The following is a 1,153,433-nucleotide window of genomic DNA, read 5'->3' as shown; positions in this document are numbered from 1 at the left end:
GGAGGAGGGGCCTGGAACAGATTCCCACTAGAGCCGCCAAAAAGATCCAACCCTGCTGACACTTTGACTTTGGACGTGTGGCCTTCAGAACTGTGAGAGAATAAATTTCTGTTGTTTCGAGCCACTCAGAGTATGGTATTTTGTTACAGAAGCCCTTGGATCTTAATGAAGACATTAATAGCTAGATTGGAGGCACCCCCTCCAAGGCCTGAGAGAAGGTTATTTTGTGGAACTCTGGTTTAGTAGCTGGGACCACAGATGCGTGCCACCATGCCTGGCTATTTTTAAAAATTTTTTGTACAGATGGCGTCTTGCTGTGTTGCCCAGGATTCTGGCTGGGGACTGTGGTTGCAGGTGCTGGGGCTAATGAAAATGGGCAAGAGCATAATAGCACAGTCACATCTGTTCTCTAAATCAACAATCTTTTCCAGACTACAATTTAAGAATCTGTGCCTGAGGAAGCTGGAGGGGGCCTCAGAACTGGTCTCGCGGTCCTCTTCTCAGCTCTGAGGTACCTGTGGCTTGCGGCAGAGCCGCTATGGACGTAGCTGACCTAGTGGTCAATGCCTACAACTGCAGAAAGGTCACTCTGCATTCAACAGAGTGTCTAGAAATCTCAGTTCATGGTGTGTGGGGGCAAGATGCCCATTCTGACCCTTTAAGGGGGCATCAACATTTCAGAGGGTGGTAGGAGTGGTGATGAGTCCTCCTTAGGGTGGAAGCTCACCCCTTTGGGCTACTGGAGGGCAGTCACTGGCATAATTTCTCTATTGTAAGCATTCTGATGCTTGATTACATGGAAGGCTGGGTTTGTAGTTACTGAACCTTTCCAAGCCTGGGTAGTGTGCCTTCTCTCCCGAACGCTACGGAGTTCTACAGTGTGCCCGCATCCATTTCTGTACCTCCTTCTTCCATCACTGATGGATGTTTAGATTGTTTCCAGTTTTCTACCACCACAAACAATGCTTCAGTGACCATCCTTAGCTGTGGCTTCTTGTGTACGTGTGAGGATTTTTTCAGAATCAGGTCTCCACCTTGAACACTGTCCACACATTGGGCCAGATAATTCTTTAGTGTTGGGGGGTGCTGTCCTGTGTGCTGTAGAATGCTTAGCAGCATTTAGCAGCATCCCTGGCCTCCACCCACTACGTGTCAGTAGTGTGCACTACTTGTCACGACCAAAAATGTCCCCACATGGTGTTAAATATCCCCTGGGGGAAAAACTGGCCTTCCCGACTGTTCCGAACCACTGGGATAGATGAAAGAAGTGAGGCGTTTTTTTTTTTTTTTTTTTTTTTTTGGTCTGTTTGTTTGTTTGTTTTTTAAGACAGGGTCTCAATTTGTCATCATCTAGACTGGATTGCAGCGGCATGATCACAGCTCACTGCAGCTTCAACCTCCTGGGCTCAAGTGATCCGCCCACCTCAGCCTCCCCAGTAGCTGGGACCACAGGTGTACACCACCATGCCCGGCTATTCTTTTTTTATTTTTTATAGAGTTGGCATCTTGCTATGTTGCCCAGGCTGGTCTCAAACTCCTGGCCTCAAACAGTCCTCCTGCCTCAGCCTCCCAAAGTGCTGTGATTACAAGCATGAGCCACTGTGCCTGGCCAAGAGTGAGATTTATGAGTCAAAAGGTGCTATGGTTTGAATATTCATCCTCTCCCAAACTCCTGTCGAAATTTAGTTTCCACAGTGTCAGTATTGAGAGGTGGGGCCTTTAAGAGGTGATTGGAATAATTCATTTATGGATTAATGGGTTAATGAACTAATAGATTATCATGGAGTTATAAGAAGAAGAAGAGAACTTGAACTTGTACACCCAGCCCCTCGCCATGTGGTCTCCTCGGCCAGCTCAGGACTCTGCAGAGAGTTCTTCGTCAGCAAGAAGGCTCCTCACCAGATGTGGCTCCTTGACCTTGAACGCTTCAGCCTTCAGAACTGCAAGAAATAAATGTATTTTCTTATGAATATCCCAGTTTCAGGTATTCTGTTATAAATAACAGAAAAGGGACAAAGACAAAGGGAATGCATGTTGAGTGTAATACACATGCTGAACAGTCATTCAGGGGCTGGGCACATTCCACATTCCAGGAGGCAATGTCAGATAGACATTTCTCACACCATCACCATACTTACCGGCCATGCTGATGGCTGAGACAGGGCATCTCATTTAGTTTTAGGTTTGATTTTCTTAATTATTACCTAAATGTCTTCCATGTTTATTAGTCATTTGAATTTAATTTAGTATGAGTTACCTATTCAGTGTCTTTGTCTATTTGTCTGTTCTTCTTATTGATGTTCAGAGAAAATGTCCAAAATATTTGGCAACCACGAGGGCATTGGATCTTCAAATGCCCAAACACCTGCCCCCATAGGATGGACACCAGCTGTTTACACCAACACAGGAGTCCTGGGTGAGGTGAAAGAACATCTGCCGTGTGGATTTGTTGCTGTTCTTTATTTACTATGGAAATTAGCCTCTTGCCTGTGATAGGAATCACACATACTATCTCTGATTAGTCCCATGTCTTAAAGCTTTGTTTTTGTTTTTGTTTTTTTTTTTATGTGCCCAGTTCCTTTTCTTTTTTTTTTTTTTTTTTAAATTTATTTATTATTATTATACTTTAAGTTGTAGGGTACATGTGCATAACGTGCAGGTTTCTTACATATGTATACTTGTGCCTTGTTGGTGTGCTGCACCCATCAACTCGTCATTTACATCAGGTATAACTCCCAATGCAATCCCTCTCCCCTCCCCCTCCCCCTTCCCCATGATAGGCCCCAGTGTGTGATGTTCCCCTTCCTGAGTCCAAGTGATCTCATTGTTCAGTTCCCACCTATGAGTGAGAACATGCGGTGTTTGGTTTTCTGTTCTTGTGATAGTTTGCTAAGAATGATGGTTTCCAGCTGCATCCATGTCCCTACAAAGGACACAAACTCATCCTTTTTGATGGCTGCATAGTATTCCATGGTGTATATGTGCCACATTTTCTTAATCCAATCTGTCACTGATGGACATTTGGGTTGATTCCAAGTCTTTGCTATTGTGAATAGTGCCGCAATAAACATACGTGTGCATGTGTCTTTATAGCAGCAAGATTTATAATCCTTTGGGTATATACCCAGTAATGGGATGGCTGGGTCATATGGTACATCTAGTTCTAGATCCTTGAGGAATCGCCATACTGTTTTCCATAATGGTTGAACTAGTTTACAATCCCACCAACAGTGTAAAAGCGTTCCTATTTCTCCACATCCTCTCCAGCACCTGTTGTTTCCTGACTTTTTAATGATCGCCATTCTAACTGGTGTGAGATGGTATCTCATTGTGGTTTTGATTTGCATTACTCTGATGGCCAGTGATGAAGAGCATTTTTTTCATGTGTCTGTTGGCTGTATGAATGTCTTCTTTTGAGAAATGTCTGTTCATATCCTTTGCCCACTTTTTGATGGGGTTGTTTGTTTTTTTCTTGTAAATTTGTTTGTGTTCTTTGTAGGTTCTGGATATTAGCCCTTTGTCAGATGAGTAGATTGCAAAAATTTTCTCCCATTCTGTAGGTTGCCTGTTCACTCTGATGGTAGTTTCTTTTGCTGTGCAGAAGCTCTTTAGTTTAATGAGATCCCATTTGTCAATTTTGGCTTTTGCTGCCGTTGCTTTTGGTGTTTTAGACATGAAGTCTTTGCCCATGCCTATGTCCTGAATGGTACTACCTAGGTTTTCCTCTAGGATTTTTATGGTATTAGGTCTAACATTTAAGTCTCTAATCCATCTTGAATTAATTTTCGTATAAGGAGTAAGGAAAGGATCCAGTTTCAGCTTTCTACTTATGGCTAGCCAATTTTCCCAGCACCATTTATTAAATAGGGAATCCTTTCCCCATTTCTTGTTTCTCTCAGGTTTGTCAAAGATCAGATGGCTGTAGATGTGTGGTATTATTTCTGAGGACTCTGTTCTGTTCCATTGGTCTATATCTCTGTTTTGGTACCAGTACCATGCTGTTTTGGTTACTGTAGCCTTGTAGTATAGTTTGAAGTCAGGTAGCGTGATGCCTCCAGCTTTGTTCTTTTGACTTAGGATTGTCTTGGAGATGCGGGCTCTTTTTTGGTTCCATATGAACTTTAAAGCAGTTTTTTCCAATTCTGTGAAGAAACTCATTGGTAGTTTGATGGGGATGGCATTGAATCTATAAATTACCTTGGGCAGTATGGCCATTTTCACGATATTGATTCTTCCTATCCATGAGCATGGTATGTTCTTCCATTTGTTTGTGTCCTCTTTGATTTCACTGAGCAGTGGTTTGTAGTTCTCCTTGAAGAGGTCCTTTACATTCCTTGTAAGTTGGATTCCTAGGTATTTGATTCTCTTTGAAGCAATTGTGAATGGAAGTTCATTCCTGATTTGGCTCTCTGTTTGTCTGTTACTGGTGTATAAGAATGCTTGTGATTTTTGCACATTAATTTTGTATCCTGAGACTTTGCTGAAGTTGCTTATCAGCTTAAGGAGATTTTGGGCTGAGACAATGGGGTTTTCTAAATATACAATCATGTCATCTGCAAAGAGGGACAGTTTGACTTCTTCTTTTCCTAACTGAATACCCTTGATTTCTTTCTCTTGCCTAATTGCCCTAGCCAGAACTTCCAACACTATGTTGAATAGGAGTGGTGAGAGAGGGCATCCCTGTCTTGTGCCAGTTTTCAAAGGGAATTTTTCCAGTTTTTGCCCATTCAGTATGATATTGGCTGTGGGTTTGTCATAAATAGCTCTTATTATTTTGAGGTACGTTCCATCAATACCGAATTTATTGAGCGTTTTTTGCATGAAGGGCTGTTGAATTTTGTCAAAAGCCTTTTCTGCATCTATTGAGATAATCATATGGTTCTTGTCTTTGGTTCTGTTTATATGCTGGATTATGTTTATTGATTTGCGAATGTTGAACCAGCCTTGCATCCCAGGGATGAAGCCCACTTGATCATGGTGGATAAGCTTTTTGATGTGTTGCTGAATCCGGTTTGCTAGTACTTTATTGAGGATTTTTGCATCGATGTTCATCAGGGATATTGGTCTAAAATTCTCTTTTTTTGATGTGTCTCTGCCAGGCTTTGGTATCAGGATGATGTTGGCCTCATAAAATGAGTTAGGGAGGATTCCCTCTTTTTCTATTGATTGGAATAGTTTCAGAAGGAATGGTACCAACTCCTCCTTGTACCTCTGGTAGAATTCAGCTGTGAATCCATCTCGTCCTGGACTTTTTTTGGTTGGTAGGCTATTAATTATTGCCTCAATTTCAGAGCCTACTATTGGTCTATTCAGGGATTCAGCTTCTTCCTGGTTTAGTCTTGGAAGAGTGTAAGTGTCCAGGAAATTATCCATTTCTTCTAGATTTTCCAGTTTATTTGCGTAGAGGTGTTTATAGTATTCTCTGATGGTAGTTTGTATTTCTGTGGGGTCGGTGGTGATATCCCCTTTATCATTTTTAATTGCGTCAATTTGATTCTTCTCTCTTTTCTTCTTTATTAGTCTTGCTAGTGGTCTGTCAATTTTGTTGATCTTTTCAAAAAACCAACTCCTGGATTCATTGATTTTTTGGAGAGTTTTTTGTGTTTCTATCTCCTTCAGTTCTGCTCTGATCTTAGTTATTTCTAGCCTTCTGCTAGCTTTCGAATGTGTTTGCTCTTGCTTCTCTAGTTCTTTTAATTGCGATGTTAGAGTGTCAATTTTAGATCTTTCCTGCTTTCTCTTGTGGGCATTTAGTGCTATAAATTTCCCTCTACACACTGCTTTAAATGTGTCCCAGAGATTCTGGTATGTTGTATCTTTGTTCTCATTGGTTTCAAAGAACATCTTTATTTCTGCCTTCATTTCGTTATGTACCCAGTAGTCATTCAGGAGCAGGTTGTTCAGTTTCCATGTAGTTGAGTGGTTTTGATTGAGTTTCTTAGTCCTGAGTTCTAGTTTGATTGCACTGTGGTCTGAGAGACAGTTTGTTATAATTTCTGTTCTTGTACATTTGCTGAGGAGTGCTTTACTTCCAATTACGTGGTCAATTTTGGAGTAAGTACGATGTGGTGCTGAGAAGAATGTATATTCTGTTGATTTGGGGTGGAGAGTTCTATAGATGTCTATTAGGTCTGCTTGCTGCAGAGATGAGTTCAATTCCTGGATATCCTTGTTAACTTTCTGTCTCGTTGATCTGTCTAATGTTGACAGTGGAGTGTTGAAGTCTCCCATTATTATTGTATGGGAGTCTAAGTCTCTTTGTAAGTCTCTAAGGACTTGCTTGATGAATCTGGGTGCTCCTGTATTGGGTGCATATATATTTAGGATAGTTAGCTCTTCCTGTTGAATTGATCCCTTTACCATTATGTAATGGCCTTCTTTGTCTCTTTTGATCTTTGATGGTTTAAAGTCTGTTTTATCAGAGACTAGTATTGCAACCCCCGCTTTTTTTTGTTCTCTATTTGCTTGGTAAATCTTCCTCCATCCCTTTATTTTGAGCCTATGTATGTCTCTGTGTGTGAGATGGGTCTCCTGAATACAGCAGACTGATGGGTCTTGACTCTTTATCCAGTTTGCCAGTCTGTGTCTTTTAATTGGAGCATTTAGTCCATTTACATTTAAGGTTAAGATTGTTATGTGTGAACTTGATCCTACCATTATGATATTAAGTGGTTATTTTGCTCGTTAGTTGATGCAGTTTCTTCCTAGCCTCGATGGTCTTTACATTTTGGCATGTTTTTGCAATGGCTGGTACCGGTTGTTCCTTTCCATGTTTAGTGCTTCCTTCAGGGTCTCTTGTAAGGCAGGCCTAGTGGTGACAAAATCTCTAAGCATTTGCTTATCTGTAAAGGATTTTATTTCTCCTTCACTTATGAAACTTAGTTTGGCTGGATATGAAATTCTGGGTTTAAAATTCTTTTCTTTAAGAATGTTGAATATTGGCCCCCACTCTCTTCTGGCTTGTAGAGTTTCTGCCGAGAGATCTGCTGTTAGTCTGATGGGCTTCCCTTTGTGGGTAACCCGACCTTTCTCTCTGGCTGCCCTTAAGATTTTTTCCTTCATTTCAACTTTGGTGAATCTGGCAATTATGTGTCTTGGAGTTGCTCTTCTCAAGGAGTATCTTTGTGGCGTTCTCTGTATTTCCTGGATTTGAATGTTGGCCTGCCCTACTAGGTTGGGGAAGTTCTCCTGGATGATATCCTGAAGAGTGTTTTCCAACTTGGTTCCATTTTCCCCCTCACTTTCAGGCACCCCGATCAGACGTAGATTTGGTCTTTTTACATAATCCCATACTTCTTGCAGGCTTTGTTCATTTCTTTTTCTTCTTTTTTCTTTTGGTTTCTCTTCTCGCTTCATTTCATTCATTTGATCCTCAATCGCTGATACTCTTCCAGTTGATCGAGTCGGTTACTGAAGCTTGTGCATTTGTCACGTATTTCTCGTGTCATGGTTTTCATCTCTTTCATTTCGTTTATGACCTTCTCTGCATTAATTACTCTAGCCATCAATTCTTCCACTTTTTTTTCAAGATTTTTAGTTTCTTTGCGCTGGGTACGTAATTCCTCCTTTAGCTCTGAGAAATTTGATGGACTGAAGCCTTCTTCTCTCATCTCGTCAAAGTCATTCTCCGTCCAGCTTTGATCCGTTGCTGGCGATGAGCTGCGCTCCTTTGCCGGGGGAGATGCGCTCCTATTTTTTGAATTTCCAGCTTTTCTGCCCTGCTTTTTCCCCATCTTTGTGGTTTTATCTGCCTCTGGTCTTTGATGATGGTGATGTACTGATGGGGTTTTGGTGTAGGTGTCCTTCCTGTTTGATAGTTTTCCTTCTAACAGTCAGGACCCTCAGCTGTAGGTCTGTTGGAGATTGCTTGAGGTCCACTCCAGACCCTGTTTGCCTGGGTATCAGCAGCAGAGGCTGCAGAAGATAGAATATTTCTGAACAGCGAGTGTACCTGTCTGATTCTTGCTTTGGAAGCTTCCTCTCAGGGGTGTACTCCACCCTGTGAGGTGTGGGGTGTCAGACTGCCCCTAGTGGGGGATGTCTCCCAGTTAGGCTGCTCAGGGGTCAGGGACCCACTTGAGCAGGGAGTCTGTCCCTTCTCAGATCTCAGCCTCCGTGTTGGGAGATCCACTGCTCTCTTCAAAGCTGTCAGACAGAGTCGTTTGCGTCTGCAGCGTTTTCTGCTGCGTTTGTTATTTTACTGTGCCCTGTCCCCAGAGGTGGAGTCTACAGAGACAGGCAGGTTTCCTTGAGCTGCTGTGAGCTCCACCCAGTTCGAGCTTCCCAGTGGCTTTGTTTACCTACTTAAGCCTCAGCAATGGCGGGCGCCCCTCCCCCAGCCTCACTGCTGCCTTGCCGGTAGATCACAGACTGCTGTGCTAGCAATGAGGGAGGCTCCATGGGCGTGGGACCCTTCCGGCCAGGTGTGGGATATGATCTCCTGGTGTGCCTGTTTGCTTAAAGCGCAGTATTGGAGTGGGAGTTACCCGATTTTCCAGGTGTTGTGTGTCTCAGTTCCCCTGGCTAGGAAAAGGGATTCCCTTCCCCCTTGCGCTTCCCAGGTGAGGCAATGCCTCGCCCTGCTTCAGCTCTTGCTGTTCGTGCTGCAGCAGCTGACCAGCACTGATCGTCCGGCACTCCCCAGTGAGATGAACCCAGTACCTCAGTTGAAAATGCAGAAATCACCAGTCTTCTGTGTCGCTCGCGCTGGGAGTTGGCGACTGGAGCTGTTCCTATTTGGCCATCTTGCTCCGCCCCCCGCTTTGTTTGTTATTTAAATTTCAAAGTAGACAAGTTGAGATGTCTTCTCCTCCTTTATATATTATTTTACTTATTTTTATTTTATTTTATTTTCAGATGGAGGTTCGCTCTTGTTGCCCAGGCTGGAGTGCCATGGCGAGATCTAGGCTCACTGCAACTGCCACCTCCCGAGTTCAACCAATTTCCCTGCCTCAGCCTCCCAAGTAGCTGGGATTACAGGCGTTCACCACCACGCCCGGCTAATTTTTTTTGTATTTTTCATAGAGACAGGGTTTCACCATGTTGGTCAGGCTGGTCTCAAACTCCTGACCTCAAGTGATCTACCCACCCTGGCCTCCAAAGTACTGGGATTACAGGCGTGAGCCACCACACCCAGCGTATACCATATTTAGAATGTCTTTTCTCTCTCAACATTCTCTTTTTTGTTTTTTCCCTTATTGGCTTTTTTTTTTTTTTTTGTATTTAGGACTTTAATTGAGATGAAACATATTTTGTGGTGAATGCTGTAATGGTAGGGATTTAACTTGCCAATGCCAAACTTCCAATGCCCAAAACATAGCTGGTCAGTTTAACAATTTTTTTTTTTTTTTTTTGAGACAGAATCTCGCTCTGTCGCCCAGGCTGGAGTGCAGTGGCGTGATCTCAGCTCACTGCAAGCTCCGCTTCCTGTGTTCACGCCATTCTCCTGCCTCAGCCTCCTGAGTAGCTGGGACTACGGGCACCCGCCACCACACCCAGCTAATTTTTTGTATATTTAGATGGTCTCGATCTCCTGACCTTGTGATCCACTCGCCTCGGCCTCCCAAAGTACTGGGATACAGGCGTGAGCCACCATGCCTGGCAACAATTGTTATTTATTCTTGAATGAACAAATAAATGAGTTTCTAGGCTTTATCTCCTCCACAGATGGTGTCACCCCTTCCTGAATCAGCACGTCTCTGTACCTTTTAGGAAGTCTGGTAGGGTGCACAACCATCCCTCTTTATTCTTTTCTTTTATAGGTTCTGACTATTGTTACACAGTTCCTCTTCCATATTACTCTGAGACTCAACTTGTCTAGTTCCATTAAAATCTTTGCACTGCTGAATCTTTTCATTTGTGAATACAATAACTCCCACAACATAGTCTGGTCTTGTAAACGTGTTTGTCAGTAAGGTTTTATAGTTTTCTCTGTAATCTTGAACATTTATTGTGAAGTTTCTTTCTTGGTTTATTATAGGTTTTTTATTACACATGAGATTTTTCTATGCATTTCTAATTGGTTCTTTCAGATAGATGTATAGGAAAGTTAATGGTTTTAAAGATATTGATCTTGGCTGGGCACCATGGCTCATGCCTGTAATCTCAGCACTTTGGGAGGTTGAGGTGGGTAGATCGCCTGAGGTCAGGAGTTCGAGACCAGCCTGACCAACATGGTGAAACCCTGTCTCTACTAAAAATACAAAATTAGCCAGGCATGGTGTCAGGTGCCTGTAATCCCAGCTACTTGGGACGCTGAGGCAGGAGAATCACTTGAACCCAGGAGGCAGAGTTTGCAGTGAGCCGAGATCACGCCATTGTACTCCAGCCTGGGTAACAGAGTGAGACTGTCTCAAAAACAAAACAAAACAAAACAAAACTAAGAAATATGTATATATCTTGTCTAGCACGCTGTTCATAGCTGGTGTTTAAAATATGACAGTTTGTTTAAGTGCTATTTTCTAAAGACAGTTGTGTAGATTTTTAAGAGGCAGTCGCAGTGGTTCATTTTATATGTTAACCTAACTGGGACAAAGAATGCCCAGATAGCTGGTAAGACAGTATTCTGGATGTGTCTGTAGGGGTATTTCTGGAAGCGATTAGCATTGGAATCGGTAGCCAAATGAAGACGCCCCTCCCCCATGTGGGCAGGCATTGTGCAATTCACAGAGGGCCCAAGTAGAATGAAAAGGCTGAGAAAGGGGGAATTCGTTCTCTGCTTGAGCTGGAACATCCATCTTCTCCTGCCCTCTGGTATCAGACCTCCTGGCTCCCTCCCTTTTCCCTACCTCACTTCTCAGGCCTTTGGACTCAGAGACTGAATCACATCACCAGCTTTCCTGGTTCCCTGGCTTGTAGATTGCAGACAGTCTGACTTCTGGGCCCCCATAATCACGTGAGCCAATTCCTGTAAAAAATCTCTCTCTCTCTCTCAAACTCTCTCTCTCCCACATATGTTATATATCTTACTGATTCTGTTTCTCTGGAGAACCCTGATTAATACACAGTCTGAACTCAGAACATCATGCGTGTCCATGCAGTGAAGAGTGGTGCACAAAGTTGCAGAGTGAATGTCAGAAGCAGCCAGAAATTGCTTATCCCTGGGAAAGAGCTGGAATGAAATGCTCCCCCAGGCTAGCCAACTGTGCCGTGGCTACCTGGCCTCAGGGGAGGAGGCAGCAGTGGGGAGAACCAGGGGCGTGTGAGCAGGGAGGTCCAGGTTTCCTCCAAAAGAGGAATGTGGAGACAGAATGGAGATGACATTGGGGCTGTTCCTTCCAACTGTTCTGGAATCTGGAAGCCCTCAAGTTGGTGGCTGTGTCTGGCTAAGGTTCCAGAGGAGCTAAGAAGCAGAACTGACCAGTGTTGCCAGTCTCTTTAGAGAAGGAGGGAGCCAGGCTGAGAAAGGGCAAATCTGCTGACCCAGGACAGCTGGAAGCTAGGGAGGGATCGCAATGGATGTGACGTGCAATCCTCGGAATTGGGGTTTAAGGCTGGGCTGCTCAACCTCTGCTGAGTGCTAAGAATTCCCTGGAATGTTTTCTAAAAACGTGGTTTCACTCTTTTGATCCTAAAGATTATGATGCTGAGAGTCTGGGGGCAAAGCTCCGAGCTTTCTTTTTAACAAGCTTCCCAGGTAACTTGAAATTAACAAATACTGGTTTAATTTGCATTATCTTTGACAATTTGCAAGTGGGTTCTTAAGTTACCATATTAAATTGAAAGATGAAACAGGTGTGACACATTATTCAAGGAAACCCTTCTGTTGCAAAGAATGACTGCTTGGCGCATCTGACCTGTGGTGGTAAAGGCAGGAAGATGAAATGAAGCACCCGGTGTGTGCGGCGTTTAGTGTGAATGAAGTTAGAAAGAATGAAATCTATGTACAATTTGCCTACATAGCAGCTGCATGAAAGTGAGTTGGCTTGTGATAGGGCAGCTTAGAAAACCAGATTGGTGGGGGCGAGCGGGTTAAGGGAGGCCAGGGGTCCCCCATGGCCTACACTTCCTTTTCCCTTTGCAACCCCCAACCCGCTACTCCTCCAACCCTCAACTGGGGGAGAGGTTGGGCTCCCTGGGGAGGGCTGAATGAGGGTGGAGCATGGTGTGTGTGTGTGTGTGGGTGTGTTGGGTTGATGTGTGAGTGTGTGTGAGGTACATGAATATAAATTCACAGGAAGTTGTGGAAAAGCACCCTGTGCTGTTTACTCAGTTTCCCTGATGATTACATTTTACATAACTGGTTTTGACACTGCAATGTCAAAACCAGGAAACTAACATTGATACAGTGTGTGTATGGTTTTATGCCATTTTTTCTCTTAAAATTCTTTTTTCTTTTTAATTATTATGGATATACAAAGAAATGACATGTCATTTCATCACGTGTAAATTTGTGAACACTTTAACTTAGAGCAGGGGTCCACAGACTGTGGCCTGAGCTCCAAATCCAGCTGGCCCCTGGCTTTTGCGAATAAAGTCTCGGAACAGGGCCGTGCTCGTTCATTTACATATTGTTCATGGCTGCTTTTCACTCTGGTAGTCGAGCTGAGTAGTTGTGATGCTGGCAAAGCCTCAAATGTTTCCCTTTTGGCCCTTCATAGGAAAGCTTGTTGATCTATGATTTAGAGAATCACTGGATTTTTTTTCAATCTAAAAAAAAACCTTGGGGTCCCTATATTCTAGCCCTTTTATTTGATAGAGGAGGAAGCTAAGCTCAGGGCAGACAGAGGACATGCCATGGGTCACACGCCAGTCAGCACCAAGTAAATCTATGTCCAGGGTCTCTTGGCCTCCCTGCCGTTCTGGCCTCAGCAGGACACTCACCTGGCCACTGGACCATTAAACTGGATTTTATATTTTGAGCATGTTTGGGAGTTGGGCAGTTGGGTAAGGTAGTTTTATGTCCTCAATACAAATATTTCTTCTAAATTTCTTTTGCAGCTTGAATTCCACTGGGAAATCTACTTATTTTCTTATTTGAGCAAAAGAGAATGTGTATTACAGGTTTAGAAATGGTGAAATGAGGCCATAGACCAGGACTGCAACCTCAATGTCCCTGGGCAGCCGATGGAAATGAGCGAAGCAGGAGAGGAACCTGCCTTGGGGGGCTGCAGGGCAGGGTGGGGGCTGTGGCAAAGGGCACGCCCGAGGTGAAGGGCAGCAGCCACCCAGCTCCAGTTCATTGTTCCTATGTATGAATGCATGGCAAGAGTGGCCAGACTGGATTTTCAAGTGACCTTTTCTAATATTTAAATGTTAGCAACTACTTAAACAATTCACAGACCCTGAGCAGTTCAGCCTTGGTCCCAGGTTTCCCATTTACCACAGTTTACTCTTGGTTTGGCCTCAGGGATCTTACGAATTTGAACCATCAGAGTCAAGGGGTTGACTGTGAGAGGACAGGGATGGTGAAGATCCCCATCGCCACTCCAGTTCAGTCTCTGGTGGACGAATGGTCATCTTCACAGGTGCACCATGACCCAGCATTTCTGCATGCGCTCACCTACCACTGGGTGAACTCCCAAGGAAGCCGATGGCTCAGGCTGTACTGACCCCTCCCAGGGAAACAGTTGATTCCCTAAGACCTTACGAAATACACTTCCTAAATACAAGAGCTGTCATACCCTCAGGTTTGTAGGCATGACCAACACACTTAGTGATCTCAGTGGGGGAACACTTGGTAATACTGAAGACATTTTTGATTGTCACAACTGGGGGCCTACTGCTGGCAGCCAGGGTGGAACTGGGGGATGCTGCTAAACACGCTGCAATGTACAGCACAGCCCCCACCCCCAATAAAAGACAATTTTTCTCTGGCCCCGAAACTCAGTGGTGCCCAAGTTGAGAGACCTTGATCTAGAGCAATAAACCAGACATTTGTGATTAAAGATGAGGTGGTCCAAAAAAGCACAGGCCAGTGTTCAGTGACACTGAATGTGGTTGGTGGGCTCTAGATATTCCGCCAAATTCAGGATTTCCTAACCTGCTGCAGGTGATGTGCTCAGAGCCCATCAGGAAAGGTTGGCAGAGCAGAGAAATCTGGCTCAGAGAGATTCTGCACTGACACAGATGCACAGTTGGCAGCAAGGAGGAGGGAGTGGCGCCCCTCAAGGGGCCCTTAGGAACTGGCTCCTGAGCCCCTTTGGAATTTTAATTCTCTGAAGGAAAATACCCATTATTTTGGAAAGGATTTGCGTAAACTTCTTATGTGAAAACAATGACATTGCAGGAATCAGTTTGTTGAAAGTGAAAGCAAGAAATCCAACAGAAAGGGTAAATTGCCTTTTGTCTACATGTGAGCAGAATGCTGGAGTGGGGATCTGACTCTCCGGAACTCATGTATTACTGTGTGCCCAGTTCTGCCTGTCTGCAGGATTTCATCACACTTTGTGCAAGAAACTGAAGTGGGAGGAGAAGAAACATTTCAGTTCAGCCCATTTTTCCATTCTCACTAAGTTTGTACTGTAAGAAGTAATAGAAAATTTTTCTTTGACTTATATACTGCCAGTGAGACAAGGAAGTCATTTGAGGAAAATGTAATGGAAAAAGGAATTTCATCCACTTCCCCAAGAAAATCACTCTGTGTGTGTGTGTGTGTGTGTGTGTGTGTGTGTGTGTGTGTGCACGTGTGCACGCAAGTGCCTGCACTGGTTACAGAAAAGATGTGAAAGGAAAAATCTTTCCATTGGAGCTTCAAACAAGCCAAATATTAACTGTTTACTTACTGGCTATTTAGCAACAGTTTTTTGGTTTTTCAAGGATGGCTGTCTGTATGGAGGAGTAACTTGAATCAGTACAGCTGATCACGATATCAGCCATTAATTTCCAACATTAGCTTGAATCCTGTTTCTGATTATAAATATTATGTACATGTCCATTATAGCACAGCTGGAACATACAGAACAATTATAAAGAAGAGGATCAAAACTACCTGGAATCCTGACATTGACAGATAAACCACTGTTAAGCACTGGTATATTTTAGGGCATGACTTAGTAAACTATGGCCCGCTGGCCAAATCTGACCTGTTGCCTGTTTTTATAAAGTGTTACTGGAACTCAGCTATGTTCATTACTTTTTGTATACTGTTTTCAAGAGATGATGTCGAGAGACTGTGTGGTTGCAAAGCTTAACATATGGACTATCTGGCCTTTCATAGAAAAACGTTCGCCAGTCTCTGCTCAGGGAAGTCTTTATCTTGGGGGTGTGTGTGTGTGTTGCACATATGATAGACCCATTAAGTTGATAGGTTCCGTGATCACAGTGAGGAATCTCTAGGAAGAACAAGTTTCAAGTTTTCTGGGGACATAATGAATGGTTTTGGCTATGCTGAGTGTGGGAGAGCTGGGCGGGTGTTCCCAGGGGAAGAAGGAGCATGGTCTGAGCTGGGGCAGAGGTCCAGAGCTACAGCCTTGCTTGGTAATGGTGGAAGCTGTGGACACACAGGAGGAGAAATGTTCAGGGAGAAAGAAAAAGATCAAAGTTGGCTATGGGGAATATGGTGTGGGGAGCTGTTCTTATGCAGGAAAGGGAGGATGAGGGAGGGAGAAGGCAAGGAGCCTTGAATCCCTGGTGGAGGATGGTGCCCAGCAGTGACAAAGGCTTCAGAGAGAAGGACTGAGCTTGTGGGTGTGAAAGGGCCGCTGGATTTGAAAATTGGCAGGTAGTTATGACTCCTGCGCTCACATACAACAGAAACACAGAAACACTCACCAGAGTGGGGTGGGGAGGGAGTACAGGGGAGCCAGTATGTTCTGGAAGGTAATGGGTGTTTCATGGGATTAAAAGAAGGGCTGACAATTTTGTAATATGCATAAAAATCCACCTTGAAAAGAGCGCAACTATCGTGCCAAATTCCCTTTTATAATTATAAAAGTATTTGATTTGGTAGCATTGGTTACTGGAAAGTTTTTATTTCCATCATTTAAACATAGACCTAAATATAATCTTATCAGCGATTTATAGTTTTTTTTTGAATAAAGATGTTGCTTCATCTATATAAGAAATTTTAATATGGTCTTGTTCATCAGCTTATATATAGGCTATATTGCCTCATTGAGCAGGTACATAAAATCTGTATTTTTAATTGCTGTAGGAATCACAAACCCTCGGGAAATAAATTAGAATATGAATCAGTCTACAAAGTCAATAATTGCAACCCAATTTTGCATAAATTTGTATTTTCACATGTAGGTTGGCCTAGAGATGCATGTGTTGAGCATCTTAAATTTCAGGCAGTAAATGCTTGCTTTCCAAAAGGCATAGAAACAGCTTAGTTTAAAGTTTAATGAATAATCTCCCAGTTTCCGGTAAATTAGAACAGATGCCAGTGTTTTGGATGTTTTGTAATTTAGGACCACCTTATCAGGTAGTTATGTGATTTTTAACAGTTCAGTCATTTTTCTTAGCTCAAGTTTTACAGGAATAGTAGGTTTCTTTTTTCCTTTTTTATCACTCCCAACCAAGGACAGTGGCCTCAGGGGTATCTCTTGTTGAGAGGAGGGATGAGGGGGAGGGGAGTCAAAGGCCTCGGCTGAAGGAAAGGCCATTTTGGGGGGATGGGAGAGAGGGAAACAGTGTGGTTGGGGAAAGAAGATAGCAGGAGGTTTTGAAGAAGACCTCTGAAGAGGTAAATGCCTTAACTTTAACAGCAAGAGCCTATTTCTAACATTCACCCTGCAGCCAATAGGCCCTGGCTTTTCTAATGGATGCACACACAGTGGAGTTTGCTGGGTCAGGATGGGGAGAACCATCCAGCCTTGGTCCTCTGAGGATGCCTTGCTGCTGTGTCTTTCTGCAGATGAGCAGATGCCTTTCTGCTATGTCTCCTCTACTTCTGCATTTCAGGCTGAAATCGCTATTCTTGAAGTGACTTGACAATCAAATCAATGATCTCCCTGAAATCAGACCACAGGAAAAGAAGCAAATGACAATTAGCTGGTCGGAGAAGGGTCTCTCTTGACAAGCTCTTTTATAGAGAGGAAAAGATGATTTCAGAGACCTTCCCCCTAGAAGATTCCCTTATGTCTCCTTGGCTAGAACTGCTTACCTGTTTCTACTTCGTCTGGGGATGATCCCACCTTCTCTGCCATTAAGAGACCCCTGTCTGGTGGATGAACCACATTGGGGTTCAGTTGCTAAAGGAGGAGGTGGAAATGAGCTATGGTTTGAATGTGTCCCCTCTGAAATTCATATGTTAGAATTTAATTGCCAACGTAATAGTATTAAGAGGTGGGGCCTTTAGGAGGTGATGAAGTCATGAGGCAGATCCCTGATGGATGGGATGAGGGCAGTTATACAAGGATTGAGAAAGTGGATTTTCTCTCTTCCACCACGTGAGGATGCTGCCATGGGGAGATGCGACGGATGGTGCAGCCCTCACTGTAACATCTAAGGTTCTTTCCTAGCCACACCAAAGAATTGGAGTGGCGGCTGACTGCGGCGAGTGATAGAGACACAGACCGATAGAGAGAAAAAGCTGTAGGCTTTATTGAGCAGAGTGAAAGTACAAAGCTTCCATGATGTGGAAGGGGTCCTGAACGGGTAGCCAGAGTTAGATCATATGAATGCCTTTTAAACTCTTTAAGGCAGGAAATATGCCTTAAAGAAGATGTTTCCAGAGTGAGAAACAAAGACAAATTTATGACATGTTTCAGATCTTGAGGAAAACCGGAATTGCAACTTAGGTTTTATCTATTTTATGACCTTGCAGCGGCATGGCAAAGGAGACGGGATCTCACAGGACTTTACAAAGTATGTTTACAAGGAACTGGAATTAGGAGTATAGATAAGGTCCACTGGTCACAGAAAAAAGGGCAATTAACATTCCTTTTACTTTAGTTTCCGGGGGGAAGAGGAAGGGAGAGAGGGAGAAAGGACACAGGGAAACTTACAGCAAAATTTTCGCTGTTTATAGCTTTCTTGGTGAAGAAAACACATGCACAAATGCGGGTGTTAGGAATATTTTAAGCATATATCTTCAATATTATTCCTCCAGGACTGAACGAAGTCCTGATGCAGGAAATGAGTGAGTTTCACAGCTTTCTGAGCCCCTGCTCGACCCAGGAAGCCCAGCTCACCCCTCCTCTCATCACCAGACACAGCCTGCTAGTGCCTTGACCTTGGACTTCCCAGCCTCCAGAACTGTGAGCAATACATTTCTATTTCTGTTTATAAATTATAGCTCTCATGTATTTGGTTATAGTAGCACAGACAGCCTAAGAATGTTTTTGGGGCAGGCAGTGAACAGTGTGTGCCTCAGTAATGTAATTGCGCATTTTGTGTAATGCACAGATGTCATCTTCAGCAATGAGTCATTACAATGAGGCATAAGGAAGAGGATTTCCTTGATAGCTGGTAACCTTCCCTGAGGGTTTGCTTCCATGTGTGCCTTCCATCCTCACTTTTAGGGCTTCCTGGCTTAGATACGAAGAAGTGCATCACACTCATGAAGATGCCCACTTTGATTGGTGGACAGCTTGGCACCTGGTTTCTTACCAACTCACTGTCCTGGTAGGGAAGATTGTTTATAACGTGAGAAATGTAGGCGTCTTCATGGTTAGGAGCTGCACAATGACCTGGAAATTCAACACACCCTTTCACTGTTGTGAATGCCAGCTCTCCACTGTGACAGAAAGAAGTGGAGACACCCCCTTTGCTTGGTGTGTTTGACATACTCCTTGTATCTAAGTTACCAAGACACACAACTGATAGCAGATTCATTATGAAGTTCCCCCCGAGAGAATGTTCTTTTCATGAGGACCTATTCATGAATACCTATTTCATGAATAGAAGCACTGAGGCACCGGGAAATTCAGCAACTTGCCAGTCACAGAGTAAGAGACGAACGAGGATTTGAGGCAGGCAGGGAAGTTTGTCCTGCCCAGATTCCTATTTATTTGTGTGCCCACTAATGGGCATTAAAGAATGATGCTCACCTGTGTGTCAAAAATGTGCTAAGATTGTAGACAGCCTCAGATGTCCCGATCTCACCTTCTCGAACTCCCAACCTCAGGCGATCTGCCTGCCTCAGCCTCCCAAAGTGTTGGGATTACAGGCATGAGCCACCGCGCCCAGCCACCAATCCCACCTTCTCTTCAGAACTCTTCTGAGATTTCTCTGATGCCCTCGTTGGGAATAATCATGTTTTTCTCCTCTGCACTCTCATGATACATCATCTGTACCCCTCTCATGCATGGAATTGTGTCCTTCTAAATGATACTTTGATGTCTTAGCCCTGGAGCCTATGAATGTGACTTTAGAAATAGGGTCTTTGCAGATGCCATCAAGTTAAGATGAGGGTGGGCCCTAATCCAGTGATTGGCATCCTTTTGAAAAGGCAAGTGAGGGGAGAGTGACTCAGAGACCCAGAGAGGAGAACCCTATGTGAAGAGGGAGGCAGAGATTGATGCGTCTCCAGTCAAGGGACGCCAAGCCCTGCTGGCAGCCACCAGAGGCTGGAGAGAGGTCTGGGACACAGCCTCCCCCAGAACGCATGAAAGGAACCAGCCCTGCTGCCACCTTGAGTTCCAACTCCAGTCTCCAGAATGGTGATAGAAAAAGTATCTGTTCTTCAAGCCACCCAGTTACTGGCAATTTGTTACGCAGCCCTAGGGAACTAATGAAGTCTCCAAAGTAGGCATTTTTCATTTTCGACTTTGTTATTTGTGTATTTCTGTGATTGCGTTTCAACACTGGCATTCTTCACCTGCGAGTACCATCTTCAGGCGGGCCTTCCTTGTTGCTGCTCCATCGTCAGTCCTCTCACTTATTCTCAGTAATGGCTATTTCCAGCCTTCTCCCTGGACCTCTGCAGCCACAACCCTATCTCTCTGCTCTGATAACTCTGCTGCAAAGAGAGGAGGAGCAATCAGAATAGAATCCTCGCAGCTCCAGGGCCAAACGCACCAGCCGCAGGATGTGGTGCCTCATCCCTCCCCTCCCTTAGGGGAAGTGCTGGTCTCACCTGCAGCTGCTTCTCGCGCCCCAGGGCCTCATTCATCCCCTCCTCTGGATCCTTCCCAGGAGCACACACACGTGCGGTCGTGTCTTTTATTGCAAAACCAACAACCCTTCCTGGCCCCTGCACCCCTGTCTAGATTCTGCCCATGTTTCCTGCCACTCTGGCAGCAGCGAGGTGTTCATGCATCACTGCCCCACTTCTCTCTGCAGCCCTGGCCACACTGTCCCATCACCTCCTCCAGGTGGGTGCAGCAGCAGGAAGAAAGGCTGCTTGAAGTAGGTTCAAAAGAAAAGAGGAGGGGAGGAATGAATTTCTGGCGTTGAGAGCTAATAACACTTTTCAAAGGAGACAGGTTGGTTGCTGGAGGGGAGAAGGAGTATCAACAGAAGTCTATTTGGAATTTATTTTTTTGTGTGGGAAGATGCATGTAAAATAAAATTTGCCATTTTAATTATTTTTAGGTGTACAAATTTATTAACAATAAGTACCTTCGCAATATTGTGTACCCATCATTAGTATTTCCAAAACTTTTTAATCATCCCAAACGGAAATTCTGAACTTGTTAAATAATCCCCTTCAGCTGCCTCTCCCCAGTCCCTGGAAACCTCTAATTTACTTTCAATCTCTGGCTTCGCCTATTCTAGATACCTCAGGGACATGAAACTGCAGGAAAGGTGCATGGGTCAGGTACACCCTGCTCCATCTGCTTGTTCTTCTATGAGGCAAGGGTTGTCCACCTACATGAAACAGAGAGAGGCTCTCTGAAAGCAAAGATGATGATCTGAGAAGAGAGCATTGCAATGGGAATATGCACATTGCAGTAAACTATGCCTGTATTCAGGGAGATAAAGGAAGGCAAAGGTTTTTTGGAAAAAAAATGAGGAGGATTACTTAATTATTACTTTTGAGATAATTACCCTTGGCTACAAAGATCAACAGCAAGGGTGATACCAGTCTGAGGTTGGACAGGCAGCTGCTGGACAGATGTCCTTGCAGAATTATTATTATTATTATTATTTGCATAAGGTTGCAATGGTCTTTGAGCAAAGTTGTGGTTTTTCTGGAGTTTGTTCTTGTTGTTGTTGTTGTTGTTGTCAGGCATATGGTTTTAGAACCTGCTCTTCATGGCTTCCCTGGCTCTAGTTGTGAGGGTTTTCTTAACATTAGCGACTCTGTTTGGATTCTGAGAACTTTCACAGGGCAGGTGCTTCCCCAGTGGATGGGCTTGCAGATCTGGGGGTCAGTTGTTTCTGAAAAGGGGGTGAGCTGCACCTTTGCTCCCTTACCTGAGCTGTCTTCTCCCACTCTGCTTTTCCAGTACTATGGCTGGGATCTTCCATCTTTATCCACATGACTCCAGCACCTTTTTCTCAGTTCCAAACTGGCTGGGTAAAAGTGAGTGTGATGAGCTCTCACGAACCCCAACAATTTAGTGCTTCACACATGGTGGGTCCTCACTGAAATATGGCTGAAAAAAGGAAAGGGTGAATGAGCAAAATAGACCTATATTTTATTTAGTTTTCCATCTCTTACGATTTTAATGAAAGACTATCTAGAAAGCAACAGAGTCGTTAATAACACACATGGTCTCTGGAATCCCGAAGACCTGTGTCCAAACCCAGATGCTCTCTCTAACCTTCTGTGAGATTTCTCAGTGGGGCTGAGCCTTTAGTCTCTAGATGGTAAAATATTAGCAAATGGCTTGCACGTGTGATGTGCAAGGATTTAAACAAGGCATGCATATAAAGTGCTGAGTGTTCTGTAACTGGTGGGCACTTACTTTGTGTTTGCCTGCCCACCTCCAAGGAATCTCATTTCCTAACTTGACAGTTGCCTCCCGGATCCTGCTTGGACACATCCCACTGGTAGGTCCACACCTGTGAGAGTGGCAAATGCATTGTTGTTGAGCTCTTCCTACAGGTAGAGGAAACCGAAGATGGGGCATAATGACTTCCTGGGAGTGGCGGGAAAGGCCCAGACGCTACCTGACATTATTTGTGGCTGCAGTTGAGGATCTGGGTGTGCACCTCCAGCCTGTGCATCGGGACTCATGGCGCAGCCGAGTCAAAGCCATGTCTCTGCTGCCAGAACAGAGATCTTAACTAAATTTATCCTGAATTTCTTGCTGTGCCAGATCCATTCTGACTTTGAACTTTAAGAAAACAGCTCCTTGGGTTATGCAACTGGCACCACTGAATGTGAGTTGGGAGGAAGTGACAGGAAATCTTGTAGAGAGAACGGAAGAGCATTTCTCCCTGGCTCCGAGGCAGGTGGTGTTGGCAACTACAGGCAAGGTGGGGGGAGCGGGTGGTGGGGCCCCTCACCCTCACTGAGCCTCTCTTTGGGCTTCTCCTCCTCCCACATCCCCTCTGTGCTGAACAAAACTCACCACTCCTGGGCCCATTGCTTTAGGCTTTGCAAAGGGTCTGGCAGAGTAATCCGAAACAAATTTAAGCAAAATATGGGTGCTGTAATGATTCGATGCAGTCATTAGACTCACCTGGGGAGCTGGTAGAAGTATTGATGTGGACCCTCATTTCCAGAGATTATAAATTAATTAGGCTGCGGGTGAGCCTGGATATCAATATGTTTTAAAGCTCTCCGGGTGGTTTTGTCGTGTAGCCAGGGCTGAGCTCCATTGATTGAAGGCATTGTCTTCCAGACAATATTTGCAACAACGGAAGCTTGGGAACCTCATTTCCAAATCTGTAAACTGAGAGGCTTGATGTATATGATTTCCAAGATCTTCTAGTCCCAAAAAGGGTCATGATTCTGATATTCCAATGCCTTGAGCCAAGTGTCTTCCCATTCCCTGTGGGTTTCCTAATGGTATTTGAGGCCACAAAACTTCCCCAAAATGGCATTATAATTTAGGCTGTGTTACATTAGCATCCTCCTACAGGAGATTTGTAAATTCCTATTGAGCTCATTTACTGCTTGTTTTCCATGGGTATATATATATATATATATATATATATATTTTTTTTTTTTGAGGCGGAGTCTAGCTCTGTCCCCCAGGCTGGAGTGCAGTGGCCGGATCTCAGCTCACTGCAAGCCCCGCCTCCTGGGTTTACGCCATTCTCCTGCCTCAGCCTCCCAAGTAGCTGGGACTACAGGAGCCCGCCACCTCGCCCGGCTAGTTTTTTGTATTTTTTAGTAGAGACGGGGTTTCACCGTGTTAGCCAGGATGGTCTCAATCTCCTGACCTCGTGATCCACCCGTCTCGGCCTCCCAAAGTGCTGGGATTACAGGCGGGAGCCACCGCGCCCGGCTCCATGGGTCTATTTATCAAATGTACAGCCCCATGAATTTTCACATACTAAATGCATCCATGTAACTAACCGCCAGCCAGAGCAAGACACACAATATTGCCAGACCTCAGAACACCTCTTTGGACTTCTTTTCTGTCACTATCCCCTGCCCCCAGAATCATGTTTACCCTGACCCCTCTGATATGGTTTGGTTGTGTCCCTACCCAAATCTCGTCTTATACTTCCTGTAATCCTCACATGTCATGGGAGGGACCTGGTGGGAGGTAATTGAATTATGGGGGGTGGTTCCCCCATGCTATTCTTGTGATAATGAGTAAGTTCTCACGAGATCTGATGATTTTCTTTTTTTTTTTTTGAGATGGAGTCTCTCTCTGTCACCCAGGCTGGAGTGCAGTGACATGATCTCAGCTCACTGCAACCTCTGCCTCCCAGGTTCAAGCGATTGTCATGCCTCAGCCTCTCGAGTAGCTGGGACTACAGGTGTGTGTCATGACACCCGGCTAATTTTTGTACTTTTAGTAGAGGTGGGGCTTCACCATGTTGGCCAGGCTTGTCTCGAACTCTTGACCTCAAGTGATCCACCCACTTCGGCTTCCCAAAGTGCTGGGATTACAGGTGTGAGCCACTGCACCCGGCTCATCTGATGGTTTTGTACGAAGCTTTTCCTTCTTTTGCTTGGCACTTCTCCTTGCTGTCACCATGTGAAGAAGGTTGTATTTGCTTCTCCTTCCACCATGATTGTAAGTTTCCTGAAGCCTCTTCAGCCCTGTAGACCTGTGAGTCAATTAAAACTCTTTCCTTTATAAATTACCCAGTCTTGGGGATGTCCTTATAGCAGCCTGAGAGTGGACCAATACACCTTCTCACTATAGATTGGCTTTGCTTGGTTTTGAACTTTACATACATGGCATCACACAGCATCTGCTCTTTTCTGTGTGGCTTCCTTCACTTAGCTATGCCACTGAAACTAATTCGTGTTGTTGCAGCCATCAGGAGTTCATTCTTTTTCATGAAAATGTGTGCTATGTGTGTGCTGTGTGCTATGGACTGATGGACTGAATATTTGTGTTCCTCTCAAATTCATGTCTTGAAGCCTAAATCCTTACGTGATAGTATCAAGAGGTCATGAGAATGGAGCCTTTATGAATGGGATTAGTGCACTCACAAGGTGATGAAGAGATTAGAGCTCTCTCTCTCTCTGCCATGTGAGGATACAAGAAGATGGCCACCTCCAAACCAGGTGAGAAGCCCTCCTCATACATGAATCTGCTGGCACCTTGATCTTGGACTTCCCAGCCTCCAGAACTGACAGTGAGAAATAAATATTTGTTATATAATCTGCCTGGTCTATGATATTCTGTTATAGCAGCCTAAACTGACCTAGATACTGTGTCATACTCCATTGCACAGGAGATTTATCCTTTCTCTTCATTGATACACATTTGGATTGTTTCCAGTTTGGGGGTATTTTAAAGCTGCTAGGAAATTGTTGTGCTCATTTCTAATTTTTAGCAAGTAATATTAACTTGAATTTGTTTCATCAGACCTTTAAAATGCAGATTTGAACATTTAGGAATATTGTACAGGAAATGGACCTACAAGATACCTGCTTGTTTTTGATGCAATTTGAAGAATGCATGATCATTGCATTCACATTGACTTGAGCTGGATGGTTGTAAAGATATGCTTGGCCACTATTGAATTACCTACAAATTAATTTGTACCAGGCAGGAGCAACTGTGGCATTGCCAAGTCTCATCCCCAGTCCTCAGGTCCTAGAAGATGAATGGGATAGAGCCAGAAGTGATGTGTAAAATGGGATGGAAGCAGAAGATAGATTCCACTACTAAAAATTGCATGGATTATGGATGTGTATTCCATAGTACACAAAGGAGATGCCAGAGACTCTCAATTGTGTTGTTGCTCAGGCCAAATCTTGCCTTTTGAAAAAATTGCATGCGTGTTTACAGATAATTTTTGAAAGCCTGTAGTTGAAGCTAATGACTATTATTTTCTAGGTTTCTCCGGGCTTGTGGCTGTGTTTGGAAAAGTGGATAGGCCTTGACTCCATAATCTAAGATGAGTTACTTGTTTAACACAGGAAATATGTGGAAACCTTGTTAGAAGCAAGAGCAGAGCTAAATTTTCTTCTGCTCCCCATACTTCTTATTACTTCCATCACCACCCATTGGGACAAAGCTGTATGCCATGGTGTTGGCTTCTGATGGTCTCGATCTATGATCCTTCCTCTTCACTTAGGTTTTAATTATGAGATTGCCTATATCTTGATCTGAGTAATAGCTCTTCAGTTCAAGGAGAGGGTATTAGAGTGGATTCCCTCAGCATTGAGTTCATTGGGAACCATCCAAGGAGCAGCCACCAATAATCTCACTGTGCCTTCCCAAGAGCATGGTTCTGTTGAGCACCTGCCAGCAAGGGCATGGGGATGGGCAAGGCTGGGCATGGTCTAGCACTCTCTTTATTCTTCTTTCTAACCCTTTCGCAGTTGAGAGCATCTTGAGGTTACCCAACCCCAATAGCTCTGCATTTCACCTCTACTTACATACTACCCACTGTGACTGAAAATTCTCCACTCAGCAAGGAGTAAATTGCTTTTTTTTTTAGATGTCTAATTGCATTTCAAATAACAAGCTTCCGTTCTGCCTTCTGTATCCACACGGAGAAGCCTTGTCCCTTTACATGAGTTCCTTTTTGGACATTTTCAGCCAGTTAAAAAGAAATCTTGCTTTCATTTTCTAAATTGTCTCCTATTCAAGTTTATCTTTCCCTGCTCTTTCTATTCCTTCATGGTAGGATTTCTAGACTCAGCCTTCTGGGTAGCCATTTCCTGGATTGATTACAAGTTTTTCAAAATAACTCTGTTAATGAATGTGTAGTCTTCTAACCATATCACACACACAATACATGCACAAACATCTTTCACTTACTGCACAGTGCACATATAACACACGTACCGTGCAACACAGACACATACACATAACACACATACAGTGCAACACAGACATATACCACATATAACACACACACAGTGCAACACAGACACATGCACATATAACACACACACAGTGCAACACAGACACATGCACATATAACACACACAGTGCAACACAGACACATGCACATATAACACACACACAGTACAACACAGACACATGCACATATAACATACACACAGTGCAACACAGACACATACTCATATAACACACATACAGTGCAACACAGACACATACCACATATACACCAAAGAATACACATGCTACAAACACACCACATAATACAGTACAATACGATGAAACACAATGCCACATGTGCCACACAATACACACACACCACACATACATAATACACACAGTATGTAGTACATACACAACACACAGATATACACAAATATGCACAGACATCCCTCACACACACCAAATGCATATTATACACACTCACATAATAACAGATCACCCAGAAACAAACACAATCACGTTATACATACACACCCCAAATACACTCCATACCCTTTCCCTCCCTCAATCCTTTGCATCTCTTCAAATAATTGCAAACTCTCCTATCAAAAAATTGCAAGGCCCGTGAGAACATTAAAGGTAATATATAATTGCATTGTGATAGGTCAAAAATAAATTTATGATATTGGAATCCTATTTGTTCAGCATTCTAGCCATGCAATTGAAGGATATAACACATTTTCCCTTACTCAACCTGTAAATGAATCATCTAAAGATAATAAGTCATTTTAATAGAGTAGACTGCATAGTGTTGCTTCACTTAAATTTAAAGATGATGTGGGACATAATGAATTTCCAGTTGTGAACACAGGTGCAGACACTCATCACGGTCTGAAAAAAATAAGTTCTTAATGGGATTCATGATATTCAGATTATCTTGCTAACTTCTTCAACTTCTTCCTTTTTTATTTACATTTTTATTGTAAAATAAATCATAGACACAGAAAAATCCCACTCATAATAAATGTATAGCTTAGCGAATTATTTCAAGATGGAAGCCCTCGCAATGATAACTGATATCAAGAAATAGATCTTTGCCATTTCCCCCAAAGAATCTCCATATATATTGTCCATATTGCTAGTTTGAGTTTTTATAAAAAGTCATGAATGAGTGTTGAATTCTGTCTAATGTTTTGCATTAACATAAAGGCATGATTTTTCCCCAGTATTTTTTCTGATGATGTGATGAATTAGACTGATTGCCTTTAAAAGCAAAACTGTTCTTCCAGTCCTGAAGTAAACCCTATGTCTTCATGATATGGTATCTTTTTTATATATCACTGAACTTACTATGTTAATATTTTAAAATAATTTTTGAGTATATGTTCTGAGAGAGATTCATTCATAAAAGTTGGGAAGTATTTCCTCTCCTTATAGTCCTTTAATGGTGTAATACATTACTTACTAATTGTTCCTGTGAAATGAAAAACCCACCTGTGCCTGGGCGTTTTTTGTGGAAATATTAATAATAAATTAAATAATCTACTGAATAAGCTGAATAATTAATTATTGTAAATTATATAATAATTTAATTTCTTTAATGTATACCAGACTATTCACATTTTCTATTTATTCTTCTGTTAGAATTGGTAAATTGTATTTGAGGAATTTGTTGATGTAATTCAGATTGCCACATTTTATGGAGTAAATTTGTTCATAATATTCTTCTATCTTCTTAATGTTTGTAGGATCTGTAGTTATAGTTCATTTTTTCTTTTTTATTAGGTAGTTTGCATTTTATTCTTGTTCTATTTTACTAGAGATTTATCATTTCAAAGCATAACTTTTGATCTTGTTGATTTTTTTTTTTTTTTTTTTTTAGACGGAGTCTCACGCTGTTGCCCAGGCTGGAGTGCAGTGGCGCGATCTCGGCTCACTGCAAGCTCTGCCTCCCGGGTTCCCGCCATTCTCCTGCCTCAGCCTCCTGAGTAGCTGGGACTACAGGCGCCCGCCACCGCGCCCGGCTAATTTTTTGTATTTTTAGTAGAGACGGGGTTTCACAGTGGTCTCGATCTCCTGACCTTGTGATCCGCCCGCCTTGGCCTCCCAAAGTGCTGGGATTACAGGCTTGAGCCACCGCGCCCGGCCGATCTTGTTGATTTTTAAAGATTTTTTTAAAATTTACTGAAATTCTGCTCTGTTCTTTATTTGTAATTTTCTTCCTTTTTCTTGAATAAAGCATATAAAGTTACAAATTTCCCATTGTTTTCTTTTCCCATGATTTCCCCTCCCTCTCCCCCTGCCCCTCCCCCTCCTTTTCCTTTTTTTGATGGAGTCTTGCTCTGTCGCCTAGGCTGGAATGCAGTGATGCAATCTCGGTTCACTGCAGCCTCCGCCTCCAAGGTTCAAGCAATTCTCCTGCCTCAGCCTCCTGAGTAGCTGGGATTATAGGTGTCTGCCACCATGGCCGGCTAATTTTTGTATTTTTAGTAAAGACGGGGTTTCACCATGTTGGCCAGGCTGGTCTTGAACTCCTGACCTCAAGTGATCTGCCCATCTTGCCCTCTCAAAGTGCTGGGATTACAGGCATGAGCCACCATGCCCTGCTTGTATTCTGCTTCTAAGATTTCTTTTGATAAGTCAGCTATTAATTTTTTTTTTTTCTCATTTGAAGGGAATATGTTATTTCTTTGGCTGATTTTAATATTTTCTTGTTGTCCTTGATTTTTAGAAAGCTGACATCAATGATATATCTAGGTGTGATTTTCTTTATATTTATCTTGCTTGAAGTTTGCTGAACTTCTTGAATGTGTGGGTTGATGTCTTTCATCAGTTTGGAATGTTTTTAGTCATGATCTCTTTGAATATTGCTTCTCATTCTCTCCCCTCCCTGGTAATGCAATTATATATTGTTTAGACATTTTGAATATATCCCATATTTCTCTTAATTTCTTAAAATCATTTTTTTCTTTTTAGTTTCTTTCGTTCAGTTTGGGTGTTTTTCTGTTGCATTGCTTTCCAGTTCACCAGTTTTATGTCCAATCTACTGTTAAAACTATACATTGCATTCTTAATTTTGGATATTATGATTTTAGTTCTATAGTTTATTTAAAAAATAATTCTAATTCTTATTTGCAAATTGCCATTATTCTATTTTTATTGCCTCTCATTTCCTCTATTTTCTTGAATATGTTAATCATAATTACTTTAAAATAATTGTCTGTTGTATCTAGAATTTGGGTCACTTGAGAAACTAATTCTGTTGTTTGCTTTTAAAAACATTAAAGCACATTGAGCCTATGGTCTTATCTTTTCACAGATCTAATAATTTCTTATAAGCTGAATATTTTGTATAAAAGACTGTAGAGGTTCCAACGATGTTATTTTCCATACGAAAGTGTTTTGTGTCTCTTCTCTGAGGCAGAGGAGGTTGATTCCCAAGGTCCAGCCATTACGAATTGGTGTGGTTTTGATCAGACTCAGCCTACCTCTGTTCTCAGGGCTTCATCTGAGAGCTTGGAAAGTCTTTGCATCCTGAGTTCTGAATGATTGTGGGTGATTCAGCTTTGCTTTAGAGAAGTTTAAGCTCAGCACTGACACTCCTGACCTCGTCTCCAGAATTTGGCAAAGGTCTTGATGGAGAGAATGGTTGGGTTGGATGCCCTACACGCGAATTTTGTCCTTCACAAACACTAAAGTTTTGCTTTATTTTCTGTCTCCAGCACCAGCAGCCTCTTGCCAGTGGCTGAGCCTTGATACCCACATTTGTCTGGTGCCCCCTAAAGAGTGACTGCAGATCCTGGTGTGAATTCACTTTCAGCTTGTGCTGGATTTCTTTTCAGGTCCCTTCCCTGGGAAGCTTTTTGTTTACTAGTCACAAATATTGACAGAAATTTTACTTTGCCTTTCAGGAACTTTTGGCCTAGCTCTTTAAAGGCCTCCACTCCCCTGACTACTCAGCTAAAAAAAAAAAAAAAAAAAAAATCAGCAAATGTCTTGTGGGTTAAATCAGCTATGCATTGCAGGGCCCTCGCCTGAGATATGATTTGTCACCCTAGCCCTACGGCACCACTGAAAGTTTTTCTGGTTTTCCTTCTTCCAGCGGCATCTTCTACCTGACCTAAATCTGATCATTGGGCTTCTACCTATTTAACAGTATAGGAAGATGTTTCCAGGGAAAAATAGATACCAACCATCATCTCCCTCTTACTGGCTTTTCTCTCTGAAAGTTTATTTAGGCCTCGTTGATTCCACATCTCTCCAATGCTTTGAAAATGATTTTTTTTTCTTTTGTTTTGTTTTAGTTCCTGAGATCAGCAGCATTGGCTGTGACCTACCACTTAGAAGTGGAAGTTCGGGGCACATGTTTTGACTTTCTTTTTCATAGTTTGATGATTTGATTTGACATCAGTACACCCTGTACCCTATGGCAGGGGTCCCCAAAGGCCAAGGACTGGTCTGGTATGGTCCGTGGCCTGTTAGAACCTGGGCCACACAGCAGGAGGCGAGAGGTGAGTGAGAAAGCAAAGCTTCATCCATCTTTACAGCCACTCCCCATTGCTCACATTCCCACCTAAGCTCTGCCTCCTGTTAGATCAGCAGCAGCATTGGATTCTCACAGGAGCTCGAACCTTGTTGTGAACTGTGCATGCCAGGGATCTAGGCTGCGCGATCCTTATGAGAATCTAATGCCTGATGATCTGTCACTGCCTCCCATCACCCCCAGATGGGACCATCTAGCTGCAGGAAAACAAGCTCAGGGCTCCCACTGAATTCTACATTATGGTGAGTTGTCTAATTATTTTATTATATATTAAATATAATAATATAAATAAAATGCACAATAAATGTAATGCACTTGAATCGTCCCGAAACCATCACCCCTGCCCCCAGTCCATGTTACATTATCTTCCACAAAACTGGTCCCCGGTTCCAAAAAGACTGGTGACTGCTACCCTATGGAATCACTCGGGATTTAACACTTTTACTTGCAAACGTTAGACGTTTTGCATCAGAGGCATCTTCAGTGGCCCCAGGCTGGAACATTTCCTCATTTAGCTGAGTAGTCCTTAAAATAATGGAAACTGTGTAACTAACTTCGTTGCAATTATGATGGAATTCTCAAACTCTTGGACACTTATAGCTCAAATTTGGGACATAATTTCTTAAAGATTCTCTATGCCATTGTAAAGTAATGGTGTGGCTACAGTATGCTATCAGGGCAGTGTCCTTTGATTACTGCAACTCCTGGCATTTAGGAGTTTTTTCCTTTTTTTTTTTTTTTTTTTGAGACGGAGTCTCGCTCTGTTGCCCAGGCTGGAGTGCGGTGGCCAGATCTCGGCTCACTGCAAGCTCTGCCTACCGGGTTTACGCCATTCTCCTGCCTCAGCCTCCTGAGTAGCTGGGACTACAGGCGCCGCCACCACGCCCGGCTAGTTTTTTTTTTTTTTTGTATTTTTTAGTAGAGACGGGGTTTCACCGTGTTAGCCAGGATGGTCTCGATCTCCTGACCTTGTGATCCGCCCGCCTCGGCCTCCCAAAGTGCTGGGATTACAGGCTTGAGCCACCGCACCTGGCCGAGTTTTTTCCTTTTAAAGCATGAAGGTGAAGGAGGGCTTCAACTGGGAGTTTTGGGTTCTTGGTGTGTGTAACCTACTAAGATTGGTGAGGGATTAAGTATTAGGCTAGGGAAGGAAGAGAGGGAGAGGGAGTCAGATCCAAGTCTGCCCAAGCTTTCTATGTTGATCCAATCTTTCTATGTTGATCCAGTTTTCTTTTCCTTTAATTTTTTTTTTCTGTCTTCAGGTGGATCGTTGAGGCACCAGCATATGACACTCTTAATTTTGGTTTCCACTGATAGATTGGATTAAAAAAATGTGGTACATGGAATTCTATGCAACCATAAAAAGAATGAGATTATGTCCTTTGTAAGGACATGGTTGGAGCTGGAAGCCATTATCCTTAGCAAACTAACGCAGGAACAGAAAACCAAATACCGCATCTTCTCACTTGTAAGTAGGTGCTAAATGATGAGAACACATGGACACATGGGGGGAACAACACACACTGGGGCCTGTCAGAGGGTGGAGGGTGGGAGGAGGGAGAGGATCAGGACAAATAACTAATGGCTACTAGGCTTAATACCTGGGTAAGGAAATAATCTGTACAACAAACCCCCATGACACCAGTTTACCTATGTAACAAACCTGCACTTGCACCCCTGAACTTCAAATAACAGTTAAAAAAATAAATAAAGGGTTTTTCTGTTTCAGTTATATGTCAAGAAGAGCTGCTCTCATTACCTGTGTCACAGGCAAATGAAAGCCTTGTTTGATTAGTTATGTAATCCAGGAGAACATGTAACTCGTCATTTTCAGGAAGGTTGTCAGTGAAGAGAAGAGAAAGAGGGTAGAAGCTTCTTTTAGGATGGAAGAGAAGAAGACAGTTGGAGTGGGACAAGTCCCATTTGATGGTGTGTGGCCGCTACAGCAAGGTACAGTGAAGTGGCTCCTGTTTTGGAAATTAGGGAAGCTCTGATTCCCCTAAGAGAGGAGAAAAAGGTCAGGGTGGATGCTAATGGGATGCACCAGGTGAAGGGCACCTGGGAAGCTTCCTCTGTGCTTGCACAGACTCCTCAGATGGGAATTATTTCTCTGCTTCTGACATACTTGTCTTGGTGTAACTGATCCCGCATCTTAAAATCCCCTGCTCAGTTGGAAGCGAGTTCGCCTACCTTTGCACTCCTGAAACACGTGCTGATCCCGCATCTTAAAATCCCCTGCTCAGTTGGAAGCGAGTTCACCTACCTTTGCGCTCCTGAAACACGTGAGAATATTAGTTGTTCCGAATGAGCTGTTAACTGTACTCGCGGGTGGTACAGTTTGGAGAGGGTAACGTGTTGTTATGAGTATGGGCTCTGGACCCAGCCTCCCTAGCCCCAAATCCCCGTCTCTGCTTTTACTTGCTGGACCTAGGGAAAGTTAACTTTTCCCATCTGCAAAATGAACTAGATCTTGAAAGCAATGTCAGTGCATTTTGTGAGGATAAAACAAGTCACTGCATTTAATATGATTAATATGTACAAAGCACTTGGAGTACACCGAGTACTCATGAATGCTAGCTGCTACATTTCCTACTAGTGTAATTGAACTAATACACACAAACACTTAGAGTGTGTTACACTTTAAATAAACGCTATTGTATGAACTTGATTGTAACTCTTTGGTGATAGAGACCGTGTCTTCCTTGCAGCGAAGGGCACCATAGTGGCTAAACTTAGAGTTACTTTAGAAAAACCAGGTGTTAGGGTGCCTCCAAGAGCATTGCCAGTGGGGGGGAACAGCATCAAAGAGGGCTTCGCAGATGATAATTAAGCTTTCAGGTCCACGTAGGTCTTAACTATAAATTGTGACAGCGTAAGGGCTGAAGGTCTGAGACTGTGTGTGCTCACTAAGAGGCTAGGGGTTTCAACTTTCCTGAAATAACTGCGAGAACTGCACAACACAGAGAGAACCTACAGGGAAAGAAAGGAAGGGGCCAGGAGCTTCGAGTCACAGTAAGGACCTGGGATGGAGATTGAAAACCAAAAGCCACTGTGGTGACATGCTGCTCCAGCTGGCGGGCAAGGCTGGGAAGAGCCAGAACCCAGGCTTCCTGTCCCACCTCCATAGGACCCATCCCTGCTGCTCCATGCCCTGTGTGAGGATCCACCAGTGCAAATGGTCATCTCAGGTTCCTAGGAGTCAGCCCTCTTGTGAATCCTGCTGCAGATACAAACAAGGCTGGGATGTTGTTTGCGCATCAGTGGGGGGTTGTCTCAGGCAGAGGCCCTAAAGGATGGTGGTGACACCAGGCCAGACGGGAGAGCCTGGCTGTTTGCCTGAGGGTTCCAGCTTTGCCCCCAACAGTCATGAGACAGCTGTTCTCATGCCAAGAAAATGAATTTATACAGTGAGGTAAATCAAATTGTAAAGAACAATGTGATTAGAGAAAAAAATAGTTTGTTATCTTGCAGTCCCCGGACATGATATATTCATGGCTCAGGACCTTTTAAACAAAGAAATAATAAGAAACCATTTAGAAAAACAAATAAACTGGCAAATGTTTGTGAAATATTTATAAGATACAGAGCAATTTTCTATACAAGAATTTATTAGCTAATTTTTTTTTGTCCTGTGAAGGACTATTTTTGGAGACAATGAAACTGTTCTGGAAAAATATTTAAATTGGTAAGGATTAAAAACAAAAGAAAGCCAAGGCTTTAATTACTATTGTGATTTAGTTATATATTTTGGGGGGAAAATTATGCAAAGCTATTTGTACTTTTAATCTTTTGTCAGCATTTTCCCCATATTCATAACTTATCCAACTTATCAAACAAAGAAAAAAAATCAGATGTATGAGGGGAAGAGATCTGGCTCGGCTAAAATTACTTGGTCTCTAATTCTGTGATGATGTGAGACCTTAGGAATCTCAGACTTGCTGTATTAGTGAGTAAGTAAAAATCCTGGGTTTTAGAACATTTAAAGGAAATGGTGTTTATTCTCCCTTATTTGTCCCACTTTGCAGTGGAATTATTGCAATTTCAGGGCAATGTACTCGAACAGTGATGCTGGCAAAAGGGAATAAGACAGAGTAGAGAAGCCAGGATAGTCAATGATTAGAAAGTATTTTGTAGAGGGACCAGTTGAAGGAATGGGCTGCTTTACACAGAGAACAGAATACTGGGTGGGAAGCCATAGCCCAGCCCTCCAATGTGTGATGGTTTCAATGTCCTCCTTCTTTCTCTGTCCTCTTCCCAGGAGGGGCTCTTGACCAGATGGGTGAGAGAGTGCAGAGCTTTGTGCATAGCAGTGCAGACAAGTAGTGCAATAGGGTGTGGTCCAAACAACCAAGAAACAGGATTGCGTGTCATGTGGGTACTTCATCCTGAGGAATCTGGAAATTCTAAAGCATCCTTCAATTTTCAAGAGGACCCGAGATGTCTGTCCTTTTTAAGATGGACAAGTTCCCCTGAGAGCTGTCTCACTGTGGTCTACAAAGGGGGCACAGCAAGATGGACTTGGGAGTTTCTGCAGCTCTGCTGGCCAAACTCCAGCCAGGGGGAAGCCCATGGAACCTTGCAGGCAGTCCCAGCCTCTTAGAGTGATTCCCTGGGAGCCTCCCAGACTTTTTAAAGGGTGGGTTTGAGGAGAAGAAAGACACGTTGCTCCAAATTAGGCCGCCAGTTTCTCTGCTAGTTCTCTGCAACACTTTGTGCATTTCTAGGTCATCTCTTACTTACGCTGGAGATGCGTGATGGAGCTTTTTCCTAATTAGCAGGGCTGCATCTGTGATGTTTTTATTAAGTTGGGTGACAAAGTGTTCAATGCCTCTCTCTCTAGAATGATGATGCACTCATCAACCTAAGTTCTGTGGCTTTAGCCAAAATTCTTAAATAATAGGAAAAGTCCCATTTCACACCCTGTTCCATCAGGCTTTAACTGGTCACTGTACTGCTCAGTACAATCTGTTTATTTGTGTGAGTAAATAGAAGTGAGAGTCATTGAACTCACGGGAGTATAGCACTCTATTGAGCCTTGAGTCTTAGCAGGTGGTACCTTGGTGGAGAAGTGATTTCATTCTTAGAACTTTTAAAGGAAGTTTCTGGGAGAGTCACCTCTTAGGTGGAGGTTGGGTTTGATCTCAAGGACTTTGTGTTTGAGTTTATAGGACTCTGCCTAAGCAAACATAGAGCTGTCTAGCCTAAGTGGTGTTCTTTGATGCACACTGGAGCTTCTTGATCAGTTATTAAATGTAATTCATTGCTATAAATGTGTCCTTGACAAAAATGGGCATTCTTTAATTTTTGAATATAGAACTCTGTATCCATCCATTAGGGAAAACTCGTCAATTGTGGTGTTCAACTATTCTTGCTGAATTTTTTGTCTGATTGATGTATCAATAATTGTCATAGCAATCCAATATGATGGTGAATTTATCAAACTTCTTTCTGTAGTTTTAACTCTTTTTGCTACATTTTGTGAGTGTTTTCTTAGGTCCATACATTTGACAAAATTTCTTTTTGTCGTTTCAATAAACTGAATCTTTCCAAATTAATGTAGTGATAATCTCTATTCCTAACTCTTCATATTGTCTTAGTGTCTCTTTTATCTAGTATCGATGCAGCTGTATTAGCTTTCTTTTTGTTGGTAACCATTTATGTCTTTTATTTCTTAAAACATTGAACCATATAAAATTGGCAATATCCATCCTTTTTTGTCCTACAAAAATGGCAATTTCATACAGCTGAACCAATGCCATCAAACTGCTTTTGAACGCCCCTATGCTTTAAGTGGGTCTCTTGTATACAATATGTAAACCCTTCTTTCGATCTTTGTCTTTTAACTATGACTTTAGCCCATTTACATTTACTGTAATTACTCGTATAATGGGATCCATTCTACCATATTAATTTATTATTTTTGTTTGCTCACCTTTCCACATTTTAAAAAATTGTGATTTTTTATTTCTTTGATAATAAGATAGAACTTTTGTGTGCCCTCATATTCACTGGTGTCATCTTCCCTACAAACATTGCCATCCTATTAATATTTTCTATCTTAGGGGTGGTGGCTAATGGAACTTTCTGTGATGATGGAAATGTTCTATAGCAATGCTGTTCAATATAGCAGCCATGTAGGGCTATCAAACCCTTAAAATGTGGCTAGTGTGACAAAGGAACACATTTTAGAGTTTTATTTAATTTTAATTAACTCAAATTTAAATTTAAATAGCCACATGAGGCTAGTAACTACCATATTGGATAGTGAAGATCTATCTTATTAATTCTGTATATTTTGGGCATATTTATCTCTTCCTTGTCCTAATGACTAAATAAAGATAACAACAAACTTTGCAATATATTTGATTATCTTTATTTCATACCACCATCATCACTTGCAACATCTCTTGGATCTGTTTCTTCAATTTAAGCACTTCATCTACAAACTTTTGTCAATGTGGGCCTCTGGGTGACAGTATCTCTAAGGCCTTGTAAGTTTGGTGACCATCCTATTTAATGATGTTTTGGCTAGATCTAACAATCTGGGCTATTTAATATTTTCAAACACCAATCCAGTTTTTATTTTTGCATCCATTCTTGCTATTGAAAAGTCTGGTGTTACTTGAACTTGACCTATTACATATAATATGTTCTTCACTTCTGGCTGCTTTACAATTTTTCCTTTTTAAAGTATTTTCTATTTTAAAACTTTATTAAAATGTGTTTAACTTATCACTCCTCTCTGGTACTGTATGAGATTTTTCAATGTAAACTATCGTATTTTATATAAAATTCTAGAACATTTATATCTTATTTTTTCAAATACTTATGAGTCCCATTTTAATTTTCCTCTTTTCCTCCTGGAACTCCTTTTATTTGGATTTAGTGCATGTATTTCATTCCTCCATGTTGTTTTCATTTTTTTTTTTTTGTATTTATCAATTACAAAAGTTTTAATTTTTTTTTTTCTTCTTTCTGGGATTGATATTCTTCCAATGCTCTGGTCTTCCAGTTTGCTATTGTGCTCCTCAGCTGCTTCCATTTGATATTTATTCTATTCATTTCATTTTTTAGTCAACTATAACCTTGTTCATACCAAATGTTTGACTGTTTTCTATGGCATTCTTTTGGATTCATATTGCTAATATATCCCCTTATCTGTTTTCAGATGTTTATTAGTCTAATTATGAATTCTTGGTTGAATATTTCTGCTTTGATGGAGGCCGTAATCTGAAGGTTTTTCTTTTTAAAGTGTTATGCCCATCAACAATCTTTCTTTTTTCTTTTTTTTGTCCTGAGAGTGCCTTGCCTTCTGGGTTATTGGCTACTCTGTCAACCGTGCACATTGAGGAAGGCCTGACTCCACCACCTCAGCCCCAGTGAGCTCAAAGGATGGAGTGGATGAACTTTGTAGCAGAGACTTGGCACCAGAAAACACAGTCATGGTTAGTCCCCACCCTACAAAACCACTCCTCAGCTTGGGGCTTCACCCACTACCCTGCTGGGAGCAGCAGCGTTAGGGAGAAACACAGTGAGATTGGAATTCACCAGCCCCGGGGAAGATGCACAAGCTACCGCCTGAAGTGACCAGTCTCTACTTAATCTTTTCAGCTCTTCATGAGCACAGAAAATCTGGACCTCTCTGATGTGCCTTCTGTGGCCATGTGGACCAGGGGCCAGAGTTGCCACGGTTTTGGGTGCAGACATGATCTGAATGAAGAACATGAGTGAAAATTGCAAGCTGAGCTCCCCCAGTGCCTTGCATAACGTCCCAGGTTGCTCTTGCCCCAGGCTGAATCCACCTCCCCATGAGTTTAAAATAGCATTGCCCCCTACCTCCATTTCATGGGGTTTTACCTCCAGAGTTCGCCAGCTTAATTTTGGCCAAAGAAGCCGGGCATCATGTTAGTTCAGCATTTGTTAGGAATCAGACTCCTCTATTCTATACGAATAATACATTTAAAAATTATCTAAGGAGAGATTCACTTGTTTGTATATAAATGAGTACTACAAAGCCTTTATTCTCAAACAGGTAAACATATTGAACATCAGTCTAAATCTAGGCTTAATTCAAAATTTATAATAATTTGGATGGAGTTGGAGATGTTTTATCATGTATCATACATTTCTTTTCAACAAAATTATTCAACGAAATGGAAAAATACTTCATTTCAATAAAATGAAAAAATATTTTCAACAAAAATGTTTATTTTCAACAAAAATAAAATGGCATATTGGCTGTGGTCCTTCCCAAGGTGATTTAGATGAGATAGTATGAAATGTTTTCCTTTCAGATAAAGTTAATGGGAAAATAACTCCCCCTAGGACTCTGACAGTAAGGACATAGAAGTCATTTTGAAATGCAATTACAGTTTGGATGTGGTTTTAGCTCCTGGCTGCCATTAGTGAGAGCTTAATTTTGGTCTCATGCAAATAATGCCGTGTCTATGAGATAATCGCCAAACATGAACTTTGCAGGGCAAGAAGCAGGGGTGTATTTCTATTTCTAAATTTAAGCCTTGACACAGTTAACTCAAGGAAACGATGAAGCGTGTATAAAAGATGACTTCAGAGAGTTGTGAAGAGATTGCCATTAAGAGAATTTATCACTCACTGAAGATTATCATTATTAAATTTCGAAAGATTTAAAAACACAAAGAAGAATCCCAGAAGCCTACATATTCACGATTTAACAAATGTTAGCATTTGGGCACTTTTCCTGTATGTTATTGTTTTTACATTGTTTTGTCTTTTCTTGTACTTAATGCTTTTTTAAAAATAGACACACAGAAAATTACAAAAGTAATCATGATCATGCATTCGGCGAATAATCTTTAGCACTGCTAAAAGGGACGGAATAATGGAAGCACACGGAGGCCTAGAAATCTGTCCTCCATTTGTGATGGATGTGTGTCCATCTGCTCATATCGAGACTGGGTCCATCTCAGTGGCCACCTAAGCACATAAAATGCACAACCTGGAAAGATTTTAACATAGAATCATATAATCCTAGTTTTGGAAGGGCTTTTAGACCGCCTAGTCCGACACTGTGATTTACAGATGAGGAGCCTGAAACTGAGAGATGAAATAACATTTAATAAGGTCTTATCGTTCAAGTAACACAGATTTGTTCCCTGGAAGTCATGCACTGAATAAATGGAAAATTATAGCTATAGGTCGGGCAAAAGCTCTGAGAAATGAGGACTGCCTGAGCATTTGTGTCATAAATGGGTACTTGGAGCTAATTTATTTCCTAAATAACAACAGCGAAACTGCTCTGCTGCAGGCCTGCAAATGCATGCGCCAGTCTAGAATGATTGTTGGCTGATGCCTCTCAACATTCTCTGCATGGAACTTTCTTGGAGTCAGACATATAGATTATGAACAGGTGACAACTTCGCCTCCAGCACAAAGGAAGTGGCATGGGATAGTTGACTTGTTAGGGCACACACTTGATTACAAAAAGTTTTGTTTTGTTTTAAACTATGGGACTTTCAGATTCTTAAATGTGCCATGTGCAATGTTTCTCACACTCAATTAAGGCACCCTTTCTCAGAATATGTTACAGGACAGTGTCCCATAGAACATAGGGTAGGAAACTCTTGCCTAAAGGTAAGAAAATGTCAGGATGAGAACAGTACAGGTTAAAAGAAGATTCTTATGTCTGCTGTAAAACAGACCCCCTTTTGGAGTGTGTTATGTGCACTCTATGGAGCATTGACTGTTCTGAAGAATGTTGTAAGGTAGATTCTCTCGTGGCCCTCAGTTACGGGTGAAGAAGCTGGACATGGAGGTAGTAAGTGACTCGTCAATGGTGGCTGCTGCTAAGTGGCAGGTCAGGCTCAGTCTTGGAGCCCAAGCTTCTGAGTGCTGCCCTCTGTGTGTGGCCATTGTCTCTCAGCCCTGGCTCTCTGTTTCCATCTGTTCCCGCGCCTTCACTCTCTGAGCTCTGGATTCTTCGCCTCATTTTAATCCCTCCAATGACCTGTGCAGCCTCCACCTCTGGGTCTTTGTGCGTGGTGTTCCCTCTTCCCTTCTTTGCCAGTTAACAGCTACTCACCCTGAGACGTCAGCTCAATGTCACATTCTCAGAACACCTTTCTGGACCTGTCACACTATGCTTCTCTGTTGCCCAGGATCACACCCCTTCCCACAGGCCTTAGCATAGACAGATGAGGATGCCCCTTCTCTCCAGCAAAGGCAGGAGCAGGCCGGGCTTGCTGTCCATGTCTGTGTATGGTGCCCAGCAGAAGGCAGGGGCTCAACTCATACAGCAAAGATGAGGGTCCCTTCCCACTGGCTAGCCACTCATATTCACAAGAGTGGAAAAGATTGGATCACTCCCTATGTGGCTGATGACGTGCTTGCTCTGATCTTAGAAGAGTTAAAGCATAGTTAATATTGACTATGGTTTGTGGTCTCAAAGTCTGTCTCTCCAAAATGGAAAATACCCACATACAAATTTCTGAAGTCTGCTTTTAAATAACAAAAGTCATGTCCCAAAGTATGAATGAACGTATGACCTCTTTTGGACCCTTTCTGTCAGTGGTATTTTTGTATGTGTATTTTGATTAGCTGGCTCTTACGTAGTAAGAAGGAAAACAGACACCACACCTCTCTTATTAATGCAGCTGACACATTTACCTCCCTGTATTAACAACTTTTAAAAGCGGCATTCTGAAAGGAATGAAAGGGTCATCATTTAGCTCGGGCTCTAGTTACCATTATGTTATCTTTCTCCAGGGATCCAGTTACTGACCCAGCACCTCTCTGAGCATAAGAAATAATTATCGCTGACTCCCTACCTGCAGTGCTTGTGAGCAGCAATAAGAAAAGATGATGGGAAAGCAGTTTGCAAATGCCAGATATTACATGAATGCTAAATTATTAATTGCTGCTGCTCACCTTGCCCCTTGTGAACTCTCTCTGACAATGGTAATTTTAAGATGGGAGTTTTTCTTACTATGCTTTATGAAAATCTCAAACTCAAAATCCAGCTTACAGATATCTTTTGCATTTGAAAAGTGTTTTTACAGGATAGGGCTAGGTTTTTATTTTCTGCTCCCATGTCTTAGTCCGAACGACGAGGTTCTCGAGTTTCCACGTTCTGGGTCAGCTGTGAAACTTTTATCTGCCTGTCATTTCTGCGAAGACTCTCTCTGTCTCTCATTGCTAGTCACTGACCAATCCTGAAAGTTGAACAGAAAGTACATTCATGATTTGTGCCGGTCTGATGTCTGCACCTACCACCGTGTGCACAGATCCAGGACTCCAAGTCGGGGGCTGCCAAGAGGAGCCTGGACCTGGGGAAGTGGAGGTGCCATCCTGGGAAACGGCACCTCTGGTGGAGGAGGGGGCGCTCCACGTCCAGCCTTGCTGAAGTTCTCCATGTCTTGGAGATGAGAAGCCTCACTTAGATGAGGACCTGGGTCAGTAACTGCATCCCTAGAGAAAGGTAGCACAATAGCAACTAGAGCCAGAGATAAATGACGACCCTTTCATTCTGTTCAGAATGCCACTTTTAAAAGTCAATAGAGGGGTTGGGCGCGGTGGCTCACACCTGTAATCCCAGCACTCTGGGAGGCTGAGGTGGGCGGATCACCTGAGGTCAGGAGTTTGAGACCAGCCTGACCAACATGGAGAAACCCTGTCTCTACTAAAAATACAAAAATCAGCCAGGCGTGGTGGTGCACACCTGTAATCCCAGCTACTCGGGAGGCTGAGACACGAGGATAGCTTGAACCCCTGGAGGTGGAGGTTGCAGTGAGCTGAGATTGTGCCACTGCTCTCCATCCTGGGTGACAGAGTGAGACTCTACCTCAAAAAAAAAAAAAAAAAAAAAAAAAAAAAAAGAAAAAAGTCGTTGACAGAGGGAGGTAGATGTTTCGGCGTTAATGAGACAGGGACAGTGTTTGTTTTCCTTCTTACTATATAAGCATCCACAAGTATTGTGGGGCGGGAATTTAATACCTGATGAATACTGGCTCCGGGTATCAGCAAGACCTCAAGTTAGTCCCAGCCTGTTTACTCCTGCTCTTGGCTTCAGCCAAGCCCTGGACTCATGTGTTTCTGCTCAAGATGAGACGTGGTCTTCTCTTGCCATCTGTAGATGGTTCCTCCTGAGGACCTGGATCCTAGCACCATCCTTGGAAAAATGGTGACTTCCTGGCAGCAAGGCCAGCTGGTCCATTGTGAGTGAGGGAAGCCCGTTCACACCAGAATTTCTGTCTGGTAATGAGATCAAGCCAAAGACCCTTGAAACTGCAAGAAGCTTTGGCTAGGCCACAAGACTTGCAATCAGTGTTGAGCCTCTTCAGGGTACAGTCTGCAAAAGGCAAGGAAGCAGAATAGCTCAATGCCAGATAAGGCTGGTGTCCTTGGTTAAGGCCCCGGGTTTTTGGCTGTGAAGTTGATAAGTATTTTAGAAGGCATTGGACGGCCTGCTTGAAATGAGGTGTGCAAGGTGTCGAGATGTGCCCCAAACAGAAAATGTGCTCCATGGATGATGATTATTTCCAGGGGACTTCTGTTTGATCTTTTTGGCCAGGTTTTGTGCCTGATGATTATATACCTGGAATCTCAGCAACTACCTGCCTGGCTTCTGGCCAAGCATGAGGACTTTGCCTGCACACAGATTATCCATGGAGTGAGACAGTTATGAGCAAGAATCCCGATTTTCCTGTTAGCAGCTGGGAGACCTCAGGCACGCTACTTAACCTCTCTGAACACTCATATCTCTAAAATGGAATTCACATGTCCAGCAGGTTGTGTCCAAGTTAATAACAAAGCTTTGGAAAAGCCTGGTGTGGTGTATGCCTCACAATTGGGAGCTACTGCTAGTAGGCTAAACACACGTGAGCAGAAATTGGCTGCAGGCCCTCGGAACCTATGCTTTGGCCTGATCTGTTGCAATCATGGTGGGTTGGCCCTGTGTTAGTCCTTAGACTAGCATCCCAATATCAGAGGGTTTTCACCTTCTTCTGAGGTTTAGGCCACGAAATAAAATCAGATTTTCATATTTGAGCAAACTGGTTGGCTGGTGTCTGCCCAGCTGCTCTGCAGGTGGACGCAGTGATGGAAGCAGGACTCAAAGGTCTATTTGGGCTTCAACGTTTAGCCTCTGCCTCTCGTTCGGCTTCACTGATGACAATGCTGCAGTTTTCAGCCCTTTCTGACTCTTGGGTGAATTTGTCAATTAGGTTCGAAGCTGTGAGATCGAGGTATAATTAATTAGTATTTTCCAGTAATTTCAGGGAAATCATAGGAGGATTCATATTATTGGAGGGGAATCTATTTTCTGTTATTTAAGGATCACGATGAGCCATTTTCTTGTAACTAACTAGAAGATTATAGACTCTAGCATGTGTGTATGTGTGTGGATTGACTCTAACATATGTATATGTATTGTGTGGGGTGGTGTGTGCGTATATATATATGCTATGTGTGTATATATGTATGTGTGTATATATAATACATATCTATGCAAACGATCTTGCTGAAAATTTGCCGATGGTACAACCAAATTGAGAAAAACAATATGAATAGTAATTACCAGCTTGTTAAATTTGAAATGCTTTTAAATTTATTTCAGCTGTTCAAGTAATAAAGTGACATGGTTCTACTCTGACATTTTAAGTCTTGATTAAACATTGTATGTACCTAATGTCATGTATGTCATTGTCATGTATGGGCCTCATGTTCTCCTGTTCCTCCTCTGTCCCCAGGTACAGGAGTGCTGGAGCCAGCTGTGACCTCTGTTCCTTACTTCACACTCGTGAATATTAAGTCAGTCGTTTAAAATTGGCCATGGCGAGAGTCTTCACACCATGGCAATCGGCAAAAGCTGCAAAATAGATCCTTCTCATCCCCAGGGGGGTCCACTGTGAAAACTCACCTGCCTACCCCTGTTTCTAACTTCTAGTATCTGGAAAGCCCAATTTCCATATGAAGGCTGTCACGTTAATGTGTAAAACCTTGAAATCTCTTTGAGGAAAGTGGTTGTGATCAGCAAGTGTCATCAGGTGCACTTGGGCGCCTTGGCTGGGCGCCTTGGCTGAGCGCCTTGGCTGAGGGCCAGGGGAGGCTGCTCTGTTCCCTGCGCTAGCACTGGCATGCCCCGCTTGGCAATACCGGGAACCCATACATATGCCTAATCTTGTGTTTCACGGCTGCTCTGCTCTTCAGTCCAAATGGCAATGCAAAGAAAACATATTTTCATACCTAATGAGAAGAGTTTTGCAAATAAGGCTGACATAATCTTAGATAGAGGGTCAGGCACAGGATCTGCCCAGGCACTTTCCCATCTCTTTAGGTGGTGGAGCTGCAGCTGTAGATACAAGCTGTCTGCTAAGCAGACTATGAATGGAGCCTCCTCTAAGGGGGCCTGTCTGGGATGCAGGGACATTGTGGGAAGTGAATTTACCCGTAGATACAGACACTTCTGCCTTTCTTTGACACCAGAATGTAGTAGTAAAATGCATTAGTTTAAGAAGGAATCCCCTAATGAGCTTAAAACACCTTTTATGATGCCCCATTGACTACATTACCATTGCTTGCAGGATTTCTTCTTCTTCTTCTTCTTTATGGTTTTATTGAGTTATAATTTTCATACCATACAATTCATTCACTTTAAATGTACAATGATATTCAGTAATAGAAACTTGTGCAACTATCACTACCGTCAAGTTTCAGAACATTTTCATCACCCCAAAAACTTCCGCTTACTCATTTGCAGCCAATCCTGCTCCCACGGGCCACGACAGCCACAGACAATGCCTCATCTTTCTGTCTATATTTTTTAATCTTTTCTAGAAATTTTCATATAAATAGGATCATGCAATGTTACTGTTTGGTGGCTGGCTTCTTCCACTTAGCATAATGCCGTGAGGCTCATACGTGATGCTGCCTGTATTTGTAGTTTGCCTCTTTTATGCTGGGTAGTACTCCATGGCACAAATGTACTACATTTTGCTAATTTTCCTATCGATAGAGATTTGGATGCTTTCCACTTTGGGGCTGTCATGGATGTTGTTGTTATGAACATTTTTATAAAATTCTTTTTGTAGATATATGTTTTCTTTCTCTTGGGTAGCTAGGAGTGGAATGGCTGGGTTATGTGGTAAGTGTATGTTTAACCTTTTGAGAAACTGCCAAATTGTTTTTCAAAGTGGCTGCCCCATGTTACATCCCCTCAGGCATGAGAAAAAGGGATCTAAGTTCTCCTTATCCTGAACTTGGTATTTTTTTTTTTTTTTTTTTTGAGATGGAGTCTCCTTCTGTCATCCAGGCTGGAGTGCAGTGGTGCTATCTTGGTTCATGGCAACCTCCATCTCCCAAGTTCAAGTGATTCTCCTGCCTCAGCCTCCCGAGTAGCTGAGACTACAGGCGTGTACCACCATGTACTACTGATTTTTGCATTTTTAGTAGAGGTGGGGTTTTACCATGTTGGCCAGGCTGGTCTTGAACTCCTGACCTCAAGTGATCCACCCACCTGGGCCTCCCCAAGTGTTGGGATTACAGGCGTGAGCCACCGCGCCCAGCCTTTTTAGTCTTTTTGAGTATAGTCTTTCTAGTGGGTATTGTGAACCCCAAATATCTGAGACAGTTCTCAGTCTATTTAGGCAGTTTATTTTGCCATAGTTAAGGACACACACCCATGACACAGCCTCAGGAGGTCCTGATGACATGTGCCCAAGGTGATTGGGGCACAGCTTGGTTTTATATATTTTAGGGAGACGTGAGCCATCAATCAATAGGTGTAAGATGTACATTGGTTCTGTCCGGAAAAGTGTGACAACTCAAAACGGGGGTAGGAGGGTGGGGGATGGTGGGTGGTGGGGGTGGTTCCAGGTATTAGGTAGGTAAGAGACATACAGTTGCATTCTTTTGAGTTTCTGATTAGCCTTTCCAAATGGGGCAAGCAGATATTCATTTATCTCAGTGAGCAGAGGGACAACTTTGAGTTCCGTCTGTCCTTTGTCCACAGGGAAATTCCTTGTGAGGGAGACATGTCATTTTTTTTTCTTTTATCTTAGCAGCTATCGTTTTTAGGAATACAGTGGGAGGTAAGTTCGCCCTAAGCAGTTTCCAGCTTGACTTCTCCCTTTGGCTTAGTGCTTTTGGGGTCCCAAGATTTATTTTTCTTTTATAGTATATAGTAGTGGTCATTGTGGTTTTGATTTCCCTAATGACTAATGGCATGCATTATCTTTGGCAAAATGTTTATTCAAATCTTTTGCCCATTTAATAAATACTGCTTTAAGAAATTGAGTTATAATTTTTTTTATCTCTTCTGGGTAAAAGTCCTTTATTAGGTGATTTACAAATACTCTCTTCCAGTTTGTGAATTTTTTTTTAAATCCACTCAAGTTCACACCTATTTTTTAATTCAGTAAAGTCTTTTTATTTTCTTATTGATATATTTTGAAGAGTAAATGCTTTTGATTTTGATAAAATCTAATTTATCACTTTTTTCTTTTATAGGTCATGCTTTGGTGTCATATGAGAAAACTCTGTCTAACTCAAGGTCAACATGATTTTCTTTTTTTTCTAGTTCTACAAAAAATCCTGGTGGGATTTTAATAGGGATTGCTTCACATTTATAAACCACTTTGGAGAATATTACTATAACAACACTATTGAGACTTCTAAACCATGAATATGATCTATTTCTTCATCTATTTATATGTTTAATTTCCCTCCACAATGTTTTGTAGTTCTCAATGTACAGGTCTTCCACTTCTTTTGTTAAATTTATTCCTAAGTATTTTATTATTTTCAATGCTATTTTGAATGGAGTTGTTTTCTTAATTTCATTTTGGATTGTTGTGACTAGCAGATATAAATATGATGGATTTTTATATACTCTTGTGTCCTGTGATCTTGCTAAAATCACTTATTAATTCTTTTTTTTTTTTTTTTTTTTTGAGACGTAGTCTCGCTCTGTCGCCCAGGCTGGAGTGCAGTGGCCGGATCTCAGCTCACTGCAAGCTCCGCCTCCTGGGTTCATGCCATTCTCCTGCCTCAGCCTCCCAAGTAGCTGGGACTACAGGTGCCCGCCACCACGCCCGGCTAATTTTTTGTATTTTTAGTAGAGACAAGGTTTCATCGTGTTAGCCAGGATGGTCTCGATCTCCTGACCTTGTGATCCACCTGCCTCGGCCTCCCAAAGTGCTGGGATTACAGGCATGAGCCACCGCACCTGGCCAAAATCACTTATTAATTCTAATAGCTTTTTTTTTGTTTTGAAAATTTCTTGGAATTTCCTACATAAAAGATCATCTTGTCTGAGTGTAAAGACAATTTTACTCCTTCCTTTCCAATATGGTTGCATGTAATTCCTTTTCTCCCCATATTGGACTGGCCAGAATCTCCAGCAAGATACTGAATACAGGCGGTGAAAGCCAACATCCTGGCCTTGTTCTTGGTCTTGGGGGGAAAGCATTCAGCCGTTTATAATTAAGAATCATGCTAGCGGTCAGCCTTGGTAGGTTCCCTGATTGGATTGATAAGGCTCCCCTATATTCCAAGTGTTTTGAGAGTTTGTATCATGGATGGTGTTGAATTTTGTCAAACAATTTTTCAGCATCTATTGATATGATCAGGTGATTTTTTAAAATTCTCTTACTATAGTTTGTTACATTCATCAATTTTCAGGTGTTCAACTCTTCTTGTATTCCTGAAACAAACCTCACGGGTCATAGTGGCCATACTGGACAGGCCTCTCTATATGTTGCTGAATTAGGTTTTACTATTTTGTTAAGGAATTTTGCATCTATGTTCATTTTCATCTAGTTCAAGTTATTTCCAGTTTCCCCTGTAATTTCTTTTTCTTTGGCCTATAGGATAATATACTAATTTATCTTGTCTTAAAATCTATTTTGTTTGATATTACTATAGCGTCTCCAGCTGTCTTATGGCCACCGTTCTCACAATATACAATTTTTTATCTTTACTTTCAACCTATTTGCACCTTTAAATGTAACTTGAATCTCTCATAGACAGTATTTGAATTGGGTCTTACTTGTCTTTCTGACAATCTCTGTCTTTTAGTTGGTGCATTTAACCCATTGATGTGGTTGTACTTTTGTCTACCATTTTGCTGTTGTTTTTTTCTGTACGTCTCATCTGGTTTTTGGTCCTCTGAGCCTCCTTTACTACCTTCTTTTATGTTAAGCAATTAGGTTTACTGAACCTTTTTAATTTCTTAAATTTTTCATTGTTGTTGCTATTGAGCTCCAGGTATCCCAGCCACGTCTAGTCCATTGCTTGGCCGCTTCTGGCATCCATTGGGTTAAATTGAGATGCTTTTCAAAGTTTTCTCTCCTACAGGATTTTCTCTCCCCTTCTCCCTCTTGTACATCTACAAAGTTTGACCATGTCTGTTGCCACGGGGCCAAGCTGAGAGAGGCTGTCAGCTCACAAGATGGCCTGAGCACCAGGGCTAACAGAGCACATGTCATCTCTGCGGGGCTCTTTTTCAGAGTCTTAAACAACCTCGCACCTTTCTTGGCTCCAGCGGTACCAGGGAATAGTCCTGTTTTTTAGGGGTCCAGGTGGCTCCTCACAGCCCCCTTGCATGGATGAACCCCAGTGGATGCAGCAGCTTCTCGAGCTGAAAGCTGCTTCTGAGAATGGGGAATCTCAACTTGCTTTGCTGCCTCTGGGTGGCTGGGATCCTGGCTCGTTTTCCAGCTCTCTGTGGTGCCCTCCGATGACACACTGGGACAGGTTTCTTGCTGTGCCAGATTTGGCTTCATTGGAGTCTGTGCTCTCCCATCCAGTTACGCCTCTTCTCACCTCCATGCTGTCCTCAGCTCGCCTGGACATTGCTGGGTATGTTTGTAGAGTCTGCCACTCAGGGACCTCCAGACATAGGTGAGAATCAGTTCTTTATTTCCAAATCCATGTCCATCCTCCTGAGCTATTTGTGTGTCTGTGTGTGCATTATTTGTGTGTTTGTGCATCACACAAAGTAATGAGATGTTTAGAAGCAACGGCAAAAAGGAACAAACTGTCTTGCTCATTTTGTTCCCTCCCAACTCTCTTCTTCCCCCATCCACTCTGTTTTTATGTATAATCTTCTAGTGGGGTTGGGAGGTGTGTAGGGAAAGCACATTGCAAATTCTTGTCAATTTTCTCTAACTAGGAGGGTCTCATGCTTGTGTCGGTGCCACAAGCTGAAGGCCACCAAGAGGATATCCAAAGGTTAACAAGCTGGGTTTATTACTCGTTTTGGCAAGAAAGAACACACATGGTGAAGAACAACGAGGAGTCTCAGTAGGAGCAGGAGGTATAGGATTTGGGCTTTGTTGGGTGATTGGGAGAACATGTAAGGCAACAGGTGTTTGCTGTGGATTGGATGCTGTGAGAAAGCAGGGAAGATCCTACAATTGTGTCTCCCCATGTGTCTTAGTCTCAACTGTAGGGAGGGCAGGCTGCGGTGAAGATAAGGCTGCAGGGGGTAAGAAGAAGCTGTCACTCACTCTAATCAGGAGGGTGTTTGGTATTCCGTGGGTGGTACAGCGACCTTGTTTTTGTCTGTGCTTAGACAAAATTATGAAGCACCTTGCTTTGTCTCACTTACTCCTGCTCTTGGAGTAAGCTTGCCGGGGGGACTGTTCTGTGAGAATGTTTATGCCCAAGAGAAAAATAACCTGACCCCCCTGTGAGTGTCAGGAGCTGCTTTGATTTCTTCCTTCCTCACCTGGCGACCTCCTTACTGAACCCAGTGGTTTCTCATGTGTTTGTCCTTGACTCTGTGTCAGTGCCACAAGCTGAAGGCCACCAAGAGGATATTTGAAGGTGAACAAACTGGGTTTATTACTCATTTTGGCAAGAAAGAACACACACAGTGAAGAACAACGAGGCATCTCAGTAGGAGAAGGAGGTATAGGATTTGGGCTTTGGTTGGGTGATTGGGAGAGGGTGAGAGGCAGCACGTGTTTGCTGTGGATTGGATGCTGTCAGAAAGCAGGGAAGGTCCTGTGATTGCATCTCCCCATGTGTCTGTGTGTGCACGTGTGATTGTGTGCATACATGCGTGTCTATGAAGCGGAAAGGGGAAAGGAAAGTTGAACTCGTTTCAGGCCTCATGTAAACAACCAGAAGGTAAAACTTCGCATCTCACCCCACTCCACTTGTATTTGATTGCTGTTTAATGGCAGGCGGCTCTGGACAGAGCCAATTTTCCTCTGAGTCATCCTCACAAATCTTGTTTTCTTTATTCGCTCATCACCTCCCTCCCTCTTCTGCCTGATGTTGCCGGCCCCCTTGTGGAATAATCTCAACAGCATGGACTGTTTTGCTGTTTTGCTGCATCTCTATTTAGAGTCACTGATTTGTTCCAAAGTTACTTGAAGAATCATCTGTGATGGATGGTCCTATAAGGGCGTGGCTCGTCAGTTTTTCTGGAAGCAATTTAAAGCCCAGAAATGTATTAGGGCTCAAGCATTGCAATAAAGCCCAGAACTGAACTTCCTGTGTGGGAACTGCAGGATTATATGAGAAATAAAACAAAACAAGCAAACAAAAAAACAACCCAAAGACAAAACAAACAAACAAACAAGAAACCCAAAGACAAAACAAACAAACAAACAAAAAAAAAAAAAACAGGGAAAAAAAGGTGATATGAGGAAGGATCACTGGGAGGTGCTATTTCTCCACTGAGGCTAATGGGGCTGAGCAGTGGGCTGTGAGCTTTGTTTAACTTCTCTCCTCTGTATTCCTAAGTGTGCTGCGTGGCTTGCAGTCTGTGGAGAATTGTCGCAGCTCTTCCTGGCAGGTTATCACTGTGGGTTCTTTCCAGTCACACCTTGCTCCAAATGACTTAGCTGATGTCTTCCTCTCAGAAGTGCACCTGACTAACGCTTTTCTTCTATGATTTAATTTGGAAGGGAGCTGCTTTTTTCCCCTTCCTTTTTGCATTTATTCAGGTACTATGACAGCTTACAGTTGACAAAGATTGCATTTTCTGATGGAGAGTGGTATAAGCGAGGTTGAAATTTTGGGTTAGATCTATATTCCTCTCTTAAGAATGTCAAACTTAAAACAGTTTTCAAATATACTGTGTGACAGAGACATGTATTGCTCAGTGAAAATCCATGTGAGACCCACATTTCCCAGAGCCTTGGGGCGAGGCAGGGCCATTTGGCAAGCTCTGGAGAGTGGGACAAGGTCCTCAGCATGACTGTTGGACTTCTAAAGCATTTAAGAAAAGGGGAATGGCCCTTTAGTTCTCCCTTCACTGATGCAGTGACCTGGAAACCATGCAATCCAAATGGTGTAGCCATAAGGAGCAATTCACCCGGGCCTCCAAGTCGCTTCTCAAAGCTGACAGTCCTTAGATAGTGGCTTAAACCACAGAGACTGGTGGGGTGGGTGGGGGGTCAAATGGAGCTTTATGCAAAGTCAGTGAGATCTCAGGGTTGGTTTGTTACTGCAGCATTACACATTCTGATTAATACACAAAACATTTAAATGCTAGAAACTACCACATTTGCAATAACTAAGAAATAATCTAATGCATTACTGAAAGAAGCAATTAACAATTTAATAGCCCTTCAAAAGTTGGAATCCTGATGCTTAGGAAATGGAATTTGTGGAGTTTCTGTGAAGGGGCCTCTTGAGAGAATGAAGAGCTAGCAGTTGGTGGCATTGTTTGACTGAATCACATCAAATGTCTTCCTTTCTGTTACCTTCATACAGGCTCTGAGCATAACTAGAGTCATTTAAACATTTTCACTCATAAATAGAAAAATTTCTATTTTTTGGAAAGAATGACCGAAAGGAAAAGGGAGGCATTTATCATGAAAGTGTGAGAAAATGATTGCCTTAGGTGGAAGTACCTGGGCTGTGAGCAGCAATGCATGAGAGAAAGGAAAAGCTCTGTGTATTCACGATTCTAAGAGCCTAGAGGAAAAGCTCTTACTGCTGATGCTTGCAAGAGCCAGGAGAGGTTGAACTTTAAATCAGACAATTCCTAAGTGTGGCCTCTAGAGGTCGCCACCATCCCACGACAGCTTGGTGGTTGAGCGGTGCGTGATCAGCGAGGAAGACTGTAGGGGCTCCTGTTCCAGTGTAAAGAACATAAGAAACTTCAGTTGTTTTTGCATCCTGGAAGTGATTTTTATATGTAGTTTTAAAAATTAATGTTAGAGAATGCAGTTAAAATTCTCTCCTAAAGTTAGATATTTCTTAATAAAATCCAAATGTTTGCAGAAGTACATGTTAAACAAAACAAATCAGGAGGTGACTGTATGATATAAAAAATAATTCCCATTAGGGTTTCTTTAAATGCTAAGCATTCTACTTCATTTCATCAATTTAGAATAATTTATTTATGGCAACATTTTAGAAGTATATTTAATAAAGAAAAGTGTACTAGCAAAGTTTAATGTGATTTAACTCAATATTAAGTTTCCTGAACTCTATAGACTATACACAGCCATAAAGTAACCAGAACTATTCCTTGGGTGACTTCCCAGAGGCACATTTTGTTAATAGTCTTTTGGGCGATTTTCTTGCTCATCATGAAACTATAGTAGGTGCTAAGTACCTCCTCATTAATTTTTTGTTTTTCAAAATTTCCTTGAAAAATCATGGAGTTAAATAGAATATGCATACACACACTATTTTTAAAGTATTTTGCTTTTTCCAAACAGTGGAAAACATTCAAAGTGTGTTTCTGGGGTAATAGCAGCTTTTTACAAAGTTTTTAAGAACCTGAGAACTAAAGAGATGACGTTTTAGCATTTATTCACTTTGTCCCTCAAAGCACAGGATAATTATTTAGAGCTGCTTGTTTGCCTCTTTTTAGACATCTCATTAGGATTCAGACTGTTTCTTGCACAAGGGAGAGCTCAGCCTGAGGAAAACATGATGTAGAATGCATTGGGAAGATTCCAGTAAGATCAAGGGGAAGGGGCTTGGAGATGGAAAATGGGCCAGGACTTTCCTCTGTGCCTCACTTCTGCCTTGCAACCCTGTCGTTAACACGGGGATGGTGACCACTATAAGCACAGCTGCGTTTGTTTCAAGACATAAAATGCAGACTGCTCTGCTTGGTGTGAAGGCGCCACAGGCAAGAGGACTGACCCAGGCTCTGGAGGGAAGTTGTGCATCCTATCTGTTGCACACGACGATGCGATGGCCACAGTGATGCTCCCACCCCTGTCTGTTAGGTGGGAGCAGAGCCAGGAGCTGGGCGACGGAACCCGTGGTTTCTGGAACAGGAGAGCTGCTACTTCACAGCGTGTAGGTGCACAGTCTAACCTCTCACAGTTGCCTTCGCTAGCAGCAGAGCAAGGGAGGACCAGGTGAATAGTGTGGTGATTACAAATGCAGCTCAATGCTTTCAGTTGTGGCACCAAATACATTCTAATATTTAAAAGGACCTGTGAATTGTAAGAGCTGGAAACTAATCGAAGATGAACAATGCACCCTGGTGACGGACTCATTCCCCTAGTCTGGTGTTGAGGACATACTATGCTGTTAGCACTTACCATGTAGGAGGTCAACACACTGAAGGAAATTCAGCCACTTTCTCATTCGTAACTGCACAATAATGGCCTCCATTATGCTTTTTGGAGGACCCCCTTTTCGGACCACAGCTAATGGGGCTTCCATCTGTCGCCCAGGTGTCCCGTGGCCAGAGAGTCACTGCCCTGGAGGTTTCTGTCAGCGTGGCTGGCTCAGCCGGTTCCCTGCCTGGGTAGCTCCTTTCTGTCACCTCTGCCGGTTCTCCAGCTTGCTTGCTTCTCACTTTCTCAGTCACTCTGAAAGTGGGTCTGCAAAGCAGTTTCTTCTTCCCCCACAGCTCCCCCTCCCACAGGCTGGTATGAAACCCTGGCTGCTTTCCCTAGAGATCCCAGCAAACCAAACCAAACCTCTGTGAGGATCCCTGACCCGGGTCTGTGAGGCCTGGGTGAGGGAGGACCCGAGGCAGGACACACTCCACAGCTCGGCCGCCCCTCCTGTGCAGGCCCCTCACCCTGTGCATGCTGCTCCGAGTCCAAGGCTCCCAGTCAGCCGTCTCCGGGTGCCTTAGACCTTGGGGGATCCAGAGTGGGGGGCCTGGGAACCTTTCCCTTGACTCTGCTCAGCCGATGCTTTCCACCCGCCCGGCGGCAGCACCACCGTGACCCAAGCGTCCCTCGGGGAGACCTGCTGTGGTTCCCGCTTCCCCTCCCACAGGGCTGACACGTGCACCTCTTCCATTTGTCCTGGCTTTCTGCGGTTGCTCACCCTCCCTGTTTGCTGCTCCGCCCCCTCCATCACGGATGACCAATCTCCTGTATGGAGTTCTCTCTGTTGTTCAAGTGGCCCAACTGTTTTCCTGGCCAGATCCTCAAGGACACAGTTGTCTCCTTCCTGCACTGACTCTTTCGTTTTCTTCTATTCCATTTTGTCCACAAATATTCCTCTATCTTCCAGAAGTAGGTGATTCTGACACCTAAGCCTCGCGGCTGTTTCCATTCCTCTAAGGAACGCAGTCCTGACAGCATCCTTATCCCCCAGGGGATCAGGGCTTCCTGAGTTGTGGAGAACTGTTTCTGTACCTTGTTGTGGATGATTAGACAACAGTTTGTTTTACCTAATCAAAGTGTCTCCAAAAGTCCTTAGGTTCTTTTAAAATGAATACATTTTTACACTTTGGGTTACAATCTGAAGATTAACGCCAGTGTAATATATGATTAGTTTAGAAATCTCCCTTTGTAGTACATGAAAAAAAAAAAAGCAATGAGTTTTATGATTAAAGTTAATGTATTAGCCTCTATATACCTTGAGAGGTGTTGGTTAAGCACATTTGAGCGGCATTGATTCTGGTTTTGTTTTCAGGCATTCCAGAGTTTCCATTTATTGGACATCCTATGTCTATTTTCTGTTTATCTTATAAATCTAAATCTTTTTCCTCTGATAGGAAATGTTTCCTGCATTCTGGGTGATTTTATGCAGCTTGTCTGAGGAAGTACTAATTCTGTTAACTCCCCAGTGTTGATTCTCCTTTTATTCTGTGCACCGTGGGCTTACATCCTGGGTGGTATCACTCTGTGCTGCAACTTCTCGGCATAAACAAAGCTCTTTTTCTTGCTGTCATCTGGCCCCGGCTCTTTTTAGATTTTCTGTTTCATGGAGCTCACCTGAACGTCTCCAGCCTCAACAGCTTCCAATGGCCCTGCGAGTTGATGTTCCTGAGCTCCTATACAGTTCCGGCTATATTTCTGTGTTTTTAAGGACTTTAAAATAAACATATATGCCACCTACTGTATGATTCCAACTACATGACATTCTGGAAAAGGCAAAACTATGAAGCTGGAAAAAAGATATCAGTGGTTGCCAGGACCTGAGGGGAGGGAGGGATGAACGGGCAGAGCCCCGAGGAATTTCAGGACAGTGAAACTGTATGATACTGTAATCGTGTGTATCCATGTCATTCTGCACTTGTCCAAACGACAGCATGTATAATTCCAATCGTGAATCCTGGTGTAAACCATGGATCTGGGTGATTAGGATGCATCACTGTGGGTCCACCAGCTGTCACGACTGTACCGATCTGGTGCAAGGTGCTGATACTGGGAGAGGCTGGGTGGGTGCGGGGTACAGGTATATGAGAACTCTCTGTACCTTCTGCCCAATTGTGCTGCAAACCTAGAACTGCTCTGAAAAATAAAGTCTGTTAAAAGTATGTACATATGCATGCAACAAGTCTCTATGCAATTAAAAACAATATTTTTTTGTGTGTGTAGACTTTAGGATAAACCATAAATGCCATTTTCTCCTTTAAGTGACCCCTCACAGTTTCCTCCCTAGAAGGAGCCACTATTAACAATCCTGCCTGTTTCTCTCTAGATCCTTTTCTGTGCCTTCACGTGCACTTACACGCACACTCACACACACTCACGCATGCTGTCACACACACAGACACGCGAACACATCCATACATACTCACACACACAACTGTCAAATGTAAACACGATTCTACTTTACATGTTCCACAGCCCTTCATGGTTTTTCTAACAATCTTCAAAACCTTAACATATCAGAACCTACTATCAGAATTCATTCTTTTTCACTGGTTCGTAATGTTACTCATTTCCCTCTTGGGTTGTTTTCATTTTCTTGAGTAGTTGGCGATTTTTAAACACATACCCTGAATATCAATCTTTAGCCTACGGTATATGTTGCAAATATTTTCTCTCATTTTTTCTAATTTCCCCTTTTTTATGGTGTTCTTTGGTCACAGGCGTGTTTTAAATGTTCAGGTAGTGTTTCCTTTGACTTCTGAATTTTATGACTAGCTGGGAGAATCCTTCCCCATCATAAGATTATGAAGTTATTTTGATATTTTATTCCATTCTTTCAGAATCATTGAGAATTTACTTTTGACCATGGTATATCTAATTTTGTTTCTCCTTAATGGATGGCCGTTTACTTGAAAACCGTTGAATACATGGAGGAAATCATTTTTCTACACTAATTTAAAAATGCCACCTTAGTGATATGTCTAGATTTTCTGTTCTGTTCTATTGATTTATTTGTCCTTTCCTCCATAAACACATTATGTTAATTTCTATAACAAGACAATATGTTTTGATGTCTGGCCTATTTCCCTTAATTGTGTGTTTTAAATCAGAATTTTATTAGTTTTTTTGCATTTGTTTACTCCACCGGATGAATGTGGGAATCAGTGTGTCAGGTTCTAAAAACATACTGTTGTAATTTTGATGAGGATTGCATTGAATATGCAGACCAAGTTTGGGAAACTTGGGAACCTTCACAGGTATTTGAATACAGTTCTTGCACATTTCTTGTCAGATGCATGTCTAGGCTTTCTGTTCCTCTCGTTACTGTGACTGGAATCTTTTTTTTCCCCTATTGTACTTGCTACTTGCTGTGACTAGTACCTATATAGAAAATTGAGTCAGTGTAATTCATGTGAGTGGCTGTAACAGTCTTAAAGTTTCAGTGCTTTAACACCTAGCAATTTTATTTCTTGCTGATGGACAAGTTGCTGTAAGCTGGGTCACTTTCCTCTCAGTAATGCCTTAGCACTCCGGTTCTTTCCACGGCAACCATGCAGAGTGGAGAACGTCTGGACTCTCTTCCTTAAGATTGCTGCCTGCATGCTGGCCTTCCCTTTCTGAATGCATCTCTTTCTTGTGATGGTTTTCCAAGTGGAGCTTTCACAGCGCATGCTACTAACCTCTGCTCTTCTCCGGAATGACAAGAGCCTCTGGTGTGTGACCTGTGCTCCAAGAAATAAAAGGCAAGAGTTTCACTAAATATTTTGCTGCAAGATAGTGTTGATCCAATTTTCTAGTCTTAAATATCATTTTTCTTACCTCTTGACATCCAGCTGCTAGAATAATGCTATGTGGTTTAGGTTTTATTATTTTTTAAAAAACCAAATACCTTGTTTCCAGTCACTAAGTTCTTATTAGGGTAATTAACGTAGGCTGATGTCACAAACAACGCACAGATCTCATCATTGAAGCAATTTCTTTCTCATGTCATAGGCCCCTAATGGATTTGCTCTGATTTTGAAGGTGTTTTACCTTTGTCTTTTCTAGGAAGTTGGGGAAGAGCGAGGCGAAGGAGTAGTATCTTGTTCCGTCGGCATCGTCGATCCAAGGCTTTCTTGTGAATTCGTTTTTACCACGTTTGAAGTGTGATGCCCAGAGTGGAACTCGGAGCTGCTGGCACCCGCATCCATCTTTGGAGGCTCTGGACATAATCAATGGAGCAGGCAGAAGACCTGCAACCCCAAGCCTGCTCGTCGGTGAGCCTGGAATTGCTATGCTCTTAGTATCATGTGTTCCAACTATGAATGCTTTCAGCAGCTTTTCCCACTGGCCACTTGGTCATGTCCGTACCCAGACTGAACCAGTTCCTGACCCCAGGCCCTCCCCACCATGCCCATCCTGCTGGGGTGCGGCTGCCTGTTGGGGCCACACCCTCCTGCCTGTATAGCCCTAACTTTGGAGCCTGCGGGTCCTGCCTGAGCTGCTCTTGCCCTTTGGAAACCAAGGATTGAGCATTGTTCCCTGAGTGTATTTTTGGTTATGACTTTCTCTTTTTTCCACAGAAAGGCATCTCTCTGCAGGTGTTGGGCTTTCTCTGAGCTCAGCAGCTGCTCTTGGCCTTCTTTCTCCAGTTCCTGTCCTCCTCTACCAGCCTTGAGACCGCGGTGTGGAGTTATGTCCCCTCTGTTTTGTCTGGCTGCTTCTGTCTGGGACGATGGAATCCTCATTAAATGGGAAATGTTTATGGAGGAGGGAGATGGGGAAGTCATTCACTCCTGTTCACATTTCAGCTCAAGTTAGCTTATTCATATGAATGACACAAAGTCATAAATTGCTCCTAATCAAATCTGTGCACACAGTAAAGCCTCTTTTATGCAATGAGTGTTTACTTAATTGAATGTTACATATAAACGAAGGTTACTCCTTCAAGGGAAAAACATGTAAGGGATTTCAATGGAAAATTCTGAAAATGAGCCCCTGAAGGAAGGAAGATGGGAGGTGAAAGATGCTGAAAGAGAACAGAATGGGGCCAAGATGCTCCGGGAGAGCACCATGGGAATCCCAGTTGCTCTTGTGTTTCACTTCCAAAGGCAAAACGAGGATGATGAATTGCTTTCTGAGAATCCATTCCTCTTGCAGGGACTTTTGGCCAGAGACTTGTCCATAATGGGTTCTGCATCATGTCAGAGCCCTAAACCGTAATTAAACACCATTGCATTTATTAGAGTCCTCGTGGTGTTACCTTAGATTCTTCCCCACAAGGGCAAACCCCCCAGTATTGATGTCAGTGCTCCATCGGATTCTCCTGGTGTTAGACGGAAACAGTAACCTTAGTATCACAGAGGCCCTTCTGTAAGCCCCACCCACAGGGGAGCCAGACCTCTGCACCACAGATCACGTAGAGAAACTGAAATGAATGCTGACTCTCAGGAGGTGATAATAGGACTCATTTCCTTGTCATTTTTTTTCAGAGCCCCAGAAGTTTGCAATGATAAAAACAAGAGCATTTCATGGGAAACAGCATGCAAAAGCCCATGCATGCTGTCTATTTTTATATAAATCAGCAGAAGATAAAGAGCTTGTCTTGATTCATGCTGTTCCTCCAGGGAATGTTTTGAAAAAAGGCAAAAAAATCAGTGAGAAGAGCGACGCCTATAAATACAGTCGGAAAGGAAAATAAAAACAGCCCACTAAACGCTGAGTTTGACAAAAAACTAACAAAACCAAGGAACATTTTTATGTTTTTTCCTTTCAGTTTTACTTTTGATCATGTTTCTTCCTGGGGTTTTATGAATGTATACATCAAGTGGGAGAGACAAAGACCCCAAATAATTGTAGAATGATGAGAATGTAGGAAAGAGAATGTAGGCCCTTGTATTCCATGTTATTTTTCTCAGAAAAATATACAGTTCAACATTTCCCCTTCTGATTTTCACTGGAAAGCAGTTTTCATCTGAAATGAAATAAGTGAGGATCATGAATTTGCCTGTATGTCTTATTTGAAGCCAGCGCCATGTAGTGTCCTCACTTTCAAACCCGTGTCTCAAGTTTACCCTTCAATTCCTGAAAGTCTGAAATTTTAGAGGGACAAAGGAAAATTAAGAATTAAGCTAAAAAGAGTTAAATTGTGGTTAACAAACATTTCTGTAAAAGGGGCAGGAAGTAAATATTTTCTGCATTGTGGGCCACAATTCAACCCAGATCTGCCATTATAGCACAAAAGCAGCAAGGGACAAGATGCAAACAGAGGGTGTGGCTGTGCACATAATTTTCACCTGTCACAAAATATTAATATTCCTTTCATTTTTTTTCAACCATTTAACAGTGTAAGAATGATTCTTAGCTCATGGGTTCTATAAAAACAGGTGACAGCTGGACTTGACCCATGAGCCATAGTTTGCTGACTTTTGTACTAAATCATGCTCTCGACCCGACTTACCTTTAAAGTTGTTCTGATAGACACATTTCAACACTGGAAAACGGTATGTGGATTCATCTGCTTTATTGAATACTGTTACTTTTGATTACTGACCTCTGTCTTGGTTAAAGATGCCAAGAACTTAAGCATGACTCAGCAGGTGTTCTACTGTGACCTTGGGTCCCAGGCCAGGGAGGATGGCATAAATAGGGTCAGATGGCATGTTGTGGTAGGAACCATAATGATAGCAGCAGCTAATGAAGCAGAACTGACTGTGTGTCTGGGACTGTTTGAAGGGCTTTGGAACACTAGCCCAGCTAGTCAACACGATGAACCTAGGAGAAAGGTGCTAACATTCTCATTGTGGAAATAGAGAAAGAGGCACAGGAGGTTGACTGACCTACTCAAGATGACATACAGTCCAAGTGAAAGCATCTACTCCCACACTTGGGTGGGCCAATCCAGGAACCACCCTGACCCATTCCACTACAGAGAGGAGAGTTCTCCCCTGCCAATGACACATCCTGAGAGAGGAGAGCAATGAAACAAAACTGATAGGAAAATCATGAGCAATGAAATGAAATGAAACTTGTAGAGCTGCTTAATATCTAAGAGTAAACGAATTCTGCCATAAATGCCAAGGTTCCTGGCAAGTGACAGAAACCCAACATTGACTAACTGAAGCTCGCCTAAGTGGGACGACCAGGTTGAGTGTCCTGAGAGCTGAGCCCAGAGACTAAAGCACTGTCGTAAGGATGCCCCCTCCATCCCTTGCCACCTTACATCTCTGCCGTCTCCATTCCACTTTTCAGATCAGTCTCATTGTTCCTCACTACAATGAAACAATGTTCAGGTGGAAAGTTGCTTCTGACAGCCCTGCTCTAGAAGCTGGTAGGTCAAATCATGAGAGTAAGCTCACCTTCCCATCCAACTCCAGGGAAAAGTCCAGGGAGCTGCTCCAGTTACCTTCCAGTGGTGGTAAAATGCCCTCCGAGACTGAGTGCTATGGGTGCTCTGGTGCCATTTCCCCAGCCTGTTATGAACTCAACACAATATCCGGAGAGAGGGAGGTAACTGCCAGTCCCACGGACACATGGATTAGGAAGAGAATTCCCCAAAGAAGAGACCCAGGCACACTAGAGTCAGAGAGAACGGGCTCCTCAGCTGGTGTGACTGAATTCCAGGGAGCCCAGAGTAAGAAAGGACCCTTGACACCCTCCAGGAGACCCCAGGTAAGCCCATAACAAAACTTCATTATATTTCAGCTGATTAGACTGGCTCAAAGAGAACCACAATGACAGCAACTGGGTGTTTCCCTAGCATTAGAATCATTGTATGAAGTGGTTCTGGCTAAGCTCTAGCACACAGGTTTCAGGTAGACTTTCCATAGTCAGATACATAAACACACAGACACTCGCATGTGCACACGTGCATGCACACTGTCACACATGCACGCACCATGCACAAACGCATGCACACACAGGCACACTCTCACACATGCACGCACCATGCACGCACACACAGGCATATTCTCACACGTGCATGCACCATGCCCACACACATGCACGCACACACAGGCACACTTTCACACATGCACATGCACGCATCGTGCACACACACATGCACACACAGGCATATTCATGTACACACAGCTTGCAGTGTCTGAGTCACAACAAAATAGGCTATGTCTTGAAATCTCAGTAGCTTAATGCAGCCACAGTTACTTCCTCACTTGCATAGACAGAAGACTCTGGGAGCTTCCATCCTGTGACTCCATACACTCAACACATAATTCCCTGATCTCTAAGGCAGGAAAATTATGCCCACTGTCCTTGAACTTCCATTTGCCTGCAAGGGCAGGTTTACATACCTCCCCCCAACCCCATAACATGACAAAATGGTAAAATGACATGCACACACCTCAGACGATGAAACACCCTTTGCCATAATTTTGTTCTCTTTGAGCCAGTTTTCAATGAGCTGAAATGCAATTAAGTATTGTTGCAGGCTCATTCTGGGTCTCTTGGAGGATGCCAAGGTCTCTGTCCCTCTCAGATCTCTTGGAGGTCAGTCACACCCTGAACTCCCCATCATAATCACCCTTATTTCTAACTAAGGACGTGATGGTTAATTTCATGTGTCAGCTTAGTTGGATCCCAGTGCCCAGATATTTGGTCAAACATGGCTGGGATGTTTCTGTGTTTGGTGTTTTTTGAATGAGGTAAACATTTAAACAGGTGCACACTAAGTAAATCAGATTTCCTCCCTAATGTCAGTGAGCCTTATCCCACCAGATGAAGGCTGGAGTAGGACAAAGACGGAGGACGAAGGAATTTTGCCGGCAGGTGGCCTTTGGACTCCAGCGGCAACTCTTTCGGAGTACTTCCAGCCTGACAGTCTACTCTACCAGATTTTGGATTCATCAAATCTCCAACCAATTCCTTATAATCTCTCTCTCTCCCTATATATAAATATATGCGCTCATATGTATGTGTGTGTGTATATATATGAGTGTGTGTGTGTGCATGTGTGTAAGAAGAGAGACAAAAAGAAGATAGCCTTTATTGTCAGAGGAGAAGTAAGAGCAGGTGGACTCAAAGATCTCAAGCTGTGGTTAGTACCTTCCTAGTATTCAAGACCCTGAAAATGAACAACATTTCTTTTCTTCTCTTACAGCCGTCTCCCCTTCACAAGTTGAATGCACTCATGGACCACGGAGTGAATCCAGCATATCACCCTAGTCTACACTTTGGGTAACATTTTTATCTTTTTTTGTTTGTTTGTTTTTGACATTCCACACTAAACAACATTGTCTATTGTTTTACCCTTGGCTGAAGAAAAAGGCTTGATACAAAATGCCTTTCCTTTCCCTTTGGTCTCTCCCCACACCAGATTTCTCTACTTGCCTTCCCATAGAAATGAGGACTTTTACTGATTTCGTATATGCACCTGCACGGTGCTAAGAAAGGAAAGGTCCACTCTATTGTAGGGATTGGCACAAAAATCAACCCCAAACTAAACTTGGTCTTATGTAGGAAGTGAAATAGCCAAGAATCCTCTAAAATTAAGGCAATTCCAGACTATAAGGATGAACACAGAAGCAAATACTGTCAAGAAATGCAGGGTTTCTTACCTCAGTCATTAATGACCCACTAGCCTAGCATGGCAGACAGGTATTGATTGCAACCTTCCACACAGTTTTGATTCCTAGCCTGTCTCACCATGACTCAGTTTTCCTATCTATGACATAAACATAAAAAGACAGAAATTATCTCAAAGTTTCTGCAAAGATTAGTGTGAGCAATGACAAACACTCAATCTCTGGAAAATGCCTTAAATTCAGAAAATTCATGAACAGACGTTACCTCTAAGAGAATGAGTATCAGAGCTAAAGAGAACCTTCCTTTTCCTTGCAGCCATTCTCTTCAAAATAAGGAGCCTGATGTTTCACAAAACCATCTGTTGCCCTCTTCTGTTATTACAGCTGAATGCTTTAGAAATCATTCTGCACCACTAAAAATAAAATCCACGTAGAACCTAAAAGAACCAATGCCAAGTTACTGAAGCCAAATTCAGGTTGTATTTTTAAAAGTGTCTATGAAATCATCTATAAATAGAAAGGCTTTCCTGTTATTTTTAATTACTTCATTTTAATGGAGAGACTCCAGCTGGTGAGGATGTGGTTAGGATGCCATGGCACAGGGCCTGCCCTTCCGGACAAGAGGCTGACTCCAGCCCAACGAAGCCAGGGGGTGGTGGTATTGCACTCAGCATCTTCAGTGCTTACTCTTGGTTACTGATCCCAAAGCCTCCTTAGAAACCTCCTGGGGTGTCTCAAACCATTTCAAACATGTGCATATTTCTGTAAGTCAAATGACAAGTTGATTTTCTTATATTTAAGGTAAATGTGGACCACAGAGAGTTTCTCTGTGAGCTGGAAGAGGAGACATTCCTGAGTCAAACGCTAGGCCAGTGCTGCAGCTCCAGGGTCTGCTGGCAGAGGGGTGTGTCTCCGACAGGCATCTGTGACATGCAGGGTGCTGGTCCAGTCTCCCAGAGCCAGGGAGCCTCCCACCCCATGCCACCTCATAGGGGAGGAAGAGGGCTTGTTACTGCCTCACACTGGCTGAGGGAGGACAGGAAACAAGGAGACAGCCTGGGGGACTCTGGTAGTGGCCCCCATCCCCAGACCTGGATGGAAAGCTGAGAGTCTGGGCAAGTCCTGGCTGGTGGCTCTGGTCTGCTTGTGTGACACCATGTGCCACCACAAGCCACAGGAAATAAGCAGCACATCAGATGGGCAGAGTGAGGCCCGAAGAAATCTATTCTGCTTCTTGTGGCCAAAGCCGAGCCTTCATGCCCCCGGCCTCAAACAGCTCCATCTCCTGCTGCAAAAGTGTGCCCCAGAGCTACAGCCTGACTGGCCAGGCGGATATTAGAGTTCCTTGTCTCAGATTTCATGTCTGGGTCACTAACTTGAAGGCCATGTCAGACCAGGTAATACTCATCCGGCAGTATGAGGGTGTCACTCTGCCAGTTCTCTCCTGTGTGGCTTTGGGTGTGTTCCTTAGGCCCTTTGTGTTCCTCCATTTCCTCAGCTGTAAGAGGGGGGTGATCACTGCACCTGTTCATAGAGCAGTTGTGAGGATTGAGTAAGTTAAGTCAGTAAGGAGCCTGGGGTCATTCCTGGCACATAGTAAGCCCTATAGAAGTTTTTGGCAATTAGATCATTACATGTACAAGTTAACGTAATTGTGAATATCACGGATCCATAGGATGGACTGATTGTGTATTAACAGGAATTTGTTCTAATCCATTATGTCCTGTCTCTGACAACAGCAGTGAAATGTGAAATGTGAAAGTGTAGGTGTGTGTACTCCTGCTCATGAAGGACAAGTTAGATAACTTGCAAGTTTTGTGATGCACTTTATTTGTTCCCAGGATGATGATTTTGTCACGTTCCTCTTTCTGTCTCAAGGGAAGCAGGTAATAGGGCCATCCATTTGTATGTGTAAAATAAAACTATCAAAGCAAAACATGACAAACCACAAGTGCTTCTATCCTCATGCTTTCCACGATGCACGTCAGTGAGTGCTCACTGTGGCCCTCTCCTGGCCTTCCCGCTCCCAGCCCTCTTCCGATTTTCGCACTGAGTGAGAGCTCATTTGACGGGCAAGACAGCATCTCCAGACCCTCTCCTGCCACTTGAAGGAGGCCTCTCAATCTCTCTGGCCACCAGCACCCCAACTCAAAATGAGGATTTTAACAAGATGAACCCTATATTCCCACCTTGACTTCTAAATTGTATATTGCAGAGAGAGTGCTGGAAAAAAAAAAGAAATGAAATGATGTGAAAAAAATGAAAGAAAAGAGAAAGGATTTGCTAACCCATGACGTGTATGTCTAGAGGACTCACAAATGAAATTTTGAGAAAAAGATACGGTTACGTCTCAGCAAGTAGAGTTTCTGCAACATCATGTGCTAACCTCTCCTTCGAGGGTTGTCTGTGTCTTCTTGGGTGTCGCTGCTTCTGGTGCCCACGTTTCATGATGCTGACACAATTCATTTTATTTTCAGTAGGAGAAGAGCAGTTACTCAGGACAGCCATGCTAGCCTGGACTAATCTGGATACATTGTCCCACACCAGAAATAAACAGGCCGTCAACCCCAAATGTCAAGCATGACACAAGGAAGTTGGAAGGACCCACCAAACTCAAGGATTCTCCTAGCACACAAACTGAAGAAGAACAATACATAGGACTCAAAGACTAGATATGTCCCTTCAGTATGCTATCTTTTGTATTCATGTTGGGGTGAAGATGGGGAATTAGCAGCAAAGCACTGTACAGTCCCTTTTGGAGTACTGACCAATAATTTCATAACATGTACAGTTTTACTCAAAATTAATCATGGGTCGTTGGCACGGATCTCATATGAATGGCTTGGTGCTGTCCTCCCAGTAATGAATGAGTTCTCACTCTTAATTCATTCAAGAGCTAGTTATTTAAAAGAGCCTGGCATTTCTCTTGCTGCCTTCTTGTCATGTGACACTCCAGCTTCCCGTTTGCCTTCTGCCCTGAGTAAAAGCTTCCGCACCAGAAGACGAGCAGATGTTGGTGCCCTGCTTGTACAGCCTGCAGAACCGTGAGCCAAATAAACCTCTTTTCTCTATAAATTACCCAGTCTCAGGTATTCCTTTATAGCAATGCAAAATGGTCTAATACACCTGTCTACACCACTTAGTTCAATTTATTAATTATATTTTGGGAGCTGTTTAATCAGAGTATGTTGTCCTTTGCATGTCAGCAATTGAGTGAAGGTGATATTCAGTTGGTTTTGATTCTTTGTAAGCAAAGACCTGGCATAAGTCACTTAAGACATCTTATTTCTATTTAGATCAGATTTCCCAAATCTGTGACATATATATTATATATAAATATATATCATATATTATATGATATATTATTTATATAATATTACACATGATATATAATTATATATTATATATCATATATATGATATATCATATATATCATATAATATATAATAATATATTGAATGTATAATATATTATATATCATATATAATGCTATATATGTATAAATAAATTGAAAATAGCCTTCTGAGGCTTGCTGTATTCTGCCTGGACTATTTCAGGATTCCTTGAGAGGGAGATGAAGGTGGTTCCATGTCCCTGTGTGATGGGAATGCTGCAGGATGTGGCCCCTTGTTCTGGGAGCTCCTGGAACTCTCTGAACTTCTCACCCAGGCTGTTCTGGTGCTAGAAAATTTTTCTTCAAAGATAAGTTGAAAAATCTTGTTTGCAAACTGTCAAAGCCCCAGAGGCACCACTTTCTCTGAGTATTCTCATCTGTAGCTAACATTTCTCTTGTGACAGTACACCAGGTCTAAAATTCAATTTCCTGGTATTCTGATGTAAGAGCATGATGACGCAGGTACCATTAGACATGGCCTAGGAAGCTTTTGGCCAGGAGCAATTCTTTGTATAATGGGTTGAAAAGAAAAGCCTTATGTAGAGAATATTTAAGTATATGGAGCTCTTGAGTTAGCCTTTCTAAAATGTGATACTGTTGAGATTACTTTTATTGAAGACTTAAAAAATACCATGGCCACAACTTCCTTAAATTTTTAATCACTTATATAGCTATATTTGTGTTGTAATTTGAAGGAGATTGGGCCATGACCACTGGACAATGTCCAGGATACCCCTTGGCCATCTTGACCTGACCCTGGTCTTTAAATCTTGAAAATCTTGGCATACTGCCATGCATCCTAGCTCTCTGCCCTACTTGCCTACCAATGGAAGCTTCTAGATACAGAAAACAAGGACTGAAGAAATACTCAGTGTTTCTCAGAGGCAGCAGTGCAGAGAAAAAAGAATGTGCAGCAAAAGGCAAATGACTTTGGAGAGGGGGCGAGTGTGTGTGTGGTGTTTGGACAAAGTTGAGGACAACGTGGCCCATGGCAATGAGTGGCTGGTGTGTCTCTGCCTTGTGCTGGGTGCATCTGGCTGTGTGGCACTTTGTGTGGCAGATGACTGAGGACCTTTGTGCCCACCTTGGCAGTGTGGCCTGAGGAGCTGGCTAGAGTCAGGGAGGCTGGGGATTGCTTATGGAAATCAAGGGGGCCTGGGCCCTAAGGCAGCAGTGCTCACTCACCTCCATCTCCCCCAAATTGGCAGCTGCTTGGGGGCTGGGGTGCTGCAAACACAGCTGGACCCAAAGTCTGAGTGTAAAAGACAACAGTGCACTTTCATGGCTGTGGCTAGACATAGCAACTGCTCCTGGTAAACCATCAAAGAAACATAGATATATTCCGACAAATCTCCCAGTTCCACACCCAGTGCTAGCCAATATTAATGGTTATATTTATATTTGCATAACTGTTATTTTTTGGGGGTGACCTTTTCTTTTCAGTGTGGACAGTAATTATATGCTGCATTTCTACAGTTCTGGGAACTGTGCCATGTTGGCTTTATCTGATTTACCTGCCTTAGGTCACCATCTCAGGAGTGAGCCATGGAGGGTGAAGATGGGATGGGATGGATAAATGGGCTGGAGATCAGCAGGCCAAGAAGGGTCTACAGCCCATCAAAATTGGGAGGGAAATCTGGCTCCTGCAGTGTCCTCCAGCGCCCTCTACTGACAAAGCTCAGCACTGCACCAGTGGGTGAAGGAGGAATGTTTGCAGGGCCCAGAACCAGGATCACAAACAGGCATTGAAGGGTGAATTTGTGGCTATAAGACAATATTTTAATCAACACCACAGAGTGTAAGAGTGAATATTCAGTGAGCAGTAAAGAAGACCAAAATCTTTGCCCCCAGGGGCTTGCATTCTCACCAGAGGAGACAATGTCAACTCAACAAATAAGTGCAATGCACAGATGTGGGTGGTGATGAGTGCTAAGGCAGGAAATGAAACACAGGAAGGGGTTGGGAGTGCGTGGAAAGTTTCAATGTAGACTCCGTGGGGACTGGGAAAGACTCCTAGACACATAGGCCTGACAGCAGTGAGGGAGAAGCATGTACCAAGGCCCTGTGGTGGGAACATTCCTGGTATTACAAAGGTAAGCAAGAAAACCAGAGTGACTGGGGTGTGGTGAACATGGGAGAGATGAGGTCACAGAGGTAGCAGGCCTGGAGAGTGTGTGCATGTGTGTGTGAATATGTGTATGTGCATGTATGAGAATGTGTGTATGCCTGTGTGCACATGTATGTAAATACATGTGAATGTGTGTGTATGCAGTTGTGCAGGTGTGTGAGTGGGGGCATGTGTATGTGTATGTGCACCTGTGTGAATGTATGCATGTGTGTGCACATGTGAACATGGTGTGTGCACATGGATGTGAACACAAGCATTTATGCATTATAAATATAGTTTATAATGCATAGCTTATCATGCAACATGGCAAGCACAGTTGTATTATAAACAATGCAACTTTGAGAACATGTGCACGTGTGTGCAGAGTGTGTGCATGGGTATATTTATGCATGCATATGTATATGTTTGTGTTGTCGACAGGATTTATGAATCTTTGTAGACCATTAGAAGAACACTAACTTTTACTGTGAGGAAAACAGAAGGCACTGCAAGTTTTTCAGCAGAGGAATGGCAGGATTATCTCCATATTTCAACAGGATCTCTGTAGTTGCTGTGTTGGGAGACTTGGCTGTCATGGGTCAGGGCTGGAAGCAGGGGCTCCTGGAAGGAGGTGGGGGACAACAGTGGCTTGGCCATTGGTGGAAGCAGTGGAGATGCTGAGAAGCAGGCAGCCTCTGGATGTATTTTAAAGATAACACCAACTGGATTTGCTGAGGATATGAGTGGAGATAGTGATTGGTCTGAAAGTTTCTGATTGAGGGATTGTTTGAGCTGGTTATTTCTTAAAGGGTCAGGAAAGTGGATCTTCCAGCAACTGCAGGCTAAGATAAGAAAGAGGCAGTGAAATCACTTTTAGGAATCTCTCAGCTAATCTGTTATCTTCTGGAAGAGGGCAAGGCACCACCAGAGCCACTGACTGGTGAGGGAGGGCTCCCCCTGGAGATTCTGCTCATCCTGGCTGCTCTCTCTTGAACTTGGCCATGCGACCTAAGGATTCCAGATGAGCATTGACATTTGATTTCGTGTGCACCATCTTAAAGTAGAATTTCTTACTGGCAGGCTAAGCTGTTCCCTGCACAAGAGAGATTATGGGTCTCCCTATCAACTTGAAAAATAAACTCAGGAAATTCAAGAACTCTGAATTGTCAGAAAATAGCTCTGTCCTTCCACCAAACCCACTAGGAATATGCTGAAGACCACAGGAGTGATGTCAACAGAAGCATTTGTCCTTTTCCTGACTCTCAAATCGTTTGGTGAGAGATGTTTCATTTCTGTTCAGATGCAAGCTTCTTCCTGGAGTGGAGGCTCAGAGGCAGGCTCTGTGGCTTGCACTCCCCAGCTCTCCATGGTGCATTTTAACTGAAGTGAATACCCTGAGAAGGTTTTGCAGAAAAATCAAGGAGATAATTTACCTATGTAAATACCCAGCCATCTTCTTTCCTGTTCTGTTGTGAGCCCTCTGAGTCAATATGTGAGCAGTCAGAACTATGATGTCACTTGAAGGCCAGGGTTTCAGAAGTTGTCCAGCGTAGGAGGAAATGCAATTCACCTTCAGGATACTGTGTGAGGGCAGGAAGGATCCTCAAGCCCTTCACCCTTTGGTCAGGGCTGTTAAACACTCTCAGAATTAGACTTACTCTTCACCAAATGTAAACGTAAATTACTTTCCAGACCAAATACAAACCACCCTTTATCATCTTCAGTTTTGAATTCCTTGTGCCTCTCTACACGAGCATTAGCAGAGATAATTGAAACTTGCAGCATTTAAATCCATGTTTTAAAAAATGATTCAGGAAGCTTGTCAATGTCGTTAGACTATTACAGTGTCATTTATTCCTGCCAAGAGGTCTACCAAGCAGTTTTGACCCAAATGTGGTATCTCTAAGTATCTGCTTCCTCTGGCCTCCTAGTAGACACAAGTTGACTTCACTCTTGTCACGGATGTGTCTGGCAGTGGCTTGGGTCCCTTCGATGATTATAAGAAGCGTCGCTTGTATGAGGGCCCCTAGGACTTCTCTGGAGAAGCAGCAGCATTAGCTCAGCCCAACAAATTATGGCTGTCACCAGTGGCTGTGCCCAGAGGATGAAATATGTTCACGCAGCGGAGGAGCCCCTCCTGAATGTGCTGAATCTCTCTGCCTTCAGCACAGTTCACCTTGAGAGAGAGTCAGGCTGGCTTTGGGAATGGATTTAGAGAGGAGTACTTTGACTCTCCTGCCTAATGAAGATTTGCTATGCGTTAAGACTCTAAATCATTGAAGCCAAGAACTGCTAATAATCAGAGCTGATAAAAGCATTAAGGAAACCTTTAATCCCCTGGTCCTGGGAGCTGGAGGTTTGCACAGCCTGTCATTTTTTTTTTTTTTTTTTTTTTTTTGAGACGGAGTCTAGCTCTGTCGCCCAGGCTGGAGTGCAGTGGCCGGATCTCAGCTCACTGCAAGCCCCGCCTCCCGGGTTCACGCCATTCTCCTGCCTCAGCCTCCTGAGTAGCTGGGAGTACAGGCGCCCGCCACCTCGCCCGGCTAATTTTTTTTGTATTTTAGTAGAGACGGGGTTTCACCGTGTTAGCCAGGATGGTCTCGATCTCCTGAACTCGTGATCCGCCCGTCTCGGCCTCCCAAAGTGCTGGGATTACAGGCTTGAGCCACCGCGCCCGGCCCAGCCTGTCATTTATGCACTGAAACAACTAGTCTTAATGGGATTAGCATGTCTGAGATTGGTAATTATTACAGGCACTGCTTGCTGAGCCTCCGAGAGCCATGCTTCAGCCCCGGAAGATCTTCTGGGTGTTGTTTTATGACTTTCCCTGGCTGCTTTTGGCTGGCTGAAAATGAGCACAAACGCTGCTACAAAATTGCTCTTCAGGAAGACGTTTCTGAAAATTTGCTCCGAAGTGTTTATTTCTTTCAGGCATAAGGAGTCAGAATTAGTGGTAAACATCAGAGTATAATTCTTAGATACTTTCACTGTTGAATCTATTCTTTATTTGGAGATTTCAATTTTCCTCCCTTTGAAATAATTGCATTGATTTTATTACACCATAGTATCAGCCTTTAAAAAATATTTGTCATTATCAAAAATTTGCCTGACCTGGATTGTGAAGTCATTTTTTTTTCATAAAGAAGGTTTGATGAACATGTTCATTAATCTATACTATGTTTATTGGGCAAATGTATAGTTAAACCAGTATCTTCAACTCTCAAATAATGTCTTAGTCCTTTCTGTGTTGCAATAAAGTGATACATGAGGCTGGGATATATATATATAAAATATATATATATATATATATATATATGGCTTATTTGGCTCATGATTCTGCTGGCTGGAAAACTGAGCCTCTGGTGAGGCCTCAGGCTGCTTCCACTCATGGTTAAAGGCAAAGGGGAGCCGGCATGTACAGAGATCACATGGCAAGAAAAGGAGCAAGAGGAAGAGAGTGGAGGTGCCAGGCTCTTCTTAACAACCACTCTCTTGGGAACTAATAGAGCACAGAAGTCACTCATTACTGTGAGAACAACACCAACACGTTCAGGAGGAATCTACCCCCGACCCATATACCTGTCATTAGGCTTTGCCTCCAACACTGGGAATCAAATAACATGAGGGTTAGAGGGGGGCAGCATTCAAACCACAGCTACTAAGTACTTGTTTGGCCTGCATTTGGTATGTGTTCTTAAAGATGGGAAAAATAAAAGGGCTGGTCCCTGGCAGAGGAACTCAGAACATGTTAATATCTACAGGACTTGGGCAAAGGCAGTGAGTAGAAGTGGCAATACACTTTAATAAATGTACCTTCGATAATCGCTTGAACCCAGGAAGCGGGGGTTGCAGTGAGCCAAGATTGCACCACTGCACTCCAGCTTGGGCAACAGAGTGAGACTCCATCTCAAAAAAATAAAACAGTAGTGCCTGGAAGGATGTTCTTCATTAACATCGCTGTGACTTTAGCACGGGGATCACTGACGTGCTGACATTTTTGTACAGTTCCAAGGATGCCACCTTCAAGCGTGATTGGACTAAGATTATGAGACCCCCCTGACTGGGGTCTTCCATTACTCTAGCATCTCACAACCAAGGGCTTCAGTCAGAGAAACTCTTCCCCACTCTCTTTCCATGTTATCTACAGCCTTGTTCACCAAGACTGCCTTATAAAAATTGGTCCTGCTGGTCGTTGGTAGTTTTACATTGAAATTCAAGTGTTATAATTCTAATGGAATTATTGTAAATAATGGTGCTTATGTTTTATTTAGGCACTTCACCAAATGACCTCAGCAGAGTGGGAAAGTCTCACATAGGTGACTTACTATGCCCAGTAGCCTGCGTGTCTCTCCACAGATACTGACTTCCCTGTAACTTTACTATTTTGGGGTTATTTATGTTTAACAACCAAAACATCCTGTCAAGTTTTAGTCAATCGGGTGAGATATCTAAATTATGTTAATAATTTTTAACACTTTTCATTTTGAAATAGTTTAAATCTTAAAAGAAGTTGCAAAAATGGTACAGAAAGTTCCTACATGTCATTTCCCCATCTTTTGCCTATAATCTTCCCTAGCCATAGCACACTGTCAAAACCAGGCCATTGATATTGGACAACCCTATTGGCTCAACTGAAGATGTAAATCAGATTTCACCATAAGTCTCTATTTTTAAATGGTATTATTGGCTGAATTTGCCTCTTACTTGCAGCCTAAAGCATTCATAACTGAAATATCATGCAACTGTAAGTATGTGAGCACACAGACACACCATTTTTGATTTTCTGATTGGATTTTCAGTAGACAGACACTTGGGAATGTTAACTTTAAATGTATTTAATAGACATTACTATCCTACCACTAGAGCTCACAAATGGACTTGTTTTGCGAAAGTATATGTTATTATCAAAGAACAGGATGATATCTTTTAGAAATCTCTCCCATGGGTTAGGGGTTCATCCTGACTCTTATCTTGTTTTTTCAATGTAAATGATTGTCTTTAAATAATCATGTTTGAGCTTCTGTCCTAGGCAAGCCTGAGGCTCAGTAGATTCTGTGCCCCTTCAGGGAATGAATCTCACTAAATTAATCTTTCTATTCTCTGTATGTAGTAGGGTCTGGCATACTCTAGGTGCTCAATAAGCTCAATAAATGTGTGTTAAGTGAGCAAGTGAATAAATGACCAGATGCCGATGGAATGTGGCATGTTGTTCAGCCTGTAATGTGGATAAATGGGTGGGTAAAAAAATGAGAATTTTGTTGATGCCACTCTACTAAAACTCACTTTTAGATTTCAGAATGTCTGTTCTGGTAATGCATTCAGTATTTTAGTGAATACAGCTTCACTGGGACAGAGTTGACCAATCATATCTCTGGCTGGTGTTGGACATGGGCCATCTATTCAGTTGTCCCTGGGGCGATTTTTAGAGGCAATAGGGGAGGTTTCCTCCCTGGACCCATTTCTTCCACCTAATTGTGCCTCAAGACACACCAGAGAGGGTCATGCCGTAAATCGGACACCTATGAGAGGATGACACACCTATGAGAGGATGAGACACCTATGAGAGTATGTTTCCAGACTGACTCACTTTTAGGTCCTTTCAAGCAGCAGCAGGAGACTGAAAGCTGCTCTTCTCAAGACCTGGCCTTCACGTGTACCTTGTGGGGCTGTGGCGATCTCTGTGTACAGGAAGGTCTAGAGCTATTGTGAACCTGGACCAGGGTTGGCAGGGCCAGAACCCTGCTGTGGGCAGCTCAAGGTCTGCAAGGGGGCTTGAGAGCAGTCGGTGTGGAGAGAGGCTAAAAAGGAAGAGGACGGAGGGGGTGATGGTCTGTCTGGTCAGGCCAGCTGGAACAGCACTGAGCAACTTGCTCCACATGTTGGTCCTTTCCTTGCAGCATTCCACTTTTGGCATCAAGCACTGTACCAGTTAGGGATTAGCTTCAGCTGCTAAAAACAGAAAACTCAAAATGACAGTGGCTTGAGCAAGATTTCTATTTCATGTGTAAGTCCTGGCCAGCTCTGGCTCTTCATCACAGCAGGGATCTTGTCAAGCCGCCAAGCATGGCCCTCATCTTCCCAGCCCTGGTGTACCCTCGGCCATCCTGTCCATGCTCCTAGCAGAAGGATGGAGCAAGAGGTTGAGGAAGGCAGAAATGTGTATGCCAGCTCTCCTACGGGATGCCCTGAGAAGCCATCTCTGCACACTTCTCTGACATCCCATGGCCTGGGTCTTAGTCACATGAACACACCTATCTACAAGGGCAGCTGGAAAACGCAGTTTCTATTCTGGAGAATAGAACCTCCTGTCAAAATGCCTAGTTCCATTCTGATAGGAAAGAGAAGAAAACAGATATTAAGGAGAAAGTAGTCGTCTCTGTCTGAAGGTTAACTCTGAAGTATCATGTACATACCTGAGAGCACATTGTCCAAAATTGTCAGTCATCTTTGTCTAAATTCAGTGGCAAGAGCTGTCCATGGTCCAAGATTTTGTCCTTCTTGTAAGCTAAAACGTTAGCTTGTCACAGTTTCATGGATGCTGGTGGAAGACGTGAAACTCCTGGGTCAGAAGGAAAGGACAGTTCATTGCTCATGGTAATGGCAATGGTCAGAGTATCAGGATTTGTTTCTCACATGATGATGCTAAGGAGGGCACAGCGACACTTTCACACACACCAGGTTTTGTTACAGGAGACCAACCCTGAACACAGGGAAGTCAAATCTTCTAACAATGCCTGTCTTTGCTGAGGAGGGAGATCTGACCTCAGTTCTCCAAGGCTGATCACTGTCCTTGACAATGACCTTGCAGACACACTGGGACCCATGGAGAGCTGTTCCACATTCCATAATTACATTCCTCCAATCATGTTGTTCCTTAGCGTCTCTGTTTTCATCATAGATCTGTCAGATCACATATCATGTGGCATCCAGGTAGCTAAAATACTGCAAGTGAGGGACTTAGCAAGGGAGTAAGGCTGAAAAAGGTTTTCCTTTCCCCCCAGTCTGTTAATTCCTTCTGGTTCTTGCTTTTTTCCCCCTTGTTACAAGGCAAATACTGAATGGTCAGGACTCAAACCTTCTTCCTTGTAGCAGAGAGGCCTCAGTCAGCTGAAAGGAGGAAGTCAGACACTTACCTGATGCTGCAAAATACATCCTTATGGCGCTCTTTGGACAACTGTGGGTTTGCCTTTGGGAGACAACAGTTTTTATTATTTGCAACTCTGTCATTGTCCCCTATTTATATTTTATTAAACTCATTGAAAAATTTATATGTCTGATCATTCAGTTAAAGTACTTTAAAGGCTCAGTATCTCATCCTATTGGGATTTGTCACCAATTATCTTACAGGAAATTTGGTTTCCCATCCATCCTTCTCCTCCCACTTCAGGGTCCACCTGATAGTGGCCTGGGTATCTCCAGAGGCAGGTCCTTCCAGCATCTACATTTCCTCTTCTGGACCACTGGGGACAAAGGCTGGAGAGTCCACCAATAGCACTACCATGACCTCCTGGCAAAGGAGACAGGTGCCTGCAGCTGATGCCTTTAACACTGGCTCTCTCCAAGTACGTTTTACAGTTGCTGGTGGGGGCCACACTGGGAAAAACATTTCCCTTTGCTTTTTCCTTCCATTCACAGAGAGTCAGCCCCCAGCATCAAGACAGAGCAGTCGTCCAAAATTAGATGCTGCTGCTCTCATTTGTTGGTTAAAAATAACTGTTCTGCACCCTTTATGCCATCACCAGGGGCTGTTTTCAGCCAATGTTTATGACAGAGAAAGACATTTGCTAATTCGCTGCTTATTCAAGGAGAATAGAACTTATTTGTTGTTCCCCTGCAAATAGACAACTGGGGATGTTAGCAGCAATTTACTTGCATTTTCTTAGGATTTGCAGGGTGGTTTTGTGATAGGAAAATGGCTAGTGAGGACAGAGGAAAGAAGGGCACACATTGAACCTAATTTTTTAAAAGAAGCAATGAAACTGGGCCCAGCCAGTGAGGCAGCATATGGTGCTGGACAAATCTGATAAAAGGGGAATCACCAAACTTGCCATTTCAATGGAGTGAAGCCCAAAGGAGCCGGAGCACCTGGAAGGTTTGCAGTCCCCCCTCCCACCCCGAGGCCTTTGGTTCATCCCGAGTGTGACCAGGGCTTCTGACGCCAGAGCCCAAGAGGGAGCTTTTGCCTTTTGGATTCAGGGCTTCCTTGTACTCTCACAGAGTCAGAATGGCTGTGTGTTTACGTGTGAAGCCCTGGGCACCCCCTAGCCCCTTCCTGGGCTGTCCTCCACCTTTTCTCTTCTCACCCTTTGCTGTCCCCCAAGTCCTGCAATCCATAGTGAAGAGGCCAGGGGCCCGGGTGGGGAAGTGGGCAGGGGCAGCCATGGCAGTTTCATCAAAGGCGTGGGATCTTTTCATCTCTGGTAACAGTGGCATGAAACTATTTTAGGGGCAGCGCCAGTCTCCGGGAATTTTAAAGTTCAATTTTCCGGGAACAGAGTCTGAAGACATTTATCTTCAAGGCAGCGTTAACACTGAACTTTAAAAGGCCAAACATGGAGGAAAGCCTTTTTAACACATTGCTTTTGGATCTCAGGGTGGGCCAGGAAGGCAACCAGCCAGAGATCAAGATTGCACCTGTCCCAAGACTGGAAGACTGGGTATAAAAACAGAACAGTGGACACAACTCCAAGAGAAGGTTTTGACCAAATGTCTTGAATCATAGAAGATTTGACTGTAAACCTACTCCACAGTTTCTATTCGGTGGATGATTTTGCTGAACTGAGCTAAGATAGAATTGGATATTGAAGAGCTAAAGTGTGTTGACTTTTAAAAATTTTTTATAAGCTCAACTTTTATTTTAGATTCAGGGGATATATGTGCAGGTTTGTTACATGGGTGTATTGCGTGATGCTGAGGTTTGGTGCGTGAAGGATCCTATCATCCAGGTACTGAGTATAAGTACCCAAGATTTTGTTTTCCAACCCTTGTTCCTTCCAATAGTCCACAGTGTCTACTGTCCCCCTCTTTATGTCCATGTGTACACAATGTTTAGCTCCCACTTGTAAGTGAAGACATGTGGTATGTGATTTTCTATTTCTATGTTAATTCACTTAGATAATGGCCTCCAGCTGTATCCACGTTGCTGCAAAAGACATGATTTCATTCCTTTTTATGGCTGTGTATAATGCCATGCTGTGAATGTACCACAGTTTCTTTATCCAGTCCACTGCTGATGGGCACCTGGGTTGATTCCATGTCCTTGCTATTGTGAATAGTGCTACGATGAACACAGAAATGCATGTGTCTTTTTGGAAGAACGATTTATTTTCTTTGGGTATATACCCAGCAATGGGATTGCTGGGTAGAATGATAGTTCTGTTTTTAGCTCTTTGAGAAATCTCCACACTGCTTTCCACAATGGTTGAACTAATTTACATTCCCACCAACAGAGTATAAGCGTTTCCTTTCTCCACAGCCTTGCCAGCATCTGTTGTTTTTTGATGTCTTAATAATAGCCATGCTGACAGGTGAGAGATGGTATCTCAATGTGGTTTTGATTTGCATTTCTGATGATTTGTGATGTTGAGCTTTTTCTCACATTTATTGGCTGTTTGTACGTCTTCTTTTGAGAAGTGTTCTTTCATGTCTAACGTGTGTTTCAAAGTACAATGAGACATAGATCCAGTAATGCAGACATGAACATATTTGTCCTGCTTAAGAATGTGTCTCAGGACATGGGGATCTTCTCTTTGAGGAGCTGTTCTGCTGATTCTGGGCCCCCTCATACTGGCTGGGAGGGAAGGAAGGGCCCTGTGCCCGCTGATGAACTGCACTTCTGTCTTCTTCTCTTGCCAAGACTTGCTCAGCAAAAGCATGCAGTGGGGGAAGAGCAGGAGTCCAGGCACGCAGGCACAGCCAAGGGTCTCCCGGATCAAGGGCGGGCTGGGTTCCTACAGTGTGATCTGTGCAGTCACTTAGGGCTCTTCCTCAGAGCGCCCAAGCCACAGTTAGTCTCTGCTAGCTTGAAATTCTTCATACTTTTTGAATAAGAGGCTCCACATTTTCATCTTGCATGGAGACTGGAAAGTTATGTGGCTGGTCCTGGCTTCGAGAATAATGGGGAGAAAAGCCAAGTGGAGGGAGAATAAGGGGCAAACAGGAGTGGAGTTGAAAAAATGGAATGTTTAAGACAGAAGATCATATTTTTAGGGTACTTTGCAGACAACAAGAGAGAGGAGGAGAGTGAGAGAGAAATGACGATGGTTCTTCATCATAAAGAAAAAATAAAAGACTAAGCATGTCATGTGGCCTCCAAGATACTTGGAATAAAAGATGGGTTAGTTCCAGGTAAATCTTAGCTCCAGGTGCTGCAAGGACAGCTTCAGTGTTTGCATTGTCTGGAGTTTAAATAAACATGAGTTTGCCTGCATGGTCATCTCCATTTTCAACAAAAGTCAATTAGGAAATGATTTTCTTCAAACCATATTGGCATTTTTTTTTTCCAGAAAGATTTGGTTCCTAAATGACAGGGTGACTAAAGGTCAAATCATTTTCCATTACATTTAATGTAATGAGCTTTCCATTTTTTAGGCCTCCCTGCAGAAGAGTTTCAATTGCATTTCCCTTTGTTCTCCAAAGGGAGTTTTACAGTTCTCTGATTTACGCTAAGGTCAAGAGAAGGTTTGCAAACTGCCACAGAACATAAATTACAGAACTTCCTGACAAAATGGTGGGTCAGAAAAGTAATGTGGAATACATTAGTGAAGGGTAGATGAACACACCTTTAAGTGCTAATTTATTTCTCAAATGTGCAGCTTGAAGTCTTTCTCTCTTATCATTAGACTCAAGGCTGAGTCTCTTCCATATTGATCAGGAGCCTCTGCAGCAGGCACACGCAGGATGCTGTGCTGTGCATGGTGAGAAGTGTGACTCACTACTGGTGAGAATTATTCAGCAGACAAAATGAACTGGGAGGAAGTGAGTGATCTTTACCTCTTAGGCGAGAGGAGGCGATTATCAAGCAAACCGATGCACAGAACACAAAGCACCAAGCGTGTATTTGGCTCTCCTCGGTGTGTTTTGTGGTGCATGGTGAGGGGTGCACAGACCTCCAGGGTTTGCAGTCCTGCTGGGAAAGGAGAGTAACAGACAGAAGTCATTCAGTGGCAACCCATGGCTGATGGCTTGCAGGAGGAAGCCAAGCCACTGCTTGAGGGAGAAAGGCATTGTGTGTGAGATTTTTCTAGAAGGTGGGTCTTCAGTAGACCTTGAGGGAAGAGGCTCGGGGGGTATTTGGCAAGGATGGGGGAGGCCTGTGGGGGAGGGGCGCCTAGAGCAAAGGACAGAGGATGGTGTGAGTCACTCTGGGGAGTGACGTAAGTAAGGCGAGTAACCCAGAGAACTGTGTTTCCTAGGAAGGCAGTGGGCACAGGGGTGGGGGGGCAGGGAGTGGTCAGAGCGGGGACAGACTGTGGGTGGGGTCAGCATCTCCCTCTTTCTACACTGCTCAAAGTGATCCCCTGCCAGGATGGGGGTGGCGAAGCTGAATCCCCACAGCCATTGCTGACCATGATCTCAGGAACAAAGAAGCAATGAATGTGCATCACCCTTAGCAGCTCTCATCTGAGCTTCCTGGGTCCAAGACATGAAGCCCAGGATTAGATATGGAGAGAGGACTCAAACGCCACTGAATTCATGAAACTGATGATCTGGTTAGAAAGAGAATCACACGCAGAGTGTTAAGGCTAAATATCAAAACCCTGCAGAGGAAGGAGGCGTCACTGTGACCTGGAGTTAAGTCAGAACAGATGTGGTGGAAGGGTCAAGGTCCAGAGGAGTCTCAAGCAGGCACACGCCTCAGCTCCTTCATTCATTTACTCAGCAAAAAATGCGGCCACCACGGACCCTCCTGGGTCCTGGGTGGACAGCAATGATGGACAAAGACATGGAGCCAAGACAGACCACAAATATATAAAGAACAAATCATGAAAATAATTTCAGATGCCAATAAAGAAAATAGACCAGTATGGCAGGATAAGAAGGATGAGGTGTGGGGAGGAGAGTCTGATTGGATCATCCCGGGAGGTATCTCTGAGGAGCAGCGTTTTCAAGGATACCTAGATGATGGAGATGGGGTCAGGGTGGGAAGGGAATTCTCCCAGGGGAGAAGGGTGTGTGGACAGAAACACACGTGGCATGTGTAGGAGGTGAGGAGGTTTGCTGAGCTCCCGGCACTGTTCTAAGAGTTTCACCTGCATCGATTCATAATCACCCTAAGAGAGAGCAGGGATGTGTTTCAGATTAGGAATGTGAGGCTGGGAGAGACTTCACCGCTGCTCCAAGGTCACAGTTGGAAGGGAACAGGGCTGGACCTGGAACAGCAGTCCCTCTGACTCCAGGGTTGACTTGCTGTGTGTTTTCTCAACAGAATCCTCCAAACAACCTCCATAATCAGCCAAGTGGGGCTGGGGAAGTGGAGCTCTGCACCCAAGCTGAGCTCCAAGTGCCAAGAGCAAATAGAAGAGCTGGGAAAAGAAGCAACTTGTCAGCTGTATTTCTGCGGTAAGCCATTCAGTTGTGGGGCTTTGCGAAGCAGCCTCCTGCACGCATACTGGACGAGGAAGACCAGGAAAGATGATGCACCCTAGGCTGAAAAATGCCAAGCCCTTTAGGGAATAACACAGCAAACACTCTTAGTGTATTTTTTCTAAGTGGTTTAATGGAAATATCAGCTTTAGGAAACTAAAGTGATAAATAAAGAAGATCTGAATTTTACTTATGATGAAAATGCAAGGCAAGAGTATCTTTTTTTTTTTTTTTTTTAATTTATTTATTATTATTATACTTTAAGTTGTAGGGTACATGTGCATAACGTGCAGGTTTGTTACATATGTATACTTGTGCCATGTTGGTGTGCTGCACCCATCAACTCGTCATTTACATCAGGTATAACTCCCAGTGCAATCCCTCCCCTCGCCCCCCTCCCCATGATAGGCCCCGGTGTGTGATGTTCCCCTTCCCGAGTCCAAGTGATCTCATTGTTCAGTTCCCACCTATGAGTGAGAACATGCGGTGTTTGGTTTTCTGTTCTTGTGATAGTTTGCTAAGAATGATAGTTTCCAGCTGCATCCATGTCTCTACAAAGGACACAAACTCATCCTTTTTTATGGCTGCATAGTATTCCATGGTGTATATGTGCCACATTTTCTTAATCCAATCTGTCACTGATGGACATTTGGGTTGATTCCAAGTCTTTGCTATTGTGAATAGTGCTGCAATAAACATACGTGTGCATGTGTCTTTATAGCAGCATAATTTATAATCCTTTGGGTATATACCCAGTAATGGGATGGCTGGGTCGTATGGTACATCTAGTTCTAGATCCTTGAGGAATCGCCATACTGTTTTCCATAATGGTTGAACTAGTTTACAATCCCACCAACAGTGTAAAAGCGTTCCTATTTCTCCACATCCTCTCCAGCACCTGTTGTTTCCTGACTTTTTAATGATCGCCATTCTAACTGGTGTGAGATGGTATCTCATTGTGGTTTTGATTTGCATTTCTCTGATGGCCAGTGATGATGAGCATTTTTTCATGTGTCTGTTGGCTGTATGAATGTCTTCTTTTGAGAAATGTCTGTTCATATCCTTTGCCCACTTTTTGATGGGGTGGTTTGTTTTTTTCTTGTAAATTTGTTTGAGTTCTTTGTAGGTTCTGGATATTAGCCCTTTGTCAGATGAGTAGATTGCAAAAATTTTCTCCCATTCTGTAGGTTGCCTGTTCACTCTGATGGTAGTTTCTTTTGCTGTGCAGAAGCTCTTTAGTTTAATGAGATCCCATTTGTCAATTTTGGCTTTTGCTGCCGTTGCTTTTGGTGTTTTAGACATGAAGTCTTTGCCCATGCCTATGTCCTGAATGGTACTACCTAGGTTTTCCTCTAGGATTTTTATGGTATTAGGTCTAACATTTAAGTCTCTAATCCATCTTGAATTAATTTTCGTATAAGGAGTAAGGAAAGGATCCAGTTTCAGCTTTCTACTTATGGCTAGCCAATTTTCCCAGCACCATTTATTAAATAGGGAATCCTTTCCCCATTTCTTGTTTCTCTCAGGTTTGTCAAAGATCAGATGGCTGTAGATGTGTGGTATTATTTCTGAGGACTCTGTTCTGTTCCATTGGTCTATATCTCTGTTTTGGTACCAGTACCATGCTGTTTTGGTCACTGTAGCCTTGTAGTATAGTTTGAAGTCAGGTAGCGTGATGCCTCCAGCTTTGTTCTTTTGACTTAGGATTGTCTTGGAGATGCGGGCTCTTTTTTGGTTCCATATGAACTTTAAAGCAGTTTTTTCCAATTCTGTGAAGAAACTCATTGGTAGCTTGATGGGGATGGCATTGAATCTATAAATTACCTTGGGCAGTATGGCCATTTTCACTATATTGATTCTTCCTATCCATGAGCATGGTATGTTCTTCCATTTGTTTGTGTCCTCTTTGATTTCACTGAGCAGTGGTTTGTAGTTCTCCTTGAAGAGGTCCTTTACATCCCTTGTAAGTTGGATTCCTAGGTATTTGATTCTCTTTGAAGCAATTGTGAATGGAAGTTCATTCCTGATTTGGCTCTCTGTTTGTCTGTTACTGGTGTATAAGAATGCTTGTGATTTTTGCACATTAATTTTGTATCCTGAGACTTTGCTGAAGTTGCTTATCAGCTTAAGGAGATTTTGGGCTGAGACAATGGGATTTTCTAAATATACAATCATGTCATCTGCAAACAGGGACAGTTTGACTTCTTCTTTTCCTAACTGAATACCCTTGATTTCTTTCTCTTGCCTAATTGCCCTAGCCAGAACTTCCAACACTATGTTGAATAGGAGTGGTGAGAGAGGGCATCCCTGTCTTGTGCCAGTTTTCAAAGGGAATTTTTCCAGTTTTTGCCCATTCAGTATGATATTGGCTGTGGGTTTGTCATAAATAGCTGTTATTATTTTGAGGTACGTTCCATCAATACCGAATTTATTGAGCGTTTTTAGCATGAAGGGCTGTTGAATTTTGTCAAAAGCCTTTTCTGCATCTATTGAGATAATCATGTGGTTCTTGTCTTTGGTTCTGTTTATATGCTGGATTATGTTTATTGATTTGCGAATGTTGAACCAGCCTTGCATCCCAGGGATGAAGCCCACTTGATCATGGTGGATAAGCTTTTTGATGTGTTGCTGAATCCGGTTTGCCAGTATTTTATTGAGGATTTTTGCATCGATGTTCATCAGGGATATTGGTCTAAAATTCTCTTTTTTTGTTGTGTCTCTGCCAGGCTTTGGTATCAGGATGATGTTGGCCTCATAAAATGAGTTAGGGAGGATTCCCTCTTTTTCTATTGATTGGAATAGTTTCAGAAGGAATGGTACCAACTCCTCCTTGTACCTCTGGTAGAATTCAGCTGTGAATCCATCTGGTCCTGGACTTTTTTTGGTTGGTAGGCTATTAATTGTTGCCTCAATTTCAGAGCCTACTATTGGTCTATTCAGGGATTCAACTTCTTCCTGGTTTAGTCTTGGAAGAGTGTAAGCGTCCAGGAAATTATCCATTTCTTCTAGATTTTCCAGTTTATTTGCGTAGAGGTGTTTATAGTATTCTCTGATGGTAGTTTGTATTTCTGTGGGGTCGGTGGTGATATCCCCTTTATCATTTTTAATTGCGTCGATTTGATTCTTCTCTCTTTTCTTCTTTATTAGTCTTGCTAGTGGTCTGTCAATTTTGTTGATCTTTTCAAAAAACCAACTCCTGGATTCATTGATTTTTTGGAGAGTTTTTTTGTGTCTCTATCTCCTTCAGTTCTGCTCTGATCTTAGTTATTTCTAGCCTTCTGCTAGCTTTCGAATGTGTTTGCTCTTGCTTCTCTAGTTCTTTTAATTGCGATGTTAGAGTGTCAATTTTAGATCTTTCCTGCTTTCTCTTGTGGGCATTTAGTGCTATAAATTTCCCTCTACACACTGCTTTAAATGTGTCCCAGAGATTCTGGTATGTTGTATCTTTGTTCTCATTGGTTTCAAAGAACATCTTTATTTCTGCCTTCATTTCGTGATGTACCCAGTAGTCATTCAGGAGCAGGTTGTTCAGTTTCCATGTAGTTGAGCGGTTTTGATTGAGTTTCTTAGTCCTGAGTTCTAGTTTGATTGCACTGTGGTCTGAGAGACAGTTTGTTATAATTTCTGTTCTTGTACATTTGCTGAGGAGTGCTTTACTTCCAATTACGTGGTCGATTTTGGAGTAAGTACGATGTGGTGCTGAGAAGAATGTATATTCTGTTGATTTGGGGTGGAGAGTTCTATAGATGTCTATTAGGTCTGCTTGCTGCAGAGATGAGTTCAATTCCTGGATATCCTTGTTAATTTTCTGTCTCGTTGATCTGTCTAATGTTGACAGTGGAGTGTTGAAGTCTCCCATTATTATTGTATGGGAGTCTAAGTCTCTTTTTAAGTCTCTAAGGACTTGCTTTATGAATCTGGGTGCTCCTGTATTGGGTGCATATATATTTAGGATAGTTAGCTCTTCCTGTTGAATTGATCCCTTTACCATTATGTAATGGCCTTCTTTGTCTCTTTTGATCTTTGATGGTTTAAAGTCTGTTTTATCAGAGACTAGTATTGCAACCCCTGCTTTTTTTTGTTCTCCATTTGCTTGGTAAATCTTCCTCCATCCCTTTATTTTGAGCCTATGTATGTCTCTGCGTGTGAGATGGGTCTCCTGAATACAGCAGACTGATGGGTCTTGACTCTTTATCCAGTTTGCCAGTCTGTGTCTTTTAATTGGAGCATTTAGTCCATTTACATTTAAGGTTAAGATTGTTATGTGTGAACTTGATCCTGCCATTATGATATTAAGTGGTTATTTTGCTCGTTAGTTGATGCAGTTTCTTCCTAGCCTCGATGGTCTTTACATTTTGGCATGTTTTTGCAATGGCTGGTACCGGTTGTTCCTTTCCATGTTTAGTGCTTCCTTCAGGGTCTCTTGTAAGGCAGGCCTAGTGGTGACAAAATCTCTAAGCATTTGCTTATCTGTAAAGGATTTTATTTCTCCTTCACTTATGAAACTTAGTTTGGCTGGATATGAAATTCTGGGTTTAAAATTATTTTCTTTAAGAATGTTGAATATTGGCCCCCACTCTCTTCTGGCTTGGAGAGTTTCTGCCGAGAGATCTGCTGTTAGTCTGATGGGCTTCCCTTTGTGGGTAACCCGACCTTTCTCTCTGGCTGCCCTTAAGATTTTTTCCTTCATTTCAACTTTGGTGAATCTGGCAATTATGTGTCTTGGAGTTGCTCTTCTCGAGGAGTATCTTTGTGGCGTTCTCTGTATTTCCTGGATTTGAATGTTGGCCTGCCCTACTAGGTTGGGGAAATTCTCCTGGATGATATCCTGAAGAGTGTTTTCCAACTTGGTTCCATTTTCCCCCTCACTTTCAGGCACCCCAATCAGACGTAGATTTGGTCTTTTTACATAATCCCATACTTCTTGCAGGCTTTGTTCATTTCTTTTTCTTCTTTTTTCTTTTGGTTTCTCTTCTCGCTTCATTTCATTCATTTGATCCTCAATCGCAGATACTCTTTCTTCCAGTTGATCGAGTCGGTTACTGAAGCTTGTGCATTTGTCACGTATTTCTCGTGTCATGGTTTTCATCTCTTTCATTTCGTTTAGGACCTTCTCTGCATTAATTACTCTAGCCATCAATTCTTCCACTTTTTTTTCAAGATTTTTAGTTTCTTTGCGCTGGGTACGTAATTCCTCCTTTAGCTCTGAGAAATTTGATGGACTGAAGCCTTCTTCTCTCATCTCGTCAAAGTCATTCTCCGTCCAGCTTTGATCCGTTGCTGGCGATGAGCTGCGCTCCTTTGCCGGGGGAGATGCGCTCTTATTTTTTGAATTTCCAGCTTTTCTGCCCTGCTTTTTCCCCATCTTTGTGGTTTTATCTGCCTCTGGTCTTTGATGATGGTGATGTACTGATGGGGTTTTGGTGTAGGTGTCCTTCCTGTTTGATAGTTTTCCTTCTAACAGTCAGGACCCTCAGCTGTAGGTCTGTTGGAGATTGCTTGAGGTCCACTCCAGATCCTGTTTGCCTGGGTATCCCGCAGCAGAGGTTGCAGAAGGTAGAATATTTCTGAACAGCGAGTGTACCTGTCTGATTCTTGCTTTGGAAGCTTCCTCTCAGGGGTGTACTCCACCCTGTGAGGTGTGGGGTGTCAGACTGCCCCTAGTGGGGGATGTCTCCCAGTTAGGCTACTCAGGGGTCAGGGACCCACTTGAGCAGGCAGTCTGTCCCTTCTCAGATCTCAACCTCCGTGTTGGGAGATCCACTGCTCTCTTCAAAGCTGTCAGACAGAGTCGTTTGCGTCTGCAGAGGTTTCGGCTGCGTTTGTTATTGCCCTGTCCCCAGAGGTGGAGTCTACAGAGACAGGCAGGTTTCCTTGAGCTGCTGTGAGCTCCACCCAGTTCGAGCTTCCCAGCAGCTTTGTTTACCTACTTAAGCCTCAGCAATGGCGGGCGCCCCTCCCCCAGCCTCGCTGCTGCCTTGCCGCGGGATCGCAGACTGCTGTGCTAGCAATGAGGAAGGCTCCGTGGGTGTGGGACCCTCCCGGCCAGGTGTGGGATATGATCTCCTGGTGTGCCTGTTTGCTTAAAGCGCAGTATTGGGGTGGGAGTTACCCGATTTTCCAGGTGTTGTGTGTCTCAGTTCCCCTGGCTAGGAAAAGGGATTCCCTTCCCCCTTGCGCTTCCCAGGTGAGGCAATGCCTCGCCCTGCTTCAGCTCTCGCTGGTCGTGCTGCAGCAGCTGACCAGCACCAATGGTCCGGCACTCCCCAGTGAGATGAACCCAGTACCTCAGTTGAAAATGCAGAAATCACCGGTCTTCTGTGTCGCTGGCGCTGGGAGTTGGAGACTGGAGCTGTTCCTATTCGGCCATCTTGCTCCGCCCCCGGCAAGAGTATCTTTTAATGAGAATCTTGCTTATTTGGGATTTCCCACCGAAGAACACCAAGACAGGATATTTCTAATTTTTTCAATTATGCAAACTTTAGAAATTAAAATCCAGAAGCCATGAAACAGGTCTCTGGATATTTGTTAAAACATTTCTGAGCTTTGTTTGAAGTAGTCCTTGAGACCCATGAGATCCATATTTTTAATTCTGGTTCAATGTCGTATGTCCATTTTGGGTCTGTACATAATTGATTCTCCAGGTTGTGCATATCTTTGTACCATCCTTGATGCTACAGCCTTCAGGGAGCACTGCAAAATTTCAGTGTGATTTCTCATACACGGGGGCTTCCTTTCTCCTCTCTGTATTCTTTCCTCTTGCCTCTAGTAAAGACAAGGGTAGAAGAAGGGCAGAGGTCTCTTTAGAAGCTCGGCTGCTATCTATGGCCTGGGGCCTCAGCAGGAAAAGCAGAGAAATCAAGAAGGGACTGTCTATTCTACTCTAAGTGATGTCCATAGTGCATTTAGAATTTTAGGAGCATAATTTCTTATTCCTGCATGCTCTTTCTTAGTAGCGGGGGCCTATTTTAAAGTCAGGAGAGTGAGGAACACAGAGGGCTGCTCCTCATTTGTCGTCATCTGAACTCACACTGAGAACATACAGAGGGGCAGGGAAGTGTTTCTTCTGTTGTTCATTTGCCTTAAATTAAGAGATAGCCCCAAATGAGCAGGCCATACCTTCTGCAGACCTGTGGAAGGCCTCGTGTCCATCCCTCCATGCCCAAGTGTTCTCATCCTGGGTTGTTATTTCTTTTCTTGTGTAGAAGTAAAATGTCGATTTGCACAGTGCGTAGGTTTGAGGGGCACAGAGGTGGAAGTGGGTACAGAGTCAGGCCCAGGTGAGTGTAGGTGGAAGTCCTGGGGGCTTTGCTTCTTTGCCAAGGTTGCTCCTCTGCAATCAATTCTCATTGACCCACTCATTAATTCAGCAGATCATTAGTCCAAAGTCAGTGCCATCCAATTATAACCAGCTCCTCAGGTGAGCAAAGTTCTTCTGCTCGCCAAAGCTTGAGAATGGCTGGCTGCTGTTTGTCCCAATCTTAAAATGTCTTCTGTTGGCCACTTTGAGCTGGTTGTGGACACAGGTGTGCAGAAGGTGCTGGGAATGCTACGGCTACCTGCTCCCCAGCCCTCTTTTAGTGCGAAGTGGGAATGCTAAACCTATGTTTCCCTAAACACCTTGCATTTAGGGTCTGGATATAACTTAGGTTTCACCCTGGGAATCCTTGAGCTTAGACTCAGTCCTGATGGGGAGGGGTGGGCATCCTCTCTGTTTTCTCATTGCAGAGGTGGTGTGGGGCTGGCAACTGCCATGGAAGCTTCTGGAGTCAGTGGGTGGCTGCCGCACCCTGCAGCTCCCTCACCATTGCAGGATGGAGCTCTCTTGGTGACCTGGTTTCCCTATGGCTTTGAGAGTTTTTCTTGTGTGTTCATCCTGGAATTTGTTTTTTACTGACATGGTTTGGCTGTGTCCCCACCAAAATCTCATCTTGAATTTCCATGTGTTGTGGGAGGGACCCAGTGGGAGGTAACTGAATCATGTGGGCAGGTCTTTCTCATGCTGTTCTTGTGGTAGTGAATAAGTTTCACAAGATCTGATGGTTTTATTTTATTATTTTTTTTTCGAGATGGAGTCTCACTCTGTCGCCCAGGCTGGAGTACAGTGGTGTGATCTCGGCTCACTGCGATTCTCCTGCCTCAGCTGGGACTATAGGTGTGCACCATCATGCTTAGCTAATTTTTGTATTTTTAATAGAGATGGGGTTTCACCATGTTGGCCAGGATGGTCTTCATCTCTTGACCTCGTGATTTGGCATCCTCAGCCTCCCAAGGTGCTGGGATTAAAGTGTGAGCCACTGTGCCCGGCCGATCTGATGGTTTTATAAGGGACAGTTTCCCTGCACAGTTCTTTCTGCCTGCTGCCATCCATGTAATATGTGACTTGCTTCTTCCTGCCTTCCGCCATGATTGTGAGGCCTCCCCAGCCACATGGAACTGTAAGTCCGTTAAACCTCTTTCTTTTATAAATTGTCCGATCTCGGGTATGTCTTTCTCAGCAGCATGAAACCAGACAAATACATTTATCCTTCCCAAGTAATTCGGTGAACACTGGATAATTTATAAAAATTTCCTTTTGCTTAACAAGGTTATAGTGGGTTGAATGCTACTCTCCCTCCCCATCCCCGCCACCAAAAAAAGATGTGTTCATGTGGAACCTGTGAATGTGACTTTGTTTAGAAAAGGAATCTTTGAAGTTGTAATTAAGAACCTAGAGAAGAGGGGATCAGCCTGGATTATCTGGGTGGGCCCTAAATTCAGTGACAATGCCCTTATAAGAAGAGGAGAAGGCTGGGTGCAGTGGCTCACGCTTGTAATCCCAGCACTTTGGGAGGCCGAGGCGGGTGGATCACAAGGTCAGGAGATGGAGACCATCCTGGCCAACATGATGAAACCTCGTCTCTACTAAAAACACAAAAATTAGCCTGGCATGGTGGTGGGCACCTGTAATCCCAGTTACTTGGAAGACTGAGGCAGGAGAATTGCTTGAACCCAGGAGGTGGAGGTTGTAGCGAGCTGAGATCATGCCACTGCACTCCAGCCTGGTGACAGAGCTAGACTCCATCACAAAAAAAAAAAAAAAAAAAAAAAAAAAAAAAAAAAAAAAGAGAGAGAGAGAAGACCACATGAATGAAGGCAGAGATTAGAGTGATGTGGCCACAAGCCAAGGAGCTTGTGAAGGCCAGGAGCCACTAGAAGCTGGGAGAGCCAGGAAGCATCCTCCCCTAGAGCCTTTGGAGGGAGGGTGGCCCTGTGAACACCTTGACTTTAGACTTCTGGGCTATAGAGCTGTGAGATAACAGTTTCTGTTGTTTTAGACACACAGTGTGTGGTTATTTGTAGAGCAGCCTCAGGAAGCAAACATATCTAGCTAGAGAGGATTCTGTTCTCTGCAATGGAGACTTGACTTACTCAAGTTTTCTCTCACAGTTGCAACTAGCACAAGGCTGGAGCATTCATAAACTCAACTGAAGGCTTGGAGAGGGCATAAAACTATAACACTGTGAAATCTTAGCTCTGGCTTCTCAATATCAGTGGCCCTGGGAGCCACTGGCCAAACCCATTGCAGGGTCATCACCAATAATCCATCTCTTCATCTGCTTCCACCATCGGCTATTGTGGAAACCAACTAACTTCAGATGGAAGTGCCAGGAGACAGCACCCTTCCTCTTACAGAGAGCATGCTTTCTTCCTCTCCTAGCCAAAGGTAGTAGACAGAACTCAAATATTTAACATCAAACAATGTCCACAGAAATGTCCTATTCCATTTTTATATAGGGTGATTATTGACTATGCCTCTTCCTTCCAGAGCAAGCTCTGGGATTGGCCACTACGATGTTATTCCGTCTGGCTGCTATAACAGAATTCCATAAACTGGGTGGCTTAAGAACAAATCCACAATTATTTCCCATAATTCTGAAGGCTAGGAACACCAAAATCAAGGCATGGGAGACCTAATGTTTAATGGAGGCCCCATTCCTTGTTTGCACGTGAGCATCTCATTGCATCTTCACATGGCAGAGAGCAAGGAGGGAGAAAGCAAGCTCTCTCATGTCTTTTTATAAGGGCACTAATCCCATTCATGAGGGCTCCAACACTCATGGTGTAATCACCTTCCAAATGCTGGACCTCCTACCATCCCCTGGGGGACTGGGCTTCAACATATACATTTTTTTTGGTGGGGGGTGAGTGGGACACAAACATTTAGCTCATAGAAATGACTTAAGCAAAAAGACCCACTGAGGTTTTCCTGGACAAAGAAATAAACAACCTCCCCCACCCCCACCCTACACCCAAACAGCTCAGTATTTCCTCCCAAGATAAATACTGTTGCTTCCCTGGAAGGATAGGCAGTTAAAAAGAATGTTTTCCACACTCCAAGTGCATCATTTTTGCTTGGGTTCTTCAAGGTTGCAGGAAGATAAGACCCTGGCCAGGCATGGTGGCTCATGCCTATAATCCCAGCACTTTGGGAGGCTGAGGTGGGTGGATCACCTAAGGTCAGGAGCTTGAGACCAGCCTGACCAACATGGTGAAACCCCATCTCTACTAAAAACACAAAAAAGATTTAGCTGGGCAGGTGGCGGCAGGTGCCTGTAATCCCAGCCACTTGAGAGACTGGGGTAGGAGAATTGCTTGAACCCGGAAGGTGGAGGTTGGAGTGAGCCGAGATTGCACCACTGCACAGCAGCCTGGGCGACAAGAGTGAGACTCTGTCTCAAAAAAAAAAAAAAAAAAAAAAAAAAAAAAAGAAAAAAAGAAAAAGAAAAAAAAAAAGAAAAAGAAAAGAAAAGAAAAGGTAAGACCCAATGATGTTTCTTCTTCTGTTCCCCGACCCAGTCTCTAGCCCACACCCCAGTTTGAGCTCTCGGCAGATCCTCCCAGACTCTCTGCTTCCATTTCTTTGTCCATGTTCTTCAAGTCTTTTGTCTGAAGTCCCCTTGTGCAGCAAGAGAATAAATGGTCCTAATATTGCTAATCTTTGAACAAAGAAATTTCCAGAAAAATCCTCATATGATGCATTGCTCAGACCTGTGGGAGTATAGGCCATCAAGCCCTTAGTCTTTTCTCAACAATTCATCCTTCACAGCAGATATGTGGTCTTACGTGGTTCCTCTTTTTTTTGAGCCGAGTATATGTACAGCTCAAACAGGCTACATCAGCTTAAATGTAATGGAGGAAGTTCCAGCTCTTCCCACTGATACGATCTGTTTTATCAGTTCGTCAGTATGCCAGCTGGTGGAATTGCTGCCAATGGCAGCATAAAACGTCTCGAGGCAGGCACCAGCTGTTGGCAGGACAGCAGCAATGGCTGAGAGGATACCAGGCTCCTGCCGGGCTCCAGTGATCTGTCTTGCTTGACTTACATTTTGTTTGCATCAGTAACTGATATAAACCCCAAATGATCAAGGCTCCAAGGGCCTCAGGGAGTGTAGTTGTGTATGGAGGCAGAACTGCTTAGCAGAGGTGAGCCGATCACTTTATTGGCAGTGGGAACCCTAGAAAGCAACGGGAATTCCAATTGGCATTTCAGGCATGGAGATGCTGGGGGCTGAGTGGAGGAATGATTAATGAAGCGGGGGGTGTCCTCACTCTCTTTAGACTTTATCCTTCTGCTGTGGTCAAGCCCATTCTGGTCACCAAATTAAGATTCTCAAATTTAAAAAAAATAATTAAAAGATACACAGAAATTCCGGGAATGGCAGAATTTAAGTTCTCATTGTGGTGAACTATGGCTATGAGACCAAATGAACTGCATCTGCATATAGTGATAATGTGGTGTGAGAGGAAGGAAGGATCCCAATGCCTGCAGGTGTCAGGACGTGGATGTGCACAGCCCATCCTCAGAGCCTACCTAGATGGAGCCTCCTACCCAAATAGTATCAGTGCAGCAGATGTTTATTGTAAGAGCCAAACTGTGTACTAAACATTCTGGGCATTTTATGTTTTAACCCATTTGGTGCTGGGTCATTATGAGCAGTCTCTACACTTAGCACTGCATTTTGTAGGTGCCACACCTGAGATGTGCAGAGGTTGCTTACTTGTCCGGTGGTGCAGGGCAAGGGGCAGAGCTGACATTCAATCAGTCAGTCTGACTGCAGAGTCCACATCTCGACTGTGAAGATCGTGGCTCAGAATTGCTGTGGACAGTTCCAAGTCGTGTTGGAAACATTTGTTCAAGTTCAGCCCGAGGCATGTTTCAGAAGCTGAACTCACCTGTCATGCTTCCAAACTCACGGCTTGTTTAATTGATCTTAAAGTTTTCAAAGTCTGAGACAAAACAAATTCTCTGGCCCCTGGTTAATGGCAAGAGGAGAGAAACATGATCAGAATGCCTGTATCTCGGGTGGAAATGTGGGCCCACCCTGTGGCATGCACTTCTTTCCCCCACGGAAAGCCAAGATGATACAAATGTTCTATCAGCAAAAAGTTCAACAAACAAAGAGACAGCATAGCAGGGTGGGGCGACGGGCTTTGCAGCCAGGATGAGACCACACAGGCTGGCTCTTACGATGGTTGTTAAACAAGTTGATATTTGTAACGCCCATAAGAGACAGGCCCATAGTCAGTGCTATAGTAAATCATGATATACATGAAAATGGTTACACAGTCCTATCAGTGGACTCGAGATTGAGTTTTGGCTTTCCTCTCCAGTGATAAAATTTGTTTTTGTTAGAAATTTATCAGTCAGACAATATTAACCATCAAGTTACTCATAGAGCCGGGAAGATTTAAAAATGCACAGGTGAGCGAGACCTGCCAGCATCACATTGCATTTTGGATCTGGGACTACTTAGAGGATGGCTGTCTTCTCAAGTTCGTCTGGCCTCCCAGTGTCCCAGACCCTGGTCGTTGCTCATGGAACAGCCTGATCTTGGCCACCATGACAGCTGCCACTGCTCTTCTGTCGGCCCTGCCCCTTCCTCGGCCTCCACCAGGGGGGGCGTGTGCATTACCCTCTTGTCCTGGGGCAGCGCTGGCTCCAACTACCACTTCCTGACCCTGAGGAAGTCCTGGACACAGGATCTGATACTTGCAGCGGCTGCCGGGAGGGGACCGGTAGCACAACTTAGCATGTGGGAGTTACGGTCCATGGGACACACTCTACCAGCATGAGACAGGAGAGGGGGAGTGCACTCCACACTTCCTCTCCCCTTCTGGCTCCAGAGAACTGTCCCGAGGCACCGGCTCTGTCCCTCTGTGTGGCAAAGGGCAGCGAGGTCCTGTACCCGGTTCTCTGTGAAACAGTGGCAGCACAGCCCTGCACCGTGTTGGACTGGCTTTCCCTCTCTCCCGGCCTCTCCTCCCTTCTCCTCCTTCTCTCCACCCTGGAATCACAGCTCCTCAGATCCAATAGCCCTTTGGTTTGACCTCAGGTTCTGTTTTCTGGGAAACCTGGCCTGAGACCTGTCTTGAACTGCAATATTCTCCTTTCCTTTTTTGACAGATGCGTTCGATGCGTTCAAACCACTCAGTCCCCTGTGGACAGGTCCTCCCTCTTCCTTCATCATCCAGCTTGGTCCAGACGGTCAGCTTTATTTTTAGGGGCTCTGGTATCCACGCCTGCTGCCACTGCCCAACTCAAGTTTCCTCCCATCTGTCATAGGCATCTGCCTGGACCTCCTGCCTTTACCAGCTTACTCATTGTTGTAATGTCTTCCCACCAGCCCGATGCATTTTTCATCCCTTTACAATTCCTTAATCCAAGCCTTGCAGAATGAGCTCAGGGCATGTCATTGAGATCTGGCATGACCTGGACTTGACCTGTCTCTTTCCAGTTGTTGCCCATTTGCTTCTACACATTGCAGTCATTTGTTCAACATTTCCTGAACATCTTCTAAGTGCAGGCCCTGTGGGAAACACTTACAATATCAAGGTCAGCATAAAAGGCAGTCTCTCAGTTTCCTGTGCTGCTGTAATTAATTAGCATGATCTTGGTGGCTTAAAACAATAGAAACTTGTTCTTTCACAGCTCTGGAGTCTAGAAGTTGGTTCCTTCCAGAAGTTCTGAGTGAGAATCTGTCCCAGGCCCCTGTCTCAACTCCTTGTGGCTGCCGGCCATCCTCCACAGTCCCTGGTTTGTGGCTGCATCCCTCCAATTTCTGCCTCTGTATTCATGTGGGCCTTCCCCCGTGTCTCTGTGTTGAATCTCCTCTTCTTTTTCTTATAAGGACACAGGTCATTTAGGGTGAACCCTAAATCCAGGATGATCTCATCCCAATATCCTTAATTTAAATTACATCTGCAAAGACCCTATATCTAAATAAGGTCATATCGATGGATATGGGGTTTAGGACTTGGAACTATCTTTTTTAGGGGTGCCATTCAACTCGTTATGGGCAGAAGATGATTTTTCATTCTCATGCAACTTCCTGGGGTTGGCATTTAGGAGCATTAGAGATTAACTGTGCTACATTCATTCATCCTGCACGCTCCTCCCTCCCAGAAGAATATTTCCTTCTCCATCTCCTCCTTCTTCCAGGCACAAGTCAAAGGCTGAGTTTCCATGGAGGCTGACTGGGCAGCCTCCTTCCAAGCCGCTTCTACCCCTCAACTTGTGTACTTTGAGTGTGCACTGGAGTCATCTGTCTAGAGTCTCCCTCCCTTTCTGGGTTGTGACCTGCTGGAGGTCCAGGGATGTGTGTGGTACAGCGTCGTTTAGGTGATGTTTACTCAACCAATGTTGAAAGAAATGGAGACTCCCACCTGGAAGATGACTCTTTTTGGAGTTCTTTCATTACGGGTTTATTTTTTTAGCCTAATAATGTGTTTAGACACTGGTTGGAAACAGTTGCATGGATGATACTCATTACATGTCTTAACTCTTGAAGATTTCCGTGAAAGATAAGACATAATAGTCGTTGTTACTAAGTAATGTATCATGCTTCCTTTTTAGAGTTAATATCTTTGCTCTTAAATACTGTTTACTCAATTTTGTAGACCAAAAAGTCTTGAATGTAATGCATTTTAAATGTTTCTTTATTTTATTTAGCTTAACAATGTTGATGAAGAAAGCCCCCAAAGGTAATATAAATGAAAGTAATTTCTGGTTCATGCTTCTCACTGCCCCATTTCTATTTATTAAAAGTAACCATCAGCAGGTGAAATGACCCACAAGTTATGCTGTGAAAACATAAGCAGCAGATTACCCCATTTTTTTTATATTGAAAGCAGTCTTGTGAGCTACACCTATTGCTACAAGTTTTACTAAAGCATTTATTGCTTATTTCATGGATTGCTGACTCCTTGGCATTGGTTGGGATGGCTATGAGGATTTATGGGTAAGCCTTCATGGGTCTGTCTCTGAGAAAAATATCAAAGGTCTCTCTCCTTCAGTTGAACACAGGACGTTGAGCACTGTGCTTAGTCTGTCACTGAGGCAGGCCGAAGGGAAGCATAGACCCGTGACCACAGTTTCTAGAAGAATATTAAAGAGGAAATATATCTGGCAAATTATCTTTTCTTAAATGGATATTTTCCCTCAGTGGTAACTAAATGCACATAATACAATATTCTAGAAATATAAATTGGTCAATATAGTGAAAAATGTCTTCTTCCCTTCCTGTCTGCCAGCTGCTGAGTTCACATCCCCAGAAGCAATCTGTTATTCGCTTATGTCTGTTACATCCTTCTGGAGACACTCCACCTCTTATAGCTAAATCGGTGACACAGCATACACTTGCTTCCTTCCCTGACAATAAGCTTCCTTTGGAGCTTATTCTATATAAGTTCTATTTCAGTATAGAATCTCAACATTATCTTTTACAGTGGCATACATTTCTTACCAGTAATATTCTGATATTTATTTAACAATTATATTACTGAAGATCATTTGATATTTGAATCTTTTGCTCATACAAACAAGTGCTGCCCTGAATATTCTCATAGATACACTGCTGTACATATGTATGAGTATGTCTGTAGGATATGTTCTTAGAAACTGATTTGCTAGGTCAACGTTTATGTGTACTTAAAATTTTGAATTCCACTGTCCAATCATTCTTTGAATAATTTTCCCCAATTAATATTCTCGCCAGCAAAATATGGCAATGCCTGTCTCCCCACATGCTCACCAGCACAATGCATTACCCACATGTGCAAATTTTGTGATCTGATAGGTAAAAAATTTTATGCCACTGGAGTTTTAATTTGCAGCTCTCTTATGTGTGCAGTTTCTTCATTCATTTGTGTGTTCATTCTGCTGTTATTAGTTGAGCACTGACTGTGCTCTGGGCTCTGTTCCAGGTGCTAGTGATGCAATCCTGAACAGAGCAAACCCCAAATCTCCTATTCTCATCCAGCTGACATTTTAGTCAGAGGAGACAGGGAAAGGAAGAACAAATAGGTGAAATACATACCTATACGATGGTGATAAGTCTCCTAAGAAAAACAAACCAGGGAAGGGAGTTAAAGAGTGCAGGTGGAGGATTGTATTTTCCATGGGGGAGAAGGAGGCCTCCTGGAGTAGTTGATGTTTGCACAGAGACCTGACCAGGGTGAAGAAGAGACCACAAAGGAATCTAGGGAGGAGATCCAGGAAGACAGGATAGCAAGCACACAGGCAGTGAAGAGTCATATTTTAAGGACTTGCTCAGCATTCGTGCTGCTCATCAACAGTGCATAACAAACAACCTGAAACTGAGAGGTTAAGCAGCAATCATTTTCATATGCTTGTGAATTCTGTGGGCCAGGAATTTGGACAGGCCTTAGTGGGGATGCTCTTCTAGCACCTTGACGTTTGGGGCCTCAGCTGAGAAAACTTGAATCTTGGAATCTGGGAATCTGGGTTACTTGAGGGCAGGCACTGGAATTTTCCAGAGGCTTTGTTGTTCACATGCTGGCACCTGGGCTGGGATGACTCGAAGGCTGGGCTCAGCTGGGACGGTTAAGCAGGACACCTACCTGTGGTCTCTCCATGACACTGGATCACTCCCTGCAGGCTAGCTAGTTCCTGACAAAGAACATTCTGATGGAAAATGTTCCTAAATTGACACAGGAACATGCCCAGGGAGGTGGCATAGACTCCACTTCTTTTATCAGGGTAATGACAAGGTCATATTATTGGGAGATGTATTAGGGTTTACCTGAAAAATGGAACCAATAGGATATATATATACAGACACACACATATATATATGTATACACACACACATATACATACATACACACACACACACACAAACCTGTTAAACTTATATATATGAGATAGGAATTTATTTATTTATTTTAAGGAATTGACCAACATGATTGTGGGGGCTGGCAAGTTCAAAACCTGCAAGGCAGGCTGGAGCCCCAGGGAAGAGTTGATGCTGCACTTCCAATCTGAAGAAGTCTGGAGGCAGAATTCCTTCTCCGTTAGGTGACCTCAGTCTTTGCTCTCAAGGCTTTTAACTGATGGAATGAGGCTCCCTCACATTACAGAAAGCAATCTGCTAATCCAAAGTTTGTTGATTTCAATGTTCATGTCTAAAAAGCACTTTCATGGCAACGTTTAGCCTGGTACTTGACCAAATTTGGGTGCTGTGGCCTAACCAAGTGAACACTTAAAACGAACCATCACAGGGGAATATTGTTGCTGTCATCTTTAGGAAATGCCATCCTCTACATTATGCTTGAAGGAGAACAAAGGGACTGGGATTGTTGGAGCAGGGGAGTGAGGAGGAGCAGGAGGAGGTCAGAGAGGCCACAGGGCACTGATGTACTGGGGCCTTTATGCCACTGGGCTCTGACTTTCACTCTGCAAAAGGAAACCAATGCACTGTTACATTCTTAGAAGGGTAACTCAGGGTGCCCTGTAAAGAACTGTAGAAGGGAACAGCATGGAAGCAGGGAGCTCAGTTAGGAATTGCAGTAATCCAAACAAGAAGTTGATATGGTCCTTTTAGAAGATGAAGCCAAGAAGGTCTTGGACATGTTAGGGATGAGAGAGAAAGGGAAGAGTCCAGAATGATTCCGTGTTTTGAGTGAGAAATGGAAAGATGGATTTGAGAATATTTTTATATGTTTCATTTGTATTTCTTGTTCTGTAAACTCTCTTATATCTGTTGCCCATTTTTTTCTATTGCATTTTGACCTTTTCCTTAAAGATTTATTAGAGCTCATTATGTGTTGAGAAGATAAGCTCTTGTGAAATAAATTGCAAAGATTTTTTTCTAGCTTTCTACTTGTTCTATAATTTGGATTTTTTTGTCACTTAGAATTTATATTTTTGCTACCTGCAGTCTAATTCATATATCTCCTGGGATCAAGCTTTCTTATTTTTCGATGGGAATGAACAAAGGGTGAGGTCAACTTCTTTGCATAAAAATATTTCTTCTTCCAGTAGGCTTGGAAAACAATATTTGTGTAAGCCAGGATTTAGGAGTGATAAAGGTTTGCAATTAACAAATTTATAAACACAGTTTAAACCACTATCTTCACTGCTTGTTCTTCCAAAGCCCCATTTACAGGACAGTTCTATCTTAAAGGACGTTAATTGAATTTTGATTCTTTGCTTTCCTCTTTACTACCACTTCTAATAGTGATTTTGGCAGAGAAATGAAGTAGGCAAAAGAGAGGTTGAATAACAGAGAAGATAATCTAGAAGTGCTTAGTTAGCTATTGAATAATTGAGTTGAAACAGTTTTTATCTCTTCACATTGTGAATTTTAGTGCTCTAACCCTTCACTTGCATAATAATTGGATTGAACTGTAGTCGATTATACTCAACAGAAACTTCCCAATAATAAGTATTTATTAATTCAGCTTTATAAAGCAAACACATTGTTCTTGGTAGTATACGCTTTCCAGGAACATGTCTTGCACAAAATTCTCTACCTTCACAAAACCAAATATTATTTACGTATTGATTGTCTCTCTCTCTGAGTTTGAATACAATAAAAACAGATCTGTACTTTATCTGTTTGATAAGAAACTCAACTTTTTATTCTTAATATGTTAAGTTTGGAATTCCCTTTAACAACATTTAAGGTACAGGATCACAAATCTTGGAAATTGGGTAATGCTTCTTGCATCTCAGGAAGAGTGTTCTAATGAGATAATCCAGCTTGGGTTTTGATGAATAACAGACACGGCACATATGCATATTATATTCTTTGTACTTGCAGTTCTTAACACTAGACTCACACTCTATCTTGGTCAAACTCCAGGGTAAGTGGACCCTCCCTGTTTTTTCTACGTTAGGACCAGCAGTGCAGCTGCTCAGAATCTGTTCTTATTCCCTTCTAGACTGAACACCTCCCACATGATTCCCAGCTTCTTTCTTTTTGAAATCAACTGTTGTTCATTCAATTAATAAGGGTGTATTAACCAATTACTGGTACTCAGTACCATGAGTCATACAAGTAAATGTAAAGAATTTCTCTGTTTCTGAGATTTGAGGCTATTCAAACAAAGCCACTATGAACAATGCGTGACCAACGGCAACTTCTCTTTTACAGAAGAGATAGTGTATAGAAGAGAGAGATGAATATGGCTTGGAATCTGGGAAAACTTTGGAGGAAAATGGAACTTAGTTGTGGCCTTGCAACTTGTGTAAGATATGGAAGAAGCAGGGAGTTTGGGGAAGGACTGTGCTAAGGCTGATTATCATCAGTTCGTTATTCTAGAACTTTATGGTGCTACCACACTTTGACTACTGTCTGTGAATTTTGCTAAATTTGTAATTATGCATGGATATGAAAGCAACATACAAAGAACACTGAACCCAGAAGACAGTGTTGACATCTACTTTTAAGCAGCTTAGGTTTTTGGAAAGAGAAATTGTGTCCTTTTCCATGAAGAATGGAATGAGTTGAGGAAAGCTTCTGTAAACCCAATCCCTCCTTCCCTCCTCAATCCACCCCCATTTATGGTAGTGTCTTAGAAGCACTGGGGGACCTCGTCTTCTTACCTCCAGTTAATGGGTGTGTTTGTGGCATGCCGGTGTCAGCAGATGCAGATGAAGGGTGCTGGTGTAAGAGAATCACATCCTGGCTGGGTTGAGCCAGCCCAGGTCCCAGTGCATAGAAATAAAGACCCAGTCCCATCACCGAGCAGGCTTTAGCCCCTAAATTTTGACTGACTTATCTCCAAGACCAGACTGCCAGGAAGGATACTTCAAGGTCCCTTGAACTCTTTTATCTGAGATCACGGTGCTCCTGAGTTGGCTGCCTTCCTTATTTTCTAGGTAACACCCTGACCCCCTAAACTATAAAATCATAGTTGTGCCAAAAATAAGGCATCCACGTCGCCCCAAGTCACACGACCCCAAGTGCTTCTCCAAATAGGACAAGAGGCTAAAGAAGAAAAGCAACAGATGTTTACACTTCTTTACTCCATGCCTATTGCAGATTGAGTTGTGTTCCCCAAAAGTATATGTTAAAGTCCTAACCCTCAGAACCAGTGAGCATGGCCTATTTGGAAATGGGGTCTTTGCAGATGTAACCAAGTTAAGGTAAGGCCATACTACATAGGAGTGAGCCCTAATGCAATGACTGGTGTCTTACAAGAAGAGGGAAATTTGGACAGAGAGACACAGGGGAGAAGGCTGTGTGAAGATGAAGGCTGAGGCTGGAGTGATGCAGCCACAAGCCCCGGAACACTGGGGATTGCCAGCTATGCCAGGACCAAGGAAGAGGTGAGGAAGGAGCCTCCTAGACCCTTCAGAGGGAGCACTGCCTTACTGACATTGCCATTTTGGACTTCGGGCCTCCTGGATTGCAGGAGAATGAATTTCTGTTTTTAAAAGCACCTAGTTTGTGGAACTCTGAGTTTGTTATGGCAGCCCTGGGAAACGAAGAACGGGTGTGATGGTTAAGTTCAGGTGTAAGTTGGACTGGGTTAAGGGAAACCCAGATAGCAGGTAGGGTGTTATTCCTGGGTGCCTCTGTGGGGTGCTTCTGGAAGTGGCTGGCATTTGAATCAGTGTACTGAGGAAGGAAGATCTTCCCTCACCCTGTGTGGGCGGGCACCATCCAACCGGCTGAGGGCCTGGGTAGACCAAAAAGGTGGAGGACAGGTGAATTCACTATTTCCCTTTCTCTCCTTTCTCTCCTTTCTCTCCTGGGACTGGGACATCCATTTTCTCCTGATCTTGGACATCAGAACTCTCGGTTCTCTGGCCTTCAGACTCCAGGACTTGCAGCAGTCACTCCCTGCCCCTCGCAGGTTCTCAGGGCTTTGGCCTTGGCCTGAGAGTTACCCCGTTGGCTTTCCTGGGACTCGACCTTGCAGGACACACATTGCGGGACTTCTCAACCTCCACAGTCACGTAAGCCAAGTCCCGTAATAAATGCCCTCTCACCTCTCCCTCCCTCCCTCTCTCTCTCTGTGATGAGCTGTGATTCTCTGGAGAACTCTGACTAATACACAATGCTTAATTCTCTCTGTGATATTAGACATTGTCTTTACATCAGGGCAGTTTTACTCTATGGCTACCCACTCCTGGCACACACACAGATCCTCAGGAGAAGCAGGAGGGAAGGCCTGCTGGTGTCTTTGTGGTTCTAGACAAAAGTGAACCCGAAGTAAGCTTCCATCCCAGTCTTTCCCAGTGACTCTGGCAGCTCGCTACCCGGCATCCCCGGCTCCCTTCTCTGCAGGCCCCTACTGGTGCATTGTTCTCCCCATTCTCCTTTTCCTGCTTCTCCCCTGCACTCCTGGCTCTGATTCCATGAGTGTCCCATGTTTTCTCTTCGGGCCTGTGCCTGGATCACCCCTGGGGACTGCTGGCTTCTGAGAAGGCCTTGGTGACCCCTGCTCCTGTGTTCATGCCCTGGTATAAACCCCTTTCTGTGAGGGTCTCAAGGCTGGACCTAGAGACTTGCCTTTGAAATACAGAATAGGCAGTCGTGGTGAGACGTCACCTCCAAGGCCAGGTTACGGGAGGCCAGGGCTTGCATGGTGCTCGGCTCACTCTGGCTCTTCCAGTAGCTCGCTTCCATGAATCCTGCAGCTCACTTCCATGAATCCTGCTGCCACTTGGTAAGCTGCTCTTCGGAGAGGCCCAGGTGGCAACAACCCAAGAATGGCCTCTGACTAACGGCCACAAGGAAATAAATCTTGCCAACCACCATACCAATGAGCTTGGAAGAGTCACCCCCTGGGGGGCCTTGAAATGCCAACAACCCCTGCTGACACCTTGCTTGGAGCCTGTGGAAGACCTTAGCTAAACTGCTTAGCCAAGTTGTGTTCTAGAATCAAGAGTAACCCCTGGGTTCCTGACCATAGAAACTGTGAGATAAAAAATGTTTGTGGCCTTAAATTGCTAAGTTTTGCAGTAGTTTGTTATGCAGCAGTAAATAATGAATACTCTCTTATCACACAGCATCCAACGCATGCTTCCTTCCACCACAGGACTCCTGCCAGTGCAGCCTGGAGCCCAAGCTCGCTGTTCCCTCCTGTGGGACGCGTCACATTCGAGACATGGGTGGTATCTCTCGTGCCACCCTGGTGCCTGGGCTGTACTTATGCAAAGCTGCCTGTTAATTGCCTGCTCTCAGGGGCCAAGGGCTTCAGAAATGGGTTTCTTCCGTGTTGATGCTTGTTCTCCAGTTCCCTGCACCAATCCAAATAGTAGAAAAAACATATGCCTGTTTCATCAAGAAAATACTGCTCCTGTGTTTTGGCATTTATGGCTGAGTTTTAAGATGTAACGATCCCTCCAGAGCATCCTTCCCAGAAGGATGGCGGGGATGGGGGTGGAGAACAAGGGGACGGGAACTCCTCTGAGCACCTCTCCCCATGTGAGGTTCTCACCAGCGACATGAGGAAGCGTGTGCAGGTGGGACAATCATTTCGACTGTGATTGAGAAACTTTAGGGAGGAATGGGGAGTTCCCTGGAGAAACACCAATGGTTCGCTCTAAGAAGGTGGCCAAGAGTGGCTCTTCCTAACTTTCACTGTGTTTCTTCCCCGGACCCCAGTGGTGCTGGCGTGGTGTTCACTGCCCCCACATCCGGCCACCAGCCCCAGTACCCACCCTGATCTGTGATACACGGTCCTGGCCCACAGCCACAGCTGATTTATTAGAACCAGATAGCAGCACTAATGAGATTCTCTCAAGAAGGTGTTTGTAATTTTGGACAGAGAGGCCTGGGGAATTGACGGCTCTGGAGTTGAGTCAATGCCTGATATTGATGCAGGGCACATCTCCTATGGACGTGCTGGAGCCCAGAGCAATGCTAATAAGTTCTTTCACAAAAAGCAGTTTCTTGGGAATTAAGTATGAGAATATGCTAAAGACACTTGGACAGACAAGGACAGCCAAGGGGCATGCACATGCCCAGGCGTTGTGTGGAACACTGCTCTTGAGCAAGGTGATGCTGGCGTGGAGTTAATCCATTTGCCGTGCACTGCCCTGAGATGCCTACAGAGCACCTGCTGTGGGAGGGCTTTAGAACCCCCTGGATCTTGTCTGTCTCCAGCCTGTTTTCCGTTGCAAGTTTCTTCACAGTCTTCCCTCAAGGCTTATACTGTATCTCAGAGGGCAGTTGTTTACTTGGTGGCAGGTTGATTCCACTGGACCCTTTCCATCTTAGTGGGGGAAATTCTCTCTCCTAACTGCATGGACGCTTATTCTGGATGTGGAATTTTATTCTCTGCTCAGCCTGGCTCTGTTAGCATGACCGTGAATGGAATCAATGCCTTCCATAGACTCAAGCTGGCTACAATCTCTCTATCCAGGATGGCTTTGCCTACATGAGGCTGACAGCTGAGTACAACAGCTTCACCATGGAAATGGTGGTTTTCTTCATGTAGCAAGAAGCCTGGAGGGAGGAAGCATAGGGCTGATCCCATTATCGACGTCCCCACCTCCTTCTGTCTTTCTGCTCCTCTGTCCTCAGCAGTAACCTTCATTCCAGTCTGAAGCAACACTACAGCCATATTCCAGGCAGGTAGAAGAGGGGAAGTCAAAAGGCAAAGCCGCTTGACAGCTGAAACTGTTTATTATTATTATTAGGAAGACAGTTGGTTTCCTGAATGCCATACCTTCATTCTATGGTGTCTGTCTGTCTCCTCCACTGGAAGGTGAGTTACCAGAGGGCAGGGACTGTGTTGATGATGCCACTTTGAATGATCAGTGCCTGTCACAGAGACTGGCACACAGAAGGCACTCAATAAATGCATTAAATGGGTAAGAAGTCTCCAGCCTCCTTATTCATCATGTTTCTAAGGTCTGGCAGAAAGCCCTGGATGGAAGTCCAGAAATCCGAGTTTTTATCCTGATTTTGCTGCATAAACTCTCCAGCTTTATCTTCTCCTTGGCTAAGAGGAACTGCCTCCTGGAATCCGGATTAGGTGTCCTCAAGTGTCTAATTCTGAGTCACAAGGGAGTTGCTTAGAAGGAACTGAGCTCCTCATCTGGAGATTGAGATTGTGTGGTATAGAGGGAGGGGTTGGTCCATGGCCTGGCACTTAGGAAGGACTGGAGTGTGTGTGTGTCTCTGTGCATGTGTGTCAGTATGTAAGCACATGTATCTATGGGTGCTTGTGTCAGTAGTATGTGAATTTGTGTAAGCATGTATGTGGGCATGTGTATGAGTGTGAGTGCATATGCATGAGTGAGTGTGTGTGAGTATGTGCATGTGTGAGTGATGGGTGTGTGCACATGTATGAATGTGTGTGTGTGTGGCTGCTCCCTGGCTCTGCTTGGATTGAAAAGTGCTGATAAGTTTGTCATCCTTTCAATGCTCCAGTAGCTTAAACAGAACCTAGCACAAAGGTCTACATTTTTTTTTAAAGCTTAATTTTGTTGTACAGAAAAATTGGAAACCAAATTGTGGATGCACTGCAGGCAGCAGTGGTGTTGGGAGAACATCTTGGCTCCAGAAGGCTGCATGCTGGAAACATACCTCTCTACCCCCATGCTTGATCTCTGCTGCTGCCTGGGGCCAGCAGCTAATCCCACCTGGCCAGCAGCCGCCCCTTCTGCCCAGCCCCTCTGACCTTGATTGGACAGCCGAGGTGGCCACCTGGGGGCCTGCTCCACTTTGAGGCTCTGTTCTTTGTCTGGCAGTGAGGCTGGCACAGCGTTTTTGCATGAGCTGGGCTGACCCAGTTCTGCTGATGGATCACCAGCCAGTCCTGGGCTGTTTATTTCCCCTCCTGCATCAACCAGGCAGCCCGCTGTCCTCTTATTTTTGTCTGGCAATGCAAGAGAGGCTGCCATGGGTGTGCTAAGTTTCTGATTTCTGTGGTCATAGCAAGATTGTCCTAAATCAGACACAAGGTGTGTGTGCCCACACATTTTGTTGTGATTGTTGCTGTATTTAGGTTTTAGATTAGGAGCCTGCTAGTTGCCTGCTCGTAGCCTGCTCGTAGCCAGTGGGTGCAGGGGTCAGATGGCTGCCTTTATTTCCACAGGGTTATTCCTATCAAGCGCTGGTCCTGGTTGTAGTGCCACAGCTTTGCAAGCGTTGATGAAGGAGCTCTGCCCTGGGGCTGGCTGAAGGGTGACCCCTGAGACTGACCCAGCACTGAGCCTCTTGTGTTTCAGTGGAGGCTACCAGGAGAGCCGACCCAGGGTCCAGAGGGGCTCCTGGTAGTCTCAGCTGTGGGAGGGGATGGGGATCCCTGGCTTTTCAGAGTCGCCCATCTGACAGAGACTTTCTCATTTTCCAGGGCTGGGAGAAACCTTTAGCCTATCAGTGTTTCAGTTCCTTCCAATGAGTTTATGTTGCATCTTATTTATAGCATGTTTTTACATTTTTTTTTTTTAAATTAACCGTTTTAAGGAAAAACCAAAGGAAGTTCGAGAGCTCCATTTTGCCTTAAGTATTTTGGACATTTGTGGTCTACAACAGACTCGAGTGGAGAAGTTTTGCTTTCCCCACCACGACCATTAACTTCATACCGAATGCAGAATGTTTGCTGTATTTTACCTTAAGTTATGCCACAGAATATCATTTTTTAAAGAGCTAAACAGTATGTGTACCTCAACTGGAATAATCAACAGGATTGTACAGGACAGTCTGGATCGAAGCTGCAAATACCTGATTTGGGGAAACAGACCAGCTCTTCTTGTCCCATGACTTGTGCGATGAGAGCTGCCAGACGTGGCAGGAGCTGAAATTCCTGGGCCTCCAGTTAAACCTCATGAACTGGCTTTCGTGCTTCCAATGCCCCTTTTGGTGGGCCCTTGATGTACTAGTAGACTCACCTGGGAAGGGCCTTTGACAGAGACATGGCCCCAGAAGAGGTGGTAAGTCCTGACTGCAGGAGGCAGGCACGGCACCTGTGATGAGAGAGACAGGGCTTCCTGTGCGGAAACCACTGTCTACAAAGAACTGCGTGCACAAAAGTCAGAGCAGACACGTGCAGGAGTCACGTTGTTCAGAGATAACTGGAGCACGTGGCAGTCTCTCACTGTGTTCTAAGGCAGTTTCTTATGCTAAAAATGTGGAGTTTTTATGGGGTCCTAGCTTTTCTTCCCCCACACCTAGGTTGCCATGAACATATTCTCTTTCAGAATCCCCTGGAATTGTCTTTATGCAAAAGGGCTTATCCTTCCCTGTCCCCCTTTCTTTCTTCCTCCCTGTTGTTAAAATCATGGCACTCCTCTTGTAGGAAATCTTACTCCTTTCTAAACTGCGCCTTAATTAAACTAAACTTTTCAGCCACGCTCTTTAAGGCTGTTTATTAATCGCACACTGCGTACACAGTTCAAGGGTTTTGCTGACTTATCCCCTGCCATGGATTCTCTGCCCTGCCCTGGAGCTTCTCAGAACAAATGGGATGAACCCACTGTTTCTTAGAGAACTCACAGTCTCTATTGACCTGGGCACTGTTTTACTTCCCTTGACTCTAGCTAAGTGACTCAAATAAGAAGAAAATAACTTAAAATGGAAGACTGGACTCTTGTGCTCATGAAGGATTGAACTGTTCATTGTCAAGAAGAGGTTTGTACTTGAGCCTTCAACTCACTGTGGGCGGCCCCCAGGTCCAGGCTCAGCATCACATGGGAGGGCACAGTGCACTGATGCCTTCATCACAGTGGGGGTGTCCTGGGGCACTTTGTCCCCCAGGCTGCCAGCCTTCATCACTGGACTGTCGCTAGGTGACCACGGCGGACAAATGGGTTAGACCTTCAGTTGATACGGAAGAAACTAAAGCTTCTGAGAGACAGAAATTCCGATGGTATGTAAGGCAGAAATGAAATTTACTTTTAAGATATACAAATTGCACAAAAGTTTCAAAACAAGGAGGAAAAATGTTTACAAAGACCCTACTGAGCTTTTCTTTGTTCTTTTCTCAATCAGTGAGTGTGTGAATATAAGTGACTGTACATATGTGTGAACGTGTGTGTGAGTGTATGAGTGCATGTGAGTGCATGAAAGTGCATGTGTGTGCATGTGTGCATGTGTGTACATGTTTATTCATGTGTGACTGTGTGTGAGTGCATGTGAGTATGTGAAAGAGCATGGGTGTGAGAGTGTGTGCATGTGTGTATGTGCTTATTAGTATGTGACTGTGTGTGGGTGAGCGTAGGAAAGTGTATGTGTGTGCATGCATGAGTGCGTGTACATGTTTATTCATGTGTGACCATATGAGTGGAAGAGCATGTGTGTGAGACAGCATGGGTGTGAGAGTGTGTGCATGTGTGTATACATGCTTATTAGTATGTGATTGTGTGTGAATGTGAGTGCATGAGAGAGTGCGTGAGTGTATGGGTGTGAGAGTGTGCATGTGTGAGTATCCAAGTGTGGGTAGCTGTGTATATGAGAGAGGTGTGAGGGTGAGTGTGTGTGCATATGTGTGTGAGTGTGCATGAGTATGTGAATGTGGCTAAGTGTGTATGTGAGAGTTGTGTGAGTGTGCAAGAGGGCGTATGTGCATGTGTGCTTATGTGTAACCATGTGTGTATGAGTCCATGTAAGAGTGCGTGTGTGGGTGGGTGTGTGAGTATGAAAGTGTGTATGAGTGCACAAATCCAGGAACATTAAATTTGAGTTTTATGTTTTATATCGGTGGTCCCATCCCCAACCCTTTTGGTACCAGGGACTGGTTTTGTGGAAGACAATTTTTCCACAGACCGGGTGGGCTGGGGGATGGTTTTTGGATTATTCAAGTGTATTCCATTTATTATGGACTTTATTGCTATCATAATTGCATTGTGATATATAATGAAATAATTATGCCACTCAACATCATGAAGAAACAGTGGGAGCTTTGAGCTTGTTTTCCTGCAACTAGACGGTCCCATCTGTGGGTGATGGAGACAGTGACCCTGAAGTGTGTTGCTTTATGTCCGGTCTACTCTAATCTCATTTTGGTTGCTGTCACTGCAGACAACCCTGCTTCACAAAGATAGGACCTTGGAAACGGAAGCAGGCTTTTCAGTGCTTTTATGGCAATCTCAGGATATTCTTTAACAATCCAGAATGTATGGAGATTTGAAGTTGTCTCAAACATACTTCTACGTCCACCATCATTTGCAATCTCAAATTGCAAAATGACGGTGATCCTCTTCTAGCGCGGACGAAGTCAGTTCACCTGGCTGATTCATAAGTGCGTCGCGGATCCATTCCTTCTCAGTTCAGGGGTATTTTGTGATTGGGAGTTAACGCTCAAGCTCCTCTGAAAGCTGAGGTAGGTGATCATGCACCAGCTGGGGGGAAGAAGGCCCTGGCTCGGTCTTTTTCACAATCTCTGCTAATGTTTGAAACATGTCAGGAATCCCAGTGTTCACTTGTCGCCCCCACAATTCCAGTTTGGCTTTGAATGCAGCTGCTTAATCTACCGACTATCTGCTGACTTGAACACAGTTGCCCTTCTCCCTGAAGTGACAGATGAAGTTCGTAGAGCAGGTTGAATATGTCACACAAGTAAGCAAGGTTTGCAGCCCATGCTGTGTCACTGACACGTGCTGCCAGTGGTGACTGCTGTTTTAAAAGAAGTCTCTGGAGCGGCTCTTATAGCTCAAAAACTCTGGCCAGTGATCTACCTTTAGAAAGCCACCTCACTTCTGTGTATCAGAGAAGCCATCTCACCCTATCACACGTGTGTCACTCTAAGCACACGTGTATCAGAGAAGCCGTCTCCTATCACACGTGTGTCACTCAAAGCACACGCGTATCAGAGAAGCCATCTCCTATCACACGTGTGTCACTCTAAGCACATGCGTATCAGAGACGCCATCTCCTATCACACGTGTGTACTAAGCACATGCATGTCAGAGACGCCATCTCCTATCACACGTGTATCACTCTAAGCACACGCGTATCAGAGAAGCCATCTCCTATCACACGTGTGTCACTCTAAGCACATGTGTATCAGAGAAGCCATCTCCTATCACACGTGTGTCACTGTAAGCACATGTGTATCAGAGAAGACATGTGTGCTCTATATCCATCTCCTCACAGAGCTGCGCGAACAGATGTGAGCTAAGGGCATGTACTTTAATGTGGTTGATAACTTTGATCACATGCTGCAAAACTTTGTTAAGTTCAGGTAACATTTTTTGCCTACAGAGCATTTCTCTATGGATGACACAGTGCAGAGACTCACATTCAGAAGTGACCTCCTTGACCCCAAGTAGTGAAACCAGAAAGCCGTTCAGTCATGGCAGCCACTCTGTCATGCACTGAAACAAAATGGCCAGTTCAGTTTTCCTGATATGTAATCATTAAAAAATTTAAGTCGTTCTGCAGCAATAGTGTTTGCTGACAACCAAAGTACACCTAACATATCTTCATGCACATCCTCCTGAAAATATATCCCACAAAGACAAGCATTTTTGCCTTGCCAACATTGGTAGACTTGTTAACCTGAATTGTGTACCACAGTGTCTCATTAATCCCCTCTGACAATTGTCCCTCAATATCCCCTGATATTTTATCTATTATTCTAGTTATGGTGCTAGCCCAAAGAGGAACACGTGCCACCTTTCAAACCACAGCCTCTTCTAAAAGTTCACGACCAATGTCCTTAGCAGTAGGCAGGATTAACTCTTCACCAACAGTAAAGGGCTTCTTAGCTTTAGTAATGTGGTTAGCCACTAAGAATGATGCTCTCAGTGCAGACACATTTGATGAAGGGGTGGCCTTCACTCATTGCTTCTGTTCTTCATGTTCACATTTTTTTTCTTTGAAAAACCCCGAAGGCATGTCTTTTAATGCAGGGTGCTTAGTCTCCATGTGGTGAAACAGTTTTAAAGCTTTCATGGCTTCCACTGGAGAGTCACCACATGGAATACAAAGCGGACTTGGAAAATGTGATCACCTGTTGCAATGAACCTGTCATTTAAATAGGACTCTTGGTTTTTTCTTCTAAATGCAGCTTGCTTTATGTTGTCAGTCTTAGGGTCTTCTGCTGTCTCATGATTGGGTCTTTCCCCCTTTTCAAATAAGCTCTCCAGTGACTTGTTTTTTTTGTTTTTTTGTTTTTTTGTTTTTTTGTGTTTTTTTTTTTTTACTGATTTTGGCTAGGGTTAGCTCGGGAGCTTACCAAAGCTGTTGCTGATACAACTGTACAGTGCAGGAAAGAGGAGTGGATAGAGTGGTAAATAAAATAATGGTAGACCATGCGTGGACTAAAATAAGTGTCAGATTCTGACTTAAAGCCTACCATCAGATGCAGCTGTACAATTGAAGTACATCAACTCACTGGCCACCAGAAAGCTTCCAGCAGATGAAGCTTAATTGTCACTTGCCACTCTCTGATAGGGTTTTGATATGTGTTTGCAAGCAACTGATTTATTAGGGTGTCTGTGCAGTCAAACCTCTCACTACTGTTAATCTGTATTTTCAGCCACTCCCCAGCACTAGCATTACTGCATCGGCTCCACCTCAGAAGATCATCGGGCATAAGATTCTCATGAGGAGCATGCAATCTAGATCCCTTACATGACCAGTTCACAAGAGGGTTTGCACTTCTACAAGAATCTAATGCCACCACTGATTTGACAGGAGGCAGAGCTCAGGTGGTCGTGCAAGCAATGGGGAGAGGCTGTAAATACAGGTGAAGCTTCACTGGCTCACCTACCACTCGCCTCCTGCTGTTGGCCAAGTTCCTAACAGGCTGTGAATCAGTACCGGTTCGTGGCTTTGGGGTTGATGACCCCTGTTTCATACAACATTATTCATTTAAGTTTTTAATTAGCTATTATTTTTACCATGTAAACAATGGAAACATGAAACCCAAAGAGGTAATTTAGTAGTCTTCTGGATTCAAAATCGCAAGTGTTTACATTACTAGGCAATTGATTTTATGTGTGTGTTTGTATTTGTATGCATGTCTATTAGTAAAATTGTTTTCTGCTGCACTTTAGAAAAGTGGTTGAAAGTTAGTGATTACAGGGGGCGGAGCAAGATGGCCGAATAGGAACAGCTCCAGTCTCCAACTCCCAGCACGAGCGACACAGAAGACCAGTGATTTCTGCATTTTCAACTGAGGTACTGGGTTCATCTCACTGGGGAGTGCCGGACGATCGGTGCTGGTCAGCTGCTGCAGCCCGACCAGCGAGAGCTGAAGCAGGGCGAGGCATTGCCTCACCTGGGAAGCGCAAGGGGGAAGGGAATCCCTTTTCCTAGCCAGGGGAACTGAGACACACAACACCTGGAAAATTGGGTAACTCCCACCCCAATACTGCGCTTTAAGCAAACAGGCACACCAGGAGATCATATCTCACACCTGGCCGGGAGGGTCCCACACCCACTGAGCCTCCCTCATTGCTAGCACAGCAGTCTGTGATCTACCGGCAAGGCAGCGGTGAGGCTGGGGGAGGGGCGCCTGCCATTGCTGAGGCTTAAGTAGGTAAACAAAGCTGCTGGGAAGCTCGAGCTGGGTGGAGCTCACAGCAGCTCAAGGAAACCTGCCTGTCTCTGTAGACTCCACCTCTGGGGACAGGGCAATAACAAACACAGCCAAAACCTCTGCAGACGCAAACGACTCTGTCTGACAGCTTTGAAGAGAGCAGTGGATCTCCCAACACGGAGGTTGAGATCTGAGAAGGGACAGACTCCCTGCTCAAGTGGGTCCCTGACCCCTGAGTAGCCTAACTGGGAGACATCCCCCACTAGGGGCAGTCTGACACCCCACACCTCACAGGGTGGAGTACACCCCTGAGAGGAAGCTTCCAAAGCAAGAATCAGACAGGTACACTCGCTGTTCAGAAATATTCTATCTTCTGCAGCCTCTGCTGCTGATACCCAGGCAAACAGGATCTGGAGTGGACCTCAAGCAATCTCCAACAGACCTACAGCTGAGGGTCCTGACTGTTAGAAGGAAAACTATCAAACAGGAAGGACACCTACACCAAAACCCCATCAGTACATCACCATCATCAAAGACCAGAGGCAGATAAAACCACAAAGATGGGGAAAAAGCAGGGCAGAAAAGCTGGAAATTCAAAAAATAAGAGCGCATCTCCCCCGGCAAAGGAGCGCAGCTCATCGCCAGCAACGGATCAAAGCTGGACGGAGAATGACTTTGACGAGATGAGAGAAGAAGGCTTCAGTCCATCAAATTTCTCAGAGCTAAAGGAGGAATTACGTACCCAGAGCAAAGAAACTAAAAATCTTGAAAAAAAAGTGGAAGAATTGATGGCTAGAGTAATTAATGCAGAGAAGGTCATAAACGAAATGAAAGAGATGAAAACCATGACACGAGAAATACGTGACAAATGCACAAGCTTCAGTAACCAACTCGATCAACTGGAAGAAAGAGTATCTGCGATTGAGGATCAAATGAATGAAATGAAGCGAGAAGAGAAACCAAAAGAAAAAAGAAGAAAAAGAAATGAACAAAGCCTGCAAGAAGTATGGGATTATGTAAAAAGACCAAATCTACGTCTGATTGGGGTGCCTGAAAGTGAGGGGGAAGATGGAACCAAGTTGGAAAACACTCTTCAGGATATCATCCAGGAGAACTTCCCCAACCTAGTAGGGCAGGCCAACATTCAAATCCAGGAAATACAGAGAACGCCACAAAGATACTCCTCGAGAAGAGCAACTCCAAGACACATAATTGCCAGATTCACCAAAGTTGAAATGAAGGAAAAAATCTTAAGGGCAGCCAGAGAGAAAGGTCGGGTTACCCACAAAGGGAAGCCCATCAGACTAACAGCAGATCTCTCGGCAGAAACTCTCCAAGCCAGAAGAGATTGGGGGCCAATATTCAACATTCTTCAAGAAAAGAATTTTAAACCCAGAATTTCATATCCAGCCAAACTAAGTTTCATAAGTGAAGGAGAAATAAAATCCTTTACAGATAAGCAAATGCTTAGAGATTTTGTCACCACCAGACCTGCCTTACAAGAGACCCTGAAGGAAGCACTAAACATGGAAAGGAACAACCGGTACCAGCCATTGCAAAAACATGCCAAAATGTAAAGACCATCGAGGCTAGGAAGAAACTGCATCAACTAACGAGCAAAATAACCAGTTAATATCATAATGGCAGGATCAAGTTCACACATAACAATCTTAACCTTAAATGTAAATGGACTAAATGCTCCAATTAAAAGACACAGACTGGCAAACTGGATAAAGAGTCAAGACCCATCAGTCTGCTGTATTCAGGAGACCCATCTCACACGCAGAGACATACATAGGCTTAAAATAAAGGGATGGAGGAAGATTTACCAAGCAAATAGAGAACAAAAAAAAGCGGGGGTTGCAATACTAGTCTCTGATAAAACAGACTTTAAACCATCAAAGATCAAAAGAGACAAAGAAGGCCATTACATAATGGTTAAGGGATCAATTCAACAGGAAGAGCTAACTATCCTAAATATATATGCACCCAATACAGGAGCACCCAGATTCATCAAGCAAGTCCTTAGAGACTTACAAAGAGACTTAGACTCCCATACAAAAATAATGGGAGACTTCAACACTCCACTGTCAACATTAGACAGATCAACGAGACAGAAAGTTAACAAGGATATCCAGGAATTGAACTCATCTCTGCAGCAAGCAGACCTAATAGACATCTATAGAACTCTCCACCCCAAATCAACAGAATATACATTCTTCTCAGCACCACATCGTACTTACTCCAAAATCGACCACGTAATTGGAAGTAAAGCACTCCTTAGCAAATGTACAAGAACAGAAATTATAACAAACTGTCTCTCAGACCACAGTGCAATCAAACTAGAACTCAGGACTAAGAAACTCAATCAAAACCGCTCAACTACATGGAAACTGAACAACCTGCTCCTGAATGACTACTGGGTACATCACGAAATGAAGGCAGAAATAAAGATGTTCTTTGAAACCAATGAGAACAAAGATACAACATACCAGAATCTCTGGGACACATTTAAAGCAGTGTGTAGAGGGAAATTTATAGCACTAAATGCCCACAAGAGAAAGCAGGAAAGATCTAAAATTGACACTCTAACATCGCAATTAAAAGAACTAGAGAAGCAAGAGCAAACACATTCGAAAGCTAGCAGAAGGCTAGAAATAACTAAGATCAGAGCAGAACTGAAGGAGATAGAGACACAAAAAACTCTCCAAAAAATCAATGAATCCAGGAGTTGGTTTTTTGAAAAGATCAACAAAATTGACAGACCACTAGCAAGACTAATAAAGAAGAAAAGAGAGAAGAATCAAATCGACGCAATTAAAAATGATAAAGGGGATATCACCACCGACCCCACAGAAATACAAACTACCATCAGAGAATACTATAAACACCTCTACGCAAATAAACTGGAAAATCTAGAAGAAATGGATAATTTCCTGGACACTTACACTCTTCCAAGACTAAACCAGGAAGAAGTTGAATCCCTGAATAGACCAATAGCAGGCTCTGAAATTGAGGCAATAATTAATAGCCTACCAACCAAAAAAAGTCCAGGACCAGATGGATTCACAGCTGAATTCTACCAGAGATACAAGGAGGAGTTGGTACCATTCCTTCTGAAACTATTCCAATCAATAGAAAAAGAGGGAATCCTCCCTAACTCATTTTATGAGGCCAACATCATCCTGATACCAAAGCCTGGCAGAGACACAACAAAAAAAGAGAATTTTAGACCAATATCCCTGATGAACATCGATGCAAAAATCCTCAATAAAATACTGGCAAACCGGATTCAGCAACACATCAAAAAGTTTATCCACCATGATCAAGTGGGCTTCATCCTTGGGATGCAAGGCTGGTTCAACATTCGCAAATCAATAAACATAATCCAGCATATAAACAGAACCAAAGACAAGAACCACATGATTATCTCAATAGATGCAGAAAAGGCTTTTGACAAAATTCAACAGCCCTTCATGCAAAAAACGCTCAATAAATTCGGTATTGCTGGAACGTACCTCAAAATAATAAGAGCTATTTATGACAAACCCACAGCCAATATCATACTGAATGGGCAAAAACTGGAAACATTCCCTTTGAAAACTGGCACAAGACAGGGATGCCCTCTCTCACAACTCCTATTCAACATAGTGTTGGAAGTTCTGGCTAGGGCAATCAGGCAAGAGAAAGAAATCAAGGGTATTCAGTTAGGAAAAGAAGAAGTCAAATTGTCCCTGTTTGCAGATGACATGATTGTATATTTAGAAAACCCCATTGTCTCAGCCCAAAATCTCCTTAAGCTGATAAGCAACTTCAGCAAAGTCTCAGGATACAAAATTAATGTGCAAAAATCACAAGCATTCTTATACACCAGTAACAGACAAACAGAGAGCCAAATCAGGAATGAACTTCCATTCACAATTGCTTCAAAGAGAATCAAATACCTAGGAATCCAACTTACAAGGGATGTAAAGGACCTCTTCAAGGAGAACTACAAACCACTGCTCAGTGAAATCAAAGAGGACACAAACAAATGGAAGAACATACCATGCTCATGGATAGGAAGAATCAATATCGTGAAAATGGCCATACTGCCCAAGGTAATTTATAGATTCAATGCCATCCCCATCAAGCTACCAATGAGTTTCTTCACAGAATTGGAAAAAACTGCTTTAAAGTTCATATGGAACCAAAAAAGAGCCCGCATCTCCAAGACAATCCTAAGTCAAAAGAACAAAGCTGGAGGCATCACGCTACCTGACTTCAAACTATACTACAAGGCTACAGTAACCAAAACAGCATGGTACTGGTACCAAAACAGAGATATAGACCAATGGAACAGAACAGAGTCCTCAGAAATAATACCACACATCTACAGCCATCTGATCTTTGACAAACCTGAGAGAAACAAGAAATGGGGAAAGGATTCCCTATTTAATAAATGGTGCTGGGAAAATTGGCTAGCCATAAGTAGAAAGCTGAAACTGGATCCTTTCCTTACTCCTTATACGAAAATTAATTCAAGATGGATTAGAGACTTAAATGTTAGACCTAATACCATAAAAATCCTAGAGGAAAACCTAGGTAGTACCATTCAGGACATAGGCATGGGCAAAGACTTCATGTCTAAAACACCAAAAGCAACGGCAGCAAAAGCCAAAATTGACAAATGGGATCTCATTAAACTAAAGAGCTTCTGCACAGCAAAAGAAACTACCATCAGAGTGAACAGGCAACCTACAGAATGGGAGAAAATTTTTGCAATCTACTCATCTGACAAAGGGCTAATATCCAGAACCTACAAAGAACTCAAACAAATTTACAAGAAAAAAACAAACAACCCCATCAAAAAGTGGGCAAAGGATATGAACAGACATTTCTCAAAGAAGACATTCATACAGCCAACAGACACATGAAAAAAATGCTCTTCATCACTGGCCATCAGAGAAATGCAAATCAAAACCACAATGAGATACCATCTCACACCAGTTAGAATGGCGATCATTAAAAAGTCAGGAAACAACAGGTGCTGGAGAGGATGTGGAGAAATAGGAACACTTTTACACTGTTGGTGGGATTGTAAACTAGTTCGACCATTATGGAAAACAGTATGGCGATTCCTCAAGGATCTAGAACTAGATGTACCATATGACCCAGCCATCCCATTACTGGGTATATACCCAAAGGATTATAAATTATGCTGCTGTAAAGACACATGCACACGTATGTTTATTGCAGCACTATTCACAATAGCAAAGACTTGGAATCAACCCAAATGTCCATCAGTGACAGATTGGATTAAGAAAATGTGGCACATATACACCATGGAATACTATGCAGCCATAAAAAAGGATGAGTTTGTGTCCTTTGTAGAGACATGGATGCAGCTGGAAACCATCATTCTTAGCAAACTATCACAAGAACAGAAAACCAAACACCGCATGTTCTCACTCATAGGTGGGAACTGAACAATGAGATCACTTGGACTCAGGAAGGGGAACATCACACACAGGGGCCTATCATGGGGAGGGGGGAGGGATTGCATTGGGAGTCATACCTGATGTAAATGACGAGTTGATGGGTGCAGCACACCAACATGGCACAAGTATACATATGTAACAAACCTGCACGTTATGCACATGTACCCTACAACTTAAAGTATAATAATAATAAATAAATTTAAAAAAAAAAAAAAGAAAGTTAGTGATTACAAGGAAGACCCACAGGCTTGACATCATGTTTGTAGTCTAGCTTTCTTTTTCTTTTCCATAGTGAGTATATCAATGGTTTAGTAACTATTTTTCAATTTGTTGAATTTGGCATTAAACAAGTACTACCTTCATTGAAGTATAATGCTGTTTATTATGTGTTAGGTACAGCTTTGGCTGGTAGTTTTCTCTCCTTTCTTTGCAACTCAGATTGTAGAAAAATAAATTGATTTCTTAGAATCACTGGTTGTGGTGCATGCTAGCGGGGGACTACTGCTAATGGAATATTGAGCACATTAGATAAAAGGTCATGTCCTTTCAGGAACACAGGCAGAGCTAGAGGCAATTATAGAGGCAAAATAATGTGAGGACAAAACACAAGTGCCCCTTGTCCTCACTTCTAAGTGGGAGCCAAATGATGAGAACACATGGACACAAGAGAGGAACGACAGACACTGGGGCCAACCAGAGATTGGAGGGTGGGAGGAGGGAGAGAAGCAGAAAAAAATAACTATTGGGTACTAGGTACCTGGATGATGAAATAATCTGCACATTGAACCCACGTGACACAAGTTTACCTGCATAACAAACCTGCATGTGTAGCCCTGAACCTAAAATAAAAGTTAAATAAGCAAACAGCTAAAGCACATGTGATCACAGAGGTTTCAGATAATTTCAGAAAGTTCACAGCCCAATCCAATAAGCTCGTTGCTCACCACCTTTTATAATATTCCTGCAATGTAGGGCATTTGTAATTCTCTCTTGGCTTGGCTTCTTTCAGAAGACTGGACTGGGGAGCCTGGTCCTTTCTTTAACTTCTCTATTATTTGAGTATTTCTTTCTCTTTTTTTTTATTTTTTTTATTTTTAAGCTTTTTATTATGGAAATATTCAAACAAACACAATAGTAAGGAAAATAGTATCATATACTCCCAGGTACCCATCCCCTATCAATTATCAACATTCTCACATTTTTGTTTTACCTTTCTCCTTCCTACTTTTTTTTGCTTAAAATTTTTTTTTTTGTTTGTTTTTATTAAACTTTGAGTTCTAGGGTACATGTGCATAACGTGCAGGTTTGTTACCTATGTATACTTGTGCCATGTTGGTGTGCTGCACCCATCAACTCGTCAGCACCCATCAACTCGTCATTTACATCAGGTATAACTCCCAACGCAATCCCTCCCCCCAACCCCTCCCCATGATAGGCCCCGGTGTGTGATGTTCCCCTTCCCGAGTCCAAGTGATCTCATTGTTCAGTTCCCACCTATGAGTGAGAACATGCGGTGTTTGGTTTTCTGTTCTTGTGATAGTTTGCTAAGAATGATAGTTTCCAGCTGCATCCATGTCCCTACAAAGGACACAAACTCATCCTTTTTTATGGCTGCATAGTATCTATTTCTCCACATCCCCTCCAGCACCTGTTGTTTCCTGACTTTTTAATGATCGCCATTCTAACTGGTGTGAGATGGTATCTCATTGTGGTTTTGATTTGCATTTAGCCTTGACTATCTTTGACCCTCGGCCATTGTGGTAGTGTCTAGTCTCCCTCATTTCTTTTTTAGATAAGCATTTTGTATTTTTAGCTGATGTTGGAAAGGGACTTTTTACTAGTGTATTTTCTAACAAGCTATTGGTAATACAAAGTTGTAGCATTTTATATTCACATTGAATTTGATGAACTTACTGTGCTTCAAGATTAGTTCCAATGGTTTTTAAAAATAGGATAGTTTTTTTCCCCTCTAGAAGTCCCCCTGTACTTCTAGGGGGAAAAACAAGATACTTTCACCTATTTTCCGACGAGTTTTCCTCTTCTTTCTGATTTGTACCTTATAATATCTTATGTTTAACTTCCATAAATAAGGTAAACATTAGAAAACTTATCAATCAGTCATAATGCTCTGATTCTTGATTTCAGTGGGAAGGTTGCTTGAGTTTTAGATAAGATTTTTCTTATCGACTTAAGATAGCTGTCCTTTATCATTTGAGTATTAAAAAAATCTGTTTTGCTAAGAATTTTAATCTGTAATGGTTGTTGAATTATACCAAAGGCCTTTTAAGTATCCATTAAAATACTTGTTTTCTGATTTGATCTTTTGAGGTGACAGGTTAATATTGTAGTAATAGATATCTTAATATTAAATTGCATATTATATTTTGTTGAAATGTTCTTTTAATGCATTAATTCAATTTGTCGATATTTTAGGATTTTTATATCTCTATTTACATGTATGCAACCTCTGTCAAATGATGGCATCAGATTGTGTTAGCTACTTAAAATGAATCAAAAAACTTTTTATATTCTCCCATACATTCTATTAGTGTCATTAATGATCATTTCCTTGACCCTGTAAAAGAATTACCGGAAGACTTATAAACATATTTGTGGCTTTAAAATATATATAATTTATATATTTATATACAATATATATTTTACACATAAATAAATATTTTCTCTATATTATATACATTTATGACATATTTGAATACATATAAATATGTATTTATAACATATTTATATATTTATGATATACATGAATATATTATAGTAATATATTCATATATAATATATAAATAAATATAAATAATAAATATATAAACATAAAATTATGTAAAATATATAACAGAATATCATATATAATATATAATTATATATTCTATATAAGTATACAAAATAAATAATACATATTCTTTTGGAGTAGTTCTAGATTCACAAATCACAAAGATAACAGAGTGTGTTTACATACCCACACCCAGTTCCCCCTGTTGTGAACATCTTATGTTAGAATGGTACGTTTGTTACAATTAATAACCAATGCTGGTACATTTCTATAGCCAAACTCCATTCTTGATTCAGAGTTCCTCAGTGTTTTCCCAATGTGGTTTTCTGTCCCAGGGTCTGGTCAGGAAAGCTACATTGTATTTGGGCATTGGGTCTCATTAGAGTCCTCTTGGCTGTGGCAGTTACTCAGATTTCCCTTGTTTTTGTGACGCTGGCAGTTTTGAGGGACACTGGGCAGGTGTTTCATTGAATGCCCCTCTACTGGGATTTGCCTGGAGTTTTTCTCATGCTTAGACTGGAGTCCTGTGTTTTGGGGAGGAGGACCACAGAGGTGAGGTGCAATTTTCATCACATAATGTCAAGGCCACGTGAGTACCAGCATCATGATTCATCGCTGCTGATGCTGGCCTCGTTCACCTGGCTGAGGTCGTGTTTGTCAGGTTTCTGCCACACCTGCCCTTCCATTCTGTCCTCTTTACGAGGAAGTCGCTATGTGCAGCCCACGCTTAAGGCGCGGGAAGTTATGCTCCATCTCTTTGAGGACAGAGTATGCATAATTTATTTGGAATTCTTCTGCATGGGATATTTGTCTCTTCTTCCCCATTTATTTATTCAATTATTTATTTATTGCAGAATGTCTTCATGGATATCAATCTTATACTTTTGGTTATTATTCAAGGCTGATTTGTTTGTTTTGTTGCCAAATTTGTTCCAGTTCTAGCCACTGGGAGTGTCTTTGGTTGGCTCTTGTGTCCTTTTGACATTGTGAGATTAGCTTTTTTTCTTCTTCTTAGCGTTTCCTTACTTTCTGGCATTATAAGATGCCAGGCTCAACACAGAATTAGCCATTTCTCTAAGGAGCCCTGGTTTCTTTTATTGCAGAATGGTATTAGCTGCTATTTGGTATTTTTAGCTGCTCCACAAGGAGCTGCTAAAAAATAAAAATAAAAAAAATAAGTGAAAGAAAATAAGATCTCGATGCTAGGTTTGTGGTCTTTTATGGAGGTATTTTTTTTTTTTTTTTTGAGACAGGGTCTCACTCTGTCACCCAGGCTGGAGTGCAGTGGTGCCATCTTGGCTCACTGCAGCCTGCACCTCCCAGGTTCAAGCTATTCTCATATCTCATTCTGGAGCCTGATACTCAGCCTCCAGAGTATCTGGGACTACAGGTGCACACCACCAGGCCCAGTTAATTTTTGTATTTTTTGGTAGAGATGGGGTTCTCTATGTTGGCCAGGCTGATCTTGGACTCCTGACCTCAAGTGATCTGCCCGTCTCAGCCTCCCAAAGTTCTGGGATTACAGGTGTGAGCCACCGTGCCCAGTCTATGGAGGTAATTTTTGATGACGAGTATTTTGAAGCTTTTCTCAAGTTTGGCAATTGAGATTTTTCTGGGAAATCAACTTTTCTGAGATTTACATATATTATATATAATATATACGTAATATATATTTTATATATATTATATATAATATATACGTAATATATATTTTATATATATTATATATAATATATACGTAATATATATTTTATATATTATATATAATATATACGTAATATATATTTTATATATTATATATAATATATACGTAATATATATTTTATATATTATATATAATATATACGTAATATATATTTTATATATTATAATATATATTATATATAATATATACGTAATATATATAATATATAATATATACATTATATATATACATTATATATTATATATTATATATTATATACGTAATATATATTATATATTATATAATATATACGTAATATATATTTTATATATATTATATAATATATACGTAATATATATTTTATATATATTATATATTATATACGTAATATATATTTTATATATATTATATATTATATACGTAATATATCTTTTATATATATTATATATTATATACGTAATATATCTTTTATATATATTATATTATATACGTAATATATCTTTTATATATATTATATATTATATACGTAACATATCTTTTATGTATTATATATTATATACGTAACATATCTTTTATGTATTATATATTATATACGTAACATATCTTTTATGTATTATATATTATATACGTAACATATCTTTTATGTATTATATATTATATACGTAACATATCTTTTATGTATTATATATTATATACGTAACATATCTTTTATGTATTATATATTATATACGTAACATATCTTTTATGTATTATATATTATATACGTAACATATCTTTTATGTATTATATATTATATACGTAACATATCTTTTATGTATTATATATTATATACGTAACATATCTTTTATGTATTATATATTATATACGTAACATATCTTTTATGTATTATATATTATATACGTAACATATCTTTTATGTATTATATATTATATACGTAACATATCTTTTATATGTATTATATATTATATACGTAACATATCTTTTATATGTATTATATATTATATACGTAACATATCTTTTATATGTATTATATATTATATACGTAACATATCTTTTATATGTATTATATATTATATACGTAACATATCTTTTATATGTATTATATATTATATACGTAACATATCTTTTATATGTATTATATATTATATACGTAACATATCTTTTATATGTATTATATATTATATACGTAACATATCTTTTATATGTATTATATATTATATACGTAACATATCTTTTATATGTATTATATATTATATACGTAACATATCTTTTATATGTATTATATATTATATACGTAACATATCTTTTATATGTATTATATATTATATACGTAACATATCTTTTATATGTATTATATATTATATACGTAACATATCTTTTATATGTATTATATATTATATACGTAACATATCTTTTATATGTATTATATATTATATACGTAACATATCTTTTATATGTATTATATATTATATACGTAACATATCTTTTATATGTATTTTATATTATATACGTAACATATCTTTTATATGTATTTTATATTATATACGTAACATATCTTTTATATGTATTATATATTATATACGTAATATATCTTTTATATGTATTATATATTATATACGTAATATATCTTTTATATGTATTATATATTATATACGTAATATATCTTTTATATGTATTTTATATTATATACGTAATATATCTTTTATATGTATTTTATATTATATACGTAATATATCTTTTATATGTATTTTATATTATATACGTAATATATCTTTTATATATCATATATAATATACGTAATATATCTTTTATATATCATATATAATATACGTAATATATCTTTTATATATCATATATAATATACGTAATATATCTTTTATATATCATATATAATATACGTAATATATCTTTTATATATCATATATAATATACGTAATATATCTTTTATATATCATATATAATATACGTAATATATCTTTTATATATCATATATAATATACGTAATATATCTTTTATATATCATATATAATATACGTAATATATCTTTTATATATCATATATAATATACGTAATATATCTTTTATATATCATATATAATATACGTAATATATCTTTTATATATCATATATAATATATATGTAATATATATTTTATATATATATAGCTGCTGAGGGCATGTTTAAACTGTCTTCAGATCTTCCTCCTCCTTTTCTTCCCCCTCTTCCTTCTTCTTCTATGGGTAGGTCCTCCCTTAAGGCAACATCATGGATAGTGGCCATATTTTCAGTTTGAGCTCTCCACGGTGAAGCCAAAAAATCACATTCCCAGCCACCCTCAGCCTGAGATGCAGGCACGCAGCTGGCTCTGCCCATCATATGCACCCATGCGCCTTGGATCCTGAAGAGCACAGGGTGAGTGCCTGGTGGGCAGAGGGGACCTTATGAAGTCCACTCTCTGGGGTGAGGAGCAGCCCAGCTCTCTTGTTAGGCAGCAGGGGTGATGGAGGGTCTGGGTCCGAGGTGCAGGTACTCACCATCATGGAGCCCGTGTGTGATGGCACAGCACAGAGATCTTCACAGGGCATGACCCCTCGTGCAGCCTGCAATGTCCTTCCTGGCTGCCCAGCGCCCACACTGGACTCTTTTGCTGGATACCTGTTATCTTTAGCAATTCCTTCCAACTTAAACTGGCCACTGTGGGCTCTCTTCTTACCCCAGCTGGGCAGCATGGCGTGTCTTCTTCGGGCATGGGGTCTTTTGAACAAAACCCTGAATGATACCAGGAACAAGGAGCTAACCTCTCAAAACCTGTGATGCCATAACATGTAGACTGTGCAGGGAAGGACATGGTCTTCCTGCTGGTGGCCCCCGTGCCAGGAATCTCTGCAGATGCAACAGCACCAGCAGCACCAGGAACAATTGTGTGCATGCCACAGGGTGCCCTAGAGGTGGAGTCTAAGGGCCTTACTTTCCTGGGTTTCCTGGGTTGCATCCCTGACTGCCTTTCTCAGTTTGTTCATAGAGGCTGTCTACTGATCACCCACCAGTCCCTGAACAACATTATACAAAAAGCCATGCGGTGGACTGAATGTCCATGTCCCATCAAATGCCTAAGTTGAAATCCTCACCAGCAAGGGGATGGTATTGGGCAGGAGGGCTTTTGAAACGTGGTTAGATCATGAGGGTAGCATCCTCATGAATGGAATTAGTGCCCTTATAGGAAGATACATGAGCGCTCTGGAACTCTCTCCACCCTGTGAAGCTACAAGAAGTAGGTAGACTGCAACCTGAAGAGGCCCCTCCGCAGAACCTACTGTGATCTCAGACTTCCAGCCTCCAGAACTGTGAACAATGAATTCCTAATGTTTATAAAACATTGAGGCTATGGCCCTTTGTTATAACAGTCTGCAGTAAGACAGCTGGTGACACATTTACATCTCAAATTGAATATTCAAACCGGATTATGCTGCTCATTTAGGGTCTTCAGGCTTCAATGAGTTTATGATTTAGCCTGGTGAGCAAAGGGTCTCTCTACAAAGCGTCACAGTAGGCAGACTCCAGAGAGCGTTTTTCTGGGACCATCACTGGGTGTGGTAGAGTAGGAGAGGCAGCTGTCTATTTCTGGTAGGTGCAAATGCCCTCATTTTCTGAACAAAATGCTTGATCGTCTCTTTGGAACTGTCCATCTTGTTCTGGTACGGAGAGTGGAACATGTGGTATGTTTTTTGAGAATATGATTTAAAATCTGTTTCCATATTTGCTATAGGTAGAGGGAATTTTTCCCAGATGGAAAAATGTGGTTTGTGATGCTTTTTCATGTTTTGCTTTCTTTGTTTTTCTCATGCCCAGCATCTTACAAAGTCCCAGGCACCACTGTGTGAGGTTCCTATGGTGGCCGCAACAAATGGCCAACACTTAGTGGTTTAAACTCACACAAATGTGTTATCTTACAGATCTGTAGGTCAGCTGTCTGATATGGATCTCACTGGACTAAAATCCAGGTGTTGTCAAGGCTGTGTTCTTTTCTGGAAAAACCATTTCCTTGCATTTTCCATCCACAGTTTTCCACCCACATTGCTCCACCTTCGAGGCCAGTAATGCTGGACTGAGTCCTTTTGAGCTGCCATCTTCTGGGTCTCTCTCCAATTTTCTCATCCACTTTGACTCTTGTGATTACACTGAGCCCTCCTAGATAATCCAGGATGATATCCCCATCTCAGCATCAACTGATTAGTAATCTTAATTTCATCTGCCATTGTCAAGTAATCTAATGTGTTCACAAGTTCACATGTGGACATCTTTGAGGGTCAGGATTCTACCCAACGCATACTTAGTGGTTTATGCAGTTTTGGAACATGACAGCTGTACTGAATTTGGGAGGAGGTGTGTCAGTCATGGCTAGCGTATTAGTTTGTTTTCATGCTGCTGATAAAGACATACCCGAGATTGGTCAATTTACAAAAGAAAGAGGTTTAATGGACTTATAGTTCCACATGGCCGGAGAGGGGCCTCATCATCATGGTAGAAGGCAAGGAGGAGCAAGTCATGTCTTACATGGATGGCAGCAGACAAAGAGAGAGAGCTTGTGCAGTGAAATTCATGATTACATGGTCCCACAATAGGCTGTCTGCAAGCTGAGGAGCAAGGACAGCCAGTCCACATCTCAAAACTGAAGAGCTTGGAGTCTGATGTTTGAAGGCAGGAAGCATCCAGCACAGGAGAAAAATGTAGACTGGGAGGCTAGGCCCATCTCTCCTTTTCCTGTTTTTCTGCCGGCTTTATATTTGCTGGAAGCTGATTGGATTGTGTCCACCAGGTTAAGGGTGGGTCTCCCTCTTTTGGCAACACCCACACAGACACACCCAGGATTAATACTTTGTATCCCTCAATCCAGTCAGGTTGACACTCAGTATTAACCATCACAGCTAGCATGTCACCATACAAACGTAGAATTTCCTAATTCAACTTTCAACTGGGACAAACAATTATTTGGTACTACGGAGTGCCAGTAACAGCAGTGCACTAAGATGCTGCACAGAGGCTCCTAGCTATGGTGATTTTTGCTTGGGATTAGAATATGTGTAAGAAGCTTCATCATGGACCTGAATGAGATGGTTTCAGTATGGAAAGGTCAGAGGCTCCTGCGCTTCTCTAGGATATGTAGACTTCACAGCTATCTCTTAAAATTTTTAAAATAATGTTAAACTTACAGAAGAGTTGCAAACTAATACAGAGAGTTCCTTTCTACCCCTCACCTAACTTTCCCTGTTGTGTAACCATAAACAAGTATCAAAACTAAGAAATTAATATTGGTACATTACTGTCAGCTAAGCTGCTGGCTCTAGTTGGAGACCATTGGTTTTCTTCAAATGTCCTATCCTGTTCCAGGATTGCATCTGGGATCCAGTTGGTATGCAGCTGCAATGTCTCCTCTCTCAGTCTGTGATAGACCCTTAGGTTTCCTTGCTTTTTATGTTCTTGACACTTTTGAAGTGTACTAGTTAGGCATTTTGCAAAATGTCCTTCAATTTGGGGTCATCTGATACTTTCCTATGATTAGATTGAGGTTATGCATTTTGGGAAATAATACCACATCCAATTTGTAATCTGGATTTTGTGAATAGGTAGACATTTAGTTCACTTTCGTCATGACCTCCCACAGGTAACATGCCCCCTTGTATTATCTCCCAGTCCTTTGCCCCTCTCATGAACTGTTAGAAATCTTCCCACCTCTGATGACCCTTTTCTCCAATGCATTTCGTCAACACCTACACAATCTTCCCACCTCTGATGACCCTTTTCTCCAATGCATTTCGTCAACACCTACACATGGGTTGGCCGTCACTTGAAACTGCTTCATGTATAAGACCATAGTCTCTGGATCTACTTTTCTTCAATAAATCCTCTTACTCTTTACTTCTGTGCTTTCTGAACTTGATGCAGTTTCCTCATTCTGACCTCTAGTTTTATGCCTTTCCATTTTCTTCCTCTTGCATCCTTCCAAAGGTTGTGCTGAAGATGACATGAAATGATGAAGGGACAGCATGGCCTGGAGTCCAGATGTGAGGCAGCACTGGCATACCAGCCTCTTTCTAGCTTTGCTCATCTCTTCTTCAGTCAGTCCTTTAGTCATCTTTCATCCATGCTGTCATTGGCAAGGAATTGACCTTTTGTTGCCATTCTCATTTTCCCTTGGTGAATTCAGTCATCCTTTTGCTCTCTGTTGATATTATGCAAATATAAAAATAAAAATAATCCTGATAATGTGTCCTGCTGAAAGACGAAAAAAACTATCTGATCTCATTGGGATCCAATGCAGTATGACTCTCCTTTATTCATTTTTAAACAACTTCTAATTCTGAACACTTTTCCCTTGCTAAAGTCCCTAAACAGATCTCTTTGCTACACATCCCACCAGAATGTCAAATAGCATCTGTCCAGCTTGTTTACAAAGTCCTCCTCTCCAGCTCCCAGTTTACCTGGGTCTGTGCATAGTCTTCTTTCTCCTCACTGTCTTAGAGGCAAGGTCTGTTCTTTTCTCTGAGGCTAACACCTCTGTCACCTTTCTCTGGGCCTCCCTGTGGCAGCAATCAGTCTTTCTCTGTCCTTTGCAAGTCCTTTCTCTTAACAACAAGATACTAGTATCTTCTTTATTACAAAGAAATTCTGTAGTCTGCTAACTTACCTCCCTTCTCACTCAAGTTCTCCAAAGGTTGAAATCATGCTCTGCCTCCAGGTCCTCATTTCTTATACTAAAATCTGACTTTGTTTCCTCCACACTATTGGAATTCTTCAACTTAATTGTCAGGTTTAATGAATCTAACTCTGCTTGGGCTGCCCGTGACATCTGCCATAACTAACACATATCAAAGCCCACTCCTCCAGGCTTCCATGACAATCAGAGTAATGTCCCAGCTCTCACTGTCATCCCTCCATCTCCTTTGGGAGTGCAGGTTGCATGGTGTATTAGTCTGTTCTCACACTGCTATAAAGAGATGCCTGAGAATGGATAATATGTAAAGACAAGAGGTTTAATAGGCTAATGATTCTGCAGGCTGTATGGGAAGCATGATGCTGGCATCTGCTTGGCTTCTGGGGAGGCCTCAGGAAACTTACAATTATGGTGGAAGCCAAAGTGGCAGCCAGCGTGTCACATGGCTGGAGCAGGAGGAAGAAAGTGAAGGGGGAGGTGCCACGTATTTTTAAACAAACAGATTCCATGAGAACTCACTCATTGGCATGAGAACAACACCAAATGGGATGGTGCTAAACCATTCATGAGAAGCCCCCCACCTCCCACCGGGCCCCACCTCCAACACTAAGGATTACAATTTGACATGAGATTTGGGTGGGGACACAGATCTAAACCATATCATATGGCTACCACTTAACTGTTGTCTGTGCTTCTCCCTTCATCAACTCTCTCTTCTTTTTCCATCTCTCCCTGAGTCCTTTCACAACTTTTCATGGCTTTGACCATTGCTTCAATACAGAGGACTCAAACTCTGTGTTTCTAGTCCTGTCTTTAGTCCTGAGCTTCCTAACTCTCAGCCCCAAACTCCTGTATCCCAGAAGCAGGATACATCATCTCCCAGTTCTCCTTACTGTTCTTACTTCCTGCTTTTCCTGCCAGAAGAAGCTGAGCATAGGACAGTGTTCCTGGTTTTACGAGATGTTCTTTCTGCCATCAGTCCAAAGTTTATCAATGGGAACTTTGAAGTTCTCTTCTTTTCCAGCATTTTTGCAGCATTAAGTTCTGCTTTTCTCCTTTACAGCCTTTACTTTCTCACAGTTTGGTTTCCATTTGTCATATGGAAGCTCCTAGTTTTCATTCGTGGTTCCATCGATTCTCACAGTTGCATGTCATCCACGTTCCTTTGGTTGATATCAATACTACCCAAATGCTAGCAGAGTTTCCCCAAATGTTGGCTTTAGTGCAGTCTTCTCTGCTCTGCTCCAAGCTAGAGGAGCAGTCATTCCATTTGCATGGACCACAGTCATTTGGACTCAACATGTCCAAGTGGAATTAATTTTGTTCCCTTCTGAAACTCTCTTTCTTCAGATTCCCTCTGGTGATGAATGTAAAGAAGCCAGAAAATAGAAGTTATCCAAAGCTCTTTCCTCTCACTTATTCCCAGGGAAGTGCTGGAGGTTGCCTTCCCACTATCTCTGTGTTTGTCCCTTCCTCTCCACCTATGGGGTTTTTGCCTTAGTTCAGGTTCTCATCTAGCAGTCTCCTAACTGGTTTCTCTGCTTCAATTCTTCTTCACTTCTAGCTCAACCACTCCACAAAGAACAGAGTAGAAAATTCGAAATGTGAATCCAGTCTGGACCTTGCTCTGACTAAAATCTTTCAGTGGTGCTTTCCATCACCTTCAGAATGAAATCTGTTTCTTAACTTGTGTGTATCAGTCAGCTCTTGCCACAATAATGCTGCAAAACAGAACATCCCCAAACGTAGTGATTTACAATGACAACCCTTTGTTCTAATGCTTATGTGTCTCCAGGTTGACTGGTTCAGTTGTCCCGGTTGGGGCTTGCATGGGCCTCCCTGTATCAAGTTACAGGTCAGCTGGGCTTGGCTCTGCACTGTGGGTGGAGTTCAGGCCTACTTACTACACATGGGTTGAAGGTGCAATTGTCACTTGGGACATATCCTTCATGTGGAAGATAACTAGGATAAAAGAAGGTGAGTGGAAACAGATGCTTCTTGAGGCTATGGTCTGGAACTGACACTTACTCACTTCTAACCACCTTCTACTTGCTAAAGAAAGTCTACATTGTGAAGTCTAACATAAAGGGGGCGGGAGCATGTACTCTGCCCATGCTGGGAGACATACAAAGACACAGGGAATGGGAAAGGATGTTAAACTCAAGTACATGGAGTGCATGAAGGACTGCAAATGACAACTCCACTAGCACAGGGGACATAGCATAAATCTTTGTCCTACCTGTCTTCCTGTCCAGATCCATCTCTCTCTGTTCTCAAGTTTCTTTTTCCATGCTAGATCCTACCAAACTACTGTCTGCATCCTGGACACTTGTGCTTTTCTCTCTGCACTTAAACATACACTTTCCTGTGCCTAGAAAGACTTTCCCTCCACTCTGGACTTGGAAAGCTCTACCGGTTTCTCTAGATCCAGCACTGATGTCTCTGCTTCCAATATATCCTCGCTTTCCAGGGTGGATTAGGCTCATAACTCCTATTCCCACTACACCACTCTCACCACTCTCTGCACCGTTTTTGGAAATTTTTTTTTTATTATTCCTATTCAGTCTTTTCCACAAGATTACAAGCTACTTGACTTCAGGGTCTTCATTCTTCCTCCTTGCATAGAATCAAGTCAATTCTGTAGGCTCGATAAATATTTGTTGAATAAATGAATGGATGTGTGTATGGGTGACTGTTTCTGAGCAGTCATTTCATTATCTAGCTCATGTACTAAAATGTTCGAACATTACATAATTATGTTAAAAACAGATTTAAAAATTTCACAGACACACATTCAAAACCATTTACTGAACAACAATTTTTCTCTGTCCAACTTTTGTGATCATCTTTGCTTCTTTTAATAGCTAAGCTAATTTAGGCTTGAATATTGTTTTCCCTCATATTTTGGATCGATTAGATTTCTTTTCTTTTAACAACATGTATTTTTGGTGACAATTACATAGAAGCTTTTTAATTTTTTTAATTTTTTATTTTGCCTTAGGCATAAAGCAACTATATTTTTCCTATAAAAGGTGAGCTCAGAATAAGCCCATTATTACCATCCCCAAATTAATTCAAATGCCACCCAACTTTTACTTATTGTACTTCAGAACCTGTGCATGGATTATTCTAATATTCTGAAAAATGAAGTGAATAAACTTCTTAATATAAGCTCAGCTAGCAATAATTGAGTCACATAAAATGCAACCTATCAAACTCTGAAATTTGTTTATGTCCAAATGAAGGACTTTGGGAACATAAAATTCAAATATAGACCAAATACTTGGACTTTGAATTTGTCCAGAAGTCTGAGCAACACTAGAAATCTGTTAATTCATGTTAAACTAGAAACTGAAATTTTTATTTGTCAAATAAAAAAGAACTACATTACTACATTCTAGTTGTTGTTTGGCCTTAAATTTTATTTATTCAATACACATTTTTGTAGCATCAACTTCTTGTAAGGCACAAAGACCAAATCCCATGATACCCTTTCTTGAATCCTCTTACCGAAGGGACCCTTGGTTTCCCATACTGTGCATTCCCTCTCACTGCATTGAGTAATAAGCACAACTTGTTCAGCTACAGGTGTGTTCCTGGTGGCCCTTGGCTGGAGGATATTGACAGCACTTAACAGAATATCACAAATAATATTGACTTAAACCATAAGGGTATATTCTCTCACTGAAAAGTTGGGTGATGGGCAGTCCAGACTGGTGTGACAGCACCTAGATGTCCTCAGAGACCAGTCTTCTGCTTGGCTACTCTCAGCACATGGCTTCCATCACCAAGTGCAACTCATGGTCCAAGAGGCTGCTAGAGCTCCAGCCATCACACCTGCATCTTATGCAGCAGAAATGGGAATATAGAGAAGGTGAGAAAAAGGATGTCCCTTCCACTTGTATCAAATCCTTTTAAGAAGACTTCTCAGAAATTTCTCACAAATTTCAATTATGTTTTATTGAGCACAACTTAGTCACATGGCCACACCTTGTCAGAGGATGGATGGGAAATGCAATCTTTTGGCTGGGCACATTGCTGCCCCAAAGAGGGTCAGGATTCTGTTACCAAGAGACAAAGATAAAAGTGACAAGAGGTAGACAACATCATCTCTACTATAAAGTGCTTCTGCTTCTTTACAGGTCAAATAAAAATCATCTTTGATTAAAACTATACCTTGCTCCCATGGATTGAATGTCCACAGTTCCTAAAAGGTTCTGGGAGCTACGTGGTTTGCATCTGCACTCTGCACCTCTGGCCCTGGGTCAAAGTACTCCTGTTAGGCTGGTCTTTCTTGCCTCGGGACTTGGACACTCGGTTACCTGTGATGGAGGAAATCCCGCTACACTTTTTCATCTCCATATATTCTATTCATCCTTCAGGGACCCGTCAAATCCTCTGGCTGTAAAATCCAACTGTTCGTTAAGCAAATGAGCCTCTTTGGGGCTGGCACTGTTCGGGGCACTGGGAACAAAACATCCTTCTGACCATGGCACTTCTATTCTGGGAGGAAAGAGACATCCGATACATACATGAACAAATTTTTCTGTAATGGGCCAAGTAGGATGAGTCCTGGAGGAAAAGTGAGATTAGAGCTGCCAAGAATCTTTGGGATCTGAATGGAGAAAAACGTATTCAGGACCCCTGGTGGGAGCAGATGGGCCTTGTGATTGGGGTTGAATTGCAATATAGTCAGATCCGGATCCCTCTGCAGCTCTGGACCCTACATCCTCCTCTCCCCCATCCTTTCTTATTTTTCCTGAATAGGAAAAGGGGTTAGAAGGCAATGGGATGGAGGTGAAATTTTAGATGGAACATCCATGGAAAGTCTACAGAGAAAGTAACATTTGAGTGGCAGCCTCAAGGCAGGGAGAGAATGAGCCTTGCAGGTGACTGGAAGAGCATTTGGGTGAATAGCTGTGCAAAGGCCCTGAGGTGGGCACTTGATTGACTTATTCAAGAAATAGGAAGGAGGCCACTGTGGCTGAAACAGAGTTTGAGAGGCAGGAGGTAGGAGATTAGTTCTGGGAGGTGATGAGGATCAAATCACACAGGGCTTTCGGGGCTGGTATGAGGCCTTCAAGCGAGATGTCCTTTGGGGAAGGTGTGTGTGACATTATCTGATCAGATCGTATCTTTTGCTTTGTCTTTCTGTTTAGCGTAGTTCTTGCCAGATGGAAATATTTGATACAGTCTGAAAGAAACTTTGAGATTGATTTGCATTTTCGCAATTAGTGATGAAGAATTGATTTGATTATTCTAGAATAGAATATTTAAATCTTTTTTAATTTAAATTTTTTATTTCAATAGCTTCAGGGATGCAAGTGGTTTTGGCTTCATGGATGAACTGTAAAACAGTGAAGTCTGGGAGTTTAATGCACATGTCACCCAAGTAGTGTATATTGTACTCAATAGGCAGTTTTTTATCCCTCACCCCCCACCCCCTGAGTCTCCATTTTCTATTACACAACTCCGTATGCCCTTGTGTACTCATAGCTTAACTCCCTCTTATAAGTGAGAACATGCAGTATTTGGTTTTCCATTCTTGAGTTACTCTACTTAAAATACTGGCTTCTAGTTCCATTCAAGTTGCTGGAAAAGACATGATTTTGTTCTTTTTTATGGCTGAGTAGTTAGAATACTTCTTAAGTAAAAATATTTACTTTTTCTTTACTCAGACTTTGAATGTTTGAAACTACCTTGGCCACCAGAGTGTGTTACCTGGAAGTTTGGTCCCAAGCAAGAAGCCACAGGGAGAGACAGCGAGGCAACTGTATGCACACGCAATGAACACTGAGACTGATATCACTGAGACTTTCAGAGGACAATGGACTCATGGATCTCATGTCTTTCCTAGACTCTGTTCTTTGCCCTTGGGTCTTCTCTACTCAGACTACCTGCCCCCAAATGCTCCATCCTCACCAAAATATAAAGATTGAGAAGAAAGTGGGACAAAGGGTGTGGAATAAAAATGTAAGATTGGCTATCACCCCAAGGTGATCAAATCCAATGTTGGTTTTGCTCCAGTGGATCTGAGACCAATTTCGCATCAGTCCCAGAGCACAGCAAGCCTGTTCAGGCTCTTGTAAGTGAGGACCTGTGGTTGAAGAGTAAGTTTTTTGTAGCTTTAATCCTTCTGTTCTCTGGGTTGGACGGTCATGATGGTACAGTGGGAATACCTTGGGCCTGGCTGCCAGGTCGACCTGCACAAAGATGCCTGTCCCTGCGGGAGGGGTGCAGACATTGTGCAGCTTGCACACAAGAGCAGAACTGGGGTTTCTAGCAGCAGAAATGAGTCATACAGAGAGCCATTTAGAGATTGCTCAATACAGTTCTTGGTTGAGTAATGGCAATTAGTGTGGAGGCAAATTAGAACAACAGTGACAGTGTTGATTACAAAGCAAATGAAAAAGCGCAAAAGGAAAGCATTTTCTTGGAGTGCCTCAAAGAATTCTGCATTTAATTATGTGCCCTCTCAGTGTTAGAGAGAGTGAGATTTCATCGGAAAACACTGGAGGGTCATTTGTGGCGGAACAGAAGCCTCTGGTACAGACAGGAAGCAAATGAATGGCAGGGGATGTGAGTTTGGGTGGAAGGGCTGTCATGGGGACTCAGATTGGATTCCAGAGTCAGGTGCATTGTGGTCCTTGCCTGATGCAGGACGTTTGGACTCAGATTTTTCTGAAGACAGCATAAGCAGAGAAACAAGGTGTGAAGACAAGTTGGTGTGAGGATGTTGACACTATGACAAAGTTATTTACTCTACCCCATCCCAGTGCCCAGATGAACAATATGAACACGATAGGGATGCAGTTCATATGCATTCCATTTTAGAGTTTGCTTTAAAATTTTATATCCACGTCGTAACCTTCTGATTAGGATTTGAGAGAACTGGTTGTCAAAATGAACTATATTTTTAGGAAAGTGTTATTTTGTGTTATTCTGATGCTATAAAAGCCAAGGTTGTTACACTGAAGGACTCTGTAACATGAGAAGTGTATCATATTCTAAATATCCCCAGGGTGTCTCCTTTGACCTCAGCACTAACAGCTGATAATGGCGGGGATTGCTATTATTTCACATGTGACCCTCCATGGTGAGACATACCCACCCAGGGCGAGGGGGAAGAGGGGAAGTTGCCACATATTTCCAGCTGGCATAGTAATTGTAGTATTGAGAAGGTAAAAGATTCATATCTAATCAAAGAACCCCAGATAAGTGTGTCCTGGGCTGTTGTCCCTGCGGCTTTAACAAGTCACTTGGTGATGCACAAACTGAATACAGCTGAACTCTGCCCAGGGTTGTGATGACTGCTTTTCATAGCTTTAAATTCTATTAAAAACCAGAATGAAAATGCTTCTTGTAAAATGCTTGTCTCTTAAAAACATAAACAAGATGATATAATTTATCCAGAGTTGGGGAAATACATCCAGTTTAAATTTTATATACATTTAAAAGCAGCCTACTTATAACAGAAATGAGCTATCTAGCGCTCTCTCTCTGTCTGTCTATCTATCTATCTATCTATCTATCTATCTATCTATCTATCTATCTGTCTTCATCATCATTGTCATCACCTATTGTATTTGCTTTCTTTGCTCTGTAGTAAGTTACCACACACTTAGTGGTTTAAATCATTACCTAATTATTCTCTCACAGTTCCCTGACTCAGAAGTCTGTGGAGGTTCAGCTGGGCTCTCTACTCAGTGTCTCACAAGGCTGAAATCAAGAAGTCGGCCCAATGAGGCTCTTCCCTGGAGGCTTGGAGGATGAATCACTTTCAAGTTTCTTCAGGTGGTTGACCAAATCCAATTTCTCACAATTGTAAGACTAAAGCACCTGTGTCCTTGTTGGATGTTGGCCAGGGGTTGCTCTCAGCTGCTGGGGTTTCTCTTGGCTCCTAAAAGCCTCTGTCTTATCTCTGAATGTGGCTCTGTTCTAAAATATAGTGTATTAATAGAAAATTTGAGACTCAGTAAAGCCAACAGATTGGGAGATAATTGCCATTAAAAATACCGTTTGTTGGCCACAGTTCCCAGAAGAGCAGGTTACACCACATCACAGGTGACCACCAGGTGGATCAGGAGGAAGAGGGAGCAGGAGAAATGTGAGCAAGAGCCTTCACTGTGGTTGCCATCAGGAGGGAACAGGTGAAGCAGGGGAGCACGCTCCAGATTGGTGAGTTTGAATAATTTCAGTGCACTTTGAAGCTTAGGGGCTGTCTCCAGTTGTGGGACCAGTGCAATTTTCCTATAGAACTGAAGCTTTAGAAACTTATTTGTTTAATCTGAGTTCCTTTCTCAGGAAACTAATAGGCCATCCAGATAGTATAGTATCAGGAAACTGAAATTTCCCAGATTACTGTATCTGGACAATAAGATGCACCTGCTGCCTGTTAAAAAACTCCTCTTTCTTGTGCCTCCTTAATTCCTTGCTATGTAAACCCTTTAATCAGTTAGAGATGAATTTGAGATTGATCTTCTGTTTCTGGCTGACGTCACCAGCATAAAATCTTTCTTTCCTGGTAACACTTGTTGTCTCAGTGATTGACTTTCTGTGTGGTGAGCAACTGAACCTAAGCTGAAACTCTAGTTTTTGGCAGCAGTTGTCTGATATCTGGCCCTGGGATGATTCGGGCAGGGCTGCATAGTGGTCTTGTGTGAAAAAAGGGGGATATTGAGGGTATGTGCTCTAGATTGGTTGATTTGCATTTAAAAGGCATATTTCAGGTGAGCTGTTTGCTATGTTTAGAACTGGTTAGTCCTGGGAAGGGCAGTCTCTCCAGAGGCAGCCAGGCCCCAGATGTTAAAGCATTAGAATACAGAAAATAAAAGACATGATTAATACAGTCACCTCCATTTTCAAAGCCAGCAACCGTGCACGGAATTCTTCTTATGCCTTGATTCTCTCTGACTTCTCATTCTGCCCCCATCCAAAGAAAACTCTGTTTTCAGGGCTCATGTGTTTAGACTAGACCCACCTGGATAACCTGCCTTCCAAGTAACTCAAAGTCAACCATTAAATAACCTTAATTACAGCTGCAAATTTTCTTTTGCTGTGTGCATGATGTCGTCATGGGATGATATCCTATTGCATTCACAGTCCTGGAGATTAGGGTAGATTAAATTAGGGCATTGGCAGGCCACATTGGGATTCCATATATATATATATAGAAGATATGAAAGAATTATTGTATATATAGGAAGATATGGAAAAATTATATATATATATAGAGAGAGAGGTGTTTGATCATTGAAGAACATTTGAGGCTAGGCACGGCTCAGTGCTTTGAGAGGCCAAGGTGGGCAGATAAGATCATTTGAGGCCAGGAGTTCGAGACCTGCCTGGCTAACATGGCAAAATCCCATCTCTACCAAAAATATAAAAATTGGCCAACGTGATGGCATGCACCTGTAATCCCAGCTACTCAGGTGGCTGAGGTACGAGAATTGCTTGAACCGAGGAGGGGGATGGAGGTTACAGTGAGCTGAGATTGCACCACTGCACTCCAGCCTGGGTAACAGAGCAAGACCCTGCCCTGTCTCCAAAAAAAAAAAAAAAAAAAAAAAAAAAAAAAAAAAAAGAAAAAATATGAAAAACTACACAGAGGAAAATAAAAACCACTTAACATTTTGTCACTATGAATATGTTTCCTTTGAGTTTTTATCATCCATATTATTTTCACAGCTAGAATAAAAATGTATTCATAATATGTGTCCTTTTGAATTTCAAAAATTTTTCCATGTCATTGTACACTCCTTGTAATGGTAATTGTTAGCATCTGTAGAGTAAACATTTACAAATGAATAACTTAATATTGGGTATTTAAGTGATCTCAAAGCTTTATTAATATTTACGATTATTCTGAAGGAAGGTTCCTAGAAATAGGATTACTAGCTAGGAAGCTATAAACATTTATGTCTCTTGATTTATGCTCTCAAAACAGCAGAATCTGGTGTCTTTCTCTTTGCCTTCTTGTTTCCTTCCTGTATCCCTCTCTCCTCCTTTTTTAGTATTTAAGTTTTCAAAAATAGAATATAAAGATAGAAAAGATATCCCAACCTCATCACTTTTTATTCCTATGAACAAAGGAAAACTATTTCTTCATAATCTACTTCATCATCTACACAAAGCCACTTGAGTATGAAAAGAAACCCATTCTACACCAGCTTGACTATTAATAAGCAACTGCCTTTTAGTAGAATAATCAGAGATGGAACTCACTTAAATGATATGATTTCTGAAATCCCCACTAGTGATCCAAGGAAAGATTGAAGCTGCTTTTCTTTCTAACATGCTTTTGCCTGGTTCCCAGGATCCTGTGCCAACCCGGTACTTACAGGGAGGTTCCTTATGGAATCCCACAGGAGTCCAATCCTTGAGCACTTTCCTCGCTTTGGTTTCCGTGAACCTCTACCTGTCCATGGTATATTCTCTCATCTGTCTGCTTGTAATTTTCCCAGGGGACCACTGGGTGAATTAAGTAGCTATTATCCAAATAGGTTAGTGGATTTGTTTTCATTGCAACACAATGAAAAGGACAAAATGACCTTTCTGACAGCCTTCTGGAGAGGATGAGTGAACCAGCCAGTTATTGTGCGTTTTCCAGAAGGCAGATTTGGAAGCTTTTGTTTATTGTTTTGTTTGTCACATTCTACAGCATTAACTTGTCATGTAATCTTGTCCTACGGGCAGAGGCTTACCCAACATGAAAGGTTTTAATTTTTGCCATTTAAGCTCTACTGTGGACTGGATTTCAGTAGATGGGTTCCTTAAATCAGAGGATGCTAATTAGTCCTCAGACTCCTAGGGTCAGAGAAGGTGGTGAAGGGGTCTCCTGAAAAATTTGCTGGATATTTCCAATGAGTAACAGCCAAGCATAAAGAGGTGCCCAGAGAACCTCTGACTGGCCTGCGTACTGGGACGAGTGTGCACTGGGGTTGAGTCTCGGGAAGTTCAGGCTGTTTGTCGGGCAGAGGAGAAGCCTGGCGTCTCCTGATCCTGGGTGGTAACCTGGGAATCAATCTGCGAGGCAGGAAGCCCACTGGCAGGACTCTTGCTTTGCTGAGAGTCCTTGTTTCCTCCTTTTATTCCTTTTCGCCCAATAAACTCTGCCCTTCTCACCCTTCAAAGTATCTGAGTCAGATCTTTCATGGTCATGTGACAAGAACCCAGCTTTTAGCTGAACTAAGGAGAAAGTCCTAAAACATTACCACTTCAATTGTTAACTGCATCCCTGTGCCTGTTTCAGAAGCTTCCATGGTTCATTGCTATTAGTCATCTCGACAAAAGGGAATGTCTGAACGGCAGACGTACTTGGTAAATTCAAGTACTGAATTCCTTTTCTCCCTAGCAGGAATTCAGCCTTGTTAATATTTAAGATTTATCAACAGTTCTCTTTAAGGTCCAAACCATTACTTATGCTAAAATTGATCATTGTGCGAACATGAAAGGATTAATCAGCTGCAAATTTAATTGGTCTAATGTGATTTTCTATAGCTAGCCTGTTTCACATTGTTCACAGCCTAACATGGAAGCCGACTTTACCAAGGGTCTTTGAGGTGGGTGCTGCACACTGGTTCAAGCACAGGAGCATAGAAGGGCACTCTCATCCCTTGATGGATCTCAAAGTTTCAACTCAGTAATTGCTTCTCACCATACAAAATTTTTATACTACTCTAAATTGTGCTACAGTAAATTATATTAGTTTGAAGTCTTAAGGGATAAGAAATTAATACTTTGACAAGTGTCAGGTAGTTGGGGATGAAACTTGATTACTGCTAGCCTTTTTAGTTTTATTTTTTTGTAAAATGTAATTAGGCCTATAAGCAGGTAGGCTTGCTTCCACACCCCTAAATTCTACTTATCTGCTCACCTGGTCACTGAGTTAGTCCTCCCCTAGAAGAAAGCCCCTCACAACATGATCGAGAACAGAGTAGCTTGCATGCTCCGTGCAGGCAGGTAGAATGTGCCAGGGAGAAGAGGGGACGGCTCAGGCATGCCCAGTTTCTTCTCCCAAACTCACCAATGGGAGAAGCCATTTCAACTGCCCTGGCTGGGATGAGTAAGGGGTGGGACAAAGGGCTGGGAGTGACATTCCTATGTAGCTCTTTCTGTGTGCAACACAATGAAAAGGATAAAAATGACCTTTCTGACAGCCTTCTGGAGAGGATGAGTGAACCAGCCAGTTATTGTGCGTTTTCCAGAAGGCAGATTTGGAAGCTTTTGTCTATAAACACAGCTTTCACTAAATGCTTAGTCTAGTCTGCGGATTTCCTAAGATCTCTGCATTTTCTCTTTCTCTCTCTGTTTCTCCTTTAGGTCTCATGGATGTATTTTGTTCTGTACTAGGTCCACTAACACACAGTAGAGTGTGTGAGTCTGGCTTTTCTGTGATCATGCTGTGTATCAAACAAGTCCAAATATCAGTGGCTTAAAAGAGCAGATCATTTTTTCTAGCTTGAAGTTCTGCACCTTGGCAGGGCTTGGCTGCATCAGGTTCCAGACTGTGTTGGGTTCAGGTTTCCTCCATGTGTCTTCCCATTGTGGACCATGGGTACAGGGGACCTTTCTTGTGTCTGAAGACAGAATCACAAGAGCTGAGTAAAGTCATTAGGTGGCATCTGAAGCTTCTGCTTGCATCATGCCTGCTCATTTACAACCAGCCATTGCAACACATGTGTTCAGGCCCAACATTATGGGGAGGGGAGGGTGATATTTGCTGAACAGCTATGCAATCTACCTGACAAAAGATAAAGTGGGGCAGGAAAACATGGGAGTGGCCAGGACTTCATGCAGTAACCCATTTCTTTGGTTTGGTATCTTCTTTCTTGCTCTGGAGTCGAATAGAACTGGGTTTGAATCCTGACCACAGACCCATGAGTCAGACAAGGTGATTTTTGAACTGTAACTGAGAAAGGCAGGTTGAATAGCCAGATGAAGTCATGGGGCAAGAGAATTCCACTGGAAGAGAATGGTAGAGACCAAGACAGAGCAGTGTATTTTGGAAAGTGGTGGCCCAGCAGTTTAAGGAAGGAGTGACGTCTGAAGGAGTTGACAGGGAGGAGGGCTTGTGTATTTAGGTAGATAAGAGAAAATAGAGTTTGTTTATTGGCTCATGTGAAAGATTCCAGAAGAGAAGGAGAGGCTGAAGCTCAGAAGAGAGAAAGACCACAGGCAGATCTGAGGTACCGGCAGAGATGCCATCATGAGCATAGATGGGCTTGTCTCCAAATCCCTTGGATGACCAGGGTGAAGTTATCAGTTGGTGGGGAAACAAAAGAAATTGGAGAACTTTTTTGGATGAACAGGAAGGGAAATTATCCAAGCATGGGGTCGTAGGGGCTGCATGTGTGTTCTGAAGAGAGGAAAAGACTGATGTGTCACAGCAGGTCATGAGGAGGGAGCAGGTTAGCGGTGGAAGGAGAGTAGTGCTGTTGAGATAAGAAAGCTGACTTTGATGTGACCTCAGTTCCCATATGTCTGCATTTTCCCCATCAGCATTGAACTTCTATGGGCTAGAAGCTGAGGAAATGGGCAAAAGGCCCAGCAGGTGCCTGAGCAGAGGGTTAATGTGCTGGTTTAGACCAGTCCTGGCAATTAAGCCTCTGATCCAGGGTGGGGGAAGGGATTGAACCCAGATAAAGTTAATTCTAGTGTCCAGGAGTACTGCAGCAGATGCAGTGGAAAGGAAACTTTCAGAAGCAAACCCTGACGCTATTACCCACCCCTAGTGTGGAACAGTGTGGAAAAGCATCCACGACCCACCACTCCCCAGCTTTTAGCTTCTCTTCACTCATTCTTCATCAGGATGGGCTACATAATTTTCAAGGCCTGGTGCAATATTAAAAGACAGGGAGCCTTGCTCACAAATGATGAGTTTTAAGATGGTGACAGCAGAGCATTAAGCCAAGTGTGGGGCCTTCTAAGTGCAGGGCGGCCCTGTGGGACTACAGGAGTCATATCCCAGGAGGCTAGTTCTTAACCCTTGGCTCTCAGTCCACATGCCTTCTGTGCTTTTTCTCCCCTCTTCATTTTGAATACACCACTTCCTGTCTCCTCATTGTTCCTGCTCAGCTTCTATTGTAGAATCAAAATCCATTTCCATGTCAGCTCCTCAGGCTTTCCCAGGACTCTTTCAATGTCCATCAGCACACTTATCTTTCCATGCTTAGCATATATTCTACATAAGGTGGTTGAGTGAAGGAGTGAACAAACAAATAAATAAATAAATGGTGAACTTTGAAGAGTCATGTCCAATGGAATAAACCAGAAGGAACTCTGTCCCCAGTACCCCTGTATGGGAATGAGAGCCTCCGGGTTCCTTTCACACTGAAGAAAGTGTTATAAGAGTTCAGATGTACTGCAGTCACTTAACTCATGAACTTGTTAAGGCTCTGCTCCATAACAAAAGAGATTGGAAAATGCGTGGTGTGAAAATTACGATTTACTCCTAAACCTTAAAAATGTACATGACTTAATATTTGCTTTAAAATTGGTCTTTTGCTTTTTTCTCCAAAATTATTTGAGGCTGTTGGTAAGAAAAGAAACATGAGCTGAGTCATTCGGATGGACACAAAACCTCAACATTATTAACAGGCAGCGGAAGGCAAGGGCACTGCTCACAGATTCAGGGTAATATGGTTCCTGCATTTGAACACTGGACTTGATGAAGAACTTCTTTTTTTTTTTTTTGAGATAGGGTCTTGTTCTGTTGCCCAGGCTGGAGTGCTGTGGCGCCATCTGTCTCCCAGGTTCAAGAGATTCTCCTGCCTCTGCCACCCAAGTAGCTGGGATCACAGGCATGTACCACCATGCCTGGTGAATTTTTGTATTTATAGTAGAGATGGGGTTTTACCATGTTGCCCAGGCTGGTCTTGAACTCCCGAGCTCAAGTGATCCACTCGCTTTGACCTCTCAAAGTGCTGAGATTACAGGCTTGAGCCACTGTACCTGGCCAAATTTGGTGCAGAACTTCTTGAAGCTAAAGCAGAGACAGGGGAGACGCTGTTTTCTAGGCTTCTGATGGTCAGATCATGTTCTGAGTGGTGGAGAAGGCTGCACCATAGATGTATCATGGATGAACTGGGCATCCCAACCTGTCTAGAGAAGCTGCACCTCTCCGCAAGGATCCTGGGGTCCCCAGTACAGGGGCTGACAAAGGGATCATTTTCCACCTGATGTTTCAGCCCCAGCTACTAACTGGAATTCCTGAGAATGAATCTGTCAAGGTAGGGGCTTCCTTCACTGAGGCTAGGTGGGTGCCACAGTCCAGGACCACCCAAAGAGCCCAGGGTCAAGTAAGGAGCCCAGGACCACCCAGGCTACTTTCACCAGGCACCCTGAACCCCAGGCTCCTGGATTCCACTTGGAAAGACAGGGCCAGCCTTGGACAGTTAGAGCAGGAGGCATTTGCCCTGGGCCTTGAGTAGAGCAGGTCTGCATCACCCTAGGGGGTGTTTCCCAGCTAGTGCTCTGGAAGCTCAGCCAGGCCAATCTTCTCTCACTCGTTCCAGGGAAGCCCACGTAGAAAGAGAGAGAGTGGGGCTTGGCACAGGGAGGCACTGTTTAGTTTTACTTAAAAGCTGAGAGTGTATTACCCACCTGTGGTCTAGTGAGGACTGATGTTTGGGGAGATGAGCTCAAGTCATCAGGAGTGCTGCTTCCTGACCTCCTAGCTCAGTGGGAAAACAGCTTAGAAAACCTCGTGGGATCAGTAAGGAGCATGTCCTGGTGCATCCCTCTGTCTCTCTCACATTGGCTATTGACAGTCACAATGGGCAGTAGCTAATTAGGAGCTTAGAGGGGAGATGTTCTGTGTTGTGAACTGAAGAGTATCCTAGGGCTGGAATTTTAGAAGTGTCAGTAATGGTGTTTTCTTTTCTTTCTTTTTTTTTTTATGAGGCAGAGTCTCGCTCTGTCGCCCAGGCTGGAGTGCAGTGGCGCGATCTCGGCTCACTGCAAGCTCCGCCTCCCGGGTTCCCGCCATTCTCCTGCCTCAGCCTCCCGAGTAGCTGGGACTACAGGCGCCGCCACCACGCCCGGCTAATTTTTTTGTATTTTTAGTGGAGACGGGGTTTCATTGTGTTAGCCAGGATGGTCTCGATCTCCTGACCTCGTGATCCGCCCGTCTCGGCCTCCCAAAGTGCTGGGATTACAGGCTTGAGCCACCGCGCCCGGCCAATGGTGTTTTCATTGTTATGTAAATTAAGCAGACACACTCCCACCCTCCCAACAGAGGATCAAGCCACCTGACACACTTGACAGGGGTGAAGAAGTTGGGGAGAAAGGAGGTGCATAGGGTTGTGTATAGGCAAAAGTGGATTTCTGTGTGAGACACCCAGAAAAGGTAAAAATATTTTAATGTTATACGTCCCAAGGACAGTTAAGTGATTTTCCTTCAAATACAGAGAACGATCTGAAACAAAGCTAAGCAAAATTGTACACAATTTGGAAGAGACACAAGCTTAATAATCCAATCTTTATGACTGAGGCAAAATAGAATAAATAATGAAAAATATCTCAGCAGGAACTTTTGAAATAGCAAGTATATGGAAACTTCCTTTGATCATGTTGAAACACAATTGAAACTAAACATAAATTATATTTGTATATAATATGTGCTTTATATTTTGATACAGTTTGGCTGTGTCCCCACTCAAAGCTCATCTCAAATTATAATCCCCATAATCCCCACATGTCGAGGGAGGGACCTGGTGGGAGGTGACTGGATCATGGGGATGGTTTCCTCACGCTGTGCTTATAATAGTGAGTGAGTTCTCTCAAGCTCTGATGATGTTATAAATGTTTGACAGTTTCTCCTTCACATGTTCTCTCTCTCACCTGCCATCATGTAAAACGTGCTTGCTTCCCCTTCCACCATGACTGTGAGTGTCCTGTGGCCCCCCAAGGACATTCTTCACAGAACTAGAAAAAACTATTTTAAAATTCATATGGAGCCAAAATGAGCCTGAATAGCTAAGGCAATCCTAGGCCAAAAAAAACCCACAAAAAACAAAAAACAAAAAACAAAAAAAACAAAAAACAAAAAAACCAAAGCTGGAGGCATCATGCTACCTGACTTCAAACTATACTACAGGGCTACAGTAACTGAAACAGCATGGTACTGGTACAAAAACAGACACATCAACCAATGGAACAGAATAGAGAGCCCAGAAATAAGACTGCATGCCTATAACCATCTCATCTTTGACAATGCTGACAAAAACAAACAATGGGGAAAGTACTCCCCATTTGATAAATGATGCTGGCATAACCATATGCAGAAGACTGAAAGTGGACTCCTTCTTTACATCATATACACAAATCAACTCAAGATGTATTAAAGACTTAAATGTAAAATCTGAACCTATAAAAACACAAGACAACTTAGGCAATACCATTCAGGACATAGTTATGGGTAAATCTTTCACAAGAAAGACACTAAAAGCAATCATGACAAAAGCAAACATTGACAAATGGGATCTAATTATACTAAAGAGCTTCTGCACAGCAAAATAAACTATCAACATAGTAAACAGAAAACCTACAGAATAGGAGAAAATATTTGCAAATTGTGCATCTGGCAAAGGTCTAATATCCAGCATTTATAAGGAACTTAGACAATTTACAAGAAAAAGTGAAACAATTCCATTAAAAAGTGGGCAAAGGACATGAACAAACACTTTTCAAAAGACATGTATGTGGCCAAGAAGCATATGAGAAAAAGCTCAATATTACTGATCATTAGAGAAATGCAAATCAAAACCACAATGAGATACCATCTTACACCAGTCAGAAAAGGTATTATTAAAAAGTAAAAAAATAACAGGTGTTGGTGAGGTTACAGAGTAAAGGGATCACTTATACACTGTTGATGGGAGTGTAAATTAGTTTAACCATTGTGGAAAGCTGTGTGGCGATTCTTCAAAGAGCTAAAAACAGAACTACCATTCAATCTAGCAATTCCATTACTGGATATACACTCCCCAAAACGTAAATCATTCTACCATAAAGACACATGGATGCGTATGTTCATCGCAGCACTATTCACAATAGCAAAGACATGGAATCAACCTAAATGCCCATTAATGATAGACTGGATAAAGAAAATGTTGTACATATATACCAGGGAATACTATGCAGCCATAAAGAAGAAGACAATCATGTCCTTTGTGGGAATATGGAGCTGGAAGCCACCATCTTTAGCAAACTAACACAGGAACAGAAAACCAAATACTGCATGTTCTCATTTATAAGTGGGAGCTAAATGATAAGAACTTATAAACACAAGGCTGGGTGTGGTGGCTTTCTTCTGTAATCCCAGAACTTTGGGAGGCTGAGCTGGGGGATCACTTGAGGCTAGGAGTTCAAGGCCAGCCTGGCCAACATGGTGAAACTTTCATCTTTACTAAAAATACAAAAATTAGCCAGGCATGGTGGCACATACCTGTGATACCAGCTACTCATGAGGCTAAGGCTCGAGAATCACTTTAATCCTGGTGGCGGAGGTTGCTGTGAACCGAGATAGTGCCACTGAACTCCACCGTGGGTGAGGAAGCAAGACTCTGTCTCAAAAAAAAAAAAATTATGAACGCAAAGAAGGAAACAACAGACACTGGGTTCTACTTGAGGGTGGAGGGTAGGAGGAAGAGAATCAGAAAAAATAACTATTAAGTACTAGGCTTAGTACCCCGGTAATGAAACAATATGTACAACAAACCTCCATGACATGAATTTACCTATATAACAAACCTGTACGTGTACCACTGAGCCTAAAATAAAAGTTAGAAGGATACAACAATACATGTTAATGTAGTATATTATATAATGTGTAATATATATTTTATTATAATATTAGATATTATAATGTTGTATTATGATGTGTAATATAATAAAAATAAATACTTTTAGGAAGTAAACACCCCTGTAGATCTGAAGGACCCTAAGTAAGTCATAGGAGGTTCTAGACCTGCACGTGATCAGAGCATGCCAAGAAAACATCCTCGCAAAGCTTTTCTTTCCCTAAAACAAGCAACACAGAGAACACTGAGGTCCACATTCCTGGCTTCCTGTTCGGCCTCCTACACTTACTAGCCTGATGACCTTGAGGCTCATTTTGTTGTGGGTGAAGTGGAGATTATAATGTCGCCAGCCTAACAGTACTGATATGAGGATCCAGTGAGTTAATACACACACGAGGCCTGCAGAGCCGTGCCTGGCAACGGTCACCTCTCATGACTGTCAGCCTCGAGGCTTCATAAACCAGTTCTGGGGATGCTGGCCACATGCTTAGAGACAAAGCTGTCCAAAGAAGTCACTTATTGAAATCCACCTCCGGTTTATAACCTTCTGGCTGGAAATACATTATTGCACTTGGATTTTGTGATATAACTTGAAATAAGCATTGACTGACATCTGATGACTGTCCTGGATATGTTGTTGGCTAACAAATTGTGAGGAACTATTGTATGTGCGTTACGAAGAAAAGCACTAGTACCCTTCAGTGGAATTAGGTTATAAATAAGTTAGGAAATAAAATATAGAGTATTGACCCGATTGCTTTTGGAATGTGAGGACTCAAGACAGCAAGCACTAGTTGCAATCAAGCCCAATTATAGGCTGTTTCTTTCTGATGTGGAGGCTTATGTCACTATTTTGAGGTTAGAGAATAAAATATCAGTTGAGCTGGAAATAGAATTTAAAGCAATTTAATAAGCTCAAATCCTGCTGCTGTTGTTTTCTTCATTTTATTTAAAAAATACTATATGCAGCTGGCCTTATAGCCGTCTGTTTGGGGCAGTTTGTCTGTGGAACAGCTCATTAAGGGGAAGAAGATTTGTCATCTTAAAGACTGCTGACAACTCTAATGACTCTCAGGGGAACAACATCTTGTTAGAAAACTGTCTCTTTTGTTTTTATTGCTGCTTATTTGGTGTGTCTTTTTGATGGGCAAGGAGGATATTTGACTATTCTCAGAAGGGATGCACGACTTCCTCAGAAGGGAGCAACTCATTTCTAAGAATTTTAATTTTTCAATTTTTAGTTTTCTTACTCAAGATGCCATTCTATCTCTGTGGTCTAATAAAAATGCTTTTAAATGTGGTTGTACATACACATATATGTATATATGTAACATACAATTTGCCATGGTAACCATTTTTGGGTGTAGAATTCAGTGGCATTAGTTGAATTCACCATGTTCTACAACCATCACCATGATCTATTTTCAAAATGTTTTAATCACTCCAACTGTGGCCTTTTTGTATTAGGAAGACTTGAGCATGATTCTGTGCATGAGGGACTCCTCTGGGTGTTTCCAGTGGAGGCGACCCCTGAGGAGAAGAGGCTGCCCTTGTCCCGGCGATGGCTGCGGGGCTGGAGTGCGGAGGGCCATTGTTGCTGGGCGGATGTCCATGGATTTTAGCTCCATTGGTCAGGGGGTTTGGGATGAGCACGGAGTAAGTAGCCATTTTTCTGCCATGTAAGCCCTCATGGAATGGTGCCTTCCCTTTATTACGTTTTTAAAGAATCACATCAACTTTCTTAACCAACGATGACCTTTTCTCCATCACATGGCCCCTCCCTCCTCCCAACAGTCAAACACGGAAAACAAAGCATGGCTCCCGCTTGTTGGTTTTGGCAGCTGGAGCCAGGGAGCTGAGTAACGAAGCCCCTCCCTGTTTCTCGCTTACAGCTTCTGCAATCCTTTTAAGGGATCGCATGGGAAACTCCGGCTTTTGAATCTCGTGTGTTCACAGTGAGTGACGAAGGGGAAGCTGAAAGAACAGACTTTGCTCTTTAAGGCCGATTATTTGCTTTTCATCCAAACGTGGTTAAATTATAACCTGGCCCATTCTTCATGGAGCTCTATGAAGTTTCTCACAGAAATTGTAGGAGACCATCTGTTTTTCATTTCGTCAGTAAACAAACCTATTAAAAGTGCACTTCTCCACCACAAGCCTGCAGAATTTGAAAAGAACGCTGAATATTTAATGATTTAAAAATAATTTAACCTATTTGGTCCATTTGAATTTATTTAAAAACAAAAACAAGGCTTCAGTGATTTATTGGACGGAAATGATATTCAACTTGGATAAGCTCCTTGGGTGCTAATAGGAATTGAGTTATCATGTCTTCCTAGAAGCCTTTTCTTCCTAGAATCAGCTTATCATTTAGAAATTTATAATATTAATATTTATTTATATTATTGATATACTAATATTATAACATCAATTATAATAGTATAGGTAATATACTTAAGTAATAGTACACTTAATATTGTAATATTATACTTAAGTGTAATATTATACATACTTAAGTAATAGTATACTTAATATTATAATATAGGTAATATTATATATTGTAATTGATATATTAATATAATGCCATATATTAAGTATTAATTTATAAATATTAATATTTATTTAGTGCTATTTGCTTAACTCAATCTCGGAAATTTTATTAAAATAGATTTTGTAAAAAAAAAAAAAGCTAGGAAAGATGTTCTCCTCCTCTCAAGGAACTCATGTTTTAGGCTATACCCATCAATATGGGTAATATCTGCGACATTACACCAGGAAGAAACTTGTTGAACATGTACATGAGGCCATGGAAGGCCATATTCACAAGCTCTTATTGCTGTGGCACTCAATTTGAATAATATGAAATATCATGTGAATTTCAGAATTATAAATTATACACAGAGAAGAGATAGACATGAAATTTCTGAGTTGTTTTGGCTTTTGTTGTTATTTTTGTGCCTTCCAATACCGCTTGGAAAGGCCGAAAAGGGGCAGGGGTGTACAAATCTTACTGTAGGCTCAGGGATATAGAGAAGGTCTTGCCAGCGTAGCAAGAGGAGAAGAGCAAGGAGGGCATGGTGCATGGGACTGGGGTGGCCTGCATGGGAAAGGAGAAGAGTGGGGCCACATGCGGACACAGATTGTTGCCTGGGCTGGTCCCCGGGGTGTGTCATCCCCGTGGTCCCCAGGTGTATCCATACCACCCTGTGAACAATAGCCACCTGGCTGGGCCCTTCTTGTGGCCGATCCTTCATCCTGACCAATCTTGCCCATCACCTGGCTTAGGTGATGAAGAAATGGGAAAGACTCAGGTGAGAATAGGCCTTGGGCCCCAGGAGAGCAGAGATACCACAACTGGAAGCAGAACTTCTTCCAATAATACAATTCTAGGAATTTCAAAAAATCAATGAGATTTTTATCACAGAAAAAACCAATTTTGGGTTTTCTTTAGCTCCCGGCTTAGTATTATTTTTATCACTGCAAATGTTAGTCAAAATAGAAATAATGCCGAACGGTGAGCCAAAGGACACGCCCATGATCACCATCATAACATCAGCACTGAAGGCTCTGCAGGTGGTCATTGGCTGTGCAGGCCAATCTGCAGACTTGGTTAAATGCAGTGTTGTGGATGAAATGCAGCAACTGCTCCATCTGCTAACACAGCCAGCTGGCTGGCCCTGAGCACTTCTCCCTGCCTGTCTGTCTTAGGCAGCGATGAGGATGTTGCCAAGCTCATTGTCTAGGGCTTTTTATACCTCGGAGGAGCAGAGCTGGTGGCCCAGTGCATCCTGGTCCCCAGGTCAGGGAGCTTGGTGGGATGAGCTGGTTCACACTGTCACTCAGTACACATCAGTGGTGCAAAGTCACATACACACACACACACACACACACACACACCACACATCGAGGCCTCGGGTGGAGGTCTTTCTAGTTCCACTAGAAGCAGGAGAGAATGTCAGCATGGGGTGCTGGAAAGTCTATTTGCAGGGACGTCATTGGGCCTTTGGGGGAGCACACTGGAAGGCACGTTGGAGAAGAGGGTGACTTCCCAGGCTGAGATCCCAATCACAAGGACAGATAATGGTTGTTCTTTGACCTCCAGGTGTGTCAGGTGTCAGTTGGGAAACCAGAGAGCTTGCAAGCATTATGGGAATAAATGTTGGGGGCGGTAAGGAAGGGAAGATCTGGAAAGGGGCAGTCGAGGGTCTGAATTGAAGAAAACCACTGCAGCCTGCAACCCTTGGACTAGAGTCCAAGCCTGTGGGAAAGTCCGAATCCATTTCTCGGGTGTGAGGAGAGAGGCCATGGAGACACAAGGACATCTCCAGCCACCCTGCAGGCTGGATCTCAGTGCCTAGTTGGGGCTTGGGCCATTGCAGGCCAATGGTGATCAGGAGGACAAGCTGGCTGTGGAGCAGATGGTAACAGGGACCACTGGGGTGGATGCGCACCTCTGAGTTATCTGTCACCCTTCCCCTTGTCCTCACCGTCCAGAGGGATGGCCACTGCCTCACCTGGGCCTTTCAGCTGTTACGTGAGTGCCTCTCATTAGCAAGCTTGAACCTGGAGCCATGCAGGGAAGGGGATTCAGGGAAACACAGTCACCTCCTTAGATGGGGACAAAGAGGCTGAGGACAACAGACAAGGAAGCACACAGGCATGATCCAGGGCCTGGAGCACTGCTTCAGGTGGTCAAGTATAGGAAGCACTCCTTACACATGTGGAATATTCTTTCAGAACTGGGTTTGTGTTTGAAGGAAGAGAGAGGTAGAGCGAGTCGTGACAATGGGGTGGTGGAGAGACCAGTGGGCCTGAAGTCACACTGTTTTGTGGCCTGACCAAGTCTAAGAGGGTCCTTTCCTGCTCCAGTGTAGCCTCTGTGGCCAAAGATTGATCAGGTCTACCTTGGAAAGTAAAGGAGAGACCCAGCTTCTATCTGTGACACTTGGAGGTGATGTCATGGGGAAGAGCCATCTCTGAAGCCAAGAGAGGCCTGGCCACAGCATCAGGAGCCCAGTATGGGGCAGTCAGTTGGGGACATGGGGTCTGGATGGAGTGCCATGGCTTGGGGCCTTTTGAAGACAAGACTGGAAGCTGGAGGTACAAGAGCATTGAACTTGGGCAGTGTTGGGCAGGATGAGAACACCTGCAAACAGACAGGAGATCACCTGGGCTTCCTAGAGCACAGGAGAGACTGGGAACTGGGGCTCCAACAGTTACCCTAGGGGGCAGCAGTTTTGTGATTGGCTCCACTGTGCACTGATCACATCCCAGCTGGCATGGCCTGAGCGCCTCTGTCTTGTATGAAAAGGCAGCGCATGACTGGGGTCCTCTAGGTCTCATCATGGTTTGCGGTATTGTGAGTTTTTAAAATATGAGATCATTTAGAGATATACACTTAATCCTTCAAAGCACCAAAGTAAGAAACACTCAATGTCTTTATTGATACCATCAGCATTCTCAGATTCCTTACGTATGGCACATATTGTACCTGAGATGGAATTTTTTAGCCAGGTAGTCATAACACGGCATGTTTTTTTGGCTTTTTTTTTTTTTTTTTTTTGAGATGAAGTCTTGCTCTGTCACCCAAGCTGGAGTATAGTGATGTGATCTTAGCTCACTGCAAACTCCACCTCCTGGGCTCAAGTGATTCTCCTGCCTCAGCCTCCCAAGTAGCTGGGATTACAGGCACGCAACACCACGTTCAGTTAATTTTAGTATTTTATTTCATAGAGACGGGGTTTCACCATGTTGGCCAGGCTGGTCTCGAATTCCTAACCTCAAGCCATCTACTCATCTCGGCCTCCCGAAGTGCTGGGATTACAGGCATGAGCCACCACGCCCAGCCAGCATCTTTGTTAACAAAGACTCTCAGAATTAGCAAGATAGCCTCTTTCAGTTACTACAGAAGACCACGGTATCTGACTATAGAAGCCAAGTTGAAGTGAGCTGATTTGATGATGTGTAATATTTGAGCTTGCTTTTGCTTCTGGTGCATGTGTGTGGGTTAAGGAGTGAATAGTTCTGGGGGATAAGAATGTTTTAGAGGAGTTAATAATTAACAAGACTTTATTCTCACAAACCTGAACACTTAATATTTTTGGGTAGAATTACTAAGCCAAGGCCTGTCCAGAGTCTTTAAGAAAGAACATGGGGTAAAAATTAACAGGCAAGAATAGTTTCCTTTCTCATAAAGGCTTATCAATTGCCAAAGAAAATATTTCAACGAAAAGACATTTCATAAATATAAAGCTAAAATTTCATAACTGAGAGTGACGACGTAATTGGTTTTGTTTCTCCAAACACAGACACTTTAATTCAACGGGAATTTAATAGTTTGGGGATTTAAACACCATGAGATGATTTCCAAACCCAGTAGATTTATCTACCCTAATCCTCCCATTCTCCACCTGTCTCCAGTGGGATGTGGTCAAGACGGGCATCACAGGCTTGTGGGAACTGGGTCACCAGAGAGCCCTGAGGGATATATTTCTACCAGACGTTAAGCTGTGTTGGCTCGACTTTGGTTTAATTTCTTTGCCTAAGCCTTGCCTTCTGGCCAGGTGGGTGTCTCAAGGGTGCATCCTGGAAACTTGGTGGGTGTTGTGACAATACTCTCAGCGGCCCACTAAGTGTTCAGGGGATGATTTTGTCTCATCAGCACTGCACGGTGGCCCGTCACTGACTCTCAAGCAGGACACATGTCCAGGTCCACAGAACTCATCAGCAACATTAGTTCTTTCCTGGAATGAGCCAAGAAACAAGTCCTAACTGTGATGCCCTTTTTTCTTTTTTTTCTGGTCTGGACTGGATTTTGCACAGCGTTTACCCTTGATCTCTGGGGAGGACAGCCTTCCCCTCATGATACACAAGAGACACAACCCAACAATTACAGCCAAGGAAACTGGTTTCTTTAATGTCTCAGGGCAGCTGGGCAGAAGGGGCTCTTGGAGGAGGAATTGCAGCATCCTGTCATAAGAACTCCATCAAACCCTGCCCTGGAGGCTGCTTCCTGTTGCAGCATTTCGTAATAATCTGAAATCTAAATGGGAAGTTCAGCAACAGTAGTGACAGAGGGAGGAGAGAATCCTGTCGTTAAAGGGAATTCCACGCTTGCTGTCTGAGGCCACAGTGCACTCTGTCTTCTTGCCTCTTGCCCTCTGGGTGATAGGCAGACCTCAGGTGAGGGTGAGCAGTCATTACTCACTAGGGCCAGTCTCTTCGTGAACTCCACGTTCTCACATCAGAACATGCTCTTAGGGTTGTTTTATAGTCTCACACTGTCCACAGTGTAAACATTGTTTTGGGGGACACATGCTCAGGTTCCATAAGTATCCTAGGGACCTACCACGGTGAGAGGACCACAGCGGGGAATATATTGCTGTCCATTTTGAAATAACAATAGCAGCCACTACTGTAATAATAACAACAATATATTGAAATTTCAATATTATTGATATAATATTATTTCAATAATATTGAAATAACAACAATAACAACAGCAGCCACTACTGTAATAATAGCTGACGTCTGCTGAGGATTCCCATGAGTTGAGCACTTCACGAACATTGCCCCCATCCATCTTGACGACCACCCGCGAGGCCGGCACTTTTAGTGGCCCCGTTGTAAGATGAGAAAACTGGAGGCAGAGAGCCAGGGGAAGACCTCCAGGCGCACACTGCCAGCAAGGTTCAGGGCGGGGTGTGGCTGCCAAGATTCAGTCGATCCTCTGACACTCAAGTGGTTTCCATTTTTCTCTTTCTCATCGAGCACTTTGGAGGCTGGGGAACAGGCAGTAGATATGGAAAGGGAGTCTGGGCGCGGTGGCTCATGCCTGCAATCCCAGCACTTTGGGGGTGGATCACTTGAGGTCAGGAGTTCGAGACCAGCCTTGCCAAGTTGGTGAAACACCGTCTGTACTAAAAATAAAAAAAATTAGCTGAGTGTGGTGGTGCACAGCTGTAATCCCAGCTATTTGGGAGGCCGAGGCGTGGGAATCACTTGAACCTGGGAGATGGAGATTGTAGTGAGCTGAGATCATGTCATTGCACTCCAACCTGGGTGACAGAGTGAGACTCTATCTCAAAAAACAAAACAACAACAAAAAAAGATATGCTAAGGGACTTCACTGTAGAGCTTGACATGCTTTGTTCTTAGGGAGAGATTTTATTTCTTCCAGACCGTTTCCATATTGTCCATATTTTTCTCTCCCCAGTTCAGTTAGGAGCTTTGTCTACAATACAGGTGTTCCTTTAAAACCGGATGTCCCATACTCAGAAACAAACATTTTCCATTAGCCCCAAATTTATCGCCTCTACTTCTCTGCTGGTTTCCTTTCTTGTAGGAACTTACACGATTTTCACACCGTATGACAAATACTTATTCTGAGGTCTGTCTGTCCTGCTACTCCAATGGGTGGGTGGGTTTGTGGTTGTGTCCCGATGGGTGCACACTGCATGTTCGTGAGTATTGAGTTGAGCGGCGTCACCAGCTTGCACGTTAGAGCCTCCCTGCTGCGTCAGGTCGTGTGTCCTCTGCCATGTGGAGAAAAAGGCTTGAAGTATCTCTCGGCATAATCTAGATGTTTATGTAGTTGAGGTTTTACTAGATTTACTCTTTTCTTCTGAAAAATTTCAAAACTGAAGTAGTTTTGAATTATCTGTGAATCAAATTGAGTATCTGTGAATGCCAAAACTCTTAGTTCAGTCCTGGCGGGACGATCATCCCAGGAGCTGAGTCACTCTGTGTTTGGTTGGGAGGTTTGGAAGGTGGAAGAAGTTCGAAGAGGATCAAGTATGTGCTTAACTGAGTTCCAGATGCTTAGGCATCTCCCAGTGATGCCATCAGTCTACCTGTTGGGTTAGGCAGACGAATATTCTTTTAACAGCATCATGGGAGGCTAGCCAGTGATTTAAAGTGACTTTTCTTGAAGAGGCTGTAAGATCATCAGTTGTGGAGCCTGGGACAAGAGGCAAAGACAGAGTGGATGAAAGTGAAGCAGCTGGCTTTCCCCACAGTCACATCACGGTGGGGAGGTCAGGGGTCTGCTGGCAGAACCCTGGGTCCCCATGGCCATGGGGGAGATGCTGTCTCACACCCACCTGCCGAGCCCTGGGCTCATGTGCAATCATCTGGTTTTCTCCAAGAGCAAAGTAATGGCCCATTTGGGCACTGCCAACCTCCTACTTGTTCCATGCTGGTCCCACAGACTCTTGGGGCCACAGAGGCAGAGTGTGGGTAGGAGACCACACTTTACAAGTTCTCTGCTAGATTCTTCTGCACAGTTTCCATGGAGAAGCAGTTTCTGATTTCTGGGCTCACTTAAGCCTGTACCGGATCCTCTTAGTACTTCTACACTCTACACTTCCCAACGAAACACAGGAAAGCCATTGTGTTGGGGACCCCCATGGCACCTTTCTGTTTTGTAACTCAGGTTCCGTTCACTCTTACACACCATAGAGGCTCTCACAGTGTGGTTGGGAGAAGCCTGGGTTTGGAGAAGCTTCAGGGGGCTGATGAGCTGAATTTTGGATGTGTCAGCATCTGCCTTGGTCCCTGTTAGAAACTGACCACCTGAGATCTTTCTGTCTTTTCCGGTGAATTTTAATTTGGTTAGCTTTCCCTTTCTTTTCTTTGCTTTTGTTTCTTTCCCTTTTTCTTAAATAACAAGCAGGAGGAAGTGATTTTAGAGGCTTGTGAAAAATGATTTTCAATCACATTTGTCCCCAAAACAGAAAAATGTTTGAAATGTATGGTATTATAGAAAGTTTATATAAAAATAATGAAAATACACCACTCATGGAACCAGGCACTGTCCCTGATTAAAACTTGGCCTTAAGCAGAGAATCTGGGTAGAGCAGAGGGAAAAGGCAAACACATGGCCGTGCTTTCCAGGTGTGCTGATTTACCTGTAATAATGTTGTATCTAGGTGTGCCCATTTACCTGCAATGTTGTTGTAAACTGAAAATAAAATACTAGGCCGGTGTGGTGTCACACGTCTATAATCCTAGCACTCTGGGAGGCCGAGGAAGGAAGATTACTTGAGGTCAGGAGTTTGAGACCAGCCTGGCCAACATGGAAAAACCCTGTCTCTACTGAAAATACAAAACTTAGCTGGTGGTGGGCACCTGTAATCCCAGCTACTCAGGAGGCTGAAGCATGAGAATTGCTTGAACTCGGGAAGCAGAGGCTGCAGTGAGCCAAGATCACGCCACTGTCCTCCACCCTGGGAGACAGAGCAAGATTCCGTCTCAAAAAACAAACAAACAAACAAAAGAAAATGAAATACTAACCCACCTCCCGCCAATTGAATGGACCCCTCTTGGCCACCAGGGGCCTCTGAAAAACTTGAAAACCTGAATTCCCGATCGTGATGGGAAGGGAGATCTGCTGTATCTCATTACATGCCCTCCCTTTTGGAGTTTAGGCACAAAAGCCAATCAGCACTAAGGTTAACATAGAGATGGTAAGACGGACAGAACAGACTCTGTGGCAATCAGATACCAAATTATTAACAAGCCTAAGGCCATGCAAAGCAAGGGTTAAATCAATCTGGCAGGCCATCAGTCTCACTACACGACATCCTTAGCTTAATTTAAAACATTATTTTCTGCTTACACTAAGTTTTAGATAGAGCCTGATTCCTTTAATCAATTGCAAATTAAAGATTCTCTGAATCTGCCTGTAACCGGTAAGCCCCTACTTCAAGATACCCCATATTTTCAGGCTGAATCAGTGTATACCTTCCATGTCTTGGTTTACACCTTTGTAACTCCTGCTTCCCTAAAAAGTGTAAAACCAAACTGTAACCCCACCACCTCAGGTGCACTTTTTCAGGACTCCTTGAGACTGTGGTTCTCCAGGCCGTGGTCACTCATATTGGCTCAGAATGGACCTCTTTAAAATATTTTATAGAGTTTGGTTGTTCTGTAACATTGTTTTCTGAATGATTAAGATGCAGAGATGCACCATGCCTTGCTGTGGGTTGAGACAAGGAAAGCTGGATTAGTGTTGCTGGTTCCGTGCTGCCAGATGGAAGAGCCCTCTCCTGGCTCCGTCCTCTGCAGCCTGCAGACTTTATCCTTGGCTCAGCTCTCAGAAAGACTGTGCATGTCCTCCTCCCTAAAGGGTCCTGCTTGCTGCTTTTGCCTGCTGTGCCTAAATCAGTTTAATATTTTAAAATTTATCTTGATCGACATTGCATTTAGAGTGGCAATTCTGAAATTTTTTTGGATCATGGGATATTTGAAAATCCCATGAAACCTATTACCATTTGCCTGGGAGAAATGCACAGACGCATAAATCTGTGCTCACAAACCCCGACTGAGATGAGGACCCTTTCTCTGCTTCGATGTCCTTTCTGAAACAATACAGTAATGTCAAGATGCGACGGAAAGTCAGCATGAGACCAAGGTCAGGAGCTGGCTCCTCAGAGACAATGAGCCCTGGGTCTTGGGTTTGGGCACTGGGCTAAGCTCACTGTTGCTCAGGGTCGATTCATTGCAGGGGTCTGCTGTGTTTCCTCCTACTTGTCCTTGTTTGGAACTTGCCTGGTTTGCTGGGCTTGTTAATGTCAAATTTAGGGGAGCAGAGGTTGGGGTATCAGTTTTCTCCTTAGAGCCCTAAGGAGCCCCCAGATTTTAAAATACAAATTCATTGACCAATTCCTAGATAAATAACTCTGCCTACCATAGCAGGAGATAATTTATGCAGAATGGAGAATCAACAGAGTTGAAAGTTCCGTTAACTATCTTCAGGAGAACTGGTTCTTCCTCACAGTGTATTTGTGACACTAAGGCTACTACTTAAACACTTGTAACAGGCCAACAGGATGAAGATCTGCTTCTCTTCAGTAACAGTGAAAATATCCTTGCTTTCCCAAAAGTGATGTAGGGGCATTTGTATTGTCAAATTACCAAGGTTAGTCAAGATCGTCGTTTGAGAAGTATTACAATATTGCAGAAGACTCACCCAGCAAAGCGACCTCTGTGTAGTATGATTTCCTGGATTCTGGCAAGGCCGTGGCGTGTAGTATTCCGTTCACTGCTGCACCTCTGTCTGTATTGCATTCACATTCTTTTTGGATTAAGAGTAAAGAAAGATGAGCACATTCTTGGGGGAAGATTACCCTCTTTGAGTCTGGCAGGTGGCATTTTTAGTTGGCTGTTTTGATGCAGCTGTTCTGTTCCAGAAACATTATGACTCAGATTAGAAAGTATCTCATTTAACTTCTACAGTCCTTAAACTATAAAGTGATATGTGAGCCCAGAATCATCTTTCTGGAGAACTAGATTATTCACTTGATGTATGCTGGGAACGGCCCTTGGTGTGGGTTGGGATGAGGGATGGGATAGGCGGTCTCTTATAGATCAAAACTACATAAAACCAAAATTAAATTTTCACCCTGGCTTGTCCTAGGCACAGCCATTGATCATCCTAAGTAATCTTTAAGAATTTGAAGCACGCTGGATGAGCAGTGTCTCTCATATTCAGATTTTGCCTGCAAAGTTACAATGGTCATAATTGTAACATTCCTATCCTAAAAAAGCACATGTTGTCTATATCATGTTTGTGATGGACAACTTTGCTACTATCTCTCCAGTGCCCTGGTTCTTCCTGGAACTGTTATTAAATTGAGCAGCTTGTTAACTGTGTAAAATCCCCGATTCCAAGGAAGTGTGTCACACTCAGCCTAGATCACTTCTCTTCCAGAAAGCGTCTTCTCCCATCCAAACAGCTGTTACTCTCAGAACAACAGACACCACCCAGGGCTCAGAAAGCCTGTTTTAAAGATTTTGTGTTAAAAAGGGAAGAACGCAGGCACGATCAAATCTATGGCAAACTTTGTGGTGTGCCCAGATGGAATGTTGACGTTCAGGAAAAAACCACATTCATGTTTGGTATTGTTTCAAGCCAGATGCCCTTGGTTTAATGTATTTGTAAAAGACTCATAGAGCATCTGCTACCTGCCACATGTAATGCCAAGGTCTAGAGTTAAATAAGACACAGACTGTGCTTTTGAGAAATTTACCAGCATGTGAAGGCATTGACAGGTTTGAAGACCTTCATAATACCAAGAAGAACACGGAAAATGTCATGAGAGAGGAAGGGGGAGATGGGGAAATTCGCAGCAGTGGAGCACGTTCTGAAAGACCATGTCTTCCTAAAGGGTCACTTGAAGACAGACAGCTGGGACAGCGTGGGGTTTTCATAGACTGACTGTGGAGAGATGTTGCAGCCAGAAAGAACATTCCAGGGCCACCTCTGAGGAAAGGCAGTGTGGAGGTTCAGGAGGTAGTGAATGGCCTGTATCGGTTTCAGGCAAAGTCCTCTTCTCGGAGACCCTGGGTGAGAACCTAGAAGGATAAGCTGACAATGTGGTGACCATATGCCTTCCTTTCCCAAGATAGCCCTATTTACACCTAATCTCCCCACACTTCTATCATCACCATTGCTAACTCTTCCTCTCAAAACTATCTTGGTTCGGAGAGGCAATGAATGATATAGATAGGCTGGTATTTTTGGTTAGTATTGTTAATACAGCAAATTTATTCCATTCTAAAAAAACTATTTTCATAATAACTACTAATTTAGTAGGGTATGCATTTTTCTTGACCTTTTTATGTTAATGGAGCAGAGTAGGAAATCGCATGTGATAGGATTTGAAACGTCTAAAGAAGGACCAATATCCAAAAATCTCTCCTGCAGAAATGCCTAAACTTCAGGAATATAGTTATATTAATAATGATAACCAACACGTATAGATAATGAGATTTATACCAGGCACTATACTGTTTTTGCTAGATTATTTAAATTATTTAATCTTGGCAACAACCCCAGAAGAAGTAGGGATGGTTTGTTATGCCCATCTGTTAGAAGGAAAAACAGAGGCTCACAGGGTTAACTCAGGTCCTGAAGGGGTGGAGCTAGGGAGTAACAGAGGCGGAATGTGAACCCAGGCAGTCCTCTTAGCTAAAAGCCATGCTTCAGCCCGGTGAGGAAAATCACACAATTCCTGGGAGTGTGGCTCTTAGGATATGTTGTTAACCACGAAGGTTATGAAAATGATGGAGCCTTTCAATTTACAAAGCACTTTTATATGTTTTCTTATTTACTCCAAACAGCAAGGTATAGCAAACAGTTCCCCTACAGATACTCAGAGATGTTAAACAGCTAATGAAGCTTCATACAGCCAAGCTGCTGTTGAACTGGGCCCCAGTTCAGATCGTTAGATTTCAAACTTCTTTTCACACACAGTTATACCTCAGTCTGCATTCTGTGAATAAATATGTTTAATGGATGCTTAAATGAGAGATGACCCTTGGCTCCTGGGGAAGTGGGTCAGGACTGGAAGGGGATGAGTCTGAGGAAGGAGGGCCAAGGGTCAAAGGAAGGTCAAGTGCAGAGGACTGGAGGTCTTCACTTCACTTACACTTCCCAGGGTTGTCCAGGATTGTCCAGGATTGATCATGTGGGAGGCAATTCCGTGGGAGGCTTCTAATCCCTAGGCTGATAATTGGGATGGTGAAATACGCTAAGACCTCACTGTTAGGGTGGAAAGCCAGGTGGTTCTCATGTCTATATGACAATGATTTTAAAAGTGCAACAAAGCAAAACATAATGGTTCTACCTTTTACATCATGTATTCCTAACATTTTGGGGATCAGTTGAGTTTTAGAGACATTCACATGCACCATGGTGTTTTCTACTTAAAAGTTACAACCATATTAAAATCATAACCATCACGATCTCTTTATAATGAATGCCACGACCCTCCCTGTGATTCATCTGTTTTGTGGATGTTGGAGCATCTCTCGGCTAAGGAGGTAATTTTTTCTTTCTAGGTAGCAATTTCATGATCATCTCCCCAGTCGAATGCATTTGGTTTTAAATCATCCCCTATTCTAGAATTATAAAGGTTCACAAAGATTTTTAAAAGCAGTTTGGTGTTAATATTACAAGAGACATGGGCTCCTTGGCTCCTTAGAGGTAAAAGGCACTGTAGAAGGACATGACCATGCACTCGGCGTGGCATCTACAAAGGCTGGGTGACAGGGGCTGTGGAAGGACAGGGCCATCCACTCGGCGTGATATTTATGAAGGCTGGGTGACAGAGGCTGCGGAGGGACATTGACACACACTAGGTGTGGCATCTACAAAGGCTGGGTGACAGAATTTTAAAGCTAAAATTCTCTGAGGAAAGGCAAAATATGTAAAATAAAATAAAATAAAATAAGAAGTTTCTGTTTTGAATTCTAACTTAGGTCAAGAAGGCAATTTGACTTCTGAACTGGGTCCATATTTTTTGGAACAAGGTGCACTGATCTGACCTATTTGGGTCAACTTCTACGGAAACATCTGTAGAGGCTCAAATGGAGACAATTCTGTTTTAGAATCTCTTTCTGCTTCTGACTCAGGCTGGAGTAATTATTTCCATACTTGGGAAGCAGTTGCCAGACCATTTTGCCCATAGTAATTTGTGAAAATTAAAAATAACTGATGACTAGTTCCGATGAAATGCCAGTGCACCTACTCTTTGTTCATTGCCACAGGCAATGTAAACGGGTTAGGTCTTATGGAAGGAAACAGGGTGGTATAACCAAAATCTGCCTGCAGATCCTCAGGGATTAATTCAAAAATTAGAGAAAAATTATTGTAAAAAGTGGTATTTGAAATTCTGTTAAAATTGTGAAGGTAAAAACGTGGGAGTATAAAACAGAATATAATAAATACATTTGGTAGGATATTAAACCATATGGAAAAGGTAAGTATGAAGTCTAAATAGTAGCATGTGGGAATATGTGTGACGATACAAGAGTAAATTATAAAAGGATATACAACTTTACTTCTGCTGTATTCATAGGTATAGGAAATTGAAAAGCAATTGATTGCAATTGCAGAATTACTCCATTAATGCCGTTACAATGATATTTACGCCAATGACAACAGCAGTAGAGTAGGAAGTGATTCATGCACATCTGAGACTAAGCGAAGGAAAGCCCAAAAGCCCACCCAGGAATCAGGCACAATCCCTAGAGAGCACACAGGGAAGGAAACCTCCAGGCATGGCCCTTTGCAAGGTTTTGATTTTTCAGTGCTTTGATCTCTTGTAAATTTTTTACTCTCATTTTAAAAGAAGAGTTGAAGAGTTGAAAGAGTTTCTTTATTTAAAAGAAATAAAGCTGTTGTTGATAGGAATATGCCAATTAGATGTTCAGAAACCTGATAGAATGAAGCACACTTTTTATATTCTCACTCTTTGGGTGACAAAACCTGGTCTATGCAGACGCCCTGGGGCAAGCGCAGAGGGAGTCGTCCATAGAGATGCCATCATGAACGGCCACCGCACAAAGATTGCGAGCTGGATGTGTTTATGCTTACACAAATCAAATCAGCAGCCCTACAGCTTAAATATATTGGCATTACATCATAAGAACTACTTTTAGTTTTTGGCCATGAATATCAATACTTACTTAATTTTCCAGGGGAGTTTTATTTATTTTAATTGTGGAAAAAGACTAGGTAATAATGCATGGGCATGGGCTTCTCAGATACCCATCTCAGGAGCAACAGCAAGAGAGGGGAAGAGATTGAAAGAAAAGAAAGTCCAGTTGAAAAAACAAAACAAAATCTGTGAGAAACCTGGGAAAGCAGGTATCTGTGCTCCTCTGTAAGGAAGAAATAATGGTGAGGAGCAGAAGATCACCAGGAAACCCACACATGGAAGATGACCCTTTTTTACTCCTTTCCACATGACTCTGGGTGAGAGTGCGAGGTTGAAGTTGTAATCTAGGCAGGCCAGTCTGGTCTAGCCTGGTAGATGCCCCCACCTTCAACTTGCAAGTTTAGGAGATACCCATGATTAGGTGGGCAAAGCCCTGCCGATGAGGCAATCAATCTATTTTCCCAAGGAGCTGTGTGAGCTTCCATCTACTTCCCAGAAGACAGATTTCCCACTATGATGGTGGGCTCTGGAAACAATCATACCAGTTAAAGAGAAGGGTAATGTTTAGGGAATGGTCCAGGAGGATTAGGGAGCAAAATGCAATGAGAGGAAGTGGCAGGAGGGCTGCCCTTCTGTGTCTTGCTTTCCAACTTTGCCTTGCAAAACATTCTGAGAAATGACAAGAAGGAATGGCTTGGACATGAATCCTGTCTGAGCGGAGGATTTTGGGACTGGAAGGTGCTTTGTGGGCTAGGTGCACCTTATACCTTGGTGGGGTCAGAAGTATGAGTGGTTCTCTGCCTTGAGAGCTGCTCCTGCTACCCCTCAAGTTCTTGGGCCTTCTCCCAGTCAGTAGCTCTAGCTGAGACAGTGGACCATCCTGTGGCAGCAAAGAGGAGCTGACAGGGAAACATGATGAGCCAGATGACAGGCAACCAATGAATCAGCCTCTAGGAGGTCAGACAAAATCATCCCAAACCTAAGAACATAAATTTAAAATAAGTGTTATAATTATCTGCAAAAAGATAAGGGAGAATATTGGCAATATGAATTATGAACAAGTGTTTATAAGGAAGAATCAAGTGGATACATTGAATAATCAAAGCGTAAGCATTAAAATAATAAGAAAAACTTAAATGGACTGATTCAGTGATCAAAGGGAGTCACTGCAGAATCAGTAATGAGCTGGATGACTGGGAAACTGGGATGGAGCCTTCAAAGTGATGAGAGCAACAAAAACAGAAGAGTATATCTGTCTACTAGGTGTCTTGGAAGAAAATAAAACAAAACATGGATGGGAGATCATATTGGAAGCACTAACAACCCAGTATTCCCAGATGTAAAGAAAAATACATCAGTATAGAATGGAGAAAAGTTGAAAGCATTCCCCCTGAGAACTGGAGGAACACAAGGACACCCACTTTCACCACTTATATTCAACATAGTACTGCAAGTTCTAGCCAGAGTAATTAAGAAAGAGAAAGAAATAAAGGGCATCCAAATCTGTAAAGAGGAAGTCAAATTGTCACTGTGCACTGATGATATGATTGTATACCTAAAAAACCCTAGAGACTCATTCAAAAAGCTCCTAGAACTAGCAAATGAATTCAGCAAAGTTTCAGGATACAAAATTAATACACACAAATCAGTAGCTCTGCTATATACCAACAGCAACCAGGCAGAGAATCAAAATCCAGAACTTAACCCTTTTCACAATATCTGAAAAAACAAACAAACAAAAATCCCCCCCTCCCACCAAAAAAAACCACCTTAGGACTATACCTAACCAAGGACGTGAAAGACCCAAGGAAAACTACAAAACAGTGCTGAAAGAAATCACAAACACCACCAACAAATGGAAACACATCCCATGCTCATGGACGGGTAGAATAAATACTGTGAAAATGACCATACTGCCAAAAGCAATCTATAAATTCAGTGCAATTTCCAGCAAAATACCACCATCGTTCTTCACAGAATGACTTGATGTCTTTTTTAAGAAAAACAATCCTAAAATTCATACGGAAAAAGAGCCTGCGTAGCCAAAGCAAAACTAAATAAGAAGATCAAATCTAGAGGCATCACATTACCTAACTTTAAGCTATACTATAAGGCCATGGTCACCAAAACAGCATGGTACTGGCATAAACATAGGCACATAGACCAATGAAACAGAACAGAGAACCCAGAAATAAAGTCAAATACTTACAGCCAACTGATCTTCAACAAAGCAAACAAAAACATAAAGTGGGGAAAGGATACTCTATTCAACAAATGGTGCTGGGATAACTGGCCAGCCACATGTAGAAGAATGAAACTGGATCCTCATCTCTCACCTTATACAAAAACCAACCCATGATGGATCCAAGACTTAAATCTAAGACCTGAAACCATACAGATTCTAGAAGATAACATCAGAAAAACCCTTCTAGACATTGGCTTAGGCAAAAACTTTATGACCAAGAACCCCAAAGCAAATGCAACAAAAGAGAAAGATAAATTGATGGGACTTAATTAAACTAAACAGCTTCTGCACAGCAAAAGATATAATCGGTAGAGTTAACAGGCAACCCACAGAGTGGGAGAAAATCTTCACAATCTATACATCTGAAAAAACAATAATATCCAGAATCTACAAAGAACTCAAACAAATCAGCAAGAAAAAACAAACAATCCCATCAAAAAGTGGGCTAAGGACATGAATAGACAATTCTCAAAAGAGATAACCAACAAGCATATGGAAAAATTCTCAACACTACTAATTATCAGGGAAATGCAAATCAAAACCGCAATGCGTTACCACCTCACTCCTGCAAGAATGGCCATAACAAAAAAAAAAGAAAAAAAGAAAAAAAGACAAAATAGATGTTGGTGGGGATGGGGTGAAAAGGGAACACTTTTACACTGTCGGTGGGAATGTGAACTCACACAACCACTATGTGAAACAGTGTGGAAATTCCTTAAAGAACTAAAAGTAGCTCTATCATTTGATCTAGCAATCCCACTTCCAGGTACCTACTCAGAAGAAAAGAAGTCATTATACGGAAAAGATACTTGCAAAGACATGTTTATAGCAACAAAATTTGCAATTGCAAAAATATGAAACCATCCTAAATTTCCATCAATCAACGAGTGTATAAAGAAAATGTGGTATATAAATACGATGGAATACCACTCAGCCATAAAAAGGAATGAAATAATGGCATCTGCAGCAGCTTGGGTGGAATTGGAAACTATCATTCTAAGTGAAGTAACTCAGGAATGGAAAACCGAGTATCATATGTTCTCACTCATAGATGGGAGCTAAGCTATGAGGACACAAAGGCATCAGAATGATACATTGGACTTTGGGGACTTGGGGGAAAGGGTGGGGGGTGGGAAAGGATAAAAGACTACCCACTGGGTACAGTGTACACTGTTTGGGTGATGGGTGCACCGAAGTCTCAGAAATCACCACTAAGTAACTTACTTATTCATGTAAACAAACATCACCTGTTTCCCCAAAACCTATTGAAATAAAATATACAAAATTTTAAAAAAGATAAATATATCAGTATAAAAACTCACAGAGGAGCCAGTGACAAAGATAAATTAAAAACTCCAAAATAAAGTAACGGCAATGAAATACAACTTGCACACACTCTCAGGCATATTAATGTAAAATTGTAATCAAAATAAAGGGATGATTATAAAATTTTTCAGAGAGAAAAATATCAGATAGTCTAGGAATAGATAAAAAGCAGATTGACCTAAAAATCTCATTAGCATCACTGGATGCAAGAAGAAAATGGAATCTTCAAGTGTTAAAGAAAAAGCTGTCATTTAAATTAATGATAGTAATATAAAAATTTTGCTAGACATATAAAGACTCATGCATTTTATTCTGTATAGGTCTTATCTGTAAAACCTTTTAGAAGATCTATTCTAGCAGAAAGAGAAATAAATCTAGAAGAAAACAATGAAAAATAGAGGATACAGACAAGTAAAGTAATTGGTATATGTTACTGTTGTGTAAATAAGCAATGGATGCAAGAATAAATAAATACCCTCTTGCCATTTGGAGCAAAATTTGCATAATACCAGTATGTTAGTCAGGGGTAGGTGGGATGCGACATCTGGTGGGAGGTGAGTGAGTCTTTGGAGCCATTTTTTTGTACAGGAAAACCATGGATTTTGGTGAGCTGCAGACATTTGTGTAGAGAAATAACTGAAAGTATGGCCTCAATTGTTTCAGGATGAGCACCAGAAAAACAGAAATGGGGCATGTAATTTTCAGACCAGCAGAAGATAACTGTATATAAAAAAGCAAGGTTAGAAAAGAGAGGACAAGAAACAAACCAATTAAGCACGGTAGGTGGAAAACATAAAATAAGATGGCTAAAATATGTCCTGATATAACAATAAGAACAACACATTTAAGTGGGTTAAATACTTACAGTATTTAAAGTGTGTAGATTGAATTTTGAAAAAAAATTCAGTTTGTATTATAAGAAATCACAGTTTATTTTCAGATAGAGACAGAAGAGACTCAACAACAACAAAAAATATAGAAAGGTTCGGTAAAGGGATGCAAAGAATATACATTTGAACTCAAAGCCAATGCAGCAACTTCAATATCAGACAGAGGCAAAATTTTAAGATGAAACACTTAGTGAAGAAAAGATAGAGATTTTGGATCTAGAGCTAAGAAACTACTCAAAACTGGTATTTGTTCCTGCTTGATGTAAAGAATCAAGACAAAAAAAAAGTAACGAAGCTATGAAACCTGATAATGTGGTCTCAAAATATTTAAGAGCTGTCAGGATTATATGGAGGAATGGAGAAATATACAATTGTCATTAGAACTAGCCCTTATTTTAACTTGGTAGATCAATATGATTTAGTAAGCTATACTAGAATCCCTCATCACCAAATTAAAAAAAAAAAGAAAACAGCAACAAGAAAAAAAAATTGGGCAAATAAAATTAAAACCCCGAAAGATTAACATAGACAATGCTCTGGCAAAATGAGCTTATTACTTGATGAAGTAATAAGAAAATGTACAAATAAAAAATGTGCTGATTGACTAAGGAGAAATAATTTCCAATAATGCTGGTGGGCTACGGCAAAATTGGTAGTAAGGTTCTCCTGCACACCTGCTAGTAGTAAACACTGGCACAGCCACTTTGGAAAGCAATCTGGCAGTGCTTAGTGAAGCTGGGTATGTAGATGTACTCAAAGTAACTCTTCTCCTTTTATATTTGCCAAGAAATCTGCTCAGACATCCAAGAAGACATGGTCTCTGTAGCCAAGAATTGGAGGAATCTTGGTGCTCAGCAGTAGGGGAATGGATAAATAGAGTGGAGTGTATGTAGAGAATGTGATGCCATGCAGAGATGTACTGCATAATCACCATGTAAATAAGTTAAAACACAATCCACAACACTACTATATACATAAATGAACATATAAAGATACATCTATGGCAGATAGTTTGGGAAAATACTTAATAAATAGCTATTATGAGTAGTGCTGCAATAAACATGGGCATGTAAATACTGTTTAGCCGTACAAAAGAGTGAAGTTCTGTTATTTTCAGCAACATGGATGAGCTTGGAGGACATGTGTTGAGTGAAATAAGCCAGGCACAGAAAGGTAAACACTGCAGGTTGTCACTCATATATGGAAACTTAAAAAGTTGATCTCATAGAAGTAGAAAGTAGGATAGTGGTTTCCAGAGGTGGGTCTGCATAGTGGGGACTGGGGAAAGATAAAGATTAGCTAATGGGTACAAAAGTCCAGTTAGACAGGAGGAATAAGTTCTAGTGTGTTCTATGGCATTATAGGGTGACTACAATTAACAACAATTTATTGTATATTTTCAAATAGCTGGAAGAACATATTTAATACAATTTATTTATTTTAAGTTATTTGATACATGTGTAGAATGTGCAGGTTTCTTACATAGGTATACATGTGTCATGGTGGTTTGCTGCACCCATCAACCCGTCATCTAGGTTTTAAGCCCTGCATGCGTTAGGTATTTGTCCTAATGCTCTCCTGTCAGTGGGTGGGAGGACAAGTGTCCCCCAACCCACCAACAGGACCGGGTGTGTGTTGTTCCCCTCCCTGTGTCCATGTGTTTTCATTGTTTAGCTCCCACTTCTGAGTGAGAACATGTGGTGTTTGGCTTTCTGTTCCTGTGTCAGTTTTCTGAGAATGATGGCTTCCAGCTTCATCCATGTCCCTGTAAAGGACATGAACTCGTTCTTTTTTATGGCTGCATAGTATTCCACGGTGTATGTGTGCCACAGTTTTTAAAAATCCAGTCTATCATTGATGGGCATTTGGGTTGGTTCCAAGTCTAAGCCCTTGTACATAGTGCTGCAGTAAACATACATGTGCATGTGTCTTTATAGTAGAATGATTTATAATCCTTTGGGTATATACTCAGTAATGGAATTGCTGGGTCAAATTGTATTTCTGGTTCTAGATCCTTGAGGAATCACCACACTGTCTTCCACAATGGTTGAACTAATTTACACTCCCATCAACAGTGTAAAAGCGTTCCTATTTCCCCACAGCTTCGCCAGCATCTATTGTTTCCTGACTTTTTAATAACCACCATTCTGACTGGCATGAAATGGTATTTCATTGTGGTTTTGAGGTGCATTTCTCTAATGATCAGTGATGATGAGCTTTTTTTCATGTTTTTTTGGCCATATAAATGTCTTCTTTTGAGAAATGTCTGTTCATATCCTTCACCCACTTTTTGATGGGCTTGTTTTTTCTTGTAAATTTGTTTACGTTCCTTGTAGATTCTGGATATTAGACCTTTGTCAGATGGGTAGTCTGCAAAATTTTTCTTCCATTCTGTCGGTTGCCTGTTCACTCTGATGATAGTTTCTTTTGCTGTGCAGAAGCTCTTTAGTTTAATTAGATCCCATTTCAATTTTGGCTTTTGTTGCAATTGCTTTTGGTGTTTTAGTCATGATGTCTTTGCTCATGCCTATGTCCTGATGGCATAGCCTAGCTTTTCTTCTGGGGGTTTTACGATTTTCAGTTTTATATTTAAGTCTTTAATCCATCTTGGTTAATTTTTGTATAAGGTGTAAAGAAGGGGTCCAGTTTCAGTTTTCTGCATATGGCTAGCCAGCTATCTCAGCACCATTTATTAAATAGGGAATCCTTTCCCCATTGCTTGTTTTTGTCAGGTTTCTCAAAGATCAGATGGTTGTAGATGTGTGGTGTTTTTTCTGAGGTCTCTGCTCTGTTCAATTGGTCTATGTATCTGTTTTGGTACCAGTACCATGCTGTTTTGGTTACTGTAACCTTGTAGTATAGTTTGAAGTCAGGTAGCATGATGCCTCCAGCTTTGATCTTTGCTTAGGATTGTCTTGGCTATATGGGATCTTTTTGGTTCCATATGAAATTGAAAGTAGTTTTTTCTAATTCTGCAAAGAAAGTCGATGGTAGCTTGATGGGAATAGCATCGAATCTATAAATTACTTTGTGCAGTATGGCCATTTTCACAGTATTGGTTCTTCCTATCCATGAGCATAGAAAGTATTTCCATTTGTTTGTGTCCACTCTTATTTCCTTGAGCAGTGATTTGTAGTTCTCCTTGAAGAGGTCCTTCATATCCCTTGTTAGCTGTATTCCTAGGTATTTTATTCTATTTGTAGCAATTGTGAATGAGAGTTGATTCATGATTTGGCTCTCTGCTTGTCTGTTGTTGGTGTATAGGAATGCTTGTGAGTTTTGAACATTGATTTTATATCCTGAGACTTTGCTAAAGTTGCTTATCAGATTAAGGAGTTTTTGGGCTGAGATGATGGGGGTTTTCCAAATACAGAATCATGTCATCTGCAACAGAGATGGTTTGACTTCCTTGAAGAGCATATTTTGAATGTTCCTAACACAAAGAAATGATAAATGTTTGCAGTGATGGACATATAAATTACCCTGATTTGAACATTACACATTGTAAATATGTATCAGAATAATCACAATGTACTTAGTACATGTGTGCAATTATCATGTGTCATTTAAAATAATAATAAAAGCAAAACAAGAAAAAAGATGAGGTTGGGCTCAGCTTCATTCTATGAATCTATGATTGTAATCTTGGAGATACAAAAATCTGCCTATTTCTTTATCTTCTAGCCTGCAGACTTTTTCAGAGTGCTTCAGTCTCCTATTGCTTCCATACCATTATTAGTTAGTGTAACAATAGTAAGAATGGAAGGCCCAAATATCCAGAAAAGAATCTTCAAATGGGATTGCAATCTTCTCTTACTTGAACAAGTTCTCTTATCTTACTTTCGGCACTTGGGGACTGATGCACACAGCTGTGGAAATGGTAGTAAGGCTCTTAGAGCTCTTGTGGCTGCCTAGCAGTTGTGCTGCCTTGGCCATGGCCTGCTCTTGTCTTCGGGGAGCTGGGATGTGGGCACATGGGCATGCATTCCCCCCTCACCACTAGCTCCAAGGACAATCAATGTGCAGCACTTGCTGGTTTGTGACATGCTCCATTTCTTTTTCCCAGTTCTACTGAAAATTCTGCTTGAAAATGAGAATGAAACAAGTTTAGATGCCACACCTCACTTCTGCTCCAGCTAAGTTTTTACTTATTGGGTGATTTTTAGGACAGTGGCATATTTGTATGAAAATATGTTAGGCATGCTTTAATGGAAGGCTAGCATTTCTGAAATAAACAGCTTTTCTTTTTTTTTTTTTAAAACCATAATGACAATATATAATTAGTAAACTTTAATTTATGCAAACCCAGAAGCAACTCATGTCATGACAAACTACATTTTCCTGTCCAACCTGGAGGATATTGTATCTGTTGAGACATGATTTTGCATTTCAGAGGAGGGTTTATCCCAAAGGAATTCTGGTGCAACAAAGGAGAATTTCTCAGACTTAAGTAAAAAACCAAGCTCCTGTAAATGACATATCCTTTCAGACAATGGGGAGATCAGATGATGCTTGCATTAACTCTTGGGCTTGAATCCTGGCTGGGCCACTTGTTGGCTGTGTGACATCAAGCAAGTTAATCACCGTTCTGTACTTGGATTTTCTCATCTATAAAATGAAGATCATCATGGGACCTACTTCGTAGAGGTGTCGTGAGGATTGACTGAGTATAAGTAAAGCATTTAGAACAATGCTTGACATACAGTAAGCACTTTATTAGTATGACCTATTCTTCGTTTAAATTACTTTTGTTATTATTTGCCAGGAGATGTAGTCCATGTTTTGGCATTGACAGGAGAACAGCACAATGAGTTATGTGAAATGTGCTTTATTCCCATTTAGATGCGTGTATCAGGCGTTTGTTAATTTTTGCTGCTTTCATTCTGAGTAGTTTTCCAATGTATGAATGTTTATTATTCATCAATTGAAGGATATTTGAGTTGCTTTCAATTTTGTCAATTATAAGTCAAGCCACTTTTATCAGGGTTCATACAGTGACTAACAGTGACCAAGAATGTCAATAAGTTTCCCTATGAAAAAAATCATCACCAGGTGGTTGAACCTGGCCATGACATACGCAATTCTTTGGTCGATTTTTCTGTGCTGATAACCTGACTGTAAAACCTGCCCCCCCCCCGCCCCGCAAACCATGACCTTCAGCTCTGCCCTGACATCCATGATGTATTCTCATCATCCAGTATTTTATGGGTCATTTAAGGAGTCATCCAGTTTGATGGTCTTCTAGTTTATGTTAATCTAAATGTGAAATAAGGACAAAAAGGGAAGGAGTGAATTAAACTATATCATTACAATTCTGCAAGTTTCCAATTAATGATGAATACTTTACTGTTAAGACTTTTGTTCTCCTGCTTTATTTTCTGACCTTGCTAAAAATCAGTACCCATGTTGGTTATAAAGTGACTTTCCCATTTTTATTTGTAATGGAGATTTTTAAAAATTCTTTAATATTCTCCACTTTTACAGAATACTGTTTTGTGAATATTTTAGTAATAGGTTCATTTCCAAACTTATTTTACAAAGAAATGCTTTAATGTTTTCATTAACATGAACAGACTTTTAGTGGCAAAAGCCAGCTATTGTATATTAGAATTGCCATTTTCTGTGTGTAGACTTAGAGATGTGAGCCTTATTAAAAAGTGTAGTATCCAATGTTTCAGGTTTTTTTCTTACTTTTTACTGATGATCATTTTAATATACCTTATACATTGTTCTATTTCTGTGGCCCAGTACTTGGGTCTTCTGTGCATTTGTGGCCTATATCTTTTTAAATACTTTATTTTTTAGAAAAGTTTTAGGTTCACAGCAAAATTGAGTGAAAGGTTCAGAGATTTCTCCCTGCCTCACCCAGGCACAGGCCTCCTCTGCTGGGGTCAACCCCATCCAGAATGGAATGTTTGTTACAATCGATCAACCTACACTGACCCAGTTATCTCAATTATCACCCTATACTAGCTTAATTATCACCCAAAGTCCATAGTTTACATTAGGATTTCCTTTTGTTTTTGCACATTCTATGGATTTGAACAAATGTGTATGACATATATCCAGCATTATGATATCATACAGATTAGTTTCACTGTCATAAAAATTCTCTGTGCACACCTGTGTATCCCTTCCTCCCCTCAACCACTGGCAAGCACTGGTCTTTTTACTCTCTCCACTGTTTTGCCTTTTTCAGAAGGTCATGTAGTTGGAATCAGACATTACGCCGCCTTTTCAGACTGGCTTCTTTCACTTACAGTATGCATTGAAGGTTCCTCCATGTTCCTTCACAGCTTGGTAGCTCATGCCTTTTTAGCCCTGAGTAATATTTTATTTTCTTGACGTACCACAGTTTACTTATCTACTCACCAACTGAAGGAAAGCTTGGAGGCTTCTTCCAAGTTTTGTAAATTATGAATAAAGCTGCTATAAACATCTGTGTGCAGACTTATTCACTATGATGAGATCAGCAACAGAAAAACCCACTCCCATGATTTGATTACCTCTCACTGGGTCCTTCCCACAACAGGTGGGGATTATAACAATTCAAGGTGAGATTTTGGTGGAGACGCAGAGCCAAACCATATTACCTCTGTATCACTCCGGATTTTCTGATAAAACACATGCCCCTGATATTTTTTAACACGAACTGAATGAACTTCTCAATTTATTCTAATCAGCAAAGCGGATGGGCCTGATAGGGTGGGGGAGAGATGATGAAAGGGGCCCTCTGCTATTTTAACTCTCATCTTTTCACATGGTACAACAAGCTTTGCTGGGATTCCTTTCACATTTGCTGAGATTCTCAGAGCAACCTAACATCATTTGGAGGCATCCTTATATTTTAACCCAGAGGAGATATTGACCATCCGTACTTTTCCATTTTCTAAGAAATGTATGCAGTTCAAGCCAATTAAAAGCCAGGTTTATAGGAAGAATTTGGGCTGCTGCCAGCATGCACAAGGCACATGTATCCAAGGTGCACTGTGAATCTCAAGCTTATTTATCTTCTAAGAGGTGCAGTTTCTCCCTGGCATTGCTGGGAACAGAGAGACTGTGGGGCAGCCCTCCAAAAGACGCTAGTCTATTGAGTTTGCTCACTGAACTGGGCAGCTGAGGGGAACTGTTCTCTAACAAGCGGTATTCTCAGAGCTGGCTTCCCAGGGCTAGCTCAGACTCTGACAATATTTGTAGAATTTAATTTATTTAAGCTTGTTATTGAAAGAAACCAGCACAAATGCTTTGGAATCTCTTATATTCACTGAACAAACTTTATTTCTTTTTTTTTTTTTTTTTTGAGACAGAGTCTTGCTCTGTCGCCCAGGCTGGAGTGCAGTGGCCGGATCTCAGCTCACTGCAAGCTCCGCCTCCCGGGTTTACGCCATTCTCCTGCCTCAGCCTCCTGAGTAGCTGGGACTACAGGCGCCCGCCACCTCGCCCGGCTAGTTTTTTGTATTTTTTAGTAGAGACGGGGTTTCACCGTGTTAGCCAGGATGGTCTCGATCTCCTGACCTCGTGATCCGCCCGTCTCGGCCTCCCAAAGTGCTGGGATTACAGGCTTGAGCCACCGCGCCCGGCCACAAACTTTATTTCTATTGTATTAGTCTGTTCTCACACTTCTAATAAAGACAAACCCAATACTGGCTAATTTATAAAGAAAAAGAGGTTTAATGAACTTAAAATTCCACATGGGTGGGGAAGCCTCACAACTGAGGCAGAAGACGAAGGAGAAGCAAAGACTTGTCTTACATGGTGGCAGGCAAGAGCATGGGCAGGTGAACTCCCCTTTATAAAGCCATCAGATCTTGTGAGACTTATTCACTATGATGAGAACAGCAACAGAAAAACCCACTCCCATAATTCAATTACCTCTTACTGGGTCCCTCCCACAACAGGTGGGGATTATTACAATTCAAGGTGAGATTTTGGTGGGGACACAGAACCAAACCATATCACCTCTGTATCACTCTGGATTTTCTGATAAAACACAGAATATCCTAATGAGTCCATGTCATCTTTTTACCTTTCTTTTAGTGTGCCACTGAGGAAGAACCTCTGCCCTTGACCCTTTCCAAACGTTGTTACTTAGGGTATGCTTCTCTCAGCCTTCCAATGGAAATCAGCCTCTTAACCTGAAATTGCCTGATTTAAAACACTCTCCCAAGCCAGAGAAGGGTCCATTTCCTGGAAAGGTTGTCATGCTACTTCATCTTCAACCCCTCCACTCAACCCACCCCTCGACAATCACTGGTATGTTTTCTTCCCCTATAGTTTTTTCTTTAATGTCATATACATTGAGAGTCATATACATTGAGTTATGCAGTTAACAGTCTTTGGGATTTTGTTTCTTTCACTTATCAGAATGCATTTGAAATTCACCTCTGTGGTTGTATGTATCAGTGGTTCTTTCTTTTTTAATAAAAGAAGAGTGGTTCTTTCTTTCTTAATAAAAGAAGAGTGGTTCTTTTCTTTTTTAACAGTTTCTGAGTAGTATTCCATTTTGTGAATGTACCAAAGTTTGTTTATCTGTTCACCAGCTGAAGACCATTTGGGTCATTTCCAGTTCTGATGATTATAAATTAAGCCACTATAAACAATCATATGCATGATTTGTTGTGAACATTAGTTTTCATTTTGCTTAGGTAAATACCTAGAAGTGGGATTGTTGGGTTATATGATAAGTGCATATTTAACTTTGTAACACACTGCCAAATGATTTTCTAAAGTATTCACAAAATTTTGCATTTCCACCAGCTATATATGAGAGCTCTAGTGGCTGTGTATGTCTCTAGTACTTTGTATGATTATTTAAAAAATTTTTGTTTTTAAATTTTAGCTCTTCTAGTGTTTAATGGTTTCTCATGTGGTTTTAATTTGCTTTTGTCTAATGCTAAATGATGTGAACATTTTTTCGCGTGCTTATTTTCCATCCACATATCTTTTCTGGTAAAGTGTCTATACAAATATTTTTCTGTTTTTTATTTGTATTGAGTTTTTTTTTGAGACGGAGTCTTGCTCTGTCACCCAGGCTGGAGTGCAGTGGCCGGATCTCAGCTCACTGCAAGCTCCGCCTCCCGGGTTTGAAAGTTCTTTATGCCTTCTCTTTGCGAGTTCTTTATCAAATATGTTCCTTGAGAGTATTTTCTTCCCAGTTGCAGCTTACTTTTTAAACATTTTACTAAGTGTCCTTCAAAGAGAAGGAGATTTTACTTTCATTGCAGACCAATTGTTTGATTTGTTTCTTACATTGTTTTTGTGTTTGTCTAAGAAAGCTTTTTAAAATTTATTCTCATTTTAAAAAACTTTTATTTTAGATTCAGGGGTACATGTGCAGGTTTGATCTATAGGTAAATTTGTGTCATGGGGGTTTGTTGTACAGATTATTTCGTTATCCAGTTATTAAGCCTAGTACCTAATGGTTATTTCTTCTGATCCTCTCTCTTTTCCCCAAGTAGGCCCCAGTGTCTGTTGTTCTCTTCTTTGTGTCCATGTGTTCTCATCATTTAGCTCCCACTTATAAGTGAGAACAAGTGGTATTTGGTTTTCTGTTCCTTCATTAGTTTGCTAAGGAGAATGGCCTCCAGCTCCATCCATGTCCCCGCAAAGAACATAATCTCGTTGTTTTTTATGGCTGCATAGTATTCCATGGTATATATGTACCACATTTTCTTTATCCAATCTGCCACTGATGGGCATTTTGGTTGATCCCATGTCATTGCTATTGTGAATAGTGTTGCAATGAACATATTCATGCATGTGTCTTTATGATGAAATAATTTATATTCCTTTGGGTATATACCCAGTAATAGGATTGCTGGGTCAAATGGTAGTTCTTTGTTAGCTCTTTGAGGAATCACTCCACTGGTTTCCACAATGGTTGAACTAATTTCCATGCCCACCAACAGTATATAAGTGTTCCCTTTTCTCTGCAACCTCACCAGCATCTGTTATTTTTTAACTTTTTAAATATAGCTTTTCTGGCTGGTATGAGGTGGTATCTCATTGTGGTTTTGATTTGCATTTCTGTAATGATTGCTGATATTGAACTTTTTTCCTATGCTTGTTGGCTGCATGTATCTCTTCTTTTGAAAAGTGTCTGTTTATGTCCTTTGCCCACTTTCTAATTTTATTTTATTTTTTTGTAAATTTTAAGTTTCTTATAGATGCTGGGTATTAGACCTTTGTCAGATGCATACATTGCAAATATTTTCTACCATTTTGTACGTTGTCTGTTTACTCTGTTGATAGTTTATTTTGCTGTGTAGAAGCTCTTTAGTTTAATTAGATCCCATTCGTCAATTTTAGCTTTTGTAGAGATTGCTTTTGGTGTCTTCATCGTGAAATCTTTACCAGTTCCTATGTCCAGAGTAGTATTGCCTAGGTTGTCTTCCAGATATTTTATAGTTTTGGGTTTTATATTTAAGTCTTTAATTCACCTTGAGTTGATTTGTATATATGGTGTAACGAAGGGGTCCTGTTTCAATCTTTGGTATATGGCTAGCCAGTTATCCCAGCGCCATTTATTGAATGGGAATCTTTTCCCCATTGCTTGGTTTTGTCAGGTTTGTTGAAGATCAGATAGTTGTAGGTGTATGGCCTTATTTCTGGCCTATCAATACTTCAAATGACACTACAGAACAACTGTAGTATCGTTTGAATTGGGGTCGTGTGATGACTCTGGATTTGTTCTTTTTGATTAGCATTGCCTTGGCTATTTGGGCTCTATATTGGTTTCATATATGTTTCAAAATAGTTCTTTCTAGTTCTTTAAAGAATGTCATGGGTAGTATGACCATTTTAATGATACTGATTCTTCCTATCCATGAGCATGGAATGCTTTTCCATTTGTTTGTGTCATCTCTGATTGCTTTGAGCAGTGTTTTGTAACTCTTATTGTGCAGATCTTTCATCTCCCTTGTTAGGTATATTCCTAAGTATTTTATTCTTTTTGTGGCTATTGTGAATAGGACTGTGTTCCTGATTTAGCTCTCAGCTTGACTGTTGTTGATGTATAGGAAGGCTAGTGATTTTTGTGTATTAATTTTGTGTGTTGTTTATCAGCACAGGGAGCTTTTGGGCCAAGACTATGGGGTTTCCTGGGTATAGAATCATGTCATCTGCAAACAGGGATAGCTTGATTTCTCTCTTTCTATTTGGATGCCAATTTATTTCTTTCTCTTGCTTGATTGCTCTGGTCAGGACTTCCAACACTATGTTGAATAGGGGTGGTGAGGGAGGGCATTCTTTTTTTGTGCCTGTTGTCAACGGGAATGCTTCCAGCTTTTGCCCATTCAGCATGATGTTGGCAGTGGGTTTGTCCTAAGTAACTCTTGTTATTTTGAGATATGTTCCTTCAATGCCTAGTTTATTAAGAGTTTTTAACATGAAGGAATGTTAGATTTTATTGAAAGCCTTTTCTGCATCTGTTGAGATAATCATGTAGTTTTTGTCTTCGGTTCTGCTTATGCGATAAATCATGTTTATTGATTTGTGTATGTCGAACCAACCTTGCATCCCAGGGATAAAGCCTACTTGGTCATGGTGGGTTAGCTTTTGAATGTGCTGCTAGATTTGGTTTGCAAGTATTTTGTTGAGAATTTTTGCATCAATGTTCATCAAGGATATTGGCCCAAAGTTGTTTGTTTGTGTGTGTGTGTGTGTGTGTGTGTGTGTGTGTGTCTGACAGATTTTGGTATCAGGATGATGCTAGCTTCATAAAGTGAGTTGGGGAGGAGTCCTGTGATGGTTAATACTGAGTGCCAACATGACTGGATTGATCAATACAAAGTATTGATGCTGGATGTGTCTGTGAGGGTATTGCCAAAAGAGATTAACATTTGAGTCAGTGGGCTGGGAAAAGCAGACCCACCCTTAGTCTAGGTAGGTACACTCTAATCAGCTGCCAGTGTGGCTAGAATATAAGCAGGCAGAAAAACGTGAAAAGAGAGAATGGCCTAGCCTCCCAGCCTACATCTTTCTCCCTTGCTTGATGCTTCCTGCCCTCGAACATCGGACTCCAAGTTCTTCAGTTTTGGAACTTGGACCGGCTTTCTTTTCTCCTCAGCCTGTAGACATCCTATTGTGGGACCTTGTAATCGTGTGAGTTAATATTTAATAAACCCCCTTTATATAAATATCTGGTCCCTTAGTTCTGCCCCTTTAGAGAACCTGACTAATACAAATTTCTTGTTGAATTTTTGGAATAGTTTCTGTAGGAATGGTATTAGCTCTTCTTTGTACAGCTGGTGGAAGTTGGCTGTGAATCTATCTGGTCCTAGGTTTTTTCTTTGGTTGGTAGGTTATTTATTACTGATTCAATGTCAGCGTTCCATATTGGTCTGTTCAGGGAATCAGTTTCTTTCTGCTTCAGTCTTGGGAGGGTGTATGTATCCAGGAATTTATCCATTTCCTATAGATTTTCTAGTTTTTTTGCATATAGGTGTTTGTCGTAGTCTCTGATGGTTATTTGTATTTCTGTGGGGTCAGTGGTATCATCTCTGTTGCCATTTCTAATTGTATTTATTTGAATCTTCTCTTTTCTTCATTAGTCTAGCTAGCAGCCTATTTATCTAACTTTTTGATGTGGGCATTTAGTGCTATAAATTTTCCTCTTAACACTGCCTTATTATCTTAGCTGTGTCCCAGAGATTGTAGTATGTTGTATCTTTGTTCTCAATAGTTTCAAAGGACTTCTTGATTTCTACCTTAATTTCATTATTTACCTGAAAGTGATTCAGAAGCAAGTTGTTTAATTTCCATGTAATTGTCTAAGAAATCTTTGCCTAAAGTCACAAATATTTTCTCTTCTGCCTTTTCTTGTAAGAATTGTATAGTTTTAGGTTTAAATTTTGAGGTAGTGTTTATAAATGGTGCAACGCATAGGTCAGCTTTATTTATTTATTTGCATATAGATGCCCAATTGTTCTAACACTATTTGTTGCAGAGACTATTTTTTCCTCATCAAATTATCCTTGCAACTTTGTTGAAAATCATTGTTTATGTGTGTGTGGGGTCTCTCTTAGTACCCTCTATTCTTTTCCATTGATTTATATGTCTACCCTTTCATTAATACCACATTATCATGATTAAAGTGGCTTTATAATAAGTCTCGAAATCAGGACACGGTGAGTTTTTAAAAGTGGTTCTTCTTTATTTTTCAAAATTGTTTTTATTATTCTGGTTATTTTGTCTTTATGTATAAATTTTATAATCAACTTATCAATTTCATAATCAACTTATCAATTTCAAGAAAAATTCTGCTGTTTAGTTTTGATTGAGATTGCATTGAATCTAAAGATAAATTTGGGAAAGAACAGACAAGAATATTGAACCTTCTAATCAATGAATTTGATGTATCTTTCCAGTTATTCAGGAACTTTTTCCTCCCTTGGTGTTTTGTGGTTTTCATCGTAGAAATCTTGCAAATCTTCTGCTTATGTAAAACTAATATTTCTTTTTTGGTGCTATGGTAAATGGTGGGCTTTTAGGTTAATCAATATGTTTAATTTGCTTCTATGCCTATCATTGAATTCTTTTCTTTCATCCTAGGTTGACTTTCCTACTTTAAATTTCCATCTTTCTCTCTCTGTAAATGTAATTAGAATCATATTGTGCACATTATGTCATAAACTTTCTCCTTATAATAAGCTTTATTTTCACAGCTGCCATCCCTTGAAAACATGCAACCATTTAGTTCTGTAGAACTTTTAATCTTTAACTGTAGTAAAGACAGTGAACATCTTTATGTATATAATTTTTAAATAAAAGACTACTAATATCTTTTTTAAAAGTTTTCTGTTTCTTATTGAAAAACTTTTGATGGCAAATCAATTGAAGGGAAAATTTATTAGTAATATATTTAGTCATAAATATTTAGTATATGCAGAGTTCAAAAATGTTGAATGATATTATAAGTCAGGTTCAAATATAAATTATCTATGTTCATGTTCAGTTCTACCATTTCTAAGTCCTGTTGACCAGATGAGATTGGCACAGTGTTTCCACTTGATTTTCCCAATTAATTTTTATACTCTGGGTATAGACGGTGTGTAGTGTCCATTATATGACTATCCTGCAATGCCTTTAGCTCTTCCCCTTTTGATGAAGATAAAGATATTTGATTTGCTGCATTACAGTCATTGCTCCAGCAGGCACCATTGTGCATATTCCTACGTCCAGATGTGAGGATTTTTCTCCAGTGTATTTTTTTTTTTTTTTTGGCCAGTCTCATCATTTGAAACTTCATGTCATTTTGTTAGGAGTGTCTTGTGAACATCATATGACTATTTCTTTTAAATCAACCTGGCAATCTGTCTTTCACTAGGCAGCTTCAGTCCTGGTATGGGCTGTAGCAGGCACTGCTGCTGCTGTCCATCCCTTCTGCCCACCTGTGTTCTCCTGCACTCAGGTTCTGACATCTCTTTCTACAGTGGTGGGGTCAGCCCTCCTTTTTGCTAGGGGACATTCTCAGGTGCTGCAGGAACTTGCTCTGCCATGGACAAGTTTATTGTGAAATCAGGAGATTTCACAGGGAGCCACACGGAGGCAACCGTGGTGAGTCAGTGCATGAATGCCTCCCCAATCTGATGGGTGATTCTGCAGCTTGTTTCTCACGGTTTCAGAGGGACCCCCTGGGGACTGAGTCACAGATTCCCCAAGTGCTAACCAGCTCATCGCTGCACCTTAATTAGGTTGATCACATTTCCCCTTTCTCACCATGCTTGTTGGAATCATCACCCAAATAAACTACCTGTGCCCAAGTCCCTGTCTCTGGTCTGCTTGGGAGTCCACACTAACATTGTTTGATTATAAGTATTAACTCTTTTTTTGTGTTTTCTGTTAACCTTGTTTTAAAAAAAATTCTTCCGGTTGCTTCTGTCTTTTACTGGATTGATTTAGTTTTCTCTGGTTCATTCATTCTTCTGGCTTGGCAACTATAGATTACCTTTCTATTCCTTCAAAGGTTTCTTTAGCTTTTTAAGATATATACATCAATATACAAATTTCTAATATGGTCTAAATTTACTCTTATTTATTTTGTTTTATTAAAAAATACAATGACTTCAGTATGCTTTAACTTTCCCTCCTCTGATTTCTGAATTATTCTTCCCTTCATATTCCTTTTAATTTTTGTCAATAATTTCTTATTATAATTTTAAAAATGCTTAAAAGTTACTTTGGTCAGCCAACTTATTTAATCAATTTCTGTGCTTCTCGTTGTTTCTTGAATACCATTAATTTATTCTAGGTTTATTTTTACGCTTTTAAAATACATACTTTAATAGTTTTAAATTATTATGTAGAAATAGCCAAGGGGGTGGTGGTAAACTTTCTTATTTTTGTAATTTGAAAATGTCTTCACTTTCTTTTCACTTTAGAATGATAGCTTCTTACCTGATGGTTTCTTACCTGATGTTACTTTTCACTGAGTTCTGTGAAGATATTGTTTGCTGGCATCTGTTGTCATCTGTTGTCATTGATGAAATATTAGCTTTCAAACTAATTGCTGATTTCTTTGTAGATAATCAGTATTTTCAGTCTGGTAACTTTCATTACTTTTAATATACTAGTGATGCTTTATATTTGCATAATGATGTTTGGAGGGATTCTGTATGTCTTTCTAATATTTTATGCTTTTTATGTCTGTGTCCCATATTATAAACACATTTCAAAAACAGTTCCTGATTCTGTAATTAAAATAATGATGTCTGTTTATGCTTTTTACTGCATATTTTCTCATTAAAAAACTTTTTTTATGTCCAGAATTTTTAATTGACTTTTTCATAGCTATTATTCTTTGTTTTAGTTTCAGAATGTGTCTTTTTTTCATGAAATGCCATGTTTTGCTTTAATCTCTGAGTGTCAAAAACATCCTTATATTAAAGCCACATTTTACATTTTAAAATTTTATTTTTGTCACCAGGCGTCTCTTTATTAGGGATTGTTCTCAGGGTCCGTGTTTCTCAGCTTTGATTTGTGGACTCACCTTGAGATTCATTCTCTCCCTTTCTCCAGGTTTCAACCCCTTCCTCCCCTCCTAACCTGCCCAGCTGTCTAGTCATGTTGTGGTAGCCTTCACCATGTTTCCCCAGAACCCACTCCCAGGACCAAGTTTTATTCTGTTGCTTCCATGGTAATACTTGGGATATCTCCAATGTTATCACAAAGCAGTCTGGAGTTGCCCAGGCTCAGATTCTACCATTGCCGTCTTTGCTAAGTAGCTAATGTCAGCCATAGCACACTTGTTCCTACTTTTATCTTTCCCTAATGGGAAGTGGGATCTGATCCAAATGAGTTCAAACTGGGAGTTTAGCTGTGATCCCTCCTAGTTGCTTCTATCTGCCTTCAGAGCCAGAACACAGCAGATGTGAGGTCAGCCTCAGTTTCCCCTTTGTGTTTCTTCCCTTTTCTGGCCACTGAGATGCTTGTCTCACTTTTGCACTATGATATTATGCAAATTTTCTCAACTGCATTTTCTCTGTCATTTCTATGTGTTTGGTGGCAATGGTGGTCATGAATGAGGGAGGGGAGATTTGAAATATGAACTCATCACACCATCCAGACTGTAAGTTCATTCTTTCCCTTTCCAAAAGACTTCAAATGTAAACTGAAACACTATTCTAAGGGTCTCAGATTTCAAGTGAGATAAATCAAAATTAATGAAAGAGTATAGCATCATCATGTAATCCTAAATTCCTGGTTTGAAAATGGTGTTTTGAAGGCAGTGGATTTTTTATGATCCCTAAAAGGATGAAGAGAAGTCTATAGGGAGAAATGTGGGTTCAATATTCTAAGAAATTCATGGGTCTAGCTTACTTACCAAGGCACCAAATGGCTTCAGGGGAATTTACACTCTGATTAGTGTAAGACTTTAAAAGATAAATCTGTAACGGCTGCAGAGAAGCAGGAAAATTCATGGCTGGCCATCTGGCTTGGTTTTATTAACCTATTTGTTCCAACTGTGCTTATTGGCTTCTGCAGATAGGAAGGATGAAGATGAACTAGCTACAAGAAATTTTTAAAGGACTTCTGAGATTTATCTCCTTCTTTTCTTAAAATAATTTGTGAAAGACTGAACTGTTGTGTAAGGTGGTTATTCATTTAACAGACAGCATGTACCAGGCATTCTCTCAAACACCAAGCAGGGAACACTGAGGAAGGCTCGACTCTTGTGTCCAAGGGCCCTGCGGAGATTGCCCTTGTTTTGATGCTAGTCATATCCCATGTTTTCTTGTTTTCAAATTCTTAACCATATGTTAGAAATTTTTAAGAGCTCGACGAAAATCTTGTACAGGCCATATATAGGGTTTTGTTTTTAATCTCTCCCTCCCTCCCTTCCTTCTTTCCTTTGTTAGATACAAGCTGTATTCCTATTTATGGTTCCTTCTGTAATAAAAACATTTAGGAAAGAGGCTGCCTATCTGCAGGCAGGATCCTTAGGTCTAAGGGGCCAGAAGGAGGGCACCAGGGTCAATTTGGCATTTTCATCCTGAGCTCTAAGTAGGCTGGCAAGATGCTACTTTGGAAGAAGAAATCAACTAGTTGTAGCAATAAGGAGAGAAAGAAGTGAAAGAAAGAAAGGAAGGAAAGGAAACCTTCCTGATAACTGCCACTGTTATTACTTAACTTTAAAATTCTTCCCTTAATCAGTCCTTTGCAATCTGATATTTGACCTGAAAGAATACCGGTGAACACCCGTATCCCACTCTTACCTGCAACGGCAGGACGGGGCGTCCCGGAGGCAAAGAGTAGGGTGAATGAAAGGAGGTGGTCAGCATGGGTCTCACCAGCTTCACAAGGGATGTGAGGACAGGCACCAACAGCTGGGGGTAGGGGAGCAGCCTGAAGGTATGGGGGCTGTGGAGCCGGAATGTGGACACTTATTCTCAAGGGATTTTCATTTCTTTAGGAAATGGGTGGTTTGGGATCTCCATTTTAGCTGTCCTTCCTACTTTCATTGTTAATCTCTTATTTACTGGGGTGACCTAGGACGAGTGCAGTGGCATCACCAGGCTTTATCTCCAGGACGTTGCAAGCCAGGTTTGGGTTCCTTCTGGGATTTTTTTCAGCTATTTTGTTCTTCCCACTAACGCTTTTCATCAGAAGATGGACAAAGATAGAGAAAAATGTCAGACAATGACAGAGAGAAGTCATTAATTCAACAAGCATTTAATTTGGCCTTAATCATCCGCTGGGGACATAATGGTGGAGAAGACATGAGATTCAAGGAAGGTGGGATGGGTAAATGAAGAAACCAGCACGTAAAGAAGGGAGTTGCAGATGGGGACGCGTGGTGTACAGGATGTGGGAGACGAGTGTTTCCCTTGTCCCCACTGCCTCCAATGCTGTGCTGTGTTTATTTCCCAAGGTTATGTATTTGTGTAATAAAAATAGTAACTGCTGTTGATTTCACTGGTAATGTGCACCCAGCACTGCACATGCATCTACTCATTTACTCCTCACCATAATCTTATAAAGCAGGTGACATCATTATCCCTACCAGGAAACTGAGACATTAGCTAACCTGCTCAAGGTCATGTAGCTAATGAAGAACTGAGCAGGAATGCATATCCAAGCTTGTCTCTGTAGTCTATGTTCCATGCAGAGATTAATTGCAAAAATGTGGCTCCCCAAAACAGGGCATGCAGGTCTTTTGGGATGCTATGGTCTCAGTCAAGGTAGCTGTATCTACATTTTAGGACTCTGAGGCACTGCTGGAAGGACCTGACAACCCCTCTATCAGTTGCTGAGGTCAAAGTGAACGGTATCAGTCTTCCTCCCTGGTCCCCGTGCTTAATATTTTCTATGCACATCTGTATTATACAGTTGTTTTTGCCAGTCATTCTCTTGTTATGATCCTGGGCTAAGAGTAATTACAAGGAACATCTCACAGTCCCTGAATCTGTAGAATGGCTGCTCCTTTGTGTCTGTGCCTGCTATGCTGGGCAGTAGTTTGTGGGAACTCAGGGATCACCCACTTCTGCTGTGAATATGGACAGTTGAGGGGAGAGTATTGACTTTTATTTTTGGCATAGATCTCCACATGTATGTACACTTTCTGGTGTGTGTATGTGTTTACTAAGTTTGAATCTGCTGCTGGCCTCAAATAACCCCCTTCTTGACTGTAATGAGGCCATATTTTGTTTTCTCTGTGAATAAATGAGATCCAAAATTAACCAACATCTGCAGAGCTTGAGCTGACACGGTGCTGCCTCCTCCTCCCTTGTCTTTTCCAGAACAAAAAAGTTTGCCATTTACTCTGTTCGTTCTACTTTTTGAAATATCCATAAAAATGCTCTTTCCTAGAGAGTGAATTTTATGCTTTATGGTATCTTTTCCTCAAAAATTTTGATGATTTTGAGATGAGTGATTGAATTCAATCCAACTTAATGAGGGTCCTGCTGGGTGCCAGACTCGGAGCATGGAGTCAGCAGATGCTGTCCTGGGCCCCTCCAGGCTGCAGGTTCCCAGGCCCTGTCTCTGTCCCGGGCTTCCAAACCAGGCAGTCCCTATGCTCCCATCACTAGTCAAGCCAGCGAAAAATCCCATAACCTCTCTGACATTCAGGTTTGCCCTCCATGGTGACCCATCTACAAAATCCCAGGATTCTAGATTTGTTTGTAAACTTTGTGTTGAATTATTTGTGAAGTAGATAAGGTTTTCCCCACCCCTTAGTTCAATAGGCCTATGGTGCTTTCAAATGTGTATAACTCTTGAGCAACTACTGAGCAATTTGCCCCTGGCAATTTGGAAAATCCAAATAACCTGCCCCAGACAAAGCATTCCTGTGTTTATGAACTCAGCTTTGAGCGTGGAAACTCATGGCTCTTGAGGTGGGAGGAAGGAGAACTAACAACGATGGCTCCATTTTTGTCAATGAATCTGGATGGTGTCTTTTCAGTGGCTTCTTTCTCGTATCTGGACCAATTTGCCAGGGGCAAATTGCCAGGGGCAAATTGTTAGTTTTTGCAGGAATGAGCTCATGAATTTTCTTTCCTAGGTATTTTGACTGTGGGTCAGAAAAATATACATGATAGGTCAGCCAGTTTTGATGAGTTTACAGATAGTGCTGTTTTACATAGATATATTTACATGTTGATTGTATTTAGGAGTTAAGTGTTTTGTGATCATGTCGAAGTCAGGTGTTAAGTTGCTTTATCATCTTATAAAAGAAAGTCTCATTAATCTATCAGAAGGCACAGGCTTTTTCTTGGGACTAAATCTGAGGAAGAATTTGCATTATGATTGAAAATAATAAAAACTGTATTTAAAAAATTCAAGTGAGTTATACTTTGAGAAAACTCAAGATATAAAGTAAAATCATATTAAAAGACATGAAAATCAGTATTTCCTCAAGATTTTAAATGAGCCTTTTCTAAAGTCTTTGAAGTGTACTTTAATTTTGACGATCTTATCTACTAAGCTTCACAAGAAAGAAATGCATCCTGTGACAAAAGGTAGACTTAAAATTTTATACATTTGTACTAAGTCAAGGTAGTCTTCTGCCACTTTTATTCTTTATACCAAATTAGTAAGGTTTTTTTTTTTTTTTTTTTTTTTTTGACAGAGTCTTGCTCTGTCACCCAGGCTGGAGTGCAGTGGCATGATCTCAGCTCACTGCAACCTCTGCCTCCTGGGTTCAAGCAGTTCTCTGCCTCAGCCTCCCGAGTAGCTGGGATTACAGGTGCCCGCTACCACACCTGGCTAATTTTTGTATTTTTAGTAGAGACGGTGTTTCACCATCTTGTCCAGACTGGTCTTGAACTCCTGACCTTGTGATCCACTCGCCTCAGCCTCCCAAAGTGCTGGGATTACAGGTGTGAGCCACTGTGTTCGGCTAGTAAAATTTTATACACAGCATCACTGTTGCCCCACAAATCTCACAAATCATGTTAGGGGTTTGTGATCTGAGTTATCCAGACTCTTTATTTCCTGTGTGCATGAGTATATTGCAGGTCTTACATACATCTTCTCAAGCTTGCCTGATCATCAAGATAAACTGGAAGAACTTATCCCAGACCCACTGATTAAGAAGCTGCAGGGGAGGACCCAGCAGGAAGCCCACTGGATCTTATCATCAAAAAAGTTCAGAAGCACCGTTTAAGGACGTTCTCCAGGAGCTGTAGATGGGCAACAGCATGGCCAACTCACTACCTGGCTTAGTTCCAATTACAGATTAATCAATTTAAATGTTGATCAAAGGGATGGACAATAAAAACACTTAGGACAATCAAGAGCAAACTGAATCCAGAAGTTTCAAATGACCCCTTCAAATGGTTCCTTCCAGCCCTGACTTGAAACACCTGCCTGATACAATGGAAGATAAAATGTACAACAACGGCACAAGTTGTGGCATTGGTGTTGGATGCCATTAATGAGCATCTCTAAGAACTGAGGAAAACACATTACATGTAGAATCTCTAATCCCCACCCCCACCCCAAGAACCTTATATATCCAGTGAAATTGAAGCTGTGATAGTTTGAGTAACTTGTTACAATGATATACCCAGTGTAAAGGGAAAGATGAGATAATAACTTTTCTCAGGATAATGGCAACATCCACAATGCCTTGTTGTCTCTGATACAATAATAAAAACACCCCCAATAATGTCTTGATTGATAGGTGCTTTATAATTTGCAGAGGAATTTTGCAAACATAATCTCATTGAATGTCTAGCCAGATTCTACAAAGACATCACAGCCATTCCAACACCCACTGACGCTTTGCTAGCACTGTTATCCTCATCTGGAATCCTCCTCTCCTTTATTTATCCACATTGCTCTCATTCTCTCTAACGTCCTGTCAAGTCCTGCCTCCTTCACTGAGCCTTCCTTACCCAGCTCCATCACAGCATCATGGAGAAGTTACCTGCAGTTTAATACACAATTTTACTGTGGTCTGTTCTGTGTATTTTGCTCTGATGGCTTTAATCCTTTCATTTATTTCATATGATTGTGACCATCCCAGTGTCCCCAGTGTGATTGTGAGCTCTTTGAAGGTGGCTGTCATCCTTATGATGTGTCTGCGTCCATTGCAGCTGGTAAGGTTTGGAAAGTACTCGCCTCTCTCATTTGGTCAGTGATCACCAATGGCAGTCAACAAAAATGGAGCTTCCCCACCTTCATGCTGGGAGGCACTCATAGATTCCCTCAGTCCGTGGATCTGCTGGATCCCAGGCCTGTTAGCTCTTGCTGTTAGCAGTCCCAACATTTATGTCAATGATCTGAACTGTATAATTTCCTCTGGCTACCATGAAAATTTAAAAAATGTTTAGAAGGTTTGGAAGCACTGTAACAGCCAAATGACCAGATGTATTTCTGGCCTTTATTGAAATAACATAGTTATATAGAGAAATTCAGAGGGTGCTTAGGATAATGATAAATATATTTTAAAGAACCAGTCTCTTGTAAAAGTGCAAATTGTGCATGCCTGTTGAAGAGGCTGATGTGAATAGCAAAACTAGAACATTCCATAATAAGCCTGACTAATCCTAGAAGTGCCTCATGGCTACATTTTCTATTAATGTAGCATTAATTTCTAAGGAAACTTTGTAAATATACTGTTATCTAAGCGTATTGTCAATATTGACCATGAATTTAGAAGGAACATTTTATTTTATTAAAATCTTACTCAAATATCTAGAAGGGAAAACACGATGTACACATAAAGGAAGTGTTCAAAAGTGAGGAGTGTTGATCTTTGGCAGTTTTCACACTGTGTTTGGCCCTGAGAGGTGTATCCCAGGACTTAAGAATCAACTTGGCTTAGAAGGCACTGGTGCCAGGGACATGGCCAAGTCAATGGCCAGGAGAACAGGCTGGCATGGTCATCCTGCATGTGTGCTAGGCACTAAGTGCTTTAATGTGTGAAATCTTTGTTCTTGCAACAACCCTGGCAGGCACATATTAGCTTAATCCTGATTTTCTTAGTGGGAATGGTATGAGGATTGAACAGATTCCAAAACTAAGTTCTGTAATCGAAGTGCAGAATAAGGAAAATCCAAATAACCTGCCCCAAACAAAGCATTCCTGTGTTTATCAGCTTTGAACATGGAAACTCATGGCTCTTGAGGTGGGAGGAAGCAGAACTAACAACAATGGCTCCATTTTTGTCAACGAATCTGGATGGTGTCTTTTCAGTGGCCTCTTTCTCATATCTGGACTAAGTTTGGATTAAAGTATAAATATCTACGAAAAATTCTAAACCGATTTAATACCTAATATTTTATGCATCTCTAATTTCTCAAACTCCTTTTCCCAAATAAGATGGGCATCCTGGGGGATGAGATGGAAGGATGGACAATACTCTCTGAAACTCTTCTTAGAAGCTTCCCTTGGAGACTCAGTGTAGGCTCAAGTAAGGGAATCTATCAAGCTGCCTGGTATTGAAAATGACAAGTATTTGTGGTACTCAGTGGGGATTGTAGAAGGGAGGGGCACCATCTTAGAAGGAATGGACTTGCCACAAGGAAGCTGGTGCTATCTCTTCTGCATCTGCAGGGACTGTCTGGGATTGGTGGAAATTCATTTACATGGACGAAGTTGATGTCTTGCAGATTTTGAAGGATCCTGAATCTATTGTCATTTATGCAAAATGGTTAACTTTGAGGTAGACATAGGCGGCCATAATTGGATGCTCTTCAGTAAAGATGTTATGGAGAACAGAGATGACCACACATTCTTTGCTACTCTTCCATTTGAGAGATGGAATACATTGTTCCTCTTCTTGAATCTGGGCTGAACTCATGGCTTTTTTGACCAAGAGAATGCGGTGGAAGTGATATCTTGGGACAGCTAAAACTAGGTGACAAGAGACTATGTGGCTCCATTTCCATTCCCCTGGGTGTCCACCATCAACATCTTCCCTTTTGGGAGGCTCCCTCTTGGAATATAGTCATCATGCCTTAAGAAAGCTCAAGAAATCCAATGTGGAGGCTCAAATGGAATGGAACTGAGTTTCCTGTCTGATGGTCACCTGATGAGCACCTTGACATCCAGCACAGCTGAGCCCTTGGATAATTGCATCTCAGCCAGCATCTTATTGCACTGCATGGGAGACTGCAAGTGAAGCCCCCCACAAGCTGAATGCTTTCTGGATTTCTCCCTTCCAGAGGCTGTAGTCCTGCCCCTATTCCCAGAGGACCTTGATCTTTTACTGCAGGCTGCCTTGAGGCCTCTGTGTCCAGGTATTTCTCAGTGACTTTCCCCATCACTGCAGCCTTCTGGCCACTCTTTCTGTCAGAATGGCCCCCTCTGCTGACAGTTTGTTTGAACTCTGAACTGCTGTTTCCTCTCATCATGGAAATTATGTTTAGCTGACCAGGTAGCACCTTTCCTCACCATCTTTACACTCCCACTCAGCTCCACCCAGCTGAATGAGAGCTCCTCAGTCCTTTCTGCATTGGTAGGGCCTAGTTCCTGGGGGCTGCGGGTGAACCTCGGTTCTTAAGTATCAGGCTGCAGTTTGTGCTGAATGCTGGCAGTACGTCCCTGGCAATATCTCATATTGAGTATTGTCACCTTGGTGACCCACATTACCTCATGGCTGCTAATCAATTCCATTACTCTCTCTGCAGTCCAAACAGAGGATGACCTTGTCGAAAGATCACTCTTCTGTGCTTTAAGGCCACGTTCTCAGAACTCATTTAGTTCTCAGGAGGCACTTGTTGTCAGGGAGCCCTGGGAGCCATGTAATCCTGGTCCAGACAGTTGAATAGCAGTATCCAGAGAACAGAGCAGGAATGCATCTACACGGTATTGCTTCACGACTTTCGCTCCAAGTCTCAGGACATCCTAGTGTGCTGAGTCAGCACCCACTGGACACAACCCAATGAATCTTAGACGCAGTTTCTGCAATAATCACTTATCCTGATAACTCTTGACTTTCTTGGGCCTCTCCAGTCACCCAATTGATGTCTCTTGTTTTTAGTGTTTCCTTTCTTCCTTTTCCTCTGCCAAAAGGAAGACGTCTCTTGTATTGGGTCACCTTGGAAACTAATGAAATAACGTTTGTGGAAGGTGGATGTGAAAACATTTTTGCAAAATGTGAATGTCTTCACATTTTAATTTGAGTTCTTTCATCCCATATCAGCAGGGAATCTTCCCAATTCTCTGCATCAACAGTGACTGAGAAGAGCCAATATATATATTGCCTGGACTGGTGAATACCAGAAATTTGAACTTACCAAATTCTTTTCCCACATTCCCATGGGGAAGTGTCTCATGGAATTGTTACCCATGTATTGGGGAACCAACCCCCAATATTTCAGCATTGGTTCTTTTTTATTTTCCCTACGTGTCTGCTGGTCTGAGAAATAAAGAGAAAGAGTACAGAGAGAGAAATTTTACAGCTGGGCCTCTCAGGGTGACAGCACATGTTGGCAAGTTCTGTGATGCCCCTTGAGCCACAAACGAGCAAGTTTTTATTAGGGATTTCAAAAGGGGAGGGGGGTTTGAATAGGGAGTGGGTCACAGAGATCACACGCTTCATAGGGCAATAAAAGATCACAAGGCCAGGGTGAAATTAGAATTACTGATGAGGTTCCATGTCCCACTGGGCACACATTGTCATTGATAAACATCTTAACAGGAAACAGGGTTCAAGAGCAGACAACCGGTTTGACTAGAATTTGCCAGGCTGGAATTTCCTAATCCTAGCAAGCCTGAGGGCACTGCAGGAGACCAGGGCGTATTTCATCCCTCATCTTCAACCGCATGAGACAGACACTCCCAGAGTGGTCATTTTTAGAGACCACCCCTGGGAATGCATTGCTTTCCCAGGGCTATTCCTTGCTGAGAAAAGAATTCAGCGATATTTCTCCTATTTGCTTTCTGCAAGAAGAGAAATACGACTCTGTTCTGCTAGCCCTGCAGGCAGTCAGACCTTATGGTTATCTCCCTTATTCCCTGAACATCGCTGTTATCCTGTTCTTTTTCAGGGTGCCCAGATTTCGTATTGTTCAAAAAAACATGTTTTACAAACAATTTGTACAGATAACGCAATCATCACAAGGTCCTGAGGCTACATACATCCTCAGTTTACGAAGATGATGAGATTAAGAGATTAAATAAAGACAGGCATAGGAAATTATAAGAGTATTGATTGGGGAAGTGATAAATGTCCATGAAATTTTCACAATTTATGTTCTTCACAGGCCCTTGCAGACTGATTTTTAATTATGGCTCTTGGAGCTTCTTTTTTGATGAGGGTACAGGGGAGGCTGGACTAAGCATGACTAAGTGACTTTGCTTGCCAGGTGCATTAAGACCCACCAGGACTCGCTGCCCCTGCCCTGGCCATCTGGGCATCCTCCAGGGAGCAGGTTGTCCCCTTTCTAGGTTACTAAAGAGGCTACATGCTGAGAAATTGCTGTTGACTTGCTATATTGGACAGAGCATGATTTTCCACATTGGTTCATCCAGTTTTATAATGCCAAGGAAGGGGAAACATAAGTATGTTGACAATCCACTCAAAGAATCGCTCTCCCAGTGTGCTTGCCTGCCACTGTCACAAAGAGGGAAGCTGACTTGGCTCCAAATTTTAAGCTAGCAATGTTAATTTATTTCATGTAAGATTTCAGACACGAAAGAGGTTCCAGCATAGTATTCCCCTCAGTTTTTCAGAAGCCTCGTTTTTAGATTATAACTTACTTTAATTTAATCCAGTGTGCACATACGGTATTCACGGATGTTCAGATTGTACCACAAGAAATCTATGATGATGTCCTTGTCTTTAGGCAGTTCCCAGGTTGTGGAGACAGGACATTGGGAGAAGGTGTGAGAATGATGGGCAACCTTGTGAGGCAGTAAAGTGGTTCATCTGTATTGATTTGCTAAACTTTCTTCTCTTTGAGATCTATTTCCCCCTCAGGGAGCCCACAATGAACAGGATCAAATATTCACAGGACTGATGGGTCTAGGTGAGGATTTTCCTCTAAGTGGGAAAATGTGAGATCCTTCTGATGTAGGGATCTGGGGATCACAGGATAAGGGGCACAGAGGGCAAATTGCATTCAATGACCCTCATCCAATAGCTCTTCTCCTCATGCCTCCTGCTCTCCCTCACCACTCTGGTATTTATCTGCTTCAGGAGTTTATGAGAAAGTGATATTTTGTGCTTATTTGAAAAATAAAGATAATGTCTTTTCAAGAAATGCATCTTGTTTGAAATTAACTCCAGAAAGTAGCTAATTTGCATATTCCAAAGGCAGCGAGTAGATGAGATTACAAAATGTATTTCTCTGGAAGTCATCCCTTGGTTAGTGCAATAGCTCCTATTTCTAGAGTTAATGCTTTTTAAATATTGAGTTGTTTTATCTCAGGTTATCAATTGGACAGTCCTGTCTTCAGCATGGCAACTGAGTCATGCACCTTGGATCCCAGAGCTTACTCCAGTTTGCTACCTGGAGTTTGTGCGTAACAGACCTGACTGTGGCTGGCATTCAGGAAAACTATCCAAAGGTGCTATTTCTTTGTTTTAGAATATATTTATGATCAAAATGATTGCATCTCCAGGTAATCCTAAGGAAACTTATGATGTTAAAATGAATAGATGAAAACTCCAAGTGTTTTGAAGTACAGAGAGTCAAAGAACTTAAAAATATCCCTAGCATTGAACAAGCAGTGTCAGCACTATAGGAAATAATCAGTGTGTTATCAGCTCTTCTGCACATAGAAGATTAGAGCAAAGTTCATAACCCTATAAGTTCTTTGAAAAAAATTGCAGTGTTTAGAGACCAAAATTACTGAATACCAGGAAAAGCAATTTTTTGACACCTACTACGATTGAAATGAAGGTCAACAAAACTCTCCAGATAATTGCTTAAGGTCACTGAAATCTTAGCAAAAGCTGGGTGTCTGAGTTAGCAGGGAGAACAGTCTAGAACTGGAGCTCATTGTCCCTGTAAAGACATTTGAACATGAAAATTAGTCATTGACAGAAAAAAGTTATTGCTTCAGATGGCCTAATCATGTTTCCACCTTCAGTGATCCAATGCATTTGGAGACTCGGGGACAGGGGACTGCTATGTGAATGGACTTTAATCAGATCTTCTTCCACCAGGGACCCACCCAGGCACATGCACATTGGCATAATGTCCCCACACAGTGCCTGGTTTGTCAGCAGAAATGGCAGATTATGCCCTGACTGTCTGGGTATTGGAGACAACAAAAATGCTCTGGATATATTGCCCCATCGTCTTTCACCATTGAAATCCCCCAGGAAGAAGATGGCATTAAATCACTGTTAGGTTGAATTTAAAAAAAACCCACTCATCCTTATCTAAATAACCCAGCCTTAGATATCTGAACAACCCACAGGCAAACAGAACTGTGCTGCACCAGGACCGCCTCCCAGAAAAATTAAACATGCATCTTTTAAGGCGAGAAAAATAAAAACCCCACCTTCATGTAGGGCTTTAGAATATAATTATTCCTCATAAATTGTGCTGAGTAGAAAAACAGTTCATTCAGAGGTCTGGCATTTTACAGTGTTCTGCCTGAGTTAATAGATGAAAATACATTAGTTTAATATATATGACTTTTATTTAAAAAGATAAGACTATCTTTCAACTTTAATTTTAAACCTCGTGGCAAATAATTCTTAGATTACACTAAGAAAAAGTAGAGGTCCCATGTACAGGTTGCAGTCACCGCCTGAGAAGCTGAAGGCGGTAGAAATTCGGGCCCCATCACAGCACTTTTTGATGTCTTTGCTTACTTAGCGATTGAACTTTCTGCTACACTGATATGTCAGCCGAACTTGCTCCCAGGACTCACAAAACCTGTTTGCATTGGAAGTAGTCTTTCTCGGCATTTCCTGGACAGTCAAGCACAACGTTACTTCTCTGGATGTCAATACCTCGTTGTTCCTATTGTCCTTCATCTTAACCATGACCTTTGTCTCATAATTGCTGGACCTGCTGGTTTGCTGGACCCCGTGTCAGCCATTAAGCTACTGACTCAGTTTTTAGCCCACCTCTCTGTTCTGGAAGCCATGTTAGTCCTTTGCCTGCTGAGTCAACACAGGCTTTGCCAATGTGGGGTGCCAGAGACAGACTGGAGACGGGGGGAAGACGCAGCTCACTCTCTCTTTGGGTTTCTTGCCTATGCTCTTTGACCCAGCACATTCCTTTGACCTCCCATAGAAAGAGTGGAATTTGGTTGGTGGTTTTCTTTTCTTCTTTTTCTTTTTTTTTTTTTGAGATGGAGTCTCGCTCTGTCGCCCAGGCTGGAGAACAGTGGGGTGATGTCAGCTCTCTGCAAGCTCCGCCTCCCGGGTTCACGCCATTCTCCTGCCTCAGCCTCCTGAGTAGCTGGGACTACAGGCGCCCACCACCACACCCGGCTAATTTTTTGTAATTTTAGTAGAGACGGGGTTTCACCGTGTTAGCCAGGATGATCTCAATCTCCTGACCTTATGATCCGCCTGCCTCGGCCTCCCAAAGTGCTGGGATGTGGTTTTCCTTTAATACTTGTTGAAGGAGGCTTATCACACCCTTCACAGAGACAGCAGTGCCAGCCAACAGGTGCCCCCTCTTGAGAAGTCCGGCCACTAGACCCATGGGGCCCCTCTGAGCTCACAGACACCCTCATGTGAGGTCTCAGGCTCAGTACCACATGTCCCTCCCTCTAAGCCTTCAAGGCTTTTTTTAAATATTTTGAGTTCTGGGATACATGTGCAGAATGTGCAGGTTTGTTACATAGGTATACATGTGCCATGTGGTTTGCTGCACCCATCAACCTGTCACCTACGTTAGGTATATCTCCTAATGCTATGCCTCCCCTAGCCCCCCAACCCCTGACAGGCCCGGGTGTGTGATGTTCCCCTCCCTGTGTCCACATGTTCTCATTGTTCAACTCCCACTTATGAGTGAGAACATGCAATGTTTGATTTTCTGTTCTTGTGTTAGTTTGCTGAGAATGATGGTTTCCAGCTTTCAAGTTTTAATGATTCCAGTGTTTTCCTGTTTTTCTCTCAGCCCTAGTGGTGATGGCTGTGATAGTTGAGTGCTCCTATGGGACACCTTAGTGTTCTCTGTCTTTTTAGTTACCTAGTTAGCAGTTCTTTCCACCTAACTAATGGTTCTTTATACTAAATTCTTTCTTACACTAACGGGTATGGTTCCCAGGCCCTGAGTAATATAGATGACATCACTAACGATGTGAAGTAAAATTCCCACATCAGCAATTTCATTGGCAATGCAAATGTGATCTAAAGATTGTTTTAAAGGTGCCTAAAATTGCATTCCTAATCTCTTACAAAAGGACCAGAATATGGGTTTTAAACCACCCGAGTTATTTGTGACACATAGTTATGTCAATCAAAACTCATGGTGGCAAGTGACACAAAATTTAACTTAAGTAAAAAGGGGGGAATATTGGCTCATTGACTGAATAACATAGCAAAATCTGGGCCCTTGAGTTATCAAGGGAGGACAGCTTAGAGCTGGAGTTCATTGTCCTTGTAAAGCCATTTGACTATGAAAATTAGTCATTGACAGAAAAAGCTATTACTTCAGATGGTCTAATAATATTGCCACCTTTACTGACCTAATGTATTTGAGGGCCCAGAGGACAGGGGATAAGGCCTGCCTTCAAATAGAGCTGGGACAAAGCACTCTATGTCCATCATAATATCTAAGCCTGGTTTTCTCCATTGCCTGCCTTGCTTTTCTCTCTTCTGGCTCCATTCTCAGGTAGGCTCTTCCTTGTGAGGTCAAGATTGCTCCCAGTAGCTTCCGGCTTATTCTTATTTTCTTATTCTTACTTCCACAATTGCAGTGGAAAGATAGAGTCTCTGCTTTCAACATCCACAGAAAAAGCCCATGGGTGATTTCAGTGGCTCTGGATGTGTGGTATCCATCCCTGGAGGTTGGAGCATACCACATTCTTATTGTCTAGGGTCATATGACCACATCTGCAGGGAAACAGAGAATCTGTTTCACCAAAAACAAATGTACTAGAACATAGTTGAGATTTTCGCAAGGAAAATCTAAGTGCAGTGACCATAAGGCAGGGAAATGAATGCTGAGCTGCAAAACCCACAGATGCCCTCACTGTAGAGGCTTGGAACGAAAGAGAGAGAAGTGAGAAGGGCTGTCGTGGGGCCCTGCTCAGAGTACCCACTTCTGGAAGGTGACTGGTTGGCAGTCTCCAGATGCCATTCTTTGGACCCCTCTCCACTCATTTGGGCCACTCCCAGCCACTGACTAAGCGAGGCAGAATACTAGAATTGGGCCATTGCTGCCTGATGCAGGATTCCTCTATTGGGCAATGTTAGTTCGGCCATGTTGCCTGGGCAAGGCTCTTTCAGTACTGCCCGAGAGTCTGAGCCTCTTTCTACCTAATCCTTCCTGCTCTCTCTTCTTTCACAGGTGCCAGGGCTGCATTGCAATCTAGAAGCTCTCCTCACTACTTCTGATCCCTCCCTGTTATCCTTCATGGCATCTCCCTGAATGATCCTTTGCCTGTAGAATTATTTCCTGGTGTCTGCTTCACAGAGGACCTGAACCGACACAGCACACATGAATCTTTTATAGCTGTGTCCTCCAAATGGCTGTAAATTGTGTGTGCTCTTTGATTTTGGCTGATGGTTTGGGGGAGGTATTTAATCTCTCTAATGATAATGACGTCTGATGAAAAAAGAAAAAGATTGCTGCTCAAACTGTACATCTTGAGGAAAGAAGCTGGTCCTGAACAGTGCCCCAGCCATGTTCAGATGTTCAAGCTTCCCATCCAAGGTGCAGGCCACAGACAGGTAGATACCTTCATTTTATTTTATGAACTATAACAAGAGAAAGTGTTCACTGAATTGGATTGGTCGTTAACAGATTGGAGGTAGCCACAAACTTTATGCGCATTCACTTGCTGAGTCACAGGGAGATATTAGTCAGCCTGAGCCTTTGCTAGTGCCAGGCTCTGTAGTGAAATGCTTAATGCTCTCCCATTTCATGGAAAATATACATTGTTGGTAACATCTGTGGGGCTGTTCAAGAAGTCAGAAGGCACAAAAGTGCCTGGCCCGACCCTCACTGGCAGGTGCAATGATTCCCAGATCTTTGTTATTTTCTGATTATTGTTACCCAGTCGCCAAAATATGTGTTTTTATGAAAATTCTTGACAAATACTGTATTCCTTACTGGTGTCATTTTTCTTCTCAAAAATACATTAATCAAAGTTTTAGGCAGCAAACTGGAATCTGATGGATAAAGCAAATCTCGAGGAGCTGTTCTGCAGGTCACAGTCCCATTTTTCCCCGTGGGTGAACTTTTAGCTTTCTGCTCAGGGGGTCTTTGTCTTATTTAACTCCATCCAATGAGACTGAGTCCATTAGGAAACTCAGTGGAAGAAGCTGGAGAAATGAATTTCTAACCTTTATAATGGAAAAATCCACACTCTAAGCTGGAAAGGGCTTTCCTAAAGAACAAGGAGAGTATTTTTCCTCGGTGGCCATGAGGTTGTGCTACTGGAAACCCCCAGGGCACTTGTAAGTGAAAAATAGAGCATTAGTAATTTGGCGAGAATTCAGAAAACAAAACTTTCTCTCTGTCCAAGACAATGACTGCTTTTCTGTTTATTTCTCTCCTGCTCAAAACTCCTAAGGATCACTCAATGCTGCATTTTGCTTTCACTGGACCCCAGGAGATGGTGGACAAAAGTATTTTGTAACAAATCTAGTGTGACTTGTCATTTGTCTTTACAAACATCGGCAAAATCCTATTAGAGTGTGCCAATATTCTTTGTGTTTGTTTGTCTGTTAAGCCCAAGGCTCAAATTTACATAAAAGGTAAAATGATTGACAACCAGCATATTTTAACTTGAAGCAGCTTTAATTTTGCTGTGATTTCACATTGTTTCCTCGTGTATGGAAAGCATAATCCTGGAAATTAGGTTTCCAATGAAAACAAGGACATCTCTCTCATTGCTGTATTATAGTTGTCTTAAAAAATTCCTCATCTTCCCAGTGTTAGGAAGATAATTTGACACAATGTTTAATCCTGGATTCACTTAACTTTGTTTTTTTCCACCAGTGTAACTTCCAGCTTTCTGATGAGCAAGAGTTTTATAACGTATGACAAGTATAACTAATCTAGAATGACTTTCATGTACAAAAATACTTGAGTCATATATAAATTGGTGATTTTTACAGGTTTTTCAAGTATTTACTTTTACTATTATTCTCATAAATACACTCAGATAATGGTTTCTGATTTTGTGATTAAAAAATTATGGTCTGGGGGGCTGGATGGCAAGATGGCCAAATAGGAACAGCTCCGGTCTGCAGCTCCCAGCAAGACCAATGCAGAAGGCAGGTGATTTTCCAACTGAGATACCCTGTTCATCACACTGGGACTGGTTAGGCAGTGGGTGCAGCCCACGGAGGGTGAGCAGAAGCAGAGTAGGGTGTCACCTCACCTGGGAAGTGCAGGAAGCAGGGAGCCTCCCTTTCCCAGCCAAGGGAAGCCTTGAGGGACTGTGCTATCCAGCCCATATACTATGCTTTACCCATGGTTTTTGCAACTGCAGACCAGGAGATTCTCTCATAAGCCTACACCTCCAGGTCCCCGGGCCCTGTTTGGGCAATTGTTTGGCTAGGCACTGAGCTAGCTGCAGGAGTTCTTTCTTTTTTCATACCCCAGTGGTGCCTAGAACCCCAGAGAGACAGAACCATTCACTCCCCTAGAAAGGGGCTGAGCCAGAGAGAAAAGTGGTCTTGTTCAGCGGGTCCCACTCCTACAGAGCCCTGCAAGCTAAGAACCACTGATTGAAATTTTCCATGCCAGCACAGCAGTCTGAAGATGGCCTGGGATGATTGAGCTTGGTAGGGGGAAGGATGTCTGCCATCACTGAGGCTTGAGTAGGTGGTTTTCCCCTGATTACGCTAAAAAGGCCTGAAAGTTCGGACTGGGAAGAACTCAACACAGCACAGCAAAGCGGCTGTGGCCAGACTGCCTCTCTAGATTTCTCTTCACTGAGCAGGGCATCTCTGAAACAAAGGGAGCAGCCCCAGTCAGGGGCTTATGGATAAAACTCCCATGTCACTGGGACAGAGCACCTGGGGGAAGGGGTGGCTGTGGGTGCAACTTCAGCAGACTTAAATGTTCCTGCCTGCTGGCTCTGAAGACAGCAGTGGATCCTGACTAGGGAGGGTTCTGCCAGCATCGTGCTCGAGCTCTGCTAAGGGACAGACTGCCTCCTCAAGTGGGTCCCTGACTCGCGTGCTTCCCGACTGTGAGAGACCTCCCAACAGGGATTGACAGACACCTCATACAGGAACGTTCTGATTGGCCTCAGGCCAGTACCCCTCTGGGATGAAGCTTCCAGAGGAAGGAGAAGGCAGCAATCTTTGCTGTTCTGCAGCCTCCGCTGGTGATATCCAGGCAAATAGCGTCTGGAGTGGACCTCCAGGAAACTGCAGCAGACCTTCAGAAGAGGGACCTGACTGTTAGAAGAAAAACTAACAAACAGAAAACAGTAACATCAATATCAACTAAAAGACCCTCCCCACCCCGACAGAAACCCCATCCAAAGATCTTCAGCCTCAAAAATTGAAGGTAGACAAATCCACAAAGAGGAGGAAATACCAGTGCAAAAAGCCTGAAAATTCCAAAAACCGAATTCTTCTTCTCCTCCAAATGATTGCAGCTCCTCTCCAGCAAGGGCACAAAACTGGACTGAGAATGAGTTTGACAAATTGACAGAAGGAGGCTTCAGAAGGCGGGTAATAACAACTCCTCTGAGCTAAAGGAGCATGTTCTAACTCTTTAGTGCAAGGAAGTTAAGAACCTTGACAAAAGGTTACAGGAACTGCTAACTAGAATAACCAGTTTAGAGAAGAGCATAAATGACCTCATGGAGCTGAAAAACACAGCACAAGAGTTTTGTGAAGCATACACAAGTAACAATAGCTGAATTGATAAAGCACAAGAAAGAATATCAGAGATTGAAGATCAACTTAATGAAATAAGGTGTGAAGACACGATTAGAGAAAAAAAAATTGAAAAGGAATGAACAAAGCCTTCAAGAAATATGGGACTATGTGAAAAGACCAATCCTATGATTGGGTTTCCTGAAAGTGATGGGGAGAATGGAACCAAGTTGGAAAACACTCTTCAGGATATTATCCAGGAGAACTTTCCCAACCTAGCAAGACAGGCCAACATTTAAATTCAGGAAATACACAGAACTAATATACTCCTCAAGAAGAGCAACCCAAAGACACACAATCATCAGATTCTCCAAGGTTGAAACAAAGGAAAAATTACTAAGGGCAGCCAGAGAGAAAGGTCAGGTTACCTACAAAGGGAAGTCTATCAAACTAACAGCAGATCTCTTTGCAGAAATGCTGCAAGCCAGAAGAGAGTGGGGGCCAATATTCAACATTCTTAAAAAAAAGAATTTTCAACCCAGAATTTCATGTCCAGTAAAACTAAGTTTCAGAAGTGAAGATGAAATAAAATTCTTTACAGATAAGCAAATGCTGAGGGATTTTGTCACCACCAGGCCTGGCTTAAAAGAGCTCCTGAGGGAAACACTAAATATGGAAAGGAAAAACTGGTACCAGCTACTGCAAAAACACACCAAAATATAAAGACCAATGACACTATGAAAATCTACATCAACTAATGTGCAAAATAACCAGCTAGCATTATGATGACAGGATCAAATTCATACATAAAAATATTAACCTTAAATGTAAATGGGCTAAATGCCCCAATTAAAAGACACAGGCTGGCATATTGGATAAAGAGTCAAAACTCATTGGTATGCTGTATTCAGGAGACCCATCTCACATGCAAAGACACACACAGTCTCAAAACAAAGGGATGAAGGAATATTTACCAAGCAAATGGAAAGCAAAAAAAGGCAGGGGTTGCAATCCTAGTCTCTGATAAAACAGACTTTAAACCATCAAATATCAAAAAAGACGCAGAAGGGCATTACATGATAGTAAAGGGATCAACAAAACAAGAAGAGCTAACTATCCTAAATATATATGCACCCAATACAGGAGCACGCAGATTCATAAAACAAGTTCTTAGAGACCTACAAAGAGACTTAGACTCCCACAGAATAATAGTGGCAGACTTTAACACCCCACTGTCAATATTAGACTGATCAACAAAACAGAAGATTAACAAGGATATTCAGGACTTGAACACAGCTCTGGACCAAGCAGACCTAATAGATAATCTACAGAACTCTCCACCCCAAATCAATAGAATATACATTCTTCTCAGTAGCACATCATACTTATTCTAAAATTGACCACATAATTGGAAGTAAAACATTCCTCAGCAAATGTAGAAGAACAGAAAACATAACTAACAGCCTCTCAGACCACAGTGCAATCAAATTAGAACTCAGGATTAATAAACTCACTCAAAACCGTACCACTACATGAAAACTGAACAACCTGCTCCTGAATGACTACTGGGTAAATAATGAAATTAAGGCAGAAATAAGTGAGTTCTTTGAAACCAATGAGAACAAAGAGAAAACATACCAGAATATCTGGAACAGAGCTAAAGCAGTGTTTAGAGGCAAATATATAGCACTAAATACCTACATTGCAAAGCAGGAAAGATCTAAAATTAACACCCTAACATCACAATTGAAAGAACTAGAGAAGCAAGAGCAAACAAATTTAAAAGCTAGCAGAAGACAAGAAAAAACTAAGATCAGAGCAAAACTGAAAGAGATAGAGGCACAAAAAACCCTTCAAAAAATCAATGAATCTAGGAGCTGTTTTTTTTGAAAATATAAACAAAATAGATAGACTGATAGCCAGAATAATAAAGAGGAAAAGAGAGAAGAATCAAATAGACACAATAAAGAAGGTAAAGGGGATATCACCACTGATTTCACAGAAATAAAAACTACCATCAGAGAATACTATAAACACCTCTATGCAAATAAACTGGAAAATCTAGAAGAAATAAATAAATTCCTGGACACATACGGCCTCCCAATACTAAACCAAGAAGAAGTAGAATCCCTGAATAGACCAAAAACAAGTTCTGAAATTGAGGCAGTAATTAATAGCCTACCAACCAAAAAAAAGCCCAAGACCAGACGGACTCACAGCTGAAATCTACCAGAGGTACAAAGAGGAGTTGGTACCACTCCTTCTGAAACTAGTCAAAACAAAAGAAAAAGAGGGACTCCCCACTAACTCATTTTATGAGGTCAGCATCATCCTGATATCAAAACCAGGCAGAGATACAACAAGAAAAGAAAATTTCAGGCCAATATCCCTGATAAACATTGATGTGAAAATCTTCAATAAAATTTGGCAAACCAAATCCAGCAGCACATTAAAAAGCTTATCCACCATGATCAAGTTGACTTCCTCCCTGGGATGCAAGTCTGGTTCAACATGTGCAAATCAGTCAACATAATCCATTACATAAACATAACCAATGACAAAAAGCACATGATTATCTCAATAGATGCAGAAAAGGCCTTCGATAAAATTCGACACTGCTCCATGCTAAAAACTCTCAATAAACTAGGTATTGATGGGACACATGTCAAAATAATAAGAACTATTTATTACAAACCCATAGACAATATCATACTGAATGGGCAAAAGCTGAAAGCATTGCCTTTGAAAACCAGTGCAGATAAAGATGCCATCTCTCACCACTCCTATTCAGCATAGTATTGGAAGTTCTAGTCAGAGCAATCAGGCAATAGGAAGAAAATAAAGCGTATTCAAATAGGAGCAGAGGAATTCAAATTGTCTCGGTTTGCAAATGACATGATTGTATATTTAGAAAACCCCATCGTCTCAGCCCCAAAACTCCTTAAGCTGATAAGCAACTTCAGCAAAATCTCAGTATACAAATCAGTGTGCAAAAATCACAAGCATTCCTATATACCAATAATAGACAAGCAGAGAGCCAAATCATGAGTGAACTCCCATTCACAATTGCTACAAAGAGAATAAAATACCTAAGAATACAACTTACAAGGGAAGTGAAAGACCTCTTCAAGGAGAGCTACAAACCACTGCTCAAGGAAATAAAAGAGGACACATACAAATGGATAGACATTCCATGGTCATGGATAGGAAGAATCAATATCATGAAAATGGCCATACTGCCTAAAGTAATTTATAGATTCAATGTTACACCCATCAAGGTACTATTCACTTTCTTCATATAACAAGAAAAAACTACTTTGAATTTCACACGGAACCAGAAAAGGGCCTGTATAGCCAAGACAATCCTAAGCAAAAAGAACAAAGCTGGAGGCATCAAACTATACTACAAGGCTACAGCAACCAAAACAGCATGGTACTGATATGGAAACCAATATATAGACCAATGGAACAGAACAGAAGCCTCAGAAATAATACCACACATCTACAACCATCCGATCTGCGACAAACCTGACAACAATAAGCATGGGGAAAGAATTACATATTTAATAAATAGTGCTGGGAACACTGGCTAGCCATATGCAGAAAACAGAAACTGTATACCTTCCTTACACCTCATACAAAAATTAACTCAAGATGGATTAAAGACTTAAATGTAAAATCTAAAACTATAATAACCATAGAATAAACCCTAGGCAATACCATTCAGGACAAAAGCATGGGCAAAGCCTTCATGACTAAAACACCAAAAGCAATTGTGACAAAAGCCAGAGTTGACAAATGGGATTTAATTAAACTAAAGAGCTTCTGCTCAGCAAAAGAAACTACAATAAGAGTGAACAGGCAATCTAAAGAATGGAAGAAACATTTTGCAATCTATCCATCTGACAAAGGTCTAATATCTAGAATCTACACAGAACTTAAAACAAATTTACAAGAAAAAAACAACCCCATCAAAAAGTGGGCAAAGCATTTGAACAGACACTTCTCAAAAGATGACATTTATGCAGCCAACAAACAAATGAGAAAAAGCTCATCACTGGTCATTAGAGAACTGCAAATCAAAACCACAATAAGATACCATCTCATGCCAGTTAGAATGGCTATCATTAAAAAGTCTGGAAACAACAGATACTGGCGAGAATGCAGAGAAATAGGAATGCTTTTACATAGTTGGTGGGAGTGTAAATTAGTTCAACCATTGTGGAAGACAGTGTGGTGACTCCTCAAGGATCTTAGAACCATAAATACCATTTGACCCAGCAATCCCATTATTGGGTATATGCCCAAAGGATAATAAATCATTCTACTATAAAGACATATGGACACATATGTTTATTGCAGCACTATTTACTATAGCAAAGACTTGGAACCAACCCAAATGCCCATCAATGATAGACAGGTTAAATAAAATGTGGTACATATATACCATGGAATACCATGCAGCCATAAAAAGAATGAATTCGTGTCCTTTGCAGGGATATGGATGACACTAGCAAGCATCATCCTTAGCAAACTAACACAGGAACAGAAAACCAAACACTGCATGTTCTCACTCGTAAGTGGGGGTTGAACAATGAGAACACACGGACACAGGGAGGGGAACATCACACATTGGAGTCTGTTCAGGGGTGGAAGGAAAGAGGAGGGAGAGCATTAGGACAAATATCTAATGCATGCGGGGCTTAAAACCTGGATGACCGGTTAATAGGTACAGCAAACCACCATGGCACAAGTATACCTATGTAACAAACCTGCACATTCAGCACATGTATCCCAGAACTTAAAGTAAAATAAATAAATACAATTAAACAATTTTTAAAAATAAAAAAATTATGTCCTGGAGAGAGGACGAAATGAGGAATTGTTCTTGAAAGGCTGTAAAGTTTCTGTTATCCAAGATGAATAAAGAGTAGAGATCTGATTTATGAAATAGTACTTATAGTTAAGAATACAGTATTTTGCATTTTAAAATATGTTAAGAGGCTAGATCTCATATTAAGTGATTTTGCCAAACAACTTACTAACCAACCAACCAAACAATTAACCAACCAACCAGCCAACCAACCAACCAACCAAACAGAAAATCAACAAAGAACACGAGGACATTTTTGGAGGTGATGGATATGTCTAGTACTTTGGTTGTGGTGGTGGTATCACAGGTATATGCATTTGTTCAAATGATTCAAGGTATGTACATTAAATCTGTGCTTTTGGGGTATATCAATTATACCTCAATAAAACTAAAAAATTATGGTCAGTGTAACAACGGAAAATCCTTAGTACTGAGTAAAATTACTAATATGTTGGAGAAGCATGCATTAGTCTTTACACTTAAATTATATTGATTTTTTGTTTAATTTTTCTCTACAAACAATTTCATTCAGTTGGTTAAGGAGCACAGGCTGATTTTTTTTATAATTGAAATTCAGAAAGACAGAGTTTAATTGCCTTGATTGAATTTGCATTCACACTGGTGTTTTTAGTTAGTAGGGTGTGCTAATAAAACAAACAGTCCTCATTATCTTTGGAATTACCAATCAAGCTCCTTTTCTCATTTCTCTAGGTCTTTACTGCCAATTTACTAAGAGCATATTTTCAGTATCTGAATTTTATAGGCTGTGGCACAACTAGATTATGGCTAAAAGCTGACCAGGTGGTTGAGGAGTGGTTAATTGAAGGAATGGGCACCATAATTACGGATTAAGTGAGGCATATTGGAGTTAGGAATAGAAGAGTCTCATCTGCTTAATTCAGTTTTGTATAGAATTTTAGTTTTTATCAAAGTCATACACAGACAGAGTTTGAACAATTTTCTGTTTTAAAAAAAGCAAAACACAACAAAAACAAAATAGTGGGCTTCTACTCTGCTGTTCACCATCTTTGAGTCTTCTCCCCTAGAGACAACCACTTTCGTTTCTTTAGGCTCTTTCCTCTGATATTGACTCCATATTTCCATTGCTTGAATTTCCAATTATAAGAATTTATTTTGACTTCATATCACCAAAAGTGAGGATTTAAGACTGTCTTACCTATCCCCAACATACACATGGTTATATGTCAGTTTGGGGGCAAAACCGTGTTTGGAGATTGCGTTATTATTTGTACGTAAGCAGTGTCCCACCACTGAGCTGCAGAGTGTCCTAGGGGTGTATTTATTTTATTGCACCTTTTCCCCTGGTGTTAATCATGCCACATATTTTATTTGCTTAGTTTTCTGTATGCCAGAGGCTTAATCACGCTCATCTCCCCTACAGAATTATAAATAAGATCTCTCTTATCTGGTCAAATACATCAGGGATTCTATTCATTTTATTTTATTGTTTCCCTCTGGAGACATCTCTCTTGAAGCCGCTTATTCTTCTTCTCCAATCTGGAGTTTTCTAGAGCCTGCAGAGCTGGGTTACTGAAGCCCCACATCATCACTATCCTGGGAATTCTCATTGTCTCTGTCACTCCTACATTGAATTCTGTTTGCTGGGCCCCATGCTTCCTCCTTTCTTGGTTGGATCTGTCATTTGGTGGAGCATGTCCTCTGGTAGCTCCCGGAGAGCAGATCCATGAAGTGACTATTTTAGAGACATTGTATATCTGGAAATTTCTTTTCCAGGTATAGAGTTCTGGTTTGGACATGATTTTTCCTTCTGTATTTCGAAGATTCTATTTGTTAACTTCTAGATTCCAGCCCTTCTACTGAGAAGCCCAATGCCATTGTGATTCTTGAACTTCTGTTTCAACTTTTGGCATCTCTGATGTTCTGTGATTCCAGTTCTGTGCCTTGGTGTGGGTCATTTTTAAAATCCCTGGACTGGACATTGTGTGGGCCCCTTCAATGTGAGAAATCATGTTCTTCAATGTTACAAAATTATATTTATATGTTTATGTGATAGTTCCTTTCCTTCTGCGTTCTCCTTTTAGAAATTCTATTGTTTAGATCCTAAACTTACCAGATTCTTCTTGTCCGATATTGTCTTTCTATTTTCCATTTTTTGGGGAGGTCATGTTCATTCTATTTTCTGGGCCTGGGTGATTTCTCGATCTATTAAATTCAAGTCGTTCTTCTGGTCTCCTCTCAATTCCCTCTTAGTCCTGCACTCTACTGTCCCATTTTAAAAAAGCTCTTTGTTAATTACCTTATTCTTTCTAATTACTCCTTTGATAAAATATTATCCTTTTTTATGGATGCAAAATTATTCTGTAAACCTTTATTGAAGTCCCATAGATGCCTGTACAGTCCTTTTAGGATTCGGGGTAAATCAAGGCAGTAGAGCTTAGTTTCATGACTGGATCTATGGAGAATATTTGTATTTTAAAGGAAATGCAAGAAAAAAAGGGGGAGTGTGAGTGAGGTCAAGAATTAGGGGGAGCAGGAACTTAAGGCCAAATATCTCCATGAAATATCAGTGCACAGCAACACACAGAAAGCCTGTGGAGGATTCATGATAGAGAGTTTGAGGCAGTCCCATTTTATTCTCAGTCTTATAGTTTCAGTCTCCACCTGGATTGCAACAAATTTTGCTATACATACATACATATGTCATGTTCTCATGGCTGTATAGAGCCCCATCCTCTCCATACACCTTACCCCCATCCACCAAAACACACACACACAAACGCATACGCAAACACACATACAAATACACACAAACACACAACTACATACACTCACAAACATACAAACACACATGCAGACACACACAAGCACACACAAACACATACATATGAAGACAAACACAAAAACTCACAAACACAGGCACACACACACTCACAAACATAAAACACACATACAGACACACACAGCATACACAAACACAATATAGTTACACACAAACACAAACACATACAGGTTCATACACACTCATAAACAAACACACACACAGACACATACACAAACACATACATGTGAGGTGCACAGATGTATTAACTGTACCAGGAGAAACCTTTTTTTTGTACTAATCATTTTCTCACTGTGCTAACAGTGTCTTCATTGACTTGTGCCCTTCAGCCCTTCTCTGTATAGGGGACTTTGACTAATGAGACTCAGCTCAAACTGGGGAGAATTTTCTGATGCTCCCAGGCGGGATTTCTCTTTCCCTCCTCTGTAGTCTTGTGGCAGTCCACACTTAGAACTTTAGGTTTTAATTTTGTTTCTGTATATTTCCCCTCTCCAACTGCATCATCACCCCTGCCACAACCATAAAAAAATTTGCTGAGCACTTTTCTAAGGATATGTTACCAAACTGACCCGTTTAGTTACCACAACAACTGTATAAAGTAGCTATTACTACCCACCTCACTGCCTAGGCGAAGAAGCGGAGGTGCAGAGGAGACACAGAGGAGACACGTCCCCAGCCCGTGGTCCTCAGCCAGGGAGAGTTTCAGAACATAAGCCAGGCAGTGGTTGTACGTTCCAGGCCTTTCTCTGCAGATCTACTGCCCAGCATAGTGTGGGTGAGTTCTCAGGAATGCTCATTCATCAGTGAATTCGTTCATAATACATTCTTAAAAAGTTGGCAAACATTTTGTCTTGGTCACAAGTTGGAGCCCATTTAAAGTAAATGTGTAAAACGTTCTGGAGAAAATGGTTTTGTTGTTGGGCTTGTCATTTGTTTGTTTTATCAAACACTGGGCACAGGCTCTAAAGCTCTGCTCAGCGAAGTGATTTACAGAGGTAATTTGTTCATTGATTTATGTTTAATACCCTGCCAATGCACTATTTTGCTTAATAGTCTCACTTTCCTGCTGACAGCTAGACTTGGATGGGGTGACTAATCCACTACAGGGTGTCAGGTGGGCCTTCCCAACCATGCCGAGAGCGGCTGTGCTGTCACATTGAGTAAGTCTCCACACCGACTGTCACCCGCCAGGCAAAGCTGTCATTGTGCAGATGCTGCTGAACACCCAAGCTCTTCCTTGCCAAATCCCCACCAACATTTTCTTTGTAGTACTCATTTTATAAAATATCACTCCTTTCATACAAAATGAAGATGTGGATGTGACCACTGGATTCTGAATTCTGGGGATCATTGGTGATTTCCCAAGATCAGTGTCACCAAAGTCAATTGTTCCAAGTACAATGTTGCCAAATGATGGGAAAACAAGACCTATTGGAATGGGTGGAGGGGAAATGAGATGTGTTAGGAGGCACTAATGATAGACTTCTTCTAGAAGAAATGTCTTGTGAAGAGGAACTGAGATTGCAAGTGATATGAGGGACAAGGGAGGTTTTTGTTTTTTAACATGGGAAGATATTTATAAACCAGTGGACACAAAACAGTAGAGAAAAAGAAAACTGATGTGCTGTTAGAAAAGTTAATAATTCACATAAAACTATGAAACAAATGCAAATGAAACAGAAGAGTGGAGGGAATTATTATTTTAAAAAATGTAATCTGTCTAATATGAAAGAATTTATGTCTAATCATGAAAGAATTTCACTGAAGAGCAAACAGAGGGGACTGAGTGCGGTGGCTTACTCCTGTAATCCCAGCCCTTTAAGACACTGAGAAAGGAGGATGACTTGAGGCCAGGAGTTCAAGACCAGCGTGGGCAACATAGCAAGACCCCTGTCTTGCCAAAAAATTAATATAAATTAACTGGATATGGTCATGCATGCCTGTAGTCCCAGCTACTCAAGAGGCTGAGGTGAGAAGTACACTTGAGCCCAGGAGTTGGAGGCTGCAGTGAGACGTGGATCTTGCCACTGCACTCCAGCCTGGGTGACAGAGCAAGACTCCGTCTCAAAAAAAAAAAAAAAAAAAAAAAAAAAAAAAAAAAAAAAAAAAAAAGGAATGAATATACCTACCAAAAGTGGGGATATTTCTTTGACTCACTTGGGTACTGGCACCTGGAACTTTTAATAAATCCTCTAATTACTTATCTGTTAGTCTTAAGTGTAGCTTTAATTGCCAAATAGGCACTATGAAATAAACTGACCAAGACTAGTCTTGCTATGCACATTTTTATGGGGTCTGCAGTCATTTCTACATGAATGAGCTTTTGAGAAATATTCCAATAAAATGACAAGCCAAGTAACTCTTGCCGGTTATCTGATCTGTGAATTACACATCTGCAATATTGTAACATGGTCTGAAGCTCAACTAGGACTGTCTCAGCCCTCTCCAGACCATGACATGGATGGCAGCTGGATTGATATCAATGGAGGGAATTTTATTTCCTCTTTCACTAGTCCAGATACTGCTGTTTCCACTTTGAAGGGGATAATACAATTTGTGTTTACCAGGTTCCAAATGACTGGTGTATCTGTTTTTTTTTTAGAAGACGATTGGATATTATGTGGAGTTTTATTCCCCAGAGAAGTATTTCTTCATTGTTTATGACTTTGAGAAGATCCCTACGCAGAAGTGCAAGGCTCTGTGTTACCCCCTGCTCTTTGCTAGTCCTTTGCTAAAGGTACATAGAGAGAAGAAGACAGTCTTTAGTGTATCTGTGTTCGCATGTGCAAAAAGTCCCAAAATCTCTCACAGAGCTTGTCTTACTGCTGAAGGTAGAATTCTCTCCCTATCTCCTCAAAGATTTAGGATTTCTCTCCAGTCTCGCCCAGGACAATATATCACAACTAATACAAGCTGAGATATGGACGTATTTGCAACTTCTGGTATAGTAAAAGGTGATGACTTATATAAAGTCTAGAAAGAGAACAAAATGGTAAGAATATTATCATATGCCTAAGGAATGTCTTACCAGACCAAAGATCAAAAAATGCAGCCAATAAAATGTACCAGGAATTCTGCATGATCTAGCCAATGTTGCTAAAGTGAGCAGGTAAAATGAACACCCAGTGATAAATATTGTCTCTTCCAACTGGAATTCTCTATGATTTAATTAAAAACATATCTGTGTTGCCAAATGATGGGATTACAAGGATGAGGCATACTTAGGTAAATTGTAGTCTTTGTCACTCAACTTAGACCTTGGCTATGTACCAGTGTGGACTATTTGCTAGATATTTCATAGTATTTATGCTATCTCCCACCTGCCATTTTGACCAGTGTCATCTTTCTAGATCCTCCTCATACCGCCATTAATCTATGATGGGTGTTTCTAGATCCTCCTCATACCACCATTAATCTATGATGGGCGTTTCTAGATCCTCCTCATACCACCATTAATCTATGATGGGCGTTTCTAGATCCTCCTCATACCACCATTAATCTATGATGGGCGTTTCTAGATCCTCCTCATACCGCCATTAATCTATGATGGGCGTTTCTAGATCCTCCTCATACCACCATTAATCTATGATGGGCGTTTCTAGATCCTCCTCATACCACCATTAATCTATGATGGGCGTTTCTAGATCCTCCTCATACCGCCATTAATCTATGATGGGCGTTTCTAGATCCTCCTCATACCGCCATTAATCTATGATGGGCGTTTCTAGATCCTCCTCATACCACCATTAATCTATGATGGGCGTTTCTAGATCCTCCTCATACCACCATTAATCTATGATGGGCGTTTCTAGATCCTCCTCATACCACCATTAATCTATGATGGGCGTTTCTAGATCCTCCTCATACCACCATTAATCTATGATGGGCGTTTCAGAAATATGAATTCATTATAATATTTTTATTAAAAGTAAATCCAACCAGTGACTAATTTGTGGTCTGCTCGAGAGCTCACAGCAAACTGGAGAAGACACATAAGAAAAGATAACAACTATATAACGAGCTATATAATACAATGGATGATAAAATAAAGGGTGTGTAAAGTCATAGAAGTCAAGAAAGAAAGTGGTTCAAGAAAAACCACCTGGTCAGCGGTAGCAAATACTTCTGCCAGGTGAAGTGAAATGAAGACATGGATGTGACCACTGGATTCTGAATTCTGGGGATCACTGGTGGTTTCCCAAGGTCAATGTCACCAACATCAGTTGATCCAAGTACGATGTTGCCAAGAGATGGGAAAAGAAGACTTGTGGGAATGGTTGGAGCGGGAATGAGATGTAAGCGGTAGGAGGCACTAATGATAAACTTCTAGAAGAAATGTGTTGTGAAGGGGAACTGAGGCTGGAGGTGGTATGAGGGACAAGGGAGGACTTTTTTTTAAGTATGGGAAGATAGTTATAAACTGATGGACATAAAAGTAGAGAAAAGGAAAACTGATTTGCTGTTAGAATTAAGTTAGTAATTCACATAAAACTATGAAACGAATACAAACGAGACAGGAGAGTGGAGGTAATTATTATTGTTTTTAAAATGTGCTATGTCTAATTATGAAAGAATTTCACAGTCACCAAGTAAATCACTGAAAAATATGAAAGGGTCCAACCAAACTATCCACAAATTAATCATTCATAAATAACTTGTTTTGTTTTCTTATTAGTTCTACTCTGCTTTTTCGTTGCAGTTTTATATTCAGTATTAATATGCAGTAGGAAAATTTTGTTCATTAACCCTACAGTGTACTTGTAATCACCTATCTTTGTTCATTTTTCCAAAGGAATTTCAAGTCCATTCTGTGATGTTATAAAAATATACTATTGAGATTTTAATTTTGAAGAAATTTATAAATAACTTTACAGTGGTCAATCTTCCTATTATCACACTTTATATTTTTATGTTATTTTTATTTCTACTTTTCTTCTTAAAGGCCCTACACATATCTTGTTAAACTAGTCCCTGAGTATTTTGTTGTTTTTATTATCATAGAATGTTTTTATTTTACCAATTGTTACAACTGAGCAGTTGATCACTGGTAGTAGCTCAGAGATTTTAAAGGGAGTTTTCCTTTGACAAGATGGATCCAGACCACTATAATGGAAAGAATGAAATATCTTTAATTTGTATAATTCTAACCTTTACCTAAAAATCAATGTCATTGTGCTGATTCTCAACTCAATGTATCATACTATATGTCCTGAGATTGCATTTAGCCTTATACAATATGTCAGCTTCTTTCACATGGTTTAAATGTCATTTGCTTACTCACTTTTAGCCAAAAGTATGATTCAAGCATCTCCTTACATATTTCTCAAAGTTAATTATTCAAGCACATATTGTATAGGATTTGAACTTAATGGGGTTTGTACACCATGATCACTCACTCCTTTTGTTTAAGGAACACCTTGCTCTTTGCAAATACTCCTATTCACAATTTATTTTTCTGAGGAACATATTCTGATGCACGATGAAAAATAAACAAGACCAGATGTTTCTTTCTTTCTTTACTGTGAGACTAGGTATTTCAACATTGGAATGGTTAAAATATAATAAATAAAATACAATGCTTGTAAGAACGGGTTGTAAATAAATCTCTAATTGGCTGTCAAGGAGCAAGTAATTGACAAAGACACCTGCTTCTTGGCTGTTTCTGCTTCTTGGCTGTTGTTGGTAGCATCAGTCTCGCCATCTCTGTCCTGGTGTGTCTGTGTTTTACAAAGGCAAGCAGTGGTGCTGGGGCAGTTACATTTCTGTTACCCCATGATAGCCTGAAAAGAATGGAGCCACTGATATATTTATTCTCAAAACACTAGGAGTGACACATAAACGTTTATTTTTAATATTTATTATTTGCAAATGAATAAGGCCCCTTACAATTCAAAGCACTGTCAAATATTAAAATATAAAATTAGAAAGAATTCAGAATTCTGCTGTGGTAGAATTGCAATAACATGGTGTGCTCATGCCTGCTTCTAATGTTTATCAGAGTTCAAGGCCAGCTCATTGGACATTATTGTGTCTATTGGATTCTAGATGAAGTAGAGCAATCAAGGAGCACTGGGCTTGGAATCAGCAGAACTGACCCAGTAGTGTGGCTGTGAGGAAGCCACCTCCCTCTGGATCCTCAGCTGAGAGAAGAAGAGAGGAGAGAGTAGGTCGTGTGGCAGGGATGGGAACTATGGACATTTGGGCCACTTATTTTGAACCGCAAGTAATTGTGCCTTCAGGGCCTGCTTGAGCCCCATCCTATATATTTCACTTCCATGAAGTGCATGCCGGCTTTATGGCCTACTGGGCCAGACACCAGTATGAGAAAAAGGGTGTTGTTGAAGAATTGAGAAAGCCCCTTCTGACTATACTGTACTTTGGGTATTCTGTCTTGATAATGAAATAGGAAAAGAAATTTTTTTTTTTTTGAGACAGAGTCTCACTCTGTCCCCAGGCTGGAATGCAGTGGCGCAGTCTCGCTCACTGTAAGCTCCACCTCCCGGGTTCACGCCATTCTCCTGCCTCAACCTCCCAAGTAGCTGGGACTACAGGCGCCTGCCACCACGCCCAGCTAATTTTTTTTTGTATTTTTAGTAGAGGTAGGGTTTCACCGTGTTAGCCAGGATAGTCTTGATCTCCTGAGTTTGTGATCTGCCCACCTTGGCGTCCCAAAGTGCTTGGAATACAGGTGTGAGCCACCGTGCCAGGCCAAGAAAATTTTTATAAAGCCAGATGGTTTTAAATATTGAGTCCTACATGTTAAATCAATGATTTTCTTTTGCCAAAGCATGAAGTGAAAAAACTTCTTATACCAGTATTTTAACAATTTAATATTTATATTGGATAATTAGAACAACTTGATTATTAACTTTAAAAACATAGTAAATAGGACCTTAGATAGTCAGTTTTTCAAAATAGCAATGTAGATACTATTGGAATACATTTTAAAGTATGATATACTGGTAAAATCTTAGCCTATTAATATGAATATAAACACTGTAGAAATAGTCCTAGAGGTTAAAGGCTGGGTGTGTGGATATCATATTGATCATTCCTAAAAGCACCAGTCCTAAGTTTACAGCAACACTTTTTAATCCCTATTATCTTAGCAAAATTTACATTGATTAGGGAAGAAAGAAAATTTTATCAGTCCCTTTGCCATGCTCTCTGAAGAAGGGTAATGTTCCAAAGCAGCAAGATTTTACTTTTCAAAGCATTTTCCTTTATGAGACTTTCTTATTCTGCAGGTTTTGTTCTTTATATCCAGCAGAATTGAACCACTTACTATGTAATAAGCCCTTACATACGATAAACCTGTCACCTCACTTACCATGTTTCCATGACTATCATTGTTATCATTTTGCACCAGTAGAAAGTGAAAATTGGTGAGGTTCAGAAACTAAGGCACAAAGAAAGTCAGTGGCAAAGGTGGAATTTGACTTCAAAGCCCAAGCCCCTCTCACTTGCTACCTCTCTCTCTTCTCCCCTCTCAACAGCCCTTAATGAAAAAGCAGAGTAGAACTAGTAAAATATCAAAACAAGTTATTTATGAATTCATGCCATTTCTTAGGCATATAATTATAAGAATATTATCATATGTCTAAGAAATGTCTTACCAGACCAAAGATCAAAAAGTACTGCCAATAAAATGTACCATAAATTCTGAATGATGCGATCAAATTTGCTAAAGTGAGCAGGTAAGATTAACACCAGGTAATATATGTTGTCTCTTCCAACTGAAATTCTCTATGATTTAATTAAAAACACATGCATGTTGCCAAGTGATGGGATTACAAGGATGAGACATACAAAGTAAATGCCAGAGGTCTCCATTTCACAGATAGGAAAGCTAAGGCCCTGTGTGGGTAGGTGACTTACCTAAGGCGATATAACTGGTGCAATAGTGAAAAACCCAGATCCCCGTCTATTTTCAGCTCTGCCAGGCTGCTTGCTTCTTGTCATGGGTGCAGAAGTCCGTGTGTTTCGCCTTGGCAGGCTGGGAAGAATGCTGCGCTAATCCTTATCGCTGCTTCAGAGTAGGTGCTGCTTCTACCCTTGCTGTAATTTAAGACCTAAGTATTTTATTATTAACTTAACTTTCATATCCTTTTGGATTTCATGTTTTGCAATGTGGCCTACATTCTGAAAGGCAAAAATGTTTTTAGGGATGCTTGGCTGATTAATATGTTTGTTCTGGTCCTTCGTTAAAATTCATCCTCCTCTCAAGTGACTAAAACATTTAACTCAAAGCAGGGACATAGCTGGACTTTCTGGGGTGACCAGGGACTGCAATCGTGGAGGCGAGAGGAAATGTGGAGATACAGAGCTGGACTCAAGTCTGTGCTGTGACTCTTCTTTTACTTACTGCTTCTGAGTTTTACCGGCACCTTTAAGTCAGGTGTTGCCCGAACTTACCGAAGAACTGAAGTTCAGAAAGCTTCTCAGATTATTTCATTTAGTAGTTTATTTACTCACTTGATTGTATCCATCAATCTATCCATCCTTCAATAAGCGTCTACTTAGCAGTTACTATGTGTTAAGCGGGTATCCAGTCCTTATTTTTCCTTGATAATGAGAAATACTTGGGATCTACGCTACAATCCCCACGCTATGACTGTTCTAAATATGGTCCCTGCAACACTGTGGATGTCACTTGGGAGTTTGTTAGGGATGAAGACTCCCAGGCTGCCCCCTGGACCTACCAAATAAGAACCCATGTTTTAACAAAACCCCTCTTCCTCCTGGGAATTTGAATTACATCAGCACTGAAGAAGCACAGTCCTGGAGATCCTTGTCACCAGAGAAGCTTGGGACATGCTTTTGGGCATTGCGTTGGAGGGTTTTGATGCCCAGAGAAGCGTAAAGTGTTTTCTTTGCCCACAAGATGCTCACCTTAAAGTTTCAAGGACTTTGCTTCTCAAAGTCACCTCCAAGGACTGTTAGTTGAAGACCACTTAAGTTTAAATTCAAGAGTGCCCCAATTCTGTCATTAAGCCCCTGACTCTACATTCAGGCATTCACCCTTCTTTTAGACTCATCAACCTCTACTTTTGTTTCACATTGTCACCACCTCTCATGGGGCCTTTTGTGACACATGTTAAGTTCATTAGTCCATTCTCACATTGCTGTAAAGAAATGTCTGAGATGGGTTAATTTATAAAAAGAGAAATTTAATTGGCTCACATTTCTGCAGGCTGTAAAGGAAGGATGATCGTGCTGGCTTCTGCTCAGGTTCTGGGGAGCCTTCAGGAATCAAACAATCATGGTGGAAGGCAAAGGGGGAGCCAGACATCTCACATGTGTTGAAGCAGGAGTAAGAGAGGGAAGGAGGAGGTGCTACACACTTTTAAACAACCAGATCTCATGAGAATTCACTCTCATGGCGACAGCTCCAAGAGAATAGTTTTTCTCAAGGGAACCATGAGAAACTACCCTCATGATCCAATCACCTCCCACCAAGCCCCACCTCCAACATTGGTGATTATAATTCAACATGAGATTTGGGTGGGGAGACAGATCCAAACCATATCATTCTAGCCCTGGCCCCTCCCAAATCTCATGTCTTTCTCACATTGAAAAATACAATGATCCCCTCTCAACAATTGGCCAAAGTCTTAACTAATTCCAGAATTAACTCAAAAGCCCAAAGTCCAAAGTGTTATCTGAGACAAAGTAATCCAGATCCCAGAATGGTGGCTCCACTGGCAGCTTGCACCATGCACCTGGAAGAGCCACAGGGACTCAACACCAGCTCATGAGGACAGCTGTGGGGGCTGAACCCCACCAAGTCACAGGGGCGGAGCTGCCCAAAGCTTTGAGAGCCCACCCCTTGTACCAGCATGCCCTGGATGTGGGACATGGAGACAAAGGAGATTATTTTGGAGCTTTAAGGTTTAATGACTTCCCTCCTAGGTTTCAGACTTATGTGGGGCCTGTAGCCCCTTTCTTTTGGCCAATTTCTCCCTTTTGGAATGGGAGTGTTTACCCAATGCCTCCATTGTATCTTGGAAGTAACTAACTTGTTTTTGATTTTACAAGCTCATAGGCGGAAGGGACTTGAGTTGTCTTAGATGAGGCTTTGGACTTTCGAGTTAATGCTGGAGTGAGTTAAGACTTTGGGTGACTGTTGAGAAGGGCTGATTTTATTTTTCAATGTGAGAAGGACATGAGATTTGGAAGGGGCTGGGGTGGAATGGTATGGTTTGGATTTGTGTCCCCACCCAAAGCTCATGTTGACTTCTAATCCCCAGTGTTGGAGGTGGAGCTTGGCGGGAAGTGATTGGATCAAGGGGGTAGTTTCTCAGGGTTTAGCACCATCCCCTTGGAACTGTCATTGTGATAGTGAGTTCTCAGGAGATTTAATTGTTTAGAAGTGTATAGCAGCTCCCTGCTCTCTCTCTTCCTCCTGCTCTAGCCATGTGAGACATTTCGCTTCCCCTTTGCCTTCTACCATAATTGTTCATTTTCTGAGGCCTCCCCAGAAGCTGAAAAGATGCCAGCATCAGGCTTCCTGTATAGCCTGCAGAGCTGTGAGCCAATTAAACCTATTTTCTTTATAAATTACTCCATCTCAGGTATTTCTTTATAGCAGTGCAAGAATGGACTAATACATTAAGAATATCATAGAGTACATTGAATTAAGCGACAAATGCAGTTTTTGCAACAGCTATTTCTTCCAAAGTTTGGCAGTACATTATCATAGTCTTTAGAGAATACCAACAGGAGAAAATGAATAATGTATATGTAAATTACTATCTATCTCTTTATTTATGAATCTGTCTATGTTAGTTGAGGAGATGCCTGAACTCTACAACAGGCTAAACCAGTTATATAAATAACGTTTTGTAAGGTATACTCTGGATGTGAATTTGTGTGTGTGTGTGTGTGTTTTGGGAGAAAAAGGTAATATTTATTTAAATAATTTTGGAAAGAGGCATTTTGCTAATTTTATACAAAATACCAAAATACCAATTGCACTTCTCTGTGAAACTTCACGTAAGCAAGAAAATGAAATGCAAATATTGACAAATGTCTTTTGAGGAAAGCAGTAACTACAGTGAATTAAATATAACCTGTTAAATTAAACAAGTAATTCTGACATACTTTTCTTTGGATAGCTAAGTTTTGATTAATATTCACAGATCCATACTGCTAGGGTACACACATACTTTTTCCAGAATCTGCCCTTTCTTCAATGACTAATACCTTCATTTTTATGATTTTTTTAGTCTAAAGCACAATGCCTCATATCTGAGAGGAAACCAAAGTCCAAACAGGGTACGTGGCTCAGTCAAGGTCACAGACCTAGCACCTATCAGAGCTGGGATTTGCATTCAGATCTTCTGTGGCTTATCTAAATATTTATTTTTTATTGATCATGTTAGAGATGCTGGCAATGAATTTGAGTTCAAAAGATGCCATTTAGTCATGCTTTCTGTTTTTAGAATATGGAGGTTGTTTTACTCACCTTGAGACACATTTTACCAAAAATGAACCCTGTGCAGAAATCAATTAGGAAAGCATTCTATTGATTGCAAGGTACTGAAATGAAAAGGCTGTGTCTCAGTGTGGGCTCTCTCTCCAGCCTCTGCATCCCCGCCTCCGTGGCTTCCTTAGATGTTAGAATTGGGTTATGCAGAAGTTGTTCAGTTTTGCTCAAATGAAACCCTGGGAATTCTTGAAAATGAGCTCATAGGCATGAAAGAATTATTCTTATTTGACATACCCTAATGAACCACATCTGTGATGTTCTACAAATGAAAATAATCACTCATTATCTGCTTGTTCTAAATAAATGTTTGTTCGAAGCGGCTCTAGATTGAGAAGTTTTCATTGTCAGATGCCCACTTCATGAGGCAGTGTGTGAAACCCAGCCCTCTCAGGGCTATGCATGGAATGTGGGGGCAGTTGGCCTGCAGGACTGTTCCCCCTCACCACACAGGGGGCAACTGGTGGACTCTGGCACTTGGGCTCCCGAGCGAATGCACTTCATTTTCAAAGTAAATTCCCAATGTCAGCTACAATTTCTCAGCCCTTTGGGGTGAGAGAATTTGTCTTGAATCTCCTGACCCACTCCATTATTATGCCCCAGCAACTGTACCGTCTGTGGGAGGCCAAGCTGCCTAAGAAGTTTCCATGCATTTCCAGGGAACTTGGCAGGCTTGACGTCTTTTTGACCTCACAAAGTTGGCTTCTTCATGCACACCGTCTGTTCGTAGTGGTCTCAGCCCTTTCATGGGGGACTTCCCCGCCTTCTTTACCTCCTGATAACTCTTGAGTTGTTCTCTTCCTTGGTTTTTAATTTCCCCAGCTCTGCAATTGTTGCTCGAATATTCCCTTTCCCCTGGCATCATGTCTTCCTGGATGGAGCATCTTCTCTTTTCTCTTTGAGAGTATTAGGGTGTGTGATTTTTTTGGTTATAGACATTGAGTCATGTCAGTTCCTTTAGAGTTCCTGTTGTTGTTGTTGTTATTGTTGTTTCTCTCAAATTTTCTTTGTTGTGGTCTTGTTCTTACACGTTGGAGAGTTTCTCCAGGTAACCAGTGATGCTTGGCTGTCTGCTTTTATGTGAAAGGGAGTCAGTGGATAGAAATCTGAGAAGCACTGTGCATGGGAGTGCCTTTCTGACCGGGGGCTGCCTGCAGTTGGTCTCAATGGGGACTTCACTGTTTTGTTGGAGAATCCACAGTATCTGTCTCTGAGTCTTTTGTCTCGAGCTGGTCTGTTGTCCCAGGAGAAATTTGCCATCGTCTCCTGCCTGGGGTATAACCTGACTGCTGCAGGCTCTGGGTCAGCATTGGCCGCAGAGATGTCAACTCGCAGTCTCTTGACCTGTGCTGTCCAACACAGCAGCCCCTGGCCATACGTAGCTATTTACAATGGAATTCATTAAAATAATTAAAATAAAAAATTAGTTCCTCAGTTGCATTAGCCATATTTTAAGAGCCACAGGCCAGAGTTAGCTCTTGAATAGTTAGGCAGGTCAGATACAGAACATTTTCATAACTTTTGAAGGTTCATTTGAGGAGTGCTGTTTCAGACTTTTGCTTCACGTTGAGGAAGGCAACCTGCCCTTGGTTGGGCCTAGTGCCTTGAGATTAGAATCTCTCTCATTCAGCCACTCCAGAAAGCAAACTGCATTTTTAGGTTGGAGTGCAGGCGGAGGCTCTGTGTCTCCCACCTGTGCTATCAGATGCTTCTCTGTAGGTGGTGACTGTGTTGCTGGATCTTCCTCACTGTGGGACATGACAACACTGTCCCCTGCTCTCCCCTCAGTATGCACTTAATTTACACTTTCTCCATTGTGCTAAATCAGTTACCTCCTGTCCACCTGCTCTCCAGCTCTCAATATTTTGTTGACATCTTTCACTCACGGCTTTCTTCCCTTCTGTTTGCTTTGTCTTTGTGGTTTTATGAGGCTTTGTTCTTTTCTTTCTTTCTTTTTTTTTTTTTTTTTTTTATCCCATTAGTCTGCTATAGCAGGGCTTAGAAGGAACTAGAGCTTGTGGTATATATATTCTACCCACTATATTTGAACTGGAAGGATTGTCACTTCTTATTATCTGTACCAGAGGCCTTAGGCAAGGAAATAAACTCTAAGGAATCTTTTGCCTCCAGCAAAAGAGGGCATAATTATCACGACTTGCAGCTGAATCTGGTGATGGCCAGGGACGTGCAATAAGTACCACAACTGGTGAACAGAGCTGAATGAGCCTAAGTCCCTCATTCCTGCCTCCTAGTTTAGGTGGCAACTGCTTCATACAGTCATGTGGTTGAACCTGGTTCCAAATGCTCAGATGGAAGGAAGATTCCCATGGTCGTATGATATCTCCGTCTTGTTAACCTTTCTCCTTTTATTAAAGACATACTTCTCTAAGATACAAACAGTTACTGCGAATCAAATCCTGGTTCTAGTAGCATATCACAAGAACTAACACTACCCTAGTATTCATCCATCCATCCATCCATCCATCCATCCATCCATCCATCCATCCATCCATCCATTCATCTATCCATTCATCTGTCCATCCATCCATCCATCTATCCATCCATGCATGCATCCATTCTTCTATTCAATAAACACTTATTTAGCAGGTTTAGGTGCCTGACCTTGGTTCACAAAATAACAAAAGCACTCATAACAGTATGTTTATTTTTAAATGACTAATAATATACAAATAAAAAAGTTTATTTTCTCATATATTTTCACCAATTCTCCGTATTTTTTAATGAAATTAATGAATACCATCAAGATAGGGTCTAGAGATAAAAATTAGATTAACCAAAACTCTGAAGTCATGGGCAACTGGATGAATGTCCTTTTTTTTGGTCCTTTTCTGCTGTTTGTGAACCTCGCTCTCTCTGTATGTTCCTTCCTCCCACTGCTGACTGCATTCATTTATACCTTGCTGTTCTCCCAGGCTCATTCTCTCACTGTCTTTCCGTGAAGTGTCTGGAAGGGGGTAGGTAACTCTCTCTTTGGCCTGCACAGATTGAATAGTGGCTCCAGAGGACTTACTCTACTAGTGTGTCCAACTCTATGCAGAAGAGCCCTGAGTCTGTAGACAGGTTATATTCCAACAGGTATCAGAGGTAAATGGTCACTCCTTCCATTAACCCTCAATGCTAGGAACCACCTAATTTTCTAGGCTCTTCACTACATTAGCTCATCCTCCTTTACTTTTAATTGCCTCTTTTAGGCCTTGTATCTCCTCTGGTTGCATCCCAAGTCTTGCCTTCTTTTCATGGTCTACCTCACAGCACAATCAGATTATCTATTCTCCACTTCTTTCCCCTGCAAGCCTGCCCTTGCCCCCTCAACCTACTAAACCACCTGCATGCTTCAGAAGTTACCACCGAGTCTGATGGCCTTCTCAGAGCCTGCTTTCTGACCCCTCGCCAGTCTTCAACCTGACTGACCATTCTTTCTTTGGTGCTCATGTCCCCTTTACATTCTATAATTCTAGCTTCTTTCCATAACTTTCTCTTGCTGCTCCTTTCCAAGGGCTGCTTCTATCTAAGATTCGGATTTTATCAATTTTTTTTTCTTTCCATAGTCTTTACCTGGAGGACTCAACACTACACAGGTGACTCTCAAATCAATTTCCAGTGCTTACTTCCATCCCCAGTCTGGTCCATCCAGGGCATTTGCAGTGATTCGCCTATTATCTCAACATCAATGCCTTTGAGTTTGAGTTCAGGTTCTTTTCAGATGCTTCTCATTCCGATTTCCCGAATCCCCTTATTGTTACCATTTTCTCTACCTGTCCAGTGAAAGTTGTTATTTTTGACTCTCAGCTCACTCAGTGTGTCCCATCATGAAGCCCTATTACCTTCTTCCGTCTTCTCCTTCCTTCCCACTTTCTCTCAGTGCAGGTCGTTTTAACCTCACACTGGTATTACGGCTTTCAAATTAAAAGCTTCTTACCCCACCCTGTGACATATGCTGACATAGCCTAACCTTCCTAAATTGATGCTTGATTAGGTCATTATTCAACTTTACAGTGTTTAAGATCTCCCTACTGTCTATTTAGATCAAGGTGAAGTTCCTGTGCTTGGTGCTCAAGGCTTTCCATGACCCAGTGTGGTCTGTCTTTATAGTCCTACATTTCTCTAGAGGACCCTTGCCTCTGCTACACCACCTTCTAAAGTTGTTCTGTGTTGTCCTAAGCCTCTGACTTTACTAACCCTCTTCACCCTTTCTAATGAGAATTTCCACTCTAAACCTTATTCCATATGAACCCCACTTCTCCACAGCCAGTCCATTTCTCAAAGCTCAGCTCAGACAAGACCCGGTGTGTTCAGGGTGGTATGACTGCAGACCTCAAGACTCAGTTCAATTCTCCTTAAACCTGAAATTCTTCCCAGTGTTCTCCAGCCCACTGTAGCCACTTCCTCCCCTAAATTCAGAATACACATTTCTTCATCCTCCTCTGTATTATTTTTGTTCCTCTTCATTTCTCCCCTGCTCTCTTTGTTGGTATGCACTCTTTGATTCTGAATTTCTATTTGCCAAGGGAACATGTTCTAGATTTTAAATCCTAGGACTAGAAAGAAAAATGTATATATCTGTGCTTGTGCTCAGACAGGTATTTATTGGCAGTTTTGGGCAGCACCAAATGAATTAAGTATACCAAGCGATCAAACAACCAATAACTTTCTCACTTGATTTAAACCACAGCTAGAAAAACCTTAGTGGGAACAAACGGTGAAGGTTTAGGGCTGCTAACTTTTAAATTTTACTCTTCTCTTTGGTATGTGACTAAATATAAAAATGACAGCAAGATTAAATCAAGTTTAAGACCAGTAAAGTAAACATGAATCTTGCAGGTTGACCAAAATCTAACAACTGATTTGGCATTTTAATAAAATTTATCGAATTGAATTGCTTTCCCTAAGAAACCAATGTCTAAAAAATTTGTTTTGTCTGAATTTTTTAATACTGATTATGAACAAATGTTGTGGGTAAATGACTAATGTCCTTTTTTGTTATTCTGTTTGAAGCGCTTTGTTCTTTCTAGGTACCAGCAAAATAGGTGCCTATGGAATTTGATATTAACTTCTGTTTTTAACCTTGTTAGGCTTTCCTGGTTAGGGTAGGAAACAAATCATTAGTAGTATTTGCATAAGCAATGTAAAAAAATTCTTTGGCTTCTTGGAAAACTGAAATATTTAGTTATTTGGGATTCACATGCTCTTTCCTGCTGGGGAGTCACCCTGGGCCACCTGTAACCCTCCTTTGGGCAATTTTCATGTTTCCCTAGTTTGATGCATTTCACTGGCAACTCCCATGGACCAAAGAATGAAGGACATTCTGTTAAAAATCTTATGAATTTTTTTCCTCAAGTCTTAAGTGTGAAAGGAGAAAAAAATAATGAAGAGGACTTAGGTGTATTTACAGCTTTTCAAGGACTTCCTTCCTTGCCTACAACCAACTGGCTCTGGGATGCATGATAAAAAAAGACATGACAAGTCAGCAATTTTAAGTCGGTCAAGATAGAGTTCCCTGAAAATAAAACTAGAAGTGAGTTAGTACAAAGAGACAAAATGAAAAAATGCTGGACTTCATGTAAAGGTCAGAAGATCCAGTGCAGCACAGCTGCCCTTGTCTCCTGTTGATAACCCTGTGACATTATGCTGCCCTGGGCCACATCTCTGTCCAGCCCCTCAGCCAAGAATTGCTTTTAGCAAAATGAAGCCCATCAGATTCAGCCTTGAATTGCATATTCCTTTTTGTGAGCATCTACATCTGTGGGGCTGTGTTTTGCCACATTTCTTTTGCCTAAAGTTGCCATGCTCTGTCTTGCAAAAAGGACTCTTACGGATTGTAGCTTACATTCAGGTAGTGTTGAGTGGTCAAAATAAAAATAATAAGTTTGACAACAGGCAGGTTATATAACTCCACTTTTTTTTCCTGCCACAATTAATAGCTCTAATACTGCCAGAGAGTGCTGTTCAAAATGAACATTCAAGTTGGAGTCCTTTACTTGCTTTAACTACCAGGATTCCCTGTGTTTGTGCACAGAGTGAAAAAAATCATCGTGAAGAGTCCTAGAGGGAGCATGAATGAGAAGAGGGTGTATTTAGTCTGCTAAATGAACAGGAAGCAGGTGGAGCAGGCACTGAGATTTCTAAAACTTCGCCATGAGTGCCATTGGGTGGGGTCAGGTTCTTCACTTAGCATGCAGTCAGTTTCACGAAGGCCTTTTTCCATTCTTCCTTATCAACTTGAACCTGCTCCTGTTGGCCCATGCCAACAAGGCACTGAGAGCCAAGCTGGTTCATGATCAACTCTTGACTCTGCAGTCAGAGGGCTACTCCACACTAGGGTGCAGTCATTATCTTGATGGATAGGCTGTTGGCATAATGAAGCATTTGTTTTTCAAATTGCATCCAATCTAGAAGTAATTTTCTTTTTCTTGGCCAGAAGAAGCAGGAGGCATCTGGTGGGGACCCACAGATGAGAATCGAAGGATCCTGCAGCTTTGTGCAAAGAGAAGGATTCAGCCAGGACAGGCATCTGACAACATATTGAGGCACAAACATGATTTTATGGAGCAGTGTAGTTGGGCTGAATCTATTTTAAGAGAACCTTGAGCAAGACTGGAGTTTTCTGAAAATGGCAATAAGAGTCCAGATAGGAGGACATGACATTGGTGTAGACCAGAGTGGGATGAGAGCTGTGCAAGATACGAAAGATAATCAGTGGAACCAGACAATATATGAAGTGGGTTGGGCCAGAAAGAGATAACTAGGAGTTTACTCTAACTCCATAATAAAGAGAAATTGGAAATCAATGCACCATTACTCATAGCATACCGTGTTTGAGGATAGTCAAGATAATTAGAGTAAACTGCAGACTTTACTTATTTTAGGATGTAGATCATCATTCACCAAGAAGCATCTTTTGGTCACTAGTTGAAGAACTTGTACAGATAGCTATTGGCGTATGTAGACTTTTCCCCTGACAGACTTGATCCTGATTTTATAGAGAAGCAATCATAGGAGACTTCATCATCATCTTCTGCCAAACATGTTGATGGTCTGGGTCCATATCCATAAACTTCATCACCTTTCCAAGGAGAATGACTTTTTCTTGTCCTAGCAAAGTCCAGCCCCCGCTACCCAACATGCCTTGGTGTGCCGGATTTCCTTCTTTCTCTACTATTCTGGAAATTTGTGACTAAAATTACTTCCTTTAGCTGTTATATAATCAAATTTTAATTTTTAGTGGGTCATTTACATCAGCATATAAAATGCTATATTTTCTTCCTTTAAAATATCCTTCCCATGACAGAATTATCCCTCCAGCTACTACCCCATTTCACTGCTGTCTTTAGAGCAAAATTCCTAAAAAGAGTTGCCTCTTTCTGTCTTTACTTTAGCACTTCTCATTCTGATTTGAACATATTTCAAGCAAGACTTTGACCCAGGAATCCCGCTGAAATCATTATTGTCAAGGTCACCAACTTCTTCCCTGTCCCCAAGTGTGACGTTCTATTCCATTCCTCAGCAGCATTTGGTAGAGTGCTCCGACCTCACTCTCCACACCCTTGTTTCATGTGGCTTTGCTGGAATTTCTCATTCTCAGTCTCCTTCTTTTATTCCTCTAAAGATCAGCATGAATTTGGAGCTGATCATGACCTTCTAGCTATGTTTACCTGGTAGGTAATTTCACACATATGCAGGGCTTTAAGTTCCAACTACACAGAAAGCTCTCCATACGTTTTGCTCTGTTTCATGCACTTCTCACTACCTGACATAGATGTGTTCAGGCTTCATTTGTTTATTTATTCCCACTAAAATATAACCTCCAGATATGCAAGGAGTACTGCTGGTTTGGTTATTGTGATATCTTCAGTGCTTAAAATAATGACCAGTCCATAAGAGGAGCTCAACATACATATGTTGAACAAGAAAATAAAGGCATCAATAAATGAGCAAATCGTGACTAGGCAGAATCCTCCTGACTTCTTGAGTCGTGATTCATGTAACTAAAGTGGACAGAGCAGGTAAGAACTACCCTTTAAAAACATTGCCTTCACTAAATTTACTTATTTAGTTACTGTTATTGAAATAACATTTTACAAATACAAATGTAATACAAGACAATTGCAGACAAATTTGAAGGTATTTGATATGTACCCACCAGGCAGATTAAAGAAAATAACTTTGGGCCGGGCTGGGTGGCTCACCCCTGTAATCCCAGCACTTTGGGAGGCTGAGGCAGGTGGATCATGAGGTCAGGAGATCGAGACCATCCAGGCTAACACAGTAAAACCCCGTCTCTACTAAAAATACAAAAAATTAGCCGGACGTGGTGGTGGGCTTCTGTAGTCTCAGCTGCTCGAGAGGCTGAGGCAGAATGGCATGAACCCGGGAGGCGGAGCTGCAGTGAGCTGAGATGGCGCCACTGCACTGGAGCCTGGACGAAAGTGCGTGAGACTCCTTCTCAAAATAAATAAATAAATAAATAAATAAATAAATAATTAAAAACAAACAAACTTTGTACCTCTAATTCAATCGTCCCAGCTGTGGACTTAATTGTGTCTCTTAAAAATTTATTTGATGAAGCCATAACAGCTCCCAATATGACTGTTTGGAGATAGGGCGTTCATGGGTCGTTAAGATTAAATAAAGTCATAAAAGTAGGACCCTGATCAAATAGGGTGAGTGTTGTTCTAAGAAGAGAACCTGGATAACTCATTCTCTCTCTCTTGTTGCCATGTGAGGGCACATTGAGAAGTCGGCCACCTGCAAATCAGGAGGAGCGCCCTCAGCAGAACCTGACCTTGCTGGCCTCTTGATTTGACTTTCAGATTTCCAGCCTCCAGAACTGTAAAAAAAACCCCTAATTTCTGATGTTAAGCCACACAGTTGATGAAATTTTGCTATGGGAACCCAAGCTGACTAATACAGCTCCCCATGTTTCTTTCTTTGTTGCTTTTTTCTTTGCATTGCTATTCATGAAAATCTTCTCATTGTGAACCTTCAATAAAATGTACCTATTTCTAAACTCTGTATATGTACTAATGTGCTAATATGTGCTATATGTATTATATGTTTGTATTTTATGTATTATATGTTGCACACAACATATCCCCCAAAAGAGATAAAATATCTTATGATAAAGAGAAAGTGAACATAATTTAAAAATCTCTTGTTAATTGCCACAGTGTCAAACTATCATTTGCTAATAGCTCAATGCACAGTATCTTTGTTAATGTTGATGAATATAAATCTGTACTGCTAACAGTTTTCTGATAATTTTGAATGTTTTGGGCTGACTTCTTGCCAGACCTGATTAGACCATCATTCTTTTTAAAAAACTTTTATTTTAGGTTCAGAGTACATGTGCAGGCTTGTTATATAGGTAAACGCGTGTCATGGGGGTTTGTCATACAGATTATTTCATCACCCAGATAATAAGTCTAGTACCCAATAGTTATTTTTCCTGATGCTCTCCCTCCTCCAACCATTTAGCCTCAAGTAGGCCCCAGTGTCTGTTTTCCCCTCTTTATGTCCATGTGTTCTCATCATTTAGCTCCCACTTACAAGTGAGAACGTAGACCATAATTCTCTGCCTCCTATGGAAGGTTAATGGAGACTTTCCAGAAAACCTGCCCTTCCTCTGTTAGTCACTTGTGATTGCACTGTAAGTTTTGTGCTAAGTACTTTCTTTACTGGAATCTTTTAATGCCTGCTGTCCATTTTGTGGGGATTGACTTATACTTGACTGTATCCATAATTCTATTTACTATGATATGCAAGTTGGCTGCCTACATGACTGCAATGGTGGCATTTGCTGAGGGTTAGTGAAGGAGCGAGGATCACTTGTTAACCCATCCAGCCGGGAGTCTCATTCTATTTGCACAATGTCCTATGTCTATCCACATGCGACCTGTGATCAGCTGATGTTGGGCTGAAAAGGGGGTACCAGTGGAATACACATATTAAATATAATTCAGGCCAAAATTCTTTTTTTTAAGATACAACTCTATAATATAGAAATAAAAAATTTTCATGGTTTCTTCTTAGAAGAAACCACAGTCCCATTTCACAAACCCTCTGGGATGTGCAGCTGCTTTCTAGACCACTTCCAAACAGAAAGTTCTGTGGGAGTACATGTCCTTGGACCCTACCTGGAGAATCCCCAGGGCCTAGAAACTGGACCTTTAAACGTTCCCCAGGCAAGTTGGATATACAGCCAAGATTGAAAAATTAATATTTTCCCAAATGTTGCCTTTAATAGGTTGTCTTTTCCTTGTTCTCTCTCTCTTTTTATAATAATGTCCTGTAGTGGTTACACTTTATTTGGCAGTTTGGCGAGGCAATGACACTCAGTTGTTGGGTTTGGTCAAACACTAATCTAGATGTTGCTAGGAAGGTATTTTGTAGACGTGATGAACAATTACAACAAGTTGACTTTCAGTAAAGGAGATAACCCTCCATAGTGTGGGTGTGCTTCATCCAAACCATTGAAAGCCTTAAGAGCAAAAACTGAGGTTTCTTGGAGAAGAAGGAATTCTGCCTCAAGACTGACAGAAATCCTGCCTGAGCTTTTATCCCATTGGCCTGCCCTACAGATTTTGGACTTGCCAGCCGCATGATTGCATGAGTCAATTCCTTAAAAAAGAAATATACATACATATATATATGTGTGTGCGTGCATGTGTGCGCGTGCGTGTGTATTAGTTTCTTTGGACCTGCCACTTATTTTAAGAATAATACAAGCCTGGTGCAATGGCTCATGTCTGTAATCCCAGCACTTTTGGAGGCTGACTTGGATGAATGGCTTGAGCCCAGGAGTTTGAGACCAGCCTGAGCACCATGGTGAAACCCCATCTCAACACAAAATACAAAAATTAACCAGGCGTGGTAGTGCATGCCTGTCATCCCAGCTACTTGGGAGGCTGATGTGGGAGGATTGTGTGAGCCTGGGAGGTGGAAGTTGCAGACTGCATCATTACAATCCAGCCTGGGCAACAGGGCAAGACTCTGTCTAAAAAAAAACTCAATTAATAAACTTTAGAATAAATATAAATAAGTACAAAGTGTAAGCTAAAACTCAACTGCAATTGAAGAAAGAAAGAGAAAAAGAAAGAAAGAAAGAAAAAGAAAGTAAAGAAAGAAAGAGAAAGAAAACAAAGAAAGAGAAAGAAAGAAAGGCTGTTTCAAAGCTGTATTATTTATATGTTCAGGGTCCATTTCTAACGGTCAGAAAGATCATTAATATAATAACAAGCTCTGAAACACAGAGTGAAATTATTGACATATTTGTCTCCTTTGCTGATATTTGTCTCCTTTGCTGAACCATGAGCTTCCTGAAAATAAGCACTTCATGTTACGTATTTTTATGCTATTTTCCAATACAGTATACTATCCAGCACATTGTAGATTCTTAATAAACACTTCTGAATAAATGGCTGAGTAAATGGAAGAATAGGTGGAAGAAAAAATTTAAAAAACATTAATTGCAAATAGATATATGAACTGATGAATGTGGAGAAAACTCAAGGTTATGAGTCAGCAAAGGAAATGGTGGAGGTAGTTGTCCCCAGGAAGCAGAGGGACTGACCTGACACGAAGTATTGGAGGAAGCGTGAATTTGTATCGGCTCTGGTATATAGGACTCTGCCACTTTTTTCATCAGGAATCAGCTCCGTGTGCGGGGGAGGACTGCTGGATTGGTCCAGCTGCAGCATTTGTTAGGCAGACTCAGCAAAAGGCAAGAAAGAACGAGCCGAGGACATTCCCCCAGTGAGGTCCTGGTGAGACCTTCAATTAGTGAGAGCAAATTAAATAATTAGCTATCATTGTAAAATTAAAATACATAGATGGTGGGAAAAAGAGAGTGAGAGGACAAGAGGAATAAGTTGTACTTACTGTGATAATTTTAGGTTCTTTTTTAGCATGTGAAGAGTTTCCAGGTAATAACAAGATCCAGGATGTGATCAAGGGAGCGAATCCCTGCGATAAAATGGAAAAGGAGGTCATGGAAACCAAACAAGTGGAAAAACTTTGAGGCAAGCATCTTGGATGGGCTTCCCATAAGGGCAGTGAAGTTTCTCAGGGAGAGAATTGGACTTACAGAGAAACAAATGACTCTGAGCCAAACCCTCACGGAATCCTCCCAGTGAGTCAGAAAGACAGAGGGGTGATTGGGAAGGTGTGATCGTGAGTACTGGAGACTGATGATGTCTAGGACATTTTCAATGTAGTTAAAGAGAAACAGTCATGAGAATGAGGTCGCCTGGTCCCAAGGAATTTTAGGTGAGGAGCCTCAAGCACTGTACAGAGAGTGAGATTCTTTACGTAGAATTGCTGTAATATGAAGTAGTTTGATGATTTGTTGGAATTTGCTCCTGTTATTAAATGCTATGCTGAGAGATTGGATTATTAGGAATTTAAGAGTTTTGTTTTGTGCTATCTTTTGAATGGGTCAAAGGATTCAGATTTGATGTGGACAAGGCTAGTCTAGATAAGCAGGCATCACATTGACTAAAAGGATGGAAATTAGATAACAGTATTAACAGTATAGGGTTTTGGGCACTCAGAATGTGCTAAAACTTAGAATAAAGGAACCAAGGAGAATGAAGGGAAATTGAAAAGAATCATTACTTCTTTTTCTATTGCCTGGGGTTAACAGGTGAGATTTATCATTGGGTATAAAATGCTACATTACTAATCTACATTTTCAGTTTTTCCTGGGCACTTACAGGGAATAAATGCTGTGATAACTTTGGTCAAACAATGAACCAAGTATTCTTCAAACAAAGAGGCTAATTTTATCATTTGTAAAATCTTTCTTTTTCAAAATATTTTATATTGAAATAAATGACTCATAGCTCTATTTAGGAAAGGGATTTGCAATTTTAGTTTTTGTTTCAGTAACTTTTAAAACACCAATTTTTAAGTATATATATTTTTATAGGAGAATAAGACTTCTTATATTCAACCAACCTCTTTGTTGTATGCTTGATGCTTTTGACAGTAATTTTCTGGGATTATAACTTTGCCAATTACAAAATGTTCCAATTGGAAATCTCTAAGTTGGGTGTTGGGTTTATTGCTTAGCTCACCAGGGCTGGGACTGAGCACTAGGAAAAAATAATTCTCATATTAATTGCTTATTAGAGTACACTGAGTTATTTGTATCAGTATTTATGAAGCTATGGATTAATTTGGAAAATGTATTGGGTTCATTGGATTCACAAGATGTTTTAAAAGGCAATTCTTGTTTTTTTTACCGATTTTGAATTCTTTGGGGAACAACTGTTTAAATAACCTATAAGTTAGAATGCTGTGTGTTAATGATACTTTCTTACCCTTCCAGCCTACAAGAGTTGATCTTTTCTTAAGAGTTCAGTGTCTTTCTATAAATAATGTGTTAGAAAGTAAAAGAGCAGCAGATTTTACTCTCTCTATTTGAGACTGTAGGGCAAGTTGACATTCAAGGAACTTAAATGTCAGTCTGAAGCTCAGGTGTCCCGGTTCTACTTCCATGCTCTAGCTATGAATCCAGATGGTCTCTCTGAAGCAAAACCTTACAGATGATCATGGAATTTTAAATGCATAAGATCTTATGGCAAGGAACTCACTTGGGGAGGTCACTCAATTCAGACTTCAGTTATTCAGTTACTCTGTGTGTGTGTGTGTGTGTGTGTGTATGTGTGACTTATGATTATCTTGTAGAGCTAGTTTATTCTTTCTTTTAAGATGCTCAATAAAGGAAAACATTTATATGCAATGTTTTTAGTAATTTATCACCATTAAGGTGCTTATATTAAAAATGCAATACCATAAAAAGCCTGAAGGCAAAGACAGAGCATAGCATTAGATAATTGCACATAGGGCAGTAACCATGAATCTGAAGTAAATAAAATAAGCCATTCTCTGCAACATGCAAAAAACTTCTCTTACCTTGCTCACTAGGCACAATGATGAGAACATTATTTGGAAAAGAACATAGGAGAACTTTAACAACTACACTAAAGTTAACCTACATGTGTGGAATATATGTTCATTGATTTTACAACTTTTTAGATAATGCTAGGATCATAGATTTTAGCTATATATATATATAACTTATATATATGTGTGTATTATATATACACATATAAATGTGTATCTATATATAAATGTGTATTATATAAATGTATATAACTGTATATGCTATATAAATATTTACTGTCTGGTCCTTTACAATAAAAGATTGCCAATCCCTGCTTTATACTATTAGTTTAATTTAGATCATATGTATGTATTTAGTGTATATAGCATATATACACTAAATATATATAACTATATATGTTATGATCATCTTGTAGAGATAGTTTATTTCAAGATACTCAATTAAGGAAAACATTTATATGCAGTGTTTTCAGTAATTTGTCACAATTAAAGTGCTTATGTTAAAAAGTAATACCTTGTGTGTATATATATATGTACGTGCGTGTATAAATGCATATATACATGTGTGTGTATGTGTAATTTTGCATGTTGTTTAAATCTTTTTGGGGTGTGTGCATGTATATATACACACATATATATACACACACAGAGCTCAGAAAGATTTAAACAACACAAGACATTATTTTCATTGTTTTGTAGCAGGGTTGGTAGACAGCAGTTCTTGAGTGAAATCCTGACTTGACGTTTCCTGCTTCAATCCTGACTTTACCTCTCCCACTTTATGTTTTTCCACTTCATGTTTTTGTAAATAAAGCCTTATTAGAACACAGCCATGCCTAAAAAAGCAGCCATGGCTGGTTTTGCGCTACAGTGGCGAAGCTGAATCGTCACGATATGGAGTATGCGGCCCATATGCCTGAAATATTTACTACATGGCCCACACATTTGCACCTTCCATTGCCCTCTTTCCCTGGTTGGTTTTCTGTGCATGTGTCTAGGATCATTTTCCTTGTGAAAAAACTCTCTTGGTAAAAACGTTTCTCATTTTCTTGCTTTTGAGAGCATCAATTTGCCTTCATTTTAAAAGGATATTTTTGCTAGGTATAGAATCCTAGTTTGGCAAGCATATTTTGGCACTTTTAAAGTGTCATTCCATTATCCTCTGCCTTCCATCGTGTTTACTTAGAAGTTATTTATTGTTGCCAATTTGAAGATAATGTGTCTCTCCCCTCCATTCCAGCCATGCTGCTTTAAGAGTAGTATTCTCTTGGTCTTCTCCTGTCTCCGTCTTCTCCATCCTCCTGTTTCTCCTTCTTCTTCTTCTCCTCCTCCTCCTCCTCCTCTTCCTCCAGCCCCTCCTTCTTCCCTCCCCACCGCCGTCCTTCCCCCCACCCCGCTTCCTTTCTTCTTCTTCGTCACTTGCAGTGGCCCAATCTTGGCTCACTGCAACCTCTGCCTCCCAGATTCAAGCGATTCTCTTGCCTCAGTCTTGGAGTAGCTGGGACTATGCACCTACAGGTTTGGATGTGTTTTTTTTGTATTTTTAGTAGAGACGGGTTTCACCATGTTGGTCAGGCTGGTTTTCTTCTTCTTCTTTTTTTTTTTTTAAGTTGACTTTGCTGTGATTTGTCAAGGTGTGGTTTTATTTGTATTTATTCTGCTTGATGTTCGCAGAGCTCTTTGAATCTGTCTATGGGTTGGCATTTTTTTATATGTTTTGAAAAAAATCTTCAACCATTTCTTTCTAGATATTTCCTCTGCCTCATTATCTCTCCCTTCTGTTTCTGGTACTACAATTGCTCTTATGTTAGATATTTTCATTGTGTTTCACATGTTTCTTGTACTTTTTTGTTGTTGTTGTTGCGTTTCCCTCCCTTTTCTTCTCTGTTTCAGTCTAACTAGTATATAGTATATATTATTGACTTATTATTTTCTAATTCACAAATCCTCTTTTCTGTTGTGTCTAGTCTACTATTTATTCTATCCTTCTAGTCCTTAATTTTACTGTATTTTCAGTTCTAAAATATAAATTTGATTCTTCGTATAAAAGTCAATTATTTTGCTAAGTTATTTATTTTTTGTATTTTTTCCTTTTTTCATCATTATAATCATGGCTATTTTATTTTATTTACTTTTTAAAATTGTAATAGCTTGAGGGGTACAAGTGGTATTTGGATACATGGATGAATTGTATAATGGTGAATTCTGGGCTTTTAGTGAGCCATCACCTGAATAGTATACATTGTATCCAATAGATACTTTTTTATCCACTACTTTCTCTCCCACTTTGCCCACTTCTAAGTCTCCAGTGACTGCTATACTATTCTGTATGCCTTTGCATTCCCATAGCTTAGCTCCCACTTATAACTGAGAATATGCAATATTTGGTTTTCCATTTCGGAGTTTCTTCACTTAAGATAATGGCCTCCAGTTGCATCAAAGTTGCTGAAAAAGACATGATTTCATTCTTTTTATGTCTGAATAGTACTCCAATCATGGCTATTTTAAAGTTGATTCTAATAACTACAGTCTGTCATAATGCTTGAGTCTGTTTCCAGTGTTTTGGAATTGGGCATTAACCATGTCTCTTGGCATGCTGGTATTGCTGCACATTGTATATGAAAAGTTACAGAGCCTCTGGACAATGTCATGTTCCCCTAGAGAGGGCTTAATTCATACAGCAGGGAGCTAGACTGGGGACTGATGACTAACAGCCAAAGTCAGGAAATGAGCTGCCCTGAATGAGAGTTGTTGTTTTCCAGTCTTTGTTGACTTGCGCTTCACCTTTGATTCTGGGTGTCACTCTACAGCAGTCCCATTTGAGAGCCTGGGGTGTTCAGTGAGGTTCTGTCCCCCAGCTGGTTCTGGACTCTGCTGTATATCTCCTTAACATCACGAGACTTCCAAACGCAGCTCTCTTTGAATTCTTGGCCTCATTCTCAAAGCAGTTTAAGATATCTGAAAATGTCTTAAGGGTGAAATTAGTGTAGGATGGGATTCGGTTTCCTGCCCCTCCCTGCCCACAGCCACCCTGTCCTCTCTTGTTTCTACTCTCCATCTCTCCAGTCTCATGAGGTTATGAACATTTCTGCTGCCTTGCTGTCTTTCAGTAGTGACTTCTGCATGGACCCTAGCACTGCATCTTCTACCACTTGTCCTCTTTCCAGGGTTGGAAAGTATTCCAGGAAAAACGTTGTCTGAAATTTCTGTGTGGTTTTTCTATCGTCTGTTGCTTCGTTAGCTCGCAGATCCCTTCCAAGAGATGTACTTTTAATTTTACCTTGGCTTTTAGTAGTCCTTGTCTGGAATAATGTTCTCTCATAAGCTTCTTTGTCATCTTTGCAAGTGGAAGCTCAATTGCTCCTTGAAATACATGTGGGTTTAGTACTTAAAATATATTGGAGGACTTTTTCTTCTCAATAAATGTTAAGCATGACCAACTATTTTAATCGATTTCAAAACTTTTTTTTTCCCCAAGTGATGACACATTGGCTTCATTGATGTCTCTACCATAAGTGGTTTCAAACCATTTTATTTCTTCATATTATAGTAACTGTGCAAGAACATTCAGAAAAAAATCACACTATACTTGATCGATGCATATTACATTATTTTGCTTAATGTATAAAATGCGCATTGTATTTATTCTGTAAGAAAAAAAGGTAGATACTGAGAAGAACCTGAAATATTCTAGGTAACTTGGTGATTTACATTTTTAACAATCGTTTTTAAGTTAGACAAGTGGAAGGTAATGATTAAACTTTAGAATGGCTTAAACTAGGAAACTCTGTTTATAAATTATGAGCGAGATACCCTTTTTTTTTTTCTAGAATTAACTGAAGCTGCAATTATTACCATTCAGGTGTGTCAATCTTTCCTGTCAGCCTGAATGTGGTTGTGAAGGTCGCTGAGGAGGGAAGGGCAAATGGCTTGATGGGGTGATTGGCAGCTCAGAGGCAATGCTGGCTGAGTTTCCTCTGCATGCAGCATTGCCGATATGTCCTCCTAATGTGACTTATCCATCACCACCTCCTTTGAGCATATTTTGCTTCTATCTGTCTGTGGTCAAGAGTGAGTCTCTGATTTAAAATCTTATACCCTTGCTCATCCTTATCCCATTAAAAATAAAGAGTATACACTCTTGCTCAGTTTCCTAAAGCACATTTGGCTTCCAAGTATCTTATTTTAAAATAAATTTTAATAATTTAATATCTATTTTTAATAGATTTTTAAAATCTTAGTTTTAAGATCAAAGTGTTTTTTAAGGTCAAAGTGAATATATGTAGCACATTTTCACTAATTAATATCAACTTATATCGAATTTTGCACACTTGTAGAAAATTTTATATTGATGCTTGTGCTATTAAGAATGAGAAAGTTAGCTAAATAACACAACAGTTTAAACAGTACTTCAGAAGGCATGTTTAATCTATTTAATTGGATGAACTGTCCTCACATTCTGAAGAGGGATTCATTTACACACCCTAAATCAGAGCCACAAATCTTCAAAACAAAAATAAAAATTGATTCAGACAGTTTTTCCATCCTTTTTGGAAACTGAATAAATCTCTCAGGTTAATCCAAAAAGGAAATGTCATCCACCGCATCCACTCCTGCTTTCCTGGTAGTTTGGTTCTACTTTAAGTCATTAAATCAAGTACAGAAAGGCTGTAATCTTTTAAAAATGACTCTGTTTCAAAGGGCCGGCAGAAACCTGAGAATTTGAAAATACATTATCCTAGAGCTAAACTTTCAAAAAGGTTAGAATGTGAGGAAACTTTTAAATTTGGAAGCCTCAGTATGGCTTCTTAGCATGCAGTTAGGAGAAATACCTTAATAGTCTTACATCTATTTTTTATGTAATTTTACTATTACACTGTTATACTGAGAGAAGGGTAAGTATAAAAAACAAAATAAGTTTTTTTCTAATAATAATTAGTATTTTCTTACTAGTAGTTGTCTATAAAGACTGTGTTCTAATTTTCCTTGCTATTTCTTCTTTGTTTGTTTAAGTTTTTAAGTAAGTTAATTAACTTAATTAAGTTAATTAAGTTTTTCATTTCCACAGGTTATTTGGGAACAGGTGGTGTTCGGTTTGTGAGGTTTTGGTGCATCCATTACCTGTGCAGTATACATTGCACTCAATTTGTGATCTTTTATCCCTCACCCCTTTTCTACCACTTCCCCCTGAGTCCCAAAAGTCTTTCTTATGTCTTTGCATCCTCATAGCTTAACTCCCACATATGAGTGAGAACATATGATGCTCGGTTTTCCATTCCTGAGTTACTTCACTTAGAATAATAGTCTCCAGTCTCATCCAGGTTGCTGCAAATGTTATTAACTCATTCCTTTTTATGGCTGAGTAGCATTCCATTATATGTATGTGGAAAGTGTCTTTATCCACTCATTAATTGATGGGCATTTGGGTTGGTTCCAGGTTTTGCAATTGCAAATTGTGCTGCTATAAACATGTGTGTGCAAGTATCTTTTCCAGGTAGTAATGACTTCTTTTCCTCCGGGTAGATACTCAGTAGGTAAATTGCTGGATCAAATGGTAGTTCTACTTTTAGTACTTTAAGGAATCACCACACTGTTTTCCATAGTGATTGTACTAGTTTGCATTTCCACCAGCAGTGTAGAAGTGTTCACTATTCACTGCATCTATGCCAACATTTATTATTTTTTGACTTTTTTTATTATGAGCACTCTTGCAGGAGTAAGATGGTATTGCATTGTGATTTTGATTTGCATTTCCCTGATCATTAGTGATGTTGAGCATTTTTTCATGTTTGTGGCCATTTGTGTATCCTCTTTTGAGAATTGTCTATTCATGTCCTTAGCCCACATTTTGATGGGAGTATTTGTTTTTATCTTTCTAATTTGTGCATTGTAGGTTCTCAATATTAGTCCTTTGTCACATGGACAGTTTAAGAAGATTTTCTTCTACTTTGTGAGTTGTCTGTTTACTCTGCTGGCTGTTCCTTTTGCTGTGCAAAAGCTCTTTAGTTTAGTTAAGTCATATCTATTTATCTTTCTTTTTATTGCATTTGCTTTGGGATGCTTGGTCATGAAATCCTTGCCTAAGCCAATGTTTAGAAGGGTTTTTCCAATGTTATCTTCTAGAATTTTTATAGTGTCAGGTCTTAGATTTAAGTCCTTAATCCATCTTGAGCTGATTTTTGTGTAAGGTGAGAGATGAGGATCCAGTTTCACTCCCCTACATGTGGCTTGCCAATTATCCCAGCACCACTTGTTGAATAGGGTGTCCTTTCCCCACTTTATGTTTTTGTTTGCTTTGTCAGTGATCAGTTGCATTTAGCTTTATTTCTGCGTTCTCTATTCTATTCCATTGGTCTATGTGCCTAGTTTTATTCCAGTACTGTGCTGTTTTAGTGACTATGGCCTTATAGTATAGTTTGAAGTTGGATAATGTGATGCCTCCAGGTTTGTTCTTTTTGCTTAGTCTTGCTTTGGCTATGTGGGCTCTTTTTTGGTTCCATATGAATTTTAGGATTTTTTTTTCTAAAACTGTGAATAATGATGGTGGTATTTTGATGAGAATTGCATTGAATTTATAGATTGCTTTTGGCAGTATGGTTATTTTCACAATATTGATTCTACCTATCTGTGAGCATGGCATGCGTTTCCTTTTGTTTGTGTCATCTATAATTTCTTTCAGCAGTGTTTTGTAGTGTTCCTTATAGAGGTCTTTCACGTCCTTGGTTAGGTATATTCCTATGTTTTTGTTTTTTTTTTGCAACTATTGTAAAAGGTGTTGAGTTCTTGATTTGATTCTCAGCTTGGTCACTGTTGGTGTATAGAAGAGCTACTCAATTGTGTACATTGATTTTGAATCTGGAAACTTTGCTGAATTCATTTATCAGGTCTAGGGGCTTTCTGGAGGAGTCTTTAGGGTTTTCTAGGTAAAAATTATATTATCAGCAAACAATGACAGTTTGGCTCCCTCTTGACCAGTTGGGATGTCCTTTATTTCCTTTTCTTGTCTGACTGCTCTTGCTAGGACTTCTAGTACTGAGAGGTGAAGCCAGCTGGGCTTCTGGGTCAGTTGGCGACTTGGAGAACTTTTCTGTCTAGCTAGAGGATTGTAAACACACCAATCAGCGCTCTCTGTCTAGCTAAAGGTTTGTAAATGCACCAATCAGCACTCTGTAAACACGCACCAATCAGCTCTCTGTGTCTAGCTAAAGGTTTCTAAATGTACCAATCAGCACTCTGTAAAAATACACCAATCAGCGCTCTGTGTCTAGCTAAAGGTTTGTAAATGCACCAATCAACACTGTGTAAAAACAGACCAATCAGCACTCTGTAAAATGGACCAATCAGCAGGATATGGGCGAGGCCAAATAAGGGAATAAAAGCTGGCCACCGGCCACCAGTAGCGGCAACCCGCCCGGGTGCCCTTCGGTGTTGTGGAAGGTTTGCTCTCTCGCGCTTCACAATAAACCTTGCTGCTGCTCACTCTTGGGAACCGCGCTACCTTTATGAGCTGTAACACTCACTGCCAGGGTGTGCGGTTTCATTCGTGAAGTCAGCGAGACCATGAACCCACCAGAAGGAAGAAACAACTGCGGATGCCAGCTTTAAGAGCTGTAACACTCACTGCGAGGGTCTGCGGCTTCATTCCTTAAGTCAGCGAGACCATGAACCCACCAGAAGAAAGAAATTCTGGACACATCTGAACATCTGAAGGAACAAACTCCAGACACATCCTCTTTAAGAACTGTAACACTCACTGCAAGGGTCTGTGGCTTCATTCTTGAAGTCAGCAAGACCAAGAACCCACTGGAAAGAATAAATTCCGGACACAGTACTATGTTGAAGCGGAGTGGTGAGAGTGGGCATCCTTGTCTTGTTCCAGTTTTCGGAGGGAATGCTTTCAACTTTTTCCTATTCAATATAATGTTGGCTGTGGGTTTGTTATAGATGGCTCTTACTACATTGAGGTATATGCCTTGTATGCCAATTTTGCTGAGAGTTTTAATCATAAAGCGATGTTGGATTTTGTCAAATGCTTTTTATGCATCTATTGAGATGATCGGGTGATTTTTGTTTTTGATTGTTTATGTGGTGTGATCAAATTTATTGACTTGTCTATGTTAAACCATCCGTGCATCCATAGCATGAAACCCACTTGATCACAGTGGATTATCTTTTCAATATGTTGTTAGATTTGGCAAGCTAGTATTTTATCAAGGATTTTAAGCATCTGTGTTCATCAGGGATATTGATCTGTAGTTTTCTTTTTTGGTTATGTCCTTTTCTGGTTTTGGTATTACGGCGATACTAGCTTCATAAAATAAGTTAGGGAGGGTTCCTTCTTTCTCTATCTTGTGGAATAGTGTCAACAGGGGGAAACAATCTTTGTGATCACCTAGTTGATAAGACTAGAGTTTCCAGATAAAAAGTAAATGTGAGTGAAAACATGTTTTGAATTATCAGTATTTCTTGAGCCTGGCCAAACAGTCATGGTATGTGAAGAATGTGAGTCTTCAGTCCTATGTACAGCCACCATATTCTGTTTCTTAATTTTTGGTGTTTTTGTTGAGATTAATATCATCACAATTCTCTCCTTTTGTTATCCACACAGGATGTTTTTGCCCAATATATTTCCAAACCCTGAGCTCATTTGCTAGAGGTGCTTATGACATTCTGTCATTCTAGGTCCATGGAGAACAGCAGACACAGATGAAGAACTTCTAATCTCAGGGAGAGGCCTCTCCAGTGGCTAAGAAAGCAGACAAGAATGAATTAGGAGCTGTCTCAGACGGATATCTTTAAAAAGGCAGGAAGCAATCGGGAAGTAATGAAAGACTTCCAAAAAGAACATCTGGTAATGATGCTTTATTACTTTTTCTCCCTAAGAGTACTACTTGTAAGCTACAGACAATATAAGAAACTTGAATTTATGTTAATTTCCCAATGCTTGCCTTGAGCTCCTGATAAGTAATACATTCGTGAATAGCAGAATACAGTAAATGATAATTCTCATTTTCCAAGAGGATAATCAGCTTTATCCTGTTCTAAAGTGCATATACAACTCGTTTTCATCTCTCCTGGTGTTTCATTGTTGAGTAATGATGTACTACATATCATATACAATACCTTATGTGGGGTTACACGGAAACAGGAAATGGCAATAACACTACTTCAGAGATGACAGGTAACTCCCCAGACAAGACAGGTACAGTGGGTGTGGAATGAATATGTATAGAAATTGGGGTGTATTTGCTGCAGGTAAGAGAAGAAAAACAATAGTTAACGTGGGAAGAAAAGGCTAAAGCAAGAATAAAGAAATGCAGGCTGACTCATAATTGAGTGTGCATGGGATGAAAGCAGGCAGGAGTTTAGAAAAGATTATGTGGGGGAATAGGACTGCCTGTTTAAATGGTCTTCAAAATTCTCTGTCTGAAGACTACCACAGATTCCAAAAAAATCTCATGTGTACCTAAGTCTTACGTGTTTCTGTTCTCATCAAATCTTGAAGAACTTTTGCTCACTTTGTAACCACTTAGGACTTCATATTTTCAATGTTTACTTTTGCCTTTTCTAAAACATCTTCGTGAGCCCAAAGAGTAAAAACCCATATCCTACATTTTTTACAGTCATCTGGGGCTTGTGCCTTCCTCTTGCTTCCAGAAGGTAATTCCTCTGACAGGTTGCTGAGGCATGGTAGTGGCATTGAATGTTGTCTTTGTCCTCCTTTGTGCTTGACTCTTAGACAGATGTGGACCAATGATGTTCATGGTCAGCAACACCAGCCGGTGTGAGCTGCCAGGGAATTTATGGGATGCTACCGTGATGGCCATGGCATTTGTTAGGCTCTTTATTAAGTCTAATTTGCACATTCATTGAAACCGTCTCATGTGGTTACAACTACCAGACAGAGTGCTTCCCAGGTCTGTATCATTTCCCAGTTATCTAAACTGAATCCATGATGTGTAAATTTATTTCTTAGTCTCATTGTAGAACAAAGAGAGAACACTATGCCAGCCACTCTTTTACTTTGGAAATTGTTATTGATTTGCTTTCTCAGGCTTCTCTTCTCCCATTAAGACTGTCATCAATCACTGTTGACTGCCCACTGGGCACTGACTGCTGAACTGGGCATCACAGGGGAATGCAGGGAGAAGAGTTGTAGGCGCCCAAATAACAGACACTGGACACCAGTTAGTGCTAAGAATGATAATAAACAACACAGTGGTTTTGTGCAAGATGAATGCATAAATGTCAGCACAGAATGGAGGAGCTGCTAGGGTCTGACTGGAGACTTCAGTTTTAGAGTCATGGAGGCCAGGTCTGCTTCGTCCTAGAGAAACAAAAAGTGATAACGTTTCTTCCCTTAAATCTCCCTGTCTAGTGTGTGGGGAGATGAGAACATCTACAAATGCTTATAATACTGTGGGAAGAGGGCTGAGTTAAAAGCACCCCAAGGAGCCTGTGTTAGTTTGCTCAGGCTGCAGTGACAAAGTGCCACAGGCTGGGTGGCTTGGAAAAGAAAAAAATTGTTATCTCACAGTCCTGGAGGTTGGGAGTCCAAGAGCAATGGCTCTGTGAGCAGAATTGGTTCTTCCTGAGGCCTTTTCCTTTGGCTTATAGATGACTGTCTTCTCCCTGGGTCTTCATATTGCTTTTCTCTGTATTTGTCTGCATCCTAATCTCCTTTTTGATAAGGACAGCATCCTATCTAGAAGGTTGAAAGAATGACACGTCATTATTACTTTTGATTTGAATTACTTTAATTTTGAATGTTAAATTTTTTTTGATGGCTGTGGGTCATCAGTCATCTCTTTTTCTATAAATGTCAATCAGAGTTCTTTGCTGTTGTTCGATTAGCCTTTTCTTATCTTTGTCTTATTGATTTGTATACGCTTTTAGCAATTTGAGAGTATTAAACCTAGGGTACTAAAAGATATTCTTGATTCCTCTTTATTTTGGGCATGTGAATATTTAAAATTATGAAACACTAAATTACAGAAAAGACTAGTGAGTGGCAAACAGTTTTCTATATATTTGTAATAAAGAAGTTTTAAACTCTTACAATGTCAAATTTATTAATGTAACTTGCACATATTACCTGTTATTTTTCCAAGCCCCTTTAACTCTACTATCATAATTTATCTGTAATTTTTTTCTAGAACTTTTGTGATGTCAGTTTTTAATGTTACTTTTTATCTGAAATTTACTTCAGTGGAGTGAGGTGAGGTTATGTTTTCCTATTACTCAAACAGTAAACTACTTGCACTAATACCATTTATCGAATAATTCTTTTTAAATAACTCTTAAAAAACTCGTTTATTGGCCGGGTGCAGTGGCTCATGCCTGTAATCCCAGCATTTTGGGAGGCCGAGGCAGGTAGATCACAAGGCCAGGAGTTCAAGACCAGCCTGCTCAAGATGGTGAAACCCGTCTGTACTAAAAATACAAAAATTAGCAAGGTGTGGTGGTGAGAGCCTGCAATTCCAGGTACTTGGGGGAGGGTAAGGCAGCGAATTGCTTGAACCTGGGAGGTGGAGGTTGCAGTGAGCCAAGATCGCACCACTGTACTCCTGCCTGGGTGACAGAGTGAGACTCACCTCAAAAAAAAAAAAAAAAAAAAAAAAAAAAAGAAAAAGAAAAACCCAAAACTCCTTTACCATGAACTGAATTTTCATGCATTCTGGGTCAACTCTGTACTCAATTTATTTGTAATGATTTGAATACTTTTCATCCTTCAGCATCAAATTATTTTTTATTTTTTTAGTTCAAACAAGGCCCTCTGGCTCAGGGGAAGTCTATGTGCTTGTGGGGAGAAGGGCATGGAGAATCTGAGATGAGTTGGTGAGACGAATACAATCTGGTCAAAATTAGATAAAATGCAAAATGAAATACAAACTTTACAGTTTTAGACTTCCAAAGATTCTCAAGAAAGATGTATTTGTAAATATTCTTATAAAACTTTGCTTCTCAGAAGAGAAGTTTACACTCTAACGGGGGCACACCACACACATGCACACACAGAGTGAGACATACAATTTGCTGTTACTTTAGCAAAAATGAACCATGTGCATAGTAGCAGGGGAAAGTTGAAATTAAAGCATGCATATTGGGGAAATCATTCATGTATTTGCTTTCCGTGAAATTTACAGACAGTTTTCTATAATGTCACATTGAGAGGTGAGGTTAAGCTCAGCAGTGTTCCCTGGGTATCACTTGACAATAAACTGTGACATGGAGAGCCAAAAGAAGGTCAGGGAAGTCCTACTTCATGACTTTCTCTTGGCACACAGGAAGACTGCATTTCCCAGCTTCCCTTGCAGCTTGGTCCCACCACTGGGATGAGGATGGTAGTGATGTAGACCACTTCCAAGCCCAGACTTGAAGTTGCCCACATAACTCTCCATGAATTCTCTTCCCCTCAGGCTCATGTTTTAAAAACAATTTTTTAGAGATGGGATCTTGCAGTGTTGCCCAGGCTAGTCTTGATAGGGCTCATGTTGAAGGTGATAACATCACAAGACAGAAAGAACATGGGCTGTTGTGCTCATTCCTGAGAGAAAGTCTCCCAAATGTCATTGGACTGTGCACATGGGAGAGAAATAAACATGTGATTTTCCTCTTCTCCTGATCTGGAGAAAGTTAGTTTTAGTATTCAACATCAAGCACTCTGACTAATACAACCCATTGGTATCTTTGAAAAAGTCACAATTTAAAATAGACATCCAGGGCAGGGGGATATCCTCAAAATTCATGCATAAGCTATGATAACTGAGAGGTATGAAACTGCCCATGGTCATGTATCATAGTTTACTACAATTTCAGGTATGTAGGGGAAATTCATGATTTGGGGCTGCCACTGTCTGAGGTGAAGATTTGGACCAGGAATCAAAGACAAAGAGAATTTCAGCATCTCATTACGTTAGAAGCAATGAAACAGTAATTATTAGGCCAAGTGTGGTGGCTTATACCTGTAATCTCAGCACTTTGGGAGGCCATGGTGAATGAATCACTTGAGCCCAGGAGTTCAAGACCAGCCTGGGTAACATAGTGAGACCTCATCTCTACAAAAATTACAAAAAATTTGCTGGGTGTGGTGGTGCATGTCTTTAGTCCCAGGTACACTTGGGAGACTGAGGGAGGATTGCTTGTGCATGGGAGGTTGCAGAGCTGAGATTGTGCCACTGCACTCAAACCTGGGCAACAGAGTGAGACCCTATCTCAAAAAAAAGAAAAGAAAGAAGAAAGAAAAAGAAAGACGAAAGGAAGGAAGAAGTAAAGAAAGAAAGTAAAAAGAAAGAAAAAGAAAGAAAAAAAAGAAAAATTAAAGTCAGAACACATTCTGACCCATGTCTGTTCTCTCCTCACCTTCTCCAGGCTGCTGAACAAAAAATAATACTAATTTTCAGCCGTGTTTATATCTTCCACTCAATTTTGAATCTTTCTACATGCATTAAGCATTTCTATCCAGTATTTGAAAATGTTATTGAATGTGTCTGAATGTGTGCGTGTGTGTGTGTGTACATGTGTATGTAAGCGGTTTGGGGGTGGGGCTGGACAGGGTGTGAGGATTGCACTTGAAATGATTTGGAGAAGGCTCCTTCTGTTTTAAGTGGGAAGGTGAGGTTTTTGTACCTACGCTGATGGTGTGTCCTGGAAGGGGAGTGCTCATGGTATCTCCTTTTCAAGAACGAGAGATGAAACAGAGGGAAGGAAGACAGAGGCAATAGCCTGTTGACCAGGGGAATTCAAGACATGAAATCATGGAACTCACCTATTTAAATCTATGAAACAAAAAGTGAGTAGCAAAAAAAAAGGAGTTATGTAGCCATATTCTAGGGATATAGTAGAGGCAAGTCAATTATCAACTGGCCAGTAATATAGTAGAAGAAAATTCTTGTAACCCTGGATAAATGGAAAAATCCCTCTGTAACGCAGAGCTCTGTAATTTGAACTAAAAATAATAAAGAATTGGTCACCTTCTAAAGTGGATGCTTGCTATGGTCTGAGTGTTTGCATCTCCTCAAATTCATATGTTGACACCTAGTCCCCAATGTAATATTATTAAGAGGTAGGGCCATTGAGAGATAATTCAGTATAATAATAAGTGGATTAGTACCCTTACAAAAGAGGCTTGAGGGAGTTTGTTCACCCCTCCTGCCTTGTGATGACACACGGCAAAGACACAGTCTGTGGAGAATGAGACTCATCAGACACCCAATCTGCTGGCGCCTTGATTTTGAACTTCCCAGGCACCAGAACTGTGAGTAATAAGTTTCTGTTGTTTATAAACTACCCAGTCTAAGGTATTTTGTTACAGCAACTCATATGGACTAAGATGACACTCAAATACAAAATTCACATTCAAAATAAATCTCATTAAGAAATATCCTAGGAATAAACAAAGTGACTATAAGGACACAATATCATGATCAGTTTCAGAAAAGGAGTTTAGAAAAATGAATTCTGATTTTATAATCCCTCTTAGTTATTCAACAGTTTTGAGCATTCTTACCAAAATATCTGCTTCATCAGATTTGGGGAGACATTAGGTAATTATTTACTGTTGAATTGGTTTTAATTGTCTGTAGTGCACATTGTACTTTAATGTCATATTGTATGATATTTAAAGTTCAAAGAAAGAGAAACCCAGATCAAGCAGAATAGAATGTTATCTATTATTTTTAAAAGTTGGTAACCAACTTGGAAATGTACTGGACTCTCCTCTTCCATGCTTTCTTTTAGAGTGTAGAAGGGAGAAAGAGAACAGCTGAAATTTAGAGGTCACAACAACGTTTCTGAAATTGTACATGCTGTCTTCTTTTTACCTCATTTTGTCCTCTCTCCTCTCTAACTTTCAGCCCTGACAACTAACATTGCCATCCTTCAACAGTGACACGGAAGTCCAGGTGGAAAATGTTCGACACCTGTGTTCTGTTGCATAAATTTGCATCAAGAAATATCATTATTTTTATCATGAGACTTAGAAGATGTTCCCTTCCCAAAAGCCACAGGACATAGATTAATACAACTCTCTAACTAAAATATGCACAAGAGACAGATGTACATTTCAGCTGCTCAAGGAGCAGAGAAGTGTCTCCCTTACTGTGCATTGTAACGAGATTGATTTGTCAGTAGTGGCCACATTCAGAGAAGGTCAGGCTCTTTGGGGTCATTTCATACCAAAGAAATGAAATAAATACAGATTTTAATTTGGTATCTGAAGTTTGCAAATGATACGATGGACACATATTGTCAGTACATATGGAAATGTTTTGAGAGAGCACCATTTTTAATTGTGATTTATTATTTGAAGTTCAAAGGACAGTAGAAGGAGTTACTTTGGTAACTTGAACGTTGCTCCTCTTACATGAGAGTCAGATTTCAGTAAGGAAGGTGCTCATTGTGGATATTTATAAGGTAAAGATGGAAAGAAGGGGCAGTGGAGCCCAGGTGAGGAGGGGAAAGTGAAGAATCTCACCCACTCTTGCCTTGTTGGCAGACAATCGTTGAGACAGTCTCTTCTAGTCTTTTCTCATTTCACAGTTCCTTCTGGAGAGACCCCAGAGTGGGAACTGCTTAACTACCATCCTTGTTTGTAGTAGACAAAACAGGATTTGAATAACTTACTGTGCCTATTACTATGTGTAGAAATTAATTGTTATTGTATAATTTGTTGTCCAGTGTCTTTCAAACTTCAATGTGAATATGATCACATCATATGTGAAAATCCACGTACTAGTGCAGTAGGTCTGGGGTGGAGCCTGAAATTCTGCGTAACTAACAAGCTCTTAGGTGATGCTGCTGATCTGAAGACCAGACTTTGAGTAGTAAGGCTGCAGATCATGAATTCTTAGACTGGTAGCTTTGTCTCAGGTGAATTACAACCTCCCCAACCTCTCAAACCATATGTAATTTGTAGACATGCATGTATGTACATGTGTAAGAGAAGTATCTGTTGGCTTTCATCATATTCTCTAGGATGGTCCACTACCAAAAAAAAGTAAAGAATTCCTATTATAGAAGGAACTTAGGAGAGGGAAGAATGAGCTATTGAACTGAAAAAACTGGCCATGCACAATTTTATAACTTATGCTTTGCTATGAGCAGACGTTAGTGATGTCTGGATAAGATAGAAAATGCAAGTAACTGAAGTTTGAAAGGGGAAAACACAGAAACCTTCAGCTGGCTGTTGGGAAGTCTGAAGATGAAGCAGAAGTTTAGGAAAAAGGTATTAAAAACACATGGCCACTAGTGAAACAGGGCTTAAGTGCTGGCTAAGCTAGTGTCCGTATGTCTGGCTGCAGAGTAGACACATGCTACACTATCCTTAGGCTGCTCTCTAGAGATCCTGGTTGGCCATGCCCGGAATGGAGCATTTGCCTTTTGAAGATCCATGGCTGATACTCCTGCATGGGCTGTGTTGAGAACCATTCATCTAGACCAGGAGTGTCCAGTCTTCTGGTACTCTACTCCATACACTGTTCCCTTTTTCTCTTGAAATTTCAACCTCTTTCTTGCTACTGGTTATTTTCTATAAGTACTTAAATATATTAATATTTAAGGCCCAAATATCATTTAAAAATCCTTCTTTGTGCCAAGGTCTGCTTTTGAGGATGAAATGATCTCTTTCCTCCACAGTCAAGCCTCTGAGAAGGGCTGTCTACACTTAGCATCTCTGTTTTACTCATGCTCTGTCACTTCTCACCACATCTTACTGGATATTGTCCCTGTTACTTCATGACACAATTCAAGGTTCCCATAGATTTCTTGTGCCTAAATCCCAGGCCCCTGTACAGCGCCCATCTTTCTTGATCCCTCAGTAGATTTGCAGGTGCCTAGTCAGCCTTATCTTGAAACCCCTCCCTTGACATCTAGTCTATTACTACTAGCTTTCCTCCCACTTCTTGGGAGTGTCTCCATTACTCTGCTTGCTCAAAAAGCATTTTCTCTTGTCAATCTCAAGCATTTCTACTGTTTCGGTTACCACTGGTTGCTTTGTATCAGAGAAATCTGTATCTTTATTGTGTTCTCTCTTCTAAGCTCCTGAGATGATAGCTTTTTATTGCTCATTTCTACTTAAATGTCCTGGTGACCTTTCACTATGAATCTGCCCAACATCAAAGGCGTCTCAGCCTTAATTCTCACCCTTTCCCCCCATGAAACTACTTCTTTTCCAATGTTCCTTGAGTGATCAAAACAAAAAGCTAGGATTTCTCCTTGATTTCTCTTACACTCTACAAGCAATAACCAAATTCTACTGAATCAAGCTCCTATGTGTTCCTCTGGCAAACTGTATGACCATTGTCATGGCACACGTCAGTCTGTGTGTATTTTCTATGTAGTGGTATTAATTTCACAGTTGACTTTAAATAAGCTCCATGTTGAACATTTCTGGTTCTTTATTGTCTACCTCAGTGTCTGGTACATGGTGAGCATCCCAGAAATATGTTTTTATAATCAGTTAATGCTTTTATGTTGTTTCTTATAAACTCTGATATCACTATCTCCAAAGAAAATCAGCAAAATAAAGATTAAGTTAGGAGAATCTCCAAGGACCTGGGTAGAATCTCCAAGGACCAAGACCAGTCAACATATGTTCCAGGAAGACTGTTTAGTCTTCCTTTTCATTCTGTTGTGAATTAGGCCTTGTTGCAAATAAGTTGCTCATTAAAGGTGTTGCTTACTTTATTGGATCACTTCTCTTTGCAGATACTGAGCCAACCTAACAGGCTCCCGGGGGGAAAGCAGACTGGGCTCACCTGAACATTACAAGTTTGTGGTCAAATGACTAATTAGAGCGTTTGTTCTTTTTTTTTTTTTTTTGAGACGGAGTCTGGCTCTGTCGTCCAGGCTGGAGTGCAGTGGCCGGATCTCAGCTCACTGCAAGCTCCACCTCCCGGGTTCCCGCCATTCTCCTGCCTCAGCCTCCCGAGTAGCTGGGACTACAGGCGCCTGCCACCTCGCCCGGCTAGTTTTTTGTATTTTTTAGTAGAGACAGGGTTTCACCATGTTAGCCAGGATGATCTCGATCTCCTGACCTCGTGATTCGCCCGTCTCGGCCTCCCAAAGTGCTGGGATTACAGACTTGAGCCACCGCGCCCGGCCGAGCGTTTGTTCTTAGTACTTTTATGGAACTGTAGTCAGTAACCCATTGGATGTAGTCATCTTTTCACTGATATCATTGTGATAGTAGATGGATGATTTCTAACTGCCCTGTACCAGGCTATTCTTAAGGAGGCTTGAGGTATAGTTGCTTCAAGAAATATTTAATAAATAGAAAAGCACTGTGCTAGGGACTTTGGGGGATGGGAAGAGGGAGATGTTAAGTGATGGGAAGAGTATTTGAACTCAAGAAACCTACAGCCTGACAGGGGAAGTGGGAGTGTTAACATACATGCAGACATTATTATACAGCATATGACAACTGCCATGAAATACTCACACAGTGTTCTGGCCACTCAGGGTAGGGAAATTATCCATAATGGCAGACTTGAGAAAGTTCCATAGCAAGTGAAATGTTTTGTGGTTCTTGAAGTGGGGCTGGATTTCCATGGACATCCACACTGTGGGGGAAGAGGCCATCACAGGCAATGGTGACAAAATTACAGGCATAGGAAAGTATGGATGTTGCCAGAAAACTGAAAGTCGAATTGGAATTCAGATTCTTGTAGGGAAGGCATGAAAGATATAATGGACAGAAATGAGTGTCTTGCAGTGTAGCCTGCGGAGCCAGCTGTGGGAAATAAGTCTCTTGAAAGCTCATATTTTATCTTAAAATGTCTACTCTATAATGTATCTTTCTTTATTTAAAAATAAAAATGGTATCTTTTATTACCTATCGTGGACCAAAGTTGACACATCAGCAAGATGTCTGGTGTGCATGCTGTGGTGCTGAGCTCCCCAAGGCACGTAGCTGAGCACACAGGGTAAAATTCTTAATTTGAGAAATGCGACATTTTATTTAGTTAACAAATTTATCTTTTATGCTTATAATGTGCTACAAACCTCTGAATTTACAAATATATTAACTTATTTTGAATCTCAAAACAAACATATTAGGTAGACACTACTGTTATCCCCATTTTAAAGAAAAGGAAGCTGAGGCTCAGAGATGCTCAAGTGATTGTCCAAGATCACATATGCAGAAGAGAGAGACCTGGGATTCAAGTCTAGGCAGTAGTGCTCCAGGGACTGTACTCTGACCCCTAACTAAAATGTCTCCATCAAAATTATGGGGAGCTTTAAAATATGTTTTGGAAACCAAAATAAGCTGTATGGTTAGACTAGTGCACATTTGATGAGCTTAAAACTGTCACTGGTATGCAAAAATATTTTCCTAATACTGTTTGTACATATTTGTGTGTGTATGTCCATATGTGGTATGTGCATATGCGTGAATAAATTGAGGTTTTACTTGATTTGAATTTGTCAGTAATTATTATTTGCACTCCACATATGTAATAATAATTTTGAAGGTGAATGTCTTCTGACCAGAATGGTTTGGAGCAAACAGTTGGCTACAAATGCAGGAAGTGTGCCATGTAATCTCTCACCAACAGTGCAGAAGGGATGCTCTCTATACTCAGATTCATGGCATGGAATGTTATCTGTTGAGGTTAATACCTTTTGTTATACACCGACTTGAGATGGCCCGCAGGTCACAGTCCCTAAAGGAGAGACAAAGTGTGCTCCAATTCTGATTTTCATGGAGAAAATGGAGTGGGTGGAATGTGATCTTTAAAGTCCTGTCTTATTTTGGGCAAAGATCTTGAGAAGTTCAGAAATTCCAGCCCTCAAATTTCTTTAGATATAAAGCCAGACAAAGAAGCTGCTGACAGCATATTAAAGTTCAATATGATTTCTGACCAGGAAGGTAGACTTCAGATTTGAGATTGTAAGCCCTCTGAAGCTCCATGTGACCCAACCAGCTTACTCTTCTTGAGGGAAACTTGGCCATTGAAGAACTCTAGCTCCTACATGCAATTCAGAAACAAGCAGGAAGTGTATACATGAAGAACTAACACCTTCAACATACTTTGCTTAAATATTCTATCATGTGAATGGCACCAGACATGCTGTCATGTTTGCCTGTAAGTACACTTGAATTTCTGATTCCAAAAATAAGTAGGTAGTGAACATAGAATTCATTTATTCATTTATTCCTTCATTCCACTTGTATTTGTTAAGCACTACCTTGGCACAGGTGCTGTTCTAGGTGCTGAAGTGAGGGAGTGGGGAATAAGCAGACCTAATAAAACTTTGCCTCCAGGACAAGGAGAGGTAGTAATACATAAGCATAACTACAAATTAAAAGTAAAATATAAGGTATTAATCTTCTGTGGTTAAAGATGTGAAGAAAATACCAAAATTGAGATAAGGAGTAACGGGTTGGCTGAGAACCACGAGTAGGAGTAACGAGAGTGAACAGGAAAAGCTCTGCAGAAGTGAGATTAAAGTCAAGATTGACAGGATAAGAAGATTTGAAGGTATGGAAGAAGAATCCCAAGCAGAGGGGACAGCATATATAGGGTTCTGAGATGGGAAGGTGCTGGGCTTCTTTGAATAATAGAAAGGAGGCAAAGGGAATCCCAAGGGAAGAAGGTAAAAGAGGAGGCTGGCAGAGTGTCACGGAATTGATTCTTGGATTCTTTTTTACATACCCTACATACCCCTCTTGATGACTTTGTAAATATCATTGATCCCATGGATGTTTGCTATTATATTTACACATTTGAAGATGACTTCCTTAAAAGGCCATGAGGAAAAAAACCTTGGTCACTTTCTAATTAATTTTTACCTATACTTAGATTCTAGCAGGACTTCACTTTTGCCTATATTGTAGAACTGCAACATCCATTTTCTCTCTTCTTTGAAAACTAAGAATTATTGCTTTTAAATAAGTGACAAATATTATTAATGTAACCCCAGACAGTGTCACAAGTTTGAGAGGTGTGACAAGAACAATCCAATTTCTTTTAACTGATATGGAGGAAAATATAGGGTGCAGTTCAATATTAATTATTACCATAAGAAGATAAAAGGCTTGACAAGTAAACCTTGGTATGATGATCATATCGCATAAGAGGATAAGCCCTAGGAATCATCCATGCTCAGACTTGAGCTCCAAGGACATGGGAGATGTTCATCTTGGGACACAGACCTCAGCTGTGAGGTCACAAAAATAGCCCTCTGTATTAGTCTGTTCTCACACAGCTATTAAGAGAAGAGATACCTGAGACTGGGTAATATATAAAGGAAAGAGGTTTAATTGACTCACAGTTCAGCATAGCTGGGGAGGCCTCATAAAACTTACAATCATGGCAGAAGGGGAAGCAAACATGTCCTTCACATAACAGCAGGAAGGAGAAGTGCATAGTGAAGGGGGAGGGGGAAAGCCTTTTATAAAACCACCAGATCTTGTGAGAACTCACTATCATGAGAACAGCTTGGAGAGAGGGACTGCCCCCATGATCTAATAGCCCCTCCATGAGGTCCCTACCCAACATATGGGGATTACAATTTGGATTAAAATTCAACATGATATTTGGGTTGGGACACAGAGCCAGACCATGTCAGCCCTCTTAATATAGAGTTCATAAACCTAAGTGCCTTCGGCATTCCTTAGGTATTTTATAATCAAAATATTTTGTTTGATTGATAGCATTACATTTTAGAGTAGGTTAAGCTCATAAACCAATGGTTTTGGTTCAGAACCTTGGAAAGAGAAAAAGGGACTTAAAAATTTGTTATTTATTTGTGGCAAGAACACTTAAATTCTACTCTTCCTTAAAATTTTAATTGTAAAAGACAGTGTTGTTAATTATAGGCACAATGTTGTACAGTGGATCTCTAGAACTTATTCATCTTGCTGAACTGAAACATTATACCCATGAAGAGCAACTTTCCATTTCCTCCTCCCCCTGCCAGCCCATGGCAATTGCCATTTTACTCTCTGTTTCCATGAGTTTGACTACTTTAGATACCTCACATAAGTGGAACCATACAGTATTTGTTCCTCTGTGACGAGCTTACTGCACCTGGCATAATATCCTCTGGGTTAATCCATGTTGCTTGGTTATAATAGAATTTCTCTTTTTAAAGGTTAGTATTCCATTGCATGTATATGCCATATTTTCCTTATCCACTTATTTGTCAATAGATATTTAAGTTGTTTTCATGAACTGGCTATTATGAATAATGCTGCAGTGAACATGAGAGTGCAGATATCTCTTTTATATTGTCTCTCTTTTTTAAAGAATATATACCCACAAGTGGGATTGCTGGATCACATGGTGATTTTATTTTTAGTTTTTGGAGGAACCTACATACCATTTCCCATAGTAGCTGTGGTCATTTTATATTCCCACCAACAGTCTACAAGAATTCTGGTTTCCTCTATCCTCACCAACACTTGTTATATTTTATTTACTCTTTGAAAGTGGCCATTCTAACAATTGTAAGCTGGTAATTGTGGTTCTGATTTGTATTTCCTTGATGATTTGTCATGTTGAGCATCTTTTTATATACCTGTTGGCCATTTGCTTGTCTTCTTTGGAGAAATGTCTCTTTAAATTTTTTGCCCATTTTTGAATAGGATTATTTGTTTTATTCTATTGAGCTGTAGGAGGTCCACATATATTGGATATTAATCACTTATCAGATATATGGTTTGCAATCTGCAGGTTGCAATCTATCTGATATATGGTTCCTGATCTGCAGGTTGCTTTTGTTCTGTTGATTGTTTCCTTTGCCGTGCAGAGCTTTTTAGTTTAATTTCACTTACCTAATTTTGTTTTGTTTTTCGTGCTTTTGCTATCATATTCAAAGAATCATTGGTCAGACAATGCCATGAAGTTTTTATGCTATGTTTTCTTCTAGGAATTTTATAGTTTTAGATCTTACATTTAAAACTTCAATTTATTTTAAATTGGTTTCTGTGCACGGTATAAGATAAGGGTACAATTTGCATGCTATATCCAGTCTCTTAGCACCATTCGTTGAAGAGGCTATCTTTTCTGACTTGGGTATTCTTGATACTGTTGTCAAAGATCAGTTTACCATGTATACATACTTTTGTTCTTGGCTCTCTATTCTGTTTCTTTAGCCTATAGGTCTGTTTTTAATTAGAAACTTTTAATACTAAGAACAACAATCATGATTCTCTCTGTGTGTTTGTATGTGTATTTCAAAATATTAAAAGTATGTCAACTTTTTATGATTATAAAAGTAATATGTATCAAATTTTTTTTTTTTTTTTGAGACGGAGTCTGGCTCTGTCGCCCAGGCTGGAGTGCAGTGGTGCGATCTCGGCTCACTGCAAGCTCCGCCTCCCGGGTTTACGCCATTCTCCTGCCTCAGCCTCTGGAGTAGCTGGGACTACAGGCGCCCGCCACCTCGCCCGGCTAGTTTTTGCATTTTTTAGTAGAGACTGGGTTTCACCGTGTTAGCCAGGATGGTCTTGATCTCCTGACCTCATGATCCGCCCATCTCGGCCTCCCAAAGTGCTGGGATTACAGGCTTGAGCCACCGCGCCCGGCCTGTATCAAATGTTAAAAAGTCATAAAGAATATTAAAATTACCAATAACAACAACCTGGGTTCAATCAATGATATCTGCCTCTGCTAAGACATGCCTACCATAAAATGTCAGGAACTAAAAATACCATATTTTCTGTACTATCTCATTCTGTTACCCAACAACCATGTGAAGAGATTATTATCCCTACATTTATGGATGGAAAAAATGAAGCTCATGGATTTAAATGTCCTATATTAATCTTAGCATGTTAGAATAGAGGTAACTTTAATTAGTCTTTATATTTTTCACTTCCCATTTTCATAGTTATGTATGCTTTATTCATCTAAAAAAATAATACTTTCCACAAGGGAAAAAAAACCAATTTCTGTCATTGTTGGAGGAAATTGGGGAAGATGTACTAATTCATAAATATAATTATTTAAATTTTAATAGGCCAAGGCTTTAAAGACTTAGTTTGCAAAATTATTCTATCAAATGCTAATTATACCTTAATATTCCATAGTAAGAATTCATTCTATTTCCTTGTATATCTCTTACTATTGTCGTTATTATTGTCATTATTATTGTTAATACTCTTATGAATAATATCTTAGTGACAATACGATTAGAGAAAATGATCATGGCTAGGGTATACACTCAACATGACTTAGGTTAAAATAATTCTAAATTTAAATGTAACAACTTTACAATAAGAAAAATTAGGCTGACAGAAGCAAATGGTTTCGCCAATCCACTTGGTATCGTCATAAAGGATTTCCCTTCAATGACTTTATGTATTTTTATGTCTTTGAGTAACTAGTTTTTTGTCACAGTGTGAAATTGTGGGATATGTACTATTATAAATTGAGTGTATATGAATAGTGTAATTTAGATTTGGGGAACAGTACACTGAATACACTTATATCAAGCATTATGTGGTTAAGAAGCTTGGAAGCAAATGAGTCAACTCACAAGAAATGAACTTTTTAAACACTATTTGGTATATCGAAGATATCTGTGTGAGTTGAGGGAATTGCCAAATATAGCAATCTGTTTACTGACTGTGAATTAACTATTGGTTAACGATAGAGAGATGTGGGACTGATCCAACTGCCACATAAAATGAAGTCTCATGAAACACAAAATATGTTTTTTTAAAAAGGAGAAAGCAGTTTTCTATTCTTTGAAGTGTCAGCTGGTATATGTGTACATCTCAGAAGAGAAGACACACTGCACTTGATGATTTATAATTTTGAGTTGTTCTTTCTTTAAGAACATATTTCTGGAGGAAAAAAACTGTATAGGAGCATTTGTTTATTTACTTATATTTTTCAGTTTTTCTGATTTGTTGAAGAAATGGATAGAACTAAAAATTACCACATGTCCTTTTTCTGGTTCAGTAATTTTCCTTTGCTGATGAAGACAATGCTATCCTTAGGTTTGTAATTCTGAGCCATTCAATAGGTTCTGCTACTTTATGATACAACTTTTAATATTTGATACTACCTTAACTAAGAGGAGAATTTATAAATATATTTAGTAACAAAGTAACAATTTAAAAGTCAAAAGGTTAAAAAAATTTATATTTTATGCTAATTTGGGTAATTTCTCTATTTTTCTAATGATTTAATTTTGCATGTTCTTAGTTTTCTTACTACAAAATAAATTTTTACAGCGACAGTTGGTAAACTGCATAATCATGGGAATTGGCATACTATTGCTTTCACAAAAATATAGATTGATAATTACAGGCAGCTTTTTATAATTTGCTATTTTGCAAACTGACTCTGGGACTCCTCTTCTGTACCTAAAAGACAGACACTCCAAAATGCGCAAACGAATTGTACTCCAAGAGTTCAAATGTGAGTTTCTTATTTGTACAATGACTGGCTTGTCAAGTCAACATAAACCAGCTCAGCTAGCATATAGTTTGCCAGGAATCTGGAATTCCAGAGTCCTTGGGTAAGGTGGGAGGAATGAGGATGAGCCAGGGAAGTGGGTAAAGCAGAGGAGATTGTAGCACCAGTCCTCGGCCTGTCCTCCTTCCTTGTCAGCAGCACCTAATTTTGCTTGGACCAGCACTGTGCCTACCCCCGATGAAATAGTTGCTTTTCCAGCCTCCTTGGTACCTAGGAGGGACCATAGGCCCCAGGATTTGCCCATGAGCTATGGGAGGGAAACAGAAGGGAGAGGTCTGAAAAGGAGACCCCGTGGCTGAGGCTGTCTTCGAGCCATGTTTTTATGCCTTGACTGTGGCAGCTCTGGCAACTGTGAGTGGAGTTGGGCAGCATTTCCCACCGGTACGTGTCTTAACAGGAGTGAGCTTCTAAAGTAACATGAGCAGTTAACTACTTTTAGGTTCCTTGTTAGAGGAGAAAAAACATACCCCAAATTGTTTTAAGCCACTGAAATTCCAGCATCCTGTTTCTCATGGCTCATGTCGTTTCTATCTAATACCAACCAACATTTGGGCTGTTTTTGTCTCTCCCTTCTTCACCTTTAATTCCTTTTCTTCTTCCTCTTCCCAATGAGGTGTGTGCATGTGTGTGCATCAGGTTAAGTTGAGGATGTGGGGGAAAAAGCAGCAGTAGAAATTGGAGATATTTTGCTCCATGTCCCTTTCTCTTGCCTTAAACAGCAGCTTTTCTTATATTTTGAGAGAAGGGAAAATAAAAGGGACAGAGTAGTATTTGGAACTGGGAGGGTCTGCAGGGGTTAAAGGAATAAAATCGGAAAAAGGAAAACCCTGGTATCCCCAGGATGGGACTAGGAGTTGACTGCACCTGACGTCTGAGCACAGTCATGGCTATAAAACAGAAACCTTGTATTGGGCCCAAATAGCTAAGTGGGCTGCCTGATATAAAAAAGTGTATCATAGCTGGGCACAGTGGTTCACGCCTGTAATCCCAGCACTTTAGGAGGCCGAGGTGGGTGGATGACCTGAGGTCAGGAGTTCGAGACCAGCCTGCCCAACATGGCGAAATCCCTTCTCTACTAAAAATATAAAAAAATTTGCTGGCGTGGTGATGCACACCTGTAATCTCAGCTACCTGGGAGGCTGAGGCAGGAGAATCGCTTGAACCTGGGAGGTGGAGGTTGCAGTGAGCTGAGATCATGCCATTGCACTCCAGCCTGGGCAGCAAGAGTGAAAAACTCTGTCTCAAAAAAAAAAAAAAAAAAAAGTATATCATTTTGAGATAGTATTTTCCAAGGAATTTTAGAGTTTTGAGTAGCAGAAGAAAGGAGCCAGGCCTTTTGCCATTCACTACAAGGGAGAGTTGCATCTCTCCTCCCAGGTTGGAAAAGTTAGCATTCACAAGCAATTGAAATTCGGGAGAACTCAGCATGTTCCTAGACAGGACCTAAGGGACCACCTTGTGCAGCGAACTGTCAGCCGTGTGGCTGTATTGTCACATTGGACCTGGGTCACTGGAGGGTTTCCATGGTGTGATGGTGTGATGGCCAGATGGCCAACACCTCTCTGAGGCCAGGCCATTTGAATCACTAGAAGGTGATTAGTTTTCTGGTCTTTGTAGGTTAGTTCTTCATATAACCTAGGAACAGTCAGAAAAACTCTGGGGAAAAAAAAGACATTCAGAATCACATCCCTCCACAGCTACCCTTTAAAGGACATGATTAAAAATAGTCATTAAATACTCTCATTGGAAAAAAAAGTAAGAAACATGGATTATTTTCTTGAATTGGACTTAAAACGTTTCATGGCTAAGTGAATTCTAATTGGCCCCAGAACACCTTAGATCTGCCGTTTCCCAGAAACAGCTTAGTAAACAATGGGAAAATGCAAGACAGTTGTCTTAAAACATCACAGACAAGGAAGCCTGTTTATATTTAAATTTCCCAGTGTCTGATAGTATGAGTTAGGGAAACTCTAATCCTTCAACTCTGTTTGAAATGTGAGGGCAGCAAACAGTGTTGTTTAAATGGAAAAGGACCAATGTGGAGAGCTGAACATTTTCCCTGAAAAGTAGAGGCTGTGACCTCTACTTTTGTGAAGAATAGGATCTTAGAATTATTATTTTTATGTCCCTCTAACTCTTGTTAAAAAATGTACAGTATGTCTTCATAAATGCTATCTAAAATCCAAGGACACTAAACTAAGTAGTTTTTCACATACAAATTTGTTGCTTCATTGTAGCTAGGTGAAGAACATGTCAAAAGGAGAATGAGTACTACATGACTGAGAATTTATTTGAAAAATGAAATGCACCTATTAAGGGAGTAGTACTAAATGTATCCTACCAGTCAGTCTTCCTTGGATTCAGTCCTGCAGAATTTGCCATTAGCCTTCACCTAACTTTAATTTCCCCTACCTCTTTTTTTCCACATCCATAATTTCCCAGATCTCTTCGACTATTTCTAGAGTTGTCAATGCCAACTCCTGACTCCCTGCAACTTCTCAACGTGGCATTCCACACACTATTCCCCCTTGTCTCTTTTGAAACACATTGGCCTCATATTCAATTCTGGTAAGGCTGGTTGTAGTTATTCAAATGTTTGTTGATTGACGTACTAGTCTAAATATTAATTGAGATGCCATATTTATGACCGACCCCTCCCTGCACTGGTCACACCAAATAACACACATGCATTTTAACAAGAGCTTTTAACACTCTGATACCACAAAGGCAAATGTGGAACATCAGCCATCTGGCAGTGTGGGTTGTGATTATCTGTAAGGCTCACAGCGTCATTCAGCTCATTATATATGCATGGTGCATGTATTCACTGAGGGGGAACCTAATAAGGCCTTATAGAGCCAATATAAGAGAGCCGACTGCCACAAGAATGGTGAAATATCTCATAATGATAACAGCTTGAAGAACTTGCTTTGCCAAAACTATTTTCAGTTAGAAGTAAATGACAGGAATATTTTAATAAGCTACTTGAGGTAGGGGCTGGGCCCACCATGGAACATGCCAGAGTGACATTGCCTGCAGGTTCTGGCCCTCAGCTTTGTGTGCCATGAGGTTAAGAGGGCATTAGGGGGCAAGTGAACACTGCCCCTGGTGTTGGCTTTCTCTTTCTCCACAAAGTGCATGGCCCCAAATCAACATTCACAATGCTGCTTACCCCTAGCTTTATTAAGGTATACTTCACAAATGAAAATTTTACCTATTTAAAGCATAGACATGGGAAGAGTTCCCTTATCCCCCTCTCAGGGCATGTGATGGGAATGTGGATTGCTTTTTCAGTGCCCTGCTCCTCAGACCTCTAGGGGAGCATACAGAAGGGCAGGCTGTGGGCTCCGACCCCATTTCAGTGTCTAAGGGTGAGTGTTTGCAGCTGAAACCCCAGTGGGCATGTGCTCTTTTAGTTTAGACATCCATATGCAGCTCGTGTTAGTCAGCTCAGTTAGACTCCCTGCCTTAACATAAAGACAGAGGGCTTTCTGTTTCCTGGGGTTCTTGCCTTGTTGTACCAGAAGAATCAGATCACACGTGGGCTTGGAGAATGAGTGTGAAGTTTTATCGAGTTGAAGTAGCTCTCAGCAGATGGGAGCACCAGAAGGGAGATGGTTTTCCCCCGCTTGGCAGCCCGACTCTTCTCCAACCGCCTGGCCAAACTCCATGTTGTTCCGCCAGTTGATGGCCTGCTGCATGCCGGCATGCTCCTAACACTGGTGTGTTCCTCTTGGTATCCAGCTGCCCGTGTGTTCCTCTACTGATACGCTCCTCTCAACGTCCAGCCACCTGTGTGTCTGCCTGCTAGGGTCTTGGGATTTTTATAGGCACAGGATCAGGCGTGGCGGGTCAGAGTGGTCTTGGAAAATGCAACATTTGAGTGAGAAGGCAGGAGTGCGTGTCCTCACCTAGGTACATGGGCACAGACCTGAGGGTGGAGCCCTAGCCAGGGACCCACGTTTCTCTACCCAGCACTTCCCTGCCCCCCTTCCATATCATTTCCCCACTCTGAAGAGGTACATCTGACTTCCATTAGAATATGAATGATGACCCTTCTGCTGACAGTGGATGTTGTTTTGGGGAAAACGGCAGTCAGAGTCCTCCCAGAGGTCTGGCTAAGGATTTCTAGCAAAGGGGAGCCATTGTCCGAGGCTCCGATTGCCTGACCGTTTGGAGTTTGATGGCTTCTAGGCATGAGAGAAAAAAACAAGTTATATGAAGTTAAGTATGCATGGGTTAAACAGGTGTATTGTACAAGAAACAGGCCCAGGGACCAGATAGTACATTAGAGGACCTCCTGAAAGTTCAAATGTTCGAGTGAAATTTTGAAAAGCCTCTCTATATCTATCAGGGTCATCTGAAAATGTGCCAAGAGCCCCCTTAAACTGCTTTAAGTTCTGTAGGGAAAAGAGAACTTGGACTTTACTGGGCCCAAATTCACTGGGCATTTGTTGGAGGGGCAAGAGTGAGACTGAGGCTTGTTTAGGGTGAGGATTTCTAGGAGGCAGTAAGTGAGAGGCTGAAGCTGAATAGGAACTGGCTTCTCTGCTGGGAGTTCCTCTGGGACTTGTATCTTTAATTCCCTGGGCTTGCCCCTTGCAACCTTCCTGAGACTGCAAACAGGAAGGCTGGATCAATCCTACATTGTCAGCAAAGGTCTGGATTGTCTTGCAAGGTATAGAAAGCCTGCACATATGGGGCCTCAGACCATCTGTCCTCTCATCTCATCTACAGAAAAGTTCCAATTGCTGATGCTATCGAGATGAATGGTCTCTTCCTGAGACCAAGCCAGTCCTTCCCGTAAATCATAATTTGGCCAAGCCTTTGTGCAGAGGACTAGGAGATGCTTTTTACTCCAGATTCTGAGGGTCAAAGCAGTCCCAAAGGTTCAGGATACACTTCAGAGGAGTATAAGCTGGGGGCGGTGAAGAGAACTGCTTGCCTATTCTGAAAGAGGGAATAGAGGCATCCCTTATTCCCTTCCTTCTTTCAGTGAAAATTCAGAGTGTGGTGGAGAGAGAAAATGAGCATCCTCCCTTCACTTTCCAGTTCTTATCCCTGAGCCCCAGTGACCTTTGCAGGTGCTGGCCATAGGTACCAATGCAGTATGCATCCATGAAGCAGGGAAAACCTGGAAATGGGAATTAACTGCCATCACCTATGCCTCCCTTTCTCCTTGCTGTTGACAACCTTTGGGTTCCCTGGGCCTGTTTATGCCATGAAGCATGGCTTCCTTCCATGGGGTGGGGTTCAGTCGGCAGGAATTGGTCCTGCCCATTTACATTGTGCCTGTTGCCTGACTTGGGTCCCTCAGACCTGGTTTTTTTCTTTCTAGGGACTCAGCCTTAAGCTTTGAATCAAGTTTGGGACTGAAAATGTGTTTCAGAGGCTGTTTGTATCCCTTTAGTGTCTCAAATAAGCCCTGCCAAATTTGCAGTTCTCAGCCAGCAGGGGCTGCTCCTCTGTTAACTTCCCTATCAGAAACAGAGTAGGGGTGGGGGTCTTCTCACTTAGAAAAGGAAAAAGGAGAAAAATCATTTAAGTGGTAAAAAGGGAGATATTCAGAGGGAAGAACCCCTTGCTTGGTACAACTTGGCATTTCTAACCTTTATGACTTTCCCCCAGTTCAGACCAGGTTGAATTTCTTGGCCAGGGGAGGAAAGATTCCACTGGCACAGCAGGTGAGAAGCAACCATCTGTTAGACCTGTGGGGTCACAGTTACCACTGCAGCTTTCTCCTTCCTACATCGTGGCCGTTGGGCTCTGCCTTTGCTTGCTGTGGGCATGCCCAGGCACCTGAGCTGACAGGGAGGTGCCCTGAGCCATGCGTCTGCAGCTATGGTGGTGGAGTCATAGACCATACCTCTAAGAACAGTTCATCTGATTTGCACCTTTGGCAGCTGATCCAAATGCTTATTTTAGTTAGTAACATTGCCATAGCCTGTAGCAAAACTCTTAACATTATAAAGGAAGAGATAAGAGCCATTTCAAACCATGTGAGGGAGAAAAGAGACAAAGTCTGGGGATTTTGACCATCCTGATTAGGGTGGTTTAAAACTCCATGAAGGGAAACAGAACCTCTTACTCACAGGAAAGAGAGAAGGTGGCAGCGTTTTGGAAAAGAGGCAGACCTGACAGTTTCACATTTGCTCACACTCACCTTCTGAGATCCTGGACGAGCCCCCAGTAAAAAATGATAAAAATGTCCTTGTCCCCCTCACAGGGTATGTGATGGAGGTGTGGCTTGCTTCTTCAGTGCCATGCTGTTCAAACCTCGAGGGGAGCATGCAGACGGGCAGGCTGTGGGGCTCTAACCCCACAGCAGTGTCTAGGGATGAACGTTTGTAGCTAAAGCCCCAGTGGGTGTGTGTTATGGGGTGCTCTTTTAGTTTAGCCATCCATAGGCAGCTTGTGATAATCAGCTCAATTAGACCCCTGCCTTATCACAAGGTTAGGGGGCTTTCTGTATCCCACAGTTATTGCCTTGGTGTACCAGAAGAATCGGATGAAATGTGGGCTAGGAGAATGAGTGTAAAGTTTTATTGAGTGGAAGTAGCTCTCAGCAGACAGCAGAGCCAGAAGGGAGAAGGTTTTCTCCAGGAGTAAGGCTGCTTGGCGGCCTGACTCTTCTCCAACCACCCAAGCCAAACTCTGCGTCTTTCCACTGGTTGATGGCCTACCAGCATGCTGGTGTGCTCCTACACCAGTACGTTCCTCTCGATGACCAGCTGCCTGTGTGTTCCTCTGCTAATTTGCTCCTCTCAATGTCCAGCCACCTGTGTGTCTGCCTGCTAGGGTCTTGGGATTTTTATAGACACAGGATAGGAGTATGTGGGACAGGGTGATCTTGGGAAATGCAACATTTGGGCATGAAGTCAGGAGCGCCTCTCCTCACCTAGGTCTATGGGCACAGGCCTGTGGGTGGAGCCCTAGCCAGTGACCTGGATTTCTCTAGCCAGCACTTCCCTGTCCCCCTTCCATGTCAGCATGAAACATGATGTTTTGATGTATATTGTGAAAGGATCGCCACGATCAAACTAATTAACTTATCTATTACTTAACATAGTTACAAGTTTTTCGTGTGTTGAGATTGCCTAAGAGCAATTATTTTAGCAAATTTCATGACTGCAATACAGTATTGTTACCTATAGTTACAATGCTGTATGGTAGATTTCCAGAGCTTATTCATTTCTTGTACCTAAACCTTTGTACTCTTTGGCCAACATCTGCTCATTTCCTCAATGCCCCTGTCCCCTGGAAACCACCATTCTGCTCTTTGCTTTTGTGAGTTGGACTTTTTTAGATTACACATGTAAGTGAGATCATGTGGTGCTTGCCTTTCTGTACCTGGCTTATTTCATTTAGAATAATGTCCTCCAGTTTCTTCCATGTTGTTGCAAATGGCAGGATTTTCTTTTTTGTGGCTGAATAGTATTCCATTATATGTATATACCATATTTTCTTAATTCATTCATTCGCTGATGGACCCTTAGGTTGTTTCTATAACTTGGCTATTGTGAATGGTGCTATAATGAACATAGGAGTGCAGACATCTCTTTGACATATTGATTTCATTTCCCTTGGATGCATACCAGAAGTGAGATTACTGGATCATATGTTAGCTCTATTTTTAATTTTTTGAGGAAGCTGCATAATATTTCCCATAATGGTTATACCAATTTACATTCCCGCCAACAGTGTACAAGTGTCCTCTTTCTTTATATCTTTGCCGATGCTTGTTACATTTTGTCATTTTGATAATAGCCATTTTGGCAAGTGTCAGCTAATGTCTCAGTATGGTTTTAATTTGCATTTTCCTGATGATTAGCACCTTTTCATATACTCATTGGCCATTTGTATATCTTTGGGAAAATGTTGGGAAAATGTTTATGCAGATCTTTAGCCCATTTTTAAAATCAGGTTATTTATTTATTTGCTATTTATTTTGGTTGTTGAGTTCCTTACATATTTTGAATATTAACAATTTATGAGATATATGGTTTGTTAATATTTCCTCCCACTTCATAGGTTGCCTTTTCATTCTCTTGATTGTTTCCTTTGCTGTGCAGAAGTTTTTCAGTTTGATGCAGTCTAACTTGTATATTTTTGCTTTTGTTGCCTGTACTTTTGCTGTAATATCCAAAAAAAGTCCATTGCCCTAATAAATGTCAAGAAGCCTTTTCCGTATGTTTTATGGTTTCATTCACAACACTTTTGTCTTTAAAATATTAGCTTGAAGAGGATAAAATTACTCATTTGTGTAGTGCACTTAGTTCTCAACATAGCTCTGCCAATAAGAAAAGGTGAGAAAAACTGAATATGTGACATGAGGGGTTTTGGAATACAGGTGATATTTCATATTTCCTCCCAACTTGAAATCCAAATGTGAGATAAAGAGCATGGAGCTATTGAATTTTACTTCATGCCTAATTTAAACCAACATTATATGATAATAATAAGTGGAGAACATTTTTCTGACTCTAATGAAATCATTTATTTAGTCATTAGGCCAATTTAGATTTTGACCTTTGAGAAGATAGGTTATGTCATATAGTAAAATCTCAAATTTCAAAGTGATAAATAATATATTCACTTGTTCTCTTTCTTCTCCATATTTTTCTTCTTGTTTGAAATAACAAATTGAAATATTTATTTCTTGGGAGAATTTAGGCTATTTAGGAACAAGAATTTGGGAGTATATATGAAGTATTTTGTTTTAATTCAAAGATTTGCATCTAAGATAGTGTATACTTATCTCTGGCTATGTATACCATTTAGTTCTGCTTATTGCTAGTATAAAGAAAGAATTAATAATCTGAATAGGCCTATAAAAGTAATGAGATTAAATTTAAATTTAATTTAAATTTCCCCACAAAGAAATGTTCTGGCTTAGGTGGCTTTACTGGTGAATTCAACATATAATATCAAAATATATTTAAACAATACCACCAATTCTTCATGAAATCTTCCAAAAAGTTGAAGTGGCTGAAAAATTTCCCAGCTTATTTCATGAGACCAAAATTACCTTGACATCAGAACCAAAGTCATCATATGAAAAGAAAACCACAGACCAATATTTCTTACAAATGTAGATATTAAAATCTTCAACAAAATGAAATTCAACAAGCTGAATCCAGTAAAACATTTAAAAAATGCATTATGACCAAATAAAATTAATGCCAGGAATGTAAGGTTGGTTTAATATCTGAAAATCAATTAATATAATACATCATATCAATAGAATTAAAAATAAAACATGGTGATCTCAATAGACACAGAAAAAGTGTTAGAAACATCAACACTTCTCCATAATAAAACCACTCAACTAGCTAGAAACAGAAGAAAATTTCTTCAATATGATAAAGAGCATCTATGAAATTTCACAGCTAACGTCATACTTAATGGTGAAAGACTGAAAAATATCACCTATAATCATGAACAAGGTAAGGATCTCTGCTCTCAGTACTTCTAGTCAACATTATAGTGGAAGTTCAAGCCACAGCAATTAGGCAAAAAGTAAAAAAGAAAGAAAAATAAATAAAAGGTACTTGGAATTAAAGGAAGAACTAAAACTATCTACTTAGAGATTACGTGGTCTTGCATATAGAAAATCCTAAGGAATCCACTAAATGTTATTATAACTAATGAATGAGTCTTGCAAGATTGCAGGACACAAGATAAATATGTAAAATCAATCACATTTTTATTCACTAACAATAAAAAATTCAAAAACTAAATTAAGAAAATCTCACAATAGCAACAACAATAATAAAATACTTTAAAAAAAGCATGAAAAAAGGGAGTATAAGACTTGTACTCTGAAAACTACAAAGCATTGTTGAATGAAAATTTTAAAATCCTATGTAAATAAAAATATAGCTCATATATGTGGATTGGGTAATGATACATCTCAAACTGATCTACAGATTCAACACAATTCCTAGCTGAATTTCAGCTTTCTTCTTTGCAAAAATCAGAAGATTGATGTAAAATTTATTTGAAAATTCAAGAAAGCCAGAATAGCCTAAACAATCTTGAAATTTGAGAACAAATGAGAAAACCTCATGCTTCTTGATTTCAAAACTTACTACAAAGCTACAGTAATCAGGACAGTGTGCTACTTGTATAAAATTGACATACTGACATATAGGACAGTTGAATAGAATTGAGAGTCCATAAACAAATCCGTGATTTAATTTTCTGTTTTTACAAGAGTACCAATACCTTTGAATGTGGAAAGAATAGCCTTTTCAACAAATGCTACTGGAACAACTGAATATTCATATGCAAAATAATGAGGTTGGACAGCAACTGTATATTACATAGAAAGATTAACTGAAATTGGGTCATAAACCTAAATATAAGAGCTAGAACCAGAAACAGAAAACTCTAAAACATGGGAGTAAATCTTCTTGTATCTAGGAGAGATAAATAACTATTATTACTGTTCAATAATAAAAGACAAATAACTCAATTTAAAAATGGGCAAAGCACCTGAACAGACATTTCTCCAAATTAGATATTACAAATGACCCTTAAAAGCGTAAAAATAAACTCAATATTATTAGCAACCTGGGAAATGCAAATCAACTCTATGTGATATCACTACATACCTACCAGAATTTCTATAATTAATGGAAAGCTATAATAGCAAGAGTGGGATGTTTCTATCATAAGCTGCTGATAGAAAGGTAAAATAGTGCAGCTGCATTAGAAAACAGTCTGACGTTTCCTCAAGAGATTAAATATGGAGTTGCCTATGTGGTAACTAGTGTGGTGATATACCCAGTAATTTCATTACTAGATACATATCCAAGAAAAATAAAAACATATGGCCATGTAAAAATGTATACACAAATGTTCATAGACGAATTATTCATAAAAGACTTAAAAGTAGAAACAAATACCCACCAACTGGTGTATGGATAAACAAAATGTAGTATATCGATACCATGAAATATTTTTCAGCAAGAAAAAAGATTGAGGTACTGATGCTTGCTACAACATGGATGAACCTTGAAATCATTATGCTCGGTAAAAGAAGCCAGTCATAAAAGCCCACATATTTTATTATTACATTTCTATAAAATGTCCATAATAGGCAATACATAAAGACATAAAATAGATTAGTGGTTGCCTAAGGCTGAAGAGTGTTGAGGAGAAATGGGGAGTGACTGCTAATGGGTACAGAATTGTTTGGAGGGGTGACAAAAGTGTTATAAAATTGATTATAGTGATGGTCATACAATATTGTGAATGTATTAAGAATCACTGAGTTGAACACTTTAAGTGGTAGATTGTATTGTATGCAAATTATATCTCAATAAATCTGTTATATATAATCAATTGGCAGAACTTAAGACCGGTGTGCATGTGATCTTTTTGAAAGGCAAATCACTTGTCAAAAATGTCATATATCTGCTGTGTAGCTGGCCACGAGAGAGGTCATATTACTAAATTAAAAGCAACTGCTGTTCACAATAGTAATTGTTCAGTCATAGGAGAGGTGCAGTTTATGTCTATCTGCTATACTGTGTCATATGCACACTTTTGGGAATTGGTCAAAGATTTTGGTTAAGATATAGTGCATCATAATTTTTCTATTAAAACAATTGAAAGTAAGTTCAGGATTAGCACTTTTGTACAGAGCTTCTTATTATCAGGTACACATTATTGCCACTAACAGGTGATGCTTGTAAATTGTCCTTAATTCCTCCCAATGGTTAGTTCCATGTTGTCAATCACCTCTGCAGACCTTACTGATTACTTCTACATATCTCTCATATGTATCAATTTCTTCCTACCCCTATTACTCTTGTCTTTGGCTAAGCCACCAGCATGTCTAACCAAGACTATTGTAATGGCTTCATAACCCTTCATTTATTCTTGCTGCTTCGAACACTTTTTTTTTTCTCTCTCTCTCTGTTTTTTTTTTGTTTGTTTGTTTGTTTTTAGGCAGAGTCTTGCTCTGTCACCTAGGCTGGAGTGCAGTCGCGCAATGTCAGCTCACTACCACTGCAATCTCCACCTGCTGGGTTTAAGCGATTCTCCTGTCTCAGCCTCCCAAGTAGCTGGGGTTATAGGTGCCCACCACCATGCCTGGCTAATTTTTGTATTTTTAGTAGAGATGGGGTTTCACCACGTTGGCCAGGCTAGTTTCAACCTCCTGACCTCAGGTGATCTGCCTGCCTTGGCCTCCCAAAGTGCTGGGATTACAGGTGTGAGCCACCATGCTCGGCCCAAAGACATTTCTCATTTGTATTCATTATGGTCAGCAACAGTACTCTTTGTATCAGACACTCAGGTACTCAGATTGACAGTTTCCATCTGAACATGTGCTTGTATGATCACAGGAACAAGGAAAGAAGAGCATATTACACTTCTCACTGGCTCCAGAAATTTCTATCCAACAGTAAATTATGTTATTTTCATTCACATTCCATTTGTTAAATCAAATAATATAATCAACTTTAATAGATTGAGGCATATAATCACCTCAAGGATTACATTAGCAGATACTACTGTGTATCATATTTTCTCTCTCTTTGTCTCCCTCTTTCTTGATCCCACCTTTCCCCCAAACATTGAAATAACTGCTTCTTCACCTGGTTGATCAAATATGGCTTTCTCAGGAAAGTGTTTCTTTCCTTCACAGGTTGGGGTAGTTTTGCACCTGTTCAAAGTCCACTCATCACTCTAATCATTACTTGGTTTATGCCTATTGCTGCTTCAGTGTTATAAGATTCATGAGGGCAGAGTCTGTGTCTGTTGCATTTGCCACCATGCCCCTTGTGTCAAGCCCAGGACCTGGCCCTTAGAAAGTTTAATTAAATAGTCACTGAACAGATGAATGAATGGCTGCAGAGGTCAGAGGAACCATTGCATGTAACTTAAGCAGTAAACTTAATCAGCAACTGGCAGTTATATTACCATTGGGAGATGGAAATAACTACCGTATTTTGTAAAAAAAATATACTGGGGTCTGTCAGGGGGTGGAGGGGGGAGGGAGAGCATTAGGAAAAATAGCTAAGGCATGCTGGGCTTAATGCCTAGGTGATGGGTTGATAGGTGCAGCAAAACCACCATGGCACATGTTTACTTATGTAACAAACCTGTACATCCTGCACATGTATCCCAGAATTAAAAACACATTTTTTCTTAAATTTCATTATATTTTTAATTTTAGGTTAAGAAGATACATGGGTATATTGTGTGATGCCAAGGTTTGGGCTTCTAATGAAATGATTCCTTCCCATCAGTCTGTTGCTGATGACAATGTAACAAAGTCTGCATTTTAATACCACTACGAGTACACACCAGTTAATTAACTTCTTTGAAAATCTACATTTATCCATAAAATGGAAATACCATCTATGTTAGTTAGCTTAGGGTTGTTTTGAGGATCAAGGACATGTGGCTAAATTTAATTTTAAGAAGAGCAACTCAAAATCATATGACTTCAAAGTTTCTTGATTATCAATTTTCCCTTTTCTCTTCATGTATCCTTCTCTGGATCTATTTTTCTGTCTTCCCTTCCTCTTCCTCTCCATAATCTTTATAGCTAATAGTTAAGGTGCTTGCTCTGTTTAAAGCAGTATGCTAACCACAGTCCTTTATCTAGTTTAATCTCATGAGCTAACTACTATTACTACTCCCATTTTTAACCTCCGACAAATAAACAGTGGTTTTACTTGATAATCCTTTATTTTTCTGGAGTTTAGCTGCCATTGTAAATTATTAATGAGAATGCACTTATGTCATTTTTTTCCTCTGTGTAGCAACGATAATTTTTTTTTAATACTCTTGAGATTATAGTCCTGCACATATGAGTTCTATTTGTCATCACTGTAACCATTTATAGAGAGAGTACTGGCTGGATTGTTACCTTGTCACATAATAGCTGTCTTGGTTTAGTTGGGTCTTGGAAAATTTAAGTTACTTTCTAAGTATCATTTTCTATTTTTTAAAAATAGAAATCAATACAGCTGCCTTTAAATTTGTTTTGTGAAGATTAAATCACACTGAAAATGCCCAGCATTGGGCATGCACATAGTAGGACTTCCACAAATTATATTTACTTTCCTATTTATTATATTAGTACATGCTAAGGAGATTGCTATTTTCATCAATGTCTTATTTATTGAAAATCACACAAGCAAAAAGATCATTATGTTTTGGGCTGGATTTATAGTTTCGTAACCCCTATGCCAAATTTTGACACCTTATAGTATTTGGCAGGGATAAGTATGAAGTTGCTTGATTAATAAATGCAAACAAAATGTATGCTGACAATTCTTATGACATTTCTAACATTAATTTACCAATAATTTTATTAAAGAGCATTTATTAAAGATTTTTATTTATTAAAGATTTTACTTAAGTCACATAAACTTGAAAAAGCATTTGACTAGTTCTTTTTTCTGATAAAGTATTTTATTTAGACACTTTAATTTTTCTTTAAGCCAATTAATTAGAGCTCTTTTATATATTTTTAATAGTAAAACATTATGTACACAACATATAAATACATAGACGTATTAGGCATATTGATAGAATAACATCTTATAGATTCCTAAGAACTCCTCTTTCATTTTTTCCTTTCTTAGACTTGCAAACTTTTGATAACCTATTTCATTGCCCTGGCAGTTGTCAGCTAAATAGCCTTAAATCTGCATATAAGGAAATAACTCTTAGATGAAAAATCAGATTGGAAAATTTACATCTCAAGGTAGAGAGAGAAAAAGTTTCCTTGTGCTAAAAGGAGATTAAAGATGGATGCCAAATTAAACATAAAACTATAGAAATCACTGGATTGTATAAGGAAACCAGTTTTATTTAGATAAGGATTACCTGTCTTTTACCTGGAACTCTGAGCTCTGGGCAGAACCCACACTGAATCCTGGGTCTCCAAAAAGGGAGAATTATTATGAGACTAGACCATGTGATGCTTTTATACTGCACTTAAAAGTTTTTTTTTTAAAACAAAGACACTTCTAAGTGTCTATATTCTTCCTTAAAAACGTAAGAATAGCTTCTGCTGCAATCATTATTCTAGTAAAAAAATCAGGTAATACGATACAAAAGCAGTCAGTTTAAGAGTTGAGAGGAACTTATCTGTTGATGTTCTTGGGGTTCCATAAAAAAAAAACCCAGAGGTTTCTCCCCCAAAGGGAGACTGCAATCTTCTCCAGAACCCCAGGCTATCAAGTAACCCCAGGGAGGAATCCCAGGCTATTATAAACTATTTTAGTTTCCTCATGCAGCAGAGGGTGCAAGAGAAAGAAGAGATAACAGACGTAAATGAAGAAAACAGAATTCAGTCAACTTAGAAGAAAAAACTTTTGCTCAAAAAAAAAAAAAAAAAAACCAAACAGGACAAGGTCTTAGGAGAGAAAAAACAAAAACATGAAAGCCTTTAAAATACACACACATACATACACACACACAGCTTGGATGTTAGCTTTTAATGAAGCTAACTTTTAACCATAGAGCTCCTTAAAAAAATTGTTTTAAATTTCATTACCATATTTCAAGTGGGACAAATTGCTGCTATTTTAGAAGTAGCATGTATCAAACCAGAAAGGGCTTGATTTAGGCACCAAACCCCGGCTGTCGTGGTGAAAAAAGAAGGCAGAACGTTAGCTATGGAACGGCAGCATGGGGTGACAGCCATTGCTCTTGCAGTTTGTCCTGGCTTACAAAAAGGTTGCCTTGTTATGTAAATAAAACCCTTTAGTAGTAAAAATAAAAAATCTTTCCTTGTTTTTGTTTTTGTTTTTGTTTTCGTTTGTTAGCCGTGTTTCTTCCCCCACCACACCACCTTTTTTGTATGTGGGTATTTGGGCATTTAGCCACTTCAGAGGCCTTATTCTCCATAATTTGGAACTTTCCTTTGGATTTGATCAAGTCTGATAGAGTTGGTCAAACCCAATGGAAAAAGACTGAAGCAACAACAAAAACAAACAAATAAACAACAACCAAAAAACAGTTAAGCAAAACAAACAAATGATCACACAACTTATGTGATTACTGAGTACTCTAATAGTAAGGAGAAATTAAGACCGGCTGGTTGTTAATATTAACTTTAGCCAAGACAAACCCTAATTCAGTTACTTACCTAGGATTGGGCCTCAGGCTGAAGACTGCTTGCTACATCCTAGAAGCAGGAAAAACTCAAACTCTTCTTCCCTGTTGGCAGCAAGCTCAAACTCCAGAAAGGAGTTAACTGTCTTCCATCATCAGAGAAGCAGGAAAACTTGCCTTCTTTGTGTTGGAAGCAAGTAAACTCCAAGAAAAAGGAGTTGTACAGCAAAGTAAACTTTAGATCTCAACCAAATTTTAGGAGATCAGGGAATCTTTGGAGGGGGTGCTTCCAGGCCACAACAAATTTTCCTGTTGGTTTGAGCCATAAAGATACCTCAAGCTGGTGCCAAGCTATGAGAGATTTGTCAAAGGTCAGGGGCATCTCCACTCAGAATCCCTCTGTGGTTATCGAAATGTGAACCCCAAATATCTGAGACTGGTCTCAGTTAACTTAGAAAGCTTATTTTGCCAAGGATGCACACCTGTAACACAGCCTCATGAGGTCCTGGCAACATGTGCCCAAGGTGGTTGGGGTACAGTTTAGTCTTATATGTTTTAGGGAGACATGAGACATCAATCAATATATGTAATATGTATCTTGGTTCTGTCCAGAAAGGCAGGACAACTCAAAGCAGAAAGGGGTTTTCCTGGTTACAGGTGAGAGACAAACAGTTGCATTCTTTTGAGTTTCTGATTAACTTTTCCAAAGGAGACAATCAGATATTCATTTATCTCAGTGAGCAGAGGGATGATGACTGAATAGAATGGGAGATGGGTCTTTTTTAAGCAGTTCCCAGCTTGACTTTTTCCTTTAGCTGAGTGATTTTGGGGCCCCAAGATTTATTTTCCTTTCACAAATCCCACTGGTAAAATTAAGTGCATGGACAAGCCCAGAATACTGTATTGCTGTAATTGTGGTGTACAATCTACCCATAAGTCTAGCATTAAATCCAAAAGACAAATTTATCAAAAACAATAATAGCTACAGCAATCTGGGGAGAGATAGATTATATAAAAACATGTAAATTGAGACAATTAAAAGTCAAAATATGGGGGGATGGAGTTAAAGTGTAGAACTTTTTCCATTTTCCTTTGTTTCTATTCTTTGTAATTTAAGATAAGTTGTCTTCTCTTTAAAATAACTTGTTATATTTATAAGATTTTTTTGTAAGCCTCTTGGTAACCACAACACAAAAACCTATAATAGATTCACTAAAAATAAAAAGCAAAAAATTAAAACATAGTGCCAGAGAAAGCCACTTAACCACAAAAGAAGACAGTTAGAACGAAAGGAAGAGAGGAGTTACAAAAAAAAAAAAAAAAAGAGAAAGCTAGTGACAAAATGGCAGTAGTAAGTCCTTTTTTATCAATAATAATACTGAATACAAATAGATTCAATTCTCTAATTATAAGGCATAGAGTGGCTGAATGGATGAAGAAACAGGACTCAACTATTTGCTGCCTAAAAGAAACCCACTTCATCTACAAACATGCATATAGACTGAAAGTGAAGGGGTAAAAAAAGATATTCCCTGCAACTGGAAACCAAAAAAGAGCAGGCATAGTTATATTTATATCAGGTCAAAGAGACTACCAACCTAAGACTGTAAAAGGAGACAAAGCAGGTCACTATATGATGAAAAAAGGATCAATTCAGCAAGAGGATATAACAATTATAAATATTTAGGCACCCAACACTGGAGCTCCCATTATATAAAGAAAACATTACTATATCTAAAGGGAGAGATACACTGCAATAAATAACTTATTCAATAATTTGCATTTTTGCTTAGTGAAAGGCAACTGAGGCATTAAATTTTTCATCTTTGTTCAATACAAGAGTTTAAGACCTTACATTTTTCTCTGAAAAGTAAAATCCAAAAGAAATAATATAATACAAACAACCCATTTCATTGCATCAAAAAGAAAGAGTTGGAGTAAAATACAGCATAGGCAGAATTAACAGCAAGTGTCAGACCAGGAGAGTGTGTTTATGATGTGTTACAGATGGAATTAACCTGAACACTATGAAGATCCAACAAGGAGGAGGAGAACAAATACCTAACAGAAAAATGGATAATGGTTATAAACAAGAAAGATAAAGATGACAGATGTTAAACATATCATGAAATGTCCAATCAACATATCATGAGATGTCTAACTTTACTACTAATAAGAAAATAAGCATTTCTAAGTAAATAGGACAGCAAGAAGTCCTGAGTTTGGCCTCCAGGAAGAAGTGTTCAAGGATGAAGACTGTAACTGCCACACCACTGGCCACCTCCAGGGGCCATGGTGGAATTTGCTCCTCTCCCATTCTCTTCTTAGAAATCAGACAGCTTAGTGTTAGAATTGTGTCTCCAGAGCATGTGAGAGTGTAGTCCCAAGAATTAGGCAGTTGATAGCTTGAATTTCCACTCTGCTATTTACCAGCCTTGTGACTTTGGGAGTCAGGGCCATTTCACTGGCTTAACCTCTGTCTTCCCATCTTGCAGCAATTTTCAAAATAACGATACCCTAGCTCAAAAAGCAACCCTTGGCAAATCATGTGTCTATGTGACATGGAACATCATTGCAATACGCCATGTAGATGAAAATGTGGCTGATGAACTTGTCATCTGTTCTCGATAACTTTGATTTTCTTTTTATTTTATTTCATTATCTATTTTACTTTAAGTTCTGGGATACATGTGCTGAACATGCAGGTTTGTTATATAAGTATACATGTGCCGTGGTGGTTTACTGCACCTGTCAACCCGTCATCTAGGTTTTAAGCCCTGCATGTATTAGGTATTTGTCCTAATGCTCTCCTTCCTATTGTCCCCTACCCCCTGACAGGCCCCTGTGTGTGATGTTCCCCTCCCTGTGTCCATATGTTCTCATTGTTCACCTCCCACACATGAGTGAGAACATGCAGTGTTTGGTTCTCTGTTCCTTTGTTAGTTTGCTAAGAATGATGGCTTCCAGCTTCATCCATGTACCTGCAGAGAACATGAACTCATTATTTTTTATGGCTGCATAGTATTCCATGGCGTATATGTGCCACACTTTCTTTATCTAGTCTATAATTGATGGGTATTTGGGTTGGTTCCAAGTCTTTGCTATTGTAAACAGTGCTGCAATAAACATACCTGTGCGTGTGTCTTTATAGTAGAATGATTTTTTTTTTTTTTTTTTTTTTTGAGACGGAGTCTCTCCCTGTCACCCAGGCTGGAGTGCAGTGGCGTGATCTTGGCTTACTGCAAGCTCCACCTCTCGGGTTCACGCCATTCTCCTGCCTCAGCCTCCTGAATAGCTGGGACTACAGGCACCTGCCACCATGCCCAGCTAATTTTTTTTGTATTTTTAGTAGAGACGGGGTTTCACCATGTTAGCCAGGATGGTCTCAATCTCCTGACCTTGTGATTCACCCACCTCAGCCTCCCAAAGTGCTGGGATTACAGGCATGAGCCACTGCGCCCGGCCAGTAGAATGATTTTCGAAATTAAAATTGGTTTCTGAAAAACTCAAGAAGGCTGTAGATTCAGTTCTCTCGACTTACATAAAAATTGTAATGTTGCAAATGGCCTTTAGAATCCATTTGTTCATGGAACAAGTATTGTTGCCTGCTTAGGGCAGTGGGCTGAATACTGTGGGGAATTCATAGTTGAGTCTGGGCTGTATTTGGCCAACTCTAGACAAAAAATGTAACATGGACACACAGCACAAGGCATTCGTTGCAAGTGCCAATTGAGAGCTGCTCAAAATCTGCACATCATCCAAACTCCTGATACCTGAAGACTCCTGTTTTCCAAACCACAAAAGCATGTAGGAACAGCTAATTTTATTATCCATGCTACTACCATATATTATGATTAAATTTTTTTGTCTCTTGAATTAAAATGTAAACTAAATTTCCAATGTATTTTTATACAATTTCTCAAGGTAAAATTAACAACATTTGGGCTGAAAGGATTTACCTTTTTATTTTTAATGAAGGAGTGGGTTTATAGAGTTGAAAAAATTCAAGTTTTTTTCTTTTTTATCAAGATGCTCTTATTGTCCTCACAGATGGAAGACAACTATAAATTTACAGTATGTGTGGGCTTACTGAGTCTAAAAATGTTGTGCCATTATTTATATCTTACTGTAAGAAAGACCTTGTCTGGGAAAGAGAAAAACAGGCTTAGGCTGTCAAACTTGGTTGATGTAATTATTACCTAAAAAAAAAAGAGTAAGGTTTTCTTCTAACTAAAACATAAATATGAGTTTATTATTCCACATTTTCAGTATCTTGGAGTCCCTGAGCGTGGTTTATGGTGTGTGGAAAAATTTGGCATTTAGTTATCTTATTGTCACCAAGCATGCCAGGTACTCATTTCTCTGAACTCAAGGCCTAGGCATGGAGGTAATAAAAAGTACAACCAAGCTTGTCTTGTTATACTTTCTGGGAGACAAATCCCCCTTGTCCTTGGATGTGAAAATGATTTGTACACTGCACAGTTATTTTCAATGCATTAGTTTTTTTTTTTTTCTCTTGTTTCCAAGCAGAGGGCAGAAGAAAATGGAAAACAAAGACAAACAAACCAAAGGAGGAGGATGAAGTAGAAGCCATTCATTCTTTCTATGAACATTGGTGAGTGCCTACATGCGCCAGAGCTGATGGAAAGCACCTGGCATGCAAAGATCAATCAATATGACACAGTCCTTAACCTTAAGAGGCTCAGAGTCTGAAGGAATCTGTTATGGTTTTGGCCAATGACAAAGAATGGTTGATGTTAGCTGAGTCATTTTGTCTATGTGGATGCTTAGTGCCTCTCCCATGATGGATGCTGTCATGGGATATGAAGATGATCATACTTTGTGTCTACCCACTTGTACATCCTTCTACATGCCTCTACCTAGACTTCCTTGTGCCCACCATCCAATCTTCTATGTTCTGTGTTTCTGATCAGTTGGTCAGGCCATCCATCACTGCCCATACATCTATACCCTCTGGTCACTTTTTTCTCTACACACAGTGGATGGCTAGGTGTATTGCTCAAAGCCGTGCCCATTAGAAAGCTTTTCCTTTCCACTGTCTTTCAAGGCCACACTTGAGAGAGGCTGCAGCAAGCTGCCACCTACTCTTGGCTTACACCTTCATACAGAGCCCATCCGCTCATACTGAGCTGATCCGCCCATGATACCAGCTAAGGTTGTCATCCTCCTTCTGTTGCTTCTATGGCATCCTTAGCAAATTCACATGCATGAGATAAGTACCTGGTCTTCTGGGGAAAATATTAGTGTGTTTTGGGCTGTACATGAGATAGTTTTATCACGTTAGTCTAAAGCATGATGCTGTTATTTTCTTTATTTGAAAATTAGTTATGGTTTAGAGAGATTTGTAAGAGTGATAATTTGGCAAGGGGTGGACTATGGTGGATTTGAAGGCGTTGCTGTGGCTTGACTAAAAATATTTCCCAGAATTCTCCTCCCAGTACATTCCCAGTTATCATGGGCCACAAGAGGCCTTGTTGTTTGAGATTTGGAGGTTGGGAGTGAAGCAGGAGTCATTTTGTTGTTTATGTTGAGAAAGGGCAGTGCCTTGTGTAACACAGACATGTTTTGTAGCACACACGTGTGCATGAATACATCCATGTGTGTGCGTGCACACACACAAACGCACACACACGCAGATGGTTGCTGCTTATCTGCCAGCTCAGCTCATTGCTGTGAGAAAAGCAGCCAGGGCTGCTGCTGCTTTTTGTGTTCATCCTTGCTGGGCTCATCTGCTTTTTGACTAAAACGTTCGTTTCTTCTTGCTGCCGTTACAAATTACTACAAATAACATAATTTGTTAATTTACAGTTCTAGCTATCAGAATTTCAACACAGGCCTCCTGGGCTCAAATCAAGCCTCCAGCCTGGCTGCATTCCCTTATGGAGGCTCTCAGGCTGAATCAATTTCCTTCTTTCTGGCTTCTCAAAGCTGCCTGCATCTCTTGGTGTGTGGTGCCTGCCTCCACTCTCAAAGACGTCAGTGATATCACATCTCTCCCTGGTCAGGACTGGGAAAGCTTCTCCATTTATAAGGACCCTGTGATTACACTGAGCCCATGATAAAGTGACTGGTTTACTCTCATTACTTGCTTTCCAGGCTCACCAGGACTATTTTATAGTTTAGACTAATCTATTCCATCTTCATGAGAGATGAAATATCTCAATTTCTATGAAGGTTATTAATGAAAGTACACCTCCAAAATTCTGAGAGATGTTTTTTTTCTCATAGTGGGCTAGAGCTAGGAAAATTGGTGCTAAAGCTTATGAAGGTGAAATCCAGTACCATAATGGTCCCATTTTTATGTCTGCCTGAATGAGAATAGCTGTTTTGAGTGAAAAGTTATGACAAAAGAAAAGCTATTGGTTCAAATCTCTGAGTACTTCAGGATTTTTGCAATATATTAAAAACAATTACCTAATGTAGCAAAATAAGAAAAAAAGCATTTGTATTTAGTAAAACATTCATTCTCATAAGAAGCACTCACATTAAAATGTAAGGAGAATAAAAGATTTAGTTAGAATAGTTTTGAAATTTCTGGCTGTCTCTTTTTCCTGACGGACTGTTCATGGCAGACAATAAAACAATTTTGACTGGAAAGACTTGGATAAGATGACTTCCTTATCAACCCTTTCAACTTTCCATTATTTTGAAGTTTATTACCTTAAAATACCAATAATTCTTCCACAATTGCCCAGATGAAAGCCAACCCTACTGATATGTTCAATCTTGCAGGTGGTAGTGTGAATCTGAAATGTTCTGTGGCAAGGAGGAAGCTCCACAAAGTTTTACCAGCAACACTTACTGCTACATGATCATAGGAGGATGTGAAATCGGGAAAGGAGAATAGATGTATTATAATAGTTTGGTTTCTATGAACTTCAAAAAAAAGTCCCTCTTTTGGAATTTGGCTTGTACCTGGTCTTAATGGATCCCCATATTTTGGGGTACATCAGGTTGCTAATAAGTCTCTTCTTCCAGCAGATATTTTGCACCCTTCCATAGTCTACCACCTGTCATACAGTGCGTATCATGTACCAAGAATGGGTATGAGTGTTTTATGTGGAATAAGTCATTTAAATAATCCCCAAGCACTAACACCATTTTGCACATGAAGCACATGTCTTAACAATTTGTTGATCAAAACTGCTGCAAAGAAGACACATAGAGTTCTCATGTTAATGGGTTTGATTTCCCTTCTTTGTGGACAGCAGGCAGAGGAGTCTTCCATATTTGTTTTGCGGACATTTCTTACACATTCGGTGAGTTAGCTGCCTCAGGAGAGATGTCCCATATTGGTCTAAGTGTTGTTTACATTATATGAAAAAAATGGCCCAGAAATGTAAATAGTTTTGCTTAGGCAGGCCATTTCAGAAATTGTGTTGCTTATTTATTGGCTTGCCAATATTAATCTTTAAGTAAGAGATTCTGCTCTTCAATGAAGGAGCCATTTCACAAATTGAGTTAGTGGTTGTGGTAGTAATATTAGACTGATGAGGGTAACCATTACATTTCCAGGCAAAAAAAAAAAAGGGATTATCGGGAAATAAAAACCAAGAGGAGAATATTGATCTTCTAATGACTCCACTGAAAAGGAGTCATAGGCAGGTTGTCATGTCTGATTTTCTGCCCAATGCTTTCCTTCCTTCTAATTCTAACTGAGGAGGAAGAACAATTCTGACTGCCTGTGAATGCACTCAAGATCTACTGTAGGCCGGGCGCGGTGGCTCACGCCTGTAATCCCAGCACTTTGGGAGGCCGAGGCGGGCGGATCACAAGGTCAGGAGATCGAGACCACGGTGAAACCCCGTCTCTATTAAAAATACAAAAAATTAGCCGGGCGCGGTGGCGGGCGCCTGTAGTCCCAGCTACTCGGGAGGCTGAGGCAGGAGAATGGCGTAAACCCGGGAGGCGGAGCTTGCAGTGAGCCGAGATCGCGCCACTGCACTCCAGCCTGGGCGACAGAGCGAGACTCCGTCTCAAAAACAAAAAACAAAAAAAAAAAAAAAAAAAAAAAGATCTACTGTGGTGGGAGTTGGGGGAGAAGAGGCTGCTTGTGTGTTAAGGCAAACCTTGGGGAGTAAATCTATATCCTGTGCTTGTTCCAGGCCCAATTTCTTTAAAGATTATGAGAATAAACTGCTGGTTCTTAGAAGGGAATGGAAGAAGGCAGTGTGGAAAGTCTTGGTTCCCAATTAATGGGATGAATAAGACATTGCAAATCAGAACTCAGTTAAGAAGTGAGAGTTGAAACAAGGAAACCAAACTCTTGGATTTTTAAAACTGTCCCTCATTAAGCATGGAGTCAACGTTGAGTCTAAAAAGTGTAGTATAAAGAAGTTTGAATGCATAATCATGCTTCCTGAGCCACTGTCAACCCTTCTCTCTCTGGAGTGGGCTGGGGCACACTTTTTGCAGGTGATGCAGGCATCTCTACACAGTTCTCCAGTGAAGTCAAGAAATAGCACACATTTTATTCATTTTAATCAATGCATATCTGGCACAATAAAGAGGAGAATTGGGCCCTTTTTAATTAGAGGAAAAGCAGGAGATTTTAATTGAGAATACAGGAGCCAAGAATATATCACCTTTTCTACTTAAGAGCTGTAATTGCTCATTTCTTAGACCACCTGCTGCTTGTAGAGTACCAGTCTACTTAATTTAACACAAAGTAATTTAGGATGCTGTTTCTGTTGCTAACTAGAGACAGAAACTACCTTCATAATTAAGCTTGCTTTACTTCCTAAGAATCCCTTTTTAATAAATCCAGTTTGGGGGGCAATACACTTCCCTCTTCTTGCCTTCATCCTACTCACATTATATTCTTTACCTTGATATCTTTTTTAACTTGGTATATTCCTTCATATTCCCTGAATATAAGTAGGACATGGACTGATTAGGTTTCCCTGTGATACATATAATTATATGAACCATCTATACACTTGTTTATTCCACAGAACTTGAATGCCCATTATGGGCCAGGAATGAGGATATATTGGGACAGAAAAGTCCTTAAGCAGGTCTTAGTGGTGGAAAGAGAAAGAAACCACCCATCAGAGCTCGGGATTTGGATGCTGCAATGAAGGTCATGGCCAGTGCATTGAAGCTCCCCCAGTATGGTGAAGTGGGAAAGGGCTTCCTCAAGAGGCTGCTTTAGTGTAGCCTTGGGGGAAATTGGGATTCATTGGGCAAAGTAGCTGGGGAAGAGTCCTTCAGTCGAAGGAAGTAGGAATGTCCTGAGCTAAGACAGGAGGGCAGGAGAGGGCACACCTCATCCAGGAGACTCTAGATAGTTTTGTGTCATAGGGCAACCTGTAACTGTCAAGGATGGGAACAGTAATTGGGGACAGGTCAGGAGAGATCCTCATCAGTAGCTGCATGGATGCACTCATTGTATGGAAACAATGAAATCTCATAGAAGGAATTTATATAGGTTTTGTTTTGATAAAATCGCATTGGCACCAACGTGGAAGATGAACTAAATGAAAGGTGGGGTCGAGGCTACAGGAAGTTAGGGGACCAGCAAAGACCCCCCAGGCAAGGTCTTAGTTGCTCAAAGAGAGGAGCCATGCAGAAGATAAGCCTGTCCTGACCCTGGTGAATCCTCAGGGCAGCAGAGAGACAATGGCTTGGAGGGGGAGAGTTAGCAGTTGGGAGAGAATTGGCTGAGGGGTGACGAGAGAGAAGGGAGTGGTCCCAGGACTCTCAGATATTGGCCTGAGTTGTGCCAAGATAATTCCTTATAGGAGGAGGGTTAGGAGAGGTGTGCATTCTGTTTGGTTAAAAAGATTTGGGATGAGTAGAAAGTTTCAAAGGCCCAGGCCTTTAAACAAACTTCCAGGCAGCAAACAAAAGCCCGGGGCCTGGCGAGCTTCATGTGTGAGGCTATTCTGTGATGGGGAAGAGGGGAGGCTGCTGAGGCAGGCTGCACGCTTAGCTGGGCAACGGGAGAGGTCACTTCTGAAGAGTTCTGAAGCAGTGTTTTCAGATCAAAGATTTTTAAAATTGGGGTTAAATAAAATAAAGCATTCAAAAATAACGTGTTCCAAACAACAGAGGCGTGCTCGTACACTGAGTGCCATTGTGGACGAGCTTCTGAGAAAAACCTGAACAGAGAATGTGCCAGTACTGTGACGAGGCAGGGCACCTCCATGGCCAAGTTCATGCGAGTGGAGCCCACTGAGGACAGCAAACTCTGCTGCAGACACGCTGGGATCGTAGGGTTTTGCTCTCTTTGCTTTGCTTTGCTTAACTACAGTGGACCCTTGAACAACACAGGTTTGAACTATGTGGATTCACTTACGTGGTTTTTTTAACCAAATGCGGATTGAAAATACAGTGTTCCTGGGATGTGAAACCCATATATACAGAGAACTGACCTTTCTTATATCGGGTTCTGCAGGGCCGATGGCAGGACTTGAGTATTTACAGTTTTGGGTATAGACAGGGGTCCTTTAACGAAGCCCCATGTTTGCCGAAGGACAACTGTAATTATAATTTCAGAAAATGAGTATCTATGAAGTGTCTGTGCTGCTCTTTGTTATATTTTAGTGTAGCAATCCTATCTTGCTGTTATAACTCGTGCACTAAACAAGCAATTGTAACTGATGCCAATGCTGGGAGGCAGGTGGAGTATGGAAGGCTGAGCTTCTAAAACAAAGAGAAAAGCACTGGTTTTGGAGTCAGACCAAGCTTAGATTTCTACTGTAGTATAGGGCTATTGTGTGACTTTGGTTTCATTACTTAGCCTCTTTGAGACTGTTTCCCTGTGTACAAAATAGGGGTAATAGTAGTACTGTATAGGATACTGTATGAAAAATAGTCTGTGGAGTGCCTGCATTTTGTTAATGCTTTTCTGCAGCAAAGAGCAACCCGCACTATTGCTCTCGGTCTGTTCCCTTCCTAGTTTTTCTACAGTCAACAGCCAGAATCATTTCACTCCACCCGTGCGGCCCTCAGTGACTTCCATTTGCACGTGATAGTGAGATCCCACACTAGGGTTTAAAAAGACCTGCTGCATTGGTATTTCCTTGTGTGTTTTATTTCTGAGGATAAGGAACTCTACTGCTATAGGGTCCTAGCTCAGGGATCGAGTTCTAGGTGATGTTGCTGCTTCTCACCTGGTCCAGATATCCCACTGAGATCTTATTTAAAAACTTGTAAAAATGTGTGTCTTTATAATATCGACAACATAATTAGCAGATTATTGAACTCACACTTAAGCAGGCAATTATAACTAACTCAAAATATTAAGACATGCAACTGCAAAGATGACTTTGTTTCCTGTGGCTGCTGTCACAAAGCACCACAAACTTGGTGGCTTAAAATGACAGAGATTTCTTCTCTTACAGTTCTAGAGGCAAGAAGTCTGAAATTAGCATCAGTGGTTCAAAACCAAGGTGTTGGCCGGGCTGCGCTTGCTCTGCAATCTCTAGGGAAGAATCCCCTGCTGGCCTCCATTAGCTTCCAGTGGCTGCCAGCATTCCTTCACTTATGGTCACATCACTCCAGTCTCTCTTCTGTGATCACATGGCTTCTTCCTCTTCTACATGGGTATAAATTTTCCCTCTGCCTCCCTCTTACAAGGATATACAGGATTGCATTGAAAGTCCCTTGGATAATTCAGTACAGTCTCCCCATCCCAAGATCCTTAACTTAATTACACCTGCAGAATCCCTTATCACTGTATGAGGTGACATTCACAGGGTTCTGGGATAAGGAGGTTTATATCTTTTGGGAGACTTTCTGGCCTACCTCTGATCACATCTGTTATAAGCACTCATGACCTCTTCACATGCAGCTCGGGGTCATCTGCTCAGACCTCCCTCTTCTCTCCCTTTCCTGGTTGGTTGGTTGTGTTTCTAACAATTTTCTCTGTATGTTTCCTCCATTCTGTGGGTCAGAGTTGTATTGTAACTATACTTACAGAGAACAGGTCACAGATGCAGTCGCTGAATTCAGGCTTTACATGAAGCTCCACCAGCAGTTTCTCTTGCTCTGCTTGTTTCTCTTTGTAATTCTATAGACCCTACAATTGCTCTTTCCCTTGTGCACTTCTAAAAGCCTCCTTCCCGGGTCCGTGCCTGTTCCTGGGGGTCCCTATAGACACCACCAAGTCCTTATAGACTTTGGCAACGGGCGACTGATTCAGTGATGGACTCACTACGGTTTCTGGATGGATGTGACTATCCAAAGAACAAGTTTGGAAGGTCATTTTGTTCTCACCATCCATCCTTAGCAGATCAGGGATATGAAAGGATGTGGATCCACACATTGTGAAAATCAAGAAAAAATTCGACAGTCACTCCTGTCTCTTTGTTCCTGAGCTAAAATCATACATTCTTTCATAGCCAAGTTTGTCTCCACAAACCTTATGCTTTAAAAGAATTGGTTTCCCAGCATAGTAAACTCTGTTTGTAGTAAACTTGTTCATATTTATACACTTGTGAGAATATTGATGTAATATTTGTATTTCCACTTTCTTTCACCACACGACAAGGATTGCTGAGTGGCTACAAATCTCCATTCTGTTGTGAGCATTTTACAGTAATTTGCAAATGAGCATGTGAGTTTTACTCATGCCAACACTATCAGTTTGCAAATTTTTTTTAATATTTAAGGGAAAGCCTCCTTGCTGAGGTCCAATATCTCCTAATCCTAAATCCAGAAACAGTCATGAACCCTGCTCTGTGTTTCCTTCCTTCCTTCCTTCCTTCCTTCCTTCCTTCCTTCCTTCCTTCCTTCCTTCCTTCCTTCCTTCCTTTCCCTTCCCTTCCCTTCCCTTCCCTTCCCTTCCCTTCCTTCCTTCCCTCCCTCCCTCCCTTCCCTTCCCTTCCCTTCCTTCCCTTCCCTTCCCTTCCCTTCCCTTCCCTTCCCTTCCTTCCTTCCTTCCCTCCCTCCCTTCCTTCCTTCCCTACCCTTCCCTTCCCTTCCCTTCCTTCCCTCCCTCCCTTCCTCCTTCCCTCCCTCCCTCCCTTCCTCCCTCCCTCCTTCCCTCTCTCCCTCCTTTCCTCCCTCCCTCCCTCCCTGCCTTCCTTCCTTCCTTTCTTTCTTCCTTCCTTCCTTCCTTCCTTTTTTTTGACAGAGACTCGCTCTGTCACCCAAGCTGGAGTACAGTGGAATGATCTCAGCTCACTGCAACCTCCACCTCCTGGGTTCAAGCAATTCTCCTGCCTCAGCCTCCTGAATAGCTGAGATTACAGGCACACACCATCACGCCTGGCTGATTTTTGTATTTTTAGTAGAGACGGGGTTTCACTATCTTGGTGAGGCTAGTCTCAAACTCCTGACCTCAAGTGATCCACCCCGCTTGGCCTCCCAAAGTGCTGGGATTACAGGCATGAGCCATCATGTCTGGCCAACATGCACCTTTTCTATTGCTTGTCTTGCTCCATTCCTGCTACTCTTGGGACCCTCTACCGGCCCCTCTCTTGTTTCAGGCCAACATGTTTCTGGGGAAGGGGCATTGAGTTCTTTCACGCTTCACTGTGGTTGATAGCAAAGCTGGGGACCTCTGACAAAAGAATTGCTTTTATTTGCACTCATGAGGTGGGTCTGGAACACCCAAGAAAACCTGTGACTCCAAACGCTACCAGCTGGAGCTGGGGGACTCCCTTCCAGAGAGCATTGATGGCTCTGAAGGGCCATGGGCAGACCAGTGAGAGAGACTTACCAGAGACTTTTGCTTTTGGAAATGAATCTGATCTTAAGGAAAAGGCAACTGCCCCCAAATGAAAAATATGAAAAAGGATACCAAGTTAATAGAAGCAAGTTAATAGGTTCCTGGCTCAATGCTACGGTGCCGTATGTGTACAGCTTCATCTTTTCAAAAAGAAGCTATTTCTGATTTAACCCACTACATGGAGTTCCAGGTAGGGCTAATAAATTGCTCTAGAAATTAGGTATGGTTTCCATGATTTGCTCAAATGTCTCAAAAATTAGGACATTACCACCGATTTTTGGATTTCATTGGGTCCACAGTTTGGTCCATAAATTCTATATACTTTTCCAGTCTTCAGTAGTTATATACATTTTTGGATTATTTTTACAATGAAAGAAGTGAATAACACTTTGAAGAATTTGTTTTTGTTCAGTGCAGATTTCTTAGATATTGACAAGAAGAAAAAAACTGTCAGAGAAAAATCCAAATTCTTACCAATAGTTCCCTCCCTTCAGAGAGAGGCAGAGCGTGATAGAGAAGGACAGTCAGTCAGTATTTGAAGGACAGTATCAGTGCAAATAAATCAACCTCCCATCTAGACTCTGACTTTTCTGAAATATAGAGATGGAGCTAAAATCAGATGGTGTTTTTATATGGCATGCTTAAGTATTGGGACACTTATGACTATTTTGTTGAGTTTTCTCAATATATTTTAATAATCTTTAAATTATAAAAATCATATTCACTGTAGAAAAAGTGAAAACATTAGATGACTATTTTAAAAACCCTCAAATCACTCATAATTTTGCCACTTAATGCCAACCACAGTGTATATATAGATTGTTAAACCTTCAGCTCTGACTGTGTTTAGAGTTTTGTGTCCTGTTTTATCATCCCCTTGGTATATACCACATTTTCAATAAACTGGACAGTGTGACACAATCACCTGATCTGTACGTGTAATGATATGTTTGACCTGGCAAATGGTCAAACCTTTCTCCTGTGGCCATCAACATTGTGGCTGATTTTCATAGCTATTTTGCCCTGTTACTTTTCTGAGATTTCTTTCACTAGCACTTAGGGAGGTAGGTCTTTGATTTTCAAGAACATGCACTGACATGTCATTATTTATCCCCAAGAGAGTTCCATGTCCTAAGGGGGAAAAAAAATGTCCTGAGAATTTCAAACTTACAATAAGTAAAGAAAAAGAAAAAAAAATTGCAGCTATCATACCTTCTTAAAAATAAAATTTTATGTAGTCCCAGCTACTTGGGAGGCTGAGGCAGGAGAATGGGGTGAACCCAGGGGGCAGAGCTTGCAGTGAGCTGAGATCGCACCACTGCACTCCAGCCTGGGCGACAGAGCTAGACTCTGTCTCAAAAAATAAATAAATAAATAAATAAATAAATAAATAAATAAAATAAAATAAAATAAAATTTTGGATCAAAAGGTATTATTAACAACACTCAAAAGCATTCTGGGCACACATTTTTAAATAAAATTTTACAATTTTTCCTTAGACACTATTAATATGAATTAAAAAAAAAAAAAACCTCTGAAACTTTCAATTTAATCATAGACTCCAACAGAGTTGTGAGTTAATTTTACTTCCAGCCACGTGGCAAAGGAAGAGCATGCCCTTAAGTGTCTTTTGGAGCTTCACAGAGATAACTCAAAAAGTATTTGACCATTTTGCAAAACAGAGGTGTCAATTTACAGTTTATAATCAGGACACGTATTATGTAAGACAGAGTTTCAGGCTTTAGAGTTATTGGTCGTGCTTCACAGGATGCAACAAAAATGTTTGAGGTCTTCATGTCCCAGATTCACAAGACACTGAAGGACAATTGTCACATGTGCAACAGAACAACATTCCACATTTTATCATAAGCCTTCACATTGGGCAAGAGAATGAGAACTCAAATTTTCAGACGTGTTTTCAATTTTTCTTAGTTTATTGAACCAGAATATGTCAGAGAACAATATTAGCTTTTTTCAAGCTGTAGGAAAAAGGGAATTTTTTTTGCCTTCTTATTTTTCTGAGATTTTTTTCACTAGCACTTAGCGTTCAATTTTTTAAGGAGATGCACTGATATGTCATTATTTATCCCCAAGAGAGTTTCATGTCCTGAGGGGGAATAAAAGTCCTAAGATATTCAACCTTACAATATGTAAAGAAAAAGAAAATAATTTGCTGTTGTCATACTTTCTTAAAAATAAAATTTTTGGTCTATCACTTTGAATGTGCTTGATCTTGGAAGCTAAGCAGGGTCAGACCTGGTTAGGACTTGGTATGGGAGACCACATGGGAATACCAGGTGCTGTAGGGTTGATATAAAATCTAAAATTTTAAAATAAAAAATAAAAATAATATTTCTGATCAAAGGGTATGGAATCTGTTTAAAGCCTTTGCTTAAAAGGCCAAATTATCTTCTAGAATAATTACATCAACTTACATTTCCTTCAGCAGTGTGTGTGTTTCCATTTCATTACATCTTGGTTTTTATAAAAATCTTTTAAACATCTGGATTTGTTTTTAGCACATTAGTGCTGCATATTTCTGCAAATGCATCAGTTCTATCTGGGCTGATATAAAGAAGCAGAGAAACACACTTTAGTTGAAATCCTAAGTTCTTTTTGACTTTGAAAGACATTGGATAGTGGCTTCCAGATTCTATTTGGCTTAGGTCACTATGAGAGTTGGTTTCTATTGAGCAAAAACAAGACGTGAAAGTTGGTAGAATTATTGTAGAAAAAAATAATCTAATATGACAACTTTGTATTATAAATTGGGCAGGAAAAAAGCCCCAAGGACATTACTCTTGCAGTTGATACCCTTGGTAACAGGAGCCCTGCAGAACTCTCTGGAGCCCCCTCGGCCATCGTCACCAAGTGTATATTGGCCAGAATGTGCCACATCATTCATGTCTGGCACAATTGTGAAAGCCGGTTTGATTGATTTGCTGATTTGCTCTCCCCTAGTGATGAGGGCAGGTTCTACACCTCTGCCATCACTGGACAAGGTGCCCGGGATAGCCATCAAGTTGTCCAGCTGTTCCTGACAGCTCCTGCCATGCTGCCAAGACTAATATTTGACAATATCCAAACGGGGTGTGGAAAAGTAAACTAGGCTTCCAGCAGGGCATTGTAAATCTCCAACTCTTTGGCCCCTGAGAGCGACTTTACTGCTCATAGAAGTCAACAGGAGAAATACATGTTTTGAAGGAGAGCCAAGCAATTCATTTAAATAAATTTAAATGAAAAATAACAACATAATTCAGGAGAATTGAATGCCACTCTCTCCCTATTGTATGGCACCTTTGCCCTAGCTATTCTGTCTTCAAGGGAAAATTACACAATCTGCACCAAGACTTCATCTTTGTAAAAAGAGGGAGCATTTTTTGCAGGAAATGTGCTCATTGGAAAAGTTACATACATGTCTGCTTGTGTTAGATTATTATTCCCAAGTCTATCAGAAATAGAAGAGGTATTAGAGTAATAGGGGAAAAAACCCCCTTTTACAAAAAGAATATTTGCGTGTTAGCAGACACTGCACTATAATGGTTATTTCTGTGAAGTAATTTTAAGGAGTGAACACTTGAAGTGTTGTTTGTACTCAATTTTAGTGCCTTGAGACACATACCCAAAAACAATAAAATGGATACTTAACAGTTATAATAATGATGTCAACAATGAATCTGGCTCTTGTTGATATCCGCAAAGCCAAAGGTAATGAAGAAAACAAATGAAAGGTTACATTATTATTCCTGTTAGTTTCATCAACTTTGGAATTTCAGTTGCTAGAAACTCCTTTAGAAATAGCATAGGTTAGAACTTTGCTGCCATGTTTTCTCTGTTCTGGACAATGAGGAAGGCGTATTTCAACTTACAGATGTACGTGGAGCCTGCAGTTGTGTCCACCCTTAAGCTCCTTGAGGCCAGTGGGTGCAACCTTACAGCCAGAATAGTCCCCAAGGTGTTCCTCTAATGAATAAAATTCCTTTCCTTAAGTATGTCAGAAGGGACACAGAAATGTGAATGCCCCAGTATGTTCACTTCCTCCAGACCACAATACTGTATGTCTCAAGAGGAAATGAATGTGCACCTTTCTAAAGACTTCCAACTTTTTTCCTTTGGATATTCCACTGCTTTTGTTTGCCAGAAAAAAAAAAAAATGTCACTAAGCTTCCATGACTATTTAGTGAGAACCAATTGATTTTTAACCTGATCTTTTTTCTGCCTGGAAAACAGGTTTATATACTGTTCATGTTTCCATCTCTCTTTCCTAAGTACACATATTCATGCAGGTGTCCAAAGCCAATCTGTCAATCTTTCAACTACATATGTCCTCTAACAGTGACAGGTCAAGTAATTGTCTTTAGAAAAATGGTGTTTAAGGCTAATGCTGATGTTATCAAAACTTTCCCTGGAATGTCTTTTGGTTATTTCTTTAGACATTGCACTGCACATTTAATGAAGAATACTTCAAGAAATAACCTCATGTGCATTTTAATTCTTAAAAAGTGTCCATATCCAATTAGAATATTCCATAATCCCACTAGACCTTGCAAAATCAGAATAAATTTTTTTTAAATAAAAACCAACGTAATCTGTACTATCTTTGTGGTATGCAAACTAGCCTACCGGCATTGACCATTTATGAGTCTCAACATAATCCTTAAATGAGGCCAGGTTTACAAAGTTCAATTCTATTTTTAAGCCGAAGAGGAAAATAAGATTTTAAAGGGAAGAACGAATCTCCCTTAAGCATTGATAGTAACTTTTAATGTCTTGCTAATCAAAATTTATGGCTGAGTCCCAACTGCCTTAAGGTAGAAAAAGAGTTCAAACAATGAAGGAGAGAAGATTCAAAGCTGGCCCTTGTTTCTGAGTCTGAAAATTGCAGAAGTCAGTATCCCTGGATATTAATGTTTCAGATTTTGCTGACTGAGGATGCAGATGATCCCCTTGGAAAAGGAAGCTTAAGGATTTCTGGAGTCCTCCTCAAAGGTTTTACTAACATTCTCCAAGTAGCAACTTTCACAGAGTGGATTTATAGCAGAGCGTGAGAAGACTACTTCAGAACATGAATGGGTCTTGAGTTTCATCACAAAATGTTTTGGAATTGATTAGAGAGAGTTTCCATGCCTCATTGAAAACTCAAGAGGTAAAAAAATTAGAAATATATTAGTATTGTATTAGGTAGCATTTAAAACAACACAAAACAAGGATGAGCTGATCTCATTGAGACAATTCTTCGCTACTGCGAATGTCAGAAAGAAATGGCAGGTCATTTATGATGGCCAGGAACCAGTCTTAGAACTTCTAAAATGCCCCCCATATGTGGGAAAGTTGATCCAGTCGTGTATAAGATACATCACATGATTTCCTTCTAGCTAACATCTTCGATGAAACTTTGCTGAGACATCTGTGTTACATGATGGATATAGCCATGTGGTCTATACACAATGGAATACCATTCAGCCTTAAAAACAGGAAATTCTGTCATTTGTGACAACATGGATGAACCTGCAGGACTTTATGCTAAGTGGAATAACTCAGGCACAGAAAGACAAATAACGCATGATCCCACTCATATGTGGAATCTAAAAAAGTTTAGCTCACATAAGTAGAGGGTAGAATGGTCATAGCAAGAGGCTAAGGGAAGGAGTGGATGAAATAAGGGGATATGTTGATCAAAGGGTACAAAATTTCAGTTAGACCAGAGGAATAAGCTTTAGCATTCTATTGCACAGAATGGTGACTAAAATAAATAATAATGGACCGTAGATTTCAAAGTTGCTGAAAGAATGAATTTTTGTTTCATCACAGAAAATAAGATGTGAGGTGATATTTTGCTAATTAGTTTCACTTAATCATTCTATAATGTAAACACATATCAAAACCTCACTTCGTACCCCATAAATATGTAATATATATGCTAATTACTTGTGAATTAACAAAAAAAATGAAATGGCAAGTCATTTGTGGTGGTTAGAGGAGAAGTGTAGCATCCTCCTTATTAAGACACAAGAGTTATCGTGGAGCCCAGTGACGATGGATGGCTCCGAAAGGGCCTGGGTGACAGGTTACTTTTTCTCCATAAAAGCTTTTATGTTTAAACAACACTTGTGAGTAGACTAAGTAGCACACACTTTCTCCACATTCTAGGTCTTTACTGTAGCTGAATGAAGAGTGGAGAGTGTGAGTGACAGCTGAGGAAGACAGAGTTGTGTCCTGAGATAGCATTGTGATAGTGATTACTTGTCAGCTAGGTTAGGTTTCAGTGCCTAATTGTTTGGTTAAACACTATATCAGTGTATTTTAATTTACAAATCTTGTAATTTTTTATGATTATGAATAATATATACCCATTGTTGAAAACTGTGAAAACACAGAAAAATATATCAAAAATTACTCAGTGAAACCCAGTTTGGTCAGGATCAAGTTTTAGTTCATCCTATGCGTTTTTAAATTTTGGAGATCACAACAAATGTACTGATTGTAAAAAGAGTTAACAAAGTACACAGAGTGTTGATGAGTGGAAACATGAAGGGTAGTTAGTGCTAGATGATAACTCCTTTCAACCTCTGTAAAAACTTATTTGTTCAACTTGGTAAAATGTTTTTGATTATGTCTGTGCTTTTTGTCTTCATTGTAATTTTTTCAGTTTCTTCTGTGGAAATGACTTACAATTCTTAGCTAGAATAAGCCTTCTGTGTCTCCCATCTCTGCTGCTTGCTCCATCATTTTATAAATTTTCTTCTTTTCTTTCTTTTCTTTTTTGTTTTTTTAGAGGGAATTTCACTCTTATTGGTCAGGCTGGAGTGGAATAGCACAGTCTCGGCTCACTGCAACCAACTGCTGAGTTTGAGTGATTCTCTCACCTCAGCCTCCTGAATAGCTGGGATTACAGGTGCCTGCCACCACACCCAGCTAATTTTTGTATTTTTTACTAGAGACAGGATTTCACCATGTTGTCCAGGCTGGTCTTGAATTCCTGGCCTCAGGTGATCCACCCGCCTCAGCCTCCTAATGTGCTGGGATTACAGGCATGAGCCGCCTTCTTTTCTTTCTATGCACATGGAACGTATCAATTGACTCCACTGTCACTGATTTAATATTCTGTGCTGAATTTTTCTTCTCTTTGCTTCTGAATCAAATATTGAGCATTCTACTGTTCCTCTGAATCAACTACTGACTATTCAATTCATCTGCAGTCTTTTCTTCTATCACTTTTTGGTTGCCTTATCATCTCAGGCTGTTTTCCCCTAATGGCTTTTGCCTCCTTTTGGCAGAGGACATATCACCTTGGATTTTAGCAACTATACCTAACACATTTCTAAATTATCTTCTGTTTATAGTGCTATTTTTTTTTTCAGAGACATGCTTTTCTTTGACTTTTCATGATGCCTTCATTTTTTTCTTTTCTTTTTTTGTAGTATCTATCTCTTTTTCACATTTTGTGCAGTTTTCTAGGTTTCTTTTTTTTTTCTTGATTCTGCCTGACTTTCTTGCATTCCAAAATTGAAACAGCTGAATCCCATTATAATCTCCAGCATTTAGTGCCACCATTGTTCTTTCTGCTCTTGTTCCTACCTACACTGTAGAATGAAATTCCTAAGATGCAATGTGCTTCTTCCTGTCTGTCTTGCTCCACTTTCTCCCTGACTATTTCTAGAGTGCTGCTGCCTCCAGATGTATGTAGGCAATGATGGAGATCAGAAGTAAGGCTGCTTCTAGAAGTAGCAGCCAAGATGAAAAGGGACAACTGAACATTTTTCTGAGTGGTAAAGAGCTTGTATTTCTAAACTCCAAAGCACAGATGGCCCAAAGTGCTTTTTATTATCAAATTAAAAATGATAAATACACATTTTAAAATTCATCTATAATTGCAGTAAAAAGCTAAATGAATTTTTAACAAAAAGGAACACACCTTCTAGTAAAAATTTTCTTGAAATATGGAGAAACTCAGAATTATTGACATAAGACATGAATAGTAAAATGCTCCAAGTTATTCATTGCTTAGCTTTTATAGATAAGAGTGATTAGTTTTTATATTGTGCTGTAACGAATTATCACACTGTTTTAAATAATCCAAATTTATTATTTTTTAGTTGTTTTAAGCTAGAAGTCTGACAACTTGTGTCCATCACTGGGTTAAAATCAAGAAGTCAACAACGTTGTATTTCTTTTTGGAGGCTCTAGGGGAGAATTTATTTTTTTGCCTTTTCCAGCTTATAGAGGAAATTTGTATTCCTTGGCTCATGGCCTCTTCCTCCATCTCCAAAGCTGGCAATGACAAGTTTGACTCACATCACATCTCTCTGATCTTTCCTCAGTCATCACTTCTCTCATTGCAGTTGGGAAAATCTCCACCTGTGATTACATTAGGTCCACCTAGATAATTAAGGATCATTTCTCTGTCTCAAGGTTCCCAATCTTAATCGAATCTGCAAAGTCTCTTTTGCCATCTAGGGTAAAGTATCCACAAATTCTGGGGATTAGAGTGGAGACCTTTTTGGGTGGGGGTAAGGGGGCTTATTCTTTTTCCTATTGCAAAGAATAAAGTTGGAAAGTATTTATCAACACGAGAATATAAAGAACAGCAAAGTGGAAGTGTACAAGATTTTCTATCAGTATTTCTATCAATGACGATTGTTCTGTCTTGTCACCATAAAAGTGTTTGTTTGCAGGAAACTCTGCTGCTTTAACTCCAGTGATTCCTACAGAACTTTTAACCTTGAGTTGCTCATTTTTTTACTTGTTTGTTGTTGGAAATTCTAGTTAATAATTATAATCCTGTGTCAGAAAGTTGAATCTTGCAATATTTACCCAATTGAATATTTCACTGACCTTACTAGTAAGTGGAATAAACTGGAATAAAACCTGTTCATATCCTACTGGATTTAGGAAAAGCCATCCTTTTCTTCTTTGTACTCTTCAGGTAAAAATGAGTGGTGAATACAGTATTTTTAGAACACTGTTCAGAATTTGACTTTTCCCTCAATAATCATCATAGTTTCTGATAGTCATGCTTGTTTACCCAGAGGGAGAAGTAATCTATTTTTTTGTTTGCTTTTCAATACTACTATTTGTTCATATAATTAGTGGATATTCATCCAAATTCTGGGGACTGGTTGACTATACATCCTAGTTACATCCTGGGCAGGTGTTTTTCTCTTTAGATCTTAGTAGAAAATTAATGTGATTTTTCAGAAACATTTACAGAAAACTAGTCAGACACTATTTTAATCCAGTATTTGAACAATGTAGGCATTTAATTTTATTTAATTCCATACTTCTTAACTTCCTACTATGTGTCAGATGTAGTCAAGAGAATTAGATGTCAATTTCTGAGCCAGCGAGTTGCCTTTCCCAGAAGGATCTTTTGCTGTGAAACATTGCTGTTAACGGTGTAATGACTGGGTTTTTCTGAGGCCATTTCTCCACTGAGCGCCCTACCCCCTAAGTAAGGGTGTGATTCTGTCACCTGAAGAGCCAAGCAGGGGAGGCCTTTCTAAACATAGAAACCTATGGTGGAGAACATGTCACTAGAGCACCCATGCTGCAGCCGCAACTCCTTGGCATCAGGATCAGTCATTTCTCTTCCAGGACTGGGGACAAATGCATCTTCAAAACTGCAGAGCCCACAACCAGCATGGCATCATCACACGTGTCCATGTGAAGAGACCACCAAACAGGCTTTGCATGAGCAATAAAACTTTTTAATCACCTGGGTGCAGGCAGGCTGAGTCCGAAAAAAGAGTCAGCAAAGTGAGACAGGGGTGGGGCCATTTTATAGGATTTGGGTGGGTAGTGGAAAATTACTGTTAAAGGGGGTTTTTCTCTTACAGGCAGGGGCGGGGGTCACAAGGTGCTCAGTGGGGGAGATTCTGAGCCAGGAGAAGGAATTTCACAAGGTTAATCGCTCAGTTAAGGTGGGGCAGGGACAAATCACAATGGTAGAATGTCATCAGTGAAGGCAGAAACTGGCCATTTTCACTTATTTTGTGATTCTTCACTTGCTTCAGGCCTTCTGGATGTATTCGTGTAGGTCACAAGGGATATGATGGCTTAGCTTGGTCTCAGAGGCCTGACATTCCTGTCTTCTTATATCAATAAGAAAAATAACATTAAATAATACTGAAGTGTTGGGGCAGTGAAAATTTCTTTGGTGGGGGTGGTATGGAGAGATAATGGGCGATGTTTCTCAGGGCTGCTTTGAGTGGGATTAGGGGGGGCGCGGGAACCTAGAGTGGGAGAGATTAAGCTGAAGGAAGATTTTGTGGAAAGGGGTGATATTGTGGGGTTGTTAGAAGGAGCATTTGTCATATAGAGTGATTGGTGACGGCCTGGATACGGTTTTGGCTGAATTGAGAAACTAAACGGAAGACACAAGGTCCAATAAGAGAAGGAGAAAAACAGGTATTAAAGGATTAAGAATTAGGAGGACCCAAGACACCTAATTAAAGAGTGCCCAAGGGGGTTCAGCACAATTACTTGCTTGGTTGGCAACTTTTTAGGCTCTATCCTTGAGGTTTTTTTTTTTTTTTTTTTTTTTTTACATTGTCATATACCAGGCCAGAGAGATTTAGGTAAAAACAACACTCTTCATTTAAAAATATACAGAGTCCCCCCACTTTTTTTTTAGCAGTGAATAAGTTGAGGCCTCAGCAATTTTGGAGGAAAGAGAAATGCAAAGCCAGCAATTTTTTTGTTAAAGAAGGATTAGAAACGCTAGAGAGTGAGTGAGATTGATAGTGTGGTAGAGATAGCCGGGGAGATGTAGAGGGTGGCATAAGAATGGGAATGAGAATAAGAGTGAATATAAAAGTAAAGAATAGAACTTCATCAGGGTGAAAGTATTGGAGGGTGCCCTGCCAGCAAAGATCATCTATCCACTCCAAGAGGGAATCAAGTGTGGCAGTTTGGGGATAGCACCAGGAGATATCAGCTGTGATGGTTTGGAGAAACAGTGTAAACTGGCAGTGTAAACAAGAGTAGGGCATTTATGAGTGGTTGAAAATGGTGAATAGGAGTATGGCTAGACAGAAGATAGTAGGGATGACAAGTTTTTGGGGTTCAGTTGAAGTAGTGGGGGTGACTGTGTAAAGCCCTGTTGCAAAAAGTAGGGTAAGGATGAGTAGACTTAACAGAATGAAGGGATGTATTAGGCTCATGAGGGTTATTACCGTTCTTCAGAAATGTGAGTGAGTTTAAGGGAAGTAGGGGAGAGGGCTTGTGACTTCCAGGAGGAAGAGGAGAGATTAGGCTGGCTGTCTGATGGACACAGCTTTATTCTGGAACAGTGAACCCAGTGGGGAGGATCCTGCAGGCAGACGGTAGTTGGGGTACTATAGATGACTAAGTAGGGTCTGGTCCAATGAGATTGTAGAGTTCGAGGGGTCAGATTCTTAACAAGAACTGATTGTCCAGCTAGGGTGTCTTCATATGGATGGGAATCTGTAGTAGGCAAGAGAAGATTAGCAGCTTGGCGAATTTCTTGTCTAGCTTGCTGGAGGACTGGAAGATAATTGCCTAGAGGGCTGGTGTCTGGGATGAGACTGGGGCTGAGCAAGAAAGTGTGTCCATATAAAAGTTCAAATGGATTGTACCCTGTAGCATCTTGAGGACAGGCTCTAATTTTGAGAAGGGCAAGAGGTGAAAGTACTGTCCAGTCCTTTTTAAGTTGGAGGCTGAGCTTGGTGAGGTGTGTCTTTAAAAGACCATTAGTCCATTCTACCTTTCCTGAAGATTGAAGACAGTAAGGGGTATGAAGGTTCCACCGAGTACCAAGAGCCTGAGAAACTGCCTGGGTGATTTGATTAATAAAGGCTGGTCTGTTTTCAGACTGTATAGAGGTGGGAAGGCCAAACCGAAGAATTATGTCTGACAGAAGGGAAGAAATGGCCATGGTGGCCTTCTCAGACCCTGTGGGAAAGGTCTCTACTCATCCAGTGAAAGTGTTTACCCAGACCAAGAGGTATTTTAGTTTCCTGACTCAGGGCATATGAGTAAAGTTAATTTGCCAGTCCTGGGCAGGGGCAAATTTTTAAACTTGATGTGTAGGGAAGGAAGGGGGCCTGAGAAATTCTAGAAGAGTAGTAGAATAGCAGATGGAACACTGAGAAGTGATTTTTTGAGGATAGATTTTTTTACTATGGAAAGGAAAAGAGAGGTTTTAAGAGGCAGGCAAGCGACTTGTAACTTATATGGAAGATGTTATGAAATGACGATAGAATAGAATGGGCCTGGGAGGTTGGAAGGAGATATTTTCCTTGGTCCAAGAACCATTTGTCTTGTGTGGGAAGAGATTGATAGGTGGAAGTTTCAGTGGGAGAGTAGGTGGGAGTGACCAATGAGAAGGAGAAAAACTGGCCGTGAGGGACAAAAGTTGGAATGCTAGCTGCTTCTTTAGCTACCTTAGCAGCATAAGCGTTGCCCTGAGTGATGGGATCTGATGCCTTGTAATGGCCCTTGCAGTGAATGGCTCCAGCTTCCTTTGGAGGAAAAGTGGCCTTGAGAAGAGTTTTTATTAAAGAGGCATTAATGATGGAGGACCCATGCATAGTGAGAAAACCTCTTTCCACCCATATAACAGCATGGTGGTGCAGGATATGGAAGGCATATTTAGAGTCACTATACATACTGACGCCTAGTCCTTTTGTAAGAGTGAGGGCCTGAGTTAAGGCAATGAGTTTGACTTGCTGAGAGATAGTGAAAGGGGGCAGAGTGGTAGCCTCGATGATAGATGTGGAAGATACTACAGCATAACCTGCCTTTGCTGGTGAGTGGCGATTAGGCCTGGTGGAACTGCCATCAATAAACCAAGTGTGATCAGGGTGAGGACAGGAAAGAAGGAAATATGGGGAAATCGAGTGAATGCCAGGTGGATTAGAGAGATACAGTCATGGGGGTCAGGTGTGGTATCAAGAATAATGTGGGAGGCTGGATTGAAGTCCAGGCTAGAAACAATGGTAATTGTGGGAGACTCAACAAAGAGTGAGTATAGCTGAAGGAGGTGGGGAGCAGAAAGTATATGCATCAGGTGTGAGGAAGAAAATAGATTTTGGAAGTTATGAGAATTGTAGAGAGTGAGTTGAGCATAGTTTGTGATTTTTAGGGCCTCTAAAAGTATTAGGGCGATGGCAGCCACTGCATGGAGACATAATGGCCAGCTAAAGCAGTAAGGTCAAGTTGTTTGGACAAAAAGTCTACAGGGTGTGGTACCAGTCCTTGTGTAAGAATTCTGACTGCACAGCCCTGCACTTCGGCTCTGTGTAATGAAAAGGGTTGAGATGAGTCAGGGAGAGCTAGTGTGGCAGCAGTCTCTAAAGCTGTCTTCAAGGAACAGAAAGAGGAGTGGGGAAAGGATTTAGGATCTATGGGGTCAGCTAGGTTTTCTTGTGTGTGTGTTTTTTTTTTCTTTGGGGGGTGGGGGATGGAGTCTTACTTTGTCGCCCAGGCTGGAGTGCAGTGGTGCCATCTCGGCTCACTGCAAGCTCCGCCTCCTGGGTTCACGCCCTTCTCCTGCCTCAGCTTCCCAAGTAGCTTGGACGACAGGCACCCACCACCATGCCTGGCTAATTTTTTTGTATTTTTAGTAGAGACGGGGTTTCACTGTGTTAACCAGGGTGGTCTCGATCTCCTGACCTCATGATCCACCTGCCTCGGCCTCCCAAAGTGCTGGGATTACAGGTGTGAGCCACTGTGCCCAGCCTTAGGTTTTCTTTTGTGAGTTTATATAATGGTTTTGTTAGGATGACAAAACCAGGTATTTAAAGGTGGAAGTACCTAACCATGCCTAGGAAGGAAAGGAGTTGTTGCTTTGTAGAAGAAGTTAGGGTTTGGGAGATTAGCCGGGCATGATCAGCAGGGAGAGCACTTGTGTTTTTATGAAGAATGATGCCAAGATAGGTAATGGATGAGGAAGAAATTTGGGTTTTGGAGGGGGATACGAGATATCCTTTTGAGAACAGATGTTGGAAGAGCAGGAGAGTGTCCTGTTGGGAAGATTTGTAGGAGGGGCTATGAAGTAGAAGGTCATCAAAATATTTAATAAGGTGAGAAGCAGATGGATGGAAAGAAAGCATATTATGAGAAAGGGCTTGACCAAAGTAATGGGGGTTGTCCATGAAGCCTTGCAGCAGTACAGCCCGGGTAAGTTGCTGAGACTAGCAGGTGTCAGGGTCAGTCCGGGTAAAAGCAAAGAGAGGCTGGGACCAGGGGTGCAGGGGAATAGTGAAAAAAGCATCTTTAAGATCAAGAATGGAATGGTGAGTTGTGGAGGAAGGTATCGAGGGCAAAAGAGTGTACGGGTTGGGCACCACAGGGTGGATAGGCAGAACAATTTGGTTGATAAGGTGCGGATCCTGAACTAACTGGTAAGACTTGTCCGGTTTTTGGACAGGTAAAATGGGGGAATTGTAAGGAGAGTTTATAGGTTTTAGAAGCCCATGCTGTAGCAGGAGAGTGATAATCTCCTTAAAGCCTATTGTGAGATGAGATACTGGCGTTGAGTGGGGTAAGGCTGGTTAGGTTTTAATGGGATAGTAATGGGTGTGTGATCAGTTGCCAGGGAGGGAGTAGAGGTGTCCCATACTTATGGGTTAAGGTGGGGGGATATGAGAGGAAGACGCAAAGGAGGCTTTGAACTGGGGAAAATGGTGGCAATGAGGTGTGGCTGTAGCCTAGGAATAGTGAGGGAAGCAGATAATTTAGTTAAAATGTCTCAGTAAGGGAGCTGGGCAGGTGGGGATAACTAAAAAGGAGTGCACAAAAGAATGTTGTCCAAGTTGGCATCAGAGTTGGGGAATTTTAAGAGGTTTAGAGGTCTGGCTGTCAATACCTACAACAAGTGTGCAGGCAAGGGAAACAGGCCGTTGTAAAGAAGGTAATGTGGAGTGGGTAGCCTCCGTATTGATTAAGAAGGGGATGGACTTACCCTCCACTATAAGAGTTACCGAAAGCATCTGTGATGGTCCAGGAAGCTTCTGAGACAATCAGGCAGCATCAGTCTTCAGCTGCTAAGACGAGAATATCTTTTGAGGACTCAGTCAGATAGCCTTGGGTCAGAGTTCCAGGGGTTCTGGGAGAGGCTGCCGGGCGAGTTGAACAGTCCAATTTCCAGTGGGGTCCCGCACAGATGGGACATGGCTTAGGAGGAATCCCAGGCTGTGGGCATTCCTTGGCCCAGTGGCCAGATTTCTGTCACTTGAAGCAAGATCCTGATAGAGGAGGTTCTGAAGGAATGTCTAACCACTGTGGCTTAGGCGTTTTGAGGTTCTTGTGTGTTGGGATGTGGCTGGGGTTTTTCTCACAGCAGAGGCAAGTAATTGCAACTCTTCTCTATTATTGTACACCTGGAAGGTGAGGTTAATTAAATCGTGTTGTGGGGTTTGAGGGCCAGAATCTAATTTTTGGAGCTTTATTTAATGTCAGGAGCAGATGGGGTAATAAAATGCATATTGAAAATAAGATGGCCTTCTGACCCTTCAGGGTCTAGGGCTGTAAAGCATTTCAGGGTTGCTGCCAAATGAGCCGTGAACTGGACTGGGTTTTTATATTTGATGAAAAAGAGCCTAAATGCTAAGTGATTTGGGAGAGGTCGGATAAAGGAAAAGGAGCATTAACCTTGACTATGCCTTTAGCTCCAGCCACCTCTTTAAGAGGAAATTATTGGGCAGGTTGGGGAGGGCTAGTCACAGAACAAAACTGTAAGCTGGACTGGGTGTGAGGAGGGGAGGTGATAGAAAGATTATAGGGTAGGGGAGTGGAGGCTGAGGAAGAATTGGAGACTGATTCAGCCTCATGGGGAGCGACCTGAGGAGGAGCAGTCTGGGGAGGAAGGGAGAGGTCAGATGGGTTGATACAAAAGGAAGATTGAAAAGACTCACTGACACTTGGGGTTGGGACTGAGAGGACAGGCGGGAGGGAAAGAAGGAGGATTTGGGATGAGTCACATTGGGAACAGAGACTAGGGAGGGACTGATGTGTAAAAGAATGCCTGGACGTCAGGCATCTCAGACTATTTGCCCATTTTATGACAAGAGTAATGTAGATCTTATAGGATGGAGAAGTTGAAAGTGCCGTTTTTTGGCTATTTGGAACCATTGTCTAGTTTGTACTGGGGTCAAGCAGTATTGCAGAAGAAAATAAGGCATTTAGGTTTTAGGTCAGGTGTAAGTTGAAGAGGTTTTCAGTTCTTGAGAACACAGGCTAAGGGGGAAGAGGGAGGAATGGAGGGTGGAAGGTTGCCCATAGTGAAGGAAGCAAGCCCAGAGATGTGAGGGTAGAGACACAGAGAGAGAGGGGGGTGGGGGGGGTGCTTGCTCCCCAGGAAAGTGGTATTTGCCACTAAGGGTGGAGGATCAAGGCAGGCGTCCCCATGGTGATCAGGCACCTCTGAAATGTGGGCGAATAATCAGGCAGGCATCCCCACAGTGATTAAACACCAAGGGAAGACTGTCTTCCCGAGTCCGTGACTGGCGCCGAAGTTTTGGGTTCACGGAAAAAAGAGTCTCCTCTGTCTCTACCAGAAAAGGAAAGGAACTGAAATTAAGAGAAGGGAGAGATTGAAGGATGGCGCCAAGACGGAAAGGAGAAAGAGGTTGAGGGATAGTGAGAGAGGTTGGAGAAGAGAGTATAAAGAGGCCGCTTACCCGATTTAAAATTCGTGAGATGTTCCTTGGGTTGGTTGGTCTGAGGACCCAAGGTCGCAGGTGGATCTTTTTCATAGAGCAAAGAGCAGGAGGAGAGGGGTTTGATCTCCCAAGGGAGGTCCCCTGATCTGAGTCACGGCACCAAATGTCACGCACGTCCGTGTGAAGAGACCACCAAACAGGCTTTGCATGAGCAATAAAGCTTTTTAATCACTTGGGTGCAGGTGGGGTGAGTCTGAAAAGTCAGTGAAGGGAGATAGGGGTAGGGCCGTTTCATAGGATTTGGGTAGGTAGTGGAAAATTACAGTCAAAGGGGGTTGTTCTCTGGCAGGCAGGGATGGGAGTCACAAGGTGCTCAGTGGGGGAGCTTCTGAGCCAGGAGAAGGAATTTCACAAGGTTAATTGCTCAGTTAAGGTGGGGCAGGAACAAATCACAATGGTGAAATGTCATCAGTGAAGGCAGGAACTGGCCATTTTCACTTATTTTGTGATTCTTCACTTGCTTCAGGCCATCTGGATGTATTCGTGCAGGTCACAAGGGATATGATGGCTTAGCTTGGGCTCAGAGGCCTGAGACAGCATTAATTATGAGGAAATTCAGATGAAGGATTTGTCCTTACACAGAGAACAAAAGAGAGGAAAGAGTCAGACCCACTAGGTTCAGCCAATTTCTTGCATCTTAGAAGTCTCATTGAAATATAATTATCCAGTTAATGATGGAAGGAAGAGGGTTTAACTTGTACATTTCAAAAATCCTACATTTTGAAGTATGGTACTAATGTGTTTTATATTTATAATTTATCAATTTGCCAATTTACCAATTTTTTGTCTGGAAAAGTGTACTCGATATGCAAAAATGATATATGATATGTAAAGAAATTATATAGTAAATGGATGTATGTAAAATGAGTAATACAAATGAAAAGAGCTAATAATAAAATAACATATACAATGTATCCTCATTTAAAATATGTTAAGTGCATAAATACACACAAAAGAAACTTAGAACCATCTTCCCAATTGTAAAAGCAGTAGTAGCTGAAAGGGAAGCTACAGCTGATTTTCATTGCTTTAGTCCTCAATTGTATTTGTGACTTGCATTAAACAATATTATCATAATAACCCTTTTAAAGAAGAAGCTAAAACCAAACTTACAGATAGTATAAGTTTCAGAACATCTTAGAGGCACTTAAGAACTGTCTTGCTGTCTTGCTCTATAATTTTTTTTTTTTTTGTCACCCAGGCTGGAGTGCAGTGGTGCAATCTCAGCTCACTGCAACTTCTGTCTCCCAGGTTCAAGCGATTCTCCCATCTCAGCCTCCTGAGTACCTGGGACTACAGGTGCATTCCACCATGCCTGGCTAATTTTTGTATTTTTAGTATAGATGGGGTTTCACCATGTTGTCCAGGCTGACCTCGAACTCCTGAGTTCAAGTGATCTGCCTGCCTCAGCCTCCCAAAGTGCTGGGAACACAGGTGTGAGCCACTGTGCCTGGCTAGTGGAAACTTTTTAAAAAGTTCTTTATTTGTTCATAATTGGCGTTGTTCTGAGAAACACACTTTGATACTAGCTAGTGTTTCTAATAAGAAAGGATGAAGCATAAAGGATACAAAACTGGAATTTTTTATATATTTTAATAATTTGCCAAAGTAAATTCAGATTGGATTCCATGGCATGTTAAATATCCAAAGCTGGAGAGTTTAGTCCTACGAGGTGAATTTTCTAACCAATAATGGACTGGTACAGCACTCCACTTTGTGGGAGGAACATGGTGGAAGTCCTTGGGAGGAGGTGGTGAGACTCACATGCAAGTGGACCTCATCTTGGGTGGCAGTAACATCAGAAGTGTTGATATGGCCACGTAAGCAGATTTTATATCTCATGTCTCTTTTTCCTTTGGATAGCCGATGTAGCAAAATACTAGCAGACTTCCAGGATTTTATTTTCTAGTGATTCCATGATAGAATAAATAGAAATACCATGCCACAACCTAGAGTAAAACCTCTCTATCCCCTTCTCCACGAGACCCAGAAAAGTCCCATGGAAAGACTTGAGTCTTGATTTTGAGCATCTCCAGAAGCATGATCCACAATAAACTGTAACTTCAGTCAAGGTCAAGTTTAGAAAAATTCTTCCCTCAGCAAAAGCACCCAGGAGAGGCCCATGCACGTGGTATCACTCCCACATTTCTGCGCCAGTGATAGTACCCTGACGGTATCAAGTGTTTGGGAGGCCCTGGCATTGTGGGGCTCACAACACATGTAGAGATGACCGGAAAAACAGCATCTTTATTTTTATATATTCAAAGACATGTTTATAACTTCCAAGTAACTTGGTGGAGCTTAGATTCAGATAGGCTAATGATTACGGGTTGATTCCTTAAAGTAGCTCCATTGTATTTAGCTTTCGTGGGAAAATCTCAAGATACTCTGCTGTTGTAAGGCTGGCCTTCATGAACAGGCACTTGGCTGGGATGGCAGAGATCACCACGGGCTGAGCCAGCTCCTTGACCATGAGATTCAGCATCATGCCGTTCACCAACAAGCATATTTTCAGCTGCTTTTCATAGCTCAGCTTCTCCTAGCATCAGCCACAGGACAATTATAATCTTTTAAAATGCAGTTCAACATCAATGGAGTTTGGAAGAAGCCCTTGTGAAAACATATTATGGAAGTATTGATGGGAATTCTTGATAAATCACTCCTGTGGTCACATTCCTATTTTTCGTCCTGGAGATGTGTAAGCACATCCATTTCTCATTGTAGTGAGGATTTTTAATGTAGGATCCTTGTTTTTGTTCAAGTTATGTTCAAGTTTTGTTGAACACAAATTCAACGTTTCAGTATTACGGGAAGGGTACATGATTCTAGAGAATGAGAACAAAGATCACAATCCTAGACGTCACCTTGGTGAATCAAATACGAATTATTTCCTAAGAGTATTTCTTCTTCCTGAAAATATTCTACATTCTGAAAGGTTAGGTAGACATCTCAATAGACAGACCAGGTTTGTGAAGTCTTCAGTGATCTTTGAATATCTCAAACTTCATGTTGGTGTGTTCTACAAACTCTTTTATGTTCTCTCAATATCCAAGGCAGTCTTTTGAGGTTGCTGCTTTAATTTCTATCACATGTATTAACCATTTCAATGCCAGTGGCTTCTCTTCCCTTGAGACACAGTTCATGCCAGTCTAGATGCCTCAAAGGGTCACCAGTGAATTTCTTGATCATGCATTGAACCCCCAATGCAATTCTGCAGCAGTTAATTAAAAATACCCTTGTTTTCAAAAGAGGTATCATTCAGGTTAGACTGGATTATGCTATGGTGACACATGACACCACACTCTCAGTGGTGTGACATAGGAACATTATTGCTTGGACAAAGTCTACTGTGGGTCTGGGTTCCTGCAGGGTGCCTGCCCCCTTGGGCTGTGGCTCAGGCTTTCAGGCCACTTGTTTGGATCCTGGACATCTCTGTGCGAACATGTGCACTCGCCATCATCAAAGGAGGAGAAGAGAGAAATGGAGAGACAGCATCAGCAAGGACAGCTCCATCCTGGAGGAGCATGTGGTATGGTCCTTTGCTCTTCTGTAGCCAGAAAAATGGCTGCCATTCACTTTGAGGGTAGGGAGTTTACTCCTGGAAGTAGAGAAGAAAGGATGTGAGTCAGCGTGTAAATATCTCTTGCTCTGAGAAATAGAATACTTCTCTGAGAGACACGCAGCTATGGTTCCAGCTGTATTTTCAGTGCTCACAGACTGTGCTTTCAATGTCTATGTAAATCTCCCTTTGAGTAGACTTTTCAGTGGCAGATACTTTTCCTAAAGAATTGGTAACATTCGATTAAGGATCTTATATTTCTCAGCATATATGTTTTAGTAAACAGGCTCATAATATGAATTTTAAAAATATATTACCCACACCAAATAAACATTTCATACCATCTACATTGAGCCTGTATTTTAAAGTATGCTAAACGTCATTTTGTTTACTGTATTTTAGGTTTTATGTGTTTCTTTGTAGACTCTAGCCATATTATTATATGTAATATACATTTTTTCTGATTATGAACTAGCCATTGCTCATTACTAACCTAAAATTAAGACAGATGTGAAAAATAAGGCAAAAAGAACCCCTAGTTCCATATTTCAGAAGCAGCTCCAATTATTATTCTGAGATGTTACTGTATAAACAGAATAATATACAATAGTGACCCACCAGAAGAATATTCCCACATAAACTCACAGGATGCCTGCCAGGAGCCCTAAAACCAACTTCCTTTCAGAATCCCTGAAGAAATATGTTACAAATAGATTCCTGGGCCACTGGCCAGGTTTAATAAATTCAGGTTTTCAATTGTGCAACTCAAGAATTTATAATTTTAACAAGCTCCCTAGGGGTTTCTTATAAAACCAACTCAGTTCAATTTGAAACATAGTTTTCTGGGAGCCATGGGTATATAGCACGATTGTTGATTCTTTATCATTGACTCCTCTCCTTCCTTCACATGTAATGTTAAACACCAGCAAGTTCCGTAGCTTCCACCAACATCATATGTGTCAAATCTGACCAATGACACTACCTACCTACCCTGCCGCCTTCCTGAGCAAAGCAGTCATCGTGTCTTGATGAAACAACAGAAACAGCTTAGTAGGTGTTCTCACTGGTTCCTGTGCTGCCTGGAATCGTGTTGCTAAGGTGTCGATCTGGTCACATCATTGTACTTTCTGCTACCACCCACTGGCTTCCCACTGCAGTGCCAGTCAAATATAAATGCATTTCCTAGGCTCATCCCACCCTGCACTGGGGGTTCCCAAACAGGCCAGGTGGAGGCTTGGCAGTGTCTGGAAGCATTTTTTGTCACCACACCTAGAAGGAGCGATGTTGCTGGCATTGAGTGCAGGGAGGCCAAGGGGGCTGCTCAGCACCCCGCAGGGCAAGGGACAGCCCCACCGCAAGGGAGGATCTGCCCACATATCCACAGTACAGGAGGTGGGAAGCCCTGCCCTAACCACCCAACGTTTCTCCCCACTTTGCCCTGTTGATCATTACGCCATTCCCTTCCAGTTTCCCATCTGCAGAACCTGCCACACTCATTTCCACATCAGGCACTTCCTAGTTGCATGGAGGGGAGCCAGGCTGGAGAGTCCCACCCAGCATCAGATTTCCTGCTAGCACGAAATAAGCTGTGAGTGTGCAGAGCCACTGAGATCAGGGCTGTTTGTCCCTGCAGCACACCCTGTCCTAACTGGCTTGACTTCATTTCATACACAAATCTCCCCACGTTACCAGTGGAGGATGTCCAGCTTCTTGGCATCTTGAACAAAGAATTGGACAAAATGCACAAACAAAGCAAGGAAAGAATGAAGCAACAAAATCAGAGATTTATTGAAAATGAAAGTATACTCCACAGGGTGAGAGCGGTTGTAGCACATGGGCTCAAGAGCCCAGTTACAGAATTTTCTGGGGTTTAAATACCCTCTAGAGGTTTCCATTGGTTACTTCCATTGGTTTACATTGGTGTACGCCCTATGTAATGAAGAGGATGAAGTAAAGTTACAAAGTCGTTTACTCTGTGTACGCCCTATGTAAATGGGGAGGGTATTTCCTGTCATCACTGAAGTGTTTCCATTTGATTTAGTTCTAGGAAATCAGTATGAATTGGCCTTATGTTCTCTCCCCCCAGACCTTGTTCTCCTGCCTTACCCATGTCAGTGAATGGCTTTTATCAATGTGGATTTCTAATGGCGGAACCATTTTCCACTTAGGCTATACCATGATTTATTTAATCTTTCTTCGTTGTGAAACAAATTCATTTTAGTTAAATGTAAATTTCAAGTTAAAAAAAAAATCACTTTTTTCCACCTGAATGCTTTCTGTGAGGTCAAGATATATTTCCTTTGTCTCCCAAGCCTGACAGAGAGTTTTGAAAAGCTGCTCTTCTGAGATTTAATACAAAAACCCATGCTCTTCTTCCCCACACATTTCCTTCTTTCGTAATGTTTTAACAGGCGGTAAGGAATGGGTCTTCTGCTGTCTGTAGTAACATTTCTTAACATTTCTGATGCAAATTTGTAAGAAGATGTTGACACCTGCTTCGGTGGGTGGTTGAGATGAAAGGTCCTGGCGTGGCCAGAGGGGCCCCCACGTGGAGCAGAGGTTGGCTTAACCACATGGTGGTAGTCACTGTGGTCCGGTGGGGGCACAAACTAGACTTTCCGGTGCTGGGCGATTGGTTGAAATTGGGGAAGCCAGGCTTCTCCACCGAGATTTGTTATGGTGTGGAGAGAGAGACGGAACTGCATTCAGACAAAAACAGAGGGTAAGAAGAAAACTCTATTTTGAAATTTTGAATTAGGGAGATTTCAATTTAGTTACGGAAGCCTCTTAGAGTAATTCCATCGCTGAACTTAAAGATCAATGCTGGTATTTACTTTGTGAAGATTTGAGTGTTTTTGCTATCCTCCCAGGAGCGAGGAAGGCATCTGGATCCTGGGTGGCAAAAATGCCACCGTCTTTTCCAACAGCACTACTATCTTTTGTGATTGGAACACACCAGCAGGGAATGCTTTGGCAGTGAAATCCTAAGGAGCACCCCATATCCAAATCCCTTATCCCTGGCCTACTCACGTGACCATGAGTCATCTGTAATACTGTCCAAGGTTAGATAGTTTTGTAGAAGCACAAAATTAAATTAAAATCCTTAGTAAAATAGGTATGCTTATGCTAGCTGTATATTAAAGCATGTCTGGGACATCATGGTTAGCTGGGTGCATTGCAGCATGCTCTCCAGCGAAGCAGCTAAACCTAGCTGGCAGTGTTGCTTTTAGAGGAGCAAACTGGAGAAATCTAGAAGTTTCAATCATGTCAAGCTTAAAAGTTTGGCAAAAACAAAAGTATAATTTGCAGCTCTTCTGATTCCTTAGAGAAACCTAGAAGGGATACATTTTCAGATCTCCACCCCACCCCCCAAGAAGGATTGCAAAAATTGTTCTGGGCATCTAACTCTGTCATATCTATTGCCTTGCACAATCACTTTGATCGTTTTGGTTTGGTGACTTGATGGAAAGAGAGTAAATGAATAATGGTGTGGGATTTTAGAGTATTCAATTGCCTCATGTTTCATGATCCTGGCAGTGGTTTGACTTTGTAACAGTAAGAATCCTAGTGAGGTATGAAGAGAGAAAGCCTAGGAACACATGGATTTCCATATTGGCATCAACAGAGACATGTCAGCAGAAAGGTTGTGGCAGGGGCTGGAGACTCACTGGAGTTTTTCTTGACCCAGCATTTAAAAATGTTCTTATTTTAGAGCCTTTGCTCACAGGCCATTAGAAACTTGCTGTGGGACATTTTCTAGAATGACATTCGCAACATGACATTGGGGTTACTGATGTAAAGAAACTTAATTGCTTAGATCAAAATGTACTTTGATTTTTTTGGGGGTGGTTTTAAATGTTCGGAAGGAAAAGGATTGGATAATTTAGGAAGACATTTTGTAAAATAAAGTAAATTTTGGCAGATAGGCTGGAAAAGGCAAACAAGAAAAACAGGTAATGGTGTCATTTCAGGAACAAAGGTAACAAATGTTCATTTATAGAGAGCTCATAAAATCTAAAATATCATAGATAACCTCTCCATATGTGTTATTTTTTATTTGGGTCTTTTCTTTGCTTGGGGAAGAAGAGCTCACATTTTTCATTTTAGGTCCTTGCAGGGTATTTGCACATTGACTTGTCTTATTAGCTTCTCGAAAGATCCCTGCAGCACTTCATATGGATGCAGCAACCAACATGCAGACAGGTGGAGGAGCACACTGGTGAAAGGGATGCAGGATCTCTCTGGAGTCTCTTTTATGAGGACACTCAATACCCTAATTGTGAGGGGGACATAAGCATTCAGTCTATAGCACCCAGCAAATCCTGATGAAAAGCAACTGGTTGTGGATATATTTGCTGATTAGTTAAGGAAGGAAAGGCAGGCAAGACATCTCTGGGTTTTGTTGCATTTAACCACCGTGACCTGCATCTGACAGTTGTGCCAACGGTCATCATAGTCATCTCTTCTCCTTTATTTTCTTCATTGTGGTCATCCTTATCTTTGTCTTTTCTTTCTTTCTTTCTTTCTTTCTTTCTTTCTTTCTTTCTTTCTTTCTTTCTTTCTTTCTTTCTTTCTTTCTTTCTTTCTCTTTCTTTCTTTCTTATTTTCATCAACTTTTACTCTTTTTGCACAGACTGGAGTGCAATGGCACAGTCTCAGCTCACTGCAACCTCCGCCTCCCAGGTTCAAGTGATTCTCTTGCCTCAGCCTCCTGAGTAGCTGAGATTACAGGTGTGCACCACCACACCCAGCTAATTTTTGTATTTTTAGTAGACGGGGTTTCATCATGTTGGCTAGGTTGGTCTTGAACTCCTGACCTCAGGTCAGCCTCCCGCCTCAGCCTCTCAAAGTGCTGGGATTACAGGTATGAGCCAGTGCATCTGGCTTTCCTTTTCTTTTTCTAAGTGAACAAATACAAAAAAAAAAAAAAAAGAATAATAAAATGGTCATGTACTCATGACTAAAATTGCCACCTTTTCACATCTGTATTATGGATTAATTTGGAAAGAGAAGGAGACAGCACAGGCAGTTGAAGTTGGCCTTCCTCCGCTACAGCCTGCTACCTAGGCTTGCCCTTTCTTAGCCACAGTTGTCTTCTCAGAACTATCATGTGACCCTTTCACATGAAAACATGGTCACATGATATGCTTAAAAATCAGTTTTCCTACTCAAGCATCATTTGATGGAATCAAAGCCCTCACCTTACACAAACCAGTCCAGTCCCTACAGGAATGAGCTCACCCACAAACACACCCACCCTTCTTCCTACTACTTGGAGGAGATGAGGGCAAGTAGAAACCTGGAAATGAGCCCCCTTCCTATCTGCAGGAACAGACTTTTTCAATGACGTGAGACTAAAATAGTTCTGCAGACTTAGTTCTTTGAAAATTCGTTTTGTGGACTGCTGTGAAATCTGAATGTGCAAACACATACACTCTCCAATTAGGCCTAACACAACTCGGGCTGAAGTTTCAAGTTACTCAAGATACGCCTCTGAGCAAATCAGCACAATTTTGTGTTACCTCCCATGGTCAGGCTGAATTCAAGGAAATTGCATTTTATAACACCCTGTGGTCACTGAAAATTGCTTACCATTAGCCTTACTTACCAATAAATCACTAGAATCCCGGAAGGTAATCTTAGAGACATGTGGGTGGGCGAAGGTGACAGAGGTTGAATGAAGAACCAGCATTTTCTCGAGAGGTTCTTTAATGCAGATTTATTCTAAGGATTCTAAAGTGACCCAATTTTTAAGAAGACATCTCAAGCCTTTTACTACCTAACTTACAAGAAAGTCATGGCTTCTGCAGCCAGAGAAATTAAGTGATATCACACTTTAAATTTTTCTATGTAAAGATCACGACACCCATGCAAATGGAACGAAAGGGACATTTTCATCCCTTCCACCTCCATGAGGAAGGGAGAGCATGGAGAGGACTTAGCCAAGAGCACAATTAATAAATGATGAAGCTGAGACAAACACCTACATTTCCCTGACCTAGCGGTTTTCCTCTCAGATCATTTCCCCTTTGATGATTATATATCTGAGAACGTAGAGAAAAATAGAGTTTACCAAGTTTTCTGGAAGGTTCAGTTGAATGAATGCCACTATCTTACTATTTCCAGGAGGGATGACAGAGCCACATAGTCAATCTGGTATTGACTTTTCTAGCTTGTAACTCCTACATAGATAATAATGGGCAAAGTACTTCGTTTGCTGATCTTTGGTGTGTCCTCAAAAAGTTAACCATAGAGGCTGTACAGGGAAGTAGCAATGCTCAAAGCTCGGATGTTCAGGGATGCAGCACTGAGGTTCCCTTTTCACAGAGGTGGGTGTCTGATGAAGCCTGTTCTAAACTTTGTTTAGCTACAACCATTCTGGGAATGCTAGGTGGACCAGCCATGTGAGGCTTCAGCCATCCTCCACTGTGGAATTGAGGAGACTCAAACTAAATTCTAAAGACAAGCCCTGCCTTGCTGGCAGGACTAGCTCTGAGGTCCTGCGCATGCGGAAGGTGTGTGATCTTCCATCCAGACTCCATATTCAGGGCTAGGCTCAGCTGAAATCATATAACATCTTTTGTTTGACCACGTACAAAAGAGTGTTTTTAATATCTCTCCGTTCGATCGTCATCCAAGCCTCTATTGAGAAAAAATACAGTATTCCAAGAAAATTAGCCTAATGACCCAGATGCTCACAGATAAATCCTGGTATCAAGGCAGATGGGCAGAGAGTGGGATAACACTATTGGGTCAGGCTGTACATTCCTTCTAAGCACAGACACACATTCACACACCCCACACACATATCCACAATTAACACACATATCCACACACACAACACACATATTTACACTCATACATGCACTCACACACATAGAAACACCCACCCACCGACACACACCACCCACCCCCCACACACACCACATAGACACCACACACATGCATACATAGCGCCAGAGCCCCCATCCTGTCCTAAGGTCTTCATAAGAACCAGCCCTGGCCTGGTGCAGTGGCTCACGCCTGTAATCCCAGCCGTGAGATTGGGAGGCCGAGGTGGGTGGATGACAAGGTCAGGAGTTCAAGACCAGCCTTGCCAAGATGGTAAAACCCCGTCTCTACTAAAAAATACAAAAAGTATGCCTGTAATCCCAGTTACTCTGCAGGCTGAGGCAGGAGAATTACTTGAACCTGGGAGGCAGAGATTGCAGTGAGCCAAGATCGCTGCAGTCTAGCCTGGGTGACAGAGCAAGACTCTATCTCAAAAAACAAAAACAAAAACAAAAACCCAGCCCTATACCCCCTGCAGTGCCCACTGGAGGATGCTGAGGTACTTGTGAAGGGCACCGATCATGTTCTGTGCCAACCATTCAGATATCTCTTTCCAATCTCAGTACCACAGGCAGTTGTAAATCCTCAGGGCCCCCAGTAGTCTGGGTCCTTACTGTTGATATTTTAAATGTCTACAAATGTTACCCACTCTGAGGCGAGGTCTGTGTTTCCAGCTGTCACAGAGGACAGTCTTAGCTTTTTTTCAACCCTAACTCTATTCTTCCTTGGTTTCTCCTCTTCTTTTCCCTAACTGCAAATTCATAACCCTTTGCCGTAGGTTTTGGTGTTTTGGTTGGGCTCCTCCAAATTATTTCTCAAATAAACACATGAATATAGCAGTTAAATACTTAAAATATGAATCTTTGGGTGGATACCAGGTGGATTTTTTTATCACAATATGTATAGCAAATCTTTAATTTGGAAATCTCATGGAATTAAATGATTAGGAACGTCAAGATAAAAATCATGTTAAAATTCATTTTACACACCTGCTGTATTTCATTTACCATAACATTTTAATTATTTTTATTGTGTTAAAATTGATTTGAGTAAAAAATACCAATTTAAAAAGAACTTCCTTCTCTCCATCCTTTAAAAAATTTAAACTGAATTTTCACGAAGATAAAATGAAATGAAGCACTTTCACAAATAACTGAATTCATTTTGAGTACAGATATCTGAGGTGAGAAAAACTCATAAATCACTGGTTGTCTAACCCTAGTGTATGGGTTGTAATGGAGAAACAAGGAAAAGAAAGTTAATCATTCTGTCTAAAATCTTCACTTGTTCATCAGAAGGGGAAAATGATGGCTGTAGCTAAATGGCCCATTCTGGGTGTTTTAACTAAAATGAGGCCAAATGATTCTGCCTGCTTCCTGTCTGTCTGCTTGCTCACCACACACACACACACACACACACACACACACACACTTATTTTTCAATAGAAATGAAAGCTTTTGTATCTGTGCTCTCAATTCAGTTGACAACACTGAGACAGGCAATGGGCCAGGTATGCCGCTCAGCTAACTGGTGTCCATCTCAGGCCTCCCCTGCCCCAGGCCCTCAATCCTGGGCATCCTGAGATCAGCTGTATTCTAGCTGCACTCTGTAGCCCATCCTCCCAAGATGCAAACCCACATCTCTATTGATCTTCAATTTGTATGATTTATAAATTCATAAAATCAGCCCTTCATACAGCAGAACTCCGCTCTCTTACTCCAGAGCTGTTGTTCCTCTTAGCCTCCCTCAGTGAGAAATAGCAATGCTATTCTGTAGGCCTCCTGATGCTGAGATCCTGTTGTGTGTTGAAATGCCTCTCCCCAGCTGCTGTGTGCTAGTTATGGCCAGGAGTGTTTCTTGATTTTTTTACCCACCACATAGCACAATGCCCACTACATAGTACATGCTCACTAAATGGTTTGTTGAATGAATGAGATTTATGAACACTTATTGAAAAAAGTTGAACACTGGCACACAGTATTTCTGAAGACAATAACAGTAATAATGAAGTAATCATGCCTGCAAGCAATTTTGTTCTCAATGTGTTAAGAATGGAAAGCATAGATTTATATTTGGAGTTTATTTCAAAGGTATTGTGCAGGTTTTCAGAGTATGGTCATGAATCATCAGCAAGGCTTTCTATATTGATCAGAATTCTTAAGAATGACAAAAGTAATGGTCTACCTTGTAAGACCGTAAGACTGTCGCGAGATGGTACATTCCTATCTTGCTTTGTTGAGGCAGCCTCCTAGAAAATGGAAAGTGTTAAAATATATACCATATATTTTCTACTCTTGTGCTTTGCCACTGATTAGAAACCGTTTATTTTTGTGAGGTGTCAATATGATTTTTAGGGCTGGATTGGTAAAAAACAAATGAGTAAAAAACGTATCAGTCCAGTATTTTTTTGCTGGGCAAGAGGTTCATTCTTGGAACTTCCCCCAATTCATCTGAATTTTCGTTTGGGTTAAAAAATTCAATCTGGGAGAAATATGTCAGCATCTACTTGCCGTGCTGCAACTCAGGCCAGAATCAAGTTCTAGAGAAATTTTACAAGATTCACAGAGAAATTTGCTAGGGAGAAACAAACTACATTGTTAATATTATTTCTTGGGGGCTTCATCATTCAGAAAAAAAAGTTTTAAAAGAAATGAGCATAGACAAAATGTCTTAATATTCACGTAAAATCTTACATTAATTCATGTATAAATTATATAATAATATATTATATAACTTGTATCTTATAATTATATGCAATATAACATTATAGAATATAGGGGGGCAGAGCAAGATGGCCGAATAGGAACAGCTCCAGTCTCCAACTCCCAGCGCGAGCGACACAGAAGACCGGTGATTTCTGCATTTTCAACTGAGGTACTGGGTTCATCTCACTGGGGAGTGCCGGACGATCGGTGCTGGTCAGCTGCTGCAGCCCGACCAGCGAGAGCTGAAGCAGGGCGAGGCATCGCCTCACCTGGGAAGCGCAAGGGGGAAGGGAATCCCTTTTCCTAGCCAGGGGAACTGAGACACACAACACCTGGAAAAGCGGGTAACTCCCACCCCAATACAGCGCTTTAAGCAAACAGGCACACCAGGAGATCATATCCCACACCTGGCCAGGAGGGTCCCACGCCCACGGAGCCTCCCTCATTGCTAGCGCAGCAGTCTGTGATCTACCGGCAAGGCAGCAGCGAGGTTGGGGGAGGGGCGCCCGCCATTGCTGAGGCTTAAGTAGGTAAACAAAGCTGCTGGGAAGCTCGAACTGGGTGGAGCTCACAGCAGCTCAAGGAAACCTGCATCTCTCTGTAGACTCCACCTCTGGGGACAGGGCACAGTAAACAATAACAAACACAGCAGAAGCCTCTGCAGACGCAAACAACTCTGTCTGACAGCTTTGAAGAGAGCAGTGGATCTCCCAACACGGAGGTTGAGATCTGAGAAGGGACAGACTCCCTGCTCAAGTGGGTCCCTGACCCCTGAGTAGCCTAACTGGGAGACATCCCCCACTAGGGGCAGTCTGACACCCCACACCTCACAGGGTGGAGTACACCCCTGAGAGGAAGCTTCCAAAGCAAGAATCAGACAGGTACAATCGCTGTTCAGAAATATTCTATCTTCTGCAGCCTCTGCTGCTGATACCCAGGCAAACAGGGTCTGGAGTGGACCTCAAGCAATCTCCAGCAGACCTACAGCTGAGGGTCCTGACTGTTAGAAGGAAAACTATCAAACAGGAAGGACACCTATATCAAAACCCCATCAGTACATCACCATCATCAAAGACCAGAGGCAGATAAAACCACAAAGATGGGGAAAAAGCAGGGCAGAAAAGCTGGAAATTCAAAAAATAAGAGTGCATCTCCCCCGGCAAAGGAGCGCAGCTCATCGCCAGCAACGGATCAAAGCTGGACGGAGAATGACTTTGACGAGATGAGAGAAGAAGGCTTCAGTCCATCAAACTTCTCAGAGCTAAAGGAGGAATTACGTACCCAGCGTAAAGAAACTAAAAATCTTGAAAAAAAAGTGGAAGAATTGATGGCTAGAGTAATTAATGCAGAGAAGGTCATAAACGAAATGAAAGAGATGAAAACCATGACACGAGAAATACGTGACAAATGCACAAGCTTCAGTAACCAACTCGATCAACTGGAAGAAAGAGTATCAGCGATTGAGGATCAAATGAATGAAATGAAGCGAGAAGAGAAACCAAAAGAAAAAAGAAGAAAAAGAAATGAACAAAGCCTGCAAGAAGTATGGGATTATGTAAAAAGACCAAATCTACATCTTATTGGGGTGCCTGAAAGTGAGGGGGAAAATGGAACCAAGTTGGAAAACACTCTTCAGGATATCATCCAGGAGAACTTCCCCAACCTAGTAGGGCAGGCCAACATTCAAATCCAGGAAATACAGAGAACGCCACAAAGATACTCCTCGAGAAGAGCAACTCCAAGACACATAATTGCCAGATTCACCAAAGTTGAAATGAAGGAAAAAATCTTAAGGGCAGCCAGAGAGAAAGGTCGGGTTACCCACAAAGGGAAGCCCATCAGACTAACAGCAGATCTCTCGGCAGAAACTCTCCAAGCCAGAAGAGAGTGGGGGCCAATATTCAACATTCTTAAAGAAAAGAATTTTAAACCCAGAATTTCATATCCAGCCAAACTAAGTTTCATAAGTGAAGGAGAAATAAAATCCCTTACAGATAAGCAAATGCTTAGAGATTTTGTCACCACTAGGCCTGCCTTACAAGAGACCCTGAAGGAAGCACTAAACATGGAAAGGAACAACTGGTACCAGCCATTGCAAAAACATGCCAAAATGTAAAGACCATCAAGGCTAGGAAGAAACTGCATCAACTAACGAGCAAAATAATCAGTTAATATAATGGCAGGATCAAGTTCACACATAACAATCTTAACCTTAAATGTAAATGGACTAAATGCTCCAATTAAAAGACACAGACTGGCAAACTGGATAAAGAGTCAAGACCCATCAGTCTGCTGTATTCAGGAGACCCATCTCACATGCAGAGACATACATAGGCTCAAAATAAAGGGATGGAGGAAGATTTACCAAGCAAATGGAGAACAAAAAACAGCGGGGGTTGCAATACTAGTCTCTGATAAAACAGACTTTAAACCATCAAAGATCAAAAGAGACAAAGAAGGCCATTACATAATGGTAAAGGGATCAATTCAACAGGAAGAGCTAACTATCCTAAATATATATGCACCCAATACAGGAGCACCCAGATTCATCAAGCAAGTCCTTAGAGACTTACAAAGAGACTTAGACTCCCATACAATAATAATGGGAGACTTCAACACTCCACTGTCAACATTAGACAGATCAACGAGACAGAAAGTTAACAAGGATATCCAGGAATTGAACTCATCTCTGCAGCAAGCAGACCTAATAGACATCTATAGAACTCTCCACCCCAAATCAACAGAATATACATTCTTCTCAGCACCACATCGTACTTACTCCAAAATTGACCACGTAATTGGAAGTAAAGCAGTCCTCAGCAAATGTACAAGAACAGAAATTATAACAAACTGTCTCTCAGACCACAGTGCAATCAAACTAGAATTCAGGACTAAGAAACTCAATCAAAACCGCTCAACTACATGGAAACTGAACAACCTGCTCCTGAATGACTACTGGGTACATAACGAAATGAAGGCAGAAATAAAGATGTTCTTTGAAACCAATGAGAACAAAGATACAACATACCAGAATCTCTGGGACACATTTAAAGCAGTGTGTAGAGGGAAATTTATAGCACTAAATGCCCACAAGAGAAAGCAGGAAAGATCTAAAATTGACACTCTAACATCGCAATTAAAAGAACTAGAGAAGCAAGAGCAAACACATTCGAAAGCTAGCAGAAGGCAAGAAATAACTAAGATCAGAGCAGAACTGAAGGAGATAGAGACACAAAAAACCCTCCAAAAAATCAATGAATCCAGGAGTTGGTTTTTTGAAAAGATCAACAAAATTGACAGACCACTAGCAAGACTAATAAAGAAGAAAAGAGAGAAGAATCAAATTGACGCAATTAAAAATGATAAAGGGGATATCACCACCGACCCCACAGAAATACAAACTACCATCAGAGAATACTATAAACACCTCTACGTAAATAAACTGGAAAATCTAGAAGAAATGGATAATTTCCTGGACACTTACACTCTTCCAAGACTAAACCAGGAAGAAGTTGAATCCCTGAATAGACCAATAGCAGGCTCTGAAATTGAGGCAATAATTAATAGCCTACCAACCAAAAAAAGTCCAGGACCAGATGGATTCACAGCTGAATTCTACCAGAGGTACAAGGAGGAGTTGGTACCATTCCTTCTGAAACTATTCCAATCAATAGAAAAAGAGGGAATCCTCCCTAACTCATTTTATGAGGCCAGCATCATCGTGATACCAAAGCCTGGCAGAGACACAACAAAAAAAGAGAATTTTAGACCAATATCCCTGATGAACATCGATGCAAAAATCCTCAATAAAATACTGGCAAACCGGATTCAGCAACACATCAAAAAGCTTATCCACCATGATCAAGTGGGCTTCATCCCTGGGATGCAAGGCTGGTTCAACATTCGCAAATCAATAAACATAATCCAGCATATAAACAGAACCAAAGACAAAAACCACATGATTATCTCAATAGATGCAGAAAAGGCTTTTGACAAAATTCAACAGCCCTTCATGCAAAAAACGCTCAATAAATTCGGTATTGATGGAACGTACCTCAAAATAATAAGAGCTATCTATGACAAACCCACAGCCAATATCATACTGAATGGGCAAAAACTGGAAAAATTCCCTTTGAAAACTGGCACAAGACAGGGATGCCCTCTCTCACCACTCCTATTCAACATAGTGTTGGAAGTTCTGGCTAGGGCAATCAGGCAAGAGAAAGAAATCAAGGGTATTCAGTTAGGAAAAGAAGAAGTCAAATTGTCCCTGTTTGCAGATGACATGATTGTATATTTAGAAAACCCCATTGTCTCAGCCCAAAATCTCCTTAAGCTGATAAGCAACTTCAGCAAAGTCTCAGGATACAAAATCAATGTGCAAAAATCACAAGCATTCTTATACACCAGTAACAGACAAACAGAGAGCCAAATCAGGAATGAACTTCCATTCACAATTGCTTCAAAGAGAATCAAATACCTAGGAATCCAACTTACAAGGGATGTAAAGGACCTCTTCAAGGAGAACTACAAACCACTGCTCAGTGAAATAAAAGAGGACACAAACAAATGGAGGAACATACCATTCTCATGGATAGGAAGAATCAATATCGTGAAAATGGCCATACTGCCCAAGGTCATTTATAGATTCAATGCCATCCCCATCAAGCTACCAATGAGTTTCTTCACAGAATTGGAAAAAACTGCTTTAACGTTCATATGGAACCAAAAAAGAGCCCACATCTCCAAGACAATCCTAAGTCAAAAGAACAAAGCTGGAGGCATCACGCTACCTGACTTCAAACTATACTACAAGGCTACAGTAACCAAAACAGCATGGTACTGGTACCAAAACAGAGATATAGACCAATGGAACAGAACAGAGTCCTCAGAAATAATACCACACATCTACAGCCATCTGATCTTTGACAAACCTGAGAGAAACAAGAAATGGGGAAAGGATTCCCTATTTAATAAATGGTGCTGGGAGAATTGGCTAGCCATAAGTAGAAAGCTGAAACTGGATCCTTTCCTTACTCCTTATACGAAAATTAATTCAAGAAGGATTAGAGACTTAAATGTTAGACCTAATACCATAAAAATCCTAGAGGAAAACCTAGGTAGTACCATTCAGGACATAGGCATGGGCAAAGACTTCATGTCTAAAACACCAAAAGCAACAGCAGCAGAAGCCAAAATTGACAAATGGGATCTCATTAAACTAAAGAGCTTCTGCACAGCAAAAGAAACTACCATCAGAGTGAACAGGCAACCTACAGAATGGGAGAAAATTTTTGCAATCTACTCATCTGACAAAGGGCTAGTATCCAGAACCTACAAAGAACTCAAACAAATTTACAAGAAAAAAACAAACAACCCCATCAAAAAGTGGGCAAAGGATATGAACAGACATTTCTCAAAAGAAGACATTCATACAGCCAACAGACACATGAAAAAATGCTCATCATCACTGGCCATCAGAGAAATGCAAATCAAAACCACAATGAGATACCATCTCACACCAGTTAGAATGGCGATCATTAAAAAGTCAGGAAACAACAGGTGCTGGAGAGGATGTGGAGAAATAGGAACGCTTTTACACTGTTGGTGGGATTGTAAACTAGTTCAACCATTATGGAAAACAGTATGGCGATTCCTCAAGGACCTAGAACTAGATGTACCATATGACCCAGCCATCCCATTACTGGGTATATACCCAAAGGATTATAAATTATGCTGCTATAAAGACACATGCACACGTATGTTTATTGCAGCACTATTCACAATAGCAAAGACTTGGAATCAACCCAAATGTCCATCAGTGACAGATTGGATTAAGAAAATGTGGCACATATACACCATGGAATACTATGCAGCCATAAAAAAGGATGAGTTTGTGTCCTTTGTAGGGACATGGATGCAGCTGGAAGCCATCATTCTTAGCAAACTATCACAAGAACAGAAAACCAAACACCGCATGTTCTCACTCATAGGTGGGAACTGAACAATGAGATCACTTGGACTCAGGAAGGGGAACATCACACACCGGGGCCTATCATGGGGAGGGGAGAGGGGAGAGGGATTGCATTGGGAGTTATACCTGATGTAAATGACGAGTTGATGGGTGCAGCACACCAACATGGCACAAGTATACATATGTAACAAACCTGCATGTATGCACATGTACCCTACAACTTAAAGTATAATAATAATAAATTAATTAAAAAAAAAAAGAATTGTAAATCTTTAAATTCCACAACTTAAAGAATTTGTGGAAAAAAGTAATTCTGCAAAAAATAATGAGGCTGTAAAAATGGTATGGTCAATATCATAGAATAATTTGTCAATTGTTTTCAAAAGAGAAAATTGTTAACATGTTGGAAAAGTATTAATAAATGTAAAGGCATGCATAAAAAAACATTATAGAATATATAGTACATGTATTATATAATATATAGTACATATTAGTTATATATCTGTAATAGATACATATAGTGTATGTACACTATGTCTATACAGGTACTACGTATTCATATCCTATTCATAACAAGTATATACATATATAGGATAATTAGACATATAGAGTATAATATATATTATTCATGTATTACATATAATTAATATATTGTCTAGGTTATATTAATTGAATATCATTTATAGAGTATAAACTCAAAACCAACAAAATAAGTTTCCTTTTCCCGTCATGTTCTCAACATCCATTGCCAGTGCAGGAATAGGGTTTCTAGGATGAATTCTGTCGAATAAGAAATACCATAAGGGATGCATGCACAAGTATCCTGTTCTTTAAAATTCCCCCAGTCAGAGAATGCTACAGCTGGGATATCTAATTCAGGTCTTTTGCATTTGAAGGATGAGGAAATCAAAATCTAGAAAGGCAGTATTCAGTCAAAAACTGCTCAGGGAGGCAAGAAACCAGGTGGACCCCCACCCGGCTCCGTCCTCAGTGGCTCCCACCGCCCCTCCCTTCACCCTCTTCTCCTGATGGTGCCAGGGTTTCTGGATTACTGACGTGGCACCCCCCAGGGGAGGTTTCAGGCACAAACCCTGCGACAGTGATCCCAGGCTCCCTCCAGGCTCACTCGCAGCGCTTCACTCTCCTCAGGCTGCTCGCAAGCGCTTTAGCAGTTGGGATTACGGGGCCCATTTCCAGCATCACGAGGGCAGTCCCTGTGTCCAGGGACGCACACACGAACCCCGGATTGCTCAGAGATTTCTAAGCACATGCAAGTTGTTGGCTTCTTGTAGAGCCCCTGGGTTCTGGAGAAGATTCTTTGTGAGCTGAATCGGCTGCGGTTAGCTATACGAGTTTGAATATTAAATTTTGACAAGTTTTGGGGAAAGCCTTCTTCCATTTGAGTCCTAAAGTGAAAACTGATCGCCTGTAGAGCTGGTGGCAGTTCTTAGTGGGGATGTCGTAGAGCGAAGTAATCAAGGGTTTTCCCAGGAGATAAGGCACCGAGACATAAACATTTCTAATAAAGCTAGTCTTGTTGTCTGTAGCATCCACCACGGGTGCGCGGCGGGAGGAGGCAGGTGTGGTTCCCACGCTCCGGAGACCAGGTTCCCCGTTCTCCTGTTCCACAGACCTTGCGCTTCAGAGCTGAGCTCCTCTATAGCCAGGTGCTGCGAGCCTGGTTTGCTTCTCTTCTTCTGTGCCTTTAGATGTTTTCCAGTTTAGTTTTATCTTGGATGGGCTTGTGGCCACTCAGCACGTTTAGCGAGTTTTGTTTGAGGGTCCCTTTGTTTGTGTCTCCAGAGTTCTGGGTGAGGACTTGCTGCCAAAACATATGATGCCTCCATTTGTTTTGTATCCTCTGCTTTGTGTTGGGGGGTTGGTGATGGAGGCTACATCCCTTGCCACCAGAAATCCTGTACTGTTTGAGAGCAGAGAGTGAAACAACTTTGTGGGAGTGTGGATAACCAATCAGAGGTTAGGGCAGGTGCGAACCAGGCAGGTGAGAGCTCCCTGGAGACCCTCTTGGCTTTCAGTCACACGGCTCCTAGAGACAGGCCCGGAGCGTGATGTCGCTAGCCAGCAGGCAGATTTTGATGAGGCATAGACAGTGGTAACTTGGGTTCCCACAGATGCCCTAGTGTGAGCCAAAGGGAGCCTGTATAGCCAGGTACACCCCTTCCAGTGAGCAGGGCTCTGCTACCTCCAAGACTAGCCCCTCCCAGGATCTGAAGCTTCCACAGCCTTGTCTACTGTGACGTTCATTTCCTTTCAGAGAGCAATGTTCCATCTCCAAGAAGTTTTTCCTGACTTACTTCACCCTATGCACTGCCCACTTCTTCCACCTCCTCACCGCTCTTTGATATAAATGTCTCGTGCTCCACTTCAGGATGTATTTTTTTCCTAGTGGTTTCCTTCAAATTCAGGATATACTTCCTCCCAGACTGTGTGCTCTTTGGGGTCAAAAAATACATCTTATCTGTTCTGTTTCTCCCCTTATGCATTTCAATGAATGAGATTTACGAATATTAATTTTAAAGAGTTGAGCACAAGCACACAGTGTTTCCGAAGGAGATAATAGTGAAAGTGAAGTAACCTTGCCCGCAGGCGATATTTTTTCTCAGTGTATTAAGAATGGAAAGCATAGACTTACATTTGGAGTTTGTTTCAAAGGTATCGTGCAGGTTTGCAAAGCCTGGCAGGGCCAGGCTTTCTTACGATTCAGAGTCCAGTGTGTCACTTCTCCTCCCGCCCTGGCCAGTTGGCTCTGTGGACAGAGAGGAAGCATTTCTGGTTCTCTTAGTACACACAGCATAGGAGGCACCATCTCTAGCACAGGCAAGTGCTCAATAGCTTTGTGTCAAATTAGTGACGGAGTGAAAGAATGTATGAATTAAGTAAGCCACGACCCAGTTATCAGCAGAGGGCACCGCTGGGCCACGTACAGCTCCCCTGGAGAGGTCACACCTTCCATCTCAAACATGGGAGAAAGCCCCAGTCACTGACTGCTCCTAACTCTCAACTGAAAATGCTTTTCCTGTGGGTGATCTGGAAAGGAGGGAAAAAACCTTGCCATGTCTAAAACCGAACATCTGTAGCTCGTTTTTGATTCCCCCCTTGTGATAAATTAATACAAACCCCTTGCTGATGATTACAAAAGGATTCAAGCAGCCTCAGAATTGATTACAATCTGATAACCCAGAGATAACAGTGATTCATATGTCACAGTCTTGGTGAATTTTCTTTTGTTCCTTTTTTCCTATGTCTCTGTCCAGGGACACCCTTAGTGTCTGTCGGAAGAGCCTTTCCTGGGTTCTTTTTCCACTTACCATGGCTTTCTTCCAAACTTCTTGTAGCTTGTAAAATTTTAAAACTTTGGATTAATACTGACACATCAACCCATTCGTTTTTAAAATTTTGCTTGGACTCTTAAAGAAACCTGAAAGGTTTGAGTAGGCCCCAAAGGGTACAATTTCTCCTGAAGGAGACACCCCTGAATCTTCAGGACAGCATCCTGTGTGGGATGACTTGGCAGCTTCATAGAACAAGGGGCTTCACCATCTGAGGCTCAAAGTGCTTTGCCAGCAACATTTACCTTTCTCAGAGGCTGCATATCTGATTACAGAAGGAAATAATACCCTTTTCCCTTCAAAACAGTTCGCTCACTGGGAAACACACCTTCTGTAGGGGGCATTTTTCCGATTCAATTCTGAGGTGGTCTCTCCTTGTTAAGCAGGGAGAATGGCACGTCCACAGAGAGCCCACAGGGAGAATTCTGACAAAAGCCTTCTCTTCCCAGAAGGGGGAAGGTCACAATCTTTCACTCCTCTTTATATTGTTTTCAGAGGCGTGTGTGTGTGTGCGCGCGTGTGTGTGTGTGCGTGTGTGTGCGCGTGTGTGTGTGGTGTGTGCGTGTGTGTGTGTGCGTGTGCGTGTGTGTGTGTGTGGGGGGTGTGCGTGCTTACTGTTAACCAGTCTTGTTTTAAACACCATGCCCTATTTTTGTAACAACCCTAGACTGCACCCAAGAAGCATCCATTATAATATTATATAGGCAGCTCCACTGAGTGCATTTTCTGCATATTTGGGGAAATAGTCCTGACCTAGTAATTTCCTTTATAAAAAAGGATTTTCATTAAAATATGAGGCAATCTCTTGTGTAAACAGTGCTGACAAATTTGGTCTATATTTCTCTGTTTTTGGCATTCTTTTATTTCATGAAAGCACACGCTGCTTTTCTCTTCTTATGTTGCTTTCTTCTTTAGTTTCTTGTAAGGAAATAATATATCCATTTAATACCTTAGGGTAATTGCAGTAAAAGAAAATGCTAGTCAAAAAAATAGAGTAGGGGAAAAGGAACAGGAGTAATTTATGGCCCCTTCCAGGCAAATATGAAGAACTTTAAACAATAAATAATTTAACATCGAGAAAAATTAAAAAGTGGAAGCCAGTAGGTAAAATGCAGACTGAACCAGGTAGCAGACAAGGCAAAGCTGATCTACACACACACGGAGCGTTGATTCACAAACTCAGGCCGCTCTGCAGGCTTTGTGGGCATGACGGTGGCTCTCCTGCTGATCTTTGCCTCCTGACAGCAACACTGCCAGCTGAGCACTGTCTAACTTGGGCGCTTCTGTGGATCCACCCTTTGTTTTCATGTTATATCCTTAAATTCAAACTGCTTCCTATTCCTTCCTCTTAAACCGCTACATGCATAGGGAGATCACTGGCAAAGATGTGGGTCTGTAAAAGGGCCAATACTCCATAATGGAGTGGCAACCTTCTCCTAAGGCCTTATTGTCTTTTTTCCCCTGATTTTTGTTTTTGTTTTTGTTTTTCAATTTCATTTGGTATCCGTGATAAGGATTCAAGTTTTCAGTAAGGTCACATTGCTCAGTATCTTGCATTTACTAATTCACATGAATATTCTTGTCCATTCATTCCACTAACTTACTGAGGTATTGCTCTAATTTTTTTGGTTATATGATTAAGTGAGCCCCTATTAGACAGTAACAGTGTCCAGCTAATTTCAGAGAACAGCAGAAATGATTTTATATGCTCTAGTTCTGCCTGCCAATAAAGATTATGAGCTACATCAGGGCAGAGGTCATAATCCTCCTCTATCTTCTCCACACAGCCCTCGGCATTTGTGCTGGCACCTCTTCTACATACCCTCCTGCTTGCCACTGAAAATGTATTCTTCCCAACTACCACTTTTCTCATTCATTTGTGCGTTTTAAAACTTTCAATAGTGCCTTGAAACCTATAGCGTAAAGCATGCACTTCGGGACCATTACCTCAACCCAAACGTCAACAAGACTGTGCACTTGCAGTGGTCTCCAAGACAGGGAGTGGGTGGAAGGGGAGGAATCCATTGGGGTAGCATCAGTAAAGCTCAGCACCGCACGGCAGTGAGCGTCCCCTGGCTGGCGGTGCTGTAGGAGGGAGGCTGGAGCAGTGGCCTGAGGGCAGATGTTTGCAGTTGGAGTTAAGAGCATCCTTGAGAGTGTGAAGGACTCTGAGGCTGGGCTGCTTCTGTTCCCCAAAGCGTGAAGTGGAATGTGAAAAGAAGGCAGAAGCAGAACAGAGAACAGTGTCCAATTCAGGATGGAAGAAAACAGATCAATAACTAAGGAAGGAAATAATTCAACGACAACATTTACCTCCAAAAATGTCTTTGTGGAACCATGTGGCAGAAACAATAGAAGAATGCCCCTTTAAATGTTAAAAAATAAAAGAAAGTCCACCATCACTGATATTATTTATTGGCATCCTGGAGTTCCAACCAGTGTAATGCAAGGAGGAAAAAAAAAAAAAAGATCTGAATGTGAAAAGAAAACTTAGCATTATAGGAAGACAATGGTTTGGCTGTAGATAATGGATTGGCAGCTGAAAACCTATTTTTAGTGAGTATAAATTTAGGAAGGCAGTTGACACAAAACAAGTATGTTAAAAGCAGTAATCATTTGAAAGTGTACAATGCAGCGTCATAGAGTACATTGAGAACGTTGGGCAACCATCACCTCTATCTAGTTCCAAATAGTTTTCATCACTGTGGGAACTCTGTACTATCTTTGCACCTTTTCTGCAAATATACAATTATTCAAAAATAAAAATTAACAATAACAATGAAAAACATGACTTATAAGCCAAACACACAATGTTGGTGGCAGAAAGTCCTAGTGTACTGGGTTATTCAACTTGGAAGAGGAGCAGAGTCCTTAGAAGTCAGAGGAAGGTTGGTTTCTGCCCGGGTTAGAACAGAGAAACAAAACCATCTTCCCTTGCTGTTTTAGGTTTCCTAACACCTAAAGCAAATGCTCATTTATGAGATTGCAAAGGAGAAATTAAAGAAAGTAAAAATAAGAAGCATTAATTAATATGGCAATATAAAGCTACTTTTAGAGATGGATTCAGGAGACTTTAGGGTCAATCCCATTATGTTTTAGGGTGATGAAAACCAAGATCCCCCTTGGTGGCTTGATGTCTGTTTAATTTTACTAATGGTGCAAATGTTCACCTGTTGAGGAACAAACTGGAAACAGGACTCAGTTTTTACGGATTCTGTGGGTTCCCTTTCTTGACCGTTCATCCTAGAAATTAAGTTTGGTCTTGAAGCAAAAAAACTACTTCAGATGTTCTCCCATGAACTCATCACTCGAGGAACAGTTATTGGGTGATTAACGCTTGAATTCTTCCATTTGTTTTAAGGTTTTAGAAGAATAAAGCAAAGTGAAAGAGGAATCTGCGCTTCCTAAATCCCTTTGTCATTTTAATTTCAGTGAAACTCTATGGGACCCTTACATGTGTAAATGGCTTTTCAGAGCATCTGTGGTGCGAGGGGGGTTTGAAAAATAAATCAGACGATTTGCATTGCTTGTCACACTATTAACCTTCCTTTTGCCATTAGTTTACCCGAAATTAGACCTTAATTTTCCCCCAGAAACAAGCAAAAACAGGGAGCCCCGCATGTGAGGGCAGTGTGGACACTGAGGAAGAAAGGGCGGGGCTCAGGGAAACATGCAAAGTCTTCGTCCTGAAAGTGTCTCTGGGCCATGAGGATGTGGAGCAGAGGCATCCTTTCCCCATCTTTCTGAAACACCTGTGGAGAATTCCCTTCTATGCCAGGCACACAGGAATCAAAGGGAGCAGGACAGACACCTCCTTCCCTCACAGCAGTGGCATTTCTGTCCACGGAGAAAAAAGACAAAGACATAAGTAGCCACAATAGTGAACAAGTGCTCTGAAGAAAACCTAACAGAGTAACTGGATGGATGAGTGGTTGAGGGCTGTTTTATTTCGAGAGACCAGGAATGGTCTCTTTGAGTAGACGAAATAGGCCGAAAGTCCTGAATTTTGAGAAAGAGGGAGCTCTGTAAAGATCTGGAGAATATATCTGAGCAAAAGGGAATAACAAGTCAAAGGTCTGGAAGCTGGAAAAATCACATGCAAGGTCTGGGGCTGTGTCTGGATGCCTTGAGATGCCTTCTACAGGCACTGAGAAAGGCTTAATAAACAATTTCAAAAATTCTGCACAGTATACAAAACATAGGGAGGGGAATTTTCTTTTTTTCCTTTCTAAGAATCCACCAGCTTCCAGATTGAAACAACAAACACAGACCTGCTGCTTGAAGCAAAGTTGGTCAGCTGTGCACTTTTTCGTTAGAGGCAGCTGATACGATTTGCCCTGCTGCAAACCATTTGTGTTAAAGCAGCTCTCTTTAATGTATGTTCTCTAAACACTGCTTGCTTTCATCCCAACTGTTAGGATGGCTGTGTCACTTGAATCTCATGTGACCTATTTATTAATACATGCAACATTGTTGCAACATTTAGGGCTGTTTTCTATGAAAACAGACAAGCAACCTAAAAAGAACTGTGTGCAGTGGAGTTAGTGGAGCAGAGGGAGTCCAGTGCATTTCGGGCTCTCTGAGATGGGTGGGACAATGAAAGACAATTTGATAAGTTGTGGATATGAACAATACCTTTGCTGTAGGCATTCCAAGTGGGGTAGCGTGGAACACTTGCCTGATTCTGAATCTTACAGCAGCCAGCCTGTGCTAGAAGCAGCAGCTGTGCCCTGTACACCCCATCCCCTGTGCCCACACCCAACCCCTGCAAGAGCTGGGTCAGGATTGATGACTTTGGTGATTGACTGTGTTGTCATTGGCATGACTGTGGGCATAATAGTTCAGAGAAGGCAGACTTTTCAACCCTGCTCCCCGGACTTTATGAAAAATCCAATGCTTGATCATAAGGACTTAACGTTTTCCTAAGGCTCAAAATTGCATTTGAGAATGACTCCCTGTGGCAGCCCATTTACTTGCCTTCCTCCAGCCTGCTTGATGGCCCTGCTGGTTATGCGAGGTCTCTGGGCAGAAGACAGAACTTCTAGGGGACGTGGGGGCCTGATTTCTAGGCGTCAGAGAAATAATGAATATCAGTCAGATGCTATACTAGTGACTTCTTTACCATCCACAGAGCATCTGATACCTCTTACCAGATCTCAGGAGACTCCAAATATACTCACATTTATGTTCTTTAAGTGATCATCTAGATTTTTGCTTCTCTTGTTGCTGTGACTGTACTTTTAAAATTCCTTGTCCATGTAGTACAAACTCGTTTTGAGGCAGAAGCATACGGTCTGGAGACAGGGAGCCTCGACTTCAGCCTCCAATTGGTCACAGGCCAAGCCTTCATTTGCATAGGGTGTAACCAACAGGAAACCTCTAATGGGTACTTAAACCCCAGGAGATTTTGTAACCAGGGTTCTTGAGCTGCATACTCAAGCCTGCTCCCACTCCGTGGGATGTACTTTCATTTCAACAAATCTGTGCTTCATTCTTTCATTGCTGCAGTTGTGCATTTTGTCCAGTTCTGTGTTCAACATGCCAAGAAGCTGGGCTACTTGTAATCAAGACCATCTAGCAGTAAAAACTTCACTGCAAAATCAGCAGTTTGTTCATATTTATTGGGTCAACAATAATCTACTGGTCGCTGAGCACAGTGCTAAGGGTAGGGGGACAATGAAGCCCCTCCCAGCCTCCGTGAAACTCAGGGAGTAGAGAAGGCAGCACAGGTTCCACTCGGTAAAACTCGGCATGGTAACTGATTGTACCTGAATGGGAACAAAACGCCCCGGCGACGTGGAGGGAAAAGTGGGCCTGGTTAAATTCTGACTTCTTCATTCCTCCCTCAAAAAAATCTCCTCTTATTTGATTCACATGATTGCAGTCAGGCCTGAGAATGATGAATTGGGGGAAGAGGATGAACAATTCAAATTGATACTTGAATGCTACTGTTCTTGATTTAGGGGCTGCCTGTTCTAACCCTTGTGGTTTGGTACAAAAATATCTGTGTTCCTCCTCCTTGCAGTTGCACCCCCAAGGTGAGTTCCTACTCATGTTAGGAACAGATGTTAGCGAACAGAAAAGATGAGAAATCTTGGACATCTATTCCTTCTGCTTAAGATGGTCAAGGATCCCCAGCTCAACACCTACATCTTACTCCAATGTTCATTTTTATCTGCAAAGTGCCAGCTTTCCATTCTGCTGCCTGACGATATATGTTTGGGGTTCATGTTTAAGTTTGGAGAATTGACGTAGATAAGATACATTTTAAAAGACTTATAAAGTTTTCCTGTATGGTAAATTCTTGTATGGCTCATAGAGATCCTTGACATAAGCCTGTGATTTTTCATTTCACTCTGAAGATTTTCCTAATAAGAGGAGTTTGGTAATAGACCCATTGGTAATAGGCAAAAGGCCTGTGATAATCTGGTCATAGTTTTCTTTTAGTTGATAAAAATGAAATGCTTTTTGAAAATATGTGGGTTTTTTGTTTGTTTGTTGTTTGTTTGTTTAGATTCAAGAGGTGCATATGCAGGTTTGTTACAAAGGTATATGGCATTGATAGCAACAGAAGGCAGCCAAATGCCTAGGCAGATGGGGTGGGTACCCAGTGAAACTCCACCTCCAAGCTGAAGATAGTTTAAAGCCTGAAAGTTAAACTATAAGTTAAATCTTCTGACTGGGTTGAGAGCTTGTCCTCCTGTTGGGCGCACTTTCCTCTGATTGATCCCCACCCTTCACCTATTTTATATATATCTACCCTTTCCTAATTGGTTTTCTACACTGTCATGCCCACCTTTGAGTGGTGTCTTCACTTTAACCATTTTTGCATATTCACTAGCCAATCAGTACTTACTCCCCATCCTGTGCCTATAAAGACCTTGGACTCAGTTGGTGGAAAGGGGAGATGGCTTGACTTTGTGGAAGAGACAGTCTGGCTTCAGGGAAGATGACCTGCCCTTCCTGTGCCCTCTCCAGCTCCCCTCTCCAATTCCCTTCTCCACTGAGGGCTGTTTTCATCACTCAATAAAATTCTCTGTTTTCACAATCCTTCACTTGTCCACATGACCTCATTCTTCTTGGACACTGGACAAGAGCTTGGGGTCCGCTGAGTGCAGGTACCCAGAAAGGCTGTCACACAGGCCCTTCACCCTTGCCAGCAGAGGGAGCTGCCTCACTTGATGAAGCAAGGGGCCAACTGAGCTGCTAACACACTGCCATCCATTGGACTGCTAACAATGGAACTAAAAGAGCACTGTAACACCCACTCTGGGGCTTTGGGGTTGCAGCCACCCTCACCTGGGTGCTGCTGCATTCCCCTTGAGGTAACATGCCTGGTCTGGCCGTGGGTCCTGCGTGGAGCTTGGTTTTGGGTCAGTACCTGGAGCAAATGGCTGGATCCTGCACTTGCTCACTCATGTGCTCCCTCCCACAAGGGGCTGAGTACAGCAGGCTGAGTAAACGAGATGCCCCTTCTGCAAGTCTGGTGAAGGGGCCAGGAAAAATTCCACATCAGATGATGCTGAGGTTTGGGCTTCTGTGGATCACATCACCCAGATAGTGAACACGGTGCCCAACAGGAAGCTTTTCAGTCCTTACACTCCACTGCCTCCCGCCTCCCTCCCTCCTTTTGGAGTCCTCAGTGTCTATTGTTTCCATCTTTTTTTTTTCTTTTTTTGAGACAAAGTCTCGCTCTTGTCACACAGGCTGGAATGCAATGGTGCAACCTCAACTCACTGCAACCTCCACCTCCCGGGTTCAAGCGATTCTCCTGCCTCAGCCTCCCGAGTAGCTGGGATTATAGGTGCCTGCCACCATACCTGGCTAATTTTTGTATTTTTGGTAGTGACGGGGTTTCACCATGTTGACCAGGCTGATCTCGAACTGCTGACTTCAGGTGATCTGCCCGCCTCAGCCTCCCAAGGTTCTGGGATTACAGGTGTGAGCCATGGTGCCTGGCCTATTGTTTCCATCTTTATGTTGATGGGAACCCAAGGTTTAGCTCCCACTTGTAAGTGAGAATGTGTGGTATTAAACAATTTAATGCCTTATTACTTTAATTGTGTGATCCAGGGGATACCATAGTCAGGGTTTTCTCTGTCTTTGATGCTCACATTCTTCACGGCGTGTTTGGATTCTTCCCTGAGATGCTGTGATACTAATGAATAAGAGGCCATTTCCTGAGTCTTTGGATGCTGTATTTTTTGGAGTAGGGAGTTGTAATTACTCTCACAATTCAACACGACACCCTTGAGATAACGGCCCACATTTGCTCACATGTTCCGCCATGTCTGTCATTAGCCTCAGTAGCCTCAGTAGGCAGCTGATGACAATCTACCCTCAGCTAATGCTTAATTAACGTCTTAAATAGCAGAAGCATTAGCTCACCAATGTGAGTGCTGGATACAGCTGGCCATTATATCCTGAAGATGTCATAATGGGAATTAGAAATAAGAAATACAGCTACAACTTTCAAATTCCATTAGTTTTAGGATTTGAGATTCTTTTGGAAGATGTGAGTTCAGATTTCTTTTTAAAAAAAATGCACTCACATGCCTTGCAGCTCCCTCTTTTGTAACCCCTATTTATTTTCCAGTTCTAGTATACACACTTGCTTGAATTTTTAAAATTCTGATTTCTCTTTTGCACAAAAACTAGCAGGCTCTGGGACAGCAGACATACGGCTTGTACACATCTCTGCTGTGTCTATCCTATTAATGTTTCTTTGGCAGGTCTGGATAGTGTTTTGATTGGCATGGCTTATCATTCAGGTTTCAGTGGTTGGCATAGAATGTCCCAGGGCTAATGTTACCAGGTCCACCTTCATTTCCATTTCAAAGCCCTTTACCCACATGGACAAAGAATGTCTTCAAAACAAACCAAACAAGCAAGTGGAGCCCAGACAATGATGACTGAAGCCACCTGGCCTGTGACAGCAGTCTTAGAGATATGAAATCCCTTGCAAGGAGCAGTTCAGGCAAGGAGACCATCATATTACCAATGTGGAGATTTTTCCTAAATTGCGGGGCCATTAAATAGACATAGTTTATCCGGATCTGAAATTTAGATGGGTTATTTAGGTTAGCCTTTGTTTTGTTTACCTGAGAAATGTTAGCTCTAGTCAATGTTAGACCATTGCTCTATCAAATAAAAGCAAATCACCAACTCATTAATTAATTAATTCATTCACTCCTTCACTCATTCGTGGAGTGTGCCCTGTCTACTCATTCTGCCCCAGCCTTGTTCTGGAGCTGCAACAGCGAAAAAGACACAGCCTCACTGCAAGGCATAAGAAGGAAAGAAAACTGTGAAACAACAAAATACAGAATCCAAGGGGAAAGAGAAAAATGGTCAGCAGCAAAACCAGAATGCTTCTTTTGATTGCAAGGTTGGACTAGTCCTCTCTGAAGGCTGACATTACAGCTGAGACCTAAATAGTGGGAAGGAACTGGCCATGCAAATATGGATCTAGAAAAAGAATTCCAAGTAAAGCGGGTAGCTTAGAGGGGTGGGGCCTGGTTTGTTAGTAGTGAAATGTACTGATATGTAACTTTGAAATACATCCAAGGAAAACAAGCAAGAGATGAGCTGGTGGGCAGATTAAAAAGTAGATGGATGGCTAGAAATGCAATAAAACAATTATAGCAAGATAGAAAGTTTTAGAGACAGTGGGGTAGGCACTGTATAATTCTTTAACTTTTCTGTATGTTTGAAGATTTTCTTTTCTTTTCTTTTTTTTTTTTTGAAGTGGAATCTGGCTCTCGTTGCCCTGGCTGGAGTGCAATGTCACACTCTTGGCTCACTGCAACCTTCGTTTCCACAGTTCAAGCAATTCTCCTGCCTCAGCCTCCTGAGTAGCTGGGATTACAGGTACCCACCACCACACCTGGCTATTTTTTTTTGTATTTTTAATAGAGATGGGATTTTAGTTTGTATGAAGTAATATGATAATTAGAACAATTTGAGATTTGTTATATACATATATTTAAAAAAAATCTTAGATCAGAGGTTAGCAATCTTTTTCTCTCAAGGGTCAGACATTAAACACTTTTTGGTTATGTGGTTTCTGTTGTAACTACTCAACTCTGCATTGTAACACAAAAGCAGTCGTAGAGAACATGTAAACAATTGAGTGTGCTGGTGTTCCAATAAAACTTTATCTATAAACACAGACAGCAGGTGGGTATGACTTGGGGGCCATAGTTTTCTGCTCTCAGTATTAGGCACATAATTGTCAATGCTTGGAAAGTTACTGTGATCTTACACTCGCCCAGTCAGTTACTGGAAATATTTAGTTAATACAGACCGTTAATTGTATAAATGTAGCTAACACTTCCAAGGAAATTTAATTAGATAAATTTACAAATGATATAAATAACTTAAGGAAGTTTAGTCAGGCTAAGGCTTGAGCTAGTCTAATATTAACAAAATAATAGTTATCAGAAGATGATTGTTTTTATTTTGTTAGCTGTGTTGATAATATAAACAGCTCTACAACTGGAACTTAAAGGCTTAAGGAAAACTAATTTGTAAAGTTTGTCCTCCTTGGTCATTTGGATATTGATTTATAACCCAATTAGTTATAATTAATCATCTCTTTACATATCTTCAGTATATAAAAAAATTCACACCAATATAAACTAGGGTAAGGTATTTGGATTCATTTAAAGTAAAATGCTGTTATCCGAGGATTTTACAGGGACGAATGGCAACTGCATTCAGATTTTTAAGCAAGATTACTCTGAATGCTAAGTGGAGGGTTGATTTGGGATGGAGGGTGGAAGGAGAGGCAGGGAGATAATTTTGGAAAGCCACTGAAGCCATAAGATGTGAGATAATGGTGACACAGATACAGTATGGAATTTGGCCAAATGTGAGCAATGAGGGAAAGACGATTGTTGCAGTTTTTGGCTTGAGCCACTGGATGGATGTAGATACTATTAAGACAGGCAGCCCAAAAGAGCAAGAGTTTTGAGTGATTTCTGCCTATGGAACACCATTCATAGTGCAGAGGCAGCCCGGGTGGCCCTGGGCTTTGGAGATGCAGGCAGGCACTGTGTTCCATTGGGTAATCTGGGAACCAGTTTCCTCCATTTTTGCTGTCCCACCACCCTGTCTTCCTGGGGGTTAGGTTCTCCTCCTACACATGTTTTTGAGCCATGGGAGAGGAAAGGGGAGCAGAGGGCAAGCCTACCATACCTGCTTGGACCTCATCAGCCACATGCAGTCACAAGGCCACAGGCACCTGCAAGGGAGGCTGGATATGTGTTCTCTGAGGGAGTGGCCCTCTGCCCAGTTACAACTTGGGGGTCTATCTCATTGAAATTTTGAGGGACGATCCCCAATCTTTGTCTCAAGATCCAAATATAAATGAGGTGTAGGCAATTGTATAGATGAGGCTGTCGTTCTAGGAGAGTTTCAGGTTGGAGAGAAACAGTCCCCTTAATGAAATTGCAGATACAGGAATTTTATGAGATTAGAGATTACCCACAACATACTTCTTGCAATTTGTGATAGAAACCAGTGTTTTTCTCTGTGCACTGCAGAGTCCCTTGAGCATAAAGACATTTGCAGGTCTTCCCCACCCGCAAGTCCTTCAACATATGAACTTCGGCCTTCTAGTGGCAGGGACACCTGTGTAGATCAAGGCAAGCCCTGATTACTCAGTGACCCTTGCCTCTGCACCAGGGATACTGTGGCAGTCAGAAGATAAAGAGGCCATAAAGAGATCAGGAGATTCATAGGAACATGTGATTTGAAACAATAGATTCATAAAAAGCAGTTTGGAGAAAATTGTAATAGCAGTTTTGGGAGAGTAAAATTCTATGTCGTTACCTTAATGCATCTTAATTAATTCTATTTTGTATAATTGTAAGAGATGATGTGAATAATAAAGACCTAAACATTGGGCCCAACCAAGATTTTAAAAGTGTTCTGTGGGAATTTGGCAGAATTGGTGTGATTTCCCCCTAAAATAAATTTGGCTGGGATGTTGAGGCTTCTGACACTTTACACACCAAGAGAGAATTGGAGAGGAAGCTTCTGGGTCACAGAAGCTACTCCTGGGACATCTGGGCAGCACATTCAGGTCCAGGCTGGCATGGAGGAAACCAAACGAATGGCCCATCTAATGACTCACAGGCGGGAATAGGGAAAAGGAGGTTTCAATTCCCCACCAGAGCTAGTGGAGGAGGCCACGGTGCAGGACTTCTTAAGGGCTTGTTAAGACGTGGAGCAGGAAAGGAAAGGGAGGGTGAGGCTTACAGAGAAGTCAATGGTGAAACATCAAGAACAGAGTCAGACTCTGTTCCATTAAAGCTAGCTGAGAATGGGATTAGTCGACTGCTCAGAAAAATGATAGAATGATCCACTTTAGAAGGATGCACTTAAAGCCTCTTCTCTTGGGAAAGGTGTCTTCCTTATGACCTAGATTTGGAGGCAGGACAGTGCATTAAACTGGAGCAAGTGACCCAGTTTAAAACCCCAGCTTGGCCTCTCCCTCAGTGTGTGCCTCTGGATGAACAAATTACTCTTCTTAGGTTGGCCTCGGTTTCCACAGCTGTAAGATATTGATGGTAAGTGTTCCCAGTCCATAGGGTTGCTGAAAGGATTCAATAAGTTAATATAATTAAGGCACTTAGATAGGGTTTGGCATATTTTAGTGCTTAATGTGTCCTCTACAGCATTGCTGTTATTAATCTTTTCATACAAAATAATCTCTAGGCTCTTTTTGATGTGTCCCATAAAAAGAAGTAACTCAAAACCAATATATAGAGGTATTGGCCAAGAACTTTATTAAATGACCTGTTTCATTTTCTGTTAGAAAAAGAGGAAGCTATAGAACATAGTAAACCTTTGTATTAAGTCTGAGAAAATTCTAGACATCCAGTCTGGGGACCTGTGTGTCCTTGGGAGATGGGCCCCTTTGGTAATCCAAAATGTGGCTCACCAGAAGGCCAGTTTCTGTTACAGACCACAGGAATCACACAGTTTTTATTTGTACACCATAATCTCAAATTAATAGATCACCCATTTTAAAGAAAGTGCTCTAGGGAGCCCATATAGGAAATGAGTAATAGGAAAACTTGGAGCGCTAATGCCAGAGGAAGAAGCACATGGGGACGCATCACTTAGATCTAAAGATGCATGAGCTCCATGCAGGCTAGAGGGTAGTTTTCCCCAAAGCCCTTTTCTCAGTGTAGGAAAGTCATGTTTGGGGCAGGGAGTAGGGCTGTAACTTCTTCTAGAAGGTCCCTGGGTCCCACTGGGACCCTGCCCTGATTCAGGTAGAGAGGGGAGCTGTGGCCCCTTGCAATGACACCAGAACAGCCTTATACTGGCTGACCCTGCAAGGAGACTCCTGGGAAGGAGTGTTATAGAGTTCCCTCTCAGGAAGGCAAGGAACATGCCCACGACTGTGCATTTGGGGTGATCTCAACTTACTTTGTCTGAAATTACACCCAGATATCTCAACCAAACAATATGCATCACCAAAAGTGTTAAATTTTACCTGTAATACTCATAGCTGAATGTCAAACTATGGGGGGAATGGCTTTTATAAACAAGGCGTTCTAATAAAAATAACTATTAAAAATATTGAACTCCAATTTATAAAACATATGCTGAAGGGTTTAGGCATAATGTGTAATGATGCCAACAGCTTGTAATGTGTAAAAATTAGGATAGACTGATAGACGGATAGAGGGGTTGATAGATAGATAGACATGTGGTGAGCCAAATATAGTAAAAAAAAAAAAAAAAAAAAAAAAAACAGTAAAAATCGAATGTAAGTGGTAGTTGTATGGGTATCTGTCTGTTTGAATATTCTTAAAATGAAATGCTGGAAAAGAAGTAAGAAAGCACTTTCTAGTGTAGTCAGACTGAATTAAATATTTAGCCTCAATGATGTACATAATTCGTGGTTACAAGTGCAGAACAGTTGCAAGGAACAACAGTTTCTATTAGAAAATGGGCCCAAATAAAATACCTTTGCTAGGCGTTAGTGTTGGGACCGGCAGAATGAGCTATGGTCAGCACCAAGGACAGTGACAAGTGACGAAGAAATGGGTCACTACCCCCTTCACATTGCACTGGAAACCTCAAGGCTTTTACAGGAGAAAGCACCCTGCCAATCTTTAGACTGAATTTTGTTTTTCATTTCAGTAGGAATAGTTTAACCACCATTTATCCAACTTGCCCATTCATTACATACCTAATAGACACTGTGATTGGACATTATTTGAATCCAGAAAGCAGTAAGATGTGGCCCTAACAGAGCCAGTCAAAAAGCTGAATGAACGCATACTAATTACACACTCAGGTGCTCAGCACCCTGTGGAAAATGCAAGGTCTGTTCCCCTGTCAAATGCCATTGGTGTCACTTTGCAAAACTGATTACCTGACTATCCTTTCACATATCAAATGCAAAATGCAAATATACAGCAATGTTCTCAAATTCGTGTGCTGCGAATGGCTCATATTACATATAAAATGTATAAATATATAGTAAGTGCTACACATAGCACTATATATACTTGTACTGTATACAATAATGACTTGTGTTACATATTTGTATTATGTATAAAATATACACCTTAGTACTACATAATAATATAACATAATAGTCATATTTAAATACGTGTTATATAACATTAACATAAATGTGTTCTATATTATTATTGTACATATACATAGTAACCATATAACCACCATGTAAATATTATATAAGAATAATTATACTTTAGAAATGTAAGCTTGCCAAACAGTTGAGTGAAAACACTTTTAAAACTACAAACTTAATTACAAATATCCAGATGTTTCAAGCTGGTTTTTTGGTTTACGAATGCTGAAACATCCCTTAGGAACTTCTTATGTAGTTATTTGAAAATGGTAAGAAGTGATTTTGATAAGAATGACTTGAGGGTCAGATCAGAATTTGAAGTTTCTTCTACCAATTGGGAGAATAATGACGTTATGAAACTCTTGTTAAGTTACCAGAATAATGTTTGTTATCATCCTTAAGATTGGTGTTTTGCTAAAGTATTGAGGAATATATTTGTTTGTAATTTAAATGAAATTGTACTGTTATATTTTTCTATAAATTGACCTTTTCCTTTTACATTTTCTTTGAAGAGCTTACCTTCTGCACTTACAGAAAAGAGCAACCAAAATGTATGCACTAGAAAAAAAGAAAAGACCAACAAAGTAAATGAGTTACCTCCTTCAGTTTTCTAGAAGGTTACCCTGTCTCACTTTGATTTTTCCATAAGGTTTAATTCATCTGGATGTTAAGCAGTCTAGCTGAGATTTTCTGTCAAGACCAAGCCAGTGTGGTGGGCCAAATAGGATAGTTAAGATCAAATCTAAGTAGGAGACCACCTAGTGGTTGCCAGTGGACAGGGACACAGTTGAGGGTTGGTGCAACTTTATAAGGACGGCACTGAGGAATGCCTTTTTTGGTGATGTAACAGTTCTGTATTCTGATTGTGGTGGTGGTCACATATGAGATCACAGTGCAAAGAACTGCGTGTGTACACACACACACATTGACACATATACACACACACATACACACACATTGACAAACGCATATGCAAATGTAAGCAGATACCTAGCCATGCACACATGCATGTATGCATGCATGCATACCTACACACAGACACATACACAACAATCACACATGTGCATACACATATGCACACACACATTGACACACATGTACATACATACAAATACACATGCACACACATGCCTACATACACATGCATGCATACCAACACAGAGATACATACACCCATTATCACACAGATGCACACACATATGCACACTTACACATATCCATACACAATGCACACATACACAGATACACATACACACATATACACCTACACATGCATGTATACATGTAAATACATGCCTGAAAACATTGGTGGTAGAGGCTGAGACTCCACTTAAATCCAATTTCTTAAAAACAAATCTGACCACAAAAAATCTGCCAATCTGTCTGATGAAAATAATTATAAATAGGTAAAATGTTCTTAAATGAGTGCTCCGGCTCTTTTATCTTCTTTAATTGTTAGATCATATTTATTTATTTTAGCTTTTTATTGCTCAGGTTACCAGTAGTTAAGAAGCTATTTATTGATGTCCCAGTCACTAGAAATGCTGTTTTAAAACAGAGTTAATAAGTTTAATAGCTCATGCAGGATCTCCAGAGGTTATAGATGTTTAAAATAATATTCCAATTAGTAATAAATAGATAGATTTTATACCAATGGTATAAAATACTCTAAGTGTAGTACAACAGAACTTCAACATTCAGCTCCCCTGAGATGTAAACAGAACTTCTCTCTGATTGGAATTCCATGTCCATCACTCACAGTCACCTAGAAACCCCCTTCACCTGCGAACTGCTGCACTCCCTTGGGCTAAAGACCATCAGCTGTATTTGTCTCTGATTCCCAGCATCAGCCTCTAGCCTAGGACTGGGTGTGAGATGCAGGCTCCTTGGTTCGTGTTGGCTGGCTTGTTTGTGCAAACCCTCGTAATACTTGCAGGCCCCACCGAGCCATGCCTCTTGTTGTGCTGATCGCCCCTTCTCCTTGTCTAAAAGCTGTAACAAAGAGACTCTCCTGATTGTTCAGAGAGGTAACAGTGCCAGAAATCATCCACTTCCAATTTCCAGCAGGTACTAAAAGTGACTTCACCAGGAGCAAGTTTTATAAATAGAATAAATAGCAAAGGCGATCTGGCTCTTCAAGTACAAAAAGCAATGAGTGTGTCACTCAGTGCTGACTCCTATTTCTGTGCCTAATCCTGTATTTCCACCCAAACCTTCCCTCTGAAGCTTATTCCTGCTGGCAGGTGAAAACGGTCTGACATACATTTCCACACGTGAGCTTAAAATAATTTCATCTGATCTCTTGGGGACAGTAGAGAAGCTAGGCAATCCCCTTTTTTCTTTTCCTCGCCATTTGAATCTTGTGAAGTCAAAGCCCTCTTGGAGGTGATTTTCTGGGACGTGACTCTACTAGGAGGAAATTGCCCATCAATTGGAGGAGAGACAAAAGAGGGGATTCTCCTGCAGGCATTCTGGTTCAGCTGTTATGTTAGACGGGATTCTTGGATTCTATCAATGTAGTAGTCCAGCCTCTCCAGCAGGCCTTACCAGCTGACTCCAAGGAACACCCACAACATTCAGAAACCAAAGCTCTCCTGCTGTGCCTGGCGATTGGATGCGAGCCCTAGCAGACTTGTCATAGGCTTGAACACCAAAGATACGATGAAAAATGGTGACAGACACAAAGCCACCATCGATGTTTCTTTTCTGAATTGCAACAACATTCTCCTGCAAAGAGTTGCATGCTAGAACAAAAACAAAGTTGGTACCTTGCTCCTAAAGCTTTCTCATACCAACTCTACAGTGAAATGTGTTGTAGGAGAGTGGCCAACTCTATCCTTCAGCACTGGGGAATCTGGTGTAAAGTACAGAGGAGGCCCAGTGGCTGGTGTTAAGCAGCAGGTCAGAGAATTTTCCTCTCTGGCCGCAGAGTGTTCAAAAAGTCAAACTCAGACCATCCATGCTATCCCAGAGTGGTCAGGAAAGGTTTTAGATGTGAGCTAAAATCAGAGTAGTGGGCCACTGTGACCTACCCTTTGCTTGTCACCCTCCCCTCATTTCCTTGAAGCATTCACTGAGTCCAACCTGACCTGGTGAGATCCAGGGATCTGGCGGTGTCACTGTGATGCAGGCACAACTACAGGGATGCATGTGGATAAGGGTCTTCACTGGGCTCAGTAAGGACAGCTGCTGGCTGGGGTGGGTGTTCAGGGCTGAGCAGGATCCCAGGGGAAAGCATGAGCCAGGAAAATAGAGAGGTCCCAAGTGAGGGGTGGGCTTAGGGAGCTCAGAAGCTGGGTGAGAACTTGAAAGTCAGGTAGGAGGCTGAGGCCCAGGATCAGTTCTGCAGAATTGAGTGATGTTTCAGAAATTCATTTTATTCATCTGATAAGGAACACCTGCTTCATGTTGAAAATGGAGCATTGGACAAGCCAGATCAGGTCTCCCTTATCACAGAGTTCACATTCTAGTGGATACAGCAAATGCCTCAATGAAGTAGCGACTGCAGATGTTCACAGGGATGGCAAAGAGAAAAATGCCAGATGATGTGGATTCCCTTGAGGGGTGTGACTCCTGCAAGGGCACTGAATGGAGTCCTGTGGAGGTGCCCGATGAGATGAGGAAGTTGCTGCTGGGAAAGCTGGGGACAGATATTGCAGGGAGGAAGAAGAGGTGGGAAAGGCTGCAGCAGGTTGGAAGAGCAGCAAGGACACCTGTGTGCCTGGATATGAAAGGTCAGCCATAACACAGAGGCCACCAGACACAAAGCTTGGAACTGCATAGCCAATTTAAGGCTGCACGTGCTCTGTAAGGGACTACTATGACTCTCCAATGTTCTTGAGACTCATAAGGATGGCTAAGGGAGCAGCAAGAGTCCACCTTCTCATGTACTTTTCTTGTCCACCCATCCACAAAGAGCACAGTCACTCTGCTCTGCTAGAATGTTGGCAAAGAGAACAGAGGAAGAATCTGACTTCTCTTCCCTCTCAATTATTTTGTTAACATATATAAAATACACTTTAGCATCTAAATCACTTGCATTTCCTTTCCAACTCTACAAAGAGCATTTATTATATTTATTCTAATAACAGGAGAAATGTAAAAAGTGGAGTTCTTTACTTAAGTCAGCCAAGGCAGCTATATCACTATCATCTCAAAAAGGGATCATGTGTTTTTTTACAAAAGATAAAGCCACAAAAAGATACCCAAAATAAAGTGAAAAGTTTTAAAATAAAGATACTGGAGGTTTGCTGTAAATATCAGCTTGCAAATTAAGATAGTAATTTAAATTGTATTATAGAAGATCTCTCCTCTTGTATCTGAAGAGCAAACATTTAGTAGAAACCCAGCACACACCCCAAAGTACCTACAGCAAAGAAGAAGGGATATCATTCCCTTTCAGGCATTCCATAAGCACCCCAAATTTGAAACCAAAGAAAGATTATGGTTCCGAGTAAAGTACAGCTTTGCTCACTCCTAACTCTATGGTGTTGCTGAAAAACCAATGTGGCAATTTCACAAATCATGAGATTTGTGTCTCTACTTCATCAAATCTGTGGTTACTCAAGCCAAGAGGCATCCTTGGGTCTCCCCTCCTCAGTGACAGGCATTGGAAAGAGCTGTTGGGGAGAAACTGGTGAGGGGGCTAAGGGAGGAAGGGAAGTGAGGACTCCGTGGTCCACAGCATGGGGCCCAGGTCTGAGGCGTAGGGGCATCGCCCTGTGAGAATGGGCTGTACTTCAGCCCCAGTCAAGTACAGGGCATTTAATAGAATGAGCAATGTGAAAGGTGAGAGAAGAGATACCACCTTATCAGCCAAACTCTCTTTCTCTCTGGTCAATGCCCTTAGGCCACAGAAAGGGCAAATAGCACCCCTCATACCCAGACCTCCAACTCAAGCTGAAATGGAAAAACAAACCTGTTCTGGATCCAAGAGGAGAAGAGAAAGTTAAGAAATCGGCAGCATCACATCAGAGCAGAGTCTAGAGTGCGTTGGCACAGCTGTCCAATCATGAGCAAGATGAAAGATACCCATCTGGGAACTCTACAGACACACTTCGTCACAAAACACAGGAAAGAGGAACACACCCTGTAAAAGACAGACAAAAAAATCAAAAAGGCAACAAAATCTGAGATTCATTAGAGAATACATCACAGTTGTGTCATGTGTATGACAAGTTAGTAACACAAATATTTGAAGAAATCCCAGCTCAAAGACAAGATGAATAAACAAGACAATGATATGAAAAGGACGATGGCATGCCCAAGAAAATACATTTAGGGAATATAATATTTTTACTGAAATAATACATAAAATAAGAGACTGTGAGGAAAAGAATGGAACCCACACTAAAATCAGATTATGCACTGAGAAGATTTGAGGCAATCAGAGATGATCAAAGTGCGAGTAATCAAAACAAGCATTTCATTATAAGAGAAGGTAGTAGATATGAAAAGTAGACTACAATTTAACTTAATTGCTGTCCTTGAGATTGAAATCACAGTAGTCTTCAAAGCTACTTGAAAAATCCCTGAACTGGAAAAGGAACTGAATTCACAGATTTGATATGCATACTGGGGTCAAAAGAATTGCTCTGAAATCTTTAACACAAAGCCAATTCAGGGATGATGTCAAGGGCAAAGGAAAAGATGGTAAGTCAGATGTAAGGGGGAAGATGCTTTGGGCCATGACTACTCCAGAGCAAGATTCAGTATCTGTAATGATCCCAACAAACAAAAGAATGAAAGAATATTAGTGTATGTCAAATCATCATTGTAGATTTAGACATGTAAGCACAAAAGAGCTTAGGAGATACAATTCTGGTGAGTCCTTATTGAGTAAAAGACTAGATTATGAATCTACCCAATTAATGAAGAATCAAAGTAAATAACTCAAGTAAAGAAGCAATGGGAAAAGCATAGAATCCATAAAACTGAGCCAAAATGACTTATAGGTCTGGAGCCAGGGTGAGGTCTGTCTTCATTTCCAAACACACACACACACACACACACACACACACACACACACACACACACAACTTGACATTTTCTCACAGAACACAATTTTGGAAGTACAGTTCATCACATGGAGACTAGAGTGTCATGTTTATTATCATTTGTTTCCTCTGTTGCAAGATTCCTACTTCTGTCCACAGTATTGTGCCCTCTCTATGGGCAGGGCATTTATGTCTGTCCCTCCTAAGCACAGCTTGCATGTTGGACGCAGCCTGTCACCTCACCTCTTCTCCGACAGCTCTCTCAACCCAAAGTCATTAATCTAAGACTGCCATGCATCTTCCCTCATGGTTCTGAGAGAGAAAAAATCCTGGTGGTGCATTTGCTGTTTTAGTACAATTTGGAAGCCATCCTTTCTGGTGACTTCAGTAGTCAATCTCCTAAAATGGGGGATATAATATTCAAATTACAGCTAGTTTTGAAATTTTAAATTCTTATGTATAGATTCTCATCAATTCTTAGTTGCTTCAGTTCCATACTCAAGCTAACAACAGCCATGATCAGGGCACATTTGATGGAATCTCTTCACTTTAGAGAGAGGAAACTTTGGGACTTTTTGCAACTTCATGATTGGTACCTACTCCACTCCCTGTATTGAAATGTAGTAATGACATTTCTCTAAATTATGGCTCATTTATGTTAGCAGAGTGTATAGCAACAATCTGGTGATTCGGTGGGCTTAGGGCGAGGACTAGAAGGTCAGCTTTCTCTATAACACTCATTAGGAGTCCTAGTAACTAACAAGAAACAACTGAACAACTTAGGAAATTCTAAGTATTTAACTTCTTAATCACTTCAAAAAACCACATTTAGTGTGAGCTAAAGATATATCCACATCTCATGTGCGTTTGTTCATTCATGCATGCCTGCATTCATCTATTCAATAAGCATTTAACAAGAATTTGCTATATGTTAGGCATTTAGAATACAATGATTCATAAGAAACTTCCCTTGTCCTAAGAAACTTAGCATCTATCATGAAGACATATTACCTGACCGTACCATCAAGTCAAAGACTTCAAACGGGTTAATCTTTGGGTTATCATGGTCAGTCTTCTAGTTCACACTTACCATCTGTGTAATTTCAGGAAGGGCATGGTACTCCTCTGTGCCACAGATTTCTTATTTGTTAAATCAGGAAAATAATCTTATTCATCTCATAGGGTGTTTGAGATGATAAGTTAAGGAGACACCTGCATAACACTTAATATACTGCCTGGCACATAGCAAATAGCAAGAACTCAATAAATGTTTGAAATAAAGACAAGGCTAGGCACAGTGGCATATCTGTAATCCCTGCACTTTGGGAAGTCAAGGCAGGAGGATTGCCTGAGCCCAGAATGCTGAAGTTACAGTGAGCTATGATTGTGCCACTGTGCTCCAGCCTGGGAAACAGAGCAAGACTCTATCTCTAAAAAAATAAAAATGTAAAAATGTAAAAAGTAATTATGTGATTCTATCCTACTGCCTTTTAATATAACTTCAGCCAAGACAAATATCTGAGACCATTTAGTGCAACTTTTAAAATTTACAACAGGAGTTCAGAGAATATGAATGCTTTGCTCAGAATTGGTTGATTCATTCACTTAGCAAATCTTTAGTAATAAGCTACTCTATTTCAGAAATGGCATCAGTTCTGAAGAACTGAGGGAGGATTTCTATAGCTCTTGCCTTCATGGGTTAAAAACTTGGTATGGGCGCATTTCCTAGAGCATTGGAACTGTTCTACTGCCACTACAGCTACTACCCTATATAGATGATCTTGATTACTGCAGATTTATGTAAAGCCTTAAATTACTAAATATTTCTATCCCAGGGATTTTCATAGACATTATCTCACTGAATATTCATATATACACTGTGAGGTTTGTTGTATTAGTTATCTATTGCTGTTAACAAATATTTCAAAACTTAGTGGCTTAGAATAATTTGCATTTATTATCTCAGAGTTTCTGCAGGTGAAGAATTTGGGAACAGCTTAATTGGAGGGCTGTGGTTCAGGGTCTTTTCCTTTTTCACTTGTTTGTTTGTCAATTGATTACAAGGTTAAAATTTCAACATCACTATGTTCCTGTTATTCTAATCAGTATTTGGATCAATAGGATTTTAATAGTTTCTTGGGATTTGCTATAACTCAGATTCCTGAAGAAGCGGTTTCCAGACTTTTCCAGTCCATGGTCTTGTCAGTTGATCATAACATTGGACCTAATCGCCTCTTATATAATTATTAAAACATTATCTTCCAGCATTACTTGAAAGAATGTTACAGTTTCTGATGAGACTTCACATTAAATCATCCATTTTTTAATTTTGGTTTTACAAATCTGTTGTTAATTACTGTGTTAATTTCAGAAACAAATTTATGATTATATTATTATAAACATTATTATTATAATACCCTTTGGAGAATCTTTGTATAATTGTGTGATAACCACTAACCCTTAAAATATGAATATTAAAATCATAGGGAGCAGTCTTATTAGAACAGTCAGGATTAAATGACTCTATGAGAGAACCAAGTAATAGTGAAATAATAGCAGTAAGAATGGTACTATGGTGGACTTTGGATCTATCCTGATTATCTACTTCTAGTAATATGACTTTGAGCTATGAGTGAGTGTGGGCAGGGGTATCTTCTGTATTAACCATGCTTTTCAAATGCACCAAGCAAAAGAAGAAAGGATTTTGCTTGATGTGTGAATTACAGGCATTACGTACGATAAGATGTTGTCAGATCTATATACTTACGCATTTTGTCAAAATTTTTTTAATTTTTTGGAATATTATTACATACCATGTGTCTGCTAACTTAGATCACTGGTGATAATCTTACAGGAGGACAACACTATTAGGCTTGGGGATTCCGAACTTTGAATTTTCTCTCAAGCATGGCCCAGGAAATGTCACGAGTTACTTAGTTTGAATGGATTCTGTGGACAGAGTAGTATTGGTGTTAGCAGTAACCAGTAACATTTATAAATTTAAGTATATATGTGAAACATATATATATATTTCACCATTTTAATGTATATTTATTTCCTTTTTAATAATTATCTTTCTATCCTGTTGTTCCTACCACCTCTCAAAGCTTAAAAATTAATTTTATTTTAGATTTACGAATTTCTATTTCACTATGCTGTGTTGTTTCCTGTCAACTCCTCAAAACTATTGGATTCTGAATAGCTTTTATTGATATGTACATAATTTTTGTTTTAATATGCATTTTAAATTAGGATATATATATATATATATATATATTTAAAACAGCCTGTATCATCAATGCCATGTTCTTTTGTGATAAACTCCCATAGCAAAAAAATTATATAAAATGACATTTTATTCTAGTGGGGCACATTTTTTAAAGACAAATATTCGAAATTTTATGAAGATCTTTCAGCAGATGTTTCTAAAGTACTTTAAAGTAATCCAGTATTTTTTGCTAATAGGGTAACATTATAATACCTCAACTATGCTACTTTTTTTTTTTTTTTTTTGAGACAGAGTCTCGCTCTGTCTCCCAGGCTGCAGTGCAGTGGCGCAATCTGGGCTCACTGTAAGCTCCACCTCCCGGGTTCACACCATTCTCCTGCCTCAGCCTCCACAGTAGCTGGGACTACAGGCGCCCGCCACCACGCCTGGCTATTTTTGTGTATTTTTAGTAGAAATGGGGTTTCACCGTGTTAGCTAGGATGGTCTGGATCTCCTGACCTTGTGATCCACCCGCCTTGGCCTCCTAAAGTGCTGGGATTACAGGTGTGAGCCACCACACCTGGACAACTATGCTACTTTTATATGTATATTTTATTTTTTCTGTTTTATAAGCAGGCACTTTAGCAACTACTTTAAAAAGGTAAACGCTAATAATGGTTAAAATATTACATCTATGGATCACTGAAAACAGAGTCTTAGTATTTTATTTAAAGTACTGTAAGAGTTTGGAAACCACTTTGCAGCAAACTCAGTCATTGATTATATTCTTTGTTAATTTTAACCCTGCAGTATATGGTAACTAAATGCATCATGTCTTTTGACCTCTAGAGCAGCAGTCCCCAACCTTTTTGGCACCAGGGAGTAGTTTCATCGAAGACAATTTTTCCATGGACTGGTAGGGTGGGGGAATGGTTGAGATGGTTCAAGTGCATTACATTTATTGTGCACTTTATTTCTATTATTATTGCATTGTATATAGTGAAATAATTATACGACTCAGCATAATGTAGAATTGGTGAGAGCCCTGAGCTTGTTTTCCTGCAACTAGATGGTCCCCTCTGCGGCTGATGGGAGGCAGTGACAGATCATCAGGCATTAGATTCTCATAAGGAGCATGCAACCTAGATCCCTCGCACGCACAGTTCACAATAGGATTTGCGCTCCTATGAGAATCTAATGCTGCCGCTGACCTGACAGGAGGCAGAGTTCAGGTGATAATGTGAATGATAGAGAGTGGCTATAAATACAGTTGAAGCTTTGCTCACTTGCCAGCAGCTAAAATGCTGCACTCCTGCTGTGCTGACTGGTTCCTAACAGACCAGACTGCAGTTGGTCTGTGGCCTGGGGTTGGGGACCCTTCCTCTAGGGAAATTAGATCTAAAGTATAGAAATAGTCATCCTTACGGGTTCTTCCGTTCATAGTGGGTTGAAAACAGCAGCAGGATAGAAACCAGGATATTGATAAATGGGTGATTGATAAGTCAGTTAGCCTGAATCATTGCTGTCACAAGCCCTCTCCACACTTTTTAACTCAATTGCACTGATTTTTCATGGCTGTCACTTAGTGAAACATCATTTACATGAATTAGAGATTCTGTAGTCACTGAACTCAAATTCTGTCCAGCAGAATTTTATTACAAATGTTACAAAAGCAGTTTTTTTAAGATTTAAGTTTGCTTAAATCTTAAGATTTAAGTGCAAAGTAAAAATGCTACACTCAAGAAAAACAAGACCAACAATATATTATTGGTAGTTTTGTCTGACACTATGTCCTATGTCTTGGCTTCTTTTTGACCCTTGCCTGTCACAAATGTTTTAAGATAATAAAAGATAAAAGATGGTGCCGGTGCTTGTGGAAGAATACAGCTAACCCTCACAGAGGAAGTAAGCTATGAATAACAGATCAAAATTTTGAAAAATGATGGGCATTCTGGTTGGTTCCAAGTCTTTGCTATTGTGAATAGTGCTGCAATAAACATACATGTGCATGTGTCTTTATAGTAGAATGATTTATAAGAGAAAAGTAAATTTTTCTCTCTGATATAGAAAGAAAGAAAGAAATAGAAAGAATAGAAAGAAATAAAAATTAGGATGTCCAGTTATAATCTGGACCTTTCTTACTCTGGAAAGATCTTAACTGACATAAAAATAACGCAGTAGAGAATTTCAAAATCTTAGACCAGAAAATCTCTCCAAGGTCTATATTTCTTAACATCACCCTTGAATCATGTTGCTACTTTTGACCGAGAGTTTTGGAATAGGTCTTTTCAAATCAAATATTGTGAAATGGATCTTCAGAATATCAATAAAATCGAGGGAATAATTAAAAAGTTTACCTTATCGCCTATTCCCTCCAAGCAAACGTGAAAGAACTTGGAAAATAATGTGAGGCATTTCAAAAAGTGTGAACTTAAAGCAGAGACTCCTGTAGACATAATTTAAGGCCTTCTAGTGTCTGAATCATTCCTTCGGTTAATTTAGAGAAAATTTTCTAACACTTTTCTCTTCTTTATGGACACATGTAAAATGACCAAGAAGTCATTCTCTTCTCTTCCAACAGAAGTTTCTGTGTAGGATAACCTTGATTTTTAAAAAGGGCAATGTAACAGATTCGTATGATTCATTCTGCATTTCAGCAGAAAGCGTGGCTGCAATTGTTTGTGACATTTTTTTTTTCTGGTGGAATATATTAGCAGTCTATACATAAATGTAGTGAACCAGTTGCTAAAACTATACTTGAACTGCGTGGCAATTTTTATTGGTTTATTATTTTTTAACTTGGAAAGAAATGATGTCTAATTTTGTATTTATTTCTCTCAGAATGTAAATGAGGACAGTGGGTAGACAGTAGAAATGAAAGTTTAATAAATAAGTGATTAAAATCTTTTTCTCGGTTTTGTAAAAAACTTGATGTCATCAGCTTCCTGATCATGCTTGATTTCACTGTCACATTTTTGAAAAGTAAGACTTAGTTCCCTCTGAGGCTGCAGCTTGCTGCTAGTTCATCATCTCGTGAGAATAATTTTTGACCTACACAACAGCTTTCCTTTTCTCTAAAAGAGTTTCTCTGTAGAATTCTAAAAATCAGACTATTATGCCAAAGACAATAGACTCATATTTCTCTTTTGCTAAGAAAGACAAAAGATCTTTAGAGCCATTTGTCAACAGACCGCTGATAGTTTATATCACAAATCCAGTGATTTACTGTGCCAGCCTAGTACTGACAGGTTCAGTGTACTGAATTTAGGATGGGAGTGATTTACATTGCCTGGTTTTATGTTTCCTAGACGTTTCTACTGTGATGTGTAACTCATTCAGGCAAGAAAAATCCCCAACTGGGCTCTACTTTACATTATGCTATTTATCACCCAACCTGGGTACCTGAATCGTTAATAAATGGCATTCACTTATCTATTTGCAGCAATACCTATGTAATTGTGACTTTATGCTATAGTTTGTAAATAATATACCATATTGCCTTCATATTAAACATCCAATTTTCTTGCCCATGAGTTATTTTTTAAAAAATCCAGGCCAGATAATGACCAGGGCAAATCCTACTCAATTTGTCTTTCAACATCCAGATGCTACTGGAACTTTTCTTCATGCCTGTGGCCATGCTTGTCAGATGCTAGTCTGGTACATATGGTGTTTCAGTTTCCTTTAGAAAGACAAAACCCGAAACAAAAAAATACAGTGCTGATATTTTATTTGGAAGGTGTAAGAGCAGGGAAGTGAGGATAAAGGAAATGGCGAGGAAGATATGGGAGGATATGAAGACATGTGTAGGAATGCCCAACTGCTCAGAGACGCTGACCCTAAGGAAGGCGATGCCTCTTGGTATTTCTTAACAAAGGGCTGAAAGATAACTCTTCACCTTAAAGTAACATTTCTTCACCACCCACATAAACCAGGCTCTGAGTTTAACACACAGACATACATTAGCTCATTAACAGCCCAGTGGGAATGGTCAGTTTCTATCATTTTTATTTTGGAAAATGGCCATATCCCAAAGAGAATACATTGTATTTTCACGTAAACTGCACACAGATGGTTCCAGGAGCTTCATTCATTATTGCCAAAACTTGGAAGCACCCAAGATGCCCTTCAGTAGGTTAATTGATTAATAAATTTTGATACATTCAGACAAAAGAATATTAAGTGCTGAAAATAAATGAGCTATCAAGCCATGAAAAGACATAGAAGAAACTTAAATGCATATTACTAGTGAAAGCAGCAATCAGAAAAGGCTACGTGTATGATTCCAACTTGCTGTGATCTGAAATTAATATGTTGAAATTCTAACCCCCATATTAGGAGGTGGGGGCCTTTGGGAAGTGATTAGGTGATAAGGGTAGAGTCCCCATAAATGCAATCGGTGCCTTTATAAAAGAGACCTGAGTGGACCCCACAATCTTTTGCCATATGAGGTCAGAATAAGACAGATACCTATGAGAATGTAGTTCCACACCAGACACCAGTCTGTGGGTTTCTTGATCTTGGACTTCCCAGCCTCCAGAACTCTGAGAAATAAATTTCCGTTGTTTATAAGTCAGCTAGTGTTTGACATTTTGTTACAGAAGCTTGAATAGACTGACACCCAACTACATCATCCTCTGGAAAAGGCAAAACTACGGAGACGGAGACGGTAAAAAGGTCAGTGGTGCCATGAGTTAGTGGGGAGGGAGGGATTGCTACGCAAAGCACACAGGACTTTTAGGGTAGTGAAACTATTCTGTATGATATCATAATGACAGATACATGTCATTATAGTTTTATCCAAACTCATAGAAGGTACAACACCAAGAATGAATACTAATGTAAACCGTGGGCACTAGAAGATAATAATGTGTCAATGTAGGTTCACCCATTGTAACAAATGTGTCACTCCGGTGGGGGACGTTGATAATGGGAGAAGCCATGCATGTACGGAAGCCAAGAGTCTGTGGGAAGTCTCTGTACCTTTCTCTGAACTTTATTGTGAAAATGAAGATGCTTTAAAAAATAAAGTCTGTAAACATTGTCTAAAAATTATTAATTGGAATCTGAATGGAAATGTTTATCTTTAAAATGCATTTTAATCATTTTACTGGTTTTGTTTTGAATCTCTGCAATTCACAGTTGTTAGTAATTATATATATCATATAATATATCTGATATATATGTATGTGTATTTGTGTATAGTCTCTTTTTGTCTTTGGTAGTCTGAAAAGTGTTTCACAGTTCCACAGCAATGTGTATGCAATATAATTTCCATAACATTTATTAAGCAGTTAACTTCCCTCCTGCCTATGATATTTTGCCTGCTAGCTTCCTTCTGTTTTGGAGATTTGGAGATTTCCTTTGTGGGAAATTATGCAGGTATTTTGAGACTTTAAGTTCAGGAGAATTCCCTTCAATTCAAGCAATTTGTTTTAAAACAATCACTCCCATGTTTGTGATAATTTAATGAATAATTCAAATCCATGGCAGCATCCTTCCAACTGTGTAAGACAACTAAGGTTAACTGATGATGTGGAGAGGGCGAATTCACAACTGCAGGAGAAAAAGTTACTAAGTACATGAAAACTCGGCCTTTGTATGTCAAGAGAGTCTCATTCAAGAGATGAAAAAATTTGGTCCAATGGGCTATCCGTGTGAGACACGAGCAGTCCCTAAGCTTATGTTTTTTTCTTGTTCATTCTAATAGCATCTTCCTGTCACTAAGATCTAGTGACCCAGTGAAGTGCCCAAGGAAAGTTCTGTAAGAATGAGGGTGACTTCTCACAATGGAGAATCTCTCTCTCTTTGCTGTTAGATCTATTTTCCAAAGGACTCATTATATTTTTTTCCACCACTCCTGTCATACTTTCTGTTATTTGTCCATTTGACTGTTTTTTTTAAAAAAACCGATTTAGTAGTTGAATGGTTTCTACTCACTACAGTTGGATTTCAATCTAGTCTGCTCTCAGAAATGAATTGAGGAGTTTACTTGACTTTACTCATTTGGATGGCAATCTTTCTCGGTGTTTTTGCCATTTTTCTCTCTACTTCCTGAGCCTTTTTGTTACTCTTTTATCATTTTAGGAGAGATGTTATCATGAGGAGATATTACTAAGGGAACTTCCATTAGTACCTTTCTTTTTATCCAGTTCAGGTGTGAATTAAGACACCAGCAATCATATGTACAGAGCTGGCCCAACTTTGACAATATTACAAATTAAATGTTGGAGTTTTCTTTGTACCATGCACAAGCAATAATCCTTCCATATTCACCTGTATAAGCTAAAGCTCCCTCCCTAGACTTTTGTGCCCACATAGCACTTGTGGCCCACTGACCTCTTCCATGTTTCATTTATTTGCCTGACTGCAAGAGTCATAGAGCAGAGATTGCTGTGTGTTTTGATCACTGTGGCACTCCTTGGGCGTAGAACAAGGAGTAAAGTAAAGGACTAGTGTAAAGTATAGGCTTTGTATATTTTTATTGATAGAAAAGAAAGGAAAGGAGGGAGGAAAGAAAATGGGAATGAAGAGAGAAAAATTTAAAAACTGTTCAATGTAATTTCACACATGGGACACACACACACACACACACACACTAAACAACCTAAACTTAGGTAAAATACACATATTTGTTATAAAAAGTTTTGGATTCTGTGCTTGTGATGATTTTCTAAGTCAATGATGTAGGAGGGATTCATTAGTGCAGGAAAAACCTGTTTTAAAATTCGCATTGTATTGTATTGTACTGTACTGTACTGTACTGTGTTGTATTGCATTGTATTGTATTGTATTGTATTGTATTGTATTGTATTGTATTGTATTGTATTGTGTTGTGTTGTGTTGTGTTGTGTTGTGTTGTGTTGTGTTGTATTGTATTGTGGTAAGAACCTTGATATGAGATCTATTCTCTTAATGAATTTTTCAGGGCACAGTATTGTTAACTATAAGAATGATGATATATAGCAGACCTCTAGGACATACCTTGCTTAGCTGAAACTTCATGCTTATTGATAAGCAACTCCCCATTTTCCCTTCCTGCCAGCCCCTGGAACCCACCATTCTACTCTCTGCTTCTATGTGCTTGACTATTTTAGATATATCAGTGGGCTCTTGCAGTATTCATCCCCCTGTGGTTGGATTATTTCACTGAGCATAATGTCCTCAGAGTTCACCTATGCTGAAGCATGTGTCAGCATTTCCTTCTTTTTTAAGGCTGAGTAATATTCCATTACATACACATGCCACATTTTCTTTATCCATTCATCCATCAGTGAACATTTAGGCCCAAGAAGCCCAAAGGACCCAGAAGAGAAAGGGCCTGTCTTTCATATGGTCTCTCCTTTCCCTGTGCCCTGGCAGTGGGGGTGAATCCTACCTCAGCCACTTGCAGATACCTGGGATCCAGACTCAGAAGCCTCCTCCCTTTCTAGTCTGGGGACAGTGGGCTTGGGATCCAGGGCTAAGTGATATTTACATTTAATGTAAATTTTACCAGATCTTAGCTTTTACCTGTGACGTGAGGGTTGGAGATTTTCTTCTCACATGTCTAAGTGTATTTCCTTTTTATTCTTTTTTAGAAGTTGCATAAATTTAATTGGTACAAGTGCGGTTCTGTTATATGGATACATTGCATAGTGGCAAAGTCTGGACTTTTAGTGTAGCCATCACACGAACAGTGTTCACTGTACCCATTGAGTGATTTCTCAGCCCTCATCCTCCCTCGACCTTCCCATGCTTCGTTCACAATCTAGGTCCATGCATGCACATTATGTAGCTTCCACCTCTAAGTGCAAACATGCAGTATCTGACATTTCCTTTTTAATTCAAACACATTCAATGATTAAGCCAAGGCTCTGTAAAAGATTTTTGTATCTTATAGAAGCAACATAGTCTTAACTGAAATAAACAAGCAACAATACATTATATTTTAAAGCAGTGACATTTTTGAATCAGTTTTGAAGTGCTTGAGTTAAGTATATATAAACATGTATGTGAGTATATGTGTGTGTATGTATATATGTGTATGTGTGCGTGTATGTGTGTGTGTCTATATAGGTATATAGACATAAAGAAAGAAATGGACTTTCTCCGATGCCTCTGCTGCCCCAACCCCTGGCCTCCCTGCCTCCCCTCTGACGGGAGCTGCTGGCATGCAGCATTATTTTCTGCGGCCCCCTGCTCACCTTTTCCTGCTAGTGTCTCACCTCAAAGATTCAGGAAGCTACGGAGCTCATAACGGAGGGAGCTGTGTTAGTCTGGAGGGTCAGGGGGATGCCCTTTGGAGTGACTTTTATCTGAAGGAGGAAGGATACAGAAGGCAGTAGGGGCAGGGAGGTTCTGAGGATGGAAGCCACGGGATGCAGGTGCATGGAATTATTGAGAGCTGGCTCTTCAGTGAGCAAAGGAGAATAGCGGGACAGGGAAGGGAAAGAGCTGAGCAAGGTGAAGCGACAGGGGGTGTTCAGCCACAACCCGGCCTGGTTCGTAGGCGGGAGGTTCTGAGTGACACCACAGAGTGGTCCTCTTTGAGGCAGTCTGGTCCTTTGCCTGCTCTCTCTGTCAGGCATTTTCTGGGGGATTTCTGAGGAGCTTCTATCAACTGTGGACATTCTCCAAAGCCCCCCAGAAAAGGTCAGCTATGAGCAGGGACTTCTCTTAGTTTGAAGGCCTTTGACTTAAAAGTACATAGATGCTCTTTCTGTATTTTGAATATCAGTTAAATAACTAATAACTTATCTTCCCATAAGTGCCAATATTTTTTTCCAAAGGTATCTTTTAAATCTGGAATGTCATCTTTGTCATCCAATTTTTTTTTCAATTTTCATATCTTAAATTAGGCAGCCTTTTCTTTTACGTTTGCTGGGCTTTGTGACTTACTTAGAAATGCTTTTCCTCACCAAAACATTGTAAGCATACTTCCTCATTTCTGTTTGAATTAAGACACATCTTTTATCCTAAACCCTTTATTTGTATTTGGAGTTTATTTTTGTGTCTTTTGGGAAGCTGGGCACTAGCTTGATTTTCTCCCGAATGGACAGATGATCAGATGATGCCATTCACTGAATGGTCCATTTGTTATCTACTGGTTTCAGATGCCTTGTCCGTCATGTACTAAACTTGTCCACTGTATCGGGGTCTGTATGGGGCTCTGCTATCTTTCACTGATGTCTCTGTCCAATCCTATAGCAAGAGACAACATTTTTATGACTATAGTTTTATAGGTTGTTTTGTTATTTAGGAATGTAAATCTCTCTTGTCTTTCTTTCTAAACATTTATTTGCTCTTTGCATGCATTTTTTTTCTGTGAGGCAGTAATATAATTATTGGTTTCCCACTCAGTACCCATTGCCCTCTTTACTCCCCCAAGTATATGCCAATTTTCATTCAGTGGCCTCGCCTCTGCCAGGTGACCCGTGTTGCTCAGGACAGGTTGAAGCAGTCTCGCTCCAGGAACTGATTGGAGCACCCACATGATATTGATTGTGTCCCAGGATTGGGTAATTCATGGGTGCGTCACCCTGGGCAGGCCAAGAATGAGCACAAGCAGGTTTCCTGGGAGGAGCTCCAGGGGGAGATTCCCTGTCTTTAGGAGGGAATCTCTAGAGGACCCATAAGAGGTGTTCTTTCTTTCTCAGGACTGTATTCACAATATGCCATGAAGCTAGGACAGCAACATCAGTTTTGCACTCAGAGAAACCAGCCTGAGGGTGAAGACAGTGTTTAGAGGAAAATACAGCCCAGCAACTCAAAGTAAAATGAATCCTGACCTGATGAAACAAATCAATCTAACGTAGTTCCGTCACTGAACTTTCAGGTAAATGATCCAGAAGATAGTCTTTTCCCCTAAACTACTTTGGATTATCTGTTACTTGAAGCCAAAGCCTCTTGAAATAGGTGGATATACTTTTTAAAAACTTCTATTTTAGGTTCAGGGGTACATGTGCAGGTTTGTTATACAGGTAAATTGAGTGTCATAGGGGTTTGACCTACAGATTATTTCATCACCCAGGTAATAAGCAGTGTCCAATAGGTAGTTTTTCAGTCTTCGCCCTCTTCCTACCCTCTACCCTTAAGTAGGCCCCAGTGTGTGTTGTTCCCTTGCATTTGGGTTTGGGTCCATGTCTTTCCTATAGTGAATAGTGCTCCAATGAATGTATGATGCATGTGTCTTTATAGTAGAATGATTTGTATTCCTTTGGGAATTCACCCAATAATGGGGTTGCTGGGTCAAATGACACTTCTGTTTTAAGTTCTTTGAGACATCAGAAAACAGTTTTTCACAATAGCTGAGCTAATTTACATTCCCACCTGCAGTGTATATGTATTCCCTTTCTCTGCGAGCTCACCAGCATATACTTTTCAGAATTAGTGTCTTAGGGTCCATAGAAATTCCTTTGGGATTTTGATTGGAGTAACATCAAATTTATAGGTAAGTTTAGAGAGAAGTGACATTTATAATACTAGTTTTCTCTCTGTGAACAAGATTTATCTCCATGTGATTCATGATTTACTCTCTATACATCTATTCCTCAGGTGGTCTCATTCAACCCCATTTATATAATTATGGTTTCCAAATTTTTATCTCCAGCTCCTACCTTGTTGTCTGAACTTTGGGCTTGTAGATCCAACAGCTGACCTGTGATCTCAGCTTGGATGTCTATGACACATCTCAAACTTAACATGCCTTTAAAATAATTTGATTTCCTCCCAAGAAGCTACTATTGCTTATCTCAATGAAAGGGGACTTCAGTTGCTTAGGCCAAAAGTTTTGGCTCAGTATTTTGACACCCCACATTTTAAGTCTTTCAGCTAAGTATGTTGGCTCCGTCTTCATGATCTATTCTGCTATAGACGGAATGTTGGTGCCTCCCCACAAATTCATATGTTGAAATCTTAACCTTCAATGTGATGGCATTAGGAGGTGGGGCCTTTGGGAGGTGATTAGGGTGTGAGGGTGCAGCCCTCAGGAATGAGGTAAGTGTCCTCATGAAAGAGGCCCAGAGACTTCCTTGTTCCTTCTGCTATGTGAGGACGCAGTGAGAAGACAATTCTTTACTTACTTACTTAATTAATTAGTAATTAATTCTTGATGGGCTTCTGGCTTTTCTTCTGTCTAAAAGACATTTAGTTTGACCATTTTCATTATAAACATCGGGACTGGTTGGAGGACTGCTCTTCCACAGATAATCTGTTTTTCCAACATTCGGCTCTGTCTGTGATTTAGGCCTTTAGAGCTTGAGTGAGCAGCTGTTACGGTACCCCTTTTGGGTTTTCACCTCCCAGACGTTACGTCGTGCTCTCTGCTCTTCTTTTGGCCCGTTACGGTGTTATTGGGTATCGTGGGCTCTTATTTGCGGCTCTGTGTTCCCGGAGAAAGAATTCAACCGCACGTATATTTAGAACATTAGCTCCACTGGAAAAGCATCCATGCTGCTTGCATCGGGTCCCTGCTGTTCTCAGTTTTCCTCTTTACGTTTTAATTATATGTGCTCTTTTAATGATGCTTGTAACTTTTTTAAAAAGGTTTTCTGACACACTATTTGAAAGCAGTTAGGTGGATTTAGTGTTTTTCCCTTCCCTATTAGGAGCACACAACTGCTTTTGTAAATAGTGAGGCAGCTGAGCTGTAATGCATTTTGAAAATGTCACCACCCTACCCCTACTCTGCCACAAAATACGTGTCTATCCACTTACAGATAGTGCAAGATAGTGTATAATACTGCACACACATATACAGAAACAAGTGTTCACATGTATAGCAGTACTCCTACAGTACAGAATGTAAAAAAGGAACAGAAACATTTTCCATAATTCTGCCACCAAAATACAATCACTGTTAACTTTCAACTATATTATTTCCTATATTTATAGCAAGTTCTTATACTTAATACACTTTTTATTATGTTGTATATTCAAATTTGCATCCACTTTTTAAAATTTTTATTTTTAATCCATAAATAGTAATTGTGTATATTTATGGGGTATAATGTGTTTTGATACATATATACATTGTGCAATGATGAAAACAAGCTAATTAATACATCTATCACTTGACCTGTTTTTTTCATTTAACATTGCCAAAATCTTTTTCATAATGTGACTGTACAGACACTATGTTTTATGATTTCAGAGTATTTTAGTTGTTGGGATCCAAAAACCATGATGGAGAATGTTCCTGTGGTAGAAGGCAAAAATGGACACCTCTCATGATGAAGTCTATTCTCTCACTCTTGAATCTGGGCTGGATTGTGAAATGTTTTGTCTGATAAAATGTGGCTGGAATTATATTTTGTGAGTTTTGAGGTTGGGCCTACAGAGCCTTTGCACATTTCCACACTCACATGTTGGTGCCGAACTAACCTGTTGGAGGATGAAGACCATGTGGAGAGAAGTCCAAGACCTCCCATTCTTCCCAGTGATGCATCAGATATGACAAGCAAAGCTGCCAAGAGAGCCAAATTCAGAGGATGCCAGAGTAACTGCCCTGCAGAGCCCAACCCAAATTATCAAACTGCAGAATAAATGGTTATTGTTTTAAGCCACTAAACTTTGGAATTGTTTGTTATGCAGCAAAAACGAATAGGTCACCCATACCATTGACTTCACCAATCAACTCTTTTGTATAATTAAGTTGCTTTTGGCAATTTTTTTCTATCTGTAATAATTTGATGAACATCTTTGAATACAAGTCTCTGTGCACATCTCTAAAGGATCATTTCCTTAATATAATTACCTATGGCTAGCACTAATGAGGAAAGAGGAAAGAAAAATGGGAGGGGTCTTGGTAAATGATGCTTACTTGTTTCCCAAAACTGTTATAATAATTTATATTCCCACAATCATAATATGATATCGCCTATTTCATTATGGCAATGATGAACAGACATGGGATATTTATTAAAAATGAAACTACTTGATAAGATATGCATATACTTACTAGTTTAGATTAGAAATTGCGTTTGGAGGGCTGGCCATGTTCACCTATATGTATACATGTTTTCTATCCACCATGTGGAGTATGCGAACCGCCAAATGGACCATTATTTACACAGTTCAGCCTTCGGTGTGCAAGGGGCAAGAACAGCCTGACTTTGGGAAGTTTTTTAAAGGTTGACCCTTGACAAACTTTTAGAGATCAGCTTCCTCCAGGAACTCTGGGGAAGCCAGAAATTATGTAATTCAAGTGGACAGTTTTTTAGTCTTCATGCTCCACTTCTTTTTGGGATCCAAACCTGCATCTCTGCTTAATTGTCACTCACTTGCCCGATCACTGTCCCCACCCTTCTCTCCACCGGTGTCTCATTTCCTCCTCACACTCCTCTTCATTTTCTTCAACATGAGCTCATTTTCTTACCTTCTTTTTTTCCCTCACCCTCACCCTATCGTCATGAGAATCGTCATCACTACTTTATCATTTCCTTCTTCACAAGACTCTTCACACACTGGTTTTGCTTTTGCCCAGGATAAGTAACTCCTTTAATGTTTTTCTGGTACTGTAACTCACGTGGTGAGAAAGATGTGCTCCCTTGAAGACGGAAGCACTCCTGAAAATGTCTGACTTTTCCATTAAAATATAGATGACCGTATATCACCATCAACTGGATTTATTTAACAAATGCAAAATTGATGGTCATTTTAAAATCAGTATTCTAATTCAGCACATGAATAGAGTTGAAAACATAATAAAATAGTATGATCATCTCAATGGATGCAGGAAATATGGTACATAATAATGAGTGTTTGCTGTTTAAAAAAAAACTTTATGTGCCAGTAATAGGAATTTCCTTAAACTTATAAAGATATATTTTTAAAAACTATAGTAAACATGGTTTACTTAAACGAAAATATCACCAAAGTAGCAAAATGTTGGAATATTTCTTTCTGTGATTAAGACCAAGACAAGAATCCTCGCTTTACCACTTCTAGTTAGCATTGTACTAGAGGTCCTAGCCTGTGCAGTGAAGAAAATAACAAACAACGTGTAATCTTTAGAAAGGAAGAAAAAAAAGTAAATACTGGTAAATGATATAAATATGCAGAAAATATAACAGAATCTAGTCAAATTATTAGAGTTAATAAGTGTGTTTAACATGTTTGGCTGATATTAAGACATGGTCAATTAAAAAAATAAATTCTTTCCATATATAAGAAACAAGCAAAACATGAAATTAAAAAATATATAAAATCATGAAAACAGCAAGTACAGTCAGCTTTGTGTCCATGGGTTCTGCATCTGTGGATTCAACCAGCTGTGGATCAAAATATTAAAATATTCAAAAAAGTATTCCACAAAGTTCCAAAAAGCAAAACTTGAATTTGCCACGTGCTGAGTACTACCTTGAATCCATGAGAACAAAGTGATGTGTAGGCATTGTATTAGGTATTATAAGCAATCTGGAGATGATATCCAGCATATGGGAGGGTGTGCATAGGCTATATGGAAATACAGCACATTTAATATAAGGGACTTGAGCACCTGTGGATTTTGGTGTCTGTGAGTGGGAGGTGGGCCCTGAAACCCATCCCCCATGGATACCAAGGAATGATTGTACTTAATAATAATTCTAATAAAGTAGGCACAGTAATTCTACCCAGTAATCTGTGAAATATGTTCGAGAAAGAACCAAGAAGTAAACAAATCAATAGGTGATTTCTATATTAGAATATTCTAATAGAATATTAGAAGTTTCTATATTAGAATATTTGTTTCAAAGGATGCAGTTCTCCTCATTATTATCTATAGAGTCAATGAAATGGAATAAAAATCCCAACAGCTGTTTTTAAATGGAACTTAGCAAGCTAATTCTAATTTTTTGAAAGAAAGCCAACAGTAGTCAAGGCCTCTTAAAGAAGGAAGAAGTGAGAGAACTTTGTCTACTGGTGAGTTCCATGCAACAGTGTGGATGAATCTCATCAATGTAGTAGTGAGCAAAGGAAGCCAAGTGCAAAAGATACCATGTCTTATATATACACGTCTCAAAACAAAAAGCAAGAAAGTGATCACTGTAAAATATGGAATAGTTTTATCCATGCATGGAGCTTCTGAGGCTTCTGAGGTCCTGGAAAATTGTGTATTTCTGGACCTGGGAGATGATTACAAGGGTGCTTGCTTCATTACTTAGTGGTCTATTATTTTTCTAAATATATTTCACAATAAAAAATATAAATACAAATAGGATAAAAATTAGTAATTTCACTAGATTTCTATGATTGTTTTCTAGGGCTTCTGTAACAAAGTATCACAACCTGAGTGGCATAGAACATCAGAAATTTATTGTCTCAGTGCTGGAGGCCAGAATTCCAATGTCAAGGTGCTGGCAGGGCTCTGCTTGCTCCAAAGACTCTAGTGGAGGATCCCTCCCCACTTCTTCCAGTTTCTGCATGAGCCAGGTGTTCTTTGGGTTGGGGTAGTGTCACCTCCATTTCTGCCTCCATTATCCTGTGGCCATCTTCACTCTGTGCCTGTCTTCAGAAGACCTTCTCCTCTGTATGTCTGTGTTCTGACCTCCTCTTATAAGGACACTGATCATGTTGGATGAGGGCCCATTTTAATAGCCTCATGTTTACTTGATTACATCTGCAGAGACCCTATTTATTTCCAAACAAGATCACGTTCACAGGTTGTGGGGCTTTGGGACTTCAACATATCTGTTTTGGGGGACTCAATCCAACTCATAAGAGTCCCCATCTAAGGGAACAGGTTGACTGAATCACTGCTGTTTCGTAGCACAGTGTGTCTTGGACCAAGTCACTCTCAATGTCCAACTTTCTTATCTGCAAAATGAGTTCAGTAGGTTTGCCTGCCTCTGGGGAAAGGGTTTTCTTCCTCTATGTTGAAATAGACCCCACCCTCTTTCAGGATTTATCTTTGGGATATGTAAGCGAACAGTTTTTTTACAGCTTTTAAGTTTTGAAGGGCACATGCAGATTTGATACACAGGTAAATTGTTTGCCACTAATGTTTGGTATATGAATGATCCCATCACCCAGGTAGTAAGCATGGTACCGAATAAGGTGGTTTTTCAACCCTCAGACTTCTCCTCCCACCCCACCTTTCTAGCAGTTCCCAGTGCTCAGTGTCTATCGTTCCCATCTGTATGCCCATGTGTACTCAATGTTTAGCTCCCACTTATAAGTATTTGGTTTTCTGTTCCAGCATTAATTTGCTTAGGATTATGGCTTCCAGCTGCATCCACATTGCTGCAAAGGATATGATTTTCTTCTTTTTCTGGTTGCATAGTATGCCATAGTGTATATGTACCACATTTTCTTTATCCAGTCCACTGTTGATGGGCATCTAGGTTGACTTCATGTCTTTGCTATTGTGAATGATGCTGTGATGAACATACTGGTGCGTGTGTATTTTTTGTAGAATGATTTATTTTCCTTTGTGTATCTACCCAATAATGGGATTGCTGAGTCAAATGGTAGCTCGGTTTTAAATTCTTTGAGAAATCTCCAAACTGCATTTCACAGTAGCTGAACTAATTTACATTTTCTTCAAAGTGTATAAGCATTTTATTTTCTCTGTAACCTCACTGACACTGTTATTTTTCATCTTTTTCAATAATAGCCATTCCGACTGGTGTGAGATGGTATCTCATTGCGGTTTTGATTCACATTTTTCTAATTAGTGATGTGATGTTGCACATGTTTTCATATGTTTGTTGGCCATATGTATGTCTTCTTTTGAGAAGTGTCTGTTCATGTCTTTTGCCTATTTTTAATAGGGTTACTTGTATTTTTGCTTATTGAATTGTTTGCATTCATTATAGATTCTGGATATTGGATCTTTATCAAGGCATAATTTGCAAATATTTTCTCCCATTCTGTAGGTTGTCTGTTTAAACTGTTGACAGTTTATTTTGCTGTGCAGAAAATTTTAGTTGAATTAACATCCCCCTTGTTGGTTTTTGTTTTTGTTGCAATTGCTTTTGGCAACTTAGTCATAAGTTCTTTGCCAAGGCTAATATCCAGAATGGTATTTCCAGGTTTCCTTCTAGGATTTTTGCAGTTTTGGGTTTTACATTTAATCCATCTTGAGTTGATTTTTGTATATGGTGAAAGATAGGTGTCCAGCTCCATTTTTCTGCATGTGGCTAGCCAGTTATTCCAGTATTATTTATTGAATAAGGAATCTTCTCCTTTGCTTGTTATTGTTGAGTGGTCTTTGATTCAGTGGCAATTCAGTCCAATTTTATTCAGTTCAATGTATATGAAAAATGATGTTTCATGCTCAGCCCCAAAGTACTTGACATAAGACTAAATTTGTCATTACATGGTGTGTCCTCTGGTGTTCTTCTGAGGCTCAGCCCCTTCCACTAATTTCTGCCCACTTTTCTTTTCTCCCTGCCATGATGTTAAGCTATCCTAGACTAAAAAACACAAGCTTGTGTTTTCCAAGTTTTCTGGGGCTGCCACAACAAATTGCCATGAAATTCATGGCTTAAAACAACAGAAATTTATTTTCTTACTGTTCTGGATGTCAGAAATTCAAAATCAAGATGCCAGCAGGGCCTCACTCCCTCCAGAGGCTCTAGGGAAGAAAACTTCCTGGGCTCTTCCAGGTCTGGTAGCTCCTGGCATTCCTTGACTTGTGGCCACATCAATCCAATCTCTGCCTGTGTATTAGGACTTGGAAATATCATTTTAGGGGACACAATTGAACTGACTACAAGGGGAAAGATTCTGCTGGGGATTTCTGTGTCCTTGTACCACCTGCTAGGTGAGGTAATGCAGCTCTTGCGGGTCTAGTGGGAACTGTCCCATCCTAGAGGCAGAAACAACAGCAGTGGGCAAAGCCTGACACACAGCCAGGACGCAGGGTCCTCCAGATGCAATTTAACTTCTATCGGGGCTTTTTCATTGAATTAAGGGAACAATCATTTGAGACTCATAGTTTATAATGTTCTCTTCTGATGATATATATAATTCCCTTTTCACAACCCCTATTTTTAATTAAACTCAGAGTCCTATAGAGATCTTTAGTGGTGCTATAGAGGCAATAGGGTAAAGTTGCCTGTGGCTCCCTGACCTTTGCTCCTACACAGTCTGTTGAGGGGGCTATAGCCTTGGGCCCCTGGTCTTCTCCAATTGTGAAATGATTCTGACCAGCCTGGGGCTGAAAGCCATTGAATGAAGGTGTGCACTGAAGGGAGGATCATCAGCCTGGTACAGCCTTGAAAACATACCTTAGTACACCTGTGAGCTAGAGCCAGACTATCCCTAAAGGTGGAGAGGTCTCATGAGCACATCTAAAGAGATGCTAGCCATGCCATTTTGAGCTTAGTCAGTCAGGGGCTGCTGTATGCAGGGGTCATGCACTTCCTAGAACAAAGGAGGATTCTTAGATACAGAACCAAACATCATCAGTGGCATCACTGAATCTATTTACTGATGACAACAATAATGACAATGTTCCATGCCTGAGGATTGGTATAGATGTGGCTGATGGCAGAGAGGCAATTCTATAGTGTAGGAGTGATTCGTTGTATTTGTCATTGACTTGTTTACTAATATTTGGAGGCTTTTAGTACTTTCAAGTGTATTTTAGAAATCCAAGGTTAATAACACCAGTACCTATCCAACAGTCCCAGGTCTATGATCTGGGGGTCTCAATCCACCTTTCTCTTGAACTCTACCCTCCACTACCCCACATCCATAATCTCATCGTCCACTTGCACCCCTTTTCAGGCCACCTGGCCTCTGCTGAAAGCATCATGGTCTTTTTGTCCCACAGGAAGCTTCACACGTAGTTCCCCTCAGCCCTGTATTTGCCTTTCCTGTCCAGACATTTTGGGTGACCATGTGCAGGGTGGGACACGTGAGTTTTGCTGCTGCTCCTTGAAGCAGCACAGTGCTGGGTGATGCATCTCCTTTAACCAGACTTGACAGTGTTTGATTCACCTTTAAACATCTCAGCTCCACCCAGAGCTGCATCTACTGAGTGGTAAATATAGAACCACACTGCACAGCTAAGCTGAATTGGCCTTTTCTATAAAAGTAATGACTTTAGTCTGCTGGGAAATATTCTGAAGGTTAATATCCCAGAGTGCAAGAGAGAAAATGAACAAAGAATTGCTTCCAGTCAGCTCAAATACATAATGATTTTATGATGTCTCCTAATTACATTTTTTATTGAAAAATATATCTAGATGTTCACATCTCCAAGGGCACAGCCACAGAGCACTACACGATTTGGAGTTTTCCAGGTTGCAAATTTTGTCATTTATAACAAAAAGACACACTTATTCTTTAATTCTTTTTAGAAATTTAACTTTTTAAATAAAAATAATGGGATGCTAATACAGTTTATAATACATATTAATTAAATCATTATTTTGCATTATTTGCTCTCTGATAATTAATGTCAAGAATTACTCTAATTCACATTAACATAATCCACACTTGGACATTTCTACATTAGTAAGAGTGACAGTATTTTTAAAAGCAGATGAGTCAAAACAGAACAATGTGAAAAAGAAGTCCTGGGGACTTTCCTCCACTGGGAATGTGTTCTAGGAAATAAAATTCCAAATACCATGTACTTAAAAAAAAAAATGCAGTATTACACAGCACTTTTTTGATGGTAGAAAATTCACTTTCAACAAATTTTCTGGCTAACTGGCTAAAAATGATTTTCTTTTTTAACCATCTTGATCTAGTTGGGCTTAGCTGCTTTTTTCAGAAAAAATAAAAGAAAAAGAAAAAGAAAAAATAAAAAAAAGCCCATTTGAACCTTAGAAAAAGAATTTGAGCAAATAATGAACCTCAAAGCAAAATTCAGTATTCTGTTTTGTTGTTTCACAACTTCCAACTGCCTAGAACTATTACCATTATTATTACACAAGAAAAAAATTTATTTTGGCTATTAAAATAATTATTGCATTATTTTTTCCGACTTTGAAAATTGAGATGTACAAAAATATTTCCCCAAGGAAGTCCTATTTATTACCTAATTATTGGGGGAAGTTTTGTTCAAACTGAGTTATTGCTACCAACTGGACTTTTATGACGCCTTCCCTGTCTCTGTTTTAGTGTTAGCATTATGTATCCAGCAAGGGCTGGTACACAGTGGGCATTCAGCACATGTAGGTTTCTGTGGAAAATACAAAATAATGGATACAAAATAGACCCTTGACAATAATGAATGCGTATTTACTATTCATTCATCAATACATTAAGTCTCATCCATTGGGCAGATGGGAAATGAACAAGTGCTAATTAAGGACAATAACACTCATAACTCTGAGATGTGCTTAATTGGAAACAAGGAGTGTGGGATGTTTCAGGCTGGTTATATTCCTGCATGGAATTCTTTTCTACGGAAAGTGTCATCAGGGCTGTAATTGTTGCATCTGTTTTTAATGTAAAACACGAAAAGAAAATCTTTTCACATTGTAAAACATTTTAAAAAGTGGACCTTTCTCATTCGTTAAAAGGTTGCATGGTATTTCACTGAACGCAATTAACTGCTAAACCAGGTAGATATTGTTGAGCATGGAATGATTTCTAGTCTTTGTCACTCCAGGCAATGCTCCAGCATCGGTTCTTGGGCCTCATGACTTCCCATGTGTGTGAGCATGTCCACAGGTTGACCTCTTGTGAGAGAGTCACCAAGTCAAAGGATACCAGCTTTCTAAAGTATGATAATACAGTATTGTCATATTACTCTTCAAGAAGCAACATTAATGAATGCTTCAACTAGCAACATATACTAATAGATGTCTCTATACTTTTGCCAACATTTATCACATTGAAACAGATGTTTTTGATAATCTAATATTTGAAAATGATGTCCCTGTTAGTTTTATTTTATTTTTTAATAAGTGAGATTGAGTTTCAAAAAATATATTTCAAAGTATTTCTTCACATCTTTTGCCCATTTTTCTATTGGATTGTTTTTTGTTCTTGCTGATCTGTGAAAGCTCTGTGTTTTAAAAATATCAGCTCTTTGTGTGTAATATATGCTATAAATATCTTTTTCGTTGAATATATATATATATATATATTTTACTTTATTTCTGGCATTTTTTTGTCATGCAGTAAATTTTAACTTTTCGGGTTGTCTATCGTAACATTTGCCAGATTTGAGTTTTTAATTTTGCTTAAAATCCTCCTTAACTCTCAGTTTAGAAAAATTTCCGTATTCTCTTAGTACTTTTTAAGATTTGGTTTTTGCTCTTGTTGTTGTGGTTTTGTTTTCGTTTTGTGTTTTTGAGACAGAGTTTTGCTCTTGTTGCCCAGGTTGGAGTGCAATGGCACAATCTCGGCTCACTGAAACCTCAGCCTCCTGGGTTCAAGCGATTCTCCTGCTGCAGGCTCCCAAGTAGCTAGGATTACAGGCATGCACCATCACGTCTGGCTAATTTTTTTATTTTAGTAGAGAGGGGATTTCACCATGTTGGTCAGGCTGGTCTCGAACTCCTGACCTCAGACGATTCACTCGCCTCGGCCTCCCGAAGTGCTGGGATTACAGGCATGAGCCACCGTGCCCGGCTTTAAGGTTTAGTTTTTTAAATTGCCTTTTTTATTTGTCTGGGGGTTATTTGATATAAGCAATAAAATATGAATCCAAATTTATCATTTTTTCTTAGATGCTAGCTAGACCCTGCACATGTATATGTATTTGTGTATATATGTGTTAAATATTGTTGTGCAGCATCACATGTTTAAAAAGGTGAAAGAAATACAGAGGACTAAGGAAGAGTCATTAATTAATTTTTTTTTCAAGGAATACAAAGTAAGTCTTCTGAAATATTTAGAATTTCAGAATTATTAAACCTAAAGGAAAGAAATAGAGAGATAGGATGCTGTTATGGACTAAATGTAAATTTCTATGTGAAAGCCCTAACTCCCAATATGGTGATATTTAAAGATGGGCCTTTAGAGGGTAATTAGGGTTAGATGAGGCCAGGGGGGTAGCGCTGTGCTCTGGTGGAATTAGTGGGCCCATGTGAAAAGAGACACCAGAGAGCTTGATCTTCTGATCTCTGCCTGCTTGCACAGAGAAAAGGTTGTGTCAGCACTCACCAGAAACCAACCCTACTGGTGCTCTGATCTTGAACATCCAGCCTCCAGAACTGTGAGAAGGTAATTTTCTGTTGTTTAAGCCACCCTGTCTACTGCACTTTGTTATGTCGGGCTAAGAAATCTAAGACAGATATTTATTTACCAGCTAAAATAAACCCAAATAATGTTTAAATTAAAATAGAAGACACATGGATTAAACTCAAGGAGGAACTTTCTGACAACTAGTTGACCAAAATACTAGAATAAGCTACTGAAGAGCATAAGGTGATCTCCTGAAGATCATGGGGTGAGGGAAAAGTTGGGGGAGACAAACCAGCTAGATCCTTTCTCTGGGGAAGTTAAAACATGCATCTGTTTGCAGGCAAAGGATTTGCCTATCCTATTGCTTATGATTATTTTCTACTCACAGAATTGGGTGTCAGGTGATGTCAATTTTAAAGTTGTTATTTAGTGTTTCTACATGAAGCTACTGACAGATTGATTTATGACTACCTTTTATTTCAGGATTTAATATTTGAGAAAAAATGTATGAACATTTTTCAGCAAGGTGGATTCTCCTTCAATGTGTTCGAATTTTTTCAATGAAACAAATTTTGGTTGAATTTTGCCAAGAGATGGGCATTTTAAAAACACCTGATTTCTGCCCATATTGCTTGAGTATTGAGAAACCAAAATGGACCCCATGCCAAAGTCATCATAGATACCTACAGTCTAAAGAGCTCACCTTTGACCACATGACAATGCAATGGCAGGATTCATCCTAAACTCACCACCCATTTAAGCCTTGCCCACAAGCACCAAGCCTTTCTTCTTGTAGGAAAAGAGATATTCAAAAGGGGCTAAGTTCCAAAAATAATTTTGGGATTCATTAATGCCATCTTTAAATAGAGGTCTTTTTTTTTTTTGCATAGACTCCTCAGTTTCCTTAGTAGATTTAGGGTTCAGGGAACTTATTAAGGAATCAGTGAGTGCCTTATTGCTCCATTGAGGGCTGAAGGATACCCTTCCAGCACTGGGAAACTTTTTGTTCCTCCCAAGTACCCATAACTTTCAGTTAATGACTAGGGGAATCTTTGATTTATAGATTGTGAACACAGAAAGTCATTTTTGAGGTAGCCAGGAAAGGGAAAATAGAAGATCTACCACATTAGAAGCTATAACTGAGAAAAAGAAAACCTGAGCAGAAATTATTATGATATATTATTCCTTCAATTCCCAGCAACTAGAAGGAAAAAGTACCTGCAGTCCTAACTGGATATTACTTTATGAAAAGCCTCTGATTATACACCTTGGTCTTTCAGATTCCAACACAGGTAAAAGATTATGTAAGTTTAAAATGCTGGTGCATACCAATGATCAGATATAACCAACAATGGCTGATGACTGTCAATATCTTAAGGATAGTGAGCTGCCACAGGAAGCCTGTCAAAAAAATTCAATTCTGGTCACACAGCCACCATCCACCAGGGTCACCCAGAAACACCAATGATGGTTGAGGTCCCTCTTATGTCTAGTCAGGTAACTCCATTACAAAGCACTGGTGACTTGGAATCCAGGGTGATTCAAAAGACCAGGCTGATCACTAGCCACTAGCAGGTCAACTAAGTTAACTGCTGAGCACCTGAGTGCACCACTGAAGAACAAACTGGGGGTGGAATTGTAACTACTGCACCAAGGGACACCATAAGAAATGCACAAATGATGAAGAGACCAGGGCGTGATTCTTTTCCTGTGCACACCACTCTGACTATTCTAACTCCCAATTCTTCTCTTCTTATTACTGCACTATCTCTCCGTGCCACTGAGGCACCTTAACCCAGTTACAAAGCACAAAAGTTCCAATCCATCCATGTTTAAAAATTGGGACATTTTTTCTCAAAGCCAATGCCAATTGCATTCTTTGGGAAAGTGTCCTCTAGTTTTCTGAATCAGGCATTGGTAGGTGGTGGGTGTATACTTCAGGGTATTTACATATTATCTCTGCCTAATGATGTGGGAAATGTTTTTTTTTGTTGTTGTTGCAAGAAGTCAGGGACCCTGAACGGAGGGACCAGCTGAAGCCATGGCAGAAGAACATAAATTGTGAAGATTTCATGGACATTTATTAGTTCCTCAAATTAATACTTTTATAATTTCTTATGCCTGTCTTTACTGCAATCTCTGACCATAAATTGTGAAGATCTGATGGACACTTATCACTTCCCCAATCAATACCTTTGTGATTTCCTATGCCTGTTTTTACTTTAATATCTTAATCCTGTCATCTTCATAAGCTGAGGAGGATGTATGTTGCCTCAGGATCCTGTAATGATTGCGTTAACTGCACAAATTGTTTGTAGAACATGTGTGTTTGAACAATATGAAATCTGGGCACTTTGAAAAAAGAGCAGGATAACAGCAATGTTCAGGGAACAAGGGAGGTAACCTGAGACTCTGACTGCTGGTGAGCCGGACAGAACAGAGCCATATTTCTCTTCTTTTAAAAGCAAATAGGAGAAATATCGCTGAATTCTTTTTCTCAGCAAGGAACATCCCTGAGAAAGAGAATGCGCCCTGAGGGTAGGTCTATGAACGGCCCCCTTGGAGGCTACCATCTTTTACAGTCGAAGCCGAAGGGATGAAATAAGCCCTGGTCTCCTGTAGTGCTCCCAAGCTTATTAGGACAAGGAAATTCTCGCCTAATAAAGTTTGGTCAGACAGGTTGTCTGCTCTCAAACCCTGTCTCCTGATAAGATGTTATCAATGACAAGGCGTGCTCGAAACTTCATTAGCAATTTTAATTTCACCCCATCCAGTGGTCCTGTGATCTGGCCCTGCCTCCATTTGCCTTGTGATATTTTATTAACTTGTGAAGTATGTGATCTCTGTGACCCACACCCTCTTCATGCACTCCCTCCCATTTTGAAAATCGCTAATAAAAACTTGCTGGTTTTACGGCTCAGGGAGCATCACGGAACCTGCCAACATGTAATGTCTTCCCTGGACACCCAGGTTTAAAATTTCTCTCTCTTGTACTCTTTCCCTTTATTTCTCAGACCAGCTGACGCTTCGGGAAATAGAAAAGATAACTATTGGGGGCGGGTTCCCCTCATATTTTTTCTTATGGAGCTTCCTCTTGTCCAGGCAGATGTAGCTGAACAAGCCAGCATACCTGACAGCCCTGGAAGCCCAGGCCCTGGAACATGGAACTACAAGCAGGTCAGAATCTAAGCAGCTACAGCAACCGCAGGAGCTACAGCTCATCCATGTTTGTTCTAATTTTCTGTTTTTCTTTCTCTGTCCTCACTCCTCTGTGTTTGGCTTATAAAAGAAAAATTATGCTGAACCAGTTAAACAAGCAAGGAAGACTTTATTCAAGATGATTACAACAGGGGAGAGAGCTTCAATTCAACACTGTGGAAACAAAGGAGGGAGTGAAGTGCTGAGATGGGCTAGTGGAGTACTCAAGGTTGTGAGGAAATAAGTTGATCAGTGAAATTTGACCATTTGTGTTTGCTAATTGGTGCTTATCAAATTTAGGCTCCTGCTTTTTCACAGAGACTGGAAGATGGGGCGATGATACCTCCTTGATGATTACATTTCAAAAGGATGAATCGCAGGTCCTTGAGAAAGACAGAAATGGGTTGCAAAACTGGCAAGAGGCTGGGCGAAGATTTACATCTCAAAGGCCAAAGAAATGATTTACTATTGCAAGTTTTCTCAAGTAAATGCCCAAAGAAAAGGGAAGTGTATTCGTCCATTTTCACACTACTGATAAAGACATACCCAAGACTGGGCAATTCAGAAAAGAAAGAGGTTTAACTGAACTTACAGTTCCACATGGCTGGTGAAGCCTCACAATCATGGCAGAAGGCAAAGATGAACAAGTCACGTCTTACCTGGATGGCAGCAGGCAAAAAGAGCTTTTGCAAGGAAACTCCCTCTTGTAGTAACCATGAGATCTCATGAGACTTACTTACTTATTCACTCTCATGAGAACAGCATGGGAAAGACCTACCTCCATGATTCAATTACCTCCCACTATGTCCCTCCCACAACACGTGGAAATTCAAGATGAGATTTGGGTGGGGACACAGCCACACCATATCAGGAAGCAAGAAGCCTAGAGTCAAGAGGAAACCTGTTGAAAGTTTAGTCAAGTTGAGGGGAATGGTAACACTGTTTTGGTCACTCTTCCCCATTTTTCTTCTGGTAACAGTGGACTGATCTTTCTTCCTGTCACAGCTCCTACCCACTGGCCATGGACCAAATAGCCCATGCTCATCATCCCTTCAGCATCAGCTTCTGCTGTGAGGCTAAGGTAGTGCTATGTCACAGAGATTTCCTGCCACCTGGCCTCAGGATTCATAGACCTCACTCACTTTCTATTTGTTTTACATTAATTTGAATTATTTTGCTTTTTCTTTTTCCACCTGGAATAACCATAGACCTAAGTATATCTTCACTAATTACCAATTTTTCTTTATTTTGGAGATTGTAGTCCATGTTTATTACCTACAAATTGAGTTATTGGGTATCTTTTTATTTTTGTGCTGTTATAAATCACTGTCTACCTATAGATAAACTAAACTTCTTGAATAATTGTTTTCAAAAAAACTTTTTTCTCTCTCACTAAGTTCTCTATATAACACACCATCATCCTTTTCCACTTAAAATTTAATTTTAAAGCCAATATTCATTTATTCAAAGATAAGGTCATCCATCACTCCCATAATCTCCTGGAAAGATAAGAGTAATAAAAAGAAAAGGTGATATGTCATATTTCCTTGACAAATAAAGCCATAAGTTATAAGAGTTCACATGCTTGGATCTATCTTTGGCAACAGAGCTAAGAAAGGTATTATAAGTGATATATATTTATTTGTGCCCACTGATTAGAATTACTTTACCAAGTAGTATGACTGCAGAGATGCAAGGAATTTATTCAAACAAGGTGGAAATGGAATGCTTTATTACAGTTTGAAAAAGACAGTGTCTGCTAGGAGGATTAGGTTCAGCTAAAAAATATTAAAAATTCAAGCAAAAGTAATAATAAAACTGTGGCTTAAACAAGATTTTTACAATCTTGCATAAAGAAGACCCAATATAAGTAGCCACAGACTACCAGCTTCTCTGTGGTCATCGGGGACCCAGACCTCTCCTCCCTGATGACTGTTCATCCTTGGCTTGTTTGCCCAGTGCTGGGGCTCCTTGCACAGGAAGGAGAAAGCAGGTGAAGAAGAGTGAGGCCTCAATTTTAAGAACAGTTCCAGGAAGTTGAACACAATATTTCTCCTACCTCCTCTTGGCCACAACTTACTCATATGGTCATCCCTAGCCTAAGAGAGGCTGGGAAATGTGGTCTTTAAACTTGGCAGCTATGTACACAGTCAGAAGTCTTAATTCTTATTTCACTAAGGTAAAAAGGCAGATCAGATATTGGGGAGACCCAGTACTCCCCACCACAATGACATTATGTCTCTGTGAAGACACAGATTGTGTCTTCCTTCTTTGTTTAAATATATACAAATAATTCCAATGTCCGGGCATATACTTATCTAGGTGTACAATGGTGAGAGGACCCATGAAGGAACTTGGAAATGTCTATGTTGTAGCCCATAACAGGATTTCAGTAGTTAACAAAAATCATGTAATTGCTAACATTTCTTGGGCATCTATAATGTGCCAGGAACTGTTCCAAACACCTTACCCATACTAACTGTAATCACGTGTAGTTCATTCTCACAAAACACAACTGTGATAGGGACTTTTGATATCTACTTTTTACAAATGAGGAAACTGAGGCAGTGTGCACTGAAGCAGCCCCAACCCTTCAGCTTGCTGCTTTCTGCCATTACCTTCCTCATGGTAGACAACATCAGATATTTTGATTTCAAGGTCATTCTCTTTGACTATTTCAGAATCAAAATTTTACAAAAGGATGTGATGATGCCGACAAAATGTTCTGCCGTTCTCTTATTTAGTATTGGTGTCTTCCACTCACACTCTGAATTGATACCTTGTTTACACCACTGAAGGAAATATTAAACATGAATTTCTAAGAGATCCCACTAAATTCATGTTCAACATAAATCTTTAGTGATATACAGTGTATGTGTATACACATAAACTGAATTTTAATGAAATTTCAGTTGCGACCGTTTTAATCTAGTGGTTTGAGTTAGTGAGTTGTTTGATAAGACAAAACTCATGCAGATCACAGAAGAAATTTGACTGATTGAGTTGATTAAAATTCTCTAATATGCTTGTAAATATGATGTACAAAGAAGCTCTTCTAGTAAATTTTGAAAACCCTGTTTCTTAACAAGATCTTTTTCATTTTTTTCTCTCCTTGATATTACTTCTAGAATTTTTAAGACTTCTTCCTAAATGGGAAAGCTTAGTATAAAAATGCAGACCCATAACTCTTACCTACTTGTCACTTTTGATCAAGAAGTTATATGTTTCTGAATTAACCTCAAACTAACGCCTGCAAATAGTTTACACATTGGGCTTTCTTTACTTGTAGATAGGAATTAGATTCTGAAAGCCTTAAAGCTCCGGAAGGACTTCATACAAACTAACTTCTCCTCATTTTTTTTTTTCCCTAAATGATGCCAGTGATGTTATGCCAAAGTGAACTAGATGTCAGATCCAGCCCAGGGAGTTGGTAAACCATTGGCCTCCCGGCTTGTGGTCAGTTCAAATGAGAGTGGTGTTGTGATTTCTGCTAATAATGATCCAGGATTTCTGCAAGGGCTCAGCCCCAGAGTACAGGTACGAGCTTCTGCCTGACCAGTGCTGTGGCCCAGATGCCTCCTTGAGTTCCCATGTGTTGCACTGCAGCAAATAGTGTCATCTTCAATTGGCAGAACAATGTAATTAGCAAGGATCCAGGGTACCAGCGGGCATTGCTCCTGCTGACTTGGAAGAATGGGCAGCTTGCAGATAAAACATCTGCCATCCAGAATGTTCTGCTTCCTGTGATGAACAAAAGGAGTGGATCAGGGCCGTAGGCGTTGTCTAAGAAAAACGGCACCAGACAAGTTAAGTGGGCAAGGAAGACTTTATCCATGACTATTGCAATGGGAGAGATTGAATTCAACTCCATTATAACATAAGATGGGAAGGTTTTTAAACTCTGGGGTGAGTCAGTAGAAAAGTATTGAAAGTGTCTATCAGGGAGAGAGGCTGGTTGATGTGATGAGGCCATCTACGCTTGCTAATTGGTGCTTATTGAAGTTAGGCTCCTGTCCTCCCAAGGAGACTGAAGATAGGAGCCCTGTCTTTCTTGGTGATTACATTTCAAAGGCCTGGCTCCAAGATCCACCAGGAAGACATTTACTGGGTTGTAAAACTAACAAGAGACTGGGAAAAGGTTTACATTTGAAAGGGGTAGAAAAAAAATGTATAGAGGCAAGATTTCTAAAGTAAATACTCTGAGAAAAGAAAGGCCAGGGGCCTAGAGTCAGGAAGAAACCTGTCTACAGTTTAGTTGAGCTGAGGGGACTGTTAAGTTCACCTTGGTTGGTGCACATGATCCTTCTCCTACCTGGACTCATATCTCAGCCCACCACATGTCCTCTGTCTCTCTCACTCCTTCTCTTCTAGCAAGTACTGTCTCCATGCCAGCCTCATTCCCTCAGGAAATCTTCCTGGAGTTCCACTACCACCCCGAAGCCGTGTCCTTAGTAATCAAGCCATATTACACTTCCTCCCTTGCTGTCTGTTCTCATCTGACACTTGTCCTGTGGTTTCTGAATCCCTAGCCTGGTATTTAGATGATAGAAATTCCATCGGAGCTGAGTGATTAGTCCACTAGTGGATGAACACCAGTTTCATCCAATTGTCTTAAAACAGTTTAATATGGCATGTTTGCTAAAACAAGAAGCTCATTCACGTGCAAATTTTTGCAGGGAATGTCATTTGTAATTCTTCACCTTGAGTGCACATAAACCAAATAATGTTATGGCCATATGGCGATCATATGGTATTTCTCCAGAATTTGAAAACCCTTCCTAAAAGTTATTGTATTTGCCCATCACATTAAAGTTTATATAAACATCCTACATTGCCTCATTTGATTTTTACAAATAGTCCATGTAGTAAAGGCACAGGACATTTGATCCCCATTTTAAGGTAGCAATATTATGAAGTGACTGAGCCAGATGTTAATTTAACTCCAAGTCATGAGTTCTTTCATCACCCACTCCCAGCCCCTTCCTTCACTCCCACCCCCACCCCACCACTCCTTCCAACAAAGGTCCCTCCTTTCCACCAACTACCCCAGTCCATCCTCGGCGAATGTGGTGTAGACTCTATCTGATTCTGAATTTCTCTGACATAAGAACATGTACTTTTTAATCAAGGAGTGAATAATCTGGAAGTAAAGACTTGAATTCCGGGAGAAGAACATCACACACTTTCAGGGGGTTGGGGGCTAGATAAGGGATAGCATTAGGAGAAATACCTAATGTAGGTGACGGGCTGATGGATGCAGCAAACCACCATGGCCTGTGTATACCTATGTAACAAACCTACACATTCTACACATGTACCCCAAAACTTAAGGTATAATAATAAAAAAAAGAAAACAGGTAATACAATCTTGTCTTTTGATTGTATACAATCTTGTCTTTTGACTTTTCTTTTTGATACACACACACACACACACACACACATAGAGAGAGAGAGAGACTTGAATTCACACTTTGGATAATTTAGACACCTAGTATAGTGCTTATTACTTGAGGATATATTCTTAAAGGAATCATTCGCTTTCACAGGCACATTGATGCTCCCCAGTGCCAGTCTTTCTCCATAGTCTTTCCCTTTCTTTTCTCATTTTTCTTTGTCAGAGAAGCAGAAAATTTCTGCCAATGAGAGGAAGTGTGGGCAGTGGAAATTTCTGCTCCTTATGCTAAAAGAGTAAGAATATTATAATAATGAAGATAATGAGATGATTACCCAAAATCATCTTTGATGGGAAAAAAATGAGGAACAGTAGAGATAAGTGACCTGAACAATACATGGTCATGTAGACCCATAAGGCATTTCTAGAAATTATATTCCAGTAAATTTCTTGACATTGATAAAGCTTCAAGGAGCATAGAACCTGCTTAATTTTTCTCAAAGAAGTCATTACTATATTTATAGTTGATATTTTTTCCTTAATATAAGGAGCCAGAACCGGTACTTCATATACTTACCAACACATAGTCTCTCTGCGTAAATGTTTGCTGATGGAAGAAAGGAAGGAAAGAGAGATTAAAAGATTGAACGATAAGGTGGGGACCCTGCATTCCATAAGACTGAGTCACTGCCAGTGCCCACATCTTCCCCCTCCATGGCTGCAAGCCTGCCCTCCCTGCTCCACAACGGCCACCTCCACGCCTCTGGGTTGAACAAGGAGAGGAACAGCAGGAGTCGGATGATTTAGATTTCTTTTTCAGATTAGCTACTTACCACTTAGCAAAGCTTAGAGGAGCTGAGTTTAAAGGACTGAGGACCAAAACTTGGCTCATTTGATGTAAGCCTCACAGCGATCCAGGCAGTGGAAGGAGACATGGACCAGGAGCCGAGGTCCAGGAGAACCTTCCAAAATGAACAGGGCTGGGCTGAGCTGCCCACACACAGTGTACAGCAGGGAGGCCCCAGGCATGTGGCAAAAAAGGATCCAAGGGTATCATCCCTGGTGTGCTTGCTACATGCTACCACCCAATGCAGGGACGCAGTTATGGTCCCCATTACCCATGTGAGCAAATGAAGACTTAGGGCTCAGGCTTATCTGGCAGAGACTAGGGACTTCTACTTGTACCTGGGGCTGGAACTAAGGTCTGTCTATTTGCGGAGCCTGAGACACTAATTACTTCTACTATTGACCATATTCTCCTCCTTTTACATAAATGTGACATAGTTTGTGGAGGTCACTCTTGGGAGATCTCTTCCTGCCATCCCCTGCAGCCTGAGGATGAAACATGACTTGGAGCCTCACATATCTGTGATAGAATCAGCAGAGCTTGCACACGCCATTCTCCAAGCAACAGGGACCCAAAAGCTGAGGCCCCCAAAAGTTGAAGGAGGAGCCAAAGGGAGGGTTTCTCTAACTTTCTGAGCAGTAAAATCAAACTGCAAAGCTTTCAAAGTACGGATGAAAGCACTTTTGCAGAATATTCGCTGAAAAAACCAAATGGCCTGCTTTCTAAGAAACTTTTCTAATTGAAGACAACGATCTGCTTCTTTTCAAGTCATTTCAACAGGGACAGGAGTATCATTGCATTATAGAGGCAGAAATGTCACTATACAAAGTTCAAGGTACCTGAGGGTTTGGGACATGAATAAACTTCAAAGATCATTAGCACCAGGAAAATATATGCACTTTGGCTAGTGTCTGTGTGTGTTTTTCTCCACTAGGGAGCCAGTCCATTATATAATTAATTTAAAAAAATTGTTTATGTCAAAATTTCAACCGTAAGTCCATAATGATCAAAAATAAATAGATAGGTCAATAAGTCACTAAATGGGACAGGAGAAACTTCTTCCTACAGCAGAAGGCCAATATGCAAATGTAGAAGAAAGGATAAAAAAACAACTATACAGCCATCACGAGACTGATTGCTACCTGCATGATTCATCAAAGAACGCTTAAGTCATTGATGCACGTTTCCTGAGGAAAGAATATGTACCCAGCCTTACAGTGTCTTCACATGGATCAATTACTACTTATATAAAGGGGAAAATGGTCACTCTGCAGTGAAGAAACACAGTAGACACCTCTCCAACCAAGTCAGTAAAGTAAATGTCACCAACAAGACAACCTGGTCTTTCAGCCTCCTGGAGAGATGTACGGGAAAGACGACTTCACTCCCGCTGTCTCCTCACCCGAAATGCTCAGCGCCACCTGAGAACGAAGCAACCTCAGACTGACTCAAACTGAGGACTGTTTTATAAAATCTCTGCTCTGTACTCTTCGACAAGGTCAATATCAGGGAAGACCAAGAATTAGGAGAAAGTGCTCCAGACTAAAGGAAATCAAGGAGGCAAGATGACTCATGCTAAAGTGAGATCCTGGGCTCCACTCAGGACTGGGAAAAACTGCTGCAATGTACATTATTAAGACATTTGGTGGAATTTGAATATGGATTGTGAATTAAAGTTCTCATGGTTAATTTACACTAACCATGATGTTGATGTAAGTTTTTCTGAATTTGATAATTGCATTATGGTTCTGGAAGTGGTCACTCTTGTTCATGTACACAGGAGTATGTGTATTTGGCCTGAAAGGCAAAAGATCTCTAACTTACTCTCAAGTAGTCTGTCAAATATTAATAATTATACACTCCCATTATTATTGCTGTTGTTGTATAAAGAGAAATAAACAAATGTGACAATATAAATAGTCTATGAATCTAGGCAAATGGGATCCTGGAGCTCATATGGTTGTACTATAGTTACAACTGTGCTGTAAAATTGAAATTTTTCAAATAGGTGTTAAAGAAAGTTAAAAATCTTGGACCTGGTCCTTCTCTCCTATTTTTACATTTGAGAATTCCAGTCTCATAGCAATTAAGTTAAAGGTATCTGTCAGTGGAAGAAGCTGTACTAAAATCTAGATTTCCTGAGTCCTACAAAAATGTTCTGTCCACTTCCCCAGAAAGCTGACATATGTGTATTTAAAAAAAAAAATTAATTGAACAACCCAGGTCATATTGCAGATAGCCAGGAGATGGTTTTTAATTTTTTTTTTCTATAAAGTAGATATCTGTTCTATTTTCACAGACAAAAGTGGGAAGGAGAGTTGGATCAAGTAGAAGCTATTCTTCTGTTCTTGCTATAATAATTAGGTGATGCCAAGCACATTTTATTATACCTCGTTTTTCAACTTCTGCCAAATATATGTATAAGCAGACAGATTTTACATGAATGGAGCAGTACTGAAAGTAGAAAAACAAGTCTTTCTTCATTACTGAGCCTGCGACAATCCAAATAATTTTGCTCCCAGTTTGCCACACCCCATCCCAACTGCCTGCCCAGGAAGCTAGCCCACATGTGTTCTGTGACTTGGAGCATTTGATTTGATAAGCTGTGCCATGGAGCTCCTGACCTCTCTTAGGAGGGATAAAAGGGCCCTGGATTTGCAGGGAGACTTTATATATTCAGTTAAGTCTCTGGCAGGGTTCTCAACAGAGGGAATAGGATTCAAGCTAAATTCATGCTTTTATGGGCACCTAAGTTTTCACAAGTATGCTACAAGGACAACATTCTAGAGCAAGACCTGCCCCAGTGGAGTCAGGGCACATAATCAAGGCTGTGTCTCATTTATTTTTCCTTTTAAATTATATTTATATTACAGGGTTGGGGGCACAGACTCCAGAACTTGAAAGTGTTTGTATCTGGAATGCCAGTCACTAGCTTGGTGACCTCGAGCAACTCACTTAAACTAACTTTACCCCAGGTCCCCACCTGTAAAGGGGAGATAATAATAGCTGTATTCTTCGTTTATGCTTTATAAAACCAATGACTGAAATTTAGTGATCACATTTATGGACTTATTTAAATCCTACCTTATTTCAACATAGGATCATGAAACAACAGATTAAAGACAAATAAATGATGAAATTGAGCTGCAGGAAAAATAAGGCAAAGAGAATATGGTGAAGCCTTCAACAGTCAATGCCCTCCAGGCATGGAACCATCCCTCCCAGGGAGCTGCAGAATTTTTGTGCTTTCCTGTTTCCACAATGAAAAATGTGTACATTTCTAACGCATTCAAACATAGAATGAGAGCTTTTTGCTGTCCTGAATTTTGCCTAATGTCTTGAAGCTGAGAATAGTGGGTACTAAGTTAGCCCACATTCTAAAGGGAAGCACTGGATACTTTCCTACCAAATTACCCAGTGATGGCCAACTTGGTTCTCATGAACACTATCCCCAATAACCACCTAAGAGAAGACCAAGGCTTCAGTGGAAGAAATTCATTTAAAGAGGTAGAGAGTTGACATTGTTTCTTTCATCTTCCAATGTTCATGTCCTCCCAGCCTCCCCAAGCCAAAAGGTAGACATGGGAGTAGGAGGGAGGAGGAGAGTGGCTTGCAAAAAGGAAGGGTAGCATCTCATCCTGGCTGGATCCTGCTGAGCCATGGGTTATTCCAAGCCCACCCTGTTACAAATGGTGCTATTCAAATGTAGCACAATAGCTGAACTAGTGCCCCCACTTGTTTGGGGGGTGTAGACACTGGGATCTACCCCTTGCCTCCAGAAACCTGAAGGTGGGAAGCTGGCTGTGGGGCTGCTACAATGGAGGTTCCAGGTAAGAGGGCTGCAAGGGAAACCCCCTTTTCTGTTATGCATTGGGAAGGTGGGCAGCCAAGGGGCCTTGAAAGAGCCTGTACAAGGGGCCTGTGTGGTGGGACCTCAGCGGGGAGGTGCTGAGAGAGCATTGAGAGAGGCCTGCTGAGGTGACATCACTTCGCTCATGAAACTGCACAGGTTTGTGATTCCTAGAGGGGTGTCTACAAAGAGTCACACAAGTACCCAAAGCGTAGGAACCCTTTGGTATGTCTCTCCTGACAGCCTTTGGTAGCCAACATAATTTTTTAAAGCACCAGCTGAATAAAATGTCTCATATTAATGTTTTTCTATTTCTTCTTTCTCTTATCCCAGATCCTATATCCTGAAGGTGGATCCAATGAAAAAAGAGAAGCAGCAAGGTAAATTCTAGAAAAGACTAAACATTTTCCTCTCTCTGGTGTAGAGAAAAGTAAATGAAAAACAGGAATTTTTAAAGATTTTATTAATGTTATTATATCTGATAATGAGACTGTTCTAATACCTGAAACGAACCCAAAATCTTTGGAATCCATCCAAGGTGTCTTTCATAGGCAGCACAGGGAGAACTGGCTAAGCCTATTTGGAAAAATTATTTGTTTCTAGGATTGTAGCCTGCAGAGCCCAGCCTATCCCATTAAATGTGGCATGGATTTGTCAGGTCCACTGGATGCAAAGGCCCTAGTTCCCCAGAAGGAAGCTTTCCTATTCTGACCCCATGAGAGATTCTCCCATTTCATGCTGAGAGGTGTGCAGCATCTTTCTTCATAGCCCTACCCACTATCCAGTGCTAGGAAGGAGGTACCAAGAAATCTCTGGGCCACACTTGAATATTTTTGGTTGATTATGCATCAAGAACCAGTTATTATTTTATAATATGTTTAGAGAAACCAAATCTTTCTTGGTCTTCATTTCTCCCATACAAAACAAACACATAAAAATTCCCAGCTCTGCAGAATCTTTAAAGTATTCCATTGTTTAAGTATTTACAATGGAGGTTGGGGCCTACAGTAGATGCTTCATATTCTCTAATTATCACCACAGATCATGCTGAAACGCTCAGAGAGATCATGTAACTTGTCGGCTGTGTCTAACTGAAATTCCGTATCCTTTGACCAACCTCTCCCCAGTCTCTCTCTCCCCACCCCCAGCTTCTGGAAACTACCATTCTACTTTCTGCTTCTATGAATTTGTTTTTTTTAAGTTTCTGTATATGAGGCAGATCATATACAGATCTTCCTATTCCAGGCTTATTTCACTCAACCTGTGTCCTCTTGGTTGTTGTTGAAAATGTTAGGATTTTCTTGTTTTTTACCTTACTATACTTGAAGGTCATAATTTTCTTGTTCTTTTTTCCTACATTCCTTGCTAAATAAACTATACATTTTTATGGCAGCATGTTTCTTACTCATATTTGTATATCAAACAAAGCTAAAGACAATAAATATTGAATTACCAAAGACATGAATCATTACAAAGCAATAGTAGATTATAAGAATTTGCAAGGCACGGGGGAACCAAATTTTGAGAGTTCACTTTGCACACATCTAGACCAACCTATATATTTTATGGAATACACTAAAGTGCTTGAAAATATATTTCTAGAAACCACTGTAAAAGCACTGTAAACCAACAGAAAATCATTTCTGTACACTTTTATCTAGAGGAAGCTAGCCACCTCTATAAAATGAAGACTAATTGAATACTTTGTTGCCACCATTTAAGGAGATAGAAAAGAACATTTTTATAGTTCTTTAAGGTTATATTTACCCTAAACATTTGAAAATTCCAAATCTGAGCTGAAAGATAAGGCATAAAATCCCATCAGGCCTTTATTGCTGCATATAACATTTTTTTCCTATATAAAATCTATCCTGTGCGCCTCTGTCTACTGAATGAAGCTTTCTGTTTCCAGAGTGTGGCTTTTGTGGTGAACAGGGATTTGTACTGAACACTGTAAGCAAGCAATCCTCCAGCCCTTATCCGTTTCCCCCCAGTCGCATCCCATGCCTGTTCTCCTCCACATCCTCAGTCTCTGCCTTGGTGGCAGCTCAGATGGCTCCTGACCTAGTTCAGCCAATGGCAGGAGATAAAAGGGTGGAAAGAAGAGAACAGGTGTGATCTCAGCCTTGACTGCAGCACCAGATCCCACCAGACAGGCCTTGTTGGCCCCACTCCTGTCTCTGGACTCACAGTGTTGCCTCCTCTGTAGGTCAGCCAAGCCTAGCAGTGGGAGTGACTTCATGTGTTTGCCAATAGCTGGCTCTCCCCATAATGTCCTGTTGGCCTCTCAACTTCTTTCATTGTCAAGTTACCAATCTCCTGAATTAAATCCTCTGTTTTGTTGTTGTACATACTTTGAGCAGTTTCTGTTTCCCTGGCTGAACTCTGAGTAATATAGCAGCAATAATTTCCCAAGGGAAAGGAGGAAGATGAGTTGGCTCCAGTGAAGGCACTTATGATGTGAAGAGTTCCCATAACAGTTTGCCATCTCTGGGTCAGTTATACAACAGGAATCCCTGACATCTTCAGAACTGAGAGTTCAAATCAGGACTATCTGGTGATGAATCTATGCCACTAGAAGCTGATAAGTGGCTTACATGGACTACACGAGGTCATCACTATGTTGCCAGGACTGGACTCAAACTCCTGGACTCGAGCAATCTTTTTTCCTCAGCTTCCTGGGTGGCTGGGACTACAGGTGTGAACGACCACATCCAGACTACACAGTTTTCATGTAATTGTCCATCTGTGATGCCACGTACCACATCTCAATTTTACAGATGTTCAGAGAGGTTAGGTAACTTTTCCAAACTCATCCAGCTAATAAATAACATTGTAAATTACATCAACTGAAGGATGCTTGTTATTGATGACAAATTGCATTTATCAGTTGGTCAGATGACTAGACAGCCACTGGATTATTCCAAGAAGATTCTATCATAAGTTATTAGAAAGTTGTTCTTAGACAAATTTTGTGCTTTCTCCCAGACCTGAAAAATAGCAAGGCACGTATATAAAACATGATAATTCCCAGTGCTCATTTATCGGCAATCTGGAACTTCCACAAGTTACTTTTAACAAGTTACCCACCTGTCTTACAAGTGTATATGATCTTAATAATAATAGCTGAGGTTTATACAGTGTTTAATAAATGCTTGGCATTCTTATAAGCATTTACATTAATTAACTCATTTAATTCTCAAAAGAACCCTCTTAAGTGAGGGGACTTTTAAAAGTTAATGGAAAATAAAATTAAAAGATAAAAGTAAAAAATATAAAATTTATTATTCAATATAAGCTCCATCAAGGTAAAGACAATTATTATTATTATTTTTTGAGACAGGGTCTCACTCTGTTGCCCAGGCTGGAGTGTAGTGGTGCAATCATAGTTCACTGCAGCCTCAACCTCCTGGGCTCAATCAATCCTCCTGCCTCAGCCTCCCAAGTAGCTGAGACTGCAGGTGCGTGTAGGTACATCTAGCTAATTTTTTTTTTTTAGAGAAACAGAGGTCTCACCATGTTGCTCAGCCCGGTCTCAAACTCAAGACACTTTTGTAAGCAATAATACCAGCTATTTAGTTCATCCCTAAAGAACTGAGGGTCAGAAGGAGCCAAATCAGAACTGTAAGGTAGATTCCTAATGATTTCCCAGAAAATCTATTGCTGAATTGCCCTTGTTTGATGAGGAGACGGAGCAAGAGCATTGTTGTCCTGGAGAAGAACTTTATGGTGAAGATTTCCCAGGTGTTTTTCTGCTAACATTTTGGCTTTTTCGAAACACTCTCATAATGAGCAGATGTTCTCATTCTTTGGCCCTCAGAAAATCAACAAGCAAATGCTTTGAGCATCACAAAAAAAACTGTTGCCATGACGTTTGCTCTTGACTGGTCTGCTTTAGCTTTGACTGGACCACTTCCACCTCTTGATAGCCATTGCTTTGACTTTGCTTTGTCTTCAGGATCATACTGGTAAAGTCTTGTCTCCTCTCTTCTTACAATTCTTCAAAGAAAAGCTTCAGCATCTTGATCCCGCTTGTTTAAAATTTCCGTTGAAAGATCTGCTCTCGTCTGCAGTTGACCTGGGCACAAAGGTTCTGGCATCCATTGAGTAGAAAGTTGGTTTAACTTTAATTTTTTAGCCAGAATTGTGTAAACTGAGCCGATTGAGATGTCTATAATGTTGGCTATTGTTTCTGCTGTTAATCATTAGTGCTCTTCAATTAAGGCATAAACAAGTTAAATTGTTTCCTTGCAAATTGATGTGAACGGTCTGCTTCTGTGGGCCTCATTTTCAGCATCATCTCGTTTCTTCTGAAAACAAGCTATCTATTTATAAACTGCCGATTTCTTTGGGAGTCTTGCCTCCATAAGCTTTTTGTAAAGCGTCAATGATTTTACTATTCTTCAACCCCAGCTTCACCATAAATTTGATGTTCATTTTTGCTTCAATTTTAGTAGAATTTATGTTGCTCTGGTAGGGAATCTTTTAAAACTGATGTCTTATGCTTCCTCATGCCTCAAACTAGATCCTATTCAGTCAGGTAGTAACAAGTTTGTAGGAGTTTATTTTGGTGCAAAAAATTTTGAAATACGTGCATATTTTTCTATAATACACATGTTCTATTAACTTTTTGAAGCCCCCTTTTTTGTATAGTATCATTTCCCTCATTTTATTTGTTGTTTATTGTTATACATTTAGGGGATACAAGTGCAGTTTTGTTATATGGATATACTGTGCAGTGGCAAATTCTGGGCTTTTAGTTGTAGCCATTGCCCAAATAATGAACACTGTATTCAATAGGTAGTTTTCAACCCTCACCTCTCTCCTACCTTCCCACCTTCAGAGTTCCAGGGTCTATTATTTTACTCTGTATGTCCATGTGTACCTATCGTTTAGTTCCCACTTATAAAAGAAAACGTGGCATTTGGCTTCCCGTTCCTGAGTGATTTTACTTAGAATAATGGCCTCTAGTTCCATCCATGATGCTGCAGAAACTATGATTTTGTTTTTTTATCGCTGAATACTATTCCATATATATATAATGGAATAGTATTTATATGGCTGAATTCAGACAAGATTTATAATAATTCAGACAAAATTTATATATGTGTATATATATATATATATATATTCTTTACCAAATCTCTGTTGATGGACACTTAGGTGGATTCCATGATTTTGCTATTGTGAATAGGGCTGTGATATACTCTTTTCCATAGAGATTGTACTAATATACGTTCCCATCAATGGTGTACAATTGTTCCCTTTTCTTTGCATGCTCACTAACATCTGTTTTCTTTAGACTTTATAATAATAATCATTCTGACTGGTGGAAGAAGAAATCTCATTGTAGTTTTGATTTGCATTTCTCTGATGATTAGTGATGTTGAGCATTTTTTCATGTTTGCTAGCTGCTTGTATGTCTTCTTTTGAAAAATGTCTTTTCATGTCTCTTGCCCACTTTTTAATAGGGTAATTTGTTTTTTTTTCTTGTTGAATAGTTTGAGTTCCTTGTAGATTCTGGATATTAGTGCTTTGTTGCATGAATAGTTTGTAGATATTTTCTCCAATTCTGTAGGTTGTCTGTTTACTCTGTTGATTATTTATTTTGCTTTGCAGAAGCTTTATTTTAACTAAGTCTCATTTGTCTATTTTTGTTTCTGTTGCATTTGCTTTTGAGGTCTTAGTCATAAATTACCTGCCTATGCCAATGTCCAGAAGAATTTTCCCTAGGTTTCCTTCGGAATTTTTATAGTTTCAGGCATTACATTTAAATATTTAATCAATCTTGAGTTAATTTGCATATACAGTTAGAGATAGGGATCCAGTTTCATTCTTCTGCCTGTGGTTATCCAATTTTTCCCAACACTGTTTCTTAAACAGGGTGTCCTTTGCACAAGGTATCCTTCAACTTTGTTGAATATCAGTTGGTTGTGGGTATGTAGCTTTATTTCTGGGTTTGTTATTCTATTCCACTGATTTCTGTGTCTATTTTTTATGCACAGTATCATATTGTTTTGGTTACTATAGCCTTGTAGTATAATTTATAGTCAGATAATATAATGCCTTCCGCATTGTTCTTTCTGCTTAGGATTGCTTTGGCTATTCAGGATCTTTTATGATTCCATATAAATTTTAGAATTGTTTCTTCTAATTCTGTGAAAAATGACATTAGTAATTTGATAGAAATTGCATTGAATCTGTGGATTGCTTTGGATAATATGCTTATTTTAATGATGCTGATTCTTTCAATACATGAGCATGGAATGGTTTTCCATTTGCTTGTGTCATCTACTATGACTTTCATCAGTGTTTTGTAGTTCTTCTCATAGAGATCTTTCACCTACTTGGTTACATGTATTTCTAGTGATTTTCTTGTTTTGTAGCTATTGTAAATGGGATGAGCTTTTGTTTTGGTTTTAAGCGTGATCTTTGTTTTTTTTAAACCAAATATATTTGGTATCCAAAATATGAATAACATATAGGTGACTGAAAAGAAGATATTTCCTAAAATTTCACCAAGGAATGTCAGGTATGAGCTACTTGTTGGAAGAGCCAAAGATCAAGTTGTTGAAATAATACCAGAAACGCCTCGTGGAAGCTGCCTTCCAACAACGACATATTATTTCACCAGTGGAATTTGGAAACCGTCAGCTAAATGTAAAATGTATCCCCCACAGCTGTCTCTGGTTTCTTCCTGGCTGTTCGTTTGGTTTATTTAACATCATTTGCTTTCTTTTTAAACCCCTACGGGACAGAGATGGGGAAAAGGATGTGTTAAAAACCATTCTGTCTCCTTTTAGCTCCTCTGAGCCAGATGCATTTTCCTTGAGTGTATCATTGGCATTTTTGCTAAAATTCCAAGGGATTCCGAGAAAACCAATCTATATTTTTAATAGACATGCTGAAAAATATCTGTTCAGTTGACAGAGTTTAAGTAAATGATCCGTGTTACTGCTAGAAAGTCATCTTATTTGCCCTTTCTTTGTATTTGCACATATAGTTTCTCCTAAAACTGTTTAGAATAAAGCAAGTCTTGTGAAGACCCTGTGTGAAGCTGGTGTTTAACTCATAGATTTAATAAACCAATGTCTAGAATAGTCAGAGAGAACCAGTGCTTTGTCTGTTTGGATAAAAGGCTTGTTACAATTCTCAACTTAGCTCTTCTATTATACTATCCAAGTCAGCACAGCATGTTGCAGACTTGGGATAGTATTGTGTTATGAGTATGATGGAATTCCCCATAGGTTGAGATAAGTTCAATTATTTGGTTGAACCATGTGAAATTGCAGTTATTTGCCTGCTTTTGCCCTGTATAGTGGAGATTTTCAATGATTCAATTTAATGTATAAGGTAATACTTCACCTTAAATTCATGTGAATCAATTTCTAAATTGATCTATCAACTATACAGTAGCTCCTAAAAGGGGAAAAAGTGGGAAAATATTGGGAATGTTAGAATAAAATAAGGCCTACTTAGTGAGGTAAGTAGAAATCTCTGGGTTTTTTTTTCTCTAAGAGTCCAACTAAGCTAGATAAGCCTTAGCACTAATGACATCATCCAGAGAGTGGGCTAGAGCATTCTCTGGGCTCCCTGTGGCCAAGACACATTGCTATGCTGAGAAGGACAGCATTAGGCCGGTGGCCACTGGATGGCAGTTGTTCAGGAGAGATGTTACAGGTAAAGACAGGATGTTGTCTCTGGATTTTAGGTTATACACCATCACTCAGTTCAAACTTGCTCACATCAACAATGAATGGGTGACCCATTAGCCTGCTCTCCTCTTATGCAAAGGTTAAGTCTTGAAGGACAAGCATGAGCACCTAAATGAAAGGAGGGAAGTGGGGCTGTGATGATCCAGACAGAGGAATCAGCAGGAACAGAGACTGAGCTACTTGGGAGAGGAAGCGTCTGACCTGTCTTCGTTACATAGGTCCTTTCCACCAATGTCATTCCTCATTTTCTCTTTCCTTCTAATGTCTCATCTTCCTTCCACTAAGTAAAAGTAGACTGCTAACAATTTTATATGTACATGATTTAAAATTTTTTTGAAAAACAGATAATTAGAAACACTGAATTTGCCCTCAAGAGAATAGTTGGCAATTATCTTGAAGGCATTGATAATTTTACCATAGTTAAGAGTGTAAAATTTGGAATCAGAAAGACCCAACTTTGATTCTTAAGTCTACCACTTACAGAATGGGACCCAAAAAAGTTACTCAACTTCTTTAAACCTTGATTTTTCTTGTCTGTAAAAAGAAAATGAATTATTTATCTAGAACATCAATGCAATCAAACCCTTAGGCATTGCTGGTGGAAATATAAAATGTAGTTCTTTGGAAAACAGTCTAGTTGTATCTTAAGAATTAAACATAAACTTACCATATCATCCAGTACTTATTTTCTAGTTAGTTACCCAAGAATATGAAAACATATGTCTACTATTGGATAGTTGATAGATCAATTCAGAAATGAATTCACATGAACTCAAATTGAAGTATCATCTTAATGTTCATAACAATATTAGTTATAATAAACAAAATGTGGAAAAATCCAAAAGTTCAACTGGTAAATGGATAAACAAAATGTAACTTATTCATGCAATGGAATAACATTCAGTAATAAAAGGCAACAAAATACTTTGACATTCTATAACATGAATAAATGTCAAAAACATTATGCCAAATAGAGGAAACCAGATAGAAAAGGCTACATATTACATGATTGCATTTAAATGAAATGTCCAGAAAAGGCAAATCTATAGAGACATAAAGTACACTGGGGGCTGCTTGGGGTTGAAGACAGGAATGAATTCACTATGAAGAGGCAAGATAAATCTTATCAGAGTTATAAAAATGTTCTAAAATTAGTTAATAGTACTAGTTGCATACCTTGGTAAATTTACTAAAAGTTATCAATTGTGTACTTAAAACAGGCAAATTTTACAGTAGGTGTAAGTTATATCCCAATGAACCTTTTTAAAACAAATCATAGCAAACAACCAAAATGATTAAATCGTGAGTAAGTTTCATACAAATATTCACTACAATATTGATATTTGAAAATAAACAGTTTTCAAATAAACCAGTAATAGCAAATTAGAATATTTCATGGAAAAAGGGTCCCAACTGTAGGAGCAACAAATACTGAAAAATATTGCTATACTGGAGATAGAGCAGAACCTGAGAAGCCTACATTATGTACTAGTATGCTGGAGTTTACATCCCAGCTACCATTGTAGGCAGGTAAAATCAGCCTCTTCCTGCATCAGTTTACTCACCTAGGGATGATAGCAGTATCTGCTCCATAAGCATGTTGTAAGGAATAAATAAAATAATATTTGCAAATGCAAAGAATAATGCCTGGCATATAGGAAATGCTATATGGTATTATAAAATGTTCATGCTCAGGCATAAAATACAGGAACAAGAATATTCATTACCACATTCTTTGTACAAGTGAAAAATTAGAAATAATGTCTGCTAATTTAAGAAATGACTATATAAATAATGCCATTATTTTGAAGACTATGTAGTATTTTTAAAGAATGACATAGATTCATATGTTTTAGTCGGGAAAAAAATCTCAAAGATACACTGTTAATGGAAAACAGAAAGATACAGAACAATAAAAATAGAATGATTCTATTTAAGTCAAAAACATGTTGCTTGTTCATGTAAGTGTATGTGTAAGTTATTAAAAGAATAGGTTCTGAAATGATGCATACCAGTCTTGAGTGTGGATGGTAAGTGTGCGAGAGAAAAGACTTTAACTTTTTATTTTGCATTTCTTCCTTGTTTAAATATTTAAACATATAAACGTATTCAAGAACTCAAATAAGGATTAAAGTGGAAGGTTAAAGAAATAGGCCTGCTATGTATCTCACAGAGTGGGCGCTGCAATCCAATCAGCCTTTCTATGTAAAGAGTGCTGCAAATCGATGCATAAGAGCAAAACAGCTGTGCATCAATGTGTTCAGTAAGTGATGGCTTTTTAAATCCTGAAAGAGATTACCCGTATACTCTCAGAAGCTGACTGAAAGTCCTTATGGAAAAGAGGAGATCTTGCCTCACAGTCAACTTCAAAGTCATGATGGACATATATAAAGGATGTAAGAAAAGGCCCAGGCCTTAAGCCACAGTATATTGTAAATCCTTTTGTTTTCCTAGTTTCAGTGAAACCATTCCTTTTGAATTGTGTTGCAAAGATGGACTTCATTCAGAAATTGGAAAGTGCAGTTAGTATTAGAAGAATATTTGCCATCAACAACCTGCTTACTGTACAGTGTTGTCCAGATTAACATAGAACATTCTCACTCATATATTGGATGATCTGGATAAGGAAAGCCCAAGAGACATGTAGATGTAAACAAAGCCCAGCTTTCATTTTTCTGGCTTAGATCTAATTTGAAATGTCCTGAGTGGTAGAACTTCTTTCTATCCGTTCTCCTCAGAGACTTTCTATTAATCAAATATTTCCTATTATCAAGAAACATTTCCTGACATCCAGTCTAAATTTTTATCTTTCTTATGGCATTACATAATTTGGTTAATAAAATTATCCTATTAGCAGATCAAAAATGACATTCATGTTGTTACCCAGTTTCTTGTTGTTGCATCATGATTATGTGACTCTAAAGCAACTAGGAAATGAAGTGAACATCATTTTCTTTTATTCATCTCTCCCATAGATATGAAGAGTCAAGTCACTAGAAAACAGAATATCATGTGATCATGTTTGACTGCACAACTGGTCTCTATCAATATCTATGCCTGAAGAGGAAGAATGTTTGCCTAGTAAGGTAAAATATTTGGTTATCTACCTCTGTTTGCCTGACTTATCCCTGCTGGTATTAGTAACCACTATACAGGAGGAATAAATAGAGAGAAAATTACAAGAATGTGTGTTAAGATCCCGGAATTAATAGCAACAAAATTATTTCATATTGCTTACATTAATACTAATCTAAAGCTTGCTAAGATGCAAGTAAAACATTAGGGTCAAAAAAGACAGAGGTAACTAGAAGCCCTCTTGTTATGTTGAATGGGAAAGAAAAAGAGTCCACTGGATGTGAATCACATGAGTCATTTCCATGTCAGGTGCCTGCAGCAATTATTTTCCAATGGGTGCTTGATAAAACAGGAGATGGAAAACTCAATACATAGCGTCAATACTGATCACAGTTCATTAGCACAGCAAGTTGAGGACAAGCGATGGATGGATGTGCCTTGTCCTCCAAGCATCTGAAGTGCACTTCCTCAGGCTTCTGTCTTCTCTTCTGAGTTGCTGAGTCTCTGTGCTGTTTGACACCCTATAACTGGAGGGTTATGATTACTTAATGGGCTTCTGTGCTTAACTTGATAAAACAATAAAAAGTCACACAGAGAAATCTTAAAAAGTCGAGGTAGCTTGTAAGGCCACAGCTCCACTGTTATTTCATACCACCTTCCTCTCTCTCTCACTTCTCCATGTTGAAATATGCCCCTTTCCTTGAGATATGAATCACTAAAATACAACAACTAGTTTTAAAGTATGCATAGTTGACCAGACACAGTGGCTTACACTTGTAATGCCAGCGCTTTGGAAGGCTGAGGCAGGAGCATCACTTGAGGCCAGGAGTTTGAGAGCAGCCTGGGCAATAGAGCCAGACCCTCTTTCTACCAAAATAATAATAATAATAATAATAATAATAATAATAATAATAAAACAGCTGGGCATGGTGGCACAAGTTTCCAATCTCAGCTACTCAGGGGGCTGAGGAGAAGGATCAGTTGAGCCCAGAAGTTTGAGGCTGCAGTGAGCAATGATGGTACCACTGTACTTCAGCCTGGGTGACAGAGCAAGACCCTGTCTGCTAGTAAATGAAAAATAAAATAAAATATTGATAGTAGTATTTAGTGGGGAAACATTAATTTGAATCTACTCATAATTTTGAATTTTGAGATCTGGATTCATTTAGTAAAAATCATGTTGAGTACATTTTCAAAACTATTTGAATACATGTTCTCCTTATCTTATTCACTAATTTAACTTTACCATAGCTTTGGAGAGAATGGCTTGCCTCGTGGTGTGTGATAACTCTTGGGTGGGCAGGACTCCATCAGTAGCTATTCCTGAGACAGGAAATGGTGGCTCTGTCATCACAGTTTCATTGGAATATTTGGTGTAAAATGCAAAACAAAACATGGCAACACATGGCAGGATGATAACAGAGGGGCTGCGGTGACATGTTGCAGGGGTCGTGACAGTCATAGACACTTGGCATCCTAAGGACCAAATCTTAAAAGGAAAGCCTAAGACAATTGTGTATTTCCCTTTGTAAATGGCATTAAACACATTTAAAAAGTATTACATCTAGAAAGCTAAGTTAATGTTCGAGTCCCTCTAGTCTCCTATCTGCCCACCTCCCACCGCCGCCTTCTGGCACATTTCATAGAGAGGATAATTCCTTTTAAATGGATTTCTCTCTGGGCAGCATTTCCTTTCTGTGTAATAATGCATCCTGCACAACGAGCTCTTTAGACTTCAGAACATTATAATTTAAAGAGAAGGCAGAATCATCTCCACCAAATGTGGAAATCTGATTGTGCAGAGGGGAAGACTTAACTCGCTCAAGTTGTGCTCTAGGGCCAAACCCTTTTCCATTTCTACTGAGGACGTCTCTGGAGTGCTGAGAGGTGGAACTCCAATTAGGGGAAGACTGAGGGGCTGTTTCTATAGACGCTCCATGGGAGGGCCACTTAATAACAGGAAGCTCATTGGCCCTGAAGCCCCCAGGGTCCTCCAGAGGGCTAGAGTGCCAACAGGGACATCCTTGGAGGGGTCTTCACCTTGGGCTTGGAGTGTCCACCTCACCGTCACTCTCAGATGATTGTCTGGCAGCTGCAGGATGTCCCAGGGCCTGACTTCTCCCTTTCACAGCCTCACTCATCTCCCTGAGGTGTCTTTCCTGAGGTTCTGGAATCAAGAAGGTTTAGTAAATCATATAGGCCTGTCCAGGACCTTTTCAGGACAGATATTTCTGGATTCTTTCTCTCTTGACAGGTAACTCTTCCATCTTCTAGGAATCATTAATGAGTTTTCTAGTTCTCTGATCTCTTGGTGATACTGTAACCAGCAAGATATTTTGTTGCCTTGTCATTTTGCCTAACCCAATTTTTATTTTTTCTTGAAAAAAAAAATCAGTATAATATGCTAAGATAACAGAACTTTGGGCTGGTCTTCTAAGGACATGGTGTCAGCCTTTTAAAAGAAAACATCAAAGCAAGCAACTAACGATCGCAATAGAAGGCCAACACTGTTCCTTCTAACAGCAGGTCAGAATCATCATCTCTCTGGCTTTGAAGAACTCTGCATTGCTAGGTCTCTGTTTCTCCCAGCCATTCTTTTCAGGATTTTCTGTCTGCTGCCATCCACTAACCTTTGCATCCCCTTTCTCCAGCCTACCCCTCATGTGGGGGTAAGAGCCCATTGTATCTGTAAAAATACAACACATGCCTCAACACAATTTCTAGCTTAGTCACGGCAGCCACCAGAACACTCCACAAATGTAAAAGATGACCCCAACCTGATGGCATTGGAATATCTAACTCAAAAATAAACTTCATTCTGGAGAAATAGGAAATTTATCCAGCATAAACAACTTCAGCTCTTTCACTGGTGAAAATAAAAGGACTTGTGGCAAATCAAAGCACCACTTGGTACAGAGACTGCTGTTTGCTTGGTCAAAGGTGGGACTGTCACCCTTTTCAAAGCCTAATTGCCTTCACAGCAATCTCCCCGGTATTGGCTTTCCTGTTTGTCTTATTAGGGCTGCAAAGTACACCCTGTGTTCTCCTCGTAGGGAGTATCTTGTTTCATCACTAATTGTCAAGATTTGGGAAAAGGTCAGCTAAGCTTATCTAAACACCTACTAAAAATAAAAACCCTTTGAATGATTATCTTTTCTAAAAAGATAAATTATGGTGAACATTACTCATAAAATTTTATTTAATAATCTATTTAATAATCTTCCTCAAGACATTTGCATTTCTTAATAATGTTAACACATTTCTGACATTTTATTAATGTTTTACAGATTAGAAAGTGTGTAAACAGCATTTTGAGATAAGAAATATTATTTTTTTCTTTTTAAAATTTATAGATGATAAAATTACATTTCAAATAATCTATATAACTGGCTCATGAAAATATAGCAAACCAAAGTTTCAATTATTCCACATTGCTTTTCATTGATTCTTAGACTGAAGAATGGAAAGTTCATGGACCTGTAATTAGTGACAGACACAAGAGGGACAGATGAACTCCTGATATTATATCTAAACCTTGACCCCTCCCTCTTCTTTCCAGAGTAGTTCAAAATTACACCCTGTTCTACCCATTGTGGGCCAAGAAGCAGCACCTGATGACCCCATGTTACATGGCGAGCCCAAAAGGGACCATTCTCACCCTAAATAATTTCATGGCATGCAAGACCAAAGAACTCCATAATGGCACACACCAGCTAGTAGCATGACAGAGGACACAAGGGAGATTCTGAACCCTGCTACCTCTTTGTTTTGTGGCTAAAAGTTCAACAGATACAGGATTTGAAGGCATCCCATGCTGGGATTGGAGAGGCTCACCTTTACATTGTTTTGGGAAAGTATTATTCTTCTCCAATGAAGTCGTGTGTTAGATGCAAGGTATTCTAACTGATCTTGGGATTGTCAACCTTACCTTCTTCTTAGTTCAACCACAAAAAGACAAGGTTTGTGCACCCCTTGTCTCAGTTGTGAATAAATGTAGGCCTAATCCTGAGGATAAAAATAGAGCAATGTCTCATTAAAATTCAAGTTATATGAGGACAAAGTTGTTTTCTTTTCTGTTTTGTTCACTGCTGCTTCCTTATTATTGCCTACAAAGTGCCTGGTACATCATAGAGGCTGAATATGTAATATTTGGATGGAATATAATATATGGATGTGTGTGTATCTATCTATATGTCTGCCTGTCTGTCTGTCTATACCTCAACACTTTCTCAAATCTGATCATCCCAGTCTTAAACAGCATGGTGTAGTAGACAATGATCATTCTTCTAACAAACATTCTCCTCTTTCCTTCCCGGTGATAAAACTCTCAATTTTTAGCTGGGTGCATGACCATTTAGAGGAAAGACTGCATTTCCCAATCTTCCTTGCAGCTAGACCTCACCATATGGCTAGGATCTGAGCAGTAGGTGGAGGGGAACATCTCCTGTCCAAGTTCAGCAGGTATTTGCCTCCTTCCCTCTGCCTAAATGTGTGTAAGATGACTGGAACACCAGAGGCCAGGAGGTGGAAGCCACATGTTCAAGATGATGGAGCAACTCCATGGCTGGAGCCTGAGGTCCTGACAATCATGGTGCACAGGCCCATAAGCCACTGTTAAGCCACTGTTATTTTGGGTTTTCTGTCAATGCTTTTTTCCATAATACCTTTATAAAGTTTTCTAATAGTTGAGTAAACACAACATTCTATTTTATTGCTATATTCTTAGTTTTGTTTTCATTGAACATGATTTTTGTGGAGTGTTGCTTCTGCTTGTAATCAATGTTGACTCATCCTAGAAATCCAATCTCAACTCTCCTGTGTGGTAGAGGCTCAGATGGAAACTCCTGCACATCTTGTTTCTTTCTGCCATTGTCAGTGGACAATGCATGGCAGTTTGCAGGGACAGGATCACTGAGCATGAAGAGGATAAATGTTGACATCTTGGAAGATTTCCTTTTTTTTTTTTTTTTTTTTTTTTTTTGAGATGGAGTTTTGCTCTTGTTGCCCAGGCTAGACTGCAGTGGCATGATCTCAGCTCACTGCAACCTCCGCCACCTGGGTTCAAGTGATACTCCTGCCTCAGCAAATCCCCAAGTAGCTGGGATTACAGGCATGCGCCACCATGCCCTGCTGATTTTTGTATTTTTAGTAGAGATGGGATTTCACAATGTTGGTCAGGCTGGTCTCGAACATCTGACCTCAGGTGATCCACCCACCTCGGCATCCGAAAGTGCTGGGATTACAGATGTGAACCACCGTGCCCAGCCAGAACATTTTCAATCTGCTTTCTGCATCGTAGCTTTACTGTTCAGTTTGAAGAAAATTCTCTGAAACCAGTCCTATACATTTTTCAAATGCATGGCAAAACAGGCCAAAGATACAGACTAATTATTTTCCCATGAACCTACTCTACTTCCTGTGAAGTACGGATTCCCACCTACACTTTAAGTAGCACCTCTCCGCTAGTGGTCCCAGATTCCTCTCTTTCTCAATTGTTTCTTAAACAATGCTTTCTTGATCTACATTCTTACAGCCAATATTTTATTGAAATTCATTTCACTTCCTCCTATTTAAGAAAGAAATCACCATGAATAAGTTTTTCACTATCAGCACCTTTCCTGGTATTTCCCGCCCAATTCAAATGGCTTTTATTGCCATCACTATCTTCTTCTTGAGAGTTACTGCTTTCTTTTTGCTTGTATGTTCCATTGTGTTTCAGACATCTCACAGGTTTTTCAAGCTCAGCATTTTCATATTTGAAGCTCTCATAATTGTCCTCCCATCCACACCTGTTCCATTTCCTATGTTGATCATTTCACTCTGTCTCAGTGGCCTGAGTCAGAAACCTGGGAGATACCCTATCTCAAAATGCTGTTTTGAAAATGAATAAGGTCACATATGTACACGCACTTTCTAATCCATGAAACATTAATAGAATGTCAGAAATATGTTAATATAATTGATGAAATGTGAATTTCTTGAGAAAGGTTATTATCCAATATGCGTTATCCATATTATTTAATATGAATTCATTCATTCAATATGGATGAATTGGTTCCATATTCAGTTGGTCACCAAGTCGTCAATGCCAACACAGGCTTTGGTTTTATTCTTTTGGCCATTATGTCATTTAATTTATCATCACTTATTGCCTGAGATTTATCAAGAGTCTTCACACTCTGCTTCCAATCAGCCCACTTCAGTTCATCCCCCACGCTTCAGTCACAGTTCTGTCTACACTAGAATCGTGGGCATATGACTCTTCTCTTAACTCCCAAGTTGAGCAAGTCTGAACTGAAGCCCTGGCCACTGCCTGCTCTTGGGCTTCATCTGCCAGCCATCCCTTTAAATTCTATACTTCTGCCAGCAGCAGTCTGCAGTTGGGGGAATTGGGGGAGTGGGCTTTGGGGTTAAATTTGCATCCTCCTCATATGCCCATTTTCCTTTCAGACAGCCTTTAAAACCCAGCAGAACTGTGAACTGTCAAGCACTTCCCTGACCCGCAACCTTGGCGAAGGATCAAGTCTTACCATGTAGAATCTATTAGACCACCTGTGAGCAGCTCCATAGCTGAGATCACCTTTGCCTCTATCTTTGGCATCAAGCAAGGAACTTCACATCTAGTGGGTTGTTGGAAGTTGGTTGTTTAATGAACTCACAGGAACAGAAAACCTGACTGCATGTTCTCAATTATCAGTGGGAGCTAAACACTGAGTACACATGGATGCAAAGAAAGGAACAACACACATCAACGCCTACTTGAGGGTGGAGGGTGGGAGGAAGGTAAGGATCGAAAACCACTTATCAGTACTATGCTTATTACCTGGATGACAAAATAACCTGTACACCAAACCCCCGAGACACGCAATTCACCCATATAACAAGCTTGCACATGTACCTCTGAACCTAAAAATAAAAGTTTTTTTAAAAGTTAGTTGCTTAAAAGAGTAAATAAAATTCCATTTGAATCACCCACGTCTCTCAAGGGAGAGCTATGGATTATTGGAATAGGTGTGTTTCTCTCCCTTCTCTACCTATCTTTCCTAATTCAGAAAAATTGTAAATGCAGGTAGACTAATTTATTTCTACACAGTACTGTCTTTTTGCAACATATAGTTACTTCAAATTCTACCTGAATTTTTTTCTCTCCAAAACAAGAGGGAAAAGCAACATCTCAACCAGATTATTTTAAGCCTTTTAACATTTTAGTTTTAGAGTTTCTGAGTTTGTTTTCAGATAGTTCACAGATGATTAAAAATCAATAAGGTTTCAACATTTGAGAATTTATCTCCTATTGGACAATCAGTGCATAGAATGGCCAAGACAATTTGTAATTTTTGATCAAGTCCTTATGATAGAAATAAAAAACAGAGCACGACTAATCCCATATTTTAAAAAAGGTTAAGGGAATGAGAAGATAATTCATATTAACTGAGTACCTACTGTGCATCACACACTATGCATGGAGGTTCATGGTGGTGAACTGAATCTTCACATATAATCTAGGAAGTGGTTATGATTACTATGGTTTGACTACTGAGTGCAGTGAGATTCAGAGAGACACAGATCTATGGAAATTAGCTCACAGCCTTTCCAGTACTCCAGACCACAAATGCTATTATTATAACCTGTGGGAATCCCTGACATTAAGGCAACAGTATATGCTTTAGTCCAAAAATGTTCGTGAACATATTTTTTTCTTTAATTTCAGTAGCTAATTCACTTGTTTGCATTTAATTTCATAGATTTTTTTCTTCAACGTTTATTTTAAGTTCACGGGTATATGTCCAGGATGTTCAGGCTTGTTGCATAGGTGAACATGTGCCATGGTGATTTGCTGCACAAATCAACCCATCACCTAGGTGTTAAATCCATCACCCATTAGTTATTCTTCCTGATGCTCTCCCTCCCCTCACCTGCCCCTGACAGGCCCCAGTGTGTGTTGTTCCCCACCACATGTCCATGTGTTCTCATCATTCAGCTGTCACTTGCAAGTGAAAACATGCAGTGTTTGGTCTTCTGTTCCTGTGTTAGTTTGCTGAGGATAACAAAGGACACGGATCCTCAGCAAACTGAGGATAACAGTTCTATCCATCCTTTGCAAGGATATGGTGTCATTCTTTTCTATGTCTGCATAGTATTCCATGGTGCATATGTTACCACATTTTCTTTATCTAGTCTATCATTGATGGGCATTTGGGTCGATTCCATGCCTTTGCTATTACAAATAGTGCTGCAATGAACATACGCATGCTTGTATCTTTATAATAGAATGATTTATATTCCTTTGGGTATATACCCAGTACTGGGATTCCTGGGTCAAATGGTATTTCTGCTTCTAGATCTTTGAGAAATCGCCACACTGTCTTCCACAATGATTGAACTAATTTACATTCCCACCAACAGTGTAAAAGCGTTCCTTTTTTCTTCACAACCTTGCCAGCATCTGTTGTTTCTTGACTTTGCAATAGTCATTCTGACTGGAGTGAGATGGTTTCTCATTATGGTTTTGCTTTGCATTTCTCTAACGATCAGTGATGTTGAGGGTTTTTTTAATATGTTTGTTGGCTGCAAGAGTGTCTTCTTTTGAGAAGTGTCTGTTCATGTCCTTTGTCTACTTTTTAATGGGGTTGTTTTTTCTTGTAAATTTGTCTAAGTTCTTTGTAGACTCTGGATATTAGACCTTTGTCAGAAAGATAGATTGCAAAAATTTTCTTCCATTCTGTAGGTTGTCTGTTCACTCTGATGATAGTTTCTTTTGCTGTGCAGAAGCTCTTTAGTTTAATTAGATCCCATTTGTCAATTTTGGCTTTTGTTGCCATTGCTTTTGGTATTTCCATCATGAACATTTTATACATATTTTAAAAATAAACCTCTTATTTCTGAATAGCTTTAGATTTATAGGAAAATAATGAAAGTGATGCAGAGTTTCTATTATTATTATTATATTATTATTATTTGAGACAGAATCTTGCTTTGTTGCCCAGGCTGGAGTGCAGTGACATGATCTCGGCTCACTGCAACCTCCACCTCCCGGGTTCGAGCGATTCTCCTGCCTCAGCCTCCTGAGTAGCTGGGACTACAGACGTGTACCACCATGCCCGGCTAAATTTATTTATTTATTTATTTATTTATTTATTTATTTATTTTTGAGACGGAGTCTCGCTCTGTTGCCCAGGCTGGAGTGCAGTGGGGCGATCTCGGCTCACTGCAAGCTCCGCCTCCTGGGTTCACACCATTCTCCTGTCTCAGCCTCCTGAGTGGCTGGGACTACAGGCGCCCGCCACTGAGCCCGGCTAATTTTTTATACTTTTAGTAGAGGCGGGGTTTCACTGTGTTAGCCAGGATGGTCTTGATCGCCTGACCTCATGATCCACGTGCCTCGGCCTCCTAAAGTACTAGGATTACAGGTGTAAGCCACCGCACCCAACCTTTTTTGGTGTTTTTAGTAGAGACAGGGTGTCACTATGTTGGCCGGGCTGGTCTCAGACTCCTGACCTCGTGGATCCACCCGCCTTGGCCTCCCAAAGTGCTGGGATTACAGGCGTGAGCCACCACATCTGGTCGAGTTTCTCCTATTATTAATAGCTTATTTTAGTGTGATATCTGTATGCCACAATTAATGGAACAATATTGATACATCATTATTAACTTGAGCCCATACTTAATTCATATTCCTTAGGTTTTAATCTGACTTTCTTTTTCTGTTCTTGGATCCATTCAGGGTACCACATTACACTTAGTCATCATGGCTACTTAGGATTTTCTTGGTTGTGACAATTTTTCAGACTTTCCTTGTTTTGATGACCTTGATAACACTCATCAGGTATTTTGCGGAATGTGCCTCAATTTGTATTTGTCTCATGCTTTTCTCCTGACACATAGGTTTCTCATCAGTGAAACATACAGTTTGAACTGAGTGATGGATTGAGTACCTCTGATTTTTCCCAATGCTTGTACTGTGCTTTACTGAAGAAGTTACATTAACTATTTCAGGAATCCACAGAAAACATAAAACAGAGGCAAATTGGCTCCATAGAGACACATTTCAGATAGAGCTTCAGCAAATGGACACAGCAGACATGGCCCTTCTCTTCAAATGTGTTAGGATAATAATACATGCATAGAAATAAACATGAATTAATACTTCACAGCTATTATCAATCCAAAGATAACGCCTGGGCTTTTAATGCCTTTTTCCCCTTTTATTATAAAACACCTTTCATGCTATTTTACTTTAGTGGGAAATTACTAAGTGAAAGACCTATTCCCATGTTCAGTTGCTCCTGGTCTTAAGCTCTTCATAATGTTTAGGCACTAATAATGCATTTGGGGTTTCAAATCTCCAGGGATGAATGTTGGTAAGGATAAAGCTGAAATGAATGTTAAGATAATGTGCTAATAAATGTTATATCCTGCCTATTCTGAAGGTTTGCAGGACTCTGTGGATTAATTGTGAGACTCAGAGAAGAAACCAACTAGACAGGTATCGCATGTGCTAAAGAAATAAAAGCTAGCCTGCTATATGACAGAAAGCTGCCTTTCAGTAAATGGTTGCTGGATTGAGAAAAGACAACCGCAATGATGATAAATAAAAAGATAAGGCAACGACTTGCTGAAAAAATGTGCCATGTATCAGGCTCCTGCCAAGTGCTTTCTAAGCACGGTTTTACTTAATCCCCATAAAAATCTTATGTGGCAGCCACTGTTTTCATTCTTTCCTTTTTTTTTTTTTTTTTTGTGATGGAGTCTTGCTCTGTTGCCCAGGCTGGAGTGCAATGGTGCGATCTTGGCTCACCGCAACTTCTGCCTCCCGGGTTCAAGTGATTCTCCTGCCTTAGCCTCCCAGGTAGCTAGGATTATAGGCGTCTGCCACCATGCCTGGCTAATTTTTGTATTTGTAGTAGAGATTCAGTTTCACCATGTTGGCCAGGCTGGTCTCGAACTGCTGACCTCAGGTGATCCACCCACCTTGGCCTCCCAAAGTGTTAGGATTACAGGTGTGAGCAGCCAGCCTTCCATTCTCATTTTAGGATAAGGAAATGAGGCCAGGAGAAGTGATTTGCTCAAGGTCACATTGTCAGTAATTAGTAACACCACCTGAGAGTTTCTTATCTTCTCAGAGCAACATTCCTTGATAAGAGGACACCTAATAAAAGGGAACAAGCTGAGGGCGAGAGAGTGCTTCTTGGGAAATCTCACAGCACAGAGATAAACACTTCCTCCCAGCCCAGATAGTGAGACAAAAGCAGCTCCAGCGTTCACTCAGCTTCCGACATCACAATTGAAGACCAAATTGACGCACCTTACATAGAACACATGTGTCCCTCATCATCCCCTGGGTGACTCTCTGTACAAAGCTTCTGCATTTAGTTATTTTCCATATTTGTGAAGGATAAACAAGGCTTCTTTTAGTGTTTTATCATTCATGAATTAGCTCTTCCCTGAGCCACTGTAAAGTCCAATGTAAGGTGATCAGATGCCAGTAGGTCAACTCAAGGCTTTGAAAAATAAAAATTCTTCATGTGTGAACTATAAATCCAACCCACATTTGCTTTTTTTCTTATTATTATTCTTTAAGTTCTAGGGTACATGTGCACAACATGCAGGTTTGTTACATATATATACATGTGCCATGTTGGTTATACAGAAAATTGTATTTGCCATGTCCTGCTTGCTTAGGGTAAAATGTTGGCTGGTTTTTTTTTTTTTTTTTTTTAAGCCGTTAATATTGGCAAATCTTGTATAGATACAAGTGGTTGTAATTCTTACTGCCATCAAGATGGTAGATGGATGGCTTTGAATTTGGGCCAGGTGAGCAAAGACAACCCCTCCCTGTCCACGTTCCAGCTGTTTTGCTCACTGTGAGGACTCAACTGCGATATGGCAAGTACCATTTCTGTGACTTGCCCAGCACATGTAGAACCATCTTGAGCCTTTTAATAGCCAGTGCAATAGTTTTCATAAACTTGTAAAATAAGATGCTTTTTGTTTAATACTCAAGTGCATTAGAAACCTGGCATCAAGACAAAAAGAAAATTTGTTCTCCTGAGATTCAGTAGAGAGATTCAATATCACATAATCATTCCAGAAATTTCAAAATGGCTTATTTTTATTTGGTGCCAAGAAATACCAAGCTCCAGAAACTTCCTATAAAGCTCATCTTGATAGTTTTTAAAATACTTTAGATATCACACTTATCCATAATTTTTGAATGGCAGCTGGAGTTTAGAATTCTGTTTCCTCTGAGGCACTATCCCATAGCACCTGTTTTTTTTCTTTTTCAACTCTCTGTATGTTTGGATTTTTGCCAAATATTGCTATTGATCAAAGGAAGAAAAAGTTGTGCTTAGTTTTACAATGCTGGGTCCATCAAGATTGAACGTGGTCTTTCTTTGTCAAAACGTAGACTTACTGTGTTGGTGTTCTTCAACCTGCTCTGCCTCACCTCCACAACAGTTCATCATCACAGCTGCTCCCATTATAGATGTGGGATGATGTGTGGAATGTGTTCATTACTCTTTTTGTAAACACACACACACACACACACACACACACACACACACACACACACACACATATCATAACTCGCGTTCAATGATCTAAAATCCAAAACTCATTTTGGATTTAATTACATATATTGCTTTTTTTTTTTTTTTTTTTTGATATGGACCTCACTCTGTCACCCAGGCTGGAGTGCAGTGGCATGATCTCGGCCCACTGCAACCTCCACCTCCCAAGTTTAAGTGATTCTCCTGCCTCAGCCTCTCAAATAGCTGGGATTACAGGCACCCATCACCAATCCTAGCTAATTTTTGTATTTTTAGGAGAGACGAGGTTTTACCATGTTGGCCAAGACAGTATATTGCTCTTTTCATGTTCTGCAAAGTAGAATCATATAGCAGAGAAGAGAGGCAAAAACTAGTTAAACTTGGTTTACACTCTCATTTTATTGCCTGGACATTTCATGATCCTCTCCACAGCATCTGCAAAGCTAATAGATCTAGATTCTCAAGATTCCAACTCCTCCCAGCTTTTGTCCACTCTCTCTGTTTTATCCCACATGAGTTTAGACATAACCAAAGTCCCTTCACCAGTTTTCTTGAGAAATCCACGTATGCCATTGATTTTGAGTTTAATGAGCTTTTGGAACGTCTTGGACTTTGGGAGAGGGTCTCAGTGTAGCGGAACAGCTTTCCTCAGCCCAGCTGGCTTCTTTCTCATCCACCTCTCCCAGTTCTTAAGTTCTCATTTCAAGATGGCTCTATGAAGAGTCCTTTCTTTCATTCTTTCACTTATTCAGAACAAGGATCTCATCCCACATTTGCACAGGATGGCTCCTCGAGGTGTTCTGAAGAATAAAGAGACTTCCATTTGGCATGTGTGGAGTAGCCATCTTCTCCCTGCGTCTTCCCATGGTCGTCCCTCTGTGAGTCTACTCTAATCTCTTCCTACAAGGATAAGTCATATTGGATTAGGGTCTACCCTGATGACCTTATTTTAATTTAATTACCCCTTAAAGATGCTACTGTATTTCCAAATACAGCCACATGCTGAGGTATTGGAGGAGAGGACTTCAACATATAAATCAGGGGCTGACACAATTCAGCCCATGAGACTCCTCTTAAATGAGCAGCTCATATAATTGAAGATGCATGAGAACAGAGACCTTGTCTGCCTAATTGTCTCCTGTATCCCTCATGCTTATGAGAGTGCCTAGAACATGGTAAAGCCGGAATGAATAGGGATTTACTGTTGTTGAATAAGTTAAAGGTTGGAGGAGATGCCCAGCACAGAGTAAACAAGTAGTACTATATCTCTGCTAGATTTCCCAAACAGTCCTTACACGATGTTTCCCAACTATGTTTTAGGAGAAAGTGAGGAGGGGCAGGCATATCATGAACACATATGTGATGCTGGAAAATTTACTGCTGTTGTTTTATTTCCAAAAGGTAGATTCAGGGTGTAGATATCACTTGCCTTACCTTCTCCCAGCCATGCATCTACAGCACTAATACTGAACAACAAGGTTTTCCTAGCATCCAATCTCAGAAGACCAATGTCACAAATGTGACTGAATTTATACTTAAATAAAAAGAAAATTTTAAAGTATATTTTTTTCTTGAAAATTTTAGCATTTTTAGAAATACAGAACCACCATTTATATTCTTCAATAAAAGTTCTTTCTTTTTAAAAGTTCCCAGTTGCACACAGATGGGTCCTTACCCAATGATCCATTGCTAGCTACTTAGGCCACACAGGTTTGAGAAGTTGATGGCATTTCTATTATTCGTCTGAGAATCTCTTTTTGGTTGGTCTATCTATATTAGAACTTCTTGGAAAATTTTGTTGATGTTGTAATATTTGACTCATAGACTAAGAAGATAGAATAACTATTTAACAATGGTGTGTTTTGAAAAAAGGCATATAACTTACGGGGAAATAAGATGACTCTTCTCTCATTACAGTGTTTTATGATTCTCTCTGAATTCCAGCCATTGTCCATCACTATAACTGTGGGCATTCTTTTGAATCATCACTAATCAAAGATGTTTGTCTCCAGAGCTCTTGGCATCATATAATGTATAGCAACCTCATGTGAGCTATAAAGAACCGCGACACCAAGCATGCAGCATAGCTCCATAACAGAAATGAATACATTTTAGTCATCAACAGTGCATTCAAGAAAAGGTGGGGGTGTATATTATCAGTGAGCATTTTGGGGAGTGGCAAATAAGTATAAAAGGGCTCTATTATTAGTTCAACCTAGAGAGAAGAAGTACTAACTACAACCCCAGAGGAGAAGAAACACTAACCAGCAACCCTGGAAGGAAGAACTACTAACCAGCAACACCAGAGGAAAGGGTGGCAGGCAGAGCAGCTTAGACTCAGACACTTCTACTCAGCAGAACCCACTCTCCTCTGTCTTGTGCATTGTGCCTCTGATGTTAGTATTTGGCTGAGAACCATCCAAATGGTTCCAACCAACCCTCTCGTGCCATGATGGACTCATCTCATGCCATGATGGAGTCATCTCATTCCATGGTGGAGTCATATCATTCCATGATGGAGCCATCTCATGCCATAATGGAGTCATATCATATCACGATAGAGCCATCTTATGCCATGATGGAGTCATGTAATGCCATGATGGACTCATTTCATGCCATGATGGACTAATCTCATGCCATGATGGACTCATGCCATGATGGACTCATCTCATGCCATGATGAAGCCATCTCGTGCCATGTGGGAATCACCTTGTGCCATGATGGAGTCATCCATCATGGATGGAAATACACATGGAAAACACAAAGGCACTTCCCTCATTACTTCTGCCTCAGGTGACTGGAAGTAGAGAGCCATTTGCCATTTGAAAATAAGACTACTCCATCTTTGACTTCCCCAACTGTCATGCCAGCATTTCCACCTCCAGGTGCCCTGATCCCAGGAAATGTTCTTTAACCTGACATTTGCTAGATGCTTGTCAATACTCTTCTTTCTTGGGAGATCAAGGGGTGGGGGCCCTCAGAGTGCTGAGGAGGAGACACCCAGCTGTGGGTGAAGCCTCATCTGTAGATGAAGTAGTGAGGAGACTAGCAACTCATTGTAATTTATCAGAGAAAAAGTGAAAAGTTGAAAAAAAAAAAAAAGAGAACAACAACCTTTGGGAGAATGAAAGATCTGAAATATACAGAAAACTTCTCTGTTCAAGTAAGTACTCTCAGGGGAGCTTAGAGTATAAGCATCACCAAATTTCTCCTTAAAGGGCTAGATAAAAGGCTGGGCACGGTGGCTCAGGCCTGTAATCCAGCACTTTGGGAGGCCAAGGCGGACAGATCAAGAGGTCAGGAGTTCAAGACCAGCCTGACCAACATGGTGAAACTCCGTCTCTACTAAAAATACAAAAAAATAAGCCAGGCGTGGTGGCATAGGCCTGTAATCCCAGCTACTCAGGAGGCTGAGACAGAAGAATCGCTTGAACCTGGCAGATGGAGGTTACAGTGAACCAAGATTGCGCCACTGCACTCCAGCCTGGGCGACAGAATGAGACTCCGTCTCAAACAAACAAACAAAAAACACTGGACTAGATAGTAAATATTTTAGACTTCATGGACCAAAAGGTACAATCAAGGATATTATATAGATAGTCATCTAGACACGTAACATGAGACCATTTAAAGAATGTAAAAGCCATCCTTGGCCTGTGGGCTGTACAAAAACTGGCAGTGGATCATAGATTGCTGAGCCCGGAAAGACAGGTTTGGTGTGCTATTGGACATCTATCTTCTCTTAAAAGAAAAAAGAAAAGAAGAAGAACAACAGCAACATCAAAAAAAAGAAAAAAAGAAAAAGAAAATTTAGCTATGGGTAAATTTAAGTTTACAGTAATATAGCCTTAAAATCAATATAGTACCTTGGATCTGACTTCCATTTTTAACAGCTTCACTTAAGTACTTTTAAAGGCAGGGATATGAATTGGAGTTTGTTGACCTCAAAGATCTCAGGACAAAATTTAGTTTTTCCTGACTTTATGGTTTCAGAGTCGATATTTTTAAAGTGGACTGAGAAATATTGAGAATGTCAGCTTCCCAAGTTATACCTTTCCTTCATATGCTCCTCTGCATAACAGTTTATGAGACTGTGTTCTCAGAAAACACTTGGAAATGAAAATAATTGCCTTGTTCTAGGAGATAATATTTCAGAAGTGAAGACAATATTTTTCGTCAGTGGATAAAAGGGAAAATATAGTATTCTTTCTTCTTAGAGTGGTGTTGCTGATAGCTCATTTGGGAATATCACATACAATTACTCAAGCTCACCTAAAATTAATAGATACAATACAAAAGCAATGACTTGAAGGTGGGCATGCTGGATATTTACCAATATCATTCTGAACATTTTAAAGGATACTTGAAGGCATTTAGCCTCTGTATGTCAACGACGTCTTTGAAAATAATTTTTTATGAGGGACCCATGCCTTATCAGAGTAGAGGCAGAAATCCCTGTTAAGGATTAGTACAATCATTTCAAAAAGGGAGGATAAAGGATTGGATAAGGGTTGTAGTATCTTAGAAGGTTGTCTCAGAATTGAGATATATTTTGAGAGCCCAATTTGCTAATGAAACTGTATGAGGAAGGTGAGGGAAAGAGTGAAGACAAAGATGAATCCTGCATTTCTAGTCTAGGAAATTGGGTAAATTATGGTACTAATTCCTGAGAGGACAGCTCCCCTCTCAGGGGAGAATTTAAAAATTCTGTATGGGGGAGAATTTAAAAATTCTGTTTTGCACATGACATGTTTGAGACTCCTGAGATCTCCAAGTAGAATTATTAAGGAAACATTTGGATGATCAGGGGAGATGTTAGAGATAGACGTACAAACACAGGAATTATCAGCTTTTGGAGGATTTCAAGCCATGCATCTGGATGCAATCACACAGAAAGAAGGAGAGAGCATGGCTAGAGAAGGGAGGTCTCCACCCTGGAACCTCCATTGTGTAGACTGGAAAGATTGAGCAAAGCAGGCAAAATCAGTGAAACAGGCCTCACAAAGCAGGCAAAATCAGTGAGATAGGAATGGGTCCTAGAAGACAAGAGGAGAAAGCCTCTCAAGAGAGTCAAATTCTACAGTCAAGAAGAAATTAGCACTGACGTTAAAATGGGCCAGGGCAGTTTGTAGCAACCCAAGGGGGCAATAGAGAGAGGTGAAGCCTGGTTGGAGGGGCTCAAAAAGAGAAAAGGAAGTACCTACAGACCCTTGCTCCTCAAGGCGTGGTCCTTGGTGGAGAACTGAGAGCCTATTAAACTTGTTAAGTATTCAGAATCTCTCTCTCTATTTATTTATTTATTTATTTTGGAGATGGGGTCTCACTGTGTTGCCCAGGCTGGAGTGCAGTGGCTATTCAAGGGCACAATTCAACCCCAAGCTCCTGGGCTCAAGAGATCCTCCTGCCTCAGCAGGTAGTTGAGAGTACGGGAATGCTGGAGACTTACTGAATCAGAGCCTGAATTTCAGAAAAGTATGTAGATTATTTGTATGCACTTTCAAGAAGTGTTGGTCAGCAACTCCATTGAGGAGTTTTGCTGCATGCATGAGAGAAACAAGGCCATCCTCCATGATAGCAAAGGGAAATGTCGGGTAAGGATTATTTTTTAAGTTAGGCCCTAATACAATGCATGTTCATGCTGATTGGGATGATCTCTTAAAGAAGGAAACAGTTTTTATGGCTACATAGTATTCCATGGTATACCATGGTGGGTATCTAGGTTGATTCTATATCTTAGCTACTGTGAATAGCACAGTGGTGAACAAATAAGAACACGTGTCTTTTTGGTATAAGGATCTATTTTCCTTTGGAATAAAATGATGTCCTTTGTAGCAACGTGGATAGAGCCAAAGGCCACAATATTAAGCATATTAATACAGAAACAGAAAACCAAGCATTGCGTCTTCTCATTTATAAGTGGGAGCTGAACATTGAGCAGACACGGACATAAATATGGGAACAATAGACACTGCAGTCTACTAGAGTGGGGAGGGAGGGAGGGGGTATGGGTTGACAAACTGCCTATTAGGTACTATGCTTACTACCCGGATGCAGTATACCCACGACACACACCTGCACATGTATCCCCTGTATCTGAAATAAAAGATGACATTTTTAAAAAAAGATGGAAATGTTTAATAACAATAGAAAAAAGTAGTTAATAGCAAAAGCAGTGACCTAAAGTGGGCAAACAGACAAGGAATCCTGGATACAAGGGGAGGGATGGGCCCAAATAGAAACAAGAGGGAAGACAGAGCAGAGGGCCTCATTGCAGGAAGAGTTGGTTCACTTGTGATGGAAGATACAGTCACTCTCATTTTTTCCCCATTTTCTCAGTGAAAGGGAAAACAGATTCATTAACTGAGAATAAGCAGGGAAGTTGGTATTTAGAGGTTATGGAAAAATCAGGATATTTGAACCAGCTTCTCTAGGAACGTAAACACAATTTGCAAAAGAAATATAGTAGAATTATTGGACAGTGTTAAGGATCTACTTAAGATTCATGGTCATAGATTAAAAAAAGATCATTGAGCAAAATTCTATATTTTTATGAATCCATATATCCAGGTGCAGTCACAAAGTGGGCAGAGAATTGGATTTAACCAATGTTGGGACTTTGCCATGCAAATATGGAAGTAGTGACCAAGAAGGGAATGTGGAATCTAAGTAATGGGAGGAAGAGATAAAAAAAAAAAAAAAGGTTAGGACAAAGGCTTGAAGCTCTTAGTGCAGTCAGAGACTGTTGGGATTAAGGTGCAGGGTAGGATTCCCAGATTTAACCAATAATACAGGAATTCCAATTACATTTTAATTTTAGAATAAAAATGGATAATATTTTGGTATAAGTATGCCTCAAGTGTTTTATGGACATGCTTAATCTTTAAAAAATTATCTGAAATTGTTTATCTGAACTTCAAATTTAACTGGGCATCTTGTGTTTTATCTGGCCACCCACCCCAGGAGAAAGTGAGCTGTGAAATTGGGAGGCCACTGTCTGAGAATTGAGGGCTTTATGGAGACATACAGGCAGTGTTCCAATTGCTGGTGTATTGGTTAGGGTTCTCTACAGGAACAGAACTAATAGGATAGATGTGTACATGAAGATGAGTTTATTAAGGTGTATTGACTCGTGTGATCACAAGGTGAAGTCCCACAGTAGGTCGTATGCAAGCTGAGGAGCGAGAAAGTCCAAATCCCAAAACTTCAAAAGTATGGAAGCCAACAGAGCAACCTTCAGTCTGTGGTTGAAGGCCCAAGAGCCCCTGGCAGATCACTGGTGGAAGTCCAAGAGTCCAAAAGCTGAAGAACTTGGAATCTGATGTTTGAGGGCAAGAAGCATCCAGCACGGGAAAGCTGAAGACCAGAAGACTCAGCAAGTCTGCTCTTCCATATTCTCCTGCTTGCTTTATTCTAGCTACATTGGCAGCTGATTAGATGGTGCCTACCCAGATGGAGGGTGGGTCTGCCTTTCTCAGTCCACTGACTCAACTGTTAATCTCCTTTGGCAAAACCCTTCCACACACACTCAGAAACAATACTTTGCATCTTTCAGTTCAATCAAGTTGACACTCAATATTAACCATCACAGCTGGCAATGAGGGGTCTAGGAATGACTATGAGCATGAGGGGAGTGGCTTCAGAGGGCTGGGAGGAGTGACCAAGGAGCTCAAAATTCAAGGCTGTGAAGGGACCATCTTCTTCTTGACAGATACTAAATTTGTGAAAAATGAAAACAAGAATAGTGATGGACAGGGTGAGCCAGTGAGTCAAGTGCCAAAATCCCCAGCAAATGGTGGGAGGAGACTGGATGTATTGTATACAACTGCCACATGGAAAGGTAGCCTCCAAGGAGGGTGGCCAATGACACTCTGATGGCACCCATGTCAATGGAACCTGGGTTTTTAAGAGAGAAGAACGAAGAAGACATATCTACCTGGATGTAATGAGGAACAAGGAGGATACCTTCCTCCCACTCAGATGTATGTGGGATTGGGGAGGAGAAAATGGGGGCTCCGTTTGAGAGGCTGGCAGGAGAAGCAGATCCTGAAGTAAAGTTAGGTTTCAGTTAATCGTGGCATTGATCTCGAGAGAAGGCTTTAAAAGTACAGATGAGCTGGGCTCAGTGCCTCAGGCCCGTAATCTCAGCACTTTGGGAGGCCAAGGTAGGTGGATAGCTTGAGACCAAGAGTTTGAGACCATCCTGGCCAACACGGTGAAACCCTGTCTCTACCAAAAATACAAAAATTAGCTGGGCGTGGTGGTGCAAGCCTGTAATCCCAGGTACTTGGGAGGCTGAGGCAGGAGAATTGCTTGAACCCAGGAGACGAATGTTGCAGTGAGTGGAGATCATACCATTGCACTCCAGCGTGGGCGACGCAGTGAGACTGTGTCTCGAAAAAAATAAAAATTAAAAAATAATAAAAGAATAAATAAAAGTACAGATGCCTCTGCAGTTGACATCCCATGAAGGCACATGGTAAAGCTGGGGTGGGGTAGAGAATAGGGAAGGATGGGAAATCTGGGGATGTCGAAGTCAAGTGTGGATGGCAGCAGGGGTGGTGCTAAGGGGTTGCTGGCATCTCAGCTGAAGGAAACGGGGATGGCGCAAGGCTGGGGGCTGCTGCCGGTGGTCGGTTAGTCACACATAGATAATCCATTTTTTCATGGGTTGATGTCTCAGGTGGTTTGTGGTGTGAGTTCTAGAAGGAATGACATCTTTTTGGAAGGGGGGACGGGGCATAAAGGCAGTGAGCAGAGAAGTTTACCGAGAACATGTGGTGCTCTGGGCACTCCCACTGCTGTTGGCAAAGCCCAGAGGAAGGTGCAGGTTGAATTCTGGGAATCCTAGAGGGCATACTTAAAGCCCTCATTGCATTGCCTATTAAATTTCAACCTAGACCAGGTGCAGTGGTTCACACCTGTAATCCCAGCACTTTGGGAAGCCAAGGTGGGAGGATTCCTTGAGCTTAGGAATTTGAGGCTGCAGTGAGTTATAATTGCACCACTGTACTTCAGACTGAATGACAGAACAAGACCCTATGTCAAAAATAAACAAATAAATCCAACCTAGACTTTAATGGAGTGGAAGAGTATGAGATATATATGAAAACAAATAGAGTTGCTTGCTTATTATTTATTCTTTAGAGGCAGAAGTTACATCAAATTTTTATATTTTTTGTCATAGACTTTCGTTTCTTTCCCTCCTTCCTTCCTGCTTTCCCTCCCTCCCTCCCTCCCTCCCCTCTTCCTTCCTTCCTCCCTCCCTCCCTTCTTTCCTTCCTTCCTTCCTTCCTTCCTTCCTTCCTTCCTTCCTTCCTTCCTTCCTTCCTTCCTTCCTTCCTTCCTTCCTTCCTTCCTTCCTTCCTTCCTTCCTCCTTTCTTTCCTTCCTTACCTTAGATTGTGCCTTGTTAGTAGACAATGGTCAGGGCTTGTGTTCTAAGCAAGTCTCAGCTGCATTTTTCACAATGTCATTAGACAGTGGTGCTCAGGAGCAGCCCAGATCCAAATAATCAATTCTGGGTCCTTTGTTGTAATTAAACCAAAGCATTTAGGATTCAACAACTATAACATGTGCATAACTACCTAGAGGCTGAGGTCCTCCATGTTCTTACCCTGATGCAGTGCCAAGCTCAAGTTTTGGATATGGGTACATGATAAGAACAAGATATCTGTAACCCTGGGCAAGTGGTGTGTTATATGTATCTAATTTTTGTAATGACACTTTTTATCCTGGTTCACTGAGTCCCCTGTACAGAGATAACTGGAAATGTCATGTGATCTACAGGGCTTCAGGGTGGTTCGCAGCCTTCAGCATCTTTCTCTAACAACCAACCATAGGACCAGAGATTCTCACCATTGAGAGTCATGCTATGGATAAAATGAATAATATTTTGGAATAAGTGTGTCCCAAGGGTTTTATGGACATACTTAGTCTTTAAAAAACTGAAATTATTTATATAATATTCAAATTTAACTGGGCATCTTGTGTTTAATTTCACCACCCACCCCAAGAGAAAGTGAGCTGTGAGGTTTGGAAACCACTGTCTGAGAATTGAGGGGTTTAGAATGCGATATGGGCTGTGTTCCAATCACTGGCAATGGTAGTTCTAGGACTGACCATGAGCATGAGGGGAGTGGCTTCAGAGGGCCAGTGCAATGGGCCATAGGAGCCATTTCCTTTCATTCTACAGAAGAGGAAATGGAAGTGACAAGTGGTTCAGGTAGCGCAGGCCACACAGCTACTGAGTGGCAGGTCATTCACCCAGGTGTCTCTGGTCCAAACCAAACACAAAAATGTGTTGAAATGCCTGCAGCTGCTCACCATCCCCTCCAGTCAAGGTCTCCAGGCTGTGTGCAGACCCAGCCCATCCAGCTCACCCCTGTGGGCCAGACCCAGCTCACCCCTGTGGGTTTAGACCCAATTCACCCGGGTGGATTCAGAACCAGCTCACCGCTGTGGGTTCAAACCCAGCTCACTCTTGTGGGCCCAGACCTAGCTCACCCCTGTGTGTGCAGATCCAGCTCTCCCTCGTGGGCCCAGGAGATACTGATTCCTTCATATTCAGTTCAGAGTTAACTCTCATCCCATTGATTGAGAGAGAGGGACCAGCCCACAACAAGCAGTCAGACTTCGATCCTCTATACCCCTCTGAAGTGGGGGGTCTTCCTGTGGGCACCCCCAACCCAGGGCCCCTGAGCAGCCTTCCCACAGACCCACAGGCCCTCCAGTCTGAGAGGCAGTGGTCACATAAGACACACTAAAAAACTCTCCCACCTAGTCATTCGGACCAGAGGGCAGAGGAAGCATGCTTTTTAGAGGAAAACGGAGAGATTTATAGGAGTGAAGGCCTGAATGGCAATAGACAGGGAAAGGAGAATGGAAAATAAAACATCCAGAGCCTGGTTCCTCTCCCAGCCTGATTTCAGATTGATCGCCTTATTAAGGAGGCCCATGTCCAGGTAAGCGGCCTCGGTCTAGCCCCTGCTGGCACCTGTCCCTGCTCCACTGAGCACGTCCATGTCTGCCAGTGTCTGATAAATCCCGGAGGAGCCCCCTCAGCTTCCTGTTCCAGATGAGATTTCTGGAACTCGGTGTCCTTTCCTTTCTCTGACAAACACGAAGTTATTTGATCTTCACTCACTGCATGAGACTGCTATTTCTTAGACAAAATAAATCACTTTAAATTGGCTTTGACCAGTAAGCTGGAACCAAGCAGTGTTTTCTTCTCCTTTCCCCCCACTTTTGGAGCCTAAATGTACTATAATTAAGGCCATTATCAGCCACTTGAGTTGGGGATGGGGGAATACATTTAACAGGCGGTGGAGAGTGAAGTGGCTGAAATTTCAGTTACTCTGCCAACAGGCTAAGCTTCGGACATTATCACCATTTCAAAACATTTTCACTAACAGTTTCCTCTTGAACATAGAAGGCAGGTTTTTTTTTTTTTTTTTTTTGGGGATCATATACCTGGTTTTTGTTGATTTTAGAAGTTATGAATACAGACAGTTTCTAAAATTGGCCCTTACATGAAGGTACTCAATTTTACAGGGAGACTGTCTGGAATAGTAAGCAGTTTATATTTTTGTAATAGAATTTATGGTTAAGACTGAGTAGGCGGACTTGACCTTTGATCACCAGGTATATGCTCACCATCTTTGCCATTATCCAGCTTTGGATAATGTTTAAATAAGGCTGGGTGGGGCAGGGTTAATTAGTACTGCTCAATGCTTTCTGTGTGCCAGGAGTTATGGAGATTCAGAGACCTGATCCATGGTGTTCAGGAATCACAAGACAGAAAATACAGACAGAAAGGACCAGAGCTCAGAGGCCACCGCAAGGCCGGCCAGATCTTGTAGGAGTCTGGGGAACAACTTCCCTTAGCAGTTCTGATGTCACATGTTAAGTACAATCAAGACCAGAAAATGTTTCTTTCCTCTTCAAGAATAGATCCAAGGTTTTATATGTTGAAATGTAATCTTTTTCAATCTTAGTACTCCAGCATCCTGATTTCCTCAGATAATCAAATGGGAAAATTGTTTAGTCCATAGATAATACACTTCCCTGGCAGATTTTTTGAGTGACGATTTCATAAAGTGAGCCATGTATTAAAAAGGGCAACACAGGGGACCATCCACATCTAACTTTTGACTCAGGGACATAGATTTCCAGTAAATCTAGAAAGCACACCATTGTCACCGAGTTGGGCCTTGAATATTCAAACCAGAAGGGTGCATCCACAGTCACACCATCAGTCTGCGTGGCGGTGAGGGTGATTACGAATGAGTTGCCTGGGTCTATCTGTGACTTATTCTCCATTACACTACAGAACTGGATTAAAAATTGTACACATCTTTGTGATAGCGGCAGTGCCATTATAATGAAGACATAATGCAATCGGAATAGGCAAGTTTGATACACAGAACTCTTCCACTTCTGTTTTTATGTGACCACACAGTTCCATTTTCTACGTATGTCTTCTTCAAACAGATTCATCATTCCAGCAGAGACAGTGCCTGGGAATACCCTCATGGAGAACGGGGGCTCAGGCTGCCTTCAGGTTGTCCCTCTGCAACTTCCACTGTACGGGGCAACTAACTTCATATTGATCCCCTGCTGCCTTGAAAGCACACATGTGTCCATGACCCCTGCCTGAAATGAGCATGTGTCCACACCTGCTGCCTCCTGTGAACATGGTGGTTCACACCTGCTGCCTCCAGTGAACATGGGTGTCCACACTTCCTGCCTCCAATGAAGACTCATGTTCACCATCTTTTACCTCTAAAGACCACTCATCTTCCTATTTTTCCTCTTGAATAACCAAAGCTGGATTGCTTTCCTTCACTTGCCGTATATTGAGATATTTGACCAAGCCCTGTGTTCCTCTTAATGACTATAGTAGGAAAAGCATGACTTTGATACTTGGATCTAGTTTTCAGCCTTATCCACCACTTACCAGCTATATTATCATGAACATATATTTATTAATTTTGTAAAATGGGGATAATAATACTTATCTTATAATGTTATTATAAGAATTAAACTGGATGAAGTGTGAAAAGTGCACAGTTACACCCGGGCTTCAGCATATGTAGTCTCCTCCCACCATTTTCTATTACTTTATCCAGTTAACACTTGTGTTAGTCCCTAGGGCTACTGTAACAAATTACCACAAACTTGGTGGCATAAAACAAGAGAATTTGTTCTCTCATATTCTAGAGGCTAAAAGTCCACAGTGAAGATGTAAGCAGGGCCACGCTCTCTGACAGGTACAGGGGAGAATGCTTCCCTGCCTCTTCCTAGCTCCTGCAGTTTCAGCAATCCTGTTTTCCCCAGCTTGTGGCTGCAACTCTCCAATTTCTACCTCTGTCTTTGCATCGCCTCTTCCTTATGTATGTCTATCTGTGCTTTTCCCTTCTTAGAATGACACCTTTTATGGGATTTGAGACCCAGTCTGAGCAGTGTGACCTCATCGTAATGTACCCTATTACATCTGCAAAGACCCAATTTCCAAATAAGGTCACATTCAGAGATTCCAGGCTGATATGGATTTTGGTAGGACACTATTTAATCTACTCTAACACCCTAAGTTGCTATAACATTTTTGGAAGGACAGGGGGTTATTCCTTCTTAAAATCCTCAAATATTCTCAATGCATTTAAAGCCTACAAACACCTACTAAAATGTTTTACGTTTTTTCTTCTTAAGAAATATACAATTTGACATTTTCATCATTATTAAAGTGTTAATGACCTACTGTTGTGATTTTAATAGTACAAAATATTCTTTCACACCTCTGTGCAGGCCATCTGCCTTGCTGGACAGGTTTCTACTTAGTGTGAATGTCATTATCAGGTTACAGATCCTTGGCGAGGTTTCGAGACAACTCAAATCCCGGGATCTGTGATGTGCTACCATCACTTTCAAAAGATACCTTGTTTACAAACTGTTTTTGGAACAAATCATAAGAACCAAATGTTTCCTATTTGTTCTTTTACTATAAGTTGATTCTCTTTAAAAATAAGAGTTTGAAAAAAAAATGAGCAGCTAAACCAATATTTCAATAACCAAGCAAGATTTCATGTGTATTATTATCTTTATAAAATATAAAAATTCCCAATATAATATATTTAATATCAGAGTTACAGGATCTTGAAAATAAAAAAAATTTTAAAGATACCGACTTTAGTCTCCTTGGCTTACAGTTGAGAAAACTGATGCCCTGGAGGGTTAAGTGGTGATCTTACAAGGTTACAGGGCTTGCCAATTGGAGAGACCACATTAATATTCAACCTCCAATCCTCAGGTCCTCTCTTCATACTGATATCTGACCTGTACATTAGATTTTTACAGAAACTTTCAAATTACTGCCATTGTCTCAAGAGGCTCAAAAAGCCCTATTTTTTGGCTAAATTTCTCAATCTTTCCCTAGCACTAACTTATTCAATGTGATTGGAGAAAATTATTTATTAAATCATGCTTACATTATAACTTTCTTATTAAATAATATTTATTCAGTCAGATTTTGTGTTATGCACAATATTTATTCAGAGACTTTGGCATGAAATGTACCTGTAAACTAAATTCAATCCCTTAAAAAATTTCTCCTGTTTAATCTTCCTGTCAGTTTGAACAACTGGTAAAAAATATTGATATAGACGTATGGTATCATAGTTTTCTTTTAGAACTATAAGGAACCAAACCATAAAATCATATATCTCTCTCAGAAAATATACCTTTTCCTTGGGCACATGACCAAGTGCCTCACTTCCTAAGTGCCATTTTTAACAGATACACTCAGATATGAAAGATTTCCAGAAACCATTTGGAATAATTAATGTTCATTCCTGTGTAGCCACAGCACAAGTTAATACAGTACCATAGAGAGAGAGACTTAGTACCACATTTACATATTTCTTGAGTACCTACTATATAATGAGTGTTCTGATATTTGTGGGAAAAAAAAGATGAAAAAGATTCAAAATACTTTCTTCAAGAAGCATGTATATGGGGTTATAAGCTGAATGTTTGCTTCCTGAAAAATTCATATGTTGAAGCCCTAACCCACCATGTGATATTTGGAGGTACGACTTTGGGAGGTAATTAGGTTTAGATGAAGTCGTGAGAATAACTTAAGTGCAGAAACTAAAATGAAGGAGAGTAGTTAAAGAAACTATTTTCCAACTCGCTAATGTATTAGTTTCCTATTGCTGTTGAATAGATTACCACTAACTTGGCAGCTTATATAGAAAATTATTTATTATTATTATTGAGATGGAGTCTTGCTCTGTCAACAGGCTGGAATGCAGTGGTGCAATCTTGGCTCACTGCAACCTCCACCTCCCAGGTTCAAGCCATTCCCCTGCCTCAGCCTCCCGAGTAGCTGGGACTACAGATGCGCGCCACCACTCCCAGCTATTTTTTCTATTTTTCTTTTTAGTAGAGATGGGGTTTCACCATGTTGGCCAGGATGGTCTTGATCTCTTGACCTCATGATCCACCCAACTCGGCCTCCCAAAGTGCTGGGATTACAGGCATGAGCCAACGCACCCGGCCAGAAATTTATTACTTTTTATATTTGGTAGTGTTTGGTAGGGACAACTGAAAAATTACCTGAAGTCCTGTTCTAAAGGGCAGATGATCTCCCAACTTGTGTCAGCATCAATAAAATTCTATTATCTGCAGCAGTGAAATTAAATATAAGAAAGACTTCTAGCATCATACTGCAAGCTCATTGTGTTATTTAAGTGGTATAAACCTCTCTTATTTCTGGGTGGTTTTGAATGTAAGCATTTCTTCTAAGAGACTTACAACCTCAACTTGAATGGGAAGAAATTATTGAAGATGCTAATTGGAATCCACTAAAGCTATTTTGTAGGCATCTCAGCCACTTCAGTGATTTCTGATGAAACATAGACATTGGCTTTTATGTGAAACAGCTGTGGTATAAAGTTAAATTTATACACCCTGTTACCAGAGCTCAAATCCTGCCATCATAACCCAGCTATGTGACTTGAAGTTCCCATGCTCATAGGGTGACCACATAATAAACATTAGCTATTACTATTATTTCTTTGATAGCTGGAGAGCTGTCAAAGACAAAGTAGTTACCTTTCTGAAGGTAAAAGTTACTTTTAACTGTAGTGTTTGAGGCATTCTCAGCTCAAAAAACATATTATATCTGGGAGCCTCAGATTATCAGGCCTGTGTTCTTTAGTACTTTGGGGAAAAGAGATTACTTTTCCCTTTGCATTTGATCATATCTTCAAAGTCCTGAATGGCTCTGGAGGGCTGTTTACAGACATGCTCATAGCATGTTCATGAGTTACCATTGAAGAACACTGAGACCAGAAAAGACAACAATTCTCCACAAAGTAACTCTTATAAAATCCAAATGTAGAGTTTACCTTACTTTTCTCATCTATATTATGTTGAGAAAAACACTACTTACCTCATTGAGGGTTGTGAAGATCAACGAGGCCAATAAGTATGGATTATGTATTAGTTCAGAGCACCTGCTACCTAAATATTAGCTGCTTCTTTTATTAACATCATAAGCATCACCATCACTATCATCATCATCACTATCAACATGATCATCATCATCACCATCACCATCATCATCTTCTTCATCATCACCATCACCATCATCATCATCTTCTTCATCACCATCAACATCATTATCATCCTATCATCATAACCATCATCATCACCATCATGATCATATAATCATCACCATCACCATCATCAACACCATACTTACCACCATCATCACCATCACCATCATCATCTTTCTCATCACCATCAACATCATTATCATCATAACTATCATCATCACCATTATGATCATATCATTACCAACACCACCATCATCACCACCATAATCACCATCACATCACCTTCATCGTCACCGTCATCATCATCATCATCATCATCATCATCATTATCACCATTATTATTGTTATTATCATGTATCTTTTTCTCTTTCTGGGCCTTAATTCTGGAGGGGTGGGTGGCCATAGGAAATGATGGGGGGTGAAATTGATGCATGGGATGTTGCTGGCAGTGGTCACCATAATTTGAACAAGTATTTACTATCTCCTAAGCCTCCAAGATGATGTGTCCCCACTTCTGGATGTATTATTTCTTCTTGATTAGATAATCTCAGGTGTTGTGATATTGTTTTTTCAACTACCCAGCTCTTGAACATACCTATAAAGTCTACTGGTGTACTGTTTTAAATCTGATCATTTTTGTTCAGAAACAAGAGTTTATCTAAAACTCCTGTGGAAGAAAAGGATCTTTCTGCATTTAGGCACTTAAATATTATGTCTTCGAAAAAAATCCCTACAAAAGAATGTAATGATAGCGCAGTGGTAAACTTTTCAAGCTCTAATGCCTAGAAGAAAAGACCAAAGCAATGTTCGTACACATGGATGCCCTGAGTCTGCAAAAGGCCCTAGGTAACTGCCAGAGATGAATAGCAGAAATTCCAGGAGTGCAAGAATCATGTTCACTGCTGTGTCTCATACATTTTGTACAATAGGTCTCAGGTGGATGCATGTGGCATTGTGATATAATAAGACTGACAGACTAAAAACACTGAGACAGTTTACTGCAAAGATAAATCTTTCCTCCAGCAACTTGGACTCCATTACTCTCCAGTGGGTTGGCCCCTAAGTTCTTCTGCCCATGGATTCTCACCCAGGCTTCTTTCCTGGCCTCTCATCTAACATTCCAGTTATAAACCGCCCTGAGCACAAGGCTCTTCTTCATCACCTCTGTACCTTGGTTGCTTCCTCGGTCTGAACTCTGTTTCTCCTCCTTCCTCACCATTTTTGTTGCTCCTTCCACAGCCTCAGAGACCAAGTCAGGCTGCAGCTCCTCTGGGTGCCTCCCATGTGCCTGCCCACCAAGGCAGAGACCCCCTTCCACATGCTCCCACAGCCCTTCCTCTCCCCTGGCTCCTGAAATCCTCTTGCTGAGTTGTCTGTGACCTCAACTGAGCAAAGGACTCCTCATGGCCAGGGGCTGTGTTTCCCCATGAAGCCCCAGCACTTGCCAGAATCTCTGACACATGAGGAGGACTCAGTGAAGTGTGGACAAATGCATGAACAGAAAGACATCCTTGGAATTCAATGATTGTGTGCATTCCTTGTTATGATGGTTGTGTGGAGGAAGTGGGGAGTAAAGCACAGTTCAGCTTTAGTTGAATGAGTATCACTAGCATCATTCATCCTATAATACATTTACCCTTTTCAAGGGAGTCACTCTGCTCATTCCCCTCAGGAGAGAGAAATCAACTGAAAGTGGGTGCTCCTAGGATCCAAGTACAGCAGAGTTCCCCTTGACCAGTCATGTGGGCAATAATTGTGGCTGGAACAGTGATGCATGAGCACAGAAAGGGGTTCAGAGGTCGTGAGAACAAAAACAACCCAGAAGGCACTTTGTTTCTGTGAACACATCCCAGGTTCTTCTATTTTACAGCCACACAAACCGCTAAGACCAGGTGTCATTGCTCCCGCTAATTATAGAATTTTGATATAAATAACACTCAGCTGGCAGTCCAATTTGAGTTGTCATGCTGGAATTTTTAACCTGAATGTAGGAGTCTTGCACAAAACTAGCTTTAAAACTATTTGAGTGGAAATGCAAAAATCAAAGGGATAAATTCACATTGAAATATTGACAAGCAGTTTTCCGGTCCACATCTAATTTTCTTAGGAAAAGGACGGAGGGTGTTCCAGGCTATCATTCTGTCATTTTGCTTGTAGGTGTTCCAGTGTGGGGACATGATACTGTCTCATTGTGAAAGATGACAGCTGGCTAGCTCCCTTCTAATGTCCACTCCATTGTAACTGAGCATCCAAGGACACACAAGTCTGGAGTTGCAAAAGGACCAGCTCCAGGAAAGAGAAAACCCAGTCTTCTTGAGGTTGACTTCCCTTATGGGGTATGAACTGGCCACATCCTTCGTATAGAAAACTGGATAATTTAATAAGGAATGATCTAACTCAAATTCTAGTTCTATCTGTTTATTTGCCTAGTAATAACAGCATAACAACTGAAATTGGACGCCAGCTGAGTGTTTGCCTGGGGCCAGACATTTCCCTGTGCGTGTACCGGTGTTCCCTTACACCAAGTAGAGACTGATAAAAAGAAAAAAATTAATAATTTTAAAAATCGAATGTTATACTCTCAAAAATTAATATAGCATGCCAAATGAAAGCCTTGAAGCCACCCCTCAAACTGGCTAAGTAGTTTTCTAAAAAGTCATACCCCATTCACCTTAACTTCTCTTCAATGTACTCTCCAAGCTGCTGCAAATTGATCTTTGTATTTTTCTTTCTAAAGTGTGAAACATTTCAAGTATAGAGCATAATAATCACCTATAAACTCAAGTGCTCAGATTTAATAAGTCTTAAAATTTAGAAAATTACTGTTAGTTTCCTGAGTTTTCTTAAAAGAAGTAAAGGGTTAAAAAGCCCATTAAAATCTAATCCCCTTCCTTCCCATAGGTAGTTAATTGCTCTTCTGAGGTTGAGAGACACCATTTCTATGCATGTTTGTATGAGTTATATATATAGATGCTCCTTGACTTACAATTAGGTTCCATGCTGAAAAACACATTGTAACTTGAAAATACCACAGATTGAAAATACACTTGGCCAGGCGCGGTGGCTCATGCCTGTAATCCCAGCACTTTGGGAGGCCGAGGCGGGTGGATCACGAGGTCAGGAGATCGAGACCATCCTGGCTAACACAGTGAAACCCCGTCTCTACTAAAGAATACAAAAAATTAGCCGGGCGTAGTGGCGAGCGCCTATAGTCCCAGAGACTTGGGAGGCTGAGGCAGGAGAATGGCATGAACCCAGGAGGCGGAGGTTGCAGTGAGCCGAGATTGTGCCACTGCACTCCAGCCTGGGCAACAGAGCAAGACTCTGTCTCAAAAAAAAAAAAAGAAAGAAAATACACTAATACGCCTAATCTACCAAACACCATAGCTTAGCCTAGTATACCTTAAATTGTGCTTGGAACACTTACATTACCCTACAGTTAGGCAAAATCCTCTAACAAAAAGTGTATTTTATAATAAAGGGTTGAAAATTTGGGTTATTAAAAGTCAAGGACTGTCTGTATTTGATTATATCTATAACATGTACATGTGATTATATATATATAATGCATAGAATGCATACTTCTGATGTTCAGTTTTTACATAGCATTTTTTGAGATTTATTAATAATATATATGTATGCATATATACATCTATGTGTGTACATGTTTTTTTCTTGTGCAACAAGGTTTGATGGATATCACAGGTGGATTTGATGGGTATTTTCACTAAGTATTGTGGTTAATTTTAAGTGTCAATTTGAAGGGTTCTTGGATGAGATTAACATTTAAATTGGTCAACTTTAGTAAAGGAGATTGCCCTTAATAATGTAGTTGGGTCTCATCCAATCAGTTAAAGGCCTGAATAAAACCAAAAACCAGCTTCCTCTAGCAAAAGGAAATTCTCCAGCAGATGAACTCCAGACTGGAACTGTGCTATCCTCTCTCCCGGATCTCCAGCCTGCCAGCTCACACGTCAGATTTGGACGTGCCAGCCTCAATAATTGCACGAGCCAATTCCTTGTAAAAAATCCACTTCTCCATCTACACATCCTTTTGACTCTCTTTCTCTGGGGAATCCTGACTAATACATCAGGTACAGACAAGCTTCTCCCCAGCATGGTTGGCCTAATTCACACTCACCTCGGCAAGGTATAGATTTCCTATCTCTCACATCCTTGTGGGGTGTGCAAGTCAAGTTGGTTTTTGTCAATCTGATGCGTATGAAACAGAACTATCATTTTAAATAGCAGACCCTTGATTCATAATAAGCATCTTTCCTCCTTTTTGGTCATTCAGTACCTTTTTCTGTATTTAATTTGTTCACAATTATTTTTGGTCCCCAAATACACTATTTGCATTTTTGTATATATCTAAGCAGGAGTGATTGAACAGGTTAGACAATCTTTTTCTTTAAAGTTAAATGTGCAAACGGTGTTTTCTCTTGGTCTGTGGAATGTCCCTTCACCTGCATGTCCAGTGTTATTTGTAATATCTAGTTTTAATTTTCATATGGTCAAATGTATCCGTCTTTTTCATGACAGTGATTTTTGTGTCTTGTTGAAATAATTTTCCCATTAAGATACACCATACTGACATTTTACGCTATGATTTTAAATACTTTTTTTTTTCTGTGTGACTACACCTGATAATTTATGAAATCTGCAAATAATAGAATCCAAAGTAGTAAAGAAAATGAATAAACTACAGCTACCCTTATCAACAGAAATGACATTATAGACTTTGAATTTACAGACTTTGGATTTCACCAGAGTTTAAAACTTATGTCCCTTTTCTGTTCCAGAATCCGATGCAGGATCCCACATTGCATCTGGTTGTCATATCTCCTTCTGTGTTTTACAGGTTCTCAGTCTTTCTTTGCCTTCATGAAGTTGACACCCTTGAAGAGCATTGGTTAGTTTTATTTTTGGAGAATTTCCCTCAGTTTGGGTTTCTTTGTTCAGAATTGCTAATCTATAGCTTGTGAGAAACTGAAGTACTAATAGGAGTAAAGTATTTAATTTTCTCTTTTTTTCCTAGATTCTTAAGGTGGAAGCTTAGATTATGGATTTGAGCCCTTTCTTCTTTTCTAAAATGAGCATTTTTTTTTTTACATAAATATCCCTCCAAGCACCGCTTTCGTTGGCTCCCACAAATTTCGATGTGTGGTATCTTCATAATTTTCATTCAGTTCAAAACATTTTTAAATTGCCTATATAGTCCCTCTTTGATCTACAAGTTATTATATTATATACTGTTTAACTTCCAAAGATTTGTAGGTTTTTCCACATATCTTTCTGTTATTAATTTCTAGTTTTAATTCTAGACTTGAGCAAATATGTTGTATGCTTTTTATTCTTTTAACTTGGTTGACTTTTGTTTATGGCCCAGAGTATGATTAATCTTGATAAATATTCCATATGCAGTTTTTAAAATGTATATACTTCTGTTTTCAAATGAAGTGCCAGTTTATCAAGTTGTCCTTCAGTGATTCCATGTCCTAACTTATTCTGTTAATCATAGACAGACAAGTATTGAAGACTCCAATTCTAATTGTTGATTTGTTTTCCTTTCAGTGATATCAATTTTTGTTTCATCTATTTTGAAGTTCTTGTGTTACGGGGTACACATTTATTATCATTCTGCCTGCTTAGAAGATTAAATCCTTTATTATTGTGTAATGTCTCTTTTTATCCCTGACAATACTTCTGTTCTGAAGAGAACTTTGTGTGAAATCAATATAGCTGCTCCAACTTTCTTTTGATTGGTGTTTGTGTGGTGTATTTTTTCCTATATTTAAATTTTCACTTACCCATGTCTTTATACTTAGAGTGAGTTTCTTGTATAGCACATAATTGGGTCTTGTTTTTGTTCTATCTAACAGTATTTTTACTTAGCTTGTTAAAACAATGTACATTTAATGTAATTACTGATATTTTCATTAAAAGACACCATATTGTTAGCTGTTTTCTATTTGTTCCATCTCCTACTTCCTTTATCTTTTCCTGTCCTCTCTTGAGTTTTTTGAGCAATTTTTATGATTCAATTTTTATTTATATTATTAATTTATTATTTATAACTCTTTTCACATTTTTGATAGTTAGCCTAGGGTTTAAAATGTAGATCCTTACATAATAAGAGTCTATATTCAATTAATATTACGTGTCTTTATGTGAAGTATAAAAATCATAAAAGTGTATATTCCAAACCTTCCCTCTTACCATTTGTGATATTGTTGCCTTACAGTTCACTCTTACATATACTGTGAACACATCACACAGTGCTACAATTTTTGATTTACACAGTTATCATTCAGAGTAATTCAGAGGAAAAAGAAAATTAAAAAACGTGAATTTCATAACACATTGATTACATTTTCCACATTCTTTTACTTTGTATATTCAAGTTTTCACCCAGTACTGTATTTCTTCTGCCTTGCAGAGCTGACGTTGCCACTTCTTGTAAAGTGGGTCTGCTGGCAATGAATTCTCTTGGGCTTTGTCTAAGAAAGTATTTATCTTACATTTTTGAGGGATATTTTCACAGAGCATTAAATTCTGTATTGACAAACCTTATTTTCTTTTGGCACTTTAAAGTCATCAATGCATTGTTTTTCTTTTTACTTTCATGGTTTCTGACAAGAATCCTGCTGACATTCTTATCTTTGTTCCTTTATATGTCCTTTTTCATGTCTTTCTCTTTATCTTTTGTCTACAACAATTTGAAAATGTGTCGAGACATTTTGTGTTTGTTTTATATTTTAGTATATATTCTGCAGAAGGGTTCTGAGCTTCATGGGTCTGTGGTTTGATGTCTGAAAATCACTTAGGAAAATTGTCAGATATTGTTTCCTAAAATATTTCCTACACACTATTTTCTCTTTTCCTTCTGAGTTTCCAGTGATGCATATAACCAACGATTTGATATTTTTTATAGCTTTTGGATGCCCCATTCTTTTTACTTTTCAGTCTTTTTCTCTGAGTTTCCATTGAGTAATTTTATTGACATATTGTCAGGTACACTGATCCACCTCTTAGCTGTGTTACGGGTCCATCAAAAGCATTCTGCATCTCTGTTACAGCATTTTCCATTTGTCACATTTCTATCTGATTATTTCTTACAGTTTCCACCTCTTTGCTAATATTATTCATCTGATCTTTCATGGTATATACTTTTTATATTGGAAAATTCAACATATTCATAATAGGTAAAATTTTTGGTCAGTTACTATCTGTGTCATATCTGAGTCTGGTTTTGTTTACTGTTGAGTATCTTGGGACATTTATTGCTTTTTTTTTTCTGCTTGAAAGACATCTAGAATACTTCAACACTGAGTAAATAGATCTATGTACACCTTTCCTTTTGCTCATTCATTCCTGTGGTGGGTTTTGTTAATCTAGTCAAAAGATGAGGATAATTCAGGAGGATGCAATTCCCCACCCCCACCCCAATTATCTGCATCCCCCAGGAGCAGCACAGGCTCTCACCAGCCTGCATTTGGCCTTCGCCAGGATTCACTGACTATTTCTACAGAATTCTACTTACTGGGTCCAGATGCATCTGAGCCAGGGAAGCAGGTGCTGGAGTCTCACTCTTTCTATGGACACTGGTTCCGCCCTAGAGTTTCAGCTCTTTAGTTGCTCTGTGACCTCAGCTCTCTGATGGGTGCAACTCAATCATCAGGAACTTGCAATGTGTCCAGTTTTGTTCTTGCTGTAACAGTGTGAGCAGTCTTTCTTCCAACTCTTTACATCCCTGAGTAGAAAACAGAACTCTCAAATTTTTAGCATTCCATGTTTACAATTAGATCTTTAATCATCCGGAATTTTGTTGATATTGTGTGAATTAGATATCTGATGTTATTTTTTTCCTTATGGCTAACTTTCTTTTCTTATCAAACATTTTTTTCTTTTTTACCGTGTTTTTAAAAATAGCCTATATAACTTACATTTGTATTTTACATAATTTAAAGTCTATGTATTCTGAAGTTTTTGAACTCAGTATTTTAGGATTTTAAGTTTCTCTGGTATTAGGACTCTTAGTTGTACTTTCTGTAAGACTTTCATATAGGATTTTTCCACATGTGTTTTATAATTTTCAAGTCATGCTTGTTTTGTATGTGTCAGTCCCACAAAGCCTCAATGGATAAAATATTCCTCCATTTAATTTTGGCTTTTGGCTTAATTATTTGAGATGACTCAGCATCATCAGTGGCCTAGGACCACTTTTTATATTAATCCTTCTAATTAAATTGTCCCATGCCACCTGTGCAGCATAAACGTGAACTTTTTACTCAGGTGAGACTGTGGTCTGGAATTTTAATTTCTCCTTGAAGATATTTCTCAGAGGCAAGGCAGACCCGAGTTGTTCCCTGTTCTAGGAGGAGGCAGAACGTGTCCATCTCTCTTTCTCTGGCTTTGCAACCCTCTAAGAGTTGCAGTTTTATACCTGGGCTTTGATGCTGCAAGCTCATCCACTGTGCAAGCAACAGACCCTTACAGTGGCAGCTGCCTCTCAGGACGGTGCCTCTGGCTGTCAGCCCCACTTGCTTCTGGGCCTGGCTGTCTATAAATCTTTCTTGGAAATTTAACCTCACTTAAAGACAGAAAAGCACACACTCATTTCAATAATTTTTTTTAAACGGACATCTTGAAAATATTTGTCACAGATGGGGTGAAGCTGGGGACGCTCCATGAGTGACACTGTCCAGCAAGCCTTGTCCTGGCTCTGCCCTGGGCTGCTTCCTCTACCCTCGTCTGTCCTGTCTGTCTTCCACTGTGGGTACTGCTGACACCTGAGAACTTGCTGGACCCGTGCACCATGCGCCACAGCTTCAGAAACCCCACTCCCCTCCTGCTTCAACCTGCGTGAGTGTAAAAGTTTATCACCCTCATCTGAAGTGTTATGTTCAGGTGACATAAAAGTGCGTCTTTGTAACCCTAGAACTAGTCTCCTCATGCTGTCTCAAAATTCCATCAGATGGTCAAAGCCCAGCAGGGATGATTCTGAAGTGTTGAGTTCCTACATTCCTTCAACTGAGTAGCACTTGCCCATTTGGCCCACAAACATCTACTTTTGTGATGTTTCAAATAAAAATGTTACATTTCAATCTCTTGAATAACTATTCATCTCCTGGCCTCTTAAAGATGGAATCTGAAACAATTGCACACCTGATGAAGAAGTTTCGCTGCCATTCTCTTTGAGGTTCTCTACTCAGCTTCTTAGGATCTAGAAATCTTCCCTAAGAAATTTCTGACCTAGCCAGATTTTGGATGTGACATCCCCTCATTCTGCCCGCCTTGTTCATATCCCACCCCTACTGATGCTCCATCAGCCAAGACCTTGCTTAGGCGTCTCATTCTCCAGACACTGGATGCCTGCCCTTCTGGGTGCATGCCACCCTGATTGTCTCCTGATGCTCAGAAGCCTGGCCATAACTTTGTATCCTGCCTAGAGAAGCTCCCCAGACATCCCAGAGATGGCCCCTCGCCCACTAGGAAATCCACTTCTGCTCAGTCTCATGCTCGCCGGCCCTGGTCTTTTGCAGAGCCAGGGACCTGGATGACAGAGATCATGTTGGTCCAAGTCTGTATGTCCCTGCTGAGACCTACTCAAGGTCCTGCCTGCTCAGCCAACACCATCCAGAGACAATGTTCGGATTCTTTCTCTAGGGTGCAGGAATGGCTCATAACCAGGACAATGATGTAGCTTTGTGCATGAGGTATTCTGGCTTAGGTTTGAAATAGTTTCGAGTTGCCAGCACCTCTGTAGCTTTCATGTTCTTCCTGTGCAAAGAGCAGCAGTGTCAGGAAGAGGTTGTGATGTTGTAGCCTGCAGCTCGGCATGTCCAGCATGTCCCCACATGATGCAGAGATGTGACGGCTATTGTCCTGGTGACTTTTGGGGAGTGTTGCTTCTCAATTCGGCCCCATATGAATGCAAAGAAATCTCTACTATGTGGTAATGAGTGCAGTGCTGTGGCTTTCATCCACCTAATCTATAAATAAGGAAGCCAGACAGAAAAATCAGACAGATACATCTGTCTGTGAAGGGATTAAAACAATTTCCTTATGTAAGCCAAGGTTTAAGGAATACAGGCTGAAAATGGCAATGACTTAGAAATAAGCTGACACTTGAAAAAAGGTAAGGAAAAGAGGTTTGAGTCTGAAAGATGATTAGTAAGAATCCTTATGAGTTAATACCTCTTAGTCTCTTTTTAACTGTGTTTTTAATGCACTTCGTAAGAGTATCTCATGTTCCTTTTTGACCAGAAAACAGAAGCCAAGAGAGGTTTAGGGCTGCATGAGGTCTTACTGTGAGTTACTGAGTGGGATGAAAGCCCAGATCTCCTGTCTAGTCTGAGTTTCTATATATTTTTCAATAATGACTGCCCTCCATTCTCCAGGTCCTGCAAACCTCACATAGGTGGGGTGTAGCTAAGCCAGGATACAGGGAGGGGAATAAAGGGGGTCCCAGAAAGCTCTGCCCTGGGCAGGGGGCTGCCTGGGAACTTCTGTAAGTCTCACTTTGATGGGGGGAAGAGATTACAGAGCAGGACTTGTGAGGAGTGTGTATGCAGGGTGTATTCAAGATCACACTTTAGATTGGTGCTATAACATTTTGTACTTGTCCAGGCAGCAGCATAGGTCCTGATGTGGTGGCATAGAGCATGCAGGCCCAGCCAGGTCTCCTGTGTTGGCAGTGATACTAGAATAATGCCAACTCATACGGGATGCTCTACTTCTTAAATAAAGGATTTTTTTTTTTTTTGCTACATATTGTTTAAAGCATTTTTAAGAATGCCTGCATCTATCTTATACATTTTACTTTTAATAGTGATCCTTAAAAGCACAATAATCATGCCACTTTCACATCATTTGAAGCCTAAGTCTGGGTAAAATCACGTAAGAGTTCATGGGCCAGACCCCAGAGAATTTAGGGCCACAGAGGTCTACTGGAAAGTAAGAAAAACATAAGGAAGCAAAACCACTTGGATAGTCTATAAGAATATTTATTTATTTATTTATTTATTTTTATTTTTATTTTTTTTTTTTTTGAGACGGAGTCTCGCTCTGTCGCCCAAGCTGGAGTGCAGTGGCCGGATCTCAGCTCACTGCAAGCTCTGCCTCCCGGGTTCCCGCCATTCTCCTGCCTCAGCCTCCCGAGTAGCTGGGACTACAGGCGCCCGCCACCGCGCCCGGCTAGTTTTTTGTATTTTTTAGTAGAGACGGGGTTTCACCATGTTAGCCAGGATGGATCACGAAGTCAGAAGATCGAGACCATATTTCTTTATTTTTATGTCAAAACTCTATGTTACCAGAAGAGGTATTTTTGAGACAATCCCACATAGTAAAATGGTAACATTGAGCTGAAATATTTTCACGAGAAATATGTACTTCAGAATGTTGTGTCAGTTTTGTTTTTAAAGTGTCTGAGTAACAAAGGAAACTTAGTTTCCCTTCATAAAAATTTAAAACATAAATTTTTTTAAACACAGCCTAGGTATCAAAACATTGTGAAAATATCTGGGAAAATATGATAAAAAATTAACATGCTAAATATTTACAGATTATAATTAAAAACTCATTCAGGACCCATTTTAAGAGGCACAGGAAAGCAAAGAATATAAAAAGACAACACAAAAATAAAAATGTAATTATAAAAAGAGGTGAAAAATATCCACACTACTGAACAGAGATACGCAGTTCAAAATAATAACAAGGTAAGATTAGACAGCATTTAACATACTTCAGTACTAATGGTGCTTTATGCTGGCAGAGCTATGGAGAGAAGGAAACACTTTGGTAGCAGGAATCGGTACTTTTTGGAAAATTACTTGGAAATATGTAGCTAGAACCTCTAGAATTGTTTTTGTTTGAACAGTAATTTCAATTCTGAAGACATAACATGTAAGACGGTTGAGGAAACATGTAAGGAAATACTTCAATGTCTTGACAAAGGTGGTCCCAACAGTGTTCTATATAAAGTTAAATATTGTAAATAACCTATTGAGGTTCAACAATGGAAGAGAGCATAGGATAAAACGTGAGACTTCGAGGAGCATTCGTAAATGCTGAAGAATATCAGCAGCAGTGCTGCTACAGGGGGAAAAGGTAACAATGAAGATACAAAATGTTATATGCACCCACTTTTTAAAAAGTTCTCTAAAAATATTGGTTAGAAAAACACCAAAATGTTAGCAGCAATTGCTTCTGGGTGATGAAATTATAAGTACTTTTCATTGTACCCTTATGTTTTGTGTATATTCAAAAGGTTTCGACGTAAGCATGCTTCGCTGTCGTATCATAAAAAAAGAAAACTAAAAATCAGGTGCCCATGTGGTTTCTACTAGTGACTTTTACGTTAATGCAGGTTTCCCTACTTCCCTGCATTCTCGGCACTCATTGTGGCTTGTGCTTTACTCAGTGACTGGCAACCACACACAGTAACAGCTTCACTCCCCGTAATCAGTTTCGGTTGGTGCTGGACACAGAGGCCTTGGTTTGCAGCTTCCAGTGGAAGAATGACAGGAGAAACCATCACCTTGTCATATTCTTACAGGGCTATATTTTCAACATCAAAATCATTTCCCCCGGAGAAAACATGAAAATGGAAGTTTCCTTTTAAAACCTGCTCGTGAGTGTAGAAAATCGCCCTGGAGTTGGGGTACGGAGACGGTGGCGTCTGTAAGTGTTGCTCTGCGGGAAGCCGGGATAATGAGATTTCACCAAGGCCTGATAGCAGGAGGCCTTGCCATTGTGCTGATGAAGCAGCAGCCAGAGCACACATCTATCATTCTCTTCCTTCAGAGGCCTTTTCGGGATTTCTTTCACGGCAGCTCACACACACTTCTTTGCTGGTTTGTATTTGTTTTAAATATCACGTATGGTGACATGATTTCTCCAATTTTCCTGATACTTTCATTCTACAATGAGGGTGGGGCAAGAGCAAAGGCAGCAGCTGGGTATTGATTTGCCGTTACCTGCCATGTAGGTAAGCAGGGAAGTCCATTGGACACCGCGCGTCTGGAAGAAGCTGACCAGGTGTACCACATGGGTTCTGAGGAAGGGATTGGAGGAGATTCCAGTGCGGCTCATTTAGAATCTTAGAATTCCAAAACAATTCAGAATTCTTTCAAATCTATCTTAATATAGGTATCCAGTTATACAAATGGTGAGGGAAGAAGTGAAAACTCAGACAGGATGGGAAAGTAACCCAGAGTGTAATAACAATGGGAAACTGCCACCACCTCTAGTTTAGGAAGATCAAAGATGAAAATAGATGCATGTTAATGTCTGAGAAATCTCAGTACTATACAGAAGTCAGTTTTCCCCAAATCGAGCACACAGGCGAGGCAATCTTAATCATAACTGCCAGAACATGTTCTTTGGAAATTAGCAAGTTGACTCTAAAGTTATATGGAAATGTAAAGGATCTAGGATAACCAAAATAATTTTGAGAAAGAACAAAGTTGAAAGATTTAAAATTGTTGACGTCAAGAGTTAATAAAAACCAATAGTTATCAAGAGAGTATGTTGTTGGTATAAGACAAGGAAGATCAACGAAAGAAATAAAAAGTCCAGAAATAGACTTTCACTTACAAGATCAACTGGTTTCTCATAAAGGTGTCATAGCAACTTAATGGGGGAATTAATGATTTTGAATAAATGATGCTGGAATAACTGGATATCTGTGGATAAAAGAGGCATTTATGTAATTCCACTTGCTCACTGAATTCAAATGCAATCAGAATTTGCAAGGAAAGCCAATGGACTTGACATGAAGAGGTGACGTTACTGAAACCCTTTCAGTGGAGTTTACGGACAGAAGGCAGAATGTTGAGGTTTGAGGGGATGGAAGTGGCAATGAGGATGCTGAGAAGAGACGATTGTCAGGAAGTGAGGCAGTGAAGCAAACACTAAGGAAGGAAAGTAGTTTGGAACTCAGACAACAGAGCTGCGATGGGACCTTTTCATTCACGATGAGAGCTCAACAATTTCAAGATGAAGGGAGGACTGGCAGGCAGGAGGAAGATCACTGATGGCTCTCGGGAGCCCAGCAGAGAGGAGGAGATGCTGTCTGTACTAAAGCCGGAAGGCTTGGGAATGGAGAAGGCTACCCCTGCCTCAGAGTAGCAGAGAACGAAGTGCAAACAGGAGCAAAGCTGTGCGCAGGTGTGTAGGAGGGAGACAGAGAGTTTGTCTGCCAGCCTCAACCCCGTGGGTGCAGTGGGTGGGATAGTTTGGAAGCCCAGACAGTGGACCTGGGAAGCAGCCACCATGCCATGTTCCAACCTGTGGGCAGAGCCTGGAACCATAGACCTGTCCTTGACTCCTTGAGTGCTGGTTCTCCAGAAGCGGCACCTCAGAAGTGGAAAGGCATCTTTTCATAAGGAATCATTTACATGTAAATTGTTTATTAACTGTTCATAGTAATTCACCTCAAGATGCATATGGAAATCCACCAGGGTTCCCTATTCATTTATTGGATGGTCAGCAATTATGTATTACCATACCACGTGTCAGCCACTTTTCTAGGTACTGTAAGTATATTTGTAAAAAAGGTAGACGGCCTTTCTCATGGGAGCTAAATTCATTGAGAGCACAGAGGTGGAAAACAAATTATACATAAGAAAAGATGAATGGGCAAAACGGGGAAATGCACAGAAGACACACGGAGCCCTGCGACAGAGAAGGGCTGAGGGGTCTGCCTTTAAATAAATAGCCAAGGAAGGACTCTCTGAGAAGCTAGCCAGCCGTCCAAGATAGCATCTGAGAGACAGGGGGAGTGGCAGGCCTTGATAGGGCATGTGGATATTACTCAAAGCATAATAAAACATCACAATGAGTTTTAAAGAGACAGTGAAATAATTAATTGTATGTTTTTTTGTTTTTTTGACAGTGAGTCTCGCTCTGTCGCCCAGGCTGGAGTGCAGTGGCGCGATTTCGGCTCACTGCAACTTCTGCCTCCCGGGTTCAAGCGATTCTCCTGCCTCAGCCTCCCGAGTAGCTGAGACTACAGGCACATGCCACCACGCCCAGCTAATTTTTGTATTTTTAGTGGAGACGGGGTTTCACCATGTTGGCCAGGATGGTCTCGATCTCCTGACCTCATGATCCACCGGCCTCAGCGTCCCAAAGTGCTGGGATTACATGCGTGAGCCACTCACTGCTCCAGGCCTGTTGTGTGTTTTAAGGGAACACTGGGCTCATCTGTGGCGAATGAAAGATGGGAGTGCAGGAGAAGGCCCAGGGTGTCTGTTTAGGAAGTAGGAAGGAGGTAAGAAATGCTGGGGGATTTTCTTACTTAAAAATCTTGCCTATCTCTTGTCTTTTGCCTTCCTGGTCTCCTTTCTTGTGCCTTTGTTGGCTAAAACTCTAAAAATTAAAGAAACAGCATTGCTTGGGCCACATGTGGATTGCATAGCAATCATAAGATTAACAAGTTTCACCCTATTCTGCATTTATTTTTCTAAACATGTAATATGCATGTGTGATGTTCTTGTTTTTCAGAAAAATGAGAATTATAAGTCCTACATATGGAATTTGTGGCAGAAACTTCAGAAATATTAATTAATTGTTCACAATTTAATGCAGGGTCTTGCTGCATAAATTCTTATTAAGCCAGAACACGAATAGTACAAAACCAATGAATGAATATTTTATGCGTGATTCAGCAAGAGATTAGGAATGCCAAACCATTATGACAGGGAATTAAAAAGGAACTTAGAAAATCAAAGCAACTAAAATGCTCACAATCAAGATGATTTGAGGGTTTTTTTTTTTTTCTTAAACAAAAGGCTTTTCAAGCTACCTAAACTATATGTTTGTGTTAATTTAGTTTTATTGCACTGGCCATGTATTTATCATCTTTACCATCTTTACCATTTTTAAAGTTGTAGTTGTAGGTAATAAATACAGTTGTAGGTAATAAATACATTTATATTCCTTGTATCCCTTTCATCCTGTCCCCCTTCCCAGCCTCTGGTAACCACCAATCTACTCTCTGTCTTCATGAGATGCATTTTTAGCTCCCGCATATAAGTGAGAACATGCAGTATTTGTTTTTCTGTGCTTGGCTTATTTCACTTAACATAATGACTTTCAGTTCCATCCATGCTACAAATGATAGGATATCATTCTTTTAATGGCTAAATAATATTTTACCTATTTATTGGGTAAAATATTCACTTCAGTTTGTTTTTTCAAAGTAATTGTAGCTGTTCTAGGACCTTGCCTTCCTGTGTAATTGATTTATCTGTTGGTCTATCTATCTATCTATCTATCACTTATGAGCACTGTCTATTTTTAACTAAAGCATTTTAATCAGTGGCTCAGGATACATGAGGGTGTAATTCACACTACATGTCTTTGTCTTCTGTAACTGCTATTATCTTGCTTCCTTGTTTTATGCCTCATGTGCACATTCTTCAAAAACATTCACTTAATTGGAAACTAAAGGGCATTCCCCTCTAAGCTTTGACAGCAGTGACCTTAGCTAAGTCAATGCTTACGGTCTTTGAATTCATAGGAAGATCCTATGAGTCAAGATTTTGAACATGATAGAAATGAAATTTTTAATTCAAATATTTAGTTGTTCATAGCACCTTTATTTAATTAAGTGACACACTCAGATAAGACTACATTTTAAGCAACATAAACTCACTTAGAAATAATATAAATTGACTTTTTTGTGTTTCATATTCTATTTCTGATGACCATAATCTCTTGCACCCTGGCGGAGATTTTATGAAACAAAAACCAAGTTTGACCCTAAAGATTAATAACACATGCAGCAATTGAAAGTTAGCTGCAAAGAAATAGAGAAAAGTAAAATAAATATATATCTGTATTCCTTAAAACCCAGTGGAATTGAGAGGAAGAGAAAGCATAATAGAGTAGCCTGAAAATACATTTTTGCTGAGTAAATTTTCCATCATCCAGGATAAAAAATATGTACTCTCATTCATATTATTCCAATGCCATATATTTTATAATTTGCAGTAATGCAATATTCCAGAAAATGCTCCCATAACTGTTGTTGTAAGTAATATGAGTAGGATTTTTTTTTTTTTTTTTTTTTTTTTTTTTTTTTTTTTTTGAGACGGAGTCTCGCTCTGCCGCCCGGGCTGGAGTGCAGTGGCCGGATCTCAGCTCACTGCAAGCTCCGCCTCCCGGGTTTACGCCATTCTCCTGCCTCAGCCTCCCGAGTAGCTGGGACTACAGGCGCCGCCACCTCGCCCGGCTAGTTTTTTGTATTTTTAGTAGAGACGGGGTTTCACCGTGTTAGCCAGGATGGTCTCGATCTCCTGACCTCGTGATCCGCCCGTCTCGGCCTCCCAAAGTGCTGGGATTACAGGCTTGAGCCACCGCGCCCGGCCAGGATATGATTTTTAAGGTTAAAAAAAGTGAACTGTTAATTTTTTATTACTACAGTCACGTCTCCTAAACTTCATGATTCTTTAGGAAATGGAGTGAGTTTTGAAAAAAATGTAATAGGCCACAATAAACTCTGCATATGTGTGCGTGTGTTTCTAGATTTAAAGTTAGAATCTATTTAAAAGCTAGACAATATTAAAGCTAGATTATATTAAGCTGAGAAACATACAGAGCATTGTTTTCCTAGAGAACTCATATATTTAGATGGCTGAAAACAGACTACTTTATAACAAATCATTAACTAGTAACTTTATTATTCAGATATGATAGACTCAGTCTTCTGTATATCTTAAGAAAAAACTTGTGACCACATATCAAGTAAGTATTTTAAATATAGGATGAATATTTTTAGGTAAACAGTGAAAACTTACCCTGGAGCTGTATCCACACCACAGCACATGTTTTGGAATGAAGTCAGTGGGAACACATGGGCAGGATGAACTGTTTCTTTGCGCTACCATTGAGAGTCCCTCACGGCCAGCATGTTGCCATTACTTTGGCTTTTCTCACCCCCAGAGTAGAACTACAAATAATAGAAGATGTTAAATGCCTACGCTTTGAGCAGAGCCATCCTGGATTGGTGGGAACAAGTAGCCATTGGGGTCAGACAAACATGCATAAATGTCTATACCAAACAAGGCAGAGGTTGCCAAGTTCCAAAGGACAAACACGACGTGGCAGGGCACTCACAGGAAGCACAGGCAACCAGTGATTGAGGAACGGCAGGAAGGATCTAATGGAAGAAGAGGCATTTTCACCCAAATCTGAATGTGTTCTGGCAGATAAAGCAGTAGATCCTGGCTGCATAAAGAAGGAAAAAAAAAAAAAAGGAAGAAGGAAGCTTCAATAATAGCTCCAGCAGAAATAAAGCCATTAGTGGGCCAAGAGCCAGGAGGATGGTGCTGTGAAAATGAATAGCAAGAAAAGGCATTGGTTTCAGCCACTTGGAGGAATAGCTCCAAGAAGAGGTGAGGGCCCATGTTAATTCAATAAGCAGAAGTTTTCAATTTTTACTCCACCATATGTTTCTTGGGTGCCCACTCGCATGTTAATCATTGGGACAGAGTAGAGACAGTGAGCCTTCTGCTCTGCCTTCTGGAACCTTGTAGTTTGGTGGTTGAGGCAGATGACAGGATCTGTGAGGGGTAATTAAGGAAAAGAGCCAGAGGCCACAGAAGGTGCTAGTGAGGGGGTCTCATGTGAGCAACTTGGGCCACTGAGTGCTTTGTGGCTGGGGCTGGTGTGATCCAGGTCACTCCAGTGGATTGGGGTGGGCAAGAATGGAAGGGGGGCACCCAGGATGCTCACAGCAATCCAGGCAAGACGAGAGAACACCAAAGACAGAGGCAACTTCGTATACTGAAGGTAGCTATTGGAGACAATGAGAGGGTGGGAGAGATTTCTGGGTATGGAGCCTGAGCAGCTGGGGTGCCATTCTCTGCAAAAGAGACGACTGAAAAAGGAGCAGTTTGGGGCAGTAAAGAAAATAACAGTAATACTAGAAATAACAAGCAAATCAGGTAAGACCTACCTGGCAGCATTTTTTTATTTTTATTTTTTCTGAGCAGTTGGTATGTGTTGTCTCTCTACAATCCCACAGCATTTCCATTTTACAAAAGATAAAACTGTAGCCAAAGAGGATAGGCAAATGACCTAAGGTCACACAGGAGCAGGACAGCCAGATGGCCACCCTGGACATCTGAATTTGTTTTAGGAAACAGTGTCTTTGAGATGCATGTGGGACATGAACGTTGGAAAGACATAAACATGAGATGCTTCCACATAAGCCAGGAGCTCAGGTGATCTTCACTGTAGACAGACCATTGGCAATCTCTGGTATAAGGAGAAGGCATTTATTGAAGAGTGAGTGAAAGCTGAGTATAAGAGGCAGACATTATAGTGTCTTCCTTCAATCAGAAAGGGAAACAAGAGATGAGACGCATCCACAGGGAGTAAGGGAAGGTGGTTCAAGGACAGGGCAGATTAGACAAGATCCCCCTTCACTCCCACAAGGATGATGGAAGATGCAAGGGTATCATCGAGTTGGAGCCTGGGGACTGCAGAGCATGGAGGGGTGAGGCCGTTGGCCGGGGGCACGCTGAGTGAGGCAGCAGGAGGAAGCTTTAGTCCCAGGCTAGCGTCACCCAGGGCAGGTGAAGCTGCAGAAGAATCATGGCATAGATGCTCTGAAGAACATCTCAGACTAAGTGAGCACTCTACAAACACAAGCTCAGCCAAGACCCACAGCAAATAACAATAAGGAACATCTTGCCCTACATCATAAGTGAGAGGCATGAGAGCAGGCATCATACATTTGCACTCAAAGCTGTTTCATATTTTCTGAGGATGGTTCCAAGCAGGTCTCTCTCTTTACTTCCACAGAAGAAGAAAAATAAATAAATTTCTAATAAGCTGAATTCTAGCAGAGTGTGGGAGAAAGGATGTTATTTGAAATACTGGGAATAAAAAATGTCTATTGCAACCCACGGTCATTAGTTTGTGTGTTTACTTTGGGGACTCTACATAGATATCCTTATGGCTTGAAGTAAGAATGGGATTGAGCCGTTTATTAAGTGCCTGGCTATTTGAGTTTCCAGGAGGAATAATGGCCTCCCTAATGTAGTGTGCCGGAAGTGGATCCCACATCAGCTGAGGTCAGGAGACCAGAGCACAGTCAATGGGCCCACGGGGAACACCGACCTCTGCACTGTCGACTCCTCCTGTGGTCTTGCGCTGCAGCAAGACCTGACATCTGGACTCTAATCTTGTGCTACAGAACCTGATGACATCCCATTTCCAACCCCATTTGCTTCTCTTGGGCAGACAAAGAGAGGCAATTCCCAGTTTCCCCTGCAGTTCTGCTGGGGCTGTGTGATTGGTTTCTGGACAACAGAATCTGAAGAGATGTAATAGAAGCCAGTCTTAGGTGTGACCATAAGCCCCATCTCCCAGATATCCTCTTTGTCTCTTCCCATTTGCATAGCTGGAAGTTGAGAAGTCCAAGATTTCAAAGGAGCACTTGAAGCGGGACGGCTGAGTTACAGTTATTTTTTACAACAGGTAAAATCATGCAGTTTTCCATTAACTGTTCTGCCAGTGCTGAAAGTTAAAGTTAAGGACAGCAAGCCCAGAGGCAAGGAGCAGCGAGGAGACTGGGGGATCCAGGGACAGAGGCTGGAGAGCATGGGCAGGTTGGAAAGTCTCAGAGGAGGGACAATCAGCTGGGATTGCAGCTTGAAGAGTGTGAGAAATGTTAAGTGCCTCTCAGGGATTTTTGTATGAAACATTAATTGCTTTCTGATTGTAAAAGGAATACCAACTCATCACGCAGGACTTGGAAGACAATAAAGGTATAAAGAAGAAAAATGAAAGCATTGATAGGATCACTACTGAATAGCCACTACTAAGATTTAGTAGTATTTGCTTCAAACACAGATGAACACTGGGAGCTCTCCTGGGGTGGTTTGCACTAACCTGCTTTGCAAACTTAACTATCTGTAGTAATGGCACCAGTGTCCAGGAGCCTTAATCACCTCCACAGTTGGTGGGTAACATCCTGAGTGCTTGCAGGAATACCTGCTCTTGGTATGACCAGAAGTCAATTGTCTCTTGTAAATAAATAAATAAATAATAAATTCTAGAAAGCAGTTTACTTTACTGAGACGCAAAATTCAAATTCCTTGTCTGTGTAACTGTACCAGCCTGAGAATTATTGCTGGCTGTTAATTATTCTTTGTATTATATTTGAGACACAAGAAATTGTTGAAGTGACTTACTGTTCATAATTAGAAGCTATGATTAAAACTGCTTTAACATTACCCTGGGGCCCTCTCTCCAACATGAAATGATTTCTATAAAAGTGTCAGTGGGTGGTTTGGAAGGAATATGTTGGCCTCCTCCCTAGTAACTACTTTTCCACCTACAGAGCTGCTCCGATGTCATGGGAAGACTCCTCAAAGCCCCAGCTCTGGTAATTCAATGAAACACAACCATCCTACACCACAACTGCTGGGCACTCTCCCACGGAATATCCAAAGAGGACAGGAACGAGAAGAATCAGCCATCAATTATGTTTTAAAATTTAAAATTAAAAGAAGTATTTATATTTCATATTTCCCTTGATGCAAATTTTTGACATTTTCTAAATTTCTACTTATTTTGTATAAAAATGAGCTTATGATATAATAAATGATGACTCCCATATGTTGCAAAAACTTGGGTTTTTATTTCAAAAATGAGCACAGACCTATGCTATAACTTTTTAAGAGCTTTAATGGTTTCCCCAAACCAATAAAATTAAAATGACATCCCACAACGGAGTGCTCTATTGCTGTATCTCTTGGATGAGAAAGAAGGAATGGTTCAAATGGAAGAATGAAAGGAAATGAAGAGAAACCATCTGCTAAGAGGGTCATGTGGCTATTCAGACTAGCACTGTGTTTGTTCTGATTCTTTAGTCCTGTGATATTTGACATTTTTATTTGTAAATATGACAAGTTGATGGCTGCAGCAAACCACCATGGCACACGTATACCTGTGTAACAAACCTGCACATTCTGCACATGTATCCCAGAACTTAAAGTAAAATTAAAATAAAGAAATAATAAAAATAAAAATTAAAATAAAAAAAATCAATGACTGGTTGAAAGGGGGAAAGTGTGAGGCCCTTTTTATTGTGCAAATCATTGGTTGCTCAAGAACCTTAAACAAGACTCACCTACACCTTAGGGTCACCAACTACTATGAATCAGTCATGTATGGCAAAGTGGTTGGTGATGCAGAAAAATTATTTGGTGTTAGAGCAAGTGTGACCTACATCATTGAATTCTGTCAATGGAAGGGTTAGCTCAAGTAACTGATCCTTCAGATTATGTTTATTGATTTATTTGGCATTAGGAAAAATGTTGAGAACACGAAGAAACAAGACATGATCCCTGAACCCCATGGAAGGGGGAGCAGGTCATGTGAACAAACAATTTGATAACATTTTACCAGTTCCTTAATGGAGATCAGAAGGGTAGGGGAAGGAGGAAGGCCACAGGCTGTTTCATAATGGAGAGACACTCCATGAAGAAGCTGATGCCTCAGCTAGACAGACGTGAGTAGGGGGCTATCAGCCAAGGCAGAGAGAGCCACAGATGCAAAGCAGTAAAATACCTGTGTTATTTGGAGAAGTGTCAGATACTGCCTTGTTCTGCAACTAAGAAAGGCAAAGCGAAAAACAGGAAAGAAATTAAAAGCGTTTATTTCAAACAATTGAGAGAAGGAATTGAAATCCTTCCCTAGAGTCAACTTAACATTGACTAAAGCTCAAGATGGTGGAGAAGATGTAAAATTAAAAATTCTGATAATAAAATTAATTTTTAGTAGAAATGAGGTCTGCATAGGCTGGTATCGAACTCCCGGCCTCCAGCAGTCCTTCCCAGGCCTCTCAGTGTGCTGGAATTACAGGCATGAGCCGCCATGCCAGGCAGGATGCTCTTTCTGTCCCATCAACATCTGTTTCACTTAAGGCCACTATGTAACAGGCTGGGCTCCAGGAAACCCCTCCTAATTTCTCAAATAAACAAGTCTCTCTCTTTACTTCTCATACCACTTGCTTCCTGGGTTATGGCACTTAGAACAGCATGTACTTGCGTCTTGATTGTGTGTTTCTCATGTATTCATTCAACCCATTCTTTTGGAGCCCCTACTCCTTGTGAGGCACTGTCCGTGTCCTGGACAGGGAGCAAACAGATACTCCATTGCAGAAGATAGAGAAGAAATGATGTAAATAAGTTAAATATGTACTATACTAGATAGTGCTAAGTGCTAAGGGTAAAATGGAAGGCATGGAAGGGGTAGAAGCATTCAGGAGGAATTGGAATTTGAAATAAGATGATCCAGGAAGCCCTCATGACAAGGTAGCTTTTGAGTAAAGATCTGAGGAACATGGAGGGAGTGGCCACCTAGATATCTAGGCAGAAGGGAAAGCAGCTGGCACCAAGGAGGGAGAGTGAGGACGCTGTCGTGGGTGGAGAGGGTGAACAGGAGAAGCAGAGCAGATGACAACTTCAGGAAGACAATGAGCCTAGGGAGGGGCCACAGTGGGGCTCTCTGACTTTCATGACCAGTGATGCTGGGAGACACAGGAGAACTGTGAGCAGACCAGTGACCAACAGTGACTTCCTTTAAAAAAAAAAAAGGTCACTGTGGATCCTGGGCTGCTGATAGGCAGACAGGCCTAGGAGCAGGGACACCAGTTAGGAAGCGATTGCAATGGCCAATGTTGAGAGCAGTGTAGGGGGTGAAGAGCTGTCAGTTTGGGGTACATTTTGAAGGTAGAGTGAATGGAGCTTTTGAACAGACCTAATACTTGAAGGGAGAAATGACAAATGTGATTCAAGTTTTGAGTTTCCATTAACTGTGATGGGGGAGAATGTGGGAGGAGTTTGTCAGCAGGAGTACGTGAGGAGTTTGCGTTAGATGTCTATCGCATGTCCAAATGGAAGGGCCAAGTAGACAGTTGGGCATACAGGTTTTGCGTAAAGGACGGTTCTAGGCTGGAAGCTTTACTGTGAATAATCAGCATGTGGACAGATCTGAAGTCATACAAATAGATAAGGTGACCTAGACAGTGAGCATATGCAGAAAAAATAGAAGAAAGCCAAGACCGGAGCCCCAGACACTCAACCATTTGGAGATTTGGTGGTTGAGGCAGGAGCATTAAGAAGAGACTGAGAAGCAGGGTTCAGAGAAGTAAGAGGAAAAAGGAATGGCATCCTAGAAAATGAATGAAAAGTGTTTCAAGAAGAAAACATGTGGCTAAATGTGTCAAATGTGGCCTAAGATGGAGAACCAGCTATTGGATGTAGAAACATGGAGTTTGTTGGCCAACAGACAAGACCCAGGTTGGTGAGAAGTGCGATAGAGCAGGGAAGCCTGACTGTAGTCAGTTTGAGAAAGGATAGAGGAGATGCATCAGAGACAACTGGAAATAACCAGCATGGATGGTTCTCTAAGGAGTTTTGGCCTAAGGAGAAGGAAATACATAGGATACTAACTGGAGAGAAAAGACTAAAGGGAAGTTTTTAAAAATCAACCTTTAGAGACAGGGGGTACATGTGCAGATTTGTTACATGGGAATATTGCATGATCCAGAGGTTTGCAGTATGGATCCCATCACCCTTGCAGTGAGCAGAGTACCCAAGAGGTGAGTTTTTTAACCCAGCCCCCCTCACCTTCTAGTAGTTCACAGTGTCAATTATTCCCATATTTACGTCCATGTCTGCTCAATGCCTAGTTAACATGGGAGAAAAACAGCCTATTTGTGTGCTGGTGGGAATGACTGAGGAGAGAGGTAAATCAATGAGCAGAAGGCAGAAGAGAAGAAGGCTGGAGAACTGTGTTTTGTGAATGAGTGGTGGTGGAGGCCAGTGCACAGGTTGGGAGCTGGGCTAAGCCAGGAGCAGGGACAGTTCACCACCAGCAGCAAGGTGAAGGAAGTATATGGGCACAGATGCAAGAAGCTGGCCCGTGTGGTGAAGGGGAATGTGTAGGGGTTATTTTCTTGGTGAAACAGGAAAGCAGGTGATCATATGAGAGGGAAGACTCTCACAGATATGGGGAGAAACTGCTAGAGTTTGGAGAAGATTGGGGTTGAGAAGAGTAAAACCATCAGATTGTGGGCAAGATAACTAGCGAAAGTCAGGAAATATAGGAGCGTAGGAGACACCAGCTGAAAAATGTCAGAAGATAACCAGGCTGGAGGGTGATCTGCTGTCTTGAGTTTAGTGATCATGCATTGAAATGAGAAGAACTTGCCTTTGTGTTTTCTTCCAGCCACATACTGCTGAGTGAGTACATGCAAATAGAGGAAGAACTGAATTTTACCTAGGTTGCATTTTAGCTTAGCACATTAAAAAAAAAAAAGCAAGAAAATGGAATTGAAGTTAAGAGCGAATGACTGACTATAGGATTAAGCTGAGTTTTAAAGTGATAAGGGAAAAAAAATCTACAACAATGGTGATAGACAATGAAATGGAATGGAATGAGACTCCTAGCAGGTAGAAGCATTGCTGTTGTTGGGGTACTGAAAGCAGTGAGCTGAAAGATTAGATAGTTGTCAGAAGAGATAATTTGACATTGAGATTGTGATGGTTTTGGTCCTACAGATGTCAGCGTTCTATTTAGCTTACTAGTGATTGAAAAATCACCTCTTCCCATCACTGGGAAATGTATTCTTCAGTTTAAAGAAGAAAGAAGGTACTTGTGTCTCATCAAATTTTCAAATTCATGAAAAATTATTTGCACCAAAAGAAAACAAGAATAAACGTTCAGCAAGATTACTCTTAAACTGATGAATACATCACCAAAAGAAAATACATATATGGATGTTTATATTTTCTCAGCTCCATTTCTTCAATTGTACAGGCTCTGCAGGTATTTCATCACTGCAGTTTCATCCATGGCTTAGAGACTTGCAGAGACAGCAATGTGCCGATAGAGTCCAAGGAGCAGCTCCTCTGGGCTGAGTGCTGCTGGCCATGCCACACACCCACAGTTTTTTCTATCTGCCAATTGGCTCCAGCCAACTGAGTGCAGATGCCAATGGACACAATGAAATTTTGGTGTACATTATTTTAAGCTAAGAAACCTACCAGAGTCCTTGGTATAGTTAGTTGGAAGAATAAGACAGAAGAGAACATGGTGGTCTAAGACTCTTCTTTCTAATACACACACAAAAAAAAAAAAAAAAAAAACAAGGACCCTTTATCCTCTTTTGAGAGTTAAAGACACCAATTTAATATTGTTACCCTTGGTGACCAATTTGAATAAGAGGCTTAAGAGATTAAATACTGTCATTCCACAAGAAATACATTAAATCTCTGAAATCCAAATATCCAAAATGGACTTTTACAAACAACCTTACAAAGTTGTTATAGGCAGAAGAGAATTTTTGTGGTTATTAAATACAAAAAGGATTATCTTCTTATAATATTTCCCAACGACATCTTTTAAAAGAAAGTCTCCTAAAATGGTTTTGCTCCTTAGAATTTTCTCTCATTCTGGATTTGCATCAACAGATCTGCCCTTGACTGTCCAGAATTTGTCTTGCCAAACAGGAAAGATTTATTTTTAAGGGACTGAGGAAGAACCTCTAGCATAGCCTAGAGCTAAACCACAGAGCGTATGACCTAATAGACATAATATTTTAAATAACAACACCAATAATAATAAAAGTTAGACAGGACTCTGGAGCTGATGATATTCTGCCTCTACACATGTCAGCTGTTTGACTGTAAAAAGTATTCATTGTTGAATCTGCCATGTTATTGAGCACAGAGTTGTTGCTGGTTAATTTCTGTTTCTCTGATTCTGTGGAGTAAACATGACTTTACCAGGACATCTCTGTTCAGCTTCAATTTTCATGGAATAAATAGAAAAGATTAAAAGCTAGAAAGATCTAAGAACAAGGAGAAACGATTATAGCTCATCTTCCAGGAAGATTAATTCTCAACATGATAAAAGGCTTGGTGAAACATATTAAGATAATATGCCTAGTTTCTCTCTGTATTTGCGGTAAGAGGAAATGGAGATGACAGCATAGTTTGTGGAAGATTATATAATTCAACAGATGGCAAGAAAGGAGGTAGAACTATTTAACAACAAGTTCTCCTTTTCCATCAAAGAGCATAAGAGACAGAAACACAAGTAAGAGGCAAAGACGTCCTAGTGAGAGAGAAAATGGGAAGAAGGTACCTCACTTCTTTGTGAGTGCAGGTTTGAAGATGTGAGGTCAGAAACTCAACAATCTCTGAGAAATCACAGGGAATGTGAAGAATCTAAGAGTGCTAGAAATGAGTAAATAGGACCCCCGCCCCTTTTTGTAATGAAGAAAAAAAACAAAACAAAAACAGGTCCCTGCCAACTAGAGATCAAAAACTTAAAACTCCCTACAACGGATTCCAGAAGGTTTTACTGAACACATAGTAAATTCCATCAGTATGGAATTTAAAAAGAGTGCATGACAAATCATTCTCTTTAAAGAGTTACTGAACAGACATGTAAGAAGAATACCATAGACATCACTTACCTACTATATTTTTTAATATAGTAGGTATATATTATATATACGCCTACTATATTAAATAACTATGCTAACTATATATTTAATATAGTAGGTATATACTATATTTTTAAACACAGTCGGTATGTATATTTAAGTCTTTCATTGTGTAAACAAAAATTGAGAAATATACGCAGGTTCAAAACGTGTGTAAGATGAGCTGAATCTGATGAGAAAAGACTGTTGATCAACACGTGCAAATTAAAAGACATGCATTTGGGTTCTGTGCCTCTGCCACCATTCTCTTCCCATGCTACCTCCTCCAACCCACTCAGAAAAATTATCATAAAACTAGAATGGAGACTTCCCTTCGCCTCCTAAGACTCTACTGCTCTATGCGGTTGTCACTAGCTGTGTAAGGCAATTGAGTGCTTGAAATATGGCTGGTCCAAACTGAGATGTGCTGCAGGTAAAAAATACACCCCATATTCCACAGACTGAGTCTAAGAGAATATAAAATATAGTTAAAATTTTTGATTACATGTTGAAATGGTAATATTTTAAGGTATTAGGTTAAATAAAAATATATTTTTACAATTAATTTCACTTATTTCTTTTTAATTTCTTAATGTGATTACTAGAATTTTAAAATGACATGTACAATTCATGCTATATTTCTAAAGGACAGCACTAATTAAAGAACCTCTGTAGACATCCAGGGAAGAGAGATCAGCCTCTAGCCATACTGCAGTCACCTCTTCACCACGTTAAAAATGTCAGATTATCTACAGATGTAAACTGTACTTTAACCTGAACACCTGCTTTTCTCAATGAATTTTTTGTTGTTCTTATGCAATTCTAGATTAAAACAAACTTTGTTTAACAATGTTTCATTGTACTCATTAAAACCTTCAATACAATGTTGAAGCAAGCAGCTTGATGACAGTGAATATCCTTGTCTTTTCCACAGTTTAATGAAAAATTATTGAATATTTCAGACGTCTTTTAAAACATTGTATTGAGATATATAAGGTAACTACAATAATTTTAAGTGTGAAGCCCTTAGGATTAAAAAGATAGATTTTCAGAACTCGGTAAGATCTCCTTGGTTATCTTTCAGTGCTATGTTCCTAAAAATAACTATAAATTCTGACTTCTGTGAGCATGTATTCATTCTAGCTTTGTTTGTTTTTGTTTTAAATTTGTTTTGTTTTGAGTTTACAGAAATGAAATCACAGAATATGTGATTTCATATATCAGGCTTTTTTTCACTCAACTAATACATCCAAGAGCTTTTCAGATTGTTGCATTGACCAATAGTTTTTCATTGATGTGTACTATTCCACTGGGTATTATTTTTTATTCAATCACCTGTTGTATCTGGGTTTTTCCCACTTTTTGAATGCTATGGATATAACTTCTATAAACATTCCAGAAAATGTTTCTTTAGAATATATTTACATTCATTTACATATTTAAGGTAAGATTGCTGGGTCAATTAATTTTAATATTATTTTTAGTGGAAACTGTCAAACAGGGTCTTCCAAAGTGCTTATGTATTTCTCACTTCCAGGGCACTGACAACAGCTTGTATGCACCACATCCTTGCCGATACTTGTATTTGTAATCATGGCCTTCCAGAGGGTGTGTGTGATATCCCATCATGCCTCTCATCTGCATTTCCTTAGTGAGTATGGAAGCTGAGCACCTTTTCTTTTTATTTATTTATTCACTCATTTATTTAGGTCTCCTTTAATTTCTCTAGGTAATATTTTGTAGTTTTCAGAGATCTGGCACATCCTTGTTAAATTAATTCCTAAGTTTTTGAGTTTTTGATGTTATTGAAAATACTTGAAATTTAACACTCTTATTAGTTTTCCAGTTGTTTACTGCAATAACCTCGAAATATATCTTATTTTTGTATATTGACTTTGAATCCTATGACTTTGCTAAATTCACTTGTTAGTTCCACTCGTTTTTAGATTATTTTTGGATTTCTAAGAGCACTGTCATGTCATCTGAAAATAAAAGAGTATTACTTTTTAAACATTTATACATTTTATTAATTTTTTCATGTTTAATTGTACTCATTAAAACCTTGATGATAGTGAATATTCTTGTCTTTTCCACAATTTCAAGATAAATTATTGAATATTTCCTCATTAACTATGATGCTAGTTCTAGATTTCTCGGACATGCCCTTTATCAGATTGATAAATTGTCTATTACTACCTTTTGAGAGCTTTTATTATGGTTGGGTAGTGAATTTTATCAACTTCTTTTTCTATATCTGTTGAGATGATGACTATATGAATATTCTCCCTTATCTATCCATGGGGTGAATTACACTGACTGGATTTCAAATGTGAAATCAACCTCTTGTTCATGAAATAAACTCTACCGGGTGACAGAATATCATCCATTAATATAGCCTAGGCTTTGATTTGCTAATATTTTATTAAGAATTTTTACATCTGTTAATAGGACATTGGTCTAGAATCTTCTTGACTTGTAATATTCTTGTCAGATTTTGGTATGAAAATTAATCTTGCATTTAGAAAGAAGATGGGAAATGGTTTATATTTTTCCATTTTCTGAGCATTTTTATTTAAAATTGGTATGATTTGTTCCTTAAGTGTCTGTTAGAATGCACAGGGAAGCCATCTGTGCCTGTAGCTTTCTTTCTAAGTATTTTTTTTTAATTATGGAAACAATGTAAATATAGGAATATATAGATTTTTTATTTATTCTTAGGATGGTTTTGAACACCACTATGAACCAAGTAGACTTAATTTATATTTATAGAACAATAACAATGATAGAACACACATTCTCCTCAGTTAAACATGAACATTTGCCAAGATAGACCATATTATTGACCAGAAAACAAGCCTTAATAGATGTATAAAAATCAAAGTCATACAAAATATGTTATTTGGTGACAACAAAAAAAATTGCTAGTTAATAATGAGGACTATAAAAAATGACAAGGGGACATAAGGAGACATTTTGTCTTACAGAGACACATATGGACATTTTCCAACGCTCTTCATTCCTTTCTGAGATTCTGTGTTTCTTTCAGGTTGTAGGATTTTCTTTATTACTTCTTAGAATGTTGACCTGCCAGTGACAATGTCTCTCAGCTTTGATTAATCTGATAATGTCTTTATTTTACTTTCATATCCAAGGACATTTTCTCAAGGTAGAGAAGTGTAGATGCTTTTCTTAAGTTTTAATGATGCTTCCCAACTTCCAGTTTCTGTTGAAAATTCATCTATTACTCTGATTGTTATTTCCTTGAGAGTGATGTGGGTTGTTTTCTCCTTTTAAGGTTTTCTCTCAGATTTTTAATGTTTGTCTACAGTGCACCTCAGTGACGGCATTTTTTTTTTTTTTGGGTATTCACTTTTAATATATAGTCCTTTTCATAGTTTTTCATAATTTATTTCCTTCTCTCTTCAAATATTGCTTCCACTCCATTCTTTCTAGTCTCTTTTCTGGGATTCTAATTATATAAATGTCTTTAAGATATATTTATATGATATTTGTAATATATATGGTTTTCCTTTAATCGTAATAGAAGACATAACCAGCCACACTATTCTAATCCCTGAGTAAACATGGAAATTCTTTTCATATAAAACTAAAATACACTCCCATCTTACATTTGCATTTATTTTCCTAATACCTGAGTTGAAGAGATTAGATTAGATGATCCCTTCTAAATATCAACTGTCATAATCTGTTTTGCGCTGCTGTCAAAGGATAGGGTGATTTACAATGAGCAAACATGTATTGGTTCGTGGTTGTAGAGGCTAGGATGTTCAGCATCAAGTGCTGGCATCTGGTGAGGGCTTTCTTTTTTTTTTTTTTTTTTTTTTTTTTTGAGACGGAGTCTCGCTGTGTCTCCCAGGCTGGAGTGCAGTGGCGTGATCTCGGCTCACTGCAAGCTCCGCCTCCCGGGTTCACGCCATTCTCCCGCCTCAGCCTCCCAAGTAGCTGAGACTACAGGCGCCCGCCACCACGCCCGGCTAGTTTTTTGTATTTTTAGTAGAGACGGGGTTTCACCATGTTAGCCAGGATAGTCTCGATCTCCTGACCTCGTGATCCACCCGCCTCGGCCTCCCAAAGTGCTGGGATTACAGGCTTGAGCCACCGCGCCCGGCCTGTGAGGGCTTTCTTGCTGTGCCATCACATAGTGAAAAGTGCAAGAGTGAGAGAGCAAGAGGAAGCCAAATTTGTTCTTTAATAATGGTATTAATTCCACCTGTAAGGGCAGGTCCCTTATGACCTAATAACTTCTTAAAGGTCTCATCTCCTTGTAAAATTTCATTTTATTTTTAGTTGACACACAATCGTTGTGTATATTTATGGGATACAGAGTGATATTTTGCTACATGTGTACAAATATGTAATGGTCAAATCAGAATAATTAGACCTCAAACATTTATCATTTCTTTATGTTGAGAATATTCAAAATACTCTCTTCTACCTTTTTTAAAAAATACAATATTGTTAACTATATTCATCCTACAGTGCTGTAGGACACTAGAACATATTTACCATATCTAGCTGTAATTTTGTATTCATTAACAAACATTTCCCTATTCTCCCCTCCTCCCATGCATTTCTCAGCCTCTACTAACAACCATTCTACTCTACTTTTTCTAGCTCCTACAGATGACTGAGAACATGTGATATTTATGTTTCTGTGCCTGGTTATTTCTTTCAATATAATGTCCTCCAGACTAATCCATGTTGCCTCAAATAACAGGATTCTATTATTTTTGATGATGGAATAGTAAGTGTTGGATTTGTTGGATAGCTGAATTTTGAAATTTTTAATTGAAATGAAATAGAATGCTAGGTTCCACTGTGTGTATATGCCACATTTTCTTTATTCATCTGTTGATGAAAATGTAGGTTGATTCTATATGTTGGCTACTGTGAGTAGTTCTTCAATAAACATAGGAGTACAGGTATCCCTTTGATATACTGATCTCCTTTCCTTTGGATAAATACCTAGTTAGTGGGATTGCTGGATTCTATGATAGTTCTATTTTTACCCCTTTTTGTTAGAAATTTCCGTTTTCTTTTCCACAATTGTTACACTAATTTACATTCCCACCAATCCTGCCTCTTACCACTGTTACAAAGGCAATTAAACTTTAATATGAATTTTGGAGGAGACAGACATTTAAATCATAGTACCAACCTTTAGTGTTTTTCTTTATGGTACTTTGAGAAAATGTCTAAGGACAGCAGAATTATACTAAGTGTCTATTTATTGGATATTCTTTGGAATATATTGTAAGAAAACAAATATACTTCTTTGGACATGTTTTAAGGTTGGCACTATTCAAATAATTCTAAAATGAACTTTAGACTTCTAAGAAGGTTTTAAATATTAATGATAAGTTTTATGGTCACTAGAGTTAGCATATTAGTCATATATTGTAATAGCACAGAGCTGTTAAACAATAGTTCATCTTTTGATGCAACCTGGATGGTGTAAAATAACTGCCTGCAAATAGTTCAAATATTCTCTAGTTATATTGTTTTGGAGATATCATTGTGTCTCCATTTTCTTAGTAGCAAATAGTCCATTATGCCATTGTTATTGAACTTCCTTTGTAAACAGAATGTTCAAGCAACACTATCCAAGCAGAAAAATAATATATATTGCAAAGTTCCATTTTCAGGAAATGGTACTGTTAAAACTTGTCCATTTTCTCTCTGTATTTTAATGTGATTTTCTTTGTAATTATCTGTTGCCTTTGTAGTAAGGGAGTCAGGGAACAATAGCAGGGATTTTTTTTCCTAGTCAATTTAACAGTCAATTTAATGTGTTTTTTTTTTCTCTTAATCACATGGAAATTCGGTAGCCTCATATTATAAAAGCTAAGAATTAGTTACTTTAAATTAGTAGTTCTGAGCTTTTGGGTGATTAGGTTGATGCATGTCTTTCTCAAAATGAAAATCCTTTGAGGTATGTGTAGGTTTGGTGTGATTTATAGGAATATAATGCTGATTTCACTCATACTATTTCAGAAGTAGATATTAAATACAAAACACACAAAGTTCTGCAAATGTGATCATTTTATGGAACAGCATTTACGGTTTACTTTTATTGTCATTGCCAATGTAATACACTTCTAAAGCATAAAGATAAAGAACACAGATGCACAAAGGAAATAAAAATGACAAAAATTATATAAAATGCCATCTCAATAGTGTGCTATGTATATTTGCAGTGTATACAAATACAGATACATACATAGTTTAATATCACACTTTGCACATTGCTTTGAAGCTTTCTTTACTCACTTTGCAACGTATCAGGAGTATTTTTCTATGTAAATTGGTCTTTTTCTTATATATTTGTAATAAATACTTCAAAATTTTTCCTAAGTACATAGCACATTTGTTTAACCAATTGCTAATTTTGGAACATTTCATTTTTGCTGTGATGGAAACAAATATTCCTCTATTCAAGTTCCAAAACTGAAATTGTTGATTGGAGGAAGTTAATAGTATATTTAAAATAATTAAACACAAAACTAACAGTCTCCATTATAAAAATTTTCAATAACAATTGTAATAATCAAAGCAAAACAGTAAAACACTAAGTTTGAAATCTAAATGAGAGGGACAGTTTTGATCTAAGTGTGTTGCGGGAGGGGGGTGCGTTTGGCTGTGTCTGAAGACAGTTTTGGTTGCCACAACTAGAAGGGTGCTGCTGAACCTAGAGGCTGGGATTCGGGATGCTGCTGACCATTGGGCAATGCACAGGAAAGCCCCCATCACCAAGAATTATCTGGTTCAAAATGTCATTAGGAATTATACTTCATCTCTTTCTAGAGAGAGTTTTTCACATCTCTGCAATGTCATGAAACTTACAACACGTGCTGTTCTTGAGTGCTTACAACTACTAGGAATTCTTTACCTGTTCAGCCTATCCTGATCCCTACCAGTGGTAGTGGAGGGCAGTTAATAATATGATGCAAAAGGATAGGTTTCTAAAAAGGAAGATGGGCAGCCTATCAAGCTGTGGCTGACAAAAAATTGCTTTTTGAAGGACACTTGCAGAGCAGATACTGGGGGACCATGCCCCCATCCAGCACAACACTCAAAATGAAAATGAAGTAGAAAACCAAAGTTAAAATTCCTGCAACTCTAACATTGATTTAGGTTTAACAATATTTTATTTCTGTGGCCTTTGATCTTAACGTGTAAATATTGACAATCTCCAATATATACCACCGTAATTCCTTAAAACAGCCTTGTCTCCTAAAATGGAGTTATTCTAACCAAGACCTTTAAAGGTTCTAAATTTTATGTATGACTACTTTTCCCCAGCTTTCTGTTTATCCTACACTTCTAATTTTATTCTCAATATCCAAAATGTTTCTTTCCATCTGCATGGATTTTATATCCTGTAATCACAGGATATACTACTCTCACTTAGTCTTTTAGAGTACTTAATAACTTATGATTATTACTTCAGCTCATCAAAAAATGTGTCACTTCTTCAGTGTCACCAGGCATTCGCACGCATTATTGTTCCTGATATGTTTGTCTTGGTGCTCCCTTAATTCCTGTATTTCTTCCTTTGGATAAGTCATTGCTGATACGCCATCTTGCCAGGTTATGATTCTTTGTTATCTGCACTCATATAACAGAGTTCGTTTCTGCAGGGCAGATATCTGTATTTCTAATATACACTTATCAGAATGATGAGAAGTGTTCATGTAATTTATAAAGTTAATGCCTCTGATTGGGAACAGGTAATCATGAAGTTTCCAGACAAAACAATTTCTTCATGCGATAAAATCTTGGGGTATCTGTATTCCAAGTACACTAAAGTGGTGAATTTTGAATTGGCATTTTGTAGATTTTTAAAAGTACTTTTAACGAAAGTATAAGTAAGCTATTAGGGAGTGGTAATCTAGGAGAAATGTGAGATATCAGTATCTATAGAATTTTAGGCTCTAGTCCTATATTTATTTAGAGAATCAGAAAATACTATACCTAGAATTCATTAAATACTACCTTATTAAAAATACTTAATGGGTTATACGTTAGTATTATCCCTGTGGCTTTTACTTAAGAGATATTTAAGTGGTGATCACCAAAAACATTTATGAAGTTTAATTTTTAGTAATGGCACACTGGAAATGGTTTTCTCTCACTGGAAAAGAAAAAGGGAAAATTGAACAAAATAAAACAAAATGTGTCTAAAGGCACTGAAGAGCTACCAAGTACAGAGAAATTTCAGGCCCAAGACCCACAGAAAGACTCAAGACAAGAGGGGTAAGACTACCAAGAAGTGGAAGTCCCGGAAAACACACTAGCTTTGGCTTAGGGTCTTGAAATTCTCTGTGTGGGATCAAGGATTAAATGGGAAACGGTCAGCTCTTGTGTGGACTGAAGCTCACATTTTTTTGTATCAGTATTTAGTTGGGGTTAAGTGCTCTGAGACTGATAATGATACTCGCCTAGTTTCCTGCCAGTTGCAAAGGGAATGCTTTGGAGAAATATAAGATAATCTAAAGCTTAAAATTATCTCTACAACTAATATATGACAATCACAGAAAATCAGATATCCAAAAAACAAAATTAATGAAAACCAAAGGACAAAGACAGAAAACAGAAAAAATAAAATAAATCCAGTTAATGTAGCTATATGCAGATGTTAAAGTCACAATGTTAATAAATGAATTTTTAAAAACAAAATCGAGAATTAGATAATTTGGGAATACAAAAAAATGAAAATTCCAAAATTAAAAAATAGAATGACTAAAAAGAGCTTAACAGATAATGTTAAAGCAAGAGTAGATTTAGTTGAGGAGAGAATTAATGAACTTGAAGACAAATTAGAAATAAATTATCTAGGCTGAAGATGGCGAGACAGTGGATGCAAAGCCCAGGCAGGAAAAGCAAAAAGGAATACATGAACCTCACAGAGGATGAATGCAACAAAAACCACACTTAGGTACAAAGGGTTTATCAGGTAAAAAAATAAAACAACAAGAATAACTTTAAAATTAGACAAAGATGGCCAGGTGTGGTGGCTCATACCTGTAATCCCAGCACTTTGGGAAGCTGAGGCGGGCAGATCATGAGGTCAGGAGATCAACACCATCCTGGCTAACACAGCGAAACCCTGTCTCTACTAAAAGTACAAAAATTAGCCGGGCGTGGTGGCACGCACCTGTAGTCCCAGCTACTTGGGGAGGCTGAGGCAGGAGAATGGCGTGACCCCGGGAGGCAGAGCTTGCAGTGAGCCGAGATTGCACCACTGCACTCCAGCGTGGACAACAGAGCGAGATTCTGACTCAAAAAAAAAACAATAAAAACAATAAATAAATAAAATTAGACAAAGATGAGAGAATGACTCTGGAATGGCAGAGTAAAGAGATCTATAGAAACAAGCAACCACCATGAATTTTGATATGTATAGTTTTATATATAATGTGTGTGTGTGTGTGTCGCTCTCTCTCTCTTTGGAATGCCCTTGGGAATTATCCTAAGGGCATATAACAAATGAAGGAACACTTATTCAAGAAAATCTATTAATTCTCACCAAGAACAGTGAGATTCTATGGCATTTGAGCTTCAGACTGAAAGTAAGTGACTTTAGCAATTCACATCCCTCCCCGCAACATAAAAACACAGATCATTAGCAAAGGCCATCATGTACTTATAAAAGGTGGCATGATTGCCTATTTTTTATGCTTTCTTCTCTTAACTAACATACAAGAGCAATATTATTGAGCTTATAACCTATAGAAATATATTTGGTCAAGGATGTGGTTGGGACCAAAGCTATATTGGGGTGAAGAAATGATACCAAACAGTAACTTGAAAATGAAAGAAAACAACGGAGAAAGCCACAAAGGTAAATATGAAGTCTAATATGAAAACTCTTACAGTGAGTTTGAGGGATTTGGGGCCTAGCAAGAAAAAATATATGAACACGAGGTGGCAGTAAAGCACAACAAGCTTTATTCTGGTGCTGCTTTGATAGGATTGCCTGGGAGAGGAAAATCCCTCAGAGCCTGAGGTCTTCTAGACACAATGTCAGAGAGCCACAGCCCAGGAGGGGAGGAGTACACAGGGATTCCTGCAGGAGTGGGGAACTGGGGAGAGTGCTCACCTATCTAGAGGCTATTGCTCAGCAGGATGAGGAGAGGGAGGGTCTCCAGGTCAGAGAAATCCAAGGCAGCAATGGTTTGGGATTTTTATTGCCCAGGGCTTATCTATTACAAGCAGGTGTTGGGAATAGTTTTGTGGGTTAGTCAGAAAAGGAAGGCCCTAAATGCCCACATTTTTGCTTCCTTGGGCTATAATTAAAACCTGTGTAAAAGAAAATTTTCCATTAAATGTCTCAGGCTGCCATGATGAAGTAAACACCACAGGGACAACATACAAGAGCTATCTTTGGCTCATTTATTTAACAACTCTTTAAGTACAGCTTTCCTCTTTTTTCTTCCCTACCCTTATTTAAAAGACATGAAATTATGCAGCAGGAGCTGTAATAGTGTTCTGTCACAATTGTAACACCTATAGATATAATAGACATAGTAGTAATAACACTGAAAAAGAAAAGAAATAGTAGGCATATACATAACATTTATATATTTTCCTGCAATTAAGTTAGTATAAATCTGAAGTTAATTTTGGCAAGTTAATATGCATAGTATCATCCCTAGAACAACCAGGAAGAAATTAACTCACAAAAAATAGTGAAAAGATTATCAAGAGAATTACATTGTTGCCTTAAAATAGTCACTTAATTCAAAAGACGGTGGTAAGGGTAAACTAGAGAAAAAAAGAAAGACCTGGTGTATAGAAAACAAAATGTAGGATGGCAGACATAAATTCAACAATATTAATAATAACATTAAATGTGAATGGATAAAATAAGTAAATCAAAAGGCAGGGATTATAATGTCAGATTGGATGAAAAAAGTAAGAGCCAATTAATGCTGTCTAGAGTAGCCATATTTTAATTCAAATAGGATGAAAGCAAAATCATGGAAAAATATATGTTATGCAAATAGTAATAATAGTAATCAACTGATGAATGGGTAAATGAAATATTTGACAGTAAAAAAGAATGAAGTTCTGGTACAAGTTACAACATGGATAAACCTTGAAAATATGATACACACATTAGAAAAAAAGCATGCCAATTAAATGCAATTTATAGAGACACAACAAAAGAAACTCAGAAAAATGATGAAAAAAGATACAATTTACAGACAGCAAGATGGTGTAACTCCACTCGTGAAACACAATGGACTTTAAAACAACAAGCCTTACTAGAAATAAAGGGGGATATTTCACAATGATAAAAGTTTAGTAATTAAAAATACATAAGAACTGCATATGCTTATATTTCAAAAACATAAGAAGCAAAATTTACCAGAAATAAAAAGATAAGCAAAACCACCTGATAGAATAAGAAGAAAAATGCTTTTAACCCACCTGAAATAATAAGCAGAAAAAGTTAATATAATGTTAAAATTTTGAACAAGATTAACAGATTCGATCTGATTGACAATGTATATAGACTTTTACCCAACATCTCTAGAATGCAACCTTTTCATGTGCATGCAAATGATTTGCCAAAACTGTACATACGCTGAGCCATAAAGGAAGTACTAGTAAATTTTTAAGGATTGAATTCACATGTTTTCAGACTCAAGTGGAATAATCTAGAACCATGTTATTTAACGCCATTGAAGTTAAATTAAATATAACAAAAAAGATAACTAGGGTATCTTCACTCTTGGAAATTAAGCACTATGCTTCTAAATATCTAATGTCCCCACCAAAATTACAATAGAAGGTTAAAGAAGCATTTTAAACTGAATGACAGTAAGCCACTACATACCAAAATATGGCTCGAAATTAAAGGTGTGATTAGAGGGAAATTTAAAGACTTAAATATTGCATGATTATGAAACAAGAAAGATTGTAAATCAATGTTATCAACATTCTCACTGAAAAAATGAGAAGAAGGACAGCAAATTAAATCCAAAGATGATAGAAGGAAAGAAATAGATATAAACAGAATGAGTAACATAAAAAGCACAGAAGTAGAAAACAGAAATATTTAAAACCAAAAATCTAGTGTTTTGAAAATACTATAAAATAGACACACACTAACAAAGGTAGTCAAGAAAAAGACAAAAACTGTGAGAAGATAATTATTGTTGTTGCTGTTGTTATGGCAGCACAGTTATGGGAGTTCATTTTTGAACACAGGCTCCCACCTTCAACTTATCACATCCTTATCTTTGCTTGGGTGCCTCATGACTTTAAAGAGACTGTTCTGTGGAGAAGTGGAATAAGTTTAAAGGTGAGAGTCACGTTTTGGCATTCAGACCAGGTAGTAGGCTTTCTCCTACTACATTAACAAATGAACATTAACAAATGAATAATGTTAGGAATGCATGGAAGGTCACAGCTGCACCTGGAGGGGAAAGTGTGAAAACCATAATTTAGTAACATGATGCCAATACATCTGAAAGCATAGATAATAGAATCGTACAATATAGATAACTAAAGACTAAATGGATAATTTCTATAAAGCTAAAAGATAACTAAATAGATTCAAGACGATGCGATTACCTTGATAACCTAATCATCATTAAAAAACATTTGGAATAGAGAGCAAAACATTTAATCTCTCTTACCCCCAAATGATACCAGGGCCAGAAGGTTCCTGGCTGTGTGTGAGTAAATCTTTATTGCATGAGTCCTCCCTTACGCTGACTGTTCCACAAAGTAGAGCAAAAGTTCCTTTTATGAGGCTAATATAACCTTGATAACATTTCTGAATAAGAACTGAGTAAGAAAATTACATACCATATATACCATGAAATAGATACAAAAAGTCTAAATTTAAATGGGAGATTCAGCAGTATAATTATGAAAAATGTCTTCAAGACACACTAGGATTTGTCTCCTAAACACAGAGTGGCATAACAGTGGGAAGCCTATCAATTATAATTCACTACAACAATGAACGAAAGAACATCAACCAAATGAACGTGTCGGTTGTAAACACTAGAATAAAATTCAAAACTCACTTTTGATTTTTAACAAATGTAGAACTTTAGCAAAGTAGAAGACAAGAATTACTTAATCAAAACACATGCAAAAACCATTTGTAAATAGGAGAATTCCCATTAAGTAAAGAGTATTATATTCTCTGTCTTCACTAGTATTAAACATTTGAGTAATATGTGATATAATATATAATATGACTGAAAAAGAGGATGTAAGGAGTGAAACAGAAGAACCCAATGTGTCATAATTGTAGACTGTTGAAAATAGTCTACAACTGAGAGAGCTAACAGATGAAAAGAGCAAGATGAGTCTATAAGATGAACATATAAACATCAATAACAGCAGAAACTATTTGGGAACAAATATTCACAATAGCAATGATAATATATTTAAGAATGAACCAACAAACAAAATATGTACAAGCACTTAATAGATGACACTACAAAACTTTGCCAAAGGATAAAAGAACCGAACACAGGACCAGTAAAGTTAATAAATGGGAAATCTCAATAACATGCGGTCATTAACTCCAAAAGTCAAATTATAAAATTCTTACAGAAGAATAAACATCCCAGAATAACAATGGGTATTTTGAAAAATCGACAACAAGTGTTAAGACATACTATAAAATTATATTAATTCAATGAAGTATAATGTTGGTAAAGGCATAGAGAAATAATTATAAAAGCTTATTTATTTCTGTTTGTCTAACTATTCATGTATCCCCTATCTACATTTGTATATATGGACAGAAACATTAAATAATGTTTACTTAATATTAATGATTGGTTTTCCCTGATGATGGGATTTAGAGTCATATTTTCTTTTGCTATTTTGGTACTTTTCTTCACTGTTTAAATTCTTTATAATGTACTTTTTTTCTTTTTGCCAAAACAATTTAGTGAGGGTGTTTCTTTAAACAATTAAAGATGTTTTCCTCCTGTTATTAAAGAGGAATATTAAATATTTTGTATTTTCTATTTTTCTGTATATTTTTTCTATTTTCTATTTTCTATTAAATATTAAATATTTTCTCAGAGAAATATTAAAAAGTAAATTAGTTGACATTTAAATGACTATCTTAGTTGATGTGTTTTCCACCAAAAACCTGAACCATAAGGTGTGTGTACAGTGGATCAGGCATAACAACAGAATCCCATCTCCCAGCACTAGGATAGCAAGTCCCCATCGCCCCACCAAGCAATTCAATGGGTGAGTCAAAGGCATTTTGCATATTTCCAGTTTCAGTTGTTGGGGGCTGGGTGTCAGGGCTGTAAAAATAACGCGTCTGCTCTCTTTTCAACCACATGACTTGAAGAAATAATTCTCAGATCCGAAGGTGCTCTTCCCTGAAAAGTTGGGAATGAAGAGAAGAGAAATTTAATGACGTCCATTAGAATAACTCAATGCCCCACAGATAAAATGTCAATCCGGCGATAATTCCTCTTCTGGCTGCAGCTCAGCTTCCTTATGGTGCTCTCACACCCATAAAACACTGAGCCCAGACGAAGGCTGCACTGACTGCTGTTTGACTTGGCAGATTTAGAGGCAGAGACCACAGTTGCTGGGGTAGCAGCAGCCAGAATTGGCCGGTCGTAGCTGAGTCAAAAGCTAAAGATCTTGTCTGTATCCTAGTGATGCAATTAGACAAGAATAGTGAAGGAAGGAAGAAAAGTCCCAGGAGAAAAGAGGCTGTAGTTTTGTACATTCTCCTTATAAAATCACATTTATTGATCATGCAAAGTAGCAAGGGATATTCTTAGGCCATTTTATGGCAAATTAGGAGACAGAAGAAAGACTGCAGATTTATTTTATTTTATTTTTTATTATTATTATACTTTAAGTTCTAGGGTACATGTGCATAACGTGCAGGTTTGTTACATATGTATACTTGTGCCATGTTGCTGTGCTGCACCCATCAACTCATCAGCACCCATCAACTCGTCATTTACATCAGGTATAACTCCCAATGCAATCCCTCCCCCCTCCCCCCTCCCCATGATAGGCCCTGGTGTGTGATGTTCCCCTTCCCGAGTCCAAGTGATCTCATTGTTCAGTGCCCACCTATGAGTGAGAACATGCGGTGTTTGGTTTTCTGTTCTTGTGATAGTTTGCTAAGAATGATGGTTTCCAGCTGCATCCATGTCCCTACAAAGGACACAAACTCATCCTTTTTGATGGCTGCATAGTATTCCATGGTGTATATGTGCCACATTTTCTTAATCCAGTCTGTCACTGATGGACATTTGGGTTGATTCCAAGTCTTTGCTATTGTGAATAGTGCTGCAATAAACATACGTGTGCATGTGTCTTTACAGCAGCATGATTTATAATCCTTTGGGTATATACCCAGTAATGGGATGGCCGGGTCATATGGTACATCTAGTTCTAGATCCTTGAGGAATCTCCATACTGTTTTCCATAATGGTTGAACTAGTTTACAATCCCACCAACAGTGTAAAAGTGTTCCTATTTCTCCACATCCTCTCCAGCACCTGTTGTTTCCTGACTTTTTAATGATCGCCATTCTAACTGGTGTGAGATGGTATCTCATTGTGGTTTTGATTTGCATTTCTCTGATGGCCAGTGATGATGAGCATTTTTTCATGTGTCTGTTGGCTGTATGAATGTCTTCTTTTGAGAAGTGTCTATTCATATCCTTTGCCCACTTTTTGATGGGGTTGTTTGTTTTTTTTTCTTGTAAATTTGTTTGAGTTCTTTGTACGTTCTGGATATTAGCCCTTTGTCAGATGAGTAGATTGCAAAAATTTTCTCCCATTCTGTAGGTTGCCTGTTCACTCTGATGGTAGTTTCTTTTGCTGTGCAGAAGCTCTTTAGTTTAATGAGATCCCATTGTCAATTTTGGCTTTTGCTGCCGTTGCTTTTGGTGTTTTAGACATGAAGTCCTTGCCCATGCCTATGTCCTGAATGGTACTACGTAGGTTTTCCTCTAGGGTTTTTATGGTATTAGGTCTAACATTTAAGTCTCTAATCCATCTTGAATTAATTTTCGTATAAGGAGTAAGGAAAGGATCCAGTTTCAGCTTTCTACTTATGGCTAGCCAATTTTCCCAGCACCATTTATTAAATAGGGAATCCTTTCCCCATTTCTTGTTTCTCTCAGGTTTGTCAAAGATCAGATGGCTGTAGATGTGTGGTATTATTTCTGAGGACTCTGTTCTGTTCCATTGGTCCATGTCTCTGTTTTGGTACCAGTACCATGCTGTTTTGGTTACTGTAGCCTTGTAGTATAGTTTGAAATTAGGTAGCGTGATGCCTTCAGCTTTGTTCTTTTGACTTAGGATTGTCTTGGAGATGCGGGCTCTTTTTTGGTTCCATATGAACTTTAAAGCAGTTTGTTCCAATTCTGTGAAGAAACTCATTGGTAGCTTGATGGGGATGGCATTGAATCTATAAATAACCTTGGGCAGTATGGCCATTTTCACGATATTGATTCTTCCTATCCATGAGCATGGTATGTTCTTCCATTTGTTTGTGTCCAGGACCAGATGGATTCACAGCTGAATTCTACCAGAGGTACAAGGAGGAGTTGGTACCATTCCTTCTGAAACTATTCCAATCAATAGAAAAAGAGGGAATCCTCCCTAACTCATTTTATGAGGCCAACATCATCCTGATACCAAAGCCTGGCAGAGACACAACAAAAAAAGAGAATTTTAGACCAATATCCCTGATGAACATCAATGCAAAAATCCTCAATAAAATACTGGCAAACTGAATCCAGCAGCACATCAAAAAGCTTATCCACCATGATCAAGTGGGCTTCATCCCTGGGATGCAAGGCTGGTTCAACATTCACAAATCAATAAACATAATCCAGCATATAAACAGAACCAAAGACAAGAACCACATGATTATCTCAATAGATGCAAAAAAGGCTTTTGACAAAATTCAACAGCCCTTCATGCTAAAAACACTCAATAAATTCGGTATTGATGGAACGTACCTCAAAATAATAAGAGCTATCTATGACAAACCCACAGCCAATGTCATACTGAATGGGCAAAAACTGGAAAAATTCCCTTTGAAAACTGGCAGAAGACACGGATGCCCTCTCTCACCACTCCTCTTCAACATAGTGTTGGAAGTTCTGGCTAGGGCAATCAGGCAAGAGAAAGAAATCAAGGGTATTCAGTTAGGAAAAGAAGAAGTCAAATTGTCCCTGTTTGCAGATGACATGATTGTATATTTAGAAAACCCCATTGTCTCAGCCCAAAATCTCCTTAAGCTGATAAGCAACTTCAGCAAAGTCTCAGGATACAAAATCAATGTGCAAAAGTCACAAGCATTCGTATACACCAGTAACAGACAGAGAGCCAAATCATGAAGGAACTTCCATTCACAATTGCTTCAAAGAGAATAAAATACCTAGGAATCCAGCTTACAAGGGATGTAAAGGACCTCTTCAAGGAGAACTACAAACCACTGCTCAGTGAAATAAAAGAAGACTGCAGATCTTATCAGACTTACAGAGGCAGGTTTCTCCTGAGACAGCTTGACTTTTCATTGTGGAAATTTATCAGCTAAAGGAGTCGCTCACTGGTACCGGAGCAAGACGAAAGGTCTCAGGTCCATCACCCACACTTCTGCTTGGCAAAGCAGAGTTCCCTTTACTGCACTCTGTTACGGATTGAATTGTGTCCCCCCCCAAAAAGATGTGTCAAAGACCTAAGCCCCAGTGCCTGTGAATGTGACATCTTTGCAGTTGTCATAAAGTTAAGGATAAAACTATTAAAATGGGCCATAATGCAACATGACCCATGTCCTTCTAAGAAGAACATGTGGACACACACATATACACATGCAGGAGAATACTGTGTGAAGACACAGGTACACAGGGAAGATAGCATGTGGGGTGCAGGTGGAGACTGAAGTGAACAATCTGTGGCTACTGGAAGACGCAAAGGCAAGAAAAGATCCTCTCCTAGAGGCTTCAGAGGAAGCATGGCCCTGACAACACCTCAACTTTGGACTTCCAGCCCCCAGAACTGTGAGAGAATACTTATTGTTGTTGCTGTTGTTACGGCAGCACGGTTATTGGAGTTCATTTTTGAACACAGGCTCCCACCTTCAACTTATCACTTCCTTATCTTTGCTTGGGTGCCTGATGATTCTGAAGAGACTGTTTCTTTGGAGAAGGTGGAATAAGCTTAAAGGTGAGAGTCATGTTTTGGCATTCAGACCAGGTAGCAGACTTTCTCTTAGATCCAGTCATGTAGGCTTATACTTACTAGGGTTTTTGTTGTTGTTGACATGGCACTATTGTCCAACAAACTTCAGTTTATCCTTGAGGACCTTATTGGACTATTTCATTTTATTCAAAGCAACTTGTGGCCATGACTGCCCGTGTTCACAAAATCCTTGTCCTCATTTTCTTCTAGAGCACACATTTAGACAGTATCTCCCAGCCTCCCTTGCAGTTAGGTCTGGCTTTGTGATGAGGTTCTAGGTAGCATAGTTGGAACCGAAGTGGTTTGTGCCACTTCCATGTCTCAGTCCTGGTCCCCAAAATTTCCCACAGATGCTAGTCATACTCTTTACCCTTCTAGTAGATTGGAATGTAGACAACGAAACCACCATAAAAGCCTTACATGGAACATGGCAGACCTCTCTCAACCAAAATCCCGACATGACCACAGGAAATGACAACCCTCACGGGCCAGCTTTGGACTGTCATGTGAATGACAAATAAAGTCTTACTGTGATTAAGCATTGTACAGTTTGGAGTCTGCTTGATAGAGTATCTAGCATCACCCAAGCCAATGCAGTATTTGATGCCTTAAACTTCACACGCCTTTATAGCATTACACATTTTACTTCCTATCTTTTATAACTGATTCAGTGTGTTGTACATGTGTGGATGGATATTCAATTAATATGTGCTACGTTGATTATCAGCTCAAATGTGGCAGATGGAGATGGATTCTTCTTGACCTTGCACTGATTCTTTTTAATCAGTTGAAATTGCATTATCCCTGAATATTCTTCTTTTCATAAATTTGCTATGCATTTGAAATGTCAAATCTTAAACCTTCTTTGGCTAACCTTAATGCTTTCTTTTCATGTGAACAACAGCTACGTTCCAAGAGTCAAGAAATCTCAATATGAATAAAGCCAGGGCATGGACTCCCCAAGTTTGCCTTGTCCCCTGGCTATTTTACTTGTTCAGGTTCCTTTTGTCTAACACAGTTAGGGATATCAATACCACAGTGGAGTTTCTCATACTCCACGTTTCTAGAAATGATTGAAAGTTTTTTTAAAATATCCAAAACCAGAAGGAAAACAAGAAAGCATCCACTGGCTCTAAAAACTGTGAGAAATCCTTGAAAGGTATTAAGGCAGACATCAATCGTGTTGAAATAGAAAACTAAAAATTTATGAAATTGTGGGAAAAGCACAAAATCACACCTTAATTAGAGGCGGTGGCAGGAGGGGCCCTGGAAACCCGGGAAGTGACACCAGAAGGGGCTTCCAGCTGCTCCTGCCCATGCTCCACAGCCTGCCAGCTGCATACCTTGTTGGGCCAGGTTGCTGTAAAGGGACTATCTGCATAGTGTGAGAGCTTGGGTCTGAAAGCAGGGAAGTGCCTCGAATGGTTAGAGGGCCCCAGGCTGGAAGGGATTATGGTATGTCGCCAAGATGGCACGGCTCACAGCAGATCAAGGCCTCTCCTACTCTCATGGAAACAACCAAGGACCCAGAAGCCCTCCTTCCCTTTCCTAGGAAGCCTACAAATGGAGGCAACAGGCCTTCTCATACAGATGACAGCCAAATTCTAACGTGGTGGGCAGACTGAGAACTAACAACCCTGAGAACTGAGGGGAGGACGCCCACCCATGAAACACAGATAACTGAACAACCAGATGGCAGCCATGAGAAGTCCACATGCTGGACCTTCAGAGACATTGAAGGCGGATCTCGTGTGAATAAGAAGTGTGAGAATTAAAAACTTGCTCATGCAAATTAAAAGTGCAACACATCAGCTGAATAACATAATGGACACAATTGAAGAAAAAATTAGCTGACCAGAAGATTCCGGTGAGGAATTCTTCCAGAAGGTGACCTGAGAGGATAAGGACAAAGTAAGAAGGAAATGTTAAGAAGCATCATGAACAGATTCACAGATTCTAACATTCATTTCCTGTGCCGCTCAGAAGAGGGAATAGAGGGTACAGAGAACAAGCGGGGTGAAGAGAAGTAATAAGGAAGGATCTAGAGGGGAAGAGAAGGCAGAAATTTCAAAGGACTCTCAGTTTTTATTAGAAAGTACTTTAAAAAAAAAGATCCAGTAGGCATATGTAATTGAATTTCAGAAAACCATGTATAAAATACAAATCTTTTCAACTTTTCAACTTCTAGAAAAAAAGATGAAGCACAATAATGTAAATGCACCAAATGAGCATTAGAATTCAGAAATGTAGCAACATATATGAGAAGACAATAAAAACATTTTGAAATCTCTAAGAGAAATAACTTGGATTAGAATTCCATACTCGAAATGTAATTTCAGTATTAGGGTGGAATATTAAAGTTTTCTGATCTCCAAGGGCTCAAAGTTCCCAATCATTGATATAATACAGGCCTTGTTTACTAAGCATAATAAATTTTAGAGAAATAATATTGCACCAAAGTGCAATAAAACCAGAAATTAAAAACAATCTATATATATGTGTGTGTGTGTATGTGTGTGTACATGTATATATGAAGGAATGACAATAGCTTTTTGAAACTGTGATGAACCTGGAGTTTAAAGGAAAATTTATAGTTGTGAATGCATTCGTAAAGAAATTAATGAGTATGCAAAGTATGAAATAGATTTTCAAGCTAAGAAATTGAAAAAGAGCAATAAAACAATTACTAAGAATGGGAACAGTAGGAATTAATGAAAACAAAAACAGACATTAACAAAATGAATAACCATAAAAGAGTACTTTTCTTATCAATACAGAAAAACTGCTTTTTGAGACTAATAAAATAGACAAAACTTAGTTACACAAGGTGAAGGGGAAAGAGAGAGAAGTAGGAAGGTCACACATGCTTTAAATTGAATACGACATTGATGGTTTTGTTTCATATTAGATTGGTCTTGCCTTTAAAACACCATTTTAAAAGAGACCATTTGTTAGTGCCTGAAATTTGCAACTGGCTTAAAAGCTTTGTCAGCTGGAAAGGAACCTGTCAGTGTGATAATGGAAAAGAAGAAGATACATCAGAGAGAGGTAAAAATGCTACTAAAATAAAGTGTTTTTAATTTATACTGTACTGGTTATGTTTCTATCAATGAACTGGTTTTTGTAGGTTACAGAACATTACTCAACAGTGAAAATATGACCAAGTTGCCAGTGGTGGAAACTTTGCTGTATCCATCAGAAGGTCTCAACTCCTTTTTTTTTTTTTTTTTTTTCTTTTTTTGCAAGACAGAGTCAAGCCCTTTTACCCAGTCTGGAGTGCAATGGTGTGATCTCAGCTCACTGCAACCTCCACCTCCCAGGTTCAAACGATTCTCCTGCCTCAGCCTCCTGAGTAGCTAGGACTAAAGGAACCTGCCACCGCACTGATCTAATTTTTGTATTTTTAGTAGAGACGATGAATGTTGGCCAGGCTGGTCTCAAACTCCTGACCTGGTGATCCACCTGCCTTGGCCTCCCAAAATGATGAGATTACAGGCATGAGCCACCACGTCCGACCCTCATCCCCTTTTCAGTAGGAAATTAGACTTATAGATGGGACAGACTGTCCAGCACTCCTCAACTTGTCTTGCAGTGAAATGTGGCTGTGGCTCTGAGTTTATTTAAATGAAATAAGAGCAAGAGGCATATATGTCCCTTCTAGCCCAGGGCAGTGAGATTGAGTCTTGTCTTCTACATTCTCCTTTTCCACTTTCTAACCAGACAGAGGACTAAAATATCAAGGATAGAGCAAGTCTGACAAACTCACATTGAATGACAAGATCTTCATCACCTGGATCCCTGAAAGACTGTGTGGAACAGAGACCCTTGAAAACCTGAAACACCCACCTTCATTCAGATTGTTGTGTGAGGTTCCAATAATGTGATTCTTTTTTAAGACACTAAGGGGGAGTATTTGTTACAGCAGGTTAACATATCTCAATTAACAGCCATATAATAAAATACATGTATATTTAAGAAGAGCAAAAAAAACTTGAGATTGGGATCATTTCAACCAAATATATTAGAAGATTTTTTAAAATGATGTGTTTATAGGTGATTATTTTTTTTCTATAATTATTTTTGTCTTTTTTATAATATATACAATTAATTAACATGAGCTATTCTTAATGAGATTAGAAGTTATTTTTGAATTATAAGTATGCATCATATACAGCACTGAGGATCTTATTAAGAAAATTTAAAGAGAAAATGGACAGTCTGAAGGAAAAAAGTGTAAGAAATGATTCCCAAATGTGTACACATAGAAACCATATGACAGTTCTTCTTAAATAGTAGAAAGTGCTTTTCTAAAATGTTATTAATAAGACTAATAAAAAATGAAATGATTTTGTTTATAATTTTTAAAAGGATATACTTTATACAAAGGGTATATACCCTTTGAATACCCGTGTATATATAAAATATCATATGTTCTATATTATGTAATATATTGTATATAATTATAATTCAGCCAGGCGTGGTGACTTACACCTGTAATCCCAGCACATTGGGAGGCAGAGATAGGCGGATCACCCGAGGTCAGGAGTTTGAGGCCAGCCTGACCAAGGTGGTGAAACCCTGTCTCTACTAAAAATACAAAAATTAGCCGGGCATGGTGATGCCTGCCTGCAGTCCCAGCTACTCGGGAGGCTGAGGCAGGAGAGTCGCTTGAACCTGGGAGGTGGAGATTGCAGTGAGCTGAGATCACACCACTGCAATCCAGCCTGGGTGACAGAGTGAGACTCTGTCTCAAAAAATAAAAAATAAAAATAAAAAAGTATATAACTCATATGTCATTGCAATATATATGATAAAACTCATTCTACTGGATATTTTGTCAGCTGGTAATTGAACCATTCAACCCGGTTCTTGCCCAGTAAATTCGAAATTATTAAAATTCAATTGAAGTGTCTTGAATTCTTAAGTGAAATAAGTTATAAACTTTGGAGATAATACTGGAACTTACCATTTAAAGAAATTATAGCTCATAAGCCTTAATTTTCTATATTGCTGGGAGATGCCCACTTTAAGTGCAACACTGTGGGATGCTGGAGGAAAGTCCCCAGAGCTAGCAGTCTGGAAGACCTAGGCCAAAATCTGACTCTGGCATGAGCTGGCTGGGTGACCTTGAGCAAGATATTAAATCGAGCTAAACCTCAGATGGCTCACCTGTGAAGTGGGAATAATAACACTTCCTTTCAGAACTGTAGAGAGAATTAACCATAAAGAATGAATCTAAACTATCCTATTTGTCATGGGGGAGAATAGTTATTGAAAAATAGTAGATCTTAAATTATGTTAATAACAGTTTCTCCAAACAAAACCTCTCTCTTTCTGACTCGCCACCCTACGCTTTTCCACGATCCCAGTATCTCTTTCTTCCTCATTTTGAATAAAAATAGGACAGTTTGACCCTGAGCTAATGATAAATATTGGAGAATTTTGCTACTCCTTTGTGTATATTATCTCACCAAGACTTTGAAAAAATGCAGCCCTCAAATTTTCTCACCTAAGATTGGTTAGAGGTTTTAAATGCATCCTTATTTATGTCAATTTCCTTTATCTAAGAAAACAAGTTATTCCCTGCATGCCCACATGTTATTCATCCAGCCGCTGGGCTTTTACCAACAGGATGCACGTGGTAGTGTGCTGCTATCTCTGTTGGGCACGGGTGCAATAAGTCACATTTTATTTTGGCTTTTACAGTCCACCGCTTGGAGACCCTGATGAAGGACAAACAAGATTTCTGTACTTCAAGAGACTCTAATGAAAATTCCCACAAACTCTAGAGGAAAGTGGCTTTTGTTGACTCCTATGTTTTTCAAAATAATACACGTAGTTTAGAATGTCTAAGGACAAAAATCAAAACGCCAAACTTTAATTAAAAGAAAACTTACTTCAATGCTTTCTTTGATATCTATGATTTTGGGAATAAATCTTAGTCTATAGACAATTTATTTTTAATTGAACAAGAGGTTTTAATTGTCATCAATTTTGAGAATAACTCAAAAAAATTTGCTGTCTGAGGTGAAGCAGAAAAGGGGGAAACTATATAAAATAGAATCTTGGTAAAACCAAGATACAATGATTCAAAAATTCTTAGGAAAAATGAATTATTTATATGATAATCCTTATATTTCTATAATCATACCTATGCTATAACAGTGATTAATTGTTACCTTATTTTAGGGACTCTTCCCCTTGTAATATGTGTTTTTCTTATACCTCAAATGTTGATCTATGTACTATTTTTTTGACAAGCTCTCTTGTTAACTTTCTGATTGCTCAAAGCTTGAAATCTACACATTATTATGTAATTTCACATCATGTAGAATTGTTCTTTACGCCGATGATGAATGGTTCAGCACTTATATTTTAAAAGTAGGAAGTTTGCTAAACAAGCCTAGTAAAATCAGGGATTTTTCTGGGGGAGACAGGAAGATAAGTTTATCTACAAAGGATACACTGTTACCCAGCAATAACTTGGCGGGGGAATCAGGCTACAATAACAAATTATAATGACTACATGTCTTGGCTGATATGGTAAAATGGCAAAGCAGATATCAATGCCGCCAGCACTTTCCATAAAACATAAAGTAATCACACATTAGTCATCAAGGTGCCTTATGTTTTGTAGGATCTGTGGTAATTAATCAGCATGGCAGATTTAGGTAGCAGTAAAGAGTATAAGTTTTGGAGGTGGAAAGCTACGTGTTCCCATACATAATCTCGTTCATTCTCTGTGCCTTCATTTTTTCATGTGTTAAGTTCAAATGGGAACACTTCCTTGCACTAGCCCAGGAAATAGACCTGTAGATGCTTCATAAAGTCAGAATTGGCTTCACTAATGTGAGTTTCATTTTCCTTTTTTCCTCTGACTTGGAGAAGTGATTTCTGTGTGCTTCCGTATTGGGGAAAACAGGGGCGCTGAAGTTCCACTGTCACATGCTAATACTCCCAGGGCCAAATGACAGGCAGGCATTTCAGGATGATCACTAGCAGCTGACAGAAAAAAAAAAAAAAAAAAAAAAAAAAAAGCTGCTTTTCACATGCAATTAATTGAGGTGTTTTTCACTGGTCAGAAGACCAATCTTCTTGATATTGATTTTTTTTTTTATTTCCTTAAAGAAACCAAGAGGAAAATTGGGTTTGCAGTTACATTTCTCAATACTTTGAGTCAATCTATTGAAGGAGGAAAGCTTGGTTTTGTTCATGGACAATTTTATTAACTTGGTCTAATAAAAGGAATGTATAACCAGAGAATTATAGGTTGAGAGAGGTAGAGAGCATGTAAAGGGCCACCCCTGCCCTTCTATTGCTCCAGAACATATCCATGTCAACATCAAATAAATAGGAATTTGTCCTATTTTTCAACACACAAATGGAAAGAAGAGATTCCACTATTTTCCAGTTTAATGTAACATCTAATCAGTCTCAAAATAAAGGTGGGAGGTTTTACCCCCATCTTTATATTCATATATAAATAATTCATATTGTGTGTGTACATATATATATATAGTGTGTATATATGTCGTAAAAATTTGTGCATATAAAGTGTATATATAGTATATAAAACTGAGATAGAGATATATGAGGTACTTATTGTACATTACTATCTCTTCAGTCCTTTTTCTTAAGGCTAAACAATTATTTCCTCCTCTGGGAATCTGTTTTGTTTTGTTTTCCAAGTCCATGAATAATTTTTGGATCTTTCCATCAAAACTTTTCAAGTTCTTCTTGTCATCTATAAGCTGAGGAATCCTGATTTTCTTCCATCTCTCAAAATCTAACTATAGAGATATGATCATGTTCCCTGACGCTAGCGAAGCAAGCCTAACACCATTGCTGGGACGAGCTCCGTGTTATCAGGAGAGCTTGCCATCACACCATGGCATCCCAGTTTTCATTTACATATGCCCTATTTGTAGCTAGCCTGATTCTGAGCTCTCTTTTATAAAGCATCATCTGATTCCTAGACATTTTTCTGCCTTCTTTGTGCAAAATTATTTCTTTCTGTACTTAAATGAGTCTGTGCCAATAAAGGACACCTGAGTGTGGCAGGCTCCTGATGAGTGGATATGAATTCTAACTCAACATTTATGCTGTGCTTGGATATAGCAATCCTTCCCAACTTTCATATGTGGTTTCCATCCTTCTTTTGGCCTTTAATGACTTACTTCTTGATCATCAATCCCTTTTACTCATCCGATAACACAATAAAATGATCAAAATAGGTGACTTCATCGTATTATTTATATTCTATCTTCACAATGGATCCAAGTTAAAACCCTCTTGAATGCCAATTAAATTCCTTGCACAACTCATCAACCACCTATATACATTTGCTTGATTTTTTGTTTGTTTGTTTATTTCACTAAATTCTAGCACATTCTCATTTGTGGGAATAGATACATTGATCCCAAACTACAGATGATTAATTTTAGATGCTATAACATATATTATTCATAAACTAATATTTTTCTTCAAATTATAGACATCTAAAGCAGCTGAAATTAATAATGAATAATTGATTTGATTTTCAAATAAATACTGTACATTTGTAAAATTTTATTTGACAATTTTTTAATTTTTAGAAGTTTCAGAGCTATTAATGTAAGAGACCTCTGCGAATGTTACTCTTGGTTACTCTATCACCTTTGCTTTATAATAATATATTTGATATTATTTATGCAATAATGAGCCCTTTTTTTTGAGACAAGGTCTCACTCTGTCACCCAGGCTGGAGTGCAGTGGCGTGATCTCAGCTCACTACAGCCTCTACCTCCCAGGCTCAAGCGATCCTCCTACCTCACCCTCCGAAGTAGCTGGGACTACAGGCATAGGCCATCACCCCTAGATAATTTTTGTATTTTTTGTGAAGATGGGGTTTCACTATGTTGCCCAGGCTGGTCTCAAACTCCTGAGCTCAAGCAATCTGCTCACCTCAGCCTCCCGAAGTGCTGGGATTACAGGCGTAAGCCACCACACATGGCCATGAGCACTTTTTAACATACCTTTCTTTATCCCCCAGTTAGTCATTGAATGTATTGATTACAAGATTTCTTTTTGGGAATAAAATATCCTTTTATAAATATTTAATTTATAATATATAGAGAGTACTAGATATAATTCCCCAAATACTTTAACGAATTGTTATCAATTATTTTAAGAATCATTAATACAATTTTTGTTGCATTCAAATACACCTGTCACTTCAAGTTTTGTGTGGCTCATGTACTAACAAGTTTAGTTATATTGGTGATAGAAGTGTCTACCAACATTAATATCAGTTTGTAATCCTTCTGTAGATTCACATAATGTAACACTATAGATGATGAGAATATCATTGTGTCAAGTTGATGAGAATAAAGGTATTTAACTTGCCACAATAAGAAAACATGGAAACTCTGCCCTTCGCCTGTAACTGCAGACAGTAACTCTGCCATGATCCTCTAAGCACAGTGTCTGTGCATGTAGCCTGGGGAGAATCTGATGGTGCAGCTTGGGGTGTCTTGTATGTGGCTTCAGAATGACCAGGAGTATTCTTGTTAAAGATACTCAACCTCAGAATATTTTTTTCTATTAGGTCAAGATTGGCAGAGTTGGCTAGGTGCAGTGGCTCACACCTGTAATCCCAATGCTTTGGGAGACAGAGGTAGGAAGGTTGCTTGAAGCCAGGAGTTCAAGATCAGCCTGGGTAACATACCAAGACCCCTCTCCAAAAAAAGAAAAGAAAAAAAAAAATCCAGGCCTGGTAGTGCACATCTGTAGTCCCAGTTACTCCAGAGGCTGAGGTTGAGAGGGTCACTTGAGCCCTGAAGCTCAAGGCTGCAGTGAGCTATGATCACACCACTGCACTCCAGTCTGGGTGACAGATTGAGACCAATTGGTAAAAACAACAACCACAAAAGCTTGGCAGAGCTAATTAGGAAGTGACAATTAGAAACAGAACAGCTTGCACTAAATAACTGCTTATTTTAAGTGTGAAAAGAGCATCATTAGGGTGGGTAGCTGAGAGTCCACTAATTACTCTATCAGCCCCACCACAAGGGGATTGCCATCCTGCACTTGTTGGTGAGAGACTCAGACAGAGACATGGCAGAGCCAGGGTGCTGGAATCGGGAGCACCAAGGCCCTTGGGGAAGTCCACATGGGAAGAGCACCAGGGCAAAGGCCCAGGGGCCTAGAAAATGTAAAATCAGGGGCTCATCAGGGTTGTCAGCCAAAGAAAGTAGCCTTGAGGGTCACTCATGGTCCAAGGTCTGGGCAGTGCCGTCAGGGGTGTTATCTGTGGATCACCGATGGTGACCACATAGAAAGGGGCCAGCAGCCACAAATGGGACCAGGGCCAGCTTTGTGGACACTGAAACAGTAGCAGGAACCTTATGCTGACAATTTGGGAAGCCTCCAGGAGCAATTTTTCACCAACTGAAAGGCTGCCTAACAGCCCCACAATGCCCACAATGGTTGCCTTGTGGAAAGCACAGTGGGAAGGTCTTTGTGGCCCAGTGGTAATCCTGTATCAGCAAGAGTCTGCATTTATAAGTACTCACCTTATGCCACTCACCAATCCCAGAGGTCCTACACACATTCATACATTTCGTCTTCACACATGCTTATGAATCAAAAACTAGTATCACCCATAGTTCTTCAGATGAGGAAACTGAGGCACAGGGACCACAAATAACTTGTGAATTGACACACATGGCCAGGTGACAGAGCCCTCAAAGGGACAGAGCCCATGCTCATAACCAGAAGGAGCCCTGATGCTCCCTGGACCTGAAGCACTATTTGCCCATTCGGCAAGAATTACTCAGCCCCTATCTGTCAACCCAGAGGCCCCGTGAGGAACAGGACCAATCCAGTTCTTGCCCCCATGAGGCCTTCATTTTAATGGAACAATCAGGTAAATGCATGAATCACACTGTTGTTACAGCTGTATATTTATATTAGTGCTTAAGGATTTAGTCATTCAATTATCATTAGCTCATTGTGTGTTGTATCTTCACTTGCTCAAAGGCAATTCCTTATGGTGTTGTTATACAGGCTCAAGAACCTCTTAAGGAGTTGTTAAGAAGTCTCTGAATGAGTGGGTCCAATTACCTACAGTCAAGTCTGCTGTGCTGAGACCTGGCAAATCAGGTAAGTAATAGTCCCTAACTAGATAATGTACACTGCATACAAAATTGATTCCCACTGCCTGTGTATAGGGTACGAAAGCGTGTTCAAGATTCAAGCAGGCAACTCTTTACTCCTGCTGCCACCCACATCTCCAGGCTAGCAAAGGAGGTTGCAAATGGTGATACTGAAATCTATGCATTTCCAGGTGGTCAGATGGGAAAGGGTGTTGAATGTAAGTTGTGCAAAATTTGGACACAATAGACATGATGAAGTGAGAATGGGCTTTGTCAGCACTATACATCATGTAAGAAAGCGAGAGTGAGTGATTGATGTGCTGCGAGGGAGAAAGCAGCTAAGGAAATAGAAAGATAATCAGCATCTGAAAGCAGGGGTTTCTGAGGATGTCGACATTCAGCTCCAAAAGAAGCAGGCTGTCTTCCAGAAAATAAGGCCGCCCTGCATAGACTCTGAACTTCACTGTGTTTCTTTACAGCTCAGCCTTGGACACCCTCGGTATGCCCATCAGATGTAAAGAGAAGGTGAATTGAGTCAACTCAGTAGACAAATATTGGATGTCTACATGCGCTTGTCTCTGATCTAGCACTGTGCAAATCAGGGAAGATCCCTTTGTTTTAGGAGGTGGAGACTGACAGTAAATTAAGACCATCAAAAACAAATTAATGTCATGTTGGGGTGATCAGTGCTCCAGGATGGGGTAGAGAGAAAAGACAGCCTAGAGCAGAACTAGGAAACACAGGATAGACTGGCTGCCATTTTCAACAGGTGATTATGGGGAGGGGAGGGGTTTGAGAAGGTGACATTTGAGGAAAGACTTGAAGGAGGTGAGGGTGGGAGTTAGGTAGACAACAGCAGAAGGGAATTCCAAGATAAGGGAAGAGCCTAGGTCCAGATCTTAGAGGGAATGTGTCTTAGTGATACGATGAGGCTGGTGCAGACAGTAATGAGAGGTAGAAGGAGACAAAGTCAGAGAAGTGAGAGGTCCCACAAGGCGGGGCTCTGGCAGCCACTCCAAAACCTTCAGCTGTGGCTACCAATGACATGGAAAGCCATTGGTGGGATTTGAGGAAGGAAGGATATCTGACCTGTCTTTTCCAAGGATCACAGGATGATGTGTTGAAAATAGAACAGAGAGAAGGGGTTGTAGGAAGACTAGTGAGTTCAACTCAAAATGTCCAAGCCATTGTAAAATGGACCATCATAATTAAATATTTCAATAGAATTGGGCGTTTTAAATTTATGTATTCTGGAATAGGAACAGCTCCAGTCTCCAACTCCCAGCGCGAGTGACACAGAAGACCGGTGATTTCTGCATTTCCAACTGAGGTACTGGGTTCATCTCACTGGGGAGTGCTGGACGATCGGTGCTGGTCAGCTGCTGCAGCCCGACCAGCGAGAGCTGAAGCAGGGCGAGGCATCACCTCACCTGGGAAGCGCAAGGGGGAAGGGAATCCCTTTTCCTAGCCAGGGGAACTGAGACACACAAACCTGGAAAATTGGGTAACTCCCACCCCAATACTGCGCTTTAAGCAATCAGGCACACCAGGAGATCATATCCCACACCTGGCCGGGAGGGTCCCACGCCCACGGAGCCTCCCTCATTGCTAGCACAGCAGTCTGCAATATCACGGCAAGGCAGCAACGAGGCTGGGGGAGGGGCGCCCGCCATTGCTGAGGCTTAAGTAGGTAAACAAAGCCGCTGGGAAGCTCGAACTGGGTGGAGCTCACAGCAGCTCAAGGAAACCTGCCTGTCTCTGTAGACTCCACCTCTGGGGACAGGGCACAGTAAAAGTAACAAAAACAGCAGAAACCTCTGCAGACGCAAACGACTCTGTCTGACAGCTTTGAAGAGAGCAGTGGATCTCCCAACAGGGAGGTTGAGATCTGAGAAGGGACAGACTCCCTGCTCAAGTGGGTCCCTGACCCCTGAGTAGCCTAACTGGGAGACATCCCCCACTAGGGGCAGTCTGACACCCCACACCTCACAGGGTGGAGTACACCCCTGAGAGGAAGCTTCCAAAGCAAGAATCAGACAGGTACACTCGCTGTTCAGAAATATTCTATCTTCTGCAGCCTCTGCTTCTGATACCCAGACAAACAGGGTCTGGAGTGGACCTCAAGCAATCTCCAACAGACCTACAGCTGAGGGTCCTGACTGTTAGAAGGAAAACTATCAAACAGGAAGGACACCTACACCAAAACCCCATCAGTACATCACCATCATCAAAGACCAGAGGCAGATAAAACCACAAAGATGGGGAAAAAGCAGGGCAGAAAAGCTGGAAATTCCAAAAATAAGAGCGCATCTCCCCCGGCAAAGGAGCGCAGCTCATCGCCAGCAACGGATCAAAGCTGGATGGAGAATGACTTTGACGAGATGAGAGAAGAAGGCTTCAGTCCATCAAACTTCTCAGAGCTAAAGGAGGAATTACGTACCCAGAGCAAAGAAACTAAAAATCTTGAAAAAAAAGTGGAAGAATTGGTGGCTAGAGTAATTAATGCAGAGAAGGTCATAAACGAAATGAAAGAGATGAAAACCATGACACGAGAAATACGTGACAAATGCACAAGCTTCAGTAACCAACTCGATCAACTGGAAGAAAGAATATCAGCGATTGAGGATCAAATGAATGAAATGAAGCGAGAAGAGAAACCAAAAGAAAAAAGAAGAAAAAGAAATGAACAAAGCCTGCAAGAAGTATGGGATTATGTAAAAAGACCAAATCTACGTCTGATTGGGGTGCCTGAAAGTGAGGGGGAAGATGGAACCAAGTTGGAAAACACTCTTCAGGATATCATCCAGGAGAACTTCCCCAACCTAGTAGGGCAGGCCAACATTCAAATCCAGGAAATACAGAGAACGCCACAAAGAGACTCCTCGAGAAGAGCAACTCCAAGACACATAATTGCCAGATTCACCAGAGTTGAAATGAAGGAAAAAATCTTAAGGGCAGCCAGGGAGAAAGGTCGGGTTACCCACAAAGGGAAGCCCATCAGACTAACAGCAGATCTCTCAGCAGAAACTCTACAAGCCAGAAGAGAGTGGGGGCCAATATTCAACATTCTTAAAGAAAAGAATTTTAAACCCAGAATTTCATATCCAGCCAAACTAAGTTTCATAAGTGAAGGAGAAATAAAATCCTTTACAGATAAGCAAATGCTTAGAGATTTTGTCACCACTAGGCCTGCCTTACAAGAGACCCTGAAGGAAGCACTAAACATGGAAAGGAACAACTGGTACCAGCCATTGCAAAAACATGCCAAAATGTAAAGACCATCGAGGCTAGGAAGAAACTGCATCAACTAACAAGCAAAATAACCAGTTAATATCATAATGGCAGGATCAAGTTCACACATAACAATCTTAACCTTAAATGTAAATGGACTAAATGCTCCAATTAAAAGACACAGACTGGCAAACTGGATAAAGAGTCAAGACCCATCAGTCTGCTGTATTCAGGAGACCCATCTCACACACAGAGACATACATAGGCTCAAAATAAAGGGATGGAGGAAGATTTACCAAGCAAATGGAGAACAAAAAAAAGCAGGGGTTGCAATACTAGTCTCTGATAAAACAGACTTTAAACCATCAAAGATCAAAAGAGACAAAGAAGGCCATTACATAATGGTAAAGGGATCAATTCAACAGGAAGAGCTAACTATCCTAAATATATATGCACCCAATACAGGAGCACCCAGATTCATCAAGCAAGTCCTTAGAGACTTACAAAGAGACTTAGACTCCCATACAATAATAATGGGAGACTTCAACACTCCACTGTCAACATTAGACAGATCAACAAGACAGAAAGTTAACAAGGATATCCAGGAATTGAACTCATCTCTGCAGCAAGCAGACCTAATAGACATCTATAGAACTCTCCACCCCAAATCAACAGAATATACATTCTTCTCAGCACCACATCATACTTACTCCAAAATCGACCACGTAATTGGAAGTAAAGCACTCCTCAGCAAATGTACAAGAACAGAAATTATAACAAACTGTCTCTCAGACCACAGTGCAATCAAACTAGAACTCAGGACTAAGAAACTCAATCAAAACCGCTCAACTACATGGAAACTGAACAACTTGCTCCTGAATGACTACTGGGTACATAACGAAATGAAGGCAGAAATAAAGATGTTCTTTGAAACCAATGAGAACAAAGATACAACATACCAGAATCTCTGGGACACATTTAAAGCAGTGTGTAGAGGAAAATTTATAGCACTAAATGCCCACAAGAGAAAGCAGGAAAGATCTAAAATTGACACTCTAACATCGCAATTAAAAGAACTAGAGAAGCAAGAGCAAACACATTCGAAAGCTAGCAGAAGGCAAGAAATAACTAAGATCAGAGCAGAACTGAAGGAGATAGAGACACAAAAAACCCTCCAAAAAATCAATGAATCCAGGAGTTGGTTTTTTGAAAAGATCAACAAAATTGACAGACCACTAGCAAGACTAATAAAGAAGAAAAGAGAGAAGAATCAAATCGACGCAATTAAAAATGATAAAGGGGATATCACCACCGACCCCACAGAAATACAAACTACCATCAGAGAATACTATAAACACCTCTACGCAAATAAACTGGAAAATCTAGAAGAAATGGATAATTTCCTGGACACTTACACTCTTCCAAGACTAAACCAGGAAGAAGTTGAATCCCTGAATAGACCAATAGCAGGCTCTGAAATTGAGGCAATAATTAATAGCCTACCAACCAAAAAAAGTCCAGGACCAGATGGATTCACAGCTGAATTCTACCAGAGGTACAAGGAGGAGCTGGTACCATTCCTTCTGAAACTATTCCAATCAATAGAAAAAGAGGGAATCCTCCCTAACTCATTTTATGAGGCCAACATCATCCTGATACCAAAGCCTGGCAGAGACACAACAAAAAAAGAGAATTTTAGACCAATATCCCTGATGAACATCGATCCAAAAATGATCAATAAAATACTGGCAAACCGGATTCAGCAACACATCAAAAAGCTTATCCACCATGATCAAGTGGGCTTCATCCCTGGGATGCAAGGCTGGTTCAACATTCGCAAATCAATAAACATAATCCAGCATATAAACAGAACCAAAGACAAGAACCACATGATTATCTCAATAGATGCAAAAAAGGCTTTTGACAAAATTCAACAGCCCTTCATGCTAAAAACGCTCAATAAATTCGGTATTGATGGAACATACCTCAAAATAATAAGAGCTATCTATGACAAACCCACAGCCAATATCATACTGAATGGGCAAAAACTGGAAAAATTCCCTTTGAAAACTGGCACAAGACAGGGATACCCTCTCTCACCACTCCTATTCAACATAGTGTTGGAAATTCTGGCTAGGGCAATCAGGCAAGAGAAAGAAATCAAGGGTATTCAGTTAGGAAAAGAAGAAGTCAAATTGTCCCTGTTTGCAGATGACATGATTGTATATTTAGAAAACCCCATTGTCTCAGCCCAAAATCTCCTCAAGCTGATAAGCAACTTCAGCAAAGTCTCAGGATACAAAATTAATGTGCAAAAATCACAAGCATTCTTATACACCAGTAACAGACAAACAGAGAGCCAAATCAGGAATGAACTTCCATTCACAATTGCTTCAAAGAGAATCAAATACCTAGGAATCCAACTTACAAGGGATGTAAAGGACCTCTTCAAGGAGAACTACAAACCACTGCTCAGTGAAATCAAAGAGGACACAAACAAATGGAAGAACATACCATGCTCATGGATAGGAAGAATCAATATCGTGAAAATGGCCATACTACCCAAGGTAATTTATAGATTCAATGCCATCCCCATCAAGCTACCAATGAGTTTCTTCACAGAATTGGAAAAAACTGCTTTAAAGTTCATATGGAACCAAAAAAGAGCCCGCATCTCCAAGACAATCCTAAGTCAGAAGAACAAAGCTGGAGGCATCACGCTACCTGACTTCAAACTATACTACAAGGCTACAGTAACCAAAACAGCATGGTACTGGTACCAAAACAGAGATATAGACCAATGGAACAGAACAGAGTCCTCAGAAATAATACCACACATCTACAGCCATCTGATCTTTGACAAACCTGAGAGAAACAAGAAATGGGGAAAGGATTCCCTATTTAATAAATGGTGCTGGGAAAATTGGCTAGCCATAAGTAGAAAGCTGAAACTGGATCCTTTCCTTACTCCTTATACGAAAATTAATTCAAGATGGATTAGAGACTTAAATGTTAGACCTAATACCATAAAAATCCTAGAGGAAAACCTAGGTAGTACCATTCAGGACATAGGCATGGGCAAAGACTTCATGTCTAAAACACCAAAAGCAATGGCAGCAAAAGCCAAAATTGACAAATGGGATCTCATTAAACTAAAGAGCTTCTGCACAGCAAAAGAAACTACCATCAGAGTGAACAGGCAACCTACAGAATGGGAGAAAATTTTTGCAATCTACTCATCTGACAAAGGGCTAATATCCAGAACCTACAAAGAACTCAAACAAATTTACAAGAAAAAAACAAACAACCCCATCAAAAAGTGGGCAAAGGATATGAACAGACATTTCTCAAAAGAAGGCATTCATACAGCCAACAGACACATGAAAAAATGCTCATCATCACTGGCCATCAGAGAAATGCAAATCAAAAACCACAATGAGATACCATCTCACACCAGTTAGAATGGCGATCATTAAAAAGTCAGGAAACAACAGGTGCTGTAGAGGATGTGGAGAAATAGGAACACTTTTACACTGTTGGTGGGATTGTAAACTAGTTCAACCATTATGGAAAACAGTATGGCGATTCCTCAAGGATCTAGAACTAGATGTACCATATGACCCAGCCATCCCATTACTGGGTATATACCCAAAGGATTATAAATTATGCTGCTATAAAGACACATGCACACGTATGTTTATTGCGGCACTATTCACAATAGCAAAGACTTGGAATCAACCCAAATGTCCATCAGTGACAGATTGGATTAAGAAAATGTGGCACATATACACCATGGAATACTATGCAGCCATAAAAAAGGATGAGTTTGTGTCCTTTGTAGGGACATGGATGCAGCTGGAAACCATCATTCTTAGCAAACTATCACAAGAACAGAAAACCAAACACCGCATGTTCTCACTCATAGGTGGGAACTGAACAATGAGATCACTTGGACTCAGGAAGGGGAACATCACACACCGGGGCCTATCATGGGGAGGGGGGAGGGGGGAGGGATTGCATTGGGAGTTATACCTGATGTAAATGACGAGTTGATGGGTGCTGACGAGTTGATGGGTGCAGCACACCAACATGGCACAAGTATACATATGTAACAAACCTGCACGTTATGCACATGTACCCTAGAACTTAAAGTATAATAATAATAAATAAATTAAAAAAAATAATCCCTGATAATTTATTATTAGGTAAGAGAAACCCAGGGAAGCCCATCAGAATGTCAATGAAATAGTTGAATATGGTATTTAAAGGATCTAAATTTTGTTAGAGAATGAAACACAACACTTCTTCATTAGAATATGACTTTTGTTTGTTGTAATGCAATGTTATGTGTATAATTCTAGAAATAATGTTTTCTAAAGCTACATGTCAGCCTGACACCACAAAAATTGTTGGCACGTTTGAAAAACTAGTATACATAAAATTAATTATGTAAAAACATTGGATTTCATGGAATTGGATCTAGTTTGTAAGTGGGCTCCATGTCTCCTGTGTGGAGAAGAAAGATAAATAAATAAAAAATAAAAATATTAATTTAAGAGAAAAAAATAAATAAATAAATTTATGTATTCAAATACTAAACAAAACTCAATATTGCACTAGTTAGAGTTACCTGGTCATGTGAGAAGGGCATCAATGCTACCAGATCCAGGCTCTGTGTAGACAGAGCCTTCCTGACCTTCCAAGCATTGGTGGGCCCTGCTTCCTTTGACGTCTTCCTAAAGCAGCATTCACTCTTCTCTGTCATGTGGTCTCAAATGCTGGAGCTCAGTCTCACTAAGCAGGCTCTCGGCTCCTTGAGGGCTGAGACTAGGCTTCCTCCCTTTCCGAAGAGAGGCTCTGCTTGGACTTTGTCTTCAGAGGCAGACCTGACAGCTCCTGTCACCTGAGCAGCTCCCATCATCCTACTGTCCTCTCAGGGACTGTACAGCAGGCATGTCAACTCATTCCAGCTTCTCCCTCTCTAAACCCCTTGGTTTGATAAAATTTTCTTTACCCCGTTTTTGATACCCATCTCCTGCTAATCCATTGCCCGTGATTCTACCAATAGTGCATTTTAAGAATTTGGTGAGAAGCTTTTGGTAAAAAGAATGAAGATGTCCCTCTGGCATGTAGACTGTTAGAACTTTTGAACGCAGAAGCTTGGAAAGGGAGGGGTTTGGGCTGCAGAGCCATTTCCTGTGAACTACAGCAGCAAATGAGTTGGAGCTAGGGGAGATCAGTAAAACCTATTCATCTCCACCTACTCATTTTTGTAAAACATAAATTTTGAATGTGACTTTGGGACTTTGAAAATGCAATCAGTCTCCACAAACTAAAAGCATGAAAGTTGGTTCTCATTGACAGATTTAATAAGTTGTTTAAAAACCGACTGGTCACGTTCAATCTGCATTCGTCTTTCTTTTTCTTCAGAAGAATTTACACTTCTTTTTCCTTTGCTGTATTGAAAGTCCGCTAAAGTGATTCTTCACCTCAAATTTCTTGCAACCTGAATAAGTTATGGCTTCATTATTATGAATGATTATTTATACATTGTACTTACTCTTGTGAAATTATATTCATGGTACTTGTATGCAATTCTCCTTTTTGTCATTAAGAAACATTTCAAATGAGGTCAACCAAATCATCTGGTCAGAGACTTGGAAGGTCAAAGTGACGAATAATTAAATCGTTATAAAGTCTTTCCTGGTAATGAAATACATGTTGTTTGATATGAAACATTCTCTGTGGATGTGATGTTTCTGGGGAAAAGAGCAAGCAACTGAATTCAAGAGGTGGTCTGCTACCCTGTGTGGTCCTCCACTGGGAATGGTTATCCTCCCAATGGGACATTTGAGAAGGTGCCAGGGAAGCGCCAGCAAGTGGTAGGAATGGGTCTAATATTGGCTTTGGGTGCCCTGAAACAAAAGATGCTCTACTTCTTACTCAAGAGCCTGCTCACTCAAAATACACTGAAAGGACCTGCAGTGTGCTAGAGACTAGATGCCGCTATAGGATTCAGTCTCCTTTATGGTAGCATATTGGATTTTACTATGACTACCAGAAGAAAAAAAAAAAACTAGTTATTTCCTGTTCAATTATGGGAATTTGTTTTGTGATTTCCTCATTATTACTGCTTAAGAGCAATAACTTATGAAGAACATTCCCAAAGCCAAAAGAAAATGCCTATTATTCTATTTCAGTTTTATGTTGCTTCATACCTTTATTACCACAACATCTGTTGCCATTCTTGCATTTTCAATCCACCTGGCATATTTTCTAATGTGCTTTGAATTCCATAATGTTAATAGTACTCTCTAGCTCAGAAACCTCGATGGCTCCCCATTTGAGAGCCAAATTTCTCTGCCTGGATTTCAAATCATTCAAGAAAATCAGTCCTGCCAGCCAGCCACATAGTCATCCTCTCCCAAAATGAGTCAGCCGCTTCCCCAGGACAGGCTCTTCACAGCTCCAGACATCCCCTTTACTCCTGATGTCTTATCTTGATAATGGTTCTTCTCTTATTATATACAATATCTTTTCCTTCTCTCTACTTTTCAAATTATACCAAATCTTTCAGAAACGAATTCTACTCTTCCTCTTCTCTAAGACATTACATAACATGCTGAAAGTCATGCACTTTGAAAGCAGAGGAACCTGAGTTAAAATGTAAGCCTTACCTCTTGCTGAAGATAATATGACCTCTTTAAAGCTCAGTTTCTCATCTACAAAATAAAGGATGGTAATATCTTCATAGAGTAACATTATGATTATTAAATAAAATATTATATATATAAACTATTTAGCACCATGCCTGGTATATGGTAAGTTCCTCAACAAGGAACTGAAATTGGTGAGAATTAACCCAAGATAACTAACATTTCACTGCCCTCTCTGACCTTCTCATTCATTTTTCTCTCTTAGAATTTATGGTTTCCATCTAATAAAGTAGCACATTAATATATATCACTGTTACTATGGTGTAATCTACCTGTAGGTTGTCCCAATTAGACAAAAAAGTTTTGATGGGAAAGAAAGTCTCTTCTGAATCTCCATAATATTGGGTACAATGATGAGCTCATTGAAGACATTAAATAAATAGAATTTCATTCATTCATCATTCAGCCAGCCAAACGTATCAGCGACTCTTCTAGTACTAGGAATAAAATAGACTGATGAGTAAATGCATTCACTACCCTCAAAGAGCTCACGGATGAATAGAGGAGACAGACACATACAGGCATAGGTTTCAAAGAATGAGACAGTTTAGTGATAGACATAGTTGGTTCTTCAGTATTTCTTTAATTAATTTTAAGTGTTATATCCATATATTACTTACATTAGAATCAAATGAACAACTCCGTATATAAGTGGTATGCTGATAAATTCTTAACAACCGGCTTTTAGTGTGTAGCATTCCCCACTTCCCATAGAATAAATATTCCTACAATGTCCAGTTATAACCAACATGACCTCATTAGATATGGAGTTGTGAAGAGATGCACTGCCCTACCCACCACGCTTTAGCACTGCCACCATCACATACTCAATAGAATAACCCTGAGAGCACAGATAGTGGGAAAGTCCAGTAAAGCAACTCAGAAGTGAGGAGTTTTGATTACTGTACTTACTATCTTTAAACATATAGAATTTATTTCACTATAAATATACAATTTAATATTAATAATGATTGTTCAACAACTGAAAAATTTAATCACAGATTCTCCTGAGTTTCTGTGAGCTGGTTCCAATGCATCACTCTTTACATCCCACTTGCAACTCTGAGGCGGAAAGTTAACATTTATTATTGATTATAAAGTTGAATTTTTATAAAGAAAGTCCATTTTAGACTAAATTTAGATACCCAAACAAGTTCAATTTTCAGTTGGCTTTACACATACAGAATGGACTTTGAAGATAATGTGTTCTATTTAATTTTCTTCAATTGCTGGTGTCTACTTGTATTTTAACTATTTGCTGTGAGAAATTCCAAACATATAGATAGACAGGTCTATGAAATAAATCTCCCTGTGTCCATCACCTACTTTTAACTATTTCAACTCCTGGCCATTTTAGTCTCACCTCTGCCCCCAAATTTTACTTCCTCAGCTGCACCATTTCTGCATCTATGCGCTCACTACTTTACCTCCCACTCCACATTACTTTGAAGAAAATCTATCAGTTCATCTACAAGTGTGTCAGACTGTATCTCAAGGAAAATAACTTCTTTTCCTTAGCATAACTATAATATCACTATTATATCTTTAAAATTATAATTTCTTAATATCATCAATATTAAGATAATGAATATCTAGTCAGTATTCAAAGCTCTCATTGTCTCGAAAATGTCACAAATGTCATTCTTTACATTTTCTGCAGTTTGTTTGATCCTAGACACACAAAGGATTTTTTTTGTCCACACATTATGATTAATTGATCTATCTCTTATGTCTCTTTTAATCAGTTGAGTTTTCTTTTCATATAATGTTTTCCTTATATTTGCAAAATAAATACAGATCAGTTTGTCCTCTAGAGTGTTTTGCAGACTGAATTTTGCTGTTTGCTTCTACATGCTGTTATTTACATATTTCCTCTCCCTGTGTATTTTCTTTATACAGGGAAGTGGATCTAGAGGAGTTTCATCAGATTCAGGCTCAACTTTTATGCCAAAAGGACTTTAATGGTGGAATCATGAACCCCCATGAGAAGGTGCACAGGGTTGGGCCATCTCTCATTCAATGACGTTAGTAGCTGTTGGTGGTCAATGCCTAGGTCCATTAATTCATTGGGATCACGAAATGATCGTCTTCTAACTCTGCCCTTCCTTCTTCATTTATTAGCTGGAATACTAGAAACAAAAACCTCGTTTGGTTAGCCGTTGGTACCATCAATCTGAGAAAAACACTGTACGTTTTTTATTCTGCCCCATACCTTACTTGTTTTCAAAATAAGTCAGTCACTAACATCCTCCAACAGTTACCAGTTCCTCTTAAAGAAAGACTTTCTGTCACTTTCCATTGTGATTTGCAAGCAGCAGCAAAATCATCTGACTCAATAAACCTGGTTTGACTTAGAGACTATCCGTTCTTTCTAAATGACACAGAAAAGTTACAGGGATATTTTAGAAAATCTTTTCTGCTTTACTGGGTGATTTTCTCCATGACATGATTGTTTAGAAAAAGATGAATAGCATAGAATTTTATCAGATGTGGCCTTGGAAATTGCCTCATCCATATGCCTCTTTCATTGCAAACTTGGAAAAATTGAGGCCAACTGAAATCAAGCCACTTGCCCAGAATGACCCCCACAATTGGTAGCAGGCCGGGTTCCAGAATTCTTGTTTTGTATTCCAGGAATTTTTCCTGCACTCTGACTAAAATAATGTTTCTGTCAGGAGTTCTAGTTAAAATCATTAGTAAGTACAGGAAGCAAATCGAACTCTCACAGGCTGTCCCCAAATTAACAGAAGCTATTATTCAAAAGCTCACTCCAAGCCAGACACTTTGGAACTCAGAGCATTTTCCCCAACGTGACCCAGAATTCACTACTGGTTAAAGCCCAGGCTAGCCTGATAAACTCAAACAGCACTTGGCTGTCATTTCACACAAATGCTGAGCCCTGTATATGAAACATCACTAACAACTATTCCCTTATGAAAATCAACGACAGTAAGAAAACATTTATTTCATAGTTTCTACCATGTCCTGGGATGTTTCTATGCATTTCTTCACTTCATTCCTGCCATAGTCCTAAGAGGTAGGTGGTATTAGTCCCAAGCTACCAAAAATGAAAAAATAAAATACATACATACATACATACATACATACATACATAAAGCTGAAGGTCAGAGAAGCCAGATAAGAGGCTTGAGGAGACACGGTGAGCTTGGATTGGAAACTGGGCTGCACCTAAGGCCTTCAGAGCCATCTCCTTGTCTACTGCTCCAACCCCCTCAGAAAAGGAGAATCTCCCCTATTGCTGGGCCCCTGATGGTGATTCCTGCCGGTCACTGGATGTTCTGATGGGAGGAGTTCTGATGGGCATTGATGGGTGTGCAATAGGGGACTGCACTCCAACGTGGCTCAGGAGACTCCCTGGCTGTGTTGAGCACAACTCATGGTCCTAGACAGCAGTGTTGTCTCAGCTGAGCCCTGGTTGTTGAGAAGAGGTCCCAGCAAAGCGAAGGAGAAGTCTGACCTTCATTTCTTAAGGAAGTGAATTGTTTATATAAAGGAGCCTGTCTCAGGCAGCCTCCCTGGCAGCCCGCATGCTAATCACACACTTTATGATCCACCCACAAGTGTGTGCTGGTCACAGTGGTTCCCTTCTAAGAGATGGACTGTCCCAGGAATGATGGGATATCAGTCCCCAGAGCAGATGATGAAAAGCATGTGGCTTCCATCTGGGGTATGCGTTTTCTCTCTCTCTCTCAGATGGCTCATGCTGGAAAAAGCCAGTCACCATGCTGCAGAGGCAGCCCTGTGAAGAAGCCAGCATGACCTGGTGAGGTTCTAAGGCCTCCCTCCAGCAGCCCAGGAGGGGCTGACATTGTCCAGGGCCCAAAGGTATGTGCTTAGAAGAGACTCCATCAGCCTCAGGTGAACCTTGAGACAACTGGGTTACTTACTGGTATCTGGACCAGAATCACGCACCAGTCGTGCCACTCTTGATTTACTGACCCACGGAGGCTGAGATCATACATATTGGTTAGATTGCTATGTTTGGAGATAATTCAGTAAACAGCAACACCAATTAACACAGTGTGATCACTAAATCAAAGAATTTTTTTCCTATTATTATATTTGTTGTATATGTATATAGTGATTTTATTTAGGGATACTAGCCTTGTACCTTAAAATAGCAGATTTTTTTCTCATTACAATTGTATAGCTTGAAAAATATTAAAGTCAAAACAAAGATGTGCATGTGCATGTGTGCTTGTCAATTGGAAGAGATTTTGTCCCCCACCCAGGGACATTGGGCAATGTCTGGAGATATTCTTGTTGTCTCAATTGGGGTTTGGTGGGATGCTGCTGAACACCCTGCAATGTACAGTCAGCCCCCACAACAGAGAATTAACCAGCCCCAAATATCAGTAGATGCTGAGGAATCCTAATACCTAACCAATGAAATGTGTCTATTCAGAAAAGAATTATATTTACATAATTGAAACTTTAAGGTATTATATGGAAACCACAAAACACAAATATGTATTATCTATGCTTTTTTCATTTATCCTTTTTCTATTAACTTTTTTTGTCACACAGAAAGGAAAATCTTTCAATTAAATAAAAACAATGTTTTCTCATTTCCACAAATCTCATTGCATAAGGCAATGACTAACATCATGGCATATTTAAGTTCTTGATTGTTACTGTCATAGGAACATGTAAATTGATATTTTGGAAAATTAATTATTTCACAAATTTGGGACATCGGCCGGGCACGGTGGCTCACGCCTGTAATCCCAGTACCTTGGGAGGCTGAGGTGGGTGGATCACCTGGGATCAGCAGTTCGAGACCAGCCTGGCCAGTGGTGAAACCCCATCTCTACTAAAAATGCAAACATTAGCCAGGTGTGATGGTGCATTCCTGTAGTCCCAGCTCCTCAGGAGGCTGAGGCAGGAGAATCACTTGAACCTGGGAGGCGGAGGTTGCAGTGAGTCAAGATCACGCCACTGCACTCCATTCCGAGTGACAGAGTGAGACTCCATCTCCAAATTAAAAAAAAGAAAAGAAAAAGAAAAAAAAACGGGGACATCGTGGATCACAAAACTCAACATTGATGAAAGTAACAGTCAGTATCCAAATGTGTGGGTGATTTTCAAAAAGTAAACTGAGAAAAGATATTTTGGGAAAACCTACAGATGAGGCACATTTATTAGAGCAAGCCCCCACCACGCTCTCCTACTTGATGGATTGCCCTGCAGCCGTGAAGATGCAGTCGGCGGTAATGGAGATGGAGAAATGGAGATGGAGACAGCACACATTTCCTCACCACTCTTACAGCTGTGAAACAGACCGGTTACAAATGCCAAGGGGCCAAGGTTGCCAGGGATGAGAACCACGTAAAGTCTGTGGTGTGGGGTTCACCCCAGCAGAAAGCGTCTAGTATATGGAGAATAAAGTTTCTTAGCAAAATCAGTGCATCAAGTAGTATCATCAAATTAAACAGAACCTTTGCAATCTATGGAAGAAACTGAAAGAAACCCAATTTAAAATAATATTGATATTTGAGATGTGCTTATCAAGCAATACTACTGAATTTCCCTTTGTCTGAAGCAATGATGACATCACGGTGTCTGTAACATCCCGAGTAAGGACTCTGGAGAGAACTGTGGGATTAACTGTAAAGAAAGTGGCAGCTAGTGTAGTCGTTAAAGCCTTGAATTGACAAATCAAAGATCTGGGTTCAAATCCTGGCCCTGATATCTCTAGTTGGTAAAATTGAGCGCAGTGCTTACTTCTTGAAAGCCTAATTGGTTAAAAACAGGAATTAAACGAGATAGAGCAAACATGGTTAGTTAGCACTCAAATGTTGAAAGAGATTGATATCTTCTGAGTTAAATTATTTTTATAAATTAAAAATCTGATATATGATGGCATTGTTCTTACATACGATATCCTCCTCCATTGAAACAAACACTACTCTATACACAGCCCTCTGTAGCTGGTGGGTCCTCAGTTCTCTTGCTGTGCATGGACTGACATCAGCTGTGAGGAGGGTGCAGGCTTTGGCCCACTCATGGAAGGTCGCTGAAAGACACAGGGCCTATTTGCTGAACCTAAAACTGATAACATCATGGATGGCCCTAGAAGCCCACACACAAATACACTTCCACTTCCATAATGTAACTTTTACAAGATGACACTTTTTGAATTCATGACATTTTTGAATTCATAAACTTGTACAGCCAATTCCTTGGCTACTGGATTTCTAAGAGTTGAGATTTAGCATTCTAGTCCAGATCATTTAGTTCAGTTTTGCTGGGCCCACCCCACTTTTATTTTTTGCCTCAGTAGTTTTGTGCTTACTGCTTATAGATTCAGTGGTAACATCAGTGGGCTTGGATTATTTTGCTAAACCATGGTAGCACATTTTCTTCAACACAAAGTGTCTTGAAAAGCTAAAATAAAACCTCAATCATCTTCATATCAGTGCTCTGGATTTTTCTCCAGAAATAGAGTGGATTTAGCAAAGAAGAGTTCACAGACTTAAATGCTGCCCTGAGATATTTTACTTGGGTTATGGGCTTTCTCTTCTTTAGAGGTATATTTCTTTCACTTTAAAAACTTGCAGGTAGGCCGGGCACAGTGGCTCACGCCTGTAATCCCAGCACTTTGGGAGGCCGAGGGGGATGGATCATGAGGTCAGGAGATTAAGACTATCCTGGCTAACACAGTGAAATCCCATCTCTACTAAAAAAAAAGAAAAAAAAATACAAAAAATTAGCCAGGTATGGTGGTGGGTGCCTGTAGTCCCAGCTACTCAGGAGGCTGAGGCAGGAGAATGGCGTGAACCCGGGAGGCAGAGCATGCAGTGAGCCGAGATCACGCCACTGCGCTCCAGACTGGGAGAGAGAGCGAGACTCTGTCTCAAAAAAAATAATAATAACAAAAAAAAAAAAAAAGAGAAAACCAGCAGATAAACCAATATTCTTTACATAATTATTTTGTATATTATAAAACAAATCCATGTTTCAGATATGCTGATCAATGAATGAAATATTAAGGATGTTAGGCTTACCATTATTTTCCTCCTTGAAACCCTATCAAAATACTAGAAAAAATAATAATAGCCTACAGAAATAGTGAGATCTGTTCATGATAGATTACATCATCAACAATGTTTAGTGGAAAATAACCTCTCACCACAGACAACAAATACTTCTCTCTATAAAAAGAAGATTTAAAATAATTGGACTAGGTTGAAATTTTTTACTTAAAAATGTATTCAAAAAAAATTATCATTCATTCATTAATTAGGTATAAAATATTGTGAGCATTTAGTAAACATCTAATAAGCATTTATTGAGTAAATTAGTTACTCTCCTGTGTCAATATTTGTTGTGATGAAAATACCAGGCATTTAATTTTCGGGAACAGATTTAATTTCTTTTTTATTTTATTATTATTTTAGTGGGGAATGGAGCCTCACTCTGTTGCCTAGGCTGGAGTGTGATGGTGCAATCTCAGCTTACTGCAACCTCCACCTCCTAGACTCAAGTGATTCTCCTGCCTCAGCCTCCCGAGTAGCTTAGGTTACAGGTGCCAGCCACCACGCCCAGCTAAATTTTGTCTTTTTACTAGAGAGGAGGTTTCACCATGTTGGCCAGGCTGGTCTCGAACTCCTGGCCTCAAGCGATTTGCCCACATTGGCCTCCCAAAGTGCTAGGATTACAGACTTGAGCCACTGCACCTAACCAGATTTAATTTCAATACTCTTTTTATCACACTTACTGTAAATACTCCAACTACTAAAATATAATAAGAGTTAATGCATATTGGCATAAGAATAGATTATTTATCTTCACATAAATAAACTTGATTTTATTTGGCTCTGGGATGGGAGAAATTGAACTGCACGTGGGGTGAAAATATGAGGTGGTTGGGTACGCAAGCATAAGTCATCAGATCATCCCCACTATTGAGGAGGAGTTGACTGAGAGATTGGCCCAGAACATGCCTCCAAAGTTTTCTAAACTTTTTAATTTTTTAGCATCTGTGGAATTCTTGCCAACTCTATGATTCACTTTAAAATTTTTTTTTTTTTTTTTGTAGAATTTCTGGATCAATTTGGGAACTAAGACTAGAAAAGATCTGTGTTTCATCATCTGGAAACCACGGAGAGGGTGAGGCACATGGAGTTCCTTGACCCCTCATCTTGCTGAAGCAGCAAGCATGGGTGAGTGCTGAGAAACCTCACACACTCCTAGGCTACCAAGAGCTGTGTGGACACTCTTGTGTAAGCTGGCCAAAGAGGAACCCTGTATACTGGACGCTATGTTGTTTACTTCTTCAGAATAGGACAGTAAACTCAAAACCTACCAGCACCAAACTCAAAATTTTACACATTCAATCACTTACATATAGCTCACATAAGCATATTTTTTAGCTATTTATAGCCTGTCTGCTTTGCATATCCCATGAGAGTGCAGTCAACATCTGCTAGCCATAGATAAGACAAACTCTGTAGTTATAAAAGACCCAAACCTCTGCTGTTCTTAGAGCTCCGTGACCCAGAGACGCCCCACCTCACTGCTGAGCGACATCATCCCTGCCCAAGTGCCACTCAATAAAGCTTGTTGTACAATACTGTCATCTTCAAGTCCTGTCTTTTCTTCAATCAGCTCCAAAATTCTTGAAACTTCCAGTGACCAATAAATATGAGGGAATTGGTACAAGACCTGGATATTTAAAATTTGCTAACTTTGTAATTTATCTGCAGGCAAAAAGTATTAAATGAAATGAAAATTTCCATAATACTGCTTCAGCTTGTTTGAATCACCACCATTAATCAGTCTCAAATGTGTAAAAGTAGCCTATACTTTTATAGTCTGACAGTATAAAAGTTGGAAAGTACAGTTTATCAAGACAGCATTCATGATCTTGACTTTGGGCAGCCCCTTGTAGCAGGAAGAACCAAATTGGTCATGGGTTTATTTGTGAAGAACACCTACCAACAGCTCCGTATACAACTTCTGGCCAAAGTATCCCAGCATCTTTAAACCAGTCTCTTGTAATCCTCAAAGATTCCAAGGTTTTATCATTGACAGGAGCATCTCTTCATAGCAGGGCCTCCTGGATCTGCAGAAGACCTTCTGAAGAAGGATTGGAGTGCTCTTCCCCAACAGTGTGCTTCCTGTGCACATGGATCCTGGACTCTTATGGCTGCTGGCTCTCAGGATCTGCTCATCTCCAGGAAGTGTTTTCCCCAGGCATCGAGCACCCACACTATTCCAAGAAACCAAGCCATTCACAGAGAAGCCTGGAGACTTCTACCCTTGTTCAATTCTGATAGTAACCACTTATAACAACCACTGAGGTTTGACTCAGAGATGTACAGAAAATGTGCCCTGGGACCTTCATGCAAGGTCTTTTTTCATTATTTGCCTTGTTTGCACAAAGAAACATGTGTGTACATTCAGACTCGCATAACTTTGATGATTTGGAATTCATTTTTGGCCAACGCTTCGCTTTTACATTGATTAGGGTGTGGTTGCAGATGCTATTGCCCACTTTATTAGGTTTAAGTAAAAAGATACTTAATACAAAGAAGTATACATATACAAAATCATCAAAGGCAAGAGAAACAGATTCCAGGGGTGCTCTCAGAAGCAACTCTGTTACCAGACTCTTCTCTTCTGGGGTAAACCAAGGAATTGTTAGGATTGCTTCTGATAGCAGAACTGCATTTGCCCAAATCAAGGAAATTCTCCCTAATGCTTCTGAAGTATCTGGAAGCATCCAGAAGCTACCTCATGAATTCAGAAACTACAGCTATAATTTCAGGCTACAGATCCTTGACAGTTCTGTCACCAGTTATGCCAACAAATGGGAACCAATCTTTCCCCATACAACTCCACTCCAATTCAAAGTCTCCTGTGAGAGCATCTCACTGGCGGGACTGAGTCTTATTGGAACTGTAGTGACAAAAGTCAAGGAAATAAAAAATAAATTCATTTTTACAAACCTCTCTACCTCATTGATTCTTCAGCTACATCTTCATAGCATAAAGCACCATAGTTTGCTTCTACTTGCACATTGCTGATAAAAGTGAAAGCTACAACTGCAACTTATATATCTTCTAATGTTCCAGAACAGAAAATGTTTTCTGTTCCTACTCTCCTTAAATGTTTCTTCAATTGCCTTTCAAAAAAATGTTTTTAAATAAATATTTTTATGAGGCTACTTATTGTGACTCTAGGTCTTATACGAGGGAAGCATCTCTAATCCAAAAATTCAAAATCTAAAATGCTCCAAAATTCAAAATTTGTTGAGGACCAACATGGTGCCACAAGTGGACAATTCCACACCTGACATCATGCAATGGGTTGCAGTCAAAATACAAGTGTACAACAGTTTACTCAGTGTCCTTACGGGAAAAAAAGACTCTCCCAGCCCCCTTCAGCTGTGATATATCTTTTCCACATACATCCAGATTTCCCTACTCAAGCAAGCCCACAAAGGATGCTAAATTGGCATGTGTGCGGGCCAGGGGCACCAACAGCAGGCTCCCCACCATGCACTACGTAGAGTCAAGACATATGTGCATATTTTACTATAATTTTTGTTGCTTATTCTCTTCTCTATGGTATAAGTATATTGTTGAAAATGTCAAAAAGGCCTGAGGATACTCCTAGGGGTAAAGTGGGAAAAAAGAAGACATTTATGTTTATTTGAACCACAGAAAGTCAAGCTGCTAGTGAAACTGGACAGCAGCATTAGTGGAAAGGTCTTACAGGTGAATATGATGGTTACCACCATATGTATCCTTCTGAGGAAACAGAAAAATAAACTGTTGAAGTTCTGTGCTCAAAGCAATGAAGAAAAGTTAATGTAAAGAAGAAAAACACTGCTAATCAAGCTACAGATGAAAACCTCCATCATGTATTGAAAGAATGGATGTCTCAGCATTTCACCGAACACATGTGCCTAATGGAATGCTAATCATGAAAAGTAAATATTCATCATGATGAACTGGAAATTGAAGGGACCTGTGAATATTCAACAGGCGGGTTGCAGAAATTTAAGAAAAGACACAGCATAAAATTATTGAAGATTTGTGATAATAAAACATCTGCTGATCACAAAGAGGTGGAGAAATTCATTGAGGAGTTTGCCAAGGTCAAAATCTGATGCCAGAACAAATCTATAATGCTGAGGAAACATCATTGCTTTGGTGTTACTGTCCCCAGAAGGATACTGACTACAGTTGATGAGGGAGTTCCTGCAGGGATTAAAAATGCCAAGGACAGAATAACTACACTAGGATGTGCCAATGCAGCAGGCATGCATAAGTGTAAGCTTGCTGTGATAGGCAAAAGCTTGTGGCCTCATTGTTTTCAAGAAGTGACTATCTTACCATTTCATTATGATGTAATAAAAAGGCATGGATCACCAGGGACATCTTTTCTGATTGGTTTTACAAATATTTTGTACCAGTGGCTCATGCTCACTGCAGAGAAGCTGGACTGGATAATGACTGCAAGATTTTCTTATTCCTTGACAATTGTTCTGCTCATCTTTCAGGTGAAATTTTCATCAAAAATAATATCTATGCCATGGGTTTGAACTTCCTCCTTTAGCTTGGAGAAGTTTGATCGTCTGAAGGCAAGGGTTGCAATTCTAGTCTGATAAAACAGGCTTTAAACCAACAAAGATCAAAAGAGGCAAAGAAGGCCATTACATAATGGTAAAGGGATCAATTCAACAAGAAGAGCTAACTATCCTAAATATATATGCACCCAATATGGGAGCACCCAGATTCATAAAGCAAGTCCTTAGAGACCTACAAAGAGACTTAGGCTCCCACACAATAATAATGGGAGACTTTAACACCCCACTGTCAACATTAGACAGATCAATGAGACAGAAAGTTAAAAAGGATATCCAGGAATTGAACTCAGCTCTGCACCAAGCAGACCTAATAGACATCTACAGAACTCTCTCCACACCAAATCAACAGAATATACATTCTTCTCAGCACCACATCACACTTATTTCAAAATTGACCACATAGTTGAAAGTAAAGCACTCCTCAGCAAGTGTAAAAGAATGGAAATTATAACAAACTGTCTCTCAGATCACAGTGCAATCAAACTAGAACTCAGGATTAAGAAACTCACTCAAAACCACTCAACTACATGGAAACTGAACAACCTGCTCCTGAATGACTACTGGGTACGTAACAAAACGAAGGCAGAAATAAAGATGTTCTTTGAAACCAATGAGAACGAAGACACAACATACCAGAATCTCTGGGACGCATTTAAAGCAGTGTGTAGAGGGAAATTTATAGCACTAAATGCCCACAAGAGAAAGCAGGAAAGATCTAAAATTGACACTCTTAACATCACAAGTAAAAGAACTAGAGAAGCAAGAGCAAACACATTCAAAAGCTAGCAGAAGACAAGAAATAACTAAGATCAGAGCAGAACTGAAGGAGATAGAGACACAAAAAACCTTCAAAAAATCAATGAATCCAGGAGCTGTTTCCTTGAAAAGATCAACAAAATTGATAGACTGCTAGCAAGACTACTAAAGAAGAAAAGATAGAAGAATCAAATAGATGCAATAAAAAATGATAAAGGGGATATCACCACCAATCCCACAGAAACACAAACTACCATCAGAGAATACTATAAACACCTCTATGCAAACAAACTAGAAAATATAAAAGAAATAGATAAATTCCTGGATACATGGACCCTCCCAAGACTAAACCAGGAAGAAGGTGAATCCCTGAATAGACCAATAGCAGGCTCTGAAATTGAGGCAATAATTAATAGCCTACCAACCAAAAAAAGTCCAAGACCAGATGGATTCACAGCCGAATTCAACAAGAGGTACAAGGAGGAGCTGGTACCATTCCTTCTGAAACTATTCCAATCAGTAGAAAAAGAGGGAATCCTTCCTAACTCATTTTATGAGGCCAGCACCATCCTGATACCAAAGCCTGGCAGAGACACAACAAAAAAAGAGAATTTTAGACCAATATCCCTGATGAACATCGATGCAAAAATCCTCAATAAAATACTGGCAAACCGAATCCAGCAGCACATCAAAAAGCTTATCCACCATGATCAAGTGGGCTTCATCCCTGGGATGCAAGGCTGGTTCAACATATGCAAATCAATAAATGTAATCCAGCATATAAACAGAACCAAAGACAAAAACCACATGATTATCTCAATAGATGCAGAAAAGGCCTTTGACAAAATTCAACAGCCCTTCATGCTAAAAACTCTCAATAAATTCGTTATTGATGAGACATTTCTCAAAATAATAAGGGCTATTCATGACAAAGCCACAGCCATTATCATACTGAATGAGCAAAAACTGGAAGCATTCCTTTTGAAAACTGGCACAAGACAGGGATGCCCTCTCTCACCACTCCTATTCAACATAGTGTTGGAAGTTCTGGCCAGGGCAATCAGGCAGGAAAAAGAAATAAAAGGTTTTCAAATAGGAAAAGAGGAAGTCAAATTGTCCCTGTTTGCAGATGATATGATTGTATATTAAGAAAACCCCATTGTCTCAGCCCAAAATCTCCTTAAGCTGATAAGCAACTTCAGCAAAGTCTCAGGATACAAAATCAATGTGTAAAAATCACTAGCATTCTTATACACCAATAACAGACAGAGAGCCCAGTCATGAGTGAACTCCCATTCACAATTGCTTCAAAGAGGATAAAATACCCAGGAATCCAACTTAAAGGGATGTGAAGGACCGCTTCAAGGAGAACTACAAACCACTGCTCAATGAAATAAAGGAGGACACAAACAAATCGAAGAACATTCCATGCTCATGGATAGGAAGAATCAATATCTTGAAAATGGCTGTACTGTCGAAGGTAATTTATAGATTCAATGCCATCCCCATCAAGCTACCAATGACTTTCTTCACAGAATTGGAAAAAACTACTTTAAAGTTCATGTGGAACCAAAAAAGAGCCTACATTGCCAAGACAATCCTAAGCCAAAAGAACAAAGCTGGAGGCATCACGCTACCTGACTTCAAACTATACTACAAGGCTACAGTAACCAAAACAGCATGGTACTGGTACCAAAACAGAGATATAGACCAATGGAACAGAACAGAGCTCTCAGAAATAATACCACACACCTACAACCATCTGATCTTTGACAAACCTGACAAAAACAAGAAATGGGGAAAGGATTCCCTATTTAATAAATGGTGCTGGGAAAACTGGCTAGCCATAAGTAGAAAGCTAAAACTAGATCCCTTCCTTACACCTTATACAAAAATTAATTCAAGATGGATTAAAGACTTAAATGTTAGATGTAAAACCATAAAAACCCTAGAATAAAACCTAGGCAATACCATTCAGGACATAGGCATGGGCAAGAACTTCATGTGTAAAACACCAAAAGCAATGGCATCAAAAGCCAAAATTGACAAATGGGATCTAATTAAACTAAATAACTTCTGCACAGCAAAAGAAACCACCATCAGAGTGAACAGGCAACATACAGAATGGGAGAAAACTTTTGCAATCTACTCATCTGACAAAGGGCTAATATCCAGAATCTACAAAGAACTCAAACAAATTTACAAGAAAAAAACAAATAATCCCATCAAAAAGTGGGCAAAGGATATGAACAGACACTTCTCAAAAGAAGATATTTGTGCAGCCAACAGACACATGAAAAATGCTCATCGTCACTGGCCATCAGAGAAATGCAAATCAAAACCACAATGAGATACTACCTCACACCAGTTAGAATGGCGATCATTAAAAAGTCAGGAAACAACAGGTGCTGGAGAGGACATGGAGAAACAGGAACACTTTTACACTGTTGGTTGGACTGTAAACTAGCTCAACTGTTGTGGAAGACAGCGTGGCAATTCCTCAAGGATCTAAAACTAGAAATACCATTTGACCCAACCATCTCATTACTGGATATATATGCAAAGGATTATAAATCATGCTGCTATAAAGACACATGCACACATATGTTTATTGTGGCACTATTCACAATAGCAAAGACTTGGAACCAACCCAAATGTCCATCAATGATAGACTGGATTAAGAAAATGTGGCACATATACACCGTGGAATATTACGCAGCCATAAAAGAGGATGAGTTCATGTCCTTTGTAGGGACATGGATGAAACAGGAAACCATCATTCTCAGCAAACTATCACAAAGACAAAAAAAACAAACAGCACATGTTCTCACCCATAGGTGGGAATTGAACAATGAGAATTCTTGGACACAAGAAGGGGAACATCACACACTGGGGTCTGTCGTGGGGTGGGGGAAGCAGGGAAGGATAGCATTAGGAGATATACCTAATGTAAATGATGAGTTAATGGGTGCAGCACACCAACATGGCACATGTATACATATGTAACAAACCTGCATGTTCTGCACATGTACCCTAGAACTTAAAGCATAATAATAAAAAAAACTATGCCATGTACTTTCTCCCAAATTGACTTAATTAATTTAACCATGTGACCAAGGTATTCTTAGATCAAAGAAGAGTACATATGAAAAACGCTTTCTTGGGTAGCACACTAGCAGCAGTGAACAGAGGCACAGGTGTGGAAGATTTTTAAAAGGAGTTTAGCATGAAGGCTGCTGATATGCTGTCGCCAACACCTATAACACAGTGACTAAAGACAAACGCCTTCACAAGAGGTTGTGCACGACTAGCACAACCTCTGTCCTGTAACTATGCTCGATGATGATGATAAACAAAGTGGTGACTTTGAACGATTCACATGTCAAGTGAGAAAAAAAATGACGTCTGACCTCCTTACATATGCAAAACATGCACCTTCAGAGTCTGTCAGTAAACTGAAAGAAGTGGATAGTACAGAAATTTTTAGCATCGATAATGAAGCCCTGTTGTTTATTTATTGACCAGTGGTGAAATGGCAGAAATGGTTCTGAATTAAGGTGATTGTGATAACAGTGACGATGGAGATGACGTTGTTAACACTGCAGGAAAAGTACCTAAAGATGGCATGGTGAACATGTGTGATGGGCTTATTGAAGAACTAGAGAAGTGTGCATTCTTAAAATACCAACAAATCATGTCAGCTTACAAAATCAGAGACTTTTAAGACAAAAACAGTTGTTAATGAGGCTGAGATAACTCTGGAGGAATCATTTAAAAAGCCACCCAGGAGAATGCCTCCTCATCCCTAGAGGACTCGCTTCCTGGCCCCTCAACTGCTTCGGATGTTTTTTCCCACCTAAAAAAATAAATTCAGTGTGCAGGAACCTTTTAATCAAAACACAGCAATGTAGGTGGAGACTGGAAGCTTGCATTGTTTGTCGTTGAGGTTGTTTAACAGCTGATACAAGTGCTCTGGGGATGCTACTGTGCTGCTTAGTTACCCTGAATACATTATCTTTTCATGGTATTAAAGGTATGGCATATTTTTTACTGCTAAGTACTTATGTGTGAGTAAGTGTAAGAAAATGATTGCTTATCAGTAGTAGCACATAAATTCAGAGTCAGGAATGATAGAGATGCCAGACAACAAGATTGTCCCCACGGGAGGCTGAGAGAGCGACACCTTTGCTTTCTGATGCTTCAGTGTACACAAACTTTGTTTCATGCACAAGATGACTTTAAAATATTGTATAAAATTACCTTCAAGCTATGTGAATAAGGTGTAAATGAAACAAATGAATTTTGTGTTGACACTTGGCTTCCCTCCCAAAGCTCTCTCATTTTGCATATGCATCTATACAAAATCTGAAAAAATCCCAAATCTGAAACACTATCTATGGTCCTAATCATTTTGGAGATGTAATACTCAATCTGTCATACAAGAATTCTTGTTGTTTTAATGTAGAAAATATTTTCTCAGACATCTATGTTCCTAAAATGTTTTGTGCTTACCTTGAATTTGAGAATTGGGGATGTTTAATTTTGCCCCCTCAAAGGTCAGTGTACAGTCTTCGTGTTGCCTTTTCTTTAAGGGGAGAAACAAGAAACAATCTGTTCAATACTTGAAGCCATTTTTCTCCATTTGGGCAGGGAACATGCAGCATAGCGCATGCTCTCTCTCTTTGCCGGGCTGAAGTGTTTCGAGAGCCTTTGTGGTGTCCCCTGAGGACCCTCCCTTGAACTCAGGTAGCCCTGGAACGAATTACTGCTGACAGAGCAAAGAGCGCTCTCAGACAATGGCTCTGCGGAGTCTCACTGACCTCATTAGGAAGCACAGTGTAGACTCATCATCAAAGTCATTATGCTTTGTTTCACGGGGGCTCTATTGCAATTTCTCCTCCAAAGATGGTGAGAGAGTAGAGCCATGAAGCATGCACTGCCAGTCTCTGTTTCAGATGTTCTCTGCCTTAGGTGGCTAACTGGTGTCATCGTGTCAGAAAAAAGAGTGACTTAATCAAAGCAGCCCAGTGAGAAAACAGGTCTGAGAAACTAGAACTTGGGATTGCATGAATCTTGCTACCACTGATTTTGTGGGACTCAGCATGAACTGCCCTGAGCAGAGAGGGAAAGCTCTAATGTGTGTTCATATTAAGGCTAAATCTATAAAATAGAAATCTGTAATATATAAAATATAATATCCATATAAACCAACTCACATTTTATTAACTATACACAATCTCAAATGTATCCTTTCTCTCTCTCTCTTTTTTCCTTCCTCCTTTTTCTTGTGACCTGTCTTACTTCGCCATGAATGTTTTTACTTGTAGCCCCAGAGCACTCAGTTCCTGTCCCGGCAACACTGGAAGAAGCACTGCTGCCAGAACATGGTCAGGTGGCCGTAGTCCAGCAGAAAAAGTGCACTCAGCTCCGTCAGACCTCCTGTCTGATCCATTTGTCCTCTGAAGCCCTCTCAGCAGTACTGAGTTTCTTTCCATGCTCAGCTTGCTTCTTTTGACAAGTTGTTGGCCTGGTCTTTCCTAACTACCCTGGAAATATCTTCAAGGAAGTGGCCAGGCTTTCCTTTTTAATAAGGCCGTTAGCAGTGCCCACTGTGTAGTAGACACCAGGCACTTAATTTATGCTAGTAGGATGATACTTGCAGTACTGGGAAATGAAAAGTTTCAAGTGACAAACCCTGGTGTACAAAATTGGCAGCAGCAGGATGGGGGAAGCAGGAGGGTTCTGGGGCCATCATTGTCACAGAGCAAGAGACTGGGGGAGCCTCCTCTGTCAGGTCTGTGGGGCTGCCCAGGATAAGGTGTTAAGGGCATTAGAGAAAAACTGCAGGATGCTGAGCTCCACCAGCCACAGTCCCAGATGCTGGTTACTAACTTAAGAATCCCAGTAGAAAAGGGACTTCTTGTGCATAGAATCCATAAAGCTACCTGTATAATTCTGGGTTCTCTAGACAAACAGAACAAATAAAAGATAGGTAGATAGACAGAGAGTAGACAGACAGACAGACAGATAGTAGGCAGATAGGTAGATAGAAGATAGATACATAGATAGAAAAAATAGATAAGTTGATAGAAAAAATAGATAGTAGAAAGTAGATAGAAAATAGATGATATAGATGATTGATAGATTAGATAGATAATAGATAGATAAAGATAGATAATAGAAAAAATAGGTAGGTAGATGAAAAAATAGTAGATAGAATATAGAAGATAGACAGATAGATAATAGGTAGCTAGCTAGCTAGATAGATGATAGATAGATGATAGATGAATAGATATATGGATGGAAAGATAGATAGATAGATAGATAGATAGATAGATAGATAGATAGATAGATAGATAGATAGATATTTATTATAAGGGGTTGGCTGACATGATTATGGAGGCTAAGAATTCCTAAGACCTGCCATCAGCAAGCTGGAAAGCCAGGTGAGCTGATGGTCTTGTTCCCATGAGAGTCAGGAGGCCCACGACTCAGGAGAGCTGATGATGTCAATTCCAGGCTGAGTCTGAAGGCAGGAGAAGAGCTGTGCCCCAGCTCAAAGACAGGCTAGCAGAGCAAATTCTCTCTCCTTCAGCCTTTTCTCTCTCCTTCAGCCTTTTTGTTCTATTCAGGCCTTCAACAAATTGAATGAGGCCCACCCACATTGGGGAGGACAATCTCTTGATTCAGTCTGCAAATTCACATGTTAATCCCATCCAGAAATACTCCCACAGACACTCCCGAGTAATGTTTAACCAAATATCTGCATACCCTGTGTCCCAGGAAAGTTTGCCATCACACCGCCTGTGGAGGAATTCTCATTGGCCCTGCTTGACCTCTTTGCCCACTTGGACAGTTCCCCCTGTCAAAGGGGATGGGTCACAAAGATGGGCCTGCTTGAGTTTCAGGCCCCCCTGTAGCCTCAGGGATCCATGGCAAACCATCCCTTCAACTGGACTCCTAAAGTCCCCCCTTCAGATCACAGAGAGCATCGATTTCCAGAATGAGCCCTGTAAAGCAAACAGTCTTTTCCAAGCAAAATGGTCTCTTGTGGGTGTTCCTTCCTCACCACCCATCCATGCTCACTTTGGCCTCTGTGCTTTGGCTCACTTTCCCCCTTGCCCAAGTGTGACACCCCATTATACAAATAACACCTGGGATCCAAGGCCCATGCCAGGACTCATCTCTTCCTGGACTCCTTTAGAAGACTCAACTCTGTTTTCAATGATGGAAGCTATTGAATAACCTTTTATCTGACAACTTGCTTCATCACAGTGGCACATTGCTCTTCAAAATAGACAGGTGCAATAGTCCTCAACACTTAGATACAGGGAAAAATAAACAAATCCTGGTACCACAGGTTCCTGGTGCCTAGACTGTACCCATCAACTGAATGGTTGAGTGTTTGCTTTGAGTCTATTTCTTGAGCCTAAAAACAATATTCATAATCACTTGTGTTTTTAGAAGAATTCAAATCATTTTGTTGAATTAATTTTGCCTTGTCTTTTGGAAATAAGTTTTGTGATGATTCATTCTGTTCTTCATTTACTTTTTAAAATCCTTAGAAAGTATCCACTGTGCAAGATAAGAACACTGGGAGTCTGACTAAACATCAGAGAAAACGATGCTGCTGCTTTAATCCTGAAAGATTTCCATTAAGAAAGGATTGCCTTAAATGGCCTAAATATTTAAAAATATTTAAAACATTAGTTTCTCAAGTTCTACTTTGTATTGAAAGTAAAGTAAAGCTATAGTCTTGATCTACAAATTGTAGTTTTACATTTTGATAGCTTCCATCATTGAAAGCACAGTTGAGTCTTCTGTAAGAGGCTGGGAGGAGATGAGTGTTGGTGTGGACCTTGGATCCCAGATGTGATTTGTTTATTGGGATGTCACACCATGGTTGAAATAAGGAGAAATGCCTGCAAGTTCACATCGGATCAGTGGTTCAACTACATGTAAACTAGCTCCTTGACTACCTAAAGTGAGGGTTGTCACCGACCATGGATTCAGGGCAGTGCCCAGATTGATTGCCAATACCCCTGAGCAATTATCCTATACTTTCAAAGGACAAAAGTACCTCTTACCTTAGCTTCTCACACACAGGAGCCTATCAGCTTGAGTCTATCAATTCCACATGATAACTTCAACAAAATTGGATTCAATGTGGCAAACATTTCTGAACATCTTATGTGTATCACATTTGCTTTTCCTGTAAGCAAAACCCAAATGTGCTTCCCTGTTCTTCTGAAGCTCACAGGCCAATATGGGCAGATTACAATCTGACTTAAAAGATAAAGGGCTTATGGGTTTGTGGGGGGCTGAATGATGGCTTCCAAAGATGTTCATTTCCTAACCCCTAGGACCTGTGAATGTGACCTTAAGTGGCAAAATGGACTTTGCAGATGTGATTAAGGATCATAAGACAGGAAGAATATCCTGGACTATCCAGGGAAGCCCCAGATGCAGTCATGAGTGTCTTTGTAAAAGGAAGGCAGTGGTAGAGTTGAGTATAGAAGAGAAGGCCATGTGATGCAGGGCCAAGAGCCAAGGAATGAGGACAGGCTTCAGACAACGGAGAGGAAAGAGACAGATTCTCCTTGGGAACCTCCAGAAGGAACCAGCCCAACTGACACCTTGACTTTAGCCCTCAAGACTCATTTTGGACTCAAATTGTATGCTTCCAGAACTGTTAAAGAATACTGTATGTTGTCTTAAGCCTCTAAGTTTGTGGTAATTTGTAATAGTAGCCAATAAGAGACTAATACAGGAATTTCATGTAAAGGGCAATTTACATCTGAAAAGGGAAAGGGTCAAAAAGTATTACTGAGAAATGAACTTTAGTACTTGTGTCTTAGTTCATTTTCTATTGCTATAATTGAATACAACAGACTGGGTAATTTATAAAGAATAGAGATTATTTAACTAATGGATCTGGAGGCTGGGAAGTCCAAGTGCATGGCATCAGCATCTGGTGAGGGCCTTTCTACTGTGTTATGACATGGCAGGAGGCATCACATGGTGAGACAGAGCAAGTGTGCTAGCTCTGGCCTCTATTCCTCTCCTTATAAAGCCATTGATCCCATAAGAGGGGTCCCAGCCTGACGACCTAATCTAATCTTAATTACCTCCCAAAGGCCCCATCTCTAATCAACATATGAATCTGGAGATTAAGTTCCCAACACCTGAAATCTGGGAGGCACATTCAAATCATAGCAACATGGCAAGGTTTTGATAGTTTGAGAAGTAATTTATGTTTAAAAACCTGTACCATAACAGGAGAGTTTGTAGGATCTACACCAGAATGAAGCATTCTTTAAATAATGTTGCTTGTTCTTTCATTTTCCAGGGTCAATATTGGGGGGAATAATTCTATACTTATACTTATTGAGCTGAACATTTCACCATTGTTCTGTTACTTAGGATTCCTTTCTACATATACATTACAAGGGAGACGTTATAATCTGGTTATCGATAAGAAACTAAAGCCGTGAGAGTGGACACAGAACTTCCCCAAGGTCACCTGGTTTAGTGAATGCTGCCAAGTGCCATCCAGATTTCTCTTTAGTGATGACTTCCCCCAGCCCCTGGGCATACCACCATAGAGACTGCCCACCATTTTCAGTCCTTTTTGGGAATTGCCTCCTTCCAAAGACAGCCATATCCCATGACTGGTCAATGTGGAGGGGTAAATATATGACCTTCTTCCCCCAACTTGAGAGAACTTGAAGGACCATCTCATCTTTAGAGCACCCTATAGGGCTTGCCAAGAACATTTTTGGGACTGCATCACCACTCAGCTTCTCCCTCTGTCCAGTCTGTCCTCCTCCATCTCCCTCCTATTGGTGTCAATTCCAAGACAACCTTATAAATGTCCTACATACACATCTCCATCTTAGACTCTCCTTCCAGCAGAACTGAACCTGTAATATAGACAATACATGCTTGTTGCATGAATAATGAAGTTGGGATTCTGCTTCAGTATCTGTACCCTTTCTGCTTTAAATTATGCTTCCTGATGGAGTACGCTTCATACATTTAGAGGATAATGTTTATGGGAGGTGGTCGTTGGTGATTGAGAACCTGTGCTAGAAAAGAAATCTGCAAACCAAAGTTCCCCTAGTGTATGGATAACATGCCTTCTAGCTTCACTTCTCTGCTTATGAGTTCTGGTTACTGGGAACGTGGCTATATGGCTTAGATTAAAATTATGCAGAATAAACAGCACATGCTGCCAGAAGAGAAGCACTCAACAATTCCAGTAACTTCTCTATTTGCCTGCTGGTGAAGGGATAAGAGAGGCTTCAATAGCTCAGTTTCTGATGGCAGCAAATCACCTCAAGAATTATTCATCAGGAGAGAGTGACTTTTTGGAGCTAACAGTACACTTTTTAGGAGCTGAAAAATGGCTGTAAAGCTATTCACATGTAAAAAAGTATCACTTCTAATTCTAGGCTTAGTTCATTGGCGTGACCTCAGTGCACTAAAGGATTGGTGTCTTAGGTGCGAGACCTTCAGCTAGTACTCACCAATCATGATCAGTGATTAGCAATTCATTTTAACATTATTATCCAAAAAGCTGCAGCCTTTCTTTCTTTTGCTCTACTGAAGATGATTATTTCTGAAAAGACCAGAACTTCATTATACAACTTCCTTCACTTGTAAGACTGTCCTATTATATAGAGGACAGACACATGATCAAAGCATCTCTCTTGGCTTAGCCATAGCATAGAAGTATGTCGCAATTTTTTTTAAAGCATGAGAGAGCCTTTATCTTGTTTTACTAAAATACAAAGATATGCTTTACATTTTGAAATGGAGTTTATGGAACTTTCTACTTATAATGCATTCCTACCTAGCAACCCTCAATACCACCTCTCCAAACTTTTCCCCCAATACCTTTAAAGACACCAAGATACTAATAACAAGATGAAAAGAAAATCTCACACACTGACAATGAAGGCAGATGGCCTATTGGGCAAGTCTTGGCAGACATCACATTGACTTTAAGGCCTCGTGTCACTGCAGCCCCTGGCCACACTCTGTGAAACAGAAACTGCCTAGAAAGTCACAGAGAGCCATTAACAGCCTCTGCCACCTGCACACACCAAGAGGTCTCACAGGTCTCACTCTCCGCAGGAGACCAGAGTGGATATTGTGACAGGAAGTGAGGGAGAGAAGCCCAGAGTGAAGGACAGTAGGCAGAAGCAGGGACAAAAACAGGACATTGTTGAGATGTCAGAAACAGTCTCAGGGAGGCGCCTCTTCTGTGCACAGAGCTATAGGAGACCAGTGCATACTGGGCAGGTCATGGCCACACTTCAGCAGCTTTGACCTGCAAATTGCAATATCTCTTATGGAGATAGAAAGCAGAACCAAGTGCATCCCGTCTAGTAATAAATACTAAATGCTGCCTGCAGAGTTAGGGGGAGGCCCCTGGAAAAGTGCCCCATGAAAGAGCCTCCCTCTAAAAATGGCCCACTGCAACATCTAGAGGAATATCTGAAATAACAGTTAACATTCTAAGTTAGAAGGTTACCATACAGCCAGCTGATTCTGGAGAGCACAGCAGAACAAATTACATACAACCAATAATTTTAAAAATACAGCAGAGATTATAGAACGATAACTAACTCAATATGTTAAATGGGCAATGTATTAGTTTGTTCTCACACTGCTATGAAGAAATACCCAAGACTAGATAATTTATCAAGGAAGGAGGTTTAATTGACTCACAGTTCTGCATTGCTAGGGAGGCCTCAGGAAACTTACAATCATGGCAGAAGGCAAAGGAGAAGCAGGCACCTTCTTCACAGAATGCCAGGACAGAGTGAGTACAAGCCAGGGAAATGCCAAATGCTTATAAAACCATCAGATCTCCTGAGAACTCACTTACTATCACAAGAACAACCTGGGGGAAACCACACCTGTGATCCAATTATCTCCACCTGGTCCCATCCTTGACACGTGAGGATTATGAGGATTACAATTCAAGATAAAATTTTGGGCGCAGACACAGCCAAACCATACCAGGCAATGAGCTTGAGTAGACATTTCTCCAAAGAAGACATACAAATGGACGATAAGCATATGAAGAGTTTCTCAATACCTTTAGTCACTGGAGAAATTTAAATCAGAACTACAATGTGATGCCACTGCATATTCATTGGATGGCTTATTAAAAAATACAGATAACCACAAGTCCTGACTAGTTTGTGGAGAATTTGGAGCCCTGTGCATTGATTGTAGGAATATAAAATGATGTGGCTGCTGTGGAAAACACTCTGACAGCTCCTCAAACTATTAAATATAGAGTTACCATATGACTCAGCAACTTGCTCTTAGGTGTATACCCAAAGAAGCGAAAACTTGTACACAAATGCTCATCACAGTATTATTTATAATAGCCCAAAAATCAGAAATTACACAAATGTTCCCCAACGGATGAATGGATAAATATCACATGGTATATTCATAGAACAAAATATTACTTGGCAATATAGATGAATGAAGAACTGAAACATGCTACAACATGGACAAACCCTGGAAATATTAGGGCAAATAAAAGGAACAGTCACAAAAGGTCACAAATGATATTATTCCATTCATATGAAATGTCTAGAATAGACAAATCTTTGGAAACAGAAAGTAGTGACTGTCTAAGGGAGAGGTAGGGAGAGGTTTGATGAGAGGAATAAGGAGTGATACTAATGGGTATGGGATTTATTTATTTCTGGAGTTATAACAATGCACTGGAATTACATTGCTGTGATGGTTGCATAACTCTGTTAATGTGCTTAGAACCAGTAAATGTTATACTTCAAATGAATGAATTGAATTGCATGGCAGTGGATTATATCTCAACATTCTGGAGACAGAGAGAGTGAGAGAAAGAGAGATAGAGAGAGAGAGGGAGAGAGAGACCAAGAGTGAGAGAGAGAGAGGGAGAGACGCAGAGAATAAGATGGAGAGAGAGAAGATATTCCTGAATTGGAGAAAGATCTATGTGTGCATTGTTAAAGGAGATTACAGCATTCTAAGGGGAAAGTGAAGAAAGAAAATATTCATGGCTAGATAGATCCTGTGTTCTTTTTCTGAATTACAAAGATGAAGAAAACATTGTAGAAAAATGTTTCAAGGGGACAAACCAGAATGGCCCTTCGGTCTTTGCGTTGCCTCTAAAGACTCTAACATGTAATAAAAGTGTAATGCATATAATATGACTGAAGAAGTGGGATTATACAGGAAACATTTTGCATTCTCTTTTTTGAACTAAAATCATGCTGTTGAATATTTTCAAGTCTAAATATATTTATCTGTAAAAGCATAAGTCTTTTTTAAATAAAGGCAACTCGTTTCTTATGACAGCAATTTGGGTTCATCAGCAGTGATTAGAGAGCGCAGATAAGCAAATAGAAAAGATGTCATCTCTCAAAGAAGGAACCCTGTGGCATTCTAAGGATCCTCCCAGTGCAGGGCGCCCGACACCACCTGGAATCTGCTGCACGGTGTGTGAGGCCCAGCATGCAAAATGGAAATGCAGACCCCCTAGTTCAAAAGCATTGAATAGCAGAGCATTAAATCCAGCTTGGTGTCCTTCTAAGTTCAGTGCCCTGTGGACTGCGCAGTTCTCATGCCTGGGAACTCATGCCCTGTACCTAATGAACACTTCACAAGTGTTTGCTTAAATGGATTAATAATGGATACGTTCTAAGAAAACTTAATTCACTTGTCTTTTATTCCTAGTCAAGTCAAAAATTAACAAGCCCTAAAATAAAAGGATATTCCACCTCACTACTTTCTTCCTCTTTAAAAACGAAACAAGTGTTTTTAAATAGAGTGAGTGGGAGTTTAAATTGATCCTCATCCAATGCCTTTCCTGAATATCCTGGTATCAGGACTTTGACACACACAGGACCTGCAGACCTAACACATGCTGGTGATCGCTCATGTTGCCGCAGTGAGTGCCTGGTCATGTGCATGGCGTCCTTTAGGCAGAAACCAACTCCTCATTGTCCCAAATAGCAGAGTTTCCTTCCTTTTGGTGGCTGCATAATATTCCCTTACATGTGTGTGTATATGTGTGTATATATTTGCCATATCTTCATTATCCATTATCTGTGGATGGACACAATTTCTATATCTCATTTACTGTGAACATACTTGTTTACTTGAAATTTGGTAAGACAGCAGATTTTATGTGTCCTCATCATCACACACACAGGAAGAGTGCATACAAATCATCACATGGTACACCCTAAATATATACAATTTTCATCAATTAAATATTTTACAATAAAAAAATTTTAATAAATAAATAAATAAATAAAAAATATTTCCTGCATCTCTGGGACCAGCACAGAGCATGGCTTAGGGAGAAGCTCATGTAAAACACTTATGGATTGAAACAGAATTCATCAGGTGCAACATAAAACTGGTGAAGAGATAAACAAGTAATGCGTTCCGTTTTCTGCTCTCACTTGGAAAACACTAGTGAGAGGACCAGACAATGACGTGAAATCCATAGGAACTGCCCTAGTGGAAAAGGGGTCTCAAATAATCATTCATTTATCATCCATTCCATTTACCGTTTTATCCATTCCATTACCATTTCATAATAGGAAATTCTGTAGAAACAGAAAGTAATTACTGGGTGCTTAGGGCTGGGGGAGAAAAACATTGAGGGAAAATTGGGTTTCCACTCATAGGGAAACCCAGGTTTCAGAACTTTCAGCTGTGTGGTGGGGCTTCAACTTCCCTATTAGTAACTTTCATGTTTTGGATCATCTCTAATGCATCTGTGCTTTCTGGGAGACAGTATCCCTCCCTGCTGGCAGCAATGGGCTCTGTGGCCTCACCCCTTCTTTTGGTCCGACAATGGAGGAGACAGATGCCTGCTCAAAACAGAATGGCCATGAAGATAAAGCTCTGCTGGGAGCTTGGGCTGACCATCTATCAATAGACAGAACTTGGCTCAATTCCTTCCCACTCAGATATCCCTAACAATGCTCCACAATGTCTTCAACAGAGAAGTGTAGGGGAAGAAAGGCTCTCATTGAATTTTTTTAAAGTAATTACTGTGGACTAATTATTCAATTGTTTAGTGCCTTAGTTTTTCTCTCCTCGGTATTTGTGGATTTATATTGGTGCTAATTGCATCCAGGTGTTGTAAACACCACAGTTAAGCACAGGCAAAGAGAAACTAGAAACACATCAAAATCTGAAGGTATACTGGAGCTGGATTCATTGAACATTTTCTATTGTTGTTGGCTTACGTGAGTCTATCTTCAGACTTGAGTGTTTTTTAATGTTAATAACTGAAAAATGTTTTCTTTTTCCAGTGTAATCGTGAATTTTCTAAAAATTGGGTTATTGTCTTGCAGTTCTTGATAAAGAATAAAGTTGAGTCAGAAGAACATAAGCTAAGTGATACGGGTTGACTCTGTGTCCCCACCCAAATATCATCTTAAACTGTACTCTCATAATTCCCACATGTTGTGGGAGGGTCCCGATGGGAGATAATTTGAATCATGGGAAGTTTCCCCCATACTGTTCTCATGGTAGTGAGTAAGTCTCATGAGATCTGATGGGTTTATCAGGGATTTCTGCTTTTGCATCTTCCTCATTTTCTTTTGTTGCCACCATGTAAGAAGTGCCTTTCACCTCCCACTATGATTCTGAGGCTTCTCCAGCCATGTGGAACTATAAGTCCAATTAAACCTCTTTTTCTTCCTAGTCTCTGGTATGTCTTTATAGGCAGCATGAAAATGGACTAATACAGTAAGTTAGTACCAGGAATATGGTGTTGCTGAAAAGATACCCGAAAATGTGGATGTAACTTTGGAACTGGGTAACAGGCAGAGGTTGGAACAGTTTGGAGGGCTCAGAGAAAGGAAAATATGGGAAAGTTTGGAACTTCTTAGAGACTTGTTGAATGGCTTTGACAAAAATGCTAATAATTATATGGACAATGAAGTCCAGGCTGAGGTGGTCTCAGATGGAGCTGAGGAACTTGTTGGGAACTGGAGCAAAGGTGATTCTAGTTATGTTTTAGAAGAGAGGCGGGTGGCATTTTGCCTCTGCCCTAGAGATTTGTGGAACTTTGAACTTTAGAGAGATGATTCAGTATATGTGGCAAAAGAAATTTCTAAGCAGCAAAGCATTCAAGAGGTGACTTGGGTGCTGTTAAAGGTGTTTACTTTTAAAAGGGAAACAGAGCGTAAAAGTTCAAAAAATTTGCAGCCTGACGATGCGATAGAAAAGAAAATCCCATTTCCTGAGGAGAAATTCAAGCCAGCTGCAGATATTTGCATGAGTAATGAGAAGCTGAAAGTTAATCCCCAAGACAAGGTGGAAAATGTCTCCAGGGCATGTCAGAGACCTTTGCAGCAGTGCCTCCCATCACAGACCCAGAGGTCTAGGAGGAAAACATGGTTTCGTGGGCAAGGCCTAGGGTCCCTGTGCTGTGTGCAGTATAGAGGCTTGGTGCTCAGCATCTCAGCTGCTCCAGCCGTGGCTGAAAGGGGCCAACATAGAGCTCAGGCTATAACTTCAGAGGGTGGAAGCCCCAAGCTTTGGAAGCTTCCACATGGTATTGAGCCTGTGGGTACACAGAAGTCAAGAACTGGGGTTTGGGAACCTCTGCCTAGATTTCAGAAGACGTATGGAAATGCCTGAATGCCCAGGCAGTAGTTAGCTGCAGAGGTGGGGCTCTCATGGGAAACCTCTGCTTGGGCAGTGCAGAAGGGAAATGCAGGATTGGAGCCCTCACACAGAGTCCCTACTGGGGCACCGCCTAGTGGAGCTGTGAGAAGATGGCCACCGTCCTCCATACCCCAGAATGCTAGATCCACTTACAGCTTATAGTGTGCACCTGGAAAAGCCACAGACACTCAACACCTGCCTGTGAAAGCAGCCAGGGGGGAGTCTGTATCCTGCAAAGCCACAGGGGCGGAGCTGCCCAAGACCATGGGAACCCACCTTTTGGATCAGCGTGACCTAGATGTGAGACCTGGAGTCAAAGGAGATCACTTTGGACCTTTAAAATGTGACTGCCCCACTGGATTTCAGACTTACATGGGCCCTGTAACCCTTTGTTTTGGTCCATTTCTCCCATTAGGAATGGCTGTATTTACCCAATACCTATACCCCCATTGTATCTAGGAAGTAACTAGCTGGCTTTTGATCTTATCGGCTCTTAGGCAGAAGGGACTTGCCCTGTCTCAGATGAGACTCTGGACTGTGGACTTTTGGGTTAATGCGGAAATGAGTTAAGATTTTCGGGGACTGTTGGGAAGGCATGACCGGTTTTGAAATGTGAGGACGTGAGATTTGGAGGGGCCAAAGGCAGAATTATGTGGTTTGGCTCTGTATCCCCACTCAAATCTCATCTTGAATTGTACTCCCATAATTCCTATGTGTTGTGGGAGGGACCTGGTGGGAGATAATTTGAATCATGTGGACGGTTTTCCCCATACTGTTGTCATGGTAGTAAATAAGTGTCACAAGATCTCAGGGTTTTATCAGGAGTTTCTGCTTTTACATCTTTCTCATTTTCTCTTGCCTCTGCCATGTAAGAAGTGCCTTTCACCTCCTGCCATGATTCTGAGGCCTCCCCAGCCGTGTGGAACTGTAAGTCTAATTAAACTCTTTTTCTTCCTAGTCTGTGGTATGTCTTTATCAGCAGCGTGAAAACAGACTAATATACTAAGCAAAGACTGGCGCACCCAGAGCTAATAGAACTTAGTTTCTAGAATCATATCCCCTGCCTCCTCAGGGACAGGTCTCTTAACCAATCTGCAGGGCACCTGTTAAGGATTGAAGTGTGTCCCTTACAAAAGTATACCGAAGTCCTAACCCCTGGTACTTGTGAAGGTAACCTTTTTGGAAATAGGGTCTTTGCAGATATAATCAGTTAAAATAAGGTCATTGGGGTGTCCATAATCCAATATGACTGGTGTCCTTACAAGAGAAAGGAAAGAGACACAGATACATGGGGAGAACACCACGTGATGGCAAAGGCAGAGATGGGAGTGATGCGTCCACAAGCCAAGAAATGCCCAGGACAGCCAATGACACTGGAGGCTGAGAGAAAGGCCTGGAGCAGACTCTCCCATAGAGCCTTGGGAGATAGCATGCCTACTAATGCCTTGATTTCTGACTTTTCACCTGCACACTGGGAGGGAATGAATTTCTGTTGTGATGAGCCACCCAGACTGTGGCCTGTTGTCACAGCAGCCCCAGGGGATTGACACCAAGAGCCCCTTCCTGGCACCATTATCAGAAGCTGCTCGGAGGAAAAACTAGGTTTTAGATAAACTTTAAATCACAGTCTCAGCTTGATCTTTTTTTTCTTTTTTTTTTTTTCTTTGAGACAGAGTCTCGCTCTGTCGCCCAGGCTGGAGTTCAGTGGCGCCATCTCAGCTCACTGCAAGCTCCGCCTTCTGGGTTCACGCCACTCTCCTGCCTCAGTCTCCTGAGTACCTGGGACTACAGGCACCTGCCACCATGCCTGGCTAATTTTTCATATTTTTAGTAGAGACAGGGTTTCACCATGTTAGCCAGGATGGTCTCAATCTCCTGACCTCGTGATCCACCCACCTCAGCCTCCCAAAGTGCTGGGATTACAGGTGTGAGCCACCATGCCCAGCCACAGCTTGATCATTTTTTAGGGCATTCCAGATAGCAATAATAATGCCTTCCATTTATTGTCCATCTTGTGGCAGGAATCCTTTGAGCACTTCTCTACTTCCCTAGAGCTCTTTCGTGAAACACATCAGCAGCTCGGGTATTGCCATTTGCAGAATTGAGGACGATATGGGAAGCTGAAGTTCAAGGACATTACTTTGCTGTGAACTTACCACCAGAAATGGTGGTGTTCAGGACTGTATCAAAGCCATAAGGCCATGAAGGTTTTACTTTGGGCAAAATTGGGATAACTTTTAGAGTTCTGCAAGATGGGAGGATGAATTGGACCTTCCTTCTAGGACGAGGCTGGATGAGTTCCCACATCTCAGGGCACACAACAGGTTGGGCACAGCCACTGCTGGGTAAAGGCTGCCACTGATATTATTTGTATTATTTTGTTTTTATTATAATTGTCTTCTTGTTGCTTGTCTGTGCTTCTGAAATTACAGTTAAATGAGCATTCAAAGGCTCTTCTCAATCCCAAAGCCTACCCCTCTGCTTCTGCCCTTCAGGTGGTGTCAGTGGAGTACTGCGTGGTTAGGACTTTCAGCCTAAGAGACAATTAATGAAAGTTAATGGACATTTCTTTGTTATACAACATGACTAATGTCAATGGCATTTATTTGGCATTGAACAAATCACTGAAAAACAATGACCAATAAACCCAACTGAAAGGTTTTTCCATTGGAAATAAAATCAACAATGCCTAATCTACTTGGATTTCAAATGAAGTTATAACTGCTTTTTGCTGAAACTACTCCAGTTACTCAATACCCTGCACCAGTACTGATTTTTAAAAATCTACCGTGGGGAGGGGGGAGGGGGGAGGGATGGCACTGGGAGTTATACCTGATGTCAATGACGAGTTGATGGGTGCTGATGAGTTGGTGGGTGCAGCACGCCAACATGGCACATGTATACATATGTAACAAACCTCCATGTTGTGCACATGTACCCTAGAACTTAAAGTATAATAAAAAAAAATTAAAAAAAAATAAATCTACCAACTTAAACTTGGGAATTAGTGAAGGGCTTTTCTTTGGGCAAAAAGTTGTACAAATAATCCCTAGGATGTTAATCAGTGAAACAAATGAACAGTCATGAGCCTAGGCTCAGAACCTGGTGTACCATGGATTCAAATACTTGCTGTGCCACTTGGCTTCAGATCTTGAATGATTCACTGAATGTCCCATGTGCCTTCCTTTGCTAATCCCTAAAATGAGGATGATGATAGTACCTGTTTCATTGGATTGTTGGGCAGATTGTGTGAGTGAATACATATAAAACGCTTAGAACAGCGTCTGTCTGGCATGCAAAAAGCAGTCAAAACAGGGTTGACATTATTATTATTATTTAGATGTTTTGCAAATTACTAGTTTTGTTTTTTCAAATGTCCATTCTTCTAAACACATTTTATTTTTTTCTGGTCAGGCACAATGGCTCACGCCTGTAATCCCAGTACTTTGGGAGGCCAAGGCAGGCAGATTGCTTGAGGTCAGGAGTTCAAGACCAGCCTGGTCAACATAATGAAACCCCGTCTCTACTAAAAATACCAAAAAAATTAGCCAGGTGTTGTTGGCGGGTGCCTTTAATCCCAGCTACTCTGGAAGCTGAGGCAGGAGAATTGCTTGAACCCAGGAGGTGGAGGTTGCAGTGAGCTGACATTGCACCCCTGCACTCTAGCCTGGGTGATGGAGCAAAACTCTGTCTCAATAAATAAATAAATAAACATATTTTTCTGCATATTCCTTAGAGATAGTTGAGTTATGAACTGGGTAAGACTCCAGAGGGAGCCCAGTTGCACTTTCGCTGCATCTATATTCCCCTTTTGGCATGTCCCCCACACCCCTGCTAGGATGATTTAGTAGGTCAGAGAGATATGGCTCCCCCATGCCTGTGCTTCAGGGAGCTAGCTCATCCACTTCACCCACAGCCCCACTGAACTCTGGGCTGGGTAATTAAATTGAGGGGTTGGAGGACTAAAGCCCAGAAGTGGGCACCTAAAAATAAAGAGGAGATTTTCTGGTTCATTCTCTTCCTCCAATGTTCTAATGCAAACTCTATTAGAAAATATAAGTTTATGTATCTTTGAAGAATGTTTATTCAATTTACCAAAAAGAACATAAAATGTACAGTAGGTTCTTTCTAAAATACAAAATGTTTCCATTATCTTTGATGTATAAGTGAATAAAACATTGATTTAGACAATGAGGCATATGCCCAGGAAATGAAAATATAACATTGGTCTGGGGAAAGGATTAATATTTATTGATCAGAACTGTGTGCCAGATATTTTATATACAACTTATTTCAATTTCAATTTCACATCAACCCAGTACAGTAGGTTTGACACTATATTTTTTTTAAAAAAGGCATTTATTCTCAGAGTTGTTGAACAATCTGGACTGTATTGCATGGCTGACTAGTGGGTTACAGTGTCCATCACCCCATTTGGGGCCCTCTTGCCCTCCCAAAACCCAGCCCCCAACAGCCCGTCCCACTGAGTAGCTGGAGTGCATCCTGTAAGGCAACAGGCTTTTCACATGATTGTCCTGCATATCATTTACTTTGCCTGTCTTTAAATTATACCAGATTAACAGCCACTTAGTCTCCCCAGGGCCTCCCCAGATTCCAAGTAGATCCCTCTGGCAGCTCTGCTGTGTTTGGCATTACTAGCCCTCTCTGAGCTGAGACTCAACCTCTTCTTCCTAACTTGTGCAGCCAAAGTTCTCTGCACACCTCATCGGCAAGTTCATCTTCTCAGTGAAGCTTGTAGAGACGGGAAACAAGTAGATACAAAATCACATATGAATTTAGATTTTTTTTTCTAAAGCAGTTGGCAAATGTACACATCTGTTTTTCCCATTTACCCCTCACTGTAATTCTATTTTCCCTTTCTAACTTTACACAATACGCAGCTAACCCCACTTGCTCTCTCTTTTGGGCCTGGAGTTCCTTAGAGCAGCTCTCTCACCCCACAAAGGAGCCAGGCGTCCTCTGGCTGCCTCCTTTCTAAGCTTGGAGGGTGCATTGCCCTGCTTTTCTTTCTATGTGGATGCTGAAATCTTCTCAGCTGTATCATGTTTGAAATTTTACTTTTGCCTGTAAGAAGAGCCTTAGATTGAAACAATATCTAATTACATTGGAAGGAAAAATATCAATATTCATTTATAAAATATCTTCCTGGTAGCTTCCTAGACGGACATTCCATTTAATGAACTAGAGAGCTACCAGCTTCCCTCCCATCACTGCAGAAATCGTACAGATAAGACGCCAGGGCTAGCAGAGTTGAGAGGCAGTGGTTATGCAGCTCTAGCTTCCTAACATACTCGGGCTATGTTAGAATAAAAAAGTCTTTGAGGGCTGGTGCCAGCTGGGGCAGGGGCCAGCTCCTATGAAAGCATGCTGCGAGGTTCAATAGAGAAACAACAGGAGCCCGAGCACAACTTCAGAAAGCAGTTGCAAGGACTACAGATATTTCCTTTTTTTTTTTTTCCGTCCACGTTTGAGGATTGAAGCTGGAGCATCTGAACTTCAGGAAAAGAAGGACCAACGCAAGGAAGACTGGGATGATTTCTGATGATCATCAGAGCAAAGGAAGTGCTGAGCAGTGAATTATGAGGCTGTCTTAATTCTCTCACTTGAGCTTGAGAGCAGCAGTCAGGAGCTGTCTGCATCTCCTTTCATTCAACGTTATGTAACAGTCCCTCTCAAAGGAAACCCTCTGCCTAGCTACTGAATTAATTGATGTCCTTGAAGCCCTGGGGGAACCTCTGGGGGCAGCCATGTTGCTGCCTCAAAATGGAAAGAATGAGAAATCACTCAGGGGAATATAATTTTGTATTGTTCTTCATGAGACAGGAGAGAAGAAGGGAGTGTTGGGAGTTGTGGAGTGGAAGAAATGTGTGTAACTAAATATAGTAATTGCATTATTCAGAACAGGCTTATGCTGCAGTTGTATTATGCGTGAAATTTTTTTTTATAAGATTCAGAGCCTATATTTATAGGATCAAAGTCAATACTTTTTTAAAATTATTATTATCACAAAAGTATTGGGAATGCCCTTGAACTTGTTACAGTTTTAAAAGTGTAAAATTGTGGCTGGGCGCGGTGGCTCACGCCTGTAATCCCAGCATTTTGGGAGGCCGAGGCGGGTGGATCACAAGGTCAGCAGATCGAGACCATCCTGGCTAACTCGGTGAAACCCCGTCTCTACTAAAAACACAAAAAAACTAGCCGGGCGTGGTGGCAGGCGCCTGTAGTCCCAGCTACTCGGGAGGCTGAGGCAGGAGAATGGCGTGAACCTGGGAGGCAGAGCTTGCAGTGAGCCGAGATCGTGCCACTGCACTCCAGCCTGGGCGACAGAGCGAGACTCCGTCTCAAAAAAAAAAAAAAAAAAAAAAAGTGTAAAATTGCATTCTGATTCGAACTGAAATTAATGGGCTCGGAGACTCACTGGGGGCTCTGGAAAATACACAGAATACACACAAACTTCCATATAATTTTTAAAACAAACTCAGTATTGATAGTGAGACTGCTTCACGAGATAATACAAGCAAAAGTATGAATGTGGTAAAATATTCAGAGATTTGGGCCAGTCCTCAGGCAAGACAGCAGAGTAGGCTCTTCCTGGGATCCATTTTAAGAATCTAGCAGCAAAAGAAAATGGTAAAACCATTTGGGTATTCTTCATGGACGGCTGGCTGTGAGAAAATAATGCTCTCAAGGCTGTGCTTTGCTAAACAGGCAGGCTGCCGTCCATGTGTGCTCCACACCCTGATGAAAATGATCCGAGTTCTGCCTTGACAAAGGGCAACCGTTCTCTTTCTATTCCATTGAAAGGCAGCCCCAAAATGGCATCTATTGAAGAAATCAATGAAAGAGTGTTTTTTTTTTAGTTGAACTATTTATTGAGATAATTGAACATTCACTTGCATTTGTACGTAATAATACAGAGAGATCCTCTCTACCCTTTACTCATTTTCCCACTTTGGAAAATTATAGTGCAATTATCACAACCAGTATATAGATGTTAATACAATCCACCAACCTGACCCCGATTTCCTGGTTTGCTTGTATTCATTTGTATGGCATGTGTGTGTGTGTTTCGTTCTGTATAATTGTATTATGCATGTAGGCTCCTGCTTCCTGCATGCACCACCGCAATCTAGATATCTAGATACAGAACAATTCTGTATGGCTTTTCCTTCTTTTAAAACCACACCCACCTTCTGTTGGCCCCACTCCTCACCTCCCAGGCCCTAAGCCTTGGCAACTACTAATCTATTTCTCTGCATTTCTAACATTTTGTTATTTCAAAAATATTATGCAAGTGGAATCATACGGTATGTAAACTTTGAGGGATTGGTTTTTTTCACTCAATGTATTTCCTTAGAGATTCATCCAAGTTGTCAGGTGTGTTAATAGTTTGTTCCTTTTACCGCTTTCTATCTAGTGGTCTGTGATCTGGATATACTGTGGTTTGTTTAACATTTACCTTCGAAGAACATCTGTGCTGTTTCCAGTTTGGGGCTACTATAAAGCAAGCTGTCATGAACATTTGTGTATAGTTTTTGGTGTGAACTTAAGTTTTCATTTCTCTGAGACAAATGCCTATGGGTGCAATTACTGGGTTATTTTGTTTTCATGCTGGGTGTTATAAGAAACTGCCAAATTGCTTTCCAGACCATACCATTTCACATCCACACCAGCAATCTATGAGTGATCTGGTTTCTCTGCATCCTTGCCAGCATTTAGTGTTGTTGCTACTTTTTATTTTAACCATTCTAGTAGGTGTGTAGTGATAACTGATGAGGGTTTTAATTTGCATTTCCCTGATGGCTAATGATGTTGAGCATCTTTTCATGTGGTTATTTGCCAGCTGTATATTATTCTTGGCAGAAGGTCTGTAGGCATCTTGCCCATTTCAATTTGGATTTTTCAGTTTTTTTACTGTTGAGTCAGAAATTCTTTTTATACGCTAAATATTAGTCCTTTGTTGGATGTGTGGTTTGCAAAGATTTTCTCCCACTCTGCCACTTGCCTTTTCATCCTCTTCACATGGTCCCTCTCAGAGAAAAAGTTTTTACATTTCACAAGGCCTCATTTACCCTTTTTTTTATGGATTGTACTTTGGCAGCAAGTCTAAGTACTCTTTGCCTAGATCCCAAAGTCTACTAAGTTTTGTTTTTTGGCTGTTTTTTACTAAAAGTTTTATCTTTTTAGGGTCTACATATAAATCCGTGACTTACCTTGACTCAATTCTTGTATGAGATATGAGGTTTCATTGAAGTTCCTGTTGTTGCCTATGGATGCCCAGTTTCTCCAGCACCGTTTTCTGAAAAGGCTCTCCCTCCTCCCTCTTCCTCTCAATTGTTTTCACACCTTTGTCAAAAGCCTGTTGAGCATGTTTGTAGGTGTCTCTTTCTGGGGTCTGTATTCTGTTTCTTCAGTCTGTGAAAGGAGAGCTTTAAGAATTGTTCTGAGACATGAAAAGCCCACTCAGTTTTCTTGTTTGTTTGTGTCCCTTGAATAAGCATGCTCTGTGCTTTCATTTCCTCATATGTATGCTAACTTCTATGTGTGTTTGGAAATGAAGATGATACAGGAGCTAAGAAGAAAGTACTTAGGCAGATAACGACTGTATGGAGTCCCCAGTAAGGTTTTCCTTTTAATACAAAGCAGCCCCCAAATCATTTTCTTTTCTAACAAAGAGCTGCCTGTAAAATTGAGCTGCAGACATAGACAAGCAAGCTGGAAGCTTGCACAGATGAATGCTGGCAGTTGTGCCAATAGGAATATACTACCTGTGACTAGGCATGTTCAAAATGGTGGCTCCATTTTCTCTTTTTGCCAGTCACATGTACTGCAAGGAGGAGGGAAAATGGCACTGGCCAAGCAGAAAGCCCATTTGCATAATAAGATTAGGCTGGGGCCACCAGCCTTCCCTGAGCACCACTTCAATGTCACACATGGTGGAATCAATATGTGAGCCCTACATATATCAGACACCACCTCCTCAAGCCTGTCTATAGAGTCTGCTGTGGCCCACTGCTTTTTCCTTCTCAGACGCCCGTCTCTAACAAGAGAGACAGAGAGCTGCTCTCCTCTCTGCTTTCTTCTGCCTATTAAACTTTCTGCTCCTTAACCCACTCCACATGTGTGTCTATGTCATTAATCTTCTTGGCACGAGACATTGAGCCCCAGGTATTTACCCCAGACAACAATGCCACTTCAAAGACACACACACCTTCCCCTTTATATATATATACACATGCATATAAATATACACACATATAGTCAGGTGTGTATGATATACACACACACACACGCACATACACCATACACATATAAGTATATATATACATATATATAATTAAAAATATAAAACTCTCGTGTAAGTTCATTACAGTAAGACCTCATCACATGATGAGTTGCCAATTAAAGGTTTATGACTTTCTTATTTAGAAATAAATTTTCCAGGCCAGGTGCAGTAGCTCACTCCTGCAATCCCATAACTTTGGGAAGCTGACGCAGGCAGATTGCTTAAGCCCAGGAGTTCAAGATCAGCCTGGGCAACATAGTCAGATGCCATCTCTACAAAAAATAAAAATAAAAAATTAGCTGGGTGTGGTGGTGCACTCCTGTAGTCCCAGCTACTTGAGAGGCTGAGGCAGAAGGACAGCTTGTGCCTGGGAGGTCAAGGCTGCAGTCATCTGTGATCATGCCACTGCACTCCAGCCTGGGAAACAAAGTGAGATGTTGTCTTGGAAAAAAATAACAATAAATTTTCCTACGTTATTCTTAGAGTAACAAAATTTAAGTTGTAATTTACTCTAGTTGTACCTAACATTACTTTTATAATTGCTTTGTCACTATTTCCTTATATTTTACTGTCACAATAATAATGGTAAGTAGCTGGGGAATAAGAGTTTTCTTAACTCAAGTTATACATTTTGAAACTTAAGTGAAACTTAAGCTGAGCATCTATTAATCATATTTTATGTCCAAGGAATAGAATTTCCCTTTCTTTTTTCCAAATCAGATTGAAATTTAAAACCTGATAACAAATGGATTGTGAGCAGTGATAAATCAGATTCACATTTTGTGCTAAAAATTATATGATATGTGTGATTATAAGATATAAGGGCACACACATTTACTTAAGAAAGAAGTAATTGGTTCATGATGCCAATACTTGTGAAGACTGCAAAAAATATTGTCCCTTGAGAGCTGAGTTAGTGAAATCCATGCAGAGGTTAGTTCTCAGCACAGTTCTCCTAAAGGAGGGAATATTTTTCAAGTCAAAGTAGAATTCTTACCACATTTTGGACAAAATATGAAAGACAAATGTAACCAACAAAATGTCGTTAATAAATGCTAAAATTGAATTATTTGTGTGGGATTCCAAAAAGTGAGGATTTGAAGCTTATCACATCCCTGGTGTTTCCAATGGAGCAAGCAACCTGATGAATAAAAATTATGTCTATACATACACGTTATATTATGAGGAGAGAGAGAAAGAGACAGAGAGACAGAGAAAGAGACAGAGAGAGAAAGGGAAATATTAATACATTATTGCATTAAATTTTTAGGTTGATCACACTGGCCATTCAAGTAACATTTTATTTCCTAATTTTCTCACATTATGCACATGAAATAATCTTACAATTTCTATTGATTTCCCTTTAGCACCTATGTGATGGAGCAAATGTGTCTACCCACCTCCCCAGCTAACAAACGTGGTCATTTATTGGCCAGTTTAGTTCCCATTTTCAGTTAATAAGTTGGCTTTCTTGTCTACACGTCAGACCCTTGTGAAGGTTGTGTAGTTGTTGCTGTGAATGGATACCCTTCAACCCTAACTCCATGCACAGAAATCAATTTCTGCACCCACAAAGCTGAGGATAAGACCCTGGGCTCTGGCCCCCTGCAAGGCTGGGTACCTTGGGAGATCTGCCCTGAAATCAGCTGACCATGTGGTGATTGTCATCTCATCTCATGCCTCTTGGTCACTGCCACACAGAGTATACGCTGTAGTGGAGGAGAAAATAAAAGGCTGTAGAGCATCAGAGCCTAAACTATCTGGTAACCATCAAAGGATATTTAGAGTTAATGCACCTGTACACCTGATTTCTACCTCTGGTTGACTCATCAACTTCATCTTGTTTATTTTTCTGTTCTCCTGCAAAACAGCTTCTCACAAGAAAGGTTGGCAGTCTGCTGTAGACTTCTTGGTCCCTTTCCTTTTGCATTGGTAAACTTTGTCAGACTGAATGGAACCTGCTGCCTAGAATATTTTGCCTTGATTAATGCCGAATAACTATGTCTTTCACAGAGTTGCAACTATCCCAACTTTATCTGCAAATACTTCTTTACTAAAGTTTTATTTTGTTTTTACTGGATATAATTCTTAATAGACTTTGTTTCTTAGCACATCTTTTGGTTTCCTGCAAAACTGATCAAAAGGTACAGAGATTGTCCATGTACCCACTCTGCCCCCATACTTGCACAGCCTCCCTCATCATAAAAATCCCCCACCAGGGCGTATGCTTGTTAAAACTGGTGAACCTACATCGACACATCATTAAAAGATTATAGTTTACATTACAGTTCAATTTTAGTGTTGTACATTCTCCAGATTTGGAAAAATTCATACTGACCTGTATCCACCATTGGAGTGTCACACAGAGTAATTTCACATTGCCGTGGTGTTCATGAGCATGGTTTTGGACTTTACAGAAGTATCGGTCTTTGGCCTAAAAACGCTTTGTGCTCTGTCTAGTCATCCCCCACTACCCCCAGCCCCTGGCAGCCACTGACGTTTTCATGGTCTCCATAGTTGTATTTTTCGGAATGTCACATAGTTGGAATTGTACAGTAACCAGCCTTTTCACATTGGATTTTTTCACTAAGTAACATGCATTTAAGTTTCTTCCATGTCTTTTATAGCTTAGCTTGATAGCTCATTTCTTTTTTGTGTTGAATAATACTTCATTGTCTGAATGTACCACAGTTTATTTATCCAGTCACCTACTGCAGGATACTTTGGTTGCTTCCAAGTTTCGTCGGTTATGAGTAAGGCTGTTGTAAACATCTATGCACATGTTTTTGTGTAAGCATAAGGTTTCAGCTTGTTGGGGTGATCAGACCCAACACCAGGCTTTGGGGACTACGAAGTCCATGGGAGTCAAAGGAATGAGACGAGGTAAGAATGGAAGTGGGTCTAGGGGGCCAACGCTAGTATGGAGGCTGCGAAGGTCCCAGGCTCTTGGAGACCACACTATTTACTGGTGATCAAACAAAGAAGCAAGCAGTGAGGACGTGGAGGTCAAAAGGAAGCGGTGCATCAAGCATTTGCTCTATAGCTGTGTCAGTTTAGCATTTCCTTTGAAGCATATGGAACGTGTTTGGCTACTTGAGATAATGGGGAACATGTCCTTCTAACTCAAGATACAATTCATTTATGATCCTGGGAGAGCAAGAAGCAAGGAGTCAGCAAATCTGAACATATTCCAGAGGCTACCAGGGTTTTTTTGCCCTGAGCCCTGGATTCCATCCAAGCCACAAGGGGTTTTATGCCCTGGGCTTAGACTGTAGTGCAGTGGGGCAGCCTTCCACCCTTAAGCACAGAGTTTGGTGTTCCATAGGCCATAAGGGGTTTTAGACCCTGGACCCAGGACATGTTCCAAGGCTCTTTCTATATTATGTCAGACTAGCAAGTCCTGCCTCAGCTCTTCTACCAACACAGCTCCTTTGGGTAAATACCAAGGCGTATGATTGCTAGATCACATGGTAAGAGTATATTTAGCTGTGCAGGAAACTCCCAAATTGTCTTCCGAATGGGTTGTACCATTTTGCATTTCTCCAGTGTCTGAGAGTTTCTGCTGCTCACATCCTCACCAGCATTTGGTGTTGTTAGTGTTCTGGATTTTGGCCATGCTAATAGGTATGTAGTGGTATCTTATTGTTGTATTAACTTGCGTTTCCCTGATGACATGGGATGTGGAACATCTTTTAATAAGCTTATTTGCCACCTATATATCTTCTTACATTAGGTGTCTGTTAAGATCATTGGCCTTTTTTAAAATCAAACTTTTTGTTTTTTTATAGTTAAGTTTTAAGAGTTCTTTATATATTTTAGTTAATAGTCTTTTATCAGATATGTCTTTGCAAATATTTTTTCTCAGTCTGTAGCTTGTCTTGTCATTCTCTTGATAGCATCATTCACAAAGCAGTCTATTTTAATTTTAATAAAGTCCCATTTGTCAATTCTTTCTTTAATGGATCATGCCTTTGATGTTGTGTATAGAAAGTCATTACTGAAGCACTGGCTATCTGGATTCTCCATTATATTATTTTCCAGGATTTTTATAGTTTCACATTTTACATCTAGATCTGTGATCCATCTTGAGTTAATTTTTGTGAAGACTAGGAGGTCTATATTTAGATTTATTTTTTGCTTGTGAATAACCAGTCGTTCTAGCACGATTGGTGGACAGAGAGTACCTTTCCTCCATTCTATTGCCTTTGCTTCTTTGTCACACATCAGCTGACCAAATTTATGTGGGTCTGTTTCTGGGATCTCTGTTCTATTCTACTGATCTATTTGTCTGTTCTTTTACCAATACCACACTGTCTTGGTTACTGTGGCTTCAAGTTGAGCAGTGTCAGTCTTCCAACTCTGTCCTTTTCTTTTTTTTTTTTTTTTTTTTTTTGAGACAGAGTCTCACTCGGTTGCCCAGGCAAGAGTGCAGTGGTGCAATCTTGGCTCACTGCAGCCTCTGTCTCCTGGGTCCAAGCAATTCTCCTGCCTCAGCCTCCTGAGTCGCTGGGACTACATGTGTGCACCACCATGCCTGACTAATTTTTTGTATTTTTAGTAGAGATGGGGTTTCGCCATGTTAGTGAAGATGGTCTCGATCTCCTCATCTCATGCTCTGCCTGTCTCAGCCTCCCAAAGTGCTGGGATAACAGGCATGAGCCACTGCACCTGGCCCCCCAACTCTCTTCTTACTCTTCAATATAGTGTAGGCTATTCTGGGTCTTTTGCCTCTGCCTATAAACTTTAGAATCTACTTGTCTGGATAGAGGTTTTTCGAATTTTTCTGTTTCCTTCTTTTGCAAAAACTTATCTGGTTTTTCTTTCCTTGAGATGATATTTTTGTTATAGTGAAGTCCATGGCTCTGCTATTCAAAATGTGGTCTACAGATTGTTGGCTCCCATGAATCATTTGTTGCTGCTCCATTAAATAAGTGCAGAAAGTGACAGAAACCACATGGAAGGTTTTATAGTAATTTAACATTGCTGTGGCATCCATAAACATAGTTTTGTATTTTACAAAAGTATCAGTCTGTGATCCATAGGAAATTAAAATTTTGGCCTTGGTGCACAAATAGTGCAAAAAAAGCATGGTTCTATGATACTATTTTTAAAGTCGTTACTTGAAGATTTTCTCAAGCAGCTGTGAATTTGTTTGTGCTAACATCTAAAAATATAAATTAAGTGTTATTTTGATGTTTTAAAATTTTATATCCAGTGAAATCTCTTTGACTTAAACTATCCATCAATATGTAGATGTTTGGACAAAAATAATGATTAAGATACCAGAGATTTAAAATGAAAAGTCTGATTTGTCTCAGTCATAAACATTTCTATTAAATGCATTAATTTCTTTTTTATCAATGCTACTGAGTAACTATATTTGGATAAGGATTTTTGCATCACCTTCTGGATTTTGATTCTCTCCACTGAGTATAAGTAGCACAGGTGAGAAGAACGTATATGTATTAATACTAGATGATTTCCTCGAAACTGCACTTCTCAGAAATCATCTTCATTATTTTGCTCCTTTTTAGATTGGCACTAAAAATTCAGTAGAAAAATCTTACGTTGAGAAAATCATAATAGTTTAATAAAATGTCATTCGCCAGACAATATTTTTTATTGTACAATAAAAATCAATTCAGTAAGATTTTTATGAACTCGTGGTGTACCACAGAATCATACGATGTGCTATAAGAGATTACAAAGAAGTCGATACTATCCTTTCCGGGAGAAATGAGATACACAAACAAAAATGCTAATTACCAATTAAGGGGCTAATCTGAAAATGAAGAAAAGCAAAGGTAGTGTAGAGGATATACTTCTATGCTACAAGACCTCCAAGCAAGGGAAAGAGGCTTCCAAAACAGAGTTAATTATAATAGTTTACTTCTATGTCCAGAATGTTCATCTTGGACTTAAAAAAATCTCCAGGATTCGAATTGACAGGGGCAGAAGAGTTTACAGCCATCCAAAATGGATTTTAGAAGTAGGAGATGAGACAAGACTGGAGTTTTTGGATTTAAAGGATGCCTAATAGAATAAAAGCTGTTTATTTAGAACTAAAGGTGGAGGGGAGGGGATGAAGAGTAAAAGAGAACATTGGATTGTTGCAAGGTGTGTTTAATGATAACTTGGGTGTCAAGATGGGAGATTTTGGCTTTGAACCAAAAGCAAACAGGAAACCTCTTTAGTAGAAAGGCAGCAGAATAAAGGCAGTAGGTAATACACACTCCATACACTCTCTATATATACTCTGTGCGTGCACTTTCCAGCCAAACCTTCAGAAAAAGATGGAGTTACCACGGACTTAAAATTCTAACGCTCTTGAGCATGAGTCAAGAGTCACTGATAAAGACCCATTTCTCAATTTCAGTTGCCTGGGAACAGTGTGAGAAGGATAGTCAGAACTCTGGGGATGTATATTTGTTCTCCATCAAAAGAAGTCAATGATATAATTATCACTCCACAGTTTCTAATTTGGGATTAAAAGTATGTATAGTTGATATTACTTCCTGGAAAACTAGAGAAGAAAATAAGGGCGAAATGGAGAAAGAGAAGGAAAAGAGAAAAAAAGAAAGAAGAAGGAAAGAAAGGAAGAAAGGAAGAAAGGAAGAAAGAAAAGGAAGAAAGGAAGGAAGGAAGGAAGGAAGGAAGGAAGGAAGGAAGGAAGGAAGGAAGGAAGGAAGGAAGGAAAAGAAAGAAAGAAAGAAAGAAAGAAAGAAAGAAAGAAAGAAAGAAAGAAAGAAAGAAAGAAAGAAAGAGAAAGAAAGAAAAGGGAAGGGAGAGTAGAAAGAAAGAAAGAGGAAGGAAGGAAGGAAGGAGGGAAGGAAGGAAGGAGAAATTATTAAGTATTAATACTTTAATACTGTATTAAATATTATACATAATTTAAGAATTATTTAAAGTATACAGGAGGATGGGTATAGGTTATGTGCAAATACTGTGCCATTTCATATAAGGAACTTGAGCATTTACAGATTTTGATATCCACAAGGGACCTGGGGCCAATCCCTGTGATACCAGGGCATGACTGTCTACTGAAATGTTGTTAGCATAGCATACAGCCTATTATTGTAAAGTTTACCAAGTTTTCCAGCAATACGAGGAAATATCAGCTGTAAATACAACCACATTACTTTATGTAAGAATTATACTCAAGAGTAAGAAGTTATCCACTTTCCTGCCATCTATACTAAAGTCCAGAGAGAGCTCAGGATCTAAATTCTTTGCCTTAGAGAAGGCAGTTCTTTGATAGGTCATAGCTGGGTATCTGAGGAAAGAGTGGGAAATGGTATAGAATTGTTAGCTGCTGCCAGATGACTTGGAGAGGCCAAGGTCACACATAAGCCGCCACCAGTGCAAGAGGGAATGGACCATAGGTGGAGGTAGGACAGTCACCATATTTGAAGAATTAAAAAACCTGGGTAAAAACTGTTGTTCTATTACAATATTTCCTTGAATAAACAATACTTCAGAAATCCAGTTTAATTATTGCTTCTGGAACCATTCATCAGAATAAGTATATACCTGCATTTTATTACATCCTGCAATGTATCTGCCTATAGAGTCAGAATTTTACATCCTTAGTACAAACCTTAGCACCCTGCACCACTAATCTGGGTCTGACCACAAAATTGTCTGCATTAGGTATTGCTCTATAATTTCAACCTTTCTGCAGAAACTCTCTTCCTGTGCAACTGAAAAGGTTTTTAAAATCTCAAAGCATCTGTTGGGTGTTTTCTCTAAAAAAAAAAAAAAAAGAAAAGAAAAAAGGAGCAAATTTTCACACTTCCTCCTCAAATCACACAGTTTGTCTGTAGAATGCTACATAATTCTTGCTGCTGTTGCCTTATACCTGCTTTTAACTGAGGCCATTTTTAACACACTGCTTTGTGCTTATAGATCCTACTAGCTCAGCAGTTTTAGAAGAATATATAATAAAAGAAGCAGCAAGGACTTAATGCATTTACTTCTCTCCAAAGATTTTCCATATTGTGACAAAAATGCTGTATGCTTTAGTTAATAATTGAATAAAATGAAACCACTGAAACACTCTGACAAGTATAGGGACACCAACATAGGAAGTCTTGCAATTTTCCTATTGTCCTTTCAATAAGCTTTTTACAATAGGAAGACATTTTTTCACCTGATTGGAGGCTCATCTGAAGTATGCATTGATTAAGTTACCTTTGGGACAGTTCTGCTCTTCTGCCTCGTGGTAATTGCTATATCATGCAAGATGCAAGCAATGTGCTGTTCTGTTTCCTACAGGAGCAGGGAACACTGGCTGTAGAGGATGCAGGACATCCTCTAGGCACATTGCAGGTTCTCCGCCTTTCTCTGCGACCTTGGAGTGCATAGAACTTTCAGTATTGGCATTTTCTAAGGCACTGGATGTCCTTTGTAAAACAAAGAAAACACAATGTGTATCTTTTAACTCAATAAGGGTAGGTAGATTTTTAAAAATAATTTAAACATGTTATTTTATCTGTACTATTTGAAAAGACACGGTACTAAGTAATAATTCAAGGCTAAACATTAAATCTATACAATTTCCTAAAAGGGATTCCTAGAAAATTTCTAAGAGCAAAAGGAAAATAAAAAGCATGCATGAAGCACCACATGACACATTAATTATTGGCAAATAAAATAAACATGATAAAACTTCTGTCTACCATTTTAATGTCATGGGCAAAATCAGTTTCTAAGAAATCCCACGAATCCATAGACATGTTCTTTTGGGCAACAAAAGAATCCTATTAAAAATGAAAGCATTAACAAATACCACATTCATTGGTAGAGTGGCTCATACATCTTTCATTTCTACTCTTATTTCTTCCTGGGATTTGATAATTAAACTAAATTATTTCTGTAAACTTGAGTTAGTAATTGGGCTTGAGGGAAAAAAATGCATTACATTACTTTATAACACATAGTTTTGTTGGTTAGCCTCTATTTTATCAAATTATTATGCATCCGAGGCTTAAAAGAATACATCTAAACAAATTTAATAAATTCTCTATTTTCAAGTATATTTGATAGAAAATGCTGGTGATATTAAAGACTTAGTTGGTTTGGAATTGAGAAAGGGAGTAAAGCACGCATGATCAAAGGTCTAAGAAAGATACAGAAGCTGTAAGACGATAGGGACTCAGGATTGTCAGAGTAAGAGCGCTGGCTTTGAAAGCGGAGGAGCAGCCTCTGAGCCAAGGAATGCAGGGCAATTCCTGTTCCAGAAGCTGGAAAAGGCAAGGGAAGGATTCTCCTCTAGAGCCTCCAGGAGGGCAAGCCCGTCTGACACCTTGATGTTAGCCCAGTAAGACCCATGTCCGACTTCCAACCTCCAGAGCTGTGAACTAAGCAAGGTGTGTTGTTTTAAGTTTCTGAGTTTGTGGTAATTTGTTACATAGAATGCTAATACATCAACCAAAACCAGAACATGCAAGTGTCTGAAAAACGAATTGCTGCCTGACTACCTTCATCAAAGAAAGACATACACTTTTCATTGAATCTCTAAAGAAAGGAAATTGTTGTGAAATGTCTAGATGGGGTTGTCCTTTAACCATAAGTCCCATGTGACCCGGACCTGAGACAGTGGTGCCCTGAATTGCTCCTGGTCACTGTGTTTGCTGTGGGTATGATGAGGGGCCCAAGCCAGACAACCATTCCAGTCAGTGAGACTTAATTGCCACACATTTGCTTGTGCCATCGGGGAAGAGGATTTCTCTCTGTAGTTGGATAGCTATTATACTAAGACAGATTGTAAGCCGGGAGCTGGGGAGGAGTAGCCATCCGGAGACCTCTAGGGGAGAACCTAAGTCCTTCTGAAAATGAAGCCAACACCAAAGAAAGCAGAACTGAGAAGGGAAAAAAGTGAAACCGAGATGATCCTGAGGATGTATCTGTGCCCTTGAGTCATGTCTTGGCAGACTCTTGGACGCTTCCGTTCTATGGGCCAAAACATCTCCTCCTCTCATTTTACTGGCAACTAAGACTCCTCTGTGGGAAAGAAACACTTCCTATTTTCTCTTTTCCGCTTATATACACACCATTGCTGTCAGGGTGGGCATTCATGTATACAAACTGAGCATTCAAAAAGATGGTGTAAAATAAAGGCACCTTAAAAACTCCCAAAAAGTCAGCAATGGCCCTCTAAGGAAAAGTTTATTAGAAGAAGCCTGTGGTATTTAAAAGGATGAATATAACCCAAGAGATGAGTCCAGAAGAAGTCCAGACCCATCAGCAACTTCAGAAAGGCTGAGAAACAACAGCAAAAACATGTGGAAACCACAAGTTTTGCTGTACATGACTCTAAGCTTCAAAAAATGCCTTCCGTTTATTCTGCAATTCAATGGAAGGTTCCCCCTGGTTACAGATAGGACTATATCATTATCTACATTTTTCAGATGAGGAAGCTGATTTTTAAAGACACTATTTGTCTAGGTTATTGATCTAAGGCTGTCCTTGTGTTGAAAGGACACAAAGATAGATGTGTACCCGCCCCCCACCCGCTACACCCTTGTTCTGCTCTCTAATCTTTGCACATACCAGAGATTTCGTAAGTTCTGTGAGTACCTGGTTTTCTGCATGTACCAGAGATTTTGTTTTGCACATACCAGAGATTTTGTAAGTTCTGAGGCAAGGTCACAAGACGTGTTTAAGTAAGATAAACTCTTGCTGCCATAAACCTGCTCTCCCGCCTCAAAGTTTGAACCAAAATATCAGAAATGGCGGGAACCAATCATAGTTAGCCAAATCGCCTTGTTCAAACACTAGCCAATCATATATCTGATTTGTATAATAACTCTATGCCCACTTTTCTTAGACTATATAACACTGCTCGGAGCTCAGTGGGGGAGCTCTCCTGCCCGTCTCGTTTCACGAGCGAGGGAGAGTTCCAGGTTCGAACCTGTAATAAAGATCCTTGCTGCTTAGCTTTGACTCTGGACTCTGGTGGTCTTCTTTGGGGAATAAACGGTCTGGGCATAACAAATGGGGGCTCGTCCGGGATTTCCCCCAAGCCCACCAGACCCCCAAGTCAATGGATCTTAATCTGTAGGTAAGCCGGCTTTGTCACTGTCTCTGTCTTTGTCTCTGTCTGTCTCCCTGAAATTTCGTGAAATCCGTAATCTGTAATCTGTATTGGTCTGTTTTATAAGTGGCATGGTCTTGGCGGACGCGCTAAAAGACAGCCACTCGGGACTGGTGGGAGTCGTCCCCCAGTGCCGATCTGGGGGCCTCCATCCTTGGTTGCCCCGTCTGACTCAGGTCGGAAGTCCGACACGCGCTCGCGAAGGCTCCTTGTTTCTCACTGTCTGTCTGTTATTGTTAAGTGTTAAGTGTAAGTCCAAAACGAAACATAAAACCTTTTCTTCCCCTTCCAGGACCGGACCTGTCGGATACTCCCCTCTGCTTCACACTCATTTTCGTCCCTCCTTCTCTTTGTAGGAGCAGTCCAAAGATGGGCAACAACCAGAGCACGCCACTCTCACTCCTTGTTACCAATTTTAAGGATGTGAAGGCTCAGGGGCGTAACTTAAGCGTAGAACTAAAGAAGGGAAAGCTAGTTACTTTCTGCCGTTCGGAGTGGCCCTCTTTCGGCGTAGGGTGGCCCTCCGAAGGAACTTTCTGTCTCTCTATTATTACTAAGGTAAAAACTAAGATTTTCCTGCCAGGGCAGTCAGGACATCCTGATCAAATTCCTTATATTCTAGTGTGGCAAAATCTTGTGGAAGACCCCCCGCCCTGGATAACTCCATTCATCCTTGAGCCTTGCAAGGTCCTAGTAATGCGACCTACAAGACAAAGGACTCCCTCTGCTCCCTCGGCCCCTGTGCTGCCAGACAGCCAGGACCCCCTAACGTTAGAACCCACACTTCCCCCACCATATCCGCACCTTATCCCGCAGGACCCAGTCCCCCAGGGTGGTGCTTCCGTAGAGGGAAACTGAGAAGCGGAAGCAGCCGAGAGCGAAAGTAACCCGGTGGGGCCGGCCGGCCGAACGCGAGGCCACGTACTGCGGGACCAAGCTTCCCGACTCCCTGACTCCACGGTAGCCCTGCCTCTCAGAGAAATAGGATCGCTCGATGATACTGGGCTCTCCCGTCTCATGTATTGGCCTTTTTCCACTAGTGATTTATACAATTGGAAGTCCCAAAATGCTCGGTTCTCCGATAATCCCAAAGATCTAACCTCGTTGTTAGACAGTGTCATGTTTACTCACCAGCCAACCTGGGATGACTGTCAACAGCTCCTCCGAATCCTGTTCACAACGGAGGAGCGGGAAAGAATCCAAGTTGAGGCCAGAAAGCTGGTTCCAGGAGATGACGGCCAGCCAACTGTAAATCCTGACCTCATTAACGCGGCTTTTCCTTTGACCTGGCCCAGATGGGACTACAACACGGCAGAAGGTAGGGGACAACTGCTCATTTATCGCCAGACTCTAATGGCGGGCTCCGGGCTGCAGCTCGCAAGCCCACCAATTTGGCTAAAGTATATTCTGTGTTACAAGGTAAGACAGAAAGCCCCGCTGTGTATTTAGAGAGATTAATGGAAGCTTTCAGACAGTATACCCCTATGGACCCGGAAGCACCGGAAAATCAGGCTGCGGTAGTAATGTCCTTTGTAAACCAGGCAGCATCAGATATTAGAAGAAAACTCCAGAAATTAGAAGGTTTAGAGGGAAAGCAGATTCAGGACCTCCTTCAGATGGCCCAGTGAGTTTATAATAATAGGGATACTCCAGAAGAAAAACAGTTCAAGGCAACCAAAGAAATGACTAAAGCTTTAGTAGCAGCTTTCCCCCAGGCAGGGAATGGCCAAAGCAGAAAGCAGACAAAGCAAGGCTCTAGGCAAGGATTAGAAAAGGATCAGTGTGCTTATTGCAAGGAACGTGGTCACTGGATTAAAGACTGCCCAAAGAAACGGAGACCAGCTAACCCTACCTCCGTACTCGTTACCCAGGACTCTGACTAGGGAAGACGGGGTTCGGACCCCCTCCCCGAACCCAGGGTAACTTTGCAAGTGGAGGGGTCCCCAGTTCGCTTCTTGGTCGATACTGGGGCGGAACGCTCAGTCCTAACCAAACCAATTGGAAAAATGTCTAAGAAAACATCCTGGGTGCATGGGGCCACAGGCATCAAAAAATACCCCTGGACAACCCAGAGGACTGTAGACTTAGGAACGGGAAAAGTCTCCCATTCCTTCCTAGTCATCCCAGAGAGCCCCTGCCCTCTACTAGGGAGGGACTTGCTGACAAAAATGGGGGCCCAAATCCACTTTGAGCCAGAAGGGCCCAAGATAACTGATTCCCAAAACAGGCCAATATCTATCCTGACTGTCACCTTAGAAGATGAGTACAGACTCCATCAAGAGCAAAAGCCCCCCGATCAGGAAATTGACTCTTGGCTCCAGCGTTTCCCTGAAGCGTGGGCAGAAACTGGGGGCTTAGGGCTAGCTAAACATCGACCTGCCATATTTGTGGAAGTTAAGCCAGGGACGGACCCAGTTCGGGTTCGGCAATATCCTATGCCCCTGGAGGCAAGAGAAGGAATTACGCCCCATATCCGCCGACTCCTAGACCAGGGAGTCCTACGGGCTTGCCACTCATCCTGGAATACTCCACTGTTACCTGTTCGTAAACCCAACAGTACGGACTACAGGCCAGTACAGGATTTAAGAGAAGTTAATAAAAGGGTCATGGACATACATCCCACTGTGCCCAATCCATAAACCCTTCTGAGTGCTTTACATCCTGAAAAACAGTGGTATACCGTTCTTGATCTAAAAGATGCTTTCTTCAGCCTTCCTCTGGCTCCCAAAAGTCAAGGACTCTTTGCATTTCAATGGACGGATCCTGAGAGGGGCATCAACGGTCAGCTAACATGGACCAGGCTGCCACAAGGGTTCAAGAACTCACCAACCCTGTTCGATGAAGCCCTTCATGAAGATCTGGGTGAGTACCGGCGGCAACACCCTGAAATAACTCTTTTGCAATATGTTGATGATCTCTTAATAGCAGCCAGATCCCCGGAAACTTGTGTTCAAGGGACTGAGGACCTCTTGAAGACTCTGGGGGAGCTAGGCTACCGAGCCTCAGCAACAAAGGCTCAGATCTGCAAGTCGGAGGTAACTTATCTGGGGTACCTATTAAAAGGGGGGCAACGCTGGCTAACCAAAGCCCGAAAGGAAACAGTCCTACACATCCCTAGACCCCAGTCGACACGGCAAGTGAGAGAATTCCTGGGGTCAGCAGGGTTCTGTAGGTTATGGATACCCGGATTTGCTGAGTTAGCCAAGCCCCTATACCAGGCAACAAAGGAACGGCAGCCCTTCAATTGGACGGAAGAGGCTGAGCTGGCCTTTCAACAAATCAAAACTGCCTTGTTATCAGCCCCCGCGCTGGGGCTCCCTGATGTCTCCAAGCCCTTCCACTTATACGTGGATGAAAGTAAGGGTGTTGCAAAAGCCGTGTTAACACAGTACCTAGGCCCCTGGCAGAGGCCAGTTGCCTATTTGTCAAAAAAATTAGATTCAGTGGCTGCTGGCTGGCCACCCTGCCTGCGGATAATCGCGGCGACCGCCCTAATGGTCCGAGACGCTGATAAACTTATCATGGGGCAAGAGTTGTGTGTTATAACCCCGCATGCCATTGAAGGCGTCCTCCGGCAGCCGCCGGACTGATGGATGAGTAACGCCCGGCTCACCCACTATCAAGGACTGCTGTTAAACCCCCTCAGAATAACTTTTCTGCCCCCAACCTCTTTAAACCCGGCTTCACTGCTGCCAAATCCAGACTTGGACGCCCCATTCCATGAGTGCACTGAGATACTGGCTCAGGTGCATGGGGTGCGGGAGGACCTGCAAGATCGTCCGCTCCCCGACACAGAACTCACCTGGTTCACTGATGGCAGCAGCTACGTCCACCAAGGCCAGCGGTATGCAGGAGCGGCTGTAACGTCAGAGACTGAGGTAATCTGGGCGGAACCCTTGCCTCCAGGGACATCGGCCCAAAGAGCCGAACTGATAGCCCTCACACAGGCCCTCACCCTAGGGGCAGAGAAAAAACTAACAGTATACACGGATAGCCGCTATGCTTTCGCTACTGCGCACATACATGGGGCCATCTACAGAGAAAGGGGACTATTAACAGCCGAAGGCAAAGAAATAAAAAACAAGCAAGAGATCCTAGCTCTATTAACTGCTTTGTGGAAACCAAAGAAATTGGCTATCGTACATTGCCCTGGGCATCAGAAACCAACTACGCCAATTGCTCGAGGCAACTTCTTAGCCGACCAAACCGCAAGGAGCATAGCAAAAGCTCCCAGTCAGCTCCTCGCGCTCCAGCTCCCCGATCCTGGCCCGTGAAATTTGCCATGTTTTCCCGACTATACCGAACAGGATTGCGAATGGATGAACATGCTTCCCCTAAAACAGGTTAAAAATGGGTGGTGGACTGATATAAATGACCAAACCATCCTACCAGAAAAATTAGGACGGCAGGTGTTGGAACACATCCACCGGACAACCCACCTGGGTGCCCGGCGAATGATGGACTTAATCAGGCACGCCAAGTTTAGAATCAGGCGCATAGCTGAACTGGCCAGCGATGTCACAACAAATTGCAAAGCCTGCCAACTAAACAACGCTTGCCCCCAAACCCAGACCACCGCAGGAATTAGGTGTAGAGGAACTAGGCCTGGTATCTATTGGGAAATAGACTTTACTGAAATAAAGCCTGGAAAATATGGGTATCAGTACTTACTTGTCTTTGTAGATACTTTTTCAGGATGGACAGAAGCGTTCCCAACTAAGAGAGAAACTGCTCAGGTTGTAGCAAAGAAAATTTTGGAAGAAATCCTCCCCAGGTATGGCTTTCCCGTCCAAATAGGGTCAGACAATGGACCAGCCTTCGTTGCTAAGGTAAGTCAGGATTTGGCTTCCATTCTTGGGGCAAATTGGAAATTACATTGTGCTTATAGGCCCAAAGCTCAGGACAGGTAGAAAAGATGAATCGGACTCTGAAGGAGACCTTAACTAAATTGACCATGGAGACTGGCGCTAATTGGGTAGTACTTCTCCCCTACGCTCTGTTCCGGGCCCGAAATACCCCTTACAGACTGGGCCTCACACCATATGAAATCATGTATGGCAGACCCCCACCCCTGGTCCCCAGTCTAAAAGATGACTTATTCAAACCTGAAACTGAAAATGTCTCTGAGCTCCTGTTCTCCTTACAAGCCTTACAGAAAATTCACCAGGAAATTTGGCCCAGACTACGAAAACTGTACGAGGCAGGACCTCCGCCGACGCCTCATCCATTCCAGCCAGGAGACTGGGTCCTAGTCAAGCGCCACCGGCAAGAAACTCTTCAACCCAGGTGGAAAGGACCACTGCAAGTACTCCTGACTACTCCCACCGCTCTCAAAGTAGAAGGCATCGCTTCGTGGATCCACTACACACACGTCAAACCAGTGGACCCAACATCCTACCTTCTCGAGCCGTCTGGAGCACCGGTTACATGGACTGTAGACAAAGCTAAGAACAATCCCTTAAAGCTAACCCTGCGCCATCACCCACATAGCCGTAACCATGTCTAGCTTGCCTATGCTTTTATGCCTTATACATCTGACTCTCCTAACTGCTGCGCCGTCTAATCCCTATGTCTGGAGGTTCTGGCTCTATAAGAACAAAACTCACCCCGGGGAAACCCCCCAAGCGGGTAAACTGCTAGCTAGTGCAGACTGCCCCCCCTCCGGGTGCAATACTCCAATTTACCTCAATTTCACTAATTTCCAAATTGCCCAACCGGGGATACCCATGATTTGTTTTGAATATGATCAGACTGAATATAATTGTAAGAATTATTGGTGGCACCAGAATGCAGGTTGCCCATACCACTATTGTAAAATGCACTCAGCCAGGGTATGGGACGAATACCCGAGAAAGTCTAACCTCCTCAGGACTCACTACCCGACAGGGACTCCCAACATATTCACTTGGATAATAACAGATCCAGGGCACTCCCGGTGGACATCGCCCCAACATGGGGCAGTCTACTACGATGCCAGTAGTAGCTGGCCTAGTAGCCACCTGTACTTGTGGCGGAGTCTAGTCCAGATTCGACCCTTAATCCATACACAAATCCACAGACAGGAAACCAAGCTATCACAAGACTTGCAGCCCTTCTCCTGGCTAACCCTATTACAAGAAGGGCTAGCATTCGCCAACCTCACCGGTTTAGGCGACCTGTCCTCTTGCTTTATGTGTGCAACCTTAGGAAGACCACCATTAACCGCTGTTCCCCTTTCCTCCCCACCCACAAACTATATGCCAGATTCTAATTCATCAACAGTTGCAATACCTGATGTAGCCCTGTACCGTGACCCATACCAAGAGAAATACCCCTACTGTTAGTCAGCATTTAGTAGCAGCCTCTGCAACCAGACGGCTACATACCCTAATAGCCCCATACGTGCTCCCCTGGTGTGTTCTTCTGGTGTAATATGACTCTGTTAAAAACTCTGTCCAAAAGCATCTCTGATGGACAGTTGTGCATCCCTGTTACACTAGTTCCCCGACTGACCCTGCTGACCCCGGCAGAGTTCATAGGCTGGGCAGGGACTGCCCCAACTGAAACTGCGCGACATAGACGAGCAGTTTTTCTACCACTAATTGCCGGAATATCCTTAACCACCTCTGTCGTCGCAGCGGGGTTAGCAGGAGGGGCCCTACAACACTCCATGATAGAAAACGACAAGCTGTTACAACAGTTCTCTGTTGCTATGGAAGACTCCGCCTATTCCCTAGCCTCCCTTCAGCGGCAGCTCACCTCCCTAGCACAGGTCACCCTTCAAAACCGCAGAGCCTTAGACTTACTCACGGCTGAGAAAGGAGATACCTGTATGTTCCTCAAAGAAGAATGCTGTTTCTATATAAATGAGTCAGGGTTAGTTGAGGAAAGAGTCCAACGCCTACACGAACTAAGCTTAGAAATGAAAAAGCAACAATTCACTACAGCCGCTAACAATTGGTGGAGCTCTTCAATGTTTTCCCTTCTGGCATCCCTTTTAGGCCCCCTAATGTCTTTACTACTTCTATTCACTATAGGCCCCTGTGTGGTAAATAAAATTTTACAATTTGTCAGAGAAAGGTTTGATACCATCCAACTAATGGTCCTCCGTAGCAATCACCAGCCTCTCCTGCACCCAGAAAGTGAGGCTATATTATAAGACTCTGGAAATCCAAGATTGGACATCCAGTTACTTATGAGAAGGGGGAAATGAAAGGACACAAAGATAGATGTGTACCCGCCCCCCACCCGCTACACCCTTGTTCTGCTCTCTAATCTTTGCACATACCAGAGATTTTGTAAGTTCTGTGAGTACCTGGTTTTCTGCACGTACCAGAGATTTTGTTTTGCACATACCAGAGATTTTGTAAGTTCTGAGGCAAGGTCACAAGATGTGTTTAAGTAAGATAAACTCTTGCTTCCATAAACCTGCTCTCCCACCTCAAAGTTTGAACCAAAATATCAGAAATGGCGGGAACCAATCATAGTTAGCCAAATCGCCTTGTTCAAACACTAGCCAATCATATATCTGATTTGTATAATAACTCTATGCCCACTTTTCTTAGACTATATAACACTGCTCGGAGCTCAGTGGGGGAGCTCTCCTGCCCGTCTCGTTTCACGAGCGAGGGAGAGTTCCAGGTTCGAACCTGTAATAAAGATCCTTGCTGCTTAGCTTCGACTCTGGACTCTGGTGGTCTTCTTCGGGGAATAAACGGTCTGGGCATAACAGTGTTAGGCTTTATACCTGGACTCATTTCTGACCCCAAACTCTTTCCAAGGCTGAAATTCATATTCTACACTGGTGACAGTTCTTTGCACCACACTGTGTGCTATCTTAAATAATTTTTTCCTATAATATAGGTGTGCACTGAGTTCTCCTGGAAATATCTGGACAGGAAAGATACCCTGTATAGGAAGTTTCTTTGACAATCAGCATTTAGAATAATGTGGTGTAGAATTAAATAGAATATTTATGTTTAGTGTTTCCTTAACCCAGTAAGTGCTGAATTGCAGATCAATAGAAGAGGCAGCCTGTTTCAGAATGAGAAGGAAGGGGGTTCATTTGTTTTACCATCTACTTCACTGTGACACAGCTTGTAGGCCAGACTGCAAATAAGACCTGTCAAAATCATGCATTGTTCTCTATCCTCCTTGGCTCCATGGTGGATTCCACCTAAGTCTCCCATCCAATTCCTGGCCAGGGTTACTGTGTCAGAGAACTTAAAAGCAGCAACTCATTGGTGTCTCAAATATTGAGAGTGTGGGTTGTATACGGTTTTCAAAAAGTGAGGGAAGCTCAATCTAGAAAGGTTTCAGGAACAGAGGCAAATTTTCATTGTGCTTACAACAGACATAAAGCATGACCCAAATTCATTTACTGATGAATGAGCTTGAATGTCGTGAACTTCAATTACTTCTGTAGAACCGGGGCAAGAACGCTTCTCCCATCTTCCTCCCAGATGTTTGCTTTGAATGCATAATGTTTCAAACACTGAAAAGAATTATATAAAACTAGCACCGTAAGTAGTGTTGATACTGTTATGAGATGCTATTTGAAAAGGGCAGAGAGAACCAGACGAGTTTGCATAACTTTCAGTACTATAGATGACCCTCTTTGAACAAGAAGGCCATTTGTCTTCTACACTGGGGACGTCGTCCTACTGATGGGAGCACAAAGCAAAGATTGTTCTTCTAGACAAGAGGGCTTGTTGATTGAGTCCAAATGTAAAGGAAACTTTTTAATATGAAGAATAAAATGCACAGAAGTTGATTAAAGTCTGGATTCTTTCCCTGGCAGGAGTTAGAATAATTTATGCATCTTCCTTCTAAAGTTTCCTGTGTGATTACACCGAGGAGAACAAAGTCATTAAAGGCAATTACCATGTTAATAGACAAGAGATTGAGAACGTTGAAGGTTGGGTAAGTCCATCTTCCTGTCACACACAGTAGTTCTCCCTGCTGCCTGTAGGTTTCCAAATGAATATGAATTGGTAATCTGCATGTTTCATATTCATAATGCAATCAAAATGCATATTTGATTGAATGCCTCATTTAATAAACCAAGAAAATATTCATAACAGTTGTGATAATTAGGGTTTTTAAAAATTTTTATTGAGGTATAATTACATATAGTAAAATGCACAGATCTTAAGTGCATACTGTGATGTTTTTTAAAAATGTATGTACCCATGGAACCAACACCCAGTAAAGACATACAGCACTGCCTTCCACCTAGAAAGTCTTTCATGTTTATTTGCATATATTCTCTTTCCCATACCCAGAAAGACCACCATGCTGAACTGTTCCCATAGATCAGCTTTGCATGTTCTAGAGCTTCATGAAAAAGGAAACATCTAGATATCATATGATATGATTTCTAGATATCATATCTGCCTGCTTTCAATCAGCATAGTATTTCTGGTATTCATCCATGTTGTATGTACCACTAGTTCATTTCTTTCTACTGTTATTATTCCATAGTATGAATACACCACAATTTGTTTATTTATTCTCCTGTTGATGGATTTTTGGATTGTTTAACATTCCTGCTATTATAAATAAAGCTGCAATAAACACTAGTGTACAAGTAGTTTGTGTAGGCATATGTTTTCATTTCTGCTAGAGAAATTACCTGAGTTAAACTGCTGGATCATAAGGTAGGGGCACATTTAATTTGTAAGAAACTACCAATTAGTTTTCTACAGAAGTTACACCTTTTTACATTCCTACCAGTGAGCATGAGACATCCAGTTGCTCTATGTCCTCTCTGGCATTTGGTGTTGGAAGTCATTCAAATTTAAACCACTCTGGTGTCTGCATGGTGGTTTTAATTTGCATTTCCATGATGACTAACAGGGTTAAACATCTTTTCATGTCTTTTTTGGTCATGTTTATATCTTCTTTTTTGAAATATCTGTGAAAAGAAAATAAATCTTGGGACTCCCAAATCACTAAGCCAAAGGGGAAAGTCAAGCAGGGAATTGCTTAGGGCAAACCTGCCTCCTGTTCTATTCCTAAAAGTGGTAGCTACTAAGATAGAAAAGCGACCCACCTCCCTCACAAGGAATTTCCTCCTGGACAAAGGACAGACGGAACTCAAAGTCATCCCTCTGTTCACGGAGATAAATGCATATCTGATTTCCTCCTTTGGAAAGGCTAATCAGAACCTCAAAAGAATGCAACCGTTTCTCTCCTATCTACCTGTGACCTGGAAGCCCCCTCTTCGCTTCCAGTTGTCCCATCTTTCCAGATGGAACCAGTGTACATATATGATTGATGCCTCACGTCTCCCTAAAGTCTACAAAACCAAGCTGTGCCCCGACCACCTTGGGCACATGTCATCAGGTGTGTCATTGGCGTGCGTCCTTAACTTTGGCAAAATAACTTCCTAAATTGACTGAGACCTGTCTCAGATATTTGGGGCTCACATATCTATCCAAGTCCTCTGAACATTTGTATTGGATTGCCTGTCTTACTGTTTTTGAAATGTAGCTGTTCTTTATGTAATTCAAATTCGAGTCCTTTGTCATATATAGGTTATGAACTTTCCCCCTAGTCTGTGATGCGCTTTTTTATTTTTTAGCACTCTTTTGAGGAATAGAAATTTTTAAATTTCATGAATCCAGTTTACTTTTCTTTTTTTCTAATAAAGTGTTTTTGCAATCTCTCTGAGAAATGTTTGACTACATATATCACAAAAAAGTTCCCCTCAGGTTTTTTATAGAAAGTTTCAAAATTTTCGCTTTTATATTTCATCTGTAATCCATCTATTTCTGTTCAGTTTCATGTTAGGGAAATCCATCTATTTCTGTTCAGTTTCATGTTAGGGATAGATAAAGTTTCAATTGTTTTTATACAAATAATCAGTTGTTCTAGTATGATTTGTTAAAAAAGACTTTCCCTCATTGAATGACATTGGCACACTTGTCAAAATTAATCTTTCTGCATACATGCAGATCTGCTTTTGGACTGTATTCAGTTTCATTCATCTATCCTGAAACCAGATCGCACTATCCTGATGACAGGGTAACTGTACAATAACTCTTAAAATGAGGGCTGTGCGCGGTGGCTCACGCCTGTAATCCCAGCACGTTGGGAGGTTGAGGCGGGCAGATCACAAGGTGATCTAACATAGTGAAACCCCGTCTCTACTAAAAATACAAAAACATAATTAGCCGGGCGTGGTGACCGGCACCTGTAGTCCCAGCTACTCAGGAAGCTGAGGCAGGAGAATGGTGTGAACCCAGGAGGCGGAGCTTGCAGTGAGCTGAGATCGTGCCACTGCACTCCAGCCTGGGCGACAGAGGGAGACTCCATTTCAAAAAAAAAAAAAAAACAAAACAGGACTGTGGACTGCATTCTCCAAGGTTATTCATTTTCAAGATTGCCTTCCTTGTTCTGAGTTCTTTACCTTTCAATGTAATTTTTAGTATCAAATTTGGTGTTTGTTATTATCTCCAAAAGAAGTCTTCTGGGATTGTTAAGACGTATTTAAAAAATTTCTCGCCTTTATACTTAACCTTCCAAACTACTACAGCAAAATGGGGGGGGGGGGAGGGGGACGGGGTTTAAAACAACAGTTCTCACAGTGTTATGTGAGAAAAACTGGGGACTCCAAATTTTTCTTAATAATCCAAAATCAGTATTTGGTTTCTCAATCTCATGAGTATACAGAATACAGAAAGATCATTGTTATGGTTTCAGATTTTACATTGCAATTAACATTTAAAGAATTACTACATTTTGAGATTTGATGTGGTAACCAAAAAGACTATCCACAATTATCTGAGGAGGCTATTAAAATATTTCTCCCTTTTCCATCTGTATATCTGTAGTCAGCCAGATTTTCTTCATATATTTCAAACAAAATGACATAACACAACAGATTGAATGTAGAAGCAGATATGAGAATCCAGGCATCTTTTATTAAACCAAACATCAAATAGACTTGCAAAAATATGAATCAATACCACCTATATCACTTTTTTTTTTTTTGGTTTGGGAAAATATACTTTTCATTTAAAAAAGTTATGTATACATGTGATTGGCTTATTAAGTTTAAATAAATGAATATATGTTTTTAAATCCCTCAGTTTTAATTTCTCATGTAATAAAAACTGAAAAATAAAACCTACATCAACCACAGCTCATACGGTTTTGAGTATATTTTGACAATTCTTGAGCAAATTCTAAAATATAATTTTCTCAGAAACTTATTTCTGTGTATTTCATTTGGAGGAGTGGTATTATATCAGGTTAGAAAGTAATAACAATGCCTTTCATTTTAGATACATTCATTTCTTCATTCCTTTAGTTAGCACAAATTTTATGTACACATAATCCATCTTCTAGAATATGTGCTTAATTCAATAGAAGGCATACATAATTGGACTAATTTAATCCAAAGTAACATTTTATAACTCTTGAGTAAATAAAACCAGACAGGTCTGAGTATTTCTTTGTGTTAAAATGTTTGTGCCCAAAAGAAAAGAGTTTTATTTTTCTTCCTTCAATCTCTTCTCTGATAATTCTTTTCAAGGAAAAACTAGATATTTAATTTAATTCATGAATTCTAAAATAGTTTGGGTATTTTGGAAAACATTTGCTTATTCATACCAATCACAATTTTATCTCTCCCATCCTCCAAAACTGTAAAAACGTTAGACATAAGTACTCTTGTTATGGATTCATTTATTCAATGAACACTTAAGGAGTGATATGGTGGAATTTGTCTGAAGGCTATCTGCATTCAATAAAGTGTGAAATTCTTTCTAAAATAAACATTTCTTTTTCAATGCAAAGAAAACTTGGAAAAACTAAACCATCTAGTACGTACGTGGGTTTCTACGAAGTAAATTCCACTCCTATTTAAAATGACAACTCTACCTTTTCATTTGGAATCAACATCCTACACAAAATTATATCCTTTATCCAGATTCATATGTTCAAAGTCATATTCTTCATACAACAGAGAAGCTGTAAAAATGCTCTTAACATTTTGTGCAAATCCAACTTCAACTTTAAAAAGAAAAATCTAAGATATGGTAATTACTCCCACACAAAAATGATGACAACAGGCTCTGATATATAAATAGGTTATAAGCTTTGGTGTCCATGTACCTTGAGAAGCTGATCTTTGTCAAAGAACACAGCCATTTCCCTCACCAAGGCAAGGGTGCACAGGCACCTTCTCACATGCAGAGTAAAGAAAGACTAGTGCTTTGGACCTAACACATAGATAAAGGTAATGGCATACCTGGTACATTACATTAAAGACACAGCAAGAGAAGAGGGTGGAGGCACCCCATGGAGGCCAGCCTTGGAACCTACACCCCTGCAAGAGGATGGCAAGTATGGGGATGAGGTCAGCAGAATTACTGCAGCACTGAGAATTGTGAGAAAGAGAGAGACCTTAGAATCCCCTGATATAGTTTGGATGTTTGTCCCCTCCAAATCTCATCTTGAAATATGGTTCCCAATGTAGGAGGTAGGCCTTGTGGGAGGTGTTTGGGTCATGACGGCAGATCCCTCATGGATGGCTTGGTGTTGTCCTTGCGGTAATGAGTGAGTTCTTGCTCTGTTAGTTCGTACAAAAAAGCCCCATACCTTCTCCTCTCTCTCTTGCTCTCTCTCTTGCCATGGGATGTGCCAGCTCCTTCTTCAGCTTCCACCATGATTGAAAGCTTCCTGAGGCCTCACCAGAAGCTCAGCAGATACTAGTGCCATGCTTGTACAACCTTCAGAACCATAAGCCAAATCAACCTCTTTCCTTTACAAAGTTACCCAGTTTCATGTATTCCTTTATAGTAACACAAAAGTGGACTAACACATCCCCGTTGGAAACCCCTGCAACAGACAAAAATGGTCATCTGGTCCTCGGGTGGACTTGTTCAGTGATACACATTCACACTGCCACAGCTTTTTTCTTAGGTTTTGGTTTTCACCGGCCAACTCAATTGTCCTTTAGTTAACCTTAAACCTGCCTTCATGTAATGTCCACCAATTCTTCCTTCGTGAGATAAGAAAGCAAAGTCACTGGCATATTCCAGGGTCCGCTTCCCTAGAAGGCGGCCAGGGAGCAAAGTTGGATGTGATGTATGAGTGACCATTCCTGGATCAGCCAGTCAAAATGGGAAAGAAACCATTAGCCAAGAAACCATTAGCCTATTTCCAGTGAAAAGGGACTCAGAATTGTACTCTTGTCTTTGGAACAATATAAATATAATTGGTCCTTCTGAATTAAACCATCTGGTTCTCAACAATGTTAATAGTTCCTGCCGCCTCCCTTGGGTCTCTCTTAGGTTTGGTGGAGGAAGATTTAAGAATAAAATGAGGCTGGGCGTGGTGGTTCACGCCTGCAATCCCAGCATTTTGGGAGGCCGGGGGGGGGGGTGGATCACGAGGTCAGGAGATCGAGACCATCCTGGCTAACAAGGTGAAACCCCATCTCTACTAAAAATACAAAAAATTAGCTGGGCGTGGTGGCGGGCCCCTGTAGTGCCAGCTACTTAGGAGGCTGAGGCAGGAGAATGGCGTGAACCCAGGAGGCAGAGCTTGCAGTGAGCCGAGATTGCACCACTGCACTCCAGCCTGGGCAACAGAGTGAGACTCCGTCTCAAAAAAAAAAAAAAAAAAAAAGAATAAAATGAACACTTCAGTTGTGCCTAGATCAGACATCGTAAACTCCTTGTGCAGCTGCCTATGGTTTGGCCCCAAAGGAGCATCTTCTGAAAAAGGATAGAAAGAATGCTTGAGGTTTGCTTGACTTCATTCATAAATGAAGACATTCCCACCCATTGTCTTGGGTTCCCTTTACTTATTTAGGTAATGTTTAAAGGTTGCCAGACACATCGATAAATACATACTGGCCCAGGCTGACTTTCAGTAAGAGGAAGTGTGGGTTGGGGGGGTGGGGGCAGGAAGAGGGGCAGATTCACCAGCACGAAATCACCCTGAAACCTCCTCAGCCACTTACTAAGAAGACGCATTGAATCCACATGTGCCGTGTTCTCACCCGTAGGTACATACAACACGGCTCATGCCACAGGCTCCTTGCTGTTTGTTCAGTTAGCAATTGTTGAGAGCTAGGGTGTGCCAGGCACTAAGATAGGCAAGGAGGACAGAGTAACGAACAAAATGCATAAATAAATGTAATGCTGTGTAATACTCACACAGCACTTCCACAGGCGCCAGGCATTCTCCCAAGCACCTTATGAATTTCAACTCACTTGATCCTTGCAAGGACTCTATAAAAAGGGTATTGTGGCACAGAAAGGGTCAAGTAATGTGTCCAAAGCCACATATCTAATCAAAGATGGAGCCTACAATTCAGTAGAGTGACTTTCAAATGTATTCAAATGACTCTTACCCAGAGTCAGAATAGCTTTTACATCATGATTTGGTATACAGGCACGCACATACACACACACAAACACGTGCACAATTAAATATAGATATCCGGAATTAAAGTGTCACCAACAATATGCATTTTACTAAGTGCATTGTACTCTCTTATTTCCTATTCTCTTACAATGTATTCTAATGTTATTAAAAGTATCTGTCACCATTCACTAAACTGATGTCTTGAGTCCTTCCCAAATAAGTCACAAACTGAGCATTTAAAAATCACAAATTTTGTGGTAGGATCCTGGAGGGATATTAAAGGGCTGGTCACAAAACAACTGTCATTTTTTAAGTGTGATGTAAAAGCTCTAAGGAAGGGGGTGGGAGTGGGAAAAAGATAGGTCCCTCTGAGCCTAGGAATCAAAGGCAGGAGTGACTGGTCGGGATAAAGCCTGGAAGAGCTTTCTAGGGTTCTGTGACCAGTAGGAAGAGCCTGTGTGCAGGCTTTGGGAGAGGAAGGAACTTGGTCCAGTGAAGAAACAAGAGAAGGCTCGAGTGACTGGAGAGAATGGGCAGCTGTAGTAGGGCATGGAATGAGGCAGGAGAAGGAGGCAGTTCCAGGTTACAGGAGATTTTGAGGCCATGGTAGAGTCTAGCCCAGAGTGATGAGCTCCAGAAGCAAATCATTAGGGGAGGGTGTACAGAAAAATGAGGAGGTGGCATTGAGATGATCCAACTGGACCTTGCATTTGGTTTGTGCAGTACCAGTCATGCTGAGCCTCTGTGCTATACTGTGTGTGGTAAGCACTGTGGTCTCTCTCCTAACAGCTGTACCCAGCCGCAAGCTGCTGAGTTTGGCAGCTGATGGGTCACAGCTGCCCTCTTCTCTGTTTATGGCCTTCTGCAGGACAGGGACTGTCTTGTCTTGGAGACCACATACACCTCTTCCCTTCAGGTAGGGTGTCCAGCAGCCAATGGCCAACCACCATGGTGTCTCAAAGGCTGGCCACCTGGCCTGATTCAGGGTAACTGTGGTGCAATTTGTGGACCTGCTTCTAGGGAATCTAACTCAATACATGCATAATGGGCCAAGGTCAGTGGCTCACACCTGTAATTCCAGCACTTTGGGAGGCTAAGATGGGAGGATCATTTGAGCCCAGAAAGTTTGAGACCATCCTGGGCAACATAGTGAGACCCCATCTCCAAAAAAAATAAAAATTAGCCAAGTGTGGTGGTACACCTGTGGTAGCAACTACTCAAGAGACTGAGGTAGAAGGATTGCTTGAGCCCGGGAGATCAAGGCTGTAGTGAGTCATGATTGTGCCACTGCACTCCAGCCTGGGTGACAGAGTGAGGCTTTTTCTAAAAATAAACAAAACAACAGCAACGACAACAACAAAAATGCACAAAGACTGATAAGGCTAGGCAAGAAATTGGTTTAATATTATGGACAGACATGATTTGGAATTTGATTAAAATGTGCTTTCTTTACCTGAGTTTTATGTTTCGACCAGTTCTGATTTTTGCATTATTACAGACCTAGGAAATTATTATTACTATTTCAGAGATACCAGGAATACCCTCTCTGTTTCCTAATGTTTTCTTAATAAACCCTCCCATCACCACCCTGAATTGGAAATTCTCTCTACCATAGAGCCCTTCACTACTTCCACCACCACTGTCTCCACCATCACCACCATCACCAACTTCATCACTACCACTATCACCACCATCACTATCGCCACCACCTCCACCATCACCACTATCACCACCTTCATTACCACCACTACCTCCACCATCACCAGTACCTCCACCAACACCACCACCACCTTCATCACCACCACCATCATCACCACCACTACCACCGTCATTACCACCACAACCTCCACCATCACCACCACCACTACCACCATCACAACCACCAGCACCAACTTTATCACCACCACCATCATCACCACCACTACACCGTCATTACCACCACAACCTCCACCATCACCACCACCACCACCACCATTATCACCACCACCACCACCTTCATCACCACCACCACCATTATCACCACCACCACCTCCACCATCACCACTACCTCCACCAACACTACCACCACCACCTTCATCACCACCACCACCATCATCACCACCACAACCTCCACCGTCACCACCACCACTACCACCATCACTACCACTAGCACCACTTTCATTACCACCACCACCTCCACCAACACCACCACCACCAGCACCACCTTCATTACCATCACTGCCTCCACCAACACCACCACCACTATCTTCATCACCATCACCATCACCATCATCACCACCACTATACCACCTTCATCACCACCACCACATCCACCATCACCACCACCACCTGTACCACAACCACCACCACCTTGCTGATTGTTCTTCATCCAATCAAAGGCATGTTGATTTTTCTCTCAAGACCTCACATTAAGAGACTCAGAGACTGACCTGTGATATGATATAATTTCAGGGCTGGGTGACTAAGTCTGAACCAGATGCAGGTGCATCAGTAAAGGTGATGTGCTCTACAGAAAGGGAGATGGCCTCACAGATGGAGAGAGAAGCAAAGACTTACAGTGGCTATGATCTCAGAAAGGAAAAAAATGTCGTGGTTCTTGGTTCCTGATAGGCCCCTCAAGGCTGAACCTCCTCACATGTTGGGACTTTAAAGATACAGCTGTATCAGGCCGGGTGTGGTGGCTCACACCTGTAATTCCAGCACTTTGGGAGGCCGAGGAGGGCAGATCATGAGATTAGGAGATCGAGACCATCTTGACTAACATGGTGAAACCACATCTCTACTAAAAATACAAAAAAATTAGCCGGGCGTGGTGGTGTACACTTGCAGTCCCAGCTACTTGGGAGACTGAGACAGGAGAATCACTTGAACCCAGGAGGTGGAGGTTGCAGTGAACTGACTCCAGCTTGGGCAACAGAGTGAGACTCCATCTAAAAAATACAGCTGTATCAAATCTGCTTGTGCTTTAGCCATCTGAGAGGTGAGAATCTTCTGTTTTTGTTATTTGCAACCAATTCTTAAATAAGTGAGTAACAATGTCAAATCAAAATAATCATAGCATATTATTAAAACATTATGAAAATATGTAGAGATATTAAATTTATTTAAGATATAAACTTATGTAGCAATATTTACATGGACATCACCATTTCTTCCTATATCCAAACCAGAAAACTCATAGAGTTGAGTTAATCGAAAATACAGAATTTAAATCTTCATTATTCTCTTCAAAGTAAGGAATTAAAAAAGAATAATCCTGTGATTCCCTCTCTTTACTAATTTATAGTATACTGCATGATGAACACATTTGACTCTCAAGTCAGCAAGGAATGAAAGAGATTAAGCAATTTCATTAGTTATCTAACTCTAAAATGAATGATGTGTTTATAATGATTCAGGATGCTGATACAGTGCAAACACGTTCTTACCACGGCCAAAGCTAAATTGGTTGGGGAGAAATTGTGGATGATCATGAGTAAAATATTTCTTCTTTCATGCTTAAAGATGACGGAGAAAGAGAAAAAACTGTAAAGGCAGCAAGATCATCGTCTTGCACTTAATAACATTGAAAAGGTTCGACTGCTGCTTCCAGTGGAACTCAAAATGAAGAAGTTATTTGTATCTTATTTTTCTTTAGCTCTTTTTACCCCATACCATGCAGAGGTGTCTGCCACAGGGGAATGTCCAATGAGTCATCTTGTTATGTTGCAGAACACAGAAGGCTTCTCTAGATTTTTTTTAATGGTTTTTGAGAAATAAAAGAGCGACATTCCTGATTCTTTCATTACTTCCTCACTGAGAGAGTTAACACATTTAATTTCTGCTTGACAGCTGGGCATGGATTAAGTCTGTTAAGCAGTTAATCCCTTATCTTTCAAACGTAGAGATTTCACCAATGGCATCTCAAAGACGTGCTTACAAGGCAATGTATATTTCTGAGTTACTTACTGAACTGGAACTTGGTTTCCCGAAGGCTGTTACCAGGTGTTTTACCAGGTGACCCATGTCAAAAACAACTTACTTCTCCTTAATTCACAGTAAGCACTTGAAGCAATACCCTGCTTTTAAATGATATGTCTACATTGGCATGAATAATGAATATATTCTTGTTATTATTTCTAGTCCTTGACTTAACACCAGAATGCTTTCTTTATTGTTTTGAAGATCTTAAAAATATATTATAAATGGAACCCATAGTCGTTTCAGAAAATGTGGAAAGTCAAAAAACAAAAAAATTGTACACATAAGTAAAGTCACCAATACTTCCACCATCCACAGTTTATCACTGATAAGGTTTGCTTGTGTGCTTACCTTAAACTTTTGAAATAATGAGTGATCAATATTCTAACTATTCATTTAATGCTATAGAATAATTTTCCCAACTTTTTTGAAAACACGAACATTAGGGATAGCTTAGTTTATGTGCTCAATCTCATACTATCCTTTTAGATACTGAGTAACCCCTAAATGTGTGTACCTTGATTGCACTTGTACGAATTTCAGCAATCGTGCTGATTTCCAGTAGCTATGTTATATATGTTATATGTTATATATGTTATATATTATATATGTTATATATGTTATATATGTTATATGTTATATATGTTATATATGTTATATGTTATACATGTTATATGTTATATGTGTTATATGTTATGTGTTATATGATTCATGTGAATACAATTCAGTGATATCTTCACCAAGCAGAAAACAATGTCCTCTGGCCTCCTACAGTTCCTAGGGTACCGGCCCCAAGCCAGCTCACCCATCCGCAGCACCACTAAATATCTAATGCCCTGAAATACCAGTTCCTATGGAAACCTCACCAAATGGACAGTGAAATAGGAGGATAATTAATTAAATATTTTAATTCTCTGATGCCTGAGATTTTCTAAATACATTTCCTCTTTTGTTTTGTTCTAGAGTGAATTCTTTTAGTGCTCGAGACTACATTGATTTATGTGGCTAATGTATACAGGCATGCACATCCAATTCCGAGTCTCTATCAGGAAATACACAAAATGTGTACTACATTCCTTGTCTCATAGATGTAGCTTGATTTTTTTTTTTTTTATTTCTAGTTTTATTATAGTAGCAGTTCCCCATTGGCCTTCAGCAGGAAATGACAGCGTACTTTTAAAATAACTTTATGTGTTAAAAGGATTTGGGTTGAGATAATTTAGAATTAAGAAGGAATAAACATATTTTGTAAATGTAATGTTCCAAAAGCCATCTTTGGATCCCAGCCGAAAAGACTCTGATTCTTATCACAAGCACTCTTTTCTTTTTTTTTCTTTTCTTTTTCTTTCTTTCTTTCTTCTTTCATTCTTTCTTCTTTCTTTTTCTTTCTTTCTTTTTTTCTTTTCAATCCTGAGATAATAGCTTTCCATCTTGCTGGTCTTGGGATGCAGTTTCTATCAACTTTAAAGACAGGGTTCCAAAATACAGTTGGTTTGAAATATTCAGGACAATGACCCTGCAAGACCAGTAAGAACTGGCCTGGGTCTTCCTTGCCCTGCAGGGGATGTGGCTGGATACATCAGAATGATAGCTTCAAGGGCATGAGCCTACCTGGCTCATTCTCTGTATTTCTCTGATAAGGGTGGGGCAGGAGAGGAAGTCAGATCAACAAAACCTACCATTGTCAGGTCATGAGCTACTGCTAGATGCTTCATGTACCCATGAACTCACTTTACCAAACACACCCACTTGTAACTGAGGTTCAAAGAAGTTAAGACATGGCCCCAGGCCGTTACAAAGAGTGAAGCAGCAACAAGGGGGTGATCTTCTCCCACTTCCTAATCACTGTCATCTCCCTACATTCTTGCAAAATTTTCTTTTCTCCCCAATTGTCAGTAGTTCTATGCAAATTATTCTCAGGAAGCAATAGTTACATATATACACTGCAGACACAAAAATATTGGCCAGCCATATGCAGACAGCGTAGCCCTATTAAGAAAGGGCGCTATTCAAATATCTTGCAGAAAATCTATCTAGTAAATGTTCACTGAGGATCATGTTTCATGAAATAGAATGACTGGTGAGCTGAGTGCTGCATCTGCCTGGACAGCTTCTTCTCTCACTCAGTCATGGGGTGTCTTTCTCGCTCCCCCTTGGCGGCATTCAAGAAGCATATGATGAATCATGTTCTTTTCCATCATTTCAGGGCTGATATTAGTCAACAAATAATTCAGTTGGAACTGAGCGCTAACACTGCAGGCCCAAGTTTATGAAGACACAAGAGTAAGTTCTGACCTACAATTGGAATGATATCTTATGGGAGGCTCCATGGTTCAGCTGAAGTGCAAATAAGACGAGTTTCATCTCGTTTCATCCCATTTTCATAACAGCGTAAATTCATATCTTAATAACTTCAATTTTCTCAAATATGTATTGTCTTGGTCATAAAGGTAACAATGAAAATATGTTACTGGATTTGACACAGAAAAACAAATCTAAGTAACTGCAGCATTAGTTGTAGGTTACATACAAAGAGAGACACTGTTCATTTTCTAGTAAAGTGTAGGAATTCATATTGCTTTCATTGGACACTTTCTAGGTTCTCTGTTTTTCCTAAGTTAGGTAAGGCAACTAAACCCACCACTCCAGGGAGATGAATGACAATCATTTTAATAGGGGAGTATATGCTTGAGCTTGGAGTTCTCTAAAGTGCTCAAAGTGAACAGGAAGTAATTATAATGGGCTGCAAGTACACTCAGGCAACTTACAAAATGCTGTGAAAACACACTATAGCTATTATATGAGAAGATTTACTGCATGGTCCTTCAAACTTCTAACAAATTAACAAATAACATGTGTTTTTTTGTTTTGTTTTGTTTTGTTTTTTTTGAGACGGAGTCTAGCTCTGTTGCCCAGGCTGGAGTGCAGTGGCACGATCTCGGCTCACTGCAAGCTCCGCCTCCTGGGTTCATACCATTCTCCTGCCTCAGCCTCCCAAGTAGCTGGGACTACAGGCCCCCGCCACCACGCCCGGCTAATTTTTTGTATTTTTAGTAGAGACGGAGTTTCACTGTGTTAGCCAGGATAGTCTCGATCTCCTGACCTCGTGATCCACCCGCCTCGGCCTCCCAAAGTGCTGGGATTACAGGCGTGAGCCACCACACCCAGCCACAAATAACATTCTTTAAGAAAGAAGAACGTCAGGAAGACAGTTCATGTATGATTTAGGTAAACATTATCAAATGCATGTACACAAATGCACACAAAAATCTTTGCACAACATATGAGATGAGTAGATAAAACCACAGAGGAAATGCACGCCTATACTCACAATTGCCATTCTGTGGGAGGTCTTCAAGGAAAATGACCATCAAAGAACTACTTGGATGAGCCCTGAGAACACCGTTCCTCCTCTCAGGAATGAGTGGGGAAGCTCAGTACTGTGTGTAAGCTCCTCTTCCAAGGCAGAGTCACGAATGGGCAGCCGTGGACACTCATTCTGGTTCACCATGTGTCTATGTTCCACTGGAGGATCCGTGGCCTCAGGGGCATCTGGACAGCACTCGGGATGGGAGAGAGTGGCTCTGTGTCCCAGGAAAGGAAGAGGGTAGAGGCCTTTAGAGTTTGCTGTACCTGGGGGCTTATGTGAAGCACGTTCTCCCACTCACAGCCTCTAGCTGACCTAGGTTTCTGAGGCTCCCAAGAACAAAACCTCTGAAAAGAATGGGGCCCTATCCTCAGGATTCTGAGATTCTGGAAGGTAACCATACTGAGATGGAGAAGAGGCATGGGAAGGAAAGAGAATAAATCAGAAAGTGAGAGAAATACTCTATAGGATTGAAGTTTAATGAATTGTGGTATGCACTTACTAGAGACCTATGACTTTATTATGTGAATAACTTATACTTTAGGCCATTACCTAGCACAACTAAATTAAACATTTATTTCAAGACGAGATTTGTTGGATGAATATTTAATGATAGGAGCTTTATTACTGAAAATTGCTATTACGTCATTTTTGATCAACACTGATGTTTTAGCTTTATATATATTACTTTTTCATTTATTTTGGTATCTATTAGAAAGATGTATTTTTATTTTCACACATTGTATATTAAACTGAACATTTTATATGTTCCTACTCTCTATTTTTTATTTTCGTAGAGATGGAGTCTCCCCATCTTGCCCAGGCTGGTCTCGAACTCCTGGCCTCAATAAATTCTCCCACTATGGCCTCCCAAAGAGTTGGGATTAGAGATGTGAGCCACTGTGCCAGGCCCTCAGATATTCCTATTCTTGACAGTGGTTTCACTATTAATTTCCTACCCATACTATAACTTGATTTCAGACCAGAGTTTCCAACCAGAAGTTAAAATGTCATATTGAACTATTTTCAACACAAATATTTGTGAAACATAGGAAAAAAACATGGTCTAAGAAAGTTTGCAATGAATACATGTCCTAAAATGTAATTTTAAAATGTTTGATATTATATATACCACAGTCAAACTTGGCAGTCCTTTAAATGATATATTAATAATGTTGTTGTTTTAGAATAATTTTGGCTGAATTTATTTCTATGTAAATATTCCATCCTACAAAATACTTCTTCCTACTTTTCTTTTCGCATGCAGATATTAAGTGTGTAATGCAATGAGGATGGAGCAACATATACATCAATCAAGATAGAGAACATGTCTGTTACCCCAAAAAATTCTCTTATACCTGCTTCCAGGTGATGCTCCTGGCAACCACCAGTTTGGTTTGTAGCATCAAGACTTTACCTGTTCTTGAATTTCAATATATGGAAGCAAGCAGGAGCATAATTCAGCTTCTTTTATTCATAGTTCTTGAGAGTCATTCATGCTGTTGTTTGTATCAGTAGTCCATGTATTTTTTTAAACTAGTGAATCATATTCCAGTGTATAAACATACCACAACTTCTTACATTATTCTTCTGTTGATGGACACATGGCCTTTTCCAGTTTTGGTTGTTATGGGAAAAGCAAATGTAAACATTCTTAAGACTTTTTGTGGGCATTATTGTTTGTTTTTGGTAAATACCTGCTAATAGTGGAATTGCTGGATCTTAGGGTTGGTGTAAGTTTACATTTATCAGAAACTGCTGAACTGCTTTCCAAAGTAACAGTTTGCATGTATGAATCTTAATTGCTCCACAACCACTCCAACATTGGGTGGTATTGATCTATTTAATGTTAGCCATTGGAGTAGTATGAAATGCTTATTGTGAATGTAATTTTGGTTTAGCTCATGAGCAATGATATTGACCATATTTTCATGTGCTTAGTGGCCATTGTTATATTTTCTTTTTGAAATATATGTCTAAGTATTTTGTCTATTTAATTTTGAATTTTTTTTTCTTTTTATTGAGCTTTAAGAATTATATTAGTTCTGGATCTATGACAATCCTCAAATATACATATTCTGAATATTTTCTTTTATCATGTGGTTTACATTATCACTTGTTTAATCATATATTATGAACAGAATTTTTTAAAAATCACATCCAGTTAATCAAATTTTTTCTTTTATGCTGAGTCCATTTTGTGGACTAAATATTACTGCTACACCAAAGTCCTGAGGTTATGCTCTAATATACTTTAGCTGCTCTCAAATGTTAACTTTTACATTTAGGGCAGCGATCCATCTTAAATTAATGTTTTTGTGATTTGTTATGTATTCTTGACAAAATGAGTCTTTTAATATATTTTTAAGTCCTTTGTAATCTCTGGTAATATTTCCAATCTTGAATTCAATTTCATCTGATATTAATCCAATTCTACCAGCTTCCTTATTCTTACTTTTGTATGCTATATCTTTCCTCCATCTTTACACAGTTCTTTATCTGAGACTTTATATTATGTTGCTGAACCTGATTTTTTTATCTCATCTTCTAGTCTCTGCTTTTTAACTGGAGTTTTCAGTCTATTTATATTTAAGGCAATTACTGATACGATTGGTTATAGTTCTTCCACCTTGCAATGCATTTTCATTTTGTCTCATGTGTCTATTATTCCTTTGTTTCTCCCTACCTGTAAAACTTTGGGTTAGATTATTGTTATTAGAATTCCAATTCAATACTTTGATTGAATTTTGTTTCAATATTTAAACTGAAATCTGTACTTACACTGAATTAAAAGTAGGACAGTAGAAATAGTCCAAACCAAATGAGAAAAATAATTTAAATTATACTTTTTTAGTTGTACATTATATTTCTTCGTAGTGGTTATTTTAGGAATTAAAGTATGCATTCTTAATTTATCACTATCTACTTAAAACTATAAATATTACTTCACATACAGTATAAAAGCTGTCAGTGTATAAATTAACCTATCCACCTGTGTTTTGCTAGTGTCATAATTTTATAAAGTATTTGCTATAAATTTCACATTGCAATTAAATCATCTTTGCATTAAATATTTAGTTTTCTTTTAGATAAAATAATAGAGGAAAATGTCATCTTTTACATATGCCCACATATTTCTTATTTTATTTTTATATTTTTGAGGCAGTCTCTCACTGTGGCCCATGCTGGAGTGCAGTGGTGCAATCTCAGCTCATTGCAACCTTTGCCTTCTGGGTTCAAGAGATTCTCATGCCCCAGCCTCTTGAGTAGCTGGGATTACAAGCGTGTGCCACCACACGTGGTTAATTTTGGTATTTTTAGAACAGATGGGGTTTTGCGATGTTGGCCAGCCTGGTCTCAAACTCCTGGCCTCAAGTGATCCACCCCTCATGACCTCCCAAAGTTCTGGGATTACAGGCTTGAGCCACCCTGCCAGTTGCTTCTACCTACATATTTCTATTCTTTTCTGTAGATGTACATTTCCATCTGGTATCATTTTCCTTCATGCTGAAAATGTTTTGTGGTACAGGTCTACTGGTGATTAATCTTTTTCAGATTTTATTTATCTTAAAAGTCTTCATTTCAGATTCATGTTTTGCTTGATATAGACTTCTCAGTTAATGAGTCTGAGTCTGTGTGCATGTGTGTGTATGTGTGTATATGAGTATGGCATGCTGATTTCCAGAGTTGTGCATTATTTTCTGAACAGGGTTGTTCCAAGATAGTCATTCTTCTTTCATAGAAATAACTCTTAGTGTACTATTTTTTAAAATATTGATAATTCAAGATAACATAAATGAACCTTTATTATTATGTTTCAAATTCATGTACCAGGCAGGTAGTAAAAAGAGAATTAAATGTATATTTGAAGCAAAAGTATATTTGTAAAAATATTACATTTACTAAATTATAATGCCAATAAAGATTGCCATTAAATTAATCCTTACACTGGAATTGATATCCAGTTAACAATAATTCTCATCATTATTTATATTGGCCTAAATTCATTTTATCTTTGCAAAATAAAATTATGGAATTCTAAAACCAATCATTAGTTGATAGGGAAGGTTGTCAACAGAAAAATATAATTCATAAATGCAAACATATTTTATTATCAAGTATCATAATACATCATTTAATTGGTTTCAGTTGAATAAAACAAGTTACCCCAGGTTTCTTGTAAGTATGAAAGAAAATAAAAATGTTATGACAATACACAATATGGGTGATCACTACTATTTGTTCATTTTCTCTAGTACTATTGGTGTCTTGATTCTATAATCCAAACTCAAATTAAAATGGATGCTTCACATTTTCTAAAAGTATTCTTTTTGGGGATTGAGGAGTGTTTCCTTGGGAAACAGCCTCACAGTGTTACACATATTATATCTGTATGATGGATAGATCCCATGAAAATATGTCAAGCTTCGCTGGCAGGCTAAAACATATGGTAAGGGTTAGACATTTACCATGTGTGAATTTTCTAAGAATAAGTGGTAATAAAACTAGATCTGCTGTCAGTCAGCTATTCTATATTCCAAAGGATAAGTACACATTAAATTCATGGTATTATATTCAGAATTTTAACATAAATAGCACTCTGATAGAGTAGCAGGATAATGTTTCTTGTTTGCTAATTTGTGGTGGTCACGCTTATTAGATTTGGTCCAAGTGTCTTAAAATATTGAAATCAGAAAATCAGAAGTCATCTTGTCCAGTCTATGTCCATCACAGATCTCATTCTTCACATTTACCAACTCCCCAGAGAATCTGTTATATCTTAAACCACTAGCAGAAGGAGAAAAGTTCTTTTATTGTACCAAGGTGTATTTCTCGTAATTTTCAAATTATCGTTTTCAATTTTATCTCATTGAATCTTCTCAGATAAGCTTCTTTCAGAGGTTAACTCAGAGCTCAATACCAGTTCCTACTGTATACCCACTATTTAGATAAATGATGAGATCACAAGCCAGAAAATATTTTAAAACAGCTCTTTAATTTTACAAAAAAAACCCCAGAAGTTTTTAAAAAAAATTTTCCTCGAAATCATGTGCCACTGTAACCCCAGAAGAGGTAAGGATATACATTGCTAAAAACAAAGAGAACACTAATTACTTTTTCATTTTAAAATCGACCTTCTTGACTCCTTTAGCAAAGTAATGATTGTCAAAGGCTTTGTCTGGAGAGAAATGACTGTTATAAATTTTTTATCTCCTCTGGGATGGACACAGCAGCTTGCCAGTTTCACCAGAAATTTTCTCTTTTTCCTTGATAACTCAACCAATATTGATTTTGTTTAGGCATCTGGTCAGCACAGGCTCTGGAGAGGTAGGCTCCAGAGAGTGAATCCTCGTGGATGTTGGCATTATGGTGATCTCATTTCTCTTCAGGTGACTGGTTGGAAGATATGTGCATGGCATTGTTCTGGCCAATGGCTACAGGGAGAATTCTGTCTAAAATGTCCTGGGGGCGAAAACCCTTTTGTTCTCATGCCCTTTCTATTCAGAATTCTGTTATGGGAGTACAGGACACTTCTTGCTGCAGTGGTTACCTTGTACCCAACAGGTGACAAATTTAGGGAAGAGTATTCATTGTGCCAAGGATGGTACAGCAAAGTGATAAATGGCCCTGGGAATATAGGACTTCATGAAGCCACCTCCAGACATCCTGTTGGATGAAATTATTAATTATCTAGATAATTGAGTCTTGGATGATCAGGAATCCTCTTCCTTGATGCTGAAAGCCATCCTAACCACTATTGCACTTTTAGCACTTCAAAAGGCAAGCCTGCAGACACAGATATAAGAATTTCATTGAATTCCAAGGACAGAGAAAAAGAACAGACGAAGAATAGGAAGTGGAAAGCCCCAGACTGGGTAGTAAGAAGAAAGAAAGGAGGGAGAGCTACGGAGCATTTGGAAGGGGGTAAAGTGTTCTCATAGAACTTCCATAGGAGGAAGCAGACGTTAGAAAAATTTAGGACATGTGTGATAGTGAAAACATTCAACAATCAGTATGGCACGGGCACAGCCCTCAGCATGGACTCCTGTCTTGCATTCACAAAGGGTGCTGTATCAGAGCAGCACCAATAGCGCCTGGCAGGCTAGCAGGGGGAGAATCCGTTCGCTCCTGAGAACCTGTCCCTCACCCCCACAACACACACACCGAATTTTCTGCCTCAAAAATCCCTGCATGCCTCTGAATGTCAGGAGGCCCTGAAGACAGCTGGGGTGAGAGCTGGCCATCTTGCCTGGGTCTATCAGGGTGCCAGGCAAAGTTACCTCAGTCAAGGGTGATGGAAAAGAGTCCGTGAGAGCTGATGGAAGTCCGGCAAGACTGGAGTGTCGCCAGACCCTGACTGGGGTGGCCACAAGTTACACTGTCCATCAGCCAGTGCTAATGGAATGCCCAAGGCAGACACACCTGCGAAGCCACCGGCACAGTGAGCCTTTCTGACAAGTGAGGATCACAGAAGCCCCTGGGTCTGAAGCTAAGATTCCTCTTGCATATCGAATCTCCCCTTCCCCTGAATCCTAGGGGACACTTTGGTTAAGTTTGGGAAGGGTGGGCAGATCTTGAAACTGGAGCTGCTGCTGTCAGCTCAGAGATTGGATTATGTAAAGAGGTTATATAAATAGAAATATAACCCCATTATATAAATATAAATATAACCTTTTTATATAACCCAATCTCATAAAAATACAATCTGTAAAATTCAAGATAGTGTAAATAAACCTTTATTCATATTTTTCAATAATAATAATATAACCCAATCAATAATAATATATAATAATCAATAATAATAATATAACCCAATCTTACATAAATACAATCTGTATTCATACTGATATACATATATTATATATAATATATGTAAATATAACCCCTTTATATAACTTAAGCTTATATGATACTATCTGTAACACCATACATATGGGGTTATATAATTTATCTGTATATAAATTTGTATAAATCTGTATATAAAGGGGTTACATAAATATTAATATTTATATAATATTTATATTATATATAAAGGGCATTATACATAGATATATATATATATAAATAAAAATAAGGGGTTATTTGTATATAAACATAACCCCTTTATATAACGCAATCTTATGTGATACACTCTGTAACCCTACTTACAGATTATATTAGTCTGTTCTCACGCAGCTGTGAAGAAATACCTGCGACCGGGTCATTGATGAAGGAAAGAGGTTCACTTGACTCACAGTCCCGCATGGCTGAGGAGGCCTCAGGAAACTTACAATCATGGTGGAAGGCAAAGGGGAAGCAAGGAACCTTCTTCACAAGGTGACAGGAGAGACAATGCGTGCCGAGTGAAGGGGAAAGCCCCTTGTAAAACCATCAGCTCTCATGAAAACTCACTCACTATCATGAGAACAGCATGGGGGAAAGCACCCCTGTGATTCAAGTACCTGCACTTGGTCCCACCCTTGCCACATGGGGATTATTAAAATTCAAGATGACATTTGGGTGGGGACACAGAGCCAAACCCTATTACAGATCCCGACTGATGGCAGGCACTGCACTCCAACAACTTCCTCTCCTCCCTACCTCAGAGATGGGGCTCTGTGAAAAGCTGAAATCACTTATAGAAAAATAAAGCTCAGGTGAGCTCTACTTGAGAAGTGTATTGCTGGGAAGCATTTTTTTCTGAGTTACAGCTCGAAAGAAACCTCCATCAGGCACACTGTGCAACATAGAGATTCTGAGCCCAGGTTCTGCTTGGTTACTCGTATTGCCGTGGTCTTAGTTTCCCACCATCATTTCTTAGAGTTCATTTCTGAAATTAAATACACACTCTAAAATAATCAAGTCTAGATTTTGTATGTGCTCATTAATCATTTTAAAATTTGCTATGTTTTAATTATCTTTAGTTGCTTACTCCCTACTCCCACTATTATTTAATTGAAATTTATATTCCACCTATTTTTAAACCAGTTGGAATTATCTTTTTAATTAAGCACTATTTGAAATAGAACAATCAGAGGACTGCCATTAATCCACTAATCCTTCTTGGGAATTGGGTAGGGTATCGATCAATCGTTAGTCAATTAAAAAAACAGAAAAGCTTCCAGATGGCTAAAAGAAGCTACAAAACTCAAAGGATTACAGGATTACATATGTATTACAGTAAAAATAAGTAAATTAATTAAACAAGATCATGAATGTGGAGTATCCAGTTGTCTGAGCAGCTTGAACAGTGTGGATCTTTCCCTAAAGGTCTTATACTATAAGACCTTGTGTAAGAATATTATGAATTATTCTGGAGCAATGATCATAAAGAAGGTAAATAAGCACGAGTAATCATCTTTTAAATGCTTTAAAACATTTTAGACATTTCAATGGTTTATGCATCTAACAATCACTGGATTGAAAGTGTTGAGTGGAACCAGTATCCTTTCTGCTTCTGGTTATGGCAACCTATTTAATAAGAAACATACCTGGACGATAGCAGTTCAGCATTTCTTAATACAAATCTCCATGGTTATTTGTCTTGCTCTGTTGCCTAGGCTAGAATGCAGTGGTGTGATCTCGGCTCACTGCAGCATTGACCTCCTGGGCTCAAGCTATCCTCCCACCTCAGCCTTCAGAGTAGCTGGGACTACAGGCGTGCATCATCATACTCGGCTAAGTTTTGTGGGTATTTGTGTAGAGATGGGGTTTCACCATGTTTCTCAGGCTGGTTTCGATCTCCTGGGCTCAAGCTGTCCGCCCACCTCACCCACCAAAAGTGTTGGGATTACAGGCGTTGAGTCACCTCGCCCAGCCTAAGAGCCCATTCTTAAACTCTGGGCTCTAAAATAAGTCTAAGTACCAGGCTAAGTACAAAAATCATTTTATAAATTCCATTTTGCCCTTTTGTTTAGATGTAATTCACTGAAACACGACCGATAGACCCTGAAGAAGAAAAGGGCCGAATATTATTTGGGTCAAGAATACTTTACTCGCAGGAAGCAAAAACATTCTGAAAGGTTCCCAATGAAAGAAGACATCTGATGGGCAATGTATGAATCACTGGACTAATCTGATTTTGTTATGCACTTACACCTGTGATTCCTGATGTCAAACTTCGCAAGTCCTTTATGCCTTGAATTTTCCTATAAAACACCATTGAAAAAGGCAAAGAAGACGGCTAGTGGATACTTTTCTACACCGTCAATGTAGAGGGTTGGCAACAAGGACTTACAACTTACATTTGTAAAATTTTGTCCCAAACAGACATAATTGTATTATGTGCAAATTTAAAGACGAAATATAATTACATACTTTTCTCTTCATATAAAAAAGTAAATGCAACCCTGTAACAATACATAATTACAAACTGTATATCTTAAGAGTAGATACTTTGCACTCTAATGAAACTTGATATAACGTAATTTGAATTAACACTGAGCAACCTCCAAGCCTGATATATATTTTCTATATTTTAATCTAGATATTTTAATATTAATATCTTTAAGATTTCTAAGTGTATATGTTCTTTTTTTTTTTTTTTTTTTTTTTTTTTTTGAGACGGAGTCTCACGCTGTTGCCCAGGCTGGAGTGCAGTGGCGCGATCTCGGCTCACTGCAAGCTCCGCCTCCCGGGTTCCCGCCATTCTCCTGCCTCAGCCTCCTGAGTAGCTGGGACTACAGGCGCCCGCCACCGCGCCCGGCTAATTTTTTGTATTTTTAGTAGAGACGGGGTTTCACTGTGGTCTCGATATGTTCTAAATGTTTAAGATAAGTCTTCCATTTGTTGGCTCCTTGGAAGAATATATTTAGTAGAACAGCTCCCTGCAGCAGGGAGACAGATTTTTTTCCCCATGTATTAGTTATTAGACTATAATGCAATAACGAGGGTCTCGGTTGAAGATTGCTTTTTTATTCCTTTTGCCTGCTGAGCATGAAAATGTCTTCAACGTTTCTCAGTAACAATGTAAATACAGCTTGTCTTGATAGAGTTCGCACATTAACCATATATGGTCATTTGGAGGCAATTGGCCACAGGAGCCCAGCAACCTTCCCTAAACATTGTCCCAGGCACCAGGTTGCACTGAAATAAGAGCTGAGAGAAGTACATTTCAGGTGGCTTATGTGCAGGAAAAAGCAGATTCTGTCTCTTTCAGGAAGGTTCAATTGATTATTCATTTGAAATACCAATTATTACTCTGACAGTAGTTTCTTAACTAGTTTTTATGTAAAAATTTTGTCACTATTTATCTATGTATTCATTTTATTTAAAAAATCCCAGTGTTTAGAATTCCTTGCTCATAGTGATATAAATGATCACGCTTTTTAAATAATAAAGGACAAAACGAGCCTGCATGCTAGTCATCGTCATAATGCATTACTAAAAAGATGTACTCTCAACATGTCTTTTACTTAACCCTCCCAATACTCAAAATACTGCTTAACAGTAGTGGCTTGCTATTTTAGGACAGTGATCAGGATTGAAATAGTGTTATAATCAGCTAATGGCGCGGAGAGTGGGTGAAGGAGAGAGGTCAAGGAGAGCCCCAAATGTAGACGATGAGAATCAGCTCTCTGCACAAGGGAAGTGGAGGGTGGTGGGTAGGTGAGAGTTGGTGTGAAGGGGTGTGGGTGAAGGGTGCCATTGCAGACAAAGGAAGAAACAGGGATATAGGTCCAGAAATGGTGGGAGTGGGGTGTGGCAGAACCTCAGGGGGCTCCCTGCAATTATTTCTGCAGCCTAAAGCAAGAGCTATAATGGCATTAGAGGGCAAAGCCGGGCAGCTGCAAGCAGGAAGGAGATGGTGGGGGAAGAAACTGCGAGAGACTTGAGAAAATACTGGGTAACATTGACAGGAAAAATAGTTGTTTGGATGTGGGCCAGTGACAGAGTAAGAGTAGGACAATCCAAGCCTCCTGGAGCCAGGAGAAGGTTCGTTAGGTTGGGACATTGAGTTCAGTTTCAGACTCATCACTGATGAGAGCTGAGGGTGTAGCTGGGATACTATTTGGAAGAGAATCGCACAGCAACTTAGGTGTGAAGATATTCATATGTATTGCATGCTGCAGCACTCAAATATGCTACTTAACATATTTATTATGGTTTCTTTTTGAAGTCTTCCATTTAATAGCAAAAAATCCTGGATTTATTAGAGGGAATCTGTAACTCAGTCCATGAACATGGGGCCTTATAGCATTTGAAATTAAATTTAGAAATATATCACATTTTCCACAAATGCTAGGCATAATGAACAAACAAAATCTAGCAAACAACAAGCCTATTCTGAGCCGTCGTTGTTCTTCATTCTACCCCCTACACTGGTCTTCACACTTGTCAATCAGTGTGGCCATGCAGGGAGCTCACATATTATACTGCATCCTACCTCCGCCTTCTTGCTGTCAGTGTTTCAACACAGTGAAGCTGCAAAGAGGAGGAAGTTCTTTTTTTTTTTTTTTTTTTTTTTTAGATGGAGCCTCACTATGTCACCCAGGTTGGAGTGCAGTGGCGTGATCTCGGCTCACTGCAACCTCCACCTCCTGGGTTCAAATGATTCTCCTGCCTCAGCCTCCCGAGTAGCTGGGATTACAGGCCCCTGCCACCACGCTTGGCTAACTTTTTGTATTTTTTTTAGTAGAAATGGGGTTTCACTATGTTGGCCAGGTTGGTCTTGAACTCCTGATCTTGTGATCTACCTGCCTCAGCCTCCCAAAGTGCTGAGTTTACAGATGTGAGCCGCTGCGCCTCAACGAGGATGAAGTTTTAAATTATCACTTTATATATCCTGAGAGACCTCACTGATATTGCTCAAGATGTGTTAATGGGAACACACAACACATTTTGCCCAAGATGTGTTGCTGGGAACTCAGTACTAGATGCCATTTTTCTTGATTAAAAACCAACCTCAGTGATATTTTCTCCAGATAATCTCTTTTCCTGGACACATTTATTTTATCATTATTTCTTTATATCTCATCTTCTATGTGCTACTGTTATCCTTTGCTCTGTTGGTCAAGTGGAATTGGTAGCAATAGGTGTTCAATCTTTCATGACAACTTTGCCACTTTGAAATTTGAAAACACTGTGAAGTTTTTAAAGATATAGTGGAGGGTACTGTTTAATAGAGTATTAATAGCAAACATATAAAGACAACCCCTTCAGGACCTGGAAATATTTTTGTCAAATGAAGTTTTGCTTAAAGTAATATATTGCCATTATTCGTCAATTGAACTCAGTTTTTAAAAGAATGAAGTTGTCTGCGTCTTTCTTGATTTATTCATTCATTCATATAGCGCATACTTATTAAGCACTTATTATGTGTTTTGCCAATTTCAGGTAATAGGAACATAATGAACAAAAGAAACAAAATATTTTGCCTTGACAGAACTTACCTTTTAGTGAGGGAACACAGGCCATATTAATACAAAAGTAAGATTTGTGGGTATTTACTAATTGTTATGACACACCACTAATACATTTTTTTCTTGCTTTATACCAAAGGAAATAGTACTATTAAATAATTAGACAAAATTCAACAATCTTCTTGGTGCAGTTCAATTTTATTTTATTTATATATTTTTTAATTGAATGCAAACAATTTTTTTCCTTTCAGTCTAAAAATATTGATTAAAATCCATCCCTTTACCCAGCAGTGGTACAAACATGTTTGAAAGAGTCTTAGAAAAATTCATCCATTTTTTATTTTCCTACTTCAAAAATAAATCAGCTGAAGCTTGGAGATCTTATGTGACTTCTCCAAGGATGTATAGTTGATATCAGAGATGGAAGAAAATCCAGTACATTAAGGAAGCAATTCTGAGAATATTTATAATTACTTCACTATAGAGTGGAATAAGACTAGAAGTGAACTTGATTTATTTTCAGATTTAAAAAAAATCATGAATCAAAACGTGAAGTGGCTTAAAATCAAATGTTGGTTGAATTGAGTGGGAAAGGTGAAATGGGACAAAAATATGCATGAACTATATCTCAGCATTGTTCCATAGACGCCATGTCTTGTCCCTTGATATGCATTTTTTTTAAATTTTAGAGCATAATTAAGTTACTCCTTAATGACTATTTTAAGGGACACCTACAAGGGTATAAAAATAAAAGCCGAGGTATCCGAACTACCCATTTCCGTAAGCTTGCTAAATAAGCCCCTCTTCCTGCACCTCTCTAGGCAACTGATCCTGAGCACACGTCTCCACGGCGGCATGAGTCATTGCTTTTTAGATCACACTCTCCGTGCAAGAGCCGAGAAATCGATATCTCTCACAAGGTTGCAGACGTGCTGGAAACTGATTAGTCATTAACCTATTGTCACTCCTCTCAGCGCCCATGAAAGGAGCTGCAGCATGTCCATGGATTTTGAAAGAGTATCAGGAGTAAACTTCTCCACGGCAGTGGGCATTTGTGAAAGGTCTGTTCTGGAATACCAGTACCATCTTCCCACATGTTAAGGGGCAAAAATCTCAGTGAGTCACCCCAAATCAGGTTTTACAGATGATTTTTTGAAATATTGATTCTGGTATCGTCCCTGAAAATTTAATTGATCAAATAAGCCCATAAAGTAGGGTCTTTTCAAGGCATGTAAGGACCATTTGGCACCGGATGGACAAGAAAATGAACATATTTAATGTTACAGTCAGCAACGTTTTGTTGATGCTTTGGAAACTGAACTGCAAAGAAGTGCTTAAATGAACTGAAAGAGTTAATTTGACTTCTAAGAGCCATAAACTGGCTTGGGTTGGGTGGATTCTATATTCCCAGACTCTGGTTCAATAAAAACGTAAATGTTATCTGGGTACACAAAGCATATTTCATGGTGATAATGAATCTGTTGACATACTGTTCATACTTTATTATATAAATTTTAGTAATGTATTTGCCAGGGAGAAAAATGAATACACGGGGAAAGACTCCGTGCTCAGCTCTGCAACCTGCCCCGGGTTGGCTGGCACACGTCCGCTTCTGTCCTTGGCGCAGTTTGCTGGGCTGCCTTGATTTAATCAATCAGAACCCTGTGGATGTTGAGAGGAACACGACGGCGTCATTGACTGAGCTAATCTAACTGGATTTGAAATAGGAGCTAGAAGATGGGTTATTTTTAAACCAAAACCCGCTGATGCATAAAACTATCCTGCAGCGTGATTGCTTAGATTTATAATCGATTGGGTGTATCTTAGTGTGTATGTAATCCATGAGCGGTGACCAGACTAGGAGGGGATAGGTGGCTTGCGTTCACAGGCAGAGGAGGCCTTGTGCTTTGGCTGGCCTGCCATAGGCTCTGCCTGCAGGCCCAGACTGGAGTGCTGTTTAGTGTGACCTGTTACCAGGACAGTCTTTCTAATTTGCAGGGCCACGGGCAGAATGGACATGTAGAACCCTTTGATCAAAAATTTGTAAGAATTTCACGGTGGTGACAGCAGAACCTTAAACCAGCTGCACGAGTCACAGACCCAGAAAGTCAGCCTCGCTTGCTGGGTTTTGAGGATAGAGGGCTGCCCTCTAGCGTTACAGGAAAGAGGACTTCTGTTTCCTGATGTTTACTTTTTATTTTTTCTCCCACAGGCCCCGTTAGAGATTCCCCAGCAGGTTTCTTTTTGCCACAAATAAATTGCTACAGAGTAAATCTATGGGAGAACCCCTTGCTCTCCACGCCTTACCCTTGGAGTGGCGGCCCTGCTACCCAGAGGCACAGAGATGAACCACAGGACTCCTCGGGGTCCCTTTAGTTTCAAGAGTCCGTATTTCACACTCCTGGCTTTGTACTAAAGGACATTTTTCATTTTACTTCATATGGCTTGTGAGTTATTATTTTGTTTCTTTTTTTCCTTTTTTAAAATAGAAACCGTTGTGGAAAACTTTTTAAAATGCATACTTAGCGCACTCTACTCTAAAACATAAATACAGCAACTGTAATGATCGTACTGTTCCACTTTTTTTTTTTGTATTAAACATAAAGCAACGACAGAAGCCCCCATAAAAATAAGCATCAAAACAAAACAAAGATCCAACAAAGCCTCAGAGAAGCCCTGACATATTCTTGATTTGTATATTATTTTCCTTCCAAGTCGTGTGTCTATGATGATGAAATTCAAATTGTAGTGTTCAGGAGGAAAGGAGGAGTAGGAATGTTGATTTTTGTTCCTGTTTCACTTCTTGTAGCCCTACTTTTCAAAGTAAATTGGAAACTATTACAAGGGTCCCAGGATCCCTGTCTTTCCCACCCCCTCATCCTGCCCCCTTCATCCAGCACATGGTAGGTACAAAATGTTAGTTGAATGACTGATGAAAGGATGAGTGAATGAAAAAAACTCAAAAGGGTCAAGGGCAAAATAATTTCCATGTCATTACGTTGTAACAAAGTTTCTTAAACGTCTAAAGACTCCCTTTACCATACAGAGAACATATATATGGTATAGATAATGGATATTTAAAAGATTCCACTTCCCCACTAGGAAGAAGGAAGCAGTAATTAAGCATTTCCTTTTCCTCACGAGTTTTTTGGCTCTTTTAGCATAAACCTAAATGACAGATTATTTATTTTTTTCTTCCCTCTTGAGTGGGCGAAGGCAAACATCAATACAAGGGGTAAAGAAGAAGCAAGGATTGGAGAGAAGACAAATAATTAGTCTGTTGCTAACACAGGAAAGGACTGGAAATGTGCAACTCTGCCCACCCCAGAAAGACCAAGCACACAGCAGGAGGAAGACAGAACCAACACAATAGAAACCGTGTCCAGCTTCCCACTCAACCATGTTTCCTTGGAAGGGATTGGGTTCTGGATATTTATACCGGGGATTCATCAGTGTTGTCTGTCATTGAAGCTTGCTCTCAGAACCTTTAGAAACCTAAAATCTGGGAGTGTAGTAATCACATCCTCAGGTTCACATCAAAGCACTGAGCCAAAGCACCCAGCCCAGTGAGGATTGATGGGAGGGTCTGAGGTTGAAATTACCTGGGTTACAGTCGCAGGAGGGTGTTGGAGTAGGGGTTGAGGCGGCAGTCCACGAACCCAGCAGGGAAGAGATTTTCTTTCTGCTCTTAGGGCAGGATGACCCACGGTGGGAGGTGAGCCTTGGGACCTACAGGATGCTTCAGGAGGACCCCCTCCTACCCATTGCCTCCTCCTCCACTCCTTGCCTCCAGGTCCTCAGAAGGAGGGAAGTCCAGGGAGCATGGAGCCTGGTGGGGCCGGACCTGATGTCCTGCACGCTGCCCTGAGCCCAGTCTCCCCGGCCACCTCCCTGCCTCCGGTCTCTGTGAGATCTGCGTGAGCTGTGCAGCTCCTGAGCCCTCACCCTTAGGCCCCGTGGGCACTGACTGCTGTTAAAATGAAAACCTCTGGAAGGATCCCGCCTGGGTCTCCGTGCCCGGCCTGGCCCTGTGCTCAGGGTAACACAGCTACCTAACTTACATGCCCTCTGCAGCGAGGAGGACACGACAGCCAGGGAGGCGGGGCATGGGGCCATTCGAGAAGGTTCTAAGGTCTTAGGTGGTGACAAAGGCTGAGTCCTGAGAACTGGTCATCTCCTTGAAGAGATGAAAAGTATATGGAACAGCCCTCTGGGGCTGCCCTCTGGGCTGCTCGCTGGTGGCAGGAGAAGGGAGGATTCCTGTGCCTTGGATTCTTTAGGGTAAGGCTTTGGGGGAGGAGGTGGGATTTGGGGGCTCTTTGGGCCGGACTACACTCGAACAGCAGGAAACCTCCAGAAGGGTGGGTTCCTTTGGTGATCAGCGATGAAGTCCCTTCAGCCCCCAGGGCGAGGGCCAGCGGCCTCCGCTCCCACGTGTGTCGGGAGGGGACACTGTCCCTGATGACATATGCTCCCAAGGCTCCTGTCGGGTCTCTAGCGCCTCCTGCGTCCAGTCCCCCAAACTCCCAGGGCCCAGCCGCTCTCCCCAGCGCCCCTTTGCCACCATTCCCGCTCGGCAGAGGGGCTCGGCGAGGACCACGACCAGCCACGGGGCACTTCTGTAAACCTGTGTTACCACAGGCTTACATGGCACCTACAAAGTGTGACTGAAGCTGAGCGTGCAGGGCGCAAGGGCGGCTGCACCCCGAGGCCGTGGCGGGGGCTCCCCTTGCAGTCACTGCCGCTTCACTTCCACATCGTGCAGGCCTCCAGTTAGCGTCCTCTGGCGTTTCCGCGCCCTGCCGCCCTTGCAGGGAGCCCCGGCCCTCTCAAAAGCGTGGAGAAGTTGGGGGAGCCCTCAACCCCGCTGCGCTGAGGGGAAGAAGGGCTGGACGGTAAACCCGTGCCCAACGCGGGGAGGCGGGAAAGGTGGGAAATCCCCTCCAGGGCCCCCAAGAAAGTGAAAAGGAGGGAGTCCCCCGCTGTCCTCTGACCCGCGTACTAAAGGAGGGACCCCCGGGTCCTCTGACCCCGGCTGTGCTCTGTGACTGTGGGGGAGGGTGGGAGCAGGCCCCGCAGCCCGCTAAGGGGTGGGGAACAGGAGGGCGGCAGCCTCCCTGCCCGCTGCCCTTGAGGTACTGGAGAGGAGCTTAGGAGCCCCGCAGTGCTCCGAGCCAGGTGGGGCGGAGGAGTCGGGGGGTGGGACTGGGACTCCCTCCCTCCACCCCCTAGGCTGTGTTCTCACTTCTTAGTGGGGAGGGCTGTCCCTCCCACCCCACCCACGCTGCACTCCGGATAGGGTAGAGGAGGTGGACGACCCGGTGGCTGAGTGTGGGAGGGCGCCGGGCGAGGACGACCCCTGGCCGGGGCGCAGCGAGAGCTCCCCAAGTCAGCCACTCCCCCCACCGTCCAGCCCCCGCAGTCCCCAGCCTGCAGTCCGGCCGTCGGGTGGGGGCCTACACCGCCCCTGCACAGAGGCCGGCTGCGCGCGGGGCGGGGAGCGGCGGGCGGAGGGCCCTGTGGAACCCGCCCCCTCCCGCGAGGTGGCGGTGGCGGCGGCGGCGCCGGGAGCTGCCCCCGAGGCCGCCGCCCGGCCCCCGCCCGCGCGTCAGCGCGCCCAGCCCGGGGCGCCGAGCTCCGCCCGCGCCGGAGGCCCCTGCGCGCAGCTCCGGGCGCCGGCAGCCGGGCCGGCCGAGGCGGCGCGGGGGTGGGACGCGGGCGGTCGCGGCAAGCGGCGCTGCCCGGGCCGGGCGCGCACGGCGGGCGCCCTGTGAGCGGCCCCGATGTGGCAGCAGGCGATGCGGCGCCGCCGCTACCTGCGGGACCGCGCCGAGGAGGCGGCGGGCGGCGGAGACGGGCTGCCGCGGTCCCGGGACTGGCTCTACGAGTCCTACTACTGCATGAGCCAGCAGCACCCGCTCATCGTCTTCCTGCTGCTCATCGTCATGGGCGCCTGCCTCGCCCTGCTCGCCGTCTTCTTCGCGCTCGGGCTGGTGAGTGGCCTCCCCGTGAATCCAGCGCCTCGCCTTCCCCGGCCCCGAGAGGACCCGGGCCAGCCGAGCCGCGTCCCGCTCTGGGCTGCCCCGCGGCCCGCGGCAACCCCTCGGCCCGCGGCTCCCTGCTCCTCCTGCCGGCCCGCAGCCCGGTGGTCTCTGGCAAGGGCTGCGGGCGAGAGAAAAGTTTCCTGGGAAGGCTCTTCCCAAAATAAAGTTGCCGAGGTGTTCACCAGGTGGACGGGCAGGGCGTGTGCTTTTTGCATCTTTGCGCACCGCTGGTAAACTCTGCGCTTTCTGCCGGGCGCCGCTGCCCGCAGCGCTCGAATAGGTCTCCCCAGAATCAGCCCTGGGCTTCCTGGGCGAGTGGCTGTCTCCTGCCCGGTTCCGCTGGCACGGCCCCGCAGCTGGCATTTTAGTTTGGATTGGGCGTTATTCAACTCTGCAGAAAGCCTGCCTTGGGAAAGTGATTAATGACAAGGAAAATGAAGAAGAAAAATTAAGTATACATCTTTGCCTTTGCTAAAATCATTTAGCCCTTTAGCCCGATAGACAAAGTGATGGGGTGTTGACTTGTGAATCTTTCATCTCAGGGTCTACAGTTAAGAAGCGTTTGGGATGGACGGTTGCTTTCTGTTTCTAGAGAAGTAACGTGGTTAGGGTTTTGGACAGGTTATTAAAGTGGATTTCATCACTAGGAGTATAATGCAGCTCAACAGCCAGTTTTGCCAGTTTATATTTTTCCAGCAGAAATCCTTGGCTCCCTCCCTTGAAAAGTGAGGGGAAGTCTGTAGATGGCGATAACTTCCTGTTACTGATCTCTGAGTGTGTGGTTCAAACTTTTGCACTGCCTGTGACATGCATGTGCAGATTTTGTGCGAGGCATCGATTATCCAGCGAGATTTTTTTTTTTTTTTAGTCAGTGGTTGATCTGTGAATGTCTCCACTGGGTGATTTTTTTTTGGCTTAGAATATAAATATGTGCCTATATTTATATGTGTCCACCACCAAAGAAGTGGATTTTGCTTATGTTTCACCATGCATAAAATAGCTGTCCTTGGTATTTGGCAATTTGTTTCGGATATCCAGAGCCAGATGGTGTTCAAATGTTATGCATGGGAAGAATTGTTACCATCATGTTTTTAAAAAATAAAAAAATTTCCCCACACCACTCAATGGTAGCTGTCTACTGATTGAGTTCAATGAGGTAAGAATAGAAAATAGAATGTAGGAGGCCATGAAGTCACAGATCACACACTGGCTCTTGTACTATCAAACCTAGAGCAGAGAGTACCTTTTGATCCGTGTAGTCTAGATATGTGTCCGGAGCAGCCCTCACTCTCTCCACATGGAACCGGCCTTCTATGCTCTCTGGAATGGCATTTTTATTTCTCTTTACTACTTTTAGGAACAAAAAGGACTTGGGGAGAGACTTCTGCTCAGTCTCATGGGCAAGCAGGATCTCTAAAGACATCTACTTATTGTTTTTTACTTGCCAGGAAGAAAAGAAACATCAGAGTTGTCCTTTGGAAATCTGTTCTGCTGGGGCATTTCGGCTTGCCATTCTCTTGAACCTGTAATTCAAACCTGCTCTGGCTTGTTCTCTTCTAAATGGAAAGGAGCAGGTGATGACCTATTTCTAGCAGCATTAATGTATTTAAAGACAAGTGTGAAGTTCATGCTTCCCCTGTACACACTACTTGGTTTTCTGTGATAGAGAATTCTAATTTCTTAAACTTGGTTGATGGAGATTCTTGAATGGGTCACTCAGATTTAGCATGATTGGGTTTAAAGTACCCTTCTTTGAACGGTCTTTGCTCTTTATATTTGTGTTTCTATATTCAATTCCTTTATGTTCCTTTTTGCTTGGTGCAACTGTGGGAGTGGTATTCTTTTCACAACGTTATCCAAACATCTTTACTTTTCTTGATAAATCAATCATTTTCATGCTCCTCTTGCCTTCAGCTAAATCATTTTAAGCACGAAGTGGGCATTTCCCACAGCATGGCTGTCACCTATGGTGAGGTCCAGAGAGAGTGAAATGAATCCTGTTCTTGGCCGTACCTAATTCATGGTCTCATGTCTACTATGTGCACCCTTCAAAGAGATGAGCTATGCAGAAATATTCCAGAATCAGGGGGGGTAACTCAGTCTGGTAGAAAAGCCACCTTCAGGCAGAGACCAGCTGCAGGACCAAGTCGGAAGGAGCTATGCCTAGGAGCAATGTGCCCTGTGTTCTGAAAGTGGACCTGAGTCAGGACTGGGATGATGTTGGGCCCCCAACAGCCTGTTTCTATTTTGATTTTGGAAGCACCATAACCAACATCTCTGCTTTCTAAAACATGTTCTCCATCTAGATAGTCAACGATGGCTGGGGTAGGGACATTTGAAGATAGAATAGGTAGGCTAAGGTAAAGCTGTGTTCGTCTAATTAGAGGTGAGTTCATTTCTTGGGCTGGCAGAGCTTGGTTTCAGAGAGGTCTACCTTGGGAGGTGGGAATGGCTGCTTTGGGACCCTGCCAAGGTTTCCATGCTGGAGCACTTTACTTGAATAGCTGGGCTGCCATGCAATTCAGGAGCTAAGCAGATCTATTTTTGCTGCCTAAAATCTTGGACAGATTCCTTTTTTTCCCCCTGAATCTGCCTGATTTTGATTTCCATTAGACTTTCATCGGTTCTTGTAGAAGTTTGGCAATTTTCTTAAAGCACATCCCTAGCCTCCTAGAGCAAAAAAGCATTTGGACTACAAAATGCTCTTAGCATAATGCTAGTACGTAGAGATTTTTTTTGCTGTATGTAATTGCCTTTGTAGAAGTGATTCGGAATACATACTAAAAAGAAAAAAGCAAGCTTCATTTTGATTTAATATTTCCCTAATTGACATTGTTCACAAAGTGATTTCATTTAATTTCAACCTTTGATCAATTCATGATTCTGCATTTTTGGCCCTAAAATTAAAGTAATCCTCAAAGTTTTATATACCGTAAAAATAAATCCTTGAATTGAAACTTCACAGTCTTGGTTAATTGGTTATTTTCTACATGAAAACAATTAAGTAGTTTTAATCCCATATTTGTGAAGAATTATCTGAAGACATGAAACTCAGTAAATAGAAAATTCAATGGCATGTCTTGAATGTAAATATTGTTTAATAATATGAGTAACAGTTTCTGCTGTTTATCATGGAGAGTATTCATGAAAAATCTGATTTATAATTTTTTCACCATCAGCCTGTTAAGTGCCTACCAAGTGCCAGGAACGACAATAATTCTGGGCATGGGGAACAAAATAAACTTGACCCCTGGCATCAGAAAACTTAGAACTAATGAAATGAAATTTTAAGTCATAAGTCTTATCATGTAACTTGGTTTTTAATTTTTTTTCTTGTTCTCATTGTTTTTTCTTTTTCTACTTTGTTTTTTGGAACTGGTTTTTATTACTGAATGCATGAAAACCCTTTTTCAGAATTTAATACTCTCATTTATTATATCCAAAATCAGCCAGCTGTTTTCAAAATTTGCCTGTCAGTGTTAGGAAAGGTTGACATAATTTTTTTTCATTTTGTCAGAATACCAGCTGGCTCTAGCCAGGTTTGTTTTGGCTAAAATTTATGATTAGGAATAGTCAATATTTCAATATAAATGAAAAAATTGTATTCCATAATTTTAAGTCGTCAGAGAAATAAAGTAGATATTTGTGTTTTTTAGTATGATACTAAAATAAGAGTATGCACTTTTATTAACTATAAATAGGTAATATATGTGACTGAGAATATGACCCACCTTGCTTCTTTTATGGTGATACAATGAACTAGATATTTAGACCAATAACCAGAAGTATTTTTTATTATGAATCAATTTTCCAACATCAGATATTTTTTTGAAGGGCAGATTTATCAGAGAGGTTCTTTTATCTGTACATTGAGAAAGAATTTTATTCTTCCAAAACAAATTAACATACCCAATTATTTCTAGAGAGCAACCAACTTTGTTATTCCAGACAATCTTTCAGCACCCCCAGTAGGTGGAAGAATCACCGCCTTCCTTGGGGATTGGAGTATGGGAGGGCAGACAGATGTACCCAACATCCGCTCTAAGGAACAGGAAATTCTGTGCGTGCTTTCTCTAGTTTCATAATTCTGAGTGTGGAAGGGAATAGAGCATGTTCTTAGGTATTGCAGTAAAGGTAGCTAAAGATTCATCTTTTTATGCATTTCTATACACGCAAGAAATCTCACTCTGCAGGTGCTTGTAATTTGCAACCAGTAATTCTCTCAGTCGTTTTAGTTATAATTTACTTGTGCTATAACAAAGGCCATGGAAAAACTGTAATTTTCTGTAGGAAAGATGGTTGCAATTTAGGGGCCTAGCAAGAAAGGGTTTGGAAGCATCCTTTGGATACTGAAATGTGTGGTTAAATATATACATGGCACCTTCCTTTCCTGTTTTAAAAGGACAGTGGAGTGAAATGATTGAGAGCATCTGCTGTGTGGGAATTGTGGCTTTGTCCATTTCCACTTCTGTGACCTTGGGAAAATTGTTTAACCTATGTCTCAGTTTCCTTGTTTGTAAAATGGCATGGTACCTGCCTTGTAAGTTGATGGTCTCAGTTAGTACATGCAAAGTCCTTAGAACAATGCCTGGCATAAAGTAAGCCTCCAGGACTGTTAGCTGTTCCTAGGTCTTCGTAGCTGCCTTTTCACTGTTACTGTGAAAGAATACTGTAGTCACATTGCATTAGAGCCAGAAAGGTGCTCATTCTACAGATGATGATACTGAGACCCTGAGAAGTGAACTCATCTCTTCAAGGTCATGCAACTGCTACTTTGTCACAGGGTCACAGGGCTTTTGACTTTCCCTGGGTAACTTTGCTAGAGAACATTGCAGGTCTAGAATTCCCAGCTCTGGTCTTGGAAAATAGCAGGTTTTCTTGTTGAAATTTCTTACTAATATGAACAGCCTCAATCTTCATTCTGTGTAATGGAGTTAACTTTCAATGCTTTTCTCTTCCAGAGTTAAAGGAATTCCGTCGAGATGCTTCCTCGTAATTAATTCACTGACTTGCTGGCATTATTTATTTTCATTATGCTAAATGTCCCCAGTGTCTTCCCCATCAAGTGGAGCCTTGACTGTGGCTCTGCTTTTATTGTCTGAGAAGTCCTGGCATATGCACCATGGGTGTGAGAATCATTCCTATTAAGCCGTGATTCTTACTGATAATTTAAAACCGAATATTCTACTAAAAATGGAACAACCCTGTTAGAGCTGTGTTGAAGGTGTTTTGTGTGTGATGTATTTCATCAGAAATTGTTAGTGACAGGAGAGTCCCAGCTGGATGCTGGGCATACTCCACTGGTATACGGGTTCTTCCTACCATTTGGTATTGACCTCGAGACAATTCATTGAACCCGACTCATTTCTTCCTTCATTGAGTATTTAGAGCACCTGGGTTGGGGAGGTGGGCGGGGGGCAAGCACCATGATTGACATCACCCTGGAAGGCACTCCACCCTGAACTGGCTCACCCCTGCATGTTGACATGATCCCTTAAATACTGTTGACTGCTTTAGGGCAGGCTATCATCATGATCATTAGCATATCTAAGGACCACAAGAGCTGAGGGCATTCACCTCTGACCCTCTCCACTTTCTGGATCTTCCTGAGTGGCTCCCCTAATCTTAAAGTCTCTTCCACATCTCTGTGCCTTATATCCAAACGTTTGGGAGGACAGAAAAGGATTATTAAGTTAGCTCATGGGTTTGGTCCATTTGACAAAATTAAGCCTGTGCTAATTCTTCAGTCCTTTTTTGGTATAAGGATACAATTTAAAAAAAAAAAAATTACAAGGGAGAGAATGAAAAGAGGGTTGGGAGAAGACTTCGTTTGTACAGCTGTTTTTGGCAATGTTAGACATAGTTCTTTTGGTTCCCTCTTTTTTCTTCTGCTTATACTTCTGTCTCTAGGAGCCAGACACAGGTGAGAGTGGGGTAGACACAGTAAGAAAAACCTCAACCCAAAAAACCATTGTGGGCAGCTTTACCAGCTAGTTTTCTGACTCTGCCCAGAGTTCTAGAACAACTGTGCCAAGACAAAGAGAATGAAAACACAGACCTGACCATGGCTCATAGAGATGTGTAAGGCAGATTGTATCTCAGAGTTGAACCAAGTCACTTCTGAAAAGCTTGGTGCTGGAAATGGGAAAGTTCAATTATAGGGCAATTAAAATATGTTGAGTAAATAATTTTTTGCATTTGAAACATATAGACAGAAAGTATAATACTATAGTTTCTTTTTAAAATATTGAAATTCTGAAGATTTCTCAAGATGATCATTATTTTCTGGGAGAGTCCTGTGAATAAATCGGGTCTCTAGGGTCATCACCCCATAGAAAGTTCCTGGTAGAAAAGATGGCAGATCAGCACTATTGTAACGGGAGCCCTGACTGCAAGATCTTGGAATTATGAATTCTACCCATTTATATCAATGTCCTTTGCTGTCCCTCAGACATAATGATGCTGGGGTATTGTAGCTAGGACAAGACAGAGCTCAAAGATACTGGTTTTTTATTCCTGTGTGCTTACTCCTAACACTGAATTATATTATGTGTGTATATATATGTGTGTGTGTATGTGTGTGTGGGGGGGAGGGTTTAGTGTCCTGTATTATTTTTTTAGGTGTATAGAGAAAACAAGAGTAAATAATTAAAATATCAAGTTACTAATGATATATGGACATTATGAAAGAAATAAAATTTTAGACTAGTCCATTACTAGAATGAATTAAAGTTATTAATATTGAAAATTAAATACGGAGATCAGGTTAACATGAATAAAACAGATAATGAGGAAATCTTAGCACAGTCCAGACATATGGTCAACCTAATGTCTAACTCTTTCCCATCATTGACTTGCAGTGAATTCAAATACATAACCTCCATACTCTTTGGAACTGAATTTTAGGTGCATAAAATAGAATTACTCATTTGATAATTTGATTAATATTTGATTCTCAGGCATAATCCTCATTGATCTCTATGTGGCTCATTTATAGTAAAATAAATTTTCATGAATCCATTTTGAAGTAGAATATCTCTAATAGCAAATTTCTTTCTATATGCTCAACTCATTCCATTCTACTCTCTATCCTCAAATGTAAACTTCATATTGAAATTGAGTTTTATCGTTCTTTTACTTGTCTTTTGGCTCATTTTATTATATATAGACACATACATATAAATGATATATATGTGTGGTGTGTTATAGAAATTGAGATTCATTTACCTATTTTTTCCTTGAGGAGAATCAATTGCCACCGATCCATTTCAATTACTTTCTTCACATCCGTCATATATCAAAATTCTACATATGGTTGATTGGTTATGGGCTGTTCTGCCACATTGACTAAGTTTTTGTTTTGTTTTGTTTTTATCCTTTCAATGCTACACACACACGCACACACACACACAATTACTAAAGCTCTGTAATAAGTATTTTTGATTTATTTATGGGGAGATTGAAACTTCTGCTTCAGTATATTTGATAGTAGTAAGATTGTCTAGTATTTCTAATTTTATTTCTGGGGTCAGTTTCAGTAAGATGTTTTTTTAGGAAGTTTTGCATTTCATCCAAATTCTCAAATTTAACTGCATGCTCATTTTGATAATAATATTCTCCTTTTGATGTTTTACATATGCTTTATTTTTGATTTTTATTTATAATATTGTTTTTATATGCCTTCTTGTATAATCTCACCAGAAGTCTTCTTTTTAGCTTTTTCAAGAACTGTCCTTCTTTGTTTATCTTATCCATTACTTTTCTTGTGTGTGTTTTTATCTTTATTATCTCCTGTTACGTCAGTCAGAACATATTAGATTATGTCATGGAAACAACTCCACAGTCTTCCTGGATTAACACAGCACAACAAAGGTTTATATTTTGCTCAGGATACACGGTAAAGATGAGTCCGTAGAGGGACTCTGCTGGCAGCCCCGTCACTCAGGGATTCAGGATGAAGGAGGGCACATCCCACAACACACTTCTTTCCTCATTGTTGCACCAGAGAAGAAAAGCTTGCTTCCATGTCTAACTACTGGCGATGAACACTTTCCACATGGAAATGACACATCACTTTCATTCATTTTTCATTGGCCAGAGTAAATGTTCTTAGTTGTCTTTGGTTGCTTTAAAAACCACCACAAAACTTAGTGACTGGAAACACCACCATCATATATCTTCCTCCTGAACCTGCAGTTTGGGCACATTTGCCAGTGGTGGCTCTTCCTTGCCCCATGCATTGGCTGGGGTGGTTTGAAGGCTGTGTCTTGAAGGTTTGCTCGCTTCCCTGTCTGGTGGTTATACTGGCTTGCAGCTGAGATTCAGCCGGCACTGCTGGCCAGAACACCTTCATGTGGCCTGTCTACATGATTGCTTGACTTTCTCTTGATATGGGAGCTGGTTTCAAGAATGATCATCCTAAAAGAAAAAGATGGAATTGCATGGCATTTTTATGACCCTGTCTCTCAAGTCAGGGAATTCTGCCATACTCTATTAATTGAGGCATCATGAAGACCCTCTCAGGTGGGTGGTCAGTCCAAGGGGATAGAACCTAACTGAATGTCAAGCATACATGGGATGAAATGTAGATTGCCCCCATGTGTGGAAAATACTATCTGCTATGTTACCTTACATAGCCATGCCAAACTTTCATATGCCTGGAAGAAGGTTGTATCAATTAACTTGTGCTGTGTAACAACTAAAAACTTAACAGATTTGAACTACTCTTTTTTTTAGCTCATAATTGTGTGGGTCAGGTCTTGGGTCTTCTGACCTAGGTTTCTCAGTTCATCTCTGCTGGTCTGTCTCATGTTTGTGTGGTCTACTGGCATGTTAGTTAATCACTGGATTACTCAAAATAGCCACATTTATGTGTGTGGCTAGTTGGCAGGCTGTCCACCATGGCTGTTGAGTGGAGTGCCAGGTCACTCGACTGTCTCCTCTCATTTGGCAGGCTAGCCTGAGCTTCTTTGCATGGAGTTCAGGGGCTTCCAAAGAGCAGGAGGAAAGAGGCAAGCCCTACTGCCCAAGTCTTTGTTCAAGTCATTGCCTGTGCCATGCACCTGCCATTAGATTGGCCAAATGGAGCCACATGGCTAGCGCCGGACTCAGTGTAGAAGAGAATTACACATGGGCGTGGATACAGGGAAGGGGATTATTGCTAGCTGAGATTACAGGCATGCGCCACCATGCCTGGCTAATTTTTGTATTTTTAGTAGAGACAGAGTTTCGTCATGTTGGCCAGGCTGGGCTCTAACTCCTGAACTTGCGTGATCCGCCCACCGCAGCCTCTCAAAGTGCTGAGATTATAGGCATGAGCCACTGTGCCCAGACAGTGGCTATTACTAAAAAGTAAAAAAAGAAACAAAAGAAACAAAAAAACCAACCAAAAAAACCCCAAACAAACAAACGATAACAACAAAAACTCAAAAAACAAAAAAACAGATGCTGGTGAGGTTGTGGAGAGAAAGGAACACTTTTACACTGTTGGTGGAGTGTAAATTAGTTCAGCCATTGTGGAAGACAGTGTTACGATTCCTCAAAGACCTAAAGACAGAAATACCATTCGGCCCAGCAATCCCATTACTGAGTATATACCCAAAGGAATCTAAATCATTCTATTATAAAGACACATTTATGTGAATATTCATTGCAGCACTATTCACAACAGCAAAGACATGGAATCAACCTAAATGCCCATCAATGGTAGACTGGATAAAGAAAATGTGGTACTTATACACCGTGGAATACTATGCAGCCATGAAAAACAAAATCATGTTCATTGCAGGGACATAGATGGAGCTGGAGGCCATTATCCTTAGCAAACTAATGTAGGAATAGGAAATCAAATACTGCATGTTCTCACTTGTAAGTGGGAGCTAAATTATGAGAACACATGGACACATAGAGGGGAACATATAAGTTATCTTATATGTGGTACCTTTTAATTTCATTTTTGTGATGAACTTTTAAGATAAATTATGCTGTGATCAAAGAACATGGGTCTGTGTGATACTTCTTTGAAATCTTTGGAGGTTGCCTGGCACATGATTTTTATAAATATTCCACATGCACTTCAGAAGAATATTCTTCCACCTAATGGTTGCGTGTGGAATTCTGTTTTTCAATTAGGCCAAGATTACTAATTACGATGTTCAAATCCTTTACATCTTTTCTTGTTTGCATTTTTATTTTATTTGCTTGGCCTATCAATAGCAAGATGGGGAGTTGAAATTGTCTGCTCTTAGTACATTAGTTTACTTTTTTCTCTGATTTTGTAAATTTTTGCTTTATACATTTTGAGGCTATTTTATGAGTTTTACAGATGTTTAAAATTATTATAATTGCCTATTTATTCTTTTCACACCTCATGGTAAAATGGAGTATGACTATGTATGTAGATAAGAATAAAAATTGTCTATGTATCTATATGCATATAAAAAACCATATCTCCACACATCCATTTGTAGTCAAATGTTTATCAGAGCTAAAGGCTGATTTCATGTCTCCTAATAATTACTGCCATTTGTGGTACACCTGTGACATATGAAACACCCAGAAGCCACACCAAATCTGGATGACTGCATGTGAAGAAGCTGGCAGAGGGACATTCGGCTTCTCCCACTGAAAAATCACAGCAGGAAGTGATGGAAATCGTTCTACCTTTAGTCTTGCTGACTTCAAAGCATTTCACTAAAATATCATTTTTTTTAATTAAATAGAAAGGCAATATTTTACATTAGACTGTCCTTTACTACCTACATGCAAAATAGTACTATTTAACAAAAAGAAAAAGAAAAAGTGCGTTGAAAAGAAAGAAAATACGGATAAGCTGTTACTGCATGGAAAAACATCTAAGAAACAAAGGAGTTGTCACATAAGAAATAAAAGTGATGGGTATTTAATAGGCCTAGCAATTAGAATCCATCTGAAATTACCAGAAAATGCATGGGAAATGAAGGAATAAAATGCTTAGAGTGGAAGGAACCCATTGTCATCACAGTGGATGATACCATAGTTAAAATATCGTGCTTTAAAGGCATTTTCGTACATTTCATTTAGTATGCATTATATGGTAAATTTTATTTTACCTTGTTAAAGCCATTTTTAAAAAGGCATTTTAGTACATTTTAGGTAATATTGAAAGGATTTTAGTACATTTTATTTAGTTTGCATTATATGGTATTTTTTTTCCACAAAGGGAGGAGGGGTTAGGATACATAGGAATATTTAATTGAGATTGATGATGGTTTTAATGTTTTAGTTTGCTTATTTTAAAGTAGTCTGTTTTATATTCTAATATTTGCAAACAACTCAATCAGAACACGGGCCTCGGGGTGTACCTTGCTGACTTCCTTCCTTTCTCCATCTGCTGGGAGATGGACAGGAGAGAGGCGGAGCTGTCATCCTAGGTCTGAGGGTGTCTCTTTATTCCATTGACTTAGCCTTAAGAAAAATGCATGATGCAGGCAGTGAGGCCAGGGAACACTGTGGCCTGTAAGCTCGTACATCCTCTAGTGAATACTCTTCTGTTCTTCCCATGACATCCTCATGCAAGGTTCTTAAAACTTCAGAGTTAGCATTCAAAAGGCAGATACAGAATAAACTGGTGGCTGTTCTCTTCCTTGAAGAGTCTCTGTTTTTCAGTGGGCCCAGGTTTTGCAAAGGTTAGGGTCACAGGCCTCACAAGCAGCAGCTGACTGTCTCAAGCCGTTGGCCATCTGAGCCTCTGGCTCACGCTTTGAGGTGGGGGTGTATGGTCTGAGGCTGACGCTCCTCCTCTGCTGTGCAGAACCCACCTGCTAACGTCACTCACCTGGTGAGGGCAGGCACACCACCAGCCACCGAGGATCATGACCTGGATTAGGACTTCAGAGGTCGAAGTCCTCTTTATAGTTTGCAACTGCATTGTCATAAAGATGTATGTAATCTTTCACCCTAAGAGTTTGTGCTTTTTTGGCTGCTCTCATTTTGAAAGAAATTTAGACATTTTTGCAGGACTCTAAGAGGGTTGTAGGACCCAGACACTGTGCTCACTGTGACTAATGGTGGGAAGTCAACTGCAGCCCCGACAAATCACATCTCAGGGATCTGATTTTTAAAAAAGAGAGAGAGAAAAAATAGAGAGTTTACAATTTAGAGCCAAAATCAAAATCAAGTCTTACATACTTTACCCAGAAAAATAAGACATTGGGTCTCTGTCTTATTGACAGAGAGATCCTTTAAAAGAGAAGCACGGGCAAGCTCTTACAGGTCGTTCCATTTCTCCTCTGCTTCCTGGAAGGGCTATATCACCGTCTTCTTGTTGCCTGCTTTCCTAATTTTCACTTTACAGTCATGCATATTTTTGCACTGTTTTTCAGTCTTTCTGGAGAACTAAGAGCCAGTAAAGTCAATGATTGTTTTGCCCCTGCTGGGGTAATGAAATGACTGGAAAAAAAAAAGTCATACTAGGAAATAGGTTTCCTGATTATTTACTGGTTAGTTTTCTGTCCACAGCTCAGTGAGGTTCATTTGGGGAGGTTTAAATTAAATCAGTTTTCATGGCTCCATGTGTGTAGTGATCGTAATCTCAGATTTGATGTCCTCAGATGACACGCTGTCATGTCCCACGTGTCCATTTGTTCGTGGTGTCTGAGTGCTGGGGAGTGCTCGCAGCCTGGCAGACACCTAATACCCTTTTGCAGTAATTGTAAGCTGTGTCTGAGGGTAAGAGTAATAACTTGGGCACTTAATCATGGATAAAAATAGCAGTGGAGGGAGAGAATAAGAACATCTCATTTGATCTACTTGTTTTCTGCCAATTCTGAAAACACACGTTCTTTTGGCCACAGCAACAACTGGCCCCATTCGGTTGAGCTCGCTGTCTGCTGCAGGACCACAGACCCATAGGTGATCCCTGGGCTGGAGGCCTATCTTCCCCACCAGCTGGACAATGCATGGCAGCCCTTCTCCATGCCTCAGTTTCCTCAACTGTAGAATGGAACTAACACTAGTGCCCTCCACCCTGCCTGCCCCCACCAGGATGGTGGTTGTAAAGATTAAAGAGGTTAATATATGTAAGCCTGCTTAGCACAAGAAGCACTTACTAGCATTTACCATTCTTGTTGTTCCTCTTGCCTCTTTCCCAGGCATCATTTATCACACATAATTGTGGGAGAGAAAGGGAAATGACGTCAGTTAAGGGGGCTTGTATGCTGGCTTTTCCCCTCCTTGGGAACCAGGACTCTGTGTGGATTTTTGGCTGGTCTGCTCTGTTTCCCCATCTCCCTGTGCTTCAGTGCCTGGTATTTGCATGGAGCTGTTTCCAGTGTGAAGTTAGAGCTGCCAGTGGGTGGAATGAACCTTGTGCCCACCTGTAAAGAATAGAGATCACCAGACGGACAGTCCCTTTGTAAGTCCCAGATATGGTCCCAGCCGTGTTTTTTTTCTTTTTTTTTTTAAATAGAAGTGTCTATGGGTATTTCCATAACTAAACACGTTTGGGTGAGGAGTAAAGACCTTACACTGTTTTCCGATCCATAGGAAACGCTGTCCATACCAAGCTTCCAGCGCAGTGTTTTGCAGAAGCTACAGCCTAAGCCCAGGCTTGTGTAATCAAATGAAACATAATGTCTGTATGCGGAGCTGAACTTGTGTAGAATGGAAATAGTGGGTCTTTGTCATGTGGTAAGGAAGAGATAAATAGAAAAAAAAACTGTGTGCCAAAATAAATGTAAATAAATGCGTTAGTAAGAAGTGAATAATAAATGCCCATTTTCTTTTTGCTTGCTTGTTTCTTTTTGCCATGTTTGTTATTTTATTTTCTCCACCTCTCTTGAGAGAGACATCACAAACATGGCGCCCTCCTCTATGCATTTCTTGCTCCCTCACTTTCCACATTCAGCACTTTCTGACCCTTTTCTATTAACCTATGATCCTGTCAAAACATTAATTGCCATGCATTAAAATAAAAGCTCATCACTTTAAAGACTGAGATAATTAAAAAAAAGTTTTTAAAATAAAACGTTTAAAATCCATTTGGAAGCTAGTTTTCTAAGGCCAGGGTATTTCTGCTCCTTTGATTTAGGGAGGGAAGTTTGTTGTCTTATTTTCTCCTGGCATTAATGTGTTCTTACATTCACTTCTGAATACAATCCAGTTCTGCGTTGATCAGGGAAGATGTAACTTTGATGAGATATTGTTTTTCCTATTTTAAATATCCAACATTGGATTATCTATTTAGAAAAACATGTTTATTTATTATGAAAGTTGAATTTTAAATGTTCAAACTGTTCTACTTTCAAAACAATTTCTTAAACCCAGTATTTTCTGACATTGACAAGTGTTGATAACATTTTAACAACATAAATCATTGGTATCACAGTGTCTCTAAATGGTAACTTTTGCATGTATTTTTTTCTCTCCTCAGGAAGTTGAAGACCATGTGGCGTTTCTAATAACAGTTCCGACTGCCCTGGCGATTTTCTTTGCGATATTTATCCTGGTCTGCATAGAGTCTGTGTTTAAGAAGCTGCTGCGCCTCTTCTCGTTGGTGATATGGATATGCCTTGTTGCCATGGGATACCTGTTCATGTGTTTTGGAGGTACCGTCTCTCCCTGGGACCAGGTAAGGTGTGAAAATATTTTTTGTACTTCTTTTATGTTTTGGTTTGTGACATACTTAGTTCTGTAAACAACTTGGCCTTAAACTATAAAGAGGAGTTCTATAACTGAGAATGGAGTCTAATTTTTAAATTTCTATTTCTAAAATTTATTTTTAATCGACAAATTATAATTGTATGTATTATGGGGTACAATCTATATGTATTTATATCTGTATGTATGTGTATATGTATAGATGTATGTGTATATATATGTGTGTGTATAATTGGATACATATATGTTTAATATAAGATTAAATGAAACTAATTATATGCAACATGTCACTTACATATTTTTTTTTTGGTGAGAAGCTTTAAAATCTACTCTTTAAGCAATTTTGAAATAATACAATACATTATTATTAACTATGGTCAGCATGTCATGCAATAGATCACTATATATTATTCCTCCTGTCTAACTGGAAGTGAAATAAGCCAGGCATAGAGAATGAAGGCTTTTGAAATAGCTGTCTTTGACTCGTGGTCAAAGTCACTCTGTCTCCATTTTAGCAAACCCATCGTGTCACAACCAAGGAGCTGGCCGGGGCCTCATACTGTCACTTGTTTGGGATAGCTGAACTTCAGTTCTGTCCGTAGCCTTGTTTGACATCTCGAACCACAGTTTCGACAGCTCAGTCCTTCTGTTTCCGGAGTGCCTTGTCTAGGCTTCCTATTTCTCCAGGTGACTGCAACCCTCTAGGACTGGTTGTTGTCTTTAAATTCCTTCTCAATTACTAGAATTTTCCTACTTAAAGACCCTTCCTAATTCTGTGACACTGATTTTCCCTCCACATGGTCACAAGCTATTGAAAGGGTGGCTTCGGATACCTACCGAAAAACCCACGTTCGTTCACTTTGCACCGGTTGAGGCTCTGGGCCTCAGGTCATATCCTGAGGAAAGTGTTGTCTAACTATTGGCTTTTTCCATAGTGCTGCTGCTATGTGGGTGGCTGCTCCCAGCGTATTCATCTGACAGCATGATAAACGGTGTGTTGTCTAGGGGACAGGCCTAGGCTGAGATGTGAGCTACTAGCTTAGAGCTTGTCAACCAAGACGTGGAGTTTTCAAGCCATCCAGGGAGAGGGTGACTGAGTAGCTGAGAGGGCTGCCACAGGTTTGGTGGGGACATTGAGAGCCAGGGGTGTGCCAGCAACAGGATCTGGAAAGGAATACAGGGGCCATGATGGGGAGAAGAGAGCCAGTGAGGGTACACTGCTGTAGAGGTGAAACAGGGAGGGTTTCCAGAGGGTGTGGACAGAATGGCTCAAATGCCATGTCAGGGGACAGAATACTGTTGGTGTACCTCAGTTGGAAAGAGCCCAAAGACGAGCTTGCCAGTGGGTTCTGTTGGTAAGTAGTCACGTGACCTCTGCCAAGCCATTCTTCTCTTTGTGCCTCCATTTCTTGTGCAAAGGGAGGAGGCTGGACTAAGTGAACTCAAGTTAGTCTTCCTGGCTCTAAGAGGACACGCATAGTGGACACAAGACCTGGCGGGAGCCATCATCTCTCCTTCATCACTCTCCCACTAGAGCCCCTTGGAGGGCTGGGCACAGGCCCCCATGCTCTGCTTGGCTTCTTCCTCTCCCTCACACTCCCCGCTCTCTTCTTCACCCTCTGTGCTACCGATGCCATTTACACTCTGTCCTTCCCCACTCAATTAGAAATCCTGGCTAATACCATTAGACAAAATACTACGTAACAGTAAGGTAAACATGCGAGGGAGAAAGAAAATTCTAATTATCTGCAGATGACCATACTATCTATACAAATAAACTGGGAGTCACAGATCAACTCACAGAACTCATAAGAGAGCCCACCACGACTGCAGGATCAACATAAAAACAATAGTATTCTTGTGCATCAACCCTGAACACTTATAAAAGGTAATTTTTAAAATTACCGTTTAAACATTTTCTTCCCCAGCAGCCTGGACATCCTGTTGCAGGCATACTGGTGCCCAGGTAATGTAAATAGGAGAACAGTTAAGATTCTGCTGGTCTGTTGCCTGAATCTGATGGTCTCTCCTTGCACCAAAGCCGTCTTGTTTTAATGTTACAGGTTTCTAAGAAGACTTACTATCTGGAAGGCCAAGTCCCTCCTCCTTGTTCAGAATGTTTTTAGCTCACTTTTTCTTACAAATCAGTTTGTCATGTTCAATGAAAAGTCCATTTGGGTTCTGGATTTAAATTATCTTGAATTTCTAAATTTTTGTTATGAAAGATATTTAAAGCCTAAGAATTAATAAGAGGGTAGTATAGAAAACATCCAGAAATATGCTCTTTTTGTGTTTAGTCTTTTCATCAAATGGCATGGCGTGTCTCTCAAAGAATTCTGATTACTTTTTGTGTCCTCCAGAGACTCTATTTTCTTTATAAAATCAATAATAATTTTCCTTAGACACAATCTTAGGTACCTAAGGTCTTTTTGCTGTTTTATAAACGGAATTTTTAAAATTACCTTTTCTAATTGGTCAGTGTTGATATATGAGAATACTGTTGTTTTTATGTTGACCTTACAGTGTCAGTGGGCTCTTCTGAGTTCTATGAGTTGATCTGAGACTCTCAATTTATTTGTATAGGTAGTGTGGTCATCTGCAGATAATTAGAACTTTCTTTCTCCCTTTCATATCCTCAATTTACCTTATTCTGATGTAGTATTTTGTCTAATTATTTTAGCCTGGATTTCTAATGCAGTGTGGAAGGACAGGGTGTAAGTGGCATCAGATGTTTAACTTGATGGGAACATGGAAGATTCCAGTAATATAATGTTTGCTTTATCATTGTTACTATTTTTAATAGAACCAACTAATCAGGATAAGGTCCTTTTGTCTGTGTTCTTGTCCACAAGTTGCATGTCCTTAGAACGATTTTCCTGACTCCCATCTGTCACTTCGTAAGGGAACATCACTCACCTGGCTTCAGTGTTTCCATGGCACTTAGGGTGACTTACAGAACCATAAATTATAGGACACACCCCTCTCTTTGTTTATTGATTGTCTGCTGCTGGAACATAAGCTTCTGGGCAGGGATGTGACTGTCTCTCCAGTGTCCTATCCTTGCCCTTAGCAGAATGCTGTCCAGCCATTGGCAGCCAGTAGCTACTCATTTGATTATGTTCATTGACAGATGACTGTATTTTCATCTTCAGGATTGTTGTTGTTATTGTTTGTATTTTAACCTGTTTTTATTGTTGTTGTTTTATAACATGTATTTTTTTTTTTTGACACTATCTGCTTGCTTTTAAAGATCTCTCCAAGGATCATAAACATGCTTGTTTCATAGTCATTTTCTCAAGACTGACTCCTCTCAGGTGTTGAATTTGTTGGCCAAATTTCTCGGTTTTAGCTGTCCCTGTGTACCTTGACATTTTTGCTTTTACGTACATCTTGAATTGGAATATATTCACCTCTGCCCCTAATATAACCCTAACCATTCTGTGGTTGTCTTTCCCATGCCACTGGGGCCCTGGATCGTGAGTGTATATGAGGCTCAGCCCGGGTGTTCCATGTTAATTTTGCAGGTTTGGAGGCCAGCTCAACCCGTGACCTGGGGATGTTTCTGGGAGGTGCACAGCTGTGTCTGCTCAGTCCTCTCACCCAGGGCATGATGCTCCGAAAAGGCCACAGCCAGGCTCAGTGGCTGCAGCTATTTTTGGCCACTATTCCTAAGTCAGGAGCAATGGCAGGGTGTGTGCCTCATGCAGTGGTCTGGCTCACGCCCCTTGGAGAGACATTGAGTCCTGCCCCTCCTAGAGCTTGAAGTCCTGCCCAACACTTCTAGCTGCCCCATCCATTCTATGGCAATGGGGATTTAAAATGAAATTAAAAGCAAAAGTCTACCTTCTGGTTTCTTTTCTTTTGTTTTTTTTGAGACCGAGTCTCACTCTGTTGCCCAGGCTGGAGTGCAGTGGTGCGATCTCTGCTCACTGCAACCACTGCCTCCTGGGTTCAAGCAGTTCTCCTGTCTCAGCCTCCTGAGTAGCTGAGATTACAGGCACGTGCCACCACACCCGGCTAATTTTTGTGTTTTTAGTGGAGACAGGTTTCGCCATGTTGGTTAGGCTGGCCTTGAACTCCTGACCTCGTGATCTGCCTGCCTTGGCCTCCCAAAGTGCTGGGATTACAGGCATAAGCCACTGCGCCCAGCCCTGGTGTCTTTTACTACAGACTTCACATGTGTACACCCCTTAATTAGCCATTAGGAAGTGTTGCGGCAAGTTCACTTTGCTTAGGAAAGCACTGTGCTTAAGAAAGCAGGCTGCTTTCAGTATCCTTTAGAATAGAATGGTTCCCACTGGAAGATGGTTAAATTAACAACATAGTTGTAAAGTGATGCAGGAATGAGCCTGCTATACAGTCAGAGGGAACAGTCTACAAAGGACCACTCTCACTGCTGATACTAATTGCAAGCTGGAGGGTTTCCAGGATTACCCAAAGATTGGACAATTTTCTAGAAGAACCCATGGAACTTGTGACAGCTGTTATCGCTGTGATTAGGGATTGCTACATGGAGAGAATACAGAGACACTCTGGCAAAGAGAAGAGCCCAGGAAAACCACCAGATGTAGAGCCCCTGTTGTCCCCCTCTCTGTGGAGTCATGGATGGTGCTGCTGTCCTATAACCACGTGTGACAATTGCCAAAGAGAATTATCTACTGCCGAAGCTCAGCTGAGCCTTTGATGTCGAGAGTTTCCATTGGGGCTCAGTCATGTACTGCCTGCACAGCTGACCGTTAGTCTCCAGCCTTCCACAGGTGAGGCTGACACTTTTATTCTCCAGCCCCTCTGGAGGCAGCACTGACATCACAGGGCTGTAAGTTCCCATCATAAATCACATTCAGACTGTCCTGGGGTCTAAGCCGCCAGATACGTAATCACACTCTTCTCAGGCAGGACATTCCAAGGGCCTAGATCACCTTCCAGCATTTGAGGGCAAGGCCAGACCTCTTATAAGGTTAACTCTAAACTGTACAGTGACTTGAGTGCAGTTCATAGTCAGCAACATCGCCAGTGCAGAGCACGAAGCACAGACAGCTAGCGTGTGCATGGTCTGGACCTAGTGCTACGCCCTGTTCTGAGGGCTTCCCTTACGTGACTTCATTCGTTTATGAGCGGGGCACCATCCTACCCCAGCTTTCTAAGTGCAGAGACGAACGCACAGGAGGAAGGCTGAAGTACAAAGAAACTTGAGCCCAAGGGGGTCTGCCTGCTGAGGCTGGCTCTCAGCCAGGAGACCTGTGCTTCTCAAACGGAAGCGATTGCACCCCCAGGGGACGTGTGATTGTGTCAGGAAACGTCTTCCATTTGTCACAGCTTGGACGGGTATGGGTGGGTGCTACTGTCATCTCGCGGGCAGAAGCTGGGGATGCTGCTAATCACCGTACGACGCACAGGACAAAGAATTATGCAGCCCCGAGACTCAGCGGTGCCGAGCCTGCGAGGCCCGCGTTATCACCCATCATGGCCTCTATGTAATGCCTTTTAAATAACCAGCTCTTAAGCCCTCAGTGAGCGGAATTGTATGAAGTTGCCAGAGCATGACTGAAGAGTGACGTTGGCAGTTTTGATCAGGAAAAAGGAGTGATTTTTCAGTGTGTGACCCTGAGAAAGTATAGGCAGGAACAAGGGTGGAGACCCTGGGGGTGGGTCAACAACCTGGTTTGGGAGGAGTAACTGGGAAAAAAAGGAAAATCGAGGGAAAACGACCCCAAACCTTCAAGAGATTTGCCCTCACAGGTTTTGACTGTAAGGGGTGGGGTTTTCCCAAACATCGTTATTTTAGTTCGGCACAAACCACCCCCATCCGGAAGGTTCCCTCTGCTCTGTGCTACCGGCACTCAACCCAGCTGATGCCGTTCCACGTAGCTGCCTCCCCGATGAAAACTTGTAAAACAGTATAACCTCTGAGTGAAGTCTGCGCAGTAACCTGCAGAGTTTCCGGCTCCAGGAGGTCAGGGCAGCATTTGCATTTGACACGGAAGTCTTTTTGGCCTGCTTCTTGCCTGACTGCCTCGTGAAATGACTTTCATTTGTGCTTCCAGTTCCCCATTGATAGAGCTGTTCGGATGGCTGTGAGGGTGATGCTGCGATTGTGTTTCATTTTTCTGAATGGTTTAAAAATACGTGAACATGTTGAACTCAGAATTAGCAGAGGAGTATGTTTTCTCTGTCCTGGTGCATCTAGTAAGTGGGATCATTTTATTTTTAAGAAATAAGTGATTGGGTGTATCTCTCCCTCTCTGTCCAGCTCAATTACACAACACAGCAAAGATCTCTACCCATAATTGCTGTGGCGCCCACCAGTCCCACCGGGAGGAACAGAGAAGCTCGGAATTCCAGAATGTGTTTATTGGAGCCCTGTCACTGATTTCAAAAAGAGCACTCATTTGTCCCATGGGTAGACATTGGATCTGTTTCTAGCGCTGCAGTAACCAAACCTCTTCCAAGTTGTGTTCCATGGCTTAGAAAAAAATAAAAGATATTTATTGTCTCAGTTCTGGAGGTCAGAAGTCTGCAGAAGTCTGAAATCACAGTGTCAGCAGGGCTGTATTCTTTTGGAAGAGTCTAGAGGAGAATCCTCCCCTGCCTCTTCCAGCTTCTGGTGTCGCTGGCATTCCTTGGCTTGTAGACACATCACTCCAGCTCTGCCTCTGTCTTCACGTGGTAGCTCCTCTGTGGCCCTTCTCCTCTTTTTATAGGGACACCATTCATATTGGATTACAACCACCCTAATGACCTCAACTTAACTGGATGACTTCTGCAAAGACCCTGTTTCCAAATAAGGTTACAGTCACAAGTACTGGTGTTTAGGACTTGAACCTATCTTTTCAGGGGACACAGTTCAACTCCTAACAGAGCACCCTAAGTGGGTACTCTCTGGTAGTAGGACAGGCATTTCCATCTTGTGGAGTGCTGCTCTGAGGTTCACTCATCCTTCTTAGATTTGGAAATTGCTCTCGATGTCAGCTTTCCCTTAAACTTCAAATCCACCTTGAAATTAAATGTGGGCTATGAAAGTTTTGAGACTTTTATCAGGTTGGTGCAAAAGTAATTGGGATTTTTGCCGTCATACAAACCAGTGTCTCTAAGGAATTAGAGACGTTCTTGTGTGTGAATGTCATGTTGAAACAAATCAACACTCATGAGTGTAAAGAGAAAATAACTGGTCCAATCACACTGCCGTGTAAATAAACAGAGCGCTGTCAAGGCACGTTAGCATGCTAGGCGTTGTTGGTTTATCTCTGCCCTTCCTGTCATGGAAGTGTTTCTTGTTGATTCTTACATTCATGACATTGATTAAATCCTTCTTGCCTGTTACATTAACAAACAAACAAACAAAAAGTTTGATTCACTTTGTAAACCCTAAGCTTTTAGGTGACATTTTATTTAATGATTTTGTTTTTCTTTCTTTTTTTAAAAATTGAGATGGGGTCTTGCTATATTGCCCAGGTTGGTTTTGAACTCTTGGCCGCAAACAATTCTTCCAGCCTCAGTCTCCCAAAATGTTGGGATTACAGATGTGAGCCACCATGCCCAGCCTGTTTAATGATTTTCTGACAAGCATGGATCCATTTCATCTCAGCTGATAATTACTGACTTAGGACCCTCGTCTGAGATGGTTTTTTTCAGGCAGGCTGGATTGCCTGGAATGTCTTCTGCTCATTCATGGGGTTAAAGAGCCATCACGGTGGTCAGGAAGGATAGGAAAGCTGACCCATATTTGCATCCGACTCCAGCTTTCAGCATTTCTCTCGTACTAAGGCTCATTGAATAGAGTTCAATAGAAACTTCTATTCCTGACAACCCCATTTCAGCCTTGGCAGGGAGACCACGCTGAAGTTATTTAACAGATCTGTTAAATTACCACCAACTCGAAAGGCTAACATTTTTCTCTAGGAAGAAGAGACTTTCTTTGTCCTGTTACCTAAAAGGATGTCAGACATTCAGCATGTGCATATGTGTCCTTTCTTACAAAAATAGGACATCAGTGTGCAAACATCTTTTTTTTTAATTGAAAATGAGTGAAAATGAAAGAAAATAAAGGCCTCTCTTAGCCTTTGGAATGGTGCAGAATCCTTTTGCTTTCCGTTTAGTGCAGTCACTTGGAATGCGACCAAAGAATGTATTTACCACTGGAAGAACTGAGTAGCATATGAATGAAAGTAGAAAAATGCAACCTGGAAAGCCTGCCTCTGTGCACCCAAGAAACTCTTCTCTGTGTGTTGCTGTGTGCCAGGGTGGCTTTTCAGTGGGGGCGTTTGGACTTACTACGAAGAAGCACACACCTGAGAAAAATTAAAAAGTAGTTAAAATTATTTCCGTTAACAATAAAGATGAGGATATGTTTTTGTTGTTTAATAACCATGCCTATCCTGATGACACCTGTGCATTTGAGGGAAGTGCAACTGATCTGGGCTCAGCCTGCAGTGTGTTTATTGGGAGACCTTCATGTTTCTGGCTCTCTGGAGCACAGGAAGCATTTCTGAGTTATCCCGACTGTGAGTTCCCAGCCAGAGTGTTGAGAAACCAAACTGACTGATATGGTTTGGCTCTTTCCCTACCCAAATCTCGTTTTGAATTGTAGCTCCCATAGTCCCCATGTGTCTTGGGAGGGACCTGGTGGGAGGTAATTGAATCATGGTGGATCCTTGCCATGTTGTTCTGGTGATAGTGAATAAGTCGCATGAGATCTGATGGTTTTATAAAGGGGAGGTCCCCTGCACACGCTCTCTTGCCTGCCACCATGTAAAACATGACTTTGCTCCTCATTTACCTTCCACCATGATTGTGAGGCCTTTTCCAGCCATGTGGAACTGTGAGTCTCTTTTCTTTATAAATTACCCAGTCTCGGGTATGTCTTTATTAGCGCGTGAGAACAGACTAATACACTGGCTGTGCCTCGAGCTGAGGATTTACCCTAACCCTCACTTGGGCCTTCCCAGACCTGATCTTGCTTGAATGGACAATTCTGTTGGTCTTTCTGGAAAATTCTCTCTGCTTCTCATTTTCCCTGTAGTGCTTTTCTTAAGAGGAGCATGGGCTCCAGGTACTGAAAATTGGCATCGTGACTAAACTGTCCTCTGTCCTGCACACAGGCTCTGTGATTCTCCTTCCACCTCCACCTCTATAGCCAGTGTGTGTTAAGGAGTCCGATGCAAATTATTTGGATGATGGATACCCTAAAACCCTGATTCACCACTATGCAATTTATGCATGCAACAAGATTACACTTGTACCCCATAACTTTGTACAAATAAAAATAAATAAATAAAGACTGTATGGTCTTTGAGACATTTTGCTTGCTGGTCTTTTCCCAGTGCACAACACAGCACCACACACATAGTGATCACATCGCAAAAATTGTGGGAACAAATGAGTGCACAAATACTGCATCTGTGCGCTTGCCTCTTCTACCATAGAATGATCAGAGTTATTTCCAAGGGCCTCTCTGTAGCAGGCACCATGTAGTTACTTTGCATACACAACTTATTTGATCTGTATAACCCTGTGAGGTAAATACTATTATCACTTGCATCTTGCTGATGAAAAAATTGAAGGCCAGAGAAGTTAACCAACTTCCTCAAAGTCACACAGTGAGGAAGAGGACCAGAACTTGAACTTGGCATCCTGCCACCATCACGTGGACTCTCCAGATGCCCACTGTCATTGGTGACTAGGGCATCCCCTACAATGTTGTGCCCTGACACATGACAGATTATTGTGTGATGTGAAAGGGACATATTTGTGAATCTGGATTGTTCTATTTGAACCACTTTTGGGTTGATGTTATTTGGAAAAACTTCATGGGAAGGGAGCAGTTTCTTCAGAGATGCCAAAAATATGGTACTGTCACTGTTTCGAATTGCCAGATGATATTTCCATTTGGAGGTATTTTTCACTCCTCACACGGATCAATAAGAGAAATAGGACTAACTTGGCCCAAGGAATAATAATAGCCCACATATATATTAGGCAGCATTACTGTTGGGGAATCAACTAAAACTGAAATTCTACTTTCTTCTAAAGAGATTTATTATACATGGAGTCCTTATAATTGTACCTCTTTGTGCTGGTGTTCTCATCTGGGTCTGCCTTAGCTCCTATATGCCTGTGCTTGGCCCCATTCCTCCCTGTAGGAAAACCTCAGCAGGTGCGAAGGACACTGGAAGGGCATTCACCAGGATGCCACACAGGGTTCAGTCCAGCCACTTGCCAGCTTCCCCTGTGTGGTGCCAGCCATGGGTCCTGTGACCTCCCTTGAAGCCTGCCCAGTGCTGCTCACTGTCTCGAGAGCTCACTGTCTATGTGTGCAGCTCTCAGGGCATCTGGAAGAGCCTCCTAGGGAAGGCAACGCAAGGGCTCAACAAGGAGGCGTGAGTGGAGTCTGGGATTTGTAGTGTTCTCCTGAAAGAGCCGGACTTTTACAAGGGAGGAAAAATGTTCTCTGAGCTTCCCAAACATCTGTTTTTGACTTAGTTTCAATGGAGGTGTTTTCAATGGCAGCTGTCTTAGGGCTTCTGCATCATCTCCCTTGCGTTTGTCATGGAATTCCAACTACTCGAGCATTAAGTCTTGGATGCTGTTGTGCTATCCCAAGAAACATTCTTTAGATAATTTGTGACGAATACAACTTCGTCTCCATCAGAATAGAGCTGTGTGTATGTACCCAGGCAGGCATGCAGAGAACCTGCTGGAATGTAAGAGAGTGAATTCTAGACTCCAGGCTAGAGCAGCAAATTCTCAGGAAAAAATAAATTCAGAGTTTAAATTATTTCCTATGAAAAGTTGCTAAGCAACACTTCACTAAACTCTGGTATTCTGTATTTCAAATATATTTTTTCTTAGCAGCAACTAATATTTTTTTCACTCAAGTCATAAAGGGAGGAGTGAAGTACACACCTGCAAATCCAATAAAGGCATTTGCCTATCGGAGACTTCACAGTAAACTTTTAGATTCATGCTGAATAAGTATGGGGGAAAGCAGTTGAATATTTTATACTATCATGGTATTTTTTTCTTGCTCTCTACATTTACAGTGCCTTGTTAATGTGTGTTTCTCATTGGAACTGTAATTTTCCTATTCGTAGAATGGGTTTGGGTATTAACAGGCCCTGTAGATTTTAATTAACTCATTGCTGTACCATCAGCTTCCCATCAGTCCCAGCCTTTGTGTCATCTTGCTCAGAACTGGTATTCCCAACCCCCAGGCTGGAGACAAGCATGTGACTCAGAGGGGAGGTAATAAAGTCCCTGGAGGAGTTGTCAGAGATGAGGTGGAGAGGCCCCATCCTGCATAAGGAAAGTCCATTTCATTCTTTTAAACACTGCTCTGGCCAGACAGCTTACCTTCTATTTTTGTCCAAAGATTAGTGCCGTCTAATAGGAGTTTTAGCCAGAGTGAAATACTTCTCTGAGTTAAAGGTGAATATTGGGTTCTCATTGTTTACTTTTTAGAACTATTTGGCCTTTGTCTTGGTCCATTTTGCTGCTATAACAAAATACTACAGACTGGGTAATTTGTAAATAATAGAGATTTATTTCTCTCAATTCTGGAGGTTAGGAAGTCCAAGATCAAGGCACTGGCAGACTTGGTGTCTGGCGAGGATGGCTCTCTGCTTCCAAGACAGTCTTGTTGCTGTGTCCTCACATGTCAGAAGAGATGGAAAGGCCAGACAGCTATCTGAGCACTCCAAAGGTATTAATTTCATTTATGAGGGTGGAGTTGTGAGGGCCTAATCACACCCTAAAGGCACCACCTCTTAACACTGTTGCTCTGGGGATTAAGTTTCAACTTGAGTTTTGGAGAGGACATAAACATGTAAACCGTGGCAGCCTTGGATTGGAGTTTGTGAGTTTGTAATCATTGCCGGATCTTAGCTTTAGCACCATAAGCATGGAGATGTTGGTATTTCTCTCTGCTTGTGGAATATGCCTGGGTCTCCCCCAGGAGATCTAGAGCTGCCAGCACTGGCTTCCACCCTCTGTAATGGCTTTGAGGTCATGGCTCCTCTTGCCATCTCTAAAGAGTGTGACCCAAATGAGGAATGGCCATGGGAGGCTCACCAGGCACAGAATTTAGGAGAGAAAAGCTTTGCCAAGAGTGGTGAACAGAGCTAGGATGCTGTGTTAATATGCCACTTTGCAATATTTGTGGTTGTCTGCTGCAGTCATGTCCCAGGGCTGCCAGAACAAAGTACCACAAAGTTCCTGGCTTAGAACAACAGAAATGCCTCAGTTCTTGAGGTCAGAAATCTGAAATTAAGGTTCAGTTCCATGCTGCCTCTGAAATCGTGGGAGAATCCTTCTTGCATCTTCCCAATATTCTGTGGTTTGCTGACAGTCACTGGTGTCCCTTAGCTTGCAGCTACGATACTCCAATCTCAGCCTCTCTTGTCACGTGTTTTCCTCTATGTCTCTGTCCTCATATGCCAGTTTCTTACAAGGACACCGGTCATATTGAATTAGGAGCCCACCTGTATTAGTTCATTCTCATGCTGCTGTAAAAGACTGTCCAAGACGGGGTAATTTATAAAGGAAAGAGGTTTTATTGACTCACAGTTCTGCATGGCTGAGAAGGCCTCAGGAAACTTACAATCATGGCAGAAGGTGAAGAAGAAGCAAGGCACCCTCTTCGCAAGACAGCAGCAGGGAGAAGTGCAAGAGGCTTATGACACCGTCAGATCTCGTGACAACTCACTCACTATCACGAGAACAGCATGGGGGAAACTGCTCCCATGATCCACTCACTTCCCATCGGGTCCCTCCCACAACACATAGGGATTATGGGAACTACAATTGAAGATGAGATTTGAGTGGGGACACAGCCAAACCATATTGCCACCCCACAACAGTATGATATCATCTTAGCTAATTACATCTACAATGACCTTATTCCAAATAAGGTCACATTCTGAGGTTCTAGGGGGTTAAGCCTTCAGCATATCTTTGTGTTGGTGGGGAAGGGGACCAAAATTCAACCAGTAACAAGTACCAAGGAAGGAACTCAGATGTGGAAATTGTGAGAATCTTATTTCTACTTTTCCATTTACTTTGGAGTGTTTGAAGCCCCAGCAGACCTAAAATTCACATCTAGACCTAGTCTGTATGCAGAATCCACTCCATATGGCATGGCTCCTTGTGCTAAATGCAATTGTGGAGCCCCTTGTTCAAAAATTATTAAGCATTTAAAAACAGCAACTACAGAGCATTTCACCAAAGGCAGGCCCCTCTAAGACTGAGCCGTGCGAGGCTGCGCAGTCCACTATCCAGGGAGCTGGGCCTGTCTGCTATCATGCAGAGGGCAGGGGTTGGCGAGCTGAAAGGTGATTTCAGCTTTTCAGATTTTAGGTTTGAACTGCTGGTAGCAGGTTGATGGAGATCTGAGGACCACTTACATTTTCTATATCATGACTTTGCTTCAGGCAGAAAAATCATACTAGCAGGAGGGAATCTCCAGCCATCTGAAATACAGGGAATGTTGCCTACCTCAGAGAGAATCAATGAGAAAAGTAGAGGAAACAAGGCATAATTTTTAAGTGGCTGCTTGTCTCTGTTGGGGTAAAAACACCAAAAACTATCTTTAGCCAAGGGTAGAGTTTTTGTTCTGCTAAATAAATGTCTTTTCACTCCATGATACATGATTTATGACCATTTTCATTTGCTTAAGTTCAGCTTCCACTTTAAAGAAAAGCTTTAGTTCCCAAGTTTCCATTAATACATACCACTCTGTGTACTGGTACAAATTATGTTAAATTGAATTATTTTTCAATAAGCTGGGTTTAGTAATTTTATTGTCCAATAAATTCAAAGCTGAGATTAATAAGTATTCTGTTAAAACCAGTGAGGGGATAATTTCATTCCCAAGTAGATAGTGTTTTTTATGTTCATGTTCAAACATGATGCAGAAATTGGGTCCTGATTTACCTCCCCACCTTGAACAGCTAAAAAGCAGGACAAAATACAGGAAACAATGGCTTTAAGATACTGGTCAAAGGATACTATGGGAAATTGACCCTGATAAGAAGGAAAACAAAAGTGAACTCAAGGATTGCTCCAGTTTCCTTTCTGGAGAGAGTCCGTGGGCTGTGACACAGGGAGGGGACCCAAACAGAGCCTAGCTAATTACACTGAGTTGAGGAAACAGAATTCTGAGTTTGGGAAGACAAAGGTGCTGAAATTCTCAGGATGGAATACCAAGAGGTGTGAGAAGAGTTGCAGAGAGAGAGAGAGAGAAAGAGAGAGAGAAAGAGCTCTCCAGCAATTTGTAGAGGGCCCCACCAATTCATCAGCAGAGTACTGACAGGCACATGCCTAAGAGCAATCTACTGAGGCCAACGAAAAAAGTTCCAGGAAAGAGCAGGTGAAATAATTTCTGGTACTCACACAGGCCCTGAAAGAGCAGGTACAGCGAGAAAGGGACATTCCCTACTGAGAAAGGAATTAGTACATCAAGAGGAGCTAACAGTTTCAAATACCTACACCCCTAGTAAGAGAAATTCAAAATACATGATGTAAAAATCCACGTTTACTCAGAGATTTTAGTACCCATTTCTCAATAACTGCTGAGACAAAAAGAAAGAAAATGAATAAAGATATAGGAGATTTGAAAAGTCCCATTAAACAAGTTGACCTAATTCATCTTTATAGAACACGTCCCAACAATGAAGAGTGTGTTTTCTTTGAAATGCATGTGGAACATTTATTTACTAAGATAGACCATATTCTGGGCCACAAAGTGTTGCTGAGTTTAAAAGGGTTGTTATCATACAAAGTATGTGCTTTGGGCATAATGGACTTAAATTAAAAATCAATAACATTAAAAAATCTGAAAAATTAATAAACAATTGGAAGTTAACCAACACAGTTCTAAATAACCCACGAGTCCAATAAGAAATTAAAGGGAAATTAGAAAGTATCTTGAATTCAATGAAATGAAAACATGATGTGTCACGATCTGTGGAATGCACCTAAGGCAGTGCTTAGCGGGAAAGTGGTAACATTAAGTGTTTATGCTGAAAAGAAGAAAGGACTGAAATCAGTAACTTAAACTTTCATCTTAAGAAAATAGAAAACAAATTAAGAGGAACAGAAAGCAACCAAATTGGAAGCAGGAAAACAATAATCGATGAAATCCGAACTGGTTCTTTGGAAAGGTTAGTAAAATTGGTAAAACTCTAGAAAGACTGATTGGGAATAAAGATAGAAGATAAAATTATCAATATTAGGAATATGCAAGGGGTTACTGTTGTAGGTTCTACAGACTTTAAAACTTTAATAAGGAAATATTATGAACAACTCTATCCATTAAATTTCGCAACATAGATAAAATGCGCAAATTTATTGAAAATCGAACCAGTAAAGCTCATTCAAGAAGAAATAGATAAATGAAATAGCTCTATATGTAGAAAATAATTTGAATAAGTAGTTAAATATCTTCCTATAAAGAATACCCTAGGTCCAAATGGCTTCTCTGGTGAATTATACCAAAGTTTAAAGAATAAGTAATCTCAATTCTACAGAAATTCATCCACAAAATAGAACAGGAAACATTTCCCAACTCATGTCATGAGGCCACCATTACTCTGATAAAAGCAAAGACATTCCAAAGAAAGAAAACTACAGACCAGTATCTTTCAGGAACATGGACATAAACATTCTAAACAAAATTCAAATCAAAATTTATCAAGTGATTACTACATTTAATCTAGTACCGCACATATATATACATGTGTATGTGTCTCTCTCTCTCTATATATATAAAATAAACTACATTTGTTCATGATATATATATCATGAACAATATGTATATTTATATATACATATATGTATATATGATGTATATATACATATACATATATAGTGTGTATATATATCATATATATATCATGAACAAATGTAGTTTATCTCAAGAATGCAGAGTTGGTTTAATATTTTAAAATCAAATTTTCATGATTCACCACCTTAAGGATAATTTCAACAGGTGCACTGTGTGTCACCATTTCAACAGATGCCAAAAAGGCATTTTGTATTCTTACATATTGGAATCATCCTGTTAGAAACTGAAAAAAACCATTTAATATAAACTCAAAAATAGGAAATACTTAGAAGTAAATTTGAATAGATATGTGCAATTTCTCTGCACAGAAAACTGTAAAGCGTGGTTGAGAGAAATTAAAGAGCTAAATAACTGGAGAGACATTCTGTTTATGGATCCAATGACAATGTTAAATGTTAATTCTCCCCAAATTTATCATCTTGAGATTCAGTGCAATCCCAACTGAAGTCCCAGCAAGCTTTTTCATAGAGAGTAGGAAGCTGGTTCTAAAATGTATATGGAAATGCAAAATACCCCCTAAAATTTGAAAAAGCAGAACATGGAGATCTTACCCTACTAGATTTCATGATTTATTATGAAACTACAGTAATCAAGATAGCATGATATTAGTGTAAAATCAGACATTTAGGCCAAGGGGATACACTAGACTATGCGGAAATAAGTCTCATGCATATATGGTCAATTTATTTTTGACAATGTTCTAAGCCAATTCGGTGGGAAAAGTATAAGCTTATCAGTAATAGCTGCTGAAAAAAAACAAACAGATGGTTTTGTGCAAAACCTAAACTTTTACCCTTACCTCATGCAATGTATAAAAGTTAATGGACCATAGATGTAAATTTTAGATTGAAAATTATTAAACATCTAGAAGAAAACATGAAGAAAGCTCTTAGTACCCTTGTGTTAGAAAATGATTTCTTGAATATAACACGCAAAAAGGTGGGAACTATCAACAACAAAAAAACCCTGATAGATAAAATTTTATTAAAGTTGCTTTGATTTGATCAAAATTAAACACTGTTACCATTCAAGGGCATTGTTATGAAAATGAATATGCAAACCACAGGCAGGAAAAAAATAGTTGCAAATCATTACAAAATCTGACTAAGGACTTTTACTTAGGATATATAAGGCAGACTGACAATCATAAGACAAATAACAACAAAAAACTAGCAAAACCTTCAAAAAATACTTTATCACAAAAGACAGATGGATGGCAAACACATGAAAGCATGCTCAATATTATTGATAGGGACAGGAGGCCGGGAAATTCTGGGCAGAAGAGGGTGGGTCTCCAGTGAGGGCCTCACCCTCAAGCCTGAAACTGTGGCCCAAAGTGAGAACATACGTCCCTGTTTTCTTGCTGGAGTGTTGCCTTTTTCAAAACCACCCATGGCCACCCCACCCCTAATCTGTGCCCATAAAAACCTCAGGCTCTGCTGGCAGATAGGAGAAGCAGCTGGATGTCAGACTACCATTGAACGTTGGAAAGAAGTGTCTTGACTTCAGAGGGACAGCTGTCTGACAGTGTAGCTTTGGAGAGGAGTCCGACTGGGGATGGCTGGACTCTAGGGGAAGATTACTTTTCTTCTCTGTCCCCTTTCAGCTCCCCTTCCCACTGAGAGCCACTTTCATTGGCAATAAAATCTCCTTCATTGACCATCTCCAGTTTGTTCGTGGGACCTCTTTCCTCCTGGGCGCTGGACAGGAATGTGCGTGTGGGTGCAAAAGGTTGTAACACTGACCTTCCACTGAGCTGTTAATACTTAAGCTGTCCACTGATGACAAAGCTAAAAGAACCCTGACTGTAACACTCCTTCCGTGGCTTCAGGGGTCGCGGGCACCCCCACCAGACGCTGCTGCAGGGCTGGTACATAGTTTGTTCCTGCCAGCGCCCAAAAGCATTCACCCTGGCTCCTGGACCTGCTCACCTGCGTGCTGCCTCCCGTGAGGGGTTGAGCACAGCAGGTTTGAGTGACTGGAGTTCGCCCCAGTTGGCTTGGAAGTAGCTGGCAGTTCCAGCGCCCACACTTCAGTTCCTGCCCATGAAGGAGTGAGGGAAAGAATCCTACTTCATTCTTACCTATTAGGCAAATGCAGACACAGAGCCCAATGAAATACTGCTACATACAATGTAGATTTGCTAAAAGTCAAAAGCTGATTGTATACAGTGTTGACCAAGACATAGAGGGATGGGTACAATGGGCACAAGGACACTTTTAGGGTGGTGGCTGTGTTCTTTATCTATCTCAATTGTGGTGATAGTTTCACAGGTATTTACATATGTCAAAACTCATCAAATTGTACACTTTCAATATGTACTGCTTATTGTACATCAGTTATACCTCAGTAAGGGTGTAAGATGGTGTACAGGATTTTGTCGCATAGAAAGAACGTTCACATTTTTCATTTCAAACTATTAATACATATATGCAGCAGGTGTTATTCACTTTGTAAACATGAAACAAAACAAGGATGAGATACAAAAAGAGACTTGGTGAATTGCCAAAAACATGTCCAGGTTGGAAATCACTGCTCCTTCCTTCTTTCCATTCAGATATGCTCACTCCATCACTTTTAGCCTTCCCTCTTCCTTGCCTTTATCAAGGATTGTGAAGTGGAATAAAGTTACTGAGATGTTCTAAGAAAATGGCAGTAATTCTCTTTTTATCAAGACTACTTAAGGAGTAAACGATTACTTGGGCAAATGCATATTTTGTTAATTTTTTAAAAGATTGTCAAATCAGTTGCTGAATTTTAAAAAAAAATTCAGTATCTCTTCAATGTCTTTAACTTAAAAAAATTGTACATGGTTTGTGTGTGTGTGTGTGTGCGTGCACACATACAATCCCTAGGTTACCAAGCTATATTTCTTTAATATTCCTGAAATGCAAAAATTACTTTTATCACAGTGTTTACTTCCTGATGAGGGACATAGCTGAAGAATGAAATATTATAAGAAGTATAAAAAACACAAAACACATTACTCCAAAAATTGTGGAACAATTAGATAACTTTTGTTTTTGTAAGCAGATAAGCCAAATTCCTTGAAGAAAGAAAAAAATGGAAGATTTGTTTTAATAAATCAAATAAAATAATGGAATTGAACTGTATTGTATTGGCCCAGATACAGATAAAGAGACCATGGGAACAGAATGACCAGCTCGGAAAGAGACCTGTTTATGTGGCAGGGGTGAAATTAAAACAGTGAGAACAGGAGGGAGTACTTGATACATTTAAAAAATGAATATATGAAATAACAAAAGAAAAAAATTGACTATCTTTTGGAAAAAATCAGGTTCCTACATCTGTCCTGTCATGTCTTCATGTCACGCAAATTAAAAATTAGCTAAAATACAAATCAGTTAAAAATACAAATTCTAGGTGTATTAAAATCTAGATGAGAAAAGCAAACTGGTAAAGTTTTCATAAAAGTGCAGAGGGAAATCTCCCCATGACGTCAATATAGGGAAGAGTTTCCTAAATATGCATGAAAAGCAAATATTTTAAGTAAAGCAAGAATGATGACAAATAAATGCAAAAGAAAAGACCCATCCTAATTAGTTCTGCATATTTGCAGCTACCCACTGGTCTTACATGCATGCATGGGACTCCGGGAGACGTTTGTTCGTGTCAGCATTGTCTATTATAGGAAGAGAAAAAAAGGAATAGCCTAAATGGTAATCAGTTGGGAACTAGATAAATCAATTTAGCATTTTCATCCAATGAAATGCTAAATTAAAGTCAAAGGAATAAAGTACATCTGCATATATCAGAAGATGTCCCTTATTCTTTTAACATATAGGGCATAGTTAAACTGCAGATATGCTATGCTGTGTGTGCTGCATTCACTGCCTTGCATTCCAAGCCACCTTCACCTTAGAGACAGCTTTGAAGAAGATGGGATCAGAGTTTGGATATGACATGGACACTTCTTTCCTCATTGAAAATTGGAAGCCACCCAGGTCAAGTGTAGGACATATGAACTCCACATATTCTTAGGATGTGCACACAAACTCTTAAGTGCTGTAGTAGGCTATTTAATAAATGCAGAAGCATGCTTTTATAATTGGGAGCATATCTACCTGCTAGTTTCTGGTGTAGCCTCTGCAGGCTTTCCTCTGACTATTTGTGAGTTTCACAGAGAGGAAAAGGGATCTAGCCCATGCAAGATGGAAGTGGGATTCTACAAAATGTGTCTCCCACATTGTGGTTATAAAGAGCCAATGGTCTCAGCCAAGACTCCTTCAGCGTCTGTGCTGTGGGAGGCCTGCATGGGTCCAGAATCTCTTTCCTAGCTTTATAGGGAAGATCTGAGAATGGTGAATTAATTTACTCTCATCCAAATGCCAATTTATTATTCAATTGCTATTAAGAGAGTGCTCCTATCGCTAACCAAAATATCTTATTTCTGGTGTTAGGTTACCTGGGAAACCCATTCAGTCGGGTATGTTTTGAGGATCAGATAAGAACTGAGGGGATTATGAGCTCTCGTTGTGTGTTTTCTTCAGGCTACGACAGAATCCGAGGAGTATCACTGTCACACTATGTGGTCGCTATGTTGTGCCATGGTCTTGGGCTGTGTTACATGAAGATTCTGTGAGATCAGTGTCAATGCTTCTCCAACATTCTCAAGTGAACTGATGTAAGCTCACTTACATTAAATGTGGCCCAGAGAAGAGAATGAATATTTTTGGAATATTAGCATTGTGCTTAGCCATTTGTGGAAACCCTGGGCTTGGTTTTGGCTACAGCTTTTCTTCTTGCTGCCTGATGCCTCTTCACTCATGACTTAACACATCTGCCAGTGGGAGAACCTATCCTTTTAGTCATATGACATAATCAGAATTTCCAGCAGAAATGTCCAGCAAGTTCTAGATTCTGGGGCCAGCAGGGACAGTTCAGGACATACAATAGCTTATTTCTAAGTCCAGGAAACACTCTCATTGCATATAAGCTGTTAATTACATGAACATACTTTTCCTTAAGAATCCAAAAAGATTTCTTATAGTTCCAATTGGAAAATCATGGGCCTGAGAGTAGTTGGAGAATGTGTTGACTATTAAAAGGCCAGCTTAGGTTTCTTTCTTATTTTTAGCCAAACTCTATTTTGAGTATAGGACATTGTCCACGTGTGTCAATAGTAGGACGAAACAGGGCTCAGCTTTGCTCACGATGCTGGGATGTTTACGTTCAACAGAATTTAACATCAGACTTGGGCATTTAGAGCTCTTAGACATGAACAAAGTTCTCAGATAACTGAGCAGTTTTTTCGCCGCACAACAGTGACTTTATAATGGTGGACTTCTGTAGAATGAAAACACTGTAAAATTTTAGAAGCCTTTAGAAACCTCAACATTTTAACCTTGGTTTTTGAGTAGAGTCAGAATGGGGTGGAAATATAGTCAGTTTCCATTATTTGCAGGTTCCACATTTGTGAATTTGCCTATTCTCTGGAATTTCTTTGTAACTCCAAAATTAATTATTGGTGTCATTCACATAGTTCAATGATAATTAATCAACACTATATTAAATACAGTATCTTTAAACAGAAACACACATAAAACAAGGTTCTGCATTGATCTGTTGATGAAAATATTGTGACCAGGGGTGCACAGGAATGTAACCCTGTATTTAATGGATCAGTTTTCTTTAACTGAGTGTCCATGGCAACTTTATAGACATAACTACCTCAAGTAATAAGAATTGACCCTACCTTAGCTTGGGAGAAGTGAACAATGGCAAATATCAATAAAATAACCTATGGAAATGACATTGCAGTTGCTGACTTCACATTCTGTCTCTATCGTTGCCTTCTCCACTTTCATATCGGATGTACTGAAACAGTATATGCCTTGACTTTGATATCTCTGTGAGTTGTGTTTTTGTCCCACTCAACAGTTTAAGCCCGTTGTTGACATATAGTAAACCCATGATTGTATTAGAAAACCTGAAGAACAGGTCCATGCGATTAAGGAATTTCAGGATTAAAATTCTGAGACAAAGATCCTTAAGTCCGCATATCTTTGATAAATGATCCCTGGATGTTGACAGTGACATTCGCTCATCAGCTGCCGGTACCTTTGGCAAAGAATTGCCTGCAGGTGGCTGATCAGGTGACTCATCCTCATGGCACTCTCATGGGCTCCTGAGACAGCCGTATAACAGAGAGCCTAAGGATAACATGCCAGGCGTGTGCAGCCTGTTTGGGACACTTTTGTGATGGGAGTGGGTCTGATCCAGATAAAACCACTGCCTCTTCCTCAGGGCATGTGAGGGGAATCTTTTGATGTCAGGACAGCTGAACTTGTTGGAGCCGAGCCGCCTTCCCCGTGCTGAGGGGTGTGAAATCAGCTCCACCTTCACAAGGGGCTGTTTCTGTCTCTCCAGTGGTATTTAAGGAGAGAAGGGACCCTCTAAAGGGGCCATTGGGATCAGGCCCAGCTTTGCTTTGCAGGCACCAGCTGTGGGGCCAGTGCTTCCCTCCATCATGCAGAAGGTTGCAGGAACTCAGGCCAGGAGGTGTCATTCGGACATATTACAATGTGCTGGACAGGACTTTTATAAAGTGCTGGTGTTCCACAGCAGCCCGTGCATGTAAGGGATTGGCTTATGGGTGCTCAGCCTCCTCTGTGATCTTTTTCAACCCCCTCAGGCTACTACAGAGCTATGTAAAATGAAGGTATTGGCTTTGCAAACCCAACTTTAAGACATGTTCCAGCCTCCCTTCCTGAGCTGGGCCCCTGTGAGAGGATAAACTGGGGAGCCACAGACCACAGGTGTTAATGCACACTGCTGTGAGGAGTGTGGAGTGGAAGTTAAGAGCACAGGTCTGCAATCCACTGAACTAGGCCACTTTCAGTGTCACTGTGCAATGTTATGAAGACCCTGGTCAGGAAAACCACTTGTCCTTGGTTTCATCTATAAAATCATAATCGTAACAGCAGCAGCTCAGAGGGCTGTGGGGAGGTTTGCAAGGATAGTTCTTAGCACAGTGCCAGGCACAGCATGATAGGTACTTTCATGATTGCAGTGAGTTTTCCTGTGTCCCAGAGTATCTTTTCCTGAACTCTGCATGTGGTGCAGCTCCTTTGTTCAACAGGTGAGTAACAAAGATACTGATACCAGTGGGATCTAGGCTGCATTTGAGTAACTTTTTAATTAGCACTTTGAACAATATTTCTTGTGCAAAATTTATTTGCTGAAATCAGAAAGCACAAGAAGAGTAAAAACTTCTGCAGTAATGACAGCGGTGTGTGAATTTTGAATGAAGCATAGCTTTCAGAATATTCCTTTCCTTTTTCTTCTGACCCTGTTGGCAAGATTTTTGTGCTCCCGTGGTCTGGCCACCATTTCTTAGGCTAAACCCTGTGCAATGATCATCTTGGTAAGAAAAGAAAAGAAATGTGTTGGCATTTTCATATAACTCAGCTCACTGATTGCTATCTATTTATTTCCCTTTTGTGTGGTAGCCTGGCTGGCTAGAGGCATTTCTTACATTGTTGTAAATGTCAACTGCATTTCAGCCAAGAAGGTCCACTGGAGGATTCCAGATGGAAGGGTGATGGACAAGATATTTTTGAAAGCCTCAAAACTGGCTCCTGTTCTTGTTAGGGCATTGTTCTTACCCACTGTTATTTACTTCAGTTCAACAAGTAATTATGGAGAGGCTAGGCCCTGGAGCTATAGCAGGAAACAGAAGGAATGAAACCTCTTGCTCTCATGGAGCTTACACTCTACCAGGAGAAGGAGCAAACATAACATGCAGTGCCTCAGTAAGTTATATACTTGTTAGAAGACGGCGAGTACTGAGGGGGAAATAAGCGAATAATATGAGGGAGACTGCAGTGCTGGGGTGGGGGTTGCAATGATGACTTGGATGATGTGGGAGCCCAATGTCCTATAAAGAGAGGGCCTCAGGGGTGTGGCCATGGTTTAGGGGCACAACAGGGAGGTGTGAGTGCTGGAGCAGCAATAGCCACAAACACTGAACTCTGAGTCTGGTTTTACTGCTCGTCCACTGTATGTGACTTAATTTCTTTGAGCCTCATTTTCTTCATGTGTAAAATGGGTGTAATGAAACATCACAGATCAGTTTCCAAATTTGATGGATAATAAATCCTTTAGTATTTACTGAATGTGTCACAGAGAAAATGCTGAGTGAAGAGTTGGAGGTTCTCTTAGGAGCAGCAGGGTGGCATTTGAAGGGACTGATTCTGCCCTGGGCTATGAGGCTGGCCAGCTGATGTGAGACTCCTCAGGGTCCCCTGGGTTGAGAGAGGACAGCAGGACACAGCAGGTTGACCAGTGCTCTCAGCCCAGCTCACCTGGGAGCAACACAAGGGCCATGTCCTCATTTCCTGTCTTTTGTCTCCCACCAATGCTGCAAAATGTACCAATACCTGGACACTGTGAGTACATTTCTCTGTTGTTGATGTGACCACAGAGGGAAAGCAGAATTAGGAAGACATCATTGCCATGAGATAGACTTTCTTATGTATGATCTTTTTTTTAAGAAAATCATTTTATAAAGAAGTAGAGTGTATTAGGGTGTTCTCACACTGCTAATAAAGACATACCAGCTACTGGGTAATTTATAAAGGAAAGAGGTTTAATTACTAACAGTTTTACATGGCTGGGCAGGCCTCACAATCATGGCTGAAGGTGAATGAGGAGCAAAGACACGTCTTACGTGGTGGCAGGGGAACTCCCATTTATAAAACCATCAGCTCTCATGAGACTTATTCACTACCATGAGAACAGTATGCGGGGAGACCACTCCCTGATTCAGTTACTCTACCTGGTCCCACCCTTGACACATGGGGATTATTACAACTCAAGGTGAGATTTGGGTGGCGACACAGCCAAATTGGGTTAAGATACACACACACACACACACACACACGAGTAAGTGTGTACATATACATTATGCATATTGTAACCTCATTAATCAACATTAACTATTCTCTATTAGAAGGCTTATAATTTATTAAGTTCATATCAAACAAAATGGAATAATGATAGCTACTATTAATGAGAAAGTGTCACAGAGAAAGTTCCAGAGTCCATATTTTATACACAGTCCATCTGACTGTAGGAGACATTATGGAAGAGTCCAGGGGACTTCATGTCATGGATGAGGATGGAGAACAGCAGGAGGAGCTAACTGGCTGCAAGTTTTGAATATGGGAGAGAGGAGAAATGGGAGACACAGGTGGGAGGGAGTGAAGGAGTTTCCCACTCTACAGGTGAAGAATTCCGGGGGTGAGAGGAGAGTTCAGACCTCAAGAGAAAGGTTGGTTTAAAAGTAAACCTACGATTTTTCCAAAGCCATGGAATAAGATGGGTGACAGGTACAGAGAAGAGAGGGGAGTAGCATCCACATCACAGGAGAAGTTCCAGCTATGTGTAGTGTCTGTGATGTCAGAAACGAGAGAATTTAAAAATGGTGAGAATAAGGACAGATGTCAAGAAGTCCTAGGTCTGAGGAGAGGGTGCTCAGGCTTGGCTTAAATTCAAGTTGTTATAACAGAGTGGACATCTATCCAGTCAAGATGAGGATTTCATCATGCATTACTTTTATATTTATTAAAAATAAGCCATCACTTAGAGATTGCATTAAATTATTTAGCAAAGGATGTTCTTGATTTTCTTTCACAGGGAGCTAGATGATTCACTGAAGAAATGCACTGTGCGCACTCAGCTTTTATGATTATGCTCTAAAATGTTTAATTACAGAAGCCTTTCAAGTATTTTTTCCCTAAGCTACTTTAAAAAAAAATCTTTTCATTTTGCGTTTCAGAGTTGAAACATGCATTTTTGCAGATGAATGATTAACGGGACCTATTTTATCCTGAACATTTTAAGTCTAGGCCTTTTGCACGCACAAGCTACATGGAAACAGCATTCTCCATCCCTTATTCAGCCGAATGCAGCGCGCCCTTCCAGAGTCCCCCAAACACCATCATATTGCTTTATAGGAGGAAACACAGTGACAGATCCACTAATGAGGATTTAAAAAGCCAGTGATCCTTCATGGTGAGAAATTTCTTAGAGATAGGAAAAATCCTAGGAAGAAGCAGATGTTTTTCAAAATGTCAACAACAGAATTTGTGATACAAAAGAAATCAATAAATGCTGACATATAACCATGTCGGATAAGCCAGAAAAAGAGCAGTGTGGCCCAGGAGTTGAGCTGAAGAGGCAGGCACATGGAGGGTTATGAGGGGCTGAGCCGAGGAGCCCACTGGAGCTAGAACAGCCCTTTGAGGTAGAAGATGCTGCTGTCTCCACGTTACAGGTGAGAAAACTAAGTCACAGGAAGTCAGCGCAGGCGGGGAACGGAGCTGCAGAAATCGAACATGGTTTTGTACCTTTGGAGAATGTGATCTCAGCCGGAGGCTACAGTCAGGGTGTAGAGGGTAGGACATTTTTGGAAATATGTTCTTAGGAAGAAAGGAATTTTGAATGCCTGAAAAAAGAAATCAAGTGACTGAAGGACACAAACTTCTTGACTTCTGGGGTTTTCCAAGGTTTGGAATTGAGGCGTTCAGCAACGTCTGATCAACTGCCCACTGAAAGCAGTGTGGCAGGACTGGTGCATGGGAGACAGGGGATGGAATTACAGCAGCGGGTATTGTCACAGCCTACTTCCTGATGGCTGAAATCCCTAAACTGGGGTATAACAAGTATCAATAAGTGCCTTCCAGTGAAGATGCTTAGCTGAGTGATACTGCATGTTGTACTGATGACATTTAATTATTTTTAGTGGTTTTTAACCCTAAAAACCATCAGTCAATGTATCAGTCTGTATCAGTCAATGTAGAAGTTAATGGACATGTACACACATTTTCTTGACTTGATAAAGGATGACTAGAATGATAACGTGCTGGCAAACCACCTGTCAGAGGAAAAAGAAAATAAAGAAAAAAGGCCCTGATTTATAGTGGTTGCTGTTTTCCAAGGCGTAACTATGCCCCCATGGTTCATTTCAAGCTGCCACTGGCTCCCAAAATTCTTATATAACCACCATGATATTTGTGATGGTTAGTTTTATGTATTAACTTGGCTAACCATAGTACCTCGTAATTCAGTTAAACACTCATCTAGGTGTTGTTCTGAAGGGATTTTGTAGATATGGTGGCACATCTATGATCAACTGACTTCAAGGAAATGGTTCTTGAAATTCTGGGTGGGCCTCATCCCATCAGCTGGAAGGCCTTAAGAGCAAACTTGGAGGCTTCCCAGAGCAGAGACATTCTGCCTCAAGTCTGCAGCCTCAGCTCCTGCCTCAGTGTGTCCAGTCCACCAGCCTTCCCTCATCATGTTAGACTCGGCAACCACCACAGTTACATAAGTGAATTCCTTTAACTCTCTCTGTTTTTCTGGTATAGGTCCTATTGATTCTATTTCTGTGATAGGACCCTGACTGATATACCATTATCACACTTAACAAAGCTAACAATGTCTGCTTGCTATGACACAATCCAGTCTGTATTCTGATTGCCCCAGTTGGTCTCAAAAACGTCTGTTGTTTGCATTTGGTTTGATGTAGTCAAATTCCACATTAGGGACATTAATTGCATTTGCATGTTGTGCCTCCTGTGTGTCTTCTCATCCAGACTAGTCTCTCCTCTTTTGTTCCTATCCAACTTGATACCTCTAAATTGCTCATCTTAAAAGCTCTGTCTTGGGCAGTACGATGCCTCATTCTGGATTTGTCCATTTGCTATCTCCTTGGGCTTTTAGCTTGGGTCTGGGTCTTTGTACTGAATACGTTCTGTAAACTGAATGGTACCTCTAATGGCTTCATTAGATTTGGTTTAACTTTTGTTTTTTGGAGGTGAGGGCAAAAACGCTGCCCTCGTGGTGTGTGTTCCCATTGGGTGCGATCAGGAGACGTAGCGGGTCTTTCTGTCCCTGTCTTCCTGGGACTGAGATGGATCAGTGGACTCAGAGGGTGACAAACTGATGCCTCCACCGCTCCCTCTCTCACTGCCCTTTCATTTCCTGGTTTCATCTCTCGCTCACCCTGGTCTGGACTCCTTCTTTCATTTGTTTCCCTAATTTTCTTGAAATTTTCGTGTAAGGAATTTTCACTTATGAGGAGGGCTAATTAGTTTATCTGAAATGAAACTTGAATAGGCAAATAAGAATAAATTGTTAACTTTCTCAACAACTGCTAATTTTCAGAGTAAGGAATCTGTGCCCTATTACTCGGTGATTAATTTTTCTGGTGGGGGGGGTGCTTTCTTTTTGGAGGGCATCACATAAACTCTTAGATTGATACTCCTGATTATTATCCTAAATGTTTTTATGTATTTGATGTGTTTCTATCAGTTACAGCCATTATTTTTGATGCTCAAAGTATCCCTTCTTTGGCTAGTCGGAGCCCCATGACATTCACTTCTGCATTCTTGGACACAGCCCGTTAATCTTTCTTAGCTTTTGGATTTCTGCACAACCAAATACCCCTGACACACCCTCCACCTTTCCTTTTCCACAGCAGGGATGGGAATGGTGGGTAAGGAGAGCTCATTGCTCCATGTCATTGTTTTCATGTGTTTTCAGGAGACAGAACTAGAAATGAAGTGTTTTTGAAGAGAAAGAGACCATGAGTTTGTGCTGACATTTCTTCTTTAAATTTAAAATTATGAGATCGGTACTTCAGTTTTATGCCTGAATATACTCTTACATTTAAAATCTATGTACTCAACACCTTTAAATAATTGTTTATTCTTGTTTTATTCTAGAACACATATGTGAGCACATACACATATTTATATATAATAGACATTTTTGAAACAACAGTATTAACACTAGTACTATGACCACTGATTGAGTGTTAAGATTTTTTTTGTTGTCTCCATTCTAAAGCTGCATTTCACAAAATACATAGGGTCAGAACATTGCGTTCTGACATCCCTTGGAATATTTTCGTGGTGTTTTTGTGATTCTCCCTGATATAGAGTTGTGTTGACTTCGTTTTAAATTTTCAGCAGTTTTCATCTGTAAAATTTAATTTGACTTTTTGGATATATAAAATGCGTAATTCCAAACTTATAACTATATGGCTATCTATATATAATCTCAGAGAGATTTTGGGTAAATCTTCCTCATACCTGCTCTTTTTGTCCTGTTCTCTTCAAGCCCCTTTTGGTGACCAATTCTGCTGGCTTTGGTTTTTGTCTTTTTACTTACTCCTGTTTTTCCTCCTAAATGATATTCTATAGCTAACATTCTGTATCAGTATATAGAGCTCATTTTTTGGCTACATGCTTCATTTAACTGTTTATCTTAATTCATTAATCTTTCCAATATTGATTGACATTGGAGTTATTTTCAATTTTTTACTCTTAGCAATGCTACAATGAATATTTTTTTCCATTTTTGCCCGTGTATCTTTGGGATAGTCTCTAAGGAATAGGATTTTTAGGGCAAAGGATGAGCATGATATTGCTAGATATTGTCAATTTCCCTCCCCTGGGCTTGGACTGCTTTGCTTCCCCAGTAGTCCCTAAGAGTGCCTGGGTTGCAGCTTGCCAAACAGGAGAGTACGTTGTCACACAGTTAGAGAAACGACATCCCAAGGCAGATTTGATTTGCATTTTGTTTGTTGTAAGTGAGCTTGACCAGCTTTTCATGTGTCCAAAGGACTTTTGAATTTTTTCTCCTCTCCACTGTTCGTTCATGGTCTCGCCCTTATTGCATTAGGTTGTTCTCCAGTTTTAAGAGTTCTTTATTCACAGGGATATTTGTCATTTACCTTTGATTTAAACTGCAAAGTTTTCCCCAGTTTTTACCTTGTCTTTTGCATTTTGGTGTGATGTTTTGCATACAAAAGTTCTATTGTAAGTTTTTATGTCGTTAAGTAAATCAATCTTATAGTGTGTTTGGAGACATGTTCAGGAAGTCTGTTTCCCTCACCCCCACTGCTGGGTTATAAAGGAGTGCGCTTTCGTGAGCTCAGTTTTACACTTAGATGACTGATTCATGGGGCATTTGTCCCCGTGGAAAGTGTGACATGCAGATCTAATGTCATCTTTATCTATGTGGCTACCCAGCTGGCCCAGCACTGTTTACTGGAAGGTCACCCTGTTTTCCTGTGCTTCATTTTCACTTCACTCAGGTCTTTTCATCGATTCATTTTCTTCTGTTAGCCTCTGTGGGTGCCAGGACCACTCTTTTATTTTTGGAAATTATATGTTTAATATCTGCTAGATCTTTTATAATATTACACATTTTATAATGGACTTCCTACCCTCAGAAAAAAATAAAAACATGTAGATGTTTTTATGGGGATTGCATTAAAATTATAACTAAACCTAAAGAGAAGTGGTGACTTTGTGATCTCATCCAGAAACATTACTTTTTCCGTGTATGCGTAGCCACACGAATCGTTCTTTCAGGAGTGTTCTCGGTTCCTCATCTAGGCTTAGCACGTATCTCCTTTATGTGCCAAAGCATTGCATTTGTTGTGATTCATTCATTCATTCAATTATTTTATTATATATATTTTCTGACACTGTGTCTTCTTTTTTTTATATATATATTTTCTGTTTTAAATTGGGTTTATTGATTTTTCTCTCTAAAATTCATGTTCTGCTATTTGAAAGAATCCTCATATTGTTTTCAAGTCTTTTAATGCACTTTTGAGTCTTCACCCAGTTTTATCTGCATATAAAGATTGTTTTATGTCTTTTCTCCTTCAATTCCAGTGCCTCTAATTGCTTTCTCTTGTCTCATTGCATCGTCTAATACATCCATTACCATGTTTAATAATAGTGGCGACAGTTGGCATCTGTGCAGTTTTTCTCACTCTAGTAGGAATCTCTCCAGTGTTTCCATATTAAGTAAGAGCTGGCATTTGGACTAAAATTTTTATATTTACATAATTACATTCAATGTTAAGTAAGCATCCATCAACTCCTCTTTTACCGGGTGTTTTTATAAAGAATTGTTGTATGTTGTTAAATGCCTTTTGATGTTTTTGGAAATGAATTTCATAGATCGTTGAATATTGTCAACTGTATTTAAGAAATTTGATTGTTCATTGTAGTCTCTGGCGTTATAAAGCACTGTATTTGTCTTCTTTTAAATAGTTTTTATCCTAAATGTCATGATGTCTGATATCAAATTCTAACCTCAGATTATATTTTATTGCTTTGGCCTGGTATTTTCTTTTACATTCCTGTGTTTTTAAGCTTTCTGGGATATTTTAATTGTCTCTGTTGCTTGAGGCCAAGAATTCAAGACCAGCCTGGGCCACAGAGCAAGACCTTGTCTCTGAAATACATACATACATACATACACACACACACACACACACACACACACACATACATAAATGTGAATCTTTGGTATACAGAATAGAGTTATTGTTTTGTAACCTGAAAGTCTTGTTTTAATAGATGAGAGAGGGCTATTTGCATATATCGATACAGTCATCATTCTTGGCCTCAGTTCTGCTGTGAGTGAACGCACAGTTGGATCCATACCCACATGTGTGCACAGTACAGATACATAGTCTTGCCATGTGGTCTGTTTGTTTTGCTTTTGTTTTATTTACTTATTTTAAAAGAGGAGATGGTTTCTTTTGGTGCTTAGAAAGAACTGTGTTTTTCTCTTGCTGTTGCCTTGTGTGAATACTCTTCTACAATGTTCTTCTCCAATACCTCTTTGATAGGACTATTGGCTTCCTGCTTTTATAAGCACTACCAAAATTAATGAGTAAACATAGACCCTGCCCTCTCATGTTAAGTTCATCCTTGAATTCTGAAGGATGCTGCTTGTTTTGTTAGCTGCTGGTGACGCATGTGTTTCTTCATGTTTGGAGCATGTCACAGTTACCCTCTCTGTCATCACTCTTTCCCTCGGTTGGTCATCTGGTACGACAGCTGAAGTTAAATAGGCTCAGTGCCCACCACCCAACCTTACTTGGAAGCTTGTTCTGGGGATCCCTCCAGAACAAAATCCCCCAAGCTCTTCTGCAACTCTGGGGTCTCTCCTGTGGTCTCACCTGTAATTTAGGCTCTTGATGTCTCTGGCCTGGTCGGCCCTGCACGCTGAGGTCTAACTGCCTGTGACTCTGCCTGGCCACGACTATTCCTGCCCCTCAGAGGAAAGGGCTTGCAGCATCATCCTGGCAGTGGGAGAGCAAATCTCTCATAGGGATCCCTTCACTTTAGAATCTGGTTCAGGGAATTGAGAGCCCGGACCTCAGGGCCTGTCCAGCTCTGTGCTGGTACAGGGTGACTTCTGGTCAGGTCACCTCCAGACCTACCCCCACCTCATGTGATTTCTTTTTTCAGCTTTGTTTGTCTGACTTTCTTCTAGCAGAAATGTTCACTCCCACAGCCTGCAGCTGGGCATTGAGTGGGAAGTCAGGGGGTCCTGCACAGTGAAGAGGTCGAGAGGCAGGAGGAGGCTATTCGAGAGCGGGAAGAGATCGGCACAGTGGGGAACTGGATCCTGCAGACAAGGGGCTTCCAGGGCCAAGGAAGGTGCTATTGTACCAGATCTCAGCAGAATTTCTCGTACTCACAGTTGGCTTAGTGGGGAGGCCGGAGGGAAAATCCAGAGGAAAAGTGTCCAAAAGGCCAGAGCAGAGCCAGGGGAGGGGCTTATAAGGAGCAGGACCTAGTGGGGCTGCAGAAGCTTTTCCTGAGGACCCGGGGCTTCCTGCAGAAGGGAGGGGGCAGCTGCAGAGCTTGGCCAAGACATCTGCAGACACGGGGACCAGAGGGTATCCCCTGAGGAGGCCTCCCAAATATCTTGGCACAAGCATCCCTCTGAAGTTGCTCTGCTTACAACAGCCCCTCTTGTGTGCAAACCCTGTGTGCTGTCTGGGGACACCTGGAACTCTGGCTTCTTCTAATCCCACAAGATCCTGAGGTAGCAATGGGGTCTTTCTGGTCATGGCTTCTCTCAGCTGCAGCTCTGGAGCTCTTTCAATATGAAGAGGTAAGTACTCTGTCCTACTTGTCTCAAGGAGTTATCAGGAGAATACATTCAAGATGCAGAAGGGTCTCTGAAGAATGTCGCATGCCAGACCCAGGACAGGTGCTGTCTGTCCTTTTCCCTCGTGCTCAGGGTTTCTGGGGCAAAGAGATTCTCCTCTGAGTCTCTGTCTGTTTAGCAGATGGCTCTGACTTATTTTATGTAAGGCCTGTAACAGCTGTAGGTGTGTTGGTGTTGAGCAGATTCATTCATTTTTTTTTCCATCAACTTTTAAGTTCTGGGGTACATGTGCAGGATGTGCAGGTTAGTTACACAGGTGAGCGTGTGCCATGGCAGTTTGCTGCACAGAGCGTCCCATCATCTAGGTTTTAAGCCCAGCATCCATTAACTATTTTTCCTGTTGCTCTCCCTCCCTCACCCTGCAACAGGTCCTCATGTGTGTTGTTGCCCTACTTTTGTCTATGTATTCTCATCATTCAGCTCCCACTTATAAGTGAGAACGTGCAATGTCTGGTTTTCTGTTCCTGAGTTTGCTAAGGATAAAGGCTTCCAGCTCCATCTATGTCCCTGCAAAGGACATGATCTCGTTCCTTTCTGTGGCTGCATAGTATTCCATGGTATATATGTACCACATTTTTTTTATCCAATCTATCATCAATGGGCATTTGGGTTGACTCCATGTCTTTGCTATTGTGAATAGTGCTGTAATGAACATATGTGTGTATGTATCTTTAAAATAGAATGATTTATATTCCTTTGGGTATATATTCAGTAATGGGGTTGCTGGGTCAAATAGTATTTCTGCTTCTAGATCTTTGAGGTGACCACACCATCTTCCACAGTGGTTGAAATAATTTACATTCCCGCCAATAGTGTAAAAGCATTTTCTTTTCCTCCGCAACCTCACCAGCATCTGTTGTTTCTTGACTTTCTGATAATCGCCATTCTGACTGGTGTGAGATGGTATCTCACTGTGGTTTGGATTTGTATTTCTCTAATGATTGTTATCTTCTGTAGTTCAGAACCTTATGAAGCAAATCCGTCAATTCATTCATTCTATCCAGGACAAGCAAATTTTTTAAAGAAATGTTGTCTCCCAAAATAGACTGAGAAACAAAAACATCATTCTTCTTAAAATGAGTACTTCAAACGTGTTTTCAGTGTATTCGTACTATTTTTGATACTTGGATGAACAAAAGAGCACCTCTGCCTTACCTTTTCCTATGCAGACCTCTATCAGCCTGGTGCTTTTTAGTACAAAACAGAACAAGAGCAACCAAGAGGTGCCAGCTTCACTTTCAGGCTGTGCTACTGAATATGAATAGCCAAAAAATACATAAAAACGAAATGGAAAATCTGTATTCCCCTGTTGAAATACGTAACAACTCACTATAGGAGCTGGAAAGAAAAGGAGTTGATTTTCCACACTGGCAACAGCCAACTCCATATACAGTATAGGCACACCTCATTTGATTGTACTTTGCTCTATTGCACTTCTCAGATACTGAATTTTTTACAGATTGAATGTTTTTGGCAACCCTGTGTCAACCAATGTATTGGCGCCATTTTTCCAACAGCCTGTGCTCACTTGTGTCACTGTGTCACATTTTGTTCATTGTCACAGTATTTGAAAAGTATCGTTATTATTGGATCTGCTATAGTGACCTGTGACCTGTGATCTTTGATATTATTTTAAGTATTTTGGGGCACCATGAACCACAGCCACATTTGACGGTGAACTTAATACATGTTGTGTGTGTCTTTTGACTGCTCCACTGACCAGCTGTTCTCCATCTCCCTCCCTCTCCTTAGGCCTCCTTGTTCCCAGAGACACAACAATATTTAAATTAGGCCAATTATATAACCCTACAGTAGCCTCTAAGTGTTCAATGAAAGGAAGAGTTGTTGCATGTCTCTCACTTTAAATCAAAAGCTAGAAATGATTAAACTTAGTGAGGAAGGTATGTCTTAAGTCATGGTAGGCCAAAGTCTAGACCTCCTGCAGTAAGCTGTTAGCCCAGTTGTGAGTCCAAAGGAAACGTTCTTGAAGGTAATTAAAAATGCTACTCTAGTGAACACACGAATGGCAAGAAAGCAAGTCTTACTGCTGATATAGAGAAAGTTTGAGTGGTCTGGCTAGAAGATCAAACCAGTCACAACATTCCCTTAAGCCAAAGCCTAATCCAGAGAAAGGCCCTAACTCTCTTCAATTCTATGAAGGCTGAGAAAGATGAGGAAGCTGCCGAAGAAAAGTTGGAATCTAGCAGAGGTAACTTCATGAGGTTCGAGGAAAGACGTCATTTCCTTAACATAAAAGTGCAAGGTGAAGCAGCAAATGCTGATGGAGAAGCTATAGCATGTTATCTGAATGACCTAGCTAAGATCATCGATGAAGGTGGTTACACTAAATGACAGATTTTCAATGTAAACAAAATAATCTTCTGTTATAAGAAGATGTCATCAAGGACTTTCACAGCTAGAGAGAAGTCAATGCTTGGCTTCAAAGGTTCAAAGGCTAAATCTCTTATTAGGGACTAATGCAGCTGGTAGCTTTAAGTTGAAGCCAATTCTCATTTACTATTCTGAAAAATCCAAGGGCTCTTAAAATTATGTTAATTTTATTGTGCCTGTGCTCTATAAATGGAACAACAAAGCCTAGAGGACAGTGTATCTGTTTGCAGCATGCTATTGGTATATTCATGAACTGCATGAACTTAACATATTACTGAATATTTTAAGCCTACTCTTGAGGCCTACTGCTTAGAAAAACAAAAAGATGCCTTTCAAAATATTACTTCTCACTGACAACAAGCCTGATCACCCAAGAGCTCTGATGCAGATGTACAAGGAAATTACTATCATTTTCATGCCGGCAAACACAACATCTCTTCTGCAGCCTATGAATCAAGGTGTAATTTCAACTTTTAAGTCTTATTACTTCAGAAATACATTTTATAAGGCTATAGATGCCATAGACAAGGATTCTTCTGTTGGATATGGGCAAAGTAAATTGAAAATCTTCTGGAAACAAGTCACCATTCCAGATGCCATTAAGAATATTCATGTTCATGGCAGGAAGTCAGAATGTAAACATTAACAGGATTTTGGAAGAAGGTGAGTTCAACCCTCATGGATGACTTCGTCTTTGTTCAAGGCATGGAGGAAGTAACTGTGGATATGGTGAAAGCAGCAAGAGAAATGCAATCAGAGGTGGGGCCTGAAGATGTGAACGAATTGTTGCAATCTTATGTTAAAACTTGAATGGATGAGTTGTTGTTTCTTATGGATGAGCAAACTCGTTTCTTGGGATAGACTCTACTCTTGATGAAGATGCTATAAACATTGTTGAAATGACAACAAGGGATTTATAATATGACACAAATGTAGTTGATAAGGCAGTGACAGGATTTGAGAGAATTAACTGCAAGTCTGAAGGAAGTTCTAGTGTGGGTAAAATGCTATAAATTAGTATCATATGCTACAAAGAAATTTTTTTTTGAAAGAAAGAGTACATGGATGGAACAAATTTAATTTTGTTCTTATTTTATTATGTCTTTATCCTTTTTAATTTTTTTAATTCAATAGCTTTAGGGTACAAGTGGTTTTTTGTTTAGATAGATGAATTGTATAGTGGTGAAGTCTGAGATTTTAATGCACTCATCACACAAGTAGTGTACATTAGGCCCAATATGTAGGTTTTGTTTGTTTGTTTGTTTTATTCAGATGGAGTCTTGCTCTGTTGCCCAGGCTGGAGTGCAATGGCACATCTCGGCTCACTGCAGCCTCCGCCTCCCAGGTTCAAGTGATTCTCCAGCCTCAGCCTCTCAAGTAGCTGGGACTACAGACGACCACCACCACATTAGGCTTTTTTGTATTTTTAGTAGAGACAGGGTTTCACCATGTTGGCCAGGCTGGTCTCGAACTCCTGACCTCAGGTGATCTGCCTGCCTCAGCCTCCCAAAGTGCTGGGATTACAGGCATGAACCACCATGCCCAGCCCCCAATGTGTAGTTTTTTTAATCCCTCATCTTCCTCCTGCTCTCCCCACTTCTGAGTTTCCAATGTTCATTATATCTCTCTGCATGCCTTTGCACACTCATAGCTTAGCTTCCACTGTATGTTACAAGTGAGAACATACAGCATTTGATTTTCCATTCCTAAGTGACTTCCCTTGGAATAATGGGCTCTAGTTTTATACAAGTTGCTTCAAAGGCATTACTGCATTCTTTTTTATGGCTGAATAGTATTCCATGGTGTATATATATCACATTTTCTTTAACCACTCATCAGTTGATGACCACTTAGTTGGTTTCATATCTTTATAATTGTGAAATATGCTTTGATACACATATGCTTGCAGGTGTCTTTTTGATATAACTTCTTTCCTTTTCCAGAGATACCCAGTAGTGAGATTGCTGGATCAAATGGTAGATCCCCTTTGAATTCTTTAAGAAATCTCCACATTGCTTTCTACTGAGTTTGTTCTGATTTATATTCCCATCAGCAGTGAATAAGTGATCCCTTTTCACCATATCCGTGCTAACATCAATTGTTTTTTGACTTTTTAACAATGACCATTCTGGTTGGGGTAATATGGTATCTCATTGTGGCCTTAATTTGCAGTTCCCTGATGATTAATGATGTTGAGCATGTTTTCCTAAGTCTTTTAGCCATCTGTGTATCTTCTTTTGAGAAATGTCTATTCATGTCATTTGCCTACCTTTTAATGGGATTGTTTGTTTTTGTCCTTGTTGATTTGAGTTCCTTGTAGATTCTGGATACTAGTCCTTTGTTGGAGGCAGAGTTTGCAGAGATATTCTCCCATTCTGCAGGCTGCCTGTTTACTCACGATTCTTTCTTTTGCTGTACGGAGGCTTTTTAGTTTAGTTAGCTCCCATTTATTTATTTTTGTTTCGGTTGCATTTGCTTTCGGGGTCTTTGTCATGAATTCTTTGCCTGAGCCAATGTCCAGATGAGTTTTTTCTGGATGATCTTCTAGAATTTTTATGGTTTCAGATTTTAGATTTAAGTCTTTGACCCTTCTTGAGTTTATGTTTGTATCAGGTGAGAGGCGCAGATTTAGTTTTATTCCTCCACATGTGGCTATCCAGTTTACCCAGCATCACTTACTGCACAATGTGTTCTCCCCCCGATTTATGTTGTTGTATGCTTTGTCAAAGATCAGTGTTACTGTAAGAAATTACCAGAGCCACCCCCGCCTTCAGCAACCATAGTTCTTGTTACTGGCGGCGATCCCTATGGGTCTGCAGCAGCCTCAATTCTTGCCTCCTCAGAGGAAAGAATTCGACTGAGGAGGCAGAAGGAGAGACCCAGGTAAGTTTTAGAGCAGGAGTGAAATGGATGAAAAAGCTTTAGAGTAGGAACGAAAGACGGCAAGTACACTTGGAAGACGGCCAAGCGGGCAACTTGAAAGACAAGTGCAGTTTGACCTTTTGACTTGGGGTTTTATACGTTTGCATACTTCCAGTGTGCCTTCTCTCCTGACTCTTCCCTCGGGGTGGGCAGTTTGCATGCACAGTGGCCTGCCAGCTCTTGGGAGAGGAGCATGCAGAGTGTGTTTACTGGAGTTGTACTAATGCTCACTTGGGGCAATCTTCCCTGACCAACTGAGTGTCCCTAGGAGGTCATATACCAGTTAAACTCCACCATTTTTCCTCTTAATGCACCTGTGTGAGCCCACACACCCAACTCCTGAGATCTTATTAAGAAGCGACTGTTACCAGTTTCAGGTTTTTTCTATCTACAGGGAGCCTGCTGTTCCCTGGTACCGGCTGCAACCAATGATTATTTTAGAGAGACAGTTAACTGCCTGAACATCACCTGAGGGTCACCTGACAGTTCTAGTTGGGTGGGGGGTGCCGTCTCCTGCCCTGTTCGTGTCTGACCAGCTGTTTTCTATAACCCCCTGAGTCAGCAGCTGTCAACATTGAGGCAAGACCTTTCGCCAGCAACAAGATTGTGACTTGCTCAAGGCTCAGTTAACAGCATTTTTAGCAATAATGTGCTTTTAAATTAAGGTATGTGCATTTTTTAAGTAATGCTATTAAGACTATAGTGTAGTTGCAACATAATTTTTATTTGTGCTGGGAAACCAAAAAATTGGCGTGACCCGCTTGATTTCGGCATTCTCTTTATTGCAATGGTGTGGAGCCCTGCCTGCAATATTAGTGATGTATGTGTCCATTTACTTTTCAATTCCCAGCGGAGAAAACAGTTCTCAGATGTTTTAGAGTTTAAAGAATAAATTTATCCTTGATTCCTATCTTGCTGCCTCTTCCAAATATTGGTGAACACTTCTTTTTTCATATAATCTGGCAAAAGATTTTTATAAAAGTATTTCTTCATGCAATGTTGTAAAATAATGTTTTGTTGCAAAAATTGTAACGTAAGTACCTTAATAGGCAATGAAGGAAACAGAACTCAGAGAATTCCAACTCGCAGAGCTGATACTATGCTTGTTTGGAAGTTCCTTTGGGATGTTTTCTGTTCACTAATGATGCATTTGAGTTCATATTCTATCTTCAGTTTAGTAGCTTGCCTTTTTTCACATGTGTTTAAAATTCTTCGTCAGTGTTACTTTTTTGTACAATATATGTAACTGTCCTTTGGTTGTTAGATATTTAGGTTATTCCAAATATTCTCATTATTATAATCATGTTGTGATAAATCCTCCTCATGTATAGAGCATTTCTTATGTGCTTTTTGCCAGTCATTTTTTAGCATTGAATGTAAAAGTGAAGTTGCTGGTCCGAAAGAGTGTTTATATGGCTATCGAGTAGACATCCAACAGCTTTGCCAGAACTTTCCACATTCTGTACCCGACCTGTGAAACTGGGTTTTCTTCTTTTCCCACTGCACAAACTTAGCATACTGCCATCTTTCCTAGGTTCTCTTTGTGTGTTGTATATTGTAATGAATGTCAGCTTGAAGGATACAACAGAAGAATAAAATTAGCTAAGGCACCACAGTTAGACTTACATTGCTGTCACTGTTGATATTTTGTTAGTAAAGAGAGGCTAGACTTATGCTGCTGTGTGAAAACACAAGTTAGATTTAGGTTTAAAAGTCTGTCTGAGATGCTGGTCAGTGATTACATACTCTTCCACTAAAATTTGCAACACAGTTGATGAAAGTCTCCTTAAACTATGGACATTTGAGGGAAAAGTTCTCACTAAATGTGGTATCACACATTATTATAGGGGATCAAAATTATGTGATTACCTATTCAATCAAAAACATAATCACAAACTTACATAATTTGTTTTAAAATATCACATATTATATATTATAAAACATGTAGGAATATAATGAAATGTAATAACATAAATTATATGTATTATAATTATATATTTGTTATATATGGTATGTGTATATACACTGTATATATTATGACAAATATATAATTATATATATTTTATGTTATATCAATTATTAACATAATTATGTTATGTTATAATATATGATATACAGTATGTATTATATAGTAAATATGCTCTATATTATATAACATATTATACATTATTATAATATATTTAATTATAATGGCATACTACATATTCTTTATAATAATGTATTACAATGTACATTGTTATAGAATTGCATAATATAACATATTAATGTATTTATGTAATATGTAAGCTATATAAATTATTAGGAAAGCATAGTATGAATAAAATTTTAAATAAAAATTTAACTTTACAATTTTAAAATTGTAAATAAAAATTGTATATGCCACTTTCATTTTTAAGAAATTAGGCCTTGAGATTAACTATTTTATAGTGTCTACAGGATGGAAAGTAGTCCTATTATATAAAAATAGTAGTTGCTTTAAAATTAGTCATTAGCTATATTTATAGTTTATAAAATAATGAAATTTAAAGTGGCCTTAAATTGGACTAATAATCATGAGTTTGAAATGAAAACAGAACAAATAATCCTCATTTTAAAAGTAAAAGTCAGTTTTCTAAATTATGAATTTGGTATTGATTTAAACGAAATGAATTGACATTGAAGAATTGTATGTCTTTAGGGATTCAGCGTTCGGTGAGGATCTGTTGGATGCACAGATTGAAGGAGACTGGATAGAAATAGCTTTCTGTGCCTCAAAAAAAGTCAGGAATTACTGCCAGGAAAACTCAGAGCTTCAGAGACTGCAAATATATTTAAGTTACTGAAGTAAGACACTTGAAATGAAAATGTGTACACTCCATAAACCATGGATGGCATCAACAACATGAATACTATCTGAAATATTATTGCGATCGGGCTCAAGCAATAAATGCTCCACTTGCTGTGATTTTTTAAATTTAAATATTGATAGTATATGGAAATACTGCTTATTCTTGCTATAATATTTAATGTGATTCATATTCTTTACACTGTTTTAAAAAAGCTTTAAATAGGATCATAAACTGTTATATTGGGGGTAATTCATGAAGTGCTGATGACTGTAGGAGGTATAATTTATTGTTTTCCAGTTTAATGTTCATGTTGCCCAGCATGTCTGCTTAATCAATGTAATTCCTTTTTTATTTTAAAATCTGATAGGACTTCCTACTGTAACAGGGTTTTTGAAAGAGATGTGTTTATTCTTCTAGTTTTATAAGAATAAGATTTTGTAAGGGAGGGAATCTTTTATTCTTATTCTGCTTGTTTGTCAATGTGTGGGGCCAACACCAATAACATTAGCAAAAACTGGGAACTTGTTGGAAATGCAAATTCTCAGGCTCCACCCCGGAACAATTGACTCAGAAACTTGAGAGGAGGCCCCAGCAATCTGCATTTAAAAAATTCCGCAGATGGTTCTGATGCACAGGACAGTTGGAGAACCAAGAACATTGAAATTTTTTACAGAATGTCCCTACTTGAAATTTATGATACTCATCTGCATTGATGCTTCAGGTTTTAGGAAATAGACTGAGGTTTTGGATGAAAACCTGCCATATCAGTTAGCTTTGGTAGTATAACAAACCACCCCAGAAATTAGTGGTTATACAAGCATGCGAGCTTCCCAGGTGGTTCCTCTGGCCTGGCTGGGCTTCCTTGTGCATGTGGTCAGCTGCTATTTAGCTGGGGGCTGGAGAGCTCGGGGTGCCCTCAGCTGCAGAGCCCAGTCTGCCCCATCTGTGGCCTTCCTTCCTGCAGCAGGCGGCTCCAGGCTCTTCCAGGATTCCTAGAGAATGTCAGGTGCATTCAAGGCCTCAGAGGCCACCTGTGCTCCCTCTGTCCTTTTCTGTTGACGACTCCAAGATTCAAAGCCAGCCCAGTGTCAAGCGGTGGTGGAAAGGACTCCACCTCTTCAGGGCAGGGGATGCAAAGTCACACCCTCAAGGGGAGAAGGTGCAGGGAGGGGATAACATTTTTGCACACAGTTGCCCACACCTGCAGATGAGGATCAAGACTAATGCCCTATTGGTTAAGGACTTCTGGCCCTCTGTTCTGTAGTCCATTCAGATCGAGAGTGGTGACCATAAGGTTTCCTCATTTTTCTCTGAAGCTGAGAAGTAAGAGGCAATCGGTAAAACAGAACACAGTGTGTTCGCAGTCACCACGTCATCCTGTCATCAGTGAGGATGACAGTCACCATGTTTGCAAAAGTAAAATAAACCTCAAAATTTGACTAAAAATAGCAGACAAAAAAACCAAGTAGAACCCAGTACAAATATGCCTTTTATTTCAAGCATAGTTTCCTCACTTTTGGCCCTGGATTTCCTATATGATTTCTAAAACATATTATTCTAAATGATGACCTGCACACTTTGCATAGAAATTTATTGGTTTTACGTATCCCCAGGGAAAGTAGGGGAATGGTGGTATATAATAATCATGAATAGACTTGAGTAATGTATAGTATTATCATAGGATTCTGCTGCTGCTTACATTGTAAGAGCATGATAAGTAAAAGAACAGAAAAAGAGTAGGAAAAAATATATTCTTGATTAATGAGCTTTGGGTCAAAAAATAATAGAGTCCTTTTTCTTATTTTACATATACATCAGTTTTGAATAGTTCATGTTATACTTTAAATTATTAATGAGAGTAATGAACAGTTTTGTAGCATAATGTATAATGAGGAAGCAATATTAACTTGCATTAACTTGCAGTTATTTAGTTATTTAGATAAAGCAGTTATTTGCAAATCATGATCAGAAATATTTAAGATATAATTTATATTTTTAGAGATGCTGTTTTATTTTTCTCTCCAATATGCGTTTAGGAAAAATAAAACATGTATTCTGTGATATTGTCCCTCTGCTTTGAACTTCAGCTTTCTCGTTCCCAAGTTCTAATCATTTCCAGCTGGCATATGTTAATGGCGTTTCTGTCTAACATTGTGGCTCTCTAAAAGAAATACAAGAAAAAGTGCCTTCCCACAGGGAGTTTGATACCATACAACACAGATATCACCATTATCACACAATTGTAAAGCAATGACAGAAGTCAAGATAATATGGCAAAGACCGTTTACCTAAGACTCGAGAGTACACAAAACAAAGAACACATGGGCTATTTGGCAAACAGTCATGTGGGGTTGACTTTAGCCTGAAAAAAAGTTTCCTGATTGAAGTAATGACACTTGACACCAGAAGGGCTGACAGAGGTCTGCTCATTAGGACAGCTGCTCCAGGGACTGGCCAGAATGACTTTGGGTGGTATATCAAGTGGTCATTGCCACAATTACGCTGTACAACCACTCGCCCCAAGACCAATGCCTTAAATCATGAAGAATGCGTTTTTCACTCAGGTCTGTGCATTGGCTGGGATTTGGCGACTCTCAGCTGCCCCTCACTCTAGGCTGTAGGTGGGTGTAGATCTTCTGACATACTTCTGTTTTCTCCGTGGACCGGGAGTTCCTTGGGGGATGAACACAGGAAAAGGACCAGGCCAATTCTGCAAGCAAATTTAAGCCAGTGTTTCATCGAGTCCACTAGCAATGCATTGGCCCCAGCAAGTCACATGGCCCAGGCTGTGACTCAGGGTGCTGGAGCAGAGTGAACACTTGTCTAACCCCAGTCCAGAGGATTGTTAAGTAGGACGAGGAGAGTCAGGGGTGTCTTGCAGCTGATGTTTCTTTTCATGGATGTGCACAGGTGAATGCAAGGTTTATTGTCATTTCACATTCTGATGGTTAGCATCAAACCCATAGCTCACATTTTGAAGACACTTTTGAGATTTGCTTTTCCTAATAATTTGCCTCCAAGGAGGGGGTCTTGTTTAGTAGTGACGATCTTGAAATGGCTAAATGTCTTCTAAGAATAGTATTGACAACTTGAAGAGTAGTTGGGATCAGTGTATGTTCTTGCCTTAACTCCAAAATTAAATAGGCTATGTTATTTTCGTGTGTATTTAGTAATGTACTTTAAAAATAAAAACCTTTAGATATGGCACATAACATTAGCAACATATAACCTTAATAAGTCAAATAAATGAACTATCCATAGCAGTTTAAGAGGTAATTTTTTAAAAGTTTTTTTGCAAAGTGAATATTTAATCCTATTACATCTGCTGGGCTGTGTGCCTTCTAAAATTCTACTTAGCACAATTGATAAGCAGGGATCATTTAACAATTAAACAACATTTTTCATTTAATTAATTAATTTATTTGAGACAGGATCTTGCCCTGTTGCCCAGGCTGAAGAGCACAGCGAGGCGATCATAGCTCACTGTAACCTTGACTTCCTGGGCTCAAGTGATCCTTCCACCTCAGCCTCCAAAGTAGCTAGGACTACAGGTCCATGCTACCATGGATTAAACAGGCATCTTTTATATACAGTGATAAAATGCTGCCCACATACACTTGGCTCTTTTACTATAGTTTAAAAATTTTTTCCCCTGAAATATAAATGTAAATGTTCAGTATTATCAAAATTAAAACTCTTGAGTTATGATCTTTGGAAGTTTATACTTAATGTCCTAGGAGCATGGTATTAATTCAGGAGCCATGGTTGGTGTGTTTCTTACAAGCAATCTTCAGAATGAAGGTGTCAAGGAGGACCTGAATGTAGGTTCACTTGGGGTTAGTTTTTTCCTTTTGTACACTAAGTGTCTTAATTTTTTTTTTGTGGACATGGAATTGTATACATGAGTATGTATTTCTTACAGGATTATGTAGAAACTATTGTAACATTCTGAGCCTTTCTTCTTTTAGAAGAAGGGCAGGGAGGAGACACAACCTTGCAAGTAGTTGGAGGTAGTGATGGGAGTGTCCTGGAATGGGGATGGACATTATAAGTTCTTTCTTTAAGCTTTGCTTCTATCATTCGAGAATAGGTTCCTCTGCATTTACAAGAAAAGCAATCTCAGCCACAGTTGTTTATATAGGAGGGAAGTTTGTCTCTATCTCACATCACTCAAGTCCAAAGTTTGGAATCCTGAGTTGCTAGAGATCCTTCATGGCCCAGCAGAGGCCTGACTCCTTGCTGTTCACTGCCCCCTTTCCCATTATCTTCTCAGGAGCAGCTGTTCTGAGGCCACCATGAGGCGTGAAGCCTGGGATGAGGGTTCTGTCTGTTCTTTTCAAAGAGACTTCCAGGAAGAAACCTCACAATCTTAGAGACCTGTCTGTCTCTCATTGGCTGAATTTAGTCATATGATCACATCTGTCGGGAAGGGACTAGGGAATGTAGTTCTTTGGCTGAGTTAGCAAAGAAATGAGCTTCTTTTTCTTTACTAGAAGGGAAGGATTAATACTGGAGGCAACTGGCAAGCTCTGCCTCAATGCACATTGCTCAGTTTGTCTTTAGAAAACATTCTGAATGTGTAGTTATGGATGTCCACTGTGATATGCATCAAATCCCAACATTTTAGGTACATTCAGAGTGCATAATAATTGAGTATAATATTCTGCCTTCTCATAGCTTTTATTTATTTTATAAGCTGCCTTGAAGCTATAATTCTGCTTCCACATATGTGCCTTTGGCACATCTTAGAATCCGACGTCGTTTCCCAGCCAGTCAAACCATGTTTTGAAAAAGAGCTGGGAATTTCATTGAGCCACTCTTTTGTTTGGGGATCTTTATGGAAAAATGAAATTTGGATTTAAAGGAGGAAATTCCTTACCGTTTTGTTGTAGAAATTTGTTAGATCGATCTTCAAGTTAATCTTCCTTGTGAATTTGAGTGATGAATGCTGGTTGCACTGTTCAAGCAACTTTAAAAATGTTTCGGTTTTATTTCTGAATTCACGTTTGAAATATTACTTGATTGCTAGTAACAGAAATGATTTCTGTTTAGATCTCATATTTAAGCATCTGTGATAATGAAAACACATTAAAGGAAAAGTCTTCTCATTCTTGGAAATTTGCAACATTGTCAGAATCTCCCTGAGAAGGAATGCCACGGAGGGCAAGGTTACTTTCTTGTCTATGATTTGATCTGTTGGTGAGAAGTGAGGATGAATACTCTTGGCAATGATGCTTTTCCTGTCTGTCAGTTTACGGTGTCTACACATTTTGATAGCAGATCCTTTCTGTTCACTCTTTCTCCTTTAGATAGAGCAAGTGGAATTGTCTACAGAATGCGGCCTGAGTATTCAATTAGGGCTAATGTGTTTTAATTAACAGCAGCACAAGAACCCAAACACTGTCTCTTAGTGCGTCTAACCTTATTATTTTCAAGTAGCAGTTGAATAACACTTGGAAGAGAGTCATCAATCTCTCAGACTAATTAATGGAAATGTTTAAAAAATACTGGCAGATGAAAGTAATAAACATGTCAGTCCCCAAATTGCATTTTTCAGCTACTGATTGATAATACTAGGTCAGTCGCCAAGTTTTAATTTCTTGATTAAATGGCACTCCCAATACTGCTATCTTCTTGACATTGACTAAACTTAATAAGTAATATAGTTGACACTTCATATCTCTTATAGGAAATACTTCTTGTTATTAAAAAATGCAGAGTGTTAAACATAGCTACCAAAAATTAAATCATGTGACATTTTATTAAGGAAAACTTTTAAGACAATAATAGTAACTAATGGCAGTTATTACCAAAAGTATCTAAAGATTTGGAACTACCTTTTGAATTGTTAGGGTGATGACATTATATGCAGTATATTTTTAGTATGAGCTTTGCTTTATTTTAGTTCTTTTTGAGGGTCAGGTGCTCATTCGTGGTGTAAATAACAATTCTCTGTTAGGCAGGTTTCCCTATTTGATCATGTGTGTGGGTTGGATTAGAAAATAGACATTAAATACATTGATTGGTATCTGTGGCCCTTGTTCTTGGCAGGGTGGATTCCTTCTGAGAGGATATTGCAGTGTCCAGGGAAAGAAGGGATTGAGCAGATGAGATCTCCTTAACTGATGCAGCAAGCCCGAAAGGAGAGGGGATGAATTCCAGAGATGCGTCAGAAAGGGGAGTAACAGGGAGGACTTTGTGATACCTGAACAGGTTTGGGCTGTCCATGAACTTGAGATTTAAACCCAACTTTTCCTTTTGAATTGGCTGATGTTTTCCTTGGAGTCAATAGCAATAGTGTTTTCTTAAAAAAATTGTTTGACGAGGTCAGGAGATCGAGACCATCCTGGCTAACACGGTGAAACCCCGTCTCTACTAAAAAATACAAAAAACTAGCCGGGCGAGGTGGCGGGCGCCTGTAGTCCCAGCTACTCGGGAGGCTGAGGCAGGAGAATGGCGTGAACCCGGGAGGCGGAGCTTGCAGTGAGCTGAGATCCGGCCACCGCACTCCAGCCTGGGTGACAGAGCGAGACTCCGTCTCAAAAAAAAAAAAAAAAAAAAAAAAATTGTTTGAATAAACATGCCTATAAAATTGGCTTTTGAAACCAAGTACAGCACCTATGCCTATTACATGCCATTTTTTTTTTTTTGGTTTCCCCACATCAAAGGACTGCTAAAGTCTTTTAAAATCTTCATGCTATCATTGTGTCTCTGCTAACACTGTTCCTCTGACTTCAGTGAGGATTTATTCAGTGTCCATCACACAGTAATGAAGAGGACAAAAAGAGTAATCGTTCCATGGTGCATATGGTATAGTGGTGCTCACCACAGGCCTGGAATGTGTTTCTTTTTTGCCCTTGCAAAGTAATTATTATGAGTCCCCTCCTTTGCACTTGAGGGGACTGTCACCCAAAGAGGTGGTATAATCAAGCTCTTTGCTGTTGGGGCCCAGATGTAGACCCAGATCAGTTCAATTCGAAAGCTCAGATTTTTCAACTTGAAGCTGTACTGTTGTTTCTCATTTATCATCACATGGATGGGCTTATGCTGAAAGCACAAGGTGATGGATTAAAAAAAACAAATGAGATCGTCCTGAAAAGGAATGTGCTAAACTTGTCAATGTCTCTGTAATAACATAGTTAAGAAAGTATAAAATTATTTACTCTTACCCTCCAGAGAAATTCATGGCAGTTGAAAGGAGGAAGAGAATGGATTTGATTGAAAGATTAAAAATGTTTCTTGGACACAGTGGTTTCAAAGGTGGGATAGGAGCACAGGAAGAAGGGACAAATGCTGGAGGAAGTAACAGCAACAGCAAAGCTACAAAGAAAGCAATGGAAGATGACTTAGGGGATGGGTCCTACGTTCTCCATTTTGGCTGCTGTATTTTGATGTGTCGTATAATAACAGCCAAGTAAGTTTGCATTTTATTTGGTATCCAAGGAAGCCATTGGAGATTTTGAATAGAGAAATGGCATAAATCAATAGTTTTTTAGGAAGTTCATTCTACAAACTGTACTCTCATTTTATTTTTCTATTGTTACTAATTACTTCCCGAAAATATCCTGTATATTTTGTGTGCGTGTGTTGTCTGTCCTTTCCTCTTCATTGTAAGCTGTTTGAGGGCTGAATCTGGGTCAGATCAGGCACGCACCTTGCCTGCTGTCCTCCAGCACTCTCTCTCTCTCTCTCTCTCTCTCTCTCTCTCTCTCTCGGAGCTCTGTGCTGCTGTGTAATTTGTCTACACTGAGAGCGCCATACTGAAGGGCCATGTGCAGTAGCTCTGTTTCAGAGTCCCAGCTGAGTGCCTCTTTCCACCCATCCTATAAGGTGCCAAACATGTGAGTGAAGCTGTCCTGGACCATCCAGACCAGCCAAACCATAGGTCAGAGTGCCATCTACTGACCTACGGCAATGTCACATGGAACAATAGGTTCTCCCAGGTTGGCCCTGCCCAATTCCTAACTTGCAAAATTGTGAGATAACCATTGCAGTTTGAAGCCTCCAAGATTGGGGGCAGCTTGTTACACAGCAGTAGTAAGCGGAACCAATAAGGTCAGTTCACTTCAGCTTAGGGCATGGACCAGAGCTGGGATGGGGTGCAGGGCTCTCTGTTACACTCGATATGCACTCAAAAAAGTAGCTGATTGAACATTGGGTGTAAAGGAGTCAAAATGACCAAATCTAAACGACAAGAGTAGGTGGTGGTAAGAGGAGATCTCAGGTGTGAGAAGTTGATGGGATATTGTGTTGACAATATTAAATTGGTTAAAATCTTGATATCTTTTTGGATATCTAACTAATATCACAAAATTAAATTTATGATCTTTATTAGTCCATTTTCACACTGCTGATAAAGACATACCCGAGACTGGGTAATTTTTAATGGACCCACAGTTCCATGTGGCTGGGAGGCCTCACCATCACGGTGGAAGGTGAAAGGCACGTCTTACATGGCGCAGGCAAGAGAGAATGAGAGCCAAGCAAAAGGGGTTTCCCCTTAAAAAACCATTAGATCTCATGAGACTCACTACTATGAGAACAGTATGTGGGGGAACCAACCCCGTGATTCAATTATCTCCCCCTCGGTCCTTCCCGCAACATGGGAGTTATGGGAGCTATAATTCAAGATGAGATTTGGGTGGGGACACAGCCAAACCATATCATTATCTTTCCTTCTAAAGAGAACTTCCTTCATATGCTCTCCTTCCTCTCACATAATGTCAGCTGGAGGTCTGTAAAGTCTTTTTTCTCACATCCCATATGGATGCTTCCTAAATCCAGTAAGCTCCACCTTAAAACTGAGTCAGTATCCACCTTCCTTGTTGTTCAAAGTAAGCCACTTTCTCCAGGCTGTTAGTTTCGTTTTCTCCTGTCCCTAAAGCCCTCCACAAGCTTCCGTCTAACTCTGGGCTTCTTTGATTCACAACGTGTGCACAGGTGTTGCAAGCTATTGGTAGAGGCTCTGCAGAGCAGGTACAAGGTGTATTTGGGATGAAGTCCCTGAGAATGCGGACACCTATGGTTTTTCAGATAGAAGCTACACAGATCCTTTTTAATTACCATGTTTTTATTTTTACTGAGGTGTTACTTATATGCTGCAAAGTATGTGAATGTTAGGATGACAGTTTTACAGCTCAATGAAATTTTACATATGTATATGTATAGATAGCTCTGTAAATATATACCAGTTCTAAAGTATTTTAGAATAAATCCTCCTTTCTCTTAGCTTAGAATATGTATAATGGGGCTGGCTGGCTTGCCCAGGGAGTTTCATTGAAGAGGGGGGTTAGTTACATCTGCATGTTTTTAAACCTGTGCTTACTGAAAGGTCAATGAAATTTGGGGAAAGAAGATCCTAGACATCTAGACATTCTTCATTGATATGTCATTGGAGAAAATCTTAGAAAATAAAAAGTCTATTTTCTACTTTCCAGATGACCCCAGCTATATGAGTCCTACCTCTTTAAAATAGCTTTTCCTCTTTTTAGAACAAAGAATCTTTATTATGTGCCAGTAATGAGTAAAACATTTTAAGATGAAATTCGTTATTACTGCTGCTATGATAAATTATTAGCAATATAAGACAAATGTTTATCTATGGCTGCTTTGAATGTTAATTTCAGCCATATCGTATATATTTTTTTCTTAGTAAAATCCTCAAGATATGCCTCCAAGTTTTCCTTTTGTCGTAACCTCATGTGGTGGCCTGTGGAATATTATTTTTATTTTTATTCCTATAGTCCCGGACTTGTTTGTACATAGCAACTAATATCTATGGAGTATTTTCTATGTGCCAAGCCCACCCTAGATTCCTTACACATTCACTTATTTATTCAATTCAGCAGCTCTAGTGAGAAAGGTGATATCAGCACCCCTTTTTACAGGTGAAACTGAGGCACAAGGTGTTAAGTGATTTGCCAAGGCTACACTGCCAGTGCGTGGCAGAGCCTGCTTTTAAGCCCTGCCAGGCCAGCTCTAGAGCCTCTGTCTATCCTACCTCGCAATGAGCATTTGGAAGAGAAGGGAAAACACCACAGCTCACCTAGGAAGCCACAGACTGGCTGCTAGAGCCCATCATTTAAGGAGGCTGGTGAACTTGATGAGTTTCTCTTGATGGTATTTTCAAGGTAAAAATGTAAATAATAGAGTCCACATCATTTTAAGTTGAATCAGGGCCAACTGTAATTTAAGGAATGAAAAATAATAATAGCAAGTAACATGCACACCCTGCTTTTGTGTGCCTGACAGCATTCTCATGGAGGACTTTCACTTGCTCAATCCTCACACCCACCCCATGAGGCACAGACAGTTCCTGATGTAGGATTTTTCAGCTTCATGGTGGTGTTAAAGTGGTGTGCATTTAGTAGAAACCATCCTTCCTTCATGATGCTGGGCATTGCCAGCAAGCCATGGCTCCTGGTTCACCATGCATTTTTGAATTAGGATATTTTCAATTTCCTGTGGGCTTCTCAGGATGTAACCCCATTGTAAGTGGACGAGCACCTGCCCCTGTTTGGAGATAAGAGAGAGCTTAAGTGAGTTGCCCAAATGCCAGCCAGTTCATGGCAAATCCAGGCTGTTAACCCAGATAGTGGCTTCGAACCTGTGCTCTTAACCGCCCAGCTATCTTGCCTCTTAAAACAACAATGACAACAAACAGGTTCGTAACTTACAGAGAAGCAGAACTCTTGGGTGCTGATAGCCCTTGAGACATCAGCCAACTATGTTTTTATCCAAGTTCCCTCTTCTACACTTCCAGGCAATTGCCCTTTCTCTGCAGGATGCGCGAGGCCTGACAAGTGCTTAGTGTCCAGGAAGCTTTGGTGATTACCGCCAGCATTGACCACCATGGAGAAGTGTCGCCACGTGGTCATGGACTGGCGGGCCGTTTTGTGCATACTTGCAACTTGTGCTAACTAGCCTTCAAAGTTCTCATGACTTTTTAATCCAGCTTTGAATCCTCAGATTTCTGCCTCCAGAAAAAATTCTGTGCTTTGCCAGTGTTTCCTGATAAATGGCTTTTGTGGAGAAGAAGGAAATAATTTATAGGATCTTTCTAACAAAAATAAGTTGAATTTTCAAAGAAACAGTTTTATTTTTACATTTATTTGCATCTAAAACTCCTTGAGAAGACTGTCTTATTTCTCTCTATATATAATCCCTTAGAGGAGAGGGCATATGATGAAATAAATAATTACTGCATGGATATTTCCTTAATGATGTTTTCTAATGCATATTGGGAAATAGTTTTTCTAGAACTTCATCTTGGCATTTCAATTGGTTAAATGATAGTGCAAATTGCTTGAGAGAAGTCCAGGTAAGAATGAATGTAGATTAACAAAAATATCACCACTTTATGCAAATACAATGGGAAGAAAAACTACTGGTTTATAAACCATAATTCCATAAGAAGAACAGTTAAATGAACTTCCCATTTTCTTTAAATATAAAAATATCCATGAATGATCTGTGTGTGGTATTGATTATAGAGACTGTTATAGTTGTCCTTCAGGAGAAGAATTTTAAAAAAGCAATCCCTTCGTTATAAGTTTGTATGATATCAGTTTAATCAGAAATAGGGTTAAATGCCAACAAATAAATCAATAGCCTTTTGAAGAATATACTTGGGGAGGATCAAATTTGATGAGATAGAATGATATTGGAATTAAAATTGGAGACAGTGCATGAGAGACTTACAGAAAACGAGGTGTAAATATATGAATGAAGGACTCTTTGTGACGTGCTCTTTGAGGAAAGAACAGTGATGCACTTGGCTAGGTCAGGACATTCCTAAAGAAAAGCTGCCCAGTAGGAGAGAAGAAAAAGCATTCTTAAATAATTTGGGCATATTTCTTATCAGTTTGAGAGGTAAATGATAGATCAAATATATTCATTTGTATTGCCATTGAAGGTATGATTCTGTGATAGTTTTTTCAGTTTGATGCAGTATAATTATTAATTTTTTTTGCAATTATGAAACTTGGTTAATACTATGTCACCAATCACAAAAGTTTGTTAGCTGAAAAAGGAAGAGGCTAATGGTGGGGGGCAGGGCGCGGGAAATTATTGCTCTGAATTTGTATCTTGCTGCTTAGCTAAAACCCTCCTATTTATCTGCCATGTCTAGAAGTCAGCATAAAAGGCAAGGGCACAGAGGCTGTGAATTCACTCTATTGTAAGAACTCTATTACTTTGTGACTTCGGGCCAGACATTTAAATTCCTCATGTTTTCAAGTCATTGGAAACTAAATGCTAAAATGACTGTTTAAATAAATAACACCTTCAAAAAATGTTGGAGTATTTCATGTCCAGGAAAGGTTATGATGTAATTTTTCAACAGCCTTGTAAATTCATGCCAAAGCTATATCACTCCACAGTATTTGATTAACCCATATTGTCCTTACAAGGTCAAGGCAGAAGAGTGGTCAAATCTGTCTTCTTCTTTACTTTATTAGAGTAATATAGCCCTAAGTGAGTGGCTACTTTTATGACAATTTCCATTTTCTGGGAATTTTAATAAGTAGCATTCATTTATTTCTTGATTATAAATGTAACCTAGGTTTTTCGCAGAAAATTTATAACCCAGGCAAAAGACCAACATTAAAAAAATAAAATGACCAATTATCTAACCAGCCATTCCTAAGTACTATTAATTTTTTAGTGTTAAGATGCAGTAGTCTCTGCTTTATACCATATGTGTGACTGTATGAGTACATTCATTTTTTTATATTTAAAACTGTGATCACAAAATTTATTTATAATATATGATGAATGTTCTATTCATTGTAGATGGTAATCCTAATAATATTCTTCTGACATGAATGGTCAATATGTGTGACTGTATGAGTACATTCATTTTTTTTATATTTAAAACTGTGATCACAAAATTTATTTATAATATATGATGAATGTTCTATTCATTATAGATGGTAATCCTAATAATATTCTTCTGACATGAATGGTTCTATCCTATTTGTCATAACATTTTGTGCATCACCTGACTGACTTCCAGTCTTTTTCTAAACCTGCATATATATATATACACACACACACACATATATACACACACACATATATATATATCTGCAGGTTTAGAGTGTGTATATATATATTTTATATATATATCTCCCAGATCATTTCATAGAATAAAATCCTGTAAGTGCTATTTCTAGAAGAAAGAGCTTGCACATTTTTTTTAGCTTTGGCTTTAGTTTTATTTCATTTATCCTATTCTGATGTTTGACAATTCAAATCCTTTTTTATTCTATGGTTTTCTTTACCTGTTCATTTTAGTTTATTTTTCATGGATCACTCGAGAAACATTTTTCTGTACATTCCTTTATAAGTTTTATTGGCATTGCAAAGCAGCTAAAAGTTAATTTGGGAATAATAACAAATTCACGATAGCCCCGTATAAGAACACAATGAAACTTTTTGTTTATTTGTTTATTAATTCATTCCTTTTTTTTTTTTTCTGATTTGGTAAGGCTTCATTGTTTTCTATATGCACTTTCTATAGCTTTTCATTCTATTTCTCTCCAGACCCATCTTATTCTCAAAATTTACATGAGGAAATTTTACCCAAATTTTCTGTCATTAGTGGTATTGTTAATTTTGTGCATATTTTAAATAATTGGCAAATTTACTTTACTGATTTGAATACTTGTTCACTTATTTTTATTAGTATTCTAAAAAGATAAGTCTTCATTGACTTTCCAATAGTTTTATTCTCATGATTTTTTTTTTTTTTTTAACATCTCATTGGTTTGCCTAGACCTTAGAGAACAATAAATAGCACAACTGCTAGTGGTGTTACTGTGTTGTGGTGATTTTTATGGACATGCCTCTAGAATTTCATCAAATGTGACTAGGATAGTGGTTGATTGTAATTCAGTATTTGGATTCTTTAGTGTTTTTGTCTCTCAGGACTCACTTGTTATTTCTGCATACATCTCAGTTTCTTTCTTTTTACATTTTGTTTAGCTCTTTTAGAATTATTTTTATTCGTTTTTTCATAGATGGCTTTTTCATGGATTGTAGTGAAAGCACAAAGCATGTATTATCTAATGTATGTATTAGATGATATATATTGGACTATATATAGTTTTAATTATAACTAATATGAAATTATATAAATATATTACAATTAATATATTTATATATTATATATATTAGACTGTAATCATATGTTAGACTATGTATATATAGTTTTAAAAACTATTATATGTGCGTGTGTATATACAAATATATATATATGTAGTTTAATGGCCCAGAACATGTTTTATTTTGATGAATATTCCTTCTATTGGTAATTAAAGAAAGAAAGTGTAGTCTACCATTATTGGATGAAATGTTCTGTAAACGAATTAGGGTAAGTTGTTTGATGGTGTTTTTTGAGATTTCTCCTCGTCACTGATTTTCTGTCTACTTAATGTATTAATTATTAAGACAGAGGTGTTGATTTTTCCAACTACAATTTGAGTTTATTTATTTTGAGGATGATCGATAGCTTTTGCTTTATGTATTTTGAAGCTGTGTTGCTAAGTGCATGCATGTTTGTTTCTTATGCCTTCTTCATGAATTTGCTCCTTTATCAGTATGTAATCTCCTTTGTTATTATTAATAATATTCCTCATTCCAAAATATACTTTGTCTGAAAAAAATATAGCCACTCTAGTTTTCTTTCAATTAGGGTTTATCTTTTTTTAAAATTTTTTAACTTTTACCCTATCAATGTCTTTATATTTAAACTGAGTTTCTTATAGACAGCATACATCATGTTGGGTATTACTTTCTTATCCAATTTGGCTTTTAATTGGTGTGTCTAACCATTTAACAGTGACATAATTATTGGAAAGGTTAAAGACTATAATTTTGCTAGCTGTTTTCTATTTCTTCTTTATGTTCATTTGGCATTTAAAAATCTTATCTGCCTGTTTCTCGATTATTTTTAATGATTTTTAAAAATCTCCCATTTTGGCTTATTCATACCTCTTAAAATTTTTGGTGGATACCGTTAATTATAGTTCACCTTTAAGTAATTTTATGTCCCTTCATATGCATTTAAGGTACTTATAATAATATACTCCCAATTTCTCCTTCCCATTTTTGTGCTATTTTTAAATATCTTATTTTTACATATGCTACAAATCTACAATATGTGGCTATCTTTCTATGATAAAATAAATTATATTTTAGAATTATTTTAAAAGGTAAAAATGTGTTTATGATTATATATTTTACATGTACTTTATTTCTGGAGATCTTCATTTGTGTAGATCCGAGTTTCTGTACTGTAGCTCTGCTGGTGATAAGTTCTTTATGTTTTGCTTGTCTGAAAAAAAAGTGTCATTTTTCCATCAATTTGAGAGACATTTTCTTCTTTATAGATTCTGATTTGGCAGCTTTTTCTCTTCAATATTTTAAAGATGCTACGTCATTGTTTACATTCTTGCATAGTGTCTAACAAGGAGTCAGGTGTAATTCTTCTCTTTGTTCCTCCCTCTGTAATGTATTTTCACCTTTCCTGGAGGCCTCTTTTTGTTTTTGTTTTTGTTGTCTTTTTTTGTTTTGAATTTCAGTGGCTTGAAATTGATGTGTTTGGATTTTATTTCATTTTATTTTCACTTATCCAACTTGGTTTTCTCTGAGCTTCCTGGTTGGATTTATGGCTTGACATATTTCATTATTTGTCAAAGAATTACCAGCTATTATTTCTTCTGTCCCATTCTTTCTGTCTTTTCCTTATGGGATTCTGATCACATAGGTTAGGCTGCTTGGTATTGTTGCACAACTCTGGAATGCAATGTTCCGCTTGTTTTTCTCTGACTTTCTTTTCCTTGTGCTCACATAAGATTAGCTAGATTAGCCTATTTTGATTTCACTGATTCTTATCTAAACTTTCTTGAATCCACTCGTGAATCTATCAAAGGGTTCTTAAACTTTGTTTTCATATTTTTATTTCTAGCATTTTTATTTTTTTCTTTCTTATTTCTTAATTTTTCTATTTCAGATTCTTTGGAAATTGTCCATATATTTATGGATTTTGCCTACCTTTTCCAGTAGTCATTAATATATTAATCATAGATATTTTAAATTCCCTTTCTGATATACATATATAATACATGATGCAAGAGAAATATGCATATATATATGCAAGTCTGTATATGTGTGATTTATCTTTTATCAATTCATTTTTACCTTGCATTTTTATGTTTTGCATAATTTTTGTTTGAATGTTAGGCTTTATGAATAGGACAGCAGAGACTGAGACAGATCAAATTTATGACTAGAAATTAGCATGCCTCTCCTTCAGCTAGGTTATTAGTTATGGAGGACTGAATCAATCTTGCTAAGCATTCTACTTGGTTTGGGTTTTGTCTTGCAACTTCAGTACACCACATTCTCTAACTTTACCTTGTCCTTAGGGTGTGTTCTGATTTGTTGGTTGGTGAGTTTTTAAAGGGTTATACTGGTTCCTGCTCCACTCTCAGCTTTAGACTTCTCCTGTGTATCATTTCTCCCAGAGAGGATCTCTGTTCTCACTCTTGCCCTTCCTGAATTGGTTTATATACTGCTCCTACTTTTTACTCAGACTTGCAAGCCCAATAGTGGGTCTCAGAGGAGGGGGATTCTCTGTTGTACTGACCCTGCTTCAGCAGTCTCTGTGTTCCTGGAACCCTGGGATGGGTTTCTCAGTAGTCCTGCACCTCCCCCAGCATAAGGCACGTTCTTATAATCTGCACACAGGATGCTTTCTTGCCCCTTCCCCGGCATACAGGGTGTCAAAGTCCATTTATGTTGCTCTAAAGGAATACCTGAGACTGAGTATTTTGTAAAGAAAATAAGTTTATTTGGCTTACGATTCTGCTGTATGTACAAGAAGCATGGCACCTGCATCTTCTGGTGGGGGTCTCCGGCTGCTTCCAACATGGCAGAAGGAGTAGGGGAGCCAGCATGTGCAAACATCACATGGTGAGAGAGAAGCAAGAGAGAGTGGGGGGAGGTGCCAGGCTCTGTTGAACTAGTAGCTGTGGTGAGAACTAATAGGACAAGAATTCACTCATTATCTCAAGGACTGCACCAAGTTATTGTTGAGGAACCCGCCCCCATGACCCAAACACCTCCCACTAGGCTCTGCCTCCAACATTGGGAATCAAATGGCAAAATGAAATTTGGAGGGAACAAATATCCAAATCATATCAGAGGGCTCTTTTGAAATACCTTTGCCTTTCTCCCAGGTGTAATAGATCTTCACCTGCACCCTGGGAATGACAGGGTATCATGCCTTTTCTTAGCAATTTAAGGCCTTTACGTGAGAAAGATCAGTCCTCTGTTTCCTTTCTGCAGTGGTAGGCATTCTCTTCTCCCAGACTTGAACTATCAAGAGAGATTTCAACCTGCCTCCCTTCTAGCTCCCAATCTTTCTTATGAATGCTTGGTAGAGGCCTGTGGAGAAAAGCCTGTAAACAGGAATGTGCTCTTCTTGCATCTCAATTCCCAGGGTTCTCTCCTTTTGGGCTAGCCCACCCTTGGTCTTAGCAATTCATTAAAGTTGCAGCTGACATCTTACCTGCCTGCATGGTGGCCCTGTCTTCCATTCATTCAGCCACAAATGAGTCAGTATTCATGCCATCCTCCCCTGGGAAGCACCTGTCTTTCTTAAGATTTTAGGCCAGTTCATTGCTCTGTGACCTCAGCTCTCTGAAGAGTTCAAGGGATGGTATGAATTTGTAAGTTATTATGCTTTTTCTTGGTGATAGGCTGGGAGCAATGCTCTTTATAGGTAATTGCATTCTAACCAGAAACCAGAGCTCTTATTTACTTAACTTTACATTCTGAATCTATTCATTAGCTCATTTGTTGAACAAAACAAGATTGAGCATGTAGGAAGCTAGGTACAGAGCTTTCTCACGAAGATACTGCATACAAGGACAGACTTGGCCCTGCTTTATGGTGCTCACAAACATGTAAGAAAATAAAACAATAATGCAATGAAGGAAAAAAATGGGCGTGCTCTAAAGATTAACAAGATGCTGTAATAGGGAGTCAGAAGGATCTGATATGGGAGAGGGGGTATACTGGACAATGCTCTTAAGGAGATGAAATGGTGCAGAAATCTGAAGGCTGAAAAGAAGCAAGGCTTAGGAGTTGTGGTTGTGGCAGTGTTTGGAAAGGATTTTGGAGACAATTTTCCAGATAGAGGATATCAAAGAAATCCGGCAAGGAGACTGCTAAAGGAGTGGATAAAAAGCCACTGAGCCCGGCAGAGAGACCCCCTGAGGAGAAGTGCAGGACAGAGGTGGCAGAGCCAGGTTTTATAGCTTGTGGATGTGGTGGAAAGAAAGAAGCTTGGGTTTTACTGTAAGCACACTGAGAAGTGGCTGGTGAATTGTAGAAGAACTCATGTATCAACTGGGATCCTAAAGGAAACAGATAACACCGCTCTGGTCGCGTGTTTGGAAAGTGTTAATGAAGTCGGTGTTAACAAGGCCTAGGCCAATTTAAGAGAAAATAACTCAGATGATGCAGCCCCCAGGCCAGCCACAGTGGACAGCTGTTACCACCCTAGCCTGAGTGGGGAAGGGTATCCCTGGACCTGGGCCACAAGCCTCCAGAGAGCTCCCAGGAGCCATGACTTTGGTGGCAGGGTCGCTGGCCTGGGGGACCCAGCAGGGGGAGTCCTCCCACCTCCTGCCTGGGCCTCTGGTGGGAAACCCCATCGGAAGCCAACATGGAAAGGCACCCATTGGCCAGTTCTGACAGTTACTTCTCCAGCACACAGGTGAAGTGCGGAGAGCAGATGTGAAGAGAAAACCGGAAGTGCAAAGACCAGAAGTGCAGAGAAGATCAGAAGTAAAGAGAAAATCCCAAGTGGGCAGCACTGAGGCAAACAAGGCCTGAATCTCCTCTTAGGGGTCACTGTATCCGTGGTCTGAAAAATGGAGAGGGCAGTTGTGAAGTCAGGAGCAGGGAGAGGTCCTGTGCTGGAGGACAGGGAGGAACTGAGATGTGTTTTTGTTGTTGTTTTTGTGTTGTTTTGTTTTGTTTTGTTTTTTGTTTTTCTGAGACAGAGTTTCGCTCTTGTTGCCCAGGCTGGAGTGCAATGGCACTATCTTGGATCGCTGCAACCTCCATCCCTAGGTTCAAGAGATTCTCCTGCCTCAGCCTCCTGAGTAGCTGGGATTATAGGCACGCGCCAACACGTCTGGCTAATTTTTGTATTTTTAGTAGAGATGGGGTTTTGCCACATTGGCCAGGCTGGTCTCGAACTCCTGATCTCTGGCGATCCACCTGCCTTGGCATCCCAAAGTGTTAGAATTACAGACATGAGCCACCGTACCCAGTGAGATGTATTTTTAAGGGAGAACAAGCAGGACTTGTTGAGTGAGATTTGGAGGGTGAGGCAAAGTCAAGAGCAGCTCCCAGGCTTTGGAGCAGGGCAGAAGCCTGCCCTCCTTTCCGAAATGGGGAGACCGTGGTGGGACTGAGTTTGAGGGAGGACGCTTGAATGATGTTTTGGAGATCTAAAGTCTGAGTGGACTTTGGAACAGCCAAGTGGCAACATCATAATTCTAATATATACATACTTCTAATTTAAAAAAATTCTCATATATGAATAATGTATTTAATGAGAACTCATTTTTGAAGTTCACCATAGTTTTTCAACCCATTGGTATTAATAATATCAGAGAGGAGTAGACAGACGGTGACAGCATGAAAAGAAATACCACGTTTTCCCATGCTCTGACACTTTTGGTATCACTGTAAGCCCAGGAACTTTAAAAGTACTTCTTGAAAACCCATTTTAGCACTGAAAATACATTCTCCAGATTCAATGTATCTGCTAAAGCTTGTTCCACATTTAGTAGGAGAGCTCTGGATGGGGGTAAAAAAAAATGTATGAATGTTGGAGCTTGGGGCTGGTGAGACCCCCAAGGAAGCCAGCATGGGTGGAGAAGACCCAGCCCACAGGCCAGGCCTCCCCACACCTGGACATTGTTGTGGCAGAACATGGAGCAGCCAGTGAGGTAGGAGGAAAACGGAGTCCTGAGAGGGAAGTGTGGGGAGTTGGTCAACAGAGCCCGACACTCCTCAGGGACTCAGGAAGAAAGTAAAAATGTAGCCCTGGAACATGTACATGTTCTAAATGCTGGGAACTGGCTTCTTCTAGGCCCTTCCCTTTGGATATCATCAGGAACCCTCTCAGTGTCAGGTCACCAGTCTGCTCCCAATTTAAGTTCCCAGTGACCTACAGATGGTGACCCCTGAAGAGATCCAGATTTCCCAAAAGCTGCTTCTCAGAGCTGATTCTTATGATTCTGTCTTGTCCTCATAAGGATGGACAAGATCAACAGCAAATGGACAATCTCCAGAAATCTCTTCATTTCTACATTTCCAAAAGATCCACTGCTCACATTATTCTCTTATGTATAAGTCAGTGTCTTGTTTTCTAATATATAAGCAAAAATATAGTGCATCTAATTGAGAACATTTTTGAAGTTCACCATCTTTACTTTTTGCAATGCAGTAATAATATCAGACAGGAGTAGTCAAACTTTGGAGGAGCAGAAAAAGAAATATTGTGTCTCGGTTTTCTTTGACACCTAGAATATTACTTTGTGTCCAAGAAACTTGAGTACTTCTTGAAAACCATAAAATTTTAGCTCTGCAAATACATTCTCCAGCATCAATTTATCTAGTAAAGCTTGTTCCACATGTAACATTACCTCACTATTGCTCTTATAGTTATGTTTATCTCCACTTTCTTCTCTATTTCCTCTACTAATGATAATGGATTATAAAGGCAGAAGGATCCTTTTGCAGAAGACTTGAATTTTTTTTTTTTTTTTTTTTTTTACAAAGAGCCCCATTAAAAGAGCCAAGCTAAATCAAGAGACAGAAAATATTGAATTTTTATATGAAAAGAGAAAAGCTATTTAATATCCTTTATTCTAGCCTAGTTTCTCATATGCCCTCACTATGTGCTTCAGAGTATTGTCTACATATTTTGGAGCTGTCAATTTTAAAGGAATACATAGATGGAATGGTGCATTCATTTATATTCTACTTGCAGAATTTTCAACCTTGAGTTGAAGGGTAAACTAGAAATAGAGGAGCTCTTCTCTGGTTCACCATCTAGCACCTGCTGTCAGTCACATAGCAGGTGCCAGAAAGCACAGCACCTGAGAGAAAATCTCTAACCTTGCATACTTCTATTCAGCACCTTAAGTGTGCACCAGAGACAGCTCAGGCCATTCCTAAAGGCCCTGGTGTTTTTCTTTAGATAACTTTTAAAGATTTGCTCTTATCCAGTCTTCAGTTTACATGCATTTCAGTGTTTTCGGATAAAATACCTTTGTGTAAAATATTGTTTGAGGCCTGATCAGAACTAAGTCTAGAGAACTGAAACTATCTCTGGGTGAAACTAACTGATGTGAACAGGGATTGAATCTGTCGTCATCACCATATTACTGCTGTACTCTTAACATCTAGTGATTGAAATAAAGCAACAAAAATATTTAATTACATCAGATATGTGCATTTATCCTGGTGGCAGCAATTACTTTTTGTGAATGGACACATCTGTGAACCTAGGGACATTTACTTCACTGTATTTAGTCTTTTAACCCACATGGTGTCTGGAAGATTTAAAATAACCAGAAAGAATTTCTTGACTGACTAAATGAATATAAAATGTTGGCTGATATAAGTGACAGTGGTGTGGTACTTCTGTAACTTTGTACATTTAATTTATCAATATCATAGACTCAGGGCCTGTTTATTAATATCTCCTAGGGTTCTGTGAGCAGTTATAACCTACGTCCTCCAGGTGAGCAGGGTTGCCTTTGTGGGTTCTTTCTCTGAGCAGTTGGGTACACTCTAGGCCTAGTTGACTGATAACAAAAGGGTTAACAAGGATCTGGGTTCTGCTAAAACAAACATGTAAACTAATGTGGCCATTAACTAGCATATGCAATTGAAGCAGCATATGAGGAAATGTTATTCCATATAAAAATAGTGCCACCTTTTACATTAATTTCTCATATGTGTACTTATATATTGTGTATACATAAGTGTGTATATATAAACTCTTTATAATTACAGAATATACTTAACATGCCAGAAACTCAAATATTTGTTGAATGAATGTTGTGTCTTTGTTTTTTAATAAATGTTTATTGAACCATTTGAATGACAGGGGAAACATATTTGATAAGGTAATATTGTTTTGTCAGCTAATGTTTTATGGTAAGGCTAATCTTTGAAAGCACACAAAAGCACCTGTATTTGTACAGGATAACTAAATTCAACACACACTGATGATGTTTTTTAAAGGGAAAGTTCCTGGCCTGAAAAAGAATTGATACCAAAAGTATGTTTATTTTGCATTGATGATGCATTAGAACCATCCAAAAGGATGATAGATTTTACATTATGTATTAGAGTTAGAGTAAAACACTAATCCTTCTACATGACCACAGCTGCATACGGTACATTTAGTAACAGTCTGTGATCCAGCATGAATGTACATGCTTTTGAGTTTAATTTGATAGTTTTGTATGTCATTTATACAAGTAAAATGCCTGAGTTTAGAATTAAAAAGCTCTTATGGAATTAAATATTTATCTTTTATTTTTTAAGGGCATAATTTTTTATAGCTCCTATTATTGTCAGGGTTTGGATGATTAAAACTTGGCAAGAACCATAGATTTACGATGTATTATTGGTGATATCCTTGGAATCTAAAGTAGATTATTATATACTTGGTTCATGAATTATAGTTCATGCGTTGACGAGTTTCGCAGTTAAAATCCAGCATGAGGACTTACGGAATAAAAGTATAACTTCTTAAAAAGGGACAAATTTGAATAAGAGTGATAAGATTATAAATAAACCATGGTGTCCCAGAAACATCGTACTGGCTCATTCTTTATGATTCCGGTGCTGGGATCATAAGGTTATTTACTCAGATGTAAGAAGAAAATCCAACAACTGTCTCAAGAGTTATCTGATTTTAGCTGTGATCTCACAGCTTAGTAAATATTTTCCATCAATAATAAAATGGAGCAATCACTGCATTTAATTTTGATTTTTAATTTTTGTGGGTACATAGGTGTATATATTTATGGGTTATGTGGGATATTTTGATACAGGCATGCAATTCATAATGACCACATCAGGGTAAATGGGGTATCTGTCACCCTAAGCATTTATCTTTCGTGTTACAGACAAATTATACTCTTATAGTTATTTTAACATGTACAATTAAATTTTGTTTACTATAATCACCCTGTTGTGCTAGCAAGTACTAGGTCTTATCTATTCTTTAAGTAATTTTTGTACCCATTAATCATACCCACTGTCCCGTAAATCCCCCCAGTTACCTTTCCCAGCCTCTGGTAGTCATCCTTTTACTTTCTAGCTTCATGAGTTCAGTTGTTTTATTTTTTAGTTCCCACAAATGAGTGAGAACATGCAAAGTTAGTGTTTCTGTGCCTGGCTTATTTCATGTAACATAATAATGACCAGTTCCTTAAGCAAATTTACTAGAAAAACAAACCGCTCCATTAAAAATTGGGAAAAGGCCATGAACAGACACTTTTCAAAAGAAGAAATACATGCAGCCAACAATCATATGAAAAAAAAGGTCAACATCACTGATCATTAGAGAAATTCAAATCAGAACCACAATGAGATACCCTCTCACGTAAGTCAGGATGGCTATTACTAAAAAATCAAAAAATAACAGATGCTGGCAAGGTTGCAAAGAAAAAGGAGTGCTTATACACTGTTAGTGGGTGTGTAAATGAGTTCAGCCATTATGGAAGACAGTCAGTGTGGCAATTTCTCAAAGACCTAAAGACAGAAATAGCATTCGACTCAGCAATCTCATTACTGCGTATATACCCAAAGGAATACAAATCGTTCTATTATAAGGACATATGTATTGGAGTATTCATTGCATCACTATCTGCAACAGCAAAGACACTGAATCAACCTGAATACCCAACAATGATAGACTGGATAAAGAAAATGTGGTACATAAGCACCATGGGATACTGTGTAGCAATAAAAAAGAACGAGATCATGTCCTTTGCAGGGATGTGGTTGGACCTGGAGACCATTATCCTTAGAAAACTAACACAGGAACAGAAAACCAAATACCATATGTTCTCGCTTATAAATGGGAGCTAAATTATGAGAACATATGGACACATAGAGGGGAACAACACACACTGGGGCCTATTGGAGGGTGGAGGGTGGGAGAAGGGAGAGCATCAGGAAAAATGATTAAAGGGTACTATGCTTAATACCTGGGTGACAAAATAATCTGTACAACAAACCCCCATGACATAAGTTTACCTATGTAACAAACCTGCATATGTACCCCTGAACTTAAAATAAAAGTTGAATTAAAAATAGTAATGATGAGTTCTTTCTACGTTGTTGCAAATGTCAGAGATATAATTCTTTTTTATGCCTGAATAGTACTCCATTATGTATATGTACCACATTTTCTTTTTCCAGTCATCTGCTGATGGGCATTTGGATTGCTTTCAAATCTTGGCTATTGTGGATAGTGCTGCCATAAATATGGGAATGCAGGTATCTCTTTGGCAAACCAATTTTCTTTTGGGGGGATATATAACGAGGAGTAGGATTGCTGGATCATATGGTAACTCTATTTTTAGTTTTGAGGACCCTCTATGCTGTTCTGCATAGTGGCTGTACTAATTTATGTTTTCACCAACATTTTACAAGGGTTCCCCTTTCTCCACATCCTTGCCAGCATCTGTTATTTCCTTTCTTAAGGATAGTAGTAGCCATTTTAACTGGGGTGAGATGATATCTCATTGTGTTTTGATTTGCATTTCTCTGATATTGAATGATGTTGAGTACCTTTTCATATGCCTATTAGCCATTTGTATGTCTTCTTTTGAGAAATTATTCAAATCTTTTGCCCATTTTTCAATTTGATTATTAGATTCTTTCCTATAGAGTTGTTTGTTATTCTGGTTATTAATTCCTTGTCAGAACAGCAGTCTGTGTATATTTTTTCCATCCAATGAATTGTTTCTTCACCATGCTGATTTTGTGTGTGTGTGTGCAGAAGCTTTTTAACTTGATGTAATCCCATTTGTCCATGTTTTGCTTTGATTGCCTGTGTTTGTGAGGTATTATCCAAGAAACCTTTGCACAGTGTCTTGGAGTGTTTCCTCCATGTTTTCCTTTAGTAGTTTTATAGTTTGAAGCACTATATTTTATTTCTAAATTTATTTCTAAGATGGTCCAATTTTATAGGAAGTTAGTTTGAGATGAAGTTCTAGAAGTCATGATTTATGGTAAATTATTATAGCTCTAAGTCTGTCAATATGTGTATTTTCCCTCCTGACTCAGAAATGGTATGAGATTTAAGTTTTCAAAAAGTACTGATCTGGGGTTAGATGGTATCTCATTGTGGTTCTGATTTGCATTTACCCAACAGTGACGTTGAGCATTTTTTCCACATACCTGTTGTTCATTTGTACATCTCCTTTTGAGAAATGTCTGCTCAGATCCTTTGCCCAATGCTTATGGGATTATTATTATTTTACTTCATTTTTTGCTGTTGGATTATTTGTGTATTCTGGATATTAGTCCCTTGTCAGATGAATAGTTTGCAGATAGTTTCACTCATTCTTCAGGCTGTTTCTCACTCTGTTGATCTTTTCCTTTGTTATACAGAATCTTGTTAGTTTAAAATAGTCCTATTAGTCTGTTCCGTTGTTGTTGCCTGTGCTTGAAGACGTGGAGTGAACTCTTATATACTGTTGGTGGGAACTTTTAGGTACTGTTGGTATAAATTAGCACCCTCATTATGCAAAACAGTATGGAGGTTTCTCAAAAAACTAAAAATAGAACTACCATACAATCTAACAATCCCACTACTGGGTATTTATCCAAGGAAAAGAAGTCATTGTATCAAAGAGACACCTGCACCCTGATGTTTATTGCAGCACTATTCGTAATAGCCATAATATGGAATCCACCTAAGTGTCCATCAGCTGATGAATGGATAAAGAAAATGTGAGATATACATATACATATATATATGAGATTATACATATACATATATATGTATAATGAAATGCTATTCAGTCACAAAAATAATGAAATCCTCTCATTTGCAGCAACATGGATGGAACTGGAGGTTCAGTGATGTAAGCCAGGCACTGAAAGACGAATATCACATGTTCTCACTCTTATGTGTGAGCTAAAAACATTGATCTCATGAAGTAGAGAGTAGAATGATAGTAAGCAGGGTGTGGGAAGGGTGTGAGGGAAGAGGGATGAGGAGACATTGCTTAATGGGTACAAACATACAGTTAGAGACAAGGAATAAGCTCTAGTGCCCAGTAACACAATAGCGTTACTATAGTTATAGAAGAGAATAATTTTAACATGTAACATGTAAGTGTGCTGAAGGAAAACATCTAGCAGAGAGATTTTTAGGATGCAGAAGAGAAATGTTGCATGTTACTTCTTACATGTTAAAATTCTAGAATTATAGTTCTAGAAGAGAAGAATTAGAATATTTCCAACAAAAAAATGATAAATGTTTGAGGTAATAGATATCCTAACTATCCTGATTTTATGATTATATATTATATGCATGTATCAAAATATCACATGTACCCCATTAGTATGTGCAATTATTATGTATCAAAAAATTTTGAGAGTAGTCATCTACTGGGACTGTGATTCAAGATTTGCAGTTTAGGTGATCCTTCAGAGAACATGCTAGCCTTTCAGTGTTTGACAACTGCAGTACATTAAAAAAAAAATGCATTTCATCTTAGAGAGACCAGTGACATTTGTTTCATTATTAACCAGAGTACTGAAAACATTTCATTTCATGAATGTCATGTAAAAATGTAAGAGGGTCACCAACAAATTAAAAAGTAATGCATTTTGAAAGCTTCTTTACATTGAGACAGTTCTGTACTGTTCTGGCATGACCTGAGGTGTTTGGAGCCCAGGGAGATGACATGGGATGGGAGTGCCGGGTAGAAGGTGCTAGAATGTGCCATTGAGTGACATTTCAGAGGTGCTGCCTTGCTGGCCCTGTCCATGGTCTCATGCGCCCCCACTGGAATACACCTGTGCCTCCTCTCCTTCCTCCTATGAATGGCCTCCTGTTTCATCTTTTCCTCCCCAAATCTGGATCAATACACAAAATGTGATTCAGTTGTCTTTTATTCTATCAAGCTTTGCTGATCTGCAGTTCTCTCTCTTAACTAATATTAATAATTTCCAGTATTTCCAGTATTATTTGCTTGCATATTACTGGAAAATTTACAAATATTTTTGTGAAAATCTTAAGTTATTGAGATCAGATTGATATTATCGGATTATCAGATTATATTGATAGACTAGATTTTATCTTTCAAAGGTGAGGAAACCCGGGTTCCAAGAAGTTAAATGGTGCTCCTGTAAGACATCAATATTTGCTTTAATCTATCTGTCAATTGATGGAATAGTCTTCCTCTTGACAAAATATAACGTTAAATCAATTGTAATGTCCCCGGCTTTTATTCTACTTATATACTACTGAGTTGGAAAGATGATTGTCGGTGCTTTGAGAGGTCTTCTCAGTGACCAGCTAAATAAACAACAAATATACAGCATTCAGAATTTATTCATAATCTAGCAGTACCCAGTTAGAAAATGCATTAGGAAAAAATAATCCAATTTGCAGGATCTAAAAGGTTTTTAAGGAATGCACTTTATAACAAGTGTGCATCATCTTCCCAGGGAAAATAATGAAATTGTATGAGTGTGTGCCTGCTGACCTCAAAGAAGCCTTGAATGATGGGGCACTGCTGCAGAGAGACCCAAGCTCCATTACCCTTCCAGGAACTTCCCAGAATGTAACTACATTCAAAGGCCATTTCCACATCCTCTCTCCTCTCTCTGTTCTCACTTCCAGATGATGACTTTCTTCCTTATCCTATGTCACTGGAAAGTTTTAAGCAATCTGAAGAGCTTCTACCACCACATCCAAGTAACTACACTTCTATCCTCTGTCTTTCTTCTATCATGAATTATGACGTGCCTGTGGCTCTCTGATCTTGGGCCAGCTTCTCTTGGGCACCAGTTTTCAGGTATTCTCAGCTACCCAGCCATTTTTTTCCCTTTCTCTTCTGCATCCTAAAAATCTCTCTGCTAGATGTTTTCCTTCAGCACACTTACGTGTTACTTCTTACATGTTAAAATTCAGCACTTCAGACCCCATTTCCCATAAACGGCCATCCCATTCCTCTCTTCTCATTGATAAGAAACTCTTTGAAAGAATTGTCTGTGCTTCTTGGTCCCAGTCTTCCCTAGACCCCATATCAATCTGGAATGGATGACATCAGAAAGGAGGTAAGAGGAACCAGAGGAGAGTACAGGTCACAGAAGGAGCCCATTCAGCGAAACTGCACTTAAGGTCATCTTGACAAGGTCACCAGTAACTTACATGTCACTAACTAAATCCAGTGGACCAATTATCAGCCTTCTTTTTACCTGGTATACACAGGGAGTTCCTTTCTCCCTCTGAAGCTTGAATTGATACGGTTATGCAGACTTTTAAAACTTTTATAAGTCTAAGTAGAAAACATAGACATATAAAGAATTTTAATAAACTGTCAATGGAAGAAAGTACATGAAAGTTGTCTGAGAGGCAAAAGGTTAACATTCTCAACATACAGAGAGCTTTTTATGTTTAATAATAAAATCAAAATAAAGTAGACAAAGACATGAATGTAAAATTCATGGAACAAAAAACATGAAAGAAATTTAGTTTCACCAATAATAAATAAATTCAAACTAACATGTCAGGGATATGACATGCTTTCAAAACAGAGTTATAATGCAAAGTGGAAGAGACACACACATATAATGCTGATGGAGTGAAGGTTGCTACACATTCATGAAAAGGATTTTGGTGAATGTTTTCTTCCATCTTAAAATGTGCATTTCTTTTGACACCTCAGGTCCACATCTGGTGAACTATCCTAAGAACATAATTATACAAATATGCAAAATATATAACTGAGTCTTCATAGAAGCATTCTGCCATAAAGAAGCATTACATTAAAAAAACTATGACACATTAGCATAAACTATGATATAAAGTTTTATTAACATTCTAGATGTGATACATCATTACAGAACAATATATGTAGTACAATCTTGTTTTTGTTCTTTATATTAGAAAAACAGATAGCAGGAGAAATATCCAGATAATAAAAGGAGTGATCTATGGGTATGGATGTTAGAGATAGTTACAGTGATAGTCCCCCTCATTTGAATCTTTCACATTTATTTTAATAAATATCTTATTATGAAGATAAAGTAATGAAATAGAAAAAAAACACAACATCCTTATAAGAGAAAGTTCTGAGTTTAAATCCAAGGTGAAAATATATGTGATATTATTCATTAAGAACAAATAAGATGGGAGAAATTGAATGAATTCCTGAGGAAACTTTGTCTCTAGGGGCAGGTGAGCACTCAAAGTGTGTACTGCCTGACTTGCCTGACTTTCTCTCTCTCTTCATTATAGTGCTCTTGCAAAGTTTAAAGAGTTTCATGAAGTATCATAATAGTCAAAGTTTATACACAAACATGAAACACATATGTGAATGTGCACACAAATGTACATATATTTCCATGCTTATACACACAGGAGTTAACATGCACACACATACATATGTACATACACATATTTCTAGTTGAGTCTTCAGGCACATCCCTGATACTTGGTTTATAAACTTTGTGAGTTTCTCCAAGTTATTTTTTATTTTTTATTTTTATTTATTTATTTTTTTTTTTTGAGGCGGAGTCTCGCTCTGTCGCCCAGGCTGGAGTGCAGTGGCGCGATCTCGGCTCACTGCAAGCTCCGCCTCCCGGGTTCCCGCCATTCTCCTGCCTCAGCCTCCCGAGTAGCTGGGACTACAGGCGCCGCCACCACGCCCGGCTAATTTTTTTTTTGTATTTTTAGTGGAGACAGGGTTTCATTGTGTTAGCCAGGATGGTCTCGATCTCCTGACCTCGTGATCCGCCCGTCTCGGCCTCCCAAAGTGCTGGGATTACAGGCTTGAGCCACCGCGCCTGGCCCCAAGTTATTTTTAAAACGAATTTTACGGTCAGTTAAAACAAAACTTTTGTGTTAGAAGCTGAGAGTTTCAGACAGTGTTTAGGGAAGGGCAACACCCGCTCTTTGCAGCAGCTGACAGCTGTGTGAGCCACTGTGAACGTCTCTGACACCTCTAGTCTGATTGTCACTGTGGAAACAGACCTTGCTTTATGGGAAATGGGGTGGGGTGCCTGAAGTACTAGCTTCACCTTGCTCATGTAGCAACTTCCATCTCTTGCTTCCATAAATTCTGACATTTTACAAGGAGAAAATTACCAAAAAAAAATACTGACTTGGGAGCACACACCGCCATTGGAGCAAGCTAACTTGAAGGTAAAATGAGATCGATCAGAAATTTGTTAGATGTGAGCTAAAATTGAGAGACAGTGCCTGGCAGTGATTGCACAGTTCCAAGGTAGGCAAATCAGAATAAAGTGGCACGTGCGTTGGAGGTCAGGGTTCCTTGATAAGGCCAGTTCCTGCAAGGGAATGGCCTCAGTCTCCCATGTGGTGGAAGACAGCATGCCTCTGGGGACCAGACACCATGCTAAGGTGGCAGTGTCATTGACACAGGCTTCCTCCCAGTGGTGTCCAAGCATTAGTTCGAGTTCATGACTTTGAATGAAAGATCTGTCTTTCAAGATGTCTTAAAAAGGCTATATGTGGCCGGGCACGGTGGCTCAAGCCTGTAATCCCAGCACTTTGGGAGGCTGAGATGGGCGGATCGCAAGGTCAGGAGATCAAGACCATCCTGGCTAACACGGTGAAACCCCGTCTCTACTAAAAAATACAAAAAACTAGCCGGGCGTGGTGGCGGGCGCCTGTAGTCCCAGCTACTCAGGAGGCTGAGGCAGGAGAATGGCGTAAACCCAGAAGGCGGAGCTTGCAGTGAGCTGAGATCCGGCCACTGCACTCCAGCCTGGGCAACAGAGCAAGACTCCGTCTCAAAAAAAAAAAAAAAAAAAAAAAAAAAGGCTGTGTGTGTCATTGCTTGGCCTGGGCCTTCAGGAAAGTATTATGGTCCTTGATATGAGACAGCTGTCCACCCATACTGGATCTCTGGATTTCAGATTCATCCCTTCTCCAGACCATCACAGCCAAGTGCCAGCCCATCCTGGCAGTCCCAGTTCCTGCTTGTCATGCTACGGCTCATGCCCTCCCCATTCTCTGAAATGACCTGCACTGTCACCACTGCCACACCCAACCATGAAGGTCCACATTCCTCTCCCAACGCTGTTTGTTACCATAGCACACAGTTCTCCTTTTATGGGCCTCATCATAAACATATAACCATGTCTTTGGTTATCATTTGTTAAAATAAAGTCTCCTCTTCCTGTCCAGAAGCTTTGGGAAGGCAGAAGCAATCTCTTCTTTGCCACCCAGAGCCTGACAGAGTCTAACACAGAGAGAGCTTTCTATTGTGGGTGAGGAGACCGCCGATGAGCCATGTTGGATCTTCTTCATGTACTCAGCCCCCAGATAACACATTTGGTTTGCTCAGTGGCAAAGCATTTGGTTCCCCATGAAGTCATTATTTTATTCCCATTTTCCCAATGAGACATTTAAAATATGTTGCCTGAAGACATGGTGCTGGGAGAAGATGAAGATTATTCCACTTTTGATGAGAATAATCCATCTGACATGAAACCATTTAAAATATGGTACTTTTGAGTCATCATCTAAATTGATTTCTGTGTTTTCTTTCAGGAGCAAAATATGCATTCTTATGTGACAAGTTCAGGCTGTTTATTTAGAGATTCTTTTATTGGAAAGCTCTGAGTGGTGTAGGTGAAAACTTGTGTATTCAGAACACACATCATTAAAAGGGCTTTTTAATGTTTGGGTTCCTACTGAAAGGAAAGACAAAAACATTATGATATTAATCATAAAAGTTAAAAGTAACCAGGTGGTCTTGTGGTATGGTTTGGCTGTGTCCCCACCCAAATCTCACCTTGAATTATAATAATCCCCATGTGTCAAGGGTGGGACAAGGTGGAGACGACTGACTCATGACAGGGGTTTACCTTATACTGTAATATGGTAGTGAATGAATCTCATGGGATCTGATGGCTTTATAAATAGAGTTCCCCTGCACAAGCTCTCTTGCCAGCCGCCTTATAAGACATGCCTTTGTTCTTCCTTCATCTTTCACCATGATTGTGAGGCCTCCCCAGCCATGTTGAACTGTGAGTCCATTTAACCTCTTTCCTTGATAAATTACCCAGTCTTGGGTATGTCTAATACATCTTGACTAATACATCTCACCAGGATTTCCAGGAGGTATGTGGGCTTGGGGGTCACCGACTTCCTCCATCCCCCTGTCTTGTGGGGAATTCCTTGTGCCCTTGTCTCTCAAGCATGTTTTAAGGGACTTGCATTTCTCCTACTTAGCTCTCTTTCAGAATTTCTGCTTCCATTAAATTTTTAACCCTCCTCTATCAAAGCTGCATTGCATAGTGGCTTTTGTTTTGTCTGCTCAATTTTTTAGGGGCAATGGAGAGAGTACGACACACAACAGTGGGGAACACTGAAGTTAGGTGAAGTTGAAATGGAAGTTAGGTGATCAAAAGGGCCTGACCGCCAATGGAAATTTCTCCCAAGGCCCTTCCCACGAGGCCAGTGTCCTGAGCATCCTCGCCCCTAGATCCCTTTGCCCATTTCTTCTAGAATTCCAGAGCTCCTTGTCAGTGCCCAGCCCACAACACCAAGATTCCTGGGAGAGATTAAGCTGCTAATTTCCTCCTCAGGCTCATCTCTAGTCCAGACCTGCCTGTGCAACCCCAAGGGACCCACGAATGAGCCTGCCCTGAAAAATGAGTCATCTGTCCCTCATCAGCAACTGACACGTTGACTTGCTTTAATGTGAACCTATTCAAATAGCTGGGCCCTGCCTTCTCCCCAGTTTACCATTTCTGTAAGAAAAATATGCAAAACACTGACTTTCCTGCCCTACCCAGAGCACTCCTGAGGCCCGGCTGTCCCACTCCCATTTCTACTATGAAACATGTGTCTTGGGTGTCTTGGATACCCACTTTTGTTGCAAACTTTCCAAAGTTACACACCTGAGTCTCTGAGGCCTGTTAGCAGAGTTCTTACAGGAAACATACAAGGACAAGTAGGACAGCAGGGCCCCTAGCACTCCTAGGATGCGCTCGCTGATCCAGGGACTGTTGCACCCTCCACTATCTCCTTTCTTTTTGACACACTTTCATATTAAGTGTCACAGTTTCCTTGGTTCCCCTTGCCACTCAGCCCCTCCTTGGGTTGCTTCTTCAGCTGGGGCTGTTTTCTTGCCCTCATCTCTTGGCTCATCCTGGGGCCACTGCTGGATCATCTTGGCATGATTCTGTGACATCCCTGTGCCTGGCTAGACATATGGTAGTGAATGAGTCTCATGAGATCTGATAGTTTTATAAGTAGAGTTCTCCTGCACAGGCTCTCTTGCCTGCCACCATGTAAGACATTCCTTTGCTCTACCTTCATCTTCCACCATGACTGTGAGGCCTCCCCAGCCATGCCGAACTGTGAGTTCATTAAACCTCTTTCCTTGATAAATTACACAGTCTTGGGTATGCATCTGTAACCCCACTTGGAGGAGGGACATTTGGATTGAGAGGACCCAGGATGTAAAACAGAATATCCTCAATGCAGTGCCCTCTGCACTTGCCTTTGCTGTTTCTGCTTCTGTGTGTGTGTGTGTGTGTGTGTGTGTGTGTGTGTGTGTGTGTTTGGTGGGGTGGGGGGAGGTTCACTCTTGGAGATGCACGGTAGCAGACCCGAGCTGTCCCGTGATGACTTAAGATGGGGTGACTGATGTGGAGACTTGAGCTGCGTATAGCTTCAGCGTTAGAATGCTATCCTGTTATTCCTGATTTCTGTACTTTTTGGTTGAATTTTGAAGACAGACTTAACATTTCATTTAATGCAGAAGTAAAGACTCTAAGGAATGGAGTGGTAAAAATTACTCTTGGTGGACTGGGGTACTCTTTCTGAGAAGAGACAATGTGCTGTGTGATTGGAGGTTCATTATTACTATGACAGTAAGAAAGAGTTTTCATAGATTAAAATATACATAATTGACATTAGTTCTTTTTCCCTTTTACAACTAGTAGGTGTTGTTTAATAAGAATAGCTTCTATAAGAGTTGTTCTTTTATTCCATTAATACCATGGTTTATATCTTTAAGAAGTTACTTTCCATGATATTAAATGGAACTATTTTCAAAGGAGAGTTTGTAATTACTGTTTATAATTCATTGCAAGCTGATTACCGTGTACCTCACCCACTCGTGGCCCCTGTAGGGTGAATAGGGAGCAATGCACCAACAGAGATATGCCTGCCGCTCAGAGGTAGAACGGCCTTGATGAGGTGAATTTAGCACTAGACTAATTAGGAGCAATGATGCCACAGAGGCTTTAGTACATACACAGACATGAAAATTCTAGTCTGATTTTATTGTCCCAATCTGAAAAATAAATGTAAGGAATAGAAATGTAATCAGCACGTATGTTTCAAAGGCTCCAGCCATTAAACACACACGCACATACACACATACATGCACGCACACACACACATACGTGCACGCACACACACACATACGTGCACGCACACACACACACACACACACAGGCACACCGTCATTTTGGGGATGTTATTGCCTGACAGATGGTTAAGTGTCTTAAATCTACTTGGTTTAAGGTATACCAAGCAACCTTTCCAAAGGCCACCTGAACAGACATGTCACTTAAGTGGAAATTTAGACAAGACCCATTAAAAATGTTATAAATCAGTCACCCTAAGTCAGGTGTCTGTTAAATAATGGTGTCATTTAATATGATACTGGTAGGAAATAAAAACTTTGAAAATGAAATATACGTAATTGAGAACATAAACATGAAGGAAAGGATGATGCTATTGCATTGAAAAAACATGCTCCTTACAATTAAAATACTAGTAAGAAAATCACAAAATGCCCAAAATGAGATTAATTATGTGGCCATCCAAGAGGTACAAAATTAAATAAGGGAAATGCCTTACTATAATTGATAAATGGTAGCTGAGAGTTTTACATGGTTTATCAACAAATTATAATTTTATCTCTTTAATAACTTGAATTATATGATACTCAAGATGTATTCTCACATATCTATGCTTGGTTCAAAAATGATCTAATTAAAAATGATTTTTTTTTTTTTGAGACAGAGTCTCGCTCTGTTGCCCAGGCTAGAGTGCAATGGCGCCATCTCAGTTCACTGCAATCTGTGCCTCCTGGCTTCAAGCGATTCTCCCTGCCTCAGCCTCCTGAGTAGCTGGGATTACAGGCTCAAATGATGTATTTTTTTTTTTTATCACATTACCTACTTTCTTCCATTTATCTTTGTGTTTGTAAGAGGACTTAGAAACTAATAAAAATGCTAATTATATAAAATTGATCCCTGGTGAATCTCATAAAGGAGCAAGTTAGCCCATTATTATTTTTACTTTGAATAATCATTTTTCTTTCTGTGCATTATATATAGGAAAACAGTTTATATAATTTTGATAGATAATTTAAAACATAAGCCACTGATATTTTAAGGTCTAAAGTAGATGTTAAAAATCACTACTTTATATAACAAATAAGTTATAGCCCCTAACTGGGTTGTTGACATCATATTATAATATGAAACTAACTAACAAGTTGTTTTATTTTATTCATCTATCTATTATGATATTCTGTTTCCATGTTCCACATTGTGGTCATTTATTAAATTTTAAAAAGAACGAACTGAACTTCCTGTGTGTGCCAGGCTATCTGTTGCACAGTGCTGAGTAACACAGGGGCTCTGCCCTGAAAGAGCACAGGTGTCACAGGGTGGAGGGCATGTGGACCAGGGTGCCAGGTGCTGTAGATGTCTGCTTCTCAGCAGCAGGTATCACCCTCCTGCACTGGCCTTGAGTTTTAAGTAGGAAATTCTTGACCAGGTTGAAAGGGCACGGGGGAACCTAGAAAGGTACCATCACAGGGATGGAGCTGAGGAGAACACATATCACTGTGTCATGCTGTGGCCACATTACAGGGTATATGTAGGTCAGTGACATGTTTGGAAGAGGGACCACAATGGTAGGTGGAGGTGCGATTGTAAAGACCTCTAATGTCACACCACAGGATGGAATTTTTTGCATAAGCATTAGTTAATCATCCAATCTTTTTGTAGGGGTGGGCAGTGGATGAATGTGATCATATCCATGTTTCAGCAGTTTTGCTGTGGGGAAGTTAGATTGCAGGACGTGAAGACCAGCCCCTGTGAGCTCAGTTAGACAATGACTGTAATAAGCCATGAGAAGATGAACAGATATTAAAGAAGGACTGTAGGAGTCAAGAAAGGGAACCAGAGGCAATGGATATTTGGAGAATTGAATCATAGAGCTGCCAGATCTTATAGACCAGTTAGATGTGGGAGCAACTCTGAGATTCCTAAGTTAAGCACCAGGCAGGAGGGTGGTGCCTTTAACAGAGATTTGCATCTGAGAGGAGAAAAAGGCCAGAGGAGGGAGGTTAATGGAGTGGCTTGCAGAGTCCAGTTGGGGGAGGTGAAGGTGTTATAATAGTAATGAAGGGTAAGTAGGAGACACTGTAGTTCAGGAAGTCTGAGGAGGGTGAGCTGCAGTTGTAGATCAGAGACTGTTCCACCTGCATTCAGTGGTGCAGTGGTGATGCTGTGGCTATGACGAGATCCCTGCTAAGGAAAAAGGACATGGTGAGGAGCTGCGAGGGCCCGGGCTGCATCCTCAGTTCATGGCCATCGCTCTTGTGCTCAGCTGGGTTTTTGAGCTTCGTCCTGGGAAGAGTGTGGCTGTGAGGAGACAGCCTGACTTCCTCAGTGTCTCAGGGCAGTGGCTAATGGCAGAGAGATTGCAAACCATTGATATAAGAGAAGGTCAAGGAGTTAAATGAAGAAAAGCAAAGCAAAAGTAAAGTAAGAGGTATGGAAGGAAAGCCAGGAGTCAGCACTGATCTGCAAGGCTGGGAGGAAAGACAGTGAAGAGAAAGCCTGGATCCATCTCTCCATGAGCAGTCAATGAGGGCATGGGCAGCCTTCCTGAAGGTTCTCAGCAGGGCTTTGAGGGTAGCAGCTCTTCTTTGCATGGAATGGCAGGAAGATGAATAAGAAGTGAGTGCCTGTTACTTCTCTAAGGAGAGGACAGGGGAGTGAAGGAGAGAGGAGAGGGGGCGTCGGGTGTCTTTATATAGAAAGGAAGAAACAAGAGCCTGTTTTGAAACTGTAAGGATCTGAAAATGGACACCAACATGGATGGACAAGGAATAAATAATTGTTGGAACTCTGTTGTTTAAGGCTGGAAACAATGATGTCTGCGATGTGGGGTTAGAGGGGGATCCCTTCCCAGAAGACGTGAAGACAGTAGGCATGCAGCTTTGGGATGGCAGGAGTGTGAATTTGAGGAGACTGGCTCTTGCTGTCTTCTGTTTTCTTAGTGGAGAGAGATAGGACCATACATAGAAAGTGACGGAGAGATGGTGGAGCTGGGAGCTTTAGGAGTTCAATCACGGGATACAACAACTGCTCTGAGATACACCAATTGTTGCTGATTCATCCTAAGCAAAAGAGGAAGTCTTCCATCTCTAGCATCCCTGGCCTATGGGAAGGCAGGTTGAGGCAGAAAGGAAACTGAGTCAAATAAGTGCAAGTCTGTACCTGTGGCCCAGGTCCATAAACCCAGCATCCAGCCCTATAACACTCTCTTCCATGTCCAGGTGGAAACCAGAGGAGGAGCCTCTGGAAAAGCCGAGCTGCAGAGAGTAAAGGTCCCCAGGTCCCTCCTGCTCTGTGCAGTGTAGGCTTGGTTGTGCCTCAGCAGTGAAATATGTGCAGACAGGGGCCCCCAGTAAGGAGAGGCACAAGATGGTGCTGAGCTCTAGTGCTGAGATGCACCCTGCTTTGCTGGCAGCCCTCAAGTGCTTTTTTCCAGTTGGTCCACCCATCCATGGGAATCACCAGCTTCCCGCTGTTGCCCTGCCTCCAGCTCAAGCCTTTGCAACCCACAGGGCAGGTAATCTTACTAAAACTCCAGTGTGATCAAATCCCGCCCCCTTCTTGGAACCCTTCTGTAGCTCCTTATGCCCCTGATCAATTCTAAACTTTTTGCTGAAGCTTGTGAATCTGCAGGTGCTTTGGCCTCTCCTCTCTCTGCTCTCAGCTCTATGCTGTCCCCACACACTGCATTCTACTTTGAAGTCTTTGCATGGGACATTGTGCTTCTTGTAGTATTTTCCCTGTTATTCAAAACGGAGCTGGGTACTTCTTACATGTGCTCAAATTTCACCATCTTTAACCCATCCTAGTGAGCAAGGTCTGGATTCTGTTTCCAAGGGCTCCTCAGGCTTGGCAGATGGTGAGGGCTCAAGGCTAATGGGGGTGAACTCTTTAATTAGTGTTAGTGATTACAGAGGCAGAGACTCTCAGCTCCATTTTAATGTCACAGTAAGGACTTGGTAATGCTCTTGTTGGTTTCCAGCAAAGTGTGAATTGCCTGGAGACCTACCAAGGTGTCAAGTAACAGAATTCAACAAGGTGTGAAGAACAAGTAAAAGAAAGAAACAGACTTCATTTGGATTAGTTGAACTTGTAGCTTTGACTAAACTTTAGACAGTGGAAAAGGTGTTGTAACTGTTGGCCCCATCCTTCTAAACCAGGCTTGTCTGAGAGAACACTGGACTAGCCGCCATGTGGTGGATGTGCCAGTGACTGCACCTGGGCTTGGTCACACCCATCTGGGGAATTGTCTAGCTGTTCCTCATCTCTGCTGCCACTTTGCTTTTACCATTTCTTGCTCAAATCTTCCCTATTTCAAAGATAAAACAAAACTCAGGCAAACCCATATTTAATATCCTGGTGACTATCTCTGGTGCGGTCTAGTCTGTTAGCCGTGTTTAGGTGCCTACACATGTATGTGAGCCTTAATCACCCCTGTGCCTCACCTACATATCCTGCATCTGACTTCACTCACAAATATGCCCTAAGTAAAAGGAGTTAAATTGGCTTCGTGGGAACTTGTGCCCTCGTTCTTTGTGTGCCAGGAAATGCCTATATCTCTGTGTCAGGAATCTCGAGCTTCATTACATCATCAAGCTCTTTTGTTTGGAAGACACTAGTCTGCTACCATGGACTCTTAAGATAGGATAAATTAATCAGTTTTGGAAATTAGTGCTATAAGCATAAAAGGGGATATTATTACAGAAGAATAACAGACCTTAGATTCAGAAATTTTGTTTTGTTCCCAGAAAATGAATCTAAATCTATTTGCAAAGGAGGATAGTTATTTTTACACGAAATGACCTAAAATGAGTGTATTTATGAATTGCTTTTATTCTGGAGGAGACTAAGTTATTTCATCTGTTGGTAATAAAAGTTTCTTCTTAAATAGTGTTTTATTTCCAATGCAGTTGGTCTCATTACAAGTAAACCTGGAACAATCATACTGTACCTTTTTTTCCCTCTGGAACGTTATGCGAGTATGCTAAATCTGAACATTTTGACATCCTTATCTAAAAATAGTTTGTGAAATACTTTTCATTTCTTAAATTTAGAAATAGATTTGGAGGCACTTTCAATGAATTATTTAGCCAGTCAGTGGAAAGTTTTCAGTCATTTTAGAAAAAGGAGTAATCATGTAGAAGATGACTGAATTTATAAAAATAATTTTCTTTCACACCTACCAATACATGCGTGTTCTTTCTCTGCAAAGTAACCCATTGTAAGTGCAGTTTTCCTAGGAGAGCACTGAAGGGTGATTGTTGCTGCTGCATAGTCCAAGATTAAAGTGTGAATGGCCTTTTTAAAACGTAAGAACCAAAGATTAGAACTATCAGGTTGTCTAAGACTTATGATATTTCATTAAATATTTTATTTTGAAGGCAAACAACACACCACGCAAAAAGGCATGCCGAAAAATAGTTCTGATAAATCCACTCTAATTTATAGGGGAGAAACTCTTAGCAAGATAAAAAATCAAAAGGGAGTTTCCTATACACTTTATAAAATGTTTATACAACAACATTTTAATAAAAATTGCTAACTCCAAATTCTTAGGAATGTAACATTGGAGGAATTATCATTAAGATGAAGACCAAAGAGGATGTGTGCTCCTAATTCTGTTGGATAATGCTGTACTTAACCAAGCTGGTTGAACAAGAAGAAAAATGAAAGTATACAGAAAGGATTAGAAAGAATGATCACTAATTGTGGCTATTACACATTGACCTTGATAATATAATAGCTGAATGATTTTTGGCCAGGTTATTTAACCTCTCTAAGCATTAATATTTAATTTTTCAATTGAGAATATTAGTACCATGTACTTCACAAGTTTGTTGTTAAGATAAATTGGATAATGCCCATAAGATTACTATTTTAAAATAGTTGGCAGAGAGTATACCTTCTGTAAATTTTAGTCATTTTTAGTATTAGCTCCTGATAAACCAGAGACTCAATTGAAAACCACTAGCATTAATGGAGAGATTAATTATGTTAGGAGTTCCTGTGTGAAGCTTAAGTGCTTTCCAATATATAAGGAACAAAAAGTTAGCAAATATAATGGGGCAGTAACTTTACTTACATTAATAATATATCTAGGAATATATTATATGAATATATCAGCAATAATATATCTAGGAATAAACATAAGCAATGGTCAGAATTTCCCTGGCATTAATCATTTTAGGTCAATTTTCTCAGGTGCTTAATTGATCCTTAAATATATAGACTCAGGTCCTTATTAATTTCCCAAATACGCTTGTATTATTCAGAAATTCGTGCAGAAAACTATAAAACTTTAAGGAATGCCGTAAGAGAAGCTATTAGTGTATCCAAAGATAAAGCACATTCCCACTTATGAAAATGCAGTGTTCTTCAAAAAGTATCAAATTTCCCATCTTCAACCTCTCAATTGAAGGCACTCTCAACCAAAATACACATATAAGTATGGGAAGATTAATCTCATGTCACTAACAATATGGAAGATACACAAACAAGAATAACCAGGGCAGTTATATAAAGCAGATCTGTAGAGAATTACTTGAATTTTTTGTGATATTAAAATGTATAAAGGTTATAATTAAAAGAATAAAAATGGATAGCTGGAACAGAAATAGTTTCAAGTATAAATGTGTCATTTCAAATCAGTGGGAAATTAATTTGAGCCTTCAAAAAAAGTGTTAGCTAACCATTTGGGAATAAAAACAGGAAATTACAGTTTCCAGTTTCAGTATTCTAGTGTCAGTAATATCTAGTTGAGGCGGCCTCATAATCTAAATTTTTTCACACATCCCTCCAAAAAAGTTACATCAATAAGGAGAGCAAATTAAAACATCCAAAAGTCATTCATAATTGATCCATAATGAGGAGAGAGAAATTAGCAAGCACTTACGTAATTTTTATGTTGAGAAATAAACTTTCACTTACAAGCTACCAGCAGAGACAGATAGGGAAACCATGTCCAAGTGGAATTAGGAAGAAATTGCACAGAAAAAAAAAAGTTGACTGCACTGAACAATGTTCTTAATGAAATAATTTATTTAATTTGGCACAAGTTTCTTATATTTATTTAACCAGTTACCAGTCTGTAGACAACACTTTGAGTAGCACCAGACTGAAGGACCAGATTTATCTAAGAAGAAATGGCTGAAAAGCATAAACTAAAGGACTCAGGATATCCACTGAATAAGTGAATATTGTGAATTCTGCAGTGTATTCATTGAGACTGGAAGCATAGGTGAACATTCACAGTGTTTTCTAGAACACCTTCATTTTGTAAAACAAAACAATAATAGTAAAGACAATATTATCTATTTTCAAACTTTATGGATACTCTGTAGATCTGAGAGTAAAATGAAAGTAGAGACAAGTGTGGGAGAACGGTATATGTAAGTGTTATAATTTCTGAAAATATAGAGATAATCAAACTTATAAATGGGAGTAGTATTGACAAGGCTATAGAGTAAGTAAAACTATTATATAATGCTTTTGATAATGTAAATTGGTTCAACTACTTGAAAAACTGTGAATCAGTATCTACTATAGTTCACATGTATACAGAATACTGCACAGCAATTTCATTTCTCAGTTTATATTCAACAGAATTGTTAAAATATATTCATCAAAGGTATGTACAACAATGTTCACAGCAGCACTGTGGTAGTAGTTTAAATTAGAAAACTACCTACATGTCCACTAGCAGAAGAACAATTAAATAAAGTGTGCTATATTTACACAATGGGATGCTAGACAGTGATGAGAATGAAGCAACCATAATGATCACATTCAAAGACATAGATGAATCTCACAAGTATAATGTTGACCAGAAAAAGCCAAGCATAAAAGGATATATGTGATATGAGTCCATTCATGTAAATGTTAAAAACAGCCAAAATTATCCATGGTATTTGAAATCAGAGTGTTTTTTGTTGTTGTTGATGTTGTTTTATTGTTGTTATTGTTGTTTTTGAGATGGAGTCCCACTTTGTCTCCAGGCTGGAGTGTAGTGTCGTGATCTCGGCTCACTGTAACCTCCAACTCCCGGGTTCAAGCAATTCTACTGCCTCAGCCTCCCTAGTAGCTGGGACTAGCAGCACGTGTCACCACGCCTGGTTAATGTTTGCATTTTCAGTAGAGATGGGGTTTCACCATGTTGGCCAGGATGGTCTCAATCTCTTGACCTCGTGATCCACCCGTCTCAGCCTCCCAAAGTGCTGGGATTACAGGCGTGAGCCACCGCGCCCGGCCAAGTGGTTATTTTTGTAGGGTAGTTGCTAGAGGGAGAGGGGCAAAAAGACAGGTTTCTGGAATGCTTGAGATATTTTGTTTCTAGGTCCTGATTATACAACTGTGTTCACTTTGTAAAATCCATCATTCTGTGCAGTTAGAAATTTTGTGCTTTTGTGTTTTGATGCCACACTTTAATAAAAGGTTCACAACTGAGAGGAAAAGCGAGAAGAAAAATAAAGTGAGTTCTTTCATTGTTGCTTAAGTAATAAATGGGAGTCAAAGGATATAATTTAAAGCTAACAAAGCAAATAATACATACCTATTTAGGAACAGAACATTAAAGAAGTACATATATGTGGGTGGAGAGATATATATATATAAATAATATATATATTATATATTTATATATATATTTATATATTATATATATAGATATATATTTATATATTATATATATAGATATATATATAAAAGTTACCACTAAAAAATATAAAATATATATATATACAAAAAATACAAAATATATATATATTTATATATTATATATATATAGATATATATATATAAAAGTTACCACTAAAAAATACAAAATATATATTCTAACTACAAATAAATATAATGAAAAAGCAAAGAAAACTGCCCGTATAGAGAAAAAACACAGTAAATACAATATTATATACACAGTAAAATCAAGATAAACTGCATGGCCAAGTTGGAAACTTTCAGTCATATCACTAAATGTAAATGGGCTTAACTCACTTATAAGAGGAAGAAAAAAAAAAGAACTATAAAATAAAACTTAACTCTATGCTTTTTACAAGAGACTCAAAGTGATTCCGGAAGGCTAACAAAGAAGAACATTCAGTTGTCTCCTATGTTTTGGTCCTTTCACATGCTTCATTATTGTGGGATTATCTGTGTTTGTTTTTATGCACTTACGTGTACTATAAGAGGCTCACAGCTGATCTTGGATGTTTCTTGCCCCAGTCCTAGAATCAGCCATTTCTCCAAGGAAAATCAAAGCTGGAAGTATTTGAATACCATTGGATTATAATCATGAGTCCACACTGAAATAAACAAGTGATTAAATAGATAAATGAGGAGAATAGTCAACTCTTTCCTGCAGAAGAATTCCAAATAATTCATGTAGATACTCTGTTTTTAAGGAAGGAGAGCAGAATCGCTCACTCCTTAAGTATGGGCTTCACTGGGTAACTTACTGCCAAAGAGTACAGTGGAAAGTGAGGGGAAAAAGGGTAATTTACAGAGGAGAAATCTGACAAGCATTACCTCAGCCCATTAGCCAAGGTCAACATCAACAGCAAAAACTCATGTTGACAGTGTGTCCCCGTGCTATGATGTGATGAGAATGGTACTTTACCCGGGTAGTCTTTCTCCCTCAAACACAAAATCCCGGTAAAATCAGGAGAAAAACACACCAGACAACTTTTAGTAGAGGAATATTCTACAAAATACCTTATTAGTGTTCCTCACAACTGTAAAGGTCATCAAAAACGAGGAAAGTCTGAGGAATTGTCAGGCCCAGGAGGACACTCCGAAAACAGGAGGACTAAATGGAATGTAGTTATTTCTAATAAATATTTACATATGTGTTTCTTAGCTGTGGCCATAGAAAGTGACTGGAAAAACATGGCACCCTGGGGTAAGGTCACTCCACACACCTAGCTCCTACTTAAATATTCTTCCCCTTAAAGAAACTAGGATCCTTGCAGAAGTTCTTGGTTTGGGTCTGAGATGAAAAAGCATTATTTGAAAATGATCAACACAAGCTTCACCAGCAGGGAGAACTGTGTTTCTGAAGTGGGGAAGCATTCTAAGTTCGTCAAGCAGGTTCACAGTTGGAATGATGGTGTAGGGTTTGTGAAAACGTCTTTATGTGTGTTTTTAAGGACGACTTTCAACATCTTTTTTTGTTCACAAGTAACAGCTACAATTTAAATAAAAGTTGTTTTTTTTAAGTCTACATTTTTTCCCTTCATTGGACTTCCTGTTGAGGCTGTTGACAAGATGTTTTGTTTAGTGTTTATTCTATTCTATGCTTCCATGTGAAGCAAGAGGAATGCAGAAGCCAAAGTCAAATGTGGCTACTTTCCCTAGAGGTCCTATGCATGCATGCACAGCGTAAACTCGATGGAAATACTTAAACATGCAGGAGGATTTCTAAAGATTAACAACCTGGAGGCATACGATGGTAAGTTATTCAACAAAAGAAATTATTAAGATATGGATGCTTTTCAATCACAATCATGGATCTTTTTCAATGTCGGCTTTTTTTTTTTTTGACATTTTTTAGTTACATTTTTAAATGGTGTCATCTGGCTTGAGAAGAAGTTTAGTTTCAATAGAGAATAAAAATTCAGAAATAATTTTTAGGAAACTCGGCAGGTGAGAGACCATGAGGAATGATAGTGACATAGGAGTAGATGTTTACTCATATCTATTCAAAAAAAAGAATGAGATTTTTCCACCCTAGTAACTTCAAGTTATGTTACAAAGGAAAAAGAATGTTGCAGGGGGAAGTGGGTGGAGACTTCTGAAGAGAGGGGACTCACTTGTCCTTGAGTCCACCTTCAGCCTTGGTTGGCCTGGAAATCCAAGGGGCTTCCACCAGGCAGGGAGCCTGCAGGATCAGTGGATTCTTTGCTTCCTCCACCTGCCCTCAGGCTAGGTCCACTAACAGGAGGACCCACACCCTTGTCATTGCAACACCCAGGCATCACACTAAATGGTTCCTTCACCAAGACGCAGAGAGTCTCTTTCCTAAGCTGGGGAATTACTACTCACAATCAATGGGAGACTTTCAACATGGCTCATCTACCTGGGAAGGAAACCAGACACAACCACACTGTACCCTGGAGAAGGAACTAGGCTGGTGGATGAATTAAAAGCTGCTCTCTGGTCCTGATGTGTGCCTTGTGATTACAGAGCAGTGTTTACATTCACACTTCTTCAAAGACGCAACGATGATCGGAAAAAAGGATGTGATCCCTGATGAAAACCACATACACCAAATGCAAGTGGGACTGTGTTTGCCCTCTGCCTAAGCACACTATGCTATTTACTTGGTGGCAGTCCCCAAATTAAGGCAGGGCAGCATTAGAGGCTGTTTCCCACCTGAGCCCCACATGTGAGGCCAGGGAGCAGCTCCTGCTATGGGCACTTTTGTCAGCAAGTGATGACCAAACCGCTCTGGTCCAGAGAGTGGAGAAGGCATCCGTCATCTTACACTGCCTTCCTCACCTTGAAGCCACCTCTTACTCCCATCGTCGCCCGGGACAGAGAGGCAGGCTTCAGACTGCCAGTTTCCTCAGCATCACAAGGCCCTCTTCTGTGCTTCCGGGCTGATCTCTTGGTCCTGACGCCCGATGGTACCAAGAGAAAGAGGTGGGCTTAACAACCAAGGAAATTAACTTTAGGGGTCATTCAAATATATGTTCATTAAAGACTGGTTAATGGAATGCTCACGTTCTGTGAATTCATGGTTTTACACTTCTCTTCCAGGATAATTCACCCATACATTTTTCTAGCAGCTCCTTTGAAGCTTTTCAAGAAAAGTGTGAATGACCCTGATACTAATCTAGCTTTTCCCAATACTGTGCTTGACACGAGTGAAATCACCCAGTGTCCATGGATATCAGCAGAGCAAAATCGTTCCATGTGAAGGATCTCCAGCACCAGGCTTTGCAGGCATCGTTCCTCTCCCCAGAAAGTTCTTCCTGAGGCAGTTGTATTGATACAGTATTTATATAATATGATAAAGCTGTTGCCCTTCCGGGTTCCTGTGGCATGTCCTGCAGATAATCTGCAGCTCCTGTGCCTTTGTCAGAGCTGTTTGTCTGGTGCCTACTGCAGCCCCAGCTCCATGAGATTGAGACTCGTTTTCCTGTGCTCCCCCTGTTAGCCAGCAGGGAGTGCAGAGCTGGGCACACAGAAGGTGCTTGATAAATATGGTTTAATGAATGAAGAAATGAAATGATCTCTGATCTCACCGGACTTCATCTTTACCCAGAGTATTTGTTCCTTGATTTCCCCTGAATTCATGTCAGTCTCATATAAGTGCTTTTCTTTGTTCTTAACACTCTCCTCTCAAGATTTGAGAAGTGCCTGAGAAGTATGCAGTGAATTAGGTATTAAAATACTTGGCCATTCAAGTGCATGACAACAGAGGCAGAGGTGAATGTTTATAAGTAGAGGTGACAATGAGAAACCAATGGCTTGCACCCCTACTTCTGCGTACTCTTTCAGATGATTATTAATGTATTTGAACTTTTTAAGTAAGACAGGCTTCATCCTAAAGTCATGTCAGTTTAATAACTGCATGTGAGTTTTAGGCTGAGCATAGAGGCAAGAAAGCTGCCAGACTCCCAGGTTTTGACCCACATGCTACCGCCTGCCATTGCGGGGACCTGGACAAGGTGCTTTACCTCTCGATTCTGTTTTCTTATCCATTAAATAACTCATAGGACTATCGCACAGTTACGTCAGCTGTGTCGATGACTGTTAACATAGAGAGGAAGAAAGCATGGCCCACACAGCTGTGGTGAAATGGAAGAGTGTTTCGATAGTAGAGATCAGTGCCAGTGTGCATGCGGGCACTCATGCCACAAGAGCACATTGCATAGACACCTGGTTCAACCCACAGTCAAAGCAAGTCTTTAACATCATTTAACTACTTTTTTAAAAGAAGGCAGGGGTGGCATTTCAAGGAGAGAAAACAGAATGCAGGAAAGCACAGGCGTTTTTGAGAGCAGCAGACACACCCGCTCACTGTCCTGGGTTTGTCCTTTGCGGGAGTTTACCGCCACAGAAAGCAATCAGTGAAAGGCACGTTTCACTGAGGTTTTGGCTGTGCTCCTGATGTAGGTGTGCTCTTATTTGAAGAGCTATTTCAGCTGCCCTGGCTTCTGGGATTGAGAAAAACACCTGGTGGGCTTCCAGAAACAACATCAGCCGAAGGCATTCCGACTCCTAGAGCTTCATGTTGTTCCGGGTGTGGGTTAAATGTGTGCTCATGGCTACGTCTTAAATGAAGAACCTGTTTGTGAAACGACGAGACAAAATCCCATATGAGCCAGAAACAAACAAACAAACAAAAAACATGAAATGGACTCAAATGCAAACCCAAATATCAAATGTTACAGAATCTAGAATACAGTATTCTTTTGATAAAACCAATTGAGTCTATTTTCAACATCTGCCTTTTAAAAGGGATAGAATTGTGAAAATATGCAGAGTGTGAAATTTTCCCATTTCCATAGTTAACATTGAACTCTGGAACATAATGCCTATGAAGGCAGGAATTTATATACACCTATTAATATTTAGGTAATAGCAAAGTCGTTATCACCTTAAAAATAAACACTGTTCAGCAAGAAGTACCATGCCTGCTTATCTTTGAAGTGTTTTCTTTCTTTCTCTTTCTTGCTTGCTTGCTTTCTTTTTCCTTTCTTCTTTCTTCTCTCTTCTCTCTTCTCTTCTCTTCTTTCTGACAGGGTCTTGCTCTGTTGCCTGGGCTGCAGTGCAGTGGTGCGATCTTGGCTTGTTGCAAAGACAGGGTTTAACTGTGTTTCCTAGGCTGGGCTTAGACTCCTGGGCTCAAAAGATCTGCCTGTCTGGACCTCCCAAAGTGCTGGGACTACAGGTGTGAGCCACCATGCCTGACTGAAAATTGCAGCCTTATTATTATTATTATTTTTTTAAATTATACTACTGCATTCAGAGGAAGAGAGGGTTTATTTATTTATTTTTTAAGACAGGCTCTCATTTAGTCACCCAGGCTGGAATGGAATGCAGTGGCACCATCACAGCTTACTGCAGCCTCAACCTCCCAGGCACAAGTGATCCTTCCACCACAGCCTCCCGAGTAACTGGGACCACAGGTGCACACCACCACGCCTTTCTGTGGCTAATTTTTGTATTTTTTGTAGAGATGAGGTTCCACCATGTTACCCAGGCTGGTCTCAAACTCCTGGGCTCAAGCAGTTCTTCTACCTTGGCCTCCCAAAGTGCTAGGATTACAGGTGCGAGCCACCATGCCTGGCCTGGAGTGATTTTAAAGTAATACAAAGCCTGTTAAGGTGTGTAGTTTTTTTTGGTTTTCATGATAGCAGTGATTGAATCTCATTGTTTTAAATAGCATGGTACATGTCGTAAGGGTAATATAACCCTGAAACTTAATCCTGGGTGTAAATAAGGCTTAGAAAGACCACATCCTGTGGAAACCATGGAGTCCCATAGAAATGTGAGGGAGCTGCTGGTGCACTAGGCAGTGGAGCTTTAATTATTGTCAGGCAGTAGACTTGCTCATTAGAGGCCCCACTGGCATGAACATACAGAGGAGAGCACAAGGATTCAGGCGACCATCCCCCTGATGGGTTGGAGCCGAGGACTGTGCAGGAAGATGTTATGTAATTCAAGAAAGCCCCGCTGAGCCAACGCAGATGCTAAAATAATTCGTGTTCGTAGCTCACGGATATGCATCCTTTCTATTGAGATTGTCCTCTTTCGGTAAGGAGAAAAACAAACAAAGGCATTTAGAACGTGGAGGGTCTTTTTGCGGTAAGAGCCCATTCTGCAATAAACTGCTCCACTAGATGCTGATTTATGTCGTTGTTGAATACACAAGTATAAAATGGAGTCCCAAAACAATATTTGTTTTTAGATGAATAATTCACTCATTTTCCCTGCATGAGCTTTTCTCATCTGAAGTGCTGGCCTTTCAGATTAAATAAATTTAATGTTTCAAAAGAATATGGACATGAATATTCATAAGGACCAAAACAGTGAATATAAATAAAAGCCCTTTTATATAACATTTTATTTTTTTTTATGAAGACCTTATCTTCCCCCCCCCCCCACTTCTGAGATGGTATAATTCAAAGCAATTTACCAGGACACCATTTCTTCTACAAAGCCTACCTGTTATTGAGGGCGTGATCACTTATTTTCCAAATTGTTTCACGCATCACTATTTTCCTTTACATAAAGAGAAATAAGGTAGTATTTGCCAATGGCATAGTCTGTTAGCCATAGATTCAGCCTAGCATGGTGCCAAACACTCAACAAAGTGTGTAAACAGTTGGAAGAATGCCAAAAATGAAGTTAAAAAAAGATCATATACCTTCAAAAATGTATCACTAGTTTTTGCATATAAAATACGCAGACTATTTTTAGATGTTTTTATATATAGGCCAGTGATTTAAAAGTTAAAAACCCTCATACATACAACACTTATGTTATTATATACTGCACAAACATGCAGCAAAGATTCCCTTATCCCCAGTCCTTAACAGTAGGATGAAACAGCTGGCATTTGAACAGGAAAAGAAAAATAAATAAAAATGAAGGCCATGGTTACCATTCCCCAAGGAAAAAAAAATGGTTTAAGAAAAGCCAGGGCACTGTGATATTTGATTGATTAATTGTTTTGATGGAATCATCAATGTATTGCTATTTAAGTAAATCCTAAGTCCGAGTGTATTGTTTTATAATACTAGCTACCTAAGTGCTGTAACTTTCTCTTTGAACACGTGGGCTCAGAATAAATCCTTGATTTATTGGCAGTGTATTGTATAATTTGAATCTGAATACTAATGAAAGTGAAGTTGGAATAATTGCAATACAAAGGGGTAAATATGTGATGCGTTTTTTTTTTTTTTTTTTTTTTTTTTGAAACGGAGTCTCGCTTTGTCGCCGAGGCTGGAGTGCAGTGGCGCAATCTTGGCTCACTGCAAGCTCCGCCTCCTGGGTTCACGCCATTCTCCTGCCTCAGCCACCCGAGTAGCTGGGACTACAGGCGCCCGCCACCATGCCTGGCTAATTTTTGTATTTTTTTTTTTTTCTTTAGTAGAGACAGGGTTTCACCGTGTTAGGCAGGATGGTCTCGATCTCCTGACCTCGTGATCTGCCTGCCATGTTCTTGACTGATGTCTACATGCCAAGTTAGAGGCATAGGGATTTCTTCACATGCGGGAGGGCTTGTGTTCTGCTGGTGCACATCAAAAGGGAGCCAGGGAGAGATGAAAATGGTAACAGAGCCACTTTTGTAAAAACTTAGGGTAGAAAGTTATTTACTACCTTCTGAAATAAATGATTAAAAAAATCATCAAAAGGTACATTATTTTCTCCTAATTATGTAACTAGAAAAAATAAGAAGGAGGCACTTTCTGATAAACATTACCTTACCTGGTTGCTTCCAAATAAACTTTCTTTCTTTGCATTTGATGAGAAAGGTAATTTTTAAGGAAAAGGACCTCCTGGTGTTGGAACGAGGTGTTTTTGTTAGGGCAGAGAGATTCTCAAGGTTGTTTGTATTTTGAACGACGTCAATACCCCGTGTACTGAGTGAGCTTACCTCATGGTATTCCATTAACCTTCAGGGATTATGTAGGAATAATGTTTGACTTCAGCAGATCATGGCCTCTTTCTATGTTGCCTTATAACTTTAGACGACTACTTAACCCCTCAGTACCTTGTTTTTCCCAGTTGTAAAATTAAAAAAAAAAAAAAAAAAAAACAACTTGCCAGTAAAGCCCGCTTATAAAATATTTTCAGGTAGACACATTTTTTTCTATGTACTGAGAGATACTTGTGTAATATTTCACTTTTTTCAGTTCTTCTTCTGATGTTTCTAAAGACTTTATCATACAATTCAAAGAGCTTGGGATGCCTGGGCATTATTGGTAAATGGCTATCTTAGAAGCTGTGTTTACCAATTATTTTTCCAATGGATTAACATTTTGCCTGAGTCCTTTTTTGCCAGTCACTGGCATAATTACCAATTTTCAGGTTTCTGTTACAGTAGCACCTTACTTCTGACAAAAGTTGTTGTATTAGTTAGGTTTCTGCTCTGATAAATAATGCTGAATAACAAGCCGCAAATCTCAGTGGCTATAGCAATATAATTTATTTCATATTTCACACTCACTAGTCTTCAGGTCTGCTGAGTTTGTCTGATCTCTTTTCGCCTTCTCCACAAGCTCAGCAGGAAGGATGAACTCCGGAATTTGGTTTGGGTCCAGATCTGCTCCATGTGTCTTTAATCCAGGACTCAGTTGAAGAGATGCAACTTTCTGGACCACAACTGCCTCATTGTGGAAAGTCAGAGCTCCATGAGGGCTGGCAAAAATATGGATTGAGGCCTCTGAAAGCCTCAGTTCTGAACTGGCAAGGTATCACTGCCTCCCATATTCTGTTACTCAATGTGAGTCACACAGCCAGGTCCACGCTCAGGTGGGTGAGGAGCACACTCCACCTGCCGGGTTCCATGGCCAGGTGAGGAAGGAGAAAGAACTGTGGGCTGATCAGGCATTCCACCACATCTTCTACATTAGGAAACTGAGGACAATGCAAGAAGGCACCGTTGTGTTTTCATCCTCATGTTGGCCAAGAGAACCCCCTCCAAAAGAAGTCTTTCACAATCTGAATAGGTACTGGGGGACACAGGAGTACTATGTGGGAACAGTGCACTATTATTCCAGGCCCAAGGAACAGAGTTTGCTTTAGCTATGAAGATGGAGATGAGAGCCCACATTCAGTCATAAGACAGTTGTTTGTTAATTATTGGCAGAAGGTTTGCAGACTTTAACTAAACAAATTAGGCTTTCAGAGAGATCCTGAAGTTGTAATGTTTGTGTGAGGGAAAAAAAGAAGGTACAGAAAATAAATGGACAAGCTTAGAGATAGGGCTTCATTCTGGGAAACTTCAGAGATCTTGAGAGCGGGGTCCTTGTGTTATCAATAATAGCTAAGAAAATGCCTGTATATTGTAGAGTTAAAATCAGTACTGGTGAATAAATGAATGCATGCATGGTGAATGGAGAGGGAAGATGACATATATGGTACATGGATATTCACAGCAAAAGAAGGAATCAGGATTAGGAGAAGAGGAGGAGAAATAGGGCCGGAATCCACAGCCACCGTCCTTCTGCCCAGCGTAGAGACTGAGGGTTCAGAACAGATGGAGAGCTGGAGAAGACAGTCAGCTGTCTGCATTCCCTCAGGACACCGATTTTTGTTAATGTTATATCCTACTATTCTTTTTCTCAAGCTTTTAAAAATGTATGACATACCTCCTACCTATTTTAAATTTAAAAAAGCACAGTGAAAGTTATTGTTTTACCTCTGATTCCATCATCAATCTCTCTAACTCTGAATAACATTTTCAGAAGAAGAATGAAAGCTACCCAGTGATTCATGATTTGATCATTACTCTTTTGAAGCCCTGGCTTTCCTTCAAAGAACATAATATGTATTCTTTCGCTTAATAATATAACATTTAAAGAAATATTTTCACATTCTATAGAGTTGATATTCTAAGCCTAAGCTAACTGTATGGGAAAGATAGAATCTTTTTTACAATCTAGTCATCAACATGTTCCTGAGCTTTTATCTTGAATTATGATTATAAAAGATTTTATTAAATAGTATAAAGTGAATTTCCAAGAATTTCCAATTATGCTTTTCACAGTAAGAAAGATGGCATTCTACTTAAAATGGTCAGGTATTGAGTAAGAGTTATTATTTGGTGACGCAAACGGACAGTTTGGTTACCTTTTCTGCAACAAGAGCTCTCCATCAGTAAAACAGAAGCAGCAGAATGGGGTAATGATGACACAGAGAAGGTCTGAAAAAGGCCAGAGTCTCATGTCCTCTGTAATTGTTGGTGTGGTCCTTTTTCTTATTAAGTAGAAATGAAATTTAAAGGAAATATATATCTTTTCAATGGTTTTTATTTTAAAATCGGCTTGGTTTGGAGGTGTCAAGAAATAGAAACGAATAACCAAGTTAAAAGATGCATAATCATTCTTCCTAGTTCACTGATTCATTGATTTAGTCAACATTTATTTAGCACCAGACCTTGAGTAGAACTGCATGGCAGAGCTGAATGCATGATCCTTGTCCTATGTATCTGGTTGGAATATTGGAAACTCCCCTGCAGTGGCTGTCACTATAGCAAGAGTAACTCTGATCACGGGACTCGCTGACAACCCTTTGGAGCGGTGTGGGTCACAGGCACAGCACCTGGGAAGCAGGGTTACCACAAAGTCTAATTCAGTCCATTTAGGGTGAGATCCAAGAGAGTGTATTCCTAACAAGCTCCCAGGCATGACCAGGCTCGGGCCCAAGCACCATACTTGGTGTTAACAAAGATCTCAAGCTCCACAAAATCAAATAGGATGCAGGGTCATTGTTGTTCCAGGAAATCATGGGAAATGTTGAGGATGCTGGTACCTCCCACTCTCTCAATGAACTGGGAGAAAAGGGCAGACAGTGCATCTCTGCAGGTAAAAGTCATGACACCTAGGTTAACACACGTACAGAACATACGGTGGATGCAAAGGAGTTGATTTAATTTTCATTACTTCTTCTAAGGTGGTTTTACTTACTTATAGTGTGCGTGGATCTTTTAGTGAAGAATATGAAATGAAGAGTTATGATACTCTGTTACTGAAGAGAGGTTAAGATGAGCAGGGATAAAATGACTGCCATCGAGGTGCTGCCTGAGGCACTAGGGAATTAACACGTGTACAGCACCCAACACATGCCCTGGACTTCCACGTCGCTGAGAACCTGCCTCTGCTCAGTCAGCCTCCTTGGGGCTTCCCTGCTCATAACTTTCAAGTATAACTACACCTGAGGTGTTTCCTTCCTTCTTTCAGCAAATCTGCGTTGAGGTTTTTTAGGTGCTGTGTAGAATTTGCAGATGCAGGGATGCATCCCAACAGTGTCCTTGTCCCATAGAGCCTGCATATGTATGGGGGAAGACAGAAGATACAAAATTTCAAAAATATAAAGAAAGATGTAGAAATAAACATTCTAATTGCAATAATGATATAAAGAATGTAGGGGCCGGGTGTGGTGGCTCACGCCTGTAATTGGGAGGCCGAGACGGGCAGATCACAAGGTCAGGAGATTGAGACCATCCTGGCCAACATGCTGAAACCCCATCTCTACTAAAAATACAAAAAAATTAGCTGGGTGTGGTGGCGTGCAACTGTAGTCCCAGCTACTCAGGAGGCTGAGGCAGGAGAATTGTTTTAACCCGGGAGGCAGAGGCTGCAGTGAGCTGAGATCGCACCACTGCACTCCAGCCTGGGCGACAGAGTAAGACTCTGTCTCAAAAAAAAAAAAAAAAAAAAAAAAAAAATGTAGTGTGATTAGCAAGAAAGAAAACGAAAGGTTTTTTTAGATAGGGAGATCGGGGGATTCTCTCTGGGGAGGTGACAATTGAGTGGTAAGGCTTGAATGACAGGAAACAGCCAGCCAAGGAAAGATTTGGGGAAGGACTTTGGGGCAGAAAAACAACCATTGCAAAGGCCTTGCGGTTCCTCAGGGACCAGCAGGAGGGCCGGTGTGGAGGGAGTATGAACATGGCGGTGATGGGAGTTGATAGGATGCGAGACTGGAGATAGCACCAGGACTAGATCATGAGAGACCCTTATTGGCATTATAAGGACTTCAAATTTATTCTAAGTGTTACAGAAAATCATTGGAGGGGCCAGGCACTGTGGCTCACACCTGTAATCCCAGCACTTTGGGAGGCTGAGGTGGGTGGATTACTTGAGGCCAGGAGTTCAAGACTAGTCTGGTGAGACCCCATCTCTACTAAACATACAAACATTAGCTGGGCGTGGTGGTGCATACCTGTAATCCCAGCTATTCGGGAAGCTAAGGCAGGAGAATTGTTTGAACCTGGAAGATAGAGGTTGCAGTGAACCGAGATCACGTCACTGCACTGCAGCCTGGGCGACAGAGCATGACTCCATCAAAAAAGAAAAGAAAAGAAAAGAAAACCATCAGAGGGCTATAAACAGAGGAGGATTACTGTTATCAGATTTAACTTTTTAAAAAATTGCTTTGACTTCTGTGCGTAAAATTCATTCTAGGGGACACTGGTGTAAGAAAGGCTATTTGGATGCTGTTGCAGGAATCCAGGGATGATCATGTGATTTGGATGATGTTGTAACCACAGGCAGGAGGGAGTAGATGGGCTCTGGATGTTTTTGTAGGGGTGGAAAGAATGAGGAAGAGAAAACTATTAAGAACACTTCCTAGGTTTGGGGACTAGGGGTTTCATTAAATGAGATGGGAGAGAGTACACGAAGGACAGAGATTCATTGGAGTTGGGGCATAAAATATCCCTTGTGAAAACTGCATCCACATACTCCAGGCCTGTTTTGGTAATTTAGAGTCTCTATGTCATGTCTTCCTGTAAATTATATTAACAACAATTTGGTCATTAGGTCTGTGTAATCCACTATAGTATATGAATGTGGGAATTAGGAGTTAGACCTTAGAACTGAGCCAGTGAACAGTTTAGCATAAGACATTGGGATGAATGAGGTTCCCCCAGTTAAACAGAAGATGCCTTTACACAGTTTGCGATGTTTGTATAAAAAATATATTTGTGACTCAGAGTAATCCTTGTGTGAAGTATTATCAAGGAACAAGATAAGAAAATAATCATCTAGGTGAAAACATATTTATTGTTTTACAGATTTGGTTATGGAAAATGTTAAAGTACATTTCTACTATACAGCTTTCTAGTTATGTTTCCAAAAAATTTAAACAGTGTTCCTGATTAGTAAATGGTATCAAAGTCATCAATATTCTCAAAGTCATCAATTCTTTGAGATATAGATGACATCCAATGAGAATACATTACTTTGAACTTAGAATTTGTCATGCGCATCCGTGTGAAGAGACCACCAAACAGGCTTTGTGTGAGTTTTTTAATCACCTGGGTGCAGGTGGGCTGAGTCCGAAAAGAGATTCAGCGAAGGGAGATAAAGGTGTGGCCATTTTATAGGATTTGGGTAGGTAAAAGAAAATTACAGTCAAAGTGGGGTTGTTCTCTGGTGGTCAGGAGTGGGGGTCACAAGGTGCTCAGTTGGGGAGATTTTTGAGCCAGGAAAAGGACTTTCACAAGGTAATGTCATCACTTTAGGGCAAGGACCAGCCATTTTCACTTCTTTTGTGGTGGAATGTCATCAGTTAAGGCGGGGCAGGGCATTTTTACTTCTTTTGTGATTCTTCAGTTACTTCAGGCCATCTGGGCATATATGTGCAAGTCACAGGAGATGTGATGGCTTGGCTTGGGCTCAGAGGCCTGACGTAACTTACCATTAAGAATGCTCAATTAGATTAATGTATTTAAAAATTCTAAATTTCCTCAGACAATATTTACTAAATTTTGGCATTTCTGGTTGTATTCTGCAATAACAATAAGATACAATGTTTAAGAACTATACCCCGGTACTATTGTTGGAAGGTATAATTCCTATGGTTTTTGGTAAAATCTGTGTCTTTGAAAATTAAGTTACTACTGTAAATACTATGGTATTTCTAATTTCTTAGATTTTTTGGAGAGAAAAATGATTTTAATTGCTCTGCCTTTGGTTATAAAATACATTATGTTCACTGAGATGTTATTTCCTTTAATTTACTAGCCTAACAAAAATAGGAAATAGTTCTCTGATGGTGTGTTCTCCACAGAACCGCTGTGCTTTCTTTCTGTACCTAATCTTGATTAGCTTGCTGATGATTCTACTTGTTTATACATCCAGGGGAGAATGCAACAAATGGCAACACTCCATTTGTATATTAAAGTTGAGAGCCATTTGAAAGAGAAAACCAGAAGCTTCATCTTTTAATCTATGATTGACATGTTTGGGAATATCTTTTAATCTATGATTGGCATGTTTAGGAATATTTGCACTGTGAAAGAAAGACTGAGCCACACTGTGAAAGTCCATGGGCCTTGAAGCAGAGGCCTGAGACAGAGTGGAACCCTGATAGACCTGATGTGTGTAGAATCAAGTTAGGACCTATCCATGAGCCTGGTCTACCTTTGCTTAAGCTGTACCTCAACTCTTCTCCATTTTCATAGTAAGTTTATGTCCAAAAAGTAAAAATAGAATATTTCTACCAAATTAGTTTGGATTTATAAATTGTAAGTAGCCTTGATATTATAGACACTTGCCTTTCATGTCTGACTCAGGAATGGAACATGGGATGTGAAGTGGGCAGAAAATACTTGAGATCTAAACCCTGGTTTGATTACAGCATAAACCTAATGTTACAGGTTGGATTATGTTCTCCAAGAAAGATATATTGAAGTCCTAGCCTGCAGTACTTGTGAATGTGACCTTATTTGAAAATAGGGTCTTTGCAGATGTCATCAGGTTAAGATGAAGTCATAATGGATTTAGGGTCAGTCCCAAATCCAATGACTGGGGTCTTTATAGCAAGAGGGAAATTTGGACAGAGATACAGGGAGAAGAGAATGCTGTGCAGAGGCACAGACACATGGGAGCAAGGCCAGGTAAGATGGCAGCAGAATGATCAGAGTTTGCTCAGGATTGCTGGGAGCCACCAGAATCTGCAATAGATTCTTCCTTAGAGCCTCTGGGAGAAACCAACCCTGCGGATACCTTGATTTAAAATTTTTAGCCTCCCAACTGTGACAGAAAATTTTTTTGTTGTTTAAAGCCACCTACTTTGTGGTAATTTGTTACAGCAGCCTCAAGAAGCTAATGCATTTGATGCATGATCTGAAGAAGCCATGAAATCATTGGAGCAGCTCATCTTCCAAGTCCTATGCTTTCTGCAGCCTGCCTTGGAAGAGATGGATTAAATGGTCCCTTCCACTCCACCATTGTTTGACTGCACAGCTATGATACTGCCTCTTAAAAAATCCAGCTCAGAATCTCATTAGCACAAGGAGCTCTTACTGCACACTCACCGAGGGGGTTATGCCCACCCTCCAGAAAGAAGATGAGCTTGAACTTGGTTCCACAAAAGAGCTTTCTTCATGAAAAAGTGGTGACAGTGTTCATGTTCTCCTTGCTTAGTTGAGTTTTCATTGTATCAAACTCTTCAAAATTGGCCTTCTTTGGAAGATCTTGTGTTTTGGGATAGGCAGGAGCAGATGTGCTGAGTCAAGAGAGTTGAGTGGGGGATTTGCAAGGGGCCAGCTTCTCTAGGCTGAGAACAGGGGCCGCCCAAACTGAGGCTGCTCCTGATTCAACCCAGTATCTGCTGTTGCCTGCCACAGGCATCTGACAAATGTCTGTCCAGTTGAGTGATTCAATGTAATTGATCTACTAAATAGAGAAATGGTAATTTGAAAATTAACATGTCTATAGCTAATGGCAAGTCCAGTTGGAACAAGGAGGATGTTGGAATGTTTTTAGAGAAGCATTTGGTAAGTAGATGCTAATGAGGTGGTTATGGCTTGGTTCATATTAGGATGCATAATAGTCTTTCCTGCAGACAGCAAATATTCAGTGAAGCATCTGCCATATGTGAGGTACTGTCCTGGGCATTGGGGTCTTGGCTATGAGTGAATCAACTTCCTGGTTTTGTCACTATGCTTACCCATGTGAGGGGAGAAAATTAACAAATAAATGGGGACTGTAAATGCTCTGAATAAGTAAAGAGAATGAAGAGGACTAGAGGGTGTGGGTGGAGGCAGGGGAGGATTTTCCATTTCGTGCAGGTGGTAGGTGGTATGAGGCAAGCTACAGGAGGTTTTCATCCAAGGAAGAAACACACGAGACCTGTGCATTCAGAATCATGAATCTGGCAGTAGAATGCCATCTGGATTAGAGAAAGAATGGTGTTGGAGCAAGGAAGAACTGAAGGAGCATTACTGCAGCAGTTAGACAAGGGCACACATCCTGCCAGGAGGGAGAGCATCAGTGGGGAAATACTAGAGTCAAAGATGATGTACCCATTGCCATGGAACATTTTGCAGCTAGTAAAAAGTAAATAATATATTTGTGATTATAGACCTGGAAAGAGGCCCATGATATATAGTTAATGGAACAAAATGCAAATTGCAGGGTATTATATATGAAAGCACCCAATTATTATAAATATGACATCAGTAAGACATCCCATGAGCGTGCATGTGTGTTTCTATAAGCTTGGTAACAGGACCAGCTGAACTGTGCTTAGGAATTCGGGGCTTAACATCACAAAGGTTTGTCAACCACTCGCGTGAACACAGGTTTGTGTAGGTCAGCTGAGAGGCTGTACTGCTCACGTGGGGACCTAGACTGGGAGAAGCCTCAACTCCATGTTTCCATGGTTGCCGGGGAGGGAGGAGGACATGGCTAACAGTGCGTGAGCTTTTAAAGTTTCCACTCGCCTCTCACCTAACTGAAATGACAACAGTGAAGTGCAATTACATTACATGGCCAGAAAGAAGAAAGCAATGGTTTTTTGTAGAGTCCTGATGGTTACCCAAGGCTTGGAGAAAGGCATGGAGTGGACACGAAGGAGAAGGGTACGCACTCTGCTTCCCTTGTTTTGGCAGCAGGGCATAGAGGGAAAGAGTATAAAATCGTATTTCCTAACAAACAGAAATGCCAGGAACCAGCTCAGTGAGTTCAGGATGGAGAGAAGCAGACAGACAGAGACAACCCACTGGTCTGGAATCCTAAAATGAGAAGACCGTGTTTTTGAGTGTGGGTGCGAGGAGAGAATTTTCAAAGGTGACTTTCAAGGATTTGCACCTGGGTTATTGGAGACAGAGCCATCATGGGCAGACTTGAGTTATCCTGCAAGACAAACAGGTTTAAAAACATAAAGAAGCTCTTGGTTGATTTGAAACTTGTGAAGCTTGAGATGCAAGTAGAAGATATGTAGGAAGATAGGCATGTCTTGCAAAAGGCAAGTGTGGAGCTGGACTTAAGAGACACACTTGAAACTGTTTTATTGGAATGAGTGCAGACGCCTCAGCTATTGTGCAAACTTGGGGTTTCTGTGCAGGATCACAGGAATGAGATCCCTGGCTCTGCCCTCTTTACCCTCTGGACAGAGCTATATCTAAGGGGAATCTCAGCCATGGGAGATGTCCCCATGGTAACATGGAAACCCAAGAGGTAGCATTCGACTTTCTGGAGCTTTTTACCCACACATTCTTTACATGTGCCAAATCCATTTTAGTTTTACATATGGCCCTGTTTGAAGTTGCATTGGAAAGCAGGCTTAAAAAAAATGAGAACTCTTTGGGATTAATAAGGAGTGAAGAACATTCTCCCTATGGGACTCGAAGCTGTAGTTGACTTTCTTCCTCACTGTCCCACCCGCCGCACACTCCCCAAGCACCACTAGCCAAACTCCCGAAATACTACCACTATAACCTCTGATTTGATTTAATGCAATTTGCACAATTGACCTTTGAAAATTAATTTTGCCATCTCATGAAGAATACTTAACAGGGGCTCCTGTGTTCAGAAAACTGAAGATCTGTTTTCCATTTGGTTATCGTGGATAAGTCTTCCACAGACTTCCATTTCAAGGCTCAAAATATTTGCAGAAGTATATTTTAATGGAGATGGTATTAGAATTTTAAAGTTATCCGAAATTAAGCTACTCGAAAGTGATAATTTTAAAGAAATGCTAAAGGTTTTTGCATAGAAGCAAATATGTAATCATAAAAGAGAGGTTCTCTTTTGTAATTGTCAACTCTGGTACCTGAAACTATTCATGTAATACCCGTTATGGGATATAAGATTTTACATAAATGTTATGTGTCGAAAACACAGTATCTTAATCGAGCATACTTTCTGTAAACTGGGAGGGTAATACAGAGATTCCAAAGTAAATTTCATTTGCTCAATAAGCTGTAAGTACACAACCATTGATTTTCCCATTCCTAAAGAAGCTTTTCTGATAGCTCAGTGGTTCTCAGTCAGACTTGCTGGAGACCTGGGAAGGGATCTGCACAGCAAACTCCCAGTGAGTGCTGCTGCTAGCTATCAGTGGTTTTGGAAGATAATTTTGGGGCTAGAATTCATGCATATTCCTTCCTTGGGAAGACGAAGTGAGGGAGGTGCGCCAGCCTGTCTGTGTAGATAAAGCATCCCTTACTACAAGTCCCTCCAAAGGCATGCCTGATATGTCTTCCTAGCCAAACTTTGCATTTTTATACATAAACGGTCTAAGACAATAGTTTTTGCCTTGGTTTCACGTCCCAAATATGGAATGGAACAAGTGGAATGCATATGATGCTAAATAATAATGCTTTACTGAAAAAACCTTCAGAGCCTTTATTTTTAAAGAGGTGAAAGAAAAAATATTTACCAGAAAAAAAATATTGCTATGGCAATGTGTTCCCCCACAATTTTTGGCCTGAGGGCCCTTTTAAATATAGATTGAATGGGAGGAGACGGGGGCATGAAGCAGATGGTCCATGCCCAATCTGGGCTTCCTGATGAGGATTCCGGGTCATTTTTCCCACTCATAGTGGGTTTCTCCTGGCTGTCGTCCCGAGACGGCTGGACTCACAAGAATTAGAGAAGGTACTTCAGCGTCCACCCGGTCGTCTCTTCACAGTGAGAGCAGGTGCTCTTCTCTCAGGACACAGACTACTAGATGACAGCTACGTGCATGACTGTCTCATCTGCTGGACCCTGAGGCCCCTGAGAGCCGGGGCTCTGTCCTGCGCCCTCCACCTTCAGAACCTGGCTGCATTCACAGGAGCTTCACACAGGCTTGCAGAATGAATGCTTCTTCAGGTCGAAGTGCCTTAACAAGCATTCATTCAGCAAGCCTGTTCCAAAAAGCGTGGAGTGCCAAATAGAAGAGGGCCTTTTGAGGACCCACGTTTATTTTTAGGCTATGTCTCCTTAATCTTCCCTGTGCTCTTCTGTGTATGACAATTACACAAATACAGCTGATCAGACACCACCCTGGAATAGTGAAGTGGTGACAGATGCTTCTTTTCAGGTGGTAATACGTGGTACAGATTCCCAGGAGGGAAGAAGCCTGGTGTTCTCCCAGGCTTCCCCCTTTAACTCCGTCGGGAGCCCGGCTCATTGCCCACATTCTTCTCAGGAGCTCACGTCCAGACTTGGTACCAGAAGCGCTGGTGTGATTGCACCACATCCTTCCAGCTGTGCAGCGCCTGAGCGTCCCCTTCAGGTGACACAGGTCACACTGTGAAAATGGGGCACACTTTCCTTAGCTTCCCTTCTGTCTGGAGTCAAGAGACGCGTGGGAAGCTGGCCACGTGTCCCGTTCCCTATTTTCCTGACCTCAGTCCCTTCCAACTGGATTGTTCACCTTTCATCCTTTTTGATGTTCTGTCTCTGCTCTTTTTATGATAAAAGTGATCTTTTTTTCTTGTTACCTACTAAACCATTTTCTTTTTCATGCCAAACATTTCTTTGAGAGGTTTCATGTTGATTGTTTTGATTGAGCTGAAATTCACACAACATAAATTACCCAATTAAGGTGGCATTCCCAACGTTGTGCAACCAATACCTAAACTAGTTTTAGAGAATTTTTCATCATCCCTGAAGGAAACTGTGTACCTAGTCAGCAGCTACTCTCCATTCCCCACCCAGTCCCCTTCCCCCAACTACTGGCAACCCCCAATCTGCTTTCCATCCCTATGGGTTTAGTTATTCTGGATATTTGATGTAAATGGAATCATACACTATGAGGTCTTTTGCCCAGATTTTGTTCACTTACCATGTTTTCGAGGTTCCTCTGTATGGTAGCATGAATTGTCACCTTACTCCATGTTAAGGCTGAATAATTTTCTATCGTGTGGATATACCACATGTTGTTTATTCATCCTGTAATGAACATTTGTGTTTCCACCTTGAGGTTACTAGAAAATGCTATTATGAAATGGGTGTACATGTATCTGTTTCAGTACCTGTTTTCAATTCTTTTGGAAATGTACGCAGGAGTAGAACCACTGTGTATGTTTAACTTCTTGGGGAATTGCCACACTGAGTTCCACGGCAGCTGAGCCATCCGCAGACTGTTTTGTTTTGTTTGTTACATACCTGTGCTCTCAGCATCTGCTTTTACTAACTCCCCTCGATGGCACCTCTTCCTCCTCCATGGGTCTCCCCTGTCCCCGCCCGTCCCTGATGATGCCTGTCCCTCCTCCATGGGTCTCCCTTTGCAGTTTGGTAGATCACTTCAAGAATCCTCAGTGCGTGTTCTAAAGCAAAGATACAGAACCCTGATAGTTTAGGACCAGCTTTGCATCCATACTCATGGAGTGGTTTGGATACCAAAGTGAAGTCCCAAAATTTTGAAAACAAACTTTTCTCCATCGCAACGATTAGTCTGTTATTGTAATCCAGTGAACTTATTTGCATCGACTGCCCTATTTTGTTCACAGATTATTTCTTAAATGAGCATGTCTCATGCTGTTCTATGCAGCCTTTAATGGGATGGAAACAGAAGGCTCTTAGAAACCAGAATATTTGTGACTCTCATTGTTCTTCTTCTCTGCCCATAGGTATCGTTCTTCCTCTTCATCATCTTCGTGGTGTACACCATGCTGCCCTTCAACATGCGAGACGCCATCATTGCCAGTGTCCTCACCTCCTCCTCCCACACCATCGTGCTTAGCGTCTGCCTGTCTGCAACGCCGGGAGGCAAGGAGCACCTGGTCTGGCAGGTGGGTGCACCTCACATCCTCAGAGAATGACTTTCCACATCCCACCAGGGGTTGAGGCGGGTGCTGCTGGCCCATTCAGGGTGTGTGTAGTGTGGTACCTGCAGCTGTTCTCTTTCTGCCCCTTGAGGCTGACCCCCTACAACACTGAGGAGCTAGCCCCGCTCTACTGCCATTGGTGGGATCCACAGTCACTTAGCAATTAGCAACCGCAAAAGTAATGGTAGCAGGAAACTTGGATGTGACAAATCTGTTTTGCGATTGCTGATTGGTGGTATAATTTTGATGATCAAAAGGTATTCTTATATGTTACAATTCAGCACTCATTTTTATAGTAAAGTAACTTATACGATTAATTTCATAGTTTGTTCCCACCTTCGCTCTACCTTGACATTCAAAACCCTCTTTACAAAGGTAAAAATTTTCTTCATTTTAAAATTTTCTATCAGGTCTATGAGCATTAAAAGATATAGTAATTCTTTAACATGCTACAACAATACATTTTGCCTTACTAATAAATAGCATTTCAAAGAAGCCATTCTATTTAGTTAAAAGCATTTTAAAAGCTGTCTGATTTCTCATGATGTACACCTACAAACATGAGGATGATTTGGAGCTATTCCTAATGTTCTCTGTTTTACCTATTAAAAGCACGTTTAATTTGCTCTGTGGGGATCAACTGCAACAAATGCAGCCAGGGCATAAAATGCAGTGGGGCTGAGAAAATCACAGTTGTGACAGCACTGTGCCATTCTAAAGGAACTTTAGGCACAGGTCACCTAAGCCCTTCTGGGTCTGAGAAAGCAGTTTTTCGTTCACTTGATGTGCTATTTCATTTGGAAACTTGAGGTGGAAGTGAAGGCTTACTCTTGGGTCTGTAGTAGTCTCTCTCCTTTGGAAAGCTTTCTGGGGATCCCTTTTTTCAGTGCTCATCTGCTACTGCTTATAACATCGCATTCATTAAGAGTAGCCAGGAAAACCTGTATTCATTAAGCATCCTTTGTCCACACTGACTGTAGAGGCAGTGGCCTCTGATTTTACACAGTGGGCTAGCGTTTCACCCCGGCTCATTTGGATATGACTAAGAAGCGCCCGCTCCCAGGAGGAGGAGGAGGAAGGCCATATGGCTCCCCTCTGCATTGCCTTTGACACATGCTAGGAACCTGCACCACCTGAGACACAGACAGAGGCCAGCCAGTAACCAATCCAATGAGAGAATGAAGGTGGGTGTTTTATGTTTATTTAATTTTTTTTTTTTTTCTTGAGATGGTGTCTCACTCTGTCTCCCAGGCTGGAGTGCAGTGGCGCGATCTCGGCTCACTGAAAGCTCTGCCTCCCGGGTTAATGCCATTCTCCTGCCTCAGCCTCCCCAGCAGCTGGGACCACAGGCGCCGCCACCACACCCAGCTAATTTTTTGTATTTTTAGTAGAGACGGGGTTTCACCGTGTTAGCCAGGATGGTCTTGATCTCCTGACCTCGTGATCCGCCCGCCTCGGCCTCCCAAAGTGCTGGGATTACGGGCAGGAACCACTGCGCCCGGCCAGTTTTAAAATATTTAAATGACAAATGAAGGTGGTATGTATTCAAGGTGTGCAACATTATGACTTGCTAGATGTATGCATTGTGTAATGGTTGTCACATTCAGATTAATGAACACATCTATCAGCACCCACGCTGTACATTACATCCCCAGCACTTATTCATCGTATCACAGAAAGCCTGCAGCCTTTAACCAACTTTTCCCGGTTTCCCCCAACCCCCAGCCCCTGGAAACTACCCTTCTGCTCAAAAGAACAATCCAGCCTTGCCTGGGATGAAGTGCAAGAAACACCCCTGTGTATATTATGTCTACCCCAGCCTTCACTTCCTGTTTCTGCACTTCAGAGCCTCTCCTGAGGATGTCTGTGGGGCATTTCTCCTTTCTCCTCTAAATTCCACTCTTCCATCTTCTCATTTATTTGAGCTGTTAAGCTCAACATTAGGTGTTCACATATGGGTCAGGGTGGTGGGCATATTTTTGCAGTAGAAATGAGAAAACAATTTGCTCAGCTACTTTACATGCTGAAAATAACTGTGGGAAATCCCTTCTCATATGAGCAGTCAGACACTCAAATATGCCATGGCTCACAGCACTTTCACCATTTGAGGTACCCTGGAACACATCCCTTGAACACTTTGTACTTATCCTTTCTGCTCCTTCAGGAATAAGTGAAGGTGCAGATGTAATAGGACAAAAAATATTTCAGAAGTTTTAATACCTGTCGGTAAGCATCAAATAGGGTTAAAACAAAAAAGGGAAAAGGAAGTGCTGCATGAAGAACTTTATGTATTGCAGGTCACTGAATACTGTATTCTTTATTGAGCTGGGTTTTTAAAAAAAAAAAAAATTTATTTTCCTGCATTGGTTAAAAAAAAAAAGTGGGAAAGATGGAATCTTAAATTTTTATTTACTCAGTTTCAAAAACTGACAAAGAAAAATACATCTTATCAGCAAACAGCCAGAGATGGGGTAATTCTAGAATAGCACAAAGAATAAAAATGCTTCACTCCATAGTATTTTATAAAGGAACAACACCCAAAATAACAGAATAACATGAAGTCCATTTCCCATTTTCTCAGAAACAATTTCACAGTAATTCCAAGAGCTGGGAAAGGTGGAACATGCAAACAGATTTGAAATGGGAGGTTTGTAGGTAAACATCACAGTAATGAAGAAAGGAGCTTTCAGTACCCTTGGCCACTGTTGGAAATATAACTTAAAAATACCACTGGTTTGAGGTTCCAGAAAAACACTTCATTGAATCTTTTTATGCATGGTATATATAAATTAGAATGTTACAAATTTGGTGGTTGCATTGCTGCAGTGTAATTGTTGAATGTAACACTATCTGTAAAATAAAGGGTACTGTCCTGATATGAAGAAAGAGGTTGCCCACAAACGATAGTCAGTATCACCCTGCCTTCTAAGCCGTCAAAGGAGGAGTGCATTTTGTTTAGCACAGATCCATATTAAGAAGTTTTTGTTTCATTTTATTTCTTTGAACATTGGCAATCCACTGAGAGCACGTAGAACTTATCTCTTAATCAAAATATTCACTTAAGATAAATCCATATTCTCCTTCCCTGCTGCATAAGAGGGTTCATTGTTCTCAGGAAATTCATTTTTACCAGTATTTGCCTTGAAGTAGAAGGCATTCTCAGACTATGATATATCACCTAATTGAGGAAATTTAATTAATAACTGAAAATTATGGATGGTATTCCTTAACACATTTTCAACCTGAAGTGTAATCACTAATATATTTTGTAACTTTTATTTTGAAACAATAACAGACTTACCAATAAGTTGCAAATGGAGTATAGAGAATTATTTTTTTTTGCTAAGCCGTTTAGAGGTAAGTTGCCAATCTGATGCCCCATCACCCCAAATGCTTCAGTGTGTATTTCCTACAGTACCATTCTCCTACATAACCACAAGACACCTGCCAACGCTGGGATGTCCACATCTCTCTGTCACTGCCATCTGATGCATGGACCCTATTTAAGTTCCTTCAGCTTTCCCAACAACGTCTTTCGTCACAAAAGGACCTAGCTCAGATGCATGGCATGACACATGGCAATGTGTTCTCCAGTCTCTTTGATCTTCTACAGGATGGAACAATTATTTAATGGTTCTTTGGCCCTATGATCCTAACACTTTTGAAGACTGCAGGACCGTTATTTTGTAATATGTGTTTCAACTTGAGTTTGTCCGATGCTTCCTCATGAATAGATAGATTCTGGTTCTGCGTCTTTGGCAAGAATCACAGAGTGATGGTGGGTGTGTCTTCCCGGAGCACAATCAAGGCTGTATCGCTTCTCTTTGTGTCCTTACCTATGGTGTTCACTTGTATGATGGCTCTGTCCATCCAACTCTTTCACATAGAAATTACTCTTTTCGTCCTTATAATTAAGACATACTCTGTGGAAAGGCACTTTGAAACTAGGTATATATCTTGTTTCAATTTATTTGTTTATTAATATCTATACAGTCTTCTTTTTTCCTATTTTATTAAATTGATTATACACCATTAGCATCACTATTTAATTAATTAGTTAATTAATTTAGAGATAGAGTCTCGCTCTGTTGCCCAGGCTGGAGTGCAGTGGCGTAATCTCAGCTTGCTGTGACCTCTGCCTCCCAGGTTCAGGCAATTCTCCTGTCTCAGCCTCCTGAGTAGCTGGGACTACAGGCACACGCTGCCATGCCTGGCTAATTTCTTTTTTGTATTTTAGTGAAAACGGGGTTTCACCATGTTGCCCAGGCTGGTCTCAAACTCCTGAGCTCAGGCAATCTGCCAGCCTTGGCCTCCCAAAGTGCTAGGATTACAAGGGTGAGCCACTGTACCCGGCCACCATCGCTGTTTATTTTGATGCCCACATTGTCTCTGATTTGTCCAGTGGGCACCTCTTCAAGCTGGCCTCGGTGTCCTCTTGACACATTCCCACTATCCTTGGAGCCCTTTCTTGCTTTCTAGTGGAACAAGATCTTTCTGGCTGATCTTATTCCTTCCTGCCCCAGGCCTAAAATCAGCCCTCTCTGATTTTAGGGTGCTGATTCTGATGAAAGAATCAGGAGTCCTGATTTTTTTTTTTTTTTTCAGTGAACAGCATTTACAGACATGATCTAGGCATTAGGTCTTGGGTGTCACTATACCAAGGTGAGGCCCACACGCATTTACATCCACGTTACAGATGTGTGTGTGTATGTGTGTGTGTGTATACTAATAGTCAGGACTTCACAAGGACATTTCCATTTCCAAGCAACCATAGGTTTCACTTCAGTTTTTGCCCTTTCAACTGTAGCTCCTTTGACTAACAGTAAAAAATATCTAGCTTCCATGATTTATGATAGATTTCCTTTATCGGACCAATTCGTGTCTGTAACCAGCCTCCTATTTCTACTGCCATCCCCTCCTCATGTACAGATGCCTCCTCCCTTGGTTCCTGCTCCAATCCCTGTACCCAGCTTGTCCCCTGCAAGCTCGTCTCCCTCCTTTGCCCGGGCTCTGACACCCCACACATGTGTGGGTCCCCTCCCCTGTCCCAGCTCTGATACCCCACGCGTGTGTGGCTGCCCCTCACCTGGGTGTCCTCTCCCCTGTCCCAGCTCTGACACCCACGCATGTGGGGCTGCCCTGCACCTAGGTATCCCCTCCTCTGCTCAGGCTCTGTCCCCCTGTGGTTGGGTTTCCCATTCCGGATGTACCTCACACCCAACTTTGTCATCTTTGGATGAATTTGGCCTCCCGCATCCACTACTGGTGCAGATGCTTCCTTACAGGGCCTTGTCTGATGGTTTTAGGCCTGAATCATTCTGGAAGGAAGGAGAAGGACAAGAAGAAAAGAGAAGGCTGGGAAGGGAAGCAGGTGGTAAAATTGGTTCACAAGTACAAAAATGCAGGTAGAGAGAAGTATAAGTTCTAGTGTTTGATAAATGGTAGGGAAATTATAGTTTACAACAATTCATTAGGTATTTCAAAATAGTTAGAAGAGAAGAATTGTTCCCAACACAAAGGAAGGATAAAGGTTTGAGGTGAGGGCTACCTTAAGTACCCTGATTTGATCATTACACCTTGTAAACAAGTATCAAAATATCATATATACCCCCAAAATATGTACAACTCATATATCAATAAAGAAGAGAAAAAGAAGGGAGAAAAGGTAGGACCAGAAAGAGAACTAACACATTTTGAACACAGCAATTATTAGTGAAAGAGGAAGAGACATTTTTCAGTCACTCTCCGATTTATTTCATACTGTTCTCTGCAAATTTTTTAAATAATTGTTTTCTCTTTATTATCCTAACTGAATTTCAAAGAAACATTTTTCTGGAGTCTGGGATTATGAAGACATACTGGAATCCCTTAGTGACGGAGGGAAGACAATATTTAATTATGAGAAAACTTAAAGAGAAACAGTTTTATATTATCCATGTAAGAAGAATATATCATTTCTACATGATACATTTAGCATAAAAACCAAAAGCCCTTAGTAATTCATGATTAACTAGAAAATAAAAATTGTACTTATATCATAGGATAACATGCATTTGGCTGTAAGTGCCATGATAGCAGCAAGGAGTCTTTTTTGCTTACCGTCATATCAAGGCAAAGGGAAATTGAGACTAGGTAAAGAAGACGTGAAACCCTCCTCTCCACCCACCTCAGTTGTGGCGGCTGCCTCCTGCCTGGGCCCCAGGGGTGGTGGCAGTGGTGCGGCCCTCAGAGGATATCAGAGGCTGGGATCATGCCTTCCAGCCAGGCTCAGTGGGTCCAAAGGTCAGGAGCCTCGGTCCAGCATGAAGCTTGTGCTTGTTTAGTGCTTATTTCATCGTAAATATACATCGTGCCTGTTCTTCATTTGCTGTACTTTTGTAGGTTAGTATCACTGTTGGCATAATAATGAGCCAACCCCCAGGAATTTCCATAAATTCCTATTTATACATCATGATTGCACTTTGTATGTGAAACTCACTTTTCTTATATTTTGATTTCCTTGGTATTCATAGCACGTTCTGAATTTTCGTTTCATGTATCTTTTATTTTCCCTTGAGAGAGAGAGCAATTTGAATATAGATTTACTTAAGCAAGCCAGTTATGCGAGAATCCATATTTATTAAAGAAGCAAAGCTAAGGGGTGCTTATTGATTTTATAACAGGATTACTTATATGTTAGAGAAATTGTATAGGATTCTTTTACACTGTGGATGCTCTAATAGATTTAAGTTTTGATACAATTTGAAAAATTTTAGATTGCACCTAATACAAATCATCTATGCCAAGTGTGTAATCAATAGCAATGTGGATTTGTTACATAATTGAGTCTTTTTAAGTATAATTCAGAAAGTGTATATTGGAGTCTGGAATTAAATTGCGTTTAGGATCTAATCTGAGAAGCTCAAAGGAAAGACAGCAGATTACCAGCTGCCCAGTTTCTGGCTGTGGGAGAGACTAATTGTTAGGAATTTGGATCTCTGTTCTCACTGTTTTGTCTTCAGGGTATTAATTTTTTTTCACAGGAAAAGAGAAAGACCGTATCATTGTCCATTTTGTGTAGCATGAAACTGTTGATTGAGTAGAATCCATCTCTTAGGTTTAGCAAGCCATTGCTTACCTGTTCCAAAGGCATTAAAATTGGAAGGAATGGGAGTAAGGATCAGGAGGAACTAAAAATAGGAACGTGCCTAATGTGACTAAATCCTAAAGCAAATCTAAATGCATTTCTCATCCCTGCTTTCTTTTCTCCTCCCTGGTCCCTTCCCAGGCCTGACACCTATACCTAGGTAGAGTTTTGGTAGGGCCAGTGAACAAAACACCAGCAGTAACATGTAATGCAGGACATCAGACTTTAAAAATGCACTGGCAATTTCTAGAACAAAAATACAGGAAAATTAAAGACATAGAACTTTCATGTTGGTAACTAACAATTTGACCGTAATGGTAGAATGAGACCTAGGTTCATTTTCAGCATTTTGGAGTTGTTCTGTGGAGGGCATTGAGGGAACGGAGGTACAGGGAAGCCCTATCGTAACATGAATTTCTCTTGGAGATTTGATCAAAGGAGCACAAAAAAGAATTTCTTTAAAAATGAAAAGTGACAGCCATCCATTAACTGTCTCTGTCCTCTTCTTGATTCCGTCACCTGTACCCTGTATTCTGCTTATTCTAAGCGATGGGTTTATGTTGAATATGATACTTTACTATAAATTGATTAAATGTTGGCTAGAGGTATCACTCACTAATGTTTCACTTGGCATCTTGGCAGTGATTTTCCTCTTAATTTCACCAATCCTTGCATCTTTGGTCCATTACTTACAAAGATAACGAGGTTCTGCTCATTCCAAATGTTTATTTTTTAGGGAGGGGGTAGTTTGTGAAAGATACTAATTCTAGGCATCTATTAAACCACCAGTAATCACTCTTTGAAACTCCGTAAGACAATGAGAAAATCAGCATCCCCCATGCGAGTCACACAGGACAGACTCCTCCTGTGTTCTTGCAGCACAGAATGATGAATCTGCTAAGTTATACGAACTGAAGAGAATCATACATCTGCAGCTTGACTTTAACAAGAGCATTGCTCTGGTTCTAAGAGATTCTCTTTAAAGAGTAAGAAGAAACCCAGTGAGCTGGTGCCGTAGAAGGAGGATGTACACATCATCACTTGGAGACAGTCCAGGGAGAGACAGAGCTGGGCTGATCCTAGTTATCTGTAAAACAGAAATGATTGTCATGGCCTCTTCCTGCGGCAGCAGGGATGAGGAAATGAGGGATAAATGAAAAGGACTTAAGTGGGCCAGGTGCATAGTTAGTGCTCAGAAGCATCAGGTGTTAAAAATAATCACTATTTGATGGTAGACCACAACATTATTATGTTTTCAGGGTGAAACAAGCTGGGCAGGCTGGAAGCAGAGGGAGGGGATGTGCTTTCTGTTTTTGCAGCAATAATCGGAGCATGCTTTCTTTGAGAATAATGTGCATCAATTTTTACCTCTCCTAGGAGATGAGAGATCCCAATGGCCAGACTCTGGGCTAGTTATTTTTGAGACCCCTCTCAGCATCTCATGAATGTCTGGATATGGAAGCAAGTGTGGGAGGGTGGGAAGAGCAAGCATTTTGGCCTCGGGCAGAATCTGGGTTGGCTTCTGCTTCCTCTACTTCACTGCTGCGTGCAGTGAACATGGAGGTAGATGTCCCAGGTCCCCTCTCAAGGAATCCTTGGCTTCCTGGCCATTGGGAGTGTTGTCTGCAGCTGACTTTCAGCCATCAGCTTCTTTGGGGAATGTTTGAAAACACCTGCCAGCCCGAGGTTGTGCCCTTGTGAGGGTGGCCCACATCCATGACTGATAGCGTCAGGGGTATAAACTCCTTCCATGTTGGTCAAGTGCAGGCAATTCTGACAGTCATTTCCGTTCCAGGGTGTCTGTGAGTTTGCCAGTTGTTGGGCTTGTATAGCAGGTTAGCTTCTCCCTGTGCCCAGCACCACTTCTGTCTTTCCCCACGGGAACTGGTCCTGAGGGTACTCCCTAATAAACACTGAACCCCGTTTCAGAATCTGCTTCCTGGAGAACCCAAGCTGCAACACTGCATGAGCTTAGCCTAATTCTTTAGCTTGCTCAGTTTTCGAATCTGCAAAATGGCAGCAGCAATGGCCAACCTCCTTGTTTGGTTTCTGGCCTTGGTGCTGATCAGATGTGATGACCTGGAAGAAGAACCCGGAATCAAGCTAATCTGGTGCTTAGCCATCAATGAGTAGTAGGCAGCAGCAGCAGTAATGTATTTTGCTAAATTTGCATAATTTTAGATAAGCTTTTAGAAACTGGGTGTAAAAATGCTTTGGGAAATATGTTCATAATCAAAACCCAAATGACCTGTGAATTCAGTAAGGCAAGAGTTGGATCATACATGTGTAACACCCTCAGAGTCCAAGTCTGGTTCTGACTGACTGCCTTGTGGTGAATCCTACTCGGACTCAAGGCACTCAACTTCATTCTAGCAAGGTACTAGAAGCCTACACTACACTGATGAGTGCAGTTAGAAAGTTCTGCTAATGCCTGAGGGTCTGAGCTCCTGAAGGCTAATGGAATAGCAGGCTTTGAAAACCCTTGAGACACAGTTCCTCAAATTACTCCTTGGCATAAATAAGAGGGAGAAATACAAGAGTAGGCATATAGAGAGCTGGTTGTCTTAGATTATCATGCCACTGTTTGTCTAGAGTGTTTTGTTTCTTGGAGAAGCCCACTTCTGTTACCCAGACAACCTGAAGGGCTGCCCTTTTCCTCTAACTCTGACCAGCTTCATGGTACCTTGATAATATGGATCTGACCATGCTCCATCTAAGTTTTGTGTTTTGAAGACATGCACTTCTACAGCTCCGTGCCTTTGAATCTCTCCTACCACAGTCCAGATGAGAAACGGTATTGGTTTCCAAGGGCTGCTGTAACAAATTACTACAAACTTGGATGCTTGAAACAACAAAGATTTACAAATGCTGACATTTGTTATCTCACAGAAATCAAAACCAAGGTATTGGCGTAGGTGGTTCCCTCTGGAAGTTGTGAGGGAGACTGCGTTTATGCCTCTCTCGTAGCTTCTGGTGGCAGCTGGCAGTCCTCGGCATGCCTTCGCCTCAGTCTCTATAGGTCCTATCTCTGCCCCTGTCTTCACATGGCCTTCTTCTCTTTGGCGCTGCATTTTCCTTTCCTCTGTCTCTTATAAGGACACGATTCATTGTGTTTAGGGGCCACTCTAAATCCAAGATGATCTCCTTGAAGCATACTTAATTACTTCTGCAAAGACCTTATTCCAAAAGAGTCATATTTTGAGGTTTCCAGTGGATGTAAGTTTTGAGCGAGTCTACTTTTCACCCCAACACAGATACCAACACCCACAGTTGGACTGCGCTTGTACTTCTTTCCCTCCATGGGTTATTGCAGACTGTTCCATGTATTCTTTAAGGCCAGAGAGTCTGTGGGGTTTCCGTTCTCTTGTCTGCTCAGGCATTGCTAAGCTCTGTAGTGCACAACATATGAAGACAGCTTCTTCGTCAGTATTTATGGTAACATAGGAAAATAAAGCAAAACTACAAAAATTCAGAGTGAAGAAACATATGGGAATTTCACCCTTGTTGAAACAAAACTATCATCCATAGAGCAAACAGAGAAAGCGTTCTTGCCGGATGGTTGCAGATAGGTAAGGCAACTGAACTTCTATTCTTAATACTCTTGCCTATTTTACAAACAGGTGATATGTTCACATTAAAGAGAAAGAGACAGAGTTTCGGCTGGGCGCGGTGGCTCAAGCCTGTAATCCCAGCACTTTGGGAGGCCGAGACGGGCGGATCACGAGGTCAGGAGATCGAGACCATCCTGGCGAACATGGTGAAACCCCGTCTCTACTAAAAAATACAAAAAAAACCTAGCCGGGCGAGGTGGTGGGCGCCTGTAGTCCCAGCTACTCAGGAGGCTAAGGCAGGAGAATGGCGTGAACCCGGGAGGCGGAGCTTGCAGTGTGCTGAGATCCGGCCACTGCACTCCAGCCTGGGCAACAGAGCGAGACTCCGTCTCAAAAAAAAAAAAAAGGAGACAGAGTTTCATAGGATTTTCAGTGCATACGCTTTTTCTCTAGCCACTTCTGAGTTCTCTCATTGTTTGTAGTTTTTCATTTGATCCCCTTAGGTTTTCCAGGTAAGTAGTCAGACATCATTTTCAAGTAGATTTCCACTTTACATGTTTTAAAACTTTCTTCTCTTTCCAACTGCTTTGCATTGTTCCTCCAGGGAGAAAAGAGTTATCAAGGCAGTCATAGTAGACACATTTGTCTAATTTTTTGTTTAGTAAGATTAATGTTTTCCCTTTAAGCTATCTCCTGGCTTTTGGGTTAACTTAAATAAATATTATAGTGTGAAGGAAGTAGCCATTGGTTCTTATTTAGAGACTCTTTTGTTTTGGGGGTTTTTTTAAGTGTAAATCTAGAGCTGTATCAAAAGACTTTTTAAAACAAATCATTCGTGGACAAGACTGTGTGATTTCTCTCCTTTTGTAATGTGGAACAATTCGTGGATTTTCAGAATTCTCCTCAATAGGTCATGTTGTGTTTTTCTTTAATTTGTGGCTTGATCCTTTTGACCAATAACTCATTATGGATTTTTCATATATCTCAATAATAGTAACAAACACTTATGCAGCACTAGCCATGGGTCAGAGATGATTCTGAGTGCTTTATTCATGAGCTTCTTTAATGGCAGATGTTTTTATGTATACAAATATATGTGTATATATATAAACATTTGATATATATACATATATAAACGTTTGACATATACATATATACATATATGTATATACACACATATATACATATATGTTTATACACACTATATTAAATACTATTTTCTATTTTTCCTGTGACAATATTTCTGTTTAGACTTACTTTCTCTTCAGGATGTTGTTTTTGTCAAAAATATTTTCTTATAAATGCAGTCCCTTCCATTCAAGGTTTAAACCGTATTCCGTAAAGTTGAGTAATCTCTTCTCAATGGTAAATCCCTCTGTATTTGTGCTTGCTTTTGCCTGGTTAGTTTCTTATTTTGGGGATTTGCTCTTTCTCCATTGATTCATGATTCATCTGGCTGATGATTTGTTTGTTTTACTTTATTGCTTCAAGAAATGAATTTTGGATATATTTGTTATTTTTATTGTTTTACCATTTTTATCCTGATTTTTAAATTAATGTTTTCATTTTGGTTCTCTTTTGTTTTGTATTTCTAACATCTAAGGTTAGATGCCTAACACACATTTTTTTCTCCCCCATTTATTTACGTAAGTATTGAGGCTATACATTTTTCTTCAAAAATGGCTCTCCCTCTGATGTGCTCATTATCATTATTTTCTATATATTTTGCTAATTGGGTTGGGATTCACTTTTGACATCAAGAAACCTGTATTTTGTTTTCAGGAAATAGGAGATTTATTTTCTCTTTTTATTATTAGTTTTACTGCATTAAGATTAGAAATTGTCTATGCCCTTTCTTTTTTGTAAATGTGTTCTTATAATATGAACTCCATGTTGGTACCACTATTGCTGCTTATTTTCACCATTAGCGCCAGAACTTACTGAGCATTCGTTGTGTGTAAATCCTCACATCACGTGGTACTCATCAGTCCTAGTGGTTCCCATAGCCAATGGAGATGCTGACTGTGGGGTCTTTGTGCTGCTGAGATAGACTGTCTCCTACAAATATTCCTGGATATTTACAAATATTATGTTCTCTGGAGTCCAGCCTTCTGAGTCTCCTGAATCCAGCAGGGAATCCTGCCAGCATTCATACCATTGTCAACTCATTGACTTGGCTTTTCCACCTCTGGGCAGGCCCCTCACTTTGGACAAGCACATCTCTGCTCCCTGCTGACACCTGCCTTCTAATCTGTGTTCTTTTCTCATGTCTTTTCTTGGCTTCTACTCCTAGGCACTGCTAGCTTTTGGTAGCCATCATACCCATGTTGGTGGTTGAGGGCTCTGTCAATTATGTAATGTTGTTGGAAACATAAGTTGCACGCATGTTTCTCATTCTCTTTGGTGTCCTGGATAATTCCGAGGTGGAGAAGAGGAACTGTTGTCTTTGTGTGTCTAACTGGAAATGGTTTGTCTTTAGTTTCTTATTTTTGGGATTTGCTCTTTCTCCATTGATTCATGATTCATCTGGCTGATGATTTGTTTGTTTTACTTTATTGCTCCAAGAAATGAATTTTGGACATATTTATTATTTGTATTGTTTTACCCTTTTTATCTTGATTTTTAAATTAATGTTTTCATTAGTTAAATGACCTTTTCTTTAATTTCTTAAATATTTACTTTTTATCCACGTCTGAACCTAAAACTCTAGAATGAGATATTAAACATAAGATGAGAAAGGAATGAAGAAAAGCAAAGATAAAGTGAGTGAGCAGTTTTATCATAATTTGAGATACTCTTCTAAGATCTCTAGCCATTGGCTGGTTTATCTGGTTTAGTAGAAGTTTAGCAGGTTTGAGTCTCAGTGTTGTTTAAAGGGCTCATGCAACTCAACCTGATGTTCTAATCCCTGGGCATTCCTGCTTTCTTTTCCTCTTTTGTATTGCATCTGCCAGAAAACAGACCTGTTTCTGGGCAGACGAGAAGCAGAGTTAAGGCAGTGGCGGTGTTAGTGTCCCTGGACTTAAGTAGCCAGTGGTAAATCACTGATCACAAGATACAGGTTGACATGGTGGGGGCCTCCCCCTGTTATGTTCCTGCTGTAACCTGCTCTTGGTTATTATTAGTTTCTACAGGATCCCTGTATCATAGTCATATCATATGTCACCCTGCTTATTTCTATGTCTTTCCCACCTCTCCTTCTGTTGCACATTCCCTGGGCCTTAAGATGAGCTTCTGAGATCTTTGGCAGAAACCACAGCTTTGTTTTTGTTTGTTTGTTTGTTTTGGAGATGGAGTTTTGCTCTTGTCACCCAGGCTAGAGTGCAATGGTGCAATCATGGCTCACTGCAACCTCCACCTCTTGGGTTCTAGTGATTCTCCTGCCTCAGCCTCCTGAGTAGCGGGGATTATAGGCACCTGTCACCATGCCCAGCTAATTTTTTTGTATTATTAATAGAGACGGGGTTTCACCATGTTGGCCAGGCTGGTCTTGAACTCCTGACCTCAGGTGATCCACCTGCCTTGGCCTCCCAAAGTGACCAAAGCTTTATAACAGTTTTATTTGCACTGAATGCACGTAGTATTAAATGGATACATACTTGACTACATCTAGAATGCTTGAATGAATGAGCACTCTAATGCATGACAAGCCTCCAGGTGTCTTCAGAATCACCCAACCAGGGGAATAATGGGCAGTTCTTTCCTGTTGCACTCACCACCTCCAAGCATAGCAGCTAAATGTAAAGTAGCTGAGTTAGTGGCATCCTTTGAAGGTAATCATGAAAAATGACCACGCCTCCGGCATCCTCAAACTTTGATGTTATTCTCTTGTCTTCTTCAAGACGAGTCAGATCCGTACATGGATTTACATCTCTTTCTGAGCGCTTCACATTCCTAGTATTATAGAGGGATCAGAGGAAGGATACGAAGGTGATTGAGGCACTGGGAAATCGGATATACAAAGAGAGATTCAAAGATCTGGGGTTTCTTGTCACTGGCAGAAAAATGAGCTAAGTTTGAACTGTTGCTAGTGATATTAACCTGACCCACAGAAAGCATCAAGGCTGGGGTGTGATTCCAAGCAGCCCCCGCAATGTTTGTCTCTGGAGCAATAGAGATCACCTAACTTTAGCTATTTAACTAGTCAGAGAAGGTCACTATTTTAATTTCCTATTAATATAGAAGAAAAGGCATTTTCAAAAATACTATAGGAGACGCTGAGGGCATTAATTGGAAGTAAACTCTCTTACACCTAGCTCAGGAAGTTTTGTCAGTGCAGTACTTTACTGCTCCAAGCTGTGGCTTATAAAACTCTGATTTAAGGCTTATTAACAGGTTGAAGACTGTGTTTCTTGATTTAGTACAAAGGAGCTTCTCTGAGGCAAAGCTGAGCTTTCTTCCAGCCAATCCTCCAGACTTTCCTTGCTAAAGATTATCCAGACCCTTATGGAGTGGAAGTCCTATGTTGCAGACACTGGGGTGCCCCAGTGGAATACATTTCCACCCTCAGACCAGTCGTGTAGGGCAGATTTGCCATTGCAGTACTGGAGATGACGGGCGTTTAGACAGGGGTGGATGGATCCCAGCTGAGAACAAGAGGTGACTTGGAAGCCCTCACCTGTGCAGGTGGAGTGCACCACTCATCACTGTCATCCCGCCCACAAATCCCCCAGAGTTAGTTCAGGAACAATGGGGTCAGTTGATTCTCATCTTGATTGATTGCCTCCCTTGAAGAACTTTCTCAGATGACTTTAGGAACTGGGATCTTATCCATGCAATACCTCAATATATCATTGCAAATTAGTTTCCCAACATTTTTAGTTCTTTTTCTTGCTTGATCTTCTGTATATCAAAGCCCATTCTAGATTTTTGACTCAACTGGAGTTTACCTTTACCTACTCATCTAGCAGTGATTTGTTGATTTTTGTGGAGTTTTGGTCAGGAGTAGTTGTTTCTTTCTTTTTTTTGAGAGTTTTATTTTCCTATTTATGTATTTATTTTATTATACTTTAAGTTCTAGTGTACATGTGCAGAATGTGCAGTTTTGTTACAGGAAACCATCATTCTCAGGAAACTGTCACAAGAACAGAAAACCAAACACTGCATGTTCTCACTCATAAGTGGGAGTTGAACAAGGAGAACACATGGACACAGGGAGGGGAACATCACACACCGGGGCCTGTCAGGGAGTGAGGGTCTAGGGGAGGGATAGCATTAGGAGAAATACCTAATGTAGGTGATGGGTTGATGGGTGCAGGAATAGTTTTTTTCTTATAAATAAGGTTTCACATTGATCTAACATATTTAGAGTAAAAATTGTCATTTCTAAACAAAATTTGTCTTAAAGTAATCTGTAAATCACAGTTATTTACTTAATTCTGTATCCTATGGAAATAAAAGGATTTTGTGGGTTTTGATTAAAAGTCTGAGTGTGTAGAAATTTTATTCTGGTTTTAGATTCTTATAGGAAATCTTACAAACTCTTTGGAACTTATATTTTGGATCAATTTAAAATTCTCATTTCTTATTTACTATGTTTTAAAATCTAATATTCATAACATGTGCAAAGTAAAAACATTTCCATTTAATTGCAGGACTTTTGATTTATATATAATTTAAAATTCATTTTTATTCCTGGCTCCAGGTTTCAATATGTGTTTGTCTTAAGTGTTAGAAAACTCGTCTCCACTTCAATGTCCCATAAGCTTTCTAATTAAGCCTTTCCCAAGCTCGACTCAGTATTTTCCTGCTCAAGGGTCCTCCATCTCTGTAGATGGCACCACCATCCTCTGGACTTCCCAACCTTTCAATTGAGACCCACTTGTGGCCTCCCCCATCACACTCACCCTTCCATCTTGTTAGGAACCAGAGTGCACATTCTTTGCTCTCCTCCCAAGTCACCTTCTGCTTTTCATCCTCTGCCCCTGCCCTGGATCAGAAATGCATCACTTACTGCCTGGGGAGCTGCAGGAACCCCCAGTCTCATCCTTTGCTTTCCAGGTGCTCATTCTAAAACTTAAGTCTGCCTTTATAATCGTTAATAGCTTTTCAGTACCCGCAGAACAAAGTAGTCCACATCTCTTGGCGCAGCATGAGGGCCCTGTAGGACATGGCTCTGCGGCCTCCACAGCCTGGTTCCTCGCTTCCCTCGCATGGATTCTGAGCTTTGCAGATGCTGGGCTCCTCACAGGTCCCTGATTGTGACTGGCCATTCCTCTCCTTGCTGTTTTTAATTCTGTTCTGTCTCCATCTGGGGGCATGCCAGCACTGTCACCTGGCCAGTGCCTAGGTGTCACCCACAGAAAGTCCTTGATAGCCCACGAGCCCACCCCAGGAGGTCACGTTTGAGCTCTCAGAGCAGTCATAATTCTCTTTCACCTCAGTAACACTGGACTCTCTTTCCTGACTCCATCTACCCTGGGAGCTCTGTGATAGAAGCAACTTTGTCTTTGATCTCGGGTACATAGCAGATACTGCTTACTGGTCAGACATAATATACAATATTTTTTGTTGACTCTCCCAGAACTAAAATACGTGTTTCCTTTTTTCAAAGATAGCATGATGCATAATAGAAACAGCTTTAATTTTGGAGTCAGGAAGCCTTGAGCTCCAATCCCGGTTCTGCATGAATTGGTTGTATGAATTTTAGTAAGTGATTTAGCTTCCCTGGCCATCTGTTTACTTATCTGTAAAAGAGAACCAATAATGGAATATGACTGTGGATTAGGGATGGGAAGTATGTAATTCCCAGCTGAATGCTTGGCTCATGTTAAGTGTCCAATAAGCGGGGGCTATTTATTAGTTTATGGCTGTCTTTCTCTCTGGCTTATTTTTTGTTTATTTTTTGATAACACATACATCATCAGCCTCTAAGGTTAGGAAAGATATTTAAATGGGAGAAAACATTTAAGTTTTCTCATTTAAACTTTTAACATTTTCAATGTTAATACATTTAAACATCAAGCAAGATATCCCATAATGGTTTTCTAGAATTGATAAATCATATGAACCTTAGTGGGAAGAAATGCAACATTGTGTCAGTTAGATCAACAATTAAATGTACAAAACTGCAGAAACCATTATGTAGCATGAAAAGCGAGCAGAAAAAGTAGTTTCACTGGTTTTCAAAACAAATTTCTTGAATATAAATTTCTTTTTTTTTTTTTTTTTTTTTTGAGGCAGAATCTCACTCTGTCACCTAGGCTGGAGTGCAGTGGCACGATCTCAGCTCACTGCAAACACTGCCTCCCAGGTTCAAGCAATTCTCTTGCCTCAGCCTCCCGAGTAGCTGGGACTACAGCATGTCACCATACCTAGCTAATTTTTTATTTTTAGTAGAGACAAGGTTTCTCCATGTTGGCCAGGCTGGTCTCGAACTCCTGACCTCAGGTGATCCTCCCGCGTTGGTCTCCCAAAGTGCTGGGATTACTGATGTGAGCTACTGCACTGGGCCTCTTGAGTATAAATTTTAGCTATGTTATATTTTTACAAATCAGATTACAGTTTTGATAAATCTGTCTCTTGTTGATTAAGATAATTCATTACACTGATGTCAATTGCAAGTTCATTGATCTATCCAGCAGACACATTTTAAGCAACTGCTATATTCCAGTACTTTTTAAAGGGCTACCAAAATGCATGGGATTAAAAACACAAATAAAACCTCATGCACCTTAGCATCTACTAGGAAACCTGTGTTGTTAACCTCCAGAAATGTGGATTCATTACAGTTTGCAGAGAGTAATTGCTTCCTTTATAATAGAATTGTTCACTAAATAATTAGCCATAGTCAAGTCATGCATATTATACCAGATTCTGCATTTAGAACCAAGAAGGTGCCTTAAAATAGCATTGGGTCTTTCCAATCATCTTTCCAATCACTCAACTATGAAGTTGTCGATAGATATTTTGAGTGAGATTATGAGCAGCAATACAAGACTTGAGCATGTTCCAGAACAGGGATTGACAGTCGTTTTCTGGGAAGAGTCAGAGAGGAGGCATTTTCAGACTGGGGACCATCTAGTGTAGGTGGCTACTACTCAGCTTGGCTCTAGGAACAGCTAAGGACAGCATGTCAGCAAATGGGTGGCTGTTGGCCAAAAAACTTTATGTACAAACATAGGCAGTGTTCAGGCTTGGCTCATGGGCCTGCTCTAGGATAATAAACCAAAATCGTATTTCTACTTTCAGTAGAATAGTTTATCACCCCAAAGTCCTTAACTGTCTACTGTTAAAATTATGTTACTAAACACAGTTAATTATTGTTTCAAAAACTTATAATATGCAGCTTCCAAAACAACTGTTTCTCTTGAAAATACAACCCCCGCAACATGGATGGAGCTGGAGGCCATTATCCTTAGCAAACTAACGCGGGAACAGAAAACTGAATACCACATGTTCTCATTTAGCAGTGAGAGCTAAATGATGAGAACACATGGACACATAGAGGGAAACAACACACACTGGGGCCTCTCAGAGAGTGGAGGGTGAGAGGAAGGAGAGGATCAGGAAAAATAAGTAGTGAGTACTAGGCCGGGTGATGAAGTAATCTGCACAACAAACCCCCATGACGCATGTTTACCTATGTAATAAACCAAAAAAAAAAAAAAAAAAAGGAAAGAAAGAAAGAAAATATACTCTCATCTGTTTGTTCTTTGAGTCTCAGAATAAGCTCACTTGTGTTAAAACCCTAGTGGATGTGAGGTTAGTTTTTATCTAATTGGTCTCAACACCTCCACTCTGGCTGTAAGATTTTTATCCTTTTTCCATCTCTAATTTCTGCAATACCCCAAATGTGTCTGAACATCTTCTGCTGGATTTTAAGCAGATGCTTTGGATTTCATGAAGCGCATTTACATTTTTCAACACCGTGGAAGTGTCTGGGCAATTTAGGCACACATGCCGTAATTTTTCAGCTTGCAGGGCACTGTTAAATATTTCCCCAAAGAGTCTCCACAGAGCAGAACGAATATTCAGTATATTCCGGGACACGCTGGTGAGCATTTCTCCCAGTTCATGTCCCGGCTGGGGTCTGCATTGGAAGAAGACAGGCTCCTGTCAGTGAAATAAGACTGCCCTTTATTTTACTAAAGGATGGCTGACACATAGTGCTTCTCCTGCTTTCCCACCTTCCATTCTCTCTTTTGAATTTGGTCCGGATTCAGCGGGGAGGCAAGGGAAGATCAGAGCCTTCTTAAGATGAAAAGGCACTCGAGGACTTCCGTCCTGTACTTTGGAGTTGTCACAGCAGTCTGCTTGTTCAGCTCTCAGGTTTCACTCTCTCAGCTGAGAACGTTCTCCTAATGCTGTGCTTCCCATGCAATGGCCCGCCTATAGTCAACCCTCCCGACCAGTGTGCATGATCTTGGCACAGAGTATCAGTTACTGGAGCCATTTACATTTGCATCAGCTTCAGTTTCTCTCTTCATAAAATAAGCAAGTGATTCTAAGTGACTTAAGCTCCTGAGTCACAATCCAGTTTCATGGGGTCTTAAAAGACCCTTGAGATATTTTGTACAGAATATCTGAAAATGTAGCCTGCAGGGTTTTCATGGTCTGCTGGTGTCTAAAAATAAAATTTAAGCTGACTGGCAGCATGAGAAGTGCCCAAATCAGCAGATGGTGTGAAATGCAAGACTTGTGAAATGAAAATATATTCACCAGAATACACATCCTTTCCCATTTATTAAAGATCTGATGGGAACACATGCTCCTGGTAGACACACAGTGGGCTGTTTGATCAGGGGGATGTCAGAGGTAGAGGGTGTCTGTCTTTGAGCCAGATTCTCGATGAGCTCACACACGAGCTCCCCAAGGATAAGACATTAGTGTAGCTGAGAAGGCTGCATCACCTGGGGACCTGGCCCCAGTGGACCAGGTGGCCCACAGTAGTCAGGTGACCCATATCCTTGTGAAGGGGAATTTTCAGGTGCACCTTTCGGGGGTCACCCTTGGCTCTAACTGCCCTGCATTTTAGATCAAAGGCTTGTCGGGTGACAGAGGAAATGCTGAGAGCAGCCCTAGAGCAGCTAGTGATGTCACAAGTCTGGAGGAGATACTAAATCTGATGGAAATAGAATACAGTCCAAAGAGATTTCATCCGGTTAGAACACATGACAAATTGTTGAAGATTAGAACAAAAATAATAAAAATCATGTAAAAGAAATAATACAAACTCAAGAGCCTTTATCTTAATGTTCTTACTGTGAAATGCAACTATTTCCATGAAATGGATGGATAATAATGAGTGGATTAACATTCACTCATTAGTTAGCATTGAGCTGACTTATGTTAACTTGCATTTACTTTTCCAAGCACTTGACACCTCCTGACTTATGTGATCGTCCACACTCTACAAAGCAGGACACGTCACTCCTTCCACTTCAGAGGGAGTGGCCAAACATGACTCAGTGGCTCAGCTTATAAGTGGAATATGTAGGATCCGAACCCAGGAAGGCTGACTGCAGAGTACACCCCATCAGCCCACTCTTCTGATGTTCTAAATGGTCCAAATAGGAGACTCAGCTTTCTCAGAACTCATGTGTTGAAAGTAAAATGTTACTTGATTTCTGTGACTTTAATGGCAGACTGGGGATGAGTTTTATTTTTGTCACAGGGCCCATAACTGGGTTATACTTTACAAGAAAGACAAATAAAATATTACAGAAAAAAAATGGGTCTCTTCAAGGCCATTGAGCCATTGCCAGTGTCCCTGATTCAATTATGTTTGTGAAGCCCTGAGCAAATGCCCTCATATTTAAAATGAGGAGTTTGGAGAAAATGATCCTGAGCTCTGTTCCAATTCTGTCCTTCCATGATTTGCTGAACAAAGTATAGTGCATTTATGTAAAAACTGTGTAAAAAAGGAAGAGGGAAGAAACTCATGGTCCACTGAGAAGTGAAAGGCCTGGTAGTGGTATGGCTATGAAATGGTAGCACCTTTGCATTCGCCACACAACAGCGCTAAGAAACTGCAGTGTTGCTCTCAAGGCCTTTGACTGATTTGGTGAGGCCTACCTTTATTATCAAGGGTTTCCATTTTTACTTAAAGTCAGCTGATTGTAAATGTGAATCACTTCTGCACAATACCTCCACAGCAACAGCTAGATAATTGAGTATAATTAGGTAGCAGAGCCTTGCCGAGTTGACACATAAAACTATCACAGTCCACCCCTTGTCAACTGGACACTCAGGCACATCCCCTTTAAACTGTTTCTCTAGACAAAGACAGTAACAAAGCCATGTCTCTTCATAGCATGAAACAACTGCCCTGCATACTACTGAAAATATACTGCCATCCCCAGAGGGGTGTGCAGAGTCCTTGGGGTGCTGTTCACTTTTTTACATCCTGTAACTTAAATACTGTGCTATTATTAGTACATCCTATGTTATATGATAAGATCATAAAAGAGGAAATAAAAAATATGCCTGTATGTGTATGTGTATAGATATATACAAACACGTACAACACATGTGTTGAGTACAATCTTACAAGGTATCAAGCAAATTTTTATTACATTGCTTGGTGTACATCACATTCAAAGGCATCATTAAAATAAATATGTTGACCATAATGCTATTACAGTACAGCATCTCAATCTAATTAATATTTTAATTGATATCTTAATTGATTAATATTTTAATTAATTGGATTAGTATTTTATTTCAATATTTTGCTTTACTTTGTTTCTTTGAAAAAATAAACCTTCTTGCATTTGAGTTGACCCTTTTAGATCAGTTAGTAATATGTAATTCCTAAATTTTATTTTGGCTCTAAAATGCTTTAAACCCAAAGTGAGCTCAGCTGCCAGTCCTAGGTTCCCCAACAGTTATTGCGTCCCTTCACACATGTGAAACTGATGAAGGTTTTATTAGCTTGGTGCAAGAGTAATTGCAAAAACCACAATTACTTTTGCACCAACTTAATAATTGAGGTGCATATCGTATTAGATCTCTCTTCCAAAACCAAGAGAGAGATGCACTCATAAATAGCAGGGACAGAGATTAAAATGTCCCCATTAGGCCCGAGAGCAAGTCAGCTCCCTAGCGCTTAACCCCCATCCTTTCCCTGCCCCACCCTGGGTTGCTCCCCTTGACAAGGAGCCCACTCATCACAACATTAGCTCCCGATGGGAAAGAAACAGGCAGATCCTGCAGAGCTATTGAGGACCAGCCAAGGCCAGCAGGCAGCATTGGTTTCCAAAGCTGCTGTAACAAATTACCACAAGCTTGGTGGCCTGAAACAATACACATTTTACAGTGTTGGAGGCCAGAAACACAAAGCCAGTTTCACTGGGGTAAAGTCAAGGTGTTGGCAGGGCTGGTTCCTTCTGGGGACTTTATGAGAGAATCTCTATCCTTGCCTTTTCCAGCCTCCAAAGGCTGCTGCATTCCTGAATCATTCCACCCCTTTCTTCTATCCTCACATCTCCGATTTCCTCTTTCATACTCCTGCCTCTTTCTTATGAGAACCCCTGTGATTAACTGGACCCACCTGCGTCATCCAGGATGCTCTCTCCATCCCAAGCTCCTGAGGTTCATCATGTCTGCAGAGTCCCCTTTGCCATGGAAGGCAGCATCCACAGGTTCCAGGGATTAGGATGTGGACGACGTTGGAGGGGCCATGGCTCAGCCCACCCCTGGGGATTAGAACATGGAAATCTCGTGGGGAGATTGTTCCACTCATGCTCAGGCCCACACCCTCCTGGGAGGAGAGGTGAGTAAAATGAAGGAAAAGAGTTGGAGAGAGTTTCCAGGGAAATCTCTCCTTGTGGAGACATGAGAAAAGGAAATCATGCGGAAATAAAACAGAAATGAAACCCAGGAGAAACCTGGCTGTCCCCACCCGACTGACTCCCATGGAGAAAGCACAAGGAATCCTGAGTGTTTGATGGGTGTGCACTGGGGCCGGGCCTGGGCCTGCCTACCCTGAGTCCATCCCTGGCTGCCTCCTGTCTGCCCGGGGTCACAGGGACTGACCCAGCAGGAAGGGTCCCCAGGCTCTGGGGTCTGCTAGGTTCAGGCCACCCCAGCCTTGGCAGGCGATTGGGAAGCAGAGGAAACAAAGCAATGCTTCTCCCCTTCTTCTACAACTTCAAGAGTTGCTTCTCCTCCATAGTGCCAGCTCGCAATGAACACACCCAGCTCTGTTCTGCGCAAGAACCTCTGGGCTCCGCTAACATTGCCTCTGTCCCCTTCCCTCCAGCCTCGAGGCAGGGGCAGGGGTGGGGGGCTTCCTCTGTTTCCATCTCTGGGCTGCCTTATTCCTGTTCCTCTAACCTTGCCTTCTCCTAATTCTTCCATTGCTGGGGAACCAATGACCTGTATTAAATTCTGTTTGAAAATGGTGTGTATTCCGGGACCTGTCGTGGGGTGGGGGGAGGGGGGAGGGATAGCATTAGGAGATATACCTAATGTAAATGACGAGTTAATGGGTGCAGCACACCAACATGGCACATGTATACATACGTAACAAACCTGCATGTTGTGCACATGTACCCTGGGACATAAAGTATAATAATAAAAAAAAAAGAAACCTATTTAAAAAAAAAGAAAAGGAAAGGAAATGGTGTGTATTAGTTACCAGTTGCTGCAGAACTAATTCCCCAAAACTTAGGGGCTCACAACAACATTTATGATCTCCCAGTTTCTGTCAGGGATCCAGGCATGGCTTAGCTCAGCCCTCTCTCTTCGGGTCTGTCTCCAGGCTGCAGCTAAAGTGTTGGCTGGGGCTCCAGGCATCCTAAAGCTCCCCCTGGGATGACCCACTTCCAAACCTACTCACGTGGCATTGACAGGATTCAGCTCCTTATGGGCCATGGATATGAGGGTCTTAGTTTCTTAGGAGCTGTTAGCCAGGGGCCCCACCTAGTTTCTTGCCAGTTGGCCATCTCTGTGGGGTGGCTCACAACCATGCAGCTGGCTTTCTCAGGGTTAGCAAGGAAGAGGGCTGCAGAGACCAGCAAGAGAGCGAGCATAGGTAGGAGCAAGATGGGAGTCGTAGTTTGTGCAGCCTAATCTGACCAGTGACATCTGACCCATCACTTTCGCCTATTCTGCTCATAAGAAGGAGGCTACTTGGTCTCACCCGTAAGTGGATGGAATAACATCAGAACACACATATCAGTAGGAGGGAATCTTGGGCACCATCCCGGAAACCGGCTGAGCAGATGCCTGCCCCTCCGCTTGGTGTCCTCACGCATCCCTCTCTACAGTGCTTCTGAGAACCATATTGGATTTGCCAGGGTCAGTATCCACTAATGTGGTGCCTTTGGTCTCTCTCCTTTCTACAAGGAAAAGAAAAATAATTTATTAGAGAACCTGTTTCCTACTGGTGAGTGTTTGAGTGTCCCAGATACTTAAAAGCCAGGGGAAGTTTCACCTTCCTGTTAATGAAAGAGTTGCTTGTGGGAGGATCTCTGTGCCTGCGTGGCCAAGGAACAAGCACCCATTCTGCTCTCGACCCATGGAAGTTTCCAGTGAATGAACACTTTGTCCAGACCTATGCTGCCCCCGCCCCAAAGTCACAGCTTAGAAAAGGGGTTTATTTCTACAGCGTTTATTTTTAAAGTGACTACGATTTTGTGCTTGGAGAAGCTGGCCTGTCCTTCAGAAGGGCAGTTAGTTATTTCGGAAGGTGATTCTGACAGTGACGTGGCAGTCCTTCAGCACGCAGTTGGTGGGTTCCACGCCAACCGATAACCAGCCCTTTTGCTCCTTCTTTCTTTTCCACAATTGTACTTCCCAGGTAATCCCTTCCCTGTGGGCAGTTCAGCCATGGTAACTGGAGGCTGGGAGGGGGTAACTGTGTGCAGAGGGGGATCACTGCAGATCAGACATTTGAAGAAATTTCTACTTCCTAATGATCATTTTCCAGAACTATTGACAGAAATTCACTTCTTCTGTCTTAGGAAGCCATCCCTTAAACATAAGCTTCTTCCCTGCCATCAGTAACTCCTTTCACCTATTCCGATACTGGTACCATACAGCCCTCCATTAGAGGATATGAAATGTTTTCAGAAAAGCACCCTAATAAGGTTGTGTTTTCTTGTACTGATTCCTATGGTCCTTTCTTTTACAAGACAGAACAGAAATCCAGTTCATCTAACGCTTTCTTTTAGGTCTTTATTTTCCCAGCCATGTCCGGAGTTGGCTTTGAATGAATGGTAATGCATGACTAAATACATCAATGATAATAGAGATAGTGACTGACAACAGCATTTATTCACGGCTTCCTATCTGGAGCGAGCAGTTTCCAAGGTGTTTGACATGTTCCGTTCTGTTAAATACTGGTAATGAGGTCCCTACCTCCTTTGTTCTGGTGTGCAGACCGAGCCTGGGAGAGATGAAGTGACTGGCCCAGGGCACACAGTGTGCAAGTGGCAGAGCTGGATTTGGGGGCAGGCATATAGATGCCACCTCCTGCACCCACACCCAATGATTCCCCTTTCTCCAGAGCATTCAATCAGGCTCCAAGTCCGGGTCATTCCAGAATATACCATGAGGCTCCACACTTGCTTCCTTCCCTCACTCCTTCACTTAGCTCTTGCAGAAGCAGACTGGATCATGTGTTATGCTTCAGATGCACAACCTGCTAGACTAAAATCAAAATGCCTTTGCAAGGCCGTCCGTGGGCTGTGCCTTCTCCAACTCGCCTCTCTTTCAGCTGTCTTCTCCTTCTTTCATTTACAGAATGCACCACACCTCCTCCAATGCAGCATTTCCTGGCTCCTTCTTCTTCCTTGGGGCTCAGCTTGAAATTGTCACCTCCTTAGAGAAACCTTACTTTATGGCCCAGACAAGCCCCCATGTTCCTTCTCCTGACCCCATTTGGCATTCACCATAAACAACTTTACATCATTATTTGTTCAGTGTCTTTCTTTCCATTGTTTTTTAAAAAGTTCCATGGGTATATGAGAGTGGGATCCATTCTCAGAATATGCCACTCCTGCACACTCCCAAATGGTGAATACCCAGAGCTGCTGCTACTGATGAGGAACTACACATAAATAGGACGTTCCTCAAGGGAAGGCTGGGGGTGTGACACCACCAGTGGGTAAAAGCAGGACCCACAGCAGAGACTTCTGGCTTTCTTATTTGATTCATTCTCTCATCCAATGTTACGGTGCCTGGGCTTCAATACAGACTCAGGAAATATGAATTCGTGCTCTCCGAATTCATAACCTAATGGACAAAACGAACATACTGGGATAATTACAGTAGTCCCCTTTCTTTCCCTGCTGATGAAATTGAGCACCAGGCCTGGGTGGCATGGGTGGAGAGGCCCTCATGCAGTCCAGGAGATCCTGAAAAGCCTAATGGAGCAGTCATAGGTATGGGTTTCACATCGTGTCTTTCTTACCTGAGGACACATGCTGGCAGGTAGGCATGTCTGGGGAGACCAGAACCTGCCACCTGCCCCTGGTTCAGATGCAGAAAGGTGGGCTTTCCAGGAATTTCTTATAAGCCTCCAGAATTAAGGAGCTTCTGAGCTTGCCTGCCTCCTTGTTCCCTGTGTTATCAACGGCATGCCTGGCATACCGAGTTCCAAGCAGGTGATCTTTAGCTGTGCCTCTCTCAGAGTTGACACATTCTGTAGCGAGTAGGTGTGTCAGCAGGGGCCGACCTGCTATCTACTTTCAGTCACTGCTCCCATGCTTTAGTTTTTAACAATGCAGCTCCTCCTCCCCTCAGCCTCACCATGTCAGACTGCTTGCGGAGGGACCACGCAGTCGTCCATCCTGGAGGGACTTTCCCACAGCTCACTGCTTTCCACTGGTGAAGCCCATGGATAGCATTACACTATTTCCTGTGCTCTGACACTCAGGAGTCTTAGTTATGGGAGTGACCCCAGCACACTGCTCCTCCTTTGTAAATTCCTCAGAAGGTAGTTTCCAGGAACCCCATATTCTCCCTCTGGGATCTGTGCGCAGTTAAGATGAGACTGCCTCTAGTTCCATTGACACCTGCCCATCTCAGGGCTGCATCTGAGCAGCCTTTGTGAAACTGTTTTCCTTTCCGTATAGGGCCGAATTAAACAAACATATCACGTCAGTTTTGTCTGGGAAGTTCAAATGTTAGCTGGTGAAGTTTGTATAGATGAACTATTTCTTTTAAAATTAATTGTTATCTTCAGTATAAAAAGAAAAAATAGCATTATCTACTTATAGCATTATCTACTTAAAGTAGTCACGAAGAGTCTACTTTGTAAATATATTTATAAATATTACTATAGTATAGATAATATGTAAATTTATGTTATAAATTGTGTGTGTATATATGTGTGTGTGCGTGTACATGTATATATAACATAATGTAAAAGCCAATAATTTAAAACTGGGTGAGAAAATAAAATGCCACATAGAAATCATTGTAAGAGTAAAGATTTGTAGCGAATTTTTTTAGAACAGCTGGCAGAACGAGCATGAACCTGCATGTCATTGTGCTGTATGTCTGTGTCTGCATGAACAACTTCTATTTCAGTTTTGCACCAGCAGCTCCTAATTATTCTGTCCCTTCAAGAATAAGCTATTGCAATCTCAGCGTTTGCCAGTAACTTTAATAGTCTTTTTCTTAATAGCAGTGGATCTGAAATCTTTTCTCAAGTTGAAGTGCTCTAATCCCTAAAATATGTTGAAAATGGAGTCGAGTCGACACAGTGTGTCCACACTTTAGACCCTGAAGAATCTTCTTGGCAGCTTGCCTAGAACCCCAAAGCCATCTGTGATTTGCATACAAATGAACATTGTGAAATTACAAATAAACATGCAACCATAATATTTACTTGTCTGCCTTTGTTTCGCACTCTGGGAGGAGAGATAGTAGGCTGAGTGCATTCATTTGCCCTGAAACCCTAGAGCTGAGTTGTTCTTACTGCATCTGCAGTTAGCAGCAGATAATTACAGGTGGTGTTTTTGGAGGCGAGGATAATGATACTGAAAAAACAAGTTAGAAAGACATTCATGAAGCTGGTAGTATTATATAACTGCTATAGGCTCTGTCCTGTTCACATTTTCTTCTAGTTCTTACAAGGGACCATCAGTGCCATGAAGTTGGCATATGAAGCAGGAGTGGTGAGGTGATGCTGCTGTAACAAATGACCCTGAGATCTCTGTGACTGACAGCAGAGCTGCTTTCTGTTGCTACCTTAGGTTTCTGTTGTGGATAGTGGGCTGCAGTTCTCACACCATCCTCCTTCCTCCAGATCTCTGGCGGAGGCAGCATTCCCATCTGGAGCATTGCTGGGCTCACGGCAAATGGAAGGGAGATGGTAGAATCCTGTGATGTCCCTAAAGCTTCTGCTCAGAAGGGCCTCTGGTCACTTTCACTGATCATACTTTAGCCAAACTTTATGTTAGCTGGGCAGGGAAATGTAATTCCCCGAGTAGGAAGGGGATCACAAGTCACAGGACCATGCTTGAAGAAAACGGGATGGGAAGGTATCACCCTCTCAAATTTTCTTTGCATTTTCAGACAGTTTCAAAAGCAAGTGCTCATTTGCTGCTCATCTTGGCTTCACCACCACTGGAATCTGAAGAGTTCTCTCCCTGTGATGACGATTCCTTTGGCTAAATTTTGATAGTCTTGTTTTAAGTGCCAACATTCGTTTCTCATTTTTAGGGCCTTGCAAAGTAGCCCGGATATTTTCCCTTCAAAAGTTCTCATTGTGCAGGAACATGAGATGCAGTCCCCCGACAGGACGCCAGGCGGCGTGTGAGTAGTGGGATGCAGCCCTAGCTCATACCCGGATGTGGCTTTCTCCAGCCACTGTCCACGGGATCCTGGATAGACCAAACTTTCTGTCAGTTCCTGCTTCAGATAAGTCTATTTCCAGGACTTGCATGATTTGTTTTTCTCACAGCTTCCCTCTTTGGAATTCTGAATGTTCTCATCCAGTGGCTCAACAACTGACTGCTGTGTCTCTCCACTTGGTTTTCCCGGAACCCCAGGGGTATTTTGCAAATAGAATCCTGAGGTCCTGTTTTGGCATTCCAGCCTTCCAAAAGTAAAAATACAGATTAATCCTCACCCACCATGGCCCTCTCTAAAATTCTCTCTATTGAATTGAGTGGCTCACCTTTCACTCAAACACGAAGCACTTTTTCACTATTAAAATTGGAACCCAAGCCTTCTTTGTTTTACAAAATTGATGAAGAGTTTTTTTTAAAGAACCAAAAAAAGCACATCTTGATTTTTCTATAAATTTCTTTTTACTTATTAAAGAGAAAGTTAACCATTAACAGTCTACTGGGTCCAAAAATCCCTGTCCCCAGGAGTATCATTAAAGAAGAAGTATGAGTCCGAAACAAGCATCACTGTGGAAAATGAGACTTTGACCCTTCCATTGTTCTGTGGGAATATCTCAATGGCAGTGACCCTGAAGTGAAAATTGCATCATATGAAGAAGTACTTTGGATAAACATTTCCTCTCTAGACATCTCTGTCAACTTTGGGATGACCAAGCCTGTTGTCAGGACCCCATGAAATGTCTATGTCCCTCTTGGCCATGAACTCTGTTTTCTCCTGCCGTCTATTGTTCTGGAAGAGTGTTCTTGCCACACAACCAGCATCCCTGTGTCTCATCTCCCTGCCTCTGGGCTCAGTCCACTCCCTGCATTACACCTTGGTGAGCCCTCATCACTTACCTGAAACAGCGCCCATCCCAGCATAGTATCCCACGCCCTTCATCCTCAACTGCACAGTTCCACTCACACTCAGCATCTCAGTCACATCACACTGATCTGCTTAGAAATGCCTGAGCCAACTGCTCCCTGGGGCCCCTGGAATCTGGTACTGGGCACTCCATGGCATTCTCTCTTATCTCTGTGCCCTTCTTTTCTCAGAATTTCTATTCATCATTTTAAAATCAGCTTGAGAGTCACTTGATTTAAGAAGCATTTCTTGACAACTCACAAAGAGAGCTAGCCTTTCCTTCCTTCCTTCCTTCCTTCCTTCCTTCCTTCCTTCCTTCCTTCCTTCCTTCCTTCTTTCTTTCCTTGACCTACACATACCAAAAATTCAAAATCTTCTGCAAAAATTTTAACCTTCTGATCCTTGTATTCAGGGGTCATAATTGTTTTTAATGAATAGAGCTTCCTTGTCTTCAAAAATCAGTCATCACTGTATCAAATTATACGCTCTTGGTGGCTCTAAAAATCTTATGTGGGGCTGGAAGATGCTAAGGAAAGAAAACTATTCTGAGTTCATGCATTTAGGATTCAGAGCCTGCACTATGTATGTCCACAATTCTTTAATCCTCCTGACAATTGATAAAGTTACTATTACTGTCCCATTGTAACTATTGATAAACTGAGCTTCAGGGGGTTGAAATGACTCAACTAAGTCTCCATTGCAGGGAAGCGTCAAGGTCAGTGTTCTTATTTTGCATTGTCCTGTATCTCAGTAGACACAAGCTTCCATCTAAAGACTCAAAAGTATTTAGAAATAATGTCTGTGATTTTCCTTTAAGAATACATTAATAATTTTATCTATGTGTTCTTTTACATATTCCAAATATTTAAGAAAGTCTACAGTGTATTGGGCACTAGTGATTCCCAAGGGTTGAATTATCAGCCTCTAAAGGGTTGAACAGCCAACACTGATATCCAAACAAAACCAGTATCAGTCTTATCAGCAATGGCAGATTGTATTTTTGTAGGAAGCTTATTTCAAGAGATGCCATAGATCTTTTTTTATCACATACTACTAGATATGTTTCTTTGAATGCCCAGTATGTAACTATTAACTGGTTGAAAAAGATTTGGAGAGACCTACAGAGGTCACAGATGCCTTTGAAAGCCACTCCATAACTAAACCTTGTCTAAACTTATGCCCAATATCTTTTTTCTGTACATATATGCCTGTGGGAGATGTATTATTTGTTCATTATGTATGCTTTATTTTATTACCTGAACAATATGTCAGCTAAAAATAATGAAATCAGTACAGACTTGTGCCATTTAATTAAAATTACTATCAATGGTTTAATGAGAATCCTATAATATTTGGAGGTAGATTTTTAATAGACCTATCGATTGGAAAGATTAATAAATTGGTCATAATTGCTTTCAGTGAACAGAGCTTCCTATTAAGTATAGAAAGGGTGCTTTCATGAAACCAGCTGAAGTACTGGGATAAACCTCTTCAAATACACTGACTTGTTAAGACAGTGAAAAACAAACTTTTCTCCTTAATCTACATTTTAATTACATTGTTTTTAAAAAAATCCATCTGAAAATGAGGGTCTGGGATTCTGAGTCTTTCATCAGTGAGAAGCAGTATTTTGATGGTTGACAGACTCTTTCAGCCTCTCTGCACATGCCAGGACTAAGGAGAAGCCGTCTTTCTTTATTGCAAATCTTTTTTTTTCCCCTGAGGGAATATAATCATCCACATACTATATTTAAGAATATTAGAAGAAATTGGATCTGTTGTGCCTCACTTGCTTGGAAGACTTTGAATACAGTAACGTTAGTCTTGTTCAGAAATATCTATTGAACACAATACTTCTTATAACTGTTCTGTGGCAACTTCTTCTGATCCCCAGAAATCACTTTTAGGTCACTCAAGTAAAATGGTAGAATGAGCTCTGAAGAAAGAAGTGTGAAGTAGATTCTTATAAAATTTTATTATTTTGAATTATGAATGTACCAAATAACTTGGCCTTATTAACTTTTAGGAGATCTCAGGGTTTTAAAAAAGGCTATATTTTTTTCTTAGGTTGCCATTTTGTACTAAAGCTTTAGAACCTGCATGGTATTTTTAAATGTTTTTCTGATAATGCATTATTTATTATTACTCTTTTTAATGGGAGGACCTTCTGTGGCCACCTTCCATCCTATTAGTAAAGAAAAAGGCGGTTTTTGTGCTGGTCAAGCCTGGGGCTTTAAACTGGCCACTTGGGGGATCAGGTTAGCTATTGTTTTGTAGTCTGACCACTTTTTGTTTCTTTCAGTGTCCTTTTCCTTTCTGGAAAACCTGCTAAGACCCAGACTCACACAGGTTGAGTCTTCTCAACAGATGCTTAAGCCCAAAAACATTCTGGTAAGAGAAGATGGCCACAGAACTGTTTAAGTTAGCATTTCAGTGTCAACCCACAATCTTTGTACTCATTAGGGAAACGTTCCATATCTTGACTGTTCTGGTGCCTAAATAGCATCCAAGATTCATCAAAACTCATCAAAAAGTACACATAAAGTGTTGCATCTCATTGCATGTGAGGTTAACCACAGTGGCGTTCACTGCAGTCTTCAGAGGAGTGCAGTTCTGAAGGCTGCTGGCCTTTGATGCGCCATGTGGAAAGCTCTTCTAGACTTTCTACTTAGGTCAAAGAAAAGGCTTGAGCATCAGTTGTTCAGACTCAACTTGTGTTAGGAAAGTCGGGGTCTTCTTTTCAGGGTTCTCAGAAAGGAAAAAGAAAGAAAAATAAGGAAAAAGTGGCCAGACTATAAAACAATAGCTCACCTGCCCCCTTGCTTCCAGATGGTCTTAAATTAAACTAAAGTCAGTTGGGCCTGGATAATGATTTTGAGAAGCATCACCAAGACCCCGCAGACAAGCATGACATTGCTTCAGAGAAGCTGAGGGGACACAAGCAAGGAGGGTATGGTGGCTATTAACTGTGGGATTCCCCAGGGCTTGGCGAGATGGCCTCACTCCCACTGTGCATGAACCCTGTGGTCAGGGACTGAAGGTTGCTCTCTCCCCAGCCAGTGCTTGGAAGCACCCAGCCCCCCGATTCAATCCAGAGCACCTTACCCAGGGTATTCCCAGTGGGGCACAGAGCTAGAAGCACAAGAGAGACCTGTATTTCCTTCTCAATATGGAAAGGAAAATGTAAGGGAATAGCAAACATGTTAAGGTTCAAACAATGAGTTCTTGCTGGAGTTACTTTGAAAATCCCGCTATGGCATGAATTACTTAAGAAACGTGGAGGGCTTAGAAATTATACAAGTGAAAGTCAGCCATTCAAGCATCTTGTGTCTTTAAAAAAGGGCATTGGAGAAAAAGGGCAGGTTTAAATAAACAAACAGACAAGCAAATAAATAGGAATTTGTTTATTAGTGATTTCACTTCTGAAAGTAGTTATGCCAAGGTTGACAAAAGAAAAGAAAATGATTAGTCAAATGTTTTCAAATGTGCTTAAATTTAGATTTTTCTTCTTTCAAACTAAAAGTAAGTAAATAAAGAGATTTGTCTTGATTTTTCAACAGAGGCATTAGTTATTCTGTGCACTTTGGTCCCTCATGAGAAATCTCGAGGGTTCCAATGACATTCTAAACAGTAAACGTATTTTTGCATTTTAACCATAATGGGGACAATATGCTATTCTTAATAAAGAAGTGGTTATTTGGGAGCTGGAAGTACATATTTGATTTTAATTATAATCAACAAATGTTTACTTTCCATGAATAAGAGTCTGGGTGGGGTTTGGTTGTGCATTTCCATATTGTGGTTCTTTAAAAAAATATATATGTACTAAGCTCTTTGTAAGCTCATGAGACTGCAGATTTGATCATTGAAGTCCAAAAAGTATGTCTGTTCGGTGGCCAGACCAGCTTCCTTTAATCATCAAGTTTTGTTTTGTTTTGTTTTAAGTTCCAGTAAGGAGGGTCAAATCTGCCTTGTTTTGCAGGTCAAGTGTCAGGCTCTGGCTGGAAATTTGAGCCTAGAGCACATGGTTCATGATAGAGTTCATAGGATCTAGGAACCTTCTGAAATTCTGTGAAATATCTTATATATATGCAAATGTTTCAACAGTTTTTGTTAGCTATTCATAGAGGTAAGTGACTATCCCCAGAATGTGAAGGAACTGGAACTATGCTGTTGCTTTGCAACCTGGTCCTCTCTCAGCTTCCCAGGTGTCATCCAAACTGTATCCTTTCTCCCTCCGCACAAGGTGCTTGAAGGAAGGAAGTGGCAGTTTCATCATCAGTTCATCCTCAGATCAAAGGTCATGCCTTGTTTATGTCATGAATACATGAGTGGGTGTGCACTGATTCGTCAATGTCCCTTTCTATGCTTGTTTTAAGACACACCTTGACAATCGTGTATCCAACTTACTATTATATGATGGCCCTGTTGAATCTGCCTGTGGTCTACAAGGATCTCTTCATTGGAAAGTTTTATTGTACAGGGAGTTAGATGCATCTTGCACTCAGTTACCTCCATTCATGTGTTCAGCAAATATCCACTGAATGCCTGCTACATATTTGAATGTTTGCTTTCAAGAACCTATTCTAGTAAAAATTATGAAAATTTAAGTGGCACTTGATATTTATGTTTTGCAATATTGGTGCTTGTTTGTGTTTTGGGGTAGGAATGAATTTTTGGCAAATTGTTCAGATCTTTAGCTTTTACTTTGGTGAAAGTTAATTCATTGTATAATTTCAGTTGTTTAACTCCATATAGAACACATGTTTTATTTGGTAACTGTTTGTATGTTACAGATATTTATTTAAATATAATTGTATATGTCCATACTCAAAAAGCACTTTAAATACACAGAAAGCTAATTTGAAAGATGAATTTAAAATGAGAGGGTTAGGTACTTTCGAACCTTGTACAATTTATTTTAGGAATATGGCATTCCCATAACTTTAGGCTCCATTTGTATCTTATAAATTTATGTGGTTGCACCATTTGCATGTATCTTTTCATGTATCTTTTTGAATTATACATATCTTTTCATAATTAGACTTAATTTTAAATTCTAATTCAACTCAGGAAAATCAGTGATCTCCGTTCTTTTACAGACACATATGTGAGCATGCGCACACACACACACACACACACACACACATACAGAGGCATGATTCTTGGGTGATAAAATCAACAATAAAATTCAAATGAATATAACAAAAACTTTACATTGTATCTCATGATATAGACCTGTACTGCACGATATGGTAGCCACTAGACAAATGTGGCTATTTAAAATTAAATTTAAGGTAAAAATGATAAAAAATTTAGTTTCCCAACCACATGTGCCACTTATTTGTGGTGAGAAGCTACCATATTGGATACTGGAAGAATATAATTTATGTAACCCACTGCCTATAGCTATGCATTTAAGTAATTCCCACTATTTCAATATTCTAAATAATTCTGTAATGAACAACGTTATATACAAATTTTTACACATATTGATTGTATCTCCTTTGTGTGCAGTAATTCATTCATCAGTCAGTGAATAGTATAGAGAAGCCATTATGTCTCTAGAACTGCTCTACAACTATAAATAAAAAATAGTTGCAGATCTCTGGTACCATGAGACGTATGTTCTAGAAAGTAAACAATTAACAGAGTAAAAATGAATGAATGAATGAACAGTAAATTTGTGAATAAATTTGCATCCCAAGAGTTCTTACTAGGTATGTATTAGTTGAGCCAGTATTATGATTGTAAACATCTGTTCTCAGTATGTCAAGCTTTAATTCTGTCGGTGGTAACTTTTTTCATATAGGAAGTTTTAACACTACATATTTTGAGTTTAAAATCTTTTCCATTATGGCTTATGCTTTTGTGAGAGCTTTAGACCAGGGGTCCCCAACCCCAGGGCTGCGGACTGGAACCGGTCCATGACCTGTTAGAAACTGGGCCGCACCGCATCAGGTGGGCAGCAGGCAAGCTCGCTTTACTGCCTGAACTCGGCCTCTGTCGAACAGCAGCAGCATGAAATTCTCATAGGAGTGGGAACCCTATTATGAACTGCACATGCAAGGGATCTAGGTTGTGTGCTCCTTATGATAATCCAATACCTGATATTCTGAGGTGGAACAATTTCATCCCGAAACCAACCCCCCTGCCCCCACCTCATCCATGGAAAAATTGTCTTCCACAAAACTGGCCCCTGGTGTCAAAAAGGGTGGGGGCTGCTGAATTAGACCCAAAGAGCACCAACTGCAAAGAAACAATAGATCATTTTAGTTGACTAAAATTTAAAATTTCATTTGTGCAAAGATGCGTTTTTAAAAGTAAAGAAACAATCAGGACCGGGAAAGGATGTTTGCAATGAATACAGCTGATAAAAGTTATCTTACCTATAAATCATGAAGCAAACACAGTTTCTATATATATATAAACTTTATATATATATAATATATATAATAATCACACATATCTGATATATGTGATATAGATACATAAAACTCATATATATGGAAAATCGATGGCATTTATTTTTAAGTGAGTGTATCTAAATGACAAGTAAACAGGGGAAGAGATACTCAACCTCCCTAGTAATCAGAAGAATGCAAATTGAATAACGAGGAGGTATAATTGCACAACCATGGGACTGGCAACATGTTAAAGTCTCACATACCTGAAATAGCCTCACAACATGTTTGTTTGTTTGTTAGCTTTTATTTTAAGTTCAGGGGTACGTGTGTAGGTTTGTTACATAGGTAAGCTTGTGTCCTGGGGGTTTGTTGTACAGATTATTTCATCACCCAGGTATTAAGCCTAGTACCCATTAGTTATTTGTCCTGATCCTCTCCCTCCTCCCACCTTCCATCCTCCAATAGGCCCCAGCATGTGTTCCCCTCTTTGTGTCCATGTGTTCTCTTTTGGCTCTCAGTTATAAGTGAGAGCATGCGGTATTTGGTTTTCTGTTCTTGTGTTAGTTTGCTGAGGATAATGGCCTCCAGCTTCATCCCTGTCCCTGCATAAGGACACAATCTTGTTCTTTTTATGGCTGCATAGTATTCCACAATGTACCACATTTTCTTTATCCAGTCTACCAATGATGGGCATTTAGGTTGATTCCATGTTGTTGCTATTGTGAATAGTGCTGCAGTGAACATACATGTGCATCTGTCCTTATAATGGAATGATTTATGTTCTTTTGAGTATATGCCCAGATACCCAGTAATGGGATTGCTAGGTCGAATGGTATTTCTGTGTTTAGGTCTTCGCAGAATTGCCATATTGTGTTGGTTGAACTCATGTACACTCTCACCAACTGCGTATAAGCATTCTTTTTTCTCCACAACCTCACCAGCATCTGTTTTTTTGTTTTTGGTTGGGTTTTTTTTTTTGACATGCTACCTCACTCTGTTGCCCAGACTGTAGTGCAGTGGTGTGATCTCAGCTCACTGCAACCCCTGCCACCCAGGTTTAAGTGATTCTCATGCCTCAGCCTCCAGAGTAGCTGGCGTTACAGGCGCACACCATCACACCTGGCTAATTTTTGTGCGTTTAGTAGAGATGGAGTTTCACCATGTTGCCCAGGCTGGTCTGGAACTCCAGGGGTCAAGAGATCCACTTGCCCTGTCCTCCCAAGGTGCTGGGATTACAGGCACAAGCCAATGTGCCTGGCCTATTTGTTTTTACTTGTTAGTAATAGCCATTCTAACTGGTGTGAGATGGTATCTTATTGTGGTTTTGATTTGCATTTCTCTAATGATCAGTGATGTTGAGCTTTTTATTATACGATTGTTGGCTGCATGTATGTCTTCTTTTGAAAAGTGTGTGTTTGTGTCCTTTGCCCACTTTTTCATGGGATGGTTTGTTTTTTTCTTGTACATTTGTTTAACTTCCTTATAGATGCTGGATATTAGACCTCTGTTGGATGCATAGTTTGCAAAAATTTTCTCCCATTATATAGTTTGTCTGTTTTCTCCATTGATAGTTTCTTTTGCTATGGAAAAGCTTTTAAGTTTAATTAGACTACATTTTTCAATTTTTGCTTTTGTTATGATTGCTTTTGACATCATCATCATGAAATATTTGCCAGTTTCTATGGCCAGAATGATATTGCCTCGGTTGTCTTCCAGGGTTTTCATAGTTTTGAGTTTTATATTTAAGTATTTAATCCATCTTGGGTTAATTTTTGTTTATGGTGTAATGAAGGGGTCTGGTTTCAATCTTCTGCATATGGCTAGCCAGTTATCCCAGCATCATTTATTGAATAGGGAATCCTTCCACCGTTGCTTATTTTTGTCAGGTTTGTCAAAGATCAGACAGTTGCAGGTGTGTGGTCTTATTTCAGGGTTTTCTATTCTGTTCCATTGGTCTGTGTGTCTGTTTTTGTACCAGTACCATACTGTTTTGATTACTGTAGCCCTGTAGTATAGCTTGAAGTCAGGTAACATGGTGCCTCCAGTTTTGTTATTTTCGGATAGGATTGCTTTGGCTATTTGGGCTCTTTTGGGGTTTTATATGAATTTTAAAATAGTTATTTCTAGTTTTGTGAAGAATCTCAATGATGGTTTAACTGGAATAGCATTGAATCTATAAATGACTTTAGGCAATATGGCCATTTTAATGATATTGATTCTTCCTATCCAGAAGCATGGAATGTTTTTCCATTTGTTTGTGTCATCTCTGATTTCTTTGAGCAGTGTTTTGTAGTTCTCCTTGTAGAGATCTTTCACCTTCATAGTTAGCTGTGTTCCTAGGTATTTTATACTTTTTGTGGCAATTGTGAATGGGATTTGTTTGTGATTTGGCTCTCGGCTTGACTGTTGTTGGTGTATAGGAATGCTAATGATTATTGTACATTGATCTTATATCCTGAGACTTTGCTGAAGTTATTTATCAGCTTAAGAAGCTTTCGGGTCGAGACCATGGGGTTTTCTCAATATAGGATCATGTTGTCTGCAAACAGGGATAGTTTGAATTCCCCTCTTCCTATTCGGATGCCCCTTATTTCTTTCTGTTGCCTGATAGCCCTGGCCAGAGCTTCTAATGCTATGATGAACAGGAGTGGTGAGAGAGGACACTTGTGGTGATTTTCAAGGGGAATGCTTCCAGCATTCTCACATATGAAGAAGTGAGAATGACCATACTGCTGTTGGGGGTGAAAATGAAAACAACTACTTCAGAAAGGTAAAATTTTTATGAAACTTTTGGAGCAGAAATGGCACTTGCCTGTTATACCTGGAAAGACTAGTGAGTTCTCCCAAGGAGACAGATTTTAGAATATTTATTTCAGCATCATTTATGTTAGCAAACAATTGATAACAGCTAATAAGTGTCCGTTGATAGGAAAGTGAATAATTAGTTATGGTTTATTCAAATACAAAAACATTAATCAGATATTTATGGCATGAACTAGATATATGTGCACTAACAGACAGTTATTCAAAACATCAAATTGAGTAAAAATAGCCAATTGCTGGAAACTGGGTAAATGTCAAGATGCCATTTTGTAAAATTAAAACATAGAGAACAGCCCTGCATTTTGTTTGTGGTGAGATCCACATAAGGTGAATGTGTGGAAAGAGACTGGATAGCAGTCGCCTCTCTGGAGACAGGGAGGATAGGCATTGCTCACTAACCGGTGATGGTACTGTGTGGTGTGTCATTGTTCAGGATGGTATGATAGCAAGTTTAAGGTGTTTGCTATGTTATTTTTTCTGTACTCTTCTGCCTTTTGAATGTTTTCAATTTCAAAAAGCAGTTAAAAAATAGTAACAAATTGTCTAGTTCAAGAGAGAAAATGCCGCTTAAAAAAGTCTTTATCTCATATCTACCTGGAAATAACTGCCTGTCTTTTTTTTTGAGTGGTGTTGACCCTTTATGCACATGTTTCATATTCATATATCATTATTAGCATTATTTTTTTGAAATTTATGGTCTTGAGACTTCTGCACCAGCCTGAATTGAAGGTGTTCACATATGTTTCTTACGCAGAACAGTAAGGTGAAAAAAGTCTGTTCAAATTCACTAACAGTTTTCTGATATCTGATATTTAACTCTTATCATTTTTTTTTTCTTTTTTTTGAGACAGATTCTTGCTCTGTCGCCCAGGCTGGAGTGCAGTGGCGCCATGCTAGCTCACTGCAACCTCTGCCTCCCAGGTTCAAGCAATTCTCCTGTCTTAACCTCCTGAGTAGCCAACATTACAGGCATGCATCACCACGCCTGGCTAAATTCTGTATTTTTAGTAGAGACAGGTTTTGCCATGTTGGCCAGGCTGGTCTCGAGCTCCTGACCTCCAGTGATCCACCTGCCTCGGCTTCCCAAAGTACTAGGATTACAGGCACGAACCACTGTGCCCGGCCTGCTTGTTCTTTCTTCTTAAAAATAAGTTCGTAGTTTGTTTTCATTGTTGATATTTTGTTCCCGTTTACTTTTAACAGTTCATAAGGAAAGGTTAAGATTATGATGAAGCATGACCTAAAGACATAGGCTGGCATGCTTGGGCTCCTTCTGAAACTTGATACTATTTAGTGATTTTCATTTTTTATGTTTCTAGTTTTTGCCTTTTCAATGCTTGTTACAAATATATCCAAATATCATCATGATTTTTTTGACGGCAGGGATCTGTTCTGAGAAAGGCAACCTTAGGCAATTTCATCATTGTGCGAACATCATAGCACGTACTTACGCAAACATAAATGGTGTAGCCAGCTACACACCTAGGCTGTGTGGCACAGCCTATTGCTCCTAGGCCATAGACATATGCAGCATATTACTGTTCTGAATGCTGTAGGCAGTTAGCACAATGGTAAGCTTTTGTGTATCTAATGATAGAAAAGGTACAATAAAATACGATATTATAATTGATGAAACTATTGTTGTTTATGTGATTTGCCATTGACTGAAACTTTGTTATGCAGTGCATGGCTGTATAAAATGTGAACTTTAGAACAGGAAGACAAATAATAAATATGTATCCTTGCAGTAATGTTGGAATGTATAAATAATTTACCAATGCCCATATTTGCAAGGTCTTGAAACTTGGTTATTGTAACATAATGGAGAATATCTGCTTTAGATATTACACAAGTTATATGTTTGGCATCTAAGAAGATACCCGTCACTCTGTTGGGGACTCATTCTCTTTTAGAAATAAACTGTTCATATTGTTGCCATGATGTCATTGCAGCTACCTTTATGCCTTGCTGTCTTTCCTCCAACCACCCTGAATTCTTCAGATTCTCCAAGTTGCCAATTTTGATTAGGTCTAAGCTAATTTTGATTCTCTGTAATGCTCAGTCTTCAAAAACTCAGGAATATCATAGTGCACATTTAGCAATGTATTTACATGATGTTTTCTGTATACATCCATAGATTTTGTAGTATGTATGTAGGCCTGATACATTTCTTATTAATTTCTGAGTATTTTATATTGTTTTGTTGATTCTGTGAATGGGTTTATAATTTTTTAAAAATTATGTTTTCTAACTATTGTCACTATATAAGAAAAACTCTCAATTTTAACATTTGGAGCTTCTAACAAGTCAACTAGTTGAACTTTTAGTAATCCTATTGTTTTGGTTCTGTTTTTTCCACGTAGATGAACATGTCTGTGAATTATGACATGGTATAATTATATTATAATTGATAATAATTTTAAATATTTATATCCCTGATTTTGTTTTTTATTTGTATCTATGTATCTGATGAAGTTAAACTCTGGGAAAGATATTAAATAAAAGTGGCAAGAGTGAGCATCCTTATAGCATCTGATCATAATGGAAGGGACTCTCTTGCTTATCTTCAGTACGATCTTGTAGAATTTTATTTACCGTGATGACTCACTGTTTAGGGCCATTGTTGTACAAAATGACTAGTGTCATTTTCTGTGCTGAGCAGGAAATGTATTAGTCCTTTCTATTTCAGTTAAAGAGTTCACACAAGTAATTTCTTTGAATCATCACCATCCTGGAGCATGCATGCACAGACACACCCATGTACACAGACAGACATAGACAGACAGACACACACACACAGCCTTAGTAGTGGGAAACAGATGACATTGATGAATACAGGTTTCAAAATAGCAAAGGCTGTTAGTTTAGCTAGAAACTCCAAGACTTTAAGTTTTTACCAAATGGTGTCCTTTTCTTTATTCTCAGTGGTTTTATGAACTGTTTTCTAGACCGAGCCTGGGACTCCATTAAGAAGTCATCAGATTTTCTTTTCTCTATTTGCTAGAACCGCCTTTGTAGGACAATATTAGGTTCTCCTTTCAGTTAAGGAAAATGGTAAGACATTCTTATTGACTACATTTCCTTTATATTATTTTTTTAAATTCTCTATCTCAGGTTTAATCAGCTTATTTTGCTATCCTGCTCATTGTTTTAAATGCATTATATTGGTCTTGTTCTCATTCTTGACATCTTGGAGACATTTAGTGTTTGATCTCACCATGTCTTAGATCTCCTTATGAAAGAGGTGATCTCTGATATTTGTTTTTAAGAAAGTAGAGTTAAAAGGAATTAGCAAATTACATGGTTTTAATGGAACCAATGTGAACTTGCTATTTATAAATGGCACTCCATCTGTATCTCTGTCCTTGTGACTGAGGGAAATCTTCTATTATCCACAGTACTCTAGGGTCCAGCAATATAGAACTTCACAGCAGGTGAGTAAAAAATAAAATATGCAGAGGAGACTAGGGATGAGCTTATCCTGCAAAAGAAAGCTGCTGATCCTACCCTGAGGCACCCCTAAGTCCACCAGAAGCTTCTGTGAGCCTGGCAGGCTCTGGAGACTTGGACTATGAGGATCTGCTCCAAAGCCACCCGTTTTTTTGGAATCACCTGCTTGATTCTTAAGATCAAAATGTGCAGGCTGCATATATCGCAGTCTTGCTGATAACACATTCATAGCAGTCCTAATCATGAATATGGAGTAGAGTGGAACTTCATGTATAGAGCTTTCTCTTACCTAGACAAAAAGTAGCATATCCCTGTGAGGATGCACCTTGGGTCCACCTGAAAAGCACAAGGCAGAGGCATCGTAAATGAGAACACGGAAGCTTTATAGCTTTTTAAGGCATCCAGTGCTTACTCTGCGAGTTCCTGCCTCAATTTTACTTTCTTTCTTAGAACGTATTGCTGTTGGTTCTCTTCATGTCCTACGGTTTAGGGGAGTAAGAACACTTAGTAACCCCACAGCCCCTTACCCATTGTTTATGTTCCATAAATATTGATTGTTTGAGTGCATGATCAAATAGGCTGGGTACTGCAGTTGATTTAAACAAAGACTCCTCTTGCTTTTATCATAAGTGCCATCCCAGTCACTTCCCATATATAGATTGCACATTTAGACTAATTCTGGTCACATGCAATGCTTATATCCTTATTCTTATTTAATTTGTAAGTGAATTTAACTAAGCAGATCATTTGTTTGAAGATTAATTCTGTAAAACATAGTCTTTGTAAATATATTCAAGACCTTCTTTCTCCCCTTGAACATGGTAGCTTTAGTTACTTAAATAACACCTTTCCCCCAAAAGCAGTTAACTAGAGTTGGTTATCTCTTGGTCTGGTGCTATTTCTTTCTATTCTGTGAGCTACCATAGCCATGCAGCATGAGGACACATTTATATGCTAGGTTAAGGGGATGACACATTTAATATTCTCTTCTTTTTGTAATGAGGGATGTATTATGATATGAGTAATGTAGTTACTGAGAATTTCAAGAGATTCATCGTGATCTAAGTGCAAACAATAACCATGGCCTGCTACAGGGTTGCCAGCATGCTGGGTACTTTTCTTAGCCCTCTGCATATATTAACCCATTCACTCCCCACAGCAGGCCTGGGAGGCATGGAGAGGGTGACTGATTCATTCAAGGCCACCCAGCAGGCAGATATTAAAACCAGAAGCCTGTCCTGTGTGCCATGTCTCTGCCTGTGATCTTCATAGTTGCATCAGGCTGCTTCTGCAAACTCGAATCGCTCTCTGCTCATAGTTATCGTTTCTCTAGATTATGAACTGGTTTTCCCTGCATCTGAAATGCTTATCCTGCCACCCTGCCTCTAAGGGCCTTGTGCTTTGAGGAAAGGTACATTATAAATCACTGGGGTCCCAGGCACCGCCACTGCCCAACAGAGGTCAAATAAAGCATAGTGAAGGTCACCCCAAAGCAGGTGGAAGGTTTTGTTCTGTTCTTGAGGATTCACAAAAATAATAACCTAATGGTATACAGGACTATTACCAAGAAATAATGAAAAAGCATCATCAGAGACCACAAATCATGGTGAATTCAAGAACACGCGTCATTACATAAAGGTTTCTCTAAGGTTTACACAAATGTCCTAGCAGTGATGCACATGTAACAGTCATCACTTTATTTATCACTTAACAAATAGAAATGCTGAAGCAGGTGGACAGGTGGATGTGAACCTGCTCATCTCCAGGCCACGCAGAGCCTGGAATAAACGCACATGGGCTGTAACGCCCTCAGGCCGGTGGCCCAGCTCACATGCTGGACTAGAAGGAAAAGTTTCTCCGTTCTCCTTGGTGGGCTCCTTCAGGGTCGGTCTTTTGACTTTCAGAAGTTAGTTGCAAATTCACTTGATATTATTCAAGAGCCTTTCAAAGCACACATAAATGAAATTCTGGGCAACTCATTAAGACGTTTATCAAAAGTGCTTTCAGTTTCTTTTCAAAGCTAGAGAAATGAATGCAGAATTGAGGAGTTCTCATTAGACTTATCTTTCTTATGTGCTAAAATAACCTGAGAACTTACAGACGCCCTTGGTTATAATAATTTTTATGCCCTCCATTTTAATATCAATAGGGAAAAAATGAAGCCTCGGTAAACACTATTTTGAGCCACTTATTTTCTCCAACATCAGTTTGCTTTGCAAGATTTGGAAACAGATTGTGGCAATCCCAAAGTTCAAAAACGAAGTCATGCTCACACAATTGTAGTCTGAGCTACAAATAAAATTAATTGTAGGCCAGTGACTGCCTTAGCACAGAGTCCAGGGGGCATGTGACTGTATAACAACATAGACCAGTATCTGCTAAATGTGTTCACAGACCCAAGTCTTTGAGGACACCTCGACAGGCAAAGAGCCTGTGTCCAGATGGTTTTGGGAGATGGCCACATACTGTCTGCTCCCCTAAGAAGCCCCATTACCAAATGATGACTGATAGCCCTTAGAATGCCAGAGCACTGAGTCCTGAGCAATCCAGCTTTTCCCAAATGTATTGGACCATGGGAACTTTTTCCATTTAACATCTAATAGTATCCCTAGTTCTCAGAAACCTGCTTTGAGAAACCTCACTTAGCTTTTTCCAAATGAAAGAAAAAGTAACTCTAGTCTTATATTCATAATAATGAGCGAAACATACTTTGCAAGAAGGATTTTTCTCTTGGAGCAAGGGAAACGACTACGTAAGTGTTTATCAGGGAAGAATAACTTGGGTTCAGCAAGGAATTGCACCAAGGTGGGTCAGCACATTCTGAAGGCAGCTGTCAAATACTCATGTCCAAAGATGCCTTCCCATCAACATTAAGAGAAAGGGACACAGTGGCTTAAGCCTGTAATCCCAACACTAGGAGGCCAAGGCAGAAGGATTGCTTGAGCTCAGGAGTTCGAGACCAGCCTCGGCAACATGACGAGACCTTGTCTCTACAAAAATAAAAAAATTAAAAAAAAAAAAATTAGCCAGGCATGGTGTTGCATGTCTGCAGTCCCAGCTACTTGGGAGATCAAGGTGGGAGGATCACTTGAGTCCAGGAGTTTGAGGCTCCAGTGAGATATGATCAAGCCACTGGACTCCAACCTGGGTGACAGAGCAAAGAACCTGTCTCTAAAAAGAGGAAGAGAAAGAGAGAGAAAGGGACATTATTCTTATGAGTAACAGACTCATAGAACACTCTCAAACTCCGTTTCTTCTTACTAAGTGTGTTTGCAGAAATAAGCCCCACTTTGTAGATGTAAACTTCGCAGCAGCCAAGAGGCTTGGTGTCATGAGATGGTATGGGATAGAGGAGCCAGTTCTTTCTAGGTGAGATACTAAATGTGTCAGGTTATGGGACCTCAGATACCTCAGTGGCAAAACAAACAAACAAAGGAAAAACAGAATTAGTAACTGTATGGTTGTCCAAATGTTCTGGGATTTTGCCAGTCAAGTTGCAAAGTAGCGTTTGGAACTTTCCAAATATCATAGTGTTTTGGCCTGGGAGGAAGTATTAAAATGGCTAAGAAAAGAGCAACTTTTCATTCTAGTTTATTTCAAGTTTGCGTTGACCAGTTTCAAGTGACGTATTTGTAAAATGCATTTTAAAATAATTCTAAGTAGCTTATATTGATAATTCATCACTTAACAGATATCTACATTTACGGGATTCTTTTCAATCTGTCTCTATCATTGGCGTAGTGTTTTCTTAGAGATAATCATGATATAAATATCATTTCTCTACTTTTTGGATAACAGTTTAGATAAATTTTTGTATGTGTCTAAATAAGTTATTGCTTACCATTTTATTGCTGCAGACTTTGATTTTTTAAAGGTTTACTACTTTAAAAAGTATTGAAGGGCAGTCGTTCTTGCTGCTTATGTATTTTGAATTAGCTCTCTAGAACAAGTAGAATTAGTTTAAAAGACTTCTCTCTGGTTTCTGTTGATCCAAGCACAATTAACTTATCTGCAGTGGATTTCAGCGTTTGCTTAGATTTCAGCATTTGCTTATTTTTTTTCCTAAAATGGTAAGTTAAAACTGATACTTCAGGAATTTGTGTCCTTTTTCCTTTAATTACCAATTAAGCTGACATTTTCTTCAAGGGCTGTGTTCTTCTTTATAGTTCATATTGTATAAACTTTGATCTTCTGGCCTTCTTTCTAGCTGTATAGCTTCCTTTGTGTGAAGTATAAACTTTTTCTCAGTTTTTCAGCTGTGATATAATGACTTGGGCATGAGTCTAAGTTAATACGGTTGTGTTGAGTTGAGCTTTATTTAAGCAGTTTGGAAATTCAGACTCTACCCATCATATTTATTTCTGATGTTTCCTAATTCCTGTTTAGTCTTGGTTTTCTTGGGCTTCTCTGTACAGCATTACATAACATTTATGTAATTGCCTCATTCCTGTATTTATTCAACACACGTTTTCTTATTTGGTCAGCATCTGTGAAAGAATTCACCATGTTAGATCACAGAAATGCAAAGAAAAATCTAACCTGCATTGAATTATCAAAAAACAATGGATGTACAAAGCTGAGATGCAACAAAGTGCTCTGTCTTCCTCTCTCTCTCTCTCTCTCTCTCTCTCTCTCTCTCTCTCTCTGACTGCCTTCTTTTTGTGTGCTCACCTTTTTCATTAGAACTGATTCTACCCCTTTAAGAGAAAACAGCATTCTGGGTTCTGTTTTTAATATTTTGTGATCTGATTGTTAGAAATATTTCACTTTTTGTTCATTTGGCACTCAATGTAGTATGGAATGAGAGCTCAGAATCAAACTACAGTTTTCCTTTTATTCACACACATTCATTTCTCCAGCAGCATTTATTTCACAGCCAGTTCATGTCCACATGGTCCTGGCAGTCCTAATTGATACTACATTAACTGATTTAAATTTCTTGGACTCTGATCTTTGGCACTCCAGCCTTTCAGTCTTGATATGGTTTAATCAGATGCATACCTCTTAATTAATCCTTAGTAAGATATATTTAAAAGAAAGTTGAAGAAGCACATGGTATTATTCTTAATGATGGTATAATAATTAGCTGTTGACAGCCCTTTCTTTTTTAAAAAAGTTATTTCTCTTGGGTCATGGAAATTATGTTGTATGAGTGCTTTGTTTCACTTCCAGAGGTGTTCCATAGTTTAATGGTGGAATTTCTCACTGGGAGTGAAAACAGAGTCCAAGATGGGAGGTGCTGATGCATGACCATAGTGTTGGCTTCTAATAAAGGCAATAGTTTCACACCAGATAGGCTGTTGGATGCTGCTGCTACCAGAACTGGAATGTTCCCCTTCTTGGAGATAAAATAGGAGACTTTAGAGTTTTCTAGTTAAATCAGAAAATGTATCACCTCTCCTCACAACACAGTGCATAAACCAGGTGAAATTTTATTTCATTCTATTCAACTGACAACTGTTCTAGAAAATGTTTTATTCTTTCTAGCTGCATAGCTTTCCTTGCGTGTAAAGTACATTTTTTTTCTCAGTTTGTCAGCCATGATGGCATGAATCTGCATGAGTCTAAGTGAACATCTGTAGACTTCCCATCTCTTCCAATTAAACTGGACAGTAAAACCTGCCGTGTCTGTACATGGGCTATTTGTCAAATAGACTGACGACTGTGGTAGACTGCAATGTACTGCTGATACAGAAGCTGTTTTGCATTAAGCGGTTGATTCTACTTGGTAGCTATAGATGAAGAGCTCATCATGCAGGGTCCATATGGTCTCATGGAGGGACAGAGATGGAAATGAGCAACCCAGTTCAGTGTGGGGCATGATGTGAGCGAGGCACTACGGACACCAAAGGAAGAGCTTTTCAACACCTAACCAACACCTAAGGCAGGTGGGGATGGTTCTAAAGCAGAAGATACCGCAGGACAGAATCTGGATAACAGAGAGATCTAAGAATGCAGGTATGTTCAGGAATCTCACAACTGCTAAGGGTGGGTTGACCTGGCTGTTGGATGTGGGTGAGTGCTTGAGGCTTGAAAAAGACTTGGGCCAAATCATGGAAAACACACATAGTTCATGACAAATAATTTGGCCTGCATTATGGGAACTAAAGAGATAATTAATTGCTTTAAAGAATGTAAGGATATGATCCAGGATTGCTGAGGAACATGCCTAGTCACCTGTCATCTACACACTCCACAGCTGCTACCCTAGAGGTTTATTTAGGCTTCTTCAGTTACCAGGGTACTCAAGTTAGTTAGCTCCATAATTTCCCTCCAACCCTAGGTCACCAAGCCACTTGGAATATATAAGACTTTTTCATATTCCATTTGCCTAACTTCTTACCTAATCATTCCTCTGAACTGCGGCCCCAATATGACTATGACTTCCTGAGCTCCAAGGCCATAGTTGAAATGGTGAACTGCTCAGGCTTAAGAGAGACAGAAAGATTGGTTGTCTGCCTTTGGAGAAGGAAAGAAGACTGATGTAATTGACCCAGCTGGGGTTACTGAGCATTGAATCTCAACTTAATTTAGCTATGCTGTTTCAGTCCTTTACTCACACACGTATGGGAAAGTTCACTGTGGTTTGAAAATGAAGAATTTTCAATGGACAAATATTAATTATTAAACCATTAATAATCTTGAAAGTGCAGGGGACCTTACATATCTTCTAAACCAGTACCATTGATTTTCTAAAAGGAGACTGATTGACTGAATGACTAGATTAAGGTCACACAATCTTTTGATCACTGTAAGTGTAACCCTATGGCTTCTGCTTGAAAATTTCACTTAAGCTTTTCCCTCAATGATTAAATTTCCAATCAGATCATAATTAGGTTCGTTGAGGGGCTGTGACTACAAGGTCTGACAGTCACATATTTCTAGCGGCAAAATAAAAACATAGAAAATCTTAGATCAAGCCACTTGTTGGTGCCTTGACTTTTTGACCAGAACGGCTGAACTGTGTGTTCAATATCATCATGAGAAACTTAAATGGACTAACTCAAATATTTTAATATCCTGTAATTTTGTTGTAATACATACAGTTTAAAAACCTTTTTTTTCCTTCAACATTTGACGTAACCACTGCAATTTAAACTTCTGTAAGACTAGGCAACATTGAGCAGGCATTCCCTCTTCAGTATGCTGTGAGAAAGTGAAGCAGTATTTTGTCACCTCTGAACATGGGTAGGAGTGACTAAAAGTGGACCAGAAATGAGGATGAGATGAAGAAAAAATGCATGAAAAAAGATAATACATAGCTATGTAAGCGAAGGAGTAGTCAAGGGACCAAAAAAAAAAAAAATGCTTGTGTTTGGGAGTAAAAAACAAAGCCACAAAAAGATGTCTAAATATATTTGAACTCCACACTAACAGAATTTCACCCTCCCTTCAAGAATGTGGCTTCTAGAAACTTTCTTTCAAGTCGCAATAAATTTACCGCAATTCAAATATTGTATTAGTTCAACTTAATTTCATGGGAATCAAACTCTGATGCTATTTATTTGTGTTTAAAATTGTGACACAGAAGGGCACTGACAACTGTCCTTGACTGTAGTCAATGTTCTTTCATTATGAAACCCTAGGCCTTCAGGTTTGCTAGGTTTAGAAACACTCTCCTTGTTGATGCATTGATTATGATTCTACCAGCAATCGGCTTTGCTTATATGTTATTACAGACTTACTGTAAAAACTGGAAGCAGTAACTTACACTTTGGTAAATATATGCTATGGGAATTTTTTTTTTTTTTTGGTGTGGAATCCATATTAGTCAGGGTTCTCTAGAGAAACAGAGCCAATAGGTTCTCCACATAAATAGAAGCAGTATATATTCTGGATATGTGTCAGAAGAGATTTATTGTAAGGCTTGGTTCAGGCAGTTATGGAGGCTGAGAAGTTCCATGATCTGTCATCTGCAAGCTGGAGAACCGAGAAAGTCAGTGGTCCAATTTGGTCCAAAGGCCTGGAAACTAGGAAACCAAGGGTGTTAAGTCCTGTTTGTGTCCAAATGCCTGAGAAGGAGGAGTTCTGATGTCAAAGGACTGGAGAAGATGGACATTTTGGCTCGAGCAAAGAGAGAATGAATTTGCCCTTCTTCCACCTTTCTGTTCTGTTTGGACCCTCAATGGATTTTATGACACCCACTCACATGGGTGAGGCTCATCTTCGTTGTTCATCCTGCTGACTTCAGTGTTAATCTCTTCCAAAAACACATGCATGCACACACCCAGAATGAATGTTTTACCAGCTTTCTGGGCATTCTTTAGTGTGATCAATTTGGCACATAAACTATCACAGAATCTGAAGTTCAGGTTTCATCTATGGAGAGTAATTTTACTCAACAACTTCTTCACTGTAACTGAAACTCTTTCCTGTTGTTTTATTTTAAATCAGAAAGAACAAAATCCCATTTTTTAATTGATTTCTAAATGTTCAGGGCAACATCTATGCTGTAGGAGCTGAGCAGAAGCGCTGATGGACTTACGGGCCATTGCTTCGCAGCTCAGCGAAAGGGCACAATGTGAAGAAAGTATATTTCTCACGTTAGGAAAGATGAATATTATAACTAACCTATGTTTTGGTTGGTCTGTATCACTGTCAGTCTCTCCCTTTAAAAGTCTGTCCATGAAAGTCATCCTGGAGCTTCCCCTGGGATCTGCCATGCTGAAACCAGTCTCCAGGACATCAGTGTCAAGAATAGAGAAGCGGCTGGGCATGGTAGCTCACTCCTGTAATCCCAGAACTTTGGGAGGCCAAAGCAGGTGGATTGCTTGAGGCCAGGAGTTCGAGACCAGCCTGACCAACATGGTAAGAATAGAGAAGCTCTGAGAGGAGAGGAGAGCCTAGGAGAAGACACAGAGGAGACGTTCTTCCAGAGAAAATTTTAGGATGGCTCTCATTTAAAAAAGAAAACCAGCAAGTTGAGATAATGTGGGTGGAAGAGGTTGCAGGATTTGGAGAATTTCTGAAAACAAGTTTTTTTTTTAAGTATAAAAGAATACTAGAAATTAAAAAATCATGTTAACCTGAAATCATTAACATAGTTCAACAATAAAATTCTGGTATTAGTAGTTTAAACTTCACATTTAAAAAGTTATTGTATTATTGTTTTAGAATCTCTGTTTCATTCTTTCTTATGTCATCTGTCTATTTCCAGAGACTTTCTATCATTCCATTTAAGTCAAAAGTGTTTCCTTACATGTCAGAGCTTGGTTTTGATAACTGTTTTAAAGTCTCTGTCTAATGATTTTAACGTCTGAGTTATATCAGGACTGGTATCTATTAATTTTACTTTTACTTGTGGGTTGTGATTTTTCCTGTCCTTGGTGTGTGTCTTAGCCCATTTTTCTGCTGCTATAACAGAGTACCATGATCTGGGTAATATGTAAAGAGCAGAAATAAGTTTCGTACAGTTCTGGGGGCTGGAAAGTTCAAGATCAGGGCACCAGCAGATTCATTGTCTGGTGAAGGTCCCATCTCTGCTTCCAAGATGATACCTTGAACACTGTGTCCTCCAGAGAGGCATAAGGTGGAAGGCTAAAAAGGATAAAGTCCTTCCATCCAGCCCTTTTATTATAAGGGCACCTAATCCCGTTTAGGAGGGAGAAGTCCTCATAATCCAATCACCTTCTAAAGGCCACACCACTCAATACTATTGCTTTGGGGATTAAGTTTCAACATGAATTTTGGGAGGGGACAAAAACATTCAAACCATAGTAATGTTCTAAGGAATTCTGGATCCATTCTTCAACATTTTGAGTATTATGTGATGCAATTCTGGGTCTTGTTTAAACCCTAAGGAAATATATCGATTGTTTTTTGTTGTTTTTCTAGCAGGCAGCTGACTAGGGTAGGTTAAGGTGCAATTTTTAAAGTTTTGTTTAGTTCGTTCTTCTGTATTAAGGATTGTATTAGTTAATGCTATGACCTGAATTGTGTCACCCATCTCAAACTTTTTTTTATTATTTTATTTTTCACTTATAAGTTCATTATGTACAAGTTTGTTACATAGGTAAACATGTGTCATGGGAGTTTGTTGTGCAAGTTATTTTATCACCCAGATATTAATCTTTGTACCTATTAAATATTTTTCCTGATCCACCCCCTCCTCCCACCTCCCACCCTCACCCAATGTCTATTGTTCCTCTCTGTATATCCATGTGTTCTCATCATGTAGCTCCTACTTATAAGTGAGAACATGCAGTATTCAGTTTTCTGTTCTTGCATTAGTTTGCCAAAGATAATGGCCTCCAGCTTCATCCATGTCCCTGCGAAAGGACATGATCTTATTCTTGTTTATGGCTGCATAGTATTCCATGGTGTATTTATATGTACCACATTTTCTTTATCCAGTCTATCATTGATGGGTGTTTAGGTTGATTCCATGTCTTTGCTCTTATGAATAGTGCTGCAGTGAACATACATGTGCATGTGTCTTTATGATGGAACAATTTATATTCCTGTGGGTATATACCTAGTAATGGGATTGCTGGGTTCAATGGTATTTCTATCTTCAGGTATTTGTGAAATTGCCACACTGGTTGAACATTGTCTTCCACAATGTTTGAACTAGTTTACACTCCCATCAACAGTGTATCAATGTTTCTTTTTATCCACAAACTCGCCAGCATCTCTTACTTTTTTGACTTTTTAATAGTAGCCATTCTGAATGGTGTTAGATTATTTTTCATTGTGGTTTTGATTTGCAATTTTTTAATGATCAGTGATGAGCTTTTTTATTCATATGATTGTTAGCCATATATATGTCTTTTTCATGTCCTTTGCCCACTTTTTAATGTTTTTTTTCTTGTAAATTTGTTTAAGTTCCTTATAGATGCTGGATATTAGACCTTTGTCACCTGCATAGTTTGCAAAAATTTTCTCCCATTCTGTAGGTTGTCTCTTTACTCTGTTGGTAGTTTCTTTGGGTGTGCAGAAGCTCTTTAGCTTATTTAGATCCCACTTGTCATTTTTGGCTTTTGTTGCAATTACTTTTCGCAACTTCATCATGAAATCTTTGCCAGTGCCTATGTTCTGAATGGTATTGCCTAGGTTGTCTTCTAGGGTTTTTATAGTTTAGGGTTATACATTTAAGTTTTAATCCATCTTGAGTTAATTTTGTATATGGTGTGAGGAAGGGGTCCAGTTTCAATCTTCTGCGTATGACTAGCCAGTTTTCCCCCACAAAGTTTATATGTAGCAGTCCTAACCCCTAGTCCTCATAATGGGACTATATTTGGAGATTGAGTCTTTACAGAAGTAATTAAGGTTAAACAAGGTCTTTAGGGTAGGCTGTAATCGGATATAATTGGCATCTTTATTTGAAGAGGCAGTTAGGACACAGACACACACAGAAGGCAGACCATATGAAGACACCAGAAGAAGACGGCCATCTGCAATCCAAGGAGAGAGGCCCTAGAAGAAACCAACTCTGCCAACACCATGATTGTGGACCTCTAGCTTCGAGAACTATGAGAAAATAAATTTTTGTGATTTAATCTACCCAATCTGTGGTACTTTGTTATGACACCGCTAGCAAACGAATGCAATAAGGTTTAATATTAGTTTTGCCCTTACTTGACATGAAGCTTGTTTTCTTTAAAATTCATCTTTTGAAATTAGTGATGTAATATAACAAAGCACATGGTAAACATGCAAATTCATGTTCACATGAAGTGTGAGAGTGTGAGAGAAGGATTGAAGGTGTTCTCTGTGGAGGGTGACTGGAGGGGGTGTCAGGGGTGTGTGCTCACGTATTTCACAGGCATGGATGCATGATTCTAGAAAGAGAGCCACGGGGAAAAGATGTATATTTGACTACATGACTATTTGTGTACATTAAAATTATTCTAATCAACAATATAAGTTACGTAAAAAAACATGGAAAACATTTGCAGCCTCTGGGATACAGGGTTGATTTTCTTAATGGATAAAGAAATGTTTCCAGAAGATTCCTACAACAAGGTAATGGGGCAAGAGGAAAAAAACAAACCCATAACAATGGGCATGGAGTAACTGGCTCTGTCACACATACGTACAAATACTGTAGCTAACAGATGCAAATATCTTTTTTACAATGTTTAAATTAAAACATCCTCAGGCAAAGTGGCAAAGCGTTCAAATCTATGTAATATCTAAAGTTGATGAGACCCATACAGGTGGATTCTCTCATATACTACCCATGACCTTTAAGTTAGATCCCAGATGTAGAGGACAATCTAGTAAAACATAGCAATGCTTTTCACATGGAGGACATCCATTGAGTCACCAGGGAAGCCTGTAATCATGTATCGAAGGAAGTTCCAATGAATGCATGCAAAAATTTAGTTTCTAAGAATGGTTATTGGATTAGAATGGCAAAGATTAGAAAGAATTAGGTGTCTGACACTAGGGAGTGGATTAGAGACATTTTTTTACAGCCAAATAAAATAATATAAAGATAGTGAAGACCAACAATATGAGAAAATTATTATATCATTATGTGAAAAAAACAGATTTTAAAATGATAGCAATAGTACAATTCCATTTGTGTAAAGAAAAATGTCTGTGGCAGGGTATGGTGACTCATGCCTGTAATCCCAGAACTTTGGGAGGCTAGAGCGGAAGGATCACTTGAGGCCAGGAGTTTGAGACCAGCCTGAAAAACATAGCAAGATTTTGTCTCTATATAAAAAAAATTTTTTAATTAAAAAATAAAAAAGAGAAAAATGTCTGCATTTTAATATAATCATTGGAAGGATGCACATTGGAGTGGTGACATTATTGGTGATTTTTTCTTCTTTTGGATTGTCTGTTTCCCATGCATTAAAATAAATGAAAAAACACAAAACTGTTTTTAAAAAGCCTCAGTTTTAATTTATTTAAACGTAAGAAAGATGTTCAAGAAACAGTAATGTATGATTGCTTAGGTTTCATAAAGATGATGATTTAGAATTTTGGAAGTGCAGTGCTTTTGCATTCATTTGTCAGCAGTTTATTCATTCTTGCATTTATTTTTTATTGGTTCCTTTTTTGTTCTTGTTTTGTTGATTTAACTGAAAATTATCTCTTATTTTTAATATTCCGAAGATTTAGGACTTCCTTGGTCCTAAATATTCCACAGTCCTAGATACTCTCTTGCTGTGCATACCTTTGATGGAGCCATTCATTTTGTATTTAATCTTTTGGAAAACTGCCAACCTCTACCTATCCAATTATGGATCAGTTTTTTAAAGTCATTTAAACTGTATTTTTATATTCAAATATGTACCATAGACCAACCTTAACAAAATGTTCTAACACCAGTGCTAATAAAAACCCTGTAATTTACTGTAAATAATCAAGTTTGTGAGAAAACAAAATCTGCATCTTTAAAATGAATTACCTCTAACATAATATTACTGTTTTTCGGTAATTAAGAAATATTAAGCCTGTCTGTGAATGCGTGTGTGTGTGTGTGTCTGTGTATTTTTGGCAACTGGAGATACTTCTTTTCTATTTTCTAAAGCAACAAGGAAGGATTATTTAGACTGAGATATTTTGAAGTTGGTGCTCTGACTGGGTAGGGTGTTCTGGGTTGTAGACTCCTCTACCAGAAATCTGTGTGTTTGGGCATCCTCCGCCTTCCCTCCTCCAGGCCCCTGTTGGAGCGGAGCCGAAAATGTTTTCTTTCTGGCTCACTGTGCTGCACACAGGCCCTCCCAGGAGGCGGGTGGCGGTAACAGAGCTGTCACAGGGCTGCCACAGATGGTTCTGTGCTAAATCTTCAGCCTGGGTTTATGACTCCTTGGGGGAGGGACAGTGTTGGCTGGAAAGTGTATTCATGTACACTCCAGCGATGCTCCAGTAGGTGAACGGGCAGAGGCAAGCCCGTTAATTACAGGTGGAAAACGCTTCCCATTCCTCTCTGTTGCATCTGTGTTTTTCTGGTTGGCATTTAGAATGAACAGGACGGTGACAGGCTAGATGTTTTAGGTGAAAGAGGCTTATACAAACTAAGGCAACTTTTCGTGATACCTTCTGTAAAAGCTGGTATTATAATCCAAGAATTGCAAGGGCTCTTGGGTAAATAATAACAGCCCCTTTGAAAGTGCTTGCTGTGTGCCAGACACTAGACAAGGCAGTATTATTCAACACATTATTTTGTTTTAAGTGAACCAAACTGTACTATTTTTTCTTTGCAGAATGTGAAACTGAGGCTCAGATAATTTAAATAACTTACTTAAAGGTCACACAGCTTGTAAATGAAGACAGAAAATGAACCATTTTACCCACACCCCCTTCCCCACCAACAATACTGTCAAGAGGTTTCCTAACTGGGAATTTATTCTAAGCACATCCCCAAACATTAAACAGAACTTGCTTAATAAGTAGAGCTAGGAACCTATTTAAAATTGGCAGACTATTTTAAAGAAAATACATGTGCAAGTCTGGTTTTCCTGAATAGACTTTTCTTTACTGAAAAGGTAACTTTTTTACATCATAGCATTGCTTAATGTATATCTTAATTAAGCAGTCCCAACACCTCAAGCTACTCAATTCCTCCCTCACGGATTTGCCCTGAATATGATTCTGTTTTCCTTTAGTTTGTGATACAAAGATTGTTAGTTTCTCTATATTTTTTCATAGACTATTGGATATTCCAAACATTAGTCAGTCTCTGCTACCCAGAGAAATGTGGCTGTTAAAGTATTCCAGGATGGACAAGGAGAGCATTTTAAAGATGTGACATCTTATTCAGACTGCAGGATCAGAAAGAGTCTTTCCATTTTAATTTCATATCAGATGTATTACCAAAAAAAGTAAGACAGTCTTGAAGCCATGTGCATGAAGCTGTTCTGTGGTCTGTAGAGGACTTTAAACTGGAATAATCGATTTATAATGTACTAAAAACAATGTTACTATCCATCAAATTTGCAATTTACATATGTATATGGGATTTTGATATAGCTAGGATAGAGATGTATTTTAAAAGGCAAGGGTGTGTATGATTTGTACCCAAAGAATAAAGTAAGTTGATAGTGAATTTGCCACTGGGGGTGGAGCCAATGGCTGGGAGAAGCGGTGAGCCTGGCTCCAGTCACGAGTCAAGAACAGCTAATGAAACAGGAGAAGACTGTCTCGTGGCATTATAAATACCCTCTGTGTGTGCCGTGTCCCCTAGACTACTTTTTTAGAATTACCAGTGTTAATAATAATAATAATAAATCAATGACAACAAAACTTAGAAAATTCAAGGGCCGTAGTTTACCTCTGAAACAGGAGACAAGGTGAAATTTTGAGTTTGTTACTTGACTCCCATGGACCAGTGAAAAGAAAAATGTTTGGTTAAAAGCACTTACAGTTTGATGGCTGACAAGAGTGAAAGGAAAATCAAATTCCGGGGCCCATGATGGAGTGAAATGGGTAACAGAGAAGGACAAAAGATTTTCCCAGCTCTTGGCGTGGTCTTAACCCTGTAATTGTTATAGCTAAGGCAGGAGTGCTGGTGGGAACACACTTACCTGTGTCTCTCATCAGCACTATCCTTAGTTCTCAGAAAAGACGTCACATTTTCAACAGAGATCTCTCCAGCTATCTCAAACAAAAGCCAACAGACTGAAGGCTCCTTGCTGTGTATCTTGTGCAACCTTGCAAAATTTATATGAACATAATATTCATCGTTGAAAGATACATGAAAGGAGAATGCTTTTAATGTGGATGACTTGGTGTTTTGTTTCTTGGCATGTAATGTCTGAGAGCACTTTGAGAAATTCCAGCCAGAGGAGGCCTTCTGAAATGGTAACTTTGCATTGATGCGATGCCAGTGGTCAAACTGAAACAGAAGTCTTGAGTGTGTTTCCAGTGCTTTTTTATTGAGAAAGTTATATAAATACAGCACGGAGGTTTCCCCAGTGTAAACACTTAGCTCTTTATTCTCACTGTTTCCACACCCTGAAATATCTTTCACACCTTCCTGTTTGCTGCCTAGGTATTTTTAAAAGAGAAATTATTCTTTTTAGCAAGTTTTTGTTTGTTGATGTATTTTGCATTTTGTTGTTATGGTGGTGGTTTACGTATTTTTGCAATAAATTTTCTGTTTGTTTATCTGATTTCCGTGAAGAAATAAAATATTTTGGAATTGTGGGCATCTTATTTTAGGAGCTTACTTTTACCTAACTCCAAAGCAGGAACTCTCTTAAAGGTAGGAGACTCCTCTGTATTTCCAGTTTTCATATTTGAACAGTCAACGTGCCAACCCACAGTGCCTGACAACCCCCACTCCCATTCCTGATGCTCCTCGATGCTCCCAACAGAGTAAGTTCCTTGCGAACTTGTGGTGGGAGGTCTTTCACGGTGGGCACACAGCCACTCTGAGTCCAAATATGGTCCATCCTGGTTGGCTAGTTTGAGTAACGGGAACCCAGGCAGCACACTGGGTTAGGACTAGGGCAAACAAGGAAGGACTCCACGTAAGCCACTCAGACATATCTCCTATAGAATTGAGAAAGTCATTGTCTTTAAATAGAAAAATTTTATCTTGGAATGATAGGTCTTAGGAAAGTTCTTTAGTCTCTGTGTCTCAGTCTCCTCATTTTTCCAGTGGGGTAATATAGTTTCACTTCCGTCAAGCCAATCATTCTATACCTAACAATATATATCCTGGACAAAATATAAAACAAAACCACCTGAAGGCACTGGAAGTGACCCAAAAGAAACAGAGCTACATAGGAGTCAACAACTTAAAGGAGACAAACAGCACCTGGATGACCTTTCGCTTTTTATAGATTTTGGCCTTAGGGGAAACCCCACTCAGTGCCAGTTGGGATGGATAAAATTTTAAAAAGGAAATCCATGTTTTCCCTGGATTATACTACTGGAAGAAAGAGTTCAACATCACTATAGTAGCTAAACATGAGGGAAAACCCTAAAAAGAAGAGATCCACAGAGAGAGAGAATAGCCAATACTGCATATAAACTCCACACCTGAGACTGTTGAAATAAGCATGATCCAGCCAGCATCCCGAGACCACAGACGAGAGGATAAAAGAACAGAATGGAGATTTCAGCTGCTGCCCACTGTGGGAGAGACCAGATTTGGAGTTTGATTCCTACTAAAGTGAAACAAAACAATCAGTATTCTCCAGAGGAATGTGACAGAAAGTAAGGTCTCTATAACATGTCATTCATAATGCTTAGTATACAATTCAAAATTAAAAGAAATAAAAGGAAACAAAGAAAAAATGACCATGTTAAAAAAGAGACAATCGGTGGAATCCAATGGGACTATTACACATAATCTATAATCAGCATGCAAGAATTTTAAAGTGGCTGTAACTCTTCACAATATCAAAGACATGGAATCAACCTAAGTGGCCACTGAAAGCCATGATCATAAGTGAATTGACATAGAAGCAGATAAACAAATACCAAATATTCTCAGTAATAAGTGGGAGCTAAACATTGGGTATTCATTGACATAAAGACCCTAGGAGCTACTAGAAGGGGAAAGGAGGAGGACACCTGTTTAAAAACTAACTATGGGTACTATGCTCAGTACCTGGGTGATGGGATCAGTTGTACCCAAACCTCAGTATCTTGCAATAATCCCACGTAAAAATCCTTTACATGTATGCCCTGAATCTAAAATGAAGTTGAAATTACTTTTTAAAAAAGAAATGATAATCACTCTAAAAATGTAAAGTGGTTTAATTAAGTTTTTAAAAAGGAAGCAAAAGAAAGTATGCTTAGAGTGAACAGTAAGACACAAATTTAGCAGAGAAATAGAAACTATAAGAAGGAACCAGATTAAAATTCTAGAACTGGAAATCTAAATTTACAATGTTAATATATTAATGAGTGAGATTAACAACATATTGGAGATGACCGAAGAATGGTATTGCACATGAGTGGAACCATTAGAAATTATCTAATCTGAAGAACAGTGAGAAAAATGATTTTTTTAAGACAGCAAAGGGTTAGTAATCTGTATGACAAAAATTCTAACATATTTGTAATGGAGTCACAGAAAGGGAGTGAGAGAGGATGGAGAAGAAAATACATTTGGAGAAATAATGGCTAAATGTATCCAAAATGTGGGGCGGGTGGGGGTGGGGATAAAAATACAGATTCAAGAAGTTTAGTAAACGCCTGGCTAACTAAATACAAAGAACACCCTCTACCAGACATGTCATGGTCAGGTTGATGCAAACCAAGAGAAAATCTCAAAGATAGCCAGAGAAAATGGCATATCGAAGGGAAATAATATGAATGACTGTTGCCACTTCATCAAAATCAATGGAGCCACAATAGAGTGGGATAACATTGTTAAAATGCTAAAAGAAAACAAATGTGTTAGACCACAGCTCTAAGTGAAAATATCCTTCAAGAATTAACACAAAATGAAGACATTTTCAAATGAACAGTAACTAACAGCGTTATCCACCAGCAGACATGAACTGCATGAGAAAGTAAAGGAACTCCTTCAGATTGAGTTGAAATGATGGAAAGTTGGATTGGCAGGAAGGAAGAACAAGCTTTGGAAATTGTAAAATGTGTGTACATTTTCTTTAAAAAAAAAAACAAACCTGTTTTATCCTAATTTGAAAAACACATATGGAAGTTTAAGATGGATCTGATAACATCATATTGAAGAATTTATAATATTTGCATTGTAATACATGACAAGGATAGTATATAGTGTGTGTGTACACACATACACGTACATATATTTCATATATAGTGTACAGTAGAATTGGAATGAACACATACAGTTCCAGGATTCTCCTATTATATTAGGTGTACAGTATTCTAAATCAACTTTAATCACTAGAGCAATCACTTGAGTAGTAATGCAAAGAAGTATAGCTGCAAATCCAATTGATTAACTGAAATGCGGTTAAAAAGAATAACTTACAGAAGGAAAGAGGAAAGTAGAGAAAGAGGAATGGCCAGTCATGGTGGCTCACACCTATAATCTCAGCACTTTAGGAGGCCAAAGGGGGCAGATCACGAGGTCAAGAGATCGAGACCACCCTGGCCAACCTGGTGAATCCCCATCTCTATAAAAATACAAAAAAAATTTGCTGGGTGTGGTGGCATGTTCCTGTAGTCCCAGCTACTTGGGAGGCTGAGGCAGGAGAATCGCTTGAACCTGGGAGGCAGAGCTTGCAGTGAGCTGAGATTGTGCCACTGCACTCCAGGCTGGTGACAGAGGAATGTAAAACATATAGGATGAACATAAAACAACTAGTAAAATATTAGCCCTAATTCTAACCATGTGAATAATTATGTTGAATGTGAGTGGACTAAAAACACTGACTAAAAGACTGATATTTTCAAAATAGGTAAAAAGCAAGACCAAGTTATATGTTGTTTGCATGAGATGCACTTTAAATATAAATACATGGGTTAAAGATAAAAGGCAGCAAAAGATACCCAGGCAAACAGGCACTGTAAGGTTGGAGTGGGTATGTTAACATGATTTAGAGTAGGTTTCAAGACAGATCATTATCAGACATTTTACAATGATATCATTGTATGGTATTCATTCATTAGAAGGACATAACAGTCATGAACATGTATGGGCTTAAAATATATACCTGAAAATAACTGTTAAAAAGAGTAAGAGATAAATCCTCTTAAAATGAACCAGTGATACTTAGAGAACAAAATAACACCAATCTTACACAAACCCTTTCAAAAATTAAAAAGGAAAGAACTCTTGTCAACTCATTTTATGAGGCCAGTATAACCTAGATACCAAAATCTAATAAAGATAGTAGAAAAGAAAGTGACTGACCCATATTCCAAATGAATTTATTTGGAATATAATTCCAAATTATGTTCCAAATTTCTTACTAAAATCTTAGCAAATAAAATCCACCAGTATATACAAAGGATAATATATTTGAACATATTGAGTTTATTCTAAGAATAGTTTAACACATTCACAGAACAAAGGAGAAAATCTATATGAATATTACAATAAATGGGAGAATTACATGGCAAAATGTAACCCCCTTATATGATTCAAACACTCAGTAATTTAGAAGAGAAAGTAGAAATTTCAAACTGATAAAGGGCATATATGAGAAAAATAAAACTAACATTTTACTCAATGGTCAAATATTAAACACTTTTCCTCCAAAGTCTGGAACAAGGAACTTCTATTTAATATTTACTGCAGGGCATGCAAATAAAGAGAGGCCAGAAAAAAATAAATGGCATAAAACATAGAAAGGAACGAGCAAAACTGCCTTTTTCGTAAATCAATTATGTACATAGAAAATTGTAAAAATTCGATTAAACAACTACTAGAATTGATATGCAAGTGTAGCGAGGTTGAAGAATACAATGTCAATGTACAAAAATCAGTTGTGTTTTATATACTGGTAGGAAAAAATGTAAAATAAAAGTAAAAATCTAGTTTCCTTTACAGTTTTTTTTCAAAAATTATAATATCTAATAATGAATTTAAGAAAAGACAAATTAGATCTCTACAATTAAAATTACACATTTAAGACATATTTAAAAAGACCAAAGTCAACAGAACAATGTGCTTTACTCATGAATTGGAAACTGCAAACGTATTAGGATGGAAATTTTCTCAAGATTATTGTACATAGTGAATCAATATTAATGTTAAGCTGAACAGTCCATTTGTAGAAATTTATAAACTGATTGTAAAATTTATATTGAAATACAAAGGACTTAGAGTAATCACAGTGATCTTGTAAAAGTAGAACGAAGTTAAAAGTATTTAACTTTGGTTAGCTTTGGTAATCAGGATGCAGTGGTCCTAGCATAAGGATCCACCAATAGATCAATGTCCCGTAAACCCATCAAAAGGGCCTCAAATTCAGCAGTCATCAGGGAAATGCAAATTGCAACTAGAATGAGATAACACTACCCACATATCAAAACGACTCAATTTAAAGGGATGACAATACCAGTTATTGTCAAAGTTATGGGATAACTGAACCTTTTATACATTGATGGTAGGTGTGCAAAATGGTATAGCCATTTGGGGAAAAGGTCTGGCAATTTCTTTCAAAACTAATCACACCTGCTGTGTGACCTAGGAATTCAACTTCTAGGTATGTACCCAAGAGAAATAAAAACGTGACCACATAAGTTTGATTCCAAATAGCAAAAACTAGGAACAGCTGAAGTGTCCAGGAACAGAATAATGGCTATACAAACTATGAAGCAATCATACACTGGAATACAGCTGAGGAGTAAAAAGGAACAAGCAACTGTTACATGCAACATAGATAAGTCACAAAAACATATGCTAAGTGAAAGGAAGCCCAGTGCAAAGTGTACTGTGTGATTTTTGTATATAAGGGTAAGACTTTGGATGAAAAATAGCAGAACAGTGGTTGCCTCTAGGAAAGAAGGAAAGGGAATGACTGGGAATGGGGTGATTTTTCCATAGTGGTAATGTTCCAGATCTTTACAGGGTTTTTTCTTCACTCTGATGGATGCATTTGTCAAAAATTATTAAATGGTACAAAAGACCTAATGTAAAGCATAATTAATAATATTGGATTGGGGAGGTGATTATGGTCCTGAAAGACACAATCCCAAAAACAATGATAATGAATGTTGAAATCCTGAAGGAACAAAACCCCAAAAATATCATTTTGGAAAAAATAAGTTTTAAAGATATTTATTTATATTCCTAAAAGGGAATTTACTTGAGAAAATATAAAAACATGACAGAACATTTCATAGGTCACTTTGCACAATAAAATAGGCAATAATCCATATTTTTGCATAAATACCTAGGAATAATAAGGACACTAGTATGACTGTAATAGTTTTGAGCAGATGAACTGTATTCATAAAGAAATAGATCAAAAAGAAAAATGTATAGACATATATCACTATGTTTGGAGATTGTGTGCACCCAGCTTTGTAACTGTGGTTCTCTGAAATGCCATGACGAGCAACCCAAGTCTTTATGTAAAAATGTCTTTTGCTGAAATTGATCAAAAATTGTGGTGGGCCACCACCGCAGTTGCCCAAAGAGCTGAGATCTTGTGAAATTTTTATTCTCACAAATGCAGGTGTACAAAAAGATCATATCTTCACTTATGGAGAAAGTTTCAACATTTTTACAAATATGTACAATACACAGAAAGTTAACTTTGTGATGATGCACTTTTGTGGACACAAATTTGCAAAAATGCGTGAAATGAATTAGAACTCTCTAAAAGCCTCTACACAATTTAAACCTTCTCCACTGAAAGTGATGCAGAGATGAAATACACAGCATCACAAATTGTAAAAATAATGCTGACAATTTAAAATCGTGGAAAAAAGTTTTTTAAAAAGAAAACAACTAAAAATCTAAAAATAATATTTGACTTATGAAAAAGTATATTACAGGGGGCTATGGGCACAGACATAGTATATAAGACGTGGCCAAATTTCACCATCGTTAACTATATTTAGAAGTCTTTCATCACAATGAAGAGCTGCTTTTTTTCTTTTAGGACCTGGGTCTCCTCTGAGAATATGTTCACATTCATTTTCTACGTGGCAATTTTGATTTTTTTAAATTCTTCTATGATTTGGTCAATATACACCAAGATGAGCATTCCCTGCCAATTTCTCCCATTGTCTGTGCCATGCCTCCATGTTGTTTTGTGTATGTGGAAACCATTCCACAAGCATTCATCCACAGACCACAAATTTAGTGGAAACAATAATGGTGATAGAATAGCAGTATCTTGCGTGTCCCTTTACCCTAGCAGGCACAGATTATTTTCAATCCAGTCAGGACCTTCACTGGCTTCTTCAGGCAAATGTGGTTTTAATTCATTAAATGCTCCTGGAATGTCATCAACTGGAAGGAATGCTAACGCAGGCAAATGACACATGTTTAGACTGAAGTTTTCTATAGTTACTTTTCATAGCCAATCTACAAATCGGAATTTTCTCTCAAAGGCAAATAAAGGCAATAAAAAGTTAATAGTCCCACCTAACATGATGCAACTAACATGATATAATTATCCTATCTACAACCCAAAATATACTAATCCCTTACCAGAATTCAGCTTTCAGGATTTCAACATTTAGGATTATGGCATTCAAGTTTGTATCTTTCAGGATGAGTATCCAAACCCATTGGATTGCACACCAGAACTTTGCTAAGAGTAGCATTTAGGTGTTCTTACCACCACCAAAAGAAGGTAACTATGTGAAGCAATGGCTGTGTTGACTTACCCGACAGCAGTCATCATTTCACGATTTGTATGTACATGGTGAAACACCACCCTGTACTCCTTAAATATATACAGTTTCTTGAAAAGAGTTAATACATGTAATTATAGGCACCATTTTACTTCAAAAATGAATCACAACCAATTTTTCCACTCACTCGATGACGTGCATGCTGAAGTGTGTAGGGGTAAAGTGTCCTGATCTCTGCAAGTTACTTTGAAATACATTAAAAAATAAGATAGATCAAGAGACGGAGAAGTAAGTAAAGGAAAAGATACATGATAAAGCAAATATAACAAAAAACACTCATTGTCAACCTCTGAGTGTTCACCATTCAATTCTTGTTAATATGTTGGAACATTTTCAGAATAAAATATTAGGGAGAAATTAACAAAATATTCAATAGTAGTTAAGAAAATAAAATGTGGGTAATAGTAATGAAATGTGAGAATTGCTTGCATGAGTCTTATGAGAATTGAATAAATTAGTACAGGAAAATCAGTCAGAAGTGCCCCTGGCCCACCAGAAGCACTTTTGCCCACTCCCTGTCATCGTAGGATTCTTAGCACATCAGTGCCCACCATTACAGGTCAGGTAGGCAGCCACGGCGGGAAAGGAGAGAGTGGAGAGTGAAACCAGGGCAACTCTGATTCATGAATCGCTGGCCTTAGCACTTCTCTTTAGCCTCCAGCCAACTCTACAAAATAGATGATGTCTCTGTTTTTACCTGGAGGCTCTAAAAATTATGCAGCTTGATGGCAAATTATGCAGCTTGTCTAGTAAAAAGGAGAACTCAAGTTCTTTCCAGGGCTTTCTACTTGCCCTCTTCCATGGATATATTGAAAAGTGTTAGATCATCCTTTCTCACTCTAAGAGAAGTTATCCTAACATAATGGACCAAAAACTATGTTATTACTGAACCCCAATTATGTGGATGTGTTCCTTTTTTAAAAATCATGTAGAGAAAAAGGGCCCAGGGAAATTAAGGGGAAGCGATGCACTGTTGGGTAACTAAGTAATACAAAATTGACTTTTTTTTTTTCTTTTTTTTGAGACTGAGTCTCACTCACTCTGTGGCCCAGGCTGGAGTGCAGTGGTGCAATCTCGCCTATCTGAAGCCTCCACCTTCTGGGTTCAAGCAATTCTCCTGCTTCTGCCTCCTGAGTAACTGGGATTGAAGGTGCTGCCACCATGCCTCACTACTTTCATTTTTGTATTTTTAGTACAGACAGGGTTTTGCCATGTTGGCCAGGCTGGTCTCGAACTCCTGACCTCAAATGATCCACCCGCCTTGGCCTTCCAAAATGCTGGGATTATAGGCATGGACCACTGTGCCCAGCGCCTCAAAAATATTAAATAAGTAAATAAATAAAAAGATTCCCGTAGGTGTTTGTTTTCCTTTGTCCTCTGGTATATTTGCAATAAATTACCATACTGCTACTGAAAATCTTTCAACGGCAATTATCGAAGATTACATTTTCTTAGTTGGCATTCTTTTAAAAGCAACCAAGAAAGTATTTTTCTTGATAACACTAACAGGGGCCGTTTCAACTCCGTGACTATTTTGTGCTGACATCACGTTTTAAAAATCGAGAACTCATTTAGTGAAAATACATCATTTTTTCTTAACACACACCTTGTATTTTAGTAACTGGTAAACTGAAATTCAGCCAACTTGGTGTGTATTTTTCCCTGTATCATGACTGGTAGGTAAGATTATGTTTTTCCCTGTATCATGACTGGTGGGTAAGATTATCACTATATTTAGAAAGGGAAAATAATATACTTATTTTATTTATCTCATTTTCCTTTTGTTCTGGCAAACCAATATGATAAATTTGGATTAATCCATGGCAAGCTGATCATGGCATTTAAAGGTTAAGAAAAAAAAAATTATATTAAATTATTGATGTGGAAATTCAAGACAGGATGGTAATTTTTTAAAACAGTCACTTTCAAGGTCCTAACCACATTAACAGGACTGTCCTTCCCGTCAGCTTCCCCCACCCTCATCCATTCTCATCCTCCCGTCTTCCTTTCCAGATCTTCTTAATGCAGGCCTATGTCTGTACCAAACAGTTCTATGTCAATTCCTGAGTTCGGACAAATGTGAGGGAAGGATCTGTGCAGTTAATTCAGCCGTAACATTTGCTGCAGGTCTTCATTTTCGAATAGGAGACAAGATCGTCTAATGAGCCGCTGACAGGAACGTGCTGTGCTGTGCATCTCAGGAGATGTCTGCAGGCAGCTCACCGGCTGTCTTTAGCTTGCCCAGACAGGCCCATGATAAACTCACGCAAGAGTGGCTGCGAAAGGCCTGCAGCCGGGTGGCAGTGTAAGTGTGTGGACGGCGGCAGGTGAGCTGTGGAGAGTCCTCTTTAATTTACAGCAAAGGCAAGTGAAGGTCATTTGAATGGAGCTCCTACATGGATCCTATTCTATGTCTGTGTCCATGTTTATATCCATCGCCACATCTCCATCTCTCTATCCCTGCAGATCCCTATTTGTAGATGCAGTATCATCTAATTTATCTATCTGTAGAGATAGTATTTATGTCTGTACATAGACACACACATATATAGATAGGCAAAGATAGACAAAGACATAGATATAGACGATATAGATCATTTAATCCCCTAGTTTATAGGTGAACAGTTTGAGGCTCAGATTTGAAGAGAGTGTCGAGAGTAATAGACCCAGTGACAGGTGGAGTCAGGTCCAAACCCTTTCCTGCCCAGGCCGGAAGCGCTGTCTTTCAGCTGCACCATGCCATCATTCACAGGACTAACTTCAGCTCATCCCTTGGGACTTAACTCAGGGATCACCTGTTGCAAGGAGTCCCCACTTGCCCTGCTTCCTTCCTGAGGTGGCATCCCTCCTCCCAGTTGATCAATCAGGAATCCTTGTCTAATTGTTGTCCAGCGGCACTAAGCAGTGTGGTGAGTTTGATCTATTTATGTGGCATCTTCCCTACTCTGTTGCGAGACGCTTGATGACACGTAGCGTTTTCTTTCATTTCAATTTTATTTTTACTTTAAGTCAAAGCATTGACATCTATTATAAATATGATACATGTATGTAGTAAAAAAAAAAAATTAAAAAGTCTTCCTTCTCACAGACTGATCTCCCCCAGAGTTCCACAGTGGATGGGCTCCTGTACCTTTTAAGGAACAGGTGGGATGTATCTTTGCATTCCTTGAATCTTAGGTAGGAGCAGGTGCCTGGAACATGGTAGCGGATTAAAACCTGCCTGGATTACTTCACAGATGAAGCCCTTCATCTTAAGAATGAAGTTCTATTCAGAATGATAGCAATTAATTTAGAAAAATGATTGCTATTTATGTTATGGACAAGTGAGGGAAAGATTTGGAGAAGGAGCAAATAAAAGAGAACATAAATACAGGGTTGTAGAAGAGGATATGGAAACATTGAGAGAATTGGTGGATTAGGGGTTGAGCTGCCAGAAATCTGGGACTGCTGATGTCTCTTCTCCTGCTTTCCCATTAAAATGACAAGGACAGGCCAACAGTCTTATTAAAATTATTATGTCAATGCTAGCTAATGCAATTAGTCAAGAGAAAGAAAAAAACTGTATTAGAGAGACAGTATAAATTTATTATTACTACTATTATAATCCCTGTTATTGTTATTGCAAATAATATGTTGATACCAGAAAACCCCCAGAAAAGTAATTAGAAGCAATGTAAGAGGCTGATAAGCCTTCCTTATTTCAGTAATATGGTTATAAAAATGTCATAAAAGAAAGGATTCTATCAGAAATATTTTTAAAATGCAATGTTTTAGAAAAAATTAACGAGAAAAATAGAAAACATGTACAAGAAAACTAAAATTCTTTCCTGAAACACATTTAAAAATCCACATAAATAGGGAGTGTGGACATACCATGTTATTGGGTAGAAACAGTACATATTACAACAAGGCCAATCTTTGCCAGATTTATTTATAATGGTAAAAATACTAATCAACAGCCCACTGGGCCTTTTTTGGTAATTGGATAAAATAATGCTGTATTTTATTTTTAAAAGTAAACCAGAAATGGTATCTTAAAACATGCACCATCAATTACGGGTTAGATAGATCAACGGACTGTTGCCATTGATGGCAAGCTTTTTCTGTAAAGGCCCAGACAGTACTTACATTTTCGGCTTCATGGGTCAAACTGCTCATCTCTGTTGTTTTAGCACAAATGCAGCCAGAGACAATACGTAAATGAGCATGGCTCTGTTCCAATGAAACTTTATTTATGTACACTGAAATTTGAAATTTATGTAATTTTCATGTGTCACGAAACATTATGTTGCTTGGGAATTTTATTTTAATCATTTAAAAATGTAAAAATCATTCTTAGCTCTTGGGCTGTACAAAAACAAGCTGCAGGACTGATTTGGCCTGTAGTTTGTAGTTTGCCAGTCCCTGGAACAGATAAAAGAGCAAAGAAACGTAATACAACATGTAAGTAAGGAAGATGTTGTAAAGGAGGAAAATAAAAGTTATCCAATAAACAGGTGTTAGGAGTTGACTCCATCATTGACGGAAAAAATTATGTTAAACCTTCACTGTCCAATAGCTAAAATAAATTCCAAATAAAAAGTTAAGTGTAAAAAAATTAAGTGATTAAAATTAAGAGTGAAATGCAGCAGGTAAAACTAACCGATTTGCAAGGCACTGTAATGGTCCTTAATAGCCACTTGATAATTACACAATAACCTTGACCATTACAAAAATTAATAGCATTAAATTGCCTTATTCACCCCAATTTATTTTCTAAAAGGTTTGCTACTGTCTAATTTTTTTAAGACTTTAGTAAAAGGCTGGGAAAAACAGATGGAAAACATACACTGTAACCAACAAAAAAAAGATTCCAATTTTGTTTTTACGAAATACATAGACAAAGTAAAAACGACTGGAAAGAAATGAACAATGTCCACTGGCAAAAGAAAGAAAGAAAAGAGAAGAGAAGAAAAGATAAGAGACGAGAAGGGAAGGGAAAGGAAAGGAAGGGTTAGGAAGGGAGGAAAGAAAGAAAAAGAGAGAGAGAGAGGGAGGGATGGAGGGAGGGATGGAGGGAGAGAGAAAGAAAGAGAAAGAAAGAGAGAGAGAGAGAAAGAAAGAAAGAAGAAAGAAAAGAAAGGAAGAAAGAAAAGAAAGAAAGAAAGAAAGAAAAGAGAAAGAAAGAAAGAAAGAAAGAGAAAGAAAGAAAGAAAGAAAGAAAGAAAGAAAGAAAGAAAGAAAGAAAGAAAGAAAGAAAGAAAGAAAGAAAGAGAAAGAAAGACAGACATACTGGTGAATATCTAATTTTGTAGTGAGGAAGACATTTCTAAGTCTAAAAGGGACTCTCTCTGGGCCCTAAATTCTGCCCCTGTTTTCCTGAGTGTTCCTCCTGTTTGTCCACCAAAGTTCAAGCATCTGTGAAGAGTTTCCCTCTTGCTCCTCTAGGGGACAGAGATGGGCTATTGGGGGTAACCAATGATGCAGCACTCGGGAGCTCACAGCACTTTTCATTATTTATGCATCCAGAGGAAACACTACTAAATCCCCTTTTTCCTCTCTCAGATACATTAAAGCCATCCAATGAAGTAAAGCCTGGGTTATGCAACATTAATGAGTCCTTTCACAGCTGATTCCAAAAGGCCTCTTGGTCATGAACTGCTTCATCCTTACCTATCTATTTAGGTCTTAGCCACAAGTGGCTCACAACTGTATGGCCAACACTGGTACATCTGGCTGCTGGAGAAACCCAAATCCCATGGCCAAGCAAGTATTTAGACTCCACCTGCTAAAACCAAAATCAAAGCCGACAGGAGCTATTGGAAATAACATAAAATGAAATGAGTCTCTTGGGGAGTCACTGCGCTTCAACTAAGTGCGAAGGACGAAAAGGAGTAATAACGTGAAGAGAGGTATAAGAAAGCTAAATTTGGGACACTTACCAAAGACCATAGAATATGGGGATTATTAATTGATGTTGTAAATCTTTTTGTTTTGCCATCTAATTTCATTTACTCAGATAATGATAGAAGCTTTTCTTGACAGATGTAACAGAGAACAGAATAAATTGGAGACATACTGCTGCAAAATTAGATTACATTTAAATGTTGGCTATTCTTTTTAAAATTCTGTTTTTAAAAATAGTTTTATAACCATGTAAGTCATTCTAGGATCCTTATGTTCTCTTTATCCAAAGCCATATTTAAATATCAAGACTTTTGTGCTTGTTTGGATTTAGGGGAAAAAATAAGTGGTTCACTTGTGACCATGTTAAAAAAAGAAAAAAAAAAAAGCAAGATTTTTCTCTCTGTAGATAATTTAATAGTTTAAGTGTGTTGCCTGCTTTTTGTCATCAGAAAAGGTGAAATATTACACAAAATTATTTGACAAGACCATACTATAGTTTCATAATAATACCAAAAGTAATGAACGTTATGGTGTGGACAAAGTCAGCCCATAGGAATCCACAATGTAAATGTGGTTATGTTTAATATATAGAGAAAAGGGTCCAGTATGTTTTTGCTTCTAGGCATTAAAAAAGTTTGGTATTAATTTATCTTAACTATTAATATAGTCAAGACTCATTATTTATTTCTGTACTTGGTTTTTAAAATATTTTAACATTAGAAAAATAAATAATATTCAAATGGAAAAAGTGGTTATTTTTCAAATCTGTGGTCTTTTTATATTTTAAAGGTAATTCAGTTTTATCATGATTTCATACACATCTTCAAAATTATAGTAGGCAAATTTTGGAATGATTTTGTTTTTAGCTTTTGAAATTGCTCATGTGATTACTGGTGACATTATTTAATTAGAATAGTTTATGGATTTATACTTAATTCAGTTGATCACCATCTAAAGCATGCGATTTACATTTTTTAAGGGAAAATAAAATATTTATGAGTTGATATACCTATGTCAGAAAACTCAGAGACAGAACCTTTTTTTTTTTTTTTTTGGCTTTTTATGCATTGAAACTTGTTTATAATTTACTACTCCTAAGATGATACTCTTGCGATTTTTGTATAACACCACCCTTTCAGTATAGATTCTATCAGAAAGTTTAAGAATGTAATGATCACATTTATGATTCTGCACATGAACAGGACAGTGATGGGAACTTGCGGTCAGGACACTTAAGCTGGAACCTCCCATCCACAGGCTACTTATGAATGAGTCCTCTGAGGCCTTTTATTTTAATTTGATCATTTCCAAACTAGGTCTAATATTTAATGTCTGTTATCTGTCTACCTCAAAGTACTAAAAAGACTCATTTTGATCATGTTGATGGTTATACAACAACTGTGTAAGTCTTCATCCTTCCTATAATACTCTCTCCAGGGCTAGAGAATTAGAAGGAAAAGGTGGGGCACCGGGTCTCAGCCATGAGCCCTCAAACCAGGAGAGCCAGATGTTCCAGCCCTGGGCAAAACCCCAGGAGGGCAATCCATGCATAGAAGCAAACACACCTGGATTAGAAGTCATTGGATGTTATGCCTCTTAGTTTTTGCCAAGGACTGGTGAAAATGGTATCTCATTTTAATTTCTTTGCATTTTCCTGGCTGCTGGTGAGACTGGGTTTCTGTTTATAGGTTGACTGGCCATTTGGATTTCCTTGTCTTTGAAGTAACTTTTTCAGTCTTCTTATCCATAACATTGTTTTCCTTTTCAATTTGTAGAAGTTACATATTTAATAGGAATGTTTCACTTTTATTTTTAATATGTGTCACAAGTATATTTATCCAAGCCTGCCATTTGGCTTCTGCCTTTGTTTACAGTGGCATTTGCTACTCAATTTAAACATGTGGTATGCACACATGGCTCTTTCCTCTTATTGCCTTTAGGTTTCAGTCTTGTTTAGAAAAATATCTCCCATTGCCAATATTACAAAGAGGGTCTCCTAAATAATTATTAATATACTTTTGCTTTTTCATTCAAATATAATTCATCTGGAATTCATTTTTAAATATTATGAAAACAGACTCTAGAAATGTTTTCTTTCAGATGGAAGCTGATATCGTTGGATGAATAAAAACTAAGATTCTGTAGTAGAAAATTGTTATTAATAATGATTGGTGAACTAAATAAGGAATAGATTCAAATAGAATGTTTCTGCACCTATAGGAAAATAAAATATAATTCAACTGAAAGAAAATGAAATCTGGAGAAATGGCAATGGAGACTCCCAGTGGGAAGATGTAATGCCCAGCGGTGCCCATCCTTTCCTATCTAATGCACCGATGTCAATTCCAGTCCAGTGTTCATCTTTCCTGGAACTGTAAAAAAAAAATGGTAAAATTTACAAAAGAAAAATTCTTGAGAACATACAAGAAAACTATAAGTAAAGTAGTAAGGAAGACCTTGCTTCTGTGTAATGATAACATACTGTGAAATCAAGGTTGGTACTGATGCCAAAACAATCATCAGTTAACTGTTATCCTGTTATCCTGTCAATAAACATAAACAGAGGAAAATTCCAAAGGAGAGAAGTTTTGGAATGAATTAAATTTGAACAAAAACTGGGCTTCATCTTATACCAGGCAATGGAGAATATCCTCCTTCAACTGTGTAGAACATGAAATGCGTCCCCCCATCCGGCCCATTACATCACCTCTATTAAATAGTAACAGAGTACAACTTATTTCCTTTAGAAGGCGAAACTTAAGGAAAAAGAGAATTCCTCCTGGAATTGTGTGATTTACCATGTTATATGTGATAGTATGCATAGCTTGAGGTTTTATGTTACTCACATTCTATAGGTAGATATTTTTGGCACCAAGCCTTTTGTATCTGGAAGATAAAATGCAGATCGGTTTGGGGACCAATAGCAGGAGGGAGAGCTGTGGAAGCAGCTGCCCAGCGCCCTCTGGGGGATGAGCACAAATCGAGGAAAACCTTGAAGGAGTGAAGTTTTAGAATGAAGTAAATTTGAACAAAAATTCTGGGCTTCATCTGGGACTAGGCAGTGGAGAAAATCCTACTTCAATTATATAGAGCACCAAACACACCCACACACAACCCACGCACAAAAGTACCTCTGTATTACTTCAGTGTAAAATGTGAAACTAGCTCATGAACAGGACACGTGACAAGAAAGTGAATTTGTCTTGCAGGAGTTTTAATTAAAGAGGTTGTTGGCTTGATCCTGGCCAAGGCCATTCGCATGCAAACAGAAAAGGCATGGACTCTGGGGTCTTCCTCTGCCAACCCTATGAGCATATTCACTTCTCTCCTCCTGTAATGTCACACAGGACTTTGTTACCAACAGGGATGGAGCATAGCAGAAAGAAGGAAAGGATAGGATGAAAAAAGAAAAAAAAATAGCCAAAATCTGCTAAAACTCACTCAAAAAGAGGAGACTGGAACTTTCCTTCTTATAGAATACTGACCCAAACAGATCCATATCCATTCAAAAATATCCATTCAACATAGATTAGCTAAATGCCCCCAGGCACTTTTTCAAGAAGTTGGGGAAAGCTATACACACATATGACAAAAACTCTGTTCTCATGACACATTCTAATTGGGGGAAGATGAGACAATAGGCAAACGTGAAAAAAATAACATGGCAGAGTGTGTTAATTGTATAGGAGGAAAAGTAAAGCAGGAAATGCTATACAGAGCTGGAGAGGAAATGCAAAAGTGTCATTTGAGCCGAGAACTGAAGGATGCAGATATTTAGGTTAAGAGAACTCTAGGTATGAAGCACAAGAAAACCAGTGTGCAGTACAAGAAAAAGCAAGCCAGCTTTGAGATTGGAGAGGTGGACATGAGTGGACCACAAATAGCTTGGGAGGCAGTGTTAAGGGCACTGACTTTTGCTCTGTGTTGATTTGAGAAGGATTATGAGAAAATCCTGGGGGCATTTAGCTAATCTATGTTGAATGGATATTTTTGAATGGATATGTATCTGTTTGGGTCAGTATTCCATAACAAGGAAAGTTCCAGTCTCTTCTTTTTGAGTGAGTTTTAGCAGATTTTGGCTATTGTTTTTCCCTTTTTCATCCTATCCTTTCCTTCTTTCTCCTACACTCCATCCCTGTTGGTAACAAAGTCCTGTGTGACATTACAGGAGGAGAGAAATGAATATGCTCATGGGGTTGGCAGAGGAAGACCCCAGAGTCCATGCCTTTTCTGTTTGCATGTGAATGACCTTGGCCAGGATCAACAAGATCTGACTTTCATCCAATCTGGCACTGGTTACAGTGCTGGGAAGAAACAGGTGGAGACGAGGACAGGGCGTCAAAGGCAGTTTAGAGGCCACTGCAAATCCAGACGAGAGGTGATGGTGGCTTGGACCTGGGCATTAGTGATAGAAGTGGTAAGAGGTATTCAGTATAGGAGTCACAAACATTGAAATATCTAAATACTCCAACCAATCAGATGTGGAGAATGAGAGAGAGCCAGAGGCAGCTCGTAGGACCCCAAGGTTTGGGGGATGTTGGGCAGATGAGTACCAGGTCAACCTTTGAAAGTAAAGGAAGCTGAGAAGCTCAAATACCATTCGAGAGAAAACCCCAGATGCTTTCTAGTTTTTGAAACAACAAACAGTCTTTTGCCGAAATGTCGCTGTTTGTAAGTAGCCAAGAACTCTTGTGTGGCCCTCTCTACAGCACCTTCCTTGCACACTGCAGTCTGTAATTAATTATTGACTTAATTAATGAGTTTATGCGTTTGTTGTTATTGTCCCCACCCAATACATAAATCTTGATGAGAGCAGGGGACTTGTCTGTCTTGTCCTCAATAAAATGTTTGATGAACAAATGACCAAATAAATAAAACTTCACCAGGTGGGTGGGCTTTTCTATATTTGGGAAACATTCATCCAAAAGAAAGGATATAAAATTATGAAAGAAAAATATCCAAAGCTCTTATATAAAGAACTGGCCCCGTTAGCCTCTTAGACTAACATCATGAACCTTATTTCATAGCAGGAAGAAAGATTTTGTCTAAGGAAGAACAGAGCCTCAAGGCCAGCTTCAAAGGACAGAGTCCAGAGCCTGCTTTTAAATGCTATCTGTTCGTGCTTCTCTAAGCCAATTATTTGACATATTGGTATATCATTCTAAATTGGTTTGCCTTCCCTTCCTCTTTTAATCTGTTTTATTTGTCCTCCGAGGCAAAGTGGTTTACAAAGGGATAGTGGTTTTGTTCATTATCTATTTATAATTATTCCCTTATAATGACCACATTGCAACAGGTACCCAAACACCTGATCACACCCCAGTGCAAGTTCTTTGAAATAAAGCAGGAATAAATTTAAAAACAACAGTGTTATTATTAAAGAGTGAGTCAATACTAGCTTCGCTTTTCTCAAAATTAAATAGCACATTCCTTATTGGCCATTGCTAATTTTGGGGCATTTATTTTAATACTTATATACTGTATTAATATTGTAATGAGTCATTACCTGTAAACCTTTGTGTTAATTTTTAAGCCTTCAAAATGTTTTGGAGCATTTAAATCTATTTCTCCCAAATATACATGAAATATATTAGTTCCTGGCTTTATTTTTAAAAACGTAGCATGAACCTTCAAGGAACAACCATCCTGTTATTTTCTTTTATCTCGCATATCTTCTTGTTGGAGAGAGAAATTCCTCTCTAATGTTCAAAACTTAGGAGTGTTTGACATCTCCTAAGCTCTGGTGTCTCTACATTACAAGTGACTTAATTTTTAAATGTAATCATCTCTTACTATCCAAAGGAAATTGGTTACCAGACCCCTCACCTCACAGATACCAAAATCTGTGATGCTCAAGTCCCTGATATAAAATGGTGTAATTTTTGCATACAGCCTGTGCACATCCTCCTGGATACATTAAGTCATCTCTAGGTTGCTTATAATATCGAATATAATGTAAATGCCATGTAAGTAGTTGGCATACTGTATTGTTTAGGGAACTATGACAAGAAGAAGTCTGTACATGTTCAGTACAGACTCAACATACATCTTTTAAAAACTATTCTTGATCTGCAGTTGGTTGAATCCACAGATATGGAACCCATGAATTCAGAGGGCTGACTGTAGTAGCAAATTATATAGACGTATGAGAAATTTTATATGGTGATGCTAGTTTAAAATAATCCTTTCTTAGCTTCCTCCAAGTCTAGCGACACTCTTTCCAGAGGCCTTCTGCAGCAAGATATCTCTGCAGGAACCCAACCCTGCTTAGGAAGTCCCCTCCCCTGCAGGGGTGGGGCAGGGTGGTGGACAACACCCTACCCTGTGTCTACCAGCACTGGCTGACGTGAAAGCCCCCCTTTAGCTTCCCCATATGGGGAAATGTTTTTATATATTGTTAAAAGAAAAACTTTAGACAGAATAAATTTAACAGAGTTTATCTGAGCATCAAAGGATTCATGAATCAGGCAGCATGCAGAACCAGAAGAGGTTAAGAGTACCTCTCCAGCAGTGTGGATTGTGAGCCTTTTATAGGCTGAACTCACAACTAAGACAAAGAAGATACAAAATTACAGCTGGATAGGAGGAGTGAGTTCTAGTGTTCTATAACACTGTAGGATGACTAGAGTTAACAATAATATATACTTTCAAATAACTAGAAGGAATGTATTAGATGTTCCTAACACAAAGAAATGATCAATGTTTGAGCTGATTGATATGCTGATTACCCTTATCTTATCACTATACATGATATGTATCAAAACATCACTATATGCCCCACAAACCTGTACAATTATTATGTTGATTTAAAATGTTTTTAATTGAAAAGAAAGAAAATGCATATAATTGGTTACAGTGAAGATCCTAGATAGGAGTTAGCTGGTGGTTTCAGATTGGTCAAGTCCCCAGTTTGGTTTTGCTGTTTACAATTGGCTACAGTTTCCTTACCAGGAACTAAAAACCCTGGAGCCATTCTTGCCTAATGGCCTCTTAGTTAAAAGCTTTTAAACTATGTGTGTATGTCCGTGCGTGCATTTAGAAAATTCTCAGGAGGTATTATTTAAATTCTCAGTAGGTGGTATTTAAATTCTCAGCACGTATTATTTAAATCCTCAGTAGATGCTATTTTGCACTTATATTTTCCTTTCCTTACTGAGGAAATTTATTTATTTTCTGTCTCTTCCAGTCTTCCATAGTGGGTAAGCTGTATATCATAGTTCCTCTTGCAGGTACAAAACAATTTTTTAATGTTCATTTCTCAAATGGATAACTAGACACACAAAATGGTAACAGCCTTGTCAATGGATGCATTTTGATGATAACCAAATGCCGGATCCAAAAACTTCCCCTCACCAGTTAGTCCACCTTTGGGGTATCAGAACCCAAGGCAACACAGAACTCTAGATCCATGCGAATAAATGTCTCCACTGTTTCCTCACTAACAATACAGTTGTTGTTTACAATGGAGTGATCCGATTACTTGAGTGATTAGTGTGTCAAAGGAGTTGTCTTCTAGTGAGTTGAGGAAATGTGAACAACAACGAAATACCTAAAATCACAACAACATTTCTAAAAATTAGGTGTGTAATTCCCTCATCTGAGGCAAGTGAGTGGGTGGCTGAGTTGGGAGCTCTGGAGTCAGGCTGTGCAGTTCCCTGGAGATCCCCGGGGAGGTCACCTCACACCTTTATCCTCATATCTTCATCTTTAAGATGGGAGTTAAACCTGTTAAATGAATGAATAAATATGCAGTGCTGGAAACAGTGCCTGGCTCATAGTAAAAGCTGCATCTATCCCCCCTATGTTGTTGCTGTTGCTACTATTGTTATTGCAATTATTTTATTATTGTTATTAACTAGTACTCGTGGAATTAGATGCCACAGACAATGTAATCTAAAGGTTGGGGCCTATACTGAATCCGTAAATTAGAGTAGTCATTATTTTAAAAAATTTCGTCTTCATTTCATTTCAAACAGGAATTAAGAAGGGCTACATACAAACGATACAGCCAAGTTAAACATATTTCTACAAGTATGAAAGGGAGTCCAGGAAAACTAGTAAATGAGGAAGTACAGCTCCATGAGCCACTTTTTGAGCTCCTGTAAGAACCCAAAAGATATGTCTCCAGTTGCAGGTATCCAGGGAGCAAAATCCAGAAATTTCTATTTATCTTGGTCCTTTTTTTTTTTAGCTGTCTGAAGGGCAAGGAAACAGTATTAGGCTTTCACTTGCTCCCTCTTTGCTCTGCCAGCTGCTATTTCTGGCTTAGGCCTGAAGGCAGGAGAGGGAACAGCAGCAGGGCCAGGGTGAGGCCAGGGCTGCGGTTTGGGCTGGATTCAGAGCAAACGTTCTAGTCAGTGCAGGCAGAAGCTGCATAGAGACCTCTTTGAGAAGCTGGGCACTCAGGCTGCGCCCAGCTGGGCCCAGAGGCCCCTCTCCAGGGAGCAGGAGGTTGAGCTGCAGTGAATGCTTCTAGACCCCTGCTGCTTCCGGGGCTTAACCCTGCCATTCATGATGCTTCCCTTAGGAGCAGTAGAATAGGCAGGGTAAAGAATAAGCACTGGGTGCAGTGGCTTATGCCTGTAATCCCAGAACCTCGGGAGGCCAAGGTGGGTGGATTGCTTAAGCCCAGGAGTGCAAGATGAGCCTGGGCAACATGACAAAAGCCCACCTGTATAAAAACACTTTAAAACTTAGCAGGGCATAATAACCTGTGCCTATAGTCCTAGCTACTCAGGAGGCTGAGGTGGGAGGATGACTTGAGCCTGGGATGTTGAGGCTGCAGTGAGCCATGATTGCATGATGGCACCACTGTCCTCCAGCCTGGGTGGCAGACTGAGACCCTGCCTCAAAAACAAACACACAAAAAGCAGTAGTAGCATAGAGCTGGAATAGATGTTCATTCATTCATTCATACATTCATACATTCATTCTCACCCATTCACCCCATGATAATTCATGGAACACCTTCTGTGTACCTTGCCCTGTGCTTGGGAGTGGAAAAATCCTTGCAATGTCTTAGTGGCAAATTCTACTGAAGGAGCTTTCCTCTCCAGTCAGCAATCCAGCCCCTAGCCAGGCCCTGGAACATGCCCAGCACAACGTATACGTAGATCAAACACCACATGGAACACATAAATGTACACAATTATTAGTGGTCAACTGAAAAACAAGATACACGTGGTGTGGTAGAGTGCATGAGAGGGGCCACCTTTTGCAGCTTGGGCTGGACTGGGAGCTAGAAAACTTTCGTCTTTCAGTGCCTCCTGTATTGAGTCCTGCAGTCAGGGAAAGGTGGGAGCGGGAGCAAGAAGGAGGGCAAAGCCTCGAGGCCAGACTCATGGGTAACCTCACCTCAGAAACAAGGTGGCTGCAGGGTAGAGGTGAGCCTAAATATGGACTTCTAGAGAAAGCCTGAGTCCCAGCGTCAAGGACATACTATACTATTTTAAGAAGTTCACACTGTACTTGACCTTGTAGGTTCTTAAAGTATGGCTCATGGGCTACCAGTAACATAATCCCCTTGGAGGTTAATTGCAATGCATATTCTTGTACTATATCTCAAACTCATCAGAATTTTCTGCAGGGAGTTCTGGAATGTTGTATTTTAAACACACATCCTTGATCTTCATTATGCATAGGGTAGTGGGAGGGCCTGACCTGAAGGCAGTGGAGAATTGCTGGAGAATTCGAGGCAGAGGACTGCTAGTTGTGGGTGCTGGGGGTTTGGACACATGACAGGATTGTGCTTCCCAGCCCCATTGCACTAAGGTAACTTGATTTCCAGTGAAACGTGAGCAGCAGTGATGTGTGACACCTCCCGAAGGAGCCACTGCATCATCGTCTCCCCTCTGACAGTGATTGTGGACACCTGCATTGAGATGAAGACCATGTCAGCCTGGATCTCCAAGGTGCCTTTGTTGAGCAGCGCTCTCCCTACCCTCTGCTGGAATCCATGGTGGACTTCAAAGTTGAAGGAGACATGGACATTTTTTGTGTGAAGATGCTGAGATCTGGGAGCTGCTCATTGCCACAGCATTGCCCACCTGTCCTGACTGAGGCAGGTGGTCTTACGCTCATTTGCTGCATTTTGGTGACTTCTGGCAGATGGATTTGTGTAGGGACAGCCAAGGGGCAGGTAGATTTCTGCAGAGACAGCCCCCAGGGATAGATGGATTTGTACATGGACAACCTAGAGGCAGATGGATTTGTACAGGGACAGCCCAGGGAGAGCTGGATTTGTGCAGGGTTAGCCCAGGGGCAGATTCATTTGTACAGCGACAGCCCAAGGGCAGATAGATTTGAGTAGGGACAACCCAGGGGCAATAAGAGTTTTTTTTTTGTGAGAATCCAAAGTTGATTGATTAACAAGAGTAGGAGAAGCAGTAAAGGAGAAGGGAAGACATAGATTCAAGAGATATTTTGTGAACAAAATTGTGAGAGCTTACTGATTGTTGATGAGTGGTGTGGAAGGAATGGGTTCTGGGCTGGAGACACAGATTTGGGGGACATTACACTGTGGGGGATTGTATCAACTGTGGGGGCCAACACGGTCACTTAGATGAAATCTTGTGAGAATAAAGGCGCAATCCTAGAGGGTTTCAAGGTGTGTGGAGCTAGAGGAGCAGAAGAGTCACAAGGAATCGTCAGTGAAAGAAGATCTCAAAGTGCAGCATGGAAAGAGATCGCCAAATAGGAGGGAGGAATTAGAAATGTCAAAAGTCTCCAAGAAACACAGGAACAATGTATATAAAGGCTTAAAAATGCTCCTGGGATTTGGCAATTGGAAGGCTGTCATTGACTTCATCGTGCATATAAAGGAATCCTGGTGGGCAGTGAGTTAAAGGATGGAAAGGGAGGAAGGAGCATAGACCACATTATCAGCAGGCGGACAACACAAGGAGCACATAAGCCATTTGTTAAAAGCAGGTTCCTGTGCTCGGTCCTGGGATGCTGACTCACTGGGTTTTTGTGGGATGGACTTCAGGGTTCTGCAAAGCTTCCCTGAGGAAATATGGTACACACTTGAAATTGGAGCTGACTTCTCTTTCGAGAAACTTGATAGAGATGAAGAGGGAAGGCATGGAGTGGAATCTGGAGAAATGCAAGCATCCCCTTCAGTGGCCGAATCAATGGGAGGGAGGGAAGGGATGGAGCTGTAGTGAGGCTCCAGAGGGAGTTTCTGCGGAGGGTGTTGGGTCAAGGTGGGGAGGTTGTCCTTGAACAGGAGGGCACAGTGGACTGGAGAAACTGGTATGGACATGGCTACAAATGTAATTGGAGCCATTGGCAAAACCTTCAGGGTCTAAAGGATGGCCTCAGTCTTCTAGAAGTAGAAGGCACAACTGTCTCAAGGCACAAAGGCAAGGGCTGAGACAGGGGAGACTGGAGAGGGTCTGAGATGGTCTCAGAGGGAGACAGAAGTGAGAGCAAGGCTGTACTTAGTGACTTGCTGGTGGTGCTGAAAGCATGCTGAGATTGGAGACCATGAGGATGGAGCGGCTCAGTCTTAACATCCATGGGGAATCCTCTGGAATTGTGCTCTGAGCAGAATGGATAAAACAATGGCATCCATCAGTGATTCATGACTGGCTGGGCACAGTGCAGGTGGTCACCAGGGGTCTGGTGGGATGTAAATTCAGACCATGTGTGATGTTTTCCCATCAAGTATGTTGATAGATTAGCAGAAAATGGCAGGGCCTGGAGAGCTAAGTCACTGTGAAGTTTAGAGTGAAGCCAGGCCATAGGAGGTTGGAAAGGAAGAATGGATAATAAGGAATTGGAGATTTCTGAGAATAAGTTCATGTAATCAGAAAGTTCAGAATTACGGCCTCGGCAATTGGGATAAAGGCCACTGGTATTACAATTTTTCAAGAATTTTTGGGTGGATTATATTCATGAATTTTGAAATCCTTTAAAATCTCTTAGAAGTTGGTACTATAGAGTCCTCTAGACCAGTCTCAAAGCCTTCAGTGAACGATGTTGGAATTGGAATTCAGGACAACTGACTCAGCCCCACCTTCCCCAGGGCGAAGAACGGAGCCACGTGGTCAAAGCTTTTGCCCAAGACCCAAGGCTAGAGCCCCTCGTTGTCCCTCACCGCCTGATCCAGGTTGTTTTTCTTTTGACAGTAGTTTTTGAGGCCAATTTAATATTAAGTTATTAATAGCTCAACTTTAAACAAATACCATCATGAATTAAAAAGAAAAAAAAAAACTGTAGAGGAAATTCAGAAATAGCCAACGCCATCACGCTTGCATATACCTCAGGCCTCTGTGCAGGGCAAAAGTCAGTTAAAGCGATTTGAAATATCTGGCACTAAGATATTTATGTAGGAAAGTAACTTTTGTACAGACTCTAGAAGTTCACCTGTTCCCAACTCTCACCTTCAAGTCACATTCCTGTTGAAACTGCATGGAACTGAGCCCCAAGAGGCAAGCTCAGTTTGCCTTAAAGAGAAGAAGAAACTTCTTCAACAACATGGCCTTCTGCTAAGGGAAAATCATTCATTTAACGAATGAGACAATCTACACCATTATCCAACATGGAAACCTCAGGTCAGTCATCATGTTCCTCCCAGATGCTTCATTCCTCTCTTCACTCAGTTCCAAGCACCCCGTTCTCTCCTTTCCACCCTTCCTTAGGTGTCATGCCTTCTGGCATTTCCCTCCTGCTCCCTCAGCAGTGATGCGTGCTGCGTGCCGCGTGCATCAGAGTATTTGTTCCCTAGGGTTGCTGTAACACATTACTACAAACTTGGTGACTTACAATGTGACATTTGCTCTCTCACAGTTCCAAAGCCCAGAAGTCCAAAATCAGGGTGTCAGCAGGGCCATGTTCCCTCTGGAGGCTCTATGGGAGGGTCTTCCCTTCTCTCTTCCAGCTTCTGGTGATGCTGGGTGATCTGTGACTTGTGGCTGCATCACTGCAACCTCTGTCTGTATCTTCACGTGGCCTTCTGCATTGTGTTTTCTCAGAAGGACATTTGTCATTGGATTTCGGGTCCACTGTAACCTGTGATGATCCTATCTCAAAATCATAAACTTACTTACATTTGCAAAGGTATAATTTTTTCCAAGTAAGGTCACATTCACAGGTCCCAAGTGGACATAATTTTTGGTGGAAGAAGGGAGTCACCATTCACACCACTACAATCAAAGAATGGCAACTGAGCAAAATCTGCTTTGATGCCTTCCTTTGGTGATACGTAAGTCTCTTTAACCATATAGTAGCTCCCTGAGGGAAAGAATGTGTCTTCTCCTTCTCTGGCTCTTTCTTGATTGTTCCACCAGGTACACTCCAGGATGTCTTTCCCGTTTCAGCTGGATGTGCCTCTTGTCAGCTTGCAGACCTTCATACACAGGGCAGCCTCACTCCTACCTTTCAACGTTTTGCTCAAGTTCTACTTGCCAGAAGTCTCCTCTAGTTGGTTCCATACAACGCTCCATTCACCTCTCCCCTTAAATTTCTCTTGGCATTATTGCCTTCATAAAACAGTTAATTTTTCTCAGGTCGGTCTGAATTCCTTCTCTGACTAGTTTGCCACGTTTATTTAAGGTATGCCGCGTGCATAGCTTTTGTAGCTGGTCTCAATTTATTCATTTGCTTCACACCAAACTCACTGAGCAAACTCCATATAACAGAAGCTTATCCTATGGCATAGGCAAGGCTGTGTTTACTGACTCAATTGGGCTGTCCCAAATATATGAGTCAGCCTTATATTTGGCTCCAAGAAACAGAAAACCAGACTACAGAGGATGAAACAAATGGGAATTTCTTTACTTCACATTAAAGGAAGTCCAGACATGGGGGCTGCTGGCTTTGGTGTGGCAAATTAATAAAATCAGGGCTGATGTCTGCAGGAGCCCATTGGCTTTGCTGTCACCCTCATAAGGAGGCTGCTGCAGATCCAGCCATTTCATCTACGTTCAAGGCAAGCAGAATAAGTAACAAAGTAGAAATATCCCACTAACCATATCTGCTACTTTTTATTAGGACATTAAAAGCTACTTAGCACAGAGACCGTTCCTTCCTGAGGCTGACTTCGTTCACATCTTGTTGCATCACCGTTTCCAGTCACAGGAGAGCCCGGGAAAGTCAATGTGTGGATGGATGTTCAGCCTTCGTAGTGGGAGGTAGCCAGGTAGAAGGGCTGGGAAAGGTCTTGACGAGCTCATCAGCAGTGTTTCCCCACAGTGTTGCCAGAGCCTCTGCAGGGCTTTTGCCACCCGGGTTGTGCTGGCACTCACATGTCCTCACTGCCCCACCTCTTACTGGCATCTCCTCCAATGCCAGAAGTATTAAGAGCAGTTGTTGATGTAGTAAGCAATAATTAACTCCCAAGTTGATAAATCACGTGGCTGCAGAATTTTTTCCCCTTGAAATATACACGTGAATGCTGCTTAGAATGTGGTGCTGTGACCACCTCCTCGGACAGAGAGTAGCCCATGCAGCCATTTTGGAGCTACTGTTGAGACTGAGGAAGGGCGTTCTTTAAACAGGAAACTCACCCTACGTAGGAGCATACCCACAGATGTTCTAATTCCTGGTGTTACTGGAGTGTGTAGAAGAAGACACCGTCATTAGGGCCAGTGAGGGTTCCAGTATGGCATTTGCTCTCCAGCAGGAGAAAATTCTGGGGTCATGCTCTCTTTCTCGATCTGGGTGTTGTTTATGTGGATTTATTCACTTAAAGATTTATCGAGCCAGACACTTAAGATATATGTACTTTTCTGTTCAAATGTTTTGCTTCTACAAAAATTTACTTTAAAAATTGGATTGGAAAATAGAAAAATAAATGTGGCCCAGGTTTGGATACGGAAAAATGTTTTTAAATGGAGAGAAGATTCTGACTGAGTGATGATGTTCTCCTTTGGGCTTATGTCCAATGGTGATGTGGAGGTAAAAATGAAGGGGAAGCCTGGAAAAACACAACTAATTATGTGGATATTTTATCTGCATTAACTATTAATGCAAAATTTAATTTATGCAAATATTATGGAAGAGATTATTTTACATTTAAATCTAAATTTGGTCCATGATCATTTAAATGCAACATTTATTATTACTGAAGGCTCTGCCTGGGCACGTTCTTGCAGGCTCTGAAGTGTGATCCCCTCACTAATCCAAAGTTTATTAGATTTGCTAACCCAATGCTATCATACTCAGCAAACAAAGGAACAAGAGAATGATATGTCACATCAGAATACTCATTTAACTAGTTCTCACTTGATGCTTGTGATTTTTCATTTATTATTGAAGCTATGGAATATTTGCTATTAGCTTTCAGAACAAAATGTATACATACACTATATGTATAAATGCTATAATTCCAAAAGACTATATTTTTAAAAATATTCGTGTAGAAATTACAGGAAAACCTGTCATCCCTAGAGTATAATCTTTGATGTCATATTATGTCCATACTGTCTTCCATCCCATTCCCACCCCTGTTCTTAGTTCACTTGTTGCTGTGGGTCTTCTGAAATTCCACCTGCCCTGCACACGCAGGGCACCTGAGCCTGGGCCTCAGCTGTCTTTCTTTGAGCCCTTTGATCCCATTCTGCCTTCGCTTCCCTCCCTTTTTGTCCCACAGCATCTCAGCTTCATCTGAGTTGACGTTCTGGTTCTCTTAACTGAGTTGCTCATCTCTCTTCCCTATTCAGTACAGCAGCCCTCCTGATTTAGCGGAAGGATGACTTTCTTTTGGTTTAAAAAATTACACCAGGTCTCACATTTTTAGCATTCCTGTGGAGGAAGCTCACGCTCATTAGCATCAGCCATTATTCATTCATTATTACATTCTCAGCTCTTCTCTCCACCTGAACTGTTTCTTTCTTCTGGATCTGGAAGAATTCACGTTTAGTCATCTGCTTCTTATCTGACATCAGTTTCTCTGTTGGTAGTGCACAACATATTCACTTGGGGAGGTTTATGTTTTAAAAAGTAATAACCCACTGGCTCTCCCAGAGTGGGCTCCAGGCACGTGTGCACCTTTTGCGAGTGCTAAGTGATTCCACTGCGCAGCCCGCTGCACCCCTGGGGAGCCATGAGCTCTCACCAGAAAAGCACCTTGGTAGAGCTTTATTTTGCCTTTCTAATTGCTAACAACAAACCAGAATATGTATTTGCATGGCACTTACAATCGATGACATGATTTAAAAGATTACAAGTCTTGGTTTCCCTAACCAGAGCATAGTTTTTACACGAAATTTGCATTTATATATGATGGAGGATGTTTCCATTTGATTCATTATAGTTGTGAGCATTGGTGAACTTTAGGTACGGAATTGGCTGTAACTTGAATATTACCAAATGAGAAAGATCCATAAGCTCAGAAGGCCATATTTAAATCTGTGGCTAGTGGAGTCATAAATAAATTGGTATTAATTTGGTGAATGATATAATCACACCAAAGATGTGTCTCCTGGGGAGACCTGTCAACACGGGTAGCATTCATCCTCTAGGGAGAGGTCACTGCTCTGAAGCAGTGGCCTTCAGCCTTGAGAGCTCTGAAGGGTGATCCTAGGCATAATCCATCCTTTACCAGACTTGGGATGCTGATTAGTTCTAACTACTTACCAGGCAAAAAAGAATTAATTAATTATAGATACAAAAGAATGCTAATTAATTAAACTCAGAATGCCAATTTGTTAATTTGTCATGAGGAATATGACTATCTGATAGACCAGACAGTTTATGAAACTACCTCTTAAATTGTTTCTATAGCAGGAAACCATCTTATCCAAAGATCACCTGTGAGCAGGGAGATAACACAGTTGGAGGGCTGATTTAAATGCTTAAAACAGGCTGGGTGTAGTGGCTCACGCTTGTAATCCCAGCACTTTGGGAGGCCAAGGCGGACAGGTTCCTTGAGCTCAAAGAGATCAGCCTGGGAAACACAGGGAAACTTTGTCTCTACTAAAAATACAAAAATTACCCAGGAGTGGTGGTGCATGTCTGTAATCCTAGCTACTTGGTAGGCTGAGGCATGAGAATTGCTTGAACCCAGGACGAGGACGTTGCAGTAAGCCGAGATCACACCACTCCCCTGCAGCCTGGACAACACAGTGAGACTCTGTCTCAAAAAATAAAAATTAAAGATAAATGCTTAAAGCAGTGTTTCTAGATCTTTTTCTATTAGACTCCCTCCTAAGGAAACTCTTTAGATTTTTTTTTTTAATGACAAAATATTTATTTTTGTCTTGATCTTTAAAAATCTATAAAATGGAAAGAATATCTCTTCATAGAGATTTCTTTTTTTTTTTTTGTTATTATACTTTAAGTTCTAGAATACATGTGCACAACATGCAGGTTTGTTACATATGTATACATGTGCCATGTTGGTGTGCTGCACCCATTAACTCGTCATTTACATTAGATATATCTCCTAATGCTATCCCTCCCCGTGCCCCTCCCCACAATAGGACCCGGTATGTGATGATCCCCTTCCTGTGTCCAAGTGATCTCATTGTTCAATTCCCACCTATGAGTGAGAACATGCGGTATTTGGTTTTCTGTTCTTGCGATAGTTTGCTGAGAATGATGGTTTCCAGCTGCATCCATGTCCCTACAAAGGACACAAACTCATCCTTTTTTATGGCTGCATAGTATTCCATGGTGTATATGTGTCACATTTTCTTAATCCAGTCTGTCACTGATGGACATTTGGGTTGATTCCAAGTCTTTGCTATTGTGAAGAGTGCCACAGTAAACATATGTGTGCATGTGTCTTTATAGCAGCATGACTTATAATCCTTTGGGTATATCCCCAGTAATTGGATGGCTGGGTCAAATGGTATTTCTAGTTCTAGATCCTTGAGGATTCGCCACTCTGTTTTCCACAATGGTTGAACTAGTTTACAGTCCCACCAACAGTGTAAAAGTGTTCCTATTTCTCCACATCCTCTCCAGCACCTGTTGTTTCCTGATTTTTTAATGATTGCCATTCTAACTGATGTGAGATGGTATCTCATTGTGGTTTTGATTTGCATTTCTCTGATGGCAATTGATGATGAGCATTTTTTCGTGTGTCTGTTGGCTGTATGAATGTCTTCTTTTGAGAAGTGTCTGTTCATATCCTTTCCCCACTTTTTGATGGGGTTGTTTGTGTTTTTTCTTGTAAATTTGATTGAGTTCTTTATAGGTTCTGGATATTAGCCCTTTGTCAGATGAGTAGATTGCAAAAATTTTCTCCCATTCTGTAGGTTGCCTGTTCACTCTGATGGTAGTTTCTTTTGCTGTGCAGAAGCTCTTTAGTTTAATTAGATCCCATTTGTCAATTTTGGCTTTTGTTGCCATTGCTTTTGGTGTTTTAGACATGAAGTCATTGCCCATGCCTATGTCCTGAATGGTATTACTTAGATTTTCTTCTAGGGTTTTTATGGTTTTAGGTCTAACATTTAAGTCTCTAATCCATCTTGAATTAATTTTCATATAAGGAGTAAGGAAAGGATCCAGTTTCAACTTTCTACTTATGGCTAGCCAATTTTCCCAGCACCATTTATTAAATAGGAATCCTTTCCCCATTTCTTGTTTTTGTCAGGTTTGTCAAAGATCAGATGGCTGTAGATGTGTGGTATTATTTCTGAGGGCTCTGTTCTGTTCCATTGGTCTATATCTGTTTTGGTACCAATACCATGCTGTTTTGGTTACTGTAGCCTTGTAGTATAGTTTGAAGTCAGGTAGCATGATGCCTCCAGCTTTGTTCTTTTGACTTAGGATTGTCTTGGCAATGCGGGCTCTTTTTTGGTTCCATATGAACTTTAAAGCAGTTTTTTCCAATTCTGTGAAGAAAGTCATTGATACCTTGATGGGGATGGCATTGAATCTGTAAATTACCTTGGGCAGTATGACCATTTTCACAATATTGATTCTTCCTGTTCATGAGCATGGTATGTTCTTCCATTTGTTTGTGTCCTCTTTTATTTCACTGAGCAGTGGTTTGTAGTTCTCCTGGAAGAGGTCCTTTACATCCCTTGTAAGTTGGATTCCTAGGTATTTTATTCTCATTGAAGCAATTGTGAATGGGAGTTCATTCATGATTTGGCTCTCTATTTGTCTGTTACTGGTTTATAAGAATGCTTGTGATTTTTGCACATTGATTTTGTATCCTGAGACTTTGCTGAAGTTGCTTATCAGCTTAAGGAGATTTTGGGCTGAGATGATGGGGTTTTCTAAATATACAATCATGTCATCTGCAAACAGGGACAATTTGACTTCTTCTTTTGCTAACTGAATACACTTTATTTCTTTCTCTTGCCTGATTGCCCTAGCCAGAACTTCCAATACTATGTTGAATAGGAGTGGTGAGAGAGGGCATCCCTGTCTTGTGCCAGTTTTCAAAGGGAATGCTTCCAGGTTTTGCCCATTGAGTATGATATTGGCTGTGGGTTTGTCATAAATAGCTCTTATTATTTTGAGATACGTTCCATGAATACCAAATTTATTGAGAGTTTTTAGCATGAAGGGCTGTTGAATTTTGTCAAAGGCCTTTTCTGCATCTATTGAGATAATCATGTGGTTTTTGTCTTTGGTTTTGTTTCTCTGCTGGATTACATTTATTGATTTGCACATGTTGAACCAGCCTTGCATCCCAGGGATGAAGTCCACTTGATCATGGTGGATAACCTCTTTAGATATTTTTATTCCTACCTGACCACTCATGGAAATTTAGTGCCACAGGTAGATTGCATATCTGTTTATGTGATGTGTACCTTATGCAATCTACCTGTGCATTGTTTCCGTCCCCAAGAACCATTGTTTCCCCCTTGGGGTGCTATGACCTCTGTTGAGAATGCATAGTTTAAGACATCAAACTCTGAAAGCGTAAAATATGCATCTCTGCTAGAGGGATGAGCCAGCCATATGGGCCAGGTACTGAAGTCAGCTAACAGGATACCTTCTCTTCTAGACAGTGCCATTTTCCCCGCCCCCAAAGAGACAGGCCTTTCTCCATGTTTCCATAATTGAAATATTCACCACCCACTTCCACTTCCCCTTTTTTATGCACATATTCTTTCTTTAGATGTTTTAGTTTACCCAACAGATCAGACTCAAATCTGGCCCGTCTGGGAAGGTTTCATTCCCTTTCAGGTGACAAAACATAGCTTCATGGTTCCAGTTTAACTCTGATAGGATAAGTTCAGGTCCAAATTCTTCATGTCTCTTCTGAGTATCATTTGCATGGATTTACTGAAGGGACGGCAGGTATATATCAAGGCATAACCCTCAAATTCAGAGATGATATCTTTTGAAGCAGCTACAAAGCTTTCTCACTAAATAGGAGAGGCAGAAAAGTAGATTGAATTGATTCAGGGCAAAAACTCACATTTTAATATAAGCCCATGAGGGCAGGGCTTTGGCCTTTTTAAAAAGTTTTCTTAAAATTATAGTTTCTATACTTTGAGCAGTTTGGGGCACATAAGAGGCTGTCAATTATATTTGTTGAATGAAAGAATATATTTTCATTCAATACATGAATTAGGATATTTCCAATTCTTATGTGCTGAATCATAGGTATATGTAGGATTATATTTATAATAAATATATTTATAATAAATTTATAATAAATACTTACCAGTACATAAGCTCTGTATGGATAACCCAATAAGTTCTGTATGGATTACCCAATCTATATATAGGGGAATATAAAACAGATGGGATCTTGACCCTGAAGGAACATAGAGCAGAACATGAAAGGCAGACAATAAGCAGATGGAGAAATGCGAAACATTTACTTTTGGCAAATGATGTTGGGGAAGTATCAGGGAGTATTACTCCACTGATATTGGAGAAGTATCAGGGAGTTTTACTCCAGTGATACTGGAGAAATATCAGGAAGCCATCCTGGAAAACAGCAGGAAGGCATTCAGATAGTGTGCCCAGGCAGCCCCTGACATACAAGCCAGGAATGAGCAGAAGGAGTTCCACACAGGGAGAGAGCCAGGCACGAGATTGCCAGGCAGAGAAAAGTGCGTGTGCAAGGCCTCGAGCCTGGCCAAGTTGGAGCACACCAGAGGAGGGCTTGGTGCCTAGAGTGGAGCTGAGACAGGGCATGGATAGAATTTGGAGATGCAGACAAGGGTGGGTTATATAAAGAATTTAGGGTAGAATGCTTTCATAAGAAACATATTAAATTGGAGAGGCCTACTTTTCTGTGTCTAGCCCTCAGAAGAAAGATGCAGGCTAGAGATATACCTTTGGGCATTGGTGTTATTTGGATGGTGTTGAAGAAGTTAGGTATGTGGATGATGCTGCAAGGGAGGACTTGGGGGAATTTAAAGAGAAGTAGACCTGGGTAGTGCTCTGGAGATTGCCAACATTCGAATTAAGGCAGTGGAGTCAGTGAGATGGGCTCACCCCAGGGTGTCTGATGCCAGGACAGCTGAGGCAGGCTGGGATTCTCCGTAGGAGAAAGGGCCCAGCTGCTGCTGAGAGAGCCACTCAGGTGTGAGGTCAGGAGAGAGTAGGAAGGAGGCACTGGGTTTGGCAAACTTGAAGGTAACTGATATTCTTGCCTAGAGTGGTTTCGGTGGTGCCTTGGGTTGCCACATGAAATGGGTTCAGGAGAGACAGGGATCAAGAACTAGAAAGAGCTTAAGCAGACAAGTCTTAGAGGCTCAGCTCTAAAGGGAAATGAGAAATGGAGAAGACGGAAGGATGTGTGTGTTAAGGAAGGGTGTTGTTAGCTAAGGAGTAGGCTCACTGGCTCTTGGGAATGATTCAAAGAGGGAGAGATGGATGCCGTAGCATTAAGCAGTGAGGAGTGAGTTAGCACAGTGGCTTAGACTCGCTGTTGCCTGGAGACAATTGATGGAGTGATGGTCCAGGCCTATGTGGTTTTCTTACGCATTGAGAAGGAGTTAAAAAGTGCTTTTCTTGCAAATTATGGAATTTGCTTGTCAAATTTGATCTAAATAAAGGAATTTTTAAACGCATAATCTAAAATCAAACTGGTTTTCTTCATTTCTGTTCTACTCCCAAGTGATTCTGATGCCAGGCACGGTTTTTTTCTCATCAGCATCTTTCACTGCAGTGATTGCTATAGAAATCCTTGAGGTGTGAAAACTATTCCCTGTAGCAAGCACAGAATTTAAATGTTTCTGTTAGGAAAACAACTCTTAGGGCCACCTGACCATGGGAAGCTCTGCACTCTGTATCTCTTCTCTTTCCAGTGTAAAGATGAGTTTTGAGGACACTCTCCTTTAAACTATCAGTAAACTCTTTGGCTGCTTTTATTTAATTTTATATGTGACATAGCCTTATGAAATCATGGGAAAGATATTAAATGTTTCTCAAGTAAATAATGAGAAAATAAATATTCTGATCTGTTAAAGTTCATTTTATATATGATACAAAAAAAAAAAAACTTCATTACTTCATTAGTTGTTACCTAGTGTGCCCACTCTTTATTAAGGTCCTTAAAAAATTGGTACCTCTGGACTAACAGTTTTAGTCTGGATTGTTAAGCATCTAATTGTTTTATGCTTGAATTTTTAGTGGCAGGTTTATTATGTAATATATCCACTGGAAAAAATGGAAATGAATATTTTTAACATTTTATACTCATTCTTCAAAATTCTAGTAGGCTTGGATGGATTTCTGTTTTATTTCTGGCTTGTAATACCTCTTCACACCATCAGGAAGCATGTTAATTCATCCCAGAAATGCATTTAGACTTGGGAACAGTGGAGAGTTTATTTTGACCATGACAGTTCCAAATGAGGGTTGGGGGTTTATCTCTTACTTTCTTTATAAGCTGAAAAAGTGTGTGTGAAGCCCACCATATGGAAAACACTGTTATGCTTCCTAAGAGAAGTGTACCCAGTAAGCTTAAGTATGTAATTTTTTATAAAGCACAATGGTTTTGTCAGGCAAGTTATCCAAAACTCATCTAGGCACAACAATGAGATGATTCTAGAAGTTGGACCTAGACTGAATGTGGCAGAAATTTTTTCTTGTACTATTCAATGCCTGATGACATGGGAGAAGTCTCAGAGTAATAAAGGGCGCATGAGACGTCTTATTCTAGAAAAGCAAATTCAACTGAAGAGAGTTGTTAGCAATACACAGAGCTCTTAATCAAACATTTTCTTTTTCCCTAAAACATAATAGTTTCCATTTTTTTTATTCTTAGAAGTGATTCTGAATTTCTCACAGTTGGATACCAGCAAGAAAAAAAAAGGACCTAGATCCTATAAAAAGGAATCATTTCCCATTTAGAAGTCACCTAATTAGGTATTTAGAACATCATGCACTATAAATAGGAAACCTCATGTTATTGCCTCAAGAAAGACAGGTCTTTATGTACTTCACTGAAATGACAAAATAGTCAAATATGTGGCTTTTTGGTTTTTATGCAATGCAGATACAGGGTATCTTTGTTTGGGCTTCCCAGAAGCAGGTCTTAAGATAGGGATAAATTGGGGGGTGGCCTAGTACAAGCCCTGAACCATAGTGAGGAGGACAGGACAGGGAAGGAGGAAGCTGAGCAAACCAGAGTGATGGTTTGGGGTGAGGCCTTGCCACAGTCTGATCTCATGGGGAGCACTGGAGTTTATTCTACCCTGAAGCAGGAACGTTGGGCTTTTGTACACCTGTGTTTGTCAGTCATTGACTAAATGAGGGATTGGCTGATGATGGGAGGGAGCAGGGAAAATGGGAGTGAAGGGTGAGAAGGAGAGTGGTTTAAACTAAGAGATAGCTCCAGTCACCCAAGGGCAACTGCTGGATAAGATGGCACATGAGGCCGGGCATGGTGGCTCATGCCTGTAATCCCAGCACTTTGGGAGGCCTAGGTGGGCAAATCACTAGGTCAGGAGATCGAGACCATCCTGGTTAACACGGTGAAACCCCATCTCTACTAAAAATACAAAAAATTAACCGGGTGTGGTGGCGGGCGCCTGTAGTCCCAGTTACTTGGGAGGCTGAGGCAGGAGAATGGTGTGAACCTGGGAGGTAGAGCATGCAGTGAGCTGAGATCACGCCACTGTACTCCAGCCTGGGCGACAGAGCAAGATTCCATCTCAAAAAAAAAAAAAAAAAGATTGCACACAAGAGCTATTAACTCATAAGCTGAGCTCTGAGACAGGCACACTGGAGAAGCCCTAGGAATCCCAGGAAACCAGAGATGGAGAAGGCACAAATAGCTCAACTACAGAAATGAAGGCTGATGTGGTGTGTCCTATCACCAGAGTCTCTAGTATAGGGGCAGTTATCACCTAATGAATGACACCTCATGAAAGGAAGATTTTCTGACACCAGCTGGTTGCTGCAAAATCATGCAGGCACTAACCATCCAGCATTAGGGGAGACCCCACAAGTTAAGGGCTCAGAATTCCACCAGGCTGTCCTTCAGATGCCAGCCATACTTGTGGGGGAGGGTGGTCCCCAGGTCACCTGCATTTCTAAGCAACTGACTACAAATTCCAATTTCCATGACCTCCCCTGCACATCAGTGTGTTCATCAACCACTGAACTTTGGTGTCCAAAGTTTTTCTTGGGGTTTCATCTCATGGGCGTGACTGACCGAATCATCATCCATGTGATTGAACTCACTTTCCAGCTCCCTTCCCCAGAGGTTAGGTTTATGTTATGTGGCTCAAAGCCTCACTCCTCTAATCACATGATTGTTCATGCAGATGGCCAGCCATCCTGAGCCTCATCTTTCTTGTAGGATAAACTCAGGTATAATCCAAGAGGCTCACCAATAACAAAAACATTCCTATTACTCAGGATAGTCCCAGGATGTAATCTTCTTCCAAGAAATAAAAGACAAAGACCAACCATATTATTTACTATACAAAAGAAGAGTAGCCTTTTTGAAGAGTAGGTTTTACATTGAAGTTACCTGTAGACAGAAGAGAACTCAAGGAGTAACCCAGAGAGCACTGGGAGGACAGGCTTTGAAGAATTAACATAACTCTAAATTTGACCAGTTTGAGCAGTCAATAAGGTATCTTTAATTTACTTAATATTACCCATAATCATCAAAACTAATTCTAAGCTGACATAATATGAGCCTCACACATCTCATGAGTGTCAACAGAGACCCCAGATCACAATGAACAGAAAGCCAAATTGTTTAAGTAAATTTGTGAAAGGGGGTTATGTTGAAATATTTCACATCCCATTTTTTTAAAGTTTGGTCAGGCCTTCTAGGACTAAGAACCTCCATCTCTCTATCCTCTCTGAGTGGCCCATGTCTGCCTCTGTGTACATCTGCCCTGTGTTTCTTTTCCCAAAAGCCAGCTTCTTGATTCATCTTTCTGTCTGTACAAAATTTCATCACAGAATTCCCAAAATGGTAGCTTCAACTGCCAGGTTACATGGTCTTCATCTTGGTGCCCTCAATCTCTAATACTCAAACCTAATTTCCTGGAGACAGAATCTGATCAACCCAAAAGTCCACCTTTGGTTTTGTTAGCTGTGATTTTGCACAAGGTTGAAGTATTGAACGTGGGGTGGGTGGTCCCTGTTTGCTGCTCCAGACCCATAGTCACTGTTCTCACCCTACTGTCCCGTGGAAGTGAATGTGAAGCACTGTGTCACCAGCTCCTTTGTCCTCTGGCTTCAGGTTGGGTCAGGCAAGTGGGAGGCATGGCCAAGGAACTGCAGGGCAAGAGGAGAATGAGGTTAGGGATTGAGGCTGTAACAGCCCCTGTGCCAGGACACAGGTTTGCAGTGACTTAGCTTCCACCAGTTCCTGTTGGGTAGCTGACTCCCCAGCAGTAACACCTTTCTCCAGATTCTAGCAACATCTCCCTCCCTGTATTAGTCTGTTCTCTTGCATTCCTATAAGGAACTACCTGCTATAAGGTCATAACATTACCTTATTACTGGAGACTGGGTAACTTATGAAGAAAACAGGTTTAATTGACTCACCATTCTGCAGGCTATACAGGAAGCATGACTGAGGAGGCCTCAGGAAACTTGCAATTGTGGTGGAAGGCGAACGGGGAGCAGGCACATCTTCACACAGTGGAGCAGGAGAGAGAGAGAGAGAGCAGGGAGGTGCTACACACTTGTAAACAACCAGATTTCATGAGAACTCACTATCACAAGAACAGCAAGGGGGATATCTGCCCCCATGGTCCAGTCACTTCCCACCAGCCCCCTCCTTCAACACTGGGGATTACAATTCAACATGAGATTTGGGTGGGGACACAAATCGAGACCATATCACTCCCTTTGCCTCCTCAGATCTATACGTGGTAACGAAACTTCTGTTACTATCCCTGGGGTACTTCTGAATTCCTTGTTGGTTTTCCTGCCAATACCTTTTTAACTGTCACTTCATGTGACTTATAGCTCTTTCTTGCAAGCCATCTTTTTCAAGTGAGAACTTGACCAAATCTGGACTTATGGGGTATGTTAGATGACTGCTTCTTGTCTCAGAAGAAGAAAAATGAGCACAGAAAGGAAGTATCTGCTACTGTCTCAAAATTTTTGGAAGAGAATATAGATAGCAAGTTCATCATAGTTTTCATAACTGTTTTATTTAATTAATTTGTATATTTATTTACTTCATCAAAACCTTAGTTCTTTGGTGATGTGGTTTTCAGACTGTTCCAAGGCACCCAGGGACACTCCAGGATATTTTAAAATTTCAAGGGAAATACAAAGATGCTCAGCAAACTACTCTTGAGATAGTTCATAGTTTCAACATTAGATCATGCAGCATTCCTTTGTTCACATCATGTCTTTGCAAAGCTGGGTTTCTGTTGTTGCTGTGAGCAAAAACCAGTATGATGCAGATATTAAGATGCAATGGGTGATGTAGGTGGCAGTCTTGAATCAGAATCCGTGTTCTGTAAAGTTATGCAACACTCAACAGGCACATTGGCCACTGATACATCATTAGTATTTCACCATGATTATCTAAGAATGAAATAAAAATATTATATTTTATTTTCATATATGGTGGTGCTAGTGGTTTTTCGCATCAACTGCTAAGTTGTTTGGGCATAATACTTAAGTTGCTTTGGCCTCACTAAGTAATAAACAAAACTCCTAAGAATTTCCTTTAGTCTAGTAACATGACAAAAAGAATTAATGAGTATTATGAACCAGGAAAACTCAGGAACCTCTGCATTAGTGGTTTTATTTTTGCAGTTAGCTTTATAATAATGTCAGAAGAAGTATAATAATGTCAGAAGAAGTTTATCACCAGTCTTCCTTCAATCACAAGTATTTGTGTGTTCTCATATAGAAAACTAACTAAGGATGATCCCAATGGCAGCAACTTCATAGCCATCACCCTGAGAACCTAGTGGCTGCAATTAAAATCTCACTTTTCCAGCTCATGAGAAGCCTGCCTTGCATCATCTAAATTGTTTGTTTGCTTTGTTGAGTTCTATTGTTGGCTTGTTTTATTGCATTTATTCTAGTGACCTTGATTTCTTTAGGGGGAGAGTACAAAATTTAATTGTTTAAAAATAAATGCCAGCAAATGTTTTGCGGAACGACTAAAGGGTATTTAATGAATATCCCATCTTGGTGCACATTGAACCATCATGAGTAGTACATGGAATTTCCACAAAAGAGCTGCCAGTCCCAAATGTGTAAGGCTTGCCCATTTTGACATTCAAGTGGATTCTCTGGTGATGTATATGTAAAAATGTCTTTAAAACTTAGTGTCATATTGTGATGGACTGAATTGTGTTCCCTCAAAATTCATATGCTGAAGGCTAACCACCTCAGAATGTGACTGTATTTAAACATAGGGCCTTTGAAGAGGTGGTTAAGGTAAAATGAGATCTTTAGGGTGGGCCCTAATGCAATCTGACTGGTGTCTCTATTAGAAGAGGAGACTGGGACACACAGACACCAGGGTGGTGTGCTCACAGAGAAGAGACCCTGTGAGGTCACTGAATTTTTGTCCTCTCTGAAATTCATGTTGAAGTTTAATTGCCATTGTAACACTATTAGGAAGTAGAACTTTTACGGAGTGATTAGGTCACGAGGGCTCTGACCTCATGGGTGGGATTAACACCGTTATAAAAGGGAGTTAATCCCGTTTTTTCCACTTGATCTTTTGTGTTCTGCCATGGGAGACCAAGCATTCCTCCCCTACAGAGGCTGCTGTGCTCAAGGCTCCTTCCTGGAATTAGAACTGCCAACCCTGCCATCACCTTGATATTGGACTTTACAGCTTCCAGAACTGTGAGCTGATAAATTTCTGTTTTGTATAAGTTACCCAGTCTGTGGTCTACTGTTATAGCAGCATAAAATAGGCCAAGTCACAGCAAGAAGGCAACTGTCTGCAAGCCAAGGAGAGAGGCCTCGATCAAACCTAACTACACATTGGTCTTGGGCTGTAGCCTTCAGAACTGTGAGGAAATAAGTGCCTGCTGTTTAAGCCACCCAGTCTATGGTATTTTATTAGTAGTAGTAGTAGTTGTTGTTGTAGTCGTAGTATACTATTGCACATATTTAGCAAAGCCCACTCCTTTTGATTGTGGTCTTTGAATGCTACTGTCTGGGAAAAACAGCTGCAGTCTTGTCCATTTGGGAAAACATGAGATGTCACTTGGTGTTTGGGGCAAAAATAATACATGTTCTCTGACCGAAATTTACAAGAAATCAGAGTATGGTGCCAATGGGTTTAAAAATTTGTCTTTTCATTCTTACAGGACATGGTTTACAGAAAAACATACACCAGGAGAGGAAGGAAGGTGGTTGGGGTAACCCCAAGAGTACACTCTGGGGAGAGTGCTTTTGAGTACCTTTCAGTCTTTGATTCTATCAAGGGAAGCAGTTGCCAGGCATGCCCTTTCCTGATGAATGTGATTAATGAAACAACCAAAGTTTCATTTGTAATAGAAAAGTTTTTGTTCTCCTCTTCCCAAATGGTTTCAGTGATGCATCCTTTTATAATTACACTATGACTTTATGCAGCATATTTTGGTCAGACCAAAAAGGACATTCCAATTCAAAGTAGGCCTTGTGAATCACAGCACTCACTATTTTTCTCCTTTATTTGGAGTCCATGACTGTTTCGCAGCGTTTTGCAGCCTGTCATTTCCTTACGGATGTGCTTACTAATATCATATTTAAATCTCCAGGTGAGATTGGCCGTGGCATCCTGTGTTGTTATTCCTATACCTCTGTGCAATCTCGTCTCTGCATTGTCCTATTACATTTGATGTCAACGTTTAGGTCCACATCCTTTCATCAGGTGTTTTCTGATTCAGTCATAATCAGCGGGGCAGTCTGCACTTTTTTTGTGTAATTCCAAATTGACCTTCTATTGTGTAGATTACGAATGCGACTATAGGTAGGTCACAATGCCAGTTGCAAATGCGATAGCAATGCAACCTCCCCCTGGTACCCACAAAAGGCATTTTATGCCTTCTGTGTGCTATGTTAATAGAAGGGGAATACGCCACATGTTCACCCTAAAATGGAGTATTATTTTCTCCTAAACTAAGCTGCATAAATCAGAGTCTCTAATAGCCTTGGTCATGCTTTTAAATAAACCTAAATACCTGTCAGCTTTCAAATTTTTAAATGAGTGGGTGTGGACCACATGTGTCACCTATTAAGTGGTGGTGAATGAAGAGAATTAGAAATGGTGTTTAAATGAAGCAAAACTTCATTGATTCAGATTAATTAGAGAGATGATCTGTCTAAATTAATGAAAAGTCTGAATTAGAGTGTGTTAAAGTTTCTTTTTTAAGCATTTAAGTCCACTGAAATCACCAGAACCAGGCAAAGTGTATATTGTTTGGTGCGGATCCGTAGGAGAGCTGATTTAAGACTAGTAAAATTGTTGTTTTAATTGGTGTATAATTTCATGTTTCTAAGTTTTTGAAAGGCATTGAGATGCAGCACTTAAAAATGTGTCCTCCTGTTGTGTCATTACTTTGGGAGACAGGGTTTGGGAAGACACAGAGACTGGCATTTTTAATAAGCCTCTTGGAAGATCCAGGACCATTCAGGAATTTGAGTTTCTGAAATAAGCAGGTCAAACGTCTTTGGAATAAGTAACATTCATTCAACTATCTGACCTCAAAAAGACCAAAGAGATCATGATTTCTATAGGTCTCAGTGGCGATGTAAAGTTTAGGTAATCATTGATTTGTTGCCTGACCAATGTAAGATGCAATTATCCAAACATCAGACTGGGTCAGGAGACAGTGTTTCGGCTGTCCGGACGGAGACTAATAATGCTCACAAACATGCTTTGTAGTGTATAGATGCTCTCGGAATTGGGCTTGAAGCTGTGTTGAGACAGAAGGTAGTAGGGAGAAGATCTGGTAGTGTTGCTTTGCAGAAACGATGTGCAGAATAGGTCAAGAATGAAAAGGAAACATCTGCTCTATTTTGGATGCGAGCGAAGTGGAATAGGAGTTTCAGTGATAGTGATTCCCATGATTCCCTCTGCTTTAACTTATCATAAAGGACTAAGAAATCTCCTTTGGAGAAATGTAAAGCTCCATGTAACTCTTCAAAGATATTCCATCATAGAAATTGATGACGGTGTTGCTTTTTCCTTTTCCATTTTTATCTTTGTAACTTCCTCATACAGCTCATTTGTTTCATCTTCTCTTTTCCCATAGTGGAGAGGAGCTAAACCCTGAAGCTAAGATTGTTCTGTGTGCTTGAAGTCAAAGAGAGAATGGACAGAAGAGTAAACAGAGTGACAGTACCCTCCTCTGCAGAAAATAGGGAAGCCATAAATCTTCATAGCTTGTGATGTTTTCTTCTATGGAGTCCTGAGTATTGGAAACTCCATGTTATTCCCTTTTCTCTGGTTCTAAACTATAATCAAGTGAAACTTCTCCCCATCATTTTCAAGTTTGCAGTCACTGAACTGAGAAGTACAGGTCTGGATTTCTGCATGGTTAATTCGGCTTTCTCTTCTTGGAGGGAAACTGTGTTCTCAATGAATTAATTTGTGGGAGGAACTTTCTATCACGATCTGAGGATCTTCTAGGCTCATGTCTTCCAGTTGACTTTTAATGAGTTGCTGGAGCAGTTCTGAGAAGAGCAAAGGGCCCTCCAAGCTGCCATACTCTATTTTTGTCTAGTTATTGGCCAGACATGAGCCCTATCAACTTAAAAGATTTAGCCCTTCATTCCAAATATATCTGGAAAAATAACATGATGTCTGCTATTCCAAAAGACTTAATAGCAACAGATGTGGTATAAAAAGAATAAAGAAAATAATAATCATGACCAACAGTACTATCTATTTTGTAATGGAAACTTCCATAGGAAATCAAATTGCAATGGACTCCCCATTTTTGGTTCTACTCTTTTAGCCCAAAGCCCTAATAACATCCACTGTTAAGACTGTTGGTGTTTCAATTTTCTTTATACCTTTCTCTCTAACTCCACTCCTCCTCATTTGGAGGGACTTCAAATTAGAAGATCCTAGCACATGACCTAAGGATCATTGGATGTCATTAACCAAAGCACAGTGTTCCTGATTGTCACTAAATGACTCATAAAGAGCAGAAACCCTGAGGCCACTGCACATAGCAAATTTAATTCTTAGAGGGCTGTGAGAAATGCTAAGGAGATGGGATTGGGATTCTCTGCAGCCATGTCTGAGAGATCAGTTAAGGAAAACTGTACCTGATCATTTTCTCCCCCAGGCAAGAGCGTTGCTTTCTGTAAGCCAAATTGGATGCTTATGATATGTGGTGAGCTTACTGAATATTCATTCCCAGCTCTCTTCATCATGTTCTTGTCTTCCCTTTTATTTTCCTTTGACTTATAATTGGTGTTTTTGCATATTTATGATCTGCTTTGTTTTAAGCTGATGACCTGTGTCAAATGCTATAACTTTTCTCCTTTGACATTGTGCAGTTAGTTCATAGAAAAAAAAAAAAAACTGTCATTAAGTGATGGCATTTCCCGCATTACCAGGAGCCTGGCTTTGCCCTCAGCCTGCAGGGTGCTGCCTGGTATCTGCGTGGGCCATTTTAGTTTGCCACCCCAACATGAGGTTAAGAATTAGAATAGTAAACTCTTTAAAATGCATAATACATCAGAGCCACAAGGAGGAATCTGAGTGGTCACCTAACTCATGTGATAATTTCTCAAATGTTTAAAGACAATGACCTGATACCCTTAAATGTTTTCTTCCCAGGTGAAATAGTCCTCAGATGGGTCACACTTGTGCCTCATAACCTGGGTGAGAGCAGCCTGACTCTCCCTTCACTCTCTTCTCAACAGGCACAGATGCATGAGCTGAACCAGTAAAGGCTCCATGGGCATATGGTCTCCAAGAACTTAACATAACTTTAAATGATGAAAGCACTTTGCAGCATAAATACAAATGCTTTATAAAGAAAAAAATCAGTTTCTTACAAAATAACATGTGTCTCTTTAGAAATTCCTCAGAAATGCCTTCCCCATGCCCTGGAGGGGGTTGCGTGTGCGGTGGAGAAATCTGGCCGTATGCGTATGAATTGGGGCTGTGTAGAATGTACAGGGATAGTCTGGAGAGCCTCTCCCAGCCTGGGGGCAGCCCTCAGGTCACTTAATTTTTTAGACCTTTTGTTGCCCAGTCTATAAGATGAAATAATAAAACAAGTCCCTTCTCCTGATTGCGTTGCTCTCTGTACTCTTAAGGTAAAAAGATATAAGGTATATTTAGAAGGGTTATGGTGGTCATTATGAAAGGAGCAAAATAATAATAATAATTTGCTAGTAGACAGCATGCTTCCGAGAAGTACAGGATTCATTAATTTGCATCCTCTGAGAAGCATGCGAAGTGTTGACAAATCACCCCACATTTACATCAAGAGAAGATGGGGAGCAGTGCGGACAGCAACCTTCTGTGAGGATGTGTGGGCATGGTTCCACTTACACAGATTCCAGACCCCACACATGCTCGATTTTAAGACCTGGTTTTAATCTTCAGGGTAAACCTTGACTGCTGTTATTACCTTAAATAATTTATTTCCTTCTAAGAGATCTCTGGAGGCCAAGTTCCTCTCCTGTTTTCTGACAGATGTGAAAGTAGCTAAATGAAGCAAGAAGATAAAAGGAGACAGCAAGATGGTATGATGTTATAAAACAAACTCAACATTGTGGAAATAGGATTGTTTGTCAGAGGTTCTGCTTAATAGTCCTCTGGAAAATAAAATACTTTGATATTATTTTTGAAAAGAAAATTGTAACCTAATCACTTTCTTGCAGCTCTAGGTCTTGTATAAAGTCATTTCATGCATGCATCATTTTAAAAGAAAAATTATTTAGGACATCAATTGTATTTGTAAATGTGTGTCATTATCAAAATGCCAAGGTCAATTCAATTAACCTTAGAATATAGGGATGAAACCGGGTATTAGGAACAGGCTTATAATTCGATAAGTTTTCCATCAGGAAAGACATATCATATTCTATTTGACATTAAAGCCCTATGTTGTTTATTGCTTAAAAGTTTTCCTTTGAATATAGAAATTAAAAATCAGTAAATGCATTCTTTCCCATTCTCTGTAGATAGGAGGGGTTCAAATTACATTTGTTGGAAGCAATGCAGCATCCAGAATGAATTACTCCAAGAAGGTTTTTCCTTACCTGCTGTGGCAGTGCAAATGTGCCAGTAGAATGTGGCAGTCGGAGAGCATTGGCTGGAAGACAGGCAGCAAGAAGTGCAAAACCTTATTGCTCTCCAGGCGGCCTCCCCTTGCTTGGAATGAGCTTCTGTTGTCAAATGTTTGGAAACCTCTCAATGGACAAGAAACATTTGCCTGGTCAGCTACACTGGCTCTGTGCACAGGGCCAGGCAGCACGGTGGAGAGCACCCTAAATTCAGTCTACTGCCGCAGAGGAGGGACTGCTCTATACAGGCTGCCTCAATGTAGGGGAAGAAAAGCCTGTGGCAAGCTCTGTTGCAACAAGGGCCTCCGAGCGAAGAGAATTCAGAGGAAATAAGTGGGGAGTGGGATTCTAGGAAAACAGGATAAGACAGTACTCGCATTCCAGAGGGTAGAGACTCGCATTGGAGCCTCAGTGTTGGTATCAAAGTGCCCCATTTCTATGCCCTGCAGAGGAAGCCCAGGGACAGATGATGGCTTCATTCAGTTCTGTTGCTTCCACTTGGTTTTTATTGTGGAGGAATTTACTCCCTAAAATGTTGACAGGTTTGCTTCGAAGGCATTTTCTGAGGAGGAAGAGAAAAAGCTCTCATGAATAATCACTAAGTCATTTTTATTATTATTTCAGCTACACCTAATAAGGAAGGAGTTAGTATTTTCTAATTCTGAGCAGCATGGTTTGTGTTGGCTTCTCTCATTTCCTGCATTCTTTGGTGCGCTGTTCTTCAAAGCATATCCAGCAATGACAAGATCTGAAGAACTTATAGCAAAGCAGATGGTCATTTCGCAGAAGCAGAGTATGGCAGGACTTAACTGACAATGCACCATTGGACATGGTGCTGAAATCAACTCCTGTTCAACTAGGGGAGGGTCCCCTCAAATCGGAAGCCAGGAAGGTCATCCGGACTTTCCACATGCTCCAGGATTGACATTCTCAGAAGAGGTGATGTGTCAAAGTATGACCTTGGGAAGGAAGAGAGCCCTGTGATGCTAGAAAATGTGTAGAAGTAACACTGAAGACAGCCACATTGCTCTGAAGCGCTGGGCTGCTGCACCCGCTTACACACAGACTGTGAGCACATATGCCTTCCACACAGAGCACGTGCGTTACCTGCATATCACATGCACACACATCACCCAAGCATGCATTTCACACACAGATTACACACAAGTTACATGCATGTATGCACACCACATGCATATACCACACACAGATCACACACACAGAGGAATTCCCAGTAAAGATTTTAATTATCCATACTAATGGGGAGGAGATAAAATATAGATGCATAACTGGACATTATGGGGGTTAGCTGTGAGAATATGGGTGAGCTTTAGGATCTCCCTGGCCCCAAATCTCTCTGAAATGAGTGAGTTACATGAAACATCATTGAAGGCCCCTTCTAATGTGCATGATTCTGGACCTCACTTCTATTGTGCATCTGCATTTATTCAGAGAGAACCTCATCACATCATTCTTCCAATTCTAACTCTGTCCTTTTTTTCCCCCTGTATCCCAAACATTTATTTTCTAGGACTTGAGGAGGCTAATAATTAATATCACTGTTTTCCTCTTGGGTTCAGAACCCTTTGAGAGATAGACAAAGGCATTGGGTAGATGGAGAACAAAATGTCAGCTTATTACTCTTACACCTATTTGGAGAGTGCAGTTAGGAATAAATGATCTTGCTGATTATCCCCTGAGTTTACCCATCTTTCCCTACAGCCATCTGCCCTCAAATCAAGGTCTTTCTCAGCACAGAGGCAAGTGGCCCACTAGGTCCACTGCTTCGCTGAGAATGCAAAACATGAAGATGATCACCTACTTTAGGGAGGAAGACCCTGCTTATGGGGGAGGATGGGCTAAGATGCAGAGAGTTCATATCCTTTTCCCAAGCCCTCCAGTTAGACTGATTCCTCCTGCTCTCCTTGGCAGAAGTGACTCCCCTACAGAGAGGGAGGACAGCTATGATTCTCTGTTCAGTCCTGTCATGGGGAACCTTGAAGATTTAGGAATAAATTTCCCATGATGGGTTCCAGCCACTCCTGCTCACCACATTGGATGATTAATGTGATAAAGTGGTCTGTGTTATGGGGAGATTCTTAGGGAGGAGCATAGGATATTTGGAACTGATGCTGCTGAGTTGTTATTAAAGCCACTAGTGACCTGTCTTGGTGATAATACAAGTCATATGGAAATGGAGGGCAGGTTGGATTTTAACCAGATATGTCTATCCACTCACAGACAGGTCTGTAGGTCTTGCCCTGGACACACAAGAGCTTGCTCCATGTGAATAGTGGGCTACACTAAAAAGACTATTGTCATACACTGTTGATGAGAATGTAAATGGAATATTTCCTGAGAGCAATTTTGCAATATGTATCAAGAATTTAAAAATACTTGTGGCTTTTCAGTAATTATGTCTGAGGAAATGATCAAATATGAAGCCAAAGCTTTATACGTGAGGTTGACCACTATAGCATAATGCAAATGCACAGAATATTGATAAGTATTAAACAATATGGACATATCTAAAGGACAATCCAGTCACAGAACTGAATATTATCTAAGCATTTAAAATCTTGTTTCTACGGAACTTATATGATCTAAAAAATATCTTATTAAATGTTAAAGCAAAGGACAAAAACTACATTCAGAATGAACTGAAGCTTTTTGGAACGAGAGAGAGATCTTGACAAAGTAGAGTATGCCACCGATTTTGAGAACACGGAGGAAAACGGAGTAGGTAGACAAGGCCATATGGACAGCAGAGTGTTCTGCTCGGGCAGGACAATTACAGATTATTTTTAGTTTTTCTTTATATCTTTGTTTTTCTCCCAAATTGTATGAACATGAATTGTTTTTATCATCAAAAGAATAATGAGTTTTATGTTTTGAAAGACTACCATATTTCTACATAAACAAAAGATAATGGGTGAATGTCAGTTATCCAGGCTCAGCAAGTACAGTTTTGGTGTGAGGGCAGTTTGTATTAGTCACCTAGTATCGCAATAATGCTGCGTAACAACCATGAAATCTCAGAAGTACACAATAATAGACTGCAGGTTGACTAGGACAGCTCTGCTCTATGTGTCTCTCATCGTGGGACTGGTGGGCTACCCGGAAATGTTCTTTTCCTAATGAGGTGCAAGAGAGTGACTTGAAAAACAAGTCACTCTGGATCTGGATCTGGCTCATGGTTATTTCTGTCCACATTGCATTAGCAAAAGCAAAGCAGATCTCATGACTGAGCCCAAAGTCAAGGGAGGGACTACAAAGTTGTCTACCAAAGGGCATGGATCCAAAAACAGGGTAGAACTCTTCTGGAGACTGATGTTTTCTGTTAAGCAAATAAAAATGTTACTTTGGAAGCAGAAGTAAAATTAACTTCCCGCAGTTATCTCTCTGAAGACAGTTGCTAATGTGTGCTTCGTTTTGATTATATTCACGAGTGAGAAATAGTCACCCTATTGAGCAGTTCTTTCTGTCTCTTTAGATCCTGGCCAATGTGATCATTTTCATCTGTGGGAACCTGGCGGGAGCCTACCATAAGCACCTCATGGAACTTGCTCTTCAGCAAACATATCAGGACACCTGTAATTGCATCAAGTCCCGGATCAAGTTGGAATTTGAAAAACGTCAACAGGTAATGCATGTTTTTCATCTTACATCCACATTACTTTAGGCATTATGAAAATGATGCTGTTACTATTAACGTTGAATGTGGTTCATTCATTCATGAGCTTCAGAAAAACCAGAGAAGACACCCTGGGCTCTGCACCTGGGAAGTGTCTTAGTCTGCTTAGTGCTGCTATAAAGGAATACCTGAGGTTGAGTAATTTATCAAGAAAAGAGGTTTATTTGTCTCATTGTGCTGCAGGCTGCACAAGAAGCCTGTGCCATATCTACTTCTGATGAGTGCCTTTGACTGCCTCCACTCATGGATAATGGGTAATGTGCAGGGATCACTTGGTGAGAGAGGAAGCAAGAGAGAGGCAGAGAAAGAGGGGCAGTGCCAGGCTCTTTTGAACAACCAACTCTCATGGGAACAATAGAATGAGAACTCACTCAAGCTTCCTTCCTAGGGAGGGCATTTATCTGTCCATGAGGGATCCACCCCCAAGACACAAACACCTCCCACCAGGCCTCACCTCCAACACTAGGGATCAAATTTCAACATGAGATTTGGAGGGGACAAACATCTAAACTGTAACAGAAAGTTATGATCAAAAGAGCAAAGATGGCATCTTCCCCATGCAGCCTTCAGACCCAGGGACCCAGGATCACCCACAGCCAGATACACCAACCATCATCAACAAGTGGCTGGGGAAGTCAAATAAGAACAGTTCGTGAAGAAACTCACTTCTGGTTAGTGTTTGTGGCAAGCGTTTGCACCAGCAGAAGTACGAGCCCCCACCCTCCACCCCCGCCCGCTCACCGCACTGTGCCATCATCGCAGCACTTCCTACAGCACCTGTTGCCCACGTAGGATGAAATGTTGGAGTCTTCCTCAGGGAGGTGATTGAAGAGTCTGGGGAGGAGCCAGGTGTCATTGTCAGGGGTATCCTAGGTTGATTGCTGTGGGTGACACAAATGCACATCAGGGAAATACATAGACTGCAAGGAAGCATTACAGAAAGCAAGCAATGGAGACAATAGGAGATGTGCGGGGACAAAGATATCACCAAGCATGGTGGAAAGCAGGCACAATAGATGTGCATGGAGAAGAAGCCATAGAGGGGCCCTGGATTTGCTGTGCTTCACTCCGGGTGATGGCAGATCAGCTGTGTGTTCCTGGGTTTGTGTATTTCTCACTGGGAACCCAGTCTGTAAAGCTAATAATTAGCATGGCTGGCTATAAACCCTCTGCTCCCCCTCCCTGTGGGCCTTCATCATATTACCTATGCTCTTAGCAGTGTTTGGCATATCATGGATTCTTAATTATTGTTTGTTATGTTGTACTGAGTTAGTTCACCCTATAAAATTTCATCAAAGTGTATTGTGGTGGGAGCAAAAAATATATCCTTTAAATGTTGGCACTAGTCCTTTGTCTGTGTGTGGACTGCTGAATGGTAATCACATTCTTTTTTGAAAACAGAGATCCAGGATATTCGTTCATTCATTCAACAAATATTTAGTGAACACCAAGGCTGTGGCAGGCATGGCTCTAGGCACTGGGATATAACTGTAAACGCTGCCTTTGCATTGGTGTGATTGGCAAATATTATGGTTTGTTTTTTAAAAATACATTTTGTCTTACCACCTATATAGCAAAAGTATTCGGGAACCGATGTTTTTGTTTGTTTCTTTGTTCTAGATGTGTCTCAAATTCTGAATTCAAAATTAAGAGACATAGACAGTTAACTTGGGACTATTATCCAGTTTATCCTTATATACCTATTTTCAGTAAGTTTTACATCTGGGTTCTAGAAAATTCCACAGTTTCGACAAGTAGCACTGAGCATTCGTGGGTGGTCCTGCTGTAGCGCATGCTACAGTTCAAATGTTTTGGGAGAGTTGGTTTCCTTTCTCAAGCAGTACAGACTGGAGCAAGTTGGGCCCGACAGCCATGTCTAACTTTTTTTTCATCAGCTCTGTCATCTCCTTCAAAATAGCACCAAAGCTACAGAGAACAGAAATTCCAAGTAGACGGATTACATAACTTAATATTTTTAGGAACAGCCTTGATAAAAGCAGTGTCAGGTCACTGACCTCACCTGCACATCATATTTCTCTGAAGAGACCTGAGCGGCCAAAAGCACATGGCGTCCCTTGCCACAGTGAGCTGAGGGTTAGAGGAGCCACACTGACCTTGTGGAGCTCAAGAACTAGACCATGATGGGAGACATTAGAAAGACATGCATCTACTAGTTTCAGAAAAGAAGCCAGTGATTCTTTTAAAAATAAAGAAAGTGAGAAGGGACACTTTAAAGAAATAAGAACTGATATTAAATATGTTTAATAGAATACAGCTTTACCTCACAGGAGCATTTTGTCACACGCGTTGGAAGTCCATTTCCAGAGTCTACTCCTAGAATGCAGTACCTTTCTGGTTAAGGCTTCCGAGAATATGTGTCTATGATGAGATGTGTTTGCACTTTTCTCAGACCAGCATGTAATTAAATGGGAAGAAGAGATTATCTTGGTTTTTAAAAAAAAAAAAAAGCCATCAGTAAGGTATAATCTGATAGATTTAAGGAAACAAAAAAACTGGCCAGTGGCAACCTGTGTGACCTTCATAGAAGGGCGAGGCCCCGGAGACACTGAGGCCCAGTAGGGCCACCGATCAAATTCAGGTTTGGGTTCCACATGTCACTTCCTGCTCGCCCTGCATCACAAACCACCTTTCGCTTCATCCACAGTCACTGTGGCCAACAGTAATGTCCTTCAGAGTTCTTCATTCAGGAAGGATATGTGTTGATCAGCCAGAAAACAGTGTCAGTCATTGTTTAGATACATAAATAGCATCCAATTTAATGTACACGTTAGCAGCTGTGTCAGAGAGAGCTGCTGCTCCCAGAGGTTGAGAGGCGGCCACCTTGGGAGTTCCTTGGCCTCGTTTCACAGCCCCACTCTCTGCTGTCCTTCCTCCTTGGAGAGGATGCAGTGGCGGGTGAGCCCAGCAAGCCGTCCCTCTTCACCCAGGATGGGAGTGTGCGGGGGTGGGGGGCTATTGAAACTATTGGGACCTAATGATTCTGAAATCTTTTCAAAATTGCAAAACTCCATGCTCTCTTTTCTTCAAATTTTGTGACATTTTTCAGATGCAAGTGAGATGAATTTCTAAAGATCAAAGCCCATGCTTGAATAAAGTGGCTATTTGTACTATAAGATTTTGAGGGAAGAAGGAATGAAAAATGTTGCTAGAGATTTTCTCAGAGTTGTGTTCTTGCCTTAAAAGTGTTCTCATTATGAACAATAAAAATCATGACTTCTTACAAGGTAGGGAAAAGAACGCATTGCATTGGAATTGAGGCCACCTTTAGAAACTGAAGGTATTCACCTGTCTCGAGTTTTGACTTTTGTCTTAAGTTTCATATCCCGCAGTAAAATCCGCGGCTGTTTCCTGAACACCGTGTAGTGTGGCAGATGGCTCTTATCAGACCTGAGAAAACATATTTCAGTGAGTGTTGCTCTCTGGGGTATGTAATAGGCTCTCAGGAATTAATGAGAGCTGGATTCACAGCAAAACAAAAACAGTGTTTGCTAACTGCCTAGGCAGTTGAAATAAATGCTGTTTCCGTAGGAGTAAAAGCCAGGTTTGCTATTTTCATAGAGGGAGAATAAACCCTCTTTGATTTATATATTGTATTTGTTTTAAAGTAATTTAACAATTTTTGTGTGTGTGTGTGATTTACTTAATCTAAACCATCCTGTGGATCAAATATGACAGAACAGTCCTTTTAGTAAAAAATGCTGGTCAAGCGAGGCACAGAGACCCCATGCTATACCTGGATTCTGCAACTCTCTGTGGGGGTTAGTGAACCAGTAGTCTTTCTGGCTGTCCTTGGATACAAAATTGTCTTCCTCTCTGCAGAATTTAGTGGAACAAGAAAATGATCCTTGGGTGGTCATGGTTGGGTAGATAATGACAAACTTTCCTGTTTTTAATCCTAATGTGATAGCAGGTATTACAATGACTTTATTGAATGCATTTTATGGCTCATTTGTTTTGCAAGGTGAAGAGTTTTTGAAGTTTTTCTAGATTTGGGCTGCTAAAATTTGGAAAATCAAACAGAAGCAAGTACTATTTCTTTAAGTTTTTATAATTTCCCGGGTAGTTTATGTAGTACTTTATGTGTACTGTTGTATCAGACTCCTATTGCTGCTATAATAAATTTCCACAAATTTGATGGTTTAAAACAGAACAGATTTTTTATCTTACAGTTTCAGAGGTTATAAGTCCAAAATCAGTCTTACTGAGCTAAAGTCAAGATATTAGCAGGGCTGTTTTTCTCTGGAGATTTTGAAGGGAGAATTCATTTCCTGGCCTTTCCAAGCTTCTGAAGGCTGCTTGCATTCTTTGGCTCCCAGATCCTAGCCCCTTTTCCATATGTAAAGTCATCAGGATAGAATCTTTGAATTGCTTTCTCTCTTCTCTCTCTCTCTCTCTCTCCTTCATTGTCTTTTTTTTTTTTTTTTTTTTTTTTTTTTTGAGACACTGTCTGGCTCTGTCACCCAGGCTGGAGTGCAGTGTCATGATCTCGGCTCACTGCAACCTCTGCCCACTGGTGCTCAAAAGATCCTCCCATCTCAGTCTCCCAAGTAGGAGGGACTACAGGTGTCCACCACCACACCTGGCTAACTTCTGTTATTTTTTGTATTTTGTATTTGTTTCGCCATGTTGCCCAGGCTGGTCTTGAACTCCTGAGCTCAAGCAATCTGCCCACCTTGGCCTCCCAAAGTGCTGAGATTACAGGCATGAGCCACTGAGCCAGGCCTGTCTCTGACTTTTGATTCTGCTATTGCATCTTCTTCCCTTTCTCTGACTCCAACCCTCCTGCTTTACTCTTATGGCTTCTATAATTACACTGGACTAACCAGGCTAATCCAAGATAAACTCCCCATTTCAAGATCTTTAATTTAATCACATCCACAAAATTCCTGGTTTGCCAGGAAGCCTAACATAGTCCCAGATTCCAAGGATTAAGATGAAGATACTTTTGTGGGACCGTTAGTCGGCCTACCACTCTCTGTCTTCTTTATTCCTACAGCAACTCTAGGACCTAAGTCCCTTTTCCCATTTAAACCGAATAAAGAAACTATTCACATTACTTGGCCCAGATCACTCAGTGAGTAAGTGTAACTTCCAGGGCCCTTCTGTCTTTCATGTTGGTTTTGCATGGGTTTTCTGGTCTGATCTCTGGGAATGTTAACTGGAGATTTTCCAGGACATGAAGGACTCTTTGATGGAAGTCCTACAAAGAGTAGAAACAACTCTGAGCAACTTTAAGCATCCAACATTGTATCCTGCTGAGAAGCCAATCAGTAGCTGTTCTTCCATTGAATTCTCATGCACTAACATGAAGCAACAGAAATCAGCTGCCGCCCTGCTCCCTCCATGACCATGCCGAGGCATGGGGAGAGTTTGATGCCAGCCATGCCATCCCCAAAGATCCCTCCAGGATCAGCTTTCTTTTTCTTGGAGGCAAGGAGATTGAACAGAGGACTCTGCAGCTTTGTCTGCTTGGACATGTGGTGGTGAGTTATTCAAAACAGTCTTTTACCAACCCCATCTCTGCATGTTCAGTTTACTTTTCACCAATGAAATAGACCTTAGGCGGACTCATCAATGACAAGACTAATTGTTTTACCCAATTGTCTTCACCTGAGTTGGTACGTGGACTTGAGTTGAGGCATCTCAACAGTTATGTACCTTTTCATAAAGCCAAGCTGAACGTTAGTCATGTGAGAGGAATTCAAGCCAGTGAGGCTTTCTCACTGCAGTTGCTGAAGAATTAAAGCAGCACATTTTAATGTAAATGTCATCCCTGAGCTTTGAGGTACAGGGCTGGGGGACATGCCCAACAGAGAGAGCCTAACAGGAGAAACACACATCGTGCGGTAGGTACAGTTTGGCTCAGATACAAAGGCCTTTCCTGGGTTCTGGCATCTCAGACCATTAATTAAACTCTCCCACATCCCCCACTTATGTTTTTGAGATCTCCACTTTTCATCTTTTATTAAATCATTAGTTGTGTCATTCTTTCTTTGGTATCTCTTCCTTGATAAAGAGGCCATAACTTACATCCATCTTGGTCACCACATTTTATTTTATTAAATGATTAGTATATGCTTTTCTCTTTGGCATCTCTTCCCCAATGCAGAAGGCATAGCTTAAGCCAGTGTTGGTTATTGCTTTTTGCTCAACTCTCATTAGTGAAAGATTAAATGATGTGGAAGATGACACATACACTTTACTTGAAAATTGAAAACAAAAAAAAAAAAGAAGAGCTGAGATGTCATAAAAGGTTCTCATCACAGTGTTTGCTATTCCAATCCATCAGAATGAACTTCAAGAAATATTTTCACAGTTTGCACCCCATTGTATTATATGGGTTACTTAAATTCTCATGAAGCTCAGTTGTTATGCCTCATTGAGAAATTCCAGGACAAGATGTTTCAGAATGCTACAATTTTGCCGTGATGTCTATGGGTGCTTTTCAATGAGAAATGAAAATTAACCCCAGAAAAATGTCAATAATCCTTAAATCAAGTGTGCAGTATTTTCTGAGAAGTCCTTTAGTTAGAAGGGTTGAGATCACCACATATTTGCGAAGATTGCAGTGAAGGTTTTGCTATGACTGTGCACTCAACCTCCTTTAAGGAGAAATCAATAGTTACAGATCCAGGATCCAGGGGGAGGATGAAGGAACTTGCAGGAATCACTATCCAGTCTTGATGCCTAACAAAGAACATAAATGCAGGCCATTAGTCAGGTTTACAAAAGCCACATTAGCAAGTATTTGTTCATTCTTTAAAAAAAAAAAAAAAAATGGACATTTTGGCCAGGCGTGGAGGTTCATGCCTGTAATACCAGCACTTTGGGAGGCCAAGGCGAGCAGATCACCTGAGGCCAGGAGTTTGAGACCAGCCTGGCCAACATGGTAAAACCCCATTTCTACTAAAAATACAAAAATTAGCTGGGCATGGTGGTAGGCACCTGTAATCCCAGCTATTCTACTCGGGAGGCTGAGGCAGGAGAATTGCTTGAACCTGGGAGGCAGAGGTTGCAGTGAGCCAAGATCACACCACTGCACTCCAGCCTGGCAACAGAGCGAGACTCTGTCTGGAAAAAAAAAAAAAAAAAAAAAAGACATTTTGCTTTAAAGGAAAAAAAAAAAAGAATTATAGCAATTAATGCAATTAATCAAGCAGAGATTCTTTTAACAATTAAATATATGTAGGTGTCTATTTACATCATGGCAGTAGAAAAGCCAAATGATAAAGTTAAACTCTCTAGAAGTTTCCTCTGTATAAGAAACTTGAGCAAGACCTCCTGCTCATGTCCCCAGTGAAGAAGCAACTCACCTGTCTTGCTGAAGAAACACCTGCAAACAGTTATATTACTCCAGATTATGACAAGCAGATTTTTGTCGATAATACGCAAGAAGCCCCCAAACCCAGAAGTCACATACTAAGGAAAACACCTGATTTTGATGTTTCTGAGGGCCCTCGAATTTTCAGTATTTCCTGGGGACTGCCTATTTTTAATACTCTGTGATATGGTACTTTAATGCTGGCAAAAATGTTTAATAGGCAATGGATGATCTAGCAAAAAGATTCAAGAAAGTTTGACATCATTTGATAGCAGTAAATCCAATAAAAATAAATCCTAAAATCAGCCCTTTTGTTTCATTAAACATTCTTGTGATATCTGTCACATATAGAAACAAAACTCAAATCTTCTGTGATTGCTGTTGTATTTTTCTTCCGCAAATGTAATCACAGGTAGGCCACTATGCCTCTTAATGGGGGAAAAGGCATTTTGAACTTCCTTTCCTGGTGCTGACTTCAAAATGTTAAAGTTACTGATCATGCATATTTAATAGTATATTACCATGAGCACAGCTGCAGATACATATACCTCCTACGGCACTAGTGATGTGTTTACTGAACCAAGGTATCCATTTATATCTGTACCAAATTGAAGGTTAGGACTCATGAACTTCAGGTTTTGTTAATTGCATATGTGTCTTCAAATGGTATTATTTTTGGAGATTTTACTTTTAGGGTTATCTGAGTGCTGTCAAGATTTTAAGAAATTTTATCCCAGAAATTCTGTAGAAGATTCCTTTAATGTATTTACATATGATGGGACATTTAATATTTGTGTGTTACTGGATGTGAAAATTCCTCCTCAAGACTAACATTGTCATAAAAGTGGACGATATGATGCACTCAGAATGCAATGCAAGAGGCATGTGAGACAATGATACTCACATAAACCCATTCATACCCTTTTCAAATTGCATAGTATTTTTACATCTATTCCTCTGTTAAATACAGGATTATGCAAGATACGGAAAAGCCCTCTTCTCCTATTTATCAAATTTACAGTTTTTTTGGCTTGTTAGGTTCTGGCGATTTCCCCAGGTTGGGGAATGCAGAGGTAGCCAAGACTAGAGGTCCCCGTTCTCTTTGTGCTTAAATTCTAATAGAAGGGGACAGACTGTAATTTATCAAACCCATAATTTCATGAGAAGAGATAACAAGATAATGTGACAAAGTATGGTGGCTGGAGAAGACCAAGAGGCCTGTTGGAGGGGCCAGGCAGGGAGGCTTCTCTGGGGATATGATATCTAGGTTGAAATACAAATTTCTGAAGGTCTCAGACCTAGGAGGGCCTGAGGAAAAGTGTTCCTAGCAAAAGGAGTGGGAACTACCAAGGTCTTGAGACAGGAGCCAAGTGGCCTGTTTGAGAAATATAGGGGCCAGTGGAACAGTTGCGGAGAGAGAGGCAGGAGCCAGACTACATGCCAGGCCTTGCAAGGTGGGTCAAGGACTTGGAATGTTATATTGAGTGGGAAGTCACTGCAGAGTTTTGAGTAAGATAGCAACGTAAACTGATTACCATTCTTAGAGGATCCTTCTGGCTCCTAGTAGAGGATGGGTTGGAGAAAGGATGAGTGTCAGTAGGTGACTCTTTGGAAGCCATGGCATACTATGGCAGCAGTACAGGCTGGAGACAGGAATAACTTTGGTGAGAGTAGACAGATTTAGGACATATTTTAACATTGATTTAGTGTGGGTTACTTTTGGATTAGATACTGAGTGAAATCAAAATAAAATAAGGAAGAGAGCTTTCTGGGTTTTGAACTTGAGCCATGGGATGATGGTTGGTGTGACATCTAACGTTTCAACATCTTTGGTCACATTATTTATTGGGAGGTAAGGTAGAGTAGAAATCCAGAGTTGAGTTTTGAACAGCTGATTTCGAGATGCCAAGCCAGCAGCTGTACATAAGATCTGGAGTTAAAGATGTGAACTTGAAAGTCATCAGCATATAGTTGCTATTTCAAGCTACAGAACCAGATGACATACCCCAAGGAGAGAGTGGGATTAGGAAACACAAAAAGGGTCCAGGACCAAACCTCAAAGCACACGAATATTTGAGCAGGAATAGAGGAAGACGAAGAAGCCCAAGTCACTGAGAAAAATCAACCAGTTATATAGATGATTTATTTTTTCCTAATTTGGTCTTGAGTTCCCTCTCATGTTAGTGGCTGTAAAGTCTAGCCCTGCCCTGATGGGGATACTGGGGATGTGGTCGTGGATGTTTCCCATGCGCCTTTCATGGGATCCTTCTTTGACGTCACAGATGGCCTGATACCTAAGTGTCTTGCCTGTGGCCAGGTGTCCCTCTCACGGGAAGCTTGTTTATCCTGGCACGTGCCCTTGCGGCTCTCGTCTGACCTATGTCCAGTTTATTCCTACCAAGACAGCCACTCTCCCAGAGAGGCCTGACCAGGAACAAGTTAGGATGGGGTAGAAGAGGCAACTCATCGGAACCCATGAAATGACAGAAGCAGTTTATTGTTTACAGATCTGGATAAGAGAGGGCGCAGCACCATTTGCAGGGCCGGCAAAAAGCAGGGAGGCATCCAGGACACACAGGGTCAACCAGCAGGTGCAGAGCAAGAGAGAGAGGGAGCTGTGGGCCAAAGCCTTTACTGGGGTTCAAGACATTATGCAATTGGGTTTCTAATTGGTGGGTTTAGAACAAGCAGGCACATGCCCTATGGGGTCATGCTGTGACTGAGAGAAGGTCAGCGTGGGTGGAATACCTGTGCAGTCTATGCAGGGTATGGGATTAGTAGGGTGTATCCAGCTGTCCCATGGGGAGGTGGTTACCAGGAGGCAGTGTACAAGGCAGATGTCTTGATTGACCACCTTGAGAAATTGCAAGGAGGTGGGGGAATGGAAACTGTGTCAAACATGATTAGACTTTGCTTGAGTAAGACCAATCTAAATTTAAAATTGATGCCAAAGCAACAAAAAATTGTAAGGATTCACTACAATAGAGGAAAAGCCAGAGAAATGGTTCAATAGAAGCCAAGAGAAGAAGGTATAAGTGGGATAGTGGCCAACATAGTCACATGCTGAAGACTCATAGTGAGAAGAGGGTGAAGGAGTGACCACTGGTCTTGAACAAATGGTGGTCAACAGTGGCCTGGACAATACGTTTGGGGCCAGGTGTGGTGGCTCAGACCTATAATCCCAGCACTTTGGGAGGCCGAGGTGGGCGGATCACCTGAGGTCAGGAGTTCAAGACCAGCCTGGCCAAAATGGCGAAACCGTATCTCTACTAGAAATACAAAAATTAGCCGGATATGGTGGTGAGCACTTGTAATCTCAGCTACTTGGGAGGCTGAGACAGGAGAATCACTTGAGCCCAGGAGGCGGAGGTTGCAGTGAGCTGAGATCACAACACTGCACTACAGCCTGGGTGACAGAGTGAGACTCTGTCTCAAAAAAAAAAAAAAAGAAGAAGAAGAAGAAGAAGAAAGGCAACTGAGTTTGCTGCATTACATTTACTAAATAGTCACAGCTGTAGTCCATTGTATATGTAGCTAATGTTCTGGTAATAGCTACTAAAAAGGTTTTAATCCAAATAGAAACAAAGGAAAAGTTTATTTTAAACTAGGCAAATAACCTGGAAAGCACGAAAAGGAATAAAATGTCAACAAAATTTTAGGTAACATGAAAAGAATACATTAAGACAGAAATTCAAGCCTCTACTAAGTTTAACTATGTTTTAGAAGCATATTAAAGTAAAAATAGAAAATTAAATGTTAAAAGTAAACCAACTGATCCTCTAGGCAAAAGAATCAGCACATATCAGTGCGTGTCACGTTATAACCATATTCCAGGAAAGAACTGCTATCCAGAGCTTGAGAGTTTCAAGGTTGGGCAGTTTAACTACAAGCACAATCCTCATTATAAAAATGGAAAAAGCAAAAAGGCTAGGAGCTTCTCCTCCAGATAAACATCAGTCAGCAGCCAGTGGAATTATTAGAGCTGAAATGCAAAAATAAAAAAGCCTCGGGTGGCAGCTCCAGCCATCATGGGTTAAACGTGAGAAAGCAGCAACAGATATCCTGAGCCTTTCTCACTGCTGTGCTGTGGACTCGGGCACCTGGTGATTGAGCAGATTCAAGGTGACAGGAGGTTAGCAAATCGTGTTTGGCCTCCAGATGGAATTTTCTTTGTTATCATATATTTTTGTGTGTGTGGTCCTATTTTCAATACCTTTCTGGCTCCTCGTGAGGCAGATTATCTGGGAAATTAACACTTTATTTTCTAAACCAGTAGCATAGAATAAAAACACAAATATTTTATCATTGACTGTAGAATGAGTTCAGACTCATCTGATAGAATTTGAGGCTCAGCAGGCCACACCTATGACCTCTGCCCTGAAGGAAATGACCATCCCTTGGACAAAGTTTAGTTAGTAGTGTGGACTCCGCCATTCTAGTGTGTTTCTGTTCCTCCAGGGCAGGAACCAATGATTGGAGGAAGAAAAGTGCATTTGAAAGAAACAAAACACACTCCCAGCATGAGGTCAATGTGTGTAAGTGCCTTGCAGGAGTCTTAGCACAGGCTCTTCCTGTGACTTGGCTGGTCCAGGCATCACTGGAATGCGACAGCCATTTCAGCAGCCACCTGAGAGTTTGATCCCAGATGAAGTGACTCAGCGATTCATTTCCTAGGGTCATCATCTTCCTAGCCGGCCTGTTTAGGGCCCATTTCTGCCATCATGAAACTAGACCCTGAAATCTTTGGCGGTGATATGGTTTGACTCCATGGCCCCACCCAAATCTCATCTTGTAGCTCCCATAATTCCCACGTGTTGTGGGAGTGTCTAGGTGAGAGATCATTGAATCGTGGGAGTTCATGATAGTGAATAAATCTCATGAGACCTGATGGTTTTAAAAACAAGAGTTTCCCTCCACTTGCTGCCATCCATGTAAGATGTGATTTGCTTCTCCTTGCTTTCCACCATGATTGTGAGGCTTCCCCAGCCACGTGGAACTGTAAGTTCATTAAACCTCTTTCTTTTGTGAATTGTGAACTAGGTGTGTGTTTATGAGCTGTGTGAAAATGGACTAATATGGGTGGCGATGGCTACTATTTCATTATTTTTCTTTAGAGTATTAGAACCTACTACAGTGCCCTGCATGGAGTAAGTGAGAACATATGCTCTCCAAACACCAACTGACAAAACACAGAAATATGTTCTGCACTAACTTGCTCTTTCTCTCTTGCTCTCTCTCTCTCTGAGCAAACTTCATAATATGTATTAATCCATACATGTAATTAATTAGAGAAATATGGGCCTGGGAGGAAGAACAAAGCATTGTAAATCTCTTCTCTTTATCCTTGCTTGGTGTTTGAAGTTTCAAAATGACCAAGAGTCCACTGCACAGCAGTGAGAAAGGCCCAGGAAACCTGTTACTGCTTTCTCATGTTTAACCCAAGGAGATGGCTAGAGCTGCCACCTGTGGCTTTTTTATTTTGTAATAATTACTTATTAATAGTCCTAAAACCATGTCTTCCAGTACTTTGTACTCCTCATGGTTTGTAGCAATCCTTGGACTCCTGAGTTATTCTTACACCCTTTAGAGTCTCCATTCATAAATCTTTCCCTCTATTTTTTCTAAATTCTATGCAGGTTAAATGCAATCTTTGCACACCCATACCTCATGACTGCTCTGGATGAGCTCAGATATTGTTGCATACATCTTCCTATTCATTATGAGGCTCACTTATATCATCATTCACAAAAGTAATACTTGGTCATCTTGAAACTTCAAACACCAAGCCAGGATAAACAGCAGAGATTTACAATGCTTCATTCTCCCTCCCAGGCCTGTATTCCTCTAGTTTTAGTGTAATTTTGGCTGACATATTTCTATGAACTTGAGTTATTTAAACCTTATTGTTATAGAAGTGATTAGTCTCCTTCCAGTAGGGAGTGTAGACATGGATTTTTTCTGTGTTATGAAAGATGCAATTTTTATGTCAAAGATAAAACACAGGCTCGACATCATCCCAGCCTGTTAAATTAATCCAGATCTGAGGAAGAACAAGCATTTAAACTAGTCTTTATTAAAACACTTGACTGAGGGATGCAATTGTGACGACAGTTTGCAGGGTAATGAATCTTTAAAACAGTGTTAGATTTTGACATTGATAAGTACAGTAGTTAACATAATTATTATTCCAGATCTCCGCTGGTGAATTTTATTCACGAGTCAAGGAAAAAAGTGTTTAGAGGAATATTTACGAGTGGGTATTGCAAGGTCAGTACAAAAAGGCAAATGTCAAACCACAGATTCTACCCCTTAAAGAGACAGGTAGATCATGATCAAAATCTGGGCTCCGAAGACACAACACTTTTATATGAGTGGGCCTCTTGAAAAGATATGAGTGGAATTGTGAATGCTTTATTGAAAAACAGAGGAAAATTTTTCCATTATAGAGCAATGTACTTCATCAACTGACAGAAATGAACATAAAATGTGACAAATTCTATATTACAGAGAATTGACAGATCTCTCAAAGTTGCCAATGAATAATGGGAGAATTTTAAAATGTCTTTAAAGTTTGCTTTTGGTATGTTTTCATGAAAAATGGTAACTTTGTTTCTCATGTAAATTAGCATTTATGACTACTGTCTTCTGCCTTTGGTAACATTATTTTTTTTTCATTTAATTGGGAAATGAACAATATGAGAGGGAAGCCTAGAGCAGATCAAATCAAGAATATTATTATGCAGAAAAATAGAAATATACCAATTTTATGGTATTTCATGGGTGTTGTCTCTATGCAACGACTAGTTTATTTCATATCTTGCTATCTTTCTTTACCCTTGAAACAGAGGATAATGGGCTACACTGTCTTCTAAGACTAAAGAAATAACAGCTAATTTGATTATCCAGCTGTGAATGGATTTGGAAAATTAGCTTTTCTGATGCCTCAAAGAAAGTTTTGTGCTTGCTCACTGTTCCGCCTTTCATCATTGGAGCACTCTTTGAATAGAGAGATAAGAAATTTGAAAAGCTGATCTTACCCTGTCTTCCCTGTCACTCTATGCATTTCAAGGCAGGAGATTATAAGAACTATGAGACCTGGTTCTGATGCTCTTCAGTCACAAGCCCTCTTTCAAAGATGTGGGTAGGGACCAGACACTCTACGATGCCTGCAGTCCTTTATAGCTGCTGAGGTGGGGCATTCAGCACCTGACAAAGATGTGGATAGTTTTGTAGATTACGTGGTAGCCAGACTGTCCATTACATTTGCCCCGAGATTCACAGATTCTATGAATCTCTATCTATATTGATTGTGCTAAAACTAGAGTTGTAAAAAATGCAGATCAAAAACACAGAGATTCCCAAGCACCTCAAACTTAAATAACAAAGATGATTGTGGTAAAAGATGTGAAGCTATTTTTTCTCTTATTTATGAGTTATCATTCTGTGCTTTGTTCTATTATGATATCTCCTTTGTCATATATTAATTTTTTAAAACATTTTAGGCCAAATGGAACTGTCTCTTATTAAGGAGTTTGTCTCTATGTTCTTGTCCCAGTAACTTCACAGTTGTAATTGCTGTATTTGTAATTGCTATAAGTGCTGTATTGCAGTACTTCCTCTATCTTGCAAGATTACCACTACTTGATACTTGATACATGTATATAAAACTTGATATATATACACACATGTATATCTTGATAACAAGATATACATATAAATACATAACACATACATATATGTGTGTATATATATGCATACATATATATGTATATCTCTTGCAAGATTACCATGAATATATCTTGCAAGATTATCATCAATGATATATGTGTATCATTTTGACTTTTATTTTAGATTCAGGGGGTGATAGGTTTGGGGTATGACTGATCCCGTTACCCAGGTCCTGAGCATAGTGCCCAAGAGTTTTTCAACTCTTGACCCTCTGCCTCTGTCCATCCTCCTCCCTCTAGTAGTCCCAGTGTCTGTTGTTCCCATCTTTATGTCCATGAGTACCCAATGTTTAGCTCCTACTTCCTACTTATAAGTGAAAACATGTGGTATTTGGTTTTCTGTGTTCTGTGTTAATTTGCTTAGGATTATGACCTCTAACTGCATCCATGGTGCTGGAAAGGACATGATTTTGTTCTTTTTTTATGGCTGCATAGTATCCCATAGTGTACATGTACCACATTTTCTTTAATCAGTCCACCATTGATGGGCACCTAGGTAGATTCCATGTCTTTGTGACTGTGAATAGTGCTGCAATGAACATATGAGTACATGTGTCTTTTTGGTAGAATGGTTTATTTTTTTCTAGGTATATACCCAGTAATGGGATTGCCAGGTGGAATGGTAGTTCTGTTTTAAATTCATTGGGAAATTTCCACATGGCCATCCACAGTGGCTGAACTAATTTACATTTCCACCAACAGTATAAACATTCCCTTTCCTCTACAGCCTCACCAGCATGTGTGGTTCTTTGACTTTTTAATACTAGTTATTCTGACTGGTATGAAATGGTATCTCATTGCGGTTTTAGTTTACATTTCTAATGATTAGTCGTATTGAGCATTTTTTAAATATGTTTGTTGGTGGCTTGTAAGTCTTCTTTTGCAAAGTATCTGTTTATGTCTTTTTCCCATTTTTAATGGGATTATTTGTTTTTTGTTTGTTAAATTGTTTAAATTTCTTATAGATTCTGGATAGACCTTGGTCAGATGCATAGTTTACAAATAATTTCTCCCATTCTGTAGGCTGTGTGTTTACAATGTTATTATTTTCTATTTCTGTACAGAAGTTCTTTAGTTTAATTAGGTCCCACTTGTCAGTTTTTGTTTTTGTTGCAATTAGTTTTGAGGACATAGTCATAAATTATTTCCCAAGATGATGTCCAGAATGCTATTTCCAGACACTATACAAAATGAACGTCACCAATGCATATAGTCACCAGACTGTCTAAGGTCAACATTAAAGAAAAAATTTTAATGGCAACTAGAGAAAAAGATCAGATCATGTACAAATGAAATCCCATGAGGCTAATAGCAGACTTTGTAGCAGGAGAAATTGGGGACCTCTTTTCAGCATTCTTAAAGAAAGAAATTCCAACAAAGAATTTCATATCTCACCAAACTAACCTTCATAATCAAGGGAATAATAAAATATTTTCCAGACAAGCAGGCACTAAGGGAATTCATTACCACTAGACCAGCCTTTCAAGAACTCATTAAAGGAGTTCTAAATGTGAAAATGAGAGAATGATACCTACTACCAAAAAACACTCAAGTATATTTTTTAATTAGAATTTTTTTTATTTTTTAAAATCCTTTTTCTGTATCTACAGAGACTGTGGTAGGATTTTTTTTCAGATTTTCAAATATATTTCTTTAGCCTTCACATTCAGAAATGTTGGATTTTTCTATTTGTGAAAATATGCCATTAAATCAATCAGCATGCTTTTAGTGTTTTCTCTGCAGTTTCTAAATAATTTAAATGTCTATTCTAGAAATTTTATAGGTTAGCATGCTCTAGCAAAGAGATTATTTTTTTCAGCATGAATTTTACCAGATTATAAATAATATCCAGGAATACTGTTGGGATGTACATTTATCTTGTATCCAGACACTCAGTCTATTCACTCTAGTGCTTTCTACCTGAGCTCATATACATTAATCTTCCACAAACTATACTTTTTTGTTTTTATCCCCTGAATTTTTTGTATTTTCTGGTATCCACAGATACCAAAGCTGTGTTGAACGACATTATTCTATGGAGCAGATTTGTTGTGTTTGTGCTTACAGGAAAGGCTCATCGTTTTGGTTTCATTTCTTTTTTTTTTTCTTTTTTTCCTTAACAATATTTTGGTGATTTTTTTTTCTAGTTTCTTTAAACATTTATCTTTTAATCCATGACATTTTGATTTCCTTCTAAATCTAAACATAGTTTGCTCTTTGGGGAACTAAATGTAGACCATTTTCATTTGTGGTAAGAATTATTATACCATATCTAATGTCTCTCATTCTGTTTCCTAACACTTAGTGTTGTTTCCTAATCTTTCTAAATTTTATTCTAGTTTCTTTTAATCTCATACCAACTAGTGAGGGACTAATTTTTTTAAATAATAATCACATTCTATTGTGTGTTTTCTTTTCTTTAAAAGTATGATTTTTAAGACCTCTTTTCTTTTTCTGATATGTCTTCTGAGCATCTTAGAATACCTTACCACATTTTAACAATATAGTTATTATTTATTAAATGGCTCCAATAATGCATGTCTGTGTTATCCCTTGCTGATATGCATTCCAGTTTCTCTTATTTTAAAATAAACTAAAAAAGTTATATTTTCTTAAATATCTCACAAATACTGTCTTCATTCTTGATTCCTTTCACTCACCACTAATTTCTTGAAAAAGTAGTTACTTTTCTTTTTTCTTTCCTCAATACTTACCCACTTCTTAACTTTGCTGTTGAACTGCCATCTAAATTCACTGTTCAACTGAAAACACTTCCTAAATTTAAAGGCATTTTCCATCCTCCTCCTTGATTTCCTCAGTGTTTCCTTCTGCTGCCCACATTTTTGTCTACTTGGGGAAAAACTATTCTTGGGGCATCACCTGGTACCAGTCCAGTTCTCTGACTTCTTTTTACCTCTCCATGTCCTTTGGAGACACCCTTTCTATTCCCTCTCACCAAACACATACATTCTCTAAGACCCTGCACAGGGGCACAGTTTCTCCATATTTATGCTGGCCAGCTTTTAGCCCATCACACATTTTTAGTCATCCTGTCTATATAATTGGCTTTCGATTAAGTAATTCCTGTACCTTGTCTTGAGTTTCAGATCATTTTTCATTAACACCATAAACTCAGAATGTTCAAACACCGTCTTTGCCCAAATCCCATTCTTCAATCACCCTGTCTATTTCTGTGAATGACTCCACCTTTTTCTCTCCCACCCCAACTCTAAACTTCCCTTTTTGGCTTCCACTTTCTCTTCTTGTCCCCCATACAATTAATTGCTCTGTTATATAGTTCTTCCTACATGTCAGTTTCTATTTGCCATTCCCAAAGCTACACCCTTAGCTTAAGTTTTCATACACTCTGCCCCACCAAATTCTTGCTATACAGTAGTATCATATTAATCCTCCTGAGGCACGGTTAGTCTCAGAACAAGGCTGAGTCTGTTAACACCCTAGTTAATAATGCAGTGCCCTTAACTGATGTTCTTCTTTGAATCATTTGTTGAGAGGGACTATTCTGTCCTTGTTATGAGCATGGCTGTAGTTTCATGCTTTTGGTTGTGAATCCTTGGAAACCTTTGATAACTGTGTGACCTTAGGAAAGTTACTTCATCATTCCAGTCCTTAATTTCCTTACCTGTAGAGCAGAGATAATGACATTACCTGCCTTAGTCAAGTTGTGGGCATCTTACACATTTCTATAATCACTCAAGGTGCATGTGCTTATTAAAGGTATCTATTTTTTGAATTGCAAATGGCCTAAAGAAAATCCATGGAAAGTAGCCAATGCTTTAAAATATCAGGGTAGATGGATGGCTGAGGCCTAAGTGGTATGTCCCTGGATTCACTGGAAAGTTTTGAAAAGTGATAATAAAAGCGGAGCTGGCATTTGTACCTTCAAAGTCCTCAGAAAAGAAAGCTGGCACAATCCATAAAGACCAGGATAGACTTTTTCAGCCAACAGACAATGAAGAAAGAGACATTGAAGCAGTAAGATTAAAGAACGTTCAACCTTCATTACCAATGAGACAATGTCCAGTGTGGTATAAGAACTTTGGGAAGGAGGATGACTGGTTGGATCACCAGGTTACTAGTGAGTGAACAAATTCCTAATCAAATACATAAATTTCTGCCCGGTAAAACCTTTATCCCCATTCTTCTTTACATCATTATTTACAGACATTTGTTTATGTTGAAAACAATGAGGAAATGATAAGATGCTCCCCTTATGAACCTGAGTCTTCACTTATTCAACGGACTTTCCAAATAACCATGCTAGACTCATTGCTGTGCTGCTACTATTTCAGTGTTAGGGATAAAGAAAGGAATCCTAACAGCTTCTAGAGAGAAAATAACTAGGTTTTCTGCCATGGGGCAAGAGTCAGATTTGCATTTTGCATAAACAACAACAGTTGTCAAAGCAAACATCTTAAAAATACTTAAGAAAAGTATTTTGCACTTCAATTTATATGCGAAGTTAAACTCATATTTGTAAATATTGTAAATATTTGTAAAAAACTAATATTTGTAAATAAGGTTAAAATAAAGACTTTCAGGCAAATGTGGATTCAGAAAATGCAACTTCCACACATCTATTATGGCATTTCATTTGTGGATTTCCTCCAGTGAAACAAAAATGGATTAAAATAAAAGAGAAAAAAAGTTGGGATTAAAAAAAAAATTGTAAGCAAAGAAACCAGTCTGAACCAGTTCCCCATAAATAGTTATTGTAGGAAAGTTTTGTGTCCTGAAGAAAGGTGAGACCTTCATCCTGTTCAGGATTCCCTCACTAAGAAGACCCCTTCCTTGTCCTTCTTTGAAGGTGTGCGAATGTGCCTTTCAGCTTCTAACACACCCCTTTCAGCTCTGCCTGATGTGTGACCAACCCTGGATTTTTGGTTCTGTTCGTTTGGGGTTTTGGATTTTTTAAACACTCTGTGCCTCAGTTTCCTGACCTGTAACATGTAAGCAATGATAATATCTGCCCCAGAGGATTCTTCACGAGACAAATTGCAGGTATCAGAGATACACAGCAGGCCATACAAGCAATGATAATATCTGCTGCACAAGATTCTTCCCGAGACAAATTGCAGGCATCAGAGACTTAGAGCAGGCTTAGCAGCCGGCACACAGTGCACGCGGGCCCTGCGTGCTTGTGAAGGTTCAACCCCCACCTCCACCTGCTTTCCATAACCTGTAAATGGTTGGTTTTGCACCAAAATTCATGTACCATATACACTTCAGAATTAGCCCTAAATATTTGGGAAAAGGTAGCCCCAAAGGAAGCTTTTGGATATGTTTAATGCTTGTTGACACATCTTAAAAATTAAGAAAATGGCAACTAAAGGTAGATCAAGAGGTACTGAGAATGACGGTCACAAACCAGCTAGTGTGTTGCCAGGCATTTGGCCTCTTACTCTTGCTTTCTCTTCCTTCTTCACCATTATATGGCAAAATTTATATATTTGAACATCTACAAAGACTCATCAATCCTATCTGCTGTAGATCCAGCTGTCCTTGACTTTGATGTGTTCTAATATTCTCTTTTCCCCTCTGTATTGAAATATTTCAGACTTGAAGTATAAAGCAAAAGAACACATAAGCGGACCTTCTCCTCTTCTTCCTCCATCCGATTAAAGGAGCCTGGGGAAAAGGCGCAATGCTGAGAGGGATTTAAATGCTCTCTGGACTTCAGTTTCCTCCTGTGTAAAATGAGGGTTCTGGACCTTACCATAATAGGTTTTCTTCCAGCCTTGATAGTCCATGAGATTTCACATTTTTCTGGTATTATTTTCAATCTATTAGAAGCCTTCAAAGAAAATTATATGACTGGTTGCCTTTTTTTCTTTTCTGTTTTACTGTATCTCCAATTTCGACTGTAATTTTCAGGTATTTTCTAGGAAGCCTTTCACTCCTTCCTATCTTTTCTATCTTGTGGGCAGAATGTTCGATTCTTATGGCACATTACTCACATTCTAGCTAATTATTTTCAGTAACTGTAAATACTCATGTGTGCTCATTATAAAAAACTCTTCAGAGCAAAGCGTAAGAATATAAGTTTCTTAAGCGAAACTTCTTTGCATTTACAGGGAAGAATACTATGGCATGATGAGAAAATACGATTTTGCCTAGAAATGTGTTCTACCATTAATATTATCAATTGCAGTCGAAGAACCTCACTATTCTTCATACTAGTGTTTCAGGTAATAAGCACCCACTATGACAAATGTCATGGCAATAGAAAAAGCCAGGGTCTCCTAATAATTTAAGAAAAACTTTGCCAAGTAAAATCCCTGGGGTTAGAAACACTGACTTACTGTGAGAATTGAAATGTATAAATATGTATACAATACACCAGTCTCAGGTCATAAAATCCAGAAAACATTAACTATCAATAAAATGAATTAAAACCATTTTGTATCATTTAATATAATTTTGATAATCAAAAAAGGTATTATTTTAAATTTGTGAAGCAAGTCATTTCTGCCATTGTAGGCAAAATAGATTTTCTGTCACGTTCTGAAAACTAATAGAATTGGAAGAAGGTCTTTTGCTCACGGTTATGACTTAGGCAAACAGTGATAGCTCAGGAGATAAGCTACTAGAACTCAGTGGACATAAAACCTGTCTCATAAATTTGAGAGCTCTGTGATAAATCACTTCTTTGGCTAAGAAAATGCTATCATTTTTACATCTTCCGGATTACATGGTGGGGTCCACTTTTAGAGATATAGCCTCACTGAAAGAATTTCTTTGTTCTTTTTTCTAACAATATGAAAATGTTTAAAATATGAAAAGCATAAGAAATGGCATTTTCCTGCTCTGCTCCTCATTTGGGTAACAACTGAGTTAAATGTTTCCCGTTATCTCCTAGAACCACAAATATTGTGTTGATGTGAATTGGAACATTGATACTAAAAACAATTTTGGTTGCTTGCATTCTGATTTGCTGTAAGATTAAGCCTGGACATTTGAGCTCTCTGGACATTGTATTTATTTATGGGTGCATCATCAGTTTATAGGAAGCACAGCTGAGCTCTCAATGTTCTTCATTAAACATGGTAAACTGAACAAATTCTAAGAGTCTGGAGTATCTAAACGGTTCTTGCTAAGCTACCTATTATCATGTACATTTCTAGAGAAAGAAAGAGAGGAATGAAAGTATATATTTTCTCTTCTGTTTGTTGTATTTATGTGGGAGAATAAAAGCTGCAGACCACAGCACGCAGTGCTTCAGAGGGAGAGGACTTGGCAGGATGCCTTGCTTGCCTGATATCTCTGAAGGCCGGAGTGTACCAGGGCTTGGGTCTCCAGTCTATTCTCTGCCATTCACCCGTAGGGATCTCACCCATTCTCACTGCCTTACAACCATCTACACACTAACAACCCCATAGCTCCTATCTCTCCCCTGAAATCCAGACTCGAAGTCCCACTGCCTAGTGTAGTCTTCATTTGAATTAAAGAATATCTCAAACAAAACATGACCAAAATAGAGCTCTTGATGGCCTCCTAAACCAACTTTCCCCCTCTTTACCCTTCTAGGTAAATGATGCTCCATTTACCCTCTTTCCCAGGCCAGAACTCTAGGAGGAGCCATACTGGACTTTTTCCTCTCACTTCTCATATCCAAACCATCTGCAAATGGTCCCACATCTACCTTCAAAGTAAACCCAAAGATGCTATTCCTTCCCCCTTACCATCCTCATCCAAGCCAACATTCTTCTCCCCGGACCTCAGCACTCACTGAATTGTCCTTGTTCACACTCCTGCTTACCTAGTCTATCCACTACGCAGCAGCCACGTTGAGCCTTTAAAATAGTTCATTAACTGACATTACTCTCGTCTTAACCCCAGGGAGTGAAACCCAAAGCCATCACTTTGGTCACAAGTCCACGTGCAGGTACAGACACACACACACACACACACACGCTCTTCTCCTCTTCACATATCCTTCATTTCACTGTCCCTGAGTGTGCAGGCTCAGAAATGAAAACTGTCTGGAATGATGGCTGCCACTATGAGGCCATTGGGTGTATGACAACTGCCATTACCATAAATATGAATTTATATCCTTTGGTCTTTTGTACCTCATGAGAAGATTTGATTAAGTAAAATTCAGAGATAGTAATACCTTAAAAAATACTTTACAGTACCAACTCTATAAGTGGAATGTAGATTGGAGTAGCAGAAGTGCACCTCCAGACGCAGGATGGAGGAATCCCACAGAGGCCTTCCTCCATCCTGAGCCCACTGCGTGGGAGCCTCTGTGACTTTCCTTTCTAAGCTCCTGCCCCCTGGACAGTGGCTTGTGCTTTCTGTATATTCCAGTATTGCTGCTGCTGTTTTTCTAAATGAAATAATGAGGACAGAGTGTGAACTGTGATTTTCTCTAAAAAAATTTCAATTCTTTTGAACCTCGTGGAGTAAGGGTCAATTTAAAAAGAAAATAGAGTTGAACAAAGACATGTTTTCCCCATGTCCTAACAAAATGGAATTGAGCAAGGCGGGGTGACTTCTGGAACAGAAATCATTCTCTATTTGTAGGGCGGTTGCCCAGGGAGTAATGTTTGCATAAAAGGGTGCTGATAGACGGTTTACTGACAAGACGTTGCTTGGTGGTTAGGTTGCCACTCCTTGGTGACTTGGCAGAAAGGAGGCCTGTGGAGAGGAATGGAGCCTGGGATTCATCCAGCAGCTCTGCAGCTCTGCTCCTTGTAGATGATGTAGCTGCCTGCATGGTCAGTGGCAGGTACTTATCCCAACCCACGGGTCCTGATTTGAAACCCAGCATCAAAGCATTCTTTGAAACTGTTTGTCCAGCAAGCGTATCCAAGGCACCAAAGATAGAGGAAACAATGCAAAAAAGTGCAATTTGTTTGATGACCAATTCTTCTAGTAAATTTTAATTTCATGTCTGTATGAGTCAGGGTTGTCTAGAAGGACAGAACTAATAGGACAGATGTATATATAAAGGGTAGTTTATTGAGGAGTATTGACTCACATGATCACAAGGTGAGGTCCCACAATAGGCCGTCTGCCAGCTGAGGAGCAGGGAAGCCAGTCTGCCTCCCAAAACCTCAAAAGTAGGGAGGCCGACTGTGCAGCCTTCAGTCTGTGGTCAAAGGTCCAAGAGAACTTCAAGTCTGATGTCCGAGAGCAGGAAGTATCCAGCACAAGAAAAAGATGAGGCTGAAAGACTAAGCCAGTCTAGTCTTTCCATGTTCTTCTGCCTGCGTTTATTCTGACTGCACTGGCAACTGATCAGATGGTGCCCACCCAGATTAAGGGTGGGTCTGCCTTCCCCAGCCCATTGACTCAAATGTTAATCTCCTTTGGCAACCCCCTCACAGACACACCCAGGAGCAGCACTTTGCATCCTTCAATCCAATCAAGTTGACACCCAGTATTAACCATCACAATGTCCATTAATGAACATCTCTTCCCACCTTCACCTCTATTTATTTATTTATTTATTTATTTATTTATTTATTTATTTTGAGATGGAGTCTCACTCTGTCATAAGGCTGGAGTGCAGTGGCACGATTCTGGCTCACTGTAACCTCCGCCTCCTGGGTTCAAGCGATTCTCCTGCCTCAGCCTCCCAAGTAGCTAGGACTACAGGTGCACACCACCACGCCCAGTTAATTTTTGTAGTTTAGTATAGATGGGGGTTTCACCATGTTGACCAGGATGGCCTCTATTTCTTGACCTTGTGATCCATCCACCTCGGCCTCCTAAAGTGCTGGGATTACAGGTGTGAGCCACTGCGCCCGGCCTCACCTCTTCTAAAAATCACTTTAACTCTACTGAGAGCTCCAGCCCTGAGCAGGAGATATGCCAACATTTATCACAGGCATAAAAACTGATCAACAGAACTATTAACAGTACAAGTTTTAAATCATTCCGTGATTATAGCTCTGGGCACTTCCCTTACCTTTCCCATTAAGTAGTGACATGTATAAAAATATTGAGTCCTTTATATTATGGGAGAGAGAAAGAGAACAGAAACAGAGAGATCAATAAGAAAGATTGATACCAATTGCCATTTTTCTTGCTGAACAAAAACCCAGTTTTCAAATATCAACCATAAAAACCTTTTTCCACTGCTCTTTTCTAAAGCGTGGCCACATAGTAAACATTATAACAACAATGCAGATAATTATCCCTTCTACTCTTTAGGGTATGATGCATTTTGGATATGCTATTTAAAAACTGACATTGTATTCTCTGTATAATTGTTATCACTGTTAATGATGAAAGTAAACTTTTGAATAATGATTACATAATTTTGTATACAAGATCTATAGAATTCCTTTTGTCAAGTTAACCTCATTTTACACCAGGAGTGCAAAGCTCATAGATGTTGAGTGTGTGGCTCTTAGTGAGGTGGATGCAGCTGATCTGACACTGATTTGACTTGGTTACACACGTGCTAAGTCAAGCTGGTGATGCCAGGCAGAGATTCTTCATGAGTGCCTGGGGAATGATGCCCCCCTGCCTTCTACAAAGAGACCCTCTCTTGCTCTGTGACTTGCCCTGACCAAGACACACTGACCTGTCATTATTACATACATTTTTTCAGTAAGCTCTCTGAAGACAGCAATAAAATATCATCCAGAAGGAGAAGAAATGTATAGAAAAGAAAAAAAAAAAGAGGAAGAAACAAGTGTTAGAATGGACAAAAGGAATAAATTCTATGATGCTGAGCTTTTTCCATGTTACTGTGTGCTGGAAATGATATTGTTTTGATTTCCATGAACCTGTTAGCCCTGTCGGTGTAGACAGGGAGGGCTCACATTTCAGGGGAGAATGCTGGTAGTTCTGCCAGCAAGAGTTACATTTTATGCTAAGTACAATTTCTAAGAGTTATAGTTTCAAAATACTTCCTTTTCTGTCCCTTTCCTTTTGCCATGACAACTCTCATACTCTAAGCAGGCAGTACGGACTCTGGAGCCGGCCAGCCTGGGCGTGGGCTTCGCTCCTGTGAGATGTCAGGCAAGTTGCTCTTTGTTGAGACTTTCAAGATGTAAAAAATCATGATGATAATCATCCCCATGCATGCTGCAGTGTTAGGGAGGATTAAGTGAGTAACAAATGTAAAGAGTTTGCTCTTTTCCTGGCTTAGAAAATATTAGGTAGTTTAATACGAATATTTTATCTTGATGTTGGCATCTAAAACAGTGAGGATACTGATCTAAATGAGAAATATTTGCTGATTGATTTAAACAAAAATTGCCCTAGATAATCTTCTGCAATGGACACATTTTTCATGTTTTATGGGCATAAAATATTATTATGTGGGTATTTCCCTATCACAAAAAATCATGAGCTTTCAAAAATTATAAATTCTTATCATCACTCCTGGGGAAGGAGTCAGTTTGGGGGCAGATTAAGAGTTCAATTCTAGACTTCGTCGTGAGGAGTTTGGTAGAAATCCCAGAAGAGGTGTTGAGAAGACCAGTGGAGCTACACATCTGGAGATGATGGTCCTGGGCTGGGCCAGAGATCCGCGTTTGAGAGGAGCCAGCAGATCGGTAGTATTTTCCACTCTGAGGCTGGACACAGTCACCATGGGACTCCTGACATTCAGAGACCCAGGAGATAAAGAGAAGTCAGGAAAGGGCCCTGAGAAAAGATGGCTCATCCAGCAAGAGGAAAGTCAGGTGAGCATGGTGTCTAGACAGAGACAGCCCAGTAGACAGGGTTTAAGGAAAGAAGAAGGCAATGGCCTGTGTCCTAACAAGAGGAGCTCTAGTGGGTTGGCAGGGAGAAGCCTCACTGCAGCAAAGAGAGGCCAAGAGGGAAAATGGGATCAAGAAAAGGTTATTTTAAAGATGAGGGAATGAGCAGCATGCCTGTGCACTATGGAGCGATCCAGCAGAGAAGGAAACATGGCTGTTGTAGAGAGGTAGGTAGGAGGTTGGAGCCACATCCTTGAGTAGGAAAGAAGGTTCCTTCCATGAAGCTCTAACAGGAGCAGGGGCAGATGTTTCCCCCTAACAGGAGGAATGTGGTGACATAACTGGAGATACTAGGAGCTGCTTGTTTCTCCTGTCTTTTATTAGAGTTGTATGTGCTTCTGCCTTCTCACTTTACAAGTTTATCATTTCCTCATGCTCTTTGACTCACTCCTTTTGTGTCTTCACACACCCCACCTTCCTTACCTTCCCCCCATGCAAACACAGATGGGTGGAAAACGTGGGCAGTTAATAAACATTGCTGCCACTGAAAATGCAAATGCCCAGAGGAGTGTGCGTGCCCAGCACTGCTGTCAATAGTAAGGGGAAGCAGCCTAGGACATCTTGAAATACTGAAAAGAAGGCCGAGATCTTGGGACATGGAAATCCCCGTTTAGGGGAAAAAAATGAAAGTAAGCATTGTGTACTTAGAGAGTGGCACCTTCTGAAATGCACACCCAGAGGATATGACTGGCTAAAACATTCGTGTTTCAAATTTTAGATGCCCTTTGAGATCCCCTTAGGTTTTAGACACTGAGAGATCTAGAAACGTTGTTTCTGAGTTTGGGGTGGATGGCTTCCAAGGCTTTTGTCATGAAAGTCGTCCTGAGCAGGCGTTTCCCATGACTCAGGGCTAGGACTAAGGAACCAACAGTAACTGTAAAGTGGTTGTGTAGGAAAGGGGCTCTGCATTCATGGTACCTTACCTGGTTGTTATTTTGTTGCTTGTATTGTTATTTCTGAGTGTCTGAATGTTTTTAGGACTGTATTAGTCAGGGGTCTTTAGAGAACAGAAGGCATAGGATATATATGGGAAGAGATCTATTGGGAAGTGCTCACTAACACAATTATGGACGTGGGGAAGTGCCAAGACCTGCCTTCTGCAAGCTGGAGGCCCAGGAAAGCCAGTGGTGTGACCCAGGCCAAATCTAAAGGCCTGAATGTCCGGGATGTAAAATCCCAGCTCAAGAGCGGAAGACTGACATTCCAGCTGAAGCCAGAAGGCTGGAAGCCAAAACAGGGACTAATCCCTTCTTCCTCCACTTTTTGTTCTCTTCTGGCCCTCAATAGAATTGGATGGTTTTCGCTTACACTGGGAGGGCAGTCTACTTTTCCAAGTCCGTCGATTCAATTGCCAGTCTCATCTGCAGACACCCTCACAGACACACTCAGAGATCATGGTTCATCTGGGCATGCCGTGGCCCAGTCAAGTGGACACACAGAGTTAACCATCACGTGGCCCAATTAACAGAACTACAAGAAAGTACATGTTGTATTTGTCAGAAGTAAATGCACACTTACAAAGATGGCGTAGGAGTTGTGGGGAAGCAAAACAAAGCCCTCACTCACCTGCATCTGATCACCTATTGAAACACCAGAGTCTCCAGTGTCCGGGTTCTGGAGCTCAGCTGTCTGGACCCAGATGCTTCCTCACCACCTTTGAGCTGTGTCCTGTAAAATAAGGGTATTTGTGACGTTAACATGGAAAGCGTTTAACACAGCACCTGACTCATAGACACCTCTCCTCAAACACGAGCTGCTAGGTTTTTTTCTTTTTCTTTTTCTTTCTTTCTTTCTTTCTTTTTCTTTTTTGTTGTTGTTGTTAGAAGGAGTTTCGCTCTTGTTGCCCAGGTTGGAGTACAATGGCATGATCTTGGCGCACTGTAACATCCACCTCCTGGGTTCAAGCGATTATCCTGCCTCAGCCTCCCAAGTAGCTGGGATTACAGGCATGCACCACCATGCCAAGCTACTTTGTATTTTTAGTAGAGACAGGGTTTCACCATGTTTGTCAGACTGGTCTCGAACTGCTGACCTCAGATGATCTGTCTGCCTCGGCGTTCCAAAGTGCTGGGATTACAGGCGTGAGCCACGGCGCCTGGCCAGCTGCTAGTGCTGAAACACTTCCCTAGATGACTTGCATTGATCCTATGCTGAGTCTGCTCTTTAAAATTTTTCAGGATTGTTTACAACAAAATTAATCAATTGATTCCAAGTAATAAGCACTCTGGGAAAATTAATTGGGAAAATTCACTAAATGACATTATTGAACAGAAAGTCTATATAGAGCTATAAATACTTTTTAGTCTCTCATGTCAAAGGGGCCCTGAGGGCCTTCCTCATTGTCTGGGTAGCTGAGCAGCCAGTTGTCCTGTCCCCCCTCACAGCACTCGAACCAGAGTACAGAATTCTATATGGCAGCGTTTCATCATCTCATTACATAAGCAAAGTAGGAAGGATGTGAGGGAGTGCACTGTGACTCAGACAGATGTGCCATTGTAATCCCTCTGAAGGGGGATGACAAATCCCTGGGTTCAGGTATAGTCCCTAGGAATGAAAGCATCTGATTTTAGAGTCTGCAGTCTTCTATGATTGAGCTGCCAAATTCTGAACACATAGTAAGGGTTGAGTATCCAGAATCTGAAAATCCAGAATCCGAACATCCAGAATCTGAAATGCTTCCAAATCGGAAACTTTCTAAGTGCCAACATGATGCCACAAGTGGAAAATTCCACACACCAGTACTTAACACAAATTTCATCATGTGCAATTATTAAAAATATTGTATAAAATTATTTTTGGACTTTGTGTATAAGGTGTATATGCAACATAAGTGGATTTCATGTTTACACTTAGGTCCTATCCCCAAGATATCTCATTATGTATATGCAAATATTCCAAGAACCAAAAAAATCTGAAATGCAAAACATTTCTGGTCCCAAGCATTTCGGATAAAGGATACTCAACCTGTAATAACGTGCTCCCCGAAATGAAGGAGTTTGGAAAGTGTTAGTCCACTGGAGGGCTGAGGAGGCAGGGTGCTGGATATTTGAAAATCAGTGAAGCTCATTGAGTCGTTGAGTTTCTGCTTCCTTCATCACGCGTACTTTTCTGCATACGCAGAATGTGTAGATTAGGGCAATGTGTAGATTAGGGCAAAGTCTTCTACAAACATAGGAGGAGCTATGTGCTGTGATGCTGTCTTCCCCGAGCATTAAAGTGACGTGAAGGGATGATCAGGGTTAAGTATGTCGCAGTGACTCTCCCTTCCCAAACCAGTGCTATTCTTGCCTCCTGTATCTTCCATCTCTGCCTGTGCTCCACCCCCACACCATCTCCCTGCCATGCACACATGTGTACACATGCCAGGACACATTTTTAATTTTTAATGCATAAGCAAAGTACTTAATAGGGGTATGCTCTTTCGTTCTTTCCTGCACTAAGGGCGAAACACACGTGAGAGTTAATCGCCTAAGTTCTCATATCAAAGACCAAAAAGATGTGCCTCCCCACGGTAGAAATATCTCCTCAGCATGAGATTTCTAGGGGTCATAGGGGTCTGTTCAGATATGCACAATCCAGATCTTTACTTTTCCCTCTCAGCTGAAATTTAAATGCCAAAATTCCCAGCAATTAGTTCTCCTGAAAAGCCGTAAGAACCAGGCAGAGGAGAGAGCTATGACTGAGGAGGGATGCAGCTCCCAGCTTCTACTGAGGCTAATGGACGGGAGGGACTATCCATTGGAAATGAGTGTCCCAGACCCCGGACCACCAGGTGCAGTGACATGTCTGCTTTCCTCAGGTTTCCAATGGCGAATGCAGGAGGCCCTCACCCTTTGACATGAACCGTCTTCTAGGTTCAAAGAGGCAGATATCAAAGCTGGTCAGCCAAAGACTTTTTCTCATCATGGAGATCTTCAGTGGTACCCAACCAATACACTGCACTGATGGACTGTTTTGAGCCCCTGCATGCTGGGTGGACAATATCCCTGCCTTTCCTGAACTGAAGTTTCTGTTTCCATATAGTTGCTGTCCTCTCCAGGTTTTTCTCATGAACAGATTCCTTGAATCCCTTCTCCTGAAGATTTGTCCACTCTTGGGTTGTGCATGTTCTTTGACATTTTTACTTGCTTTTTTTCTGTAAGTTTTTGTTTCTCCTTTTCACCAGGGAAGAGAAATATATATATATAGATTTTTTTTTTTTTTTTTTTTGAGATGGAGTCTCACTCTGCTGGCCCAAGCTGGAGTGCAGTGGCATGATGTCAGCTCACTGCAACGTCTGCCTTCTGGGTTCAAGTGATTCTCCTGCCTCAGCCTCCCGAGTAGCTGCCACTACAGGCATAAGCCACCACACCTGCCAAAAAGTGTATTTACTGTATTGCTTCTGTTAAAAGCAAAAATCTAAGGAAGCAGAAGCATTATGTTGTATAAATCTTAAGTGTATTAGTCAGGGTTCTCCAGAGACACAACCAATAAAATGTGTGTGTATATGGAAAGACGTTTCTTTTAAGTTTGGTTCACACAGTTATAGGGGCTGGCGATTCCAAAACCTGCAGGGTGGACTTACAGGCTGGACCAAGGGAAGAGCAGATACTGCAGTTCAAGTTCAAAGCGCATCTACTGCAGTATTCCTTCTTCCTTGGGAGAAATCACTCTTTTTCTTTGAAGGCCTTGAACACATTAGGAAGAACAATTTGCTTTGTCACCAATTTAAATGCTCATTTCATCCAGAAACAACTCTTATAGAAACATCTAGAAAAATGCTTGATCACAACATATTTGGGCACCATGACCCAGTCAACTTGATACATGTAATTTACCATCACACTGAATTTTCTTGGTGATTTGGTTTAAAACACTAAGATGCAGTTTATGCAGAGCCTTTAGAAAACTAAATATTTCAATGTGCTAATACTCAGATTCTGAGATGAAAGAAGCAAGAAATGCCGTTGGCTAAAACTTTACAGAGGTTTACTCTTCAGCGTAGGTATGGCTTTCCTTATTCTGCAGCTGTTCACTCTATTCAATCCAGTTCCAGTTAAATAATGTGTAATTTAACTAATTACACGTATCTCTCCAATGCAATGCAATTTAAGATGAGATTTGGCATAAACCAACGTGTCTTCTTTGTGTGTATGTGTGAGTGTGTACATTTGTGTTCTATTCATCTTTATAATACCCAGATTGCTCTACTGTGTTGGTTATTTCCTTGCTTTTCACCAGCTTTCAAATGGAAATGGAAAGAGTCTGGTTAAATTGACACCAAACTCATTGTCTGTTTATCTGTAAACGTGCTAAAAACCTCTAGCAGTTGGTGTTGATCCCACAGCTCTGTGGTTTCTGAGAGTTATACTTGCCAGTTAGTCTCTTATGTCCATGGCTTGTAACAGGACACTTGTGGGACCAGGAAATTGAGTTATTAAGGATAAGTAATACCTCTGCTGTGAGCCAACACCACCAGAATAACCCAACTTACAAGAAACAGTTTCATTATTCTTGTGTCATTTACATGAAAGTAGAGATTCCTAGGAGTAGTTGGAAAACTTGACTTTGCATTTAGAACTGTGGCTCAGCTACACACAACTGTCCAGGTACTCACTGAGAGCCTCCATTTACATACTACTTGCTTTCCAAACTGGTGTGCATAATAAATTTTCTATAACCAGATGACCTGTGTAAACACAGTAATAAAAGATGGAGCTACTTATGTAGGTATATATATTCTTACTTATACGTGAGAACTAAACATCGAATGCACATGGACACAAAGATGGAAACAATAGACACCAGGGACTGCTTGAGAGGAGAAGGTGGGAGGGGAACATGGGTTGGAAGGCTACGTATCAAAACTATGCTTACTGCTTCCGTGAGTGGATCTTTCATATACCAAGACACTCCCATGCAATTTACCCATTTAACAAATCTGTACATGTACCCCCAGAACTCAAAATAAAAGTGGAAAAGAAAGAAAGAAAAGGAGGGAGGGAGGGAGGGAGGGAGGGAGGGAGGGAGGGAAGGAAGGAAGGAAGGAAGGAAGGAAGGAAGGAAGGAAGGAAGGAAGGAAGGAAGGAAGGAAGGAAGGAAGGAAGGAAGGACTGTGAGAAAGGAAAAGAAGGAGAGGCTATATTGAGCTGCTCAGATCCTCTGAAGAGAGAGAGAGGCATGGGCAGGACAGGGTTGTTGACTCTGACTTTGCTCCCTTTACATGTGGATTAGTGGGGCAGTCAGGGTTCTCCAGAGAAACACAAACAATGCCATAGGTGTATATATAGAGAAGGAAATTTACTTTAAAGAACTGGCTTATGCAATCACAGGGACTGGAAAATCTGAGATCTGTAAGGCAGGCCAGCAGGTTAGAGAATAAGTTAAGAGTTGATGCTACAGTCTGGAGTCAGAAGGCTGGAAACACAAGCAGAATTTCTGTTTTACAGTTTGGAGGTAGAATTCTTTCTTCTTCCGGGAAACTCGGTTTTCACTCTTACGTTCTTCAGCTGATTGGATGAGTCTCAACCATGTTGTTGGAGCGTAATCAGCTTTACTTAATCTGTCCACTAATTGTAAATGTTAATCACATGTTAAAAAAAATACTTTCACAGTGACATCTATTCTACCATTTGCCCAAACTACTGGGCACAATAGCCTACTGAAGTTGACATAAAATTAACCATCTCAGCTCAGAAGCAGGGAAGGGTAGCTATGGGAGGTAAGGAAAGATCCTTGTACATGCTGCTGGAGGCAGAATCGAGTGTCCCAACACCAAGCAGTGTAGAAACTCAAAAAATCTTTACTTCATGGCTGGCTTCCCTAAATCCCAAGGCAGTGTATTTCCTTACCTGAAAAGTTTTTTTTAATTTTCTTTGGCTACTTGAGAACCAACAAGGGTGATTTGGACAGGGATATATACCGCTAAAGCTTGGGGCATCAAACTGTTTTGATTGTGCACACCTATGGGTAAATATTTTTAACCAGTCGTTTTATATATTTGCTTATTCATAAATTATATGTGCTAATATTTATGTAGATTATTAATCACAAGTTAAAATTAAGGGTAGACAAAGATTTAGAAAATATTTTAAAAGATCTACTTTTTAATAGTTCAAAAATACTTTAAACCTTCTTATTTAATATTTTTGGTAAGATTATTATGATAGAAAATGCATACTTGCCAAAAGGGAAAAAGAGGGTCAAAAGAACCATAAGACAAACAGAAAACAGTGAACAAAATGGCAAAGGAAACCCCTCCCAATAAATAATTATGTCAAATGCAAGTAGATTAAACTCCCAATCAAAAGGTATGTTTAGGAAATTTTTGGTTAACACTTTGCAATCAAACGCTATAATTATAACAAAGTTTGGTTTATCCCGACACTTGGTTTTAATGGTCGAATAAATGATTCAGTGATGCAATACTCAGTGACCTGCCTTCCAAATCACGGTACTCACTTCTCAGTCCTGTTCACACTGACATGGAAGTTTTGGTAAAATTCAGCTGATCTGTCACCATCTTTTCTGATGTCAGTTCTTGAAATTCAACCAAAAAACATTGTATTTTTATTTTTTAGTAAATGGATTTAAGACTCATTGAATCTTTATTTGGAAGATTTTTAACTGAATTTAGAAATTCTTTTCCTAAGGTATATCACTGTGCAGATATGAGAGTGTTTAGAGTGTTTTTGTCAAGAAAATCACATAAAAAGACATTTCTAATTGCATGCTTTTCACAGATGATATCTCCATAGCATGTTCTTTGAAATAGATCATTTCTCACCTCATCTGTATTTTATTTTGAAAGCAAAGTCCCTTTTGCTGTGCAAGGTAACATATACACAGGTTCTTGGAATTTGGATATGAATGTTTGAGGGAAACCATTATTCTCCCTACCACTCGTAGCCTCCTCACTTTTGTTAATCACCGTCACTCAAAGGGTAACATACAAGTTAGTGGTACAGCACACACAAACACCAAAAAGAAAAAGATGATTTCCAGATTTTAGGGAGACAATACTGGGGTCTAAAGGATAATGGAATTCCTTAGGTTAGAATATCAGCATTTCCCAACCAAGCAAATGTGCAAAATTTAGCAGCCATCAGTGTTCTGGAAGCAAGGGACTATTGGCGAATATACCTCTCCTCATTTCAAGGTCACAGGCAGAAATGCAACTGAGACTCCTTCATCCAACTGTTGCTAGTGCAGATAACAGCTGCTGCCCCTCTCCATGGCACAGTGGCCACCAGCACGGAAGAAGCCTGGTCAGTCTTTTCCCAGCCTTCCCAGCAGACAGATGTCCTCCTGCCTCTCTCTGCATGGCCAGCCTCCTGCCAGCCCAGCACGGCAGCACTGCCTTCAGTTCTACTTTTAATTTATAGTGCTGGGACCATGGATGTTTTAGTAGCATTTCACACAGCTTAGAACACATTTTGTGTTAGGTCTAGAAAAGTATCGCCAAGAATGTTTATTCTCTTACCCTCAAAGCCACCGCAGTTTACTTCGTCATCTTTAGTCTCACTTACCTGGATGCTATTGCACACAGACCACCCCATTCTGATTGTCAGCCTGCATAAAGAATCTCCTGAAAGAGATTTTCATGAAAGGACTTTACAGAAGGAAACAAGAGCACAGAGAAGTTCTGGGTACACTGTCTTTGGTGTGCTCGGAAGCAGGTCCAATCCTAGCACGAGTGAGGAAATTGATAGAACCACAACAGTTTACTCAGACCATCGTCTGTTTAAAGAGTGCTGTGAGGTCTTCACCCCACGCCTGGCTCTTTATGTCCGCAGTGAAATTCATACATTCAGTTTGAATTAGCAGTTGATTGTCAAACATCTGTTTAGTGTTGGATTAAGTAGATACTAGAGACCTAACGGAGAAATGCAGCAACCCAGAATCAATGACTATATCAATCTGTTTATCTCTTGGTTTTTATGTCACTAGCAGAATTCTTACTACTACTAATAAGCATCTATTAAATTACTACAGTAGACAGAGTTAGGTACGCACCTTCTAGATTGATACAGATTTAGCCACACCAAAGAAAAGGAGGAAACTCCACACCAGCACCAACTCATCAACCAGGCGCTCCACATAACGCGTAAATGGCCCAGTGAAAAGCACAATTCCAGGAAGCCCCAGGCACTGACCCTATTCACGCCTAGCATGAGAGTCACGCTTTGTCTCTGGGTGCACTTTTGTATTTTTCATCCTGCCCATTGCAGCACCTCCCACTGAGGGGCCTGGAGCCTACTACCAAAGCCTCAGTGCCCACCAACAGACCTCAGGACTGTGCACTTTCACTGAGAAACTCTGAAGACATTCATGGCTTCTGCATTAGTGAGCTCGGAAACCTCATGTTGGGGAAATTAGTTAAGGGTGTTTATTCCAGGTCCTTTGGAAGAGCCTGGAATGGGGCTGACTTAGGGCCTGCTACTTTCATGATCCTGATCACTGAACCTTGTTTCTTCTGGAAGACCAGCCAGAGCCCTCCATAGATGGACCCCTGCGTGAGGCTATTGGACGGGGCATATTTGGTCGAGCCCATAGGCTTGGGGTCAGGATTCTAGCGAGTGGGGCCCTGAGATTAAAGACAAACCCCTGAGGCCAGGCACACCCTCTGCAGAGTTTTGCATATCTCAGAACTCTCTCTTGGAAGGAGGTTTGTGCTCTGTGCTATATGGGAAATTTTCTCTACACTGGGAATTGCAGAGGTCAGGAAGGTATCTGAAGCAACTGAACAAGTTCAAGCTGGAAGAGGATTTCGAAGTGTGACTCTTTGGAGAGGCCACTGTGTGGACCCAGTGCCTAAAATACCCTTTCCATTCCTTTGAGCTCAAGCTGGAAGCTTCCAGGTTCAGCATGACAAAACTCTACAAACTGGACACGGGTTTTCAGGGTAACACTAGCAATTTCCGTTTATAGAAACCATTGAAATTGAGGTTAAATGAACATTTCAAAAGAATCTGTTTGTAAAGCTTTCTAATAAAAACATTTAATGGCAAAAGATGGGATCAAATAGCCTAAAGGACATAGCCGCAAACTGTTCAATGTGAAAAACATCTGAATTTTTTTCTCTCGGCTGAATTGAAAACTCATTTTTAAAATTTTACTTCAACTGTAAAGAACTATTTTTTTACAGTAAGACTTTCACTTCCATCCAGTAAGACTTTCACTTTCAGAGAGAGATGGTAAGGGAGGACTTTTCCTTAAGGAACAGAAAGGAGACACTCCCTTTTGGGAAGCACCGGCTTGACAGGCTTGCCATTGAGAACTAAGCTCTGACTTTTTATCTTGCCTAAGTTCCTATCTAAGGGGTCTGGGGAGCCATGGCCTACAAACCATAAATTCTCATCGCATGGGTTTTATTTGATCCTGTGTATCATGACTTACTTTCCAATCTGACCATAACAAGCAAGAAAATCAAAATATTTTACCCCAAAATATATTTCCTTGCCATATCTTGAAATTGCCCTGCAAAAATCTCTTGTGGGAAAAATCCACTTTCTATAGAGAATCCCCATTTTTTCCTTCTTCCTTTCCAGATCCAGGAAATCATCAACTAAGAGACAGGCACCCTTTTAGGTCTAATAAGAAATATTTTACTGTTATGCCCAGACCGTTTATTCCCCGAAGAAGACCACCAGAGTCCAGAGTCAAAGCTAAGCAGCAAGGATCTTTACTACAGGTTCGAACCTGGAGCTCTCACTTGCTCGTGAAACGAGACGGGCAGGAGAGCTCCCCCACTGAGCTCCGAACAATGTTATATAGTCTAAGGAAAGTAGGCATAGAATCATTATACAAATTAGAGGTATGATTGGCTGGAGTTTGAACAAAGCGATTTGGCAAACTATGATTGGTTCCCGCCATTTCTGATATTTCAGTACAACCCTTGAGGCGGAAGAGCAGTTTTACACAAAGGCAGTTAATTATATTGCATCAGGTTGCACGACCAGTTTATGGCTATCTTGCTTAAACACACCTTGTGACCTGGCTATCTTACTTAAACATTCCTTGTGACCTGGCCTCAGAAAGAAAAACATGTACTTACAGAACTTACGAAACCTCTGGTACGTGCAGAGATTAGAAAGCAGAACAAAGAGTTTGGCAACATCGGGGGGGGGGGGGGGAAGGGAGGGTACGCATTTTTGTATCTTTGTGTCCTTTCATTACAACCTGCCCTCTCTCTGAAGTCTGCGATCTGAGAGATTCCTCTGCACAATACAACTTGGTCTCCACAATCCTTTACCTTAACCTCAACATTCCTTTCCATTGATCCCAGGTCTTCAGATAAACTCAAACCAGTTGTCAATCAGAAAACGTTTAAATGTACCTATAGCCTGGGAGCGCCCGCCCCCTCCCCCTTGCTTCGAGTTGTGCCACCTTTCTGAAGCAAATCAATGTGTTTCTTCAATGCATTTGACTGATGTCTCATGCCTCCCTAAAATATATAAACCCAAGCTGCACCCTGACCACCCTGGGCACATGTTCTCAGGACCTCCTGAGGGCTGTGTCACAGGCCATGGTCCCTCATATTTGGCTCAGAATAAATCTCTTCAAATATTTTACAGAGTTTGGCTCTTTTCATCAACACCATTGTCCTTTCCTTGCCTTCTTTGGCTGCATTTAAAGGCAGCAGTGATCACAGGCGCCGCCGGGATGTCCCAGTTGTCCATCTGGATGTCCACCAAGATAGCTTCCCAGTTAACAGCCAGATCTTTCAATCCAGCCAGTGCTGGCCTTTCCCATCGGGAACTCAGCAATGTAATTTGTCAGCAGCCCAAACATACACCCCACTCTTGCACCAGGCTCGCAGACACTGAGGAAGCAGACTATTTATGAACGGACCCTGAGCAGTCCCACCTCACCCATGTGAGACTCTCCCCTTCGCAGGTCAGTTATCTTCATCATTGTGCCCCGCCAGCAGAAATAAGATCAAGTGGAGCTTCAGGACTCGTTATCGTGAGGAGGTCAGACCTGGACATGGATGATGGTCCTGAGCCCACCTGCCCTCTCCTGGGGCCTCTCCTTAGGTCATCGCTGGAGAGACACTGGCTCGTTTCCTTCTCCTGCTCCTTTTCCTTACACTTCAGCTGCTGCCTGGTCACATCTCTATCGCTCTGATATTACTCTTTAAGATGTCTGTTCCGGGTCTATTTCTGTTTGTTTTTTTAATTCTTAGGGAAAAAAATCTGTAATCACTTTGTCCGAATTCTATGAGAGATAGGAACCACCTCCATATACCGCGGACATGTTAAAGAGGCCATTTCCTAGGCTGCCAGGAGGAAAGGAACTAACATTTATTTGTGCTTCTGTTATACCAGGATCATTTTGTGTTTTCATTAGAATATCAGTGAAAACATGCAGGGTGCGTGGAGCTTTCTTTTTCTTTTTTCTTTTTTTTTTTTTTTTTGTTTGTTTGTTTGTTTTTCTTGAGATGGAGTCTCGCTCTCTCGCCCAGACTGGAGTGCAGTGGTGCGATCTTGGCTCACTGCAAGCTCAGCCTCCCAGGTTCAGCCATTCTCCTGCCTCAGCCTCCTGAGTGGCTGGGACTACAGGCGCCCACCCAGCCTGGCTGATTTTTTGTATTTTTAATAGAGATGGGGTTTCACCATGTTAGCCAGGATGATCTGGATCTCCTGACCTCGTGATCCACCCGCCTCGGCCTCCCAAAGTGCTGGGATGACAGGCGTGAGCCACTGTGCTTGGCCGGGCGTTTTCTTTATGGGGTTGATGATGATACTGAGATTCCCATATGTGAAGTCCAAGATTGCACAGCTGTGTGTAATGTCTGGATTGGGATTTCAGCCCCCGTTTTCTGGTTCTAAATGCCCAGCTCTTTCCCACATGGGTCCTCAGTGCCAGTGCTGGCGCTGCCTCTGCACTGGCTCTGTGCTCAGCTGACGTTGCCCTCCTGGCTTCCTGCCTCCCTGCTCCATCCTCTCCCACCGTGGGTCACGGTCATGGAGTCTATTCCCTAGCAGTTGGTCTTCCCTCTGTGTGCTTGCGTTTTTCCCTGGAACATAACTCTTACAAAACAGCTACCAAGGTAGCTGGTTAATTACTAGTCTCAGCTTCATGCCCCAGTTCCTCTGCATAGACTAAGGACTCCTCAGAGACGGGTTGTGTTCTAGGCATCTGTTTGTCCTCGGTAGCTAGCGCTGTCCTGGAACTTGATGGGATAGTCCATTGTTTATCAGGAGGTGGATGGATAAAGAACGGTTAAGACTCATGCTTGGGTAAATAAAAGAGCATTCAGAGCATATGAGCAAATAAACTGTCTCACAAGCTGTCAGAAGGGGAGAGGATTACTGCAGCTACTTCCAGGCTTTTCCACTTTCCTGATGAGGGAAAGTGCAAGAGGAAACAAATAATAGGTGCCCCGGTGGGGATGACTGACACGTCATCTTCCTGTTCTTTCTTCAGTTCTGCCTTCAGTCTTCAGTATGTAGATGTTTTGCAAAGGTCACGTGTTCCACTGTCAAACCGTCAGAAAGTTTCAGGTTAAAGAGACCTCAGAACAGGAGCACCAGCATTCTTGGTACCTGTTCATCTGCTTCCAGACTCCAAAAGATATCTACATATTTTTTGAGTAACTGTTTCTCGGTATTTAACATGTGTGATTCATTGACTTTTCTTCATACTTTTAACATGACAATATTCCCTTCCAAGCTCATAAAATAACATGTCAAGACTTGTTCAGGAGTGAGAAGGCCATTCTCTCTATTAGAATGAATACATTCTACACTGATATGGGTAGCACAATGAAGTGACTATGGTATATGATAACAATTTTGTGTATCATCTTCCACTAACTAAAGTTAACTAAATTTGTATTGCCTTTAAGTAATTAAATCAATTAAAATGAAAGTATTCCATAGTTGTAAAGGCTATTGAAAGTGAAAGCAATGCTTATTTAAACTCCCTCCCTCTATTATGAAGACATTCTAAGCACTGATGGTATAGACATGGGGTCTGCTCATACAACGGTATCAGGGATGCAGAGATGTTGCCATGGTGATCCGGTGTGACTTCTCTAGAACAGTGACTTCTTCTTTGCTGACAGCCACCTGTCTGTGCCATTTCTTCAGTGAATGGGCTACTCTCCTGGAGAATAAGACAGGAAAAATGAATTGTATGGTCCCTCTAGATTTCAACACAAACAACTCCAGTGAAACATTAGTGAGGAGGAGAGGAAATATTTTTTCTACGATGTATGTGCTTCATTATTTAAGTTGTCTGAAACTATGGTGTGATGGTTAATTGTCAATTTGGGTAGGCCATTGTACCCAGATATTTGGTCAAAGACTAGATGTTTTTGTGAAGGTTATTTTTAAAATGAGATTAGCATTTAAATCAGTAAACTCTGAGTGAATCACATTACCCTCTATGATGCGAGTGAGCCTCATCCATTCAGCTGAAGGCCTGAAGAGAAAAAGACTGAAGTCTCCAAAGGAAGAAGGAATTCTGCCTCCAGGCTACCTTCAGACTTCTCATCTGCCCTATGGAATCTTAACTTGCCAGCTTCTGCAGTCACATGAGCCACTTTCTAAAAATAAATGTTCTCTCTCTCTCTGTCTCTCTCTCTCTCTCTCAATAGACAGACAGAAATGGACATATCCTATTTTTTCTGTTTTCTCTGGAGAACTGACTAATACACATGGGTACTTCAGAGATCACTAGAAATCAGAATAACAACATGGAGAAGTTAAAAACAATAAGCACACATTTGAAAATACCCATCTAGCAAACAAGAGTTTTTGTTTTTTAATATAAATACATTTATGTGGGGAAAAATAATTGATATGAACAGAAAGGGTGTTTTTTTACTGGTGGAGAGAAAAGAGTATGGCATTACTTGTGTTATAGCTAGGACATTTGTCAGACAAAGGTTTTCTTGCCTTTCATCTCCCCATCATCTGAGATCAGCTTGGCATCAGAAGATGCCAGCTGCTCTGAAATTCCAACCCAAAGATGTGAAGTGTGATGACGATGTGATGTTGCCCAACAACTTGCTCAGTCTATACTAATTTTGGAATAGCCCGAAATCCACCATAGCTCCAGTCTTTACTAATTTAAGAGTAGCCTGGAATCCATGTCTACTCCACTATTTTCCTGAAACATCATTCTATATTGAAATGTGCCTGATTCTAACTGCACCCAGTATGAGGAGGCACAGCAGGCAGCCATCCTGGGCCCGGCAGTGGGAAGCAGTGCACCTTGTAAATATGGTGGGAATCACCTGAACTGCTGATACTTCAAAAAAGGAGGAAATGAACAGGAATTAGAGGGAATACACTGGTAGGAGCGAAAGGAATCAAGAGTGTAGATGAGCCAAGTTCAAATTCCAATAGAGTAAATAGCCAGGTAAAGCAGAGGGAATGTCTGTTCCCCTCTAAACTAATAAATACTTACCTGGGTCAAGAGGTGTTGAGAAGCCAGACAATCTAGGACTGTCCGGGTGTGTGGGTCTAAACAGAAGTTTCCAGATGGACATGGTGGGTCAGAGGGATGAGTTTGTACACAAAGCTCAGGAGACCATTCATGGAGAGAACTGCAAATCAAATGATATAGGGGAGGGTCTGGGTGTATTGGGGTCACAATGAGAGATGAGAATCCAGATCCCAGAAAACTTGGTATCCCAGGCCAAGGAATGTACATTTTACCATTCAGAGGGGTGGTTTTCAATTTATGTGGCCCTGGTTAGTGGGTCATGAAATCAATTCAGTGGGTTGCAATTTGCATTTTTAAGGAATAGACTAGAATAGAAAATGTCAGTGCATTTCATGTAAAAAAGGTAAGTTTTGGTGGGGGGAACCAGTTGCTCCAGTTACATCTCTCTCTATTTATTATCAGTGTGTATGTGCACAGGGCTTTCTTCCAGTCCATCAGTCCTAATCACACAGGTCAAAAGCCACTGCTGCCAGCAATGGGGAACCACTGAAGAGTTTAAAGTTGCAAGAAGCAAGGTTAGCTTTTGCATTTAGAAAGATACTGTTGTTTCAGAGAGAAGACAGATCAAAGGGGTAGGGTTATGTAGAGGATGGCTTTGGGATACTGAAGCTCCACCACCCCCAGGCAATGTGAGCTTAGGTCATGTTCCTCAATGGTTCATGGGCATAGTAACCATTCCCAACAATGGGCTCTCTGCGTTTTTTATGTCCCAGCACTTGCTACCTGGCACAGGGTAACCACTCCAGACAGATGAGTTGTTGCCAATATTATTTTTTCATTTACTTAATGTTTCAGGTTTTAATGGATTTATTTTCATGCATTGCCCAGTATATGAAAAACTGTATAATCAACCTAAAGATAGGCCATGTGGACTATGAGACATGCAGACACTACATGGAGGCGTGGAATTGAGGGCCTTTTGGTGAAGGATGGTTGTGCCCCTCCCGCTTTTCACTCTGCTTCTTTCCAACCAGTTTGATTATTCCATGTCTACCTAGTTTAAGAGATTGTGATAAACCAAGTAGATGGGACTAAGCTCGTGTCTCAAAATAACATCCATTTTCTCAACATTGATTGAGTGGGTATTTTGTGTAAAATATTTGATCATTAAAAAAATAATTGTTCACTGGGCATGTTGGCTCACACCTGTAATCCCAGCACTTTGGGAGGCCGAGGTGGGCAGATCAACTGAAGTCGGGAATTCAAGACCAGCCTGGCCAACATGGCAAAACCCCATCTCTACTAAAAAATACAAAATTAGCAGGGCGTGGTGGCACATGCCTGTAATCTCAGCTACTCAGGAGGCTGAGGCAGGAGAATCACTTGAACCCAGGAGGCAGAGATTGCGGTGAGTCTAGGTTTCCCCATTGCACTCCAGCCTGGGCAACAAGAGCTAAACTCCGTCTCAAAGAAATAATAATAATAATAATAATTGTTGTATTTATTTTTGTGACAAAATGTACATGGACTGAATGGCTGTATTCAACACCTATACTGCTATGCTATTATTTAACCTTATGACAGAAAACAAAAACTTCGTTTATATACTAGGAATATATGCTCAGTGGTACATGGAACATGTGTACATATGTGTGTTATAAAATAGTCATCCCTAACCTTTTTGGCACTAGGATGCATTTTGTAGAAGACGAGTTTTCCACAGACTGGGGGAGAGGATGGTTTGGGGATGAAACTGTTCACCCTCAGATCATCAGTCATTAGAGTCTCATAAGGAGTATGCAACCAAGATCCTTACCATGCACGGTTTACTATAGGGTCCATGCTTCTGTGAGAATCTAATGCTGCCGCTGATCTGACAGCAGAGGCAGAGCTCAAGCTACAGTAATGCTCGCTCACGCACCACTCATCTCCTGCTGTGTGGCCCAGTTCCTAAAAGGCCAGCCAGTCTTTGGCTTGGGGGTTGGAGATCCCTAGTCTAAAATGAACTCCAAAGATCCCATATCTGCTATTCCATATCCCATGTGATAACTTTTCTAAGATTCCATCTGTGGGGAGTGCTTTATTTCTTCTTGATGAAATCAATCTTTCATGTGATTTTAATTATTTTACCGACAGATGTTAGGCAAGAGAGGAATTTTGCAACTAGAAATGATCATGAGCACTTCAATTCTTCAGCTATGAACAGCATGCCTATTTGTGTTTTAAATCCAGTCTTGCATCTTCTTTATTTGTATAACAAACATTAGAAAACATTTTGATTGATCTGGTTTTCAATGGAATCATATTATTAAAATTTTGCTTAAGATATGTGTCATAATGGGAGAAAAAGTTAAGGCATTTCCCAACTTTTTCAGCGGGTTATTTGGGGCATTTCACTACTAATTTTGGCAATTTCTCAAAGGCAAAATGCTACAAAATAAAATTCAGTAAAAAAGCAAATATATTCAGTGGTTTTTCTACTTAATGATCACTCATAGACAATGATGCTCGAGTGAGCATGGAATAGTCAATAGGGAAACGGAGGAGGATTTATGTTTAGTATTAATTACACAACTGAGAAATAGTTCTCTCCATCAAAGAGCTGCCTTGAAAACTTCTTATTGTTCACTGTGAGTGTGGTGGAGACATCCGTGACAGCATATGAATCAAACTAATTGTAACTCTTACTTGGTTATGAAAAAAAATGACATGTGCGTTCTTCTAAATTAAGTCTTTCTCACACAAATTACTGGTTGCCACCGTAAATCAAGCAACATGTGTTCTGAATTCTGACTGCTAGAGAATTAGCTATTGAGTGGGGAAATGAGATACTTTTGTTTGCAGCTACACCAAGTTGACTTTTTTTTTTTTTTTGGCTTTATCTAAAAATACACTCCCCAGCTTCTACAGCAAGAAAGACATTCAGAGTGTTAGTCCAGGCCCTTCATTTTCAGGTGAGGAAAATGATGCCCAGGAAGGTTAGGGAGTGACCTAGAGTCTCATTCAAATGAGTGGGTGAGCTCGGACTTGAATTTCGATTTTCTGGTTTTGGTGCAGTGACTTTTGTGCTCTCTGATGGCTACCTCAGTAGCAAGCAGTCACCTAAATTCAGACTTGGCCAGGTCCCTGCGTAAGCCCATACTATCAGGACACAAGGAGGTGTTGCGGGGCGGGGTTTGATCGAGACTCTTGACTCCAAAGCTACCACACTCTCCTCAGCTGAGAACTCAGTGATCACTTGAAATTTATTATTTTCTAAAAGATCCATTTTATGGCTTTTATTGCAAGGTACAACATGTTAAGTAACCTGTGAGTGTCAGATTATGGAGATAATAGTAAAAATGCCCTTTGGATGAAGGATATAACCTTTATTGTCCTTAATTCAATTGTCAGTGACACTTCTAATGTGTCTGCAATGCCTTTAACTTTGACTTTTCAAGGGAACTTTCTCTATACTGGGAGTCATCAAACTACAGCCTGTGGGTCAAATCTGGCCTGCCTCCTGTTTTCATGTGGCCTGAGTACTAAGAATGGTTTTTATATTGTTAGATTATTCCTTTTTTTTTTTTTAAGAGACAGGGTCTCACTCTATCACTCAGGCTAGGCTAGAGGGCAGTGGTACCACCATGGCTCACTACAGCCTCGACATCCTGGGCTTAAATGATCCTCCTGCCTCAGCCTCCCGAGTAGCTGGGATTACAGATGTGAGCTATCACTTCTGGCTGATGTTTTAAAAACTAAATATATGTATTTTATTACAAATGAAAATTATATGAAACTGGGTGTTTTTCATAAATCAAGTTTTATTGAAACACAGAGCCACACTCATTCATTTGCACATTGGCTATGGCTGCTTACAGGCTACAGTGGCAGAGTTGGGTAGTCATGGCAGAGAGGGCATGGTGCTCAAGGCCTGGACTATTCACTTGCGGCCCTTTTCAGGGGTGGTGTGCCAGCCCCTGCTCTGCTCCACCTGAATGGAGGCTCCATGTCCTGGGATGTCATCCCACAGTGCTGTGACTCTGCCTCTTTCCTCTGAGGCTGGAGACACTAGAGCATCCCCCACCTCACAGAGGCCATGCCTCCGTGGAAGGATCAGGAGTACAATCTCATGTAATTTTACTAACCAAGTTACTTCATCACATGCTTAAGCAAAACTGAATTTTATAGACTTACAATGGTTGGGTGCAGTGGCTCATGCCTAAAATCCCAGCACTTTGGGAGGCCAAGGCGGGTGGATCACTTGAGCTCAGGAGTACAAGACCAGCCTGGGCAACATGGTTTTTTTGGTCTCTACCAAAAAAAATATATATATATATATATGTGTGTGTGTGTGTGTGTGTGTGTGTGTATATATATATATATATATATATAAAAAATTAGCCAGGTGTTATGGAACATGTCTGTGGTCCCAGCATCTCAGGAGGCTGAGGCATGAGAATCACCTGAGCCCAGAGGTAGAGGTTGCATTAAGCTGAGATTAAGCCATTGCACTCCAGCCTGGGTAACAGAGTGAGACTCCATCTCAAAAAAAAAAAAAAAAAAAAAAAAAAAACCTACATTGTGCACAAAACCTGATGTGATAGCTTCTGTTGAGCCAGCTTCTGCACCTCAGCACTGTGGGCATTGGAGTTGGGTACATCGTCAAGGTGGGGTCCGCCCTGTGCCCTGCAGGATGCGTAGCTGCATCCCTGCCCTCTGCCCACTGGATGCAAGTAGCGTTTCTCCAGGCTCTGCCCAACATCCACTTGTGTGGGGAACAGAGTTGTCCTGGTTTCTACCACTGGCTTAGAGTGAGGCCCCGCAGGAAAGCCAATAGGGAAGAGGTGGGGGACAGGGGAAGCTGAGACCCTGACAATATGTAGTAGCCAGAGGCCTCAGCGGTGGCTTGGAGGTGAGATCGTGAAGGGCAGCCTCCAGGGCTGTTGTGTCTTGGAAACTGTTTCCATTCTTTTTGAGGCATATCTGTGAGGTCACTGGACTGTGTTCTGGGATTCCTACCCCCCAAGAAATGTACATTGTCAGGGTACCTAAGCACTCTTAGTCCTTTACACTCATGTGTCCAGTGGAAGACAATGATCAACTGAAAGATGAACGAGGAGGAAGGGCTGTTCCCTGGGTTCAGCCGCCTGCTAGCAGGGGCCCCAGAGGGTAGGGTCCAGTCTCAGTGTGTCTGTCTTCAGCTGTCCCTAGCTTCGGTGTCGGATTGACCCCCACTGCTCCCTCCTGGCCCCCACGGCATCACTTGTTGTGGTAGTGGTGGGGTTGTTTTCTGCTTCATGTGGGATCCAGTAGGCGACTCTCTAAAATAAGTCGTGCATCCTGTTTCCAGGCTCCTGGCCTTCACGTCTTACCCCTTTTCCCGCTGTATGGGAGGCTGGCGATTCAGTGGTTTGGGTGTGGGGTGGTTGCAGTTTGGGTATTTAGTGCTCCGTCTGCTTTATGGCGGGCAGACAGAAGTATTGGTGCTGGGAGGGCGCCCGCAGGAGAGCAGGGCTGACTTTCTCCCCACGTTTGGTTGTGCCATTTCGAGTGTGTTCACCCCCGGGAGGGGAGCAGATCTCTTTCCATGGAGGACAAACTTGGGGTTCCATCCATTCCTCAGCCTGGAAGGCTTCATTTCTAACCAAGAGAAACTGTTCCATTTTATTCATTTTAAAAAAAAACTTTGTTTCCAACCACGCAATGATCTTCATCATCCTTAGGTCTGAAATTGAATATGGCTGTTAGTTGGCCCCACTTTGTGGGTATTCAGAAGAATTCTCTGACTTGGTCAGTTCTGAGCTGCTGCTTGGAGGGGTGGGGAGGGTTGAGAGTCAAGCACACCTCCATCTTATGTTCAGCTCTGGAATCTTCTTTCTCCTCTTGGCCACTGATTTTTGAAGTTTATAATACTGAGCCATGACCTTTTTTGTGTTGTGGCTGTAGTGGTGAAGGTCCTTTGTTGCATTGTAGAAATGTTGGCCTATTTTGTTAGGTATTGTGTAGGGAACTTCTGCCCAATCGTTTTAATATGACACTAATATTTGGCCACCCATATTATTTATGTCTTTATGGTTATCAAAAAATAGAACCATAATTATTGATCATTAAAAAACTGAAATAAACATCTAGAAGTGCAAAGAATGTGTAAATAAAATGCATTATTTCTGCGTGCCCTTCCCCCACCAAATGATTTGGAGGGCAACTGGGACGACCAATGTAAGTGAAAGAGTTAGAGAACAATTAAGTGACAAGAGGCCGTACTGACTATGAGCCATCGTAATTCAGAGAAAAGAAGGGTGCATGTAGGCTTGAACTTGTCAAAAGAGACTTTGTGCCCATCGAGGCTAACATTTGAAGGTTTTCTGCAAACTGGGCACTTTCCCGTTGTAAATATTAATTCCTTTAACCCTGCAACGGCTACCATTGTGGGGCAAGAGCAGATTTTAAAGGAGAAGTAAGAACAAAACCAAGCAAGATATAACAGGAGAGAATGAACAGGGAAGAATCCTGTTCATTCACAGCCACAACTCTCTAGAATGTTAATGAAATGGCGGGCAGGTGTGTAGGTAGGACTGGATCCAATTATGAACTTCGTGGACATGTTTAGGCTTGAAGTTATTTTAGCAGTAGTAGAGGACACCAGTGAGTTTACTGGGTAATTGATATTGTTATATTGGTGTTGGTATTATGTTGATAATGTTAGCAAAGTAAGACTAGCAAGTGTCTAGTTTTCCTGATAAAGAACATTTAGCTACAGTAGAACATTTGTGAATTCTAGTATTTATTATATGATGTTTTTGAAATAATTACTCTGAAAGTTAATAGATACTTCTGTTTTACTTTTCAGATGTGTTACTTTAAAACAAGCTACTCTATTCTGTAGCTTTGCAGTATTGGGTAAATGATGAGTGAGGATCAGATATTTGATGTGAGTTTCAGTTTTGAATCCAGGTTGCATAAAAAGCCTGAGATTCATCTACTGAATTGAGAGTTTTGAACATTTCTTTTAAGGATCTTCTGCTCTGTCATAATTGCATATATCATATGCAAAGAACATCTTGCTACGGGTAGTGGTGTGGTATGCTTTTATCAGCTAGCAAAAAAGTATTTTAGTAAAATCACTAAATAGAGAATCACTAAATAGAGAACAGAACAGTCCCAGATATTTCAATGGATCACCTAAGAATGAATCATGAAACATACCTAAACGTTGTTTCATTAATTTTCTCCTTTCTTTGTTCAGAATTGTTTATTACATCTTCTCAAACCTGTCTAATTTTTGTTTACTTTTATTTTCTTGACAAAACGTCAACATGAATTTCAAAAAAAAAAAAAAAACCACTTTCTGAGATAATTCATATGGATTTACCTCTAGAACAGTCTTAAAATAAACTGAAAGTGAGTCACTGCATTTGTAGACAGCTGCTTCATTTCCATTGTCTGTCTTGTTTGTTTTAAGGTATTTCTAAGAATTTATGCCAAGTGTTAATTTGAGGTAGAAGCCACAGTGTGAGCTGAGTGATAGTAATTTGTGTATTCACCCTATGACCTCTCAGGAGGACCAATCCTTCTATGTCTTATCCTGTGGAGTTTCAGTCCAGCCTTGGCCATATGTTTGGACGAGAATGAACAGAAGAGAAATATATTGAATATGTAACTGGACACAAGGTGAATTCACAGAAATTCAAACTGGAATTTAGGTAACTGAAACTGGACTTGAAGCTGGAGTTTCTGTATTGCCTTTTCTCAGGGCCCCTTACGGAGAGGACCTGAGCCCCCAGATTCACTGTAGAAATTATTTAACCCAGCTGGGTGCGGTGGCTCACGCCTGTAATCCCTGCAGTTTGGGAGGCCGAGACAGGTGGATCACCCGGGGTCAGGAGTTCGAGACCAGACTGGCCAACATGGTGAAACCTCATCTCTACTAAAAATACAAAAAATTAGCCAGGCTTGGCACGGGCCTGTAATCTCAGCTATTCGGGAAGCTGAGGGAGGAGAATCTCTTGAATGCAGGAGGTGGAGGCTACAGTGAGCCGAGATCATGCCACTGAACTCCAGTCTGAGCAACAAAAGCAAAACTCCATCTAAAAAACACAAAAGCAAACAAACAACAAAAAAGAGAAATTACTTAACCCTTGGCTCCACCAAGCCTTCGGAACCTTGAATGTGGGAGGAGCCTGTCATCCAAGCTGTGGCAGATGGAAAAAGCATGAAAGGTTTCTCTCCACGATTGAATCTGGGAGGGCCTGGGACTTGCGTTGACTCACAGGAAATGGGGTAGTGACTGTGAATTCTGGAATCCAGACCTTATGAGCTCTTGAAGATCGTCTCTCATTTTCTAGGACTGCTGCCCTGAGTACACCATTAGGGAAGCCAGTCCAGCCTGGCAGAGAATGAGCCTCCACATGGAGAAGACCCAAAGTCCCAGCCCATGGCCAGCAGCAACAGCCAGAAAGACGTGTCACTGGGGCCACCTTGTAGGGTCAGCCCACCCTCGAGCTGAGCACAGTCATAAGATTGTCGACGGTAAAACCAGGAGGACGCAGTGCCCAGTCACCCAGCCCACTGAGTCAGGAGAAACCATCCATCATTGTTGTTCCAAACCACTAGTTTTGAGGTGATTTGTTTTGCAGCAATAGATGATTGAAATATTAATGCTTCCTAAACCAAGCCAGGCTTGAGCTCAAGTCAGCGTGGGTGCATAGCTGGTGAGAATAACACATTATTTTCCTTAGAAATCTCTGCATACAATTTAATATTTTATCAGACTCAGCTTTACACACATCAGTTTAGTGCTGTTAAAAATCTGTTTACTGTTTGATAAATATTTTTGTTGGCATGACAAAGCTGAAAATTCCTAAGTTTATATATACTCATGTAGTTATTCAAATTAATCAATAAATATTTTTTAATGTAATATAGCATTTTCTCATTAGCCATGACTTCCATTTCCATGCTGATCTTGATTTCTGTTTCCTGGCAGAAAACTTGCCTTCTTTTCACTTTGGCAGGGCTGCCGTTTATAAGTTATTCATTCCCTTTTTGGCTCTTCCACACTGCATTCTGGGCCACATGTCTTCCGTCATGGCGTGTAGCTGGAGTCAGCCACGGGAGGAGCCTTCAACAACGTAATTAACGTGAGCGCTTGGACTTGTACCTGCAGAATAACGAAAAGGAGAATGTTGCTTCATCAGCCCTAGAAAGATCAGATATTGGAAGATGTTTGAGAAACACATAGGAAAGAATTGAAATACTTTTCCTTCTCTGCAGTTCCCCTGAAAATCTATGTGTGCATGTCAATAATGCATATTGTGATAAAATTAAAAGAGAGAGATGTAACACACGCATAATATATATAACATATACATATATTTATATATATCTTCCAATCATTTCTTCTAATTGAGAAAACACGTGGGTGTTTAACAGTAACCAAAAATAGAATTCAAGGCGTATTTACTTTTCTGCTGTCACCCTCAAGGATGTCTTACCATTTCCTCCTGACACCTTATTGAATGGGAGACACCTAGAACTGCAAGAGACAGCAATAATGTACCTCATCATTTCTCAGGCGAAAGGCCAAGAGGTTATGTAATTTACCCATTGTCCACTTATAGAGTGACAGAGCTGAGGCCAGAATGTTCTCCTGGTTTCTGTCATTGAAAAGTCAGATTATTTAATGGGTTTCTCAGTGAAAATCTTATTCCGTGTCCTCACTCATAAGTGGGAATTGAACAATGAGAACATTTGGACACAGGAAGGGGAATATCACACACTGGGACCTGTCGTGGGGTGGAGGGAGGGAGGGAGGGATAGTATTAGGAGATGTACCTAATGTAAATGATGAGTTAATGGGTGCAGCACACCAACATGGCACATGTATACATATGTAACAAACCTGCACATTGTGCACATGTACCCTAGAACTTAAAGTATAATAAAAAGAGAAAAATTAGCTACAGAAAAAAAAGAAAGAACCCCCCCCCCCCAAAAAAGAAAATCTATTCAAAATGTAAAATGAGGCATTCGGTCACACAATCATGCATTCACTCCTCTATCCATCCCATAAATGTTTATTGTGTATGTGTCTGCCTATGCCAGGCAATGGCCTCTGTGTTCTGTACTGGGAAAAAAATATTGAAGAAGGCACAGGCCGGGCTCACTAACACTTATGCTTGAAGTAAACAGATGACTTTGGCAGAGGTCAGGGGCCATTAGCAGGGTGAATGTTGACGGCTCACACAGCACACAGCACCTAGCCTAGCTGTGGGTGGGAGGGCGTGCAGGATGGCTCTTAGGGAGGAGGTGGTTGAAAGCTTGCCTGGAGAATTGGTGGGGATAGCCTTAGCAAAGGAATGGATGGAAATGACGTGATGGAATCAGCCATCCAAGTCCCAGGGGGAGCGTGCTCCAGTGCGGGTCTGAGGCTGCAGGTGATTCAGAAGAGCTGGGTTGCAGGGTCAAAGAAAGGAAGAGGAGGAAATAAAGAGGGTGGGATGCCTGGGGCCTATCATATCTCGTAATATACTGCAGGGCTTTGGCCTTGTCCCAGGTGTTAGAAGCCTTCAGAGCTGGAGCAGAGCTTATTTGACTACTTCCCATTTTAGAAAGAAGAGAAGGTGAGGGAAAAGGAGGACTGGAGGAAGGAAACCAGTTAGGAGGTGATTCTCTGGGTGACAGTGGTTGTTGAGAACTGGGCAGAGCAGTAGGCTGAGGAAGGGGCAGGTTCTGAAGTGTGAAAGACAGGAGCCTGCCTCACTGGATGTGGACTGGTAAGAAGGAAAGAACAGTCAGGTATGAAAGCAGGTTTCTGCATGGGCAGCTAGGCGCATGGGCAGATATTGACTGCACTAAGATTACAAACAGAGGGACAGCTTTTGGAGGGAAGGTGACAGTTTCCATTTGCAAACAGCTGCATTTGAGTTCTCTGCAGGTGACAGGGAACAATGGATTGTCTCCCAGTACTCGTTCTCTTCTTCCTCCGTTGTAAGACGATCTCTGTGGCTGGGTACGTCTCACCCAAAATAGAGACATGTCACTGCATCCCTTAGAGTTGTGTATAGCTAATGGCATGTGAGAAGTGATGGTGTACCTCCTAGTGATGTCCTGGAGAGGTGCCATTCTGGAATGGCAGGGGCAAGACAACAATGAAAGTGATGGGGCCACAGAGTCCAAGGTGGAGAGGAACAGAGGTAAATGAAGGGGAAGAGTATAGGAGAAAGTAGTCAGGTTAAAACTCCAGAGGAGAAGTCTTATATTTAGAGGAATGATTCTCAACCAGAGGAAGACTGTTACCCCCCCAGGAAACAGTTGTCAATGCTTGTGAGCAGTCTGGATTGTCATAAAATGGGTTGGGGGTCTTGCTGACATCTAGTGGGTAGAGAGTACTAAAGTCTAGTCTACGTCTCAGTCTATTGGACAGATGCTGCTAAACATCCTGCAGTGTGCACGTCAGCCCCCCACAGCAAAAAGCCATGTCGCTCAAAATGCCAATAGTGCTGGGGGTGAGAAACCATGGCTTAGAGTATAGGCAGACATGGTAAATGTGTGCAGTGAACTTGCAAGTCATTAGGGAATGGCAAGGACTGTGGTAAACTGTACGGTGCATGACCTATCTGAAGGGGTTCAAATTCTTTAAACATGTACACATAACTATGCACTCTGCAAGCTAATCAGAGTACATCTGCCTGACCAGGCTCAGCCCACAGGCTGCCAGTTGCCTTTCTCTGGACTTAAAAATTTTGATGAATCTTAAGAACTTACACACTCGGATTCAATAAGCAAGTGGGAAAACACACCCAGTCAAGGTTTCCTAATGCATTACATGTATAAAGTAAACTTGAGTTTTTATCCTATGTAACTTGCAAGGAAATCCATTATATGATTGATTTCTTAAATTCTGTAAGCTGTAAGCCATGGTTTATTTTTGTCAGGTAGTGGGGCACATGAGAGCCTGCTTTTAGCTAATATTTGATGTGATTTTCTCCAAAGACAAAGCTGTTGGTGAAGCTTAGAAGGAAGAGTCCCTGAAAGGAAATCTGCATTCTAATTACTAAGAATGCATTTTCTAAAGACAAAGAGAAAGCTTAAAAAATACCATGTGCCAGCAACATAGGTACACAAATAAGATATGTATGTGTAGAAAACTGATAGCCAAGCGAGCCACAGCAGAAGAGCACCTTTATTTTTCAGTTTGAGCCTCAGTCATTGAGTTACATTTAATAAAATTCCAGGATCATGACAGGCTTTCAGCTTTCTGGTGTGATGACTTCCTTGCAGTTGCCTTTTGCATCTTTAATCCTTATCTGAAGAAGCTCAGAACATTGCCTCGTGAGCAGAGTAAGAATTAGAACAGTTCTGCAGCCTTTCTTTCCTTGCTTACTATTCTTTCCTGAAAAGTTGTTATACAGAAATGACACGTGCGTCTTTTGTCATCAGCTACGTCAGTGCCCACAGGGACAATTAGTGTTTGAAGACAGGCACAATATTTAAAGGCTGTTATCTGCTGGGTTGTATCTTTGGAGGCTTTTCCGTGGGAGCGGGCATGGAGCACTTAATTTACCAGAATGAGTATGCAGAGATGTGGACATCGGCGGGAGTGTCCTAGACTCACCTTCCTAAGCATCCACAGCAGAAAATGTATGTGACCACTTCAGGATTCAGTCATGTGTTCGAGAGAGGAATGCAGTGCAGTTTTTTCCAGAAATCTCCCCAGTTGACAATATTTTCAAAGGAAGCCTTTGGATATTGGCTACAATTTTGCTCTGGGCTCCAACTCTCACCCAGGGGGTGCTCCCAGCCTGGATTGGGCTTGGCTTGGTGGGGAGAGATTGGGAGTCTGCCGACAGTGTGGGATACTTGTGGTACTCTTCCCCAAGAGCAGGTGTGCTTTGGGGTTCAAATCTCCGACTTCAAAGCTGTTAAAAAAAAAAAAGGGTCATTGTCCCCACTGAAATGAAAGAGAATCAGTCATGCCCTAAGACACTTCAGTATGGAACAATTGCTCTCCTGTCCACAGCTGAAGCTATGTTATTTATTCTTGTGCCTATTTATGTATTGTCTCTTTTTCCTGGGTACAGTTTAGCAAACTGGTTAAGAGCAATTAACCACTAACTACTTTCCTCCCACTGGTTCTAATCCCAACTCCACCACCTTCTTACTTTGGGTTGTTTAGGAAGCCATGCAACCTATTTGGTCTCCAATTTCTTCTTCATAGAAATGGGAGAAATAATAATATCTACGTTATTAAGTGCTAAGAGAATTAAGCAAGACAATACTTACAAATTGTTTAGACCTGGAACTGACACGTGGAAAGTGGTTGATAAATATTTGTTGAGTGGAAGAAAGAACATTGAATTAAGAGCCCAGTGTCTGCATGCAAGTAGAGCAGTTCTAAAATTGCCTGGGAATAATAGGAGATGGTGCATTTCCGTGCAAAAGAAGAGACCTGTTTTTTTTCATTCAACAACTTTGAACGCTACAAACATGAGTTTATAGACCTCCTTTAAGGTGAAAGTTAGCAGAGCTATTTCAGGTCTGGTCTCCGCTTCCATGACTTTGCCCCCTTCTGTGGCTCATTCTCACCACTTCAAGCTTCTCTTACACTCATGATGGTTTTATAAATCTGAGCTTCTAAGCTTGGCAGCACAGCCTACTCCAAAGGAGAGCCATGAATGTGGGAGGAGCCTGTCATCCACGCTGTGTTGCTCTTCACGATTGAATCTGGGAGGGGCTGACTGTCAAGGGTGAAGGGAGTCTCAGCATCATCAGGGAGGGAGCTGGAGTCTGTGCCCCTCGGGACAGACGATAGTGTTCCTTTTCTTATGCTTTTCAGAGGAGCCTCACTGCCTCCCTGAGTTTGGGATGGTGATGCCGATGCCGTGCTGCCAGCATTCTTAAGGATGGGAACCAGCCTGGCTGATTAATCCCTGTTACTTTTGCATCCAATGAGAATTATAACTTTGACTGGAGAATATAGACAACAATAATTTGCATGTAGGATAACATCTGCCACCAAGTAGAATGAGTAAATTGAGTAAATTCTCATGACTCCAAGTTTTAGTTTGAGAAAATCTTTTAGAGGCATGACGTCTGGTTTTTATTTTGGAGGAAGAAATGCACAGTGGTACAAAGTTGTCCCATACTTGCTGGGATCATTCCTGCTCTGTGTAATTCTGACACCACTGAAACGACCACATTCTCAGCCTTTTCTTCCATGGACTGCAAGGCAAGACCAGCGGGGGTTACCAGTGTGGGCTTCAAAGTCATGAGGTCCCTGCCCTGAAGACCCCTCACAGGTGGAATGGCCTTGCCAAGGTTCAGCCTCCTCTTACTCTAAGTGAGGGAGAAGAATCAGCACTTCACTGAACTTTCCTCTGGAAAGAGGAGCTTTCCAGAACTTTTGCCCTGAAGCTACAGCTTGTGAGTGCAGCACATGAGCGAGTGAGTGGCCTCTCCCCAGGTCAGAGCAGCTGAGAAAATCCGCAGCACTCAGGGACAGAGGACATAGATTGATGTGCACATCTTTGCATGGAGTTGCATCTGTCTCAATAGCTAGTGTAGGCGGTGATAAAAATGGCTCCCAAACCAAAGTGGCTGACAACAATAGTGGTTTCTCACTTGTATTTGTCCACTGTAGGGGGACTGCCACTTTGCACCATGAATGGGACCCAGGCTCAGAGTCACCATCTGTGACACGGCTGGTCCCAAAGAAGAGGGAAAGGAAAGCATGGTGAGGCCCACAGCGGCTCCTGAAGCTTTTGTTAGAAGGAGCACATATCACTGCTACTCACATGTCACTGGTCCTACCAAGGTTCATTGCCTCCCAGGGGCACAGGAGGGAGGGGCAACACATTTCAGAACAATAGTCCAGTCCACTGCAAGTGTAGTGTGTACATAACTGCATCATGTATCTGTCATCTGTAGCATGGAGTTGCTCTGAGGGATTGCATTTGAACATAAAAAATATTCCATTTTGCTCCTTGGGACCTTTCGTCAAATCGATACCAATGTGCTGCCTCTTTTTCCTTCTTCTTCTCATCTCCTTCTGTCAATGATATCTCCACCTTGTCCTCCTCAGAAGAAGAAATCCAAAGGCTGGCGCCACCACCTGCCTGGCCGTCTGTACCTTATGTTGAGGGATTTTGGCCAATGCCCAGGAGCATGGTCTGTCTTCACCCATTCTCTCCCCAGCATACCTCCACTGGCACTGCCCAGGTCAGGCTGGATGGCGTTGCTTACCTGTGGATGGATACTCTTTGAGAGGCAGGTCCAATCAGACTTGGCCCCCTTCTGGAGCATTTTGCTTTTTCACTTTATGGTGTGTGAGTGTGGCGGTCTTGTTTGCAGGACGAGATTCCCCTTTGGGTGATTTTCTCACACTGGTGCTGAGCTGTGCTTGCTCAGGCTTTGCAGCTGCACCAGCCTGCAGGGCTGACTTGGGTGCTGGTGCACCACGAGGTGCCCTGTGCCTACCCCTGGGAGCACAGCTGCAGCTCTCATCTGAGGACTTGCATAGACTCTTATCCAAGGATTGAATATTTTTCCACCTTTTGAATGATTCTCATTTCCCTAGAGGCTCTATTTTAGAGAATTGAATTGACCGTTGATGATAAACAGTTCCAGTTTAGAAATACCAATTTACTGTCATCAGTAACCGTAGACATACTTTATAATTTGACTTGATTAGCACTTTCTTCTCTGTTAACTGAAGAGTCATCCCGTGTGAGTGATAATTTCATTCTTTCCACCATCTTTTAACAGTATACTCTACAAATGTTCTGATCATCTCCTTGAACCTGCAAATCCAGCTGGATAGAAACAGCTGGCTGTGAAGCTGGAAGATGAGTTCCATCCAGTCTCAACTCGCAGGTGATGACCACCTGCCTTCACTCCCTCAGAGCCACATCTATGTCTGTTGTGCCTTTTTTTAATTTTTTGTCAAAACATGTATAAATCTGAATGATATTGTATGTGACCAGGGTTTGTTAAGTGAGAAAATAAGATATGTATGCAAGGAAAGCACTTGCTGTCTTATGAAAGGGGCACCTGATTTGCTGAAGTGCGTAGTGATTTTAATTTGCACAAAGCATTCCAGTTTTCCGGGCTGTGAAAGAAGCAGGTTGACTTTCCCTCTGCACACAGATATGAAAACACTGCTCTTTAAAGTCGCTCCTCAGTCATCTCAGCCCTTCTTCATCCTCCTCCCACAAGTCAGAGACACTGCAAGGAACAGACAGCCCAGACTCAGCCTCCTCCCTGGGTGCTTGTTCTGGATCCCACTTGGAGTCTCCTTGCCCTCAGGCCATCTGGACTTGCAGTCTTCACCACCGGGTGGGGATTTGAGCACTTGAGTTCTTTCCTCTGCGTGGGGCTAGTGGTTGGGCACTCGGGTGCAGCAGGATGTAGTCATCTCTAAGACAGTGGAAGGTAAGTTCTAGAAAGGGCCCCCCATGGTTCTTTGAAGGGCTGTGCTCTTACATGGACATGGAGGCCTTCAACTCCGTAGCCAACAGACCTGTTTTCCAGATGACCAAGCTGGGCCCCAAAGGCTGACTGATTTCGTTGAGGTAGCAGAGAAAGGGAGGAATCCCATCTTCTCCTACTTCAGAGCTATTTCTACTGCGACGCCTTCTACTCTCCATCCCATGTGAATATGATGACCAATTTTTTTTTTTAAAGTCAAAGAAAGATAAAGCAAGACCTTTCAAATAGTAAGAGTTTTAATTGATTGATGTGAAGCAAAAATTCTACTGAGGGACCTAAGAGAAAAAGCTAAATTTTGTAACGGGAAACAGCGGCAGTAGCAGTTGTTGGGAGAACAGGGAGGTGGAGGCTGAGGCGGGAGGAGGACCATTATTGTCTGAGACTTGGAGACGTGGAGCCTGCTGCAAGGGCAGATGTGTGACAGGAGCTGGGGGAGGTGCTATTGTCCTCTATTTCTGTCACCTGTTTTCTCAGGACAGCATAGGCAGCATTTCATGTTGATGGACAACTAGCTTTTTGATACTGCAGGACATTATGAAATGACTTCTGTTTCCTAAGTACGTGGATAACAGAGCCACAAGTGGCCTAATGGCTGCTTAGGGATCTGGTGTTTGTCCACTCTGTTAACTTCTTTCTTTTAGAAGGAGAAAAACTTATAACATCTTTTCTGTTTATCCCATTGATTTAGCATCCTGATGTAATTGAAATTGCATTTAAAATAAGAATTAAAAGAGAAAAACTTAAAGATTCATATGAAAGGAGTGTTTCATTGTTATCCTCCCTTCTGGAAAGTAAAACAGCTTTACCTATCTATTCCATGCATGGTTTATTGAAGGGACAGGGTATAATATGTTTTACTATATCTTTGCTCAGAATTTAAGTACAAATCTTCTTTGCTTCAATTGGATTTTCCTACCAATCGAAATAGTCTAAAAAAAGACGTAAAATATAGTTACAATCTCTGCCTTGCTTCATTAGTTTAGAAACACTTCAGAGCTCAGATTGTTCTGAACTTTGATCACTAGTACATTGAAATTTACTAAATTAACTCTGCATCTCTTTTATCAGACACAATTTAAAAGAACAAGTTCTAAGAAAAATATATTGTTAGTGAATAATAATTGGAGGTTTAACAAAGGGATGTGTTAAATGAAATCCCCAAATCAAGGGCAAGTTATTAATCAGATAACCTTTGAATATGCCAGAATTAGACAAATTCTCAGTAGTTGCATGAGCTTTACTAGAAAGAGAAAGTAATAACCAGTGTGCATCAGTCAGTTTAATTACAACTTAATTTTTCAAAAGTATCCCTAAGGAATTTCTCCAAAAAACTTGGGAAAATAATGTAGTTAAGTTATACCCAGTATATTAAGCACTTAAGTGTGTGTGTTCCTTTCAGAAAATTTGGCAGGGCACACATCTACGTTCGCAAAAAGCTAAAATATTAATGGAAGTATTAACATTGTCAGATTTTACAAATTGGATTGAAATTTATCATGTGTGCCATAATAGTGGGCTTTTCCTTCAGATCCGAACATTTTTAATGGGGAGAAAGACAAATTTAAAGGAAGGAGTCTTGCTTCACCACTTTTGAGCTCAGGCTTTTTTTGGCAACTCATTCAATTGCCCAGCACTGTGATCACCTAGAGGGCACGGGCACACTCAAAGCATGGACACTGAGCTGTCGCCAGGTCCAGTGCTATCTACCAGCCACCAGTGGTGCCAGCATTGAATGATGGGGGGAAGGCTTGAGCTCTTTTATTTGGCTGGTTGGCAGTTACCAGCATCTTCATTTCAGTCTAAATTCACATGGATTCTTGAACACTTCCAACAAAAGAAAAAAATTCTTGTTTTGTACAACATATGAAGTTTACTTTCTATATTTTTTAAACCACCTATTAAAAGTCAGTCATCCTTCTACATTTGGGTCTAAAATAAAGATTTTAACTTACATTTGGTTGTTAAATGAGGCTCTGGGTGTGGAAAAGGATTACTATATTTGATTCTCTTTTTTTGATCATAGAATCTGTATCTTTCAGGAAGGACCGGCTCTGTGTGATTTGGGGCTTAGCATAATCTTATTACAGAATATAGGAGGAGGAGAGATGATGCTTGGAAATATCTGTTAGGTTTACCACAAGCAGATCCTAAGACAAGGGTCTGGGTACAGTAACTTAGTTGGGAAGTGGTTCTCTTTAGCAGGGTGAGGGTGTGGGACCATGAGGTCAGCTCCCTCCAAAGAGGGAAGTCAGCTCGTCAAAGGGGCTGATGATGGAAGCAGGGCTCAGTCTTGCCTGGGATTCTCTGAGGGATGTACCGACCATGCTCAGATTTCCCACTGAGGGATGTTGATGCAAAAGCTGGAGTATTTATTCATCAGCTACCTCTTCATTAGCGGACACACAGGAAACCATACATTCAGGAAGGAACAATCTACAGTGACCCCCAAGCAAGGAAGAAGGGAAATGAGTAGGGTATTGACAGCCTCGGCTATAAGAAGCATAGCTAGAAACTCATGTAAACACTGGGAATGTCGACTGTTTTAAATTCAATGGAAGATGGTATTGAATCCACGTACACACAGGTTATCATCATAAGCTCTGCTAATGGAGAGTTATGTACACTGAGCGCCTGTGGCTTGGTGCATTTCATTTTGTCTCAGCCCTTGACTCATCACCCATCAGAAAGAGTACAAAATGGGTTTAAACCTAATCAAGCCAATCTTAAGACATCTCTGTAGATGCACAGATTCTACTGGAATTTCTGAATAGATAGCCTAGATCCAGACCCATAATTATTTATAGTCTACATGTTAATATTCCTTATCACTGCTCTAGAAATAACATTTGTTTTCAACATCTACGTGCTTTGATTATGACAGATTCAATGGGAAACCTCAAAGCCACATGCCTCCCTTCTCCTATCAGGGGCTCCTCTGTTCATGTCTGAGAATATGACCAGACAGGTCTCCTGATTTTTTTTTTTTTTTTTTTTTTTGAGACAGAGTCTCGCTCTGTTGCCCAGGCTGGAATGCAGTGGCACAATCTTGGCTCACTGCAACCTCTGCCTCCCAGATTCAAGCGATTCTCCTGCTTCAGCCTCTGGAGTAGCTGGGACTACAGGCGCCTGCCACCATGCCCAGCCAATTTTCAAAAACATTTTTAGTAGAGACAGGGTTTCACCATGTTGGCCAGGCTGGTCTCGAACTCCTGACCTCAGGTGATCTGCCCTCATCAGCCTCCCAAAGTGCTGGGACTACAGGCGTCAGTCACCATGACTGACCCAAGGTCTCTGATGTTTGTGGATAGAAATTTCACACTTTCCTCACCAGCTTTCCTCTATTGGTGTGAATACACTTTGGACATTATAATTCCTTTGTATGTAAAATTTTGGCCTCACTCCAATTATTCCATCTATTACTCAATAAACAGAAAGAATAGGAAGTGACCACCCACAGGGTGCCTCACTGTACTGTACGCTCAGGACCTGCAGAAATGGAATTCAGTGGGGGCAAAACTTGTTTGATTACCTTTGGAGTTTCCCAAAGGTCTAACAATTTCATGAGTCACAGAGGCCAAAGCATAGAGAAATTGAAGACAAGTGGCAAGTTTATGCATTTGGGGGATGAGTAGCCAAATGTGAGTAGATGACAGAGTAGTTCTTTATATCAAAATGATGAAAGCTAGCAATTGAAGTGCCATTAACTTAGAACAAACCCCCTGGTTTTTTCAAGTGGGCTCTGAGAAGAGAGTGGGATCAGGCCATGCCCTTTCAAAAGCGCTAATGGTAAATCAAAGAAGAATGTGACAGGGTCTCTGGTATCATATCATTCATAACCAAGGCTTCAACACACAGTGCACTTGCTGTCAGATGAGATTAGACAGACAGGGTGGTGTTTGGAAGAAGCTTAATGCCTGACTCTTGGGAAACAGAAGGGCAACCAAAGCAGAGAGTCTCTGCATCCTTCTTTAATTTACCATTAGTGCTTTTCAAAGGGCATGGCATTTATTGGTCAAAGATGGATACTTTCTGAATAAGTGAATAAGTGAATGAATGAATGAACAAATGATCAATGCTCAGTTATGCCAGTACATGGAGAAACTACCTACTATACACTGAGGTTCCCCCATGGGTACATACTGTGTCTTCTGTTGCCTTTGCACTTGTCTTTCCTTGGAGGGATGAGCCGGGGGCAGGATTATCCCATCTGCATCAGAATGCACTCCTGGCCCACCCTCAGCTCTCTCAGGGGAATTTTCCAACAGCCACCCAAGCGATGTGCACTAGGAGTGGACAAAGAGATTGACACCTGGCCCTGTGAACCTGAAAGCAAATCCAAGCTTCCCCTCCTCCCCTAATCCCTCATCAGCTTGCCAAAAAAAGAAAAAGAGAAAGAGAGACGATGTGATAGATAAAGATGTCATAGATAAAGTGTTTCATTGAACAAATATTTGTTTATCAACTTGAATATCAGTTGCCAAACTCTACAATAGCTAAAGAATATGGTGCTTTCTAAAATGGATTAACATTAAAATACTCCAGGATGGATGTACGTCCTGAAGATTCCCCTTCTGTTAGACTTTTCCTCCAAAAACTATTGTGTATTTTCACTGAGGAGAATGAGAAAATGCCACTCTAACTAAAATAAGTTTATGTTAAAATGAGTACAGTATTGTTTACTAATATTTACTGTTTTCTGAACTTACTGAATATAAAGACCAAAAATACTCAAAAAGCTCATATGTTATCATTTCCTGGTGTTCCACCTGTAGTTTCTTATGGATGACATTTTACAGAAGCTAACACTTCTGACTCCATTTTTATAATAGCTTAGAATTACTAAAGAGGATTGGGTGCTTATCATAGAGGAAATGAAATCTTTGAAAGTATTTATCTTATTTAAGAAATGCACAATAGGTGGACTATCAGCTGTCTTTCTTAAGTGCAATAAAGCTAGCATTTTAGCTCAGAAATGAACAAGCAGGCGAAAATGAGTGTTTTCTATCTTAGACTGACCAGTGGTTTCTGAAATTTTAATATTGTTTCTGCTTTGCTACTTTAAAATCAAAATAGATTTTAAAATCTCTGGGGAAACAACTTTGCTTTCCTTTATTCTTCATGCTGAAGAACACACACTTAGAATTCAATAAATAATATAATAATACACTCTGACCTTAGAAAATCTCTTTTTATTCCCAATATATATTTCTAGAATCTGTATTTTAGCTTCTGGGAAAGAATTCCCAAATTGGCCTTCCTACAAATCAGTGAGGATCTCCAGTGTCATTTGGTCATCCCTCGCATTGTCTGAGAGACATTTGTTCCTCCTTCCTCACCTTGTCCAGGAGCGGCTTCTGCTCTCCCTGCTGCCGGCCCACATCGCCATGGAGATGAAAGCGGAGATCATCCAGAGGTTGCAGGGCCCCAAGGCAGGCCAGATGGAGAACACAAATAACTTCCACAACCTGTACGTGAAGCGGCATACCAACGTGAGGTACGACGCCGTGCTTACTCCTTGGCTGGTCTGGGAGCCTGTTTGCCTGATTGGAGACATTTTGCCTGGGATCTCACGTCTCATATCGCTGTCTCTCCTTTGTGACAGTGGATCCTTTACAGGGGAAATAATCACCCAAATTCTGCCACCCCACTCACCTGTTGCTGCCTCTCGGGGCCTTCACATTAAGATGAGAAAATAGGATGCTGTTTGCTGTATTGGATTGAGTTGTCCTTCACAGCCCTGGCTTCTGTGGCCAAGCAGCCGTCACAGAAAGGAGTGAGGGGGACAGCGGGGTCTTCATTCTGGAAACCCTGTGGTCAGATTGCAGTAAGATTGGAGGGAGAGTCTGTGGGATCTCCAGGCACAAAGACTGAGTCCTCCAAATAGACTTTGCAGGAGCAGGGCCTCTGTGAAGACAGCACATCCCAGGGAAACTGAGTGTTCTTCTCTCCATCAGCATGAGGAGTTTCTCAGATCTGGAAAACCAGTGACCAGTGTCACAGAACAATGATGTGCACCTTAGTTAATTTACTGTGAAAGTTACTGCTTTTCTGAGACTGGTATACTCATATCTACTTCCCAGGAGTCATTCTGGGAATTACAGTGCCTAGGAAACTAACATGTTATCTTCATGGGATTATAGTAGGGAAGGAGACTGGTGTGAGGCTTCTGTTTCCCACGAGCTCTAGAGAGGAATTGTGAGGAGGCCTCACTTGAGGCTGGAGAGGATCGTCCCTCCCATTTCTCTCCTGCCCCTGTCTCCGAGCCACAGCAGAGCGAGGCTCACCCAGACTATCTTGATTTCTGTGTCCCTCCCATTCCCAGTACTACTTCTTTTGGGGGTTTGTTCTTTCATCCACTCAGTGTGTTAATGCACTACTTTGCATTCTAGCTGTGTGTATTTGTCCATTCTTGCACTGCTATAAAAAACTACCTGAGACTGGGTAACTTATAAAGAAAAGAGGTTTAATTGACTCACAGTTCTGCAAGCTGTACAGGAAGCATGGCTGGGGAGGCCTCGGGAAACTTATAATCACGGCAGAAGGTGAAGGGGAAGCAGGCATATCTTATGTGTCCGGAGAAGGAGAAAGAGAGGGAAGGGGAAGGTGCCGCACACTTTTAAACAACCAGAACTCGTGAGAACTCACTCGCTATCACGAGAACAGCAAGGGGGAAATCTACCCCTCTGGCCGAGTTGCCTCCCAGGCCCCTCGTCCAACACTGGGGATTACAACTCGACATGAGATTCGGGTGGGGACACAAATCCGAACCATATCACTGAGTTATCACCATAAGTAACCTGTGCATGTATCTGACCTCATTTGTTATGTTTTGATGGTCTTAGTTTAGTCGTTAGAGTTTTTAGAAGAGCCAGGCTGCTTCAAGTCTACGTTTTTTGAAGCTTGTTAATAAGAAATAAATTTAGCTGTTACTTAAAGACATTGTTAGGACAAATCTCATTTGACACCAGATTTTAGAAAAGCTATATAATACCCAAGCATACACAGATGTCAGTGTGATACAGGAAACTCATATCAGGAAGGAGGTAACAGAAACACATTTGTGTATGAATGGGAACTAAGGAAGCATGACTGGATGGATACATGATAGCAAAAACTAAATACATTCAAAGAAAGTTCACACATGTTAAGGAAAATTATTTAAAATACTGGCTTGCCTTCAGGTTTGTGAGCATTTTGCCTATACAATTACAGAAGAAACATTTAGTTATCTAAGTGTATTATGCTATTAATGGCTCTTTCTAGCCTTAATGTCTGAAATTAGCAATGCCCCTCCCATCTTGGGAAATATTTTTAAGTCACTTTTTGACCACTCAAGTATACCTGACACCTTGGCCTTGTCCTCCCACTTAAAGAATTTTCTCATCTTTTTGTCTCATGACATTGCATTCCCTTAGTTTTCTTCTGACAGTCTGTTTTGTTCTTTTCTTTTCCCTAAATTAAGTCTGTCCTGTAAATGAGAATATGTTGGGGGCTCTCTCGTACCTCCTCTCTGTTTCTCTCCAGTCCTCTTCCAGGACTTTAATTCCCACCTAAATGATGCTTATACACAGGCCTCAACCTTCCATACTCATCTACTTAATGTGTATCTAAGACACCACCATCAAGCACAGCACAACCAAAGTTGGACTAGTCATCTTCCCCTACACACTTGTTTTGATTTGCACAAACCTAGATTTCTGAACTCTGTCGCTCAGCCAGATATAGGATCTTCATTTTCAATGCTTCCCTCTCCCAGACAACCCCTGCTACAACATCAAATTAGTGACAAATCAAGTTCATTCTTCCTGTCTCCCACGTCTGTCCACTTCTATTTCACCACATTATAGACCTTCAGTGGGGCTCCCCAGGATTCCAAGGATAGAGTTCTAACTGACCTGCCTGCATCCAGGTTGCCACAGCAGGAGTGATCTTTCTAAAGTGGCAATATGGTCAGGCTCTAGGTGGGGTTTTCTTCCTCTATGGTCCCATAAGTGCACTGTACTTTCTCTACCATAATCCTTTGCAGCTTTGTACCTTGCATCACAGTTGGCTGCTTTTTTTTTTTTTTTTTTTTTTGAGATGGAGTCTCACTCTGTCACGTAGGCTGGAGTGCAATGGTGCAATCTTGGCTCACTGCAACCTCTGCCTCCCGGGTTCAAGCAATTCTCCTGTCTCAGCCTCATAAGTAGCTGGGATTGCAGGCACCTGCCACCGTGCCCAGCTAATTTTTAAGTATTTTTTAGTAGAGACGGGGTTTCGCCATGTTGGCCAGGCTGGTTTCGAACTCCTGACCTCAGGTGATCCACCCGCCTTGGCCTACCAAAGGGCTAGGAATACAGGCATGAGCCACCATACCTGGCCACCTGCTTACCTTTTTAATCCCTTTGCTGCAAAATAACCTCTGGACCAGCTTAAGCTATCTGCAGGTAGCCTGTGTCAGAGCTGCTTTGTTCACTGTAAGTTTTGAGCACAAGAAGCACTGGAGATGATGTGAAAAATAAGTAAGTGGAGTCAACTGCCCATCCACACGTGCTACGTCCTGATACTGCTTTGAATCAGGGACTCTTTCTCTGAGCGAGCATGGTTCATCCTTCCTCTTGCACAATGGCTCAGCACTTGTGATAGCTGCCACTGTAAGTCAGCATGGAAGAAATAGGGATGATTTCTCAGGGATCATCTGAACAGAATGGAGAGTAAAGCTGCCCTCAAAACCCTGATTTTCCTGTAACCATCAGAGCTCTCCCATAGGTCGTGTCCATCAGCAGAGGAGCAAGTATTTCCTCTAAGGTGCAGCCACACATCCTGGACTTAGCAGAAGGAGCAGAGTATGGCCAACAGCAGAGTCTTGCCCTGGTCTGGCTGAGACCCTGCTGACTGGCGCCCTTGTTTGTACTTTTTTTTTTTTTTTGTAAAATATGCATAGCATAACATTTACAATTGCAATCGTTTTTAAGTGTACAGTTCAGTTGGATCACGGACACTTACGCTGTTCTACAGCCATCAATATTATCCATCTCCAGAACTTTTTCTTCATCCCAGACTAAAGCTCCGAACCCATTAAACAACAACTCCACACCTCCCCCTCCCCCAAGTCCCGGTCAACCAGCATTCGAATTTCTGTCTCTATGGTTTGACTATCCTGTGTGCCTCATATATGTAGAATCATACAGTATCTGTTCTTTGCACGTGGCTTATTTTACTTAGCATAAGGTTTTCAGGAGTTTCAGCACATGTCAGAACTTCATTTCTTTTAAAGGCTGCCTGACATTCCATTGTATGGATAGATCACATTTTGTTTATTCATCCATCTGTCCATGGACATTTGGTTTGCTTGCATCTTTCGGCTATTGTGAATACTACAGCTATGAACATTCATGTACAAATATCTATTCAAGTTCCTGATTTCAGATCTTTGGATATATACCCAGAAGTGGCACTGCTGAATCATATGGTATTTTGTTTAAGTTTTTTGAGGACCAACCATATTGTTTTTCAGAGTGGCTGCATCATTTTACGTGCCTACCAGCAATGCACGTGTACTCCAGTTTCTCCAGGTTCTCATCCACAACCATTATTTGTATGTTTTATAAGAGCCATCCTAATGGCTGTGAAATAGTAGTTGTTTTTGTTCCATGGGACATCTTAAGTCATACATATTCACTTTGTGAATCTCAAACCACCTACAGAAATTTAGGCTTCTTTATAAGACCTTGATACAAATCAGAAACGTGTTATTGTGTGTGTAGGAAAAGTTGCAGTGTGCACACAGGTGCTGTGTTTTCCTATTTTAAACACATAAAAGCTCTAAGGAATCTCACACTCGCCTTCCCTAGTGTGTACATCCCATGAAGGGAGCTGTTCTGTCATTTCCTAAGAGTGACCTTCCCGGCCTCCTCGCTGTCCAATCCGCCCCTGCTCTTCTCTCTCATAACAGTCTCGTTTTCCTTTGTAACCCTTTTTATGATTTGTAATTGGACATTTGTTGATGTCCACATGTGTTCAATACATCGTCCCAGCTAAATTCTGAACATCAGGAAGATATTCCATGTCTGCTTCATCCTGGCAGATAGGAGGGATTCCAGAATCATTTAATGAATCTTTTGTAAAAAGAGGATTATTTTTCCAGTTTCTACTTTGACTCAATATAAACAGAATTTTTTAAAATTATTTTGCTGCTTCACTCCCCATCTTAACCACAAAAGTTTAACCTCAAAAATGTTAATTAACAAGTTTCAAAAAATGTTTATATATTCTTAATTCAAAAAATGACATCTTACTCATGAAAATATAAACAAAATTACATGATTTTAATGGCAAAATTATTATTACTTTCTTAAAAAATGGATAAACTGGAAAACTCTGTCTCCCCACCTCCTTTCTTCCCACAGCATCTTATACGCTGACATTGTTGGCTTTACCCGGCTGGCAAGTGACTGCTCCCCAGGAGAACTAGTTCACATGCTGAATGAGCTCTTCGGAAAGTTTGATCAAATTGCAAAGGTGAGTGTTATGGATTCTCTTGCTCTCTGAAGATTTCTAAACTCTTGGTTTCATTTTTCTTCATCCACCTATCAATAGTTTACTTTTTCATAAAAGCATCCTTTAGGAAGGTTGTTTGTAAAAGTTGGATTTCTTTGCTATTGGTCTTTCATGAGCCTCAAACCTGTCTCAGGGATGAGAAACAGCATGGCATATCATTATCACGTTTTTATCTATTTTAAAACCTCCCCCTATGTATAATTCAGCACACATATAATAAATACATTCCAGGCAGCGAGATTCCGTTTGCAAATCCCTCTGCATGGTACTATTTTAAGGTGCTCTTTGAGGCATTTCCATGTCAAGGATCTGGTAGGATCATTTCCACTCCTCTAGTTGCCAACATTCTCTATTCCTATTGTTAAGCAGGACCCTGGAAGAAACCCTGAAATAGAATGGGTATCTTCCATGCAAAGCCTTCCCTTACTCTTGTCTCATTTTTATCCTTTGATTCTTGTGCCACTTAAACAGAAATGGAAGTTCAGGGTCTTCCATTTGTATGCTCTTTCATAGACAATTTCACAGATAGGAGTTGACGTGAAACCATCTGAAACCACACTAGACCCTACTATTTATTAGAACTGTCACAGTTGCCGGTGGCCATATCGATGGCAAAAAGTTTCTTCCTGCAAGCCCTGTACTTCTCATTAAATGTTTCTGGTCAATTCTCTCTTTGAATTGTTCCTGACAACAACAAAAATGCTTCATTATGCCTACTAATATCAGTTATTTATCTATGGAAGAATTGGTCCTAAATTTAGTTCACTGTGTGATTTAGATCACTTTTCAACAAGACGGAACATTCCAGCCAAGTCTCTTAGGAAGAAATCTGGCTTGCAGATGTTAGTATGATTATTCTTGCGCCCAACCCCCCAAGGTTTTTGCCTCCTGTAGTTCCGCTGACCATGACACAGCTCTCACTGGAGATTGTAAAAAATCAGCTAAAGCACAGCTCTGCTTCCTTCCTTTACCAAGCCAAAGGAAGGGGGTGAGTTTTATGGGTGTTCATTTATAGGAAAAGAAAGGTTTGAAACTTACATGATGTCTTAAAAGTTTGAATTAATAAAAGGTCATTTTTGTTGGACTACCTATTCGTGTTAGGAAGAAACATTTCTATCTTGGCTGGGAACAGCATAACTCCAATGTTCAGATGACATTCTCTCCTCTACGTACCTGTCTCGGTGTACAGGTTTCCTTCTTAGAGGATAAGGGCCCACCTAACTCCAGTTCTACCTCCTCTTAACTAATTAAATCTGCAACAACCCTATTGCCAAACAAGTTCACATTCACAGGTATCAGGACTGACTTTAACATGTGAGTTTGGAAGGACACAATTCATTACCCATAACAGAGGTACTCGGCATGACTTCCTGTAGTCAATGGAACAAAGGAGTGTACAGCCTTGGCTTTATCCATCATTGGTCAGAGGGGCAGTGTGCCTTCATCATGAGTTCATGGCTCACTGTTCAATAACGGGGGGTTCTTGTCAGCAAACCAATACACAGTGCATTGAGTACTGTGTAAAGCACATAACCTTACACTAAGGAACTCGAAATCATTGCCACTCACTGTAACTTTCATGATTTTTAGTCTCAGAATATCTGTTTAGGAAGTATGGGAGGGAAGCTTGATTAACATGTAATTGTTTGCCTTTTTCTTGTTTATGATATTGTCATCAGGAATTACTACGCACATCATCTGTAGTTCTATAGATACGTATGAAAGTACATCCTGGCTTGTGCACTATCAGACAGGGAAAGAAATATGCAAAATATTCAGCAAAACTAACACACGTTTGAGAAGAAGATGTGTTCACTTGATTATTTCAAATGTGTTCAGTTTATACAGAAGCCTGTGTTCGTGTTAGAGAAAAAAAAAAAAATGCCCGCATTTGGTACATCTTTTTTGTTTTTAGTTTTCTTTTATTTTACTGAAGAGTCTGTAAGCTGCATCAAAGGGTTAGAAACAAATAGAGGATCAACATGTATGAATGCAGTTAATCTAAATATTAAAATATAAACACAAAACTTAGCCCAGAAAAATAATGAGGTAGTCAAATTTTACATTAAAACAGTTGAGCCTAAGATGAGAATTAACTTTTAAATTACTTGGCAGTGTTTTGAATGGTAGCTTATTAGGTGTGGTGATGTCTATCAGATGGGACATATCTGCAGGTAAGAATCTGCTTTAGATTTAAAATAAATGAAAGAAACCATAAGCACAGTAGGGAAGGACATGAGATTCTAATTCACACTGAGTGCTTGTCATCATTTTCTACTCTGAAAGACTCAGCTGTGCATTGAATGTTTTATTTCACCATAAATGTTTGGAGCTGCTCAGACTAAAGAGATTGGCCCCATCACCATCCTTCTCTGCTTCTATGGAGTATAAATCATTCCAGAACATTCTCCCTTCTTTCCCATTTTTTTCCCCTTTTCTTTATTTATTCCACTTTGGAAATCGGCACGTAGAGGAGGGCAGCTCATTCTGGTTGGGTAATGAAGGGAAGCCCAACTGGTTCTCATTGCTCTCTCCAGACGCCCCTGGAATGGTGTGAGCAGAGCTGGCGCTTGATGATATTACATAAATCTAGATCATTTTGCAAGTGGTTAATGCAACTGAAATTCTGTAATTTATTCTTCCAGGAGAATGAATGCATGAGAATTAAAATTTTAGGAGACTGCTACTACTGTGTATCTGGACTCCCTATATCTCTCCCTAACCATGCCAAGAACTGTGTGAAAATGGGACTGGACATGTGTGAAGCCATAAAGTAAGTGGACTGCTTAGTAAGCATTTTTTTATATGCTTTAAGTTCCGGGGTACATGTGTACAACCCGCTGGTTTGTTACATAGGTATACATGTGCTGTGTTGGTTTGCTGCATCCATCAACTCGTCATTTACATTAGGTATTTCTCCTAATGCTATCCCTCCCCAACCCCCTCCCTGACGGGCCCTTGTGTGTGATATTCCGCTCCCTGTGTCCATGTGTTCTCGTCGTTCAGCTCCCACTTATGAGTGAGAACATGCGGTGTTTGGTTTTCTGTTCCTGTGTTAGTTTCCTGAGAATGATGGTTTCCAGTTTCATCCATGTCCCTGCAAAGGACATGAACTCATCCTTTTTTATAGCTGCATAGTATTCCATGGTGTATATGTGCCACATTTTCTTTATCCAGTCTATCATTTATGGATATTTGGGTTGGTTCCAAGACTTTGCTATTGTGAACAGTGCTGCAGTAAACATACGTGTGCATGTGTCTTTATAGTAAAATGATTTATAATCCTTTGCGTATATACCCAGTAATGGGATGGCTGGGTCAAATGGTATTTCTAGTTCTAGATCCTTGAGGAATCGCCACACTATCTTTCACAATGGTTGAACTAATTTACACTCCCACCAACAATGTAAAAGCATTCCAATTTCTCCACATCCTCTCCAGCGTCTGTTGTTTCCTGAGTCAGGAAACAATAGTAAGCATTTTTTTTTAACTGTCTAACAATTTGGGGTTGTAAGTCTCACCCATGACTATTTCTATTGTTCTGCCTACTGGCATTAAATACATTATTGTGCATTTAAATATAATTGTGCAGAAACCCATTTGTTGGGATGTGAGTAACACAATGGAAAGTAAGACTTCATTAAGTGTTTAGTATTATTTTTGTTTGTTGGTTTGCTTTTGAGATAAGGTCATAGTCTGTCACCCAGGCTGGAGTGCAGTGACCAGATCACAGCTCACTACAGCCTCTACCTCCTGACCCCAAAGCAATCCTCCCACCTCAGCTTCCCAAGTAGCTGAGACCACAGACAAGCACCACCACATCCAGCTAATTTTTGTAATTTTTGTAGAGACGGGGCTGTCCCTGTGTTGCCCAGGCTGGTCTTGAACTCCTAGGCTCAGGCGATCTGCTTGCCGTGGCCTCCCAAATTGCTGGCATGATAGGTATGCGCTGCCTGAGCCAGCCTAGTATTGTTACTATGAGCCTTAGATTACAGTGAAACTGAGTTGGAAATCTATAGGAAGGGACGGTTTTGTTTGTTTCAAAGGTGATTTTTAAAAGAAATTTTGAATGTCTTCTTTGATCTTAAGGTAAAAGTGTGCACATGTTATCATCTTTCCAATTTCTGACAAATTCTGTGACTTCACACACGTCGTAAGGGAAGAGGTAGTTTTTACAACCAGACTGCAGTTAATATAAAAAAAAAAATACAAAAATATTTTCGTCAAGTCAAAAATGCTCAGCTCAGCCGGGCGCGTTGGCTCAAGCCTGTAATCCCAGCACTTTGGGAGGCCGAGACGGGCGGATCACGAGGTCAGGAGATCGAGACCATCCTGGCTAACACGGTGAAACCCCATCTCTACTAAAAAATAAAAAAAAAAACCCTAGCCGGGCGAGGTGGCGGGCGCCTGTAGTCCCGGCTACTCGGGAGGCTGAGGCAGGAGAATGGCAGGAACCCGGGAGGTGGAGCTTGCAGTGAGCTGAGATCCGGCCACAGCACTCCAGCCTGGGTGACAGAGCGAGACTCCGTCTCAAAAAAAAAATGCTCAGCTCTGTGAATTTAATTTTAATTTGTATTTGTAACATATGTTTTCTGCATTGCATCTATAATGTTTTTCACTGTGATTCCAGAGAAGATTTGCTTACATAGAATAATGATATCATTACTATTGACTGCTACAAGGTAAAAATATAAGGTAAAAAGGTAATTTTTATTACCAGCATCACAGTTTTATTAGCAGTACCTTCTTTAGTAATGCCCTTTGTAGAAGCCAGAACATTCTTGTAAATAATAAAGCCTTTTTTTTTTTTGCTGACTGCATGATTGGAATATTGTACTTCATTGGGTTTTTCATTGTCCATTTTGGTCAAATGATTTGACCTTGTCCTCCACTTTTTAAAAAAAAATCTGAACAGAGTTGGAATTACAAGCTTGATGTTCTTCTTCTATGTCTCACGATTAAAGTAGAAAGGGCTTTATGTGAGAATACATCAAGTCCTGTTGTCACTGTGTTGATCATATGCTGAAGCGACTAAAATATTAACAGGTGACTTCCACAGCCCAGTCCTGGGAAGATTAATGCCCCCACCCCACGCCATCTCCCTACCGCACCCACCACATATACACACACACGCACACACACAGCCTCAGCCAATGAAATGGAGAGACCCACATGTTCCATATTCACTAGCTCTGTAGCAAACTCCTGCATGCTTCTGTCGGACCAATCAGAAATGGGAGGGAAATGAAGTCGATGGGAGAGTTGAGATGCAAAGAGTAGTTAGTGTGAACTCAGTTTCCTATACAAAATGCGTAGTGTGAGAAATAACCATAATTGCTTCTTCCCATAAGTAATCATATGTACTCTCTGATACATGAAAAATAGCTTTTAGCTTTTTTCCAAAAGTAAGTAACTACTTATAATTCTATGGACCTAGATATAAGTGAATCCAATCAGTGGAACTATTGGATTTAAAAAAATATTAATTTTTTTCAAATTTGTAGCCTGTCGCTGGTGACAACCACATGAGGTGAAATGAGTAATATTGGAGGGAAGTATTTTTTTTATTTCCTTTTCAAGTAGTTGTGGAAAAGAGTCTTATGAAGGGCAAAATTATGTGCATCAGTAACACACTGGATTAAAGAATCCACCTATTTACAAAGCCTTGGTTCTGCTTTTGAATGAAGTTTCCAATTCCATAATGTTTCAGTTATTCCAATGTCTTGAAGATCTTTTAGAAGAAAGAATCCTTACATTACATGCACTGGCATGTCACCAGTTCATTAGAAATACTATTACATTTTTTACTGTGATAAAATATGTATACCATAAATCTTACCCTTTGAATCATTTTTATGTGTATATAAAAATGTACGATGAGACATAAAAATGTACAATTGTGCAGTGATGTTGAGTAAATTCAAAGTGTTGTGTAACCATCACCACTGTCAACTTCCAGAACCTTTTCATCACCCCAGAGAGAAACTCCGTACCCATTAAGCAGTAACTCCCAATTACCCCTTTCCCAGCTCCTGGCCATCCCTATTCTACTTTCTGTCTCTATGATTTTTACTATTCTGGATATTTCATGTAAATGGAATCATATAATATCTTTCGTTCTGTGTTTGGCTTCTGTCACTCGGCCTAGTGTTGTTAAGGTTCATTTTTGTGGTGACATGTGTCAGCACCTTTTGATGCTTTGGATGACAGCATAATATTCCCCTGTAGGTATATACCACATTTTATTTATTTTTTGATCATTGATGCATCAGTAATACCTTATGTCTGCAGAATCTCAGTAATGTCAACAGGTTTGAGGGACCTCTCCCAATTCTTGCTAATCCCTCAACTCAATCCTCAAGTCAGGCAATGGCTTTGTGTCCCTATTACCTGCCACTTGAGGAACAAGGAATTCCACATTATTCCTCTGTTTGCTTCATGTATTGTAGACAAGGTGATCAATAATATGGTTATTTTGGACTGGGCATGGTGGCTCATGCCTGTAATCCCAGCACTTTGGGAGGCTGAGGTGGACCGATCACCTGAGGTCAGGAGCTTGAGACCAGCCTGGCCAACGTAGTGAAACCCTATTTCTACAAAAATATAAAAATTAGCCATGCATGGTGGCACACGCCTGTAATGTTAGCTACTCAGGAGGCTAAAGTAGGAGAATCACTTGAACCCAGGAGATGGAGGTTGCAGTGAGCCGAGATCACACCACTGTCCACTGCACTCCAGCCTGGGCGACAGAGCAAGATTCTGTCTTTAAAAAAAAAAAAAAAAAGTTTATTTTGTTACACCCCTATGAAAGTGCAGCAACAGAGAGGGCATCTCAGCAAGTTCCAGGAATTGTTTGTCCACTTTCATCCTCTCTCCCACGTAAGGACGCGTATTTCCATTCCCATTCATTGAGGCATGAGGTGGGATGGGTACCAGACAGGAACTGTCAGTTTTTAAGCTAGTGAGGGGAATGTGCACAGCTGGCACTTGGGTTTTTGCCAGATGGTCTCAGTGTCATAGGAACCAGCAGCATGAGTCCCAGACGGCTGCCCGCTCTTCCCTCTGTGTTCACACCTCCACACTTAGCAGCACCTCATTCCCTGCGAGCCCAGGCACTGCTACAGAGGCACTTCAGCTGCAGTTTTGGAACATCTCCAATGCTTAGAAACATTTCTTTTTTCTGTCATGAACATGTAAATTATTTTTAATAAAGTAATATTAAGGACCTTGATTTTATAAGGGATTAAGCCTTCTCTTAAACTGTACTGTTTGCCTACTACTGTTGCAAGCTTTAAGCAATGATTTCAACATTTTTCTATAGCTCGTAAGTTGCATATACATGCAACAAAACATGTGGCGAGTTGATCCATTTGAACCCATGGTCAACTCATTTAAAAAAAAAAAACATGGAGACAGTTTTAATGTTTTAACCAGTCAGCTCATTAAGGAGTTCAGCTCTATCAAATGGACAATCTGAGACTCCTTTTTCCTCCGTTTTTATCCTTCCTTGGCTCTCTGCTGGCCTATTTTGGTAAACAGAAATGCCACGTGGTTGGAAATGTCCTCTCAACAACATAAAATGTTAAGAACAATTATGGGTTCTCTAACAAATTTTTCAGGATCATCATTGCTCAAAGACAGAAGCACAGTACATTTTTCAAAAATGACCTTGGTCCATTATTAATCTTGTATGAAGTGGTTGCACTGGGCCTTGAACCCTTTGAGAGGGAAACAATCCACTTGGAGGACATTGTGTCCACCCACGCTGAATTTCTGCTGAGGGCAGAGATGGAGACAGACAGGAAGTGCTAATTGCCCTTAGGGCAGTTAGAGGACAGAGGCAGCAGGGCTGCCTAGACCAACCTAGAGGGGAGAGAATAGAAAGCCTTTCTGAATGGGGCTGTGCCTGAGCCCGGAAGAACAATGCCAGCTGACCACATGACACCAAAGGGAGGCTTGGGGGCATGGAGAGCAGGAAGAGGAGTCATTATAAGCAAAGTCTGGAGGTGAGGACGCCCTGGTGCTCACACAACCGCAGCCTGCAGATGCAGGGCAAAGGCGTGGGGGTGGGTGTCCTTGTCCTGTTGATGCTCTGGCTGGTTTTGTGGGGCAGGAAGGAAAGGTTTGGATGACTTGCATAGAGCCAAATGGGTAGCTGGGTTTTTTTGCAGAAACAAGAAAGGAAGACAGTGAGGGAAAAAAAGGAAAGGAAACAGGAAGGAAAATATCTTTCTGTATTCTTTTTTCAGAATGCGATTTATTTTGACATCGTGGGTCCATTTCGTTTGATCATTTTTAGCATGCTAAAATGGTATCATTATATCATTTAAGTATGACATACATGCCTATGCCATTTTGAGATGTTAATGATTCATTTCACTACGATTCACAAGTGGTAGTGTCTTTCTTTGATTGTGCTGCGGTCGGCATCGTTGCTTCCCTCCACATCGCCTCTTGGGGTAATTCTTGCGATGTAATTAGGAATATCTTCCTGTATACTTCTTTTGCAATACTACTTTAATGTATTCACCTAGCAAGAATAAATAAGCATGGCCAAGCATTTCCATTTTTTCTTCATTGAAGTTCATTACTTTTTTCCATTAATGAGTTGGTGATAGGGTCCTAAAAAGTATTTTTTCTCTTTTTGTTAAAGAATGTGCACAACTGAAAAGGCTTAATGTCATGATTATTTTGCTAAAAATTCTTATTTAAGCTAAAGTCATTATTAAGCTCACAGATGAGCTATATTGTTCTCTTATTAGCAGAAGATATTCATTGGTGAGGTACATTGTGCTAAGCACTAAAATTGCAAACCCTGTTTAAGACTGTTTCTGACATTACAAGGCAATGTCACCTGATTCAAGTATGAAAATGCAGACAAGTGCCAGCACATGGTAGTTGCTTGATACATATTCACTGCAGAAGTAAAAGTTATAGCCAAAATGTTTTGTCATCACTATAGTCTGGCCTAATCTGGCTTTAATGGCAAGAACATTGGTCTAATCTGAAATGATTGGAAGGAAAAACCCTTCTTAGCTCAAAGGAGTGATCTCCTGCCTTAGGAAGGTTCATGGCCATTTCCAACAGTCTGAAAAATTCTGAATAATAAAACAGTGGGAAAATTGGCCAAGAGTTAAAGGAAACACTGGATGTTACTTGATCATGATCTCACTTCCCTTCTCTTTAGGAAAGTGAGGGATGCTACTGGAGTTGATATCAACATGCGTGTGGGCGTGCATTCTGGGAACGTCCTGTGCGGCGTGATTGGTCTGCAGAAGTGGCAGTATGATGTGTGGTCACATGACGTGACCTTGGCCAACCACATGGAAGCTGGAGGGGTCCCTGGGTAAGGCCAAGCATTGGATTTCTTTCTTCAAGCAGACAGCACTATTAGGAATGACAGATTATTGGCCTAATGACGGAGTGCTCAGTTTTTGATCACTTCTGTTGCCTCTGCTGGTATCATGTTACTCATGCCCAACAGCCTCTTATATTAAGCAGATAAAGACGAGCTCTCAAGTCCCTACACCATGACCCCTATTGTCCATAGTTCAAAGACTGTGAATATCAGACAGTAAATTACAAACTTTTACTTATTTGCAAATGTATGACTAGAGACCTGATTTAAAGATGTTTTACAATACAGTCCAGATATGGCATCTGTCCAGAACTGTTGACCTTTAAAACCATTATATTAAAATAAGTGACTACAGCATCCTCTGAGCAGAATAACATATTTCAGTCAAGAGAATCCTTATCAAGGGCTATAGTTGAGAGAAGCACAAGAGAAAGCACTGAGAAAGAAAATCTACACTATTATACAGATTAGCATGCTTCTAAAATGCCCATGACATACATTTCAAAAGGTATTCTCCAAAAGATACGAGACAATAAAGTTGTATTTGCTGTAATTCACCACACCCAACATGCAGGTTTCTGTGAATGCAGAGAAACTCCAAAACTAGTAGTGCACGACCTCCAAGAGCATCTTTCCAAAGCAGTGGTCAATAGAATATAAAAGTTTATATTAAAGTTAATTGCAGTCAGTGCTCCCAAGAACATGTAGACTTTCCTTCATTTGGTGGATACATTATTTCAGAAATCATGAGCAAATAGAACAACTTTCTTCACACTTATCCTTTTGTGTCTTGACTGTGATTTTAAAATGCAATTTCAGACGTGTTCACATTTCTTCCGTCACCCTGGAGCACTTGAATGGCGCTTACAAAGTGGAGGAGGGAGATGGTGACATTAGGGACCCATATTTAAAGCAGCACCTGGTGAAAACCTACTTTGTAATCAACCCCAAGGTCAGTACTGTTGTAAAGAGTCTATGATGAAAAGGGAAAAGGAGCAAATTATAGATATTCATAAGTGTTTTTAGTCAATATCCAATATAAGTTTTTGCTACTCTTTGTCCCCAAAATGATTTTAAATGCATATGGTGGTTTAATTGTTAAAAATGGAAGCTGTTTTGTAATCATGAATTCAGATATTTATTAAATGAGCAGTTGAAATGCATTGCTTGTCCGCAGAATGAGGGTGTTGATGCAGGTTGCTGGTTCAGGCTGTCATGTGTGTTAGTCGGTGGATAACACACCTTGGTGGATGCTGCATCTGCAAGCCTCTCAGTGGGCACAGCTGTTGATACCTGTCAGTTGGGAAATTAAATAAAGAGAAAATAATTTACTTAGGGCTTTAGAAGATAAAAATCTAATTAAGTAAAATAGGATGAACATATACAAAAAAAGAGAAGAAATATTTGAAAGAGTAACACATAAATATTACATAGACATGCTTGGGAGATGTCTGTATGCACAAGCATATTTACCTTCCATAACATAAAAGCATCTATTGCCTGGAAGATGACCCACCCCATACAAACAGTGAGAAACTCTCTCCTATTTCATTCACACCACATTTAGGCCAGATCAAGGGGCTTAGAGTTCTCATTTCTTTTAACCCTTCTCAGATTCCTGCCAAATGGGTATTATCACTATTTACAGATTGAGAATCTGAAGCTTTCGGGGTTATGTAACTCTTCCCAAATTTCACAGCTGGTAAATGGTGCAAATATCAGCAAGAAAGACCTCTGAAACATGAAAACCAATATCATAAAATCAACAAGACCAACTTTATGGACATTTACTTATGGTAGCATCTGGGAAGCCCCAGTTTCACCTTTGAAGACAAACTTTCAACTAGCTTGATGATCGATCTGGAGATAGATGTGTGGCAAGCAGCAGGGACTGGGAGATGATGGGGGAGGTGCTCAAAAAATACATGTACAAAGAACATTATGCTCAGGTAAAGAACACCAAAACACGATGTTTGGGGCTATTTAGCATTAGAAACAGCTACAGTTATCACTTTAGAAAAACACAACCATCAAGGAAAAGCTAAACAGATCAGCACATTCTGTTTTAAGAATTTACTTAATAAAAAATGTCCATTAACATGTCATTATTTTTTTCTAAGTCTCAATTACATGTATGTTTTGCTAGCTTAAAAAAAAAAAGAAAAAAAAATCCCTCAACTCAAATAGTGTGTTCCCCAGTAACACTGAAGGAATAAGGACAGAAAGCACAGAGGGTGAATGAAGGTCTGTCAGGAGGAATATGACCCTGGTCCAATGAGTTTGATGCCGAAAGGATCATGTGTGGCCCTGTGCTGGGCCGGGTGTGATGCTTTGTTTCTCACCCCAAGGGAGAACGACGGAGCCCCCAGCATCTCTTCAGACCTCGCCACACCCTCGACGGAGCCAAAATGAGGGCCTCGGTCCGCATGACCCGGTACTTGGAGTCCTGGGGGGCGGCCAAGCCCTTTGCACACCTACATCACAGGGACAGCATGACCACAGAGAACGGCAAGATCAGCACCACGGTATGCCCTCCCCTGCCTCCAATGCCTGAGCCCTGGGGGCAAGCTAACTTCCCAAAACCAAAGGCTGGGCATCTCCTGCCAAAATAACTCCTATCTGCAAGAAACAAACTTACCACCTTCTCCTTCTTAGAGAGGCCCTTATAAACAGCCATCAGGGTACAAGTGAGCTCCATGCTGACGTTGCTAAGGGTTCCACCCTAGCGTGATTTTTTGCATTATAGCTTCATAGACAGTGTTATTTACAACTGATAGTAGCAATTAAATACAACTATTTTTTAATTGAGGGGTTTTTAAAGAAAAACTTATATCATGAAGTAGAAAGCCTTGAGGTTCTTCATGAAAACACAAAGGCATGATGCCCTTAGAGTTTGAGTAGTATCATCAAGCCCGTTTCTTCACCGCACAAATGTCCAGGCTGTGTTGGCAGCAGTGGACACTGTCTTGTTATGGTTCCATGTTTCCCTCCAACTTCCAGCATATGAGAAAGCACTGAAGCTCCTTACACCAGGGACATCTGCGATAAGATGGCTGCAATGGAGATGGAAAATAGAAAGGCCCATAGGAGGAGAGAAAAGGAATACAACCAAGCACTTAGTATAATCCCCATAGTATTTTTAGATTTTAAAACTATCTGGGGGTAAAATTTCGTGGATAATGCTACTAACTGTGCTAAGGATGCAGTTACGATTTTTTAAAATATAATATTACGTAATTCTTATTGTCTGATGAGAAGGAACATGCCGGTTGTCAGGTGAAAGTGGAGTTTTTCAGTCGCCCTGGGCCCCTACCCGTCCCAAGGTCTCAAAGTGACACTCCCACACCCAACAGGCAGGGCCTCAGCATTCATGTTTTGGCTCAGTTGTATTTCTTCTCCCAACTTCTCTTCATCTTTTTTCAACTCAAAAGTAAATGGGACTATCAGACGGAAGACCATGACCCATCAGACAATCAGTAAGACTGCACAAGTCCTAGCATTTGCATTTTAATAGCCAAAGAGGGACCATAGATAGAAAAACAAATAAATGAACAAGATCACGTGAGGTGCTGATGAGGGTCATGGGAAAGATGAAATTGAGTGATGGCATCCAGAGTAAATGGAATGGCCACTGTGGTAGGTCAACTGAGGGAGTTTCAGAGGGCGAAATGAGTGAATGGGAAGAGGAGGTGGCAGAAGAACAAAGTCAGTGGCCCAAAGATGAAAGTCAGTGTGGTGTCCCCTGGAGACAGAGAGGAAGCTGCTGTGGCTGGAGTATCATGAACAATGAGCAAAGGGAGGTCGTGGGGTGAGATGCACAATGGTAAAAGTTTATATGGCATTCTATGTGCAATTGGAAGTCATGGAGAATCTTAAGCAAGAGAGGATCATGATATAATTTAGGCTTTGGAATAATGGAACAAGAGTGCAGGGGTACCTGGTAAGAATGATATCCCCTTATGCTAAGAGTTTGGCACCACTGCTAAATGAGAAGCAAATTCAGGGGCTAATATGAAAGTAGAGCCAACAAGACTTGGTGATGGATTGGGTATCCGTGAACATTAGGAACAGAGATGAATCCAAACTTTTTGGCCCCACAACTGGAACAATGATGATGCCATTAATTGAGATGACAAATACAAGGGGGAAACCAGGTTATTTAAGATGGAAATTTAAGATTTTCTGCTGGACATCTTCTAATCCATAGTTAAGTGCAGCGAGGATGTAGATGGTTGGATCTGCAAGTCTAAAACTCACAGGACAGGTCCAAGATGGAGGCATGAATGTGAACATCATCAGGTTGTAGATGATATTTGAAGCCATGGGACTGGATACAATCATCAAGAAGAGAACAATCCAAGGAGGAAGGCCTGGGACAACTGGGGCCTTCCAGCATTTAGATATGTTAGAGAAACAGCATCCTAGGACTCCAGTGTCCAACCAGTGAAAGCCGGTGTTTCTGTCACTCATGAAAAACAATGATTTGGATAAGTTAGCCTCAGTCTTGCTAGTTAGTGCTATGTTGGATAACTACATTTCCCATCAGGATTTATTGTACACCAGCAATTGGTTTGTTGGTTGGTTGGTTTTTAAGGAATAAGAATCATATATAAATACCTGGATATGATTTCCCGTGCTGTTTTTCATGTGTTCCTGTGGGGAAAAGGCTTACTTTCCCAGGTATATTGTTGTTGTTGTTGATTTCTTGTCAGCCTTTATTGTCTTAAGACTTAAGAGTGACTATCTCTTTTATTATCTGAGCGTAGGACCCAGGGATGGTTTCAATCTGACTTTAATCTGGTGTTATGTGTTGATGAAGATGCCTTCTTCAAGATACAGCTACAACTGTTGAGTGTCTCAGCTTCAGAAAGTTGTTTATAAAAATTAAAGGACCTCTTGAACGAACTCTATTTTCTTAACCATCTGGTCCCACCTGTTGCAGGTTCAAAGCCAGGCTTGGATTGCCTTAGCAGCAGTCTAGCATATTTTAAGACAGTCCCAAGTTTTTGGTGATGCATTAAGCCCAAACCACTTTGACTTAACTGTGTGTCTCATTCACTTTCAGAAAGACCCTGTTGGAGTTTTCACTTATAAATCCCAGGGTCAAACAATTGACATTGCAGAAAGTGATTCCTTTATCTAATCCCCTATGCAGAACTCCATTCACTCTGGATTCAACATTGATAGAGCTCTTGAATAATACATTACTTTACTGTATGGAATGAAACTTGGAGCTCAATTACTTTTTGAAAAACGTCTTTCCTTTCTGTAGGCTAAATCCATATCCTAATATAACCTTGGAAATCAAAGCAGCAAACCAAAGTTTCTTTGGAGCAGTTTTGTTCCAACTTTTAGTTTCATTCCTACTATAAATGTGGAAAGGCGATCTTTCCTTGAAAGCCGATTATTGAATATTTGGCAATGGCTTTTCCACTGATAAATTCTGACTATTTCTCTTCCATTTCTCTTTCGGGAACTACCAGCACCCCTTTGCTGATTTATTCTTTTTGTCCGATGGTTTGTGATTTCACATACTTAACCAATGGTACTGTTTCTTAACACCCCAGTTCAGTGATGAGGATGACTACAGATTTTTGTTGTTTCTACAGCATTTTCTAATATTTGTCTGATACCAAAGTCCATTTTCACATGGTTATAGGTTACTGATGGTAACTCTGATATCAGTCCCCTGATTTCAAACGGCAGGCCGCTGTTTGAAATCAGATGTGATAATAGCAGGCTATAAATCTTAAAACTCCAGACCATAATCCTGATGCTTCTAGCATCCAGAGTTTAGAGATTACACCAACATTCCAAAGATAAACTGAGTTTACACCTTGATTTAGGATTAAGCTCTTTTTCTCCACATGAGTAATTAATTATTTGTTAGCTAAATGTTACTGTCCATGATAAAAGAGGAAATATGTTTCACCTCATTATCATTGCAACATTCTTCTTGAAACATGTTTTTGACAATTAATAACCTTTTTTCTCAATATAGGATGTACCCATGGGTCAGCATAATTTTCAAAATCGCACCTTAAGGTATGGTATCTCTTTGACTATCTGATTTTTTAAAGCTTATTGCTCTTTATTCATTTCTGAGAGTAATTATCATCAATTATGGTCATTTCAAAGGCTACTTCTGAAAGAGCAGCTCCCCTTGAAAAGCCCTATTAAATTGCTTTCAGCTTCTAAAAATAGAATCATTGGGGTCTTATTGTTAGAATTGAGAGAGGGAGAAGGAAAACACCACCTGGTACTCATTTTAGAATGTTAAACTGTTTTCCTAAAGTGACTCTTCTTAATGTTAATGTGTGGTAAAAAAAAAATAATAATAATGAATTGTCTTAAAATGGGTATGTTGCTTAAAATTGCATTTTTCTGCCTGTAATCCCAGCACTTTGGGAGGCCGAGGCGGGTGGATCACTTGAGATCAGGAATTTGAGACCAGCCTGGCCAACATAGCAAAACCATGTCTCTACTAAAAATGCAAAAAATTAGCCGGGTGTGGTGGCATATGCCTGTAATCCCAGCTACTCAGGAAGCTAAGGCATGAGAATCGCTTGAACGCAGGAGGTGGAGGTTACAGTGAGCCAAGATCAGGCCACTGCACTCTAGCCTGGTTGACAGAGTGAAACTGTCTCAAAAAAAAAAAAGAAAAGAAAAGAAAAGAAAAAAATTACACTTTTCTGTTGAATTCTAAAGGTAAAAGCAAGATAAATCCGGTCTGTCTATAGTGAAATAAAGGGTTACCCACTCTGCTCAAAAAAAGAGAAAAGCTTCCCACAAATGTCTCCACGCGCGCTGTTGCAGCCACTGTAAAATCCCATGCACTAACTCCTTTTTTTCCCCATGTTCCTCTATCTTTCGGGCTCGGAGTTTCACTTTAATATTGGTTTGGGATTTAATCAAATCAATATTAGGACATTCAGATAACCGGTGTAAGATGTAGTTCCAAACGCTAAGCCAGGCTTTCTTTCTCCCCAGAGAGGTCAGTTTATTGGAGCTATTGATAGTTTTACAGAAACTAAGGGAAAATATGAGATCTGATCTGTTTTCTGTAGAAAAGGAATTGTATCCAAGTAAAAATGAAACATAGGTTGTAACCTGCTGACACAAGGCAACAGGGCACATTAGCCCAGGATCCTTCTCAGTGACTGTTGGGATGAGCTGTAATTTGGACTTTGTGCAAAATTTGACATTTTAACTTTGAGATATAACATTCACAGTCTTTATGTTATGAGGATAAGTTGGTTCTTGAGCTTTTGAAGCATTATATGTAAGTCGCATATGCTGTAATAAAGAGAACTTAAGCTAATTTGAGGCATATTGGAGAGTCCATAAGACACCTGGAGAAAACAGCACAGTGCCTCTGGTCAATAAGATGCTGGCACATCTATGAGCAACTGACCACAAAAATGTCATGGACTTCCTTTCACTTTATATTCACAGTCTCTTCTGTTATCTGTTTCTCCCTCCCAGCAATCCTGCTTTAAGCATCTATTTATAGAAGTTACAATGGGTCATGTGTCATGGAACCCCAGTATTACGTTAGGCAGTGTCACCCGGGATGAGCGCTGTCTGGAAGACAATGATAAGAAGCTGTCGTTATTATTTGCACTAGGCTATAGAAACTCTAATTTGGTCTCTGCAGCATTACTACAAGGCAGAATCTGTTGCTGTTATCATTTTAGAAGGGAAGAAACTGAGGCACAGAGGGATGGGAGAATGCCAGAGTCATATGGCTGGTGGAGATGAAGCCAGTATTTGTGCCCGGGCTCTGTGACTCCAGAGCATGTGTTCCTAACTGCTCTTCAGGCTTGCCTGCTTTACTAAAGGCCTCTTCCACATTTATCCCATTTGTCTCTGTAGTCGTTGATCTTTGGTGGCCTCAAAGCCTCCTGGAGAAAATCCCAGTTCTGAGTCAGACTTATTCAGGCTGCCCGGACACTTCTGGCCTTTGTAACGTGGACTGCCTCATGATACCTGTCTGAGCCTCCAGTCTGTCCCATGCACTCCTGTCACATGTCCCTTCCCGTGCCTACTTAGACCTAACAGCCCAGGCAAGGGTCTGGGGAAGGAGCCAGGGAGACAGAATGGAGATGTGCTGGACACAGGGGTTGGGGTCCTAGAGCAGTGTGAAGGCCAATGGTGGAGCCCAGGGGAAGGTGCCAGGATGGGAAAATGAGAGATGCTGGACGTCAGTGGGAGAGAGTCCTGGAGGCAAATCAAGACTCCTGGTGGGGAGATCATCAGCCCCAGGGGACCTTATCTCCATGGCAGAGGTCACAAGACTGCAGAGATAAGAAAAGTGTCTGTATGTCAAGAATTATTGTCTGGATAATTAGCGAATTCAAATAATGCAGAAAGCATGCATTTATTGGCTACTTTGTGTGTCATATTTACAGCGTTGAGCTCTCTACAGGCATCATCTAAGCAAATCCTAAAACAGGTTAACGAAGGCAATACCACTGTTAGCACTGGACAAATATCAAAGAATTACATTTTCCTGTAAGCCTCAACATTCTTACACTGCTCCTTCTTAGACTTTGCAGAAGAGAAAGCCATCAAATTGAAGTCAAGAAACTCAAGTCTAGATGTGGGACTGATAAACATTCAATGAAGGGTTTAAGGTCCTACAGGTCTCAACTATAAATGAAAATATGCAAGCCATACTAGTTGCTTGGTAAAGGGTTCCTTGCTTTTTTTTTTTAAAGGAAAATAAAAATTAATTTGCCTTCTTCAAACAACTTGGAATTTGATATACTAAAACCTCTTAATTCAGTTGGCTCAATATCTGTGGATGGATCACTTAATATCATTCATTTTATTTTTTTAACCAAGACTGCTCTCAGCCTGTTTGAAGAAGACAAGGCCTGAAGACACAAATCCACAAACATAGGATGATGGAATTGGAAAACTCATCCATTTCATTAATGATAATTCTGTGAGATTTAATTACAGATAAATGTGATTTTGCATATTTAATGCTATTCTTATCTATATGTAGAGGCAATTCTGAACTCAGGAAAGTGTGATTTTTATTTTAGATTTGATGGTCTATTCATTTGTAATCTAATCAGCCATAACACACAGAATTCATGCCTCAACCAAGATACAGGCATAGCCCTGTTCAGGCTAGCAGGCTGTGCTTTTTTAATCTTTGCAGTGGATATTTAACTTCTAAGAATAGGTACTATTTTGGTTTCCTCCTGACATCATTCTTATGCAAATTGTCAAATTAACCTTGGAGGGCTCTTACTATTTGGCACAATTTATTCAGAAAATATCTTATATTATGGCTAAAGGTTATTTGCTTCTGAAACTAAGTGAGATGGTCTGCAAACAAAAGTGGAGCTTTCTGTGAATAGTGCTTTCAAAACTGAGGAGCATTTAACATACCTGAAATAAGACTGTAGTTCTGAAAATTTTTGAGAGTTGACCAAGGAAAACATGAAAAAGAATGACTATTTCGTCAACCAAGCCACATTTTTACAGGGGAATTTCTAGAACCAATGTATTCTTTCATAAAATAAAGTTTATGAAGGCAGCAAGTCAAAAGCTAATACATCTCTTAGGAGAGAAAGTTACTTTATCTCAGACACCAACTATATGTCTTTCAGTGTTGCCTTGTAAATGCCTAGTAAATTTTACTGTGAGTGAATAAGGAAACATCTTTACTATTCCAAAAACTTTAGTTATTCACTCAATCCAAAGAGTGGCTGGATGTTAATAGAGAAGGGCCTGCTCATACACTGTTGTTTCTTTTTCTACTTGATTGACAGAATTAAACAGAGCTTTTGACATCATTGAAAAATAGGCTTACCGACACAGAAAGACAAATTTGGCATGTTCTCACTCTTATGTGGGAGCCAAAGAAGTTGATCTCATGGAGGTAGAGAGTAGAATGATAGATACCAGAGACTGGGAAAGGTGTGTGGGTGGGAGATGGGTGGGTAAAGAGAGATTGGTCAGTGGGCCCAAACTTTAGTTGGATAAAAGGAATAAGTTCTAATGTTTGATAGCAGAGTAGGGTGACTATAGTTAGCAACAATGTACTGTGTAATTCAAAGTAGTCAGAAGAGAGAATTTGAAATGTTCCCAACACATGGAAATGATAAATACTCAAGATGATGGATTCCCCAAATACCCTGATTGATCATTGCACATGCATGCAACACAATATCATCTGTACCTCATAAGGATGTAAAATATTACGTATCTCTAATAAATAGGCTTAATATTTATTTTACTAATAATATCCTTACCCGTAATATTTCCTTTTTCATATAGAACCAAGTCACAAAAGAAAAGATTTGAAGAAGAATTGAATGAAAGGATGATTCAAGCAATTGATGGGATTAATGCACAAAAGTGAGTACTTTTTTCTCTTAAATTATCATTCATCTTCTATTATGTTCCAAATGAATTTTATCATAGTCTCTGCAATAGTTGCCGTGACAAAGCCAAGTTTCTGAGACCATTGATTCATTTCACTTCAGTTGTCCCTCAGAAAAGTTTTGTTAAAAGTATTTCTTTCATTTTTTAAAAAATATTTAATTCCTGCCTAGAAAATATTCCCAAGTCGATTGCTGATAAACAACCCGAGGTGTAATTGGAGAGAGGAAAATTACAGCCCAATGTGTTCAGCAAGTAATAGTTGTAAAAGATAGATTCTATATGGGAAAATCTTCAAATGTTAGCATGTGATACTATCCATCCAAAATGCATCTGTTCTTATTACAAAATTAATGTTGAGATGCCTGTGTTCTAAATCCTAGAAGAGAATTAGCATTGGTGAGCAATGAGAGGAAGACCGATTTTAGGGGACACAAAATGTCATTTAGCCTCTGAGGCCAAGAATTGCTGTTATGGTTTTAAATTGCTGTTATGGTCCAGAGTTGTGGGAGGGAAACGATTTAAAGAAGGTGATGGCCTTCTCAGCCTCGACAGAATGATGGCGCTCATCAACCTTCGTATTCTCCGTGGGTGCGTGTGTCATAACTGAACCCACGGAGAGCAGAAGGCACACGGCTCAGTATGGTGCCTGGCACACGTCAGACATTCCATTCCTTTTTGTTGAGTTGAACTGTAGTGAAAACATCAGGAGGTCCAAATGAAAAGCCTTTACAGAAAAGCTTCCATCCTTATGAAGACCTATTTAATTTTTATCATGAAAGCTGACTCTTGAAAAGTGTAAATGATTTTCACCTAGAGTTCTTTGTCTCTAAAATTAAGTTACAGGGTCTCAAATAGTGCATGGCTTTGCAAAATGCATGCCTGTTTGAGATTGTTCCTTGTAGGTATTTATTATAGAATATTTACAGGGCTTATGAGAGAATCGCATCAGTTTGTTATGTGTGTCTGTGGTGGGTGTGTGCCTTTGTGTGTGAGTGTGAGCCCATATTTTCTAAGCAATAAAGCATCTCGGTCAGGCAAGAGTTGCCATTTGGATGTGCTGGAATACTGAATTATCACCCGTCTAGATCCCCTTCCTGTGCCACAAGTAGGCGAAGTCTTCTTCCTGTCCCAGAGTGCCCAAGGCCCACCTGCAGCACCAGGGCCAATGCTCTGCTTTGCCTGGCGCTAGGGTCAGTGTGAAAAACAACCTCGCCTCTGCCTGAAACCATCACACACTGAGAAATAAATAACTTCCTGCAATGTAACAGCAGCTAAAACCTAGGGAGGCACCTGATTTCATAAAACATAGGTAGAAGGATGCATTCATTCAAGCAGAGGAAATAGCAGCTGACACCGTGTGACTCTCCAGAATAAGACACAAGACCAGAAGAAAGAGGGAATCTTGTTCTTTGAGAAAAGTTAGCAAATAATAATAATAATAATAATAATAATAATAATAACGTTAGTATTTTAAAAACTAATTCCTAAAGTCAACCTCAGCATGTGTTCACGCAGGTGAAAACCTACCTTTTAAAATTATTTTTGTATGCACCGTTTAGAACGTTCCTACCACACAAATCATCAGAGAGTGCCGCCACTGGCATTGCTTTATTGTTGATAAGTTGCCTTTAAATTATGTGTTTGCTTTGTGTCATTTAGTATTCAAATACATGTTTAGTTAACACCTTATGTTTTAACGTGGTTTTATTCCAAAGTAATGCTTAGTGCTGATGTAACTGCTTATGTTGTAATTTTCCCGACATGTTTCAGAAATCAAATAGAGAAAAGTGTGCTGTACTCAAAAAATAAAAGGGAAGTTTTTCAAATGGAAGCTCTTATGCATGTATTTTTAATTAACCTCAGTTACACTTTGTTATGCCTTACTCATTAACTCCTCTTGTTCTTTGATATGAAGTTCTTCTGATCTTTGGATTTTCACTTGAGGACTCAACTGGAGCTCCGGGCTTGATGTACCATTCAGTAGTTTCCTGCTATTGCCATAAAACAGTGATTCCTGTGCAGATTTTTGCTTATTCATTCACTGATGTATTGAACACGCATTTGTTAAAACGCTGACTGATGTCACCATCTGCTCAGCCTTTCCCCAGTGTGTGCCATGGTGGTGGGGAACTCTCTGGTGTCTTGTCTTAGAAAGACTCCAAAGACACTCATCCTATCAGATCAGGACCGTACTCTTATGACCTCATTTAACCTTCATTTCATTCTTAGAGGCTCCATCTCAAAATACAGGCACACTGGGAGTTAGGGCTTCAAAGATGAACTTTGGTGGGGGACACAAGCTCGTGGTGCATAACAATAAGAAAGTAGTCTTCTCATTTAGTATCTCCTTTGTGGCAAGGACTTGCATTCACATATTTCTGAATAATTCTTGGTGCAGGTGTGGGTATACCCATGCCCCTCTAGTCAGCATAGTATTCGGAATTTCCTTTATTTTCCTTAACCCTTTGACAAAAGAAAAAAAAAAAAAACCTTAGTATAAATAAATAGAGAATCACTTATTGCGATAACTCAGGATGGGGTTGACTTTCTTCATGCCATAGACCACTGGGGTCAGGAAAAATGTCAGGAGGCCCTAAATCAAGCACACACAAATTCCCTCTCTCTTCTCTCCTCTCCTCTCCCCTCCACTGCCCTTCTCTTTCTCTGTAGTTCCAATCCCCTGCAAGTAATAGTTGACCTAATTGGCGCACACAAATCTATTCCCTTCCAAATATCCAAATCACATTTATAAATCTCTTTGTTTTCTACACATCAAAATATTCCCAAGTCCATTGCTGATAAATAACCTGAGGTGTCATTGGAGAGAGAAAAATTACAGCACGATGTGTTCAGCAAGTCACATTTGTCAAAGATAGAGTCTCTATGGGAAAATCTTCACATGTTAGCATGTGATACTATCCATCCAAAATGCATCTGTTCTTATTACAAAATTGATGTTGAGATACCTGTGTTCTAAATCAGTAGTGGGAGTGGAGGCCACCTCAGAAGATTCACAGAGGTGATTAAGTGTGTAGGAAGCAAATGCGCTTCTTAATTCTGAAGACAAAGTGAGAATTAGGCCCATCCATCATTGCTGCAAGGGAGAAGCCGCAGGCCAGACCCAGCGTGCTATGGCAAAAGGAGGCGAGTGTGTTCACTGGTGAGGACTCAGTCATGTCCCCAAGCATGGATCTAGTGCTGGGGCTCACGAAGCACCACATGGGTTCTGGGGACTTAAGGCAAGCAAGCCTGATCCCAAGCCCTTGCCATCCACCTGCAGGTCACAGGCCATGGAAACCTAGACTGGGTGCATGCTGGCATGACTAGTAAAGGAGGTGCTGGTTTTATTTTCACTTCCTAAATTTCACTCTTCCTCCCAAGCTGACATTTTCCAGGAGCATTTATAACCTATATTTTTTTCTCAGTAAAGGAAATACTGTTTTTAGTAAGTTACCTGCATATATTATTCATAGTCTGATAAAGACACAGTTCTGAAAGTGAGTATGGTTAAAATTTATCTTAATTTGTATTTTCTCGTCCTTTTAATGTCAACCAATCTTTGACTCCTCCGTCTAGTCTTGTGAAACAGAATAATAGTTCTGCCGCTGGTATGGTAATAAGAAATACCATAAAAGTTTATTTCCCTACAGCTTATACCCTTGAATCAAAGAACTATGCAGCCATAAAAAAGAATGAGATCGGCCAGGTGTGGTGGCTCATGCCTGTAATTCCTGCATTTTGAAAGGCCGAGGCAGGTAGATCACCTGAGGTTGGGAGCTCAAGACCAGCCTGACCAACATGGAGAAACCCTGTCTCTACTAAGAAAAACAAAAATTAGCTGGGCTTGCTGGCATGCACCTCAATCCCAGCTACTTGGCAGGCTAAGAGAGGAGAATTGCTTGTACCCATGAGGCAGAGGTTGCAGTGAGCTGAGATCATGCCATTGCACTCCAGCCTGGGCAACAAGAGTGAAACTCCATCTCAAAACAAACAAACAAACAAAATCATATCCTTTGCAAGAACATGGCTGGAGCTGGAGGCCATTATCCTTAGCAAACACAGGAATAGAAAACCAAATGTTCTCACTTATAAGTGGGATGAGAGATGAGAACACATGGACACGTAGAGGGGAACAACATATGCTGGGGCCTGTCAGAGGGTGGAGGGAAGGAGGAGGGAGAAGATCAGGAAAAGTAACTAATGGGTACTAGGCTTAATACCTGGGTGATGAAATAATCTGTACAACAAACTCCCATGACACAAATTTTACCTATGTAACAAACCTGCACTAAATAAAAGATTTTTAAAAGAGATATTTTTATTGTTCTCACTTTTAATGGCTGTCAGTCTAGAATACATTACTGACTTCCCTGCCCCAGTCGAAAGTGCCCTGTGGATGGTTCCTGGGATGTTCAAGCTAATCTTGGTGTGTGCCTGGCAGTGAGAGTCTTCCAAACTACTTGCTTCAAACAGGTGTTTAAAAGTCAAACAGTGTGGTACAGTGCATACTTCCATATAATTTTTATTTATTTGTCAACAACTGAGCGATGCATAGTACTTATGCATGCGTTTTTATGTTTGCATCAATCTATCCTGAACAGATTGCTTATTATACTAGTATTTTTATCAATTTTTAAAAAACTCAAGACAGGCGCGGTGGCTCACGCCTGTAATCCCAGCACTTTGGGAGACTGAGGCAGGTGGATCACGAAGTTGGGAGTTCATGACCAGCCTGGTCAACATGGTGAAACCCCATCTCTACTAAAAATACAAAAATTATCCAGGCGTGGTGGCAGGCACCTATAGTCCCCAGCTACTCAGGAGGCTGAGGCAGGAGAATTACTTGAACCTGGGAGGCAGAAGTTGCAATGAGCCAAGATCACATCACTGCGCTCCAGCCTGGGCGACAGAGTGAGACTCGATCTCAAAAAAGAAAAGAAAAGAAAACTTTATTCAAGCATGACTTTTTCTTTCTAGAAATGAAAAAAGTGACAATGAAAGTATGTTTGCTAAGTCTGAAAGAAGCAAAACCTTCTCACCCAGATCTTAAAAGCACTCTGATGGTTTGGATGCTCTGATCTGTTGCCCTCTAGAAGCTGAAAAAAAAAAAAAAAAAAAAAAAAAGGTTCTTCTCTAGGAATTAGATCCTTAAGGAGGTGAAACCACTGGATGATTTCAGAAAAACATGGGGAAATCACATTATTGATGTCTTTACTCCTTTAGATGAACTTATCTCCCTTGTTATTTAATTCAGATCCCTTGAGTTTCAGTTGATTTGACAGCTGGTTTATAATATAGAATTTTCCAAGGAGGACAGTGTATGATTAGGAATATTATATTTTCAGATCCTGTTAACATTATCCAGATTCCATATCCAGTTAGTTGGCATTATATGTTGTTTTTTTTTAAAAAAAAAAAAAAAAAAAAAAAAAAAAAAAAAAAAAAACATTGTTCGGAATGATACACGATAAAGAAAGAAGAGTGCAAGTCATTTTAACAAATAGTTCCAGATGTTTGATTGGAGATTCAGTTTTATGATGTGTTGGTCCTTTCTATTTCTAGGCAATGGCTCAAGTCTGAAGACATTCAGAGAATCTCACTGCTTTTCTATAACAAAGTACTAGAAAAAGAGGTAAGCTTTTCTCTTCTTCAAAATCACCAATTGGGTTTTCTGAAATTTGAATTTCTTCATGAAATTGTGCTCATGTTTTTCATATGTGACATTTAAGCTGCCTCTCACTATATTCAAACTCTTTCTGGCTTTTCTGGTGATTCTTTCGTGCATATATTGCTTTATTGTATTTCTTGTTACTAAGTTTCTATCTTTGGTCAGTCACCATTCTCAACCCTCTCCATAGTAAATGGTATCTGCAATGTGTGTGAAATATCCCAATTAAATGAAAGATGTGAGAGATAATATCTGCTCTTCTCAATGTGAAATTCTCTCAGAAAAGTCTTTAAAAAACAGAATTCTTCTTGATAAATCTACAATGTCTTTACACAAATTATTTTGATATTTTGACCAAAATGTGAGTTTTACATTCAATGCTTTCTCAGGGTAATTAGAACTTTTAAGCGTTATTGTATCTAAGTGTTTTCATATTATGGCTCTTAAAGTGAGAGCTATTTCAGGCACAAATAAGTAAGCAGACATTTAGATTTTACATGTCAAGCTATATATGGGTTTGCTAAAATGAATTCAGTTGATTGTTGCAGAGAGGACAACCATTCTTCTAGCTCAACTTTATTTTATTTGCCTTTTGTTTTTTGTCGATCTAGAGAAGGAACCAGATTTAGAAGTAATTTGCATCATTCAACTATATATTGACAGGCATAGTTTGAACAAAAGTTACATTAATGGTAGCATTTGCAGCTCTGGTATTAAAATTATGTTGATAGGCACGGTGGCTCATGCCTGTAATCCCAGCACTTTGGGAGGCCAAGGCAGGCAGATCACGAGGTCAGGAGATCTAGACCATCCTGGCTAACATGGTGAAACCCAGTCTCTACTAAAAATATAAAAAAATTAGCCAGGCATGGTGGCGGACGCCTGTAGTCCTAGCTACTCGGGAGGCTGAGGCAGGAGAATGGCAAGAACCTGGGAGGCGGAGCTTGCAGTGAGCCAGGATCGCGCCACTGCGCTCCAACCTAGAAGAGTGAGACTCCATCTCAAAAATAATAATAATAATAAACTATGTTGATAAAATTTAGTGCATTATTTTATGAATATCAAATAGAAATATTAAATATGATAATTCCTTCCAAAATCTATGGACACACCAAAAGTTTTTTTTTATGTTGGTTGTCAAGAGGATGTATTGTCTACTACTAAGTAGAGGACTCTGACCATTGAATGCAGACAGTTTACCAAATTGATGCTTGTTATAATGTGCTATTATTGACCATCTTATCCTTAATAACTTGAGCAAATATTAATGGCTACTTATTGCTTAGCTGTTACATTATTTCTTTCCTGATAGAAGTCCATTTCTTTGTTAATACCACAAAGAAATTCCCACTCATATCTCTGCACAAAGGCCTGAAGAAGTTAGAAGATAAGGATTTAATTGAGGGCATAGAATGTAATCACATTTCAGCAATTATGCTAATATAGCTTCTTCAGGAGCATGGAAATTATGTTGGCTACTAAGTCACAAAATATACCCCCCAAAATTCTAGTAAACAGAAAGTGATCATTTAAAAATCCAGCTTTTGCACACATTCCCCATGTATACATATTTGTAGATGCCAACTTTAAAGCAAATTTTAGAGAGCAGCAAGACTTAAGCTCAGTTTTTGTCCATCTATCCCCAGCTTGCCCTTCAGGGGATCAGGTAGGGCAAAAGGCTGCAAGAGCTAAGAGAAGAGAAATATCTGGAGACCCATCAGAGATCCTTCATGCAGCACTAAAACAGGGAAGCTAAAATGCAAGAAATACATATGTGTCCCTATAACTTGGGAGAGTTTATGCAAATGTAGCCAATGCAACCTGACAGTATTTTCAGGAGGTTTCAAAGGCATTGGCACAAAATTTTATTTCCTTTAATTTTACCATACAACCTTTCGTAAGGCAGTTGAGCCTCAAGGTTGAGAGTATGAGTTCAGAGCCTGGTGAAGGTCCTGGTTTCCCATGCACTGTATCTCCCTGATTGTAGTCAATTGTTCCAGTCCACAGTTTCTTCATCCAAAAATAGGGGCTGTTGTGTGGATTGAATGATTATCACAGGGAAAGCAGGGAATGCAGGACACCATGCTGAATGCAGCAGGGGTCATCATCAGCATCATAAGTAGAGCCCTCTCTGGCATTTTTATCCTGCCTAAGTCAAGCAGGGTCAGCCCCAGGTAAGCAGCTAACGCTGATCAGCTTATTCATGGCATGGGGAACCATGTGGGCTCCTGCTGAATGCACTGGACAAGAGGAAGGAAGAGGAGCCCATTGGCCAGACTCAGAACAAGCCAACTAAGAACCAAGTCGGCAAACCTTTTGGTCTTGTAACTTTACCCATCACCTCTCAATGGCATTAAGACAAATAATAAAATAAAATACTAAAATAAAGGAATATGACTTGCATTTCCTCAGTAGTATTGAAAAGTAAAATAGTATATGAGAAGTCATTCCCTTTCCCTCAATACTCGTAGACAACAGACCCTCATGGGACCCAGGGCACAGGCGCGATTCACAGTTCACTCACTCAACCTTCTGGTCAGGTACCTCTCTCCTTACTAGAGAGATTCAGTTGCTTATAGATGGCTTTGAAAACAGTTCCACTCATAAACTGTGGTCCTTGGAAGTCGCTCCTTCACAGTTCTTATGGGGGAAGAAAACACTCACTGCTGAGATGAATAGGCTTTCTCCTTCCCTCGCGTTGGCGTCAATCTACACAATTACTGAGTGTGGTGCATGCTCTGGGTACAACTAGGCTGCTGGTCACTGTGTACAGCTCTTCTCTTGGAGAACCGTCACTCACAGGTTCCTTTCTCCCCTTCAGTACCGGGCCACGGCACTGCCAGCATTCAAGTATTACGTGACTTGTGCCTGTCTCATATTCTTCTGTATCTTCATTGTGCAGATTCTCGTGCTGCCAAAGTAAGTACTTCTGGTTTCCATTGGGATTCTCACCTGGGTTGCCTTTCCACTGGAGCCCAGTTATATTTAAAGGTGTGAAAGGATGCTAATGTGTAGACAGAGGGGTGATTTAACATGTCGTGGTGAAGGGAGAGTAACCCAGGACCTCGGAGGTTAAGTGGCCCCCATGTGTCTTCCTGAGCATAATGTTGGATTTTCCAAGTGGACATGTTGATTCAAACTTCTAGGGATTTAAAAAAAAATAATTTAACCTTCTTGTTTTGATGTTGGTATTACTCTGATGCACAGTCTAGGAAATGTAGCTCAATAAACTTTACCCACAAAGAGCGCAGTCCCCAGATGTGGTTTCTAATAAACAAATGGCATTATATTATATTGAAAGGGCATGGCCTTTCACTATAAGGCACACTTTGCCCGCCCATCCATTTTGTCCAAGTTCTGTGTGTTACATGGCCCTCTCTTTGAAATCCACTCCACAGCCGTCTTTGATTGTTACAAGTCAAGGTTCAGCCGACCTCTCCCAGGAGAGACGTGGGTGCAAATGGGAGAATCGGAGCAAACCACATTTCATGCTTTGAGGTGAATTCCTTCTGGCTCCACTTACTGGTGAAAAACCAATCACTTTAGGATCCCTAGGTCATCTTTCTCTTGCACCTTCTTAATTTGTTCAAGACCAATCAGGTGACTTTCTTCAAGAAAGATAATTCTCATTTTACAATCTAAAGAAAATTCTTGTCCTTCTTTTAATAACTGGGCATATAGAAAGAAGTTTCTATATCCTTCTGATCATATATATTTTTTTTCCTTCTGATCATATATTTTTTCTTTCTTAACCTATTTTGTTAAGGTCAAAGCAACCATTTTCAATCTAGTAGAATTCAGTTGTGTGCTTGCATTTAACTCTCATGGTGCAGCCAGCCTTTGTGGGCAACTCAAGCGGCTTAGATTGAGTAGTGTTTTGTCAAAGAAGTTGTCTGTTTCTCCGCCTCTGTACTTCAAAGGATTTTCTTCTGGGCACTGAGCCAAATAGCCAAAAACCACTTTTGGGGTACAAGTGGTTTTTGATTACGTGGATGCATTGTAGAGTGGTGAAAGTTTTGTTCATGTGTGTCCAGTTCCTTAGCAATGTGCTCCCTTATGGAAGGGGTTTCCAGTAGACTTCCGCTCTCCCCATGAATTGGAAGTGTAATACATGGGCAAAAGGAGCCCTTCTTCAGGACTTACAGAATCTTCAGTGAAATGTCCCAATGTGAACATATCAGTTTTCCATTCAAACAAATGTTAACAAATTAAGCTCCTTAGTGTCAGGCCTGTTATCATGGTACTGGAGAGAAACAGCCATCCCAGTACACACTGGCTTATAGACTGATAGAGCAGAAAAGCATTTTGAAAGCTAGATAGGTGGAATAAATATTACCCAGGGAAGGGGTCCTCACTGTTACTCTTACATAGATAGATTCATTAATTTTTCTACATCTTCCTATTGGATGAGTATTTCTGTATTCTCTGCATTATAAGTAATACAGGATCTGTCACCTACTGGGAGGACTGGGGGCAATTTAGAAGATGCCTCCAAAGAAGGCAATAAGACTTCCAGGAACCAGGGAAAACGTTTCGTGGGATTTCACTTTTAAGAAACACATCTCTGTCATGTCTTTGCTGGCTTGGCTTTGGTTTTCCTTGTCTCTCTTCTGTGGCATTGCATCTTTATGAGGACCCATGGACGTTCATTCTCTCAAGCTTCATCACCCATTATTTTTGTGGGTGCACGCAGGTTGCATTCGCTCTAAGGAAAACCCACAGCCTCATCTAATGGAGCCCCCAGACCTGCACTTGCTGTAACAGCCTCAGGCTTCTTGTTCTGTGACTTCTTCGTGTTTCTTTCGTATTAATATCTCCTTTTTTTTCTTTTTCTTTAGAAACAATCTTCCTAGAAAATATTTCAAAGATACAAAAAACTACAGAGTGTGATATAATAAACACACACGGGTCCATAATCCAGACTTTTGCAAATGTTTACCTTGTGTCCTCTTTACTGTAGTCCCAATTTTCCACCCTCTTGACTGTTATTATTTGGGTATGCTTCCTTTAAACAATACATGTTTTTATTTTGGTTTTATTTATTCAATTTGATATCTTTCTTCATGTTAATTTCTTCTATATTTATTTTGTCATCTGTATTTTGATTTTATAATTGGTGTGAGTGGACCCACTTCTACCATTTTATTTTGTGTTTTATTTACCTTGCTTTTCTTTGGTCCTTTATTCTCTTTTTTCTGATTTCTAATGGATTGATCAAGTTCTTTTATTCCTTTTATTAATGGTAAATTAAAAGCAACTTTATTAGAAAGTAAAGAAATAAAAGAATGGCTACTCCATAGGCAGAGAGGCCTGTTTATTCTTTTATTTCTTTTACTGGTTAGGAAGTCTATGTATTTTTTTCATTAAAGATTACTATTAAAGTTTAGAGAATATGCATCATTTATATTTTTCTTTTAATGATTATCATTAAAATTTCAATATGTATTATTTATGTTAAAGAATAAAAATATATAATTATTGTTTATAATATGTATTTTATATTTACATGTTTTTAATATTATATATTTTTTGTCAATATCTTTTGGGATAGAAGTGGTTTTTGTTACATGGATGAATTGTAGAGTGGTGAAGTCTGAGATTTCAGTGCATTCATCACCCAAGTAGTATACACTGTACATAATACGTAGTTGTCTATCCCTCACTCCTCCTATCCTTCCCCCTTTGGAGTCTTCATAATCCATTGTATCATGCTGTGTGCCTTTATGTACCCATAGCTTAACTACCATTTATAAGTGAGAACATACAGTATTTGGTTTTCCATTCCTGAGTTATTTCACTTAGAATAATGGCTTCCAGTTCCAACTAAGTTGCTGCAAAAGATATTATTCTTTTTATTTTTGTGGCAGAGTAATTTTCCATCGTGTATGTACACTACATTTCATTTATCCATTCATTGGTTGATGAATGCTTGCGTTGGTTCCATGTCTTGGCAATTGTGAATTGAATTTTAACATTTATGCTTAATGAAATACATTCTAAACTTATTCATAATCTCTCTTCAATATAATTATTTCCTAGGATTTTTAGCTCTGACTGTAATTATAGTCAATGTGTATTTAAATCTGCCACATTCTTTACCAATTAATTTGCTCATCAATGCTTTTTAAAAATTATTGGTTTCTTCAAATTCATTTATTTATTTTTTGGTGATGTCTATGAGTTGTTAGGGTTTTTGGAGAGGGGATTTATGAGTAACAATAGCTGCCTTTTTTAGTTATATTAAAATTTCTGTATCTACCTTATTTCACAGTTCTTGAATAATAGTTTAACTGGGCATAAAATTATAGGTTAACTTTTATTTTCCCTCAGACTTATGATGACATTACTCTGTGGCATTACAGCTTCTATTTTTGTTAATGAAGTATTTCTGTCAGTCTCATTACATTCCTTTCTAGGGAGTATGTCTTTCCTCTCTGAATGCTTTTAGGTATCTTTTTGGCTTAGGGGTGTGGTGACGGTGTTTTCACCGTATTGTTTCCATAAGTGTTTTCGTTTTCATCTACCTAAGTGACTAGGTGTGATTTTTTGATCTGAAGACACATATCTTTGCTCAGTTCTGCAAAATTCTCTGCCTCTGTCTCTTACATATTGCTGTTGATTGTCTTGATTGTCTATTCTTTCTTCTGGAGTTCTTGTAACTGCATATTTTGTTCTCATCCTGGGCTCCAGGTATTGTCATATTTCCTCCCAGTTTCCACTTTTTTATTTCTTTGGGCTGCATTCTGATAAATTCTTCACCCAACATTGAGATTATAATATTTGTGATTTTTTTTTCATGTCTAAGAAGTCTATGTTGTTCTTAAAACCTAACCTTTTTGTATATATAATTTTATATTTTGCCTATGGAGTTTTGTTTCATTTTCCTTTACTTGCAGATACATACATACATACATATATATATATATATATATATATATATTTTTTTTTTTTTTTTTTTTTTGAGATGGAGTGTTGCTCTGTCACCCAAGCTAGAGTGTAGTGGCACAATCTCGGCTCACTACAACCTCCTCCTCCTGGGTTCAAGCAGTTCTCCTGTCTCAGCCTCCCAAGTACCTCAGATTACAGGCGCCCAACACCACGCCCAGCTGATTTTTGTATTTTTAGTAGAGACGGGGTTTCACCATATTTGTCAGGCTGGTCTCGAACTCCTCACCTCAAAGATCTGCCTACCTTGGCCTCCCAAAGTGCTGGGATTACAGGCGTGAGCCACCACGCCTGGTCTATTGCAGATTGTAAACATGTTATATGGAAAGATCACTTATTTTATTTCTTTTTCTTTATTATTTTGAGACAGAGTTCTGCTCTGTCACCCAGGCTGAAGTGTGGTGGCACCATCTTGGCTCACTGCAACCTCTGCCTCCTGGGTTCAAGCAGTTCTCCTTTCTCAGCCTCCCGAGTAGCTGGGATTACAGGCACCTGCCACTGAGCCGGGCTAATTTTTGTATTTTTAGTAGAGATGGAGTTTCACCATGTTGGCCAGGCTGGTCTCAAACTTCTAGCCTCAAGCAATCTGCCTGCCTTGGCCTCCCAAAGTGTTGGGATTACAGGTGTGAATCACTGCGCCTGGCGGAAATATCACTTATTTTACTGTGTTCCTTAGGATTGATCAATATGTGATTCTGCCATTTAAGTCTGTCCTTGTATTGTCTGTAATTTTGTGTATATATTTATCAACAGCAAGGATTTGGGTCCATGGTAGTCTTGTATGTTCTGAGTTGTAACGGCATCACTATGGGATAGATTTCAGTGTATCTTTGCCGGGTATCTCTGGGATTCACCAATTCAAGTCACAATATTTTATTAAATCCTTAGACTAAGGTTCCTGCACTAAGGAGGTCATGTGAATTTGGGTCAACACCTACTGGCATGGAGCAAGATTGGTGATCCCAATTTTTGAAACTGACCTTTTCTTCATGGCCCCAGTCAGATGGTTATCTTCCCTAAAAATTACCAGACTGGTGGAGAGTTTTTCTGTTTCTTGTTTCTTGGTGGGACAGCCCTTCAGGGCCCCTGCCTTTATTCAAGAGCTCAGTTCTAATTTCATGTTAATCAAATGCCTGAGAGCATCACCTTCCTTGGGTAGACATCAGTCTTACACCAAGAACAGGTATTAGCCCCTGGTTTCTCCTGGGCCTTTAGCATCAGCCCCTCTCAGCGATCTGCATTTGAATACCTTCTGTGTACTAGGAATCTCTCTTTCTTGCCTATTATCTCATCTATTTAAAGAAACCATTTTGTTGTATTTTATGAAGCATTTTTGCTAGAATAATGGTGCTTCTCACTTCTGCTGACCTGTCTTTACTTGTTTTCTTAACTCGTTAATTATACTTTTGCTTTGTTTCATTTGTTTAGCTTTTTTTTGGTGGTAAATTGCCTCGTGTTTTTGGAAAAGGGAAAGAAATAAATGAGTGAGTAAATGAATGAATGAATAACTAATAATGGAGAAATTTGTTACCTGGAAAGGACCAGTAAAGGGAGGTGTTTCCCTGAAGGGGAGCCCAACATCGTCCTTATTCAGCCTATAATCGTTCAATCTGGCTGTAGTCTCAGAATTTGAATAGATAAAATTAAATTATTGGTTGACTCCTCTTTTTGGAGTTGCTCTCTCACTCTGTCTGCCCTGTAGTATAACTTTATCAAAAATGTGAGCTACCTTCGAAGACCAAAAGTGATCAAGCATGAATTGCTTTTTCTGTTTTTAAGTAGTTTCATTCATATTATCTGCCAAACTAAATGGATTGTGTTTACCGGTCATGAGGACAGTTGTTAAAACAAGGATGAATTTTTTTTCTAGCACAATTTAAGTAAATAACATGTGTTTCATTAGCCCAAGAAAAATTAAGAATAATGATGTTTTACTTAAGAGATATTAATAAACCAAATTATAATGTTAAGTATCTTAGAATTATTATTTCTGCTTAGATCTCTAGTATCAGTTTCATTACTTATTTCAATACTCAATACTAGAGGTGGTAAAATGCGTTCAAATCCTGGCATAGGTTGTACAGAATGATATAGACAAATCTTACTGCTGGATTAGATATAAGGAGTATGAGAAAATAAGTTTTGCAGGGGTTTTAATTTTGTTTAATTTTGTCCTGAACAGTTGGAAAAACTGTTGCCATTTACAAAGAGAGAATCCTGGGGCAGGCACAGGTTGGGGAGGGAGAGCAAACTCAAGGGCTCCGTTCTGGACATGAGATACATGTGCCTGCTACACATCAGGTGCTGGGGTTTCACACAGAAGGGAGTATGTGACCTACAGAATTTATAGAACCTCCCGTGAAACCCTCTGTAGCTGCTATAGATTCTATAGAGCTGGGTGGAGATACAATCTGAAAAACCTGCACCTATGGATTATTTAAATCCAAGAGATGGGATGAGCTCCCCCAAGTAGAGGGTATAGGAAGAGACGACTCTGCACTTTCTGGGGAATACAGTGTGTCTGAAAATTCAGATCTTCAGCCCTTATCATTGCTGTAAAGGTAGAACTCTTCTTACTTGGCCAAAGATCATCTCTTTTTTCTTTCCTACATCTCAGAACCTTCAAGTGTCCAGAACATCTCAAAGCTAAAGTCCTCTCATCAGAGAAAGGCTACTGTAATGGTGATGAATATTTAAATTCCATTTCCTCCTTTCAACTTTTGATTCTTTCTTTCTTCTTTTCTTTTTTACTGAATTCCCTTTCATTTTGAAGTTCTATCTTTTAAAAAGGAAGAATTTTTATTTCATGCTAACTTATAATTAAAAGAAAAGTTTGCTTCCTTTGGTTCTTATCATCCTGACTGAATCCCACACAACAGATGTGAGTGGAGAGCTGATGAGAGGCTTGCTTTAGGGAAGAAGTAAGGGAAGTGAAGTCAACCAGGAGAGAGGCCGTGAAAGTCATGACATTCAATAGAATGCCAAAGACATCATTATTTACCCAGAGAGATGGCTTGTAATTAATACATTTCATAGGCTTTTTGAGTGGAACGTGTGTCTCCACTGGGCTTCTCTCATCAATAAATGTGTTTCTCACCCCTGTCAGGCCACCTTTAAGCAATTCATTGACTGGGGGAAAAAAGCAGAAAGGAAAGAGGACCTTGTCCAGAATCAGCCTCTTCCGTATTCCATAAGAATGCACTTGAGTAAAGCACCAAAGTCAAAAATGAACACTAAAAGTAATTTTTCTTGCCTCATGACAGGGAAGACTCAAGTTTGCTTTTCAGTACATACGTAATAAGTTATGCTTCAGGGTTAAAAAGAAGCAGTTTTGCAACTGGGATGTGAATTAAAATTGATTAAGTTACACCAACATCTTTGTATACTTAATGGACCTGAACATGCTTTTGACAGAACAGGCAGGATAAATGGTTATAATTAAGAGCGTTTGACCAACCATTACTTTGTCTCACAGTATTTGTTGTTCCCTGGTGTCTTAGTCCTTTGGACTTCTCTAACAAAGGACCACAGACTGTGTAGCTTAGGAGCAATAGGAATTTAGAAGCCATGGTTCCAGAAGCCAAAGTCTGACATCAGGGTGCCAGCATGGGTGGGTTCGGGTGAGGGCTGTCTTTCAGATTGCAGACTACTGTCTTCTTGTATCCTCACATGGCAGAAAGAAATAGCTAGTTCTGCAGCCAATTCTCATAAGGGCACTAATGCCATTCATGAGGTCTCCACCTTCATGACCCAGTCACCTCCCAAAGGCCCCATTTCCCTAATGCCATCACATTGGGGGTTAGGAATTCAACAGATAGATTTTGGGGGGCAGAAGCATTAAGCCCATAAGAACTCAGATGGAAGAGAGGTCCATCTGAACATAAATGCCAGTATGCCATAGACTAGAATACTGAACAGCCTGAAGTTGAGCATATTGGTGAGAGTTTGAGCCACCCCAAGTCTGAATCTCAGGTTGTCACATACTATTCTATATGCAAGACCATATCACCTACAAATGAAGATCGTTTTACTTCTTCTTTTACAATCTGATGCCTTTTATATTATTTTCCTGCCCAATTTCCCTGGTTAAAACCTCCAGTACAAAGTTAAATAGAAGTAGCCACAGCACACATCCTTTCTTATTCAATCTCAGGAGAAAAGCATTCAGCCTTTCACCACTAAGTATGATGTTAGTTGTGAGTTTCTCATGGTGACCTTTTATCAAGATAAGGAAATTCCATTTTAGTAATAGTTTGTTGAGTGTTTTCATTGTGAAATAGTGTTGGATTTTGTCAAATCCATTTTCTGCAGCTATTGAGATGATAATGTATTTTTTTCTTCTATTCTATTAATGTGATCTATTGATAGGTTGACTGATATTCAGATATTAAAGCAACCTTACATTTCTTGGGTAAACTCCACTTGGTATTGATATGTAAACCTTTTTACTCGTGGCTGGAGTCAATTAACTAATATTTTGTTAAGGAGTTTTGTATCCATATTCATAAGAGATACTGATTTCTACTTTTTTGTGATGTCTTTGGTATTAGTATCAGGGTGATACTGGTCTCGGAACGAGTTAAGACCTGTTCCCTTCCCTTCCATTTGATGGAAGAGTTTGTAAAAAATGGATATTACTTCTTCTTTCAAAGTTTTGGGCCAGGAATGGTAGCTCACACCTGTAATCCCAGCACTTTGAGAGGCAGAGGCAGGTACATTGCTTGAGCTCAAGAGTTTGAGATCAGCCTGGACAACATGGCAACACCCCTGGGCAAAGGGGCAAAACCCCATCTCTACCAAAAATACAAAAATTGGCCAGGCGTGGTAGCACAGACCTGTTGGTCCCAGCTACTTGGTAGGCTGAGGCAGGAGGATGGCTGCAGCCCGGGAAGTAGAGGCTGCAGTGAGCTGTGACTGCACCACTGCACTCCAGCTTGGGTGACAGAGCAAGACTCTGTCTCAAAAAAATTTAAAAATTAAATGAAAGTTTGGGAAAATTTACCAGTGAGGCCATCTGCACGTGAATTTTTCTTTGTAAGTAGATTTTTTTTAATTACCAAGTTAATCTCTTTACTTTTTATACGTAAGCCTATTTATATTTTTCATTTCTTCTTTAGTCAATTTTGTGTGTCACAACATACTTTTAAGAATGATTATCCCTGCTTAAATGGGCATATCATATCTTACAGCAAATAAAAAACAGATAGTAAGCTGTATTAGTAACACTGTATTCCTTTATCAGCTCTTAATAGATTTTGACATTTGAGGAAGGAGTAAGTAGTGGTCATCAGATACATTCACAAAAAAATGTTAACAACTAACTCTTCTGGGATGCTCTTCACTGTGTCCAGCATATTATTATAAAATAGGAAGAGTCACATTTTTCCAGGTCTATTTGACCTTACTTTAGAATGTCTCTGTCAACTCTCTTCATAGTGAATAATTATTCAAAAAAAAGAAACATTGAAATGCATTTTAGGAAACAAAGGCCTATATAATTCATTGTAGTACAAGAATCCATTATTTAAACTCTGATTCACAAAATAAACCTTATGATTTGTTAGTAGATTAACACATAATTGTCTCTAAATCAGTTGATATGTGTTTAATTGAAGGCCAATATAATTCTATAATCCCTTGTTCCATTTATAAAAAAATTAGAGTATGGCGTAACCCAAGGAATATATACATATTTCTCAATACTTCTAATGCTAAATACTTCCAGTAACAACTTTGTTTTGCTGTTTTCAAAAGAAAAAGAAAGGAATTTGGAGAAGTCACTGTTACAGTTCTTCCCTAGGTTTCTACCTAACTATTAATGATATTATAGTACCCAGAGAAAGCTTTTTTTATCTAGTTAATGGATTAGGCTCCAATAAAGAAAACAAATTGCCTTAGGTTTTTCAGAAAGGGAATTTAATAAAAAGAAGTATTTACAGAATAACAGAAAAGCTGATAAACCAAACAGGGGAGAGTATAGTAGCCATGGTGTAGCAACAGAAGAAACTTTCTACCACCTCTAGACTTGTAAGAAAACAGGATAGAGGTGTTGTTAGCAGAAACCCAGGCTCCTGGGCATTCTTGCAGATGCTAGAACCATGCAAAGCTAGAGCTAGACGAAGGTAAGGTGTTGTCTGACAAGGATCTGGAACTTTAGAAAAGGCAGGAGTTGCAGGCCATCCAGAAAATGACTGCCAAGGAGAGAGTAAGAAGGAGAAATATACCAAATCTCTTTCTTTCCCTTGCCTCCCAGTCTCCCACCAGCTCTCATCAGCCAAACTAGCTAGAAACATTTGACAAAGAGTCTGTGAAATGAAGTCTTTAGGAGACGGACAGAGATATACTTGAAAGGAAACAAGAAATTACCAACACACTTAGTGACAAGTTTTCCTAAATTTGTTAAAATCCATCAATCTCCAAAGGCAAGAATCTCTATGAACATCAAGCATGATAAATATGAAGGAAACCACATGTGGCATATTATAGTCACACTTCTGGAAACCAAAGAAAAAAAGAAAGAAGAACATTAAATGTACCCACAAAAAAAAAAAACAATTCTTAAAAGGGGTCAATGACAGAATGAATGGCTGCCTTCTTATCAGAAATTATGGAGAGCAAAAGACACTTGAACATCTTTAAACCACTGATAGGAGCATGATTAACCCTGAGTTAAACATTAAATTCAAATATTCCTTTTCAAAGTTGAGATGAAAAACACTCTGCAGGTAAAAAAAGAGGGAATTCATCACCAGCAAACATACAAGATATGCTAATGGAAGTTCCTCAGCTAAAGTGATATGATGTCAGAAGAAAACATGAATCTAAGGAAGGAATGGAGGGTATTGGACATGCTTACTGTATGAGAGTATAAAAGACAATATATTTATCTTTCATTTAAGAAAGCATGTATTAACTCTTGGGCAGTCACTAAAAATAAAAGAAGTACAGCTAAAACGCCAAGAGGAAATGAAAAATATTTTAAAATATTTAATTAATAAAATGACAATAATGGAAGAACAGAAAAACAAAAGTAAATGAGACAAATATAAAGCAGACAGTAAAATGGTAGGTTTGAAATAGTAGCAACAAGTAACAGACCACACTATACAAATAAAACCAATGGGGCAAATAAACAATAGATAACCAAAGGGTAAGATTAAATTCAAACATTATTAAATGCGAAAGGACTAAACACTCCAAAGGAAAGTATGACCAAGCCACATTCTCTCTACAAGAGGTGCACCTTAAATACAAAAATTAGGTAGCTTGAAAGTGAAAGGATGAAAAACATATCTGATGTAAACAATAAGCACAAGGAAACTACTATACATATATTAATATCAGACAAAGTAGTTATGAAGGCAAGAAATATTAACAGAGATAAATATAGATAGTGAGTAATGATAAAAAGGTCATTTCACCAGGAGACATAAAATCATAAAGCATGCTCATACCTAATAACAGATCTATAAAATACAGATATGAAAGCACTTAACCTACAGGAGACCATAAAAGCATCTTATGCATATCTGACAAAATCCAAGAAAAAATGAGACAAATCTATGACATAATTAGATATTTAGTATCCCTTTTCTAGTTCTTATTATTATACCAATAGGAATATATAGGAGGTCTGAACAACATTATCAACTTCCTAAAACTAATTGCTGTTTCATAAACTACTAAACTGAATTGAAAAATACTTGTTTACTTAAAGTGCACATGGAACATTAACCTGTTACAAAGATATTACTTATGCTAGGCCATAAAAGCATCTCCACAAATTTGAAAATACAGAAATAAATATGAAGACAAAAAATCATATAGTCTGATGTCTAACCACACTAAAATCAAATTAGAAATCATTAACAATAGAATATTTTAAAATATCCCCAAATATTTTAGTGTTAAACTATATGCTTCTAACCCAGGAGTCAAATAAGAAATACAAGAGAAATGCAAAGATGTTTAAATATCAAAATGTAATGTATCAAAATGTGTGGGATTGCAATTAAAGCAGCAATTTAGGGGGGAATTTGTAGCTTTAAAATGCTTTAAAATTAGAAAAGAGGAAAGAGTTAAAAATCAGTTGTCCAAATTTCCATCTTAGGAAGCAGAAAAAGATGAGCAATTTAGAATCAAGCAATTAGAAAGGAATAAATACTAACAAGAAGAAATCAATAAAATAGAAAACCATCAGTAGTGAAAATTAGTAAAGCCAAAATATGGCTCTTTGAAAAAGACTTTGAAAATTCCTAAACCACTAGCAAGACTGATCAAGAAAGGAAAACAGGGAGAAAATCACAAAGCATCCAAACTAACAATTTAAGGGAAAAAAGAGGACTCACTACAGATTCTACAGATATTAACAGGATAGATATGAAATGCTATACCTTACTTGAGGCCAAACAGATTTACAATTCAGATAAAATGAGCTTCTTGAAAAGACCATTTACCAAAAACTGAAACATAATAGAAAATTTAACTGTGCATGTATCTATTACATTTATTGAATTTGTTTTAAAAATTTTTCCCACAAAGGAAACTTCATACCCAGATTATTTGTGTGTGAATTCTACCCAACATTTTAAGAAAATAAGATAGAAAGAATTGGTCAAATATTAACAAATTTTGTATTTGTGAATGGATAAAAATGTCTTATTCATGGAAAAAGGCTAAAAGATTGGGGCTACAAAGCAAAGTCCACATCTACACCATGTGTAGGAGATCTAGCTGAAGCAAAATGAGAGAGGTTGGAAATAAAGGATATAGAATAGCTATTCCAGGAAACAGCTTATAGAATAAAGGAAATATTGATAATATAAATTCCTGACAATAAAGAATTCAAATGAAAGGTATTCAGCATTAAAAGAAAGATTTTTATTATGATTCAGGCACCAAAAATTTAACAGTCATAAATATTTATGCACTTCAAAATCTCTTTGAAATAAATAAAGCAGAAAGTGTTAAAATGTTCAAATACATGGACAAACCTACACTCCTCTTTGGAAATGTTAATATATTCTAACATTGACAGATCAAGTAAGCCAGCCCATTAGGGATTTGACTAACTCATAAGGTTCCTTGAATAGTTATATTTAGAGAAACACTTTGTTACCAGCATAAAAATTACATGTAATTTTCAAAATTTCATAAGACATAGAAGTTGAGCATATTTATCCCATTCCAGAAGAAAAATAAATTGTCAAAGTGAAATAATAGAGGCCACAATCTCCGATAAAATCAAATGAAATTAGAAATAACAAGAACCAACCAAAAATAATATTCTTGTGGAATTTAAAATTCAGACTTCTGAGTTACTTTTAGTATTAAAAGAAAATGGAAATTGAAATTATAGGCTTTTTAGAAAAGAGTGATAATGAGTAGCTATGAATTAAAAACTGTGGGATTTGGCAAAAGCTGTAACTAGGAGAATATTTATGTCCTTAAATGCACTTATTAGAAGATACAAAAGATTTTCTAATAAATGACAATCCAAAATAAAGTATATAAGTTTAAGTAAGGGGGAAGAAAGGAATTTTTAAAAGTTGAATCAGAAACTAATTAATATAGAAAGGAAAAGCAGACCTTAATAATAAACCAAGAACTTATTCTTTGAGAAGATCAACAAAACATGCAAAACCTCACAAATCTGATCTAAAGAAAATGGCATTAAGCATAAGAAATTACAAATACGGAGAGTTTTTAAATTATAAGAAAATATTACATAGAATATTTTACATTTGAAAATCTAAATGAAAAAGATAATTTTCTAGGAAAATTATCAAAATTGACTCAAGTAACAGAACCAATAAACATGGCAGAAATGTGACATGTCTATTTCTAAACCAGAACCTGGATCGGGAATAGAATTGGGTAGACATAAATGCCAACAACATCGCTTAATAGAGCTATAACTTTACGCAAGTTCCTCAACTTCCCTGTGTATCAGTTTCTCTGGCAAAATGAGGTAATAATACTAACTACCATATAGGATTATTGTGAGAATAAAGTGAACTATATATGTACATATATACATAGCACTTGGCACATAGTGAATACTCTATAGATGTTAGAATGTAGCACCAACACCACCAGCACTACCATCACCACCACCATTATCCCCATAACTGTCCCTATCACCATCGCCATCATCATCACCATCACCATCCCTATCACCATCACCATCATCACCATTACCATCACCCATCATCATCATTACCATCACCATCATCATCACCATCACTATCATCATCACCATCACCATCCCTATCATCATCACCATCATCACCATCATCACCATCACCATCCCTATCATCATCACCATCATCACCATTACCATCACCCATCATCATCATTACTGTCATCACCATCATCACCATCACCATCCTCATTATCATCATCATCATCACCATCACCATCATCACCATCACCATCCCTATCATCATCACCATCATCACCATTACCATCACCCATCGTCATCATTACCATCACCATCATCATCACCATCATCACCATCCTCATTGTCATCATCATCACCATCACCATCACCATCACCATCCCGATCAACATCACCATCACCATCCCTGTCACAATCACCATATCACCTATGTCATCATCATCACCGTCATCATTACCATCACCATCATCATTATCATCATCATCACCATCATCATCACAGATAATTTCATACTTGAGTTTTATCACACCTTCAAGAAGATATCATTCATTCAGTATTTAAACAGTTTGGGGTCTAAAAAAAAAGACGAAATGTTGTTTCTATACTCAGCCTTATGAATATGGCATTACCTTGACACCAAGAAAAAGCTAGGAGAGCACAGTGTCCAAAAAAAAAAAAAAAACCTGTCAGAGCTCCTTCGTAAAAACAGAAGAGAAGATAGCAAATCAAAGCTCAGCAGATGAATCACTGTGGTCGCCTTTAGTCATGAGGATAATGGCAAGCACCCTCCATAGCTCTGAGATGTGGGCTGGCACTCCTCCCGCTGCTGCAGGATCACATCTTACTCATCTTTGTGTCAGAACAGCCTAGCATGAGCCTGGCCCATCAGACTAGTCAGCAATCTAGGTGTACTTGGTATATACACACCCTCCCGCAGAGTCTTATCATCACTCATAAAATCTGAACAAATATTATTATCAGGCCAGGTGTTTGAAAGCATTGTGAATCATGTCCAGGACATGACTCATTGCCCAAAAGTTATTGATTGGGTCAGGTCCAATTGTTGGTTTGAACTCGAGTTTTTGTAGATGTTGTTTGATGTGTGTCCCTGTAGTCATCTCTCTTAATAGAGTAGGTATCTGAGATAGAGAGTTGAGGACAGCTTCTCACCATGACAGCATCAGGGGCTTTACTCAGGGCACTAACTGCTGAATTTGTTTCTCTTTCTGTGGGGCTCACAGGAGTGCACTTACAGGATGATGTCAGCTTGTGGCTGTCTTATATCTGGTTCTTCTGTCCCATACGTCGTTGTTTCGGGATGTTACTCCTCTTCTTAGCCAAATCCTCTGTTTCTTCACTGTCTCTAGCCAACCTCATTGGCATGAGGTTCCATTTTGGTCTCACACACCATCCAACCTCCCTTTGGATGTTCCATTTGCATCTCATCTTTGATGATTCACTGTGCTTCAGTCCTTTTTATACCTCTGTAACTTCTATCCTGGCATTAAACTCAGCTTTAAAAGGCTTTGAATTATTTAATTATTTAAAGGACCTTTTGGATATGTATACAATTCTTATAAATAAACCTGTAATCTGTCAGTAGCAGAATTCGCAACTCGGTAGGTGTGTTTTTCACATGATCATGGGATGCTTTTGAGTTCATTGGTGCACTCAAGCGTGTAAAAAGCCTTGCTACACATTTTGCTGCATCTGTGTTGAACAAAATAGGTTGAATCTGGTTGCATGAGATTGGCGGGGGCAGGGGGAGGACTCAGTGTCTCCTGGGTCAACAGGAACAAGGGTGGAACTTGAGGACTTCCAGGCTATCAAGGTGTGAGGCTGTCCTTAAGGCAGCAGCTGCCAGGATCTCACTGGCAGTGAAGAGGCCACCGAGATGGGGGATGTGGCCAAGTACCACATGAAACTGCCAGACACATGGGCAAGTCATTTAAAAAGATTCTTTATCCTCCATAAAGAACTGATGCTTATGAGGCAGTTTTATTGAGTCACAGTATGTTGATTGGCCATCGCTGTGTAGACCCTTTTCTATGGACATGTGTGTGGTATTTTAGCTCCATTTTTATTTCTCAAAAATTTAGTGAGGATTGCAGTCTGAATTTAATAAAGTCCTCATTAACCCAAAAGTATTACTGGTAGCTTTCCAGAATGATAGAAACGATCTCCACCCTGACTTGCTACTTTTTGTTTCCTGGTAGAACGTCCGTCCTGGGCATCTCCTTTGGGGCTGCGTTTCTCTTGCTGGCCTTCATCCTCTTCATCTGCTTTGCTGGACAGCTTCTGGTAGGTATTCAAATGTGGCGCTTCTTTGAAAAGTATGCTCATTTCATGAAAGCTGATTTCTTACCTAAAACTTTCAGAAACAAGGAGCTTATTGCTTTACCACTTCAAGAACTCCAGATCCCAGTTAAGGAAACATGCACCCTTCAGGTCTATAGGCAAGAATACAGACTGGAACAGCTCACGCACAACCAAGACACAAATACAAAGATGATTTGAAACGTTCGATGTCACATCGATTTGTTCGATTTGTTCGATGTCACAAATCAAGAAGATTGCATTCTTGCTATTTGGTTCTGTCAATATATTTTTATCATTTCCTCTAACTTTTCAGAGTATTTATAGCAGCAAATGCAAGTATAATACGAGACTTTCAGTGTACAGGAGAATTAAAACTAACACAGGAACAGAAAACCAAACACTGCCTGTCCTCACTCCTAAGTGGGAGTTGAACACATGGACACAGGGAGGGGAACATCACACACCGGGGCCTGTTGGGGGGGTAGGGGAAAAGGGGAGGGATAGTAGCATTAGGACAAATACTTAATGCATGTGGGGCCTAAAACCTAGATGATGGGTTCATAGGTGCAGCAAACCACCATGGCACACACATACCTATGTAACAAACCTGCACGTTCAGGACATGTATCCCAGAACTTAAAGTAAAATTAAAAAAAAAAAAAAAAAAGTAAACCTAATACATTGCTACAGTCACTTTCAAGCTATACAATGTTGGAGTAGTTGAAGAAAGCATATATTAAAATATCTTTTATTAGTGTTTAATTTAAGCTAATCAGGTTTAAATGCTGGTTCTGGATATACAGATTACATCTAAAATTGGAAGTCTAAAGCAAGTGTTGCTAGCTGGCCATCGGTCTATGAGAGCATCCTAAGGAAGCAAACAATGGGATAGAAGGCCCTGAAGAGAAGCCACTATTTTGTTTTGTTCAGTGGAGATGAGCTGGGACAGAGAGGCCACTCTGAGCTTCTCAACAGAGGTCATGGGCATTCTCAAGAGAAGCTTCAGAGATTTTTTTTTAAATAAAAAATTTAACATGATAATTAATAACCTATTATAAAAAATAAATAGAAATGTTCTTTAAAATATTTTTCAATGTATGTATTTTATGTGAGTTCTGCAGTTATAGACTATAGTCTAGATATTTTCACATTGTCAAAAATCATGATTTCTTCTGCCAGTTAGACTGTGACAAACCCATTTAGATGACACCGCCAAGGAAGCCTCCTGAGGTTTGTGGTCTGTCTGTTACCTCTCAGGACTATTGTGGCTTCTATGAAAGAATTTTTTCTTATTCTGCATGGGTTTATAGTTTGCATCTGTGGCTTTATTGCAATGTTATTTTGCTTTTCATAAAACACACTACTACTGCTAGCAACAATATCAGGACAGTGCGATAGTGGCCTCTTAGAATCCTCGTCCCCCCTTCAAAAGCTCTGAAAAGTGGCAGTCCTGACCCCCAAACTGTCCATTGTATTCTAGTCCGACGTGCTGAAAGCGTTTGGCCAAGGCTGGTTAAGATTCCATACCTTGTCTCGGCCTTTCTGCAGTCGACAGTAAGCACTTTGCCCTCTGTGCCTTATACCGTTGCAAACTTGTGTGGATTTTGTTTACTGTATAATAGTTTAGATGTTTCTAATTGTATTGAAAGCTCTTCCAAAATGGGACTGTGGTTTCTGCTTTACCCAAATGCACACATAGCATCTCGGTTCTGAAGCCCCCTGAAGACATTGTGGGTTGTATAGAGGAGGGAGGACCCTTGGTTAATTTGAATCCGCTCTGAAAGGCCCTGATGGGACTCTTTGGCAAAGTTTGAAAATGCTTATTGTAGAAAGAAGCCTGGTTTTCTATGTTCCCAGAATCATCCCTCGGGTGGAAAGGCACACAGGCTCCCCTGCTCTTTTCCTTACCCCCATAAATCTCCTGAAGTCCATTTCTCAGGTTTTCAAAATAAGAACCATCATTGGTGGTTCCATTGGAAATCCCAACCTAGTTCTATTTAAGTCAGTTCAGATCATTGTGCCTAACTAGCCATATTTATCATTTTTATCCCAGGGAATCTGGTCTTGGATATGGGGGCATACGGTATATTTAGGGTATCAAGCTGACTTTTTTTCTTTCTACTGTCTAAGTTGTTATATTAAAGAAACATAGAGCTGGGGGCAGAAAAAAATATCTCAGGAACAACCGTGCTGAGTCTGTGGGAAAGCATTGCTCCCCTGTGATGCCTACCTTTCAGCCTTGCTGGAATCCCACGCCCTGCTGCTCCTGCCATAGCTCTTGTTCCCTCCTGTGGCCAGCCTGAGGCCCCGGTAAGCCGTCAAGGTGACATCCATAGCTCCTCCTGCCCTCCCATCCCTGGAGCTTCCCAGGACCCTGGCCTCCACAGGCCACATGCTAGGAAGTCCCTTTTGACTCCATGGTACCACAAAAGGAAGATTTCAAGGCTGCAAATAAATTGGTGCCTACCTCCTCCTCACAAGAAGCCTGTATGGTGTCAAAGTGCCCAGGAAGCCTAAACGTGATGACACTTCGTCTTCCTAAACTTGATTCCCTAAGATCTGTGAATGAGGCTCCCTCTAGTGGCCAGCTGCAATTCCTCCTCCTTGGATGTAATCCATGAAAAAATCAAGAAGGAATTCTTTTCACTTCATTAATAGGTACTTTTTTACTGTTTAAACCATTCTGTAAGGATTTTTTAAATTTGCAACATCAAATATATTGGTGTACAGACAATTTAAGAAGGCTTAAGTGTACTTAAGAGTACTCCGCACTCTGCCATCCAAATTCAGTCAAAAACTGCTCATCACAAATATTCCACGGTGGTCATGGAGAAACATTGTCGCATCCTAATTGCTCATTCCCTGGCTTCTTAATAGCTTCCCAGTTGTGTAAGGTTTTATAATGATTTGCATTTATTATGTATTAAATACTTAGTTTATTAAAGAGTATTTAATACCCGAAACTTACCTTCAATTAACATATGGTGACTTTTTGAAAACTTCGATGCCAAAGGCAGTATTTGTGCTCTAATACCAGCTTTCAGTTCTCCGTATGAAGAATTAACATAAAATGTAATACTTTATAAAGGAAGCTGAGGAGAGGTCGGCCTGGCTAATGTTTTCTTCCAAGAGTTTTGCCTCTGTCATTCTCTGTTGCATAAAAAGCATAACGCCAATAAATCAAATCGATTGCTTGTTTTACAACTGGCCTTGATAAAAAGGTAGAAAGATATCAAAATAGGAAAAAAAAAGGGTGATAATGAATTGCAGATTTGTTCCTGTTGATAGAAAAATCATACAGATATTTGTTCAGTGACATGTTCTCAAACACATGGCAGGCATTTCTTTTCTGTGATCATTATTTCTGTGAGAAGCCCAGCCCTTGCCTCCATCGGCCCCTTCACTCCCACCCGAGGCATGCCCCATGCTGGCTCCCTGCTACCCCCACATTGCCCAGGTCTCAGTTCTTGTGCACGTGGGTGGGCTTACCCACCGGGCACCTTCCAAGAAACCTGGAAACTGCACCAACTCCTGCACCAAGCCCTTCTTTTTACACCATGGGACTGACAATCTGTATCATTTAGCTTAGCCTCCAACACATAAGATCTCACTGAGACCTCTAAGTTGTTTCTGTTTCCCCTTGAATATATAGAGTTCCTTGTTTTGTAGCATTTTTATGGGGTCCTTTCCTACTTTCTCCTCTCATCCGGCTCTGGTTAGCACTCCCTCATCTCATGGAGGCCAAACTTTCTCAGGCCGAGTTAGGTGTCCCCTACAGAACCTTCTCCAGATGTCCCAGCATGGGGCCAGGCTCTTATGTGTAAATGATCATGTGGACGTGAGGAGGAATGTGAGTCAGTGGCCTTCATCACGCTGCATCCAAATGCCTTGTTCACATACACCGTGATTCCTTGACTCTGACATGCCTCCAGCTGTCTCCTCAGTTGGAAATCATCGTCTAACTTTCATAACCCAACTTTGAAGAGCCCATCTTTTCCCCACCAACTCCCCTCGTGCTGACTGGCTGGGATTCCCATTTTGCATTATTACTTTCATTCTTGTGGATGGAAAGATCTTCAGTGAGTTCACTGCAGCCCTGTTTTGTTCATTGTACTACTCTAGTACTTGAAGCACAAGATAAATATTTAATATCAGTCTCTGCTTGAAGGAATGTTGGGTTGCACCCAAGTGCAATTTCCTGGCACCACTGCTCAGAAAACATTCCACCCCCATTCTCACCCCAACTGGACTCCTTCTGAACTTGAAGCTCTGAATCCAGCTCACAGTCATTGTATCCTGCTCCACATTCTGGTAGGTTCCCAGCGTCTGCATCTGGGCCTGGAATCTTGATGTGCTCACTTGTTGGATCTTATTAGACACCTCTGCCTCAGGTGCCTTCCTGGGCCCATATAGCAGCCCCTTCATCTCACCATTGCCAACTATTCTGAGGCAGAGAAAGATGTGCCCTAAGGGACCTTCTCCAGATGTCCTAGTAAGAGGTGACAACATGCTAGCAGCCCTCGCTCTCGGCACCTCCTCTGCCTCGGTGTCTACTCTGGCGGTGCTTGAGGAGCCCTTCAGCCCACCATGGCACTGTGGGAGCCCCTCTCTGGGCTGGCCGAGGCCTGAGCCAGCTCCCCCTGCTTGCCGGGAGGTGTGGAGGGAAAGGCGCAGGCGGGAACCTGGGTTGCACGTGGCTCTTTAACACTCACTGCGAAGGTCTGCAGCTTCACTCCTGAGGCCAGCGAGACCACAAACCCACCAGGAGGAATGAACAACTCCAGACAGGAGGAACGAACAACTCCAGAGGTGCCGCCTTAAGAGCTGTAACACTCACCACGAAGGTCTGCAGCTTCACTCCTGAAGCCAGCGAGACCACAAACCCACCAGAAGGAAGAAACTCCAAACATGTCCGAACATCAGAAGGAACAAACTCCAGACACACCATCTTTAAGAACTGTAACACTCACCGTGAGGGTCCGTGGCTTCATTCTTGAAGTCAGTAAGACCAAGAACCCACCAATTCCCGGCACACTAGCAGGATAGTGCTTCCATGTGTAAAGGAATGTGGATGAGAGAAGGGATGGTGAGTCGGTGGCCTTCATCACACTGCATTGAAATTTCTTGCTCACATTCACCATGATTCCTTGACTCTGAAATGCTTTCTACATCAGATGCTACTTAGCATTTCAGAATTTAAAAGTCAAGAGCTGAGAGGGAACCTAGAGATAACCTCATCCAGTCTCTAATTTTGTGGATGAGGGACCCAGGACTCCAAAGGTGCCATCCACTTGAGTGAGTTTTTATTTCCAATTATTTAAAATAAACGTTTCCCCCACAACCCCGCAACACACACACACACACACACACACACACACACACACACACACACGAAATGCTGAAGAAACTGTAATCAGGCCTCTTGAGGATGGAAATGGAGGCTTTGGAGTAGAATCAGGAATGCAATGGCTAAGAGGTCTGCAAAGGCTTCTTATCCTTGGGTAAGAATCTTTGGAATAAATCCAAACTATTTATGATGGACAAGATCCCAATGAGTGGTTCTGATTCCAGCGTCATCACAGTTTGTAAGTAGTAAATGTTGTGTTAAAAATACCTACTTACTCTGCTAGGTGCTTAGCTTTGACTGGCTCATTTATGCTCACAAGAGCCCTTGCAGGTAATATCTATTTGACAGTTTCATAGAACGGGATCTCACAGATGCTACATAACTTGCCTTCCCAGTGGTATATAGCAAGTAGATGTTGGAGCTGGAATTGGAATCAAGCCTTGGAACCTTATAGTAGAGGCAGGTTGCAGAGGGTACCAGGGTTGTGAATGGGGTGAGTCACAGGCAGACGGTGCCCAGCACTAGGCAGGGATGCCCATGCTTATGGACATGGACCAGCATGACACCAAAGTTGCCTTGTGGTGACTGCTCATTACCCATTGATCAAAATCACATTGGTAAGTCATGGTAACCTCACATAGTAACTATTCCTATTCGTCTCTACTCTAGTTTCCTAAAATATGTTTTTCAGCTGTTGGTCCCATTTATTTAAAACTAGGTTCTGGGCAAAGTGTAAATTCATCTTAAAAGACATTTGATATATTTTTAAAGTTAATTTATAATTGTATTTAGATTAAAATAATCTAGTAAGAAAGTACTCAGTATTATAATAATACTTTACAAAATGTTTTATACATATAATAGTCCTTCAAAGTGTTTTCAGACATTATTTTATTTGATAATGAAAATAATCCATTTTATCTAGGCAGAAGCTAAGACTAGAATAAGAGATTCAAGTTCACATTTTCATTACAATTAGCAATTAAAAATAGTACTAGTTGTCACTGTAGCAGTAATAGTAATAAGTGCACATTCACAGTCACATTTAGCTTTCTAAACTACCTGAGGCAGACTTACATTTCTATGATAAATACAAGAGAGTGACTCTAACCAAATATTCCAGCACCAAACAAACAAACCCCCAAAACACGTTTAGAACGCATATGCTGGATACAGCAAGTGAAAATGTCAGAAAATATCAGAAGAATTGTTACCTTGTGCTTTCAATAGCAGAGATAATACGATGCCAGCCCACCAACGTTCTTCTAGGCAGAGATGAAAGCACAAATAGAGAGGTCGCCTTGGGAAAGGAAAAGTAGGTCACACTCCCAGCTAATAGGAAAGCTTTCTACCCCACAGCCGTGTTTTTCCCTTGAAGTCTGTTTTCTCTCCTGTTAATATCACTCCACCATATATATATATATATATATATTTTTTTTTTTTTTTTTTGGTTAGTATTTGCTTAGTGTTCCTTGTTCCATCTTTCTACTTCCAGCTTTTCCTTGTCAACGAAAAGGATATAGGTTTTAGGTGTGTCTCTGGTGAACAGCATGTAGCTCTATGTTCTTTTCTCTGTTCCAGACATCTCTCTTTCTCTCATTTGACAAGTGTGATCGGTTTATGTGCATTGCAATTATTACTAAAATCTTTTAAAATCTACTTTGTATCTTTTTTGCTTCTACTTGTTTTTCCTTCTTTTCTGCCTTCTTTTGGACTCCTGGAGTTCATTCTCTTATTCTCTCTGGTGACTTGGAACTTATATACTTTGGTTTGTTTTTTCAGTTATTACCTTAAAACAGGTAACATGTACACGTGATTAACAAAGTGTATTATTGGTAATATCTCCACTTCCTTGTTGAACAATGCAGGGACCATGCTCTGAGTCTGGTAATTTCTCATCTCCCATACTAGCATTGTTTAAATTTTTCTAAATTTAAATGGCTCAAATTATTCAATGTTTATTCTTGTTTTTGTTAAATGATGTATTTGTTTACTATTTTTTCCAAATACCATTCCACCTTTCTGGATTCAGTTTCCATATTACTAAAATGCTTCCTTTTATAATCCTTCCCATGAGGGCTTGTAAATAATATACCCACTCAGATTTTGTGTTTTAAAAGTCTTTATCTTTCCTCATGGTGATTATTTATCATTTTTTCTAACATTCTGAAAACAGGATTCCATAATTTCCTGGCCTCTGTGGCAATGAGATTAACTCTCCTGTCCATCTAACTGTTGCAGACACTTGGTCCCTTGTCTCGGTGGGAGTTTTTGCAGGATTTGCTCTTTGAATCATGGGCAGTAGGTTCCATGTGTTAAAGTATAGCCTGACTTTTATTTTTGAGACTCAGCTGTGTATTCTCAACCACAGACCTCATAATCTGTGCTCTAGGTCTGCAACGTCATTGTCCAATATCTCCTTGTGTTTTGTCTCTTCCCTGGTCTTTCTGTTCTGTTTTTTTCAAACTTTTATTAGAGGTATGTTGAATCTCTTCATCATATCCTCTGTGTCTCAGTCTCTTTTTCCTATTTTCAACTTTTTTATCTTTCTGTGCTATTTTATGGTTTATTTCCTGAGATGTTTCTTAGCGTCTCCCATTCACGGGCAGTTCATCCAGTTCCTCAATAACAATTTAGTTTTAATTTCAATATCTACATTTTCATCTCTAGAAAGTTTATGTGGCTCATTTAAAAAAATACTTGTTTTTTTTTCTTAACAACTCACTCATTCATATGGATTATAATCCCTCTTTTGTTACTTTAATCTTATTTTAGAAACTATTTCAAATTATTGTCGTATCTGCAGATCTCGTGGTGCTAATTCTACCTCTTATGTTTTTTGACTCTTCCTCATATGGTCCATTGCCTTAGGTACTTTATAATTTGGTTTTTATTGTCAGGCTATGTTCAGGAGGAACTGCCCCAGCCCCCAGATGGGACATCCCTGCACTCTGTAGTCTAAAGTATCATTTACAAGCAGTGTCATTCTTGCTTCTGCCATAGCCCCAAGGATTTTCTCTGGTTTTGACCTAATTAACAACCCTTCAATTTGGAATTCTCATTATGAATCAGGTAATATAATTTCACACCCAACACTTTAGGGTTTGGATTGATCCTTGGAAGCTTATTGATACTTCCCTGAGGTAGTGAATGGAGCTCTTCTAGACTTCTTTGTACAGAAGGAATAGCGGTTTGAGGCTCTGGATTTTATTCAAGAGTCTTAGTTGCAGCCGCCCACGTTTTACTGGCCCAAGGAAATATCTTCTTTTCCCTATGGGTGTTAAAAGGCCATCCGCTAAGTGCCATAGCCTGAGCCCTGATCCAGGACACTCCTGGATCCACCCCACAGCCTCAGTCCTTTTATCACTGAGCTCTCTCTTTGTTTCTGTGCCCTGGTAATTTCCCTTTGAGTCCATCATTAAAAATAGTAAATAGAATCACCACGTATTTGATGAGTTCCTACCATTTAACAAACATTATACTGGCTTCTGTGAAAACAGAGACAAGTGCGATATGGTCGCTGTCCTCAACCAGCTCTGCATTTGGCCGGAGATAAGCATGTCAGCAAAAATGATGCAGTGTGGTACCCAGTGGAGCAACAGTGCAGGGAGGTGTCTCGCCCAGGGCGTAGGGAAGAAAAGGGTTGATTTTGTAAAATATGATTGATTGGCATAAAGAAGTCTTCCTGTGGGAAATTAAAGGACAATTAAATAATCAAAGTACACATCACAGTCTTTGTGACATTAAATGTTACAAGTAATTATTGCTCCGGCTTGTTCCTGCCATTCAGAAGGACGGTCCTCAGCTAATTAAAATGCCAAAGTAGATGTTCCTTTAGGCAAATACACAAAAGTACATGTTTATATGAAACACGAAACCACCATATTTTCCAAGCAAGATTTTAAGATGGATTTTGTTTTCCTAATAATAAAAGTTTGCTTCTCAGCTACTCAGATATCTTTATAACTTTTCTGGATTTTTTTTTTCATTTTATTAACTTTATTTAATATGAGCTTCTACTTCAAGTGTCTCATCTGATTTTTAAAATGGATACTAATGAAACAGTAAATGAAGTCTACTTGTATAATGATTAAGTTAAATTATGAAGAATTAATTTTAGAGTGAAAAAATTAGATTTAACTTAATTTGAGAGACTACCAGTTGTTTCCATTGCAAGTGGATCAAAACAAGGGAAGAAAAAAAAAAGGAAGAGAGGGAAGGAAGAGAAGCTGGCTGATATTTTTGGTGGAGCATGTATGAACATTTTGTTTTTCTGAGGAGGATCTGCATGTACTGGATTAGGAACGTTGGGATTCATCCCACGTTTTTCCTACCACACCCCACTGCTCATTATCCCCACCATCAATTCTATGATAGGATTTTCCTTTTTTTTTTTTTTTTTTTTTTTTTCCCTGAGACAGAGTCTTGCTCTGTCACTCAAGCTAGAGTACAGCAGTGCAATCTCAGCTCACTGCAACCTCTGCCTCCTGGGTTCAAGCAGTTCTCCTGCCTCAGCCTCCTTAGTAGCGGGGATTACAGGCACCCGCCACCACACCCAGCTAATTTTTGTCTTTTTAGTAGAGACGGGGTTTCACCATGTTGGCCAGGATAGTCTCGAACTCCTGACCTCGTGATCCGCCCATCTCAGCCTCCCAAAGTGCTGGGATTACAGGCATGAGCCACCGTGCCTGGCCAGGATTTTTCTATAAATTTATATTGCTTCTTTTATTACATCTCCCACTACATTTAGTACCAATCCCTTGTTTGTTAGTGGATGAATGTGATATTCACATCCAAGAGCATTTCTAGAAGGTACACGGTGAGCTCACTGTAAGTAAGAGCCAATCATGGGGTTCAGTGAGATGATCAAGTAAGGGAAGAAACAGATGTGACTGAAATTACGCCAGGAATTAAACCAAAGATCAAAGCAAATGACTGCACCGACTGGGCTCACAGCAGGCATTTTCTCATTTTCAGTTGAATAGTATCTTCCAAATAAAGGCCAAAATATTCTTTGAGATGTTGTCGTTTATAACATTTAATTAGGATGGTCTGAATTTTGATAAATGTTTTTCCACCAGGGCCTTTAATACTTAATCAAAAACAGGATAAACTGAAGCCAATGATCATATCAAGAGCCAAGCTGTAATTTTTCTACAGAGCTACACACTGAATCAAGGATCTCCGTTTTTCTTCATCAGATTCCTTCCATTTGAGGATCTTAGTCTTGTTTCTCCTCTTAGCCCCATCATTGGTTTCTTCTGCTCCCCCCACCAGCTTGATCCTCCACTTCCTCTTTCATCATTGTCATTGCAACTGTCACCTCTCTGTTCTCTTCTACTTCCTTGTCCTTGCTGGCAGCAATCCTTGCCAATTTTTACACTTCAGAACAAGTTTACTTACCTTGTCGCTGCTTGGTAACAAAGAAAGATAGCCACCTGTCTCCCTGACCTCTGGAACAACACATTTGGCATAAGTTTTAAAACAATTGTGAGGGAGAACTTTGAGACGTGCATGGAAACTGCATAGGTGAAGCAACTGAACCAAGTGCATCCTGAACCTGTAGTGCCAAACCCACGTCCTCCGAACCCCCATGCGTCTAGTAAGTAGCTGCAAGTGTTGCTGATTTGTCATTTTGCCTGGCATGTCACATGAACGGAAAAAAAATTCCTGCATATCTGCCCAGGTCTGTTTTAGTAAATTACTAGCCTGTGAGCAGAATACAACATATTCCTATTAGATAGTGTATCTGACAAGATTATCACCATGTATTTTTCTAAATCTTCAAACTCAGTAACTTGTTTTAATTTTGTAATTTCAAAAATTTGTCTGTGTAATAACTAGATAATATTTTACCTAATTGACAGCGATATGCAATCTTAGCTAGATGTACATTTTCTCCTGAAGTAATAAACTTTTTAAATGTTCTGCCATTAACATTTTCATTATCATCTCTATTGATAATTTCTGTTTACAGAATTTATCATATTTTTATTCAGAATTTAATTCATATCAGAATTATGAAAAATTATCATAATTTCACAAACATAAGAGCATTGATTTTAACAATTTGCTCTTAAAGATACTAATTGTAGTCGATCTGGATGTGAATATAAATATATTGTCCTAATTTGCGAGAATCAAACCAAATGCCATCATCCAATGGAGTCTGAGTTAGATGAGCGTGATATTTCATTTGAAGCTCGGCTCTTCATATTTTATTATAGGTTGGTGCAAAAGTAATTGCGGTTTAAATGTAATGGCCAAAAAAAAAAAGCTCAACCACTCAGGAGGCTGAGACAGGAGAATCGCTTGAACCCAGGAGGCAGCGGTTGCAGTGAGCAGAGATCACGCCATTGCACTCCAGCCTGAGTGGCGACAGAGTGAGACTACGTCTCAGGAAAAAAGAAAAAAAGAACACAGATTTGACTGTGTTTTGTGATATTAATATTATTAGAAGTAGCATGCATTAAACAATAATGATAACCATTCGTGGGTGGATGTTTAATGATAACCATTTGTGGGTGGATGTTTTCTGGTTACCTGACCCTCTAAGATGCTGCATGTTTAGAGCATTAAGGGACAATTTACTGCATGGCAGATTTCCTGCCACCACCAACCCCTATCCAAACCTGTTCTTGAGTAGAAGCGTCAAATGCAGATCTGGTTCTGCTGCTGCTGGTGATCAGAGGCCCTGCAGAGCTGGGCCAAGGGCGCCCCCTGCCGCCAGCCAGCAGTCCAGCTCTGGGCAGCCTCTGCGGCTGAGGGCAGCCCTGGCTCAAGCTCCCTGGTAGGTACTCGGAGATATGAGAGGAGGGCCCGGGAAAATCAGCCCAAGAAGTGAACCCCGAACCTGGTCCCGTGTCTCCTTCAGTGGGGCATGTGCGCTGTAAACAAACATTCTTCATCTTTTCCTATCAGGAGCTGGAAGGAAGAAAAAAAAACCAAAGCCACCATGGTGGAAAGAAAGAGAGAGGAGATTTTGTTGTTGTTGTCGTTGTTGTTTACATAGATATAAAGCAAATAGGAATTTGGTCATTAAAATGTTTCCAAGAAATATTGTGTTTTCTTCATTGAAATAACAGAAAGAGTGAACACTTGTAAGTCCTGTCGCACACACCTTCTCTAACTCGTTTAAACCTCTGGAAAGACAGAGGAGGCAGGTACTGTTATTATCCCCGTTTCTGAGAGGAAGAAACAAAGACCCCATTTCCGAGACGATCATTAACTGGCAGCAAGTTTCCCAGCAGTGGAGGTTTGAAGCTAGGCCACTGGCTGAATCTTCATCCTTCTCAACTCCTCTCTTCTGTATTTAGACTCTAATTCAACTGCTGTATCAACATTGAACATACAGCAACACTTAGGGCAACAATAATTTTAGGAACAATACAAAAAGAAGATGTGAAAGAAGTAGAGAACTAAAGCACAGCCTATTCATGCTGTTCAGGAATATTCTTTATTTGAATTTGAATTTCACTGATGTCACACCAGCTTTGTTTGCCAATAGATTAACTTAGTAGGATCAATCAAAGGGTATAATTTACATTATTCCTTCTTACGAATTTCTTGAAATCATCACCTTTTTTGTTTGTTTGTTTCCAAGACACATAGTCTTGGGACCACATTCCTTTAGTGTGAAGATATCAATCCCTGGAGTACTTTTACATCCTGCTTGTCATATCAGATAATGTATGCAAATTATGCCCACGCAGCATCTGCATAGGCAGAGCTGATGTCACTCACAGTTTAGTGGAACTCTGTGTACTGCTGCACACTCGGGAGATGGTGAGAATCTTTGGAAAGGTGACCCTCAGGATGGGTGAGCTCATTCACTGAGACCCCATAGTGAATGGGGAGCAAATGCTGGCTGTCGTTCCCCAAAGACCTCAATTCCTTCTTATATCAAAAAAGCTTCCCCAACCCCCATATGTATAGCAGCATATTCACAACAGCCAAGAGGTGAAGCAACTCAGTGTCCATTTTATGAATGGATAAAAAAAAAGTATAGATCCATACAATGGAGTTTTATTCAGGCTTTAAAATAGAAGGAAATCTTGGCATAATGCTACAACATCATGATCCTTGGAGACATTATGCTGAGAGAAATAAGCCAGTCACAAAAGGAGAACTACTAGATGGTTCCACTTACACGAGGTCTTAGAGTAGTCACCATCGTGGAAACAGGAAGGGAAATGGTGGTTGCCGGGGCTGGAAGGAGGGAGGAATGGAGACTTGTTTCTCCATGGGTATAGGGTTTCAGTTTGGTAAGACTGAAAATCCTAGAGTTGTTACACAACAATGTGAATATGGTTGTCACTACTGATCTCTACACTTGAAAATGGTTTAAAGAGCACGTTGTATATTATGTGTTTCTCAACACTGTTAAAAAATGTTTTTGGGGAAAAAAAGAGCTTCTCCATGTGGGAGAAAACCCCCACAAGACCAGACGGGATCACACAAAGCCATCATGCCTCATGCCTGAGACTTTCAGATACCGTATTTATAAGTTTAGGTGCCAAACTAAGTCTGTGGCCTGGGCTGTATTCTTGTGATCTGCTAATGCAGCATTAAAAGGGTCAGGAGATGTGCTGATCTCTTTCCACATAAATCAGCTGAATAAATGATAACTTTCATCGTAGCTGTGATCAGAGACCCAACATATCCCCCAGGGTGATGTAATTAACTGACATTTTTCCTTTGAGAAAGGAGTCACTTAAAAACATAACTTCAGGTCTGTTTTAAAAGACATACAAGCACAATGTACCTTTGTCATAGGCATTTAATTTGTTCTCAGTTGGTAGCAATGATGCCAACATAATTTTAATAAGGTTTGTGACTTGGTATGAGTCCCCAGGGGAGGCTAGAATCTACATGTTTATGAATAATGTTGGTGCTTCTTGTGGTTTCAAACATTGTCATCAAGAAACTGGAGAGAAGTCATAAACTAGCAATGCTCTTCTTTTTCTTTCTCTCTTCTCCTAGCAATGCAGCAAAAAAGCCTCTCCCCTGCTCATGTGGCTTTTGAAGTCCTCAGGCATCATTGCCAACCGACCCTGGCCACGGATCTCTCTCACGATCATCACTACAGCCATCATTTTAACCATGGCCGTGTTCAACATGGTAAGCCCCGGACCATGACTGTGTTCAACATGGTAAGCCTCTAACCATGGCCGTGTTCAACACGGTAAGCCCTGGACCGTGGCCGTGTTCAACATGGCCAGCCCCGGACTGTGGCCGTGTTCAACATGGTAAGCCTCTAACCATGGCCGTGTTCAACACGGTAAGCCCCGGGCCGTGGCCGTGTTCAACACGGTAAGCCCCGGACCGTGGCCGTGTTCAACACGGTAAGCCTCTAACCATGGCCGTGTTCAACATGGCCAGCCCCGGACCATGGCCGTGTTCAACATGGCCAACCCCGGACCATGGCTGTGTTCAACATGGTCAGCCCCAGGGTGAGTCAGGGCTCTCAGCAGGCAGGGCGTTCTTCCCTTCTGGGACCTGTCCTGTGGAATTTTGGAAACTCGCTTTTAACTCCTTTGCAACACCAGCTGCTGCCTGTTAAATTTAGCATCTAATGGCTACAGCAGTCATTTCTCTAAGGGAAGGGATGCTTTCACAGAGCCACCTTGAGAGATGGGGTGACTCCTTGGAGCAGTTCCCCACTTCCTTGCTCATGGTGACCCCTCAACAGGCTGCAGAAATGACTGCAATGTCTTAAGGATAGTCATGAGGGGCAAAGGAACCCTCAAACTAAGGGGAGTGCGGTGTCCTGCCCTGGAGTTTAAAAGACCCGATTGCAACACCGCGCTCCCCGTCTCACCAGCTGCGCGACTATAAGGACGTTTTCATTGAACTCCGCAGGCTCCATTTTCACTTCTTTGAAAGTGGGAACCAAGACTTTCTCTACCAAGGTGGTTCTAAGGATTCAATGAGCCAATGTTCCCACCACACTTAGGACAGTTCTGGTCATTTTGTAATTATTGAGCCAATGGCCACTCTTACTATATCAGTCTCATCATTGCTGGTTATCTCCCCCAGAATAGACACTTGGCTCATCACGGTGCTTTGAGACATGTCCTTATTGTTCTCACATCAACAGCAGCAGCCATAGATCTGATGCTTCCTGTAGTGGAGGCTTCCCTCAATGGGAAATGCAGAGTGTTAGGAGATGTAGTCCTTGCCTTCCAGGGGCCCACAGTCAGGTTGTGGTGACAGACCATATATTATTTCATAATAATAACATTGTTTTTATAAAGTAGAAAGCATTCATGCAGTGAAATGTAATATTTATTGAATATAAAGATATGCCTGGTATGTGCTGGGTGCTCAGACCCCAAAGACAGTTCTGTGCCTTCTAGGAGTAGGAGTAGGAGTAGGAGACAGACAGCTGGGTAACCTCATCATCAAGTCATTCTGAAACGAGGAGGCGAAGGCAGCAACAGAGGCATGAGGGGAAGGGAGAGCAAGGCCTGTTAGATGGAGTCCTGGAGGGCTAAAGGAGGAGTCTGCCACGTGGACCTGGAGGAAGTGAGGGGCAAGGACAGGTGGGTGGAAGGGGAGAAGGAGGGATGTTTGCCTCTGGGACAAGAACAGAAATTCATATTAAGAAGTAGAGAAAAGGGCCGGGCATGGTGGCTCAAGCCTGTAATCCCAGCACTTTTGGAGGCCGAGACAGGTGGATCACAAGGTCAGGAGATCGAGACCGTCCTGGCTAACATGGTGAAACCCCGTCTCTACTAAAAAATACAAAAAACTAGTCGGGTGAGGTGGCAGGCGCCTGTAGTCCCAGCTACTCAGGAGGCTGAGGCAGGAGAATGGTGTAAACCCAGGAGGCGGAGCTTGCAGTGAGCTGAGATCCGGCCACTGCACTCCAGCCTGGGCGACAGAGCGAGACTCCATCTCAAAAAAAAGAAAAAAAGAAGTAGAGAAAAACAAATCCACCTGAAGAAGTAGATTAGGTCCTTGAATGTTTACATGGGGCCAGTCCTCCAGATCGTAGAGTTCCTCTCACTAGGAACTAGTGATCGTAAGTTCCTCTCAGACACCTGCAGATTCAGGTGAGGGTGACACCACCTGGATCCCAGATGGGCCAAGCACTAGCAGCAGGAGTGGGATGGCCTCTCCATCACTTTGTGTTGCCTAGAAATTGATCTTAGTGACACCTGCAAAGGCGCCTTCAGAGATAAGCTGTAGCTTGTCCTCCCTGCTCTCTGGAGGTGAATGTGTGTGACTCCTGCAGGTTTTCCTGTGTCATGAGTTTGGGTACAAGCATGCTGGCAGCCCTACCTCACCTGCCTGTGTCCCCCAGCTCCCTCTCCGGAGCTCCCCAAGAAAGAACATGAGGTCAGCCCTGTTGTGGGGCTCCCCAGACATGCAGGCCGCTGAAAGGTGCCACTACAGCTACCTCCTCCAGCCACCCGCTCAGCCTCCAGAACAGATAGTTCAAAGGCTCCTCTGTTGCTGGAGAAGGAGGGGCTCAGCAGGCAAGTCCATGCAGGCCACAGCCTCCCTGGGCTATTGCAGGCCCTTGGCTGGCAGTCCCCTGTGGAGAGGTCCTGATGGGCCCGGCCCACCGCTGGAAGCCCTCCTCCTCCTGCCCTTCCGTAAGATGAGCGAGTGGCACAAAGTGGGTCTCCCCTTCTTCCTGGATGTTTGCATCACTTGAGGCTTATTTTCTGCTGGGGAAGGAGGCCTCCTCTTCTAGGTCTCAGGCGTGCCTGGATGGTGACATCTTTTATTTCCAATTAGGGCTTAATCCAGAATGAATGGAAAACAGCTGAAGAGGGAAAATGTGCCATGTCTAGACAACAAGCAATTTTCTGGGGTACCACTGGGCTCCAGAAAGACAGAAATGCCAGGGCTCAGGTGGAGACCTGCTGCATTCATCCACTCAAGGCACCTGCTCATGGGAGCGAGACTGGCCAGCCGGGCGCATTCTGCCTGAAGAACAGGGTTGGGAGGCAGGGGTGGTGGGGAGCGGTGTTCTTGCTGTGGTCCCAGAGCTTTCTTTAGGGGGACGGCCTCAGGGTGAGGAACTCAAGGTGAGAGATTTAAGACAGGGACAGGAGAGAGGCTTTCTTGAAAGAGCCTTTCTGCAGACACGCCACGAGCCACGAGAATGCCTCAGCTCTCTGCATATGCAATTTCCTGGATACTGCAAGGATGTGAAGAAATCACGGGGGAGGAACCTGGACAGAGAGAGAGGCAGGCAAGGGGCGTTGGCCTGAGACGCCAGAAGTCTGAGTGTGTTTTCTAAAATGGGTTTTTTGGGCTCGACTTTGTAACCTGCATGTATGCGTTAGTGCTGCTGTTCCAAGATCCAGCTTCCCAGGAGAGCGCACGGCCAAGCACCAAGTGCGCTTTGGTAGATGAAAGCTGTGAGAGAGACTGGGTTGCAAGTGACTCTGTGGCGGAGGGGCTGATGAAAGCGCACTTGAAGGGCAGCAGGGTGCACAAGCTAGCGTTCCGATGTACTCAGAACCCTCGGGTGACTGACACATGCATGTAAAATGAAGCCTCCTCCTGGCCCGTCAGGAGTGTGTTCACCGTGCATGCAAGCAAATTGAGTACACTTCCTGAGGTCGACCTTCACTGGTCAGTAGCAGCACATATGAGTTAGGGGACAATACATTTAACATCATATACGCAAACGTAAGAGTGAGATCATTTTTTCTTTCTCTCTTATTATATAAATTTCAGTTGTGGAACATGATGTTTTGATATACATATAAACTGTGAAATGATTACTACAGGCAAGCAACTGAACATATCCGTCGCCTTCCACATAACCTCTTGTGTGTGATTAGAGCACCTAAAATCTACTCCCTTAGCAAATCTTAAATACAACAGAGTATTATTGACCAAGTCCTCCCGCTGTGCTTTAGTAATCTAGGTGCGTTCATCCCACATGACTGCAACTTTGTACCCTTTGACCTACATCTTCCCATTTCCTGGCCTCCCCCACACCTGGTAACCACCATTCTACTCTCCGTTTCTGTGTATTCAGCTTTGTTTATTCCATATATAAGTGAGATCATGCAGCATTCATTTTTCCGTGCCTGGGTTATTTTACTTAGCATAATGTTCTGCATATCCATCTATGTTGTTGCAAATGACAAGATTTTTCTCTTTTTTAAGGCTAAATAATTTTCCATTGTGTATATGTGTGTATCAAAATTTCTTTTCTATTTTGTTCTTTTTTTTTTCTTTTTTCTTTTTCTTTCTTTCTTTTTTTTTTTTTTTTTTTTTTTTTTCCTTTCTGAGGTGGAGTCTCACCCTGTCACCCAGGCTGGAATGCGATGGGGTGATCTCGGCTCACTGCAACCTCCACTTCCCAGGTTCAAATGATTCTCCTACCTCAGCCCCCCGAGTAACTGGGATTTCAGGCGCCCACCACTATGCCCAGCTAATTTTTGTATTTTTAGTAGAGATGAGGTTTTACCATGTTGGCCAGGCTGGTCTTGAACTCCTGACCTCGTGATCTGCTGCCTCGGCCTCCCAAAGTGCTGGTATTACAGGTGTGAGTCACCATGCCCAGCCCCAAATTTTTTTATCTAATCATCCATCAATAGACAGATTGTTTCCATATCTTGGGTGTTATGAATAATACTAGAATGAACTTTGAGGAAATCTTTGGTTTTTTTCCACATGTCCTAGGAAAATGCCTTCCATTCATTAGTTATTAAATGAAAGAATGAGTGAGTGAATAGGTAAGCATACAGCCCTCTAAATAAGAAACCATTTCCTTTTGTAACATCTAGTTTGACCTTATAAAACCAGAATTTATCACGTAATTCTTAAAGATGATATAAATGAGAAACAAATCTGGTTTGGAAGCTAACTCTATTTTGTATAGCGTAATTAGTCATGATTGACAGACAATTCAGTCACTGTCTATAAATGTTTGACAAGCTGATCATTTAGGAGGAGACATTCTTTCAACAGTAGCTACGATCCTTTAGAGAGAGAACGACTGCCTTTGGTAACAGAAATATGTCTCCAATGTTGTTTTCCTTCCTCCACAGAAGACACATTAAAAGTATGATGGATGACCCTTGAGATTTATTTCTTTCTCAAAAATCATTCATCACACTTTTTAATACTTTTAATGTGCCTTCTGCAGATTTTCCACATACCAAGCTGCCTTCTGTAGCAGTAGAAGCAGGAAATAAGCTAAATTACCTTCCCCTACTTTTTCCTGTCTATCGATGCAGGGGGAGAAGAAATCAGAGCTGCTCAGGCACTGAATTCCTCCAAGTGTGCAGAAAAATACCGTTTGTATTGATACCTGGTGCCATGAACTTAGTGGTTCTTTTCCACGTAGGTGCTCCTCTTATACTTATGTCAAAGAAAAAACGTAAAACTGTAGGAAAGTTGACGTTGGGTACGGAAAGGAAATAACATGACCTAGCTGTACAGCCTTGTGTATAATGTCTTATTAATCACAGAAGAGGCAGGACTTGTCCATGGAGCTCTGCCTCTGGCCACACCTGAGGATCTGCAGATGCCCCGGGCTCCTGAACTCCAACTGTGTGAGGCGGAGGCAGCGCTCAGGGCCACATGCCTCATGAGGTGGTGCTGATGCGGCACTCAGACTGCCCAAGCAGGCAGGCAGGTAGGTTAGGAGGGGGCACCTGTGCAGGGCGGTGCAAGGGAAGCGGGCTCCTGTCACTCACGTCAGGAAGGCGACACCTTCTGCTGAAGGATGTGAGTGAAACTCAGTCTTTACTTACATGCAGTTCAATGGTCCCCGGATTGTTTCTGTCTCTTTTTACCTAGTCCCACTTGAACCTGTCCATCCGGGAGCAGTTTCTAGTTAAAGGAGTATAGCTTTTCATGTTTTTTCTCAGCATTTTTTTTTTTTCTGAACACGTTTTCCAGACTGAGGGAGCCCCATCCTCAAGTTGTATTTCTATTTCTTAGCTGTTGTTAACCCAGTGAGACTAATCCAGGCATCGGACTCACATTTCAGCAAGAATAACAGTTCTTTGTGTTGGCAGAGGTGGGGGGCTGTGGGAGTGCATATGCTTTAAGTCACTGGGAAGAGCATGTAACTTGCTCTCAGAAAACTTCATCTGTTTCAAGTCCTAGCCTCATTCATGTCCTCATGTATAGCACCTGTGATTTGTTTAAGTTTTCCCTTTGAGGCAGAGGAAGAGTGCTTTCATTTTCTTTCTTTGTTTTTTCTGTTTCTAATGTATTTTTTAATTGTGTATGATATATATAACATAAGATATATTACTGAACAATTTTTAAACATACAGTTTAGTAACATTAAGTACATTTGCAATGTTGTGCGACCATCACCACCATCTATCTCCAGAGTGTTTTTCATTTTCCCAAACAGCAACTCTGTCTCCATGAAACACTCACTCCCCATCCTCCCTCTCCCCAGCCCCAGGTCACCATTGTGCTGCTTCCTGTTTCTATGAATTTGCCTATTCCAGGGACCCCACATGAGTGGAGTCACACAATATCTGTCCCTCTGTGTCTGGCTCCTTGCCCCTGGCATTGTGCCCTCGGGTGTTCCTTTTCTTCTGGATGCCCCAGTCCCTTTGCAGCAGGTGAGCCTCCGTTTGCCCTGCGTTTTTCCAGCCAGTGGCAAGCAGCCCTTGTTAACTGCCTCTCTGTCATCGTCTGCCACGACTCTGTACCTCAAAGGGGAGAGATGCGTTAGGAATAACGTGTGACGGCTTGAGGCTGCCCTGACCTGCCTCTGCTGTTGACTGCGTGGATGGGCCGGTTCATCTCGAGGCTCCGCGTCAATTTCCAGTCACTAATATTTATTCCCAGCCTGCATTTTAATGACCCTTACAAGAGCCAGGGTCAATGGGAACCGTGTGTTCAGAGAACTGGCTTTTTAAGTCTCATTACTCATTGGTATTGAATGCCAAAATGTCCAAGTCAGTTTTATTTCCAGTGAATTGTGTGATTTTAACGGGATATCTGAAACACTCGACGTTTATCCATGTGATACCAACACCTCAATAAAAAGTGGAGAAAAACAATTGGTGGTCCATGTTTGTTTCATATGTAGTGTTTTTTCCGTATTAGTCTCCAGCTGGCTGTTGAGAATCTCATATGAGTGGCCGAATGTGCTGCCATTTTATTCCTGACATTTTGAGAATGTCATCACTTGATTCCTTGCAGCATTTTGCAATTTCTTCTGAGAAATTTCCAAGAAATTTATTATAAGTAAAGCATATATAAATCTGTGAGCCAGCCAGGCAAGGAGTTAGCCATAGTTAACTAGTAGTCTAGTCAGGTAGACTTCTAATTTCAACCAAATGACAAACACAATGATGTCATCAGGCAGAAAACAATACAAAAGCACCTGTTCACAGTTTAATGTGATTCGAAAAATGTAATTCTGATATGTTTTAAATTGCCTGAGAAATGTAAAATTTGCAAGTAAACTAAAAATATGCAGTGTTCCTTAGCATTTTATTTAGGAAGTTTTGTTCAGAATGATAACATCATTGTCCCAATTATGACAAAGGTTGTAGAAAATTAAATTGGGTCCAGAGAAGAGCTCCCTAAATCGTTATGATGCTAAAAATATTTTCAGTGGAGAAAGTTGGGGTAGTTTTACCTGGAAGGAAGGTGGGCAAGGGATTAGTAACTCTCTTGAGTGTTTGACTGGCTACAATTAGGGAATGATACGAGTTTGTTACTTTAAAATGCAAAGAAGACAGAGGAAGGGAAGTTGATTCAAAATTGTAATATGATTTTAGACAGAATGAAGAGTTTCTTGAATTTACGGGGAGTTGATATTAATAACTACTAGAAAGACGTAGCAGAAGTGGATTAGGAAACATGTGTAGTGATTGGAGTTTTCTCTTGTTATTCAAGTTCAACCATCATATTTATTGCAAAACCTCCTTGCAAGACACATTTTTCACAAAGTAAACTACTCATTTTTTGTATGTCAAGAATGCAACACTTCATTTTACCTAGTTTTTTGCCTATATGGTGATATAATCAAGAAGTTTTTGTTAATTATTTTAAGATCCTTGGCACTTAAGACTAGTAACCCACCAAGCTAAACAATCTCCTTTTCTTTGCCATTTGTTGATTTTTTTAATATTTAAATCAATTGGATTTTTGGTCTATCAGATCTAAATCTAAATCTGTACCCTTTTGGAGCCTGATGTTTGCCAAGCAATTATTCCATTATTTTCTTTTCTAATCCCTGATATAATTTTTTCCAAAATATTAGCACATGTGTAGTTCGGCCAGGGATGTGACAATTTTTACAAGTTCTTTCATCATACATAAAGAAATCTACTATATTTCTTTGATGCTTAAATCAGCATTTTGCCAAATTTAATCAAATGATATAATGGGCAGAAATATTGTATCTCATATCTCTATAGACTATGAGGGGAATGTTCCCAAGAATAGACTAAATAAATGTCTTCTTATCTATCCAAATAAATTAGTTTAGGTATTTGATGGAACTGTGCAGTCTAGGGAAATAACTCAATAGAAACAAACAAAAGCAACCGTAGAAACTATAAGGAAGTTTCACTTTTTAAACCTTGAATATGTATGGTTAACCCTATGCAGAAAACACAAGTTGTTCAATAGGTGTATGGATGAGATTAATTTCTTTCAGTAAAAGGAATGGGCTGAAGTCATGATTCTCTGGTTTGTTTCCAGAACATTCCTCTGACCCTTAGCCACATGACAGAAAAGTGGCTGATCCTTGGGTATTTAGTCTGGGTGCAGCTTCTGTAGGACAGAGAGCGAGCGGGCGAGAGAGGATGAGAGAGAGAGAGAGACAAATTTCTCCTGCCTTGCTAACAGGTTGATGCTGTCCTTCTGGTGCTTATATTGGTGACCATTACATAAGAGCTCATTATTTTCTCAGCATTACCTTTCTGTTTTTTAGTTAAAATCCCCTTTCCAGCAGTCCTGAGAATATCCGTCCTTTTAAATTGTTCACCCCTTACAATCTGAGTTGCCAAGCACTCACAAATAATAGATACGAATGTCAAGGCTGGCGATTGCATTTTGCCCATAAAATTAATTTTCATTCTAAACATCAAAAATTCATAGGATTGTATTGACTCATTTAATGTTTGAGCCAAGATGGCAAAGGTACTGGGGGAAAAAACATTCTGAAGGCTCCGAATTGATGGTAGAGAGTTGAATGTATACAAGGTGATACCGGCTTCAAAGGCGTTATCGGATTCAAATGTAATTCTAACTACTCCCTCTGCCAAGAGCTTTGTGTACTTTTAACTTACTGTTTGATAGAGGTGTCTCTAATTTCTTTAATGTGAATTTTGAAGTTCTGGAATTCTCTCTTGAATGTATAGAACAATAAATCGTTAATTACTTATTCAGTAGGAATTCCCAAGTCCACATAAACAATCCTGTTGACTGTGCATGAGGAACACAGAATTCATAAAGTTAACACCCACATGCTAGTTATTTAATCTAATTTGCACTAATTCATTGAAAACGAAAAAACCTTCTCTTCGCAGTTTTTCCTGAGTGACTCAGAGGAAACAATCCCTCCAACTGCCAATACAACAAACACAAGCTTTTCAGCCTCAAATAATCAGGCGGCGATTCTGCGTGCGCAAAATTTATTTTTCCTCCCGGTAAGAACATTGCAATTATGACTGCATTGGTGGCTCTCCTGTATGCTAGTAGTCTGGATTAACATATATCCTTTTTAAGTTTCATATGTGTTCTAGACTTTGCATTTCCTCTCTGGTATCAATCCCTGAGTGGTCCTGAAATTACAAATGTCAGCCTCTGCTAGAAGTCCGGGTCCTTGGGGACTGGCTAAACTTACATCTGAAAACTTACAATGTTATTGTGATGCTTTCACCGGTAATGTTTGCCTTCTTCTCTTAACCACTACAGCACTTCTAGCATATTTCCTACCATATGGCATTCAATTATAAGGCACCATGTTTCTGGGTTTCTCACTTAGAGACAGTGCCAATTGCTCCAGTGAATTAATATTATCCCCCTTAAAGCTGTGATAAAACTACCCACATCTCATTTTCTTCCCTCTGCTTTGGCGGCATACGTTGCCCAGTGATTCTGTTCCCCAGTAATTCTTGCCAACTGACTCATCTTAACCAGTATCACAAAAGACCTAGGTTGAAACTTCAAAATGTATTAACACATTAGTCTTCCAAGTGAAGAGTTAAGTCAGTTATTTACTGCTTAACAACTTTGTTCTTCCATACATCGTTTGTGAAAAAAAAAGTGTTGATACTCTCCTTTTCACTTTCCAAATAATTATCTGGAAGTAGTGCAGATTATGCTTGTTTAGTTTCCATCTCAAATAATCAGTTTTGAGAATGCTAAGTGAACTATTTTGGGGACTGAAATTGATAATTTAATATGTATGCTTTCAAAATTCCCTACCAAAATGTTTAACTCCATTAGCTATGGCAATAAAGTGGATTTATTTTCCCATTCCTCCTTCTCTGATTTTCTTCCTTGATATTTTGCTCTGTTCTTTTTTCCCTTCCCATCATTTCATTTCTTGGGAAGCTCACAGTTCCATGCACAGATAGAAGTGACTTCTGGTGTTCTTTCCTGAAGGCTTCTGAGGCCTTGACTACGTCATGGGCAAGATGGCCAAGGTGCAAAAGCAGTGTCCCCATGGGCTTGGGAAGAGGGGGTGGTATAGGTTCGTCCCTTACCCAGGAGATCCTGCCCTTCAGATGAGGTGTTATCATAAACTCCAGTGAGGACTAGGTGTTGACTTCTCTATTTAGTTATGTGAAAAGTGAAAAGCTGGAGTCATCGTGAGAGTCTATTGAATGTAGTCTCACTGTGGGCCATTTGTGGGCCATTTGGAGCTCTCTTTTTCAAAGAAATATTTAAATTAACGGTGTGGCCTGCCTCTTCCTCCTTGATCCAATGGTGTTGGCATCCGTATGATCCATAGGCTGGATGCTGGGAAGAGAGTGCAACGACCAAGCCGTCCCCCTTTCGCATCCACGTGGCACTTTAAGTTTAAAATTTTAACATGAAGATGCTTTCTGACAGGAAAAAAAAAAAAAAGAATAGCTGCAATACTTTTTTAAATCTCTCCTTCCACTATGTTTGAGCCAAACAACTCACCACACTTGGCATCCCTAAAAGAATAAGGAAATCATTTTGAATTTCATGTAGGTAAATCTGTGTAATATCTTATTTGCAGTCAAAGAAAATTATTAAAAACTTAAAGTGGGGAAAGGCAACATTTACTCAGTCTTAAAAAGATTCTGAAAAAGCACACAATAGGTTCTCTAAAATCTAGGTGGGATTTAGTAAACGGCTACTATCTTTCCAATAATGAGGCCTTGAAGATCCTGGCCAGCATTGCTAAGGAAGCCCCAGGTCTGCATGGACTGGCTGCACAGAAACCGCATTGTGAACTCACGGGTTTAGCGGTCCCCAAGGAGCCTGGAGACATCCTGGCTTCCTCCCTAAAGGATCCCAGGGAACAGTTGAAAAGCCGTTTTGTGGGTGTGTGCCACACAGGCGTCATTTCTCTCAAACCCCATGTTATGTGATGCCTGAAGTTGCCCAGCAAGCTGAGAAGCATGCCCAGCTCACTGCTGGTGCTGGTATAAAGTGATATAACTCTTCTAAGTGGTAATTTCAATAATTATCAAAAAGCACAAGACAGACACACTTTTTACCCTGTAATACTAATTGTGAAAATTAGTTTTAAAAGTGAAAAGGTTTACCAAACACGTGTTCGTGCATGTGTTTATATACCATCAACAAAAAGAAAGCAAAAGAAAGAAAACAACCTAAAAATTTGAAAATGCAAATTTTAAAATAAATTTTGTTGTAACACAGGATAAGGTTATACTTAACCACCATATAAGACATTGTAAAAAAAATTAATGACATATAAGTGCATATTCATAATAAATTATTCATTGAAAAGTATGGTTTTAAAAAATACAAAACAGTATGATCTTAATTTTTTAAAACAATACTGCCAATAATAAGTAGAAAGAAAAAGACTGGAAATTCATATACAAATAATGAATAGTGGCTAAAGTGGATGTTGGGGATTATCAGAGACCCTTATTTTTATATATATCCTTTTGTATATTTCCCAGTCTTTAACATCTGGTGTATTGTTTCTGTAGCAGGAAAACACAGTCCTTTTAAAATTCCAAAATTAGCCATAAAGATCTTTGCAGTGTAGGTTGTTTGTACCACAGCGGGCACTTGGTATGCATTACGTCATTTCACCCAAAAATGAGCCTGGTGAAGTAGGTATTATTGGGGTTCTTGTTTTGCAGGTGAAGAAGCTAAGACCCAGATACTTTAGTCTTAATAAATTACTCCCGATAGCGGTGGCTGTTACCTTTCTGTAAAATGCAAGTTGGTTTCAATGATTGTGTCGAAACTGGTAAACATTACTAGCAATCAGGTTACCAGTAAGTACACTCCAATAGAAGTCGGTTCAGAATCCTACTGCCAGAACCGCTGACCATCTGGAGCCTTCCCTGGTCGGCTAAACCGTGGAGCCAGGACAGGCTCCCAGCCTGGCGTCTTGCACTGTTCTCTCCCACACGTCCCTGGATGGCTATTTACAGGTTCCCAACCTACCTTTTTATGCCAGATCACCTCTTGCACAGCCTCCAAGCATTCTAGAAGGCCATTTTACAGAAATGGACTAAAGTATACTTCCCATTAACATACATATTTTAGTAGATGTTCTTGAAATGTGAAAATAAAAAATGTAAAGCCTAAGAATGAATTTTGAAATGTGGAACCTTAGCATATTTTATAGGTGTTGACACATAGTTCAAAGGTTCAAACTGTGAGAACCTTTAAAATTTTACCCCAGGTCCCCACACACCAAACAATCCACATATACCCCTTGATACATACACACCCTCTTATAAGTGGTTCCTTATTCTGTTCTCTCATTCGATTAAGTTGAACTGGTTGATAATTTTCATTATAACAGTGGTTTTCAACATAATTTTAGAAACAGAGCTCTTTCAAAAACCAAAACTTACGAAAGACTTTTAGTGTGTAGTAATAATAGCAGAATTTCCAAGTTTCTCATGGACTAGGCTGTTCTGAACTCTTTTGTTACTCAATCTTCATGAGACTTCTCCAAGATGGGTGTTATCATCATCTTTACTTTGAGTGACTCTTGGAGGACACAGATTGCCTTGTTAAGGTCAGCTGCTTTGGGGAATCTGATGGGACAGGATCCCTGAATAAGAGCCTTGTTTTATTAAAAGTCTTAATTTTTTTTTTTTTTTTTTTTTTTGAGTGTTGTCTCTGTTCTAGGAATGCTGAGATAGTAACACAAACCTTGTTCACAGAAACCCCATGATGGAGCAAATAAAGCCTTTCTGAAGATGGCGCCTGTTTCCCTGCAGCGAGTCCCTCCTGGCGTGCAGGACTCTGGGCTCTGTGCATTAGTCTTTTATCTCTGTTGTTTTCAATGACCTACAAGGAGAATATGATTACCCTCATTTTACAGTGTCATGCAGACACTGTGATACAAGCAAGTTAGGTCACTGGCTGCAAATAAGTGAGCTAATGAGCTAGTGAGGAGTTGAATTCAGAGCTATCCAAAGCCTATCTGAACGGTGCCTGCAGTGGTAAATGGTGAGGAAATGGTTCACCTGGGTCAGGCCTGCCTGCAGCTTGCTCTGCCCTAAGATGGACGATACGAGCTCGCTGGCTCCCACTTGGTTCTTCCACTTTCTTCTGGTGCCTGTTGAACTCCCGGGGATTCATGACTCACCCTGGTCAAGGCTTTTGATTTAAATCCTTCTGTTTTAAATAGGCCCCTCTGACACACAGTTTCTCTTTTAATAAAATGTCTGGGCCTCCTTCTGCTTTTAACAGTTGTCTGTAATGATTTATATTATCTTAATGAATTAAAGAATTGAAAGGCCAAAAAAGATTCTATAGACGTTAACTTACATTTAAGGAATGTATAGGAGGCCACAATGTTTTCATTTTCAAGAAATAAATAACATTGGATTATAACAATGTGTCTTCCATGTAAGTTTTTTTTACAATTTTATTCCTAAAAAGTGGCAATATACATGCTTATTTTTATTTATCATGCAAGGTTGGGTCAGAAAACTTTGGATGATTTTTTTTTCTGAATTTAATGTATCCAGGCATTTGCCCCTGGATCAAAGATAAGAAACAGGCTTCTGTTTTCATAGCCGGCTTATATATTGACCAAATGAGATTGGCGGTGGCCCCTGATTGTAATTGTTTCAGAAATTGTAACAATTTCTTAGAAGAGATCCTAAGGATTTGTCTGTTGTCCTTCGCTGTTTCAGTACTTTATCTACAGCTGCATTCTGGGACTGATATCCTGTTCCGTGTTCCTGCGGGTGAACTACGAGCTGAAGATGTTGATCATGATGGTGGCGTTGGTGGGCTACAACACCATCCTACTCCACACCCACGCCCACGTCCTGGGCGACTACAGCCAGGTCTTGTTTGAGAGGTGAGCCGCTGCCTCTTCCTTCTCTTACTTTAGTTCTTTCCTAGCATGTGGATAGCGTGAGTGTGTGTTGAGTAAATGCAAGTTAGCGATGTCATTGTCATTGATAAATCATTCTGAATTTCTTTGAAGAGATACCTCAGAAAGATGATATGTGTTTTTGTTGTAGATTACATCTGATTATGTATTCTCAAACACACATAGAAGATGTGAAGTGGTTTCAAGAGAAGAACTGTGTTATAACCTATACTATGTTGATAAAAGTAATCTAAGATTGTCCACCTCAGCACTATTGATATTTTGGACTAAATAATTCTCTGTGGGGGGCGTTGTCCTGTGCGTAGTAAGTAGGGTGTTTAGTGACATCCCTGGCCTCTACCCACTGAATGCCAGTCACAATCTCCAGTGCCCCAAGTCATGACAACTGGAAATGTCTCTAGAAATTGCCAAGTGTCCTCAGGAAGGCAAAATGGCCCTCAGTTCAAAGCAAGATATTGAAAAAATAAGTAGCTGTATTCACAATTTACAGTGTTATATTTCTCACTAGAGGTTTTCTAAAATACTGTTATGGGGAAGAGGAACTATGAATCCTGAAAATTCTTTGTTCTATGGAGAAATTGACTTCCAAGAAAATATATGATTGCTTTAGGTCTTTCAACTGTAAGGCTAGATGCAGCAAGAATGATTCTACCGGGTGCACTCACTCAGGTTTATAACCAGTTTCCTGTTACCGAATTACTTCCGTATATGAATATATACGGAAGCTTATAATGAATATTTGTTTGAAAAAAATTGTTTTAATCGTTTTAATACTCTCCACATCACATCTCAAAAACAAAACATTTTCTAACAAGCGTTAGGTTTATTTCTGAACCCACCAGATGTCAAAGTATTTTCTAGGAGGGCTTTGCACTGTCCTCCATCCTATTTCTATATTTATTTTAACATAATATAAATGCCTTAAATATTTGCATTGATTTATTACTCCAGAAAGTTGTTTTGTGTTGATAGTACATGGCCACCTATTTCTCCACTGGAGACCTGGTGTTAGGAATGGCAGTCATCGCACTGTGTAGACACTTCTTAGCAATAAGAACCTTTGCAGAAGATGCAACCCATTCTTTTCACCTAATTTAATTTTCGTCATCCTCCACACAATGAAACTCTACTATCTGTAATCAAGCTTCAGGCAGTGGAGTTGCAAAAATGCATAATTATATGTATGATTCCTTAGCCAAAATGAGAATGGAAGTTAATTTTCCAATAAATTCTCAAAATTGCCCACTAAACATGCTTTACTATTGCTCTGCTGCATCCAGAAAGCCTGTGTTGTATTCCTAAATAAATGTAGCATTATTGATTTTCACACGCAGCCGATAACCCTACTAAGTTTCCCTTTATTAAATTTAAATCCCCTGAATATGTTACACATCCGAAGCAAAAGAAGAAATCAGATTACCAAGTTCCTGGTGTGGAGAGAATTGCTTTTGGGGACGTCAGTGAGGCGCTTGAGGAGACAGGCAATCTCTGAGTAGAACCCCCACAGCAGGAGAGTAGTTATCAGGTTGAAGAAAAGGAGTTTTACCTTTAGATCACATTCACTGTGTTAAAGCTCTTTTGTGCTTGCAGCTCGGTTTGTCTTTGCAATGACCTTGAAGCTAGGGAGACTGACTTGAGAAACCTCGGCGACTTGCCTTCACTTCCATCAGTAAAGCTAGCACCCTCCTTGGGAGCACGTGCCTGTCTCTCACTTCCTATTTTTTAAAAAAATGTTGTGGTTACATAATAGGTATACATATTTATGGGGTACATGAGATGTTTTCATACATCTTGCAATGTGAAATAATCGCATCATGGAGAATAAGATATCCATCCCCTCAAGCATTTATCCGTTGTGTTTCAAATAATCCAATGACACTTTTTACTTATTTATTTATCTGAGGCAGAATTTTGCTTTGTCGCTCAGACTGGAGTGCAATGGCACAATCTTGGCTCACTGCAACCTCTGCCTCCTGGGTTCAAGCCATTATCCTGCCTCAGCCTCTCTAGTAGCTGGGATTACAGGTGCCTGCCACCATGCCCGGCTACTTTTTTACATATATTTTTTTTTAGTAGAGACAGGGTTTCATCATGTTGGCCAGGCTGGTCTCAAACTCCTGGCCTCAAGTGATCCACCTACCTCAGCCTCCCAAAGTGTTGGGATCACAGGCATGAGCCACCACGCCCGGCCTTAGTTATTTTTAAATGTACAATTAAGTTATTGTTGACTGTAGTCGCCTTGTTGTGCTATGAAATAGTAGGTCTTACTCATTATTTTTTCCCACTTCCTAATTTTGATCAGAAGTTCTGGCACTTCTTGAACTGATCCCTGAACAGGCTGCACAATATTCTCAGAAGCATCTTCTGTGGAAAGATGAGTCTTACTGATGTAATAGCAGAAAAGCATAATACCTCAAAATCAATGAATATTCTATGATGTGCACTTAAAACTAACTCCCACTCTGAAAGTGGGATTTTAGAAGCCTCCCAATTTCTCCGGCCTCATTGCCTGTTTTACATAACCCTGTGACTTGTGCCAGAGGTAAAACCAACCAACGTTAATGTTTTCCTTCTTTTTTCTGAGATCCAAGAACTTTTCCCCATCAAATAATTGACATCAGTTTTCTCATCCTTTGCCTTGCTTATTGATGCTGACACACACTTCCCAATATGAAAGTGAGATCCTTTAAAAAAAAAATCTGTGCAGTGTGGTGCCTTGAGAATGAACATCACTTAATCCCAAAGCCAGAGGTGTCCCTGAAGGCAGGAGCTGGCTCACAGGATGGCCAGGCAGCACCGCCTTTTCTGATTGAGTCCGTCTGTACCATTGAAGTCATAGCATTTGGTCCCATCCCTTTGGTGACTTGTCTCTGGGCACCACATTCTTGCCTTCTCTCTCCTGCTCTGGTCTTCTTTCTGGGACCCTTGCTTGACTGTGGCAGGTCAGTGTCCTTGCTGTCCACCAAGGCCCCTAGACCTGCTCCTCATTGGCCTTGAGTGCTCCAATGACACTGTGATGGTTAATGTTAGGTGTCAGCTTGATTGGATTGAAGGATGCCTAGATGGCTGATAAAGTATTGTTTCTGGGTGTGTGTGCAAGGGTGTTGCCAGAGGAGACTGACATTTGAGTTGGTGGACTCGGAGAAGAAGACCCACCCTCAGTGTGGTGGGCACCACCCAATCGGCTGCCAGCGCAGCCAGAACAAAGCAGGTGAAAGAAGGTGGGATAAGCTGGCTTGCTGGGTCTTCTGATTTCCATCTTTCTCCTGTGCTGGATGCTTCGTGCCCTTGAACATCAAACTCCAGGTTCTTTGGTTTTTGGACTCTGGGACTTGTACAGCAGCATCTGCAGGGTTCTCAGTACAGAAGGCTGCACTGTCGATTTCCCTGGTTTTGAGGCTTTGGGACTTGGACTGAGCCTCTCCCAGCATCTCTCTTTCCCTGCTTTGCAGATGGCCTGTCATGGGGCTTCACCATGCAATCCGGTGAGCCAATTCTCGGTAATAAACTGCCTTCTATATATACATACATCCTATTGGTTCTATCCCTCTGGAAAACCCCAACTAATACATAGACCTCCCTCAAGCTTCTGGCTTTCACCGCTCGGTATGCCGGAGGACCAAGCAGCTCCTCTGCCTGTTTCACCCAGGAAAGGTGGAAGGTACCCATCCTGGGTGAAGGGGACGTGGCCTCTGTCGCCTGTTAGCCCCTTTTCTGTGATATACACATATGGGCTGAGGACTTTAACGCACTCTCCTGAATCATGCAGAAGAGAAGATCTGAACCAAATACCATGGTTTATAATAGTGCCTGGCATCTAGTACTCAACAAAAATCTGTTGAATGAATGAACAAAAGCAGGTCGTGCTCTCGAACAATGGGAAGAGCCTGACACCGGCTTCCTGAAATCTCTCGCCTCACCTGCTTCCCTGAAGACAGAGTGTATCTCCAGATCACTGAGGATGTGTGTCTTTTAGTATCCACTTCAGGTTCTGTTCATATCTTTATATTTCAAAGGAAAGTTCAGGGAGGGCATCTCTGTTTAAAGGCAGTGCCGGCCGTCTTCCTCTGTACTTTGTCCTGCATGTGGCTTCATCGTGGCTCCAGTGGCAGGGCCTTTTCAGAACGAACTTGACATTGCTCGTGGATGGGCCAACAAGATGTTACAAACCAATGGAGTTGGCAGAGGAAAAAGGAGAGGGATGCGCTAGAAAAATTTCGTATCGAATAATTAAGAAAATGGTATTTAAGACATTCTTACACATTCAAGAGTGTGAAGAGTAGACTTTTCAGGAGGAAAGAAAGACCACTCAGAGAGAGTGTGCCATTGAAAATCCATTAGGAAGGAGGCCAGGAGTGTCCCGGTATTTAACGTGACCTGCTGGGGCGTGATTCAGATAAGTCGCCTCCTGCTGAAGGTAGCTCAGGAGGTTCTCAGATGTTTTCTGTTCTTTGGTGTCCATAGCAGTCCTCAGTACTGTCTGTGAATGGATCGATAATGGTTGTGGTTCCTATCTGTGACACTGTCTCCCAAAGCCCTTAGCCAGAGCTGTTGAGACACCAGCTGCTCTTCAAGGTGATAGTGATATTAATAACAACGGATGTTGCTGGAAGCTGTTTTTGTCTCAAAGACACTTATCCTTCCCATGACAAAGGCTTGCTACTGAGTCTGCAAGAAGTTGTCGGATTTTTCCTGAGTTTTTTTCTCTTGCTGAACTGAAAAGTCTCAAGGGATCAGTGTTATTTCACTTAGACCAAGCCATTATGTTCACTCACCTGGTGGCTAGAAATGTACCTTTAATTCTAGAGACACATGGGACATGGAGAGCTTGAACAGAGCAGTTAACTCACAAGGATCCCCAAAGACCAATTAGTTCTGTGCTGCAACTTTAGCCCAGTAAAATAAATACTTTCTGGAAAGCGCATAAATACAGAGTTTAAGCAGCAATGATAGACAGCGCTTAGCCTTATCCAGAAGCTGTAGATGGTAACTGGCTGAAATGTCTGCAAAAGTTTCCCTTCCCAGCCTTCCTATGAGGAAGAGCACTGGAGATGCTCGGACTTGCACCTGTCATTGAGATGCATGAACGAAGCACCTTCCTTGTGGCATTTTTCTGCTTTCCCTGATTTTCCAGTGTCTCGGAAATCCCAATGGCTGGAATTTGGGATATTGCGATTATTTTGACAATGTCCTAATGAGGGATTGATTGATGATGAACTGAGGGAAGGTCTTGAGGAAGAACAAGAAAACCCACCCCTCACGGGAGAGGTCAGGAAGAGCTGCAGGCCTCGCTCTGGGGCAGATGGTCTGTGGATATTCCCAAGCACCTGACATTGTTTTCATGTCTTTTCTTTAAATGAAGGATATATTACAAATTTGCATTCCAAGCTATAATATAGTCAAGTTAATATTGAAAAGATTTTCGATTCCTTTCAGATTTACCATCTCAGCTTTCCCCATTCTGCCTGTTTCCTGCACCCTGTGCCATTTCAGAAAGCGAGGAGCACAGCATGCTTTTCTGTGCCTGATACCCACTCTCGGGGCAGCAGGGAGGGAAGCCATCCCAGCCGCATCACTTTAACAACAAAGCAAGTTGTCCTAGGGCTATGCAGGGTCTAACAAGCTTCTTTTTCTTCTATAAAGAGCAACCATTAGTGAACTACTTCTCTATCTGACCTAAAACAGAAAATGTCCTGTGGTTTGGACTCATCTGCAGGAAGAAACTCGATATTTAGGCTCTTTTGTTTTGTTCTGTTTGATTTTAGAATGGGGGGAGGGATTCACAGGGCCTGTGGCATAGACTCCATAGACTGTGCGATGCTTCTCATCATCAGTTCTTCCTTGTGACGCTAAAGCCACGGCCAGCCCGACCACATCAGATCGCGCTGAGGCAGCAGTGGCTTCCGACTTAAAATCACTCTTCTCCACAAAAGGAAACCACAGCTGCATTAATCAGGACACATGATTGTCTCCACAGCAAAGGGCCAGCACTCCCAGTCCAACCCCCCTAACACACACTTCTGTCATCTCTTCTGACCTGCCACTGCCTCCGGAGCTCTTTTCGAAGCAGGAGCCTATTCCTTATTCTGTGGTTCTGCTGCAGCACCGCCATGTCTGGCTTGGCAATTATGACCACTCTGAAAAAACGGGAGCCTTTGAGCCATCTGTCCCTGGAGGATGTTGGGCCATCTTCACTGCAAGTTCACGTGACATTCTGGTGCATCTGTGTCCAATCCAGGGAGGAGAGAATGCCCAGAAACCCCTCAGGGAAGACGAGCCATTTCCAAGCCAACACAGTTGTTTGTCCACTCACTTACTCATTCTCACAACACACTTGTATGGAATGCCCTTGATACAGAGCGTGGGAACCCTGGCTGAGCCGTTGACCTCACACTTTACCAGCCTGCCACGGGCCAGGAGGAAGGTACTGCCTCAGTGACTCAAGTTGGGGAGAAGAGTCCAAAGAGGAAACCCACAGGATCTGCAACGAACACAGCAGGAGAGGGCACCATGAAAGTAGACCGAGGGCGTCTTAGCAATTCCCTGCTGCTTCTCAAGCCAGAGTTGGTTGAAGATTTTCTGACAAGGCTTGGGACTGACTTATTTTGGCGTATGCATCTTAACCTCAGATTAGTTTTCTGGGGTGTTTTGCCTTGTTTTACGCGGGACAATGTTGTCTTCCGGCTCTGTGATTGAGGTCCCAGTCCCTTGCTGAGTGAGGCTCAGTGAGCAGACTCGTCCTTGTGGCGTTATCATTTTGGACAAGACATTTGCTTTCAGCATCATTTGACATTGATGATTCCTGAGGATTTGGGGGTCATTTGTGAACAAAGCCAGGTATTTTCTAACGTAATGGTGTAACTAGAGGCATGAAAAAAAGATAAAAGATAGATTAGCTGAAGACCATGAGGATATTGTATGGGTGAAGGGGAAGGAAGTCATTGTCTCCTTGTTACTCTGGTCTTTATGAGTCGTGGCCCTCAGTGATCAGTGAACTGATTTTTTTATTTATCCCAATTAGTGACCTGAGAATATATGACTTTACCTCAGCTAGCCACTGTTGACAACACAACAGAAATTAGGCTCCTTCGGGTACTTTTATTCTTAAAAATATTCACCCACAGAAATGTAAAGTTTTTGAAGGTAAGATAATGTTTGTGTCTATGTGCCTGGACTGCTTTCCCTCCTGAGAATCATGAAAATGTCCTTTTTTACTCCATCTGAAGTGTTTGCCTTCAAGTTAGAGGCTGGTTCACTGAGCAATTCCTCCGTCTCCCTCAGCCAGTATATTGGGGTGTGGTATTCTTTTGTACTCCTGAAACTTGACAAGCAAAGTGATTACTCCATTAACAACCTTAGGCGGAGGGCCAACTGCAGATGCCTGTGTGGCATGTGAGCATCTGAGTCCCCAGTGTCTGGTTTTTAGATATGAAAGGAAGTGTGTTCTATCACATTTTGGCTACCATTGTCGTTGTATTGGAAAACATAGAGTTACAAACTTTCTCAGTTATATTAGCTGTATCTTCCCTATTTCATAACTCAGTGATGGCACCACCCTAACACATGAGAGTCCAAAGTAGATTTCATCCTTAAAACATAAAGGAGAGAGAAAGAAACAGAGAGGGAGGGGAGAGAGAGAGAGCGAGTTGGGGAGAGAGAGAGAGAGAGCTCATACCCAACTAGCTGTGCAGCTCATATTTCTCTAAACAGCTGACCTGATTGGTGGGCTGAATTGTGTCCCCCAAAAGAAGATATAAAACTTCAATCCACAGTGTCTCAGAATGTGACCTTATTTGGAAATAGAATCATTGCAAGTGGAATTAGTTAAGATGAAGTCATGCTGAAGGAAGGTGACCCCAATCCAGTATAAGTGATGCCCTCCTAAGCAGATGGCCAGGTGAAGAGACAGACATGCAGGAATGCCACGTGATGATGAAGGCAGGAATTGGAGTCACGTGGTGGCAAGCTAAGAAAAGCCAGTGATGGCCAGCAAACCAGCTGAAGTGAGACCAAGGCAAGGAAGGATTCCCTAAGGGTTTCAGAAGGACAAGGCCCTGAGAACATCCTACTGTCAGACTTCTAGCCCCCAGAACTCTGAGATGACACATTTCTGTTATTTTAAGTCACCTAGTTTATGCTACCTCATTATAGCGACTCTAGGAAATTAATTCAGAGATCATCACAGCTGACTACTCTGCCAGAAAGATGTCCTGGGATTTTACTGTACCTCTTTCTGTCTCCCACCATGCTCCATGCCCCTCCTTCTTCCCACCTTTCCCACAGACAGACAAAGAGTGAGGAGATCTAGGAACCGATCTACAGTGGAGAAATAAGTCACTGAAACCATGGGGACCCTAACAGCATCCATCCACAAGTGGCCCACACAAGAGAGAAGGCCTTCAGTAGGAGTTGGCAGTTCTCTTTTGCTAACGGAATGAAAGAAGTCTTGAGAAATCCAAGTGAAATCCAGAAAAGCCAGATGGAGTTCCTAGTAGTTGTCAGAGAACTTCAGAAGAGAAAGAGGCAGCCGTGTACTGGTACGCCAGTCGGTTCTGTGGGCTGCTGGTGCCTCGTGATTCCTGAGATCCGTTTAGGTCTGCACTTTCCAATCCACTCCCCAGTCCTGCAGGGAGAGGCTCTGCTGGTCTAGCTTCCTCCAAGCTCCCCCTCCACCCACCGCTATTCCTCATGAAGACTCAAGATCTGGGAGATGGGTGGAGCAGGGTATTTCTACCCCATAAACCGAGATTCAAATGCATTAATGTAAGGACTCCCCAGACAGGATTTCTTCCAATAGGTTGCTTGTGTGAATTTTCTGTCTGATTAACTGAAAACCCAGCCAGGTCTTGAATTGCCTAAGAGGGTCCTACTTACGTCTCTCTGTCAGTGAGAGGGGCCTGAGCTGGCTCTGTATGTTTGGGGCATCTGGTCCTTTAGTTAGAAATGCAAAGGGGACTTCATTCTGATTTGTTGCACTGATGAAGCTCTTATAAACCCTGGCCTGAGATTTACTCTTAGTTTAGGAATTATGGGGGTGGTGGGTGGAAGAAGGGGATGTCATAGATGCTTTCTCTGGCCCCTTGGAATTGTAAAGTAATGTGATGTTCACAAAGCAGCGTGCAAATTAAAAACTCAGCCTGCACTAGCTTCTTAGGATGTTAGCTGTGTGGTGCCACTTTCACTATTCAATATAGCACGAGCACGGTCAATATAGAGTAAAAAGAGTTTAAAATCCATGAAAGTCAGAGTCAGAATTGGTTTTAAACATCTGCACCCATCGGTCACTTCAGCTGTGCTGTTGGACACCGCAGTCATAGGCTCAGAAAGCAGCAACTTCATTTTATAAAATCAATGCCAGTGAAACAGGAAGGCGGCACTGCTCCCCAGCCTCATTCTCAGAAATGATGACCTCCTTCAGTTTCACGAGCTCTGATTCCTCCATCCACCGCAGGTTTGGTGGAGAGGAAAGAACTCCTAATGCAAGCACAACCTTATTGGAGAGTTCTCTGTGGCTCTAAGCCCCTAAGCCACGGGGACCAGGCAATTCTGTTTCTTCATTCCTGCAAGAGTCCACCTTTTCTTTGCACTTGAGTCTTTCATTCTGTTAAGAATATTCTCCAGTCTGTGTGTCCTTATCTTTTTCTCTAGTTTCTTAGCCCCACCCCACTCCCCTTCCTTATCATTCTGTAATTAATGTTAAAAATCACAAGTACCATTTGGAAAGAGTGTCCTATGTGTCAGGCTCTGTGCCAGGTATATAGATATTTAATGTAGTGGCTAAAACAGCCTGCAGGGTAGGGGTTGGTACCCACCTTTGACTGATGGGGAAAGTGACGTTTGAATGGGGTTTATGCGAGGCCCCATAGCTCAGGATTCAAACCCAGGCTCTCTTGCTTTAAAGTCCACCTGGGCTTTTTAATACTACACCAAAGCCTCTTGTTATCTCATGTGTCCTTGAATCCCCCCCAGAGAAGCTGGAAAAATTAAAAAGCCAGGACAACACACAAGTGAAAAGTGATGACCTGCTGTCTGTTGTTGATCAGATACCATCTATGCTGATTATGTGACGTGGTATCCATGCATAATCCACTTTTATTTTTCAGGTCTTAGTTACAGTCCTATATGGGAAATGTTCGCATGTCAGCATTTGAAGGATGTGTGGGTGCTCACTGCCTGGACTGTGATAGTGAGGACTGGGGGAGCCTACCCAGTGCAATGACATCTTGGCAGGGGTAAATGACTGATGTCATTTATTATCAATTTGAACCTGAGGTCACTCGGGCAGTGTACCCAGAATTTTCATCTCTGTTATGCCTTTGTGATACAAAATCATATGAGTGAATAAGATTGGATGACTGCTTGAAAGTTATATGAAACTGTGTAATTCAGAGGTGAGAGTAGCTTGCAGAAATTAAGTTCCCTACTTCATGTTTATACCTCACGTGATTATTCATTTCAAGCGTACAGTCTCTTTCCCAGAGTAATAATGAAAACATTGAAGAAACCATAGATCCAATGACCCATATTGATCCCAGAAGTATAAAGAAAATGTTCATATTCTTATGTCTTCTTTTTATATTTGGTGTAGCTTGATATAAAGTAGGAAATCTGTATCATTTTACTGTGCCCTCAAAGTAGGGATTTTTGTTTTGTTTTAATGCAAGCTGGGTTTGGAAGGAGATTTGAAACGTGTGTTTGGCTGGTATATGATGTAGACAGGCACTAGAGAATCTGACATTTGTTGATATTCAAATTCTAAGTCCTGTGTGCATGTTGTTTCGTTGTGTTGTTATCTGTTTGTCTGTCTGTTTTTTAATAGACCAGGCATTTGGAAAGACCTGAAGACTATGGGCTCTGTGTCTCTCTCTATATTCTTCATCACACTGCTTGTTCTGGGTAGACAGGTAAGAAGTCTGCACATATATATATATACCTTCTCTAAAGTGCTGTATGAATAGTGCTGTGCTGTGCATTGTAGTTAACCTTCTTGGAAACAAATGTCTAAGAATCAGAATCATATTATCACTGAAGACAAACCTAGTTAGTACAAGGTGTGGATGCTTATAGACAAAAGGGGAAATAGCTTTCTTTTTTTCCACAAAAGGCGAATTTCATGAATGGGTGAAATTTTAATCAGTTAATTTCCTGTTAAATCTCAAAATAAATGTTGTAGGTTTTATAAGCCTACAAAAGTGTTCCTTCAATAACTGACACTATTTGAAAAAAAAAAAAAAACATATCACCTTGACTGGGGCTTTCATTTGCGTTTCAGAATATGTGACACGCTTCTTTGAACCGGGTCTGAATACCTTTGCTGCCATTTGCAGTCATTCCTAGAAATATGATCCCCTGTTAAAAGCTTTATTTTGCATTGCGAATGAAACTGTTCTTCCTTCTTTGGTCCCCCAACCCTTCTGGTCTCCTAGTAGAGGCTGTGGGTGCAGGATTTTTAAAGACAATTATTCTTCCTCTGCTTCCAATAAAGACAGTTGCCCAAAGACCACAAGACTCATCTGAAGCCAGGCACCTCTGCCTCGTCCAAAGTCTGTTTTAAGTTCTGCAAAGGGTGGCATGAAACAAACAAACAGTGGTGATTTTTGTATTTGGAAAGAACCCATGAAGAAGCAATGCCAATTAAATTAAATCTGTCTGGTGTCTAAGAGGTACACTATGTACTTATGAGTTTGGTCTGGCTTCCAGTTGACTTCTAGTTCTCCCCACCAGAAAGCTGTTAGGAATTGCATAGTCAGTTGGACCGAGTCTGGATCTGGCTGTCAGGCCAGCAGTCTGGGACAACTGTCCTCCTCTAGCTTCCCAAGCAATGTGAGCTGCCTCCTTCCTAGGAGCCCATGATGCAGCCCTCATCCATCTCCCTAGCACCGAGCTGTCCTGTCCTGATGCAAAGCTGTTTGAGGTCCCTTCTTCCCACCCCACCACCTTGTGTTTTCTCTGTTCTGCATTCTTTGGCTTGCAGTTTTGACAACCTGTACCATGTGCAGTTCTTTTTCCCTGGTTTCTCCTGCGACCCATTTTTCTTTTCTCGTGACTGGCCATCTTTCTGCTCTCGCTCATATGGCAGGCATGCTCTCCCTTGAGTACCCTATAATTTAAACGTGAGAGAATTGCACTTCCTTGCATAGGGGTATCACCTAGACGATCATTTCTCAGGAAACAATGCAGCCATCCCCTCTGTGGGGTCACCTGTTTCTCCATTTCATGCTGGGGATGCTTTTTCCTGCTAGAATCATCACTCAGATTCCTTCACAGCAGCAAATTTTAAGAACCTAGTATCCAATTAAATTCTCCCAACTTTGTTACTGGTCATTGAGATGATCCACATTCAGTACCACTACATAATTATGGTTTCCAATGGCTGACAGTTGATCCCTTACCCTCTAATTAAACTAAATCATCGAAAGTGTTCAGTGTTATGATTGAGCACTAATTTTACACAATTGGCTTGATACCAGTCTTATAGGGAGTCTTTCCATTTTTGTCTTTAATGTAGCAGAAAGTAATATTTACATCTAGAGGCCTAGAAAAATTATTACTTCCTCTAAAGGATTTATCATTCTTCATAACCATTCTTTAACACCAGCTAGAAATGACCGAATCTATATAAGACACTGTGGGAAATACCAAGGTGAGCCAGCAGGCTGACCTGCAATCCAAAATCATTGACTGAATGATTTACTAAGGCCCCAGGTCTTCTGGGTAAGAACTTTGAAGTCTGTGACACAGTGCTTTAGTACTCCCCCAAAAGGAGGGGAGGTATATCACAAAACACCCTATACTGGAAATAAGATTTTTCAAGTGCTATAAGTAAAGCATTTGTGGCCTCAGTTATTATATTTCCTGATTGGTTTATTAAATGATAGTACATGCATTTTGCAACCTATTTTGATTGTTATTCGTCCTGCTCCATGACCATCTTTTTTGAAATGATGGAGATATGTTTGGTTTCCGAGCAAATCAGTATACTAAATATTGCTTTAGGTATCTAAGTAGCCTCGATAAAAACATAACACGTCTCTTGTGCAACAGGTACAGTGCTACTTGCTGTACTAAAGTCTAGTTTATGATAGATGTGTTAGCCAACTCAGGGGTCTCTTTCGAAAAAGAAAGAAGCTTGGTGTCTCACCAGAGCTTAAACAGCAGCACATTGAGGTGGGATCCATGTATCCTATAAAACCAGGGGACAGTCTACATGACCTCAAAATGAAGCTATTGTTTTGTAGGAGAGCTTAGAACCTAAGAATGTACAGGGTCACCAATTGCCCTGTACTCCAGCCCAGTGACTAGTTCTTCTGTCCATGTAGAAAGATGTGAAGCCCTCCAGTTCCTCAAGCTGTTTTCAGAACCAGAAAAAGCCCAGAACTGCCCTCGAGGCTGTGCTAGATGTGAGCCCCAGCAGGGAGGGTCATGGGGTCCCAGGCATGTCCTGGAGGATTCACCCGGGCTCTTCCTGCTGTCTCATTCATTGTTGATAAAGCCAATGAAAAGCAAATTCTGTGTCTTTTCATGGGATCTGGGCCCCTGAAAACCTGTAGAGTAGCCCCAGGCAGAATCCAAGAGATGGGTGGCAATCCGAGGAATGGGAGGCTCTCAAAGCTGAGGAAGCCTGTGTGTCTCTCCCTGTTCCTCTCCTGCACACAGAATCCTCTGTCTCCTCTGCAGCACAGCCTTCCCCGAGTCACCCAGGCAGGGGCTTCATCCTGGCCTCTGCTAGACGCCTGTGCATGGCCTCCCGCCGTGTCTCTGAGTCAAATCCCCGTCTCCTTTCTCTTGTAAGGACACCGGTCTTCAGGTTTAGGGCCGACCCTAGGTCCAGGATGAGATTATCTTGAGATCTTTAACTGAATCATATCCACAAAGACATTATTTCCAAATCAGGTCACATTTACAAATAACAAGGGTTAGGACTTGAAACTATCTTTTGGAGGATTATTATTCAGTGTATTCCATTTGATTGGGGATTTTTAAAGTATTTTTTGAGGGGGCCCTTCATACAAGTTGCTAATGTGCCAGCTACTTACACAGAAGGCAGAGGATTCGAAACAGATTGCATTGTTTGGGAAGGTGAAAGATGATTGATAGATGGATAGACAAATAGAAAGGTAGGTAGATAAATAGATAGATAGATAGATAGATAGATAGATAGATACATACATACATACATACATACATACATACATACATACATAGACAGATAGATAGATTTGGCAAAATGTCATTTCAGTTCAGTGCAGCTGATTCCAAAATACTGTGATTATTTTTTAGTAGGAGACTTACAAAATGCTTACCTGTTATGCAATAACAATTGGTCTGAAAACCTGAGCAACATCCTAGCATGGCGTACGGAAACCCGTCATGCTCACTTGGGTTGGACTTGCTGCCTTAACTGCTCCGTTGGTGGAGGTTTCATCTCATGCTTCACTTGTGTCTAATTTTAAGTGTGCACCTGTGTCTTTTCCATGCCCCCACTACTGGTTGCATCTATCATTTTAGTTTGAAGCCAGACACACCACTGATTTATTTTTTTTTTAAATCCATTCTTCAAGTAGGAAGACTTTTCTAGTCACTGTACAGCATAATTTCTATCAGTCCATGGTGTGGAAAATCTGGCATGAATGTGAAACTTTAAATATAAACAAACTTTTATTTTTGGGGTTTTGTTTTTGTTTTTTGAGACAGAGTCTAGTTCTGTTTCCCAGACTGGAGTGCAGTGGCTCAATCTCAGCTCACTGCAATCTCCACCTCCTGGGTTCAAGTGATTCTCCTGTCTCAGCCTCCCAAGTAACTGGGATTACAGGCATATACAACCAGGCCTGGCTAATTTTTGTATTTTTAGTAGAGACCCGATTTTGCCAGGCTGGTCTCAAACTCCTGACCTCAAGTGACCCACCCACCTTGGCCTCCCAAAGTGCTGGGATTACAGGCATGAGCCACCATCCTGGCTAAATATAAACAAACTTTTAAAATATATTTTTTGCAGTTTTTGAAAATGCCTTATTACATGAGATAAACGTAAGCACCACACCAGAGGAGGAGGAGTTTTCCTAATGTATGACAGATAATTTGAATCAAACCTAACTAATGAATAATCATTTTTCTTTCAAATTTCAAAATGTGGATTTTAAACTTTTTAAATTCTCATTTGTGCATGAGAGGCCATCTGCGTGCATGTGTGTGTGTGTTTTGTTTTACTTTGTACTCGTCATTGGTAGAATTAATCAACTCAACAAAGCAAACCAAAAACTTGCAGTTAGCTCTTCTTTGCATTTATTTGTCAATAGGTGACTATCTGTGTGAAATGCACACTCTCCACTAAGCCTTTCTATTACAGGAGGATCCATTCAAGTCTATTTCATTATATTAAATTATTTACATCATAGGAGGCACAAAATGTTGCCAAGACCCAAAAGTCCCTTGGTCAGTAATTGGGCCTCTCCATTCCTACAATGTTAATAATAACTACTTTTAAAATATGTTATATTTTAATACATTATAAAGCATGAACACAGGTTTTTACTAGCAGGCACTATCTTAATATCAAAATGAACTTTTCTCTAAATGTAATGAAAGGCATTCTGTCAGAACAACACAATCCCAAGTGGAAAAAAATCCATATTTTGCAATGATTACATAGTTATACAATTTGTGTTAGGGAAAAACTAATTTACAAATGCTAAAGGCAAACTGCCATAAACGAACAATACAGTTTTTATTCAAATCATCAAAAAATGCACTCTCTCTACTGAGGTATTCTTCATTTTTCATTTATTCATCATTTATATTCTACAATGCCTCTTTTCAAAAAATAATTTGAGCCATCTTTTAGTAACATAACGTTGCAGGAAGCTTTAATGGCACTTTGAATTGAAGCCTCCATATAGCTGATTTCCCTGTTTCTGAGGCCGGTTCTTGTTTTTTGCAAATCCGTGTCCGAGGTTGACTGAAGGACATTTCAGGGACGCAGAGGGCTTTGTAGGGAGGGTGGTAGTTCTGTTTGGGGGTTCTTTTTTCGGTTTCATTTTGTTCTTTTTGTTTTCTCTTTAAAACCTCCACTCTCTGGCAGGACAAGATGCCTATTGGTTCTTTACCTCTGTGTCCTCTTGTAACAGAATGAATATTACTGTAGGTTAGACTTCTTATGGAAGAACAAGTTCAAAAAAGAGCGGGAGGAGATAGAGACCATGGAGAACCTGAACCGTGTGCTGCTGGAGAACGTGCTTCCCGCACACGTCGCTGAGCACTTCCTGGCCAGGAGCCTGAAGAATGAGGTCAGACCAGGCGGGGCTGGGGGCTGGGGGGTGGGGCTGGGTGACGTGATGACCTGGGTGAGGGCTGAAAGCTTCTTCAGTGACATAAGGGCTGCAGCACTTCGCACATCTGAGCGTTCAAAATGGCCAAGATTGGCTTGAATTGTTCAGTTTTCAAGAAGATACTGATTGGTGGTAGAGATATCAGTTGAGAATAGTGGGTTAGAATGACCTCTAAAAGTCTGAGTTTGGAGGTGGATTCATTATTCGAGAAGATTTTTTTCCGCAATCATGTAAAGTTCTGAATGTCCATTATGAGGCACTAGGGACCCAAATATGCCTCCAAAGTAGCTACTGCTCTCTCCCCAGTGTGGGAGGAGGCCTGCCTTACCAGCACGCAATGGAGGCTCAAACCAAGAGGCAACGTTAAACCATACCTCCCACATGCCCACTGTTTCCCCGCACTCAGCTTCCCTGAGAGCCTTCCAAGGCTCTTAGAATTTCAAAGATATCAGATACACAGTGAGTGTGATAGCATTTAGCAGTTACCTACACAAGAGCAGACCAAAGACTTGAGTCCATCCATTCGAATGGATGGAAATAGGAATTTCATGGAGGGTTTATCCGAATGGATTAGCTAGAGTTGAAAAGACTACAATGTCAGTTAAATGTTGAAATGGCTTTTGAAGAGAGATGTTGTGAGATGTCTTTAATATTGCTGAAGTGCAAGAGAAAGCAGATGTGTCTACATTTGGACTTAACGTAAGAAACATGTATCTGAACGTCTTCAATACACAAAGCCCTGTGCTTGGTTCTGTGGCGTTTCTCAGATGTCTGAGATGTGTAAACCAAGAAGTGTCTGAGACGGGTCTCAATCAAGTTAGAGGTTTATTTTCCAAGGATGAGGATGGTACCCAGGAAAAAGAAACACAAGTTACACAAGGATTCGTGGCCTGTGCTTTTCCCAAAGAGAGTTTTGAGGACTTCAATACTGAAAGGAGAAAGAGTGCACAGTAGGGGAAGGAGGAAAAGGAATAAAAAGAGAAGTGGGGTAGACGGGAGGTGGTTACATTCTTGTGAGACTTGATTAGTGCTCCTTGAAACCGCATTTTACATGTGAAAAGAGAGGAGTCAGGAAAAGCCCATTATGCCTTCCTCTGCTTGGGCCGAGGGATGATTTCTGGTCTGGTCTTTGTCCAGTACCTGTGAAGATCCGCTATTAATGTGCATTGCCAGGATAAGAGTCAACAGAACTCTGATTTCTGGTTAGTTTTTTGGGGGGAGTGTCTATTCTGAAAGATTTCAGGGCCCACAAGGAATTTTTTCCTGAGCAGTTGTGAGGGAGGCCACCTAGGGTGCTCCGTGGCCCTTCTACGTTGCCGCCATCCACGTGGGAACAAAAAGCAGGCAGTTTCTTGCATGGCTCAGTTCCCAAGCTTAATTTTTAGTGAGTTTGGGGTTCTGAGATTTTTTTTTCAGAGGTGTAACCCCTGTTCTTAGGACATTTTCACTGAGGCTTGGGAGTGTGTATGTGAAAGAGGCGGGGGTCACTTGTAGATGGATGCACTCCTTAACGGATAAGCTCAACCCGGATGATACGAGAACACAAAGGAACCTGCAGTGAGGAGCCTTGGAACAGTATTTTTCTGTAGCAGATTTGAAGTTGGCGTTAAGAATAAGGCGCCAGGTGGCAGATGAGCTGCTAGACATCACCACTCTCATCTTCCTGGAAACGTTCAGGGCACAGTGGGCCTTCCAGGGCTACACAGCAAGTCTCATGGCCTGCGGGCTTTCCTGTTTCTTCTCCTGGTGTTGACTACATTTGGTGGGTTCTTCAGCACCCGATTTTCCTATTGATCACAGGTAATAAAATCACAGTGTCCATTAAGGGGCCCTCTGTTTCCATGAACAAGAGTCTCCATCCCGTTTTTAAATTCAACAAGGTCCCCATGTTTCCCCTGCCCTATAGCCAGGCTGGTGGTGGCCCAGGACACAGAGATGAGTGGGATTAGAGGTGGCCTCATCCTCCCTGGGTGCCTCCTGGGGATAGGATCCTGTTATCTCCAAGGACACTGGGGTGTAAATATGGTAATCCAGAAAGGCTGCCACCATGAGGAAGTGGCTTCTGAATCTGGAAAGAAAGTGCTAGAAACTAGCTGAGAGAAGGGGGCCAGGGGGAGAGAGGAATGGGGAGAGAACATTTCAGGCTCCAAGGGGCTACTTTTCCATTGGCACCAGGAAAGTGCCTAATTCAAGACCTAAGAGCCCACTGCTGCAGGCAGAAAGAGAGCAAAGGGAGATGAACAAGGGAGCTGAGGCCAGGCGTGGTGGCTCACGCCTGTAATCCCATACTTTGGGAGGCCAAGGCGGGTGGATCACCTGAGGTCTGGAGTTCAAGACCAGCCTGGCCAACATGGAGAAACCCCGTATCTACTAAAACTAAAAATTAAATAAATAAATAATTTTTAAAAAATTAGCTGGCCGTGGTGGCGGGTGCCTGTAATCCCAGCTACTCTGGAGGCTGAGGCAGGAGAATTGCTTGAACCTGGAGGCAGAGGTTGCAGCAAGCCGAGTTCACACCATTGCACTCCAGCCTCAGCGACAAGAGTGAAACTCCGTCTCAAAATAAATAAATAAATATAAAAATTTTAAAAAGAATCTGGGAGCTAATAGGAGGGTCCCTTCCTGGACATGGGCTCAGAGGAAAGCTCTGGAGCTCGAGAAGCTCTGTGAAGGTCAGTGGGGAGCACAGAAGGTACCCTGGCCCCAGGGTTCAGCCTCACAGCCCTGCAGAGCCCTCTCTTGTGGTCCTGACAGCCTTCCTGGGCTAGACCTCCAGAAGCAGCAGGTTCTCTCTGCTCTTTCCTGTTTGCTTGGCTTATTCTAAGCAAGCATCAGAATACAGTTTCCCGCCTTGGAAATAATAAGGAAAGGCAAGATGGGAAAGAAGAATAAAACCTAGGGCTACACAGTGCGGCCTCAAATCTTACTTCCAACATTGTCTGTTCCTGTGAACGTGAGCTAGTTACTTCCCTGTCCGAACCTCGCCGTCCTCATCCATAAAAGAGGAAGCATGGTGCCTTGCCTTCTAGTTGCAGAAGGGAGGCTGAGGGACGTCTGCATGGTGCCTTCGCACTGCAGTCCCCCAGGTGAGACGGGCATTTCACAGAGGCGTGCACGGGGCCCACGTCCACACAGGTGGGATGCATGTGAGAGGGAAGACAGCAGCAAAGTGCGGGTGTCGGCAGCTCACAGTGACTCCTCCACTTCCCCTGTGGCCCTGCTGTGTACCAGGGACCTTCATGCCACTGCACAGCCCTCTGGTGCTCCTGAGGGTAACGTGACATTTTCCTCCAAGTCTCCTACGGAGTGCTGCTGTTGGGTTAAAGACACACAGCATCAGCCAGGCGCGGTGGCTCATGCCTGTAATCTCAGCACGTTGGGAGGCCAAGGTGGGCAGATCATGAGGTCAGGAGTTCGAGACTAGCCAACATAGTGAAACACCATATCTACTAAAAATACAAAAACAAATTAGCCGGGTATGGTGGTATGTGCCTGTAATCCCAGCTAGTAGGGAGGCTGAGGCAGGAGAATCACGTGAACCCAGGAGGCAGACATTGCAGTGAGCTGAGATCGTGCCTTTGCACTCCAGCCCGGGCAACAGTACGAGACTCCATCTGAACAGCAACAACAAAAAAGGACACACAGTGTCTCCTACAGCATTCACTACCCTGAGAGCTCCATGGTGTAAGGCTGAGTAGTGGGGCAGGCAGCACGGCCTGATAGGAGCCCGGAGTAGGGATTCAGCACCTGGGGTGAGCCCTGGTTTTGGCACTGCCTCACTGCAAGGGCAGCTTGGAAAGTTTTCAGGAACAAAGCAGGAATGGGAACATTTAGATGAAGCCAGCTCTGGGCTTTGTTTCTGTATTTGTCAAATAAAGAAGGTGAACTCCTTGGGGGTGTCATCACAGCCACTGTAGCCCTGTGTGTACACAGGGACCTGTCTTATGCGTTGAAATAAATGCCCCTGCACATGATCAGTGCCTGTTCACCAAGCTCCCAGTTGCAGCTCCTGAAGATAGTTCCTTCCTTCATTCAGGAAGCACAGGGTCCTCAAATCTACATCTGACTGAGGGCAGCATACAGCCCTGTAGGAAGATGAAAGAGCTCGGTCTCAGAGCTCTTCAGACTCGGACCAGCACAGATGGCTCCGCGTTCCATAACAGGCATGCCAAGGGTGTTTGGATTATGCTCGAGGCCAGTGACTCCTGCATGGCAGGCTTGCACTTTCGCTGCTGACCTGACATTCTCTGGAAGGGAGAAGAGTGGACACTGAACCTTAAATCAGGGCATCATCATTCCCACTATGGTGCTGGGAAATGAGATGATCGTGTCATTCTGCTCGTCTGGCGGGCTGCAGGGTTCTCTGTATTTAATCACACAATGCAGATCTTCCTTTGGCTATAACATTTCAAATTTTACTGCCAATTTCTGTCTAATAGGGTAAGCAGTGGGGGCGATGGCTACTCGAGCAGCCACTGTAAGAGGTGGGGACTAAACTATGAAAAGGAGCCCCCAAACCCTACCACAATCAGAGCAGCCCCACGCCGTCTCCTCAAGGACCCTGTACTCCTCCGGGGGAGGTTTGCTAGCCAGTTGCCGAAACAGTGAGTGTGGGGAGATTCTGGAGGCTTCAGTCCCCATGGGAACAGCACTGCATGCAAAACAGAGCCCACACAAAGGGCCTGAGCTACAAAGAGAGGCACCGACCCCCTGCCAAGGGTTCTCAGAGTTCCCACAGTGAGTCTCAGAAAGGGAGAGTTTTGTTTATGTTTTGTTTGTTTCTGAAAACACATAGTGAGGGTGTTATAAGAGCCACCTGTGTGCATAAAGCATAGCAAAGTCGTGCCCCTCCCTTCTGTGGAATGTCTCCTATGGCCGTTGGACCCTGCTGCCCTAAATAGCCTCCTCACTGGACAGAAGAATCTATCTCCTTGACCTAATGATGTAATATTAACTTTGCAATCCCAGGCTAGGTGGGGCTAACATTGCATGGCCTTGCACAGATGAATGATAACGGTGCCCATGCTGTTTAAGAGTATAGCTGTCACCAAGGTTTCTGTCCCCTCTACGGTGTCAGGACCAAACAGTGACATCCTGCCTGAGCTCTTTCCCTCGCTAAGGTTTCCCCGAGCAGAAGCCCTACCCCTTACTGAACCTGCATGGCAGAGGTGGCTGATGCTGGGACCAAGGAAGTCCCTGCAGACAAGAACAGTGCTTCTCAAAGTGAAGGACTACCTGCAGCACCTGCTAAACAGGCTATTCCTGATCCCCACACAAGCCTTCCTTGACCTCCTAGGCCCTGCAGCGTGACTGAGAGCAAAGCATCTGGTCCAGCCCTGGCACCTCTTGGCTGTGGGGCCTCAGAATCCTCTCAGAGACCACTACCAATTTTTGAAGCAATAATTTAGATGAAGCTCTTAGAGCTGTGCACGGCATGTAGTAAATACTGTCAGCTATCTTTTAAGCAAATATCCCAGATTCATGCAAAACTTGAGAATCACTGCCCCTGGGAATTGATTAAAAGCTTTCAGCAAGGGCTCTTGCCCAACGTTTTTAGAGCCTGAATAAAGTGGAAAACAAAACCCAATGTAATCACTTCACTCCTGTTCCTGGCATTGCATAAAAAGCACTGTGGGCAGTGTCTGTCTTCTCAGCCCCCTCTCAGCAGGGTAGGCCAAGCCCTGATGCTGAGTGCTCAGTGCCTCTGAATGCAGAGGCTCCAGGGGAGGCTGCTGGGGCGTCGGGTGGATGGGGGCAGGCCCTCAGCCCCTTTGTGGAGGTTACCCCAGCATCCACCACACTAATCCATTTCCACTAAACTCTCGATGATACTGCTCTGTGAGTCTTCTGGAAATAATACAGGAAAACAAGACTTTGGCAAAAGTAAATTATAGCTATACTTCACCAATTTGCCGGTTCGGTTCCAGACCTCTGCAATCAAGTGAATATCACTATCAAGCGAGTCACAAATTTTTGCTTTCCCAGCACATATGAAGGTTATGTTTACACTATACTGTATGTATTAAGTATTCAATAGCATTAGGTGTAAAAAAAAAAGTGCATACCTTAACTTTAAAATACTTTGTTGCAAAAAATGCTGACATGGACACACAAAAGGAGCACATGCTATTAGAAAAATGGTGCCAGTAGACTTGGTCGAGGGAGCATTCACTTTGTGAAAGACACAATATCTGTGCACTGCAATAAAGCAAGACACAATACAACAAGGTCTACCTATAAGCCGAAAAAAAAGAAGAGGACTTGAAGTCATGTTTATTTCCCTGTGTGGGATCAGCTTACGCCTGCATCCTTTCTGACTTAACTAGTGAAACACTTCATGCATAAACAGGATGGAGGCTGCTTCCCGGCAGAATCACTGCCCTGAGGATGAACGGCCTCCTGGGACCAAAACCCACAGGCCAGGGCTCTGGGAGAGACCAGGCAGGCAGTTCCATTCCTCTCTGTGGCACAACCTGTGGTTGCTGATGACTTTTTGAGTCCAGGGCAGGGAGTCTTTGGATAGCCTCCACTCCATGGCTTCTGGAACAATCCTTGGAAAATGGCACAGCTGATGCCAAGACCTGCATTAACACAGATCATGTCATTTTTACCCTCCTACCCACTGCATCAGTGAACAAAGGAAATTAATTTCCCTTCAGAAATAGGGAGTCAAGAATGATGTAATTGCCATAACAATCAATTCTGAAAAGGTTTTATTTCAGTGAAGAAGTGCTCATAGGCCTGTGCTCGGGCACACGGGCACAGACCTGGCTGCTTGTGTCTGCGCTGGCTTTGCAGTGCCTCTTCCTTCTCCTGGGCACTTGTGTTACTTAGAACTTCCCGAAGCTTCTCCATCAGCTGTTAACTCTCATGGCCAGATTCAGCCCACACAACCCTCAGGCTCATCAGGAGAGTTCTGTGCACCCAGATGGGAGCCTTCTCTGTTTTGCAAGCCCGTTCTCCCCACCTCTGTGTGTGGCAGGAACATTTCTGAAAAGCCCCTTCAATGGGCATCAAAGCCAGCTCTCATCACTTGGGGGAGAAGACTGCATTTTGTCACCAAATTGACCCTGAGTCAAGTCTCCGGGTGGTAGAGGATTGTGAGCCAGACAACTTCATTCAGAGAGAGCCAATGCCTGATCAAAACAAGCCACATGAGCCACGGGGGCCACCACAGAAATTTGGGAAATGCCCCTCATGTGCAAACAGCACCTCCCTTTCTGCTGTTGAAAGCCCTCCCAGTGACGACCGGACAGATCCTTCAACAGCACTAAGCTTAAAGCTCTAATGCCCAAGTGTCCTCTGCAGGAGGGTCAGGCTAGCATGCCCCTGGGGTTGCAATAGACGCTTCTGTACTTTCCAGTCATTTGACTCCCCTGAGTATATCAGGCATTAACTGACAGCTGGGGACACCAGGTGCTTAACGGTTCCCCCATAGGTCAACTCGGAAAACGTGGACGATCCAAAGCCTCCGTGCAGCCCGAGTCAGTGAGACAAAGCACCAGTCTGGTCTGGAAGGTGGAAGACCTGAGTGCCAGTGGCAGCTTTGAATGTTTTCTAGAACACTCCATCCCCCGAGCCCACCTCGATGAACAGCCCCAGACACCTCCACACCTGGGCCCACAGCACCCATTGTGCTTTATTATGTTTCCTTGATTTTCTCTGTCTCTCCACCTAGACTTTAAGCTCCCTAAGGGCAGGGCTTGTGTTGTTTTTCTCTGTGTCCCTAACACCTGATATGAAGCCTGGCACACAGCAGGCCCTTTGATAGGGCACGTGTGTGTGTAACAGGGTGTCAAAGAGAATTTCAGCCTGTGACACGAAGAGACACTTGCTCTCTTATTCCAAAGGAGGCGTCAAGCAGAGTGCAGAGCTTACAGAAGCCTTCCTTGGCCTGCAGGGAGCTTATGAATTGGCCAGAAGACTAAAGATTGAAAGAGGGTTTGGACAGAATGTAGTGGGGATGAGGCCGTCCTAAAGGGGAAGGTGGGGATCCCCCCTCACCTCCAGCCTGGTGAACAGGCCAGCACTGCTCAGCCTGGACTCACCCCATGACTTCAGTCTCTGAGTGGTTCTGGGAAGCATCTCCATCTGGGGTACACAGATGGCAGGCAGGTTCTGACACTTGGAAATGCTCAGCACAGGTGCTGATGGGGCATCTGGGCACACAGGGTAGGGGAGCTGTGGCTTGGTACATGGCTGGACTGTCAGTTGTTTGCACAGCAAAGCTGAGTGTTGCTAAAGGACCAAACAAGAAAAAGAGAATTGGTGTAGGGTTGTTTTAGATCCAATGTTACAGAGCTGCCTGGGGGGACAGGAGGGAGAGAGAAGGGACCTTGGCAGAGAAACTTGAAGAAATAGCCCAAAAGCCCAGACCTGAGAGGGTAGCGAGAAGCAGGAGTGATGTGCATGGCCTCCATCATGTAAGACTCAAGGGTCGGGGGATGTCCAGGGATGGGCGAAATGACAGGGAGTCTTCCAAAAACCCATGAAAACATCCACAGGAGGAAAGCCAGGTTTGAGTATTCAGGGAGTGGGATGCAGCTAATAGGAAGCTGTCCTGCCTCATAGCCTCTTCTGTCTTCCCCTGTTCTCCATTCTGGATGGTTTGGAAAACCCATCTAGCAAGTTAGGAAGAGTGAGGTAGAAGAAGTGGTGGAGAGAGAGTAGAAGCCAACTGATCCCCCTTCTTCACCCACAAAAGGCCCACGCTGGGGAAGGGCACAAACCACAGGTACAACAAGGGCAAGAGTTTTGACTGTTTCTTGGACTGGGGCCTCTAATGATCGAAGAGAGGACCTTGCATTGCACACAGTGACATGGAGGGCCAGGGGGTAGTCCCAGGTGTTTGTTCAAGACAGGGGAAGATCTAGCCACACTCCAAAACTGAAAGGGGTAGTGACCACAGAAATGCAGTTGCTTTGTGATTATTTTTTCATTCCTTGAGCTTGTTCAACAGAATGGTTACATGTGAATGAATGTTGAGGAGACATCTAAACTCACTTTCAATTCTAAAGCTCAGTAATACTTTTGGGTAGCTACATGCTGACATGGGTCACCCATTCTAGACCTTGAATTCCAAATTATCTTCAAAGGCTGCTCACCTGCCCTACTCCAACCCCCAGGTCCTCTGGAAGTATAAGACAAACTCAAGTCATCTACCAGTCAGCATGCAATCCTCTTTGGCCCCATGCCCAGTGCAACCACAGGAGGGAATCTCTCATGAGTTCAGGGCATGGTTCTTGGCCCTGCAAGTTTCTCAGGCTCCAGAGAATTTGAGAAGTCTAGAAGTTTCCCTGGTTTCCCAGTAGTTATAGTCTTATGGAAGCCCTGAATCTGAGGACCAGGTGTGACCAGTGACCTGAGCTCACCCTGGGAATTCCCTCAGAGCTTCCAAGTGACCACTCTGCCAAAGAAGGTGGGTGATCCATTTGTAGTCCAAGCTCCCCAGCAGCATTCACGGCCTGCAGAGAATGCAGGGATTGGTCCTGGCCCTTCCCCTCAGCCAGCTGGGAGCCTTGGTGGCAGCCCCAGCTCCCCTGAGCTCCATTTCCTCATGTAGTCTGTCATTCTTAATCAAGGCTACACAGCAGAATAACCCAGGGAACTTTCCAAAACAGTGCCTGTGCTTGGAGCCCAGCCTAGGGGATGAGGGTCCGTTGATCAGTGGGGAGGCACAGGCACCTGCCCTCTTGGAAGTCCCATTAGAGATTCTCCCATACATCCCCACTTTGGTGCTGTGTAATGAAATGACATGTCAGATCCAAACTGCCCATCAGTTTAGTCTTGCATATCATTATCTCCAACTCCCAGACACCCTTAAAGACTCCAGAGGAAAAGACAAAGGTAAAGTAACAGGACCCGCAAGTGTCGGAGGCCCCGTGCTACCCTCAAACCAAGCAGTGAAGCCCATGATCATCCCGGAGACTTGATAAAGTATGAAGTGTAGCATTTACAAGGGTGGATTCTACTGTCAGACTTGATAACTCCAGCCTTGGGCAAGTAACGTAACCACTGTGTGCCTCAGTTTCTTTATTTGTAGATGGAAAACTCTGGTACCAGCCTAGAGTTGTAGGGTACTACATAGGGTTGTAATTGTGGTGAGTTCATGCACATAAAGTGTTCAGAGAAGTGCCCGTCCTACCATGTGGTGAGTGTTCAGTAAGTGCTGGCTATTATCGTGCTTAATCTTGTCATCATTATCATTCCCCAAAGAGCACTCTGGTCAGTGTCAGCAGGGAGTGGGGAAATGCAGGATATAGAAAATATGTCCTCAGCCAGCTGTGGTGGCTCACGCCTGTAATCCCAGCACTTTGGGAGGCCGAGGTGGGTGGATCACAAGGTCAGGAGTTTGAGACCAGCCTGGCCAACATGGTAAAACCCTATCTCTACTAAAATAAAAAAATTAGCTGGGCATGGTGGTGTGCACCTATAATACCAGCTACTCAGTAGGCTGAGGGAGGAGAATTTCTTGAACTTGGGAGGTGGAGGTTGCAGTGAGCCAAGATCATGCCATCCCACTCCAGCATGGGCAATAGAGTGAGACTTTGTCTCAAAAAGAAAGGAAAGGAGAGGAGAGGAGAGGAAAGGAAGAAAGGAGGGAGAAAGGGAAGGATATATGTCCTCCCCTTGCTAGATGCACCCATTTCCTCAAGCACAGGGATGTCAGTGGAGTTTATACCACTTTTATAACACTGACATTTTAAACTCATGTATCCCTGTTCTCTGACCCCGTGACTGCAGTCAGCATTGCCAGCACCGTGCCTTGGCTGTCATAGGCTGCCTACCAAGGATATGAGTGTTCACAAAGGCAACTTTGCAGAGAGAGAAAAAATACAATTCTGCACAAGAAACCAGCACAATCATATCGAGCACAAAATAGAAAAGAAAACCTTGATTTCATTGTTCACGTACTTTGTACAGATTTTGAGGCAGTAGTAGGGATTATAGAGTGGCTGGTCCTGAGAACCATGAGTCCATCTTTTTCTCAAAACTGTTGTGGCCTTCAGTTGGGTTGCCCTGGCTCTGATGGGTTTGTGACGGGACCTCACTGGGAAGAGCAGTTCCTCTGAGGTGCCACCAAACCTTGGAGTTATGATATTATTTAAGTGCTTGCTTTCTGCAAAGAAGTTCATCTGGGTGCCCCAAAGAGCAGGGCTTACTGATAATGTTCATGTAGAATGGATTCCCTCGCCCTGCCAGACACACAGGAAGTACCAACTACTAGCATTTTTCCCTCCCCTCAGAGGTCGGCCATCTTGTTTAACAGAACTCTCCTCACCTTTCCTGGAGAAGAAAGCATTTCCCATGCTGCACTGCGTCCACAGTGGCCCCGGCCGGTCTGCCTGTGTCAGGGCCATCTCAGGGGTCTGAGGAGCCCTTGCCAGTGGAAGGGCACATCCTCCTAGGACTAGCCCCCAAGACCACCTGACAACTCTTCCTTTCTGGAACCTTCATTGAATTTGAAGGTGTCACTGTGTTGGGAAAATCATGGAAACACCTTGAAATTGTGTTTACAAGACATTGCAATTTAACTCATGTCTATGGATAAAGAACTATGAGCCTCTTCCTATTTAAAAAGAAAAGAATATCCTGAATAAATATAGTCAGTGTCTAATATAACATGAATAAGTAGACTGAGGAGCTCTATTGGTTCTTTCTGGTGTAATAAGAATTAACTTGATGAATTCCATATGCTGTTTGCAGGAGACACTGAAGAGGAAAATTCATCAAGACTCCCATCCAAATACTATAGCCATAACAAGTTACTTCAGGACAATCTGAGAGTTTGGGAATTTATTTTGTTTCCCTTCAGTTGTTTAAAGGACATTTTTTACCAAGCCAGAACTCTGTGGTCTCTTGTCATTGTCTCAGGTCAATATGACAGAGAGGTTTAACTGGCAAGGCACCTCTTCTTAACTGCTAGTGGCCTGAATCCAGCTCCTTAGAAGCTTTCCCCTGCAAGCAGCGGCAGCCCGTGGATTGGGCCATGGCTGGGGTGGGGCAGGTGGAGTGGGCATTTGGGCGATGTCTATGTGAATCCTGGCAGAAACAAGCCACTTGCCTGTGGAGGGTTTAAAGGTCAGTCTCCTAGTGATCAGCTCTTGCTTTTCTCCCAAGCAGGATCTATACCACCAGTCCTATGACTGTGTCTGCGTCATGTTTGCCTCCATTCCGGATTTCAAAGAATTTTATACAGAATCCGACGTGAACAAGGAGGGCTTGGAATGCCTTCGGCTCCTGAACGAGATCATCGCTGACTTTGATGATGTAGGTACTGAGAGTTGCCCTTGAAGGGCAGGAGTACCCCCAGTCTCACACCTGTGCGCTTGAAGTTACTTCGGGATAGCGGCCTATCCCAAAAAACTTTTCCCTTGGCATAATTTCTGGCAGGTGGCATTAAAGGCTTTTGCTTTATTTAGGTCTCTGACTAACCTGAGGTAGACAAATATGTTGTATTTTTGAAGTTGGTATGACTGCTAGGAACAGCTACCAAAATCTGTTAAATCAAATGTGTATCCAGTGTGCTAGTGGATTCTCTGCTAAGGCTTGAATTCCAGGTAAAATACTTGCCCATCCCTTTCCACATAAAAAGATAATGAGTTGTAATAGATTATTGCTATGTCTGTTCCTACTTCAATGCCTTTGTCAGATATCAACTTGCACTCTGCATGGACGACATTTTATTGTTGAAAATACAATCTGTATGGGGGGATAATACAACATACTTTAGAAGGGACAGAGTGTCTGTTTTAGAATTCGAAATAGGTGTCATTTTTCAACTTTCTACATAGAGAATAATGTGTTCTATTTCCCAGTAAGAACAAACGCCCCTCTGGTTTAAGGATATTGCAGCCACACTATTCTTATCACTATCTTGCAAAATAGAAGAAAATTGACATCTGTCCAGGAGCATATGTTAATGATGATTCATGGAATTCTGAAATACAGCGATGAGATTACATAACACGGTGGTTTCAGGCAAACCTCCTAAATGTCTTGTGGGCCCTGTGCATTTTCTCTCACCACCATCATCACTGTGAGGTCGATGCTAGAGATTCATGGTGCCGTCATGGCCGCCAGCAATTACCACTGTGGTCCTGGGTGCGTCGTGACAAACAGCGGCTGGGGGTCTCAGCTGCTCCTCAGTGAAATGAACATTCCCCAGTACTAACGGGTGAATGACAGTGGATATGCGGATAGGTGATACAGGGATTTGCTCATCTGTCTTAAATTATTTGATATGTAATCCTGGAGGAATCTCCCTGAAATCCGGAGTTCCAAGGAAGGGGCAAGAAAACGCTCTTGGTCTCTGTTCAGCACCGTTTGAACCCTGCCCTCCCAAGCAGGTATAGACCTTCCAGGGCGTCCTTCACGCGCAAGTCCATTCCTCTTCCTTCCTACAGCTTCCATTCTTATCCCTACCTTTCCTCCATCCCAGCTGAAAGCCTAAATCAGCAGATTAAGGAAGAGTCAAGTGGGATGCTGATAACTAATTCCAAGACAAGAAATAGTAGGGCTCGGGCCAGCTGTGATGGCTGGTACCTGTCATCCCAGCACTTTAGGAGGCCAAGGTGGGAAGATCGCTTGAGCCCAGGAGTTTGAGATCAGCCTGGGCTGCATAGGGAGACCCTGTCTCTGCAAAAAAAAAAGTTTTAATTAGCTGCACATGGTAATGTATGCCTGTGATCTCGGCTACTCGGGAGTCTGAAGCAGGAGGTTCACTTGAGCCTGGAAGATGGAGGCTGCACTGAGCTATGATCACACTACTGCACTCCAGCTGGGGTGACAGAGCAAGACTCTGTCTCAAATATATATATATATATATATATATATATATATATATATTATATATATATATTTTATATATATATATTTTATATATATGTATATATCTTTATATATATATTTATATATATATATCATATGGCTCCTCTTCTGTCTTGCAAACAGCAGCCTTCTCACTTCTCTTAGGCCTCCCATGGAGGGGAGAAAGAGAGAGAGAGAGCTGGTTTCTCTTCCTAATATATATATTAGGGCTAGGGCTGATAACAACCATTCTAGATCTTATTCCATCCACCTCAAGCACTCAGAGGGCAAAAGCCAATCCTCAGCACTAATAATTGATCATAAATCATTCTGACCATGCAAGAAAGAGCTCACTCACCGAATCATAATTTTAAATTTATGCCTTTCAAATGCATAGTCAGGAAATTTATTTCAAGCCCATTGTCATTTGCATCATAATTCATCTTGGTTCCTTCACCAGCAAAGTTTGAACGGTAATTCATGTTCCTTGGAAGTAAATCATTATGCTGTACTTTCCTCCAAGGACATGCGCTGTTTGAAATACATGAAGTTTTCATTCCTGGAAAAGCTCAGGGCCCCAGGGTGCATACACAGGGGTTGAAACAAGTCATGGCATCACTGTGAACCAGCATTTGAGAATGTCTCTATAAAGTCCTCAGCTTCAGGTCAGCATCCAGCTGAGTAACTGGATGGTTGTCATTGCTTCACAGCTTCTTTCCAAGCCAAAATTCAGTGGAGTTGAAAAGATTAAGACCATTGGCAGCACATACATGGCAGCAACAGGTCTGAGCGCTGTGCCCAGCCAGGAGCACGCCCAGGTAAGATGTGTTGAACACTTAATGGCACAGGTGAGCCTCAGCCCCACCCCGGGACCAAAACAGCCATGAAATGCCCCAAGAACTGTGTATTATGTACAACCTAAAGCTCAGGGTCAAGGTTCTATGAGAGAAGATGAAAATTCCAGACTTAGCGCCAGAGGATCTGTTCACAGAACTCCTTCTGCTGCCCAACAGGAGAAGAAAAACCAATCAGTATCTGCTTGTTAATACAGATAAATATACAATGAAGTAGAAGATGAAAGCTAGTTATTTAAAAGAGACTCAGTAAGGATGTTTCCAGGTCTTTTGATGTAAAAGAATGTAGTCAAGGCCGTGTGTGGTGGCTCATGTCTGTAATCCCAGCGCTTTGGGAGGCTGAGGCGGGTGGATCTCTTCAGCTCAGGAGTTCGAGACCAACCTGAACAACATAGTGAAACTCCATCTTTACCAAAAATACAAAAAACTTAGCCAGATGTGGTAGCATGCCCCTGTGGTCCCTGTTACTCGGGAGACTGAGATGGGAGGATGATTGAGCCCGGGAGGTGGAGGTTGCAGTGAACTGAGATCGCACCACTGCACTCCAGCCTGTGTGACAGAGTGACACCCCATCTAAAAAATGAATTAAAATAAAATAATGTGGTCAAAAAACAAGTTGGCCACATGGAAATTTCATTGAAAAGGTCATTTAGGCAAAACTGAATATCCTCAATCAACTAAGGTTTTCAAGATTTTCTTGTGTTTGTGTGTGTGTGAGAGAGAGAGAGGGAGACAGCGAAAGAGAGAGAGAGAGCATGTACATAGACATGCTTGTGTAACTTGTTGGAATATCAGTAGGGGCCCGTTAAAAAGACCTCGTTTCCCCTCAGGACAGTGGCCTTTGCTGTGGAGCCTGCCCTCTGCTGGGCAGACCACAGAAAAACAGAACACACTTTCTGTGGACGGGCAGGTTCCCAAAGAGAAGGGCTGAGCACGGTGTATGAGTCCCTCTCCCATACCCACCTCCCATGGGAAGAGTGAGAGCGGGGAGAGAGGCAGCAGGCACCATAACAGAGCTCCCTCTTCCAGGAATATCAGGAGAGGGTCCTAGTTTCCCACTTAACATTCATGCATTCATGGGCAAAGAGTAGAGTGTGGATAGACGTCTGACCCAAGAGGGAAACCTCGCGTTCTTCCAGTTAATTGGAGTGATATGTATTCCACTGGTTCTCCTCTTCAAGTGGTTGCCCTCAGATTATTATTTTTTAATGAGTATGCATTACTTCAGTAATAAAGAAAATAAAAGAAACAAACAATAAAACAGACCCCAGAAGAACCTAGCCTTTGGATTCTGAGCAACACCTTCTCAAGCCATTACAGAGCCAGTGACCAAAGGAAAACTGCTGTGCCCTCTGCATGGTGCTGTAGATTTTTAATGATTAGGGTTTCTTCCAGAACATTAAAGTGTTAAAAAATTGAAAAAAAAAAAGTAAAATCAAGATACTAAAATGTACAACATTCTTTTACTTTTAAATATTATATTTATAATCCAAACCAGAACTAATTACAATTTTGCTTTCCTGGCTTTCATGGAAACAAATATATGCTTCTCCAATGCCTTTAATGTTCTGGAAAACACTGACCATTTAAAAAATATAACATTAAAACATGTATAGAGACAGGCATTTTTCTTATTGCCTCAGGCTCTAAAATGCTCAGCACAACACTGTCAGGACCTATCTGTCTTAGTCTACTTGGCCTGCCAGGCAGAATACCACAGGCTGGGTGGCTTAACCGACAGAAATTTATTTCTCACAGTTCTAAAGGCTGGGAAATTAGGTGTCTGCTAAGGGCCCCTCTTCTGTCTTAAAAACAGTAGCTTTCTCACTTCTCTTAGGCCTCCCATGGAGGGGAGAGAGACAGACAGAGAGAGAGAGAGTTTCTCTCCACTTTAAAGAAGGCATGAGTTCTGTTGGATCGGAGCCCCACCCTTATCATCTTAGTTGACCATAATTACCTCCTTACAAATCCCTCTCTTCAGTACAGTCACCTGGGAGGTCAGCACTTCAACATATAAACTTTAGGGAGGACACAATCCTGTCCACAGCAGTATCTTTATTTAAAATGTCATGGTTTTAGTTCATCTTGAATTTTTCTGCATTGATTTTGGTTTTTAAAAATGTTGCACTAGGATATTATTTCTCATGATTTTTTTAGCTTTTTGCACCTTCTGAAGTTTCACCCCTGAGGTGAGTGGCTCACTTACCTCACCCTTATCCAGCTATGACTTGGAGGCTTCTCCAGCTCATCTAGTGAGGGCCGTCAGGAGCACTTCACCTGATCACATCCACTCATCCACTCCAGCCCTTTGCTCTTGGACGGCCAACTACCAATCCTTTGGCAGGGCCTCGGAGTGGGAGATCTTTCGAGGCATTACCAGGTGAAGACCTGTTCCACATTCAGTGTCACTCTACAGCCCGTTACTCTACAGCCCAGGGTGCGTGTCTGCCTGTTCTTCCTGACCCGAACTCTGCCTCCATCAGATCCAGTCTCCTGGATCTTCAAGAAAAGTATCCAGGTCTTTTCCTTTCTGCAGCCACACTTTATAGACTAAGAGTTTGTATCCTCTGCCTTTACCTTTCACCTTCTACTTTCTCTCTACACCTCCACAATCCTGCCTCACCAGTGCCATCAGGAATTCTACTCTCGATGACCAAAAAAAAAAACACTTCCAGATTCCAAAATTCCCGTCCAATCACATTCTCTGAGAATTCGTCCTGGGTGACGTCCTGTCTGTGGGTGGCCGTTGCCTTTGCCCAGTAATCCTCCCTTGGCTTTTAAGCCCTTCCATTGTCTGGCCCCAGCCTGTGGTCCCTCTCTGTGGGACATTGTAATATTCTTTCCCCAGCCCCTCTTTGTCAGGGACCTCTCCTAAGACTTTATCCATCCCCTCTGCACGTTTGATCTCCACCAAAACCTCTATCCACTGTCTTGACCATTGGGCAGACTTGGATCACTTCCAGCTTCCTATAGACACTCTGCTTTCTAACACTACTGCCATTTTCTTCTTGTCCTCCCCACTTTGGAAACAGAGCACCAATCCTCTGCCCCAGCCCACTGCCCTGACCCATCCTCTACTTCTCCCTACAGTCTCTACACCAGCCCTCAAACACGCATGTGCTTTCGTGCAGACCAACCTGGGTTCTATCCACATCCTCTTCAGGTATGGTGCACCCATGTCCTGTAGCAGCACCACCTGTGGTGGTTGTTAGAGTGGTTTCCAGGGACAGCCCCAAGCCTACTGTGTCTCTGGGGTGGGTTGGGGACCCCTATTTCCACTAGTTCACCCAGGTGATTCTGACGCTCACAGAAGACGCCCTGCCTGATCAAGGAGCCGTTCAGAATCTCACTCATCACAATGCCAAGGCTCCAACTTTCACAGAAGGCTTTCCTGTGCCCTGACCTGGGGAGCTTTGCCTCACCTGGCTGTCTGGGTCCAGATCGTATTTCCTTTCTTCACTGTTTGCTACCTGTTATTTTCAACTTTCCTGGAAGTATATGTTTCTTAGTCACCATCCAGACTACAGCAGGTGCCGTGTCTTATGCAGTGGCCTTCAAAGTCCCCAGCAGGGCCTTTAAGTGATCACCCGTGTTTGTTCAAGGAGTGATTGCACCTGTGCCCACTCCATCTCCCAGACAGTGTGTAGCTTCCTTCACTCTGTTTTACAATCCTTCCACTTCCAATGCAAACCCTCTGATTTATTTCGCTGACCTTGTTGAACCTTTACTGAATGGCTCCTGAGCCCTTACAACAAGCTTAGGAGGTAAGTAGTAAAACTCTTTGCCCATTTGAAAGTTGGAGAAACTGAGGCATGCCCTAGGGAAAACAAGCAGCCATAGAGTAGGGCTCAGACCTAGGCACTCTGGGTGTATCTGTCTGTCCAGAGCTCCGCACGGCAGCCTCTGGTGCTGCCTCCTGTCGTCCTTGGCTCACCTGCCCCTCCACCAGCCCCCACCCTTTCCTGAGCATCCCTGCATCCCTACATTTGTATCTATCCTATTCACTCATCGCTGCTCCCAGCCCTTTAGCAAATCCCTTCCCAGGAGCCCCGTTCCTCCACCTTCAGCTGCCCCAGCAATGAAACTTGACTTCTTAGTTATCCTTGAATGACTTACTGACTTCAAACCCAGCCACTGTTGTTAACACATGACTGTTTTCAGGGTAGAGTTGAAAGAGCATGACTGTCAAACGAAACTGCTCATTAATTAATATTATAGCTAAGTGTTCTACACTTCTGTTACCTTATGCATGAAATGGTGATCACGCCCGTTGCATGAGGCTGTTGGGAAGACTATATTTAGTATGCAAAATACTTAATCGACTTCATGGGCATAGTAAGGAATAAAAATGCTAACAGTAATAATAATATAGTTGTGGTTGAACCATGTTTTGCATATTGCTACCATTGCTGCCTCAAATAGAACAGAGATAAGGGTTTTAGGACATTGAAATATGATATGTCATCATATCCATGAAGGGAAATTCTCTCAGTACTGTATGTGCTATTTGTGATTACAGCACTTAATTAGATTCTTTACAAGGGCATCCTAGAAATATTTTGAAGTGCAATGAATGTATTCTGAAATGAAAGTTCATTACAATTGATTTGGGGCAAATAACATACCTGATAAATATTCATGCTAATACTAGTTACTTTTATAAGAAATGAATGTCACTTTGACCTTTTGTAACTGGCCCGAAATGGGCTTAAATCTTTGCTTCTCTAGTTATAAACAAAATACTTTCTATTGATTGTTTAGCCAAATCTTTAGTCTGGCAACAAAAGATATTCAGTTTACAAAATATATAGGGTAACCCAAGGATTAATGTCTTTTTCTTAAATCCAAAAAGAGGCAATTATCTGGGTAATAGCCTTTTGAAATTTAGCCTTTATTTGTAATTACCTCTGCATGTTCTGTTTGCAGTAACAACATACCTACCCATGGAGAAACAAGTGCATAGAAGTATATCAGCACCTAGTGAGGCAGGGCTTTTGTGCCTGGCTCTGTTTTGCCTCATTTGTACTTTATAATGAAATGATCCATTCCAATTTTTTGCTTAAGTCAACAATGTGGCTAAACGGTTGCATTACATGTAAGAACTGATTGTTGTTTTTAGAAGAAGCAGGCATTTGTCAAGAAAGGTAATATTAAACTGTAAATGGGCTCTCATTCATTCCCTGAGCACACTCCCTGAGGTGCTCTCATTTTCTACCGACCACTGAATCCAAGCCAGGGTGTGAGGTAGGCACAGACAATCTGGGAAGATTAGAGGGATCCTGTCAAATGGGCCAGAGAGGAAATTAGGAGTCATTCAGAGACCATCCCTACCAGTGTCATAGTAGTTAAGGGGTCCATTAAAACTAATAGCCCCAGTTCCCTTCACTGGTAAGAATCAAGAATAGCTTAGGTCTCTGTGGAAATGAAAAGCAAAAAATCCTAAGTCTGTGTATTTTTGTGCAAACACCAAAGCTGTCATGATGTGTCAGAAGAAGAGAGAAATTTCCTTCTGCTTTCATGCTGTTAGCAGGAAACTCAAAAGTGAAAGAAAATGAACTGTCCCTCTTCACTATACATACAGAGAATCTCAAAGACACTTAAAAGGTCAGACAAATTGGTCGTTGTTAAAGCTGTACATAAGTGGGAAAGTACCACACTTAGCCATAAGACAATACTAGTATCTTCCTCCTAGATGGCTGTCATGTCAAGCAGAATGACAGGTATCTCTTCACTATCATGAAGGAGACTAAGACCCAAGACCCAGGGATGCAGGCTGAATGCATTGCTTGTATCCATTCATTCAATCTTAACTGAAACCCAATGAGATAGGGAGTTGGCTGGGTGCAGTGGCTTGTGCCTGTAATTCCAGCACTTTGAGAGGCCAAGGCAGGTGGCTCACCTGAGCTCAGGAGTACGAGACCAACCTGGCCAACATGGTGAAACCCTGTCTGTACTAAAAACACAAAAAATTAACCGGGCATGGTGGGTACACAACTGTAGTCCCAGCTACTTGGGAGGCTGAGGCAGGAGAGTGGCTTAAGCCTGGGAGGCAAAGGTTGCAGTGAGCCAAGACGGTGCCAGTGCACTCCAGCCTGGGCGACAGAGCAACACTCCATCCCACACACACACAAAAGGTAGGGCATTATTGTCCCATTTAACAGGTGAGGAAAACTGAGGCCCAGAGAAGTTAAATGATTCTACCAAGGCCGCACAGCTAATGATTGCAGAAACCGGAACTGAACCTATTTTTGCCTGACACAGGCAATATTCCATTAGCAACCCTCTCCCAGGTAAGCTGATTATCACAGCATGCAGTTTTGATGCTCAGCTGGGAGAAGTCTGAGCATAAAAGCTGAGAAGTCTGATGAGATCTCCTAGAAGCCCGTCAGGAGAACAAAATGCTCCTTAGATAACAATCCCCAGTTCCCTTCCAAATCAGATACAGGGGAACTTGAACACCAGAAGTTTTTCAGCATAGAACACAGGGCCAGGCACATAACAAATGCTCAGTGAATATTTATGGAAGGAAGAGGGAGAAGAGAGTACAGAAGAGGAAAGTTATGTTTATTTTAGCCTGAAAGATTACCTCGATTATTACCAAACAGACACTTGGGTTATAAAATCGTCTTGGTAAACATGCATCTACTTTAAGCAATGTTCCTTGCTGGTGAAACTTCCAAAGCAACCAGTTTATAAAATGTGTTTCAGGGAACTGAGTAGTTTCTCTCTGTAGCTGGAAGCCCATTAAATATCTGGGGATATGTAACATAAATTATTCAGATCATAGGAGAAATAACTGCTTCCTACTGCCATCAGATATTTATCTAGAGCACACTTATGAAGACTTGTTGAAATGAATTGAGTTCTTCTAGAGACTGAACATAATTTTTTCTAGGGTTTGCTAAGCCCAAATGAGTTATTGATGTTGAATTAAACTTCATTCCCAGAACTCAATCTCTTCTTTTATTACTGAGGTCACTTAAAACCTCCAATTTAAACCATCTGTGTGAAAACAGATTGGGCAATAGTTTCTCAAGGGGCAGAGCTTGTCTGCTGCACCTTGGTTTGGTAAAAAGCAAAATCATTTCTCCCATGGCAAATATGTCCTCCTTACTTGGACAGTTGTAATTTTTACTACACAAGATTTTGCTCGTTGATTTAACAGCTTGTGCTTCCTGTTAAGGAGGAAGATGTTTTCCAACTGACTGCACAAGCCTCCAAATCAGGTTTTCCCCATAAGTCGCAAGACAAAAAATACTAGTGAGCTATGATAGAAAAGACTAACTGTTCTTAAGAAATGGCATTCTGAAATTCCACCACAGTTAGCTGACAGTCAACTTTATGGCTCCAATTTTGTAGTTATATGGTTTTTCTCTCATGACTCTGAGTTGAGAATTTACTGCAATAGTTCTATTTCCCTTGACTTTTTCTGGAATGATATAATTCACCTGAGGATAGGAAGATGTCCTTCTCTCTTGACCAGAGATTTAGTTCTTCTTCTCCATTTATATTTATACTGTTTAGTGCAGTGATTCTCAACTGGGAGCAATTTTATTCCTTCCCCATGCCCCCCGGAGCATTGTCATTGCCAGTAGAGACATTTCTGGTTGACACAATGAGAGGTGAAGGATGCCCCTGACATCCAGTAGGCAGAGGCCAGGGATGGTGTTAAACACACTGTGACATGCAGGACAGCCCCCAGAATAGAGAATAACTCAGTTCAACCCAGTTCAAGTGTCCATGGTGCCAGGGTTGAGAAACCCAGCGTTGGTGCAATCCCCCACATGCTCCTTATTAAACTCTGTGTAGAAGAGATGAATAACCCCTTCTTCATTTTCCTCTCCCCTTCAGCTACCACCTTGGGAGTAGCTTTTCTCTACCTTGCCATCACCTTGAATAGGTGCTTATGTCTACAGTCTCTATCTATCTTCTCACCCATCCCTTCTGAGTCTCTGAGAGTTGGGCTTTCTCTTCACTTTCCATAGAGGATGCTCCCCCAAGGTCAGCAGGTGGCTCCTCTTTATCCCCAGACCTTTCTTCATCTCTGATTTAGCTCCCTTTCGGATCCAACACTCATCTCAGAAGTCACTCCCTAAGGCCCACAACTGCCTGATGTTCCATTTCTCCTGGCCTTCTCTCAACTGTTTTCCAGTGTGCCTTGCTGGCTCCCCTCCCCTCGACCTGTGGCCTAGCCAAGGGTGTATTCCCAGCTCAACCCTCTACTATCCTATTCTCCTTTCTTGCCATGGAGGCTCCACCTGCTGTAATAGGCACATTCATGATCCTTCCTGGGTGCGTGCTCCTCAAATGCACAGTGGTCAGCTTTGACCTTCCGCCAAAGCTTAATGAGTCCCTGCCTGCATTCTTCCCAGCCATTTCCTCTTGGTGATCCTACTGCCAACCTAAGTATAGTCATTCAATAAACATTTATTGAGTTCTTCTTCTTTGTCAGGGACTTTATTCTGCTGTGGAGACACAGATTAATAGAGCAAGGTCTCTACCCTGGTGGAGCTCACAAACCAATGAGGGATGCCGACTTGAAAAGACACACAGCCCTGGCTTCCGAGCTAACACAGATGGCCATTCGGCCAAGCAGCCATGCCGGGCAGGCCTGGGACTGCATGTCAGTGAAACCTCGAAGGCCCAGCAGCTCACCAGGCAGGCTGGAACAGAAACGATTCTCCACACCATTTTGGTGCACAGAATCATTAAGTATTGGGGGAGCAGGAACCTTCAGGATATTTAAATGAATTAAATGAATTCTATGCATATAGTAATAATGTAACAAAAAATAGAAACTTTTAAAAGGTGAAATTCAAAATATAAATATAGTAAGTGCTACAAGTTAATGTTAAATATAAACAGGTAACAGGAATGATCAACAAATTCATAGGAAATCTGCAAAGAAATGTTCACTTCTTCCCACTGGGAAATCTTCAGGACTTCTCTCCTTCAGCTCTGTGATTCCCTCATCCTCATGGGATGACACAGCCCTCGAGGACGAGTAAATGAGGGAATTGTTACCCTCTATATTAGTTTGCTAGGGCTGCCATAACAAAGTACTGCAGACAGGGGGCTTAAACCACAGAAGTTAATTGCCTCCCTGTTCTGGAGACTGGACAAGATCAAGTCATCAGCAAGGTTGGTCTCTCCTGAGGCCTCTCTTCCTCCCTGTTGGGCCTCTTTCCTTCTCCTTGTGTCTTCACACAGCCTTCACTTTGTGGGTGACTGGGTCCTGACTGCCTCTTCTTAAAAGAACACTGGTCATATTGGATTAGGGCCCACCCATATAAGCTCATTTTATCTGAATCACCTCTTTAAAGACCCTGTCTCCAAATATGGTCATATCCTGAGAGACTGGGGTTAGGACTTTAACATATGAACTTGGAGGGACACAATTCAGCTTAAAATCCTCCATTTCAAGGCCTAAAAGGGCAAAAGGAGGGGGATGTTCCCAGAGCTAGAGAGAGCTGCAGTGCAGAGACAGTAGCTGCCACCCGGGGCAGTAGCCCTTGTCCTCCATGAAGAAGACTGACCCCTGTGGAAAGCATGCGGTGAGCAGGGAAGAGGAGGAACGAGGCCCCAAGCCTCCTCCCCACTCTCTTTTTCCGCAGCATCTCCCAATGGGCCATCCCCACTGGCTGCCCAAGGACAAGGAGCGGGCACCCCCTAGCGGTCAGGCCACCAGAGCTAGAGCCCAGCAGAGAAAGGCAAAGGCCAGCTGTGGAAGGGAAAAGAGGGAAGAAGGCGCCAGCCCCTCCTCAAAGCCAGCTTCCCTTGGTGATTTTTGGACTAATACAGTATAGGTTCCCCCTGGTCAGCCTTAGCCCACATCATGCTTTTGGCCTGAGGGGGCCTGAGACACGGAAGTCAGTGTCTCCTAGCGCCTCCTGTCTCACCTTGGCCACACAGTGCTTCCTTGAGATGGGATTTGATTCTTACAGAACGTCTGCCGTGCCTTGCAGCATTAGAATTTGCCAGCATTCCTTTCGGCCTAAAGCTCAGGTTTGGGATGAAGGGGAAGTTTCCCGCTGTGATGCTCTAACTTCCGTCCGCCTGTGTGTGTGTGTTCTCAGGAGCCCGAGCGGCAGTACATGCACATTGGCACCATGGTGGAGTTTGCCTTTGCCCTGGTAGCGAAGCTGGATGCCATCAACAAGCACTCCTTCAACGACTTCAAATTGCGAGTAGGTACGTTCTGCAAAGAGGTCTCAGTTGTGGCAAAGATGTGGAATAAGGAGTAAGTCATAGGGGACATTGATGATCCTTTCAGTGTTGGAGTAGAACAATTCCAAATGCATCCCGTTGCAAGACTGGATGACAGAAGGAAGGACACTTTTGGACAAATTAGAAAAAGCACCCCTTTGATTGGACCTAGGCTGCCGGCACTCAGCCAAGGTCCCGTCCACAAGCACGGCACGCACAGCCTTGAGCTGTCGTGCATTGCTCATTCACTGTGAGACATCCACAGAGAGCAGCTGCATTATTTTATGGGCCGTTGCCAATGAAACTGGGACCTGCCACTAACGATGAGATGCATCCATATTTCAGAGATGTAAATATGTTTTGTTTTCTTTTAAAAAAAAAAAAAAGGTAGGTCTTAGAATTGTTGCAATACAGTCCCAGCTTCCTGGGGCCACAAGTTGTAAGACCACCAAATGTGGGGTAGGTTCTGAAACTGACAGCTTTTCAGATTGTGTTCAAATCCTAGAGAGAAAAAATAAAAATCCAGCTTTCTTTATAATATTGTTTAAAAAAAATAACCTTTAGGCCTGGTGCGGTGGCTCATGCCTATAATCCCAGCACTTTCGGAGGCTGAGGTGGGAAGATCACTTGAGTCCAGGAGTTTGAAACCAGGCTGGGCAACATGATGAGACCCCATCTCTACAAAAAGTAAATTATTTGAGCTCGGTGGTGCACGCCTGTAGTCCCGGCTACTTGGAAGGCTGACGCAGGAGGATTTATTGAACCCAGGAAGTTGAGGCTGTAGCAAGCCATAATGGTGCCACTGCAATCCAGCCTGGGTGACGGAGAGAGACCCTGTCACAAAAAAAATAAATAAATAAAAGTAACCTTTGCTTGGTTGAAAACAGAGGCTTCCAGATTTCTAAGTTTTTAACAGACTTTAAGTTGATTTTTTTTAGCATGTTTCATTACTTGCCTTTTACAAATTGTTATTTTTTAAAATGTGTGTTTTAAGTCATCAAGTCAACACACAGCTGGGTCGCGATGTGTGCACAGTTACTTGCAACCGTTCAGATTTCTAAGAGCTTCCTTGACCATGTTATGGTTTTCTTGGCAACACATTTTGCTTCTTCTGACAGTCAGTTTATATAAGAGCAGTTCAGGCAACAAATTCCATCTGAATGGTTTTTAACACTCTCTTACATACAAATTTCAACTTTAAAAGGAAATCTACATATTTAAAGCCATCTTCTTCTTTTGCTATGGGTATGTCCTGAATTTCATTTAAATCCAAAATATGTTACATCTCTTTCACAAATGAGATGTGTTTCTCTCTGCTTGTACTATTAGTTGCCAGTGTTTACTCGTATTTTCCTTTTTTTTTTTTTTTTTTTTTTGAGACAGTCTTGCTCTGCCACCCAGGCTGGTGTGCAGTGGCACGATCTCAGCTTGCTGCAACTTCCACTGCCTGGGTTCAAGCAATTCTCCTGCCTCAATCTCCCAACTATCTGGGATTACAGTCCTGTGCTACCGCACCCAGCTTATGTTTGTATTTTAAGTAGAGATGGGGTTTCACCATGTTGGCCAGGCTGGTCTCTCACTCCTGACCTCAAGTGGTCTGCCTACCTCAGCCTCCCAAAATGCCATACTTTTCTTTCTACTTTCTCACTTCTGTGCATCATAAACCCCTATTGGGGGCGCTACCTTACACAAAGATGAGATGACCACACCAAACATGGGCATGTCCCTTTGACCCCAGAGACTCTACACTGTTTTGACAGCTTGGGAAATGGGCTCCTCAAATTTTGCTACTATGCCTCTTTAAAAAAAAAAATGTATTACATGAACATATTAGTCAGGGTTATCTAGAGGGACAGAAACAATAGGATAGATGTATATATAATAGGTTAGATGTATATATAATAGGTTAGATGTATATATAAAGGAAAGTTTATTAAGGAGTATTAACTCACACAATCACAAGGCGAGGTCCCACATTAGGCCGTCTGCAAGCTGAGGAGCAAGGAAGCCCGTCCGAGTCCCAAAGCTGAAGAACTTGGAGTCTGGTGCTGGAGGGCAGGAAGCATCCAGCCCAGGAGAAAGATGTAGGCTGGAAGGCTAGGCCAGTCTAGTCTCTCCACGTTCTTCTGCCTGCTTTTTTTTTTTTTTTTTTTTTTCTGAGATGGAGTCTCGCTCTGTTGCCCAGGCTGGAGTGTGGTGGTGCTATCTCGGTTCACTGCAAACTCACCTTCCCGGGTTCACACCATTCTCCTGCCTCAGCCTCCTGAGTAGCTGGGACTACAGGTGCCCGCCACCACACCCGGCTAATGTTTTATATTCTTAGTAGAGACGGGGTTTCACCGTGTCAGCCAGGACTGCCTGCTTTTATTCTGGCCACGCTGGCAGCTGATTAGATGGTGCCCACTCAGATTGAGGGTGGGTCTGCCTTTCCCAATTCAGTGACTCAAATGTTAATCTCCTTTGTCTGCACACTCACAAACACACTCAGGATCAATACTTTGCATCTGTCAATCCAATCAATTTGACATTTAGTATTAACTATCGCAGTGGGAGAATGACCTCTTCTATTATCAAACTTAGAGAGACCAAAGTAATATTGCCCTGCACTGCAGCATGGGACCAGAACGACTGTTTGCCAGTCATGCGTACTACATCCAAAGTGCCATTTTCCTGGTCTAGACTTCAGTGATATTGTTCAGATTCACGTGAACTCTTGAATGGACCTCCGTCAAGTCGTGTTGATTGACACTCAATGCCTACTTTACCCTGATTGTCCAATAACTGATAAGCTCTCTACCCTCAACCCCATATATCAGCCTTGTTAGATTTCTAAGGAAGCCTGAACTCAACGTTTCATTGGCCTTTGAGTCTCTCTTTCCCCACACCCTCAGTCTCTCCCAGGGAGGGGCTTCCCTGCTCTACCTCCATGCACCACGACATCCAGAGGCAGTTCAGGGATAGCAACGCAGAAGAATAATATTGCCGACAAAAGCGATGGGACAAATAATGAGGTGAATTCCCTCCTAGCATCCTTTTCAGCATATCAGGCTGTAGAATCGGTTGGAACCACAAATCAAGCAAACCCCTGCACTAACTAGAGATGGCCCTGTTGCCAGCAATAATCAGTCCAGGCTCTTCCCCAACCCCAGAGCTGCTGACCAAGCAGGGATCAGCAGTGGCCAGAAGACAAGCTGAACTGTCAGATGCAGTGCTGGAACTGCAGGCCAGTGTCCAGCGGCTGACCCCTGGGTGCTCTGACCTGTGCCAGAGCTGGAATAAATTATTTGAGATGCCTAAACCAGAAGTGTGTTTTCCTGAGTACACCACAACATCAAAGGAGAATTTATTTCTTACCTCTTTTGTACCTGCAAAGGTACTGTTTGGAACCGTATTGGGGCTGTTTCCTGACCTAACTTTCCATTGCAAAGGGGAAGCTTTGGCCGAGTGTGGTGGCTCACTCCTGTAATCCCAGCACTTTGGGATGCCAAGGCGGGTGGATCACGAAGTCAGGAGATCAAGACCATCCTGGCTAACACAGTGAAACCCCGTCTCTACTGGAAAAAAATATATATATATATTGGTGGCATGGTGGAGGGCACCTGTAGTCCCAGCTAGTCCCAGGCTGAGGCAGGAGAATGGCGTGAACCCAGGAGGTGTAACTTAAAGTGAGCCGAGATCACGCCACCGCACTCCAGCCTGGGCGACAGAGCAAGACTCCATCTCAAAAAAAAAAAAAAAAAATTTTAATAAATAAATAAATAAGGGAAAGCTTTGCCTAAGATCTACAATCAGCTGTAGCAGACTAAGCAGTTCAGCAGTCAGAAATTAAATCTCCAGAGATACCCTCATCAATATACAGTCCAACTAATGCAGGAAGGTGGGGGTCCTGGACCCAGGAGAAAATGTAGAGGGAAGAATCAATTAGTGTCAGTATCCCTATTTCTATATCTATGGTCCTCCTTCCCCTGACTCCCAGAACATCCACGGTCTGCGCATTTGCAGTTCATGGGACCAGGAACCATCCTGCCTGTTAAACTGGAGCTGGGAAAGAGCCCCGGCTGCTTCTTGATTAGAGAAGTTGATTAATCTTTTGAAGCTTCAGCTCCTGACAGCAGAAGCCATATCCACCTTCCACACAGGGTCAAAGCTCAGATGTAGACATGGAATCGCAGTGGTTTTATAATTGCAGTTATTAAAAGGGGGAGGTCAGCACAACGTCTGTCACCTCTGTAGTTAGCAGTGGCCCAGGGCACCTGCTCACCTGGGGAAGAAACACTTCCTCAACCTCCACCTCCCAGGCTCAAGAGATCCTCCTGCCTCAGCCTCCTGAGTAGCAGGGACTACAGCCATGCGCCTCGTGCCACCACACCTGGCTAATTTATATATGTGTATATATATATGTATGTGTGTTTATGTGTGTGTGTGTGTGTGTATATATATATATATGTATTTGGTATCTAACGCCTGGATACCCCAGGGTCCAGGAAACCTTGGACAAGAACTGGGCCAGCTGGGCTGAAGAGAGCTGGCTTCAAGCATGGCTCCAGCGACCTGGTGGTTAAGTTTCCTTAGAGAACACAGTGCGTGAGCAGGCTTATGTCACCCGGGACTGACATTCCTCACTCTGATGAACGCTGAGCAGTCAAGCCCAGCTTCAAGGGGGCCAAGAACCCAAGCGGCAAAACCTGACAGGCTTTCCGAGGCTCGCCTGGAACCTGGCTGTGTGTCCCTTCCCCTTCCTGTGGGAGAGCTCGGTTGCTCTCCCGCTGATGGCCCTGGCATTTCCTCTAAGTGGGAGGTGCTCAGGGACCCCCTCAGTCTTCTCTCTTCTACCCTCAACTTTTCCCCTGCCAGTCATCTTCCCATGAGAACAATTTCCCCAGATTTGTATCCCATCAAAATCTCATTCTCACACATGTCAGGATTCTTTCTTAATGCTGACATAGATGGGATCCCTTGCCAGCAGCAATGCAGATTTGGGATAGTCCTTTGGAAAATGGTTTAGAAATGACAGCCATCACCACAAACACAAAAACATGTTCTTCCTGAATTCAGCAGGCTCGCCAGTGGGGATGCTGTCCAAGGCAGCGAGCCTCAAGGTGGGAGAGGGCCATGTGCCCAGAGCCTGCTGTGGAGTTGGGGGAGTCGGGGCCTCGGGAGAAGACTCCATAGAGCCACCCACCTGCCTTTGGGGCCTGTGTCTGCCACCTGCTCCCTGTGTGAGGCCACTCCCTCGGCCTCCTGGCCTGCATGCCCTGAGAATGAGAGGAGTGCACGTATATCTGTAAAGCACTGAGAACAGCACGGGGGAGTGGAAAGTGCCCTGCTGGTGTGGCTGCGGGGGTAGTTGTGCTTGTTCTTTCAGCACAGAATCAGGGCGAACCCTAAAGTCCAACAGTGGCAGAATAGCCAGTGGCATACATCCATGTAGTGCAGCCATTTAAAATAAAAACGTTTGCTTCAAAATCAACATTTACTCTAAAACACTTGCAAAATAGTATAGTAATCATCTCTTGCCTAAAACTGTATAGCAACACAGAAAAACCACTGTATTATGTTTAGTTTTGATGTCTTGTTGTTGTTGTTGTTGTTGTTGTTGTTGTTGTTGAGACAGGGTCTCCCACTTTTGCTTAGGCTGGAGTGAAATGATGCTATCTGAGCTCACTGCAACCTCCACCTCCCAGGCTCAAGGCATCCTCCTGCCTCAGCCTCCTGAGTAGCTGAGACTACAGCCATGTGCCATGCGCCACCATACCTGGCTCCTGGCTAATTTATATATATATTTGGTAGAAATGGAATTTCACTATGTTGCCCAGACTGATCTCAAACTCCTGATCTCAGTCCACCTGCCTTAGCCTCCCAAAGTGCTGGGATTACAGGTGCACCTGTAATCCTTTAGTTTTTTAAAGCATACACATTTTATCTTATGCAAAATGACAAATGGTCATATAAACATGAATCAAGGTCTAGAAGATAAAAGAGGACAGATATTTTAACATTTTTGAGTAGGAAAAATAAGAGGAATTATTTTTCTTTGTTTTAGAATTTCATGAGTTGGGCTTATGTTTGTTTAATAATGATGATTCAAGAATGGTCCTATGAAACCATCCTGTTTAGACAGTAGCCATGGCCGGGCATGATGGCTCATTCCTATAATACCAGCACTTTGGGAGGGCAAGACAGGTGAATATCCTGAGCTCAGGAGTTTGAGACCAGCCTGGGCAACATGGCAAAACTCTGTCTCTACTAAAAATACAAAAAAATTAGCCAGGTGTGGTGGTGTGTGCCTATAGCCCCAGCTACTCGGGAGGCTGAGGTGGGAGGATCGCTTGAACCTGGGAGGTGAAGGTTGCAGTTAGCCAAGATTGCTCCACTGCACTCCAGCCTGGGTGACAGAGTAAGACCCCATCTCAAAAAAAAAAAAAAAAAAAAGACAGTGGCTATAAGATGAATCTTGCTAACTCATCTCTGATGTGGCACAGGTATTAACCATGGACCTGTGATAGCTGGTGTGATTGGAGCTCAGAAGCCACAATATGATATCTGGGGCAACACTGTCAATGTGGCCAGTAGGATGGACAGCACCGGAGTCCTGGACAAAATACAGGTAATGCAGTGTGTGGTCTGCACTGCCTTCATCAACCATGTCTATTCTCTTGGGATCCATAAATAAGTATAATAAGGATACTAATATATTAAAACAAAGGAAAAAAGTAAACCTTGAAATTTACTTAAATCTTTTGGAGAACAATTTTTGGGGAAATGTCAGTTTCTGCATTGACTGTTAACAACAACAAAATTCTAACAATATAAAGGCTATTGCATTTGTGGAAACAAATGATCCAGCAGCAACCAGCATGATGGCACAACAGCCCTGAGCATTCGGTACGGGAGTGGTGTCCTCTTCCACCTTTATTACTTCTCCTGGTGCCAATACCTTGAACAGGACTTTGCAAGCGAGAGGGATCATGCATCCAAAACCAGACACAACCCCCCACCTTCTTCTCTCAAGCTGAATTGGGATGAGGGGAAGTGGTAGGCTGGGGAGAGGTCAGATGTGAAATAGAAGGTTGATATGAATGGCAGTGCTGAAATCCACCCAAGGGGGAGAAAGGAAGGTCTGACAAATGAAAAGCAGTGGTTGGAGAAAACTAAAATTATTTTGTATGACTATTTCCATTGCTCATTAAATCAATTATAATCATGGTTAAAGTATGTTACAATAGCACTAATAATATATTTTTAAAAGTATTTTAAAATCACCGAAAAGATAATAGAAAAAAAAGTCTGTTACTAAAGCTGTGCTGAAACTAGTCTAATCTTCTCATGCAACTGCTCAGTTGATGACGCTGAAACTATCCCTCAACTACAAAAGAGCAGTGGTTCAGCCCAGGTTGACAGTGACAGAATATTCCGTACCCATGTCCTGTGCTCCTCCCACGCGCTGTGGAGACTGCTCAGTTGCCCAGCTAGAACAAGAATCGTGGGGCGTTTTGGCAGCCTAGTCTAATCATTTCCTGAGGGTACCAAGGCTTCCAGGACTTTCTGCATAAACATCGCTAGCCACTTCCGATGCCCAGGGATGCTCCAGCAATCCTGGACAACCCCGGTTCTTCTCTTGGCAGGGAAGAGAGGCCTGCCCCTACCAAGGGCTCACTTTCCCACCTGCAGGCCAGCCCATGTCCCCAACACAACACCCGGAACAGTCCAAAGATTTATGGCAGTTTTTAATATGCTTTCCAGCTCCCCAAGAAGCTTTCAAGCACTTGGGATAAGTATCAAAAGCAATTTAAGTGAGGCAGGTCATGGAGAGTGCTCCCTCCTGGAGATCGTAAATCTGCTAGAGGTTGATGTTTGAAATGTGTTTGAGCTCATGTGTGTCTCGAAGAGGATATTGGGCTTCATAAAGCTCCATGTGACTCAGGGCGGGTCAGCCACCTGCAGCGGCTCCATTGTCTCTGATCCCTGGAGGGAAAGAAGACAGGTTTCTGCCTGTCACTAGGGAGCCATGTTTGTAGACCTGTGTTTGCTCCCTTAGCACAGGAGCTGGAAGGGCTGCATTTGGGTGGGTTTTTAAACCCGAAGGTGTGGCTTGCTTCCTCACTCCAGTAAGCTCTTTTTTCCATTTATGTGCAAAAAATAGTGGTGAGATGCCAGGAAAATCAAAAACGATGCCCAGACAATTAATAAGCTTCTCCTAGGCCTGAGGAACAGGTTCTTTTTATTAAAGGGCATTTAACTCCCAGCATGCTTTCTAGCCTGGAAACCCCGAGAACAGCAGAGCAAGCCCACTCAGCAACCCCGCGGGCCTCTTCTAGGCCTGGAGGCATAGAAACCAGCATGCCTCGAGATGGATAGCTTCTTCCTCCCGGTTTCCCATTAATCATGCGGCGCTGATCAGCGGGTGGTTTGGCATGACGAACACCAGTGGATAGTTTTAAAATGCCAGTGACATTAGCGCCGGTAAATACCTCAACAGTTAACCCCCAAAGCACCAAAAGATTGGTTTGTTCTCTAGGTGGAAGGTCACTCATCCAATAACGGCAGAATTTGCAAACCTGAGTTTCTTGGTTTTCTTCATCTTCTTTAGGTTCTTATCCAATACGCAAAGCACTCCCTGGGTTCCTGCCCTCCTCCCAGGGTTTGGGCCAGACCAGAGCAGCAGGACTTGGGCATCTGGCGCCTGTGCCTCCCTTTCCTTTCTGCTCTGCTCATCAGGGTCCCGAGGACCCACACGTGGACCTTGTGCTAGGGGCTATCCTTCCATGACACTGCAGAAAGGTGGATGATTCTTCCATAGCCAGTCCTTGACATCTGTGCATGGAGGATTTGCCCTGGTTCTGGGCGTCCCTGGATGCCGTCCTGGGCTCTCATGAACACAACCCCTCATGGTTTCCTTGCACTTCTGCCTCTGCCCCCGCAGCAGCATCTGCCCTCAAGGCCCTTCTCAGTCTCCAAGCCCAAGGAGGCTGGAGCTTTGCTGTTGACACGGCCCCCACCTTTGCACCTGCCCTGGGCCACACCACAACCAAAATTGTGCCATAACACCCCTGTGTGCCATCGCAACACTGCTGTGTGCCACGACAATGCTGCTGTGTCCCATAAAAACACTACTGTTTGCCATAACAACACTGCTGTGTGCCACGACAATGCTGCTGTGTCCCATAAAAACACTACTGTTTGCCATAACAACACTGCTGTGGGCCACGACAATGCTGCTGTGTGCCATGACAACACTGCTGTGTGCCATAACAATGCTACCATGTGCCATGACAACACTGCCATGTGCCGTAACAATGCTGCCATGTGCCATGACAACGCTGCTGTGTGCCATAACACTGTTGTGTGCCATAATAACACTGCTATGTGACAGAACAACGGTGCCCTGTGCCATAACAACACTGCCGTGTGCCGTAACAATGCTGCTGTGTGCCACGACAATGCTGCTGTGTGCCATGACAACACTGCTGTGTGCCACAACAACGCTGCTGTGTGCCATAACACTATGTGCCAGAACAACGGTGCCCTGTGCCATAACACTGCCGTGTGCCATAACACTGCTGTGTGGGTTGCAAGCTGCCCAGCCCTGCCATACCCGCCTGGCACAGATTTGTCACTCCAGTGCTGGAGGTGGCCAAGGTCTCACAGGTGCCCTTGTTGCAGCCATGCCAGGTGCCTTCTCAGATGAAGTGGGAGAAGATTGCTCCTTTGTGCCTTTTTCTTATGGTTCCAAAGCAGCATTACCAGGCCTTTCTGTCTGCCCAAACTCAGACACCAGCTGGGGAGACTGGGTGGAGGAGCAGGTAGCCAACAGAGGGGTCTTCCCCGGCCTCAGACGCTGAGGCCTCGCCCTCAGACCACGCCTGTGTGCCTCACTGGTTCTCTGCTTTTGCAGCTCCTCCACACTCAGGCAGCCCAAGCACAGGCAGGCATGGGCCCGCAGTCCCAGACAGGGTGTCCTAGGGAAGGCGCAGCACACGCCGAAGCTGAGAGAGCGCAAGGCTCAGTACGGGACAGTGCATCTCTGCTGAGGAGGAAGCCATGGGAGCCAGCAAGTTCACCGTCATCCGACGGCAGGGCCTGGACATGGTTCAGCAGCCGGGGCCCTCGCCTGTCGGTGCAATGGCAGGAAGTAAGTGGTCCTGTCAAGCCGGCAGCCTGCAAGAGGGGCTGCCCTCCTTAGCCCCCCGTTTCAATGCAGTGAAGTGAGGAGACTTTTGAGACTCAACTGGGAACATCATGCTCGTGCGGACACCGGTGCAAATTCCCACAGTTCTCCCAGTTTTACCCCTTCACTCACAGGCATCAAACCTGACGGACGCGACCCCTTGCGGGAGTTGAGAGTGCTCCTTCTCAGGGTGTTCCTCCCATCGACACTGAAATTGAGTGTTAATGTTTATTATTTCATGAAAGACATTCATGACAATTTATAAACATCATCCAGAATCCCACCACTCCAACCTATTTTGGTTCACTCTCTTTTTTCCAGGTCTCTTCAATGTGAATACATAACATCATGTGGTTGGAATCATAGCCTGGATCCAGGCTCAATCCCTTTTCTGGGTGAAATGGTTCGATGTTGTCTCATCCATGATAGCATCATCGCAGCACTGGAGTTACTTGAATTTTAGGTTGTTTCCAATTTTTCGCTATCCCTGCACTGAATTAAACAGCATTGTCCTTTACAACCTTTCTTTCTTGTGGATTACTCTCACTGTTCTACTGACTTCTCAGGAGTGGAATTCCTGGGTTGAAGAGCATGGTGCCTTTCTTTGGCTCTTCATCCTTGAGTCAGATGGGTTGTATCAATGTAGGTACTAACTAAGCCCGTTCTCCCGTGTTCCTGTGCCTTCTAGGTTACGGAGGAGACAAGCCTCGTCCTGCAGACCCTCGGATACACATGCACCTGTCGAGGAATAATCAACGTGAAAGGAAAGGGGGACCTGAAGACGTACTTTGTAAACACAGAAATGTCAAGGTCCCTTTCCCAGAGCAATGTGGCATCCTGAAGAGTCACCTTCATTTTGGCAAGAAGACTGTATTTTCAGGAAGGTATCACACACTTTCTGACTGCAACTTCTGTCCCTTGTTTTTGATGTGCGTGCTCTGTCTGTCCTATGGAGCCTCTGCAGACTCGTTCCCGTGACCCAGTGGCATACCGTTTGGTGTCTGATGTGTGCCCAGATCGTTCTGCCACTTGCACTGTGCTTGCTCCTAAGCAAAAGGGAAAAGGAGCGTGCGTGATAGAAGAAAAGCATTGAGAGAACTAACAAAGAGGAGAGAGGTGAAACACACACACATTCTTAAGGCAATAAAACTAGGGGGTGTATATTATCTTCTGGTGCATGTTCTTTTCTGGAAAATATGGTAGCTCGCCAACCGCATCTGCTCGTCTGATATTCAAACACACAGTATTCGTGAATAAGTTGATTCTGTCCCTCACATGGAGTCTGTGCTCACCCATTGTCTCATTGCCAGTGGTGTCCAAGGGCCCCCGTTGGGACCCACGGCTCTCGTCCCTCTGCTCCATGTGTCTCATGCCAGCAGCACGTTGCCATCCGTCACCAGAATTAGTCTTCACAGCCTAGGACCAGTTTTGTACCAAACTCGTCTGATGTTTTGATGCCATTTGTCTTTTGTAAAGTTAATTCATTAAAAGTTTTATGTACTTTGATTTGCAGTGCCTGTATCTTTTATTTTCCTGTCTTCTTTCTTCTGTGGTTTGCTCCAGAATTAAAGTGTGTTTTCCATCCGTTCTCCCTTTTGACACAGTTGTTTTGGAAAGAGCTCTCCAGAAGCCAATGTTGAAATGTAATTCAGATTAGGACACAGTGTGTGACGCAGATAATTGGTTACTCAGCTCCCTGGAAAGCAGGCAAGCATGTTGAATGTATCTAGTGGTCTGATTTTAATTTGGGCATCTCTAGAGAATGCTTTCAGGGACAAATACTTTACTAGTAAAAAGATTCTCTGCGAGCAACAGTGCCCCCTCCGTCCACTATGCTCCTGTCTACAGGAATGTTTTGCTAGACCTAACAGAAATAGACTGCAAAAGAATAATGTGGAACCAGCTATGCAAATCAGTCTCACAATAGCGTGAACTAACTGAGAGAAGTACTAAGTCCCACAGACTGCCTGTTAAGTCTGAGAAGGCTAAAGAAGACACACAGCCAACGTTCATGCATTTTTAAAGACAGAAGACCTTGAAGAATTTGTTCTTGTCAATCCAATACAAGTTGTTTGGTACTTATAACATAAAGAAATCATACTTTGCCAAATAGTGAAAAGTAGAGCAATCATGTGTAATCTAATGTTTAAAAGCAAAACTGCAAATTGTAGCCCAGTTGGTCAAACTTGTTTTCTTTTTATAGCTCGTGGCAGGCATCTGTAAGAGGTAGAGGGCCCAGATGATCTCTTAGGAAGCCTTTTATTCGTGGAACTCGAACTTGAAGCACAAGTTCCTGGTTTGATTCCTGGCTCTGATTTTTTACCAGCTGTGTAACTTTGAACACATCTCTTAGTCCCTCTTAGGAGTACTTTCCTTATTGGCAACTCATGGAATCGCTAGTGATTAAACGAGGCAATGACTGTGAGAGCCTGGCTGGGCCTGCACAGTCACAGCACGGGCACCGCTGCTGTGCCAGGACTGTGACTCATTCCCAGTAAAAGGCACTTATCGAAGCTGATAACCATCCTTTATCACCGAAGTGTGAGTAGAGCATGACTTATTTAGTATTCTGCCTCAATGGGGAATTTTTTGATCCTGTAATCACAACTCAGCATTGGCCTTAATATCCCTAGATCTCCAAAAACAGTGGTTGAAGCAAGGGCTTTTCTCTTTCCTCTAATCGAAACCTGGACTAGGATGTTGTAGCATTTCCATGAGCTCAAACTGGCCATGGTGTAGAATGTGTAAGGATGAGCAGCAGGTGTGCCTCCTGGGTTCCTCCTCTGTTACATCCTGCTACACTCATCCGCAGGTCTCCTTGGGTAACCTACCCTGAGTGAACACCCCCAGCTGGGTGGTCCACCAAGTTCTCATAAACAGAGTCCCTCCCATTCCCCCATGTGGTGCACTGAACTTGGGTTTGTGCTAAAAGAACTCAAAAGGAGAATTGTGCTCTCCGAAAGCCATATCACCAGTCTTACCAAACAATAGGCTTTTAAAAGCATTCAGAGTCATTGTCAGAATCCACTGTGGGAAGCTCTGTGTGCACCTGGGCCGTTCTAGGTGTGGTCCCATGGCAGCAGCCTCAGCATCCCCTGGAAACTTGTCAGAAATGCAAATTCTCAGGCCCCAACCTGAAGGAGGACCCTGAATCTGAGATGCCCGGGGTGAGGGCCCAGCACAATTGCTATTTAGTGAACAGGTTCTCCAGGTGATTCTGATCCCTGATCAAGCTTGAGACCTCCCTCCCTCCCCAATGTTTTTGCAAATGAGGAAACTGGGGCAGAGTAATTCAGGCACATGTGTTCAGAGTTCCACAGTTGATTAGCAGTTGAGGCCAGGCTAGAATGGAAAACTGCCTGTTCCCTGAATCTAGAAGAGCATTACTCCTGCTCAAAGCTCCTTAAAGCTCTGGGCAGCTGAAAGCATCCCTGTGAGCAAAAATGCCAGGCAGAAAACTGGCAGTGCACCTCCCACCGGCCAGGCAGAAAACTGGCAGTGCGCCTCCCACCGGCCAGGCAGAAAACTGGCAGTGCATCGCCCATCAGCCCAGGTCCCAGTGCCATTGGTTTCAAGAAAAAATTCTCTCCCCAGTGCTCTCCTTAAAGTCTTACAGGAAGGTTCTCATGGAAATTGCCTCCAGTCCAGTTACCTAAAAACGCCAGTGTTTTACGTATCTGTTTAGAAGTGTCTAAGTTTTGTCATCAATCCCCGATGTTATTCTTCCTTCCCAACTCACTGTGCTCCTAAAGACAGCAACCATTGATCTTTCCTTTGCTCTGAATACACTGAATGACCAGGTAACATCATCAGGCCGGGTGCAGTGGCTCATGCCTGTAACCCCAATATTTTGGGAGGCCGAGGAGAGAGGATCACTTAAGCCCAGGAGTCTGAGACCAGCCTGGGCAACATAGTGAGACCCCACCTCTACAAAAAAAAAATAAGAAAATTAGCTGGGCATGGTGGCACGTGCCTGTAGTCCCAGCTACCTGGAGGCTGAGGTGGGAGGATCACTTGAGTCCAGGAAGTCTAGAATGCCGTGAGCCTTGATTATAACACTGCATTCCAGCCTGGGTGACAGAGTGAGACTCTGTCTCACAAAAAAAAAAAAAAAAAAAGAGAAAAGAAAAAGAAACACAATTGCCCAGTGATGAAAATTTATAAACCAAAACAATCCATTAATATAAGAATATATTATCTTATGTGTGATGAGTTTAACAAGCATTCATGCATTGGCTTTAAATGATAAACATTGGGATACCAAGAGAAATACACTTAATTTCCTCTTACAAATGTGAGCTCTTTTGAAATCTTGGCCAATTACAGCCCTGCCTTTTGAAAGTCAGTATGTAGTAGAAGGTGAAGGGAGTAAGGTCTGACTTAAAGTAAATGAAAATAATTTAGTTTGACATTAATTTATTACAGTCACTTACAGATGCCTTGTCTTTGTTGAAATCAAGTCTGAATAATGAATAATTTATAAATATTTCTATAACCCAAACTTTATATATTTTCTATTATGTTACTATAAATATGGTATAATGCACCCAAAGGCATTCGAAATAAACTACTGCCATTTGTTTGAAATAAATAAAAGACACCTACACTGAAAAATTGTTTTCAAAAAAATAAAGAAATATTTAGGAGTCACTCAACCTTGAAATTGCCGGCAATTCAGTGTCATTTATTTTTAGAGAATCCTCTTTGCATATTCAAAACAATAAAACCAGTGATGGAGCAATCAGCATTGAAATTAATTAGGCCACCTGCCTGTTCACTGCTAAACTGTGGGAATTTAATCATGGTAGATGAGAGATGATTTCTTCCAAGGGGTCCATTCATTTAAAACGTAGCTGATACCTTAACACTTGGGTGAGTTTCAAATTATCCCCAGAGTAAATATTTCCAACTTAGGTTAAAAGCGACTGCTTCCAAAAAGAAGACTGTTTAAAGTCAAGTCATTGCTGTGAAGACGGGGCACTGGGTGGGGCACGCACTGGGTGCCTGTACCTGCACTCTGGCAGCTCATTGCCTCCCACATGAACTCTTCTAGGTTTGGAAACTCCACTTTAAAGATGAGGAAATGTCTGCTCATATAGATGATATGACTTGCCCTAGAACACAAATGTAGAAAATGCAGCAGCCAGAATTTTACCCAAGTTTGTTGACACCGAAATCTAGTCTCTTCCCAGGACTGGCCCTCTCTCCCTGGGCGGTAACAGTGAGCACTGCTGGCCACCAGGACCACCCATCCTTACTAGGGCTCCTGGTCCCAGCTGCACTAAATTCTGTTACTTGTGGCTCAGACCTCTGGAAAAACAAAAATGGAGTCTCTAGAGTTCAGTTGTGCCAAAAGACAATTGTCATTGTATCTCCTCTTGGAGAAGGGAACATGGCAGGGTTGCTTGTGTTACCAGGGTTGCTTGTGTTCCCATAACTCTTCGGAAAAGTAACTGCACCTCACTCCTGTGACTGCCTCCCCAAAGAATCCTAACAAATGTAGAGAGCCGGTGACAAAAACCAACCCAACCATTACCAAGGGGGAACAAAGTTTTCATTTTATTCAGGTGCTCACAGTGAATCAGTCTCCAGTATCATTTGATCAAAAATAATTCCAGCTGAAAATCATCACACCAGAGACTCTTCACATGTACTGAAGGTGTTTTTGGTCACGCTCCTAACGACAGCAACCTGAGGGAAGCTGCTAACCTTCATGGGTCCCACTGTAGAGATGCAACACAGGCAGAGCCAAGCTCCTAGGTGTCATGGGAAGGGGAAAGAAGGCTCCAGACGCCACCTTCTTGCTGTGCAACCTTGCCAGCCCACAGGGCATCGCGACATGCCCTGTGGACCACAGGGATGCTTCAGGCTGGAGCCATGTGCCCAAAGCCGGGTGCCTTGAGGCTGGGAATGTCGTTCTTCCTGTAGAAGTCAGCCTGCACGTGGTTAACGCGGCCAAAGTCCCGGTTTAGGGGTTCAATAGGCTGACGGATGCGCTTCCCATAGACAGAAGACGTCAACACTCCAACTGGCCTCTCCTGTTCCTGGTGAAAGTTATCAAAGCACATCATCAGCACCACTGCATTCGCCAGCACAGCTCACCCGTACATCCATCAGCCTGGTCCTGGGAGCTTTACCTGCCCGGGTCCCACCACGGTAGACCAAGAGGGGACCTCCACGCTGAAGCCAGCGGCTTCACAGGGAAGTAGCCTATGGTGGGGAACCGCTGAATTTGCTAGAAAGCTGGCTGGTGTATTCAATGGACATGTTGGGAAACTGTGCCGGACCATTTGCTCTACCTGTCTGTCTCTGTGCTCTTCCTGGTCATTTACCCGACCCTGCTGCTGCTGGTCCCTTCCCACCATCCAGATCCTGGCTCAGATGTCCAGGTCCTCCCTGGCCCCGCCCCTCCCCAGCTCCCTGCTCATCCCTCTCACTTTCCCCCTCTCACATCCTCACATGGCTTCCTCTTCCCACATACCACTCATCACCACCTAGAATTTGCTCGTCATTTCTTTTTTTCTTCTCTTTCTTTCTTTATATTTTTGTTTTGTTTTGTTTTGTTTTGTTTTGTTTTGAGATGGAGTCTTGCTCTTGTCGCCCAGGCTGGAGTGCAATGGTGCGATCTCGGCTCACTGCAACCTCTGCCTCCCGGGTTCAAGCGATTCTCCTGCCTCAGCCCCCCAAGTAGCTGGGATTACAAGCATGCACCACCATGCCCGGCTAATTTTTATATTTTCACTAGAGACGGGGTTTCCCCATGTTGGCCAGGCTAGTCTTGAGCTCCTGACCTCAGGTGATCCGCCCACCTTGGCCTCCCAAAGTGCTTGGATTACAGACGTGAGCCACCACACCCAGCCCATGATTACTTTGCCTTTACTTTTTCTCTCTTCCCTCGGGAATGGCAGCTCTGAGAGGATGGAGCTTTTTTCTGAAAAACTATGTGCCACAGTTTTCTCCTGCGGAAAACACTAACTTTGCATCAACTTAGAAGGCACCACATGTGCTGCTTATGGTGGCTTTGTAACTAAACTTGGAAGAAATGTTCTCGTGTGCACAATTTCAGCTCTGCAAGACCAACTTTTCTGGAAAAATTATGAAAGTCCGGACTCAGCGGTGAAGCAGAGACTTGTTTTATCTGTTGAAGGGAACGTCTTAGCTTTGCTGTCCTTAAATTTTTAAATTCTAAAGAACCAAACAACAATATCAAGAAAAATACACAATGACATGACTGAATACAGGGAACTATAAGAGTATCTTAGCCTTAGCTTCTTGGCACAAAAAGATAGAGGAGAGCTGCATCAAGAAAATTACATGAAGCAATTGAGGACAATATTAAATATATATGTGTATGTGCGCATATACACACACATGCATGTACATACCTATGCACACACGTACAAGCATACAATATACACATATATGCATGATATATATACATATATTCACACATATACACACATATACACATCCACATACATATGCACGTATGCATGCATCTATACACACATTTACACACATTCACAAGCAGACACACACGTACATACATATATATATACACACACATACACATGCATATACACACACATGCACACATATATACACACAGGTACACATATGCACACACATAAACATATGTACAATATATACAAATATACATATCTGTACATACATATACACACATATATACATACACACATGTACATACATGTATGCCTATATACATGCATACACATATACACATACAGTCATGTGCCATATGACATTTTACTCAATGATAGATCGCATATATGATGATAGTCCCATAAGCTTATAATATTAAGTTGGTGCAAAAGTAATTGCTGTTTTTGCCATGAAAATGGCAAAATCTAATACAACTAAAAAATTCCTATCACCTAATGATGTCATAACTGTTGTCATGTCGTAATACATCACATTCCTCATGCGTTTGGGTGATGCTGGTGAAAATAAACCTACTGGGCTGCCAGTCATATAAAATATAACACATACAATTATGTACAGCTCACAGTACTTGACAATAATAATAAATGACTATGTTACTGGTTTCTGTATTTATTATACTTTTTATCGCTATTTTAGGAGTGTACTCTTTCTACTTCTTTTTAAAAGTTAACTGTAAAACAACCTCCAGCAGGTTCTTTAGGAGGTATTCCAGAGGAGACACTGTTAGCCTAGGAGATGACAGCTCCATGTGTGTTGGTGTCATTGCCTTTGAAGACCTTCCGGTGGGACGAGATGTGGAGGTGGAAGGCAGTGATACTGACGATCCTGACCCTGTGTGGGCCTAGGTTAAGGTGTGTGTTTGTGTCTTAGTTTTTAACCAGAAACTTTAAAAGCTTAAAAAAATTAAAAATAGATACCTTATAAAGATCTAAAGAGAGAAAATATTTTTGTACAGCTGTATGATGTGTTTGTGTTTTAAGCTAAGTGTTACTTTATAAAAGAGTCCAAGTTTTTAAAATTAAAAAGTTTATAAGGTTAAAAAGTCACATTAAGCTAAGGTTAATGTATTATTGAAGAAAAAAATTTAAAACAAATGTAGCGTAGCCAAACTGCACAGTGCTTATGAAGTCTACGGTGGTGCACAGTCATGTCCTCCGCCTTCACATTCACTCACCACTCACTCACTGACTCACCCAGGGCAGCTTCCAGTCCTGCAAGCTTCATTCATGGGAAGTGCCCACACGAGTGTATCATTTTTGATTTTTATACCACATTTTTACGGTACCTTTTTATGTTTAGATACAAAAACACTTACCATTGTGTTATAATCGTTTACAATATTTTATACTGTAACACGCTGTACAGATTGGTAGCCTGGGAGAAATAAGCTGCACCATATGGCCTAGGTGTGGAGTAGGCTATGCTATCTAGGTTTAAGTATACTCTGATGTTCACTCAATGACAAAATCGCCCAGCAATGAATTTCTCAGAATGAATCCCTGTTGTTAAGCAATGCATGACTATACATACACTCCCCACCACACACACACACGTGCGTGCGCACACACATACACGTACAAGCATACCTCAGAGATATTGCAGGTTTGGTTCCAAACCATGGCAATAAATATCACTATTAAGTGAGTCATACAGATGTTTTGGTTTTCCAGTGCATATACAAGTTACGTTTACACTATACTATAGTATATTAAGTGTGCAATAGCATTATGTCTGAAAAATGTACAGATCTTAATTTGTAAATACTTCATTGTTAAAAAATGCTCACACAGAGCTAGGAAGTGGGTACACGCTATTGGAAAAATGGGACCAATAGACTTACTTGACATAAGGTTGCCACAAACTTTCAACGTGTAAAAAATACAGTCTCTATGAAGTCCAATAAAGTGAAGTGTAATAAAACTGGATATGCCTGTATAAAGTTTTGTTAATCTGCTGACGACTTGTTAACATTCTGTCTTAATATTACCTCTTCATTAACATGAAGTCCCAGGCTTTTTGCATGTTCTCTGTCATCTCGGTGCAACTTCTGATCATAATCTAGTCGCCTCTTAAAAACACAGTCATAGAGGGAAATAATTCCTGTCTAGGAAAAAAAGAGAAAGAAAGCCGTGGGTTAATTTGAAGGCTGGGTCATTGAGGCCCGATGGAGCACGGATGCCAGTTCTTTCCCAAGGGAGGCTGGAGGTGCATGTAGTGAGTATGTGATAGGAAAGGTCACCTCACCAGGCAGAACCGGCTGTGATGTGGAGCAGGGAGAAGCCCAGCCCTCACCAGCAAGAGAAGGTTGTTAAGAGGCCCAGGATGAAGGAGGGACATTTTCATGGCACTTCTCAACTTTCTCCTCCCTTGTTGAGAGAGGTGGTTCCCCAAGCTCTCTTGCTGTCTGACTCCATTGCTAGAGCTCAAACTTTAAAATAAAAACTTGTCTTAGTCCATTCAGGCTGCTATGACAAAATAACATACAGACTGGGTGACTTCTAAGCAACAGCAGTGTATTTCTCACAGTCCTGGAGGCTGCGAGGTCCAAGTTCAAGGCCCCGTGAGACTGGTCATCAGGTGAGGGCCCTATTTATGATTCACAGATGGTGTCTTCTCCCTGTAGCCTCACATGCTGGAAAGGCAAACAAGCCCCCTCAAGCTTCTTTTATAGGGGCACTAATTCCATTTATGGGAACTCTGCCCTCAGGCCTAACCCCCTCCCAAAGGCCCCGCCTCCCAATACCACCACATTGCGGGTGAGGCTTCAACATATGAATCACAAACATTCAGACCATAGCAAAACCACATCTCTAAGGTTACACATGTGTGTACTTTTCCTTCATTTCTACTTGTCTTGTCTCCTCAAATTTTCTATAAGCTTCAGCTTCTTTGAAAAACAAACAATACCTACATACTAAGATAATGAAACTTAACAGAAGTCATCTTTTAAGTCACTAGTGCAGGAGCCAAGGGCAGACGTCTTCCTTGCCTTCTGAAGGTTGCCTGAAAATCAGCTGACAGAAGGGAGATTAAAAGAAGAAAGGGTAGACACATTTTCATTAATGTGCATGGGGGACATCTCAGGGTGATTACCCCACCACACCATGGGCTACAGGTGCTTGCACAGCCTTCTTCATACGAGAAAGGAAGATGGGGAAATGTGGATGATTTGAGGGAGGCAGTAAGTTATTTTTAGGGGGATACAATGGTCTGGGAGAAAGTCTGTTGGGCCCGCAGAGCAGATGATGGTCTGTGACGAAAGTCTGTCCAGGTGTCTTAGCAGACTTCAACCTGTCTTCCCAGGATGTGAGTGCAGTTGATGAAAACGCAGGGAAGCTACCAGGGGTCACTGTTTTCTTCTTTGGTGAGTCCAGACTTTAGGCAAATAAGCGAACTTTAGAGATCAGCTTCATCAAGTGCTCTGGGAGAGACAAACAGTTGAGAGACAGGAGCCAGGGCCGGGGGTGGGGGTGGTCAGAGAGACTGTGAGCCTTCTTTTCTTGAGGCCAGAGAGTCAGAGCGCCATATTTTGGTGTGTTGGTTCCTGAACTCTAACACTAGCCAAGAGTCAGGCTGTCTATGTGCAAACCCCTCTCTTGAAAGATAAAAGTATTTTTTCTTTAATCATATGTGATAAGTGTGACACTTGGTAATCCATAAATATATGAATACATATATTATATATAATATACACGTATATATCATATGTATGTAATTTACATACACACACAACTCTGATGTATTAGAAAATGACCCATTAACAGAGCTATCATCTGTATTGTCTCCATTTTATCATCCCAACTTTTTCTGAATACAAAAGAAAATCTTCCTTGTTCGGTATCTAGTAAAAAAAAAAAAAAAAAGAATGCGTGTATTAGCTGGTCTTTAATCTTCACCTTGTCATGCCATTCCTTATTCCAGCTGCCTTAAATTTTCCAGCAGCAAACTCAGACATGTCTCCGTGGGATTTGGGAGTATTAGGTCTCTAGCTTATGCTTGGTTGGTTTTGTTTTGTTTTGTTTTTTTCCCAGTTAGTGATGCTAGAATGATTCCCTCCAACAGGAGGATACAGAGGTAGAAGTAGGCAGTGAAAAGGATGCAAGACTTCTATATAGTATGTTGGAAAACACGTAATGCCCACTCACAGTGACTGCAGGAACTCGGCACTCTGGCCTGTAATGGGAATAACTAGATCATAACGTAGCTTTGGCCAATCCTTAGCAAATCATTCACAGATCATCTGTCATGTGCAATATGCTGTGCTCCTGCTGAGGGGAATTTAGAAGATAACTCAGATGTGGCTACTGTCCTTACTCAACGAGCCATCTAGTAAGGAAACAACATGGTCTTTAAGAATTATTACTTTAAGATTCGCAAGAATTCCAACAGCAACTTGTGTAAGGTGCCTGGCCAGCCACTGCAGGGAACCTGGTATGTCTTAGTTCAGAATTACTCTAGTCAGCTTGAAGGAGGAAAACAACCTCCATCCAGGAGCTGTGGCTTCTGCCTCTGTGCCTCTGCTGGTCATTTTATGAGTTACCAGACACAAGCATCTCTTATCATTGTCTTCACTCTCACTCAACTTCTGGATGTGTTCACGTCAAACCACCCTGGCCCTCATGTCTCCTGATGGCAACCTACCGTATAGCTACGTACCCACAGGATTTTGTAAAAGCCTGAATCAATGGAGAATTGATAAGCCATTCAACATTTAGTATTGTGACAATTGGCTAGTTATTTGGGCCTTCACATCACACTATAGCCAAAAGTAAATTCTGGATGATAAGACAAATGAAAAAGAAAACCCATTCGAAAACTCGTACACATGAAAACAATAGGTAAAATGTCAAAAATATCAATCACTTTGACTACCTACAAATTAGACATTTGCTTATCAAATAAAATGAAAACTTTAAAAAACCATTTTAAGACATGATACAGAAATCTCAGTATCTTTAACATTCATAACATAGGCAGCTGTTGGTGCAGAAGCCAATCTGCTGCTGGCCTGCAAGGCTAAGCAAACCTTTTTGGGATGGGCCACCTAGTAACACACATGAAGCCCAAGTACACCACACACACTCTGCAAGGATGAGGGAGGATAAATTCTCCAGAGTAAATACATTGCCATCCAGACCTTTCCTTTGAGATTCAGAGCCACTGGCTGGCTAATAGCTTGATCTCCATCACCCCCATGCCACCACACATACACCCAATATTTTAAGGGATTCAATATTAGCCAGGCTCTTGTTCATCATCTAGGTGTTCTGTTGCCTCTGGAATCCCTCCTGACCTGGCTGACCCTGTTCCATGGGTTTTGGGGAGAACAGCTGCAGTGTACAAAATGAAGACCTAGTCTCTAGAACTGAATCACTGGAAGAAAGCTACACTCATGGCCAGGAGGCCCTCTCTCCTCCTGCACCCTGAGAACCTTGAGGCAAAGTGGAGTGACTGATGGCCCTTCAAACCCTATAATGCTCCCTGCGTGTGGGCAGCCCCCCCCACCCAGTGTATTAGTCTGTTCTCATACTGCTGATAAAGACATACCCAAGACTGGGCAATTTACAAAAGAAAGAGGTTTAATGGGCTTACAGTTCCATGTGTCTAGGGAGGCCTCACAATCATGGCAGCAGGTGAAAGGCACTTCTTACATGGCGGCAGCCAGAGAGAGAGCTTGTGCAGGGAAACTCCCCTTTTTAAAACCATCAGATCTCATGAGACTCATTCACTATCACAAGAACAGTGCAGGAAAGATCCACCCCCATAATTCAATCACCTCCTACTGGGTTCCTCCCATAACACATGGGAATTGTGGGAGTTACAATTCCAGATGAGATCTGGATGGTGACACAGCCAAACCATATCACCCAGATCTAAGAGACAGCCCTCCAGAGTGGGTGGCACGAACAGCAGGGAAAATAGATCCTCCAGGAACTGCCTGGTCTTGTATTTTCTTCTGCACAGTGATTTTAATCAGGTCTAACCCTCCTGAACTGAGTGAGCGCCCACTGGGGTGCCTGGATTATCCTGGGAGAAAAACTCTGAAGAAGAAAGGACTTCAGAATAGAATGAGAATGCAATTACTATTATCAGAATGAGAAAGGATATGTTCATTCATTTTGTTCCCTATATTGAAGAAGCCCAGTGTAATATGAAACTTTACAGAGAAAATACCTATTTCTTCTCATTCTAATCAGGTCTCCTAAAACACTATAAAAGCAATCACTATGAGCAGCCATGCCTGCCTCACAATCCCTGGATTAGTTGCCAACGATCTTCTACATCTTAGTCTTTACTAGGAATCTCACTGCTTGTGGGTATGGAGTGATCAGAATCTTAGGAAGCTTATTTTTGTGCAGATTTTGCATATTCAGAACTTTCCAGAGTACAAGTGAATTTTTCTATCATTGAAAAATAAGGACCAAAAAAAAAAATTATCAGTAGACAGGCAGCCTCACTTTGAAATGTGACTATCCATTTTCAATAACTAATCAAACTGAAAATCTGTCGTTTCCCTGGATTTTAATTATTAATCTTTCTTTTTTTTTCTTTTATTCCCATATGGCTTGAAGCAAAATGATACGAATAAAAACCAATTGGGATTTAGATGCTAATCACAAGACAGAGCTTCTGAAATTACTGAAATTTTGCCATTAAAATTCCTCAAGGAATTGTCTCTATTTCACAGATGATGTTCCTTTTTAAAAAAAAAAAAAAAAAAAAAGCAAAACAGAAAATATCCATTTTTTACCTTGTGATCTCTCCCTTCGTGTTTTGAATATTGTTAAAACGTAGCATAACCTTAGCCTGGTCATGGTACCTGATCACCTACCCTCAGTTTACCTCACAATAACCTCCACCCCTGATCCTGAGAAATTGCTGTGGTCTACAGACCTGGGCAGATGATGTGGGTAGAGTGGAGGCCTCCAGTTTTCAACCTCCACAGCACATTAGGCCTACCATTGTGTGAGACACTATGCCAGGCTCCAGGACAGAAATGGGGAGTCCCTACCTTAAAGAGACCACAGACTAAGAAGAGAAATCAACCCATTACTTATGAACCACAGAAAAATACAAATGGAACAAGAGAGGTTTGCACAAAGTAGAGTAGCAGAAAATAATGAATGATGGGCAATTGCTTGGGCCAGGGGGAGGAAGTGCAGGTGACTAAGGCGAGACGGGAGACTGCACCACACTGCTGTGGTTAGAACCACTGCCGAACAACCTCACTGGATGTGATCAGTTGACTTATGTCCTCCAAGCATTCACATGTTGAAGTCCTATCCCCCAGGAACTCTGAATGTGACCTTATTTGGAATAAGGTAATTGAGGATATAATTAATTAAGATGAGGTCATACTGGAGTAGGGTAGACCCCCAAGTTAATATGACTGGTGTCCTTATTGAAAGGAGAAATCTGGACATGGACATGCACCGAGGGAAGATGATGTGAAGAGACATTGGGAGAAGATGGCCATCAACCAGCCAAGGAGAGAGGCCTGGAACAGAGCCTTCCCTTGCAGCCCCTAGAAAGAACCAATCCTGCTGAATTGCAACAAAGCAAAAATTGACATATAGTATCTAATTAAACTTCAGAGCTCTGTACAGCAAAAGAAACTATGAGCAGAATAAAGAGACAACCTACAGAAGGTGAGAAAATTTTTGCAAGCAGTGCATCTGACAAAGGTCTAATATCCAGCATCTACAAGAAACTTAAATTTACAAGCAACAAAGAATACCCCATTAAAAACTGGGCAAAGGACATGAACAGACACTTCTCAAAAGACATACAAGTGGCTAAGAAACACATGAAAAAAAGCTCAACATCTCTGATCATTAGGGAAATGCAAATCAAAACCACAATGACATACTATCTCACACCAGTCAGAATGAATATTGAAAAGTCAAAAAACAACAGATGTTGGTGAGGTTGTGAAGAAAAAGGAACGCTCATACACTGTTAGTGGGAGTGTAAATGAATTCAACCACTGTGAAAGACAGTGTGGTGACTCCTCAAAGACCTAGAGGCGGAAATACCATTCAATCCAGCAATCCCATTACTGAGTATATACCCAAAGGAATAGGAATCATTCTATTATAAAGACACATGCACATGTATGTTCAATGCAGCACTACTCACAATAGCAAAGATATGGAGTCAACCTAAATGCCCATCAATGATAGACTGGATAAGTAAAATGTGGTACATATACACCATAGAATACTACGCAGCCATGAAAAGGAATGAGGTCATGTCCTTTGCAGGGACATGGATGGAGCTGGAGGCCATTATCCTTAGCAAACTAACACAGGAACAGAAAACCAAATCCCGCATGTTCTCACTTATAAATGAGGGCTAAATGATAAAAACACAGGGACACATGGGGGGTGGGCAATATACACTGGGGCCTGTCAGAGGATGGGAGGCGGGAGGAGGGAGAAGATCAGGAAGAATAGTTAATGGAGGCTGGGCTTATTACCTGGATGATGGTATGATCTGTACAATCCATCAGGGCATGTGTTTACGTATGTAACAAACCTGAATATCCTTCACAAATTAGAAGTTGGAAATTAGAAAAAAAAGTCCTGGTAACACCCTGATTTCAGGCTTCTAGCCTCCAAAACTAAAAGAGAAGAAATTTCTGTTGTTTTAAGCCACCAAGTCTGTGGCACATTTTGTGGCAGCCCAGGCAAACACACTTGGCAGGAAGTAGCCATCATGCCCCATGACTCCTCCCAACCTGAGAAGCACACTTACTCCCAGAAGTTGCACACACTCTCATACAAATAACTGGGGTAAGTTTTTGAGCAAACTGGGACCCTGGTCCTTTATTTTCTCCTCCTCTTCAGACTATTTAAAGCATTAATTCACTCTCCACCATAAGGTTAAACCAATAAGTTCTATAAGAAAGAAAGAAAAAAAAAAAAAAACAGGAGAAAAAAATTAATACCTTTTGCCATGTAATTGTGGCAGGGGTAATGCTATGTGCTCATCAAACATACTGCCACTTCCAGAACAAGCAGAAGATGCATTTCCCAGTTTCCCTCACAATTAGGCTGGGGCCAGGAATGTGGGTGACTCCAATAAATTCTACCTCTAGTCCTGGTCCATAAAAAACTCCCAGGCAGTCCTCCAAACCCTCTCCCCCCACTCACAGGCTAATAAATTCCGAGCATCCAATACATGACTCTAAAGTCCTAAAAACTCCTAGGCTCTAGTAATAGTGAAACCATTAAAAAGAAGGCACCTGGATTTCCAAGCAATTGCACTAAGAGCCTCCCGGGAGAAACATAAATGTCAGGCTATGAATGAGAAAAAAAAAAAAGCCTCTGTGATGTCATGGTTATTATGTTAAGCCCATTGGTGCACCTATGTTTAACAACCCACTTTCTGGAGAAAAAAAAAATCTGATTTGTAGTATTTGATGATTTCTGTGGTGTAAATACTTCGATCATGGTCAATTTTAGGCTACCAATGAAATGCAGAGCTTAGAAGAAATGCTAACAGTTGGCTTTTGTGAGTCATACACGCCAGCTCCAGCACATTGGGGGTTAAGACTCTTTGGGTTTAGGGTGTGTTTCCATAGCACATCCTAGTCCACCTTGTTTAATATGCTAATCAACCTATGACTGGGCTGCCTTACTTCCTGTCCTCAGAAGCCACAGCACTATGACCTCCTCATCTTGAGGCTTTCCATCAGTTTGCTAGTCCAAGGATAAACGACCTACTTTTAAAACTGAAAACCCCCAAGGTGATCCAAAACAGTTTCCTTTGATTCATAAGGGCCTCAATTTACTTATAAATCCAGAGCATCTCCTTGGAGGTTTGGTATTGTGTGAAGCTTAATGAGGACATTTTCATTAATTTTAACAGCACTCAAAATTCTGTATCTCAGAGGACTGTTGCTTGCGAAGGACACAATGTTAGATTTTTATGAAAAGACAATACTCAACTATTCTCTTTGGGTTTTTGTTTTTTCCTGTGGAAAAGATTCTGTGTCCTCTCTTGGTACATTAATATCACAAGTTTTAGAAATTCTTATAAATTTTCAAATAATCTGGATATTCTACCATTGGATTGAAGTCAAGATAACTCCTCCCTCTGATCTTGTGTCTGCGTCAAATTCTAAGAGTGTTCTGATTCAGAGAGTTCTACATTCATCTATGTGTTTAACTTGTCACCAGTTGGAAATGTGGTGATTGTGGAGTCAATTGTTTTTCCTCTTCCACTGATACCAGCTCCCTACTCACCCCATCACCCCCAGCCCAGCAATTCACAACTCAGGAAGAATAAGCGATCCAAAGGGGCTGAAACTCGAATTCAATCTTATACGTTCCTCTTGGTCAAAGTTATTGGGAAAAATGTTGTCCTTTTCTTGTGTCATTTGCTTGTACCCCTTAAAAGGGGGTGATTTTGAAAAACTAAGATATATTATTAAATGAAAAGGGCAAGCTGCAAACATATGTGTCCACATCTGTGTGATCTGTGTGTGAATATGTTCTTGTATAAAAAACATTTAGATGCGTATCACGACAAGCATGCACTCAATGAAAAGACACAGAGGACATGCTCACACAGGAGTTTTGATTCATTGGAACATGGATTCCTTACTCTCGGTGTTTCATACCATGTGAAAGATCTCCACTAGAACATGCCTGCCCCCCCTTTCACTCATTCCTCTCTCACTAATGGGTTTGCAAGGGAAACTGGACCTTGGGCTCAGCGCCCCCACCAACCCCTTTTTAAGGAGCTACCTGCCCTGGAGGAAGATATTCAGCCCAATTCCCCCAAGCCCTGAGTTTTCCAGGGGCAGGTCACTGGACAGTGAAAATGCAACTGGAGAAGTAGAGAAGAAACTATAACCCACTGCTATTGACGATACCAGAGGAGGAGAACGAGGATGGGGATAAGCAAAGCAGCTGACAATCCAAACCAAAACCCCTATTTAGTCTAAGAAGCTAATTTTGAAAATCGGTGACTTATCCTTTTGTTTTAAAAATTGGCTTTCCGATTATTCATTCCTCATTTGTTCATGCAACAGGTATTTATGGAGTTCCAACAACCATCAGATCTCCTGAGGACTCACTCACTATCACGAGAACAGCAAGGGGGAAACTGCTCCCACGATCCAATCACCTCCCACCAGGTCCCCGCCTCAACATGTGGGGGTTACAATTGGAGATGAGATTTGGGAGGGGACTTATTGCCATATCAACATGCATCTGTGTAACGTGCTTGGCCGCACTTGGCAAACGGAAATTCAGTGCTCAGGGAGGTAGAGTCCTCGACGCATGAAGAAACAGTCAGCTTCTGTCCCCAACATACGCGGAGAAGAAAAGCCAGCTAATCCCACCAAACCTAAGGTGGGGCCTTCACAGCAAAGCCTCACTCAAGACAGAGTTATCCACAAGCCCCCTCAGCATGAGGGAAAGCGGATTCTGAAACCAGTTATAATTTCTTTAAATGCAGCTCTTGGACTTTGAGGAATTTAATCCAAACCTTCATAAAATACCATTGTCCTTTGATTCTGCTTTTTCATTTCCACAGCAGAAATGCTGCACAAGGCAGAAGGAGAAAAAAGGAACTGAAAAACACTGTTGAATGGAATCTGCTTTGCTGCCGCAGGAACCATATTTTATGGGCAAAGCCTACGCTACTAGAACTCCCTAGGGAGCAGTACAGGAGCCGATCACATTTTTGCTGGCAGCTTTAGATGACGAATTTGTCTTACAATTCAGAGGCATTACTGAGGCTTTAAATAAGTGTGCAGCCTTCAGTGCATCCACTCTGTGGGCTCCCTGAAGTAAGCTGCTTCAGAGGATTAGAAGCCACAGATTGACACTCACATTTTGCCTTCACCTGTGTTAATTTCTGACAGCAAATGAGAGTCAGGGATATGAGGTTTGCCACCGGGACCTAGGACTTAGTGAAAAGCAGCTCTAATATCACTAACAAAAGCAAACGATAATAATAGCTGTACTTACATTGGGCTTACCATGTGCCGCTTTGCATTGATTAATTAAAGTCATTCATATAAGAGCTCTATGAAGTTGGCAACATTTGCCTCAGAGGTGGGTAGAGTGAAACAGTGTGTGTTAATGTGGTAGGTCCACATGGCTGGTCAACACGGAGCCAATATTCTTACCCAGGATTACTCAGCCTGTGCTACCAACTAATTGGTATACACACTACTGTGCGTCACACAGAAATAAACTAAACAGGATAGTCCCATCAGGCTGCTATAATAAAATACCTATATACTGGGTGATTTATAAACAACATACTTTTATTTCTCGAGGTTCTCGAGGTTGGGCAGTCCAAGATCAAGGCGCTGGCAGATTTGGTGTCTGGTGAGGGAGCATGTTCTGGTTGCTACATGGCACATTCTCATTGTGTCCTCACATGCTGGGAGCGGTGAGGGAGCTCTCTGGAGTCTCTTTAACAAGGGTGATAATACCATTCGTGAGGGCTCCACCTTCATGTCCTCATCACTTCGCAAAGGCCCGCCTCCTAATACTGTCATGTTGGGGGTTGTGATTTCAACGTATGTATTTGGGGGGAACACAAATATTCAGACAATAGCATTGGCTTAAGAACTAATTCCATACTGCTTTTACTGCTCAGCTTGATTAGGGCCTGAAATTCTTCTTCTTACTATTATCATCATCTTTTGGAGACAGAGTCTCACTCTGTTACCCAGAGCGGAGTGCAGTGGTGCAGTCTCGGTTCCCTGCAATCTTGACCTCCTGGGCTCAAGTGATTCTCCTGCCTTAGCCTCCCGAGTAGCTGGGACTAGAGGCATGGGCCACCACACCTGGCTAATTTTTGTATTTTAAGTAAAGATGGGGTTTCACCACGCTGGCTGGGCTGCTCTTGATTGAACTCCTAATCTCAAGTGATCCGCCCTCCTCGGCCTCCCAAAGTAGAGCCTGAAATTATTTACAGCAAATTTAGGTGTAACTGAGTTCTCTAGAAAACCTGTGATACAGAATTTACCCTCTTTATTCCAAATAGTCTCCAGGTCAGAGAATCAGTTTCTTTGGTCATGCAGGTGATTAAACCCCAGTTCATATCATCCTGAGGAGTGGATTATTACCATTGGTAGCTATTTGTCAAATGGGCTTCAAAATGCTTTTGTTATTCTTGTTGCTTTCAAGGCTGTTTCAATTTAGATGTTAACATTTATGTTGCATCATTTTCTTTTGCATGGTACTAAAGGCCTCAGGACTTGAATTTGTTTGTGACTTCAGTTATCCAAACTGTATGGAAAAAAATTGTTTTTTCAAAAATCCACTTTGCATCAATTTGTTCTACGTTCCATACCTACCTTCCAGAAGGTAGTGATACATTAGAGCAGGGGGTGGGAAACTTTTTCTGTAAAGGGCCAGGTAGCAACTGTTTTAGGCTTTGCAGGTCTCATGGTCTCTACCAAATCTACACAACTCTCTGGGGTAACCATAGACACGCAAACACATAGGTGTGAGACTGTGTTCTAGGAAAACTTTATTTATTAAAATAGGCAGCTGGCCAGACTCGGCCAAGGAGCCTCGGTTTACTGACCCCTGCATTAAAGGGACAGATTTCTGGCCCACTCCCAGCGGACCTCCTTCCAAGGGATGGAGTCCCAGTCACTTCACACTTCAGGCATCTCTCTGCCCTTTGGTTAGTTTGGCCCCAGGAAGGTAGCGCCATTTATTAGACTGGTAAATGTAAGAATGAACTGTGCCTGCCAGGCTCAATTTCACCACTTTTCCCTAGGCAGTAGCTGGCCCACAGGGGATGGGGTTCTGCTCTTTTTCCTGGTGCCCCCATCTTATTTACAGGGCCCCTCAAATGGCATTATTGTCAATGTTTTTACTCTGTCCAACAGCCAGATGAATTTTATTTCCTTTCAACAAAACAGCATAGAACAAGTTAACACAATAAGACTCCTTACTTTTTCGGCTGTTTATCTCATGCAGTGCATTACTGCTATGCATTAATCATAGTTGATTGGCAGTCACATGAGTATTGCATACTTAAAATGTAAAATTCAGTTAATAAGTGAAATTATGTATAGGTAACAGTTCTTTCAAAACATATTGCTCCCAGGAGGAAAATAAAATGAAGGCCCTGATGGCAATGAGATTGGGAAGTTACCATTCCCTCGTGTTTCCCTCCTGTCTTAACATTCAGTGGATAGTCGAGCCTGGGAGAACAGGCAAACAGCGCTGCAGAGACAGATCTGATTGCAAATGTCCCTTTCCCCCGTCCTTGCATATTGCTCAAAGCCAAGCAGAGAGGAGCTATCAGATACCAAAGATCCTCCTGGGAGCAGGCTGAGGTTTATGGCTGCTGTATTTGTCAGCTGGGGTTGAACAAACTAAGTACCACGGATGAGGTGGCTTAACCAACAGAATTCATTGTCTCACAGTACTGGCACCAGAAGTATGCAATCAAGCAGTTGGCTGTGAAGGAATGTCCTGTTCCGGGCCTTTTCCTGAGGCTTGTAGGTGGCTGTCTTCTCCCTGTGTCCCTTTACATCATCCTTCCTGATATGGTTTGGCTGTGTCCCCACCCAAATCTCATCTTGAATTGTAGTTCCCATAATTCCCACATGTCCTGGGAGGGACCATCTGGAGATAACTGAATCATGGGGGCAGTTTCTCCCATCCTGTTCTCATGATAGTGAGTAAGTTCTCACAGGACCTGATGGTTTTATAAGGGTCTTCCCTCTTCACTGGGCACTCATTCTTCTTGATGCTGCCACGTGAAGAAGGACATACTTGCATCCCCTTCTGCCATGATTCTAAGTTTCCTGAGTCCTCCCCAGCCATGCTGAACTGTGAGTCAGTTAAACCTCTTTCCTTTATAAATTACCCAGTCTTGGGTTTGTCTTTATTAGCAGTGTGAGAAAGGACTAATACATGCCAGTCTGTATTGTATCCAAATTTCCCATTTCTCAAGGACACCAGTCATACTGGAATAGGGCTCATCCTAATGACCTCATTTTAATTTGATTATCTCTGTAAAATTCTGTCTCCAAATAAGTTCACATTCTAAGGTACTGGGGATTAAGACTCCAAAACCTAAATTTCAAGGGGACACAATTCAACCCACAGCAGCTGTCTAAACTAGAAACACGCTTGCTTCTGTTGTTGAGGCTGTCCATGAGTGCTTACAGTTTATGGGTGGCATGCAGGCCAGTGTGTGCTAACCAATTGTGGGGGTGGGAGTGGGGGAGAGGAAGGATGCATTTTCTGGGAATACCTTATATACCATAAGGGAACGATCTCCTTCCCCCTAGACACCTGGCTAATCTATATCCCTCTCTAGCCACTCAAGCCACCAGGACAGCCAGAATTAGAAAGGCCTGTCCCAGTTATGCCTGCAGGCTGAGGGTCCTCAATGAATGCTCAATGACTCCCCTGCCTCTGCATCCTGAGCAAGACAAACTGGGGACATTTAGGAACAATGGTGAGAAGAGAGGAGTAGATGACCCTCAACTGACTTCGAATCTGCTCCTTTTCCTGCCTTTGGCCGCTGGTGGGAGATGCAGGGTGCCCAGTGGCCTTCGCAGACCCTCAGAGTCCATCCCAGGAAGTGCACGGGCCAGTGTGGCCAGGACGGAAGAACAGAGGGACCACTCTCAGTCCAGCCCTCCCTGCAGGCGGTTCGCCAGCTATTCCTTCTGGTCTTCTGTTTGCAGGAGGGCAGAGGGTTTCCCGCTCCCTGGACCATCCAGGCCTAGTCCCGGCGGCAAGGCCATGTTTCCTTGTTACGCTGGGCCTGCTGCTGACAGGCCCCAGAAGGAGCCGCTACCAGCCCGCTGGGCGGTCCCTGCTTCCTGCGACCCCCTCCAGACCCTGGGCAGAAAAAGCGCCCTGCTGTCCCGACAGAGCCACTGTGCTTTTCAGGGATCCTGACACCTAGTGGCTCCCGCTCCCTCCTCCGAAGAGCACTGGGTCCCAGCTGAGCATTCCCGCGACCCCCGGCCCCTGGTGGCAGCTGAGACACCCATTCGCGCACCCGGCTCCTCCCACATCCTTGTTCCTGGGGGGTGGGGGGTGCAGCTGACACTGGTGGTCGCCTTAGCTGTACTCTTTGGGGTCCAGGCGCCTTGGCGGGAGCTCACCCTCCCTGTCCCCCCAGCTGACCCTGCTGCGCCCCCTTCATCCCCGCACGCTCCCACCCAGCCCCGCCCCTCGGAACCCACCCCTGGTAGTGAAGCCCTGCCCCCAGGGTCCCTGCCCGAAGGCGCGCTCCTCCTCTAGGGCTCCACCACACTGTGAGCTCTGTCACCATCCCTAGCGGTGCAGCCCCTCCCAGGGATCCTCCTCGCTGTGAGCTCCTGCTCCTGTCCCGGTGGCGCACCCCCGCCCCCAAGCCTCCTCCCCTAAGGTGAGTCCCGCCCCCAGGCCCCAGGCCCTAAGGTGAGTCCCGCCCCCAGGCCACCTCCCCTACGGTGAGCCCCGCCCCCAGGCCTCCTTCCCTAAGGTCTAGTCCCGCCCCCCAGGCCCAGTCCCTAAGGTGAGCCCCACCCCCACGCCCTCTCCCCAAGGGAGAGCCCTGCCCCAAGACCCTTCCGCTGGGGTGATCCCCTCTCCCCTACCCCTCCGCGGCCGGCCGCCCGCCCGCCCCTGCCCAGTGGCCCAGCCTTCCCGCCTCCGTGCCCCGCCGCGGTCCTCACCTGCGCCTGCCGGTAGTAGTAGCTGTGCTCTTTGGGGTCTAGGCGCCGCGGCGGGATGTAGCTGAAGGCGGACTGCGCCGAGACGGGCGGCGGCCTGGGCTTGCCCCGCAGCGTGGACGCGGTGGTCTCCTCCTCGTCGTCCTCCATGCCGCCCCCGTCCAGCGCCCCCGCCTTGGCCGCGGTCCGTCCCGCCCGCCCAGGGGCCCAGTCGGAGTCTGCCGGCCTCAGGTGGCTCCGCGCTGGCGTCCAGCCCGCGTCTGTGTTCAGCCGTTGCCTGGAAACCGCCGCCTGGCGACCCGGAGCGGCCCTGGAGAATTCCCGCTCCAGGTTGGGGCGACCCTCCTCTCCTCCCTCCTGGCCCCTCGACTACATCCGGGGTCTCTCCTTCCTTCCGCCTTGGGAGGAGCCTGGCTAGGAAACGCCGCGTGGACCTCCGATTTGCAGCCTGCTCACCTTTCCCAGGCAGGAGTCCCTGCTTCACCCACTGATCATTCGTTCGCGTGACCATTAGTAACTGAGCACCTAGCGTGTGGTGTGTCAGGAGCTGGAGATCGAGCCTTGAACGGAGCATGCCTTGTCTACAGGGAGCTTACAGTCAGCTGGAGAAGACAGATGAAAGACATGAAGAAGCCAAACGACTTGCTGAGGCCCCAGGCAGTGCTGTCCAATAGAAACATGATGAGAGCCATGTGTGCCATTTCTTATTTGACTCAGTATGTCCAAAATGTTATCATTTCAACAAATGACACCAGCTGCCTTTCAAGCGCTCGGTGGCCACGTGTGGCTAGCAATTACAGTATTGGCCAGTGCAGGTGTAAAGCTGCATGAATTTACAGATTCTGGCAAACTCAGTTGCTGTGGACAGGGTTCTTGCAAATCCTTTGCCAATGTGGTTATGTTGGCCCTTGATCTGAATGCTGGGTCAATACCTGCGTTCCGTTTGTTGAAAATGTATTGAGCTATATACTCGTGATTAGTGGGTGTATAGCCAAGAAAAGTTAAAAAAAAAAAAAAAAAAAAGTTACATGATGACCAAGGCTTGGGAAATGCTTTAGCTGGGGTGCCTGGGAAGGCCAGCCTGGCTGTGGAGGTGGTGTTTGAGATGAAGCATAGCAATAATGAGAAGCCAGTTCTGGAAGTCTGGAAATCCCCTCCAGGCCGACTTGGTCCTCTGAGGCAGAGGAAATCTTATGTTTGAATGGCAGCAGGAAGTGGGGTGGTGTGGCCTCATGAAGCCAGAAACTGGTAGGAAGTGAAGGTGAACAGATAAGTAAGGGCCTGATGGAGAGGTCTGACGGACCATGAAAGGAGCAGTGCCCTGCCTTCTTCCCCACCCCTGCAACTAGGTAGGAATCTCTTGTCTGCCCTTCTGTGATGCAGGCTGGTGGCTTAAGATACCTCTCTCATTCCGAGGCACCTGGTGATTCACTCTGTAGAGGTCTCCAGAGTCCTAGAGATCCTTCTGGGCAGGACTTAAGACATCCCGGTGCCACCGCGCTTTTTTTTTTTCTCTCTCTCTCTTTTTTTTTTTTTTTAATCTCTTTCTATCGTGGGTCCCCATGAGCTTCCTGAGAAACCCATATGCCTTCTTTTCCCATTAACACATCTTTTTGCTCCATGGGCAGGCAGAACATGAGTCAGCCGTGAGTCAAGGGTCAGACACCTGCCCACCGTGTCTCTAAGCCCCAGGGGACCTATCACCCTCATTGGAGCCACTTGGTGAGGATGACATATCCCTGGTGCTTGGAGATGGAGCACCGTCTCTCCTACATGTGAAGTGAAGAAAAGAGGGCTCTTATTTTTCTCCCATGGGCTGAAGTCACGAAAGGCATGACTCATACTGAAAGCATCAGCCAAATACGATTTTTTTTAAGCCCTTATAATCTATTGCCTCTCTCAACCTCTCTCGATGTCTCCAAAGACACAAAAAAGGTCAACTAACGGTCACAAGACTTTGTAAGCTTTGCATCGGTGACCCGGTATCATACTTTGGAAAGTGAAGGTAGTTGAAACCAATTATCTTGGGAATTCAGCTGAAACTGAGACTGAGCTAATTGCTTAATAAAAGAAATTAGTAAAGTTTACGCAGTTATACAGATGTGAATCTGCTAACTTCAATGTCAGTCGGTGACATTTTGTCATGTCCTAGACCAAGATCTCTTGAGGGCAAGGTTACCTACATCTTTTTCTTGCATGGTGATATGGTTAGGCTTTGTGTCCCCACCTTAATCTCATCTTGAATTGTAATTCCCATAATCCCCACATGTCAAAGGAGTGATCAAGTGGAGATACTTGAATCATGGGGGCCGTTCCCCCATGCTGTTCTTGTGATAGTGAGTTCTCACAGGATCTGATGGTTTTATAAGGGGCTCCTCCCCCTTTACTCGGCGTGTCTCCTTCCTGCCACTTTGTGAAGAAGGTGCCTTGCTCCCCCTTTGCTTTCTGCCATGATTGTAAGTTTCCTGAGGCCACACCAGCCATGCTGAACTGTGAGTCAATTAAAACTCCTTCCTTTATGAATTACCCAGTCTCAGGTCTTTATAGCAGCATGAGAACAAACTTATACAGATGGCTCAAGTCTGGCATATAGTAGGAACTCAAATATTTGAGCCTGAGACAGGGCCTGAGTTTATTTGGGAGGTAATTCCAGGAAACAGGAGAGAGGGACCAAGAGGAGCGAGAAGCAAAGCGGGAGAGACACCAAGGATGCAGTACCCAGGTCACTGCTGAGGGCAACTGGTGCTGGCCATGAACCTTTCTGAGGGGCCTGGAAAGGCCTTGAAGAATTGTCCCAGAGGATCAACATGGAGGCTTGTTTCATCGCTTGCTCCTGTCTGCTTGGTGGAGGCTTGCTCCTTTAATTGTTAACTCCTGAACTTGTACGACCCCCGCCCCGGGGCCTCACAGGCTCCCCTGAAGTATCTTGCCTCCTTGGTGTCCGAAGAGCCCTGGGGCTGACAGCAAAAGACAGGGGCATGTACTGGAGGTGAGATGCTACTTTCATGAGGTGAGTCATAGCCCCACGGAATGGTCCACCAGAGATGAGGGTGGAATGAGATGTGAGGCCCTGAGGATGCAGGGCAGGGTACCAGAGACAGATGAAACCATGGGCAAGACAGACTGTGGTAATTTTGATTATTAAGATAATCAAAATTGTTAAAAATGTATTTTCCTATATGATCTTATTATGTATTCCCAGGTACATGAGTGGAATACAAGGTCACAGAGTCTGATACATTTGGGCTCTTCATGTCTGTACTTGTACTCAAAAGTTCTGTGCAGGAGAAGGGGAGGATGAAAGAAGCGTGAAAACCCTCCTCTCAAAGGAGGCAAATGAATAGGGTAAGGACACACACTGGGGCTGGGTTAAACATACTGTATTCGTCAGGGTTCCCTCAAGGGACAGAACTAATAGGATGTGTATATATCTATATAATGATATATATTATATATTTTTTTATATGGGAGTTTATTGAGGAGTATTAACTCACATGATCACAAGTTCCCTGTCCGTTTTCACTGTGTTGATAAAGACATACCCAAGACTGGGACGTAAAGAGGTTTAATTGGACTTACAGTTCCACATGGCTAGGGAGGTCTCAGAATCACAGCAGGAGGTGAAAGGCACTTCTTACATGGCAGCAGCAAGAGAAAATGAGGAAGATGCAAAAGCAGAAACCCCTGATAAAACTATCAGATCTCATGAGACTTATTCACTACCACGGGAACAATATGGGGGAAACCACCCCCATGATTCAAGCTGTCTTCCTCCGGGTCCCTCCCCAACACATTGGAATTATGGAGATTTGGGTGGGGACATAGAGCCAAACCATATCAGTCCCACAGTCGGCCATCTGCAAGCTGAGGAGCAAGGAGGCCAGTCTGAGTCCCAGAGCTGAAGAACTTGGAGTTTGATGTTCGAGGGCAGGAAGCATACAGCACGGGAGAAAGATGTAGGCTGGGAGGCTAAGCCAGTCTAGTCTTTTCACATTTTTCTGCCTGCTTTTATATTCTGGCCACGCTGGCAGCTGATTAGATGGTGTGCACCCAGATTGAGGGTGGGTCTGCCTTTTCCAACCCACTGACTCAAACATTAATCTCCTTTGGCAACACCCTTGCAGACACACCCAGGAACAATATTTTGTATCCTTCGGTACAAACAAGCTGACATTCAGCATTAACCATCACACATACAGAGGATCAGCTCCACCTCAGTGTTTCTTTTCTTTTTCTTTTCTTTCTTTCTTTCTTTTTCTTTTCTTTTTTTTTTTTTTTTTTTTTTTTTTTGAGGCAGAGTCTCATTCTGTTGTCCAGGCTGGAGTACAGTGACATGGTCTTGGCTCACTGCAACCTCTGCCTCCCAGATTCAATCAATCCTCCTGCTTCAGCCTCCCAAGTAGCTGGGATTACAGGTGCGTGCCACCAGGCCCGGCTAATATTTGTATTTTTAGGAGAGACAGGGTTTCAGCATGTTGGCCAGGCTGGTTTGGAACTCGTGACCTCAAGTGATCCACCCACCTCGGCCTCCCAAAGTGCTGGGATTATAGGCGTGAGCCACTGCACCCGGTCTCACCTCAGTGTTTCTAATGACAACCTTAGGATTATGGGTTGTGCAACCTCCAAATCCCATTCCAGCATCACGAATTTACACAGGCTCTCAGAGCTGACAATCTCTGTACCATTTTGCGCTGCTCTGGCCTAGGCTGACTGAGTGCGCCCTGACTGTGTACACAGCACGGTGATACCTGCCTGCTGGGACTGCTGCTGCCTGCATCTCCCCAACAGGTCTTGTGAGCATATCCCTTGCAGGGACCCTAGCCTATCAGCGAAGGAAAATAGGCAGTTCACAAGAGTTCAGGAGATGCAGAGGCCACCCTGCAACTGAAATCCCCTGCCATTTCTCTTGACATCGGAACAAAACGGAAGATTTTGAAGTGCTTTTTCTATGAATGTGAGGCAGGGAAGAAGAAACCAGTGAAGGCAGCTGTCATGTCCCATTAGCTGTGGCTTCACTACACCTTGCATGGCATGTATGTTATGTTCATCTCGAGTTCATCTAAACCTATGGACTTTTTAAGCTGGGAAGACCTATCTAGTTCTTCATGCTGTTGAGAAAACCAACATGAAGGGAGGTTAAGTGACTTGGCACAGGTAATATAGCCAGTGGGTGCTCTTCCTGAAAGATGTACAAATATCTCGAAAGAAAGAGCTGGTATGAGGGCTCTCAACCACTCTGAGGCGGAACCATGGCCTGGACAACAGGATGCTTTAGCCATTGACTCTCAGCCAGGCACCTAGCCAGCTGGGAAACACAGCAACATCCAGGTTTCCTCCACCCCACCTTGTAAACCTCTGTTGGCTGTGGTGGAATCAGGAGGGAAAGTAACCCGTGAATACATTAAAACACCACCATCTCACTCCCTCCCCTCCTCTCTCTTTAACTCTTCTGTTGATAATGCAGAGGTTTTAAACATAAGGTCAATGTCTCCATTTTACACTTAAAAGCTTTTACAATTATTCCATTTTAAAATTGCACTGTAAACTCATTTAAGGGGTCCGACATGATTGGACTTTAATTCATAGGATCTAAAATATCTTAAAATTAATTGGAGTAAGAATTCCTCTACATCTGGTATGTTACATGATGGCGCGGAGGAAGAGAGACATATAAACACAGGTTTGTAACTAACTAGGAGGATGACTGCCCATCTATATGTCTGTGATGGTTAATACTGAGTGTCAACTTGATTGAAGGACACAAAGTATTGGTCCTGGGTGTGTCTGTGAGGGGTTGCCAAAGGAGATCAACATTTGCGTCAGTGGGCTGGGGAAGGCAGACCTGCCCTTAATCTGGTGGGCACCATCTAATCAGCTGCCAGCGAATATAAAACAGGCAGAAAAATGTGAAAAGGTGGGACTGGCCTACTTCCAGCCTACATCTTTCTCCTGGGCTGGATGTTTCCTGCCCTTGAACATCAGACTCTAAACTCCTCAGTTTTGAGACTCCGACTAGCTCTCCTTGCTCCTCAAGCTTGCAGACAGCCTATTGTGGGACCTTGTGATCCTGTAAGTTAATACTTAATGAACTCCCCTTTATAGATATATATCTAGATATATTTATCTATATTATATATAGATACATAGATATCTATAAAGGGGAGTGTATTGTTTATATATAAACTATTTATATATATATTTTTTATATATACATATATATATAATATTCATTCTGTCCCTCTAGAGAACCCTGACTAATACAGTGTCCCAGAAAATTTTACACATTATGAACTCAAAGGCACAAGCCCAAATAACCTGCTGGCATTAGTCTCCAAACTCTGTCGGTACTATTTAACAGTGAGACTAATAGCATGACCTCAGCTCCTAGAGCAAGGAAGCCATTGTCCATCCTGCAAAACTTTTTTTTTTTTTTTTTTTGAGATGGAGTCTCGCTCTGTCGCCCAGGCTGGAGTGCAGTGGCATGATCTCAGCTTAATGCAAGCTCCACCTCCCAGGTTCATGCCATTCTCCTGCCTCAGCCTCCCAAGTAGCTGGGACTACAGGCGCCCACCATCACACCCAGCTAATTTTTTGTATTTTTTAGCAGAGATGGGATTTCACTGTGTTAGCGGTCTGTGGTGGGATTAAACAAGGCCTTTATTTCATGCCTCCTCCCTGGTAAAAAGACATACATATTGTCAAGAGACTTAGAAAGCATGTTTAGCATCGAGTTTGTCCTAAGGCCAACTCAGTCAATTGATAAAATCCCTATGGTTAGTAACTTTAACTATCAAGTTTATGAATTGAGACTTAAAAATAAAAATTTAATTTTTTTACTTTGTTGATTTTGAAATAAAAATGACCAAAATTATAAATCAAAAAATACTGACAACTCTAGCAATGAGCGCCACTGCCCTGCAGGAACCAGGGTTCCTTAGAGAGAGGCCTGATCCCAAGTCTGAGACCGGAAATGGATAATGTGAGCTGGGACATCCTGTTCTGCAAAGAAAATACCAAAATAAGATGACAAGGTCAAAAGGACAAAGGGGCCAACCTGAAGGGTATCCCACTCTCCCAAAATGGAATAATCTAAGCATCAGTTAGAAGACTGCAAAGGATTGAGGCACAACAAATACGCAGACGTTCCAGAGTTCATAAACATCCTAGAACAAACACAAAGCTGACTAGACCACCCAACCCTTTATTCTAAAAATTGATACAAGGAAGGAATTTTTTTTCTGAATAAACTTTTATTTCAGGGTATGCAAATAGTTAACAGGAGAAATTCCTTCGTTATAGAAGACTACAAGCTAATAAAAGTAGAAGAATGATAGAATTAGGAAATGATTTTGTTTTGCTTCCTTTTGTTTCATTTTGCAGCACCTAGTCAAATAATGGATCTTGGCAATAAATGTCAGGTAAGAGGCTGTGGGGACCACACAGTGGAGGGATCAAGCTGACAACACAGGAACTCACACATAAATCTTAATGACCATCACTAACATGAAATGATAGCACAATGCTGTGGAAATCCACAGCACCCCCTCTGAAACATCATTCCCAAGGCATTCAAGCCAAACTGAAGCAAGTCTCTGGATCTGCCCTTTGATTTAACAGGAAATACAGCAGATAGATAGAGAAACAAATTAGACAACACCAAATCAGCAGTGTGGGACATTCTACAGGGCAATTGATCTAATTTCGTCAATAACCGAATGACATGAAAACTCGGTGAGAAAGAGTGGCAGTTAGAGACACGAGAGACTTCAGCGGTAGAGTCTCTAAAAGTCATTTGTGGACTTTGGATCCTGATTTGAAAACATCAACAGTTAAAAAATATTTTTGAGATAGTACAGGAAATTTAGAATATAGACTAGACATTAAATGATGACAGGGAATAATTATTAATTTTGTTATTTGTAACAATGGCTGAATGGTTAGATTAAAAAAAGAAAAAAATGCTTATCAGTTATATGTGAATACTGAAGTATTTAGGCTAAAATAATATGATAGCTTGGATTTCTCTAGAAACATTCCAGTGGAAAAAAAAAGAAAAAGAAAAAGTTAAAGAGTAGATGAAACATGATTGGAAAATTATGGTAATTTTTCATGCTGAATAGAGGGACTTGCGAACTTATTACACTTTTTTTTTTTTTAAGAGATGGAGTTTTCCTCTGTCACTCATGGAGAGCAGTGGCATGATCATAGCTCCTGGCCTCAAGTAATCCTCCTGCCGTGGCCTCGCAAAGCAGTGGGAATACAACATGAGCCACTGAGCCAGCTTTTTTTTCAGTTCTTACACTTTTCTTTCAATTCCTATGTGTGTTGAAAATCTCCTATAATACAAGCAAAAACAGCAGGGTTATTAAAAGAGATTGTTTCTTGTAAACATTAGAACCCAAAATATCAGCTCCACCCACACACTGTGCGCACTCTGTATGGGAGACTGTGGGAGTGGGAGGGAGATGTTGGCTTTTTCTGGGGTGGGATTACAAGTACTGGATGAAGGCAAAATTTCTTCTGATGGAGCCCAACAGGGGGAGAACATCAACATAAAGTCAGGTTTCCTGACTCGTGCAGCACGGGAGCGTGCACACCACAGGAGCCAAGAGACATCGAGTCAAACACAGGACTAGACAGAGTAGGTAAAATTTAATGAAGCTGAGCTGGAGAGACTCAAGCACAACAAGTTTGTGTGCCAAAGAGTTAACAGTAACCCTGGCCTAAGAAGCCGATTCAGGTCCCTCAAAGGGAAGACAAATGTGGAACGTTGTGTGCAAAATTCCCACGTCTAGAGCTCTGCAACTGAGGGGGATATTGAAGCTACTTCTCCATTGGTCAGATTGGCCCATGTGGCTCAGCTCATATAGACAACAGTTAGATGTTCCAGTTTATTGAACTGATTTCAAACAACCAAAGCTTTAGAGAACAAAGTTTCTTAGCACTACGTCCTTGATGATATTAACAAAGGCAGTTGTCAAAGGCTCACAGTGGTACAATACAGCCACGACAATTGCGTCCCCAGACCCTGCTCTCTTCCTTCTAAAACTCAGCTTACAAAGCACTGTGAGGCTCTCTCTCACTGCCCAGGCGGGCATGAGGCCTCTGTGTTCCCAGAGCCTTGCCTGTGTGTTGGGGTGCCAGAGTCCTCACCACTCCCATCGCCTGCTCACTAACCCGTTAATCTCACCTGCTTCAAGCCCCGCCAGGGCAGGGGCTTTCTCCTACTTGGCGCTGGAAGTCCTGATCGGCAAGTTAGTCATGTTCCTTCTTATAGACCATGCCTTATATGAACCCTCACCGCAAGCTGTACAATAAAGTTTAACTGAGAATGAATGAACACATGTGTACCAGTAACAATAATCGCACCCAATGCTCACTGAGTATTTACTGTTTTCCAGGAACTGGGCTAAACAGCTTACAAGATGTGTCTCATTTCACTTTCTACATGAAGTATTTAGACTCCAAATGGAGCTGGGTACATTCCCAGTTTCAGAGATCTCAGCCCTAAGGGGATAATTGGCCTGGTTCCTCAGAGCCAAGACCCCTCTCCGGATTTGCACGCATATTCTAGTAGGTATACCTTTTTTTTTTTTTTTTCCAAGAAGGAATTGACTGCTTCCTTGTTTTCCCAGAATTCTATCAAATTGATGAATTTTTCTCCTTCCTATATTTTCTTCCGCCTAACAAATATTTAGCAAGTGTCCACATGTACCCAAGCGAAGCACATTCCTTACATAGAGGAAGGTAAGGAAAGGTAGAGAAAACTGTCTGTGTTGTTCAGGCAGAACTGTTACCACACTCTTCCACAGCTCCTGCCTGCCTGCCATCTACACACACACTCACAACACACATTCAGAGAGGATCCACTCTCTCCCGCAGAGATCCTCTAGTTTCAACTGCGGCAGCCCAAAGTCCTGAACTTTGCTGCCCCCTATTGATAGGCCCAAAGAATATCACTGTTGCTGCAAGGGTTGTGCTAGCAAGTAAAACAATTTTTTTTCACTCATTTTTCTTGTTTTGCTTTACTTTTGAAAACAAATATAGCAAGGTTATGCAATTATTAAAAGTATTATCAAATATATAGTTGCAAGACCTATCATCTTGAATACGTAATTGCAACTGATACATTCACATCACTTTTGCTTGTACAGGTATAGACATACAAATTAATTCATCAGCCTGAGAATTCAGTTTAGCTTTATCATTTGACAAACTCTGATAATTCAGACTTAGCTTTATGATTTGACAAAGCTTGTCAAATTCGCTCGTTAGTGAAACCAGCAACCTTATATTTCTCTATTAGCCTAAATTATTTTCATGTACTTCAGGATTAAAATTTGAACAGAGCCAGAGGCAGGTCTAGCTTCCCTCCCTGGGCCAATCCTGTATGCTTTACACTGGATGTTCCAGCCATGACAATTGCATCCCCAGACCCTGCTCTCTTCCTTCTAAAACTCAGCTCACAAATCACTGTGAGGCTCTCTCTCACTGCCCAGGCGGGCATGAGGTTTCTGTGTTCCCAGAGCCTTGCCTGTGTGTTGGGTGCCAGAGTCCTCACCACTCCCATCGCCTGCTCACTAACCCGTTAATCTCACCTGCTTCAAGCCCCGCCAGGGCAGGGGCTTTTTCCTACTTGGCCCTGGACCTGGAGCACTGAGTGGCCCCAGCATGATCAGAGCTGTGAGTGTCTGCTGAATGCGTACGTGAAGACGGTAGGGGAGAGCCAAATGAGACAGGCTCAGCCGAGGCTGCAAGCGAAAACTGCAGGAAGAGCATCTGATTCTGATGAGTAAAGAGGGAAAAGCTTGCAATGGATGAGATGGACTTACATCAACAGCACAGGTGAAGAATGCTCGGGCTGTATTTTTCTTCAAAGCATTTATAACAGACCGTCATTACCTCTTCGTGTGGCTCTTTAATTGGTTAAGTCCCTCTCTGCTCCTTAAGCTGTATGCTGTTAACCTCACACCACATTTCTGGGTTGAGTTTCGCACCAAGAATTAGCTAAGTCATAAGGAGAGGTGTATAGCACAGTGAGGGTGGACCAGAGGCCAAGGAGGAAACCTGAGTTCACAAAAGGCAGAAAAAGACACAGGACTGGATATTAGCTGCAAGGAGGTGTGAAACGGGTTTCTGAGGCCTGATGTGGTCTGGAACAGATCTTAGGCTCAGTGTCAGGAATGCCTGTTTTAAGTCAGCTAAGAGCTGAGAAAAAGTGTAAATCAGCTAATTACCCAGATTTCAGAGAGATGTGAGAATCCTTCCAAGCCGGGTCCCAAATGACCGGCAAGGTCAGCTGGGTACACAGATACATCAAAATCTACCGTGCCTATCTCCCGCTCAATCTCCATTTGCTTCCATTGTCTCTCTTTATAATTGAAGACAAAAAGTGATCTTAGCTCATCCAGTTTCCATTTCCTATTCTAAAGATAAGTAAAGTGAAGTAAAAAGCATGATGGGGTGGACATTCAGACTAATACTAGCTAACTCGCACTGTGTGCTTACTCTGTGCAAGGCACTTTTCTAAGTGCTTTATATAATTATCATTTCAACCTGTTACAGGTTCAATTGTGTCCCTCCTCCCTCCTTCAAAAAAGACATATCGTAGTCCTGACCCAGTCTGTGAGAATGTGACCTTATTTGGACATAGGGACCTTAGAGATTTAATCAAGACAAGGTCATTAGAGTAAGCCTTCATCCAATATGGCTGGCATCCCTATAAGAGGGAAATCTGGACACAGTCAAACCAGGAGAACACCATGTGAAGACAGAGACACACGCACATTAATGGCCACGAGAAGACACAGAGCCACACAGACACAAAGGGAAGATGGCATGTGAAGATGGAAGCAGGTAAGTTACACTGCCACAAACTAATGAATGTCTGTCACCACCAGAAGCTGGAAGAAGCAAGAAAGGATCTCCCCTAGAGGTTTCATGGGGAGCATAGCCTGCTGACACCTTGATTTTGGATTTTCAGCCTCCAGCAATGTGACAGTAAATCTCTGCTGTTTTAAGTCACCCAGTTTGTACTTTGCTGCAGCAGCCAAAGGGACTAAGACAGAAATCCCATTATAATGTAAGAGTAGCTCTTAGGAAACCAAAGCTTGAAGTCACAGTTAGTTAGAACTCAAATCCAAGCTGTAGGAGTCCTGAACCTAAATTTTTAGCCACTACATTTTATTGCTTTTTGGGAAAGATTCAAATCTGACATTCATCACTAGTGATGAATGAAATATCAGGTAGAACATTCATCCTGAGCTAGCCTACTTCTCTGTAAAATAGGAACAATACCTAAATCAGAAGGCATGTGAGATCCACACAAGCATCATGCTAACATGCTCAGCATGGGCTCAGCACAGTCAGTGAACGATACACAGCAGCTGTCCTTGTCCAAGGTCACAGCACTATTTGGTGGTGAAGTCTGAGTGTCCAACCCCAAAGCTCTGCTACTCCATTTGGCCCTCTTGTCCTCTTCTCCCTTGAAACTGTAACCTGTGATGAGGCAATGAAGGATCTGCAATGAACTAATGATGATTTAATTCATTCTTGATATACAATTTAGAAGATCCTCCCTCCAAACACCTCCCCCACAAACCTACCTAAATTGCTTTTCCATTTCTCTAAATGTTTATTTAAAAAAAGTTCCTATACTAATACATCTTATTAACTAAAGGATTGTTTCTGCCTAATTCTATGTTTATATCCAAAGCACTATACTCTATTTCTCATTGCTCCTTTTCCTTACAGTACACCTCACTTCCACTCACAGAATAGAGATAAAATTTCTTCCTTACATCTGTTAGAAAACAAAAGGTCTCTAAAGAGCAAAATACTTTCATTTAGGAGATAACTATGACAAAATACTTAAAAATAACATTTATTCATTGAATTCCTTTACTGCACATGATCATTTGTTTGATGTATAAAAAGTATCTGTGACACTAGTATTAAATTAAAATTAATTTTACATTTTACCACAATAAATGTATATATAGTGTAAGGAAAACTATAGATGCTTCCAGATCACCAGTCTAGAACATATTCTGCGAAGTGGCTAATTCACATTGTATTCTTCTTTTAATACTGAGTTCCATAAAAATGCAAGTTCTTTCATTGTTTGGGTTCTGAAGCCAGTATTCGTTCTTGTCACCAATGAACAGTGTTTTGAGAAAACAGTTTTCTTTGTAAATATTCCACCAATTCACGTCTTGATTTTAGCATCCCAATCTCATAATAGGGGATCTATAAAGGTAGAAAAGTAAAACTGGTCAAGATCCTTCAAAATCTGAGGTTCCTCTGGCTGTTGGTTACCTTGTTTGTTTCTTACACGCTTCCCCACAGCAGAATGTAAGCTCCTGAAAGGCAAATATCCCAACTAGCGGCTTCATCTTGTATCCCCAGTGTCTAGAACAGCGCCTGGCACTGAGAAGGGGCTTGGTAAATATTGGATGAATTAATATGTAAATAAGAATCAGACATGATCTCTTGTTCTCCAGGAGCTCACACCTTGGGTGGCAAGTTAAATTACACAATAAATATAAAAAACAAGCTGTAGGTTGGTGATCTAGTGCTGAGAGGGAGTGGGCATTTCATTAGATGAGGGTGGGGATGCCGACAAACTGCTGGAAGGTAGGTATTCAGAGAGCGGGAAGACGCAGCAGGGACAAAGAGGGAATGAAGAGAGACAGCAGGAGGCTCAGCGAAGGAGAGAGCCTGCTCAGCTGGGAGCAGAGGGGCCAGGTAGTAATCACGTGCCAGGAGCCTGGCTGCAGGCCAGCCATGGAGGGTCTTGAATGTTAAGATGTAGAGAAGTTTTTACTTTATTCTGTAAGCAGTAAAGAAACAATGAAGGCTTCTGAGTACACACTGGCATGATTAGTTTTAGGAATATTCAGCTGGGGATGTGCAAGATGGAGAAAAAAGTCAGCAGATATGAAACCACAGTGCTGCCTAGTATAGACAGCTTAGAGAATTAGGGCAGCTCTCCTTCTCACGCACTGCTGAGCCCTCACATAAGACATGCTTACATTATCTACGGTGAAAATACTTAAAAGGTCTTAAATATCAAGTGTTGGTGAAGCTCCTTATTTTAATGGATTATCATGTCCATTTTTATTTATTAAATCAAGGAGAAATTAAAACAGAACATATATTCCAACAATTGAGTAAGTCTAACAGCAGAGTTAAGCAGAGCTTATAATGAATATAGGTAGGCCCCACTTTTGAAAAATCAAAGCTCTGAAAATTCTGTATTTCAAAATATAAGTCAAGAGATTTAAGCCAAATTACCAACATTGGGATTTAAACTAGACATAAGATCGGTGGTCCACTGACTGGGCTGGCAGACCAGTGAGCACTGTAAAAGTAAATTAAAATGGAGCCTGTGCCTGAAAAATCCCTGAGCAGACCAAGCTAGTTAGGCCTTGAAAATAACCTTAACTTTGTTTAAAAGTGCAAATGTTAAGCAAAATTTAACTTGGGCTATTTCTTGTAAAAGCTTCTACTGGAGAAAAACAGAACTTAAGCTCAACCAGTCAGAAGCATCTCACAAACTAATAATTATATAACTAGGAACCTTCCACAGAATAGTTCAAACAAGGCAGCAAGAACATATAACTGTAACCAATCAAGTAGATTCTTTGTGTAATTGCATTCTTCCTATAAAAGCCTCCCTCTTGTGTTCCCAAGTCATTTTGGGTTTTGTGCTGTCCAATTCAATAACTGCTGTTTGATCAAATTCTTTAAAATTTTACTGTGCCTCAGATTACTTTTTAACAGTAACCTGGAAAAAAAATTCGAATTAGGATTTGCTTTTGGGAAACAAAAAAAATAGGTGAAACTCTACCTGAACAACTTGATAACCAAGTAAGCGTAGGTGTCTTTGTTTAATAGCTTCTTTTCCCAGTAAGTGTTTGCTATTGGAACAAAATCTTTTTGGACCATCAATACACAGTGCTATCCTGAAAAATAAAAAAGGAGAAAAAAACTTAATTTTTAAAATAATCTGAAATATTTATTATATATTTTAGTTGCCAAAGTTTATTTGGGATTTGGCTATTACTATGTGCCAATATTATTTTCAAATGAATCATGAATTTGATCTTATGAATATTAATGCTTATAAAATATTACAAAGAATTTCCCGACATAGTATTCTGAAATGTAGTATTTTAATTTCCAGAATCATATCTATTTCTTTCACCTTCTTGAGAAAAAGATACCACTGCTTATTAGCCTCAACAAGTCTTGTAATGCAAAAAACACAATATTTTTCTGTACCTTTCATGGATATCTTCATTAACTGTGAATGGCAATACAAATCCTTCTTCATCTAATTTAATTTCAACATCTGGTAAGAGAAGAAAGGAAAAATTCCTCGTGTGATACCCTCACAAACACTATCTTCCTGTATTCATTCCTTTGCTCTGCTTTGATTCCTTCCATATTGCACTGATCAATTGGACTGAAGGCTGCAAAGTAATGACCACAACCAGACAATGGTGAGAATTTTAATTCAATTGGCTTTATGATCAATCAAGTCAGCCTTAAATTAAGAAAGCTCAATAACACTAAACCACAGAATGGGTTCTGAAGTTATCTGGGGTATGACAAGAACCACGCATGCTTTCTCTTTCCCCTTATAACAGGTGGCAGAGATCCTTCAATCCAGACTGAAGAAAACCCTAGAGTTAAGCCGTGAGCCATCTATGCAACTCATAACTTCCATCATTCCAACTTGCAGCGCCTCCATGATAAGTAAAGAAAGCATGCTGCACCCAGACACCTGGTCTGCGAGCACAGAAGGCTTCGCTGTCCTTCCCCTCTGGTAAACTGCAGTTCCTTTCGTAAAGAGAAGAGAAGTGACCATCTGAAGCCTATGAACTGCTGTCCTTTATGAGAAGGCTTTCTTCTCCTCATCAAGTTAGAAGAACTGTAAGGACAGAGGACTTGGAGTCTCTAGTCAGTGCCACCCAGGAGAAATCTCTGTGATGTGGAAATCATTATAAAGGCGCTGTCCAATTTGGCAGCCATGAGCCACATGTGGCTACCGAGCACTTGGAATGTGACTGAGGAATTGAATTTTCTTAAACGTTTAATAACTTAAATTTAAACAGCCACATGGTCTAGTGGCTACTATATTTGGACAGCGCAAGCCTAGGTTATAGTAGTAGCTAACAATTAGTGAGCATTTCCTATGTTCCAGGTACTATTTTATTTAGTGCTTAAATAAGTCTTTGAGGTCACTAGTACTATCATTTTACAGAGGAAGAAGCAAGCAGAAAAAGGTTAAATACTCTGCCCAGGACATACGTGGCTAATATGTGTGACTTAAACCCAGACAGTCTTGACGCAACAGCTCTGCTGCTAACCACCTGTTTCAACTTGCCTTCAGGGAAGGGACCATTCCATTTTGCATTTCCAGAGACCTTCTATTACTTTTAAGTCCCATGTATCTCCAAAATCGAACAGGATGCTTAGGTTTAAAACAAAAAAACTCCTTATACTACTTACCTACTGTATAACAATAGGGTGTCAACACTTTTGGAGCAAAATATAATTTTGCTCCTAAAAGGTCAATCAGCCCAATCTTCACAGATTTATAAAGCTGAGAATCCATAGGGGTCTCCAGGGAACAGCATGGGGTAACAAATGACTTCACTTGATATTTACGAAGGAGTTTTGGACCCTAAAAAATCGTAAGCGCAAACATGAGAAAGAAAAATAAGATATAAAAACTGAGAATAAATTGAAGGTTACCTAGGTAGAAAAGTTTGATATAACACCACTTTATAGATATGATACTTTTCCAGGAATTGGGACAGGCATCTCTTTCAAAATGACAATGCAAAGTCTATTGTTATAATACAAGTCTAATGGTTCAAAATGTCTTTTATATGTGTTTTTACAGTAGTCACTGGTTACTATAAACAGAAAGAAAAGTAAAGAAGGAAGGTAAAAAAGAGTGAGGAGGGAGTGAGAAGAAACATAATAATGCTAACAGCTCAAGAAACATTTTTAGAACTAAGAATTGTCCCAAGGGTCTTAAGTACACACAACTCAAGTTTTCAACACAGGTTTAATTTCTCTAGTCTGAAAATCCAAAATCCAAAATGCTCCAAAATCTGAAACCTTTTGAGCACAGACAGGCTGCTTAAAGAAGATGCTCATGAAGCATTCTGGATTTCAAATTCTTGAATTAGGGATGCTGAACCGGTAAATACAGTGAGAATACTTTACAATGTGACAAAATCCGAAAGCTGAGACACTTCTGGTCCGGAGCATTGTGGATAAGGGATACTCAGTCTGTAATGGTAAATGTGACATAAGTGACATTCCAATTTAGGAAGAAAAGGATAGCAATCTAATAAACGATGATGGAAAAATGGTTATTTATTTGGAAAATAACTAAACTTCTGTCATCCGTTACACACTCTAATAAATTCCAAGTGGTACAACATGCTGACTATAGTTAATAAGAATGATTGTATGCTTGCAAATGGCTGAGAATACTTTTTTGTTTTTCTTTTTTTTTGAGACAGAGTTTCACTCTTGTTGCCCAGGCTGGAGTACAACGACATGACCTCGGCTCACTGCAACCTCCGCCTCCCGGGTTCCAGCAATTCTCCTGCCTCAGCCTCCAGAGTAGCTGGGACTACAGTTGTGTGCCACCATGCCTGGCTAATTTTCCATATTTTTAGTAGAGACGGGGGTTCACCATGTTAGCAAGGGCTGGTCTTGAACTCCTGACCTCAGGTCATCAAACCGCGTTGGCCTCCAAAAGTGCTGCGATTACAGGCATGAGACACCGTGCCCGGCAAGAGTACATTTTAAATATTCTCACCACAAAATAAAATGATAGGTATGGAGGTAATACGCATGTTAATTGGTTTGATTTAGCCATTTGACAATGTATACATATTTCAAAACAACATGAACACAATAAGTATATACAACTTTTACTTGTTAATTAGAATACATATACAAATAAATAAAAATTCAATTTTGCTTTTAGATCAAAGATCTAAATAAAATTTAAAAGATATATTTTTTTAAATGTTGTAAAATATTCATGTTCTTAAGTTAGACGGGTAACTTGGAAGTCATAAAAGACATATTCGACTACAGAACATTTAAAAATACATCATAAATAATATTAAAAAGTAATGAAAGAGTATAAATCAGGGGAAAATATGTACAACATTCACAATAGTTAATATCTGTTTTACAATGAGTCCTTAAAGACAAACCATCCAACAGAAATAAATTAAGGTGTAGAAAGCAATTCAAAAGAAATGTAAATGGCCAACACATATTTGGAAATATGCTAAACTTCATTAATGCTCATTAATATGCAACTTAAATATATGATATGATGCCCTCTTTCATGTCGTTGAGTAACACAAATTAAAGAGACTACTAACACACTGCAATGGAAGTGGAGGAGACATGGCCATCTTCATTCATTGCTGGGGAAATGTGATATCTGTACTATTAGGGAAAAAAATTCTGTCATTATCCATCAAAAATTAATCCAGTGATCACATTTTTAGGAATCTAGTTTATTATGAAAAAAACCAAAAAGGCTCTAGTATGACAGGATTTGCAAGAATGTTTATTATAGCATTCTTGATAGAGACAAAAGTTGCAAAAAACCTCCAAGTGCATTGATAGTAGAATAGTAGAATAAACACCATGAAATATCATGTCTTTCTAAAAAGAAGCATGTGATCTGTATGCACGGTCCTCAAGGGATGGCCATGATATACTGGACATAAAAGCAAAGTATACTTTGATTAGTCAGTCTCATTCCTTGAAAAGAGAAAAAAAAACAGACAGTGTTTATGTATCTGTATACATTTAGGCACAGAAACTGCTTTTAATACTATTCCTTTAGAAATGGTAAGAGATTGGGATTAACTATTACTTATCTTTATATAACTTAGTACCGTCTAAGCTGTTTTTAAAAAGGGGTATTTTTCCATTCTTATTACCTTATTTCAAAAATCAGATACTCTAAACTAAGATTCAGAGTCAAGTAGAGAGAAGTGGAGAGAGAATGTTATAGTCTGGTGCACTATTTCTGATTCTACATAAGGAATGTGACAGATAATAGGATAAATCATTTTAGGTCTTTATGGGAAGAGCAAACTAGGTAAACTAAACTCTATTAGATAAAAGTGAAATTTCTGGCTTGGCTTAACAATGTACTGTACTTGCAAATAATTTAGGTATTTGTGCAGTCCAGACATTCACACTTTGATAACAAACAGCTATGGGAAACCTAGTAGTAAAGCTAGTAGTAAAACCCTGTAAAACCTTCAGAGAGAATGGAGAAATACTGTAACTCACGTGCCTGCAGCACTTGATAAAACCTCCTAAGAAATCTTACACAGCAGGAAACTGTTCCTTCAAGAACAAGAACACGAAAATGGGGTCAATTTATCAAAGAAAAGCCTATCTGGTGGCAACTAACTCCAAATAAATGAAATTCTGCTTTTTCAGGAGGTTACCGAGACAGATCAAAAGCAAAGGAACTTAATAGGAAACTACCCATAGGGAAATAAAGCCACATACAGTTCATGCTTTTACCTTATAGAAAGGGCATTCTAGGACTGCGGTTAAGAAAAGTTGGGTCAGTCGTGCCCGACTCAATCTGTCCAAATGAGATTCTTCACCTAAAACAGAAAGCATCCCAGTCAGTTATGTCTGAATTGAGGTATGTATGAGAGAACATCATGAACATTCAACACCAATTTACACACTCCAGACAGAAGTATTGTACTTTTAAATGACACTATGAAATGAACTTGTTAGAAATAATTCTGCCCTCCTCTTGCCACCAATGAAATTGGCTTCCAAGAACCCAGCTCCTAGCTACCGAGTACAATTAAAAGAAAGAAAATAGGTTCACAGAATTAGTGGAAATTTCCTTTAACTATGGAGTTCCGGAAGTATGTGGGTGGCCTTGATTCGAGATGAACGATGCCATCCTCTCAAAAAAAAAAAAAAAAAAAAATACAGTTGCTCACTCATCAAAAGTTCTAACATGTTAATGTGGCTATTTCCACTACCATCACTGTATCTCCTAAGAATGCTGCAATTTCTCAGATAAGGCAAAAGTCAGTTTATCTGAGACAGCTTTCCTCCCTTTATACGAGTTCCTAGCATGCTTTAACTCTGTGTTTATGCCAGCATCTGTCAACTTCAGGTCTCATCTTCAGATCACTATGGAAGAAAAACTAAAGGCAACACACTGCCTTTATATGTGACTTAAAACCACTGCCAATTCAAAGGTTAACTTTTTCCAACTGTCAGAATTTATAACCAACTCACCTTGCAGCCGTTGAAGGAAAAAAGGGTTGAATATTTTTGCCATAAAGTTGACTGGATGGCATTCATTCAGTGAACATGAATGAAGAAGTTTCAATAATGTTTCAGGTGGAAAATAATTGAAATGAGTGAATAGCACATTTTCCAGCTTTCTAAATAAAGCAGAGGCATTTGGTGGCAAATAATTGAGTTTCCCAAATGGTTCCATTAATGCAGAAATCTGACTAGGTGAAAATTTTTCTGATTGGCAAACAAAAGTTTCTGCCACTGCATTGAGGATGGGTTTTGAAAGAATCCGTTTTCTACCGCAGTACTCCATGACTCCGCAGACAACTTCAGGATCCAACGTGAGGCACACCGCAGCTACACGATTCTCTAGGGCTTTTGTAAAAAATCTGTCATGGTACCCAAAATACATGAACGCCTCCAAGACTCTCCTAAGCTCCTCGTTAGTGAAATATGGGACATGTCTCACGACATATCTGCCCAATTTTATGATCAGAGGAAATGCTTGACTTTGATCAAGAACCACCAGGGCAGTGAGCATTTGGCTAATCAATTTAGGACTCAGGTTGGAAACTATTGAAGGGGAAAAGTTGTTTATCTTATTTAAAAATGTTTGGTGTTCATCCACTTTTTCAGCACATGCCTGCAAGATTCTATAAAGGGCCACAATATCCTCTGGGGTAAATGTTTCCAATTTTTCACCTTGCAGTTGATTTATAATCAGTTCTAGTGTCACACAACCCGAACTGTGCAGTCTAATCAGACTCTCCCCAAGAACACAAAGATTGGGAACTTCCAGGCCACCTTTTTTGAGACGATTTTGGCATTCTGCCACCAGGTTCAGTAACAGGCTACTTTGAGGATCCACATGCAACAGAATCAGAGCTTGCAAAGCAGTCACCAAAGTAGTGTTTGACAGCTGTGAGGGTTCCTTTTCCAACTGAAAGCATAAAGCTTGAAAGATGCTATTCTCCAGTATTTCTTTTGGCAACCCTTGATCACCATCCTTTTTTTCCACTTCACAAATTCGTTGTAAAGCTCCTGCTGCCATAGTGTCAGGCAGGGTTTCCATCGTGCTTATAAAACTTAGCACTTCTTCTGATGAAGTCAAGTTGCTCAGTCTCTTGTAAAACGTCTGACTCTCCCCATTTTTAACATTTTGTTCAAGCCTGACCCAGTCAGATATTTGAGAGAATACTGGCCCACTGAGTGGATGAAGGTCATTTCCATTTTTCGAATTAAACTTTTTACAATGGGCATGATGGAACCTGATCCTGAAAGGCTCAGGTTGTCGTGAACAGAACCAAGGGCACAGGCGCTCCTTGACTACCTTGTGAACATGATTTAGAGGTTGACTTTTCAAAGCAGCTCCATGCATCCGAAAATCAGATAAACGATAAAGGTTCTTCCTCAAGGTGATTAATGCCATGCCATCAGATTCTCAATTTGATAACTAAATTAAAACATTTAAAAAGACAAGGTTAAATACATTGAGAACATGATTGACCCAACATCAATGTTGAAACTACAAACGAGTACCAGGAAAAAAAAAAAAAAAAAAAGGATGGATAACATATAAACACCAGAGGAGCAAGGTCTCTGCATCCTAGAATTAGAAAAGTGGCTGACATCCAACAATAACAATCGTTACTACTTGCTAAACACTTTCTATTAACTTACACAGATTAAGTACCTTTACCATCATTTTACATGAGGTAGAAGTTGAAGAGCAAAGTTACTTTGCCCAGTTTATGCAGGTGGTTAAGTGGCAGAGCTAAGGTTCAAACTCAGGCAATGTAGCTCTTAAGGGTGGCCCTTAAATGTTGGTTGAAGGAAGAAATTGCATTTGAATAGAAATCAAACAAAGAATAGGTAAAGTGGATGAAATTACGCGAGGTTAGAGCAAGGCAAGAGTAAAAACGCGCTGGAAAGGCCCTAAGCTGTTGGTTTCCCCTCGGTGTCAGGAGACAGGGTTGAGGGAAAGGGTCTACGTCGGCAATGGAAACAAAGTAGGAAAAGAAAAAGCACAACACAGACCAATGAAGGGAGAAAGTGTGGCGGCCAGTCCAGATCTAAAGACGCCGCGGGAGGATTTGGGAACACGAGTGTGCAGGACAGACAGGCGTGATGCCCCGGGGCGCGTCTTCCTAGGAATGAAAGGGACCCGCGGGCCGAGCACCCCCAAAACTCGGCGCCCCGGGGACCTGCGCTGAGACACGGGCAGGGTGGCGCAGCCTGAGGAGAAAGCCGATAAGGTCTGTGACACCCAGCCGGAGAGACCGCGTGGACACCTACCGCCCTCCGCCCGCCAATCACTCCGGGTGGCCGCGGAAGCGCCTGGGCGTCGTGGGCCACCGTAGTAAACGCGGGGCGGGGCAGGGCGGGGCGGGGCGGGAGCACGACTCACAGCCGCGCAATGTGATTGGCCCAGGTCCCCTTCGGAACTTCCTATTGGTCCTAGGTACGGAGCATGGGCACTACGGCAGTGCGCACGGGCGCAGCGTTGGTGGAAGTCGCGCTGTGCAGGTGTGTCCTCGGGTGGCGCGGCGCAGGTAAAAGCGCTGGTGGCTACGGTTTCCGAATTCCGGCCGTTGGCCCCATACTAATCCCGAGGGAAAGGCGGCCCGGGCCGGGGAGCGGGGGGAGGCAGCCGGCTTGCGCCCATGGTTCCCACGCCCCTCGAGCTCCGGGGGTCGCCCGGGGGGCGGGCTCGGCCTCGGGCTGGGGCTTGGCCTTGGCCTTGGTTTCCCCGGAAGCGCGTCCCGGAGATCGGCGTCGATCTCTGCGCGCGGGGGCTCCTGGGTGGTGTGGGGCCTCTCCGCCTGTTCTGCCTTTGGTTCCAGGCACTTTCTAGGACTAGGGAAACCGCACTCGGGGACGCGGGGAACGGGGGAACGTGTCGGGTTGGGGCGGCGCTCTCCGGGGAACCGGGGATTTTCCGAGAGCCCACCTGGCGGGACGCGGCAGTGAGCTCTGCCCACCGCCTCCGCGCCGCCCCTGGGGCTGCTGGGGCTCCGGCCTCCTTTGAGAGTAGTGGGAACGTGGTGCCGGGTTGTGGGGCAGTAGCAGGGCTGAGGGATTGACTGATCCTGGGAAGTCCTCAGGAAGTGTGTGTTTCATGGGAAGTGATAGAAATTTTAGCTGTAGTAAGATTTTCATCATCGTTTCCGCCGTTTTCTGTGAGCTGTAAACGTGTAGTGTTTTCATATTGTTCATTTACTCTTTCAGATAACTTGTCGAGTACCTGTTTTGTGCCAGGTGCCGTTCTGGGCGGTTCATTCACGAAAAGCCAATATTTTGGTTTGGGTTTCAGTTTAAATCTGTCTCCACAAATTGACAGCCCACCAGTTTTAGCCATTAGATGAGTAAGGAAAAAAAAATCTGTGAGTATCGTTTGTGTTACTGCTACTTATCTCTTCAGGAAAAACATGTGTTAGTAAAATGTTTTAAGTGGATTGGAAGTATTTTTTCTTTATATACACCTGTATGTAATATGCCCATACACTCACGTATTTTTGATTTCCATTAAATACAAAAAAAGTAACTGATGTGCTTCAGTTACCTTTAGTACTATGATTAGTTTCTTTAGCATTAGGATCAAATAGGAACCAAGAATCCTATCATTTTAATATAATTTTTGCTTTTATATTTTTTAAGAAAGGGGACACCAAAATATATTTAAGACTGTTGGGAATGATACTGTGCCTCAAGTTTTGTTCAGGTTCTTTTCTTGTGCCACATCCTTTTTCAGGTAGGTGGTAAAAGTCTCATTTTTAGGATAGAGGAGCTGTGGTACAGGTCATTTGGGAAGCTTGCCTACAGGGTTGCACTTAGGAACCACAGATTCAAACCCAAGTAGTTCTGAGCCGATAGTCTGATCTCTGAGCCATGGAATTAGAGTTTCATTCCTACACTCTCCTTAATTCGATGAATTCTTATTTAGGCTCATTTAAGATTAGTGCCAAAAACAAATTTAGAAAAGGCTATTTCATATTACGTTTGGGTATTGTTGCATTGTTTCTTAAAGATTGAGGGAGAATCAATACCTTTAGGTTGTTACTATTTCATTAAAAACAGGATCTCTCTTTTTTCCCCCATTTTTCAGTTTCACCGTTACATGCCGTGAAGTGATGAGGAGGTTTCTGTTACTCTATGCTACACAGCAGGGACAGGCAAAGGCCATCGCGGAAGAAATATGTGAGCAAGCTGTGGTCCATGGATTTTCTGCAGATCTGCACTGTATTAGTGAATCCAGTAAGGTTAGAGCTGTTACAATGGATTTTTACCGTTTTGTGCTTTGAAGAATTTTGGTTGGGAAGTGATGTTTATGAAAAAATAAAGGACACTAAATACCACCAGATAGTCCTTGTTTTTTAACAGAAATTTGTTTGTTCAGTGGTATGGTAAGATATCACCAGCATTTTTTTTTTTTTAATATAAAAGTGTGCAGTTGAATTAGACTAAATGGTCTCAAAATTGAAACAAGTAACAACTTCACTGTAAATGACAGAAGTAGCATATGCTGTGTCTGTTTCACAGGGTGGCTGTGAGAACAAGTGAGATGTGTGTTTGCCTGCTCAGGTGTGCTTTCCGTCTGTTGAATCTCAGTGCCCCATTTTTTTCCCCAAAAGAAAGGCCTTGCCATTCGTGTTAGAGTTCCTCCTGATCAAGGACCGCTTAGATTCTTTTGTGAAATAGAATTTAAAGTAGTAGTGTAAGGATCTGGAAAACACTTGGCTGCTTCGTCAGGGACTAGTTGTTCACGTTCAGTCTCTGCAGAAGTTCCTACCTTAGGGTATTTGCAACTTTACAATCATATGTTCTTTTATTTAGTTTGCTGCCTCCAGATTATACCATTTCAGACAATTCAGGTGATAACAGTTGGCAGGGCCTTTATACCACAAGCTGATTTGCCAGCCACTAAGCGGTTAAAGTTCACTTCAACACTGCAGAGACTGCCCTGCCAGTGCTCTCTCACTCAAATGCACAACCCCCTCTGGCCTTTCCTGAGACTCTAGGTCAGAACACTAGACTGTGTGCAGCTTAAGTGAATTATAAACCCAGCTCATGGAAGGACACCCACCCGGTTCCCTTATGCAGCCCTGCCGTGGTGACTCTGGCCGCCAGAGAAAAGGGAGCTTCCTGGAGAAGACTGCCAGTCAGCAGACTCTGTCATTCTGCAATAACTTCAGTTCACATTGCAGTGCCACGTGATGAAATACCTGAATCTGTTACTTTGGACAAAACCAAAGCCATCAATATCATAAAACTAGTCCTGATTTGGCTCCTTGTGGTTGACCTCAGTAAGGTGATCAGCAGGTGTTTTGACAGTCAGATGAATGGTGAATTTTTATTATTATTATTTTTTTAACACCAAGTTAGTCATGCTGTTTGTCCTGCCTGGCTGATGGTTTCCTCTAGCTGTTCATAATCTAATCTCCTTCCTAGTTCACATAGTCCTTTTCAAGATGACTTGACTTATACAAACTCTGTATGCAGAGTTTAACACACAACTTATATAGAGTCTTGGAAGCATTAAATGCCTTGGTAAAAAGTTAGCTCAAGTCATTACCTCTTTTATCAGCATGAAAAATAAGGCGAATTATTTGGAGCCAAATTAGATGGTGTTCATGGGCAGTAGAGCTTGTGGAGTCCTTATAAGACAAGGAAGTGCTCTGTTTGAATTATTTAAATTTACACGAGAATGAGAAGAAACTTGATTTGTAAGAGTTTATAGCTCAGCTTATAGCTAATGATATTCTCAGAGTTAAAACAGTGAAATGCTCTATTTGAAATGTTTAAACTTACGTGAGTATAAGAATAAACTTGATTTGTAACAGTTTATAGCTGAGCTTATAGCTAATGATATTCTCAGCTCTCGGGAAACCTGAAGGAATGAGGAGTGGTTCTTGATAGCCAGCTCCCTGATTTAGAAGGAGTGACACTCTTAATTTCCCAGTTTTAAAATGCCCTGTTGTCTCTCTGCCTTAGTGTCACATGCAGTACACATGGCTGGTTTTATATTTTGCTGAAGATCTCAGAGCTGTGGTGTTTTTATTGCTGTCTTTCTTTACCACAGTATTCTACTTGTTGCTTCTTTGTCTTGCCATTTTAATCCTGAGTGCTTATGTATCAGTTCTCTTTACTTCGAGTCTCCCCATCCCCATTTTAACACCTCTTTCCTTGCTTTTTTTTTACTTTCTTATGAAAAGACGTTCCTACCCAGTTAGCTGCTGTTCCTCCTTGGCAGCTCATCACAGTGCCTCATTTTGGCTCTTAGCAGTGCTGACTTGCCTTGCAGATTAGAGCTCATGTTAATGTTTGGCCCATGACTTGGTGGCAAAGAATTGACTGTATCCTATTTCCTCTGATTTTTCTAAAAATGAAGGACCGGACTAGATGGAAACCTGGGATGGGTCCTGTCTGTGCCTTTCTGGTCCCTGCCCCTCCTATACCACATGAAGAGAAAGACATGTTAATCCCCCAACCTCTTGAGCATCAACAAAACAGACGCATGGTTTCCTTGAATGACATCCTGCATTAGGCAACTTGATTAAGCTGAGAGCACGTAGTCACTGGACTGGTCATCTCAAAAAACCTGGCAAGGAGGAAAATTGAAATACAAGACAGGAAACTAAGCTGATTGCTTTGCTGCTGTGTTAAATCAAACCTGCATGCAGTGTTAGGTCCCTGACTTGATATCCTTGTTTTGTAGTATGATCTAAAAACCGAAACAGCTCCTCTTGTTGTTGTGGTTTCTACCACGGGCACCGGAGACCCACCCGACACAGCCCGCAAGTTTGTTAAGGAAATACAGAACCAAACACTGCCGGTTGATTTCTTTGCTCACCTGCGGTATGGGTTACTGGGTAATGGACTCTTTCTTCTGATCTTAGTATAGTATACTGTTGTTATCTCTGGTATCTGAATTATCTTTCGGAACTATGAAGTGTGATCATAGAGGTTTTGTCCTTTTTATGTAAATATTATATGTGTGTATATATAAATGTATGTAATGTGCTACCTTTTCTGAATCTTCCCCAGACTGAACTCAGAGCCACACCTCTGCAGAACCTCTTGAGTAGCATTTTAATTAAGGGTGCACCTCAGATGCAACCATGAAACATTTTCAGAGTAGCAGTGGCTGGGCCTCATCCTAAACCTACTGAAACAGTCGTTGAAGACGCAACTTCTCAGGCCATTCCTCTGTTTAGAAAAGCAAAGCAAAACAAAACACTCTCAATCATTTTGATAACTTCTCTAAGAACAATTCTCCCAGAATGAATGATTTGCATTCCTCAGCTACACATCAGGATTAGCTAGGGGAGTTTTTATTAAATTCTATGACTTACGCCCAGCTCCAGTGATTCTGATGTAATTATTCCAAGGTAGGGCCCTGGCGTCGTTATTTTTAAAAGCTCCCAGGTGATTCTAATGTGTTTCCCAGGTTAAGAAAAACTGACCTAGGACTCTGTGAACCATAGTTTAAAAATATTAAAGGATCAGAAGGACCAGATCAGCACAATATGATACCAGAGGGGATTTGAGGGTCCGCATTCCTGACTTGTGACCTATATTGGTTTTTTTTTTGAGGATTATTTTTTTGGAGAGGATATCTGGAAAGGATGGATTGAGTATAATAAATAACTGATTAGAAATTTGAGATTGTAACTCTGGCAATGATCTGTCATATATAACATGTTCAAGAGAGTATTTCACAGTATTTATAATTGTTTTTACCTCAAGTTTTTGTACTTTCTGTATTTTCAGAGAGAGAACATGTACTTGTTTAAAAATCCAGAAAAGACAGGAGCGGAAGCCTATCCCATTGTTGTAGTCAATGTTAGGCCCAAGCGTGGAACCACTGATTTCTCACCCTTTTGTAGAGAAAGAACATGGAGGTGACTACTCAGCTGAGGAATTGAAGCTTTTTTTTTTTTTTTTTTTTTTTTTTAGCCATGAGACATAGAAGCAATTCTTAATTTCCCCAACACAGAAACATTTATAGCACATCATTATTGTGGTTATTTATATGGCAGGTGTACCTTTCTATATCAGGAGTCAGCAAACTCTATCTATAAAGGGCCAGATAGTAAATATTTTAGGCTTTGCAGGCCTACTCAGCTCTTGCTGTTATAAATAATATGTACACAATGGACTTGACTGTCTTCTAATAAAACTTTATTTACAAAGAAAGGCGGTGGGTGGTATTCGGCCCAGAAGCTGTGGTTGGCTGACCCCTGCTCAGTATCAGAAAAAACGTACAGATAACAGATACTGTGGTTTTGCAACCTGTCTGATCCTTGTTTTAAGATTTCTATATTTTTATACATAGTCAAGGAGATGAAAATGTGAAGCCTTTTCTTTCACCAGTGGCCGATAAGTAATTTGTTTCATTGTATCTGGTACTTTTATATTGTAAAATAGAAGAAAGCTATCTGCATGCATAGTATTACTCAAGGAGAATAAAATGTGAGGCTGTGCATTATTACTCCATTCAAAAGAGCATGGAATAGTATTATTTTAGATATTTTATTTACCTATTCTTTATGTCCTTAAATTTAAACCTTATTGTGCATTAATCATGTATTCGGGTTCTTTAGGTCTCGGTGATTCAGAATACACCTACTTTTGCAATGGGGGGAAAATAATTGACAAACGACTTCAAGAGCTTGGAGCCCGGCATTTCTATGACACTGGACATGCAGATGACTGTGTAGGGTAAGGCAGTGTTCTCTGTGTATTCCAGTAAGCCCTCTGTACATGATGAAAGTTCGTTTATAAAACGTGTTGGCTTTTCATTTAACACTGAACTTTTCCTCATGTTTTACTTTTGTTAGCTTTTTTAGCTTTGGGACCCAAGAGGGTCAGCCAGAGCTTAATTTACCTGTTTTGCTGATTTTCTTTTGTGTCTGTCTCATCCTTCTCAGTGTGTGCTAATGGCAAGAGTTAGAAAAGGTACCCCAGTACAGTTATCTTTATTTTAAACAGTGTAGGTATTTGCAGAAATCAGCTTGTTCTTTAGCAACTTGAATCGTGCATGCCCTTCTCCTTGCCGTGCACACGGAGCCTTTGGATTGGGCTCTTTACATGGAGGGAGCCTGGTGAGCCACGCTTCGCCGTTAGAGAGCATGGGTCTGTGGGCCTGCACTGTAGGCTGCATTGCTTGGCGTGCTCTTACCCTCTGAACGGCCATTTGCCACCATGCCAATCAAACGTTTACAGACACATGCTTTATCTTTTCATTACTTTTATTCTTGTTTTTACAAGTCAGTATTTCACCCAGTGTGGCACCTTTCAAATTATCCTGATGTGTTTATTCAGTGGTCTTACAGATACTGTCCTATAACTTACTTAGCCTTTAACTATTTTAGCCAGATAAAAGCACACACCCTTGATTTTTTTCTACTAGGTCCATGTATTAATTTAATTTTCTCTCACTATGTTACTGAACAATCTGTTTATGAGAAAATGACAAATTCAGCAAATGTCTTGCTTTTCGGCATACTCTATTTCTGCCGAACTCACCCTTTTTGCCCACTTCTTCCATCTTTCCCTTTAGCTGTGCTGCTGTGGGTTTTTTCCACATCCCCAGTACACATATTGTTCCTGATTGTGACAAAGATTTGTGACATTTCTTTGCGAATTCACTTTTAGCTCTGTACCTTTATGTTGAGTTTTCTTTTGCCAGAAGCTCATTGACATTAAATGCTCAGTCTTGTATGGGCTGTGTTTAGCTGTTAATGTAAAGCTTGTGTCATCCATTACCATTAGGCCCATCACTCATCTATATTTCACTTCTCTTCAAAGGCTTTCATTTTCTCTGTTGATTTATTGGTGTCAGTATTAAAATGCTTGACTGTATATTTCAGTAGACTACACTGCTTAGATTTTTCAACCTAACTACCTTACTTCAATTTTTCCTTTTTCTGAAACAAAGATATTTTCAAGACATTCTTGCTTGATGTACATACCACCACACTAAATGGGGTTACAAATGCACGCATGAGTCCAATACCTGGGTTCAAATCCTTGATCCCCCACTTCCCGGCTGAGAACTTGGTCAAATTACTTAAGCTTTTTGTTCCTCGGTTTTTGCCTCTATGCAATAAATAACAGTAATCTATTTACTGTGTAAGCTTCGTGGTAGGATCAAACGGATTAATACATGTTGTCCTCTTAGAAGAGTGCCTGTCATCATGTAGTAAACACTTAGTGAACGTTAGCTCTCTTCATGGTTAACGCATATTATCACCTTAATATTTCTGAGTTATGAAAGTGATATTTTAAATGTAGCTGTTATTATTGAACCTGTAATTTTATAAACTTGTTTTCACAAAGGCTCCTCAGGGCAGATCTAATATATAACCACATTTGGAGCAGTGTACTACATGAGCACTTACCGAGCACAGTGAAATGACAGCCTGAGTCATGATGAGACACGGCCCTGAAATGTGCGTCTTCTTAATACTCATTTCGCTTTAGGAATTAGAATTTAATCGAACCTCCTTTCAGTTGTGATTGAAAGTGGTGTTATTTCCACAGCCCTGACACGGTCTTATCCACTGACTCTACTTCTCTGTTCAGGGAATGGCTGTTGTTATCATCATTTGTTAATAGGTTGACTGCCACATTTAAAACAATCTATTTATGATGAATTCAACTTTCCCAAAGGATGGTTGCTTTTTTTTTTTCTCCTGTTGTCAGCTTCCCTGGGAATTTTACTAAAATGAAAATAAATAAATAAATAAAATAGTTCAGGACTGAGAGAAAGGCATTATTTATTTAGTCCAAGGACTTGGCATTAATCTGTAGTGATTTCTTGGTGATATTTTAATCTGTAGGAAAAACATCAGTAAATCGGCTAGGCAGAAAAAAAAAGGTGCATTTGATTGATGGAATGAGCATTTGCAGCATTATGGTGGGCTTGGATTCTGGTTAAGTTCTGTTAGCATTAGTATGCCTATTTAAAATTGTATCTTCTTAAGATAAAGTTTACGAATTCTGGGACGTTAAGAGGAATTCTATTCCTATCATCCTATTACTAGAATATCTTCCTGTCCCTCTTCATTTCTTTTATCTTTATACATACTCATGTTTTCAGCTGCAGTGCTAATGAACACATAATATGTCCTGCTTTTTAAAACTTAATCATGAAGCATTTTTTGTACTCCGAATGGTCTTCATAGTGTTTCTAACAAGTGCATACTTTGCCAAATGGACAGACTGTCATTATCCTGTTCTGCGTTCAGATGGAGAACTTAGGCATTTGTTTTGTTTTTCCTTTGCTTTTACTGTCCAGTTTAGAACTTGTGGTTGAGCCATGGATTGCTGGACTCTGGCCGGCCCTCAGAGAGCATTTTAGGTCAAGCAGAGGACAAGAGGAGATAAGTGGCACAGCCCCGGTGGCATCACCTGCGTCCTCGAGGACAGACCTTGTGAAGTCAGAGTTGCTACACATTGAATCACAAGTCGAGCTTCTGAGATTCGATGATTCAGGAAGAAAGGATTCTGAGGTTTTGAAGCAAAATGCAGTGAACAGCAACCAATCCAATGTTTTAATTGAAGACTTTGAGTCCTCACTTACCCGTTCGGTACCCCCACTCTCACAAGCCTCTCTGAATGTTCCTGCTTTACCCCCAGAATATTTGCAGGTACATCTGCAGGAGTCTCTTGGCCAGGTAAGCAAGTTTTTCTTTATGCTGTGGATGCTTTGTAATCATGAATGTTTGCTTTGGGCTTTTAAATTATTACATTAGAAGAGAGGTCAACAAACTATGGCTCACTGGCCAAATGTGGCCCAGCACCTTTCTTTTGTAAATAGATTTCACTGGAACACAGCCATGCCTTTTCGTTTAGGTAGTGTCTGTGACAGCTTCTGAGCTACAATGGCAGAGTTAATGGTGACCACAGGGGCCTGCAAAGCCTAAGGCATTTGGCCCCTTCCAGTAAAAGTTTTCCCACCCAGGTATTACAAAAGGTCTTGTATTATTACTTCTGTATTTGAAGAAGTAAATAGTTAAGAACTCAGTTTCGTCATTATTTTGGAGAACTAACAGCTTGGTTTCTCATTTTAGATGAGTCAAGCAGAGGTAAGTTGTATGGGCAGTTAGTTGAGTATCACGTTGCATGATAGCTAATTTCTCGCCATAGTCAGTGTATGGTACTCTGAAGTTTTTTCTAACCTGCTTAAAATAAGTTTCCAGAGCTAAGTCCTCTTTCTGTTGAGTGGCTGTTTGGAGTTCCACATGGACTTTTCTCACAAAAACCACAGCCTTACTGCAGTTATTGCCAGTTTTAGTGTCTTGTTCTCTTTTTTTAATGAAGACAGATGTAGACATTTAAGAAATAATTTGGATGCAGCATCCGTCTTGTATGTTAGCACTATTTGTAGACACCTCGTATGATAGCAGTTTTTTTTAGCATCTTTTATAGTGTCTTTCTAAAACTGTCATACAAGTATGATTTTGTGTATAAACAACTATGGGCTATTGTTTTTGCACTTGTACTTTATTATTTTGTGAAGTGTTTAGTGAGATAATTGCAATAAGTGTATCTCAGTCTGGTTTGGGAACAGACAACGTATGCCTGGACTGGTGGGAGCAGAGTACAGTGATGCACCAGAGACAGAATCAGTTCATGCCAGTGGGGATAGCGAGTACTCATTCATCTGACTAGGAGTTTTAAGTTAGGAGGAAGATCTGTTAAGAGTTTGTGGGTTTTTTCCAGGAGGCGGAGATTGCAGTGAGCCGAGATCGCACTACCGCACTCTAGCCTGGGCGACGGAGTGAGACTCTGTCTCAAAAAAAAAAAAAACACGGTTTCTAGGTTTTTTCTTAATAGAAAGTGTCATTAAATAGACTTGAGTTGTAAATAATGTAGTTAAAAGATTTAACAAATCTGAAGTATTTAAGGGAGACAATATAATATGAAATAATATACTGAGAGAGTAAAGACTTGGGAAAAAAAAAGAATGTTTTGTAGGCATCCTCTTGGGACCATCGCCTTGGGGCACAGAGGGGTTGGAAGCAGGATTTGGCACAGTGAGAAGCTGAGCTGCGATGCAGTCTCAACAGAGGCCTCAGTCAGCCCCGTATGGTACCTTTCTCCCATGCGGAAGTATTACCTCTTATCACCAGAGGGTCTTCTGGGTTGTGTGGTAGAGCGGCAGGACCTGTTAACAAGCACCGTCACTTGCACCTGCTGTAGAGCCCTCTCCTGCTCTGGGCCCCACGCAAAGCTGGTGACCTTTTCTGTCACCTGGTATTTGGGTCTCAGCAGTCCTCTCAGGTATGGGATGTGCTATCCACAGATCCTAAAGACGCTTAGCAGTGATTCTGCTTCTCTGTAGGAGAAGTGAGGTACAAGGTGCACTAGTGTGGCCTTTACTTGGGAGGGGATGTCCTGACATGCACCAAACTGTTAGAACCCTAAAAATTGTGCTGACATTGCAAGCCCTTAAATTGCACAGGGCATGGGTCTTACCAAGGACTCCAGTATTCTGACCACTTCTCGTTGCTCATTCAGTCTGATAGCACAATGCAGCCCTGATAGAGTAAGCTGGTTAGTGTGGTGCTTTGCAGGTGTTCCACATGTATTCAGACTCATAACAGCAGGCAGACTTATGAGAGCCCTGGGGCATAATTGTAAATGTATACATTGTTCCAACTCAAAGTGAACTGTTTCTGATCCTCTTTAGTGATAGGGTTGGGAAGGAGCACTTTGACGAAATCATTGTCCCTGTACCTGAGGCCATGCTAGTCTACTCTGTCAAGGAAAACCAGCTTGCAGAGAGGCTACAGCGGACCTGTTACTTGTTTGAGTTTCCAGTAGTTCAGTGTCATCCCCCAGGATTTGTGTGGTTTTTGCAGTGGTCAAACTGGTGAATTAAATGGAGATATGAGAGACCATCCCCTGTGTCCATCAGCTTTTTAAGGATGTCATTTCTCTCAGGATGCTGTTTTGTTTCTCTTGTTCTATCTCAGTGTTTAGGGAGGAGGATGGCGTCAAATTCAGAGACTGCTTCTTGGCCTTCCCCATGATGATAGATCTTATGTCAGAGGCCAAGAATTCGGTGTTGCCCTGTGCCAGCTGCTGAGTGGCCACTGGGGGTCCTGGGCCAGGACTCCATTTACCGCCTGCCCCCCATGTGCCTTGCTGTCACAGACGAGCTGTGCTGATGCTTTGGGTCCCTGGGTAACAACATTCATTTGAACCCCCTCTTCAGAGACCCTGGAATGCCTGCACATTCCCCTTAGCCCAGTGTCCATTTCCCCTTTGGGAGAAGGACTGCAGAAGCCATTGCCAAGTACAGTTTCTCTAGTGTCGCACAGTCCCTCCTCCTAGGGACCTGTTCTCTCCTACAGTCAGTGGGTTGCTGGTCTGGAAACAGGGCAAAGGGTGGTTTTTATTGGAGCAGCTGCCTACAGCTCCCTTTACATGTCTCCTTGATTTCTTTTCATTGTAAGGATTGATCCAGTGCCTTTTTGAGCTGCTCATTTTTTGCATCTGTGTTCTGCCCTCCTCAATTTAGGACCTCAGCTGTCTTGTCGTGTGCATAACTCTCCTGGCTCCTGTGGGGGCATAGTGCTCTGTCCTATACTTTCTTAGGGGTTAGGCCCTTACCGTCCTTAACTGGCCCAGTGCTTTAGTGGCTGAAGGTGTCGCAACAACCCCAGTTATTGGTCTAGCAACCAGGAGAGGGGATGGGGTGTGGTAGTGGGGGCACAGGCATATGCTGTGGGCAGACGTCCCTATACCATCCAGATGTGAGAAGGGAAGGACTGGCCGCATCTGCAGGCTCAAAGAGTTCAAGGGAATCTGGGTAGTAAGATTTTTCAGGGAATCCGGGTAGTCAAGATCTTTAAGGGATTCTTTGTAGTCAGGATTTTTAAGGGCTTCTGGGTAGTCAAGATTTTAAAGGGAATCTGGGTATTCAAGATTTTTTTTCCCAGTTAGTCCTTGGCTTTCTCTGCCTTTGCTGTCATGAGCTGTATGAGATGACTGTGTCTTTCTAAGCTCCTGTGGATGTCCCCTGGCTTTTATACTTACTTCTTAATTGTTGATTCATCATTTAAGCTTTTTGCATTTTTTTCAAGTATGAGTGAAGTTTAGCAGTAGCCCCCCCAAGTCCCACCAGTCTTCTCTTCTACTGTTTCTCCATAGTTCTCAAGCACCTGATGGATCTTGCAAGGTAATGCATTTGCTTCCACTGGCTCTCCCTGCTACTTACGGTTGCATTGTTGCTGTGTGCTAGTACCATCTCTCTGCTCTCTCACTAGTGTGGTGGTCTCATTGTCAACCAGGTAGATGATCCAGCTCCAGACTCCATTTTAGCATCTTTCCTAGCCTACCCTGGCACTGACTGTCACAGTCTGGTTCCATGAGTCAAACAATGAGATGTTTTTAGGGCATCCTCTTGACAGCATCATCTTTGGGCATGGAGGGATGGAAGCAGGATTGGGCACAGAAAGAAGCTGAGCTGCTGTGCAGTCTCAGCAAAGGCCTCAGCCAATCCCACAGGGTTCTCTGGAGCTGGTGGGTCTTCAGAGTTGTCCTGAGTTGGAACAAAGAGGCTGGACCTTTGTAGTCATTGATTAGACATTGGATGTGGGCTGCCTCTGAAAGGAGGTGTGGGCAGGGGCAAGGTGTGACGTGAGAATGCTGAAGTGGTTCTTGCAGGTGGCAGAGATTGTCATTATCAGCACTGCCATAGCCTTTGCAGAAGGCAGTCTTCTTAGGGGTACATCTCAGTACCCCCACACCCCAGACACCCAGAACTGACCTTCATCCCAGCTTTCCCATATAGCCACTTATCCATGATTAATTGACTAGTACTGTTAAAATATTTTGTTTTTAAACTTAGGAATATAGAAAAGGAGTAGGGAGTATTATAAAGAATTGGGATTTTTTGCAGTTTTCCAAGACCTACTATATCTGGTACAAGAGCTGCTAGCCACATATAGCTACTTAAATTTAAATTAATGAACATTTGTTAAAATTAATTCTGTTTCTTAGTGACACTAGCCATATTTCACAAGCCATATTTCAGCAGCCGTATGAACAGCATTACCCCACACTAGGGGGTTCCTGTGACCGTCTACACACACACATACATTCTTAAACATCTTTCACACGTTGCATTCTTAAACATCTTTCACATCCTTTAAGATCTCCTCTCCTTCCTGAAACATTTGCATACATACTGTTTCCCTGTACATAGTTTATTAGGAAAACTACTAGATCTTTATGTGAAAATGCCAGTATTTTGTATTTTCTAAGTGTGTTTCAGAAATTCTAATGTCTAATAGATAAAGAGTTTGAAATAGAATCAAGCTTCTCTTCTGAAAAGCTAGCTCCATATGTCTGCACTCATTTACCTTGGAAATGAATACTAAGTAGCCAGGAGATTTTGTAAGTCCCTATGGATCTTGCATAGTCACTAAGCGAAAGAAGGGTATAATTGAAAATTGCACTTACATTTTGTCCCATTTGTTTCTAAAGGAGGAAAGCCAAGCATCTGTGACTTCAGCAGATCCAATTTTTCAAGTTCCAATTTCAAAGGCAGTTCAACTTACTACGAACGATGCCATCAAAACCACTCTGCTGGTAGAATTGGACATTTCAGTAAGTTGCAAAATTTATTTCTCAGCACAGTAATATTGTCAAGATGTGCAGAAAGACGTGTGGTGCTTGGTTACATACGCTGAGCCGCATGGTGCTTGGTTACGTACGCTGAGCCGGGTGGTGCTTGGTTGCCTACGCTGAGCCGCGTGGTGCTTGGTTAGGTACGCTGAGCCGCATGGTGCTTGGTTAAGTACGCTGAGCCGCGTGGTGCTTGGTTAGTACGCTGAGCCGCGTGGTGCTTGGTTACGTGCGCTGAGCTGCGTGGTGCTTGGTTATATAACAAGAGGTCTACCGAAAAATGATTACACTTGTCCCTTAGTATCTTTGAAGGATTTGTTCCAGGATCCCTTTCAGATATCCAGATCCTCAAAGCTCAAACCCCTTACATAAAATGTTATAGTATTTATATGTAATCTGTGCACATCCTCCCCTATACTTTAAGTCATCTGTCGATTACTTACAGTAACCACAATGTAAGTAGTTGCTATACTGTATTTTTAAGTTTACATTATTTTTACTGTTATTTTTTATTGTTTTTTTCCTCCCAAATATTTTCCATCTAGGGTTGGTTGATTCTGAGGATGGAGAACCTGAGGATATGGAGGGCCCACTGTATATAGAAACATTTACATACAGTTTTAGACTGAGATGTGTCTCTATGCACCCCGTCCATGGGCCCCCTGCCCACCCTGCACACGCTGCTGGAATCCATTGACCTTAGGTTAAGAAACTGATCGACAATCCTAAAATAAGTGCTTGAGTACCTCTTCAAAGTCATTTAGCTCAACCCTTTATTTTGTGAAAGTCTTGAGAGGTTAAGTGGGTTCTTTCAGAAAAGCAAGGGCACATTAAGGCCGTCTGTGTAGATTTAATTGAACTTCCTAACAGAAAAAAACAAATATAATGTGTCAAAACTAAACGGTTTTGCATCTATAAATATTAGTACTATGTACACCAAAATATTTTTTGTTCTGGTATTTTACATTTTTGTCATAAAGAGGCAAGGGTTGGTCTGTGCTTAATCCAGTCTGTCACCCTTGCTGGCAAGAAATGTGAGCTTGTGTCATTGTGAGAGGCTCCTTCCCAGAGCCGTAGCCTGCATCTGTACCACTCTAGGGCTTAGAGGCAATGGGCCTAGTAATAGACTTGACTTGGGAAGTGGTGGCTTTTTCAGCCCATGTTTGCTCACAGCCAGTATCAAGCCAGATGGTGTAATGTTTTAAACTTAAGGAAATAAAGTACCCTTTCCTGTCCCCAAAAGGAAAAGAGTGAAGTAAGGAGAAGAAAATTGAAAACCAATGCTTTTGATCATCATTAATTTCTTTTGGTCATAATGTATGTTTTCGTGTGTGTGTACATGTATGTTTTTATACGAGGGATTTTTATATTTATACAGGTTATTGAAAACTCCATAGGACCTTACTTTGTAGAGAACAAGGAAGGTCTGACTTCCGTTCTTTAAGTATGCAATGATAAAAGGCAAAACACTGGATAACTACCAGATTTCTTTTTGATAGTAACTGCTAATAATGAAAGTATGTTTATTTGGTTAGTTGGGCTTACTTTTTAAAATTGTGTTTTTTGGTTTTTTTTTTGAAATTCTATTTTCTTTCTGAGTTCATGTATTAAAATCATAATATTGAAAACTACATTTTTGTTACCCTATAGCTTAAACTATGTAACACATATAATGGGTTTTTTTTTTTTTTTTTTTCATTTTGGCTCTTTTCTAGAAAACAGATTTTTCCTATCAGCCTGGAGATGCCTTCAGCGTAATCTGTCCTAACAGTGATTCTGAAGTACAAAGCCTACTCCAAAGATTGCAGCTTGAAGATAAAAGAGAGCACTATGTCCTTTTGAAAATAAAGACAGACACAAAGAAGAAAGGTACAGCCCTGCTGCTGTGACGTTAGGGTGTTGTGGGCCAGTGACTGGAGCTGGTGGTGAGAGTGTGGCTCTAAGGTTCAGTGTCCTGTGTGGTGGCCGCACAGATGCCTGGGGCTCAGCTGTGCATCAGGGTCCGGGAACACAGGCATACACTGGTATTGCTAGTTTCTTAACTTTTATGTTAATTACACTGAATAAGAAGATAATGGATGTTCTGATTATTGACATTTGTGGACATGAAAAATGAGCGTAAATGTAGTTTTTGAGAAACATTGGCCTAGGTTTTTTAAAAAAAATTCTTTTCCTATTATGTTTACTTCTCATAGTATGTTTGTTTTTGCTCATTTATTGTATAAAATAATTGCTTTTATTTATTTATTTTATAAATTTATTTATTAATAAATTTATTTTATAAATATTTTAAAATTTATTTTATTTTATAAATTTATTTATTTTATAAATAAATAAATAAAATATTTATTTTATTGTATAAAATATTTATACTTTGAAAAATAAATATTTACTTAGAATCTTGAATTAGTCCTAAATTGATTTTTTGAGAGTAATAATGCTAATGGAGTACTGCTATCTTTTTAGCTTTTTGTTTCTTAATTTTAAATAATTTTCCTTTCTTTTATATGGCCTATCTTGAATTTATAGTCTTTTATTTTTATTTTTTTGTAAGGTGGAGTTTTTTTCACTGTATTCATTTTGGGGAATTTTTTTGACTGAATAAACATTGCCACAAGTCGTATTGCACTTTGATGTGCTGTAAAGTACTACAGTAATTGTGTTTTGGGGAATGTGTAAAACATTTTATTCTTTATCTTCTATGTCATGAACCCCTTTCTCGTCTTTACCTGGAAAGGAGCTGCCTTACCCCAGCATATACCTGCGAGATGTTCTCTCCAGTTCATTTTTACCTGGTGTCTTGAAATCCGAGCAATTCCTAAAAAGGTATTTTTTTCTCTCTTCTTCAGGTAACTATTTTAAAATATGCTTAGCTTTGTTTAGGATTGATTAAACAAATCTAGAATCTGTCCTTTGCAGTCTTAAAAAATAAGATCTTGATAGCATGTTTTTAATATTAGTTCTCACAGGTGTGTGCTATCATCATAACTATCATATACAAATCTTTTTATGTTGTATTTGCATTTAAATTTTTGTTTGAAATGAAGTTGTTTAAATAGGGCTTTTTCTTAGTCTTATTTTTACTAGTCATTAACTGTGTAGCACATTCCACAGTGATGGAGGTGACTGCAGTTGACCTTGTGTTACCCAGCTACACCTTGCTGCTGCTGCTGTAATTGGTGACAGAAAGCTAATGAGAGCTTAGGATTCCCCACCACCACCACTTGCAACTTCCTACAGTTGTTAAGATCTCCTTTGTGTAATACTATGTAACTATTTATTGCTGTAACAGAATGCTTCAGGAAAAATGGAAGGGTTTTGGTAGGTAATAATCAATTTTTAGATGAACTTGGAGGTAGAACAATCCACTAGATGTCGGTATTGTACCAGGAACTGTTTTTTTAAAACTACTTGTAACTGATTTCTTCTCACCAGTTCCCTGAAGTGGCCATTAATGGCTAAAATTTTTCACATGTCCCTTGCCACACTTGTATCATCAGTGAGCATAGAGAGTGTTGTAATTAGGCCACCATCTCCCCAGTGTGGTTTTTGTGTTATTTATTAATGTGTTTATCGCATTTCTAGTCTTGGATGAGTAAACTACTTTAGAGAGAGGCTCAGCTGTCTCTAAATATATATATATACACACACACACATATATATATATATTTTTTTCTATCTTCCTTTCCTGGTAATCAACTTGAGGTGTAATTTGAGTAAATTTAGAATTAATTTACTGTGATGAAAGCTTACCGATTAAGTCACAATTTTGGTTCAGCTCTACTGCTTTTAAAATATGTGTAAAGTGTGTGTGTGTATGTATGTGTGTGTATATATATGTGTGTGTATATATTTGTGTGTATATATATGTATATCTGGGTTTTTTTTTTTTTCAAAAATAGTATGCTCATTGGAAAAATTCTGGATACAGAAATAACCTAGGAAACCAAAGTATTTTATAATCAAACCCTCAGAGTTAACACTTGAATTTTGCTTTCCTGAGGAAAATATGGGGATCCATATTGTATGTGCTGTTCTATAACTTACCTTTTTAACTTAAATCAAGAATCTGTATATTTCAGGATGGAAAGAGTTTTAATGGATACTATGGATACACCATTATTTGTTGATATAATTATGGGCAATTGAGTCATTTTCGCTTTCTCACTATTAAAAAAGAAAGGCAAATTTTTTTGTATTAATTTTTGGACACTTACTTGAAGTATATTTGTAAAACAAATTCCTTGGAGTAGAATTGCTGTTTTAAAAATATTTACATTTTAAATTGTAACAATGTTTGTCAGGTTTGTCAGCTTGCTCTCCAAAAACAGTGCAGTATTTCCTGTTTTAGTACCATAAAGTTTTCGTAGTTCTAAAGTGAAAAAAGTATGTTAAAGGATTTAAAATTGTCACTGTTTTAGCTTTTAATTTAGAAGATTGTATTGGCTTTAGAATTTACAAACTGTTATTGGTAGATTTTTTTATTATCTTCCAAAAAGTCTAAGCAGAGATTTGGGGTGTCCATTCAGCAGCGTTTCCTGAGTCCTTGTTTTTGTTCAACACTGAGTTTGGCATTTGGTGTAGTTTGTTAGTGTCTTGGTGTTTTAGACAGAGATTCTTCAGCTAAACCTTTGGAAACTTGTGACTCCTTCGGGAACAGTGATTTTGTCCTCCCTGTTAAGGAAGTCCAGGACACAATCGTCTTGAGCCATGGAATTTAAAGTAGCAGTACCCATTAGCATTTCACATAACATTTGATGCGAATAATAACTGAAGTGCTTTGTTCCTAAGGAGCCCTTGAGAAATAAGCTATGTATGCATGTAATTAATAGCTTGTAATTGCTTGAAAATAAAAAAAAAATTCTTATTAGCAAGTTTGATGTTTTGTTCAGGAGTTTAGACTTTGAAAATTGGGATTCAGAATTTTATTATTTTTATTTATTTATTTACATTGTGAAATTTTTCTAACAGGTCAACATTAAAGCAAATGGTAAATTAAATTCCCTCCTCCTGACAATAGCTCCTAGTGGCTTTCTCATTTTTTTCTTGGGTAATTGGGCGCATCCCCAGGCAGACACTGAACTGAGTATTCTAATAGCTCTACCCACAAATTATGTCATAATTTAAGGCGGGCTCCTTTTTGTAGGCATTTTTGCGAGCCCTTGTGGACTATACCAGTGACAGTGCTGAAAAGCGCAGGCTGCAGGAGCTGTGCAGTAAACAAGGGGCAGCCGATTATAGCCGCTTTGTACGAGATGCCTGCGCCTGCTTGTTGGATCTCCTCCTCGCTTTCCCTTCTTGCCAGCCACCGCTCAGTCTCCTGCTTGGTGAGTAGTCGCTTTCACAAGCACCGTGGTGGCTGTTCGTGCACTGACAGGCGGGCTACCTTTCTGTAGTAAAGAAAATTTGCTGCTCTTGTCTTACCCTTTATATTCTATGCATAAAGAATACATCTAAATGAATGGTGGTGATTGGTAAGTAAACATCTTGTATCTTGTTCTCAGGGTGCTGTGACATCTGTGTGCCCTTCCAGAAGTCACACAATTCCCCTTCCAAACTTTTGGTTTTTCTTTTTTTTCCTTCCAGCAGTGTCACTATCATTTTATCTCTTAATAGAGTCACTTGTTATTCTCTTTTTTTTGCCTCAGAATTGAGCATCTTTTCTAATTTAACTTTTTTCAGAAAGGTTGTTTAGCCAAATGTCTAAAAATGAGCTTTCTATTAAAAAGTTACCTTTTTCAAAGCTAATGAACATCATACTGAATTGATAGAGGTTGATGCAGTCTGTGCTGTGTGCAGAATGCAGAAATGCCCCCATCTGAGCCAGTCCAGATCGAGGGTCCTTCAAGAGCAAAAGGGGCCTGTGTCGTACCAGTGCAAGTCGACATATTCATGGTACTGCCAGGCAGAGAACCATCCCATTTCAGATGAAAGGTAACCCATTTTTTGCCCAGAGTGACTCTTCTAGTGCTCATACTCCAACAGAAGAGACCTAAGCGTTTTCCCTGGGCAGTCGATGTCCAGGGGGCCTCTCTGTGGCTCTCAGGAATGGATTGAAAATGCTTACTGGGGTGAAGACTGGGTGCTTTATAGGACTTCAAAGCCTTTATTACTTTCCTGTGCTTATAATTTTGTCATCTCCTTTCCCGTAGTGGTAAGTTGTCATGCCTTTAACATTTGCATTTTTCTTTGGTGACACCAAAATGTGTATTGTCCTTTTTACTCTTAGGCCAGCAAGATCCTTTTCGATGCCCAGTACAATTAAAGGCACCCTCCTCTGCAAGTCAGGGCCTGATTTCTCCTCCTTTTTCTTAGTGTTCTTTCCACTTAGGACCTCCCCAAAATGGTAAGACCATGTTGCTGAATGAGGCCGCTCTTCTCGCCGTCCTGTCCTAGGCTGGCCCTCTCACCCTCTCCAGTGAAGTCTTTGGAACCATCAGCAGGATTAGGATGACAGAACACAGGATGGGGAGTTCTAAGTAGTAGTGGAAAGTTCTCTTATCATATACTATTTTATTTCAATTCTTTTCGTAGATTTTTTGTTACCTTTTAGAATGTTTGTAACAATACCACATATTACACAGTTATATAAAAAAATTAAAGTCATTGGGACTTATAAAAAATTATATTATTTTCTAATTTCCTTAAGAAAAATTAAAATATCTAAAGCTTAATATTAAGTCGAACACCCTACTAAACCTTATTTTGATGTTTAAAACTCTAAGCCATTATACATAGACCTTTTCAGATTTTCAGTTAAGTAACTGCTAAAAATAAAACATACCAAAACATAAAACATTTCGAAGTTTATTAGTGGATAGTTCAATATTTAAATACAGATTATTTAACCTGCTTTTGAAAGAATACCTGTGTGTTTTGAAATCACTGAATTTTTTTTATGGTTTTTTAAAAACCAAACACTTTAATTATTTTAAATGTAAGATGGAAAATCTTCAAGCCTAAGTATTTTTAGTAATTCTTGAAAGAGTAGCCTTTAATCTTTTGGGATCATGACTTTATTTTAAATCTGAAAACTGGACACCTCCCTGCAGAAAACTGCACATACCTAGTAAGAGTTTGCTGACTCCTCGCCTCTGAAGCCACCTCATGGACCCATTCCTAGGAGCCTTTGCTGTCAAAATTTAGCATTTGGATAGAAATACTGACAAGAGTAAGGAAATGCGTCTTACCTCGTTTTTAACTTTATGAATTGAAAAAAATAGTAATATTTTACTTGAACACAAAGAATTTATACATGCTCTTAACTATGATTTAAAACTAGAACATGATTTATTTTGAGTATTCTAAATAAGATGTGGATTTTTTATTTTTTAGGTAAGGTTATTTTCAGTAGTAGTGAATTAATAATTGCTTGTTTTTATTTTTTTCTAGAACATCTTCCTAAACTCCAACCCAGACCATATTCGTGTGCAAGGTACTAATATTCATTCACATAATATATAGCATCATTGTCCAAAATCTTTTGGCACTCAGACTTCCAAATCCTTAGAGTTTACTAATTTATTCAGTGAAAACTTAGCTGATTTATGGAAGACAATACCAGGCATAATAAAGCAGAAGAAGAATCACAGAGCTCCTGTCCTCTGGGACTTCATAGAATTTAACGTCTTGGGTGGCTCCTGACGGCCCAGCACTGTTTGCCCACTTAGGAGTCTCAGGCTCCTCCACATGCTTCCTCTGTTGGTGTGCCCAGCCCCCGTCACTGAATGGCAGCAGAAGGTAGGGGAGACAGAAAAGTTCCACTATAAAACATTTGATGAGGCTGGGTATGGTGGCTCATGCCTGTAATCCCAGTACTTTGGGAGGCTGAGGCTGGCAGATCACAAGGTCAGGAGATGAAGACTATCCTGGCTAACACTGTGAAACCCCGTCTGTACTAAAAATACAAAAACAAAATTAGCCGGGCGTGTTGGCGGGCGCCAGCTACTCGGGAGGCTGAGGTGGGAGAGTAGCGTGAACCTGGGAGGTGGAGATTGCAGTGAGCTGAGATCGTGCCACTGCACTTGAGCCTGGGCAACAGAGTGAGACCCCGTCTCAAAAAACAATAACAAAAAAACATTTGATGAGCACTGACTTGTAGCATTCTCCCTCTGGCCTTCGTTCCATTGCATAGCCTCTGCCATTTTCCCGTCTGGCTCTCTGTTTTGCCTTTCATTAATAATAATACAAGAAAGTGCGCCATTCTTTTGGTTGAAAAAGGAATTAAGAATGAACTCAAGTTCTTTCACATTATATACCCTGTAATGTGAAAAGAAATCTGTTTTTGTAGGGATGTCTTTTAAAGATGTTTTTACTTTGAATTTTTAGTTTTCTCTTTTCTGGGTGTATACTTCAGTCACTTGCAAGTTTTGTGATCTTACCGGTAGATAATGTATGGATATTTGTTAGAATTTATCCCCATTTCTTCACATGGTAAAATGTCTTTATAATATTGACTGAATGAGTCTTTTACATGAAGATCCTTAGGGCATATTACTTTTTATAAATCTCATCTAGTCCTAGTGCAAGCAAATAAAATTGGAAACTTTCTTGAATAACACAAAATATAGGGTGTGAGAGTGTGAGGGCTGGGGGAAGTTTTTAATTATGTAATGATAGCTTTCCTCTATGAGGACTTGGAAGGTAGGTTAGAGCCTATAAGGAAATATTTCTAAACTGAGTGAAAAAAGGATTGGTTTGACCCATGTGTGTAGTCGTACTGATACCGAGTTCAAAACTTGTCTGTGTATCTTTGCAGCTCAAGTTTATTTCACCCAGGGAAGCTCCATTTTGTCTTCAACGTTGTGGAATTTCTGTCTACTGCCCCAACAGAGGTTCTGCGGAAGGGAGTGTGCACAGGCTGGCTGGCTTTGTTGGTTGCTTCCGTTCTTCAGCCAAACACATATGCATCCCATGAAGACAGCAGGAAAGCCGTGGCTCCTAAGGTAAGAACTTAGTACCTTCACCTCAACATTGTTAACTCATACTCTTTGTTTGATTAGAAAAAAACTATTTCTCACCCACATCATTCATTACTATCATAAGAACATTTATGCTGTTCTTGAATTTTAAAATCTCTATTGCAAGAGCAGAAACTGTTTACTTCCATTTACTCTCTAACTAGTGTGTGTATTTTCTGAATATGTCAAGCATGAATTTTATATAGTACGGTCTTAGCTTGTCCTATTCATGGAAAAGAGGACCTTTTATGTTGATATTCTTCGTACATCGGCCTAGGGAGGGGTGGAGAAGAGTCTAGAAGTATTTAAGGGGGGTGATGAGAGGCAGTCTCATTTTATGTTTAAGGTGTATACTGCCTCTCAAATAAGTAGTTTTACAATGGGAGTCTGAGGGCAACTAAGGATTAATTTTATATTGTCCAGTTTTGGCTAGTAGGATTCCCACATCCCTGTTTCTCTCCTTTTGTTATCTGTGGCGTCTGACATCTGAATTTGTGCCATTATTGAGAATGGCACAAATTCAGTAAATACTTTTACCACACCTAGGAGTAAAAGGTTATGTGATTTTCTCAACAGATTGTGGACACTTAACACCTGGACTTAGTGACACCTGTTTTTATGTTTTGATATGGCACTCAGCAGAATTTCGAGACCATGTGTGTAGGGAACAGTTTAAAGTTGTCCACAAGAATGGTTGAAATAAAGCAACATTTCAGGCTTTATCATGAAGTCCTCTTTCTTCATGGTAATGAAGAAATCAGTGATTCACTTGGAATGTTGTTTTAGGACAAGTTTGGTTTCTTTAAGTTATTAGAGGCGAAATGTTCATAGACCTTAGGGGGAATTGGGACTTCCTGGGATATACTTGAGAGGATGAGGGATGATTGCTGCTTGAAGTTGCCCTTTAACGTGTTATTTTTCCAGTCTGCTGCCTGGAACAGAGAGGTGCTTTACTGTGTTCACTATACATCGTATATTCATTATACATCAAAATACTAGAAACCTTATAGAAACTTTCTTTTTTGAGAAGAAATATTATAGTACTGATATACAAGTATATGTCACATGGTGATTGTATAAAGATAGCAGATGATCTCCAGAACGTTAAAAACAATGCGTGTCCATCACATATCATAAACACTAAGCATGGGTGCCTTTCACCTACTCCTCCTTTTCTCCCTCCCTGTCTTCCTCCTTCCTTCCCCATTTTAACAGATTTTTATTGACTGTCCAATCTATATGCAGTAGAAGTGCAGATGTGAAGGATATAATTTAAAACTATCTGAAATTCCCTGTGCTTGTGCCATGTTTTATTACAAATTATAGAGAATGTTGACCTTTGCAAGACCTGTCACATGCCCTGCCCTACTACGGCAGATAGTACAGTTGTTCACAGATTAACCCTGCCACTGGTGTTCAGCCTGGCTGTGTGAAGGACATCTGCCACATCTAAGCAGGAGCACTAAGCCTGTGGGTGTGGCATAGATTGTCTCTCTTCTTCCCAGCTGCCGTGATACTCTCTCCACATAGACCCCCAAGTGAAGCAGCACCACAGCCTTCGAGGAAGAGAGCCCCAAAACATAGAAAGTGTGCTGTTGTCACAGGACCTTTGCACATGTGTTGTCTTTTCTGCCAGGAATATGCTGTGGCATGGCTAACTAGCTTGATTCACATCGTGATCAAAGGTCTCACTGTAGACATGGGCCTTCTTTGGCATTGGTGTTTGAATTACAAGCTCATTGCCACACCCATCATTTCCTTACCCTGTGTCATTTTGCTTCCTAAGACATTAGGAAGTCATTACCCATCATTCTGTGGATATACGTGGTAATGTGTATGTTTATTTTCTTTTTCTCTCACTAGAATGTCAGTTCCATAAAGACAGGGGTGTTGTTTTGTTCATTTCTGTATCCCTAATGTCTGTCATAGTGAATACTTTCAGTAAATCTGTTAAATGAATGAAGCGAATAAGGCAAATGTAATGTTAACTAGTTTCATTCCCAAGTAAGAGCAATAATGAGACACAGCTCTGCCATTCCTTCATTTAAAAGGTATGGTGTTCAGGCTCTTCATTACTTCTACAGTTGTCCTTGAGTTAAAAGTTAAAATGTATACAATTACACCGCCAGGCAAGGTGGAGGGGAATCCTGTCATTCTTAAACCTCGGTACCACTCACTATGACTTTTGCATATGTCGGTGAAACTGGAAGTGAAACATACTCAGATTGATTCAGAAATATATTTTGAAATTTTAACAAAAAGATTTTGTTAGTTATATGACTTATTTAGTTATGACAAAAATAATTCTGGGTAGTATTGGACCCGGAATAGCAAATACAGCACCATTCTCTAGAATATTTGGAGCAGCCCCTTAATTTCTTTTTAAGGTGCCTGACTTTTATTTAAAATTTTTCAACCTCATCGTGATGCTAATCTTTATTGTCTTCATATTTAGGATACCTTTCTCCATAATATATACTGTTGTCTGCCCACCAGAAAGCAGATCTTATCCATGGACCAAGAAACATGATTTGATCATTGTCTATTTAGTGTTCCACCTCAAAGACACAATGCCTATCATTTTTTAGAACATTTTTTATTTCAATAGAAAAGAAAAATTTGCAAGACAAACTCTTTCTGTAGTGACAAATGTGCTCATGGTTTCAGTAAAATCTAATGCTGCTATTTAGTGATGTTTCTTTGATGGGAATTTTCCCTTTCTGATTTGTTTAGCAAAGATCGTGTTGGTTATATACTCTTTCCTAGGTTTTCTTTCATGCTTACTACATTTGGTTTAATATTTCAGATATCCATCTCTCCTCGAACAACAAATTATTTCCACTTACCAAATGACCCCTCAATCCCCATCATAATGGTGGGGCCAGGAACTGGCATAGCACCGTTTATTGGGTTCCTACAACATAGGTATGTTCTTTTTTTGGCTAATGGGAAAGTATATTCCTGAGGAACCGTTTTGAATTCTTTAGTCGTTTTTAGGATAATTGGACTTTGATTGTAAAATTTTTATATAAAAAATTATTATTCAGTGTGTGATAACATTTGTCAGCATGGGAAAAGGAAACACACAATGTAGTAGAGATTTTGCTTTGTACTAGAACTTCCTTTTTTAACTGTGGCACTTTTAGTATTTCCTTTCTCAGCTACAGTGTGATTTATAGCATATGTGGTTGGGGACAAATATTGGGCCTGCCTTCGTACTGTGATATGCAGCTGTTGTATCTATCCCTTAATTGGATAAAATTGGTAGTAACAGATCCAATTATAGTAAAAGTTTCAACATTAAACTCAAACATCAGTAATTTTCAACAGAATATAAGTGTAACTTTATATCAGAACAGAATTATTTGATATGAAATAAGTAAAATAAAATTGTACTTCTGCTTATATTTGAGAACTAATGCGCAAGTCTTGGGTACTAGTCCTCAGTAGAGTCCTGTCCTTTGGACAGTGATTTTACTTCGTTTTAAGTTTTTCCTTAAGGAAGCAAAAGCGTCATCACAGATGTGTCTGTCTCATCAGTGTGTTCATCATTTCATCGACACTTTACACATTCTACCTTTCACAGCCCTGTGCCACTTTTCCATAGTAAGAGTTCATGTATTCATAAAATTGCCATTAATATTATTGAGTGTAGAACTCTCTCTGGATCTCACAGTCTGATACTTTGAATTGTCCTCATTTTGTGTACGTCGTATGTAGCCGCTTCTCCACACACTTGCCTAGCGTGGTGCCTGCTGGAGTGGCCATGACAGCCTGTGGAGAGTAAAACACTAATTAAATGACTGAATGTTCAACTGCAGAGGTGGATTTTACAAATCTGTCTGAGTTTGTTGGTGATAGTTCCTAATGAAAGAGATTGGTTTTACATATTCCTTATATCACACACCTAAACTTTTTTTTTCCTACTTAGAGAGAAACTCCAAGAACAACACCCAGATGGAAATTTTGGAGCAGTGTGGTTGTTTTTTGGCTGCAGGCATAAGGATAGGGATTATCTATTCAGGTATTGTACAATCCCAGTATTGTACTCAACCACTGAGTGTACAATTCTAATTCTCAGAGTTTTTCAACTTGACAACCTTTTAGTGATCCATTATATATTATATTTCAGAAAAGAGCTCAGACATTTCCTTAAGCATGGAATCTTAACTCATCTAAAGGTTTCCTTCTCAAGAGATGCTCCTGTTGGGGAGGAGGAAGCCACAGCAAAGTATGTGCAAGACAACATCCAGCTTCATGGCCAGGAGGTGGTGAGAATCCTCCTCCACGAGAACGGCTGTATTTATGTGTGTGGGTGAGTCGTTATCGTGCCTAAGTCGGGTAGGAGAGGGCCATTGGTGATGTCTGTAGAAGAAACAAAAGGACTGAGAAGCCAATAATCTAGATATGTAGGGATAAGACATTTGATTCTTAAGTACAGGAATAGAAATAACAGTTCTGAAATGATTTTGACGTATTTACTAGCCCAGAAGTTGTTATTATCAGGTAAATAGTGGTGAAAGTTAATGCTTACATTGTACATTCTTGGTACCATTTACATACCTGTTTTTCGCCTCTGAAAATTACACTCATGTTACAACATTAATCATGTGAATTGAAATCTCCAGATTGATTTTGTTGTATATAAGAATAGGTGATTTGTGCTGTTATGAACTGTTAATAACTAAGAAAGAAAAAGTATGATTTTGACCCTGAGAATGTGGATACTAGGATTCTTTCTCTTCTAGGCATAATTCGTGGTGATAAAGTTGACAAAAATCCAGAAACATTCTGTGTTACTAAATTTGATCTACTTTCTGAGGCAAAATCTGTTACAGAAACCCATAATTGCCGTAGAAAAATTGTTTAACACTTATTTGCTTATTTTAATGAGACTCAAAAAATTTCTGCCAGTGAAAAAGAATTTTTGAAGTAAGAAATTCACTTTTTCATCCAAATACATTCCTGGGATTCAACACATTCTCTGAGTCAGGTTCTTTTGTTTTTTTCAACTGTAATGCAGAAGACAAAATACTGGCATCCTGACCCAGAACATATGTATAAATACAATTGAAACAAGTTTCATGAAACAAAACTTAACATTTTCTGTTTAGTTTTTATAACACATTCTGATCATTTCTCTTCCATTTTATTTAGTTCGCTTTAAAAGCTAGCTTTGGCTACTAAGTTGATTTCATGTCCTTTCAATAGATTTTGACTCCTAATTGAAAAACATTGCTTTAGGTCGATAAAGGGCAAAAATTCTAGACATTGTTTTGGTTTACATTTTCCTTAGCTTTTAATGAAGTATTTAGTCTGCATTTTGTTTGGCGAGGACAGTGCCATCGGTGGTCAAATACAGAGTTTTAGAGATGCACCTCTAAATAGTAGAGGCATAGTTAATTGTACAGATCACAGATAACTGGTAATTGAGAACTTGGAGAATATCTTAAATGTCCAGACTCTTTTAAAACATTATTCCAGAAATAACTCCTCCCAATCATTGGTGCTTTACTTTTCACATTGGTGAAATGCACTTGGAAGCATTAATAGCAGTGGTCAGAGGGCTCAGAAGGAAACTCTGGGTCACTTGAACATTGACGGCCTATCAGGGAAGCGGGAATGAAGTAGACAGAAGGAACAGCCACCAAAGAAGCAAAATTGTCCCAAAGCCAAGAGGGTGCTGTCTCAGGGAGGGAGCCTGTACTGCTGATGTGTCAAGGGAGAAGACAGCGGAGCAGGCTCGTGGGGTATAAGTTCCTGGGAGAAGCGGATGGGAGAGCCTCTTGAGAAAGGTGAGATGGCCACCACAGACACCTCTCAAGAAATGTCACTGTGAGGGGCCAGGACATTTTCAGTTCCTAACATAGTGGAATCTTGTCTGACACTTTGCTTCATTCAGCAAACACCCAAGTGCTGGCTGAGTGCTTGGGCACATTCAGATGTCGATAGATACGAGGATGTATCGGTTTTTGTGTTGCTATAGAGGAATACCTGAGACGAAAGAAAAAAGATTTAATGGGCTCATGGTTTAGGCTGTATAGGAAACATGGTGCCAGCACCTGCTTCTGGTGAAGACCCCAGGAAGCTTCCACTCTGACAGAAGGCAAAGGGGGAGCAGGCACCTCACATGGCAAGAGAGGAAGCGAGAGGTAGGGAGAGGTGCCACACTCTCAGCCAGATCTCTCAGGAACGCAGAGGGAGAACTTACTCATTACAGCGAGCATAGCAACAAGCCGTTCATGAGGGATCCGCCCCCATGACCCAGACGCCTCCCGCCAAGCCCCACTTCTAACGCTGGGAACCACGTTTTAATATAAAGATCTGGAGAGGGCACACATCCAGACTGTATCAGAGGATAAGTGAGTTACACTTCCTACCCTCAAACAACTTACTCCCTGGTGAGAAAGCTGCACATAAACAGACGTTTCTAACATCGGAAGTGTTCCATAGAGCACTGCAAGAGCACCCAGGAGGGGTACCTCCCCTGTCTTGTAAACTGAAGAGTTAAGAGGTAGAAGCACTTCAAAAGGACCTGACACATACTAAGTCCTCAATAAAGGTGTCTGTTACTAATTGTATGTGCATAAAGACCTAGAAGTGTGCAAGAGATCTGGTTCCCTTCAGGAGTACGAGTCTACTGTGTACTTTGAGAGTTGAAGGCAGGGAATGAGAGACGAGCCAGCAGGTGGGCCGGAACCAGGCGGGGCCTCAGATGCTTCTCTGACACCTAGGAAATTGTTGGCCTACTGTCGGGACCTGGAGCCTGTGGAGGACTGGGATCTGTAGAATCGTGTGGTCAGCTCTGTCTCCTACAACAGTCACCGTAGATGAAGGCCTGGCCTGGGCATGAGTGAGGCTGGGAGGTCTGTGTGAGATGTTCCAAGAAGAGGGAGGGAAGAACTATGGTGGTACAGTCAAAGGGAATTAGACTTGTGAATTAAGGAGGATTTAGTAAAAATGCCTGCTTGTAAACAATCATCTTATTTTCTTTTTTAGAGATGCTAAGAATATGGCCAAGGATGTACATGATGCCCTTGTGGAAATAATAAGCAAAGAGATTGGAGTTGAAAAACTAGAAGCAATGAAAACCCTGGCCACTTTAAAAGAAGATAAACGCTATCTTCAGGATATTTGGTCATAAAACCAGAAATTAAAGAGAATTAAGCTTTTTTGACTGAAAGTACTAGAAGTCAGTTTTACTAGTGCCAGGACTTTAAATTTTCAAAAGAAAATTTTCTTTTAGCATTTCTTGGAGGAGATGGAGTGGGGATTGGATTATTTAACAAGATAACAAAACTTCCTGATTTGATTTTACACGTCTTCCATCTATGCCCTTCCTGTGCCTGTGACTCTCCCCGAACTGCCCTGTTGCCTGTGGGCTCTCCTGAGCTGAGGCCGCCTTCAGTCCCCATCAGTGCCTCCTTGACTTCCCGGAGAACTTCACAGAGACTCTGTCCTTCCATGCAAAGGCTTCCTGAAATAGGGAGACTGAGTAGCTCATTCGTGTGAATTTACAGTGCCAACATTTAAAAAAATATGAAAATGATTTATTTTTGTATGATGTATACCCGTAAAGAATGCTCATATTAATGTACTTAAATTACACATGTAGAGCACATCTGTTACATGTTTATATAACTATCAAATGGTTATTTGTTACTAAAGCTATATTTCTGATAAAAAATATTTTAGGGGCCGGGCGCGGTGGCTCAAGCCTGTAATCCCAGCACTTTGGGAGGCCGAGACCGGCGGATCACGAGGTCAGGAGATCGAGACCATCCTGGCTAACCCAGTGAAACCCCGTCTCTACTAAAAAATACAAAAAACTAGCCGGGCGAGGCGGCGGGCACCTGTAGTCCCAGCTACTCGGGAGGCTGAGGCAGGAGAATGGCGTGAACCCGGGAGGCGGAGCTTGCAGTGAGCTGAGATCCGGCCACTGCACTCCAGCCTGGGCGACAGACCGAGACTCCGTCTCCAAAAAAAAAAAAAAATATTTTAGGATAATTGCCTACAAAGGGATTTATTTTCATGATGCTGGAAATATGAAATGTATTTTAAAATTTCACTCTGACATATGATTTTTCTATCACCATTACTTTTTTTAAAGTCACAATTTCAGAATTTGGGAACATTTACATTCAATTTACAGGTACCAGAACGTACATAGTTTAGTAAAAAGATACAGCCTTTTTCTTCTCTTTTCAAACTTCTTTTATTTCTGCTGCTTGGCACAGTTTTGGGTTTTCCCACATTCTTTATCTTGATACCACTCGAGCTGTGTCCTGTACCTAAAATACTGACTTGAGGAGTATCCTTGTATTTTTAGATTCCCAGTGTCTAATTCTCTGTTATAATTTGCCCAAACAAAACAAAATAACAAAGGATTATGATGACCTTTTTCCACTGTTCTAGTATATATTGTATTTTTATTTGATAGCTTGGCATTTAAAAAATTTCTGTTGGGCCGGGCGCAGTGGCTCAAGCCTGTAATCCCAGCACTTTGGGAGGCCGAGGCGGGTGGATCACGAGGTCAGGAGATCGAGACTATCCTGGCTAACATGGTGAAACCCCGTCTCTACTAAAAATACAAAAAAAACTAGCCGGGCGTGGTGGCGGGCGCCTGTAGTCTCAGCTACTTGGGAGGCTGAGGCAGGAGAATGGCGTGAACCCGGGAGGCGGAGCTTGCAGTGAGCCGAGATCACGCCACTGCACTCCAGCCTGGGAGACACAGCGAGACTCCGTCTCAAAAAAAAAAAAAAAAAAAAAAAAATTTCTGTTGAAGGTTTTTGATCCTTTTGAGAAATAAAGATCTGAAAGAAATGGCATAATCTTAAAATGTAAATTTTTGTGGCTGTTTAATCTCTTCTCTTCATCATTATATATTTTATAATAGAAGCCAATCTAAAAATATGGGATAGGAACATATACTAAGCAAGTACTGTGTAACATGCATAATTATATGTGTAAGTTGTATGTATCAGCCAAGATATACTTAAGGTGAAAACATTAAAAGAGACAACAATATTCCTTATTAATAAGATACAACAATCAAGAACTTGTGTCCACCTACCAATAATATCTATAATTACATGACCCAAAACTTTTATCTATAAAAAGAAACTGACAAATAGTCAATCACAACTTGGTGTTGGAAACTGACCTAAGCCAATTTGTTTATACACAGCATCCAAGTTATGTCTAGAAACTGCTAGATTATCTATGTTTTAGGTGGGTATCGTTCAGCTGCTCCCTGCAGCCTTACCAGCCAGTGATAGTGAAAATATATTTCGTTATAAATGCTGCTGTATATACAGATACGTTTATCATTTTTTAAATGTATTATCTTAGTATCTGTGATTTATTAGTCATCGGGCACAAAACAGTTGTACTAACCTAGTTTCTAAGCTTAATGAAGTTCCAGCTGTCTCTTTAGGCACTCCACCACGTCTTGCAGGAAGAGTTTACTCAAGGTGCGTGACAACGTGGATGTGACTACTCCAGGGGCGAAATTTTGTCCTTACCATGAACCATCCTCTAACCTAGTGACTGGACATACTATTTCAGAGGTAAGCCTCAGGCACCAGCCTAGGGCCTTGCTAGATAAAGTCTTTAACCTTGTTTATGTAGGGGTGGGGAGAAGTTAGCAGTGAGGGACCTTTTCTAACCTGTTATTCTAACAAGCCACTATTGCACTCATTATTTTTAATAGCCAGTCTTCATACGGATCAGTGATAAAATTAACAAAAGAGCTTGTGGTAGGCAGTTCTGCAATGTGACTTCTGATTAGAACGCTCACTGCACCTAGACGGTTCCGTTCTGTGGTTCAGACTTACAGTGTTTGTGGGTTATTCTAAAGTGAGTTACACTTTAAACTGAAACAATTGTTCTATTGAGTCATACACTACCAGATAAAAAATAAAAAGCATTTGGATTTCACAGCAAACTATATGATAATATATGCCACACCCAACAAACTGGGCACCCTTGTTGATTTCAAATACTCTTGAACCATTTTAAAACATTGACCATGAACTAAGCCATAAAGGAAAACTCAACAAATCCCATAAAGTCTTGTTCGCTGACTAATGTAATAAAAAGAACTACGAAAAAACCCACCAAGGCCACAATGAAACATTTTAAACATGTGCAGATGATTCATAGCTTAAATTATTAAATGTACACATGGAATTCAGGTGAAACAATACCCGGGGGAGGATTCATTCATCTATTTCACAAAGTACTGTGTACCCAGTGACCAAAATAGTTAAAACACCTTTGTTTTCAGGGAGCTTTACATCACGTTGAGGAGAGACATAAAATAATCTGTGAATTGCATGGGGTCTGAGAAGGTGATAAGGGCTATGGAGGATGACAAGTCAGAGTAAACGGGATGTGTGGCCTGCAGTCTTGGAGGGTTGGGGTGACTTTATAGGGAGTCTCTGAAGGTAAAAACTTGAAAAAGACAAAGGAGCCAGCCATCATGAGTATCTTGTGGAGGGAAAAGTCAGAACGAAGGCCCTGAGATAGAATGGTTGCAGGAAATGTGTCTTAATCCAGACCCCGAGAGAATTCTTGAATCTCTTACAAGGAAGAATTTGGGGCGAGTCCATAAATTATTAGAGAAGTAAAGAAACAAAAGAATGGCAGCTCCATAGAGCAGCCCCGAGGGCTGCTGGTTGGCTATTTTTGCGGTTATTTCTTGATAATATGCTAGGGTGGATTATTCATGAGTTTTCCCAAGAAGAAGTGGGGATTTCCTTAGAACTAAGGGTTCCTCCCAGTTTTAGACCTTATAGGGTAACTTCTGGATGTTGCCAGGGCATTTGTAAACTGTCATGGTGCTGCTAATCCATTATAATTAGCGTATGATGAGCAGTAAGGACTACCAGAGGTCACTTGTTGCCATCTTGATTTTGGCAAGTTTTGGCTGGCTTATTTCCAGCATCCTGTTTTATCGGCAGGGTCTTCACAACCTCTATCTTGTGATACCAATCGCACTGACCTTCCATCCTGCGATTAAGAATGCCTAACCTCCTGGGAATGCAGCCCAGCAGGCCTCAGCCTCATTTTGTCCTGACCCTATTCAAGATGGAGTCACTCTAGTTCAAACACCTGACAGAACTGCCAGGCAAGTTGGAACAGCAAGGAGGGCATCGGGTATTGAGCAGAGTGACAAAGGGGGAAACTAGTAAGTGATGACTACAGAAGACAAATGGGGAGGTCTGATAATGGTTTCAGATCATCATAGCATTTTGGTTTTTACTCTAAATGAATACAAATCCATTTGGTCAGAGTGTTAAGGGTGGAAGGTATTTGAGTTACCAGCAGCGAATCTGTACGGGTCTGCAGCAACCTCAGTTCTTGCCTCCTCTGAAGAAATAATTCAACTGAGGGACATAAGGCAGAAAAAGACCAAGGCAAGTTTCAGAGCAGGAGTGGAAGTTTATTTAAAAGGCTTTAGAGCAGGGAAGAAAGGAAAGGAGAGTATGCTTGGAAGAGACCCAACCTGGCACCAAGGTCAAGTGCCCTGTTTAACAGTGGTGCTAGGACTTTATAGGCTGGCACTTTTCCCATGATTCTTCCTTTAGGGTGGGCTACTCACACACGCAGTGCCCTCCTTACTCTTGGGAGGTGAGCACCCGCAGTGTGTTTAGGAAGCTGTGCACATGCCCACCTGAGACTTTCTTCCCTTTTCCTGTGGAGTGCCCCTGAAGGTCATTTGCTGCAATTTTGTCTCTTAATGTGCATGCCCAGGAAGTTGCTTCTCCCTGGTGTCTGCAATTAACACTTTAGTGCAACAGGTGCAGATCATCAGGAAACACGATTTATCACTTTTAGAGAGGCATTGTGATAATTGCTGAACCATTACCCAACATTCCTAGTGTGTGGGAAGCCCTCTTCTGCCCTGCTCATACCTGTCTTAACTACCTATAACAAGAGGAGGCACATGGCTAGCTTACCTTCTAAAGGGATTATTGTGGTTGTGGTAGTTGAAGCAGGCAACCACTTAAAGAATTGAGATAATACAAAAGATCAGATTATTAAACCAGACTTATGAGTCAGAAATGTTAGCCATTCTCAAGCTTGACTAATATCAAAGATAACAGGAAATTTTAAGAGGACTGCCTACCCATTCCCCAAGTTCTTCCTTGCTGCATTAGGTCCTTCCTAACTAAGATTTACCATGCGATTCCTGCATTGCTTGTGGGGTATCACTTATTTTTAAAAGGAGCCATTTAGGTCATGAGATGTCTATATTGTATGCCAAATATTGTCTGCATTATATGCCAAAAATTAGGCAGCTAATACAACATTTTCTGCACAGCCATATCCCATCAATCTATACCTCTCAGGTTTATTTACAGGGAGTGCCCTATACAAGTCAAGTACATATTGCTGAAAGCGTTCAGTAATTATGTTAAATGTAATTGTACTAAACAACTCAAATGAAAATTTATTAAGCAAACCTACCAATATGTTGAGAAGAGACACATTTTAAGACACAGAAAGTTTGCAAATTTGGAAAAGCATATGCCACGCAAACAAGAAAGTAGGTGTAGTTATCACAGAAAGGAGACTCACAGAAAGAAATAGTACTAGAGATATTTTCACAGTGACTGTAAGTCATTTGAAGACATGCAAATTCTATGTATGCCATTAATAACAAAGTTTCAAAATATATAAACAGAAGTTGTCAGTACTAAAAGGACAAAAAAGCAAACCCAAATTAAAACTGGGAAATTTAACATACCACTCTTAGTAGCAGGAAGAACAAGCAGATAAAATACTCTGGAAACCTTCAAAAGAAGGTTTTTAACAATGTAATTAGCCAGCTGGACCTAAATGACAACTCTAAAGTCAACAAGTTCAGAATGGAAATTATCATCTAGTTTATGCTGAGTAATCACCAGCATAGACCAACTGTCTTTTTTTTTTTTTTTTTTTTTTTTGAGACGGAGTCTCGCTCTGTTGCCCAGGCTGGAATGCAGGGGCGTGATCTCGGCTCACTGCAAGCTACGCCTCCCGGGTTCACGCCATTCTCGTGCCTCAGCCTCCCGAGTAGCTGGGACTACAGGCGCTGCCACCACACCCGGCTAATTTTTTATATTTTCAGTAGAGACGGGATTTCACCATATTAGCCAGAATGGTCTTGATTTCCTGACCTCGTGATCCGCCCACCTCAGCCTCCCAAAGTGCTGGGATTACAGGCGTGAGCCACCGCAACCGGCCAGACCAACTTTCAAAAAGATAGATAACAACTCTACCGTGCATGTTTTCTGAGATTTAAACCAGAAGTCTGTAACTAAATTGAACTAGAATAATCCTCAAATATTTGGAAAAGAAGCAACACACAAAACAAATTTCCATGAGTCAAAGAAAAGTCACAAGGGAAATTAGAAATTATTTTGATGAAGAATAAAAGGACATACCAAAATCTGAATTATGCAGCTAAAGCAGTGCTTTAAGGGAGATTTATGGGGCTACATGCTTATATTATAAAATTTAAAAATGCTTAAAAGTCAATGATCAAAGGTCCCATCTTGAGAAGTTAGAAAAGGACCGGCAAATTAAGCACCACGGATAGAGAAGTAGAAAAAGATGAGAGAAGACTCCAATAAAATACAAAAAACGAAAAGTACAATAGAGAAAACCACCAAAATAAAAGTTGGTTAAGATTAATACAATTGATAAACTCCTAGCAAAAAATAAGCCAGAACAAAAGGGCCTATTTCCAATATCTGGAATGAAATAAGGAACATTATGACACATCCTGCAGACTTACTAAAAATCAGGAGAAAATATAATCAACTTTCTTATGTCAATTATTTGAAAATCTAGATGAATTGGACAAATTCTCTGAAAAATTCGCCTTAGCAAAACTGACAGGCAAAACAGAAAACCAATACTTTTAATTTTTATGCCTATTTAAAAAATAAATATTGAATTAAAACCTTCCAAACAAAGCCCTAGGACAGATGGCTTCACTGGTGGTCTCCAAATATTTGGGAAAGAAAGAGAACTTGCCTTGTTAAACCCTTCCGTAAAATACATACATATTTTTTAAATTCCAAATCATTTTAATGAGGCTAGCATAACCATATCAAAACTTACAGATGAGGTACCACAATCTGTACATACATCAAAGCATTATGTTGTATACCATAAATATATACGATTTTTACTTATTAAAAAAACTTAGACATTACAAGAAAATAAAAATATAGGTAATTTACTATTTCTTATAAACAGAAATGCAAAAATTCTAATCTAGATATTAGCAAATTCAGTCAAGTAATATATAAAAAGATACTGCATTATTAAGTGAGGTTTTTCTTGGTATGCAAGGTTGATTTAACATTTAAAAATCAATCAACGTAATAATACACATTTACAGAATAAAGAGAAAAAATATCCTTTAAATCATGGGTAATGAACTTTCTGTAAAGCGATGGAGAGTAAATAAATTTAGTAAATTAATTTAACATTACTTATACTGACATTAAATCAATTCTAGGCTTTCATGTATGTTTTATTTAATGCTAACATTTTGCTTTTTAAATGTGGTGGGCTTACATTTGATGGAAATCCAAATACTGATTTTGGCATCCATTAAATTTTTATGACTAGAGGTTGTGATGTGTTTTTTCTTTAGGTTAGGAAAGTTTTTATGTATAAAATTATTATTTTAGTGTGAGAGAGAATGTGAAACTGGATTTCAGTGAAGTAGATTGATGTATTTTATTGTCTGATCAGTTTCTCTTCCAGGATTTATTTATTATGTCAAGTGTTCTGGTGCGTGTAACTCACTATTCTAAGGAGTGGTCCGGTCAAATAAGCTCACTTCAGAACCAAGGAGTTCACTGGGTCTGCCCACTTCCACCACGCTCATTCCTTATCAGAGGAGCTAACTACCCCGTGTTAAACACAATGTCAGAAAACTTTTGCAGGTCTCATAGAGTCATAACTGAAGTTCCATGAGATGTGTCATTATTCTTAGTTTGCAGATGAGGCAGTTGGGGCTTAGAAGGTTTAACTGTCTTTTCCAAGGTCAGGGGTAGTAAATGTCATAGCCAGACTTTCAAATCCAGATCTGTTGGAATCCCAAGTCCATTACCTTTAATTTAAAAAAAAAAGTGTCATACTTTTTTTTTTTAATTTATTTTTTTTGAGAGGGAGTCTTGCTCTATTGTCCAGGCTGGAGAGCAGTGGCATGATCTCGGCTCACTTGAACCTCCACCTCCCCAGTTTAAGTGATTCTCTTGCCTCAGCCTCCCAAGTAGTTGGATTACAGGCGTCTGCCACCACGCCCAGCCTGTTTTTGTATTTTTAGTAGACACAGGGTTTCACCATGTTGGCCAGGCTGATCTCGACCTCCTGACCTCAGGTGATTCACCTGCCATGGCCTCCCAAAGTGCAGGGATTACAGACATGAGCCATGGCACCTGGCCATATCATACTGTTTTATTCACAAAATGCATGTGTGTAAATACACATTGTTAAATATACGTAACAAATGTCAGTTATGACTCAATAGTAAAATGACACCATAAACTTACAGAGCCTTATTTTTCTTCTGAAGGAATGTCTTGGCTGTTCTTTTTTTTTTTTTTTTTTTTTTTTTTTTTTTTTTGAGACGGAGTCTCACGCTGTTGCCCAGGCTGGAGTGCAGTGGCGCGATCTCGGCTCACTGCAAGCTCCGCCTCCCGGGTTCCCGCCATTCTCCTGCCTCAGCCTCCTGAGTAGCTGGGACTACAGGCGCCGCCACCACGCCCGGCTAGTTTTTTGTATTTTTAGTAGAGACGGGGTTTCACTGTGGTCTCAATCTCCTGACCTTGTGATCCGCCCGCCTCGGCCTCCCAAAGTGCTGGGATTATAGGCTTGAGCCACCGCGCCCGGCCTGGCTGTTCTTATAAACACCATTCTATGCGCTACTTCCTGGAGATCAACTTTTTTAGCTACCACATATGAGAGAGTACATGCTATGCGATATTTGTCTTTCTGTGCCTGGCTTTTTTCACTTAACGTAATGTCTTCCAGTCCCATCCATGTTGCTGCAAGTGACAGAATATCATTCTCTTTTATGTCTGATATATATGCACCACATTTTCTTTATCCAATCATCCCCTGATAGACACTTAGGTTGATTCTGTATTTTGGCTATTGTGAATAGCGCTGCAATAAACATGGGAGGGCAGATGTTTCTTGTAGGAAACTTTACACAGTTTTCAACTTTTATGCAATTTTCATAGTGGCTGTACTAATTTATTTTCACTAACAGTGTAGGAGATCTCCATGTCCTCAGCAGCATTTCTTATTTTCTTTTTAATAAAACCCATTTTAATTGGGGTGAAATGATATCTTACAGTGGTTTTGATTTGCATTTCCCTGATGATTAATGATATGTTGAGCATTTTTCATATACCCGTTGGTCATTTGTATGTCTTCTTTTAAGAAATCTATTCAAATTATTTGCTCATTTTAAATTGGATTATTTATTTTTTGTGTTGCTCAGTTCTTTGAGTTCCTTTTATCTTCTGGTTATTAATACCTTGTTGGAGGGCTAGTTTGTAAGTATTTTCTCCCATTCTGCAGGTTGTCTCTTCACTCTGCTAATTGTTTCCTTTGCTGCGCAGAAGCTTTTTACTTTGATGTAATCCCTCCCATTTGTCTGTTTTCACTTTGGATGCCTGTGCTTTTGAGGTCTTTCACAAAAAATCTTTGCCCAGATCAGTGTCCTGGAGCATTTCCCCAATGTTTTCTTCTAGTAGTTTTGTAGTTTCTGGTCTTAGATTCAAGTCTTTAATTCATTTTGATTTGATTTTTGTATATGGTGAGAGGGAGTCTAATTTCATTCTTCTGCAAATGGATATCCCTGTTTTCCCAGCACTATTTATTAAAGAGACTGTCCTTTCCCCAGTGTATGTTCTGGGTGCCTTTGTCAGAAACAAGTTGGCTGTAAACGTGTGAATTTATTTCTGGGTTTCCTATTCTTTTTTGATTGGTCTCTGTGTCTGTTTTTATGCCAGTATCATGCTATTTTGTTTACTATAGCTTTGTAATGTATTTTGAAGTCAGGCAGTGTGATGCTTTGAGCTTTTGTTCTTTTTGCTGATGATTGCTTTGGCTATCTGGCATTTTTTATGGTTTTATATAAATTTTAGGATTTTTTTTCTATTTCTGTGAATAATTTCGTCAATATTCAGATTGCATTGAATCTGTAGATTCCTTTGAGTAGTATGGAGTATGTCGATTATCTTGGGTTGTCATTATTTCTTATAAATTTTAGAATCAACTTTTTTTTTTTTTTTTTTTTTTTTTTGAGACGGAGTCTCGCTCTGTCACCCAGGCTGGAGTGCAGTGGCCGGATCTCAGCTCACTACAAGCTCCGCCTCCCGGGTTTACGCCATTCTCCTGCCTCAGCCTCCCGAGTAGCTGGGACTACAGGCACCCGCCACTTCGCCCGGCTAGTTTTTTTTTGTATTTTTTAGTAGAGACGGGGTTTCACCGTGTTAGCCAGGATGGTCTCGATCTCCTGACCTCGTGATCCGCCTGTCTCGGCCTCCCAAAGTGCTGGGATTACAGGCTTGAGCCACCGCGCCCGGCCATAGAATCAACTTTTCAAGTTCATTAAAGCATTCTGATGAGATTTTTAAGTTGGAATTGCCTGGAATCAATAGACCTGGAAGAATGGAAGTCTTTGAAATATTGTGGCTTGCTATCCATGAAAACAGTATTGCTCTCCATTTCATTAAATCTTTTGCAGTGTCCTCTAATAAGATTTTACAGTCTTATCCATACAGGGTTTGCACATCTTTTGTTAATTTTATTATTGCAAACACAATTTGTTTTCTGATTCCTAAGTTACTTTTTCAAAATTTAAAAAATGAGTTTATTGAATTTGAAAATCTAGTTTGAAAATGTGATTTAAATACGATGAATCACAATAATTTAGCCAATTTATCAAATAATAAATAATTCACTAAACCACACAATAATGATATTATTGTAGAACTAATTTTCATGGGATTTTTAAAAGTTAAACCCTAGACTTTATTCCTACTTCACTTTTCCCACCAACATTTTTCTGTTCCAGAATTTCATCCAGGATATCACCTTGCCTTTCATTCTTTCGCCTCCTTAGTGTTCTCCAGTCTGTGATAGTTTCTCATCTTTTGTTGTTTTTCATGACCTGGAAGAGCCCCGATCAGGTATTTTGTAGGAGGTTCCTCTATTTGGGTTTGTCTGAAGTTTACGCATGATTACATTGGGTTTCTGGGTTTTGAGAAGAGCACGCTAGCAGTTTTTTTTTTTTTTTTCTTTTCTCAGTGTTTCATATCATGGAGTATATGGTATAATATGATTAATCACTAGGGATCTCAACCCTGATATCTTGGTTAAGGTGGTATCTGCCAATTTCTCTACTATGAGGTTACTCTTTTTCCCTTTTCATGTGACGTTGTTTGGAAATGAGTCACTAAGTTCGGCCCACATTCAAAGGAAGAGAAATTAAGCTGCAGCTCCTGGACGGGTTACGATCTACATGTATAATTTGTAATTCTTCCGTAAGGAAGAGCTGTTCCTCCTCCCAATTTATTTGTTTATTTTAACATGTATTTCTGGAAGTATGGACTCATGGATATTTATTTAATACTTTGGGTTATAATATAATACTGCATTACTTATTTTATTGCTCGAATGATCATATGTGATGTCTCTCAGGGTGACTGTTGTGTTCCTTTGCCATACTTTCCCTTTTTGTTGGGGAGGAGGGCCAAGCCATTTTGTTAAGGGGAATGGAAAGGGAAACAAGGAAGCGCTGATGACGATGAGATCTGACATCCTTGGCTGGGCCACAATCTTGAAGGCTTTGCAGTTGCAGAACTAGTTTTGTTTTTTTTAAGTTTCGCATATATATGAATGTTGTTTATACATGATGTTTTGAGATATGTATAATTTGTTTCATTTTTTCAGCACTTTTTTTTTTGATAGTCGAAAATGCTCCAGGTTGTCCTTGTTTTTTACCTGTCCCAGTGTTAAGAATCAACCATTTCTCCAGTAAGTCATAATTCTTTATATCAGAGAACCCCTGACAACCACTTAGCTATTTTCTATGCCCATAGTTTTGCCTTTTCCAGACTGTGTGATATAACTGGAATTATACAACATTGAGCCTTTTGGGTCAGGCTTATTTCACTTGGTGAAATATATTTAAGGTTAACCCATGTTGTATGAGTTGATATCTGGTTCCTTTTTATTGCTCAGCACTATTCTGTTGTATGGTTGTACAGTGGTTTATTTATCCATTCGTTTATTGAGGGAAACCTTGGTTGCCTCCAGTTTATGACAATTACGATTAAGCTACTGTAAACATTTGCGTACAGATTTGTGCATGAATGTAAGTTTTTATTTTACTTGGATAAATACATCAGAGTGGGATTTTTGGATCATATGCTAAGTTTTTCTTTTAATTTTTAAGAAACTATCAAAATGTTTTCTAAAGTAGCTGTCTCATTTTACATTCCCATGAACAAAGAATGAGAGTTCATGGATTTGTTTTTGAGAGACATTTTTAAGAGTTCAGAATTGATAGAATTTGCTTTGGTGCAGTCCGTGTCTCCAGTCCCTGTGCGTTTAAACCAGTAGATTCAAAATTAAAATGATAGCATAGAAATTATAAACAACACAAAGAAATACAAATGGAGTTACTTTAGTTCTGTTACTGTGTGTGTGACCACTTGAATATTTCCTCATGATGACTTTTGTTTAAACATTTGGAAAACGTTTATTTCTTTCAGTCTCACCTCATAGATGAAAAATGCTTCAGAATGTGGTTTATAAGTGTGAAAAGACCATCCCTGATGTTATGATATGCTCACGATGAAGCTTTGCATGCACTACAGACAAATGTTGGAAAGTCTGTCTCAACTTCAAGGGCAGTGAATTCTGAAAGTTAATGTGGACACAAGAGTTTCTTCTCAGTTTTCTTCCTCTGCTGCAGTTTTTTTTGAGTTATCTTCTTTTCTGATATGAAATTGTCAATCAAGTAAGTCAGATATAAAAATATTTGCAAACAGCCAAAATCAGCTCTAAAAATGATGTAGTGAAACTCAAGATTTTAAATTGTTCCTTGAAGAGCAGCACACAAAAATTGTGTAGAAAATTATTAACTATGCAACAACAACAAAAAAGTCAATGACATTTAAACAGAAAAAAGAAGAATCAAATTCCTGGGAAGAATATTAGGGAAAAGAACAGCAACGCCTGGCCTTGCAGTAGCAGAAGGAATTGCAGGATGTGTTGAATATTTTGATTATTTCCACTAGAAACTAGATAGTTCTAAAGCAGTGGATGAAGCATTCTCAAGTTCGTTAATATTAGCCCATTTTCCCATATTCTTTTAGCAGAGAAGAAAAATTTTGGAAGCTTTCACCTGGTATAATACAAACTTATGATGAATTTTCTGGTAAAAATATCTTAGGGGAATTTCTTCTATTGCAGAGATGTTTGAAAACTATTATAATCCACCCTGAAGAAAGAAAAACATGAACAGTATTTCAATTTCTGGAGCTTATTGTAAAATGTGATTTTTATGAATCTCTGAAAAACTCATCCTCATACTCAAGAGATTTTTCAAGTCTTCATACATCTATGACTCCACGTGAAAAAAAACTTTTCAAAATTAAAATTTAAGAAGTAAGTTTTTCAATTCAATTTGAGTGAAGAAAGCTGATAAATCCTCTTATACATCCATAGAACTTGAATATACAGAAATTAATTTTTATAAGTACGCATAAGTTACAGATCAAAAGCAGACACTAATATAATTCACTAAGGTGTAAGACCAATATGTAGGTGTAAGTTTCCCTTGTTTTCCCAAAAAACACATTAGTGCAATTAAAAATAATTTATGGCTTTTTATCTTTAAATTTTTTTAAATTTATCCAAATAAATATAAATTTTGGGGGCTATATCTGCTAACTTAATACCTTCATATAATTTGTAAGGATAAAATCACTGTAACTGGAATATCCATCACCTTAAATATTGTTCTTTTCTTTATGCTAGAAACATTCAAATTATTCCCTTCTATTTTGAAATATTTAATAGATTATTGTAACTATGGTAACCCTACTGATCTATCAATCACTAGGTTTTATTTATTCTAACAAATTGTATATTTGTCCCCATTAATCAACCTTTCTTCATTCTCCTCTTCCCTCTACCCTTCCCAGACTCTAGTAATCACCAATGTACTCTATATCTTCATGAGATCCACTTTTTTGTAGCACCCACATATGAGTGAGACTATGCAATATTTGTCTTTCTATTGCTGAGAATGACAAGATTTCACTGTTTATGGCTGAATAATATTCCATTATGTATATATACTATATTTTCTTTATTCATTCATCCATTGATGGACACTCAGGTTAATTCTGTATTTTGGCTATTGTGAATAGTGCCGCAATAAACATGGGAGGGCAGATATCTCTTTGATATATTAATTTCCTTTCTTTAGGATTACCCAGCAGTGGGATTGCTGGATTACATGGTCATTCTATTTTTACTTTTTATGAGGACCTACATACAGATTTCCATCATGGCTGTACTAATTTACATTTCCACCAACCATGTAGGAGGTTCCTCTTTCTCCACATTCTCATCAGCATCCATTATTCCATCTTTTTGATAAAAGCCATTTTAACTAGAGTGAGATGGTGTCTCATTGTGGTATTAATTGATTTCTCTGATGATTAGTGATGTTGAGCATTTTTTTTCACATGGCCACTTGTAAGTCTTCTTTTGAGAAATGTCTATTAGATTTTTTTGGTCCATTTTAAAATTAATTTTGTTGTCGTTGTTGAATCGTTTGAGTTGCTTATATATTCTGGTTATTAGTCCCATGTCAGTTGAATGGTTTGCAAATATTATATCTCATTCTACAGTTGTCTCCTCACTCTGTTAGTTGTTTCCTTTCCTGTATAGAAGCTTTTTACCTTGATGTAATTTCCTTTGTCTATTTTTGTTTTGGTCGCCTATGTTTTCAAGGTCTTACACAAAAATCTTTGCCTAGACCCATGTCTTGGGGCATTTCCCCAAATATTTTTTTCTAGTAGTTTCATAGTTTCTGGTCTTAGATTCAAGTCTTTAATCCATTTTGATTTGATTTTTATATGTGGTGAGAGATAGGGTTCTAGTTTTATTCTTCTGTATATGGGTATCTAGTATTTTCAGCACCACTGATTGAGAAGACTGCCCTTTCTTCAGTGTATGTTCTTGTTGCCTTTGTAAAAAATGAGATGATTATAAATGCATAAATTCTTCCAATCCATGAGCATTGGCTATCTAATATCCTTTTAAATGTTTGTCTCTTCCTCAATTACTTTCATCAGTGTTGTATAGTTTTCCTTGTATAAATCTTTCACATCTTTAAATTGATTTCTAGATATTTTATATCCTTTATTGCTATTGTAAATAGAATTGCTTTCTTGATTTCTTTGTTATATTCCTTTCTTATGGCATGTATAAATGATACTAATTTTTGTATGCTGATATTGTATCCTGCAACTTTACACTGAATTTGTTTATTAGTTCCAACAGTTTTTGGTTGAATTTAAGTTTTTCTAAGTATAAGATTACGTCCTCTGCAAACAAGACTAATCTGACTTCTTTCTTTTCCATTTGTAAGCCCTTTATTTATTTCTCTTGCCTAATTTCTATGGTCAGGACTTCCAGTATTATGTCAAATAGAAGCAGTTAGAGTGAGCATCCTTGTCTTGTGTTAGAGAAAGTTTCAATTTTTCCCCATTCAGTATGATGTCTGCTGTGGGTGCAAACATCATATTAACATTAACATATGTTGAACCATCCTTGCATCCCTGGGTTGAATCCCACTTGATCATAGCGAGTGATCTTTTTTAACGTGTTAGTGAATTTGGTTTACTAGTATTTTGAAGACTTTTAATCTATGTTGTGTTAGTCTGTTTTCACACTGCTATAAAGAACTACCTGATACTGGGTAATTCATAAAGAAAAATAGTTTAATTGACTCACAGTTTTGCATGGCTGGGGAGGTCTCAGGAAACTTAAAATCTCAGCAGAAAGTGAAGGGAAACAAGGCACGTATTACATGGCAGCAGGAAAGAGAGAGTTAGGGGGGAAGTACCACACTTTTAAACCATTAGATCTTGTGAGAACTCACTCACTAGATCATTAGGTCTTGTGAGAACAGCATGGGGAAAATCCACCCCCATGATCCAATCACCTCCTACCAGGTCCCTCCCTTGATGTGGGGATTACAATTTGAGATGAGATTTTGGTGGGGCCACAGAGCTAAACCATATAATTCTGCCCCTGGCCACTCCCAAATATCATGTCCTTTTCACATTCTGAAACCAATCATACCTTCCCAATAGTCCCCTAAAGTCTTAACTCATTCCAGCATTAACTCAAAAGTCCAAGTCCAAAGTCTCATCTGAGACAAGCAAGTTCCTTTTGCCTATGAGCCTGTAAAATAAAAAACAAGTTAGTTACTTCTAAGATACAGTGGGGGTACAGGCATTAGTAAATGTTCATTTTTCAAATGTGAGAAATTGGCCAAAACAAAGGGGCTACAGTTCCCATGCAAGTCTGAAACACAGCAGGGCAAGTCACTAAATCTTAAAACTCTGAAATGACCTCTTTTAACTCCATGTCTCACATCTAGGGCATGCTGATACAAAAGGTGGGCTCCCAAGGCCTTGGGCAGCTCTGCCTCTGTGGCTCTGCAGGCCTTGGGCAGCTCTGCCTCTGTGGCTCTGCAGGGGATAGCCCTCGTGGCTGCTCTCACGGGCTGGCGTAGAGTACCTGCAGCTTTTCCAAGCTCATGTGCAAGCTGTTGGTGAATCTACCATTCTGGTGTCTGGAGGATGGTGGCAGTTTTCTCACAGCTCCACTAGGCAGTTCCTCAGTAGGAGACTCCATGTGGGGGCTTCAATCCCATATTTCCCCTCTGCATTGCCATAGTGGAAATTCTCCATGAGGGTTCTGCTCCTCTAGTTGACTTCTACCTGGACATCCAGGCATTGCCACACATCCTCTGAAATCTAGGTGGAGGCTCCCAAAGCTGAACTCTAGTCTTTTGCACACCCACAGGCCCAACACCATGGGGAAGCCACCAAGGCTTAGTATTTGCACCCTCTGAAGCTATGGCCCAAGCTGTATCTTGGTCCCTTTTAGCCATAACTGGAGCTGGAATGGCTGGAATACAGGGAACCATGCCCCAAGGCTGCACAGAGCAGTGGGGCCCTGGGCCTGGCCCACAAAATCATCTTTCCCTCTTAGGCCTCTGGGTCTGTGATGGGAGGGGCTGCTGTGAAGATCTCTGAAGTGCCCTGGAGACATTTTCTCCATTGTCTTTGCTATTAACATTCAGCTTATCTTTACTTATGCAAATTTCTATGGCCAGTTTGAGTTTCTCCCTAGAAAATAGTGTTTTCTTTTCTAACACATGGTCAACTTGCCAATTTTCCAAACTTTTGTACTCTGCTACCCTTCACTGTCCATATCACTATCAGCATTTTGGTCAAAACCATTCATCAAGACTCTGGGAAGTTTCAAACCTTCCCACATTTTCCTCTTCTTCTGAGCCCTTCAAACTCTTCCAACCTCTGCCTGTTACCCAGTTCCAAAGTAGCTTCTACATTTTCAGGTGTCTTTACAGCAGTGCCCCAACTCTGGTACCAAATTCTATATTAGTCCATTTTCACACTGCTATAAATAACTACCTGAGACATCATAATTTATAGAGAAAATAAGTTTAATTGTTTCACAGTTGTGCATGGCAGGGGAGGCCTCAGGAAACTGGCAATTATGGTAGAAGGCAAAAAGGAAGTGAGGCACATCTTACATGGCAGCTGGAGAGTGAGAACGGAGAAGTGTCAGTTTAAACCATCGTATCTCATGAGAACTCACACACTATCAGGAGAAGAGCATTGGGAAAATCTGCCCCCATCATCCAGTCACCTCATACCATGTCCCTCCCTTGACACGTGGGGATTACAATTTGAGATGAGACTTGGGTAGGGACACATAGCCAAACCATATCATATGTTCACCAGTGATATTGGCCTGTATTTTTCTTTTTTGTTGTTGTGTTTCTGTCTGATTTTCATCTATGAGAATATTGCTGACCTCCTGGAATGTGTTTAAAAGTATTTCCTCCTCTTCAATATTTTTGAAGAGTTTGAGTAGAATTTATATTAGTTCTTCAAATGTTTGGTAGAATTCAGCAGATAAAACTTCAGGTCCTGGGCTTTTCTTTGATGGGAACATTTTTCTGATGGCTTTGATTTCATTACTCATTGGTTTGTTGAGGTGTTCTGTTTCTTCATAGTTTAATCCTGGTAGGTTGTAGGTGTTCAGGCATTTATTCATTTATTTTAGGTTTTCCAATTTGTTGTCATATAGTTGTTCATAATAGTCTCCAAAGATCATTTGTATTTCTGTGGCCTCAGTTGCTATGTCTCCTTTTTGGTTTCTGATTTAATGTATTTGGATCTTCTCTCTCTCTCTCTTTTTTCTATTTTAGCTAAGGGTTTGTCAATTTTATTTATTCTATTCAAAAAACCAACTCTTTATTTTGTTGATTTTCTGTATTGCTTTTTAATCTCCATTTTATTTATTTTTGCCCATAAATTTATTATTTATTTTTTGCTACTAATTTTTTATTTGATTTGTCCTTGCTTTCCTAGTTCCTTTAGATTCATCTTTAGGTTGTTTACCTGAAGTAATTCTTTTTTGACATCGGTGTTTATTGTTATAAATTTCCCTGTTAGTACTGCTTTTGCTGTATACTATGGTTTTTGGTTTGTTTCATTTCCATTTTCATTCGTTTCAAAAATTTTTTTGAATTTCCTTCTTAATTTCTTCATAGACTCATTGGTCATTCAGAACTGTATTGCTTAATTTCCATGTGTTTGTTTGTTTTCCAAAGTTTCTTTTGCTATTAATTTTTAGTTTTATCCTATTGTGGTCCGAAAATAATATGATTTATACATTTTTGAATTTGTTGATACTTTTTTTGTGGCTATTCTGGACTTTTGGGATCTATTCTGGACCTCTATATGCTGATAAGAATGTGTTTTCTGCAGTAGTTGGATGAAATCTTCCGTAAATTTTAGTTAGACCTAGTTGGTGTATAGTTCAACTCCAATGTTTCTTTGTTCATTTTCTGCCTAGATGAGTTTTTCCTTACTGTGGGAGGAGAGTTGAAGCCCTTACTATTATTGTATTAAAGTCTATTTTCTCCTTTCAGTTTATTAACATTTATTTTATATACTTGGGAGCTTCAGTGTTGGGTGCATAGATATTTATAATTGTTGTATTACTGTATTAGTTCATTTTCATGATGCTGATGAAGACATACCTGAGACTGGGAAGAAAAAGAGGTTTAATTGGACTTATAGTTCCACATGGCTGGGGAGGCCTAAGAATCATGGTGGGAGGTGAAAGGCATCTCTTACATGGCAGCAGCAAGAGAACATGAGGATGAAGCAAAAGTGGAAACCCCTGATAAACCCATCAGATCTCATGAGACTAATTCATTATAATGAGAATAGCATGGGAAGGATAGGCCCCATGATACAGTTACCTCCCCCTGGGTCCCTCCACAACATTTGGAAATTGTGGAAGGTAAAATTCAAGTTGAGATTTGGGTGGGGACACAGCCAAAGCACATCAATTATCTTATTGATTTGGCCCCTCAATCATCGTATAGTGACTATCTTTGTCTCTTTTTTAGTACGTCCAATTTGTAGTCTATTTTATCTGATGTAAGTATAGCTACTCCTGCTCCCATTTGGTTTTAGGGGTGCATGGAATATGTTTTTTCACCCCTTTACTTTCAGTCTATGCGTGTCTTTATACGTGTAATCGATTTCTTGTATGCAGCATGCAATTAGGTTTTGTTTCTTTATCTGCTCAGCCATTTTATGCCTTTTGATTGGAGAATTTGATTCACTAACATTGTTTGCTATTGATAAATAAGGATTTACTACTGACATTTGCCCCATGTTTTCTGGTTGTCTGTTTTTCTTTTTATAACTTTTTTTTTTTTTCTTTTTAAAAACTGCCTTCCATTGTGGTTAAATGACTTTCTCTGTTAGTATGTTTTAATTTATAGTTTTCTTTTTTAATTTAGAGACACGGTCTCACTCTGCCACCCGGGCTGGATTTCAGTGGTACAATCATAGTTCACTGCAGCCTTGAACTTTTGGGCTCAGGCAAACTTCCCACGTTAGCCCCCTGAGCAGCTAGAAGTACAGGTGCATGCAACCATACCTGGCTAATTTTTAAAATTTTTGTAGAGAGGGGTCTCAATATTTTTCCCAGGCTGGTCTTGAACTCCTGACCTCAAACAGTCCTGTCTCAGCCTCTCAAAGTGCTTGGATTACAGGTTTGAGCCACTGAACCCAGCCAGTGTTTTTATTTTTATGAATCTACTATAGATTTTGCATTGTAGTTACTATGTGGCTTACAAAAACCAACTTATACTTGTAAAAATTTATTTCAAAGAGATGAAAACTTAGATCACACAGAAAATAATAGAAAGAAAAAATGAAAAAAGCCCATATACTTTAACTTCATCACCCAATTTTGACTTTACATTGTCTCAATTTTCATATTTTTATACTGCCTATTTCTCAACACGTTGCTGTATCTATTACTGTTTTAATAGACTTGTCTTTTTTCCTTCATACTAGAATTATGAGTGGATTTCTCACCATAATTGCAGCATTAGCGTGTTCTTGGTTTTCCATGTACTTAATTCTGTCGGTGTGTGTTATACTTCCAAATGTTTTCTTTTTCCACTTAAGTGTTTTTATTTATTTTAGATTAAAGAACACCTTTTAGCATTTCTTGTAAGATGGGTCTCTTTCTTGGTGGTGGATTCTCTCAGCTTTTGTTTAAGACTTTATCTCTCTATCATATTTGAAGGATTGCTTTGCTGGATACGGTATTCTTGAATGGAAGTGTGTTTTCTTTCAGAACTTTGGAAATGTGACCCCACTCTTTCCTGGTCTGTATAGCTTTCATTAAGAAGTCTGTTGCCCGACACAGGAAAAAATGCTCATCATCACTGGCCATCAGAGAAATGCAAATCAAAACCACAATGAGATACCATCTCATACCAGTTAGAATGGTGATCATTAAAAAGTCAGGAAACAACAGGTGCTGGAGAGGATGTGGAGAAATAGGAACACTTTTACACTGTTGGTGGGATTGTAAACTAGTTCAACTGTTATGGAAAACAGTATGGCAATTCCTCAAGGATCTAGAACAAGATGTACCATATGACCCAGCCATCCCATTACTGGGTATATACCCAAAGGATTATAAATCATGCTGCTATAAAGACACATGCACACGTATGTTTATTGCGGCACTATTCACAATAGCAAAGACTTGGAATCAACCCAAATGTCCATCAGTGACAGACTGGGTTAAGAAAATGTGGCACATATACACCATGGAATACTATGCAGCCATAAAAAAGGATGAGTTTGTGTCCTTTGTAGGGACATGGATGCAGCTGGAAACCATCATTCTTAGCAAACTATCACAAGAACAGAAAACCAAACACTGCATGTTCTCACTCATAGGTGGGAACTGAACAATGAGATCACTTGGACTCAGGAAGGGGAACATCACACACCAGGGCCTATCACGGGGAGGGGGGAGGGGGGAGGGATTGCATTGGGAGTTATACCTGATGTAAATGATGATGGGTGCTGACGAGTTGATGGGTGCAGCACACCAACATGGCACAAGTATACATATGTAACAAACCTGCACGTTATGCACACGTACCCTAGAACTTAAAGTATAATAATAATAAATAAGTAAATAAATAAATAAAAGTCTGTTGCCCAATGAATTGGAGTTTCTTTATACATTGTTTATTTTGTCTTGCTGCTTTTAGGATCCTCTCTTTTTCTTTGACTTATGATAGTTTGATTATTATATACCTTGGAGTAGTTTTATTTGGATTGAATCTGTTTTGTTTGCTGACCTTTCTAAAGCTGGATATTTATTTCTTAAGTTTTGGAAAAATTTCTGCTATTCTTTTTTTGAAAAAGCTTTCTAAACCTTGTTCTTCCTCAACTCCCTCTTTAATACCACTAATTCGTAGGGTTCATCTTTTCAGGTAATTTTCTATATCTTGTAGCCAATCTTCATTTGTTTTCATTATTTTTCTCTTCTATTTTCAAATGGCCTTAGAGCTCATTGGTTATTTCTTCTGCTTGACCTGATCTGCTGAGAGCCTCTAATGAATTTTCCATTTTGGCAAATGAATTTCTCAGTTCCAAGATTTCTGTTTGATTTTTATTATGATTATTTCAATCATTTTGTTAAATTTCTCTGACAAGTTTTGAATTGCTTTTCTGTGTTATCCTGAATATCACTGAGTTTCCTTAAAAGTGCCATTTTGAATTCTTGGTCAGAGAGTTCACATATCACCACTTCCTTAGGGTCAGTTGCTTTTTCCTTGCTTTGTCCATTTAGAAGAGATCATGGTTATCTGCTGTTGTTTCTGTTGGATGTACATCTGTGTCTTTTCGTTGAAGAATTATTTATTCTAGTCTTCTCTGGCATTTTTGTTTTTTATTGGATATGTTTTCTTAGAGATCCTTTGTAATTTACCTTTTGTTATATTTTCTTTTTTTCCCCTACTAGGTTGCTGCCTCCTTTTCAGCAGTAGATGACACCTTAAGACTAAGTTTGCCTTGGTTCTAGTAAACAATCAGTGTACCACCTATCTCAAATCATAAGATTTCAAAGGGGATATCCCAGTAGTATGAGAAAGCTGGGAGTTCACACTCAGTGGACCTGTGAAATGAACCTCTTACAGCATGATGCTACTGAAGAACCACTCTGATTCAGTGTCTTCGTTGACCAAATTACACAGCAAAATTTTAAGGCCTAGGGATGGTAGTTCCACCTTCCCTCTTTGTCTCTGGCTGTTCTCAGCGATATTTCTTCCTTCAGACACTACTGATGGTTTCTGAGGGCAAAAGGGAAAGGTCTCCCACTAGGGAGCCCTGAATGGTGGGGAAACTGATTGTCCACCTTGTTGTCACTTTTTTCAGTGTAGTGACTGTATATTGAGGGAACATTTTCCACATGCTTTTGTGTCTGGAATTGGTGGCTTCTTGGTCTTGCTGACTTTCAACAATGAAGCCTCCGACCCTCGCCGTGAGTGTTACAGTTCTTAAAGATGGTATATCAGGAGTTTGTTCCTTCTGATGTGCAGATGTGTCCCGAGTTTCTTCCTTCTGGTGGGTTCGTGGTCTCGCTGACTTCAGGAGTGAAGCTGCAGACCTTCACAGTGAGTGTTACAACTCTTAAAGGTGGCACATCCAGAGTTTTTCGTTCCTCCCAGTGGGTTCGTGGTCTCACTGGCTTCAAGAGTGAAGCTGCACACCTTCCCAGTGTGTGTGACAGTTCATAAAGATGGCATGTCCAGAGTTGTTCCTCCCTCCCACTGGGTTTGTGGTCTTGCTAGCTTCAATAGGGAAGCCGCAGACCTTCACAGTGAGTGTTAGAGCTCATAAAGGCAGTGCGAACCCAAGGAGTGCACAGCAGTAAGATTTATTGCCAAGCGCTAAAGAACAAAGCCTCCACAGCATGCAAGGGGACCCGACCAGGTTGCTGCTGCTGGCTCCCGTGGCCTGCTTTTATTCCCTTATTTGGCCCAACCCACATCCTGCTGATTGGTCCATTTTATAGACAACTGATTGGTCCATTTTACAGAGTGGTGATTGGTCTGTTTTACAGAGTGCTGATTGGTCTGTTTTGACAGAGTGCTGATTGGTGCGTTTACAAACCTTTAGCTAGACACAGAGCACTGATTGGTGCATTTACAGTCCCTTAGCTAGATAAAAGTTCTCCAAGTCCCAGCCCCACCCAGAAGCCCAGCCGGCTTCACCTCTCCATTTGTGATGGGCAGATTGGGTGGAGGGACATTATGAATATGGAAGTCTGATTCCCTTACTTTCTGCTTAAAATTTGTTTACTTCTCTGTAACCCCAGGAACTGTCTCATTCTCATATATGAGTCCTGGAATATTACTGGTGATAATCTTGGCACTGTGTATTTGTTTCTGGGTTTCTGTGGGGAGGAGGTAATGAGGCCAGCTTGCTTCTACACCACCATTTTGGAATGGGAAGCTTTCGTTTAAATTATAATACTTATTTTATTTTTTATTTTTAACTGGAATGATATATACATAGATCAAGTTCAGTAAAACTTTTTTTTAACTGACTAAAGATTTTTACCGGCTCTGTTTTACTGGCTGTGCTTTTTAATGACTGTAAACATTTTTACTGTTTCTTTTCCACCATTATTAATATATGTTTCATTACATAATTACTACTGAAAAGAATTTTGTCACATAACGGATGTGAGTGATAAACCATGATCTGCTTGGGTTTCAAACGTGTTATGGATAACACTGCTGACCCAAAGCATGACTTTTGAAAGAGGAAGTACATGGGATCATCATAATAAATAACACAGTGTCCTGAGTGATGAGCTTTCTGTTATGCTACAGGAAGAATTTCATTAAAAATAATAATAGAAAAACATTAAAAATTTTTAATATTTTCTTAACATCCTATATTTTTCTACTCCATTAAAATGCAGAAGTTAGAAAACAGAACATTTCTTCCCTTTCACTGTTTCTACCATTTAAATAGTACATTTTCTTGATTGTTTGGCATCTTAAACTTCCTTTATCGTTTTGCAAGGTAGACTCTCCAGTATCTTTTTTAATCACACCAAATTCGAATATATATGATGGTACTTCTGAATACATGAATTGCATTTTAATTTCTGAATGTTTATCTTATTTAATGTCTATATATATGTATAAAAACTAAAGCTAATATTTGGTGTAAATATTCAAATATAAGCCAAGGCCAAATTCAGTACTTATTTATAAAACACATCTTTTATTCCCTCTCACACTGTATGATGAACCTGGCTTAGAAAAGCCTGGAGACTTTGTATGACTTAAGGCTTCAAGTGCTACTCAAAACAGTATCCACACTAATTCATTTTCTCTGAAAAGAATCCTTCCTGTGTTTTGAGCTGGGCTCTGGGTAAACAAAGAAAGGAGTAAAGCTTAGTAATGCTTCCTGTATCTCTCAGTCTACTGGCCTTACCGTAACCAAGAACTTTGATTTGCAGATTTGGTGTTACAGCCTTTGTAACATTGTCCTCATTTTGAGGAAATTACTAAATCTTTATCAACCTTTGTAATTCGGTAGGCGTATTAACCTAAATGGGTAGGAATTTTTAGTGGTTCATTAGTTATTTAATGTATGTAAAGTGTTTAGAGCTATATCAGACACAAAATAAGCATTTAAAGTGTATGCATATTTGTGTTACTGTTACTGCTATTACTATTACTACTATCACTTCTACAAATGTTCCTGGAGAAACACCAGGTTTATGGGTGTGCTGTGAATTTTGGAGAAGCATTTAATGTACAACAAGGTCATTTTGATATGTTTTTAGTTCTCCTGGCAAGTGCCCAGCTCATCACATGGTTCCAGAGCAGACATCTGTCTCCATGGTCCTTGATTCAGTAGCAGTTAACTCAGCACCTTTCACAGCTTTAATTCATTTTCTAAAGGTTAACAGGCAAAGAACAGGTTCAGAAAAGGTCTAAATCATGTTTTTATTTTTCCAGGTGGATGACTTTAACAAAAGATCATGACTCCATTGTGTATAAGAGCAGTTAAATTCTGCCTTTGTTTCAGAACATATCTGTAGGTTATTAAGTTTTTATTTTGCTTCAGTATTTTCAAGGGGAAGTGAGAAAGTTGTCATTTCTTTGTAAGAAGTTTCTCTGCAAAATATGTGAGCTACTGTCACAAGACCCACTACAGCTTAGGGACTTAGTTGTTGTATCAGTCTGTTTTCATGCTGCTGATAAAGGCATGCCCCAGACTGGGCAATTTACAAAAGAAAGAGGTTTACTGGACTCACAGTTCCATGTGGCTGGGGAGGCCTCACAGTCATGGTGAAAGGTGAAAGGCACTTCTCACATGTTGGCAGACAAGAGAAGAGAGCTTGTGCAGGGAAACTTCCCTTTTTAAAACAATCAGATCTTGTGAGACTTATTCACTATCATGAGAATACCATGGGAAAGACCCATCTCCATTACTAATTACCTCCCACAGGGTCCCTCCCACAATATGTGGGAATTCTGGGAGCTACAATTTGAGATGGGATTTGGGTTGGGACACAGCCAAACCATGTCATTCTGACCCTGACCCTTCCCAAATCTTGTGTCCTCACATTTCAAAACCAATCATGCCTTCCCAAGAGTCCCTCAAAGTCTTAACTCATTTCACCATTAACTCAAAAGTCCACCATACAAAGTCTCATCTGAGATAAGGTAAGTCCCTTCTGACTATGAGCCACTAAAACCAAAAGCAAGTTAGTTACTTCCGAGATACAATGAGGGTACAGGCATGGATAAATACAGCCATTCCAAATGGGAGAAATTAGCCAAAACAAAGGGGCTACGGGCCCCATGCAAGTCCGAAATCCAACAGGGCAGTCAAATCGTAAAGCTCCAAAATGATCTCCTTTGACTCCATGTCTCATATCCAGGTCACTCTGATGCAAGGAGTGTGTTTCCATAGTCTTGAGCAGCTCTTCCCCTGTAACTTCACAGGGTACAGCCTGCCTCCTGGCTGCTTTCATGGGAGGGTTGAGTGTCTGTGACTTTTGCAGCCACATGATGCAAGCTGTCAGTGGATCTACCATTCTGGGATCTGGAGGATGGTAGCCCTCTTCTCACAGCTCCATTAGGCAGTGCCCCAGTGGGGACTCCGTGGGGGGCACTCACCCCACATTTCCCTTTTGCACTGCTCTAGCAGAGGTTTTCCATGAATGTCCTGTTGCTGCAGCAAACTTGTGTCTGGACATTCAGGCATTTCATACATCCTCTGAAATCTAGGTAGAGGTTCCCAAACCTTAATTCTTGACTTCTGTGCACCCACAGGCTCAACACCATGTGGAAGCTGCCAAGATTTGGGGTTTGCACCTTCTGAAGCCATGGCTTGAACTGTACCTTTGCACCTGTTAGTCATGGCTGGAGTGGCTGGGATGCAGGGCACCAAGTTCCTAGGCTGCAGACAGCAGAGGGACCCTGGGCCCGGGCCCACAAAACCATTTTTTCCTTCTAGGCCTCTGGGACTGTGAAGGGAGAGGCTGCTGTAAAGGTCTCTGAGATGCCCTGGAAACATCTTCCCCATTGATTAACATTGGGCTTCTCGTTACTTATGCAGATTTCTGCAGCCTGCTTGAATTTCTCCTCAGAAAATGGGGTTTTCTTTTCTATCACATCTGTCAGGCTGCAAATTTTCTGAACTTTTATGCTCTGTTTCTCTTTTAAAACTGAATGCCTTTAACAGCACCCAAGTCACCTCTTGAATGTTATGCTGCTTAGATATTTCTTCTGCCAGATACCCTAAATCATCTCTCTCAAGTTCATAGTTCCACAAACCTCTTAGGCAGGAGCAAAGTGCCACCAGTCTCTTTGCTAAAGCATAACGAGTCACCTTTGCTCCAGTTCCCAACAAGTTCCTTATCTCTGTCTGAGACCACCTCAGGCTGGATTTCATTGTCCATATCATTATCAGCATTTTGGTCAAAGCCTTTTAACACATCTCTAGGGAGTTTCAAACTTTCCCACATCTTCCTGTCTTCTGAGCCCTCAAAACTGTTCCAACCTCTACCTGTTACACAGTTCCAAAGTTGCTTCCACATTTTCGGGTTTCTTCGCAGTAGCACCCCACTCTACTGGTACCAATTTACTGTATTAGTCCATTTTCATGCTGTTTGATAAAGACATACCCAAGACTAGGCAATTTACAAAAGAAAGAGCTTTATTGAACTCACAGTTTCACATGCCTGGGGAGGCCTCACAATCATGGCAGAAGGTGAAAGGCATGCCTTACATGGCAGCAGACAAGAGAAGAGAGCTTGTGCAGGGGAATTCAACTTTTTAAAACCATCAGATCTTGTGAGACTTATTCACTATCACAAGAATAGCATGGAAAAGACGTGTCCCCATAATTCAATTGCCTCCCACTGGGTCCCTCCCACTAGGTCCCTCCCACGACACATTGGAATTATGGGAGATACAATTCAAGATGGAATTTGGGTGGGGATGCAGCCAGACCATATCAGCCACATACACAAATTGTTTTCCTATTTGCGCTCATACTTAATAGCAACTACAGATAGATGATCTATAGCTGTAGCAAATTATCACTCACCTGCATTTCTGCCTTATTAACTAATGATCAAGAGAGACTGACTCAAGATGCTTTCATTTGGAGTTAGATTGGAAAATACCAGAGGATGAATGTGGTTTGATCTAGTAAGATTTGGGAACAAACTGTGATTAGGCAGTCATGTGTGGTCCTTAGTGATGCATTGATGTGCTTTAATAATTTTAGATCCAATGATTAACACATGTTGAAATTCTATGGGACAAAGTTATTGAATGTGAAATATAAAAAATAAGGGGAAAGTGAATGGAAAATATTTCTTGCCCATTTTCTCCCTCGAATATTAACTCTACAGTTCCACTTGTTGGCTAATCAAAGTATTATAGCTGAGAAACTCAAAATACTCCCCTACTGAGCAGTAAATGACCTGGTTCTCTTAAAATAAATAGCACATAAATAGGGCTGAATTTCTCCCTCAGTGCCTCAGAATTGACCTGAGCCAAAGTCCCAAGTCAATTAAATCTGTATTAGAACCCTGTCTCTCAGTTTTCCCTATGTGACACAGAACACATTCAATATGGGATATGCATCCTTCAGTGGATGAAAATCAACCAGAGCACAGAGCATGGTTAATATAAACCATTAATCAGGATACCAAGGCTTCAAACTACTCCCTAGAAATATTCTGCCTTGGAGAAGGAGAGGTGCAATTTTATAGAGCCTTAGTGAGTGGGTCAGCCTAAGTTTAGCTAGTTTCTGGAATAGTTAGTCCAAGATTATTCTTAGAAGAAGGATATTCTGGGGTTTATCAGTCTTTATTTGGGCAGTTTGTGTTTAGCAAGAGGAGGTGTGAAGGAACAGCTATGGGGCCAAGATATTGAGGCTGCATCAAAAATGTTCTGGTTTGACTGCCAAATCCACCAAAATAAAGGCAACCAATGGTTGATGTTAATGGAGTGTCTCTGAGATGGACAGGGATCCTTTGCACTACTGGACCAGGACAGCGCCCGAGCATCTGGAGGAATCCGCACATTCTATTGATGGCAATGAGGAATCAAATCTGGAATGGCAGGAGGCATAGTTGAGTGGAGGCACCCTCACGTTCCCATAGCACCTGTCCTTGTTCCAGTTTACAAGCATGGACCTGAATCTAATGAAGCCACTCATGGGCTGCCTTTCAGCCCCCCTTGAAAGAATCCTTCCATTGGGGCTGGGAAAGAGCAGTTTGGTGACTTTTCCAACCTCTTGGCATCAGCTTGGGTGGGAAAGCTGGGTGGGCAGAGGAAGAGTCTCCTAAAGCTGGAGAAAATCAGCAGAGGCACCCTAGGAGGAGCCATGTAGCTGTACAAACAGAAACGTTATTGGGAGCCTCAGCTACAAAGCTGGGACCTGTGTGTTTTTAGTTTTATATGCATATTTATCCATCCATCCATCCCTCCCTCCCTTCCTCCCTCCCTCCATTCAGCAAATGCTCACTGACCCCCGGTTACAAACCTGTTCCTTGCTAGGTGCTCCACAAAGAATGCACAGTCTAGGGTGGGAGACAATTATATTAATTGATAAATTATTAGATACTAAATTGTTAGATAAATCACACTGTAAACATATTGAGAATTACTGTCCTTGCCTGTCTCTTCAGCCACTTTTATCACTACTCCTAGTCTCAATTTATTGAGACTTCAGCAACATAAAGCTGCTTGTTTCTCCTGAAAAAGATGCCACACCTTCAGGCTTCCGTTTCCTTTAAATATCGTACCCAATGTTTGGAATGACTTCTATTCCCCATTTCTGCTTGTCTGCTTGACCAATTTTCCCATCCCTCAAAACTCAGCCCAGGAGAGGCTGCTTGGTGTAGCTACCATGATTCCAGTTCATTTGGTACCTGGCTGATTTAACCACTGCATATTGTTGTCACCAGACCACTAGCCAGTGACCATACTGGGTTGACAATGTTCACAGGAGGCTACCTCGCTGAACTCTAAAGTTCTTTTTCGGCTTGGACCGTAGCACTGCGTCTTCATAATCCCTGTGAGTGGCGCACTGTGGGTTACCCAAAAATGTTTGCTGGAGAAATGGAATGAACTAATGGTGTGCTCTGGCAGCAAGGAAGATCAATTTGCCAACTCTCGTTTCCTCATTATTCCACAATCATCCATTGGTATTTCTAGTGTGTGCCAGGCCTATGCTGGGAGCTGAGGTCACTGTGGTGAGTGTAGTACCTCTCCTCACAGAGCTTTCCCTCTGACAGACGTCAAATGCAGTATCCATAGTCACAGAACAGTACTCATATGACCGTGAGGCTCTGGGTTAAAGAGCCTATGACCGTGGGAAGCCCAGGTAGAAGGGATGAAGGTGACAAGGCCCCATCCCAAGCTGTGGCAGGGTCAAGGCAGAGACAGGGGTTAGAATAGGAGAGGGAAGGATGGAGGAGCCTTCAGAGAGGTGTCAGAAAACAAAGCCCTGTCCATGAAGATGAGGTTCTTTTTGCTGGTTGTAATTATCCTGCAGGTGTCTGGGATCTCAGTGGAATAAAAGGCCAGCCTCCAGACAAATGGAAATAATTCTAGGAGATGAAGGAAGAAATAAGTGAAAAGGTTCCCAAAGCAGGCAGTTTTGCAAATGGAGCAAGCATAAAATTGAAGAGGTATATGAAGGTCTTCAATTTACCTTAATAATAGAAGTATCTATTTCCTTGGCTTTCGGAATTTAGCCCTCAGGGCAGTTAAATTGGAGATGATAGTGGTATTGTGTAATGTTTACTTTGAACCACACATGTGAGAATGATTTAGGAACTGGATTCTATTACGAATGCCCACATAAACCTCTCGGGCTCGCTCATTCTGCTCACATTTCAAACAGCTTTAGTCTCTCCACATCACTGCAAAGCTGCTTTGCTTGGGGGAATTCATTACAAAACTAGAAGGGCAGTTTGGATAAGGGCAACTATTAGGCTAGATCACTTACAAATTGGTGTAAGTATTGAAAAATGAATGGGAATAAACACTGTTTGAAATACTACAGGGAAGCTTACATGCCTCAGCTTCCTGGTGTGAGATCATTAATGTGCATGATCCTAGAATGAGTGGGAACGTGAACACTTAGGCTTATTTCCATAGAAAAGTCACTGGATATATATATATATTTTTAAAAGCCAAGGAACCTCAAATCACAAAGTTGGTTCCAAGACTGGCTCTTACACCATCTTGACAAGCCATTTATTCTCACACCATCTCAACAAGTGACACCATCTTGACAAGACCCTGATCTTCCTCTGTACATCCAGGCAGCCAAGCTCTATTAACTGGAGCTTTCCATCTCTGGTCTTCTGTTTCTTAGTGTGTGAGTTATACAAGTGTTAACTCGTAGTATAGATGGAGGAAATACAAAAACTGCCAGCAAATGTTCTATTGAGACAAAAAAGATATGGGAGTGTATTTTTGAAAATTATAAAGTTCTAGGCAAATGGTTCCCTTCTTATTACTAGTATTATAACTTTTGTTAAATATTTGATCAATTCCTCATTTTCCCTTAACAGGAATATTATGTTTACTAGACATTGGAAAGAGAAAATGTTGTTGAATTCTAAAAGTTTAAGTAAGTTATTGTATTAGTTTGCTAGGACTGTCATAACAACTACCACAGGCTGGGTGGCTTAACCAACAGAAATTTATTTTTTCACTGTTCTGGAAGCACAGAAGATCAGTGTCAGCAGGGTTAGTTTTTTCTGAGGCCTCTCTCCTTGGTTTGCAGATGGATGTCCTTTCCTGTATCTTCACATGGTATTTTCTCTGTATATGTCTGTATTCAAATTTCTTGTTGTTATAAGTACACCAGTCATATTGGACACCCTAATGACTTTATTGTAACTTAATTACCTCGTTAAACACCCCATCTTCCAAAATAGCCACATTCTGAAGTACCACGGGTTAGGACAACGTATACACCTTGGAAGGGGGATATACCTCAATCCATAACAGTTATTGAATCACAGTTTTTACAGCTTTATTGAACGATAGCTGTCATACAATCAACTACACGTGTTTAAAGTACACAATATGGTGACTTTTGACATCTACGCATCACAGAGTTGAAATAATGAACATCAAGAACTTTTTTGACCCTTTGAAACACATGCTTTCCATCACTTCAATACCCCTGTTGTTGCAAACAACCAAAGGTCTGCTTTATGTCACTATGGAGTACTTTACATTTTCTAGAACTTTCTATAAATTGAATCACATGCTATGTACTTTCCTTTTTCTGACTTCTTCCAGTCAGCATAAGTGTTTTAAAATTTGTTTATGTTGTTGCATGCATCAGTAGTTTATCCCTTGTTATTGCTGAGTAATATTCTATTGTATGAATATACCATGATTTGCTGATTCATTCACTTTTTGATGAAAATTTGAGTTTTTCCAGTGTTTGCCTATTTCAAATAAAGCTGCTGTGACTTTGGTGTACAGGAATTTGTGTGACTATGTGCTTTTATTACTTCAGCAGATCCCTAGGCATGGAATAACTGGGCCACGTGAAGGTAATGTTTTTAGAAACTTCCAAAGTGTTTCCCAAAGAGGTTATGCTATTTTATGAGAGGTTTTTATTTTTATTTTTTATTTTTTTTGCTTCACATCCTCACCAGAACTTGTTCTGCTCAACCTCTTTTGATTTGAGCTCTTCTAATGTTTGTGTTGTCTTATCTCATTGTATTTTAACCTGCATTCTCCTAATGACTACTGATGTTGAGCTTATTTTCAGCTGTTTACTTGCCATTCATATATCATCTCTGGTAGAGTGTCCATTCAAAACTGTTTTCTATATTTTATATTTTATCATTAGGTTGTAAGAGTTTTATTTTATATGTTCAGAATACAAGTTTTCATCAAATACATATTTTTCCCATTTGGTGGCTTACAGTTTCATTTTTAATACATATTTGGAGAGGAAAAATCTTTAAATGAAGTCCAATGTTCTTTTCCCTTTTTTTTTTTTTTTTTTTTTATTGTTAGTGCTTTTTGGGTTCTATTTAAAAACATTTGCCAAGCTCAAGATCTCTAAGATTTTCTCCTATGTTTTCTTTGGGAAATGTTATAATTTTATCTCTTAAATTTAAGTTTATGTCCCATTTTTAGGTAATATTTATGTATTATGCAAGGTAAGAATTGTGGTTCATTTTCTATGCATGTGGATAATGGATATCCAGTTGCTCCAGCACTATTTCTTTAAACAATTAGACTTTCCTCATTGAATCACCTTGGTACCTTTGTCAAATTTGAATTGCTCATCAATAGTTGACCCTTGAAAAATGCAGAAGTTAGAAGTGCTGATTCCCTATGTAGTCAAAAATCCACATATAATTTTTGACTTCCCCTAACTTAACTACTAATAGCCTGCTGTTGAAACGTTATCAGTTTCATTATGACTCTTATTATGAAGCTCTTTATTCTCATTGCCTTCATGTTCAATACAAATAAGAGGAGGAGGCAAAAGAGGAGAGGATGGTCTTGTCTCTTGAGTGGTAGAAGTGGAAGAAACTCCACATGTGGTGGAACTGCACAGTTCAAAGTTGTGTTGTTTAAAGATCAACTGTAGAGTGTGGCTGTGTTTCTCAATTCTCTACCCTGTTCTATTGATTTCTATGTTTATCTTTATGCCCATAGAAAACTAGCTATTATAGCTTTACAACATTTTGAAATCAAGTAGTGTAATTCTCCAACTTTGTTCTCCTGTTATAAAATATGATATTTCTAGGTTCATTGCATTTCCATACAAATTTTGTAATAATGCGTTTCAATTTCTACAAAATACAAGTATTCTCAAACTTTAGTTTTAATTGCATTGGAGACAATTGACATCTTTACAATATTGAGTCTTTCCTTCATAAAGCAGGATATTTTTCTATTTATTTAGACATTTAATTTCTCTCAGCAGTGCTTTATAAATTTTAGTATACACAGTTTACAAGGTTTTTGTCAAATTTATCTGAATATTTTTTCCCATGTGATTTTAAGTGGTATTTTTAAAAGTTTCAATTTCCAATTATTCATTACTGGTGCATAGAAATGTAATTGATTTTTGTATATTGACCTTTTATTGTGTAACCATGATAACTCAATTATTAGTTATAGTTGCTGTTTTTTAAATGGCTTAAGATTTTCAACATAGATGATCATGTAACCTGCAAGTAAAGAAAATTATACTTTATTATTTCAATCTTCACATACTTTATTTCTTTTTCTTGTGTTATTGCACTGGCTATAACATACAGTATAATGTTGAATAAAAGTGGGGAGAAGAGATTTTTTTACTTGTTTTTGATCTTTGGAGGAAAACATTCATTTTTTAATCATTGCATGTGATATTACCTGTAGGGTTTTCATAGATTCCCTTTACCCAGTTTCAGAAGCTTCATTCTATTTCTAAGTTGCTGAGAATCTTTGCCATTAATGGAAGTTTGATTTTGTTAAATATTTGTGGCATTTATTGAGATGTGCCTAGGGGTTTTCTTTATTGGTCTGTTGATACGGTAAATTAAATGACTTAATTTTTGAATAATATGGTAACCTTGTCTTAAACAAGATAAACCTATGTGGCCATCATATCATCCTTTTTACATATTGTCAGATTTGATTTAAAATGTTTTTTAAAATAACTTTTGTATCTATTTCCATGACATATATTAGCCTGTAGTTTTCTATTTTGTAATGTTTCTTTTTTTTTTTTTTTTTTTTTCCTTAATCAGGATAATACTGACCTCACAGAATGAGTTCTGGGGAATGTTCCTTTCTTTCTTTTTCTGAAAATATTTGTGTAGAATTGGTATCATTTCCTCCATAAATGTGTGATATAATTCACTGGTGAATCTACCTGGGCCTAGAGTTTTATTTGTGGGAAGGGTTTTATTTATAAATTCAATTACTTTAATAGGTATTGGGATATTCAGGTCATCCATTTCTTTGTGAATAAGATTTGGCAGTGTGAGACAATTTATTTCTTTTTGAATTAGTTTTTTTTAAAAGGAATTTGTCTTTTTTACCCAAGTTGTAAAATTTATTGACTAAAGTTGCTTATAATATTTCTTCATTATCCTTCTACTGTCTATAGACTCTGTTGTGATGGATTCTCTCTTTTTTCAAATGACTAGTCAGGCTAGAAGTTTATCAATTTTGTTTATCTTTTTAAATAACCAGGATTTAGTTTCATTGGTTTTATCTATTGTGTTTCTGTCATCTGTCATTGATTTCTACTCTTAACTTTATATTTTCCTATCTTCCATTTACTTTGGGTTTAATATGATATTTTAACAAAATCTTGTTTCTTAAGGCAGAAGCTTAAGTAACTGATTTAAAACCTTTCTAATGTAAGTGTTAACACTATAAATTTCCTTCTAATTACTGCTTAAGTAGCATCTTACGATTTTTGATACATCATGACTTTATTTGAAAGTACTTTAATCTTCCCTATTATTTCCTCTTTGCTTAATGTATTATTTGGTAGTATGTTGTTTACTTTACAAATATTTGTGGATTTTCCTGGTATCTTTCTGTTACGAATTTTTAATTTAATTTCTCATGGTTGGAGAACATACTTTGTATAATAAAACACTTTTGAAATGTTTGACACTTCTTTTATGACCTGTAATATGGTCTATCTTGGTTATGTTTCATGTTCACTTTTAAACAATGTGCTTGTATAGAAACTTCCATAAATGTTCATTAGCTCAAGTTGGTTTTATGGTGTTGTTCAAACCTTCTATATCCTTACTGATTTTCTGTCTGCGTGTTTTATCAATATCTGAGAAAGGGGTGTTGAAATCTCCAGCTATAATTGTGGATTTAATCTTTTAATTATTTCATTTTTACCAGGTTTATTATCTTGATGCATCTTGAAAATGCATATTTTTATTATTATATACAAAAAATTTTAGGATTGTTATTTCCTTTGGGTGAACTGGCATGTTTTCATTATGAAACTGCCTTCTCTCTCTCTCTGGTAATGTCTCTTTTCTTACAACTAGTGTTTTCTTACAACTAGTGTTCTGCAAACACCATGGAAAGCTAGTTGTGTGCTTTTTATTCTAGGTGAGGGCAGACATATCAATTGGAGATAGTAAGATTTATAAGTGATTTGTAGTTTTGATTTGCATTTCTCCAATGATTAGTGATAGCGACCAATTTTTCATGCACCTGTTGACCATTTGTATGTCTTCTTTTAATGGATGTCTATTCAAATCTATGCCCATTTTAAAATCAGATTCTTTGTTTTTTACTAAGTTATTTGAGTTCCTTATATATTCTGACTATTAATTCCTTGTCAGATGGATTTTGTAGATTATCTCTTCACTTTGTTGATCATTTCCTTTACTATGCACAAGCTTTTTGCTTGATGTGATCCCATTTGTCCATTTTTGCTTTGGTTGCCTGCACTTTTGGTTTTATCAAGAAATCTTTACCCAGACCAGTTTTCTGGAGAGTTTCCCCAGTGTTGGAATAAAATTGTAAGGATGTGATCTTTCTTTTCTATTTAGAGACGGGTCCTCACTATGTTGAACTCAAGCGATTTTCCCACCTCAGGCTCTCGAGTAGTTGGGACTACTGGTGTATGCCACTGAGCCCAGCTCATGACCCATTTTCAATTCTCATCTTCCAAAAGAAAAAGATTTCTAGACTCGCAGTATGGTGTGTTACCCTTGAGGGCTAAAGCACGTAGGAGATGTGTCCTGTCGCTGGCAGTTTGCCGTGGGTTTTGTATTTGGGATGACAAAGAGCATGCATAGGCTCCTGAAGAGGGACTTTATTTGTTCAGGTGACTTCCTTTGAGCTCTCATGGATTAGTCCATCTGTGCAGGAAATGGGACAACACCAGCTTTGATAAAACCAAAGAGCTGAGGCAGAAACAGTGCCCACCCCTGCAGGCACTGTCCAGGCTTCACAGCCAGAAGTGTGCATTTTACTAGGCAACCAGTGCAAGCATGGGGACTTGGCTGAGGCCAGTGCCATGATTTTGGCCCAAGGGGCAGTGCTAGGCAACTTCCTCACATCCTCCCTCAAGGTATTCCTGACCAAAAGCAGATGTACAAATAAACACGCATAAAACCCAAAGTAGAAATATTCAACACCTGGCTTAAGATTATAATTTTTAGTCATAAAATAAGCTTCTAGAACTGTAAGTCAAGTACAAATAAAAACTACTTAGGTATTTTTAAAGAGAAGCACTAATGTCATCATCCCTCCATATTCTTTGTTCTCCCAGAAGAATCTGTAGCAAGATCCAGGACTTAGGAGAGAGGACACGTGGAGGTCAGTTATTTCCCTACTTACTTTCTGGTATTTTCTAATTATTTCTTTTTTAAAATATTTTGTAAATTGTTTCTTCGTCTCGTGGCCAAAATTGAGACTGGAGACACTCCATGGACCCCAAGTGCCATGTATATTAATTGTAAATATGTGTATTTAAATAATTGATGGCTAGATAATACCTAGTTGAAATATCACTGGAGTGAAGCAGAATTGAAGCATTTATGTCCATTGGCATTGCAGGTCCATGACGGTCAGTGCCAAGTCTCTAGTCCTCTGGAATGAACTCAATTTTAATGGAGCTTGAAGATTTACCTACATATGAGAGGCATTCTACAACCTTGGATGAAAAAAAAAAAACCACATTCTTTGGTTCAAATCCATAATCAATTTGGACTTTTCAGTCGGTGCCGTCTGTGTGCCATGAAAGTGCTCACCTGTGTGTCAACCATACTTGGAGAAGAGGGGCTTACTGTTAGCAACACAGATGCTCTGGTCGACCCTGTCTAGGTTAAAGGGTGGGAGTTTCTCAAGGGCCTTGAGCACCAGGTAAATGACACAAACCCCATTTCCATCCTAAAATGCTGCTTCTGTGTGTCAGAGCCAGGAGAGCCAACTGATTATCCAATTCATGTTGATATTGATCAAACTTAAAGAAAATGTAATTACTCTGCAATCTTCAAAAATGATGTTTTAACTCTTTAGGATGCTGATATTGACACATCAACATAATAGGCAGATGGGAGAATGGATCGATTTTATTTTAGAACCGACAGGTTAAAAACAAGCGATTATCTGACAAAGCTGCTCTAGGATGCTTAGGGAGACACGTAGACTTTCTTTGGTTTATTGAAAAATCAGACTTTGCTTAACCAACAGGATGGTTTCCATCCCTGCTTACTGGCCAATAATGGTAAAAAAAAAAAAAAAAAAAAAAAAAAAAATGTTCAAGCAGATTCAAAAATGATTTAATGGGCACTATTTTTCTCTAGGCAGAAAATGTGCTTCCACTGAAATTTTTCATCTTAGAGAGCTATTTTTAGTTGCATGAGACACAAAGACTATATAATCATCATAAAGATGTCAGCTGGCCCAAGCTTTTCCCAGGCACCTGCTGGAATGATTCATTTAACTAATGACACAGTATCTGCATATGGAGACCGTCATGCATCTTCCCTATGTTATAATGAAACATGAGTTATCAGTGCAGCAGGAAGTATTTCCTTCGGTACAAGGCATTGACCCTGGGGAGCGCTAGCAGCTGAAATACAGAGAAGTAAGAACTTGTGTGAAATCAGCTCTTCCTTATCTAAGTACAGCTTCAGTGTTACAGTTAAAGTCCCAGTGGTTGCTGTTGGAATACCCCCTGGATACTTTATCTGGCTGTCCCAGGTTGGGGGTTCTCCAGCCCTAGAGGCTTCATCACAGAGTCAGGAAAGGCCAAAGATTCTGAAACCATTTACCAACTAAGCTGCAAGTGAAAAGTTGAGGTGGTTGTCAGGGAGTGGGTGATACTTGTGGAATGTTCTAGTGTTATCATCCGGGATGATCCAGCCCTTAGTGCTGACTACATTGGGCGCCTGTGCTAGGAACTGCATTGTCCACTGGGACTTCAGTGATCAGGACTGTCTTGTGAGTTCTGCCTGACGGCGAGTCAGAGGGAAGGCAGCCTCCCTTCATAGTGTCTGTGCACCTGAGGGGGCAGATCCAGCTCCAAAGTCATGGGTTCCTGGAACACGGTGTCTAGAACAGCCAAGGAGCACAACTTTGAGGGAAAAGCTCAGGGTTTAGGGACAAAGAGGGGTAATCAACCTCTGCCAGTAGCACTGGTGAGGTCCTCACCATGGGGTTTGATGTCAAAGGGTCACTCGGCCACTCCTCACTGAGTTCCCACCAGGCTTGGGTCTCCAGGGCTCTGCCTGAGTCCGTCCTGAACCTCATGTAACCCTGCAGTGGCCAAGAGGCCCCAAGGGAAGCTGAGCCAAAGGTCAGGAAATGCTCCCTTCCCCATCCCTTCATTCCCTTCCTAAACAATTCAGCCTTTGGGTACAGAACAAGGCAGATATGTGAGAAGGGCTGCCCTAGCTCAGGGGCCTCAGCGTGAGTAGCAGGGTGAGAAGCCCATCCACAGAAAGGCATCTCCTGACCTTTGGCTCAGCTTCCCGTGGGGCCTCTTGGCCACTGCAGGGTTACATGAGGTTCAGGACGGATTCAAGCAGAGCCCTGGAGACCGAAGCCTGGTGGGAACTCAGTGAAGAGTGGCCGAGTGACCCTTTGACATCAAACCCCATGGCTGGCACTGGCAGGACAAAGTCTCTTCCAGGTGGTGGGGATCACAAGCACAGGGAAGGTGGCTGGGAAAATCCCTGGGGAGGAGGCTGGAGTGGGTAAGATGCAGACACCCCTGGCCTTGGGTGCCGGGGAAAACCTATAAGCCCTTTCCATTGTCCTGAGATCCCTGAAGGTTTTTCTTTGCGTCCAGTTGGACTTGCCTGCCATTGCAGTAATGCCCAGCAGGCATTTCACATCTCTTGCTGGGCTGCTCTCTCTGTGGATGGGCTTCTCACCCTGCTACTCATGCTGAGGCCCCTGAGCTAGGGCAGCCCTTCTCACATACCTGCCTTGTTCTGCACCCAAAGGCTGAATTGTTGAGGAAGGGAAGGAAGGGATGGGGAAGGGAGCCTGCACCACTTTGCTCCTGTCCCCCCAGGGTTCAGCGTGTTCCACATGATCACATGGGGCTGAGAAGCTCCATCCTCAGCCTGCTCATCTACACCTACAGCAGTAGCACCAACAGCAGTCCCACAATGGGACTGTCATCCACCCCGTCTCTCCTTCTCCCCTCAACACCAGCATAACCAACCACACCAACAAACTGGACAAGTACGACTCGGTGGAGGCCATCAAGGTAAGGAGTTGGCAGCGTCAGTGGCAGCCAGGTGTGCACAGAAGGCAGGTGAATGTGGGGACTTTCAGCAAAGCTCTGTAGGGGTGGTGCTGGTGGCTGAGTTGGGGACAGGTAAGGGTTCCCCTTATGAAAAACTGCCTTTCTAGCTTTGGGGCACCTTTGAAACCATGGTGTGTCACTTTGGGTACATAGATTATAAAGGAACAAAGGAAAAGCAAGAAATAAAGACCTGCCTTATATTGGGCAATGGTCCAATGTCCAGCTCTGCCTCAGTCCCAAACTGTGGCTTCCCTGTCCCAAGGGTCAGAGAAAAGGCGGCAGGATAGAGGGGAGGGTGTCACTTCAGCACCTGCCTCTAGATGGCAGCCTGAGACAACAATTGTATCATTATCACTTACACCTTCAGATCTCTTTCCAGTGCAGTAAAAGTGCCTCGCATACTATGAGGCGGTGCTTCCCATTTCTGGTGTGAGGTGGTGTGCTCTGTAAGTTTTTCCCCATTGGACAATTAAATCCCTAGTTTTCAAAGCAGGAATTCTGTGTGGGGGGCCAGCCTCCTAGTCTGCAGGAAGAAGGGCTGGGAAGGACATCAGCTTTGGACTTGGCCGACCTTGGTAAACGTGGGTCAGACGCTCACACCCTCTAGGCCTCCATTTCTTTATCAGTTGGGGATAACGACCTTCACTTACAACAGTGTTGTGAGGATTTCATGAGGTAATTTCTATAAAATGCCTTCAACAGTGCATGACACTTAAGTGCTCATGAAATTGGGGTCTTCTTTGAGGGATTTCATGTTTTGGTTATAGCCGGAGGCTTAGAACAAGATGCCTTGCAGCCATTTCTTATCAAAATGGCCCCAGGTGAGGTACTTGGCCTCCTGTGTCTCAGTGTCTTCATCTTTTACACAGATGAAAGGCTGTGTATTTCCAGCTTGCTGTAGGGTTTAAATGGGTGAACGTGCTCAGCAAAGGGTAGCTGGTAGTCTTACTTGTGCCTCCACACAAGGCTGCAAGGAAACCTGAAGAGTCGTGAAAGGCTGCATCCAACCTCCCCTCTCACAGCAGTGGATGAAGGGAATTCTTTTGGACTAGGTAAACCAAATAGGATTTTCTCATTCGTTTGATGATTTCCCTTAAAATCCGTAGGGAGCATTGTGATTTCCCCTTCTGTTGTACCCGCATCATCTCCTTTTGTAATTAAAGTTTCTTCCTACTAGTTTGCCTGTACTCCCAGGGCCTCCGATTGAACTGGGGTCAAGAATTCATCAGCTCCTCACATAAGTCAGCGAAAGTCCTGAAGTGAAGCGTCGTGAATGACTCACACAGCGCTCATGGCCCCTCAGAACTGGGCTCCCGGAGGTAAGGAGGAGAAAGAGCAACGCGTTTTACAAGGAGCTCCCACATTCCGTAGGAAGAGGTCTTGAGAAGTTTCCAAGTGAACTTCCAGGACAATTGAAATGGGTTTGGCTACATGTGATTCCAACATGAGTGCTGTGTGGTCACTCCATGAATCTGGATGGTAAATTCTCTCTTGGGATGCTGGAGCCTTTTGAGTTAATCAGAAGTCTTGCTGCCACGGGAGCAGACTACGGTGGCACTGACCTGTCCCCTGATCATTCATGAACCTCTCAGTCCCCACCATCACATGGCTGGCCTATGCCAACCGTCTTCATCATCCTCCGTTCCTCCCAATACTTGCCGTCCACCTGTGAGAGTGTAACGATTTGAAAATTCAGCTTACTTTATCATCATGAATGAGGAAGGTTACATCCAGAAATAGGTACAATAGCCACTTTTCAAACAAACTGCACATGGAACAAATGAATACTAATTCAGACTTTTGGAATAGGAGGAATTTAGCTGAAGAAGGTCTTTCAGGAACTCTGATGAATGTACCTCTCTGTGATAATCAGAAATCTACTTATATGTCTACAGAACTTCACGGGGTAATACTTGGTAACATTCTAAGTGTCTCTTCATTGGAAATGAAGCGTTTGCTGAGTTTCTTGAGTTTGTTATTGTAATAAATAATGCTTAGCTTCTCTTGAAAATATTATGACAAAAGCAGAAAAATAGAGTGGAAGAAGTAGAAAAATGTTTGCCAGTTCAGTTACTGGATGATAAGTTGTTATTGGAGTGAAGAATCTGTGGTAAAACGCCATGGAAAAGCACATTTTAGCATCACAGAACCTTTGGAGAGAACTTGAGTCCTAACATAACAGTCTCTTTCTCAAAGTCTACTTATTGGGTATTTTTTTTTAACATTTTTTTTCTAGGAGTTTAATAATAAAACGATTCTAGGGGAAAGAAGCAAATACTTCAAGCCACATCTCACAGAAACACCTCTTCTAACGCCTACTTTCTAGGTCTCGATCATTCTGATGAATTCCAGTGAATTCTAGGAGCCTTTATATTTTTCATCTCTCGTAATTTCCCAGTGCCCTAAGAATATGCTCAGTGCCTCCCCATGTTTCCGAGGCTTCAGAGGTGAAGAGTGATATATTGCAAGCACACTTCAAGCCGTGAGTGCCCATCTTTGCCAAAAATCGCATCCTTTAAAAGCAACAAAAATTACATATGGCAGAGTGACAATCCAGTCTATAATACAGGACCACAGCTGGAGGAGCCACGGGAAGCACTGCAGGTCACAGCGTGAAGTTGATGATTGTGTTCCACCAGTTTCCTCTAACAAGTGGATTGTTTCCTTGAGCTTTTTTTTTTTTTTCCCTTAAATAATAGTCTTATATTTTTGGAATAGTCTTATTTTTATTTGAAAAAGACTTTAGGAATAGGACATCTTCTCACTTTTGATTGAGAATATTCAAGATGTTTAATTCGAGGTAACAGGCATTTTGTCTGAGAATCCATTCCCCTCATCCCCATCCCAGGAGTGCTTGGGTTAGTGGCATTTGATAAAATGAAGAAAATAAACATGACCACACAGTTATTCACCATGGATCTCCCATATTCCTCTGTCTGAATAACACTGTGGAATTCTTGGAAGCAGCTTGTGTGTTTCAATCTTGCCTGGGGAAGCTCAGGTGTTGCACCCGGTTCACACCGGCAGAAGTTAAGGTAGACTGTGAGGCACCCCGCCTTGCTCCTGGTGCAGTTTCTGTGCCATTGCCAGTGGAGGGAGCGGAGCAGAGGCACAGGCAGAATGGAGCGTGGACGTGTTCTGCAGGTTGCTGCTAAACTCGTCTTACTCTGACTTTTGGATTTCATGGCATTCCAGGGAGCTCCTTGCCATGCTGTTGGCCTGGAAGCCCACCTGTCTGGTCCGTAGTGACATCCTGAAGAGCCTGTAAAATAACCAACAACTTGTTTAGCTTTTGGATAGACACCACACCTCCTCTTTCTCTGCAAAGAAAAATCTTGACTATTTATGGATGCCAATTAGGGGAAGTATTGAAAACAGTGAAATATAATTAAAAGCAACATGTATTTTTCATGTTAAAAATATTGAAAGAACTGATATTAATGAAAATTAGTATTTTATTTTCCATCTCCCCAGTGAAACTAATTTGTGGCAATCACCCCCTACCGAGGGCATTAGTGCTATGTAAAGCTGGTTTTCTGGAGTCCGCTGGATCCGTACGAAATGTGATTCCTGGTTTCCTCTGTTACTTGTTGCACCCGAGCCAGGGAAGCAGGAGTTGCTCAGCTCTCAGTGCTACCTTCCTGCCCACTAAGTTCACCCACCTTCATTTCCTCTGTATGGAGGCAACGGCATCCCAAGGTATGTCAAGGTATCTGCAAGTAAGGGTTTTCATGATCCTCATGGTCTCGTTGATACAGACAGGAGACAGGAAAATACTGGGTAGAAGAGGGTGGGTCACCGGCAAATGCTCCACCCTCAAGCCTGGATACCTGTGGCCCTGAGAATAGGCATTCATGTTTTTGTGCCCAAAAAGTTGCCTTTTGGCCCTCCACGCCTCCTATCCTATACCCATATAAACACTGAACCCCAGGCTCCAGAAGCAGATGAGGAGATGAGGAGACAAGCAGATGAACAGTAGAATGATGCAGCAGAGAAAGAGAGAAGAGGAGGAGCATATGAACGCCGAGAGGATCTCGGCTGGGGACGGTCAGAGAGGAGTTTAGCTGCTGGATAGTCAAACTCTAGGAGAAGATCCCACTGTATCCCCCTTCCAGCTCCCCATCCATCCTGCTGAGAGCCACCTCCACCACTCAATGAAGCCCCCACATTCACCACTCTTCAAGTCCCTGTGTGACCCAATTCTTCCAGGATGCTGGACAAGAGCTCGGGATACAGAAAGCTGTCACACTGGCCCTCTGCCCTTGCAGAAAGGCAGAGGGGTCACAGAGCTGGTTAACACTTAAGCTGTCTGCAAGGCAGAGCTGAAAGAGCATTGTAACACTGGGGTTTTAGGCACCCACCCCAGATGCTATTGCGGGGCCAGAGCCCAAAGCACTCACCCCAGCTCCTGCACCTTCCCGTCTGTGTGGTCCCCCTCCTGTAAGGGGGTTTGAGCTCACGGAGGTGGAACAGAGGGCAGCGCCCCTGTGAGGGATTGCATGCCTTGTGAGGGGAACCAGGGAACTCTCCTGTCTCATCATAACTGATCATTGGAAAGTATTTCAAAGTGTGATAACACTGTTCATAGAGGTTCCCCCCCCAAAAAAGAGAGAAATTTCTCACAAACAGATCCATAACCAAGACATCTTGATTTCTTCTAGTTTTTGGTGATTATGAAAAAAAGTGGCTGTAAACATTTGCATGCTAGTGGGGTCATACATTTCTAAATCTGTTGGGGAAAACCAACAGGAGCACTATTGCTGGATCATATAATAAGGTTATGTTTAACTTGGTAGGAGAGTACTAAATTGTCTTCCAAAGAGGCTGTATGACTTTGCATTTCCACCAACAATGAATGGAGTTCCTGTTGCTCCACATCCTCACTGGCAATTGATATTGTCAATATTTTGGAACTTAGTCATCCTAGTGGGTGTGTAGTCGTGTGTCATTGTTGTTACCTTTTAAAATGATCAATTAGCAGAAGAGCGATTGGTTTAGAACAATTTTAGCTATATTCTAAGCTATATTCTCACCAGTGTGGAAGAACTTTTGTTTTCCTATGACTCTATAGCTTTTGCTCACGTTTTCATGCCTCACACTCCTCCTCTTGCTATTACATGAACCGTCATGTGGAGGGCATATGCTGTGCTATCTACCACCTCTACTGGAACCTCTTTTATAACGTATCTCTTCTTTAGACTGGAATGTTTGGGGTTCCTGCCAAAACTTTCTGGGAACACTTGTCACAGTTATAATTTCTGTATAACTTTTTAATTTTCTTTTTATCTTTCTTTTTACTAAAAGAAATGCAATTAAAGACCAATACTTTTAAACTTCACCAAGTAATTTAATCCCTCTAAGAGGAACCTGATGTCAAATGACATTAATCACAGTTTAATTTCTATGGTTGTTTCTGAATACAGTTGAAGATTGGCTGGTTTTCATGAGAAAGCTGGCTTTAGTCTTACATTTAAATTCTCTGAAAGTGACTCCCAGTGCTCTTCAGGGTACTTTCTTGAGGTTAGACTCATCACCATCTAATATTGATTTTACAGTGCACTGACAGTTTACAGGAAGGAGAAGGACAGAATTCCTGCACACTGCACAGTGTGTGGCCTTCCCCATAGCTCCAGGGACATGTGGCTTTGGTGAAACTTGGGGCTTTGTCACCTCTAAATGATGTGGACTCAGTGAATTCTAAGGAGCTCAGGGACACTGGGGCAGGCTCCGCCACACAGAAGAGCCACAGTCTCCAGGCTCATGGCATTCCCTCCAGAACTCCGCATTCCACTCCGAGTATATTTCCATGCTGCTGCTTCTTATGACTTACATGAGGCATCTCAGCTTCTTCATGTTTGTAGGGATGTTTCCCTAAGCCTGGTTAAGTAGATTCTCGCTAGAATTAGCGTGCATATTGGAGTGAAAAAGAACATTTAATAAATGTGTGTGTTTGTGTGGGGCTGAGGCTCTAGAGGAACTGAAAGGAGATTATAAACAGTGAATGCGTGTGAGGGCATCCCTGCTGGGGAGAAACCTCTGTCCCTAGAGAAGGTCCTTTCATATTCATGTGGTCTGGGATGAACCAGGGGTCTGGCCCCCTCAGCTCACAGGTGACACCAAGAGAAAAGAAGCAAATGGAGGAAATGGTCAGAGAAGTGGGTGATGGGAAAGGTGGGACCTGGTCACCCCAGCGAGTGCTATGGACAGTTCCCAGGGACCGTGACCCACTGGACAGGTCCATGGGTCTGACCCTTGGACTCTGCCAGGATCAAGTGCCCAGAGTGCCAGAGTTTTAGCTAAGAGTGTCCTTAATTCGTTATTTATCAGCAAAAGGATGAAAATCACGGGAGTCGAAGCTTATTTTGCTGAATGTTCCCACTGGAGTGTCTGGTGGAATTAGTGGGTCATGCCATCAAAGTCATGAACAAAGTCTCAGCGGGGGTCTCCGTGTCCCCACCTGGCCATCTAAGGGGATACATTGGCATACAATTGAATATCAAGGAAATTTCACCTCAAAATATATCGTCTATACTCGGCTAATCATTTTGTGTGAATACTTTCTTAACGCACACTGAAGGTGCAAGCTTGATCATGTTTGGATTTACAGATATCCTTAGGACAGTTGAAAATGTTTTTCTAACTTTCAGAACAAATCAGGAACATTTCTTCAACACTGTCACACCACTTCCTGCACGAATTTGGCCCCATGGCCATCAACTTTCTTCAGCACCAAGGTGTCTTTTACAGTTCCATGTTTTTGTGTGTGTGTGTGCACGGATTTTTAGAGTATCTTTATTGCTTTTACCTGAGTTCAGCATTACTGCCTCAAAAGATGGTTATGGGGTACAAAACAGCAGGTAACAGGTACCACTAGCAGATATGATGAACTACATCTGACTCAAATTGTTCTCCATTTGGGAGGCTCACGCTTTAATCCCACAGCTTTAGTAGCACATTTCTGCATAAGTAGAGTATTCCAATGGCAACCTTAAATCAATTCATGTGGAAAACCTTCGTCATTCTTTTTAAAATGATTGCCTTGGTTCTGTCCAGTACATCTATGCATTCATGGTGTACTTTGTGATTTCTCTGGACACAACGTGGTCAATATTTGATTACCAATCAGCAGATCATCTATGTCAGATGCCAGAAAAACATTCTGAGTCCCCTGCTTCTCTGATCAGTGGGTGTGAAATGGGGGAAATAGAGTAATAGTCACTTGACCTGAGAAATGCACAGACCGTAATGTTAAATATTGGACAATGCGTTGTCATGTTAGATACAATATTTGCAGACAAGGCACCATTTTAGAATTTATTTCTGCTGTGCTTCTCCATCCAGGTCATGAATAATAATAGATTTATAGTTGATTTAAGAAATGTTTGTAACTCAATAAATACTGAACTAAAGCATTCAAACGATCTGCTTTGAAACTATAAGACCAAAGAAGATATATTGTTCTAATCCTAATTCTCTTCTTTTTGGATACTGAAAAGCAATGAAGCTGATGCATTCTCCCAGTCTGATTGCCTCTCTGCAATGTTGAAGTGTTGGCAGTGATTTCTAAAATGGCAATATTTTATACACTTTTTAAATGAGCTTAATATTAAAATGAATTATACATTTCTCTGAGCAGATGGAACAATGTTTTAGTCAATTTTATTCTAGTTTATTTTCAGAAATTTGGTATAAAAACATCAGGAATAAAAACCTGCTCTCTCCTGAAAATACGGTTCCTGCAGAAAAGTGACTTAGAGATTAATAAAAACCTAATTTAGAGATTGACACCAATTGTACAGTTACTAGTAAATGTCATATCATGTAGTCTTTTCTAAAGATCATATTAGCTCACCCACTAAAAAAATCAATTACTCATGATAAGAGTTGGTGTCAGATCTAGTTCAGATAAACTTATTGTACTATGTTGACAAGATAAAGCTAGCTAGTCAAGAACACTTTCTTTTTTTTTTTTTTTTTGAGACGGCGTCTCGCTCTGGACTGGAGCGCAGTGGCACGATTTCAGCTCACTGCAAGCTTCGCCTGCTGGGTTCGTGCCATTCTCCTGCCTCAGCCTCCCAAGTAGCTGGGACTACAGGTGCCCACCACCTCGCCTGGCTAATTTTTTGTATTTTTAGTAGAGACGGGGTTTCACCATTTATAGGATAGTCTCAATCTCCGGACCTTGTGATCTGCCCACCTTGGCCTCCTAAAGTGCTGGGATTACAGGCGGGAGCCACCGCGCCTGGCTGTCAAGAACACTTTCACACCAGAAAAACAGAAAAATAGTACAAATTCTTTACACAGTGCTAGTGGCAAAAAACCACTCTATGATATTTATTAAACTAAAATGTAGGTCAGACAAGAAATTGTATTCCACCTCTTATTTAATTAGTCATCACAGGTCAGCTGTTCAAATGTGCTCCCTTTCTTTCTCAACTGTTTGGCAATTTGATGCTATGTAACGTGAAACACTTAAAATGGCTCAATGTTAGATAAAGAGTCATAAGGTAAGAGGGAGATCTGGATTCTGGAAAATCCGAACTCTGCTTCTAACCCGTTGCTAAGAGGATCACATTGCTGGCTTTCCTCTCTGTAAGTGTAGACAGCTGAACTTCCTACAAGAATTTGCTAGTGCCTTGTTTAAGGTGATGGTTTATCATTTCACCTGGATGTTACTGGTTTCAATTAGAAGCAGAGGATTGATTGGATGTACTTTAAAGAAAATTGATTTTATAGTTCCCTTTGAATTCAGAATAGAAAATGAACAATGAAGCCATCAGCACTCTCCACCATAGTGCCAGAAGAGCTGCAGGGGGTATTGAGAATTTAGGTTAATCCAGTCTTCAGCATCCCAGAATACAATGTCACTCTAATTTTACACCTTCCCAAAACAAACAAATGAATAAACAAACAGCTTCCAAAACCACTGCAGTACACACTAGGAATGTCAGCATGATGACTATGGAAACTGGAATGTGTACCGTTTCTCTTCAGACAAGTCCATAGGTCCAGAAAAAAGCAGACACAGGCTGGTGACAGCTGGCATAGATATGGTACAGGGCTAAATGAGAGTCACCTAGAGCATTGCCTGATTTTTATTTTTTAAAGTCAATTTCAAACTGCTTCATAAATCTACAGAAGAGCTCACCCTTAGTTTTACTTTCTCCTAATACAGTGACTGTTGACCAACATCAAACTTGAACTTAGGCACTTTTAAAAGTGATACACTAAGCTTCAATCTGAGCATCTGGATTCAACACTGAAATTCTCTATCACCTGCAAAAATATGTGTAAATTCAGTCCAATGTGGAATTCTTTGAGATGTGTGACAACACCCTTGTGTTTTACCACTTCATGTGACTTCTGAAGATATCATGAAATGCTAAATGCCTCTTTCTGTGTTAAATTTCTGTTGCCTATTTTGTGATGTAACTATTTGGAATAGTTTCATTTTGTCATTGGATGTTCTCCAAAGCCAAATTCGACCCTTGATAAATGTGTGAGAAGTTACTGACCTCACTTGTCTCAAAAATTATTTGAAAAATTCAGTCGATTAACCCCAATAAACCTTTCATTGAATGAGATAGCTTTGCCTTTGTCCTCTATTTAAGTGAAAAAATACAATTTTGTTGCCTGGTTTGAATGCTGAGTTTTCTCACTGGTTCTTTGGGCACAATATACATTTTCCGAGTTCTGAAAATCTTGTTTTTATAGTTATTCAATATCTTGCCATTAGACATGAGAAATATAAATTTTTCGTGGTCGTCACTTTTATCTCTTCTGTCCATGAATTTACTGGTCAATGCTCCCTGAGAACTGTCCAGGTCTATATCTCAGTTTGTTGCTTAATGACACCTGACAGAAACACTGTTTCCAGAAATCAGTTTAAGACACAAATTGTCACAGCCCAGGCAGGGAGCTCATTACCTGCCACATACGATCAATTATGGAAGTCAGAGAAGGGGTGGGTGGGGTTACCCAACCAATTAGTGGAAATCAGCTCACACCTGCTTCAAACTTCAACTAGGAGGAAAGCAACCCTGTTTGTAAGAGAACATTAGCTATTATCATAGAGGTGAAAACGTCGTGTTCTCCACTGCTGTTAGTGCACTGCCAGTTTCTAGATCCCAAACCTATTTGTCTTAAAAAACAAATTCATAGCTCATAGTGCAGCAATTCTTCCTTTTGCACCCCCTTCATCTCTATCTGGTTAATATTTTAGGAAGAAAAATAAGAAAATTCTAATGTTTTTGTTTGTCTCATTTAATTGTAGGCGAGCTTTGAAATTAATCGTACCATTTAGGAAAAATTTTAATAGCATTTTACTTTGCATAGACTCAAAGTCCCCTGTATCCCCAGGTGTGCTAAGGCATGATTACTACTTGAAGATCCATGTTAACCTTTAAGAAGGGCATTCATCAGAGCCAGACTGCACATGACCTCTGGGCAAAGCCCTGGAAAGTGTTCTGTGTGATCTTCAGATGCTAAGGCCCCTTGAGGGGAGGCCCTCATGGCGCCAACTGAATGGGAGCACCCAGCTTCATGATCATTCTGTGATGTCCATGGCAATAGGGAATGTGTGACAGGGAAAGCTGGCCAGGTTTTCCATTTATAAGGAGTTGGTGTCAAATTGATATGGTTTGGATCTTTGTCCCCACCAAATCTCGTGTCAAACTGTAATCCCCAATGTTGGACGTGGGGCCTGGTGGGAGATGACCAGATCATTGTTGCAGGGGCTGGGGGCAGGGTCCTTCATGAATCCCTTGGTGCTGTTCTCATGATAGGGCTCTCACGAGCTCTGGTTGTTTAAAAGTGTGTGGCTCCCTGCTCTCTCTCTTGCTCCTGCTCTGGCCATGTAAGATGTGCCTACTTCCCCTTCCCATTCCACCATGATTATAAGTTTCGTGAGGCCTCCCCGGAAGCAGAAGCCACTATACTTCCTGTACAACTTGCAGAAATGTGAGCCAATTAAACCTCTTTTCTTTATAAATTACACAGCCTCAGGTATTTCTTTATAGCAATGCAAGAATGGACAAATACACAGATCCTCTTGAGGAATGGTGTATTGAGTTGGGTTATAGTCACCCTCTCTCCAGCACACTGAATTCCATTCTTTTTTGCATAAACTTGCTTTGTTTTGACTGAATTGCTGCTATCAATCACCACACATAGAATACAAACATGTCTGACTAAGGAAAATCACTCCTTTGAGTGAGAGCTTTATTTCAATATTCATAATCCCTTTAAAAATATTACGTACACTCATACATACGTGTGTGCACAAAGGCCCTCTTGAAAGGAAGGCGAAAAGAAAAGAAAAGAAAATGTCCAAACCTACAGCTATATGAGCTAATGAAGCAAGCATATTATAGTGATTAAACTATATCTTAAACTCCAGGTAATAAAATATTGACATTTTGAAGAATTTGAATAACAGCTTACATTTTTTTCTGTCAGTTTAGAGGTGAATTGGGATGAAGAAGTGTGTCCTGACACAATTTGCTTTTTGGCAATTTTTTTTTGAAACTTCCTTTGCAACTCTGGTGATCTATGTTCTGAAATGATGGTTTCATATGATGCTTTTACATGTAAATTTTAATAGAATCTGCTTCATTTTTTCCCGAAATACAATTTGAAATATAATCTAAAATTTCTGTCTGTACCTACTTGAAATATATAATGTAAGTTTCCATTTAAATTTTCTCCTGTAGCCCAGCTTATTCAGGATAGCAAAAATGGTTGCGTGCACTCGCTGGATCACGGTAAAAGTCAAATATAAGAGGAAATCATTCTTAAGATAATATCTAGACTAGTTTTATTTTTCTGGAATAAAATTGATTTATTATTTCTGTAGGACATATAAAAATAAAATCTGAAATTGCTTTTCTCTCATTAGTTGGTTTTTCATAAACTTCCTTGTGGAAACATGAAGTTCTCACTGTACCCCGGAAATCATAGTTAGAACCAGGAAATGATCACATAATTCTGGGCATTGCAGAGCTCTTAAAGTTTCTGTAAAATAATTTGTGGGCTCACGGGACAGCCATGTCTCTGAGAAGGGGAGAACTGGACAGGGGAGAGAGTTGGAAAGGTTGTCAGAATGCTAAAGGAAGAGGTTCTCCTTGTTCGTAGCCCAGGGGAGAGAGATGGGTATAAACAGAAAGGATTCAAATAAGATCAAATGTAATTTTTTTAGCTTGTTCAATGCATGCAAGACTTCTAGTTATTCTGTGTTTCTTTCTTAAATATGCAGTAACTACCCCTGGACTTTTTCCAACAAACCAGTAGTTCTGTCTTTCTAAATTTTGGTAATGGCTCGAAGGCTTTCCAGATAGAAACATGGGCATGTCGTCTGTAACTCTGGAGCCTGTATCTGAGTTCCCAAAGAAAGATTTGGGTTTTCTGTACAAGTTCTCTCCTAAAATGTTTAAAATAATAAATTTATCTACTAAAATGATAAAAAAAAAATAGGTTGAGAGATTTTAGGCCTGTTCTACACAAGAAAACAAGGAGGGTTGGGAACACTTTTATATTTAACTCTTATATGTTAACATGTGATAGTTCTATAGGTCTCATAACTTTTGCTTTTAGATGAAGTAGTTGTATTTGACTTGATCATAAATGTTTTAAGTGATAAGAGACGCTATAAATCCTGAAAATTTCTATAATTTAAAAATCTCAATGCATTAATTAAACAACATTTTGTACTTCACACCATTAATTAAGTCAAAAAACCCAAGCCCATCCTTCAGAATTTAAATATCTTAACATTTTCCATTTTGGTTTGTTGAGTCAAGCTACAGAAAACACAGCTTTATTGTTCTTATCCAACATTTCAAATATCATCAACTCCTAGTAGAAAACTGCTAAGCAAATGAGTCTGCCAGTTCTAAAAATATGTCAAAACAGACATTGGCATTTTCCCATGATACAAGCAGTAATTTTAAAGAGTTTGTAGACTTTATCCTTCCTTCCTTCGTTCCTTCCTTTCTTCTTCCTTCTTTCTTTCATTTGCAATTTATTGTTGATAGAATGTAGAAGTGATATATATCGGCCCCTTCAGGGTTTTGGCCAGTGGGAGGGGAGGGTGATAAGGTGGAGGAAGCTGACTCTGACAGGTGGTGAAGGAAATGGGCAGGGGTTCTGAGCTGGGTAGTGGCCACTGATGGGGACAAAATACACATCCAGTGAGTTCCTAGAGCTCAGGGCTCCCAGATGTCATGTAGTTCATTCTACTGCTCACCATTCACAGGGCCTTTCAGAGATTATCACCTCCTTAACCCTTGCAGTCCTTCGAAGCCCTCACTCTTGCCCTACAATCCTTGCTGTCTTCTTCCTCTCTTGCCCGGCCCTCTCACCTTTGTATTCCCAGTATTGAAATGAATGAATGGCTTTGCAGTAGGTCAATGCAGTCTAAGAGCTGTCTATGGTCATCAGGTTGGGAGTGAAAACTGAGAATGCATCACCTTTTTCATAAGGCTCTCCTGACCTATTGGGGTCAAAAGATACAGTCTAAGTTAAACCTTGTACTCTCTGGGGTGTCTCCACCCAGAAACATTTCTGGCAAAGCATTTTCCTTCTGTTTTTTTCTTGATTTGCTCTTTTACTCAACCCCCAGAAGAGCGTCAGTAATAGCCCTGTGGATGCTGATGCACTTCTTGCCAAGGCTGGAATGGGGAATCTCATTTGGGAGGATGGGAGGAGCAGAGGAGATTCACCTAAGCCATTCAGGACTTGTGAGGCCTGTGCCCAAGCACCATCAAGTCAGGACATGTGGATGGCCATGGGCCATCATGGTCCACTCTGATTCACCCACTAACTTGAACCTGAGCCTCCTCCTCTGGAGGCTTCAATCGTGGACAGCAGCTCCTTCTAGAGGGGTCCAGCCTGTGTGTGTCTTTTTCTACATCTTCTCCAGCTGTGATAGCACAGTGTGGAATCAACCGTGCATGCTGACTGTGCCAGAGACAGAGACTGTAGTGAGGAAGGGTACAGTCCTCCTCCTCCTCCCACATCTGTCCTAAGGGCAGCTCCAGTGCAAAACTTTCTGCCTGCTGGACAAGTCTGCATGACACATAGGCTGCAGGGAGGGTGATCTGAGTTGTAATGGATATTTCCTAATTAAGTAGCCCCTAGTGCCTAATCTTCCTTAGAGATATTTGAACTCCATGACCTTGGATAAGAAATTGAATAGAACTCTTCTTTTTTTCTTTCTTTGAGACAGAGTCTCGCTCTGTCACCCAGGCTGGAGTGCAGTGGCGCGAACTCGGTTCACTGCAAGCTCCGCCTGCCAGGTTCACGCCATTCTCCTGCCTCAGCCTCCCAAGTAGCTGGGACTACAAGCACCTGCCACCATACCTGGCTAATTTTTTGTATTTTTAGTAGAGACGGGGTTTCACCATATTAGCCAGGATGGTCTCGATCTCCTGATCTCGTGATCCACCCGCCTCGGCCTCCCAAAGCGCTGGGATTACAGGCTTGAGCCACCGCGCCCGGCCTGAAATTGAATAGAACTCTTAAAATTTTACCCCAGAAAAGATACTTTTCTGAAAATTCAGTCATTTGTCGTATGTATGTGAAAAGTAAAACTTTGCAGAGCTTAAACAAATATGTTAATTACTAGCTACCCTACTCTTCATTTGGCAGGCTTAAATAGTAACAGTCCTTACTATTGTGGATATGATCAGGCATGAGAGCTGGGCTGTGAGACATTGGAGCTATGCCCTGGGGTGACCAGATGTCCATCTAAAATACAGGTGCTACTTTTTGAATAAACTCTAGGGACCAACATATAGACCTCCTGGTGATTGCACTATAGATCCTGATGAAAGACATCCAAAGATGTCACTCACAGCTTTTGTATGAGAATTGTAAATCCAGTGAAGAATGGAATGCTTAAAAAGAAGGGGGAGTCTAGGATGAGTATGATTCCAGTGGACATGATTAATTTTGACCTCTAATAGTAGTGGGAACAAAAGAAAAGGAACAAAGAAACCTCAAGTAAATCCTTAGCCAACAGAGATTTAACAAAAATTAAAAATTGAGAATGCTGATTTTTATAAAATTAATATATTCCTAAACTTTTGAAGTTGATATAAAAGTGGCTAAAGAAAACTCAGGAGACATGATTTATATAGGCATACAATATATTCTAGATTTGAAAGGCTTTTGTTAACTCCTTCACAAGAGACAAAAGATACAATCCATACATAAGGTGATAGGCAAGAGCAACCATTTATTTTACAAAGGTCTGTGAGAGGGAAGCCGTCTCGAATTCAACAACCAGCTCCTAGAATCTAAAGGTTAGCAGCTGGAGCGACTGAGTGCATCAATTCCTTTTCTAATGGCCAGGAGAAGGGATAGGTTTCAGGGTGGCCAAATCTGAGAGCACAGTGCTGTTTATGCCAGAGGGAACCAAGGGAAATACTAGAAAGCTCCCTGAAACCCAGCTGTAATCCAGGGATCAGGATCACATTGTAAAATAATCATGCATGCATCAGTGCACCTGAGACGCATCCTCTAAGCTGGGGCCAGGCTGGGGCATTTTCCATCCATTCAGCCTCCCAGGAGAAGCTCTGGACCTCACTGGGGACAGCATACGGCAGCACCTGGGAAATGTACATCTGTGGTTAGAGACAGGGAGAGAAATTGAAGTTGTTTTAAGGAAAGAATAATATAGAAAAAAAAGGCCAAATGCTTGGAGCAAGACCAGCTGTCATCAATTATGAGGTCCTTGCTTGGCTCTGCTTTTGAGTGGTTTTTTGACCTGAATAAATTTGGGGAAATTTGAAAACCAACTAGTGCCAGCCAAGTGCCTGGAGCAGTGTAAAATGGAGTCACACGTGCAAGTCTCAACGTGAACTGAAAATATGATCTTACATCTGGTTCTGCCACCTTAACCATACTGACACATGCTGAAACACTCACTGCTTCTAGCTTGGAGTATGCCAAGAAATGGCAGAGTCCGTTTAAACCCACAAACTTTTAGTAATTCAAGAGATGCAGTGTTGATACAAGGAAGTAAAAGATTCCAGTGATCTGCCCTCAAGAAGTTCACAACACAGTTAGAAAAACAGAGACCCTAGGAATTTACTGTTACACCATGGCCAGAATTACACCACCAGTGTGGGCTTCCTGTGCCCTGGGAAACCTGGAGGGAGAGTGAGTGGGTAACTAGGAGCAGTGTAATTTCTTAAGCTATTTGATCTTTAAGGGAAACTCAGGTCTTTGAGATCGTTTACTGGGGTGCATCCTGGTGAGCCTGCTGGTGCCCTCAGCTGCACGAGCACTACTGCTCCAACCCACCCACCCACTTCCTGCCACTCTCCCAGAGGCAGCCGGGTGAGAGAACATTGGCGTGTACACTGGATATGAAGTGTGGATGTGCATGAGTGAATTCTGGATTCGTGGGAGAACAGCATCACATAACCACGTGCAGTTTGCAGACAAATGTGGGATGATTTGTCCTTGAACACAATAATAGAATCACTGCATGTGTACAGAGGTTCTGAAAACCTTTTCATAAAAGTGGAGATCACACGGGAAATGACTGGATTACTAAGAACCAGCGCAATAGACTTTTTAAAGGATTTTAGTAAGGCTAAGAAATGCCTACGCTGAGATGTGACGGGCATTCATTAAGGAATGCCCAAGTTTAGTGCTTTTCTTTTTTCTTCTCATCATCCATTTCTTCTTGTCTTCACAAAATGGAAGGCATTTATCAAATCAGGTCAACTGACTGCATCCAAATGTCTCACTGCTGGGGAGGGACTGGACTGGCACCTACCTGGATAAACATAATTTTGCAAAAGTCAAACCTTTCACAGCAGCTGAATCTCAATATGGATCTATTCTTGGTAAAGGCAGTCTCAGAGAAAGATGCTTTTCTGAAAATTCAGTCATTTGTCGTATGTATGTGAAAAGTAAAACTTTGCAAAGCTTAAACAAATTTATGAATCACTAGCTACCCTACTCTTCACTCGGCAGGCTTAAATGAATTTACTAATGACTAACTGTCCTACTCTTGGCTGAGTATTCTCACGTGTGAAGCACTAGATGGGGAATGATGTGCAGAAGATCTAAGTCTACTGTGTACAGCTCTGAAGTAACAATCAAGGAGTATCCTCAAGGCCTTGTTGTGAAGTTGCCATGGGGATCACGAGGGAGCCCCATGGGAGAGAAATAATTGGCTACTTTCCTGAAAAGGTAAGAGTTGAGCAAATCCTGAAGAGCAGATGCTGACAATCAATAGTTATGCTTTTTATGTAAAGGAAAGAGTATTAGTGGATGAAAGGCAGTGAGATCGCATGCGGCATGTTGCAGTGGTTGGTGGTAAAGAGATGAGTTTGACAGGAACAGAGCATTTCTGTGGAGAGAGGCATGAAGAAAAGAGAAGAGTTAGACCTGAAAGAACCTCATGATGAGGACTTTGTCTACCTTTGTCACAAAACAAAAAGAAAGAAACAAAAGCAGCTCTCACTCCTGCAGACAAGTGGCTTTCACTGAACTTTTGTTTTATGTTGTAGAGCTTCCTTCTTTCTGAAATAAAAACATTTCTGTGGAACACAAATATGTAGAACAGTTAAAGGCAGATTTGGTATGGCCATGGGGTGGGAGGGATGTGCTTTTCCTGTTCCATTACCCATGGGCCAGGGGCTGCCTGCACCCATCGAAACCTCCCATCAAATTGCTGCTTCTGAAAGAATCTGCACCCTGGAAGCCATCCCTGGGAAGTGATAATCCATTCATAGATCCGCCGGCAATGACTATAGCACAACCAGGCGGAAAAGGTTCTGTGATTGCAGCGCCAGAGAAAGATGATAGGTGCATTGAGAGAATGAAAGCTCCCTCGGGCGGGAGACTGCGCCTTTTCGGTATAGATGGGTCCTCTGTTGTCTGCGTCAGCAAATGTCAAGTTGCAAAGCCTGCAGCTCAGGATATGGAGGCCAGTGCTCAGTGTTTAGAAAATAACCAACTGTCCTGTTTATCTTAACACTCATCACTGTTAACTTCACAGTTTGCCAGTGTAGTAAAATTAAAATGGGACCCAGGAAACACCTAATCCTACCGTTGGGCTGTGTAAGAATTTGGGGAGCTTTTGAAGGTCATCCTTTGTGAGAAACTATCAAAGTCATTTGGAAACAACAATGAGATATTACCCAACTCAGGTGGACACAGAATTTTTCTCACTTTGGCAAGGATAATTCTGCCAACAGAAAGAAAAGATTAGATGCTTGGAAACAAGGGAGAGGAAGGGGTTGAGGGAAAAATCCAGGGCATGTCTGAATCGTCTGAATCCTGCATTCACCTTATCAGACCTGGACACCGATGTCTACAAAAATTTGACAGCCTAAAGTGGAAAACCAAGAGAATACGTCTAACTTTCAAATGGATGCATTAGAAAGAAGGTTGCTAACTTTCGTTTCTTTAGGAGAAAATTACTGTATCCCCTAAATCACATGGAGTTTACCTTTTTGTGATAAGATGGGTTTTGAAACACTTTCCCATAGGAAAGCTGCTCTACACTGCTTTTTTTTTTTTTTTTTTTTTTGACAGAGTTTCCCTCTTGTTGCCCAGGCTGGAGTAAATGGCACGATCTCGACTCACTGCAACCTCCATCTCCTGGGTTCAAGAGATTCTCCTGCCTCAGCCTCCAGAGTAGCTGGGATTACAGGCACCTGCCACCATGCCTGGCTAATTTTTTTTTGTATTTTTAGTAGAGACAGAGTTTCACCATGTTGGCCAGGCTGGTCTTGAACTCCTGACCTCAGGCAATCCACCTGCCTCAGCCTCCCAAAATGCTGGGATTACAGGCCTGAGCCACCACGCCCGGCCTACGTTGCTTTTACATCACCTCCAAAGTACTGCTGTCAGCATGCCCCAGATCCAAGCTTTCCACTTCCCTGTAGCCCACTCTAGTAACACTCAAAGAATGGTTCTAAGAAAATAAAAACTACAGAAAAAGTCATGATAGCTAACACTTTAACATAAAAAATGCCTAAAACCTTTTAAACTAAATTGTTTCTTAAAACAGAAGATTTTGCTAATTAGACTTAAGGTAGACTGTACTGAGGTTATGTCAAGGAAATCATTTTTTTTTTCTGTGTTTAATTTACTACAGTTGTGTTTAATTACACAAGGACAGTATCAGGAGGGTGATCTTCATGCAGAGTACTCAACACCTAGGCACATGAAACTTTGGAGTTTCCTGTATATTCTCTTTTTCAGACACAGAAGATCTCCACCTTTGCTATAAAGAGATACTACATTTATTTTGAATACTGAGAAAAATGACATTCTTCAGTAAATGCACACGGCAACTCATATATAGAACCAAGCTCCTTGTTCAATGGACCTTCCAGTAACCATGGCAACCACGAGTCTCTGGGACCATTTCCCTTAGATGCTACCATGAGAATTCCAGTCTGTGGGAGATGGCACTAACATGCAGTGCCTTCCTCCTCAACCTCTCAGCAATGTACACATGCCAAATACAGAAAAATGCCAAATAAATTATAGTTAATGTAAAATAAAAATGCATAGCTGAGATTGCAATAATGAAAAATAAAACCACAGGTACCTAAAACGAGTGGAGATTTCCATCTAAAACCTGAGTGGGTATTGAGCATGTTGAACATGAGAGTGGAACACCTCTGTGGGGACATCAGAAACAAAGATTGTCTTGAGTACTAGATATTCAGTGTTCCTACAAGGAGAGTATTAAGAATTCTTGAGTTTGGTGAGAAGAGACTAGAATTAAACCTGTTTGTATAAGGCCAGAATATAAGGACTAAAAAAAAATCTACTCACTGTCTTTTTTTTTTTTTTTTTGAGATGGAGTCTCACTTTGTTCCCCAGGCTGGAGTGCAGTGGCACCATCTCAGCTCACTGCAACTGCCGCCTCCTGGGTTCAAGTGATTCTTGTTCCTCAACCTCCTGAGTAGCGGGGATTATAGGCATGGTCACCAGGTCCAGCTCATTTTTGAATTTTTAGTAGAGATAGGGTTTTGCCGTGTTGGCCAGGCTTGTCTCAAACTCCTGACCTCAGGTGATCTGCCCGCTTCGGTCTCCCAAATCGCTGGGATTACAGGTGTGAGCCACCATGCCCACTGCTCACTCTTTAGGGATCTAGTACCCGTGTGGCAGAGGCTCCTGCCTTAATATGCTTGGGCTTGGAGTTCTTAATTTATCCCACATGAAATGAAGAACTCGGTCTAGAGAAGAGACCAGAAAAAGAATGAACAGAACATAGATGACTGGCATGAAGTGATTATATTTAATTGCAGCCTCAGAGGAGTGACAAAATGAGGGGAATCGTTGAAGAAATAAATGGCCAAAAATTCCCCAAATTTAGTGTAAATGATAAACCTGCAAATCCCAGAAAGTCAATAAAATCCAAGCAGAAGAAAAATGAGAAAAATCACACTAAGGGACATTGTAATCACATTTCTAAAAAGTAATGATAAAGAGAATATCTTACAGCAGCTAGAGAAACAAACATACAAACACATTTTGCACAGAGAACAAAGATAAGATTACAGCAGACTCCTTTTCAGAAACTATGTAAAGCAGAAGAATACGGAGAAAATATTTTTGAAGCAGCTAAAAGAAAAAAAATCTGTCAAGGTAGAACTCTAATTTTAGTAAAAATGTCTTTAAGTAAGGTAAAATAAAGGCTTTTAAAAATTTCGAGGTCAAACAAAAGCTGAGAGAATTCATTGCTAGTAGAACTGTACCAAAGGCAAAGTTAAAGCAAGTTCTTTGAGAAGAAGGAAAAAATACTCGATGGAAATATGGGCCTCCACAAAGAAAGGGGGAGTGCTGGAAATTGTAAGTATGTGGGAAAAATGCAAGATATTATTGTCATTTTTTAAACTCTTCAAAAGAAAATTGAGTGTTTAAATAAAATAACATTGTGGAGTTTTAACATAGGTAAAAGAAACATGTCTGACAATATCACAGGGGAAGTAAGACCAGAAACTACAAGTTCCTGTTATAGGTTCAGAAGTAGATCCACATGTATATACTCATACATGGTACAAAGCAGCCACAGTAATTCCTTGTGGGGAAACGTCTCTGTTTTTTTCAATAAGCAGTAAAAAAACAGTTGTGTATTCATATGCAAAAAGTTGAACTTTGATGTTTACTGCATGTTATACAAGAAAATGAACTCCAAATGGATCACAAACTTGAATTCAAGAGCTGTAACTCAGAAAGCATAAGAGATCATCTTTGTGATCTTGGTTTAAGAAATATTTCTTAAAGAGAACACAAAGAACATAAATCATAAAAGAATAAAATAATGAAATGAACTTAACTAAAATGAAAACTTAAAAAAAAATCAAAGGACACTGTTAAGAAAAGGCAAACCAAAGATGGAAAATATTTGTGGAACATATTTTAAAGAAATTGTATCTGGAATATACATAAAACATAACTCTATAATATGTTGACAAAGATCTAATTCAAAAATAGGCAAATGATTTGAATGGACATTTCACCAAAGAAGAGATACAGATCTAAAATAAGTACATAAAAATATATTATCATTAGTTTTTAAGTAAATGTAAATTAAAACCACAATGAGCTACCATTACACAACTACTACATGAACTAAAATGAAAAATACTGGCAATGACATGAATTGGCAAGGATTCAATTCAGAGTAAATGAAACTCATAAATTGCTGGCAATAATGCAAAAATAATATTGCCACTTTGCAAAAAAATCTGGCAGTCTCCTATAAAGCTAAACAGAAAGTTATCATGCAACCCAGTGATTTCCACTAGCTCCTTAGTAAATAAGAAATGAAAACATATATCCATCAAATATTTTATATGAACATTGATAGCAGCTTTCTTCATCATTACCCCCGACTGGAAACAACCCAAATGTCTATCAACAGGTAAATGGATTTGCAAATTTTTATGCATTCATGCTATTGAATGCTACTCAGTAATAACAACTGCATATATACACAACTACACAGGTAAATCTCAAAAGCTCTGTACTAAATGAAGGAAACCAGACACACAAATGTTACCTGAAGTATAATTCAATTTATAAAAAATTCCAGAAAAGGCAAAACTATGGTGACAGAAAGCAGGGCAGTGTTTTGTGGAGGAGAAGATATTGATTGCAAAGAAGCTCAAGGGAATTATTTTTGATTGATGGAAATGTTCTATATATTACTGTGATGGTGGTTACACAAATGTAAACAATGCAAGCTGATTGAATTATACACTTAAAATTGTACCTTTTATTTTATGTAATTCATAGCTCAATAAAGTGGATTAAAAAATCTAGTCTAGGCTAGGTGTGGTGGCTCACGCCTGTAATCCCAGCACTTTGGGAGGCCAAGGTGAGCAAATTACAAGATCAGGAGTTCGAGACCAGCCTGACCAACATGGTGAAATCCCATCTCTACTAAAAATACAAAACAAAACAAAACAAAACAAAAAAATTAGCCGGGCGTGGTGGTGTGTGCCATTAATCCCAGCTACTCAGGAGGCTGAAGCAGGAGAATCGCTTGAACCCGGGAGATGGAGGTTGCAGTGAGCCGAGATCATGTCATTGCACTCCAGCCTGGGTGACAGAGCGACCCTCCGTCTCAAACAAACAAACGAACAAACAAAAATTAGTCTAGAATTGATATCAGGAGTCTAGGCAGAGGCAAGTATAATACTGTCCCACAATGAGGCATCCACCACTGGGGGCAAAAGTGTCTTTAACAGAAGGTGGGCAGACGTTGGTATTGCATCAAGGGTAATACTTGGGACTAGCTATGCTAACAGATATGAGATGTTATCTTATTGTTGTTTGGATTTGCATTTTTCTGATAATGAATGATGTTGATGATATTTTCATATACTTCTTGTTTTCTTTGGATAACTGTCTGTTCAAGTCCTTTGCCCACTTCTTCACTGGGCTGTTTGTTTTTTGCCATTGATTTGTAAAAGTTTCTTACATATTTTTGAAATTAGCCCCTTATAGACCCACCGTTATAACCCTTTTTACACCAAAATCACAGCAATAAAAACAATAATAGACAAGTGGGACTACATCAGACTGAAAAGCTCTTGCACAGCAAAGGAAACCATCAACAGAAAGGCAACTTACACAAAGGGAGAAAGAATTTGCAAACCATGTGTTTGAACTATTTGTTAAAACAGTTAGTTTCCAATAGGTCTTACTGAAACATTTAATTTTTATATAATTCTACAGAAACATGTATCACATATTAAGAATTTAGACACCGATTTCTTTAAAATATAACTAGTATTTTTCAATACTACT

The 1,153,433-nt window shown here is 40.8% G+C and overlaps 4 protein-coding genes and 9 long non-coding RNA genes across 21 annotated transcripts; 8 read left to right on the top strand and 5 right to left on the bottom strand.

Moving 5' to 3' along the window:
• Positions 1–16,589: 16,589 nt before the first annotated feature.
• LOC105489468 (uncharacterized) lies at positions 16,590–37,475 on the top strand. Of its 2 annotated transcripts, none has more exons than XR_011625164.1 (4): positions 16,590–18,143; positions 30,512–30,718; positions 32,013–32,218; positions 32,480–37,475. It is a non-coding gene; the product is annotated as an uncharacterized lncRNA (long non-coding RNA). The 2 variants fall into 2 exon arrangements; XR_011625165.1 differs by lacking the exon at positions 16,590–18,143 and adding an exon at positions 23,060–24,472.
• Positions 37,476–55,638: 18,163 nt separating this feature from the next.
• LOC139363924 (uncharacterized) lies at positions 55,639–67,072 on the top strand. Of its 2 annotated transcripts, none has more exons than XR_011625161.1 (4): positions 55,639–58,528; positions 63,367–63,443; positions 64,107–64,266; positions 66,006–67,072. It is a non-coding gene; the product is annotated as an uncharacterized lncRNA (long non-coding RNA). The 2 variants fall into 2 exon arrangements; XR_011625160.1 differs by having other exon boundaries at positions 64,592–67,072.
• Positions 67,073–150,455: 83,383 nt separating this feature from the next.
• LOC105489469 (uncharacterized) lies at positions 150,456–500,394 on the top strand. Of its 4 annotated transcripts, none has more exons than XR_011625156.1 (9): positions 150,456–150,732; positions 150,969–151,031; positions 246,643–246,811; positions 284,010–284,094; positions 391,783–391,829; positions 402,140–402,250; positions 460,463–460,576; positions 488,211–488,306; positions 500,146–500,388. It is a non-coding gene; the product is annotated as an uncharacterized lncRNA (long non-coding RNA). The 4 variants fall into 4 exon arrangements; XR_011625157.1 differs by lacking the exon at positions 150,456–150,732 and having other exon boundaries at positions 150,822–151,031; positions 500,146–500,236; positions 500,368–500,394; XR_011625155.1 differs by lacking the exon at positions 150,456–150,732 and having other exon boundaries at positions 150,822–151,031.
• On the bottom strand, positions 312,483–331,136 carry LOC105489470 (uncharacterized). The gene is made up of 3 exons (XR_011624363.1): positions 330,023–331,136; positions 322,438–322,501; positions 312,483–313,461 (listed from the first exon to the last, which is right to left on the bottom strand). It is a non-coding gene; the product is annotated as an uncharacterized lncRNA (long non-coding RNA).
• Positions 500,393–516,064, top strand: LOC105489472 (uncharacterized). 2 transcript variants are annotated; one of them, XR_011625159.1, is made up of 4 exons: positions 500,393–500,433; positions 501,961–502,092; positions 506,309–506,432; positions 515,950–516,064. It is a non-coding gene; the product is annotated as an uncharacterized lncRNA (long non-coding RNA). The 2 variants fall into 2 exon arrangements; XR_011625158.1 differs by lacking the exon at positions 515,950–516,064 and having other exon boundaries at positions 506,309–506,836.
• Positions 516,065–556,027: 39,963 nt separating this feature from the next.
• Positions 556,028–565,647, bottom strand: LOC139363648 (uncharacterized). Its single transcript, XR_011624362.1, has 7 exons — positions 565,426–565,647; positions 564,545–564,591; positions 562,881–562,955; positions 560,966–561,094; positions 557,440–557,623; positions 556,591–556,672; positions 556,028–556,201 (listed from the first exon to the last, which is right to left on the bottom strand). It is a non-coding gene; the product is annotated as an uncharacterized lncRNA (long non-coding RNA).
• A 71-nt stretch (positions 565,648–565,718) lies between these two features.
• LOC139363647 (uncharacterized) lies at positions 565,719–584,196 on the top strand. The gene is made up of 4 exons (XR_011624361.1): positions 565,719–566,071; positions 571,686–571,786; positions 578,959–579,085; positions 583,581–584,196. It is a non-coding gene; the product is annotated as an uncharacterized lncRNA (long non-coding RNA).
• A 4,331-nt stretch (positions 584,197–588,527) lies between these two features.
• On the top strand, positions 588,528–1,013,705 carry LOC105489474 (adenylate cyclase 2). The gene is made up of 25 exons (XM_011754299.3): positions 588,528–588,752; positions 603,214–603,411; positions 708,667–708,828; positions 818,032–818,181; positions 882,242–882,390; positions 887,285–887,396; positions 890,081–890,208; positions 896,623–896,781; positions 897,613–897,745; positions 899,142–899,318; positions 902,795–902,838; positions 907,090–907,170; positions 912,760–912,829; positions 915,687–915,784; positions 932,207–932,291; positions 946,639–946,776; positions 956,148–956,267; positions 960,957–961,126; positions 971,982–972,066; positions 977,287–977,445; positions 989,611–989,757; positions 992,007–992,114; positions 1,002,227–1,002,341; positions 1,008,839–1,008,963; positions 1,013,213–1,013,705. The coding sequence occupies exons 1-25, from the start codon at positions 588,543–588,545 to the stop codon at positions 1,013,363–1,013,365; spliced, it is 3,276 nt and encodes a 1,091-aa protein (XP_011752601.2). The 5' UTR covers positions 588,528–588,542; the 3' UTR covers positions 1,013,366–1,013,705.
• LOC105489473 (uncharacterized) lies at positions 897,740–938,942 on the bottom strand. Its single transcript, XR_011625153.1, has 4 exons — positions 938,871–938,942; positions 935,278–935,459; positions 934,777–934,912; positions 897,740–898,086 (listed from the first exon to the last, which is right to left on the bottom strand). It is a non-coding gene; the product is annotated as an uncharacterized lncRNA (long non-coding RNA).
• Positions 1,013,706–1,018,061: 4,356 nt separating the features above from the next.
• Positions 1,018,062–1,036,984, bottom strand: CFAP90 (cilia and flagella associated protein 90). The gene is made up of 3 exons (XM_011754301.3): positions 1,036,658–1,036,984; positions 1,021,976–1,022,092; positions 1,018,062–1,018,568 (listed from the first exon to the last, which is right to left on the bottom strand). Exons 1-3 carry the CDS (start codon positions 1,036,802–1,036,804, stop codon positions 1,018,389–1,018,391), a joined length of 444 nt encoding a protein of 147 aa, XP_011752603.2. The 5' UTR covers positions 1,036,805–1,036,984; the 3' UTR covers positions 1,018,062–1,018,388.
• Positions 1,036,985–1,037,011: 27 nt separating this feature from the next.
• LOC139363923 (uncharacterized) lies at positions 1,037,012–1,046,102 on the top strand. The gene is made up of 3 exons (XR_011625154.1): positions 1,037,012–1,039,664; positions 1,044,035–1,044,072; positions 1,046,056–1,046,102. It is a non-coding gene; the product is annotated as an uncharacterized lncRNA (long non-coding RNA).
• Positions 1,046,103–1,049,521: 3,419 nt separating this feature from the next.
• On the bottom strand, positions 1,049,522–1,059,354 carry LOC105489475 (FAST kinase domains 3). 2 transcript variants are annotated; one of them, XR_011625152.1, is made up of 7 exons: positions 1,059,293–1,059,354; positions 1,056,995–1,058,450; positions 1,056,251–1,056,336; positions 1,053,173–1,053,347; positions 1,051,940–1,052,130; positions 1,051,506–1,051,620; positions 1,049,522–1,049,902 (listed from the first exon to the last, which is right to left on the bottom strand). XR_011625152.1 is itself a non-coding variant. In XM_011754300.2 (7 exons), the coding sequence occupies exons 2-7, from the start codon at positions 1,058,424–1,058,426 to the stop codon at positions 1,049,807–1,049,809; spliced, it is 1,974 nt and encodes a 657-aa protein (XP_011752602.1). In that variant the 5' UTR covers positions 1,058,427–1,058,450; positions 1,059,293–1,059,354; the 3' UTR covers positions 1,049,522–1,049,806. The 2 variants fall into 2 exon arrangements, 1 of the variants encoding a protein (XP_011752602.1); XM_011754300.2 differs by having other exon boundaries at positions 1,051,940–1,052,009.
• Positions 1,059,355–1,059,516: 162 nt separating this feature from the next.
• LOC105489477 (5-methyltetrahydrofolate-homocysteine methyltransferase reductase) lies at positions 1,059,517–1,097,233 on the top strand. 2 transcript variants are annotated; one of them, XM_011754303.2, is made up of 15 exons: positions 1,059,517–1,059,549; positions 1,061,103–1,061,256; positions 1,063,713–1,063,866; positions 1,065,601–1,065,718; positions 1,068,300–1,068,678; positions 1,073,501–1,073,623; positions 1,075,357–1,075,510; positions 1,076,379–1,076,467; positions 1,078,788–1,078,968; positions 1,081,034–1,081,076; positions 1,082,400–1,082,586; positions 1,085,408–1,085,526; positions 1,086,533–1,086,625; positions 1,086,734–1,086,916; positions 1,089,601–1,097,233. In XM_011754303.2, the coding sequence occupies exons 2-15, from the start codon at positions 1,061,128–1,061,130 to the stop codon at positions 1,089,743–1,089,745; spliced, it is 2,097 nt and encodes a 698-aa protein (XP_011752605.2). In that variant the 5' UTR covers positions 1,059,517–1,059,549; positions 1,061,103–1,061,127; the 3' UTR covers positions 1,089,746–1,097,233. The 2 variants fall into 2 exon arrangements, with proteins under 2 accessions (XP_011752605.2, XP_011752604.2); XM_011754302.3 differs by lacking the exon at positions 1,059,517–1,059,549 and adding an exon at positions 1,059,720–1,060,380.
• The last annotated feature ends 56,200 nt before the right edge of the window (positions 1,097,234–1,153,433 follow it).

This window comes from Macaca nemestrina, chromosome 6 (assembly GCF_043159975.1).
Source record: "Macaca nemestrina isolate mMacNem1 chromosome 6, mMacNem.hap1, whole genome shotgun sequence".
NCBI lineage: Eukaryota > Metazoa > Chordata > Mammalia > Primates > Cercopithecidae > Macaca > Macaca nemestrina.
This window is presented reverse-complemented; position numbering and strand designations above follow the sequence as displayed.

Coding starts and splice junctions, on each gene's coding strand:
- LOC105489474 (XM_011754299.3), top strand. CDS start 588,543: ATGTGGCAGCAGGCGATGCGGCGCCGCCGCTACCTGCGGGACCGCGCC. Junction 899,319..902,794: donor ACGGCAAGATCAGCACCACG/GTATGCCCTCCC, acceptor TTCTCAATATAG/GATGTACCCATGGGTCAGCA. Junction 1,002,342..1,008,838: donor CGACTTCAAATTGCGAGTAG/GTACGTTCTGCA, acceptor GATGTGGCACAG/GTATTAACCATGGACCTGTG.
- CFAP90 (XM_011754301.3), bottom strand. CDS start 1,036,804: ATGGAGGACGACGAGGAGGAGACCACCGCGTCCACGCTGCGGGGCAAG. Junction 1,022,093..1,036,657: donor ACTACTACCGGCAGGCGCAG/GTGAGGACCGCG, acceptor TTTTTTTCCTAG/ACAGGAATTATTTCCCTCTA. Junction 1,018,569..1,021,975: donor GACTTCATGTTAATGAAGAG/GTAATATTAAGA, acceptor AACTTTCACCAG/GAACAGGAGAGGCCAGTTGG.
- LOC105489475 (XM_011754300.2), bottom strand. CDS start 1,058,426: ATGGCATTAATCACCTTGAGGAAGAACCTTTATCGTTTATCTGATTTT. Junction 1,056,337..1,056,994: donor TTTCCTTCAACGGCTGCAAG/GTGAGTTGGTTA, acceptor TTTCTGTTTTAG/GTGAAGAATCTCATTTGGAC. Junction 1,052,010..1,053,172: donor ACCCTATTGTTATACAGTAG/GTAAGTAGTATA, acceptor TTCTCTTACCAG/ATGTTGAAATTAAATTAGAT.
- LOC105489477 (XM_011754303.2), top strand. CDS start 1,061,128: ATGAGGAGGTTTCTGTTACTCTATGCTACACAGCAGGGACAGGCAAAG. Junction 1,073,624..1,075,356: donor TGGTAGAATTGGACATTTCA/GTAAGTTGCAAA, acceptor GCTCTTTTCTAG/AAAACAGATTTTTCCTATCA. Junction 1,086,917..1,089,600: donor GGCTGTATTTATGTGTGTGG/GTGAGTCGTTAT, acceptor TTTCTTTTTTAG/AGATGCTAAGAATATGGCCA.